The sequence below is a fragment of the Narcine bancroftii genome, chromosome 7, assembly GCF_036971445.1.
Source record: "Narcine bancroftii isolate sNarBan1 chromosome 7, sNarBan1.hap1, whole genome shotgun sequence".
NCBI lineage: Eukaryota > Metazoa > Chordata > Chondrichthyes > Torpediniformes > Narcinidae > Narcine > Narcine bancroftii.
Genome location: NC_091475.1, coordinates 38,939,612 through 39,952,575, shown reverse-complemented (window position 1 = coordinate 39,952,575; position 1,012,964 = coordinate 38,939,612). Strand labels below are relative to the sequence as shown.

General features: G+C 39.9%; 10 protein-coding genes and 5 long non-coding RNA genes across 70 annotated transcripts; 8 read left to right on the top strand and 7 right to left on the bottom strand.

Moving 5' to 3' along the window:
* Positions 1-21,660: 21,660 nt before the first annotated feature.
* Positions 21,661-343,034, bottom strand: LOC138738794 (uncharacterized). Of its 17 annotated transcripts, none has more exons than XR_011341758.1 (9): positions 342,726-343,034; positions 323,440-323,550; positions 251,204-251,320; positions 238,511-238,560; positions 210,621-210,682; positions 132,961-133,075; positions 33,915-34,107; positions 24,983-25,778; positions 21,661-22,459 (listed from the first exon to the last, which is right to left on the bottom strand). It is a non-coding gene; the product is annotated as an uncharacterized lncRNA (long non-coding RNA). The 17 variants fall into 17 exon arrangements; XR_011341761.1 differs by lacking the exon at positions 21,661-22,459 and adding an exon at positions 122,701-122,785 and having other exon boundaries at positions 24,727-25,778; XR_011341749.1 differs by lacking the exon at positions 21,661-22,459 and having other exon boundaries at positions 24,730-25,778.
* LOC138738795 (uncharacterized) lies at positions 42,390-94,337 on the top strand. 3 transcript variants are annotated; one of them, XR_011341767.1, is made up of 5 exons: positions 42,390-42,553; positions 43,615-43,655; positions 48,694-48,780; positions 58,454-58,487; positions 66,603-67,079. It is a non-coding gene; the product is annotated as an uncharacterized lncRNA (long non-coding RNA). The 3 variants fall into 3 exon arrangements; XR_011341768.1 differs by lacking the exons at positions 43,615-43,655; positions 66,603-67,079 and adding an exon at positions 94,255-94,337; XR_011341766.1 differs by lacking the exon at positions 43,615-43,655.
* On the top strand, positions 337,777-395,664 carry LOC138738793 (uncharacterized). Of its 11 annotated transcripts, none has more exons than XR_011341741.1 (9): positions 337,781-337,961; positions 338,276-338,362; positions 343,363-343,471; positions 346,627-346,690; positions 374,744-374,856; positions 378,303-378,400; positions 380,198-381,396; positions 382,233-382,328; positions 382,523-382,668. It is a non-coding gene; the product is annotated as an uncharacterized lncRNA (long non-coding RNA). The 11 variants fall into 11 exon arrangements; XR_011341743.1 differs by having other exon boundaries at positions 337,788-337,961; positions 381,281-381,396; XR_011341747.1 differs by lacking the exon at positions 374,744-374,856.
* An 11,685-nt stretch (positions 395,665-407,349) lies between these two features.
* On the bottom strand, positions 407,350-409,678 carry LOC138739838 (putative potassium channel regulatory protein). Its single transcript, XM_069892383.1, has 2 exons — positions 409,107-409,678; positions 407,350-407,663 (listed from the first exon to the last, which is right to left on the bottom strand). The coding sequence occupies exons 1-2, from the start codon at positions 409,676-409,678 to the stop codon at positions 407,408-407,410; spliced, it is 828 nt and encodes a 275-aa protein (XP_069748484.1). The 3' UTR covers positions 407,350-407,407.
* Positions 409,679-416,346: 6,668 nt separating this feature from the next.
* Positions 416,347-459,845, top strand: LOC138738791 (SPRY domain-containing protein 7). Of its 4 annotated transcripts, XM_069889721.1 has the most exons (6): positions 416,348-416,500; positions 428,131-428,247; positions 444,110-444,276; positions 448,806-448,908; positions 453,016-453,123; positions 457,184-459,845. In XM_069889721.1, the coding sequence occupies exons 1-5, from the start codon at positions 416,395-416,397 to the stop codon at positions 453,111-453,113; spliced, it is 591 nt and encodes a 196-aa protein (XP_069745822.1). In that variant the 5' UTR covers positions 416,348-416,394; the 3' UTR covers positions 453,114-453,123; positions 457,184-459,845. The 4 variants fall into 4 exon arrangements, with proteins under 4 accessions (XP_069745823.1, XP_069745822.1, XP_069745821.1 ...); XM_069889722.1 differs by having other exon boundaries at positions 416,347-416,500; positions 444,113-444,276; positions 453,016-459,845; XM_069889720.1 differs by having other exon boundaries at positions 416,349-416,500; positions 453,016-459,845.
* Positions 423,453-458,468, bottom strand: LOC138738792 (uncharacterized). Its single transcript, XR_011341737.1, has 3 exons — positions 458,086-458,468; positions 452,988-453,241; positions 423,453-424,779 (listed from the first exon to the last, which is right to left on the bottom strand). It is a non-coding gene; the product is annotated as an uncharacterized lncRNA (long non-coding RNA).
* Positions 459,846-472,774: 12,929 nt separating the features above from the next.
* Positions 472,775-562,526, bottom strand: kpna3 (karyopherin alpha 3 (importin alpha 4)). The gene is made up of 17 exons (XM_069889712.1): positions 561,266-562,526; positions 556,746-556,790; positions 527,272-527,361; positions 524,343-524,372; positions 522,577-522,629; positions 510,345-510,440; positions 504,302-504,387; positions 503,216-503,302; positions 502,332-502,501; positions 494,051-494,095; positions 491,235-491,366; positions 484,351-484,479; positions 483,011-483,115; positions 482,057-482,128; positions 478,814-478,976; positions 478,512-478,606; positions 472,775-476,438 (listed from the first exon to the last, which is right to left on the bottom strand). The coding sequence occupies exons 1-17, from the start codon at positions 561,332-561,334 to the stop codon at positions 476,340-476,342; spliced, it is 1,566 nt and encodes a 521-aa protein (XP_069745813.1). The 5' UTR covers positions 561,335-562,526; the 3' UTR covers positions 472,775-476,339.
* Positions 562,527-562,566: 40 nt separating this feature from the next.
* Positions 562,567-574,154, top strand: ebpl (EBP like). Its single transcript, XM_069889719.1, has 4 exons — positions 562,567-562,822; positions 566,300-566,369; positions 568,250-568,388; positions 571,475-574,154. The coding sequence occupies exons 1-4, from the start codon at positions 562,649-562,651 to the stop codon at positions 571,713-571,715; spliced, it is 624 nt and encodes a 207-aa protein (XP_069745820.1). The 5' UTR covers positions 562,567-562,648; the 3' UTR covers positions 571,716-574,154.
* LOC138738785 (RCC1 and BTB domain-containing protein 1-like) lies at positions 568,367-652,106 on the top strand. 8 transcript variants are annotated; one of them, XR_011341734.1, is made up of 14 exons: positions 585,233-585,823; positions 591,755-591,950; positions 604,155-604,305; positions 611,596-611,762; positions 614,690-614,848; positions 619,794-619,901; positions 623,616-623,758; positions 628,888-629,078; positions 629,985-630,111; positions 630,203-630,354; positions 631,398-631,528; positions 633,503-633,651; positions 649,569-649,669; positions 650,215-652,106. XR_011341734.1 is itself a non-coding variant. In XM_069889706.1 (13 exons), the coding sequence occupies exons 2-12, from the start codon at positions 591,825-591,827 to the stop codon at positions 633,641-633,643; spliced, it is 1,596 nt and encodes a 531-aa protein (XP_069745807.1). In that variant the 5' UTR covers positions 568,367-568,388; positions 591,755-591,824; the 3' UTR covers positions 633,644-633,651; positions 638,665-639,999. The 8 variants fall into 8 exon arrangements, 7 of the variants coding, with proteins under 7 accessions (XP_069745807.1, XP_069745810.1, XP_069745808.1 ...); XM_069889706.1 differs by lacking the exons at positions 585,233-585,823; positions 649,569-649,669; positions 650,215-652,106 and adding exons at positions 568,367-568,388; positions 638,665-639,999; XM_069889709.1 differs by lacking the exons at positions 585,233-585,823; positions 649,569-649,669; positions 650,215-652,106 and adding exons at positions 573,845-573,926; positions 638,665-639,999.
* A 959-nt stretch (positions 652,107-653,065) lies between these two features.
* Positions 653,066-699,107, top strand: LOC138738790 (uncharacterized). Its single transcript, XR_011341736.1, has 7 exons — positions 653,066-653,150; positions 655,416-655,530; positions 672,584-672,623; positions 672,723-672,834; positions 684,824-684,945; positions 689,926-689,994; positions 698,476-699,107. It is a non-coding gene; the product is annotated as an uncharacterized lncRNA (long non-coding RNA).
* LOC138738784 (histone-lysine N-methyltransferase SETDB2-like) lies at positions 685,729-808,931 on the bottom strand. 11 transcript variants are annotated; one of them, XM_069889697.1, is made up of 27 exons: positions 808,713-808,931; positions 807,170-807,259; positions 794,882-794,990; positions 793,064-793,168; positions 778,894-779,027; positions 774,606-774,649; positions 765,451-765,560; positions 765,088-765,221; positions 762,893-763,038; positions 761,084-761,148; positions 759,590-759,635; positions 749,266-749,324; positions 745,086-745,169; positions 742,300-742,369; positions 734,228-734,353; positions 732,465-732,552; positions 732,245-732,303; positions 726,994-727,093; positions 724,105-724,701; positions 722,653-722,754; positions 718,975-719,144; positions 717,119-717,377; positions 709,424-709,541; positions 697,830-697,968; positions 690,258-690,547; positions 686,733-686,821; positions 685,729-686,460 (listed from the first exon to the last, which is right to left on the bottom strand). In XM_069889697.1, the coding sequence occupies exons 2-27, from the start codon at positions 807,223-807,225 to the stop codon at positions 686,349-686,351; spliced, it is 3,411 nt and encodes a 1,136-aa protein (XP_069745798.1). In that variant the 5' UTR covers positions 807,226-807,259; positions 808,713-808,931; the 3' UTR covers positions 685,729-686,348. The 11 variants fall into 11 exon arrangements, with proteins under 11 accessions (XP_069745798.1, XP_069745797.1, XP_069745795.1 ...); XM_069889696.1 differs by lacking the exon at positions 808,713-808,931 and adding an exon at positions 808,407-808,680; XM_069889694.1 differs by lacking the exon at positions 808,713-808,931 and adding an exon at positions 808,535-808,680.
* Positions 808,717-870,935, top strand: cab39l (calcium binding protein 39-like). 5 transcript variants are annotated; one of them, XM_069889714.1, is made up of 11 exons: positions 808,717-808,966; positions 814,884-815,036; positions 815,133-815,260; positions 832,374-832,508; positions 855,311-855,475; positions 858,888-859,006; positions 862,430-862,598; positions 863,695-863,754; positions 863,860-863,925; positions 867,383-867,526; positions 869,871-870,935. In XM_069889714.1, the coding sequence occupies exons 4-11, from the start codon at positions 832,401-832,403 to the stop codon at positions 870,057-870,059; spliced, it is 1,020 nt and encodes a 339-aa protein (XP_069745815.1). In that variant the 5' UTR covers positions 808,717-808,966; positions 814,884-815,036; positions 815,133-815,260; positions 832,374-832,400; the 3' UTR covers positions 870,060-870,935. The 5 variants fall into 5 exon arrangements, with proteins under 5 accessions (XP_069745815.1, XP_069745814.1, XP_069745817.1 ...); XM_069889713.1 differs by lacking the exon at positions 814,884-815,036; XM_069889716.1 differs by lacking the exons at positions 814,884-815,036; positions 815,133-815,260.
* Positions 870,936-876,094: 5,159 nt separating this feature from the next.
* On the bottom strand, positions 876,095-939,038 carry cdadc1 (cytidine and dCMP deaminase domain containing 1). 2 transcript variants are annotated; one of them, XM_069889691.1, is made up of 9 exons: positions 938,862-939,038; positions 924,906-924,997; positions 910,327-910,504; positions 909,067-909,642; positions 901,538-901,587; positions 898,837-899,009; positions 894,692-894,881; positions 879,234-879,273; positions 876,095-878,665 (listed from the first exon to the last, which is right to left on the bottom strand). In XM_069889691.1, exons 1-9 carry the CDS (start codon positions 938,911-938,913, stop codon positions 877,812-877,814), a joined length of 2,205 nt encoding a protein of 734 aa, XP_069745792.1. In that variant the 5' UTR covers positions 938,914-939,038; the 3' UTR covers positions 876,095-877,811. The 2 variants fall into 2 exon arrangements, with proteins under 2 accessions (XP_069745792.1, XP_069745791.1); XM_069889690.1 differs by lacking the exon at positions 938,862-939,038 and adding an exon at positions 938,027-938,252.
* Positions 939,039-939,101: 63 nt separating this feature from the next.
* LOC138738783 (dnaJ homolog subfamily C member 15-like) lies at positions 939,102-979,021 on the top strand. 3 transcript variants are annotated; one of them, XR_011341733.1, is made up of 7 exons: positions 939,102-939,206; positions 960,162-960,213; positions 962,697-962,807; positions 966,356-966,429; positions 972,426-972,497; positions 973,364-973,434; positions 978,175-979,021. XR_011341733.1 is itself a non-coding variant. In XM_069889692.1 (7 exons), the coding sequence occupies exons 1-7, from the start codon at positions 939,183-939,185 to the stop codon at positions 978,243-978,245; spliced, it is 480 nt and encodes a 159-aa protein (XP_069745793.1). In that variant the 5' UTR covers positions 939,102-939,182; the 3' UTR covers positions 978,246-979,021. The 3 variants fall into 3 exon arrangements, 2 of the variants coding, with proteins under 2 accessions (XP_069745793.1, XP_069745794.1); XM_069889692.1 differs by having other exon boundaries at positions 972,426-972,502; XM_069889693.1 differs by lacking the exon at positions 962,697-962,807 and having other exon boundaries at positions 939,103-939,206; positions 972,426-972,502.
* Positions 979,022-991,844: 12,823 nt separating this feature from the next.
* On the bottom strand, positions 991,845-994,264 carry mlnr (motilin receptor). Its single transcript, XM_069892442.1, has 2 exons — positions 993,553-994,264; positions 991,845-992,483 (listed from the first exon to the last, which is right to left on the bottom strand). The coding sequence occupies exons 1-2, from the start codon at positions 994,262-994,264 to the stop codon at positions 992,173-992,175; spliced, it is 1,023 nt and encodes a 340-aa protein (XP_069748543.1). The 3' UTR covers positions 991,845-992,172.
* Positions 994,265-1,012,964: the final 18,700 nt, after the last annotated feature.

Sequence of the window (1,012,964 nt, the reverse complement as noted above, 5' to 3'; positions counted from 1 at the left end):
GCGTTTCTCAGGGAGATGTTAAAGATATCAGTGCGAACATCTGCTAGCTGAGCCACATATCCCCTGAGCACTCTGCTGGGAATGTTATCCAGTCCAGCGTCTTTCCATGGGTTGACGTTGCCTAACTCCCTCTTTTCATCGACCACTGCAAGACACAGCATCTGATCATTTGGAGGAGAGGTGGACTTCTTTGCTTCCACGTCATTTTTTGCCTCAAAGTGCATAGAAGTTGTTCAGTGCATCTGGAGGATGCATCACCAGCACAGGCAGATGGTGTAGTCTTGTGGTTGGTGGTATCTTGTATGCCCTTCCACATGCATTGCGTGTCCTTGCTGTCCAGGAAGTGACTATGAATGCGCTGGGCATGTGTACTTTTTGCTTCCCTGATGGCCTTAGACCGCTACCTTGACGTCCATACTGAAGGCAGCATCACAGTTCCTGAGCAACACGTGCACCTCCGCAATCATCCCTGGCTTCTGGTTAGAGCGAGTAATGATGGTCTTGGGCACAGTGACATCATCACTACATTTACTAATGTAGCTGGTCACTGATGTCGTATACTCCTCCAGATTGATGCAGTTGCCATCAGTTGTTGCTTCCTTGAACATGTGCCAGTCAGTGCACTCAAAGCAGTCATGAAGTGGATGAATGGCCCCAGCTGGTCAAGTTTTAACCTGTTTCAGAACTGATCTGGAGCATATGCTGAGATTTGCATTTCAGAGATGTGGTCTGAGTATCCGAGGTGGGGGAGGGGCTCCCCGATACACATCAAGATTGTTCGCATACACAATATCCAAAGTGTTTACCCCTCGTAGCGAAGTCCACATACTGGTGGTATTTAGGTAGCCATAACTTGAGGTTCACCTGGTTGAAATCCCAAGTGATAATAATCAGTCCATCAGGGTATGTGGTCTGCAGTTCACTTATAGCCCCATACATTTTCCAGATCGCCTCCTTAGCGTTAGCGCCGGGGGATGTACACTCTCACTATGAGGACCGTGGCGAATTCCCACGTTAGATAAAATGGTCTACATCTGACAGTCACAAATTCCACCAGCATTGAGCAGTGACTGGAAAGTCGTGCAGAGTCCTTGCACCATTCCTTGTTGATGTCAATGCACAGGCCACTTCCATGAGCTTTACCACACAAAGTGGCATTTCTGTCAGACCAAAATAAAGTGAGCCCGTCTAGCTGAATGGTGGCATCCGGGGCCCTGTTGCTGAGCCACATTTTTGTGAGGATGAAAGTACAGCAGTCCCTGTACTCAATGCTGCACATCCTCTGGAATGGGATGTCGTCCATTTTGTTCCCCAGGGAGCAGACGTCGAGCATAATATAGAGCAGGGGTGGGCAACCGGATCCGGCCTGCGATCCAAATTTATCTAGCCCGCAACCCAATGCAAAAGTACCAGGTGCACCTGGTCCACCAATACAAGTAGTGCAAAAAAAAGTTAAATTCACGTTGCATTGATTCAAATTCACGTTGTGTCATGTAAAATTTGCGTCTCGTCACATCAGAGTCACATCACATCAAGTCAGAGTTGTGTAGCATCGCATCAAATTCACGTGCATCAATTCACATCATGCCAAATCAGTCTGTTTGGCAGTACATACATATGTGAGCAACTATTCTCAAAAATGAAGTACACCAAGAACCACTTGAGAACAAATATGATTAATGCCTATTTAGATGATGTCTTGATATTGGCATCAATGACTATGTCACCCAATATAAAAAAGCTCAGGGTTCAATTTGACAGTGGCTGCATTTGCAGATTACACAAAACTAACAAAAGTAGTAGACCCTAAAGCTTCAGGATGATTTGAACAGGTCCAAGATGGTTGATTAGTGTCAGATGGAGCTCCAAGTTGTAACATGAAAATTACTTCAAATAGCAACATCATTTTCAGCAAGAGACCTTAACATGAATGCAAAGAAAATAATGAAGGTGGAAAATAAACATTTGTGGCTTTGATTGAGAGTAAACAGAAGATGTCACGACAGTGCTTTAAGGCTTGAATGTCAGGGGGTGATGACTGGATTTTGTCTCTTTGGATCTGCTTATTGTCTGGTACTTACATGGCGTAAATGCAGGGTCACTATTGAGTTCAAATTGTGATGTAATTCCACACTATTTAAATTATTAGTGTTTCTGCTCTGGAAGGAATGTGTACAGTACAACTTTAGTGACCATAGTTGCTGAGCCTTTCCAACATTTTCACTTTTATTTCCAATTTTCATAATCTGCAGGATTCTACTTTTGGCCTTATGGTGCATTAAAATGCAAATCAGTAAAGATTTCAATGCTTATTGTACTTAACCTGTTTTTCAGTTCTTGATGTAAGGAGAGAGTAAAGACTAACAGAATCTTGGCTCTGTACAATATTAGCTTTTCAAAATAACTTAAGGTGACAAATAATGCTCCCTGCCTATGGCCCCAAAATTAATCTGTGCATGAGTCAGCTTCAATGTCGTTCAAAATGGAACAACTCTTTAGCAAATTGAACGTAACATTTTATGCAAGTTTTACTTCACCAGAAACATTTTGGTTTCATTAATTATTGTGGGTATTTTTTTCCTGAAGGCTCAGGTTCACTGATGTTCTTCTCCTTCCACTGTTGGGTACAAAAGCATCACGGGCTATTCAACTGCACCACATGCCTGATCCCAATCCTAGCTGCACCCCTTAAATTTTCTTTCAGTACAGATTGTTGCTTAGCAAGCAGAGGTCGTGACTTTTGATGTCATCCAAACAATTTATAACTTCAATAAAAACAGAAGGTGTAACATTCATTTATCATCTATCGAAAGAAATACAGAATGAACATCTTTCTTTCCATGACAGATGCTGGCTGACCTGCTGAGTGTTTTCAGTTTTTACCTCTTTTTTTATTCATTCAAGGGAACGTGGGTTTTGCAGGCTGCTTCAGTCTTTGTGGAGTTATGAAACAAGTTACTCACCACAGGATTCCTAGCCTCTGACCTTCTTTTGTAGGCACTTTTTCTATATGGCTACTCCAGTTCACTTTCTGGTCAATGGTAACCTCCCAGGATATTAATAGTGGGGATTCAGTAATGGTAATGCTCTTGAATGTCAGGGGGTGATGGCTGGATTTTGTCTCTTTGGATCTGCTTATTGTCTGGTACTTAAACACCATAAATGTTACTTGCCACCTATCAGCCCAGACCTGGATATTATCCAGGTCTTTCTCCATTTGGCAGTGGACTGCTTCATTATTTGAGGAGTCGCAAAGAGTGCTGAACATCAAACATCACTACTTCTGACTTTACAAATGAAATATTTCCAGCATCTGCAGATTTTACTTTTCTTTTCAACTTGTGCCTTTGGAGATAATCTCTTTGCCCAATTTAATACAGAATGGGGATTCATGAGAGAGTGTAGATGCCAGCATCTGGAGCAGAAAACAATCTGCTGAAGCAAGTTGAGCAGCATCAGTGGGAGAAAAAGAATTGTTGATGTTTCTGGTCAGAACCCTTCATCAAGACTGGGGAGGGGGGGATTGACTGACTGTGTTACACACTCTCTCACCAGGACTAATGGATAATATGAATGACTGCATCTGCCTAACTTCCATTCCAAATAACAAAGGGAAAACCAACCTTGATAGACATTTACTTCTGCCCCTGTTGCTTGTGACAGACATTTCAGGACTAATTGATGTCAGTTCATTAATGCTTTGTCAAAAACTGTCAAGTCCACTAATTCTGTTGTCAAGATCTATCCTGGGTTCACTTTTCTTGTGAAGCTTACAGAAAACAGACAGCAACAATGAAAAGGAGGAGGTTGGGTCAGCACCGGGTCATTGCTTCTTTTGATCTCTTACATTAAAACATTAAATGTGCCTCCCCACACACCTGCTATGTTTTCCATCCATATTCTTACGTTTTCCTTCTCGAACTGTACTTTCTTTCCTGCTACTAAATGTTGATTGTCCAATAGGTGGAAATCCCCAACTCTTTTAGAAGGTTATTCCATGGACTCTGCATCCATCATTAAGTGTGGGGAAAATTATGTTAGTGGATCTGTATAAATAAAGTAGTCCTTCAACAATGCAACCCTCCTTTGGACTTGAGGTGAGGCTGCAACGCACAATATTCTAACCCAGTGTGCTGCTATCAGCTGAGGCTTTTTGTGTTCATCAAGCTAAAAGATTTAAATTCTTGTAAATAGAATGCTTTTACATTTTTCCACATAAAGAACAGAGTTCTAGCTTGGTGAAAAACTTTAGACATTACTAAGTCCTATCAGAAGAAGTCTGTGGATCCCAGACCTGTAAATTGAAGCAGGCACTCTTAATCCCGAAGTGCTGCCAAAGAAGCTTTCTGGCCACCTAGTGGCACAGCTAGTGGAGCCTCTGCCTCACAACAGCAGAAACCTGGCTTGATCCTGACCTCCAACATTTCAGGGCTAACTACTGTCCATGTAGAGTTTGCATGTTATCCCTGTGGCAGTGGATTCTCCCTAGACGCTCTTGCATCCTAACAATGTGTTGGTCACTAGATTATTTGGCCCATTGTAAATTGTCCATCTTGCGTAAATGAGTGGTATAATCTAGAGGAATGGGTTGGTGGGAGTGTGTAGAGAATAAAATAGAATTAGTATAAAAATGATGCTAAAGGGTTGGCATGACCTCAGTGAGCTGAAGGGCCTGTTTCCATGCTGTATCTCTCTACAACTTTAAGAAGAGAGTTGAGTGAGTGAGGTCCGTAATCCTTATGGCAGACTCAACATGCAGCTGAGTGCGTTTGGGAGGACTTTGACCTGGTTTAAAATTAAATTAATTTTATACAGTCAAAAATCAAGAAGATTTCTGTTGGTGGCATAGTTAGCATAGCAGTTAGTGTGATACCATTACAGTCTCAGTGACCTGCTGTCCTCATGTCCACATGGGCTTTCTCGCAGTCCTCTGGTCCAAATATGTATGTTTGCAAGTTAATTGGTCTTATGGGTGTATTTGATCAGGACGGGCTCATATGTTTACTGTGCTGTATCTTCATATCCGCAGAGCCCACCTCACTGACAAAAGACAAAGGAGGAAAAACCCAACACCCAACCCCAACCAACCAATTTTCCCCTGCAACCGCTGCAACCGTGTCTGCCTGTCCCGCATCGGACTTGTCAGCCACAAACGAGCCTGCAGCTGACGTGGACATTTACCCCCCCATAAATCTTCGTCCGCGAAGCCAAGCCAAAGAAGATCTTCATATTAAATTAGAATACTGCTATGATACTAAATGCATATTTGCCATGGTTACATCACATTTGGTGGAGTAGAATTCCAGCAAACTCAAGTTATAAATCTAATCCAGCCCTTCCACCGGGGTGGAATTGATCCTATAATTTCTGTCCCTGAGAGCATCTAGGTCAATATATATTGTCCATTTCTTTCTCTACAAATACAAATCCATGCCACTAACTAGGAAAGTAAAAGTGGAATTAAACAAAACAGAATCCAAGGCTTCATTTGTATGTGCAAGTAGGATTAGCAAATGTAAACATGCAGGCAGAGAAAAGAGAAATTATAATGGGATTAAGGAAACACCAAAGGCATCAAATGAACCCTTTGTACCCGACTTCACGGTTCTGTGAATAGTAGAGATTCAAAGGTCTGGTGAAAATAAGGAACATAAAGCAGTATTGGTAAAGAAATGGAAGTGCAATTACTAACAGGACTAAGAACTGACAAATTCCCTAGACCTGATGGTCGAAATCAATGTCCTACACCTGAGGTACCCCTCAGGAGAGAGGTCACATGGAATTTGATCTTTCAGAATGAATTGGATTTCAGAATGGACTGTGAGTGGCAGAAAAGGAAAGGAGGAAGAGGAGAATTGGAGATTGGTGGGTTGATTAGTCTGTCATTAACACTGAACATTGACTTCTAAATGCTAAAATTCATTCTGAGGATCATGGCAATAGGGCAGGTGATTTGTACAGAGAAGGAAAAACTGGCTCAGACTGTGCTTCTCTTCAGAATTGCATGAGCCTGTGCATGTCTGGGTTTTGTATGTGGAGTGTCAAAGACCCGATAGGGTGTGCACATGATCTCCCGCCCCACCACTAAACTCGGGATCAAATTCAGTAGCACTAAACAGAGGGGGCTGAATGTTGTAATTGGTACTGAATGCCATGTAAGGCTGACGTATCAGATGCATCCCTATTCATTTGAAGGAGGCCATTCACCTGGATGAGAAAGGAAAGTAAAAGTCTGCATTTTAAAAAAATTAATTCATTCTGTTTAAAATTAAGTTTCCACTTTGTGGGATTGCCATGCCAGTAAGGTTTCTAATTCCTCAATTGGATCTTTGGGTCCACAAAAGTACAATGCATCCAATGAAAGCCTGCTGAGTGGAATGGAAAGAGCAGTATTGACCAAGATCCAGCCTGTTGTGTTTGACTATCTTGTTTTTTGTAATTCTTTATTTATCGCACTATGAACCATATTTACAGATGCATCTCTTTAAATATTCACAGTGACATTTTCTCTTTATTTTCCACCATCCCTCTCTTCCCCCTTCCCACCCCTCTCCAAAAACAGTAAATATTGGACATATAAAATACAATAAAACAATATCTTTATACAAAAGGAATACAAACAAAAAAGACATATCATTTACTTATTCACATTAAATCTGATCGTGTTTATCTTCTTATCATTTTAGGTGGTGGTGGTCCTAGGCCTGCTCTTTCTGTTATGTTCCATATATGGTTCCCAGGTTTTTTCAATCACTGTAATTTTGTCTTTTAAATTATATGTGATTTTTTTTTCCCAATGGGATACACTTAAACTTGGTTATATATTCCATTAATGGTTATAGTCATATGGTCCAACGTGGCCATCTTATATCTTTATTTTCACTTATTTTCCGCCTCTTCACCACCTCCATCCCTTTTTTCCATTACTATTTTTTAAGTTTTCCTTTTTAATCTCAATATATGAAAACGCATTTAAAACATGAAATACCCCAACAATCCCCACAGGCAATAACCCTTTAACCCCAAATGAACCGCCCCTCCTTGGATTGCCTCCTGTCCCTTGACGGCAACCACAACACCCTTTTCCATTCGGTTTGGGAACTTACTCGCAAGCGTCAACTGATTTTGCAGTGACCATTATTCTCCCACCCCCAGCCCCTCCAGAGAACACTATTTTCCTATACTTATAACAAAGCTCTCTCTCTCTTTTTTTCTTCCTTCTCCTTCTCTTATCCATCTTTAAATCTTTATATATACATTATCTTTATATTTTCTTGCCGGTCATCCTTCTTGTCACTCCTCCTCCTCTCTTCTCCTGTCCTGCAAATGTTCAGCAAATTCTTGGGCTTTCTTTGGGTCCAAGAATGGTCTATTCCATTCCCCAGGAATGAATACTTTGAGTACTGCTGGATGTCTTAATATAAAGTTATACCCTTTCTTCCATAAGATTGTTTTTGTCGTGTTGAATTCCTTCCTCTTCTTTAAGAGTTTGAAGCTTATGTCCGGTTAAAAAAAATTTTTTGTCCCTTATATTCCAATGGCTTATTGTCTTCTCTAACCTTCTTTCTTGCCTGTTCCAGTATGTTTTCTCTTGTTGTATATCTTAGAAATTTTACCAATATGGATCTTGGTTTTTGATGTGGTGGCGGTTTCGGTATTAGTGCTCTATGCGCCCTTTTTATTTCTATTTCCAGCACCTTCGGGATCCATCCTTTTATAAATTTCTTCATATCTGACCCTTCTTTGCCTTCTTTCAGGCCCACTATTTTTATGTTGTTTCGCCTACTGTAGTTTTCCAATACGTCAATTTTTTGTGACAATAAATCTTGTGTCTCTTTAATTTTTTTTCCGCTCTCTTCCAACTTCCCTCTTAAATCATTTATCTCCATTTCTACAGTAACTACTCGTTCCTCCATATTTTCTTCTTTTTTTTGAAGACTTTATTTAAAATTTTATAACATGAATACAATAGAGAATTACATTTAAAGAAAAATAGAAAAAAATTTAAAAAGGTATGATTAGAATATTACATCAGAAAACTACACAAAATAACCCCCCCCGTTAATTGTAACACAATATTAATAGTCTAACTTAAAATTAGTCCAACCCTCCCCCCAAAATAAAGAGTGAAGAGTTAATAAAATTGACATTATATATGGAAAAAAATACCCACTTACAAAAAAAAGAGATAAAACTTAACCTAAAAAAAATTCTAACAACAACAAAAAAAAATTGTCAATACTAAAATATCACGCTTAAACATATATTTTTCTTTGGCTTGGCTTCGCGGACGAAGATTTATGGAGGGGGTAAAAAATCCACGTCAGCTGCAGGCTCGTTTGTGACTGACAAGTCCGATGCGGGACAGGCAGACACGATTGCAGCGGTTGCAGGGGAAAATTGGTTGGTTGGGGTTGGGTGTTGGGTTTTTCCTCCTTTGCCTTTTGTCAGTGAGGTGGGCTCTGCGGTCTTCTTCAAAGGAGGTTGCTGCCCGCCAAACTGTGAGGCACCAAGATGCACGGTTTGAGGCGTTATCAGCCCACTGGCGGTGGTCAATGTGGCAGGCACCAAGAGATTTCTTTAGGCAGTCCTTGTACCTTTTCTTTGGTGCACCTCTGTCACGGTGGCCAGTGGAGAGCTCGCCATATAACACGATCTTGGGAAGGCGATGGTCCTCCATTCTGGAGACGTGACCCATCCAGCGCAGCTGGATCTTCAGCAGCGTGGACTCGATGCTGTCGACCTCTGCCATCTCGAGTACTTCGACGTTAGGGATGTAAGCGCTCCAATGGATGTTGAGGATGGAGCGGAGACAATGCTGGTGGAAGCGTTCTAGAAGCCGTAGGTGGTGCCGGTAGAGGACCCATGATTCGGAGCCGGGCACACAAAACTCAAAACGGTCAACCAGTTTACCTATCTCGGCTGCACCATTTCATCAGATGCAAGGATCGACAATGAGATAGACAACAGACTCGCCAAGGCAAATAGCGCCTTTGGAAGACTACACAAAAGAGTCTGGAAAAACAACCAACTGAAAAACATATATTTAAATCAAACTTAAATGCATATAATTAGCAAACGGAGTCCACTTTAACTTATAAAAAGACATCTTATCCTGAATTGAAAAAGATATCCTTTCCATAGTCAAACAAAATTTCATTTCCAAATACCACTTATCTAAAGTTAGTATATTTCTATCTTTCCAAATAAGTGCTATACATTTCTTAGCCACAACTAAAGCTAAATAGATAAATGAAATCTGATAATCCTCTAAACCTAAATCAATTAATGATTGCATGATCCCTAATAAAAATATATCGGGATCTAATACAAGATGGATATTATATAAACTGTTAAAAACAGATGTTCCTCCATATTTTCTACTCTTTTCCCTATTTCAGTCATGACCAATTCTAAGCTTTGGATTCTGTCTTCAGCTCTTTTCATTTTTCTTTTGATTGAACTAAATTCTAATGATAGCCATTCTTTTAATGACCTCATTTGTTCTTTGAAAAAGGATTTATCTAAACTTTGTCCTTCTATTTTACCTTCTTTGAAATTCTTGGTCTTCTTCCTCCTCTTCTTCTGTGTCTGTATCTATGTCTGTGTCATCTTCTTCTCTTCTCTGTGTCTTTGTATCTTCATCCTTCTCTGGTGAGTTGCTTCTGTATCCTTGCTGGGCCTCCAGCTGCTGTGTCTCCTGTTGTTGGGCCTCCTGCCACAGGTCGACCCGTTGTTGGGCCTCCCACTGCAGGTCGACCCACTGCTGGGCCCCCTGCTGCAGGCCGACCCCCTGCCGGTCGCCCTGTTGCCTCTCACCCTCTTCCAGCCCTTCATTCTCACCACTCTTTTTTCTTGCTTGCTTCCCCCAGCCGAACACCTCAATACTGGGCGTCTCTCAGCTGGCCGCTCCCCAGCTGAGTCCCCCTCCCGCCGGCGTTAACCTTTTCTTTTATGTGCGCATTGCACATGCACAACTCCTCACGCATGTGCAGTTGCACACCTCTTCTTGGCTCTGAGAGCCATTTTTGGAGTCCGCCAGTCGGGAGGACATCGCTCCCCTGGGGACTCACCAACACCGGAGATCGGCTGCTCCTCTCCATGGTGGCTCTCTGCTCCAATGTGCAGGTAAGGCCTTCTTCTTTCTTCCCTTTTCTCTGATGTTCTTACTTTTTCTCTTTTGGGTGCCATCTTCTGTCTCTTCTCTGTAACTTTATCTTTCTCTTCCTGTATTTTATCTTTATTGAGCTCTGCTTTTTCACACTTTTTTTTTCTTTTCTCTGGAGAGGGCTGTTTCCACCCGACCAGCCACTACTCCATCACGTGACTCCTCCTTGTGTTTGACTATCTGACCTGAGTTTATTTGAGGATGTATCCAGCAGGTAAGGTCATGGATCCGTGGAGTTCAAAATTCCAAAATAACTTTTGTCACAGTGATACAGTAGAAAGTTATGAATATTGCAACAAATATATATCTTTTCTTTGCTGTCCTAAGTCTTACAGATCTTGTGCCAATCTGGCCTGCTCCAAGATCCCCAAATAGATTGCCCAGTTTAATTCCAGGGCCATTCAGGAAGTTCAAATCCAGAGCTGTAGCAAAATGCAAAACTGGGAAGCTATCACCAAAACTACTTATGCATTCAGAAACACATACACCTCAGTCCCAAACTCATTGCCATTTACAGGTTAAATGCAAAAAGACAATTCTAAACCAAGCTGGAGTCTCAGATGGACACCCAGCAGCTGTGGTAGGGCCTGCATACCATTGCATTGTATAAGCCAGAACAAGGTAGTATCATTAACAGTGAAACATCTCTTTTGGATGAACTCAATGTCTTCTTTGCATCCAAGTTAGTGTAACAGTTGATTGTCTGGCTGTAGTCAATAGCCAGTCGTTTCTTAGTGCGATTTTTCACAACTACCACCTGGGCTCGCCACGGACTCTTACTGGGTTCAATTACTCCCTCTTTAAGCAATCTCTGGGTCTCAGCTTTGATAAACTCACGATCCTCTTTGCTGTAAGAATGGCTCTTAGTGGCAATAGGCCGACATTCGGGGGATAAATCACTGAAAAGGAAGGGAGCTTTGATCTTTAACGTGGACAGACTGCAGTAACTAGCACGGGGGATGGTAAGTGTGGGTAATGGCTCACCGAAATTTAACACTACACTGTTCATCTGAGATTGAATATCTAACCCCAGTACCACAGGGGCGCAGAGCTCCGGCATAATAAAGAGCCACACATCAGCAAGGCAATGTCCCTGCAATTTTAAAGTAACTTTACACCTGTCCCATACAGTTTATGTAAGTTCACTACAAGCCATCAATATCTTTCGGTTCGCTGGATATCTCCTCAAATTTAAGGCTCTGGCAACTCTCTCATGGATGTAGCTGTCAGCACTCCCCGAGTCTATTAGACAATCAAGAGTCTCACCATTAATCAACTTGTTCCTTTCACGGTATCTAATACTATTTTGAAACAATGGGAGGAGAAAGGAATACATAATTTATCTGACTGTTTTTTAGAAGGTCATTTTTGTTCTTTTGTAGAATTGCAAAAGAGATTTGATATAAGTGGTTATTCTATATTTGTGTATTATCAGTTAAGATCTTTTGTAAAACAGGTATGCGGTCGTCAAATTAATTTACTAACTGAAACTGATTTTGAGAAATATGTGCTCTCATTTCCAAAAAAGGGTTATATATCAGGTTTGTATCGTATTTTGTTGGAAAGTGAAAGTAAAATAGATTGGGATAAAGATAAAATGAAATGGGAAAAAGATTAAAGTTTAACAATAACTGGAGAAGATTGGTCTGAAATCTGCCGTAATAGTGTTCAAAAATTGATTAATGCTAGATTGGCGATGATTAATTATAGTTTTATACATCAATTATATTTAACACCCAAAAAATTAAAAAAATTTGGTTTTAGTAAGTCAGATCTTTGTTTTCATTGTGATCAGGTTTCTGGTACTTTTTTACATGCTGTTTGGTTGTGTGATTGGTTACAACAATTTTGGAAAGGTATTTAATCTGTATTTAATAATCTATATAATCTTCATATTGTATTAGACCCTGATATATTTTTATTAGGGAATATGCAACCGTTGATTGATTTAGAATTAGATAATTACCAGATCTCTTTTATTTACTTAGCGCTGGCAGTGGCCAAGAAATGTATAGCGATTACTTGGAAGAATAGAAATGTATTGTCTTTAGATAGGTGGTATTCAGAGATGAAGTTTTGTTTGGTTATGGAAAGAATATCTTTTTCTATACAAGATAAGATGTCTTTTTATGAGTTAAAGTCGACCCCATTTATTGATTATATACAATTTAAATAAGTTTGAATTAATCATTTTTTTTTCTTTAAAAAAACTTTTTTATTATATATTTTTTCTATATATATGTTTTCTTTTTTTTCTTTTTTTTATATTAGTTGTTTTTTTTTCATTTAAGTTCTTTTTGTTTTTTGTTTTTTCATATATATTCTTATATAATAAAATTTTTTTGGATTAATAATTAATAATTAATATTTTTTTGTTTTTTTATATATATATCAATCTTTTTTTAAAGATATATATACTTTTTTATTATACTAATAATATTAATTTTTCATTCTTTATCGTGGGGGTGGGAAGGGGGGGGTTTAGGGGTTAAAAATAGTTTTTTTTTAGTCTTAGTTTTTAGTTGTTAGGGGGAGATGCCGAGATTGGTATTGTATTAACTATGTTACTTTGTACTTGTATTACTTTATTTTGTATTTTTTCTGTACGTGAATTACTTACTTTCTTCATATGTTAAAATTAATAAATAAAGTTTCGAAGAAGAGTCTCACCATTCACCTCCCCCTTCTTAGTCGACCGTTCCAGTCCGTAACATCCCCCAAGCTTTGGAGTCAATTGAGCTCTCACAGGGGATCTCACCTCGTACTTGAAGTCGATTTAGCCTGCTTGTCTGAAGATGCCCCCTTTTCACAGTTGTCTTCCATTCCTTCAGCTCCAGGTCGCATTTTCATGGTGCTTCTCTTCTTCTTATCAGTGAGAGTACTTTTTGCCTTACACGCTTTAGCAAAGTGGCCGAGTTTCCCACAATAGCTGCAGGTAGCTCTGTCTGGGGTGCCAGCTCTTATCACAGAAGTAGCATTTTTCAGGAGTTAGTCTTTTACTTTCCTTCAGGGTTCCAGCTCTCCTAGATGTTTCCTTTTCGGTTTCTAGCATTTCACTGGACCACATGGCACTTCTCAGTGTTTTGGCTAGAGTGACTGCCCGGTCATAGATTAAGGGGTCCGACTCCAGCAGCCTCTGTCGGATGTAACTGGAGTCAATCCCGTTGACTAAAGCATCCAGCTTCAAGGCATTGCAGTGTTGTTGCACATTGACTGCCCTGACATCACATTCATTTGCCAGTGAGTCGAGAGCCAGTGCATAGGCAGCATCATTTTCCCCGGGTTTCTGGCGTCTAGTCAGCAACTGGTGTCGAGCAAACACCACGTTCCGTGGCGCTGCACAGTAAGCAGTCAGACATTCCCGGGCTATAGCCAGAGTGGTGGGTCCTTGCGTTATGGAGAAAGGGACCTCACCCAGCAGAGAGTTCAGGTGGCCCCACTGTATCACCTCATCGACCACGTTGTTTCGAGCCATGTTGTAATCAAAACAAGCAATCCAGTGGCTGAAAATTTCTCTGGCCCTCAGGGCAGACTGGTCAATTATCAGCTGCTCTGGCTTGAGTGCTGCATCCAGTTCTGCTAATAAAATTGAAGTGCCAGATGATAAAGTAGACAAAGACGATGTGGTCAAACAATAATCATGGCTTTTATTAACAGAAACTCATGGTACAATAATGCAAGACAATAGATGCATATACAGTTATATCCAAGGGGAGTGTCCTTATCAGTAGAGATAATGCATAGCCAATGTTAGTACAACAAGGCTCGCCAGAGGGGAGACAGGCAGCTTGGCAGACATTCACCACACTTCCTTCAAAGGAGGAGACAGTAATGAACCTAAACAAATGCCAGTGATTCTGTGTTCCCAGTTTCTGAGGCTGACTTGAATAGAACCTTCAGGGGTGAATCCTCAAAAAGTGTCCAGCCCAGACATTATACCTGGCCACATCCTTAAAACCTGCACAGACCAACTGACTGGAGTTTCTGTGGGCATTTTCAACCTCTTGCTGCTATGGTCTGAGATCCCTACCTACTTCAAAAGGACATCCATTATACTGGTGCCCAAGAAGAGAAACTATCATCTGTGACCCTTGCTTCTCCTGTGATAAAGTGCCTTGAGAGGCTGGTTACAGAGCAAATCAACTCCTGTCTCAGGAAAGTCCTGAGCCCACTTCACTTCGGCTGTGGCATCACAGGACAACAGCGGATGCCATCTTGTTAGTTCTCCGCTCTATGTTAGATCACCTGGACCACAAGAACACCAATGCCAGGCTGTTGTTCATCGACTACAGCTTTGTGTTCAACACAATCATACCATTAAATTAATAATCTGACTTAAGGAGCTGGGACTTCTTTGTCCCTTTTCAATTGGATGCTTACTTTCCTCAACATACCCCAATCAGTTTAGATGGGCAACATTACCTCCTCCCCACTGACCATCAACCTACTGACCATCAGGTGCACCATACCTAGTTCCCTGCTCTATTCCCTCTGCATTCACAATTACATAGCCAAGTTCAGTTCCAATGCAATCTATAAATTCACTGACAACATCACCATTGTTGGGCAAATAATGGGTAATGATAAGTCAGAATATAGGATGGAGATCGAGATTTGCTTGCGTGGAGCCAGAACAATGGACTTGGTGTCAATGTCCTCAGAATAATGAAACATCCCATTTATGATATATTATGTGAGGTGTTTAATATTACGGTTCCAACAGATCAAACAAGGACAAATTGTTTCTAAAGGCAGAAGTATCAACGAACCAGGGAGGACGGGGGCAGGGTGGGATGTTGAAGAGATTCATAGTTGATGAGGTACGTTAAGCTTTGGGAAGAAGAGCTAGACAGAGTGTTTGGAATCAAAGACTATATATTTCGGCATATAAGTTGACCTTTGAAACCCTCAAAATGCACTAAAAAATCAGGGGTCATCTTATATGCTAGATACAAAATTGGAACCTTAAATTCAATTCAAAAACCTGCTCAACATACAAGTCGACCTTTGAAGCACCTTCCTACCGCCGGTGTCACTGCTCCTTGACACCTTCCCAGTGCCGCCATAACTCACCAAGACATTTTACAATTGTAGAACCTGAGGTCCCTGCTCCTGCCCTGGAGCTTGAGGTCCCTGTTTCTGCCCTGGAGCCCAAGGTCCCCACTCCTGCCTGGGAACCAGTGCCTCCCAAGCCGACAGTTAGCTGTGGTTCCTGCATTGAGCACACTTGGGCAGTGAGGCAACTTCTTCAATGAGGACACTCTGCACCCAAAGTTGAGAATGGAGTCACCATTGCCATTGCTGAGCCCGGCTGCATCTAATGCTAAAGACTTGGACCCAGCACCATTTGGCATCTTCCCAGCCAGAAGCAAAGTTTTTTTTTAACTTGCTTACTTAATTTACAAATTAGTTACTTAGTGATTGGGGTGTTGTAACAAAGTTTGGGTTGTTGCTAGGAGACCCGGACACCAGTCTCCGGCATATGTCCAATATACGATAAAACCATGAAAATGGGGTCCTGTCTTATCTGAAGGTTGACTTATATGCAGAAATATACAGTATTTTCAAAGGGGAATTGGATAAAACTCCAAGAGGAAAGAACAGGAAAGTGGGAGAATCGAACATTTCTTTTCAAGACCACCTCTAGCCAAGTGCTCTCTTTCCCAGCTGCATGATCCTTTGAAAACTCGAGCTTTGGTAGGCAATTTTAATTGAAAATAACAGTTCCACAAAATGAATAAGTAGCAGGATTTTTTTTCCACGTTATCTTCTGCTGAAGTATTGAATAAAAGCACAATTTTAAAATGGGAACAAAAGCAGAATTTTGGGGTTGCACCATTCATTGCGTACAACAGGGCAGGTTGAGAAAGTGGATAAAAACACAATCAGGATCTGGTGTGTAAAGACAGGCAAAGTACAAGAAGCATTGATAATCCTTTATCAATTACATTTGACCATGACTGGAGTGTCATATCCAGTTCTGAGCACCACCCTTTAAGAAAGATGTGAAGGCTCTAAAGAAAGTGTGAAAGAATAATTCTAGGGATGAGAGACTTTAGCTATTCAGATAAATAGGAGATAAATAGTGTGGAATAAAGGAAGTTGCCAGTAGACCTGATAGGGGCATTTAAAATAATGAATGGTTCAGATAGAGTAAAACTATTGGAGGGTCAATGACAAGGGGCCTTGAAATGAAGATGATTGGTAAAAGAATCAAAATTGATGCAAGATTTATGTTACAACAGGTGACCACCCAGCTGTAGGAAAGATATGATTAAGATGAAAAAGATACAGAAGTGATTCAATAGAACGTTATTAGATTCAATGAGCTTGAATTATAAGATAGATATGCAGGGACTTTTCTCCCTGGAGTGTAGGAAGTGAAGGGGGGAATCTTGTAGAGGTAGATAAAATGAGAAGCATTTGTCTTTCTCCCAGGACAGCATAATATAAAACTAGAGGGCAGAGATTTAAGTTAGAAAATTGAAAGATTTCAAAGGGACTTTGAGAGGCATCTTTTTCACACAGAGCGTTATGGATATGTGGAATGAGCGGCCAGAGGTAGTGGTAGAGGCAGGGTCAATTGTAAAGTGTGTCAGATACATGGATAGGAAAGGTTTCGGAGGATATGGGCCAAATATAGGCAAGTGGGACTACCTTAGGCAGGCAACTTGGGTGGCATGGACAATTTAGGCTAAAAGGTCTCTTTCTAAGATGCAAAACTCTTTTAAAAAAAAAACAACTTCTATAGTGTAAATGGTCAGAGTCTAGATCAGGACTGTCAGCGAAAGCAAATTCAATTGTAGCATTCCAAATGTAACTGGGTCTAAGTATATGAAAGGAAAGATTTGGAGCAATATGGGGTATGGGTTGTGGAATAGGAGTAGCTGAATTGCTCTAATTTGTTTTCTCTCTTTCCACAGTTCTGAAAAAGGGTCTTTAGACCTGAAACATTAACTTTCTTCCTCTTCCCACAGATGTGGCCTGACCTGCTGAGCATTTCCAGCATTTTCTGTTTTTATTATAGCTGGAATGGACCCACAGTCCAGTATAGCCTTCACAGACCAAATGGCCTCCTTTTGGGCTGTGATTGTGAAGAGACTGAGCAGGGTAGTGGCAACAAAATGTGGCATTTGTACATACCCAAGATCACATAAGACACTCTGCAAAGTTGTAACATTCAGCAACTATTAGTATTTAGCTCTTTGGATAAAAGCAGTCTTTTGGCAGTATGTCCATGTAATATAAATCCCAAGGTCAGCTGGTAGAGTGCAAGGATGGAATTGATTGGAATCACTTAACAATTTGTAAATCAAACTTTAGTTATATAACACAATTGTAAACATCTGTAAATACAAATATGGTTCAAATTTACCTCCCTTATATAGAGCATGTAGTAGCCCATATGGCAAATTACTACCAGAAATGGCAGGGATTATAATGTACACTCATTTTCTAGAGCTGTTTGTTCCAAAGAAGTGCTTTTGGAGTTGTGCCACACAAGTGCATCACTGGTTCTCCCTGTCCCCCCTTCGACATGATCCACTGGGATCTTTGTCTGAAGAGGGCTCAGAAAATCATTAAGGACTCCTACTGCCTCGCACATAGCATCTTCCAGCTATTCCCGTCAGGAAAGAGATACAGAAGTATCAGCCAGAACCACCAGGCTGAGAAACAACTTCTTCCCACGGGCTGTGAGATTGGCGAATGACTGACACAAATCCCTCTGAGACTCTACTATTATTTAAAAATATTTATTTATTTTAAAATATTTACTGCATATATTGCAGATTGCTTGTAAATATGTGTGCTGTGTCTGTATGTGTGTTTGCATGTTTTTTCACTGAGGACTGAAGAATGCCATTTTGTCCAGTTCCTGCCACTTGTGCATCCCCACTTTTGATCACTGTGGGACTGGCCTTCAGCTGCCATGGCTCTAAGATAGGGAATTTGATCTCTAAATCTCTCTTTTTTATCTTTAAACTACCTCTTTCAACTAAGGTCTTGGTCATCTGCCCAGATACATCCACCATGACTCAGTGTCACTAAAGCCACTATTGATGGTCCACTTTTTACGTACCTTTGTACTTTTTGATTTGAATCATTGCTATATAATTGAAAGTTGGCATTACAGTTTTTAATCTTATGGATCAAATTCCATTTATTTTCATGCTTGATCCGTGCATTCAACCAGAATGTTTCAGATCTAAAATGACATATTTCATCAAATTCTAATTTCCCATTCACAATAAATATGAGTCATCCTCTGTGTCCTCTGAGCCACTTATGCCTTATTTATTCCTCTTTACTAATGACCTCTGCAAGCCTTCTTTCCCACCATTCTCTGAACAAAGCAGCTCCAATATCTCCGCATAGCTCATCACATTTGTACCGTCTTCTGATAAATCTCCATGAATTATTCTCACACTGAACTGAACATGATACTCTAGCTGCAGGCTATCCAGTTTTTAACTTGTTTTTTGTATTTTATTTTTCTGTAAATAAACACAGGAATCTCTGGTATATTTTTGCAATCAACTCATTATGTCCAACTACCTCAAAGATTTGTACACATCAGTCTGCTGCTCTTTCTGTCCCTTGGCTTCTTCATACACTTCACAATTTATTAGTTCATCTATATTCTCTTAAAGTCTTTCAAGGTCTTTGTCATTACAATTCTTAGCATCGTTAGCAAAGTTTGGAACTTTGATTTGTTCACTTGTCTGGGATATTAATATATGTCAGAAAGGGTTGTGATGATACTCTGTGAAATCCTTCCAGGCTGACAAGCATCGGATCATCATTACCCTCTGTGATCTTGTCCCATTGCCACCTTCATATCCATGCTGCCATTAACCCTCTTGTACCATGTGACTTAATTTTGCTAACAAGTCCATTTGTGGGTCTGTCCCATGCCTTTTCAATCATCAACCATACCATCCACATTGACTTTCTTTGTTACTTCATAGTATAACTTCATTAATTTAATTGAACATGATTTGTCTGCTTTCACAACATCATCTTTTTAATCTTAATGAAAGGATCTGGCCCAAAACAGTGATTATTTTTTTACTCCCACTGATCCTGCTTGGCCTACTGAGTTCTTCCAGCAGGTTGTGTTTTACGCCAGATTCCAGCTTTTGCAGTCTCTCGTGCGTCTCCATTCTCCTTTTGATCCCAGCTATTTAAGTTCTATTTTTAATCTCTTCTATGGTTTCTATGTTGAGTTTGATTCTGTGCTGTATTATTAATCCAATAATTCAATCTTTGTTTCAGTTCAACATTTCTATCTTTGGTTAGCTAGGAAGGTCCAGCTTTCTTCTCAACAACCCTCAACTCTATTATCCTCACCTCACTGCCCCTATCTTCCTAGCATTGTTCCCAAAACATCTCCAGTATGAAAAACCACCCATTGTTTGAATATTTACTTGGCCATCACTTTTCATTTCAACCCACCTGATCCATTTTACAACTGGCCTAAAAATAGCTTGGTTCTGGTTATGTATGTGAGGATAGAGAGTATATACAATGAGTTGCCATAGGAAGGTGTAAAAGCAGTACAATTAGAATGTTTACAAAATATTTAGATTGCACGCATAGGAAAGGTTCAGAGGAATATGGGTCAAATGGAACTGGCTTAGGTCAGCATGGAGAGTTGGTCCAAAGATCCTGTTTCCCTGCTGTATAACTTCATGTCTCTATATATTGTAATTCCTTAATCTTTTTCATAATTATTCAATATTTTGCCCACAAGATCTCCAACAGAAACAGCTAATTTCCCAAAACCAGATCAAACAGTACTTTCTTCTTTGGGCTTGAAATGTGCTCATCAATGTTTTCAGAAGTCCCTCCCCTTCTCTCCTTGTCCCTCAGATTGTCCCACTTTTCCCCCCAATATATCTATTGTTCGGAAATTTGAATCAGATTTCCAGGACTTGTCCAGTATTTTGGTGCTGTACACGACATCATTTAATAGTTCAACTATTGTACCGTATCTTAATCCAAGTGGATTATTTTTAATCATTTAACTACTTTGTCCCTCACCAAAGTAACAGTGGAAGCAGATACCATAGTAGTATTTAAGTGACTTCTAGATAGACAAATTAATATGCAAGGAATAGAGGGATATGGATTATATATACACAGAAGAGATTTAGTTTAACTTGGACATCACATTTGGTGCAGATACATGAGCCTAAGGGCCTGTTCCTGTGCTGTAGTATTCTGTTCAATGATATGATTATTGTATCTATTGGATTTAATTAGTGACTCAAGAGTCTCATCCAAATATTAATGACATTAACATCCAATTGTTGCCTCACAGTGCCAACAACACCGCTTGAATAATGATCTCTGCCTGTATTTGCATATTCTCTGTGTGATCACATCTATTTTCTCTAGGTGTTCCATTATCTTCACGTCTCCCAATGATACTCAGGTTGGTAAGTTAATTGGCCAATGTAATAACTGACAAAGGAGTGCGTCAATAATGTTATTATTTTCTGAAAGGTGGTACATCGATAGTAATAACTATAGGAACATATGAACTCTGTTCTCTCAAACTTTCACATTTGAAGGACTCCCACTGACCAAGCACATATTTGCCAGAAAACAACCTGGCCCAATCCACACTTGCTATATCTTTTCTTATACCATCAAAATAGGCCTTTCTCTAAAGTAGAATCTCAACCCAAGAAACAGACCTGTCCTTTTCAACCATTATCTTGAAACTAGTGGCAGTATGCTCACAAGATACAAAGGTTTCTATCACATTCGCTTCTGTAACTGCCCTGAATCGTTCCCCAAAGGGAGATCCAGTATTTCACACTCTCTAGTTCAGGCACCTATACATCGATAAAGAAAACTTTCCTGAATGCCATTTAGTAAAATCATGACAGATCTGCCTGTGTTCTTGGCTCTGTCTTTTCCCCAAATCCCAAAATTGACTTTGCCAAAATCTAACTGCAATTTGGACAGAAAATTCCACAGACTCACCACTCTCCAGATAAAAGAGTACCTCCTAATCTGCATCCTTAACTCTACTCCCTCAAATCATGTCCCAACCTGGCCCAACAATTTTGTGGTTATGTTTGTGCCCAACAAGCATCCATACGTGACCCTAAATCACAAGACTATGAGAAGGGGAAGGATGAGGCAATTCAGACCCTCATGCCTCTTGGCCATTTAGTAAGGTCATAGTTAACTTATCTCAGCACAACTTCCTGCACTGATCCCAATTTCTTAATATATAAGAATCAAACGACTGAGTCACCACTTCTTGGGCTCCAATCAAAGGTTCCTTTTATTGTCACTTAACAATACATTAAAAATGTAATATACATCATATATTTTTGCCTGCCGTAAGGCAAACAAAGAGTCGCCATGAGCATTGCTATGCACCCCTAAAAATAGGAGACTCCCTTTAGAGGCACTGCATGTCGGCGGCTTTGCCTCTGCAGACCTACAGACTCCAGTTCAAATCCGAGCTCCATATCCAAATATCCAATTCAATCAGGGAGCCTTCAGCTCCCAAAGCTTTTCAGGACTCCTTCTTGTCCTCAGCACCCTCTCGAATCTCAGTTCAGATACCTGGCCCTCAGGAGCCAGTTTTTAGCACCTTGCAGCCTGTGTGAGTCGTTCAACACATCACCCATATTCCATAGTCTATGTATGTCCTTCATCCACTAAGACCTTCAATGGTCCACTGCCATTTAGGACAATCTCCTATGCTTCTTCTTGACAGGGGTGCTGACCCTGTTTCTGATGCCCTGTGCCAGTCCACTGCTTCCCCTGAGTCTGCGATCATTTTCTGCCTAGCACAGGTGCCACCATCTTGGGCACAGATTCTGGGGTTGCAGGATTTAAAAAAACACACCATTGGCTCCTTAACAGGATTTTAAAGCCCATTTGGTGCCATCAGGATTAGGACCAGGCAGAAGGACTCTCTATCTCCGCTACCCGCTCTCCTGGTCGGTAACAGCGTCGGCAGTGCTGTTACAGCAGCTCCCACAGAGCTGTCATTTTTTTCTAAAGATTCACCACTAACCTGGTGTATAAATTTCTTCATTTCAGTCCTCAATGGCTGACCTCTGATTTTGAGATTAACCTCTGATTCCAGACACAGGAAATGTTATCTGTGCATTTACCTATCGCTTGAGGCTGCCTCCAGGTCTGGATGTGCCAGTTTTGTGTCCAACAGGCAGTTATATCCTGGATCAGTTTGAAAGTTGAATATCCAAGAGCCAAATGGGAAAGCTTCTAAAATGAGGGCATGTAATCTTGGACATCTGGCTGGAAGTGGAAAGAAGGTATTTGTGAATGCAGTAGCATTGTAAAGTGTCATATCACCAGCATATTAACCAAAGCTGGATACAGCCATGAGAATGAAGCTATTTCCAGAGAGCTATTACTGATGGCGCTGCTTTAAATGTACTCAATTCATCTAAGAGCCTGTTTCTAATTTACTGCCACATGGCACAAATTAGTCATAACCTCTGAGGTGGGGGGGGGGGGGGGGGGAATTAAGAACAAACTAAATATTTATTGGGGTCACAACATGAGCAGATTAGCCTTGCAATGTAGGTCATATCCATGAAAGCAGCCAATTTGTTCCCCACACTGGTAACAAGCTTACACTCTGCTTTTCCTTCCCAATATTTTAGGTTGTTCAGGGGCCAGGATAATCAGCCTTTGTTGCTGAGATTGATTCCACCTTCCAAAATGTCCAACAATGTTAGATGAAGTTTTTCAGATGTAAAAATATCTGTTGACTCTGAAAGCTCTCTGCTCAAAGTTATCTAAGCTCATTATAGCCTTCTCCCTTTCTAGTACATGAGAGAATTTCAACTTCACTCGTCACCTCCTATTTCCGGTCCATTCTTTGTTTTTGACCCATTTGTTTTTCCTTCTCTCCTATCTGCTAATATTTGCTTTAGGTGCAAAATATACAAATGGACTCCTCAAATATATACAAGGGCTCATCCCTCACGATCTTCATTGAGGGATACTACATGCTGATTTAGGTGCAACATTTGCCGAGTGAAGAAGAGTCAAGGTTTAGACCTGAGACCCGTATCCAGTGGTGCAGAGACTAAACCTGAGTCCAAGGAGATAAGAAAGTTGTCTAATATCTGAAGTAGTGGGAACTAGGTATCATGTTGCCAAACATTCAAGGAAACTAAAAATGTTTGACATACTTAATGGGTCAGACAGTATCTGTGAAGAGAGAAATGGTTAATGAATCAGATCTTGCTTGACCCATCCTGCACCTCTAGGTAGGAAATGTTACTGGCATTGATGCAATAGGCCAAATATTCTTCTTCAGCTCCATGAATTTCTCTAACTCCATCTTTGCTCTTCTCTGTAAATGAAGCTGCCGTTCTTCTTTTCCTTCCTGCCCATAACCATGATGGAGGCCCAGAAGAAATATTTATTAAGCCATCTCATTTTTTTTCTTTAAAGATAGGGCTTTGACATCTCCCAAACTGTAGGGGGTCCAGGGCTGCAAAGTACAAATCTTCAATGTTAAAATTGAGCCTGCCTCCACTACTTCAGCTGGCAGCTTGTTCCACACTCCCACTAGGCTCTGTGTGAAGTATTTCCCCTTAATGTTCTCCCTAAATTTTCCCCCTTTTGCCCTTAACCCATATCCTCTGGTTTACATGTCTGTCCATGGTCTCACATATTGTTAAACCCAGACAACCTGAAAGTTGGAAGAGCAATGCCTAATTTTTCCATCTGGGCACCCTCCAATCTGATGGCATTAACATTGTCTTCTCCAGTTTCTGCTATCCTACTCCCCTTTCTCCCTCTCTTCCTCACTTCTTTCCTCCAGCTCTTCATCCCCTTCCCTCTCCATTCCCTTCCACTTGTTTGCAGGTGTGCCCTACCTTCCTTATCCATCTATTGCCTCCTGCCTGTGAGACTGTGCTCCTCTCTCACCCCTCACCTCACCATTTTGTTTGGGCACAATCCCACATTTTGCTCATACCTTGAAGAAAGGTTCAAACCCCAAACGTTGATTTTGTATCTTTATCTTTGCTACATAAAGTACACTGTTTGACCTGCTGAGTTTCTCCAGCATTGTGGTGTACTTCAATCATGGTGTCTGCAGACTTTCTTGTTTTACTTTTCTCCTCTAGTTTGTAACTCACGTAAACTCAGTGGAAAAAGCCTTGCATTTACTGTGTCTATTACACTCCAAATATGGCCTCACTAATGTCTTATACAATTTTACCCAACTCCTATACTCAATATTTTGATTTATGAAGCCCAAAATGCCAAAAGCTCTCTTTACAACCCTATCTACCTGTGAAACTACTTTCAGGGAATTATGTATCAGTATTCCCAGATCCTTCTGTTCTAACACTTCACAGTGCCCTACCAGTAAGTAAAGAAAGACATCCTGGACAATATTTAATCCCTTGTCAGCCATCCTCTTCATGCTTACAGGGGCTTGTATCATCAAAATGCGGTGTTGATGATAAGTTTATTGTAACATGCATTGTACAATGTACAATTCTTGTTTCATTAAAAACTACATTAGTCCACATTAAATTAAAAAGAAATAATAAATGTTCAGTTACCATTGTGCAAGAAAAAAGTGGTGCTACAGTAGTGCAGGCAATCCTTTTTGAGGTGTTGGAGCACTCTGTGACTAGTGTTACGAACCACACGTAATGAACAGCAATAGACAATTAATCAATCAGGGTTTAATTTAAAACATTAATTTTATTTCCAACTCTTAAACTATCCTTAACACTAAATCTATCCCCAACTATGGTGTGTGTGTGTGTGTGTGTGTGTGTGACATACCCATATCATTACAGTCCACTTTTTTAAATTCAGTGTTGAAGTGTAGGCCTTTGAAATTTGATGCCCAGAATTAATGATGAACTGATGGGGAGACTGGAGTTGTGTCTGCTATAGACTCACGAATTCTCCTTGCGTTGCCTTTGAAGAAATATCCATCCACACAAGCTGTAGTCATAACATTCCTGATCCTTTTGTAGGCAAGGACTCAAACTGGGCGGCCTCCACAAAGCTTCCAAGACCCAAGTGACCTCCACTGTTAGTCACAATCAAAATGAAGCACTTCACTTCCCAAAAGGCCCTCCTGGCACTGGTCAATCCACCGAAAAGGTCCAGTCATTCACAGAACATGCTATGCTCTGAATTCCACAAACTGGCTGGTCACAAGAGCTGCTTTCAAAAGGTGTCTTCTCTCCAGCAGTCAGAATGGTTCTCCCCGCAAAATCAGAATGTCTTTGCAAATGTATCAAGTCTGGAACAGACTGTGACAAGCTTTCCCTCAGTTCTTCCAATGTATCGAATTATCGCTGGGCTGTGACTTGTGAGGTGCTTGTATGAAATGCTAAATGTTAACTGTGACCATTCAGTTCCTCCTGTCTATTCTATCCCTTACAGTGATAATCCCATTTTACTAAAACAGGATCTTGTAATAATAGTATAAAAAGGGGAGGTTCATGATTCTGATAGCCATTGGAAAGACACTTCTTGAACCTAGAAATATAGTCTTCAACTTTCTGTACATCTGTGGGTTTTTTCTGAATACAGATTGTCTGGTCTGTTCCTTCAGCTGCAACAGAACCTGCATTACAAAAGTAGAGCACTTATAAAAAGCAATTTTCAGCATCCTGCACTCAAGAAATACCATAAATACAAGTTTTTCTTTCTTTGTGGAAAGGTTCAGAGTACAGTCATCTGCAGATAACTCACTGATCGAAATTCCCTATCTTTCTGTAGCCCTGAGCAAGGAGGAGATGATCAAACGAGAACAATTCACCGTGTCTAACTTCATCAGTCTCCACTTTGCCCATTATAGAGAAGAGATTGCATGCAGGCAATGGTAGATTGGAAATTGGTGGATGCTGTGGGAAAGGAAAAACTATGATCACCTGAAAGTTATCACATCTCTGCGGCAACTGATAGTAGAGCCTCAGCTTCACAGCTCGAGTGACCTAGGGTGCGTTTGCATATTCTCCCTTTGAACTTGTGAGTTTCCATTGGGTACTCCACTTTCCTCCCACATCCCAAAAATGTGTGGGCTGGTAGTTTAAATGGCAACTGTTAGTTGCCCCTGGTATGTAGAAGAGTGGTTAAGTATAGAAGGAATTGATGGGAATGTGGGAAGGTTAAAATAGGTTAGGGAAGGATTGGTGTGAAAATGAGTGTATTGTAGCGGCGCTATAGATAGACTACAACTCTCAGAAGTCTAGCGAACTGGCATAGGACATCATAACATCATGGTGGTTCAATGTTTTAAAATAATACACTCATGACTTGAGTAAATGAGTTCTGATTTACCTGAAAATGTGTGTCGTTATTTCGTGTACATCAGCATTTTCAGTGCCTGCAATTGGTAACCCCGATGGGTCCAAAACAAGCTTTTGGACCATGTGGATACTGCAGTTGTTGCTGTTAAGCTACCACCCTTCTAGACGGTGGAACCAGAGCAGTGGTTTCGACAGAGCCACAATTTCACCTCAGGAAGATCGAGGTGGACGTGACTCACTATTATCAACCTGTCAGTGCCTCGGACTAAGCCACTGTCAAGTGAGTCAGTGACGTCCTGCGAGATCCACTGGAGCCTGGAGAGCACTGCGAATTTACAGCATGTCCCACAGAGAGAGGGCCAACAGACAGCTACACATGGATGAGTTGGGTGACCACAACCCATCGAATTAATGGATGACATGCTGTGCCTGGCATCTGGCCAATGACCAGATATTATTCAAACAGCTCTTCCGAGAGAGGATGCCAGAAGATATTAGACTCTTATTATCACAGTGTTCTTTCAAAGACCCCAGGCCAGTAGCTGCAGAGGCAGACGTCCTGTGGCTGGCAAAAAAAAATACACTAAAAGGTCTTTGGACAATGTCACTGCGTCACAGCTGTCCGCACCCAGCACCTCTGTTATTGATACTACTTCCAAATCCAATGCTCTCAACACACTAGCTCCTATAACAAGGCAATGCTTCAAGTCAGCCAGATAGCCTGTCGACACTTCCACCTGGAGTTTTTACCACTGGCGTTGGGGAGTCAATGCATGTAGGTGTCTGCCACTCTCTGCGTTCTCAGGAAACGCCCTAGCCAACCATCATTAATGGCTGCGACGGATGGCTGAAAATCTACAAGCCTTCTATATGTTTGGAATCAGCTGTCCCAACATAAAATTTTGGTGGACACAGGATCAGAGATTAGTGTTTTTTTAAATCAGTTTTGATATATATTATTCTCCCTCTAACCTCCAACTCGCAGCAGTCAATAGTGTTCCAACGTACCCACAGGTGGCACCAAAAAAAAAGAATGTTCAGCTTGAGAGAACGTTTACACATGGCCTTTTATTATAGCGGCAGTGTCACGACTGCTACTCAGTCCTTTGAGCTAATTCGTTCATGGTGGATTTAAAAGGGTGTCGGCTGGTGGATAGTACCACCTTTCAAACTATTCACCTGGCAGAATCATATGTTCCTGTGCTATGCCTTGCCTTGTGTAAGACTGTTGATAAGTTCTCCAGACATGTAGAAGAGTTTCCTTAAATTACAACTCAGCAGTTTTTGACCCCACCCTTTTAACAGATGCGCCTGATGTAGCCACGGGGGCGCTCTGCAGCAGTATGTTGATGGACAGTGGAAACCATTGGCATTCTTTAGCCGCCACCTCCATGAGGCTGAGAAAAAATATATCACCTTTGATAAAGAACTCCTAGCCATATATTTGTCCATCCATCACTTTCATTTCTTTTTGGGAGGCAGACACTTCACCATATTTACAAACCATAAACCCTTGACCTTCGTGCTTTCGAATGTGTTGGATCCCTGGTCAGCTCGACAACAGTGGTAATTATCCTTCATCTCGAAATTCTCTACCAGAATAACGCACATTTCTGGAAAAGACAATGTAGTGGCTGATGCACTTTCCAACTCAGATGCACTTGAGGTATCAGCTATGGACCCTGGTATTGACTACATTGCTCTCGCCTCTGCCCAAGTACAAGATGGTGAGATGGAGTCGAACAGCACCTCAATAACCAACCTAAAATGGAAGGATGTGCAAATCAGTGCCATTGGCAGGCAGACGTCTGGAGAGAGAAAGGGAGAAGAATAGGAGAGGGAGGTCCAGACTAAAACACAAAAAGTGTTGATTGGATAAATTAGAGGAAAGGTGAAAATTAATTTTGGCTCTGTGAAAGGAGACAGAGGGAAAAGGGAAGAGAGAGAGAGATGAAAAGAGAAGGGGATGAAGTTGGGGGGCAAGGTTTCAACAGAAACCGAAGTTTATGTTCATGCCAACTGGTTGGAGGATACTCAGATGAAGGATGAGGTGTTGCTCTTCCAATGTGCGTGTGGTCTCAGTCTGGCAATGCATGAGGTCATGGACAGAGATTTCAGCAATGGAATAGGATGGGGAATTGAAATGGGTGGGCACTGGGAGATCCAGGCTATTGCGGCAGACAGAGCCAAGGTGCTCAATGAAGTGATCTTTCAGTTTACGCTCTGATGAAGGATTGTGTAAGGGCCCAGCCCCCCAACCATCCTATGTGTGTAAAGGGATACAGATGAATCTTAACTCTCATTATTCTAATAGGTAATCCAATTATCCATTCAACAATTACAAGAGCTCTCACATCCCCTCAGAGACCCCTTTTAATCTTTCCCCTCTCACTTTAAATCTTTGGCCTTTAGTTTGAGACTCCCCTTTTGTTTTTAAGGAATTGATATCATTTTGTCCAGCTGAGATGGGTTGTGTTGATTGTAACATTAAGTTTGGCATTTCTTCCAAAGGTTGTTCAATTTAAATTTCTTTCGAGCTTTACATATTAAACTTCCAGATTGTAATTTAATCAATTAATGAAAGTTGGAGACAAAAGGAGAAACAGGCTATTCGACCTACCTACCAAGTCCATGCTGATCATTATAATGTAGCCACTGAAAACGCAATGTGGCTGATGTACACGAAATAATGAAACACACAGGTAAATCAGAACTGATTTACTCAAGTCATGTGCATATTCTTTTAAAACTCTGAACCACATGTGCCAAATCATGATGCTATGACGTCCTGTGCCAGTTTGCTAGACTTCTGGGAGGTGTAGTCTATCGAAAGTGCCACTACATCCCACCCGCCCCCCCCCACCCCACCCCCATTTCCGACACTATCACCTGGTAGATTTTTTGGGGAGGTTGACCCCTGTGTTGGACTGCTGACTGTTGAATAGGTCCAGTTTTGTCAACATGGGCAGGTTTCAGTGTGTCATTGTGAATGACAGAGTCTGCCTGACAATGTCCAAGATCCAGGTGTATATAATCTCTTATGTTGGAAGTCAGTTTATCATTGCATTCATAAGACAGTGTCCTTTCATGTTCATCTGAACCACCTTAGATTATTCCATGTATTTAAGGGTGCACTTGTTCAGATGCAGTTCAACCAACAACTTATGCAATGACATTGATGTCCTTTGTTTTAATTTGTTTGAATATTTTCATTAATGCAACCCAGCATCTGCCAAATATGAAAGCCTGTGCACACCACAGTGAAACATTGACCATGCCTCCATAGATGCTGTTGACCAGCAGAGTTCCTCCAGATGGTTGATTACCAATGGAGTCCAGGTCAACTTGTGGTCTCAAATGTCTGGATTCCTTTTGCTCCAGATTCCAGCAGGTGAAGTTTCTTGCCAAGTTGACCTGGATCCCATTCCCAATCAACAACTTTTAGCTTTGAGGAAATACTAATTGATCTTTAACATCTACAGACTGAGAGGTCTTCTGTTTACTACTGCATGTGAAAGACAGCATTCATAACAGTGCTGCCCTTTTAAAAAAACTGTTCTGGATCTCACCTTAAACTATATGTTCAAATCTTGGGACCGGATATTGAACCCATGATTTTTTTCTGACCTGGAAATGAGCTATGGCTCATGAATTGGTTTCAGAACCTCTGCCTAAATCCATTCTGTCAATTCTATTATTGATTAAAGACCTATTTATCTTGGCTTTGAACACCTTCTAGGGCTAGATGATGTAGTCTCAGAATAAGGTACTGCTCACTGCTCACTTAAAATTGAATATCTTCTCTCAAAGGGTTACAAATCTTTGAAATTCCTTGCCTCAGAAGTCCTCAGAATCCTTTTATTCTAGATCCTTCCAAATGGGAAAACATTCTCCCAGTATTTAACCTGACAATCCGCCTCAGAAACTTGTATGTTTCATTAGATTCCCACTCTTTCTTCCAAACTCCAACAAGTACAAACCCAACCTATTCAACCTTTCCTCAAAGGATATCCAGGATTATCCCATGAACCTTCGCTGCACTGCTTTTAATTATGATATACCCTTCCTTAAACAGGGGGAGTCAAACAGTTCTCTGGATATGTCCCCACTTGTGCCTTATGAAGTTGCAGTAAGTCCTCTTCTCTAAAGTATTCCACTCCCTTGAAGTAAAAATCTAGGTTCCATTAGCCTAATAATTATCTATTGCATATAAAGATAAAATTCTACTGTGCTGCAACTTTCTACATTCTTTCTCCATTCAAATAATAACCTGATTTATAATTCTTCCTTCTAAAAGTAACTTCAAAATATTTCCATGCTGTACTCCATTTACTAACATTTGCCCTCCCTCTGTAAATGCCTGATCGTGTAGTGCAAAGTCCTGCCTGCTTTATTTTTCATTAAGGTCTGCATGGCAGTTCACTTTTCTGGAGAAAGCATTTTCATTGTGGCTGCCACAATTTCCAAGGCGGTGCCTGTTATTAATATGTGTTGGTGATGATAATTGCCACAGGGCAAGTGTGAAACTGCTCCCAGTGGATGACGTGATGTCTTAAGTTATTTTCATGAGCACTAAAAGGGAAGCAGAGCCACCCACTCACGTCATTTTCTCTTTCTTTTTACATTAAAATAAGCAAAGGTCAACTGAAATCATTGCCCTCCAGTAAAAGTCTATTAAACCATGATAAGACCATGACGGCATGGTTAGCATAGCGGTTAGCGTAATGCTGTTACAGCGCCAGCGATCGAGTATTGTATTCGAATCCCACACTGTCTGTTTGGAGTTTGTATGTTCTCTCCATGACTGCGTGGGTTTTCCCTTGGGGCTCCAGCTTTTCCCACTGTTCAAAACATACAGAGGGTTGTAGGTCAATTAGGTGTAATTGGGCGACGAGGGCTCATGGGCCAAAAGGGCCTGTTACCGTGCTGTATTTCTAAATTTAGAAAAGGACGGAAAGCACAACCACACAGCAACCTGTCATAGAGAAAGGGGAACCTTGACTTTGCATGATAATGTAAAACAGATCAACGCAGCCCATTTTATACCTTCTCCTTTTGAAGTCAATAGAAATAAATATTCCATAAAGTCAAATCTATTCACATGTAATGGTGTGTGGGACACTAAGAGAACCACATTCCTTCACTTCTTGCCTTGTAAATCTGTCTTCAATTCTGTTTGAAAGCAAATTTTAATATTTGCAGTTTTACTTCATGAATGAAGTATATTTTTCCTTTAGTCAGACACCTTCGGTTAGGGGATAGGGTTTAGAATCACACTATGTGTGATTAAAAAATCCTTTTGATGTAATTTTGTATTATGTTTGCGTAATATGTGTTTTACAGTTTGGTGAGTTATCAATTGTGAAAATCAATAAAAATATTTGAAAAGAATTCTATTTGAAAGCATACTTGTTACACTAGTAATCATAATCCTACTATTTCACCTTCCATATTTCAATGAAGAGAATAAAAGTTAAGAAAATATATTTTTAAACTAACTTTTGACAAATATCATCTCAGGAATTTATTCTGAAGAGGTGACCAAAAGGATTGAAGAAGGCAGGGTGGTAGATGTTGTCTGCATGGACTTTATCAAGAGCCTGCCTGATAGGCTGGTTTGGGAGGTTAGATCACATGGGATCCAAGGTGAGCTGGCCAATTGGGTACAGGATTGGTTTGGTGTAAGGAATCAGAGGTTAGTAGTAGAGAATTGTTTTTTAAGATTGGAGATAGATCCACTGTTTTTGTGATATGGATGAGGATGTATTTGACATGATTAGTAAGTTTGCTGATGTCACCAAAATTGTTGGTGTAGTGGAAGTGAAGAAGTTTGTCTAAGATTACAAGAGAATCAGATAACTGTGAAAGTGAGCTAAGGAATGGATAAGTGTGAGGTATTGCATTTTGGGAAGTTAAACCAGGGGAGAGTTTGGACAGTAAATGGGAGGGACCTGGAGAATGTCATAGAATGTAGGAACCTACAAGTGCAAGGACATAGTTCCTTGAAAATGGCCATACAGGTAGACAATGTTGTGGTTAAAGTGGTTGACATGCTTGTCTTCACTGATCAAGGCATTGTGTTCAAGATTTGGCCTGTCATATTGCAATTTTACAAGATTTTGGTGAGACTACACTTGGGGTATTGTGTGGGTTCTGGTCATCTAGCTATAGGATGGAAGTAATTAAGCTGTAAAGGATGCAGAAAAGATCCATAAGGATATTAGTAGAACTGGAGGGATTAAGTTATAAGAGACTGAATAGGCTGAGACTTTTTCCGTGAGTCTAAAACATATAGTTTTAGAACCAGGAATAAGATGAATAGTCACAGTCTTTTTCCCAAGGTAGGGGAATCTAAAACTAGAGAGAACAGGGTTAAGATAGAGAGGGGAGATTTAAAAGGGACCTGAGGGGCCAACTTTTTTTAACATCGAGGATGCTGAATAGGTGGAACGAGCTGCCCAAGATACAGGAGGATACAAATGTAACATTTAGATTGGTTCATGGATTGAAAAGGCTTAGAGGGATATGAGCCAAATGCAGTCAAATTGAATGGGCGATATATCGATACCTTAGCCCGCATATGGCGAGCTCTCCACTGGCCACCGTGACAGAGGTGCACCAAAGAAGAGGTACGAGGACTGCCTAAAGAAATCTCTTGGTGCCTGCCACATTGACCACCCCCAGTGGGCTGATATGGCCTCAAACCGTGCATCTTGGCGCCTCACAGTTCGGCGGGCTGCAACCTCCTTTGAAGAAGACCGCAGAGCCCACCTCACTGACAAAAGACAAAGGAGGAAAAACCCAACACCCAACCCCAACCCACCAATTTTCCCCTGCAACCGCTGCAACCGTGTCTGCCTGTCCCGCATCGGACTTGTCAGCCACAAACGAACCTGCAGCTGACGTGGACATTTACCCCTTTATAAATCTTCGACCGTGAAGCCAAGCCAAAGAGAAGAGAGCCCGCATAGACAAATGAGCCACAGACCCAGTGTTCCATTTTGTATAATTTTAAGATCCTAGGACTATATACAGTGTTATATTTTATTCTTTTATGATCTGGGACAAATGCTCTGAAGTAACACAATGTTACTGTTATAATCTATGAACTGTGGTTTATCTTGATTAGCTGCGTCATGTGTATCACTTCAGCTTCTGGAAATTCACCAAGCTAGGATGGAATGCATTAGAGTTAATACATAATACATTTTGTGATATGCAATTAACATGCTTTCTTGTATCTTGATGAGTACTAGCAAGTATCGAGATCTATATCGCATATATTATGTCTAGGAAACACATCAGGAAATTTTAAGTAACTCGCACCCATAGATCAAACGATAATACATATTACTTCTTGAAAAGTTGCAATCCATTGGTTTGAGTTTACATGACCTTGATGATTCATTTCCATCAGCTATGGTTCAGTTTGAAACACTTTAACCACTGACCTGGTACTTTAAAGTTCCTCTTCTGAGATGTATAGATAACCTTTTCTCAATCTCTGCTAAATTCGTGGAGGTGCCAGAGTCAAAATATCTTTCATAAGTGTTGCTAAACTAAACCCCTCCCAGGTAGATGTAGAAGATTCCATAGCACTGGGCAAGCATTGGAAGGTCCATAAGATCATAACAGATAAATATCCTAAAAAGAAACAAACATCTCATATTTACGATTTGTTTGTAAAATCTTTTTGGGTGCAAATTGACTGCCATGTTAATATGCAGCTTTTGAAAATTTATATTTAATTTTTATCAAAATAACACAGTAGAAGGCCCTTCTGGCCCATGAAATCTATGCCACCTAATTACATCCAATCAATCTACCAATCAATTATGATTTTGAGAGTGGAAGGAAACCAAAATACCTGGAGAAAACCCATACAAGTCATGGGGAGAATGTACGAATTCCTTTCAGACAGTACTGAATTTGATGCTGGGTCGTTGGCATTGTAATAGTGTTGTGCAAACTGCTATGTCAACCTTGCTGCCCCTATGTTTTCTAAGCTATAAAAGAAAGCACCATTTCCTCAAGGGTTGAAAATTCAATAAGATGGCGGATAGTTGTGCAAAGAAATGTGATGTTTTGGCTGGAAATTCTGGGATGGAGGGAAGAGTCAGGAGGCAATAGGTGACAAGCAGGGAGGGAAGATGATCAAGGTCTGTGATTGGAGGCATCTAGAAACAGGCTGAAGGAAGGCTTTGGAAGGAGGATTGAGGAATTAGGGGAAATGGGTTATCCATCAGGAGCCTTAGGATATGTGGATGTGGGAACATTTGTACCTGTAGAAGATTGTGGAATTCAGATATGTGAGGTTTGCGGGACTGGGAGATGAGAGGAGAATAGAAGATGTGATGGGGTGGAACAAAGGGTGTTCTTTCTTTGGGGTTCCAGTACACTATTGTTACGTTCATTCATCCAATAAGTCTCCACTGATGTTGTCCTTGGGACAATTTGTTCAAATTTTCCCCATGGTGCTATAGTAAGAATCCAGTATGAGAAATTATATCCCCCCATCCCCCCACACATGAGGAATTAATGCAGATCATGTATCTCACTTTGGAAAAAAATCAATTTTCAAAAACATTGCATTGGAAAAAAATTGTTACTGTAAGTTCATTTCTATGAACTTTCTATGTACTAATTCCTGAGAGAAAATTTTAAAACTTTTAAATCATATCAACTGCAAAGGCAATTTATTTTGACCTATAAGTAACTTGCAGAATAATTTACTTTCAAACATAATTTAATTCACTTTCGATGAACAATAATTTAAGAAGGGTGTTTTCCATTTAAAATTAAAGTATTGTAATTTTGATATTGATTCAGCATTTGGAATCAGTGCCAAGACTAGGTAGCAGAAGTAATTCAGCATCAGATACCCAGGTTCAATCCTGCCCTCAGGTGCTCACTGTGTGGAGTTTGCATGTTCTTCCTGTAGTTGTGTGAGTTTCCTTCAGGTGCTCTGTGTTTTTTCAACATCCAAAAAATTGTGCTGGTTGGTAGGTTAATTGGCCATTGTATATTCCCCAAATGTGTAGGCAAGTGGGACACTCTGGGGAGTTGATGAGAATATGAGGAGAACAAAACTTGGGATTAATATAGGATTAGTCTAAGTGGATGGTTGATGGTTGACATGGATTTGGCAGGTGGAAGAACCTGTTCCATGTTGTATCTCTCCATGTCTCTCAAATATAAAATTGATGGGATTCTCCATCCAATCTCTTAAAGGAGAGTTGTATTGCAACTGGCAGAGTTCAGTGAAGACAACCAGAAGTCTCACACATTGTGTCAGGTCAGGGACATTATTCCATGGAGACCATGGGCAGATGCAACTTCCTGCTGAGTGTTCTTATCCCACTCCTGCCTCCCCTTCCAGAGCTTGTACCATACTCATCCTCCCAACAGAACTGCACTCATTTGTTGACAGAAGGCTGGTCAGCAAAAAATCAGTGCAATTGGTGGTTTATGGTCTTGTTCACTAATGCAGTGAACTACTTTCCAAACTTCTTGTTTTTGCTTTAGGAGGAACAGTCCAGTGGTCAGCAATGGCTAACAGCTGCTTTCTTAGTCTCTTACTAATACATAATAACCTTAGAATTAGTAAGAGTTGGACATCTTGCCTTCATGCCTGTGCTACCATTCATCAGCTACCTCAGTGGCATTTTCCTGCACCATACACTTAATATCCAATATCTGTTTTCAGCCAACTCTGATTGAGCTTGCAGTTTGGACCACATTGTCCTGAGAACTATGAACATCAGGCACTCAGAGAATGAATGTTTTTAAAACTACGTTGTTATGTTGTGACCTGTTATATGTGGATTGTGGAGGAACATGTGGCATCCCTGTCTGTCTGGAACATTGTAGATTAGGGTTGGTGACCTCTCTGTCTGAAACTTATTTGAAAGTTGCATCACCTGCCAATCAAGGTTAGACTCCGCCCACCCATTAGTGCACACCTTGCCATTGGCTCATTTAAATGACTCAGGGTCATCATTGGCCAGGAGCCCAGCTCAGAACAGTATAAAACTTCAATGCATATCACATTTCTCGCTCTCTGCCTCTTAGTCCAAGTCCCGGACATCACTCCATGCCAGGTTGCAACTGTGGACATCACTGGAGAAGTCATGGGTAAGGTGTGCACTACACTTAAGTTGAGCCGTAGTACTGTGATAGATCAATGCTTGCAGAGAGCCACATTCCCGTTAATCCAAGGAATCAGGAGTGAGTTTGAAAGTCTATGTCTGTGAAGTGTGTACATGTGCGGGAGAGCAGCCACTGGTATCGGAGACCCTTGAGCCTGATGTCCTTGCTTACACCTTTACAGTTTTAGTCTTGTACTTTGCAGAAGATAGGCAACCACTGGTATCAGAGTCCAACCTGGGTCCAATGTGAATACCTATATAGTTATTTAGTAGTAGAGTAATTAAATATCGTTTGATGTCTTCCCCTGTTTGTCTCCGGTGCGTTCAATAATGTTACCTTTGATTATACATGTGTCCGGACTCATCTCTCTGTGAACCCATCAAAGTGATACTATTCCAAGCAGGAAGGTACCTACAAGGGAAGGTCTATTCTTATGATTCATTGACCTACCTCACTTGCAATAAAGGAGCCAAACAAATCACCATCCACCATGAGAAGAATTTTCTCTTGTCTCAGTGCTAAACAGTTCACCTCTTAATCTGGGATTAGGTTTTAGGTTCCTCTGCCAGGAACTCCCTTAGATTTTGTATGTTTTCATTGTGACCCTGTAGGGTTCTACTGAGTGCTCTGGTTTCCTCTGATATCTCAAAAAATAAGCAGGTTTGTAGGTTAATTGGCCACTCTGAATTGCCTCTTGTGAGTTGGTGTGTGGGAAATTCTGGGGGTAGTTGATGAGAACTTAGGGAGAGTAAAATAAATGGGATTCACATAGGAACATAATTTCCCTGTAGCCTCCTTTCTCTCACATGCCCATCAATTCCATCCTGATTCTTCTACCACCTGTGTACAGTAATTTACCTACCAACCTGCATGTCTTTGGGATGTGGGAGGAAACTGGAGCATCTAGGGGACACCCATGCTGTCATAGGGAGAACCAGTAAACTTCATACACCATCAGAGATCAGGATCAAACTCTGGTTGCTGGAGTTGTGGAGCTGGAGTTTTTGACTTGACTCACTATTCCCTAGACAAAAACATAACAAGTCTGCTATCTGACCTGTCAAGCCTGCTCCACCATTCAATATCATGGCTGATCGGACCATGGACTCAGTACCCCATTTCAGATTTCAGATTTTCAGGTTAATTGTCAGAGTACATACATGACATCACATACAACCCTGAGATTGCTTTTCCCTGCTGGTGTGACAGAATTACCCCTAATTGGTAGTGCAAAAAATAAACTGTTGACAGCATAAACATGTAAACAAATAAAAACTATAAACAGATAATGAATGTAAACAAACTGACTGTGCAATAGAGAGAGAACAAAAGACAATCAATAAAGTGGACAAGTAAGAGTCCTTCAATGAGTCTCTGATTGAGTTTGTCCTTCAGGAGTGTAGTGGTACGAGTCTTGTGGCACTTATATCTCTTTTCTGATGGCAGGCGCAAGAAAAGAGTGTGTTGCTGGGTGGTGTGGGTCTTTGATGATTGCTGCTACCCTCCGATGGCAGCGTTCCCTATAGTGTACTCAATAGTGAGGAGGGTTTTGCCTGTGATGTCCTGGGCTGATTGGAGGGCTTAACACTCAGCAGTATTGGTGTTCCCATATCAGACTGTGACGCAACCAGTCAGCACACTTTCCCCATACTTCTGTAGAAATTTGCCAGGGTTTCCAATGTCATACCAAACCTCCATAAGGTCCTGAGGAAGTAGAGACACTGATGTGCTTTCTTCACAATGCCATTGGCGTGTTGGGTCCAGGAAAGATCGTCCGAGATGCTCACTACCCGGAACCACTCTCTCCACCTCTGATCCCCCAATGATCACTGGATTGTTTATCTCTGGCTTTCCTTTCCTGAAGTCAACCATCAGCTCCTTAGCTTTGGTGACATTGAGTGCAAGGTTGTTGTTGATGCACCATTCAGCCAAGTTTTTAATCTCCACCCCATATGCTGACTCCTCCCCTTCCTTTATACGACCCATTTCAGTGGTACTCTCAGCAAATTTGTAGATGGTGCTATTGTCGTACTGAGCTATACAGTTGTAGGTGTACTTACTTGTTTACCTACTGTTCCCATAACCCTTAATTCTTCTACTATTCAAAAAGCTATCAGTGTCTTAAATACATACATTGAGGCACCCTCTATGGCTTCATAAAGCAGAAAATTCCTCTAATTCACCACTATCTGGAGAAGCACTTCCTCCTTATTTCTGACATGTTTACTCCCCTGAATCTTGAAACGACGTCCCCCAGTTCTTGTCTCATCTGCCCTTGTCTTATCTATCCCTTTCATTATTTTATATGTTTCTGCAAGATCCCTCATCATCCAAACTCCAACGAGTATAGACCCTGGCTAATCAATCTCCCCTCAGAGGCTAACCCAGTGGTTCTCAACCTTTTTCTTTCCACTCACATACCTCTTTAAGTAATCCCTATGCCATTGGTGCTCTGTGATTAGTAAGGGATTGCTTAAGATGGTATGTGAGTGGGAAGGGAAGGATAAGAATCACTGCTCTAGACCCAATTGTTACTGAAGTATTTTGCTTGAGAAAAATTGTCATTGGCCCACTTCTTTTGGAGTTACTTAACCATGCACATAACAAGTCAATTAGGGACGATTAAAACAATGCTTTTCAAACTTTTTCTTTCCATCTCCAGAATCAACCTGGTGAACCTCCTTTGCATTGCTTCCAAAGCCAGTGTATCCTTTCTCAAGTGAGGAGACTAGGTTCAGCCTCGCCAGTATCATGTACAGTGGCAGCAGACCTCCCTGCTCTTAAATTCAATTCTTCCTGCATTGAAGGCCAAACATCACATTTGGCTTCTTGATGACCTGCTGCCACTACAAACTAACTTTTTTTTTGCGATAGATGTACTCCCAGGTCTCTTTGGACACCATGCTGCAATTTTTTATCCATTTAAATAATTAATCCAACTACTATTTATTGTATCAAAGTGGAAGACCTCACATTTACTAATGTTGGATTCCATCTACCAGACCTTGACCACTCATTTAACATCTAGGCAGACTGTGTCCTCTGGACAATTTGCTTTTCCACTCAATTTAATATCATCATCTCTTTATGTCATTAGATATGCTACATTTGGTTCCCTCCTCCAAATCACTAAACCATAGTTGATTCTGTGTTAACAACAAGAATAGATTGACAATTGCTTCAGTCTCAACATCTGATCACCTGATCATCTATCATCTGATTCGCATGGACATTTCTAACATGATTTGTCATACTTATCAGACCAAAGAGTAACTTAACCAAGGTCCTATTTCTGTGTTTCATATTTGCCCACTGCCCTGGTGGCACCAACTCTCTCATTCAGTCAAAATTGCATTTCTCTTCATACATTAAACTTTGTTTTAGCTATTGCCTTGTTATTCTCCTCTCTAAATTAGCCTGCTCTAACAATTATCATGGGAATGCTTAAATACCTTTGATGCAGTTCAACTACCACTCAAACAATTTTGAAACAGGATGTTACAAAACAGTTTTTTTGTCATTGCAGTTATGTTAGTACATTCTTCCCGTGACCTGCGTGGATTTTCTCCCACTCTCCAAAATGTACGTATTTGGTAGGCTAATTGGGTAGGGTGGGTTTCTTGGGCTGGATCATTAAGATAAAAATAAATAATTCACCCTATTCCTCAAGTTTTCTCACAGAGGTATCTATTTCTCTACTGCCCCACTGGAAGCAGCATCATATTGAGGAATCAATATATTCTTGATATGATTACGTGACATAAATCTCTTAAAAAAAGAGATTTGTTGCAGCTGTTAGACCTGTTTATAGAGCTGTTGCAGCTCTATAAAACTCGGTTTAGACCACATTTGGAATATTGTGACCAGTTCTAGTCATTTCGTTACTGGAAGGATGTGAAACATTTACCAGGATGATGCCTGAATTGGAGAATATGTCTTATGAAGCAAGGTTAATAGAGCTAGGGATTTTTACTTTGGATTGAAGAAGGATGAGTCATGATTTAGTAGCGGTCCACAGATAATGAGAGGCATATATAGGGTGGACAACAAGTACCTTTTTCCTGGATGAGAGTAGCAAACACCAGAGGAGATCGCTACAAGGTTTAGGGAAGACGTCAGGAGTATGTTTTCTTTACACAGAGTGGTAGGGTAATGGATGCTTGGAATGCATTACCGGGGAGATGGTGGAGGTTGGTACAATAAGGACTTTTAAAAGACTCTTGGGCACACAGATACAAGAAAAATAGAGGGTTATGGGTGTAAAGTAGGGAAGGTATAGTTTGCTGAGTAGGTTTCTATTGGTCAACACAATATCATGGGTTAAAGGGCCTGTACTGTGCTGTAATGTTCTATGTTCTAAAGCAAATTAAACTGTAGTTCATTGTCAAATAGTCATTTTTTTCTGTATTTCGTGCATAGCAAACATTCACCTTGGCTCTTCCAATGCCATACAAGTACCTCCACATCTGACTTCAATCCAGTGTGCATGTATTAATGAGCAAAAGAAAATGACTGGCCTATTTTTGTCAAAAATTAACATTGACTTTTTGGAATGATTGAATTGTCATTTCCTGATTGTAACAGTGCCTTAAGCTGGTATTAACTGGCAGACTGTACACCTCCTCCAACACTTTATTCGTGTTTGACAAATACGCAAAACTCCTGCAATGGCCTTTATATTGTTTTTGGATCACCAACTGTGCTTTTCCTGAGGACACAGATTGTATACTCTACATCAACATTTAAAACATTCTTGGTGGTTTGATCATTCAAACGTGTAATTATATAACATCTGTGAAGTTTAGTTGGGACACGTGTCCAGACTGGTCCATGCTCTCAAAGTGTGAGTCTGCTTCAGCGCTGCACTTAAGTGAGCAGTTACCAGGAGACCCTCATCTCCACCTTGTAGTGAGAAGGCTGAACGTTCTCTCCCAACATTGGGTGATTCATGTAATACCTGGTCAGAGCATCAGTTTGAGATGTAAACATTTCTGGTCAATCAATGCCAGTCTTGTAAACCAACACTTGTCTATAATTCACTGGTCATCAACTTGCTACCAATCACAGTACTTATCATACATGAGGATCTACATCACCAAAACAGGACTGTCATATTAATATTAAAATAACCCATCTGTGGTTTCAGTGCACACCATCAATACTTTCAAAACTTGTCTTGAATATGTCTCAAGACTGATCTTGTTCCTTTACTAAGGATAAATACAGCAATATGTTCATTCATGACTTCACCCAGATTTTGCCTGTAAGTGGTGAAATTATAGCCCTCTAATACAAGTTGAAATGTTCTTCTAATCTTTTAACTAGATGGGCAAATGAAGTAAGCTTTGCTCTCTGGGAATCAACAATGTTAAGAGAGGGTGCAATACGCCAGGGCTAATTGTTGTGAGCAGCATTGCTTCATTTTCCCTCCTTGCACCATTCAATGTCTGCACTACCTCAGAGTGTCATCCAGCTCAAGAATATCACTGAAAAATATCTCCACCTTCTCCATGCAGGAGAGGAATGGTGAACACACCTTGTAGGGGCATCTCCAGATTGCCTATAGACTCTGCTTAAGGTTAAGCTGTTATTTTCTCCATTTATCTGCCAAGAGGCTGTGGCAATCATAGAGATGTACAGCAAGGAACCAAGTCCTTTGGTCCACCATGTCTATGTTAACTATTAATAATTGAGCTTGCTGTAGATTTGCACCTTTAGTCTCAACCTGTTCATTGTCTGCAACCTTACACTGCTTTCATTCTCTAACATTAGAGTAAAAGGTCAACTGGTGACCAGCCCTGGTGTTTACTGGAAAACAGAAGTCTCTAGCTACCTTTCATCTGATTTGTAGGTCCCACACAAATAGACTTACAGAGCTTCCAGATGGGAGATTAAATCTTCACTGCTACCTTCTCAGATTTTTGGCTGTTATTTACACAAGGTAAGAATGCTTTTCGGAAATGCATATGCTTATTTTATTTTCACATTTTCTTCTCCAATTTTTAAAAATAATACTCCATCCTTGTCACCAATTGCAATATGTGTTCTGGTGGTGCTTGGAGTTTTGGCAAATTCCTTTTATGATAAGATGGGCGTTTACAATTAATTTAACAGCTAAGAATGCACATTAAGCCTAAAGCTTTATGTCATGATGCAGCTAAACCCCTGACCCAAACTTATTTACGTGAGATTTATGGAAGTCATCACACTAGGAAATTCGGAGGACTGCAAATTGCCCACTGATAATGCTACAATTAAAAGTCTTGTTAATTGCCATTCAAATTTTCTGTTTGATATTTGAGAACTATTTTTTGTGCCTTTCAAGTGAAAGAAAGTATATGATGAAATTCCAGCATCAAAAATTGTACTGTCTTCTGCCACAGGTCAATTTTACAGACTTTAATCTTGTAATCAATCTTGCCTTCAAGGTCTTCAATGTACAATATTGCAATTTCTATGGCCAATGGAACAAGTAGGGTAAAGTATAGTCTCCCAGAGTTTATTAATTATTAGGTCTGAAGTACCTATTTCAGTCTCTTTTTCTATTCTATTCTATTAGATTAGGACCTCTATGTACCTCAGATCTCTGTGCCTCCCTCTCTTCATATCCTTCATTAACTATCCAACCCAGGATGGCAAACTTTAATTTGCATGGACTTTTAGTGAAGTTAATTCCAGGTGACATGATCTGATGGAGTAAGGTAACCCTTCCCAGTTTACATCCCAGAATGCCATTGTTCAAATGTTAAGGATGTGATGCCCTTTCATCCTTCATTAATGCATCAGCAAACAGAGATTTTCCATGTTAAATACTTTCAAATGCAGTGGTGGGGGGAGGGGGGTGGGTGATGAATGAATTTATTTCATCCTGGGATTACAAATTGGGTGGTTACAGATCAGTAATTCCTAATACACAGGGTCCAATATTCAGCTGCATTAGGTAGGATGGAACTGAATGCTGTGAAACTGGGAACTGATCCAATATTATCCATTTCATAACAGCATCTGAACTGGAACACAAGCCATTATCGTACAGTGTCCTGGTAGGTTACCCCTTACCCCTATCAGTGTATTGGTAATGTACAGGTTAACATCTGAGGATTAGTAACAGTGTTGATGATGAGTATGAATCCCTTTAGTGTTTCATTTTGCCATCCATACAAAATAATAATGCACACAAAGCCTACAACTGAGAAGTCTCCCATCATGAATGGGGTCAGTCAGCTGTATGCACTGATTGTGGATATGGTAAAAAGACCAATGCAACCCCTGGGGAAAGAGCAGGTTGAAAAGGAAAATGCCACGGTCTGAAGGACTATCGAACTGGCCCTGAAGTTGAGGCCTTCCAGACTCACGCTGGCAGGAGGTCCGTCTTATGGCACTCCATTCCATCCGGTCACTACTAGGTACTGCAACCAATGCTACTCTTCACGAGCTCCTATTCAATTTCGAAAACCGGACCATTGCCTGAAGAGGGTGCATAAAATCAGTGAACCGGTGCGGACTCGAAAGGCCAACATGGCCTGTTTCCGCTCCGTAAATGGTTATATGGTTATATGTACGTGGGGGACTGAGAGAATAATCCAGATTTACATTTATTGTTAGAGTACATACTTGACATCTCATACAACCCCTGAGATTCTTTTTTCTATGGGCAAGACAGAATGACCACTTATTGGTAGTGCAAAAAAAATACAGCCAGTCACAATCAGAACAATCCAGAAAAACTTTGGTTCCCATCAAATAGTGTTTGGCAAAATGTTTCTTCTGCTATGAGCAGTCTGCTGAGTTTTGCTTCTAAAACTTAATAGCAAGATTCACTGTTCCTTAAAATTTAAATTAACATTTTTTATGTGTAGCCATCTTAGGAAGGAAAAACAAGGAAGTATGGAAACGAAAGCATCTAACTACAAAATACACATAGAGGGCATGAGTACTTAGCTTATTATTCAGGTCACTTACAGTAAATTCAAACTAGAAATGAATACAATATGCAGTCATGTAGAGGCAAAAGATTGCTTTTACCTTCTGCAATGATTTCAGTGTTATGAAAAAGAACATCTCCCAGAGCCAATTAAATCCTAGTCTAATGTTTTAAACTCTGTCCTGGAACCACAGTTATGAAGGTGGAAGGAATAAAGATTTTCCATTTTTCTTTTTTCTCTATCAGATCAGCTGTTTCCATGCAGATTTTCCGTCTTGTGTTTTGGCTGTTGCTTTATGACATTTTGTTTTAATACTCAAGTACCCCTCTCAGTTAAGCACAGGACATGCAGGTGTGGTTTACATTCTTTTGTTTGTGATGGAGACAGATTCATTGAGGCCAGACCAACAGTGTGGAGATTCAGAAAGTTAGAAGAGTAAGATTAGTTCAGCTAAGTAATATTTTGACTATATTTTACTCCAAACATGAAGTCCTTAATAAAACTAATGCAATGGTAATATAAGGAGCCTCACTGCAGTTGCTGAGCTGAAGGATGTTGACTGAGCAAACAAAATAAAGCTGGAAGAACTTGAGGGGTCAGGCAGCGCCTATGGAGAGAACTGGTCAGTCACTGATTCAGGTTGAGACCCTTTATCCAGACAAAAGTGGGAAAGGGAGATAGCAATTATAAAAATTGATGGGGTCTGAGAGGGGCCAAGGTGAGAGGATACTGAACAAATGAAGATGGGAGAGGTGGAGAGACAGGAAGAGGAAGAGACCACCAAGGGCGTGGGAGGGGGCTGTTGGAATGCTTGAGAAACATAGAAGAGGAGCAGGTAAAGGACAGAGGGAAATAGTGGAACTTATAAAAAAACTAACATTCAACATTCTAAACTATCTAGAAGGCATCTAATATGTTGTTCCCCAGAGTTTACATTTGGCTTCGCCTTGGCAAAGGATGAGGCAATGACAAACATGTCTGCCTGGGAATGGTGATGGGAATTAAAGTGAACAGGCTGAGAGTTCGAGCTTGCATCCAAGGATAGATAGCAGCCAGCCCAGTCAACCATTTATTGATTGAGCAGATAATCCCATTGGTCCAGATGACTGCATTTAATATTTATGATCAGGATGAAAAACTTATTGAAAAATGTAAATTAGCGTGTTCTTTTCTTCTTCCTTAAACACTCCTGCAACAGTGCCACAGGAAATGTACCTCCTCCCTTACCTAAACATTCCTTCTAGGTGAGGCAAAGATGACTGTGCATCCCTACCAACTCATCTACTTGTGTTCCCAATGTAACCTCTACATCGGCAAGATCAAGTGGAGACGAGGTGACTGATTTACAGAACACCTGCCCTATACTCCTCCACAATGGCAATCATAAGCTAATTTTGTGTCATTTCAATTACTCTTCCAATTCCCACACTGACCTGTCTATGCTTAACCTTCTCCATTTTCAGAGTAAGGCCTTACATAAACTAGGGGAACAATACTTCATGTTCCACCTCAGTAGTCTACAGCCTGTGTAAACATTGAATTTTTCAATTTCATGTAAGCCGTATATCGTGTGTTTCCCGCTCATTCCTTCTGATCCAACTTCAGCCTGTCCCCACCCCTTTTTCAACCTACACATCTCCAGTTCACCTATCCATTTTCACCCTCCTTCCCTCCTGGATCCATCCACTTCAACCTGCATAATTCACCCATCAGATCCCCTCCACATTCTGGTCTCATCTTTCCTTCACCTCCTTCCTCACAGTTTTCTTATCACCTTCCTATTTATCAGATCTAAGCACTGGTGGACTTTGTTCCTGCTCATCTCCTTGCAGCAGCTGTCTCCACCATCACCCTCCCTAGCTCATCTTACTCTATTTTTTTCTCTCTCACTTTCCCTTGTCCTCCCTCCACCTCCCCGTCTCTGTCATATCAATCATCTAATACATCTCCTTACTCCAACCCTCCCCCCCAGCTCCATCCGTCTGTATCCTTCACCTTTCCCTGATTCACCAATCCCGTACTCCCCACCTGTCTCACTCTCCCACCCTGTCGTTCATATATTGGCTATCTTTGCCTCTCTATGATCACTGAGGAGAGGGAGCACCTTTGGTGCTGATAGCTGCACCTCACTAAGGTGGGGATGGTAGGCATCACTAGACCTCACTCATCTCCTAAATCTCTCACTTGTTGGCTCCTCGTGCCACACCCTGGAAACCTCTTCAGTTAGCGGGCAAAAACAAGTGAGGGAGTGGTTACGACACCACTAGGTGATCATCCCAACAGCAGAGCAGGTGGAAGAGGAGACATCTCCCAACGGCTACAAAGGCGGATGAGGATGCCCAAAAACTGCTGTGGACCCACAACACTCAGGGCTTGTCTACCTAGCGTGTGAAGCCTGGATTTGGTGGACTGTGCGGAAGAAACCATTACTGGTTCAATGGGCAGAAAGGCTATTCTCAGCAATGCATCGTGGAGAGCTAAGAGGGCACAGTAAGACACACACAGAACACTGCCAACCATCCATTGCATTCTGACCTGTCTCCAGCCATCTCAACTATGTCTTGCCACTGGGTTCAGATAGGCCGGGATGAGAGAGTGAGGCTAATGACCTGCGCAAATCTCCCTCACTTTAATCCAAGTCAAGCACAAGTCATGACTTCAACCAATGCGCAACACTGAAAGTCTTGTGGTGATGGGGAGTGACGAAGCAGCAGGTACGTTGACCTCACCAGTCACCTCCAGACCCACAGCCACCAATCTCCAATTTAACTTTGAAGCCATGGTCCACTTCGATAATGAAGGACGAACAACAACAACATGATCATTCTTAATGAAATATTGTCAATTCCTCTTTTCCCACAAATGTAGCTTGGAGCACTGAGTTTGTCCAACTGATTTTTTGCTTGCAATAGTACTTGCTTTATTTTGGGTTAAGGTCAGAAAAGTAAAACAGTTCCCTAGAAATTGGACTGATTTATGCCAGTGTATATTTCCCTTATCAACAGTGTTCCGTGCCTGTATCGAAGCATTTGCACCCATTTATTATCAGTCTCGTCCATCAGGAAATTTGATCATAGCCTTCTTGTTTATATTTTATCCTAATGCAGGCGCCTTTTCCTTGTTTATTCTTCCCCCGATGATGTTATCAACGTGATGTTAATTAGCTCACGACAAAAATAGATCAAGAAAAAATGACTTATGACCTTTGTAAATGTCTCATGATTAAAAAAAGGATTACATCACACTGAAATTAGTGAGTTCTGCTCAAATTGAACTCATTTAATGTGGATAAAAAGTTTAAAGTTTATTTGTCATAAAATACCTAGTGCAGTGAGAAGGGTTCTTCTGTGAATAGATCGATAGATTATCTCTAACATATATAGCTGTGTAAAGAGCACAATTTATAGGGCATAGGATTGCAATGAAATTTGAAAAGTGTTAGAGCGCAGGGAGACAAAGTAGAACAGTTGTAAATTATAAGAAAAGAGCATCTGGTGAGAATTTCACTATGCTTCACCATGGCTATCTTTAACATCCACTGGAACTTTTATTTTAAAAATAATGATGTCATTGGCCATCCTTAAAAATCAAGGGGCCTGTAGACAACTGATTGCAGTTTACAGACCCCTTGATCTGTGACATTAATGCTACAACTGATTGCAGAGGAATAGGAAGGTTTTATAGACTAAAAGCTGGGATAGATGGGTTATCTTGTGAGGTAAGCCTACACAGACCAGGCCTTGTGTGCACTGAAATTTAAGATATTGAGATGGGACTTGAGTGAAATACCTAAGAGCCTGTAGTGTCATGACAGAATGGATGCTGAGTGTATTTTTCCTCTTTTGAGAGATTCTAGAACTGGGGAGGGGACAATGTTTAAAAATTTTTAAAAATCATCCATTTAAGATTCAGATGAGAAATTTTATTTTATTTCTTTCAGAGGGTTGTGGGTCTTTGGAACTCTCTTCCTCAAAGAGGGGTGGAAGCAAAGTTTTGAAATATTTTTAAGGCAGAGTTAGATTCCTGATAAGCAGTGTGGTGAAAGGTAACTGTAGATAATGAGAATACAGATTTGAAATCATAATTTGAGTTAAGGAGCAGGCTTGAAGGGGGTGAGTGGTTTACTCCTATTCCTAATACTTTTGTCTGTTTGTAGGCTGTCATGAAGAACTGATCTACTTCCTGAGTCAGTGGGGAACTGATGAGCTGCTACCTGCCCACCCAGCATTTGTGTCTGTGAAAGGTACAGGTGAAGTTTTAATGCTCATAAAGGGGAACTATCCAGTATAGGAAATTCATAATATTTATGTGACTTTCAGTTGGTTTTTAGTACTTTATGCAGTGCCCATTGAATGTATCAAAAATATATTCATCCAATTTTTAGGCAAATGAATCTAATTTTATCAAAATTATTCAAGCTTTGAACAGCATGTAGAAAAATAGATTGGAGGTCAATCCACAGAACGATAAGAGTGGCAGAGAGGATCACTGGAGTCTCTCCCCACCCCCACCCCGACGTGATCTACCAGAATCATTGTCTGAAGAGGGCACACAAAATCATTGAGGACCCCTTCCACCCCACACACAGCATCTTTCAGGTGTGCCCGTCAGGAAACAGATACAGGAGTATCAGAGCCAGCACCACTAGACTGAGAAGCAGCTTCTTCCCACAAGCAGTGAGAATAACCAAAGGAACGGCTCACACTAACCATCCGGGACTCTCATAATTACAAAACAAAATCCATTTATTTGTATATATGAATACAGCACTTGTCCTGCATATGTATTGTTTGTGTATTAGTCTGGCTGTGTGCCTCCATGTTTTGCACTGAGGACTGGAGAATGCTGTTTCGTTGGGATGTACTTGTGGAATTAGATGACAATAAACTTGACTCTTTAGCAACCAGACATTTTTTCCTGAGGAAGTATGAGTTTTGTAAGAGCATGGACTTATTCAAGAATATTCTTTGGCTTCTTTCGGCTTACTCTGTGAAGTTCAGACATCCCATCATTGACAGGATATAGAGGACATGGCCTCAAGGTTTGAGGGAGTAGGTTTAGGAGAGAGATAAGGAAGAGCAGCTTTTTACAGAGGGTGGAGAATCTGAGGAATTCTCTGCCCTGGGAAGTAGAGGAGGCTATCCCATTGAATATGCAGATAGATAGCTTTTTGCAAAATAGGGGAACTAAGAATTGTGGGGAAAGACAAATAGGTGGAGCTGAATCCATGGCCAGATCAGTCATGATCTTGTTCATTAGTGGAGCAGGAAAAGTGGACCGCATGGCCTCCTCCTGCTCCTATTTCTTATGAAGGATATACGAATGATGGTTGCCTGGAATGATCGGTCGTAGCCAAAAAGGGCAAGATCAAATATCACAGAACGCAAATGGAGCATTAGAAGAAACAATCCAAATATTTTTAATCCTTGGCTCATTCTTGCAGATTTCTTTCTCAAGAACGTATCCAATTCCATGCACACTTCAAAATATTGGTAAAACATTTTCTTTACTTTTTGGTAGGTTGGTAATGAGGTGTTAAGAGGAGAGGACTGTGCTGGAAGAGTGATTTTATTTTGGCAGGGAATAATTTTCCATACACCTAGGGCCAAACATAGCAGAGCTATAATTTTCTCCCAATATCAGAAAGCACAATTATGGATTATTGAGTAATAATGAAAAAAAATCAGTGAGTAAATAGCAAGAGCTATTTACGAATTGTTTTTTTTTTGTGTGAGGTTCATTCAGGAGCATGATAGCTGCAGGGAATAAAGCGACTTTAAGCCTGCTAGTGTCCAACTTCACACACTTCAAAGTTCTTTCCCTAGGGAGGAGGGAGCAGTGATTGTGTCCGGGATGTAATGGGTCCTACAGTATGTTGGCTTCCTTTCTTTGGTAGTGAGAGATGCAGATGAATGTGATCGGGAATGGGCTAGTTGGGGAGGTGGTCATGAGGGATTAGTCAATGAGCTGATGTGACCAGAGGGACTGTTATTATAAATAATTTGATATATACCTTCACTTATTTGATTGATTGCAGACAAGTTAACTAAATTGTACCATATTCCTTTTAACCATACCCGTAAAAGACATTTTGTTTCTACTGTAAAATATTTGGTGATCAAAAATACAACAAAATGGTGGAGGAACTCTGCAAGTCAGGCACCATCCATGGTGAGAAATGGACAGTTGATGTTTCTGCTCAAAATCCTGCTTCAGGTCCGAAAATGGAGAGGCAGTATTAAAGGAGGAAGTGGTAAGTGGAAGTGAAGCATGGAGAGATAGAGCCAGATGGCAGCTGAAGGGATGGAGTTGGAATATAAGAGACAAGTGAGTGAGAGGTGGATTTAGACTAAGGGAAAAAAGACAGATGGAGCCAGAAGGGGGGAAGAGATGGTGAAGGTGGAGACAGCTATTGAAGGAAGGAGATAGAAGTGACCATATAAGGGGGAGGGAAAGGGTGTTGAGAAGGGAGAGAAGATGGGGATGGGAAAGGAACTGGGTTACAGGGGGTGGAAGGAAGAGGGTATGTGAGAAGATAGAGGTAGATAAGGTGGGAGAGAGAAGGTAATATTGGGAAAGTGGATTACTTGAAATTGAATTCAGCTGAATGGCCTTCTCCTGCTTTGAACCATTACACATTTTTTGAAACACTTTGCATATCTTTCCTTCTAAATCTATTAATGTAAAAGTGCCGCATCACACAATACTCTATTATCCAAGCAATAAAACAGATTTGAAAACCACAAAACTACCAATGATCACCAGAACCCACCAGATTCATCAATGTCAAGTAGGGAAGGAAATTGAGTGTTGTTTCACCCTCTGACCCATATCTAACTCTGATCTGACTCCATCTGACTCCAGACCACTGCAATGCATTTGACTTCTCCAAACGATCAGATGCTGTGTCTTATAATGACCGATGTTAAGAGAGAACTAGGCAAAGTCGACCCAAGGAAAGCTGCTGAACTGGATAACATTCCCGGCAGAGTGCTCAGGGGTTGTGCTGTTCAGCTAGCAGATGTTCTCACCGACATCTTTAACATCTCTCTGAGAAGTGCTGTAGTCCCAATGTGCTTCAAAGCTGCCACCTTTGTCCCTGTGCCAAAGAAGTTGTCCGTGTCCTCAGTGATTACCGCCCTGTCGCATTCACATTCATTGTCATGAAGTGCTTCGAGAGGCTTGTCATGAGCACATCAAACTCCTGCTGCCCCCTTCACTGGACCCCCTGCAGTTCGTAAATTGATCCAACTGCTCCATGGACAATGCTATTGCCACTACCCTCCATCTAGCCCTCACCCACCTGGAAAATAAAGATCCGTATGTTCAAATGCTATTTATTGACTTCAGTTCGGCATTCAACATGATCATACCCCAGGACCTGTTAAGGAATTTGGGCCTGCTGGGCCTAAACACCTCCCTCGGCAATTGGATTCATGACTTCCTGACAGGGAGACCACAGGCAGTCCGGATTGGAAACAGCACCTCCAAAACTATCACACTGAGCAATCCACTGCTGTTCGCTCTGCTGACCCACAATTGTGCAGCCAAACACAGCTCAAACCACATCATCAAGTTGCTGAAGACACGACCATGGTGGGCCTTTTCAGTAAGATCGAAGACAAACAACCTTTATCTGAGTGTTAAAAAATCAAAAGAGATGGTTGTTAACTGCAGGAGGGCCCACGGAGATCACGCTCCCCTGACCATTGACGGCTCTATCGTTGAGGTCGTCAAAAGTATCAAATTCCTTGGAATGCACCTGGTGGAGAATCTCACCTAGCCCCTTAACACCAGCTCCATAGCATTAGCCAAGAAAGCCTAGCAGCGCCTCTACTTCCTGCGAAAGCTGAGGAAAGTGCATCTCCCACTCTCCATCCTCACCACATTCTACAGGGGATGTATTAAGAGCTTCCTGTGCAACTGTATCACTGCCTGGATTGGAAGCTGTACAACCCTTGGATGGTAAAGCCAGCGGAAAAGGCCATTGGAGAACCTCTTCCCAGCATGAAGGACATCTACTACACTCGATGCAGGTGGAAACCAATAAATATTGTGAAAGACTCCACACATCCCGGATGTAAACTGTTCTCCCTTCTACTATCTGGTAGGAGGTACCATAGCACTTGGGCCTTTTTCTCCCCCAAGCCATCAGGCTCCTGAACTCCCAGTACAGATGTGGATAGTGTACTGTGGATTTTCAGTGTGTACATCTTAATACCTTAATATTTTAACGTGTTAACTGCTTTCCTAACGTATCTAGGAGGAGGGTTAGTAGCTTCAAGAAATGCTGTTTCGTCCTACTGTGCGAGCATGGTATGAATGATAAATAAAGTTGACTTGACTTGACTTTGAACACCTCTCTGTAATAGCGCACTAACCCACCCAATTTTGGAGGCATAGTCAATGACTGGCCCATCTCTTGAATAAAGGAAATCTTTGCCTCATGGGGGTGAATTTTATTTCTTTAAAAGTACAAAAGCTCTTCATTGGAAGCAAACACAGCAACCATTTTGAGCCCCCAAAGTTCATAGAACTAGGTTTGGCTCTACCCTCACAGTGTCTTGTGGCCTTGAGGCTTACTCCTCATTTGAACTGAGACCTCATTGTGTTGCTGAAGGAACACTTCATTTTTTAGGTTCTCAACTCTTGGATGCTAGGTTAAACCAAAGCCCTATTTGTATTGTTAAATGAATGTATAAGATCCCTTAGAGAAGACATTCCCCTGTTAACTAGTTGGGCAGGACCAGTTACCTAGCCATTCATCTCATCGCTCATTGAGGGAGCTTGCTGTGCACAAACTTCTGCCACTTCTTCCTGGAATTCCACCAGTGGCCACACTTCAGCATCCATGCCATCAAGCAGTGGTGAAGTTAGGGAAGGTACTGTCGGACATGGGTTGGCGGATGTCACGGGAATGTTAACCTGTGAGGTTTAGGCCAAGGAGGAATTTATTTTTGAAAGAATGTAATAGATAAGAATAGACCAAGGTCCAACAATAATGAAGTTACTGACAACGATGGTGATGAATTTCTACCAAAAAAGTCTCAATGTAACCAGTTGCAATGGGAGGGATCCCTCAATTTTGAAGAGTTTAGGTCCCAAGCTCATTCTTCCTCTGTGCACCCCACTTACCACATACTATGGCTTAAATAACTTTTAAATTGAATACCAAAATAATAATTATTTTTGAACAAAATGAGTAGGGTTAAACCTGAATGAATCAAGGTTGCAAGCTTGGTCCATCTACCCAGGAGTCCATTCCATTTGCTGACCATTCACTCACTGCAGATTTATCCCATTCACCTCTCTGGTTCTACTGCTCCAACTTGCTGGGGTCTATTATATCCCTTCTTATTGATGGTTCTATTATGTCCCTTCTCAACCTGGTGATTCTGGCTCTGATATTCTTGTATCTCTTTCTTGATGGGAGGAGCTGGAAGATGCTGTGTATGTGCGGCACTAGGGGTCTTCACTGATTTTGCTCTTTAGTCAACAATCCCAGTAAATCATGTCAATGATGGGGTTGGGGGTGGGGGGAAGATCCCAGTGATCCTCTTTGCTCTTCTTATGGTCCTGTGGATTAACTCCCAATCTGATCCTCTATAGCAAATGAGCAACTGTACCATACTGTGATGCAGCTAGCCAGGATGCTCTCGATCAAGGTCCTGTAGAAAGTTAACATGATGGTGCATGACTCTCATTTTTTCATTCATTAAAAACATAATCAAACTCAGGATCTGAGACCCTTCATCCATTTGCAACTGGATGCTTGATTTTTCTATCAACAGACCTCAATCAGTATGGACCGCCAACGTGACCTTGTCCTCACTAACCATCAACATGGGCACCACAGAGCTGCATGCTTAGTCCTCTGCTCTTTTTCCTCTATAGCTAAATTTGGCTTCAATACAATCTGATGATGCCAGTATCGTTAGCTGAAAAACGGGTAATAATGAGTCAGGATATAGGTCGGAGATTGGGTTAGGAGGGTTAGTAGCTTCAAGTTTCTGGAAGTCAACATATTGGAGGATCTCTCCTGGGATCAGCACATCTAGGCAAGCATGAAGAAGCACACCACTGCCTCTATTTTCTAAGAAGTCTGAGGAGATTTTTCACATTGTTGAATACTCAATTAAACTTCTACAGGAATACTGTGCAAAATGTACAAACTGATTGCATCATAGCCCAGGTTGGAATCTTGAGTGCTCAGGCATTTAGAAAGCTGCAGAAAGTCACAAACATAGCCAAACTTATCATGGGCACCTACCTCTCATCCATTGAAGACATTTATTTGAGACACTGCCTCAAAAAAGTAATCAACATAATAAGGGATTCCTATCATCCTGGTTACACACACTTCTCACTGCAACCTTCAGGCAGAGGGCACAGAAGCCTAAAGCCTAAAGGTTCAACAACAGATTTTTTTTCCCAACAGCTATCAAGCTCTCGAACCTTCTGATATTATCCTAATCATAAACTATTCCAGGTCCACCATAGACCTGTCTGTAGAACTAAAGCATCATTATTTTTCTTGCATGACTGCAACTGTGAATATTTATCCTTTTATATTTATTATCTCTTTTTTCTATCCTGGCACTTCGTTGTGATTTGATTTATTCTATTGTAGTTACATACCTGTGTGGCTGCAGCAATAAGAATTTTGATGCTTCTGTACAAAATACTTTTTCTTTGGCTTGGCTTCGCGGACAAAGATTTATGGAGGAGTAATGTCCACGTCAGCTGCGGGCTCGTTTGTGGCTGACAAGTCCGATGCGAGACAGGCAGACACGGTTGCAGCGGTTGCAAGGGAAAATTGGTTGGTTGGGGTTGGGTGTTGGGTTTTTCCTCCTTTGACTTTTGTCAGTGAGGTGGGCTCTGCGGTCTTCTTCAAAGGAGGTTGCTGCCCGCCGAACTGTGAGGCGCCAAGATGCACGGTTTGAGGCGATATCAGCCCACTGGCGATGGTCAATGTGGCAGGCACCAAGAGATTTCTTTAGGCAGTCCTTACATATGTGACATTAAACTTTCATCTCATTACCTTATTCACTCATTGAACACAAATCAGAAACGTGCTAGAGAAACTCAGCAGATCAATCACACAGCATCCGTAGAAGTAAAAAGCAATCAATTTTTCAGGCCTAAATCAGCTGCTTGACCTGCTGAGTGTTTCCAGCACTTGTGTGTATTTGCACTCAACCCCAGCATCCTCAGCTTTCCTTGTTTAACATCATTCATTGAACATGATGCATACATCCAATTAGTTCTCAGATGTACCAATAGATGGAGTATTCTGACTAGCAGCAGAAATAGAAAGATGGATCATCTCGCTACCTAAATGAGCAAAGTATCCATTTTAAACAAAGAACCAAAACTTGTATCAAATGTACACTTTGGCTGAGACTTCATTCAGGTTTGGTGGATTGTATAGAAAGCCCTGTTGGTTGTGCCATTATTGGGGTGCAAGAGCTCCAGCTTTTGTCTGGAAAGGTCAGGTGACTGATACTGGTGACTGTACATACCTTCTAAGTGTCTTTGGTGGGAGATTGACAGAAAACCCATTGGCACCCTCTTCTACACCCATCTAATCTCCAAGTTGAAAATAGTGAAAATCAGGCAATTCTACCCTTTTGAAACATTTTTCTTTGGTTCATCTGATCTCCCTTCAGATTACCATATAACTAATTATTGTAGCTTTATAGTTGAGAGACATTTTGTTACGTTGTGGTTGTTATTGATGAGTTAGTGAGATGTTATCATCTTCTCATTGGCTCCATAAGGCAGAATGACTTTGAAGTGATTGCCTGATTATTTTTTATGTGTGGAACATATATTACATTCTGAATGTCACCAAACAGAGATTAACCGGCAATTTATCTGATTTGGTTGCGGAATCTTGCTTTTTCCCCACAATAGTGACCACTCCTCAGTGAGGATGACTGATTGGTGATAAAGTGTTCCAGTGTCTAGTGTCTGGAATGGTACTGTTTCTGAAGTATGTACATTCTCTAAATGGCTGACAATTACATGCTGTCTACTAATATCCATTTGTCACTTGATTCTGTCCATGGTTGAGGGACCTTATAGTGGGATATGAAGGGTAGGTGAGAGGAACAAAACTGCCTGATGGTTTGGTTCTAACCATTGCATGCAAATAATGCCTTTCCATGAGAGATAGCTCACCACCAATTCAGTGAAACATCCACCAACTGTAATTGCCACACTCGTTCTCAATCAGAGTTTGCACAGCATGAAAGCTTGACCAAACACAGGATAAGGATTTTTTTTAAATGATGTCTCAGGTAAAACCAACACAGTTGACTTTCAATAACTTCCATGGGGATTTCACAGGATAATTGTGGCTCTTCTGCAATGAGTTAATGCAAAGTTATTAATCAGGGATCTCAAATCAAACTCAGAATGGAGACATGCACACATTGAGCAATCAAATCAGGGCAGCTCACTTAAACCATACAAACAAATGTTATCTCCAAAATCTCAGTTTTGTTAACTTTGCCCAATGAGTAACTTACTTTTGTGCAACAGCTGCAAATCTAATATCTTTTAGATGCATATACAATTTTGCTGCTATTATACAGGACTATTTTTGTGATCTGGAGTTGTTTAGCACCAGCCTGTCTCCTTCTGATGACATTAGTTGATAGCTTTATCAGGGAAAACATCATACCCACAAGAGCACCACATGAAGAATACCCACTCCCTGATTTATTAATGCTGAAATACAACAATGACTTCATCTTGTTTGCACAGCTTTCTATAAATGCTGCATGGGCTCACAGACCATCGTTTGAGATAAATATAGAATCAGAGGGTCATAGAGCATGGAAACAAGCCTTTCAGCATAACTTGACCACACCAACCAAACTGTCCCACCACACCAGTCTAACCTGCCTGCTTAGGGCCTATATCCCTCTAAATCTATCCTATCCAATTTTTTCTTAAACATTGTAATAGTACCTGCCTCAACCACCTCCTCTGGCAGCCCCTTTCATACACTCACCATCCTCTGCATAAAAAAGTTACCCTACAGGGTAATGTTAAACCTCTCTTCCCTCACCTTAAACCTATGTCCTTTGGTTACTGATTCCCCTACTCTGGCCAAAAGGCTCTGTGTTTACCCGATCTATTCCTCTTGTGATTTTGGATCTTCTGCACTCTAAGGCCCCCAAGTTCTCGAATGTCCTCATAAATATCCTCTGCACTCTCTACAGCTTGACAATATCGTTCATGAAGCATGGTGACCAAAACTGAACACAATACTGTACTCCAAATGGGGCCTCACCAACATATTATATAACTATAATATGACCTTCCAACTTCAAAACTTAATTCTCTAATTGATAAAGCCTAATGTGCCAAAAGTCTTTTTGACTACCCTATCTATCTCTGAAGCCACTTTCAAGTTACAGGTGCATAACCTTTTATCTTGGATTCCGAAAACCGGCAACCTCCAAAAAGGCACTTTTTTTGGTAATAAAAATGCCCAAACACCTCGCTCCTAGCTCCCTTTGTCCATCCTCCCACCCCTCCCCTGGCCATCCTTTAGTCACCCCTTGGTCACCCCTGTACCCAGGCATCCATCCATACATCGGTCGCCCCTTTCCATTCATCTGTCACCCCAGCCATCCATCATCACCCCTCCGCCGACCATCCATCCCCCCAATCTAACTCCCAACATGGCAGAGGGGTGCAGTGCTGTGAGCTCAGAGTTCACTCGCAGCAGCGGCTAGCAACAGTTAATGGGGGAGCAATATCTTTGTAACCCATAATTCCCCATGCATCTGGAACGTCTCTGCCAGTGCCAGAGTGGTTCCAGTTGCCTGATGGATTATGGGTAAGGAAGACAGCCATTTTTCCCACATTGAGCCAGCCACTGCTTGCTTCTCTCCCACCAGGTTCACAGGACCGAGAGTCACCTTTCCAATGAAGGTAAGAGAGGGCGGGGATGGGGATGGCGGCAGGGATGGGGATGGGGGTCTGAGCCAGTTTAATTTTGAAGTTTTACTTTAAAATTTAAAAAAAATGCAAGTGATATTATGGTCTTTATTTATCTAAATTAATTTAATGCCCCACACCCCCTGTTTTGTGCGATTTTGAAACATTGCATTTGTTTAAAGGGACCGCCATTTTAAAATGATTCCGAAATCTGGAAATTTCCGAACAAAGATAGGTGTCTTGTCCCAATGATCACAGATGAAAGGTTAGGCATCGGTACTGTGTACTTGTACCTCTGGATCCCCCTGTTCTATAACATCCTGCCCATTGTTAGATTCTCAAAATGTAACATCTCACATTTGTCTATTTCATATTCCATCAACCATTTCACTGCCCACCCAGCCAGCCGATCAACAGCCTGCTGTAATCTTTGGAAACTATAGTCACTTTCTATAATACCAGACACTTTATAGTGCATTACGAGCATCCGTTTCATTTAGTGTGAACATCACTTTAAGGGCTAGTACAGGCTGAAACCATTCACAGCTGTGGAGAGACTGGGTGGAAATAGCTACTTTGGAGACACTGGGACACAGGTGGTGAGAGAGTCATGTGTGTGGAACACAGAAGGAACAGCACATTATTGACCAGTGGCCATCTAGTACAGACTACAACCATATAAATGAATTAATAAATATAGTGTTTTGAAAGAAAAATTATAACATTGCCTTGGTGAATTTCCATTGCTGTTGGTCTGTGATGTAACAACTTGGGACCTCGTCCAAGATCTGACCAAAATTGGAATATATTTATTGATTTTCAATTTTAGTGATTAAAATTTCCTTTTTGATAGCCAATTAAAAAGCTTGTGGGTGTGTGGGGAAACAACAGTTTTTAAAATCACTATCCTCTGTGGGGTTGCAGAGGGCAATAAACGATGATTGGTGGTCATTGCCCAAAAGTAGGGACTTTTTGCGATAAAACCGTCTATGATAAAGGCGGCGATCTGGAGAATTGTAATGAAAACTTATATAGCAGTGGGGAAGTTCAGAGAGGAGGAGTTAGAACAGTTTCCCGAGAGTAATGGTCACTGTTGGAACAGATTGAGTTAGAGAAACGTAGATTTGAGGAAGCAGAGAAGCAAAGGCAGTTTGAGAGAGAGAAGATGAAAAACGAAATTCTACCTTCTGGTCCTACTGAGAGGTGTGTGACTGGTAGGGAGGTTAGGTTAGTTCCTCCATCTGATGAGGCTGAGATTGATAAATACTTCCAGAATTTCGAGAAAGTTGCTGAGAGTTTAAAGTGGTCACAAGACCATTGGTCCCTCTTGTTACAAAGTGTGATTGAGGGGAAAGCCCAGCAGACTTACTCTCCCCTTACAACTGATCAAGCTGCTGATTATGAGACTGTAAAACAAGCCGTGCTTAAAGCTTATGAATTGGTTCCAGAAGCTTATAGGAAAAAAATTCAGGAATTTGAGGAAATTGGTGAACCAGTCTTGTATGGATTTTGCATATGAAAAAACTGTGTGCTTTGACCGACGATACACATCACAATTAAAATGTGTGTTCGTAATGACATAAGAGCATATTTATATGAAAAGGGAATGGACATGATGGAACATGGAATACGAAAATGCAGAGTTGTATTCCCTTGGAGAAAATCATGTACAATTTAAGGAGGAAATATGACACATTCATTAGAGTGTGGCAACCTTATCTGAAACACATAGGTACATCCCTTTGGAATAAAGGAAAGGAAGCAATCCATCCCAGCAGGGAAATGATTGGGGTCAAGGAAATTGGACATGGTGCAGATGATGTGCTCTTGTTTTTTTTTTTGTCCCTTACCCCTTTTTATTTAAATACCTGGCGTTTTTTTTTCAGTTTTTTGCAAGAGTTGTTGACCTCAATGGTATTTCTGGTGTTAAACTTGAGTGTAAAAATTTTTTGTTATAGCGGGGCAGAACAAAGTGAAGTGAGAGATAAGGCTCTCTCTGATGATGAAATTAAGAAAGTGCCAGTTGGCTATTAATTCATGTTGTTGAAATTAATGGGTTAATGAGGATGTGCAGTTGAATTTTGTTAGATTATGTTTTAAAGTTTAAAGATCGTTTGCAGAAACACTGTAAATTAGCTCAAGAGAATTTGAAAACAACTCAGGACAAAGTAAAGATCTGGTATGATAAAAAGGATAGGGTGAGAACTTTTAAATTGGAGGATAAAGTGTTAATCCTTTTCCCAACAAATTCAAATTGCCTTAGGGATAAATTTTCAGGCCCTAATGAGATAGAGTCAAAGGTGAATGAAGTCAGCTATGTGGTTAGAACACCTGATAGGAGACGTAAAACATAAGAGTTGTCATGTCAATATGTTAAAATCTTATTTGAGAACTTGGCTTTTTAGCAAGGAACAGCCTTCACCAACAGTATTGATAGAACAAAGGAGTCTAGGGACCACAACATGGTACAAGCTGACTCGTGTGAGGGTCACTTCAAATAAAACATTGTCCCAGTTTGTCTGCCTAATTCGATTGTTTAGCAGAATTTGGATGTTAAGTTGGCTCATCTTCAGACCCGGGAAAAGGAGCAAATGAAAAATCTACTTTTAAAATTTAGACATGCCTGAGAACCCCAATAGCGTATCATGATGTTGATGTTGGAGATGCAAAATCTATCAAACAACATCCATGTCGAATGAATGTTGAAAAGTGCAGACTGGTAGAACAAGAGATTGAATATATGTTGAAGAATGATATTATTAGACATTCTACCTCAAAATTGGAGTTCACCTTATGTCCTAAACCAGATGGAACTGTTAGATTTTTCACTGATTATAGAAAAGTGAATACAGTAACAAAGACAGATGCTTACCCTATCCCTAGGGTGGATGATTGTGAAGACAAAGTTGGAATAGCTAGGTTTCCTACGAAGATGGACTTATTAAAAGGTGTGCTCCCTTAACAGACAGAGGTATGGGAAATTTCTGCATTTGTGAACATGTCAGGGTTACATAAGTACAATATTTTACCATTTGGAATGAAAAATGCGCCAGGGACATTCCAAAGAATGATTAATTCTGTTATTCAAGGTTTAGAGCATACAGATGCTTATATTGATGATTTGGTTATAGGGAATGACACCTGGGAAGAACATATCTCTTAGTTAGAGAAATTGACAAACTTTCAAAAGCAAACCTTACTGTTAATTTAGCTAAAAGTGAATTTGGCCATGCTCCTGTGACTTATCTTGGTTATGTTATTGGTCAAAGCAAGCTGGCACCTGGTCAGGCGAAAGTTCAGATGATTTATGAGTTAGGAGGTTTTTGGTATTATTGAAATTATATAAAAATTTTGCTGATATTGCCCTTCTTTTGACTAACCTTCTGAAGAAGAGTGAAAAGTTTGTTTTGACAGAACTTTGTCAGGAAGCATTTGATAAACTGAAAGCCATTTTATGTCACCAGCCTGTGCTTAAGTTACCTGACTTTGAGAAGCCATTTTCTTTAGCAGTAGATGCTAATGCTGAAACTGCAGGAGCAGTGTTATTACAAAAGAACGGTCGTAATGATAGTGTCCATCCAATGGCTTACTTCTCCAAGAAATTCAATGAACAGCAAAAGAATTATTCTACTATCTTTCTTTCTTTCTTTTTCTTTCTTTTGGCTTGGCTTCGCGGACGAAGATTTATGGAGGGGGTAAAAAGTCCACGTCAGCTGCAGGCTCGTTTGTGGCTGACAAGTCCGATGCGGGACAGGCAGACACGATTGCAGCGGTTGCAGGGGAAAATTGGTTGGTTGGGGTTGGGTGTTGGGTTTTTCCTCCTTTGCCTTTTGTCAGTGAGGTGGGCTCTGCGGTCTTCTTCAAAGGAGGTTGCTGCCCGCCAAACTGTGAGGCGCCAAGATGCACGGTTTGAGGCGTTATCAGCCCACTGGCGGTGGTCAATGTGGCAGGCACCAAGAGATTTCTTTAGGCAGTCCTTGTACCTTTTCTTTGGTGCACCTCTGTCACGGTGGCCAGTGGAGAGCTCGCCATATAACACGATCTTGGGAAGGCGATGGTCCTCCATTCTGGAGACGTGACCCATCCAGCGCAGCTGGATCTTCAGCAGCGTGGACTCGATGCTGTCGACCTCTGCCATCTCGAGTACTTCGACATTAGGGATGTAAGCGCTCCAATGGATGTTGAGGATGGAGCGGAGACAACGCTGGTGGAAGCGTTCTAGGAGCCGTAGGTGGTGCCGGTAGAGGACCCATGATTCGGAGCCGAACAGGAGTGTGGGTATGACAACGGCTCTGTATACGCTTATCTTTGTGAGGTTTTTCAGTTGGTTGTTTTTCCAGACTCTTTTGTGTAGTCTTCCAAAGGCGCTATTTGCCTTGGCGAGTCTGTTGTCTATCTCATTGTCGATCCTTGCATCTGATGAAATGGTGCAGCCGAGATAGGTAAACTGGTTGACCGTTTTGAGTTTTGTGTGCCCGATGGAGATGTGGGGGGGCTGGTAATCATGGTGGGGAGCTGGCTGATGGAGGACCTCAGTTTTCTTCAGGCTGACTTCCAGGCCAAACATTTTGGCAGTTTCCGCAAAGCAGGACGTCAAGCGCTGAAGAGCTGGCTCTGAATGGGCAACTAAAGCGGCATCGTCTGCAAAGAGTAGTTCACGGACAAGTTTCTCTTGTGTCTTGGTGTGAGCTTGCAGGCGCCTCAGATTGAAGAGACTGCCATCCGTGCGGTACCGGATGTAAACAGCGTCTTCATTGTTGGGGTCTTTCATGGCTTGGTTCAGCATCATGCTGAAGAAGATTGAAAAGAGGGTTGGTGCGAGAACACAGCCTTGCTTCACGCCATTGTTAATGGAGAAGGGTTCAGAGAGCTCATTGCTGTATCTGACCCGACCTTGTTGGTTTTCGTGCAGTTGGATAATCATGTTGAGGAACTTTGGGGGACATCCGATGCGCTCTAGTATTTGCCAAAGCCCTTTCCTGCTCACGGTGTCGAAGGCTTTGGTGAGGTCAACAAAGGTGATGTAGAGATTCTACTATAGATTCTACTATAGAGAAAGAATTATTATCACTTGTACTGGCTTTTCAGCATTTTGATGTTTACATCTGCACAGCTCAGGGGCCATTTGTTGTGTATTCTGATCATAATCCCTTAGTCTTTTTTATTTGAATATTTCATTTCTATTTTCACACACGCTTGTACAGACATATACAGTGTCCTGCCACCAATGGCAGTTCACATTCAAATATACATATATTCATTTTCTTTATGGCTATATATACAAGCCCGTGTCTCTACCAACCCTCTGCCCCCACACATAAAACAAGATGACTCACTCAAACTTCGACCAACAACAACAAAACTTTAATACCAGGAAAATAAATAATAAATAAGAGGCAGGGATTGTTGCAGCTCAGTGGGCGGCCTCTGGGCCGATATTCATTCCAGACTTGATCGGGATGAGTGCAAGGGAGAGGAAAGCGCAGCAAGGAACTGGGAAAGCAATCACCGCCATGCATCTATGTAGTGCCAGATCTTTCAAAAGGTACCGTATTTGTTTCTCAGGTTATAAGTTATTTTCTCCAGGGGAACACAGCTTTGCAATTCTTTGTTCCATCGCTCGATACTAAGACTAGAGTCAGCCTTCCAGATCGCCGCAATGCCCTTCCTGGCCATTGCCGATGCGATTAACACAAATTGGATTTGAAATTTGGACAGCTTCATTGTAAGTCTTATGTCCATTATATTTCCCAGCAGGAACAACTCTGGTTCCTGTGGGAATTGCTTGCCTATAATTTTCTCCAGGACTTGGCCTAGATCTACCCAAAAGGGCCTCATCTTGGTACATGACCAGGTTGCGTGCACGAACATCCTGGTTGCAAAACCACATCTGAAGCATTGGTCCAAGAGTTCTGGTTTTGATCTGTTTATTTTTTGCAGCACTAGATATAGCTGGTGCAAAAAGTTATACTGGACCAGCCTGTACCTTCCATTGATGAGCATGGTCATGTTTCCCTGGCACAAGTCGGGAGTCGGGCCAGCGTCTCTCATTAATTGCAATGACCAAGTCCGACTCCCATCTTTCTCTTGATCTATGAAGACCCGGTTTGGGTCCCTCTGACTGGAACAGGCAATAGATTGCCGAAATAAATTTCTTACCGCTCCCCCTTCGAATCAAGGCCTCTATGTTACTGCATTGTGGTAGGGCCATACTTGGACCCAATACGTCCCATAGAAAAGACCTTATTTGAAGATAGAAGTGGAATGTCTGTTTTGGCAAAACAAATATTTTTTAGCTGCTTAAATGACATTAATTGCCCCTGCTTGTAACAGTCCTCTATGCACCTGATGGCATTACAGCGCCAGATGTCCAGGATCTTGTTACCTACCGTTAATGGTATTAATTTATTAGGAGTCAGGGGTGTTTTCGGTGACAGCTCCACTTTAGCATTCAGATATTCATTAATTTTGGTCCAGATACTAATCAGTTGTTTTAGAATGAGGCTGCCATTCTCCCTGACAGCAATTTGGCAAACCATTTTTAAATAAAATCCTCTGCCATCTTCTCGCCCATCAAGTGCAGATCCATTTTTCCCAGGATGGTACAACTCCTCCCTGAAATGTTATTTTGCCTGCTGTAGTTCTCAAGGGTATCTAATTACCTCCAGATATTCTCTCTTTCATTCAGCAGCATCTCCAATTTATTACCCATATCATACTAATTTTTACCCACCCTTTCCTCCACTTCAGCCACCCTACCCATCAGCCCAGAAAGGGTACCCTGGACTTTGTGCAGCTTCTCTCCCATATCTTGGGCTCTATTCTAGACAGCCTGGAAAAGCCTGGCTTCCATCTGGCCCAGCGTGCCAATTGCATTGCGCAAGGAGGGTTCTGAGCCCCCCTGCTTGTTTTGTTTTGACAGAATTCTTTTTCGTCCCACAGCCCGATGGAGCCTTCCTCCACTGCTGCCTTCATCCTCTTCAGAGCTCCTGGACCCGTCGCCACTGCTGCCAGTGCTCACCGTCTCTTCTGGTCTATTGCTGGACCCATTGATTGGCACGCTCAACCCGATGCCACTTGCTGCTGCATCGACTGCCGCACTGCGCGACTTGACTCTGGACTCGCTGCAAGTTCTTCGTGGCTTCTTATCTGTCTGGGCTGGCCCGCTCCCTGCACTCTTCAGTGTCGCTGCTCCGCGATCATTATGGGTGCAACGAGGGCGCCCAACCTGGTATTCCCACTGTGGGAGGGGTGCCTCAAGCTTCTCCCCATCTCCAGGGTCTTCAGAAAGGCTTTCTTTGTGTACTTGCCAGGCGGTAGCAGTGTCCTCCCCCGTGTCTTGTTCTCCCTGCTGGGTGTGTCATTCAGCTGAAGCTGCAGCTCCCTCTTTGGGCTTCGGAGCGGCCCTGCCATTTTCCTTGCCACGAGGCATCCCTAGCTGAGCCTCTAGTTTCGATGCAGATTCTTTCATGCTTTTATTTGTGAATTTAGTCTTCTTAATCATTGTTTATTGTAGGTTTCTTCCCACATCTTTTTTTGGTATTTTGGTTATTCAGTTGAGGTTTGTACCCTATTTATTCTTGAAAATCCTGGGAGCTCTACGATTCCACCTCCTCTTATTTTTCCCACATCATGTGACCTCCAATCCCTTAGTGTTCTTGAGTAAAATGAAAAACAAAAATAGATGATTGTTAAACTGGAGTCTAATTCTGCAAGAATATGTTTTAATGATAATGCATATTAGAGGCAAGAATAATGTAATTGCTGATTGCCTTTCAAGATGTTAACTTTGCAATATACCAAAATGAAACTTATTATTTGTATCTGCTGCTGAAAAATGTTATATTTGTCTGTATTATATCATGTAACAATAGTGATGTATTATTTCAAACATTGTAGGTTGCAGTTAAAATTTTGCTCTTACAGATTGAAATTTTCTTTGTTGGGTATTATGAGTTCCCACTTCAATTAGTGCGAGTATCACTTTAAGTGCTAGTACAGGCTACAACCATTCACATCTGTACAGAGACTGCGTGGCAACAGCTGATACAAGCTGTACCCAAATTTGCAACTTTGGAGAGGATAAAGAACATTTGTTGCTTTTTCCAGGGACACAGATGGTGAGAGAGTCATGTGTTTGGAACACTGAAGGAACAGCAAGCACATTATTGACCAGCGTCCATTTCATCAAACACGGAGCAGGAATGACTCTGTGTGATAATGGACAATTTGGCTGATTCTCCCTGTCATGAAAAGGATATTTGCTGCATCAAATGGTGACCAAAGTAATGGTCATTTTGATTGACCTATACCTGGGTTTTGGAAGCATCATGGAAGTCACACATTTTGTTTCCCCTATGCAAAGAAAAGGGGATTTGCGACAACCGTTCATACAAAAGGATATTTCTCTAGAATAAACTCGACAAGGATTTGAGAGTTTTCGACAGTCCTATCTCTTAGTCACTCCAATCTCCTTCATGATTATTTCTGTCTATTTGTTTAAAAGCCTGTTTTGCGACAATGGATTTCTAAGATGTGCCTAAGCTATAATGGTTTGGGTATCGCGCACACACACACACACACGGAGTTGGGTTTGATTTGACTAATGTGTTATATTATTAGTAGTTAGTAATAAATATAATGTTTTAAAAGAAAAACAATAACATTGCCATGGTGAATTTCAATTGCTGCTGGTCTGCGACATAACAAGTGTCACCCGCAAACTTGCTAATCATGTCATGTACAATCACCGATATCGATGACGAACACCAGTGCGATCAGCACTGAACCCTGTGGCACGCCACTAGTCACATGCCTCCAGTCTGAAAAACAACCTTCCACCATCACCCTCTGTTTTCTTAAATTGTTTTCTATCCAATCACCAATTTCATCTTGGATCCATGTGATTAATCTTCCATAGCAGCCTACTCTGTGGAACCTTACTGAAATCCATATACTCCACCCATATCAACTTTCTTGGTCACATCTTTGAAAAACACAATCATATTTTATCCCTTTTTTCCCCCCCCCCAACCTTCATTGAACACTTAACACCAGACTAATTATACTTACACACAATAACCAAACCACTCACAACAAAGGTATGAAACTTGTATTTGGGGGATTATGGGTTGTTGCATTGTTGCGGTCAGTACATAGGCTGTCTTCCTTTTTCCATGGTTTTCCTTGGTTAAAATGGGATGGACCTTAACTGTACTTACTTGACCGTGACGAGATTGGGGGTGTCATAAGTATGTATAAAACACAATACAAATGCAATAAATCTTCAAAATTTTGCCTTTGATATGGCAAAAAATTAATCACTTGAATTGCTAGCTGATCGTAAAAGTAACCTGACTACATTTTGGCATGCTAGGGTTAAAGTTGATTGCAGTTGTGGTATTATTTTGTTTCCTTCAAAAAAAATTCAGTGCTTACTTACATCATCCCAAAGAAATTAGTCTCAATTTAAAATGGGTTAGATGAATAGTAAACCTTCCTCTTAATTGCAATCTAATATAGTTCTTGGAGCACCAGTCTGTTTTCCAACCAATTACACTTCAGCCTCTCTGGCTGAAGTAACAATTAATTAATAGTTTGCACTAAAATGGAGATCATAAGAATTGGTGGCCAGTGAGAGGTTGATAAAATTAGTCATCATCTGATCACACTGGTCCGCAGAGGAAACAAGCAAACACTATGTCATATTTGGAGTTGAAATTCAGCCAAGGAACTTCCTAGCAACACATACACAATTTAGTTGCCTTATTTAAAAGAAAACTCTTTTGCATCCCAAATCCCAGGGCTGGCATCACGGCAACAACAAATCAAGCTCTGTGGAAAAGAAAGGAAGATACTTTAAGAGCTAGATACCCTCTCTGATTTTCTAGCCATCTTGCTGCCACCTTTGAGGAAGGCAAAACCAGTAGTGAACAATAAAATGCAACAGATGTTGCAAATCTAAAATAAAAACCGAAAATACTGGTAAAGCTCATCTGGTCTGGCAGCATTTGTGGGGAGAAATTAATGTTAATTTTTGAAGAAATGTTATTGATCTGAAAATTCAAATCTGTTTCTCTTTCCACAACTCCTATCTGAGACACAGAGTACTTCCAATATTTTCTTTATTTATCCCAGTTTCGATTAAACTAAAATTGGTATTCAACAACCACCGGATTTACAAACTAGATTTATAACTGTTGGCAATTCAGATCTTTTGAAGGTCCAAATTAGCCTGGACTTATAAAGGGTAGTGGCTATTTATGTGGCTGAAATTAGGCCAGTGTCTCTCAGAGGGACAGGGGACTGGCAGTAGGTACAGCTGGGAATTAAGTCTACAATATTACAAGTGTGCTCATTGCTAATGACAATTCTGCTCACCTTGCAATCCTTACAAGGCCCAAGATTTCTTACCCTTTCCACACAATCTGGTTGTTGTCCTGGGTCCTTCAGAGTCCAGTCTTACATAGGATGATAGGAAGCTCATCCACAGTTTAAAAAAATGGTAGCACTGCCGGAGCTATTACAATGACAGCACTGTCCTCAGTGAGGACCTAGAAGTATGAGATTGGAGACACAGAGCTTCTCTGCCCAGTTCTATTGCCATTGTTTCCATACAGAGTTTAAACAGCCTGTTACAATTAAAATCCTGCAGCCACGAGGTCTGTGCCTTAGATGGTGGTGCCTGTGCTCAGCAGTGGCTACAAAATGTTTCAGGCTCCAGGTGAGTAGCAGACCTGTGCAGGGCACTAGAAACAGGGTGAAGAAGAAGCAGGGGAGATGATCCTGCAGGACGGTGATCACGGCAGATCAGCGAAGGCCTCAGTGGCTGAGGGCCCAACATATACTGCGGGCTACAAATGGCCAGGGGACCCATAAGGTCTGCAGGCTGCTGGACACTGGGTCAGTGGGAACCAGATATCGGAGCCAGGATCTGAAAGGTTGCTGAGGGCAAGAATGGCTCCTGAAGGGTCGAGGGTACTGAAGGCTTCCTGAACATGTCAGAAGTTTAGATCTGGAGCTTGAGTTGCCGATGAATCAATCAGGAGTTTGTGCAGCTACAAAGACTGCGGGAGCACTGGAGGCAAATCCACTCAGTGACTCTGAAGGGATTCTCACACTGTAAGGGGCACAAGTATTTGTCTGTCTTACAGCAGGTAAAAGTTAAAATATACATGTATATTACATTTTTAAAGTATCATTATGTGACAATGAAAGGAAACTTGAAACATGATCATGTTTTTGTTTCAGATTTCTTTACACTTACCCTATTTCTCATACACGTCCACAATTTTACCAAATGGTCACGTGAGCCTTTTCTCCATAATGCTCGATGGTGAGTGTTTCCTAACCTCAATACATGTTCAACATATTGCAGTCTTAAATATGGGATAAAACCTATGTTTGTTGCCCAAAATAAGTGTAGGGTTTACACCTAACACTGAACAAGAGAAACAAAAAAAAAATGCTAAACTGGTGACATTTATCTTTTATAAATCTTTCCTGTGGATTTAACATTATTTTTTGCCTGCTTTCAAATGCTGCCTTACCACAGCTATCTTATTCCTGCACTGACGCCAAAAAAGCGAGTGCAGTCTCTGTCATAATAAAGGTGGTGGGGGGCGGGTGGAAGGGAAACCCTAATGATCCTGTTTGCCTCTCTTATGGTACTATGGTTTTTCATCTATGAAGGAGCAACTTGCTGATATGAAGGGGGAAATAGCTTCTATTAATTTTGATGTGGCAAAGTGTGTGAAAATGATGGACAAGATGCATGATAAATTTAAGAAGATTGAAGAGGATTTTCATGACTTTAAGGATGATGTGGAACAATGTAAAGAAAAGATGGGTCAGATGGAGGATTCATTCACTGGTTGGGAAATTCAAAGAAATTATTTATTGAAGAAAATTGATGCATTGGAGAATCAAAGTTGAAGGAATAATATTAAAATTGTTGGTCTTCTGGAAGATTTTGAAGTTCTGGATCCCGTTCAATTTTTTCAGAAGTGGATTCCTGAAGTTTTGGGGAAAGAATATTTTCTGAATGGTTTGGAATTGAATAGAACTCATAGAGCGATAAGAAGGAAACCTCTTCCAGGTCAAGCTCCACGCTCTATCCTGATTGGATGTTCACACTATCAAGATAGAGAATTGAGTTGCAGTTCAAAATGTGAGAAGTAATCAAGGCCCCTTGGTAGTTAAAAATAATAGTTTTCTTTTATGCTGATTTAAGTAAAGCTGTTATTAAACATCATAAAGAATTTAATTCTACTAAAGCTGTTTTGTGGAAGAAAAGATATAAATTTGCTTTTCTATATTCTGCTGTACTTAAAGTATTTTATGGAGGCTTTCAATCTCAGTTATTTAGTGCCGAAGCTCTTACATTTGTTAATTTTCTACCGGATAATAAACAGATGAAAAGTCAAGAAAGTTTTTTCCAACAGCCTGTTCCAGTTCAGAAGGGGAAGAATGGAAGGCGAGAAGGAATCTCAGCAGTTGATTGATATTGACATCGATGATGATCAAGTTAATAGAGATCTGGAAGAAGCATATCATACCTGAAATGATTTGTTGAATTTTTTTTTGTTCTGTTTGTGGGGGGGAGGGGGGGGGGTTAGTTTGGCTACTGATCCTTCCAAAGTTTTTGGCCACTTTTTGGTATTGGTCACTCCAATATAATTGAGGGGCATAATACTGTAGTACAGTATTTTTTAAATATATATATATATATATATATATATATATATGGGGTTTCTTTTCTTTTTTCTTTTGAGGACATCATTTAGTCCTTTTTGAGTGATTACATATAAACCTCAGGAAATTAATGATGTTTCAAAAATTTTATAAAAAATGGTATACTTGTGGGGGGGGGGATGAGGTTAAAATTGATAATTTTTATCTGATTTGGATTTATCCTTTTTGAGTGATAAGGATATTAAGGATTTGGATGCTTCTTTTATTACTAAAGAAATAATAGATGCACTTTGATCTATGCCAAATGGGAAGTATCCAGGGAATAATGGTTTTATTTCTGAATTTTATAAAGAATTTCAGGATTTATTAATTCCTTTATCGATGGATGTATTGAAACAGGTGACGGATGTTCATTCTTTTCCAGATTCTTTTTCTCAAGCAATTATTACAGTTATTCTTAAGAAAGATAGGGATTATAACATTTTGGTGAAGGTTCTAGCTATTAGCTAAATATTTACCAAATTTAATTCATTTAGATCAGGCGGGTTTTTATTAAAAATCCTTATCTGCTGAATAAATTCAGTATTTTTTTCATTCTATTCCTTGTAAGATTCCTCAAAAATTTTTAAGGATTTAAATGCATTGGTGAGGAAATTTTTATGGAAGGATAAAATAGTAAGGGTACCATTACAGAAATTGACTTGGAAATATGAATTAGGAGGTTTGCAACTTCCTAATTTTCAAAATTATTATGATGTAGCACAATTGAAATTTATTAATAGGATGTTTGAAATAGTTAAACCTTTGATATGGGCTAATATTGAACTATCTTTAATTGGTGAGAAGAAGATGGATCAGTTTATTTATAGATGGAATCCTAAATTATTGAGTAATTATAATTTACCTGTTTTGAAACACTTAATGGATTTATGGTATTAAAAAATGAAGCCATAGGTACTCAAGGTAAGATTTCAGGTAAAACTCCATTGTACCAAAATAAGCATTTCCCCTTTACACTTAATAATCAACTTTTGAAGTTATGGGATCAAAATGATATTAAATTGGTGCAAGAGTGTTATGAAGCAGGATAATTTTTCTTTTCAAAGATTGAAAGAAAAATATGATATATCTTCAAATACTTTTTTCTTATTATCAAATTAAAGCTTAATTGTTGGATAATTTTGGACATACTTAGATTATCTAAGTTTGAAATTTTACTTACTGAGGGTGATAAGAAGGAATTTATATCCAAGATGTATGCCTTACTACAGAATAAAATGCTTAAGCATATATCTAGATTGAAATGGGAGAAGGATTTAGGTAGACTTATTTCTCAGGATGATTAGATAAATTTATGTAGGGATAGTATGACTAAAATTGTAAATGTAAGGTATTGATTAGTTCATTAAATTTTATTCATCAATTATATTTAATTCCAGAAAAATTAAGGAAATATAATTTTATTTCTTCAGATTTGTTTTAGGTGTCATAAGGACGTAGGTTCCTTTTTACATTCTACTTCGTAATGTGAAACAGTGAAATCTTTAAGGAATTTTTAGAAGTTATTTTGAAAGTGAAATTTTCATTAGATCCTTTAGTATTTTTGTTGAGTAATATTAAGAGGATTAGTTTAGAATTAAAATTAAATAGATTTCAAATCACTTTTTTGAGCTGTGACTAGAAAATGTCTGGCAATTACTTGGAAAAATGAGATTGATGTGAGTATTAAGAGATGGTATATAGAGTTGAGGTCTTGTATTCCATTGGAAAAGATAACATAAAATTTACCTGATAATTATCTTTTTTATCGTAAAACTTGGAGCCCGTATTTGGATTATATGGGGTTTAATTATTAAATCTCCTTGCTGCAATTCTTTTTCTTTGGCTTGGCTTCACGGACGAAGATTTATGGAGGGGGTAAAAAGTCCACGTCAGCTGCAGGCTCGTTTGTGGCTGACAAGTCCGATGCGGGACAGGCAGACACGATTGCAGCGGTTGCAAGGGAAAATTGGTTGGTTGGGGTTGGGTGTTGGGTTTTTCCTCCTTTGCCTTTTGTCAGTGAGGTGGGCTCTGTGGTCTTCTTCAAAGGAGGTTGCTGCCCGCCAAACTGTGAGGCGCCAAGATGCACGGTTTGAGGCGTTATCAGCCCACTGGCGGTGGTCAATGGGGCAGGCACCAAGAGATTTCTTTAGGCAGTCCTTGTACCTTTTCTTTGGTGCACCTCTGTCACGGTGGCCAGTGGAGAGCTCGCCATATAACACGATCTTGGGAAGGCGATGGTCCTCCATTCTGGAGACGTGACCCATCCAGCGCAGCTGGATCTTCAGCAGCGTGGACTCGATGCTGTCGACCTCTGCCATCTCGAGTACTTCGACGTTAGGGGTGTAAGCGCTCCAATGGATGTTGAGGATGGAGCGGAGACAACGCTGGTGGAAGCGTTCTAGGAGCCGTAGGTGGTGCCGGTAGAGGACCCATGATTCGGAGCCGAACAGGAGTGTGGGTATGACAACGGCTCTGTATACGCTTATCTTTGTGAGGTTTTTCAGTTGGTTGTTTTTCCAGACTCTTTTGTGTAGTCTTCCAAAGGCGCTATTTGCCTTGGCGAGTCTGTTGTCTATCTCATTGTCAATCCTTGCATCTGATGAAATGGTGCAGCCGAGATAGGTAAACTGGTTGACCGTTTTGAGTTTTGTGTGCCCGATGGAGATGTGGGGGGGCTGGTAGTCGTGGTGGGGAGCTGGCTGATGGAGGACCTCAGTTTTCTTCAGGCTGACTTCCAGGCCAAACATTTTGGCAGTTTCCGCAAAGCAGGACGTCAAGCGCTGAAGAGCTGGCTCTGAATGGGCAACTAAAGCGGCATCATCTGCAAAGAGTAGTTCACGGACAAGTTTCTCTTGTGTCTTGGTGTGAGCTTGCAGGCGCCTCAGATTGAAGAGACTGCCATCCGTGCGGTACCGGATGTAAACAGCGTCTTCATTGTTGGGGTCTTTCATGGCTTGGTTCAGCATCATGCTGAAGAAGATTGAAAAGAGGGTTGGTGCGAGAACACAGCCTTGCTTCACGCCATTGTTAATGGAGAAGGGTTCAGAGAGCTCATTGCTGTATCTGACCCGACCTTGTTGGTTTTCGTGCAGTTGGATAATCATGTTGAGGAACTTTGGGGGACATCCGATGCGCTCTAGTATTTGCCAAAGCCCTTTACTCCAAACCATGGTAATTAATTGCTGAATTTTGATATTATGTGATCTCCTCTTTCTTTCTTTTCTTTGGGGTGGGTTGAGGTGGGTGGGTTAGGAAAGGGAGGAAAGGGTTGTAGGGGATTAGTTTTAAAATGTGTGTATTTTGGCCTTTGTTTTATTCACTAATTGTATGTTTAACAAGTGTATCATGATTCAATAAATACAATTTTCAAAAAAAAAGAGCATTCTTCTCTTTTTCTTTGAATATCCTGGGTTTTTTTTTTGTGGAGTTATCTCCCTCTTGGCAGACAATTTCTTGTTCTTCCTGTCTTTCCACTCCTAGTTTGAAACCAATTGCTTGCACTGGTTTCTTTTCCTGTTTGTAACCAGAATATAGATGATATTGACAAGTCCAGATCCTTACAACTTACTCATAATTGTCTAAGAAGCTGGCATGTCATTTCATTTCAGTGTACATTTAGAGTTTCAGCATCATGCTGAAGAAGATTGAAAAGAGGGTTGGTGCGAGAACACAGCCTTGCTTCACGCCATTGTTAATGGAGAAGGGTTCAGAGAGCTCATTGCTGTATCTGACCCGACCTATGAAAGACCCCAACAATGAAGACGCTGTTTACATCCGGTACCGCACGGATGGCAGTCTCTTCAATCTGAGGCGCCTGCAAGCTCACACCAAGACACAAGAGAAACTTGTCCGTGAACTACTCTTTGCAGATGATGCCGCTTTAGTTGCCCATTCAGAGCCAGCTCTTCAGCGCTTTACGTCCTGCTTTGCGGAAACTGCCAAAATGTTTGGCCTGGAAGTCAGCCTGAAGAAAACTGAGGTCCTCCATCAGCCAGCTCCCCACCATGACTACCAGCCCCCCCACATCTCCATCGGGCACACAAAACTCAAAACGGTCAACCAGTTTACCTATCTCGGCTGCACCATTTCATCAGATGCAAGGATCGACAATGAGATAGACAACAGACTCGCCAAGGCAAATAGCGCCTTTGGAAGACTACACAAAAGAGTCTGGAAAAACAACCAACTGAAAAACCTCACAAAGATAAGCGTATACAGAGCCGTTGTCATACCCACACTCCTGTTCGGCTCCGAATCATGGGTCCTCTACCGGCACCACCTACGGCTCCTAGAACGCTTCCACCAGCGCTGTCTCCGCTCCATCCTCAACATCCATTGGAGCGCTCACACCCCTAACGTCGAGGTACTCGAGATGGCAGAGGTCGACAGCATCGAGTCCACGCTGCTGAAGATCCAGCTGCGCTGGATGGGTCACGTCTCCAGAATGGAGGACCATCGCCTTCCCAAGATCGTATTATATGGCGAGCTCTCCACTGGCCACCGTGACAGAGGTGCACCAAAGAAAAGGTACAAGGACTGCCTAAAGAAATCTCTTGGTGCCTGCCACATTGACCACCGCCAGTGGGCTGATAACGCCTCAAACCGTGCATCTTGGCGCCTCACAGTTTGGCGGGCAGCAGCCTCCTTTGAAGAAGACCGCAGAGCCCACCTCACTGACAAAAGGCAAAGGAGGAAAAACCCAACACCCAACCCCAACCAACCAATTTTCCCTTGCAACCGCTGCAATCGTGTCTGCCTGTCCCGCATCGGACTGGTCAGCCACAAACGAGCCTGCAGCTGACGTGGACTTTTTACCCCCTCCATAAATCTTCGTCCGCGAAGCCAAGCCAAAAGAGAAGACATTTAGAGTTTACTGCATGTCATTAGACTAGATTTGTGATTTGTGTGTGGCCTGACCAAGGTAGGGTTTAGGTTGCCTTTTCTGGCTGGACATCAATGGACCATTGGATTTTCATTACAGCTTGATGGGCCTTTCCTGTGCAGTTGCCAATTTCAGTAACAGGAACCCTCTGCACCTCAAAATTCCTGATAACCAATTATGTACCATTAACATTCATTTGGACTATGCAATGTGTCCCCAGAAACAGCCAAGTTATTGAGCAGTAGTGTGAAAATGACCAGAGAAGCCAATCTTCACTCTTCATTGGGAGTTAGTCAAGCCACAAGAACTTTCCTCTTCTTCATTAAGTAATGTAACAGAGTCATTTACTTCCACCCATGGAGCCAGACAGAGGCCTTGGTCCAACATTGTATGCATTGCATCATTCCATCAGTGAAGTACAAATCTTCAGTGTTCATCCATTTACTGCTGAGTTGGAGGACACACCAATGCCCAGCATACAACCAAACACATCACATTTCCTTCATCCCATTTCATAACATTAAACATCTGTGTTGACAAATTCTTGATTTCTAGTCTTTAAGATTACTTTATCTTATCTCTGTACAGGATGACCTATTTCTTACTAACTCAGCAGAATGATTAATAGTGGAAATACATTTTGTACAAAGGGGTGGCTGTACCGAGTTTCATGTGATTTGAGCTTATCTCTTTGATTGAACTCATCAAAAATAGAAGAAGGCCACAAACTCTCTCATCCCTTCTTTTTAAGTAACACTACAGTAATACATTGTTTTTAGGTCCATATGTTCATTAACAAAGGGCCCAAATGAAGAATACTTGAAGAAAAGAAAATAAGAAGCAGAGTTGGCCACCAACCTCTTCAAGCCTGCTCCACCATTAAATGTGATCATGACTCATCTATACTGGTCTCAACACCTTTTCTGTGCCTGTTTCCCATCACCATCATTTCTTTGTTTTGTCAAATATTTATTGACCATGCCTTTAAATACATCTAACTTTCTTGTCTTCATCACCCTCTGAGGCAGAGAATGGCAGAGATTCACCACTCTGTGAGAGAATAAATTTCTATTCCGTTCTAAATGACCAGTCCCTTATTTTTTGGGACTATCCCCTTTTTTCTGACTCTCCCATAAGTGAAAACCTCTCACCATCTATCAAAGCCTCTTAGGATTTTATGTATTTGAATAAGGTCACCCTTCATTCCTATGGAATCCTGTGTTGTGGCTTGAACATAGGTCTGAGTGTACACAGGGATTCTGAGTGACAGCTAGTCCCATTGGATACAAGTTATCCATCCCTGTTGGCCAAGGCCATGGATTTGAGTTGGGTCAAAGCAATATGCCACGATGTAAACATTTCAGTGCAGTGCTCCAGTATTATCAGCTGTGCACATCTCCATCTGGACTCATTAAAACAATCTGTAGAGAATGGCATGCAGATTCCCACTGAAAGTAAGATCAATCCCAGCTTTACCTCCTGTGGCTGCAGCACAACACACCCCCTCTCACGTAAATGGCTATTTTCTTTACAGTCAGATGTTTTCTTTTGATGTACTGTTGAATTTTTTCATGCCGATTCAATTGCAAGATACAAAGGAAGTCAGCAATGATATTTAAAACTACATTGGGTGACAAATTCACTGGTACAGTATAAACTTGAGCTTCCTGTAGTTAACCATTTCATCTTCCCCAACTATTCTTACGGGGACATACCTGTCCTTTGGCTCATCCATCGTCAAGGTGATGCCAAATGTAAACTTGTTTGCTGACATGAAATATGATTGTATTGTTCCTGAGGTTTACATTAAGCCTAATGTTAGTGTTGATTTTTATAGTTTTAAGTGACCCCCACACCCCCCCCAACCCCATCTTGTTTCATTGTTTCCATCTCTTCTTTACCTACCCCAGCAGTTCATTTTTTTTGTTTCTCTCACAATCCTTTCTTACTCAGCCCCACTGTTCCCTCTAAGCCATGTGTGAGTGCATGCGCACACACGTTTTGCAACCAGCACACAAAGGAAATTCATGTGCGCACAAAAGGCGAGTTACCTAAAATAGCGTAGAATAAAATCTTAACGAAATACATTACTTTGCAGAATGCAACCATTCTTGTATTATATTAAACATGCCGATACAGTTTTATTAGCCAAGAAAACTAGGCTGTGCCAAAATGACCTTGAAACAATTTCAGTTTTACATTTGTGCCAGCATTCAGTGCGCACATACTTTTGTCACAGCAAAAAAATGTGCACAACCTAAGATTTTTGCACACATTGACCCCTAAAAATTAGAGGGAACATTAGAGGTTTCTCCCTTGACCTGACTCTCCATCTCCCACACCTTCTGCCTTTTACTCTATCATCTCAGCTGACTTAACTGCTGGGTTCCTCCAGTAATTTTTTATTTGCTCAAGATTCCAGCTTCTGCAACTTTTATATTTCTCAAAAGATATTTGAAATGTTGTTTAAAGCCCTAACTTGCAGAAGTAGCTGGCTTGCAGAGTGAGAATCGATGGGGAGCTGTTTGAATTGTATCAGATTGAATTGGAATGAATCACTTGTGAGTCATGAGTAACCCTCTAGTCTCTGAGTGTTGGTTCAAGTGTCACCCCTAAGGACTTGAGTCTTCTGAGTAAAGTCCCATTGATGCTTGTCAGTGATCTCATGAGAATGGGAATTAACCATTGTCCTACAACCAGCATCAATCACAACATGAAAATAAAAAGAAACTGGCTATATGAAATGCTGGCAATACACTGCAGGTCAAGCAAAATCTGTTGACAGAGAAATAGCATTATGGTCGAAAGACTTTCATCAAGACTGGGAAAAAGAGAAAGCATATGGGTTTTAAGTTGTAGACATGTTCAGAGAGGAATGATAGGACAAAGGGAGAGTAAGGCCAGGTTTGGGATGGGGATAAACTGAGGAGTTTATCCAGTCAATGGATTAATCAGAGCGGTTAGAGAATGGGTGAGAAATAATGAATAGTGTGAGATGAGGGCAGTTGTAGAGTGAGAACACAGATAAAGGGACATGAAAAACTGCAAAATGCAAAGCTCAGCAAGTCCGGCCACACTAATGAAGGAAGAACATTACAGATGGAAAACCTACAGCAGAAGTGGCCGGCCACCTTGTATTTTGAACCTTTCACTTTCCTCTGCCTCTTTCCTTTCTCTCACTACTCCCTTTCATATCTTTATTCCATTTTTCTCTCCTTTAGAGCCCCCATTTAAGAGATGACCTCTACAGTTGTGGCAACCCGGATCCCACCTTATCAAAGATATTCCCTTTATCTTTTCCATCCCTACTTGCCTCACTTTTCAACTTAAAACTATTTTTGTTCTCTTTTCCAGGTCTATCAAAGGGTCTTTGACCTGAAACATTAACTTTCCAACTCATTATCAGCTAGTTCCTAAAATATTTCCGATTCTCCCCGAGACAACCATCTCAACTTCACTACTCCCCTCTCTTATCCAATCTCATCTCCTCTGAATGCTCTGCCTTCCACTCTCTTCACACCTACTGCTCCCTGAAGATAATTGTTACAAATTTTCTTTTCACAGATGTGGCCTGACCTGCTGAATGTTTCCTGCACTGTTTGTTATCAGTTGAAGTATATTATCTGATCATATCCATGGCCTTTTCATAACCATGTCTTTTTCAGCACATTGACTGCAACATTATTGCAATAATGACTACAATTTGAAAACAAGATGATTTCATTAGCTGAACATATTCAGATACAGCATTGAAACAGGACCTTCAGCCCACTAAGTCTATGCCAACCAACAAACTCCCATTTACATTAATTCTACATTTTTATTCTCCCCTAATTCTTATCAACTCTTCACAGATGCTACCACTTACCACTAGCAATCTCCAGTGGCCAATTAGCCTACAAACATGCTCATCTTTGGGATGTGGGAGGAAACTCAAGCACCTGAAGGAAACTCACACTCACAGTATGAATGTGTATATTCCAGAGGAGTTCTGGTAGAGGAATCTCAGACCAAAAAAACCAAGTCTCACATAAGGGATAAGTGAAATGAAAGAACTTCTCTCAGTGGCTGGTGAGTCATTTTGTTTCTCTGACCCAGGTGAGGTGGGAAAGAGAATGGTAAACATAGATCTTGCACAAATAGCTCCTGAGGTCAGGCTGGAACCTGGGTTGCTGGAGCTACCTGCTGCTCCACTTGCCACTCTTTTGATCTATCCTAAGGTTGTGAAAAACGGCATCTAAACAGTATTGTACAGAGTTCTTACGAAGTTTAATGTTAAAGGTGTTGCTGAATCATTTTTGAATGTTGTGCTATAAGTGCTTTGAGGTTAGTAGGGAATTACTTTAGGTGGTATGCGAGTGGGAAAAAGGTTGAAAACCACTGGGCTGGCACAATCCCACGATACCCAGACCTGCTCCAGCAGGACTCATTTCCATTCCATTGGAATCAAATCTGCTGGGTGGAGAAATCAATGCTAATTACGCCTCTGTTAACAGAATTCAATCTGAATTTCCCATTTCCTTCAATTTACTTTATCTTGAGTCCATTTGTTCTGGCATTTTGTCAACAGGATGAGAACATAGTTTTTTCCAATTAATCAAATCCCTGCATAAAATCTCAAATGAAGCAGTCTCCCTATGCTCTCTTCTGTAAGGACATGGGGCACAATATAATCTTTGCTTATTCACAAATGGCCTTCCTAGGTCCTTCTTGATGATTCAGATGGAATGCTCTGTACTTTCACAAGATCTTAAACAAGTCTACAGTGACATTTACTTTTGAAATATAAATATGATACCATTTTCGAAGTATCCCACAGTTTGCTTGGTTCATTTACCTTGGTAATTAATCCATTCATTGTCTTTTACAGTGTACATCCACACCATATGCCAAGGTCTTTTATGTGACACAGAACTTTATCTCTCAGTGAATTACTGCCGTGGTTTTCAATAATCAAAGTATGTCAGTGGTGAATCAGTTAAGTGACTCATCTGTATGATAGTACAGATTCTATCACCAATGTGTATATGTACAGATTATAGTGTAGGATGATTGTGATTGGCTGAGAGCGTAGCCACACCTATTGGCAGGTCTTAAAGGATTGCTCCTAGCCAGACCAGGTCATTTTGGACTGGTCGACCAACATGTGATATGCTCCAGCCTTTTAGTTAATAAAAGCCTTGGTTTGGTTCTTTCGATGCGATCTACAATCTGTTATTCCAGAAGCCTACCCTAACAATCCAGAGATCCATCATAGCAGCTGTGAAATTTAAATCAAAATGAATAATCCAGGAATTGTAAAAATGTAATCCTTAAGGACTAGCTCAGATAGGCTACATTAGTGGATTTCAACCTTTTTCTTTCCACTCACATACCACCTTAAGTATTCCCTATGCTATTGGTGCTCTGTGATTAGTAAGGTGGTATGTGAGTGGAAAGAAAAAGGTCGAAAACCACTGTTTAAATCGTACCTAATTGTCTCATTATGTGCACAGTTTCTTAACTCCAAAGGAAATGGGCTAATTATAATTTTTCTCAAGCAAAATATTTCAGTAACAATTGGATCTAGAGCAGTGGTTCTCAACCTTTTTTCCCCACTCACATCCCACTTTAAGTAATCCCCTACTAATAACAGAGCACCTATGGTATTGGGATTACTTAAAGTGGGATGTGAGTGGAAGGAAAAAGTTTGAAAACCACTGGGCTACATGGTTGTATGGATGAGATGGGTGAAGAGTCTGTTTCCTTGCTGTAAAATCTTTCGACCCTGTGACTCCAACAACTAGTTTGAGTGATGACCATAAAACCAACAAGATATTTATTCAAACCCTATCTAATACCCTCAGGGGAAGTAATCTGCCATGCTGGCTAAAAATTTGGACTCATTAAAAAAAATGGCCAAGCAAGCCTCTCCATTGTGACTATCTTCTCAAAGGGACCATTTAAATAGCGGCCTTGCCAGTAACAGCCAGATCCTAGAAAAAAAATTTCAAAGATCACTCCATTCAAATATTGTGTATCAGTGGGCCATCATTCATCTCAGAAAGAACAATGATGAGGCAACAACTAAGCCAAGCCAAAGGAAGAGAAGGAGGACTTTATAGTAACATCCACTTACAGCACCTTAAGTGCATTTACATGTCCCAAGGCTCAAGTACAGGAACAATTATTCATGAAAAATCCACCAATATTTGACATCATCAATGAGATTTGATTAAAGAAATAATCAAAAGATCACTTCAAGTGTAGATGGATAAATAAAGGAAGGGGCCACAAGAGCTCTGTCCCGATCAGAGCATAATTTGTGAGATATGCTTGGAGGAGGCTACAGAGATGAAACAACAGAGTGGTCTGAACACAAGGAGATCTTACAGGATTCAAGCCCATGAACATGATAGTTTGGGGAAAATGGGATAGGTGAGTTAGTCCACAGCGCAGCAGGTATTTTGATGGGTTAATGTGTATGTGCTTTGGGAGGGTAGCTTTGAGTCCATTGGGAAAATCATCCTGAGATGACAATTAATGATGGATGCTAGTTTCATCAGAAGATGTGAGAATAGAGCTAGAGATCACACAATAGAGTGGAAGAGGGTTATCTTTGGGCTGAACACCTCAGGTTATTGGTTGCTTAGGTGGTCAATAGTCTGGTTATCCTGAAATAGAGGTCAGAAGGAGAGATGGGATCAAAGACAAGGGAATGGAGTTTGTGAGACCTCCAGTGATGACTTATGCCCTGCCAATATTTAACCAGAAGAAATTGCATCTGGATGGTGAACAATTGGTCTGATGGGATGGAAAAAGTGGTAGGATTGAGGGAGATGGTGATGAGAAGAATGGAGGACCACCAAGCAAATCTGAGGTAAAATTATCAGAGGAAAATACTGAAAAACAGCAATGGGAGGACTCAAGCACAGATCATATGAAGACTCCAGAATTAATTTTAGAGGAGTGAAGGAAAACCAGTGCAGAAAATGTTCCAGCTAAAAATCCAATTCAGCTGGACACTGGGTGGGACTCTACTACATCAATGAATGCAGGCAATTTGAGAAGGACAGGGAACAATTGGCCGCAATGACAGAGCATTTCCATTGGTTGTTTAACTGCTTTATTAAGGTAGAAGTTGATAGGACATAACCACACATAGATCAATGGGAATATGCATGTGTTTTGGAGAGGAGATGGAGTTGGGGATGAATACATTGTTTGCAATAATGGAAGAGGCAAGGGTACGATGTTGAAGGAGGAAGAAAATGGTGGCAGATTTGAAGGGGGTGGCTAATTTCACTTGATCAATGGTTTAAACAGATTAAGAATTTATGGAAGTTGAGTTGCTAAACTTGAAGCATCCAATAAGTACTATAGTTATTGGGAGGGATGAAAGGGTCTTCTTTTACTGGGGAGTCAGTTATGACTGATGCCCGACTCAAAAGACCTGCATTTCATTTATTGCATATGTTCCACAAAATTGGGAATTTTTTTTTTCAGTTCCTGAATTTTTGATGCAAATATTGATATAAATTACATTTTTTAAAAATTTGTTCAAAAGAAGAGAAAGTAATTAAGGTCGTGTCTGTGGTTCATTGTCCATTCAGAAATCTCATGGCAGAGGGGAAGAAGGTTTTTTTGTGCCACTGGGTGTTCATCTTCAGGCTCCTGTATCTCCTTCCTGATGGTAGCAGTGTGAAGAGGGTTTGGCCTGGTGGTGAGGGTCCTTGAGGGTAGAGCTTGCATTCTTAAGACACTGCCTCTTATAGTTGTCCTCGATGGAGTGAAGACTGATACCCATGATGGCACTGGCCGAGTTCACAACTCTCTGTAGTCTTTTCCTGTCCTGTGCATTGCCACCTCTGTACCAAACAGTCATGCACTCATCAAAATGCTGTCCATGGTACAGCTGTAGAAATTTGCAAGAGAATTTATTGACATACCATATCTCCTCAAACTCATCATGAAGTATAGCTGCAGACAAGCCTTCTCTGCGATTGCATCAACATGGAGGCCAAGGGCACATCTTCAGAGCCATGAATACCCAGGAATTTGAAGTTCTTGACCCTTTCCACTGCTGGCCCCTAAATGAGGACTGGGTCATGTTCAGAATTGAATCATAATATTGGCATCCACTTATCAGTGTAGTGAAATGTTCCAGTGTGATCTGTCCAGAAAAGGCAGGATCAGTCCTGTCAAAAAGGCTTAGCCTCAGTTAATACTCAAAAAGTGATGGACAGTGGGATCAACAGTTCTTTCCAATGGCTCCTGGCCTCCAACAGTTCCTCACTAACGTCCGGTTTGGATTTTGCTCGGACTACTTGCTGCAATTGTATTTCCATCCTCTATCTGAACAATTGAATTACACAGGCAAGGTGAAAGTATCTTCTCTTGACAACAAAATAGGATTTGACTGAGTGTGGCAGCAAAAGGTAAACCTGGTTAATACGAATCTTGGAAAATTTCCACTGGCTGCAATAATACCTTGTACAATGGATGATGGTTATGGTCATTGGAGATCAGGCCACTACCAGAAATGAGCATTAATTAACAACCTGCTACCAATTTCTCAGTGTAACTAGGGATGGCCTTTTCAGTTGTCCCAGGACATCCTTACAGGAGATCTGCAGACATACTCCAGGGCTTGACCATCTTCAATTGCTTCATCGACAACCCCATCAAGATGACGTCTCTGCCAAGGCTGAGAAGTTGATAGTGTGTAACTAAGATTTAGAGTGGGGTTAAGACTTGTGGTACAAGTCTGATTGATAAATACAGAGGTTAGGCTCCAGAGACAATTTGTGAACTAACTCCTAGGATCAGGAATAAAAGCAGAAAATGCTGGAAACACTCAGCATGTAAGGCAGTATCTGTGGAAAGAAAAATAGAGTTAGTGTTTCAGGTTCAAGGTGCTGCATAATTATCCAAGTGTTTCCAAGATTTTCAGTGTTTATTTCAGATTTTTAGTATCTGTAGTTAAAAAAAATAATATCCTGAGATCAGGTTGAGGAAGGAACCTTGGTAGAATGGGGAACCTGGGAGAGAAAGGATCACCACCACCAATAAGTGGAACACAGCAAAAAGTTGAGGACAGATCAGATCTAGACAGTTACCTGGATATACGCTGGAATTTAAAGCTAAACACAATCTATCTCAGTATGTCAGGCAACATCAGTAGGAGATAAAGAATGGTGACCTTTCTTTTTCTCCCATTGAAACTGCTTGGCCTGTAGAGTTCCTCCAGCAGTTTGTGTTTAGCTAGTCAGTTCAAAGTACAAAAACTTCAAAGTTCAGATTTACTGTCAGAATACTTACATGACATTGCATACAATACTTTTCCTACAGTCCCAGCAAAATTCCTACTTATCAGTAGTGCAAAAAATTGTATTCAAGAAAAGATATGTATACAAATGAGAGAAATGTAAACAAAAAAGAAATGTAAGCAAACTGACTGTGAAATACAGAAAAATATAAATATTCAGTAATTAATAAGGAGCAAAGTAGGAGTCCTGAAATGAGTCCCTGATTTGAGTTTGTTGCTGAGGAGTCTGATGGTAGAGGGGTAGCAACTGTTCCTGAACCTGGTGGTGCGAGTCTTGTGGCATCGAGACCTCTTTCCTGATGGCAGCAGCGAGAACAGCATATGTCCTGGGTGGTGTGGATCCTTGAGGATTGCTGCTGCTCTCCAACAAAGTGCTCCATTAGATTTTCTTGATTGTGGCGAGAGTTTTACCCGAAATGTACTGGGCTATGTTCACTACCTTTTGCAGGGGTTTCTGCTCAGAGCTATTGGTGCCCCCATACCAGTACACTTTCCACTACACATCTGTAGAAGTTTGCCAAGGTTTCAAATGTCATACAAATGTCACTCCTCCACAAATTCCTGAGGAAGTAGAGGCACTGTCATGCTTTCTTCACAATGAAGAAACCCAAGCACCCAAGTAATATCTAGGGTGGATTAAGTAGTTGAAAGCAGCATGTATAACAAGAATGAGAGCAGAGAACAGGAACTCTGTCTTATCCTAATCTTGTGGGTAATTTGCATTCAAGTATTTTGTAAACCCATTTCATATAAACATTAGCTTAGAGAGATTCAAGCTGCCTTTATCTAGTCAAAACATTTTTTAACTATTAGTTGTATGCACCACATCTGACTCATTTTCTCATGTTCCCAGTAAACATGGCAACCAGTTGTGATTCATCCAAGCTACTGACAATGTTGACAGCAGGCTAGATTTCACTACCTCATTGAACAGTGAGAGTGAAAACCCCTTGAAGAAAATTTCTTTGATGTTTTTCACTGCTTGCATTCACTCAAAATCACAGTTACATGGAACATTCGAAAAGAAGTTTCAAATTCAGGATCAATCGGTTATCACACAATCTTAAACTGTAGGTAAACAAGAAAATTTGCAGAGTGGGTCTAGAGTGCAGCACACAAAAGTGCTGGAGAAACTCAGCAGGTCATATAACATCCATAGGAAGTAAAAGGCAGTCACTGTTTCGGGCCTGAGCCTGGAATTTATTAGAATTTTTAATAAATTTAAAGCTGCTAGAGTGACTAAGTCATTTGAGTCCGACCTGTGTTTTCATTATGCATTCTATTTGTATATCAGTATTGGAGAAATTGTGTAATCTCCATGACACATGCCAAGGCTTCTACTTGCACTGGAACTTGCACATAAAGGCAAGAAAAATCTGCTCATTAATCCTTAGGCTGCTGACACACAGCAGAAGATAGTTACTCTTTAATATAAATTGTTTTGTTTTTAAGATGTGGACAAAACTGAAAAGGCCATCCCTAGTTACACTGAGAAATTGGTAGCAGGTTGTTAATTAATGTTCATTCCTGGTAGTGGCCTGTGACATCAGAGAACAACTAGTATCCATCCATCCCCACAGAACTTTAGTGAATCAGTTAGAATTTTAGGAAAATTACCTCTATGGCCATTGGCACACTTTCATTAAGACTGCCACCTCTATCATGTAGTTCAAAGGAGGAAGGTGCATCCACATATCACTGCATACATATGGCCCATCACTTCCTCAATGGCATTGGAGAATAGATATTAAATGCAGGATATGTCAGCAATGAAAGCAAAAAAATGATAAATATTACAAATTATATCAGAAGAATTGAACTCATAATTCTGGGGTGTATCAATTCCATTTAATAGTAGTTTCCTGAATCCTGGTCCACTTCATTCTTCCAATGACTTCTTCAGCCTAATCAACAGTCAACCACTTGCAAGTGTCCAAAGAGGCTGCATAGCTTTACCCACCTCCAATGTAGCCTTGAGGCATTAAACGTCCAGTCCCTTCCATTCCCATTCTCCACCATACATCTCCTGTGACCACACCCCAGCTATCTAGGTCCAATAGATCCACAATAAGCCACGCTTTCCTTTTGATGGCAGTTGGCATCTGCTAGAAATACGTTGATGTTACCTGAGCCCAAATTTTAGGTGAGCCTGTGTTTATGAATTGTGCTCTCAAGTAGCATGTGTTTCATATGTGTAAACATAACAAAACAAATAAATATAACTGATAAATTATTTTGAATGATAAAAATGCTTATAAAGTAAAGCCGACAATGACTAAGTTCTTCACAAATGTTGTTCATTATATACCCAGTCACAAGCTTGATAGGTGTCCCAGCTTCCCCAGTGCCTGTGGCCTAGCTGTAGTTTGTCATAGTGGTGAAGGGGGTTTGAGGCCAGGACTGGGATTCTGTAGCATGGCTTCAGAATATCCCTGAGAAAAGCCAATGAATTCCTTTCCAAGAGTACTCATTGTTGAATCAATGAATTAAGTTTATTGTCATAAATATGAGGATTTGAATCCTGTGCTGTGCAAAAGCTTACTGAGTTTCTTCAGCATTTTGTTTTTACTTCAACTACAGTGACTGAAGACTTTCATGTTTCATTTCTGTTTTTAATTCAGAAACTATTTTTTATGGAATATGCTATTAATTCTTATGAGCTACTAACACCAAATAGCATCAAAAAGGAAGCCATTTGGCCCATCTTTCTGTGTTAGTTGAAAAAATGCAACCCAACCTGATCCCATCTTCCACTATATGAACCATAATCCAGGTTATTGAGTCTTGTGTAGATTAAAGCATGAAAAAGTACATCAGGGAATAATAAAATGGCAGAGAAATGACTGTAAACAAAACCTTGCATCTATCTTCACAGAAGACAACACCTAGAATCTTCCAAAATGAAGTGTAAAGTGCACGTCGAAATCAGAATCAAAATTCCTTATCATGGGAAAATTATAAGGGGAACATGAGAGGAAATTTCTTTACGCTGAGGGTGGTGGGGATGTGGAATGAGCTTCCGGCAGACGTGGTCGAGGCGGGATCATTGGTTACATTTAAGGAAAGACTGGATCGTTACATGGATAGGAGGGGACTAGAGGGGTATGGACTGGGTGCTGGTCAGTGGGACTAGGAGGGTGGGGATTTGCTATGGCATGGACTAATAGGGCCGAACTGGCCTGTTCTGTGCTGTAAGTGGTTATATGGTTATATGGACACGAAATTCATTATTTTGTGGCAGCATTTGAGGTGAAAGATTGCTATAAATTAAAAAATATATAAATTGGTCCAAAAGGAGAAAAAAAGTGAAATAGTGTCTGTGTTTCTTTGTCCATTCAGAAATCTGACGGTGGAGGGGAAGAAGCTGTTTTTTTTCTATTGGGTATTTGTCTTCAGGCTCCGGAACCTCCTTTTTGATGGTAGTAGTGAGAAGAGAGCATGGCCTGTATGGTGAAGGCCCTTGATGATGGAGGCTGTTTTCTTGAGACCCAACCTCTTGTACATGACCTCAATGGAGTGAAGACTAATACCCATGATGGCGCTGGCTGAGTTCATTACTCTGTTGCATTTTCCTGTCCTGTGCATTGGCACCTCCATTCCAGACAGTGATGCAACCAGTCAGAATGCTCTCCTTGGAACACCTGTAGAAATTTGCAAGAGTCTTTGTTGACATACCAAATGTTCTCAAACTCCTCACAAAGTATTGCCACTGGTGAGCCTTCTTCACGATTGCAATAACATAAAGGCCCCAGGATGAATCTTCAGATTTGTTGCTACCCAGGAATTTGAAGTTCTTTATCCTTTCCACTTTTGACTTGCTGACTTCTAAGCTTTTGCCATTTTTCAACATGAGGACCAGAGTTGTTCCAATGAAAATCAAAGAAGCCATTATGAGGCTGAAAAACAAGAATAAAGCAGTAAGAGGCATTACCCAAACCTTAGGATGACCAAAATCAACAGTTTGGAACATTATTAAGAAGCAAGAGTGTACTGGTGAGCTCAGTAATTGCAAATGAATTGGTCTTCCAAGGAAAACCTCCACTGCTGATGACAGAAGAATTCTCAACATAATGAAGAAAAATCCTCAAACATACGTCCAACAGATCAGAAACATTCTTAAGAAGCCAGATGTGGATGACCACTGTCCAAAGAGGATTTCATGAACAGAAATACAGAGGCTACACTGCAAGATGCAACCACTAGTTAACCACGGAAACAGGATGGCCAGATAACAGTTTGTCAAGAAGTATTTAAAAGAGGCTACAGAATTTTGGAAAAAAGATCTATGGACAGATGAGACCAAGATTAATCTGTATCACAGAGATGGCAAGAACAAAGTGTGGAGACATAAAGAAACTGCCTAAAATCCAAAGCATACCACCTCATCTGTGAAATGTGATGGGGGTGTTATGGCATGTATGACTGACACAGGGACTGACATACTTATCTTCATGCATGTAGAGCTGCTGAGGGCAGTACCAAAATTAATTTTAAAGTGTATAGAAACATGTTACCTGTTCAAGTTTGAGCAAATGTCTCCGAACTCATTGAGTGGCGCTTCATCCTATAGCAAGTCAGTGATCCCAAACATACTGCTAAAGCAACAAAGGAGTGTTTCAAAGCTAAAAACTGGAAAATTCTTTTTGGCCAAGTCAGTCACCCCATCTAAATCCAGTTGAGCACACCTTCCATATGTTGAAGAGAAAACATATGGGGACGAGACCCCGAAGCAAGCAGGAGCTGAAGATGGCTGCAGTAAAGGCCTGGCAAAGCATCACCAGAGAAGATACTCAGCGCCTGGTGATGTCCATGAATCACAGACTTCAAGCAGTCATTGCCTGCAAGGGATACGCAACAAAGTACTCAACATGATTGCTTTAATATACATAATATTGCTCTGAAATAAGGGGGCTATGTATAAAAAGTACTGAAATTTTGACAAACCAAAATGTATACAAATAACCTTGAATAAAATCTGGAATGTGCATTTCAATCACATGTAAATTTAAAACTAGGAAGTATAGGGGCAAATAAAGTGTCTTTGTCCCAAACACTGTATGCTGTTCAACTGATTGAAGTATTCAATTGATTGCTCTGCTCCTTGGTCACTGAATAATGAATGGTTAGAGAAACATGCTGGGGTCAGGGAGGAATGAGCAACCACCACTGGAGACGCACAGAAGATGCCAACACAATGTGTTGGAGAAACAATGGGTTGAGCAGCATCAGTGGGAGAAAAAGAATAGTGGACATTTTGAGATGAATCTCTTCAGATGAAGATTTTGGCTCAAAATATCCATCATTCTTTTTCTCCCATTAATGCTACTTGACCATCTAAGTTCCTTCAGCAGATTGAATCAGGCACGACTGCTGAGTCTGATTTACATCAGTGGTTTGGATTTAGAAATTCCAGGTAGCTCGGTCATATTTTCAGAATGAGCAAATGAGGGTGGCAATATAATCAAAGAAATCAAAAACTGGAATGATGGACAAAATATTTAAGGATGGAATTGCTGCCAAGTGTAAGTTCAAGAATGTTATGATGAATTATGAGGATTATACGCACAGCAGATGAATCTTGTAAATGTTACTGAAGTGACTCTACCAGAGGACACCTAGGGTTCTGTAACCTTGCAGTAGGGCAGCTCAATGGTTTTCAAACTTTTTCTTTCCACTCATAAACCACCTTAAGTAATCCCTATGCTATAGGTGCTCTGTAATTAGTAAGGGATTACTTAACATGGCACTTGAGTGGGAAAAAAAAGAGTTGAGAACCACTTCTCGAGACCCAATTGTTATTGAAATATTTTGCGTGAGAAAAATTGTCATTGGCCCATTTCCTTTGGTCATGAAACTGTGCAAATAATGAGCCAATGAGGTACAATTAAAACAGTGGTTTTCAAACTTTTTCTTTCCGAAGGGATTACTTAAATTAGTATGTGAGTGGAAAGAAAATGTTTGAAAACCACTGATTTAGTTGATCACAGGGGTGGCCGTAGCCTGCCATGTTCCTAGCTCCTTCCATAGGCATATTATGCCAGAAGGTTTGAAGTGGCAAATTCAAAGAGGAAATCCTAGAAGAATAAAAATTCTTAGAAAAATAGCGTAACGTAAAACAGCAGAGACTTCAGAAGAGAAGAAATTAAGAACCTTGATAACATTAAAGGGGAAAACAGCTCTCAGTGGCAGAAGTGTCAGGAAACACAAAGCAAGATTTAAAATAAAGTAATTGTCCTTTTCCAATCCCACCTCTCCCACAGGTCATTGAGGTCAGTGTTGACGATGCTAAGCTTAGTAATGTTTGTGGCAGTGAGGAAGCTAAGATTGAAAAACAGTCATGTCCCAAAGTTATGAGTAAGCTAAATAAAACTAGAGTCACATATGGAGGGAGTTGGAGAGGAGGAGCTGGAAGAGACAATGGGCTAGACAAAGGGGAATTGAAGATGCCATTGACTTGACAGATGTTGAAGGCCTTCACTGATATAATGGCCATTTGATGCTCAAGGAGTTTGGAAACATTGTACTCATGAACAGGGATCCAAGACATATCAGAGAACTGGAGTTGGGTGATAACAGCACACATGTGGAGCTGATCCCATCAATGGGAGTTGAATGTCTGTAGCCAGCAGGATATGGGCGAGAAACCCCAGGAATGTGCCTGTCTTCATTTCATTTCATTTGTTTTGTTTGTGGCCAAAAATTACTCTTAATTATTATGTGAGCATGGTTCTTTGTTGGAGCTTCTGTTGACATTTTTCATCATCGTCAGTGTTTACTTGATGGGCTAGAATTTTCTGTTTGATTCCTCAAACCTTTCTTGGATTTTGGTGGGGAAATATTACTGTTTTCTCACTGCTCAAACTTTGAATTAACTAGTAGGATGGCATCGTCCTCACCAATTACATGTCCAGTCAACTTTAAATGACTGCCTCCCTCCCATCGAGCACTATAAGGAGCCACAGTGTTATTGGAAGCATATGCTCATTAACCATATTGGCGCTGAGACAGCAACTGCTGTCCGAGGCTTGCATTATGCTCCAGACAATGGAGTAGTGTAGGATCTGTCTAAGCTCAGAGAGAATAAAAATTCTTGTTCATGTTACTAAGTAGAAACACTGGCTTCCCTACCCTCTTTTCATTCTCCTTCCACATCAAGTTCTTAAGACATGTAAACTAAAAATTAATCAATATCTTTGTTGTCAAAAATGAATTGTATTCCAGTGCCAGAAAGGAGCTTATCACAATATTTTTAGTACCGAGATCCTTTGAGACTTAAAAAATAAAAAGACAATCCTTCTTGGCACTTGTCCCAACTCCAAGTTCTGGCTGCTTAAAGATGTTGCACTTTCCTATAATAATTGTCTCCATGGAGAACACAGAATAATGAACCAGAAATCCTTGTCCATGCTTTATTGTACTATATGGCATGTATAAAATGAGATAAACATATCAAAACATGAATGTTGTTGTTTCTAACTATATTTTAAAATTAACCATTCTTGGTTAACTGTTAACATCATTTCTATGCAGTAACTTTTAACAAGATTCTTTCTGAAGCTGCTCTGCAGTGCAACACTTTTTTATAAGTATCTGCTCTTCGTTCACAGTACAGCACTGAAATTATAAATGGGAGACAAATGGTTCAAAACTTGGGATGGCTTCAGAGCTGTTTGAGTAAAGGCCATCTTTAAATAAATGTCAAAGCATATATTAGAAATCTGAAATAAGAACAATAAAGAAAATTCTGAAAGTAAAATGGATGTCAGTCAGTTGCTGTAAAAGGGTGAGTTATCACTTCAGATACAAATACTAGGAACGATTGAAATCTGAAATAAAAACAAAAAGCTCATTATTGTCTGCATCTGTAGAGAGAGAAAACCCATAAACAGGTTCAGATTGATAAATTGGTCACCTGTATTTCTTGTTCTATTGACGCGGCCCAATCTGCTGAGCATTTCATAGTCTTCAGCTCAGGAACATTGACATCTCAGTCTAAAGGTAAGTTCCTTTACTGCTGTATTGAATGCAAGACTGGGATATGGTCTTTAAGTATTTGCATGCACTGGGGAGTGAAGCAGCTCAAAGGCAGCATTCCCATATCTGGGTTGTAAGTGATGGGCTGAGATCATGAATTTGTAAATACAAACCTATCTTCTTCTTAAATATGTTCAGCAGCCCGACCGCCACGGTTGTATCTGGTGGCAAATTTCACAGGCTCATCATCCTCTGAGTAAAAAACTTTAACTTAATCTTAGATCTAAATGTCATGGATCTGTACCCTGAAACTGTGATCTCTCAATCTCGACATCCAGCCGAGAGAAATGTCCAATAGTCTGTCAACACCATAATTGATAAAGTAATCCACATAATTAGTAATATCCAAGGTATTCCTGAACAAACCAAATCCTTCTTCAGGATAATCCAAAGGTTAGATGGAAAATTCCTCTAACTACTGTATACCAAATAAGGCTCCAGCCTTTACAGTTTTTGCCTATTGAAAATTGCAATGGGAAAGCTTTGAGCATTTATAAGTTGATTTAATTATATCCTTTGGTCACACTGAATTCCTTTTGAAAAATAGCCAAGTGCGTTCACTCTCAATTTACATAACTTTACTTTAAGGCATCATATTGCATGAGACTCACTGCAGTGGGTTAAATGCAGCAATTAAATACCATATATTTTGACGTATAAGTAGACCCTCTTTCAGCCTAATTTTAAGGATTTTATGGTATATGCGGACCTCCAGTCGCAACTCAAAGATTTTTAAAATACCCCAATCGCAAGTAACAAGGCTGTAAATTAAATAAGTTAAAAAAAAAACCTTGCCCTAACAGACAGCAACGTCAAAGGTCCATGGAGCTGGAACGGTGACGTGTTCCAGGCGGGAGCAGAAAGCTCAGCCTACCTGGCAGCAGCAGCGGGACCCACAGAGCTGGAGCGCCGACCTTGTGCATCCAGCAGGAGCAGGAACCTCGCTCTACCAGGCAGGAGCAATAGTGGCGACCTCAGGGTCTCAGGTAGGAGTGGTGATGGCGGCGCCCCACAGAGGGGAGGTGTTAGGGAGCGGCAGCGCCAGTGGTGGGGAGGTGCTTCCAGCATCGACTTTTATACCGAATTAATGTAAATCTGTTTTTTTCAGTAAATTTAATGTCTCAAATTATATTCAGCATATAAATTGACCCCACCCCTGAGAATTTTTTGTAGGGTATCACAACTCGACTTATATGCTTAAATATACGGTATTTGTGACGACATTGAAACTGGGCAAAGAGAGAAAGAAACACTCAGCTGCAGAAACATTCAGAGTCACAGAGAGACCTATTTCATGATCATTCATTTTCAACATATGCAGTTTAATTTTCCTTCCAGTGTACGTCTGATTTACGAAAGGCAATACAAACGATATGGCAAATGGAAATGGAAGATTCTCCTCTGTCGATTGTTAAAACCAATATCCAGCCCCTTAGCTTTAAACCAAGAAGAATACCGATCAGCTGGAGATCAGGGTGGTACTCCAGACACTGGCTTGAACTTGGTCCAAGAAACAGCAGCTGTGTTTGAAAAATGATGTCATGGTGGTGATCTTCCTGAGTCTTCATACTGAAAGTTTTGGTTAGTATCCCAGAATGGGTATCACACCAATGTTCAAAAAGATTGTGTTAAAATGATTGTCAGGAAGACTCTAGATACTTTATTTGAAGTATTTTATCGTTAAGGGTGGTTAATTAGCTTCTAAATATGACTCTGGAACACTTAGACTTATCAAATTTATCCATATTATTGGAACATTGGAAAAATTCAACTAACATCCACTGTCAAAGGAAAACGGAGTATATTTATTGTACTTTTTAATGTCTGTTTAATGTCCAGTGTGACAAAAGATTATTTCAGAGACTATGTCTGTACCTACAAATATCCAGAAATAGAGTGTGCCAAAATCAAGCTGCTTTCATTTCATCCATCTCTAACACCTGGCTAAAGCACTCATTATATCTCTTACATATGAATATAATCAGCCTGCTTTTGCCATCTTCTGAGAAGTACAATTACAATCAGGGAGGCAGAGAAAACATCACCTTGAACACTAAATCATGGCAATAGTAATTGTACTGGATTCACTACTGTCTTCTAGGAGAGGAAATATTAGGAACAAGTCTACTGTATCCCAATATGGTTGAATCTTAAGCTTTCCAAAGTGGCATAGCTGACCACTCGGTTTATTTTTATTCTTTTATTGGAAATATTTGCTCTGGATAAGAAAGCTTTTATTTGCCTGATAATTGCCTTTAAGATAACGAGTTGACTTCTTGAACCACTGCACACACTGTACTGTTAAGGGTTCAAGATTAGGACCCAGTCACAATGAAGTTACAGCACCTAACTTCCAAGTCAGGATATTGCATGACTTAAGAAAGAGACTGGTGGTGGTGGTGCTCTGATTTGCCTGATTCTTAGTGGCAGGAATATACAGGATTAGGAGGGACTGTCACTCCCAAGTAATTGCAGAACATTTTGTAGATGACACACTCTGCAGACACAGTGATGCAGGGAGTGCTGGATTGAGTGCCAGTCAAGTGGTCTGCTTTGTCCTGGATTATTATAGAGTCATAGAGAAACATACAGCATGGAAACATCCTTTTCCTACCAAGTCTATGCCAACCATTAACCACTGGGTTACACCAATCACATTTTTTATTCTCTCCACATTCCCATCAACTCCCACAGATTGTATCACTCATCAAAAACTATGGTCAAGTTAGAGGAGTGAATTAACTCACCAACCTGCACTATGGTGTACGGGAGGAAATTAGAGCACCCATAAAAATCTCATGTGGTCACAGGGAGAAAATGCAAGCTCCACACAACAAACACCTAAAGACAGCATTGAAGAGCCACGGGCACTGTGAGGCAGTAGAACCACAGAACAATAGAACATTACAGCACGGAAACAGGCTCTTTGGCCCATCTTGTCCATACTGAACTATTTTTTTATCTAGTCCCATTGTCCTGTACCTGGACTATAGTCCTCTCATCCATGTACCTATCCAAATTTCTCTTAAATACCATAATCAAATCTACATCCACCTCTTCTGCTGGCAGCTCATTCCACACTCTCACCAGACTGAGTGAAGAAGTTCCCCCAATGTTCCCTTTAAACATTTAACTTTTCACTCTTAACAAATGTTCTCTAGTTCTTGTCTCACCCAACCTCAGTAGAAAGTGTCTGTTTGCATTTACCTTATTTATATAGCTCACAATTTTGTATACCTCTATCAAATCGCCCCTCATTCTCTGACTCTCCAGGGAATAAAGTCCTAACCTATTCAATCTTTCCCTATAACTCATCTCCTCAAGTTTTGGTAATATCCATGCAAATTTTGTTTGCATTATTTCAATTTTATTCATTTTTTTCTTATAGGTAGGTGACCAAAACTAGACACAATACTCCAAATTTGGCTTCACCAATGTCTTATACAACTTCAATATAACATCCCAGTTCCTGTACTCAATTCTTTGATTTATGGCCATTGTGCCAAAAACTCTCTTTGTGACCCTAGCTACCTTTCAAGGAATGATGCAACTGTATTCCCAAACCCCTCTTCTCTCCTGCTCTCTGCAGTGCCCTACCATTTACCATGAAAGTCCTATCCTGGTTTATCCTCCCGATATGCCACACAAGTGTCCGCATTTCATCTGTGATTTTGCAACCCCTTTTCCCAGCTTGTTCTGATCCTACTGCGAGCTTTGAAATCTTTCTTCACTGTGAGCAACTCCATAATCTTAGAGTCATCTGAAAATTTTTATGTATTATGTGATAATAAAAGGAACATTGGATCTTAAACTTTGAAATTTGTAGATCCAATTTACCATGTCATTATCCAGATTGTTGATATAGATGAAAAAGAGTAATGGACCCAGTACTGATGCTGAGGCACACTACTCATCATGGGCCTCCAGTCAGATAGGCAATCATCTATTACCACATTCTGGGTTCTCCTGCAAAGCCAATGTCAAATCCAATATGCTACCTCATTCTGGATACTAAATAATTGAACCTTCTTGTCAAACCTTCCATGTGAACGTTGTCAAAGGCTTTACTGAAGTCCATGCAGACAACATCCACTACCTTTCTTCACCAACTTTCCAGGTAACCTTGAAAACTACGTACAATTTGTAGGCATAACCTATCATACAAAAAGTCATGTTGACTATCCCTAATCAATTCCTGTCTTTCCAAGTATATATGGTATATCCAGTCTCTTAAGATACCTTTGAATAATTTACCCATCTTTGATGTCAGGCTCACCTGCCTATAATTACCTGGATTATTGTTATTGCCTTTCTTAAACAATAGTATAATATTACCTTTCCTCCAGCTCTCTGGCATCTCACTTGTGACTAAGGACATTTTAAATATCTCTGCTTAGGGCCATGACAATTTCTGTACTTGTCTCCTCAAGGTCTGAGGGAATATCTTGCCAGGCCCTTGGGATTTATCCACCTTTAATTGCTTCGAGACAGCAAGCATCTTCTCTGTAATCTGTGCAGCATCCATGAGCTCACTGTTGTTTTCCTTCATGTCTATAGCCCATCCATCATCTGTGCCCATCTTTTGAACAAAAAAAAAAATTCCTTTAAGATTTCCCCCATCTCTTTTGGCTCCCTGCATAGATGACAACTCTGGTCTTCAATAGAATCAGTTTTGTCCCTTGCTTTTGCTCTTAATATAGCTATTGAAACACTTGGAGTTTTCCTTCACCTTGTCTGCCAGAGACATCTTTTAGCCATCTTGATTTCCTTCCTAAATATTTTCAGGCATTTCTAATATTTGTCATTTATTTCTTGCTGCCTATACCTGCTATGCTCTTCCTTCTTCTTAACCAGGGCTTCAGTATTTCTTAAAAACTAAGGTTCCTTATACCTGTTAGTCTTACCTTCAATTTTGACAGAAACATACAAATCCTGAACACTCAAAGTTTCACCTTTGAAGGCTTCCCACTTACCAAGCACATCTTTGCTCGAAAACAACCTGTCCCAATCCACACTTGCAAGATCCTTACTGATACAATTCTAATTGGACTTTCTCCAATTTAGCATCTCACCCCAAGGACCATACTTATCCTTTTCCATATTTATCTTGAAACCAATGGCATTATGATCACTATATCTAGTGTTCCCTTACACACATTTCCATCACCTGCCTTGTCTCATTCTCAAATATGAAATCCAATATTACACTCTCTCTAGTTGGTACCTCTATATATTGATTTAGAAAATTTTCCCAAACACATTTGACAAATTCCAACCCAGCCAGCCCTACAGCATTGGAGACACAGTCAGTATGTGGAAAGTTAAATTCACAACTTTATGTTTCTTGCGACTGTCTGCTATCTCTACATATTTACTCCTCTAATTCTTGCTGACTATTGAGAAGTCTATAATATAATGTGGTCATCTTTTTCTTATTCCTCAGTTTCATCCATAAAGCCTCAGTAGATGAGGCTTCTATTCTATGCTGTCTGATTAATGCCATGACATTTACCCTTACCCAAGTCTCATAATTCCACTTGCTGATTCATCTCTCATCTTCTCTGCCTTTCCTATACTACTTCATTCATTGAGTGAAACAAGAAAGTCTGCAGATGCGGTGATTGTAGTTGATAGACTAAAATGCTGGAGAATCTCAGCAAGTCCTGCAGCATCCACAGTAGACCTCGATGAAGGGCTCAGGCCCAAAAAGTTGGATTTATATATTGGCCTTTTATGGATGCTACAAAACCTATTCTCTTGCACTTTTGTGTATTAACTCCTTTCATTGCAATAGACACAACTCAGAACATTATTCCCACTGTGATAAACCTTTCTATTTCTACCTTTGTCTGTCTGTAGGCTTAGCAACAGCTCCTGTACTATCTGCTTTGGCACTTTGGTTTCTATCCCCCTGCAACTCGAGTTCAAACCCCATCAGAGCAGCAGTACCAAACCTTCCTGCAAGGACATTGGTCCCCCTCCAGTTCAGATGTAAACAGTCTTGTCTGTGCAGGTCCCACCTTCCTTGGAAAAAAGGCCAGTAGCTCTTCTACTGTACTACCAATGAGCTTCCATATCATGCCTCTTTAATGTTGTTGGTGCTACACTCACACTGGCAAACAGAGAGACCCTGGCTTGTGTCTGTAAACTGTGACATGCTTCAGGATATCAGAAGCCTAGTTAGTGAAGTCAGCATGCTTATCCTTTCAGTGTTTAAAGCCCTGATAACAAATGGCTGATTCAATGCCCAATGCTGAAAATGCTTCAGATGTTGATGGGAATGGTGTTGTTATAGAATGTCTAGAAAGTGGTTGCCCATTCAGAGCCAGCTCTTCAGCGCTTGACGTCCTGCTTTGCGGAAACTGCCAAAATGTTTGGCCTGGAAGTCAGCCTGAAGAAAACTGAGGTCCTCCATCAGCCATCTCCCCACCATGATTACCAGCCCCCCCACATCTCCATCGGGCACACAAAACTCAAAACGGTCAACCAGTTTACCTATCTCGGCTGCACCATTTCATCAGATGCAAGGATCGACAATGAGATAGACAACAGACTCGCCAAGGCAAATAGCGCCTTTGGAAGACTACACAAAAGAGTCTGGAAAAACAACCAACTGAAAAACCTCACAAAGATAAGCGTATACAGAGCCATTGTCATACCCACACTCCTGTTCGGCTCCGAATCATGGGTCCTCTACCGGCACCACCTACGGCTCCTAGAACGCTTCCACCAGCGTTGTCTCCGCTCCATCCTCAACATCCATTGGAGCGCTTACATCCCTAACGTCGAAGTACTCGAGATGGCAGAGGTCGACAGCATCGAGTCCACGCTGCTGAAGATCCAGCTGCGCTGGATGGGTCACGTCTCCAGAATGGAGGACCATCGCCTTCCCAAGATCGTGTTATATGGCGAGCTCTCCACTGGCCACCGTGACAGAGGTGCACCAAAGAAAAGGTACAAGGACTGCCTAAAGAAATCTCTTGGTGCCTGCCACATTGACCACCGCCAGTGGGCTGATATCGCCTCAAACCGTGCATCTTGGCGCCTCACAGTTTGGCGGGCAGCAACCTCCTTTGAAGAAGACCGCAGAGCCTACCTCACTGACAAAAGGCAAAGGAGGAAAAACCCAACACCCAACCCCAACCAACCAATTTTCCCCTGCAACCGCTGCAATCGTGTCTGCCTGTCCCGCATCGGACTTGTCAGCCACAAACGAGCCTGCAGCTGACGTGGACTTTTTACCCCCTCCCTAAATCTTCGTCCGCGAAGCCAAGCCAAAGAAGAAAGAGAAAAGAAAGAAAGTGGTCAGACTGTCATGATTCAGAGATCATCATTGCTTGAGTTGTGTGGACAAGTATGGCCTGCTGAGCACTTCCAGCATTCTCGGCTTTTATTGTTTACTACTAATCGTTCATTTCCTGAATATTTTTCCACTGAGGGAAACTTCGATATCTGAGGAATTAGGAATAGAACTGAACACAGATCATGTTCTGGCTTCTAATGAGGAATGAGAGTTTATACATAAGAATAATGTACAAATGCACCTCAATTCCTATTTGCTGCAGCCAAACAGGTAAGACTGCTCATGTGCAATATCCAGTGAAGCAGCTGAAGGGGGATGGGCCAAGGCCACTGCTTTGAGGAACTCCTGCAACAACATCCTGGCTCAGGTATCTCCCCCTTCCCCACCACCCAAACAACCGCAATCATCAACAGCAAAGCTCTTAGGATAATCCTTGCAAGCATCTCCCCCATTTCAGCCGCTCTGTTGACTTTCTACCAAAACCTTTCTGCACCTTTGCAGTTTCTGGTCCTTAAGTTTAATTTTGGAACAGATTGAGAAATTGAACCAAGGGTGTAGAGTTTCAGTAAATCCTTTTAGTACAGAGGCACACAATTTGATTGTTGTTCTAACGTTCTAATCTGTAACACTCAATTTGTTGCTTGCTGAGCCATGTGACAAAATAAAAGCAGAGTTTAGCAGCGAAAGGGAGATGGTTTCTTTAAAAGGTACAATTTCCTTTAGGTTTAAATAATAGTTCTGTTATTTTCTGCAATCAAACCAAACAAGAAAATTCAATGCCTCTAGAAATTAGACTTCCTTCATTAAAGATGATTTTTAAAAAAATAGTAAAATATCAGTTGATCAGTCTTTATTAGAGTTTTATTTATCCATTTGGAAACTAGCTGCAGATTATGAAATGCTGAACCACTGTGTTGGAGAAAGAACCTCTTTCGACTATTTTATGATGCCTATAATATAATTTGCTGAAGTTCAAACTGGTTTAGGGTATACCAACTGATTTCAGGCTTTACCATATCTTCCTCCAGGCATTTCAATTTCCCCCTGCATTCCAAAGAAGGTTAACTGATTATTCCGGTCTCAAGAAAGAGCCCTGACCCAAAATATTGATTGTCTATTTCTGTCCATGAATGCTGCCTGACCCACTGAGTCCCTGCAGCCCCTCCTTGTTTATCCCTAGCTTAGTTGAGTGAAGGTAGAAATATGGGGAAGATAAGGAAATCTAGTGAATAAAATGGGTTATTGTAGAAGTGGTGTAAAAATAAATGTAAATGTTCAACATGGACTCAGTGGGCTGAAGAGCCTATTTCCAGATTGTATCTCTGGACCACCTTCCAGATCTGGTTTTTTTGGGACCCACCAGGCTTGTTGATTCTGCCTCCTCAGTTCAGAGCAATTATGATTGGACATTAAAACATCGCATGATCGATAATGTCCTGTAAATTATTTATACAGCCCCAAGATTTTAGCTGGTTATAGCAACCAGATTGTTAGGAGGGTTGCTGTAGCTGAAGCCAGCATCCCTTGTGGAAGAGGTCAGCCAGATTTCAAATGACATCTACAGTGAAGAGTTTGGGGAATGAAAAACAGGCTGAGGTGCATTGGATGAGATTGGTAGCAGGAGAGGTGAGGTTGGTTAGGTGAGTGGAAACAATCAGTTGGCAAACACGATATAAAGAATTAAATTTAAAAAAATGAAATGCAGAAGCTAGTAATCCTGAATCAAAACAGAAAACTATGGAAACACTCAGCAAGTCAAGAAGCATCTGTGGGGAGAGAAACAGAGCTAATGGTTTAGATCAAAGACCTTTCATTGTTCTAACGAAGCAAATCAGACCTGGAACGGTAACTCTGTTTTTTTACTCCACAGATGTTGCCTGACTTGCTGAGTGTTTTCAACATTTTCTGTTTTTAATGACAAAGTGAATTCTTTATTGTCCACAGAAGTGCAGAAATGACTTTTTGACCTGGGAAAACAGCATTATTTAAATGGTAATACCACCCAGTGTCTGTCTCAGTATACTGTATAGAGTTCCTGTATCACAGAAATAAGGTAACCTGGATTCAATAAAATACAGTCAGCAGTATTGACTAAACAATGCAAGTTCTGCCAGGTCACTGTTGGATAAACTTTTCTGAAAATAACTCTTTCCCATAGAGAGAAACATCTGGGAAAATGCTTTTAAAATCAACACAATTATTTTAACAGCATGTTAAAATGCTTAAAGAACTCATCTAGGCAGTTCCCAGCAAAGGCCTGGGATTATGTGCAGAACCCAGACTCCAGGCCAAGGCCCTTTGGGGCTTGAGGTTGGAATGAGTTGGGTCGGGGTCAGGAATGGGGGAATAATAAACAGTGGTAACATTGGATTGAGGATCATTTTTGCCACTGACAGTGAGGAGCTTGGCAACACTGTAACCTTCATCTCAGACAATTAGCTGGGAGGTCTGAAGCAAGGTACAGGAAGCACCAACCAAAGCACGCAGGAGTAAAATGGACAGGTAAATGAGTGCAGGAGACAATAAGTGTAAGGGGACATCAAAATTGTATGATGGTGACAGTGTGATAGGCAGTACATGTGACATAAGTGTAAAACAACATGCATTGGATTACGTGTAAGAGCAGTAGATCATTTTCATGTAAAAACGAGATCTAATTATTTAGCTGATAAAAATCTAATTTGAAGAAGACCAGGCCTAAATTTCCCATCTGCGCCAAAGGCGAATGCCATAACTAATTATTTTATTCCAGTTTATTTGACAAGCACTGATTTGCCAGCAGAGAATGTCTTGTTCCAACATGCACTATTCTTACACTTACACCCACAAATCTCTCCAGGCAACGACGTTTCACACCAGTGCTAACTGTTAAATGCTGGTTCACACAGCAAAGGCCACTGTCCCCTGCACAGCAACGTTGACACAGTGGGAATGGAGCTGTCCCTGCATTACATTCAAGAAAAGAACACTCAGGAATTAGTGACTTTGCTTTTATCAATTTAACATTGAGAAGTTTAAAATAATCCAGAAATTTCTATTCCAGTTCAAATGAAATCTAATCCCACTTCACCTCTTTTGAAGCTTTAATAGTTTCAACAAAAGCATATGGGAAGAGCAGATGATGAAATCGCTCAGGGTGCTGAAAGTATTTTTATTAAAAGAGCCTTGCATGGTTACACATATGGCGTGGCATGACATATGATTTTTATTTCCACAAATGGGCTGAAAACTCAAAATCAAATTAGTTTTTAAGTACATCAAAGTAGACAGGCTCATTACACTGAATAGATGCAATTTACTATAAAAGCTCCGCCACCATTCATCTAATCACTAGTGAATCAAGGTGCATCAAATGCTGCGACACAGCAGGTCAATTCTTGCAGGTAGTTTTGTAGTTATTTCAGCAATTGCTTAAGCAAGAACAAGTTGGTCAGTATATGTATGGATGCGAACTGCAAGCTTTGTGTACATATCAAGGTAAGTTGTCTTAGTAAATAGCAATGCATATGTCACAGTGGGTGAACAGTAGAACTCATATCATTCAGGGAGAGCAACAGGATGGACGTATGAAGAAAAGAATGTATGCAGAGCCCTGTAAAATGCAATGCCCTTGTTGGAATTAATTGGATTAAAAGTATGGTGTTTGTGAGAGGAGGTGTGTTTGGCTATATACAGTAAAAGCCCTGTTAACTAGAATTCAAGCAACCAGCAGCCTCAAGCAATCAGCAAAGAAAAAATTCAAAACATAATTAGGTAAAATATATATAAATTGGTGTGCCTCACCATTAGTTCACCAATCATGTCACACACAATCACAGCAACTGTAAAATTCACTTATCTGGCAACTACCAATCCCCATAGGTGCCAGATACCAGGGGCTTTACTGTCCATATTTGTGTCTGTATGTTCACATGTGTGTGTGCGTTTGTGAATATTACAGTCTATGTACATCCAAGTGACCCGGAGAGTATATTGAAGTTTGGGTGCTCATTGGTTGCCTCGTGCACTGCTGTTAGACCACGTGAACACTAGGGTGTGTATGTGGGCTGGGGTAAATATGAGGGTGCACGTGAGTTGGGCTTTTCCTCAAGGCATGTGGTTGACAATGTGAGCCCATTGCATGAGTGTCCATAGAAGTGTTGCTCTATGTGTGTTTGAGAGAGACAGAGAGAGAAATTGTGTGTGAGAGTGAGCGAGAACCCATTTTTTGAGTAAACATTAAAAAGTATTAGTGAATTTATGTGTCAGCCTTTAGAAAGAACAGTAAAGACTTGATATGTTTGTTTAGAGGGGTGAATGTGTGTGTGTGTGTGTGCGTGCGTGATTTGCAACACTTTTTCCCAGTAGCCAAAGAAATCCTTACAGAAACAATGGATGAGATTTCTACTGCATGGCAAATCCAAGGGAACCACTCCAAACACTACACGTGGCCTTTCCCAACTACCCAAGTCCTTCAGTTCTTCAAACAAGAAAATCCTTCTTAAATTTGTTTGTTTTCAGAAATTCATATCTATTTTTCATCTGTGAGCTATGATCCTAACCAATTCCAGTGCAAATTGAGGTCAACCAAAACTGTCCTTGCATTACCTACAGTATGTTTTCAATCTTCTTCACTGCAATGCTGTGCCCTCAAACCAATCAGATTCCCATTGGAATGGAGACAGAGGTCCTCTAGCAATCTGTCCCCATTGTACAACATATTTCCTAGACAATTAAATTCAACAATGGGATCATGGAAAACAAGACTTGGCCAACTAAGGAAAAAATGTGCGAAAACCAAGTGCTCAAAATCTATACTAAATCTTTCAACTGAGGCTCAATGCTTTGGAAGCATTGATAACCCATGCTAGGCACCTTAAAGTACTGGAGAATAACCACCAACTTAATATCTGCAAAATTCTACACATCATTTGAATGATTATGTGAACCAATGTCAACATTCTAAATGGCAACGGATTAGCATGGATAGGTATTGGAAGGTCACATGAACAATGATGGGTTGAAAGGCCTGTTTCTGTTCTGAATGCCCCTATGACAATCTTCACACAGGCTCTGGGATTCCAACATCATTCAGCCAGCTCTAGTAGAGGCATAGGCCCAACAGCAGACTTCTAACCAGTGAGCACTCTAACCATTGGAGCGGCATGGTTGGCAACAACTTTATAGCACCAGCGATTGGGACTGGAGTTCGAATCCCATGCTGTCTGTAAGGAGTGTGTACATTCTCCCCATGTCTGCATGAGTCTTCTGCAGGGGCTCCAGTTTCCTCCCACCATTTGAAACATATTCGGAGTTAATTGGGTGTAAATTGGGTGGAATGGGCTTGTGGGGGGGGGGGGGGGAATAGCATATGTCTGTGCTGTATGTTTAAATTTAAAAAACATTTAAGAGATGTACAGGAGGATAGAGACAGATGTAAATGGACTTGAGACCCATCTATGCCTGACATTATCCAGAATCGCCTTTCAGTACAGTACATAAAACCCCTGGCATGCAGCACCTATGGGATTTGGTAGATGCCGAACAAGTGTATTTTCTGATTGCTTGAGACTTACTGTTATAATGCCTGGATTAAGAATAAACAGTTTAAAAGACAAGACAAAAATACTATACTGTACTTTCACTGAACAACATTTGCATGAATATATAAACCTTAAAGCATTTTACTTTACTTCCAGTCAAATTCTTTGAAAATATTTAATTATCATTGCATCTCAGTTTCTTTTTTTGAATATTTTATTTAATATTTTTCCATACAAGTAGTAATAATAACTAATAATAATACAAATTTCAATTACATACATGATGGTTTTCACCCCATCCCACAAACCACGCCCCACCCAACCTCTGCCCTCAAAAAATGATGTACATACTATAAATTGAAAAAACACACATGCTGGAGAAACTCAGCAGGTCAATGTCATGGGTCCCAGCTATGCCTGCCTATTTGTGGGTTTTGTGGACCAAAACAGGTAAGATCCCCCCAACTCTTCCTCTGGTACATTTACGGCTACATCGGGGCGGCCTAATGCACCCGTGATGAGCTCGTCAATTTCATCAATTTCGCGGCCAATTTCCACCCAGACCTCCAACTCACCTGGTCCATCTCCAATGACTCTCTCCCTTTTCTGGATCTCTCTGTGTCCGTCTCAGGAGACAGACTCTCCACTGACATTTATTACAAACCCTCTAACTCCCACCATGACCTGGACTACTCATCCACACAACCTTTCCCCTGAAAGGATTCCATCCCCTTCTCTCAGTTTCTTCATCTCTGCTGCATCTGCTCCCAAAATGAGGTCTTCTAGTCCAGAGCCTCTGAAATTTCTGCCTTCTTCCACAAACGTGGCTTCCCCGCCACCACTTTTAACTCGGTCCTCATCTGCATCTTCTCCATTCCCCACTCATCTGCCCTTGCCCCCCCCCACCCCCCAGAAACAATAAACACAGAATCCCCCTTGTCCTCACCTATCACCCCACCAGCATCCGCATTCCAACACATAATCCGTCGGAATTTCTGGCACTTACTACAGGATCCCACCACCAGACACATTTTTCCTTCTCCTCCCCTCTCAGCCTTCCATAGGGACCACTCCCTCTGTGACTCCCTTGTGCACTCTTCACTCCCCATACATCAACCCCCACCCCCAGAACCTTCCACTGTGGTCATAGGAGGCTTAATACCTGCACCCACACCTTCTCCCTCACCACGGTCTAGGTCCAAAACAGAACTTTCAGGTGAAGCAACACTTCACCTATACCTCTAAAGAACTCATTTACTACATCCAGTGCACCCTCTGTGGCCTTCTCTACATCGGAGAGACCAGTCGCAGATTAGGAGATCTCTTTACCCAGCACCTCCTCTCCATCCTCACAAAAGTGACCTTCCTGTGGCCAACCATTTCAATTCTGAGTCACACTCTCAAGTTCACATGTCTGTCCATGGCCTTTCACACTACCCCACCCTGTCCACCCGCAGATTGGAGGAACAACACCTCATTTTTTGTCTGGGCACTCTCCAACCCTAGGGCATGAACACTGAGTTCACTGCATTCCACTAATCAGCTTGTTTTTTCCCCCCTCCCCCCTAACTAGTTATTCCAGTTCCTACTTCCTTTCTCTCTCCACCTAGCCGAGACTCCTCCCCCTCTGCTTTACTGCGGTCCTCACCCTCCCCCACCTATCATCTCCCACCCTCACCACACCCCTTCCCCCTTTTGTTCGGAGGTCTCTCATGTTTCCCCACACCTTGATGAAGGGCTCAAGCCTGAAACGATGGTGATATATCTTCACCTTTGTTACATAAAGGCACTGTTTGACCTGCTGAGTTTCTCTAGCATTTGTGTGTTTTATCACTTAACCACGGTGTCAACAGAATCCTGTGTTTTACCTCTGATTACTATAAATCTATGTATTAAAAAAAAGAGAAAAAAAAGAAAGAAATAGAAAGAATTTTTGGATGGCATAGAGAGGCATCGTTTGACACATATCTCCAAATTCTTCATAACTACTGAGTGGAGAATCTCACAGGTGCATAGGAAGGATATCCATTATTTGGGTGTATGGGCACTAAATTTGTATGAACATAGAATACTTATTTCTCAAATTATATGCAATTTTTTTCTAAAGGAATACAACTTTGAATCTCTGCAGGCCATTTTAACATACTCAAAGATGTATCAGACTTCCAAGTAACTGCAATACATTTCCTTACTACAGCTAAAGGTAATTTAACAAATTCCAGTTGATAAACTGATAAAAATTTTAATTTAGGTCTTGTATCATCAATATTCCCTAATAAAAATAAATCAGGACTTAGCAGAAAAACAATACCCGTTACTTGTTCCAAAAAATTCTGTAAATCTGTCCAAAAAAGCCTTATATTGGGACAAGACCAAGTTGAACACCCACATCTAAAACATTGATCAGATAAATCTGATTTCAATCTATTCAATTTCTGTGGTGTAAGATATAACTGATGTAACAAATTATATTGGACAAATCTATATCTAACACTAATAGAATTAGTCATACAATCCTTACATAAATCTTCCCATATTTGTTGATCAATTATAATATTCAAATCTGTTTCCCATCTCTGTCTAGATCTATGAAGTCTTTGTTTGGGAGTTCCTGCTTATAAAAATGAATATATCATAAAAGTAATTTTTTTAACAATTCCTCTCCTAATAAGAAGTTCTATTTCAGTACAAGTAAGTAAAAACAAGGTTGGTCCAAGCTTATCCCTTAAATATGCTCTTCGTTGAAAAATAACAAAATAGAGTATTATGTGGTATATCATATTTATTCCTCAATTGCTCAAATGATGATAATTGACCCCTTTCTCCAGTTTCTTTCTCCTCCACAAAGCTGCCTGAAAGACGAACAATAACGTTATAGATAATTAATGTCCCCCTCCCCCAAGTTAATAGGTAAAGCCTCTGACCATGGCAATTCTTACTAAGCAAGGATATGGAGACATTTTAAAAGAGTCTCTCCAACAATGAGAGGCATCAATCAGCTCTTCATCCTGGGTGACACCATTTTATTCAAACACACTTTATTCAAACAACTGCTATGGGCATAGCACGACCAAGGCTGAATATTTGCTCCCATCTTCACCAAAGATTTATGTTACTTCAGAGAATATTTACTTTTACCATTTTAAACTTGCGTATTTTTACCTGTTATTTTATTCTTGTCTATTTTTGAAAATTTATTTTCCTTTACTTTTTTCGCCAATTGCTGAGTTTGCTGGTTGTTTGAATTCTGGTTACCAGGAATTTTACTTTATTAAGGTGGGATGACTGGATGAAGTCAAAATCGCTTCCTCTTTGAAGAAGGACTAAATGTCATCTCCATTCCCCTAGTCAGGGGAAATATCATTTCCAAGGCACTCCTCCAAAGGTAACAACAAAGTAACCTGTTTTATTCCTTGTGGGACCCTGCTCCAGGTGTAACAGCACTGATTTACCACAGCTTACAAACAAATAAAGAATACACTTATTTGTTTCTATCAGCATGCCATGAAGTCGACATTCTTTATTATTCCCTAGACACAATATTACATTCTTCAACTCCCCAAACACCACCCAGCTAAACTCCTCAGACCTTCTCATCAGCTCACTGCCACACATGTGATCCTGATACCCTCACTCTCCTCCTGTATCTGAGATTCATCACATGTATACTGACACTTAACACAACCGCGCAAGCGGGCTATAATCCCCATGCATTGCATAACTTACATCATCAGCGGCAACCGGCACTGCTCCCAACGAAGGGAAGTACACGACCCCAACAGCATCACCCCCTCTCCCCCAGCCGCCAAGCCATGCAAGGAGGCAACTGATTGGAATTGTCCCGCTAAGTAAAGGTCTGGAGGGCTGACAATTTAGCCCAACCTCACACGATACCGCAAGACAGATGATGCATGGTCCAACTGGCAAAGGTGAGACTGGCCCTCTGACTCTGGCTCCGATGCAGAACATGGACCACTGATATAAGCCGGCTTCAACCTGTCGACGGAAACCGTGTCAGCTTTTCTATTCCTGTTGATCATAAAAGTCTTCAGTGGTGTTGTCCTGAAAAGGACCACCATGAATGGACTGAAGTCGTTTGTGAACTGCATCATGCAGAAGGAACACATGAACACAGCACATTTGGCACATATATTGTAGGTGACGCCTGCCACATAGGAGTAGGTTGGAGTAATCTAATGTTTTCTGAAAACGATCAACATAACTAACCAGATCATAGAGCATTGTGCTTGGACTCAGGTTTACAAACTCACCTGGTAAGGCCATAATGTGAATGGTTGTGCCTAGAAGATCAGTGAGAGCTCGAAACAACGCTGACTCAAACTGAGACCCTCAATCTGCTGTAATAGTGACTGGAACACTGAAAGATGGAATCCAATGATCCATGAAAGCCTTAGCAGCCATCTCCACAGAGATGTCAGTGATAGGGTTAGGGTTAAAGTTAGGGAATGGGCCTCCTGCCACCTGCTAGTCCGGTCTTCACATTTGAGCAGATAAGTAATTCCCTGAGATGGCAGAAACAGGTGCATGTGCTGGAAACGGAAATCCGGAACAACAAAATCCCCCAGCTTGGATTTCATGTGTGTGGAGACCCTAGAGCATTGACACAGCAAGCAGGTACTTTCCCATAACCCAACATCCCATTTAATGAGGCCAGATAAACTGTTCCGTAACTAGTTTGATTGATGCTCTTCTATCAGGATGTGATAGATTGTGAAGAGAGTCAAAAATGTCCTGTCTCATTGCCACTAGCACAAAAGGCCTAGGTGTTCCTGTGGAACATCGCACAGGAATGATTCATCCAAGGTCACAACTTTAAAGATGGAGAGCAGAGTTGAAGGCTTGTCAAGTGGCTGACGACATTGGAGGGATGACAGATGCAGCTCACTTGCATACAAGAGGATGCCATGGCACAGAGGATTTTCAAATCCACCAATAAAGAAAAATATAACAAGAAATTTGCTCCTAATATGGAATTTTCATGTTTGCAACCATGAAAACCCACTGAAAAGGCTCTTTGAGACCAAAATCCAATGTGAGTGACCTCTGGCCATATATTTGAATATGTGAATCATTTGCAGTTGAAAGAACACATGATATATTGAGGGGGGGGGGGGGGTCTGTGTTCTTCCATGGTTGGAGGGACAACTGAAATCTCTGCACTGAAATCAACAAGAAATTGAACACCCGAGAGATGGTCTTTGAGGAAAAGATGGCAGCCGATTTGCCCATGGGCAGAACTTGCCTCTACTGCCGGGTCTATCGTTTCCCGACTGCCATTTGTAGATGTTGTAAGGTGGCTGATAGGACCAGGGAGCAGCATCAAATCTCCGATCCTTCCAGCAAATATGCTGACTGTCACCTCTACCACGTCCTCGACTAACACAATTCCAACCAGGCTGATGGAAGAAATTCCGTTGCGTGCTCAAAGCCTGGACCTGCGTAGTCAGTGCTGCCATTTGTTACTCCAACTCAGGTATCTTCGATTGATATGGTGGTGGTGCTATCTTCGATTGAGAAGGTGCTGGTGTAATCTTCAATTGATAAAGAGCTGGCGCTTCACAAGGTGCAGTAAGTAGTTGTTCCAGTTCCATTTGCTCCTGTTGACTGGGGAAGAAGGCAATCCTTTTTTCTTCAATGATCATGGACATAAGGAGGTCTGCATGATCCGCCAATTGATCAAGAATGGACATTTGAAAGACATTCACCAAATGCTCTTCAACATGATGAGGTAAACATCGAAGGAACCTGTTACCAAACATCGCCTTCGACAGGGTCTGTTCCAGCTAATCTGCGCCACCTCAACATCTGTGATGGTTGCCTATTGCCTAGTAATTGGGCAAAACAAGTCTCCCTAGATGGCTGAGTAAGCCACAGAATAGCTGCCTTAAACCATATCGTGTGGGAGATTACCATCCGGATCCACTAAGACATCCTCCACTTCACAGGCAATCTGCTCTGGAAGACGCTCAACAAGTAATCTGTACTTCATCTTCTGACCCGTCACACTGAGGACAGAGAAATGTGGTTTGAGGATCATGAATCATCCTGGTGCATTATGAATAAAAAGGAGGGGGGTATCTTTAGTTTGACCTCCCCAACTGCCCCTGTGAGGGGTTTATTTTCATCACTATTCATTTTAAATTAGAAGGTACTGTGAACTCTTGGGGGAGGTCACCATTTGTAACAGCACTGATTTACCACATCTTACAAACAAATAAAGAATACACTCACTCGTTTCCTTCAGCACACCATGATGTCAACTTTTTTTTATTATTCCTTAGACGCAACACTGCATTCCTCAACTCCCCAAACACCACCCATCTAAATCCCTCTGATCTTCTCATTGGCTCACTGCCCCATGGGTGTTCCTGACACTCTCCTCCTGCATCTGAGATTCATCACCCGTACACTGACGCTTAACACACCCGCACATGTGCGCTATTACCCCTGTGCATTGTATCGCTTATGCCATTAGCGGCGACTGGCACCACTCCCATCGAAGGTAACTACACAACATGTCTCCCAATGCAACACCAAAAGTGTTTCCTTCACTGTTAAGAGCTATGGTGAAGCATATGGATTTGGACAGCACTATCCAAGTTCCTTCCTTCCTTTTGTCACAGCTATTGAGACAGTAAGAGACTAGGACAAAGACTGTGGGCAACATATTTATGTCTCTGAAATAGTGGAAGTACAATTTTTACTTGTACTGCTCTTTTCAAGAACACTTACTAGATCACACCCTGTCAACAAGATGTTAATTGTAATCTGAGAATTCCTTAGAAAACATGAGCTAGTGGAAAAGCCTATTTTTCCATGCCTAGTTTATGGGGTGTTGATTATGAACAGTATCCAATTCCTGTTGATAATTCAAAGTTTTCAGCAAGATGTTTTAAATTGTGCTGAGTGCAAGTGCCTCGAACTTATCAGTGAAAATGATCTGAGGCACTGGTTTAAAAATGTGTGGGGTGGAGGGATGTGAGGATGGTATCTGTATTTGTGAGGGATCACTCCTGTGTTTGTGTGGGCTGCTCACATCCTGATTAAAGCTCTCTGCAGTGTGAGTTCCAGAGTATGATACGAGACCGAAGTTTCTGTGACCTTTGTTAAAGGTTGACTGCAAATTCATCTGACTCATAAGAGGAACTGCACTGTAGATTGGCGCTCCAGATTAGCCTCAGACAAGCCTGTACAGTTAATTAACCCCTTCCCTCCTGTAAAACCATTACAAAATGCCTCCTGGTTTAACACTACCATCATATGCTTTGTGCAACTCGTGGAATTTTATCTTTAGCTGGAATTCTTTAGATGTGTTGCAGACAGTGGTTTACTAAATAATTTTCCAGAAAGAACATCTGCTAAACTATTGTGGAAGCTCACAGAGCATAAATTTTGAAATTTTGTCCATTGTTATAGTAACAGAGAGACCTTCTTTGTTTTAAGGTCTTATAACCTGCATCCTGCCACACTCCCTCACTGCCTCAAACCAATAGGAAGTCTGGATTGATCAACAGGGTTCCTATCAGGTGATCAACTCGGGATGCCCGTTCAGCACCTCCCCACAGTCCTTATAAGACCTTAAAATAAAGGAAGTCTCTCTGTTACTATACCAAGGGACAAAATGTCTAAATGAATGCTCTGTGCATTGAGTCCTGGATATAATGAGTGTTCTCCAAGAATAATCAAACACTTTGATTTGGATGAACATCTTCTCCATATCCCCCACAGAGCTGGTTATGACCCAAATGACAGATAGAGTCATGGCTATATCATAGGAACCTACTTTCCATAATAATGCAAGTTCATCGCCACCTGTCTGTTGATGAGCCAGGCACATCACCACAAGAGGCCAGCAAAACCACTAGCCCAGTTATTGGGTCATTGCCTACCCCAATTAAAGTCAGGTAAAAGGCTCTCAAGGTTAAGGCACTGAAATGTGGGTCAGGGGTAAGTTCACCTGAAACCAGTGCAGCTCAAGGGGTGAACGCAACATAACCAACGTGACACTTGTGATGGGCAAGGGGACAGCTGCCCTCCGGTGCACCTGGCCAGCCGAAGTGCCTCATTCCGATTCATTGGAAATAGTTCCAGCTCTCCCCTTTATCTTTTGCTTGTACAGTAACACTAACCAGCCCCCTCCTTCCACCAACCACTCCCCCACCTTGCCATGTCACTTCTTAGGAAACCATCACCCATTGCTGAATCAAGCAAAAGAGCAGCATCAGTGTCAGCCCGTCAAAGCCCTGACCTTCAAACCAGACCACACTTCTCATGGTGGGCACTCATGCATGCAACCAAGTGGAAATACATGTCAATTTATTTTCTACCAAAAGAAAAATAATATGCAAAAACAGGGTTCGCAACTACCACACCTGGGTTCTGATTCTGCACCTCAGACCCAGTGTTTTCACCACAAACTGTCCAAAATTGAGAAAAAAATTAATTCTCTTCCCCATTTACCACCCTTTCAGTTCTACTGAATTAAAACTACCTGCTCATTCAACAGCTATGCAGCTATATTGCTCACCAGAGATAATTACCAATAAACCAAAGAAGTTACTAGCAATAAATCATTGCAAGTCAGAATAAATTGAGATGTAACAGACTGACTCAATGTAGGCTGACTAAATCACAGTGTACTTCATAACATAGGGAAACCTGTTTGGGACTTGAGTGTTAACATGAACATCTTCTATATCTGAAAAAAAAACAATTACTTGTGGAGATATTTAGCAGAGAAACGGGCCCTTTGGCCCACTGAGTTTGCACAGACCATTAACTACCCGATGTCAGTAACCACTTAATTCCATTCTTTTATTCTCCCCACAGTCTCATCAACTGCCCCAGGATTCTAACATCCACCTATAATCGAAGGACAATTTATAATGGCCAATTAACCTTCCATATGACTTTGTGATATGGGAGGAAACTAGAGCACCCACGGGAAACCCACCTGAACACAGGGAGAATGCCCAATTCCAAGCCAACAGCACCCAGGCTCAGGAATGAACCCAGTTATCTGGTGCTTTGTGTCAGTGGCTCTACTAACTGCAGCACTGTGTTACTTTTATAAATGATTATTTTGATGCTAATGGTGAGGAGAGGGCAGGAATGGGTATGATTGTTTTCCTACAATAATCGAGCACTCTTTTATAGTAACAGAAGATGTTGAGCGTGTAATGAATTTATGTTGCATCCCCAGGAGCGTCTATCACTTGACAGACTCTCAACAAATCCAACCTACACGGCATTTTGTTTTACTTTGCACAGACTTTTCATCAGATTTTTTTTATTCAACAAACTCATTGAAGATGACGGGGGTGCAGAAAACTTCTGACATCTTTATGAGTAGGCCCATAAATTATCCCAAAACCTTCACATTCAGTGTTAAAGGAACAACATATGTTCCAGCACAAAACTTCCAAGGGTGTCAGTAAAGGTTTGAACTACTTTCTGGGTAATAAATAAGGATCTGCTCTTTTGAATAGAATGAGTGCGTGGGCGGACAAACTAAGTGACTGGGCAAAGTGAGGCAGATGCAGCTAATGCAGGCAAGTTTGAAGTCATTCATTTTGAACCTAAAAAAGAGAAATTAGGAAATATAGGGGAGCAAAGTATTTTGACAGTCTATGTATGAAGAGTTTAAGGCAAAGTAACAAAAAGAAACTTAAAATAAAAACAGATAACAGATGAATGTAACTGGGTCTTATATACAACCTTAGTCAAACACCCTATAAATTCCATCTGAGGTGTCAGTTTAGCAATTGTCTCAAAGTAGAAAACTGCAGATTCAAATCACACTCCAGTAGATTGAATACATAATCTGGGCTATTTCAGCACCATACTGAGGGAGTGCTACCTGATGAAGGAAGCCACCTTAAACAGGAAATATTAAAGTAAGATCCCACTAGCTTTCTTCTGGTGTCAATAACTTGCAAGACTGTTTTATGATAGAGTGTGGAAATATTCCTGGTGAGTTGAGGTCATCATTTTCCAAAACTCACTACATTGTGCAAATGTTGTAATAGATTTGTAAAAGTAGATGCAACATGATTATTTAAGAAAGGGGGCAGAAAATGAAGAACTAAAGATGAGTTGGTTGTCAGGGAAATGCTGGAATCTGTTATTAATTAAGTGCTAAGAGAGCGCTTAAAAAAAGCATGATTAGGCAGGAACAACATTATCTTATGAAAGGCGACCTGTGTTTATTGAATAGATTTTACATGGAAGTAACAGGTTAGATAAAAGGGAACCAGAAAGATGATGTATATGAATTTCATAAAGGCATTTGATTAAGTTCACTGCACAAGGTATCGACTCATGTAGAGAAATATACATTAGTATGGTTAGCAGACAGAAAGCAGGGGAGTCAACTGTGGTCTGTTTACATTTCTTTCTTTATTTTACTCTTTTGTATATGTATCTTTTCTTGTTTTTGCATTACTGATAGGTAGAAGTTCTGTCTCGCCTGCAGGACAAAGAATCTCAGGGTTGTATGTGATGTCATGTATGTACTGTGGCAATTTGAAATTTAACTCAGGCTTAACTTTGATTTTCAAAGTGACCAACTATCTCATGGGGTGGCTATGGGATCAGTGGTGGGGCTTTGATATTTTATCTTTTATCTTCATTGCTATTAATGAGTTAGATGAAGGGACTCGGTCAAATGTTGTCAAGTTTGCTTATATCATGAGAAGTGGGAAAACAAGTTGGATGGTAAGTCTGGAATGGGATAGAAACAGGTTGATGAATGGGTAAATCTCTAGTAGGTTTTAGGCAAGTAACCGCACAATCAAGGAATTTTGCCATTACACGGGCAGTCTAAAAAGGAATGTGCAGGGATTTTGAGTCAATTCCTTCACAGCGATTTATCCTGCATGACCCCTACCATCTTTTGGAGGAAGCCTGCAGTGTAAATCGTACCAGAAAAATTCATTGTCAGTCATCCACTCTACTGCACATCCAATCACTGGGACTGTTGCACTCAGGCACTTGCAGGCGCCCACACAGGCAGTAATCATGTTAATTCTTTCAGTGATTTTCCCAGCAATGCAGTCTAAAAAACATTAATGTCAGAGGAGTACAATTAGATAAAATACGGCTAGAAAAGTAGAACAGTATTGGTTAAGTGATGTGAGACTAACAAATACTTGTGCACAGAGAGGCCAGGGTGTTCTTACACAAGAACACAAAATGTCAACACACAGATATTACAAATAATTAAAAAAAAACATTTGAAGACTGAAATAATTTTTTTTAAAACTGCAGATGCTGGTAATCTGAAATAAAAATAGAAAATGCTAGATACATTTAGTAAATTAGGCAGTATTTGTGGTAATAGCATCAATCTGGGAAAGAGATATACTGCAAGCTCTTATGAGGACAGATTGAACAGCAGAGTCTTAAAGTAGGAAGAATTGGGTGTAAAATCCAAGAGAGTTTAACAGAGCAGATGCATGTCCACCTCCCACCCCTGGAGGAATCTAGAACCAGGGGTGAGATCTCAAGGCGAGAAATTGTTCAGTTAAGGTGGAGATGAGGAGGCATTTCATCTCCAAGAAGGTTGTGAATCCTTGGAATTCTCTAGTCCGGATACCTGTGAATGCCAAGTCAATAAGTAAATTAAAGGTTGAGGTAGTCAGATAATTGTATCATGGTTTCGACCACTGGGAAACAAAACAGAGTTGAAGCCAACATCCAGTCAGTCAGGATCTTAATGAATGATGAAGCAAGATGGAGAGGCCATCTATCTGTTCCAATTCCAATTTCTGGTACGTCTTAATATTGTACCTTTGTATCATCTGGTCTCTATTGGACAAGGAGATCACAGAGAACAGGTGAGCATGGTCCATGGTATAACTTATTTACAGCCAAAACAAAAGTTAATTAGAGGTCTGAGTCTGCGATTGGAGTAGCCTGATATTTTGATTCTGCATGTAGTATTAGGGGTAAAAATAACATTAATTTCATTCACAGAGTACCTTGGTCTAAGATGGTAATGGATGCTATGTGGCTGAAAACATAAGTGGACACATGAGCCAGTATTCACTAGAAGCATGCAAAATAGGTAGATGATGATGACAATGAATGTCCAATGCTCATTGGACATCAGGGCTTACATAATGGGCCTCAACTTCCCATTCCACTGGAGAATACAGAGTAGGGAGAATAGACAATAGACAATAGACAATAGGAGCTGGAGTAGGCCCTTTGGCCCGTCGAGCCAGCACCGCTATTTTACAGATCATGGCTGATCACTACCATCAGTACCCCTTTCCAGCCTTATCCCCATAACCCTTAACTCCTTTGCCCACTAGAGTCTTATCTAACTCTCTTTTGAACATAATCAGCGAATCTGCCTCTACCACCCTCTGTGGCAGAGCATTCCACAGATTCACACTTCTCTGGATAAAAAAATGTTTTCTCATCTCCGTCCTAAAGGGCCTACCCTGTATTCTTAAACTATGCCCTCTAGTCCTCGTCTCCCCCATCATTGGGAACAAGTAATCCGACTTCACCCTGTCTATCCCCCTGATGATTTTGTATACCTCAATCATGTCTCCCCTCATCCTTCTAAACTCCATCGGATACAAGTCCAGTTTTTCTAGCCTTTCAGCATATGTCAACCCCGCCATCCCTGGAACTAACCTTGTAAATCTGCGCTGCACACCCTCTACAGCTAGTATGTCCTTCCTCAAAATTGGAGACCAGAACTGGACGCAATACTCCAGGTGGGGTCTCACCAGGGCCCTGTACAAATGCAGAAGGGCGTCTCTGTTCCTATACTCCAATCCCCTCTTTATGAAAGCCAACATGCCATTAGCCTTCTTCACAGCTTTCTGAACCTGCATGCTAGTCTTCAGTGACTGGTGAACAAGTACTCCCAGATCCATTTGCTCCTCCCCACTCCCTAGCTTGTCTCCATTTAAATAATACTCAGCTTTCCTATTATTGCCCCCAAAATGGATAACCTCACATTTGCTTACATTGAACGTCATCTTCCATTCAGCAGCCCACTCCCCCAACCTGTCCAAATCCCTCTGCATTTTCCTGACATCCTCCTCATACCCCACACCGCCACCCAGTTTCGTGTCATCTGCAAATTTGCTCAATAATCCCCTCATCCAAATCATCCAAATTGAGGGACAGTAAATAGAGAAACCAAATAATGTTTAAATGGAAACCATGACAATAAATACTGCTATTCCAAACATTTGGGACACCTTTGTACAAATGCCATAGAATTTTAATATGCAGGGTCAGCAATGAATTAGGACTTTCAACCATATACAGCAGGGAAACAGGCCATTTCGGCCCTTCTAATCCGCACCGAACCAAGTATTCTCCTCTAGTCCCACCAATCTGCACCTTGCCCATAACCCTCCATTCCCCTCCCATCCATATACCTATCCAATTTTTCTTAAATGACAAAATGGACCCTGCCGTCACTACTTCTCCCGGAAGCTCATTCCATACACTCTCTGAGTGAAGAAGTTCCTACTCATGTTACTTCTAAACTTTTTCCCCTTAACCCTTAACTCATGACCTCTTGCTTCAATTTCTCCTACCCTCAAGGGAAAAATCCTATCCACATCAACTCTATCTATCCTCCTCATAATCTTAAATACTTCTATCAAATCCCCCCCTCAACCTTCTATGCTCCAAGGAATAAAGACCTAATCTGCTCAATCTTTCTTTGTAATCTAGATTCTGAAACCCACGTAACATTTTCATAAATCTTCTCTGCACTCTCTCTACCTTGTTGATAGCCTTCCTATAATCTTGTGACCAGAACGCACACAGTATTCCAAATTTGGCCTCACCAATGCCTTGAACATTCTCAACATCACCTGCATTCTATGCTTTGATTTATAAATGCCAGCATACTAAAAGCCTTCTTCACCATCCTATCCACATGAGATTCTACCTTCAGGGAATGATGAACCGTTATTCCTAGATCTTCCTGCTCCGTTGCATTCTTCATTGCCCTCCCATTTACTACGTGTGTCCTGTTTTGGTTATTTCTACCAAAATGAAGCACTTCACACTTCTCAGCATTAAACTCCATCTGGCACCTTCCAGCCCACTCTTCTAACGAGTCCAAATCCTCCTGTAATCTTTGAAAACCTTCTTCATTATCCACAATTCCACCTATTTTAGTAATCCAATTTACTAATCCAATTTACCACTCCATCATCCAGATCATTAATGTAAATGAAAAACAGCAAGGGACCCAATACAGATCCCTGAGGCACACCGCTTGTTACTGGCCTCCAGCCTGACTAACAGTCATCCACTATGACTCTCTGTTGAATCCATTTGACTATCTCAAAGTTAACACCCAAAAAAAGTGGAAAACTTGCCCTACTCCAAATAAAAAGAATTATTTGCTTTAGAGGCTGTGGAATGGGAGATTGATTCTGGGATGAGGGATTAAATGAAAAAATTTAGAAGAATGATTTTATAAAATGAAGGAAAGTTTGAAGAGGTTGATATTGAGGACTATTTATTCTGGTTGGAGAATATAGCACTAAGATCCATAGTTTAAACGCAAGAAGTTATACAGTAAAACCCCTGATATCTGAAGTTCAAGCAACTGGCAGCCTCATGCGGCCGGAAAAAAAAGTTAAGGGAAATAAATAGACATAAAATAATAGCAAAAAATACGCGTTTAAAATTATAGAAGTAAATGTTCTCTGAAGTAACCAAAATTCTTTGGTGAAAATGGGATTGAGTGGTAAAACATTAATAAGGAATCACATGGCCATTCACTCACATAACCTTATGCAAGTGAACATACTTACAATAGAGAAGCAAGAAGCAACACGCATTAATGTCCAAGTTAGTTCCCCATTTATTTTATTTGTTTAATTGTCAGTACAAATCTTTCACACTCTGCAAGTTGTAAGCCAATGCTGAAGGACTATTGCTCATTTCAAATCTTCTGCACAAAGCAGCTCCTCTCAGATCACTCAGAACTGAAAATGAATTAGAGAATGTACACATATAGAATAGGACAAGCTACAAGGAGAACAAAGAAGACAGCAGCAAAGGGTTCTCACCAGAAGTCCAGAGTCTTCTACCTTAACCTGAACAACGCTTGAGATTTAGAATATGGAGGAAGAGATTCAGAAGGGATAAGAGGGAGACTTTTTTTTTACCAGAAAGTGGTACCCGGAATGCACTGTCTGAGGGCAGTTGTTGCTAAAAGTACTTAAGGAACCTCCAGATGATTCTTGAATCACTTAGGGTTAGAAGGGTATGGGCCAAGTACTGGGAGGTGGGATTAGTGCACATGTGTTCACACTGGTTGGCCTGGAAGTGGTGGGCCAAATGCCCTATTTCCATGTTGTAACTCTCTGTAACTACACTTATCCATTTCATTAGGAAGCCACAACTGCAACCTAGCATCAAGACAAGGACTGCATTGTCAAATCACCATAGCTGTATACTTTGCTCTCTTGAGGAGTGAGGTAGGATGTTTGCCACATCTTGCATTTAGCACTTAGTAAGGAAGTTTATTGATGCTTTCTATTCAAACAAATATAGCTGCATCCTATTCCTTCCTAACAAAAGGTAGCAGATAGAGCATCCTTCAACTCTTACTACAGAGGACCTCAAAGCTGAATATTGTTCCCTACCAGTATCTATTCCCACTAGTAGCTATGCAAGAATTTGGAAAACCTTTCAATCCATCTTCTACTTACATCCTCTTCCACCAAGCCAAATTGGGTGCACATTTCCTCATTATCATGGTCATTAAACTTTAATGTTTTCAAAGTTTTTTTAGAAGCTTGAAGATGTAAACGGAACTATAAAACTGCAAATCATTTACGTTTCTATTATGTCTGCCAGACATTTCAAGTGTTTCTCCAACAATTAATTACAAAGGAATCAGAGAAAAAAATATGCTTAAGAATACTTTAGGGACTGAGAAACCATGGTCAGTGGAAATATACACCCCTGAGAGAGATGGGCTAAAAGACCATGGTCAGTTTATGGATATTCCCCTGAGAGAGGGGACAGAGAGACCATAGTCAGTGTACAGGTATCCACCTAAGAAATGGGGACTGAGGTGTGCTCCACCTCAGATTGTATTCTATGAATGGTATGATTTGTATTTCTCAACCTGTGTTTGTGGACCACATTGTTCCATGGTTTGTAATAATAAATCTCCAGTAAAGCAATAAAGGAAAATATAACTAATATAAGAAATACCCCCTCCCCCACTGGTGGCCCGTGGGTTTATTTATAGATGGCCTACGGCACGTGAAGGAATATTTAAAGTGGTCCATGGAGGAAAAAGATTGAGGTCTACAGGCACATACTCACTGACCCCAGGGAATATTTAAAGTGGTCCATGGAGGAAAAAGATTGAGGTCTACAGGCACATACTCACTGACCCCAGGGCGAGCTGCCTTGTTGCCATCATTGTTGCCATTCTCACTGGCGTCAGCTCATCCCCTTTAATTCTTGCCATGTATATTTCTGGTTGAATAAATAAACAATTTAGATTCCTCAGATTATTAAGCTCATGCTCACGTGTCATTCTGCAGTATTCCACAAGACTGTAAAAATTTATTTCTTGTTTTGCTACTTGAGGATATGAATCTTCATTTTCCAGGTGTCCTACTTGGCCTGAATCATGAAGGCAAGAGCAATAAATTTCAGGTCTTCAGTGATCCCAAATGGAAGCAACACCTCAGAATTAAAGTTAAAATATCTTTATCCCTGCCTGAGCCCCCTTCAATATTCATTATGTGTTACGACTGAACTAGTTTGCCCTAGCTGAGAGCTACAATTTAGCAATATTGAATAACCAAGCATTCATTTCATATTCATTTACAGACCCTCAGCCCACCAAGTTTGCACAAACCATTTACTCTCATTCCACATGAATCCATTTTTTTAATATGTTCCCCGCAATCCAACCAACTACCCCCAGATCCCATCATTTACATACACACTATGGCAATTTATAGCCCTACACACTAGGGAAATTAATCTACAACGAAACCCCGATTTTATGCACTCCGATTTAACACGAATTTAGATATAATATGATGAGTCATTGGACCTTAATCTCTGCCTTAAATATACTCAATGACTTGACCTCCACAACTACCCATGGTAGTAAACTCCACAGGTTTACAACTCTGGCTATAGAAATTCCTCTGCATCTCTGTTTTAAATGGGTGCCATTCAATCCTGAAGTTGTGCCTTCTTGTCCTAGACTCCCCTACCATGGGAAACAACTTTGCCATATCTATTCTGTCCTAGCTTTTCAACATTCAAAATGCTTCTATGAGGTTCCCCTCATTCTGAACTCCAGAGAATCCAGTCCAAGAACTGTCAAACGTTCCTGATATGCTAATCCCTTCATTCCAGGAATCATTCTGGTGAATCTTCTCTGAACCTTTTCCAATTCCAGCATAGCTTTTCTTAAATAGGAACCCAAAACTGTGCCCCATACTCCAATTGAGGTCTCACCAGTGCCTTATAAAGCCTTGACATCACATCCCTTCCCTTATATCATATTCCTCTAGATATGAATTCCAACATTGCATTCACCTTTTTACACTACTGACTCATCCTGGAGATTAACCTTTAGGGTTGGGGGTCCATATGCTAGATTTATGAAATTAAAACTATAAAATTTATCTTTATTTTTCCTGATCAGTGAAGTTTTCCCTGAAAATATCATAATTTTATGATGTTTTTGAGGTCTCTGAGTGTCAACTGATGCAATTTGAATTAATTAATTGTAATTGTTTTATAATGAAATATTATGTATTCTAGTTCTGGGATTATAGTAGTTCTGAGGGGGAGGGTGGGATATAGGGGTTTTAGTTTTAGCTTTTTTTTCTTTAATTTTTAGTTTTTAGATTTTAGTTTTAGTTTTTTTCATAAATATAGTTTCAACATATATTTGTTAACATTCTATTATATTATTTTTGTATATTCTCAATTATTTGATCTTATATATGTTGATTAAATAAAATATTTAAAAAATATTTTTTAGGGTACCCTGCACAAGGACTCTCAAGTCCCTTTGCATCTCCAAATTTTGAAATTATTTCCCATCCAAATAATAGTTGCCCTTTTATTCCTTCTATCAAAGTGCGTGACCATTCACTTTCCAGCATTGAATTTCATTTGTCACTTCGTTGCCCATCCTCCTAATCAATCTCTCTGCAGTCTCTCCGTTTCCTTTATCACTTCCTGCCCCTCCACTTATCTTTGTATCATCTGCAAACTTACCCACAAAGCCATATATTCTGCAATCCAAATCATTAGCGTACAATGTAAAAAGAAGTGGCCCCAACACCGACCCCTGCAGAACACCACTGATAACCAGTAGCCAACCAGAATAGGACCCCTTTATTCTCACACTCTGTTTCAAGATTCAAGATTCCTTTATTGTCATGTAATAAAAATTGACTTTAGGCATCCGTAAGCAGACAGAGATTTGCCATCAATAGAAATTGCCCTGTGCCCCATACAATCAGAGAGAGAAGCAAAAGAGAGCCCCCCACCCCCCACCCCAGAGTCACTGAGTGGTCGTGGATTCACCTCCAGCACTCCCACAACCTCTATAGCCATACAGACTTCAGTCCAAACCATTGGCAACCCAAGCTCCAGATCCAATCCTCCAGCTCCACACAATCAGAATGTTTCTTGCCAATCATCAGTGCTCTACCTATGGATGCTGCCTGACTGGCTGCATTTGTTTAGGATTCCAGCATGTGCAGTTTCTCATGTTCCTGTAAATGAAGAATAAAGGCATCCATGCCCGAGAGAGAGAAAAAAACACACCTTTTCACCAATGTCATGCCTCATTCAGATCATTCCTCATACCCAACCACCTAGGATTACCACCATCTTCTTTCAATACACTTATTTTCCATCCACACCTCCCACTCATCCTTGTCCATGTGCAATTTCAGGCTTCTTCCCATAATGGTTTTCCCATTATATGTCCAGCATCCTTTAAGGGGACACTTGCCATTACATTCACCTTCTTCACAACTCAATAGTGTTAAAGCATCCCCAGCCATCAGTGCTTGAGAGACTAAAAGCCACCAGGAACCTGGTGGCCCAAATTCCACAAATATATTATTAACCTCAAACATGTTGATTAAATAAAATATTTTAAAAATACCCTTTAGGGTACCCTGCACAAGGACTTTCAAGTCCCTTTGCATCTCCAAATATATCAAATATATTATTAACATGGCCCTGAATCCTGCCACCCAATTATCTCTATTAATCAGGACTTGTACTTTACATTCACATGCTTCAACCCACTCCTGAACATTTGACATGGCAATGACTTCTCACCCATACATTGTACGCTGCACACATTGCTCCTATGAACATACCCTACATGCATTCTTCACATTTCCCATCTTGCACATTGCAGCAGTAAAAGATAACAACAACCTTACACTTCAACCCTCCTCTAAAACCCTCTTTCTTCACAGCTCACAATACTTCCTCATTTACAAGCTGCTTATGGAGTAAAGTGGGATTCTGCTCGACTCATCTAATTAGATTAAACCTCTTCCCTAGTGTCTTTACCCTTTCAGAAAACCAAGAAGGGCATGTTGGTCAGATAGGGGTGTGGTGAACTGCCCCATCCTGTGACTGTACCCGTGGCTCCTCCCTCCAACACCAGAAAGCCTGGGTCACAGCATAGGATGATCTTCAAGTTTATTGTAAATAAAAGCCTATTGTCTTCTGAGTTATTGATAGCAGGATAGTGAAGATCCACACCATTACCTGATTTAACTCTCCAGACCAGACACTGACAAGCATTATTTATATTTTAAATCAGAAACAGGTTCTCAGAACATAATAAAAACAGACCCACACAGGCCCTTCCATTCAACAAGGTCATGCCAATCCTGTCCTTGGTCCTATTTTCTACCCAGTCCACATTTCTCTGCAAGTTCCAAAATCTATTGACCCCTGACTTGAATATCCTCCATAAAGATGCAGCATCTTGAGTGGAGAATTACAACAATTCACAATACTATATGAATAAAATTTTTCTTCATTTCAATCCTCAATGACTGCCCTCTAGTCCTGAGAAAACAGACTTTAGGCATCCAACCTGTCAACCTGCTTGGTGCACCTCCATGAGAAAAGCATCTCAGCCTTCAAATTCCAAGGATATTACACACCTATATTCTTCATTCTGTCATATTAGGAATAAATCCAGTGAAACTACTTTGCACTGCTTCCAAGATAGTATATACCACTTTAAATGCAGAGACCAAAATAATACTCCGTGCAGTCTCATCAAAGTTCTGTACAATTCCCTAGAATTTTAATCTGTTGGCTGCAAAGATGGAGCTATCTTCCCTGTTACTAGCTGCACCTGCAGTTCGCTTTCTGTATCTTATAAATCTTCAAATCCAATTGCATGCTAAAGTTTGCTGGTTTCTCAATGTTTAAAAATAAAAGTTTTGTTTCTTTCTCCCAAGGTACTAACCTCACATTTTCATGTCATATGCCTATATATCATCCATTAATGATGTGCTTTTTCAGAATCTTTCACACAATCAGAAGAATCAGGGAAAATTTAAAACAGGAGGCCATTCAGCCCAGTGTATTTCTGGTGCCCTCCACATTGCTCATTTTCCTACCCAGCCTTTCATCAAAACACAATGTTCTCTATCTTTTCAGCTGTCACTAATAATAAATTGAAAATTACTGAGGCCCCAGGACTGATCCCTATACATCTCATTAGTAGACATTAATCTGAAAAGAATAATTTATTCCTATTTTGCCCTTTAACTGATCCTCTATTCATGCTACTATTTTACCCTTAAGGCCTTAATGTAATTGTGTTGTACCAATCAAATGGTCTTTGAAAATTTGGATATATCCAGCGTAACATTTTCGACTCTGCTTGTTCTATTTTCAAAAAGCTATAATAGTTATCAAATATAAGATTGGTCCATAAATGTATTGATTCTGCTTATTCGTATTTGATATTCTCTCTCTCATAATGGGTTCTTACATTTTGTTCACAGCAGGCTAACATCCTATGGTTCAAAAAACACCATGTGACAAATTTTGCATTTGTCTTTCTCACTCTAGGAAGGAGGCTTGGGGCTGACCTCATAAACAAACGTGTAATAGTAAATGGGAGGTTAATCCAAATATAAACAAGTGGAAATACGATAATGTAGTTATATAAAGGTAAAGAACAACTTTAGAAAGATCAGGCAGTTTTGCTCTGATAGATTGCTCTTGGAATTCAAGCAGAAAAGTGGAGGTTAAAATCCTGCAATCATTTATGAACTAGCCAGAAAAAATACTTGCAGTTGGGTCAGGTGCATGGCTGAGATGAGGAGTGGAGAAGGGTGAGAGTGGTGGACAAAACAATGGTAGCTTTTCCCATCTGTCTGTAAGTGTCTTGTGGGATGTTATGTTTCTCTATCACAGCTCCTCCCCTAATTCATCACCCAATATTCTCCTCCACCCAATGTAAAACTAATACTTTATGGTATACAGTTATGCTCTTTGCTCCAACTCAACTGTTGACATTCTGAAAGTCACACCCACGGTTATTGACAGTCTTGAAGCAGAGAGATTACTCAAAACAAATTTCACATCTTTGAAACCTGAAAGCGAAGCGCCTCCAGAATTAAGAATGTGTTATTGACAATAAACTTCTCATGGCTCATGTTTTATGTGATATCATTTTCGCTGTAACAAACATCAATAAACACCTTCATCAATCTGAACTTTCACAACTCAGTGAAAAAAAGGTACTTTGATTCCCCATGTAAATAGTGGTAAATGATTTGCTACCATAGTAAATACCATTTTTGTGTTCATTCTCGGTTTCTTGTCATTTCAGTTTTAACTTGGATTCCTGAACTATTGCATTGGTTGGGGGAAGGATTTAGATTTTAGATTAGATTTAGATTTCAGATTTCTTGTCACGGTACATACATGACATCACATACAACGCTGAGATTCTTTTTCCTACGGGCAAGGCAGAATTACCATTTATTAGTAATGCAAAAGAAAATTGTACACAATGTACACATGCAAACAAATAAAGGAATGTATTGTAAATATTGAAAGAATTTCCCAAGGGTTTCTGATGTCATACCAAACCACAAACTCCTGAGGAAGTAGAGGCACTGACTTGCTATCTTCACGATGCCATTAGTGTGTTGGATCCAGAAAAGATCCTCTGAGATAGTGACTCCTGAGAACTTAAATGTGCTCACCCTCTCCACATTTGATCCCTCAATGATCACTGGATCATATGCTTCTGGTCTCCCTTTCTGAAATCAGCAATCAGCTCTTTGATTTTGGTGATATTGAGCACGTTTGCTTGGTGCACCATTCAGCCAAGTTTTCAATCTCTCTCCTGCATGCTGACTCATAACCTCATCGTATTATCGGCAAATTTGTAGATGGTGTTATTGTCATACCATGCACATAATCGTAGGTGTAAAGTGAGTAGATCAGGAGGCCAAAAATGCCCTGTGATGGTCTGGTACTGATGGAGATTGTGGAGGAGATGTTCTTACCAATCTTCACTGATTGTGGTCTGGAGGTGAGGAAATTCAGGATCCAGGTGGGTGGTTAGATCATGGTGCATCGAAACTACTGAGCCTATTATAAAACCTGATTCTGTTGGACCAGTACAAAGTGGGAGTGATTGAGGATGGAAGGAAGGTGAAATCGAAATCAAGGAAATCAATGTCAGGACTCTCTAGAGTAAGGGGTACAGGGGCCACATTGGGACTAGGGAAGCCCAGAGCAGTGCAAATCCACCTTTGCTGCTCCTGCTCCATGAGGTACCAATAAAAAAACAAACTAGGATCTCCACCATGCTTGTTAGAGGACCTGCAGTTAAAATGGTGTGCATGTATCCTAATGGCTCATGGTCTTTGGCTCCCAATTCGTTTGATTATCCTGTACCTAAATTCAAGCAATGCTAAATGGCAGGAAAGTTTAGGGAACACATTACTGTCAGAAGAAGACAGGAAAATGGGAGCAGGAGTAGGCCATCTGGCCCTTCATTCCTGCCCTGCCATTCAACATGATCATGCCTGATCTACCACCTCTTATTTTATCCGCATAGCTCTCAATCCCTCTACCTTTCAAATAAATTATCTACTTCTTTAAATACTTTTAGTGGTCCAGGTACACTTTCTGGTGATGAATTCCTCTGCAAAAAGAAAATTCAACATGCTTTGGTTTCAAATGACTAACCGCTTAAATGGTCTCCCTTTAGAAAGGAGAGTTACGGGCAGCAACTTTGACAACCAAAACATATTAGGAGATGGCGAGATAAAAGAAATGGAGGAAGTGCCATCAGAATATTCCGATCTCTCACAGGACAGGTGAACATTTCAGACACAGATGATGATGAGTCTTGGATGGATTTGAAAACATGGATGGACTTTTTAAATCAAAAAGTTTCAAACTTCAAATCTCCATCCCCAGGCATTTATAAAACTGTACCAAGACACAAGACAAAGTCTTAATGAGAAGACAATCTGTAAGTCAGTTCACACATGAATGCAAACAGAAAATTGATTTCAAGATCATTAACTATATTCATAGTCTGCACAGTAGCACTACTGTTGCCTTTAAATGGAGCCCAGATGATCACTTGAGCTGATTTGTATTAAAATAGGAAATCTACTGTAGTTTTCAAAAACTTTTTGCTTACTGTAATATCATACAGTGCACATCGAATCAAATTGAATCAACATGTAATTTAGAATGTAATTTTGCTTCAGTTACTCAAGATAAATTTTCAGCATTCTCCCATATCAAACAGCAGGTTGTTTGATAACTGCACGCAACCAGTTTTTAGTGTTTTGTGGCTAGAATCAATGCTCTCTGTGTTTATGCATGCCTATTCCATTTGGTTATTAAAAACATAAATAACAATGCACCATTTTGCTGTTGTTTCTTCTTATGTATGGCTCAGAATTCAATGACAGAGAAGGTGCATGTTGAAGTAGTGTGTTGATGTTTGACAGCCAGATAATGACGTCTGGACCAACTTGAGTAGATTGTTTCAATCTGTCGAATGCAAGTTCAGGGCAGGGTTCAGAGCAATGTTTGACATTGCTGCGTTTGCAAGTCTATGATGGCCCATTTGTTCAATAAATGGGTACACTTTCAACGTCATGTACAAATGTGGTTCAATGTAATTCAATATTTTTACATAAACACAGTGTACATCGTCAGCCAAGCTTTTACATCTCACTGATGCTAGTGACCAGATTTTGTGCTAACAGCTCTCAGCCTCTAATGCAGTGGTTTTCATACTGCCCCCTTAAATTCACATTCCACCTTAAGCAATCCCTTTGCCATCGATACTCTGTGATTGCTAAGAGATTGCTTAAGGTGGTATATGAGTGGGAAAGGAAGGTTGAGAACCACTGCTCCAGACCCAAATTTACTGAAATATTTTGCTTGAGAAAATTGTCATTGGCCCATTTCCTTTGGAGTTATGAAACCATGCTCGTAACAAGTCAATTAGGTACGATTAAAACTGGTTTTCAAACATTTTTATTTCCACTCACATACCACCTTAAGCAAACCCTTACTATTCACAGAGCACTTATGGCATAGGGATTGCTTAAGGTGGAATGTGAGTTCAGCCCAGCTGAATATCCTCTCAATTCACAGGGGTCAATGTTTCATTGGTTGTCAGGCAGTGTGGATTTGAGAGCATTACCTACTAATCCTGAGACATGTGCAACTCTCTGAATGGTACGGTTAGCATAGTGGTTAACACAATGCTGTTTCAACACCAGTGATTAGGACCAGGTTTCGGATCCCACGTTGTTCGTAAGGAGTTTATACTTTCTCCCCAGATCTGCATGGGTTTTTCCCAAGGGGTCTGGTTTCCTCTCACCGTTCAAAATGTACTGGGGTGTGTAAGTCAATTGGCTGTAATGGGGCGGTACGGGCTCTGGGCTGAAAGGACCTGTTATTGTGCTGTATGTGTAAATTTGAAAATTGGAAAATAAAAACAACTCTCACATTGATAAAACGAATAAACGTAGTTTTATGAAACTTTGGATGGTAATTGGCAGGGAGACACCGACAAAGTTAACAATGTAATTGTGCTCAGAAAGACCTGCTGTGGAAAGGGTATTCCAATAATCCATGGATGAATGAACGATAGAAGTGGATAAATTCCAGGAATCCTCAGGGAAAATCTGTGGGTGAACTGGTCTAAGCAAAGAACCAGAAGCATTGAAGTTACACATAATGAATCTGTGAGAAATAGAGTCAAGGACAAGGGCACTGGTCACACAAAGTTTTAATTCTGTAATAACCATTTTAGCTGTAGATTCTTTTTGTATGATTATTGTTGCACCAAGGGCTGTACGCAAGTATGGGTTGTCTTGCCTGGAAAGCATGAAAAGTCAGCGGATCTCGGTACATTTGATAATAAACAACTGATATCAATTCAATTCGTTCTTGAATCTTAAAAATGAAAGTTCTCCCACTGTGATGATGAGAACAAGTTTGAAGGGTTCAAGAAATAACAAGTGCTGGATACATGTTGGTAGTGAACTATGTTCTTTATGTACACGAGGGGGAATTCACAACAGGAAACACACTCACATACATATACAAAGCAATAACATCCAAATTATGGACACTTGTTAATCAATGATCATTGCAACTCCCGGTTGTGATGCGAGGATTACACAAACAATACCTACCACCTCCTCTACAATAAGTAAGCACAGAACATTGATTAGCAAAGGAATATGGGTCTAGTTACAATTTACACAGAAATGCTAGAGGAACTCAGCTGGTCTCACAGGGTCCATGGGAGGTAAAGATATATTACCGATGTTTCAGGCCTGAGCCCTTCTTCAACATATGAACAAAAAACAGGAAGGTGTCAGAATAAAGACTGAAAAATGGCGGGGGTGGGGGGGGGGTCAAAAGGTGTTAATTGGATATGATGAGAAAAGGTGGGAGAATTAATTTTGGCTCTGTGAAAGGAGACAGAGGGAAAAGGAAAGAGAGAGGGAGAGAGAGAGAGAGAGAGCTGGGGAGAGGTGATGGGGAAGAAGAAGGGGCTGGGATTTTTATGGAAACCGGAGAAGTTGATGTTAATGTGATCCGTTTGGAGGGTGCCCAATTTGCAGGTGATTTCAAACTGGCAGTACATGAGACTATGGATGGACATATCAGCATGGAAATGGGATGCAGAATTGAAATGAGTGGCCACTACATCGGAGAAACTGGGTGTAGATGGGAGATTGCTTTGTTGAGCACCTTGGCTCTATTGTACGCAATAGCACACATCTCCTAGTGCGTACCCAAATTGATTTCAGATTACATGACAATATGGCAATACAGTGCTGGCACTCAAACTGTGGGATTACCTCACTGTGACCAAACAGATGACTAAACGCTCAGAATTAAGACAGTCCTAATGATGCTTTGAGTGAAATCATTCAATAATAGCCACAAGTAATAATGTAAATACATCAACTAAATTGCCTTATGAGTACTTCCATTGCTCAACCAGGATTGTTTTTTTCATGCTTGGAAAGGAGAATATGCTGTCAGCCACTGTCTTTTCATGTTCGTAAGAGTGTAAGGAAATGGGAATGGGGAGGCCACACAGCCCCTCAGCTTACCCCTTCATCAGTATGATCACGGTTGGTCTTCTTCAGGTCTCTTCTCTTCCGTGCCAGTTCCCCATAGCCTTTGTTTCCCTCATCTTTCAGAAAAAAGATCTACTTCCTCTGTTACCTCAGGAAACAAAAGACATATTCTGTAAATGCGCTGTACCATCAGTGTAAGAGCGTGTTTAAGCATCAGATTTCAGTAATTGAAGTAATTGCCTAACTACATCTGGTTCCTGTTTTGTATCAAATTTTTATTTTTTACTACTGCACTCGTTAAAATGATTCATGAAAAGCAGATATTAAAATACAGTATCAGAAAGCTATGATAAGATTGTGTGACTGAACACGGCACAGAAGCTGGTAATATGAGGGAACTGGAGTAGAACATGGAAGTCTATAAACACCATGATTGAAGTAAATACACAATTCTAAAGAAACTCAGCAGGTCAAACAGTGCATTTTATGTAGCAAGGATAAAGATACATCACCAATATTTGGGCTTGTGTCCTTCATCAGGGGCCTGAACAAAATGGTGGAGGGGAGGGGCAGAGGGAGGAGCACAGTACCACAAGCAGGAGGTGATGGGTGGATAAGTGAGGAATGACACACTCGGGGAGGGAGGATGGCCTTGTGAATGAAGAAGGAAGGGGGTGGAGAGCTGGAGGAAAGAAGAGAGAGAGGGAGAACAGAGAGTAGACTAGCAGAAACTAGAGAAATTGATTTGAATGCCATCTCGTTGAAGTGCCCAGATGGAAAATTAAGTGTTTCTCCTCCAGTTTACGAGTGGTCTTTGTATGATAGTACATGAAGCCATGGACAGACATAACAGCATGGGAGTGGGGCACAGAATTGAAATGGCTGACAACTGGGAGATCCATGTCACTGATGCAGACAGAGCAAAGTTGCTCAGCCTTCAAGGGAATAGCAGTATCCATGTAACTGCCCTCCGCACATGGAGATCATCCAGAAAGCATCCAAAGCCATTGCGTATGTAAATTTAGGTCCTGTTATTTGCAGGAAGAAATGTATTGATATGTACAAACTAGTCTTATTTCACATTGGATCTAATCTGAATATATGAGGATAACAGAAACCAGAGCATTTTGGCAAATTAAATAGATTGGTGCCAGAACTTTCCTCTCATTAATTAAAGTGTGGCAGTATTGTGGGATTAATATTTTATTTTCAATGAATGGATTTACTGTATATATACTGACACAAAGATGTCAGGTGTCTGGAACAGGCATCCCTTATTAAAAACAATGGGGAGCATGAAACTGGCCAGAAAGAGTGGAACTATTCAAAATTGGCAATTCATTTGAAATGCACTTCAAAGAATATGAGGATCTGTTGTTCTCTGCTAACAACTGCGCAAAATGATTACTATAAATCAAAAAATTTAAAGAAACATTATCCCCTTTGATTGGTTCAACTGGACTGTTTAGGGGAAACAAAGTTCAAACCAAGTACCTTTTACACCAGTGTGCTATATGATATGTTCCAACTCTTCCCAGCACCATGATCCTTACAGATTATTATTTTCAGACTTCATATATTACACCATTTCTAATAGTCCTTGCAGTCTCCACTGCATCTTCCTTTTATTGTGCAAAGACTCACTATTGCATCACCTCTTCCATCATGTATCCAAAGTAAAATGGACAAACTAAGAGGGTTATTAGATTAATGCTTGCAGAGTGTCATATTTAACTTTCAGAAAAAGAATAAGATTGGCAATACGTGGAATAGTTTTCTGAATAAAAGGAGAAAATTAGCAAAATCTTCAGATAAAAATATTGTTCAGATGATCTTCCCACATCATTGCTGAAATATTTTTAAGTTTGAAATCCTTGAAATTATACAGTGGGTGGAGATGAGTGGACAGGGCACTTGGGTGGGTTGAGGAGTTTAAATGAAGTGTTCCCTTAATTTTCTTCCAATGCTATTTTAACAAATTAACCCACACTTTTACATGTAGGTCAAACTTTGTGGGTTAGGCCTCATACCACTGTTGGTAAAGCAGCAGTCTTTCCTGAGCAACTATCAGTGCAGTATCACAGGGCTGATGAACTTTTGCCATCACGTGGATGACAGTTTAAACCAAGGCACTGACCTGACCTGCTTTTCATGAAAGCTCCTTTCAAAGATCAGAGTAGTTTTTCACATACAATATCAGCAGCTTCCAGTCTTGCTGCGACTACATTGATCTGCAAATGACCCTGTAATTACAACAGTGGCAAGGTGTCACTCAGTGAATCCTCTATCAAGCATGTCTGATGATTCTTTCTGCCAAAAGAGCAAGTGGCAAGAGCTCAGATATGTCAGTTACAGTGAAAATGTGAGAAAACTAAATGAAAATTGTTCAGTGAAGTTGCTCAGAGTAGTGGCCATGCAGTATAGATCCAGCCTTTGGGAATCTTTGTTGCCACTCTGACTAGGGGGTTGGGGGTGGGGGGGGGAAACACATTCTTCCTGTCTCAGTTTCTATGCCAATCCCTTCTGAGAAATGTCTCATAAGGAATTAGCGTCTTCTGACATTAACACAGACTGTTTCCAATCAGCCAAAATGTTCTTTTATTTAGCCATCTGGGAGAAGCATTAGCAAGAGTGATCACTTATTCTAAAAAACATACAGACCAGCACCAGATGAGTTTGCTCCCCATAATCCCAACCCAAATTCATTCCTTATCTGCCTATATTACATGGCATGATGTGATATCATTGTTGGATGGTGGAATGACAGGATACATATTTACTGTCTAGTTGATTGAATTTTACATTATACCACCCCACTAAGGAATATCCTGCACTGTGGTTCAGCTGGGTACCTGATAAAGCACTTCAAGTTATGGCAAATTTGTACACATCCATAAGCATAAAGTTTCTTAGCCTTGAACTGTAGAATCCTAGAACCTTACAATACAGAAACAGGCCCTTTGGCCTATCTAGTCCACACCAACTTATTTTTCCATCTAGTTCCATCGATCTACACCCAGACCACAGCTCTCCATACCCATCCTATCCATGTACCAAATTTCTATTAACTACTGAAATTCAACTCTCATCCACCACTTTCACTGGCAGCTCATTCCATGCTTGCACCACACTGAGTGAAGAAGATCCCCCCTAATGTTCCCCTTAAACATTTCACTTTTCACTCTTAGCCAATGTTCTGTTGTTCTTATCTCACCCAACCACAGTGCTTACAGTTACCCCACCTGCACACTTCATAATTTTGTATACCTCTATCAAATTTCCTCTCATTCTCTGATGCTCCATGGAATGAAGTCTTAGCCTACTCAATCTTACCCTATAACTCAGCTTCTCAAGCCCAGGCAAAATCCTTGTAAATTTGCTCTGCACTTTTTCAACCATATTGATATTTTCCCTGTAGGCAAGTGTGCAAATCTGCACACAAAGCTCCAAATTTGGCCCCACCAATGCCTTATATAAATTCAACATAACATTCCAACACCTTAACTCAATATTTTGATTTATTAATGCCAATGTGGCAAAAGCTCTTTTTATGACCCAATGATGACCCTGTGATGTCACATTCCATAACTGAATTCTGAAATCCCTCTGCTTTACTGCACACTCCGCAATGACCTACCATTTACTGTGTAAATCCTACCCTGGTTTGACCTCTCACTTGTCTGTATTAAATCCATCTCCCATTTTGCAGCCCATTTTTCCCAACTGGTCACGATCCCACTGCAAGCTTTGAAAGCCTTTACTGTCCACTACAATCCCAATCTTAGTGTTATCTGAAAATTTGCTGATCCAATTTACCACATTATTATTCAGATCATTAATATAGATGACAAACAATAATGGACCCACTATTGATCCCTATGGTGCTCCACATGTCACGGCCTCCAGTCAGAGAGGCAATCATCTATTACCACTTTCTGGCTTCTCCCACAAAGCCAATGGCCTATTCTATTTACTACCTTATAGGCGACTGAACCTTCTTGACCAACCTCTCATACCTGACCTTGTCAGGTAAAGTCTATATATCTATTGCATTTTCTTCATCAACTTTCCTGGTAAACTCCTTTAAAAGATTGGTTAAACATGATCTAGCACGCACAAATTCATGTCGACTATCCTTAATCAGTCCCTGAGTATTCATCCAGATCCTTTTTAAAGATGGAGAATATTTCTACCTCTAACATTCTTTCAGGTTTGTTGAACACAAAATATTTTGCCCAGTTCTGCTAATCATCCTACAAATTAGTTTAAATATTTGCCTACAGGTCAAACCTGCTTGGTTTCTCTCCATCTCTTTGAAATTAGTATACCTCAGTTAAAATTTCCTCCATTCCTTCTGCTTAAAAAGAAAACAAATGCAATCTCAACAGTCTCTCTTCATGGCTATAATCCTCTACCCAAGCATCATCCCTGTTTTCTTCACTTTTTCTAGTGTTGACACGTCATTCCTGCCGTGAGGTGAGCAGAACTGCACAAACACAGTGTAAGTTAGTTAGTGCTTAAAATCTCCCTGCCCTTGGAGACCTGTGTCTCAGGCAATAAAGTTAAATGCTCTTAGAATTCTGCTCTGCCTCAACAGTTTGCAGGTGCTTGAAATGGGTGAGAGTTAGGGGAACAAGGTGACGTAAGGATAGAAATGGCAAGTCATGGAGTCATTCAGTAAGGAAACAAGTCTTGCACCCCTCCTGATCATGCTGGCCATAAAGCACCCTTTTACACTAACCCTACAATAATCCTCTTTTATTTTCCCCATATTCCATCAATTCCCCCAAAATTCTACCATTCACCTATATTGGAGATTATTTACAGTAACCAATTAATCTATCAACCCACACATTTTTGGAATGTGAGAGGAAACTGGAGTGCCTGGAGGAAGATCATACAAGTTACAGGAAGGACATACAAACTCCACCCTGACAGGGTGCTACGACCTAGACCAGCAGCAATAGAAATTCACCAAGACAAAGGTATCTTCAAACCAATAATTTTATTTATAACTATTAATGACATAACATTTCTTACTTAACTCTAAACTTAACCGCACTATGCGCAAATGAATATATGTGCCAGTGTGGCAAAACCCAAACCATTACAGTTTAGGCATAATTCTGAAGAGATGATTTTAAAGTTTAGTCTCAGAAATCTTTTTTTGTTGAAACTCAAAGTCTTTACTGCTGTTCAAAAGTTCTCAAACTCATGAATTCTTGTAGATTTGTTTTCAGAGAATTATTTCTACATTGCATGGAGGTTTCAGAACTTCCGTTTTCTTTCACGATGATTTCACAAACCCTGGCAAGGGTTATATGAAGTGGCCATTTAAAAATGGCCACACTGAAACTATCCTCTTTTCAAAGAGACAGCTGAAGTGGATCTTCCTTGCCACTGATTTGTGTATCTCCCGTGGTAAAGAGAATACAATAAGAACAGTACCTCTCTCCCAAGAGGCTACTGCCTTTCTGACCTCTAATGTTTCTTGGTGCAATAATAAAGATGTATTTCTGAAATGTTTTTATCACATGACATCACTGCTGATTTTGTTTGAAGTTCTTCTCTTCCAAAAGTTAATGAGCAAATGCTTCTGAGTTGTCTACCCAGGTCACAAGCAGATGGATACACAGGTCATTGAAGCAAAAGCCAACTTGTTTGAACAGATGTCATCTCTCAGCAAACACCATTGTCTTTAATTTCAATGAAGAATCACTTCATATTATGGCTGTTTACACAGCTTCCACTGAACAATGGATTCACAGGCATTTCTACTTTCAAAATGGTTTCAGGATGTAAATGTCTGTGTGTCCCTATGTAACCACAAAGCATTTTCTAAGAAATGTATATAATTTTTCTGAAGATTAATAATAAAACAATTCCTTCACACAGGGCCCGAGGTCAGGATTGAAACTGGGTCACTGGAGGCAGCACCTCTGCATCACTGTGTCGCTGCTAACTTGCATAAATGGCCCATGCCAAATACATCAGAAAAAAAGTGTGGACATAAAGGGGAAGGGAGGGGATTTGAGTAGGTCATTTAGGAATGAGAACTCTCCTCTATAATGATCTCTAACAACCACAAGCCACACTCAGCAATGGGTATCCCAAAATGACTGGCATTGCCTCCTAAAGGCTGTTTAGGGCAGTTTTGCATCACATTTCCAATTGGGCCTGGTTGAATCGTCCACAGATGAGGCTCCTGGCTACCATTATGTCAACCTTCTACAAGAGCTCTACTGAGAGAATCCTAGCCAGCTGCATCACAGTGTGGTACAGTTGCTGCAGAGAAATTGATTGAGGGTCAATCCACAGGACCATAAGAGTGCCATAGAGGAGTCTCCCTTCCCTCCTTCACTCCCACCCACATTAATAGGATCCAGTGGGAAACTGGGATCGCTGTCTGAAGAGGGCTCAAAAGATCATTGAGGATCCCTTCCACCCCACACACTGGATCTTTCAGCTACTCTTGTTGGGAACAAGATACTGGTGTATCAGAGCCAACACCACTAAACTAAGAAAACAGCTTCTTCCCTCAGGCAATGGAAATGTTGAACGACCAAAGGAACCAATCAAACAAACTATCTGAGCCTTACATATTTCCAAAAGCAACATTTATTTATTTTTTAATAGATATAATACTTGTCCTGCCTATGTATGTTTGTCTGTATGTATGTGTGTAATGTCTGGTTGTGTGTCTGTGTGTTTTGCACTGAGGACCAGAGAATATTGTTTCGTTGGGTTGCACTTGTGCAATCAGATGATAATAAACTTGACCCTTGAAGGTATGAGATGTGGCTATTAGCCTTGCAACAGTGCTCAGTCTATGGTCATTACAATGTATAATTGTTAGGTATATACAAAAAAAAATAGGAGCTGCAGTAGGCCATCTGCCCCATAGCTGATCCATGCTGGCCCCTTTTCTGTACTAATTCCCCAACTTTAAAAATATTTATCTGCTCCAGTAGTTTAAATTCACGAACCCTGTTCCACCTTCTAAAAGTATATCTACACATTTCTGTTTTAAATGATTGGCTCCTTATCACTCAAGATTCTTTCACTTGTGAAAACATCTCAGCACTTACCCTATTATGCCCCTTCAAAATCTTGCATGTCTCACTCCTCATTCTACTAAACCCCAAAGAACACAGACCCAAATTGTTTAGCCTTCCTTGCACGGAGAACACGCTCATCCCACGAATTAGCTTGGTGACTCCCCTATCCACTGCCTCTAAAGCGACAAGGCAAGGGAACCAAAACTGTGCACAGCATGAGTCTTGTTTAATAGAAGATTCAGCTAGATGAGTGAGACTGTAATAAATTGAACAGGGACTTGGGCTGGTGATGTATTTGGTGAGGCAAGCTACTTGACAATGCTTTCACTGAACTTGAGCTCACATGAAATCATGAACTTTTCTTTATTCATTTGTTTGATGAGGTTGTGGCTGGCAAGACCAGCATCTGGGGATGGGCAATAAAATCCAGGGAATGGAGATATAAGACATTTTAAGCAAGTTCAGAGACAGGAAAAATGGGGGAAGGGAAGTAGGAATAAAAAGGAAACTCGAGATGCTTCAAACCTGAAAGGGAACGTTGGATTTACATGCCTGTGACAGGTATCAACACATCTTAAAAGTGAGTCACTGTTTTAATCATTAGTGTGTGAATTACAAGATATTATAACACAAGGTTTTTAGCATTTGTATATATTAGCCATAAACTGGTGGAAAATCTTAATGGCTTTCACAGAGTTATGCTTTACAAAACCAGGCCCTTCATTCCAATGATCAAGTACCTACATATACAAATCCTTTTTACTAGTGCTTGGTCTGTCACCTTCTATGCCTTATGTCCAAAGATTCTGATTGAAATGTAAAGAAGGTAAAAATATGGCACTTGCCAGAAGATATAAATAAGGCCATGTTGAAAATGGCTTTGAAGTCAATATTAGTTTGGACACTATTTTATGTGGCCTCCCTGCCTGCCTGTAAAGTTGTGGATTGTGGGTGGTCACGTGCCCTACCTGAAACTTATTTGGAAGTCACACCACCTGTCAATGAAGGTTGGGCTCCAGCCACCCATTAGTGCATATCTTGCCATTGGCTTTTTTAAATTACCTAGGCTAGGAGGCCAGATCAGAACTGCATAAAACATCGATGTGACCACATTCCTTCTCTCTGCCTCGTGGTCCAACCTCCAGACATCGCTCTATGCCAGGTCGCTACTGTGGAGATCATTGAAAGTTTCATGGGTAAAATTTAGTACTGTGATAGATCAGCACTTACAGAGAGCTGCATCCCCGTTGGTACAGGAAACCAGGTGTATGTGTGAAAGTCCCTGACTGCAGAGTGTGTACTCAAGTGAGTGTGTGTATAGGCAGCCACTGGTATCAGAGTTCAATCTAGATCCAATGTGAATGTCTGTATCGTGTTTAAGTAAAATAGTAATCGAGCACCATTTGATCTTTTCCCCTGTTTGTCTCAAGTGTGTTAATTAAAGTCATCATGGTTTCCTTAAAGGAAAATCATGCCTGACAAACCTATTGTAATTCTTTGAAGAGTCACAAGTGAGAGAGACAGTGGAGATGCAGTGGATGTTGTGTATTTGGACTTTCAAAAGTCAAAAGGCCTTCAACAAGGTGCCACACATAAGCCTGCTAAACAAGATGAGAGCTCACTGAACTACAGGAGGATACTAGCATGGCTAGAGCATTGGCTGGTTGGCAGGAAATAGAGAGTAGGAATAAAGGGATCCTCTTTTGGTTCACTACCAGTTACCAGTGGTGTCCCATAGGGGTCAGTGTTGGGGCCATTTATTATTATGTTGTATAAAATGATTTGGATTATGGATAGATGGCTTTGTGTATAAATTTGCAGATGATACCAAAATAGGGTGTAGGGGAGGTGGTGTTGAGGATACCAAAAGGCTGCAGAGAGACTTGGATAGATTCGGAGAATGGACAAAGAGGTGGCAGATGATATTCGACTTTGGAAAGTGTACACTTAGAAGAAATAGATTGGAAGACTATTATTATGGGGAGTAAATTCAAAATTCTAAGGTGCAAAGGGACTTGGGAGTCCTCATGCAAGATACCCTAAAGATTGACCTCCAGGTTGAGTCGGTGGTGTAGAAGGCAAATGCAATGTTGGCATTCATTTCTAGAGAGATAGCACACAAGAGCAGGGATGTAATGTTGAAATTCTAAAAAGCACTGGTGAGACCTCACTTAGAGTCCTGTGTAGTATTGTGCGCTGTATTTGAGAAAAGATGAGCTGGCATTGGAGACGGTTCAGAGAAAATTTTCTAGAATGATACCAGGAATGAAAGGGTTAGAATATGAGGAGTGATTGTTGGCTCTTGGACTGGACTTGTTGGAGAACAGAAGAATGAGGGGGGACCTCATAGAGGCATTGCGAATGCTGAAAGGTATGGACAGAGTAGATGTGGCAAGGATGTTTCCCATAGTAGGGGATTCTAGGACAAGAGGGAAGAGTTTCAGGATAAAAGGGTGTAAATTTAAAACAGATGTGGAAAAATTTCTTTAGTCAGAGGGTTATGAGTCTGTGGAACTTGTTGCTACAGGCGGCTGTAGAAGTGAAGTCAGTGGCTGTATTTAAGGCAGAGATTGACAAGTATTTGATTAGTCAGGACATCAAGGGTTATGGAGAAAAGGATGGGGAGTGGGGGTGAATGGGTGGATGGCGGAGTAGACTAGATGGGCCAATGGGCCTACTGCTGCTCCTATATCTTGTGAACTTGTGACATGTTTATGACAATAAATTCTGGGTTTGTAGAATTTTGAAGATAGAAGATTAATCTGAAAATCATCGTCTGAAAATACAAAGGTAATGTAAGAGCCTTTCAACAGCAGATGAGCTGAGAATGGGCAATTACATAAAAGTGGGATAAGATGGTGTGAATATTTGGTAGAAAGATCATCTTAGGTAAAAATAGTGCAAGGGTTGTAAACTGCCTAAGCCAGCCTTATACATTTGCTGAAGGAAGAATGGATTTGGTGGGGGTGGGGCAGTGAAAAGTGAAACAATGTCTTCAGTCTTCCCATTATCCAATAGAATAACATTTCAGATACCCGGAAATGAATGTCAGCCTGATATCTGAGGATGTAGTGGAGGGATTGTGAGAGGTGTGGATGAGGTACAGGTTAGTGTCATTAACAGACAAGAAAAAAGATGTACTACCTTAATTTAAACATTACCTGTTTATTTTTAATTCAGCAATAAATTAAATGTAATGTCACCTGGATTTTTTTAAAAAACTGGTTTTCAGCATGAAAACAAAAGAGACTGCAAATGCTGGAATCTAGAACAAAGAAAAGAACATAGGAAGAACTCAGCGGGCCAAGCAGCATCCAAAAGTGCTGCTTTGCCTGCTGAGTTCTTCCAGAATTCAGATTTATTTTGCTGCTTTTCAGTATTTTAACACAAAGCAATTGAAAAGTCCTATATTAATGGCAGGTTATATTGTCAACTGGATCCACTGTATCAACACTAAAACACACTGAGGTCCAGCTGTACATTAGTAGATTTTACACAGTGGGATAACTTGAGATGGGAAAATACACAGAATGTAATCACATATTATATTCAAACTAACATCAAAGCCAGCCTTCCTTCATATATTACACAGACAAGACTCCAAAAAGAAAAAAACGCACTTAAGGATCTTCAAACCCACAGGAACTGACAACAAGTAAAGGCTCCGCACAATTAACTTGGAATTTTCATAAATTTGGTATTTATTCTTGACAATTGGAACTGGTGGGGTTACAAGAGTGATGCTGAATGCTCACTGGATTGGGAAGGAAGAATTTATAAAAGGAACAAGCTTTTAGATCCAACTTTCCTTATATAAGAAAAATCAACATATATTTCCTTTAACTCATTACCATTAATCTTCACACATGTGCTTGAATCATAATCATATCCAGGAACAGCTGCATATTTCTGTAACCAGCCATCCCACAGAAACTGATTACTATGCTAGTGTTCTATTTTTAATGTTGCTTACTTCAGGTTTCATGATTTTTCAGTGAGCAGAAGCATTTTATTCATACATGGAAAAGGCAAACAATGTAAATCTGGGAAAAAAGTTTTGAGTTCTGTGTGCCCGATGGAGATGTGGGGGGGGGGGGGGGTGGGCTGGTAGTCATGGTGGAGAGATGGCTGATGGAGGACCTCAGTTTTCTTCAGGCTGACTTCCAGGCCAAACATTTTGGCAGTTTCCACAAAACAGGACGTCATGCGCTGGAGAGCTGGCACTGAATTGGCAACTAAAGCGGCATCGTCTCCAAAGAGTAGTTCATTGACAAGTTGCTCTTGTGTCTTGGTGTGAGCTTGCAGGCGCCTCAGATTGAAGAGACTGCCATCCGTGCGGTACCAGATGTAAACAGCGTCTTCATTGTTGAGGTCTTTCATGGCTTGTTTCAGCATCATGCTGAAGAAGATAGTAAAGAGGGTTGGTGCGAGGACGCAAACTTGCTTCACGCCGTTCTCAATGGAGAAGGGTTCAGAGAGCTCATTGCTGTATCTGACCCGACCTTGTTGGTTTTCATGCAGTTGGATAACCATGTTGAGGAACTTTGGGGGGCATCCGAGGCGCTCTAGTATTTGCCAAAACCCTTTCCTGCTCACGGTGTCAAAGGCTTTGGTGAGGTCAACAAAGGTGATGTAGAGTCCTTTGTTTTGTTCTCTGCACTTTTCTTGGAGCTGTCTGAGGGCAAAGACCATGTCAGTAGTTCCTCTGTTTGCGCGAAAGCCACACTGTGATTCTGGGAGGACATTTTCGGTGACACTAGGTATTAGTCTATTAAGGAGAATCCTAGCGAAGATTTTGCCTGCAATGGAGAGCAGTGTGATTCCCCTGTAGTTTGAGCAGTCTGATTTCTCGCCTTTGTTTTTGTACAGGGTAATGATGATGGCATCACGAAGGTCCTGAGGCAGCTTTCCTTGGTCCCAGCAGAGCATGAAAAACTCATGCAGTTTGGTGTGCAGAGCTTTGCCGCCAGCCTTCAAGACCTCTGGAGGGATTCCATCCATACCTGTTGCTTTGCTACTTTTCAGTTGTTCAATTGCCTTATATGTCTCTTCCTGGGTAAGGACCTCATCCAGCTCTAGACTCAAGGGTTGTTGAGGGAGCTGGAGCAGGGCAGATTCTTGGACTGAGCGGTTGGCACTGAAAAGGGATTGGAAGTGTTCTGACCATCGATTGAGGATGGAGATCTTGTCGCTGAGCCACACCAGGGTCATGCCCAGTGCGGAATGCCACACTGACCACCGGCTTGTTCGCTGCAAGCTCAACCTTCACTTCAAGCCAAAGTTCAAGAACATTGGAGCCCCCAGAAAGAAGTTCAATGTTGGAAACTTGCAGTCAGACGTAGTGAGAGGAAACTTCCAGGCAAACCTCCAAGCAAAGCTTGAGGATGCAAACTGCCTCATGGACACGTCTCCTGAAACCCTCTGGGATCAGCTGAAAACGGCCATACTGCAATCCACTGAAGAGGTACTGGGCTTCTCCTCCAGGAAAAACAAGGACTGGTTTGACGAAAACAACCAGGAAATCCAGGAGCTGCTGGCAAAGAGGCGATCTGCCCACCAGGCTCACCTTGCAAAGCCTTCCTGGCCAGAGAAAAAAAAGAGCCTTCCATCTCGCATGCAGCCATCTTCAGCGCAAACTTCGGGAGATCCAAAATGAGTGGTGCACTAGCCTCGCCAAACGAACCCAGCTTAGCGCCGACATTGGCGACTTCAGGGGTTTTTATGAGAAACTAAAGGCGGTGTACGGCCCCTCACCCCGTCCAAAGCCCTCTGCGCAGCTCAGACAGCGAAGTCCTCATGTGCTCTAGTGGAACATGAACCAACGATCTCCTAGCCCACTACGTTTATTCTGACCATCAAGTATCTATCTGTACTTCTCCCATAGGTATGCAGCCTTCTATGTTCTTCATCCAGATACTTTTTAAACATTGAGAATTTACCTGTCTCCACCACCTTCTCAGGCTGTGCATTCTGGATTGAAACAGTCCTCTGGGCAAAACCTTCTGCCTTGGAGCCCCTCAAGCTTTCCTTTACCTCACCTTAAACCTATATCTTGGTCATTTTAGATGTCTCCAATAGTGGAAGCAGCTTTTTACTTTCCAACCTATTTATTCCTCTGATAGTTTTGTACACCTTTGGAATTTCCAAAGGAACTCAAACTTTAACAGATCGGAAAAACTGCTAAAACAATGGCTAAAAAGAGGTAAAAGCAATGATTTTTATGGTCTTCTTGAGCAAGAGACTGGAAGAATTGATTATCAGTTCATCTTCAATTTATTTACATCTTTGGAATTGCCACTGTTTTCATTTCCAAACAGCTGTTTATTTCCTTAGGTTATAGACATTTTAAACCAGGAGCAGGCTAAATGGCTGGTGAGTATAAACTAACTAAACCTGCATTTGTGTCGAATTCTTCCACTATGAAAGAAGGTTACCCAAAATAGATCTCCTCCGAACTTCTCAAAAGGCCAATCTTTCACTTAAATGACATGTAAAAATCATAAACACCTGCTTGTTTATCCATGAGCAAAATATGGAATGGTCAAAACTTTTGGGAAAACTATGTAATGCATGCCCACTTCACTAACTGATTGGAAATTTTAGGAAATGCATTTTATAGTCTGAGTTAATGAAAATAGAAAGTGATGGAAATGCTCAGCAACTCAGGAAGAGTCTGCATGGAGAAAAATAGAAGCAACTTTGCAGGTCAACATCAACTGGAAAAGTAAGAAAACAAGAATGCTTTAAGTTACAGGGAGTGAGAAGGCAGGGACAACAGAGAGCACATTTTTGAGTTGATGTATAATTCACAAACCTACACTGGATTCTGAAACTAGTAAACAAATGCTGCAGCTTTGGTTAGCTTGAGAGCAGCCATTCTGATGATTTTTTAAAATATATATATATTTTTCAGTATCTGATCTCAGCAAAAAGGCCCACATGTATTGCCTAACCCTAGTTGCCTTGAGGTGGTGGTGGGCCACCTTCTTGAACTCATACTCCTGGTGAAAGTACTCCCACAGTCTATCAGTGGAATAGTGCATTCCAAGATTTAGACCCAGCTATAATAAAAGCCTGGTTATATTTTTCCAAGTCAGGATGGTGCACAACCAAGATGGGAACTTTCAGATGGTGATATTCCCCTGATACCTGCTGCTTCTGTGATCATTCATGGGAGGTGCAGTTGACATAACCTGGAGAAGTAGCTGCAGTGCATTTTGTAGAGGGGACACACTGCAACCACTGTTGGTTGGAGGAATGCATGTTTAGGGTAGTAGATGCTATCACACTCCGTTTTGTCCTAAATGAAGCAGAGTTTCTTGAGCATTGTTGTTGCTGCATTTATCTAGCCAAGAAGAGTATTCCATAAGGAAGTAAAAACACACCAAAATGCTGGAGGAACTCAGCTGATCTTTCAGCATCCGTAAAAAGCAAAGATGTCTTGCCGACATTTTGGGCCTGAGCCTTTCTTCAAGGAATAATCAGAATGAGCCAGAAGCAGAATATCCAGTGCTCCCATCGGAGAGACTGGACCCAGACTGGGAGATTGCTTTATTGAACCCCTTGGCTTTGTCTACCATAATAGCATGGATCTCCCAGTGGCCACCCATTTCAGTTCCCCATCCCATTCCCTTGCTGACACATTTGTTCATGGTCTCATGCACTCCCAGACTGAGACCACCTGCAAATTGGAGGAACAGCACCTCATCTTCTGACTGGGCACCCTCCAACAGGATGCCATTAATATAAACTTCTCTGGCTTTCATAAACCCCCTCCCTCCCCCCCCCCCATTTCTTCTCCCGTCGCCTTCCCCCAGCTCTGTCTCTCCCTTCCGTCTCCTTTTGCACAGACATGATAAATTCTCATCTCTCTTCTTATCATATCCAATTAAGATCTTTTGGATTCCTCCCCCAGCCGGCATTGTCTGAATTCTGAGATTTTCTGAGGTTTCCTGCTTCTGGCTTATTCTGCTTATTCCTTGAAGAAGGACTCAGACCTGAAATGTCAACAACATATCATTGGTTTTTATGGACACTAAAAAACCAAATGAGTTCCTCCAGCATTTTGGTGTATTTTTACTACAATCACAGCATCTTCTGACTTCCATGTTTTATTCCATGAGGGAGACCCAGACCATCATGAAGAGAATGTGGACAAGGGAAAATTCAAATGGAAATGAACATAGTTAGGACTTCGACTTTCTAAAGGTAACATGATAATGTGATACACAAAGCAATAGGCAAAAGCAAATGGTATTATATGTGTGCAGGTTTCCAAAGGTAATCTATTGACATGTGTCCAACCATCCTGTTTGCATTTGTACTGCTGTTATATTCAGAGAACAAATGTACACCACAGGGCTCCAATATATGGAATGGATGATTGAGTTCACATATCAGCAGTCTTCAGACACTTTGGGAGTATTCAGGACAGAATAAAGGCAGGAGGACAAAGGCTTTACCATATTAATTTCCAGATATAATAGAAGGCAAAGCTGAGAAACAAAGTTACAAACAAATATTAAATAAACAGGGTTACCAATTAGCAAATATTTTTTAAAATTCTCAATATTGCATCAATAAATCACATGACTGTGGTAATTATACTCTAAATCAGGCCTGAAACCTTTAGAGAAGCTGATTGAACTATATGAATGAAATAACTAGGGCCTTTTAACTTAGTGACGACATATTGAACACCCTGAAAAAGCTAGCACATTTAGACCATTATAAATTGTAATAAATATGAATACACACAAGATCATTTATGGCCTATCATGTCACACACTGAATGCATGGTTAAGTCTGTGGAGAACTCTTGAATAAACTGTACCAACTTTGACTTCCTCATGTCTCACTGCAGCCGACTGTACATTCTGCAATGCACTTCATCAGAAGTTAGAACTAATTATGACCTCATATTGTTTAGTCAAGGGCTCTTCATGGACTACCCTTCCACCCATGTTTAATTCCATCTTTACTCCCCGGATTTGATTCCTTCCAACTTGCATCCATGATACTTCAGATGCCCTTTGCACTTCAACAGTTTACAATTGCCTGATCCCAACTGGTTCATCTTCCTCCATCTCATGATTCTTGGTCTGCAGCCCAATTAATCTCCCTCCCACTGATTCACCTGGTTGAATGTCTCCTAACATTGCTTTATTGAACCCCTTGGCTCTGTCTACCATAATAAATCTCCTTTAACTCCTCTCACTTTCTCTAGATCAAAGTTGTAGCAATGAGAACTTACATGGGCCCAAGCTAAGCCAGTGTTTTTGTGGGATACAGTCCTCATTTCAGTTTTACTTGGGCCCAGTCCCTTCATTCTTTCTCAACAAATGCTTCCTGCACTTAAACAGAACTGAAAATTTAGGGACCTTACTCTTTCTTTTGGCCTGCATCAGAGCCATCCATTTCTAATTTCCTGCATCTGCAGTTTCCTGATTTTCCTTTCTTCTTGGCAATTTTAGTAGATATGAGAAAGTACAAGAACCATTTGATTTATTTATCAAATGTGCCCTACAGCAATGAACAGCATCAAAGCAAAGGTTGAAGATGAAAGTACTCAGAATCAGGCCAGACAAGCACACAAGGTGATCCTGTTGGCAGAAAGGGGCCAGATACTAAGTTGATGTTGGCAAATATACCTGGCAAGCTGATGGGACAATTGATGTCCAACTGAACAAAGTTGCAGAAAAGCTGCAAAACTAATTCAACCTAGAGCCTTTGGAGACTGAGCAAAGTTCTAGGTCTGGAAACTATTATCAGAGATTAGCAATTATACTGTTGTCCTAAAAATATATATTGCAACTTCAGTGCATTCTTGGAAAGCACACTGCTAGATGAGCTGTGGAAGGACTAACATATGGATGGAGTTACTAAACATGCCAGATCTAGATTATATTAGATTAGATTAGATTCAACTTTACTGTCATTGTGCCAAGTACAATATAAAGCCAATGAAATACAATTAGCATCCAACAAGAATTTTTTTTTAAAATAGTGTCACATACAAATAACTATGTGCGAATAATAGCAAGCACATTTGGCAAGCAAACAAATATAAAAGTACTGACAGTACAATGTGAGTGCAGTACCACCCAGCGCTGTGATTTAAGGTTCAGCAGGGTCACAGCCTTGGGAAAAAGTCTTCTTGAGCCTGCTCGTTTAAGAGCGAAGGCTCCTTTAGCACCTATTGGATGGAAGAAAAGTAAAAAGTCCATAGTTATGGTGAGATGCATCCTTGATGATGCTCTTCACTCTGCCCAGATGTTCTCAATGGTGGGCAATTGGATGCCGATAATCCACTGGCCAGTTTTCACCACTCACTGAAGTGCTTTATGGTCCGATACGAAACAATTGCCATACCACACTGAGATGCCATAGGTAAGTATGCGCTCAGTGGTACAGCGGTAAAAATCCATCAGAATCCTGGGACAGAGTTGTATTTTCTTCATGTTCTGCAGGAAATAAAGGCACTCTTGTGCCTTTTTGATCAGGATGGAGGAGTTCAAGAACCAGGTAAGGTCACTGGAAATGTGGACACCAAGAAATTTGAAGCTTGATACATATTCCACCACAACTCCATTGATATAAATAGGGGCATGGGTATGTTTGATGTCTGATTGGACATGAAATATAGCTACAAATATGGAAAAGAGCTTGGAACATGCAAATGAACTTTGAATGGCTAAGAGCGTGAGGATAAATGACACTCAGAATAATAGTATCAAGACTGGATCATGTGAATGATATGACACAGGAAGTCCATCAAGTGGGTAACCTAATGTTGCTACAATGGGAATCAAAAAGACAATTGTGTCAGTTAAGGTTATCAAGGAGTTTTAATTGTAGAAAGTGAGAGTATGAGGCCTTTGAATGCAGAGTTAAATGTGCAAAGTTGTGTCTCAATGGAAGGAAAACAATTACAGTAGAAACCCACAGAAGGGAGGTTTACATAGGATTGAGGCAGATGAACAATATGGAAACCCACTTTAAACTATATATACTCTAATAGTGGATAAAAATGTGATTGTATAGTGAGGTTGCTATGGCTACAGATAGGTTATAGCTCTCGGTTATAGCCCAAAGGCTGAGCTCAAATCCACAGAAGAAAGACACACACACCAGTCGAGAGTATTCTACACTGAGTTTATTCAGTGGCAGCTCTGCCTTTTATAGTCAGCTCGGCCACATCACCTCCGGGGTGTGGCTTGAGCGGGCTGCCTGCTGATTGGTTAGCTTGGATGCCTGAGCCCCGATTGGGCTCCTTGTGATGCACTGGCGGTGGTTGGCCAGTTTCACTGCTCTGCCGGCAGCCTATGGAAACGGGTGTTTCAGCCCGCACGATGCTTTGCTGGTCGTTGTGCTCGACGGCCATTTCATGTGTCGGCCCGAGGTGCGGGCTGTGGCCCACTACAATTGAACAATGGAAGATTAAAAATTATTTGACACAAATATACATAGTATGCATGGGATTAGAAATAACAAGAAATATTTTAAAGTTGAGAACAGGTTCTGAGAACATTAAAAGTGGGTGGAATATGTAGTTATCTAAAAGAACACCTCCCTGGTTATGTCTCTTTGGAAAGAGGTTTCAAACAAACCCTGAAAATGAGAGAATATCTGAAAGTGCTAAGTGTGGATTGGTAAAATGTATTTTTGTGATGAATCATGACCATATTTAAAGAAGGTTTTGGACAAAGATATGATTTAGAATTTATGCACAGGCATCAAGGAACCCAAAACTCTTGTTCTTTATTAAACAAAATGCCAACTAAGAATTCTGTATGGTCTGGTACAGGAGGAGATCTATTGGTGGGGATGGGGGATGCTAAACTGATCTATTGTAGGTGTATAATGGGATCTCAAGCATTACATCTGAAGAGGAAAGAGTGAAACAAAGCAAATAGAAGAATATCCTCAGACCTCAAGCATCCTGGGTTCAATTCTGACCTCGGGTGCTGTCTGTGTAGAGTTTAAACATTCTCCCTGTTTCCTCAAGTGCTCTAGATTCTCCCTACATCAGGAAGGTGTGTGTGTGTGTGTGTGTGTGTGTGTGTGTGTGTGTGTGTGTGTGTGTGTGTGTGTGTGTGTGTGTGTGTGTGTGTGTGTGTGTGTGTGTGTTGGAATGGGAAAATTGGTGACAAAAAACAAAATTGGTTTAAACGGGTGCCTGATGATCAGCTTTAAAGTAATGGGTTGAGAGGGCAGTTCCTTTATTGTACTTGTGGAAGTGTTCAGAAGGTTTCACCAGTGTAATCCTTCTTTGGCTTGGCTTCGCGGACGAAGATTTATGGAGGGGGTAAAAAGTCCACGTCAGCTGCAGGCTCGTTTGTGGCTGACAAGTCCGATGCGGGACAGGCAGACACGATTGCAGCGGTTGCAAGGGAAAATTGGTTGGTTGGGGTTGGGTGTTGGGTTTTTCCTCCTTTGCCTTTTGTCAGTGAGGTGGGCTCTGCGGTCTTCTTCAAAGGAGGTTGCTGCCCGCCAAACTGTGAGGCGCCAAGATGCACGGTTTGAGGCGTTATCAGCCCACTGGCGGTGGTCAATGTTGCAGGCACCAAGAGATTTCTTTAGGCAGTCCTTGTACCTTTTCTTTGGTGCACCTCTGTCACGGTGGCCAGTGGAGAGCTCGCCATATAATACGATCTTGGGAAGGCGATGGTCCTCCATTCTGGAGACGTGACCCATCCAGCGCAGCTGGATCTTCAGCAGCGTGGACTCGATGCTGTCGACCTCTGCCATCTCGAGTACTTCGACGTTAGGGGTGTAAGCGCTCCAATGGATGTTGAGGATGGAGCGGAGACAACGCTGGTGGAAGCGTTCTAGGAGCCGTAGGTGGTGCCGGTAGAGGACCCATGATTCAGAGCCGAACAGGAGTGTGGGTATGACAACGGCTCTGTATACGCTTATCTTTGTGAGGTTTTTCAGTTGGTTGTTTTTCCAGACTCTTTTGTGTAGTCTTCCAAAGGCGCTATTTGCCTTGGCGAGTCTGTTGTCTATCTCATTGTCGATCCTTGCATCTGATGAAATGGTGCAGCCGAGATAGGTAAACTGGTTGACCGTTTTGAGTTTTGTGTGCCCGATGGGGATGTGGGGGGGCTGGTAGTCATGGTGGGGAGCTGGCTGATGGAGGACCTCAGTTTTCTTCAGGCTGACTTCCAGGCCAAACATTTTGGCAGTTTCCGCAAAGCAGGACGTCAAGCGCTGAAGAGCTGGCTCTGAATGGGCAACTAAAGCGGCATCATCTGCAAAGAGTAGTTCACGGACAAGTTTCTCTTGTGTCTTGGTGTGAGCTTGCAGGCGCCTCAGATTGAAGAGACTGCCATCCGTGCGGTACCGGATGTAAACAGCGTCTTCATTGTTGGGGTCTTTCATGGCTTGGTTCAGCATCATGCTGAAGAAGATTGAAAAGAGGGTTGGTGCGAGAACACAGCCTTGCTTCACGCCATTGTTAATGGAGAAGGGTTCAGAGAGCTCATTGCTGTATCTGACCCGACCTTGTTGGTTTTCGTGCAGTTGGATAATCATGTTGAGGAACTTTGGGGGACATCCGATGCGCTCTAGTATTTGCCAAAGCCCTTTCCTGCTCACGGTGTCGAAGCTGCCCACCAGGCTCACCTTACAAAGCCGTCCTGTCCAGAGAAGAAACAAGCCTTCCGTCGCGCATGCAGCCATCTTCAGCGCAAACTCCGGGAGATCCAAAATGAGTGGTGGACTAGCCTCGCCAAACGAACACAGCTCAGCGCGGACATTGGCGACTTCAGGGGTTTCTACGAGGCTCTAAAGGCTGTGTACGGCCCCTCACCCCAAGTCCAAAGCCCGCTGCGCAGCTCAGACGGCAAATTCCTCCTCAGCGACAAGATCTCCATCCTCAACCGATGGTCAGAACACTTCCAATCTCTTTTCAGTGCCAACCGCTCAGTCCAAGATTCCGCCCTGCTCCAGCTCCCTCAACAGCCCCTAAGGCTAGAGCTGGATGAGGTTCCCACCCTGGATGAGACATATAAGGCAATCGAACAACTGAAAAGTGGCAAAGCAGCAGGTATGGATGGAATCCCCCCAGAAGTCTGGAAGGCTGGCGGCAAAACTCTGCATGCCAAACTGCATGAGTTTTTCAAGCTTTGTTGGGACCAAGGTAAACTGCCTCAGGATCTTCGTGATGCCACCATCATCACCCTGTACAAAAACAAAGGCGAGAAATCAGACTGCTCAAACTACAGGGGAATCACGTTGCTCTCCATTGCAGGCAAAATCTTCGCTAGGATTCTACTAAATAGAATAATACCTAGTGTCGCCGAGAATATTCTCCCAGAATCACAGTGCGGCTTTCGCGCAAACAGAGGAACCACTGACATGGTCTTTGCCCTCAGACAGCTCCAAGAAAAGTGCAGAGAACAAAACAAAGGACTCTACATCACCTTTGTTGACCTCACCAACCAGTGTAATGACATGCTTAAAAATGCCATTGCACCTTTGCGCAGAAGGAAATGATTTGCTTAGGCCTGCATGTGGATCAAAACAGGAAGCAATCAAAATGCTAACAAACTGCAGATGTATGAAATTTGAAATAAAAGCTGAAAATGCTATATAAACAAAAATGGTCAGGCAGCATCTATAGAGAGAGATGGCTGACTTCAGTGTTTTGCCTTTTGAAAGGACATTGACATTAACCTTGTTTCTCATTCCATAAATACTGCTGGAGCTGTTGAGTATATCCAGCATTAATTATCATTTTATAAAAGAACAAGTAGAGCCAATATCTAGATCTGGAAATCTCCAAAACATTTCTGAGCTCCAGGTACACACCAACAATACACTAGATTTCTGCTTAACCTTGTCAATTTCACCTCATCAATCATTAAAGTAAAAAACAAACCAAGGCAGTAGAGAAAAGAACAGTGAGAAATTTACAAACTATACGAATAAAGCCTCAGCCGTGTGCTCTTCATAAACTACAACAACCACATGCTGAAAATAGTTTGTTATTAGAAAACTGAAGTACATTAACCAAACATTTCAGAATTGTGTAAATAGACACTTGACTTGCCCAGGTGTATAAGGTTAAAGGCCAAGCACTGGAAATTAATATGGTATTAATATGGATGAGTACCCTCTGGTTAGAGTGATGGGCTGAATAATGAATTTTCATTTTATATGACTCTAACTACTCTCAGAAGGAGATCTTGACAACTATATTAGCGCTTATGAGCTTTTAGTAAATACTGCGGGGAATTTACACTAGGTTCACACTTGGTACTGACCACAAATCTTTATTGGCCATTGTGATACTAGATACAAGAAAATGCAGATGTTGGAATCTTGAATGAGAAGTCAGAGGGGACTCACTAGCTCATGCCGCATCCAATTTGCCAGTTCACTTTAGCTAGGTCTGCTTTTTAATTGTCTTTGTTTTAAAAGTAGTCTGTGTACTGTAAATGTTTAAAAAGTAGTCATGGACCTATACTTCTTCCCCTCAAATTAACTGAAATTCAATCATATTATCGCTGCCATATATGGGCCCTTTCACGATAAGGTCTGCTTTTTTATCATTCTCACTTTCTACATTTCTTTCTTTCTTTGGACTTTGGAGTTTTGAAGGAAGAAGAGTGATCTTATTGAAACATTATGTGCTCAGGGAGCAGGAGAGTATCGATGTCAAGATGCTTCCATGAGTGGAAGAATCTTAAACAAGGGGACGTAGCTACAAGATGAAGGTGCGTAGGAACTTCTCTGAGCAGGTGGAGAATGTTTGGAACTCTCCACCACCGAGGTGTGTGGAGGCTCAATCACTTAAAGAGGAAGTAGAATTGAGAGTTGTGGGGGACTGGTTAAGAAAGAGGAGGCCTGGGGCAGATCAGTCATGATCAAATTGAATTGCAGACAGGCAGGGTTGAGAGGCCCGGTGCCCCCTCCTGCCACTATCATTATGCCCTTGCCTTTCTTCTCTATTTATTTCTTACTCAATTTCTTATTATTTTTCTTAACATCTTTAATTTGTGTCTCACAGGTGCAGAATGATTCTTAATACTCTTAATCTCAATAATTTTTAACATTATTGTTATAAAACTGATACACAAAGATGAATTCAGGAAAGGGCACAAGTGATCATTGTCAAAAATTGAGCACATCCTCCTTGCTGACCATCAGCATAGGGACACCTCAAGGCTGAATGCTTAATCCCATGCTCTATTCCCTTTACACTCACTATTGTGTAGCCAAGTTCAGCTCCACCACAATTTATAAATTCACTGATGAAGCCACTGTTATTGACCAAATAACAGGTAATGATGAGTCAAATTATTGGATGGAGATCAAGAATCTGGTTGTCTGGTGCCAGAACAACAATCTTGCTCTCAGTGACAGCAAGGCCAAGGAACTTTATCGAGGACTTTCAGAAGTGGAGGCCAAGGGATCACATATATGTCTTCATTGACAGGACAACACTGAAGCAGGTTAGTACCTTCAAGTTTCTGGGAGTCTACATATCAGACAACATCTCCTGGCATCAGTATTTAAGGCACATGTGAAGAAGTCACACCAACACTTCTATTTTTGAAGAAGTCTGAGGAGATTCAGCAGGACATCAAAAATTCTATCAAACTTCTACAGGTGGAAAGCATGCGGATAGATGGATTCATGGCCTGATTTGGAAATTCAAGTCCCCATGAATGCAGAAAGTGGCAAACGTAGCCAAGTCCATCAAGGCATAGACTCCCATCCATGAGGCACTGTCTCAAGAAGGCAACATACATCATAAAGAGTCCTCAACACCCTGGTTCTAATCTCTTCTTGCTACTAACTTCAAACAGAAGATATAGAATTTATTTTCATGATCAAGTCATGAAGTCCACCATCACTAGGTTTAAGAATAGAATTTTTACAACAGCAATCAGACTCTTGAACTTCTCCATATTACCTTGACCCTAACAGACTACCCCGGGACGACCCAAACATCTGTCCGCACTACTGAAATTTCACTTTTTTCTTACACTAACTGCAACTGTGAATATTTATTTATCTATCCTTTCATATTTATTATTGTTACATATCTTGATCTATTGTGGTAATTTAATTTATAATATTGAGGTTGATATGTCTAATGTACATTGTACTTATGTATTTGTCAATAAACTCATCATCTCTCATCTCATCCCATTTAATAGCATAAATTTTGAAAAATGGTAACAATCAAAATCAGTACATATTTATGAAAGGGACATCATACTTTAGAAATGTGCTGGAATTCTTGAGGATTGGAGTGAATAAATGGGCTAAACAAATGATGTGGTGAAATTGGACTTTCAGCAGACTTTCAACAGGTGAGAGACTAGAGCACAAAATTAAAGGCCATGGGATTGGGAATAATGTACCAATAAGGACAGAGAACTGTATGGTAGACTGAAAACAAAGAGTAGGTATAAATGAGTCATTTTTTGAGTATAAGGCAGTGACAGGTAGGATACCATAGGATTCAGTGCTTGGTCCAAAACTCTTCATAACATAGATTTATGATCTAGATGAGGGAGTTACATATAATATATCCAAGTCTGTGGATTATATGAAGATGAATGGAAGTGAATTGGCATATACATTTCATGATAGATGTTGTATAATGTGGATAAACGTGAGGTTAATACTTTTGTGTGAAAAACAGTAAAGTTGATTGTTATGTGAATGTTGAGAGATTAGGAAAGGTGGAGGTGCAATAAGACTTAAGTGTCTTTGTTCACCAGTTGACAGAGGTAGGTGAGGAGGAGCAGCAGTATGTTAAGAAGGAAAATGGTATGTGAGGCTTTGTGTGTGTGTGAGTGAGAGAGAGAGAGAGGGTCTGAGAACAGGCATAGGGATTAGACAGTATCTTGGTGAGACTATACCTTGAGTTCTGTGTACAGTTGCTTAGTCTATGCCTGGTGCCATTTTGTGAAGCAGATGCACATCTTGAGCATCTGGTTGTATAAAATTTGTTCTTAAACCTAATGATGGTGGACTTCATGACTTGATCATGAAAATAAATTCTGTATCTGATTCTGTATCTTCTGTTTGAAGTTAGTAGCAAGAAGAGATTAGAACCAGGGTGTTGTGGACTCTTTATGATGTATGTTGCCTCTCCAACCTGTCCATGGCCTTGTGCATTGCTACATAAAAGCCAAATTCTAAATGGAAGTACATTTAATTAAATATGAAATTAAATTTCATATTCCGCTGACATAACTTACAACCCTAAATCCCCAATATTCAGGTAGCCCAAACCTTCAATATTCTCTTCCCACACAGTTAGTTTTCTTCTTCCTTTGCTCATCCATCTAATTCCCTCCCTTATCCAGTTCCACTGAACATTATCTCCTCCCCTTTTCGTTGCACATCACCTCACCCTCTGTTCCACACCTCTACCCCACCTGCTTCAATGTACCCATCATTCTCTCCCCATCAGGTTCCACCAATAAGCTACAAGCCTTTGTACCAAACTAAATCTACTTCCATCTGCCCATCATCTCCTCCATATCTGATTCAATCTAGCCTCAATCCTAACCCCCTGCACACTGCTATATACCGCCAACTATTTCTTTTCCCACTCTCGTCCTGATGCAGAATTATGAAACATCAACACACACCTTTTGATTCAACAGATGCTGCTAGGCCTGCTGAGTTTTTCCAACATTGTAGTTTTGCTCTCGATTCCAGTGTCTACAGCTTGTTTGTCTTCAAGTCAATTTACAATCTTCATGAGATCAACTAAACCCATACACTACACGGAATCTTACTCTCCTTCACTCCAGAATCTCAGATATGAACCAGTTTACTTATCTGCAATCACCTCCTATAGCAACCATGTAATGTAACTGTAGACTTAGACTATTTCTGAACAATGAGGCTCTGTATGCAGTCAAACTAATGCTGTGCTGTGTGACACTGAATTTGTAACGTTCTTATGTGGGACAATTGGATGTATTTAGTTCAGGTCTATGCAAACCATAGGGAAATGTATTCAAATTTTAATCTTTGTGACCCAAGCTGGGGAGCTATTCTATGCTTGTTTGTTCCATGTTGTATAATGATTGAATTTGTTTTCTGGATGAAGTAATTCAATGTTTGCTATTAACTGACCAATTCATGTTAACTCAGTAGCTGTAAATGTTCAGCAAGTGAGAGCATCAAACACAGTTGTCATCTACAACTTCACATGCAGATCAAAAACATGCTTGAGGACGTTTTGAGTAAAGAGAACACAGCTTCTCAGAAAACTGAGTATTAGTGACATTTATTCCTGGAGCTTCCTGCACTTTGTTACCAGGGCAAAACTCATGTACTCTGCCAGAAAGATGAAGGAGTTCTAGGAAGTGGTGTCGAACATGAATAAGTCCAAAACTGTAATATCCTCTACCTTTGCAATCACCTGATGTTGATCTCCTCAAATCTATGGCTTCCATTATTATTGGCCACACTCCCTTATAACACAGCCTTCTTACAGGATTTTTTCCCCCAATTCAGACTCCCTTCAAACTACAACTTGAAGATCAGTGTAAAACAGTAATTTTTCTAATTTTTCACTGTGATTTTAAGCAATTTTAACAAATTGTCTTCAATGAGTAATTTTATTTTGATTTTTAAAAATTTCTTGCTGTAAGTATAAGCAAAAATAAAAACTAGAGTGTTTCTGCAATTCTGTATGTATTCTTAAATATGTGTGGGGCTAAATATGGCTGCCCACAGAAGTAGCCATGTAGTATGTGCACAGGATGAACCTAAAATACTGACTGTCCCTCATATTCTTGTTGACTACTAAATACTGTATAATTATTAGTGAATCTAACCTGTGCTAAGTGTATTAACAAGGAACCAATATGAATTTCACTAGTTTCAGATTTTAGATTTATTGTCAGAGTACATACATGACATCGATTCTTTTTCCTGCAGGTTAGGCAGAATTAACAGAAAACTGTACACAAAATGCACATGTAAACAAATAGATAAATATAAACAAACTGACTGTCCAATACAGAGAGGAAAATAAAACAATAAAAGTGCAAAGTAAGAGTCCTTAAATGAGTGCCTGATTGGGTTTATTGTTGAGGAGTCTGGTGGAGGGGTAGCAGCTTTCCTGAACTTGGCGGTGCGAGTCTTGTGGCACCTATACGTCTTTCCTGATGGTAGCAGTGAGAACAAGAGTGTGGATCCTTGATGATTGCTATTGCTTTCCAATGGCAGTATTCCCTGTAGATGTTCTCGATGGTGGGGAGGGTTTTGCCTTTGATATCTTGGGCTGTGTCCACTAGCTTTTATAGGGCTTTACACTCAGGGATATTGGTGTCTCCATACCAGACTGTAATGCAGTTGGTCAGCACATATCTGTAGAAATTTGCCAGGGTTTCTGATGTCATATTTTATTCTCTCCACTTTCTTATCCACAATACCCCTCCAGCCATCACCATCACCCCCCCCCCTCCACACCCTACACACTTGAAGCAATTTACAGTGGCCAATTTACCTTCCAAACTGCATATTCTTGGGGTCTGAAAGAAACTGGAACACCTGGAAAACCACATGGTCACAGAGAGAACATGCAAACTTCACTCAGAGAGTGTGCAAGGTCAGGCTTGAATTTGTGACTGGCATGTGAGAACTCTATGAGTTCCTCCAATGTGTTGCTTCCAACTTGAGAAAAAAGAGACTGATATTAGCTGAGAATATGAAAGTTCTGATGTATGCTCATCAACTCTGTTTCTTTTTCCATAGCTGCTCCCTAATTTGCTGAGTACACTGTTTTTATTTCAGATTTTCAGCATCTACTATTTTTACTGCTTTCTGCTTGTTGAGAGAGGTTAGTCACTCTCACTTGATGTGAAGATGCACAAAAACTTCAAACATACATTGCTCTGGGCCTGCCATGCAAATACTGAAAGATAAGTCCAAATACAAAATAGTGAGGACTTAACAAAGGCATGGTCTAGAAATAAGTAAGTTGGTCTTACGAACAACCTCCAACTATAAAGCAGCAGGACGCAGTTTGACATGCAGCAATAGTTTGACATTCTAAATGTCTCCTGCATTCAGAAGCAATCAAAATATCATAACCAATTGAACAATTGAGATATATAAAATTATTATTTTAAATTAATGCTTCAGGAAGTACCATTTCATCGGATGCAAGGATCGACAACGAGATAGACAACAGACTCGCCAAGGCAAATAGCGCCTTTGGAAGACTACACAAAAGAGTCTGGAAAAACAACCAACTGAAAAACCTCACAAAGATTAGCGTATATAGAGCCGTTTTCATACCCACACTTCTGTTCGGCTCCGAATCATGGGTCCTCTACCGGCATCACCTACGGCTCCTAGAACGCTTCCACCAGCGTTGTCTCCGCTCCATCCTCAACATTCATTGAAGCGACTTCATCTCCAACATCGAAGTACTCAAGCTGGCAGAGTCCGCAAGCGTCGAATCCGTGCTGCTGAAGACCCAACTGCGCTGATCACGTCTCCAGAATGGAGGACCATCGCCTTCCCAAGATTGTGTTCTATGGCGAGCTCTCCACTGGCCACCAAGACAGAGGTGCACCAAAGAAGAGGTATAAGGACTGCCTAAAGAAATCTCTTGGTGCCTGCCACATTGACCACTGCCAGTGGGCTGATATCGCCTCAAACCGTACATCTTGGCGCCTCATAGTTCGGCGGGCAGCAACTTCCTTTGAAGAAGACCGCAGAGCCCACCTCACTGACAAAAGACAAAGGAGGAAAAACCCAACACCCAACCCCAACAAACCAATTTTCCCCTGCAACCGCTGCAACCGTGTCTGCCTGTCCCGCATCGGACTTGTCAGCCACAAACGAGCCTGCAGCTGACATGGACATTACTCCTCCATAAATCTTCGTCCGCGAAGCCAAGCCATAGAAGAAGAAAGTCAGTTACAGTGGGACCAACCCCAGACCATATTATGAAATTTGATAATACTATTACACCTGAAAATGGGGGGGAGAACTTTGGCTTTACTTAATTTCTCCTTAGAGTGCTATGGCTAATGAAATCCATTATCTTACTCCAATTATAATAGTCAAAATCTTAGAATAGTTTGGACATTATTACATACAAGATGTATTGTTCAAATATTATGGTTCAAAGCTCAGAGTATCTGAACAGCACATACATACTAATAAACAGAAGAGATGTGATTTCTTAAAATGCTTATTGAAGACATGGTTAACGTAGCAGTTAGTGCAACACCGTTACAGGACTAGCAATCAGGACTGGCGTTAAAATCCCATGCTGTCTGTAAGGAGTTGGCATGTTCTTTTTGTGTCTGTGTGGGTTTTCCCCAGGGGCTCTGGTTTCCTCCCACCATTCAAAGCTTATTGGTTAATTGGGTGACATGGGCTTGTGGGCCAAAATGGGCTGTTACTGTGCTATATGTCTAAATTTAAAATAAATCTTAAAAATTTAAGAGAAAAAAACCTAGGGACAAAGTATGTGAAGAAATTGGCTCAATTTTCAACAGGCTTATGGAATGGTCAAATACACTTGAACTGCAATAATATTGTGCAGGCACACAACAGATCAATATTTACACTGCATCTGAGAAGGGTAAAAACCACATACTGAGGTTTTGCTGAGAGCATAATGAGAATATCATTGTTGCAGTAGAAATTTTGACTCATTCTAGTAGATAATTAGGCTGATGTTTTTAGAAGTTGTGACTGAGATACTTTAATTTTCCTCACAGTTTATTAACATGAAGGGTCTGTATGACCGGAAAAGAATATTGGTTTTGCTAACTTGAAGTTGGAGCATTATGAACCGATAAGGTAATTAGGGGAATTTTGGGGGCTGCGCAACAAGTAAACTTAAGCTGTGCGTAGGTGTAAACATCAGACATGTTATTGACGCAATTGGTTTCTAAAATGATGACATTACCACAAAAAGCATATCATTATTTGACTTAGTTAAGTTGTTACTTAAATGTTTACTTTATTTAGAAAAACATATTGTTCGCTCTATTTTTGGATGGTTAGTCAGTTATCCAGTAGATTATTCACAAATGTCTAAGATAGTCAGCATCTTCAACATGAAAGCCAAACATCTCTCATTGGATGACAGACAATAGAGTGTAGGAGAATGTCATTGCCCCACCTGCCACATACAGTGTGCTAACAAATTGTGCACAGAGTATTTTTTTATTGTGTGTGTTCATTCTTTACAGCTGTTTGAGGGTGCTTGCTGGGCAAGACTGGTATTTATTGTCCATCTCATATTCCCTTGAAAGGATGGACTTGGATAATCTGCAAACAATTGCTGACGTTTAGGTTGCATAACCACAATGCCACCATTGTCCAGCCAGAGGACAGGCAAATCTGTAGCTTTAATTACTAGGTATCACTGCAGTGGTTTTGATACGGCACGGCAGAGTAAATTTTGCATCAAAATGCATGTCTCCATAACTTCAGTGCCATACTTTTATATGGCCTGCATTTTTTTAACAAAATTCCCCTTGTTACTCTATCTCCATCTGTCTGCTGGATCCAATTTCATTTCTAATAAACTATGGTATGCCACAAACTGGGATTGAAGCAATTTTTATATATAATTCAAATTCCTAATGCTGGTCAATCACATAACATGTTAAAAGCAACATCACATAATTGGGTTGGAATGTAACCATTGGTGAATGCCTTATAAGAGTTTTGTTGTTGATAAAATGGTTAGGTGCCTTTGTTCAGTTGGTCTTGCAACTCACTTCTCAGTTTGAAAGGAAGCTCTTGCATACTCTTCAGATTAGGATCACAATCTGTAACCTCGAAGCTACAATCCCAGACTGGGACAACCTAACCTCCAATCTTTAAAAGGAAATACTGGGGGGAGGTGGGGGGTTGGGGGTGGAGTGGAGGGATGCTTGAAATAGATTTATTGGGACTTTCCATTCGAGCATAACCTCTACAACACTGCCAGAGGATACTGAGTGATAAATAATTAAGCTTTGCTATTCATGCTGCTGGGTTTGAAGAGATGGTTCTACTGAACTGATGTGAATACATTTTGAAGAATTTTGCCTTCAGTGGTAGGGAGATGAAACTGGGCATAGCAAGTCGGAATTGATGAAATGCCGTTCCAAGTATGTCACCATATTGGTGGAAGTTACATAATTGTGGAATGCCAGGACATGGACAAAATTGGAAGCAAAGATAGTCTCCACCAGCTTCCTATCCCTGCTGTTATGATAAGTCCCTCATTTCATCAAATAAAATCCTTGAATGCTGATCATGCTGGAAAGTGTACAATGTCATTGTTAAGTGCAGGGAATATTTGATCCAGTGCTGATCACACCCAGTTCATACACACACTTCATTAACATTTCTACAGGTTTCAAACAGTACCAACCTTTTACCACATCTTTGGAACCATTAGCAGCAAGTGATAGCAGATGCTTCTGATTGAGATGATTTCAGTGCCTCCTAAAGTTTGGAGTGCTGGGGATATGGCGACTTTGTGTGTGGGGAACTCACTGTTTTTACCCAACGATGTAAGTTTGGAAAAAAAGATTTCATATGTGAAGTCGATGTATGGCAGTACCCATATATGAAGCTTCTCTCCTGTCTGACTGGTAATCTCTTCCCATGACAGAGCTCAAAATAGTGTATCTGATTCAGGATTTTGGTGAAGAACTATGATCCAAGCCAACCTCAGTAGACAGGTGTCATACAAAATTGTTTTTTAAAATCTTTCTTGCCATAATCTCCAACTAGCTTCTCACTGGAAAGGAACTAAACTGGACAATTAATGGGAAATGATTCACACTATGGAGCCTCCAAGACCTAGGTAACTCAGTTACAGTTTGCAGATGAGACTTATGATTAGGGTCAGTCAAAGGCTGAGCTCCAAGTCATTGCAAATTTGTTCACTAAAGCATATGAGATGGTAGGATTTGCACTCAACATCAACAAGACAAAGTCTCACAAGAACCTGGAAAATGTGGGTGTCTTTTCATACCTTGGGAGCCATCTCTCAGCAAAGACAAACTATCTATAGCAGGGGTGGCCAAACCATGACTTGTGAACCACATGCGGCTCTGACATATAATGGGCGGCTTATGGAAGTATATTGGCTGAGACAGGAATCGTACAAGTTAGTGCTCACAATAGTCGATTTAGTAGGCGTGGCTTGCAAAAAATTCTGTCTCGTGCCTCTCAAACATCTGAAGTTTATCATAGGTGGTTCTTGTGTCAAGCAAGTTTGTCCACCCCTGATTGATGTTTCCAAGCACCCTGGATTTGTAGACCATCAATCACTGAATGTAATAGCTCAGGAAGGAGTATTTGGGCCCGTTATGTACTTTCTACTTCTTTGGGAGTACTGTGCAATAAATCTCACTCCCTCTTTCCATGAGACCTATAAATATTTTTTTCTTCAAATAGTTATCCAATTTTTGGGAGTTATTACTGAATCTATAACATCTTTTCATTAGTCCATTTCAGCTCAAAATTTGATTTTAACAAAAGGTTTCACTTCATCTGAATTTTACATCTGTGTTCTCACTGCTGCAAACAGAATTTATTACTTTGTCTATTAAAACATCTCTATCAAATTCCTTTGTCTTTTCTATAGGGAAAAATCGGAAGTTCAGTCTCTCCACTTTCTCATCACTGGCACCATTCTAGCAGTTATTTTCTACACCTCCCTTTGAAGTTTCAGCACTCTTCCTCAAATATGGTGTCCATAACTAAACATAAAACTCCAGCTGAGGCCTTGTGTTGTTTCATAAAAGTTTACAATCACTACTTTTATGCTCCATTAGTAATGGCAAGAACCCCAAATGTTTTCAACAGCCTTCTCTGCTTGTCTTGCTACCTTAAAGATTTATGTGCTCACATTGCACTACTCTTTAATCTTGCACCTGCTTAAATTTTTACCATTTATATTTGTTAAAAAGCAGAAATTACAGGTGGTGGAAATCTTAAAGCTTGTCCCATGTAACTTACTTATTCACCTTTGAATTTGTACTTTCTCCTCTTGACCAGCCTTTTCCCACTTATGTCTATGACACTTGATACATCTCACCACTTTGAGAATTTCAACCTTCCTGAACCCAAATGGATCACTTTCATCATGTACTCCAATTCCTCCACACCAGGATAATCTGAGGTCCCTTTGCTTCTTCCTTAGAGACTTAGCCTGTCTCCCTCTACTATTGCTCTCCTTTCTTTTGCTAAGCTCATTCTCACATGAAACAATTCCACATAGATTTAAGGTGCAATATGGGAAACAGTGCAGAACAATGCTGTCCCTTCTCCATGTAGGATATGTAGAACAGTTCTTGCTTCAATCCTACTCAAGCTTCATTCATTGCCTCTTTTTGTTGATGGTTGCATTGGTGCTACTCCCTGCACTCATATAGTAATTGAAAGTTTTCTTTCCTTTGTTGTGACCTTGCTCTCATCTTTCTGGAGCCATCTCAGTCTCTTCCCTTCCCTTTCTAAATCTCTATCTCCATCTCTAGGGATATGTTAACAGCCAATATCTGTTAATCTGTTAAAACCCCAAAGACTCCATTGACGTTGACTCCCATAATGATTCCTGTACATTTCCATTCTATTCTCTTAGCTTTTCCAGCTCCATTGTTTGTATTCAGTTATGCCTTTGCTCATCAATGATGGCTTCCCCTCCATCAGAGTCAACCAAGCTCTCAACCATGTCTCTTTTATTTCTCTCTCATCTGTCCTCATCTCATCTCTTGAAACCTAGAATCAGAGTAAAGTGTCCCTTGTCTTCATCTTTCATTTCACTAGAATCCACATTCAATGGAATTTCTGTCACCTCCAAAGAGATGCCATCACAGGCTTGTTCCCCTCCCCTCCACTTTCATCCTTCCAAAGGGATTGCCCCCTCTGGAACTCCCAGCCTCATTTATCTATTTATTTATTTATTTATTAAGATATTTTTATTGACTTTAACATATAAGCATGAATACAGAATTGACAATTACATAATAATTCATTTGTATTCATTTAAGCCCTCATTAAAAAAAAGCCAATGAAAAAGGTAGATAAAACTACATCAATAATTGCTTATATTATATCAAAAACATTTAATTGAAAGGATCTGTTCAACCATGTTAAAGCCGTTTATTCATGAATCATTAATTCTGCTTCCACCTCCACAGATGCTGCCCGATCTGGTGAGCTTTTTAATCATTTCCAATGAGTAGCCTTTTTCATTCAACCTCCCAGCATGCAACACTTCACACATCTCTGCATTAAATGTCCTTCATCATGAGTCTATTATCATTACATTTCATCCTTTAAAACTAGTGCATTCAGAATACTTGATATGGGTATCAATATACAGATGCTCCTCGACTTCTAATGGGTTTGTGTACTGATAAACCCATCGTAACTTTGAAAAATTGTAAGTTGGACCATCGTAAGTCGAGGAGCATCTCACACACACACGCATGCACACACACACACGCACACACACACACACACACACACACACACACACACACACACACAAATATTATTTGAATTGAATTGTTTATTGATACATGTACTGAGATATAGTGAAAGACTTTGCATTGCATGCTATCCAGGCAAGTCCATGCATATTTAAGTACACCAGAGAGTGCAAAATAAAATGAAGGTGCAGAGGATAGTTTTACAGAGTAAAAGATCAATTAAAACAGTGCAAGGTCCTCATCTATTAGTAGGTCTGTGTTCAGAATTGCCTTTGGGCACTCTCAATTTTAATGGTTCTATAAGATGCAATCCTATTCAGATACATACCCATATCTACTACCTCTCCTTGGTTCACCCTACAATGCCTATTACCATCTTATCCATAATATCATCCGTTCCAACTCCATCAACCAACTATTGTCATTTCTCCTATTGTCCATGATTCCACAATCCAACCTCCAACCCAGTTATGAGTCATCTCCCTCAACAGTTCAAATGCCCTGGACTGTCCCCACCCCTTAAATGCCTCTCAAAACTCCTTCACCTACCAATTTTGTCCCCTCTTCCTATTCAATATGTCCACAGTTTCTAGTGGAATTCCAACTCTGTGTTCACTCTCTAATAGACCACCCAACCCTTCAATTGTTCCTCAACTCCTGCTCTAATGTCCTAACCAATCCTTAATGGCCTCTGCCCCCAATCTGATCTCAACTGAGAGCCCCCATTTCCCCCAAATAAGGTTCCTGATTCAACTGATTTAATTGTCTCTCTCCTTCTTGATCCCTCTAATCCAGACTAGTCAATACTTTGAGCAATGGCTCAGTACACAAGAGAACCTGTGTAAGGACAATTCAGCAATGGTCAACACTTCAACTGTTGAATAATGCTCTAAAGTATTTAGTGATCTTCCCTAACCACCCTTTGGCCCTCTTTCCCCAGTGCCAACAAATTTTTTGTTATATGTTTGTAATTTGCATATTTTAAAATGATAGTTCAATATAAATACAAGTACCTCTTTTCTTTAAACCAAAATGCGAATAATTACTCCACACTTGAATAATGACATGGATACACCTGAACCTAGAATCCATATGGAGTATATTTAATGTGTTCATCTGTTTTAATTTAACACAGAGTAATTAAGTTTTAAAACATCTTTTACAGACATTATGTTAACTGATTTGCAGTAGTTTGTTTAATGAGATTTAATCCAAAAGTTCAAGACTGTGCTTGATTAACTAGATCCTGGTACTCCTGCATCAAATTTTTACTCTGAATACCATTTTTAATCACTTTGTGCAAAAAGGCAGGAGTTTTGAGAGGGTAGGTAGAGCATATGCTTCCTGTGGCTGGCATAAGCATACTGAAAGGTAAATAAAATTTGAGAATTTTCCTGTGTATGGATTAGAATTGAACAAAGTAGCAAAGAGTATGAAAGTGAGTGACAGATTGGCGACATAGCTGCAGAGAACTGTGAATTGATGTCTTTTGGACACTTAAGGTATGTGAGTGTTTGACATTAAGTTTTAACAATTGAAAGTTGGCATTCTCAGTGAATTTTTTCAAGGATGTAAAGTTGGATTTTGTGATGATGGGTATAAATGGCTGAAACAACCACTGTTAAGGATTATGATTTCATCTAAATTATTCAAATTATTGAGGCTAGCTTGAGTCACTCTCAGGGTAACCAAAGTTTAATTTCATTTATTTCAAATGGTGGTAAAACTGAGAAAAATAAGTATTATACTGTATAATTGACTGAGTTAAATTATTATATTCTTATTGTACTATTAAATACTCTAAAAATATTGGGAGTAATAAATGTGAATGGAGATTATATCAAATAAAATATATTTTTACATGAGAACATGACTATTTTTTCACAATCTATTTTCAGTGCGGGGCATCTGTGATGTATCACTATCCACTAATTTTTAAAAGTGGCAGAAATTGAAATTCTTATTTTATAGTTTATCAAGTCTGGTTAACACTATAATTTAATCATAAAGCACAAGATATGAGATCAGAAATTCAGTTTTTCTGTTTATAATGTTTCAGTTCCATTCTATAGTGCCATGTTATCAATCCCATTCAAACAAGGTGAATTTGATATTTGTTTTGCCTCCATGCAGATAAGCTACTATTCTATATTTTGGAAATCTTCATCATCAACATCTGGCTCACCGAGTGATCTTTCCCCCTCTCTGCAGTACCTTTCAGCTCACCAAAGTTCTGTTTCTCTTTTTCGGTTTAAACCCACTTAGTTCTATTTCCTGTTTTCCTGTTTAAGCTTACTAGATTCACTGAAAAATGTTTTTTTTGTGTGAAATATCTAAAAGAAAGATAATTAAAAGTGTGTTGGGGTATTAAAAGGAATAATATTTATTCAGGGAATAAATTTATGATCTAGAAATTATGCTAGTCTACTGCCACCAAAATCCTAAGTGTGACAGATTAATGGAGGATTACATTTCCCTATCACAATCCCTGGGCATATCATGTACCAGCAGCAAGACAGGCCCAACTGTTGCTGGGAGTGGCATTGTACTACAATGGTAAACAAGTAAGTGGAAGTAATCCTGGGAGTCCTTCATATTGACTCCAAACCCCCAAATGACCAGCGTCAAGTCAAGAACAAACATTGGCAAGGAAACTTCTTGATGATCGCATACAATCTTTTTTTTGGTGGATAATCCAGCACTCCTTCCCTTCGAAGAAGTAGTCTGCATATTTCATTTTGTAAAAGGTCTGGTCAAAAAGGTAAAATCCCATCAGCTAGATCCAAAACTGGCTTAGTGTCAGTAAAATCCAGTGACTATTTTAGTGACTAGAAATCTGCAACCAGTGTGGTTCCATAGGATTCATATTCAGTCCCTTGCTTTTTGTAATGCATATTTGTGGTAGATCAATCTAGGAATATGAGAAAGAAATTTGCAAATGATGCAAAATTTGGTGATCTGGTTGACAAAGAGGAGGCTCGTTATAGATAGGTCCACTGAAGAGAAGATTAATGAATGAAATTTAATCTCAAAAAGTGTGGGATAATGTATCTGGAGGGTTGTGACAAGACTGGAATACATGGCGAATAGGAGGTGACTGAGGAACAATCAATCCCTGAGCATAAAGAGCTACAGGACTCTTTTGAGACCACAGACTGGAGCTATTTCTGGGAGGCAACCATTTACAATGGCCATATAAACATTGAGGAGTATATAAGCTCAGTGAGTGACTAAAATGGCAAGTGTATTGTGGATGTCGATGAGATCAAACTAGAAACCATGGTTGGATACAGAGGTCCTGACACTTCTCAGAGTTCATGATGCTGCCTTCAGGGACTGAAGACAAGATGGCAGTAAGATCAGCCAGGGCTAAACTCTCCCGTACAATCTAGAAGGCAAAGTGTGGGTGCTCACAGAAAACCCATAGACAGTTGTGCGACACCGACAACATAAGGCGCATGTGGCAGGGACCAAGACCCTAACAGATCACAAGACAACCTTTATAAAAAATATTTTATTTTAATTTTTTACAGACTCAAAATAATTTCAACAATCAATACAATTTTTTCAACATTAATAGAATGTTCCCAAACACATAGCCATATTGATTATACATTATACAAATACAAATAAATATGTGGGGTTCAGAACCCCCACTGAAAACCTAAAAAAGAACAACCTAATTACCAGTAACTAAATAACCTAAGTAAGGGATAAAAGAAAAAATAAAATAAAACAAACTAAAAAAGGGCTAAAAATAAAACGCACATGTCGCCTGTGCCAGGATCCATTTCCTTAATTTCAATCCTTTCCCTATTAAGACAGGTTTTTATAATATTTATATTTCAGGGGGAAGGGAAGCTAATCAATCTACATGCCCATGTATTTCAGATATGGCTCCCACACTTCAACAAATGTGTCATGTTTACCCCTTAGATTGTAAGTGATTTTCTCCAAGGGATTGCAATTTGCATTTCCATATTCCATCGTGTAATATTTAATTGGGAGTCGGACTTCCACTTAATTGTTATACACTTCCTGGCTACCGCCAAGGTGACCTTCAGGAACTGAATTTGACATTTGGACAGTCGAAAATTCACATTTCCAATATCTCCCAAAAGGTACAACTCCAGATCTTGTGGAAAATCTACTTTTGTAATCCCAGAAGGGTCTCACCTTTGTACATAGCTAGGTGGAGTGGACAAAGGTTCCAATTTTCACACCACATCTAAAGCATATTTCTGAAATTTCCGGCTTTGATTTATGTAATTTTTGTGGTGTGAGGTACAGCTGGTGCAAAAAGTTATATTGCACCAACCCACATCTGGTGTTAATGACCCCAGTCACACTGTCCAGACTCAGGTTTTGCCACCTTTATTGTTGTGCCTAAGTCTGACTCCCATCTCTCCCTTGACCTGAGTAAGCCCGGCTTTGGGCCATCACTTTGGAATATGTAGTACATTCAAAAAATAAATTTACACACATTCCCTTGTCAAATTAGAATCTCTACATTACTCAACCTAGCCAGGGTCATAGATGGTCCTAATTTTCCCCTTAAAAAAGATTTTATTTGCAGATAGCAGGAGAATGTTCTATTAGACAGACCATGTATCTTTCTCAATTGCTCAAATGATATGTGCTGCCTTTACAAATGTCCTCAATACATGTGACCCCCTTCTGGCACCAGGTGTCCAGGATCTTATTTCCCAGAGTCAAGGGTATCATGTGTTCTAGGTCAAAGGCAACCTTATCATAAGACAACCTTTGAGTTAAAGACAACACCTCCCTTCCAGACAGACTGAAGAATCCACAGTTTGATGAGAAGAACAGGCTGATGCCAAAGAAAACTCTGTGTCCCCTTGATGAACGAGCCCCCTGCAAAGCTGCAGCCAAAGTGAGGAGAATCCTATCCAAGGTGAACCAACACAAGCAGGGGACCAAACAACATACCTGGTTCGGTAATGAAGGACTGCACAGACCAACTGACAGAGACTGGTGGAAAAGTTGTCCTTGCTGGGACTCAACATCCCTCTCTGTAAGTGGATTCTGGGCTTCCTACCAGAAAGACCACAGTCTGTCTGGGCTTGGAGCAAAACGTCGACCACTGTCACGCTAAACACTGGCACACTTCAGGGCTGTGTGTTCAGCCTGCTCCCGTTCACACTACTGACCCACAACTGAAATGGCAGATCCAGCTCCAACAGTGATGAAGATTGCAGATGACATAACAGTAGATGACATAATCAGCAAGAACGATGAGTCGCAGGACAAAGAAGACATGCAAGAATAACAACTTGATTCTAATTATGTGGACTTCACGAGGACCAGGGATCACCACTCTCCATTGCACATTAATAGCTCAGTAGTGGACAAAGTAGAGAGCACCACGTTTCTCGGAATCCATTTAAAAAGTGACCTATCTGGACCCACAACATCTCCTCACTTGTCAGTAAAGCACAACAGCAAGGACCTGTACTCCCCCCTACCAGCATCTTTCAGCTACTCCCGTCGGGAAAGAGATACAGACACGCAGACCTCTGTCCTTGCGAACTAGTGTGATATTGGTGCTTCCTCGGTCATTTGGACCTCAACAAAAACAGCAGACTTTAAGGGAAGGAAAGGGCCTATATGAGTGAATGGCCAATGGGGGTGGGGGGTGGTGGGAGGTGTTGGGGAGTGCTTTTGTCTCTGCTGTTATCCTCGGATCTCCTGTTGGTGTCAGTCATGGAATCTGTGCTAGTGATCCATGATTCTACAGTCTTTCTTGGGGTTTGACACGGAACCCAAAAGTTTCCAAGTGAGTGTATACCTTCATGTAAGGGTTGCCACTACTGTCAGATAGGGCAATTCCAATTATTCAATGACATGATGGCCACTGAGAACCACATAGGTGCACCTCTTGTAAGTTCAGCCTTATAAGACAATGAGCTACTTTGTCAAAGCTCCTTCTGCATCAAAAAAAACTTGACAGGGATAATTAAACAACAGGGACAGGGTCTAATAAGTAGTGTCATTTTAACCCACATTTTAACACAATTCTAAATTGCATTTAGACAGTATTTCCTCTTGTGGAAGAACCTAGAACCAGGGATCACTATAAAAATGAGGAGGTGCCCATTTAAGAGAGAAAGAAATAGGTGAACATTTTTATCAGTGACTGATATCTTTGGAACACCTCCTCAAAAGGCAATGGGATTGCAACTTTTGAATATTCTGAAGGCAGAGATAGATTGTTCATAAGAAACCATGTGAAAGGTTATGAAAGAGAGAAGGAATGGGGTAGTAGTTTTACACTCAGTTTGACTGTGATCTTATTACAGTACCCTCAAATTTTGGTGGTGTTAAATTATCAGATTTTCTAGATTATTGGCTCAACACACTTTTATTTCACTTATTTTCATGTGATGCAGTTGTTTAATAAATCCTCCAGTGAAGAGGGTAAATTTAAAGGGAGTGGAAAATATACAAGCAGTCTGGACCAAGGTCCTGGCCACAAAACTACCCAGTTTTCTGACCTCTAGTATTCAGGACCCCAATTCTGGCAGCACATGCAGTCCACACTCCAGACCTGAACTCTGGATGCACATGTGGCCCACAGCCCAGATTCCAGCCCTGGCTGCATTCCTGAGCCATGACTCTGGCCACACCAATTCTTGCACTCTGGAAACCTGGCTCACATACTGGAATAATAAGTGAACCAAATGCCAAACCATTGGGATTTCTAAATAATCAGGATTATTGGAGTTTTACTCTAAATTCAGGGGTGGCCAACCTTTTAATTTTTAATTTAGACATACTGCACAGTAACAGGCCATTTCGGCCCAAGAGTCTATATCACCCAATTAACCTACACCCCTAGTACACACTCATGGACCGAAATGACCTGTTGCTGTGCTGTATGTCTAAATTAAAAATTAAAAGGTTGGCCACTCTAAATAGTGGAGCAGGCTCGAGAAGACAAGTGGCCTACTGACCCTCATTGGTAGTGCTGCTTTAAGGAATTGGACCCTACACTCCAAGGTTCTGCTGCTCATCCCATCCTCACCACTCAACATCCTCCTTTTTTGTATATTTCACTGCATTATTACAATCCCACAAGCATGCTACCCCATTCCCTTTGAATTAAATTTAATTTTCCAGAGCTTGTATATTTTTCTGCAATCTGAAGTGTTCCCCTCTCCCTGAAAGACACAGCCTAATTTTGTGTCATTTCCAAATCTTTTTAATTATCCTCCTAGTATTTAAAAGTTAACCATTAACATAAAAAATAGGAAGGGTCTGGGGTCTGAGCTTGTTTGGAGACAACACAGGGAACAAACAGCCTTCCAATCACAAATGTCAGACATGATCTTACATCAATCAACTAGATTGGCAGGGAGATGGGAACCAGTGTTAGAATAGATAGTAAGGTGGAGGAGGATAAAGGTCATGAAAGGACTACATGTATAGACTGAAATCAAAGGTTTGTACATGATAGAAATGTTCTCAGGTATATTTATTTAAATGCAAGGAGTATTGTTGGAAAGGCAGATGATCTTAGGGCGTGGATTGGCACATGGGATTAGAATACTATTGCTATTAGTGAGATTGATTGCAGGAGGGGCAGGACTGGCAGTTGGGGTTCTGTTGTTTCAGAGTGATAGAAGGGGAGGGCTGAAGGGGGGGGGGAAGAGTGGTATTGCTAGTCAGGAAAAATAACACAGCTGTGCTTAGACAGGACAACCCAGAGGGCTCGTCTACAAGGTCATGAGGGTGGAGCTGAAGAACAAGAAAGGTGTGACCAATTTGATAGGGTTGTATTATAGACCACCCAATAGTCAGAGAGAATTGGAGGAGAAAAACTGTAGAGAGATAGCAGATTAATATAAGAAACAGAAAGTTGTGAAAGTAGGAGATTTTAACTTTCAACACTTTGACTGGGACTCCCATACTGTAAAAGTACTGGATGACTTGGAGTTTGTCAAATGTGTTCAGGAAAGTTTTCTAAATCAATATTTAGAGGTACCAACAAGAGAGGATACAATACTTGATCTCCTATTAGGGAACAAGACAAGTCAGTATGTGAAGGTGAACATTTTGGCTTCAGTCCATAATGCCTTTAGTTTCAAGTTAATAATGGACAAGGATAGATCTGGTCTTCGAGTTGAGATTCTGTATTAAGGAAAGGCCCTTTTTGTGCAAATGAGAAAGGATCTAGGAAGAGTGGATTGGGATAAGTTGTTTTCTGGCAAAGACATGTTCAGTAAGTGGAAGGCCTTCAAAGGTGAAATTTTGAGAGTGCAGAGTTTGCATGTTCCTATCAGGATTAAAGTTAAAGTTAACAGGCATAGGGAACCTTGGTTTTGAAGGGAGATTATCAATCTGGTAAAGAAGAAGAGAAGGGTTATAGCAGGTGTAGGCTATACCTGCTATACAAGGAGCAAATGAAGTACTAGAAGAGTATAGAAAATGTAAGAAAATTCCTTATGACAGTTACATTCAAAGTTGGAGGAATATGGTGAAATATCAGGTTATAAAAGTAATTGGGATAAAACTGAAATTATGCCTTTAGTGAGTGGAAATTATATACAGTGTAAAATAATTACTCAGTTTAAATGGCCAGATACAGGAATTAAGTACTTAGGTATTCGAGTGGACAAAGATTTAAATAATTTGTACATTAAATTATAGATGATTTAAATAGATGGAGCACATTACTAATAACTTTAACTGGTAGAGTAAATTGTATTAAGATGAATGTTTTTTCGTAGATTACCTTTTTCAATCAATTCCAATTTCAATACCTCAAAATTTTTAAAAAGATTTATATATGAATATAAAGACATTTTTAGGGAATGGTAAAATGGTGAGGGCTTCTTTGGAAAAAGATGATTTGGGAGGCTTGCAACTCACTAATTTTAAAATTATTATAGGGCTGCCCAGATGAGATTATTAATGCATTGTTTGATGAATAAAAACCCACTTGGTTAGATATTGTACTCAATAAAATAGGAGAAATGAATTCACAAGATTTTATTTATAAATAGAATTCTAAATTGTTGACTGGGTTTAGAGATACCCCTATTTTGAACCATTTGATGGAGATCTGGAGTAAGATTAATAAATAAATAGATTCAAGAGGTTTATTGTCAAGGAAGACACCTTTAGCATATAATAGACATTCCATTTTCTATAGATAACCAATCTTTAAGGATTTGGTCATGTCAAGGTATTAAAAATATTGAAGATTGTTTTGAAAGAGGTCAATTTTTGAGCTTTGAACAAATGAAGAATAAATTTAATACTATAGGCCCACGGCCCACACCTTGGACTGACACAGTAAATGGCCATCAAATGCAGCGACTGGCCAAGCATCGTGCAGGCTGAAACCAGTTTTTTGAGGAGGTTAGCAAGAAAGTAGATGAAGGAAAAGCTGTGGATGTTGTCTACATGGACTTTAATAAGGCCTTTGACAAGGTCCCACTTTGGAGGTTAGTTCACAAGGTTCAGACACTAGGTATCCACAAAGAGGTTGTAAAATGGATTTGAAATTGGCTGAATGGGAGAAGACAGAGAGTGGTAGTAGATGATTGCTTCTCAGACAAGGCCTGTGATTAATGGTGTGCCTCAGGGATTGATGCTGGGACCATTATTGTTTGTTGTCTATATCAATGATCTGGTTGATAATGTTGGAAATTGGATCAGCAAGTTTGCTGATGACACAAAGATTGGAGGCGTTGTGGACAGTGAGGAAGGCTTTCAAAGCTGGACCAACTAGAAAAATGAGCCAGAAAATGGCAGACAAGTGTTAGGTGTTGCATTTTGGAAAGACAAACCAAGGTAGGACATACCTAGTAAATGCTAGGGCACTGAGGAGAGTGGACGAACAAAGGGATTTGGGAATACAAATACACTATTCCCTGAAAATGCCATCACAGGTAGACAGGGTTGTAAAGAAAGCTTTTCCCATCTTGGACTTCATAAATCAAAGTATTGAGTACAGGAGTTGGGATGTGATGGTGAAGTTCTATAAGACATTGGTGAGGCCAAATTTGGAGTATTGAATGCAGTTCTGGTCACCAAACTACAGGAAAAATATCAGTAAGATTGAAAGAGGGCAGAGAAGATTTACCTGGATGTTGCTGGGTCTTCATGAGTTAAGTTACAGGGAAAGATTAAACAGGTTGGTATTTTATTTCTTAAAGCGTAGAAAAATGAGGGGAGATTTGATAGAGGTTTACAAAATTATGAAGGGAATAGACAGAGTAAATGTCAATGTACATACATTTTAAATAGTTATGTGTAATTGGAGATGTGTGTAAGAGAGGTGATTTTGTGATATTTCATTGTCCTGTGGAGAGATAGTGACAGCTAAGGGCCCAATATGGTGGCACAGCAGTTGCTTGCAGTGGCCTCTTGGGATCTGATGTTTCTGTTCCTGCGCTTTGTAGTTGTTATGTTGTTTTTTTTGTAGCACCGCAGGTTCAAGGAAACTTTGTCTTGACAAATAAAGCCTACTAATACTACCACTACTACAACTCTGCTATTTCTACTACTACTACTAGGCTCTTTCCACTTAGATTGGGAGAGATAAATACCAGAGGACATGGCTTTAGGGTGAAAGGAGAAAGTTTTAGGGTGAACATTAAGGGGAACTTCTTCACTCAGAGAGGTGGAAGTTTGGAACGAGCTGCCATCTGATGTGGTAAATGTGGGCTCACTCTTAAGTTTTAAGAATAAATTAGATAGATACATGGATGGGAGTGGTCTGGAGGGTTATGGAATGGGTGGAGGTCAGTGGGACTAGAGAATGATGTTTCGGCACAGACTAGATGGGCCAAGTAGCCTGTTTTCTGTGCTGTAGTTTTCTATGGTTCTATGGTATGTGTCAGTTCAACAGTGGAGATAAACCAGAGATTATATATTCCAAGGTAATAGCAGAACATGGCTGAACTCTAGGATCTCAAGTAGCTTGAATCAGAGAGGAGGCAGTAGTGCTGGTCTCAAATGTCACCATTAATGATGGGAGAGAAAATGCAGGCTATCGTTTGTGCCTACAATGTTTAATTGTTCATCTGCAATAGATAAATGTAGCACATTGTTCAGTCCAGCATTTGAAAAAAAAATCTGTATTTTTTGTGGTTTGGTTAAGAGCTTGTTTCAATCATTTCAGGAAAGGCAAATATCTCATTCTTGCTTGGTCTAAATCTGATCTGCATCATGCAAAAAAAAACTAGGAGCCTAAAGAATGACAAAAATTAATAGTAAGATTATAGCTCTCAGAAAAGACTATCCAAACTGGAGGCTCATCTCTGTGAATCAGAGAACTAGAAGGTAATGTCACAAAAATTCAGTCTCTTTTAATTCAGCAGAAAACCAGAATGAACATTGGGGACAGGAAAAGGAAATAGGGGTGTTGGACAAAGTGGCAACTCTCTGCCTAAAGGTAGACAAAATTAAAGAATTTCATGTAGTATTACGTGATAATAATGGAACCGTTACCTTTATAATTTCAAAATGTATGCTTGAGAACAGGTTAGTGTGCATCTAAAAACAGAATGCCATAAGTTTTTTTAATAAGCATATAAAACATAAAAGTTCAGCAAAAGGAAAAGAGGTGGTAATTAGGAGCTATGAAAACATCTTGTGAAAGTATTTAGAAGATTGGCAATGGTCAAGTGGTCAAGGGAGAGGTCGTTCAGACTGGATTGGTTGCTGATTGGTTGTGAGGATGGAAATTGCAATTGCTCAGGCCACAATCCCCCCCACCCTTGTTACAGGAAAGATGCCAGAAGGCTGAAGGGTTCAAAAATAGCAATGGAAAATTCAATGTCTACCAAACAGCATAGCAGCAATGATGCAATTTTTTTAAGACAGTTATCAAAATTAATTGGAAAAATGGGGGTTAATTAAGGAAGACCTCGGTGACATTTAAGGCAAAACCATTCTACTGACTTGATTAAGTTTTTTTTTGATGGAATCATAGAGGTTGATGACAATAGTCCAGTTGGGGGAGTCACGTGATGGAGTAGTGGCCGGACGGTGAACTCCAGCCCTCTCCAGAAAAATCGGAAAAAACAAAGGAAAACACAAAGGCACAGAAATAAAAGTTAAAGAAAAGTGAGTATAAAGGTGCAAAGAAGATGGCGACGAAAAAAGAAAAGTCGAAACCAATGGTAAGAAGAGAGGAAGAGAAGACAACGGAAGATGAAGGAAAAGGCCTTACCTGCTCGAAGAGGCCCGCGGTGGAGAGAGAAACCCGCTCCCTCAGGTCGGTAGAATCCGGACTACAAAAATGGCTCGCTGAGCCGAGTAAAAGTGCGCAACCGCGCATGAAAAAAAAACACACCGACGGGAGGGGTGACCAGCTGGGGAGTCGATCTCCACAGCCGGCAACGACAGCTACAGAGCACCTGCAGCAAGAGGAGAACACAGAAGACAATGGAAACAAGAAAGAAGAGAAGAGAAGGGCAACAAAGAAGCAGCAGGTGACCAACCCAGAGGAAGAAGAAGAGGAAGAGGAAGAGTACAGTGAGATAGAAGAAGAAGGGAAAGGCAAGATAAAGGATTTACTTTCTCTTATTAAAGAATACATGGAGTCATTTAAAGAATGGCAAGCGCAGGAATTTGATGATTTAAGAAGAAGAATAAACAATACAGAAGAGAAAATGAATAAAATAGATATGACCTTATCAGAAATGGGAAAAAGAATGGACAAGGTGCAGGAACGAGAAGCAGCAGTAGAAATGGAGGTGGAGGACTTAAAAAAGAAATTAGAGGAATCTAATAAAAAAGTTAAAGAGACACAAGAACTGTTAGCTCAGAAAATAGATATAATGGAAAATTATAACAGAAGAAATAACATAAAGATAGTGGGCCTTAAGGAAGATGAAGAAGGCAAGAATATGAGAGAGTTTATAAAAGACTGGATCCCTAGGATCCTAGGATGTCCAGAACTACAGCAAGAAATGGAAATAGAAAGGGCACATAGAGCATTGACCTTTAAACCACAACCACAACAAAAACCAAGATCTATTTTAGTAAAATTCCTAAGATATACTACAAGAGAAAAGGTACTGGAGAAGACAATGGAAAAAGTAAGAGAGTGCAAAGGACAAAAAATCTTCATTTATCCAGATATAAGTTTTGAACTCCTAAAGAAGAGAAAGGAGTTCAATACAGCAAAGGCAATTTTATGGAAGAAAGGGTATAAATTTATACTAAAGCATCTAGCTGTATTGAAAATATTTATTCCAGGACAACAAAACAGACTATTCTCGGATCCAGAAGAAGCACGAAAATTTGCAGAACAATTACAAAATAGACTGAGGGATGAAGACGTGTAATAAGAGTAAAAATGACCACGATTTATATGTATGTGGGTAAAGAAGTATAAGTGTGTATATGTATAATGTGCATACGTGAATGTATCTGTATTTAGAAGAAAATATAGATAGTATAGACAAGAATTAATAAGGGAAGGAAATGGAATAGAGGGAATAAGGAGGGAACTAAAAGAGTGACCTTTGTTACATATGAAAAGTGAAATCTTTTCTGGGGGGGGCTGGGTGGGGGGGAGTTGCGGTCACTGCAAAATCAGCTGACGCTTGCGAGTGAATTCGCAAACCCAAATGGAGAGGGGAGATGTTGTTGTCCGACAAGGGATAAAGGACAACACAGGAGGGGAAGGGGAGATTGGGGCTAAAGAAGTTTAAAATAGGAGAATAAGGAAAATGTTTGATGTTTTAGGAATGTTGTCTTATAAAGGGTTTAAAATAAGAAAACAGAAATGGAAAAGGAGGAAAGGTAATGATGGAAAAACGGAAAGGGAAGATAAACAAAGTATAAAATGGCTACGTTGAACTATATGACTTTGAATATTAATGGAATACATAACCAAATTAAAAGGAAGAAACTGCTAAATTTACTGAAAAAAGAAAAAATTGATATAGCATTTGTGCAAGAAACACACTTAACTGAATTAGAACACAAGAAATTAAAGAGAGATTGGGTAGGACATGTAACAGCAGCATCATATAATTCAAAAGCAAGAGGAGTGGCTATATTAATTAGTAAAAATGTGCCATTTAAAATAGAAGAGGAAATAATAGATCCAGCAGGGAGATATGTAATGATAAAATGTCAGATATATTCGGAATTTTGGAATCTACTCAATGTATATTCACCTAACGAAGAAGATCAAAAGTTTATGCAAGATATCTTTTTGAAGGTAGCAAATATGCAAGGGAACATATTAATAGGAGGGGATTTCAACCTGAATTTGGATTTAAATATGGATAAAACTGGGAAAAAAATTAACAGAAAGAACAAAGTAACCAAATTTATAATTAAATCAATGGAAGAAATGCAACTTTTGGATATATGGAGGAAACAACACCCAAAAGAAAAGGAATATTCATATTACTCGGCTAGACATAAAACATACTCAAGAATAGACCTATTTTTGTTATCAGCTAGTATGCAAGATAGAGTAAGAAAAACAGAATATAAAGCTAGAATACTATCGGACCATTCACCCTTAATATTAACAGTAAAGCTAGAGGACATCCCTCCAAGAATGTATAGATGGAGATTAAACCCCATGTTACTTAAAAGGCAGGATTTTAGAGAATTTATTGAAAAACAAATAAAAATGTATTTTGAAATAAATATGGAATCAGTGGAAGATAAGTTTATACTATGGGATGCAATGAAAGCATTCATTAGAGGGCAACCAAGATGAAGAAGGACTATAATCAGGAAACAGAGCAGTTGGAAAGGGAAATAGTAAATATAGAAAAAGAATTAGCAATGAAGGAAGATACAACTAAAAGAAGAGAATTGGCGGATAAAAAAATAAAATATGAAACACTACAAACATATAGGGTAGAGAAGAATATAATGAAGACAAAACAGAAATATTATGAACTGGGTGAAAAAACGCACAAAATCCTAGCATGGCAGCTTAAGACAGAACAAGCTAAGAAAATGGTATTGGCATCAAGGAAAAAAGACAAACAAATTACATATAATCCAAAAGAAATTAAGGAAAACTTTAGAGAATTCTATGAACAATTATACCGAACTGAAAACGAAGGGAAAGAAGGGAAAATAGATGAATTTCTGACTAAAATTGAACTACCAAAACTACAAATAGAGGAACAAAATAAATTAACAGAACCATTTGGAATAGTAGAAATACAAGAGATAATAAAAAAATTACCAAATAATAAGACACCAGGAGAGGATGGATTCCCAATAGAATTCGACAATAGTCCAGTTGATCATTGCAAATTTTTAAAAAGGTGTTTGATAAAATAATTTAGCAAATTATTTCAGCAAATTGAAGTCTGTCAGATAGCAAGGTGTTTGAGAGGAAAATAATACTATGTTTTGAGGGATATTAACCACAAATTTAATATAGTAACTCTCATAAATTAATAAAGCAGATATTGAATACACAGCAGAACGGACAGCTTCTGTGAAAAGAATCTTATTGACCTAAAACATTAACTATTTCTCTTTCCACAATTCAACATCAGGGTATAGAACAACATGATTCCCCATAAAAACTTTCTTTTGAGGTAATCCTGTAGAATTAGGAGAACATTATCCTGGGTCCACCTGGAGCAATGCATGGGGCATCAACAAAGAATTAGCCTCTTTCTTTTGCCTAATCCCCTGATAAATTTTACACACCTCAATTAAATATCCTCTTGGCCTACTATTTGCAATCTTTAATTGTAGTTAAAATATCTATCTTGGCACCACCTCTTTAAACTCTCAGTACATTGATTGCACCCCTTTAACATGGTGTCTAAAAAGTTTCAATGATACTCATTCTGTGGCTTCACAACCATTGTTCCAACGTAACCTCCCTGTTCTGATATGTAAAGCCTTGGTTATTAAAAGAAAGCATCATGTAGGCCCTTTAAGCTGCCTTATTGACCTGAACTACTACCTTTAAGGAATTGGACCCTACACTCCAAGGTTCTGCTGCTCATCCCATCCTCACCACTCAACATCCTCCTTTTTTGTATATTTCACTGCATTATTACAATCCCACAAGCATGCTACCCCATTCCCCTTGAATTAAATTTAATTTTCCAGAGCTTGTATATTTTTCTGCAATCTGAAGTGTTCCCCTCTCCCTGAAAGACACAGCCTAATTTTGTGTCATTTCCAAATCTTTTTAATTATCCTCCTAGTATTTAAAAGTTAACCATTAACATAATAAATAGGAAGGGTCTGGGGTCTGAGCTTGTTTGGAGACAACACAGGGAACAAACAGCCTTCCAATCACAAATGTCAGACATGATCTTACATCAGTGTTGATTCTTTAAATAAATATTTTATTTACTGTTCCTAAAGTCAAACATGATAAACAAGAGAAAATTATACAGTGATCATCAAAGATTCATATTAGTCAATTAATCACATATTAAATGTTTAACTATAACTATGTATCCGCCTCCCCCACCCTCCCAAAAGAAAAAGAAAAGTACAGAAAAAGGGAAAACTAGATTAGAAAAAGAGATAAGGGAAATAAAACAGTAAGGAGAGAAGTAAAGAAGAATAGAATAAAAAGAAAGAGAAAATTTTATCAGGAGCTCACCATTTACCTTTCAGCTTTCATATTTAACTTTCCCAGATCTGTGAGAGAAAATTGTGGACGAAGAGCTCAAAGATGAGGAGGGTATAGCTAAAGAGTTGCATCTATATGGTGCAAATATGGTTGCCAGATTTTAAAAAATATGTCATATTTTTTCCTCAGATTATAAATGATTTTCTCAAGGGGAACACAACTATGCATTTCCGCATTCCAGGGTGTCATTCCTAGATTTGAATCAGGCTTCCAGGTAACCACTGGCCACAGCCATTGTGATGTTTACAAATTCTGTTTGGAATTTGGACAGCCTCATTGTAGGTCTTACGTCCGCAATATTTGCCAGTAAAAACAATCCTGGGCTTTGTTGTAATTGAATTCCTGTAATTTGTTCTAAGAAATTTCCTAAATCTACCCGGAAGGGACTTACTTTGGTACATGACCAGGTTGAATGTAGAAATGTTCCTATCTCCAAGCTGCACCTAAAATATTGATCTGATATTTCTGATTTTAATTTATTTAATTTTTGCAGTGTAAGATATAAAATTATATTGCAGCAGTCTATATCTAACATTTATTGTAGTTTTCATTCCATCTCGACATAAATCGGACCAGCTTTGTACACCAATTATTATATCCAATTCTGATTCCCATCTCTGGCTGGATTTATGTTACCCTTGTTTTGGGGTTTCTACTTGAAGAAAGAAATGCATTGCTGAAATCAATTTCTTTATGTTATCCTTCTTCCAGCAATGGTCTTCTTTGGCTTGGCTTCGCAGACCAAGATTTATGGAGGGGTAATGTCCACGTCAGCTGCAGGCTCGTTTGTGGCTGACAAGTCCGATGCGGGACAGGCAGACACGGCTGCAGTGGTAAGCCAGTGTTAATAGCTGAATTTTCACATCAATTGGCAATCCTGCCTTTATTGATCATAAAGATGTACATGGCCAAATGCTACTTTACAACGTCAGGACTGCAACCCTTCAGATCATTCTATTTCAAATTCATGTTCAGACACTTTTTAAATGATTGATCCATGCAAACTATGCTTAATTAATCCTTTCTACATGAAGCATCATACCATCCCTTAGAGTAGCTCCAATAATTTGTCCACAACAGAAATTAAACTAGTCTGTAATTATTTGCTTTCTCCCTTCCTCCCTTTTTAATCAATGGTTGATCAGCTGTCCTCCAATCCTTTGGGTTCACTCCAATAGCTAGGAAGGGTTATGTGCCTCCACAGATTTTTCATGTGCTTTTTTAAAAAATAAAATCTGAAACATATTTTGCCCAGACATTGTCCAGGCTCTATTGAAGATGCAACATTCCTTTTTATCTTAGTCAATGTTTCACACAGTTCCTCCTTAAATATAGGATCAATGTTATACCCTTTCTTGTCAAGGCAATGACAAATTATTCATTTTGCACCCTGCCTCCAGACACTAATGTGTCCTGTTATTTTTCTTAATTATCCATTGTATTTAGAAAATATTTTTGGATTTTCTTGCTCACATTTTTTGATGGCCTACTTTTGTTTCTCTAATTTCCTTGTTAATTTCACCCTAATTTCTAGTCACTTTCATGCTTCCTGTAATATCTGCCATAAGCTTCCCTTTTCCTACATCCTTGTCATCATGTTCTCCACAACATTTGCTTTTGTTCATTGTCCTCTGTTGAAGAACTGTTTAGTCTGAAATAAGATGATATACCTGATAGCCTCTCAAGATTTTATTTCATTTCTATTCTTACAAGGATGCACTTGGCCATCTCTCTTTGGCAACATAATCAAAGATTCAAAACTTGTCAGGTTTTGGGCACGAATGAACAATAACCACAGATTTGGGTCACAGTGCTAACTGACTACTTTAATGAGCCATGATTTAATTTTTAAAAAATGTACACATACAGTCTAAATATGGTAAAAAGGCCCTTTCTCCCCACGCAGCCCAATTACACCCAATTGACCTACAACCCCTGGAACATTTTTCAAAGGGTGGGAGGAAACCAGAGCACCTGGAGGAATCCCACAATGACATAGGGAGAACATACAAACTCCTTTCAGACAGCACAGGCTTTGCACCTAGTCCTGATCACTGGCACTGGAACAGCATTGCACTAACCTCTATGCTAACCATGCCAGCCGTAAGTTTCTGCATATGAATGCCACAGCTTATCCAGGCAGAATGTAACTACAAAAGGGAGTTAGTTGTATTAAAAAGCTTAAAGTTCTTTATAACCAGTCTTCTTAACATTAAAGCACCAGCTTTAAGTCATAAAACATGGATTCAAGCACTACAGCCCATTGGATTTACACTGATCATCAACCAGCCATTTTCTCCAACCCAACAAGGATCACATTTTATTCTTTCCACATTCCCTTCAACTTTTCCTCAATGTTAGCAGCAAAATCCCCACTAAAAATATTTACTGACCACAGCCATGTCTTAAGAGGATGGAAGGAAACAGGAGCACCCAAAGGAAATGCACACAGTAGGAGCTAAACTCAAACCGCCAGTGTACTTCGACTGATTATCTTGATAGTTTATCTCCAGATACAAAATGCAGGTTGAAATGATTATTGCTGTTTATCTCAAAAGGATGGCTTGGATGTTCCATAATGTGTCATACTTTTAAAGATGGCCTCACTCCGTTAGCAGATGAGAATAACTTGGGCCTTAATTGACTAGAATTTGAAGATCCTTTGATCAACCTTAGTCATAGCTAAAAGACTAGCTTTCAAAGCATTGCACTATAATGGCTATCAAACAGGTGAAATTCAAAACAAATATAGTTGAGTCAGCGATAGTATGTTGTTTAAATGCTCATATTATTTGCATTAGCAGAGTTAGACCTAAACCTCAACATTGTATAGAGAGATGAACTGTCAGGATAATCATGAAGATGTTGAGGGTATTGTACTGACACAGATCGAGGATTAGTTAACCAACAGGAGTTAGGATAAATGGGTGGCAAACATTGGTTGATGAGGTGCTACAGAAATCAGTGCTGAGCTCACAACTGTTCACAATATGAATAAATGACTGGGCGGGGGGAACCAAGCATGGCATATCTATATTTGCTGTTGATACTAAATAGAGTGGAAAACCAAATCTTGTAGAGGACATAAAGAGTCTGCAGAGAGGTAGAGATAGATAAAGTGAATGGGTAATGATCTGTGATCCAGAGTACAATAAGTGTGAGGTCATCCACTTTGGAAAGAAAAATAGCAGATGGGACTATTATTTAAATGATGGGAAATTGCAGCATATTGAGTGCTTGTGCTTGAATTGCAACAAGTTAGTTTGCAGGTGCAGCAAGTAATCAAGAAGACAAATAGGATGGTGGCCATGTGGGAGGAATTGAATTGAGGAGCTGAGAGGTTTTGCTGCATCCATGCCTGGAGTGCTGCGTGCAGCTCTTGACTTGAGAGAGGATATACTGGTTTGGAGGCAGAGCAGAGGAAGTTGAGTGAAACATGAAAGTCTGCAGATGCCATGAATGTTGTAAAAACACACCAAAGTACTGGAGGAACTTAGCTGGTCTTTTCAGCATCCATAAAAAGCAAAGATATATTGCCAATGTTTCAGGCCTGAGCTCTTCTTCAAGGAGTAAGCAGAACTAGAAAAAAATAAGCAGAAGCAGAGGAAATTAACCAGGTTGAATCCAGAATTGAAGGAGTTAGTTTATGAGAAGAGATTTAGTAGCCTGGTACTATACTCATTGAAATTTATTTTAAATTTTAACATTTCAATACAGCCTTTCTGGCCCAATTGCACCAAATTAACTTACCAACCCTGAACATTTTTGGAGGTTGGGAGGAAACTGGAGCATCCAGAGAAAGCCCACGCAGGTCACGGAGAGAACATACAAATTCCTGAGAGTGGTAGTTTCAAACCTGGGTCACTCCTTTTTAGATATTTTTACTCACCAAAATCTTGCTTCTTTTGAACAACTATCCACCAAATTTATAATATCAAGATGTCACTTTTTTTGTTATTTACAGGTTAGGGGCTTTTTGAATTCTTTAATTCTGAAACTCCCTGAAGACCTGGAACCTAACCTGATAGGGATGATTTATAATTTCAAACCTAATTATAAAGGGGTGGCATCTGGCCCTTTATGAATTACTTTTAAATTCTAGGCTTAGTTCCCTCGACAGAATTAAAAAACTATGGGAATAAGATTTTCAACAGCCATTTTCTGAAATTACATGGAATTCTATTCTAAAGTGAGTGCATTCATTCTCTCTTTGTAGCAGATATTCATTATTACAATTTAAGGTAGTACACCGGGCCCACTATTCCAAAGTTCAATTGGCCAAATTTTATTCTATTCTCTCTTATAAATGTGATAAATGTATAAATGAAGAAGGTACACTGTATCATATGTTCTGCTTATGTCCTTCTCTTTCCACTTTTTGGGAAGGGGTATTCATATCTTGTCTTTAGTTCTTAATATTACTTTGACTCCAAATCCTTTTATTGCTCTTTTGAATAAGTGGGTCATCTGGTTTATTTCTGACTGCATCACAATCCCATGTAGTTGCCTTTGTCTCCCTTATTGCTAGAAGGGGCATATTAAAGAGATGGAAAGATGCTGTCCCTCCCACTCATACTCAATGGTTGTCCGATGTGATGGCCTGTCTAACTTGGGAAAAAATTAGATGTTCCACTACTGAAATTAATCTTAACTTTGATTCTTTATGGGGTTCCTTTCTTAATTACTTTCAAAATTTGTAAACTTAATTAATTTCTGATTTTCGACCCCATTGTTTACCTACTTTTTTTTATTATTAATAATGGACTGTTTGTTTGAAGGGAGGGAATCAATAATTAGATAATTAGTATAGTGGGTTTTTTTTAGTTTTTCAACTTCTTTTCAAATGTAATGTAGGTTTCAATATCATTTTATTACTATATAAGATTTGACTATATTTTGTTTCATTGTCATTTATGTATCATTTATTTGATGAAACCAATAAAAATATTGAAGAAGAACCTGGGTTATTGGTTCTGTAATAGCATTGTGCTAAAGACCTCACTAATCTCACTGCCGTTCAGAACCTTTTAGATTAGAACAATCATTCTCAACCATTTTTTGGCTATGCCCCCCCCCCCCCTTAGCACTCTGCTCAAAGTTTATGGGCCCCTGCCCTGTGAATCAGGCAAGTTTTGGTTTCTTCCGTACTTATCTCCTACGGATTACATTAAAAAAATAAAATATTTATGTTACATAAGGTGAAAAGAAAACAAGGCTTTTACTTAAATGTGCAGAGGCCCCTGTGTGGGGGTGGGAGTGGGGTTGGGTATTTGGCTCCATTTAATATTGGCTATTTTAGAAGGATGAAGAGGTATCTTATAGATATATATAAAATAAGTAAGACAGAAGCAGAAAGTTTGTTTGCACTGGCAGGTGAGACTAGAACTGAGGATATAGCTTCAGTAGAGGTTGCCTGATTGAATGTATTTAATTTGCAGATAGATTTTTGAATATACTGTAACATTAAAGGTTATGGGGAACAGGTGGGTACGTGGAGCTTGGTCCATGGCCACATCAGCCATGATCTTAATGAATGGCGGAGCAGGCTCAATAGGCCTACACCCATTCTCCTTTGACCCATTCCACTTTCTCCAATTCAATGGGCTAGCCATGGATACCCACATGGGCCCCAGCTATGTCTGCCTTTTTGTTGGCTATGTGGAGCAATCCATGCTACAAGCCTACACTTGCAAGGCTCCTCTTCCTCTGTTTCATTAACTGCCTCGTGCACCTATGATGAGCTCATTAACTTTATCTACATTGCAGCCAACATCCACCCCAACTTCAAATTCACTTGGTTCATCTCTAGCAACACCTTCCCCTTTCTCAATCTCTCTGTTTCCATCTTGGTGGACAAAGACTTGACAGGCATATTCTACAAACCACAAACTCACACAGTTACCTCAGCTACACCTCTTCACACCCTGTCCCTTGTAAGGATTCCATTCCTTTCTCACAATTCCTTTGTCTCCATCACCATTTCTCCCAGGAAGAGGTCTTTCATGCCAGATCATCCAAGATGCCCTCCTTCATCAAAAATGTGTATTCCCCTCTACCACCAACAACTCAGCCCTCACCTGCATAACCTCCATTCTCACAGATTTGCTCTGGCCCCTCCCCCTCATGCGTAACAAGAATAGGATTCCCCTTGTCCTCACTTACCACCCCTCCAGTCTCCGCATCCAATATATCATCCTCCACCATTTTTACCACCTACTACGTGATCTCAACACCAGATATATCTTCCCCTCTCCTCCTCTCTCCACCTTCCACAGGGACTGCACCATCCCTGACTCCCTTGTCCACTCCTCCCTGTCCACCAATCACCCACTTGGCACATATCTCTGTGACTGCAAGGAATGCTACACGTGCCCACAACTCCTCCCTCACCCCCATTCTGGGCCCCAAACAGTTCTTCCAATTGCAGCACTTGTGAATCTCCTGAATCCAGTGATCCTGTTGTGGACTCCTCTATATCAAAGAGATTGGATGCAGACTGGGAGATAACTTTGTTGAACACCTTCGCTCTGTCCATTGCAATAATGAGCATTTCCCAGTGGCAACCCATTTCAACTCCCCTCCCCATTCCCATGCCAACATATCTATCCAAGATCTCATGTACTGCTAGACTGAGACCACCTGCAAATTGGAGGAACAACACCTCATATTCCATCTGGGCACCCTCTAACCAGATTCCATTAATATTGACTTCTCTGGTTTCCATCACCACACCACCCCCCCCCCCCCACCATCTTTCACCTTCCCCTATTGTTATGTCTCCTTTCCTCTAGCTCTATTATGTTTTTTAGATAGACGTTGCGTGATTTTACCGGTCTGTAGAATGTTCAACATCTCGGCATTGGTCATTCACACACTAATGACCAAAATCCAGTTTCTTTACATGTTTAGACTGCACACCATAAGTGCGGTAAGTAAAGAGGCGGGACTTGGAATGCCATTGCGGCAATGTCCTATTCATTAGCCCGTTGTTCATGGAATGCCTGCAATTCACTTTAGACTGCTGGCATTCTGGGAAATTGACAAGGGATCTAGGAGGTAAAATGTCAGAATAGGAATGGCACCCTCATTCCTGTTCCGAGCATTTTACACAGCATGCAGCGGCTGTGTAAAAACCAGAAACAGAGCATGAATACCAATGATGCAGGTCTGTCTCTCTCTCTTTCTTGCTTTCCCTTTCCCTCTGTCTCCTTTACTCTAGCTTTACATTCACAGAACAGGTGAGACTAGAAACCTTCCCCAATCAATTCTCACCTTTGCTCTCCTTACCTTTTATCAATGTCCAATTATCAACTTTTGCCTGTTGGCCTGTGCTCTTCCCCTCTCCTTTCTTACCTCTTCCCCCTGCCTTTTTTATTCAACAGTCTGCTTTTACTCATACCTTGAAGAAGGCCTCAGGCCCAAACTGTTGTATATCTTTACTTCACATAGATGCTGCGAGATCTGCTGAGTTCCTCCAGCATTATTGTGCTTTTACTCCTATTTCTTATATTCTTATATTTTTATTTAAAGGAAATTACAGAAATACTTATAAAGGAAAGAGGACTGGACTGAAGGATGGCTGAATGGCTGTCTTCTGTAATTAATGTTTACATATTTTAAAATATCAAAGATAAGGCATGGCATATTTGTGCCAGTGATGCTCTGAAAGGAGAAGGATTACAAGAAGGTGTTGATTGGCTCCAAGGTACAAGTCATAGCTCCTTAATTTTGCGTTTAACTTTTTTTTCCCTTGTATTCTTTCTACATCTTTATGTTTGCATTTTATTTTGGGGTCCGTCGTGTTCCCTGCTTCCAGACCAGATTACACTGTAAGTGCTGTTTTAGGATTTTGTCTCTTCCAAATCTTCTTTCTTTGGCTTGGCTTCGCAGACGAAGATTTATGGAGGGGTAAAATCCACGTCAGCTGCAGGCTCGTTTGTGGCTGACAAGTCTGATGCGGGACAGGCAGACACGGTTGCAAGGGAAAATTGGTTGGTTGGGGTTGGGTGTTGGGTTTTTCCTCCTTTGTCTTTTGTCTTCCAAATAACCTGTCATTAATTCCATTCAGAGTTCTAAGATGATCGTTATTGAATGAAGATCTACCGGGACCAATGCCTGAAGAGGGCGCACAAAATCAGTGAACCGGTGCGGACTCGAAAGGCCAACCTGGCCTGTTTCCACTCCGTAAATGGTTATATGGTTACATGGGTATGGAAACCTATTCAGTTGAGATTAAGAATAAATGTTTGCTTGTTTGTACAAACTGTTGCATCAACCTGGGAGGAACTATCTGGCCTTCTGCTGAATGAGGGAACTTCAACATAAAGTATATGGTGACCTATATGTGAACTTGTCATATGCTGCTTTCACCCAGTCGACTAAATCTGGATGTCTGCTGTGCATTCATTAAATGATCAATAAGAAAATCTGCTTGTACATTTAAAAGAGTAGCATTCTAGTAAACTGTTGGAACTTGTAGGTTATTAAAAAACACGTGTAAAATTAAACCCACATGTTGCCTGAACATTATGTCTGAAGCAACCAACTACTTCTGTCGGCAGTACCGTGGCACGTCTGTAATGCAGTCATCCAGCAACTGCACACATTGCAGACATTGTGGGTGTGAATCTGTCAGTTGATATCTGCAGAGCAGCTGAACCTACTGAGTCCAGGCTGTTTGAGTGTCCTGATGCATTGCTCTTCATTTGGTTTTTATGTACTGTGTATTATGGGTGGGGGGGGGGTGTATTATGGGAGGGTGCTTCATGTAAATATTTGTAAGTTTAAAATAATAAACAAGATCAAAATGGAGTCGATTTTCAACATGGACACAGCAAGCACAAGATCGCAGTCAGGAGATCAACAGCACGTTCACCCATGTATCCTGAGCACCACATGAGTATTTGGTTGCAGCTTGCTTCTTTGTTCTGTGGCAGGACCTAATGGGAGAAGAAGCATCAGATTTTGTGGAGAGGGATGCAAAAACAAGCCAGCAGTGAACTTATTGTTGTCATCTCCAAATATATTCCTGGAGGCTGGATCAAGAGTTATCACCAGATTTTTATGATCCTGTGCTATCTCAGCTGAAACACCCATTTTCTAATTCTCCTCACAGCTGAAACACCCATTTTCTAACTCTCCTCTCAGCTGAAACACCCATTTTCTAACTCTCCACTCAGCTGAAGCACCCATTTTCTAACTCTCCTCACAGCTGAAACACCCATTTTCTAACTCTCCTCACAGCTGAAGCACCCATTTTCTAACTCTCCTCTCAGCTGAAGCACCCATTTTCTAACTCTCCTCTTAGCTGAAGCACCCATTTTCTAACTCTCCTCTCAGCTGAAGCACCCATTTTCTAACTCTCCTCTTAGCTGAAGCACCCATTTTATAACTCTCCACTCAGCTGAAACACCCATTTTCTAACTCTCCTCTCAGCTGAAACACCCATTTTCTAACTCTCCACTCAGCTGAAGCACCCATTTTCTAACTCTCCTCACAGCTGAAACACCCATTTTCTAACTCTCCACTCAGCTGAAACACCCATTTTCTAACTCTCCACACAGCTGAAACACCCATTTTCTAACTCTCCACTCAGCTGAAACACCCATTTTCTAACTCTCCTCACAGCTGAAGCACCCATTTTCTAACTCTCCTCACAGCTGAAACACCCATTTTCTAACTCTCCACTCAGCTGAAACACCCATTTTCTAACTCTCCTCTCAGCTGAAGCACCTATTTTCTAACTCTCCTCACAGCTGAAGCACCCATTTTCTAACTCTCCTCACAGCTGAAACACCCATTTTCTAACTCTCCTCACAACTGAAGCACCCATTTTCTAACTCTCCTCACAGCTGAAGCACCCATTTTCTAACTCTCCTCTCAGCTGAAGCACCCATTTTCTAACTCTCCTCACAACTGAAGCACCCATTTTCTAACTCTCCTCACAGCTGAAACACCCATTTTTTAACTCTCCTCACAGCTGAAGCACCCATTTTCTAACTCTCCTCTCAGCTGAAGCATCCATTTTCTAACTCTCTTCTAAGCTGAAACACCCATTTTCTAACTCTTCTCTCAGCTGAAGCACCCATTTTCTAACTCTCCTCACAGCTGAAGCACCCATTTTCTAACTCTCCTCTCAGCTGAAGCACCCATTTTCTAACTCTCCTCACAGCTGAAGCACCCATTTTCTAACTCTCCTCAGCTATCCTTAATACCTCCAGTGAGGATCATCAGCTTTCATTCCTTTGACTCCTATTCACCCAGCAGTGGAAAGTTTGGGATTTCACTCATTCTTTTACTGTTTTCCCTCTCAGACTTGCTTGCACTTATTGCTACACATGCTCTGTTTCTGGTTCCAAGAGAAATGGTAAGTTCACTTAGGACAAAGGAAGAGCCTTAAAAGTGTATTTTATCTAAGCATCCTCCAGTGGATACTCAGGAAAGCTGGTTAGTTAAAAAAAACGCAAATAACTGGAGGGACTCAGCAGATCAGGTAGGATTCATGGAGGAAAATCAATAGTTTGATGTTTGGGTTGAAACCCTGATTCTCATCCCAAAGCAGGTTAGTCTATTTAATGGATGATATTACAAAGGCGAGCTAGCATGTACATCATATACCCCTCTCAATTCTCCATGAAAATTGAACTTAAGAATGTATTATCAAAGTACAAATTGCAATCTGAATGATAGAAACATGAAGAGATAATAACACAGAAACAGGTTTTCAGCCCACCATCCATGCCAACCATCAACTATTCGTTAATATTAATCCTATTTTTTTCTCCACATTACCATCAACTATCCCTAGATTCTACCACTTATGTACACACTACAGGCAACTTAAAGTGGCCAATCAACTTACCAACTCACATGGAGGAAATGGAGAACTTGGAGGAAACATAGGAGACGACCCTACAGGACAGTGACCATAGCAGCAGCAGACCAGGGGCTCAGTGACTGAAGAAGCCACACAGGCTGTGAGCTGCTAGAGACTGGCTCATGAGAACAAGGGACCAGAACTGAGAATGTGAGGGTACTGAGGGCAAAAAGGGCTCCAAAAGGGCCTTGGGCTACCTGATTCAATCAGAGGTTTGGATCTGGAGATCAGGTTGCTGATGGTTTGAACTGGAGTCTGTATGGTTACAGAGGCTGTGGGACCACTAGGGGCAAAACCACAAACACTCAATGTCTCTAAAAGAACTCTCATTAGCTTCTTTTCCACCTATAGGTAGGCAAGTTTGGCAATGCTCATAGTGATTCATTGTTTGCCTTACAGTAGACAAAAGTTGAAGTACATTTTGTATATATTACACTTCTATGTATTATTACATGACAATAAAAGGATTCTTGATCCTTGAACCTTGAAACTTAAATGGTTACAGAAAGAATATGCAGACTTCAAACATACAGAACTTGAAATTAGGATTGAACCAGGTCTCTGGCACTGTGAAACAGCAGGTCTATGAGTTGAACCACTGCGCCACTCTATTAATGCATAACAGGCCTCTGTCCTCTAGTTACCAGATAAAATGCTGGGTTCCCATTTAAAGGTCTACAGAATCATAAATCTGATGAGAGTTCAAAGCATCCACCTCACTTTCCTCAGGCAAGAAAAATTCTCCTCTCCCCATTCACCTAACCCAAAGCTAATAGATCAAGATCAATATTTAAAGGACAGTTAACTAGTATTTCTTGAAACAGTAGTTGCCAGTGGCTATGATGCATGCTTGTGGCTTTAGATCTGAAAAATGGCCTTTGAGCCATCGTGACTAATTTTATCCTGAAATATTTAATATCAGATTGTGCTAGTTGTTTTTTTTTAACAATTTAAGAAAAAGCCCACCCTAAACTGTGGAGTAGAATTATTTTACATTCAATAATTCTTCACATTGGATTATTCTCATTGCACTCTGTTCTTAAAGGTGCCAGCCTTGGCTAAGTGATATACTCATGTCTCCAAATAAATAGGGCAAGAGTTTCAGCTGTCCCTTTTCAAAGATTTAAGCACCCAACATAAGTTGACAGCCCATTACAACATCAGCGGGGGACTGCACTATTAGATATTTCATTATTCAGAAGGAATGTTATATTAAGGCCCAGTCTGCCATATCAGAGAAAAGATTGAAAAGTGCTATTTGGAGGGAGTCTCCTCTTGTTAATTTATGCTTAAACAACAGTTAGTTGGATGATTTGATCTTCACTATTCATGGAAGCTTGCTGTGCATTTTCCTTTATCACAACCTTTTATTTTGCTTCAAAACTAATTAATTGAATATCATGTAGCTTTGCATATTCTGAGGCTACGAATGTAAGTTTTCTTCTTTCTAAAACTCTAATGCCTAAACATGAAAATGGAGCAGTAGCATTTCTGTTAACAAAAATATGAATCAGTGAATAGACCATTGCTAACACTGAAAATAAAGAACTGGTACAAAAGATCTTATTTAATACCACATTTCTGAAAATCTGAAATAAAAATTGCTCAAAATCCTAAGCAGATCAAGTTACATCTGTGGAGGGAGTTAACATTTCAAGTCAGTGATCTTGCATCCAAAAAGGAAATAGTGAGAAATTAAAGAAATTTAAGACTGTGGGTAAGTGGGAAGGGCAGCAAGAACAAAAAGAGGAGGTGTTAGTAGGAGAAAACTAATTGAATCCGAAATACTGGAAGAGGAAGGAGTAAATAAATGCTGGAAAATGGAATACCAGACTATAATGATTGATTATTTGAAAATGTTGAATTCAATATTTAGATGTACTTATTACTGGACAATGAAGATTTTGTTTCATGAACAGTTTTGGGTGTATTTCGTGGATTTTGGGTTGCTGATCGCAAAAATCACCTTAAAATTTTCCTATCACAATTTTTTTTAGATATAACCTATTGTTGTAATTTCTTGTCATATTTTAAGCCTACGTCAAGCATACAAAACCATGAAGTGCAACAAGTCTTGAAAAATTAATTTTCTGTATTCTCACTTGGACGTCTTCTCTGCTGATCTTGGTGTAGTCAGTGACGAACATGATGAAAGGCTTCATCAGGACATTGTGACCATAGAAAAGCAACATCAGGGCAACTGGAATCCATCAATGCTGGTCAACTATTGTTGGGCACTGACATAAGAGGCATCAGATGCTGAGTACAAACAAAAATCAGTAGCAAACATTTTTAGGTCAGTTGAACTCACACAAGGTGTCAGCATCATTATGTGATTAATCTTAAATTCAATAAGTTAATTTAACTTTTCTCCAACATCCTAGATGATACAGCAAATCTGAAATTATCTTTGCTTTCAGCTTGAATTTGTCTATCGTTGATTCACTTGGAAGGAATGTTTGGGTCCATCGACAAAAGGAAGAGAAGAGGAAGAATTGCATCTCCTGCAGTTGTAATGGAAAGTGCTGAGGGAAGAATGGTTGGTAGAGATGGATAACATTACAGAGGGATTTGTCCCTCAATAAAAGGGGAGAGGAAGATGCATTTGATGGTAGTATGGAGGTGTAGTTAACTTCAAAGTATGATTATCAAATATACAGGCTGGTGTGTTGGAAAGCGAGGATAAGATGAACTCTATTATTGTCCTACATAGGTGGAGAAGAGATGATAGCAAGAGTGTGGGAAATGGAACAGACTAATTTTTGAGCCCTTCAAACCACAATTGGGGGAAGCCACAACTAAAGAAAAAAGAAGACATATTGGAATCACTGGTGCAGAGGGTGGCAATGTCAAAGCAGATTCAATGGAGACAAAGAAACTGGATGAATGAAATGGACTCCTTAAAGGAAACAGAATGGGAAGAAGTTTAGTCAAGGCAGCTGCAAGAGTCTCTGAGTTTGAAGTGGAAATCCAGAGTGAGTTTTCAAACTAAGTTTTACTCTCTCAAAATTTTTGGACAGAGATTTCACCCTTCATTTAAATATAAAGCACCAATTATTCAAGCTAATTCTTATAATTTCATAATTTTTGATTTGATGGGGAATTTCTGAGTACTACACTGGATAATTGAAGCTAAATTAAAGAATAGTCAGACCTTTCAAGCAGAAAAAGGAAGGAAACAGAGTTGGACAGATTCTCAGAAATGCAGCAAACCATATTGTTTAACAGGAATCAAGAGAGATGAAGAGAGATATAGCTTGGTTTCCTTAGCTATATGAATAATGCCATTTTTATCAATAAAATGTTTATATATTAATATTTTAATGAATTAATTTCTACTTTCATACTCCTGTATTCAGCAAAAATGTTTTAAATATTCTGGTGTCATTGAGTTCATCAAGAATAATTGTTTTTGAAAGAGAGTGTAAAATTATTGATTTTGACAGAGAGTGTAAAATTAATTCAAAAGTAAATAAATATTTGATCTGACTTTGTAAAATAGGTTTCTTTCTTACTTTGATATACAATCTTTTACTGGGACAGTAAATATTATTCTGTTTGAAAATTAGAAAGAAGTGTGTGCAATGCAAACCAATTTGTCTCAGTGACAAATATGACTAAATGTAATTGTGACTGGGATCAAAACTGTGTTTTAAATTTGGTCTATAATCATCCTACATCCTACATCTAATTTGTTACTTCATATGGCTTATTATTCTGTATGAGTCAGTTGGTTTGAAATTTACCAATTCATATCTTATATTGCCACTGAAAGGTCATGCATTTATATACTTCACAGAGTCGTTAGGATATATTCAAAATTTCTATGCAGAGAAAATATTTTTCATGTAATAAGTATCTGCCTCATACTGACAAATACTTCTGATTTTTAAAAATGGACTCAAATGTCAGTTGTCACATACACTACTGCCATTATTTTATCTATTTTAAATAATTTGGATTAAGTTTACTTAATGATATGAGGAAATCTGCCGTGTTAAAGCCAACAAAACAAATACTGAATCTTTCATTATACTTTTCTAACACTAAAGTTACTACAGTTGCAGGATAAGTCCAGAGCATTGTTTTTTTTAAATTTTTTATTTTTCACACAATAAACCATACTGACCAAAATACATACAGACATTTTTCTCTTGAATATATAGTGTCATTTTCTCCCCTTTTTCCCCCCTCCCTTCCCTCCCTCCCTCTCCCCCTTCCCATTTATTCAAAGTTCAATCTATAAGATACATTAAATCCATTAAAGAATATTGTCACTTAATAAAATAAACAAGAAATTTTTATCTTTTACTTTTATATACTGAGTCAGTTCATTTCGTTGTCTTCTCCTTCTGTCATTTTAGGTGGTGGAGGTTCATGGTAGGATTTCTCTATTGTATTTCATGTATGTGATGTTATTTCTTAAATTATATGTTATTTTTTCTAATGGAATACATTTATTTATTTCTATGTACCATTGTTGTATTCTCAAGTTGTCTTCTAATTTCCAGGTTGACATAATACATTTTTTTGCTACAGCTAGGGCTATCATAATAAATCTTTTTTGTGCTCCATCCAAATCGAGTCCAAATTCTTTATTTCTTATATTACTTAGAAGGAAGATCTCTGGGTTTTTTGGTATATTGCTTTTTGTGATTTTATTTAATATCTGGTTTAGATCTTCCCAAAATTTTTCCACTTTCTCACATGTCCAAATTGCATGTATTGTTGTTCCCGTTTCCTTTTTAGAGCGAAAACATCTGTCTGATACTGTTGGGTCCCATTTATTTAACTTTTGGGGTGTGATGTATAGCCTGTGTAACCAATTATATTGTATCATGCGTAACCTCGTGTTTATTGTATTTCTCATAGTTCCGGAACATAGCTTTTCCCATGTTTCATTCTTTATCTTTATGTTTAGATCTTGTTCCCATTTTTGTTTAGGTTTACAGTTTGTTTCCTCGTTCTCCTTTTCTTGCAATTTGATGTACATGTTTGTTATAAATTTTTTAATTATCATTGTGTCTGTAATCACATATTCAAAATTGCTTCCTTCTGGTAACCTCAGACTGTTTCCCAATTTGTCTTTCAAGTAGGTTTTCAGTTGGTGGTATGCAAACCTTGTATCGTGAGTTATATTATATTTGTCTTTCATTTGTTCAAAAGATAATAATTTATTTCCCGAAAAACAATTTTCTATTCTTTTGATCCCTTTTCTCTCCCATTCTCTGAAGGAAAGGTTATTTATTGTGAAAGGGATTAGTTGATTTTGTGTCAATATTAATTTTGGTAGTTGATAATTTATTTTATTCCTTTCTACATGAATCTTCTTCCAAATGTTGAGCAGATGGTGCAATACTGGTGAATTCCTACGTTGCACCAATTTTTCATCCCACTTATAGAGTATATGCTCAGGTATCTTCTCCCCTATTTTATCTAGCTCTAATCTGGTCCAATCTGGTTTTTCTTTTGTTTGATAAAAATCTGATAGGTATCTTAATTGTGCTGCTGTATAATAATTCTTAAAGTTTGGTAGTTGTAAGCCTCCTTGTTTGTACCATTCTGTTAATTTATCTAGTGCTATCCTCGGCTTCCCCCCTTTCCATAAGAATTTTCTTATTATTTTCTTTAGCTCCTTGAAGAATTTCTGTTAGGTGAATTGGTAATGATTGAAATAGGTATTGTATCCTTGGGGAGATGTTCAATGTCCAGAGCATTGTTGATGCAAATGCCTTTCTTAAAATTCAATTACTTTTGCCAGACTGTTTATAAAGCTAATGTAATCTACGCAACTTTCAATTTTTTTAGAAAGAATACAATAATGGAAATTCAACTGATTTACATTTCAGCGACAAGCTTATTGAAGAAAGATTTGGCCCAAGGTGGAGCCAACTGTAAAAGTGTTTGCATTAATCACAAGATTCAATTTTCATTTTCATTTGTCAATTTTTATATCATCAAAATGTATAAGGTCACTCAATCACTATTTTAAGAATGCATTGTTTACATAACTCTAGTCAACATTCTAGCACTGGTCTCCATATTGATTTATGAGACCTACTAAATCACTATTACAATCTTGAGTGATATTATCTGGAGTTATATGGAATCTAAAGCATTAAATGATAAATGCTGTATATGCTTGACAAGGCAATCATTTGTTGGCAATTTCTTGAGGCAACCGGTTAACATTCCTCCTCATGTAACTACCTTTTTTATCCAATCTCCATTATTTTCTGCTCTTTTATGCATGCATGAAACACCTCAAAAATTCTTCCTTTAACATCTGAATATTCTTCCTTATTTTTACAGCAATTTTCTACATCTCAGCCTCTCAAATATCTTACAAATAAAAAAATCTCAGCTGGTTCAATATTTTCTGACATAATTTATAAAAAAACATTAGCAGATTCATTTATTGAGTTGATTTTTTTAAAGAAGTTTTAAATCAATTGGGTATTACTCTTTAGGAAAATGAGCTCATAAGGTCTCACAAATTCATGGTATGGTGAAGGCATGGCAGTAGTACTATTTACATTGACACCAGTGAGGCCATCAACAAGATCTTATGTGGGAGATTGGTTTTAAAAGTTAAGGCCAATAGATTTCAGGGCAAGCTGGTAAACTGGATCCAAATTTGGCTTGGCAATAGAAGACAGCAATGGTAGAACATTGTTTGGCATTTGGATGCCTGTGTCCAGCGATGACCTACTAGGATTGGTGCTGAGACCCTTGTTCTTTGTAACTTAAATGACTTATTTAGATGTGGATGTTTAGTAAGTTCACAGATGGCACAAAGTTTGGCAGAGTTGTGGATAGCATGGAAGGCAGTCTTCAGCTGCAGAGATATTGGTGTCTTGGTAAAATGGCAGGTGAAGTTTAATTCAGACAAATGTGTTGTGTTAATTTTGGGAATATTAATTAGGATATACACCATGTATTGTTCCACTTTTATAAACCCTTGATCAGATCTCAGCTGGAGTTCTGTGTGCAGTTCTGGTCACCAATATATAGGAAGGATCTGATCGTGTTAGAGAGGGAAAGGAGGAGCTTCTGAGATGTAACACTTCTGTTATGAGGAGAGATTGAAGCTAGGTCTCTTCTCTCTGGAGCAGAGGAATATAATTGAGATACGTAAAATTATATGGACTGCATAGAGAGTAGACTGCATATCAGAGATAAATAAAACTGGAGGACATTTAGAGTAAGGGATAAGAGATTTAGAGGGGTTCTGAGAAGGACCTTCTTTACCTAGAGAGTCCATTGGCTGAGAATGGTTGAAGTTGGGTCACTGAAAGCATTTAAAAATGATCAGAATCAGGATTTATTGTCATGAATAAGTCATGAAATTCAGTGTTTTGAGGCAGGATCATAGTGCAGATCATACGTATCATAACCATCTTACAACATATAAAAAATAACAATAATAGTCCACTAAAAGTAAGATGGTGTCTTTGTTTCATTGATTATTCAGGAATATGATGGCAGTTGAGAAGAAACTGTCCTTGTGCCACTGAACACATCTTTAGGTTCCTGTACCTTTTCCCCATTGGTAGCAGTGAAGAGGGCATAGCCTGGTTGGTGGGGGTCTTTGAGGAGAGTGGCAGCTTTTTTAAGACACCGCCTCAGGTAGATGTCCTCGATAGAGTGGTCTGGTGCCTGTGATGTCGCAGGCTGAGTTAACAACCCTCTGGAATTTATTCTAGTCCTGAGAGTTGGTGCCTCCATTCTAGATAGTGATGCAACCAGCAAAAATGATACACCTGTAGAAGTTTACAAGAATCCTCTGTGACATACTGAATCCCCTCAGACACCTCACGAAGGTGCTGCTGGTGAGCCTTCTTTGTGATCACCAATGTGGAGGCTCTAGGACAGATCCTCGGAGATGTTGACACCCAGGAATTTGAAGTTCTTGACGCTCTCCACTTATGAGCCCTCGATGAGGACTGGGTTGTGTTCTGCTGACTTCCTCCTGAAATCCACAATCATCTCCTTGGTTTTGCTGACATTGAGTGCAAGGTCGTTATTGTTACACCATTCAATGAGCTGGTCTATCTCCCTCCTGTTCACTTCCTAATTACCATTTGTGATTCTGCCGACAACTGTGGTGTCATCGGCAAACTTGTAGGTAGCATTGGAATTGTGCCTGGCCACACAGTCATGAGTTTATAACAAGAAGATCAGTTTGCAAAGCACGCATCCTTGGGGGTGCGTCTGTGTCTTGATGATCAGCAAGGAGATGTTGTTTCCAATTCGTACTGACTGTGGTATTCCAATGAGAAAGTCAAGGATCCAGTTGCGGGGGGGGGGGGGGGGGAGGGGCGGGGGGTGTACAGAAGCTTAGAGTTTGTAGCCTTTTGGTATTAAAGGTTAAGCTGTAGTCTATGAAGAGCAGCTGTATATACGAATTGCTGTTTTCAAGGTGATCCAGAGTTGAGTGGAGAGCCAGCGATGTTACATCTGCTATGGGACAATTGTGAGAACTTGAATTGTTTAGGCATAGAAGGCTTGGAGATGGGACTAACTATGGAAGGGTGCCAACTAGTCGGCATCAACTTGTTATGCCAAATATACTGATACCATGGCGTACAATCTAATGGTTGCTGAATTGGGTCAATTCATAAATAAAAGATTATTTTTCCTTATATTATTCTGATCATGTTTGTAAACTAAGAAAAAGCCTAAAACTTCTTATTCTCTCCTGTTTTGGTTAGTTTTGCCAAACCTGTCTCTTCTTCAACTCGATGGAGTTAGTTATATTTTTACCACCTGTTTGAATTTGAGTCAGTATGAAGCAAGCAACCACTAATGGGAAAGTGTTGAACTTATTCAAAACAGATGTGTGCTCCTGCAATACATTTTAGGCAATTATGGCAGCCTGAAGAAGATGCTTTTTTTTTAACCTACTATTAACTTTAATCTGTCCCTCTGATGTAGTTGGTATGCTTTCTTTCTCAGATGCGAGCCTTGCCAAAACCACTGAAAACCATGATTTAATGATGGAACTTCCCCACCCTAACTCAACCCACTTGCTAGATGCTTTAAATATCTCATCAGACAGTTATGAATTTGGTGACTCAGCAGACTCATTCATTTCAAAAAGTCTTTCTAGAAAAATATATTTTAATAGTACTGAATGCTTTGTGCTAAATTTGATTTGAATTAAAGCATTATTTTCAATTGATTCCTCTACAAAATATTTTCTGTGAGAATGATGGCAGAAACATAAAAGTTTCTTCCATAATTCTCACAGTTAATTCTTTGTAGAGGAATTAATTAAAAGTAATGTTTTAATTTATCTGGAAACATTGCTGTCTTCAGTAAAGGGAGCATTTCTAAATGAGTAAATCATCTATTTTCACTATATCTCCAAAGGGCTCTATACTTTATTTCATTTAACAGAATATACAGTATGTGTATTTAAATGGGACAAAATTGCTATATAAAGCCAGTACAAATAACACCAATTAAAATCAGAAATAGCATTTGTTCTTTTAATGCAATAATTACATTAGTTCAGTTTGAGCCTCTAATTTGGTTCAATTTTCAATTTTATAAAGAAGGCACACTTAATTTCATGAATTTGGAGAGAGTTGGAAGATCATAAACAAATGTGGGCAGCACAGTGATGAAGGAGATAATGACACTACCAAATAGTTCCTGTGACCCAAGTTCAACCCTCATCTTGGGTGCTGTCTGTGTGGAGTTTGCATGTTCTCCCTGTGATCATGTGGGTTTCTTCCTGCTACTCCAGTTTCCTCCCACACCCCAAAGGTGTACAGACTGGCAGATTAATTAGCTGCTGCAGATTGTCTGGGACAGAATCTGGAGAATGCAGGGAAAATAAAATGGGGTTAGTGTCAGTGGATGCTGGATAATAGGCACGAACTCAGTGAGTCATTTTCATGCTGAATGATTCTGTGACTATAATCAAATGGGTTTATTGGCTGTAGAGTTGTAGCTCATCAATCTGGACAAAGTATTCAGTGAAAAAGTTCTATCTTACAAATCTGCCTTATTTGAAATATGGAAAACATTCACAATGATCAGAATCAGAATTTATTGTCATGAACAGATCACAAAATTTATTGTTTGAGGCAGTATCACAGTGCAAATTTTTATATAATGTACCTTACAAACTAAATGAAAAATAGTGCAAGTAAAAGTTAAAGTAAGGCAGTGTTTGTGCTTCATTGTTCATTCAGGAATCTGATAGCAGAGGGAAAGCTGTCTTTGTGCTGCTGAGTGCTTGTCTTTCGGCTCCTGTATCTTTTTCTTGAATGTAGCAGAGTGAAGAAGGCATGTCTTTAGGCTCCTGTATCTTTTTCCTGAATGTAGCAGAGTGAAGAAGGCATAGCCTGGGTGGTGGGGGTCCCTGAGGATAGAGACTGCTTTCTTAAGACATCACCTCTTGTAGATGTCCTCGCTGGACTGCAGTCTGGTGTCCGTGATGTCTCAGGCCGAGTTAACAATCCTCTGGAGTTTGTTCTTGTCCTGAATATTGGCACTCCTGTACCAGAGAGTGATTCCACCAGCCAGAATACTCTCACTGTATACCTGTAGAAGTTTTCAAGAGTCTTAGGTAACATACTGAATCTCCTCAAACTCTTCATAAAGTATAGCCATTAGCAAGCCTTCTTCATTATAACATCAACTCAGAGGCTCCAGACTGATCTTTGGAGATGTTGATACCCAGGAATTTGAAGTTCCTGACCCTCTCCACTGCTGAGCACTCAGTGAGGACTGGTTTGTGTTCTCCTGACTTCCTCCTGAAGTCCACAATCATTTCCTTGGTTTTGCTAACATTGAGTGCAAAGTTGTTGTTGTGACACCATTCAACGAGCTGATCTATCTCCCTTCTGTTTGCTTCCTTATTGCCATTTGTGATTCTGCCGACAACCGTGGTGTCACTGGCATTTGAATTGTGCCTGGCCACACAGTTGTGGGTGTATAATGAGTAGGACAGTGGGCTAAGGACACATCCTTGAGGTACGACTGTGCTAATCACCAGTGAGGTGGAGACATTAGAGGATAATCTTCCTGAAAAGCTTTCAGGTTCTCTGTGAAAGTTCCATGCCACACACAATATGCCAATAGCAACTGCCTCGCTAAAAGTCAGGCAGTTGTTATTGTCACATGTACCAAGATGCAGTGATAGGAGTCGTTTTGCAAGCAGGCCTGTAGATATCACAAACATAGTACAACAAAGAGTACATTAGCCTACAATTACTGAAAGAGATCAATTGGTACAGAGCAAAAGCAATATAGTTTTACTAGTGTAAGGTTCGGTCAGGATCCTCATAATAGCAGGAAAGAAACTGTCTTTGAATCTGATCTAACACTCATGAATCTTCTTCCTGATGGGGGGATTGGGGGGGGGGCGGGGCATGGTGTGAAGAGAGTGCAATCAGGGTGTCATCTCAGACTTTTAATATGTTGGCTGCTATTCCAATACAGTGGGAGTTATAGATGGAGTTGATGGAGGGGAAGAGAGTATGTGTATGGCCTAAAATGCATTAGCAGCCCTCTATAGTTTCTTGCAGTCTTGGGCGGAGCATTGCCAGTACCATGAAGAGATGCTCCCTGAAAGGATCCTTTCAATGATGCACCTGTACAAGTTGTTAAAGATGCCAAATTTCTTCAAGCATCTGAGGAAGTAGAGATATTGGTGCATTTTCTTGTCTATTGCATCAACATGGGTGGATCAGGATAAGTCTCTGGAGATGTTTAGTCCTAGGAACTTAAAGCAGTTTGCTACCTCCACCTCAGTACCACTGATGGAGATGAGAGAGTAAGCTCCATTCCTCCAGAAATCTATAACCAGCTCTTGGTGACTATTTTTCCATTCAAATACTTTTCTTCTCTTAGCTTAGATCCATCTTTTGAGATCCCATTTCTTCTAAACAGGCACACAAAATACACAAGATTGTTTAAATCTCCTGTTCTTCAAGGAAATATACTGTAGATTGTGAACCCTCTTATCCAGTGGTTCTCAACCTTTTTCTTTCCACTCACATGCCACTTTAAGTATTTCCTATGCCATAGATGCTCTGTGATTAGTAAGGGATTACTTAATTTCATGTGGGTGGAAAGAAAAAGTTTGAAAACCAATGTTTTAATCATACCTAATTGACTCATTACGTGCACAGTTTCATAACTCCAAAGGAATGGGCTAATGACAATTTTGCTCAAGCAGAATATTTCAGTAACAATTGGGTCTAAAGCAGTGATTCTGAACCTTCCCTTCCCACTCACAGACCACCTTAAGCACTGAAAGGGTTTAAATTTACATCTAAAACTGCATGTGCTGACAATCTGAAATAAAACAGAACATTGGAAATGCTCAGCAGGTTGGGCAGCAACCCAAGCTGCACAGCCAAACACCAATACGAGGATCTTCAGGAGCCTTTCTTGCCCTCTGCACCCTGCCAAATCCCAGTTTTGTTACCTCCTTCCCATGAGCCAGTCTGCATCAGAGCACAACCTGTGTGGGTCCTTTGGCTGCAAGTCACCAAAAGCCCACAGCAACTCCTAGCACAGGAGCCGGCATCATTTTTTTTGGTGAAAATTTTATTTCATTATTTGTATCATTATGGAAAAAAATGAATAAAACATTAATCAAATATCTATATCCAATGATACAAAAAATACTTTTATATTTTTTCTCCCCAACCTCCCTCCCACCCAAAAATAAGAAAAAAGAAAACACCTACCATTTAATATACAATAATACTAGCATATACAATCATTAATTATTATTAAAATTTCTGATTAAGAGGAGTGGATAAGGTAAAAGAGGAGGAAGAAAAATTATTCATAAAATCCATATATGATTTCCAAATACTATAAAAATGTTCAACTCGATTCCTTAAACTAAGTGTAATTTTTTCCAAAGGTATACAATTTCGCATCTCACTATACCATCTACTTAATAACACTTCCTTATCATCTTGGATTTGATAGAGGTGTTTAAGATAATGAGAAGGATAGATGGAGTTGATGTGGAAAGGCTTTCCCCATTGAGAGTAAGAGAAATGGAAACAAGAGGTCATGGGTTGAGAGTTGATGGGCAAAGGTTTAGGAGTAACATGAGGGGGAACTTCTTTACTCAGAGAGTGGTTACTGTGTGGAATGGGCCTCCGGGAAAGGTGGTGGAGGCAGGGTTAATTTTGTCATTTAAGAAAGAGTTGGATAAGTATATGGATGGGAGGGGGTTGGAGGGATATGGTCAGAGTGCTGATAAGTGGGATTAGAGGAGGATACTTGGATCAGTGTGAACCAGAAGGGCCAAATTGGCCTGTTTCCGTGTTGTAATTATTATATGGTTATATCTTTCCATGATATCGCTACACATTTCTTTGCAGTTGCTATTATAATACTTAAAAAATTTTCTTGATATTTATCCAATTCAATTTTGTATCCTTTTCATATATATCCCCAAGTAAAAATATTTTTGGATCCTTTGGTATCTTTATCTTCATAATTTGTCCTAATAATAAACTCAATTCATTCCAAAACCTTTCCACTTTTTCACAAGACCATAATGAATGCAAAAAAAGTCCCCATTTATTTCATACATTAAAAAAATCACTTATTTGAGTAATTAGAATTAAGTCCATTTAACTTATATGGAGTATAATATAATTGATGAATATATTGAACCATTTGATATCTAAAATTTACTGTATTCGTAACACTTTCTTGACATAATTTGGACCAAATCTCCTCTTGAATTTGTATATTTAAATCTTTCTCCCATTGCATTTTTGATTCATATAAATCTTTTTTCTTTGTATTTTCTTGTAATTTTATATACATGTTAGTAATAAATTTCTTAACAAGAGATGTATCTATTATTATATCGTCATATTAACTTTGTTTAGGGAGTCTCAAATCTGCTCCTACTCTTTTTTAAATACATTTTTAATTGATAATATGTGAAAATTGTATTATTATGTATATTATATTTATCTTTTAATTGATCAAAAGTTTTTTAAAAAATCCTAAAAAACAATCTTTTATTCTGGAGTCACCATCATTGTCAGGAATGGCACAAGACTCGTTTCCGCTTTGTTATCCTGTGCCAGATAGAACTAGCCTTACACCAAAAATTAATATGATGGGAATTGTGTCTCCGCTCCATCCTCAACATTCATTGGAGCGACTTCATCAACAACATCGAAGTACTCGAGATGGCAGAGGCCAACAGCATCGAATCCACGCTGCTGAAGATCCAACTGTGCTGGGTAGGTCACATCTCCAGAATGGAGGACCATCGCCTTCCCAAGATCGTGTTCTATGGCGAGCTCTCCACTGGCCACTGAGACAGAGGTGCACCAAAGAAGAAGTACAAGGACTGCCTAAAGAAATCTCTTGGTGCCTGCCACATTGACCACCGCCAGTGGGCTGATATCGCCTCAAACCGTGTATCTTGGTGCTTCACAGTTCAGCGGACAGCAACCTCCTTTGAAGAAGACCGTAGAGCCCACCTCACTGACAAAAGACAAAGGAGGAAAAACCCAACACCAACCCCAACCAACCAATTTTCCCTTGCAACCGCTGCAACCGTGTCTGCCTGTCCCGCATCGGACTTGTCAGCCACAAAGGAGCCTGCAGCTGACGTGGACATTACCCCTCCATAAATCTTCGTCCACGAAGCCAAGCCAAAGAAAGAAAGAAAAGAAAGAATCTTTAGTTATGTATATTTCTTAGTAAAGTAAGTTTTATGAGATGGTAGTGAAGATGGAACCTTGCCTTTTATGCTGGAGATTGGAGAGAAACCAGTCACGGGTTAGAATGGATCTAATTTCAGAAATGTAGAAAATAAGAGTAGGAATAGGGTCTTTCTGCTTTCAGACCTTCTCCACTACTCAAATCCACCAACATCCACTTTGGTACAAAAATGTAACTGTTGGACAAACTCACAAAGTATCCATGGGGGGGCAAAAAGGCAAAAAAGATGTTCAACATTTCAGGACAAGACCCTACATTTCCACTCAAAACATCAACATTAACTACCTAAGAAAAGTAGCCAACATATTAAAGACTCATTCCACCCTGATCACATTCTCTTCGCCCCTGTCCCATTGAGTAGAAAATACGAATTTCAAAATATGCACTACCAGATTCATGCAGAGTTTCATCCCCACTGTTATCAAATGATTGAACAGATCTCTCATTAGTAAAATGGTGTAGCCCTTGCACTGTTTTAACTGAACTTTTATTCTGCACTTTTATTTTATGTTTGCAATTCCTGTTGTACTTAAGTGTGGGTTGAATTGCCTGGATAATTTGCAAAACAAATTTTTCCACTGTATTTTGGTAGCTATGACAATAAACAATATTCAAATGCACACACTATTTGCCTTTGTAAACACTTGTTTAGGTGGCACAAACATACAAAGATGACAGATCTATTGGACATTCCCTTTTCCCAGACTATCACCATTCAGATAGGACATTTATGTCAGCTGACTGACATTTATGGGGATTGGGAGGTGCCAGTTGCATGAGAATTGTTTAAAAAATATTACGTATTCTATGAACCTTTAATTAAATTGCCAAACTAAAAGGCAAATTAAATTGCCTTTTAAATAACAATGTTTTATACAATTCTGGACTTTGTTTATACAATATTAATGCAAAATGCAGCAAAAATAAATCAACTGAATAATTGTACTCACCATCATGTGTCCCAAATATTCAAAGAGAACGTAACTGCTAATCAGTCGCCAACAGCACTGATCTTGCATATCAATGGGGAAAAAAATGGTATTTAATACTTATTTTGCATAAAACCAGAAACGAAATTCACTGTTTGAGTTTACTTTCTTAATATTACGTACTAGATCAGCAGCAATAGAAATTCACCAAGACAATGGTATCATCGAAACAATTTTTATATAAATAAATATTAATAACATAACACTTCGTACTTAACTCTAAGCTTAACTCTAACAACCCCACTATCCACATGTATATATTTGTGTGTGGCAAAACCAAAACCATTATAATTCAGGCATAATTCTGAAGAGATGATTTTAAAGTTCACTCAGTTTAGTTTTGAAACTCAGATTATTTAAATTGTTTGTAACAGCAATATAGGAGTAGGTGTGAGGTATTAGACTTCTTAAAACGCATGAGTTTCTTGTAGAGTAGATTTCAGAGAATTGTTTCTTCATATGAATGATTTCCTCCTCTTGCATGGAAATTTCAGAACTTGTTTTTCTTCCATGATGATTTCACAAACCCAGACAAGGGTTAAGTGAAGTGCCATGTAGAAATGGTCACTGCAGGATTGCCCTCTCTCTCTTAAAGAGACAGTCAGAAGTGGTCATTCTCTTTCGAAAGCCACTTATTCTGTGTTCTCCTTTGACCATGAGTAAAACGTAACAGTACCTCTCTGGTTACTGTATCTTCAATCCTGTCTTACTTACAAGATAGCCAAGCAACTGCTTCAATCCTGTGTTGCCTAAAGGATGGCCAAGCTTCTTCTGGTTTCAAAATGTCTCTGTTTTCATTAATATGTTCTCTGAAATGTCTTTAATTGTGTGACATGACATCATTACTGTCTTTTAATTCCAAAGGTTTATGAGCTAATGTGATTCCGAGTTGTCTGCACAGCTCAACCTACAAAAGGCTTCCTTGTGTACACAGATGTTTCTCCAGCAAACATTCATTGTTCCAGCAATTGAATGGACAATCACTCCAGTTCTACGACTGTTTACATAGCTTCCACCAAACAATGGCTTAACAGACATTTCAATTTTCAAAATGGTTTCTCTCTGAGTGTAATTGTGTCTCTGTAGTGTGCCCTGTCCACCCTAAAACTTACTTTAGTAAGAAATATATATAACTAAAGATTAATAATAACACAATTCCCATCATATTAAAAACATTTTTTTTTTTGCAGTTGCATGAGCAGTCTGGGTGTGTGAATACCAGATTAACAAGAGTTTACTTTAATTTGTTTTTTTGTTAATAGAACCCAAGGAGTATAATCTCATATTTTTTCACATTAAACTGTATCTATCATGCAATTCCCCACTCAGTTAAATTGTTTAAATTACATTGAATCCTTTTAATATTTTCCTCACACCTTACAATCCACTCCTAACTTGATGTGCTGTTGGCAAATTTGGGGATTTGGTTAAACATAAGAATATAATTAAATTAACATCTGACATTAAACTAGGCACCATATTTGGGCATGACAATGTCAATTCCAGTCAACTTAATCTTGTAAAATCCTTCTGACAAACATCTGGAGACTGGTGTCTAAACTGGGAGAGCTCTCTCAGACTGAAAAAGCAACAGTCTGACATAGGCATAAAGAATCATATCTTATATACAATGTGGCAAACTGAATCATCTCTGGATCACATCATGATCTCACTGGCTGAACAGACCATCAGATTAAAGTGATGCAGTCCCATTACATTTAGCTGTGAATGTTGGCAGACACTTAAACAGCATTAAAGTGACACAATGGTGGGACCTAGTATGTGACTGTTAAAGACAAGGCTGAAACATTTGCAACCATGTTCAACCAGAGGTGCCAAATAAATGAAACATCTTGGTTTCTGCCTGGCACCCTCACTATCAGATAAATCTGATTAATTCAATTCATTTCATGAGATATTTAACATCAACTGAAAGCACTAGTTACAGGAAAAACTACGGGACCAGGCAATGTCCCTGTGTTAAAGGCCTGGACTCCAAAACTCACTGGGCCTCTGCAAACTGTTCCAGTATAGTTCAACGCAGGTAACACTAGAAAATTGTCCAGATATATTCCATGCACAAGAAGCAGAACAAATCTAATTCAGCTAATGACTGTCCTGTCAGTCAACTATCAATCATTAACAAGACAATGGAGAGCATCATCTTAAGTGCTATCAAGTGGCCCACTCAGCAGTCCCAGTTTGCATTTCACCAGGCGCATTCTGCTCCAAAGCTCATCACAGCCATGGTCCAAATAAGGGTTGAAGAGAGGAATACAAGGGTGAGAGTCAATGACATCAAGGCAGCAACTGACCAAATTTGGGATCAAGGAACCCTACAAAAAGTGATCATTGGGCATCTTGGAGTAAATGTTCCACTGATTAGAGTCATAACTAGAGTTAAAGGTATTTTAATTTCCTTACCAGTACAATTATTGTAAATATCATGGTTAGCTACAGAGGGAATACATTTAAAATGGAAATAAACCTATGCTAGAAAAGATTACAAACCTTAAAGTTCAAAGTTCAACTTTATCGTCAGAGTACATATTTGACATCACACACAACCCTAGGATTTTTTGTCCTGCAGGCCAAGCAGAATTTCTACTTATTGGTCACTATAAATTGTACTCAAGAAAAATACATGTAAACAAAAGAAAAATGTAAACAAAGAAAATAATATTTAAAAAACTGGCTGTGCAATACAGAAAAAAATTAATATTCAGTAATAAATAATGTGCAAAGTAAGAATCCTTAAATGAGTCTCTGATTTTGTTGTTAAGGACTCTGATGGTGGAAGGGTAGCAGCTGTTCCTGAACCTGGTGGTACAAGTCTTGTGGCACCTATACCTCTTTCCCGATGGCAGTGGCAAGAACAAAGCATATCCTGGATGGTGTGGATCCTTGGTGATTGCTGCTGCACTCCAATGGCAGAGTTCCCTGTAGATTTTCTTAATGGAGGGGGGGTGCTGTTTTGCCTGTGATGTATTTAGCAGGGTCCATTACATTCTGCAGGGCTTCACACTCAGCCATCTGACATAGACCTGTTACTGTGGTTGGCAAATTGGAACTGATCCATGTCATCGCTCAGACAGAAGATGATATGCTTCAACACTAGCCTCTCAAAACCTTAATCACTGTGGATGTGAGTGCCACTGGTCGGTTGATATTTAGGTAGGTTACCATACTCTTCTTGGGCACTGATACGATTGAGGCCTGTTTAAAACAGGTAGGTACCACATCCTATCTGAGTGACATTTTGAAGATATCCATGAATACATTGGTCAGTTGATCAGCACAGGTTTTTCAATACTCAGACCAGATGTTTTCCTTTCATTCACTCTCCTGAAGGCAGCCTTCACATCATATAATGAAGCAAAGAGGAATACTGACATCAAACTCATGCAATGTCAGATAAAGAGGGTCACCATCTTCATATTTAATCAGATGTTGTAAAAGGGAAATTAGCCTGTGCCAAATTGGATGTAAAGTGGGAAATAATTATCTAGTAATCTAATGAAACAGATAACCCCTGTGATACAGTACCAGACTGTGGAGAATAAAATTAATCTCATTCCAAATTGGGCAGAAAAGTACAAAAGTAATTCATAGAGTTATACGGCATGAAAAAAAGAGCCATTTGGCCCATTCCGTCCAACCAACCAAGATGACCCATCTAAACTAGTCCCATTTCCTTTTATGTCCTATATCCCTCTCAACCTCATACTCTGCTATCAAAGAAGTGAGAATCTATCCTCAGGCTATGAAGAAAGAAACCAGTCACATGCTGACTCTACTTCAAAAGTTTTTTTTTCTCTGAGCAAAGTAGTGTATTTTCTGTTGCAGAGAGAGAGAGAGAAGGGTGAACAGAACATAGGTCAATAGCCTGAAACTTTAACTCTATTTCTCTCTTTCCAGATGGTGCCTGACCTGCTGAATATTTCCAGCACTTCCTGTTTGTATATACTATAGTCAGATCTTCAAAATTACTACATTGGATATTTCAAAAGAGTTTTCCTTTCATCAAAGTAACTCCAGCTGATAGGATTTAGTCAGTGCCCATTAAAAATGATGGATTCTGGCATTTTGCCAACAACCGATACCAGACTAACTAGTCTAAAGTCCTCAATGTTTTCTTTATGTTGTTTCTCCATTGGTAGTTTACATAATTTTTCAAAAAAATTTAGAGATACAGCACAGTAACATCCCTCTCCTTGTAAAATTTATGCTGACGGAAAAGAAACAAAAAAACGTTTGGAGAATTTTGAAATTGAAATGGAAAACCAGCATGGATTTGTCAAAGGCAAATTATGTTTGATTGCCTCCCACAAATGCTTTCATAAGGTAACAGGGATGGATGATGAAAGCATTGCAGTTACCACTCACTTGGATTTTGAAAAAAACGGTTGACAAAATTTTGCATAAATGGCTAGGTAGCAAAACTGTGGCAGTTCAGGTAAGAAATTAGCTGAAGAGAAAAAGAGAACTTACTAACTAGACACAGGATGGGAAAGAATGAGTGTCAGTGCTGGAGCCTTTGTTTTTATTGATGTATGTTGCATAGCATCTTGGAATTCAAGTTAAAAATGTGGAACACATAGATGACAGAAAAGGTGAAAACTTGAATATTACATTAGATTCTTGTCATCACGCTTCAAAAAAAAGTGAAAATCCAAAAGATAAAAAAATATTTCCACATATGATAGACATCAGCCATTCGAGTGGAAATTATGTTGTTGTTCTCCTTGGAACGGAGAAGGGGAATTTACGAGTAGTGGTCCAAAATCAAGACGGGTTTACCTTAGGCAAAAAGTAAGGTGTGTTTCCATTACCATTTAGGTTAACCACTGAGAATGCAGATACAACGTGATGAGCAAAATAGTTAGAGGAGTTGTGGGGAAACCCTTTTTATGCAGAAAGTGGTTTTGATTTGTAGCTCACTGGTAGCAAGGGTGGTGGAAATGGAGTCAATCAGCACCTTCAAAAACAGCTTGTATGTAGAATTGAAGGAGGATGATTTGCAGAGCTATAGTGATTAAAATCAAACAGTACAACTACTTGACATGTCAAAACGAGACTCAATGCAGATTCAATGGATTGAATAGTTTTGTCTGTGCTGTAATTACTTTAGGATTCAATACAAGGTATTAACCAAAGAGCATGAGCTGGTGAGGGTTTATTTCAATGGATTATTCACAGGAGACACAAAAGACTTCAGATGCTGGAATCTGGATCAAAATACAACCTGCTGGAGAAATTCAGCAAGTTGAGCAATGTCAGTAGGAAAAAGAGAATTATCCACATTTTAGATCTTGAATTATCCACATTTCAGGCCCTGACCTGAAACAATGATTTTTTTCTCCCACTGAAGTTGAGGAGCTACCTGACAGAAGTATCTAAAATGATGAGTCATAGATAGGGTATATAGAGTCTTTTTCACAGGATGGAAAGGTCAAATCCTAGAGGGTAGAGGTTTCAGGTGAGGAGGGAAAGTTTAAAGGAAGTGTGCATGACAAGTTTTTTCATATAAAGTGTATGGTACACATACATGGTAAGTGTCTGGAATGCATTGCCATGGGAGGTAGAAAGAGATACAATGGTGACATTGAGAGGTTTTGAAACAGAAGCATGACCAGATAGAGAAATAAGGATACAGATCATGTGCAGGCAGATGGGGTTAGTTTAATTTGCCACCATGGTCAGCACTGACATGATGGGCCAGAGTGCCTGATCCTGCACTGTACTATTCTATGTTCTATGGAAGATCATGCTGAATCAAATAGATTTTTATTGCAATCTAGGTGTTTTATGCTCATTATGTATACCAGCTTCTAAATTCCACATTTTATTTATTTATCAATTCAACTAAGTAGATGGCTTTATCAAAGAGCTTCTATTGGTATGAAGCATCAAATGACCTTCTGTGAGATGTGATATGCAGCTCAAGTGCCCACCTTGATAGCAAAGCTCATTTCATAAAATTTCTCTTTAAATTCACAGTAAGCTGAACATCAAATGAATAACAAGCTGCGAGGAGGTATAGTGCATTACAGCTAATGTTGCTAATCCATACAAGTGCCACAACTTTCATTTGAACTTGTGTTTTATTTATCCATGTTGCTAAAGACAGAGGCAAATAAGCTTATTAAAAAGAGAAGTCACACTAGAAATTGTTTTTTATATTTTTATTCTGCTATGTGTTGAAAATACTAATTTAAAACATGAGATTACAATAGAAAAATTCTTACTTTAAGCAAATATCAAGAGTGTAATGTGGCCACTGAAAACATGACGAGGAAATGAATCAGGTAAGCATCAACATTTGATAAGCTCTTAATATGATAAACAAAATCACTATTTCCCAAAACAAAATATGATTTTAATTGTATGCAGCAGGAGACTTTAGCTAGAGGAGTGAACTTCAATACGTATTCTCCTCCTCCAACATCAACACAAGCCCCAACTCCCAGATACTACTTCTAGCCTGAAATATATATCATTTAAATAATTGCCTATTCCATTGGAAAAAAATGACATATAATTTACATAATAATTATTCTTTTTTTTTGTTAAAACTTGGAGCCCGCATTTGGATTATATGGGTTTGAATTATTCCACACATTAATGGTGTTGTTCCGAACCATGACAACTGACTGAAGAGGTTTATGTTATGTGATCTCCTCTCTTTCTTTTCTTCTTTTTTGTGGGTAGTTTAGAGAGGGGTAGGGAGGGATGGGTGGGTTAGGGTAGGGGGTGGGGAGTTGTAGGGGGTATTACATAAAAATATCATGTATGTGTTGTTTTTTTCTTAAGCTCTATTTTTAATTGTATAGTTTACCATGATTAATAAATAAAATTTTAAAAAACATTAATTGCCAAGACAAGTCCAAATCTTCAGGCTCATCACCCTGAACCATGAACACCCTTTCCCTCTCCATAGATACTATCTGAGATAATGTATTCTAAAATGTTGTATTTATATATCAAACACAACACCTTTTTATTTTTAGCATTAACCTTAAATATACCCCTTTGTGACATTTGCAACTTCAAAGGCTCATTCAGTCAGGCAAACACAGACATGAGCATTTTTTTAATGCAATGCAGAAGAAAAGCACTTCTAGCTTTAGATTGAAAATCAAAAAGCTGTAGATAAGGTCTGAAATTAAAAACAGAAAATAGTGTGAAAGCTCAGCAGATGAGGCAGCATCTTTATTCATTAATCTTTATTGAGGATCTGCAAATAGAAGAATCAAATTAGTTTTAGGTTGGAGAGATAGAGGGGAGAGATGGAAAAAAACAAATGGGAATATCTCCAAAATTATATTTCCATTGGGATAAGATGTTGAATATTTTATTTATAATAAGCACATGCAAAAATACAGTTTCATATATCAAGATATTGTATAAAAATATGATTAAATATGTTAAATTTATATATAGAAAGAAAAAACTAGAAAAGGAAAAAAAACTAACTAAAACACCCTCCCACCCCCACCCCCTCCCCAAAACCCCTACAAAGAAAAGAAACTAAAACTACAAAAAAAAGATATGTAAAGAAGAAACACTAATATAGTAAATATACATATTGAATTGGATTGCCCTTGGAAACACTTGAAGATCTCACATAAAAACATTTTTACAAAACAAACATAGTTAATTGAGGGAAAACTTCATGGAACCGGAGGAATCAAAGGAATTATTTATAAATTTAATCCTAATATTTGAACATACAGGCTCCAAATCTGTAAAAAAGTAGAATATTGACCTCTCAAATTATATGTAATTTTTTTTCTAATGGAATACAGCTTTGAATTTCTATTTGCCATCTTTCTAATGTTAAAAAAACATTGGATTACCAAGAAACAGCAATATACTTACTCACTATTACCAGAGCTAATTTAACAAATTTTAATTGAGTATCTGATAAATCTAATTTAGGAATAATATTTCCAATATTTCCCATCAAAAATAATTCAGGATTACTAATAGAAATCCAAAATGGTTTGACTTTTGAACAAGACCAAGTGGAATATAAAATAGTTCCAATTTCATCACCACATCTAAAATATCGGTCTGAAATATCTGATTTCCGTTTATTCAACTTTTGAGGTGTAAAATATAATTGATGTGAAAATTTATATTGAAGGAACCTGTATCTTAACTTAATTGTTTTAATCGTAATATCCTTTCACAAATTTTATCATGTCAGTTGATCTATTGGTATATTTAAATCATGCTCCCATCTTTCCTTTGACCTAAATAAATCTAGTTTAGACATTTTCTCCTGCAATTTCAAATATACTAATGAAATAAATTTCTTAACAATTCCATTATTAACCATTTTTTTCTAAATCAGTACAATTCATTAATATAATTTCTGGTCCTAATTTATCTCTCAATAGGCTCTCAATTGAAAATAACAAAAAGGAGTAATATGGGGAATGTCATATCTAGCTCTCAAATGAACAAATGTCATCAATTGACCACTCTCATAACAGTCCCCTATTTTATAAATTCCTTTATGATACCATATATTTAAAAGTGAATTATCTTTGGAGAAAGTTATAAGAGGATTAACTAATGGCATTTTTGGTGACGGAGCCACCATTATTTTCTAAATTAATTTTATTCCAAATATTAATGAAATGTTTCAATAATGGAGCATCTTGGGGAGTCACGTAATACTGTGAAGCTGAGAGGATGTGCCATAAAGAACTCCCATTAAAAATCTTCAAAACAGAGAAAATTGGATCAAATAAAAAATTTTAATTTACCCACACTGAGGCAACATGGTCAAGAAGAGCAGGAGGTAGGCGACTGAGGAGTGGGACCAGCCAAAAACATCGAATGAAAATTCACTCGACACTGGCGATCTACAGACTCCCGCACTAATTATGGGGCCTAGCGCAGAAGGTGCGACGGCAAAGCCTGCGACATCGGGTTCACCCGACAAAGATATCCTAACATTGATATGGACACTGGTGACCCAGATCGGTGGTCTGGAACAGCGATTGGACAACAGGTTGAAAGAAATCTCCAAAGGCCTATTCAACCTGCAAGCTTCAATTGGGACCCTGACGAATCAAGTTGGGACACTAGAAGACAAGATGGAGGATGTCCAGGACAGGCAAGAAAAACTGGAGAACACAAATGATGCATGGATCGTCGAGAAAAAGCAACTGATAGATGTTGGAAGACTTAGAAAATTATAATTGGCGTAACAACATGAGACTGTTGGGCCCGAAAGAGGGGGAGAAGGGGAAGGACTTTGTCAAGTTCTTCCAGCAATGAATCCCCGAGCTGTTAGGGAGAGAACGATTCAGAGATCCTCTAACCATAGAAAGGGCCCATCGGACAGACAGTCCCTGCCCCACCCTAAATCAACGACTGAGACCAGTTCTGATATGGATCATCAGTAGCCAAGACTGGGAAACAGTGGTAAGGGCAGCGATGACCAAGGCAAGGGAGACAGGAGAGTCACTGGAATTCCATGGGAGAAGACTGATGTTCTTTCTTGACCTAAGCTTTGTGCTGCTAAGACAAAGAAAAGAGTTCAACCAGGCCAAGAAAATATTGAGAGAAAAAAATGTCGAATCTGCAATATTGTTCTTGGCTACTTTAAAGGCCGTGCTGCCTAGAGGGGAAAGGAAGCATTTTAAGGAGCCATGGGAAGCTTGCGATGTGCATGGGAGCTACCAGAAAATGTGTAGGTCTGCAAAACACAGGCTAAACTGAGTCCTTTAAAAAAAACTATAGACGAAAGGTCTAGAAACCACAAGACAATGGGGAATCACTACAGCCACTACAGTTTTACAACTATTGACTTACAAAGACATTTAAAATGATTGTGGACATAAATGAACAAAACAACTGGGGTTTCACAGAGTTCAGTAACTGGTTGGGGGGAATGGGGAAATATATCTTTTTATTTTTCCTTGTTTAAAAAATTTCTAAGTGGGAAAAATAATGGGAGCTTGAGGCAGAAGAGACTGTGCAAGGCTGCAGTGTAGATTGAGCAAAAAAGGTGGCACACGAGAAGACGTAGTAAGAGGGGAAATGGCGCAGAAGTAAAGAGGAGCAGCGCCAAAACAGAAGTTGAGATTACTTTGAATGTTTTCTTTGCTAACTTTGATAATCAGGGTTTTTTTTAAAATCTAGTTTAGTTTGTGGGAAGGCGGGGGGTGGGGGGGATTATGCTATGCATTTGTTTATCTTCAATCTTTTTTCTTTCTTTCTGGCTGTTGTGGACATCGGCACGAAGATCCGTGAATGACGAAGAGGCACGAGGAGGGTGTCGCTCTTGACTAACAAACAAGGGTGCTGTGAAGATTAAATGATAAGATATAGAAACACAAATGAATAAGGCTATCAAACTTATCTATATTGATGTGAATGGCCTACACAGCCCCATAAAAAGGAAGAGGGTCCTGGCTCACCTTAAAAAACTAAAAGCAGGAGGAGTCACGTGATGGAGTAGTGGCCGGACGGTGAACTCCAGCCCTCTCCAGAAAAGTCGGGAAAAACAAGAGAAAATACAAAGGCACAGAAATACAAGTTAAAGAAAAGTGAGTATAAAGGAGGAAAGATGGAGACAAAAGGAGAAAAATCAAAATCAACGGAAAGAAGAGAGGAAGAGAAGACAACGGAGGAAAAAGGTGAAGGCCTTACCTGTCCGAAGAGGCCCGCTGTGGAGAGAAGACCCCACTACCTCAGGTCGGTAGAAAAAGAACTACAACAATGGCTCACAGAGCCGAGTAAAAGTGCGCAACAGCGCATGAAAAAAAACACACCGACGGGAGGGGGGACCAGCTGGGGAGTCGATCTCCACAGCCGGCAACGACAGCTGCAGAACACCTGCAGCAAGAAGAGACCACAGAAGACAATGGAAACAAGAAAGAAGAGGAGGAAAGGGCAGCAAAGAAACAACAGATGGCCAACCTAGAGGAAGAAGAAGAGGAAGAATACAGTGAAATAGATAAAGGGAAAGGCAAGGTAAAGGATATACTTGCTCTTGTTAGAGGATACATGGAGTCATTTAAAGAATGGCAAACACAGGAATTCAATGATTTAAGAAGAAGAATAAACAACACAGAAGAGAAAATAAATAAAATGGATATGACCTTAACAGAAATGGGGAAAAAAATGGACAAGATGGAAGAACGGGCAATAGCAGCAGAAATGGAGGTAGAAGACTTAAAAAAGAAATTGGAGGAATCTAATAAAAAAACTAAAGAGACACAAGAATTACTAGCCCAAAAAATAGATATAATGGAAAATTATAACAGAAGAAATAACATAAAGATAGTAGGCCTTAAGGAAGACGAAGAAGGCAAGAATATGAGGGAGTTTATAAAAGAATGGATCCCTAAGGCCCTAGGATGTCCAGAACTACAGCAAGAAATGGAAATAGAAAGGGCACATAGAGCATTGGCCCCTAAACCACAACCACAACAAAAACCAAGATCTATTGTAGTAAAATTCCTAAGATATACTACAAGAGAAAAGGTACTGGAGAAGACAATGGAAAAAGTAAGAGAGGGCAACAAACCACTGGAGTATAAAGGGCAAAAAATCTTCATTTATCCAGATATAAGCTTTGAACTCCTAAAGAAGAGAAAAGAGTTCAATACAGCAAAAGCGATTTTATGGAAGAAAGGATATAAATTTACACTGAAGCATCCTGCGGTATTGAAAATATTTATTCCAGGACAACAAAACAGACTATTCTCGGATCCAGAAGAAGCACGAAAATTTGCAGAACAATTACAAAAATAGACTGAGGGATGAAGACGGGTAATGAGAGCAAAAATGATCACGATTGATATGTATGTGGGTAAAGACAAAAATAGACTGAGGGATGAAGACGGGTAAGGAGGGTAAAAATGACCACGATTGATATGTATGCGGGTAAAGAGGTATAAGAGTGAATAGAGACAATGGGCATATGTGAAAGTATCTGTAATTAGAGGAAAACATAGAGAGTATAGACAAGAATTAATAAGGGAAGGTAATGGAATAGAGAGAATAAGGAGGGAATTAAAAGAGTGACCTTTGTGACATATAAAAAGCGAAATCTTTTCTGGGGGGGGCTGGGTGGGGGAAAAGAGCGGTCACTGCAAAATCATTTGACGCTTGCGAGTGGATTCGCAAATCCAAATGGAGAGGGGAGATGTGGTTGTCCGACAAGGGATAAAGGGCAACTCAGGAGGGGAAGGGGAGATTGGGGATAAAGAAGATAGAAATAGGAGAATAAGGAAAATGTTGGATGTTGTAGGAATGTTGTCTGGTAAAGAGTTGAAAATAAGAAAACAGAAATGGAAAAGGAGGAAAGGTAATGATGGAAAAACGGAAAGAGAAGATAAACAAAATATGAAATGGCTACGCTGAACTATATGACTCTAAATATTAATGGAATACATAACCAAATTAAAAGGAAGAAACTACTAAATTTACTGAAAAAGGAAAAAATAGATATAGCATTTGTCCAAGAAACACACTTAACTGAATTGGAGCACAAGAAATTAAAGAGAGATTGGGTAGGACATGTAACAGCAGCATCGTATAATTCAAAAGCAAGAGGAGTGGCTATATTAATTAGCAAAAATGTGCCATTTAAAATAGAAGAGGAAATAATAGATCCAGCAGGGAGATATGTTATGATAAAATGTCAGATATATTCAGAGCTTTGGAATCTACTTAATATATATTCACCTAACGAAGAAGATCAAAAGTTTATGCAAGATATCTTTTTGAAGGTAGCTAATACGCAAGGGAACATACTAATAGGAGGGGATTTCAATCTGAATTTGGATCCAAATATGGATAAAACGGGGAAAAAAATTAACAGGAAGAACAAAGTAACCAAATTTATAATTAAATCAATGCAAGAAATGAAACTTGTGGACATATGGAGGAAACAAAACCCAAAAGAAAAGGAATACTCATACTACTCGACTAGACATAAAACATACTCAAGGATAGACCTATTCCTGTTATCAGCCCACATTCAAGGGAGAGTTAGAAAAACGGAATATAAAGCTAGACTATTATCGGACCACTCACCCCTGTTATTGGCAATAGAGCTAGAGGACATCCCTCCAAGAATGTATAGATGGAGATTAAACCCCATGCTACTTAAAAGACAGGATTTTAGAGAATTTATTGAAAAACAATTAAAAATGTACTTTGAAGTAAATACGGAATCAGTGGAAGATAAGTTTATACTATGGGACGCAATGAAAGCATTCATTAGAGGGCAAATAATAAGTTATGCAACCAAGATGAAGAAGGACTATAATCAGGAAACAGAGCAGTTGGAAAGGGAAATAATAAACATAGAAAAAAAATTAGCAATAAAGGAAGATACAACCAAAAGAAGAGAATTGGCGGATAAAAAAATAAAATATGAAACATTACAAACATATAAGGTGGAGAAGAATATAATGAAGACAAAACAGAAATATTATGAACTAGGTGAAAAAACACACAAAATCTTAGCATGGCAGCTTAAGACAGAGCAAACTAAGAAAATGGTATTGGCAACAAGGAAAAAAGACAAACAAATTACATATAATCCAAAAGAAATTAAGGAAAACTTCAGAGAATTCTATGAACAATTATACCGAACCGAAAACGAAGGGAAAGAAGGGAAAATAGATGAATTTTTGACTAAAATTGAACTACCAAAACTACAAATAGAGGAACAAAATAAATTAACAGAACCATTTGGAACAGTAGAAATACAAGAGATAATAAAAAATTTACCAAATAATAAGACACCAGGAGAGGATGGACTCCCAATAGAATTCTACAAAACATTTAAAGACCTAATAATACCGCCCCTCCTGGATGTAATCAACCAGATTGATGAGACACAAAACTTACCAGATTCATGTAAAACAGCAATAATTACAGTGATACTAAAACAAGGGAAAGATCCACTCTCACCAGCGTCATATAGACCAATATCTCTGCTAAACACAGATTATAAGATAATAGCTAAACTATTAGCGAACAGATTAGCAGAACAGGTACCGAAAATGGTAAATTTAGACCAAACTGGATTTATCAAAAAAAGACGCACAACAGACAATATTTGTAAATTTATTAACTTAATTCATGCAGTAGAAGGAAATAAAGCACCGGCAGTAGCAGTTGCTTTAGACGCAGAGAAGGCCTTCGACAGAGTAGAATGGAATTACTTGTTCAAAGTATTGCAAAAATTCAGTTTACCGGAGAAGTTTATTAATTGGATTAAAGCATTATATGAGGGACCGTTAGCGAAAGTGACAGTAAATGGACATGTATCAAAGCAATTTAACTTAAGCAGGTCAACGCGGCAGGGATGCCCACTATCACCATTATTGTTTGCGCTAGCTATAGAACCACTAGCAGAATCGATAAGAAGAGATAATAATATAAAAGGAATAAAAATAAAAGACAGGGAATATAAAATCAGTCTGTTTGCGGATGATGTGATAGTGTACTTAACAGAACCAGAACTATCAATAAAAGAACTATATAAGAAATTGAAGGAATATGGAGAAGTGTCGGGATACAAGATAAACGTAAATAAAAGTGAAGCAATGCCTATGAATAACGCGGATTTCTCAAAATTTAAGGAGGAATCCCCATTCAGATGGCAAACGCAGGCAATAAGATACCTAGGTGTGCAAATAAACAAAAATCTAGGCCAATTATATAAACTCAATTACAATCCACTAATGAAAAAATTACAGGACGATTTAGAGCATTGGAAAGAGCTACCACTAACACTGATAGGAAGGATAAACTGTATTAAAATGAACATTTTTCCAAGGATACTATACTTATTTCAGGCATTGCCAATACAACTGACAGAAAAATTCTTCAAAGAGTTAAAGAAAATAATAAGGAGATTTTTATGGAGAGGGGGGAAACCGAGGATAGCACTAGATAAATTAACAGAATGGTATAAACAAGGAGGCTTACAATTGCCAAACTTCAAAAATTATTATAGAGCCGCACAATTAAGGTACCTATCAGATTTTTATCAAACAAGGGAAAAACCAGACTGGACGAGACTAGAATTAGATAAAATAGGGGAAAAGATACCTGAACACATATTATATAAATGGGACGAAAAATTGGTACAACATAGAACTTCTCCAGTATTACACCATCTCCTCAATATATGGAAGAAGATTCATGTAGAAAGAAATAAAATAAATTACCAAATACCAAAACTAATATTGACGCAAAATAAGCTACTCCCTTTTACAATAGACAACCTTGCCTTTAGAAAATGGGAAAAAAAAGGGATTAAAAGAATAGAAAATTGTTTTTCAGGAAGTAGATTCTTATCCTTTGAACAAATGAGAGATAAGTACAATATAACTGGAGATACAGCGCTGGCATATTACCAACTGAGATCCTACTTGAAAGATAAATTAGGAAGCAACTTGAGTTTACCAGAGGGAAGTAACCTTGAATATGTGATTACAGATACAATGTTAATCAAAAGATTTATAAAAAATATGTATATTAAACTGCAAGAAAAGGAAAATGAGGAAACAAATGGTAAAACTAAACAAAAATGGGAACAAGATTTAAATATAAAGATAAAAAGGGAAACATGGGAGAAGTTATGCTCTGGAACGATGAGAAATACAATAAATACGAGGCTGCGTATGATACAATATAATTGGTTACACAGACTATACATTACACCGCAAAAGTTAAATAAATGGGACCCAACAGTATCTGATAGATGTTTTCGATGTAAAAAAGAAAGGGGAACAACAATTCATGCAATCTGGACATGTGAGAGAGTAGAAAAATTTTGGGATGATCTCAATCAGATATTAAATAAAATAACAGAAAACAATATACCAAAGAATCCAGAGATCTTTCTCCTAAGTAACATGAAAAATAAAGAATTTGGAATTGATTTGGAAGATGCACAAAAAAGATTTGTCAAGATAGCCCTAGCCGTAGCAAAAAAATGTATTATGTCAACCTGGAAATTGGAAGATAATTTGAAAATACAACAATGGTATATAGAAATGAATAAATGTATTCCATTAGAAAAAATAACATATAGTTTAAGAAATAATATTGAAATATTCGAACAAGTATGGGAGCCTTACATTAAATACAATAGCGAAAACCTACCGGGAACAAACATTACCTAAGTTGATGGAAGGAGAAGAAAAGAAAAGAATGGACTCAGTAGAATTTCTGGTGTATTTTTGTTGAATGACAACATTGTCTAACTGAATTAATGCAACCTAGATTGTATACCTAAAATGGATGAGGGGGGGGGGTGGGGGGGTGGCTTGGGAGGAGGGAGGGGGGAGGGAGAAAAAGTCACTGTAAATGTGTGGAAAAGAAAAAGTGTATATCATGGCTATTGTGATTTATGGTGTGAAAAATAAAAAATTTAAATAAAAAAAAACTAAAAGCAGATATAATATTTTTACAGGAAATGCATTTAATGAAAAAGGAACATGATAACTTAAAAGGGAATGGGTGGAGCAGGTGTTCTCCTCCTCCTTTGGTTCCAAAGCTAGAGGGGTAGCCATTTTAATACACAAAAGGATACCGGTAGTGGTGAGCGGTGAGGTTACAGACCCGGCTAGGTGATTTGTAATGGTGCATTGCCAACTATATTCAGAACCATGGACACTACTAAACCTTTATGTGCCAAACTTTGATGATGAGCAGTTTATGGAAAATGTCTTCCTGAGGGTGGCAGAGGGAAGGCAGAATACATTGATGGGTGGAGTCCTGAATTTTTGCCTGGACCCCATGCTTGATAAGACAACAAAAACACTGGTAAGGTCCAAAGTGGCAAAAACAACTCTGGCCTTCATGAAATAATTAAATTTGATAGACATATGGAGACAGAGGAACCCACAGGCCAGGGACTATTCCTTTTATTCAAAACCTCATGATTCCTACACTAGAACTGACTATTTTTTGATGTCTGCCCATTGGAGAACAGAGTCCTTGAATCGGAATACTTAGCAAGACTAGTATCAGATCACTCACTGTTAACTTTACTGATAACAATGCCTGAAAAGCAGGCAAATGCATATAGATGGTGTTTTAATGCTACATTGTTGAGAAATCCAGACTTCTGCTCCTTTATAAGAGGCAAGATTTTAGTATGGGATACACTAAAGGCCCACCTAAGAGGGCAGATAATTTCATACACCAATAGTATCAAAAGAAAACACCTAAGGGAGTGAGAGACACTGGAATAGGAGATCACAAAATTAGAAAAAGAATACCAAAATTCGGGATTGCATGAGAGGTATTGGGATTTGGAAAACAAGAAACTTAAATTTAATACTAGGTGAAAAAACCCCACAAAATATGGCATAGCAACTGAGAGCAAAGGAAACCCAATGGATAATTAATGCAATTCAGTCCAGGCTGGACTCTATAACACACAACCAGAAAGAAATTAATGACACCTTTAAATCTTATGAAAAATTATATAAATCCAAGGTGCCAAGAGATATGGATAAAATTGAGGAGTTTCTGGCAAGGATTGAGCTGCCAAGTCTGGTTCAAGAAGACCAGATGGAATTAGATGCCCCACTCTCTAAGGAGAAAATTGAATAGGCCCTGGGAACCTTACATACAAATAAATCTCTGAGAGAGGACGGTTTCCCCCCTGAGTTCTATAAAGAATTTAAAGACTCACTAGTACCACTATTAATGGGGGTAGTTGACCAGGCCGTGGAGTCGCAAACTCTCCAAGAGTCTTTCTCAACAGCCATTGATGTGGTGATACCCAAAAAAAACAAGGACCCAACAAAGCCATCTTCATACAGACCCATATCACTACTAAATACAGACTACAAAATAATAGCAAAGACACTGGCCAACAGGTTTGGTCAATATCTCCATAAACTGATAAACCCGGACCAAGTGAGCTTTATCAGGAAAAGGCACTCAGCCAATAATTTTAATAGACTGCTCAACATTATTCATTTGGTGCAAACAAAGCAAGATCTAAGCAAAGTAGTCTCACTGGATGCAGAAAAGTCTTTGATCGGCTAGAATGGCCCTTTCTTTCCAGTTCTGGAAAAATTCAGAGTGGGACAAGCATTTGTCAACCGGGTAAAAACATTGTACGACAAACCATGGGCAAAAGTCAGTACAAATAGGCAAACATCACCAACATTTCCCCTTAGCCCCTGTTGCTAGGGCTGTTTGTCCTAGCAATTGAACCATTGGCAGAGACTATTAGAAAAGATCCATTGATAAAGGGACTCAAATTATACTTAATATGAGCACAAAATAAATTTAATGGCAGATGATGTACTGTTGTACTTGACAGACCTGGCTGAGTCCTTGCCAAAGCTGCTTGCCGCACTAGAGGACTATGGCACAATATCAGGCTACAAGGCCAATATAGAGAAAAGTAATATTATGCCACTGAATAAATTTAATTATGAAGAATACCAAAAAAAAGTAACTTCAATTGGCAGACAGGAGCAATAGAGTACCTAAAAATAAAGATTGATAACCATTGGGAAACTTATATAAACGTAATTATACCCCGTGCTTGAGAAGATCAGGAAATCGAACGAGGTGGAGGGAGCTGCCCATTACTCTAATGGGAAAGGTCAACTGCATAAAGGTGAAGGTGAAGCCAGATCTTCAATACCTCTTCCAATCATTGCCAGTTCCACTCCCACAATCTTTTTTTAAAACACTGAATGGCAACATAAGGAAATGTATTTGGAATGAGAAAGTACCCAGAATAGCCTTAAAGAGATTGACATGGGATTATAGCCTGGGATGGTTAAATTTGCCTGATTTAAAAAAAATTATCTAGCAGCCCAGTCGAGGTTCCTCACATCCTTCTTTGAAGAGAGGGAGATACCTGTCTGGGTGCAAAACGGGATTATATGCAATGGGGGAGGAGATGGTGAAAGATTTCATATACAAATGGGACCCCAAATCAATAACAAAAAAAAATCAATCCCGTACTGAAACATCTAACCAAAATTTGGTACGAAATTATCAAAAGCATGGGGAACAAATGGAAATTTCACCTAATGCACCATTGACTCAAAATTAATTGATGCCCATGAACAAGGGCAACAAAATTTTGGAGATTTGGCACTGACAGGGGATCCAGTATATTAAAGACTGCTACAAAGGGAAACAACTCATGTCCTTCGAACAGCTAATGAGCAAATACGGTTTGTCCTTTGGGACCTTTCACTGTTTCCTTCAATTAAGATCATTCCTGAGGCCCTGCAATGGCCCCTAGTGAGAGGTTGAGAGGTTGCTTCGACAGGAAAATGCGCCAAAACTTATATCAAGAATGTACTTAGTACTCCAAGCTGAAAGCCCAAAACAAGAGCTACATAGATCAAAGGAAAGATGGGATTTGGACCTGGGAATCACAATTGATAAAAGATGTTGGTCAGATGGTGCAAGGACAACATCACAACAATCATTACTTCTAGATATAGAATGGTTCAGTACAATTGTTTGCACCAGCTCTACCTCACACCCAAAAAATTTCACAAAACAAAACCAGAGGTGCCAGAAACATGCTTCAGAAGTGGAGCAAGGAACATTCCTTCATGCAACCTGGTCCTGCATAAAGGTAGCCCCATACTGGCAAGATTTGGTTAACATATTAACCAAAATAATTAAGGTAACCTTCCCGCCGGACCCAACACAATATCTACTAGGGAATCTTATGGATATAGGCTACAGATTAACCAAATTCCAAATTCAATTTACATTTATATCCCTGGCCATAGCAAAAAAAAAGTATAGTATTGACCTGGAAATCTGATTCCCCTCTTCTCATCAGCAAATTGGCTACCAAGATGCACAGCTATATTCCCATGGAAAAAATACCTATAACATTAGAAACCGACACAGCACCTTTGTTGGAATATGGCAACCATATCTGGAATATATGGGAGCATGGCTGTAGCCACTCCCCAGCAAAAAGGTAAACAAAGAAATACTAACAGATGGGTTAAGAAAAGTGCCTATACAAGGGGATGGCCCCATTGTCTCCATGGACACATATGGGAAACGCTGACGCCACATTCAGCTTTTGTTTTTTCTCTTTGTTGTTTTCCTTTCCTTTTCTGACTTTTTTTGGTTTGTATCATGTCTATCTTTTCTTTTTCTTGGGGGGAGTGTTGTGGGATGGGAATGGGGGAGGGAGAGATGTCATAGATAAATAAATCACTGGATGAAAATTACATGGTCTGTAACAACCAATGATGTACTCTCCTGTTGATGATGGAAAATCAAAAATAAAATATCTTTTTTTAAAAATGGAGCATCTCTGTCAGTAGTCGTCAGCCTTGGTTCCCATTTCATCAGCTTTTTCTTCTCCAATTTTATTTAACTCCATTTCCACCCAAGCTGATTTAATATTCCTGAATAATGAAGCAAGAAACCTCAATTGTGCTGCCTTGTAATAATTCTTAAATCAGGAAGTTGTAATCCACCTTGTTCATATCTCCATGTTAATTTTTCCATTGATACTCTTGCTACCTTACCTTTCCAAAGAAATTTACTAACTTTTTTTTTAATTTAATCCCTGAAAAAAATTTGGGGAAACAAAAATTGGTAAAGTTTGAAACAAATATTAACTTCTCTGAAAAATATTCATTTTAATACAATTAACCCTTCCAATTAAGTTATAGGTAAATTTACCCATCAAATCTTCATTTATTTTCCTAAATAATGGACATAGTTTAGTTCATATAAATTTTTCAAATCATTATCTATGCGTATCCCTAAATACTTAATCCCATCATTAGGCCATCCAAATTGACTATCTCTTTGACATTGTATATAATCACCTTGTACTAATGCCATAACTTCATCTTTGTCCCAATTAATTTTATAACCAGAAATTCTTCCATACTCTATCAATTGCTCATAGAGTCTAGGTAAGGACAACTGTGGCTGAGTCAAATATACAAAAACATCATCTGCAAATAAATTAATCCTATGTTCCATTTGATTTACCCTAAAATCTTTTAACTGTCCATCTGTGTGAATCATTTGCACAAGAGGCTGTATGGCCAAATCAAACAAAGCCAGAGTCAAAGGGCATCGTTGCCTACTTGATCTAGTTAAATTAAATGATTGAGATATCTGTCCATTAGTTATTACTTTAATGTTAGAGATCTCATAAAGTGCTTTAATCCAATTTATAAAATTAGATCCAAAACTAAATTTACTTAAAACTTTAAACAAAAGTATTCCAATCTATCAAAAACCTTTTCTGCATCTAATGCTACTGTTACACTCAAGTTTCCTTTTTTTGGTGCTAAATGAATTATACTTAATAGTTGTAATGGAAGATTCTAACCTGTTTTTTTTAAACTTGCAGCTCTGGGTTCTGCAAGGCTGAGAACCTGCTTGTGTTTTAGAATCAGCAGACATAAGCTAAATTCCACCAAGGGGCCAGAGATGCTGTTATCTGACGAAAGGACATCTGTGTACCAAGAACATTTAATCTTCCTGCATGTTTTGGTCACAGACTGTCAGAGGCCTAGCCTTGATGCAAAATAAACCATTGTATTGAAAGTGATAAGCTGAAAATTATGTTATTCGTTAGAAGCCTAGCATACTAGCTTGCTAGTTTATCTTTCTTGCTGTGCTGGAAATAGGTGCTTGGGTAAGCAGTTTTTGGGTAATATAAGCCAGGGTCCTGCTACTGAAGTTTGAGACTCTCCGAGAGGTGGCAACATCTCTCAGCAAGAAGAAGAACTTCTGGAGTCCAGCCAACTTCCCGGTCAGGGGAGGTGGAGAAGCTGCTACCGGCGCCCTGACAACCTACTACAAGTGTGCAGTCATTGCCTCACTTCGGCAGTTGGGACCAGTTGATAAGTATAGTTGGGAAGGGCTTGCATATTGTAGTGTGAAATCAGCTTTTGAATTTGTAATAAACATTTGTATAATCTGAACTGCTCTCGGTGTGTGTGTCTATTTTCTTTTGGTAGCTCAAACACTGTGACCAATCTAAAACAAACAAAATGAGAGGTATAAGTTTACCCAAGACATAGTCTTGCTACATTTTCCAGAGGATTGTCTATTTTTAACAAACCCAGTTTTATCTGTATTTATTAATTCAGGTAAACAATTATTAATTCTATTTGCTCATATCTTTGCTATAATTTTATAATCAACATTCAACAATGAAATTGGTCTTTACTATTCCCTTTTTTAAGGAATAACCGTGATTAAAGCTGTCAAAAAAAAATCTGGAAGAACACGTGAATTAGAAACTTATTCTATTACCTGTATAAACAAAGGGATTATCAAATCTTTAAATTCTTTGTCAAATTCCACAGGACAACCATCTTCTCCTGGACATTTATTATTTTGTAAACAATTACATGCTTCTATAACTTCTCCTTCAGTAAAAGGTCTGTCGAGCTCATCTTTATCTAATTCAGTTAAACTAGATAATAACTATCTATATTAGCATCACCTTAAGGCAATATGGACAGATGATTACGCAATTGAGATTCAGCAATTATTTATTACAATTGAGCTACAGCCCAACTTGTAATCTTTCTATTTACTTTTTACCGTCCAGAAGCAGCGAAAGAAACAGGATAACTCTTTTGGAAAAAAAGTTCAGTATTTCTGAAATATTACAGGGTTTTCCCTATGATCTCCAAGCGGGATATCATGTAGCCGCTTCTGGTTACGAATGGAAAACAAGGAGCTTGTTTGTGAACTATCTTTGTCGGTTGAAAATAAAGACGACGCTCTAAGCCCATTATTTTTTCAAAAATATGATTCGAAAATAATTACAAATATGAATTAAATGGAGAGATTACTGGCGAAAGACGAATGGAAGATGGGACATTTAAATCACCAACTGGACATCAATAAAAACGAAATGCGCACTTAATGATTGCATTCGCCAAGATCGCGCCCACGTTAAAGTTTTATTTGGGGTTCGAATAATCTGAAAGCCCCTCAACAGATTAACTCGTTGGGGATATCAGTACATTTAAGACTGAGCCTCGCGTCACCACGAGTTGGATTTTTTTCCATTCTAACTTTCATTTTCATTCCTGGATTATGCGTTGCTTTGGGAGGCACCTGCCGCATTTCGAAAAAGTTCTGATACTGCACAGAGAGCGATGTTCCCGCAAGAAGCAATATACTTGCCACCACACAACCAATTCGCTTTATTGTATTTGGTTTCTTCGTTTTCCAGTCAATTTCAAAAATAAAAACAACATAATCGTTATTCTGACATTTCAAGCGATGACTTTTAACAGCGGAATTAACGTGCAAGTGGAACCGATCACCGAAGATCGAATGATCAAATCCTGACATTTTCAAAAACAATAATACTGTTGTTTTTCCCGTGCCTTTACTTTAACTATATCTAACTAATTTGGGTGATAATTTGCATTTCAGTCTTAAAAAAATACATTAATGCTGCTGCCTTGTTATATTTGATCATGGCTGCATGAAGGACCAGGTTCCTTGCTCCACATCTGAAGCATGTTTCTGGCACCTCTGGTTTTGTTTGGTGAGGATTATTAAATGGCATTTCATCGATTAAATTCCTTCACAAACTCTGTTTGTGCTTTCATATCAGATGCAAACGAATTCATATTTTAAAATCTGTTATTTACTCATATTCCTGCAATTATAACTGAATCGATAGATTTATTGATAGCCTATATTATTACCAATCTATTTTATGGTCGCCTCTCATTTTTTCCCCCCTCTCTCTCACTAGTTTATCCTTATTTTTATTTCGTACGCTTATTTTTTTTCCTGGGGCCGACGTAATTTTTCTACCATCATTTTCTTGGCTCCATATTTGCATCCATACAAAATTTGCCCTTGTCGTTTTGCTGGGTCTAACCTAGTCTCCAGTTTTGTTGTCTGACTTGCTGCTTTTTTTTCCATGTCGTTTAAAATACGTTATTTTTTAATCGAAATTAATTGCAAAAGGCTGTAGTGAATGAAGTTCCTTGTTATAAACATGAGTATTAGACGCAATGAAAGAGTGGAGGGGGCAAGGGGTAGTAAGAAAAATTGAATTGTATCTTTTCAGTTTAGTTTTGAATAAATGGTAGCAAAAGGGGGCACAGCCCCGTGTTACCATGTCGCCTTCAAGTCGTTTCGCTCTATGGTCGGTGTTTGTCACGCAGTGTTCGAGTACTGAGCCAATTCAGACACAGCTGCTTCCTGCATATTAGAGCTGTTAGAAGTAACTGAGGTACATCATCAAAGCGACCGCAATAGTTCATGACGAGGCAACCGGCTTCTCGCTCGAATTTCTCAGCAATTATTGGAGTAAAGAAAACGAAGGCGGCAAAAATAAGTCTGAAGTGTTACGTGTTTGAGAAAGCGATGCTGATTTCTGATGAGTTTTTTTGGAGGGTGAATGCGGTCATCGGCGGGGTTTTAAGGGCCACAGGTTTTTAGGGTTTAACCTAGAAGCCGCCATGTAGGGGTTGTGTAAATTGTTATTTAATTACAGTGGACATCATTGTACGAGAATTTTGGTAAAGGGTTGCCCGTTGATGCCCCTGTTTTTCTTTTCATGTCGCCACCTTTTAATTCCAAAACGCAAATTGCTGCATTATTTTCATTGAGAAGGAAGGTAAAAAAAATTGGATTGTGTGCAGGCTGTTGCTCTGTGGTGTGGTCAGTCTTCTCATCCACCTCCGGACAAGCAGCACTCGCGAGAATTTCGATTGGCTGCAATTCATCAACCAGTGAAAGAACAACCATGGAAGAGACCTGTCGCGAAGGGCAATGCACCACTCCCGGATTCCCCCTGCTAATACAGCAGTGACCCGCGGGAGTTTCTCACGTCCACGTGTTAAGGAGTTCAGTAGTTTTGTTCTATTCGATTCTACTTTGCCCTTTATTGTGTTTTTCTCTTTTAATAGTAAACCGTCGAACTTCGAAGGTGGCTAGGGAAAAGCAGGCTAAACCCGCGTAAGAATTCCACCTCTGATACATTTCCTATGTTCGGGCTGGCGAGAAATTTCCTGTTGGCCTGCTCGTTCAAATATTGTATTTATATTAAACATTGAGATGCCCTGTTGGAAGTTAGTGCCAAATACAGCAACCTTAAACATAAGAGTTTTGCTTCTGCCCTCAAACTCCTTTACATTTCTTCGAAAGTTCTTGAATCATTTTGCACCCCCACGTAATCGAAATTCGCAGACAATTCATGAGAATAAATCAAATTGCAGTGATTATTAAAGTTTGGATATGATGTTTCTTGCACGCTCTTGTTTCCTATCACTGAACCATGTAAAAAGCAGCGTTGTCCTGAAAATTACGTCTTCTCAGAAATAAAAAAAAGACCGGGCGAATGAAGGTACATTTTTCACCTGAGTGCTATATACCAGAACAGGTGACTCTAATACAAAAGGAAATTATTTATTTTGCTACATTGGTACTGGAGCTGTACGTCAAGTGATGAAATCGAATCCAACTGCCAATTAATTAGCGTTTCGTTTGTTTATAATTTCAAATTCCTATCTGCTCGTACTAAAGGAAATGTCGTTTATCGGCACATTGTAACGGTGGGGGGGGACTTCAAAAACAGCTGGAATTCTGGAATAAAAAATAGATCCTGCTGTAAATATCTGAGGCAGCGTCTGAGGAGAAAGAATCAGTAAGCCTCACATCCAAGAAGCATCAGAGCCAAACAGTGCTTTGTGGTGTGATGTGATGTGAATTTCTTCTGCACCCTTTCCAACTTAATGACTAGGCAACCAGAACTGCACACAGTCATCCAGGAATAGATTAATTCAGAAATGGTGCAGTTTTGTACCCAATACATTACCTTGTCCAAAGAAGGCAAGTGTGTCACAACCCAAGTGGCCACATTCACAGAATGATGCATTTGTACCCCTAGGTCTCTCTGACAGCATTCTTCAGGGCTCTGCCAAGTCCCATCCTGGTTTGACAACCAAAGTGCAACACCTCATATTTGTCAGAGTTAAATTCTCTTTGTCATTTCTTGGCACACCTCCCCAACAGATTGAAATTCTGTTGTAAAATTAAGATGATATTCTTCATTATCCACTAGACCACCAATTTTGGTGTCAATTACAAATTGCCTCCAGCAACTTTACATCAGGCTTACTTGCCTGTAGTTTTCTGGCTTGTTTTCCTGACCCACATCCCTCCCCACCAAGTCTTCCAGAAATTTATCTGTAGCAATTAGAAGTGGGTAATCAATGGTGGGTAATCAATGCTGTTTCACCAGTCAATAAAGTATAACAAAAATAATTGTTCTAACATTATCAAATTTAAAAGAGAAATGTGTGTGTACATATAGTTTGTTGTACAGAAAGATATGACAATCAAATTACATTCCAGTTAAGCTACACAAAGCAGAATAATAGCTGCAAAAGTAACAGGAGCTGAAAACTAACATATGAATACATTGCAGAATGGTAGATCTTGTTTAAGTTTACAATAAACCTCACAAACATGTTTACATGGTTGGAAAACATCATACTACACCCCACCAACCAACCAGCTACCTCCATAAGAAGTATATCTGCAAAAAGGATATGAATACTGCTATATTTTGTTGACATCTACTGTACAGTACCCTCCATAATATTTGGGACAAATACATTTTTTTCCTTTATTTGCCCATGTGCTCCACAGTTTTAAATTCGTAATAAAACAATTCATATGTGATGAAAGTGCACATTCCAGATTTTATTCAAGGTTATTTGTATAAATTTTGGTTTGATTATGTAGAAATTACAGCAGTTTTATACATAGTTCCCCTATTTTAGGATGCCAAAATGTTTGGGGCATTTGGCTTCACAGGTGTTTGTGAGTACTGAGATATGTTTCATTGCTACATTGGTGCAGGTATAAGAGAGCTAGGCTTACTTCTAAGCTTTTGATCACATTTGGAGTCTGTAGTTGCTATTTTCAACATTAGGGCCAGAGTTGAGCCAAAGAAAATCAAATAAATCATTATGAGGCTTAAAAACAAGAATAAAACAGTAAGAGACATTGTCCAAACCTTATGATTACCAAAAAAAATAGTTTGGAACAGCATTAAGAAGAAAGAGCATACCAGTGAGCTCATTAATCACAAAGGGAAGTTATAAGCCAAGGAAAACTTCTACTGCTGATTACAGAAGAATTCTCATCATAATGAGAAAAATCCCCAAACGCCTGTGTGACAGATCAGAAACACTTTTCAGGAAGCAGGTGTGGAATTATCAATGACTACTGTCCGCAGAAACTTAATGAACAGAAGTACAGAGGCTACACTGGAAGATGCAAATCACTAGTTAGCCACAGAAAAAAGGATGGCCAGATTACAGTTTGCCAAGTATAGCCTGCAGAATTCTGGATAAAGGTCCTGTTGACAGATGAGACAAAGATTAACCTATATCAGAGTTATGGCAAGAGCAATGTGTGAAGGTGTAAAGGAACTGCTCAAGATTCAAAGCATACCACCTCATTTGTGAAAGATGATGGTGGGGGTGTTATGGCCTGGGCTTGTATAGCTGCCACAGGAACTGGCACACTTATCTTCATTAATGATGTAAATGCTGATGGCAGTAGCACAGTGAATTTTGAGGTGTATAGAAGCATCTTACTTTTTTTGTAGATTAGTTGTTTTTATATAATTATTTCTTTATCTCTGTTTATTTTTTGTTAGGAGAATTATTTCTAATATGTCACATTTTCACTCTAGAATTTATATATGATGCTTATACAACATAGATTTGGACATACCATTTTAATTAGGTTATTTCTATTCTCCTTATGTTGTGTATATTATGAAATGTTAATTAAAAAGGTTGAAAAAGAAAGAAACATCTTACCTGCTCAAGTTCAAGCAAATACCTTCAAACTCATTGGATGGCAGTTCGTCCTACAGCAAGACAATGATCTCAAACATATTGGAGACACACAGGAGTTTCTCAAAACTAAAAACTATAAAATTCTTGAATGGCCAAGTCAATCACCTGATCTAAATACAATTGAGCATGCCTTCCTTGTGCTGAAGAGAAACCTTAAGGGGAAAAACCCCAAATCAACAGGAGCTAAGTGGCTGCAGTAAAGGCAAGGCAGAGCATTACAGAGAAGATACTCAGCACCTGGTGATGTCTATGAATCAGAGACTTCAAGCAGTCATTACATACAAGGGATAAACCACAAAGTATTAAACAGAACCACTTTAATATATATACCATTGTTCTGTCCCAAATATTATGATGCTGTGGCGGCTCGCCCACGCAACAGGCGAACTGGCAAATGGAATCACGGGCAAGTCCGCGGCAGATCTGACTCAGCCTGGTGGCTGATGTCATAAAGGCCCCAGGAGTCACAAGCATCAGTGGGTTCCAAGGGATTTAAATATGTGCGAGAGTTCTATTAAAGTCTGTTGGTTCGACTCTGTGTGGTTTTTTTCACTCGCTGTGTGCCTAGTGCAACTACATTGGTGATCCCAACAGTCCAAATGGAATTTGGACCCAATGATGACCGACCCAAGCACACAGAATGCAGTTTCACTGAAGCTGCAGACTTTCTGAACCTCGGAGCCATTAAGGTCTGGTTTGACAGGCCAAAGCACAACTCCAGATAGGCAAATCGTCTTGGATGTGACTACTGTTACGGTGTACTACTTATGTGGTGGTTCATTCGACCAGGAAACAGCAGACCACATCATCGACTTCATACACCAGCCATCGGTTATGGACATGTATGAAACAATCAAGACATTCCTGATCTGTATTTTTGGCCTCTCCCACCATGAGCACGCAGTGCAGTTGCTCCACATGGATGGCCTAGGCAACCACATGCCATCAGCTTTAATGAACAAGATGCTGGCACTAGCAGACAGCCATAAGCCAGGTTTACTGTCGAACAAGTCTTTCTTGAGCAGGTGCCAGAAGATATCGGCCTCCTCATTGCTGATGACGATTTCAGTGGCCCATGCAAAGTAGTGGCCCGCACAGATATCCTTGGCACACCAAGCAGCATGGTAGGGCCTCTATTGACCAAGTTGCTACATCACGCCCTAAGGCCCAGGCCTTCCCCATGCCACCAACGAAGCCGGTGAGTTTTTACCACCAAAAGTGGGGTTCAGGAGCCCACTGTTGCCGCTCACCCTGTTCTTTTCCGGAAAGCACTGGGGCTGGCCTTCAATAATGGCTACGGCAGCTGGCCTCCACGATAACCTCCTTTACTTATGGGACTGACAGTCCGGACAAAAGTTCCTCGTAGACATAGGGGTAGAGGTAGTGTCTTGCCCCCCCCCCCCACCCTTGAGTCACAACAATGCCATATAATGAGGGGACATTGTATAAAAAGTGCTGTAATTTCAACATGGTCAAATCAAAATGTATACAAATACTCTTTAATAAAATCTGGAATTTGAACTTAAATTACATGTGAATTGTTTGGTTACAAATTTAAAACTGAGGAGCACAGGGACAAGAAAAGGAAAAAAGTGTCTTTGTTCCAAACATTATGGAGGGCACTGTATTTATGTGGACCCATCTTCAGATGTGGCATACAATTCATTCATTATGACACACATCACAAAAGCAATGATTAAGCTTATTCTCATTGAGTCATTATGCCACGATTCTTGATTATGATCCAGAATAAATATTGTGAATGGAATTTGGCAGTAAAGTTGTTCAAATGAATCATGTTAACTCAATTTTGTATTAATCCTTGTAGACTGACAACTATTTCCATTTATACTATTATATCAAAGCAAAAATATCCTAAAGTGCTTAGAGGTCCAAAGGACAGCACCAGAATGTGGTCCAAGACAACTTAATGATAAGAAGAAAGTCATAAGTAATCCGATTTCATTTCAGTCAGTTGTCAAGGGATGAAATGGATGACTAAGGAGGACAAGTTATGTGATAGCGGTCGAAAGTGGTGCCTTTTATCTTTTCACCTCTTTCAGTACTGGACATCAGAAAGGCATTGGAAGAGACAGAAAGGCATTGGAAGAGGATGCTGAGATGAACCATATCAAAGATTGCAGCTGGTTCTATTTTGGATCTCTATGTTTGGAGAGATTGAAATGAGCAATAGACAAGATGGTATGGAAATTAAAGAACTATACTGTAAATATGAAATAAAACATAAAATGCTGGAAAAACTCAGTATATCAGTCTGCATCTATTGAAAGAAGATCAGTTAATTTTTAAGGTTGAAGGCCCATCATTATAACTCAGCATAAAAGATCTGAATGTTTACAACATGTTGAAAGGCTTTGAAAAAATGCAAACTGGAGATGTGGCAGTAATTTGCAAGGTCTGAGAGTAAAGTGGGTAAGACATTTGAAGAACCAGGTAACAATATCAAAGGACAGAGAAACTTCTATAATATCAGACTGCATGTGGGCCAGGTAAGGAAGTGGAGTGGTCAGGGATTTTTTTTTTGTTGAGGCAAGTTCAGAGAATCCTTAAAGGGAGGAAGGAAAACAACTAGAGAAAGATACATGCTTAAGCCAAGGGCTACTCAGCGTAGTTTGATCCACTTGTCTTGATGAAGAAACTGAAGGAAAAGAAACAGAAAACCAGAAACTCTCAATCCTAATGACAAAGACCTCCTTTAGCCCTTTGCATTTGCTGAATATGGTGTGGGATTTATTTTTGCAGTAGAAAATAGAACCTTCTGTCCTGTACAATTTTATTTCCATTTGTTGAATAGTAAGCAATTTTGGTAGATTAAAACAATAATGTCATGGCAATTGGCACATGCTATTTACTTTTGCATGATGTGATCTCTCATGAAACCAAAATTTTAACGTAATTGTTGGACAAAGTTTTGAAATAACCTAATAGGAATATGGCTAATTATGGAGGCCTGGAATAGTATCCAAATAAAAGAAAAGGCATATACACTAAGAAATTTAGTAAGCCTAAGAGATTTTTAGGATGAAGCAACAAATGATGATGAAATTGATAGAGAAGATAGATTACAAGAGTGAATTGGCAAGAAATTTTAAAACATCTTCAACTTCCATTTGTAATTCCTTAAAATGTAAAACATTCTATGGCTATATATAGAATGGCCTAGAAAACATTCAAGATAGGGCCGATAAGTGCCTGGTAACATTCATGCTACACTAATACCAGGTAATCATCACCTTAAATAATAGAGAATCTAACCACTTACTTTGATATTCAATGGCATTGTCATAAATATTTTTGTAGTCACCAGAAATTAATCGGAACCTCCAAGAATGAGTCAGAAAATGTGGAACCTGCAGTAAAGAACTCAATTCCTGACAACCCAAATCCTTTCCACAAATTAGGAATGTAGTGGGATACTCTCCACTTGCCTGGATGAATGCAGCTCCAACAACAATTAACAGGCTCAGCAAAGCAGTTGATTAATTGGCACATCAGTCGTGGAAGATGAATGTGAAGTTGCTGTCCCCAGAGAATGTAGAGGAACTAAAGAAGGAGTACATTGGTTGGAGAACTGTGAGACCCTTCTTTGACTCCCCAGTAACCTGGAGGGAAGCGACCATGGAGAATATCAACAGGTTCTTTATCCTCAAAGGAGTTCAGAGGGCAAGACAGGCAGTGGGAACTGAGCCAACTCCATTAAATTAAAAATTTAATTTTTTTAATTCAGACATACAGCACCGTAACAGGTCCATTGGCCTAATGAGTTCATGCTGCCCAATTTACACCCTGTGGTGAAAGGCATTTGTAATGATGTATGGACTAGCCAGTCCGAACCTACTTGACCTTCCCTAACCTCTCCCTTGGCTCCTCTCCGGATTTCTCAATAAAGGCGTGGTATGCCTGGATTTGTCCTCTCTTGCTCCTGTACCTGGAACCTGGCCAAGTAGTGTATCAGTAATGCCCAGGTTTTTGGTAATTAAAGCCGTTTAATCACTCCATCATGTCGATGAGATTATTGTGTGCACCACACACCCCATTAACCAAAATGTTTTTGAAGGGTGGGAGGAAACCGGAACTCCGGAGAAAATCCACGCAGACATGGGGAGAATGTACAAACTCCTTACATAGAATTCGAACCCAGGTCCGGTCCTAATTGCTGGCCCTGTATAGGCATTGTGATAACTGCTACACCAACCATGCTGCCCAAGAGTGACCTCCAGCAACTCCTCCTTCTGTGGTCAAGAGGGGAAGAGTTTGCTATTCACCTCAGAGTCCTCAAAGATCATCTTCAAATCCAAAGTCCAGGATGAGGCATGCTCACGTTTATTCTTACAGAAGGTTCACAGAGGGAGCTCTGAAAATCCATAGCCTTGTGGAAGCGGATGGCTCTGTTACATCCTTGCAGACAGGCATTCAGAGAATCTGCAGATCCTTTTATGCTAATCTAAATGTTCAAAGGCTACAGACAGAATAGCCTCCCAAAACTTGCTTTCCTCTATCACAGAGGTTGTAGATGACAGCAAACGGGAATATCAGACCCGGCCAATTACCCTGGGGCAGCAGGCAGGCTTCATCCATTCCTTTGAGTCGGGTAAGACTCCCAGAAGCGATGGCTTACTGGCTGTGTTTTACACAGCTCTGTGGGACTGGTGGGTCCTGACCTGCTGGAAGTAAACAATGCTATTTTCCTGGTAAGAAGCATGTTAGACTCCATGATGATAGACATCGTCATCCTCATCTTCAAACAAGAGAAGGAAGATATCAGAAATTGGAGATCCATATCATTGCTAAACATTGACTTCAAAATCCTCTCCAAAGCCATCATCAATCGAGTCAAGTCTGCCCAGACCAGACCTAAATGGTTTTGAACAGGAAGATCTCTGACAGTTTTGCGCTACTCAGGGAAACCATTGCTTATGTGCAGGACAGGGAGATGGACTCCTACCTGATCATCTTAGACCAGGAGAAAGCCTTCGATTGGATATCACACACATACATGATGGATGAGCTCTCCAAAATGGGCTTTGGGGAGGGTATCCAGAATTGGATTAAACTGCTGTACACAGACTCCGAAGTGCAGTCCAAATAAATGGGTGAGAAACAGATAGCTTCCCATTAAGTTTGGAGTCAGACTGCTCTCTCCTATTTCATTTTTGTGTTGCATAGAGCCATTTGCCAAATCCATCAGAAAGGATGAGGGCATAAGAGGAGTGACGTTGCCAGGCAGTGGAGGCACTCAGATCAAGGCCTTGCTGTATATGGATGATGTTGCTGTATTCTGTTTGGATACACAATCAGTCTGGAGACTGACGGGCATTTTGAGTCTGTATCAAGTGCCAAAATAAACGAGAAGAATAGTGAGGCAATGCTCTTCAGTAACGAGCCCAACTGGTCCACCATCCCCTTCACAGTCAGATCTGACTACCTAAAGGTGCTGGGGACTGGTTTGGAGAGGCTGAGGCATGCAAAAAAAATTGTTTGGAGCAAATCACAAAGGTCCATCAAAATTTGGGTCTGTGAGGAAGGCGCTCCCTCTCACTAATGGGGAAGAACCTGCTCATCAGGTGTGAGGTACTCTCAGTACTGCTGTACATGGCACAGGTGTGGCCCTTCCCCTGCACCTCCACCCTGGCGGTCATCAGAGCAGTTTTCCGATTCATATGAGGGTCCAAAATGGATAGGGTCCAAAGGGGCACCATGTACAAGTCACCAGACAATGGAGGCAAGGGTGTACTCAACATGGCCCTCATCCTGATGACTACCTTCATGGGTAGCTGTATCAGTCTGTGCCTGGAACCAAAGTACTAGGGCACGAAGTGCCGCTATGTACTGAGGTTCTACCTGTCCCAGGTCTTGCAAAGGATAGGCCTAGTCCTGTTGCCACTCAATGTCCCAGTCAGGTGGACTGTTCCACACCACCTATCCTTCATGGAAAGGTTTTTCCAGAACAGTACCTTCAACCACAAGGCCATCAGGCAGTGGTCAGCACAGAAACTGAGAGAGGAGGACTCAATGGATCCAGTGGCTGGATCCCTGAGCAGACCATCCAGGTCATCTGGCAGAATGTCTCATTGCCAGAGCTCACATACAAGCAACAGGACTGGGCCAAACTGGCAGTGAGAGGAGTCCACCCAGTCAGATCCTTCCTGTACAACCGGAACATTACCCGCCATGCACGTTAAACTCGAGAATACTACGGTGGAGTAGAGATTGTTGCCCAGCTCTTTGCTGAATGCAGATTTGCAAAGAGTGTTTGAAGAAAGTTGCATGGGTCCTGGTCACATTTCATCCACCAGTGTGACTCTCTGATCTATGGGCTATTCCCAGAGACACACTGGAGTCAGACATCCACTGGCACATTCCAGGCTGCAAGAGTACATGTTGAGGGATGCTCTGAGGCTTGGTGCAGCCAACGTGAAGATGTTGTAGGGAAGGACCACAGTCTAGAGTCCTCTCATTACCAAGCATTGAGGAACTGAGACTGATGGAAAGTCAATAGAGTGGGGAGAAGTGACAAGTGGTGGTAATGGTATAAATGTAAACAAATGTAATAATGCACAGTGATGGGAATGTATGGATATGAAAGAAAGGGTGGGGGAAATTAACAGTTCCCTTTTGTAAATAATTTATTGTGAATAAAGTCTATTTTTGGTTAAAAAAATCAATCACCATTGCTATATATTCATTAAATACTAAATGGTATCCTAGCCCTATTGCAAGTGGTTCAAAGCACACAAGTAAGGAAGCCTTGCTGAAATTATACGATGCTTTAGTCAAAACCTATTGGAGCTTAATGAGTAGTTTCCATTTCACTACCTAAAAAACATTCTGACTTTAGAATTAAGGCAGCTTAGATTTACTCTTGATTGCTTCCCAGTAATAAAGGGTTATCCTTTCTGAACCAATAATGATTAGTTCATAATCACTTACATTTAGAATACTAAGTCATGATCTCTAAGACATTCAAGATTTTTTTGGAGGATTGACTAGACAGATGTTAAAAGTTGTTTCCTCTTATATGAATGTCTAGAACTGAGACACAGTATAAGGGATTGTGTAGCGGGAGCTACAGCAAAGAAACTCACAGCCACTACCTTGGATGCTCTCAACAACTGCTTTATTCAAATCCTGCGTGCGCCCCTTTAAGGGCAGTGTGAGCTTGGCTGCCTGAGGTGCACGCTGGGCTGGAACCACGGGGTAAGGAGGACCCCCGACAGCGCCCTCTTCTCAGGGCTGCTGCACCACGCGGCAGTACAAACGGGGCCGGTTCACCATGAGAAAGTGTGCCGCTACACAACCCCCACCAGAACTGGCTTACGCGTCCCGCTGCTTGGGCGGACGGCCTTGGCGCTTGGGCTTAGCCATTTGAACCAGTCGCGAGAGGTCCAAGTGTGCTGCCCTTAGATGGACCACTGTGAACAGTTCATTTTTTCCCCCAATGTCTAATGTAAAAGTCTTGAATGGGCCCTCGTAAGGGCGCTGCAAAGGTGTAGTGTGCAGTCCGCACCAAACGAAAATGAATTCTGAGTCCAGCTCTTTGGGAAGACGAGCTGGTCAGGCGCCGTGATGCAAAGGAGGCAGCTGGGGTGGGGTGGGGGGGGGGGGTAGCAAGGTGAGCTTGCTGTGTAGGTCCACCAATAGGTTTGGGTGCTAGGTTGTAGAGTCGGATTCCGGGCTGAAGAACTCACCAGGCAATGAGAGTGGTGTGCTGTACACCAGCTCTGCAGATGATGCCTGTAGATCCTCTTTGGGTGCTGTTCTGATGCCGAGGAGGACCCAGGGTAGTTCGTCTGCCCAGCTGGGACCTGTGAGGTGAGCTATGAGGGCTGACTTCAGGTGGCAGTGAAATCTCTCCACCAAGCTATTTGCTTGCGGGTGATAAGTCGTGGTGTGGTGGACTTTAAACCCCAGTAGATTTGCCAATTGAGTCCAGAGGGCGGAGGTGAACTGGGCACCCCTGTCGCTGGCGATGTGCATCGGAACTCCGAACCTGGCGATCTAGTGGGCGACCAAGCTCCTGGTGCACATCTCAGTGGAAGCCTCCTTAATGGGAATGGCTTCCAACCATCTTGTGGTCCGTAAGCAGGTAGCACGCCTCCCTGGACATTGGCAGGGGCCCCACAATGTCAACATGTATGTGTTGGAACCTTTGACTGCCAGGTCGAACTGCTGAATCGGGGCCTGCGTAGGCCAGTGGACCTTGGAGGCCTGGCACCAAGTACAGCTCTTCGCCATCTCAGCTACCTCCCTCTTGAGCCCATGCCATACGAACCGCTCTACCACCATTCACACCGATTCCTTTACCGAGGGATGTGCTAGATCGTGGACCATGTTGAAGGCCCGTGATCTCTCCACTGTGGCAGGACTACCGGGAGCAGTGAACCATTGGAGATGTCGTAGAGCAGCGTGTCCGAGCTGTTCGGCAACCGAATGTCCTGGAGGTGGAGCCCCGAAATGGTGGTACAGAGGGCTTGCATCTCCACGTCTTCCCTCTGTGCCTGCGCCAGCTGGGTGTAGTTGAGGCCAGGGGTGAAGGTGTTGATTGCTGATCGGGAAAGCACGTCCGCCACGATGTGGTCTCTACCTGCCCTATGCCGGATGTCAGTGGAGAACTCCGACATATAGAAGAGATGGCGTTGCTGGCGGGCTGACCATGGATTCTTGGCCATCGCGAGGGCCTGCGTGAGAGGCTTACGGTCAGTGAACGCAGTGAATGGCCTGCCCTCCAGGAAGTACTGGAAGTGCCAGATGGCTAGGTATAGCGCCAGGAGCTCCCAGTCGAAGGCGCTGTACTTGAGCTCTGGCGGTCGAAGGTGCCTGCTAACGATGGCCAGCGGGTGCCACTGTTTGTAGAGCCACTGCTTGAGTACGCCCCAAACGGCAGTGGCTGAGGCGTCTACTGAGAGCATGGTGTGTGCCTCCGGGCACGGGTGAACTAATAAGATCGCACTGGCCAGTGCATCCTTTGTGGCCACGAAATCGCCCTCTGGACTTTAGAGTCTTTAGGTCTTTAGAGGCGATCAATGAGAACAGCGGCTGCATGATGCAGTCGCTGCCGGGGATGAAAAGATGATAAAAGTTCACCATTCCTACGAATTCTTGCAGGCCCTTGAGGGTGGTGGGTTTGGGGAACAGCCATACGGCCATGACTTTTTCTGGTGCTGGGGCGGCTCCTGCTGCCGAGATGGTGTGTCCCAGGAAATGCAGCATCTGCTTGCCAAACTGGCACTTGGCCATGTTGACTGAGGCTGAATTCCGCCAGGTGGGCAAACAGGGTATGGAGATGGGCCTTGTGCTCCTCATGGTCGCGACTGGCGATCAGGATGTCATCAAGGTATATAAACACAAAGTCCAGGTCCCTGCCTACTGCATCCATGAGGCACTGGAAAGTCTGGGCTGCGTTTTTAAGTCCGAAGGGCACGTGCAAGACTTCGAACAGGCCGAACAGGGTGATGATCACCGTCTTACCGATATCCTTGGGGTGGACTGGGATTTGATGATAGTCCTGAACCAGGTCGATTTTCGAGAAGAGCTGGGTGCTGTGGAGGTTGGCTGTAAGTCCTGGATGTGAAGGATTGGGTACCTGTCTGGTGTAGTTGCATTGTTCAGGCACCGATAATCCCCACAGGGTTGCCAGCCTCCAGAAGATTTGGGGACCATGTGAAGAGGGGATTCCCAGGGGCTCAGAGCAGTGGACAATACCCAACTCCTGCAGGCAAGAGAACTCCTCTTTGGCTAGCTGCAGCTTCTCAGGCAGAAGTTGTTGAGCCTTGGCGTGCAGCAGTGGGTCTTGCGTAGAGATATGGTGGTAGACATCAACGGCGGCTGGCCGAGTAATTTCCCTGGTAGGTACAGGATTGCCTGCACTTGTGAGCTTGTGCCCCCCAGCATTGATGGATAGAAGCACAAGTTAGGTGGTGCTCCTTTGGTTTGTGCTTGGGGGGGGGTGGGGGGCTGTGACCGGCTAGCTCCTGGACCTGGACGGATGACCTGGCTGAGGGCGGCTTCGTTCTCTCTCTTGGTGAGCCAAAGGATGTCCACTTGGGCTGCAATTCACCGTGGGTCCTGTAATCTTTGTCCGCCAGCAGGAGCTGAATGTCCTCGGGCATCTGCTCCAGGAAGATCTGGTGGAACAAGAAACAGGGCTTGTGATCTTCCGCCAGTGCTAGCATCTCATCCATGAGGGCCGATGGCATTCAGTTTCCCAGCCCATCAAGATGCAGATGTCTGGAGGCACACTGTTACGGGGAGAGACCGAAGGTGCCCAGAAGGAGATTTTTGAGGGCAGGGTATTTACCCTCAGCTGGTGGGTTGTGGATGAGATCATCCACCCTGGCTGCCGTCTCCTTGTCTAGCACGCTCATGACATGGTAAAACATCGTGGCATCTGCGGAGATGTTCCTGAGATGAAACTGCACCACCACCTGCCCAAACCATGTACGCGGGCGATGGGTCCAGAAGGGGGGCAGTTTCACAGTGACGGCGTTGATCTCAGCTGGATCCATGTTGGGAGACCAGAAAAGCATCTGGGCTCTTCAGGGGTCACCAATGTAGCGGGAGCTACAGCAAAGAAACTCACAGCCATCACCAACAACTGTTTTATTCAAATCCTGCACGTGCCTCTTTAAGGGCAGCGTGAGCTCGGCCACCGTGTGAGCAGTGAGGTCATAACGGCCAACTTAGGTGCACACTGGGCTGGAACCACGGGATAAGGAGGACCCCCAACAGTGCCCTCTTCTCATGGCTGCCCCACCACACGGCGGTACAAACGAGGCCAGTTCCACCATGAAAGAGTGCGCCGCAACAATTGCCCATGTAGGAATGGGATGAAAAGATTTTTTTTAATGTAGATAACTATATATCCTTGGAAATACCTGCCCCATTGTTGCGCCTATATAGTTATTTAGTAAGATGGTTTTCCTTTGTAATTTCTATTTCCTGACAATTTAGTTCAACTGAGCAAAGTTATTTATGTCAAATGAAAAAGACACTGATTTAAAATTAAAATGAAAAATCTAAAAGAGCTGGAAATGGAAAGTAAAAACAGAGAACACTGCAAGCACTGGAGGATCAGGCAGTGCCTGTGGAAAGAGAAAAAATAATTAATGTTTCATGTTGGAGACCCTTCATTAGAAATATTCTCTCTTGGTAAGATGCAATTTATTCTCTGACCTGAAATGTCAAATGTTTCTCTTCCCACAGATGCTGAGTGTTTTCAGCATTTTCTGCTTTTATAGCAGATATTTCCACCAAGGCAGCAAAATAAATATCTATTCCTTTGTGATTTTTGTACTGTTTGGTGGAGGATAACAAGAAGAATAGTTTTAATTATTTGGGGGAGAGGGGAAATATGAATAACATTTTATCTTAAAGGAAGTAATTGTTTTGTGTTCTTTTTTCAATCACTCTACTAGTTATTAGAGCTGTCAAAGTAGGCCAAAATACATTCATATACATCTTTCTCTTGGATGATGAAATGAAGTCTTGGGGGGAAAATATGATAGTTATCAACTCCAAAGGTTGTCTATTGATACAGCAATTTCCTCATCTCCCTTTTGATGCCAAGATCCAAAATAGGATGAATCACATGATAACACATGTGGGTGTTGCCGCAGAGGGAATGTGGGTTTCTGTCCTTTGTAATACAGAAATCTATACCATGCAATTTGAGCAGCAAACAAAAAGTTGCTGGAGGAATTCAGTATGTCATACAAAATCCATGGGTAGAAATGGTGAGACATTATTTTGGATCTGAACCCTTTATCAAGACTTAGCCTGAACTGCTGAATTCCTCCAAGAATTCTTTGTTTGCTCAATATTCCAGTATCTGTAGCATTTCTGCTTCTCCAGTCCATTTTGTTCAATTGTGCAAAGTTTGAGTTTCAATCTGAGACACTGCATAGAAAGATTGTCACTAGAAAATAAGTAATATTTCAACATGGCTATTTGCATTAAATCAGTGATTCTCAACCTTTTTCTTTCCACTCACAGACCACTTTAAGTAACTCCTATGCTATTGGTGCTCTGTGATTAGTAAGGGATTGCTTAAAGTGGTCTGTGAGTGGGAAGGGAAGGTTGAGAATCACTGCTCTAGACCCAATTATTACTGAAATATTTTGCTTGACAAAGATTGTCATCAGCCCATTTCCTTTGGAGTTATGAAACCAAGCACATAACAATTTTAACAATTAAAACAGTGGTTTTCAACCTTTTTCTTTTCACCCTCATACCACCTTAAGCAATCCCTTACTAATCACAGAGCACCTATGGCATAGGGAATACCTAAAGTAGTATGTGAGTGGAAAGAAAAAGGTTGAGAACCACTGCATTAAATGCTCCAACAAATATTGCAGCAAGGAGAAGATCCTGAGATACAGGATTTATAAGCAATTTTTGCATTATATTCTGATTAGGGATAGTTTGCATGGCTTTGTCTTGGAAGACCATGTCTCAAAAGTCTAATTGAATTTTTTTGAGGATGTAACTAAGCACAATGATGAAGGTAGAGTGCTGGATAGAGATATGAATTTCAGTAAGACAATTGATAAGGGTTCCCCAAGCAAGTCTCATTCAGAAAGTAAAGGAGCATGAAATCCAAGGAGGCCTTGCTTTGTGGATACAGAATTGGCTTACCCAGAGAAGGCAAAGGGTGGTTGTAGATTCCTCATATTCTGCAAGGTGGTCAGTGACCAGTGATGTTCTGCAGGGATCTGTTCTAGGGGCTTCCTCTTTGTGATCTTTATAAATGACCTGAATGAGGAGAGGGAAATGTGAGTTAGTAAGTTTGCAGATGACATGAAGGTTGGTGATGTTGTGGAGTCCAGAGGTTACAGAGGGAGACTGACAGGATGCAGAGCTGGGCTGAGAAGTGGCAGATGGAGTTTAACCCAGAAAAGTGTGGTGGTTCATTTCAGAAGATCAAATTTGAAGGCAAGTTACAATTTTAGTGGGAGGACTCAAGACAGTGTGGAATGACAGAGATCTTGTCCATAGGCCACTCAAAGCTGCTGCACAGGTTAATAGGGTTGTTAAGAAGGTGTATGGTGTGTTGGCCTTCATTAACCATGGGATCGAGTTCAAGAGCCGTGAGGTAATGTTGCTGTTAAATAAAACCTTAGTTAGACCCTACCTGAAATATGGTTCTGTTCTGGTCATCTCACAACAGGAAGGATGTGAATGCAAGAGAGAGGGTGCAGAGGAGATTTACAAGAATGCTGCCTGCATTGGAGAGCATGCCTTATGAGAAGAGGTTGAGTGAACTTGGTCTTTTCTCCTTTTGCCCAGCTGGGGAATAACTTCTTTCTTCAGACTGTGAGATTGATGAACAGTATCCTGAAACTGTGTAAATCATCCCAATATTTATACATATTTATTTTGATTATTTATGTGATCATTATGTACTTTCGTGTGTGCACCATAGTCTGGAGAGGCACTGTTTCGTTGGGTTGTATATGTACAATCAGATTACAATAAACTTGAACTTGAACTTGGAGTGATAGAGGATGAGGGATGACCTAATAGAGGTGTATAAGATGATGAGAGGCATTGAACATGTAGATGGCAAGATGCATTTTACCAGGGTTAAAATGGCTAACATGAGGGGGCATAAATTTAAGGTGTTTGGGAATAAGTACAGAGGGGTATGTAAGAGAGAGTGGTGGGTGTATTGAATGCAATGCCAGCAATGATGGTGGAGATGGGTACAATAGGATCTTTTAAGAGACTATTAGATACATGAAATTGAGAAAAACTGAGTGTTCTGCAGTAGGGAAATTCTAGGCCATTGTTAAAATAGGGCTTGTAATGTGCTGTAGACTTCTAAGATCTATGTTCAATTATATCCACAATCCTAGACATTCCTGGACCTGACGGGAGGGGTGCATCTCACAGGATGAGAACTATTCCTTATGAGAAATAGATGTTATTTGCAATTTAATTTTATGTAGAAAATATATAATTGAAGTCTCAAAGGCCATTGAATTCTATTTTAACAGGATACCTAGAGGATATACAGTATATTGCCCTATGATCTTGTGGCTGCATTTTCATCAATGCCCACTCCTTCACAGTTATATCACTCAAGAATTCACTATTGGTTAGAATTTGTTTATGAAATTAAATCAGCCTCATGGTGCTGTACAGTTTGAAATGGGTGTTATCAAATTCATTTAGATTGCAAAGCTAATTGGTTCAATCATAAAAGACAAATGAAGCACACAATATTCAGCAAAAATGAACCATTTCACAGATCGGACGGAAACTATATCCTAGAAATTACAATGAGGATATCAGTGTTTACCAATAAATTGATGTATGTTAATCAGTAGCTTGTCATATTAGCCCAAGGGAAGTTCAATGCAACAATCAGAAAGTTGCTGTCAGAACTATATTCAGCTATATTGCACTGCAAGATAACTTATTGCCAGGAGAGTCAATATTCATGTGCATGGAAAAGCAAGATTTTGTTGTACTTATTTGATAAGTACCAGCTTAATATGTCAAATAAAGTTAGGCCCTGATTATTCAAATATGTACAAATTACACTGGTCAACAATTTTTTTTCAGAAGGTTTACTTCCTGAAATAAAATTAGAGATTATGATATACAATTCAAGCTCAACACAAGGATAATTTCAGATTTGCTGTAGACATAGGAAGTTGGAGAAGCATTAAATTAACTTTTATTGAATGTATTGTGGTGGCGGTAAGCGAATGGGCTCCAGTTGTCATGGGCGAATCCACAGCCAGTGGCATCCATGGGGACTCTCAGTGCGGGGCAAAGCGAGGGTTGCTTGGAAGCTTGGGTCACTTAAGCACACAATTTTGAATTAGTAAACTCTGCTCAACTAGACATGTTTCTTTCACTCGCATAGCATACCAGCCAAACAAAATGGCTCAGCCAGCATCAGGATCAATGTTGCACCATGACTGAAAGCCCAGCCACACCACATCCTGGAGGCAAAACCTGAAACTCCCACACCAAGAGACAACACCATTTCTGAGTCTTGGTATTTTTACCATCATAAGTGGGGATCCGGGGCCTGCCAATGCCAACCATCATGCTCATTCCAGGTAAACAAAAGAGCCAGCTGGTGCTGATGGCTACGGCGGCTAGCCACCGTGATACCCTCCTATACATCTGGGATGGAGACTCCTGCCACAGATTCCTAGTAGACACGGGAACGGAAATCAAAGTCCTTCCCTCGAGCCATGATACCCGAACCAAAAGGACTGGACCGGAGTTCACAGGAGCCAACAGCAGCACCATCCACACCTATGGCATGAGGACTACCCCCTTGCAATTCAGTCCCAGCTGCTTCACATGTACGTTTACTCTGGCTGCAGTATCACAACCATTGCTGGGTGCAGACTTCTTCCACGCGCACTGCTTGCTCGTGGATCTGAAGGGACAACGGCTAGTTGACAGAAAGACCTTCCAGAGCTTCTCCCTCGGTGAATTGCTGGCCTGTTACATATTCAGACAATGAGTTCACCAGGGTGTTGTCAGAGTTTCCATCTATCATCATGCCACAGTTTTCCACAGCAGCCCCCAAACACCACATTCCCACATAGGGACATCTCCGGCATGGCCAGGCCTGCAAGTTACTACCAGAAAAACTCTGGCTCATTGGCATTCTTTGAGGCCTTAATCTCCTGCAGGCTGCTAGCAGTCCACAGATGTGTGCCCGCAAGTATTCATTGTAATCAATATGTTCAGACCACCCTCTCAGAAGAATGCACATGTACCTTAGAAAGTTTCCAGTATTATAATGTTTTTAAAAATGAGTACTGCAAAGCTCAATTTCTCAACTGTCATTTATCTATTGCTGATTTAAGGAACTTTTATTGTGCAAAGATTAATTAATTTTGATCTAAATGAGTGGTTTTCAAACTTTTTTCTTTCCATTCACATACCACCTAAGTAATCCCAATGCCATAAGTGCTCTGTGATTAGTAAGGAATTATTTAAAAGTTTGAAAACCACTGGTTTAATTGTACCTAATTGATTTGCATGGTTTCATAACTCCAAAGGAAATGGATCAAACAAAATATTTCAATAACATTTAGGTCTGGAGCAATGGTTCTCAACCTTTTTCCCCCATTCATATACCACCTTAAGTAATCCCTTACTAATCACAGAGTACCAATGGCATAGGGATTACTTAAGGTGGTATGTGAGTGGAAAGAAATGTGAAAACCACTGGTGTAGAAGTTTCTAAAGTGATACCTTTACTGAGGATGGACCATTCCAAGAAAACCTTTTTGAGAAGTAGTCTTCTGACAATTCAAATTAAAACTCCTATTTTTCTGGTATAGCAAGGATTTTTGCTTATAGCACAGAACAAAATTATTTTTGTTAAGCAATTTTTGTGTCTTCACACTGATTATCATGTAACAATCATCAGATTTGTCTGCGATTACTTTTATTCTTTCTTTGAATGCCTTAGTCTTGTTGACTACTACACCCTGGTATTTTACTTCAACTGAAATGAAGTGCTCTTTCCAAGTGCTTCTTAGTTGGAACATATATATTCAGCTGCCTAAATGACTTAACCTGTACATCTGGGACTTAATCCTAAAAGACTGTTGGTGTCTTTTTTAAAATGTTTGAACCTATTCCAATTCTCTACCTGAACTGGAAGGCTTTTTTGCCTTTGCTTTGGATCTTGTTCCTTTAAGTGGCAAACCACTTTAAACAGGCTCTTCGAAATCTATGCAATTGACTATTCCCATGGGCAGTGTGAATGATGAATGACCAAAGAAACTGTTCACACTAACCATCCGAGACTCTTATATGTGCAAAGCAATATTTATTTATTTATTTGCATAGCTAAAATACTAAGATGCAGGTAGACATAGTATTTTTACAAGAAACTAACCTCACGAATCAAGAACACATAAAGTTGAAGAAGGGGTAGTTGGGTCAAGTGGCATCATCCTCTTTGGTTCCAGAGCCAGGGGAGTAGCTATCCTGTTCCAATGGTGGTCCAGAGGGTGGTCACCAACCCCATGGGGAGATTTGTGATGATGCATTGTTAAATATACTTGGAATCCTGGACTCTGATGAATATATATGCCCAGAACTATGCTGATGAAACGTTTATACAAGATATATTTTTGAAAGTATCTGAAGTGGGGTAGAAGGTGTTGATTGGAGGGGATTTCAATTTTTGTCTGGATCTGGCCATGGATAAATCAGCAGAAAAGGTCACAAGGGCTAGAGCAACCAAGTCCATCCTGGCCTTCATGAAAGAGTTGAATCTTATAGAGATCTGGAGGAGGTTGAATCCGAGAGTGAGGGATTTCTCCTTTTATTTGCGGCAACATCACTCCAACACTTGAATAGATTTGTTTTCTTTGGCGTCAGCCCAACTGGAGGGTTGGATAGTGGAACCTGAATACAGGGTGGCTGCTGGTGGTATCAATCTTAATGCCAGATAAACAAGCTCCAGAGTATAGATGGTGTCTGAACATGATGCTGTTGGGAAAATCAAAATCTTGTAGCTTTGTGAGAGCTCAGATAGATTTGTTCAATGCGGTGAACTGCCCCTCTACTGAGAATAACTTCCTGAAATGGGACATATTGAAGGTTTATTTAAGGGGATAGATAATTGAGTACACCAAGAATGTTAAAAAAGAGTATATGAAATAGGTTAATGATCTGGAATTGGAGATAACACACATGGAAAAGGACTATCAGAGGTTGGGCACAAAAGAGAAGTATAGAAACGTGGTGAATGAAAAGCTCGAGTTCAATATGCTGCAAACATATAGGATATGTTGATTCTAAGAACTAGACAACAGTACTATGAGCTGGGGGAGAAGGCCCATAACCTGGCAGGTGATGGTGGAGGAAGCCTCCAGAACAAACAATGCGATTCAGATGGGAAGGCAAGATCTCACACAAGCCAAAAGAAATAAATGACGTATTTAAAGAATTCTATGAAAAACTTTATAAATCAGAGTCATGGGGAGATCCCGCCAAAATAAATTAGTTCTTGCGCCCATTGGACTTGCCAAACTTAGAACAGGCGGAGCAAGAGGGGCTGAGTACCCTGTTTATTAAGGTGAAATGGAACATGTTCTGGGCTCTTTACAGGTGGGTAAATCCCCTGTTGAATTTTACAAGGAATTCAAGGACCTCTTGTTGCACCTCCTTACAAAGGTGGTAGATCAGGCGGCGGAGATGCATACCCTCCCAGAATCTTTCTCAACAGTGATCATTATGGTAATACCAAAAAGAAGACAGGGATCCCCTGAAACCTGCCTCATATAGGTCTATCTCATTGTTGAATGCATATTACAAAATTTTTGCAAAAGCTGGTGAAACACCTGTTGAAATAAATGAACCTAGACTAGGTGAGTTTTGTAGAAAAGACGCATATTCCATCATGTGATATTTAGCCAGGAGTAGGACTTCCATAAAACCACAATACACTTCCTGGCTACCACCAAAGCGACCTTCACAAATGAAATTTGGAATTTAGTCAGTTAAACTGCATTTCTCCAATATCCCCCAAGAGAAACATCTCCAGGTCCTGTGGAAAATCCCCGAGGTCTTCAAAAAAGGGTCTCACCTTTGAAATCAGCCAGGTAGAGTGGATACAAGTTCCCACCTCCACACCACATCTAAAATGCATTTTTGAAATCTCCGACTTTGATTTATATAGTTTCTGTCGTGTAAGGAATAAGTGGTGCAGGAAATTATACTGCACCATCCTGTATCTGGCATTGTCAACCCCCATCACATTGTCCAGACACTGGTACTGCCATCATTCTTCATTTATTGTTGTATCCAAGTCTGACTCCCATCTCTCACTTGACCTTTGTTGGCTCAGTTTTTGGCCCTCACTTTGAAATATGTAATACATCTTAAATATAAATTTATACACATTCCCCTTTTGTATGAGAATTTCCATATCGCTACATTCAGGCAGGGTCATAGCTGGTCCCAGTTTTTCCCTCAAAAAAGATCTTATTTGCAGATAGCAGAAGAATGTTCTGTTGGAGAAATCATACTTGTTTCTCAATTGCTCAAATGACATAAGCTGCCCCCTTCATAACAATTCTCGATACACCTGATCCCACTCTGGCACCAGGTGTCCAGGATCTTATTATCCAGAGTCAAGGGTATTAAATTATTCTGAGTCAGAGGTGCTTTGGGGGATATCCCCACCTTCCATCCAATACCTTATTTTATCCTTTTCCATGTCTGTAGTACATGTTTTGACAAAGGTGGAAAAACCCAACACCCAACCCCAACCAACCAATTTTCCCTTGCAACCGCTGCAACCGTGTCTGCCTGTCCCGCACCGGACTTGTCAGCCACAAACGAGCCTGCAGCTGACGTGGACATTACCTCTCCATAAATCTTCGTCCGCGAAGCCAAGCCAAAGAAAGAAGTACATGTTAACCATTTTCTTTGAGAGTAGTTGTACATCCCATTTATAAATAAATTCTTCGGCTATCTCTTCACCTAACAAATACAGCCCAATCTGCACCCATGCTGAGGCCCCTTCTCCCTCAAACTCCTCCCCCATTTATAATCCCATGTTAACTTATCCATGGAGATTCTAGCCACTTTCCCATTCCACAAAAACTTCCTGAAACACTAGTTAAGCACCTTAAAAAAAATCCATGAGGCAATGCAATGGATAACGACTGAAAAAGGTATTGGAGCCTTGGTATCACTTTCATTTTAAACACAGTTTACTCTGCCCATCAATGTAATGGGCAGAGTACTTCATCTAGCTAGGTCCTCCTCAATATTCCAGAGCAAAGGAATATAATAAAGCTTACACAAATTACACAAGTCCTTATCTACTTTGACCCCCAAGTACTTTATGCCTTCCCTCAGGCACTCAAACTCACTCTTACTTATATACTGATCGTAATCCCCAGGATTCATCAAATATACTAACACATCATCAGCAAAAAGGTTGATTTTGTGTTCCACCTGACCCACCTTGAACCCCCTTGTGTCTGGATTCTGCTGAATGGCTTCCGCCAGTGGCTCCATAGCTAGTATGAATAGCGTTGGGGCCAAAGGACAACCCTGTCTACTTGACCTATTCAAGGAGATATCTGTCCGTTTGTAATAATTTTGGCTCGAGGATAATGGTAAAGTTCCTTGACCCAATTGATAAATGTTTGTCCCAGACCGAATTTCTCTAGCACCCTGAACAGAAAATCCCACTCCAATCTATCGAAGACCTTCTCCATATCCAAAGCTATGGCTTCTCCAGGATCTGCCCTTGACCATGCTAGATGTACAACACTTAGCAGTCTAGCTATATTATTTGGCAATTGCATCTTTTTAAAGTGTGCCAAGACTCTCTTCCTCTTTATCGTACCATTAATCCCATAGGCATTCATACTTACCACCTTAATTATCTGATCCATCATCCTAATATCCTTCCCCCACCTTTCCGGTCTTCCCTTGGCCCTTATCGTCCGCCCCCTTTTCCCCATCAGACCTTGAACACAGAATTCTGCACCCATCCATAACATATGTAAATTAAAGGAAATTAAGGAAAAAAAATTCTGCAAATAAATAATACAATGTATCTTCCCAATTTTACCCCACCTCCACCTTCCGTCCCACAAAACCCCCCTTTCCTCTCTTGGCATCACTAACCCTATGGCTTGTGCAAATTCCCTTACCAAACAGAGATGTGCCCATAGCACCCACATCACCCCTGAGCTCCTCTCATATATTTACATCCCCAAATAACATATTATAATTTTAGACAGAACTACAGTAAACTTACAGTAATATATATGCAAAATTCCCCAACCAGCAACCCTATCTCCCAGCTTATTTCCCCTCCTCTCAGGTGAGCTCTAGAGATATGACGAATCTCATCACCTCCTTTGCCTCTGTGTAAAACTTTTTATCCCCCCAGGCAATATCATCTTTAATGTCGGCGGGTGTAATAACCTATATTCCACCCCCTTGCCTTGCAAGATGCTTTTCACCTCATCAAACTGTTTCCTTCACTTCTGCAACTTTATGCTGATATCTGGAAAGAAAGGGGTCTTGTTACTCCTAAACTTGGCTGGACCCACCCCTCCCTTGTCTTCACCCCCTTGGCCGCTGTTTGAAGAACCCTTTCCCTGTCCCAGAAATTCTCAAATTTCACCATGGCCATTGCCCTGGACTCAACTTGGGGAAAAAAATTACCTGCATGCCCACTTTATCCTCACATCTTCCCCTACCTTGTCCTCACCCAGAACCCCTGATATCCAATCCTGTACAAATTTGATCAAATCATTCCTCTCCACCTCTTCCTTTAATCCTACAATTTTAACATTTTTTTCTTCTGTTAAACTTTTCAAATCTGTCAAATATCTCCAGGATTTCCTCCCTTTCCTTATTCCAGATATCCCTCTGACTTTCCAGGTGTTCCACCATATTCTCCACACTAGAGGCTCTCCCTGTCAGATCTGCCACTGCCCTCTCTCCTATTTCTTTTGAAAGTCCTCTCAGAACAGCCTTTAATCTGGCCTCCGAGGCCTCCTTGATCACCTTCACCACGGCCTTTTAGTACACGGCCCAGAACTGTGATAGGACTTTCTCAGTCAACATGGGCAAATTTTCATCCTCCTCTGATATCCTTTCCTGCAGGGTCTCACAAGGGTCTATTCTGGGCCCCATTCTCTTCTCCTTATACATAATTCCCCTCAGCCATATCATCCAAAAAAGCGGTATCTCCTTCTATTGCTATGCTCCATCTCCCCCTGAAGCCCAATGATCAAGCAAAGATAACTAGCCTCAACAACTGTTTGGAGGACACAAAAGTGCTGGATGGCTCAAAACTTCCTGCAGCTAATCAAACGCAAATCTGAGATCATCCTATTTGCCCCCCCCCCCCATCCAACTCCACCAAAATTATCTCCAATACCCTTGGTAACATCCACCCTCATTAAACCACACATCAAATCCCTTGGTGTGATATTGCCAAAATCAAAACATTCCTGTCACTGAAAAGCCTCGAGAAAGCTATCCACACCCTCATTTTCTCCCATTTAGACTACTCTAACTCTCTTTAAATGGGAATTAGTCAGTCGTCATAATTCCGTCTGCAACTGGTTCAGAATGCTGAACCAAGGCTCTATGGCTCAGAATAGATTTTAAAGTTCTCCAGTTTGTTTACAAAGCCATTAATGGTCTAGCCCCCTCCTACTCCACTTCAAGACCTCTCAGATTGGCCAATTTAGGGCACTTGGTTGTTCCACGCTCAAATCGCAAACTCAGGGAGATTACACCTTTGCTATTGTTTCTCCTCCCCCCCCAAATAGTGGAACAACATTCCTCTATCCATCAAATCAGACCCCTCCTTTAACTCTTCCATTGAAGCATTTTGAAGTGATTGTTGATTGATACCATATTGTATGTAGAATTCTAAACCTCGCTTTAAATAGCTGCTTAAGTTAAGATGTAATTTATGATGTGCAGCACTTTGGTCAACGTGAGGTGTTTTAAATGTTCTATATAAATAAACTAATCTAAACTTGATCTGACTTGACTATTCTGACCAACTGAACCATTTCTCTCCAAGTTCAGCAATAGCTTCCCCATTAATTGCTCTATCTCTGCCTGCTTCAAAATTCCTTTAGTAGTATCTCTGTATAACCACACCCTTTCTTGATGCAGACTTGTGTTTGCACTCCTGAACTACCCAGGCACTTCCTATCTTTGTTTTTACTGTCAGCTTCCTTGAGAGTCTGCCTTTCCATCGTCTGTGATGTATCAAAAGCAAGGCAAGTGATTATGAAGCTCAACGGAGCATTAAGCCAAAGCAACATATGTTAGGCCAAAATGATCTCATTCAGTATCTGCCCAACACCATACTTATTTTTAGTGTAGAATTGCTGTCATTATCGGCAGTGTGACCTCTCTTTTACTTTTGGCGGAACCATCCAATTTTTCCTAGCATTCACTTCTTCAGAGAAGATGCTGAATACATTATTATTTTTCTCCAGCAAGAATTCTTCAAAGTTATAAATTTGTACATCTTGCTTTATTACTGAGCACACTTCTGCAATTTCCACACTTTTATGAGTTCCTGTTTCATTTAGTGACTGTCACTTTAAGGGCTAGTACCAGCTGCGACCAGTACTAGCCCTTAAAGAATGAGTTAGTGGCTATTGCCCAAAAATTGTAACTTGCGGTAGTAAATCCATGGATGAAAAAGGCAGAGATCCAGAGAGGAATAATTGAACACTATATAGCACTGGGGAAGTTTGGAGAGGGGGAGTTAAAACAATTTCCCGAGAGTAAATCCCTTGAGCACTGGTCACCAGTGGAACAAATCGAATTAGAAAAACTTAGATTTGAGGCAGAGGAGAAGCAAAGGCAGATTGAGAGAGAACAAAAGCAGTTTGATCTATGTGTACTTGAGTTAGAGTTAGAAAAACGTAGATTGAAGGAAGCAAAAGGGAGTTTGAGAGAGAGAAGAGGAGAGAAGGAGTTTCACTTTCTGGTTATAGTGAGAGGTTTGTGGCCAGTAGGGAAGTAGGTCAATTCCTCCATTTGATGAAGTGAAGATTGATAAATACTTCCAGCATTTTAAGAAAGTTGCTAAGAGTTTAAAGTGGCCAAAAGACCATTGGTCCCTCATATTACAAAGTGTGATTGAAGGGAAAACCCAACAGGCATGCTCTGCCCTTATACTCAGACAAGCTGCTGATTATGAGACTGTAAAGTAACCTATGCTTAAGACTTAAAAATTGGTTCCAGAAGCTTGTATACAAATATTCAGGAATTTGAGAAAATCAGTGAACCAGTTGTATATGGATTTTGCATATGACAAAGCTGTGTGCTTTGACAGATGGTGCACATCAAAAAAAATGATTATAACAGACTGAGAGAGCTGGTGTTAGTTGAGAACATTAAAAGGTGTATTCCAAATGACATAAAAGCATATTTCAATGAAAAGGGAGTGAAAACGTAGCAGGAATTTGCTAAATTAGCAGGTGAATTTACTTTAACATACAAGATTATATTTGTATCAAGTAGATCCTTCCGATAAATATAATATAACTCACGATACAGTGTTGGCATACTACCAACTGAAATCCTACTTGAAGTACAAATTGGGAATCAGTCTGAGGTTACCAGAGGGAAGTAATTTTGAATATGTGATTACAGACACAATGATAATCAAAAAATTTATAACAAACATGTATATTAAACTGCAAGAAAAGGAGAATGAGGAAACAAATAATAAAACTAAACAAAAATGGGAACAAGCTCTAAACATAAAGATAAAGAAGGAAACATGGGAGAAGTTATGCTCAGGAACTATGAGAAATACAATAAATATGAGGTTACGTATGATACAATATAACTGGATACACAGGCTATACATTACACCTCAAAAGTTAAATAAATGGGACCCAACAGTATCTGACAGATGTTTTCACTATAAAAAGGAAATGGGAACAACAATTCATGCAATCTGGACATGTGAGAAAGTGAAAAAATTTTGCGAAGATCTAAACCAGATATTAAATAAAATCACAAAAAATAATATACCAAAAAACCCAGAGATCTTTCTCCTAAGTAACATAAAAAACAAAGAATTTGGACTTGATTTGGATGGTGCACAAAAAAGATTTGTTAGGATAGCCCTAGCTGTAGCAAAAAAATGTATTATGTCAGCCTGGAAATTAGAAGATAACTTGAGAATACAACAATGGTATATAGAAATGAATAAATTTAGAAAAAATAACATATAATTTAAGAAATAATATTACAATATTTGAACAAATATGGGAGCCATACATGAAACACAATAGAGAAAACCTACCGGGGACATCTACCACCTAAAATGACAGAAGGAGAAGGGAATGAAAAGAATTGACTCAGTGGAAATTCTTGTTTGTTTTTATTGAGTGACATTGTTTGACGGGTTTAATGTATCTTAGATTCTGAACTTCAAATGAATGGGAGGGGAGGTAGGGAGGGTGGGATGGGAAGAGGGGGGGGGGGAGAAAACGACATTGTATATATTTGAAAAGGAAAATGTATGTATCTTGATCAATGTGGTTTATAGTGTGAAAAATAAAAAAATTTTTTAAAAAAACCTCAAAAAAAAGTAGATCCTTCCAAAAGGGTATTATAGACTATCCAAGTAAGTTAGAAAATAAATTAAAAATTAGTGCTAGGGGTAAAGATGAAGGGTATCAAGGAAAGGAAAAACCTTCAGATCCCCTTTGTCGCTATTGTAAGAAACCTGGTCATGTGATAGAAAATTGTTCTCTACTGAGAAAAAGAGAAAAGGAGGCAGCACCAGATGCCTGTATTCAAAGAGATGGAAAACACAGAAGTTAAAAGGGTTCCAAATCTATTGGTATCATTAGGGATGAATTCAACTATTTTATATCAGAGAGGTTGGTTTCAGTAAAGGAAGGGTCACCACAAGTAACAGTGAAAATCTTTCAAGATACAGGGGCCACCCAGTCACTCATGTTGGTCAATATTTTGGAGTTTGGAGATGAGATTGCCATGGGTGAAATAAATTTGGTTTGAGGTTTGGAGGATGATCCGAAGTTGATACCTCTGCACAGGATAATGTTGAAATCAGAATTAGTTGATGAACCTGTTACAATTGGGATCTGATCACGTTTAACAGTGGAGGAGGTCTCATTAGTATTAGGAAGTGTCCTTGCAGAGGGTAAAGTTGTCCCTGCAATGCAGTTGACAGCTAAACCAGTCACTGATGAGACAAAGACAGATTCAAATACATATCCAGCCTGCACAGTGAATGGGTAAAAAGGTTGACAATGCAGACTGATTTCACAGGACCAGAATCTGTGATAGCATAAAACAGCACTCAGGTTGTAATGACCTGCCAAAATCTTTACCTCCTTTTTTATTGGACCAGAGTTCTGGTGTTATACCCAAGAGTAAGGATTTGTTATAATCCTGATAAGAGTTTATAGTGGGGCAGAACAGAGATCCAGATCTTACTGAAGGCTTTCTGTGATGATAAAATTAAGAAAGTTCCAGTTGGCTATTATTTCAAGGAACAATGGGTTAATGAGGATGTGCAGTTGAATTTATTAGATTATGTTTCAAAGTTTACAGATTGTTTAAAAATCTGTAAACTAGCTCAAGAGAATTTGAAAACGGCTCAAACCAAAAGGCTAGGATGAGAACTTTTAAACTGGGGGCATAAAGTGTTAATCCTTTTTCCAACAAATTCTGTTGCCCTTAGGGCTAAATTTTCAGGCCCATATGAGATAGAGTCAAAGGTGAATGAAGTCAGCTATGTAGTTAGAACCCCTGATTGGAGACGTAAAACGCAGAGTTGCCATGTCAACATGTTAAAACTTTATTTTGAGAACTTGGCTTTAATCATGGAACAACTTTCACCAGTGGTATTGGTTGTTAACAGAACTAAGGACTCTTGTGAGGGTCACTTCAAACAAAACATTGTCCCAGTTCATCTGTCTAATTCGATTGTTTTGCAGAATTTGGATGCTAAATTGGCTCATCTTCAGCCTCAGGAAAAGGAGCAGATGAAACAGTTACTTGTAAAATTTAGGAACCTGTTTCCAGACATGACTACTCGAGAGACCCCAATGACTTGTCATGAGGTTGATGTTGGATATGCAAAGCCTGTCAAACAACATCCATATCAAATTAATGTTGAAAAGTACAGACTGGTAGATCAAGAAATTGAATATATGTTAAAGAATGTAATTATTTGAGGGGGGGGGGGTGTGCCCAGGCTGAGGACCAAGACAGATTTAGGTTGGAAGAGCTCTCTGTGAAGATTGATTAAGACCAATATAAAGTCATTAAAAAAATTAGTGTTAAAAACAAAGGAATGATGGGTAAGAAGAGTAAGACCCAGAAAAATAAAACTGAAGAAGCTCAAAAGTCACTGAAGTCGTCAACAGAAAGTCCACAAGGGAGTGATGAAGAAGGTGCAGCCGCAATGTCGGCACAAACCCAAGGAAGTGGGGGATTGACACAGGATTTCCAAAAAATTATAGAATCTATGGAGGTTCTGAGTGAACAATTCTCCAAGGTGGAAAATGTACAAAGAGAAGGGGCAGGAAAAATAACAGCAATGACGACAGCAATTGACGACTTGAATACTCGGGCGGGCCAGGTTGAAAATGACCTGATAATTTCTCAAGAACAATTAAAAACCCTGGAGGAAAATACAAAGAAGTGGAAAGTGGATAAACAACTGTTGCTGAACAAAATCGACCACATGGAAAATTTAAGCAGAAAAAAGAATGTCTAAATCATTAGGGTGAGAGAAGGGACGAAGGGGAAGGACTCGGTGAATTTCTTTGAAGAGTGGATCCCACAAGTGCTGGGAGTGGGAAAATTCAAGGAAAAACAACTGATAGAGAGACTGGTCCTGGTGAAAATTTTGAGTTACCAGGATCAGGAGGCAACATTGAGAGCAGCAGTGGAGTACGGCAGGGAAAATGATGTACCAGTCGAGAAGGAAGGAGGAAAGGTACAATTCTTTCAGGGCCTAAGTGCTAAAGAGCACATAAAGTAAAACAAAAGAATATGACAATGTTAAAAGACAATTAAGACCATGGAATCTAAAATATGCAATGCTGTGCCCAGCAATCTCAGATTCAGTGTAACAGAGGGACCCTGAAGATATTATAAAACAGTAAAGGAAGTAGAAGATATCTACAAGAACTGTAAAGGGGACCCAAAAATAGATGCCAGAAAGAAGAAAAAGAAAAAAGCAAAAAGAACAAAAATAGAGATAAAGTGAACTGTAAATGTTAAAAATCACATAAAAAGTAAAACAATAGCTATATTTTTGAACTGTCTATTATCAGTTATTCAGTTATTTAAAGTAATATTGAAAGATATAGGGAAAGCCCAACAGAGAGTAAATATTTAGCAAAGTAGTAGTAGGGTGGATACTCCGACTTAAGAGGGAGAATATTTTCAAAATGGTGTTGAAGCTAAAGGGAGGGGGTTCTTACTCAGACAGTACCACAGACTTTTTTCATGGCTTCTGGGGTTTCTTGATTATGTTACTGTCAGAGCAGCGGCAATACATGCATTTATTAAAAAGGGAAAAATCACTTTACTGTTTAAGTAATGAAAAGTGTCTAACGATAGAGCTGAATATGTACAAATGTAAATAGTAATAGAACATTAAAATTTATCAGTTATTATATTAATGGGATAAATGGAAATATAAAGAGGAAAAAAGTTTTAGCACACTTAAAAAAATTAAAGGTAGATATAATTTTTATACAAGAAACATACATTACAAAAATCAAAATGCAATAAGTTAAAAAGGGTGGGAGAAATCTTTTAATACCTAAGTGAGAAGAGTAGCAATTTTAATAAACAAATATATAACAGTGTTGGTCGAAGACACATCCATTGACCCAGTGGGAAGGTTTGTAATGGCACTTTATTAGGTATAGGCAGAATTCTATGCTCCAAATTTTAATGATGAATCCTTTATACAAAATGACTTCTTAAAAACAGTGGAGGGTAGACAAAATGTATTGATTGGAGGAGATTTTTAGTTTTGCTTGGACCCCATCCTTGATAAATCAGCAAAGAGAGTGACAAAGGCAAAAGCTACGGAAGTTACTCTATTTTTTATGAAAGATTTAAACCTGATAGATGTATGAAGATAGTTACACCCTACAATGAAAGATTACTCATCTACTCAAAGATTCATAACTCGTACACAAGAATTGATCTGTTTTTAATGTCTGCACAATTGAAAAATTGAGTGGTTGAAACGGAATATCTAACCAGTCTACTCTCTATCCATGTAACTCTGACCTTAATGATAACGATGCCTGAGAAGCAAGAGAATGTATACAGATGGTATCTTACTTCTATACTGTTGAGAAAGGACAGATTTCTGTAATTTTATCAGGGAACAAATAGAATTGCTTTGTGAAACAAACAAACCCTCTACTAATGAAAGTTTCCAAATATGGGACACATCAAAAACTTACTTAAGGGGGCAGATAATTTCATATATGAAAAAAAAAGTATATGGCAGAAGTCAATGGCCTGGAGAAAGAACTAATGGAATTGTATAAAGAATACCAGAGAATGGGTTTGAAAGTAAAATGCAAAACTTTGGTAAATAAAAAATTGAAATATAATTCTTTATAAATATATAGAGAATAGAAAAAAACTATCTTAAAGTTAAAATAGAAGTATTTGAATTGGGAGAAAGAGCACATAAAGTTTTGTCATGAAAATTAAAGATAGAGGAGACATCAAGGATGATAAATGCAATTCAAACAGAGCCTGACAAATTATAATCAGAAGGAAATCAATGATACTTTTCAACAATACTATACAAAGCTATATGAATCATTCTTGAGAGGGGATTCTACTAAAATAAATGAATTTCTCTCGGCAATTGAATGGCCAAAATTGGAAGATAGAGATCAGATGGAATTACATGCCCCCTTCACTAAAGAGATCAAAAAATCCTTGAATACATTACAAGCAAATAAATGATCAGGAGAAGACAGTTTCCCACCTGAGTTTTATAGACAATGTAAAGATCTTTTGATACCTCTCATTATGGAGGTATTAGATCTGGCAGTGGAAACTAAGACTATTCCAGAATCCTTCTCAACAGCTATTATTATAGTACTACCAAAAAAAAAATAGAGATCTGCTAAACCTGTCATCATACAGACCTATCTCTTTGTTAAATGCAGATTACAAAATTTTGGCAAAAGTGATAGCCAATAGAGTAGGAGATTATCTACCTAGACTGATACATTCAAACCAGGTGGGCTTCATTTAAAAAAAAAGACGATCTGCAAATAATTTGAGACTATTTAATATAATTCATCTGGCTGTCCAAATAAACCCGTATAATTGTATCATTAGATGCAGAAAAGGCATTTGATCAACTAGAGTGGCCATTCCTATTCAAACTAGTAGAAAAATATGGAATGGGCCAAACATTTATTGATTGGATAAAAACTCTGTATCATAAACCACAAGCTAAAATTCTAACTAATGGCCAAATGTTATAAATCTTTCCTTTCAGTAGATCCAGTAGACAGGGGTGGCCACTGTCTCCAAGCCTCTTTGCCTTGGCGATTGAACCATTAGCAGAAATTATAAAGGAATTTAGAGTTGCCCAAGAAGAACATAAAATCAATTTATTTGCAGATGACGTGCTACTCTACTTATCAGACCTGGCTGAGTCTTTGACCAAACTACAGAACACATTGGAAAAATATGGGAGAGTTTCTGGATATAACATTAATTTGGAAAAAAAAGTGAAATTATGCCATTAACAATTTTTGATTATGAAAGATGTCAAAAAGGAAGCCGGTTTAAATGGAAAATGAAATGAATTAAATATTTAAGAATATGGTAGATAATAATCTACAAAATATAAACAAACTTAACTATCTTCCCTTGCTTGTAAAGGAAGAGAAAGACTTCAAAAGATGGAGGAACCTGCCTATTACTTTAATTGAAAATAAAAATGATGCCAAGACTTCAATACCATTTTCAATCGTTGCCAATTTCTTTGTCTAAGAACTTTTTAAAAGATACTTAATAGTCATATAAGACAATTTCTTTGGAATAACAAAGTGCCTAAGATCACTATTAAAAAAAATTGATGTGGGAATATAGGTCCAGGAGGATTAAGATTACCAGAGTTTTTAAAAATATTATTTAGCAGCCCAGGTGAGGTTCCTCTCATCCTCTATCAAAGAAGGGAATTCTTCCTCATGGATCCAAATGGGACTACATACAATGAGAGAGAACACAGCGAAGAATTTCATTTATAAATGGAATAATAAGAAAAATAATCAGATAACCCTATTCTAATTTGGCATGAGATTAATGAGAGTATTGGAAATAAAGTGTGGATATTAATAAAAGCACCAATGTGCCAGGATGAACTATTGCCCGTGAACTTGGGCAATAGAATTTTAAATATTTAGTATGAGAAAAGAATTAAACATATTGAAGATTTCTATGAAGAAGGGCTATTCATGTCCTTTGAACAGAAATATAAAATGTCAAATGGAATAATCTACTCCTTTCTTCAGGTAAGTTTCTTCTAGCTAGAGAGATGAGGTCCCACAATGGCTCCACCCTCAAGTAATGAAGTGGAGGAGATGCTTCAACTTGGAAATGCTCTCTGCTCTTCAGCGCGAAAGTGTTAAACCAGGCCTACAAAGAATGAGAGAGAGGTGGGAGTCGGATCTAGGTGTTACAAAACTGGAAGAATGCTGGTCTGACTGGTGTTTGGACAGTATGACATCAACCAATTAATGTGAGATGTGGACTGGTTCAATATAATTTTCTACATCAATTACATCTTATGCCACAAAAACTACATAAATCAAAATCTGAAATATCTGAAATGTGCACTCAATGTGGCATTGAAATTTGAGCTTTTATACATTCTACATGGTCGAATGTGAAGGTAAGACTATTTTGGCATGATATCACTGAAACACTAACAAGAATAACAGGAGTGGCATTCACATATGATCTTCAGCTGTACCTTCTGGGCAACCTTATGGATGTGAGCAACAAATTGACTAAATTTCATATCTGTTTTGTGAAGATAGCCCTGGCTGTGGCCAAGAAGTGTATAGTAATCACTTGGAAGTCTGACTCTTCCCTACTTATTGCTCAATGGGCTGGGGAGGTGTGTAGTTGTATGCCAATAGAGAAAATCACTTGTAACAAAACATAAAAAATGACACTTTCATTAAGATATGGAAACTATATTATGTTGGGATCCAAATGTAAACCTGACTCTTCAATGTATGCAAAGATGTGATAGCCCAGAAAAAATAATTATGAAAGAAATGAGAGCTCTGATGGTATGCAAAGTTATATTCTTATGATGGTGGGTGAGGGGAGGGAAAAAGGGTGGAAATTTTTCTTTTTACATTGTTTTTAAACATTTAATATACATTTTAAATGTATAAAAGTTGAAAGACTATCTTAATATATTTATGGAAAAAAAAATTAAGTATTTAAAAAAAGAATCCACACCACCCAAGACATGCTCTGTTCTTGCTGTTGCCATCAGGAAAGAGGTATAAGTGCCACAAGATTTGTACACTAGGTTCAGAAACAGTTTCTTCTCCTCCTCCATCAGACTCCTAAACAGCCAACTCAATCAGAGACCTATTTAAGGACACTCACTTTACACATTATTTATTATTGAATATTTCTTTTCTGTATCGCACATTCAGTTTATTTATATTTATTTCCTTGTTTACATTTCTCTCTTTTGTAGACGTATATTTTCTTGAGTTCAGTTTTTTGCACTACCAATAAGTAGAAATTCTGCCTGGCCTACAGGAAAAAGAATCTCAGAGTTGTATGTGATGTCATGTATGTACTCAACAATAAATCTGAACTTTGAACTTTTTTTAAAATGTTATTTACTTGAAGAATCATTAATAGTAATACAAAATACATTCCATAAAGAAAATTTTATATGAATATATATTTTTTTTTAAATAATTTAAAAAAAACACAAAAAGAAAGAAAAGAGAAAAAAACAAGAGAAAAAAAAATAAATCAAACCCCCACCCCCCTCCCACCCCATCAGACAACTCTCTTAAGGAGAGCTAAAAATATATAAACAGAAACTAAAAATATATAATAAATCAAAATATATCCAAATGCATATATTCCAAATGGAATATTAACAAAAAAAAGAATAATTGTCATGTAGATTATATATAATTTTTTCCATAACAGTACAAGCTTTCAATTCATTATGCCATCGCATTATATTAATCACTATGTTATCTTTCCATGTACTTGCTACACATTTTTGAGCTACAGACAATGCTAAATATATAAATGCAATTTGAAATTTATCCAACCTTAATCCCCTTAAGGAACCATATAACCCATTAAAAAAAAGAGATGAATCTAATAGTAACATAAAATTATATAATTTTTTTCCAAAATTAACTTAATTTCATGCCAAAATGGTTGTACATGCACACAAGACCAAACAGCATGTAAAAAAGTTCTACTACATATACTACATCTAAAACAAGAATCCGAATTACTAAAACCATATTTTTTCAATTTCTCTGGGGTTAAATACAACTGATGTAGAAAATTAAAATTAACCATTCCATACTGCACATTTGTCAATTTACTAACACTATCATGATACATATCTGCCCAGTAGTCTTCAGGAAAAACAAAAGGTAAATCATTTTCCCATTTAAGCTTAGACTTCTCCCATTCCGACTTATCTATATTGTCTTGTAATACTTGGTACATAACAGAAATATAACCCCTTTTTGGTATAGAAGAAATCAAAGACTCAAATTCCATCAATACAGGTAAAATCATCTCTCTACCATACATATTTTTCACCAAAAATCGAAGTTGATAATAAACAAATAAAAAATTTTCAGCAATATCAAAACGCTCTTTCAATTGAGTGAAAGAAAGCAACTGTCCTTCAACAAAACAATCCTGTAATGTTTTTATACCCTTAGAATCCCAACTCTTTAAATGACTATTAAACATTGAAAAAGAAATAAGCTGATTATTATATAATGGAGTTAAAATTGACAATTTACCTTTTGATCCTAAAATCTTATTTTTTTAATCCATAGTTTTAATAGATGTTTTAATATTGGCATATTATATTCCCTCAACAAATTTGCATTCCATCAAAATATAAATTGATACACCTCAACTTCAGAAATACAGGCCATCTCCATCAATCTACTAATAAAGTTCAACTGGGCTTCATAATAATTTTGAAAATGAGGTAATTAAGCCCACCTAATGCATATTTCCAAGTAAGTTTATTTAATGCTACCCATGGTAGTTTAGCTTTCCATAAAAATTCTCTTGTAACTTTATTTAAATCCTGAAAGAAACTCTTTGAAAGAGAACACAGTATTGATTGAAATAAATGTTGAATACGAGGAAAAATATTCATCTTAATATAATTAACTCGAACAATTAAAGTTAATGGAAGATCTTTCAATTTAATTAAATCTGCTTTAATCTTTTTTAATAATGGAACATAATTTAACTTATATAAAGATTGATACTCAGAATTTACAATTATTCCTAAATATTTAATTTTATCAGACCATTTCAGTTTTATAATATTTTTATACTCTGAATAATCTCCTCTGACTGGTAAAATTTCACTCTTATCCCAATTAATTTTATATCCAGATAATGTTCCATATTGTAATAAACATTCCTGTAAATGTGGCAATGATTGTTCTGGGTTTGTTAAATATATCGAAACATCATCTGCAAACAAATTAATCTTATACTCTTCATCCATAACTCTCATCCCTCTTATCTGTTCATTCTGCCTTATTCAGTTTATTTATATTTCTTTTCTTGTTTACATTTCTCTCTTTTGTAGACATACCTTTTCTTGAGTTCAGTTTTTTGCGCTACCAATAAGTAGAAATTCTGACTGGCCTACAGGAAAAAGAACCTCAGAGTTGTATGTGATGTCATGTATGTACTCTAACAATAAATCTGAATCATACCACCAGGACCAGGAACAGTTGCTACCCCTCCAACATCAGACTCCTAAACAACAGACCCAATCAGAGAACTCTTACTTTTCACATTATTATTTTTTCTATTTTGCACAGTCAGATTATTTACATTTATTTCTCTCTTCAGTATATGTATCTTTTTCTTGAGTACAGTTTATATTACCAATGTGGAAATATTGCCTGGCCCATAGGAAAACAGACCTGCTAAGTTTTTCCAGCAATTTTGTGTATTGCCCTTGATCACAGGATCAGTAGATTTTCTTGTTCATCTCTAGTTGGGGTGGTACTTTTAAGTTTGTGTGACATAAAAATTAATAATTATTAAAGTTTATATCAATGATTGAGTAAATAATTTTTTTAAAAATTATTAAAAATACATTAAAATTAAAATTATTAAAAACATTAGTGCAAAATAATTGTTAAAACTTAATTTACTTCTCCATTCTAAACCCAAAGAATCAGCAAGGAAATGAATGGAGTCACCATATCAAGTTATGATATAGTGAGGGATCTGAGTAATGTTATAGTTAGCCACAGCCAACCAATCTCAGCATAATAAAGCAAAGTCATACCTGCCATTCAGGATTTTTTAAAAATTAATGAATATTTATAAGGAACAGCAAGAGATCTCCCTGTTCTTAATTAATATACATCTCATAACAAACAATCACTTGCAGTTACCTTTTATGACTATAAGGGTTTGTAATACACCTTTAATGTAGTGAGATATCCAATGTCAGCCAACACAAAATAAGTATATTTACAGTTTGTGGGATAATTGTATGCACAAAATAAAGCATATCTGCCTAAAATACAATAGATACTACTTAACAATTGTATTTTACTGAGCATAAAATACTTTGAGAAATAATGAAGATAATTAAATACAAGTTTCTGATTTTAGTTAGATTTCATGATAATTAAAAAGCCATCAGTGAACAATTTATTGGTGACAAGAATCTGTATTCATGAACATGAACCAATATTGCTCAAAAAAATCATAATCTGCTGCCAAAAAACAAGAATCTCTGTACATCCTCTTAGAGAGATCTCAAACAATCTGAAAACCAGTATTCATGTCAGCTGAAACTCTATGGACTATATCATAGCAACATGGTCCTGGTGGCAGAATAAATCTCCACACACTTGACCCAATTACAAAGGACCTATCTTACTGACCATTCAGATGCTAAAGTACAGCCACACAGTCAATGGGCCAATTTAAAAGCTTTTAAAGGTGTGCAATTCAGAGATGTCTAAAAACTATGAAATCAAAGTAAATATTAGAAATAGTAAAACATCTGTTATCCGGAATTCAGCAACCAGGAGCCTCTAGCAACCAGCAGAAAAAAAATCAGAAAATAAATAGGTAAAAAATACGGAAATTTAAAATTGGCACACCTCGTCGATAATTCACCAATCACAAAACACACTATCTCAAGCAACTGCAAAATTCACATCCAGCATCTATCAATCCCCATAGGTGCTGGATACCAGGGATTTTACTGTCGTATAATATTTTTAAATTTAAAAGTAAAAACCAATGAAAAATATTTAATTAAAACAGAATGCATTTCAATTAGCTAACTTTCTCCTTTGCCTCGTAAATCTTTGCTTAATAATATTCGATGAATTCAATGGAGATTTAAGTGTAATGATGAATAAGTGAGAGTTTGTTGTTATATGCACAAAAACAAAGTACAGATGTAATGATAGTCTTACTTTGTACACCAGGTCTACCTTGGCATAGGGCCTAAAAGGCAACTCTTCAGTGTAATGCTGGGGAATATCAGAACTGTTAGGCCCTGCTGCGGTACCCCAGGAGCAAAATGATAAGATTCACCCTTCCAAATCAAACAGCAAGTCACAGTTGAACACCAGCAATGTCTATCGGAAGCAATGACAAAAGTTAGCGAAAACCAGCCCATCAATATTATACAGTACTTGTAATATTTTAGGTAAGATGGCCTGATAAACTCTTTAGTTAATATGTTCACTCAACAACTGCCAATCCAGTAAATATTTTTCAATATTCTAGGGTATGTGGCTAGTCCTTTACATTTTTGTCCAGATGATGCAAGACCTAGATCTAATTATATGTGAGAAGAATGGCATTTAATTGATACAGCCATGATCTTCAATTTTTCTTTGGATCTGAAAACATAATTGAAAAATCTAATTTTAGTATTTTTGCTGATGATAAACTATAAACCTTTTCCATGGTCACACTGGCTCAGATGGTCCGGCTCTTATTTCTAAAACATGAAGGCTACACCAGGAGGACAACCTGGCCAAATGCTATCATACTGATGGAGTACTACTTAATTGGAGATTCTGTGTATTGTATTGTATAGGAGTCTAATGTCTTGCCCACTGCTTTCAAAAGATGCTAAAACTAAATTGAAAGATGTTATATTTAATAGTATATGCAGTACAAATGTGTATAAATCTCTCATCTAATACCATTACTTTTTGCCTAGTTTACACAAAATTTTGAAGGCATTCCAGAATTTAGTTAATTCACTGTTTTTGCATCAACCAGTTAACTGACTGCATTAGCTAGATGAGATAAAACTGATTAATTAATAATATTTTATTTGACTTCTAAATTGAAAGAAACTTTTTCTACTTTATGCCCTTTAACACTATTTTTAATTTAATTTTAGCTTGATAAAACTATGCCCTAAAGGCTTTGTTTACTGATTCACCTTCAGTTCTCTCTCCCCTCCTATGGTCATTGGTCAACCATAAATGTGCAATAAGTTGCATTGTCACAAAGTTCTAAATTATCCAACTCAACTTATTAACTTGTAAAGTAGATGGATAATACAGAATTATCCATCTTTCTATCTTTTTTTTTAGTACAAAATCTCATGTAGCATTGGGACAGCACAATCAGCAAAAATTGATTCATTACTTGAGAGATGATAAATGACTCAGCATGAGATTCAAAACAAAGCTTGTATCTGTAATTATAAAATAGACATATTTTCACATGACAGATCTTTCAGTGTATTTTCTTTTATTTCATTCCTCTCAGAGATGCCTACTGTCATTTTTACAAAACTACTAACTACAACTCTAATTCAGCTGCTCCTATGTTATCCAAATGTCACAGATAGAAGTTACAATTATAAATTATGTTATGTTGGCATTTCTCTGAATCTCTTTGTCTTTGTTGATTGTAACTAAAGAGTTCAAGATCCTTTTTTTGGAATATAGCCTCAAAGCACTTACAATAGCTGGGAAAATATTTATATGTGAAGGCCTGTTTCTCATTTTCTATAAAAAGTGATAGAACACATGTTGACCATCAAACTTACTACAATAACATACACATCAATAGAATTCATTATCAGGAGTCATAAGAAATAGGTGAAGGAGTAAGCCACCTGGCCTGTTGAACCTGCTCCTCTATTTGTTACAGAATAAGTTAATACAATTATGGTATAAAACATTTCTTAAGGGGTAAGGTTAGATTGTGGGAGTTTAGGTCACACTTCGCAAACGCACATCTCAGTTACATTTCACAAACATCTCATTTGGAATGCAAAAACCTGTGAAGGTGGAGCCTTCAAGTCTACAGTGTTTTACAGAGACAATGGAATTGCTTTGGAGAGGGTTTTCATAAATACATATTAATTGGACAGTATGTTTGCACATGCCCAGGCTCAATAACTGAAAATCTGTTGCTATTATGACTGGTGCCAGAAGTTTAAATTGCTGGTTGAAGGTTGCTATTCTCAGAGGCGTCATGTGGTTTTGCAAACAGAGAGAGAGAGAGAGACAGACAGACAGACAGACAGACAGTTTTACTGCAGCAGTTGGTGTTGAAGACTACAAGTTTTGCAGACCTGCTGGAAGACCCCATTTCAAGATGGGTTTTGGGTTCTGAGTTCAGCCTATTCTAAACCCTTGTAGTCAATTACAAGGCTGGATATTGTATTTCTCCTGAAATAGGGGAAAAATAACTCTTTGTGGTAACCTAGAAGAAGAGGTTATCTCTTGGAAAAACCCACAAGGGGGCAAGTTTCTTCAGCTAGACACTGAAGTGGCTGATTGAAGGAGATCAATTTGTGTGTGTCCAACAAACAACAAATATCTCTCTCAGAAACCAACAAGAACTTTGCTGAGCGGTAACAATTTAAGTTAAAGCACCAGAGCCTAGTGAAGATAATAAATGTTAAATTCTGTGCACAGTAATGGAAAATTGCCTGATACCAGTGAACTTGGAGAAGTGAAAAGTGAATGACTGAACAGTGAAATAAAGAACTTTCATGAACACATACACATTACATACACGCGTGCTTAGAATTAGAAGGGGGGGGGGGTTAAGTTAATATTAACAAGTTAAATATTGAGCTTATTATTATATATGAAGAAAATTATAAACATTTTTGAGTTACCATTGTCTTGGTGAATTTCTTTTGGTTTTGGAGTCCTCTGGGCTCGTAACAAGTTATCAATTATGTTATGTTGCTATTTCTCAGAATCTTTTCATCTTTGTTGATTGTAACTAAAGAGTTCAAGACACTTATTTTTGGAATTTAGCCTTAAAGCACTTACAGTAGCAGTGTAAGTATTTATATGAGAAGGCCTGTATCTTATTTTCTCTAAAAAGTGATAGGGCACATGTTGACAATTATAAGCTCATTAGAATTACTGCAATAACAAACACATCAATAGAATTCATTATCAGGAGTCATAAGAAATAGGTGAAGGAGTAAGCCACCTGGCCTGTTAAGCCTTCTCCTCTATTCAATAAGATCATGGCTGATCTCTCTGTGGACTCAGCTCCACCTACCTATCTTTTCCCCATAATACCTAATTCCTTACTATCTATGTATTAAATATATTTACTGAGGCAACCTCTATTGCTTTTTGGGCAAAGGATTCCACAGATCCATTATCTCAGGGAAAAGCAGTTCTTCCATCACCATCTTAAATCTACTCCAAATCTTGATGCTATATCCCCAAGTTCTCATCTCACCTACTGGTGAAAACAACTTTCCTGCCTCTATCCTTTTTGTAACTTTGTATGTTTCTTTCAGTTCCCCTCTCAGTCTTCTGAATTCCTGTGGATACAGTCCCAAGCAGCTCTCCTCCAAGGCTAACACTTTCAATTCTGGAATTAGCCTGGTTAACCTGCTCTGCATTACCTCCAAATTCAGTATATGTTTTCTCAGGTAAGGAGATTCAAACTGAACTCAATACTCCAGGTGCAGCCTGACCAGTACCCTGCATAGTTGCAGAAGAACCCTCTTGCTCTTATATTCAAACCCTGTAGTAATGAAGGCCAACATTCCATTTGCCTCTTGATTACCTTTTGCACCTGCAAACCAACATTTCCATTCATGTACAAACATGATAAATAATAATTTGATCTTCTATTTTTCCTTCCAAAGTAGAAGATCTCACCAATATACTCTTGAATAATTGTACAATTGGAGTAGTCAATTGTACTCTTTCTGCCAGACTTTTCCCCACTCACTTAACCTATCTATATCTCCCTGCAGACTCTACACAATTTGCTTTTCCACTGAATTAAGAATCATCAGAAACTTAGACATTCTACACTCAGTCCCCTCTTCCAAATTTAACATACATTGTGATAGTCAAATTGAATATTATATCATGATACTACAGACAACATGAATTGATATGGGGAAATATCTACCTATCTAACCACATCTGGAAAGTAATGTAACTTATACTTCCTTAGTATAGCTTCTTCACATAATCTTGTGGGTCAAGAATTGTAGCAGGACAGCATGTCAGGGGCTTCTTTCAGTAAGGTTTCCTAGACATTTATAAATAATTGCTACAACCCCAGACACGATGATAATGGAAACTTTATACAACATTGGTTCGGTCAAAGTTGAGAGTACTACTTGGATTTCTGGTCATCATACTTTAGGAAGGATTTGATTATAGTAGAGAGGATGCAGAGGTAATTCACAAAGATGTTGCCTGGGTGCAATGTTTCAGTTATGAAGAGAAACTGGACAACTGGGTTTGCAGTTCTTACAGTGCAGGAGATTGAAGAGGACCTGAATGAAGTGTACAAAATTATGACTGGCATAAACAGGGTAGTGAGAAACTTTCATATGGTAAAAGTGTCCAAATCTGGAAAGCATAAGGGGTAGGAAGCTTGAAAGGGATCCGAGGGAAAATTTCCTTTACCCAGATAATGATCATAATCTGGAATGCACTGCCTGAGGGCATAGTGGAGATAAAGATCCTTGCTTTCAGAATCTATAAGAATACTGAATCCAAGATTATGGAAGGATGTGGAGCAAGTGACTCCAATGAGGTTGAAATAAATTAACACTTACTGTAAATATTCGTGCATAATGCGACCTCCCATTTTTATGGGGAAAATGGGGGAACAATTCGACCCCCTCCCCTCGCCCGCCGAGTCGCACTGGCGTCTCTCTCCCCCCTCGTCCACCCAATTCACCCTGCCGTCTCTCCCCCTCACCCACCTGAGTCGCGTTGCTGTCTCTCCCCCTGCCCACCTGAGTCACGCTGCCATCTCTCCCCCGCCCGCCTGAGTTGTGCTGCCATTTCTCTGCCTGCCCGAGTCACGCTGCCATCTCTCCCCCTGCCCCTCCAGTCACGCTGCCGTCAATGTAGGCAGCTGCTGATAATCTTAACTATCGTTAAACCTGGCAGAATTTTTTTTTTTTAATTATAACCTCGTGTATAATGCGACCCCCCCCCCCTCCCCCTTACTTTGGGCTCAAATTTTGGTACAAAACATTTTACATTATACTCAAATATTTAGAGTAGTCAGTATAGACATGGTAGGCAGTTGGATCAACTGTAACATTCCCATAGGTCTTCACACAGCCTCCAACTTCCAGACTGATGCTAACATGAATGTCATTTCATGTGCCTCCATGGACATCAATTTCAAGATTTACAGTAATTTCTCCTGTGATCTCGATATTAGCTTTGTCTGCTTTCTTGGTTTTCCACATCATTCACCTCAAAGTGCAATTTCTAATTTTGCCTCATTTGAATTGCATGCAGTCAACAAATGATTCTGACCAATTTCTCTTTCTGCATTTATCAAACAATTCTCATTTTTTATACCCTAATTATTTTTCCCAGATTCCATTTCTGTGTTACTGTTTGACTAGGTCAGCAGTTCCCAAACTGGGTTCCATGGAGAGGTGCAGGAGTTCCATTAAAGAAATAACTAAAAATTGTAATAACTTATTTTATTTAAATTTCTTTTTACCCATATGTTGAAATTCATGTTTCTGCAACGGCAGCAAACAATTGCCCCAATGCTAAAACAAAATGGCGTATTGAGGCCTGACGTCAGTAGCCCAGACATCAGGCCTCAAGCACAGGCACATGCTCTGGGCGCCATTTGAAGGGGGCACCACTGTCCTTGCCTCACCCTCCCAATATTGAACTCCTGAGATTATGCATAGGATCGAGGAGAAAACCTAGATCCTAGCGTAACTAATCAACTTGTCCAACTGCTTTTTCAACTATCAGAAGCAATTCTAATATCAGTAAGGGAAGGAAAGTCATATTCTCGCTCTTGCCTTGCGATCTGTAGCCCTTTCTGTTCCAACCAGGGGAAAGGGGAGGGAGTTATGCTCACTTCCAAAGTAACTTTACTTATCATGCCTTAGCTAGTGCGGGAGATAAGTAAATATCATATAATTCTATGATGAACTCCTGCTGTGCAACCCTCTGCTGAGATATTTTTGGCTAAATGGATAAATGAACTTGAAACACAGGGACTGATTTGTATGAACTGCATACGCCTCAGAAATAGATTTCAGAGGCAATAACTGCTTGCTGCACCTGCCTGCCCACTTTTAATGACTGATGCACAGCGAATCCCAGATCTCTTTGCATCTTCCCTTTTCCTAATTGGATACCATTAAGATAGTACTCAGCCCTCCCATTCTTTCCTCCAAAGTGGACAACCACACACTTATCCACATTATAATGCATCTTCCATGCATTTGCCTGCTCACCCAACCTGTCCAAATCACCCTGCACACTCTTAACAGCCTCTACACAGCTTACAATCCCACCCAGCTTCGTGTCGTCTGCAAACTTGGACATGCTGTTTTCTATTTCCTCATCTAAATCATTAATATATATCGTAAATAACTGGGGTCCCAGCACTGAGCCTTGTGGTACCCCACTAGTAACTGACTGCCATTCTGAAAAGTACCCGTTTATTCCTACTCTTTGCTTCCTATCTGTCAACCAATTCTCTATCCACCTCAATACCATATCCCCTTTACCGTGTGCCTTAAATTTGTATAGTAATCTCCTGTGTGGGACCTTATCAAAAGCCTTCTGAAAATCCAGGTAAATCACATCTACTGGTTCTCCCCTATCCACTCTACTAGTTACATCCTCAAAAAATTCAATAAGATTAGCCAGACACGACTTTCCCTTCATAAAACCACACTGGCTCTGATCAATGAATTCACCACTTTCCAGATGTGCCGCAATCACATCTTTAATAACTGACTCTAACATTTTCCCCACTACTGATGTCAAGCTAACCGGTTTATAATTCCCTGATTTCTCTTTCCCTCCCTTTTTAAAAAGTGGAGTTACATTAGCCACCCTCCAGTCCTCAGGAACTACTCCAGAATCTAAAGAGTTTTGAAAAATTATCAACAATGCATCCATTATTTCATGGGCTACTTCCTTTAGCACTCTGGGATGCAGACCATCTGGCCCTGGGGACTTGTCTGCCTTTAATCACTTCAATTTATCATAACTTACACTTATTTTCCTCAGTCCTTCTGTCACATTAGCCCCATGGTCCCCTATTATTTCCTGAAGATTATTCATATTTTCCCTAGTGAAGACCGAACTAAAGTAGTTATTTAATTGGTCTGCCATGTCCTTGTTCCCCATGACCAACCAATTCACCCGTTTCTGACTGCAAGGGACCCACATTTGTCTTTACTAGTCTCTTTCTCTTTACATATCTATAAAAATTTTTGCAGTCATTTTTATGTTCCCTGCCAACTTTCTCTCATAATCCCTTTTGCCTTTCCTGATTAATCTCTTTGTCTTCCTCTGTAGAACTTTGAATTTCTCCCAATCCTCTGGTATTCTGTCTTTCCTGGCTAGTCTATATGCTTCCTCTTTACACTTGATACTCTCTATGATTTCCCTTGTTATCCAAGGATGTACTACCCTCCTTGAGTTATTCTTTTTCCAAACCGCGATGAACAAATGCTGTATTTCATCCAGGTGATCCTTATATGCTTGCCATTGCCTTTCTACAGTTAATCCTTTAAGTAACATTTGCCAATCTAACTTAATCAATTCACATCTCATACCCTCAAAGTCACCTTTCTTTAAGTTCAGAACTTGAGTTACAGAATTAACCCTGTCACTTTCCATCCTAATGTAAAATTCCACCATATTGTGGTCACTCTTGCCCAAAGGGCTTCGCACAACAAGATTGTTAACTAAGCCTTCCTCATTACTCAGAACCCAGTCTAGAATGGCCTGTTCCCTCATTGGTTCTTCAACATACTGGGTTAGAAAATTATTCCGTATACCTTCTAAGAAATCATCCTCATCAGTACCCTTACCAATTTGATTTGTCCAGTCTATATGGAGATTAAAGTCACCCATTATAACTGCCTTGCCTTTGTTGCACGCATTTCCATTTTCCTGTATAATGCCATCCCTAACCTCTCTCTACTGTTAGATGGTCTATATACAACTCCCACTAATGACTTCTGCCCCCTTGTATTTTGCAGCTCGACCCACATTGATTCCATACCATTCAAGCTAACATCCTTCCTTTTTATTGCTTTTAACTCCTCTCTAACCAACAATGCTACCTCACCTCCTCTTCCTTTCTGTCTGTCCCTCCTGAATATTGAAAATCCATGAATGTTAAGCTCCCAGCCTTGGTCCCCTTGAAGCCATGTCTCTGTGATCCCAACTATATCATAGTCATTTACAGCTATCTGCACATTCAAATCATCCACCTTATTATGAATACTCCTTGCATTAAGACACAAGGCCTTCAAGCTTGTTTTTACCAGAGCCTTAACCCTATCACCATTATGCTGTAAAGTGGCCCTTTTACATTTTTGCCCTGAGGTTACCTGCCTGCCTCTTTTGCTTTTCACCCTCATATCTCCAACTTCTTCCCTCATGCTAAACCCCTCCGTCTCTCTACTCCTGATCCCATCCCCCTGCCACATTAGTTTAAACCTTTCTCAACAGCACTACCAAACACTCTCCCGAGGGCATTGATCCCGGCCCTGCCCAGATGGATACCGTCCTGTTTGAACTGATCCCATCTGCCCCAGAACCGATTCCAATGCCCCAAGAATCTGAACCCTTCCCACCTACATCACTGTTCAAGCCACATATTCATTCTTTCTATCCTGCAATTCCTACTCTGACTAGCTCGTGGAACTGGCAAAAATCCAGAGATTATTACTAGAGGTCCTACTCCTTAACTTCCTTCCAACTTCCCTGAATTTTGCTTGTAGGACCTCATCCTGGTTTTTTCCTATGTCGTAGGAGGTGGATCTATATTCAGTGTGGAGAGACAGCAAATGGCATCAGAATTTTGAGACCTTCTGTTCGGAACTGTAATGGGAGGGAATGGACCAGAATACTCCAGGGTCACATTTTTAAAGTGACACATGAAGTCAAGACCCAGCAAAACTGGAGCACATAAATTCTTAAGTACATTCAGTTTGAACTTATAGAATTACCTCTTCTGTAAAGATAAATGAACCATACAATGTTCTTCAATATTTACAGACTACAAATGGGATGTTAAATAAATACGATAATTAGCGGGATACACTTTGAGATTGAGATTTTGGACTGCCTCTGCATCTATGAAGCTCTAGTTGAGCCAGAGTCAATCAAGCATTTCAGTTTATGCCCGTTAACCCACGCCTTTGTTGTGGAATTGTTCAATTGGTGTAATATCTCCTGGTCCAATACCATCGCTACCCCCATTCAGATCCTCGTGAGATGGCGGGGGTCACAAGGTGCGGCAAGATGGCCGCCCTCCTCCTCCTACTGTTGTAGATTACGCAGAATTTGAATGACGGAAAGATAGCAGAGACCACACTGTGCAGCAAGATGGCTGCGCTCTCTCCTTGTTGGATGAAGATGGCACCAGTTTCAAAATGCAGCAGGATGCCCGCTGGGGTTTCCCATACACGGTCCCACAGGAAGGCCATGGGAGGCTGTGGGTTTGGGTTTGGGGCTCACCTCGTCAGCCTTTCAGGGGTCATGCACATGTTGGACCTCTCAGCACTCCTCCTCACCCTAAAGTTCCCCCTTACCACAACCGGAGCAGATGGACTCTTTAGCAGGACATCGAGTTCTTGGGTGCTGTTGCCAACCACAGAAGAAGCATCCCTTAGTGCCAGAGGCCACTGCCATCAGAGCCAATGCAGTGTTGCTCTGGGACCAGGCCCTCATGGAGGGTGCTGCCACCTTCCAAATTGTCAGCCCCCAATTGGGCCATGTCCAGCGACTTGGCCAGTAGTACATTGTCAGACAACACTGTGCTGCCCTTCTCCAACAACTGTTGCCGAATGTATTTGGACTGCACCCCAGTGATCAGAGTGTCCCAGATCTGCTCATCCTCTCATTCTCAGGCCGTGCTATCCTCATACCCATAGTCCTCATGAGTGCTTGTAAGATGAGGACACCAGGCCGCTGCTTCCATTGTGAGAGTTGATGCCGTGCTAGGACAATGTTTTGGGGCCTCATGTAGCAGGCCTTCAGTTTCTCAACAGCCACTGCATGTCGTACAGTCTCTGATGATTGGGAATCTTTTAGGTCTGACGCAAGAGTAGCGCTGACCTCTTTAGCTCATCCATTGAGAAGACCTCTTGCATAGCCGACAGGTACATTTGGAAGCACTCCAACCAGTATGCTTACTCTTCTGGGGCCTCCGGGGACAGAGGGTCAATGAGGTACATCGCAGGCTTCAACAGCTCTTCCATTCCATTCTTTATTGAATAAAATTGTAGCGCGGCAGAGAGCACTCAAGATCGGAGAGTACAACACACTTTTATTTAATAAGAATGGCACACAATGTCTGTGGGCTGAACTGGGGTTTTGGCATGGGTCCAGGGTTTATATCGGGATATGCGGGGGCTGGAGTCAGGGGAGGAGCATCACACCAGTGGTGAATTCCCAGTTCACTACACAGAATAAGGGCCAGCCTTGACAACAAGCTTGATGCCCTGCAAGTCCTCCTCATGAGCCACCAATCCCTGCTTGACCATGACCAGGGAGGCAAGCACCCTGATCAGGTTACCAAGCTGGAAGTTTTCAGCTTCCCTGAGTAACCTTTCCTTCTCGAGGAAGTGAGGTAGATGGCATCGTGGCAGCGAGGGATGGTTGCAGGGGGTGAAGGGTTGAAGTAAGTTTTGTAAACAGTGGGGGGCAATTTCAGTGCTTGCCATAGGCACTATTTTCCCAAGATATGCCACTGGCCTCAAGATGCTATTTTCAACCAATGAGTGTGACAGAGTACATAGAAATATTTTTGGGAGATAAATTGGGAAAGGTTTGTTAGAGTAGGTCACATACAAACACTTTAAAACAGATCTTATTTAAAATACTGGAGCTCTGCCCCATGCTAGATATATTGGGGCCTCACAGTTTTTGCAAGAGCTTTGAAGAGTGCTCAAGAGAATTCACTAATTGATTGTTGTTTACAAAATGCAACAGATGAAGGATCTTGCTGGAGCCGCAATTGTCTGGAAGAGGGCTTGCTGTTCTAAGGGGATTTTGCAAGCAGAGAGAATCAAACAAGTTTTTTCTCAGAAAGGGAGAGAGAGAGATAGAGATCACTTGTACAGTGTTACAATCAGAAGTAGCTGGGACTGGAACAGGACAAGCTGGCAAACTTATGGAAAGCCCTTTTGAAAGACGGCCTGGTCAAAGCCCTTGTGGTTCATGTAAGAGGAGAGGACTAGCTGTCTAATGATTCACTTGGAATAAGGGAAACAAAAAGAAACTCTGTGGTGACCTGAAAGAAAGAGGTTATCATCTGGAGAACTCTGAAGGCGCTGATTAAAAAGGAATCAGTTGTGGATGTCATCATACAACAAATCTCTCTGTGAAAATCGACAAGAATCTTCCTGAGTGGTAACCATTTACCCTTCAAGCACCAAAGCCTGGTGAACTTTATAAATGTTAAATTCTGTACACAGTATAAGAATTACCTGCAACCAGTGAACTTGGAGGAGTGAGATTGGACTGTGAACCAAATAACTTTTCTGAACTTACACACACATTACATACACATGCGCTTAGAATTAGAAAGGGGTTAAGTAAGTTAATAGTGATAAGTTAAAATTTGATCCTATTTTCATGTTTAAAGATAATTAAAAGTGACTTTTGTTTAAGTAACCATTTGTCTTGGTGAATATCTATTGCTGCTGGGTTTTGGGGTCCTCTGGGCTCGTAACATGAGACTCATTTGGCACAAGGCTGGTCTCATTTTAAAATTTAAACTGAAAGATATTCCATGTGTGCAATACTGTACTAAGAATCATGGATTGATGGCTTAAAAAAGAACATAGGAGATAGGATCATTCATTTGAAGAAAGTACTGAGGTTAGACAGGCCTGGGGGTGGGGAGCGAGGGGCACTGGGGATAGCCCGGGCCCATGGCGGGGCATGGTCAGGGGGTCTTACCAAAGCTCAGCCTAGGTTCTAGGTGGGTAAATCTACTACTGGTGAGTTTATTTACTTTTTTATATGTTTTATATTTATTTATGTTTATGTATAGACCAGGTATTTTAAACTGTAAATGACGATTGGGGTTCTGTGATTTCAAAGAGCTAAAACGTTTGGGAAGCTTTGGTCTATCCTTATCTTCTCACCTGCAAAGAATTATCTGCCTTTTTGTCTCATTTTCACATGTCATTGCTGGCCTATTCTCTCTCTTCCAAGTTAGATTGCAATAAGGTTAACTTCACCTTGAGCCTGCAATTCATTAGCATTTCATTTGGAATATAATCAGTGCTGGGGTGGGGTGTAATTCTGAATTTCAGGAGGAAGAATGTAATGCTATTCTTTGAGAACCAGTTGATCAGTTGCTTCGTAAGAGCTTCCTTTATAGCACAGACTTCCACTTCTCCATTTTGATAGGATGATATGGGGAAGTAAATCTATATCATATTCTGCTGCTATGCATAAAATATTCAAGCTGAATGGATTGAAATTATGATCTATTGGCCTCAGTAAGCCATGTAAATGTGTGTAAAAGCATTGACTACAGTTCTATGATTTTCCTATAGTGATGCAGGATCTTATCAGTCATTTGCCATCCACATCAAGTCACTATCCATCAAGATTATTAGTTCTGTTTGATTACTGTCAGGGAGTTGCAAGCCTTTTCCACATCTAAATGGGTGTCCATGACAGCTAAACCTAGAATCCTGAGAAGATCCAAAGATGTTAACTATGTCCCCAATATCTTGGTTTTATTCTTGCAGAGTAAATGAAACTGTAGACGGCAGTTTTTGTATATGCTGTTGGGCATGAAATTTGTCCAAAATACACCTCTGGACTACTCTGTGGATAACCATTTATTTCCCTTTCTTGACATAACCTTGTCTATACACAGTTCTTGTCTTCCATGGTGGAAGAGCTTGATTGTTTCAATAACTCAGAAAAATTAACCTGCTCCATCATCTAGAGTACATCCGAATACTTGTAAATGCATGGCATTTCCTCTGCCACTACTAGGAAGTCAATATTAAAAATATGTAGTTTAAACATTTTGCCAAATTTGCCTTTGTTTCTTAAAAGGGAAGTTCTGAGAGAACAGCAGGAGTGGCATTCTGCTTCAATGTTGTACTTATGCTGCTAGAGCAATATACTGTAGCTCATCTCTCTACATTGATCCAGCCATTGTGAGGTGGCTGTCTTGAAAATTATGAGATATCACCATGAAGGATAGTTCTAATAAGAATTAGCAAAAATGAGTAATTGACAAAGTGATCATCACTACTCCATTTTGGTTGCACAGAGATTTTTTTCTCCCCACTTGCAACTACAAATAAGAAACATATGCAACTGGATTTGTGATTTGTATCTGTGTGATAAATGAGATATCCAATAGTGTAGTTAGAGACAGAGGCATCCCAAGCCATTCTTGGTGCCCTACTTATGTCAGAACATACTAGAATAATACACTGCCAAAACATCTTGTACACACGTTACTAATTTTTATCCCCTAACAGGGTTCTTTTTTTTTCATTAGTTGATGAAAAGGTATCAATGTTGTAAGCAAAGCCTATTAGGAACTGGTGTAGTATAGCAACATGTTGAGGAAGGAGTGATGTTTTATAACACTGACCCCTTGACATTCAATAACCCTCCAATTTTATTGATGGGTCTCAATACTTGTTCAGCTACCTTGAGACTTAACTTTAAACAAAAAAAAAGACATTTACTCAGTTTTAATTTGACATTGTTTCTTTTGAAGGTTTCAAAATACTTCCTCAGGTCCTTAATATTCCTTTGGTCACTTCAGTGGTAGTGATAGATGGATGGAAGGAAGAAACAACAGGCACATCACATGAGGATGTCATTTCATTTAAAGTCCACTTATTTATTGTCACCTTTACTTCAATGTAGAACACCCAACTATGCATCTTCATGAACACGTTTCCTTGGCATTTGAATTCTCATAGTCTGTATTTAGTGTGTTTTGCCTGTCTTTGCAGACCAGTGATATGTGACCTGGTGATTTTTTATATTATGGTGAAAACATTGAGCTAATCTGAATGGACAAAATGTCCTGACATTGGTGTCTGAAAGGGAAATTATCTAATTTAAATTTACCCTAATAACAATAGCACATTTTAACAAATCTGCCCCTTGATGCCCAGGTCCAATTAATCATTATTGCATTCACTGCAATTGTTACAATGTGCTCATGCATATCTGCATCTTGGCCCTACAGACTTTGTTCAAGTTTTAAAAACTATTTGCAAAGCTATTGCAATTTGGCACACATTTTCCAAAAGCAACCTCTAATGCCTTTAAGTCTGAATGTATTCCTTGGCAAAGAGCACATACTAATCAACCTCATAACACACAGGCTAGAAACAAGTCAAAGTTTCAACAGCATAACCAATTCTTTAATTCAACAATGAAATTACTCATCATTACCCAAGAGTCTAGACTACCTGTAGAGAAGACCACTAAATTCAATACACTCCTCCATACTGGAGAATGAAACAATTTACAGAGCATTACTGTTATGTTCAGTGGTTAGGTGCAGCTGAGCTTCCAGATGTCTGTCACTTCAATTTTCCATCCAACTCCTACTCTGAACTCTCTCTCTGTAGCCCCTTTCACATTTGCATCCCACTAAATTGGCCATTCAGTGTCCTGGGATAGGAATGTGGGTTTGGCTTTTCACACTTGACCACTTCTAACTGGGACACTGAATGCTTTCACACTTGCAAGGAGCCATCCTAGGGTTAGGATTGTTCTGACTTCTACTGGTGACTTCATGACACATCAAGTGATGGTGGACCTGCCCTAAATCCTGATCAATGTATTATGATCTTATATTTGAACAAAATTAAACAACGTGGGAAAGTTGGTAGCACTATCATGTATAATTTATAAATACCATGGGAAAAAGCGATGGTGGACCTGCCCTCCCAGAAGTCCACGTGGCAGAGAAAGGGCTGTATGCCTGGCTGCATTGATGGAGCATTCATAGAGGGGTTTCTCTGCCGCACAGCATTCTGGAAAGTCAGGTCTGGCATTGCTTTTTTTCCCCCACGGTCTATAAATTGTGCACTATAGCGCTATCAATGTTCCCACGCTGTATAAATATTGTCCGCTTGTAGTGAACTGGGATTCACTGGTAGTGTGTTGTGCTGATGGCTGGCTCCACCTCCCAGCTCTGCCCCCATCTGCTCACATACAACCCTGGTTTCCCGCCTAAACTCAGATCCCTTCTGAAGACTACTGTGAGAAAAATGTTTGTTCTCCCTCCAGTCGTGAGAGCTTTTATTCGCACTACAATTTTATTAGCTTAATCCCTAAATGTTGGAAACGCTACTCAAGCCTGGTAAGCTGCTGATGGACCCACTGTACCCCGACATGGCTGAGGAGTTCACGTACTGGCTATACGGCTTCCAGGCCTACCTGAACGCGACCAGAGATGACTTCCACACTGATGAACTCAGGAGGTCCGCACTCATTTCGAGGGTAGGAAAGGGTATACGGTCATCAGGGACTGCACTACATATGATTCTGTTATCGAGGCATTGAAGGCTCGGTACCTGAAGTTGTAAAATGAGGTCCTAGCAAGGAACCAACTCACTCTACATCGCCAACGGCCAGGAGAAACCATCGATGGCTACCTGCTGGATTTGTGGACGCTTGCCAAGAAGTGCAGGTACGAAGTGGCTACAGGCCACATTTGTGAAGAACTGATCCGTAACACTCTAGTTGCGGGGGTCCACTCGAAGTACATGATGCAGCAACTACTCAAGTCAGGTAAGAAGGTCCTGGCTAGCATGTTGACTAGCCAAATCATTGGAACAGGCCAAGCTCAAGAACGACGACCTCAAAGCCAGCGAGTTCGCTCACCCAGGTGACCCCTTCCAAGGACCGGATGCTCCCACTACCCCAGCCCTAACAGCTGCCACTTCCCATGCTAGGAAGTGCTTTTTCTGCAGCAAGAGTCAGCATCCCCAATCTTGTTGCCCAGCTAAAGACAGTGTGTTCCAGCTGTGGAAAGAAAGGGCATTGGGCGAGGGTTTGCCACGCGAGGGGAAGCCCACGGCGTGCACCAGTCACGGATCCGATTCCAGCCCAAGCTGTCTTCCCCGAATTCACCTGAACCCACTTGCTGCACTACACACCGACAGAGGGTGGCAGTGAGGAAACGGTGCAAAAATGCTCGAAGGTGTGAGAGATGGGAAAATTGACCTAAAATTATGAACATGGAAGAAACTAAAGTTCATCAGTAAAATGGCTGAAACCAGTTCAAACAGGATAAGTTTGGGGCTTAGGATGCAGGAAAGCAGAGTCAGCACGATTAACATAAGAATCTTCTATCCTTTGTGACAAGACCATAGGACTAAGATAAGGAATGGTAAGGTACAATAGAATGTAGGAAGTTGAGGTAGTCTGGATCAGATAAGGGTCTCCTAGCCCTGGACAGAAGTACCAAGTCATACATTTCTAATTAGCTAACCATACACAGATTTATACATATGAAATTAGCCAACCCTAGATAGAATGAGTCAACTCTGCATATTAAGAGACTGTAGCCCAGAGAATCAGGAAGGTGTGAATAAGGACAATGACATGATTGGGGCACCCACAGGATACCCCCTGGTCCTCCAAGTGTACTGAAACTGCACGTAGGCAGGAAGAATTACCTATGCCAAACCCATCCAGGGGGCAGAAGAATGTAAGGGGGAGGGCATTCTGATACTGAAATTGACTGTATAAAAGTTGGGTGAGCCCCAGTATGTGTGTGTATTCCCAGGGTAAGGGAAAGCACCCAACTTTGCATTGTTGTAGTAATAAATGTTCTTTGTTCTCAATTTTTGTCTCGAGCAATTTCTTTAAAGGTACTTTAATTCCTAACAAATGGGGGCTCGTCCGGGATCACACTCCCTCCACTGACAGAGTACCCCGACGACGAGAGTAGGTGCACCCCGGCTGATTCAGCTGGACTCACGGGCGACGGGTGGCTGGTCAGTGGAAGAAGCGAGTGATATCCGAGAAGAGGCATTGAGAACAAACGGCGGAAGGACGCGCGCTAGAGCAGTACTGCCAGAACTCGGTAAGAGTATTTTACTTGTTCCTAAGTATGGGAATAGCGGGCAGTAGAGATGAGAGTCCTGACACAGGACGTGACCACCAGATAGCTACGTACAGCCCGCTTGGGATGATGTTATCTGAGTGGGGCACAGGAAAGACCCGCGGTAAAGACAAACTGACGACGGTCAGGTATTGTTGTAATGAATGGGTGGGATACCCGGTTAAAGGGAGCTCCGTGTACTGGCCAAAATTCGGATCCGAGGATGAATGGATGTGTGAAGCTTTGAACTTATGGCTCTATCAAAACCAGCCAGACAATGTTGAGAGCAGGGAATATGCAGCCTGCTGGCTCAAGGGATCCATTGAACAGCTGGTTTTGAATGAGAAAGAATCCAGGGATAAGAGAGAGGAGGAACCTCTTGTCCCTGAATCACAGGGTTGGGATGTGTTACATTCCCTCCCTGCACCCTATGTTCCTCCTATGCCGGCTCCTATCTTTCCTTCCCCTCCTATGACCTACCCTTCTGCACCTTCCCCACCTCCCCCACCACTAGAGAAGAGAGAAGAGAGCAGGAGTGGTATGATAACTTGCTCACAAAGCACTCGATTACCACCTCTGTTGGCAGGAGAGAGAGGTAACTTTAATTCAGAACAGCGTGAGACTCTTCAGGAAGAAAGGGCAGAACCCTTTGATTCATTTCCCAGGGAGCAGGAACCCAGACCTAATAAGCTAGAAACCAATTGGATGAGACCACTGTGGGAAGTTCCCATGGGAGAGGGTCTCGGTTTCGTAAATGTGCCCCTGACCAGTACTGAAGTGTGTAACTTTAAGAAAGAACTGACCTCCCTGATAGAAGATCCCCAGGGATGTGCTGAACAGTTAGACCAATTTTTGGGACCAAATATATATACAATATGGGGGTCTCGACATAGAATCCCCAGCAGGGGAACAATTGGTACTAACAGGTTTTGTTACCAACTCAGCCCCAGACATTAAGAGAAAATTACAAAAGACAGAAAATTGGCATGAGCAGGGAATAACCCAGCTTCTACAGATCACACAAAAAGCATTTGTCCAGACATCTGAGGATAAGCAGAAAGCAAAGGCTAACATTTTGATGCAAGCAGTTAAAGGAATAGTAGATGAGTAACATGAAAAAAGGCAGGGACTGTGTGCCAGCTCCTGAATGTTGGGAGAAGTGCAGGGAGTGGGAGAGTAGAGACCAGAGATAATTTCATAAATCACGACTTCCCACTTCAGTCACTGACCAATATTGATTAAAATTCATGCTAAAAATTAAATGTCATAAATGATCGTTTTTCAATACTGTAGAATTAGCGAATTTAACTACCAGTTAATTCCAATTTATGAAATAAATTGTATTTAAATGTGATTTTGCACAGGGAGTACCTGAGAGTTGAGTGATGTTATAACATTTGCAGGGAGAAATGTTTGCGCAAATAGGGTGAGTTCTATACATCTTAACTTTAAGTGTATGTGAGATAAAGAAAGGATCTGATGTGTAAAGTGGCTGGATCAGCCAGTTGAAGGGGGAGTGTGCATGTCCCTTTAAGTGCACTGTGGCACTTGAAATTGAGGCTTCAGGCTCTTGTCTTGCAGTTAGAGGTATGGAGCCCTATCAACACATTTAATACATTTCTTCTACACATTCAGCAGTCAAGGTCCGTGAGTTTAAAGATCACCCACCTCTGGAGAATAAAGATACCTCTGGGGATTCCTATGGGGATTCCTATAAGTTTAATCATTCATTTCTCTGGTGCATTTTCCTCTGGAGTGAAATTAATGCCTCAGCACAATTTCTCTGTATTGCCGCTGTTATTTAATTCATGATAACTTTCCCCATTCATCAGGTTTATATTTAAATCCGGTAGTGCGGAAGTTACATTGTAAATGATCACGGAGGTAACCCTGCGCAAGTGGATTCAGCTTAATGGAGAAATAAACCTGCGAACTGGTCTATGGTGCTGTGTGAGTACTGCAATAGGTGGAATATGATTTAAATTGGTGGCATCGTTCAGAACAATTGGGTGCATAAGAATAATAATATCATTAAGAACTCACAGATCTTGTACCAGATGCTATTCAGTACATCTTGACTTAAGGACTGGAGAAATTGGTATGTTAGAATGAGATTGGCATGGCACCAATATTTCTTGATTCAATAATGACTCCACAAGCTCCAGGATTCATGCAGCAGAACTTTTAAGTGGAATATAATAGAAACTAGCCTGTACTTAAATTATTGTGTGTGCAATCTTCATAAGAACATCTTTTAACTTTTTTTGGTGCCTGTTTTACAGACTGTTTTAAATAAGGCCAGCTCCTGTGAGCTGTGGCACAAGGCATTTTACTTAAGGCAGAACTAAAGGTTGAATATGTTTCAAGTTCTCTTGCAGGGGCTCTTGTGCTGCAATGTCTGTTATGTACTCACTCTAACAAATTGGAGGGTTGTGCCCCATACAGACAAGCAGCTCCAACTGCATTTTAATAAGGTCTAACATATTCAAAACCCATGCAAATATGGTTTGTGTTTCATTTTACAATTTTTACACTAACACAAAGGAAAGTCAGATTGTTATTCATTTTATTAAAATCTAGTGATTGGTTATATGTAAAAGCATGGCAAGAGGATCAACTAAAACCTGCCTGGGATGGTCCCTTCTGTGTACTTTTAATTACAGACACCGCAGTAAGAACAAGAGAGAAAGGCTGGACCCACATTCAAAGAATTAAACCAGCTTCTGAACCACAACATCACGACACACAGATTCAAACCTCAACCTGTCGTGCAGTTCCTCATCCATCAGACCTGAAACTTACACTGCGCCGTGACAAAGTGCCGTAATGTTACTCGTTTTTTTTGGTTTATTCAGTTATTTTTGTATTTTATTGCTGTTTTCAATGAGCTTTACATTTATTGTGGTTTATTCAGTTTTTGCTGTATTTTATTGCTGTTTTCAATGAGCTTTACAGTTATGGTGGTTTATTCAGTTATTGTTGTATTTTATTGCTGTTTTCAATGAGCTTTACATTTATTGTGGTTTATTCAGTTTTTGTTGTTTTTTATTGCTGTTTTCAATGAGCTTTACAGTTATGGTGGTTTATTCAGTTATTGTTGTATTTTTTGCTGCTTACAATGGGTCTTACTTTCATTGTTGTTTATTCATTTTTTGGAATATTGTTCGTTAATGTTTTAAGTCCCCCCCTGGAATAGGGGCAGCAGAGGTTACAATTGGGCTCCTTTAGAATGTAGACAGGGCATAGATTTAATGTATAGTCATAGTGGGATACAAGGGATTCCAATACGGACCAGGGGAATTAAACAGCTTTAGTGGAGTACATCTAATTTGTATCATAGCCTACACAGGTATTAAAGACAGGAGTTTTGAAGCGATAGCACAAAGGACATGGTGGGACAAAGACAGACAGAATGGTAGTCAGCATTGTACATGTAACAGAGAGAGAGAGAGTTAACACATATGCTAATGTACACAGACAGGCTGCAACTCACAAGTTCAATGATACATATGCTAATGTTAGCAGACAAGCTGCAACACACAGTTAAATCACAAGAAACAATCCCCCCCCAGCTTGGTCACTTTTCATCATCCCGTGAAGGGGAGCACCAGTTTCCAACAACGTGAGCTGCTTGACACTTTAATATCAGGCTCCAAACAGCCTTCGGAGATCGGTGGCCCTAGAGTTCGGGGCTGAAGAGGACATCAGATACTAGCCACAATTCAACGGAACCGCCTGACTACTGCTACTCGTTCGCTGCTGAAGGCAGCGCTTCTCATAGACTGCTACTCGTTCGCTGCTGAAGGCAGCGCTTCTCATAGACTGCTACTCGTTCGCTGCTGAAGGCAGCGCCTCTCACAGACTTCGTCGGGACAACACTTACAAAGGTCGTGTGCTTCAAAGACACTGCTTCAATATTTCAACGTATGGGATGGACTAGACTCTTTACTGAGAACTGGAGCCTGATACTCCAAACCCTAATAAGCAGCTGGACTCACTCCCCTGACCTTCATGGTGCTCCCCTACCTAAAGACTTTACACAGACATTACAATTCGGTTATTGACCAGCTGGGTAAAACTACACCTTACACTTGAAAGATCAGTATTACTGATCTAAAAGAAAAGTGAGGAGAGGGGGGGGGGGGGGGGGGGATCAGTCACACTGACACTAGTAACCAAAGATCAGTAACACTGATCATGGTGAAAGATCAGTATTACTGATCTAAAAGAAAAGTGAGGATTGTGAGAGATGGGAAAATTGACCTAAAATTATGAACATGGAAGAAACTAAAGTTCATCAGTAAAATGGCTGAAACCAGTTCAAACAGGATAAGTTTGGGGCTTAGGATGCAGGAAAGCAGAGTCAGCACGATTAACATAAGAATCTTCTATCCTTTGTGACAAGACCATAGGACTAAGATAAGGAATGGTAAGGTACAATAGAATGTAGGAAGTTGAGGTAGTCTGGATCAGATAAGGGTCTCCTAGCCCTGGACAGAAGTACCAAGTCATACATTTCTAATTAGCTAACCATACACAGATTTATACATATGAAATTAGCCAACCCTAGATAGAATGAGTCAACTCTGCATATTAAGAGACTGTAGCCCAGAGAATCAGGAAGGTGTGAATAAGGACAATGACATGATGGGGCACCCACAGGATACCCCCTGGTCCTCCAAGTGTACTGAAACTGCACGTAGGCAGGAAGAATTACCTATGCCAAACCCATCCAGGGGGCAGAAGAATGTAAGGGGGAGGGCATTCTGATACTGAAATTGACTGTATAAAAGTTGGGTGAGCCCCAGTATGTGTGTGTATTCCCAGGGTAAGGGGAAGCACCCAACTTTGCATTGTTGTAGTAATAAATGTTCTTTGTTCTCAATTTTTGTCTCGAGCAATTTCTTTAAAGGTACTTTAATTCCTAACAAAGGTCATATTGCCATGACCCAAATTCAAACTCAGCACCATCAATGTCAGAGGAGGAAGAAGGGCAGCCAGCTTGCCGTGCCACAAGGTCAACACCATCTTATCCACGCAAGGCAACCCAGGATGATGGTGGTGTAATGAGTATGGAGTCTCCAGGGTTCTAGCCTCGATGGTTCTGGATCAGGACAGACCTCAGCAGCTCAGCAACTCCATAGTGACTGCGAAGGTAAAAGGACATTCCACTAAATGCCTAATCGACACAGGCTCTACTGAAAGCTTAATAGACGCACGGACTGTGCAAAAGTACAACCTAAAGATGTATACTTCCAATTATTGCATATTCCTTGCATCTAATTCGCATTCTATGTGTATTCAATAACACTGTATAGTACATCTGTCATTTGAAAGGGGGGGAATTCTGTAAGATTTGCCTGTATGTACTTGATGAACTGTGTGCTCTGGTGTTGTTGGGTCTGGACTTCCAGTGTTACCTTAAAAGAGTAATGTTTCAGGACAGAGGGCCCCTAAATCAGAACCCACATGCAGCCTCTCCACATTGAATATTGATCCCCCCCACACCTCACTTCCGGAATCTGTCCTCGGACTGCAGACCTGTTGCTACCAAGAGCAGGAAGTACAGCACAGCAGACCAAGATTTCATAAAGTCTGCTTGACGGAGGTATCATCGAACCTAGCACCAGCTTATGGAAAGCGCAAGTGATAGTGGTAAAAGGGGAAAACAAGTCCAGGCTAGTAATTGACTATAGCCAAACTATTAATCGGTACACACTCCTAGACGCAAACCCCTTCCCTTGAATTTGGGACATGGTGAATGATGTTGCGCAGTATCGGGTCTATTTGACCATCGACCTGAAAGCTGCTTATCACCAGCTGCCAATCCATTCCGAGCATTGTCCATATATGGCATTTGAGGCTAATGGTCATCTCTATCAATTCTGTAGGGTCCCTTTCAGTATCACTAATGGGGTTTCTATCTTCCAGAGGCAGCTGGACAGAATGGTGGATGAGTATGGGTTTAAGGCTACCTTCCCCTATCTCAATAACTTCACCATCTATGACCATACCCTGGAAGATCATGATTCCAACCTCCATAGCTTTCTCCATGCAGCGAAAGCCCTGAACCTCACTTATAATTCTTATGAGTGAGTGTTCAGGACTAAATGTCTGACTATCCTTGGCTACGTGGTGGAGAATGGCATCATTGGCTCCGATCCCAATAGGATGCACCCGTTAGAGCTCCCCATTCCCAGGACAACAAAGGCCTGGGGTTTTTCCTCATATTACGCCCAGTGGATCCCTCAATATGCTGATAAAGTTCACCCTCTTAAAAGCCACTAATTTCCCCCTCTTGGCTGAAGCCCAAACGACTTTTAACTACCTCCAGAATCACATTGCAAACGCTACCATGCATACGATGGATGAAAATGTACCTTTCCAAGTGGAAAGTGATGCTTCGGACGTAGCCCTGGCCGCTACCCTCAACCAGGCAGGCAGGCCAGTTGCATTTTTTTCCCCATGGACATTACAAGGCCACGAGGTCCAGAACCCATATGTGGAAAAGGAGGTTAAGCCATTGTAGAAGCCGTGAGGCTGGCTGGTAGGAAATTTACACTCCTCACTGACCAGCATTCTGTCACATTCATGTTTAATAATGTCAAGAGGGCCAAATCAAAACTGACAAAATTGCTAGGTGGAGAATCGAACTCTCCATCTACAATTATGACATTGCCTATCGACCAGGAGCCCTTAATGATCCTCCAGATGCCTTATCCGGAAGAAGCTGTCCCTCTGTACACACCGGCCAACTGAGGTCTCTGCATCCAAGGGTTATTTTGTCAAGGCAAGCAATGTGCCCTACTTCATGGAAGACGTCAGGGAGATGACCAAGTCTTGCCAGGTCTGCACAGAGTGCAAACTGCATTTCTACCGCCCTCCAAAGGCGCACCTGATCAAGTCATCCAAGCCCTTTGAACGGCTCAGTTTCAATTTTAAGGGACCTCTCCCCTCCATGAATAGGAACACTTTCTTCCTCTCCATCATTGATGAGTACCCTTCTTCCCGTTCCCCATTCCATGTCCAGACATGCCCACTTTGTCAGTCATAAAAGCCCTGGATTTCATTTTTGCCCTGTTCGGGTATCACAGCTATATTTATAGCAACCGGGGCTCATCCTTTATGAGTGACGAGCTACGTCAGTACCTGCTGGTAAAGGGCATTGCTTCCAGCAAGACTACTAGCTACAACCCTCAGGGAACAGGCAGGCTGAAAAGAACGCCACGGTCTGGAAGGCTGTCAAACTGACCATGAAGTCAAAAGGCCTTCCAGATTCACACTGGCAGAAAGTCCTTCCTATGGCACTCCATTCTATCCGGTCACTACTATGTAGTGTGACCAACTCTACTCCTCACGAGCACCTATTCAATTTTGAAAGAAGGTCGGCATTGGGAACTACACTCCCAACCTGGCTCACCACTGCTGTTCCCTCTTTCTCAGGATGCACATGAGGAGAAGCAAGACCGAACCCCTGGTGGAAAGGGTGAAACTGCTCCACGCCAATCCCACGTACGCCTATGTGGAGTACCCAGATGGCAGAGACAACATAGTTTCCTTCAGGGACCTGGCACCTGCCAGAACAGAGGTTCCATTGCCTCAAATGCCCTGCGAGCCATGGAACTCATTCCTGCCACCCCCAGACAGGGCCTCAGGGATCCAGTTCAGGAGGAAAGTGCATCTCCCTTCACCATTGAGCGGAGACCCAGCCTGCCTCTCCTCCCTCACAAGGGGACCAGGAGGTCCAAGGTGTCCAAGGCCCCCCGGTGCTAAGACGCTCCACCAGGATCTCCAGACCCCTGGACTGCTTCAATCTGCAAATTTGAAAATAACTATTTTTTAACCATTTTTTTTCTGAACCCATGCTCTATGTCTTAATTCACAGACCCTAAATTCTGCAGGAAGGGGTGAATGCATTGAACTGGGATTCACTGGTAGTGTGTTATGATGATGGCTCTGCCCCCATCTGCTCACATATAACCTGTTTTCCTGCCTAAACCCAGAACCCTTCCAAAGACTACTGTGAGACCCTATCCATAGATACAAGCTAATAAAAGTCAGTTCTCCCTCCAGTCATGAGAGCTTTTACACACGCTACACCGCTATTCCTATTTATTGCTATTTATTTCCCCTCTCTCTCTGCGACTTTCCCATGGCAAAGTTTATACTTTCATTTTAATCTTTTCTTCCTGCACTCACTCAAAAACTTGGGTCATTTCAATCCCACAAAGTCATAATCTGTTTCACACTTGCCTGATTGCAATGCCAATGTTTGCAGACGCCGGGGATTGTACTAGGGATCGAGGCTGTCAATCTCTGGTGTGAGATTATGTCAGCTGACGCCAGCATGGAGCTGATTTTGTTTTCACACTGCCACTTTAAAGGCCAATTGGAGTTTGATTCCTGGGATCACTTGCAAGTGTGAAAGGGGCTTGTGACTTGATGCACTTTTCCAAAGAGAACCAATATAATCAGCATCACCATCATCCTTATGGGCATTGTGAAGCCTTCAGAGCTCAATGCCAAATGTAACAATTTTAGGTAATTGCTTTTTTATTTTTAATCAGAAGTGACCATTCTGCTGTACGGCGATAATATCCAGCGATAATATTAACTCAGTTTTTCCTCTCTTGATAGAAACTGCTTGTTCGGCTAGGTATTTCCAGCATTCTTCTTTTGGTTTCAAGTTTAAGCAACAATTCTGACATGCATTTCATGGCTTTACTATGTCCATTTTTTTTGTTTTCTTTCTCTTTCATTGGCTTCATTAATCTGTTAAGATTGATCTGTGAACAATGACATCACTATGTCCTATCAATCCTTCCTTCATCCTATTTGCAATTTAAGACCAACAGATTTTCTCATTTACCAATTCTGATGGAGAATCTTCGATCTGAAATGCAAATATTATTTTCTAATTCACCATTTCAGTTAGTTATTACTTCAATACACAAAGTCCATGCAAATTGGTCAATCTAAGAAGGCTGTTAATTTTGAGTTAGACATGGAGAAAAACAAATAGCTTCAAAAATAGATAACACCAAGTTTCATAGCAATTATTTTGCTAAATGTAAATAACCACTAACAGGAAGTAAATTGGTCAGCATATTTTCTCCACAAATTGTGTTGAAATAGTCAAAGATGAAATTTAAAAAAGAGAAGTAGACATGTTAGTGAACTCCATGCAATACAATAATCATTGCAAAGTAACAAACAAAGAAATAAAACATTGAGCATTGTCAAAACAGCAGGCTACAAGTCAGAGCAAGTCATACTGAAACTGCATAATGTGCTTTGTCAGACCACAACTTCAGCATTATATCCAATTCTGGTAATCAGCACAATGTTAATGCAGAAAGTTGTATTCTTCTGTGAAATGTTTCTGAATCACCAATTCAATTTCTAAGGGCTAATTTTAATTTTGCAACTAATGAGGGGCAAAAAGTTGTCTTATTACAGTGACAGTGGTGTGGTGGTACACCACCGGCCTACTGCAGGGGGCAACTTATGTACCTGCAGGAGTGTAAGGGGACAGGACAACACCTGGTCTGAATAGATCAAGCCCCAGCTGGTCAGGTGTCATCACCCCCCGGGATACAAGCCAGTGTCAGCCTCCCGAGGCCTCACTCAGAGTTGCTGCAGCCACTGCCAGCCTGGCTCTGTGGAAGTCTTTGTGGATTAAAGCCTGTTGCACAGTCTTTACCTTGTGTGTGTCTGATTCAGTCTAACAGCGCACCACAAGTGGATTTCTTGAAATTCTACACGAGGGATGGGCAACCTTTTGATTTTTAATTTAGTACAGCACAGTATTTTGGCCATTTTGGCCCATGAGTCCATGCTGCCCAATTAACCTGCACCCCCAGTATGGACTCATGGGCCAAAATGGCCTGTTACCATGCTGTACGTCTAAATTAAAAATTTTAAAGTTGCCCACCCTTTGTCTACACTCTACACATATATGTTACTGATAAAGACAACATGCAGTACCTTGCTACAAGCAGGCAAGCAGCTCATAAATATGCAAAATCCATCATAATCACAAAAAGGTTTGGTGAAGGAAAATAGTCAAAAATCCAAACCAAAATAAAAAATACAGGAAAAACTCAACAGGTCAAAGAACATGTATGAAGGCAATGTTTTGAGTGGAAATCCAGAACAGAGGTAAGAGGAATGTTTTGCAGCATAGAGCAGCACAAGGGAGAGGTGGGACTGATGCCAGAAAGCGATGAATGAAATAGAATTGGATGGTAAAATGATGGGAAAGATAAATAGAAGAAACCTAGATGTCAGGTGAATCCTCACCCTCCCCCACCCACCCACTGACAATCCCATATGCCATCTGCAGTATTTCCTTGCACTTGGACTCCCTGTGTTGACCTTTAACCCCCTTTTAATCTTTTTTTTCTAATTGCAATTGACCACATTGATTCCTCCACTCCCCTTTTCCAAATGAACTGTACCCCTTCCAAATCCCACCATTGGTCACATCTTCCCTTTTCCCCTTCTTTCTGCTTTCTACAGTGTATACTCTCTTTATGAATGCCACTTGGTACATTTCCCTGCAACTGTAGAAGGTATAATATGTCCCTTCATTTCCTCCCTCACCATCATCTGAGGACCTAAACAATCCTTCAAAGGTTTAGAAGAATCTAGACCTTTTAATATTTTATTTTTGATTTTACAGATTCATGCATTTCAAACAACACAGGAGAACATTAGTCCCCTTTTACAGAGTATATTATAGTCTTTTTTTTTATTCCTCCCCCTTTCCCCCACCCCAACGATAAATCAACAAACACATACACATACTAGTTATGAAAGAAAATAAAACACACAGAATAACAATGGTTACAAACAGGTCACAGAAATAATCCAAAGATAACATAAGATAGGAAGATAACGAGCAACCAAAAGTACACAGAAAAAACATATCAAAAAGAGACAAAAAAAATCTCGGGGGCAGGTTGACCAGGACTCAATGCCATTTCTTTAATCCTGACATTCTGGGACTGGCATAGTTATCATCCACTGCTCCTTTTAAAGAAGGGGAGGGGTGTAATCGGACTAATCGTTCTAATGTACAAGTATAGTTACCACACTTCTATGTACATGCCATACCTCCTCCTCAGATTGTAGGTGATTTTCTCCAGGGGAACACAGCTCTACATCTCCATGCTCCAACGTGTGGTGCTCATTTGGGAGTCAGACTGTCAGATAACCGCTATACATTCCTTACCACAGCCAGAAGAATCTACTCTCTTCTATCCCGGCCTTCTGCAGTACTCATAATGTGCCCTCCTCTACATTGATGAAACCAAGTGCAGACAGCAACAATTTCACTGAGAGCTTGTACTCTGTTTTCTAAAGGCTCTGGCTGCGTGTCATTTTAACTCTCGTTCTCACTCCCATACTGACCTATCTGTTCTTAGTCTATTCCACTACTATAGAGGCTAAAGACAAACTGGAAGAACAACATATCATATTCCACCTGGATAGCCTGCAATCCAATTATATGAACATTGATTTTTCCAATTCTAGGTAACCCACTTCTCTGGTGTTCTCCTACACACATTTATCAAGGTTTATTCTTATCTTCACTTTTCCCATCCTCTTGCCCTCTTTCCCCCTCCACCAGGTTTCATTTATCCATCATACCCTTCATCTTATTCCACCCATCTCCTACCAGCTTTTGTACCACCCTTCCTTTGTATTGCTCTGTACTAGCAATATTTCTGGTTCCTCTCAATTCTGATGCAGGGCCTTGACTCAAAATGTCAACCAAAACCTTTTGCCTCCAGAGATGTTGTTTAATCTGCTGAGTTCTTTCAGTATTCAGGACTTTGTTCCAGATTCCATCATTTGAAGTCTTTTTCATTTACAAGAAGATAAACCATTTTTAGATGTATTTGGCTTTGCTTTTGGCTCAGGAAATGCATTAATTCTTTAGCCTTAAGCTACTCTAATCAACTTTTCTAGCCTACACCTTATTGCTAGGAATCAAATCCTTGTGGTCCTACCATCCAAGTTCTGGTCTTGCCAATAGTTTTAGAAATAGTAATGAGACTTGCAAGTTAAAATGCCCAATGTTATTTTAGTGCAGCCAGTTTTCTTTTTGCAAATTAACCTCAAGGATCGTAAGGCAGAACTGAATTACAAAAAGACTAAAGAAATTTGAGGTCAGACATTGTACAAAGCCTGGAAATGGGATATAACAATGCTGCGAACACATTTTAAAGTGAGGCACACCTGCAGCGATATTCTCTTACTCGAGACACAAATTATAATGCACTAAAAAAAGTGTATTTTATGCCTGGACATGCACAAAAGCTTTTCATAATAAACACCTGCCTTTGTACAGCTCAGAGAAAGTCTCTTGGGCTTTGAGGGGACGATAGAACTGGAGAGAAGATGGAGCCAGAGTTTTGGAAAAAGCTTTGGTTGTAGGGATCAGTCAGTAAAGGCAATGTAGAGGGTTGGTCAGGGAGTATTTTATGGATTTTTGGGTGATGATCACAAATCACCATAAAATTTCCTGTCATGTACTATTTTTAGATATAATCTATTTTTATGATTTCCTGTCATATTTTAAGTCTACTAGTATATTCCCCACAAAACAAGCTGTTTTGTTCAGTCCAAGCATGCCTGGGATGCAGTCAGTGCAGGTGCAATGTAAATGTTGTCTTAGGCCTGGACATACTTCGTCAGGATAGATGCACGCAGGCTATAAAAGCAGCTCACACACACACACACACACACACGTGTGTATATATATATAATGTCCATTACATAAATTGAATGCATGCTGATGCACATGTTCTTCAGGCAATAACATAGTGAGTGCTATTTAACAATAGCAGTTATTGTCTTCAAGAAGATTCAATACAGCAGAAATGTCTCATCAATGATGCAAAAGCTGCAATACATTCTGTTACATTTGTGTAGTTTCACTTTAGGCTCAAAGACACAGCATGACTGCACTTATTAAGAAAGCCTATCAGTTCAACTTCGGATATAAAATTTGCGACCAAGACAAACCCTGGGCTCCTTACATTTGTTGATCAACAAGTGCAGTGAATCAGAAAGCTTGAACATGCAATTAAGCATGCTAAATTCAATAAAATTCAATTTAACATTTCTCCAACTTCCTACATGATATGGCAAATCTGAAATCATCTTTGTGTTCATCTTGAAGTTGTCTATCATAATCCCAATTATTTTTTTCAGGAAGCAAACCTTTTGAAAAAAAAATGTTGTCCAATGTTAAAAATAATGTTTTAGAGTCATTGAGTTTGTTCAACATGGAAACAAACTATTTGACCCAATTCGGCCATGCTAACCAAGTTAGTCCCATTTGTTTCTAAACCTTCATTCTTGTACCTGCCCAAATAATGTTTAAATGTTGCAATGGTATCTTTCTTTACTATTTCCTCTGGGGGCTTGTTTTTTATATGAGTCATCCTCTATGAAAAAAAGCTACTCCTCAGACCCTTCTAAAATCTCTCCTCCCACTCCTTCTTAAACCAATGCCCAGAATTTTAGACAATTCTAAACTGGGAAAAATATTCTATTCATCTTGTCTATTCCCCTGATAATTTTGGATACCTCTAAGGTCACCCCTCAGCCTCCTATGTACCATCTTATCCAGCCACTCTTTATAACTCAAGCCCTCCAGTCCCAGTAACATCCACATTAATATTTGTTGCATACTTTCCAGTTTAGTAACATCCTTCTTAAAGCAAAATGAGCAAAACTGCACACAATATTCCAAATGTGGCATTAATATAATCTTATATAGGTAACATGATGTTTGGAATTGAGAGGGTGCTGATGGGTTCCTGATCACGTTGGAGGTTTGGATCTGGACCTTAGGCTGCTGATGGTTTGAAATGGACTAATTTGGCCGCAGGGACTGTGGGAATCTTAATTCCTGCACTCAATACCCTGACCAACGAAGGCAAGTATGTCAAATGTCATCTTCGCCACTGTCTACCTGTGCCACTACTTTTAGGAAACTATGTGCCTGTACTTCTTGCACTCTCTGTTCTACAAAAATCTCCAGTGCCCTATCATTTACTGTGCAAGCCCTACCCTGGTTTGACTTGCCTGAAGCAAACTCCATCTGCCATTTCTTGCCCCACTTTCTCAGTGGATCAAGATCCTGTTTTAATCATAAATAACCTTTTTAAACACCAATTTTAGTTTCATCTGCAAACTTATTAATCAGGTCATCAATATACTAATCCAGATTGTTTATTAGTGATGAGCAAAGGTGAACCCAGCACCGATCCTTGCCGTATCGCACTTGTCATAGTCTCCAGTCTAAAAAACAACCCTCTTCAACTCACCCATTTTCTCTACTGTCAAGGCAATTTTGGTTGCAATTCACTGGTTGCGAATCTTCTGGGACAACCTACCATTTGGTATCAAGGCCTTGCAAAAGTCCACGTAGACATCATCTACTGTCCTGCCTTCATCAATCTTCTTGGTCACCTCCTTAAATTTGTGGAACATGATATACCATACACAAAACCATGCTGACTCTCCTTAACCAGTTCTTGCCTTTCCAAATATTGATAAATTTGTCTCTCAGAATCCTCTCCAGTAACTCACCGACAACTGATGTTTGGCTCACTAGTCTGTAGTTTCCAGGCTTTTCCTTGAAGCTTTTCTTAAATAAAGGCACCATTTTAGCCATCCTTCAGACTTCTGGCACTTTACCCATGGCTAATGATAGAAGAAATATCTCTGCAAGGGATCCTGCAATTTCTTCCCTGGCTTTCCACGATATCCTAGGATATACATCAGTGGTTCTGAAACTTTTTTCTTTCCACTCACATACCAATTTAAGTATTCCCTATGCCATAGGTGCTCTCTGATTAGTAAGGGATTGCTTAAGGTAGTATGTGGGTGGAAAGAAAAAGTTTGAAAACCATTATTTTTAAATCAAACTTAATTGACTCATTATGTGCATGGTTTCATAACTCCAAAGGAAATGGGCCAATGACAATTTTTCTCAAGCAAAATATTTTAGTAATAATTGGGTCTAAAGCAGTGATTCTCAACCTTCCCACCTTAAGCAATCCCTTGCTAATCACAGAGCACCAATGGCATAGGAATTACTTAGAATGGTATGCAAGTAGAAAGAAAAAGGTTGAGAATCACTGATATACATGATCAGGTCCCAATGATTTATTTAGCTTTATTCATTTTAAGTCTCCCAGCTCCTCCTCCTCTGTAATGTGAATTCCTCCAGTCTCTCTACATATTTGATCCTTTACTATTAGGGCCCTATAGTACAGCGTGATTGCCTCCTTCTTAATCCTCAGCTCCAACAATACACTCTCACTGGATGATCTCCCAGGAAGATCCCAAGTACTGTTAGATGTAGTCCTTAATCAAAAAACAACTACCTATACTCTTAACTCTATCTCACCTGTAGCATCTATAGTGCAGTACATTGAGCTGTCAGTGGTGTCCCTCCTCAACCATGTTTCTGTAATATCCTGGTCCAATGTACCTTACCCATGCCTCAAGTTCATCTGTCTTAACCGTCAGGTCTCTTGCATTGAAATAAATGCAGTTTAATCAGTCTTTCCTTCCTTCCTGCTTTGCTGCTGCCTGTTCAATCTACTGAAGTTGTCTTCTTTAACATCTGTATTTGCTTTAATCCTCATATACAATATTACTGCTTTGGATCACATCCTCTTGCCAGACAAATTTAAGCCCTGCAGAGTACAACTGGCAAATCTCCCCACCAAAATATGTGCATCTTCCAGTTCAGGTGAAATCAGTTCCCCTTATATGGGTCAACTTAGAACCAGAAGAGACTCCAATGACTTCATTTTACTTTTCTTCACTATGATTATTATAAGCTTCTCTGGCTATGTAGTGCAATGACAGCTATAGACATAGCTCTCTTATAAAGGCAGCTTTGCAACTCCAATTCACTTTTCAGATCAGGGCTGCACAAGATGAGGTCATTCGCTATGCTGAATTTAGTTTTAACCTTGTAAGCAATTTGGACCTTGTCTTATGAGGCATGTGTTGTGAAAGCATAATTTAATTTTTTACCACTCAAGTATCAACTTGGGAGGATTTATGGATATCAAAATACTTACCTGCTTCCTTAGACTCCTAAATCTCTACGATTCTTCTTTCCCTTTTCACCAACACCAATTGTAGGCTGCTGCATGTAACCTACTTTCCAAATTTAACCACCCCAAGTCCAGTCTTCTCCAAAAAAAGTTGTTTCCTGTTTCCTTCTCCTCATATACAGCTAGCTCTCACCCATCTCTTCTTCTCCCTGCATCCCCTTGGTGCAGACCCATTCAGGTCTGTGGTCAACTGCCTCAGCTCCATTTTGGCAATAACAAGCAGCATGTAGAACATTTGCAAATGTAAAATGAATTTTGATGCAACAGGTCAACCAAAATATCATTTTACCATCTCATCTGCATCACATTAGCACTTCAAATCATGAACATACAATACACCCATCAGGAAACTCATCAATAATTGGAAAACTGGAATTTATTTTTCATATGCAACTCTACATTCCATTCTGAATAACACAGGCCAATTCAATGTCTTATTTTGCAGACAATAGGATTTGCAGAATGCAATATTATGTTCCCATTAACATTTCTGACTAACCTAAACAAATATTTTAACAAAAAAAGTTAAAGTCATTGTTCTGAATTTCCTAGCCTTTTACAACCAGAAAATAGAATGTAAGTATATTTAAAATACATTAATGATTTGGCTTTTGATAAACATCAAATTATATATTTTTAATGGTCAACTACATTAAATTAGATTTTATAACATTTTTTCTCTTGTTTATGAAAAATATTTAGTTTCATCCATTTCCTATTTTCTACATATTCACTTTATTGCTAGTTTGCTGTGTCAATCTTTTCCTCTATTTTGCATTTACCATATTTGTATATTTTTATATTTCCTCTTTCACCATCACATTTCAGTAAAAAAAATCTCTGCAAGAAAAAAGACATGTTCTCAACACTGCACGATTTGCTGTCAGGCATCAAGATAAATTTAGTCTTCTTTGTTGCTTACATCATGGCTTCAGTGCTAGGAGTTTTCAATGCTGGCCAAATCAGTCTCTGATTACATTCCAGGATCGAAGCTCTTATGCTGCTGACAGCATTGACCAAACACATGGCAATTCCAGCAGCAATCTTCCCATATTTTCTTGGTTTGTGCTATCTGCCAGTGTTTGAATTTAATAATTGTTCTTAACGGTGGCTTTCAGCTAATCACAGTCTCATTGTACTTGATTAGATGTGACACAAAGGAAAAGTAAACATTACTAGAATCATCTTCCTTAATATTTGCAATTAATTAGAAAATTAATCCTAGAATAATATAAAAGTTTGTCTTAACAACACAGCCTTAAAATTTCTAATACTTCTTGATGGAATCGCAAAACTTAGTAGATTTATTTTGTACCTTTAATGTGGAAAAACAACCTAAGGCACTCCATAAAATTAGATAAAAACGAATGCCAAACCAATGAATGGAGTGAGATAGGTCTTAATTAAGAAGCTGAGGTGATTTAGTCAATTAGACTAAAGATACGGCTAAATTGGTAGTTCGAAGAGTCTACATGCACATGAAGCCAGAGATGAAGAAATTCAGGGTTTTAATAAATTCTAGGGCTAGAGATTACAAAGAATGAAGGAGTTTAAATCACAAGGGAATTTAAACAAAAGGATGAGAATTCCCTAAAATAATTCTAGTGAGCTTTGAACAAATAATGACAGAGTTGACTAGTTATATGGATACAATAGAGTAGAGGCACAAAAGCTTTGAATAAACATTAAATCATGTTAAAAGATGGATGCTGATCAGTTTTGAGGGGATGATAGTTGATAAAGACATTGAGCAGTTATAAACAGGTCTTTTTTTGTGTGGCTTACCATTTGAAATAACAAAGAGATCAGTACAAATCCATGAGTGGGAGATAGGTAGAGGCTAGGGACAGGAGAAGCAGACAGAGGGAGGTCAGAAGTGAGGAAGGAAGGCAAGTGGCAGACCATGGTAGTCAACAGGAGAAGGGGTGCAGTTTAAAAATTAAGATAAGATTGTGAGTAAGCTGGGTAGTGAAGGAAGGCCTTGGTTGAAATTGAGTGGAAGGAGGCCTCAAATGGGTTAGATGCTCAAAAATGAGATTCAGTCATACAAAGAAGACTGAATGTGGTTTTCTTCTGCTCTGTGAACAAACAGGCTGATAATATTAGTGCTAGCTGTGCAATATTTCTTATTTTATTTTTGTAATAACAGCAGAGCAGAATATCTTAGTGAAATGGGGAAACTGAGAGACTGTGCACCTGTTTTCATCAGCAAGATGGCTGTAGAGAGGTTTATTACCTTAAGGTTCCTGGCATGTATCACAGGTCCTCTCCTGGGACCAGCGCACCAAGGTAATTGTAAAGAAGACATACCAAGGACAAACCAAGAAAGGACATACACGGTAAATAGTAGAGCACTGAGGAATGCTGTAAAACAGAGGAATCTGGAAATGCAAATACATAATTCCCTGAAAGAGGCGTCACAAGTAGAAAGGATTGTAAAGAGAGCTTTTGGCATATTGGCCTTTATAAATCAAAGTATTGAGTATAGGAGTTGGAATTTAAAGACAGTGGTGAGGCCGAATTTGGAGCATTGTGTGCAGTTTTGGTTACCCAACTGCAGGAAAGACATCAACAAGTTAGGAAGAGTGAAAAGAAGAATTACTAGGATGTTGACTGGATTTCAGGAATTGAGTTACAGGGAAAGGTAAAATGGGTTAGGAATTTATTCCCTGGAGTGTAGAAGAATGAGGGGAGATTTGATAGAGGAATTTAAAATTATGAGGGGGATAGACAGAGTAAATGTAGATAGGCTTTTTCCACTGAGGGCAAGTGAGATACAAACAAGAGGACATGGTTTAAGAATGAAAGGGGAAAGGTTTAGGGAGATCATGAGAGGGAACTTCTTCACACCAGAGAGTGGTGGGAATAGGGAACGAACTGACAGCTGAGGTGGTGAATGCAGGCTCAATTTTAACATTTAAGAATAATTTGGACAGGTACATGGATTGGAGGTTATGGATGGCTTGCAGGTCAGTGGGACTAGGCAAAAAAGGCTTGGCACAGGCTAGAAGGGCCAAAGGGGCTGGTTTCTGTTCTGTAGTGTTCTATGGGTCTACTTTAAGAAGTTTGAGGAGATTCAACATGCCCTCCAATTCTCTATTAAACTTCTAGAGGTGTACCATGGAAGATGTACTGGCTGCATCAAACCCTGTTTGGGAAACTCAAATGCCAAGAAATGCAGAAAGCTGAAGAAAGTGTGATAAACCTCTACTGGGTAATTTGCTTTTAAAATATTGTGAATTAGTATATTAAATGTGACTAGCAGCATCATTCCAATGATCAGTGGAAAGTGCCAGACGTGAAATAGTTTATACAGCAAGAATAGCTCAAAACCTACATTCTAGGTGGAAATTCAGAGGGTTGTCTGATACAGAGTCGTGTTATATACTGGCTTACTGTTTTGGTTAGTGGGGGGGGATCTACCAGGTACGTCATAGTGTTCAAGTCTCTGGCACTCACCCTCCAGCTCAGGAGAGAAGGTGGTGGGGGAGGAGGGGGGGAGAAGAGGAGAGTTGTAGTAATAGGGATTCAATAGGGGAACAAACAGGAGGTTGTATGGACAAGATCAAGACTCACAGATGGTGTGCTGCTGCACAGGTGCCATGGTCAGGAACAACTTAGATCCCAAGTAGGAGGGCGAGCAGCCAGATGTCATAGTCGACAGTGTTATCAATTACGTGGATAAGAAAAGGGTTGAGGTCCTGAAGAGGGAATCTAGGGAGTTAGGAGGGAAGCTAAAAAGCAAGGGTGGTAATCTCTGGATTGCTACTTGTGCCATGTGCTAAGGAGGACTGAAATAGGAAGTTATGGCAGATGAATGCATTGCTGAAGACACACGATGACATTCGTATGTTGGATCCAGGAAAGATCCTCCAAGATGGTAACTCCAGGAAATTTAAATTTGCTTACCTTCTCCACCTTTGTTCCTCCAATGATCACTGGATCATACACCTCTAGTTTTCCCCCTCCTGAAGTTCACAATCAGCTCCTTGGTTTTGGTGACATTGAATGTGAATTTGTTGTTAGTACACTATTCAACCAAGTTATGAATCTCGCTTCTCATTCCTCTTATACAAACCACTACCATGTTGTCAACAAATTTGTAAATGGTATAATTGTAGTACCGAGCCTCAGAGTCATAGGTGTACAACAGGTAGACCAGTGGGCTAAGGATGCAGTCCTGTGGTGCTCCAGTACTGATGGAGATTGTGGAGATGTTCTTACCAATCCTAACTGAAGGTGAGGAAATCCAGGATCCAATTACACAGAGGAGTATTGAGGCCCAGGTCTTGGAGTTTGGTGATCAGCTTTAAGGAGATTATGGTGTTGAACTATAATCGGTAAAGAGCAGCTTGATGTATGCAGCTTTGTGTAGAGCAAGTGAGGTGACATCTGCCGTAGGGCTGTTGCTGCAGTAGGCAAATTGGAACTGATACATGTCGCCACTCAAACAGGATCTGGCATGCTTCAACACTACCCTCTCAAAACATTTCATTACTATGGATGCCAGTGCCACTACAGAGCAGCTGGAAATTTTCAGGTATGACATTGTGGCCATCACTGAGTCATAGCTGAAAGAAGATCACAGTTGGGAACTAAATATCCATGGAAACAGTGTATTGGAAGAATAGGAAGGTAGGCAGATGGGGTGGGGTGGTTCTGCTGATTAAAAATTAAATTAAATCTTTGAAAAGAGGAGATATTGGATCAGAAGGCATAGAATCCCTCTGGGTAGAATTAAGAAAGTCTAAAAAGACCCTGATGGGAGTTGTATACAGGTCTCCAAACAGTAGCTAGTATGTGACGTGCAAATTACAGAGGGAGATGGAGAAGGGAAGCAAAAAAAAAGGCAGTTACAATTGTCTTGGGGGATTTCAACATGCAGATTGGTTGGGAAAACCAGGTTGATGCTGAATCCCAAGAGAAGGAATTTATAGAATGCCTTCAGGATGGCTTCTTAGAACAGCTTGTGGATGAGCCAACCAGGGAAATGGCAATTCTGGATTGGGTATTGTGTAATGAACCAAAGTGAGATGAAGGGAAAGAAACCCTAAGGAGGCGTGATTCACTCTGCAGTTTGAGAGGGAGAAACTAAAATCAGACATGTTAGTATACTGTATCAGTGGAATAAAGTAGACTACAGAGGTATGAGAGAGGAATTGATTAAATTTGATTGGAAAAGAACACTAGCAAGGACAGCAGAGTAATTTGAATGGAAAAATGACGATTGTAGCTGACAAAAGTTAAAGCCAAAGTAAAAGCAAAAGAGAGCATACAAGAAACCAAAAATTAGTGGGAACATAGAGCACTGGGTAGCTGCTAAAAGCTAACAGAAGGCAACTATTAGGAAGAAAAAAAATGAACTTTGACAGGAAGCCAGCAAGTAACATCAAAAAGGATAGGTTTTTTTTAAAGTATATTAAGAGTTTTAAAAAAAAGGTGAGAGTAAATAAAGGACCGAAAGAAAATGATGTTGAAGAAATTGTAATGAGAGACAAGGGAATAGCAGAGGAACTAAATGAGTATTTTGCATCAGTCTTCAACTGTGGAAGATATTAGCAGTATACCTGACTTTCAAGGGCATCAGGGAAAAAAGGTGCTTGAAAAGCTGAAAGGTCTAAGCCTCTAAGAGTGGATAAGTCCCCTAGACCAGATGGAATGCACCCTCAGGTTCTGAAAGAAGTAGCAGGAGATTGTGGCCTTCCAAGAATCAATTGATTCTGGCATGTTTCCGAAGGATTGGAAAATTGCAAAAGTTACTCCACCATTTAAAAAGGGAGGGAGGTAGCAGAAAGGAAATTGCAGACTTGTTAGCCCAAACATTGGTGGATGGGAAGTTGTTGGAGTCGATTATCAAGGATAAAGTGAGAGAGTACATGGAGGTGCATGACAAGATAGGCCAAAGACAGCATGATTTCTTCATTTCTTACCTAACAAACCTACCGCATTTTTTTTAGGAAACCGCATGCAGGCTAGATAAAAGAGATGCAGTGTATGTTGTATATTTGGAAAATTAATTCCTTTGAATGAACAGCTCTGTTGATCTGAGCTCAACTTCTGAATGTTAAAGTTTCCTCAAACATCTTGGGACAAAATTTGGATGCAAGACTTCACAAACTGCTGTAAGATAGAGGCCATCACTTTGATGAAGGGCCTCAGGTGGTGAGAATTGTTCACTCCTTCCCATGTGTTTGCCACAGTCCAAAGCTTCTATTGAGAAATTTCAAAATCATAGAACCAGAGAACATTACAGCCCAGAAACGGCCCCTTCAGCCCTTCTAGTCTGCGCTGAACCTTTTTTTTGCCTAATCCCACTAACCTGCATCAAGTCCATAGCCTCTCCCATCCATGCACCTGTCCAAATTCTTCTTAAATTATAAAATTGAGCCCACATTCATCACTTCAGCTGGTAGCTCATTCCACACTGTTTGGTTCTTTCAAAATATGATGGGAAAGGGAATTACAATTTCATAAAATCATAGAACAATTACAGCACAGGAGAAGGTAGTTCCATCCACATGACCACACCAGCTCTCCACAAAGGCAACTCCCAACCTTCTCTTCATAATCTTGCAATTTCTTTTCCACCATACTTATCCAATTACTTGTCAAAGGCCACAATAAAACCTGCTTCCACCACATCTGCGGTGTATTCCAGAATCCAATCACATGCTACATTAAGAAATACTCCTATGCATACAAAATGGAATTGAACCTTAAAAATTTCATCCCCCACCCCCCCAAACCAGGGGTTGTCTTCAACACCAAGTACAAAATCTGAATCTTAATATCCTGTGGTTCAAAGTGATCCCCATGGCGATGGAGAACAGTTTGCACAACTTCTATGGTCCTACCACTAAATATTTTCTACTGAAACTTGCGTTTGGGAAACTGGATTAATAGTAATTTTATTTTACAACAATAAAAATGTATTATAAACCTGTCTAACATAGCTTAGTTTGCTGTGCTGTTAATTTAAGGTAACAGTGGCCATTTGCAACAGCTGATGAACAGTAAACAATCAGCTAGGGTTCTGCATTCTGTTTACACTGCCTCATCAGACCAATCACAATAAATCTTCCAGTGATCAGTTACTGACCAATATTGTTAAACTTTTAAAGACAGGATTTCTTGGAATATCTTAAATTTTCACTCCTTCATAATCAGCAGCATAAAGTGCCAGACTTGGGGTAGTTTTACATAGTGAGCATAGCTCAAAACCTATATTTTAAGTGGAAATTCTAAGGGTTGTCTTATACACCCAGTCATCTTATGTACGGACATAAAAAGTACTTCTTCCAAATTTGTTCAGCTTTCTTACTTCACAATAAAGTCCCTATCATTGTAACTGTAATCCCTCATCTGAAAAGCCACTCCCATAAATCTTTTCAGGACCCTCTCCAATGTTTTCACATCCTTCCTATAATGTGGCAACCACAATTAAACACAATGTGCTAGCAGGAGGCCATAAAGCAATGTCTTTGCTTTTATGCTCTTACGCCAGTATTGATAAAATAGAATTGGTTCAATCTATTAACAGGTTTCTCAACCCTTTCAATTATCTGTTCATACATGCACACAGGTTCTCCTGGTCCTACACTCCTTTTAAAACAGTATTATTCACTATTGTCTCTTTTTATTCTTCCTATCAAAATGTATCAACTCATATTCATCCACATTCAAGTGCTATCCATCCGTTCATTCTACTAGCCTGTTTCTATCCTGGAAAATATCACAAACTGCATTGTGGCAACATTTTCATTCACATTTCTGTAGGTGCAGCCAGCCACTCTTTCTACATTTTGTAGCATTGGACTTCACTTGACATGTCTACACTCTTAAGTTTATGAACATATTGTTTGCATGGTCCCAACAAAACTTACACACTTCCTGCAAACTTTCCTTTACAATTGATTTCTTTCATCAAAATTGAAACATGGAGTGCGCAAAAAACATTGCTCTACCAGATCCAATTTGTAACCATAGCCCTTTATTTAGCATGTGTTAAAATGAACCACATTACTTGTACTGAAAAATCTGAAAGAGGGGCAATAGATCATCATACAAGAAAAAGAGGAGAAACAATAAGCTTTTAATAACACTATTTCTGAAACCAGTGCTACTTAAAGGGCCAACACTCAAACTGTATTATTTGTAAACCCTTAATCTGAGACTCGCCAAGGCAAATAGCGCCTTTGGAAGACTACACAAAAGAGTCTGGAAAAACAACCAACTGAAAAACCTCACAAAGATAAGCGTATACAGAGCCATTGTCATACCCACACTCCTGTTCGGCTCCGAATCATGGGTCCTCTACCGGCACCACCTACGGCTCCTAGAACGCTTCCACCAGCGTTGTCTCCGCTCCATCCTCAACATCCATTGGAGCGCTTACACCCCTAACGTCGAAGTACTCGAGATGGCAGAGGTCGACAGCATCGAGTCCACGCTGCTGAAGATCCAGCTGCGCTGGATGGGTCACGTCTCCAGAATGGAGGACCATCGCCTTCCCAAGATCGTGTTATATGGCGAGCTCTCCACTGGCCACCGTGACAGAGGTGCACCAAAGAAAAGGTACAAGGACTGCCTAAAGAAATCTCTTGGTGCCTGCCACATTGACCACCGCCAGTGGGCTGATAACGCCTCAAACCGTGCATCTTGGTGCCTCACAGTTTGGCGGGCAGCAACCTCCTTTGAAGAAGACCGCAGAGCCCACCTCACTGACAAAAGGCAAAGGAGGAAAAACCCAACACCCAACCCCAACCAACCAATTTTCCCTTGCAACCGCTGCAATCGTGTCTGCCTGTCCCGCATCGGACTTGTCAGCCACAAACGAGCCTGCAGCTGACATGGACTTTTTACCCCCTCTTCGTCCGCGAAGCCAAGCCAAAGAAAAATCTGAGACCTTCTTATGCACCTAGACTGTTTTGCCATTGAGCCTACATGCTTTCTTTACTTATCGTTTTGCCCTTTATATATTACAAAACATCTTGGCTTGGAAAATTGCTTTCTCATCTCAGGATCAACCTCGGCTGGTGCCATTAATCTCTGCCACATTCCACGATTTTCTATTCGTCCCTGCATTAGTAAGATTATCCAAATAAAAAAATTAAGCACAAATTTAATCTATTTATCCACCAGTCCATAGAATGAATACAGGGATTTTCCAGCATTGCAGACCTCCATAAGTACAAGCATTCATTGATTGTAGCTCTGGAAGAGTTGTGTAGCAGAGGGCGTGGCATGAAGGCGTAGGGAGAAGATGTGGGAAGACACCTCCCCCTGGCAGAACTAGTCAAAACCTGTTTTAAAGTTTTTAAAATATTTTTAGAATCTGTTGATTATACTGTTGAAGTACTCTACAAGCAGCTATGAAGAAAACTAAAGCTCAACCAGCAAAGAAAACAGCTACTAAACAGTTAACAATTACTGAAGAATCTCAGCCTACCTTGCAAATGGAGCCTCCAGACACAATTTCTTCTCAGCCTAGTCCGCAATGCCAGTCCTTTGGTAAGGTGCATACTACATCGGCGCCGATTTCACTCATTGCTTCAGAAGATGGCACCAGTGCCCGACGTCGACCTCCTCCCGATCAAGATGAACAACTGCACATGGGCAAAGTTTCGCGCACGCGATATGACTCAGGCTGCGGGGGGACCCAACCTCCCTTGGTCCAGTGAACCTGTACAGACTGGGGGGTGGGGAGGAGAAGTCCGTACCCATAGTCGGGTCGAGATGACCTCCGTGCTGATGGAGGAGGAAGAGGTGGACATCGCTGGACTGGAAGAAGAGGAGGAACAACTTACGAAGGAGGAGAATACAGTTATCTATAAGGGTAGGCCCATGGTGAGACAGACTTTAAAATTTAAATCCGATCCTCACCATTCAAAACCAACTTTATCTATTGATTTATCTAAACAAATGGAGAACTTGACTTCAAATGAGTCAAGGATTTTCTGTTATGAAGGATCAATTTGCTGAAATGAAGGGGGAAATATCTTCTATTAAAATGGATGTGGCAAAATGTTTGAAAGCTGTGGATAAGGTTCAGGATAAATTTAAGAAGATTGAAGAAGAATTTATTGATTGTAAAGACGATGTGGATAAGCATAAAGAAAGGATGGGACAGATGGAGGATTCGTTTACTGGCTGGAAAATTCAGAAAAGTGATTTGTTGAAGAAGATTGATGCTCTGGAAAATCAGAGTCGGAGAAATAATGTTAAAATCGTTGGTCTTCCAGAAGATTTTGAAGGTCCAGACCCAGTTCAGTTTTATCAGAAGTGGATTCCTGAGATTTTGGGAACAGCATTTTTCCCGAATGGTCTGGAATTGGATAGAGCGCATCAAGCAATAAGAAGGAGGCCACTTTCTGGACAAGGTCCATGTTCTATTTTGATTATCAGGACAGAGAAATGATTTTAAGACTTGCTGTACAGAATACAAGAAGTTATCAGGGCCTTTTATTTGTTAAAAATAGAGTATTTTTCTATGCTGATTTGAGTCAAGCCGTTATTAAAACTGTTCTGTGGAAGAAAGGATACAAGTTTGCCTTTCGCTATCCTGCTGTGCTTAGTGTTTTATGGAGATTATCAATACCAGTTTTTTTTTACTGATGATGCTGAAGCTCTTACATTTGCTAATTCTTTACCTGATAATAATCAGATGCAAAGTCAAGAAAGGTTCCCTCAACAGCTTGTTTTGGTTCCAAAAGGGAAGAATGGGAAACAAGAGATGGAATCTCAACAGTTGATTGATATTGGATTGAAGATGAGCAGGTTACTCGAGATCTGGAGGAAACATTTCATACTTGAAATGATTTTTATGTCTTTTTTTTGTTGTTCTGTTTGGGGGAGGTGGTTCAACTACTGATCCTTCTGAAGTTGTCAGTCACTTTGTGGCATTTGTCACTCCTGTATATTTGTGGTGGGGGAGGGGGGGTAATACTATTACAGTTTTTGGGGGGGGGATTTTATGGGTTTTTTTAATTTCTTCCTTTCTTTTTTTTGAGATCCTTGGTTTTGCTTGTGTTGGAGCCATGGGGAGGTGTTTTGCCATTTATGGTGGGGTGTTTATAGATATGACTTAATGGCTAATTTAAATTTTGCTACTTTCAATGTTAACGCGCTTAATAATCCAATTAAGAGAAGAAGGGTATTGGCATATATTAAAAAATTGGAGGTTGATGTTGCTTTTTTGCAAGACACAATTGACTGAAAAGGAACATCAGAAATTAAAAAGAGATTGGGTTGAACAAGTTATAGCATCTCTTTTAATTCTAAAACAAGAGGAGTCGCTATTTTGATTAATAAAAAGTTATTTTTTAAATTGGATTCAGTTTTTGAGTCAGCTGGTTGGCTTTTGATTGCTAATTGTAAAATCTTTTCTGAATCTTGGACTTTAATGAATGTTTATGCTCCTAATATAGATGATGAGCAATTTACAGTGGAGTTCTTTTTAAATTTAAGTCAGGCATATGATAAAGTTATGGTAGGGGGTGATTTTAACTGTTGCTTAGATCCGTTATTAGATAAATCTCCAAAATTCATAACTAGAACTAAAATGGCTAAACAGTTAATGGTGTTAATGAAAGATATGAATTTGGTAGATATATGGAGAACGCTAAATCCTAAGGAGAAAGATTTTTCATTTTATTCATCCCGTCATGATTCTTATTCTAGATTTATTTTTAGTATCAGCACAATTACAAGGCCGTGTTTTGAAGACTGAATATAAGAGTAGGATTTTTTCTGATCATTCTTTGTTATTAATTACATGTACAGGTTCGGAGAGAGTGGAGAATGTTTATCGTTGGAGATTTAATTCTTTTTTGATAAAAAAATCATGAATTTAGTAAATTTATAAGGGATCAAATATGGCTTTTTTGAAAATAAATATAGGCTCAGTTGATAGTAAATTTGTTCTGTGAGATACTTTGAAAGCTTATTTACAGGGACAAATTATTTGTTATATTAATAAAATTAAGAAACAACATATGGCTGAGATTAGTAAATTGGAGGTGATAGAGATTTTGGAAAAGGATTTACAATGAAATTCTACAGAAGTTAAGAAAGCACATTTAGTTAATATGAAATTATGGTATAATTCATTACAAACTTATAAGTTTTAGAAATTATTACAGAGAACTAAACAGAGATGAGTTGGGTGAGAGAACTCAAAGTTTTAGCTTGGTAGTTAAAGACAGAGCAAGCTTCTAGAACAATAAATGCTATTAGACATGATTCAATTATTACATATAAACATCAGGAAATTAATGATGAGTTTTGTACATTTTATGAGAAATTGTATACTTCTGAAATATTGGAATATGAAGCTAAAATTGATACTTTCTTTTAAGGATATAGATATTAAGGATTTAGATGCTTCTTTCACTGTTAAATAAAAAAAAAGTTGTGTAGCCTCCTTGCACATAAAATATGCATCTTATTCACTTTTTTCTTTTTTTAAACTTTGTTTTTTACCTGCCTGGGGGGCATCTCAACCTCCTCCCATCATCTAACTGCTTTGTATTGTGTTTTGCCCTTTAAAACTCCTCAGATTATAGCTATGATGCCATGAGCCAGGAATTGTGAAATCTTGCAATATACTGTATATCAATAAAGTACTGTACATTATTCTTGGAGAAACCCTACAATGCTCCTCTAGAAACCTCAAAACTGAAAATGCAATCTAAAGGACTTTTGTAAAGAGATGAGACATAATGATAACACATTAGAACTATTAAAATGTTAGAAGGCAATTTCAAAGCAATTTTACTGCCTAATATTTATTGAGTCTTCTTGTTCCCTAATTTCCATTATAATTTTTCCCCCTCTTCCACCATATTTATTCAAGCTTTCTGAAGTATGGCAGACTCAGTTATCTGACACAAGCTTACTTTTCTCTTAATATACACAATTCAGCTTTTATGGTCTAAGGAAAACCAACTTCCAGACTTTTAAAAAAAGAACCTATTGGTTTCAATACTCTGTGCAAAACACGCAGACACACATACAAGCAAACAATATATATATACAGGAAAAGTATTTAGATATACAAATAAATAGTTTTGTGAATATGAAAGTCTCAGATGGTAGTGTGACCAGTTCCTTTGGTCGTTCAGCATTCTCACTGCCTGAGGGAAGAATCTGTTCCTCAGTCTGGTGGTGCTGGCTCTGATACTCCTGTATCTTTTTCCCAATGGGAGCAGCAGTAAGATGTGGTGTGGGGTGGAAGGGGTCCTCAATGATTTTGTGCACCCTCTTCAGACAATGATCCTGGTAGAGCATGTCGATGGTGGGGTAGGGGGTGGTGGAATCCAGTAATCCTCTCTGCCACTTTTATCCCCTTGTGGATTGACCTCCATTTCTCTGCAGCAGCCCTTCCACACTACAAAGTAGCTGGCCAAGATGCTCTCAATAGAGCTCCTGTAGAAGGTTGACATAATGGTTATTGGTAGCCTTACCTGCTTCAGTTTTCTCAGGAAGTGCAGTCACTATTGTGCCTTCCTGACAAGTGAAGAGATGTTGTGTGTGCACGATATGTCACTAGTTAAGTGAACTCCAAGGAACTTGGTGCTCTCCACTACAAAGTTGTTGATATGTAGTGGAGGATGGTTGCCCCTTGTCTGCCTGAAGTCCATTGTCATCTCCTTCGACTTGTCCACATCTAGACTCAGGTTGTTACTCTCACATCATATCACAAGATTTTCCACCTCTTCTCTGTTGTTGCTAATGAGGCCAACTACTGTTGTGTCATCTGCAAACTTGATGACACTGTTGAAGCTGGTTCTGGTGATGCAGTCATGGGTCTGTGATGTGAACAAGAGCAGGCTGAGCACACAGTCCTGAGGTATGACTGTGCTCAACATTCTGCTACTGACCTGGACAGACTGTGGTCTTTCCATTATGAAGTCCAGAATCCAGTTACATAGAGGGGTGTTGAGTCCAAGCAAATCACAATCTGGCATCAGGGGTGTTGCATTGGCTTTATGGAGAGTGGATTGGATGTCCTTTCTGTGAAAGTCATCATTGAAGATTCCATCAGACATTCATCTAATATCCTTCCTGATGACAATTGACAGACATTTCAACATACCAAACTACTGCTGCACAAGGCAAGTGGGTATGGTCTGATGCCATATGGCCCAGAACCATTCCATATCATCCCACAAATCCATATGCAGACTATACAAGTGTAGGTCAATTCCCTTTTACCAGTTATGCAACAGCCACTGGGAAAGAACTACCTTGGATTATTAAAAAAACACAAACAAGACTTAAAGGAACATACAAAGGGTTAACAGGATATTTGTGCACAATAAATAATGCCAAATGCCATAAGATTGTTGGTTTAAAATATAGATGTATTTTTGGTAGCTTTTATTTTTGTACTTTGCATTATTTTAACAATTTCACCAGGCAATACTGTGATAGCCACTCATGGCAAGGTTGGTTATTGTGGATTTGCAGTCACATTCTATGTATTGCAATCTAATTCGCTGGTAATGAACAACCCATTCAGAAAAAGGGGATCCAATTCCTCCTCATATTCTTCCTTCTGTTCTTCAACTTACTTATGCTCTTGCTCCACAGCTGCTTATGCTTCAACTTAAGCTGAACGCTCTTCATAGCAAGGTTCTGCAACATACAACAAACCAACCAGAATTGCCAAATTTCAGTCACTAAGTGATGAACTTCAGAGACTTGTGAAACACTGCCAAAAATGTATACTTCCAATCAGAAGTAACACTGTATAATCAACCATCACACAAATTCATGCAGGAGGTTGAAAAAAAAGATACCTTGCACATTCTGACATTTCATCCACTTTTCTAGTGCATCATTCAATGGTCTGTGTATTTCAATGCAAGCATGGCTTTGTTTAAAGGCTGTCTCATGAAGCTCTCATCAAATCTTCAAAAGTAGAATTCATGTGGCTTTACCCTCCTAGAGAGCTGGGACAGAAACAATTCCATCTGAAATATCAGCAGGCCACTTATGCCATGCAATGTAAAAGTTGTGGGTCAAAATGATCCTTCATGTTCATAGTGTGTCAGTATCTAAGCTGGAGATACTGAGTGCCAAATGAATTGACAGAGTGTCCAATTATTTTCCCTCAGCTGCTGGAATCCATACAGGTAGGTGCTCTTGGGTACCTGCAAGGAAAAGGTGCAATGGTATGGTCATATTAAAGGAAGGGAGCATCCATGAGAGCCATGCAAAAAAAAAGTGATTGGTAAACCAAAAGAGGTAATCAAAGAAAGCAGGAAAATGGAACATCAAAACTGCAGATATAACCATCCTCTCATATTCCACAATTTTCACCTGTAATTGCAGCAGCTAATTCTATGGTTACCAAAAACTTGTCCATACACAGCATCTCCACAGTACAGTACTCAATTTACTTCCATTTGCAGAGGTTGAATGCAATTTCTCCTGGAAAAGAGAGGGAAAAGTATCAGTGAGCATCATGCTCTGCCTATAACAAGGCCTTGATTGAGTAACTGGTAATGTATTTATGAACGCAAGAAATAGGAGCAGGAATAGGCTAATTAGTTCCTTCTGCCTCCTCCACCATTCATAAATGGCTGACTTTTTATATATTAACTGCACTTTCCCATATAGTATTAACTGCATATCCCTGGATTCACCTAATAGCTAAAAATCTCTGTACTGACTATACCCTACAGGTATGAGATGTTTATGAATATTGAAGAAGTGATAACTTTGTGAACATACGATGAGACATATTAGGTAATTGACACAAATCATTGCTAACCAGTTATTGGAGCTGTGATCCTTGAAGTTGTATGCAAATCTACATTGGCAGAGATTAAGGGATGGGACTTGACTATACTGTATATTCATTGAAGTTGATCATCACACACACAAAAATCATATCTACAACCAGATTCAGGAATTATTGTTCCTGCCACATCCTCTCTGATGACAACCTCCCAAACGTATTTCATCTTATACACGGAGGACTTTGTCTTTTAAGAGGTGCAGACATGACTTGACTCATCCTAAGCTACATTCAGGGGTTATTAGAGGCTCATGAAATGGCCTCATTAAAATACAACCTGGATGGATAAATTTCAAGTATAGTAAAACCTCCAATATCTGGAACCTATGGGGATTGGTAGATGCCGGATAAGTTAATTTTCCAGATGCTTAAGATATCAATGTGATATGGCCCCATAAATTTTTACTTTAGTGAATGCTTTCCATGCAATCAAACGGATAGGCCCTAGAATTTAAAACTTGTTAATCATTTAGAATGTTATTTTATATTGCTCATTACATATTTGGAAAGTACATTAAAACATACAATCTATTATATCAGATTTCTAAAGTTACAACCTGAAGTTAATTTTTGGAATTAGAGCTACTAAAAATTTAGTGAGCAGATATCCATAAAAGTCAACTTGGCTTTGAACTATTACAGCATGACATTCATTCAAGAGGAGGTTGGTAGGTGTTAGTTCTTCACATTTATCTTACCTCATTTTCCTGTATCCCTTCATTCCTCATTTTTTTGCTATTCATTATTTCTGTGTTCTCCATTCACCTTCCATTACTACCTTTTATAATGATTCTAACCTCCAATTCTTCCACAAGATCTTCTTTTGAACTCCAACACATATTTTTACTACTGGCTACAGAACATATTTGAAGCAGCCACATTTCCAATTCATAATTATGGGCATTAAAACCAATTCTGCCAAAACAGAAAGTAGTCGCTCAAAGAAAACGATGATTCGAACAATAAATATTTGAATGTATCATAGCAGCACAAAATAAATGGTATAAAAATGTCAGGACTTTTTTTCAGAATTAAATAAAAGTAAGAAAATTTATTTGGCATGATAAAATGCCAAGGATAGCTTTGGAAAAACTAACTTGGAAATTTGATAAGGGAGGATTACAGTTGCCGAATTAAAAAAATTATTATAAAGCAGCTCAATTAAGATTTCTATCCTCCTATTATCAAACTGGGGATAAGACAACTTGGGTACATATCCAGAACATTTTTTGTGTAAATGGAACGAGAAACTTTTGAAAGGAGTACCAATTGTAAAACATTTATTCAAGATATGGAATGGAATTCATATAGAAAGAGGAATTAAGAACTACCAAATAGCTAAGATGACATTAAAGCAGAATCCACTTTCTTTGATATCTGGCACAATAACAGGATAAAGAGGATAAAAGATTGCTTCTTAGGTTCTTTTTTCTTGACTTTTGAACAAATGAAACAGAAATACAATATACCAAATACTATTTTTTCATGCTACCAGCTTAAATCATATTTAAAAAGGAAATTAGGCACAAATTTTAGACTTCCAGAATAGAGCCCATTTGAATATTTGAAAAAAAAACTACTCAAATGCTGGAGAGACTCAGCAGGTCAAACAGTACCTTTATGTAGCAAAGATTTTTTAAATAATTTTTTATTTAATACTTCACCATTAAAATATACACAGTGACATTTTCATTTTTCCTCCCTTCCCCTTAGTAAAATGTCTCCCTGTGTGTCTGCTATCTTAAAAAAAAATGTCCTACATAAATTCCTGGTCATCTTGATTAGGTACATAAATGTTCAAGTTCTAAGATTCTGAATAAATCTGGCACATCATCATTACGTATCTACGTGCTGGGTCTGATTCTTATGAACTAATATAGCAATTCCCCTGGCTTTTGAATTGTACCATGATGCCACTACGTGACCTATCTAGTCTCAATTCAGGGTTTGTGGTGTTCTAACTCAGTTAAGTGTGTTTCTTGTATAAATGCTATGTCTATTTTCTCCTTTTTAAGTAGTGTCAGTCATTTTTTCCTCTAATTTGATTATGAATTCCATTAATATTAATAGTCATATAGTTCAATGTATTCATCTTACCCATCCATTTTCACCTCTTTCCCACCTTTTCAACCCCTCCATCTCCCTTCTTCTAAAATCACTCTTTAGATTGTTCTTACTCTTTACTCTATGCGATGACACAATGAGTAGGAAAATAACAAAAACCATAAGAAAACCAAAGAATATTAAAAAAACAATATTAAATCCCCCTTTACTGAGTTGCCCTTGCCACCTCGCAAGACAACCACAACTGCATTCCCCAGAGAAATCACTATATATTATTCTTAAAAATATAACTTTTTTTCCTTAAATGTCTGTACTCAAACTATTAACATTCCAACTTATTTATATACATTAACTTAACAGTGCTTTTAGTATTTTCTTTACTCCTTTTCTTGTTGCTTATTTGGTAATTGGTCTGCAAAGCGATGAGCTTCTTCTGGATCTGAAAGTTTATTTTGCCCACCAAGGATGAATATCTTCAACACTGTTGAATGCCGTAACACAAAGTTGTAACCTTTTCTCCATAGACCAGTTTTTTTTACCAAATTAAACTTCTTTCGCTTCTTTAAAAGTTCGAAGCTAATATATGGAAAAAATAATAATTTTTTCCCATTGTACTCCAATGGTTCTTTATTTTCTTTCACTCCTTTCATTGCAATATTTTCTCTCTTGTATATGGTAGTAGTTTCATTAGTATGGATCGTGGTTTCTGATGTGGCTGCAGCTTTGACGCCAATGCTCTATAGGCTCTTTCAATTTCTTTTTCTTCTTGGCGTTCTACTCCCAAGACCTGTGGGATCCATCTATTTATAAATCCTGTTATATCTGCCCCTTCTTCACCTTCTTTCAGGCCCACAGTTAAGAGAAAAATTGGAAGATAGTGATAAGGAGATTAAGAAGACATGATATACTGGCCCAAAAAAATGGACATTTTAGAGAATTTTATATTATTATGTCTGCTGACATAACTATCATGTGTCTTCTTAATCTCCTTATCTATCAATTTTTCTCTTAACTCATTCACCTCCATTTCTATACCTATCACTCTGTCTTCCACTTCATCACTTTGCTTTCTCATTTCTGCCATAGCATTCTCCATTCTTTGTATTTTTAAATCTGTCTCTTACATGGTTTTTTAAAAATAAATATTACTGAACTCAACCATTATTTTCATTAGAATCTTTATTTGACTGTCAAAGTATTCCTTATCTACCATCTGCTTCTGTTTTTTACCTTGTATTTTTTCTTGTATGTTTTTATCTTCCTCTTGATCTTCTTTCTCTTGCTCCATTTCTTAGCTCAGTGTTAATCTTGCTTCTATCGGTCTTCTCCGCGGCTTCTCCCATTACCGTGTCAGCATTTTGCGGTTGGCGTCTGTCCCCATCAGCGTCCTCTTTAGAATGCATACTGCGCATGCGCGCTGGCATTTCTTTTTCAGGCTCCATAAGCCAACGATCTAGACTACCCCAGGGGTTGTCGGCACCCAGCTGCACACTTACCGGCTTCGCCGCTTGGGTCATCCTCTTTGGGAGAGTTCCCTACTCACGGACTCTGGTAAGGCCTTCCTCTATTTTTCTCCAATGATTTCTTTATCTCTTCTTTACTTGTCATTGTAGTATTTTCCTTCTTTGGAGCCATCCTCAAGTTCTTCGTATACATTTTATCTTGTGTCTTTTTTATGCTTTTCTTCTCTGCCTTGCTTTTCTATCTTTTTTTCCAACTTTCTCTGTGGAGGGCTAGTTTTCCCTAACCAGCCACTACTCCATCATGTGTCCCCTCTCCCTTTATGTAGCAAAGGTGAAGATACATCACCAACATTTCAGGCTTGAGCTGTGATGCATCTTCACCTTTGCTACATAAAGGCACTGTTTGACCTGCTAAGTTTCTCCAGCATTTATGTTTTTTCACTTAACCACAGTGTCAACAGAATCCTGTGTTTTACCGTTTGAATATTTAATAATTTATACATTTATTGAGAAATTTATCATTAATATGTATATACAATTACAAGACACAATGCAGAAAAAAAGAATTATTTAAGTTAAAAAGAGAAAAAGATTTAAATATACAAATTCACGATGAGGCCTGGTCAAGATTGTGCCAGAAGAGTGTAATAATACAATTAATGTTAGATATCAAATGGTACAATATAAATTATTTTTACACTAATTATACTCTTTCTTTTCTTTGGCTTGGCTTCACGGACAAAGATTTATGGAGGGGTAATGTCCACGTCAGCTGCAGGCTCGTTTGTGGTTGACAAGCCCAATGCGGGTCAGGCAGACACGGTTGCAGCGGTTGCAAGGGAAAATTGGTTGGTTGGGGTTGGGTGTTGGTTTTTTTCTCCTTTGTCTTTTGTCAGTGAGGTGGGCTCTGCGGTCTTCTTCCAAGGAGGTTGCTGCCTGCCAAACTGTGAGGTGCCAAGATGCACGGTTTGAGGTGATATCAGCCCACTGGCGGTGGTCAATGTGGCAGGCACCAAGAGATTTCTTTAGGCAGTCTTTGTACCTCTTCTTTGGTGCACCTCTGTCTCGGTGGCCAGTGGAGAGCTCGCCATATAACATGATCTTGGGAAGGTGATGGTCCTCCATTCTGGAGACGTGACTCCATATAAATTACATGGACTTAATTTAAATGGTTCTGACAAATGTTTCAAATGCAACAAAGAAACAGGAGCATTATTACATGCAGTTTAGTCTTGTGAAAAAGTGGGAAAATTTTAGGAAGACAAATATATTATTGGGAAAAATTATGAAGATACAGGTACCAAAAGATTCCAGAATATTTTCGCTTGGTGATTTATATGACACTGATACAAAATTGAAGTTAGACAAATATCAACAAAAATTTGAGTGTAGCAATAGCAGTGGCACAGAAATGTATGGCAGTAACATGGAAGTCAGATAATTTTACAAGATTGGATAGATGGCATACAGAAATTCAAAAATTGTATACCATTGGAAAAGATTACTTATAATTATTATTAATAATTTGGAAACCATATATGGATTTCATCAGTAAGATTCCATCCACATCATCCACAATACCAACTCCTTCCAATTAATATGTACAGGATAGAATAATATATTAGGAATATATGAATAGTGAATGATAAATAAATTCAGGTGTTATTTTCTTTTTTCTCTTTTCTTTTTCTTTTGGGGGGAGGGAGGGGGATAAAAAGAAAAAATATATATATCATTTGGTATCATTTTTATTACATTGTATGATGAATAATTATATATATGTATTGATGCAAATTAAAAATAAAATTTTCCACAAAAAAAAGTCATCAGTGAATTTGACTTATGTAGGTCACAAGTTTGTACTTTGGCAAACTATCGAGTCCTGTCGAGCATCCTGTATATATTAACCACAGTACTACCTTGCTGAATTATTTCACGAAAAAAGACAGACTGGACTAGTATTTCAGATACCAGTAAGCTACAAGACAAAAACAGGTTAAATTTCAAAAATTAGAACTTACTCCAGAGGAAAAAAACATGGACTTAACAAATAAGAAAGCAGCTCCCAGAGTAAGATATTATTCTTTCAAAACGTATTCCTACAAGGAGGTCACGTGGTGCAGGGGAGAATAAGCAAAGGCAAGACCCTGGAGCTACCAGATCTACAAGATGTTAAACTATAACAAAAAATTTTTAAAATAGTCAAAATACTTACAAGTGGTGTGGAAAAGCACCAGGATCAGAAACAATGACAAAGAAAAGTAAATCAACAAGCAGAAACGGCAAGGAGTCGACGACGAAATCTCCAGAGCAAATCGAGGTGCCTTGTGATGATGAAAATGGCAGGGCTGCCCAGAGGCCCAGCAGTGATGTCGCCATCCAGCTAGAGCAAACGGGTAGACAGCGCTGCCTTGAAGGTTCCGTGGTTTGTCAAGAGCCCAGTAAAGTCTACTGGGGAGGGGGGAGAGCCTTGGGACCCCCTCTCCCCTAGTCAGGAGAGCTTGCACTACGCGTGACGCTCAGGCCGCAGACAGGGAATGTCACGGCCGCAATATGGAGGATCAGGACTGCCAGGCTGGGGGATTTCATACTGTGCATGATTCTCAAGCCACGGACAACGAGAGTGGCGGCTGAGAGTTGGAGGAGCAGGACCACTGGGCCGGGATTGTTCACACTGCGCACAACTCTCAAGCCACGGACTGTGAGTACAGTGATCGCAAAGGAAGGGGACAAAGGTTCTTGGTTGAAGAGCCTAGTTGGGGCCCAGGGCGCTCAAAGAACCATAGTGTCGAGTCGGATAGCGTGGAGTGTTCATGCAATGAGGTTGAGGAAGGGGAGGACAGAGACAGGGGCAGAAGCGACAGCAGTCGAAGGAAATCCCATGAAGCCAGGAGGCCTGGAAGAGGCTTACCTAGGGCACAGACCATGCAGGGTGGGGGGCTCGGAGTCCTCTCTGCAAGATGTGATGGAGGCAATGGGCCTCATGGAACACAGACTATTTAAAGTAGTGGACAATAGAAACCAAACCATGGGAGAAATGTTGGATAAAATCCAAGAGGCCCTCTCTGGCTTAATGGAAAGAATGAAAGAGGCTGAGGATAGAGTGGGTACTAATGAAGACAAGATAAGTAAAACAGAAAAAAAGCGTGTCCTGATGAAGGAAAGGGAGCATATCTGGTCCAAGCTGGACACCCTGGAGAACTTCAGTCACAGAAACAATATAAAGATAGTGGGATTAAAAGAGGGCATGGAGGGGAAACCCCAGTATACTTTTTCCTCCCCCACCAGAGGTGGATCCACGAAATATTGGGCAGGGACATGCTGGGCGACAATGTAGAAATAGAGAGGGCTCACTGATCCCCCTTCCAAAACTAAATCCTGGGCAGAGACCCTGCTCAATCTTGGTAAAGTTGCTGTGTTACCAAAATAGAGGGAAAACTTTGTGAGAGTGGTTGCAATCAATGAGAAAAGGAGGGTGAACCCAATGGAGATTGGGGGGGGGGGTACAATAATTTTTACTCTGATATTAGGCCAACACTGTTGAAATCAAGCAAGAAATTTGAACCAGTCAAAAGGTTAATAAAGCAAAAAGGCTATGAATGTGTGTTGAGGTACCCAGCCACCCTGAAAATAGTAATGCTGGGGTGGGGGGGGGGGGTATGGGACAGGAAGTTCCTATCTGAGCTAAGAAAGGCTCAGCAATTTGTCGAAGAGTTACCAGTCCTGGGGTGGGTGGGGGGGGGGGGGGGTGGAGAGGCAAAGAAAAGCAATAGTAAAAATAGGGAATAAATAATGGTAATGCAAGAATCTAGTGTAAATAGTTATGGTATTTTGGCACAACTACATGTTATTTTTGGGTTTATGAAAAGGGAGGAGAAAAAGTAAATATACAAAATGACAAGGGGAAAAATGATATCTGAGGAGGAGTATGAATGCGGGGTGCTTGACCTATTATATTTGGAGGGGTGGTGGCAAATTAAGGGTGATGGCCACCAACGGTGGGGAAGGGGGTGAGGGATGGAATATTGGTTGGGAGCAGGGGAGTTGCTTGGGGTGAACCAGTTGTTCTATTATAGCTTTCATTGATGTTATGTCTTTTTGTATCTCATTACTTGAATTTTTGAGTCCTCGCTTTTTTTTTTACCTAAGGTTTGCTGTGGTTCTGGCAAACGGAGACAGTTGGCCGAGGACAATTGGTTGGTGGAGACAGGAATTTGAGGTGTTGAAGGTGTGGAAGGACTACTATATTGATAACCCTAGGGGCAATGGCTAAAAGCATGTGTTAGCTTTAATGTTAACAGTTTAAATGGAAATGTTAAGAGAAAAAGGGTCTTGGCACACATTAAGAAAATGGGTGTAGACCTGGCCTTCCTCCAGAAAACCCATCTGACTGAACAAGAGGATCAAAAGCTAAAAAGAGGGTGAGTGGGCGAGGTAATAGCCTTCTTGTTCAGTTAGAAGGCAAGGGGGGGGGTGCTTGCAAACTTGATAGGGAAGAAAGTTCCATTGAGAGTGCAGGGTGTGACTATAGATAAAGCAGGTAGATTTGTATGGGTACACTGTCAGATATACTCGGAATCCTGGACCTTAGTAAATGTATATGCTTCCAACTTTGATGATGAAAAATTTATGCAGGATATTTTCCTGAGATTGGCAGAGAGAAGGGAAAACATTTTAATTGGGGGAAACTTTAATTTTTGTTTGGATTCAGTTTTGGATAAGTTAACAAAGAAAATAACAAAAGAAATGTGGCAAGAGCAACCATTGAGGGTATGAAAGAGCTGAATTTGGTTGATATATGGAAGTGGAAGCACCTGATAGAGAGAGATTATTCCTTCTACTCAAGGCAACATGACTCATCCACTAGAATAGATTTTTTTCTTGGCTTCAGCCCATGTAGAGGGTAGGATCATGGAAATTAGGTGTGCAACAAGATTTCTCTCAGATCATTCAACCTTGGTGATAATGGTTGAAATGCCAGATAAACAGGAAACAGTTTATAGATGGCATCTTAATCCATTGCAGTTGAAGAAATCGGAGTTTTGTAGTTTTGTAAGAGGGCAAATAGATTTATTCTGTGAGGCTAATTCCACCTCTGCTCCAGATAAATTCCTCCTATGGGACACCCTCGAGGCGTACTTCCAAAGATCAGGCTCAGAAGATCAATACAGGGCTATTACAAATATGAAGCTGAAATATAACACGTTTCAAACAGACAGTATGGAAAATGCCACACTGAGATCAAAACAAAAATACTATGAATTGGGGAAAGAGCCCACAAAGTCCTTGCACGGCAGTTAAGGAGGAAGCAAGCCTCGAGAAATATCAGTGTGGTGAAAACTGGGGAAGATAGGATCTCCTATAAACCAAAGGAAATGATTGATAACTTCTGAGAATATTATGAAGGTTTATATAAATCAGAATTGGTAGGGAGGTCAGATGAAATTGGTGAGTACTTGTCCAAGATAGAGCTGCCAAATTTGGATTTAGAAGAGCAGGAAGACTTAGGTGGTCCCTTCACAAAAAACAAGATAGAAAAGGCACTGAACTCATTGCAAACTAACAAGTTCCTGGGGGAGGATGGGTTTTCATCTGAGTTCTATAAGGAATTTGAAGATTTACTGCTGCCTCTTTATATGGAGGCGGTGGGTCAGGCAATGGGGACCATACACTTCCCAGATTCTTTTTCAATGGAAATTATTACGACAATCCAAAAGAAAGACAAAGATCCATTGTTGCCATCTTCTTATAGGCAAATTTTGTTATTAAGCACAGACTATAAGATAATAGCCAAAGCCCTAGCAAATAGATTGATGAAGTATTTGCCAAAGCTAGTAAATAAAGATCAAATGGGCATTATACCAAAAAGACAGGCAGCAGATAACATCCGTAGACTGTTGAGTGTATTACACCTGGCACAAATGAGAAACAAGGGGGGGCCTTGCCATGGCCTTCGATGCAGAGAAGGCATTTGACAGAATGAAGTGGGACTTTTTATTTAAAGTGCTGGAGAAATTAATTGGATACGGGCGCTATATCACGCGCCCAAGGCGAAAGTTGTGGCCAATGGGCAAATTTCCTTAGCCTTCCCTCTGACAAAGTTTAGTAGGCAGGAGTATCCATTATCTCCAGCTGTGTTCATACTGGCTATGGAAACGTTGGCTGAGGCCATTCAACAGGGTTCCAGACATTAAGAGCTATAAAGTTGGTCATGGAAGAACACAAGATCAACCTATTTGCTGATGATGTGTTGATATATCTGACAGACCCATTTAAAATCACTGTCCAAATGGCACTCTACATTCTATAGGAATGTTTCTGGATATAAGATCAATTGGGTCAAGAGCAAAATTATGCCACTCACGGGTCAAGAGAATTGTTACTTAAAGTGGCCACTATATGCAATCAAATACCTAGGAGTTAGAATGGATAACGATTTAATTATCTATACAAGTTAAACTACACCCCCTTGCAGGGAAAGATCGAGGTGGACCTGAACAGGTGGATATCCCTGCCCATTACGCTAGTGGGCAGGGTCAACTGTATTAAAATGAATGTGCTGCCAAGGCTTCAGTATCTCTTCCAGACACTGCCCAAAGCGTTGCCCCAGGGTTTTTTCTAGAACCTGCTTTCATGGTTAAGAACATTTTTATAGAATGGGAAAGTGGAGAAATTGAACTGGGATATTAGTCTGGGTGGTTTACAGATGTCAAACTTCAAAATGTATTATTGGGCAGCCCAGTCAAGATACATCTCCTCACTTTTCAAGGGAGCGGATGTGCCACCCTGGGTACAAATTGGTCTACACTTGGTGGGCAAGAAGGTGGCAAAGGATTTCATTCATAAATGGGATGCTAAATTGCTATCTGGGAAAACTGACAGCCCCATATTGAAAAAATTATTCACATTTGGAATAACATTAATCAATATTTAGGAATAAAAGTGGGACTGTCCCCAAAAAACACTCCTGACTCCAAATCAATTAATATCTTTGACGGTAGGTAACAAAATCCTGGACATCTGGCACCGACCGGAACAGCATCAGGTGTATAGGGGACTATTACGAGCAGGGGCAGCTAATGTCATTTGAACAACTTAATCATAAATATGATTTATCAAACAGGACATTCCACTACTACCTTCAGATAAGATATTTTCTACAGGACAAATTAGATCCAACCACAGCCCTATCAAAGTACAGTGACACAGAGACCATGATTCGAAGGGGGAACATAGGAAATTCATTTCGGCAATGTATTTCCTCCTCCAAGCAGTAGGACCTAAATGAAGCTCTTATAAATCAAGGCAGAAATGGGACTCAGACCAAGGAATAACGATTTATGACTGCAATCATCAGTGCACGCTATAGGATAGTGCAATACAATTTTTTGCATCAGCTATACCTTATTCCGCAAATCTAAGCCAGAATTATCAACCGGGACCTTTGTGCACTCAACCTGGACATGTACCAAGGTAAGGCCCTTTGGACAGAACTAGGCGAAGCCCTAGGGAAAATTATAGGTACAGAATTCCCACAGGACCCAGAGTTGTTCCTGTTGGGTAATATAATGGACATAAGACTTAAAATGAAGCTGTCTAAGTTCCAAATTCAATTTGTAATGATCGCATTGGCGGTGGCCAGGATGTGATAGCGGTTACCTGGAAGTCCAACTCTTGTTTGAGCATTGTGGTGTGGAACAAGGAGATGCAAGGCTGCATTCCCCTGGAGAAAATCATGTACAACTTCAGGGGGAGGTATGGCACTTTCCAAAAGGTTTGGCAACCATATTTAAACTTTATAAGAGCACAGTTGTAGGGAGGACTGCTGTGCCTCGCTGATATGCCTTCCCTGCTTCCTCATCAGTTATTTGGGGTGGGGTGGGGGGAAGGGGGGGAGAATCTGTCTCATTCCAGCCGGGTAAAGTCAGGAAAAGAAATTGGCCTGGACCCGGGCCACCATGCTGTGACAAACCTATAACTTCCTGATGTATGAGTTATTCTGTTGTGAATGTTTTTATTGTCCTGAGTTTTTTTTTGACTAGTTAAATGTTAAATGTCATGGGAGCAGGAGGGTAGGGAAGGAGATAAATTAGGTCTCAACAGAGGAACCTGTATGGTATGGATTTGAATGAGTTGTAATCAGTGTTGATTGTACTCACTGACAATAATATTGTTGAAAGGTCTTTGAGACCAAGTCTGGAAAGTTATAAATAAAATATTCAAAAAAATGTATTCCTACAAAAGCATTTTCAAACACACATCACCAAAGTGTCTTTGTATGCTCAGCATAGATATTGTAGCATATAGTGTGTACCTTTGATGAAACATATAATATTGCACTGATCATCTGATACTGCTCGACAATCCAGATTTAAAAAATGACATTGTTAGCTCTCAAACAGTGGAATCCTCATTCAAAACTGAACAAGAGATTTTGGTGTTTATCAAAAATATCAGAGCTCTTAACATAGCTTGTTCATTTTCTCAGTTTTTTTTGTTTATTTTGAATAATTATAGCATTTAGCAGATCCAACAGGTTATGTTAGAATCCCTGATGCTTATACTCTGTCCCTATCGGTCCTTGATTTGCTTTATATATTTTGAAGGTTTACAATTTTCCATACATTCACCTTACTATTTAATTATCCCCATAACTTCCTTTTGTCTACTTTAGGTGTGTTAAAACAGTGTTGCATGGCTTACACTATTTTCAAAAGTGTCCTTTGAGTTGCCAATTTTCAAATGCAATCTATATTAAGTAGAGTCATCAAATTCCCTGGTGTAATGGCACACTGTTTCAAACTATGTGTTTCACTATTATGCAGCTCGTGGCATTAACTGCACAGCTGCATCCTTGGGAGCCAGCCCTTAAAGGAAAACATGCATTATACAAACACCATTGCTGCAATGCGCTGCTGTTAAGTTGGCTAGGAGGGAAAGAAAGTATGATCTGAGATTCACCAAAAGAGAGCTTGAATAGACACTCCATAAGAGAGAAGTGCTGTGTGCAAAGTCATACAGATTCTCCAGCCCCATAGTCAGGCAATCCTGCTTAGGAGATTTCTACCCAGAATGAAAATCCTGCCGACTTAGTCTATAAGTGCCCATAATTTGGGAAGACTTAATTCTCATGATCATATTCTTTGATCTAAAGGAATTTTTTTTTTAATTGGCTGCCTTGAACATAGAATGTCAAAGAGCACTAGGCTGTAATATGCTGCAACTGTGGCCTTAACAATCCTAGGCCTGGAAAGTTGAGTGTGACAGCAACTTTGACTTCAATATGAAAGTTATCTAAACCTATATGAATATGTATTTGAGGGTGCAGAAATCAGTCCTCACCGAAGACCATTTTACAGAGCTGTAATGACATTGCTCTTCAGAAAAGACCACTTAGGATGGTGGGTCCTTATAAACTCGACTGGTTAAGCTTTTGGATGGCAAATTCTTCTGACCCACTTCGCACAAGCAGTCCCTATGGCTACCTACTGAGCCACCTAAACCTATTTTCCATATCCACGTCATTTAACAAGAGGAAGAGTTCAAAAGTTCAACTTCAAACATTGAGTGAAAAAGTCCGATTGCTGGTCCAATGGATGCTTCACCTTAAGTGTCTACAAGCAGCATGACCAAGCATAGGCCAAGATCTGTCAGTCACTGGATTCATGCAGATTAAAGACAAAATGAGAACTAAATTCAAAGTCTCACGTGACCACTAATATGCTGCTGCTTGCTATAGAACATCTGAAGCACAATTGTGAACTGCGCCGATAAATCGGCAATGTATTGTCATTTTTCTTCATTGCTTTGTACATTTAATACTAGACAACGCTGTTTTGCATGTAGGTCGTCTTGGATGAGTGCACATCACATAATTTTTACAGATTTTTAGTATAGTAGAAAAAATCGTGGCTTCTGTATTTTAATGTCTGCCTATACAAAGTATCTCAGTACAAACATTGTACATGTGTTTCCTCTCTAGTGGTTTTACAATCCAATATTCAAGACCACTAAAACTAATGTTTGAACCAACATTGGCATACTTCACGCATTCCAAAACGTAAATACATGTGTACATTTAAAGTGCTTCATCCGACCTTTTCACTTTTAGTGAACAAACTCTCACACACACACAAAGTCCGATATAAAAAGTGCCCTCTTCGGAAACGTATTGTACAACTTCATCAGTTCTGAGACATCGATTCCAATTATATAGAATTACTGATTTACAAACACGTGGGATAATCTGTCCTGCTACTTTACTACGACTGGATGATATGTCGCGTGTGTTGCGCGCTTTCCTGCAGGGACCGCTCCGCCTACCCTTTTCGCAATGTTGACGCAATCTATAAATAGTAGAACAAAAGGACAACTTCCTTGAAGCTTGTTGAAACTGCATAAAAGGGTAAGCTTTGTAGTTGGTTTAAGTATAACGACGTGTTTGGGAAAATTACATGAAAGAGGGTGCATCCTGTTACTATCGGATTACATACCACATCGATCTTCGTTGACCTGTAAGTGCTCGCGTTGTTTTCTTCTATTAAAAGTACACAAAAGTGTTCCGTAATGTACCTGCCTTAATTTTATCAAACATAGTTGCAGCTTCTTTTGTTCGCTGTTAATTAGGGTCACAGCAACGTAGCTGGTGGAACCTTTAAACTTGTGTACTCTATAAGTAATCGGTCTATAGCAATTTGTACTTTAGCTAGCATCAATTTAACTGATACCAACTGTACCGAAATCCTACTTATTTCCATATAAAATTTTCAAAATTGATGTGAAAGTAAGAGTCCCATATGACACGACAGTTTTATTTATTTTCCTCTAGATATTTTACTCGTCTTGTACTGTAGACCCTAAATCGTCGTGAAACCTGGGCATTTGATGCAAGGATTTTCGTAAATACTGGAGAAAGGTACGCTGTTTACTTGTGATTATTTGTTTGAGATTGCGTTATAACTTAACATCGTGATAAAAGAAAGAATAGAGGTGCGACCTTTCTCCGTTTACTTATGAATCCGTCATCATGAAATCATGTTGGTTGTGTAAACAGACAACATCGTTTGACTAAGGTGACATAAAGTAACTCCACAACACTGCATAGAAGGAATAATACTACTATAGTATTGACATTTATACACAGTGGTTCCGGCATTAGCAGATTGACAGTTCAAGCTACCAAACAATAGTTGACGTACAATCAGGAAAATGCCAATTTAGATCAGTGAAAACGTCACAGAGCCAATTGACATATAGAATAGTACGGAGGGTGGTACTTCCGTTGCAGCTTTGTTGCAAACAATAAGCCGTTTACAATATTGTCGACTGGAGAGAACGGCAATTATATTGTGGCCCTATAGATTATTCGAAGTAGATCGTGGGTAAATAAATCTTGAGCCAATAGTCCTGAGCACGGGGGAAATACTTCAATTCAAATTTGAAATTGTACTTTTTTCATTAAAACTGAGGATTGTCTCTACAATATCGTACAGTTCCCACTCTAAAAACCGGCACTCGAAATTATCATCTTCTACATGATACAATGCAACAGAGGTTCCATTTTGAAGTATTACCGAGAAGCAGGTCTAGGAATGTTCAGCAAGTGCGTATTCAGGCAGTAGTTTAACGCAACGCAAATACATAACTTTTGGGGAAAAATACTAAAACGTCGGGTATCGTATTGGAATATCTTTTGGTTTTGTTTATTTAGTCTGTTAACGTTAACAATCAACCTATTTAAAAAAAAAACACCAGGTCTAATCTATGGAGTTAATTTGGAGAAACGTTCGAAACTTTTTTTGTTTAGTTCTACTTGAATAAAAAAATTTATGGATTTTTCGACGTCGTGTAGCATCTTAACTGACAGGAACAATGCAACGATCTGATTCTCCAACTTGGATACTTAATATTTAAATATTCCCAGTGTCTTATTTTAATACAAACAGTTTTATGTCGACTAGTTTCTATTTATGCTCTCTTCAATTAATTGTTTTACTACTTTCCTTCTAAAAACTGTTGTGCATTCTTGTGAAACTGGAATCCCACCTCCTGTTGGTCTGTTTAAAACAGAACACCTCACAGCAAAAGCTTCAAGAATGATAGAACCCATCTTATTTATTTACTTTATAAAAAAATTTGTTTTTTGCTTAATTCTAAAAATCAGAATAATTGAAATTAATGACCACTAATGTGGTTTTCTCATTCACAAAAGTATTTAGACCTATGAAACTAAAAAACTGATATGAGTCACAAGGCAATATTTAGTTTAACCTTATTTCCAGTATTACCTAAGAGTTAGAAAAAATGGTATGTTTGTAAAATTAGCCTTCATTTCAGTATACCTGTATAACTTGAGTGTCTTTAAAACAAAGACAATGTTTGATTTGGTCATTTTGGATTTTTATAGCAAATTAATGACAATTCCATATTTATTCTTTATAAAAAAATGTTACGTTCTTCGAACAATTAAGAGATTATAAGGCCACTGAACACATCTAGATTAATACAGTATTTGATCTATAGAATTAAGACTGCATCCAACAGCAAGTTAAATGATTACTTCATCTTTGCCTCCTATAAATACTCTGAAGATATTGTCCATATACTGTATTAAAAATATTTTCTTATTCTGCTTTGAACATTTTATCATGAAATGGAAACAATTTAGAACAGTGTTCCTGATTTTTATATGTATTTGATTATTATCTTAAAACCTCTGTAGGTTTCTTATTTATCCCCTTTTAAGGTTTTATTCCAGAGATTTTAAAGTGTATTTGTCAATCCTATAGTTGAGACATTAGAGAATAATGAAAATAGTGTGCTTAATACTGTATAATATTTTATCAAAAGGAAGTAGATTAAAAGTCTAATTATTGGACAGAATGCAATCATATTTCTGGAAATTAAGTAAAGGTTTGTCTATTTTGTGCTACATTCATTTAAAACTATGTTCTTAGCTGGTATTCCTGATGTAATTATCACAGAAAAGTCTGGAAGTGTTTAAGATGATTTTATTGTGCCACCTTTTAAATTGCTGAATTAACAAGTTCAGTCTGTAGTTTTAGTACAGTTGCATCAAGTATTATTACCTTAAGTATAACATAGTAATTATTACAATAAATGAAGTTTTAAGGATAATTCAAGTGTGCCTTCTGGTAGCATTCGCACTTGAATCAGAAAATACATGGTAGGTCTGCTCAGATAATCTAGGCAAGTGGATACAACTGTTCCAAATTCTGCTCAACTTCAAGTGAGATACCCTTGTCCACTAGGTTAGTGCAACTGCCACCTTCAGTCATCACTACCATTCCCCATATGTTTAAGATTAACCATCCTAACTTTTGTGCTGGAAAAGGGTACTTACTTTGTGGATGGGAAGATTGTCAATAAGTCAGCAAATGTTTCTACTCCTTCACTCTTCTCCAAGAGAAATCGAAGATATATCAACGATATTTGCCAACATTATCTTGATGAAGATTACCATGTATTTAAAATTATTATAATAGTAATTGTAGTGATACAGGATAACTTGGAATAAGTTGATTTAGTTTAATCAGGGTATAATTCATTAACTATCTGTAAACATTAGTTTTAATACATTGGGGAAAAACCTTTTCTTAGAACCAATATTATTCTGCAAGCAGCTGCTACTGTCAGTTGTTTAAGACCAGAACTGTCTTGATTGATAAATTAAGTTGCATCTGGTGAATGATTACAAGTCTTCCATTCACCAATCCCAAAAAAAGATTTTCTTCCTTTAATCTAATCAAGTGATCTTGTTCAGAACTGAGATAGGTGGCTAATATCCCATGGATATGAACATAATGGAGAATTTAACTTTTAATCTTGTTTACTCAGTATTTGCATCATGTTGTCAATTGTTCTTTCAATTACCCCCTTCAAGCTATTTATTTACATCGCTCTTCTATATAAGCAAAAGCTATTGGTTTCTTTAAACAAATGCAAACTTTTTTAGATTTCCCATCCATCTATTAGATTTTTAAATCTAATTGACTATTAGATTTGAAAGGAATAGTGTTTGAGGCCATCAATCCTCTGGCAATACAATAAAGTTTGATCACCAGAGACTGTTAAGAATGCCCCCAAATGAATAGTTTTACATTTCTCGTATGTGCTAGGATTTCAATATGTAGCTAAACTTTCCTTACACTTTTATTGAATGATTATAACCAACAAGATATATATTCTTGCCAAAGTGGTACATTGATGGAAAACCTACAAAAAGTTGTCAAGCAAAAAGGGTTAGATTTGGAATTGGAATCATGAGAAGAGCTTTACAAGAGATGACATTTCAAAATTAATGGAAATGATATTAAATGAAGGATTTTCAGTTCCTGAATTTGTCAGGAGAGTAAACACTTCAGTCTTTTTTTCCTGAAAAGATCATTGCACTTCATTTTATGGATGCTGAGTGTTTCCTGCATTTTCTGTTTTTATTTCAGATTTTCAAATTCAGGATTGATTTTAATGATGTGGCACTCTACTCGAGGCTGAAGTGTCCAAACTGCAACTAATGGATGATGTAGAGTCTGGGCTTTGGGCAATTTACACTATTGCTCAGGCAGTTGAGTGTAGTTATTCATTCACCTTTAGTCATTTTCATTTGAGGAAAGTGTGTTGTAGAAGAAAAATCTTAGGCAGGTTGTGCACCCATCAATATTTGAAGACTAATAATGAAATCTTTGAAGTCCTACAATTAAGTAGCCCATGGAAGGAAAAGGAAATAGCTAGCAAAACTGTCATCTCAAGAAAAATGTAACCATGATATGACAGACAGATTGAAAGTGAGAGTGTGTTTGCCCAAGTTTGAAATTATTAGCACTTTATATCTGGAGTCTTAACTCCATTCCATCAGGAAGACCACCAGAAATAACAGGTTTCTCAAATTGCCTGTCTGACTTGGCATCAGAACCAGAAGTCCTAAATTCAAATTGTTGGCAGGTCTTTATATTCCTGCTTCTTCATTCACACACATATCCCTGCTGCAACGACTTTAAACACTTTGTTTTCAAACAAATATTTTTGAATTGAAGATTGTGAAGTGGTACCCTTTGGGTCCAAGTTGAAACAAAACACAAGTTAGAACCACATTCAAACTTCGAATATCCAAATAAATCTTCAACAGCAGGGAAGCAGCAATTTATTTTAAACTGCAAACTTTATCTTATTGATCCTCTGACATTCTTATTTAATCGAGAGGTTGAGGTTGCCCAATTCCGAGAAATACATCTCAAGAAAATAGTCAAGCGCGAACAGACCTGTCAAGAAGTGGGTCAGGGACGCACATTCGGCGCGCAGGTCCCGATGCGGCGGCGGCGGCGGCGTCGATTCAAATCGGTATCAGTCGGTCAATCTGGAGGGGGGAAGCTCCAGAAAATGTTGCTAAATGAAGCACGAGTTTGTGGTAGTGCGGTTAAAAAATAAAGAGGGATGCGGTGTGTGAGTGTGAGAGAGAGAGAGCCGTCGTGGTACTGCGAGCGGGGCAGCTTGTTCGAGACGAAGATCCCCCGCGAGCCGTTGATGCGACCGCCGCTACCGTTGGAGCCCAATTTCAAATTGTCAAGAGCGCGGTGTTTGGCTGCTTACCCAGCATGCCGCGCGCTACTCCTCCCCCCCCTCCCCCGTCTAACGAATTTGAGTCGAATCTCGGCTTTCGGCGCCATTTTCGACTTGGAGCAAAAAAAACTCCTCAGTCGCACAGCGCACATCGGAGAAGAAGGAGCTGTCGACAAGTAAGCGGGGTCGAGGCGAGATGGATGTTGGAAGAGACGGAAAAGGAGGGGGGAGGGAGTGAAAGAAGTGACAGCCTTGGACTTGAGTCATGACCGACATTGATGGTTATGGACAGGTAAACTGGTTTTACTGGAACCTCTCGATAATTCTTCTATTGACCAGGAACTCACTCACCCTAAATAATTCGCCCGTATAAGATGAATCAAGGGAGAGGAGAAATAAAAGCAACAGATGAATGAAAGAAAAAAAAAGACCAGTGCGGAAGCAGCAGGTTTGGATTTTTCTCTTCTTCCCCCTCCCCGTGTCAATACCGCTGATTTTAAACGTTTTGAGTAATTTTGCGCGGGAGCAGATTTATGTTGGTGTCCTGGATTTTCGTGTTAAGAGTTTAGCAAATGTCTGCTGAGATTGCTTTGTTTAAAAAAGCTTGGGGGGGGGGGGGGGCGGGTGAAATAAGCCTAAACTTTTGAACGGTTTAAAATGCAATGTTCTGAGCTCGTTGGGTTTTTTTTGTGGGGGGGGGGAGTGTTAAGGAGAGAAGCCGATGTGTTGGGAGAAAAGGGACCCACAACTTGAAGGTGGGGGAAAGGGGTTTATTTCGGGGTCAAGTAACTTTCACTTCCCCTCGATGTCGACGAGTCGCCCCCTCCCCTGTTGTGGTTTCGGTCGATAACCCCCTTCCCCTTATTCTGCGAGACAAGTTTTACGATTTAATACAAGTTCAAGGCTGATGCATCAATGCATTTCCCGTCATCTCTGCTCTAATTAGTTTTTGCCACGGTCCTAGCTACAGTAAGTACAGTAAAACTCCCCGGGCTGGGCAACAGCCTCGACCACAAATCGGGCTGCTCTCCTGGACACTTCAATCCAGTTTCCCCCTCCCTCCCTCCCCCTTTAATTTATCAACACTTATTAAAAGTGATTCATTCAGAAAATTGAAGTTGCATGTCACCTCATCGAGAATCTGACCCCAGCCCTCGTAAAGGGTGCGTGTCTGACCGAGGGGAACGATCACGGTTCGAGGTGCCTTCTCAATTGACCCACGCTTATTTTCAATATTACTGTAAATATCAGTATTGTAGACCAATTTGAGATCTGTTGCCGCCCCCCCCCCCCCCTCCCCAATCCATTACACAATCGTCTCCGTCAGCAATTGGTAATATTTTGTTCTCCCTTTTCCCCATGAAACTCAATTTCATATAACTATCTTGGCGATTTTTTTTTAAATAGCCAATTTGAGCTTCGTTTTTAATTTTGATTCTTTTTGAGACCTTAAAATTAAGAGAATCATGGTATTTGATCAAACTTTTTTCCTCGATGGTGCGGGCGCAAATGAGTACTATTTCAGCCTAAGAAATCTTTGAATTTTTTTAAAACCGTTACTGCCTGTTGTCGGAGATGGATTTAGGGTGCGTTAAAGGAGAATAAATTCGGGAGAAAAATATGACTGGTCAAGTAACGAATTGACATTGAAAGCTGATGCCTTTGTCAAAACTGCAAATTTGGTTTTAATTATCTATACGCATTATATTGAAATTCTGGTATTATTTTTGAACCATGAATAGAGGACACTTGCAGATCATTATTGATATTTGCATGTGGCCATTTAATTCCATATTCTGAAAATGTAAATGTATAGCAGAAACACGTTAGTGTAATGAATAAAACAGGGTGGGATTCCATCCAAGTTTCAAATAGTTAAATGTTTATTACATTTCCCAATATTTGTTGTGTAAATTAAGACAATTATTACTTTTGAACCTGTGATTTTTGTCCTGGTTGGGATGCTATTAGTTAGAATTACACTCACTTTTGGACATGTAGGACCAACATATTTTAATTCTACATAATATTTTGAGGCTGAAAAACCTTGGAAATATCTCAATCTAATATTAAAGCCAAGAAAAATTTTAAAAAGAGACCGTAAATGCTTTCTCCTTTCTTCCTGTCACCATTAGTTCCCGAATTTGGTTGAAGAATTTGTCAAATTGTTACTGCATTGTTAATAGAAAATAAAACGGCCCTTTGAAGGAAAAAATTTTTAGCACAAATCATTTTGATTTTCTTCCGCAATAACAGTATTTTGATATTATTGGTTCCTTTAATGGAATTTCATTAATCCCTTAAGTAGCTGGATTAGAATCAATTTAAGGAAATTAAATTTGTGGGAAAGAAATAATTTGCAAAAGAACAGCAGAATGATGTGGAAAAATGGTGCCCTGTCAAAATTGTACTTTTGGCTTTGTACCTTGATATTTTTGCTATTTTTGACAGTCTAACAATGGGCAATTTTCAAGATTTCAAATGATGAAAACTAAAGTATGCACAGAAAATTTTTAACTTTTACCTCATGACTTGGCATACAGTAAAATTATGCAAACCTGCTTTTGCTTGAAAATAGTACATCTTATTTTAAAAATGTTCATGTTTGTGTAGATTTTATTGTTATTTCAAACCTTAAAATATTTCTGACACATCACCATAACTGAATATATCCTTTCAATATTAATATTACATTGCTTTTATACTTGAATGAATCAAACTTCAACTTGTCACAATTGCAAAAGAAAGGTTGAATAATGTACAGTAATTGCATGTAGTTTAACAAGATGATCCTGCAAATAAATTGTAATGAAAGAAAAAAATCATGAACATCTAATGCTATTATGACATCATAGATTTGGATACAATTATACTAAAAGTGAACATAAAACAATATCGGCATGTTCTGAAATAGAAATGCTGATTTGTTTCATAATTTCTCAGATCTTTTAATTTCAGGTAACTTAAAACAGACATTTCCCTGGTTCCTATCACATATTATCCTTTCCATTTGAGGGTGCTTTAGCTAGAAGGGAAGAAATTGAATGGAAATGATCTTCCAGAGCATTGTTAAGTAACATATTGAATTAATATTGTTCTTTGATCTTTTAGGATGATGGGAATGTATTAAATGTTGGTGGTGTGTTTGGAAAAACTCAAAGCAAAAAAAAAGCACGTTTGTCCTTTATCGGTATTATCAAAGCTGCATACGTTGTGACTTGGTGTCTTTTAAGTGGAATTTCCATACAGCAAAGCAAATGTAAATTAAAATGACTGTTCAGTTGTCATTTTAATTACTGCATCTCTTGTATTATCCTATAATCTGCTTTCATGTTTTTAAATTGGTACTATTGTGTTGCATTCATAACTTGATGTTCAGATGGGAGTGGTGGGTAGCTGTGGGTGAAAAGAACATTGTTACTTGACTAATTAGAAATGAAAACAAATTAAGAATTTCAAAACCACTAAATATTTTAAACTGAAAAATACACAATGTTTATAGTAGTGGTTTTTGAAATTAAAAAAGTGCATAATATCTTGGAATATGGATATGCCTTATATTATAAAATTTTGAACTAAGATTTCTACCCATTGCATTTTAAGGTTCACGGATGAAAAAAACTCTGAATTAATTAAGAGAATAGATTGAAAGCAAGTTGCTTTAAAGGTTGGTGACTTGAATATTTTTCCTGTTCTCGTGGCTAATGCTGCAAAATGCAAATAGCAGGTGAAGTGAAATTGAGATTAAAATGTCTACTGTAATTTAATTTCTTATGGCTTAAATCATTCTCAGTGGTGTAGAGTGGTGGTTAAACATCTCTCGTATGTAATATTTCCCATGGTGGTCATTACCATTTCCTTGTGTAAGTTCTAGTTCAGAGATATTTATATTTTCTGTAACTTCATGTGCAGTGGCTGACTTATTTTTAAAACCGGTGATGTTGGTTTTATAACAATTTAGATTTCAAAGCAATAGGACCATGGAAAAATCTTTTCTCTGCATTGCCATAGTTTACTAGTTAGGCCTAAATCTAGTTTGGACTTTTAAAGTTCTATTGTACATTCCTTTAGTGAATTTCCAAGAAACTGCAGAGGTTTTGCACTTCATTAGTAAATGAAGAACAATGATAAATCAAAGGGGAATGATGAAAGAGACAAATCGACTAGAAATTGAGAATTTTTATAATTTTAGTAAGGGGCACTTTTAAAAAAAAATCTTAACCCTTTGAGCACTGAAAAACTTACTTTCTAGTCATACCACTTTCAAATCTAGCTTTACATATCAATACATTTTCATAATTTATTTTTAGACTATTTCAAAAAGTCATTTCTAAATTTGAGGTTTAGAAACCAATAATGATTTGTTTTACAGGTTCTGAATGAATGCAAATGATCTTGCAGTCTTGCGGATTTTTTTGGGGTTTTTTTTTTAAAACAAGTGGTTTCAGTGTTGGTGTTGATACCTAAATATTCCTAAAATCAATGTACAGGACTTCAGGGGTGTGCCATCTTTGCTGTGTTTTGAATTAATTTGTCTATTACTTTACCACTGTAGCTTTTATACAGTGAATCTGCCTGATGTTGCTGAGTTTGTTTGTCTTATTGTTACACAGTTGCCATGGACTTCAGTTTCCTATTCAGTTGATTTGGACTTGATTAGAACATGCATTTCATAGGTGAAGCTGGGGTAGGAAGTTACTGATTATCTCAGCCATGTCATTACAAGGGATTTCATTCACTACAGTGTGAAAACATTAAAGTGAGTGAAATTAAATACCCAATTTGACTTTTGGTGTTAGCAATAAGTCACAAAATGAATGAAACTGATTGTAATGAGATAGCTCCTAGTCCATGCAATATATTGAGTCATTCTTGAAATTTTAGGCAATCTCTCAAAAATTTTAACACCTGAACAGTTATTCTTCACCCACAATGTGACTTCATTTCCCATCTGACATCTTAAATGATAATCTGCCTCTACATCTGACCTTGAATCAACTGAGAAGTAGGACCAGGTGTATGAGTTATGCTGTTACACTTTTTAAAATTAACTGAGCCATATTAGAAATTGAGGTGACTGGCTGAGCTGCTATTTTGATTCATTCAGATTCATCAGATCTTGTGTTATTTAAAGGAGAGGGTGAGGAACTTTCTGCAATTTAGTCTTTCAATTTTGCTAATATGGTCAATGGGTAAACTATTTTCTTTGTCCTTCAAATATCCAGGGTGATTTATGACTTGGTTATTGCTTTGAAGAGGTATAGTTGTATTTTTAAAATAATGAAACAATTTGATATCATGTGGCAAAAAGCATAAAAATGTATCGTAAAATTGGTTAATACGAGGACCTAGGACATTTTGATTGGTTTTCTTCCATTTTCCTGTCTTTGAATTATGCTGGGTTATAGTTCAGCAATCATTTTCAAAATTTCTATTATTGTATGCAAGAGCAGAATTTTTATTCATGATTATAGCTATCAGCGCTGGCTAGTTCACACTTCTTCCTCTTCTGTCTTGTCCACTGATGATGATTGTAACACCACTGCTGTGGTGAAAATGGAAAACATTTAAAGTAGCAAAACAAAATCTTAAAGTGTGTACAAAAGTTTATCTTGCACATTAGGGTACATAACATAATTTATAATATTTTAATGTATGTTGTCTGCTGCTTGTCATTGGTGTTTCTGCTTTTCAGCTACATTCTTCCTTATTTTGAATTTTAAACTTTCAGGCTTTATTATTTTCCCTGTCACAAATGTCGATACCATTGTACTCATGAAAGTTAACGACGTTAGACATAGGTAGGTTAGGTCCTTTTGGTTAGCTGAGGAATTGTCTTTAAATTTGATGCTTTTTTTTTAAAGGGGTGGGAGAGGGCATTTGGATTCTTCCCTTAAAATTTAGCAACTGAGAAACTTGGTTTCTAAGAAAAATTATTGTGGCTCAATTCAAACATATGGCTAGCTCTAGCTATGTGCATCACTGCCGATAAGACTTCAGAAATACCAAAAGCAAATCTCTTCTAGGCTGTTCTTGAATATTCATAGCATTTGAAAGAAATTTGGTTTCAGAGAATTTACGATGTAATTTTTTTTAAAAAAAAGTTGTTGACTGGATAGCTAGTAAAATCCAAAACAGCACTTGATAGAAAAGCAGGGGCAAAACAAAGTTTAGAATACCATTTTAACCACTGGGTGTGCTTTTAATTATTTGGGTTGGAGGCGGAGAGTAAAGCAACTGCATGATCAAAAGCTTAATAAGTTTGAGGATCAAATTGATTCACTCTTAGAATTGCTGTTGTCTCAACTTTTAATATAAATATTTAAAACAATTTTGATGCTTGAAGGCTGAGAATTGATGCAAAATTGACATGAATTGCTTAGAAATAAAAATTGGGTATAATACTTCTATAGTTACAGTGAATGTGTTGATTTCTACAGCAGTAGCTGTAGATGCTTTGATTTGGCAAAGTGAGTCAAAAATAGAAAAAAAATTGCATTAATTTTGCTGTTTAAGATCACTTTTATTTGATGTCCCAATTAATCTATACTGTTCACAAAATTGCCATTAGTGACAACACTAGCTCCCTGAGCTTATTTCCTAAAGATAAAAACTGAGGCTTTGATTTAGATAAAATACTGTGAAATTATTTTCTTTATGTTAAATAACTACTATGGATCCCTTGCATACAATATTTACCTGCCAAGGAAAACTGCATTGTAGGTTGTGTATGCGGTATTTTAATGTGTACTATGACATACTGGTAGTGTTTTGAAATGTCTCCCAAATATTAATTCAAAATTTAATGAACAGCAGATATTTAAATACTCCTTTATGTAGCAAGTTTATTTAGTTTCAGTGCTTGTTAATTGCCAAATCATTTTTTAAAGTAGATTAATTATGTAAATTACTAATTTTAATCAAACTGCTCAATTGCAAATTTAGTATAGTCCATTAATTTCCTAAACTAACTTGCTTTTACTTTTTCTCATTTTGAAGAATCTTTGACTTTCTCTTACCTGTCCTACTGAATTTTTCAAGCCTTTCCTGTTTATTTCATGAAATAGAGGCTGTCTGACGAGCAAATAATACCAAGATGAACAATGTCAATAGAATAGTTGATATTTGCCAAAATATATACAGTAATTCCTTGATTTAGAAAAGTGATGACTTCTTAGAAAGCAGTTGTCTTGGGCAAAAATGCAGTTGGGGTTCCTGAGCACAAGAATTTCCTAGTCATACATCAAGGAAACAGGCCCTTCAGTTCAACTTTTCCATGCTGGCAAGTTGTCTTCCTGAGCTCGTCCCATTTGCCTGTGTATACCCTATATTGCTTTAAATCTTTCCGATATGTGTATTTGTCTAAATGCTTTTTAAAATGTTATAATTCCTCTATCATTTCCTTTAGCATCTGCAATCTTTTGTCAAACCCAGTTATCTGGCATATTATTTAACATTTACATTTTAAGCCAGGGTTGTTTTTTTTTAAATGTACCTGTTGATTTGGTCATGCCAAAAGATGTGCATGTTGAGGTGAGAGATGGAGTAATACTATTATTAGGTTCATAGTGGTGATCTGAGCTTGATATAGTTTGATGTTAATGAGGTTCTTTCAAGTGACTTTTCCTGGACAGTTGAATGAGGTTTAGTGAAGGTATCATTAGAAATCTGAACAACTGTTTTATATGATGAAATTCCTTAGTCACACATCCTTTTGTATTGTCAACTTTAACCCTATAACCCATGTTGGGATTGCATTTAAATATATATCACATTTTTTATGGTGAACTGCTCAACTTCTAACAGATCCTTGTGTGTGCAGCTAAGATTCTGTTTACTTTTCTACGTCATCCTGGGAGACTTCATCAAATCCAGCTTCATTTATCATCATGACTGTGTTTTTAGGCTTGTTTCAGGTTTGTGTTGTCCGTTTTTTTTTTTTTTTGCCAAAATTTCCTTTGTATAGCATTCTCTGTTGCATGAGTTACATTATCCAAAAAAGTAATAATGCATTTTATGGCTACCTTGATACCGTGCTGTGGCTTTGCCATTGCCATTTGACTCAGAAATTGATTTGCCCCATTGATTACAGCAGATACAATGCCTTAAATGTAATTGTAATATCCTGATTGAGTTGTGGCAATCGAGTATTGGTGAGCTAGTGTGCTACCTGCATGTTGCCTACTAGAATCCCTTAAAATGCTGAGGATCCTATCATATCTGTCTCTGAGACCAATGTCAGAACATCATTCACAAAGGTGAACCCTCACAAGGCATCAGGCTCTGATGGCATACCTGGCAGGGTATTGAAAATCTGTGCCAACCAACTTGCCAGAGTGTTGATAGACACCTTCAACCTCCCGATGCTGCAATCAGATGTTCCCACTTGCTTCAAAAGGGCAGCAGTCATCCCGCTGCCCAAGAAGAGCACTGTGAGCTGCCCCAATGACTGTTGCTCAGTAGCACTAACATCTACTGTGATGAAATGCTTTGAGAGGTTGGCCATGGCCTGAATTAACGTACCTAAGTAAAGGTCTCTACAATTACTCTACTGCACTTGCAATATTGCTGGCTCTAGATCACCTCGAAAACAGCAATTCATAGGCTACAGTTCAGCCTTCAACACCATTATTTCCTCAGTGCTGGTCAAGAAGCTCCAAACCCTGGGCCTCTGCACCTCCCTTCGCCCCGCCCCCCCCCCCCCCCCCCCACAACTGCAACTGGATCCTTTACTTACTCAAGTCAGTACAAATTGGAAACGTCTCCTCCTTACTGACTATCAACACAGGCACATCTCAAGAATGTGTGCTTAGACAACTGCTCTACTCACTAAACACCCATGACTGGGTGGCCAGGTACAATTCCAATGCTATGTACAAATTTGCCAATTATACTACAGTTGTTGGCAGAATCACAAACAGCGTACAGGAGGGAGATAAATCAGCTCGTTGAGTGGTGCACACCAACAACCTTGTGCTCAATGATAGCAAAACCAAGGAGATGACTTCCTCCTGGAGGAAGTCAGGTGAACATGATCCAGTCCTCATTGGGGGCTCAGTCATGGAGAGGGTCTAGAACTTCAAATTCCTGGGTGTCAATATTTCTGAGGATCAGTCCTGGCGCTTCCATGTCGATGCAATCACGAAGAAGACTCACCAAAGGCTATACTTTGGAGGTGTTTGAGGAAATTTGGTACATCATCGGAGGCTCTCAAACTTCTACAAAAGTACTGAGAGAGCATTTTGCCTGGTATGAAGGTGCTTATGCTCAGGACAAGAGAAAACTCCAGAGGGTTGTTAACTCAGCCTGCCACATCATGGGCCCAGACCACTCCATCGAGTACATCTACATGAGACAATGTCTTAAGAAAGTAGCCTCTATCCTCAAGGACCCTCACCACCCAGGCCATTCCCTCTTCACTCTGCTACCATTGGGTACAGGAGCCTGAAGACAAGCACTCAACGGCCCAAGGACAGCTTCTTCCCGGCTGCCATCAGATTCCTGAATGATCAACGAACCAAAGACACTGCCTTACTTTGACTTTTTGTGCACTCTTTTTAAAAAAAATATATTGTTGCAAGATGATTTATATGAATGTTTGCACAACCACAAAACATTGAATTTTATGACTTGTTCGTGACAAATTCTAAGGTCAGCCATGTCCTTAATCGATGTGGAGTATTGATGATGATGATGAGAAAAGTTTTGTCCAGGTTATTTTTTAATGAAAGGATAAAAAAGTAAAATAATCTTGGGCAAGCACTGCTTTCACACAGTCTTTTTTTATTGGATTACCTTGCCACAGGGCATTTGGTCTTTGAATATTGTTTTAGTGCCCTCAGATTCTTTGGTAGATTGAGAGCCTTAAGTATCCTCACCCATGGAAATTGTTATTCTTCACATGGAAGACAATACTGGATGTTTTCTCATCCGACGTAGGTAAGGGCATCCTCTTCCAAAAGAGATCCTTGTCATTTGCAGGTATGTTTAAAAACTTATTTATAAGAGTTGCTATCTTCCTCTAATACATTTCAGTTACTTAGCAAAATGATTTACTTGTTTGATTTTTTTTCCTAAAAAGCCTCAAATTAGCCACAGTTGATAATGATTGTTACATTTTCCAGAAGATCCATCACCTCCCTCGCATTCTTTAAATCTTGGCATAATTTTAGATCTCTATCAAATCCAAGGGGCCACATTTCTGATCCATTTCCATTATAATATCTTTGTCCCTCATTGCATGTAATGCACTTTCAAGTAATACTTTAGGCTTGAAGTTTTATTTTGTCAACATTGAGTATTGTTTCCATTGTTAATACTACAAGAAATAATAAATTGCTAATGCCCACGAAGCACTCCTTATTCACTTATATTGGTATTAATGTTTATAACTTGCTATGACTTAGCAGAAATGCATTTTTAAGAATTGCTGGGCATTTTGATGGGTGCTCAATGTAAACATAAGCAAACCACCAATCTTTGCATGCAAAATAAACCAAAGGTTTTGAAAGATATGTGAAATTTATTTGGGCTGAAGAAAATTTGTTTCTATGAAAAATAGCTTGATGAAAATGAGTACTGAAAAGAGCCACTAATATTATAACAAAACAATTGTAAATGTCTGTAAATTGAGGAAATGCTTGATTTGCAAAGCATCTTGCTCTAATTTGCTATTCTTGGAATTTTTTTATTCCCACACTAACCCTTTAGGAATTGCATGGTAGAGAATATCTTACCATAAAATGCAGTTGAGGTGGAATTTATTTAGGCTTATGAATTTTCAATATTGTTAGTGATATGTAATTACATTAAAAAAAAACATGAAACATTCCTTTTGGCTCTAAATTCTGTTTTTTTTTAAGCAATTGCATAAATTTATAACATCCATATGTGTTTGAAGATTAAGTTCATACCAATTTAAATTAAGTGAATATTTTAGCTGTTTACATATCTTATTTGAATATGTTAATTTCATAAATAACATTTACAAAGTTCCAATTAGCAGTATTTCAAATAACTCTCCTATAGAATTTTTTGTTTTTGTGCTTTTTTTGTTATTCATTTCCATGCTATGTAGTTAGGTGGCATGAGAATCTTTGAATACTCTATCTATTGTATTATATATGATTTGCTCCATAAAAAGTTTACCCAATTGCTATTGAAATAGCAGAAATGGAACAAGTATTGAGAATTGATCATTTCAATTTTCCAATTAATCTAGCTCAATCTAGAAATTACTGTCAACTTGCTGAATCACTAAAATTTGTAAAGACATGATGGTCTTACAATACCAACCACTGGGTGTTCTGTTTATTGCAAATACTGGTTTATAAAATATACCATTTTTGTTTTTTATGCATAATTGTGGTAGGGCTTAAATGGAACCTTAGCAGCATTCACATTTGGTAATTTTTTAAGAATAATTTAAACTTGTGCACTAGAATCTGTGTATTTGAAGGTAAATGACATTGCTGAAACACTGTAAAAAGACACAATTGAAGGATTATTTTAAGCAGACAACATCAAGACCCCTATACTATAACACCTTAATGCAAAAAATTGAATAAGTATACTTATTAGAATTGATTAGTTTGCCAATCAATTGGAATTCTTGTCGTTTTCATTAGAACCAAATTATTCTCTGAATTCTCAGTTAGTTTAGTGACAAAAATGAACAAGTTGAGTAAAACAAAAGTGCCCTTTTTGAAGGTCTGAATTACTGTTGAAATTTAGACAATAGCTGAAACTTTAAATTGACTTCATATCCTATTGCTCTATTTCTATGATCTTTTATTGGTAATGTTTGACAATTTAGTTGCATTAGAATGCTTTGTAATTTTATAAAATTGACTACTTTCAATCTGCTGAAATTTAATTTATACCAGAGAAAGCCTCTAGCTTATAAATGTGTCGTCAGTGGTTCTCAACCTTTTTCTTTCCAGTCACATGCCACTTTAAGTAATCCCTATGGATCAGTAGTATGTGATTAGTAAGGGATTGCTTAAGGTGGTATGTGAATGGGAAGGGAAGGATGAGAATCACTGATCTAGACCCAATTATTACTGAAATATTTTGCTTGAGAAAAATTGTCATTGGCCCATTTCCTTTGGAGTTATGAAACTGCACATAACGAGTCAATTAGGTACGATTTAAAACAGTGGTTTTCAAACTTTTTCTTTCAACTCACGAATTTACATGTACAGCACAGTAACAGGCCATTTCAATCCATGAGTCCATGCCACCCAATCTACACCGTGGTATATTTCGAATGGTGGGAGGAAATTGGAGCCCCCGGGAAAAACCCATGTAGACGCAGGAAGAACGCACAAACTCCTTACAGCCAGCATAGGATTCAAACTCCGGTCCCTGGTGCTGTAGTTGTTAGTGCAATGCCTTTACACCAACTGTGTCATCCTGACCTTCATATTTTTATTTATTCCTCTCTAATTAGAGCATAGAATTTCTTTTGATTGTCTTTTTCAAAAAAATTGAATTGCACTGATCTCCCTATGTTAAGAGAAAGATGTATCTGGAATGAGATATGAAAATTTGCAGACACTGTGGCTAGTAAAAACGCAAAAATACTTGAGGAACTCAACAGGCCTTGTGTGCATAGAAAGTAAAGATATATAACCAGTGTTTCAGGCCTGAGCCTTTTGTCAAGGCCAGAAATGTATCTTCCTCCTTCTCCCGCAGCCCCCAATCACTAGAGGACTTTACATTTGTTTTCAGGGTAACTTGAAAAAAAATTTGTCAATGTATCAAGTTAATAATATACATTTTGACACTTTATTTATGTATATAATTGATTTTAACTATGACCAACATCAGTTAGTCATAGTTTACTAGCTTGTTCAATAGTTACTGTTTTGAAGTGTGCTTCAACTACTCTTTTGAAACTCAAAACTGCATGAAAATGTTCACCATCGCTTCTAATGAAAGAAATTTTATATTGGGGTATTTAAAATTTGCTTAGATTGGGTTTATTTTTTAAAATTTGCATGTCATCTGCATGTTTGCAAACTCAATGAATATATTGATCGGGTTTGTCTGTAGTTAGTGTGTTTTTTTTAAACCCTCATTCTGCTTTTGTGATTAGTCCTGCAAAGGGCAGCACATGTTTATTACTGTTTGCTCTTGTAGGATGTGAAAATAAAGTTTTAGTGATGGCACCAATAAGAACAGTTCACTGAATTTTTTTTAAACCAGAAAGCTCGTATGTCAACCAAAAATCAGTTTGAAAACATTAAAAACTGATAAAATCAAAAATGTTAATGCAACCTTAATAACCACTTAAGTTGTAGTTTTACTCCAGTGATTCTGTTTAGATGTAGTTAAAGAACCTGCCATTTTTATTAATTTTTAGAAAAAAAGCTTGAAATAATTACAATTGTACATGTTCAATCAAATTTTAAGTTGGCTTCCTTCCTGTTGAATGTTTTGTTTAGACTTTAAATGAATGATCCAGATATATAGTGCCCTTCATGATGTTTGGGACAAAGGCACTTTTTTTTTCCTTTATTTGTCCCAGTGCAAACAATTTACATGTGATTAAAGTGCACATTCCAGATTTTATTCATGGTTATTGATCTGCATTGTGATTTGATCAAGTAGAAATTACAGCACTTTTTATACATAGTCCCCTCATTTCAGGACACCATAATATTTGGAACATGGCAAGTGTGTGATTCATAAACATCACCAGGTGCTGAATATCTTCTCTGCTGATGCTCCGCCTGGCCTCTACTGCAGCCGCTTTCAGCTCCTGCTTAATTAAATGGTATCCTCTGGATCTGGGGCAGTTCCTTTACACCTCTGCACTTTGCTCTTGCCATATCTCTGATACAGATTAATCTTGGTCTCATCTGTCCACAAGACATTTTTTCAAACATCTGCAGTTTCTTTTAAATACTTGGCAAACTTGTAATTTGTCCATCCTATTTCTATGGCTAACTAGTGGTTTGCATCTGTATTTCTGTCTTGAAGTCTTCTGTGGACAGTAGTCATTGACATATTCACACCTACCTCTTGAAGAATGTTTCTGATCTGTCGGACATGCGTTTTGGGGAATTTTTCTTCATTATGAGAATTCCTCTGTCATCAGCATTGAAGGTCTTCCTTGGAAAACCAGTCTCTTTGCTGTTACTGAGCTCGTGAGTTTGCTTTTTCTTCTCAATGATGTTCCAAACTGTTGATTTTAGAAATCCTAAGGTTTGGGCAATGTCTCTTACTGTTCTTGTTTTTCAGCCTCATAATGGCTTATTTGACTTTCATTGGCACAACTCTGGTCCTCATATTGAAAAATATAGCAACTACAGACTCCAAAGGTGATCAAAAGCTTAGAAGCAAGCCTAGTTCTCTACCTGCACAAATGTAGCAACTAAACACACCTGAATAATCACAAACACCTGTGAAGCCAAATAACCCAAATATATAGTGCCCTGAAATGAGGGAACTATGTATAAAAAGTGCTGTAATTTCTACATGGTCAAACCAAAATGTATACAAATAATCTTAATAAAATCTGGAATATGCATTTTAATCAGATGCAAATTGTTTGATTACAAATTTAAAACTAACACAGGGCCAAATAAAGGAAAAAATGTCTTTGTTCCAAACATTATGGAGGGCACTGTATTTGTAAAATTGTGTATTTCTTTTGTGATGGGATTCTTTTTGAAATAAACTATACATCCCATACCAGATTTAAGCTACCATTGGGCTTAGTGAATATGGTTCTTTTGTTTTCTGAATTGGTATAATATGGTGTACAAAATCCACAATTCGCTCCCAACTGAAGTATTATAAAATTTGCAAGGCTGGTGTTTTGTGTTCATGAACAGAATTTTTAAACAAAGGGGGGCGTGGCAAGATGGCGTAGAGTCTAGATGTGTAATCTCGACCTCTCTGGCCGGACATTTAAGTACCTGTTTTTTAACCCCTTGTTTTCAAGTTTAAACTTTTTAAATTTTAGTTTAAAGTATTAAGGAACTATTATGGCCATTAATGGTAAAAAGATTAAACCTCAAGTGCAGAAGAAGTTACATTTTCGAAGTGCTGAAGATTTGGGGCCTAGATGACATGATACAGCTTCAGGTTTAATTTCTTCAGTGTCTAAACCTCAAAGACTGCCTGTGGGAGCTGAAAAAAATGTCTACTACTCACCAAGTGAAGGATGGCGCAGGAATTACCCGTTCTCTGGAAGAAGGTGCGTGTTCCCAAGAAGTGGATCCCGATTTGGAAAGCCTTTCGATTTTAACGGAGGGAGCACGCAGGAAGACGACGCAATTGTTGGAAATGCATCAGGAAGCATTTCAACCTGAAGATATCGCTTTCCTTCGTGATTTTGTGAAAAAACATCGAGATGCGGGGGGAGACCAGCGGCGACCCCCTGAGGAAGTCGGGGTGCTGTCGCCGGGAGTCCAGACCCGCAGTAAAACTTTTAAAATGCCTTTTGTTGAGTTGCAGCAGGAGCTGCAGTTACCTGGTTCTGCCACTATGTCAGAGAAAGCAGGGCTGAGCTTTTCTGATTTACAGTGTATGCAATTAAATGCAATCATTCAACCTCTAATGAATGAGATGGTTCAAATGAATACTAGTATAAGTTCAGAATTGAATAGAGTTAAAGCACGTGTGGATGCATCTTATGAAGAATTTTTAAAAATTCAGACTGCTTTTTTGGATTGTAAGCATCAAGTGGCTTCTAACACCGAAAAAGTGTTTAAGGTTGAAAAATTAGTCATAGAATTGGGAGAACGCAAGAAGGAATTAAAGAGGAAAATAGACTACTTGAAGAATCAAAGTAGAAGGAATAATGTGAAAATCGTTGGTTTGCCAGAAGGTATAGAAGGACAAGATCCTCTTCATTTTTTTAAAGACTGGATCCCACAAGTATTAGGGCAAGAATTTTTTTCTGGAGGCTTGGTACTGGAAAGAGCCCATGATCTTTAAGAAGAACACCCTTAGCTGATCAACCACCGAGACTGGTAACAATTCGATGTTTGAATTATTTAGACAGAGAAGCAATACTTCGACTAGCAGTGCAAAATGCGAGACAATGACAAACTCCGTTATTGATTCAGAATAGCAGAGTTTTTTTTATCCTGATTTGAGTCAAGAGGTCATTCAACATCGATGTCGATTTAATTCAGTTAAAAACGTTTTGTGGCGTAAAGGTTATAAGTCTACTTTTCGCTACCTGGCAGTGTTGAAGGTGTTTTATGGAGAATATCAATTTCAGTTTTTTGAGAATGATCGTGAAGCAATGATTTTTGCTGATTCATTGCCAGATATAAGAGGACAAAGATGTAGTCCACCATTGTCTCCTAAAGAAAAATCTGGTTGATCTGGAAACGGAAGAAATGGCAGAAATGGGAAAAATGGGAATGGATAGTCCAACTTCTTCTGAAATGGGATCTTCGAGATTGGAATCTCTTGGATGGAAAGAAGAAGTTTCTTTTTCTTGTTATTATGATATTTTGATGTTATTCATTGTTTGGCTGGCGAGGGAGAGATTTGCTCTAAGTTCTTACTAGTCATCAGCCACTGGTGGGTGGCCCACAGCCAATTTTTGTTTAGGGATTACTACCTTTTGGTAGTTTTTTTGGGGGGGGGGGGATTTTCTTTTTTTTAATTTTTATTTTCTTTTCATTTTAGTTAGTTTTTAATTTGTGATTTTTTTTTCCTCCTATTGGTGGGCCTATATATGTTGATTTGAGTTTTCATATAAAGATATTATTGGTATTTAGTAATAATAGATATGTCGAAGTTGAGATTTGCTACTTTTAATGTTTGAGGTTTAAACAGTCCGATCAAGCGTAAGTGAGTCTTGGCGTATATTAAGAAAATGAAAATTGATGTTGCTTTTTTACAAGAAACACATTTGAATGTGAAGGAAAGTATAAAATTAAAGAGGGACTGGGTTGGGCATGTATATTCTTCCTCATTTAATTCTAGTGCTAAAGGTGTAGCAATTTTGATACATAAAAATTTATCTTTTGAATTACAATCAGTGGAGGAAAAGGCAGGATGTATTCTTAAATTGAATTGTAAGATTTTTAGTGAATTTTGGACTTTACTTAATATTTATGCCCCAAATGCAGATGAAGAAATATTTATTTCAGATGCATTTTTATGTTTGGGTCTGGCTAATGATAATATTTTAGTTGGTGGTGATTTTAATTGTGTTTTGGAACCTTTATTAGATAAATCTCCGAAGAAAGTTAAGAAATCTAAGATGGCAGTTCAGGTTCAAGTGTTGATGAAAGATCTTAATTTAGTAGATATTTGGAGACGTCTTAATCCGACAGAGAAAGATTTCTCCTTTTATTCATTGAGACATGAATCGTTTTCAAGAATTGACTTTTTAGTATCGGCACATTTACAAGGGAAAATACTACAAGCGGAATATAAAAGTAGGGTGATTTCAGATCATTCTTTGTTATATTTTACATATGCAACTTCTGAGAAAACGCAAGTGGCCTATCGTTGGAGGTTTAATACAATGTTGTTAAAAAAATACGGAATTTATTGATTTTTTTGAAAAAACAAATTAATTTTTTTTAAAAAAATTCTAATGCTGTTCAAAGTAAGTTTGTATTATGGGATGCTATGAAAGCTTATTTGAGAGGACAAATAATCAGTTATACTTCTAAAATTAAAAAGAATCGATTAAATCAGAGTCTTGAATTAGAGAAACAGATTGATGAGTTAGAAAAGGAATTCCAGAAAGATAGTACAGAAGATCAGAAAATAGAATTATCTAGGTTGAAATTGGAATATAATACTTTGCAATCTTATCAATTTGAATGTGTGATTAATGTGTGAATGAGAAGAGAAAGCACATAAGGTATTGGTGTGGCAATTAAAGAAAGAACAGATTTCGAGGACTATTAATGCTGTTAGACGGAATTCTCTTATTACTTATAAACCTCGTGAGATTAATGATGAATTTTGTTCATTTTATAAAAAGTTATATATGTATATCAGAAGGAAAACAAGAAACTGGATCGATTGATTTTTTTTTTTTATCACAGTTGAATTTACTGATATTAGAGGATGCAGATATACAGGAGTTGGAAGAACCATTTACTGATTTGGAAATTAAAATGGCTATGATGGAAATGCCGAACAGTAAATCGCCTGGTGATGATGGATTTTCGGTTGAATTTTATAAAATTTTTTATGATGATTTATCTACAGTGTTTGGGGTTGTATTACGTCAAGTTGGAGAACATTATGAATTACCTGAGTCTTGTTCTAGTGCTTTAAGGTTTGGGATTAGATAAGTTTCAGCTTGCTTTTGTATATTTAGCTTTATCTGTAGCGAAAAATGTATTGCTAGTACGTGGAAAGATATAAATATGATTGATATTAATAGATGGCATAATGAGATGAGATATTGTTTAATAATGGAAAAAATTATGTATGTTTTGCATGATAATTAGTTTTTTATTAATAAGTGGTTGTTATACTCAGAATATTTACATTTCAATTTAAATTGATTAGATCTTAATATGTATATTTAATTTTTCTTTAATATTTTTTCTTTTTTCTTTCTTTATGTCTCTCCTTAGGAGAGTTGGCTGAAGGGGGGGTTCTTTTCTATATTAAAAAAATAACGTTCATGTTTATAGTTAATTGTTGTATATGTTATGTACTATTTGTTTTTTGAACGAATAAATAAAGTTTTAAAAAAAAGAATTTTAAAACAAAAAGGCCTGTACTTTTCAGAATTGCTTGCTTTAAATGCAATGTTATTTGGAGGGTATTTTCATGTGGGGATGATCAAATAACATGATGACATTTAAAAATTCTGATTTACAATCAATATTAGTTACTTGGGTGCATCGAGTAGATATATTTGTTCGTGAAAAAATTATTTTTGTACTTTGATGCTCTTGAACATGTACTAAATATAAAAATACTCACACAGCATTAGTAATAAGAAACTTGTGCCTTTTGGCATGCTGCCAAATGCAAATCTCCATGGAACTTGTTTAACTTTGCAAAAATTTTTGTCATAATGCAATATTTATTTCTACAGTCTTTTGTCATTTTAGGGTCCCAATGTATTTTGTGTAAAGATTCAATGAAAGTAGTATGAAGTACAGGATATATCAATAGGCAGTTGACATGGCCTGGTCAGAAAGGCGTGGCAAGCAGTTTGCTTTATTAAAGCAAGATGTTCCAGAAAGGTGAAGGTGGCAAAGCTATTTGGCTAAGTATTGGGTGCACGTAAGAAATTAATATGTAATCTGTCATTTAAAAACAGATTCATTCTGTATTTTATTTTGTGGAGTATTATAACTAACTTGAGCAATATTTATTCAAATGAGAAACTTTGATTTCTATCCTGTAGTCATACAGTAGTTGTTTTTTCTTGAGTTGTTACATCCGTAAATCATGCAACATTTGAAATATAATCTTTGGAGCCCAGTCAGCATTTTTTTGGATATGTGAAAGATTAGAAATTTTTATTTTGATTGTTTTTTTTTCCACAAATAGAGAGTTTTGTTTAAGCTTTTATAATTTGGTCCACTGAATTAAAATTGTAAAAGTAGCTAATAGAATAATTTGTGTATTAAAATTTTCCATATTCAGTTTTGTAAGTGAACAGAATTAAATATTTTTGAGGTATTTAAGTATTTCCTTTTGTTGTACTGTAAATATTTTTATTAAGTGTTTTTCTGCAAAATATCTTGAAAGCTTTTTTAAAAATCTTCATTCTTGTTATCTAACTTCTAATTTAGTGTGTTTAAAAGTAATAACAGAATTTCATTTGCTTTAAAGTTTACCATAACATTTGAAAATGCAAGTCTTTGTGGTAAATCTGCATCCTAATTGAAGCCTGTAACCAATATTTATTGTATGATATATACAATATATATTGGTTTTTGCTGTTGATGAATTTTGCAAATTCGACTCATGCTTTTGCAGTTTTATTTTAGTTGCTCCATGTGCACAGCAAAATGTCTACATTTCGGCCCACGAATCTGTTCCGCCCAATTTACACCTCATTTACCTTCCCCCAACATCTTCCCCACCCCCCCTGCCCCACCCTGGTATGTTTTGAAAGGTGGAGCCCCTGGAGAAAACCCATGTAAGACATGGGGAGAACTTACAAACTCCTTACAGATGCCCAATTGCTAGCGCTGTAAAGGTGTTACACTAACCGCTATGGGATATAGGTTTCTGTAGTTCTGAAGTTGAAATGTATCGAGTGTACATGATGTAAGGCCTTGCAGACATTTTGAAAAAGTGACCTGTAATCCAACCACAACCAGAGTTTGAAATTGTGATTATTTTTTTCAACTGATAGCATATTCCTGGTGTCCTTTCACTGTTGAGGTGTTTTTGCTTTAATAATCACATGACTTGTTGCAAAACATTAAGAGCTTGAGTTCTATAAGAGTGTTTGTGCAAGTGCAACTTTTTTCTGGAAAATATTTTTTCCACATGATATTAATCTGGAGCCACTGAAATGAACAAGTGCACCCCTTAAAATGTATTCCAATCTGGAATTTAAATATAAAGTTTGTATTAAAGATGAGTCGGAAAATATTTCAGAAATGTTTTGATGTTGGTTTATTGCCACATGTCAAGATGAGGCTATTTCAAAAACAGACTAGTTAGACATCTCGTACATAGTGCAACAAGTAAGATTGCTAAAGTGTAGATTTGAGAGAGATCATTTGGTTTGGTAAAATTCAAAAAAAGTTTACTATTTTGAGGTTCATTCACAAATCTGATGTGGTTTATGCTTCATTAATTCATATTTTTTGGACATGTCAGAAGCTTGAGAAATATTGCCTCAAAGTATTTCAAACTTTGCATTTTTTTTTAATTGATTTTTTTGAATATTTGAAATTTTAAAGATTCTTATGAATTCAAAGAATACAATCTCTTTCAACACCACTATGACATTGAGTCCATTTTATCCCCTCCCCATCCACCTTTGCCTTAATATCCCAATACCACTGAGAATAAGGTCATATAAATTATACAGATACAAAAAAAAACACATACTGGTGTTGCCTACAGAAACCTAGGAAAAAGCCTAAGGAAAAACAACCAAGGTGACTAAGTAACAAAAATAAGGAATTTTTAAAAACTAAAAGAGCTTGTTGTCTGCGCCATGTCCCACTTCATTGATCTCAATTGTTTCCCTGCTGGGATGGATTATTCTGGTACCCTTATTTCAAAGGGGATTGTCATATCTGTGTACCAATATATTTCCGATAAGTTTGCCACACTCTAACGAATGTGTCACATTTTCTCCTTAAATTGTACATGGTTTTCTCCAGGAGAATGCAACTCTGCATTTCCATATTCCACCGTGTAATATTTATTTGGGAGTCAGACTTCCACATGACTGCTATATATTTCCTGGCTACCGCCAAGGTGGCTTTCGCAAACTGACTTTGGTACTTGGACAGTTTAAAACACACATTCATAATGTTCCCCAGAAGGTACAATTCCAGATCTGTGGAAATCCACCTTTGTAATTTTTTTTTCAGAATGCATCCCAGGTCCTCCCAGAAAGATCATAGCCGTTGAATGGAAAAAAGTTCAAATTTCCACACCACAATTAAAGCATATTGCCGAGATTTCTGGCTTGGACTTGTAATTTTTGTGGTGTGAGTTACAGTTGATGGAGGAAGTTGTTTTGCACCAACCTGTACCTGGCATTAATAACTGATGTCATGCCGTCTAGACACAGATCTGACCAGTACCACTTGTAGATTGTTGGCCCATAGAGATAAACTTGCACACATTCCCCCTTCAAATTGGAATCTCCATGTCATGACACACAGGTCAAGGTCATAGATGGTCCCAACTTGTTCCCTAAAAATGATCTTGGTTGCAGATAGCCGAAGAATGTTTATTAAAGTTAATTTTAAACCAAATCCCTTAACTTTTTTTATTTAGTATTGTTCGAGAGAGTGACATGACATTACTGACATCTGAGCTACATGTATTGGCTTTTGTTTCTCTTGTGGCTAAGCAGGCGGTGTTGCTCAGATGGAGTGACGTTACCATGCCTAATCATACTCAAGGATTATGTGACGTAATGTTAATTTCGCATTTGAATTTAAATTTTCAAATACTGTTGGGATCCTTTTTGAAAATATTATTTTTCATTTGCATCAATATATACATTTAAATTCTTCATCATATAATAATAAAAATGATACAAACTTGTATATAAATTTTTCTTTTTATCCCCCTCCCCCAAAGAAAAATAAAAGAGAGAAAACCTGAATTTATTTATCATTCACTATTCATATATTCCTAACGTATTATTTTATCCTGTACATATTAATTGGGAGGAGTGGGTATTATGGATGATGTGGATGGAATCTTACTGTTGAAATCCATATGTGGTTTCCAAATCATATACAAATTCTCAGGTTTATTCCTTAAATTATAAGTAATCTTTTCCAATGATATACAATTTTGAATTTCCATATGCCATCTGTCCAACCTTATAAAATTATCTGACTTCCATATTACCGCTATTGCTACACTCAAAAATTTTCATTGATATTTGTCTAGCTTCAATTTAGTACCAGTGTCATATAAATCACCAAGCAAAAATATTCTGGGATCTTTTGGTATCTGTAAATTCATAATTTATCCCAATAATATATTCAAATCTTCCCATTTTTTCACAAAACCAAACTGCATGTAATAAGGTTCCTGTTTCTTTGTTACATCTAAAACATTTGCCAGAACAATATGAATTGAGTCCATGTAATTTATATGGAGTGTAGTATATTGGTGTGTTTGTATATATAAAAAAAATTATATTGCACCATATGATGTCTAACATTTATTGCATTATTACACTCTTCTGGCTCAATCTTGACCAGGCCTCATCATGAATTTGTATATTTAAATCTTTTTCCCTTTTTAACTTAAATAGTTCCTTTTTCTGCATTGTCTTATAACTGTATATACATATTAGTAATACATTTCTCAATAAATGTATGAATTGTTAAATACTCAATTGGGCTCTTTTTCAGAAGTCTAAAATTCACACCTTATTTCTTTTTTAAATATGATTTAAGCTGATAGTATGGAAAAAATAGTTTGGTATATTGTATTTCTCTTTTATTTGTTCATTTATACCATTATTGTGCTCGATATCAAAGAAAGGGTTATTTAAAGTAAAAAGAATGTGGATTTTGCTTTAATATCATCTTAGCTATTTGGTAGTTCTTAATTCCTCTTTATATATGAATTTCATTCCATATCTTGAATAAATGCTTTAAAATTGGTACTCCTTTCAAAGGTTCTTTGTTCCACTTATACAAAAAAAATGTTCTGGATTAGTTTCTCGTATATTATTCATTTCAATATGTACCCACGCTGTCTTCTCAATTTTATAACAAGAGGATAGAAATCTTAATTGAGGTGCATTATAATAATTTTAAAAAATCAGTATCTGTAATTTCCAAGTTAATTTTTCCAAAGCTGTCCTTGGCATTTTGTCACGCCAAATAAATTTTCTTACACTTTTATGTAATTCTTGAAAAAACTTTGTTGGTACAGAAATGGGTAACGACTGAAAAAAAAATTGCAACCTTGGAAAAATATTCATCTTTATACAATTTACCCTTCCTATTAAAGTTATTGGTAAATCTTTCCATCTCTTTAAATTTTCATTAATTTTTTTTGTAATGGTAGACAATTCAATTTAAATAAATTATTTACATTTCTATCAATATTAATTCCTAAATATTTAATTGTTTTCTTTTTCTGCTTAAACTTCATCACCGGCTTAGTTCATGTATAGACCTTTGGGGTCCCTTATTATACTTTTATAATCTTTTATTTGTTATGAAGGTAGAAATGTAGACTAATGGTGATTTATTACTCTGATAAGAATTTTTTTTTGACCAAACAGTTTCTTTCTTGGTAGTGAGTTTGTTTTCCTTTTATATATAATATCAATACAATATAATCTGTTTGATTAGAATGTGGAGTATATTGGATGAAATTGTATGATTTAAGTGTAATGTAACTTTGAATTTTAACATGTATCCATATGTATTCTGTATTTTTAGATGTGAAATTTCAGTGTTAATAATAATATTAACAAAGAACGTAAAGATAGGTTGCTTTCAATAGTGCAACTATAGGGATACAAATGACATGTCAAATTTCCTCAGGCTTCTGAGGCATTTGATTAGATTGGCCATTGCCTTTATGTGTGTTAATCAGGACAAGTCACTGGGGATGTTTACATCTAGGAATTTGAGCTATCTAATATAAACCAAAATAGAGAAATGTAAATATCACTCAATTCTTAGGTAGTTCCACACTTGATGTATTTGAATATTTATTTTCATTGCATTTAACTTATATGTCCTTGGGTCCCATTCTAAATGTCATCACTGTTACAAGGCATATGGTGATCATACTTGACATCTTAAAGGTTTCTATAACTTTTGCACTTGCTGTTAAATTAATTCCATTTGTATTCCCTGTGTATTTGTAATGGTTTCAATTTGGGCAAAACAGAAGTAAGAACATTATATTTCTGTGTTTGGGTGCTTGAGAAACACAATAAGCAGTTGCAATTAAAATGAGGTAGACAAAAATTATAAAGTAACTTCTCAAAGAGCAAGCTGGAACATTGGAAATACTAGAATAGTCCTAGTAAATCTCGGAAATGTAACAAATGTGGCGTGGCTATTGGATTGAGGCTGGAGACTCTGGAGGGAGAAACACCAGAGGAAATGAAATGGTGCCTATATATGGGAACATTGGCATGATGTTTACTGTCTTCCCTGTGAAGAAGTCAAGTTTGGTTGGATTGCTCTGTGCTTCTCTCCTACTGACTACATAAAACCAAAACAAAAAAATTCTTACATGAGGTGAAATGAAAATCAGGCTTTTACTCTGAGTGTAATCATCATGGCTTGTGATTTCAGAACAGAAATAGGAAATCAATCTTATTGAATATGTAGGGGAAAAATGAACATATTTTTTAAAAAATTTAAGATTCTTGGAGCACAATAGTTTGTACACAATGAGCCATTAAGCATAAATCCGAGGATGTGAAAACTTAATAAAAAGATTTTTTTTAAAAATAATGATAAAATTAAAATTTTAGTGTGATCCTTAAGCTTGATGTTATTGCGAATGTTTTTCGATCTCTGGTTCCAAATTGGATGGTGATATTCAGAGATCACCTTGTGGTGATATCAAGCTTGTTCCTGGATTTTGTGAAATAAACTAGGTTGCTAAATTCGCATTCAACTAAGTATGTTGAGGGAAAGGCGATAATATTTCTGCCTTTCCCATAATTTTGATAATCTATTCATCAGATCACTCTTAACCCAAAAATATTTTTTAAATTGATTGAACTTGCTGCTTACAATTATATCACTCTTGAATTTCTGAAACAACATTGGTGGGTTGTTCCTCAAATGGCTTCAACAGGTCATCTGCACTACAGATCTCTACAGTACAGTATTTGCTTTTGATGTTTCACATACACAGTAATGTCATCGTCCTACATTTGTTTTGAGATTTGGAAGTTGTAAACATCTCTGATGTCTGATATTGCTCTAATAGACTTTGAGGTGTTTAAGGAAAGAAACAATGGCTTCCTTACTATCATTGAGGTTAGTGTTTACCCTGTCATGTCTTGTTCAAGAAATCAATTGTCAAATATACCTGCCAGATAAAATAGGTATTCCTTTGCATCAGAGTTTTTTTTTGGTGCTCACTATGAGAACGAAAGGAAATAATGTTCCAGAGTGCAACAAAACAGCAAGGACAATTTTCTTTGGACTGCCACCTCACCTTGGTTTGCTGCAGTATCATCTGGAAATGTTTGTCATTTTCTTCACACGGCTCCCAGAATAGATTGTCTTGAATGGGATGTGATGTTATGTTTATTCTTTATGACAATTGAAAGTGAAGCATTTAAATGTCCTCCTAAGGTTTTGGCCATGAGGTGCTCCCTATGAATGATGCAATGAACAGTAAAGACTGAAGGAATAATACAGTAAAACACCTGTTATCCAGAATTCAAGCAACCAGCAAAAAAAATCACAAAATAAATAGGGGAAAAAATGGAAGTTTAAATTTGGCACACCTCACCATTAGTTTGCTGATCACGCAACATGCAATCTCAAGCAACTGGAAAATTTGCTTATCCGTCATCTAACAATCCCATAAGTTCTGGAGACCAGGGGTTTTGATGTATTTTTCAGGCATGTGATGAACCCTCTGCATTGTCCAGTCATTGAAGTGGCACTGCCAGTTGCACAGGCAACTATGTTCTCAAATGGAATACTATTCTTGTTTATATAATTCTTAACTACTTGGAAAGTAGTCGATCCCTTAATATCTGTTTTAATCTTGGCAAAAAACATCACTTCCATCAGGTCCTTTCTATTCTAGAATCTGGGATAACTCATGAGAAGAGCATCAATCTCTTGCAGATTGGATTCATTTAATTGTAAAGAGAATTTCTTGGATTGTAATGAAATGACTAATTGTTTTTCAATTAATTGTTTACCATCTCATCACTTCTTCTAGAAACATTGGAATAACTCAAAGGAATTAGCCTGAATAGTTTTTTTTTTTGGCATTGAAGTTCATAATATATTATGGACTGAAGGCAAAATTAGTGACTCAGTGACATTGAACATTTCCACTTTTAGTAATCAATTCACTTGCCTTGTATGATACAAGAAGACTTTTTTCTAATTTCTCTGACGTTTCAGTGATCATCTGTTTGAGAGTTGGTATGCCTTGAAGGGTTTTGAAGTAATCCAAGAGTTTATCTTTCTTCTCTGTGTACCATCTCTAAATGTTTATTTGCTTGGGCTTGTGCATGTGTTTGGAAAATATATTCACACAATTTAAACACGTGGGCAGAGAAGGGTTTTGTGGTGATGAAACCATACGATAAGTATTCCACCAATTACTGCCAACATTTTTTTTGTCAAGGAACACATGAGTAAAATTATTTCTGAAAGTAACAAAATTCAGCTAACAAAACAAAAGCACTTCTTACAAGGGTTAGCACAAAAGTCAGCTTAAATTTTATGGAGAATGATGAATAATACAAAACTTCGATTAAAAGCTAGCAGAAGGAAACATACATTCACTACCTGTCACAAAAAGGTTTTGCTCCATACTTGTGTCCATAAGCATCCTCATTTTGCTTCATGGAACAAAACCTTTTGGCCTGCACGCTTATTTCCTGGAATTGAAAGCAAAGGAACAAAAGAGGAAAACTACATGAAAGGCAATTTGTAGCCAAAGCTAGTTCCATGTCCATCAAACACAATCTCTGAAAAATTTTCAGCGTTTATCCAAGTCATTCTATACTGTCTCCAAATTCCTCCAACTTTGGGGGAAAAAAATCTCGCATTGTTTGGCAACTATACAACAAAGCCTAGCAGCAAAGTCCTTTCCTTCCCCAAAAAATGTTTTAAATCTTTTTCAGTTTCCATGCCCTCCCCCCTATACAACGTGGTGCTCCCCTGTCTTATTGAGGATTTCAGTCAGTGGCTCCCCTTAAATGTGCTGTGGTTCTTTGGTTTTGGAGGGGGCGGGGGTGGTGACCTCCATTGAGAATGGTTGGTTTTTGTCCTTCATAGGTTGCCAAGCAGCATTAGTGCTGTCCATGTTGGTAGGCTTAATGATGACTTTGGAGGTTTTTTTTAGCAGAGTGCTGCAAGTTCAGAGGTGGGTATCTTCGTGAGCAAGGGCATAAAGAAAATATGAAACTTAATATATGACAATCAATAAAGAATAGATTTTGATAAGGGGGGGGATCTAGATCAAATGGAAATTTTGAAAACTTGGCTTATAATATTGGGTAAAGACTTCTGGCCAAAGCCATTGACCCTGGTAAAAGTGGTGGAAGAAGAGTTGGTGTTTTTGGGGTCATAATGCTTTAAGATGGAGGATTAACCTAAGGTATCTGCTGAGGGAAGATCATTTGTGATCCAAGAGAGTGAAATCCCAAGAAGAAATCCCAACCTGCCTTAATGACTATCGACTAGTAGCTCTTATATCAACAGTGATAAAGTGATTTGAAAGGCTGGTGATGATGAAGCATATCAGCTCTTGTCTGAGCGGTGAAATGGATTCATTCCAGTTTGGATTTTGTAGTAACAGGTCTACGGCAGATGCCATCTCACTGGCTCTACATAAAACCCTGGAACACCTGGTCAGCAAAGAGGCATACATCAGGATGCTTTTTATCGACTGCAGTTCGACTTTTAACTCCATCATCCCCTCAAAACTCATCAGCAAACTCCAAAACCTGGGACTGAACACCCCACTGTATAATTGGATCATGGATTTCCTCTTCTCCAGACCACAATCAGTGAAGATTGGTAAGAACTTCTCCACAATCTCCATCAGTACTGGAACACCACAGGGCTGTGTTCTTAGCCCCCTACTCTACTAACTTTGTGCCTACGACTGTATAGCTCCATGCAACGATAACACCATCTACAAATTTGCCGATGATACCATGGTAGTGGGTTGTATAAAGAAAGGGGATGAGTCAGCATATGGGATGGAGATTAAAAACCTGGGTGAATGGTGCATTAACAACACCAAAACTAAGAAAGGAAAGCCAGAGGTATACAATCCAGTGATCATTGGGGGATCAGAGGAGGAGAAGGTGAGGAAATTTAACCTTGGGAGTCACTATCTCAGAGGATCTTTCCTGGACCCAATACACAAAAGACATTATGAAGAAAGCACATTAGCACTTCTACTCCCTCAGGAGTTTGCAGAGATTTGGTATGACACTAGAGACACCACAGCGGTGTGGTGGAAAAGGGTGCTGACCAGCTGCATTACACTCTGATATGGGAACACCAGTACTCCTGAGCATAAAGCCCTCCAAAAGGTAGTGGACACCACCCAGGACGTCGCAGGCAAAACCCTCCTTGCTATTGAGTACATCTACAGGAAACTCTGCTGTCAGAGAGCAATAACAATCAACAAAGATGCATGCCACTCAGCACATGCTCTGTTTTCGCTGCTGCCATCAGGAAAGAGGTATAGGTGCCTCAACACTTGAACCACCAGGTTCAGGAACAGCTGCTACCCCTTCACCATCCGACTTCTCCATGACAAACTTGATGGGAGTCTTATTTAAGGAGCTTTGGGCACTTTATTGATTTTTTTTTGTTCTCTCTGTATTGCAGTCAGTTTTGTGAGAGATAATAGAATATAGGAAGTAAAGCTAGTATGAATGAAATAAGGAAGACTAGACAAGAGGAAGTTAAGTAAGGATGAATTCCGATAAGAGTGTGAGGAAGGGTTACCAAGTATAATAGAATAAGGGTCTTATAGTGATAGAAAGAATTTAGCAAGTTCTGCATATAGAATTAGTAAGTCCTGGGGGTTGAGATGTGTGAATAAGGACAAAGGCAGATTCATGAATAAGGACAATGACATGATAGGACCCAGACAGGATACCCCATGGTCTTTCAAGTTTACAGAAACTGCAGGTAGGAGACAGAATTACCAAATGCCAAACCAATCCAGGAGGCAGAAGAATGTTAAGGGGGGGAGGGTACCTCTACACTGAAATGAACTGTATAGTGTGTGTATTCCCATGGTAAGGGGAAGCACCCAACTTTGCACTGTTGTACAATAAATGTTCTTCTCAATTTTTGTCTCGAGCAAAATCTGTGAAGGTACTTCTGTTTCTCACAGTTTGTTTATATGTTATCAGTTTACAGTTCTTTATTTACATGTTTACACTGCTATTTAGTTTTGCACTACCAATTAGTGGTAATTCTGCCGGACCCACAGGAAAAAAGAATTTCAGGGTTGTATGTGATGTCATATGTTCTCTGACAGTAAATCTGAAAATCATGGAAAGGGGTAAAACTTGGGTGAGAGGAAAGGGCAGGAGGGAAAGATCTAGATGACCTTAAAGGTACCCGGTCATTTGATGGGGTTTCTTTATAAATTAGATTTTTTAAAATATATACTCTTATTTCACATTCGTGAGAAAAACTGAAAAAACTCTACTGGCTTTTAAGGATCTTGTTGAGGAAAACCTCATAATTTAGCATGTGTCCTTGACAACTCATAATGACTTTGCCATCTCAAATCTTCTGAACATCAGCAGAATTGGAGAAATAGAAAGATTGGCATCTGCTCAAAGCATCTCCCTAAATGATGGTCTTGTATATGTGGGAAGACCTTCAATGAAAATGTGGCATTTTTGTGGCTTGGTAATAGATTGATCCCGATATTTAATCTGGCTCTTGATTTTCAAAAGATGCTCATGACACCAAGAGGTAAATTGGCAATGCCATAACTTTGAGGCAATGCTTCAAATATAATTAGAGGGCAGATGAAAATACAGTTGATTTTAAGTTCATTATCACTAAGATGCAGTGATAGAGGCTGTTTTGCAAGCAGGCCTGTAGCCATTTCACACACATTACAAAAGTGCAGAGTTGGAGAGTTGGTAAGAAGCAAAAGCAACACAATTTTACTATTAAGAATTGTAATAATGGCAGGAAAGAAATTATCCTTGAACCTGAGTACACAATTTCATATTTGTGAATCTTCCTGAAAGGAGGAGAGTGAAAAGAGTGTGCTGTAGTTGGATGAATCCTTAAATCCAATAAAATGCATTAAAGGACATTTTTTTTGTGGGTATGCATAACAATAATGTTAAATGTTATAAAAGTGACAGTAGAACATGAGTTTATTTAATGTATTTTTGTGTGCTGCTTGGATACAGTGTTACTTAATTATTCTGTTGTGTGAAATTTGTGTAAACGTTCATGGTTTCAGCTGAAGAGCTATTCAATGCATGTTCAATAGATCATCTTCATGCAGTTCATTAGATGAGTTTGTCCCAAGTTTTTTGTTCAGGTTCATCTACTTTAGTGGATCATCTGGCATTTTTTGGTTAGACTTTTGAAAACGCTAGAAGTACAATGTAAATTTATGTTCTTTGCCACAAGCATGATGTGACTTGAGAAAAAAAATCTGACCAGTTAGGACTTTGCTTTCGTATATTTTCTCTTAAAAACTCAACAATCTAATAAATGAAAATATTTAATGCTCTATTATGCATCTCTGAACTTCTGTAACTACTTGAATTTGATGTATGATACCAAACACCATGATGTCAACAAATTAAATGGAGGCTAACAAGGAAAATTGAGCTCCAAGCTTTGTGTTGCTGGATTTCCCAAGGGGTGGTTCTGTTGCTACTCATCATACTGGTATGGTTTAATTTGATATCATTTATGAATATTAAACATAAGAAATAAATACAACAAGCCTGTAATAGAAATTCTAACTTCAGTTAAAAAATATTTAACTGTTGTGATTAGAAATGGGGAGGGGGGGGGGTCCTGATTATTTTCCAATTAAACTATAGTTAATGCAATTTCTCACATGTACTAAACATTGAGTATTGGAAATTAGTAATTATTTAGAGTAATTTTATGTTCTTGCATTCCCCAAGCAATTTGCAATTAATTTTAAAAGAGCCGATGTAATGTTGGTAGCTTCCGCAAATAGCAAACCAGTGAAGGATGATTAATACAAAATTGGAAGTGCCTACAAACCAGTTGTTTACCTGATGTACATGTCAGGACTTTATAACTGTTCAAAATGGCTTTAAACCTTTTCTAAAATACTTTTTTTAATTTCTTTTCTCCCCCAAAAACAAAACTTGGAAAACCACTGAAAGGTCCTAATATATTCATCTTCAATCTCATGGGAGCAACTATTACATTTTGTTACATTAATGTATAGGGCGGAGATGAAGACACTTGTAAGCAACGTGGTCAGGATGCCATGAGGGTGAGTAGCATCACTGTATCCAAAAGAATGCCTTTTTCAATATTATCAGTCAAATAAATGAAACTTGGGTACATGACAATAAAATAAAATATGAACAAATCTTAAAATAATACAAATGGTATTATAATCTGTTACATTTATAAAGTAAAATAAAACTCTAAACTAATTATCAAATCCCACCCTACAGAGGCTACTGGCTTAACACAAACAGTCCATAAAGTATTTTAGAAAACCATGAAGTTCAGAGATGCATACTATTTTTAAGTCATAAAAGTCCTGATATGTAAATGATGTATCTCTAAAGGATGATTTTAGTCCAAAAATTGGATGGCATAGTGCCTATTATTAGATGCAATGTGATCCCATGTGAACTTTACCTGGAGTAGATCAAATGGGAAATGCTGTTTGACTCAAAATGATATGTTGGAAAATTGCACTTCCATATGTCATTCACAATCCTGACCTTTTTCCTAATACCAGACATGTGTTGGTGGGCAATGCTTGTACTTGCCTACATGTTGGAGTAAAAGGAGCTAGTGAACATTCTCATTGAAATTAGTAATACTTTGTGTTAGGATTAGGAGAGATAAATAGCACCCAGAACAATATTCTTTTAAAAACTTAACAAGAGTGCACTTTTGCCTATACATGAATGGGCTGCATGTAATAGAAGTTAATGAGCTTGCAAGTACAATTAGCCACAGGAGGTTATGATGTTAGTTAGGAAAGGTGATGAAAAGAAAGGGTAATGGGGGGGTGTTGATTAGAGTATGAAATATTAAATAAGAGCAGGTAAAGAGGTGCATTTCCATTATCATGATAATTGATCAATATACATTTTAAATTTTAGACATGCAGCACAGTTACAGTTCCTTTCTGCCCACGAGCCCATCCTGCCCATTTACACCCAACTCACCTACAACCTGTTTTTAAATGATGGGAGGAAAATGGGTTATTGGGGTAAATTGCAGAGATGTGCAAAAAGTTGTAGAGTAGTGATGGAGAGACTATCCAAGTACAAGGCGGTATAACAGTGAGAAGAAAGTAACTTTTGAAAAGTACAATAAAATTCCAGTTCAAAAATTCCATTGATTTGGCATCAAGCTCACCAATGCCTTGGTTACTGTATTCCTTTTAAATTTGCCCAGTTCAGTTAAAAATACTAGCACTGGACTGTTCAACTGCTGGCCAACATTAGTGTCACATGCCTAAGTTTGGCCCATATCCCTCAACCTGTCCTATCCTTGCATCTGTCCAATTTTTCTTCAGCATTGCAATAGTACCTGCCTCAACCATCACCTCTGGCAGCCCATCCATACACTCATCATTCTTTGTGTACCCTTGTGTTCAAATCCTTGTGTCTTCTGGTTACTGATTTTTCTCCTACTTTTGGCAAAAAACTCCATGTGTGTACCTGATCTCTTTCTTTCATGATTTGTATACCAGAGATCACCTCTCATCCTCCTGCAATAAATCTGAATCTGATCCAATCCCTATCCTGCTCAACCTATCACTAAAATTTAGGCCCCTGAGTCCTGGTAACATTATAGTCAATATTCACTGTGCTCTCTCTCCAGCATGACCATCTGACCAAAACTGGGCTCAATTTTCCAAATGGGGTCTCTTGTACAACTGCAATATGTCTTCCCAACCTCTATCCTCAGTACTCTGATGAAGACCTTATCTGTGACTCTACTTTCGAGATGCTACATTACCTCAAAATAATGTACTTTTCATTTTCTTTGTAACATATGTCATTAAACAGTACCAAATATATTCTAAAATTGTGAACAAATAAGACTGGTTGACACTTGAACATCTATATTTTACTCTAATGCTTAGTTTACATTTTAGCATTTCTTGTGTTGATTTTAGTGTCTTTTAACCACCTCACTAAAATAAAATGAAGAGCAGGCATGCTCTGTGGTATGGCACCAAACAGGAAACTACAGATACAGCTCTCAACTGGTTTGGAAACACATAATCATAATTTATCCAAATTGGGTTCACAAACAAGACTCGCTCAGAAAAATTCCATCTGCTGATCATTGCTTAATAGGAAAAGTTAATGGTGAACTTTGTTGCACTCTTCCAAAGAAGTGATTGTGAAGAACTGGAATTTAATCAATGTGGCCTTGGAAGGTCCCAGGAACATTAATAAATGAAGTACTCTGCAGAATTTCTATTGTAAAATAGTGATTGCATAACTTGATTTTATTATACAGTGAGGATGCTCCATTAAAAGTCCACTTGTTGCTAGTTCTCTAGATCTAAACAAGATTGAGGAATGACTGACACAATAAACCTTGGCACTCAACCAAGAAAGCACATCAACTCTTTTAGAAGTCTCAGGAAAGTAGCAAGTATCTTGTCCAGATGCATCACAGCTTCATAAGGGAACTATTCTGCCCAGGACCACAAGAAACAGCAGAGGTCTGAACATAGCTTAGGCTACCACACAAGCTAACTCTCCCACTGATTTCATCTATGTGCCTCGCTGCCTTGAAAGTTACCAATATATTAAAGGATCCATCCCACCTCGATCTCTCTCTTATCTGCCCCCTTTCTGCTGAGCAGAATATGCATGAGCTTGAAAATGAACCACCAGATTCAGGATGCTTTCTTCTGTTATTAAACATTTGAATGGATCTATCATTGTTTTTTTTAAAAATGCCCCTGGACTGTTTAACTATTTTTCTCTATCCTTCACTTTGCCCTCTTTACACTATACCCTGAACTTTGTTTTATTACTGAACTTGAGTGTGGGTTGGCGTGCTTCGAAATAACACAAAATAAAGCTTTTCTCTGTACCTTAGTACGAGTGACAATAAATGGTTCAACTCCATTCATTTAGCCATTTGAGTCTGCTCTGCTATTCAGAAAATTGGGTAATCTCAACTCCATTCCTGCCTATGGATTACCTTGCTTACCAGGAATCTATGAATCTTTCTTAAAAAAAAATGTATAGTCTGCTCCCTCTACCTTTTGAGAAAGTGTTTCAAAGGTTCATAATTCTAAGGAAAATAATTCTCACTGCAGTTGATTTCAATGGGTGACTTATGTTGAGCAGTCACCACCCTCTTCCTTGTGGTTCTGGAATATCTTACAAGATAAATCCTCAATTTTTTCAAGGAAATCTTGAACTACAATATCAAGGCCCTTCAGGATATTAATCTTTCAGTCAAATTAAGTGCTGCTCTTCTGAAAACTCCAAACTTTCCTCAAAAGGCAACCTACTCAATCTCATAAACTTTCTCTGATCTACTTTCAACATGTTCACATCCTTCCCTAAATAAATGTCTCGTACAGAGACCTCTAGGTAGTCTCACCAACTCCCTGTATAACTGAAGCATGATCTCTCACTTTTTGCAAGGGAGGAAATGAAACAAAAATAAGCATTCTGCTGACATTGCTAGTTACTTGCTATATGTGCACACTTTTTGCAGATCCTTGTGCTTCTTGGGACTCTCACCGTTAAGATGTGTATTTTTACTGCCAAAATATTTCTGTTTTATCTGCAAAGATTTGTCCAATGGAGTACAAGGTAATTAGTCTTTAAATCAGATTTACCTTTTTTATTACGTCCAATTTACTTCCACAGAAGAGATTTGTCCATTCTATTTGATCCTTATCAGATTCTTTGAGATTCGGTGATAACATTTTTGGTTTAGTTTTCTTAGTTCTTCATCCATTAAATACCTGGGCTGAACCCATTGGATTCCATGTCCTGATTTTATGAGACTACCAACAAGTGCACATACTCTGTGTCCTGGTTTTCTGGGACTGATTTTGTACCCAACTGCCAGCTAGTCTGTACTGGTGTTCGTACTGTAAAGGTTTACCCATAGACCCAGTCTAGAGTATGTATATATAGGTACTCCCTGATTTATGACTGTAATTGAAGAAGAATTGGTCATATCTCGAAATGGATGCAAGTCAGAATTTTTCTCGTGTTTGGAGTACTGAAATCTTAAAGCAAACTTTAAGTCCATCCTTACCCTGTTAACAGGCATCCCGGGGTCTGTAGGCTGGGCTTGGCCATCTTGATTCTTGTGCACATGTGCAAGTGTTCAGTTGGCACATGCGCGGTGGGTTCGCATTTTTGATCTCGGTTGGTGCATGTTAAGCGCCCTAACAATATTGAATTTGCTTCCTTAACTTGCACATGCACTAACTAAACTCCAATATGCGAACCCATCACGCATGTGCACAGGAATCAAGATGGCTGTGCCCAGCCCATGAACCCCGGGGTGCCGACTAACAAGGTAAGTATGCACATTTTGGCTCATGCATGCCCTGTATCTCTGTTATAATTTGTCAAATACAACATGATCTGTGTAAATTTTATATTTTTTCCTTTATAATTTAAAAAAATTTCAGTCATAAGGGCGGATATGCCGCATAGGTTGCAAGTCAGGGAGTACCTGAATTATGAAAGGTTAAACATGGCCAGAGTCCAAAGAGTTAATAGAAACTTGCTGCATCAGGCAGAATCAGGAGAAGCTTTATGTATCAGATAATAATTGGATCTTAATATTAAATCTGTGGCAGCTATTTGTGAAACACTAATGGTAGCAAATTATGAAAATTATGTAGTTAAACCTTTGATAACATACTTCAAAGAGCATTTTCCATGACTGTGCAAGTAGGAAGAGTGTGGTGGTGCAAAACTAAAATGCAACTTCACAAATAAGAAATATTCAGTTTGGACAGTGGATTAGAAGATGGGGTTTAAAGGAATTACCTACCCATGACTTGCTGGGATTTTGGGGGTGGGGTCTCTCAAAGCTAATCCCAGGAAGTTCACTGTGCACAGTTAATTTCAGCCACTGAACCAGACTCTTTACCTTGCTGCACAGCACAATTAGTCACAGAATTGCAGTCACTGGGATCCTTGTTGACAGTACCATCAGGATCCTTGAAATTATTCTGCTACTAAAATGACTGTTGCAGTGCTCTACGGGAAGGGTCTTGCATTTAATTGTCTATGCTCTGAAATCTGGTTATTGTAAAGGTGCAGATATTTTATACAGGACAACATCAGGAGGATGATGAGAGCACTGGTAGTGTGGTTTTCTCAGATTTTCTACCAATGAGTATCTTTGGACCCAAGACCCTCCACTATTTCTGCCACAGGCAAAGGCAGCTAATGGTATAATTCTGTATTACCTTGCCATCACGTGAAACTTCGTGATAACTTGGCAAAGTTCTATGTTCTCTGAAAATTAGCATTTCCAAAACCTAGAATCCTCTCTATTTTCCTTAGACAATTTTAATTCCAATGATTGCCATTTGCCTCTGTAGCATACAATCAGTTATCTAACTTGTTTATCCATTGCAGATACTAGAAAGGCTTGGGAGCAGATCATCCAACCCCTGGATCATTCTTGCGATCATAACTTTTATGAAGTTGATCCATTAAAGTTTTAAGTCGGTGATTGAGAAAGGTTCAGTGCTGTTGATTGTGAAGATTACATTTTTCTCTTGGAATTGCTAATTGTTTCCAACTTGTATGACAGAAGTGAAAATTGCCACCTGAATGCTCAGGCTTGAATTTATCCATTGTTTTTCAAGTAACTATTTTATTTGAGTTGCAAACGGAACTGGTATTGTAATTGTCAGCTGCACATATATAGTCTTGTGATGAAGAAAAGTCACTGATGTTCAAGACTGCCCAGACACTTGTGCAGCCATGTTCCAGAACTGAGATGGTGAGGTTTTGACCTGAAGCTATGTTTGACATCAGTTTTAATTGCAGAATGTTATTATGTTCATGACATTTATAGCTTAGTTAGAACCTCTAGTAGCAGAAACAGTACTGTGGCAATACAATATTCAATGAATTTATGACAGTTGATCCAATGTAAATGGTTCTATGTTCTCTGCAGCCCTGAAGAGATCATCTTTGTAGCATGAAAATATAGGAAGCAGTTAATGTCTATTTGGGCTTTATTTGTCACTGAAGAATGTTCTAATTTTTATTCAAACATGAAATATTGTGTTGAATGCTACTTCCTATTATCTTGGATGAAATTTTGGGCCAGATTACGCTAGACTCTATTGATCTGTTCATAGTTTAGACCAGCAATTCTCAATGAAGGCCACAGATCATTTAAGGGGGCAACAGGCTGAAATCATAATTTTTAAAAAAATTTTTAATGTAATTGGTAGGAGAGAATTAAGGAAGAAACCAACTAAACTTGATTGCTTCACTGAGAAGGGGAGCCCATAAAATTTGAGCAGACTCCTAAGGGGGCCATAGCCAAAAAGAGATTGAGAATGGCTGGTTAAGACCATGTATCTAGTTTGTTATTGCTTGAAATTTTGGCAATTCTGATGTAACTCTGTTTCTCCCTCCTCCCCCTCTCCCTCCCCTCCCCTTCCCCCTCTCTCTCTCTCTCTCCCCTCTTCAACTGATTTGCAGGGTATTTCCAAAAGTGTGCAAATAATACAAATTTTCAGTTGGTGTGGTTATTTTATGAATCAATGTTCAACTGTGTCAATTACAGATTATTCAAAAATTCTGAACTGCATCCAAGGGTAATATTGAAGCAGCTATGTTTAGTTTCTGTGGTGTTTAAAATGTGTAATATTTTTTAATGTTTAAAAAAAACCCCTGCTTTTAAACATCCCAATTGATGTTCCCTTTATGTAATATTTCAAAGGAATAAACATTTGATCCAAGCATTGTATGTAAACTAATTGTGTTTTTAAAGTTTCAATTGTATTGTGTGCTTACAAGTCATCAAAATAAGATGAAAATTCTATTCTTGTTTGGATAACCGCTTTGGCACATTGCTATCCCCCATATCCTCTGGAGCCATCACCTAATCTCATTGTAGAGACACTGGAGAGTGAGTGGGATTTAATCTACTTGGTCCTGCAATTATTTATCTACAATATTTTCTCTTTCTACTTTTCCTTGCCATTAGTCTAAATATGAGATTTTAATATCAAAGTAAAAATGTTGTTTATTATACATATATACATTTTAAGTGTGTATATTTTTTTTAAAAAGCAGTTCAAAGTTGTGTGCAGATAATTGGACATGGTCTCTGGATTAGTTATATAAAATCATCTGTAATCCTACTATACTGCAGTTCATCTTGTGAGATGATTGTTGCATGAGTGGCTTGGATGCTTCTAATTTACTAGCTCACTACTATTGCCGATAGATGAATTAGAAAGCTTATAGTCTTGGGGTTCTTTGTTTGGAATTAGAGATACAAAAATACTGGTGATATATTTTGTGTGCTATGATCATGACAGACAGCAGGATTAAAGAATTATTAATGTTTTCCTCTTTGAAAATATCCACTTTTTAGCATTTCATTCAAAAACTCCACTGATTTTGTTTTTATTTCCCCTGATCTTAGTTTCCAGGGAAAGCCAGTGTTGAATGTAAAGAATGGACACAAGACATTTGGAACATAAAACATCCATGACATCACAGCTGCAATATGACTACTGATGTAAGTTGAACCAGGGGCCAAAAGTAAAGAATGGGTTTGGAGCTCAATAAAATGTAAAAATGAAATTGCAGCATCAGCTGGATAACCAGTGGTGCACAAGTACTTTCTCCCAAAATTCAACAGTTTGTATTTCTTGTCAAAGTACATGCATTACATCACATACAACCCTGAAATTATTTTTCTTTTTCCTGCAGGCCAGGCAGAATTTCTGCTTAACGGTAGTGCAAAAAAACTGCACTCAGGAAAAGTTATGTATACAAAAGAGAGAAATGTAAACAAATTGCTATACAGAAGAAAAACATAATGTACAGTAATAAATTAAATACAAATTCTTGAATGAGCCTGAGTTCATCTAGTAGTCTGATGGTGGAGGGGTAGCGACTGTTTCTGAATCTGGTGGTATGAGAGTGGCACCTAGACCTTCTTCCAGTGAGAGCAGAGCATGTCCTGGGTGGTGTGCATTGTTGATGATTTCTGCTGCTCTCCTACTGCAACATTTCATGTAGATTTTCTTGATGTTGGGGGAAGAGTTTTGCATGTGATGTACAGGGATGTGTCCACTATCTTTTGCAGGGCTTTCTGCTCAGACTTGGTGGTGCCCCATACCAGGCCAAGATGCAGCTAGTCAGCCACTTTCCACTACACGTGTGTCGATGTTGTCCAACATTTCCGATATCATACCAAACCTCTGCAAATTCCTGAGGAAGTATAGGCATTGATGTGCTTTCCTCTGAGATGGTGATTTCCAGGAATTTAAAATTGCTTAAAAACACAAAAATGCTGGAGGTAGTCAACAGGTCTTGCAGTGTTCATAGGAAGTAAATATTATATAACTGATGTTTCAGGCCTGAGATGCCCTTCAAGCTCTATCTCTGATTTCCCCAATGACCACTAGCTTGTACACCTCTGGTTTTCCCTTCCCAAAGTCCACAAGCAGCTCCTTGGATTTGGTGACACTGAGTGCAAGGTTATTGTTAGTTCACCATTCACCAAGTTTTAAGTCTCCCTCCTGTATGCCGACTCATTGCCCCTTACAGTGGTATCATCAGCAAATTTATATGTTGTTGTCATATTAAATCCCACAAATATATGTGGTGCTCCAGTACTGATAGCGTTTCTGGTGATGTTCCAACCAAATCCTCACTGATTGGGTTCTGGTGGTGAAGGAATCCAGGATCCAATTAAACAGTGGGGTATTGAGGTACAGGTATTGAGGTACAAGTCTTGGAGTTTGCTAATCAGTTCGTGAGTCAGTCCACATCATTTGTCTGTTTCTCTCCATGTATGGACACAGTCTTTCAAAGCCCTTCTCCTCGTACTGAACTGGTTCTAATAACTCTTGGTTCCTGACATTCTGACCCGCTGACATTTTCTTATATTTGTACACCTGTCCATCATGAATGCCAATCAGTTAAAAAAAAGTAGTGCTTACACTATGTTGCAAATGTGTAGTTCAGTTAACTTTTATTTCAAAATTGCTTGGGTTAGTGGAACTACTTTTTTTGTTTTAATTGAAATGCAAAGAACAAAATGCTGTTTTAATGCTTAGAATCCACTGTTGCCACTAGAGTTCTTTGGCTTGGCTTCGCGTGCGAAGATTAATGGAGGGGTAATGTCCACGTCAGCTGCAGGCTCGTTTGTGGCTGACAAGTCCGATGCGGGACAGGCAGACACTGTTGCAGCGGTTGCAAGGGAAAATTGGTGGGTTGGGTGTTGGGTTTTTCCTCCTTTGTCTTTTGTCAGTGAGGTGGGCTCTGCGGTCTTCTTCAAAGGAGGTTGCTGCCCGCCAAACTGTGAGGCGCCAAGATGCACGGTTTGAGGCGATATCAGCCCACTGGCGGTGGTCATTGTGGCAGACACCAAGAGCTTTCTTTACGCAGTCCTTGTACCTCTTCTTTGGTGCACCTCTGTCTCGGTGGCCAGTGGAGTGCTCGCCATATAACACGATCTTGGGAAGGCGATGGACCTCCATTCTGGAGACGTGACCTACCCAGCGCAATTGGATCTTCAGCAGCGTGGATTCGATGCTGTTGGCCTCTGCCATCTCGAGTACTTCGATGTTGGTGATGAAGTCGCTCCAATGAATATTGAGGATGGAGCGAAGACAACGCTGGTGGAAGCGTTCTAGGAGCCGTAGGTGATGCCGGTAGAGGACCCATGATTCGAAGCCGAACAGGAGTGTGGGTATGACAACGGCTCTGTATACGCTTATCTTTGTGAGGTTTTTCAGTTGGTCGTTTTTCCATACTCTTTTGTGTAGTCTTCCAAAGGCGCTATTTGCCTTGGCGAGTCTGTTGTCTATCTCGTTGTCGATCCTTGCATCCGATGAAATGGTGCAGCCGAGATAGGTAAACTGGTTGATCGTTTTGAGTTTTGTGTGCCCGATGGAGACCTTGTACTAAATATTCCAGATAGAATAATAATATGGAAAAATGTAAGAATGTCCTTTTTGGTAGAGAAAATAGTGATGTGAGATTGAAATAAGGTAACTTGGAAGTGCTTTGCGTAAATCACCAAAAGGTAGCATGAAATTTCAGCTAGCATTCAGGAAGGCAAAAAAATGTGTAGGCCCTCTTTTGCAAGAGGATCAAGTATGAAAGAAGAAATGTCTTGTCACAAATTCAATGGTATGACAGGGTGGTCTTATGTTAAGAGTTAAAGCAGACTGGACCTTTATTGTGTTTAGAATGAGAAGTGATCTGAGAGCTTGACAGTATAGGTGTTGAGTTAATGTTTTCCATTGTAGCATTCACACTAACAGAGTGGAATCAGAGCTGGTTACAATCAGAGCTGGTTACAATCAGAGCTGGTTTGCCTGTACACCAACCATGTTGGTTGCCACACAATGCGTGGCAATCTCGTCCGCAAAACCCAAGGTCTTTGTTTGGGTGGCCTGCCTCTACCTACGCACATTAGAGTTCAATGTGCTTGAACTTCAACCAGTCTTTCCAATTCCACATGTGCTGGCTTCAATCGATCAATAGTGAACACCTCCTCTTTACCCCCAATGCCCAACACAAATGTAGATCCATTGTTTTTGGCTACTCTAAATGGCCCTTTGTATGGCCACTGCAGCAGTGGCCGGTGCACACCCATCCTGACAAAGTCATACTCAATCCTTTAAGTCTCTGGGGACAGAGGTCAGTTCTCCCCGTGTCAAGAGGTCGGGATGGGTGCCAGGTTACCCAATCTCTTGGAGCTTGCTCAGTGCTACCATGCCGTCTGCCTCTTGCCCCCTCGTGGCAGATAGAAAATTGCTGGGACAGCTGGGAGGGTTCTGTTGACCAATCTGTCTGAAGAAGCTTGCAGGTCTTCTTTGGGCGCTGTGCAGTTCCTGAGTAGGACCCAAGAAAGTTCATCCACCCGATTTGGGCCTTTCAGCCAGGCCATCAGAGCTGATTTCAGGTGCCTATTGGAAGCGCTCCACTAGGCCGTCTGACTGCGGGTGATAGGTTGTAGTGCAGTGGTCCTCAACCTTTTTCTTTCCACTCACATACCACTTTAATTATTTCCTATGCCATAGGTGCTCTGTGATTAGTAAGGGTTTGCTTAAGGTGGGACGAGGGTGGAAAGAAAAAGTTTGAAAAACACTTTTAATTGTACCTATTATGTGCACGGTTACATAACTCCAAAGGAAATAGCCTAATGACAATTTTTCTCAAGCAAAATATTTCAGTAACAATTGGGTCTAGAGCAGTGATTCTCAACATTCCCTTCCCACTCACATCCCACCTTAAGCAATCCCTTACTAATCACAGAGCACCTATGGCAAAGGAATTACTTAGTGGTGAATGAAAAGATAAAGGTTGAGGATCACTGCTGTAGTGTGATGCAGCTGGGTCCCCAACGAGCTGGCTACGGCGGCCCATGGGCTTGATGTGAACTGGGCCCCTCTTTCCAATGTGATGTGGTCTGGGATGCCAAATCATGCTACCCAAGTTGCAACTAGGGCCCTGGTGCAGGATTCAGTGGTAGCGTCTGTGAGGGGAACTACCTCTGGTCATCTGGTGAAAAGGTCCACCACGGTGAGGAGGTACCACCCTCCCCATGATACCAGCAGTGACTCTACAATATCAACATGAATGTGATAGAATCTGTAGGTTGTGCGTCGTTGGAACTACTGCGGGGGGCTTTGGTGTCCCTCTCGACCTTGGCTGTCTCACACTGTGCGTTTTCTCGCCCAATGGCTGACCATTGCCACATGAACCAACTGGATACCACGCAGACTGTGGTTTGGATTGAGGGGTGCATGCTAGACCATGCACTGAATGGAACACATGCTGTCTCCAGGCTGCCATGATGAAATGGTGATGGCCGGTGGCTGTGTTGCAGTCTACTCACTTGGAACCAAGGGTACATCCTGTAGCTGCAGTCCTGAGACTGCTGTCTTGTAGCTGTGTGTCTCCTCATTCTGGCTCTGCTAGTTCCGAGTAATTGATCCCCTGTGCTGATGTTTGGATGGTTGGCCTGAATAGAGCGTCAGCCACAATGTTTTTACCAGAGACGTGCTGGATTGCTGTCGTAAACACTGATATGTACGAAAGGCCCTGCTGCTCTTGGGCTGACCAGGGTTGTGATACCTTGGTGAATGCAAAGGTTAGGGGCTTGTGGTCGGTGAAGGCTGTAAACAGTCTGCCTTCCAGAAAATATCTGAAGTGTTGGATTGCCGGGTAGAGTGCTAATGAAAGCTCTGTATTTCAACTTGGGTGGTCTTAAATGTTTACTGAAGAAAGCCAGGGGCTTCCAGTACCCCGCTGATTGTCATGTGTGATGCATCCACTGTGAGGGCAGTCGGAACCTTAGTCTTGGGGTGTACTACATTGGCAGTGTTTGCCAGGGCCTCTGGATGAAAGCTGCTTCAGCCTCTGAGTTCTAAGTGATTTATTTCTTTTTACCTGACATCAGGGTAAACAGTGGTTGCATGATGCTGGCTGCTGCTGGGAGGAAACAGTAGTAGAAGTTAACCATGCGCACTAATTCCTGCAGCCCTTTGACTGTGGTAGGCCTGTTGAACTTCCGGATAACTTCTACTTTGTTCAGCAGGGGCATTTCGCCGTTCTTTTAAATCCTGAGGCCCAGGAAATTATGGTCTCCTGCCTGAACTGGCATTTGGCTGAGTTAATGGTCAGTCCAAATTTGCTGAGTTGGGTATACAGTTGGCAAAGGTGCTCCTTACAATTCCTGCTGGAATTAGAATGTCGACCAGGTATATGAATAGGAAATACAAATCCCAGCCACTTCATGAGGTGCTGAAAAGTCTGCAGCTTTTTCTTTAAGCCTGTAAGGCATCTGTAGAAACTTGAACAGGCCAAAAGGGGTGATCAAAGCAGTTTTCTTGATGTCATCTGGTTGCTCCAGGATTTGATAGTAGCCACTTACCAGGTTGACTTTTGAAAGGATGCGAGCTCCGTGTAGGTTGGCTGCAAAGTCTTGGATGTGCAATAGGGGGTAGCAGTCCAACATGGTGGCTTCATTCAGCCACCTGTAGTCTCCATATGGCCACCAGCCTCCAGCTGTCTTTGGCACCATGTATAGTGGTGAGGCCCAGGGGTTGTCTGACCTGTGGATGATCCCAAGCTCTTCCATGCGCCTGAACTCCTCTTTTGTTAGGCGGAGCTTGTCCGGGGGTAGTCTTCTGGGCCTTGCGTGCAGGGGTGGCCCTTGGGTGGTGATGCAGTGCCGCACTCCATACTTCGGCATGGTTGAAGTGAATTGCGGTGCAAGAACTGATGGGGATTCAGCCAGGACGCTGCTGTATTCGTCGCTGGACAATGTGACTAGGTCCATGCACAGTGCAGGTAGTCTAGCTTCCCTGACAGGGAATGTTTGGAAGGTTTTGGTATGGACCAGCCTCCTGCACTTTAGATCTACCAGCAAACTATGGGCCCTTAGGAAATCTGCCATCAGGAGCAGTTTGTCCACCACAGCCAATGTGAAGTCTCATTTAAATGTATTGGGGCGGAGTTGTAGTTGGACCTTCCATTTGCCATAGGTCCGTATGGAGCTGTTGCTTGTGGCTCTCAAGGTGGGTCCACGCTGTCTGGTCTTTGTCTCTAGTGCTGTGGATGGGATGAAGCTGATTTCTGCCCCCATGTCCACAAAGAAGCAGAGTCCATACTTTTTGTCCCACTCATGCAGCAGGCTTTCTGGGTGGCCAGCCGACAGAAGCCATCAGTAGTGGCTGGCTGTGGCATTTCCCTGAAATGGGCAGGTGGTTGACAGCAGCGGGCTTCTGTTCCCCATCTCTAGTGATAGACCATTGGTCCTCCGTCTTCCTTTGGGGTTGTTGGCACCCACTGGGCTTGGCTTGCTGCAGGGTCTGTATTCTGGTTAACTGGCTGACGGCAGCTTCATTCTCCCTCTTGGTTCTCCAGACGATGGCTGCTCTGGCGGCTACCTTCCAGGGATTGCTGAAGTCTGTGTCTTCCAGCATTAACTAAGTGTCTTCAGGCAATTGTTTGAGAAATGCCTGTTCGAACATGAGACAGGACTGTGTCCCTCTGCCAGTGCCAGCATTTCGTCCATTAGAGCTGACGGGGTTCTGTCCCCCAGGCCGTCTTGGAGCATCAGCCTGGCTGCTCTTTTGAGCCTAGAGAGTCCAAAAGCACTGAGGAATGGTAATTTCAGCGCTGCATATTTACCTTCCTCTGATGGGACATGTATGAAGTCATCTACCCGAGCAGGGGTTTCCTGATCCAAAGAGCTCACCGATGGAGTCCAATGTTATTTGCCTGATCTGGCTGAACCAAGAGATGGTCCAGAAGGTAGGTAATTTTAATGCAATGACGTTCGTTGCTGCTGCCTCCATAATGCTGGGTCCAAAATATCTTTTGGACAGTCGAGGTCACCAATGTAGTGTTTGCACTAACAGCGAATAACGAGACTAGGAATCGACAGGTTCATTCCAAAGCACACTGGTTTATTACTTTGGTTCACTGAGGCTTTTTAAAGACACAACCTGTTCCTGCCATTGGGAACAGGAAATTGCGTTATTGACTGGAAGCTATTCAGATTTTGTGCATGCAGGCTCTTTCCTTTGGGGAAAGGGGAAGATGCTCAGCGCCATCTTTGGTGCAGGCTGCTCTGACCGCGTGCATGTTACAGTCTGAGCCGGTTCACCTGAATGCAAACAACATTGGTCGCCGCACCATGTTGTATTTCTGTCAAGGTGTCATCATCTCAAATTACTTGGTTTGCTTTTTAGGACAGAAATAAGAATGATCTTCACACAGGTGATAGTGAAACTTTGGAATTTACTAGCCAAGGGGGATGTGGAGGGTCAGTTGCTCAGTATTATTAAAGACAGATTAGTTATTCGAGAATCAATGGATATAGTTAGTTCAGGAAATAGGTACTAAACTGAAAGATCTGTGATGATTTTATTGAAAGATCGGTTTTTTGCACTCTTGTATGTATTTCCCCAGCTGAACCGAAGGTATAATCCTATCACGTTGCACTCTGTATCATTTCTGAAGGCAGCTCTATTTGGTCTGTGGGTGAATTTACCATTTTTGTACTAATTCGAGGATTCCTCCCTAGTTTGTGTCCACAAAAAATTGGGTTGAGGCTTTTCCAAATATACCAACCAATTTATGTCCAGATTGAATGGTGTATTACTTTGAAATTAATGTATGATATTTTATCATTGGTTCTGCTGTTGATTTGAATGGAAAAACATTTCATAGTAGAAAGTGGATTTTTTTCTCCTTATACTATTTCATTACAGAAAGAAGTAAAGCAAAATCCTGGAAACAGACATCATTTCTGTTGGGACAAGTTGATCTATTTCTGATGCTCACTGGCTTGGATATTGTACACTGCATTTTGGCTTACAGAATTGTTCAATTTCAAATTTGACGTAAAGCAAAATCCTGGAAACAGACATCATTTCTGTTGGGACAAGTTGATCTATTTCTGATGCTCACTGGCTTGGATATTGTACACTGCATTTTGGCTTACAGAATTGTTCAATTTCAAATTTGACGTCAGAGTTCAAGCTTGATATCACATACAACCCTATGATTCTTGTTTAAAATTATTCCAGCTGGGTACTGCAGTGATTTAATCCCCGTTCTCCCCCCCCCCCCAACCATTATAATATTTTCAAATGACATTTGATGGAGGGATACATTTGTTAGTAAAATTGAAGGCCAAATTATATATTGAAGGCCAAGTGATATAGCATAGGAAGCAGAACCAGCCAATCATGGTGAACACTTTTTTGTTGTTGAGGGGTCTTCCTTTTGTAAATCCAAGATAACTTTGGCATATCCCATCAATGTTTTCCAAATGATCTGCATTTATATCTTGCATCAATGATAACTGGATGACAATTGAACAATTCCCTGCTTTCTCTCCCTTTTTTAAAATACTGGTGTTACATTTACTACCTTCTAGTACACAGAAACTGATCCAGAGTCAAAACAGTGCAGAAAAATCACCACCAATGCATCCACTATTTCTCAGGCCACTTTCTGGGGTGCTGACTATTCAGTCCTGGGGATTTATTGTCCTTCTATTCGATCAATTTCTTACTAATACTCGTTCCTCCCTTTCTTTGGATGGTAGGTTTTCAAACTGGTTATTTGTGGTCTCTTCAGTGAAGACACTCCAAGTATTTCTTGATCGGACCTACAATTTCTTTGTTCCTTGTTTTTGACTGTAAATAACCCATATTCGCCTTCAATATTTTTTCCACTTCTCTGCAGCAGCTTGTACAGTCAATTTTTGTTTCCTGCAAGCTTACTTTCATAGTGAAACATGTTAGGCTGCAGCCACGATGATTGTAGTAAACACACCAAAATGCTGGAGGAACTCCTGGTCATTTCAGCATCTATAAGAACAAACATATGTTGGTGCCATTTCGGACCTGAACCTTCGGACCTTCAAGGAAAAATCAGAAAAGGCAGAAGTAGGATATATCAGAAAGTCTTAGAAATCAAACAATGGGGGAGGAATCCAGACCAACAAAAAGTGTCAATTGGATATAAGGGACTAGGTAGAATTTATCATGTTTGTGTGAAAGGAGATAGGGAGTGGAGAGATGACAGGGAAAGGTGGGGGGGGCGGGGCATAACGAGAAGTTGATATTAATGCCCTCTGGTTAGAGGTGCCCAGTTGGAAGATGAGGTGTTGTTCCTCCAATTTACGGGTGGTCTTAATCTGGTGGTGCATGAGACCGTGGACAGACATGTCGGCAAGAGAATGGGATGGAGAATTGAAATTGGTGGCCACTGGGAGATCCATACTATTGTGGTGGATAGAGCCAAGGTGTTCAACAAAGTGATCTCCCAGTTTGCATCCAGTCTTTTTGTAGAGGAGACCACAGCGGGATCACAGGATGCAGTAAATGACCCCTGCAGATTTACAAGTGAAATGTTGCTTCACTTGGAAGGACCGTTTGGGTCCCCAAGTAGTGCTGAAGGAGGAGGTGTGGGCGCAAGTGAAGCATTTCCTGTGGTCACAAGGGTAGGTCCCAAGGGGATGATTGGTGGGGAGGGAGAAGTAGACAAGGGAGTTACTGAGGGAGTGGTCCCTGTGGAAGGAGGAAAGGGGACTATGTGTCTAGTGGTAAGATCATGTAGTGTGTGGCAGAAATGGTGGTTGGGTATGTGTTGGATGCAGAAGTGAAGTGAGGACAAGAGGAATCCTGTCCTTGTGTGTGGGGACGAGGGGGGTCAGGGCAGGTGTGCAGGTAATGGAGGATATGCAGGTCACTGCCAAGTTGATTGTGGTAGAGGGAAAGCCTTGTTGTTTGAAGAAAGAGGACATATCTGATGATCTGGCATGGAGATTTTCATCTTGGGTGCAGATACAACAGAGACTGAGGAATTGAGGAAATGGAATGGAGTCCTTACAAGGGACAGGGTGGGAAGAGGTATAGCTGGGGTTGGTGGGTTTATAGAACGTCTGTCGAGAGTTTGACTCCTGAGATGTAGACTGAGATCGAGAGATGGACTAAGTGAATTTGAGGTCGGGATGGAAGTTGGCAGCAAAGTGGATGAAGTCAACTGGCTCATCGTGGGTACATGAGGGAGCACCATAGCAGTCATTGATGTAACAGAAGAGTGAGGGGTCACGTAGCCAACAAAAAGGCAGGCGTAGCTGGGACCCATGTGGGTATCCATGTCTACCCCTTTAACCTGGAGAGAATGCGATGAATTGAAAGGAAAAATTAGAGGGTGAGGAAAAGTTCTGCCAACTGGAAGAGGGTGGAGAGGAACTGGTTGGTTCTTTTGACCAGAAAGAAACTGAGGGCTTTGAGGGGAATGGGGGCGTATAGGAATTGGATATATATAGTAAATATGAGGCGATCGAATTCAGGGAACTGGAAGTTGTTGAAGTGATGGAGGGCATGTGAATGACCTAGACCGAGGGTGGGGGGGGTGGAAACTAAACTGAGTCAAGGTAAGCAGAGACCAATTCAGTGGGGCAGGATATCCAATCCCTATACACCTACACTTTATTTGCTCAGGAAGAATGCATCATGCTCTTAAACATGGGGTCAGTAGGATTATTTTCTTGTGGACTTTCCAACTGGAATGCTGCTTCTAGCTCTTGTCATGATTTAGAAAGGATATGAGGAACATCAAGAATGTGCAGAGGAGAGTTAGTATAGAGGTTGGGTGGATGCAGAAGCTGTATCCTTGGGCTGGGGAAACTATAGTTGTTCTCAGAGCTGAAAGAGATTGAAAGCATGCAGATTTAAACTGACTGAAAGAAAAACCTTGGGTGGTGAGGTAAACTCATGCAGCAAATAGCTCCAAACAGGAATTTCCTGCTGTGAAAAACAATGAAAGTAAACTCTATTTAAAAGGAGAGATGTTCTTGAAAGGAACATCCAGGAGGAAAAAAAAGTTCAGGAATGGGACTGACCATTGTTTTGCACAGAGTCAGCAGGGGTTTGATGGGTCCAACAGTCTACTGTACAACAATCCTGATGGGAAACTGTAAATCTTATTTAGTTTTTATGGTTTGTGACTTTCTTTGTTTATTCCAATTTTCAGGCAAGATATTTGATATGCGTCCTTTGTGAGTTGTACTTTAAAAGTTCAGATTTATTGTCAGAATACATGCATGACATCACATTGCAACCCTGAGATTCTTTTCCTGTGGATCAGGCAGAATTTTTATTATCAGTGGTGCAATAAACTACTCAGGAAAAGATATGTATATACAAAAGAAAGATATCTTACAGAAAATAAATATTCGATAATAGATAGGGTAATGTGTATTATGAGAGTCAAATGAATCTTTAAGTTTGTTGTTTAGGAGTCTGATGATAATTGTGATAAATCTTTTAAGGTGGTTTATTCTCTTTTTTATTAAGTTGAACTATGTTTCAAGAAATTAGCACATTGCATGTCAAATTTTGCAGGGTAATTGAATAAGTGATATAATTTAATTTTGTTTTGAGCATTACACATACCAAACCAAACTTTCCTGTCTCAATGTATTGTAATCCAGAGCTAGCTCTGTATTCCCATGTTATAAATAGGTCTTTGTAAATAAAAGTATTTATGAATTTCATGAAGTAGTTCATTATGTAATATTACGATTAATATTACAATTCAGTGCTTCAATAGATCCTATTTCCAATTTTTTTTATAAGAACAAGAAAGATTTTATTTTTCATAGCTTTATGGGAATCCTATGATGATCTAGCAGCACATAATGGTTTGTGAGTTGTACGGAGATGCAGGCCATATTGTGCTGCCACATGATCATGAGAGCATAATCTATTAAGTTAATCACAATATCATCCTGAAACTTACCTTTTCATGCGCTACCTTTTGAAATCGAACACATCTTTCTGATGTCAGTAATGCCTTAGCAGCACGTAAATATTGGAGTTAAATTCTTGTGAAGGTCCCCAATATTAATTGTGCTGCTGGAGCAAGGCTGACTGCTTCAGCTGGTGCCAGACATCCCAAAGGAAATGTCAGTATTCTGTCCAAGTTTAAAGTTTTCAGTGCCTTGGGTAAGTTATGCATGTAATTTCAAATGCCATTCATAAATCCAAATTGAATACACTAAAGTACTTCCATTAATACTACTACAGTGCATGAACTCCATTCTAAATTCCTTGGATCCAGATATTTATATTTGAATTATACCTATGTTTGTTTAAGATCAACAAGTTTTTGTATACTCAATTTGTAAATCTTTTGTATGTAATGCTATGTTTTCTCTGTAAATGTATACAATATAAAATGTTTTTGTATTTGCAATAAATTGGAAGCTCATGATACTTGTAGGTGGGAACCTTTTAATGTGTGGCCTTTTGAATTTTCGATGTATTGGATTGGAGGACTTGCACTATTATAGCTTCATGTTTGCAGAAACTGATGGGAAACACAACCAACCTGCCAATTTTCCAAAACCGTTAAACATAATGTTTAACCAAAATGTAGTAATGTGATAAACTGGAACTTTCAAAATACACACCAAAATAATTGATGTAGTCAATTGTCCATTTTCCATTTAAAAAGTGTTCATTGCTTGTACGAGGTTAGTGGTTCTCTACCTGATTTTTAATCCACAACCTTGAATAATCCTTTATTTTTAGTCCACCACCTATAACAAACCCACAGACCACGTGTGTTGGGGTGCAGGGAGACAGACTTGCAAGTTTGATTTTTCCTTCCCATGCCACTTTTTTTTTGTTGGATTGTTTGCTATGGTGAAAACATTTTTGAGAAATTTCATCTTTATCATCAAATTTACAACCTTGTTTTACATCAGTGGATCTCAACCTTTTTCTTTCCACTCACGTAACCACTTTAAATATTCCCTATGACATAGGTACTCTGTGATTAGTAAGGGATTGCTTAAGGTGGTATGTGAGTGGGAAGAGAAGGTTGAGAACCACTGCTCTAGACCCAATGGTTAATGAAATATTTTGCTTGAGAAAAAATTCTCATTGGCCCATTTCCTTTGGAGTTATAAAACTGTTCACATAACGAGTTAATTAGGTACGATTAAAACAGTGGTTTTCAAATCTTTTCTTTCCACCCACATGCCACCTTAAGCAATCCCTTACTAATCACAGAGCATCTATGACATAGGGAATACTTAAAGTGGTATGTGAGTGGAAAGAAAAAGGTTGATAACCACTGTTTTGCAAATTGCTTATTATTTCAGTACCGTTTGTCTTTGCAGTGTCGCCATGGACCATCAAAAACAAACCCTCAGGCCACCAGTAATCATAGACTACGTTGAAAAATGCTATGGACTGTATAACTAATTTTTGTGGTGTTAGCCATGTTTTAGTTTGTGGTTGTACCATTTTTCTTTTGAATATAATTTTCCATTAAAGCTTGCAGTTCACAGAATAGTTGTACATGTATTGGTGATGTTTTTTTATAAGTAGTGCATTCTTAAAATTTCATGAAATTATTTTGAATATTTACAGTTTGCAAATTTTGTGTAAATGTCCATTTTATACAAGGATGTTATCTCTTTTGCTAAAGAAATAATATTTCAAGGGCTTTGAAATGTTCAATTAGGTTGAATGCCATTCAAGTGATTTTGAAGGATAGTCACTCCAATGGTTTAACAAACTTGGCAGACAGTTTGTCAAACAACTGATGATTTATTTTTATTTTAACATGGTTGAGGGTTTAAACATTGACCAGTACACCAACTCTGGTCCCTTTCAAAAAGTACTATGGGGTGCATTTTTTACTTTCACCTATTTAAGCAGATGAGACTTTGATCTGATGCCTCATCCAAAACACATTAACTGCATCAGTATTGCCTAGATCTTTTTTTAAATCCAAAGTCTCTAGAGTGGAACGTGAACCCAGAATCTTGTAAGTCCGCACAAAACACTCTCTGAAATACTCGTGTAAAATTAAAAGCTGATTTCGAATTTGTATTTATAAATAGTAACAACTGATCTTGGCAGTTTGAAAGCAGCAACATTTTGCTAATTTTGTCTGCTTATAGCAGTATCTCCAGGGATTCCTTGAGTTGGCAAATAACATTTTCCAATTTTAGTGATATTACATGATGTTTATCATCAATTTGAATATACTGTCCAGTCAATATAACATATCGACCATGTTTTTTCTCCTATGAAATAGGGCATCTTGTAATCCTAATGACTGCAGATATTAAAAATCCTTTAATTATTTTTGAATTAGAAATAGTATAACTCCAATGTTAGAATCTTCCAGAATAGTTGGTGAAAATTCTCTAATTTTTGTACTCCTGTACTTGAATGAATGGAATACACAAATGCTAGAGAAACTCACCATGTCAAGCAGCAATCATAAAAACTAAAGGACCTGAGCCCTTGGTCAGGAATCTAGGAAAAGAAGGTAGATGCCAGAATAAAAATCCTTTAGAATTATATCAGATATTTGATTGCCTTTCTTGTTACTTTCCATAGTGCTCTTGTATTAATTCTCAAACAATGTAGAACTTTACAGTAATGTGAAACACTGTATCTTAATAATGCAGCACTGAAGAAATTGAGGGAGAAAGAAGGATTGGCCAGTATTTTGACGTTCCTGTGTCTAATTTTCATTAAGCAAATATTTTTCTAAGAATCTTTGTCTTGTATGCATGCAATGGAATATTTTTCTGTCATGTTAACATTTTGAATTATAAATCTAAATCAAAATCTATCCATGCTACCTACCTTTATTGCTTACAAAACTCAGTTTAGTCATTCCATAATGAAGGTAGACATTGAAGATTTCAATTTTATTTACCCAACCATGTGTGTTCCTTGATATGCATGGAAGTTTAGTTTTTGGAATTAATTTTTTTTTAAATGGGAACACATTTGGTCTAAACCATTATTATTTCTGAAATGCTTTACACCACTCTGAAACTGAATTACTTTGAGTAGTATTTCTAATCCACATCTGTTAAGTCAATTCTCAACCTATTAAAATTGGCATTTTCTCAATTTAAGACTTAAAATCTATTGTTGGCCTTTTCCAGACAAAATCTAACTGAATTATAATAGCTGCTGTGGAAGACCAGGAAGCATGGATACTGCCAGTAGATTACAATTTGGCACACTAGTGAGGCCTTGTCAGTAAAGATTTGTTGAGAACATGTGATACCAGTTAAGAACAGGAGTAGGTAATTTTGAACCTGCTTGTTCCTTCAGTAGTTGAGACTGAACAAATTGAAATATTCTTAACTCCTTGCTTATCAAGAATATATTTTTAACATATTCAAAGACTTGGAGGAAGGGAGGCTTCCAAAAACTCATCATCCCAGGAAAAAAAAAGTTGCACCTTACCTACTATAACGGGGAGATGCTTGATTATTAAGGGTGATCTAGTTTTTGTTTCTCTTACAAAGGAGATGTCCTTTATAATTAACCCTGTCAAGACCTTTTTATGCTTCACTTGTACTGATCTTTGTGTGTGAAATAATGAGCTCAGCTAGCTTTGTTATGAATTTTTGAAAACACAGACATTTAATAGAGTTTTGGAAATTATAGGTATGGTGTATTGTGGATGATCATGTAACCTCTCCAATGAGCCTGAGATCAGAAGTGACCTCACCTGCCAATCAAGGGTTAGATCTGCCCACCTGTGAGTCTGATGTGTGATTGGTCCTCTGGGTGTCATCAGTTGTTAGATCTGCCCATAGGTGAGGCTGAAGTGTGAGTCATGTGATCAGGCCCTGTATTGGTCTTTTTTTTCACTGCTGCCTATGGCTGGGCATTGGAGGGCCGACTGCAATGGGCCTGTCCCATCCCATGCTGTGGTTAATGCTGGAAACCAGGTTCATTTGACATACTTGTTAGTTGCAATTAACTTACTGTTCACAGTGTGCTGTGCCTGTGGGTGGATGGGCATTCCCAATTGAGAGTTCAGAATGTTTAACAGCAATTTACTTGCACCCGATGTGTTGTGTATTATTCTGGATTGGTCTGTGTGTGTGTGTGTGTTCCCTTTTGTGAATTCCCGTGTGTAAATAAAGACCACTGTTTGTTGATAACATGTGTCTAGCCTTGATTCTACTTGAACACTTTGGCATTCCGAGCAAGGTTCTAGTAGTTTCAACTGGAGCCATGCTATTGCAATGATTTTTGTACTATTAACCAATTTAACCTTGTAACCATCCCTGTTCTTTGTGCGTCCCGTAGCGTGCTCTAACTGAGAGGTGGTTAGGTGGAGCGGCCTGTGGTCAGGTGGAGCGTTGAGTCTCCTTGCCGGGAATGGGACACTAAGAAGGGGGAAGGTTTGTAGCGCACGGACTGGGAAAACAATCCATTTGTGTGTGTCTGTGGCGCACCCTTACAGATAAGTGGGCAGGTGGAACAGCCCGAGAAGGGGGGAAAATTTGTACCATGTGGACTAGAGAATGTGCAATGGGTGGCATAACTGGGAGAAATGGAAATGAATTGTCTATACACACACACAGACTAATCTGAAGAGTGAGTTTCCTTCACAGGATGATTTACCTGTAGGAGCTGTAACTGATGATGGCAGCCCTAAGTGGTGGTTGGACGCATGGCTGATGAATATGCCAAAAGAACCAACAATGTGAATGCTGCTGAAGGACTGCCATGAACATTGATCCCTGCTGATGCTGAAAACAGACTCTGGAGGAAACTGTCCTGCTCTGTGGGTTTTGATATTCCTGTGTTGGGAAGGTAATGATTCACTCCACATCAGTGACAAAGCACTTCCAGCTTCCTAATTTCGTGGTTGGCCAGAGGGCAGGTCTTTCCACCTGTGCACAATCTGGCCAATACAAAGTCCCGACACTCAGTGTGAATCCCCAAGCTGTGAGCAGGTCTTGGGAATGTTTGTGAAGACTATACAGTTGGCATTGGTCCGAGCAATCAATAGGAGTGTGAGCAGAAACTGTATCCAGGCATGATCCTCTGCAGCTCATACCCCAGCATAGGTAAGTGCTCCCTGGGGGCTAAATGGTATGTCCTGGATGTGCAGCTATCAGGTCGACCCCTTGGTTACCCATGGAACGGTACAATGCCTGCTATCTGTGATACGTGCCACCATATGCCTCGTAAATCTGAAGGTGCGCCCAGATGATGAACACTATGGTGGAGACACTGGCCAATGAGGTTGCTGTAGCACTTGGGCATAATGAGGAGTCAGGAATGCCTTGGACAACTTGCTCATGGATGGAGGTGGTACCAGTGCTGTTGCTGGTAAGAGGTGGGGCATTTGCATTCCAGGCCAGTCGGGGAATATCACTCACATTATGCGTAAGAGCCGGTGAATAAATTAAATGAGTCGGGTACCAGTCCCTTGAACACAGTTCTCCACGGTGAAGCTGATTGACATGTGAGGCTGAGAGGAGGTTGGCAGGCCATCAATGGGTATGGGTTGTATGTAATGTAAATACGTCTGCAGGGTACAAGCTTGTAAATGGATTGGCATGATGTGATAACTTCTGAGGAGTGGAATGTAATGTGGATCGTGGGTGGTCATGTGGCCTCACCTGCCAATCAAGGATTACATCTGCCCAGTTATGAGGCCGATATGTGATTGGTCCTCTGGGTATTGATCAATTGTTAGATCTGCCTACAGATAAGGTTTATGTGTGATTGGTTTGAGTAAGACTGATTGGGCCTTGTATTGAAAAGCCGTGTGTGGAGCCTGTTTGCTCTCTGCTGCCTTGAGACCAGCACTGAAGACCAGACTGCCAGGCATCAGAAGGCCGACTGCAATGGACCTGTCCCAGATTCCGTGCTGTGGTCAATACTGGAAACCAGGTTCATTTGACATACTTGTTAGTTGCAATTAACTATACTCTTTAAAACAGATCTTATTTAAAATACTGGAGCTCTGCCCCATGGTAGACGTATCATCTCCAGAGCTTTTGAAGAGTGCTCAAGAGATTTCACTAATAGATTGTTGTTTGCAAAAGGCAACAGATGCAAGCTGGCAAGCTTATGGAAAACCCAGTTGTAAGATGGCCCGGTCAAAGCCCTTGTGGTTCATGCAAGAGGAGAGAACTGGCTGTCTAATGTTTCACTTTGAATAAGAGAAACAAAAAGGAACTCTGTGGTGACCTGAAAGAAAGAGTTATCATCTGGAGAACCCTGAAAGGGCAAATTTCATCAGCAAGACACTGGGGTGGCTGATGGAAGTACATCAGTTGTGGATGTATTGGAACAACAAATCTCTCTAAAAACTGACAAGAACCTTCCTGAAAGGTAACCATTTACCTTTCACGCACCAAAGTCTTGGTGAATATCTATTGCTGCTGGGTTTTGGGTCCTCTGGGCTCGTAACACTGTTCATTAGTGTGCCGTGCCTGTGGATGGATGGGCATAGTGTGTTTAACTTGCATTCCCAATAGGGTGTACGGAATGTTTAGCAGTGAGTAACTTGTGTCAGATGTGTAGTTATTTGTTTATTATTCCAGGTTTTGGGGATGTGTGTGTGTTCCCTTTTGTTAATTCTCTTGTGTGTAAATAAAGACCACTGTTTGTTGATAACACGTGTCCAGCCTTGATTCTCTTTCAACCCATTGAACCTATTCTTGAACACAAGAATAGAAAGGACAGCTTAAAAATAAGTTCCCAATATCTTGCTCACTGTAGTTAATTGAAATGTCATCTTGTTCCATGCAGTTGCGTGTCAAATGTTATTTTTTCACTAATTTCTCTCATGGTTCTTTTGCAGGAAATTTTTCATAATCACTTTAATTTAATTTGGTTGTGACTGCTTAGAAAAGAAAGCTTAATTTTGATAAATCTGAAAATTAATGACTAAAAGGAATCTACTTAGTCAATGGTGTCTGCTGAGCAATAGATTTTGCCTTCCAGCATAGCAGTTCTGCACATTCACATCAATCTACTTTTTAAATGTTCTGAGTTTCCATCTCTGCCATTCTTTCATGTCTACCCTCTGAATTATGCATTTTCTCCTCCCTCCCCATAATTTTATTTTGCTATTTAGATCTCTGACCCCACGTTTGCCTAGTTTTTGATCCATAGCTTAGGGATATTTCCTACCTTAATTGTCTGCTGTTTCAAAGCAATAAACTCTTTTATCTAACCTTAAAGCTATAATTGCTTGCATTCTCATCAATCATTTTTGTAACATCTGTATTTTGTTGAAATGCAACAATTGTACGTAATGCTGTACGTCATAGTGATGCTGCAGAGTCCGTTCTACAGCTGAAAACGAGCACTTCTGCCCAATTGGTCCACACAGCTATCTAAACTAGTCCTATATTCTTTGGTCTGGCCATATCCATTTAAGCCTTCCCTATTCATATATCCTTCAAATGCAAGTTTATCTGTTTCTACTACTTCTAGCAACCTCTGTGGAAAAACTTGCCCCTCCGATCCCATTTAAAATAGAAAATTTTCTATCTCGGAAATTTAAAATTGAAAATGGCCTACTTCTAAATATGACCATCTACACCAGAAATGCCCTTCATGCTTTTAAAGAACCTCCAAAATATAATCTTTTGGCTTCCTTTGCCCTGGGGAAAATAATCTCAGCTATCCATTCTCTCCAACAGTCCTCCAACTGTTGTCAAAATGACCTTTTGTTCTCTCACCTTGACGTCTCATCTTTTGCCTTCATTGAGAGATGCGTTGAATGTAAGTGTGCCATACACCACAGTACCTGTCCTGTCTACCTTTGTCACCACTTTCAAGGAATTTATAGGCTTGCACTCTTAAATCTATCTGTTCAACAGCACTTCCCAGGTCCCTGATATTCATTGTGTATGTCCCAGCTTGATTTAACTTTCCAAAATTGTTCTGTACGATTGTAGCAGTCACATTTTATTCATTAGGTAATCGAGGAAAGCACCCATTATTTAATAATGAATCTAAGGGAGCAGGCTTCTCAGTAAACTGAGAAGAGAATATAAATGAAAGAACAGTGTGGAGAATTACTTAAGGGAGTGCGGGAATGGAAAGAAGCAGCACGTAGACAATTGGGGGGGTGGGGGGGTCGTTCAGAAAGGTACAAGACGGAAAAATGAGGGAATGCTCAGAAACCCATACGGACACTTACTTAGATAAGGACAGAGACAGGATAAATCAGAAATTCAAGAAGTGGTGCACCTTTTTGCAGACGCAGAAGAAAGCAATATAGAAGTTAAGAACAAGAGAGGGAGAGATGTGCATGTGAGGGAGAGCAATTCAGATTGAAGCAGATGAAAGATTTAAAAAGTGAGGCTGGAATGAACTGTGAGAAAGGGAATACACAAAAGAGAGAAACAAGTCTACCCCACCCCTTAAAAATGGAAAAAGCTATAAAGAGGGATTGGATACAACAGTGAAAAATGGAGTATGTAAGGAGAGAGAAAAAGAACCAGAGGACGAGAAACTGAGGATGGGGGAGTGAGAGAAAGAAGACATCAATTGATCGTTCGGGTAGAGATGATGAAAGAATGATTTCTATCATGCTCTTTGCATGTAAGGGTTTAGACATTATGTGATTATAGTGTGGTATTCTAGTGACAGCATTATTGAGATTCATTTCTCTGTCCGTAATAATCGTGAATCCAAACATGTTTCATTCTTTGGGGAGGTGGCATGTCAGACTCTGAACAGCAAACTGAGTTGTGTTAGTAATTTATTGCTGCTGATTTCAATTGATTTGCAAGAGATAAAGAATTAATTACAGGTTGAATCATGGAAAGTTGAATGATCTGGAATAGTGTTGGTGCTGACAATGTGGCAATGGCAAGTTCAGTTAAAAGCTAGATGGCTCTGGGTCCATGTTATGGATGCCTGTCAAATTGCATGAAAGACCAATTACATTTTAGGTTATATACTCAGTGTTAAAACTTTTTATCCAGGTGGAAAGAAATTAAACCAAATTGTGAAACCTGCCAACTAACTAGTGCTTGGTTCTAAATTGGATCAGGATAGAAGAATGTATTTAAACTCAACTCTCAAATTGTCTGCACCTCATAACTAATAAAATATAATTTTCTTCTGATCTGAAAATGTTTGAGTTGTTTGCTCTCCGAATATTACTCATTATTAAATTTGACTAACTCCACTGTCGCTAAGATTTTTTTTTCAATAATTTTAATTATTTGTTGTAGTGTATCCATTGGTTATTTTCTGATTTCTCTGTAAGATAGCACACATTACAACATGATCATATAACTACAGTATAAATAAGTGAAGCATTTTCTAAGAGTGAAGAGCTGACAAATGAGAACATATTTGGCATCTGTGAGTTAGAATTAGTGTGGAAGGCAGCAGCTGCACAACCACCTGGGGTGATTTTGCAGGCGTGGTGAAACTTGAAAGAGCTCTTGCGTGGCAGATCTCTGCTTGTGTTCCGGTGTGAGCAGTATGGACAGCAATCCAGACTGCGGCTTCCAGATTACCTCCTTCACTTGACATTGTTCATGTGTTTTGGGTACTCCCAACCGCAATGACTTCATCATTACTATTTTTGTCAATGGAATTGATTTGCCTCCTTCGCAAGTTCCGCCTGGGGACCTTTAACATTTAATAATGCGGACACCATCCCACATTTAGAAAGCACATCGCAACGATAGCTAAAGATGTCTAGTGGAATGCCATTTAATTACCTTCAATCTTTGCATTGGGTAAGGTCAACCTCTTGGCCTCCCACTCAGAGAATCATCACTTTTGTGCCTTTTCTGTGGTCCAGAATTTACATTTGTAAGCATTAAAAGTATAATTGTACAGCACTACATGATTTCTAGGCCAGAAGATTTGTTTAATAAGCAATATATTTAATTTCTTTTTATAAGGTTCAAGGCAAATTGTGTGACTTGCATGCATTCACTGTTTGATTGGAGCATGCTGTAACTGCAGATGAAGCCAAACATTTTTCAATGTGGTCATTACTGCGGCCCATTTAAAATACTAATTCTTGATGCTTAGCATTTCATTATTAAAACCAAATTATTTTTTTTAAACTTTCCACCCAGCAGGGAGGCATTGGGCAGAGATGCCAGAAGTGAAATATATTACCACATATGTCTTCCATACCAGAGATTATTGTAAACTCGCTGGTTAAGCCACGATTTTCCAATTTCTATCTCTTCTAGGTTTAACCCTGCTGATATCCTGGCTCAAAATATGAAAACAATAATGGTCAGTACTTGCCTGGGGAAAGTAATTTCCTAAAAAAAAATTAAAAAGAACTTGAATGGTTAATTCTGCCTGTTTTCTTGAGTATCTCCAGTATTTTCTGTTTTAGATTTCCAGTATAAGTTTTTCTTTGCATTAAAAAATTTAAAATATTTTTTAGTTTTCATTGAACAGACTATTTAAACACCACAGGAATTACAAGCAGCAGACCCACGGGTCATGTAAAGAAGACCCGACAACATGAACGCAGAGGAGGGCTACAGGTTAAGATGAGACACCAGGCCCTGAGGCTTCTGCTCCTTATCATCTTCCTGGTAATCCTTGGAGAACAAACCCGATGAACTCCCAAATCAGACTTCAATAACAAAGAGATATTAGGGAGTGCTGTATAATGTGTTTTACAGAAACATGGTTAAATGCAGACGTTCCAGACACGGACCTACAACCCAATGGGCTACACCCTCCACTGTACTGACTGGCAGCAGCATCAGGAAAAAACAGGAGGCGGTATTTGTGTCATCAATTCATCATAGTGCACAAACATGACCGTTATGTCCCAGTCATGCTCCCCTGATTTGGAACATCTGGCGATCAAGTGCCGTCCATTCTTCCTGCCAAAGGAGTTCACCGCCATCAACATGATTGCAGTGTACATTCCACCCTGGGCTAACGTCAGGCTGGCATTGGAGGAACTGAACCCTTTGATTAATAGCCCTGATACAGCACATCCTGATGCCTTCCTGATCATTGTAGTGGACTTCAATCAGGCTAACCTGAAGAAGTCTCTGACAAACAATCACCAACTCGTCACAAGCGAAATCAGGGGAGCCAACACACTTGACCACTGCTACACCACCATGAAGAACGCCTACTGAGCCATCCCTTGACTGCACTTTGGGATATTTGTTCACCTGGCTGTACTTCTCCCAGCATACAAACAAAGACTGAGGACTGCCACACCAGTAGTAAAGATGGCGCAAGTATGGTGGAGAGAGGCGGAGGAGCGTCTGCAGGATTGCTTTGAATCAGTGGACTGGACCATATTCAAGAACTCATCCATGGACTTGAATGAATATTCAAGTCACAGGCTTGACACAGACTTCATCAAGACTTGCATGGTCGAGTGTGTGCCCACAGGCATGTACCAGGTATTCCCAACCAGAAGCCTTGGATGAATCAGGATTCGCAATCTGCTGAGGGCAAGTTTAAGAGCTGGGATCTAGATCTCTACAACATGTACGACCTGCGGAAGGCCATCTCTGAAGCAAAGTGGAAATTCCAGTGGAAGTTAGAGACATACACACCAGTTCTGGCAGAGAATGCAGACGTTACAGCCTATAAAGTGAGGGTGAACACCATGGATGGCAGTGATGCTTCATTACCTATTAGCTGAACACCTTCTATACCCACTTTAAGGAGAACCCAACAGTGCCTACCGAATTCCTACAAAGGCTGAGGACCCTGTGATATCTGTCCATCGCAAGGCATCAGACCTTGACAGTGTACCTGGCACTGAAAATCTGTGCCAATCAACTAGCTGGAGTGTTCATGGACATTTTCAACCTCTCATTGCTGCAGTCGGATGTTCCCACCTGCTTCAAAAGGGCATCAATCATTCCAATGCCCAAGAAGAGTAGTGTGAGCTGCCTTGATGATTATCGCCCAGTAGCACTAACATCTGATTAAATGCTTTGAGAAGCTGGTCATGGCCATAATTAACACATACCTAAGCAAAAGTATGGACCCATTGCAATTTGCCTATTGTCATGAATGCTCCACAGCAGAAACATTATCGCTGGCTCTCCACTCACCTTTGGATCACCTCAAAGAGCAACTCAGATGTACGGCTGCTCATCAACTACAACTTAGCCTTCAACGCCATTATTCCCTCAATGCTGGTCAAGAAGCTACAAACTCTGGGTCTCTACCCCTTTCTGCAACTGGATTCTTGACTTCCTCATTGGAAGACCACATTCAGTATGATTTGGAAACAACATCTCCTCCTCACTGATTATCAATACAGGTGCAATTCAAGGATGAGTCCTTAGGCCACTACTCTACTCATTATATACCCACGACTGTGTGGCCAGGCACAATTCCAATGCTATCAAAAAATTTGCCAATGACACCACAGTTGTCGGCAGAATCACAAACATCAATGAAGAAGCGTACACGAGGAAGGTGGTAGATCAGCTCGCCAACAACGTTAGCAAAACCAAGGAGATATTTGTGGACTTTAGGAGGATGTTGTAAACATGACCCAGTCCTCATTGAGGGCTCGGTAGTGGAGAGGGTCAGGAAATTCAAATTCCTGGGTGTCAACATCTCCGAGGATCTATTCTGGAACTTCCATGTCAATGCAATCACAAAGAAGTCTTGGCTGCAGCTATAATTTGAAGTGTCTGAGGAGATTTGATATGTCACTGAAGGCTCTTAAACCTACAGGTGACGTGGAGAGCATTCTGGCTGGTTGCAACACTCTGTTAAGGAGGTGCCTATGCTCGGGGCAAGAAAAAATCTCCAGAGGGTTGTTAACTCTGCCTGTGATATCACAGGCATCAGATCTCACTCTGCTGAAGACATCTACAAGAGGTGGTGACTTAAAGCACCCTCTATCCTCGAGGACCTCCATCACCCAGGCCATGCCCTCTTCACTCTGCTTCCATTGGGTGGGGGGGGGGGGGGTGGAAGGTACAGGAGTCTAAAGATGAGCACTCAGTGACACGAGGACGGCTTCCTCCCTTCTTTGATCAGATTCCTGAATAATCAATAAACCAGCCACTGCCTTTTTGTTCACTTTTTTGTATTTATTGTAAGGTGGTTTACATGAATGTTTTCACTACTGCTGCTTCAAAAGAACAAATTTAGTAACTTATGAGAATAGATTCTGATAAATGAAATGATAAAAAAAATTTTTCAAAAATTACAATTAAAACTTGGTTTCCCCAACTAAGCCCCCCCCCCCCCCAAAGTTTATTTTATCATGAGCAAGATGATCAACTTTGCAAAATAAGCAATCTTGAATGTGTTACCTCCATCTGGATTTTGGCTTTTCTGTTTGAATAGGTATTTCATTAGTACTTGCTTCTCCTTGGCCACTGGCTATGCAAAAATTCTCAGTTCTCCTGTTTCGTTCGAATGTGTAGCATTCAATCTTCTCAGTGGGGGATACAGCCCTGGTGCTTATAAGGCAAAACCCTTCTCTCAGTAATGTGTCTATGAGTAACCCCAGGACGTTAGAGCCATTGATGAGTTTTCTTTCATCTGGTTGAATGGACACATATCTGAAAGGGAATGTGTGCTTGTTAATCATAAATGTGTCCATTGAATTCAGAAGAAGTTTCTGTGAGATGTAATGTTTAATCACCCTACAAACAAGATATTTCATTGTTAGTAGTGTGGCTATTGATTTGATATCTTCAGCCTGCATTTGCCATAAGTGCCTTCAAAGCTAGAAATGTTACGGTCAGTGTCTCCAGCAGAAGAAATTCATACAACTTCTGAGGAGCAGTAATTAAAATTAATTAATTTATGAGATGATAAATCAAGGCTCCATCTGCCTCTGATGAGAAAGATTTAGTTGCCCCATTTAAAGACCAGCTTTAGAATTCTCCAGCTGCATGGGGGATTATGGGTAGGGAAGGCCATTTTGCCCATTGAGTTGCTGGCACCAACAAGTGGGGCCGAAGGCCAGAGCGGCCAGTGGGGCTGTCACAGCCGGCCCCTGATGGCCCCATTGGCCATCCGCACAATGACAACCCACCCCCAACTGCACACTGACAGGCCTGCCCCAGCTTCCCATGGAGATTTTCCAATTAATACCTCACCAATCTCCCCACAGCCTGCCCCATATCCTGCTCCTAAACAAACTTCTGACAGACTTCCATCACCAGAATATAGGCTCCCAGTGATCAGGAGGAAGGGGTAAAGACAGATAGGCATCTCGCAACCTGTATCCACAATCTGTGGTTGTGTCAGGCACTTAAAATGGAAACTATGTCATGTGGCAGCGGCACCGATAGTGTGGTGGTAATTTTTAAAGGGGGGTTGGGGGGTGGACATGCCACTTGACCTAGATATGCCACTGTCTGCAAGAGTAATATATGTAGCCCTATTACCCTTTTTTTCTGTCACATCCCTAATTCCATTTTAGCTAATCAAATTTACTTACAGCATCTTTTCAGGGAGCAAATTCCTGATCAATTAATTCACCCTGTCTTAGTAGCTTTTGTGATTCTTTTGCCAATCATTTTCAATCTGCAACCCTTACTCCAATACCCTCACTTGCTCCAAAACCCCGTAATGATTTTGAATACTTTCACCAAATTATCTTTCACCCTTACCTGAAAGAACATTCCCAGCTTCTCCAGTCTTTCTACATAACTGTATCTACTCATATAATAGTTGATATACACACCCACATCCTTCCCCCCTCCTCCATTTTTGGCTCCGACACCCCGGATTAATTCTGGGGTTTTGCAACATATACCAATTAAAATTTTGAGGAATCAGATGCAAAGTGCATTTAATGGCGTTCAATATTTGTGCTCCCTCTCTGTTCAGTGCTGAGCCAAAGATTAGATACTCAATATCCCTCATGACTTCCAGGTTCTAGTACATGGAAGTGGAAGTTAAGGATAAGCTTAACCACACACTACACCTTGCCGAAATTCTGTGGCCGAAAACCAAAACAATTCACCATCAGGTATTAAGATTTAGCAATTTACCTGGTTGCAAACTTGTCTCCAGCTGAAAAGTCAGTTCCGCATTGAAAAATTAGATCATGGTGAGAAGGTCGCTGCAATGAAATTGGAACCAAGGGTCTCTGAACTAAGGAAGAATTATTCCAGCTCTGCCCAGCCTGCTCTGAAAATATCATAACACGAGCGGCTAATGTTTCAATGGTGCTGTTGCAGGAACCAAAGATTCTAAAAAAGGAGTAGGTTTCCTGCAGGGTGTATCTCACCTCCAAGATCTCGAGCCTTTGCTTCAGCCGATCCTGTTTGACAAGTTCAACCAAGAAAGGCAAATTATAAAATTCTGCTTCCCTCATTAATCTGTCATAATCCGAGAATTCAGAAGGAAGGTTGAGCTGACGAGTTCTCAAAAAGTCCAGAATGTACCGAAATAGACTGCCATCCCTGTCAACAAAAATTTCCCCATTGACTATTCGAAAGTCAGGTTCAGCTCCATCCAATGCATGTGCTAACTTGGAGTCTTGGTAGCGCTTGAGTGTGATAGCAAAGGTTGAATACTTCATTCCCCCAACATTTAGAATTACAACCTCTGCCTTACTCATTTTCAACGAGTTTGGTGATATCTACTTATGTGGCTGCATTCATTCAATACAATGATTAATAACTTGTCCGTGGTGTTTCCAAGCAACACAGTTGTAAACATAATGCTGGCAGCAGTATGTTGTAAACATAATGTTGATGCTGACAGGGAAGTGTTACTGCGAAGGATTCTTAATAGTCAACAACAATAATAATAGTCCTTCTTGCAGATTTGTGTGGTGGGCTGATATCGCCTCAAACCGTGCATCTTGGCGACTCACAGTTCGGCGGGCAGCAACCTCCTTTGAAGAAGACCGCAGAGCCCACCTCATTGACAAAAGGCAAAGGAGGAAAAACCCAACCCCAACCAACCAATTTTCTCCTGCAACCGCTGCAACCGTGTCTGCCTGTCCCGCATCGGACTTGTCAGCCACAAACGAGCCTGCAGCTGACGTGGACATTACCCCTCCATAAATCTTCGTCCGTGAAGCTAAGCCAAAGAAAAAGAACAAATGTACATTAAGAAGCAAAGCTTGACCCTTCCAGAAATAATACTCTTGTTCTTCAGAAATTAAATGGCAACGTACAGTGAGGATAAAGTCATTTTCATTTAATTTGAAGTATACTGGCTAAAATACCAGTTAGCAACAATTATAATATTCTGCATGGTACAATGTCAGTCTGGAAACATTTTTAAATATTTAAAAAATCTACTTTTATTTCCATCTATACTTTGATTCTTTTTGCTTTTGTTCTCTTGCTTTGTTAGTAGAGCTAAATAAATGTTTGAATTTTCATGAACTTCCCAGCAGGGGGCTTTTGTGAGCTACCAATCCCAAATAAATTTCAGTTCTCATTTTTAATCTTTTACATTTTGCAGAAACCTACAGCAGATTAATGACAGACCCAGGTATTTCTGGCCAGATATATCTAAGCAAAAGCATTTGAGATATTCCTACTATTCTTTTTGAGTATTAGAGAGTCTCAACTTGGGCAAATGGATTTCAGATTTATTGTCAGAGTACATGACATCACATGCAACATGATTCTTGATTCATGCAACATCACATGATTCTTTATCCTTCAGGCAACTTCGTGGTAGTGCAAAACAAGTCTACTCAATGTACTCATGTAAACAAATAAAGAAATGTAAACTAACTGCAATGCAGAGGGGGATAAAAGGCAAAAGTAAGAATCCTTAAATGATTCCCTGATTTATTGTTGAGGGGTAAATGTTTCTGAGTTTGTCTTTTCATGAACTTCCCAGTTTTTGTGATCTACCAATCCCAAATAAATCTTCATTCTCATTATTAATCTGGTTTCTGGTGGTGGAGGGGTAGCAGCTCTTCCTGAACTGAGTGGTGCATGTTTTGTAGCACCTATACCTTTTTCCTAATGGTAGTAGCAAGAACAGAATGTATGCTGGGTGGTGTGGATCTCTAATGATTGCTGCTGTCCAATGACAGCATTCCCTGTGGATGTTCTTGATGGTGGAGAGGATTTTGCCTGTGATGCCCTAGACAGTGTCCACTGCCTTTTGCAGGGCTTTATGTGAAGGGGTTTTGTTTCCCATATGATGCAGTTGGTCACTAACTTTCCACCAAACATCTGTAGAAGTTTGGCAGGATTTCTGATGTCTTTACCAAACCTTTGCATACTCCTGAGGAAGTAGAGATGCTGACATGCTTTTTTCATGATGCCATTAGTGTGTTGGGTCCAGGAAAGATCCTCAGAGATGATGACTTCTATTACATTCCTGATTATGGGAAAGATTTTGGGGGAGTCGGGAGGTGGGTCTGTTCAAGTCGCCACATTATTTACGTGGCTAGTATAGTTTCAGGTTAGGGTTTGACCTTTTCTAATTTATGTGGCATAAATGTAACTTGCTACTTAGCATACATACCTGATAGTTGTCTGGGCCCACTACATGCAAAAATAATCTGGTTCATTTTCTACAGAGTTGCCAGTGAAATTATCATCAAACATTCCTAACCGTTAACCTTTTGACATTGAAAGAGTCATTGATGAACTGGCAAACTCCTGCAAGCAACATCTTGGCACAAAGATAAATGACCACTCACAAATAAAATACCCTTTCTGTGATAAATAGCTTCAACCAGTGGGGTGTTTATCCCTTTATTATTTTAATTTTAGTTTTTAATCAGAGCATCTTCATATTGGACTGTCAAACTTGATTTGTGTAAGAATATAACAATTCATGTATGTTACCTAGAGTGAAATGAATGAACTGTAAACTGGTTTCTGTGATGCATACGGAAGTTGGTTGTAAATCCTTCAATTATTAATATTCTAAGACACCATAGTGAATTTTACAATTTAAGGTGATCAGATTTTTCAAGAACAAAATAGTTGGGAGTAGGAGTAGGAGTAAACCATCATTTCCTGCCCCTTTGTATGAATATTTGTTCCCATCTTCACCAAAGGTTTGTGTTATTTCAGAGAGCATTTACTTTTACAATTTTAAACATTTAATTTTTTTATTTATTTCTCTTAATTCAGATTTTTTTTTTTGCTGATAGCTTGAATTCCGGACAATGGGTTTTATTATATGTACCTGTTATCCATCCCATTAACATCAGTCTGTTTGTCGAAAACTCTTCTCTAAAGATATAATTCTCAGTCAAATGAGCCATTCAAGTTCAAATTTATTGTCAGAGTACTACATGACATCACATAAAAAATGATGTCAGAATTAGAAATATAGACAGGCCAGGCAGAATTTCTACTCATTGGTAGTGTAAACTATATGATGAAGAAAAGATGAATATACAAAGGAGAGACGTGCAAACAAAGAGATTTAAACAAATTGTGCAAAAACAGAAAGAAATATTCAGTAATAATGTGCAAAGTAGAGTCCTAAAATGTCTCTGATTGAGTCTGTTGTTTAGGAATCTGGTAATAAAGGGATAGTAAGTATTCCTGAAACTAATGGTACTGTTCTTGTGGCATCTAGAACTCAGTAGCGAGAACATAGTAGTTGAGTGATGTGGGTTCTTGATGATTGCTGCTGCTTTCTGACGATAGCAATCTATGTAGATTGTCTCAATAGTGTGGAGAGTTTTTCCTGTGATGTACTGGGCTGTGTTCACTAACTTGCAGTTTTCAATACCCCCATACCAGGCCATGATACAGACAGCACACTTGACACTTAACATCTGTGGAAGTTTGCCAAGGTTTCCGATGTTATACCGAACCACTATAAACTCCAGGTGTGCTTTCTTCACTGTGACGTTAGAATATTAAGTTCAGGAAAGGTCCTCCAAGATAATGATGTCCAGAATTTAAATTTGCTCAACCTTCTGATTTCCCCCAATGATCACTGGATCGTACGTCACTGACTTTCCCTTCCTAAAGTCTACAATCAGCTCCTTGTTGTTGGTGACCATAAGTGAGTGGTTGTTGTTACTACACTATTCAACTAAGTTTTCTCCCTCCTGTATCCTGACTCATCGCCTCCTTATGCAGCTCACTACTGTGGTATCATCAGCCAATTTGTAAATGGTGGTGTTGTTGTCATCATATCAAGCTACACAGTCACGGTTGTTAAGTAAGTAGATCAGGGGACTACGTTTACAGCCCTGTGGTGCTCTGGTGCTGATGGAGATTGTGGAAGAGATGTTCTTGCCAATCTGAATTGATTGGGGTCCGGAGGTGAAGAAATTCAGGATCCAATTATACGGTGGGGTATTGAGGCCCAGGTCATGGAATTCATTTTGATGGCCTGATTGTGTTGAATGCTAAAATGTAGTCAATAAAGATCATCCTAATATATGCATCTTTGTTGGCCAGTGTTCCAGGGTTTTCAGTAAAAGGAGATGGCATCTGCTGTGAACCTGTTGCTGAGGTAAGCAAAATGGAAAGGATCCATGTCACTGCTCAGACAGGAGCTGATAGGCTTCATTGCCAGCCTCTCAAAATACCATCACTGTGGATTGTGAATGCCACTGGTTGGTAGTCATTTAAGCAGATTACCACACTCTTGGGCACTGAGACAATTGAGGCCTGTTTGAAACAGGTGAATACCATGCTCTGTGGAGTGATATGTTGAAGATATCCATGAAAACATTGGCTAGTTGGTAAGCACAGGTTTTCAGTACTCTGCCAGATTCTCCATCTGGACCAGATGTTTTCCTGGGATTTACTCTCCTAAAGGTAACTTGTAAGTCATTCTGAATAATCCCTACATTCCCCTCCCTACACTTAAAAGAGAGCTATGCATTTTATTTGAGCAGAGATTAATAAGTTTTTTTTACTCTGTTTTAGCATGGCCTATTGCTTATATGCATTGACCAATAAATGAAGTTGCCTAGTTTGCCTTATGCTCACAGACTTTTTAAACTTCAGCCAATTTGCACATGTACATAAATATCCCAGAGTTCCTCTGCAGAGTCTCCTACCACTAATATATCAACTCTCCCCATTTGTCCTTCCCAAATGTTATCAAACTACTCAGAATTGAAGGAATTTTTACAATTTTACAGCCATTCTCCAGCAAAATAGAAATATCTTTCTCATTGCCAACTATGATATCTTAGGCATGTATTATTCCAGGCCATACAAGCAAGTATGCATGCATTTCTATATTTCAAAGAAAGAAAATCTAGTATTGATCTGTGTGAAATCACACCATGAAGTCTTCCAGACACAAATTGCTATTATCTATCCATTTTTAAAATTCCAAGAGACCACATCAAATGCACTCCAACCTTCCTTGTGACGACCTGATCAGATTCAGAAAGATTTGTCAGTCAAGTCTTTACTATGATAAATCCATGCTGTCTGCCCTTTGATCTCAAAACTAACTAAAGAAAGATAGAGGCTAAAGAACTCAGGAGAAGTAAATTGAAGAAAGATGGAGGCTAGGGAACTTGGTGGTCTTAAAGGTAGATAATACTTAAAGGTAGATAATACCAGGGCCTGATTAAGTGCATTATGGGAAACAAGAGAAGAAATTGTAGGAGTCTTGCAGAGATGTTCACCTCATTGTGAAGCACAGATGAAGTGCCAAAAAAGTTGAACCTTGCTAATGCTGTGCCGTTTTTTAAAAAAATACTCCAAGGATAAACTAGGGAATGACAGGCTGGTGAACTACATGTCAGTCGTGGGTAAATTATGGGAGGGGATTCTGAGAGACAATATCTACTTGTATTTGGAAAGGAGTAGTCAGCATGGCTTTAGGCATAGAAAATCATGCCTCACAAACTTGAGTTTTTTGGTTTAGTCAAGAAGATTAATAAGAGAGGGTAATAGATATTGACTATAATAAAGTCCTTCACAAGATCCCACATGGTACACTACTTTGGAAAATCAGCTCTCATGAGATCCAGGGGGAAACCTATCTAATTGGATACAGAATTGCCTTGATATCAGACTGAGGGTGGTAGTGGTGGTGGAGTATTATGGATCAGTTCATAAGTTTGCAGATGGCACCAAAATTTGTGGTATAATGGATGTGAAGGTTATATAAGATTACATCAGGATCTTGAAGAACTGGGAAAATGGGCCAAGAAATGGCAGATGGAATTGAACTCTGACAAGTGTGAGGTATTGCACTCTGGGTTGGGTGAATGATAAGGCTCTATGGAGTGTTGTGAAAATAAATGAGCAGGGATATAGATGCTAGTTCCATAAGGGTGACAAACAAAGCTAGAGAGGGTGGTGAACAAGGTGTTTGGCATACTTCCTTTCATCGGTCAAGGTAATGAATACAGAAATAAATAGGGCTAACCACAGGCTTGCAGTTGTAACATGGCCTATCTCTGTGAATGTAAAGGAGACTGCAGACTGTAAAATTGTTTAGTTGAGCACCTTGGCTCTGTCTACTGCGATTAGTGCAGGACCGGGGTTTGAATCCCATGCTGTCTAAGAAGGTTGTACGTTCTCCCCTTGTCTGCGTAGATTTTCCCTGGGGGCTCTGGTTTCCTCTCACTGTTGATGATGTACCCGTGGTGTAGGTTAATTTGGTGGCATGGACTCAAGAGCTGAAATGGCCTGTTACAGTGCTGTATGTCTAAATTCCCATTCTCTTGCTAACATGTCTGCCATGGTCTGAAGCTCTGCCAGACTGAGACCACTTGTAAATTGGAGGAAAAACACCTTATCTTCTGTCTGGGCCATTTCCAACTGGATGGCATTAACATCCCTGGTTTATTTTAAAACCCTCTGTCCCCAGCCTCCCTTTCTCTAGTTCTCTCTCCCCTTTTCTCTCATTTTTCTTTCACAGAGCCAAAATCAATTTTCACCTTTACTCAGTTTTTACTACAATCCCGGCGTCTGCAGACTTCCGTGTTTCACATCATATTTAAATAAGCACTTAAACTACAATGGCTTCGTGCTGGAAAATAGGATTCGTAATTATAGGCGTTCGTTGGTGGGCCGAAGTACCAAGTGTGATTAGGTGATCAAGAGTTCCACTGCAGGTACCTCATTCAATCTGTATCATTGGGATGTTCATTTGAATAATCATTTGTGGATAGATGCTAAAGCCACTCTAAACAAAGGTTAAAATAGATCGAGGGAATTCGACCCTCCGGTTTTGCAGGAAAGTATTGGCCAACCTCTGCCTTTCATCACGAACCACATCGAGCAGCAGTGTCGCTGGGTGGAGCCGTGGGAGGCAAGTGCGAAGCGCGTTCTCGCTTCCGCGTCTTGTGAGTGCGTGCCCATACGTGCGCGGGCAAAAGCGTGACGTCATGTCCATGGGTAAAGTGCGAGGAACATGGCGCTGTCGGTGTTGTGTTGCTTGAGATGGTGTGGAAATGGAGGCTCTGGACATATTCAGCTCAAGGAAATGCCCGCTGTCCAGTTAGATACGCAACATATGGGTGAGTCAGCGAGTTGTTAGCATAAGATAATAAATTAATCACCTCATTTTTATATATAATATTAATCCAATATTAACATGTTTCCTACTCGGTGACTAGAATGCAAGGCAGCCGGTAATTTTGCTTAAGGTTTGTTTTTGTCCACTTGAAATTAACCCATTTCCAAGGAGTTTTGATGAATCAATCCTTCCTGATGTGGTGTGATGCATGATATCGCCCTTAGATTTTGAGTTGATTACACCCGCTTCACTACAGACTGGTGCTAGTAATTAATCACTAGATATGTTTCATTGGCAAAGAATTTACTAAGATGTTCATGTCGTTGACAATGCAGTTTCTGATCCTAGCATCAATCCGCGACCATAATGCCAATGCTAATTCAGTCCACTAACCTCCACACCATTATCTGGAATCAGGCCCTGTAATAGGAATCCCCAAATCTAAATAATCCAATTTAGTAGCTCCAAGGTATTTCTGGCTGTAGTGTCCAATGTCTCCTCGTCATTATGCTGTGAAATCTTGTACCTGGTCGTTGTGGTGAGGGGTAGCACTCTGATGTCAAGCAGTGTTGCTGGGAATTGCAAGGTGTGACAGTGTCATTAGGTGTAATAACTGTTCGTTTCCAATAACAGCATGTGGCATCAATGTGACAACAGGGGTTTGATATAAACTGTCAGAGAAGATTGTGGTGTCAAAAATTGTCAACTGGCTTGATAATATCACTCAATGGGGATAATGCTGTCAGACACTATTAAGTGCAAAATGTGGCATAGATAACATCAATGGATTGTGTCCTGTGAGTCTCTGCTATAAGAAAGGACTTTTGTGATACCAGGTGGTGTCATCAGATCTTGTATAGAAGTTCCAATTGATACTGTGATTCTAGACAGTGCTGGCAGACTTGCCAAAATGGTATCCTTTTGTGCTTGTGTGGAAGCGCACTTTCTTGTGGCGAACCGGCACCTGTGGGGCAGCCATGAGAAGATGGCACCGTCGGGGGTTCCCCCTTCCTCATGTTTCCAGCCCAGTGCACGCCTGGGGCAGCAGTTATGATGTCATCACGCACGCGGTGACTGAGCTCACGCTACCTTTAAAGGGGCGCGCGCTAGATTTGAATAAAACAGTCGTTAACGACATCCAACGTGGTGGCTGTGTGTTTCTTAGCTGTAGCTCTCGCTACACTGTAACCATTCATCCAATCATGTATGTATGCATGCATGCAGCAGGACCCAAGAAATCTCTGCCATAAATAAGTGGATTTTTTTTTAAAGTGCCAGCTAATGTGATTTCCGTCAGGATAGAATCCATTCACTTTCCTTTGATATTCACTTGTATTATCTTATTTATGTGTCCCGCTATCAATATCTGGTAGTCAGCATTGATCCGAACTTAGCTGCCCCAGCCACACAGGAGCAGGTGAGATGCTCTGTCTCTGGTGGGAAATTAATTACTTCCTAAAATCCAAATGGACTGGTATTCCAAGGAAGACCTCCACTGCTCATGACAGAAGAATTCTCATCATTATAAAGAAAAATCCCCAAATGTGTCTGACAAATCAGAAACTCTCTTCAGGAGACTGATGTAGTAATGTCAATAACTACTGTCTTGAGGATACTTCATAAACAGAAATACAGAGGCAAGATGCAAACCATAGCAGAGGTGGTATGCTTTGGATTTTGGGCGGTTCCTTGGCTTTTGCCGTCACTCTGATACAAATTAATCTTGGTCTCATGTGTCCACAAGGCCTTTTTTCCAGAATTCTGCAGGCTCTTTTAAATGCTTCTTTGCACACTAATCTGGTCATCCTTTCTGTGGCTCACTAGTGGTTTGGATTTTGCAGTGTAACATCTGTAATTCTTAAAGTCTACTCCGGACAGTAGCCATTGACATATTCACACCTGCCTCCTGAGGAATGTTTCTGATCTGTCGGACATGCGTTTTGGGGAATTTTTCTTCATTATGAGAATTCCTCTGTCATCAGCATTGAAGGTCTTCCTTGGAATACCAGTCTCTTTGCTGTTACTGAGCTCGTGAGTTTGCTTTTTCTTCTCAATGATGTTCCAAACTGTTGATTTTAGAAATCCTAAGGTTTGGGCAATGTCTCTTACTGTTCTTGTTTTTCAGCCTCATAATGGCTTCTTCTTTCATTGGCACAGCTCTGATTCTTGTATTGAAAAATGGCAACTACAGACTCAAAAGGTGATTAAAAGCAAGCCTAGTTCTCTTATATTTGTACCATTGTTGCAATTAAACATTCAGAGTACTCACAAATATCGGTGAACTTAAATGTCCCAAACATTATGGTGCCCTGAAATAAGGGGACTATGTATAAAAAGTGCTGTAATTTCTGTATGGTCAAATCAAAATGTATACAAATGATGTTTAATAAAATCTGGAATATGCACTTTAATCAGATGTGAATTGTTTCATTACAAATTTAAAACTTTGGAGCACAGAGGCAAATAAAAGGGGGAAAAAGTCTTTGCCCCAAACACTATTGGGGTACTGTATATGCTAAGTGATTATTAAATATTACAATTGTACATGTCTCTACCACCACTCCCTTTGTGAAGAACGTGCCTCTCAGGTCCCTTTGTTTCCCCCCACCCCCCAACCCCCATCTTAAATCTATGTCCTCTAATTTTAGATTCTCCTATCCTAGGATAAAGACTTTGAATATTTAATTGATTGATTTCCCTCATGATTTTATAAACCTTTGTAAGGTTCCTCTTCGCCTCCTTCACTCCAGAGACATAGGTCCCAGTCTCTTCAGTTTATAATCCAAGCCTACCAGTTCCAGTAACATTCTTGTTGATCTTTTCTACACAATTTCCAACTTAATGATATCTTTCTTATAGCTGGGTGATTAGAACTGCAAGCACTCTGTGTGGTCAGTCATCTTTGGTCCAAATAGCATCTGGACTGTTAGGGTCATCAGTTGTAGTGATGTGCTACACACAGAGCTAAAGTAACAACAACGTACACATTTGGAGTTGTACTCAAGAATGCTTTATTTGGACCTGGAGGCCCGACTTTATCCACTCTTCCATTTCCGCCACTTCCAGCGAAAATGACATCAGCAAAAATGACATCACCCGCGAATACAAAGGATTCTTCCTGCATGCGGGATTTTTCTCTTTGATGATTTGGGTGCCGGTCTCTTTGCCAACGTGTGACGCCCATTTTGGGAGCCGGTTTGCGTGCGTAGTGAGTGGGCTGCCAAATAACTTGCGATACCCCCCTCAACACCAAAAGTTGGATTGGTCTCTGTTTGGGCAATCTGTCCCTGTACTGCAGGGTCTGGACTCCCACTGGTTGAGCCAAGTTAACATGGGCCAGTTTCAGTTGATCTACCGTGAAAACTTCATCTTCCCCCCCCCCCATATCCAAAATGAACATGGACCCATTGTTCTTGAGCACCTTGAATGGTCCCTCGTACGTTCTCTCCATGGTGCCCGATGTGCACCACACCTCACAAAAACGAACATACAGTTCTGCAGATTTGTCCATGATGTGGGGGCCATGGTACTGTATAAAGTCGAAAATTTGGCATCTCCATGCTGCCTGGACAATAGGGCGAAGCTGACTGATCGGTAGCGATGTCACACAAGAGGGTCTTCCATTCGGGGCCTACTGGTATATCTTGTAGTTGTAAACCCAATACTGCAGTCGTGTAGCTGGACATTTCATCATCTGCCTGCTGTGTTTCTGTCAATGCTGCAAAATCTACCCCCTGGGATACGGCCTGAATGGTCAGCCTGGAAAGTGTGTCTGCCACGACGTTGTCCTTCCTCAAGACATGCTTGATGGTTGTGTATTCGGAGATGTAGGACAGATGTCGCCTCTGGCGGGCTGACCAGGAATTGGACCTCATTGAAAATGTGAAAGACAACGGCTTGTGGTCTGAAAAAGCGATGAATGGCCGATCCTCTAAGGAGTATCTGAAATGTCGGATGACCGGGTACAGCGCCAACAGATTTCGGTTGTCTTAGTTGTCTACTGAAGAACACCAGGGGTTTTCAGTGCCCTTCGATCAACTGTTCCAGCATCCCACTGACTGCCGTGTTGGAGGCGTCCACTGTGAGGGAGGTTGGGATGTCTGTCCTGGGATGTATCAGCAGCGCGATGTCTGCCAGGGCATCCTTTGTTTGCATGAAAACAGCTGTGGAGGCTTCATCCCAAGTGATGTCTTTGGCCTTACCCAACATCAGAGCGAACAAGCGGCGCTCAATGTGGGCCGCTGAGGGGATGAAACGGTGATAGAAATTCACCATGGCGATGAACCCCTGCAGGCCCTTGACTGCATTGGGCCTGGTGAATTGTCAGATGGCATCTACTTTAGCAGGTAGTGACGCTACTCCATCTTTAGTAATCCTATGGCCCAGGAAATCAATGGTGATGAGTCTAAACTGGCATTTGGCCAGGTTGATCATGAGGCCAAATTTGCTTAGGCGAGTGTAGAGTTTGCGGAGGTGGGACAAATGTTTCTGGCGACTGATCTGGCTATCAGAATATCATCCAGATAGATGAATGCAAAGTCCAGGTCGCGGCCCACCATGTCAGTAAGCCACTGAAAGATCTGTGTGGAGTTTTTCAGTCCAAACAGCATGCAGAGGAACTCAAACAAGCTGAAAAGGGTGATGATGGCTGTCTTGGACATGTCTTCAGGGTGCAATGGGATCTGATGGTATCCCCAGACAAGGTCTACTTTGGGGGAAAAAATGCTTGCTCCCTTCAGGTTCGCTGTGAAGTCCTGTATGTGTGGCATGGGGTAATGGTCTGGAGTTGCAGCTTCGTTTAGCTGGCAATAGTCGTCACATAGACTCCAGCCCCAAGCTGTCTTGGTGACCATGTGCAGGGGGAGGCCAATGGGCTATCAGATTGCTGTATGATCCCCAATTCCTCCATCCTCTTGAACGCCTCCTTTGCTAGGCGGAGCTTGTCTGGGGGAGTCTCCGTGCTCTGGTGGTGGTTCCTGGGTCAGTAGGTGATATTGTTTTCCATGTTTGGGAATGGTTGACATGAACTGTGGGGCCAGCACCAATTGGAAGTCTGCCAGGATCCTGGTGAATTCGTCCTCTGAGAGTGTGATGGAGTAACCTGGCTTCACCCAAGGAGAATGCTTGTAATGTCTTAGCGCGGACAAGTCTTCTCCCCTGTAGATCGATCAGCCAGTTGCATGCTCATGGCCAGTGTGAATTGCCACGTGAATCTGCTGTTGCTAAACTACACCTGGACTCTGCAGGTGCCATAGGTCCATATCACGCTGCTGTTTGCTGTCCTCTGGTTGAGTCAAGTCTTCCTGCTGCGGGTGTCATGTCGGCATCTGGATTGTTTGTCCCAGACTTACAGGAGACTGTCCTGGTGGCCAGCTGCCATAGCTATCAGCGACGGCTGGCCCTGACCTTTTCCAGGAATGTGCAGGTTGGGCGACTGCTGGTGTTAGAAACGCCACTGCTCGCTCAGCTGTGAGTGTAAAATTGCTGGGCCTGATTTGGTGCTGCTGCTTATGGGGCCTCATTGCCCAATGGATGCCCTGCTCTCCTTAGCCCTCCACAGCACATCTGCCTGGGCTGCCACCTTCCGAGGGGTCGCTGAAATCAGTTTCAGCCAGTAGTAGGTGTAGTTCCAAGAATGCCTGCTCGAATATGACGTAAGACATGTGTCCTTCAGCCATGGTCAGCATCTCAATCATCAATGCTGACAGGGGCCTGTCCTCCAAACCGTCCAGGTGAAGCAGGTGTGTGCCTCACTGGCGTGTTGAGAGGCCAAAGCTCCCTATGAGCAGCTCTTTAAATGCTGCATATTTGCCCTCTTCTCGAAGTGCTTGTATAAAGTCCACAACTCTGCTTGCCATCTCCTGCTAATAATAGCATGTCTAATAGCATGTCTGAGGTTACTTGACGAATTTGAAACCGGGCTTTGGCTTGATCGAACAACACGTGTGGCCGCAATGTCCAGAAGGTTGGTAGTTTCAACGCGACTGCGTGTATGGATGTATCAGTCATCTTTGGTCCAAATAGCATCTGGACTGTTAGGGTCATCAGTTGTAGTGATGTGCTACACACAGAGCTAAAGTAACAACAACGTAGACATTTGGAGTTGTACTCAAAAATGCTTTATTTGGGCCTGGAGGCCCAACTTCATACGCACTTCTGTTTCTGCCACTTACAGCGAAAATGATGTCACCAGTGAATACAAAGGGTTCTTTCTGTGCGCGGGCTTTCTCTCCTGGATAAAGGAATCCCTGCGCCATCTTGGGAGCTAGCCTCTTTGCTGATGTACGACCACTATTTTGGGAGCTGGTTCACTTGCGTAGTGAGCGGGCTGCCACACTGTTCACGTTTAACATGTGTGACATCATATACAAGCCTAAGATTCTTTTTCCTGCAGAATTTGTACTTATCGGTAGTGCAAAAAAAACTGCAATCTAATAAAGATACGTACACAAATGAGAGAAATGTAAACAAGAAGAAAGTTCAAAAACACTGCAAGACAGAAAATAAGTATTCACTAATAATATGAATCTCTGGTTGAGTTTGAAGTTCTGGAGTCTGATGGTGGAGGGGTAGCAACTGGTGTTATGAGCCTTGTGGCATCTATAACTCTTCAGAACAGAGCATATCCTAGTTGCTGTGGATCTTGATGATTGCTGCATTCCATGTAGATTTTCTTGATGATGAGAAAGTTTGGGCTATGTCCACTACCTTTTGCAGGGTTTTCCGATCAGAGGTATTGGTGCCCCCTTAACAAGCTGTGATGCAGCCAGTCAGTGCACTTTCCACTACACAGTTTTCAAATTCAAGTTCAAGTTTATTATTATACAATTGTAAAATACAACTGGACAACATTCTTCAGTCATCAATGTAAAAACACACAAACACATTATATAGACAAAGCACACATTTACAAGTGATTTATATACAGTATAAATAAATATTGTTAAGTATTAGTAGATTCTCGGAGGGATTTATTAGCACTTCAACAATCAATCCACAGTCTCACTGCCCATAGCATGAAACTGATTCTCAGCCTGGGGGTTCTCGCTCTGATACTCCTGTATCTCTTTCCCAACGGGAGTAGCTGGAAGACGCTATGTGCAGGGTGGTAGGGATCCTTAACGATTTTGTGCGCCCTCTTCAGACAACGATCCCGGTAGATCACATCAATGGGAGGGAGGGATACGCCAACAATCATCTCTTCCACTCTAATGGTTCTGTGGATTGATCTCCGATCCAATGCTCTACAGAAACTGTACCACAAATGAGGAGTTCTGTGTCCAAGATAGATCACAACTTAAGTGGAATCCAAGGAACTTGGTATTCCCTCCACTACAGAGTTATTGATGTTTAGTGGAGGGTGGTCGTCCCTAATCCTCCTAAAATCCACAATTCCTTTGCCTTATCCACGTTGAGACTGAAGTTGTTATTAACGCACCAGAACACAAAATTTTCCACCTCTTCTTTGTTGTTTGACTCGTTGTTGCTGATGAGGCCGACTACTGTCATGTCATCTGTATATTAATTGACTCTGTTGGAGCCAGATCTGGCGATGCAGTCATGGGTCAGTAGCGTGAACAGGAGCCAGTTTGATTACACAGCCTTGAGATACACCAGTGCTCAGTTTGACGGTGCTTGGCGTTCTACTGCTGAACCAGACAGACTTGAGTTCTATCAGGAAGTCCAGAATCCAGTTACAGAGAGGGATGTTGAGTCCCAGTGAGGAAGGCTTATCCACCAACCTCTGGGGAATAGTCGTATTAAACGCTGAGCTGAAGTCAAGAAACACCAGCCTGGCTAGCGTATGAGGCATCGTTCTCCAAGTGGATCAGAATGGAGTGGAGGGACAAGGCTAAAATATCTGCAGTGGAACAGTTCTGTCTCTAGGCAAATTGAAATGGGTCCAGTGTCTCTGGGAGGTGTGCTTTGATATGTTCCATCAATGAATGCTTGAAGCATTTCATAATAGTGGAAGTTAGTGTCGCAGGGCCTGTTACTATTGCCTTCTTTGGTACCAGGGTGATGATGGTTGTCTGGAAACCCATGGGGAACGTGGACTGCTGCAGTGACACGTGGAAAGGACCTCCGTCAGTTGTTCTGCGCAGTCCTTTCGTACCCAACTAGATATGTTGCCTGGTCCCACTGCCTTGTGTGGATTCACCTCAACCATGGATATGCAGTGGGCCCGTTTATCAGAGGGATGCAGAGCTTTCTTTGGCATCGGCCTGTTCTTCTCATCAAGAGTGAAGAGTACACTCAAACAGAAGACTGTTACTGTAGCTGAAAGGATAAAATAGCAAATATTCACATAAGAGTATTTATAAAATGTGAACTCGCGTGTAGAATGTGGGATTCAGTATAATTTATTGCTTCAGAAATTATAGGTAATCTCAGCTCCCTACATGCCCCCATGATTAAATTCAGTTCCTGGTTCTTTCCCATATCCTGTGTTTTGAGGAGAGCTGAAAAACACTAATCTTAGTCAATATCTCCCAAACTGGTTTATTGAACAGCAACAGAAATGGCAAAACTTTCATATGTTACAATAAATAATTTTACTGCAGCTCAAAGTACAGTTAAAATATAAGTAATACTTTATATGGCAAATTCTTTACAGCGAAAATTGTAAATGGCATCAAAAAGTCACAGATTTCAGTAAATTTAAATAACTGTTTACATTCAAAAGCAGCTACCAATCAAAAATCTATTTGAACAAATCATACAAGATGTTTTCATTGAATTCAAAGACTATGCTCCTCCCTTGGTCAACCGACACTAATTTCAGTAAAAAACTATGAGCTGAAACATTTCGGTGTTTGATTTTTTTTTAAACCTCTAATATATGAAGACAACTCTCACCAAACTATAACAAGTGTGAGGGACAAGATATTAACTTTTAAACCAGTTTTCTTGAGTGTTCCCAGGAAATTAAAAAAACAAACCATATTACTGAATGTGTTTGATTGATGTTGGCTTTGGTGGCTGTTTTGCTCGTGATTATGTGTTGGAGCCCACTCTAGATTTGAGGACTTAATTCAGATTGGCACTCCACTGTAGTCCTGACTGAAGGAACATTAAATCTTTTATGGCATGGTTTCAAAAAGAACAGAGAGGAGTGTTCTAATGTCTGGCCCAATGTTTATTCCTCAACAAATAAGACTAAAATCACTTATCGGATGGAGTATTATTGTAATGTAGCTTGATGTGAATTTAATATTTCACAAGATGGAGGAGTGGGTTAGTTAACCCTTGGTTGTTGTTCTGCCATTCAATATCATGGCTGACTTTCTACCTCAACACCTTTTTCCAATACATCCTAAATCTCTTGATTCCTATTCAGTCTAAAAATCCAAGTCTGCATAATTGAACTTTCACAGCCCCACAATCTTGAACATGAGATAATGTCTATCTAATTTTTTTTCATCTGACAATCCCCACTAATCCACCCCACCACCTATCTTTCCACATTCCAGGAATCAATCTGAGCAAACATTTACTGTATTCCCTCTATTACAGACAAAAGATAAAGGAGGAAAAACCCAACACCCAACCCCAACCAACCAATTTTCCCTTGCAACCACTGCAACCGTGTCTGCCTGTCCCACATCGGACTTGTCAGCCACAAACGAGCCTGCAGCTGACGTGGACATTACCCCTCCATAAATCTTCGTTCGCGAAGCCAAGCCAAAGAAAGAAAAGAAGATAGGGAGAGCAGATGTGTACTTCAAATACAGCCTCATCTGGTAATTGGAGCAAAGCTCTCCATTCTGATGTGCACATCCTATTACACTGAAGACCATCATACTATTTGCCCTCACAATTACTTGTTAATTTTTGATTTGTGATTTGTTTAGAAAACCACCTAGGCCCCTCTAAATATTACAACATTTCAATATCTCACCTTTTTTTTCCATCAAAATGCATCATATCACATCAAAGGTTGGCACGCTTTGGCATAGCAATTAGTGCAAAGCTGTTAGGGGCCTTCTGTACGGAGTTTTATGTTCTTCCTGTATCCGCAGGGGTTTTCCCTGGCTGCTCCGGTTTCCTCCCTTCCTTCAAAATGTTCGGGGATTGAAGATTGATTGGTGCTTGTGGGCCTGAAGGGCCTGTTACCGAGCTGTCTAATTTAAATTTATCACAGTTTTCCATATAATTTCATTTGCTATATTCTCATGTATTTGGTTAACCTCTGTACGTTCCCTTGAAGCTTCACAGCCTACTCTGCCACCCACCACTGTATTGACAGCAAAGTTGGACATAGTATATTTGATCCCCTTAACATTGATTAAGTTTGTAAATCCCTGAGATGTCTCTGGTCACAGTTACTTAATCTAAAAATTAGCTCTATGTTCCTACTCTCTGTTTTTCTATTTGTTAACCAATATTCAACTTCACCAGTATTTTCAGATTTATTACCAGACCACATACATGACATCACATACAACCTTGAGATTCTTTTTCCTGTAGGCCAGGCAGGATTACCACTTACTAAATAACCCCAATATAATGTACAGGTGCCTAACCTTTTATCCAGGATCATTGGGACTGGACAGCTGCCGTTGTTTGGAATCTTCTAGAATTCGGTATCTTTTTAAAATGGCAGTCTCAAAGCCTACCCGAGTTGCGCTGAGGTTTCTCTCCCCCACCCCCGCATTGTGCTGCTGTGTCTCCCCCCCCCCTTCGCCTGCCCGAGTTGTATTGCTGTCTTTCCCCATCTGCCTGTCGTGCTGCCATCTTTGCCCCTTCACCCATTCACCCAAGTTGTGCTGCCATCTCTCCCCCATTGTTCGCCCACCAGAGTCGTGCTCCCATCTCTCCCTCTCCCCCATCGCCCACCCAAGTCATGCTGCTGACTCTTCTCCTGCCTGCCTGAGTCACGCTGCCATTTCTCTTCCCCCCCCCACCCCCCGGTAATGGCACGAAGGGAATGGCCCCCTTCTCTATTCCCCTGCGCTGTCGCTGGTACAGCATGGTTTCAGCTGCGTGGGGAATTATGGGTAGCAACATTGGCCATTGATCCCTCATTGAGCCGGGCTAACTGAAAGCACCGCAACACTGGACGGGCATCATTATACGGCAATTCAGAGGCTCTTATAAAGTAGCAGAACAACATGGATATTCCATCATGAGTTGAGCAATGGTCATGATGGACAGGTATAGTATTTATAAAGTAATGATACCACTCATTAGAGATATGGAACGTGACAGGATACATGGGAGTTGAGTGAGGGTCACGTCGGGTCATATTTGGCATCAAACCATCTTTGATGAGCAGATGTCATCTACCCAAAAAAGTGCCAGTTTTCAGAGAATGCTATTTTTCGGGATCCCATATAAGAGGTTAGGCACCTGTTCTCTATTAATTCTTTGTTTCATCTGCCTTCTGAATAACTAAATAGACCACATCCACTGATTTGTCCTTTTCTATGTCTACATTGTACTAAGTGACTACACTTATAAACAAACTAGTTCTGAAGCATTTCTGAACAACAATGCTTGGTTTATAATAGCCGTTTTTGTTATTTTTCTTTAAGCACAGATTAATCTTTATTGCATTATTGTATTTACATTTTTAAATTGCTTTATATTTCCTTGATAATGCTAATTCTATTAACCAATTCTTCACAGGAACGGATGTTGTTATTGTTAAAAATGGAAGGAGAATATGTGGTACAGGAGGTTGCCTAGCTAATGCACCTTTGCATCAGAACAAAAGTTACTTTGAATTCAAAGTCCAATCAACAGGTCAGTGAATTTATTAGAGGATTAAAGAACCACCTATGTAAATTAATGTCCATTTGTTGCATTGGTCTTTGTATCCAGTTTAATATGGAAAATTATTTTTCCTTTGGGAAATCAATTAAGCAGTGAAAGACACTGGGAACATTGTCAATTTATGACTAATAGAAAAGCCGTAACTCTTCATATTATTAAATGGTCAGATGATGACAAAGAAAGTGACATGTTCAAGTTGGCTGACAAAATAATAGGTGACGTTGGAAGCAGGTAGATCCTTTTTAAAGTGATAAATAGGCTAAAAACAATTTTGAATTGTGTCAAATGAATTTCAGGAGTAGGCAAATTTAACATTATCCAGTTAAACCAAATTAATATTAAATAGTAAAAGGCTGGAAAGAATTGAATGTGCATTGTTTATAAAAATGTAATGGATAAATGGAGAGCATAATAAAAAGAAACAATGTTATATTCTAGTCCTATATAAAACCCAGTATTCCAAAGTAGATTTTTTTTTAGTACAGCTGTATTGCATACTAGGTTGGGCCTTATCTGGAATCATCTGGCTAGAAAGATGCTTGGAGCAAAGGGAGCATAATTTTTTCCTGAATGATACTTAAATTACAAGGAGATTGGATTAAACTCGGGTTGTGTTACCAAGAATTTAGAAGGTTAAGGAATGTTTCAAAGTTTTCCAAATGGGAAGTCTAAAATGAGAAACTAGAGTGTACGAAATTTGAAACATCTCTCTATACGATGGAAGGAGTGTGGAATATTCTTCATCAAAAATAGTTGATATAATGTTTTCTCTCAGCCTCAGATTTGAAATCTGTTGTTCATCAAAGGAATCAGTGAAATGCATCTAGTAATTCCACAGATGTTAATAATCTTATTGAATAGTTAAGCATATTCCAGTGACTCAATGTTCCCATGTAAATCAGGGTTCCTCCATTAGAATCGATACAAAACTAACTTATTATGTGAAGTACTTTGTTCCCTACAGCACCCTAAGCCACAGTCAAATGAAAGTATAGGATACAATACTAAAGATTCTGTAAAAATGGTCAAATTATTCTTGAGGCAATTATTAAAATCTCACCAAGGAAGCTGAAGAATTTTAAATAGTTTTATTAAATAAATCTGGCATAAAAATCCAGCATTAATAATAGTGAACATTAAACTAATAGATTGTTATCTATATTTTAAAAAACTGATTTACTGATATTCCTTAAAGAAGGAAACTGCTGAGCTGGCCTGGCAGTAACTCCAAATCACTGCAGTGTCTCTTTGTGACCTTCTGAAATAGTAGAAATATTGGCCAGGATTTTGAGATTAGTAACAAAATTACTGAGATCTTAACCAAGCTTGAAACTGCCACAAAAATCTCACAATCTTTAACAGCATTTGTTTGCCGAGGCTAGACAAAATTGGAGGAATGTTGAAAAATTTTCAAACAGCAGATGAAGGAAAAAAGTAGATATTCTTTAACTAATTTATTAATTTTATAGAATTTGAAATAAACATTTGGAATATATATATCATTAAATTGTTAAATATTAAACCAACTTTATAAATTATTTCTTTGAAAATTTATTTTATTAGGTAAAGTTTAATAAGAAATTACATTCAGTATCTTTGGTCTTGTGAGTTTATTAGTTAATAATTATGACAATGTTTCTTTAAAATTAATTCACATAATCACTCAAACTGTGACATTTTCAGAATATTTTACTGTGAACATTTTGAAACAATCCTGGAATTGCTAAGTGTCCTTGGCCGCTTTGAGTTGTTTAGGCTTTAAGTCCTTTGCTTTTTGATTTGGTATTAGAACCTCTAGCATCTGCTCTTCTTAAAGTAGAGACGTCATAGGGATACATAGGAATAGCATCAAACATAAAGTGATCGTGATCTTTTGCTTTTTATATCCAATCCAGACATTTCTTTATTAAGCATATTAGCTTAATTTTCTCTTGTTAGTCAGTTCTCTGGGTATAAATTGAATCTGCATAAAAGTGAACTATTACCTTTAAATGGTCCTATATCAAGATATTCTCATTTCCCTTTTAAGAATGTGAAGGATCAATTTACTTATCTTGGTATTACAATGACTAGGAGTTATAAACACCTTTTTAAGGAAAAAATTTATATTTTATTTTATCAGGTTAAATTATTGTTATCAAGATGGTCACCTTTATCTATTTCAATGATTGGGCATATTAATTCTATTAAAATGAACATTTTATCTAAGTTTTTGTATCTCTTCCAATCAATACCAATTTTTATCCCCAAATCCTTTTTTGATTTACTTGATTCTTCCTACATATGGCAAGGAAAACAGCCTTGCTTAAAGCTCATTTTCAAAAAACTAAAAAGAGTGGTGGATTGCCATTTCCTAATTTTAGATTTTATTATTGGGTGATCAATATACATAATTTGCTTCTTTTGTTACATTTCGATAAATTAGTTGACCACCCTTCATGGGTGGAAATGGAACTGAATTTATGACCCTGCAATTTCTAGGATTTTTTTTACATCCTCTTCTTTATATAAACTGACTGATAATCTGATAATGAGACAGTCTGAGAATACAGGTACACGATCCTTTATCCGGACATCTAAAATCCAGAAAGCTCCAAAATCTGGTAAGTGGGGAGAGAGGCAGCTGGGTGGCCAGCGCTTGGGGGAGGTGGCTGAGGGGCTGGCACTTGGGGGAGGCGGCTGCGGGACTAGCGCTTGGGGGAGGCAGCCGGGCGACTGGAAGAGGTGGGGGTGGATACGGCAGCACAATTCAGGTGGGCTTTCCGAAATCCGGAAAAATCCAAAATTCGTGTACCTGTACTGGCACAAGTTAGAAAGTTTTTTTTGGATTTCACAGTTTTTCTCTTGCCAGCCCTATTACATCTAAAAAAAAATTTAACCTTCTTTACTAAATACTGTTTTTAAGGACTGACATAGATCAGGTATTAAATATTTTAAAGACATTTTTATTTGAAACAATTTTGCTTCTTTTGAACAACTGATAGTAAAATTTAACTCTCCAAATACTCTTTTTTTTAGACATTTACAAGGTGGACATTTTGTTCAATCAAAGATCCCTGATTTTCCGTGAATTCCCAAGGCAAATATTCTTGATTTATTTTTTGATTTACAGCATTCTCATAAAGGTTCAATATCGATTTGCTGGACTTAAGAACACCCTAGTTAAGATCAAGAATGATTGGGAACAGGATTTGAATTTATCATTTTCAGATGAGGTTTGAGATTCTATTGGTTATCTGATTAATACTACCTACCTCCTTTTGTGCATGACATTGCTTGTTGCAGTTTAAAGTGGTCCATAGAGTACATATGTCTAAAGTTAAATTATCTCATTTTTATTTAGATATAAATCCTCTATGTGATAAATGCAAAATTTGTGCTGCTTTATTGATTCACATCTTCTGGACTTGCCCTATTCTAGAAAAATTTTGGAAAGACATCTTTCAAGGTCAAATTAGAACCTTGCCCTTTAATTGCTTTATTCAGATCATTTCAAGATGATAATGTTTTACTGACTCCAACTTTAAATCGAATTTTATCTTTTACTTTAGTGATAGCAAGACATGCAATTTTGATTAAGTTATATCATGTCTTATCTCAGTCTAGAAAAAAAATAGATATGCTATTAAAGATTCAAATATTAACTTCCAAAAGACATGGGGCCCATTTACGGACTGTTATCATAACCTAAAGAATTAGGGTACTTAGATGCTTTGGTGCTGTGCTGTTCTGGGTTGGTGTCACTTGATCCCCATGTACTGTTTTTAACCTTGCTTAGTGGTAGGGGTTTTGATTTATAATTTTTTTTTGTTTGGGATTTTTTTTTCCTTTCTTTTGATTTTGATGGTAAAATAGATAGCTGTTTTGTTCAACTGAGAATAATAGAAACATTGATGAACAAATTTGATGAACTCTAAGCCAGACCTCAACATCAGAGAGACATTAGGGAGTGCTGTGCTTTATGGAAACATGGCTTATCACGGACATTCCGGACACGGCACTGCAGCCCAAGGGCTACACCCTCCATCGCGCTGATTGAACTCCAGCATCTGAAAAAACCAGGGGGGTGGCATTTTGTGTCATCGTGGTGCACAGACGTGACATTCACTGCCATCAACCTGGTTGCAGTGTACATTCTGCTAATGTCAGGTTGGCACTGGAGGGACTGACCACTGTGATAAACAGCCATGAAACAGCACATCCGGATACCTTCCTGATCATTGTGAGAGATTTCCTAACCTGAAGAAGTCTCTTAACAAACTACCACCTACACGTCACATGCGAGGACAGGGGAACCCAACACACTCGTCCACTGCTACACCACCATGAAAAATGCATACCAAGCCATACCACAATCGCACTTCAGCAAGTCTAATCACCTGGCTGTACTTTTACTCCTGGCATACAAGCAGAAACTGAAGATCACAGCACCAGTAGTGAAGACAGCGAAGGTGTGGTCAAGGGAGGCAGAGGAGGTCTGCAGGACACTTTTGAATCAGTAGACTGGAATATATTCAAGAACATCCATAGACTTAGATGAATATGCAACAGGTATCATCAACTTCATCAAGACCTGTGTGAATGAGTGTGTGCCCATGCACAAATACCAGGTGTTCCCCAACCAGAAGCTCTGGATTAATCAGAGAATCTGCAACCCGCTGAGGGCGAGAACAAGGGTGTTTAAGGCCAGGAATCATGATCTTTACAAGAAATTCAGGTACAACCTGTGGAAGGCCATCTCTGAAGCAAAGTGGCAATTCCAGAGGAAACTAGAGACAGAAACAAATACATGACAGCGATGGCAGAGAGTGCAGACCATTACAGCCTACAAAGTGAAGATGAAGACCATTGATGGCTGCAATGCTTCACTACCAAATGATCTGAATACCACCTATGCCCACTTTGAGAAGAACAATCAAACAATGACTAGTAGAATCCCTGAAAAGGCTAAGAACCCTGTGATATCTGTCTCTGAGGGCAACGTAAGAAGATCATTCAAGAGGGTGAACCCTCGCAAAGTGTTAGGCCCTGACAACATACCAGGTAGGGTACTCAAAATTTACGCCAACCAACTAGCCAGAGTGTTCACAGGCATTTTCATCTTCTCATTATGGTAGTCATGGGTTTCTACCAACTCCAAAAGGGCAATGACTATCTCGATACCGGAGAAGAGTAGCATGAGCTGCCTCAATGACTACCATCCCGTAGTACCAACTTCTACTGTGCTGAAATGCTTCAAGAAGCTGGACTTGGCCGGAATTAACATGTACCTTAGCAAAAGTCTGGACCCACTGCAATTTGCCTGTGGTCACACTCACTCCACAGCAGATGCAATATTGCTGGCTTTCCACTCAACAATGGATCATCTCAAAAACAGCAATTCATACATGCAGCTGTTCGTCATAGACAACAGCTCGGCCTTCAATACTATTATTCCCTCAGTGCTGGTCAAGAAGCTACAAACTCTAGGCCTCTGTACACCATTTTGCAAATGGATCCTTGACTTTCTCATTGGAAGATCACAGTCACTAAGAATTGGAAATTACATCTCCTCACTGATCATCAACACAGGCACACCCCAAGGATGCGTGATTAACCCACTGCTCTACTCGTTATACACCCACAATTGTGTGGCCAGACACATTTCCAATTCCATCTACAAGTTTGCCATTGTCGCCAGAATCACAAACGGCAATGAGGAAGCATACAGGAGGGAGATAGATCAGCTCATTGAATAGTGAAACAACAACCTTGTACTCAATGTCAGCAAAACCAAAGAGATGATTGTGGACTTCAGGAGGAAGTCAGGGGAAAGCAACCCAGTCTTTATCGAAGGCTCATTAGTGGAGAGGGTCAAGAACTTCAAATTCCTGGGTATCAATATCTCTGAGAATCTGTCCTAGAGCCTTCACTTTGATGCAATCACAAAGAAGGCTCGCCAGTGGCTATACTTTGTGAGGTGTTTGAGGTTTATCACCGAAGACTCTCATGTACCGTGGAGAGCATTCTGGCTGGTTGCATCACTGCCTGGAATGGAGGCGCCAACTTTCAGGACATGAATAAACTCCAGAGGGCTGTTAACTCCACCTGCAACATCACAGGCACCAGACTTCACTCCATCAAGGACATTTACATGAGCCGGTGTCTTAAAAAAGCAGCCCCTATCCTCAAAGACCCTCACCACCCAGGCCATGCCCTCTTCATTCTGCTACCATCAGGGAAAAGGTATAGGAGTTTAAAGATGAGCACTCAATGGCAAAAGGACAGCTTCTTCCCAACTGCCTTACATTTCATGTATTATTATTATTATTATTATTATTTTATTTTTTATAGTTATGTCATAAGATGGCTATAATATGAATGTTTGCACCATGACGCTGCTGCAAAACACTGAATTTCATGACTTGTTCATGACAATAAATCCTGATTCTGATATTGATAAAACTATTATAGAAGGAGAAGTGAAGGAAAGAAAATTGTAAACATTTTTTTATAATTTTTTTTAAACTTTCTTGAAAATAATTTATAATTTCATCTTTTCTTTTTTTTCTCCTTTGGGTTTTTTTTTCAATGTTATGCTTTGATATACTATTACCAAACTGCTTTGGATTTTTGATTTGTGTTAATATTTGGAAAGGGGGATATCATGTGATGCCGTGAGGAATGACACGCAACCTTACAACTCCTATGGGATTAGTTTAAAAAGTACCTATTTAGAAAAGTTTTTAAGGTTAATATAAAACATCTAACTAAATAATGAGGATGTCTCCTGGAGAGGGTGGATTCCCAGTGGAACTTTACAAAGAACTTAAAGATTTAATAATTCCTTTATGCAGGTAATAGAACAAGCTTTTAGGTTGCATGTTTTTTCAGAAACTTTTTCCACGGCGATAATTATGGTTATTCCTGAAAAAGATAGAGATCGGGGAGGAGTCACGTGATGGAGTAGTGGCTGGTAGGGGAACTCCAGCCCTCTCCGGAAAAGTTTTAAAAAAACACAGAAAACACAAAGGCACAAACATAAAAATTAAAATAAAGTGAAAGAAAAGGTGGGAAGAAAATGGCACCGAAGAAAGAAAAGTCAAAAGCAACGGGAAGAAGAGAAGAAGAAAGGACGTCGGAAGAAGAAGGTGAAGGCCTTACCTGTCCGAGGAGGCCCGCCGCGGAGAGAGAAGCCCGCTCCCTAAGGTCAGATGAAGTCCCGAGCTCGGGACTACAAAAATGGCTCGCGGAGCCAAGTAAAAGTGCGCAACCGCGCATGCGCGACTCCTCGCGCATGCGCAATGCGCATGACAAAAAAAACACTGACGGGAGGGGGGACCAGCTGAAGAGTCGATCTCCACAGCTGAGAATGACAGCTACAACACAACAACAGGAAGAGAACATAGAAAACAACGAGAACAAGAAAGAGGAGAGTAAAAAGAAAACAAGGAAACAACAGATGACCAACCCAGAGGAAGAAGAAGAAGAAGAACATAGAGAAATGGAAGAAGAAGGGAAAGGCAAGACAATGGATATTTTTTTTTTAAAAGAATATATGGAATCAGTAAAAGAATGGCAATCACAGGAATTTAGTGAAATAAAAAGAAGAATTAAAAGTACAGAAGAAAAAATGAATATATTAGAGATGGTCATGTCAGATATAGGAAAAAGAGTGGACAAGGTGGAAGAACGAGAAACAGCCGTAGAAATGGAAGTAGAGGACTGAAAAAAGAAATTAGAAGAATCTAATAAAAAAGTTAAAGAGACACAAGAGCTGTTAGCTCAGAAGATAGATATAATGGAAAATTATAATAGAAGAAATAATATAAAGATAGTGGGCCTTAAGGAAGATGAAGAAGGCAAGAATATGAGAGAATTTATAAAAGATTGGATCCCCAGGGTCCTAGGAAGACCAGAATTACAGGAAGAAATTGAAATAGAAAGGGCACATAGAACATTAGGCCCGAAACCACAGCCACAACAAAAACCAAGATCCATTTTAGTAAAATTCCTAAGATATACAACAAGAGAAAATATATTGGAGAAAGCAATGAAGAAAATAAGAGAAGACAAAAAGCCACTGGAATACAAAGGTCAAAAAAAAATTTTCTATCCAGACATAAGTTTTGAACTCCTGAAGAAGAGAAAGGAGTTTAATACAGCAAAAGCGATCCTATGGAAAAAAGGATATAAATTTATGCTAAAATACCCAGCGGTACTTAAAATAGTTATTCCAGGGCAGCAAAACAGACTATTCTCGGATCCAGAGGAAGCATGAAAATTTGCAGAACAACTACAAAACAGACAGAGAGATGAAGACATGTAACGAGAGTAAAAATGACCACAAACTATATGTATGTGTGTATATGGGATATATATGTGTGTGTGTGTGTATGTATATATGTTTGTACATGAGTGTATCCGTATTTAAAGGAAAATATATAGAGTATAGATAAGAATTAATAAGGGAATGAAAGGGAAGAGAGGAAGTAAGGAGGGAATTAAGAGAGTGACCTTTGTTATATATGAAAATTGAAATCTTTTCTGGGGGGGCTGGGTGGGGAGGAGTTACGGTCACTGCGAAATCAGTTGACGCTTGCGAGTGAATTCGCAAATCCAAATGGAGAGGGGAGATGTGGTTGCCCAACAAGGGATAAAGGGCAACTCAGGAAGGGGAGGGGATAGTGAGGTTAAAGAAATTTTAGATAGGAGAATAAGGGAAATGTTTGATGTTTTAGAAATGTTGTCTTATAAAGTGTTCAAAACAAGAAAGCAGAAATGGATAAGAAGGAAAGGTGATGATGAGGAAACGGAAAGGAAAGATACACAAAATATGAAATGGCTACGTTGAACTATATGACTTTAAATATTAACGGAATACATAACCAAATCAAAAGGAAGAAACTGCTAAATTTACTGAAAAAAGAAAAAATTGATATAGCATTCGTGCAAGAAACACATTTAACTGAAATGGAGCATAAGAAATTAAAGAGAGATTGGGTAGGACATGTAACAGCAGCGTCATATAATTCAAAAGCAAGAGGAGTAGCTATATTAATCAGTAAAAATGTACCAATTAAAATAGAAGAGGAAATAATAGATCCAGCAGGGAGATATGTAAAGATAAAATGTCAGATATATTCGGAGTTTTGGAATTTACTCAATGTATATTCACCTAACGAAGAAGATCAAAAATTTATGCAAGATATTTTTTTGAAGATAGCAGACATGCAAGGGAACATACTAATAGAAGGGGATTTCAACCTTAATTTGGATTCAAACATGGATAAAACTGGGAAAAAAATTAACAGAAAGAACAAAGTAACCAAATTTATAATTAAATCGATGCAAGAAATGGAACTTTTGGATATATGGAGGAAACAACACCCAAATGAAAAGGAATATTCATATTATTCGGGTAGACATAAAACATACTCAAGAATAGACCTATTCCTGTTATCAGCTCGTATGCAAGACAGAGTAAGAAAAACAGAATATAAAGCTAGAATATTATCGGACCACTCACCCCTGATATTGATAATAGAGTTAGAGGACATCCCTCCAAGAATGCATAGATGGAGATTAAACTCCATGCAGGATTTTAGAGAATTCATTGAAAGACAAATTAAAATGTACTTTGAAATAAATGCGGAATCAGTGAAAGATAAGTTTATACTATGGGACGCAATGAAAGTGTTCATCAGAGAGCAAATAATAAGTTATGTAACCAAGATGAAGAAGGATTACAATCAGGAAACAGAGCAGTTGGAAAGGGAAATAGCAAATATAGAAAAAGAATTAGCAATGAAGGAAGACACAACTAAAAGAAGAGAATTGGCAGATAAAAAAATAAAATATGAAACACTACAAACATATAAGTTGGAGAAGAACATAATGAAGACAAAACAAATATTATGAACTAGGAGAAAAAACGCACAAAATTCTAGCATGGCAGCTTAAGACAGAACAAACTAAGAGAATGGTATTGGCATCAAGGAAAAAAGACAAACAAATCACACATAATCCAACAGAGATTAATGAAAACTTCAGAGAATTCTATGAACAATTATACCAAACTGAAAACGAAGGGAAAGAAGACAAAATAGATGAATTTTTAACTAAAATTGAACTACGAAAATTACAGATAGAGGAACAAAATAAATTAACAGAACCATTTGAAATAGTAGAAATACAAGAGATAATAAAAAACTACCAAATAATAAAACACCAGGAGAGGATGGATTCCCAATAGAATTCTATAAAACATTTAAAGAGTTATTAATTCCTCCCCTCTTGGAAGTAATCAACCAGATTGATAAAACACAAAGCTTACCAGATTCATGCAAAACAGCAATAATTACAGTAATACCAAAGACAGGGAAAGATCCACTCTCACCAGCATCATATAGACCAATATCTTTACTTAACACAGATTATAAGATAATAGCTAAAGTATTAGCAAACAGATTAGCCGACTATGTACCAAAAATAGTAAATCTAGACCAAACTGGATTTATTAAAAAAAGACGAACAACAGACAATATTTGTAAATTTATTAACTTAATTCATGCAGTAGAAGGAAATAAAGCTCCAATAGTAGCAGTTGCTTTAGACGCAGAGAAGGCCTTTGACAGAGTAGAATGGAATTATTTATTCAAAGTACTAAAAAAATTCAGTTTACCAGAGAAATATATTAATTGGATTAAAGCATTATATAAGGGGCCATTGGCGAAAGTGACAGTAAATGGATATATATCAAAGCAATTTAACTTAAACAGATCAACAAGGCAGGGATGCCCACTATCGCCCTTATTGTTCGCGTTAGCTATAGAACCACCAGCAGAATTGATAAGAACAGAAAATAAAATAAAAGGGATAAAAATAAAAGACAAGGAATATAAAATCAGTTTATTTGCAGATGACGTTATAGTATACTTAACAGAACTAGAAATATCAATAAAAGAATTACATAAGAAATTGAAGGAATATGGAGAAGTGTCGGGATACAAGATTAACGCAAATAAAAGTGAAGCAATGCCAATGAATAATGCGGATTTCTCAAAATTTAAGAAAGAATCACCATTCAGATGGCAAATGCAAGCAATACGATACCTAGGTATACAAATAAATAAAAACCTCGGCCATCTATATAAACTCAATTATTATCCACTAATGAAAAAATTACAGGACGACTTAGAGCATTGGAAAGACTTACCACTAACACTAATAGGAAGGATAAGCTGTATTAAAATGAACATTTTCCCAAGGATACAATACCTATTTCAGGCATTGCCAATACACTTGACGGAGAAATTCTTCAAAGAGTTAAAGAAAATAATAAGGACATTTTTAAGGAAAGGGGGGAAACCGAGGATAGCACTAGATAAATTAACAGAATGGTATAAACAAGGAGGCTTACAACTGCCAAACTTTAAAAATTATTAGAGCCGCACAATTAAGATACCTATCAGATTTTTATCAAACAAGGGAAAAGCCAGATTGGACTAGATTAGAACTAGATAAAATAGGGGAGAAGATACCTGAACATATATAAATGGGATGAAAAATTGGTGCAACGTAGGAATTCTCCAGTATTACATCATCTGCTCAATATTTGGAAGAAGATTCATGTAGAAAGGAATAAAACAAATTACCAATTACCAAAACTAATACTGATGCAAAATCAGCTAATCCCTTTTACAATAGATAACCTTTCCTTTAGAGAATGGGAGAAAAAAGGGATCAAAAGAATAGAAAATTGCTTTTCAGGAAATAAATTATTATCCTTTGAACAAATGAAGGATAAATATAATATAACTCACGATACAGTGTTGGCATACTACCAACTGAAATCCTACTTGAAGGACAAATTGGGAAGCAGTCTGAGGTTACCAGAGGGAAGTAATTTTGAATATGTGATTACAGACACAATGATAAGCAAAAAATGTATAACAAATATGTATATTAAACTGCAAGAAAAGGAGAATGAGGAAACAAATGGTAAAACTAAACAAAAATGGGAACAAGATTTAAACATGAAGATAAAGAAGGAAACATGGGAGAAGTTATGCTCTGGAACTATGAGAAATACAATAAACACGAGGTTACGTATGATACAATATAACTGGATACACAGGCTATACATTACACCTCAAAAGTTAAATAAATGGGACCCAACAGTATCTGACAGATGGTTTCGCTGTAAAAAGGAAATGGGAACAACAATTCATGCAATCTGGACATGTGAGAAAGTGAAAAAATTTTGGGAAGATCTAAACCAGATATTAAATAAAATCACAAAAAGCAATATACCAAAAAACCCAGAGATCTTCCTCCTAAGTAACATAAAAAACAAAGAATTTGGACTTGATTTGGATGGTGCACAAAAAAGATTTGTTAGGATAGTCCTAGCTGTAGAAAAAAAGTGTATTATGTCAGCCTGAAAATTAGAAGATAATTTGAGAATACAACAATGGTATATAGAAATGAATAAATGTATTCCATTAGAAAAAATAACGTATAATTTAAGAAATAATATTACAATATTTGAACAAATATGGGAGCCATACATGAAACACAATAGAGAAAACCTACCGGGGACATCTGCCACCTAAAATAACAGAAGGAGAAGGAAATGAAAAGAATTGACTCAGTGGAATTTCTTGTTTATTTTTATTGAGTGACAACATTGTTTGACGGGTTTAATGTATCTTAGATTCTGAACTTTAAATGAATGGGAGGGGAGGTAGGGAGGGTGGGATGTGAAGAGGGGGGGGAGAAAATGACACTATATATTTGAAAAGAAAAATGTATGTATCTTGATCAATGTGGTTTATAGTGTGAAAAATAAAAAAAATTTAAAAAAAGATAGAGATCATTAAAACCGGCTTCATATAGACCTATTTCGTTGTTAAATGTTGATTTATAAAATTGTGGCAAATAGAATAAATGATTGTCTTCCTGAATTAATAAATATAGACAAACTTCAGAAAATATTGTAAGGTTATTAAGTATAATTAATTTAGCACAAAAGAATAAGGATTAAAGTGTTGTGGTCGCATTGAATGCAGAAAAAAAGCTTTTGATAGACTAGATGGGACTTTTTATTTAAGATTCTAGGTAAGTTTGGTTTTGGACTTAGTTTTGTAAATTCGATTAGCGTTCTTTATAAAAATCCTAAAGTAATAACCAATTGGCAGATATATCACAATCATTTAATTTGACTAGATCAAGTAGGCAGGGATGTCCTTTATCTCCAGCTTTGTTTGCTTTGGCTATGGAACTTCTTGCACAAATTATTTGTATGGATCAGCAATTGCAAGGTTTTATGATAAATCACACCGAGCATAAGATTAATCTATTGGCAGATGATGTGTTGGTATATTTAACTCAACCACAATTATCATTACCTAGACTTTAAAAACAATTGACAGATTATGGAAGAATTTCAGGTTATAAAATAAATTGGGATGAAAGTGAGGTAATGGAATTAGTACAGGGTGATTATTCACAAAGTCAAAAAGATATTCAATTTAAAAGGACATAATGGGATTAAATGCTTAAGAATACGTACAGATGATAATTTGGGAAAAAAATGGATAAATTTACCTATAATTTTAATTGGAAAGGTTAATTATATTAAAATGAATATTTTCCCAAGAATTCAATACTTGTTTCAGACTTTACCAATCTCTGCACCTCAATTTTTTTCAGGATTTAAATAAACAAGTTAGGAAATTTCTCTGGAAAAGTAATTGGCAAGAATATTGTTAGAAAAATTAACATGGAAATATGAATTAGGTGGACTACAACTTTCTAATTTTAAGAATTATTATAAAGCAGCACAATTAAGGTTTCTTGTTTCCTTATCTGGGAAATATTAAACTCTCATGGGAGTAAAATGAGTTAAACAAGATTGGAGAATTTATTGAGGAATTTATAAATGGGACCAAGGTTACTCACAGAGATGCTTCATTATTGAAACATTTGATTAATGTTTGGAATAAGGTTAAGTTAGTAAATGATGGAAGTCTTTTGTAATCAAAAATGGCATCAATTTATCTTCATAATTTTTTAAAAATGTAATCCTTTTTAAAATATTTGGCACACTAAAGGAATTTCTAAAATAGGGGATTATTATGAAAATGATAGATTGATGTCATTTGATCAGTTAAAAATTAAGTATGATAATCTTTTCTGAACCTTCTGCTTAAGATAACAGCGAGAAGGAATTGTGACCGGGGCAATAGGGATCCTTTATGATGTTGGCTGTTTTCTTGAGGCAGCGCCTTACATTGATGTCTGTTGTGGACTTGCACTTTCTGCATTCCTGGGCACTTGAGTTTCCAAACCCGGGTGTGATGCAACAAGTTAGCAAACATTCCAGTTCACCCAGAATAGTTTATTAGGGTATTCAAAGATGAGCTGAATCTCCTCAGATTTCCTGAAAAGGCATTCTACTGCTTCACAGTTGACAATAGTATTAAATAAAATTACCACAATCGATCCATGAGATAATAAATGTGGTCACCCCAGAACTTGAATGCACTAACTCTCACCACTGCTGTGCTGACATTTCCACTTTGTCCACACATCTTATTGAGGTAAAAACAGCATAGTGATTTATGTGTTAGGGTATTATTTTTATTCCTTTCCCTTTCAATTTCAAAGTGTATATTTTTCTCTTAATGAGCAGTTCTTCAACTTCACTCTGCTACATATGCAGCAATCGAAAAGCTGAGCCAGAGCTTGTGATAATGCAAGATAAGTCACCAAGAGTACTGAAGTGTTCTACCTGTACATTTATTTGACAGGGCCTGGACTTTATTTTGTATTTCTCCCTAATCTGCCATAATGGGAGATTATTCCCATGCAGGGAATAGAGCGATATGTATCATATGCAAGTAGCAGTTTTAGTTTAATATGGACATCATGTTGAACACAAACTTTGTGGACTGAAAGGCCAGTGTTGTACCATTCTAAGACTGTGTATTCAGTGATACAGAAAGTTCCAAGAACCAAGGAGTGCCTTCCCACTTTGACAAGAAATTGGCACAGTAGTTTGTTGCCCATTTTGGTTTAAGCATTCCTGAAATATAGAAACATGAATAAGAGGAGAATATACGGTGCTCCATTATTGAAAAATTCCAAATCCTTGGTTTTGGCTCCTCCTTCATCTCTGATCCCCATGACTCTTGATTCCTAAATCTCTCTCCATCTTACTATCCAAATATCCATAACTTTCTATGATAGAAGCCTCCAAAGATGTAAAACTTCCTGAGAGAAGGAATTCCTCATTAAATATCAGTTTTAAAAATCAAATACCAGTAGCTTTTTTCACTACAGTGCAAGTTCTCCTAAATTAGACATTCCTATCTGGGGAACATCTCACTATTTATTCTGCCAAGTGCACCCTGAATATTGTGTTTCAATGAGATCATCCTTCATTCCACTAAACACAGAGGTTATAAGTCCATTGAGCTCACTTTCCCCAAAGTACATCTTGGAAATTAAGTAAGTCATTGATGAACAAATTAAATTGCACGGTGTTTTCCTTCTACATGCTAAGCAAAAAAATCTAGATTATCCAAAGTTCTATTAAGCCATTCACTCTGATTTTTGTAAGGTGAAAGGGAACTTAATTTTTTTTTAAAGGCAGCTGCTGGAAATCAGAAATAAAAACAATGCGTAATCACTCATACAAGGGTTTCGAACTGAAGCTTTATTTCTCTTTTCACAGATGCTGTTTGACTGCTGAGTGTTTCAGCATTTCCTGTTTTTATTTTTGCTTCTTGTTGAGATTTCAGGAAATTAGTGGATATTTTAAGTGATGTATTATTCTTTTTTCCAGGAGTTTGGGGAGTTGGAGTTGCAACCCAAAAAGCCAATCTTAACCAGATTCCTTTTGGTCGGGATGCACAGAGCTTGGTCCTTAGACATGATGGAGCTATTTATCATAATAATGAGGAGCGAAACAGACTACCAGCTAACAGTCTTCCTCAAGAAGGAGATGTTGTGGTATGTAAGGAATAAGAGCTGTAAATACTAGGACTGTTTACACACAGGTGTTTATTTTACTCATGCCCTCCCATATGCTTCTGAGACCTTGTCTACCTGCAACAGGGTTTGGAGGAATACACCAACACCATCAGCAAAACTCTCCAAATTCACTGAAAGGATATGACCTTCACCAGCACAACAAACTGAGGCTCCAGTAACAATCAGATGGCAGCAATCAGGCAGGCCTAGTCATTTTATGCCTATCAGTGGACTCATGAAATAGTCAGGAAACTGCAAATGCTGGAATGTGAAGCTAAATCTGTTGGAAGAACTCAACAAGAAAGTCTGCAGATGCTGGAATTGTGCAATACACAAAAGTGCTGAAGGAACTCAGCAGGTCAGGCAGCATCTACAGGAATAAAAGGTAAACCAGAAATGTTGGTTACCTTTTATTTTCTGTAGATGCAGCATGACCTGCTGAGTTTCTCCAGCACTTTTGTGTATGACTGAAGAAACTCAGCAGGTCAGGCAGCATCAGTTGAAGAAATAGAACAATTGTTGTTACAGGCTGAAATGTCAACCATTCTTTTTCTCCCACTGAGGCTGCTTGAACTGTTGAGTTCATCCAGTGGATTGTTTAGTTCCCAAAACACCAAAAAGACACAAAGTTAGGAGGAGTGGACCATCTCCCCTAAGCCGGCTCCACTATTCAACAAAATCATGGCTAATCTGGCTGTAGTCTCAGTTCCACCTATCTGCCTATTCCCCATAATACTTAATTCCTCTTCAAGGCAAAAATCTATCTAACTTTGTCTTAAATATATTAATTGAGGCAGGCTCCACTGCTTCTTTGGGCAGAGAATTCTATACATATAGTATTGTGAGCTCTCGGGGAGATAGATTTCCAGGTTGACAAGAAAAGATTAAAGGAGCATTTGCGACAATATTGAGAACCTTGAGACCATGTATCGGGAGTGTTCAGACGCCCTGCATTCGTGACACAAGAAGTGTCATCGCACAAACAATCCAACCATCTCTCCTGTGTGTTGCAGAGACCTCAATTCCCACATTGCCCTCATCAGTTACCTCAGGACCCAAAAACTAAATTAAAGCAAGTCATCCTCCATCATTAAAAAAAAAGAGAGTGCCTTAAAATAGTGACTTTTTGTGTGCAGCTCCAACAGGAATCATCAGATATTCCCGTTCAGAACTTTTACAACTCCAACCCAAAGCCACCATTGTTGGGAACGGCAAACTCTTAACGAACCACGGGCGATTCAAACAGCCAGCGCACAGGACATTTAAAGAAGACCTGACCAAGTGGACAAGGAGGAGGGCAACAGGTCAAACTAAGACATCAGGCTCTCTAGCCACTGCTCTCTGCCATCCTCCTGGCCAATTTTTAGAAAATAAAGTGATGAATTCAGAGCCAGGTTACAGCAGCAGAGGGACATCAGGGATTGCTGTGTGATGTGCTTCACTGAGACATGCTGAATGAGGGCATTCCAAACATAGCATTACAGCCCAAGTGTTTCATCCCCCACCTTGGGGACCAGACACCAGCATCAAGGAGGTGGCCAATTCATCATGATGTACAGACATGACTGTTATGTCCCAGACCTGTTTCCCCTGACTTGGAACATCCAGTGATCAAGGTAGTTTGTTCTACCAACAGAGGGAGTTCACCGCCATCATCCTGGTTGCAGTGTACATTCCACCCCAGGTTAACATCACGCTAGCACTGGAGGGGCTGAGCATGGTGATCACCAGCAATGAGACAGTACACTCTGATGCCTTCCCGATCATTGTAGGAGACTTCAACCAAGCCAACCTGAAGAAGTTTCCAACACATTACCTGCCAAACCAGAGGAGCCAACGCACTCGACCACTGACTCGTACACCACCATGAAGAATGCCTACCAAGCCATCCCACGACTGCACTTTGGCAAGTCTGATCATCTGGCTGTATTTCTACTCCTGATGTTAAAGCAGAAACTGAGAACTTCAGCAGCAGTAGTGAATTCAGTGGAAGTATGGTTGAGGGAGGTCGAGGAGCACCTGCAGGACTGCTATAAATCGAGTGGATGGATCATATACAAGGACTCGTCTTCAAACTTGAATGAATATGCCACGGCTGTCACCAACTTCATCAAGACCAGCTTGGATGAATGTGTGCCCACACATACATAACCAGAAGCCATGGATGAATCATAAGATTCGCAATCAGCTAAAGGTGTGGTCAATGCCATTTAAAACTAGTGATCTAGATCTTGACAGGAAGTCCAGGTAAGACCTACAGAAGGCATTCTCAGCTGCAAAGAGACAATTCCCTGGGAAGTTAGAGACAGTGTTATATACTCGCCAGCTATGGTGAGGCCTGCAGGCCATGTAAAGGTTAAAACCTCGTGCTTTGATTCAAAGAAAAACTTCATTGTGAACTTTGGAATAAAGGATTCCTACAAGGAGAAACTGAACATCATAAATGGTTGTGATTGCTGATGAGCTGAACACCTTTTATATGCTTTCTTTGAAATGGAGAACTCAGATGTACCAATGAGAATCCCTTGTAATATCTGTCTCTGAGTCAGAACATCCTTCAAGAGGGTGAACCCTTGCAAGGTGTCAGGCTCTGATGGCGTACCTGTTAGGGTACTGAAAATCTGTGCCAACCAACTGGCTGGAGTGTTCGTGGATATTTTCAATACATCTTTGCTGCAGTCGTAGGTTCCCACCTGCTCTGAAAGGCCAATCAATGACTATCGCCCAGTAACACTCACATCTACTGTAATGAAATGCTTTAAGAGGTTTGTTTTGACTAGAGTCAACTCATACCCAAGTAAAGATCTGGAGCCAATGCAATTCACCTACCACTATATTCACTCCACAGCAGATGCAGCCACTCAGCTCTGGATCACCTAGACAACAGCAACACATACATTAGACTACTTTTCTTTGACTGCAGCTCAGCTTTCCTCAATACTGAATCAACAAGCTTCAAGAGGGCCTCTGCGTCCCCCTCAGTAACTGGACCTCTTCATCAGAAGACCGCAGTCATGCAAATCAGAAATAAAGACTCCTCCTCACTGACAATCAACACAGGAGCACCTCAAGGATGGGTGTTTAGCTCATTGTTATACTCATTCTACACCCATGACTGTGTAGCTGGGCACAATTAAATGCCATCTACAAATCTGCTAATGACACCATGGTCAAATTCAGAGAGAGCAATGAGGATGCGTATAGGAGTGAGAGAGATCAGCTGGTTGAGTGGTGTCACAACTACAACCTTGCACTCAACATTATTGAAAACACGGAACTGATTGTGGACTTCAGGAGAGAGAAATAGGGAAAACACAAACCAGTCCTTATTGAGGAGTTAGCAATGAAAAGGGTTAAGAACTTCAAATTCCTGTGTGTCAACATCTCTGAAGATGTATCCTGGGGCCTCCATGTCAATGCAATCACAAAGGCGGCTTGCCAGTGGCCATACTTAGTGAAGAGTTTTAGGAGACTTGGTATATCGCCAAAGACTCTTGCAAATTTCTGCAGGTGTACTGTGGAGAGCATTCTGACTAGTTGCATCACTGTCTGGAAGTGCCATTACACAGGACAAAAAAAAGACTACAGGGAGTAATGAACTTGGCCAGTGCCATCATGGGCATCAGTCTTTCCTCCCTCCATCGAGAACATCTACAAGAGAGAACCTCTATTCTCAAGGACCCTCACCACTCAAGCCATGCTCTCTTCAGCAGGAAGGTAGTATGAGAGCCTGAAAATGAACATCCGACAATACAAAGACACCTTCTTTATCCTTTACCATCAGATTTCTGAGTGTACAATGAACCCACCGACACTACCTCACTTTCTTTTGCACTAATTTATTTTTAATGTAATTTGTAGTGATATTTGCTGCTGCAAAACAACAAATTTTGTGACGTTTATGACAATAAACTCTGATTTGATAAGGGACTACCCAAGAAAAAAAGTCTTCATTTTAATCAAGATATATTTGTTTTGAACTTCATTCTTATGGCCTGCAGACCCAGCTGTTTCAGCCCGTTTGATAATGCTTCGTGTAATTGCCCTGTTGCTTTAAGGAAGGTCCAGATAAATGCTAAAGGACCTATGTTCATATCAATACAGGAAAGACAGTATTTGTTGCCTCTGTCATTGTATTGCACTCCTTGTAATTAGCACTAAGCTTCAGTATTATTTCCTGAGGCTTCCCCACCTTTATTTTTCTCGTACTTTATATTATGCACTCCATAAAAACTACTTCATGACTAAGTTTTTTTGTCAACTGTTCCACTGCATATGTACTTGTAAAGGAAGGTATCAGTATAGTTTTCCTTTGGCTGAACCTGGGCCGACATCTTTGATTCTTAAGTGGTTACCTAGTTACCAATTTCCAATAAATCAAAACCAGCACAATGATCACATGTACATTATCAAATTAAAGACAATTTAGTCTGCTAATTCCAAACAGTTATCTGAAAAGTGTTTAGAACAGGTTGCTAGCAATAATCTGACAATTTTTTTTTAAAAAGGGGCTGACCTACGATCATGTGGAACTCAACGTATATTTGAACGGGAAAAATATGCATTGTCCAGCATCTGGAATTAGGGGCACAGTATATCCTGTTGTATATGGTAAGTAGATTTAGATGCTGTTGTATAGGAATCATTAAACCTTTTTACTTTTGCTTTCCTGGGCCACATTATATCTGCTATTTTGAGGTTCCAGGCTAAAGTTGTTTCTCTGATGTCCGAATTGGTGTACCAGTGCATTCCCACAATGAAGCAACCCTGCGGGTGAAAGGCAAAATAAAAAAATACAACCACCAGATACTATAAATCTGAGATAAACAGAATGTGAAATATTCACATGGCCAGACAGCATCTTTGGAGAGAGAAACAGGGTTATCATTGATTTTCAGTTACCTTTCACCAAAATCTAACAAGAGAATCCTCAAGTATGTACTACTGAATTGTTTCAACTTTGAAGGTTGTATTTCCTCGGTTTGTATGTCAAATGGGGCTGAGTCTAGAATACTTGTATATTTAATCCAGTATTGCAGATGCCTCTCTCCTGGGCTGGTCATAGTCAAAAAAGCATGCGTTGATGGGGTTTTTTTTGTTTAATGTGCACAGAATGTATATCTCTTTTCTGTCTCCTGCTGAAATAATTGTAAACTGTTAATAATTCCTCCCAGTTTTAAAAATATGCAAAAGGACAGTGGTGATACTGTGATTAAATTACTTTTCTAGTAATCCAGATCTCTGGATTAACAATTTGCACAAGTTCAAAACCTGCCTTTGCGGGTGACATGATGATGGCATGAAAAATTCTTGACAATCATGAAAGTCTGTTTAATTCATTAAATTTTTTTTTTTACATCAGGAACTGCCCTTCTGTTTCCAGTGTGTGAGTCCAGACCCAGAGCAATGCCCTCTTAAACGTTTCTGGAATCACTCAGTTGTTACATAACTGAATGCAGAAAAAATATAAAAACTAGAAACTTAAGGCACAGAATTCAGGCACAGCAAAGTTGTCTCAATCCAATTAATTTTACAAATTCTTCAACTATGAGCAACAGGATAGATATCAGTGAGATTAGTCAAACAACAAAATGTCTTTGCAGAAACATACCTAAATAAATACATGCCAGAAAATCCATCACAATGACTGAATATTATTCTGTCCAACCACAGAACAGAACCACCATTGGAGACATTGAAATAGAAGAAATGTTGCTTCCCTTGCAAGAATTGTATGGGTTTTCTGGTTTTTGTAAGAGGAGAAATTAAAGGCCAGGTGTTATATCTCTTGAGGTTGGATGAGGAAGTGTTATGAGAATGGAAGTATTTGATGGAGATGGAAAAGCATATCTGGGATTCCTTTTAGATGGAAAGATGCATCGGTTGATGCAGTCTCATTAAAGAGGGTGGAAAATGTGGAGTCTGATGGAATGGAAAGGCAGGACCAGGATACTTCTATCCTTTCTGTGTTCAGGAAAACTCTCAAAGGCACCCATATGAAAAATCTCATAATTGGAACAGATATGACAAAGACAGGAGCAAGGAGAATGGAATTGAGTTATTAAGGAGGTAGGGAGGAAGATAATATAGTTGAGCTAGTTATGAGCTTGTAAGGAGGTAACAACATTACATTAGGGTACCAACTGGATAGGAAGAGCATGATAGAACAGGTGATCTAATATAGTACATAGACAAAAAGATAGCACAACACAATGCTGCTGGATCCCCTCAGCACATGATCTCCGTATTTGTATAGGTAACAGTAAGCATCTAAGAATTTACAAAATTCATACTTGCACAATTACTCTAAAATCAAGTTTATAATAATCTATGACCAAGCCAAAAATTATAGGTATGACTTAACTGCTTGTGCCAGTACCCATTTTGTTCATCTTCACTGCTGGCACCCAATGATTAGAGGTACCAAGCTAACATAAAGGATGTTTTGCATCACTTTATTTCAATGGCATTGCTTTTGGCAACAATCAGGATTAGCAATGGCTACCCCTTTCAGTAAATAAGGCATGTAATTTATCCCTGTATTCTCATCACTCTCCTGCTCTGATTCTATTCACTTTACCCACATTTCACCAATAGAATTCCCCCTCCCCTCTTTTAGTTCTATCGGTCCTTCAACTCTCCTCTACTCGCTTCCATTATATGACCATTGCTATCTTCTCTACTCATCAGATTCCATCATTTTTCTCTGCCTACCTTGATTCATCTTCCTTTACCTTACCTCATTTTTTCTCTCATCTCACTCTCAATTTGTCTTGTCATCTGCCAAGCAATTACCTCCATTTCCCCATCTCCAGGCTGTCCTTCAGCCCTTTCTGGTTTACCAATCCTCATCTGGCGCTTGTCCAGGCCTTCCCACATGTCGTCATTATACTGACTTAACTCCCCTCTGTAACCTGTCTTCATTAACGGTTCCACCCAAAATGTCAACCATTCTTTCTCTTTCATGGCTTTGCTCAGCCTGCTGCATTCCTCCAGCAGATGGCTCTTTGCTCCATATTCTGACATTTGCAGTTTCTACTGTGTCCTCTGTATTCATAAATTATGATAATGGTCAGAGCAGAAAAATCTATTTTACTAGTTCTAAACTAGCTGTCAGTTTCGACCAAAAACTGGCAGACATATTGTAATAATTGCTAGATCAGGAGCTAAAAGAGATTTACAGAATATTCCTCATATTTTGATCTCCAAAAGGCTGGGACTTTTTTTCCATTCAGCATATCTGCAGGATTTCCCTGATAAAAAATGTTATAAAAGGATTATAAATGCTCTAAACCTAGGGTGGCGCTGATAGGTAGTGGTTAGCACAACAATGTTGCAGCACCAGTGACCAGGATTTAATCTGGTGCTGTCTGTAAGGACTGTGTCTGCGTGGGTTTCCTCCCACCATTTAAAAATGTACCGGGGGTGGAGGTCAGTTGGTGTAATTGGGTGGCACAGGCTCGTGGCCGAAAGTGCCTGTTACTATCCTGCATGTCTAAATTTAAAAAATTTAAATTATTGGTAGTTTACTGTAAAAATACAAAAATACTGGAGTAATTCAGCAGATCTCTCAGCATTCACAGGAGGTAAAGATATATGACTGACAATTCGGGTCAGAGCCCTTCTTCAAGATATGGGCAAAAAGCACCTCTTGTGTCTAAATAAAAAGATTGGGGGAGGAGCACAAGCCAACAGACAAAAGGTGATTATTGGACATGGATGAGGAAAGGTGAGAATTGAGAGGGGAAGGGGTGGCTCTGTCAATGCAGAGCTGGAGGAAAGGGGGCAGAGGGAAAGAGAGAGAGAGCTAGAGGAAAAGAGAAATAAGGATAGGCATCAGGAGGGCTAAAAAAACCCCAGAGAAGTCGATGTTAGTCCCATCTGGTTCGAGGGTGGCCAGGCGAAACATGACGTGTTGTTCCTTCAATTTGCAGGTGTTCTGAGACTGGCAGTGCACAAGATCATGGATCATGGGAAGTGGAATGGGTTGCCACTGGCACATCCCACTTTTGCAGTCATGTTTGCTGATTGCATAGAGATTTAAAACACCAGAACCCTGCGCATTGTTTCTCCAGTTCCTTCTACTTTTAGACAATCCAGTTTGTTAATCCATTGGAGATACCTCATCTGTCTTAAAATATTGCTGATCAATGTGGTTCAACAAAAATGGACCAGTTTTCACCAATAGTTGGTGCATCTGAATAGTCCATACTTTCATACCTCTGCACTGTAGTTAGAATGTGTAGGACCCAAGCTTACACTCTGCTTCTTCCTTAATATCAATTGTAAATAATTGAAGGCAAAAAAAGTCCCTGGGGCTCTCCACTAGTTACATTCATCCATCCATTTATTCTCCATCATTATTGCAATAACCAATCCTCAATCCATGCTAACAAACTTTCTCAAATACTTTGACTTCTTATTTTGTACACCAGCCTTTCTTGTAGAAGATTGTGAATTCTTTCCAAATATACTGTCTACATGTTACCCTCTATTGACCTCCCAATGTACAAGATGCATTTGGTGTAAAGTTCCTTTGTATTATGGCAAACTGCAATGAACTACTAGTATTGATGTGTTCTGCTTCATCTAGACAACTTGAGTTGAGTGGCAAAAGTCTAATCAAACTTATTTACATTTAAACATGGTCTTAAATTCTAGTTAACACTGCTAAATATTTACAGAATTACCTGATTTTTTTTTCTTTTTACTTTCCAGTTGACGACAGTGCAATTTTGGATTGCCAGTTCAATGAATTTTACAGTCCTCCACCGCCAGGATTTGAAAAGATTTTGTTTGAACAGCAGATCTTCTGATACGGCTTATGTAAATCCACACACGCCTGTTCCTACTTAGATACTTGTTTCTTTTGGTTGGAAATGACTTCTGCGCAGTTTGCTTGAAGTGTCAGTAACTTGGTTGACAAAGTTCATCATGCTTTCATCTGTGTAATAATGGGGAAAAAGTGTTTTAAAGTACCTATAGTGTATAAATGTGAGGTGTAATAAATAAGACCATAGGAATCTTATGAGTAAGACAAAACTAACTCCAACTGTTTGTCTAGGAAACATACATCAAGAATATTGTATTTTCTGAATTAAATACAAATACTAGATATGAAATCACAGCAAAATGGTTCAAAATACTTTAATTAAGGAAACATTCATATTTTTTTTAATATAAATCACTTGACCCCATCCAGCATTTATTTGTGTAACTTATTGCTGTGTAATATTTCAGGTTATTTTCTTTCTATGAGACCTCAAGAATTAGGAGCAGATGTAGGCAGTTCGGACCATTGAGTCCACTCCATTGTTCCATCAAGAGCTGATCCATTCTCCCACGCCCCCACCCTCCCCATAATCTTTGACACTTTGACTCTATTCAGATACTTAGCAATTTCTGACTTAAATACATCCAACGACCTGGCCTCCACAGCTGTCCACGGCAGCAAATTCCAGAGGTTCATCACTCTTTGACTAAAGAAATTCCTCTACATCTCTGTTTTAAGTGGGTGCCCTTCAGTCCTATAGTTGTGCCCTTTCTCCTTAATTTCCCCCACCATGGGAAACAATTTTGCCAAATCTACTCTTTCCAGATGTTTCAACATTTGCAATGCTCCTGAGAATCCCCCCTTTCTTCTGAACTCCAAGAGCCATCAAAATGGATCCAGGAATCACTCTTGTAAATCTTCTCTGAACCTTCTCCAAAGCCAACACATCCTTTCTTAAATAAGCAGCCTAAAACTGTATCCAGTACTCCATGCCTTTTAAGCCTCAACATCACATATCTCTTCATATCCTATTCCTCTTGATATGAATGCCAACATTGCATTTGCCAGCTTCACCACTGACTCAACCTGGAGGTTTGTTAACCTGTAGGGTATCTTGCACGAAGACTTCCAAGCCCCTCTGCACCTCTGAATTTTGAATTTTCTCCCCATCCAAATAATAGCCTACCATTTTATTCCTTCTACCAAAGCACATGACCAATCACTTTTCAACACTGTATTTCGTTTTTCAATTCTTTGCCCATTCTCCTAATCCAAGTTTCTCTGCAGCCTTTCAGTTTCCTCCTCACTACCTGGCCGTCCACCTATTTTTGTAACATCTGTATGTTACATTTGTAAACGTGGCCACAAAACCATTTTTTCTGCAATCCAAATCATTAACATACAATGTAAAAAGAAACCCCCAACATCAACCCTGGTGGGACACCACTGGTAACTGGTAGACAATCAGAATTAAAACTCTGTATCCTGCCAATCAGAAAATGCTCTACCTATGCTAGTATATTTCCTGTAATTCCATGGGCTCTCGTTTTGTGGTGCAGCCTCATGTGCAGCACCTTGTCAGAGGCCTTTTGAAGGTCTAAATATACAACATCCACTGCATCTCCTTTGTCTCGCCTGCTTGTGGTTTCCTCACAAAAATTGCAGTAGGTTTGTCAGCCAAGATTCTCCCTCTGCTGACTTTGGCCTATTTTGTCATGCATCTCGAGGTACTCCATAACCTCATCCTGACATTAACTCCAACAACTTCCCAACCATTAATGTTAGGATAACAGGTCTATAACTTCCTTTCTGTGGCCTCCTCCCTTTTTAAATAGCAGGGTGACCTTTGCATGCCAGAATCTATTGATTCTTGGAAGATTATTACTAATGCCTCCATAGTCTCTATAACTACTTTCAGAACCTGAGGGTGCATTCCATCTGATTTGGTAGAATTATCTACCCTTAGACCATTCAGCTTTGCAAGCACCTTCTCTCTGGTGATCGTGACTGCACTCACTACTCTTCCAACACCCTTGAAAGTCAGTTAGACTGCTAACGTCTCAATTCCTCTGCCATCTCTTTGTCTCCCATTATAATTTCTCCAGTGTCATTTTCTATCAGATCTATATATACTCTTGGCACTTTTTAACTCTTAAAAAGCTTTTAGTATATTTTTGTTGTTGTTTGCTAGCCTCCTTTCACAAGTTCATATTTTCCTTATTAATTACCTTCTTAGTTGTCTTCTGTATGCTTTTAAAAACCTTCCCAGTCCTCTATCTTCCCACTAAGTTTTGTCCTTGTATGCCCTTTCTTTTACTTCTCGTCATCAACAATTGTGTTATTTTTCCAATCAAGTATTTTATTTTGGAATATACCTTTCTGCATGTTCCTCATTTCTTCCAGAAACTCCTGCAATTGCTGCTCAGCCATCCTCCCTGCTAGAGTGCCTTTCCAATTAACTTTGGCCAGTTTCTCTTATCCCTCTGTACTTCACTTTATTCCATGGTATACTGACACCTCCCTCTCAAGCTGCAGATAAGGGAACCCTTATCAACTCTGGTTCATTATGCAATACCTAATCCAGAATTGCCATTTCCCTGGTCAACTCAGCCACAAACACACCTCATAGGCACTCTATAAATGTTCTCTTGAGATCCAGTCCTAAACTGGTTTTCCCCGTCTACTTGCATATTAAAATATCCCATGATTACCATCACATTCCCCTTCTGATACGCCTTTGCTATTTGCTGTGATAGTTTGTTCTCCACATCACAGATACTATTTGGAGATCTGCCAACGATATCTTTTTACCCTTGTCATTTTCTTAACTCAACTCACAATGATTCTCTACCTTCTGATGATGCTGACTTGCTCCAGCATTTTGATATTTTTACTCCAATCACAGCATCTGCAGACTTCCCTGTTTCACTCCATTCATTTACTCTTCAAGGGATGCCTGATTCCTCACAACAATTTGTAAATTTTGCCACTATGCTTATTGACTTATTTGTCTTTGCCCTTTCTCTCTGTACTGTTCCAGCAATTCTTTTTTCCTTCCTATTGTTTGTTAGGGCTGAGATGAATCCAATGTATTGGATATAAAACATCAATAATTCTGAACAATCTGTCATTCAGAACTGTAGTCTACAATGCCCCAACTCAAAAAAGCATCTAGCTGTTTCTTCCTTGGAATTTAATTTTTTTTGTTTTCTCCTGAAGCAAAATGCCATCAATATGAAATTAAAACAGAACTCTGGAAACAGCAGGTCAGATCTGTTGGAAGAGAAAGAGGGTTGACATTTCAGGTCGATGACCACAAGACCTGGAACGGTGATAGATTTGACTGTGTTTAAGAAAGGTCATAGCTGTGGAAGTGTTTGGAAAAGTAAACAAATGATTGAATTGAGGAGTAAGATGTGTGTGTTTAATTTATTTAATTCATTGGATCATTTCTCTTGACACAGAACAAAATATTTGTTATGATGAAGGGCCTCCAACCTCGCTGGGGACGTAAGAGGCCTGTGTGCCGTGTCTGGGCGGCGGTGGGGGTGTGAAGGAGTCCAACTGGGCCCGGAGGTGGGGAAGTAGACCGTGTGGTGACTGCTGGGGGTTGTGAGGTGCATTGACAAACTCACTGGGTAGGGCTAGCGGTGCACCATAGACCAGCTCGGCTGAAGACTCCTGTAGGTCTTCTTTGGGTGTCGAGCGGATGCCCAGGAGCACCCAAGGCAGCTCGTCTATCCAGTCGGGGCTGGTGAGGTGGGCTATCTGCTGACTTAAGGTGGCGGTGCAATCGCTCGAATCAGCCTGTAGGTGATAGGCCGTGGTGTGATGTAGCTCGATCCCCAGCCTGTTGGTGAGCTGTGCCCAGAGTGCAGAGGTGAACGTGGCACCCCGATCACTGGTGAGGTGGTTCGGGACAAGTTCCTGAATCTGGTGGTATGAGTCTTGTGGCACCTATACCTCTTTCCTGATAGCAGCAGCGAAAACAGAGTGTGTCCTGCATCCTCAATGATTGCTGCTGCTCTCTGACAGCATTGTTCTGTATAGATTTTCTTGATGGTGGAAAGTTTTGCCTCTGATGTACTCGACTGTGTCCATTATATTTTGCAGAGCTTTCTGCTCAGAGGAATTGGTACCCCCACACCATGTTGTGATGCAGCCAGTCAGCACAATTTCCACTACACATCTGAAGCTGTTTGCCAAGACTTTCAATGCCATGCCAAACCTTGGCAAACTCTTGAGAAAGAGGCGCTGACATGTTTTCTTCATGACATTCGTGTGTTGGGTCCAGGAAAGTTCCTCTGAAATAGTGACTCCCAGGAATTTAAATTTGCTCACCCTCTCCACATCTGATCCCCCAATGATCAATGGATACGCCTCTGGTTTTCCCCTCCTGAAGTCCACAATCAACTCCTTGGTTAGATAGTGTATAGAGGGCAGTAACATTTATTGATTAAACAATAATCCCAAAGTCAACTATTGTGCCTCTTGTTCAGTCAAACTGAATAATTTTGTTCTGATGGAATAAATGCAACATTTTAAATACTGTTGTTAATTGACATATTTTTTGTATTTGAATTATGTTTCGTAATATGATATTGTGAAGGTGGATCATAATGTTTCTGTTTGCCTGTGTAATTAAAATTCTGGATGTTTCAATGTTATTTTAATACCCCTTAAAATGGTAATGGATCTGGACAAAGATAATCTAACGTCAGGACTCTTATGGTTCTAATGTGTATTTAAAGAAAAACTAAAATGCCATGTATATCATGGGTAGAGATCTAAGATATAGCTACAAATATTCATACTCACTCACTCCTAAAGTCTTCATTCTATCTGTGATTTGCCCAAAATGTATTTTTCTCATTATTATAACTAATTATCTTGCCTCATCTCAAGATGCTATCAATTTCCCATATCCTTTTGAACTGACATACATTGAACACAATCCTTTCTTAACTTCTATACACAGAATTATTTGATTTATTCTTTTCAATTCTTCAACATACCTTTTACATCATCATCAGTTTTCTTCATAGCACTCCAGGTGAACTTCTGCAACTGCATTCTCTAGTCTCCGGAACAAATGCTTGATTTTGGACCTGTTGTTCACTTTTTAAATTCCATTATCAAGCTTCACAGATGGATTTAAGACTGCTGCTATTCAATATGTACACTGCTGACCTGATTTCCTCTCCATCTAAATTGGACAAAAATGATTAATAATATCCCAGAGATGAATCGACATAAATTGATGCCAGGCTAAAGGTGGAAATAATTAGGACAAATGGCAAAATAGTTGACTAGAGTTTTAATTGTACCTAATTGACTTGTTATGTGCAGATTCATAACTCCAAAGGAAAATAGTTCAGTAATAATTGGGTCTAGAGCAGTGATTCTCAGATTCACCTTCCCACTCACAGACCACCTTAAGCAATCCCTTACTAATCACAGAGCACCGATGGCATAGGGATTCTTAAAGTGGTCTGTGAGTGGAAAGAAAAAGGTTGAGAACCACTGATATAAATCATTTGGAAATAAAGTTACCAGGATCAGTACGTACTCTAAAAGTACATTAATTTTTACCTTTTCAAACACTAGAAACATCTATCTTAAGAATATATTAGGAATAGAAACAAGTTATTAGAGGCTGCTCTAGCCTGTACCACTATTCAGTAAGATCATGGCTGATCTTTAACGTCAGTACTATACACCTGAATTAACCTTTTCCCCCAAAATATTTAAAATTCCATTAATCTCTTTCCTGAATATATTGTCATTCAGCTTTTAAAGCTGATAGAGAATTCCAAAGATTTGCTGTTCTTTGAGTGAAGTAATTTCTTCTCATTTCAGTCCTTTACAGCCAACACCTTATTCTGATTCTGTCATTCTTGGTTTTAAATGCCCCACTGGAAAAAGCATTATTCCTGCATTTACCCTCTCAAGTCTTATAAGAATGAGATCACATCTGATTCGTATAAATGTGAGAATATAGACCCAGTCTGCTTATTCTCTTCCTTAAAAACACAACTGCCATGCAAGAGATCAGTCTGATACTCTCACATAAGTGTATGCCTTTAAATAGTGAAACCAGACCTATGTACAGTAATTATAAAAGCAGCCTCAGAGTCTTGTATAATTGAAGACAGACCTCCCTACTTATGTTCTCAAAATCTTTTGCAATAATGACCATCACACTGTTTGCTTGCTAAATCATAATTTTAATTTGTGAACAAGGACATCTAGGCTCCTCTGAAAACCAACACCATTTAGTGTTCCATTGTTTAAAAAAAAAGCATTTCTATTCTTACTATTAAAAAGAATGACAATTCTTTCCACATAGTTCATTTATTCTATCCCCATTCATTCACTTAGCCTGCCTCCTCACAACTTGCTGCAATACAGCTGTGTGTTATTGTGGCTGGCTGAATTTGTCTTTTTTCTCCTGCCTTGTGGTAAATTTACCTTTTATTAAAATCAAGGAGAATAAAGGAAGGGTAAAGCAGCAACTGTATGTGTATATTTTTGTTTGATAGTGGCAAGAACAATTTGTGCCAAAGAGACAGAATGTTTAACATTAAGAGAATAATTCTATGTTCAATTTAGAAAAATGTACATTGTTAAAATAGCTGCTTAAGATATATTGTCAAACCATGACTTCAAATTTATATTGCTTGTTTTGTGAATAAATAATTACAATTGTGACCTGAGAATTGGATGAATGCAAGTTGAGTGTCATTTTGTAAAAATAAATATTTCTTCTCCCTTCCCCAGAGTCTTTTGAGCAGGTTTTTTAAATATTCTGGTTTGTCTTCTCTTTGGTTATACTGTATAACTATTGTCATTCCCTTTTCAATCTACATCAGCATCAACAAGCTAGTTGTCACCAGCACTGGTGTTGAAAAACAAATCCAAGTTATTTACTTTATGGATGCAGATTGCTTTCTCATCTGAGGAGTGGAACTTAAAAAATGGAAACTACAATCAATTGAACTACTGGAAAACATTGGGATCAATAAGCCCGAGGCTGAACAGGATATATGCCAGGTTACTATGGGAAGCAAGGGAAGTTTGTTGGGGCACTTATAATTCTCCCAAAAGTGGTAGCGGAGAATTGGAGGGTAGCAAAAGTTCCTTTGTTCAAGAAAATAAGGATAATTCTTAGAATCAAACCAGCGACTCACATCAGGGATGGGAAAACTGTTGGAGAGGATTCTTACTAGCATTTGGAGAAGCATAATCTTATTAGGGATAGTGTGGCTTTGTGAGGAGAAGGTCATACCTCTCGAGCCTAATTGAGGTTTTTGAGGAGGTGACAAAACAAGAATGGTAGTATGGTGTATATGGACACAAAGCAAAAAAAAAATCTAAGCATGCATTAAAGATTCCTTGAACGAATGCAACATTTCAACTGACCCTTGGGAACTACTGCCCCAAGACCATTTAAAGTAGAGAAAAAGCATGAGGATTTGTATTGACAATTTTGAGGATATGATTGGAAGCCCTGAGTAAGAAGTGGAAGAAAATCACCATCTCACCAACCATCTCTATGTCAGTCAACTCCTCCTTGCCCAATTGTTGAAGAATCTGCAGTTTCCATGTAGACCAACAGCCACCTTAAACACTGTAGAAGCAATTGCTCCTCGATCTCAGAGCTAAAAGAGCATCTTTATAGTCATTCAGAATGGAAACAGGCCCTTTGGACCAATTTGCCATGTCAGTAAAATGTCTGACCCAAACTAATCCCACCTGCTTGTGTTTGACCCATATCCCTCAATACCTATCCTATCTATGTATCCATTGAAACATTTAAGTGTTGCAATTGTAACCTGCCTCAACCTCCTCCTCCAGCAGCCCTTTCCATATACCCACTGCCCTCTGTAAGAAGTTCTCAGTATCTCCAGTCCCAAACCTATATGCTCTAATTTTCACCTCATCATAATATCCAAGGCCTTGCCTTAAAAGTTTTTCAAAATGTACAAAGGAAGGAATGGAATACAAAGCTAGCAGGCATTAAACCTAAAGATACTGGTTACTTTTACAGATTAGATTGATTCTTCGGGGATAATTAGAAAATGATTGTTTAATTAACTTATCCGCTTTCACAATGTTATTCTGTCCATGAAGTGTCAATCAAATTTCTTTGGATTTGACTGAGGTTTTGTCATTTCACTTTTCTCCACCCTCCTCATAGGTTTGACTGCATTTATCAAGATTTAACAAGTTAAATTTTGTGATGTTGTAACCTAATCTGTATTCAAAACTGATAAATGGTAAAGAAACAATCCCCCTTTAGTTCAGAATTCCAGAAAAGACTAGGTAATCTTGAAATAAAAGCTAAGCTTTTAGAAATGAAACCTGTAAGCAAGTGCATAAGAAAGGAAAAGGACATCTTACTCCCACAAAGCAATAGGTGCTCTCAAGCTGCTTTGTAAAATGGGGTTAACCAGGTTAGCGCCCCACTCTCAAGGCAGCTTGAAAGGATCAACCAGGTCCCTGCCCAACCTCAGAGGTAGTCAGGGAACCCAGTTAAACCTATCTAGGTTGCGTCCACTGGCGGCTTGAAAACAAAAATGGCCGACCCAGTTACTGGCATCACAGGGAAATCCCGGCTGAGGTGTCTGCCATGATCAGGGGGAGAGAGGGGTCGCTGCCACGGATGGGGGTGGGGGAATGCCGCGATCAGCGGGGGCAATGGGATCAGCTGCCACTGGGTGGAGGGGGGGACGGGAGACTGACCACCGATAGTTTGCATGATGCGTCATCTACTGCGTTATCACAGGGGCGGGATCCCCTTGGGTCGCCGTGTTAGTGATTTACTGGGTCAATTTCTTCCCCCCCCCCCCCCGCCCCCAGCTTGAAAGGTGCTGGAAGCACTTTTAGCCCACTAATCGCACCTGGGTCCCTGGAGGGCTACCCAGGTGTTGCAGCATAAAAACGCCTATTGATTGCTGGTCTAATGAAAACTTAAAGACCAAGTGATTTTTTTTGTTTATGGAAAGTCGCATGGCAGGTAAATGGACTGAAACATAGAACAGCCATTATCTAAACAAATGGAGCCTTAAGCTAGAAGGAGCTATTTTTTATGAACTGACCTCAAATCAAACTAATATTCCCATCATTGTGCGTCAAGGCAAAGTTAGTTAATTTAATTGGTCTGAAATGTTCCATGCTTCACTGTAAATGTCTAACTAAAATTTAAAAAAATACCAGAGTCACTGGAACAAAAGTATCTCAGCAACCATAACCCTGGAGAGAAACAGCTAACAGCCTAGTTAGAATAAAATGGAATTTTGCAGGCTTTGATGGCAGGAATATGTGAGCATTTGCCTTAAAATTGCCTGCTGCACACAGTCAAACAAACTATCCACTCCACAAAGGAAAGCCAAGGATTGAACTAATGACAGACAGGTGCAAGCAGCAATTACTGCTTATTTTGTGGAGGGAGCGCGGCTGCTCATCTGAATTACTTCCAAGATCTACTCACGTGGTACTGTTTATTTTAAAGCTAACATTCATGTATGAGACACAAATTTTAAAGCATTGTAAACTGAAGCAAACAAGCCAATAACATTTAACTTATGTGTGTGAACAAAAGTGAATTTTTTTATGAACATGACAGCATGGTTGTTTGGAAATAATTTTTAAATTTCTTAATCGGCCAAGAGACTCAATATAGAAAAAAATTGTGAGTTTATGTTATATTTTATATGTATATAGATATGTTTTAAAGGAGATAAATTGTGTCAGATTTTTTTTAGTTTAGGTCACATAAAGATACAAACACTTCAAAATAGATCTCATTTTAAATGCTGGAGCACTGCTCAAGCCAGACTATTCATGTTCCGAGTGACTTTGCACAACAAGTAGGTGTTAATTGGACATGCAATTGAGTAATGGATTATTGTTTTGGAAAGCAACAGATGAACGAACTCAGAAGATTTGGTTCAGAGCTGCAGTCTGTCTGAGTGCAGTTGGCTGTTCTAAGAGGGACATGTGGTTTTCTCTGAGTGAGAGAGAATTCAGTTCTCCAGTTCAGCAGCAGCTGGGACTGGAACATGAGCTGGCACGCTTGTGGGAAAACCCCATTTTGAAGACAGGTTGTGAGTTCTTAATTTAGCCTGGTCAAAGCCCTTGTGGTCCACGCAAGAGGAGAGGACTGGCCTCATAATGTTTTACTTGAAATAAGGGAAACACAAAGGAACTCTGGTGACCTGAAATAAAGTTATCATCTGGAAAACCCTGATGGGGCAAGTTTCTTCAGCAAGACACTGAAGTGGCTGATCAAAATGGATCAGTTGTGGGTGTCCGAGTAACAAATCTCTCTCTGAAAACGACAAGAACTTTCCTGAGTGGTAATCATTTGCCTTTCAAGCACCAAAGCCTGGTGAAATTCATAAATGATCAATTCTGTGCACAGTATAAGAAATGCCTGATACCGGTGAACTTGGAGGTTGAAAAGTGAGATTGGACTGTGAATTAAAGAACTTTTCTGAACTTGCATCATATTACAATTAGAAGGGGGTTAAGTTAGGTTAAGTTAATAGTAATAAGTTAAAGTTTGATCTGTTTTCATGTTTAAAGATAATTAAAAATAACTTTTGTTCAAGTAACAATTTGTCTTGGTGAATTTCTATTGCTGCTGGGTTTTGGGGTCCTCTGGAATCATAAAATCCACTTCACAGATTATACAAACATTTCTTATTTGATATTTTTAAAAATAAACTTATTTTGACATTTCTCTAAACTGTTTTTAGCCATTTATTTAATCATTGGAGAATATTCATCTGCCCTTTGTTTTCAATAGGATTTCATATATTTGCTGCAATAAAATAAGGGAAAATTCTGATATTTTCCAGGTTCTACAGAACTATAAAACTAATAAAGAAAACTTTAATTCTCCTTTATTACTTATTAATAAAAAGTGTATCATGAGCATGTTACATGTACAGTCTATAGTTTTCATGAAATGAAAATAGTTTGAGGTCATGCAAATTATACTTCAGATTTTTGGATATTATTGACAGAATAGTAATAATCTGAAAAGAGTATTTTAACTCTCAAACTCCATCTCAGTTCCTGTGTTGTTTTTTTTGGTAGTCAACCACAAATAAATTTTAAAAGTTTCCAAATCAAACTGCTGAAAATATTCAATTTTTTGTTTTTGTGATGTACAAATAATCCCCTCACAAATCCCTATCCCATCAAATTTTGGGTCACAAAAACAAGATAATGTTGATGTTGGAAATCAGGAATAAAAATGCTGGGATCAATCTTTTAATCATCAACCTCTTATAGAGAGAAACAGAATGTTTGATATTCCTGATGTGATCAACCTGAAATGTCATTATCAGTGAACCAATAAAGTCACAGAGCAAGAAAGCTACATCCAGGTCAGGGTGAAGTGTTTAAAACAAGGAGCTTTTCGAGGGACTCTGCACATTAGGAGAGGTTCAATCAGGTCGCAGAATGAGAAAGCTACACAGAAGGAGCAAATAAAATTGAAGCAGACACAGAGCAGAGCAGCCAGTGTACGAGTGGGAATTGGAGGCTTTGGTTCATGAAGCTTCAGTGAGCAGAGGCTGATGAGTAGATACAAGACATGAGGCAAGATAAAGACAGGTTTTTCTAACTTTTTTTCTATTTAATAGTAGAAATGAATGCCAGCCAGGGCAAGGACATGTTCCTCTTGCAGAATGTGGATGGTCAGGGAAGCCAACACTATCTCTGACATCATCATCTGTGAGAAGTACATCCAACTGCAGCTCCTTCAAACTGAGTTAGGGAATTGGAGCTGGAGTTGGATGAACTCCAGATCATTCAGGAGGCTGAAGGCATGATAGACAGAAGTTACAGGGTCACTATTATACTTAGGAGGCCGGACTGTAGCTGGATGACAATCAGGAGAGGGAAAGGGAACAGTCAGTCAGTATAGGGCACCCCTGTGGCTGTTCTCCTCAATAACAAGTGTACCGTCTTGGATACTGTTGGGGGAGGGTAGAATGAACTACCAGGGACAAGCCATGGCAAACAGTTCTCTGGCAAGGAGTCTGGTCTTTTGGCTAAGAAGGGAAGGGAGGAGAAGAGGTGAGCTGTAGTGAGGGGTGATTCCGCAGTTAGGGGAACAGACAAGAGGTTCTGTGGAAGAGATCCAGATGTAATGTTGCCTTCCTGGTGCCAGGGTCCGAGATATCTCAGATCAAGTTGATCATTCTCAGGAGGGAGGGTGAACAGATGTTGTGGTCCATATAGGGACTAATAGCATGGGTAGGAAGGGTGATGAGGTCCTGCAAAAAGAGTTCAAGGAGTTAGGTGCCAGTTTGAAGGACAGAACCTCCAGAGTTGTGCTCTCAGGATTGCAACCTGTGCCACATGCTAGTGAGGTTAGAATAGTTGGATAATGCAGCTTTACACATGGCTAAAGGCACGGTGCAGGAAAGATGGCTTCAGGATCACTGGGCTACCTTACAGGGAAGGTGGGACCTGTTCCGCAGGATGGTTGGTATCTGATCTGAAGGGGGACTAATATCCTTGTGGGAGGGTTTGCTCTGGGGGATGGGAACCAGTGTACCATAGCAGAGAGTGGAGTAGAAAAAGATCTTGCAAAGTAAAATCAAAGGATTGCATGTGGTGGAAATGTTCTCAGGTGCAGCTATTTCAATACAAGGAGTATTACAGGAAAGGCAGTCAAGCTAAGAGCATGGATAAGCACATGGAATTATGACATTGTGCCATTAATGAAATTGGTTGCAGGAGGGGGCAGCTCAATGTTCCAGGGTTCCATTGATTTCAGACACGAGTGGAAGGGATGAAAGGGGGATGAGTGGCATTGCTCTTCAGGTAAAATATCAGCTGGATATTTTATGGCCACAGCTTCTCTGTTGCCACTCATTTAAAGTTGCTGGGCTTGACAGGAAATCACCATAAGTATTTAGCTAGCTGCACAGCATCTGCAGAGGGGAAGATAGTAGAGAACCATAAAACATTGTAGCTGAACTATTATTCTACCTAGTTCCACTTATCTGCATCCAGACCATACCCCTCCCATCTATGTTGTATTTGTTCAAATTGTTGAAAAGGACAGACAAGAGGGCTCATCTACTGAGGCTATATGGGTGGAGCTTAGGAACAGGAAAGTTTGACCACACTCAGAGTTGTATTTTAGATAGCCCAATAGCCAATGAGAATTGGAGGAGCAAATCTGCAGAGATAGACAGATTTAGGAAACAATGTGATAGTAGATTTTAAACTTTCCACATATTGACTGGGACTCCAATGCTGTAAGAGGGCTGGATGGCTTGAAATTTATCATTTGTGTTCAGGAAAGTTTCCTAGATCAATATATAGAGATACCGATTAAAGAGTGCAATACTGGATCTCCTATCAGGCAGGACAGGTGACAGAACTATACGTGGGGCAACATTTTGGGTCCAGTGATTATAATGCCATTAGTTTCGCTAATTATGGATAAGGATAGGTCTGGTCTTCAGGGTTGAGATCCTAAACTGGAGAAAGGCTCATTTTGACTGATTGGGGATAGTCAACATGGGTTTGTGCATGGTCATGTTTAACCAATCTTAAAAGTTTTTCAAGGTTACCAGGAAAGTTTGTGGATGTTGTCTACATTAATTTTAACAAGGCCTTTGACAAGGTCCCACATGGAATTCACTCGGTATTCATGGTGTGGTGGTAAACTGGATTTGAACTTGGCTATACAGAAGGCAGAATGGATGATTGCTTCTCAGACTGAATGCCTGTAACTGTGAATCATTGTTGTTTGTCATCTGGATGCTAATGTGGTAAATTGGATCAGCCAATTTGCAGATGACACAGATTGGAGGTGTTGTGGACAATGAGGAAGGCTTTCAAAGCTTGCAGAGGGATCTGGACAAGCAAGAAAAATGGGCTGTAAAATAGCAGATGGAATTTAATGCAAACAAGTGTGAGATGTTGCATTTTGGAAGGACAAACCAAGTTAGGGGACCAAGGAGTATGGTAGAATAGAAGGATCTGGAAATACACAATTCCCTGAAAATGGCATCACAGATAGATAGGATTATAAAGTGAGCTTTTGGCATATTGGCCTTCATCAATCAAAGTATTGAGTATAGGAGTTAGGATGTTATAAAGTACAAGACATTGGTGAGGCCAAATTTGGAGTATTGTGTGCTGTTTTGGTCATCAAACACAGGAAAGATATCATTAAGATTTAAAAAGTGCAGAGAAGATTTAGTAGGATGTTGGCAGGATTTCAGGAACTGAGATTCAGGGAAAGGTTAAACAGGTTAAGACTTTGTTCCCTGGAACATTGAAGAATAAAGTGAGATTTGATAGAGGTATACAAAATTATGAGGGGTACAGATAGAGTCAATACACTGAGGTTAAGGGAGATACAAACCAAAGCACATGGGTTAAGGGTGAAAGGGGAAAAGTTTAGCAGGAACATTAAGAGGAACTTCTTCACACATATAGTAGTGGGGGTGTGGAACAAAATGCCAGCTGAAGTGGTGAATATGGGCTCAATATTTACATGTCCAAAAAATTTTAACAAGTACATGGATGGGAGGGGTATGGATGGCTATGGTCTGGGTGCAGATAAGTGGAACTAAGTAGAATAATAGTTCAGCACAGACAAGAAGGGCTAAAGGGCCTTTTTTCTGTGCTGCAATGTTTTATGGTTCTATACTATTTTCCCCTCTGCAGATACTATGCAGTTTGCTAAGTGCTCATGGTGTTTTCCTGTCAAACCCAGCAACTTTAACTGAGTGCCAACAGAGAAGTGGTGGCCATGAAATATGCACAAGGCTGGGCTGCCATTGAAATTGAACTAAAAGTCAGGTAGACAAAAAGAACTGAAATAACCTCGAGTTAACATACTTACCTGGGTCCTACCACCATATAAGGGACAGTGGGATGGACCAGAAAGAAGCATCTTGCAGGCCTGAGAAGACATACATCAACCATCAATGCTATCAAGAAATTTAGGATTTCCACCACCAACTGTGAGGATCTTACCATAACCAGTTAATCTGGAAAAACTAGGACATGGGTGGAGCAACATATGTGAGACTTGAACCAGATGAGACTCCATCTTCCACCAGCTGAGCAGACCTGTGGCTATTTTGAGATTTACCACTTATATATCAGGATCTTCTCATACACCACTGCCATGATTTGTCCCCACTTGTTCAAATTTAAACAGCCTTTGAATTCATATACTGTTTCATGGCAGGGGAAGTGAAACAAAAGTTAAATATCCCAATATTAAAATAATTGGGAAAATATTCTGACCTAGTGGTGAGATTTGATAATTGATGCCAATTTTTTTTTTAATGGACTTAGTAGTGGAGTCAGAGAGCAAGAACAAACCAGTCAATATCAACCATCAGGTATCCATATATACAAATCCCATTTTACAAACATTCGGTCTATAAGCTTTAAATGCATTTGTGATTCAAGTTCTCATCTAAATACTTAAAATGTTGTGAGCTTCTATTCCATCACCACTTACTCTGAATTCCTCTAGAAATAAAGTCATTGCACCCATGATAAAGAAGTATGCAAGTGTAAAACACTAGTCTGCAGACAGTGACTGAAGTAAAAACACAATGCTGGAGAAACTCAGTAGGTCAAAGTGTACTTTTATGTAGCAAAGATAAACCACCAACATTTTGGGCTTGAGTCCTTCACCAAGGTATGACCAAAATGTAGGTAAGTGTCTGAACAAAAAGGTGGGGTGGGAGTGGCAGGGAAAGGAGCACAGTCCCACAAGCACAGGGAATAGGTGGATAATGGAGGGAGGGCACGCCAGTAAATAAGGGGAAGGATATGGCTCTGTGAATGAAGAGGGAAGGGATGGAGAGCTGGAGGAAAGACAGAGGGATGGGAAGAGAGGGAGAACAGGGAGGAGGTTAATGGAAACCAGATAGGTCTGTTAATGCCATCCCAATGGAGTGCCCAGATGGAAAATTGTGTGTTGCACTTTCAATTTACATGTGGTTTTGGTTTGACAGTACATGAGACCATGGACAGACATGCCAGGGTGGGATTGGGGCACAGAATTGAAATGGTTGGCCACTGGGAGATCCTTAACACTGATGCGAAGAAGAATAAAAGTGCTCAGCGAAGCAAAGCATGTATCTTGAAAGCTCAGGATTTCACTTACATTCTCAAATGTCTCAGTTACTTCCAATTCAAATAATTTATTCAAAGGGTAGCTTGCAGTGATATTCTACTCGTATCAAATGGAAAAATTTAGCATTTTCCTGTTTTAGTTCATTTCTAAATTTTGGATGCATTTCCACAAATAAATCTCATTTAGTAATCTTTACTCAAGCCTACAGAACGAAAACCAATTGACAATGCAATTTCAAATATTTCCACCAGGTTCCAGGATGTCAGTGAACAGGTGGAATTTTTCTGCTACTGTCACACCCCAGTGTAGAGGAAGGAAGGAAACCAGTTTTCTTGATGAGAGGGGGGAAGAGAGAAAGTCCTCACTAAAATCAGAGAACCTAGAACAGGCCAGGTATCAAGTCTGGATGTTTTCTAACCTCCAGATCACAGTATTTATAAGAGCCTTTGTGTTTACTTTTTACCTTCCTTGAATTCATAGATAATAGATTTGACCTAAAATGAAGCCCAATCATACAGCATGGAATTATAGAATGCAAGTCATATTAATTTTCTGAACATGCTCCTTAATTTTGGTTACAATTTTTTTCAATAGATTTTGCGCAATTATAATAGTTCCTTGATAGGGTCCACTTACCATCAGTTTACCTTTCCTTCTCAAGCTGCTTTGTAACTGTAGGTGAAATGCAAAAAGAAACCCTCCAGTTTGATCCAACACAGAGTAATGCAAACAGAAATGGTTATTCTGACTGGTTAGTTTTGTATCTATCCATGTTAATTTTCTACCCAAAGCTTCAACTTGTGTTAACATAACTCTGCCTATAAAGAATGAACAAAATATTCCTTAGCCCAGGGTGAACTAAACTTGCTGCAAAACTGGACATCTAGGAAGCAAGCAGTGAATGTTAACTTGTCACCATCCAATAACCACTGTTGATAGTGTCCTCCTGTGCAGACATGGTAAGAGGAAAAAAATTACAACTATCATTTAAGTAGTCGGCTTCCTCATAGTTTGATAGTCTGCCATGTTTAGAAGAGTGTCTTGCCTGTCATCCAAGGTTTTCATAGCACAGTTAAAGTTCCATGGGCACTAAAACGCAGACAATGCAGACCCATATTGTCTGTGCCAGTTAATCCAAGCAAATCCTACCATCCTGCCATTGTCCACAACCCCTTCCAGTCTCTTAAGAGATGGAAGGACGACCACATGATGTAAAAATTTCCATACTCCAGCACAGCACGTTTTCCTTAATCCTTCCCTTCTTTGTGACAATTTCAAATTGAAGCTTCCTCTTCATTTTTTTTACTCTTTTCATTCCTCAGAGGTTCTAAAATTTTTCTGTTCCAGCAGAAATTTTCTCAGTATCTCAACTCACTGAAATGAAAAAAAATTGCATACGTTGGAAATCTGAAACAAAAAGAAAATGCTGGAGTTAGTGTTTCAGAACTTGGAAAAAGGACCTTCAACTTGAAGCATCAACTGTTTCTCTTTCCATAAATAACACCTGAACCCCGTTTTAAATATATTCTGCTTTTGAACCATACCACTGACTGGTGAATGTCCATTTCTTAACGATATCCTGTAACTGTTCTTTTGGCCAAATAATCATTTCCTTGCACAAATTCATAATCTTTTGTTCTTAATTATCAAACCTATTGCCCTGGCTTCATCTATTTGCAGTTTTGTTACTTGAAATATTATGATATAATTGTCAGAATATAAACACCTTGCATCATATTATCAAATTGAGTGTTCCAAATTATACCATAGCCATCTGAAAAATTATCAATTGAAATTACTTCAGCCCCAATCCACTTTGTATTCATAGTTACATCCCTTGCTATATATTTTCTGTTTATTCATTTTATTCACTTTAAACAACGTATCTAACCACATCAGGCTTTTGAAACTGTTATTGAATTTATTTTGCTGATAAATCCATACCAGTTTTAAAATCATTTTTAATCTCATATATTCTCAATGAATATTCTAAAAATAAATAATCTGGTTGATTTAGACAAATCACTTTCTCCAATAACAGAGGGAAAGTGCTCGTCTGATTCTGAAAACTATTCATGTTTTTATCACTATATCTTTTCTTGTTTCCATTTTCAAATCTATTGCCTGATTTACATCTTTTAACAAGGCACCTCAGCTAAATGTGGGCTCACGAAATGATCAGAACAAAGTGCAATAGGTACCAATTTGAAAGCTCAATCAGTGAATATCCCTACTTTGAACAAATGATAAATTGCCTGATAACATATCCCACTTCCTTTGAACATAATATGCTGTTCACTAAATTTGAAAGGCATAGTCAGATCAGAATAATTTATCCCTAAAGTTGCTTTATTCTGGTTTGAAGCCAAATAAAGGCTACAATATAACACTTACCTTCAGAAGGCTCAAACATTCCTGGATTAATTTGGTTACAAATATATATCTCAAAGTTAAACCACTCACATTGGAAAATGAAATGAAAGTGACCTCCCAGGGTAGGGGAACCTAAAACTAGATGGTATAGATTTTAAGGTGAAAATTTTTAAAAGGACCTGAGGGGCACTATTTTCACCCAGGGGGCAGTGACTATGAAATGCGCTGCCAGGGATGTGGTAAAGGTTGGTACTATTGTAACATTTAAATGTTTTAAGGAAGTAAATGGATAAGAAAGGTTTGGAGTAACACGGTCCGAACACAGGCAAATGGGATTCTGCAAAACTCCATGATTTTATTTTCTCTGGCTAGAGGATGTGTGCCCAAATTGTCAGGGCAAGTCTAAAATAGGTTTTCCATGCCTTTTTTCTTTCACTCTTGTATTGACAGTATCTGGTTTACAAGTAATTTGGAAGTAGTTTCTTAAATGATGGATGATTTAAAAAAAAAACTAGAATGTGGCCAAACAGGTTTGTCAAGTGATTTATTGGATACAGTGCAATTTGGCAGCTGAAGTAAGTCAGAGGATTGGGGAGATGTGCAAGGACTCAAAGTGAGGGATTGAAGTTTAAAGGCAATAGAGCACTAAAATTGATAACGGCATAAATATGCACAGAAGTAGGGTCATGCTCTAGTTAGTCATTGTAATGAAGCTGATGAGAGTCTGGTTACACATTGAACACCTTGCCAAAATTATGAGGAAAAAATGGATGAATATGAATAATGAGAAAGATGATTTAAACTTTAGAAAATAATTAAGTGATAAATAGTATACAAAAAGGTGGATATGCCACCAAGTTGTATTTTGATTAGAGCATCTTTTTCAAAGATATATAATATGAAAGCAGTTGATTTACAGGGCCAAAGTGAAAATTATACTTCCAACAGATGTTGTAACATATCTAGAAATTATAATAGCACTTGTGTTTTCCTACATTTCTTAACACGTTATTGATTTGGAATTGGGAGTCAGGACACATTTTTAAACCTCCAAATGAAAACATAACTTCTGCATGTGATATCCTGTAACATATCATGAATTTTTTTAAAAAGCAATCAGCTGGAAGAACTCAGAGGTTCAAGCAGCATCAGTGGGAGAAATAGAACAGGCAACATTTCAGATCAGAACCTTTCATCAAAACAAAGGTTTATTATAAGTTTGATTAAACTAAGAGATACTGTCAACATCTTTGATGTTCATTCAACCAAGCACAAAGGTACTGGCTGTTCCAACAATGTTAACACCCATGAAGTGTTCAATCCTGCCAGTATCACGATTGTATATTCTGCATTTGGATTAATTGTGCTCAAGTGAATTCACCCTGGCACAATTTTTCTAGCCCAAGAGATCAGGATGCCAATCTCTGCTGTTAAGTTGGGATCATTTAATCAAAGCAGCAACAGGAACCAAAGCTTCTCAATTCCAGGGAGAAAATACAATTGATTAACAGTCTCAAAACTATGTGTTAGCTTTTTAAATTAATACCTTTACATCAAAAAATCTCCACTCAAATATGCAAAGAAAAAAAATCAAGACTTGTTCAGAGTAGTTCATTTCAACTCTTGCTCAGATTAATTTGTAAGTGTGTTTTGTGCAACAAGGACCTCCACCAGAAAAAAGAATGCCTTATTAAAAATGCCAAACAGGATCCCAATATTGTAATTAATTCTGATGCATCCAATACAAAACAGAAAATGCTGATAATTACATTAGCTTTCAGCCTCATGAGAAAGACACGTTTAATATTTCAGGTAGCAATTATGTCCAAATTACCACCATTTTCTCATTTTATTTCAGTCTGCCAGCATTTCTAATTGTTTTGCCAACCACCATGTTATCCACTTGTAAATAAACATTTTATAATCGAATATCCTATTGGGAGTTCTTTTGAGAATATTTTTGTCCCACTGGGGGTGCAATGTCATTTTAAAACATTTCTGCGTAGAAAAATAACCACTGATTAAATTAAAATTAGTTACATTTTAATGACTTCAAATAATTTACAAATTCCTATGTGTTACGGATATGCAAAAATTGGAAGAGTAAAAGTTGACTCTGATGGTCAAAGTATTGGTATTTCTCATCAGCCCCAAAATACCAGCTGTGTAGATTCTCCAGTGAGCATGTAGGCAAGCATACATGTCCCTGACAAATATATAGCAACCACTTCATGTGGTAGCTGAAACCAGCACCTCAACTTTCCCTCCAAATATATAATGGCAAACAGTCCAAGATTTAAAGGAAAATCCAACAATTTTCATTTGTCATTTCACCAACACCTACATCCATGCTGGATTTCCCCTCTTTAATAGGCCCATGATATGAACACCACACAAACTAAATACTTGCACCATGTGAATAAAATATGCATTATTCTTCTCCAAAACATTTTGACACTCGTATCAGAGGACACCATGCTTTGATCTTTATGACCCATCTGAGCATCTACTGTGATGCAAAGACTGAACTATTTGAAGGGCTGGACTGGCAAAGCCCTAGCATCTCATGTGGCTTGAGGGCTACCAAAAGGACACCGATGTATACTTTGAAAAAATGAATTGAGATGATGAGGTGATTGCGTGGGGAGGGGAGTGTGGCATGATTTGTCTTTTAGACCTTTAAAACAAGAAGTAATTCTTAAAAACTTTAGTTTTAGATTCTATAGTTATTTTTCGTCATGTCTCTTTCCACATAGTAAATCACACACACAACATTTTAAATTCTATATTGTGCGAATGGATATTATGCAGTTACCATATGTAGCAGATTTTACAACATAAAAATATATAGGAAAAAACAAAGGCACAATGAAATCCAACTCATTCTTCAGGAAGAAGAGCTGAAATGAGCCACCTTAAAGAGATTTTAATTTAAAATTTATAAAAAGGATATAAATAAACAAGGCCAAAACACTATCTGTATCATTACAACAGTTTCATTAGCAAGTAAAAATCTTGCAGTTTTATATGAACTTGTATCATTTAAAGATACAAGATATGGTAATCTTTAAAGTGGCTCAGTCTTGGTGGCAAGGTATTATGATGGATATAAACCTGCACAATTTTGTTCATCAATGAAAAACAATTTATCGGCAGAGTTTTGATTGCATTTTTTGGATTCATTTACAGTAGATACTGCCCACACTTGATAACTACATTAATTCAAATGCAATCTGCTGTCCAATTATAATAATGCTCCGGGGTCGGGGAGCTGTTACATCCAATCACCATAGCAACAAACCCATCCCTGAAGGGTGTCACCTCGCCCAATACCCACAAAAACACCTTATGCACCTTGAAAATTGTAAATAAAGCATTCAATGTCAACAGACCAGATGTACACTGAACTGTACAGTCTTACATAATGCTTAGATTACATTCTCCATAAAGATTTACACTCTTTTTTTGCACATTTTATCAATTTTTTTTGTAGCCATTTGAAAAAGTGTGGTTTCAGATCTTTGACAATAACACTCAAGTCCATGACTAAATTTAATAAAACAGCTGTTGATTCAGCCATCAGCAGTATCCACAGTAAGGAACGGTCAATAAATGATGCAAGACTGTCTAAGACTGTGTGTCACTGCAAACATGGAAGCTCCACAGTTTAAACCCACTAAAAGTCCAACAATTTACTTTTCTACTGGATTGGTTTAACCTGAAATTAAAGAAAATACTGATTCACCTAATAGTTGGAAGCAAGATTCTCAATGGATGAAATGATTAGTTTTTAGGTGTTTTTTTCTTTGTGTACACAAACTTGGGTTTATCTAGCAGTGAGAATCTAAATGTGAACATAAAAATGGGTGAATCTTGCTTTCAGCTTAAAGCAGAGGCTCAAGTCACATTGATATAATAATTGCAGCTTGAGTAAAACACCATGCACAGCATTTGTTAAGTACTTCCAAAGAGCAGGGTAGAAAAAAAATAAACAGGTTCCTAGTAGTGGTTGTAGTAATCAGCAGGGGCTTTTTTTTCATAGAATTTGCATAAACTGTCAAGAAGTCATAATTAAACTTGGCTCCATTCATTAGGTTTAGTTTCCAGCCTAGTCTGAGAGGCAATGCAAGCTTAACAATCTAACATGGATGCAAGCAGGATTTTTTTTTAATAGAACCTCCTTGTGGCAAAAAGGCATTTTTGCAGTCACCAGAAAAATAAAAATCCTGATTTCAGTTCATCCAAGGACTACTTTGGCCAGTGATGTTTCTACAATGTTTGCAAATCCTTCTACTGCAAGCCCCAGGGTAAAGTCTTCTAAAAAGCCTACTTCACATGTCAAAGCCAACTCTCTTTTCAAGTCCCATTAATAAATACCTAATCATTCAGAAATCTTCCTGTTCTATGTAGAGAGCAACTATCTTGTGTGCCTAATATGTAACGTTGTAAGTGAGACTGCTATTACTGTCACAGGACTCTGGGGCCAGGGAGGAAAAGGTAGAATCACAGGCGATGTTGGGATTACTCTCGTTTTCTGATATGATAGTTACTCATGGGCTCACAAGAATCATGCACACGTGTCAACAATCCGTGTGGGAGCAGATTTTGGCAATTGCTGAGTGATAATTAGACTTTTCAAAAAGCATCGAATGTAGATGCATGGATGTCTCTCGAGCCTCCATCACACTCCTGTTTGGTGATTTTTTTGCTGTTTTGGGAAGGCAAGGGGTAGGGAAGCTACAGCATCTTCTCAGTTTAGAAATTGAACTCCTTTGTTTGAAGGTTCGCTGATGGGTCAAAATTGAAAGTTCCAGCTTGAGTTGCTTCAGGAAGGAGACTTGGATCTTCATCAATCTATTGAGAAACAGAATTAATCAGTATATGAACATTGTTTATGCAAGAAGGGATTTTGACTTTTTAAAGTCACCCGTGCTTTTCCCTCATTCTAAATAATTCCATTTACCCATTGGAGATATTAAGAAAGAAGTGGTACCATTAAGGCCTCCATCAACGGTTATAAACTGTCTGACATTAAGTTAAAGCAGCGATTCTCAATTTTTTTTCTTTCCACTCACATACCACTTTAAGCAATCCCTATGCCATTGGTGCTCTATGATTAGTAAGGGACTGCTTAAGGCAGTATGTGAGTGGGAAGGGAAGGTTGAGAATCACTGCTCTAGACCCAATAGTTAGTGAAATATTTTGCTTGAGAAAAATGGTCATTGGCCCATTTCCTTTGAAGTTATGAAACTGTGCACATAACAAGCCAATTAGGTAGGATTAAAACAGCTGTTTTCAAACTTTTTCTTTCCACCCACATACCACCTTACTAATCACAGAGTACCTATGGCAGAGGGAATACTTAAAGTGGGATGTGTGTGGAAACAAAAAGGTTGAGAACCACTGAATTAAAGCATCAACATTTAATCTGAACACTGCTTGCAATCCAATTATTCACTGTAAAACAAGAGATCAAAAAGCAAATTGAAATGGAACATTTGTAGTGTCTTACACTGTACAGAAGTCAATATTCACTTGCAATCAAATACTTTAAAGGACTAAGTCAAATAAATAAACAATTATATTACTAAACTAATAATTATTTTCAAGGACAACAGATGCAAGGAGACCTATCATTATCAGTGCCAGAGGTTATTTGGGATGAGATGCACCAAGACTGATAATTGGTGGACTTGGTTCTCCTAGATTATATAAACTGGAAAACACTGACTCCTTCAGCTCACTCAGCACAAATTGAGGGGAAAAAAGTTTGGGGAATGTCAAAAATATTGCTCGACTTATTAGGTTAGCTCACTAGAATAGGATCTAGGGCACTGAGCACATTTAACACAGTGTATTGTAATCACAATAAGGGGATAAAAAGAAAGAAAACGAAATTAGGCAAAATTCAGCCCTCTTAATCCTTGCTATGCATATAGCGGCACATTTGGCATAGCAGTTAGCTCAACGCCTTGACAGCGCCAGCAATCACGACTGGGCCTTGGTTCAAATCCCACGCTGTCTGTAAGAAGTTTAAATGTTCTCCCTGCATCTGCACAAATTTTCTCCGGGGACTATGGTTTCCTCCCAAACTTCAAAAACATACTGAGGTGTAGGTTAATGGGGTGTGAATTGAGCAGCACGTATTTGTAAGGCCAAATTGGTCTAATGGCTGAAAAGTTTATTCAGAAATATATTTTTTATCCTTTGTTTAGTTGAGTTAGCAGATCTCATTTGTATCAGCAGTAAGAATACTGGTCGTCACAGACATCCCAAGAGTTGCGCAGAAGTGGCCAGGATGCCCAGTTGCATGCATGAGTGGAAGATGGAAAAGATCCAATTGAGGTTGTTCTGCATTAGGCCCAGTTACAGAACAACAGTAGTGCCAGCAATCAAATATTAAGGCATAAATGGCAGCACTGGAATGTATCAGACTTGCAAACGGGGTAACAAGAAAAAAATGCATTTTACCTCCAGATTAGTATTCGTGTTAAAAAGTAATTCCAGATATCCTTCCATGAATGTTTCTCCATAAAAATAAATCTAATACTGATAAAAATTTGATTCCTTTATCATCAAGTCTTAGATTCGCAAGTATAAATTAAGCATTTACAACCTTCTTAAAAAAAATCATAGACCAAGAACCCCATAAGAAATTTTCTTTCATAATACCACATTTCCCTACTTCATGAGCAAAGCAAAGCCATGTTTTGACATGTGATAAACATATGCAGAAATAAAGCAGGCAAATTCTGATCACCCTGCCGAAGGATGAGATTAATACAAATGCTGTTGCACAGATGTCCAGAGTTTACACAGAATTATGAAGGAATATAGGGTCCACTTTAAGAATCCACTTTCTCCTTCTCTCGAAATCAAGCTGCCTAAACCAACTTCTTGGATCGTTCTGATCACTTAAATACTTACCTCATCTCCAGAGAAATACTGATCAATGATTTCATAAGCTAGTTTATAGATTTCTTCATTTTCATGTTGCTGCAGGGCTTCTATTTTTTCCAAACCTGTGAGGAGAAAACAAATTTGAAATTGTTGAAACATCTATGAAGATCTTGCAAGTTACAGCCAATTTTAGAATTCTAATGGAGCAGCACAAGCCTACATTATGTTTTATCCGCAACATAAACACACAGCTTTAGTTCAATGATTAAGAGCAGTGCCGCTAAAAATAAAATGGATCTGAATGAGAAATTTAAGCTGTGGAAATTTACCTCCACATTCTTCTATCACCTCTGCTATCATGCTTGCTTCTTCTCCAGCCATTTTTAGAATGTTGTTCAGTCCATCAAGCACAACTTGTACTACTTGAGTATCTTTCACTCCCAGTAAATTGCAGAAAGGAGGGATTACATTCTGTTGAACAAGGTACTCAACCTAGAAGAGATAAAATTAAAAGCATTGATTAATTAATAAATTATTAATTCAAGACAAATGAATAGAAAAATTAAGTGATGTAATGAGCTCTAACTATAATTGTTTTCCCCTTTACTCAATTAGAACCATCCTTTAGCTGTTAGCAAAACTTGAGTCGACGGCTCTCTTCTGCAGGGTTTCAACCCACAAAGATTGAAAATTCATATGGCTACATGAGAACCGACCATGTCAATGTGGCAGAGAACATTAAAATGAAACGTATTTATCTTTCACCTCTCAAACCCAAACACACTGTAAATATTTTTAACTCAGATTTTTTGGGATACAAGGAGAATGTATGAATACAAGTTGAAAGCTTGTGTAGCTTTGTGTGCTTCAGAGTGGATCTTTTATTATTACTGGTTTGAACCAGAAGGTAATATACCTCCAAATCCAGACAGCTTTGGAATAATTAAAACTAAGCATTACTATCTCATTCATTCAGATTAATTAGATTTGAACCGTTGAACCACTCCTATTTGGCCAACAATTCATTCGGTGTTGAGAACTAATAATCAAATTTAATTTTCATTAAATTGAATGAAGTATGTGAGAGCTTCTTTGTCTTACTTCTGAGATCAGAGAATTTACATTAGGACCAATGCACAACCATAGATCACTAAAGCACAGTAAACAGGCCATTCAGCCCTTCTAGTTTGTCCCAACTATCATTCTGCTAGTCCCACTGACCTGCTCCCATTTCATAACCCCGATGTATTTATCTAATTTATTCTTAAAACTTAAGCTCGACCCTGCATTCACCAGATCAGATGGCAGCTCATTCCACATTCCCACCTCTCTGAGTGAAGAATTTTCCCTTAATGCTCCCCCTAAACCTTTCCTCATTCTGCGTAAAACTATGGCCCCTTGTATTTATCTCCCTCAATCCAAGTAGAAAAAGCCTACTTGCATCCACTCTCATAATCTTGTAAGCCTCTATCAAATCTCCCCTCATTCTTCTTCGCTCCAAGGAATAAAGTCCTAATCTGTTTAATCTTTCCCGTAACTCAACTCCTGAAGACCCGGCAACATCATAGAATATCACCTCTGCGCTTTTTGATATCCTTCCTGTAGTTAGGCAACCAGAACTGCACACAATATTCCAAATTCAGCCTCACCAATATCTTAAATAACTTCAACATAACATCTGTTAGGTCTGCTTTGTTCATGAATGAGTGAGTCAAACACCAGACTGAGTCGAAATCAAGGTTCTTTGTTCTTTATTGCCGGATTGTAACACTTGCAACTAACAGTGTTAGTTGGAGAAGGCGCATTCTGCCGTTATCAGCAAGTGGTGTTTTTTATATACCTTAGGATACGTACTTAGTAAATTATCATACCATGACATTGTCCAATGAATAAACTGTTGCTGACCCTATCTGCTAGCCTCCTGCACATCAATTTGTCATCCCCACTCTTATCTTGAGAGTACAAGGTCACAACTGCATCTTGTTACGGCCCAGCACTGGGTGACTCCCTCTACATTCCCAGCTCATGATGTTTTTACCTAACACATCCCAACTTCTATACTCAATACTTTGATTTATAAAGGCTAAGGTGCCAAAAGCTTTCTTTAAAACCCTGTCCACTTGCGATGCCACCTTCAGGGAACAATTTATCTGTATTCCCAGATCTCTCTGCTCCTCCGCACTCTTCAGTACCTATCATTTACTGTGCATGTCCCACCTTGGTTTGCCCTTCCAAAATGCAATACCTCACACTTGTCTGCATTAAATTCCATCTGTAATTTATTGGTCCAGATCTCTCTCCAAGCTTTGAAAATCTTCTTTGCTGTCCACAACGCCTCCTATCTTTGTGTCATCAGAAAACTTGATGATCCAAAGAAAACTTGCTGATCCAATTTACATCATCATCCAGATCATTGATATAGACAACAAACACAAATCCCTGAGACACAACACTAGTCACAGGCCTCCAAGCTGAGAAACAACCATCCACTACTACTGTTTTCACCCACACAGCCAATTTTGAATCCAGTTTACAACCTCTCCATGGATACCTGCTGTCTTAACCTTCTGAACTACCCGCCCATGTGGGACCTTGTCAAAGGCTTTACTAAAGTCCATGAGGACAACATCCACAGCCTTTCCTTCATATACCTTCTTGGTAACTACCTCAAAAAGCTCTAAAAGATTGGATAAACATGACCTACCACACACTAAGCCATGCTGACTGTCCTTAATCAACCCATGGCTGCCCAAATAGCTATATATCCTATCTCTCAGAACTTCTTCCAATAATTTACCTACCTCTGATGTCAGGCTCACCGGCCTGGTTTATTTTTGAAGCCTTTTTTTAAACAATGGGACAAGTTGAGGTACCCTCCAATCCTTTCAGGTAAGATATTTTTAGGAATGTCATATCTTAGTACACTGCAATTTATTACCTAGTTTTATCCAGTTCTGCAACTGAATATCACTGATAAAGTTGTGATGCAATTGTGAGTTTTCAAAATGCATTGAACAAATCTTAATAAAAATTTCAAAAGTATGAATTTTTCCAAAATTTCTTTGAATAAACAAGGGAAATTTACATTCACGGGAAAATTTCTAAAGCTTTCTGACAGAAAGTTTATGGGAACCTGGGATTATAAATAGGAGAACTTGGTGCAAAAGCAAATACATATTGCTAAAATTACTTCTATACCTAATTGGGCAACATGTCTAACTTTAGCATTATATCCTTAGAAGCAGGCAAGGATTAACTATGGTGAGATCTGGAAGATGAACTTTAGCTAAAATTATACACACTCTGCTTGTGGTACTCACGATTGAGAGTTTTGATAAGGTAAAACAGTGCAAAATAGTCCGCAAGGCAAAAAAAATAGAAAATTCCCATGGAAGGTTAAAAGTAAAGAGTACGAGACTCTCTGTGGTGCAAGAGTTGTTAGGCCACAGATTTGAGATTCAAAATATAGAATTCATAAAAAGGAAATGAATAAACAAAGAAAAGAGATATGGGAAAAACAGTAAAATACAATGAAAGTCAGAATTCTGCCTTCAGAAGTATCCTTCACTTACTTGCTCTTTTTTCCCACTGATTGTCAAATTACTAATTGCCCACGCCGCTTCTTTTTGAGTTCCAAAATCTCCCTACAATGAAGGAAAAAGCAGATCAACTTTCATTGCAGGAATGCAGCTTCAGTAACCATTTCATTCTATAAAATATTCTCAACATTCATATAAATTGCAGTTGATTGAAGGGTTCTGTTTTTTGAATGCTCCAGTGAAGAAGCAGACATGGCAAAGTGGAAAATAGGAATGTTCTCCATGGATTTCAAACACAATCTAAACCAAAGAAACATTGCTGAATGTATTTTCCTTACCCTCCCTTATTTAACCACACTATTATGTAATAGTGGCAGAACTTAGTCACAAAATAAAATAAATTCACCTGCACTTAAGAAATTCAAGCATTTAGTTTAACCCTTTTATAAATGCACATTTATGAAATATTTTCTTTCACAATGCTTGAGCATCATATCCTGTCATTTTAGCTGCAGGCCACAAAACACCTTCCCAGGAATTGCCTTTGTTGGCAAATTCAAGTTACAGCAGGAGGGCACTGTCAAAGATTTGAGCATTAACCCTTTGGACCTGCCATTTTTACATTTTCATCATATATACTCTGGATTGGGTCCATGGGTAAACCTTTACAGTAGTAAAGTATAGTATGTGGTTGGGTATAAAGCTAGTCCCGAAAACCAAGACACGGAGTATATGCGCTTGTTGGTAGTCCTGGAAAACCAGGACATGAGTCCAAAGCATCAAAAATCGACATCAGCACTAGCTGAAAAAAAACACGCCAAATAAATTTGTCCAAACTGTTTTATAAAATATGCTATGAATAGAGGCATTACATTAAAATAATCAAATCCTTTATTTTGAAAATTAAATATTAGTATTTTGCTGAAATATCCCCATTATTTCAAGTTATGGCCTTTGCACAGTTTTGTTTTTATCTTCTTTGCTTACCTTTGCTAGTTGATGAATAATCATGGGAATCAAACCAGCATCTATTACAGCTTGGACTTGCAGCTGGTTTCCTGCTGTGATGTTGGAGAGGAACCACACTGCTTCCTGCCAAGAACAATTCATGTAAAACATCAACCATGGATTCCGGCCACCCAATCAACCGGTAATTTCTTGCAGACTATGTATGTGCACACCAGTACGACGAATTCAAAGGGCTTCCATGGTTAGCTCTAAAACCACAAGTAGCTCCAATTATCTCAACTATTCCCATACATCATTGAAGATTGTACAATGAAGGTGATTGATGAAGCAGGTGAGGATGGTTGGGAAACTGAGAAATCCTGAGAAACTCCAGCAGTCATGTTCTGGATAATTGACAAACTATTGACCAACAACTGGGTGCTCTCCAGTCTCATTGTCTCCACTATTCCCTGTGCTTTCAGTCATTTCTTGTTATCACATGGAATGAATTTAATTACTTTGATGGTGGTGGGATTTCAGGAGAAAGCTAAATTGCAGAAGATGGCTGTGAATGTTTCAGGCTTAGTTTTAAGGATGAGATGTTCCTGAGACTCCCTCCGCCTGTCACAATTTACAAGTATATGTAGGAGGAGTTCAAAGTTTTTGTAGTGATAGCTTAACTATTTCTTGTGAAGCCCATTTTTTCTGTTTGACTTGCATGACGCCCTGCAGCTTCACTAGATTGGCACCCCATTTTTAGGTAAGCTTGGTGTCTACTCCTGGAATGGCATTCTGTCATCCTCATTGAATCAGTATAAATAGCTTGGTTTGAAATTAATGGCACAACAATGGATATGCTGTATTGTAAGGTTACAGATTAATTGTCCAATTGCCTTGACGTTGCAGATTCACAAAGCCTCAGGGCTGCCAGTTTTCATGGGCATTTAATAAATGCTGCACCTGTACCCAGCTCAACCTGGTGAAACAAACTCTGGCTTTAGATTACCGAAAATTGAGGGGAAAAGATTATAAAGCTGCCAGGTCAACTGACATATTTGCAGCTCAGGAAGGGAAAGAAAAATAAGACTTTTCTAGGATAAATAAATCCATGCAAGCCAATAATTGCTATGAACTATAAGAGGAAATATATTCTCTTCACACTTCCACCAAAAAATATACACCAAGGAATAAATCAGAATGCTCAGATCTCCATGAGCTGATCATGGCAACTATTCAATATCCACCGAATAAAACTGCTGTTGCTGTGAGTATGCCATTTGGGACTTGTATACTAAAAACTAAATTCTGTTATGTTCACAAGACTGTTTACCAACAGTGCCTCTCAAGTCAGCTGCCAACATACCAAGTTTTTTTTTTACCTTGTTGATCTTCTCTTTAGGATGGGTCAGTAGATTGGGAAAGTGTGACAGAACATCACAGTTAAGAACAACTTGCGTCTGTTCATCTGTACCTGTCACAATGTTGCCGACTGCTCTCAAGGCAGCTGTCTATATACAAGAGGAGAAATTGTTAATGAGATACTACTCCACATATTTATTCAACTTGCCAATTAAAATTACAAACATTGTAATTCATGTTTTTTAATTATTATTAACATAAGAAATAGGAGCAGGATTAGGCCATCTGGCCCATCAAGTCTGCTCCACCATTCAATGAGATCATGGCTCATCTCCACCTACCTGCCTTTTCCTCATATAATTCCCCTACTCTGTAAAAATCTATCCAACCTACCCTTAATACATTTACTGAGGTAGCCTCCACTGCTTCAATGGGCAGTGAATTCCATAGATTCACCATCCTCTGGGAAAAGTCATTCCTCCTCATCTCTGCCCTAAATCTACCACCCTCAATCTTTAGGCTATGTGCCCGAGTTCTAGTCTCCACCAATGGAAACAACTTGCCTACCTTAATCTTATCTATGCCTTTCATAATTTTATACATTTCTATAAGATCCCCTCTCATTCCTCTAAATTCTAAAAAGAAACAACTCACAGGCTAACCCCCTCGCCTCTGGAATCAACCTGGTGAACCTCCTCTGTACTGCCTCCTAAGCTAGTACATCCTTCCTCAAATAAGAAGACTAGAACTTCATGCAGTACTCCAGATCCAGCCTCACCAGTACCTTGTACAGATGCAGCACAACCTCCCTGCTCCCAAATTCAATCTCTCGAGTTTTGACCAACATTCCATTTGCCTTCTTGATAACCTCCTGCACCTGCAAGCCAACCTCTTGCAATTCATGCACAAGCACTCCCAAGTCCTTAAGCACACAATCACTTGCCATTTAAATAATAATCTGACCTTCTATTTTTACTTCCAAAGTGGATAACCTCACATTTACCAACATTGCACTCCATCTGCTGGACCCTTGCCCACTCACTTAATCTATCTATATCTCTCTGTACACCAGTGGTTCTCAACCATTTTTTTTCCACTCACATACCTCTGTGATTATTAAGGGACTGTTTTTTTTCACACTGTGAACCATATCAATAAAAATACATACAAACATTTCCCTCTTAAATATACATAGTGGCATTTTCTCCCCTTTTACCCCCCTACCTTCCCTCCCCCCCTTTCCACCCCCTCCAAACCCATTAAACATTCAACATATACAATACAATAAAACCATTAAACAATGTCATCACACAATGAAAATAAACAAGAAAAATGTGTCATCTACTTTTATACACTCGATCAAGTCATTTTGTCTTCTTATCATTTTAGGGGGTGGAGGTCCGAGGCAAGCCCTCTCTGTTATGTTCCATGTACTGTTCCCAAATTTGTTCAAATAATGTGACTTTATTTTTTAAATTATATGTTATTTTTTCCAATGGAATACATTTATTCATTTCCATGTACCATTGCTGTATTCTCAAGCTGTCTTCTGATTTCCAAGTTGACATTATACATATTTTTGCTACAGCTAAGGCTATCATAATAAATATTTTTTGAGCTTCATCCAGTTTGAGGCCTAATTCTTTACTTCTTATATTACTTAGATGAAAGATCTCGGGATTTTTTGATATATTGTTTTTTGTGATTTTATTTAATATCTGATTTAGATCTTCCCAAAACCTTTTCACTTTCTCACATGCCCAAATTGCATGTACTGTTGTTCCCATTTCCTTCTCACAGCGAAAACATCTATCTGATAATGTTGACTTTTGGGGCGTGATATATAACCTGTGTAACCAATTATACTGTATCATGCGTAACCTCATGTTTATTATATTCTTCATTGTTCCAGAATGTAACTTTTCCCATGTTTCATTTTTTATCTTTATGTTTCAATCCTTTTCCCACTTTTTTTAGGTTTATAGCTTATTTCATCCTTTTCCTCATCTTGCAGCTTAATGTACATATTTGTTATATATCTTTTCATTATCATTGTGTCTGTAACATATTCAAAGCTGCTTCCTTCTGGTAATCTCAATCTGTTTCCCAATTTATCCTTTAAATAAGCTTTCAGTTGATGGTATGCAAACATTGTACAATGAGTTATTCCATATTTGTACTTCATTTGTTCAAATGTTAATAAATTATTTCCCAAAAAAACAATTTTATATTCTTTTAATTCCTTTTTTCTCCCATTCTCTAAAGGAAAAGTTATCTATTGTAAAAGGGATTAGATGATTTTGCGTCAATAATAAATTTTGGTATTTTATAATTTTTTTTTCCTTTCTAAGTGAATCTTCTTCCATTTATTGAGTAAATGATGCAATACTGGTGAGCTTTTGTATCGTATCAGCTCCGGTACCTTCTTCCCTATTTTATCTAGCTCTATATTAGTCCAATCTGGTTTTTCCCTTATCTGATAAATACCTTAATTGTGCTGCTCTATAATAATTTTTAAAGTTTGGTAACTGCAAACCACCTTGGTTCTACCTCTTTGTTAATTTATCTAATGCTATCCTCAGTTTCCTCACTTTCTATAAAAATTTCCTTATTATTCTCTTTAGTTCATTAAAGAATTTCTCTGTTAAGGGAATTGGCAACGATTGAAATAAGTATTGTATCCTTGGAAAGACATTCATTTTAATGCAATTTAAAATCAACATTAGCGGTAATTTTTTCCAATGTTCTAAGTCTTCCTGCAATTTCTTTATTAGTGGCTGATAATTTAATTTGTACAGGTGGCTTAAATTATTATCTAATCTAATACCTAGGTATCGGATTGCTTGTGTTTGTCATTTAAATGGAGATTCTTTTTAAAATTCTGTATAATCCGCATGACTCATTGGCAACACTTCACTTTTATTTGCATTGATCTTGTACCCCAATATTTCTCCATATTCCTTAAAGTTCTTATGTAGTTCTTTTATTGATATTTCTGATTTTGTTAAGTATACTATGATGTCACCTGCAAATAAACTGATTTTATACTCCTTCTCCTTTATTTTTATCCCTTTTATGTTATTTTCTAATCTTATCAGTTCTGCCAATGGTTCTATTGCTAAAGCAAACAGTGAGGGAGATAGTAGACATCCCTGCCTTGTTGACCTACTTAATTTAAATTCGTTCAATACATATCCATTTCCTGTTACCTTCGCCAATGGTCCATTATATAATGCTTTAATCCAATTACTATATTTTTCTGGTAGATTGAACTACTGTAGTACTTTGAATAAATAATTCCATTCTTCTCTGTCACAGGCTTTCTTTGCATCCAAAGCAACAGTCACTGTTGGCTTCTTATTTCCTTGAACTGCATAAATTAGATTAATAAATTTACAGACATTATTCGCTGTTCGTCTTTTCTTAATAAATCCAGTTTGATCTTGCTTTACTATTTTTGGTGCACAGTCGGCCAATCTGTATGCTAATAATTTTGCTATTATCTTATAATCTGAATTAAGTAGAGATATTGGTCTATATGATGCTGGTGTTAGTGGATCCTTCCCCATCTTTGGTATTACTGTAATTATTGCTGTTTTACATTAATCTGGCAAGTTTTGTGTTTCTTCTATCTGGTTCATTACTTCCAGGAGAGGAGGAATTAATAACTCTTTAAATGTTTTATAGAATTCTATTGGGAATCCATCCTCTCCAGGCGTTTTATTGTTCGGCAGCTTTTTTAATATATTCTGTACTTCTTCTATTTCAAATGGTTTTATCAGTTTGTTTTGCTCCTCTTCTTGCAATTTCAGCAGTTCAATTTTAGCTAAAAACTCTTCTACTTTATCATCTTTCCCCTCGTTCTCAGTTTGGTATAATTGTTCATAAAATTCCTTAAAGTTCTCATTAATCTCTATTGGATTATATGTAATTTCTTTGTCCTTTTTCCTTGATGCCAATACAGTTCTTTTAGCTTGTTCTGTTTTAAGTGTTTATGTGTTTTTTCTCCTAGCTCATAATACTTTTGCTTTATTTTCATTATGTTCTTCTCCTAATTTATGCAGTTCAAGGAAATAAGAAGCCAACAGTGGCTGTTTCGGGTTTTTTTTGTTCCCAATTCTCTTCCTTTTGTTATATCGTCCCTTGTAGCTAGTTCTTTTTCTATACTTACTATCTCCCTTTCCAACTGTTCTATTTTCCGATTGTAGTCCTTTTCCATCTTAGTTTCATAACTTATTATCTCCCCTCTAATGAAGGCTTTCATTGCATCTCATAATATAAATTTGTCTTTCACTGATTCCTTATTTATTTCTAAGTACAAATCTCAGCCTTGCTTTCCCACTCACATACCGCCTTAAGCAATCCCTTACTAGTCATAGAGCATCGATGGCATAGGGATTACTTAAAGTGGTATGTGAATGGAAAAAAAAATGTTGATAATCACTGCTGTAGACTCTCTGTATCCTCTGCACAATTTGCTTTTCCACTCAATTTAGTGTCGTCATCATCGAACTTAGATACACAACACTCTGACCCCTCTTCCAGATCGTTGATGTCGATCATGAACAGTTGAGGCCCCAGCACCAATCACAGCAGAACCCTGCTCACATCTGATGGTCAACCAAAAAAACACCCCCGTACCCCAATTCTCTGCTTTCTATTGGTTAATTAATTCTCTATCCAACCTAATGGATCAACCCCCATTCCCCCAACTCTATGCATCCTTATCTTATGTCTTTTATGCTACACTTTATCAAACACCTTCTGGAAATCTAGGTAAACAACATTCATCTGCTCCCCTCTATCTACTATGCTCATTATATCCTCAAAGAACTCCAGTAACTTTGTCAAACAGGACCTGCCTTTGCTGAATCCAGGCTGCATCCACCTGGGATCCATTTCACTCCAGATGCCTTGTTATTTCTTCTTTAATGACAGCTTCAAGCATTTTTCCCATGACAGTTGTTAAACTAACTTTTGTTCCCTGCCTTTTGCCTACAACCTTTTTTTAATTGTGGCATGATATTCACTGTCTTTCAATCTGCCGAGACCTGCCCTGAGTCCAGAGAATGTTGGTAAATTATCCCCAAAGCCTCGACTATAACTTATGTCATTTCTTTCAGTTCCCTGGGATGCATTCAATCAGGACCATGGGAGGTATCTATCTTTAGATCTCAGGTTTTCAGAGTACTACCTCTTTAGTGATAGATATTACATCCAGGTCTTCACCTCCCATCACATCTGTCTTTGGCATGGTAGATAGACCACCATGAAGACAGACACAAAATAGTCTTTCAAAGCCTCAGACATTTCCTCATTACCAAATATCAATTCCCCCTTCTCATCTTCAAAGGGACCACCCTTCAACTGAGCCATTCTTTTGCACTTTAATATAAAAACTTTTACTGTCTGTTTTTGCATTTTGTGCTCATCTTTTTTCATAGTCTACCTTCCCTTTTTTTATTGCTCACTTTGTGATTCTTTGTTGCTTTTTAAAGTCTTCCCAATCTTCTATTTTCCCTTTGCTTTTTCTGACTTCGTAGGCATGAGCTTTTAGTTTGGTGCCTTCCTTTATTTCCCAAGTTATCCAAGGCTGGCTGTCCCCACTCTTCCTGTCATTGCTTTTAACTGGAATATACTTTTGTTGGGCACTGTGAAAATCTCTGAAAAGCCTTCCATTGTTCCTCAATTGTCCCTTCATACTGCAAGCGTTCCCATTCTATTCTGGCCAACTTCTCCCTCATCCGCTAGTGGTTTCCCTTGTTTAGGAATTATACACTGGTTTTAGACTGAACAATTGTGCCCTCCATTTGTATAAAAAACTCAGTAATACCATGATCACTCTTTCCAAGAGGATCCCTAATTACAAGATCACTAATTTTACCCATCTTTTATTGCACAGGACCAGATCCAAGATAGCATATTTCCTTGTAGGTTCAAGAAATCCATTTAGTATGCATTCTATAATGCTCTCCTTAAGGTTGTCTCCACCAACCTGATTCACCCTATTTGCACATTAAAGGTCTCCCTCGATAACTGTTGTTCCATCCTTGGTTTATTGTCTGTGCCACTGTAATGTTATTACTGGGCGGCCAATAGACAACTCCCATCAGTGATTTTTTTCCCCTTTACCATTCCTAATCTCTACCCAGATCGACTCAATATTTTGCTGCTTAAATCTAACATCATCACTCATGATTGCCCTGATTTTTATCCTTAACTAAGAGCATTAACCCGCCTCCCCTTCCTTGGATATTTAGTTCCCAATCCTCTCCACCCAGCAACCATGTTTCTGTAATGGCCACTAAATCATACTACTCTGTATTGATTTGTGCCACAATTTCAATGACCTTGTATCGAATAATACAGACATTCATATAAAGTGCCCTTATACTTATTATGTTTTTAAAAACTGGTAATTTTTGCCTCTTTTGCACTTGAGCATTATACACTCTATTCTTACTTTTCTCTCTTTTAACTTTTCCTTTTACTTTATCCTCAATCTTCTCATTTATTTTATCCACCCCTTTCCAAACTGTTGAACCCACCTCTCTACTATTTAGTTAAAAACATTTATTGTTAATAATTGTTATGATTGCTTAATTATTATTCCTTTCACAGATTTCTCAACATTTTTCTATGTAGATTAACTAGAGCAGTGATCAGGAAGAAAGGTGCTGCTTTCACTTCCTTTCATGCTGGGAAACTGACCTAGTACATGAAAGCCCTTTCACATAAATATTAAAACAAACTGCACAAGAGCTGGAATAAACCAGAAAAAAGGACAAAGATGGGCAAAGTTTTGAAAGTGAAACCAAAAAAATGCACTCAACACTGTTTTGATTGAATTCTTTTTACTTCTACTGTTCGTTTGGAGAGTGTAATATTTCTAAAGTTTTCTCACCTGAACCTTGACCTCTTGATGACTTAGAAGTGGAACGAGGAAAGGCACCACACCAGAATCAATTACCATCTGTATTTGTTCATTACCTCCATCCGTCAGGTAGGACAAAGCCCAGACTGTATCCACAAGTATCTTGAATATATTAAAATAAATAAATAGATCCCATGAAAATCACATCAGGTTAATGCCTCCAATCAGAAAACTTATACGGGTATGAGCTTGTAACCCATCGTAGTCACCAAATATCCCATTGGCAATTCATTTGCAGTTTCTGTACTCAAACTGGATAGAGTGTAGAACTTGTTACCACACTGCAATTGATATAAACAAATTAGATGCATTTACAAAAGTGCCAGTACACAGACAGGAAAATGAGTGGCTTTTGTTTATAGTGAGATGAATATGTGAGAAAGGGCTCATGTGGATCGTAAGCCAGAATATCCATTAGGTTCGTAGTTCAATTCTGTAATTTTAAAAAAAACAATCGACTACCCCTAGACTTCATCTCTGCAAAATAGACATGACATCAAATACTTGACTACGGCTAAATAGCTTAATGCTCCACCATAATAATACAGTGGGTACCAAAGAAGGAAATCTCACTTCTGCATCATTAGATATATTCCCAGCCAAGTGCAGGTTGATTGAAAGGTGAAAAGGTTCCTTCAATCATTAAAGTTTTCATTGGTTACAGATCCAATAATTTCTTGAGATGCTAAATGCAAAATCCACATCAATGTTAAAATCAGAATGGCTGCTCTAAAGAAGTTTTCATAATATGAACAAGTGTTTTCTCATGCCAATAGGAGTGACAGCATAATAGAAAATGGCAGCATGGAATGAGATGACAATCAACTAAGCCAAAATATATTTGTGTATAATTATGACACAGACTTATGTCAATGCCAGTTACAAATTAGGGGCCTCATCTAATCTCACCTTTCAGTGCTTGAGCCATTGTCCTGAAGGTCCTGGATCTTGTAAATTTGAAGACCTAGGGCCTGCAGGACTATGGCACGAGCACTGAAAGGTGAGATTAGATGAGGTACCTGTTTTGTAACTGGTGTTCTCAATATGGTGTGGGTTCACATCTCCACCATCCTTAAAGGGAGTGATTTCCAGATGCTTACCACTTCCAAGTGGAGAAAAAAATCCTCCCCTCTAATCTTTTTACCAACTACTTTAAATCTGAACCCTTGTTCTTTGATTTCCCTATTAAAGTAAAAAGGTCTTTACAATTTATTATCATGTATATATAAAACCTTCTCTCAATTTTATACACATTAATTAAATCTTCCCTTAAAGCTTTCTACGTTTGGAAGAAAATCCCAGCCTATCCAATTTGTCTACATGATTAAGATCTTTCAGTCTTGGTCCTCAAATCTCCTCTGCACAATTTGCATTCCAATTATATCTTCCCTAATAATATGTTAACTCAACATAATACTCAAGCTGCAGTCTTAGAAGCATTGTGCACATTTGTAGAACTGGTCTACTCTTAAAGGCAGCATCTTGGTTAAAAAAGAGCACCCTGTATGTCTTTTTAAACCACCTTATTAATCCATTCTGTTATCTTTGAGGACTCCAAGATCCTTCTGCTTCTCCCCACTTCTTTGTATATTTCCTCACATTACACCCCAAATGCATTACCTCACACTTCCATGAATAAAATTTCATTCGCTGCATTCCTGTCCAACTCACCAGACCATACTTTTGTGGATTTTACCAACATTTTTTAAATGTTTCTTTCCTTAATTTGCCTCTTAATTTTGGCAATAGTATACTCTCCATTCACTTCAAGAAGAACTTCATTTATAAGGTCTTTACCCATGCATTTAATCTACGGTTACTCTTTTGCATCTTATGTCCTCTTCACAGCTTACTTTCCTGGCCATCTGTGTCATCAGCAAATTTAGCAACCACGCTATCAGTGCATTCACATAATCATTTCTATAAATTGTAAAAAGGTGAGGCCCCTTGATTTACATGGTATCATTACATTTTGCTAACCAGAAATGGACACATTCTCCTGCCAAACTAGTTTAAACTCTCTACACCAAAGTAAACCTCCCAATAAGGACTCTGTCCCTGATGAGGTGCAACCCATCTGGCTCTGACAGGTCCCATTTCCCACAGAAATAATTGCAATGGCCGAAGAATCTCCCTCCTGTACTATCTCAATCACACATTAATCTGGAAGTTCCCCTTTTCTTTGTGCTTGTTAGCATGTGCCAAGGACAACATGGGCATTTACCAGTTTTGAGGTTTTACTTTAGTTTTTTTTTCCATAAAAATCAAGCTCGTCCCATTTTCAACCAATCAGTATGAATCACAAACACAGAGTGCTCATCTCCCCGCTTAAGAATTTTCTGCACCAGAAAACATTATCTTGGACTTGCTCTGCCACCAAAGATGCTTACCTAACTAGAGAATGGCCTATAACTATTATCCGCTTCTCCTTCCCTGTACAGCTGAGCCAGTGTTATAGTCTTGGCAGGATTCAAATGAAAAATTCTTCTCTCCATTATTGCTCAGAATTGAAGGCTAGCTGAAGAAAAGATGCCTTGAGAGGGGTGCCCTGAATTGAGTTGCCTCAACTATTGTTCAAGCTCCAGCTGATGATACTTCCTACATCGGTCGGAGTTCAGGACACATTGTGGAATTTCCTCATGATACAAGAGATGCATTTGCACATTTATAAAGTTGCTTATAAAAATTCATGAATCACCATCCTGCTTATATTAAAATGTATTAAATATGACAATACACATTCCCAAAAGACTAAAAAATTCCCTGATGCGAGTCATATCACTTACATTAATGTCTGTGTGGTATATCAACACGCATAATGCCGGTAGAATCTGTGGGAAAAGAGAACAATGCATTAGATGTTCAAATTCTTCAACCAAATTAAACAGCACAAAATAAATACATATACAAGCACAGTAAGTCATATTACTGTATATCTCTTTAGAGCATTTCCAAAGATTTTACACAACTGGGCAATTTTCACAGTCAGCTGATTTTTTTAATTGAATAACTGACAAAAAATTTGCAATTGTTGCTAATTTTGAACTAGGATGGAACAGAAAGAGGTGAAAAGGCAGCAAATAAGAGAAAATTTATAAGTTTAAACATACAGCATGGTAACAGGCCATTTCGGCCCATGAGCTTGTGGTACTCAATTACACCTGCTTGACCTTCATCCCTGGTAGATTTAAGGGTGGGAGGAAACTGGAGCCCCCAAGGAAAACCAACACAGACATAAGGAAAACATACAAATCCTTACAGACAGTGTAGAATTTGAACCCTTGTCCCGATTGTTGGCGCTGTAGAGGTGTTGCACTAACCTCTATGCCAACCGTGCTGCCCAGATACTAGGAGCTTAAATGACTAATGAATTCAGAAGGTTTAAAGAAAAACTGTAAAAGGAAAGGAGGGGTGAAAGAAGAGGAAGCATCAAAGCATATGGGAGAGGAGAAACAAGGATGTGAATTGGGGGGTTATAGACGGGGATGGATGAAGGGGAATGGATGGGGAAAGGGTTGGTGGAGTGAGTCTGTGGGGTTGGGGAAGGAACACAATGGCGGGTATGGGATTGCTGTACCCTTAAAAGTGGGGTCCTGAGGTGGGTTGGGGGGGGGGGAAGAGGTGAACGGGGGGGGCTTTGGTGTCCTTGAGAGGCCATGGAAGACTGGTGAGGAGTGGGGGGGGGGGGGGTGGAAATGACTGGAAGGAACAAAGTTCTGAGATGGTAACACCCCAAGTGAAGCAGGGAATAAGTGGAAATGACCAAAGGGTGCAGAGAGCAAAGCTAAAGTCACAGGCGGATAGAGTTAGTGAGCTGAAGATTGGGGGGGGGGGTGGGAAAAATGGGTAAAGCAGCGAGTGCATTGGAGGCAGAAGGATGCTGATGGGCATTAATGGCTCTGGTTATGCGTATGATCCATAAGCCACAATGAGGAGACTGCAAGGCAGGGAGTCCATGGCAAGTGGCATGGTGGGAGGGGATGATTCCTAGATATCATTAAGTGGGAGGTGGCTAGCAGATCTGAAATAGCCTATCATAGAAAATAGTAATGATCAAACGGAAATAACTGAAGGTGAAATGGTAATGGTGACAGCTTGTACTTGGTGGCCTCAGGCAGGAAAAGAATTGGATGTTGTGACAATAGAAGCCAATGATTACTGTGGAGTTGAGGGAGCTGCTCAGGGCTTTGAAAGAAGCAAGAGAATATTGGTTTTTGTGGGCAATAAGATGCAATATATGGCAGTTCAGCTGATAGTTATAGAGTTATAGAATTTCATAAGTTCATGAACTCTTGACACATATCATGAAGTGCTGATATCACTTCCAATTAACAAAAAAAAACTGGATTAGATTGGGTGGCACAGTTAGTGTAGCAATTAGCACAAAGTGGTTACAGCATTAGCAAACGGGGTTTGCATCCAGTGCTGTCTGTCAGGAGTTTGTATTTCTCCAAGTGTCTGCATGGTTTTCCTCTCCAGTTTCTTCCCACCCTTCAAAAACATACGAGGGTTGTAGGTCAATTGGGTGTAATTGGGCTGACCAGGCTTGTGGGCTAAAGGACCCGTTACCATGCTGTACATCTAAATTAAAATTAAACTTAAACTAAATTAGATAATTTATCATTCATCACAACAATTTTTTGTGCAATAGAACAAATATCAAAATAACAAAGGCTGAGATATTCTGTAGACCAGCATATTAACAGCTTATTCACAAAAGGATAGCATTGGAATTAATATCAACAGATGGACACCCCTGATGAACAAAGATGTTAGAATCAGCCTGCCATGGATTGAGAGAGGATATCATAATGGAAAGCCTGTCCCAATTTATGTATCCGTTGCAAATACTATTATTCATCACCTGTTCCCGGAGTGCCCGCTACTCAGTTCTTGTAGTAATACCGTTTCATTAAAGTTACAGAGCTATACAACATGGAAACAGATCCTTCGGCTGACCCTGCCCATGTGAGCTAATTCCATTTGCCCATGTTTGCCCATTATCTCTCTAAACCAATAGTTTTCAAACTTGTTCTTTTCACTCACATACCACCTTAAATAATCCCTGTGCCATAGATGCACAGTGATTAGTAAGAGATTAATTAAGGTGATATGTGAGTGGAAAAAAAGGTCGAGAACCACTGCCATGTGAATATTGATGTGTCACACAGAACTGTTATTGAAATATTATGCTTGAGAATAATTGTCATTGGCCCATTATTTGGGCCATAACGTTTGGAGTTATGAAACCATGCACATAATGTTTCAATTGGGTACGATTAAAACAATGATTTTCAAACTTTTTCTTTTTGATCACATACCACCTTAAGTAATCCCTTACTAATCACAGGCACCTATGGCATGGGGATTACTTAAGGTGGTATGTGAACAGAAAGAAAGTTTGAAAATCACTGCTCTAAACATTCCCTATGCACCTTTCTATCATATCATCATCTAAATCCTGTAAGTCCTTATACAATACCAATGCAATATTTCCTACCCCACAGTTTGCTTGGGGGTTCACCACACCTTAAGGACATTAGTTGCTAATATTGTCAGCAATTATCAGTTCATCTTAAAATGAATTTTATAAACCAGAAAGCAAGTATGTGGGGCACAGGGGGGATTGTGTAAGCATATGTGTGCATGTGGTAGGTGGGGTCAGGCGAAAGAATGTGGAGAAGGCACATATCAAGTTAATAACAGGAGTCATAGTGTCTCAAACCAAAGATATCTAGCAGATGCCAAGGGTTATTGCCAGTGGCTTAATGGCATTCCACCACAATTTGTCACCTTGTAGCCCAGCATTTCCATACAAGTATTTTCATCAAATTATGGGACACCCTGGATCACTTCAGTGTAGAAGATCATGCTGGGACCATCACAAGGCAACCTAAAGCTACAATGCAAGATATCAAAGTAACGTGCTATAAAGAGAGCTGCAAAATCATCCAAAAAAAGAGCCAAGAAATTCTGTAGTCTCACCACACACAAGTGGTGAATAATCATCCAATAAGTGGGAAGCTGGCCTCATGAATGTCACCATTATTCACAGGTGCAAAAGTCAAACCTGAAGTGTTTGCAACCATCCACAATCAAAATAGAAATGCAGAGCATTTTTTAAAATGCTGATAGTATTAATGATGTTGGTGGTCAAAGGGAGCCAAGTGTCCTTGCAAACATATCAGAGAAGTTTACCATGAAGATACAGAAAGCAACTGGAAACAGTAAATTGCCCTCTACTGCAAGAGGGCAAGAATAGAAATAACTTGCTAATAGTTATAGCATACCCTAGAACATCTGAACAGGATCTGAAATAAAAACACAATGCTGGAGAAATTCAGCAGGTCAAGCAGTGTCCTTTACATAGCGAAGGTAAAAATTTTTAATCGGCATTTCGGACTTGAGCCCTTCATCAAGGTGTGGAAATATATTGGCAGGCGTCCAAACAAAAGAGCTGGGGGGGAGGGGGGGAGTTTGGTCGCAAAGGCATGAGGTGATAGATGGAGAGAGGGAGGGGACAGCAGTGATCAAGAGGAGGAAGGAAGGCTAGGTGAGTAGAGAGGGAAGGGTTGGGGGGGGAGGAAGAACTGGAAAGGAAAAGGGTGAGGGGGAAGAGGAGAGAGAGCAGGTTAGTCGATGTTAATGCCATCTGCTGGAAAGTGCCCAGAAGAAAAATCAAATATTGTTCCTCCACTTTGCAGATGGTCTTGGAGAGACAGTACACAAGGCCATATGAATATTGATGTGTCACACAGAATTGAAATGGTTGGCTATTAAGAGCAAGTGGCTCCCAAGAGACTCCTACTGTGTCACACTCCCATACTCACATGTCTGTCCATGGCCTTATGTATTGTACCACCAAGACCACCTGCAAAATGGAGGAACACCTGATTTTCTGCCTGGTCACTCTCCAACCAGATGGCACTAACATTGACTTTTCCAGTTTCTGCTAACTCTTCCTCCTCCTCCCCCCCCCTCCCTTAGCCTAACCTTTCTGCCTCCCCTTGATCACAGCTGTCATCTCCCTCCCTTCTCCATCTATCACCTCTTGCTTTTGCAACTACACCTCCTCCCATACTCTTGTTCGGATGCCTACCGATATTTTTCCATACTTTGGTGAAGACCTCAAGCCTGAAACGTCAGTTATGTATTTTTAACCTGGCTATATAAATGATGCTGCTTGATCCGCTGACTTTCTCCAGCATTGTGTTTTTACTTCAACCACAGTGTCTACAAATATCAGTGTTTTACTTTTGTACATGGTCTGACCTCCCCATCAATGGAAGGACATACTTGTAGCAGAGTGCAGCACACAGCCCGGAATGATTCTTGTAACGTTTTGCAGAAAGCAGAGCTGATGCATCTGACGTGTTTAAAAGAATGAGAGGTGACTGCATTAAAACATACAAAATCTTTGCACATCTCGACAGGGTAGACAAGTTGATAACATTCCACTGGTTGGGGCTGTAGTATCAGGTCAGTCTCAAATATTCAGGAGATGAGATGAAATTTCCTTCACTAAGCAGGTTGCAAATCTTTAGGTATACAAAGCTCATTTGCTCAGTTTTTGCAAGACAAATCATTCGTTTTTAGGTAATGAAGGAATAAGGAGATACATGATTAATGCAGGAAAGTGGCATTGGCGCAAAAAAAAATCAGCCACGCTGGATGGAAGATCAGGTACAATGGGTCAAAAGGCTTCCTCCAACTTCTATTTCTTATATTATATGTCAAATGAATAATTCATCTTAGTGTCCTCCTGAGGCCTTGCCTTCGCAGATGTGTGTCTTGAATTACTTCACATGTTTTTGAAGAAATGACTCAATGTGGTGCATACAGCAAAGGCTATGGGACTCAACCAGACTGTAGCTGCAATGCTGAATGTTCCTTCTCCAAATCAATTTTCACCTCTAAACAGATTGTTGCTACTACAGCTGCAGCACTGGGATCAGGAATAATTACATAGGTATGCATGTCCATTGAAAGCAGGACAAATTCATTCTGATAACTTATTAGTCTTCTCTCAAATCAACAACTTGAAGAAAGGATTGTTCTCTGACAAGATACAGTATTCAGTTTCATTCACGGAATGAAATTATTAAGCATATTAACTTGCACACAATATTCAATCTTAAACCAAAAACTAATATTCAATATCTGGACAGCAAAAGTGGCAGGGAATTATCAATTCTAGCATGAGAGAATCTAGTAAATTCCCATTAACTAGGGGCTTCGGTTTCCTCTCACCCTTCAAAAACATAACGGTGTAAATTGGGTGGCACAGACTCATAAGACCAAATTAGCCTGTTAGAGTGCTGTATGTCTAAATTTAAAAAAAAATCAAACCAACTTCAAAAACCCAACTAGGGCAGCAGAGTTAGCATAGCGGTTAGTGCAACATTACTACAGCCCCAATGACTCGGATTCAAATCAGGCACTGTCCGTAAGGAGTTTGTACATTCTCCCCATGTCTGCTCTGGTTTACTCCCACCTTTCAAAGCATACAAATGGTGTAAGTTCATTTGGGTTTTTGGGCAGCATGGGATCAAGGGCCAGAAGGGCTCATTACCATAGTGTATGCCTTAATTTTTTTTTAACAAGTATTGCCGTTCCATCATCTTTAAGGCTGGAGCCAAACACCTCTGTTACTTCACCCGACTTCACAGAATTATGTCTTCAGCACAGGGCCTGCAGTAGTTCAAGGAGATGTTCAATACATATTTCACAATGGCAATAAATGTTCTGTGGCCAGCATATCCCATATTCAATGAATACATTAAAGAGATAGCCAATGGTGACCAGAACCAATTGATGTGCCTCTTTGTTACAAGCTAAATATCCAAGAGGTTTGAATCTCACCCCTCCTTAATCTGTCCTACAAGGTGTTCACCCTTAGGTCACTGGTAGCACACTTGCCCAAATCCTGGAGTTTGAATGCATGTGCAGAATGAAATACTGTTTGTCACCAGCATTGACAGAGATTTTTCATCTGAGATGTTAAACTGATTTGGCATGAAGGACTACATCTGATTTTTCAAAGAAAAGGTGAAGTTTTGCCTTCAATAACATTAATCCATTAACTCACAACACCAGAAAATTATTATCTGGTCTTTTATCACACTGCTACTATGCAAATTAGCTTCATCACACCTACACTACAACAGTAAATACATTACATTAATAGAGAACCTCAATGACTGCAAAATCCTTTAAGTTATAGAATTGTGAAAGGTGGTATATAAATGCAGGTATTCCCATTTATTGATTATTTTGAGAAATGGCACATTGTTAGCATAGCAGTTAGCGCACGCTGTTCCAGTGCCAATGATCCAGGTTCAAATCCAATGCTATCTATAAGGAGTTTGTACATTCTCCCCATCTCTGTGTGGGTTTCCTCCCACCCTTCAAAACACATGGGTGTTGCAGGTCAATAGGGTGCACTTGAGCGACATGGGATCATGGGTCAGAAGGGCCTGTTAATAATGTGCTACACATCTAAATTTAAAAAGGGCAGCATGGTTAGCATGCGCTGCTACAGCGCCAGCAACCTGGGTTCAAATTTCGGAACTATCTGTAAGGAGTTCGTACGTTCTCCCCACGTCTGTATGTATTTCCTCCAGGTGCTTTTGAAGGCCAATTGAGTGTTACTGGGCGGCATGGGCTCGTGGGCCAAAAAGGCCTGTTACTGTGCTATATGTTTAAATTGTCGCAAAATGAAATGGAGCACATTTTCTGCTCTTCAGCGCTTGACGTCCTGTTTTGCGGAAACTGCCAAAATGTTTGGCCTGGAAGTCAGCCTGAAGAAAACTGAGGTCCTCCATCAGCCAGCTCCCCACCACATCTCCATCGGGCACACAAAACTCAAAACGGTCAACCAGTTTACCTATCTCGGCTGCACTATTTCATCGGATGCAAGGATCGACAACGAGATAGACAACAGACTCGCCAAGGCAAATTGCGCCTTTGGAAGACCACACAAAAGAGTCTGGAAAAACAACCAATTGAAAAACCTCACAAAGATTAGCATATACAGAGCCGTTGTCATACCCACACTTCTGTTCGGCTCCGAATCATGGATCCTTTACCGGCATCACCTACAGCTCTTAGAACGCTTCCACCAGCGTTGTCTCCGCTCCATCCTCAACATTTATTGGAGCGACTTCATCTCCAACATCGAAGTACTCGAAATGGCAGAGGCCGACAGCATCGAATCCATGCTGCTGAAGATCAAACTGAGCTGGATAGGTGACGTCTCCAGAACGGAGGACCATCGCCTTCCCAAGATCGTGTTATATGGCGAGCTCTCCACTGGCCACCGAGACAGAGATGCACCAAAGAAGAGGTACAAGGACTGCCTAAAGAAAGCTCTTGGTGCCTGCCACATTGACCATCGCCAGTGGGCTGATCTTGCCTCAAACCGTGCATCTTGGCGCCTCACAGTTCAGCGGGCAGCAACCTCCTTTGAAGAAGACCGCAGAGCCCACCTCACTGACAAAAGACAAAGGAGGAAAAACCCAACACCCAACCCCAACCAACCAATTTTCCCTTGCAACCGCTGCAACCGTGTCTGCCTGTCCCGCATCGGACTTGTCAGCCACAAACGAGCCTGCAGCTGACGTGGACATTACCCCTCCATAAATCTTCGTCCGCGAAGCCAAGCCAAAGAAAGATGAATAAACTACTTACATGAATGAAAACAACAGGACAAACAACTGATATTAACTATTCCAATACTTGGCATGCACCTGAATTGACCATGTTTAGCGAGGACTCTTAACTACAAAGAAAATCAAGGATCTCTTATACAAACTCTAAAAAAGTGTGCCTATATTAATATATTTATTTGAAAAAAAATCCTTTTGCTGCACACTAATTCTAAGTACTAGGCTGACATCAACTACCCTCATCACTGCAGGCAAGTTATTATATATCTTTGCAGATCTGTAATAATGAAAATTTGAGTTCATACTGCCACAAAGAAATTTGCTTTCAAGTATATTTGTTCTGGCCAAAAATACAAAGTACTTTCACTCATAATAACCAAAGTCAGTCCAATCTCTTTACCTCCTGAACTGTCTCCATTGGTGGTGGCGGATCCTTATTTCTGCAGAGGTTAACTATGACCCATGTGACGTTACGAAGGAAAGTGATGGGAATGGAAGGATTGATGAAGGACAGAAGAGGTTTAACAACTCCCAGTGAGATGACGTAGTCTCTACACCGAGGACCATCACCTAAAGAAGTGGAAATGAAAGGGCTTGCATTAGAGATGAGAATCGAGAAAGTTAGATGAAAGGAGCAATGCTGTGGCCGTTGCATCGACAACAGCTTGATGAAAATGTTGATGCAACAACTCATTAAAACAGTTATAAACAAAAATATGACACTGGAGGTTTGTTCGAAAAGTTGTGCATAAATATTCAATAACTGAATTGCATACCAAAGGAAGAGGCCATGAACATTTGTGCTATCTCTTTGAATGTATCAAGTTTGTAATTCTCCACTGCTCTTGGCCCACTTTGTTTGATTCTAAAATCACCATATTTCCAGTAATACACATCTCTCCATAATTGTTTTGCACAAATATCTTAAAAATCTGATTAATCATGGTGCCAGTTGAAAAGTTTCTCTTCATTTGCTCTATCCAAAATCCCTCTTAATTAAGAACATTTTTCTGTTAAATCTTTCCTTAACTGCATTTACTCTGTAAACAATTCCACTGCCTTAAATTTCTATACATTACTCATCCCTGGCATTATTCTATTCAAAGACAACCTCTCCAAAATAATAAACTCATTTGTAAAGTGCTGTGCAAAGAAATAGAAATTTAAATCAAAATTTTAAAATGTTAAGTAATTTTTAGCTTTTACACTTAATACCTCCATTTAACAAACCAAGGAACCCAGCGTCCTTCTAATGCATGAAGGAAGCTTTCCAGCAATACAAACCTATGATGTTTCCCAGAGCCCAGACTGCTTGTTCACATACATTCTGATGAGGAGAGTGAAGTAATCGGAGAAAGAGCGGTACAGCATCTAGAACCAAAATTTAATATATTAGCTTCATTCTTTTCAAGTTATAATCCAGAAACTACAGCATACAGAAATAAAGATAAAAAAGTCAATTAATTAGTAGTTACATTTATCTGATTCAGTTGTGAATAAGCCACTAAAGCATTTCTTTAACACTATTAGCTGGCAGAATTCAGCAGTTCAAGCAGCATCAGTGGGCGATGCGATGTTCCAACTGATGCTGCTCGGCCCACTGAGATACCCTATCAGATTGTGTTTAGCTTCAAATTTCAACATCTACAGTCTTTTGTGTGTCACTACAGTATTTCTTTAGCAAGTTTGCCCCTCAAGTTTCCATTTCCTCCCCCCCCCCCCCCCCACCAACTTAACAGATTATTTCTAAGGTTTTGGTCGTACTTTATGGAGAAAATACCAATATACAGATGGGGGTGGTGTAACCTAAAATTAGAAAAAAAAAATCAATGATCATGTTGATAGATTAAAGGCTGTCCAGGAAGAATATGTCTTGTTGTTTAAGTTTTCATTTGGCCTTATCCTGACAGTGGACAAGGCCAAGAACAGACATGTCATTGTAGAAATGGTTGGTGGAGTTAAAATGGTTGGTCACCCAACCTGCGATTGGTCTCACCAGTGTAAAGGAGACAACACCAGGGTACATTGAATACAGTGGATCAGGTACTGTTGCTTCAACAAGAGAGGCTACAATGAATACAACAAATGCATCTTTAAGACCTCAGTGTTCAGTGGTGCAGTGCTCATTTTTGTTTTTAGGTGCTAGAGCTCACCAAAAACGGTGACGAGGAGAGCCAAGGCCGTCCCATGAGATGCCAGAGCTGCCCCGAGCAGCTGGAGCAGCACTCCGGTGAGCTCTGGCAGCACTGCACCCCTGATTGTGCATGTCCAAAATTTAATGCATACTGTCTATTAGAAAATAAAATTGCTAGTACAAAGCAATTAATAAAATGCCAATACATTATTCTCTCAATTTCTTTCGTCACTTACTTGCTTCAACCACGGCTTGAGTTTGTGCAGAAGTTCCAGATGCTATGTTAGTCAATGCCCAAGCAGCTTCAAACTGAAGGGATGGACTGTAAGATCAATGAACACATATAACTAGTGTAGCAAATCACAAACATCAAAATTGTACAGCTCCAATCACATTTTCACTGCATTAAAATGATAATTCTAATAACATTTAACAATTCTAGTTGTTTCTTAATGTTCTATCCACATAGTCCAAGCACAAGACTCTACTTTTGGGTTGGGTACAGTTCAGGTCAGCTTTGGAAATATATTTAAGACCTCTGGCTTCGATCCAATTACCTGGACAGGCTCTCTCGGAATAAAAAGTATACCAATGTAACTTCACTTCTGGGTGGTGGAATGTATGTTCTATCCTGGCTGGGGAGCACTATGCACTGGAAAACCAGGAGGAAATGCAAAGGAAGCAAAGCTGAGAGATGGGCCTTGAGCTTGACAGACAGGTAAGAGGAATGACAGGGAGCCATGCAACAAAGCTCAATGAAAGCTGCCAAAGAGGTGGAATTCCAAACCAGAGCAACAACCCTTCCCTCAAGCGTCTGGCTATCTGACAGGATCCAATTACGCGTATGGTGTTCATGCGGAGTTCAGTTTGGATATGGTCAAGTCGAGTTCAGATTAGGTTTTAAGTTTGTAACCCAGCAGATCTCTACTACCCTAGTAATAACTAACCTCCAGTTTGTGTCTTTCACACTCTAGAAACAGTGTCAACAATGCAATGTACCACACACATTAAATCTCAGAAACTGTTATTAATAACTTTTAACAATAATTATTATTATTTCAATTTGACATTAAGAGAGGGACTTCTTTCTTTCTTTTTTCTTTGGCTTGGCTTCGCGGACGAAGATTTATGGAGGGGGTAAATGTCCACGTCAGCTGCAGGCTCGTTTGTGGCTGACAAGTCCGATGCGGGACAGGCAGACACGGTTGCAGCGGTTGCAGGGGAAAATTGGTTGGTTGGGGTTGGGTGTTGGGTTTTTCCTCCTTTGCCTTTTGTCAGTGAGGTGGGCTCTGCGGTCTTCTTCAAAGGAGGTTGCTGCCCGCCAAACTGTGAGGCGCCAAGATGCACGGTTTGAGGCGATATCAGCCCACGGGCTTCAATCTTGTTTCTTCTTACAAAATACCACTGCACTTATCTAACAATCGAAATAGAAAAAAATAAAATAAATACTGCCTCTCTGATTTCATAGGGGTGTGAATTGACAGTCCAGCAATAGTGTTCCTCAAATTTAATACTTCTATTTTTTATCGTTGTCCCATGTTCACTAGAATGCTGCATGTTCAACATGCAATTCAACACCAAAAATTTTTAAATCTCAACTGAATGTGTCAATGCTTAAAACCAACTTGAAATCAAATAAAATCTAATTTTCCTCCAAAATATAATATTTGTTGGCAACAGCGGACAGAGGAAGTGAAAAGAACCAATTACATTGTTATGAAATAAAGAAAGCTGTAATGATAGTGATTATGTTTTCATCTGCTACTAGCAATATCTGAAGGATCATAGTTCCTGTTTGATTATACTTGGCTGCCAGCAGGGGGCTCACGTAGACAAAGAGCGGGCTGTATGAGAGATCTGTAATGGAGGCTGTTTACAACTTTAAAGAACCTTTTCCTTCATCCATGTGTTGTCTAAGAACTCACATTAACAAATACAAGATGAAACATGGTGTCAGAAGTGAGATGATGGAAATTAAAAATACTTTAAAAGGAAAAATCTAAAATCAGCAACTGATCAGTGAAGAGAAGCTAACGAAGTGAAAAATGGAAGGATTACACCCATCAGTGAAACTTCAGTTGACATGTAATGTGGCTGAAAATTGGAACAGATTCAAACAACGTTTTGGATTGTATATGGTGGCAGTCGGAGCTGACAGGAAAAGTGATAAAGTGAAAGCGTCAGTTTTCTTACATGTCGTGGGTGATGAAGCTCTGGAAGTGTATAACTTCATATTTGATGCTGAAGGAGATCAAATAAAATTTGAAAAAAAAATGGAAGAGTTTGCGGTATACTGCATACTTAAAACAAAATGTCACGTTTGAGAGGCACAGATTTTTCACGTGTACAGAAAACAGAAGAAAGTAGTGATCAGTATGTGACCGAATTGAGAAACAGAAGCAAAATGTGTGAATTTGGTGGGCTGACCAACTTGCTGATAAAAGACAGACTTGTGTGTGGTATTTCAGATAATAGTCTAAGGGAAAGACTAAGAGAGCAAAATCTAGACCTGGAAAAACCCATGGCACTCTGTAGGGCTACAGAAACTGTAAAAGCGCAAGCAAAAGATCTGTTCAGTGAAACAAGCTGCAACATTGATGCAGTAAGCAAGAATGGGCATAAACTGTTTAACAAAAAGAGCGCCAAAGTTGAAAGAGAGGCTTGGCCAGAGAACAAAAATGAAACGGACAATGTGGTACACACATATCAAAAAAGTGTCCAGCATATGGTAAACATGCAAGAAATGCAACAAAAGCAACCATTATACCTGTTGCTGTAGGAACTAAGTGCAACAAAGCAAGGTTCATGCAGTAGATGAAAGGGAGATAGAGGAATTCTAAGTAGATGTTGTGACTGAAAGCAAGAAAGAAAAGAGACTGTATTTTGAGATTAAAAGTGAATGAGATATACTCATGAAAGAGTACAATGACCTATTTCAGGGTCAAGGCTGCCTTCCAGGTGAACGCACAGAGTAGATAAATGTGTGCCACTGATAATACATCCATGCAGAAAAATTCCATTGGCACTTCAAAAGCGACTAAAGGCAGAGTTGGGCAGGATGGAAAGCCTAAACACGATTCAGAAGATAGATGACGCAACGGAGTGGGTGAGTTCACTCATTGTTGTGGTCAAAAAGAATGGAAAGCTTAGAATTTGCCAGGATCCAAGAGATCTAACAGAGCAATAAAGAAAACAACACTTTAGGCTTCCAACGCGTGAAGAAATCATGTCACAGTTTGCAAATGCAAAGTTTTTCAGCAAGTTAGATGCATCATCAGGATTTTGCCAGCTGAAATTGGATGAAGTTCAAGACTGTGCACATTCAATAGTTCATTTGGCAGATACAGATTCCTAAGGTTACCAAAACTATCCATATGGTCTAGGAGCATCTGGACAGAGTTGATACCTCAATAGATGACATCCTAGTATGCGGAATCACAAGTACGGAGCATGATGAGAGACCAAGGAAGTGCTGGAAGCAACAAGGAAAGCAAACCTGAAGCTGAATAGGGAGAAATGCCAGCTTGAGGTGACAGAATTAACATTTGTAGGAGGTATTATTGGTAGTGAGGCCATCAGACCAGATCCCAGAAAGGTGTCCACCACTGGGAACATACCAAGACCTCAATGCAAAAAGGTTTAATGGAATGGTCAACTATATGGGTAAATTTATATCCAATCTCTCAGAAAAGATGGCTCCATTGAGAAGACGAACAGAAAAGAACAGTGAATGGGAGTAGAATCATAAGCACAAAAAGTCATGGAGGAAATAAAGAAACTGCTCACAGAGGAACCAGTTCTGAGGTTTTACAACCCAGCGAGACCCAGCAAGATATCATCAGACGGATCATAGTGGGTGGTGCAGTTCTTCTGCAAAAATAAGATGACTTGCAACCATTGCGTATGCATCACACTCAATGACACAATATGCTCAAATTGAAAAGGAGCTGCTCAGCATTACATGCGCCTATGAAAGATTTAATCAGTTTGTGTCAGGACAAGCAATCAGTGCAGAGACTGACCATAGCCCTTGATTGCATTGTTCCAAAAGCCATTAAATGAATGCCCACTTAGAATACAAAGAATGATGATTGGGCTGCAACGCTATACACTGAATGTAGCGTACACTCTGGGTAAGCTAATGTACACAGCAGACATGTTGTCTAGACACTAGAGAGCCTGTAAGCACCAAAATGGATGAAGGCATGAATGCCTTCGTGGACATGATCACAAGTGCACTTCCCATATCAGATGCAAAAATGCTGCTCATAAAGTCAGACAAACAAAGATGAAACACTGAGACAACTGAGAAAAACATCTTGGATGGATGGTCCAACATGAAGCAGGACTGGTAGCCTGATGTTGAAGAGTAATGGAACTGCAGGGCAGAACTATCAGTGGTTGAAGACATCATCTACAAAGGAAGTAAAATCCCCAAAGAGTCTGAGAAAAGAGATGCTAAAATAGATCCATGGAGGATATCTTGGAATCGAAAAGTGTAAGAAAAGAGCACGAGAGGTGATGTACTGGCCAATATTCAACAATGATATAACAAATGAAGTGTCAAACTGTACAATATGCCAGAAATATCAAGCAAGCAATCCTGCAGAACCACAAAAGCCACATCCAGCACCATACAAACCTTACCAGAAGGTAGGTGCTGACCTAATCATATGTCAAGGGAAGGACTAATCTTGTAGTCACAGAGGAGTGTAGACTGAACACCACTGCAGATGTTGTAATAAAAGGTATGAAAGCCATATTCTTCAGAAATGGTGTGGCAAGCAAGGTCTTCACAGACAATGGACCCGTTTTGCAATTCAAAGTTCCAACAGTTTGACAAAGAGTGGGACTTAAAAATCCACCAGGCTCTGATACTTGATAGTGGGCTGTATCAGAGCCTGGCCAAGTTGACTCAAGAGTTGACTTGGCTGCAGTGTGAACTGCCAACCTGCTCAACTGGGTATAATTAGTGCCTGTGTGCATGCATCAGTCTGGTAGCTTTAATATCAGTGCAGTTTATTTCACAAGGTGTCCGGTGGAGCTGTGACAGGGCGGCCAGTGGAGCTGTCACAGGGCAGCCAGTGGAGCTGTCACAGGGCAGCCAGTGGAGCTGTCACAGGGGGTACCTGTGCTTTAAATCATCTCAAGATTACTTATAATATCTAATACAATGTTAATGCGAGGTAAACAGTTGTTATACTCTATTGTTTAGGGAATAATGACAAGCTGGTCTGTAAGTTTGTCCTAGGTTTGAACAGTCTGAGTCCACTGTATAAGATTTTCCCCACAGCATTTTATACATTGCACGTGTATGTCTTATTAAATTGTTAGCAGTTTTTTTCCCATGGTCTTTTATACATTATGCACATATGTGCTTTATTCCCGCTATGATTTCACTGCCCTGTGAGTACATAATATGTTTCTCGGGACGTCAACACTGGAGGTTGGGCCCCCCTTAGATCCATGACATCCACATGAACCAGGGAATTCATGGTCCAGTGTGAATGGCTCACCTGGTACTGGAACATGGGTCATTTACTCGCCCATTTAGTGGGTTGCCACTGTGAAAGGGGCTAATGACTGGTACACTAGCCTCATCATGAAATTAAAAAGGCAGAACACGTGTTTAAAATGAGATCAAATATCACAAAAAGAGAGCTTGGATTCTAAGAATAAACACTGTGTTCGTAGCCATGTGAAAAACTGCTTAATGTCAAATTTTGCAAAGTAGGAATTTTTTTCTCTACATAAACTAAAGCAAATATTGCATAACGTATAGAAAAAAACCTGAGAAATGAAGAAAAACAAATCAACTGCCCCCCCCCACCCCCGAGAAAGGATTATTTCTTTCAGTATGCTCTTCATTGAAGCAAACATCAGCAGTGGATGTCATGATGCTATAGAAAATAACTATCTCGTGTTCTTAAACTGCTGAACAAAACTTTTCAGAATTCAGTCATACCTTATGGACAAAAACACCCTTGCATTACCAGTCAAGTCACTCTTCAGTTTTGCAACTTTAATAATATTGCAAACTATCATCTTTAATGTTTTAAAACAATAATACAAATTGCATGTCTCATAACTGTACAATGTTTACAATTCTATCATAAAGAGGCAAAACTTAACTGGTGACTCAAGATGAGGAAAAATGCATTAAGGCTCAATCAATAGGATGTCAGGTTGGGTGAATGGTTTGTTTCTGGGTTTATTATCTTTCACAATTGATGTCAATGAAAAGAAAATAATGAAAACTGATGAAATTTCAGGACTTACTTGTCATCTCTCTCAAGACATTGGACTAGTACCGGCAAGATACCAGAGTTTATTAATTCATCAATTGGTGGATTTCTATCACTTGATAGCAATTTCCTATAAAATTTTAAGGAATAACAAGTTAATATACAAAATAAATTCACTATTCCCATCTATAATAAATTAAACACAATCATAACATAGGTGTAGAGACACACCTACAAAGAATCAATTTTAATTGTACCATACATCTATAACAATGCAGCTCGGGTGGAATAGATGGACCTTCACCCTTTCTCCCGACTTCAAAATAGATAAAACTACTGAAAGAATTTGTGATAGCAAAGCAACTAGAAATTAGAAAATAGTAGAAAACAATGTTCAGAAACTAACAATTATTTTCAGTGACAGGAAAGACAATAACAACATTAATCACACAAACTATTGTCCTGGTTTTTAAAAAAAATCTAACATCTTTATAAGAATTGTAGTCGCACTAGGCACGCAGTGAGCGAAAGAACCACACAATCGAGTCAAAAGTGAGTTGAACCATCTAAATTTAATAGAACTCTTGCATGTGTTTAAATTCCTCAGAACCAAATGACACTTACGACTCCCGGGACCTTTATGACATAAGCCGCCAGGCTGTGGGCTTGCCCTGTACCTGGAGCTCTCACAGATATGCCACGGACTTGCCCGTGACTCCGTGAGCCAGTTCACCTGTTGCATGGGTGAGCCGCCACATGATTCCCCCCCCCCCCCAACCAGAACCGGCATTAGGAGGTGTGGAGTCCATGGCCAATGCCTCTTTAGTCCGTTTAGGTAGCGTAGGGGTGGCACAGTCACAGGTGGCTCCAGGTCTAGGTGTGACGGCTTGAGGTGATGAATGGTGAAGGTCTCCTCATGGCTGCTCACATCGAGGACGCACATGGTTCTGTTCTGACGCACCACCTTATACATGCCCTCGTATGGCCGCTGGAGTGGCACGCAGTTGGGACAGGAGATAACATTCCTACCTTCTCAAAGTCTTGTGAGCACTGTCGCGGGTGTCTCCTCTGTGACATGGGCTGCTGGTATAAACTCGCCTGGAATCGTCAATGGGTGCCCTATTCCAACTCTGCCGAAGACATGGCTAAGTCTTCTTTGGGAATCATGCGGATGCCAAGCAGCACTCACAGAAATTCGTCACTCAAACCATCAGGGCCGTTGGAAATGCTCTACCAGGCCATTGGACTGCAAATGATAGGCCATGGTGTGGTGCAGCTGGGTCCCAAGTAGCTGTGCAAGCACCGACCATAGGCTGGATGTGAACCGTGACAGAGTCTGAGGTGATGTTGGCAGGCAGGCCAAAACATGCAACCCAGCTTGCAATGAGGGCTCTGGCGCAGGACTCTCTTGATGTGTCAGCGAGCAGTATGGCTTCTGACCACCTGGTGAATCTGTCGACCATGGTGAACAGATACCTTGTCCCCTGGGAGACCAGCAGTCCACATGGACATGCTCAAACCTCCTGTGCGTCGGCTAGAAGGGGTGCCTTCACGAGCCTGTTCAAACCAGACCTACGACTGCGAGGTCAACAAAGTCAACAGTTTCAATGAAACTGCATTGTGTGTTCGGGTCAGTCATTGTGGGTCTAAAAGCCATTTAGACTGTCAGGGTCACCAATGTAGTTGCACTAGGCATGCTGAGAGCGAAAGAACCACACAGTCTAAAGTGAATTGAACTAACTGACTTTAATAGAATTCTCACATGCGTTTAAATCCCTTGGAATGCAATGATGCTTACAACTCCTGGTTCCTTTATGACATCATCACCAAACTGTGGGCTTCCCTGCTCTCACCGCCAGATCTGTTGCAGACTTGCCTGTGACTCCATGAGTCAGTTCGCCTGTTGCATGGGCAAGCTTCCACAGAATATACATTTCACATTACTTGGTAGGTACTCAAAGCCAAGAGAATAACTTCAGAAACCATCTCTGCAGAGACAAGCCCTAGTCACAGCTTCTAAATACAGTTACAAGTATTATTATAAATTGGACTTCCATTCTAAATTATTACATAGATTATTAGATGTTAACTGTAAAATATGACCACAAATTATAACTGTACAGGTACATGATCTTTTATCCGGAATCCTTGGTGTGTTCCGAATTTCGGATTTTTCCAGATTTCGGAAAGCCCACCTGAATTATGCTGCCAAGTTGCCCGGCCACCTCCCCCAAGCACCGGCCACTTGGCCACCTCCCCCCCAAGCGCCGGTCCCTCAGCCGCCTCCCCCCCAAGCGCCGGTCCCTCAGCCGCCTCCCCCAAGCGCCGCTGCCTGGCTGCATCTCTCCTTACTTACCAGATTTTGGAGCTTTCCGGATTTTATATGTCCGGATAAAGGATCATGTACTGTAAATCCACAAAGTTGGACATTTACTAGGAATTGCAACAGAAATGGCATTAGCTTTTTATGATTATGTTTAATTTTAGGTAGTAGAAAATTAAACATTAATAGTCGAACACCTTAGTTTTAGAAGCAAATGAATAGTTGATTAAAATGCTGGAAAAACTTATACCAGAAATTTTTGTTTTTAAAAAAGTGAAAAACTTCAAGTATCTGGAGACAATTTCATCAAGAGGATGCAATGCCTAAAGGACTATGGCTTTTAACAGTAATTCATGGATAATTCCATTCTTCAAAGCCATACCAATCCAGATTGAGTTGATGTCTCATTAGAGAAATGAATAAAGTCTGTTCCATATTTTCTGAATTATGTGGTCTGCCATGCTTCATCAATATACATTGAGAATTATGAAAGAAAGCACGTTGAATGATGCCCTTGAGGGTAAGGCCCAGTGAGTACAATTTAGTATTGGTAGTATACAAAATTAATACTTGGCAATAGTAATCCTGAAATAGGATGGAATCAGAGAAAATAATGTTTCTCAGCCAAGTTAACCCTTTTCAAAATTTGCAACTAAAATGAAAACAATGAAAGCAAGAGGTGAAGGGAACACCTACAAAAGAGGCATCACGATTACAGTACTTAAAAAAAACTTGAAAGATTTAAAAAAAGGCTAGTATAATGAAATCTAGTTCTACACCACACAAGCAACTATTTCCTTTTTGTTTGGTCACGATGATGTGTAAATGTGGGAGACACAAAAGGGGAAATGGATGCTGAAATTTGCTGCATGGCAAGAAAACCGGACAGGTACAACAGGAATGGCCTTGCAAAAGGTGTAACTACATAAACCAAAACAGAAACAATTTAACATGGGCTACTAAAATTGGGAGAACATTTTAAGCTGCATTTTAATTTGGTGTAAAAAGTCATGGATAAAAAACTAATGGAAAGATTTCATGGGAGAAGCATGGTTAGAAGCACAATGATTCTGTGGTATTATGGAATAAAATGTATATAAAAAAGGTAGAATGTGGGAGTTTAGGCCACACTTCTCAAACAGACAGAAATATTTCACAAGACATCGCATTTGAAATACAAGAGCTATGTCTAAGCATCGACCTCATGTCTGCCAGTATCTTTACAGAAACTATGAAGAGTTCCTATCAAGACTTCACAAGTAGGTGTTAATTGGACTGATGTTGTAGAAATAAAATGGACTATTGTCTTTAAAGGAACAGATGTCCAGGCTCAGAAACTGATGCCAGCTTAGTCTACTGTTCTAAGAGGGGCCATGTGGTTCGGGGAAGAGAGAGAGAGGCTATTTCATGTCAGACCTCTGTTTGGAGGCCAGCTAACTTAACTTTCAGACAGCAGCCCTAAAATACTGTACATTCAGGTCAGGTGGCAGAGCACAGCACTCCAATGAATTTCCTTCCCTGAGAAGGGTTGGAATCGGCCCCTCGGAGCCAGCCACAGCACATTCAGAAAGGTATGTCTTTAGCCGCAAGGGCTAAGAACCTCTGCCTTTAACAGACTGGTGATTTCCCTGCTTCAAAGTGCCGGGAGAGAGAGATTTTACAGCAGGAGTTGGTGTTGGAAACTACAAGTTTTGGAGATGTTGCAAAACCCCATTTGAAGACAGGTTTTGAGTTCTGAGTTCAGCCTATTCTAAACCCTTGTAGTCAATTACAACAGAATGTGGCTGGTTAATGTGTTTCTCCTGAAATAGGGGAAAAAATAACTTTTTGTTAACCTGGAAGAAGAGGTCATCTTTTGGAAAAACACATGAGGTGGCAAGTTTCTTCGGCAAGACTTGTTGTTCCCAACGAACAACAAGTATCTCTCTGAAACCAACAAGAAACTTCTTGAGCAGTAACAATTTAAGTTAAAGCACCAGAGTCTGACGAAAATCACAAATGTTAAATTCTGTGCACAGTATGGAAATTTGCCTGATATCAGTGAACTTGGAGAAGTGAAATGTGAATGACTGGACAGTGAAACAAAAAAGTTTCCTGAACACATACACATTACATTCATATGCGCTTAGAATTAGTAGGGTGTTAAGTTAATAGTAATAAAGTTAGATATTGATCCTATTATGTATGAAGAAAGTTAAAAATGTTTTTGTTTAAGTAACCATTGTCTTGGTGAATTTCTATTGCTGGTTTTTGGAGTCCTCTGGGCTCATAACAGTGGTAATAGGCCTTCTCAAATCTATTACAATGTTTAAGATTACAGCAAAATGGAATTCAATAGAAAATATCAAAAAGTAACTAAGGCCTCAACCCAACACTCCGATTCTTCCAGCTAACAGGTATGAAGAACTCAGAGGGGGCAGACATGCCCATATGCTCCAAGTAGCATAAATGAAATAGTGATATTCAATTTAATATTGATATATCTTTACCAAAACATTCTGTATTAATTTCCACGAACAAATCAGAAAGGTTTGATAACCTTGCCACTTCCTAATATTAGGATCATGCAGAAAAAGTGTTGGGGAGGAGTCACGTGATGGAGTAATGGCCAGTAGGGTAAAACCAGCCCTCTCCAGAAAAGTTCAATAAATATAAAATATAAGAAATAAAAGATAAATTTGCAGACAAGAGAAAGAAGATGGCACCGAAGAAGGAAAAAGTAAAAACAATGGGAAAAAAAGAAGACACCAGAAAAGAAAGGAGAAGGCCTTACCTGCACGAAGGAACAGGGAGCCGTGGTGGCGAACAGCGTCCGATCTCCGAGGTTGGTATCGGCCATGCAGAGTCGCAACCCCCCACCAGTGGACTGCAAAAAATGGCTCTCTGAGCCAAACAAATGTGTGCAACTGCGCATGCACGAGGAGTCTAAGGTAAAGGAAAACACCGACAGAAGGGGGGCTCAGCCGAGGAGTGGGCAACCACGGCGCGACCAGCTGAGGGACGCCCGACACCAGGGCTCTCAGCTGGAAGATGAGGAAAGCAGCAGGAGAGGGAGTGAAGTATCAGGTGAGAAAGAAAGTCGACGGGATGAACGGCAAGAGGAGCAGCAGCAGGAGGCTCTCAAATGAGTAGCTCAGAAGGAGAGGACCAACAGCAAGAAGAGACCTGACAAATGGAGACAAGCAACTCATCAGAAAAATCAGAAGAGACACAGATACAAAGAAGAAGACACAAACACAGATACAGTCACAGAAGAAGAGGAAGAAGACCACCAAGATTTTCACAGAGAAATAGAAGGTAAAACAAATGGACAGAATATAGATAAAGCTTTTTTTGAAGAACAAATGAGAGCATTAAAAGAATGGTTGTCATTAGAATTTAGTACAATTAAAAGAAAAATGAAAAGAACAGAAGATAAAATGCAAAGATTAGAACTAGTCATGACAGAAATAGGGAAAAGAGTAGAAAATGTGGAAGAACGAGAAACGGCTGTAGAAATGGAAGTAAACGACTTAAGAGGAAAATTGGAATAAAGTGATAAAAAAAATTAAAGAGACACAAGAGTTGTTAGCTCAGAAAATTGATATGTTGGAAAATTATAGTAGGAGAAACAACATAAAAATAGTGGGCCTAAAGGAAGATGAAGAAGGCACGGATATGAAGGAATTTATAAAAAAATGGATCCCAAAGGTCCTGGGAACGACAGAAATGCAGGAAGATATGGAAATAGAAAGGGCACACAGAACACGAGCTCCGAAACCACAGATTCATCAAAAACCAAGATCCATTTTAGTAAAATTTTTGAGATATATGACAAGAGAAAATATACTGGAGCGGGCAAGGAATAAAATTAGAGAAGACAATAAACCATTGGAATACAAGGGTCAAAAAATATTTTTTTACCCAGACATAAGTTTTGAACTCTTAAAGAAGAGAAAGGAGTTTAATACAGCAAAATTGATTAAATGGAAAAAAGGTAATAAATTCAAGTTAAGACATCCAGCTGTGCTTAAAATATTTATCCCCAGGGATAAATAGTTCTCGGATCCGGGGGAAGCACAAGAATTTGCAGAACGCTTGCAGGACAGAAGGAGAGTTGAAGAGATGTAATAAAAATGAAGTATGGCGATAAAGTATATATAAAGATGTAAAAACAATGTATATGTAAAGAACTAAAGAAGGGAAAGAGAAGGGAAGGAAGGAAAGAAGGGGGAAAAAGGAAGAACTTTGTTATATATGTGTTTTGGGGGGCTTGGAGGAGAAAGAATAACCGTCACTGCGAAATCAGTTGACACTTGCGAGTGGGTTCGCAATCCAAATGGAGAGGAGAGTTGTGGTTGCCCGGCAAGGGATAAGGGGCAACTCCGGGGGGGGAGGGGGGGGTGGTGGAGTATTTGGGGGTTAATGGAATATTGGATGTGGGAGTTGTTGAAGTATTTTATGTTTTAAATGTGTTGTCATACATTGAGTTTAAAAAGGGAAAACTGAGAAATGAAAATTGGGATGGTGGTGGTGAGGAAGCGGAAATAAAGTGTAAACAAGATATGAGATGGCACGTTGAACTATATGACGATAAAATTTAATGGAATACATAACCAAATTAAAATGAAGCGGCTATTAAATTTACTGAAAAAAGAAAAAAATACATATAAAATTTGTGCAGGAAACGCATCTAACTAAAGTGGAACATAAATTAAAGAGAGACTGGGTAGGACACGTAGCATCAGCATCATATAATTCAAAAGCTAGAGGTGTAGCTATATTAATTAATAAAAATGTACCAATCAAAATAGAGGAGGAAATAATAGATCCAGCAGGGAGGTATGTAATGATAAAGTGTCAGATATATTCAGAATTTTGGAATTTGCTCAATATATATGCACCTAATGAGAAGGATCAAAAGTTTATGCAGGATGTTTTTTTGAAGATTGTAAATACACAAGGAAATATATTGATAGGAGGGGATTTTAACCCTAATTTGGATCCGATGTTGGATAAAAATAGACAAAAGACAAGTAAAAAGAATAAAGTGGCCAAATTTATGGTTAAATCGATGCAGGAAATGAAACTTATGGATATATGGAGGAGGCAGCACCCAAGAGAGAAGTAATAGTCATATTATTCAAGTAGGCATAAAACATACTCAAGGATTGATATGTTTTTGTTGTTGGCCCATACTCAAGGGAGAGTTATGAATATAAATCTAGATTACTACCTGATCATTCACCCCTGTTATTAGCAATAGAACTAGAGCATATCCCACGAAGAACATATAGATGGAGGTTAAACTCCATGCTACTTAAAAGGCAGGATTTAGAGAGTTTATTGAACGCCAAATTAAAGCATATTTTGAAATAAATATGGAATCAGTAAAAGACAAATTTATATTATGGGACGCAATGAAAGCCTTCATTAGAGGGCAGATAGATAATAAGTTATGTAACTAAGATGAAAAAGGACTACAATCGGATAATAGAGCAGTTGGAAAGGGAGATAGTAAGTTCAGAAAAGGAACTAGTAAAAAGGAATGATATAACGAAAAGGAGAGAATTGGCGGACAAAAAAAAAACCGAAACATTACAAACGTATAAGGTGGAGAAGAACATAATGAAAATAAAGCAAAAGTATTATGAGCTAGGAGAAAAAACACATAAACACTTAAAACAGAACAAGCTAAAAGAACTGTATTGGCATCAAGGAAAAAGGACAAACAAATTACATATAACCCAAGAGAGAATAATGAGAACTTTAAGGAATTTTATGAACAATTATACCAAACTGAGAATGAGGGGAAAGATGATAAAGTAGAAGAGTTTTTAGCGAAAATTGAACTGCTGAAATTGCAAGAAGAGGAGCAAAACAAACTGATAAAACCATTTGAAATAGAGGAAGTACAGGGTATATTAAAAAAGCTGCCGAACAATAAAACGCCTGGAGAGGACAGATTCCCAATAATATTCTATAAAACATTTAAAGAGTTATTAATTTCTCCTCTCCTGGAAGTAATGAACCTGATAGAAGAAACACAAAACTTGCCAGATTTATGTAAGACAGCAATAATTACAGTAATACCAAAGACAGGGAAGGATCCACTAACACCAGCATCATATAGACCAATATCTCTACTTAATTCAGATTAGAAGATAATAGCAAAATTATTAGCAAACAGATTGGCTGATTGTGTACCAAAAATAGTAAAACAAGATCAAACTGGATTTATTAAGAAAAGACAAACAGCGGATAATGTCTGTAAACTTATTAATCTAATTCATGCAGTTCAAGGAAATAAGAAGCCAACAGTGGCTGTTGCTTTAGACACAGAAAAAGCCTTTGACAGAGTAGAATGGAATTATTTATTTAAAGTATTACAGAGGTTCAATCTACCAGAAAAATATATAATTGGATTAAAGCATTATAAAATGGACCATTGGCAAAGATAACAGTGAAGGATATGTATCAAACGAATTTAAATTGAGTAGGACAACTAGACAGGGATGTCCATTATCCCCCTCATTGTTTGCTTTAGCAGTAGAACCATTGGTAGAACTGATAAGAACAGAAAATAAAAGAGATAAAAATAAAGGAGAAGGAGTATAAAATCAGTTTATTTGCAGGTGACATCATAGTATACTTAACAAAATCAGAAATATCAATAAAAGAATTATGTAAGAAATTGAAGGAGTATGGAGAAATATCAGGGTACAAGATCAACGCAAATAAAAGTGAAGAGTAACGCGGATTATACAGAATTTAAAAAAGAATCACCATTCATGGCAAACACAAGCAATCCGATTCCTAGGTATTAGGATAGATAATAACTTAAGCCACCTGTACAAACTAAATTATCAGCCTCTAATAAATAAATTGCAGGAAGACTTAGAACATTGGAAAAAATTACCATTAACATTGATAGGGAGGGTAAATTGCATTAAAATGAATGTCTTTCCAAGGATACAATACTTAGTTCAATCGTTGCCAATTCCCTTAACAGAGAAATTCTTTAATGAACTAAAGAGAATAATAAGAAAATTCTTGGGGAAAGGGGGGAAAAAAATCGAGGATAGCGTTAGATAAATTAACAGAGAGGTACAACCAAGGAGATTTGCAGTTACCAGACTTTAAAAATTATTATAGAGCAGCACAATTAAGCTATTTATCAGATTTTTACCAGACAAGGTAAAAACCAGACTGGACTAAGATAGAACTAGATAAAATAGGGGAGAAGGTACCGGAACATATACTTTATAAGTGTGATGAAAAGCTGGTGCAATATAAAAACCTCACCAGTTTTGCATCATTTACTTAATATATGGAAAAAGATCCACTTAGAAAGGAAAAAAACAAATTACAAAATACCAAAATTGTTATTAACACAAAACCCACTAATCCCTTTTACAATAGATAACCTTTCCTTTAGAGAATGAGAGAGAAAAGGAATCAAAAGAATAGAAAATTGTTTTTTTGGGAAATAATTTATTAACATTTGAACAGTTGAAGTACAAATATGGAATAACTCATGGTACAATGTTTGCTTATCATCAACTGAAATCTTATTTAAAGGATAAATTGGGAAACAGACTGAGATTACCAGAAGGAAGCAGCTTTGAATATGTGATTACAGACACAATGATAATTAAAAGATTTATAATGAACATGTACATTAAGCTGCAAGATAAGGAAAAGGATGAAATAAGCTATAAACCTAAAAAAAAGTGGGAAAAGGATTTGAACATAAAAATAAAAAATGAAACATGGGAAAAGTTACATTCTGGAACTATGAAGAATACAATAAACACAAGGTTACGCATGATAAGTATAATTGGTTACACAGGTTATATATCACACCACAAAAGTTAAAAGAATGGGATCAAACATTATCAGATAGATGTTTTCGCTGTAAGATGGAAATGGGAACAACAGTACATGCAATTTGGGCATGTGAGAAAGCGAAAATATTTTGGGAAGATCTAAATCAGATATTAAATAAAATCACAAAAAATAACATACCAAAAAATCCAGAAATCTTTCTTCTAAGTAATATAAGAAGTAAGGAATTAGGCCTCAAATTGGATAAAGCCCAAAAAAGATTTATTATGATAGCCTTAGCTGTAGAAAAGAAAATGTATAATGTCAACTTGGAAAATGGAAGAGAGCCTGAGAATACATCATGGAAACGAATAAATGTATTCCATTGGAAAAAATAGCATATAATTTTTAAAATAAAGTCACATTATTTGAACAAATTTGGGAACTGTACATGGAACATAACAGAGAGGGCTTGCCTCGGACCTCCACCCACTAAAATGATAAGAAGACAAAACGACTTGATCCAGTGTAGATGACACATTTTTCTTGTTTATTTTTCATTGTGTGATGATATTGTTTAATGGTTTTATTGTATTGTATATGTTGAATATTTATTGGTTTTGGAGGGGAGTGGGAAGGGGGAGGGAGGGTAGGGGGGGAAAAAAGGGAGAAAATGCCACTGTGTATATTTAATGAGAAACGTTTTTATATATTTTGGTTGATATGGTTCACAGTGTGAAAAATAAAAAAATTAATAATAAAAAAATGCAGAAAAAGTGTTTTAATCTTTACATGATTTAAAGATATGACTTGCATTTGACATTAAATATATGATGTTGCTAAATCAAGATGTGTTCATACAACATATAAGACAACCTCCCACCCACCCTCCTGAATACACAAGATTGGTTGGAATCTTGAAACTTCAGTTCACCCTGATATTATATCAACCCTGTCAAAAAGATGCTGCTTTAGCACCATTAAACAAAATAAGCACAGGTTTAGGGTACCAAGGAAAGGGGGAACCACCATTTTTTTCCAGTGCCAGATTTACCATGGCACAGCTGAACTAGGGCTCCACAAAAAGGGGGGTCCCAGCAATAAATGAAAATAATATACAGAATACATACATACATTTATATCACACACACACACACACACACACACACACACACACACACACACACACACACACACACACACACACACACACACACACACACAGTACTAGTTATATTTAATATAGTTGTGGGGTCTGTCCTGGAAGAAAACTGAAATTTTAATCTATTATTTCACATTCAGCACTTAATGTCTTGTCAGTTAGACAATGCAAGGGTCAAGGGAGAACCACTGTTCGGCTATGCTTAGGGGATCAGTTGGCCTTAATCCAGCTCTGGTCAAAACATTAACATTCAGGGCTCTACTGCCTAAACCTAACTTGTTATCCATATGCTCACTAATGTACATAGGTTCCTGGCCCCTAAATGATTCATCTACAATCATTATTGTGTGTTTTAATTTTAGGTTTTTTTTTAAAAGGCCTTGCTCTTCGTCCATCATAGTAACCAGTTCCAACCCTGAGCTTGCATATGGAGATCAGCAGAGCTCCAACTCCATCCTCTTGTGCAGACATAATGCCAGGTCTAATGCACTGGAATTCTTAGTTTTCTCCCATTCCCCCCATTTTGAAATCTGATGCCTAAGCACAAATTCACACCTCCTAATATTTCCACTTATGTTTCTTTATCTACTTTCATATGTTTAAATTTTTGTAAAGTGTCTGGACCTTTTTATTTCACATTAAAAGCAATAGAAATTCAAGTTGGTTTTTTTTAAATGAAATTAAAACACAAGCAGAAGGAGAAACTAGTTTCCATATACCAGCAAAATGCTGCTGAAGACCATGAATCACAGGTTATGTTTGCTGTCATGCATAACAAGCAGATATTAAAATCTATGATTTACTTATTTGCCATTAAATGCCCATGCATGTAGGAATGTATTCAATCATCATCCCAAAGTACAAAATGCTTACTGATTCAAATCATTATTAAAGTGACAAAGTAATGGTTCAATAAAGTACTGAACTCATATGTGCGTACATACAGACTCACAAAAATTCAGCAAACCAACTCACCTTGCAGCTTGCACAGCACTCAGCTGAATAACTGGATTTTCATTTGTTGCATTCTGAAAGTTAAGAGAATAAAAAGTTAACTCTCAGGGTAATTAAAAATAACAGCCGTCTGTTGATGGTTCTACAATTCCACTTCTTTTTAGAAATAACCAAAAGAGTACCCCAAAAAGTTTCTGAATTTCTTTGCTTCACAAAATTGTAATGCCCTATATTAGGGGTGGCACAGCGCCAGTGATCGGGACCAGGATTCCAATCCCACACTATCTATAAGGAGTTTGTACGTTCTCCCCATGTCTGCGTGGGTTTTGGTTTCCTCTCACTGTATGAAATGCACTTGGGGTGTTGGTTAATTGGGTGTAATTAAGCAGCACAGACTTGTGGGCCAAAATAGCCCATTACCACGCTGTTTGTTTGTTTTTAAAAATATAAATTTTATATAAGATATGAACACTGAGCTAAATATCATTTTGAATTCAGAATGTGACATCAGAGAGGCAGTAATCATAACTGGCTTGAATTTTAGGGAATGTTCTTGAAGTGATTTTACACAGAATAAATTACTTCAAACTCAATAAACTTGAAGATTAAAGGCTGACAAAGTGAAAAAAAGGCAACAGTGACTACCGAAAAAGGTAGTGACTATAAATTGCTCTGCTTATTGCTTTATGATACAAAGTAAGAACTCTTTATAATGTTGTTCGATGGGAATAGCTGTAACATACAAGGTTTGCACTATTTTGTTGCACACACATATTGAAATGACAGTGAGATCAAATAAATGCAACATACAAATCACTGCACTGCATTATTTACATTATCAAAGCATAGTCGTACTGAAACGTTTCAAATAATTTTGTTCTGATTAGTCTTTCACTACACACAATTTACACAAGCAAGATATATGGTGTTAAAGCAAGGAGCTGAGGAAAAGGACCAGCTATGGTCTTATTAAATGGTAAAACACGTGAACTTAATGATCTACTCTGGCTTCTAGATTTTATGTTTGTTTAAAATCTATTATTTTGTTTTATTTCAAAGAACAAGCAAAAATAGTGCATTTTTTATATAATATAAAATACAGATTGAACCTCTTTAATCCGGCGACGTCGGGATCTGGCCATTGCAGGACCACAGAAAATGCCAGAAAACAGAAATTGACCCCTAAGGGAACCTCCTATGTAAACATATCAAAGATAGAACAAAGCTTAAAACAGGAATACTATGGGACGGCACAGTTAGCATAGCGGATAGTGCGATGCCTTTATAGCACCAGCGATCGGGACGTTAGTACAAACTCTTTACAGATAGCGCGAGACTCGAACCCAAGTCCCATCACTGGTGCTGTAAAGAGTGAATCCTTAGAACAAACTCCTCACAGTCAGCACAGGACTTGAAGCCCAGTCCCAATTGCGGCAGATTCAACCTTTACAGCGCAACTATCTGGACTGGGGTTCAAGTCCCGCGCTGTCTATAAGGAGTTTGAACCAAAGGCAACAGATTTAAAACGTGCCAGACCACAGATAATAGAGGTTCAACTTGTATAGCCTACTCTTTCTTTTCTTTGGCTTGGCTTCGCGGACGAAAATTTATGGAGGGGTATGTCCATGTCTGCTGCAGGCTTGTTGGTGACTGACAAGTCCGATGCGGGACAGGCAGGCACGGTTGCAGCGGTTGCAAGGGAAAATTGGTGCTAAATAGAAATAAACTGCAATTTTCTTCTAAAATAACATAATTCCTTTTATTTCCACATTCAAAAGTTTCCTTACCTGAAGAATGGCATCTAACGTTATATTTTGCTGGAAAGAAAATTCGAACTAAAATTAGATAACATGTTTTTGGAAACATAATTTTAAGTACTATAAAACAGTGCTTCAAATCTCAGAATTCAGAGTTTCCCACATCTTCAAACATTTTCCCCTCCAGATTTATCAGCTGCTAATGTACCATAGCATATATTTCATCTATTAACATATGAAATACCAATTATATTTAACATAGTTTGAAACTGCCCATTCACCCATGCTTAAAATCCACAAAAGAGTGTGATGCTCACCTTTTCAATGAAGAACTTTAAATGGTAGCCAATCCCATCATTTCCCAGTTTATAATCAAATAACTATTTCAGCCAGAGAAACACAAAAACTGTTCACTCAAAATTCCAGCATCTGCAAAGAGGGGCTGGAGAATCTTAGAGGGTCAACCAGTATCCAGGGAGAGAAACCAGTCAAAGTTTTGGGTCTTGACTTTTTATCAAGACTGTTTCAGCTATCATGTTTGAAAGAAAATACCAGAATAATTTTAAAAACCCTGCAAGGTATAAATTGGAAATAAAAACAGAAGGTTCTGAAAGTACTCAGCAGATCAAACACATCTGGAAAAACAAGGATGATGACAATGGCCTTGCAGGATACAAACCATAAGAATTGGGATGACTAATTTTACAATCAACTTATCTTTCAATTTAGAGAAACCTAAAAGGGCCAGTGGTAAATAGCACACATAATTCATGACATTAATGTCATACATATCATTAAGTGTTAACATACACCATTTAAATAGAGGCTGTCACTATTGACTCAAATCAAACTATGTACGATGCCTGTAGCTATAGAAAGATAATACAAGATGGTTTAATTCAAATACATGTCTGGAAATATTGTGCTAAGTAAAAGGACAAATTAATTCTAGTCTATTGAACAATCTCCTTGCACCTATCTCAAAATGTACACATTAAGAATGAGGAGAATTGCCATTTGCTTCAGATAATGTACCCTTATTAAGAGGGTAAGTTTAACAATTCGAGAGCACCAGTAATAACATTAGTTATTTTAAATTGCAAGTTAGGCACCAAAGATTTAATCCTAACACAATGCATGCCATTTTCACTCTTGTTAAATCATTTATAGTAGTGTGCTGGAAGGCGATTCCATCATCCTGGTCTCCAGAGAAGCCCAACCACACAAGAGACATCACACTATCATCATTAGGAGACAAAAAATAGCTAAGAATAAATGCTGAATGATAGAGAAACTGAATAAATAACCTGTTATCAGAATAGAGTCAGACAAAGCTTTAAAGACTTCCTTCTATTTTGTCTTAATTTACTCTGCAAACAATGCCAGTTATCATATGTAATTTATCTTAATTAATGTAATAAATTAATATCAGAAGCCTCATCAGACCATGCTGAGTTTGTTAGGGAGAGTTGTTGGTAGCTGCTGAGAGCAAGAGGAGCTGCTTTGGCAGAGGACACCAGTGCAAACAGGGAGAGCCCGACAACAGGGGAGTGGACCGGAGCTATGGGACTAGGACTGGAGTGATGCTCATGCCTGATTCCTATAAATTATTTTTTACTTAACTTTAACATTAATAGGGAAATCGTTTAAAATTTAAGTGTTACCATTGTTACAATTATCTTATTGTTATCTGTGGGTTTTTTTCTATGGATCTCACTTGGTCCCTTAACACTAGCTCCATAGCCAAGAAAGCCCAGCAGTGCCTCTACTTCCTGCAAAGGCTGAGGAAAGTCCATCTCCCACCCTCCATCCGCACTATATTCTACAGAGGATGCATTGAGAGCACCCTGTGCAACTGGATCATCACCTGGTTTGGAAGCTGAATCACCTCGGACCACAAGACCCTGCAGAGGATAGTGAAGTCAGTGGAAAAGATCATTGGGAGCTCTCTTCCTACCATGAAGGACATCGACAACACGTGATGCAGGCGAAAGGCAATAAACATTGTGAAAGACTTCACACATCCCTTATGTAAACTGTTGACTCTTCTGCAATCTGGTAGGAGGTGACGTAGCACTCAGGCCCTTGTGTCCAGATTGGGCAAGTTTTTTTTCCCCCAAGCCATCAGACTCATGAATACCCAGAACATATGTGGATAGCCTGTACCGTGAACTTTTACTCTATATGTCTTAATATTTTAATATTTCAATGTGTTTAACTTCTATTCTAACTTAAATATGCTCAGTGGTCCTAGAGAAATGCCACCTTGTCTTTACCGTGCAAGCATGGTATGATCGAGAAATAAAGGTAGCTTGACTTGAGGGATCCAAAATGGCACCAGAACATGACAACATTTTCTGACCTTCACATGGCACACTAAACTAAGTTTTTCACTGCATGTCTGTACATATAACAATACTGTTCAAATGAATTCATCTATTCAATTCATCAAAAACCTTGATAAATAAAAGCCCAAGATAAACAAAATACATTTGATCAATCTAAATGCTTATTTCTTAAATAATAAAGGATGCTCTCATTTTCATCCACCCAAAATCTATTTTGGGGGAGGGTTTGAATTTTATGCCAAAATACTGCATTTGTTAACTTAAACTTGTCAGATGTAAAAGATAATAAAAAATTTGTCAGCTCATCTATGACTGTTGAAAAATATTTTTCAAAATCCAAAAGCAGCATAATTTTTAATAATTGATACTGGTGCATAAAGTCAGATCCCCAGATCTTTTAACCAACCTGGCTGGATCTTGCTCACAAAGAGATGACTAATTTAAAGTTTCCAAGGATTTTTCAAAAGGTTTACTGTAAAATAATTCATTGGAAGACCATAAACTTTGTGTTAATCTGATTTGAATAGCTATTTATAAAAATAGTCTTTATATTCACAAAGATACAGAGTTGAAATTATATCTTAAATATGAAAATCAAGAGTACCACTTACGGCTTTAAAATCTCCATCCAAATCAGAGTCTTCTAAACTTTCCTCCTGTGGCACATTTCTTTTCTTGAGTAGATGTTCATCTCTCTTGTTCTTTAAATAATAAAAAAAACTTGAAAGGGGATGTGCACAAATTACTTTTACTCATTTTTTAATTTCATACTGAGCAACAAAAAGGCAATTTATAACAGTTCAACATACTTCGACAGAGATGAAATTAGAATCAAGCTAAAAATACTTCCAACCACCAGTTTTATTCTGGGCAACAAAAAATAGCTAGAAATAAGTGGAATTCAATGGATTTCTAAAACAGTGAGTTGAGACACAATGTCTTCTTCTTTGGCTTGGCTTCGCAGATGAAGATTAATGGAGGGGTAATGTCCACGTCAGCTGCAGGCTCGTTTGTGGCTGACAAGTCCGAAGTGGGACAGGCTGACACGGTTGCAGCGGTTGCAGGGGAAAATTGGTGGGTTGGGGTTGGGTGTTGGGTTTTTCCTTCTTTGTCTTTTGTCAGTGAGGTGGGCTCTGCGGTCTTCTTCAAAGGAGGTTGCTGCCCGCCGAACTGTGAGGTGCCAAGATGCACGGTTTGAGGCCATATCAGCCCACTGGCGGTGGTCAATGGGGCAGGCACCAAGAGATTTCTTTAGGCAGTCCTTATACCTCTTCTTTGGTGCACCTCTGTCTCGGTGGCCAGTGGAGAGCTCGCCATATAACATGATCTTGGGAAGGCGATGGTCCTCCATTCTGGAGACGTGACCTACCCAGCGCAGTTGGATCTTCAGCAGCGCGGATTCGATGCTGTCGGCCTCTGCCATCTCGAGTACTTCGATGTTGGTGATGAACTCGCTCCAATGAATGTTGAGGATGGAGCGGAGACAACGCTGGTGGAAGCGAGGGGGAGGCGGCGGCACCGGCCTCGGTAGAGTGAGGCAGGCGGAGGCCCCGGTCCGGGCAGAAGCGAGAAACAATGTAATTAATTGTAATACAACATAATGTGCTAGAAGCATTCAAAGTGTCTCCATCCAAAATATTAACCTTCATTTAACGTGCTGAGTTTTTCCACTATTTTGTGCTCTTTATTTCTGATATTCTTCAGCAACAGTTTTCCTCATTTATTGATCCTCAAATGGATGTCTTGCAACAGACACAATCCCAAAATTTTACATTTAATGACTTTAAAAGTGCTATTGATTAATTTGATTATCACCAACATCCAGATATGTGGCATTCCATTTTATGCCAAGCAAGAAGCAATCTTTTCAAAACAAGAGTAAATTCAATTTGCACTGTACTTTCTATTTGCCTGCCAAAACATTTTCTTTCAAACTAACGGCCACTCTATCTTATAGTAATCATTAAACCTCAGCAAAAAAAAACCAAAAACCAAACCAGGTAGCATAGCTGGTCCAGCTTGATTAAAAATTTTCCTTATCCCTAAAGAAAATATAGAAATATTGGCTTCTTGCCTGTGATAATAGGTTTTTACCATTGACAAAATAACTCAAACATCTGCAATACACAATACAGCTGGAGACACTCAGCATGTCACACAGTATCTATAGGAAGTAAAGGGTAAACAACATATTGGTCCTGAGCCCTTCTTCAAGGTATGAGCAAATAGCAGGAGGCACCTGAATTAAAAAGGTGGGGGAGGGGAAGTGGAGAGGAATGAGAAAGGGGAATGGGAGAATTAATGACAAGATAACAGGTAAGAGTCAGAGGTGGATAGAGGTGGGAAGGTAGAAGAGAAAAATGTTGAGAAGAAATCTAGATGGAGAGGGAAGGGGACAGAGAGTTGGAGGAAAGGAGACAGGGATAGGGAAAGACTAAAGTAAGGTGTTTAGTGGAAACTGGAGAGTCCACAGACGGAATATTAGGTGGTGTTCTCCAATTTGCAGAGCACAAGGCCAGGAGTAGACATGTCGATGGGAGAAGAGTGTTTGGAATTAAAATGGTTGGCCACTGGGATATCTGTTATTGCTGTAGAACAAAGGTGCTCAATGAAACAATCTCCCGGTCTGAGTTCAGTCTCTCCAATACAGTGGAGGCACAACAGGAGCACTGAATGCAGCTGACCCCTGCAGATTCACAAGTGAAGTGTTGGTTCACTTGGAAGAACTTTTTGGGGTCCTGAATGGTGGTGAGGGAGGAGATATCGGAAGGGATGAGTGGTCGAAGGAGCCCTGGAGGGCAAGAAGCCGAGAAGGGATGATGCATCAGGTACCATAAATTTGAAGATATGTTAGATGCAGAAGCTGATAAGATGGTGAGGATAAGAGCAATCCGGTTCTTGTTGCTTGTTGGGGCAAAGCGGACCATGGTAGATATGTGGGAAATAGTGGAGATGCAGGTAAGGGCTGAGATTATGGCAATTGAGGAGAAATCATTTGAGGAGAATATTTCAGATGTTCTGGAATAGAAGACCTCATGCTGAGAGCAGATGATGTGGAGTCGGAAGAATTGAGAGAAAGGAATAGAAACCTTACAGGAGGCACAATATGAATCAGGATTTATTGTGATGAACAAGTCATGAAATTCGGTGATATGCAGCGGCATCATAGAGCAAACATTCATATTATAACCATCTTACACCATTACTATAAAAAAGTAAAAATATAGGCAGTGTTTATGGTTCATTAATTATTCAGGAATCTGAAGGCAGCTGACCTCGTGCCATTGAGTCCTCATATTTAGGCTCCTATACATTTTCCCCCCGAGAGTAGCAGAATGAAGAGGGCACGGCCTGGGGGTCCTTGAGGATAGAGGCTGCTTTTTTAAGGCATCGCTTCATGTAGATATCCTCGATGGAGTGAAGTCTAGCACCTGTGATGTCGTAGGCCAAGTTAACAACCCGCTGGAGTTTATTCTTGTCCAGAGAGTTGGCGCCTCCGCACCAGGCAGTGATGCAACCAGCCAGAATGCTCTTCACAGTACACATATAGAAGTTTACGAGTCTTCGGTGACATGCCAAATCTCCTCAGACACCTCACAAAGTATAGCCACTGCCAAGCCTTCTTTGTGATTTCATCAATGTCGAGACTCCAGGGCAGATCCTCGGAGATGTTGTGCTAGGACACCCCTAAACAGAGTGACTCCACCATTACCAGAAGTGGGTGATACCGATTCTCAGAACTTGAGTCATCAATCAACTAATCCAGTCACATGTGTAAGATGGCTCACGAGAGTTCCCTAGGGACCAAGAGCATTGTAAATACTATAAATAGTTCTCTAATTATAAATAAAAGAATTAGTTCTTTGGATTTGGGAAAACACTGGTATCTGTCGTTTCTCTCTGGGTCTAACGAGGTGCAAGCTTGTATTTTCACACGATGTGTGCATTGCACAAACATTCGGCACATTTACAACATTTTGGCGACGAGGTGACAATGTCGGTCACAATGGAACAGCAGCAGGCTGTCCTCAAGCAAAAGCAAAAATGCAAGCAAGGCTAAATTGACCAACTGGCAATGAAAATGTCCGTTAGGACTCTGGCTGTTGTAGAAGGTGAGCCTGAGGTGAATTCAAATTCAGCAAACATATTAACAAGCTCCATCATGGAGTTCTCATTTGACCCAGAGTCAAGCACATTTGAAACTTGGTTCAAAAAGTATGAAGACTTATTTGCAGTCGACTTTGCCAAGTTCAATGATGCATGGAAAATTAGGCTGTTGTTGTGGAAGTTAGGCACTCGAGAACATGAGCATTACACAAACTTCATTCCGCCAAAACTTCCCCGTGAGGTCAGCTTCAAAGAAACACTTAATCTGTTGGCAGAGATATTCGGTGAGCAAACATCACTGTTAAACATTCGGTATCAGTGCCTCAAAATGACTTTTAAAAAAAACCCCAAAGATTTTGTGACACATGCGGGTATGGTGAATCGACAATGCAAGCATTTTAAACTCCCTACGCTGACTGAAGGCCAGTTTAAGTCTCTAGTCTTTGAGGCGGGAATGCAGTCACACCAAGATGCCGACCTCAGAATGCATTTGCTAGCGAAGATTGAGCAGGAGTCAGATAGGACTCTTCAAAAATCTGAAACATGACAGCAAAATGGTGGAAGAGGCACACCCATCTTCAAGAGGTTGTGTCCAGACAGTCAAGTCAGCTGACCCTGCTCGACAAAACAAAAGTGTGACCACCACAGCCAAACCACCCAGTACCTGTTGGAACTCCAATGAGTGGCACTACGCTCATGACTGCCCGTACAGACATAAAGGTTGCAGTAAATCCAAGTGCCTGGGGCATAAAGCAGAATGCTGTAGAGCTGGAAGTTGGAAAACACCCTGATGTTCAGTTCACCCTCAAAAGTGAAACCTATCACAGTGACTTTCAAGGTGGCTAATGCCAAATGCAGGAAATATGTGCAAGCACACATTAACAGCATCCCAGCGAGGCTTCAAATTGATACAGGGTTTGACATTACCATAGTATCAAAGGAAACATGGAAATTTACTAGTCAGCCAGAGGTGACTCCAACCGAAAACACAGGACAGAACTATTCTGGGGGGGATCCTGGAGTTGTTAGGTTCAGTTGACTGTTATGTCAGCTTAAACGGTACAGAGGAAAATGGAACATTTTATCTGGTAAAAGTCCTAACCTCAATCTCATGGGTCTTGACTGGATCGAAAGGTTGAACCTTCTGAACCAGCCACTCAATGATATTTGCTACAAGTGGCACATACCCCACAAGTGGAAAAAACCTCACAAAAGTTGCTGGTACGGCTAAAGCAACACCATGCAATGGTATTTTCCAAAGGCCTTGGACTGTGCACGAAAACAAAGACGAAACTCTGACTTCTACCAAACATGAAACCAACTTTCAAGCCTAATCAACCTGTCCAATACACAGCACTGCAAGAAGTGGAGCAAGAATTTAAATGGCTACAACATGAAGGAGTAACTGAACAGGTCAAGAACTCCTCATGGCCTGCACCTATCGTGGTGGTGGGATAAAAATAAAATCGAATGCCTCCATACATCTGTGTGCTGATTTCTCAACTGGTCTGAATGCAGGATTGGACAGTCATCAATACCCACTGCCATTGCCTGATGACCTCTGAATGGTGGCAAATGTTTTAAGATCAACTTTGTTGAGGTTTATCTACACATGGAGGTCGATGACGAATCCAAGGAATTGCCTACCATCAACGCACTGTGGACTGTTCAGATACATGTCTACCATTCAGAGTGAAGACTGCTCCAACTATTTTTCCACAGATCATAGATACAATTCTGAACGATATTCCAGAAGTTGCAGTGTATCTAGATAACACCCTGGTAATGGAAGCACACATTCGAGAATTGTTTGATCGTCTTGATTGCACTTTGTCCCGCATCAAAGACTACTGTTCTCGAGTGAGTCCAGAAAAATGTACATTTTTTATGAAGTCAATGAAATATCTTGGTTTCATCAATGACGAACATGGACAATGGCCAGGTCCACAAAACACTGATGTTATCAAGCACATGTCTGCACCACAGATGCGCCCACACTACGTTCATTCCTGGGTCTTATCAGTTACTACAGTTCATTTCTGCCAGAGATGCATAAACTCCATGATCCACTCAACAAGCTCCTTACCATGGGTAGCAAATAGAAATAAACATCAAAATGTCAAGAATCGTTCAATCAAGTTAAGTCGATGCTAAACATGAACCTTCTTTTGACACACTATGACCCGAACTTGGAGATTGTCATAGCTTCGGATGCATCATGGTCTGGAGAGGTGCAATCATTTCTCACATATTCCCAGATGGGAATCAAAAGGCCAAAGCATACACAGCACACTCTAAAAGCAGCAGAGTATAACTATGGACAAATTAAATAGGAAGCCCTAGCAATCGGTTTTGCGGTGAAGAAATTCCATAAAATTCTCTATGGACAGCAATTCACTTTTCTGACAGATCACAAGCCGCTCCTAGCAGTATTTGGTTCAAAGAAGGAATTCCAATTTACATGGCAAACTGTCTGCAAAGATTGGCAACTATGCTACTTGGTTATGACTTCAAAATTAAATACCTGCCGATCACAAGTATCGGGCAACCTGATCCATTGTCACAACTCATTAGCGAGCAGGAAACACAGCCGGAAGATAATCTTGTCACAGAACTCTCTGTAGAGACAGGCCAACCATGTATTCAAAGATGTTATTAACTCACTGCCGGTCACAGCAGAAAGAGTCAGACAAGCAACAAGCGAAGACGACCTCCTACAAGAGATAATGTGTTATCATCGTTCAGGGTGACCAAAAACTTATCCACAAATGGAAGCCATTCTTCAAAAGAATCACTGGTAATCACTATTCAGAGTCTTTTGTCTGCAGAAAGGATTGTGATTCCATAACCTCTGCAATCTACAATTCTCAAAAAGCTTCATAGTGGACATTCTGGAACAAATCGAGGGAAAGCACGCACGAAGCTATGTTCATTGGCCTCTGATGGATGACCAAATTGAACAACTGACAGTCATATATCCAATATGCCTCAGCTGCAAAATTCTCTGTTAAGACAAATCTACATTTCTGTCCTCAACCAAGCAGGCCATGGAATAGTCTTTATATTGCTTATGCAGGACCAATTAATGGGGAGTACTACCTAATCATACTGGATGCATATTCCAATTGGCCTGCGATCATCAAAAGTAGCCCAATCAACTGCATCGGCTATAATCATGGAACTCCAGTCTATATTCAATCGCTTTGGTTCTCCTGTAATATTAGTTTCACTGCAGCCGGCTTCGATTCTTTTTTGCAAACAATACAGCATCACACATATTCACTCACCTCCATATCATCCTCAGTCCAATGATCAAGCAGAAAGTTTTGTGGATAAGTTCAAATGACCTCTGAACAAGGCAGGGGTGAGCGGGGAGGGTCCAATGGAGGAGATCCTGCAGACATTCTTGTTAAATTACAGGATCACTCCAAACCCACGAATTCCAGGTGGCACTTCACCTGCTGAAAACCTCTTTGGTAGGAAAATATGAACACCATATGATGACATATTTCCACAAAAGTCCAGAAATTGGACCAAGAGATTATGAGATGGAACAACAGTACAATCATTGGCATGGAGTAACAGAGAAAGGTTGAGCAGCCTGGGGCTTTTTTCTCTGGAGCGTAGAAGATTGAGGGGGGATTTGATGGAGGTGTTCAAGATTTTAAAAGGGACAGAGAGAGTCAACGTGGATAGGCTTTTTTAATTAAGAGTGGGGGATATTCAAACCAGAGGCCATGGTTTGAGATTGCAGGGGGAAAATTATGAGGGGAAATTTCTTCACGTAAAGGGTGGTTGGGATGTGGAATAAGCTTCCAGCAGAGGTGGTTGAAGCAAGGAGGTTATTTACATTTAAGGAAAGACTGGATAATTACATGGAGGGGAGAGGATTGGAGGGGTATGGACCAGGTGATGGTCAGTGGGATGAGAAGAGTTGGGATTTGTTCCGGCATGGACTCGTAGGGCCAAATTGGCCTGTTCTGTGCTGTATATGGTGATATGGATCCAAAGTAAGCACATTTCATGATGGTTAACATCTGTTGATGTGAATTTACAAAGATAAATAAGATCTATGGCAGCTGGGGAGAATTCCAAGAAAAATTGGAGATGTTCTCTACCACGTACAAGTTGGACCAGACGTGCCAACCAGTTGCGATCAACAAAATGCAACCTCACTAAAACAACACCTGCGCAACTCAGCCACATTTGAACTTCAGAAATAATTGAACCACCAATCACACCCATCACACAGAAAGAAGCCTATATCCTCTACATCACTGGAACCTGTAAGGAAGTCTGAAAGAGTTTGAAGACCAGTGAAGCCCTTCCAAGTGGATCCTAAACTCCACTCATAAGAGTAACCAACTCAAAGGGGGACGTGCTAGGATGCCCTAAATAGAGCAATTCTGCCATTGCCAGGAGTGGATGTAACCAGTTCTCAGGACTTGAGCCATCAATCAACTAATCTAGTTATATGTGTGTGAGATGGCTCACAAAAGTTTCCTTGGGATCAAGGGCATTGTAAATACTATAAATAGTTATCTAATTGTAAATAAGAGTTCGCTCTTTGGATTTGGGGAAACACTAGTGTCTGTCGTTTCTCTCTGGGTCTAAAGAGGTGCAAGCTTGTATTTTCACACAATTCATGCATAGCACAAACATTTGGCACTTTTACAACATGCTGACACCCAGATATTTGAAGTTCTTGACCCTCTCCACTACTGAGCCCTCGAGGAGGCCTGGATCGTGTCCCCCGACTTCCTCCTGAAGTCCAAAATCATCTCCTTGGTTTTGCTGACTTTGAGCGCAAGGTTGTAATTGTTACACCATTCAATTAGCTGATCAGTCTCCCTCCTGTACTCTTCCTCATTGCCGTTTGTGATTCTGCCAACAACTGTGGCGTCATTGGGAAACTTGTAGATGGCATTGGAATTGTGCCTGGCCACACAGTTATGGGCGTATAACAAGTAGAGCAGTGGGCCAAACACACATCCTTGGGGTGCTTAGAGGTGCAGTCAAGGTAACTGTGGGAGTTGGTAGGGTTGTAGAAAATATGATAAGTTCATCAATTTTATTATTTTTTTAAAATAGCAGATTGCAGTATTGTTCTGCTAGTTAACATGAAATCTTTGAACAGATAAGAATGATCTTTGCCAGTATTCTTGTTCCAATAATCATGGTTATGCGCACATACACACACATCATCATACCCAAATAGTTAAATGAAATCAGTAAAAGCTAGTTTGAAAAATCAAAGCAGAATTGGTGAGATAGCCATGTATTTGTTTGGTCGAGATCTTGAAAGACTAACACCTGTGTTCTAGCACATTTGCATTGGAACACCACAATTATTATTTTGTTGTAAGTGCTACCAGAAAAAGGAAGTCCAATTCAGAGAAAATCTGGAAAGGTTTCATTACAAACACACAAATGGAAACATCATCTTGTTAAAGACTGTTCCTATATGGGTCTTATTGAGAGCAGGAATGTCTTACCAATGCTTATGGTTGTCAGCCGTTGGGGGGTGAGGTGGGGGGTGTAAGAAGAATGATATGCAGGCAAATCCCGTGACTAATTACACTGTAATGCAAACTGCAAGATCCTGAAGTTAGACTCTAAAAACAGGACTGTATTTCATCTCATTTCAGTTCTCACAATCTGTTCCACACATGGATTAGTTATTCTGATATTGAAATGGCACTGAGCCAGCTCCAATTAAAGAGCTTGAAGCTGGGGGGCGTGCTTTAAAAATGGTATCACATCTTGACAGCCTGGCAAAACAGATCATTAAAAGGATGGCCATCAGGTCACCAGATTTCTTGTGCTAAGGCATGAAGTGAACTTAACCAGGAACAGGGCAAGCCCAAAGATTACTTAAGGCATGCTGAATGATGGGATTACCAACTTGTGTAATGAGTTTGCAAAAAGAGTCTTCTTTGATGAATATTAGATTAACACCTGGGCAGTTCATTCTTTCCTTTCAGCTGATGTATTATCAAATGGGTTTTACAATTTATTACATAAATAATTCTGTCCATTCTTTTAGCTTGTTCACTATTATGGTGCAAAATAAAAACCGAGGTGGTCAGATGGGATATATGAAGAAAGAAACAAGGTTAATATGTCAGGTCTATAACATTTCATCAGAATTTAATAGCAGATTGTAGTATTGTTCTGCTAGCCAAAAGCTCATTGAAATATAAACCGGTACTTTTCAGCAGTACTTTTTTGAGCTAGTACCCAAATCAGGACTTTCCACATTGCCAACTTTCAATCCAATATCAAATTATCACACCATAACATTTAGTTACAACATGTTCATGCAAGTAGGAAAAAAAGATTGAAGAGGGTCTCCTATCCACTGGATTATCTCATTCATTCATTTGTTAGGTTATGGATGGGAATATAATAGCATACTTGCTGGATGCATCACACTGTGGCATGGTTGCTGCTCTGCTCAAGGTCAGCAGAAAATAATGAATGCAGCTTCCCTCCCCTCCACAGTCTTTTTGCATCTCCCACTGCCGAGGAATACAGCCAGCATACTAAAAGACCCATCACACCTCAGTCACACACTTATTCCTCCCATCAGGCAAACGCTTAAGAATGTGAAAATGCAAACCAACAGGTTTAAAGACAGTTTCTTCCCAGCAGAAATCAGATTGCTGAATAAACCCCATAACAATGCTAATATACTGCTCTTGCTTAGTGGTAATTGATTATTTACTTAATTGTATCCTACACTCTGTAACTGTGCTGTTTACAGACAAAATTAATGTTAGAGATAACCTGCTAGTCTGCTCACAGAAGAACTCTTCTCACTGTACTGTATTTTTAAAGTTTAAATTTATTTGTTAAAAATTTATAATTTATTCTGATAAAAGTGTCATGATTTCCATGGGGTGGGTGGGTAGAAATTTATGATACTGTGCCATGAAAGCTGTTCCTATGCCATAAAAACAACCAATTGATAAACAATGCCTTTCAAAGCAAGTACTGCAATCATTATCCTTAAGCCATTTCTCCCAGGTCCTCCCTGCACAGTGACATCAAGTATTACACCATAGAACAGGCCTTACGACCCAACAACTACATGTCATAACCAGCATGGTAGTCTGGGCTAAACTCATTTGCCTCCATTTGGTCCATATCCCACCATGCTCTTCTTATCCATAAATATGCCTTTTCAATGTTATTGAGCCCACCTAGTTTCCTCTGGCAGCTCATTCCAGACAAGGACCACCCTCTGAGTGGAATAAAATGCTTCTCAGGTCCCTGCTAAATCTTTCCCCTCTCACAAACCTATGCCTTAGTTTTAGGAAAAGTCTGTGTGCATTCACTGACTGAATCCATGCCCCTCCGGATTTTGTATATCTCAATAAAATCACCTCACCCTCCCTTCCTTATGTGAGTGAATAAAGACCTAGCTTATCCAACCTTTCCCTTTAAATCAATCCTTCCACTCCTGTTAACATCCTGGTGACTCTCCTCTGCAGACCTTCCAATTTATTGATATATTTCCCATGCGCTTAAATTATAACAACCATCCATCAGCGCAAGGAATCAAATAAACTAAAAAAAAAGAAACTTCCCATTTTATAAAATTCATGCATACAGACATTAACTTTTAAAGGGAAGACATTGAAGAAAGAAATTGTAAAGCTCACTTTCATTATCTGATATATTATCACAAGTCAGTCTAAGTAAATAAGAAAATACTAAAGTGGAAGAGGGCAAGTTAAACAGGAACTAGGGGAAGTTAACTGGCAGCATCTGTTTATCAGGCAAGCCCACAAATAGCCTGTTGTTTAAGGACCAACTAATTTGAGGTCAAGGAAGACTAATGATCACAAGGTAAGAGTACTTTAGATGATTAGAGAGGTCATGAACTAAGTCAAAAAGAAAGGGGAAACGTGTAAGGTTCTGGAAGCTACAATCAGGGCCATGGAGGTATACAAAGATTTCATCAGAGCTCAAGCAGGGCACTTGGTTGGCCAAAGGGGCCATAAAATGTCCTTGGTGAACAGGATTAAAGAAAATCACAAGGCATTTTATATTTACTTTAAAAACAAGAGGATAAGACCACTCAAGGACAAAGGAGGGAATTTATGCTTGAAGTATGAGGAAGTGGGCGAGGTAATAAATTAATACTTTTTATTGGTATTTATCAAGGAGAAGGTCATAGATGGTGATTGGGAGCATAATGTAGAGCATGCTCATGTATTAGGACACTTGGAAATCAAGAAAGAGGTGGTGGATGGGCCTTTTGAGGAGCAACAAGAAGGTCAAGTCCCCTGGGCCTGATGGGACACATCTCCAGTTATTCAAAAAGACAAGTGAAGAAATTGCTCGGGCCTCATCAAAGACCTTTGCATCCTCACTAGTAACAGGAGAAGTCACAGAGGAATGGACATTGTACCCCTATTGTACCCCATTCAAGAAGCAAAAAAAAGATAATACAGGAAATAAAAGACCAGTAAATCTCACATCAGTGTTAGAGAAACTATTGGAAAGGATACTTAGGGATTGATTTGTGCACATTTGGAAACTCATGGTCAGATTAGGAAAGCATGGCTTTGTGAGGTGCAAGGCATTATTTTATGAATGTGATTGAATTTTCTGAGAAGGTGGCACATGATTATGGTTTTGTACAAAGTCTGTAGTAATGTTTGACAAAATCCCTCATGGTTGGCTGATTCAGAAGATGCATATGCATGGTGGTATAGATACAAGGTAGAAGACTATTATTCAGGCTGGAAGCCTGTGACCAGTGATGTTCTGCATGGATTGGCGCTGGGACCTCTATTACATGAATCACTTGGATTAAAAAGTAGGTAGGTAGATTTCAAAGCCAAATTTGGATTCTGATTTCAGTAACATGAAACTCGCAAAATAAATTATGTAGTCATTTAATGTACTAAGAACATACTAATACATTTGTCCATAAAACAAGTAATCAAAAACAATCACTGACAATGAAGCAAGATGTTTCCAAAACATTAATATTTTATGAATGAAAGTTGTGTAGCGGCAGCTGCACTGCTATTGAAAGAACACACAACTAGACAGGTTGAGCTCAGTGAATAGAACTGATTTATTGCAGGCTGCTGGGCTGGACTTATACTCCCAGCCAGGACCTGGCTGAGAACCGTGCTGGGGGGTACTGACGTCACCCGGGCATCACGTGGTCCTCCAGTGCGGGCATCTGAGCCCTGTGCTGTGAAGGGAAAATCCCCCCCCCCGACAGTGCCATTTTAGCCAGCTGCCTCGCCGCGTGGATTACAAGTGGGGCTGGTTCACCTGTCTAGTGGTGTACCGCCACACAGCCATACCCCCCCCCCCATCCCCACAGAACTGGCACCAATGTCCTTTTTAGCTGGGCGGCCTTGCTTCTTGGGCTGGGCCACAATCACTGGTTCAATGGGGTCGAGGTGCGCTGGCTTCAGCCTGTCCACAGTAAACAGTTCCCGCCTGCCACATTTGTCCAGCGTGAACGTAGTCCCTGAACGCTGGACAACCTTGTACGGCCCCTCGTGGGTCTCTGCAGAGGTGCCACGAATGGCCCCACCGAATAGAAACATACTCTGCAGAAAGCAGCTCGCTGGGGACGCGTGATGGCCGTGTGCAGCGTCTGGGAGGCGGTGGGGGTGAAAAGGAGTCCAAGCAGGCCTGGAAGTGGAGAAGCAGCTCGTGCAGCGACTGCTGCGGGTTGTGAGACACGTTGATGAACTCACCAGGATGTGCCAGCGGTGCGCTGTACACCAGCTCAGCTGATGACGCCTGCAGATCCTCCTTGGGCGTGAAGCGAATGCCCAGGAGCACTCAATGCAGTTCATCCACCCAGTCGGGACCAGTGAGGCGGCCATAAGTGCTGACTTAAGGTGCCGGTGCATACGCTCGACCAGCCCATTTGTCTGTGGGTGATAGGCCGTGGTGCGGTGTAGCTCGATCCCCAACCAGTTGGCAAGCAGTGCCCAGAGTGCAGAGGTGAACTGGGCGCCCCCCAATCGCTGGTGAGGTGATTCGGAATGCCGAACTGGGTGACCCAACCGTGCAACAGTGCTTGGGAGCAGGAGTCTGTGGAGGCGTCCAGCATCGAGATCGTCTCGGGCCAACGAGTGGTGCGGTCCACCATCGTGAACAGGTAACAGTTGCCCTGGGAAAAGGGTAAGGGCCCGACTATATCCACGTGAATGTGGCTGAACCATTCCTGGATGTGCTCGAACTCTTGCACGGGCGCCCTGGTGTGCCTGTGTACCTTGGCCATTTGGCAATGGGTGCATGTTCTGGCCCAGCCCGCGATCTGCTTCCCCAGCCCATGCCAGACGAACTGCTCTGCCTCTATCCGGACCATGGACCTGATGGATGGGTGTGAAAGGTCATGGGTGTGATGGAAGACTTGCCTGCGCCACTGCTGGGGAACCACTGGCCGGGGGTGCCCATGGAGACATTGCACAGGATGTTGCTTCCACTGCTCGGAGTCGGGAGATCTTGGGACCACAGGCCTGTGATGGCAGTCCTGAAGGGTCGTGTCTCCTCTTCGGATCTGGTCCCGGGCGAGCTGGTCGAAGTCGAGGCCGGGTGTCAGCGTGCAGATGGCCGGTCGCGAGAGTACATCGGCGACCACGTTGTCCTTCCCCGCCTTCTGCCGAATGTCGGTGGTAAACTCCGACACAAAGGAGAGGTGATGCTGCTGGCGGGCCGACCAGGGGTCCTTCGCCATCATGAGTGCCTGGGTGAGGGGTTTATGGTCAGTGAAGATGGTAAAAGTACTCCCCTCCAAGAAATAGCAGAAATGGTGCACCACCAGGTACATGCCCAGTAACTCACAGTTAAAAGTGCTATACTTGAGCTCTGGTTGGCGGAGAAGCCAGTTGAAGAATGCCAACGGCTTCCATTGTCCATTCACCTGCTGTTCCAGGATGGCGCCGACGGCTGTGGCAGAGGCATCAACGGAGAGCGCCATACGCAGGTCGGTGTGTGGGTGGGCAAGCATGGTAGCCTTTGCGAGGGCGTCCTTGGTGGCCTCAAATGCACTGCAGGCCTCTGGGGTCCAAGTGAGAGATTTGCGCTGGCTGCGATGAGGGCAAATAGCGGCTGCGTGATGCGCACAGCTCCCGGGAGCTTCGGTTGTCGAAGTCGACCATACTCGCGAACTCCTGCAGCCCCTTGAGATTGCCCGGACGTGGGAACCTTCATAGGGAGCGACCTTCATAGCGCTGGGCATGGCTCCCTCGGCTGTGATGGTATGGCCCAGGAACAGCATGGACTTTTTCCAAAACAGTCACTTGACTGGGTTGATGGTGAGGCCGAAGTCGGCCAGCCAGGAGAAGAGGGTGTGCAGGTGGGCCTTGTGTTGCGCCTGATCCCTGCTGGCAATGAGGATGTCGTCTAAGTAAATGAAGACAAAATCCAGGTCCCCGCCTACCGAGGCCTTGAGGCACTGGAAGATCTGAGCAGCGTTCTTTAGCGTAAACGGCATGCGAAGGAATTCGAACAAGCCGAAGGGGGTGATGTTGGCCATCTTGGATATGTCATCAGGGTGCACCAGGATTTGGTGATAACTGCACACCAGGATTTGGTGATAACTGCGCACCAGGTCAACCTTGGAGAAAATCCTCACACCATGAAGGTTGGCCGTAAAGTCCTGGATGTGAGGGATGGGGTAACGGTCAGGAACTGTCATTTCATTGAACCGTCAATAGTCTCTGCAGGGGTGCCAGCTGCCGGAGGCTTTCGGGACCAGGTGGAGCAACGCGGCCCACAGGCTGTCGGACTGCTGAATGATCCCCAGCTCCAACAGATGCGGAAACTCCTCCTTCGCCACCTGGAACTTGTCAGGCGGGAGCCGGCATGCCTTGGCGTGAACCGGTTGGCCTTGGGTGGGGATGTGGTGGAACACCCCATGGCGCGGCATGGCAGCGGAGAACTGCGGCTTGAGGAGGGTCGGAAACTCGTCCAGGATTCGCTGGAATTCGTCTCTGGGCTTGCTGATCATGGCCATCTACGGCTGCTCTGCGTGGGAGGCGTCGAGGTGAAAGGCCTGGAAAGTACAGGCATCCACCAGGCGCCTACCCCGAATGTCCACCAGAAGCCCGGGGGCAAGGAGGAAGTCAGCACCCAGGATGGCAGTCGGAAGGGACGAGACGGTGAACCTCCACGAGAACTTTTGTCAGCCGATCTGGAAGTAGACTGTCTTGTCTCCATATGTCCAGATCTCTGTTGTGTTGGCCGCACGGAGGGGAGGTCCTCGAGGTCAATTCCTGGACTTAATAGCCGTGGCTGGGATGATGCTGATCTGGGCCCCAGTGTCGACGAGTAACTGCTGGCCGCTAAGTCCCACAGGTAGAGGAGGCTGTGTCCTTGGCCAGCCGCCGCAGACATTAACAGCGGCCGGCCAGGCCTGGCATTCCTGGAACGAGCAGGGCTGACAACACTTCCAAACCTTGGCTCCCCAGCGCTGGTGGTGGAACCAGAGGCCTGAAGCGGCTGTGCCCCTGGTTATGCTCTTGGTGGCCCCTGCAGGGGCTGTTGATCTACCGCAGCGCTAGGGGAGGGCTTGGCCTGGTCATGCCCATGTCTCGTGACCTGTTAGACTGCCGAGCCCTCCGCTTGGGTCAGTAAAGCTCTCTTGGGCCAGTAATGGCCGGATGTCCTCGGGCAGATGGTCGAGGAAAATGCGCTTGAAGAGTGGGCAGTTGGTGTGATCACCCATGAGCGTGAGCATCTTGTCCATCAGCTCCATCGGGGTCCTGTCCCCCAAGGCATTGAGTTGCAGCATCCGAGTGGCATGCTGGCCCCTGAACAGTCTGAGGGATCTGGTGAGCACTCGCTTGATGGTCTCATATTTGTCTTCGGTGGGTGGGTGCTGAATGAGGTGCAGCACGCGTTTGGCGGTGGCCTGGTCCAGGGCGGCGACCACATGGTAGAATTTGGTCATGTCGGATGAAATCTGGCGAAGGTGAAACTGAGCCTCCGTGTGGCCGAACCAGGTCTCTGGCTCCTGAACCCAGAATTCAGGCAGCTTGACGGCTATAGCACTGATCCCAGGTTCGCTCATGATGGGTTCAAAGACGTTTGAACCAGTCGGACTCATCAATTGTAGTGGCAGCTACACTGCTACTGCAACCAGACAGGTTGAGCTCAGTGAGCAGAACTGATTTATTGCAGGCTGCTGGACTGGACTTATACTCCCAGCCCGGACCTGGCTGAGAACAACGCTGTGGGTGGGGGTGGGGGCTTCTGAGCTCTGTGCTGAGAAGGGGAAACCCCCCAAGGGCGCCATTTTGGCCGGCTGCCCTGCCACAAGCAGGGCCAGTTCACCTGCCCAGTGGTGTGCCGCCACAGTTGCTTATTTTCTCTTCCTGTTGCCACAATGATCCTGCAATGAACATGTACAGTCTAAACCAAGTTCCTAGTATCAGCATCATTACTCCATATATTTTAAAGAGGTTATGGGTAAGGATAGGGATAAATCAGTAATAAAGGTTTTTTAATTGGGGAGGGGCAGGTAGGAGGAAGGTAAATTTCATTAAAACAAGGATGGGAGCATTAACACATCTGCAAGGGATCATTTACTTATAGGTAAATCTACACCTGCACAGTGGGAAGCATTCAAAGCAGAAATAGCAAGAGTTCACAGCCAACATATCCAGTAAAAGTAAAAGATGTGGGCAACAAGTATATGGATTGGATGCAAAGGGATATTAAGGACTAGATTAATGAGAAAAAATAAAGGACATGACCAGTAAAGGGAGCTAATGATGGAGGAGTCAGGAAGTACCTAAAAGCAAAATTAGCAAGGCCATGAAAATCAGTGAGAAACAAGATTAAGAGTAAGTCCAAAGCCATTCTATATGTACAGTATATAAGCATCACAGAGCTACAAGCACAGAACAGGCCCTTTGGCCAAACATCTATCTGAGCTAGTCCCATTTACCTGTTTAGCCAATATCCCTCCAAACCTCCTATCCAAATACCCATCTAAATGCCTTTTAAACATCACAATTGTATCCATCTCTCCTGCTTCCTCTAACCGCTCATTCCATATACCCACTACACCCTGTTCAAATGAGCAAGAGAATAGCCAGAAAAAGTGTATGCCCAAACGTGGACATTTGTGGAGCCAGAAAGTTTTGGTGAGGTCCCAAATGAACACCTTTCATCAGTATTCAAAAAAGAAAGCAGATTTTAAAGTTGGAGAATTCAGTGCAGGGTGGCTGAGAATCTAGTGCAGATCTCCTTAAACAAAAAGGACAAAGATGGATAAATCTTCAGGACCCAATTTATCACAGGCTACTTACAAGAGGCAAGGAATGAGGCAATGGAGCAATTAAATGCTTTATTCTTCTCGGATATGCAAGGTACTAGATGATTGAGTGGCACAGTTAGTGCAACACCATTTCAGTGCCAGTAACCCATGTTTGCATCTGACATTGTCTGTTAAGGAGCTTGTACAGTTTCCCTGTGTTAGCTGAGTTTCCTCTGGGTGTTCCAATTTCCTCCCACCCTTTAAAACATACAGGGGTTGTAGGTTAATTGGGATGTTTGAGCAGCACAGGCTCATGGGCCAGAAGGGCCTGTTACCATGCTTGCTGCATATCTAAAAAAAATGTTTTAATTATCATACTGATACCCAAGAGCAGAGTGCGCTGCCTCAATGACTATCGCCCAGTAGCATTCACTTCTACTGTGATTAAATGCTTTGAGAGGCTAGTCATGGCCAGAATTAACTCGTACCCAAGTAAAGATCTGCACCCACTTCAATTCACCTATTGACACAATTGCTCCACAGCAGATGTAATCTCACTGGCTCTCCTCTCAACCTTGGACGACAGCAACATGTACTTCAGGCTTCTTTTCTTGATTTTACTCCAACCGGATGGCATTAACATCAACTCCAGTTTCTGCTAGACCACTCCCCATTCTCTCATCTCTGTTTTCTTTCCCTCAGTTCTCCACCCCCTTCCCTTTACCTCGTGTTCTCCCTCCCCTATCCACCCATTACCTCTTGCCTGTGGCCCTGTGCTCCTCCCCCTGCCCCCCCCCACCATTTTATTCTGGCGCCTACATTTTGCTCATACCTTTATGAAGAGCTCAAGTCCAAACTATTGGCTATGCATCTTTATCTTTGCTATATAAAATATGCTGTTTGACCTGACAAATTTCTCCAACATTGTGTTTTTACATCAATCACTCCATCTGCAGACTTCCATGTTTTATTTCATTGAATACAGCTCAGCTTTCAACTCCCATCGTACCCTCAGTAGTGGTCATCAAGCTTCAAAACCTGGGCTTTTGCACCTCCATCTGCAACTGGATCCTTGACATCCTCACCAGAATTGAAACAATGTATCCTCCTCACTGACAATCAACATAGGCACACCTCAAGGATACATGCTTAGTCCACTACTCTACACACTTTGCACCCATGACTGTGGCTAGACACGATTCAAATGCCATCTACAAATATGCCAATGACACCACAGTCCTTGGCAGACATACGGCAATGAAGAAGCTTACAGGAGTGAGATAGATCAGCTGGCTGAATGGTGTCACAACAACATTGGACTCAACAATAGCAAAACTAAGGAATTGATTGTGGTCTTCAAGAAGGGGAAATCAGGAGTACACAAATCAATCCTCAGAAAGGGGTTAAGAACTTCAAATTCCTGGGTGTCAACATCTTTGAAGTATCATGGGGCCTCTATGTCAAGATGCAATCACAAAGAAGGTTCACCAGCGACTATACTTCATGAGAAGATTCAGGAGATTTGGTATGTCACCAAAGACTTGCAAATTTCTACAAATGTACTGTGGAGAGAATTTCAACTGGTTGCATCACTGTCTGGTAGAGAAATTTCAATGCACGTGACAGAAAAAAAACAAGAGATTTGTGAACTGAGCCAGTGCCATCACGAGTATCAGTCACTCCACTGAGGACATCTCCAAGAAAATAGTCTTCAACCTCAAGGACCCTCACCACCCTCTTCACACTGCTACCATCAGGAAGGAGGTTCAGGAAACTGAAGTACAAAAACAGCTTTTATCCCTCTGCCATCAGATTTCTGAATGGACAATCTCACTTTCTCTTCTTTTTGCACTAATTTTTTAAATGTTATTTATTGCAATATTTGTACCCATAATGCTGCCACAAAACAACATATATCCATGACAATATATTCTGATTATGAATTAAATATGACAGGAGGACAGCAAATTTACCCATCCCCCTTAACAAAGGAACAGCCTGATTGTTATCACAGCCTAACATCAGTGATTGGGAGGCTAAAGGCATGTGAGCCCTGACCAGCCTCTTAAAACACCAGGATAGTAGGTGTCAAAGCCACAGGTAAGTTGACATTTAGGGTGCTATTACCCAGTACAGGTACAATGGTGGCCTTCTTGAAGTGGGGACTGCAGCTTGTTGTTGGGAGAGATTAAAGATGTTTTGCTAATCCGTCCACCAGTTGATCTGTGCAGTCTCTCAGGACACACCCCAGGACTCCATCTGGGTCAGTTGTTTTTCACAGGTTCATTTTCCTGAAGGCTGTCTTGATTTCAGGCACAAAAACTTCAAACCTACAGCAGCTGGCCCAAATATATAATAAAAATAGTGGCAATGCTCCTCATCTCCAATAGAGATACCACTCTGCCTGGACTCTAAAAATCTAATCTCTCCCCAATTAGTCTGTAACATACTCATCCAATACTTATTAAGATAGGTCAATATTTAAATAGCTATCATTTCCAAATGCCCATCCCATATCAGCAAGGATATTTGTTTAGGCAAAAACATCACAGCTCACCTTCGATTGCTCATCAGCTATAAATCAGGTATAAATCACTTTTTGATAATGAAGCATATATATTGGAAGGGAAATTACTATACATTCACATCTCCAAAATAAAAGTCAACTACAATGAACTCTCATTTTGGAACCATATCTTTAATGTGCAATTAGGAAAACTGTGTAGTGGAGGCCAAGTTACATAAACTGCACGATAAATAGCACATTTAAAAATAATTTATATTTTATAATAAGACACTATATATAGAAAAAAAATTACAATTGACCAATCAGAGAAGCAAGGATATGGAGGCACCCAAAAATAAATGATTAAAATTAAGCTATTGGTTAACAGTATCCAATACAAGTCTGAGAGACAAAGGTGAAGGATATGGTTTAGAAGACAGACATTAGAAATTCAGAGCACTTGAAGCTTGCCAAGATTTAAAATAGGAAGACAAGCCAGGGATACACTGGAATAGTCAAACCAAGAAGTAACAAGAGCAAGGATGAAATTTTGAATATTAAAAGCACTGCTCTAAATGGAAATCACATGGTAGGGGACTAATAGCCACTCAAAATGATGCACTGATATGTAATAAAGAATAGGCAGATGGAAAAAAAACCTCACAATCTGCCAAAGCTTCATTTGAGCTTTTAGGTACTTGAAATTGGCCACAAAGTTTGCAAAAGATGTGCACAAGTGATCAGGATTTTATATTGGCCCATTACCAATTAAAAAGTCATGCACCTGACACTTTCAATTTATTATTATTGCATGCAAGCAATCCATTGTCAATCATCAGTAATAAGATTGAATCCTTAGTTGACAATGCTATCAAGAGATACCAGAGTTGGAATTCTAGCAGTGTGGATAACTTGCCCTTGACACCAAGGCAGCATTTGAATAAGTGTGGCCCAAGGTGCCAGGTAAAACTGGTCAAGAGCTCCAAAAATATCAAATGACTGGAATTGTAGCTCACACAAAGTAAAACACATCATTAGCTCTAGGCCTAACCACTTCAGATGCCTCATCAGTGATCAACCTTCTATCTTAAGGTCATAAGTGGGAATGTTCAATGATGATTCCTCAGTGCCTGCATTCAGTAAGACCTAGAAACTTTTGGGTATGGCGTGAAAAGTGGAAGGTAACCTTCGCAACACCAGGCACTGATCATCTTTAATTTGAGAGAGTCCAACCACTTACCATTGACGGTCAACTCCATGATCAACATTCTGAGGAATCACAAATGACTATAAATTCAACTGAAACTGACACATAAATACAATGGCTACAAGAACAGATTAGAGGCTGATACCAAGCATTAATCATCACCACCTGAATCATAGCACAAAACAGGAGAGTGATAGAATATAGGTACACCCCGCTTTACGAAACTAGAGTGTTCCTATGGAATCTTTTGTAAGCCAAAATGGCATAAAGCGAAGAAGAGATTACCATTGGCAACATTTTTTGAGTGCTCCAGACCCAAAAACCCCAGCAAATTATACCAAATAACACATAAAACCCAAAATAATACAGACATTTATTAAAAGCAGGAATTATATGATAAATGCGCAGCCTATAAGGTAGAAATAATATGTACAGTGTAGTTAGGCCAAGTCTTTGGAGGTTGGGGTGTTTGGAGGTACAGGAGACTGAGATGTAGGAGAGAGGAAGAGAATCATCAATTGATTTCACATCATTGTTCCCGGGAAAGGAGCTGTTCAGGGAGCATGCGCAGCCTCTATAAACAGCTTGCTGCTTTTGCCACATTTTATCATAAAAATGAACACAGGTTTCTTCTTAAAGGTGAATTTGTGTAAAGCGAGTATTCATAAAGTGGGATATACCTATATACATCTGAAACCAGTCACTTAATTGACACCCCATAATTACCCTGAACATTCATTCCCTCCATACCACTGAAAGCATAATATACCACTCTGATTTAAAGATACAAATCACCCATCTTTCCTTAAATCCTAAAACTCCCTAACGGTATGGTGAGAATATCTTCAACAAGGTAACTCACCATCACTATTTTTTTATGAAAATTTGATTTTTAATTTGTATCAATGACAAATATTACACATTTATCCATAATCATACAGAATAAAACGATGCAAAAATAATACATAATTTTATATTTTCTCCCCTTACCCTTCCCCCTCCCTCCCCAAAAAAGTGGGAAAAAGCCTTCCTGGATTTATCATACATTTCAAATTTACAAATATAATCTTAAACCTCTAAATTAACGACTGTGAATTGGAGCAGGAGCAGTGGACGCTGTAGATGAACTCTTACCAATTAAATCCATATAAGGTTTCCAAATGTTATAAAATTTTTCTGGTTGATTCTGTAAATTATACATTAATTTCTCTTACAGTTAACAATTTTGTAATTCCATTTACCACCCATTCAACCCCACATTTTTGACAAATTTCCATGTTACCACCATATATTTTCTTTGCTACTGCTACACTTAAAAACTTCCTCTGCTAAATATCTAACTTCAAATTATAAATATCACCTAACAAAAATATTTTTGGGTCTTTCAGAACTTGTATCTTCATAATTTCTCTCAGTAAAATGCTCCTATCTTCCCAATTTTTTAAAAACTTTTTCACATTGCCATACTTCATGTTAAAAAGGTTTCTACCTCTTTATTACATCTAAAACATTGATCAGAGCAATTTGAATCAAGTCCGAGTAATTTATGTGGCGTATAATATAATTGATGTAAAAAATTAACTTGTACTATTTGATATTTGACATTAATTGTGTTACAGTTTTATAACATAGTTTTGACCATACTTCTTGGATTTGTATATTTAAATCTCTTTCCCATCTTAATTTATATTTAAATAGATCTTTTATTCTGCATAGTCTCTTGCAACTTTATATACATATTAGTAATAAATATTTTAATAAATGTATCAGTTATTAAATATTCAAATGGACTTTGTTCAGGTAATCTAAAATTCAATCCTAACTTTCTTTTTAAATATGATTTAAGTTGATATGAAGAAAAAAGTATTATTTAGTCAAAAAACAGAACCCAAAAAACATTCCTTTATCCTTTTTTATTCCAGTTATACCAAATATCAAAACATGAATTATTAACTGTAAAAGGAATTAAAGGATTTTGCTTTAATAACATTTTGGCTATTTGGTAATTTTTCATTCCTCTTTCTACATGGATTCCATTCCATACTTTAAGTATATGTTTCAAAATTGGTCTATCTATTTTCTCTTTCAACAGTTCTTCATGCCATTTAAACAAAATATGTTTGGAATTATTTTCTCCTATTTTACTCATTTCATGCTGTCTTTTCACCAGTCTGATAACAGGAAGTTGAGCTGTTTTATAATAATTTTTTAAATTAGGCATTCGTAGTCCCCCCAGTTATATTTCCATGTTAATTTTTGCAATGCCATCCTAGGCATTTTGTCTTGCCAAATAAATTTTCGTACAATGTTATTTAAATCTTGAAAAAACATTGTTGGTTCAAAAATTGGTAATGATTGGAATAGGTATTGTATTCTAGGAAAAATATTCATCTTCACACAATTTATCCTTCATATTAAAGAAATTAGTAAATCTTTCCATCTTATTAAGTCTTCTTTAATTTTATTCAATAACCATATATGGCATGGAAACAGGCCATCTCGGCCCTACAAGTTATCATTATCTGTGAACCCTCGGCTGGTTCACTCAAACAACTCCGCTAGATCCCCCCCACCTATTCTCCGCCCATAACCCTCCAACCCCTTCTTATCCATGTATATATCTAGCCTCCTCTTAAATGAAAGAATTGACTCTGCCTCAACTATTTCCTCCAGAAGATTATTCCATTCAGCCACCACTCTCTGAGTGAAGAAGCATCTTCTAATGTTTCTCCTAAAATTTTGCCCTTACCCTCAACTTGTGCCCTCATGTTTCAACCTCCGCTGCTCTCAGGGGAAAGAGTCTACTTGCATCTAGTTTATCTATTCCCTTCATAATTTTAAACACCTCAATCAAATCCCCTCTCAACCATCTATGTTCCAATGAATAAAGTCCTAACCTCTTCAATCTTTCTCTGTACTCTAGGTATTTTAAGCTAGGCAACATCCTTGTAAATCTTCTCTACACCCTCTCCACCTTATCTATATCCTTCCTATAATTTGGAGACCAGAACTGAACACAATACTCCAAACCTGGCCTCGCCAATGCCCTAAACAGTCGCAACATCACTTCCCAGCTCCTACACTCTATGCTATGATTTATGAAGGCTAGCATACCAAACGCCTTAACTACCCTGTCAACATGGGAATCCACCTTCAAGGAACGCTGCACCATATAATTTAATTTAAATAAACTTTTCAAATTCTTATCAATATTGATTCCTAAATATTTAACCACCTCCTTCTGCTATTTAAATTTTGTCATTTTCTTAATTTGAGTAAATCAGTCTCAATCATTGGCATCACTTCACTTTTATCAATATTTACTTTACGACCTAATATTAAACCATAATCCACCAGTCATACATTTTTTAAATGAAATTTCAGGGTTTGTAAGATATATAACATATTCTGCAAAAAGACTAATTTTATGTTCTTTAAGCCCTTAATCTCATTATCTCTTATCACCTCTGCTAAAGGTTCTATAGCCAGTGCAAATAAAAAAAGGTGACTACCTTGTCAAGATGAACTTTCCAATAAGAAAGGTTTTGATATTTGTCTGTTTGTAACTACTTTAGCCTTTGGGCAATTATATAATGCCTTTATCCAATTTATAAGATTTATTGGAATTCCAAAAAGCTTCAATACTTTAAATAAATACTCCCATTCTAATTTATTAAATGCTTTTTCTGCATCCGAAACCAAAGATACTGATGATATTTTTCTTTTTTAAGCTACATTTAATAAAAATTTAACAATATTATCAGCCGATCTTCTGTACTTGATGAAACCTGTTTGGTCCATATTTATCAATTTAGATAAACATTTATCTAATCTATTAGCTAATAATTTAGACAAAATTTTATAATCTGTAATCAATAATGATTTTGGTCTATATGAAGATGGAAGCAAAGGAACCTTCCTTTTTTTTTGGAATGCCTGTTATTAATACTGTTTTAAATGACTCAGATAAATCACAGGAGTCATTAATTTGATCTAGCAATCCCAAATAGGGATCAATAACTCTTTAAATTATTTGTAAAACTCCAGAGAGAAACCATCCTCTCCTGGAGCCTTATTATTTGGTATATCATATATTTATGTATCCATAAGAGTTTGTTAATTCTTTTTTTTTTAAACTTTATTTATTCGTTCAAAATACAGATAATAAGTAATATATATAACAATAAACAAAGCATGAACATTATATTTTATATAAATAAAAAAAAGAAAGAAAACCCCCACCCCCTCTTTCAGCCAACTCTCCTAAGGAGAGCCATAAAGAAAAAGAGAAAAAATAAAAAGTAAAGCATACATATTAAAATCTAGTCAATATAAATCAAAATGTAAATATTCTGAATATAACAACCACTTATTAATAAAAAAAACTATAGTTATCCGCAAAACATATGTAATTTTTTCCATTATTAAACAATATTTCATCTCATTATGCCAAAAGTCTCAAATTTAATCATTTCAGGTAAAATCATATCTCTACCGAACACGTTTTACTAAAGATCGAACTTGATAAAAATATGCTTACGCTTAATCGGACTGTTTAAACCCCAAACATTAAAAGTAGCAAACTTCAACTTTGACATATCCAGTAATATTACTAAAAACTAATAATATCAATATATAAATACTCAGATCCACGTAAATAGGCCCTCCAATAGGAGAAAAAGAAACCACAAATTAAAGTCTAAATAAAATGAAAATAAAAAGATTTAAAAAAAAACCCCAAAAAAAAACCCTACCAAAAGGTAGTAATCCCTAAACAAAAGTTGGGTGTGGATCACCCACCAGTGGCTGATGACTAGCAGAACATAGAGCAAATTTCTCCCTCCCCAGCCAAACAAATAACAACAAGATATCATAATGACATAAAAAGAAAGTAAAAATAAAAAAGTTCTTCTATTCATCCAAGAGATTCCAGACTCGGCGACCCCATTTCAAGGAAACGGACTCTTTCCATTCCGTTTTCTCCAATTTCTGCCGTTTCTTCCATTTCCAGAACAACCAGATTTTTCTTTAGGAGACAATGGTGGGCTACGTCTTTGTCCTCTTACATTTGGCAACGAGTCAGCAAAACTCATTGCTTCACGCTCATTCTCAAAAAACCGAGATTGAAAGTCTCCACAAAACACCTTCAACACTGCTGGATAGTGAAAAGTAGACTTATAACCTTTATGCCACAAAACTTCTTTAACTGGATTAAATCGACGCTGACGCTGAATAATCTCTTGACTCAAATCAGGATAGAAAAAATCTCTACTATTCTGAATCATTAACGGGGCTTTTCGTTATCTCGCGTTTTGCACTGCTAAATGAAGTATCGTTTCTCTGTCCAAATAATTAGAACATTGAATTATCACAGGTCTCAGTGGTTGACCAGGCAGAGGTCTTCTTCTTAAGGCTCTATGAGCTCTTTCCAATACCAGACCTCCAGAGAAAAATTCCTGCCCCAGTATTTGTGGAATCCATTCGGTAAAAAAATGAAGAGGATCTTGTTCTTCCATACCTTCTGGCAAACCAACAATCTTCACATTATTCCTTCTACTTTATTTCCCCAATAATCTACTTTCCTCTCTAACTCCCTCTCACGTTCTCACAATTCTTTAACGGATTTTTCCACCTGACATTTCAAAAAAGCAGCCTGAAATTGTTTAAAATCCTCACAAGATGCTTCCACACGTATTTTAACTGTATCCAGTTCCAAACTGAGCCTCTGAGACATTTCATTCAGCATAGGCTGAATGATAAGGCTTAGCTGTTTACATTGTAATTCGGAAAAGCTCAGCCCTGCTTTCTCTTGCATAGTGGCAGAACCAGGTAATTGCAGCTCCTGCTGCATCTCAACAACAGACAGTTTAACAGTTTTACTGCGGGTCTGGACTCCTAGCGACGGCACCCCGACTTCCTCAAGGGGCCGACGCTGTTCTCCCCCGCAACCTGTTGTTGCTTCAAAAATTCACAAAAAAGACCAAAATATTCAGATTGGAGTATATCCTGGGGTATTTCAAGCAATGGAGTCGTCTTCTTGCGTGCCCCCTCCGTTAAAGTCGGCAGGCCGCCAGGATCGGGATCCACATCGGGGGCACACGCACCTTCCTTCTGAGAACGGTTAATTCCAGCGATGTCCTTCTCCTGGTGAGTAGTAGTCATTTTTTCAGCTCCCACAGGCAATCTCTGTGGTTTAGGCTTGAAAGAAAGCAAACCTGAAGTTGTAGCAGACTGTTTAGGCCCTAAATCTTCAAACCTCCGAAAATGTAGTTTCTTCTGTACTTGAGGTTTAATCTTTTTGCCATTAATAGCCATAACAATTCCTTGATACTTTAAACTAAGCTTTAAAAAATTTAAACCTGAAAACAAAGAGTTAAAAACAGGTTCTTAAAAGTCTGGCCAGAGAGGTCGAGATTACACGTCTAGACTCTACGCCATCTTGCCACGCCCCCAAGAGTTTGTTAATTCATTCTTTTCCTCAATATTTAATTCTGGCAATAATAATTTGTGATAAATATTCATCTATTTTATCTCCATCCTTCAAAGATTCTGACTGATATAATTTCTTATAAAATTTCATAAAAACACCATTAATACCCTGTGTTTTGTAAGTAAGATGACCAGATTCCTCTTTTTATGGCTGTTATTGTTCTCGAAAATTGCACTGTCTTCAATTGCCATGTTAAAACTTTGTTGGCTCCATCTCCCAACTCATAATATTTTTGTTGAGTTCACCTTGTATCTCTCTCCACTTTATATGTTTGTATTTCATTAAATTTCACCATCACTGACTATTCAGCAACAATTACTTTACCAGAAATACCCAGATCAGAAAATGTACTGTATTTACTTTTATATAATCCAGCACCCTTGGATATTAGAAAATGTGAACTACCTGCTGATGACTAGAGGCTAAACCATCAGTAACAGTTTTTGCTTTTATCTCAAAACAGCCCTCCAGGTCCAAAGGTTTGCACCTCCTGATGTGCAATCGTACCTCAAAATATTACTACTTTAGATACTAAATTGTATGCCCATCTATTAATGAATCTCCAGTTCAGCTAATCCCTTGTTACTTTAAACTGATTCTAAAATTTCCTATGCACTTCTGCAACACTCAAAACCAAAATACCTTATGTACTTTAATTTTTTTCTTACTAGTGAGATGGGATTTAAACACAAATTCAAAGTAAACCTGCTAAGTACAGTTCCAAAATATTTAGGAATTTGTCAAACATTAGGCAGTAAAGAGAAAATTTAGTGAAAATTTGCAAGAAGTCAATGAACTTGTGGACATAAGCAACTCACAAAAGGACCAGCAAGTGTAAGGTGCAAGTTAAGGCTTGGATTGCACTAACTAAAGCTTGATGATTCTGACACAACAGTAAGGGTAATTGGGTGTAACGCAACCCAAGAATATTTTTATTATGAGTAGAGCATGGATTGAAATTTAAATAAACAATCTGCTTGAGGAACTCAGTGGGTCAAGCAAAATCGGTGGGAGAAAAAAATGGTTAATACTTTAACACTCAACCCACAGAGTTCCTCCAGCAGATCATTTTTCACTCCAGATTCAAGCTTATGAAGTCTTTCATGTCCCCATGGATTGGAATTAATTGATTAGTCTTTCAAAGAACTTGTAAGGCTTGTAATGGGCTGAAAATCATCCACATGGTATGTGGCCATTTAAACTGATCTACACATTTCTGTCTCAACATTCATATTCCATGACTGCCATCACATATAACGCTAAATCTGAAGCAAAACATATTGGCAGCAAAATAACTGAACTCATGACACCAGTGGGAGCAGAAGGATAATATTGAAATACATGGGGCTATAGAGAAGACTACAACATACACAGATTCCACTGTAAGAGCACAGCATGTTACAAATTTGCTGCCGTGATTTGCTTCAATTGATTACACATTAAAAGCATTAAGGACAAGTAATTCACCCCCCACCACCCCCAGCCTCCATGAAAGAGCACAAAGATCTATTAAAATGCAATTACCTTCCTTAGTTCCACTGTAACTTCATTTCTGTGCCTTCTCATAGTCTGTAACAAAACAGGCAAATGTCAACAATTAGCCACCTTAATGAATTTCTCTGGTGGTGATGTGCTACAAAGTAGTAAAAATTCATGGTTCTACTCACAAGATGTCAAATAATTTACAGTAAAACCCATTATCCAGAATTCAATCAACCAGCAAAAATATTAAGAATTAATTTTTAAAAAATAAATAAAAGTTTTAAATTAAATATTTTCCAAAATAACACATAAACCTTTGGTGAAGATGGAAGCAAATATATGGCTAGCGTAGAGCCTTGGTTGACCTTTGCTCATAACAGCTTTTCAATAAAGTTGTGTTTAAATAAAATGGTGTCACTCAAGATGAAGAGCTAATTGATGTTGCTCACCTTTGGATGTCTCCTTATCCCTGTTTAGTAAGAGTCTTTATTAAGTACCATATATTTCGGCATACAAGTCGAGCCTTGAAACCTTCAAAAATAACTCACAAATGGGTGTTGACTACACCCGATACACTTTTGAGATCTTAAATTCAAGTCAAAAAACTGCTCAATGTAGATTCAGTGTTCAAGACAATCCTAGAAGCACCTCCCCATCACTGGACACTGCTATAACACAGACATTCTACAACTGTAGAGCCTGAGGTCGTCGTTCCTGCCCGGGAGCTGACACATAGCCATGGTTCCTGAACTGAGCACACTTGGGCAGCAAGGCACTTGCACCCAATGTTGAGAATGGAGGCTCCATCGCCAAGTCAGGCAGGACCCGATGCTTAAAACTTGGACCCAGCTCCGTTTGGCATCACCCTGGCCAGAAGTAAAAATTTTTTTAAAACGTTTGCTTAATTTACAGATTTGTTTCTTACCGATTGGGGTGTTGTAACAGAGTTTGGGTTGCTGCTGGGAGGCCCAGACACCAGTTTCTGGCAAATTCCTTGCAGAAAATTGTGTGTGTTGGGGGGGGTGTCGATATATTATAAAACCATGAAAATAAACCTGAAAAATGGAACCCGACTTATCTGAAGGTCAACTTGTATGTTGAAATATTCCGTATATTACTAAGTCTTTATCTGTAAACTTTGGGGTCGGAGGGTTAATTATGATGGCTGCACAGTTAACACAATGCTGTTACAGGGCCAGCAACCAGAGTTGGAATTTAAATTTTATAAATTACAGGAATTAGCTGATTAAAGTGAACTTTACATAATTAAGGATTATAATACTGTGATTTTTTTTCCAAATTGCTTTACATTTTGCAGTCTTTCATCTTTTAAACTGTTTATTCTTAATACAGGTGTATTATTTAGGCATTGTAAAAGTGAGTCTCCAGCAACCAGAAAATTTGCATAGCCTACATCAATCAATCCTCATAGGTGCCGGATACCAGGTATTTTACTATACTTTTATACATGGTTCAATGTTAACTACTGCCCATGTTAAAATTCAATCCTTCAGTTAGTTCTACAATTTAAGTAGATAATCTACTTGGTCATACATCATGAAACAGGACCTTCAGACCACAGAAGCACCCATTACTTTAATGCTACAGAAATCCCATTTTTAACCCTTCCCACATTCCCATCAACTCTCCCCAGATTCTACCAATCACCTACACCAGTGGTTCCCAACCTTTTACTTTCCACTCACATACCACTTTAAGTATTTCCTATGCCATAGGTGCTCTGTGATTAATAAGGGATTGCTTAAGGTGGTATGTGGATGGAAAGAAAAAGTTTGAAAACCAGTTTTTATCATTCCAAATTGATTCATTATGTGCAGTTTCATAACTCCAAAGGAAATGGGCCAATGACAATTTTTCTCAAGCAAAATATTTCAGTAATAATTGGATCTAGAGCAGTGATTTTCAACCTTCCCTTCCTACTCACATACCACCTTAAGCAATCACTTTACTAATCACAGAACACTTATGGCATAGGGAATACTTAAAGTGGTATGTGAATGGAAAGTGAAAGGTTGGGAACCACTGACCTACACAATAGCAGCAATTTAGTAGCCAATTAACCTACCAAACCACACAACATTGGTGTATGGGAGGAAACCAGAGTAACCAAGTGGAAACCCATGCACTCACTAGGAAGAGGTTGCACTCTCTCCACAGACAGCATTGGAAGTCAGGACTGAACTGGGTCATTTGTGCCAGCCAAAGCCACCTTCATTATATTTAATCACCTTTATTCTATCATCCTCAGTAATGAAATTTTCAAAAGAAATAAAAAGTTTCAGATTTTTATTCTGGGTCAACTACTTCCTGAAATGTTTCTTCAACAACTCGTGAGCATGTCTCCTCCTGAACTCCCACACCAGTGGAAAAAAAAACAAAAATGCTGGTAAAACTTAGCAGGCCTCAGTGTCCATATGAGGTTATATGAATGTCCATATATAGAGCCAAAGTTTCAGGCCTGAGCCTGAAACCTGAAATGTCAGTTATATATCTTTAACTCCTATGGATACTGCAAGACCTCCTAAGTTCTTCCAACATTTTAATGATTTTACTATAATCACAGTATCTGCAGATGTTCATGCTTCACTCCCTCACCAGTGAAAATAGTTTTCTGTTTTATATCTGTAAACAAGTTCAGCCCCAATTTATTGCAACCAAGATAATTTAAGCAAGGACCATTCTGATTTGCTTTGTATTTGTGAGGGCAACATACCCTGTGAGGGGGAGGAGCATTTGACATATTTTACACCTCTTGCCATTGCAAACAGTAGCCATCTATTTTTTTTAAAATGCAGACCAAAACTCTATTTTAAAAATTGCAGATGGCAAAAAGTTACAAGTATTTTGGCTCCTTTTCCTGGATTAAAATATTTTTAGGTTTTGTTTTATGAGAACAGAACATTTATCTCTGGTAATGCAGATGGCTTTATTGTACTCAGTCATTTGTGCCCCTTTATGCTATGAAGTAATTAAACCCCTGTTTGGTCAGGTAAATATAGATTCGAAAATACTCCTCACTTTGGATGCAGGCCAGAAGCACACAATAACTAAACTTTTCATTAAGATTGTTTTGCTTACAAAATATGACATCCATACAAGGTCACACACTATCGTGTGTTCATTGGGGCATGTCGTGTGGCAAAGGTTATGATAAATCCCATCTATTTTATAGAGAACTAAGAATGGAGACAGTATTTGAGCACAAATAAACTTTCAATTAATAGAGTACTATTATGAGTTGTCTGCTGAAAAACTTGTATCATCAGCTTATTCAAGCAACCTCACCTTTTTATTTTGTGTTCAAAGGATTTAGTATTTCCTTACATTTTATTGTAAAGCAGAAACTACATACTGTTTATCTTTCTTGTACGTTTTGACTCAAAGTTGATAGAATAAAAGTTATCTACAACAATGGTCATCCAGATACCAACACATGGAGGGATTATTAAATGTCCAGACATAACAAATGTTATCTGCCTTCAGAGAGCAAACGGATAAACACTCTGCCGGCGAGCATTATGGCAGATGGGCAGAATGACGTTGATTCAAAGTTGAGTGAAGAGGTAAAGGGAAGGCAGATGAAGAAGTGAGATGCAGGAAAGGCGTGTGGAGAATATGGGTACAAGCCATGAAGCAGGCGGGAACAAGGAGAGGATGCTGTGGGGAACAGGGGGGGAGGGGGAGGAACAGGGGGGGAGGGGGAGGAACAGGGGGGGAGGAACAGGGGGGGAGGAACAGGGGGGGGGGAACAGGGGGGGAGGAACAGGGGGGGGGAACAGGGGGGGGGAACAGGGGGGGGGGAACAGGGGGGGGGGAACAGGGGGGGGGAACAGGGGGGGGAACAGGGGGGGGAACAGGGGGGGAGGGGGAGGAACAGGGGGGGAGGGGGAGGAACAGGGGGGGAGGGGGAGGAACAGGGGGGGAGGGGGAGGAACAGGGGGGGAGGGGGAGGAACAGGGGGGGAGGGGGAGGAACAGGGGGGGAGGGGGAGGAACAGGGGGGGAGGGGGAGGAACAGGGGGGGAGGGGGAGGAACAGGGGGGGAGGGGGAGGAACAGGGGGGGAGGGGGAGGAACAGGGGGGGAGGGGGAGGAACAGGGGGGGAGGGGGAGGAACAGGGGGGGAGGGGGAGGAACAGGGGGGAGGGGGAGGAACAGGGGGGAGGGGGAGGAACAGGGGGGGAGGGGGAGGAACAGGGGGGGAGGGGGAGGAACAGGGGGGGGGGAGTTTGAAGTGCGGGCAGCAACAGGCCGCTGGAGCGCAGAACACCGGGCCTAAAATCCTGGTGCCACCGGCTGCCGGTAGCCGGACTGAAACGTGATCATTCATGAGGCGCCGGGCTGGTGCGATGCGGCTTGCCTACGGCCACCGACCACGTCCCTGCCTCCCCCTCCCGTTCCCCCGGTCCCCGGGTCACTGCGGCCGGGTCTCATCGGCCGGCGTCGGCGCCCAGCCCACTGAAGGCCTCAGGCTCAGGCCTCGCCGGCCTACCGAAATTTACACGTCGCGGAGCCGCTTTCCCCTTCAGCCAAGGCCGCTTACCTCCACATCGCGGCCCTTGTTCTTGAAGCTTTTGATGCGGTGATTCTCGGCGCCGCTGCTGTCGGCCATCGCGCTCCTCAGCTCCGCCCGCCACCCAGGAAACGAGAGAATGTTCCACAACTGGAGATACCGGCAGCGGCCACTAGGCGGCGGCAACTCAGCCACTTCCACTAGAGGGCCCCAATCACCGCCAGGGTGAGACAACTTCAGGGACCAACACAGAACAGAAGGCTTCAAACACAACCCCAGTCTGTTGTCATGAACAGATCACAAAATTCGAGGTTTTGCTGCAGCATCATAATCCAAACATTGATAGAAACCAACTTACAAAATAAATACAGATAGTGCAAGAAAAAGACAAAGTAAGAGAGTGTCTGTGGTTCATTGGTTGTTCAGGAATCTGATGGCAGTGGGGAAGAAGCTGTCCTTGTGCAGTTGAGAGCTTTTCTTTAGGCTCCTGTGGCTTTTTCCTGATGGTAGCAGAGTGAATGAAGAGGGTGTGGCCTGGGTGGTAGGGGTCCTTGAGGATTGAGGCTGCTTTTTTTTAAAGACATGGCCTCATGCGGATGTCCTCGATGGAGCGAAGGCTGGCGCCTGTGATGTTGTGGGCAGAGTGAACAACCCTTTGGAGTTTATTCCTGTCCTGAGCTTTGCACCTCCAGTAATGCAACCAGCCAGAAGTTTCCCGAAAGTCTTTGAGGACCTACTGAATCTCCTCATAAAGCATAGCCTTTGGCTAATCTTCGTGATTATGGTGGAGGGCAGGACAGAATCATCGGAGATGCTGACACCCAGGAATTTGAAGTTCTTGACCCTCTCCACTGCTGAGACTTCCACAAGGTCTGGTTCTTGTTCACCCGAGTAATCGGCCGGCCACTGGGCGTTTGGGGTAGCCAGGCAGGACACGGGGGCGCGAGAATAGGTTTCAGGAGAGCTGCATGTAACAGAAACGCTGGAGGAACTCAACTCGTCTTCGTCGCGTCCCGAGCAGGTAGAGAGATAACCGTCGTCGATGATCACAAGTTGCAACGCCGGCTCCCTCCATGTGAGCAAACTTGACTGGTCAAGGGGAACGACGAACCCTAAGCACTGGGGAAAAGTGGCTGTAGGCGACAAGGGTTGAGATTTTTTTTGATAACTGCAGATAGAGACGCATTTGTCCTTCAGGGGGAAAAAAAATCTTGGGGAACAAATAGAAACTACAAACCAAAAAAAAAGTAGATATGGTCAGTGAATTCATTGAGAATTAAAACGTTTCCGGGTTCCAGCAAGACTGAGGAGGAGGAGGAGGAAGCAGTTCGGTCTTTAGCCATTGGTGCAATTTGCAGGAGGTATCCGGTGGTGGTGGTGGGGGGCGTGCAGTCAGTCGGCAGAGGCGCGGGGATGGGCGAGGAGGAGGTGTTGCTGAGCCCGACCGCTCTGTGCTGCCTGTCTCTGTGCTTGGCTCAGGTGCCACTGGCTTACGCGCTATCGCTGTACTTCGGGCGGCGATGCCCGCCACTCGACCGGGCGCTCCTGGCCTGGCTCTTCTATGACTGCATTGTACACTTCACCCTGGTAAGTGGTTCTGTCGCAATGTAGCGCGGGCTAAAGTGTCCCCTGGTCTTTCTAAGGTCGTTTGCTGTTTGAATGGGCATATTTTCCCCACAAGATGTGTAAGGAACGACCGGAAAAGGTCGCATTAAAAATCCTCATCATGTATACCGATTTTGATGCAAATAGCTTCATTTTACAAAGCAGCTTTTCTAACCTTCAGCTCCAGACTAATGAAGGACTTTTTTATTTTTCAGACTATGAACCACACTGACCAAAATACACACAAACATTTCCCTCTTGAATATAAGTGTCATTCCCCCCCACTCAACCTTCATGAAGGACTTTTAATGTATATTCGCTCTAATAATACACAAATTGAGATCATCTGTTTTAATGATTCAAAAGGATAAATATTAATTTGCTCACATAAGACGGATGGACGCATCCTGACAGACCCCTATCCTCGCCATCGCTCAGCTTGGACTTTCCCACTACAACAGGGGTGTCAAACTCAAATTCACAGAGGGTCAAAATTAAAAACTTGGACTAAGTCGTGGGCTAAACTAAATATTTATTGAAAATTTTCAACAACATCTGTATGTTTTCTCTTCTTTCAACATATGTAATGTTAAACTTTTTCTTATTGCAATAAATGTTTAATAATAGTTTTGTTAAACTCTTTCCAGAAGAAGCATTAACAAATGAGAAATAAAATATTCAATAAATAATATTTCTCTATAGCCTTTAAGCTCCTTTTAAATGTTTTTTTTTCACAAGCCAACAAGTCGAAAAAATAACAACTTGCTTTAATGATAAACAGGTTTGTCTTTTAAAATGATGAACATCTAGTCTGCCTCCCACCTGTCTTGAAAGGTCCTGTTCTCTGTCTTTCGTTTGGCCATTTTCCGTAAGGGGTTTATTACATGTGAGTTGGGCGACAGGTCGCAGATGCTAATGAAAGTAAAGAGAGGAGGTGGGGGCGATTAGCGGGCTGACGGGCCGGCGCCAACTCATTTGCAAAGCATTCTGGGATTTGTAGTATTAGTTGTGCATGCGCTATACTGGCGCGGCGGCCAGCGGGCCAGCTCTAATACATATTTGATATGATTTTGCGGGCCAAATATAATTATATCACAGCCAAATTTGGCCCGCGGGCCTGAGTTTGACATGTGTGCACTACAAGTTGACCCTGGCTTGAGAAGGTTCCCGCTGAAGCCAAACTGGGTACATTTAATATCTGTATCACTCCTCTCTAATGCCGTTCAATAAAGATTTTAGAGAAACACAAAACCTACTGGAACAACAACAAAATGCCTGATCCGCCACAATGTCATTGCCCTGCCCTAAGCCAATGTAAAAAAAACATAATAGTCGTCCGTCTTCCGTATAATCATGGCTGATCTGGCCATGGACTCGGCCTCCATTTATCTGCCTGTTCCCCTTAATTATCTAATTATTCAAAAGTCTGTCGTACTTTTGCACTTTATTGATTTTTTTTCTAGTCTATTTACATTTCTTGTTTACAGGCGCACCTTTTTTGCACTACCAATAGGAGGTCATTGTGCCTTGCCTGCAGGGAAAGGAATCTCAGGGTTGTATAGGATGTCATGTATGCACTCTCAGAATAAATCTGAATCTTCCATAGATTCACTCCTGTCTGGGAGAAGCAGTTCTCCCATCCCTCTATCAAAAATGTGAAAGTTGGTATCACTGGCCAGTGGAAACAACCTCCCTGCCTCTGTCATGTAAATTTTGATGAGTTTATATGATTCTATAAGATTCAAACCCCCCCCCCCCCCGCTCCCATTCTTCTAAATTACAAAGAGTATAGCCAGTGGTGTCACTAAGGTTGGTGTCACCACTCCCCTCCCCCACCAAACATGGACCTCCTCCCATACCAGACCATACAGAATCCTTAGTAATGGTTTTTGTACTAATTTTTCTCATAAATTGTAATTCCCATATAAATGTAATGGCAATAGTAGTGAGATAAACAACTAGTAAAATTAAAATTGCACCTTTACAGTATCGGATGCACAGTAGCGACAAAAACAACAGTGCATGTTTGTAACATGTGCAGACAAAACCACGTGATTCGGTGTCATTGTAATTGGGTAATAATGACAGTTCTGACTGGAGTGCATTATAAGGTTCAAAAAGTAAATGAGCATAGAGTTATAGCCTTGGAAGTATATTGATACGTGTAAGGTGGGCTCATGAAAAAATGTTTTTGTTGTTATAACTAACTACATGGATATTTTTATTAAAAATTATAAATTTCTGCTGAAACACTGCACAAAATTTTTGTGGACAGTCATTTCAGTGTCACACCCCCCCAAGTGACACCAGTGAGTATAGTCCCAGGCTACTCAATCTTTCTTCACAAGCTAGCCCTCTCATTTTTGGAATCACCATCGTGAACCATTTTCAAGTAAAGATACCAGGACTTGCGCAGTAGTCCAGGTGCAGTCTTCCAGCACTCTGTACAGTTGAAGAAGAATCCCCCTGCTCTTGAATCAATCCCTCCAGCAATGAAGGCCAACATCCTACTTCCCTTCTCAATTACTGGAGAATGAGGGGAAATTTAATAGAGGTACTCAAAATTGTGAGGGGTGCACAAAGAATAAATGTAAGCAGGTTTTTTTTCCACTGAGGTTAGGTGAGACAAGAACTAGAGGTCATGGGTTAAGGATGAAAGGTGCAATGTTTAAAGGAAACATTAGTGGAAACTTCATGCAGAGTGGTGAGAGTATGGAACAAGCTGCCAGCTGAAGTGAATGAGGGCTCCATTTTGACATAAAGAAACATATGGATGGAAGTGGCATGGAGGGCTATGGTTTGGCTGCAGGACAATAAGACTAAGCAGAGTATTATGGTAGTTCAGCAAAGATTAGATGGGCTGAATGACCCTGTTATGTTCTACCTGATGCACTGGTAAACTAAAAAAAATCTCTGAACTCCCTTATTATATATCTTGAAGGAACTCTGTGACTGAGCTTCCATTGGGAGTAACAATTTCAAAAATTCACCACTGAGCAAGGAATTTCTCCACATCTCTGAATTAAATGGCAAACCCCCTGGTTCATGATGAATAAACTCATTTGGAGGAAGATATCAAATCTACATTTGACCATTGTAGTTAAATAATTATATTTTTGTAATTTTATCTGTAACAAATGATGTTAATTCAGTTTCTTGATTGTGAGTAGAATAAAGTTTGGTGTATTTGAATGGGAAACTATGGAATTAATTGACTTTTGTAGATGAGCAAGAGATAAATGTACTAAAATATTCTTTGCTGTTATCCATTGATGTAATAATCAGACAATTAATTATGATGCTATCTCCAATATCTTGTCGAAGATGATGTTTAAGATAGGACCTACCCAGTAATTTTGCCAACCCATTCATTGAGAAGGGTAGAGCAACGTGTATTGAAATGTCTAAAATCACTGTGGAAACAAATAAAATAATTGTTATTTTTGTATTATATTCCAGGAAGGACCGTTTGTTTACATATCCTTGACGGGGACTGTGGCTCAATCCGATAACATTCTTGCCTTTTTATGTAAGCTTTCAATTCTGTGATGAATCTTGCAGACAAGTTTGGTAGTTACTGGTCAGCATAATAAGCTTGACCTCATCATGGCAAGTAGAATCTCTTTTGTGTTACTGCTTGTGAAATGACAAATTAGAGCTATCAACAGTTCCTCTTTATTAAAAACATTAAACTAAACAAATGGTGGTGCTTGATGCAACATATCAAAAGTCACCTTGCAGAAACACCATTTTTAGGTGCACTAGCACATTTACATTTTTTCTGAAGAAAGCAATAAACAACACAATGAACCATTTACAAATATTGTACTTCAAGCAACTTAGTACTTTGCATCAATATTAATTAATTTGGTATCAATGTTCCCAAGTCTGGATCAAATCTCATCATAAACACCTGCTCCTACATCATAATCTGATATTCTTGATCCAACACAGTAATCATCATTAATTATACATTCTTCTTCCTTCTTTGGCATTCCTCAGGACCGAGGATGATTTGCCTTAGCTTTAAATCAGTGGGTTCTGATGTGGTTCATGGAGATGGTGTGGGACCCGGCGATACTTCTGCAAATGAGAAGGACATAGCAGATGAGGTTGGTCAGTAGGTAATTTGCAAGGTGGTGATCTCTATTTGCCCTTTCCAGTGAACTTCTGTGATCTTCCATTGCCTCTGGGTTCTCTGAGTGCTGCTTCTCCACTTTGGAGTAATCGTGGACCAAAATTCCAGGAGTCAGTGGAGTTGTTGTATTTCTTCAAGTAGGCTTTTGAGCGCATTCTTGAATCTTTTGCTCTGTTTACCTGGTATTTTCTTCCTTGGAATAGTGTCTCTATTTTGTGAGTCTGTTGTCAAGCATATGAATAACATGGCTTGCCCAATATTGTCATCTTGAGTGTAACTGGCCTCCGTGCTGAGATTTGTTGGCCTGTGAGATGGCACCTGATTATTTTGATATCTCACATTTTTTGCATATTTGTTCATTCTGTAATGGAGAAGTTCCAGAACCCAAATGGTCATGACCTGGGTTGCCTATAACTCTAAACAACTGCTACATTGTGTTGTTACATTGATGACTACCATGAATTTAGATGCAACAATCACAATATTGGTTGCTAAAGAAATGTGCCTTTAGTTTCATCCTGACTTTTTTCCTGCCTGCCTGCTAATTCCTTATTGCATGAAAAAAATCTATTCTTTCACTCTTCTTCTTTTGAAGTTACAAAGTGATCTTCTCTGACTTTCCTTTTCTGCGTCATATCTGCTGTGATGGTTTCCACTTTTCTCACTACAGTCCTATTGACATCCCTCATAATAATCTCAGACCTTTGTGTTGATACAATCTTTTACTGAAGCAGTAAACTCTCAACTTACATGTGTTTGATGCAACAATGTAACACCACTAAATGGAATACTCAGCTCTTAAAGGCATCCTATTCCCTTTCCATTCACAGACCCGTATTCTCCCTCGCCAAAACTCTGGTTTACTGTTGTGCCCTCTCTCCCTTATCCTTGCCTGTGGTCCTCCTCCCCCTGAACCTCTTTCTCTCCCCCCCCCCCGAACCTCTTTCTTTCCCCCCCAACCATTTTCTTTCAGGCCTGCCTACATTTTGCTTGTTCCTCGATGAAGGGCTCAAGCCCAAAGGGTTAGATATGTATCTTTGCTTAATAAAGTATGCTGTTTGACCTGCTGTTTCTCCAGCATTGTTTTTAATTTAATCATTGCATCTGTTTAAGGCTTAGTCTGACTACTGCCTGCAACTTTTGCTAATTGTATATTAGACTAGAGAGTTAATGTTATCATTTATGAGTCCGCACACATGTAGGTAGAGCAGGTACAGTATAATCCGAGGGGATGGATTCCACTCCTGTGTTTAACATCCATGTGCTTCCAGGGCAGGAGTATGGAAAAGCAGACGCAAGATGGCTTTCTTCAGATCCTATTATTGTATCGATAGAAATCCTGACCGTGGTGTTGGGTGGATTTTTGGCACTGCTTCTTATCTATGCCATAGTGAAAGATAAATACTACAGGTAAGAAGACTGGAATGTTACTCATTGTTCAAAATTTTTCACCTGTAACAGTTTGATGGAATAATCCATGTTGATTTGCTTTTTTCTGTACTGAACATTGGGGTTTAGAAAACATTCTATTGTGGACAAATCCATTGTAAAGTTCCAAGTTCTGCCTCTCACAGATTGCCTTTATATTTGTCCCTTTACCTTTCCTCTGAAAGTATTGACCCATTCAGGAATATGGTACTGATGGTACTGTCCTCTCATTCTTTGTGTCTGACTGGTCTTCAGGATCGTCAAAGCTGTTTGACTAAGAAGGCTGATGAATTATGGAAGTGCATTAACTAGCAATCCTCGATGGGAGTTGAATTAGAGCAGGGGTGTTGAATTAGAGCACCAAAGCAACTATTGATATCGATCCAGAAAGGGACTTTTATGATTAAATGGCTTAAAGTCCATTAAGAAATATTTTCTTACCTGAATGAACATTGACAGCTAAATACTCTACATTTCTTACTTTATAATGTCCCCAACACCCTCTAGAATATTAAGATGAAAGAAAGTACATCTTTGCTGTTATTGGTCACCATATGAATGACAATCACTCACAAAAAAAATAATTGTTGGTGCATGGTTCATGTTAGAACTTCAGAGGAAATTTCAATAACCAAAAGTAAAGGGACACCTTTAGTTCTTGATTAAATTATTGATTATAAAGGACTCCTGTCCAGTAATGCCTTATGTTTTAACTAAAAGTGAAAGTAACATTTGTACGTCTGCATAGGTGGAATGGATTCCATAGAACAATATAGCACAGAAACAGGCCCTTTGGCCCTTCTTGTCAATGCTGAACTATTATTCTCCCTAGTCCCACTAACCTGAACTCTGATCATATCCCGCCATACCCCTCCAATCCATGTACCTGTCCAAATTATTCTTAAAAATTAAAATTGAGTCTGCATTCACCACTTCAGCTGGCAGCTCATACCACCACTCTCTGTGTGAAGAAGTTCCCCAATCTTTCTCCCTTCCTCTCATTTATATCTCACCTACCCTCAGCGGAAAAAGCCTTCCTACATTTACTCTATCTAGACTGCTAATAATTTTAAATACTTCCATCAAATCTCCCCTAATTCTTCTACACTCCGTGGAATAAATCTTTCCCTGTAACTCAGTTCCTGAAGTCTGGGTGACATCTTAGTAAATCTTTTCTGCATTCTTTCAAACTTATTGATATCTTTTCTGCCATTAGGTGACCAAAACTGCACACAATACTCCAAATTTGGCCTCACCTATGTTTTATATAACTTTACCATAACATCCCAGCTCCTATTTTCAATACTTTGATTTATGAAGGACAATATGCCAAAAGCTCTCTTTATAACCCTATCTACCTGTGACCCACTTTCAGGGAATTATGTGTCTGTATTCCCATATCCTTCTGTTCTACTGTACTCTTCAGTGCCCTACCATTTACCATGTTTGACCTTCCAAAATGCAGCACCTCACACTTGTCTGCATTAAAGTCCATCTGCTATTTTTCAGTCCATTTTCCCAACTGGTCCAGATCTCTCTGCAAGCCTTTCTCAATGTCCACAACACCTCCAATCTTGGTGTCATCTTCAAATTTGCTGATCCAATTTACCACATTATCAACCAGATCATTGATATAGATGACAAATAACAATGATCCCAGCATAGATCCCCGAAGCACACCATGAGTCACAGGCCTCCAGTCTGAGAAGCAATCATTTACTACCACTCTCTGGCTTCCCCATATAACCCATGTTGAATCCAATTTACTAGTTCACCATGAATAATGAGCAGTTGAACCATCTTGACTAACCTCCCATGTGGGACCTTGTCAAAGACCTTACTGAAGTCCATATATATATCATACACAGATTTTCCTTTAATCAACTTTCCTGGTAATCTCCTCAAAGGACTCTATGATTGGTTAAACATGACCTACCACTCACCAAGCCATGTTGATTATCCCTAATCAATCCCTGGCTATCCAAATGCATGTGTACTCGATCCTTATGAACACCTCCCAATAACTTAGTGATGTCAGCCTCACCGGCCTATCATTTCCAGGGTTACTTTTGGAGTCTTTTTTAAACAACTGAACAACATGAGCTACCCTACAATCTTCCGGCACCACATCTATGGCTAAGGATATTTTAAATATTTCTGCCAGAGGCCCTACAATTTCTACACTAGCCTCCCTCAAGGTCCTAGGGAATATCTCATCAGGCCTTTGGGATTTATTCACTCTTATTTGCTTTAAGACAGCAAGCACCTCTTTCTCTTTAAATGTATAGGTTCCATGACCTCACTGCTTGTTTTCCTTACTTCCTTAGACTCCAGGCCAGCTTTCTGAGTAAATATTGATATAAAAACCCATTTAAGATCTCTCCCATCTCTTTTGGTTCCATACATCCACTCTTTTAACTACTATGTGATTTCAGGGCAAGAAAATGGCAAAGTAGATGCTAGATTCAGAGCATACCATTGTGACTTTACAGCTGACAGTGGTGCATGTGTGAAATTTACTATACAAAACAAACTCACAGAATTTCCAGTGAATATGCACAATTGTTTTACCAGACACCATGTGGTTATTCTGCTTTTAAAAAAAAGTGAATTGAAAAAATGCTTTAAAAAGACAGGTTAACAAGTACCATGTTCCAGCATTTTGGCTTATTACATTATCAGATTGACAGGCAATCCTCTCATTGATTTGGAACAATTAGCAACACTTCTATTAATGCCAGTTACCAACTCGTGCAGGCTGAAAAACCAAACTAAGAAAGGGAAATAAGAAGCAGAAGTTTGAGATGATCGGTATATACAATTGTAAAATGTCTGAGTGGGTTATGGCGGTGATGTGGAGGTGTTGGGGAGCAACAGCACTAGCGATGGGAAGTGCTTCAAGGGTTGTCTTATACATTGAATATATGTTGAGTGGTTTTTCTGAGTAAAATTTATGGTCTTGTTTTTGTGTCTGGCCCCTGGTTTTTTTTAGTGCTTTTTGGGTATTTCAAGTATTATCTTTTGTGCCAAAATACATGGTACCTTTGGTTTCTCTTCTCTCGTTTCAGGCACTTTGTTCAGATCACGTTGTGTGTCTGTGAGCTGTATGGTGGCTGGATGACTTTCTGCCCTGATTGGCTCATTGGAAGCCCAAACTTGAATACCAGCAACTGGCTTTATCTCTGGGTCTATCTAGCATTCTTCAATGTGGTCTGGCTTGTTATTCCAGGACTCCTTCTATGGCAGTCTTGGCTCAGCCTCAAGGAAATGCTTCAAAACAAAATCAATGTCGAGAAAAAATCAAAATAGATGATCATTCTGCTAGTACATCCAGGAGGAAGTGGATCCTCTATAAATTTTATTTTGAAAAAAGTTTATAGAATTCCATCAAAAAAATTTGATTTGTTTTGCATTAACTTGTGGGGGCTCCCTGGGTTATGAATGATCTGACTTAAGAAAATTCAACTTTTGAAGGCCAGTTACTTGTGAAATACAACAATTAAAAGTGTAACATGCTCATAAACTGCATCTGAATTGCTTCTCACAGAAAGCTTTGTGATTAAGATATGATACAGGCAACATTGACTTCAGACTTTATGGATAATTTACAAAGGTGATGAAGATCCTTATGTCAAGTAGCAAGTCTTGGAGTTCTCTATTTAATTTTTTTTACACTGTTATATTTTTAAATATCTTTTGATTTTTCCCATATTGTAGCAGCATCTTTACTCCTAAGATTAGCAGCATGTTTGGCGTAGAAGTTAGAGCAACGCCTTTACAGCATTCGGGACTTGGGTTCAAATCCCGCGCTTTCTGTAAGGAGTTTGTATGTTCTCCCTGTGTCTGCGTGGGTTTTTCCCAGTGCCTCAAGTTTCATCACACCATTTGAAATGTACCGGAGGTGCAGGTTAATTGGGTGTAAATTGGGCGGCATGTACTCGTGGACCGAAATGGCCTGTTATCGTGCTGCATGTCTAAATTTAAATTGAACAGGTGGCAGGGTTGGCATAGCAGTTAGCGCAACACCTTTACAGTGCCAGTGATTGAGACTGGGGTTTGAATCCTGCACTATATGTAAGGAGTTTATATGTTCCCCCTGTGTCTGCGTGGATTTTCCTCGAGGGCTTCAGTTTCTTCCCACTATTTGGAACGCACTTGGGATATAAGTTAATTGTGTGTAAATTGGGCTCCACAGATTTGTGGGCCAAAATGGCCTGTATGTCTCAATTTTTTTTTAAATTAAAAATTAATTAGTTAACTGGCTGTAGAGTGGACTTTGGAATGAAGTGAAGGGTGCTATACAAATTCAAACATTTTCTTTTCTAACGCTAAAACAAGGTTTAGTTGTGTACCATAAATGTGAACTGTAGTTGCCTTAAATGGAAGAAGGATGCTTTATTGGATTTATTTTGTTAAAAATCCTTATGTTGTCAATCCTTTTAATATATTTTTCATGTTTATGCTGCTCCTCTCTAGTGAAAGTTAAAGTCTAAAATTTTTCATGCCATATTTAAAGTTTTCAACTTGATCCAATTTAGATGGTTCCACAATGACAATCTTATTGTTGCAAGATGCAATTGATTATTTGTTGATGTGATCATATGAATCAGAATCTTTATTACAATTAAATTTAAACATGCCACATGTTAATATACCCTTCCAGCCCATGAGTCCATGCCCTCCAAATATACCAATTAACTACAACACCCGTATGTTTTGAAAGGTGGCATCTGGAAGAAACCTACACAGACACGGGGAGAATGTAAAAACTCCTTATTGGATTCATGCTAGATTCGAGCCCGGGTCACTGGCGCTGTAATCTTGTTTCTTTTTTTTCTTCTTTGGCTTGGCTTTGCGGATGAAGATTTATGGATTTATGTCCACGTGCTGCAGGCTCGTTGGTAACTGACAAGTCCGATGCGGGACAGGCAGGCACGGTTGCAGCGGTAATAGTGTTGTGCTAACTGCTATGCTAACCATTTTTTGGATCTTCATTTGATTTTGTACCTCCCAGACTGTTACACTTCAAAATTATTTAATTGCATGTGCTACCATTCAGACATTCTGAATTATAGACGGATTGCCCCATCAGTGGACTGGGAAGATAAGGTTATCAAGGTTGAATGTTTTTCCTAACCATTTAGATTCCTTTTGATCTGTTGATTAATGTGATGTAGGCAATCCAGGGAGTCTAACTTATTGGCAGATGAGAGCAACTGTTGTAGGAATTAATCATTGATGTTCCCTTTGCTGATTTATTCACTGAAGTTCAAAATATTTTATTGTTATTAAAAAAGCTATTATTTTGTATAAGTACACCTGTACATGTATTCTTTTAATTTAGCACACTGTTAATGTTCAGCTGTTTTCATGGTTTTATTGTTGGCTTGTTTAAATACATGAATCTACCTTTGAAGTTTTTTCTTTTATTCAGTTACAAAACATTGACAATATTTGCAATTATGAGAAGTCAGTTCAAGGTCAACAACATTGGTGGGTTTGGAGTCACACGTAGGCCAGGTAAGAAGAAGGTGACAGATTTTCTTCTCTGTAGGACATCAGTAAACCAGATGTGAAATTTTGATTAATCTGTTCATTAAATGTTGATCAAGTCAAATTGAAATGCAATTTTAATATACTTGTAGTACTACAGTTGTTCACAGAACAAGAACCTGTCTTAATGCAAAGATCATCCCTAACCACCTTTCTGCTTTTAGCAAATAATAAAATGTATTTCAAAACTGTAAAGTTTGGATTATTGTTGAAAAATATAGGCCTCTGCTAATCTATAACCTTAAAAATAATACAACCTTGTAGGTTGATTCATCAAGAGAAATCCAAATAATTTTTCTCATTTTCCAGTGATTAGTAATGTTACTGTAGGTTGTAAATATATAATGTTAGGGGCAAGTGAGATTACAATAATTACAACCATTCATAGGATGCTAATTTTATCAGCTCTAAGTACATGTATCATTTAGTGCTTATGGTGCAGCACACTATGAGCAAAATTGAAGTATTTCTGCAAACATGTAACCATTAAAATCTGTAGATGTTGAAAATCTTAGAGAAACAGAAAATGCCGGAAAAAGTCAGTAGGTCAAACAGCGTGTATGGAAAGTGAAACAGTTAATGTTTTGGATCTGGGTCCTTTCTAGGACCCATAATCTAAGTGAAAGGTTCCAGATCTGAAACATTAACTGATTCTCTTTCCACAGATGCTGCTTGTTCTATAATTGTACTGTTGCCCAACATGTCTTGAGACAATTTAATATATATTTTGTGACAGCATGTATAGTCCTACTACAAATAGGGCAGTCTAAGGAAATGATACTAGTCTGGTGGAAGTGTTGGTTGAGGAATACATTGCCGATTCCTTGAAGAAGGGCTCGGACTCAAAACATTGGTGATATATCTTCATCTCCTATGGATGCTGCAAGACTGGCTGTGTGTTCCTCAGCATTTTGATGGATTTTTACTACAATCACAGTATCTGCAGACTTTTGCGTTTCACTCGAGGAATACGTTGGCAACAATTACCATAATTCTCTCAATTTCAGAGTAGTTATGGAAAAGAATCTGGTTGGTTCTCAAATTGAGGTCCTAAATTGGGGGAAAGTTGATTTCAATGGCACTTAGGGGTGAGATTTTGAGAGCACAGGATCTTTATGTTCCAGTCAGGCCGAAGGTTCGAGGGAGCCGTGGTTTTCTGGTGAAATTAAGAAGTTGGTTTGGGACAAGTGGGAGGCCTATACCAAATATAAAAAACAAGGGATTGAGGAGATGTATGGTCGTTACTTAGATTGCAGGAAGAACCTTAAGAGGGAAATTAGAAAGGCGGGGTGCCTCAGGGATCAATGCTGGGTCCCTTGTTGTTTATCATTTATATTAATGATTTAGAGGAGGGTGTGGTTAACTGGGTAAGCAAATATGTGGATGATACGAAAATAGGGGGAAGTGGTGGATAGTGAGGTAGATTTTCTTGGATTACAGAAGGATTTGGTTTGGAAGAGTGGGCTGAAAGATGGCAGATGGAATTTAATGTAGACAAGTGTGAGGTGTTGCATTTCATAACCAGAATAGGACATATACAGTTAAGGGGAGGGCATTGAGGCACACAGAAGAGCAAAGGGACCTCGGAGTTATGGTACAGAGCTCACTGAAGGTGGATTCCCATGTAGACAGGGTGGTTAAGAAGGCATACGGTAAGCTGGCCTTCATAAATCATAGTATAGAGTATAGGAGCTGGGAGGTGATGCTGCAGCTGTTTAAGGCATTGGTGAGGTTAGGTTTGGAGTACTGTGCTCAGTTCTGGCCTCCAAATTATAGAAAGGATATAGATAAGGTGGAGAGGGTGCAGAGAAAGTTTACAAGGATGTTGCCTGGTTTACAGGGAGAGATTAAGGAGACTGGGTCTTTATTCATTGTTACATTTTGGAAAGGCAAATCTAAATAGGTCATATGCATTAAATGGTAGGCTATTGAGATGTGCAGAGCAACAAAGGGATTTAGGAGTGATGGTAAATAGTACCCTCAAGGCTGATACTCAGGTAGATGGTGTGGTGAAGAAGGCATTTGGAATGTTGGCCTTCATAAATCGGAGTATTGAATTCAAGAGTAGGGAGGTTATGATGAAATTGTACATGGCATTGGTGAGTCCAAATTTGGAGTACTGTGTACAGTTTTGGTCACCAAATTATAGGAAAGATAAACAAAATAGAGAGAATACAGAGAAGGTTCACAAGAATGTTGACAGGATTTCAAGGTTTGAGTTACAGGGAAAGGTTGTGCAGACTCGGACTTTTTTCTCTGGAGCGTAGAAGATTGAGGGGGGACTTGATAGAGGTGTTTAAGATTTTAAAAGGGACAGACATAGAGTAAATGTGGATAGGCTTTTTCATTTAAGAGTGGGGGAGATTCAAACTAGAGGGCATGGTTTAAGATTGAAGGGAGAAAATTATAAAGGGAACATGAGGGGAAATTTCTTTACGCAGAGGGTGGTAGGGATGTGGAATGAGCTTCCGGCAGACGTAGTTGAGGCGGGATCATTGGTTACATTTAAGGTTAGACTGAATAGTTACATGGAGAGGAGAGGACTGGAGGGGTATGGACTGGGTGCTGGTCAGTGGGACTAGGAGGGTGGGAATTTGTTACGGCATGGACTAGTAGGGCCGAACTGGCCTGTTCTGTGCTGTAACTGGTTATATGGTTATATGGAATGTAGATGACTGAGAGAGGACTTGATTGAGATATTTAAAATTATGAAAGGAATAGATAGACTAGTCATAAACAAACTCTTTCTCCTGAGGGCAGGGGAGGTTGGAACAAGAGGCCATGAGTTAAGGGTAAGGGGGCAACATTTTAGGAGAAATATTAGAGGTGGCTTTTTCACTTAGCGAGTAGTGGCAGAATGGAATGAACTTCCGAATGAGATAGTTGCGGCAGGGTCCCTTCTGTCATTTAAGAGAAGTTTGGATGTGTACATGGAGTGAGGGGGTTGGAGGGTTATTGGCAGTGAGCGGGAGGTTTGAGCTAATGGAGTTGTTCTCGTGAACCGGTGCGGACTCGAAAGGCCGATTATGGCCTGTTTCCGCTCCATATATGGTTATATGAGAAGGAACCTGGCAAAAGTACTTTTGAACTAAGTGCTTGAAGGTAATTGACAAGTGGGTTTAAGAAGATAGAGTTCAGGACCAATATTTTGTAGTAAGAGTGAAAGGCAAAGATGTAAGATTAGGAAACCTTGGATGATGAGGAATGTTTAAGGGATTTGGGGGTAAAAATGGAAGAATATTATGCATATTCCTCACTTGGGGCATATGGAGTGTGAAGGTGAAAATTTAAGAAATAAATTAGGAGGATGAAAAAGGGGGCCACAAAATATTTTAAGCAAGTAAGATTAGGGACATTGTAGAAGTACATCAGGATTAAGAGATTATCAGGGAAGGAGTGGATCCTCTGGGTCCATTGAGGTAATCTCTCTGCAGAGCCAGCAGATCTGGACAAGGTTCTAAATGAACATTTTCATCCATAGTACCAAAGAGAGGGACAAGAAAGGTAATGAGTTCACGGAGGACGTACCTTTTTTAATATTTTATTTAAAATTCTATACTTGCGGTAACTATAATTGTTATAATAATACAGATATCAAAAAACAAATTGATTTCATACATGATGGTTTTTACCCCACCCCAAGAAGTCCCTCCCTCCCACCCAACCACCCCCTCAAAGAAACAATATATAAAATATAAAAATATAACTATAGGTATAATAAAGAAAAGAGAGAGAAAAAGAAAATAAATCTGGATTGCAAAGATGTCATCCAGAACAAATCACTAAATCTAACATAAACATACAGAGGAGAATCTAGAGGCATAAGAAGTATATCATTACAAATTTAATCCCATTATTTTGGTATATGTGTGCCAAATTTGTTAAAACAGTGTTCTTATTCCTTAAATTATGTGATTTTTTTTCTAAAGGAATACAACAGAATTTCAGCATGCCACCTTGGCATAGTCAAAGATGTATCAGATTTCCAAGTGATTGCAATACATTTCCTTGCTACTGCTAACATAAATTTAAAAAATTCCAATTGATAAATTGATAGTTTTAACTTGGGTCTTGTACCTTCATTATTTCTTAATAAGAATGAATCAGACTTTGCGGAAAAGCAATTCCTGTAACTTGTTGGAAAAAAAATTGCATAAAGCTACCCAAAAGGGCCTTGCATTAGGGCAAGACTAACACACTTAAAACATTGGTCTGATAAATCTGATTTCAATCTATTCAACTTCTGTAGTGTAAGATGTAGCTGATGTAAAAAATTGTATTGATAGTATTAGTCATAAAATCCCTACATACATTTTTCCATGTTGATCAATTTATAATATTTAAGTCTGTTTCCCATCTCTGGCTAGATCTATGTAATCTTAATTTGGAAGTACCTGCTTGTAATAATGAATATGTCAAATAAGTAATTTTAACAATCCCACCACTAATAAGTTCTACTTCAGTACAACTATACAGAAACATAGTTGGTCCAAGCTTATCCCTCAAATATGTACTTAACTGAAAATAACAAAACAAAGGGTATTATGTGGTATAGCATATTTGTTTCTCAATTGCTGAAATGACATTAATTGGCCTCTTTCGTAACAATCCAACATTAATAATCCCTTTACAAAATCATATATTTAAGAACTGATTATCTCTTGAAAAAGCTAAAAGAGGATTTTGGATCAATAGCATTTTAGGTGTTATAGACCCTCCACCAATATCATCATTTATTTTATTCCAAACATTAAGCAAATTTTTTAATTAATGTGTCTCTTTATCATCAACCAACAATTTCAATTCACACATAATATATATATTTCAATTTTTCTGCTCTCTTTTCTCCTATTTAGAGGTACCAGTCTCCTGGCAGGGGCGTTTGCTAGGGCTTTAAACTAGTAAGGTTGGGGACAAGGGTTCATGTCAGGAAGGAGAGCAAGAACAGAGTCTTTAGGCAAAGAAAAAAAGACTTTTTCACACAATCTGGAGGTGGAACAGCAGCAGGTAATAAATAGTGGCCATAGTAACAATTGTAGAGAAGGTGAGAGGCAGAAAGTTAAATGTGGAAGATCTCTGAGATGCATTTATTTCAATGCAAGGATTGTGGTAAATAAAGTGGATGAACTAATGGTGTGGATTGACACATGGTGTTATGATGTGATAGCAATTAGTGAGACATGGTTGAAGGAAGGTTGTGACTGGCAGTTAAATATTCAGGGATTTTGCTTCTTTAGACATGACAGAATTGGCAGGGTACGAGGGGGAGCTGTGGCATTGCTTGTCAGGGAAGATATTACAGCAGTGCTGAGGCAAGATAGACTGGAGGACTCATTGTGGGAAGCTCTGTGGGTTGAACTAAAAAATAAGAAAGCTGAGGCTACAAATATAGGGGTATATTATAGGCCGCCAAAAGAGGATAGGGAACTGGAAGAGCAAATGTGCAGGGAAATAGCTGAGATGTGTGTAGAAATAGGGTTGTGATAGTTGGGGATTTCAATTTTCCTAATATTGATTGGGAAACACAATCAGTGAGAGGGCAGGATGGCTTAGACTTTGGACAGTGTGTTCAGGATTGCTTTTTACAGCAGTATGTTGAGGTGCCTACTAGAGGGGAGGCAATGTTAGATCTATTGTTAGGGAACGGAATAGGGCAGGTGACAGAAATGTGCATTGGTGAGAACTTTGGATCCAGCATTCATGGGTCCATTAGCTTCAACTTAAATATGGAAAGGGATAGGTCAGGTCTGAGGTTGAAGGTCTTCGAGTGGGGTAAGCCCAGATTTGAAGAAATGAGAAGGGATTTGCAGAAAATTGTATGAGCTGATCTTTTTTCTGGAAAGGATATAGAGGAGATTTGGAGGATATTTAAAGAAGAGATATTGAGAGTGCAGGATCTTTACATGCCAGTCAGATCGAAAGACAAGGCCAAAAGTTCAAGGGAACCGTGGATTTCTGGAAAAATTAGGAAGTTGGTTCGGGACAAGAGGGGGGCATATACTAAATTTTAGAAGCATAAAAGGATAAGATGTATGATTGTTATGTAGATTGCAGAAAAAATCTTAAGAAGGAAATTAGAAAGGCAAAAAGGTGTGAGGTGTCAATAGCTGATAAGGTAAAAGTGAATCCAAAGGGTTTTTACAGATATGTGAATAGTAAAAGGAGGGTTAAGGATAGAATAGGACCACTGGAAAATGCGAGCGGTGAACTGTGCGAGGAACCGTATCAGATGGGAGAGATATTAAATGATTTTTTTTCTCATCTTTGTTCACGAAGGAAAAGGACATTGGACTATGTGAGATAAGTGAAGCAAATGGCTTAGTTATGGAAAAGATAGGGATTAGTAAAAAGAGGGTTTTGGAGCTTCTAGGGTCAGTAAAAGTAGATGTCTCCTAGTCCTGATGGGATTTTCCCCAGGACGTTAAGGGAGGACAGGGAGCAAATAGCAGAGGCACTGTCAGTGATTTTTCAACAATCACTGGAGGAGGTTGTGGTGCCGCGGGATTGGAGGGTTGCTAATGTAGTTCCATTGTTTAAAAAAGGCACGAGGTGTCGGCCAAGTAATTATAGGCCTGTAAGCTTGTCTTCAGTGGTAGGGAAAGTTATGGAGGGTATTCTTAGAGATGGTGTATATAAATATCTGGATAGGCAGGGATTGATCAGGAGGACCCAGCATGGGTCTGTGAAGGGGAAGTCATGTTTGACGATCCTTGTTGAGTTTTTCGAAGAAGTGACAAGAAAAGTGGATGAAAAAGGTAGGGCAGTTGATGTAGTCTATCTGGATTTTAGCAAAACTTTTGATAAGGTTTCACCTGAAAGGTTAATAAGGAAGGTTCAATCACTAGGGATTAATAGAGAAATAGTAAGATGGGTTCAGAGGTGGCTGGAGGAGAGACAGCAGAGTGTCATGGTGGACAACTGTCTGTCAGGATGGAAGCCTGTGACGAATGGTGTGCCTCAAGGATCAGTGCTAGGTCCCCTATTGTTCATAATTTATATTAATGATTTGGATGATGGAGTGGTTAACTGGGTAAGTAAATACGCAGTCGATGGGAAAAATTGGGGGAGTGGTGGATAGCGAGGAAGGTTTTCAGGGATTACAGAGGGATTTGGTTTGGAAAATTGGGCTGAAAGATGGCAGATGGAATTTAATGTAGAGAAGTGTGAGGTGCTTCATTTAGGAAAAAATAATAAAAATAGGACCTATGCAGTGAAGGGGAGGACATTGGGGAATGCACAAGAACCAAGAGATCTTGGGGTTATGGTGCAGCTTTCCTTGAAGTTGGATTCCCATGTTGAGAGGGTGCTTAAGAAGGCATTTAGTATGTTAGCCTTCATAAATCATCGCATATAGGAGCTGGGAAGTGATGCTGCGAATGTTTAGGGGATTGGTGAGGCCAGGTTTGGAGTATTGTGCTCAGTTCTGGTCTCCAAATTATAGGAAAGATATAGATAAGGTGGAGAGGGTGCAGACAAGATTTACAAGGATGTTGCCTAGCTTAAAATACCTAGAGTACAGAGAAAGATTGAAGAGGTTAGGACTTTATTCATCGGAACATAGATGGTTGAGAGCAGATTTGATAGAGGTGTTTAAAATTATGAAGGGAATAGATAGACTAGACATAAACAGACTCTTTCCCCTGAGGGCAAGGGAGTTTGAAATAAGACGACACAAGTTGAGGGTAAGGGGGCAAAATTTTAGGAGAAACATTAGAGGATGCTTCTTCACTCAGAGAGTGGTGGCTGAATGGAATAATCTTCTGGAGGAAATAGTTGAGGCAGAATCAATTCTTTCATTTAAGAGGAGGCTGGATATATACATGGATAAGAGGGGGTTGGAGGGTTATGGGCGGAGAATAGGTGGGGAGATCTAGCGGAGTTGTTTGAGTGAACCAGAGTGGACTTGAAGGGCCAAGATGGCCCGTTTCCATGCCATAAACTTATATGGTTACTGTCAATGGCATAAATTCACTTTCATCCCAATTTATTTTATAACCTGAAACTTTTACATATTCTTCCAATTGGGCATATAATCTTCATAAGGATGATTCAGGGTCAGTCAAATGTATCATCTGCAAATAAACTAACTTTATGTTCCTCTTGACCCATCTTAAAGCCCTTAATTCGTAAATCGGAGCAAATTACCTGGGCAAGTGGTTCGAAAGCTAAAATAAATAAGGCTGGTGATAAAGGACGATCTTGTCTGCTTGATCTCGTTAATTTAGATGGCATAGACACTTGCCCATTAGTTACTAATTTAGCTTTAGGGCTATTATATAATGCTCCAATTTTAAAAATTAGATCTAAATCCAAACTTCTCTAAGACCTTAAACAAAAAATCCCACTCTAATCTATCAGACACCTTTTCTGCATCTAAGGCCTCTGCAACACTCAAATCACCTCTTTTTGTGCTAAATGAATTACACTAAGTAATCTAGCTACGTTTTCTGAAGGATCTTCTTTTTAAACAAACCCCGACTGATCCTTCTCGTATAACCATATATGGAACATATTTATTAATTTAGGTAACAAGTTATTCAGAGAGGAGCACCTTGAAAAAATGGTGGCACTGCCAGAGTTGCTGAAACAGCCAGATAGAAACATTAATGAATAGGGACAGGAGTTGACCATCTGGCCCATCGAGCTCGTCCATCATTCGTTAAGATCAAGGCTTATCTGGTTGTGGACTCTGCTCCACTTTATTGCTTATTTACCATAACTCTTAATCACCCTATTATTTCAAAATCTATCTGTGTCTTAATTACATCGAATGAGTAACCTCCAGTGCTTCATTAGTCAGAGAATTCCACACATTCACCAGTCTCTGGGAGCAACAATTCCTCCTCATCTATTCCTTTGAATCCAGGCTATGAGCCCTAGTTCTATCCCCACCTGCTGGTTGAATAACCTTCTGCTTCTACCTTATCTATTCCTTTCATAATTTTATATTTCCAGAATATCTAAACGCTAATGATATTGTCCGAACCTACTCAATACATCTTCATAAGCTAAACCCCTCATTTCTGGAATAAATGTTGTGAGCCTCCTCTGCATTGCCTCCAAACCCAATATATCCTTTCTATAATTGGCTGAGCAATCGGGCAATTTTATACAAAGTAATAAGGAGAATCAGTAATAGTAGAAATAGTATGGACTCTTGACATGGAGTACCTTGAGTTCAGTTCTAGGCCTCTTGCTACTGCATGGGATATATAAATGGGGTGCACATCAATAACTCTGTAGTGGAGAGTGGAGAATACTTAAGTTCCTTGGATTTCACTTAACTAGTGACCTATCATGGACACTCAACATTTCGTCACTTGACAGGAAGGTGCAAGAGTGACTGCACTTACTTAGAAGACTGATGCGAGCAAGGCTACCGACCACCATCCTGTCAGTCTTCTACAGGAGTTCTATTGAGAGTGTTCTGCCAACTGCATCGCATTGTGGTACGGTTGCTGCAGAGAAATGGATCAAAGGTTAATCCACATGATCATAAGAGTGTCAGAGAGGATCACTGAAGTCTCTCTCTTTGCCCCCCCCCCCTCCACTGCCCCCCAATGATGTAAATTTGATTTTTAAAATTTAGGTATACAGCACGGTAACAGGCTATTTTGGCTTATGAGCCTGTGCTGCCCAATGACACCCAAATAACCTACACCCTGATATATTTTGCACAGTGGGAGGAAATTGGGGCCCCACGCAGACATGGGGAGAATGTAAAACTCCTTACAGACAGCACGGGATTCGAGCCCCAGTCCCAATTGCTGGCACTGTAAAGCCATTGTTTGATGAGCCATTGAGCTAACCAGATGTGCCAGGCATATATTTCTATATATAATCTATTGGGGTTGTTGTCTGAAGAGGGCACAAAAAATTGTTGAGGACTCGTTCCACCCTGCACACAGCATCTTTCAGCTGTTCGTGTCAGGAAAGAGATACAGGAGTTATCAGAGCCAACACCACCAAGCAGGAGCACAGGCTTTTCCTACTGGCAGTGAGACTGCTGAAGGGCTAAATTAAATGCTCACACTAACATCTGAGACTCTCATATTTACCAAACAACATCTATTTATTTATTTGTATACTTGTATACAAGTATACTTATTTGTATACTTGTCCTGCATATATATTCTGTATTGTGACAGATTTAATCATATTTTATATTGTATATATATGTTTTTGAAGTAGATAGATTGTGGGGGTAGTGTAGTTCACAAACAAACACGAACGCTTCACAGAACCAATCTCATTTAAAGTGCCAGAGCTTCGCTAAAGCCAGACAGTCTGGTCTCCAAGTCTTTTTGCAAAGACAATAAACACTGCTTTGGGAGAGAGCTTGAAAGGGTTTGTGCTGATAAAGATCTTTTCTAAGATTGGGAGCCCTGTAAGAGGTTCTGGGTTTTGCAAGCAGAGAGAGAGAGAGAGAGGAGAGAGACCAAAGAGGTTTTCTCTCAGAGAGAGAGAAAAAAACTGGTTTCGACAGCATAGCAAGCTGGTTGCTTGTTTAAACAAACCCATTTTGAAGACAGGTTGTAAGTTCTGAATTCAACCTGTTCAAAACTCATGTGGTCCAAACAAGAGGAAATGGCTGGCTTGAGTGTTTCACCTGAAATAAGGGGGGTAAAAAAGGAACTCTGTGGTAGCCTGCAGAAGAATAGGTTATCATTTGGAAAACCCTGATGGGTCATGTTTCTTTGGGAAGACAGTGAAATGACTGATGGAAGTAAATCAGTTTGTGTGTGTCCAACGAGCAACGAATCTCTCTCTGAATCGAACAAAAACCTTCCTGAGCGGTAACCATTTAAGCACCAGAAAATTCATAAATGTTCAATTCTGTGCGCAGTATAAGGATTGCTTGATCCCGGTGCACTTGAAAGACTGAGAAGTGAGATTGGACTGTGAGTCAAAGAACTTTTACACATTACGTACATGTGCACTTAGAATTAGAAGGGGGTTAAGTTAATAGTAAGTTAAAGTTTGATCCTGTTTTATGTTTAAATAAAATTAAAAACTACTTTTGTTTAAGTTGTACTGACAATAACCACAATAGCAGTGCGAGTGTAAGACAGCTTTAATAAACTAATATGTACACTAAGAGGTACAGTCTAACCTGGAAGGCTAGACTGTAGCTCTGGACTGCTTTCTATACAAGGTCATCAGCGTGACCCCTGGTGTCCTAGTGGTGTAATTACATATCACCCCATCAGTAGCCATTTGTCTTGGTGAATTTCTATTGCTGCTAGGTTTTGGGGTCCTCTGGGCCCGTAACCTTAATGTATGTGTCTGGGAGTTTCGCACTGAGGATCAGAGAACTTGGTTTCATCAGGTTGTGCTTGTGCAGTCAAATGACAATATACTTGATCAACAATTGGCAAGAATGAACCTAGTCTACAGGAAGATATCAATTGGGTTAACTGGGCCCTGCAGTGCAACATTGTATTCAATGTGGATGAATTATAGGAACAAGGCGATCTCCGTCTGCTTGCCACATTTAAAAGCTGTTACCCAGGGGAGCTGGGCAAGGCTATAATCGTATTGATTTTAGACCAGCAGAGACACAACGGGTCTGGCACCGGGCAGTAAGTGATTGATGAAAGGCTAAGGCAATAAGCCTTGAAACGTCAGACTCGGCACCACCGCCCCGTGCCTGACCACCAGGGGTGAACCGAAGGCCGATCAATGCAGCAATCGATGCAAGCCCCTCCCCTTCCCCCGTTGGCGGGACGTTAGTGCGCCGCGGCTCGAAGGGAACGCCGAGTAATGGATGAAGCGACCCCCCCAACCCGGCTCGTCGATCAATCCCTGGCCTGGAGAGGAAGTGGCTGACGCTGCGCAGATCGTGTGTGTGCTGGAAGCTTTCGGTAACATGTCGTTTCTCTCTTCTTTCACCCACCCAGTGAAACATAAGGTCAGGAGGGACAATGCTGGTGGCAATTTGCCGAGTTATAACTGGATTCTGATGACCTTTCAACTCCAGCCCTTGTTTTCTGGAGCAAAGTCACAGGGCGAGCTGGTGCCAGGAGGAAGCAGGGGCTGACCCCCAGCTATAGGGTTGGGTTGCTGGTGCAGTGGCCCCCGTTGGCTTTCTTTTCTCTGTTGTATTAGCAATATTCTTGTTTTATTTTTGCAAGAGTAGGTTCTAACTGAATCATTGTTCTTGAAGAAATAGATGAAAAGGTGGAGTGCAAAAGCTTGTTGTGTAATTCCTGTTTATCTGTATCCTGGACTCTGCTTGGTGTTTATAGATTTACGATTCAAAATCGTCATTGAAGTTGGCTGGGTTTCAGATCTAGAATGTCACACTAAAAAACAGAATGGCGAATATGTTGTGGTAATTTGCTGTAAGTATTGGACATAGTACATAAACCAACTTTAGCACCTTCTATACCCAGCACTGAGGTGCTCGTACTCTCAGTCAGCGACGTTTGTCTTTGCTGGAGTTAAATTTTGTGTTCCGTGTGCTATGGAGGGAGATTATTAGCAGCTCCACGAAAATAAAACCAACTTCCCCATTGAATCCTGGAAATTTCTGACCATGGTTACTCAAAGAGAAGATGGAGCATTTGGGATAGTACTGGAAAAGCCTCAAGGCCATGCATTGGGAGTGGACAAATGTAAAGAAAGTATCACTTCACAAACGAAACACTTGTCTGCCCCACCAAACTCCCAACTGGCCCTTCTGTGAAAAAGTGCACATTTCCTACATTGGCTTCATTGGGCAGCTCAGAACCCACAACAGGAACAGTTGCAAATTATCCTTGATCCTGAAAGAGTTACAAAGACAGGCGTGTTTCAATTTAAAAAGCTGTTAGTATGGAGACAATGAAGGGACTATCAGGGATAGGTGGAGACCAAGAAACTGACGTAAAAATGTTGGAAAAGCCAATCACAACTAATCTTTCTGAAAGAATAATAACTTGGAGAAGAGAGCAACCCAATCCTGGAACTGTGCAATATTAAACACTGCAGTGCTGTAAATCTGAAATATAAAAGAATGTTGGAAATACCTATCAGGTTTAGGAGAAAGTAAGATTGAATTAACATTACAAGTTCATAACCTTTCAGAGCTGGCCAGTTCTGATACAAATAATAAATACAGGTTATCTGATATAGTTAACTTCAGTCATAGAGCTATACAAACATGGAAACAGGCTTTTTGGCCCAACTTGTCAATACTGACTAAGGTGCCTTCCTGAGCAAGTCTATTTTGCCTCCATTTAACCCACATCCTGACCTTTCCTATCCATGATGCTGTCCATTAAATGTTGTAATTGCACCCATCGCCACCATTTCCTATGAAAGCTCGTTCCATATACCCAACATCCTCTCTTTGAAAAAGCTGCCTCTCAGATTGCCTTTAAATCTTTCCCTGCTCATTTTAAATTTATTACCTCGCATTCCCTGAGAGGGGGATAAAATCTGTGGCTTTCCACCTTATCTATGCCCCTCATAATCTTGTATACATCTATCAGGCCTACCCTCAGGCTTCTTTGCTGCAGGGAAAACTGTCCCATCTTATCCAAACTCTCTTAATAACATCATCTAGTCCCCTCAGCTACCTCAAAAATATTTTTTGCACCTTCTCAAGCTTAATCTCTGCATTCAAGAAGCTTTACATTATTTGGCAACAAACAGCCTGCTTGTTTGGCACTATATTCATAATCCTAAATGTTAATTCCTTCATCATCAGTGCAAAATGAGATCAGTGCATACCATCAATAAAATGGACCAGAGTTACTTGCCTTGATTACTGTGACAGTAGCTATGAAATGCACAACCCTTACAGCCAAGAAAGGCAAGGGTAGCAGACCCAGGTGAACATCTCCATCTTCCCAACTTGGAAATATATCAATATTCCTTCATTGACATGATCTAAATCCTTGTATTTCATGATCTAAATCCTTGTATTTCATGATCTAAATCCTTGTATTTCATGATCTAAATACTTTGTATTTCCTCATTTACTAAAAAGTAAGGTGTAAGGTAAGCCATCTAATGAACTACCTTCCTGAAATAATAAAAGCCAATCAAAGATGTACATTATAACTTATTCATTTTTGCTAAGGCCAATATAGAGTGCAGAGAAGGTTCACGAGAATGTTGACAGGATTTCAAGGTTTGAGTTACAGGGAAAGGTTGTGCAGACTCGGGCTTTTTTCTCTGGAGCGTAGAAGATTGAGAGGGGACTTGATAGAGGTGTTTCAGATTTTAAAAGGGACAGACAGAGCAAATGTGGATAGACTTTTTCAATTAAGAGTGGGGGAGATTCAAACTAGAGGGCATGGTTTAAGATTGAAGGGGGAAAATTATAAGGGGAACATGAGGGGAAATTTCTTTACGCAAAGGGTGGTGGGGATGTGGAATGAGCTTTCGACCGACGTGGTCAAGGCGGGATCATTGGTTATATTTAAGGAAAGACTAGATAGTTACATGGAGAGGAGAGGACTGGAGGGGTATGGACCGGGTGCTGGTCAGTGGGACTAGGAGGGTGGGAATTTGTTACGGCATGGACTAGTAGGGCCGAACTGGCCTGATCTGTGCTATATGGTTATATGATTATATCCCTGGTCACTCGTGAGAAGGTGATGTTGAGCTGAGACTTTGAACCTCCGAGTCCTCCTTGTGAATATGCTCCCATAGTGCTGTTGACTAAGGATGGGGAAAATTAAATCAATACAAAATAGTAAAACTAATTGCTGTATAGGTATTGTCTTGTGTCGTGACATGTACTGAATAAGATTCTAGTGGAAAAATGCCCAGAGATGAAAATGAGCTCATTGCATCCAACAAACCAGGCCAGAAATAATGAATCAGACTGCAGATTCCAAGACTAAAGAAGATCTAGGTTTAAGATCCATGGCAGAACAAAGGTTGCTTGCTTCTGATACATCATTGCAACCAGTGATGAAAGAGCTGTAAACACTCTATTGCATTACTACGTTTCTATTTTTTCCAAAATTTTCCACTATATTTTAGTTTATTATATGTTTTAATCTGGCGAGCCCAAACGAACCCAGCTTAGCGCCGACATTGGCGACTTCAGGGGTTTTTATGAGACACTAAAGGCTGTGTACGGCCCCTCACCCCAAGTCCAAAGCCCTCTGCGCAGCTCAGACGGCGAAGTCCTCCTCAGCAACAAGATCTCCATCCTCAATTGATGGTCAGAACACTTCCAATCTCTTTTCAGTGCCAACTGCTCAGTCCAAGAATCCGCCCTGCTCCAGCTCCCTCAACAGTCCTTGAGTCTAGAGCTGGATGAGATCCTTACCTAGGAAGAGACATATAAGGCAATTGAACAACTGAAAAGTGGCAAAGCAGCAGGTATGGATGGAATCGCCCCCAGAGGTCTGGAAGGCTGGCGGCAAAACTCTGCATGCCAAACTGCATGAGTTTTTCATGCTCTGCTGGGACCAAGAAAAGCTGCCTCAGGACCTTCGTGATGCCATCATCATCACCCTGTACAAAAACAAAGGCGAGAAATCAGACTGCTCAAACTACAGGGGAATCACGCTGCTCTCCACTGCAGGCAAAATCTTCGCTAGGATTCTCCTTAATAGACTAATACCTAGTGTTGCCGAAAATGTCCTCCCAGAATCACAGTGTGGCTTTTGTGCAAACAGAGGAACTACTGACATGGTCTTTTCCCTCAGACAGCTCCAAGAAAAGTGCAGATAACAAAACAAAGTACTCTACATCACCTTTGTTGACCTCACCAAAGCCTTCCACACCGTGAGCAGGAAAGGGCTTTGGCAAATACTAGAGTGCCTCGGATCCCCCCCCAAATTCCTCAACATGGTTATCCACCTGCACAAAAACCAACAAGGTTGGGTCAGATACAGCAATGAGCTCTCCGAACCCTTCTCCATTGACAACGGCGTGAAGCAAGGCTGCATCCTCGCACCAACCCTCTTTACTATCTTCTTCAGCATGATGCAGAAACAAGCCATGAAAGACCTCAACAATGAAGACGCTGTTTATATCTGGTACCGCCCGGATGGCAGTCTCTTCAATCTGAGGCGCCTGCAAGCTCACACCAAGATACAAGAGCAACTTGTCCGTGAACTACTCTTTGCAGACGATGCCGCTTTAGTTGCCCATTCAGAGCCAGCTCTCCAGCGCATGACGTCCTGTTTTGCAGAAACTGCCAAAATGTTTGGCCTGGAAGTCAGCCTGAAGAAAACTGAGGTCCTCCATCAGCCAGCTCCCCACCATGACTACCAGCCCCCCCACATCTCCATCGGGCACACAGAACTCAAAATGGTCAACCAGTTTACCTACCTCGGCTGCACCATTTCATCTGATGCAAGGATCAACAATGAGATAGACAACAGACTTGCCAAGGCAAATAGTGCCTTTGGAAGAATTCACAAAAGAATCTGGAAAAACAACCACCTGAAGAAACACACAAAGATCAGAGTGTACAGAGCCGTTGTCATACCCATGCTCCTGTTCGGCTCCGAATCATGGGTCCTCTACCGGCATCACCTACGGCTCCTAGAATGCTTCCATCAGCACTGTCTCTGCTCCATCCTCAACATTCATTGGAGTGACTTCATCACCAACATCGAAGTACTCGAGCTGGCAGAGTCCACAAGCATCGAATCCACGCTGCTAAAGATCCAACTGTGCTGGGTGGGTCATGTCTCCAGAATGGAGGACGATTGTTATATGGCGAGCTCTCCACTGGCCACCGAGACAGAAGTGCACCAAAGAAGAGGTACAAGGACTGCTTAAAGAAATCTCTTGGTGCCTGCCACATTGACCACCGCCAGTGGGCTGATATCACCTCCAACCGTGCACCTTGGCGCCTCACAGTTCGGCGGGCTGCAACCTCCTTTGAAGAAGACCGCAGAGCCCACCTCACTGACAAAAGACAAAGGAGGAAAAACCCAACACCCAACCCCAACCCACCAATTTTCCCTTGCAACCGCTGCAACAGTGCCTGCCTGTCCCGCATCGGACTTGTCAGTCACCAACGAGCCTGCAGCAGACGTGGACATATCCCTCCATAAATCTTCGTCCGCGAAGCCAAGCCAAAGAATGTTTTAATCTTATGTTATTTGAATTTTTAGAGTTGAAGTTAGCGTTGCCATTTGTTTTAACATAATGTCATTCCAATCTGTTTGCTTCACTTTTCCTCTGCAAATTAAGTTCCCTTTCTGTGCAATCTTCAATAATATAGCTTGTCATGTATTTATTCTGGAAGACTTTGTGTTTACAGTTCTGACAGTGAATAATGTCTTGAAACTTTTGCAAGTGCTCTGAGGAAAAATAGCTAAACCTTTAAATGAAAGTTATTCTGACACAAAAGTAGATTTCGCAAACATGATCTGTACTCTGATCCATATACAGATTTTTTTGAGACCAGACTTGTCTACTGTCCTGATTTACACAATTATCTGTGGTAAAGAAAGAACTCCTTTTGGTTTTATTGTAAACATTCTAACATTTTTAAAGAAGTATTTCTAGTTAATTTGGTTATTTTACTGCAGAGTTTTATGAAATTTTGAATTCTTGATTTTCTTGACTTGTCACTATTTTAACCATTCTACATTTTTTATGTTTTATTGCTGCAAAAAATTGGATTTTATGCCGTTGTTCAATAACCCAATCCAAGGTGTATGAGAGTATTAACACAGCTTTTGAAATCCATTTCCACTGAATGACCAATAAAGGATCCTGTTTCTTACAGTTTGTATATTTAAACTTGATTACAATGGTTCTGTGAGGTTATTTTACTCTGATTGGCGTTGCTTGATACATGCATGAAAATGTTTACTCCTCTCTTCCAGGTCCCGATTGCATTGTGGAGGAGATGTGACTGGATGATCATGTTAATCAACTCTACCTAGGAATCTCGTCATGGTGGATGTTAAAAAGTGGCCTGTGTTCAGCTTACTTTCCCCTCAAGAACTCCAGTCAATTTGTCAAGCATGTGTTTTTAGCACTACAGCTACTGAAGCTATCTACGTAACAAAAGATAATGATGTAAGTCATTATTTTTTTAGTATCAATTTTTTTTCCCCCTTTGAAATTAAGACTCTGATATTTTTAAGTAACACTGAATTTTACTTAAAACATTCTTAATGGTAGCAAAAGTAACTGGCTCTCCTTTTGTGTTCTTGCCTTGACTCATTACAGCAATCTCTCTTTCCTCATCAAACCATTTAATCAGTTTGTGGGGGAGATCTAAAGCCTAGTAGCTCTAACCTGGAGGCATAACATTAGAATAGATTTGTTGTTCTAATGTTGAGTCTCATCAGCTGTTTTTCCCCAAATTTTCATACTTGTAGCCACTTTTCAGTATCTTTTACAAATGCTGGAGAATTACAAAAGCACAACTGAATGCATTTAAATTACTCTTCTCCCTAGAAGTCTCCTTTCCACTTAGAGTGCTTGGACCCACTATTCCTCCCTAGTTTTAACTGGTGCAGCCTCATTAAGGAGATTTCCCAGTTCGCATACTGGAAAACCTCAAATTCAGACTCTACACTGCAATTCAAGTTCAGTTAATTATCATCTGCCTGTATTTATACAACCAGATATAATAGTGGTTCTCCAGACCACCACAGCGCGCGCGAGCGCGCGCGCACACACACACACACACACACACACACACACACACACACACACACACACACACACACACACAAAGTAAAAAATAAAGAGCTGCTTACCATGAACTTCCTCCGAGCGACACCCTGATTGGTGGCAGGTAGGAAAGCAGCGCAGGGGAACACCTTCCGTAAACATGGAGACAAAGGCCAGTTTAACAGTCCCTCAGCACTGCAGGATGGATGAATGCGATGCCATGGGCTCCTCACCCATGGCCCCCAGGAATTTCTTCTGCTTTGTATCGTCAACCTTGCCGTGATGCATTGCAGGTGACAGGCATGCATATTTCCCAGGTGCTGGCACTGGCAGAGTGGTTCCAGCTGCATGAGGGATTATGGGTAATGATACTAGTGATGCTAGGCTGTGGGTCACAATATCTCATTTTGGGGGGAGGGGCAATGGCCACAAGTGGGTGGGGGGGTCACAATACCTCATTTTGGGGGGGGGGGAAGTTCCTGCAAATGGCCTCCAGCCCCTCGGCGCTGATCCTGACTTTGATGTTTATGTCCCTGGAAACTTGCTTCTACCCATCTTTCTTATTTGATCTTGAGTAAGAGAAAATGGTAATTGGCATTTGCACAGAATGAAATGATGTTTCAGGGCGGACAGAGAGAAACGTGTTTTGGATTGGTGACCTTCAGAAAAATTCCAGAAGTGAATGATTGTTAGCTGCAGGGAAAGGAAAGAGAAGAAAAGAACAAAATGAGAAATCTGTGTGGTGAGATATTGTAAAGGGACAAAATATGGGTTTCAAAAATCAGAATAGCAAAGAAAATGTTAAGCTTAGAATCCTAAATATTATCCCACATCAATATGCTTCTGTTCTTTTTGTTCATGAGAAACAGGAGCAGGTGTTGGCCATTGTGATAATTCAGTTTATTCCACAGCAATAGCCCAACTTACACCCAATTAAGTAACATCTGATTGCAGATACATCTGAGGTCACCATAAGGGCTTAATAAAAATGTTTAAATTTACACCGGGACCAATGTGGGCAGGCGTTAGTGGAAGTTAATTCACACATCACACATTTGACACGTGGTCTCAAAGGCCGAAACAAAGTGATGTGCTGCCACCTGTGTAATGGTACACAGTATACACCTAATATATATTACAGTACCTATATGTAATAGAAATCTTTAATATATGTATGCATATATACATGTGTATATACAATATAGAGGTTTAGGTAAATATGTGTGTCATACTATCTTGTGTTGAACAGTATATTTCACCTATAATGATCAATTCACACCCAAATAAATTCACATCCCCATTTCCAGAATGTAACTTGGATGCAAGTCGATATATGGCTGTATTGTGTTAATCTAATTTATAGCATTTGTGGGATATTGTAGTAATTCAATTTATACATTTGTATAAAATGGTGTGTGTTGTTGGTGTATATTGTGTGGTTCAGAAAGTAAGAATTTTGGTGCATCTGTGTTTGTGAATATGACAATAAATTTTCATCATCATTTGGCCCTTTGAGCCTGCTTCAGTATTAAATGTGTCTGATTGACCAAAACATCTGTGTCCCATTGCATCACCTTCAATTCTTCCAGTATCCCGAAATTTATCTATATCTGTTTTGAATGACTGAGATTCCACAGCCCTGTGGGATAGAGAATTTCATAGATTACCTTCTGAGTGAAGAATTTTCTACTCATCTCTGTCCCACAATGGGAGGACATCCCAAGTGACAGAATCCAGTTCAGTATTTGATACTGGTGGCTAGTCTGAGGGGATCTGAGCACCAAATTGAAAACACCCAAAATACGTATATCTCTCGTTCCAATGTCAAGGGATATAAAAATAGCCAGAGTGTTAACTGACAAAATAGGCTTGTCCTAAAATGTGTATGTGGTAAAGATTTGTCTTTAACAATAGCCATTTAATACTTTTCCTTGTCTCCTATGTTTGGGAGAGGTCTGGAGGGTTATTGAATGGGTGCAGGTCAGTAGGACTAGTGGAATGATGTTTCGTCACAGACTTGAAGGGCCAAATGGCCTCTTTTCTGTGCTTTAGTTTTCTATGGTTCTTTTTCTATGGCTTCAGATAAGGTCAATTAACACCAATATTTATATATGGTGTTCCCCTACCAATTACAGTCATACCAAATCAAGACGATGACCCATGCTCAATGGCTGGTTTTGATGGATTTGAAGTATGAATGGGTGTTGCATTGTTTAATAGAGTCTCACAGTGAGCAGATCAAAAAGCCTGTTGCAGCTGGATGTACAGCAGACTATTCAGGATCTTCAAGCCATAATAGATGAGCTTTAGTGAAGTGGTTTCGCAGAAGGTGCTGACAGAGAGGAGCTGTGAGACCATCATAAAGATAGAGGATGTAGCCTGAGAGTGTATGAACCCCCTGAGGCCATCCTCCTCAGTGCAAGTTTTCCGTTTTGGATACTGTTGGGGAATGGCCTGAAAAATTGCAGCAGTCATATCTCTAACACCAAGTGTAGTTCTGAGGCTAAGAAAGTAAGAGGGGAGGAAAAGAGAGCAATAGTAGTAGGGGACTCAATAGTCAAAGGGATTGACAGGAGATTCCATGATAAAGATCAAGACTCCTGTGTGGTATTTTACTTCCTGGGTCAGGGATATATCAGATCAAATCCACAGTATTCTTAAAAGGTAGGAGAGCAGCAAGAAGTCACGATATGCATTGGTACCAATGAGATCGGTAAGGAATGGCTTGAGGTCCTGCCGAATGAATCTAGGGGGTTTAGATGAAGATTTAAAAAGTAGGGCTTCCAAGGTGGGAATCTCTGGATTACTATCAGTGCCACGTGCTTTTTTTTAAAAAAAGGTCCAAGGTGAAATTTTATCGGCTTAACTTTATATATTTCACACAATTCTGCTGTCTATTGTGGACTGCATTGCAACAGGCATGAATTGACTTCTTGTTTTTCTGTTGCTAAATGACATAAAGCAGTAGCACCAATGACGTCAATGTTATTGACACCGTTGAAGAAAGTTTCCTGAATTAATTTTGTTTATTTGTATTGAATTACAAGAACACTCTTTGCTTTCTCCTAACAATTATGTCAATCAATACTTTCAGGGTCTGATTTATGATTATTTTGTGAGCTCAAAACCCAACACTCTGCTCAAAACCCAACACTCTGCTCAAAACCCAACACTCTGCTCAAAACCCAACACTCTGCTCAAAACCCAACACTCTGCTCAACTGTCATGTTTCCATTTTAAATAGTTTATTTGAAGTTTTTGACCAATCATGCAATCAATTATCAAATTAAAGAATACGAGTACAAAAGTTGATCCAGTATTTACTCCATGATGGTTACACCCAACCCCCACCCACCCAAGAAAAGACCCCAAAGGAGAAGATAGATATAGAAAAAAAGGGAATGAACAAAAGAAAAGGAAATAGAATGGATCGCTGAAAAGTGCCACATGCTCCACGGATCATAAATTCATATTCTATTTAATTTTCTTTGGAGAAGATCAATGCAGGTCTCAAAGATTAGGAAGAACACAGCTTACAAATTTACACCTGAAAATCATAAATATGGACAGCAAACATAAAAATATGTCGTACTTATTTCTTAAGTTATAGGTAATTTTCTTGAGGGGGAATACAGTTATGTATTTCTGTGTTCCAACGAGCCATACTTAGATGTGAATCCGACTTCCATACAACTGCTATACATTTCCTAGTCACTGCCAATGCAATTTTAACAAATTCTATTTGATGTTTATATAGTTTCAATCTAGGTCTTATCCCTGTAATATTACCCAGTAAGAATAATTCTGGGTTTTGTGGAAATTTAATTCCTGTAAACTGTTCTAAGAAATTTCCAAGATCAACCCAAAAAAAAGGTTTTACTTATAACATAAACCACGTGCTGTTGAAAGTAGGAATAGGAGGATAGAATGCATGAACATGTGGCTGAGCAGTTGGTGCAGTGGGGAGGGTTTCAGATATATAAACTATTAGGATTGTTCTGGAACAGGTAACCTGTAGAAGAGAAATTGGTAACAGCTGAACTGGAGGGGACCAATATTCTGGCGAGGAGATGTGCGGGACTCATTCGGGAAGTTTTCAACTAGATATGGCGAGGGTTTGGATTTCAAAATGGAGAGTAAAGGACTGAAAAGATTGATGATGATGAGGAAGGCAAAGGAAGTACATTGAATCCAAACAGGATGGTGGAGAACATTGAGGTAAGACAGGTAAACTTTGTTGTGTTTACTTTAATGCAAGAAGGTTGAGAGGGAAAGCAGGTGAGCTTGGGGCATGATAGGTTCTGAAAATGGGATATTGTAGCCATAATAGAGATATGGTTGGAGGAGGACCAGGCTGGCAGCTCAATGTTCTAGTGTATGTTTGTTGCAGATGTAATAGGAATAGTCAGAAAAGATGGTTGGGGGGGGGGGGGGTTTGCAATGTTAGTCAAAGAAGATATCACAGTCATCTTTCTTGTGAGCAGTGTGGGTGGAAATTAAAGACTGGAAAGGAGTAGTCACCTTGATGGATATCCATGTAGGCCACCAAACTGTCATCGGGACCTAGGGGATAAAATATGCAGAAAGATTGCTGATGTCTGTAAAAATAACAAAGCCATTACTCTAAGTGATTTCAGCATCCCCACAAAGTTGTTGCCAGGATTAGGGTAGTTGAGTTCTGGTGAGAGACTGGAAAAACTAGGAAAAACTTTGGAGGTTGGAAGGGGTACTTATTAAGGCCTATAAAATCATCGGGGGCATCATTAAAGTGAATAATGAATAGGAGAATCAAGACAAGAGGACATAACTATAAGGTGGGATTTAGAAGGACCATGTGCTTCTTACCTCAGAGGATGGTGGGCATATGGAAAGAACTGCCAGACAATGTGTTAGAGCCAGGTATATTAGCTTCCTTTAAGAAACCTTGGATTAATAGCATAGATTGGAGGGGTAGGGGGCTAATGCAGGAATCATGGAACTAAAGCAGGAGGACAGGTTGTTAGACATGGACAAGCTAGATCTGTGGGGCTGTTTCTGTGCAATATGACTTTATGTTCTGAAGAGAAAATGATAATTGATCATTGCTTGGAGGTTACATGTAAATAAGTTTTTTTTTGAGGATTCATTCTCAGAGAGATCACAATGTGATGGAATTTCTCATACAAATTGAGGGTGCAATAGTTCAATCTAAAACTAATGTGTTATGCTTCAACAAGGGATGAGGAAGTAGACTAGTGTAGACTGAAAACGGGCTATATGGCTGGATAGTTGAGGAAAAATGGAAGATTTTACAATGTTCAACAAAATTATATTCCAATTAAAAGCAAGGACAGTAAGGGATAAGAGTGCCAGCCTTGAATAACCAAGGAAATAAAGGAAGGCATCAAACTAAAAATTCGTATATAGAAAGTCGCCAAAAGTAATGGAGAATTGAAAGATTGGGAACTCTTTCAAGTGCAACAAAGAACCACTAAGCAACCAATAAGGAAATGGAGGATTGATGACAAAGGTAAACTAGTACAAAATACAAGATATTTTATAAATAATTTTAACATCTGTTAGGTGAGACGGAAATTAAGAGAGATAGCCTCAAGATTTGGGGCAGTAGATAGAACAGAACTGAGGAGGAATTGTTTTTTCCAGAGAGCAGTGAATTTATGGAACTCTCTGCTCTGGAAACAGTGCAGGGAGTTTCATTAAATATATTTAAGACAGATTTTCACAGTTAGAGAATTGATTGTTATGGGGAATAGGCTGATAGATGGATCTGAGTCCACAGCCAGATTAACTGTGAACTTATTGAATGGGTGAGCAAGCTTGAATGCCCTGATGGCCTACTCATAGAACATTGAAGAATATAAAACACTATAGCACAGTGCAGGCCCTTTGGTCCTCGATGTTGTGCAACCCATGTATCCCTAGTACTAAACCCACCCTTCCCTGAAACCCTTTATTTTTGCTTCATCCACGTGTCTGTCTAAGTCTCTTGCATACCTCAAATGCAGTGGTTCCCAACCTTTTTCTTTCCACTCCATTCCACTTTAAGTATTCCCTATGCCATAGGTGTTCTGTGATTAGTAATGGATTGCTTAAGGTGTTATGTGGGTGGAAAGAAAAAGTTTGAAAACCACTGTTTTAATCGTACCTAGTTGACTTGTTATGTACATGGTTTCATATCTCCAAAGGAAATGGGGAAATTACTATTTTTCTCAAACAAAATATTTCAATAACAATTGGGTCTCGACCAGCAAATCTCAACCTTCCCTTCCCACTCACATACGTGGCTGAAGAGTTGGTGCAGGGGTGAGGGGTTCAGATTTGTGGATCATTGGGATCTCTTCTGGGGAAGGTCTGACCTGTACGAAAAGGATGGGCTGCACCTGAACTGGAGGGGAACCAATAACCTGGTGGGAAGGTTTGCTAGAACTGTTGGAGAGGGTTTAAACTAGTTTGGCAGGTGGGTGGGAATCAGAATGTGAGTGCAGAGATTAAGGTAGAAGAAAAAAAGCATGATGCTATGTGTTTTTAAGTTGGTGATGAAGGACAGACAGGGAACAAAACATAAATGCAGCCAATTAGGTGGGGGTTGAAATGTGTCTATTTCAATGCTAGGAGTATTAGGAATAAAGGGGATGAATTTAGAGCAGTGATTCTCAACCTTTTTCTTTTCACTCACATACCACTTTAAGTAATCCCTATGCCATTGGTGCTCTATGATTAGGGTAGGAACAGGAAGTTGCCACAACTTCTAGCATGTGGTAGCAATCCTGAGATTACTACCCTTGAGGTCCTGTTCTTTAACTTACCTAATCTCCAATATTCCCTCTTCAGGATCTCATCCCTACTCCCATCCATGTCATTGGTCCACACGTGCTCCTATTTCTTATTCAAGTATTCCCCAACTTACCATCTTTGCGACATGGCCATCTGTACGTATGACCGAAAAAATATAAAAATTAGGCTTTTACAGTGAAAGTCGGGGCCTATCTATGGAAAATAATGCCTCTTGTGAGAGGTTGGCGGGGTAGCCTACCACCTGCGAGAGGTGGGCTTGGTGGCCGCCATGTTGTATTTGATGAACAATAACATGGATAAAGTGCATTTCTGACTTGCATCCATTTCGAGATACAACCAGTAGGTCAGAATGGAACATGGACCTCAATTGAGGAGAACCTATAACTAATAATCCCAAACAAATTGCATCAAAGTAACAATGTAATCACATTTCATAAAATTCAGGCTGAATTAAGTAAGAACAACTACTAAAAACTTGGGGGGGGGTGGGAGAGAGAGGAAACTAGTTCTGTCATTCATAGGAATTAATGTATGTATGCATTGTTGGTTTTTTAATTCAAAAATGTTTTAGGATCTCATTTATCTTTAGGGGTGTTCATGGGTTGGATGCTCATAACCTGGAGAGGATATGTAACCAAGTGGTCTTCCAATAGTGGCCAATACAGTATTTCATTTGTCTTCCTAATCATTACTATATCAGTCAGTATGTTTCTTTTGTGACTTATGTACAAGGAAGCCCAAATTCCTTTGAGTATCAAAGCCTTCTAGTATCTCACCATTTAAAAAGTACTCAGCATTTATGTTTTTCTACCAGTGTGGATAACCTTTGTTTTTCACATTTACTCCAGTTGTCATGTCGCATGCCACCAATACAGTTTATCCATTATTGACTTGAAATCTCACGACCCATATTTCCACAACGTCATGAAGTTTAATAATCTTGTGTTTGGGTCTCTCACAAATTAAAGTTCAGATTTATTATCATTTTCAACTCTGATTCTTTTTCCTGTGGGTGAGGCAGAATCGACACTTGTTGGTAGTGCCAAAATACTATCCTCCAGAAGATGCGTGAACAAATAAAGAAATGTAAAGAGAGGGGAAAAAAATCAATGAAGTGCAAAAGTAAGAGTTCTTAAATGAGTCTCTGGCTGAGGAGTCTGATGGTGGAGGGGTAGCAACTATTCCTGAACTGGTGGTGCAAGTCTTGTGGTATCTATACCTCTTTCCTGATTGTAGCAGCGAGAAAGAGCGTGTGAAGGGTGGTGTAGATCCTTGATGATTGCTGCTGCTCTCTGACGGCAGCATTTTCTGTTAATGTTCTGGGTGGTGGGGAGGATTTTGCTTGTGATGTCCTGGTCTGTGTCCACTACCTTTTGCAGAGCTTTCTGTTCAGGACTATTGGTGTCCCCATATTAGTCCGTGATATAACCGGCCAGCACAATTTCCACCTCGCATCTGTAGAAATTTGCCACGGTTTCCGGTGTTATACCAAACCTTCGTAAACTTCTGAGGATGTAGAGGAGCTGTTGTGCTTTCTTCACGATGCCATTAGTGTGTTGGGTTCAGGAAATATCCTCTGGAATAGTGACTCCTATTTGCTCACCCTCTCCACCTCTGATTCCCCAATGATCACTGGATCATACCCCTCTGGGTTTCCCTTCCTGAAATCAATAATCGGCTCCTTGGTTTTGGTGGCATTGAGTGCAAGGTTGTTGCTAGTGCCCCATTCAGCCAAGTTTTCCGTCTCTCTCATGCTGACTCATCGCCCCTTTAATGATGTCAATTGTGATTGCTGGTTGTCCTAGGGTCCAAGCATTGATCCCTGATATAACCACTAGTCACTGCCTGCCAGTTTAAGATAGTGTTATTTTTAACCTTTGTATTCTATTTATTGATCAACTGTCAATTTATATTAATCTATTATTGCTTAATCCATTTGCTCGAAGCTTGTTTGCCAATATTCTATGTGGCACATCATCAAAAACCAACTATAAATTTGAATACACCAAATCGATTGGTTCACCTTTATCTACTCAATCAGAAACTATAGGATTAGTCAATTGATTTCTCTTTTATAAATCTATGTTGACTCTGTTAATCATATTATTTTCTAATTGTCTTGATATTATAATTCTTTATTATGGATTCCAGCTTCTTCCCCACTATATGATGCCCTCCATAATATTTGGACAAAGATTTTTTTTCCTTTATTTTCCCCTTTGTTCCACAGTTTATAATTTATAATCAAATAATTTACATGTGATTAAAATGTACATTCCAGATTTTAATAAGGATATTTGTGTACATTTTGGTTTGACCATGTAGAAATTACAGCACTTTTTATACAGAGTCCCTCATTTCAGATCCCACAATATTTGGGACATAGCAATGTTATGTAAATTAAAGTAGTCAATGTTTAGTATCTTGTTGCATATCCCTGGCATGAAATGAGCACTTGAAATGTGTAATTCATCGACATCACCAGGTGCTGAGCATCTTCTCTAGTGATGCTCTGCCAGGCCTCTGCTGTCATCTTAAGCTCCTGCTTATTTCGGGGGCTTGTCCCCTTAAAATTTATCTTCAGCACATGGAAGGCATGCTCAATGAGATTTAGATTGGATGACTGACATGACCATTCAAGAATTTTCCAGTTTTTAGCTTTGAAAAACTTCTTTGTTGCTTTAATGTTTGGTGTAGGATGAAATGCCATCCAGTGAGTTTGGAGGCATTTGTTTGATCTTGAGCAGATAAGAAATGACTATACATTTCCAAATTCATTTTGCTACCACTATCAGCAAAATGAAGGTAAGGGCGCCATTACCTGTGGCAACCATACATGCCCAGGCCAAAACACCCCCACCACCATGTTTCACAGATGAGGTGGTATGCTTTGGATGTTGGGGAGTTCCTTTATGCCTCCACATTTTGCTCTTGCCATCACTCTGATAGAGGTTAATCTTGGTCTCATCTGTCCACAAGTCTTCCAGAATTCTGTAGGTTTTTTTAAATGCTTCTTGGCAAACTATAATCAGGCCATCCTATTTTTTTTGTGGCGAAATAGTGGTTTGCATCTTGCAGTGTAGCTTCTGTATTTCCGTTTGAAGTTTTCTGTGGACATATCTACACCTTCCTCCTGATCTGTCTGACAGGGGTTTGGGGATTTTTCTTCATGATGATAATTCTTCTGTCGTCAGCAGTGGTCGTCTTCCTTGGCCTCCCCGTTCCTTTGACATTACTGAGCTCACCAGTACGCTCTTTCTTGATGATGTTTCAACCTGACGATTTTGGTCATCCTAAATTTGGGTGATGTCTCTGACAGTTTTATTCTTATATTTAAGCCTCATAATTTGACTTACATTGGCACAACTCTAGTTCTCATGTTGAAAATGGCAACTGCTGATTCCAAAGGTGATCAAAGGCCTAGAAGCAAGTGGAGCTCTCTTAAACCTGCACCAATGAAGTAATTTAACATTCCTGAATGATCACAAACACCTGTGACGCCATATGTGCCAAACATAATGGTGACTTGAAATGGGGGAACTATGTATAAAATGTGCTGTAATTTCTATATGGTCAAACTGAAATGTATACAAATAAAATCTGGAATGTGCACTTTAATCGCATGCGAATGTTTGATTACGAATCTTAAACTGAGGAGCACAGGGGCAAATAAAGGAGAAAAATGTGTCTTTGTCCCAAACAAAATGGAGGGCACTGTATGTATGGCAGTAACCCTGAATTTGTTGTCTCTCTTTGTTAAATAGTATGGTCACATTTACTACGCTTCAATCTGCAGAAACCATTCTAGAACGAATAAAAATTTGGAAGTTGGAACATTTCCAGAGCCACTTTTTTCAAAGCTCTGGGATTTACATCAGCAAATACTTGGGACTTATCCTTGCTCCCAATTATAAATTTTCTCAACTGTCTGCAAGGTAGCAAATTTGCATTTCTAGTCTTTTTTTTAATGCAACCAATTATACCTGCTACAGTCTGTTAATTGCGAGTTTACTCTAATATTCTGTCTTTCTTTTCATTATCAGATCATAATCATCCAATTCAAAAATACTCCCAATTATCAGGCTTACTTTTCTGAAACCAACACATCATTGAACCCCTGCTCTCTGCATTCTATTTTGTGCCATATTGCAATTTGTTTGGTTGCATCCCTGCTTCCAAAAGTTTTAATTGTAGTTCTTCGAACAGCCCCACCTACAAAGCTCCTGCCTAAATTATGCATTTATTGTGTCCAAGGAATTTATTCTGTTCCACAATCAATATGAGATTAAAATATTTTGCATATTAAACAACATCTTGAAGATTTCTTGAATTCCAAACATACTATGCATATTTCTTGCACACCGTACTTGTTAAATCTTTGAAGATTTCAATATGATTGATCAAATGTGTCCTTCCTTTTTGGAATCACTATTAACTTTTTGACTATATGCACTTTTTTAATTGAAATCGTTGTATGTATGATATCACATGAGAGTATGTCATTTACATGTATCATCATGTCATATCATCAAGCTGGTTGTCCTGTACCAACATTTAAGATTAACATTAACCATTCTCACATTTAAGAATAGGGCTATAGTTCCAACTGACTTTTTCTAATGAATTTATTATATGTGCAGATGCTGCTATTGGCAGCTGGTTTTCTCTTCACTATATTTGTTTGGTGCCCCAGTTGAGGAAGTTTACCCAGATAAGAAGGTGAAGTGTTCCATAACATGAGTGCTCTATCTTAACAAATACCTTGTACTCTCTCTTTGGTGACTATGCACAACCTTACTCTTCCAGGTATTTGCACTTGGAGTGAATTGTAGTAGCAACTTGGGAATTGGAGACGGTCAGAATATAACAATACCAAAGAAAATTGATGTTTTGTGCGGGAAGAAGATAATATCTCTCAGTTATGGAAGTGGACCACATATTTTACTTGCTACTAAAGGTAAACAAGCTTTTTTGATGGGGGCTTCTTTGGCAAGGCCAGTGTTTAATATCTGCTCCTAACTATTGATTGAGAAAATGTTTGTCAACTATTACCTTAAATTGCTATGACTGCTTCCGTAGTGCTGTTGAATACAGTACTCCAGGATTTTAATCCAGAGATGATTGTAACAAATCAATATAATTTCGAGTAAAAGCACAAAAACAATGTACTTTATGTAGCAAAGATAATGACCAATGCCTTTTTTTGGATGGCCTTCTGACATTTTGTTCACACCTTGATGAAGGGCTCAAGCCCAAAACATTGGTTGTGTGTATGTGCGCGCGCGCATGTACCTACCTGTCTTTGTAAAGTTGCTATTGGAGCTTCAGGTGGATGCTGGTGTTGCTGCATTCACAGTATGCCACTGGTCAAGGTAATGAATGTTTAAGGTTGTGTCTAGAATATTAATGAAATGGGCTGCCTGATCCTTGACGATGTTGAGTCGTAAAGCTGCAGAGCAAGGAAACCGCTCCTTTGGCCCAACCTACACAAGCCTATCAAGTTGCCTATCTGAACCTTTTAACTGCATCTCTCAAAACATTTCCTATCCATGAACCTGTAGTCGTTGTACAAGCTGTCGTCATCCAAGAAACGTGGGAAATAGCAACTTCTTTGTGTACTTGAGAGAGCAGTTAAATGTAAGCCACGTTGCTGTGGCCTGGAGTCGTAGATCGGGTAGAATGGAATTAATTTTGGACCAGATTTTATCAATTGGATCAAATTATTATATTTACATCCTATGGCTTCCAATTCGTACTAATTTATAACAATCAAAAATGTTTAAGCTAGAAGGGGTGATGTGGAGAGGGTAGGAGGCAGAATCTCAGACCTCCCAAGATTTAACGAAAGAAAACTTCCAAAAGAATCACCTGAATAAAATTAGAGAACATGGGAACACATCAAGAATCTAAAAATGATGAAAAAAGGAAAGTTCATGTCAAAAAACAGTAAAGAAGTACTTTTGAAGCTGAAGACCAATGTGGAGGAACCTTGTGGAGAGGAGACTGGCAGGGCGGCATCAAGGTCCCCTGAAAGAATGGCCTCTTCAAGTGAGTAGCCTGCTAAGCAGGAGGACCCAGTCCTTAAAGAAGATGCCATCCCAGGCTGTTGGACAGTGGGAGGAATCCCTGGATCGAGTGGTGGAGGGAGAGAGAGGTATGGTATCTTTCCCCCACCACCCCCGCAGTGTGAGCGTTGGAGCAAGCATCAGTCCCGATGGATGTGAGGATTGCAATCTTGGGGAGTGGAGCGCCACGGAGATGGATGCGGACCAGTGCCTGAAGAGGTTGGGAGATGCCATTACTGGATTCGACCCTTAGGAAAGCTGTGCTTACCTGGGTTTCAGTGGCAGGTCCAGCCCCAGGTTGAGAGGAGTGGCGGGTTGGGAGGACCCAGGCAGTGTTGGGCCTGGCATGAAGACAAGTCTTGGCAGCTGATCCAGCCGCAGGTCAGGTGAGGTGGTTCCAGGCAGCGCGGGTTCCAGCGGAGAGTCCACCGTTGGATCGACTGAAGAGGAGAGCAGCAGCAGCGAATGCGAGGAGATTGGGAATTGTGGTGAGGTCCCAGGCAGCAATGGACCTGGAGAAGGGAGCTACCAAGGAGCCTTAGGGCTCAGGAGGAAAGCTTCAGTGAGGCAAACCACACAGGGAGGCTCAGAGCCCTCCAGCGTGATAGAAAGCACTCAACCTTATGGAATGAAAATTTTCCCTTGCTATGGATAAAAGGGCTGAGGATATGTGGAAAAAGCTAGATAAAGTGCAGGATTAATGGGAAGGTTATGAGGAAAAAGTGGGGGCAATAGAGGACATTATTAATAATATGGGGAGAAAAAAAGAAAGGGACTGGATATGGTGGAAGCTAGATTCCCTTGAAAATTTCAGTAGGAGAAACAACATTAAAATAGTGGGGTTGAGAGAGGGGACCAAGGGACAGAACACCATACGCTTTTTTTCAATCATGCATCTCCAAGGTGCTGGGTGAAGGCTTGATGGGGGAGAGAGTGGAGGTAGAAAGGGCACATAGGTCTGTCCTTCTGAAGGCAGGCCCTGGTAAAATTATTACGATACCAGGACAGGGAAGAAATACTGAGGGCAGCACCAATTAGGACTAAAAAGAAAGGAGACCCTATGGAAATAAGGGGAAACAAGTTATTTTTTTTTACCCCGATATCAGTGTGGCACTCTTAAAAGCGCTGGAGCCAGCAAATAGACAAATCAAACAGAAGGGCCATGAGTGCATGCTGAGGTACCCGGCCACCCTGAAAGTGGTTTTACTGGCAGGGGATGGGGGGAAGGAAATTTATTACAGACCCCGAGAGAGCACAACAAATGAAGGAAGATTTACCCACATTAATGGGTAAAAAGAAGAGCCCAAATCAAAATGAAAACTAATCCACAGAGCTATATGGGCTCGTTGTGAACTGTAGGGTATTTGGGTGTTTAAGTAAAAAGAAGATACGAGAAATGAGGCTAAGACAAATGGAAGTGAACATTACAACTGTAATTTTTTTTGTTTGGGAGCGCAGGAGACTGAGGGAGGAAATGATGGGTGCGAATTGCACAACCTACTGTTGGGGGTGGGCAGTGACAACCAAAGTGAGGTGGTCACTGATCAAGGGGGGGGGGGTATTGCATGGGGCAAAGGTTGCGATGGAAGGGTAATAGGGGACTGAACAAGTGTATGATTGGAAATGGTATTGGTGTTTTTCTTAATTTTCTTTTCGTTAATTACCTTAGGATTTTTTTTAACTTTCATCCTTGTTATTGTCCTTGTCTCTTATTAGTGAAACATGTCACCCAAAGTTATATTTGTGTCTTCCTTTTCTATTTTAGTGTTGTTAATTATTTTGGTTTTAGTTTTTATACTCTGGGATCTGGTGTGGCTCAGGTGCTTGGGGAATGAACGGCCGACGGTGTGGGGTTGGGTGTGGAGGAGTCTAAGGGCGACAGAGGCACAAAGAAAATGCTGTTATGACAACCCCTGGAGCAATGGCTAAAAGTATAAGATTTTCAAGTTTCAATGTTAACAGTCTGAATGGAACGGTCAAGGCAAAAAGAGTCTTGTCACACATCATGATAATGGGAATTGACCTGGCCTTCCTCCAAGAAACTCATTTAACAGAACCAGAGCACCAAAAATTAAGGAGAGGGTGGGTGGGCCAGGTGCTGGCCTCCTCGTTTGGTTCGAAAACAAGGTGGGGGGGGAGGTACCAATTCTGATCGGGAAAAGTGTTTCAGTGAGAGTGCAGAGTGTGACAACAGATAAAACTGGTAGATTTGTAATGGTACACTGTCAAATATACTCAGAGTCCTAGAACCTAATGAATCTATATGCCCCCAACATAGATGACAAAAAAATTATGCAGGATATTTTCCTGAGATTGGCAGAAGCAAAAGAGAATATTCTAATTGGGAGAGATTTTAATTTTTGTCTGGACCCTGTTTTTGATGTCAACAAAAAGAATAGTGCCATTATAGGCGGTATGAAGGAGCTGAATCTGATAGACGTGTTGAGGCGGAAGCATCTGAGGAAGAAGGACTATTCCTTCTACTCAAAGCAACATGACTCCTACTCTAGAATAGATTTTTTTCCTGGCTTCAGCCCATATAGAGGGTAGGATAATAGAAGCTGAGTACATAGCGAGGCGACTCTCAAATCATTTGCCATTAGTAGTCAAAATTGAAATGCCGGATAAGCAGAAAACTGTATATGGTGTCTTAATGCATTACTGTTAAAGAAGCCGGAGTTTTGTAACTTTATCAGAGCACAGATATCTGTTCTGTGAGGCCAACTGCACCTCCACTCCAGATAAATTCCTTTTATGGGACACCCTCAAAGCGTATTTGAGGGGTCAACTCATCGGATATACTAAAACAATAAAGAAAGAATATGAGAGGGAGGTTGGTGAATTGGAACAAGAAATTGCTCGTTTACAAAAGGACTTTCAAAAGTTGGGGTCAGAAGATTAGTACAGGGTCCTAACAAACAAAAAGATGAAGTACATTACGCTCAAAAATATAATATCACAAAGGCCAGGACCATACTACGGTCCAGGCAAAAATATTATGAACTGGGGGAGAGAGCCCATAAAGTCTTGGTATTTCAGTTGAGAACAGAACAACCTCAAGAATAATCAATGCAATACAAAGGTGGGGGGGGGGGGGGGGGGTAGGGGAATGGCAGAATCTCTTACAAACCAAAGGAAATCAATGACACCTTCTGAGCATTTTTTGAAGATTTATATAAATCAGAATTGGAAGGAAGATCCAATAAAATGGCTGAATTCCTGTCAAAGATAGAGTTGGCAAACTTGGATCCGGAAAGACAGGAAGGCTTAGATTGTCCCTTCACAGAAGAAGAAATAGTGAGTGCATTGAACCAGTTACAAACCAACAAGTCTCTGGGGGAGGATGAGTTTCCATCTGATAGATCAGGCAATGGAGTTTCATAGACTCCTGGAATCTTTCTCGACAGCAATCATTACGACCATTTTGAAAAAAGATAAGGACCCGTTAAAGCCATCCTCTAATAGACCTATTTCACTATTAAATACAGACTATAAGATAATTCCAAAGCTCTGGAAAATAGATTGGTGAAGTATTTGCCAGAACTAATTAACAAAGATCAAGTGGGCTGTGTACCAAAAAGATAGGTGGCAGATAACGTGGGCAAACTGCTAAGCATAATTCACCTGGCACAAACCAGAAATGAGAGTGGTCTTACCCTGGCTCTCGATGCAGAAAAGGCATTTGATATATTAGTGGAACTTTTTATTTAAAGTCCTGGAGAAAATTGGGCTAGGGCCAACTTTTATTAATTGGATATGGGTGCTATATCATGCATCCAAGGTGAAAGTTGTGACCAATGGGCAGATTTCTTCAGCCTTCCCACTCAAAAGATCAAGCAGACAGGGATGCCTGTTATCCCCAGTTCTGTTTGTACTGGCAATGGAGCCCTTGGCTGAGGGCATTTGTCAGGATCCAGGCATTAAAGGATTTTAAGTAGGCCAGGAGGAACATAAGACCAGTTTATTTGCTGATGATATATTGATATATTTGACAGACCCAGTAAGTTCATTGCCCAAGTTGCACTCTACTCTGGAAGACTATGGGGAGGTCTCCGGGTACAAAATAAATTGGGATAAAAGTGAGATTATGCCACCTACGGGAGTGGATTATAGCCAATGCAAAAAAAAAGTTTCCTAAAATGGCCCCAAAATGGGATTAAGTACCTAGGAGTCAAAATTAAACAACCTATATAAGTTAAACTATACCCCCATGCTGAAAAAGATTGAGGAGAACTTAAGTAGATGGAGGTCCCTGCTCATAACCTTGTGGGCAGGGTCAACTGTGTAAAAATGAATGTGTTGCCAAGACTTCAGTATCTCTTTCAGACCTTGCCTGTGGCATTGCCCAGGGGGTATTGTTTCAAGCTTTGCTCTCACCATTAAGAGCATTCCTATGGAATGGGAAGGTAACCAGGGTCTCTATGGAGAAATTAACCTGGGATTACAGTCTTGGCAGATTGCAGTTGCCAGACTTTAAAAAATACTAATGGGCAACTTAGTCAAGGTACATCTCCTCACTCTTTGAGGGGGGGAGAGGTACCGTCCTGGGTAAAAATTGGACTCCACTTGGTGGGCAAGAGGGTAGCAGAGAACTTTATTTATAAATGGGATGGCAAATTATTTTCTGGAAAAATGGCAAATTATTTGCATTTGGAGTGTTATTAATCAATATTTGGAATAAAATTGGGGCTTTCTCCAAAAACACCCCTGATTCTGAACCATTTAATACCTTTGAAGGTAGGTAACAAGATCCTAGACACCTGCTGCAGGAATGGAGTCAGGTGCATAGAGGACTGTTACGAGCTGGGACAATTTATGTCATTCAAGCAGCTTAAACACAGGTATAATTTGTCAAATAAAACATTCTACTGCTACTTTCAGATAAGATCTTTTCTCCAGGACAAACTAGGTCCAACCATGGCCCTGCTAAAGTGCAGTGACATAGAGACCAGGATTCAAAGGGGAACACACGAAAATTCACTTCAGCTCAGTGTCTAACTATAGTTGGGCAGCGTTAATGGATTCCAGTTACCCTGACACTGCTTTTTCATTGTTGTGATGTCCTGGTGAAACCTTTCACTATGTTCTTCATTGACTGCACCAAGATCAGCAGGGAAGAAATCCAAATGCAAATGCCGAAAATTAATTTTCAATGACATGTTGCACTTCATTGTTTTGTATGTGCATCAACATGCGTTCAGTCTATATCAATGTAATGCATAGCATCTGTATTTGTGAGCTGCTTTTATAGCCTGTCTGCATCTATCCTGACTAAGCATGCCCAGGCCTAAAACAGCATTTGCATAGCACCTGGACAATGAAAGCAAAGTAAATGTGAGACCACATGAAAAGCCAACTGTGAGATGAGGTGAAGTGCACTGGCATGAGATAAAAATAGATTGCACTGGACAATGAAAATTTTGCTTCCTAAACACTTTTGGGTGTATTTTATGAATTTTTGGATGCTTATCACAAAAATCATCATAAAACTTTCCTACCATGTAACTGTTTTTTAAAATATAACCTGTTTTTTGGCGATTTCCTGTCATATTTTAAGTCTACTAATATATTGCCCACAAAGCAAGCAGTTTTGTTTTCATTGTAACAGTAGATCCATGAGGTGATTGCAGGAGTAAAATGAATTTTCCAATCTGAAAGATTTCATTTACACTGCAGACTGGCACAGTGAATCTATAATCCCCATAAATGATTTCACCATATCCTTCAGATATTTATATATCGCACAATTTTTATTTTGCTGTGAATTGGGGTAGAGGCAACAGGAGGACTGACTAGCATTATTGCTTAAAACCAAGATGCTGTGGAGGCTGGAAATCTGAAATAAAGCCTAAAATGCTGGAAATACAATCAGGTCAAGGCAGCATCTGATGAAAAATCATTAACTTGAAAGATTAACGCTATTTCCCTCTTTCCACACTATTGTCTGACTGATGAGTATTTCCAGCAGCGTCTGTTTTATCTTGGGAGCAATCATAATCCAAATGGATTCTTGAATTTACCCAGACAATAGGTCCGTCTTTCCACAAAAGTTAACTTGACCGTGGTTCATTTGGAATACAAAAGATCTGGATTCAGTCAATTCGAAGATCTGTAGCTCCCATCTCTGGATAGTTTTTGCATCACATCAATCACGTTGTCAAAAACCCTATCATCCTTTACAGATGGAGAGACCTATTCCTGGGGCCTCAACAGCAGTTGCCAGCTGGGAAATGGAGCAACTGGTCCTGCTACATTGCCTTTCCTTGTTTCCAGCATGTTCTATAATAAGAAAGCAGTGGAGGTAGCTTGTGGCTCCAGTCATTCTATGATCCTCACAACAGATGGAGAGGTGAGAGATGACTTTCTTGTTGTAGTGTAATAAGTTTATCTTTTGTTTATTTCATAATATAACTTTATCTACATTGGTGATGTGTCTTGCAGCTTGAAAATCAACCTTAATGAAATGCAAAATCTGATGTTTTAAGTTTGCATTTCATAAAGGATGAAATGAAAAACTCAGTGAGCTTTGACCAAATACAGTTTTAAAAAAAAACCCAATATGGGGATATGTAGATGTCAGATAAGTGAATTTTCCCATTGTTTGAGATTGCTTGTTAACTGACTGCTGATTGCGGGGCTGTTGGCGCCAATTTGAAACTTTTGTATTTTTTACCTATTTATTTTCTGCAAATTTTTTTTGCCAGTTACTTGAATTCTGTATAACGGGGATTTTACTGGATACTTTTCCTATTATGAAATGAAGGAGGTCATTCAGTTGATCGTTGATTGTTCTTGCTTTTTGAAAGAAATACTTAATCATTCTCCTTGCTATTGTGACAAATTATGTTATATTTTATATTGTATGTAGATATGTTTTAAAGGAGAAAAATTGTTTTGTTTTAGTGTTGGTCACAAATAAGCACAAACACTTCACAGCACAGGTCTCATTTAAAATGCCAGAACTCTGCTCAAGCCAGACAGTCCAGGCTCCGAGTGCCTTTGCAAAAACTTTGAAGAATGCCTATACAGACTTCACAAATGGATGTTAATTGGACATGCTGTGGAGTATTGGATTATTGTTTCGGAAAGCAACAGATGAACAGATTTGGAAGATTGGGTCTGGTGCTGCAGTCTGTGAGTGCAGTTTGCTGTTCTCAGAGGGTCATGTGGTTTTCTCTTTGTTAGAGAGGGAGAGAGAGAATTCAGTTCTACAGTTCAGCAGCAGCAGCTGGAACTGGAACATGACAAGCTGGCAAGCTTGTGGAAAAGCCCCATTTTGAAGATGGGTTGCGAGTTCTTAGTTCAGCCTGTTCAAAGCCCTTGTGGTCTAGACACGAGGAGAGAACTGGCTGTATAATGTTTCACTTGAAATAAGGGAAACAGTAAAGGAAATCTGTAATGACCTGAAGAAAGAGGTTATCAACTGGAAAACCCTGATGGGGCAAGTTTCTTTGGCAAGATACTGAAGAGGCTGATTGGAAGGAATCAGTTGTGGGTGTCCAACGAGCAACAAATCTTTCTCTGAAAACCAACAAGAACTTTCCTGAGTGGTAACCATTTACCTTTCAAGCCTGATGAAATTCATAAATGTTGAATTCTGTGCACAGTATAAGAATTGCCAGCAACCAGTGAACTTGGAGGAATGAGAAGTAAAATTGAGCTGTGAAGTAAAGAACGTTACTGAACTTATACACACATTACATACACACGTGCTTAGAATTAGAAGTGGGTTAAGTTAATAGTAATAAGTTAAAGTTTGAACCTGTTTTTATGTTAAAGAAAATTAAAAGCAACTTTTGTTTAAGTAACCATTTGTCGTGGTGAAATTCTATTGCTGCTGGGTTTTGAGGTCCTCTGGGCTCGTAACATTATCCTTTTTCCCCCACAGCCAAATATATGCTCAATTCCATATTGTCTGTGGTACCATGATTTTTTTCAGGGAGCACATTCAAGATCAGAACCACTAGTTATACAAATAAAAAATTTCTCCATGTCACCAAATTTTGCCTCATTCTTTCATGTCTTCTCTGGTTTTCAACTCACCCTCTTGAACATTCCTGAAAGCCTGTGAAATAAAATGGATAGTTTTATTTAGAAGATGGAGGAAGACAGGAAAATGACTTTTGAGATGGAAGCTTTGCAGTCCAGTGAGTAATTAGAAAAAATTATTAACTAATGTGCTTCTTGGAGACCTGGCTACTTCAGGTTGGCTGCCTGATTAATGGCAAATAAAACTGGGCATGGTATAATACTGATTTCTAACCCAGACCCATCCATTTCTCTCCTAAAATTATTTACCAGGTGACGCACTTATTTCTTGCACAGCAGTAGATGTGGTAGTGGATTGTAATGAAAAATGAGGGCACTTAAACGAGTTGGCCACAGCTATAGTATTTTGTCTAGTTCTTAGTAAAATGGTTAAAGCATGAGTGAGAGAGCAGTAGATCTTTTCTAAAATATTGCTGGGTTGAGGGACTTCATTTCTCTGGATAGAGTTGAAACGGTGGTTCGAACAGGAGGTTGGGAAGAGTTCTGATAGAGATATTTAAAATTAACGAATTGAAAGAGCGGGCAGAGAGAAACTTCCCATTGGCAGATGGGTCAATAATCAAAGGACATTGATGTTTAGTCAAAGAAAGAGCAAAAAAGTGACGTTGGAAACTGTTAGGTGTCTGAAATCTCCAACCATGGAGACAGACTTAAGTACAGTACAGGTATTTATAAAGGTGCTGGACCAACATCAAAAGAAAAGTAATTATAGGACTATGGAAAGAGGACAAGAGAATGAGACCAACTGGATTGGACTCACAAATATCCTCTTTCCATGCTGAAACAAATCTGTTAGTTTCAGTAAATTGGACCAATAAAATTGGAGAACTTTGAGTATTTCAATTGGAACAATTTTTGGTCCAAGATGTTTGAAATCACAGTTGGCATAGCAGTTAGCTCAGTGCCTTTACAGCGCCAGCGAGTAGGTCTGGACTGGTGTTCGAGTACTATGATGTCTGTAAGAGCAGCACATTCTCCCTGCATCTATGCAAGTTTTCCCCGCAGGCTCTGGTTTCCTCCCACCATTCAAACATACTGGGGGTGTAGGTTAATGGGATGTAAAATGGGCGGCACAGACTTGTAAGGCCAAAATGGCCTGTTACCGTTTAAATTTAAAATTTGTTGGACTCTGTCAGGTTAATTCTATTCGATTGTTAGCTTTGGGAACATAACTATTTTGTACATTATTTAAATGTTTTCTCAATTCTTTGTTTACTTTAATGACAGGTTTATTCCTGGGGTTCCAACAACTGTGGACAAATAGGATCAGCATCAACTATAAATCAAGCAACACCACGAAGGATAACACACAGTTTGGAGAACAAGAAGGTTATTAATATTGCTTGTGGTCAAGTATTCACCATGGCTGTAACAGATAATGGAGAGGTAATTCTTAGTTTGTGACCCAGTATGCTAGCTGGTGTTCATTATTACTTTGTTCATGTTGCTCAAGGGGTAAAAAGTGCACAGTGTTTCAGTGATATGAACTTTTTCTTATCACATTGGTATTGGGCTGAAACTAGAAGTGATTTTCTTTTGCATTAATTTGTCAAATTGACGCGGAGCCTATCCATGAACAAAGTGCAAGCCAAGGTGCATTAATTTAACTGGAGGTCTGTAATTGGTAGAAAACAAGCTGCCTCGGTACGGGGATATGCCGAAGAACTAGTGGATTGTAACATTGTATGAGCTGTAGATTCAAGACTGCTCCAGAGGCTAACAGTCCATCACAATACTGACAGAGTGATGTAGTCAAAAATAAAGTCGGATGAGTTCAAACTATCCTCTTAGGTGGATTTCAAAGATGCCCATGGCACTGTCTCTGAAAATGTGGTGGTGAAGAAGGGGCTAATTTTTCCAGAAACTAGCCATTATTTATCTCACATCTGTGGAAAGGCAACATTTCATAAATATAAATTTAGACCTACAACACAATAACAGTCCCTTCTGGCCCTCAAGTCTGTGCCGCCCAAATAACACCAATTAACCTTCAAACCCCATACATTATGGAGGGTTGGAGGAAAATAGAGCACCCAGAGGAAACCCATGCAGACACGGGGAGAACGTACTGTTACGAGCCCAGAGGACCCCAAAACCCAGCAGCAATAGATATTCACCAAGACAAATGGTTACTTAAACAAAAGATGCTTTTCATTACTTAAACAAAAGTTGCTTTTAATTATCTTTAAACATGAAAACAGAATCACACTATAACTTAACATTATTGACTTAACTAACTAACTTTAACCCCCTTCTAATTCTAAGAGCACGTGTATGTAATGTGTGTGTACATTCAGAAAAGATTTTTGTTTCACAGTCCAATCTCACTTCTCATTCCTCCAAGTTCACTGGCTGCAGGCAATTCTTATACTGTGCACAGAATTTAACATTTATAAAGTTCACCAGACTTTGGTGCTTGTAAGATAAATGGTTACCACTCAGGAAGGTTCTTGTTGGTTTTCAGAGAGAGATTTGTTGTTCCAGGACACCCACAACTGATTCCCTTTTAATCAGCCACTTCAGTGTCTTGCCAATTAAACTTGACCCCACCCCAGGGTTCTCCAGATGATGACCTCTTTCTTTCAGGTCATCACAGAGTTCCTTTTCTGTTTCCCTTATTTCAAGTGAAACATTAGACAGTCAGTCCTCTCCTCTTGCATGAACCACAAGGGCTGAACCAAGCACTCACAACCTACCTTCCAAATGGGGTTTTCCACAAGCTTGCCAGCTTGTCCTGTTCCAGTCCCAGCTGCTGCTGCTGACTGTCAAACTGTAGAACTGAATTTCTCTCTCTCTGAGAGAAAACCTGTTTTACTCTCTCTGCTTGCAAAACCAAATGACTCTCCTACATCAGCAAGTTCCTCTCCAGACAGTCAGTGGCTCCCGGCAAGTTCTTTCATCTGTTGCCTTTTTGTAAACAACAATCTATTAGTGAAGTCTCTTGGGCACTCTCCAAAGCTTTTGCAAAGGTTCTGGGGCTGACATGTCTAGCATGAGCAGAGCTCCAGAATTTTAAATGAGATCTGTTTTAAAGTGTTTGTATGTGACCTACACTAAAACCTTCCCCAATTTATCTCCCAAAAACATATCTATATCCAAATCAAGCACAACATAATCTATCACAGGACAAACTCTTTATAGTGGTAGATTCAAACCCAGGACACTGACCTATAATAGCATTGCACCAATCACTACACTGACTATGCTGCCCTCATGTCAAAGAGGGCAACTGGAAAAGAAAGAAAAGTTAACATTAATTTAAAACGAGTAACTTGTTTTCTCTATTTCCCTCTTTTGATGAAATGTTGACCCACTTTCTTTTCCCACAGATAACCATCTAACCTGAATGCTGAATGGTTCCAGCATTTATGTTTATATTTACACTTAAAGCTTAAGCAGATCCTTGGGTGGCACACTGACTGGTGGAGCCTCACAGCTCCAGCCATCCATATTCAATCCTGTCTGTGTGGAGTTTCCACATTCTTGTGACCGTGTGGGTTTTCTTTGAGAGCTCTATTTTCCTCTTGTATCCCATATGGTAGGTCAATTAGCCACTGTTAACTGCTCCTCGTATGACCTTGTGGAGTCTGAGGGTGACAGGATTGGTTGATGGAAAGATGGCACCTTTTTATCCCCACTGTTTGGTGGCTGCGAGGACTCTGGACCAAAGGACATGTTTCTGTGGTGTATGACTGACGGATCATCTGATTGTCATTGTAGTGCTGGTTGTGGATTTGTTGCACTTGTCGTCTGTAGCTTTTCCTACTTTGTAAAGTATATGCATATCAAAAGTAAGGTATGGTTGTAAGGTCTATGGGTTGTTTAGTCATGAAAGGTACTATGTAAATGCAAATCTTTCTCTTGAGATTAATTGAAAAATTCCATTCTATAACCTCAATTATAACTTTTGATTACATTGAAAAGTTATGTAATCTGTGAGAGTGGTGATGTCTTACCTTTTACATTATCTAGATCGACCTGACAGGGCTGCCCTTTGTCACCAGCTCTGTTTGCATTGTTTATTGAGCCTTTGTCAGAGATGGTTAGGCAGGATAGTGGTATTAAAGATATTAAGGTGAATTCTGATGAATACAAGATATATTTGTTTGTGGACGATGTTTTGATATATTCAACACATCCTTCGCAATCTTTGGAGATTTTACATAAACGTTTGGAACAGTATGGAGTGTTATCTGGTTATAAAGTAAATTAGGAGAAGGGTGAAATCATGCCTTTAGCTGATATGGATTATTCGTTGTGTAGACAGATTGTGAAGTATAAATGGTCTGATCGTATTAAGTATTTGGGCATTATTATTGATAGTAATTATAATTATTTATTTGTATTATTTACATTTATTGACAAAAATAGGTGGAAGGATTTACCTATAACATTGATGGAACAGGTGAATTGTATAAAAATGAATATCTTTCCCCGAATTCAATATTTGTTCCAATCTATTCCATGTAAGATACCTCATAAAGTTTTTTAAAGATTTGAATATTTTGGTGAGAAAATTTTTGTGGAAAGACAAAATGGCGAGCGTTTCATTACAGAACCTAACTTGAAAATATGTATTAGGACGTCTACAACTTCCTAGTTTTCAAAATTATTATGAATCAGTTCATTTAAAATTTATTAATAAGATGTTTCAAGTGGATAGCCCCCTGGTATGGGCTAATATTGAACTCTTCCAGATTGGAGAAAAAAGGATGGATCAATTTATTTACCGATGGAATCCTCAGTTATTAAATAGTTATAATTTACCGGTGTTAAAACACTTGATTGAGTTTTGGACTAATAAGAATGAAATTGTAGGTACTGAAGGTAAAATTTTGGCTAAAACACCTTTGTGTTAATAATCAACTTTTGAAGTTATGGGAACAAAAAGGAATTAAATTGATAGAAGATTGTTATGAGGCAGGTTATTTTATTTCCTTTCAAAGAATGAGAGAAAAATATGATATACCTTTGGGTACTCTTTTTTCTTATTATCAAGTTAAAGCTCTATTGTTAGAAAATTTTGGATGTACTTTGAGGCTTCCTAGAAGATCTATATTTGAGATTTTGCTTCAAAAGTGGTAAGAAAGGTTTTATATCGGATTTGTATTGTATGCTTTATTGCAGGCTAATATACCCAAGCCAAATGTTGATAAAACTAGAGTGAAATGGGAAAAAGATTTGGAAATATCTATTTCCCCAGATAATTGGATGTGAGGACAGTATGACTAAAATTGTGAATGTAAGATATAGATTAGTTCAATATAATTTTATTCACCAATTATTCTTGACTCTGGAAAAATAAAGAAATTTAAATATGTCACTTCAGATTCATGTTTTAGATGTCATAAAGGAGTGGGAATTTTTTTTACATTCGGTTTGGTTATGTGAGACGGTTAAGCCTTTTTAGAATAAAATTAAAGAATTTTTGGAATGTGTGTTGTAATTTAAAATTCCATTCGATCCTATGATATTTTTATTGGGTTATATTAAACCATTGAGTTTGGACTTAAAATTAGATAAATTCCAAATTGCTTTTATAAGGCAGTAGCTAGGAAATGTCTTGCAGTAACATGGAAAATGAGACTAAATTGAATATTCAATGATGGCATGTGTAGAAAAGATCGTGTATTCCTTTAGAGAAGATAACATATAATTTACAAAATAATTATCCTTTTTTTATTAAAACTTGGAGCTCATACATGGATTGGATGCAATTAAATTTCTTTTTAATAAAACATTGGTGGTGTGGTCCCAAACCATGGCACACAATTGAATGTATTGTTTTAGTTGTTTTCTTAAGCTTTCTCTTTCTCCTTTTTTTTGGGTTAGTTTAGAGGTGGGTTGGGTGGGATGGGAGGGATAGGGGGTTTTATGGGATAAAATGTGTATTTAACTGTATTTTGAATGTATGATTTATTATTGATTATAAATAAAATTTTCCAAAAAAAAGTATGTAATGTGAATCAATGATTAATATTTTGTAGCAATGTCTCTACAGATTGTGTATGATAATGCTAAAAGTATTTGAAAGGGATGAAACCGTCCTGAACTTTTAAAATTTTGTGCTTTAACATAAAGAGAAAGCCTACTCCTGCCCCTCCATAAACCCACTGTCTCAGTCTGTTGAGTTCCTTTGTTGTTAAGATTCAGTGTTTTGAATTAAAATAACTTCAGTTTCTCGCCATGCATTGGACTCTTGCCAATTTTGACAATTGGAGTTTGCGAGATTTGGAATCAAATCTTATATGATGACTGCAGTTCATCTTGTGAATGTTGTGCCAAATGACTATGCCTGATCTATACTGAGCATTGTTTTCTCACTTTACAGGTGTTTGGTTGGGGCAACAATAGCAATGGCCAACTTGGAACGGGGATCATTGGAAATCACCTTATTCCTTCTAGGTTGACTGCATTACAAGGAATTTGTATCTTGCGGGTTGGTACTGAATACTGAAGCCTAATTTGCTTTGTTCATTTACTTGGCATAACTTGGATTTTAAATTGTTCTGTTAAATCAGGGGTGGCCAAACTACAGTCCCAGCTAATTGTGGCCCATTGCCCATTTTTAAGTAGCCTAGGGTGAATTTTAAAAATAAAATGGAATATGACCCGTTAGAACATAGTCTCTCACAATAAATTGCACTGTATGTATTTTGCACTTAGTTTCAACAAGAGAAGTCACTGCCATTTTGACCAACTACTAGGCTGACCATTGAAATGATACTCATCGATGAAAACATTTACCTCAGTTTTTTAAAAAAGTTTGCCTCCATTGATTAAACATAGCAGAACCGAAAAGACGGAAAATAGCAAGGAAGTGCCGAAAATTTCAGACACGGTGTTTTTATTTGCAATGAATAGCCTATACTTTAATAGCCTATCTATAGATTTAATAGCCTATCTATAGATTTACACAGTGCATCATAATTATTAGGGTGGATACATGGGCTATGAACTGTATTCATTGAGAGTTGTGGAGGAATGTTGGAACCTGCCTTGTCCCTTTCTTTTTTTTTTGAATATTTTATTTTTGATTTTCCAAGGTTCACACTAATACAAAACAGAAGTTCAACCTTCTCAACAATAATATATTACATTATATTCAGAGTCCATTTTTCCCCACGCCCACCCCTCTCCCTTCCTTCCTATACCTAATACAACAAGGAAAAGATTATGTAAATTAAACAAACCTAAAGAACAAAAAAATTTATAGTCACGAACTCTTAAAGGAACTAAATATAAACCCAAAGTAACATAGAGTAAAATGAAAAAGAGACAAAAAAAGAGCATGTCATCTGCACCCTGACTCACTTCATTTATCTCAGTCATTCACTATTAGAATGGATTTTTACCTTTCTTCTATATGGAAGGGGTGTAACTATATCTGTGTACCTATAAGCTGCAGATAAGGCTACTATACCCCAACGAATGTGTCATATTTCTTCCTTAAATTGTACCTAACTTTCTCCAACTCTGCATTTCTGTATTCCATCGTGTAATATTTAGTTGGGAGTTGGACTCCATATGACCGCTATACATTTCCTGGCTACTACCAATTTTCCCATTGGAGGGAAACAACAGTCTTTCACTATTGATAGGCTAAAACCAGCTTTTGTCTTCCCCACTGCATAGCAGGCAACAGTCCGTCACAGAGGTCGACCACCTAAGACAGACAAACCTTTCTGCCGGTTCTGGGAGGCGGGAGTTGGGGGGAAGGGGCCATGTCGTGGCGCTATGGCAGCACTACAACTTCCAGAAGGCATCGAACCGTCTATGTGACGTTAATGCGTGATGATGTCAATGTGGGTTGGGCACGTGATTTGGGCTTTTAAAAGGTTGCGCGCATTCTGAACAGTAAATCCATTTGATTCGCTGAAGAAATGCCTTGTGGTTATTTCATCATGTTATTTCATCATGGCCACACTGTGAATATAAATAGCTTTAATTATCTTTTCTCTATATTATAAATGCTATTTAACAATTTTCCTTGCAAAATCAGAAGATAATTAAGATTAAATTGTATTGAATTATATAGTGCCTTTTTAGGTAGATAAGCTGTCTGCTCCAAATTGGCCAGAAATCCAAAGTGCCTAAAGCTTCGCCCAATTCAAATAATAGACCAGGGGTGGATGAAATCACTGACAATGGAGCCATTTGTGATGGGCCTCAGGAGCATATCTTGATACCCATGATTTGATGTGGGACATTTTTATTTATTTGAAATTATATTTTTTATGTAAATATGTGATTAATATGAACTGAATTGTGTGGGATGTATGTGCTCTGTGGTCCGGAGAGATAGTGTTTCATTGGGTTGGACGTGTATATTCAGAAGATAACAAACTTAAACTTGTGATCATGTTGGACAGAGAAAACCAGATGTTAACTTCATTTATTTAGAAGCTGACTCTGTACCTGTGCAACATCCCTCTGAGGACAATGAGGAAGAATGATGATAATGGAAACAGCGCTCCCCTGAAAAGTCCGACTGCCAACGGCTCTCGGCAGGCTTTAAATAGCCCGTAAAAGTAGCCAACAGTGTTTTATTTAAAATCCCGCACCCACAGGGTTTGGATCAAGATGGCGGCGTCTGTGCCCGGCAGTGACCACAAGGGGTTGCTGACTCCAGCGGAGCAGCTGACTGGTGTAGGGCACCAGTTGCAGGAAGAACATTCCCCACTGAGAGGGAGAAGCAGAGGAGACGACCCCAAGGACAGGTGGCCAAGATGATGGACCTACGAGGGTTCTGTGACTGAAGGACACGCAGGTGGCAAGCTGTTGGCGACTTGTGGGCGAGGAACCCACACAGCCTGAAAGCTGCTGGAGACTGGCTCATGAGAACCGGGTATCAGAGCTGGAATTCAGGGGGTGCTGGGGGCAAGAAGGGCTCCCAAAGGGCCCTGGAGCTGAAGGCTTCCTCATCTTGTTGGGTTTGGATCTGGGCTCGGGTTGCTGATGGTTTGAACTGGACTGAAGTCTTGAGTGGCTGCAGAGACTGCGGGAGGGAGCGCTGGAGGCGAATTCACAGACACTCGGTGACTCTAGAGGGACTCTATTTTGGCTGTAAGGGGTGCCGGGCAATGAAACTAGCAAATCTTTGTCTGAATTATGGCAGAATAAAGGCAATTTTGTGTAATATTACATTTCTGTTTTATTACATGATCTGATTGAATCGAAACAGGAGCTGAAAGATGAATGGCTCCTGGAGTTGTGATGATGTGTTCAGGCAGATAGTGGGAGGAAGGTGGTGTAATTGTTCTCATCCAAAGAAGTTTAATTCATCACAATCACAGAGCTTCATTTTTCTGTGTCTGATTATCTCAATATAGAAGCTTCTATTTGATTTTACCTAGAGTCAAAGGGGTTAATAAGGGTGATATATGATTAGTTGGGTTCTGCAGAGACTGAATACCCAATTATCAAATGGTGCCTGAAATTTAAAGATTCTCCATAGCGTTTCTAGATCTTGTTATATAATCAGCTCTCATTGGCCAGCAAAGGAGTTACATGGAAGGAAAAGTGAATTGATATTGTTATTTATGTAGACTACAATTAATTTGCTGTTAAACCTTTTCTAAAATTAACCTGTCTCCTTTGATTTTATGAGAGTCTGCAGGGCTGATTTACTTTCTGAATTCATGTCCAGTCTTGAAAGATCTCCAAGTCCAGGTTGGGGATTGATTTAACAGATGGTGGCTGTGACTGGGATTTGTTTTGTTTTCAGCAGTTTGTACCTTTTTGGAGCCAATGCCTAAAAATGCCCTGTTGTCTGCTTTTTTTTTACTGCATTCAGCTGAAATGTGTATTAAGCTGTGCGTGCATCTAATAACAGAAGATATAGAAATTAATTACTCTTGGTACATAGTAGATTGTAGCCTTTACTTACCTTGCAAAAGTTTACTACATGTCTTGTAGTAATTTCTATTCGTGCTTCTACACTCTCTGCTAGACAATAAGAATATATGAAATCTGAAGTGAAAGCTTAAATTATTCATTCAGAACGGCTTAACAACAAGGTGGTTTCAAGACTTCATTCTTTCTCGTGGTGGATAAATATAGATGAGTATCCTGTATTTGATGTTGGTTCTGTTGTTTTGTGGAATGTATTCTTGAATGTTCTTGTGGTCGATGAATGTTTCTTTGATTACAGATTGTCTGTGGCTATGCTCACACGCTTGCATTAACAGATGAAGGCCTGCTTTATGCCTGGGGTGCTAATGCAGCTGGGCAGCTGGGTTTTGGAAATAAAACTAACCAGATGCTCCCAGTGCTGATTGTTTTCAAGAAAGAAAGGTAACATTGATTTTTGCAAATGTTTAAAATTTAATTCATTTTATAAAAAAGTGAACTCTCCAATAATCTCAATCTTTCTGCATAAAGTATGAAGTTGAAGGAAATATTATCTTGCATAGCAAGTTGTCACGATCTAGAATGCACTACCTAATGTTTTGGTTGAAGAGGAGAATAGGATAAAATTAAACGATTAAAAGTTGCAGGTCATGGGGTGGGGGTCGAACTGTGGGTAGGGGAGTTTACTTTTCTAAAACAAGGAATATACAGATAGACCCTGATGTTCCGACTTATGATACTTCAAAGTTATGATGATCGGAATCTGTTTTGAAAAAGGTAAATCAGGGTCGACCTGTATCAATGTGGTTGCTTTTCCATCTCTGTCCAATCACCGCATGCACATTGCTTCCTACTGCCACCAGCTGCCCTCCCTCCCACCCCCCCAACAAAGTCATCATTTTGGTGCTCCTCTTGTAGTGACATCAAGGAAACGTGCTTTGATGGACGCTTTTTTAAGTGATTTGGAACGCATGTTCAGATTGCCGTCGCTGGGGAGAGAGATTGAAGAGGGAGAGAGAGCGGCGACAATCTGCTCATGCATTCCAAATCACAACGTAGGTTGCAAGGTGATGTCACTGCCCCTAGTTACCCAGCACCATCTAGGGCTCCCAGCAGCAGGGGGGATGCTGGCCTTCCGGCAGCAGTGAGGACCTGTACAGGTAGACCCCAACTTGGAATAATCTTTACTTGCAATGCAAGTCCTGGGACCAAACCTTATCATAAGTCAGTTTTTGGCAAAAAAATATGAAAAGCTGGGTGCATGTTTTAAACAAATTATTAACCTAATTCTGGGGTTGATTGGATGAAAGAAAGGTGAGATTCCATAATGTCTTGTACTCCAGTTGGAAGGAAGTGTCCAGCAGTGTGAGTCCCAGGGTGTCAAATGAGACTTCGTGGCATTATGCGATGTTTTGCAATCACAATGTAATATCTAAACCTGCAGGTGGCTACTTTGACTGTGGAGCATTTTCTCAGTAATGCTGTGGAATCTGTGTGGGGGGACAGAATTATCGAACTATAAGTTACAGTAGTAACAAATATGTTTGTCGGGCTAACTGCACAGCACAGTGTTCTGGTGTTTCCATTGGCATGTGGTAAAAATGCATAGAAATGCTGGAGAAACTCAACTGGTCCGAATCCATAGGAGATAGAGATATATTACTGACATATTGGGTGTGAGCCTTTAGACCAGCTTTTCTGTGGGTTTTTACTGCAATCACAGCATCTCTAGACTTTTGTATTTCACTCATCGGTATGTGGGGAGATGAGATGACTGACTGAGGACATGACTTCTGGGTGATTGGTAAGATAATCCTTGATGATATCTCTTGGCGGTGTCCATGGTTGGGTGTGGAAAGAGTCTCATACTCCCCTCTGCTCCAGGGAAGGAGACAGATGAGAGACTGGACTTTCATTGAGAATCGCCTATAAGAAAACATGAATATGGAAAAACTTATCACAAAAATTTTAACCAACTTCTGCATTTCTTTAGACAAAAAATAAGCCTGTGCCTTGATGGCTGGTGTTTTAGGCAGACAATTATGAGGGCACACTTCTGCTAATCTTGAGTCCCAGACTCGCTCCACTTGAGGTCTCTTGTCTTTCAACTATACAGTTGCACCAGAAAATTCCAGCAGGGTTGGAATGATGACCTGCTTGTGAAGGGTTCCTGACAATAAAGATCAGGAGATTCCATTTCCCAGAAAGAGCATTTTACTGAGAATGAAACAGTCCCATGTAGCTTGTTCAGTAACAGGTAATCCACTGTGCTGATAGCATTTCGCTTTGTTCAGCACAGAAACAGGCCCTTCAATACACCACATCCATGCTAGTCTTTTTGCCTATCTAGTCCCTTTTACTTGCATTACAATATTATACTTCATTGTCTTGCCTATTTAAATATTTGTCTTAATGCCTCCTAAATGTAATGATTGTATCTGATTTCACCACCTCCAGATATCGACCACTCAGATCCACTGTTAAACTCCTCTTTCTCACCTTGTGCCTTCTGTTTTTTGATATCCCTTCCATGTGATAAAGATTTTGACCATAGACAGTATCTCTGCCTTTTTGTAAAATACACACCTCTATCATCAACCTCAGCTTCCTTTGATCCAGGGAAAATGAGGATAGCCTATCTAATCTTCCCCTTAACTAAAGTTCTTCATCTGGGCAACATCCTGGTGAATCTTCTCTACACTCTCTTCAGTCCACAAACATCCTTCCTATATGATGGTGACCAGAACTACACGGAATACTCCAAGCGCTGCCTAATCCATCCATTTTCCAAATAGTAGTGAAGTATTGGAGTAACTGCTGGACAGCACATCTGACAATCTGGTCCTTTTTCACTGGAGTGGGTCCTGGATTTGTGACCTCATGCTTTAGAGTCTGCCATTGAACTACTGTGACAATATTAGTAATGAGAATCTGTCATTAAAGTTATACCTATGAAAGTGGTATTCAGTTTGCAGGTATCACACATTTGTAATGTTAATGCTCTTTTGAATGGAAAAGTTCATTAATATGCAAGAAAGGAATTAGAGCAGTTTGTAATGTTCAGCAGAAATTAATGTGTGCAGCTGAATAAAGCTTGCAAACTCTGCTAGTTAAAATCATGAATAGCACAGAAGATGGTTGTGGTGGTTCAAGATCAATCATCTCAGTCTCTGCAGGAGTTCATCGGGGTAGGATCCTGGACCCAACAGCCTTCACCTATTCCATCAATAACCAACCTTTGTTCATAATGTCAGAAGTAGTGGTGATTGCACAATGTTCACCACCAAGACCTGGGCTGATAGGTGACAAATAACTTTCATGTCACATAAATGCTAGGTAGTGACACCATCCTACAAGAGAAGATCCTGCTATCAATCTTTAATGTTCAATGGCATTACCATCACTTCATCCCCCACTATCCTAAAGGTTACCATTGACCAGAAATTGAACCAGGGCAGCCATAGACTACAAAAGAAGGTTATAGGCTAGGAATCCTGTAGCAAGTAACTCACCTCCTAACTCCCTAAAGATTGTCCACCATCGACAAGGCATCCATCAGATGTGTGATGGAATATTCTCTGCCTGCCTGCAGCTTAATCAATAAGCTTGTCACTATACAAGACAAAGCAACCCTCTCCATAACCAGCCAAATTGCATCATAGCAGCAGTTTGCACCATCTACAAGATACACTGCAGAAAGTCACCAAGATGCCTAAGACAGAACCTTCCAAACCCAGGATCTCTAATAGCTAGAAGGTTAAGGGCAGCAAAATCATGGGAATGCCACAGCCTGGAATCTACCCTCCAATTTGTGCACCATGCTGACTTGGAAGTATATCGTTCACCATCTCTGGTTAACATTCTGGAACCATCTTCCTAACAGCTTTGTGGGTGTACCCACTCCTGAAGGGCTGCAAGCAGTTTTTCAAAGGCACCACCATCTTCTCAAGGGCAATTAGGAATGGGCAATTAAATATTGGGTCAGCCTATAAAGTCCACATTTGAATGAAAAAGCCAATAAATTAATTAAGGCTAGAAGCAAGACTTCCTTGTGCAAAACAAGAACATTTGCCAAATGTTTTTTCTATTGGCTAATGATTTTAGTTTTACTTCATATTCTGGTAATACATTGAAGTGAATGGGCTATGAAACTCTTTGTGTAGTGATCTGGATTGTAAAGCCAATGCTAAACTAATTTAGGATTAGATCCTTCAGGATCTATTGCTATTAATAATCAATTTCAAGCAGAAATGTGTTAATTTGGTCAATTAGCAGGAAGAGAATTCTTGTTTTGAAAAGCTGATGCCTCACAAACAAAACTTAAAACTAGTTAAAATACAAGTGGTGATATTAATTAAGTAGGTACTTTCATTTCAACTATAGTTACCTGTGCACAACTGTCTCTGACACGATAGAGTGACGTGCAGAATTTTCCCTTTTTTTAAGCTTTCTGTCTGTCAGTTTATATCATTCTTTGTCCACCCCTTTTCCATTCTTAAAGGGGAAAATGTCCCTTGCCTCCATTCAGATTCAGATTTATTGTCAGGGTACATACATGACATCATACAATTCTGAGATTCTTTTTCCTGTGGGCCAGGCAGAATCCCCACTTATTGGCTGCGTAAAAGAAATGAAGCTGTGCTGGTTTCTGGTTAAGGTGGAATGTGTCAGACTTTCCTGCCGCTTTTCTCCCATTTCCTCTCTAAAGCCCCTTTCATGTCAAGCCCCCGACTGCAGGCCGGCTATAAGGCCAGAGGGAAAAATTTAAACTTACCTTTCATGGAACAGCCCTAAAAGGTCACCCCATAGCGCCATCCGGAGTCAATAGAAGCGGGGCGACTCGTGCTGTAGCACCGCCCATCATGAATACATGGCAGAGCAATGGCCATCTTCCCTACCCATAATGCCCCACACAGCTGGAATCGCCATTGCTCTGCCATGTTTTGAGCTGGTGTCATAGCCCTGGTCGGCCGTCCCGTCCTGACGGCCCCTGCCCTGAGGGTTTCATGGAGGGTGAGAAGTGAGTGGGTGGGAGAGGGGAGATGGGTTGCAGTTTGACGGCGTTAATACATCATCAGCCTCCCCTAGCCAGTTGCTTGCAGCGGCATTACCTTCATGTGAAGCGGCGGAGCGCAGTGTCTGCAAATGATCCTTCCCCGAGAGGGATTGCAGATGTCACCTTGGAGCCGGCCATGGCACATTCATGGAGGTAAGTCTCCCGACGTAAGGACGGAGAATCTCTGACCTTACAATCAGGCTTTTTCACTCATGAAAGGGCCTAAGTGAATGCACTGTTTTCAAATTGTTCTTTACCTCTCAACCTTGACTGACCACAAAGTGGAAAGGCATTACTTAAAATTGTAGTCTTCCAACAATCTAAATAATGGAACAGATTATTGTTTTTTTGGGGGGAGGGGATGTGGTATAAAATCAAGCTGTACTCAGTGAGGTATATGGAAAAGAATGATCAACTCCATTAGAAGAACTGATGAATTTAATAGAAAGACAAAATGCCTGAATTGTGTGTTATGTTTTGCTTTCTTTTGGCTCTTTTCCTTGTGTACTCTCTGTAGGATTGTAGAGATTGCAGCCTGCCATCCCACTAGTACATCAGCTGCGAAGACCCACAGTGGTCAAGTGTACATGTGGGGTCAATGTCGAGGCCAGTCAGTCGTTGCTCCACGACTCACACATTTCTCCTGCACAGATGATGTGTTTGCTTGCTTTGCCTCTCCAGCAGTTACGTGGCGGCCCCTGTGCAAGGGTAAGCTTGCAAAAATTTGAAATATCTACATGAGTTATAAACTACCTGACTTGTATTTTGACACTATTTTTGGTTCAGAATTAGAGTCATAGATGAGTGGCAGGATAGAGCATATATAGGAGACCCAGAAACCTGGGTGTAGTCTGAGCTCATCAGGTGGTATCTATGTGGAGTTTGCACATTCTCTGGCATTACTTTTGTTCTTATTTCCTAATACACACCCAATATGAATTTATTTCCACTGGTCATTAGTTCTTTTTGCATTGATAAGAACATAAGAAATAGGACCATCTGGTCCATCAACCTGTTCCACCATTCATGGCTGATCAGGCTGTGGATTCAGCTTCACTTAAAATTCAACATTCCTCTATTGTTATGTGACAAAACAGGTGTAATATTACACAAAATTGACTTACCCATCTCAAGTCTCTAATTATTCAAAAATCTATCTGGGTCTTAAATATATTCAATGTTGCCTCTTTTGTTTCATTGGGCAGAGAAATCTACAGATTTGCTGCTTTCTGGGAGAAGCAGTTATTCCTCATCACTGTCCCAATTCTACACCCTCGAATCTTGAGGCTTTGTCCAATAGTCTCACCTGTCAGTGGAAACAACCTGTCTGCCTCTATTCTTATTTATTCCTTTCATAATTTGTATGTGTCGATAAGATCGCCTTCATTCCTCTAAACTCCAATGAGTAGATTAATTTTGAATAATTTACATTATGATTTTTGTGCCTTCATTTTCCTATATTTGTTCTCAAATATGTATCCCTCTTGTGCCACATAAACACACTCTAAGATTAATTTTCAGTATTTATTTCAAGACAAACTTGTTGAAAACAGAGTTTAGTTTATCAGGGTACTTCTCTACTTCATGCTGTATCTTTTAATGTCCACTCTATAGAGCAGGATGATCACCTGACAGTAGCCCAATCTGTGCACAAGGAGTTTGACAGTGTGGAAACATCAGATTTAAAGTTTTTTGTGGAAGGAAAATACATCCATGTACATAAAGCTATTCTAAAAATCAGGTATTGCTTTGAAATTTCATCCAGCATTTTTTTTGGGGGAATTCAATTTTTGTAAAATTTTGTTGCAAATGTAAATTTTGTTTAACTCCAGGTGTGAACATTTCCGAACTATGTTTCAATCCTACTGGAGTGAGGATGAAAAAGAGGTGATTGAAATCGACCAGTTTAGCTATCCAGTGTACCGTGCCTTTTTAGAATACCTGTACACAGACTCTGTCAATCTGCCTCCTGAGGATGCAATAGGTACCGTATATGCAACTGTTGACTATCAATTATTGCTGTTGAAGGCAGAGCAACAGAAATATTATAAACATTAGTTTGTTTACTGATGTTTCACATGAAAAACATTCCTGATGTAGTATTTCTGATTTTTCTTCCACTAATTATTGATCCATTCATCTCCCCTTTTTGCCCTCCTAATTTACTTCTTCGATTTGTTCCTAATGTTTTATTCTCTGTAAGGGGCTCGCATGATCCCAGCTGCATATATCTGATATATGTCTCCTTTTAAAATTACAATGCTGGAGAAACTCAGCAGGTCAAACAGTGTACTTTATACCACAAAGATAAAGAAACATAGCCAAGGTTTTGGGCTTCAGCCTTTCTTCAAGGTATGAACAAAATGGTTGGGGGGAGGGGCACACTCCCACAGGTAAGAGATAATCAGGGATAAGGGAGGGAGAACACACCATCAGACAGGGAAGGGGGATGTCTCTGTGAATGGGGATGAAAGGAGACAGGGGGATGGGGAAGAGAAGGAGAATGGGAGTGGTCCAGCAGAAACCAGAGAAGTTGATATTAATGCCATCCTGTTGAGGAGTGGCCAGGTTGTACTGGTGGCCTTGGTTCGACAGTACATGAGGTCATGGGCAGACATATCAGCACAAGAGTGGGGCACAGAATTGAAATGGTTGGCCACTGGGAGTTCTCTGTCATTGATATGGACAGAGGAAAGGTTCTGAGTGAAGCGATCTCCGAATCTTCATCCAGTCTCTCGGTCGTAGAGAAGGATGAAATGTTTGATAGTGTCTTTATTTATACTATATAAAGTTTGACAAGCCGAGTTTTTCCAGCATTGTGTTTTTAACTTCAATTATGGTGTCTGCTGACTTTCGTGTTTTATTCCTACATGTCTCCCTTTTCCTGACCAGATTCTCAATGTTTCTAGTCAACCAGGGTTCTCTAATCTTGCCAGCCTTGCCCTGAGTTTATGAAGTTTTGTGCTACCTTAAAGTTAGTTTTTACATGGGGACTTACATGGTACTTACTAAGTTTCTTCTTCACAGGTCTTCTGGATCTGGCCACATCTTATTGTGAAAGAAAGGTGAAGAAACTGTGCCAGGAGATAATCAAGAGAGGTATTACTGTGGAGAACGCATTTTTGTTGCTCTCAACAGCTGTCCAGTACGATGCGAAGGTGAGAGTCCAGTTCAGAGCAAAATTCTGAAAATGCTAGAAATCTTTTAAAACAAAATTAAACAAAAATCTTGGAAATATGCAGCTGGTCAGACAGCATCTGTTGGGGAAAGAGGTAGAGTTGATGTTCTGGGTCGATGACCAATCATCAATAGAGATGAGTTCTAATGTACCTCATGAGCAGAAGCATCTTATTTCTATTGTGTTTTAAATGCAGTGAAATGTCCCTGGTACTTTACAAAACATTCCAAAACAGGATTTTACACCGTTCTATGTGATTATGTGTTATAGCTGGAAAACAAAATCTGCTCCAAGATTTTTTTTAAAAAGAAGAAAGGAAGGTAAAGTCAGAGGAATAGGAAAGGGAATCTAGAGGTTTGGAATCTGAAAGCAATGGTAGAGAATGATGAGAGGGTTGGAACTGAAGGAGTCTGGTAATTACCAGCTATTGAGATGGAAGAAATGACAGAGAGGAATTTAAGACATCAGAGCAAGAGAAGGCTATCTGGCCATTCAAGCTTGCTCTGCTATTAAATAAGCTCATGGCTGATCTGCCAGTGGATTCGACTCCTCCTACCTGCCTTTCTTCCATAAATTGTTAAGTCCCCTACTATCAACAACACTAAATGTATCTTTAAAATCATGAGCTATTGGACTCAACATCTTTGATAATGTTGATTGATGACCCAACAGTTCCAGTAACCTAGATTCAATCCAGATGCTCTCCATACATGGCTTATAACTTTCTGTGGGTGCTCCAGTTTCCAGCTGGATCCCAAAGATATGCAGTTTGCAGTATCACGTTCTTCTCCCTGACAGACAACAGATCTGTAAAATGCCTCTGCTTTGCACAAAGAATCCATTTATAATCTAGTGCACTAGCTAATAGACTTTTATCAACTACAGTTAGGCAATCAGCATCATCCCCTCAAAACTGATCAGCAAACTCCAAGACCTGGACCTCAATACCCCACTGAGTAATTGTATCCTGGATTTCCTCATCTCTTGACACCAATCAGTGAGAATTGGTAAGAACATCTCCTCCACACTCTCCATCTGTACCAGAGCTCTACTCACTTTACACCTATAACTGTGTGACTCTATGACAATAACACCATCTACAAATTTGTTGACGATACCATGGTAGTGGGCTGTATAAAAAGGGGCAGTGAGTCAGCATACCGGAGGGAGATTGAAAACTTGGCTGAATGGTGGACCAACAAGAACCTTGCTCTCAATGTCACCAAAACCAAGGAGCTGATTGTGGACGATCCAATGATCATTGAGGGATGAGAGGTGGAGAGGATGAGCAAATTTAAATTGCTGGGAGTCACTATCTCAAAGGAATTTTTCTGGACCTAAGACACTAATGTCATTGTGAAGAAAGCCCATCAGCACCTTTATATCCTCAGGAGTTTGTGGAGGTTTGGTATGACATTAGAAACCTTGGCAAACTTCTACAGATGTGTGGTGGAATGTGTGCTGACTGGGTGCACCATGTCCTGGAATGGGGGCAATCAAGGATCCACACCACCCAGAACATGCTCTGTACTGCTGCTGTCATCAGAAAAGAGGTATTGTCACAAAACTCACACCACCAGATCCAGGAACAGCTGCTCCCCCTCCACCATCAGACTCTTCAACAACAAACTCAATCAGGGACTCATTTAAGAACTTTTAGTTTGCACATTATTTATTACTGAATGTTTTTTTTCTCTATATTGCACAGTCCCATTGTGTACATTACTTTCTTTGCTTACATTTCTGTGTGTGTGTGTTTTTATTTTTTTCTTGAGCACAGTTATTTGCACTATTGGTAAGTAAAAATTCTTCCTGGCCCACAAGAAAAAGAATCTCAGGGTTGCAAGTGATATCAGCAATAAATCTGAACTTTGAAATGAACTCACATCATTGACAATTCTCTTTGAATTACATGATTTTTTTTTAAACTTCAAAATTCTTTCCTTGTGTGTAGAATTTAGAAGAATTTTGCTTCAACTTTTGTGTGAATCATTTAACTGCTGTGACCAACACTGATGCATTTTGGCAAATGGATGGAAATCTCTTGAAAGAAGTTATTGGAAAAGCAAGCAAATGTAGAGCCTTCCGAAACTGAATTGCTGGGTAAATATACTCAAATGTATTTAAATATATTTATTCTATGATTTAATGAAAATTTGCAGCAATGTATGTATAGTCTCCTACTTTGCTCAATTATATAAAATTGTATTCCTGCCAGTGCAGTGTAAATAACATAATTAGGATTATTTATACAAATTACTGCTTAAAATTGGTTGATCGCTGTTAGCTTCTTGGATTTAAATAATTAAACTATTCTTCTGTACTGAAAGCATTGAGTATAATAAATCTTCAAAATTGTTTGCAGTAGAAGCTAAATTTCCTTTTTAACATTTGGAGTGGTGATCATTTTGGTTTACTTAACATAAAGATCTGTCAGGTTTCTTGTGAAATAGTCATAGCAGACAGAATTGTAAGATTATTTATTTGAGGAGAATTCCAAGGTTATGCTTTTTTGGGGGTCTTCAGCCCACTGATTCTTTGTTAACCATCAAGCGTCCAATTTATTTTCCACACATTCCCATCTTATATCCCCTACCCGATTCGCTTAACTGCAGGGGACAATTTACAGTGGTCAATTAGTCTATCCCATGCACATTTTTGGATGTGGGTGTTAACCAGAGCAGCTGGAGGACATCCACACAGCCATGGGAAGAATGTGCAAACATCCAGTACTGGAGGTCAGAGTTGCTGGAGCTTTGAGGCAGCAGCTAAGCCACCCCATATGTCAAAGTGTACCATTGAATTTCTTGCTTGAACTGCATCCTTGCAAGTCCTTTGTTGGATTTCATTATATAGGTATACCCCATTTTACAAATACTCGCTTTACAAAAAAATTTGAATGGGGTTTCACTTTTACGAAAATACCCTTCAGTAGTAATGAATGAGTCTTCGCTTTATGCCATTTTGGCTTAAGGTTAATAGGAATGCTTTAGTTTCCTAAAGTGGGGTATACCTGAATATATATTAGAGATACCGTTGTCATCTTGCCAACAAATTGTATCTTACTTGCTCTTTACAAAAAGAAAAACATCAAAAATGCTTGACATCTGGATGGTGTTTAATAATTTGTTATCCACCTGCTGGTTCTAGTTCTACACTTGGTAAGAAGTTAGTTACCCTTAGTTTCAGTATACTGTTTTTCTGAAATTCAGTGGTTGATGCATAAACCATTCCAAGGTGATTTTCCAAAAAAAGTAGCATTCTTTTTACATTGAGATGTCAGAAAATTATCCAGCTCACAAATAAAGCTCCTCTTGAACTTTGGAAAAAATAATAGTGAAAGCATGTGTTAGGATTTTCAATTCTTAAGTTGACAGCAACACTTTGTGGGATTTGGGTGGTAGTTTTTTTTTGTATCCTTGTTGTTTCTTTCCCAACATTCTCTCCAAGCTCTTAGTCCAGGAGAATTGGCTCTTGCTCCCTCAACATTTTTCCCATCTAAAATGCTTTTTATTTACTTCCCATCCTGACCTTCAATTTACAAAAAACACCTTCACATTTCATCTCCTCCCGCCCTTATCCATCTATCACCTCCTGCCCTACCCCTCCACCTTCCTGCTATTTTGTTCAGGCACCTGCCACATTTTTCCATACATTGATGAAGGGCTCAAGCCCGAAATGTTGGTTAGATCCCTAACCACCAGTGACATTTATTGCCTGAAATCAAAACAATATTCATGTCAAGTTTGTCCTATGTTTCCACCTCCATAATTAAAAAATACGTAAGTGTTCTGCAGGGATGGTGCTAGTGTTGTCTGGTGAAGTGTGAAGACCCAACACCAGCCACAGTGTGCAACTGCTCCTTGTATCTCCCTCTGGACCATGACCCTGCGTCACAGAATATCAGCCTCTGTCATCCAGTCACTGGCCTCATTTTTACCAGAGCTCCAAATTCGATATTCCAACCGAACAACATCACATCTCCCACCTCATCTCAAAGACACTGCTCACAAACAAATAGAAAGGTGGGAAATCCAAAGGACATGCAGTTTTTTTTCCTAAGGCTAAAAGTTTGCAGATGACACAACAGTGGTTGATCCCATCAGCGACTACGATGAGTCGCGATACAGAGAAGTGGAAAATCTCATGAAATAGTGCAAGGACAACAAACCTAGTCTCAATGTGGAGAAGACAAAGGTGATGATTGTGGACTTCAAGGACCAGAGACGACCATACACCACAATGCATTAATAGATCGATAACGAAGAGAGCGGAGAGCGCTAAATTCTTCAGAGTCCACTTAAGTGACCTGGACACATAACATCTCCTCACTTGTCAGAAAGGCACTGTAGCGACTGCTCTTCATTAGAAATCTGAGGCGGGCAAAGGTACCAACCACCATTCTGTCACCTCTCTACAGCTCTATTGAGAGCTTCCTAGCTGGCTGCTACACACAATGGTATGGTTGCAGTAAACCTATTGGATCGGAATAGGACCATAAAAGTGGCAGAAAGGATCCTTATCCATCCAGTCGACCACCTTGTTCTCAAGCACTGAGCTTGCACAACGATAACTTCAAATTGTGTCCAAATTTGCAATGAAAACACAGAAGGAATCCCTAAGTAAGGCTTACTGCTTCCAATGGTCTTGATGGTGCTGTTGACAACTGTGCTTCCATGAGTTCAAAATACTCTAAACAGAGCCCAAGTTCCAATCCAATTTCCAAATCCAAAATTTACAACTTTCTATTGACTTAATTGTAGAGACTATTTTCCATTATAGTTTATTTTCCATTATAGTTGCTTGGATGCCAAAAGCTTGTTGTCCATGACTCGTTCAAACAAATTCTTACTAAAGTTGCATTTTCCAAAATGTATTAAATGATGATAAACATTGTTAAAAGGTCAATAGAAAATGTCAGAAGCAGCTTTTTTACCATCCATTTCACAGAACAAAAGAAACTTAAACCCTCATCTCTCAAGCAAGCAGAGAAAAATAGTTTGACCCTGAAGCAAAGATATCGCTGGGAGGCAGCATAAAAATATGTTAAATTTTTTTTAAAACCCACAAACAGACAAGAGGCGAGCATGAAACACATTCTAACCCCTACAGTCGCGAACATATAACTAAATTCGTGGTTTTGAGGAAGTTATTAACTTATTAAAGATGTTACAGCAGGCTATTTTTTTAACAAGAAGCAGTCAGGAAAGACCATATAGTTCTGTAAAATACAAATCCTGTTTGATTATTTTCGCAGTAGATAAATAGAAAATCATAACATAGTACAGGCCCTTAGGCCCACAATGTTGTGCCAACCATTATAAACCTCTTCAGTAATTCAAACCTTCCCTACCTCACATCCATGACCCTCTATTTTTCTTGCATCCATTTAAATGCCCCTATTGTAGCAGCCTCCACCACCACTCAAGGCAATGCTTTCTCTATGTTAAAAAAAAACTTATCCCTGACATCTCTCCTACCCTCACCTTATACAAATGACCTCTGGTATTTATTGCTCTTCACCCTATCAATGCTTCTCAATCTTGTAGACCTCTATTAAGACTTCTTGTCCTTCGAGAGAAAATCCCCTAACTTTTCTAAAATGGAATCAGTGGATGTGCTGAACATAAAATCTCCAGAATGCATTTGAAATAAGGATAATGTGACAATAAAAGCTTGTGTGTAGGAGAGTTATTATTACTCTGGATAGACCATTGACTGGCAAACAGAAAACACAGAGTAGGCATAAATGGGTCTTAATCTGGTAGACAATTTGTCAATCATGGTCTCTGTTTAAAAATAACAGTCGAGGCAGATATTCTTCTCTGAGGGTCTTGATTCTTTGAACATTGTAAAAGGCAGAGATAGAAAGATTCTTGATAATCAAGGAATTGAAAGACTACTGTGGGTGTGAGACTGTGGAGGTAAAGTTATAGTCAGCTGAGCCATGATTAAATGCTGAAGAAGGCTTGTGTGGCATATTAAACATGTACCTTTAGGCATAGGAATAAGTTATTTTGAGAGGTACACGAGAAAGCGGTTTATATCTCTGTGATTAAGATTTAGCTTTTAAAAAGTATAGTAATGGAAATACCTCACTAATGAGAATGAAAATTTGTTTTCTATAAACATTGTATACATCATCTGCCTGCAGTTACTTTTAGTGGTATGTTGATATTATAGCACTGTCAAGAATTTTGGTGAAGCTATAGCAAATAGCTATATATAGTCTTTTGTGACTATAGATATTTAGAATGAGAGTCATAGCTTTACTAATAGAGTATTTGCAGTCTCTGGCCAGCAGATAATGGTGTGTCCAAAGGCCCTTTTATTCTGCCCTCGAAAGACTATAATTACACGTGTGAACACAACGAATCTGGGATGGGGGTCATTTTCATCCTCCAAGATAGGTAGTATCAGAGCCAAAGAGTTTCACATTGGCTCCTGTGTAAAAGGCTTACCCACCTTCCTGGGATGCTGCGGGTCCCACCTCCTTTTGCGCCTGGATGCCAGGTCCCTATGTAAAAGGTTGCATTAAACCGGCTTTTCTTGGTTCCATGCGAATGCTCCGATCTGACCTGGCTTTAGAGACTGGTTGTTGACACACCAAATTACTGGGATCTCTGTGTAAAAGAGGCTTTTGAGGATTCTTCTGTTACGGGCCCAGAGGACCTCAAAACCCAGCAGCAATAGAAGTTCACCAAGACAAATGGTTACTTAAACATTATTACTATTAACTTAACTGCACATAATGAGTTAATTAGGTGCAATTATAAAACAGTGGTTTTCAAACTTTTTCTTTCCATTCACATACTACCTTAAAGAATCCCTTACTAATCACAGAACACTTATGGCATAGGGATTGCTTAAGATGGAATGAGTTTAGGGTAGTAGTTTGAAAACCACTGGATTAGAGTAATTTAAGGATGAGTGACCACTTGCACGTACGAAGATTGAAATAAATTTCAATTCCTGTCAGGTAACCTAGGGGGACACAAAATACTGTCCCCAGAATTCATGCAGCAAGTATTCTGCCCTGAGAAAAATCTGCCTCAGACCAACTAACAAATTAATCAGTTAACTGATAACTGTTAAAATCTGATTTTTTTTTTCCAGAGGATATTGCTTTTCGTAGATGAATTAGTTCTTGCCTAATTCAAGAGTCACCAACCTTACTAGAAATCTTGCCAAAGATGCCACTGGACTCTTCACCAATATGTTTCACTGGCTAGTCCTATTATAGATAACCATCTTTTTCAACCATCCTTGTTGGATGCAGGATTTAAGGAATAACATAGTAAAGGTATTCAAAGTTTTAATGACATCATTATTTGAGATAATTTTGCCTCTTTCGAACAATTATCAGCTCAATTTAATCTTTCCAAAAGACACTTTTTTAAGCTATTTACAAATTAGACATTTTGTTCAGTCTAAGCTTCCTGATTTTCTGAAAATTTTCAATACTAATATTCTTGATCTGTTTTTTAATTTACAATTTTATTTTTATGGTGGATTAATGTAATTATAACAATTTATTAGATTTAAAAATCAGTCCACATGGCTGGGATTGAGAGCAATTAGGAACGAGATTTGAACATAACATTTTCAGATAAAGATTGGTACTCTACTCTCATCTTGATTAATGATTCCTCATTTTGTGCAAGGCATTTTTTTTTTTACAATTTAAGGTGATACATGGAACTCGTGTCCAAACTCAAATTATCTCATTTTATGTGAGATAATGTATACGTGAGAAATGTAATATTTTTGAAATTTCTCTGATCCATATGTTTTGGGAGTGCCCAAATTTAGAGAGATTCTGGAAAACATTTTCCAAACTTTATCAAAAATTTTAAGATTAATTTAGCTCTGTTTAGTTTTGATTCAGATAAACCTATCCATCTCAGGAAAATGTTTTACCTTTTACCACGTTGATAGCCAGACAAGCAATTTTATTGAAATGGAAATCACCCCCTATTTATACACAGTGGTTACATGATGTAATGTCCTATTTAAGTTTAGAGAAAATTAGATATAATATGAAAGATAGAAAGTTCCCATTTATGAAATTGTGGGGGCCATTTTTAGATTTTTTTTATAATTGGAAGAAATGACAATTATTGTATGTTCCAGTGATTCACTGTCTGTTCTCTGGGGGTTGCCAGTGGTTCCATATTATTGATTTGTAATTAATTATATATCAGGTAGCCTTGATTAGAAGGAGGGGGTAAAATAGATTTAGTTTTTTCAACAAATGGGTATAACATGGTCGCATAGATCATTTCAAATAAATGTTTTTGAGGGATTATAACCAATTATTGATGTCGTTTTATTTACTTTTTTGGGTTTTTTTTGCATGCTTACTCATTTACAAATGAAAATTATTATGCAGTTGTCAATTCTGTATGTATGATTTTATGTTAAACTCAATTAAAATATTTTAAAAAGAAAGATCAATATGTTTCTTTCTGGTGATGATGATTAAAGTTTCTTCCTTGGATATTTAGCACTTGGAATCTCAGCACATTTACTGAATAAGTTTGCTTCCATTCTGGTTGTCAGTGTACTCAATGTGTCAGAAACAATTACTCCAAGTTGACTGTGAATTTATCTCTCAGCTTTCCTATTCAATGAATGGGCTAACATTGCCAACTCCTCAACGAGATTCACTCGTCTTTGCAAGGTTAATTTTTCTTCTTCAAGACGTTGCAGGTTTTGTTGCATTTCTGTGAGAATAAAGAAGACTAAGTTGCATTCATAGAAATACCTTTCACATCCAATAAAGTAGTTTAGATGTGGTTGCTAACTTATGCATAGTAGTGACCCACATCAATGAGATAATGATTATATATCTTGGCGGAGTTATAAATACTAGCTTGTTTCTGTGTGATGTGTTGCCTGATTTTTCGCTACATTTTCTGTTACAAAAATTTCAGAGTTTAATCAGCTGGTCCTTACCCGATTGAAATTCTGACACAATCTGTTGAAATGAATTCATGGTCAGAAGTACTGCCATTGCAGTCTCATAGTCTGAAAGTATAAGAATGGAGTAAAAAAGTAAAGAATTGCAGATGCTGGAAATATAAAATAAAATTCAGCAAATGTGAGAAAAACAGAATTAATATTTCAGAGAAGATGAAAAATAATCAACCTGAAACGTTAATTGCTTGTCCCCATCACATAGGTACTTAACCTGACTTGAGTATTTCCACATCACTTTTCTATTATTGAAAATACAACCGAGTAATACATACTTCCAGAATCTTAAGATTCAGAGTTTTGACATGCTTAAATTAAATTGAAAATCTATTTTTAAATTCCTCTGATTAAGTATTGGCAACAGAAATGGAAGCGGGAAAAACTCAACTGGCTCCTCAATGTGACTTTACAACATTTATCCCAACATACTTTATCATTCATTTCTTAAAAACTAGATGCCATCGTCCTCTGATCTGGAGCAATGTTACAAGCAGCTTTATTTACGGGCACTGTCTGCTTTTTAATGACCCTTAGTCCCAAGCAATTAGAGCACCAGGAAAGGGAAAAGATGCACTTTTAGTCAGGAGACAGTTGTCATGGAGCTGTTCAAAAATGATCAGGAATGATTGTCAGCTGTAGAGAAATTATATATTTGCACAGTGCATGTCACTTGCCTGGCTCCATGCTAAGTTTTCTTATCAAGGATTTTTATTTCCCATTTTCTCAGATAAGGAAGGGTAAAAGAATAAGATAACCAATAGAGAAGTTAACAAAACACAAGAATAAAGATAATGGTCAACCTAGTGAAGGATAAGCAGTTTTATGTGCTTAGTTTGGACAGACTTGAATAGTCCAGAGGCTTGTAGAAGGCTAAAAATGGTCAAAGACAGGATGTGGCCAACAAGTTAGGGACATTCATAGACCCAGGATTCAGTGACGTGAGAACTTCAGTCAAGAAGACAGGCAGTCAGACGACAGCAGAATGAGGAATATTTAAGCCAGAGAGAATAAAGAAATTTGGTATGAGATATAGTTTGAACATTGAATAGATAGTTGTCTGCACCAAAAATGTGGGTTGAGGAAGATGAATAATGGAATGGACCAGTTGTGCCATATGGCCTCTATTTATGCAGCAAACAATCAAAATGAATTCAATGGAGATGATGGATTTGTGACCCAGAAACCGGCATTGCTCGTTGCGGAGTGGGTGAATGGTATCATATTATAACTGTGAAAATAACATCAAGTTCGAGGGGTGGATCTAGTTGCCACAGACAGCCAACATATATCACTAAGAATAAAAAACATAAAACTGCAGCCATGGAGTTTTTTTTTTATTTTTTATTTTTCACACCATAAATCACATTAGCCATGATATACACTTTTTCTTTTTCACACATATACAGTGACTTTTTCTCCCCCCCCCTCCCTCCTCCCAAGCCACCCCCCCACCCCCCCCCCCCTCTCATCCATTTTAGGTATACAATCTAGGTTGCATTAAGCCAGTCAGACAATGTTGTCATTCAACAAAATTACACCAGAAATTCTACTGAGTCCATTCTTTTCTTTCCTTCTCCTTCCATCAACTTAGGTAATGTTTGTCCCCGGTAGGTTTTCGCTATTGTATTTAATGTAAGGCTCCTATACTTGTTCGAATATTTCAATATTATTTTTTAACCTATATGTTATTTTTTCTAATGGAATACATTTATTCATTTAAATTTAGTAGTTTCTTCCTTTTAATTTGGTTATGTATTCCATTAATATTTAAAGACATATAGTTCAGCGTAGCCCTTTTATATTTTGTTTATCTTCTCTTTCCGTTTTTCCATCATTACCTTTCCTCCTTTTCCATTTCTGTTTTCTTATTTTCAACTCTTTATAAGACAACATTCCTACAACATCCAACATTTTCCTTATTCTCCTATTTCTATCTTCTTTATCCCCAATCTCCCCTTCCCCTCCTGAATTGTCCTTTATCCCTTGTCGGACAACCACATCTCCCCTCTCCATTTGGATTTGCGAATCCACTCGCAAGCGTCAACTGATTTTGCAGTGACCGCTATTTCCCCCCACCCCGCCTCCCCCAGAAAAGATTTCACTTTTCATATGTCACAAAGGTCACTCTTTTAATTCCCTCCTTATTCTCTCTATTCCATTACCTTCCCTTATTAATTCTTGTCTATACTATCTATATTTTCCTCTAAGTACAGATACATTCATGTATGCTCATTGTCTCTATTCACTCTTATACCTCTTTACCCACATACATATCAATCGTGATCATTTTTACTCTCATTACCCGTCTTCATCCCTCAGTCTATTTTTGTCTTTACCCACATACATATCAATCGTGATCATTTTAACTCTCATTACCCGTCTTCCTCCCTCAGTCTATTTTTGTAATTGTTCTGCAAATTTTCGTGCTTCTTCTGGATCCGAGAATAGTCTGTTTTGTTGTCCTGGAATAAATATTTTCAATACCGCTGGATGCTTTAGTATAAATTTATACCCTTTCTTCCATAAAATCGCCTTTGCTGTATTGAACTCTTTTCTCTTCTTTAGGAGTTCAAAACTTATATCTGGATAAATGAAGATTTTTTGCCCTTTATACTCCAGTGGTTTGTTGCCCTCTCTTACTTTTTCCATTGTCTTCTCCAGTACCTTTTCTCTTGTAGTATATCTTAGGAATTTTACTACAATAGATCTTGGTTTTTGTTGTGGTTGTGGTTTAGAGGCCAATACTCTATGTGCCCTTTCTATTTCCATTTCTTGCTGTAGTTCTGGACATCCTAGGGTCTTAGGGATCCACTCTTTTATAAACTCCCTCATATTCTTGCCTTCTTCATCTTCCTTAAGGCCAACTATCTTTATGTTATTTCTTCTGTTATGGTTTTCCATTGTATCTATTTTTTGAGCTAGTAGTTCTTGTGTCTCTTTAGTTTTTTTATTAGATTCCTCCAATTTCTTTTTTAAGTCTTCTACCTCCATTTCTGCTGCTACTGCCCGCTCTTCCATCTTGTCCATTTTCTTTCCCATTTCTGTTAAGGTCATCTCCATTTTATTTATTTTCTCTTCTGTGTTGTTTATTCTTTTTCTTAAATCCTTAAATTCCTGTGTTTGCCATTCTTTAAATGACTCCATGTATCCTTTAATAAGAGCAAGTATATCCTTTACCTTGCCTTTCTTTTCTTCTTCTATTTCACTGTATTCTTCCTCTTCCTCTGCTTCTTCTTCTGGGTTGGCCATCTGTTGTTTCTTTGGTGCCCTTTCCTCCTCTTCTTTCTTGTTTCTATTGTCTTCTGTGGTCTCTTCTTGCTGCAGGTGTTCTGCAGCTGTCGTTGCCGGCTGTGGAGATCGACTCCCCAGCTGGTCCCCCCTCCCGTCGGTGTGTTTTTTTTCATTCGCATCGCGCATGCGCGGTTGCGCACTTTTACTCGGCTCAGCGAGCCATTTTTGTAGTCCATTATTTACCGACCTGAGGGAGCGGGTTTCTCTCTCCGCAGCGGGCCTCTTCGGACAGGTAAGGCCTTCACCTTTTTCCTCCTTTGTCTTCTCTTCCTCTCTTCTTACCGTTGCTTTCGATTTTTCTTTTTTTGTCGCCATCTTCTTTCCACCTTTATACTCACTTTTCTGTAACTTTTATTTCTGTGCCTTTGTGTTTTCTTTTGTTTTTCCCGACTTTTCTGGAGAGGGCTGGAGTTCACCGTCCGGCCACTACTCCATCACGTGACTCCCCAGCCATGGAGTTCTGAAGTAGAAAGACATTGGTGGAAATATTCAGTAGGGCAGACAGAATCTGTGGAGCACATCAGTATCACTGCTGAGCTTTACCAACATTTTCTATTTTATTGTTCAATCTTTGGATTGCCTGTATGCATTGGAATAGAGCAAACAAAGTGCAACTGAAAAAAAATTAGAGAAGGGCAATGTTTCACAGAGCATTAACATCAACACCAAAGCTAAGAGAAGCTGCTCTGTTAGGACCAATGAGCAAGTGAATCAAATTTTGGGCTTTAAATTGGGAATGAAGGAGAAAAGTGATCAGTTGAGTTGTGATTCAGAATTTGATACACAGCAAGTCTAATCAATCAGAAGAATTTGCTATCTCTGTTTAAACAAAATGCAGAGCTAGACACAAGGTAAAAGTTATAATATTTCATTACTATATAGACAAACATACCTTTACTGGTGGCATTTCCATTAGCTATATTTTGCTGAAGGGAATTCAGATCTTTCTGGATTGTCAGGAAGATCTTCTCCAAGCACTGAGCTTCTTGCAAATCTTCCAAAATGTCTCTGTCCTGGAACTGCTCCAAAATGATAAAGAATGATTGTTTACTAGAGAGAAATTACACATTTTCACAGTGTATTCCACTTGCCTGGTTCCCTGTTAAGCACTCTTTTGCCAAGAGTCTGTTTTCTGAAGACAAGGACACTGGAGATAGGGGTAAGGGGGAAAAGACAAAACAAGAAACAACCATGGGTGAAATTTAAAAAAAGTCAAGATAATGGTCATTGGAGGGGAGGGAGGAAAGACCACTGTGTAAATTTAATGAGATACATTTGTACATATTATGGTTGATATGGTTCGCAGTGTGAAAAATAAAAAAATATTTTTAAAAAATAAGGTAATGGTCATCAAGTGAAAGACTATTTTTTTCTGTATATGTTGGACAAACTTGAGATGGCAATTTCTTTTGTTCTAGTTGGAAAAAAGCCAAACCAAAAGATGCCTGATGCTCATCTCCAACCAAATCTTTACTCAATGGAATTTGCAACTGGGTATTAATCTCGCAATGAAGCAACATAATCTCAAAAATATCAGCCAACTTCCTAAAGATTTCAGCAATAATGAGCACCCAAGGGCAACTATTAAACATAAAATATTAAATGAGTATGTTGTAAGCAAATTTTTCAAACAAACAAAAACAGCACCTTGAATACCATCTAACAGAATTAAAAAATAAGAGTATCACACCTTTTTTTCGAATAGATTATATAATTTGGTTTTTGACTTGATAGCTCACAGGATATTTTGTCTGGAGTTGAAATTCCTTCTGTGGTCTCCTGTGGGATACCCTGCTGTGCATCGTCAATATCCTGCTGGATTTCTTGCTGTAAGAAAACAAAACCCATCTAATTTTGATTTGTGGCTATTCAGAAAACAATTTTGACCTACAGCTCCCATACCTCTCTACCATGGGATTCTCCTTAGCTTACATCCTGTAGAGATCAATTGCTATGCCAGGTGAACAATTCTATCATGTAACCCTCAAAATAGAGGACAAATGGAATGTAATTAAATCTTTCTCCTGTCTGCTGGGTCCCATAGTTCTACAGCTGTTTAGCTCATGCTGGACCACATTTATTGTCCTACTTTCTTTCCTGTGCGAAGTGTTGAATCTCGTGCTGAAGGGCGTATACATTTCCAAAGACTGTCTGATATCAATACTTTGCTTCAGAAATGTACTGTCCAGCACTACAATAATCTCAAACCCAACTATCCCTTTAATATTTTGGGTCAGATATGTATGCACATTCCCAAATACTTAAGTTATACATATGTTAAAAAAAATTGCGGTGCTGCCGCTGGTGCGAACCTGTGGGGAGTGGAGACACAGCGCTCTCCTGCAGGGTCCAACCGCCCAGTCCGACTGCCGTCAGTTCCGTGCAGGCTTTAAATAGCTTATTAAAGGCGCCAACAGTTTTTATTTATTTTAAAACCCTGCGAATGTGGGGTCTGGCCCCATTATGGCAGCACCTTTGTACGGCAGCGGCCATGTGGGGTTGCAGACTCCAGGGAAGCAGACACCTACATGAAATTTGAAAGATGGGAATTTCAATATATTTAAACTTTTTAAAACATACTTGATCAATGTTTGAGCTTGTATCATTGCAGTTTCCACCATTTGGATCACTTTTCTCTGTGGAAAGAAGCATCAACTTGAATGAAATGTGGACTTTCAATAATTACTTTTAATTTTACAGAACAATTCAATAAATCACTTTCTCCTCTTTGAGGACCTGAAGGTGGATAAAACAAATCGCAAATAAATCTTGAAGTGATTAACAAAAAATACATTTATTTTAAAGGCATAATCAATAGTTCAAGAGAAACATTACTAAAGCCAACATCAAACTCTCTAATTATGAGACAACACTTGATACATAAAAATCTGAGGGAACGTTTGGGGGCGGGGAAAAAAATCACTGATACTAAAGGAGGAGCGTAAACAAAACAATTTAAGAACAAAACTTTAAAAGGGAAAAGAAATCTTGTAATAAAGTGGAACATACTGAAATAAATAATATTCTTCAGACAGGTTATTTAAAAGAAAAAAAACTATGGGCATGAAATTGAATGGCTTACATTTTAAGAAGAGCACAATGAATAGTTCACTCGAGGATAAGGTCACCGAAGAATCAATCCTGTCCAAAGAGAATCAAGGAAGGAAGATCTAATGTATAAACCCACAATCTTTCTAAAATTAGCCAGTATTCTGGGGGGAAAGATTCAAGAATGTGCTCAAGCCTCTGAATGAATGTATCTTCCCCAATGATTTGCAACATTCTCTGGGCCACAACTGTTCAAACTACAGGCAGCAAAGTCAAGATGACAGTGAAAATCTCAAGCCCATGCTTCAGCAGGACACGAGCCTCAGCAAGTGTCAGAGTGACCTCACAATCTACACATGACGATGCTGTTCCCATACTGACCTCATGAGTCACCAAAGAACCAACAAAACCAGAATGGGTCCGTCATCCTACATCCCAAGGAACTGCCCAAGATGAATATAAAGGAAGGAAATTTGATAAAGCGCTTATGTTTCATTATACAAAAAGAGATGAAGCAAAGAAAGCATGCCAGAAAATATCCTGGAATCTTTAAAGAAAAAGTTATAGGGATGTAAAAGAAATAGCAGACTCTTAAAGGTTTTCAATTATTCTCATAGTTCAAAGCCTGTGCTCTATAATCAGTGTTGAAATGGCGGTTTCTCACCATTTATAGTGTTTTTTTTGTAATATTTATCATTTTAAATATATTTAACAATTATATCAAATACAAAACATAAGAGAACTCCCTCTACCCCCTCCGCTACACAACCCTTATTAAACAGAAAGAACGAAGAAAAAGAAAAAAAAAATCATCCCATTGTCAGTGCATAGAGTAAAACAAACTAATAAAATCTTTACAGGTCTACTGGCTATGTGGGCGCCCTAACCTACATTCTTTAAGTAAGGCTGACAGATGTTTTAGGAAGGTGTTACATCCCTTCCTGAGATTGTATGTGACCTTTACAAGTGGGATACAACTATTCATCTCCAAAGACATCTATCCATGAATAGATGGGAGTCAGACTTCCATGTTACTTCTTTGTATTTCCCTGGCCACATATCAAGTGATTACTGTGAATTTAATCTGAAAATTAGTGATCTCCAACCATGGTAAAATTTCCCAGAAGACAAAGCTCTGGGTCTAATGGGAATGTGATTCCCGTGATCTTGGCTAGGATGTCACAGAGGTCATTCCAGAAGCACCTCACCTTCATGCAAAACCAGGTAGAATGTAAGGAGGAACCAACCTCTATACCACATCTAAAACACATCTCTGATAATTCAAGTTTATATTGGTGCAATTTCTGTGGGGTGAGGTACAGTTGATGGAGAAAATCATAATGGACCGATCTATACTTGGGCATTGATAAGTCGGCATCAAACTTTCCCGACACAGATCTGACCAGAGTTCTTCGTCAATTGTTGTGTCTAAGTCCACTCCCATCTCACCCTAGATTTATGTAAACCTGGCTTTGGGCTCTCACTCATCCATTAAAAAAATATTCTAGAAATAAACATACATTTCATTCATGGAGTAGTTTATATTGAGTGTTTTCAATCAACATATACATATGACACCAAATCAGCCTAAAACCAGCACATAGAACTTTATACAGAAGGCATAGCAAACTTGCAGATGTGGCTTATAAGTGGTGAATATGAAAAATTATAGTTTAGTAGAAAGAAAGCATTTGACCAGGAAATAAATGGCGTGGAAGAGAAAAAATGAGCTAAGGATAAAGGTTGGCACACTTAAAGCAAATAATTGGAAAGTTAACATTGCACTATATTTTATCTCCAACGTAATAATATTCAAAAAAAGTCATGTTAAATTGTGTCTGACTTGGCTACATGAAACTTTCAAGCTTCCCCCATAAAACTGAACACAGAAAACACAAAAGAAAAGGATAGGAAAATGGAATGAGAGAAGATTCATGTGCAGTACAGTACATACTCGTTGAGCTAAATAGCTCTTTATTGTATATTCTTTTAACGACCAACTTCCTTCAGAAGGATACGCTACACTATTCACAAATTAATGATTAATTGCCAAAACAAATCCATTCTTCACACATTTGTTTCTAATTCAACTCAGTCAATGCCATACAGAATCACATGGTCATACCTGATGTGCCATGAAGAGAAGGTGGGTTTACAGTGCAAACAACTGTCTGAAAAAAGAAACCAAAAATTGTTAGTTTAAATACAAGCAGTAAAGTGGATAATGTATTTCTTTGAAACAAAATACTGTATATTAGTTGGTGACTAGAAAGTGCAGATTTAAAATAACTAGCAATAGATCTGAAGGGCCGAATTTCTTTTGCACAATAACTTACACAGAGCCCATTGCGTGAAAAGTGGAAAAGCTAATGAGTAACTGAAAAAATTAATTAGATACATGCTGAAAATTTAAAATGCAGACTAGCAGAGAAAGCAGGGCTTTGGGGACTAAATTTAATGGCTTTCTTTCAAGTGCTGGCCACTCATTCACATCATGGTTATGACCTCTTGGTTTAATGCAGTTAAAACAATATCAACATATATTTCACAGAAGTGACTTGGCTGAAACAAAAAACAGAAAGTGCTGGAAACCATTGGCAGATCAGACAGCATCTGCACAGAAAGGGATTGAGCTTTAAAAAAGTCAGCGATTCTCCTGACAAGAGTCATTGACCTAACATGTAATTTCTGTTTCACCACAGACCCTTTCTGACCTTTTGGGTTTTGCCAGCTTTACAGAGTGCCTTAAAAATATTCAGTGGATTTTAATTCCCACAACTTTGAGGAGAATCACCACCAATTGGTAGGTAACCAAAGGGATATGTTAAGACCCAGAAAGATGGGTCTGTGTCCTACTATAATACAAAGAACTCAAATGACAGAGAGATGATTCAACATACCTCACAATTAGGGATACTTGTCGTCTTCTATGACAATTGGTGTCATCTGTATATGTTGATTGAAAAAACTACTCCATGAATGAAATATACAAGTTTATTTCTAGAATATATATTTTTTAAATTGATGAGTGAGAGCCCAAAGCCAGGTTTGCATAAATCTAGGGTGAGATGGGAGCAGACTTAGACACAACAATTGACGAAGAACTCTGGTCAGATCTGTGTCGGGAAAGTTTGATGCCAACTTATCAATGCCCAAGTATAGATCGGTCCATTATGATTTTCTCCATCAACTGTACCTCACCCCACAGAAATTACACCAATAAGCATAAATACATATTTAATTTGTGGAGAAAATTCCATATCAAATAATTTAATGTCATATATTGATTGCAATTGAAATGTTCTGTCTCACTCTGATGTTATTTATATCTGACTGCCCAATTTGTAGGCTTCATCGTGGACATTGGATACGCCCGTCTTGTTCAGTTTAGAAATGCCATCTGAAGACAATCTTCTACATGGAATTTTTTACCTCCTCAATGCAACTCCGGCACACCTCATTTAATTGGGCTTCTTGACGGACTCCTGGTCTGCCTGCAACGAGCAAAGAGAGTGACCATTCTGCTCCACAGAAAAGAGAAGGAATAATTAGAAGTAAGGAGCATCCAAACTAGTTACTCTGTGGAATCAAACTCGAAGACTTCATGGAGGATTTGCTGAAGCAAAAGTCATTCGAATTTATTCCTTAAAAGATAGTTTAAATCTAAAAGCTTCAAACTTCTCAAACTAGGCCAGTTAACAGCACGGACTAAGCACTCTCGACTTAGAAGGTTGCAAGACTGGTACTGAGGTACTGAAGAAGTGCTGCAGTGTTGAAAGTGCCATCTCTTCAGCTAAAACCTTTCTCATCCAGCTTCTCAGATTTATGTAATACATCCCACATCATTATTGGAATAAACATCACCATTGCAAAAAAAAGTTATCAATACATTACTGTTTTTATAATTAAAGTGGTTGGAGCATTTCCTGCAAAACAGTGAACAACAGTGACAGAGCAGGAAGTATTTATTTGGCAAAATATCCTGGCCTTTCATGGTCTTTAAAGATGCTGTTTAACAAAGATAGCAGAATTGTTACTTTTCTGATTGAAATGAGTAGAATATGAAATGGATGCAGAAAAGGCTGGTCTTTGTGGGGATAAAAAGGTCAATTTAATTCAAAGATTAGGGATAGAACACAGAAGAATGTCTTAACTGAACCCATGACTTTGGCAGTCATGAATGTTGGTAGTTGAACAAAATTATCTATTGTCCAGTAAGTACTTCTCCATTGACAGTGGGTGCAATAAAATTTCACTAACTGATCAAGACTGCTTGTGAAAGCATACACTTCTCTACTCTTGATCAGGCAAATTAAACACCAAAATGACTCAATAAAGTAGCGTAATGTTCTAACGTTTAAGCAAAATACAGATAGACCCAGCTTTAATAGAGAAGTATTCAGCTTTCAGTCTGGGTTGCAAATTCCCACAAACTGCAGTACCATGACTTGAATTGCATTTTAGCAGATGTTAGTCAAGGTACTGTTATAAACACTCCACTGAAATGGAAACTACCTGTATTTTGAATTAACTGGATCACCTTTCATGAACTAATAAGAGGCACAGCAGAGTTCTCTGCATGAGTACAAAAAGTAGCACTAACTCTCAACATCAGCTTTCTGGGGGGCGTGCCATGTGATGACAGGGGGTTAGACTTTGAATCCCTTCTCTCTCCAAAAAAGTTAAAAATCGTTGAGAAAAAAAAAGCAAGAGTTATTGGAAGACCTAGTGAACAGTACAAGATGTCACCAAAGAAAGACAGCTGTTACTTCACAAGAAATTGAACAAGAAAAAGAGACAGATAAAGAAGAGATTGAAGGAGGATCCTGGAGCTGTCCGGAGGATAGGTGAAATGCCTGGAGGTGGGGACACCTTGGACACTGCTTTGCAAGGTCTCCCCTGACAATGGCCGCCTGCCACGGGAGAAGAAGTGACTCTATGCATGCGCAGAGCGCAAAAAAAAGAAGCAATTTTTTTAAAAAGCACAAGAAGCCTCCAGCTCCAGTGATCAGGATGAAGACCAAGAAGAACAGAAATTCCATCTAGAACAAAGAGTTATGGCTAAAAAAAAATAAAAAAAAATGAAAGATATCTATAGCTGAAATGAAGAAATACATGGAAAGTTTTCAATAATCTTTGGTGCAATTAACAATAGAAGTTAAAAAGAGTAATGAGAGTATAGTTGAAAATAAGAATTTTACAAAAAAGATGGAAAGAATGATGCAGAAAGTGGATAAAAAATTTGAAGTTGTGGAAGAAAAAAAATTAAAGCAAATTAATTTGAAATTCAAAATGTTAAAGAACAGATGAAAAAAATTCAAGCTGAAGCTGTTGCAACAAAAGGTCAAGTAACTCCAAAAAATTAACATTTTAGAAAATTTTAGGTGAAGAAATAATATAAAAATTGTTGGACTTAAAGAAGGCAATGGTCAAAACATGAAGAGGTTTTTGTAATGTTGGATTCCACAATCTTTGGGGATAACTGTATTTCAATTGAGATTGAAAGAGGTCATAGAGCATTACAGTTGAAACCACAACCAGATCAAAATCCACATCCGATGTGAAGTGGGAGAAAAGATCCTGGAACTGGTGGTGAAGCAAGCGAAAGAAAGACAATTATCATTAATTTTTAATGGAAAGTGAAGCAAGCGAAAGAAAGACAATTATCATTAATTTTTAATGGAAATAAGATCTTTTACCCTGATACAAGTTTTGTTGAAGAAAAAAGAACATGAAAAATCAAAAATGGATTGGGTAGGAACTGTAATAGCATCATCATTTAATTCAAAAGCTAGAGGTACAGCAATATCGATAAATAAAAATTTACCAGTGAAAATACTAAATATAATTGAAAATGTAGCAGGAAGATGTGTTATGGTAAATTGTCAGATTTATTTGGAACAATGGACCATAATGAATGTATATGCTCCTAATGTAGATGATGGTAATTTTTTTATGCAATTATCAAATGCCAAGGGAAAAATTATATTAGGGGGAGATTTTAATTTTACTTTAGACCCTAAATTGGATAGATCAGGAGATAAAATGATGAAAAATAAAGTAGCTAAAATAGCAATAGATTTAATGAATGACTTGGGTTTAGTAGAGAAGAATTCACCCAAGTGAAAGAGATTATTCTTTTTACTCTTTTTGACATAAAACATATTCACAAATAGACATGTTTTTAATATCTGAACAATTTCAATAGAGTGCAAAAGGATGAGTATCAAGCAAGAGTTATATCAGATCATTCACCTTTAATTCTGTTGGAAGAAGAACAAAAGGTAGGTTTTAAGTGGAGGTTAAATACAACATTACTGAAGAAAAAAGAATTTTGTGACTTTATGAGACAACATAAAAAATTTTCTTGAAGCTAATAATGATTCAGAAACAAGTAGGTTTACGATATGGGATTCTATGAAGTCATATTTAAGAGGTCAAGTAATAAGTTATACCTCAAAAGTAAAGAAATAATATATGAAAGAGGTGGATCAGTTGGAAAAAAAAATCATGAAATTCGAGAAGGAAATAAAAGTTAAAAAAAAAACCAAGGAGGATAGAATATTGTTAAAAATTTTTAAAAAGGATTTAATACAATACATAGAATGGAGAGAGATATAATGAGGTTGTGATAAAAATATTATGAATTAGGTGAAAGGGCTCATAAAGTATTAGCATGGCAATTAAAGGAAGACCAAGTTTCTAGAACAATAACTGCAACTAAGAAAACTACTGGTCAGATCACATAAAATGCAGGAAATAAATGATAAATTTATGGAGTTTTATGCCAAACTTTATCATTCAGAATCTTTGAAAGATTATATTAAAATAGAAGAGTATTTGAGACAAGTTAAGTTACCTGTGTTAGATGAAGATGAAAAGTTAAGATTGTCCAATACTTTTTCTGAAATAGAAGTTATTGAGACCCTGATAATGAAGTGCCAGGTGAAGATGATTTTCCACCAGAATTTTATAAGAGTTTAAGGAGTTATTAGTACCTGTATTAATGGGGGTATTAAACCAAATGAGAGAGGTACATGACCTACCAACATTAATAACAGCAATTCCAAAGAAGGATTATTTACAACCTTCTTCATACAGACCTATATCATTATTGAATACAGATTGTAAAATTGTATCAAAATTATTAGCTAATCGGTTAGTTAAACTTTTATCAAAATTAATAAATATGGATCAAACTGGCTTTATTAAAAATAAAAGAGCAGCAGATAATATAATTAATTTTTTGTTTGATAAATATAGCTCAAAATAGAAATATTCTAGCAGTAGCAGTTGCATTAGATGCAGAGAAAGCATTTGATAGATTGGAATGCTTTTTTTTGTTTAAAACACTTAATGCTTTTGGGATTCCAACTACCTTTGTAAATTGGATAAAAGTGTTGTATGATCAGCCAAAAGCAAAAGTGGTTATGAATAGACAAATATCAAAACCTTTTTTGTTAGAAAGGTCTTCTAGACAAGGTTGCCCATTGTTACCTTTTTAATTAGCATTAGCAGTAGAGCCATTAGCAGAAATAGTTAGAATTGATAAAGAAACTAAAGGATTTGAGATAGGTAATAAAGAACATAAAATTAGTTTGTTTGCAGATGATGTTATAGTATATTTAACAAGATCAGAAATATTATTAAATAAATTTAATATGAGATTAAAAGAATATGGATTAGTATCAGGTTATAAGGTCAATGTTAATAAAAGTGAGGTGATATCTATGGTGGATATGGATTATTCACAATGTAAAAGATTGACAAAATTTAAGTGGCAAAATGTTGCAATTAAATATCTAGGAATAAAAATTAATAGAAATAGAAATAAAATATCTAATTTAAATTATTCACTACTATTGAAAAAGATAGAAGATCTGAGAAGATGGAAAGATTTACCAATAATGTTAATAGGATGGGTGAATTGTATTAAGATTAATATTTTTCTGAGAACACAATATTTATTTCAATTGTTACCCATCATGTACCAAAATTATCTTTTGGAGTTTGACTAAAATTATACAATAATTTATTTGGAAAGGTAAAATGTCAAGAGTTAGTCTTGAAAAATTAACATGGAAATTTGATCAGGGAGGAAGGACTAAGATTACCGAATTTTAAAAATTATCATAAAGCAGCTCAATTGAGATTTTTGTCCTGTTATCAAATGGGTGAAAAACAGCTTGGATTCAGTTTGAAATGAATAAAATTGGAGAAACTATCCCAGAACAAATTTTGTACAATAGAATAGTGAACTGTTTAAAAGGAAATATGGAAGTACCAATTTTAGTTTAAGAAATCAAATTTAAAACTTTTATAAAATTTGGAAACCATATATGGATTTCATGAATAAAATTCCATTCATCTTCTCCATCTTAACCACTCCTCTCAATTAAAAGATACCCTTTTTCTTTTGGGAGGGAGGGGGTTGGGGAGAAAAATTTTAATTTTTTAAAATCAATTTGTTTGACACAATAATTACTGTTTTATTGAATTATTCTTTTTTGTATTGATACAAATGATTAATAAAATTTCTCCACCGATAGCACGTCATCCACAAGCAACATGAATATAGTCAGGAGAGAAGGAAACCATCAGCTTAGTTTGCGAAAACAACCTCTATAACTGTGACAAGTCACTGCAGAGGCCCTCATCTTTACTGTGAGTAAAAAATCTTAGAATATGGGATTCTTTCAAAAATATTTTCCTTTAGATCACAAAATGAACCCTATTCTGCTCCACCTTTGAAATTCATTCAATTTGTGCAATAAATCCATTAACTGTAACTCCTAGTGTTAGTTTTCATTTAAATTCTTTCCAATTAAACATACCTTCTGAAGACATGTCCATTTTTTCTTCATAACGAAAGTTGAAATTACAGAATATCTGAAATACACAAGATACAAAAAGTTGCTGTGGAAACAGATACAACTATTACTATCTGTAACCAACCCCCCCTCCCTCTGCCTTAATTGTGATTAATTGCCATAGATTTTTTTTAATGGTAAATTAAAACTTGCAATTCTCATCGCTTCACTTTTTTGTAAAGTCAATAAATTCAAAAATGCCACTGCTTAAAATTATTCAAAGTAAGCTTTGCATAATTATGTTACCTACCACATTTTGCTCTGCAACATCATTTTCAAGCCTCATTTGCTTTGATCCATTTCCTTAAAGTCATGAAAACAACAAGTGATTTTAATTATTGATGAATTTAATAGCGTCAACAATATTTTGTTCAAAAGCTTTACCCTCATTCCTACTGGATTTGTCATTCTGTAAATTCACTGTCTTATTTTAAACACAATCAGAATTTATTAAGCTAATAAAACTTTTATCAGGATTAATGACCAGAGTTTTTAAGGGAGACTACATTCCTGCAACAACTTTATTCTGTAACTGCTGAGTGAAAATAACATTAATGGCTACTTTTTGGGCAGTAGCAGGAATCAACTGCAAATAACCAAGAAACCTAAGATTTGCCAGAAATTAGCAGCAATATATCAGCAAAAATACCCCTGTACTGGCACATACAGAAAAACTAAAGGAGTTCAGCACAACCTGTTTTTGTGCTGTGGTGTGCTATGAGATTTTATACAGGTAAAGGGAATAATGTTCCTATCAAATGTAATTTCAGGTCAGAACCCTTGATGAAGATCCTTGTCATCAAGATCTCTTGCTTCTCCAATATCTATTACAAGCCAATTTCTTGTATACTGTACAAGTTATCACCCCATATATTTCTGTTTTGTTGTAAACCTTTGGGTACTGATAAATATTCAGCGTAAATATTCATTTTCAGTACCAAATGGATCACACCAAGCTAAAATCTTCATTGCTTTTGTGAATGAATGCACAATTCAAGAATGCAGAGGACTGAAAAAAAAATTCTGATTTATGAAACTAGATTTGAAATGACAGTATAAGGGAACAAAAAGCAACACATTAACATTTTGTTCAAAATATCTGCAGATCACTTTATAACAAGATGATAAAGAAAGGATGATAAAGTTATTATCAGGTTAATGATAACAGTGGGTTTAGCTATCAATTTCCCCTTTGAGGAACCGTCCTTGTTCTGGGATTTTTAAAATGTTCCACGAGTGCTAAGTTTGATCATCTGGATAGATGTCGACCAGCCTTTATGTTTTGTACATTTAACCAGCCAGTTCCAGACAAATTACATACATGCAAAAATAAAATAACCCTATTTTGATATAATCTTCAAGAAACTGAAATACTTGGCAATGGCTAATTATTCTGAGCCCATGGTTTGATTTATCATCAATCTTTCATAAAAATGACTGCCAGGTTACAGCAAAAGCTCATATCCTACAAGTAGATTGTGAAACCAAATAACAAAAAAAAGAAACAAAAATACTAGACAATCACTCTGTTACATCAGCCATAACTGGCTGCTGAAGATCCAGCTGCGTTGGGTGGGTCACGTCTCCAGAATGGAGGACCATCGCCTTCCCAAGATCGTGTTATATGGCGAGCTCTCCACTGGCCACCGTGACAGAGGTGCACCAAAGAAGAGGTACAAGGACTGCCTAAAGAAAGCTCTTGGTGCCTGCTACATTGACCACCGCCAGTGGGCTGATATCGCCTCAAACCGTGCATCTTGGCGCCTCACAGTTCGGCGGGCAGCAACCTCCTTTGAAGAAGACCGCAGAGCCCACCTCACTGACAAAAGACAAAGGAGGAAAAACCCAACACCCAACCCCAACCAACCAATTTTCCCCTGCAACCGCTGCAACCGTGTCTGCCTGTCCCGCATCGGACTTGTCAGCCACAAACGAGCCTGCAGCTGATGTGGACATTTACCCCCTCTATAAATCTTCGTCCGCGAAGTCAAGCCAAAGAAAGAAGAAGAAGAACTGACTTTTTACCTTAGTGCCATGGCCAAAACTCTGGTGCTTTGCATCAGCAGTAAATTAGCCCAAACAATTAATATATGTTAATCCCAGTCAAATTTTACTCACTAGACTTAGCACAGGGTTGGATGTCAGTGCCAGTAAATATTGGCAGTTCATCACTTTCATCTGTGTCAGAACTATTTATCCTTTAAAAAAAAGCATACTTAGTTATAGGTGCAATGATAAAGCAGTGCAGTTAATATGGACAGACTTTATTTGATAACTCGCAGTCCAATTTACATTTCTTCTCATTCAAATCAATGGAAATAAACAATCCCAAAAGTTTATGTCAATTAAGTAGATGTAGAGAGCTACCAAAATGATTCCAGAAACAAAATGGTACAACAGGCCATGCCTTCTTTCGCAAAGAGAGAGAGTAGTGGGTGTTTTAATTGTGAATATCCCAAATTCAGGCCAGTCAAAAAGAAAGTTCAATTGCAAGGGATTCCTATACTCAGAGTGGCAGGAATGTGAAATATTCTATGTTGGAGCAATTGAGGCAAATAGCACTGAGAGGAAACTGGTATAATTAAATAATGGAGCAAAGAATCAAAAGTTATATAACAACAGAGTAAATAGGACATTCATATGGTAGAGAAGCCACAGGATGGACCAGGTGCACTAGCTGTATTTTTTATTGCAAATTCATGCAACCTGCAGAAATCATTCATCAGGAGCTACAAATCCTGTAAATTATTATGGTTGTTATCTGACGGAGATAAAGGAAGGCATGCAACAGGACTCTGATTTTCTCATCTTAAAGTCATTCCTCAATCAGCAGATAATAATTCCAAGATCATCCTTTTCAGAGATTGAAGTGGTGGCAATGATAACAATTGCAGGAAAGCATCAATATTCAGTTATTCCATTGTTCAGAAAGCCTGATGATTTATCATCAGGCTTCCCAGGGCCCCATTCCTGCACTGACTCTGAACATTCCTGCTCACTTAAACTCAATTGATTCATGGAAAAATGTAAAAGATGAATCAATTGGAGTTACATCCAATAGTCCAGAAAAGCTGCCAGTCTAGCACCATTAACTGGACCTGGCAGATTTTCCTTTGTGCTGAATGATCAGAGTTTTACTCAACATTGAATCAACTGAGAGGAGTCACGTGATGGAGTAGTGGCCGGTAGAGTAAAACCAGCCTTCTCCAGAAAAGAAGAAAAAACGTCAAGAAAAGACAAAGTTCAATAAATATAAAATATAAGAAATAAAAGATAAAGTTACAGAGAAGGGAAAGAAGATGGCACTTAAGAATGAAAAAGTAAAAACAACGGGAAAAAAGAAAAGACACCGGAAAAGAAAGGAGAAGGCTTACCTGCACGAAGGAACAGGGACCCATGGTGGCGAAGAATGCCCAATCTCCGAGGTTGGTGCCAGCCCTGCGGAGTCGCGACCCCCCGACCGATGGACTATAAAAATGGCCCTCTGAGCCAAACAAAAGTGTGCAATTGTGCATGTGCGAGGAGTCGTGCATGAGCAGTACACAATCTAAGGTAAAGGAAAACACCGATGGGAGGGGGGCTCAGCCGAGGAGCTGGCAACTAGGCACGACCAGCTGAGGGACGCCCGACACCAGGGCTCTCAGCTGGAAGATGAGGAAAGCAGCAGGAGAGGGAGTGAAGTACCAGGTGAGAAAGAAAGTCGACGGGGTGAACAGCAAGAGGAGCTGCAGCAGGAGGCTCAACAGATGAGCAGCTCAAAAGAAGAGGACCAACATCAAGAGGCCAAGCAAGAAGAGACCCGACAAAGTGAGATAAGCAACTTATCAGGAAAGTCAAAAGAGACACAGATATAAAGAAGAAAAGAATAAGACACAAACAGGTACCGACATAGAAGAAGAGGAAGAAGATGACCAAGATCTTCACAGAGAAATAGAAGGTAAAACAGATGGACAGAATATAGATAAAGCTTTTTTCAAGAACAAATAAGAGCATTAAAAGAATGGTTGTCATTAGAATTTAGTGCAATTAAAAGAAAAATGAAAAGAACAGAAGATAAAATGCAAAGATTAGAACTAGTCATGACAAAAATAGGGAAAAGAGTAGAAAATGTGGAAGAACGAGAAACGGCTGTAGAAATGGAAGTAAACGACTTAAGAGGAAAATTGGAATAAAGTGATTTTAAAAAATTAAAGAGACACAAGAGTTGTTAGCTCAGAAAATTGATATGTTGGAAAATTATAGTAGGAGAAACAACATAAAAATAGTGGGCCTAAAGGAAGATGAAGAAGGCACAGATATGAAGGAATTTATAAAAGAATGGATCCCAAAGGTCCTGGGAACGACAGAAATGCAGGAAGAAATGGAAATAGGAAGGGCACACAGAGCACTAGCTCCGAAACGGCAGACACATCAAAAGCTAAGATCCATCTTAGTAAAATTTTTGAGATATACGACAAGAGAAAATATACTGGAGCGGGCAAGGAATAAAATTAGAGAAGACAATAAACCATTGGAATACAAGGGTCAAATTTTTTTTTTTACCCAGACTTAAGTTCTGAACTCTTAAAGAAGAGGAAGGAGTTTAACACAGCAAAATCGATCCTATGGAAAAAAGGTTATAAATTTATGTTAAGACATCCAAACGTGCTTAAAATATTTATCCCCGGGGAGCAAAACAGACTGTTCTCGGATCCGGAGGAAGTACAAGAATTTGCAGAACACTTGTAGGACAGAAGGAGAGATGAAGAGGTGTAATAAGAATGAAGAACGGTGATAAAGTATATATAAAGATGTAAAAGCAATGTATACGTAAAGAACTAAAGAAGGGAAGGAAGGAGGTAAGGGGGAAAAAAGGGAGAACTTTGTTATATGTGTAAAAAAAAGTTTTCTGGGGGGGGTTGGGGGGAGAGAGAGTAACCATCACTGCAAAATCAGTTGACGCTTGTGAGCAGGATCGCAATCCAAATTGAAAGGGGAGTTCTGGTTGCCCGGCAAGGGATAAGGGGCAACTCAGAGAGGGGGGAGGTATTTGGGGTTAAGGGAATATTGGATGTGGGAGTTGTTGGAGTATTTTATGTTTTAAATGTGTTGTCATACATTGAGTTTTAAAATGGAAAACTGAGAGATGAAAATGGGGAAAAGGTGAGGAACCAGAAATGAGGTGTAAACAAGATATGTGATGGGCATGTTGAACTTTATGACTATAAACATTAATGGAATACATAACCAAATTAAAAGGAAGAGGCTATTAAATTTACTGAAAAAAGAAAAAAAATAGATACAGCATTTGTGCAGGAACACATCTAACTGAAGTGGAACATAACAAGTTAAAGAGAGACTGGGTAGGACACGTAGCAACAGCATCATATAATTCAAAAGCTAGAGGTGTAACTATATTAATTAATAAAAATGTACCAATCAAAATAGAGGAGGAAATAATAGATCCAGCAGGGAGGTATGTAATGATAAAGTGTCAGATATATTCAGAATTTTGGAATTTGCTCAATATATATGCACCTAATGAGGAGGATCAAAAGTTTATACAGGATATTTTTTTGAAGATTGTAGATACACAAGGAAATATATTGATAGGAGGGGATTTTTAACCTTAATTTGGATCCAAAGTTGGATAAAACTGGACAAAAGACTAGCAAAAAGAATAAAGTGGCCAAATTTATTGTTAAATCAATGCAGGAAATGAAACTTATGGATATATGGAGGATGCAGCACCAAAGAGAGAAGGAATGCTCATATTATTCGAGTAGGCATAAAACATACTCAAGGATTGACCTGTTCCTGTTGTCGGCCCATATTCAAGGGAGAGTTAGGAAAACTGAATATAAAGCTAGATTACGATCTGATCATTCACCCCTGTTATTAGCAATAGAACTAGAGGACATCCCACCAAGAACATATAGATGGAAGTTAAACTCCATGCTAATTAAAAGGCAGGAATTTAGAGAGTTTATTGAATGCCAAATTAAAACATATTTTGAAAAAAATATGGAATCAGTAAAAGACAAATTTATATTATGGGATGCAATGAAAGCCTTCATTAGAGGGCAGATAATAAGTTATGTAACTAAGATGAAAAAGGACTACAATCGGGAAATAGAGCAGTTGGAAAGGGAGATAGTGAGTACAGAAAAGAAGCTAGTAAAAAGGGATGATATAACGAAAAGGAGAGAATTAGCGGACAAAAAAATAAATTACTAAACATTACAAACGTACAAGGTGGAGAAGAACATATTACAAACTGGGAGAAAAAAAAACGTAAAATATTAGCCTGGCAAGCTAAAAGAACTGTATTGGCATCAAGGAAAAAGGACAAACAAATTACATATAACCCAATAGAGATTAACGAGAACTTTAAGGAATTTTATGAACAATTATACCAAACTGAGAATGAGGGGAAAGATGATAAAATAGAAGAATTTTTAGTTAAAATTGAACTGCTGAAATTGCAAGAAGAGGAGCAAAACAAACTGATAAACCATTTGAAATAGAGGAAGTACAGGATATATTAAAAAAGATGCCAAAGAATAAAACGCCTGGAGAGGATGGATTCCCAATAGAATTCTATAAAACATTTAAAGAGTTATTAATTCCTCCTCTCCTGGAAGTAATGAACCAGATAGAAGAAACACAAAACTTGCCAGATTCATGTGAGACAGCAATAATTACAGTAATACCAAAGACGGGGAAGGATCCATTAACACCAGCATCATATAGACCAATATCTCTACTTAATTCAAATTATAAGATAATAGCAAAATTATTAGCATACAGATTGGCCGATTATGTACCAAAAATAGTAAAACAAGATTAAACTGGATTTATTAAGAAAAGACGAACAGCAGATAATGTCTGTAAACTTATTAATCTAATTCATCCAGTTCAAGGAAATAAAAAGCCAACAGTGGCTGTGGCTTTATACGCAGAAAAAGCCTTTGACAGAGTAGAATGGAATTATTTATTTAAAGTATTACAGAGGTTCAATCCACCAGAAAAATCTATTAATTGGATTAAAGCATTATATAATGAACCATTGGCGAAGGTAACGGTAAATGGATATGTATCGAACCAATTTAACTTAAGTAGGTCAACTAGACAGGGATGTCCAATATCCCCCTCATTGTTCGCTTTAGCAATAGACCCCTTGGATAAGAACAGAAAATAAAATAAAAGAGATAAAAATAAAGGAGAAGGAGTATAAAATCAGTTTATTTGCAGGTGACATCATAGTATACTTAACAGAATCCGAAATATCAATAAAAGAATTACATAAGAAATTGAAGGAGTATGGAGAAATATCGGGATACAAGATCAATGCAAATAAAAGTGAACTGATGCCAATGAGTAATGTGGATTATACAGAATTTAAAAAAGAATCACCATTTAAATGGAAAACACAAGCAATCAGATACCTAGGTATTAGGTTAGATAATAACTTAAGCCACCTGTACAAACTAAATTATCAGCCACTAATAAAAAAATTGCAGGAAGACTTAGAATATTGGAAAAAATTACCGCTAATGTTGATAGGGAGGGTAAATTGCATTAAAATGAATGTCTTCCTAAGGATACAATACTTATTTCAATCATTGCCAATTCCCTTAACAGAGAAATTCTTTAATGAACTAAAGAGAATAATAAGGAAATTCTTGTGAAAAGGGGTGAAATCGAGGATAGCGTTAGATAAATTAACAGAGGTAGAACCAAGGTGGTTTGCAGTTACCAAATTTTAAAAATTATTATAGACCAGCACAATTAAGGTATTTATCAGATTTTTAACAGACAAGGGAAAAACCAGACTGGACTAAGATAGAACTAGTTAAAATAGGGGAGAAGGTACCAGAACATGTACTTTATAAGTGGGATGAAAAGCTTGTGCAAAATAAAAGCTCACCAGTATTGCATCATTTACTTAATATATGGAAGAAGATCCACTTAGAAACGAAAAGAATGAATTACAAAATACCAAAATTGTTGTTGACACAAAACTCACTAATCCCTTTTACAATAAATAACCTTTCCTTTAGAGAATGGGAGAGAAAAGGAATCAAAAGAATAGAAAATTGTTTTTTGGGAAATAATTTATTAACATTTGAACATAAAGCTTATTTAAAGGATAAATTGGGAAACAAACTGAGATTACCAGAAGGAAGCAGCTTTGAATACGTAATTACAGACACAATGATAATTAAAAGATTTATAACAAACATGTACATTAAGCTACAAGATAAGGAAAATGATGAAATAAGCTATAAACCTAAACAAAAGTGGGAAAAGGTTTTAAACATAAAGATAAAAAAATGAAACATGGGAAAAGTTACGTTCTGGAACTATGAAGAATATAATAAACACAAGGTTACGCATGATACAGTATAATTGGTTACACAGGTTATATATCACGCCACAAAAGTTAAAAGAATGGGATCCAACATTATCAGATAGATGTTTTTGCTGTAAGAAAGAAATGGGAACAGCAGTACATGCAATTTGGGCATGTAAGAAAGTGAAAATGTTTTGGGAGGATCTAAATCAGGTATTAAATAAAATCACAAAAAATAACACACCAAAAAATCCAAGAAATCTTTCTTCTAAGTAATACAAGAAATAAGGAATTAGGCCTCAAATTGGATAAAGCGCAAAAAAGATTCATTATGATAGCCTTAGCAGTAGCAGAAAAATGTATAATGTCATCTTGGAAAATGGAAGAGAGCCTGAGAATACAGCAATGGTACATGGAAATGAATAAATGTGTTCCATTGGAAAAAATAACATACAATTTAAAAAATAAAGTCACATTATTTGAACAAATTTTGGAGCCATACATGGAACATAACAGAGAGGGCCTGCCTCGGACCTCCACCCCCTAAAATGATAAGAAGACAAAACGACTTGATCCAGTGTGTAAAAGTAGATGACGCATTTTTCTTGTTTATTTTTCATTGTGCGATGACAATGTTTAATGGTTTTATTGTATTGTATATGTTGAATATTTATTGGTTTTGGAGGGGGGTGGGAAGGGGGGAGGGAGGGTAGGGGGAAAAAAGGGAGAAAATGCCACTGTGTATATTTAATGAGAAACGTTTGTATACATTTTGGTTGATATGGTTCACAGTGTGAAAAATAAAAAAAATTATTAAAAAAAACATTGTATCAACTTTGTTGGGAAAGCAAATTAACATGAAAAATCATGACACCATTTTTATACAGCAGTAGATACACGTCTTTCCAGCATTTTTAGTTTTTAAAGCATACTGACACACTCTTAAAATGCAAGAAAGTACTGTAAATATTTTAAGATATCAACCTACGGGAGGATATTCCACTGGATTCCGGACTTTCATAATTTTTATGGATTTTGCAATAAATTCTAAATCAAAAACAAAGATAACAGACATGTAACATGTTACAGTGAAAGAAAACTGTAAAAATTAACAACCAGGTCATTGGATTCTTATCTTGTCTCTCATAGTATTCCTCATGCATAATAATCAAATATTAAGAGCTCCCGTTTCAGTAAAATGGGAGTATCACTGTAAGGGGAGTACAGAAAGGAGGAACTGAATGGTCACAGTTAACATTTCAATCAAGTACTATCACAAATCACAGTCCAGCGACAATTTGATACATTGGAACAATTGAAGGAAGGCTTGTCACACAGTCTGTTCCAGATTCAATACATTTGCAAAGACATTGTGAGCAAGGAAGAACCATTCTGACTGCTGAAGAGAAAACAGCTTTTTGAAGCTGCTCTTATAACCAGCCATTTTGTGGAATTCAGAGGAAAGCCTGCTCTGTGAATGGCTGGTCCTTTTCAGTGAATTGACCTGAGCCAGGAGAGTCTTTTGGGAAGCAAAGTGCTTCATGTTGATTGTGATTAACAGTGAAGGTCACTTGAAGAGACCAGAGTTAGGGTCTTGGAAACTTTGTGGAAACCGCCCAGTTTGAGTCTTGTCTACAAAAGGACCACAAATGTTTTGACCACAGCTCATGTGGATGGACATTTCTTCAAAGGCAACACAAGAAGAATTTGAGAGTTTGTAGCAGCCACAACTCCAGTCTCCCCATCAGTTCATCTTTCATTCTGGGCATCAAATTTCAAAGGCCTACACTTCAACACTGAATTTGAAAGACTGAACTTTGAAGTAACTTTCTAAATTTTGCCCTGGACTGTAATGATTTGGGTTTATCATACACATACACTTGGACTTAGTTGGGGATATATTTAGTGTTAAGGATAGTTTAATAGACTATAGTTTAAGAGTAAGATATAAAATTAGTATTTTAAAATTAAACACCATCTGGTTCATTATCTCTTGCTGCTCATTACACATGGTTCATAACATAAAGAGCTTTATCACCATGCACTGGGATATCAGAAACCAATTTACTGGATCAATATGTACCCTTGCCCTTCCCAAACTCAGCCAAGTTGTCTTGGCTGAGGTCATTATCAAAAGCAATCCTATCCATCCCAAGCCTTATAATGGATAGAGAAAGAATCATGGTAGAAAAGGAAAAGACTATTATGAGACAATGAGGAGAGAGCAACCCAAGTCTATTGGTCTTAGCTGACACAAAAGTAAAAGTAATGGAGTGGGAATAAGACTGTTTGGACAGATTAAGTGTTTTATATTGCAGAACTCTGGCCTGGGAAATAATCAGATTTGCTGGAGGGGGAAAACGATGAGGAAGTAGTTTTAAGCAAAATGGTGTGAAAGAGTCAGGATAGGACATGGCAAGGTCAAAATGTCCATATCTGAGTATTTCTACAATCTTAGATTTTTTTTCCATGTTTTAAGGAGTTGCCATAGCAAACCCAAACTAGGTAAACAAAGGAAAAAAAACTATAATGAAAATAAAACAGAAAAAAATAATAAATGCCTAAATTAGTTCTAAACTTGTGGGTGACTTGCAAATATAACCTGGCACAGTGAAACCTCCCCAGCCTCATCTTAGATATGAACAGTGTTGCCCAAGAGGAAAATGATAATCAACCCCCAACTCTCTTACAAACACAATTGATCACAACTACAAGAGTTGACAAGAGGTGAAGACAAACTCTTAATCCCTGAGGTGCACATCTCGATTCATATTACTCTGGTAATACACGCAATCTTGAGAAAGATGCACAGATCCGTTTCTGAGCACACCAGATGAAAGGATGTTGGTTTGGGAAATTATAAAGGAATTTCAGTTCAGAGAAATGTTTAGCAGTTGTGACTAGTTATAGGTAATTCAATAATGTTCCCAAATCACAAAGAACATGATTGTAAGTTTGTCAATCCTGCCTTTGAAAAGGTTCAAGTTTATTGTCATGTACCAAGATACAGTGATAAAAGTTTGTTTTAGAGTAGTCCAGCCAAGTTTCATACATTGCACAAGTTCAGTTACAGAGAGATGAGTTGGTACACAGCAAAGGTAATTCAATTTCACTAGTGTGGGGTTCATTCACAAATCTGAATATGGTAAAAAAAAGAAACTACCCTTGAATCTGGTAGTATGTGACCTCACACTCATGAATCTTATTCCTGATGGGAGGAGGTTTAGAGAATGTAGCCAGAGTAGGAGGAGTCTTAATATGTTGGTTGTTTTTCCAAGACAGCAGGAGTTATAGATGAAGTCGAAGGTGGGGGGGGGGGGGGGGGGGGGAGAAGAGAGAAGAGGGGGCTTGCATGTGTCATGGGCAGAACAGTGTTCATCACCTCTGTGGTTTCTTGCAGTCTTAACCAGAATACTTCATATACCATGTAGTGATGCACCCTAACATTGCATCTGTTGAAGTTACTAAGGGATGCTGGCAACATGTTAAGTTTCCTCAGGCATCTGACGAAGTCCAGGTGCTGTTGTGCTTTCTTGGCCATTGAATTAATGTGGGTGGAACAGGTCTGGGACATTATGGAAGCTACCCTTAGAAGTGGTGTGATTTGGAGAAATTGAGCTATAGTGGTAGAGGCTTCTTATGAAGACACAAAGTTGGCCAGCACTGAAATAGGCACTAGCTGTCCTTTTTGTCCATCTACACTAATCCCATTTACTAAATCCACATTCCTCTACCATGCCTATTCAAGTGCCTATCCAAATGTTTTAAACATAGTAATTGTAGCTGATTCCACCACCTCTAACAGCGAGTTCCAAATTCAACTACTCTCCATAAACAAATACCCTCCTTTAATTTCCTCTTTAAAACCCCTTCCTCTCACCTTAAACACGTACCTTTATGTTTTTGATACCCCTGTCAAGGGGGTAAGATTCTATTTCCCCTATCTAAATCTCTTATAATTTTGTATACCTCAGCCTTTCACTCTAGAGAAAATAAACTGACCTATCCAATCTCTCCCCATCCCCAGTCCTCCAATCCAGTCAACATCCTGGTGAATCTCCTCTGAACTTTCTCCAGTGAAACCATACATTTCCTGTAATATGGCAATGAGAATGACACACAATACTCTAAATGCAATCCAACCAGGGTTTTGTAAAATTGCAACAATTTCCGAACATTACTTCTCTGGCTTGGCTTCGCGGACGAAGATTTATGGAGGGGGTAAATGTACTGTGACACTATACCCTGCATTTCTGTTTTAGTACTGCATTATCTGCTGTATGGTAAGTTGACTTACCATACAAAACAAAGCTTTTCACTGTATCTTGGAATACTTGACAATAGATCATTTAATTTTTTTTAAAAAGATCCAATTTCATAAAGGTACTTTAAAATCTACATCTTGCTCCACAAATAATGTCTTGGCTGTACAGGCAAACCCAGCCAAACCCTACTTCAATCAATGCGAAATTCAGTTACTACGATTTGGAAAACTTCAACCATTTCCTTTTTTAAAAATGGGTATAATTATTCAGTTACCAAGGGATGTTTCTGGAAAACCTGAGTTACAAGTAGATCATGCCCCAAATAAAATATGCGCAAATGACAGTCAGACTCTCTGTATGCCCCATTAAATATGGATAAAATAAAATGTGTGGAAAAGAATCTGACAATGATATTAAAGGGGGGAAAAAAAGCAATTACTTTATAAGAAAAACATGAAGTTTAATAACCTTTAATAGGAAGATGGTGACAGGCATGAAGTAAGAAACAGGAATATAAAGAACAAGGTGAAGTTGCATCAGTTTCTCTAAGCACGTGAATTAATCGAAATAAAAGTCCATTTTAATGATTGAAATGGAACGGCAACTTCAACATTGGAAGTGAATACCACTTTGTACAAAAAACATTAAAACCAAAGCTTTAAACATCTTTTAGATGCTTAAAAAAAATAAATTTCAAGGGGATATGGAAACTTTTGCTGTCAGCTTAGGTTGATTTGACCACTTTAAATATCAAATAGGATTGCCATTTTTTGTTAAACAAACCAGGTACCCCATCCTGCACGTTATATGCATGTGTGCACTATATGAGAATATTTTACATGTTGAAACAACAAGTACAATTTATAGTGGGCATGGGAAAGTCACACTGGCAATTTATAGTGAGCGTGGGAATGTAATAGCGGCAATGAAAGAACATGCACAATTTATAGCAGGCACGGGAATTGGCAAAATTCAAAATTTTGATCTTGGGAATATCTCTTTGGCCTGAGTGCCATGGTATTCTGAGAAACAGGATATTCTGGCTAGGGCACTGCATCTATTAATGCTAATTCCCCAGACCCATCCCCTGAAGGAGGAGATTGACATATCAAGTGCCTCTGATCTGAGGCAACAATAAGATGATTCTGCCCTATGGCATCAGTTTAAACATCCTCATTACATCAAATAAAACTATAAATTTCTCAATTAAACACTATTTTTAAACAAGATAAAGTTTCTTTTAAAGAAAGGCTTTTTAAATCATGACAGAATTAAAATCCTGCTTAACTCTGAAGCGTGTCTTCGATCTATTTAATTGATTGCTCTCCAAATCTTGTAAATGTTTCGCAGGAGAATATCTATATAATGGATGATTGACACTTCTGGGGGGAGTTGAATGGATTGAATGGGTGTAAATCATGGGAGGTTAACTGTAGCAAATAGTGGAACTATGGAATGCGTTTTGTCTCACATCCCAAGTAAATGCAAATTGCTCTTGTGTGTCAGAATTTAGAATACTACACCTGTGCGTGTGCACACTATACGAAAACATGTTCACTCAATTTAGGATTTTCTGTGTGTTATAAGTGTGCGCTTTATACGAGTGAAAATACAGTACATGACGTAAGAATTACAGGGGAAGCTACTAGCACTGATAAAAATCGTTGTTGCAAAATTTCCAAAAATTTTTCAAAAAGGATTTGGATTTGTTGAAGCCACCAAGTATTTTTATATAAATATGGATCCTAACATAGAAAGAAGCATGGAAGTCTGCAGCAATTTAGAAAATAGTGATCGCTAGCTATAGGAAATTGTATTGATAGGATGACCTGGTCATCACCTGTGTTGACCACGTCGACATCAGTCGTGAGGTGCAGCATGCGGTAGCTGAAGGCCTCTGGAGGCGTGGGGAGCATCGGTAGGGCGGCCTGGTCATCGCCCGTGTTGACCACGTTGCCGTCGGTCACTGGGTGCGGCGTGCGGCAGCTGATGGCACCCGGAAGCATGGGGATCGTCGGTAGGGCAGTCTGGTCATCGCCCGTGTTGACTACGTTGTTCTCAATGCTGTCAGGGGCCCTCTGTGTCAGGCGCTGCCTGGCCCAAGATGGCAGCGGCACGTGGGGAGCCACTGCGTGGCTGGCCTCCTTCCCCAGCCATGTCCGCTGTGTCAGGGGAAGTGACATAATCACAGCTGGCGGCAGTGATGTCATTATGTGAGCCAGAAGTTACATCACTGTAGTTCTCAATGAGCAGCGAGGGCAGGGGCTGGTGCAGATGTTCATGGCACACGCTGTGACGGTTGCTGGCGAGCTGGATGTTGTGTGGTTGAAGTCGGGAAGGGGGAAGTTGTCACGGGGACAATGGCGCCGCCCAGCACGTGTACGTGCTGGCAGGTTTAGAGAGGCACACTTTTGCAAAGTGGCCTTTCTTACCACATCGGGAACAATACTGGTTCCTCGCTGGGCAGTTTTGGCGCAATCGTCGATCTGATCCACACCAGGACCCACAGTACTTACAGGAGAGCCAGGCACCTGCCGCAGCAACGTTCTCCTCCCCAGCTTGGCCTGGGGCTGGAGTGTGAGAGGACCATGAGGGAGCCTAGGGGAACCTGGAATCGAAGGCTTCGACATGCAGGGATGCTGCTTCCAGGGTTTGGACCACTTCCACAGTCCTGGTTAGGGCATAGATGTTGTCTTCTAGCTGCTTATGCCGGATGGCCCTCGAGCGTAGCCCTTGGATGAAGGCATACCAGATCACCCTCTTGACCTCCTCTACACCTACCCCGGGTTCAGCCAGACATGGTCGGGCCAACTCTCTCAAGTGTCCCAGGTAAGACTCAGCCATCTCCCCGGGTTGCTGGGCTTGGGTGTTGAGGAGGTACCTTGCACAGACCACATTCATGGGGGGTTTGTACAAGTTTTCGAGAGTGTTCATTGCGCTCTTGTACATGGAGCAGCCTTTGGTTACCTGGAAGGCGTGGGGACCCAGTTTTGACCGGAGTAGGACCAACCTCTTCCGATCGGAGTCCAGGATGTCACCCTCGTGTGCCTCGATGATTGCCTCGACCGCATGCTGCCAGATCTCAAAGCGTGTCTAGGCTTCTGGGTGGCGTGGGTCAACCTCGAGGCTCCCTGCACTCAGGAGTTTTTCCATGGCAGCCGTGGGAAAATTTTGTGGATTAAATTGAAGTGCGCTGTTATACACAAGGTAAAGACTGTACAACAGGCTTTAATCCACAAAGACTTCCACAGAGCCAGGCTGGCTGTGGCTGCAGCAACTCTGTGTGAGGCCTCAGGAGGCTGGCGCAGGCTTATATCCCGGCGGGTGATTGACACCTGACCGGGTGGGGCTTGATCCATTCAGGCCGACTGATTGACAGCCGGCCAGGTGTTGTCCTGTCCCCTTACACTCCTGCAGGTACAGAAGTTTCCCCCTGCAGTAGGTTGTACCACCACAACCTGTGATGTGTTTGAAGAGGAGAGTGTGGCTGAGCTGCGAGTCTGCCATAAAAAACGCTTGGTTATAATGAAGTATCTTGAAAGGGTACATAATAGCAGAAGGATGTGGAAGAGGGAGAGTCCTCAGGGCCCTGTATTCTGGAATGAAGTCTTTGAAAAATACGAAGATGACCAGTGGCGTGAGAATCTACAAATGTCTCATGCTATGTTTGATTTCATTGCTGGGATACTGGGGCCACACCTGTGTCACAAGAGCACGAAATGCTAAAGTCCTCTGGAACCTCGGGTCAGAGTTGCAATAGCCTTGTGGTGGAATGCCACTCCTCGAGAGTATCATTTCATCAATGTTCTTTTTGGTGTTGGTATCTCCAGTGTATTCGCAGTAGTGAGGCAGGTGACTGCCATGGTGAAAAAGAACCTTGTGACACGTTTTATTGGGCTTCCAACTGGGGAGCATCTTTAGAATACAATAGAGGCATTTGAAAGAAGGGGCAGGTATCCAATGTGTGCTGGTGCCATCGATGGAACACGTATTCCCATCATTGCCCCACAGGATGATCCAGCATCCTACTACAAACAAAAAGGGTGGCACTCCTTTGTTCTGTAAGCTGTTGTCATCCACAACTGCTGGTAAGGATGATTTATCCATTAATATCAGTTTTCCTCACCTGAAAATATAAGCATTATGTCACTCTAGCTTTCTCCTGTTTCCAGCTTCACAGATGTGTATGTTGGTTGACCAGGTTGCACCCATAATGCTTATGTTCTTCTCAACTCTCCCATTTACAGAATGGCTGAGGATGCAGGCGGTCATTTATTCCCTAGTGATGTAAGTAACATGACACAGTTCATGATAATGCTTTAACATGTTATCATCTAAAGTGTTGATGCATAAGTAACCCATACACTCTCATTCATTTTATCACAGTTCTCCAGAAATGTTGATGGCATGGAAATACCTGCACATTTGGTCGGGGTCCCTGACTACCCACTAAGAAAAAGGCAGATGAAGGTGTTCACACATCACATCACTGATCCCTGTAAGCGCACATTCAACTACAGTCTGAGCTCTGCAAGAATAGTTGTGGAGAATGCGTTTGGCCGTCTCAAATGTTGCTGGAGATGCCTGTCGAAACGAATAGATATTAATACTGCCTTTGTGTCAAGAGGGAGAGAGAAACCAGGGAAATATAAATAAGTTAGCCTGACATCAGTGGAGGGGAAGATGCTGGAGTCAATTATAAAAGATGAAATAGCAGCACATTTGAATAAGCAGTGTGATAGCTGTGAGCCTGTCAAGATACAAAAAGTACAACCAAACCACACAAGTACAAAACACACAGAATTTATTTGAGTCATGCCAGTGTGAATGAGCAATATTTCGTGCTGGGTAGACAAGGTCACCTCACTAATACTGGTGAATCTCATTCAAAGAACTCAGTCAATATTTAAGGCATTTTCTTGCATACAAATTTGATAACATTTCTTTGAACTCACTGTTACAAGCTTGTATATCTCCTTTCTAAAGACAATCATTTATTCTCATGTATAAGTCATAATTAAGAGATATCCTTCTTGTATACAAAATTAACTGAAGTCTAGAAGAGTTGCTCCCAGTATACATAGACATCCGTTCTCTGCCTTGCTGATTTCTGGACTTTAATTAACACATACAAATGTTAACAGTGGAGGGCAAAACTTCTGGGCAAGAAACAATATTAAGTTGGGATTGGGCCGCTGCCATTGGAGTCACTGTTTCAATCTACAGCCTTTGACAATTCAAATTGCATCTGACAAGTAGTGGAATCAATCAAACGCATTTGGATGGGAAGCCGATTTATGAATGGGAGCCTGTTTGACAAATAGTTCTATTAAAGACATTATGTATTCTAGAGCTGTGATTACTCTGAGATGACTTGGGCAGAAGTGATCATTGATTCTAATTTCCCATCTAGAAGGTTTGCAAGCCTAAAACCTGCCTCTTTCCCAACCTGGCTTTATTTGCGTTACTGAGTAAAATCTATTCTGGTTTTCTCATATTTGTAACTAGCCTATAAACACAAACTTCTACAGCAGTAACAGGTTTGGTCCAGGTCAGCATAGATTTACGAAGAGGAAATCATGCTTGACTAATCTTTTGGTGTTTTTTAAGGATGTAACTATGAAAATGGACAAGGCAAAGCCAGTGGATGTAGTGTACCTGGATTTTCAGAAAGCCTTTGATAAATTTCCACATAGGAGGTTAGTGGGCAAAATTAGAGCATATGATATTGGGGGTAGGAACTATCGTGGAGAGAAAATTGATTGGCAGACAGGAAACATCACCAACATCGAAGTACTCGAGCTGGCAGAGTCCGCAAGCATCGAATCCATGCTGCTGAAGACCCAACTGCACTGGATGGGTCACGTCTCCAGAATGGAGGACCATCACCTTCCCAAGATCATGTTATATGGCGAGCTCTCCACTAGCCACCGAGATAGAGGTGTACCAAAGAAGAGGTACAAGGACTGCTTAAAGAAATATCTTGGTGCCTGCCGCATTGACCACCGCCAGTGGGCTGATATCGCCTCCAACTGTGCATCTTGGCGCCTCACAGTTCAGCAGGCAGCAACCTCCTTTGAAGAAGACCGCAGAGCCCACCTCACTGACAAAAGACAAACTCATCATCTTGGATGACTTCAATGCTAGGGTGGGGATAGATGGTGACAACTGGGACGGAGTCCTTGGGAGCCATGGAGTTGGAAAATCAAACAGTAATGGCCTGCTGCTTCTGAGTAAGTGTGCCGAGCATAACCTGTGCATCACCAACACGATGTTCAAACAAGTACAAAACAATCCCTTAATAATCTTATATGTTTCAATCAGATCCCCTCTCATCCTTCTAAATTCCAGTGTACACAAGCCCAGTCACTCCAATCTTTCAACATATGACAGCTCCACCATCCCAGGAATGCTGCACTTCCTCAAATTTGGGTACCAAGCAATATTCCAGATGTGGTCTCACCATGCACAGTACAACTGCAGAAGAACCTCTCTGCTCCTATACTCAACTCCCCTTGTTATGAAGGCCAAAATGCCATTAGCTTTCTTTACTGCCTGTTGTACCTGCTTACTTTCAGTGACTGATAAACAAGGATGCCTAGATCTCATTGTACTTCCCCTTTTTCTAAAATGACACCATTCGGATAGTAATCTGTCTTCCTGATTGGACTCTGCCAGCTCGAGTACTTCGATGTTGGTGATGAAGTCATTCCAATGAATGTTGAGGATGGAGCGGAGACAGCACTGATGGAAGCGTTCTAGGAGCCGTAGGTGATGCTGGTAGAGGACCCACGATTCGAAGCCGAACAGGAGCGTGGGTATGACAACGGCTCTGTACACGCTGATCTTTGTGTATTTCTTCAGGTGGTTGTTTTTCCAGACTCTTTTGTGTATTCTTCCAAAGGCACTATTTGCCTTGGCGAGTCTGTTGTCTATTTCTTTGTCGATCCTTGCATCAGATGAAATGGTGCAGCCAAGGTAGGTAAACTGGTTGACTGTTTTGAGTTCTGTGTGCCTGATGGAGATGGGGGGGGGGGCTGGTAGTCATGGTGGGGAGCAGGCTGATGGAGGACCTCAGTTTTCTTCAGGCTGACTTCCAGGCCAAACATTTTGGCAGTTTCCGCAAAACAGGACATCATGCGCTGGAGAGCTGGCTCTGAATGGGCAACTAAAGCAGCATCGTCTGCAAAGAGCAGTTCACGGATGAGTTGCTCTTGTGTCTTGGTGTGAGCTTGCAGGCGCCTCAGATTGAAGAGACTGCCATCCGTGCGGTACCGGATGTAAACATTGTTGAGGTCTTTCATGCCTTGTTTCAGCATCATGCTGAAGAAGATTGAAAAGAGGGTTGGTGCGAGGATGCAGCTTTGCTTCACGCCGTTGTTAATGGAGAAGGGTTTGGAGAGCTCATTGCTGTATCTGACCCGACCTTGTTGGGTTTCATGCAGAAAAATGTACACATAGTGAACAAGGAAATAGGAGAAATCTACATGGATTCACTGCAGACCTGATGCTGGCAAAATGGAATGTATAGTGTACCAGTTACTGTGAATTACTGGAATAATGGAATTACTGTAATTCCATTTAAACTCGACACTGGATCCCAGGTGAATCTGTTATCTATAGACGATTACAAGATCCTAAAGGGTCTATCTCATTGGCCTGGAGACTAGGTGGCGACTCGAGTCTCCGCAACGTCTCCTGAAGACTAGCCAGGTCTCCGGAGAGTCACGGGAAATACAAACATGTTCGATTGTTTTTGGAGACTTTTTCCAGTCTCCAGCAGGTCATGGAGATGTCTCCCCAGTCGTGGACAAAATTGGGCTCTGCGATGTCGCAGTGACTGCCGGAGACGTCGCAGTAACTGAGAAGACGTTGTGGAGTCGTCGCTGCAACTGAGAAGACATCGCGAGACCTCTCGGACGTCGCTCTAGCATTGCCTTGGTGAGAGCACAAGCCATTTTTTGGTCTCCTGAGTCGCCCGAGTTGCTGCGACTGATCAGTCGTGACAGTATCTCCGCCAATGAGATACCAGTGTTAGTTTAAAGAGCAGGATTTATCCTGTAAAATTAAAAGTGTCAAGCTACATGCAGAGGTTCTTAACATTCCACTCACATACCACCTTAAGTATTCCCTATGCCATAGGTATTCTGTGATTAGTAAAGGATTGCTGAAGGTAGTATGTGGGTGGAAAGAAAAAATTTGAAAACCATTGTTTCAATTGACTCGTTATGTGCATGGTTTCATGACTCCAAAGGAAATGGGCCAATGACAATTTTTCTCAAGCAAAATATTTCAGTAACAATTGGGTCTAGAGCAGTGATTCTCAACCTTCCCTTCCCCACTCTCATACCACCTTAAGCAATCCCTTACTAATCATAGAGGACCAATGGCATAGTGATTACTTAAAGAGGTATGTGAGTGAAAAGAAAAAGTTTGAGAACGACTGGGCTACAATAAGAGGGGGCTGAATGGTGACCTTCAAACACAAAGGGCAACATCTAAAGTAACAACCTACTGATTGTAGATAGGAGAAGTCAGCCAATATTAGATCTGAGTGCATGTGAAGAGCTCAACCTGGTTAAAGCAGTTTTCATAGTGGCTTCACAGACTGAAGATAAGCGCACAACACTCATGGAAGAGTACATAGATGTCTTTGAGGGGCTTGGAGTACACAAGATCCACATGGATGAAACAGTGCCTCCTGTTGTCCATGCATGCAGGAAAGTTCAGTTTCCACTTAGAGACAAAGTTAAATAAGAACTAGCACATATGGAATGAATGAAAATCATCCAGAAAATTTAAGAACCTACAGATGGGTTCAGTTCACTGGTCGTCGTGCAAAAGTAAAATGGAGCATTGTGTATATGTCTGGACCCAAGAGATCTCAATAAAGCCCTACAAGATTGGAGATGATCCTAATATCTTGAAGGGGGAAGAAAATGTTCTACAGCATTGCAAAGAAATGATTCATGTCCATAAGGAATGCTGTACCCAGATGATCAGTGAAAAAGAAGTCCTGCAAGAGCAGATGAATGTTATCAGGAGCTGGAGAAAATAAGGGATCTGCACACAGCTGAAAAGACTAAACTGATCACTCAGCTTCGAGGTACAAGAATTTTATTGAACAATTGGAACAAAAGGGTTTATTATTAGAAGGACAGGTGCACCTAGAGCAGTTTTCAGTCATGGCTACAGAGTTGACCATCTCAACGATCAGGTTAAAACTGGAATGTGAAGTGTACCATTGCTATATTACAGATTGCCTTGACACACCAAAGGGAATGAACTGTGTGTCACATGAAGGAACTGAAAAGGTAATGAGCCAACGATTAAAAGTGCAGAAGGAGCAGTACAAAACAACCATCCAACAGCATATAACATTCATTGATCAGCTGATAGATGACAAGAAGTAGTTAAATGAAAAATGTGAGACAATGGTGAATAAACTGAGGCAGATGGACCAGAAATGCACTAAGATACATGATCAACGTGATCTAGAAATCAGGAAATAAAAGAATTAATGAGAGCAACAGAAAATATCCGCAGTGAGAAATGGATAGATGAGGAAACAAAGAAAATTAAAGAAATTACTGTAAAAGACTTGGAGCCAGAGATTCAGAAGTTAATCACCTAGGACTTGGACGAGGCTGTTGTTCTTTATAGTTCCTCCATCTGGTAGAATCCATCAGCCAAAACATCGATCAGCAAATCTCAGATGTTCCTCAGACAGAATAGACACAGCTTTCCACTTAAATTCAACATGAGGAATGTCTTCAGCATGTCGTTTGGATTTCTTCCTTTCTTCAACATTCTACTTCTCATTGGAAAAATTTAAACTCTTAGAACCAAATTTTGAATTATTTGCTTCTCTTGATTTCAATAAAGGAATCTCCTTAACCTTCCCTGCAATAGGTTTGTTTATCTTTTTCTTTTCCGCAGTCGGTCATAAATAATAATTCAAACAATGTTTCTTCATCTTGACACATAGCTGAAATGAAATTTCACTTCCTTTCTGCACTGTTAGTAACTGATCCTTCAAGTTACATCCTTGTTTGTTTTCTGTAGTCAACTGTTTTGTTATTAGCCAATGACTTGTTCTCTTTCAAAAGAAAAATCTCTTCCTCCAACCTTTTATATTTCAATAATGCTGAGTCTCTTCCCTTAATAACTGCATTTATTTCTTAAGCAGTTATTCTTTTCTTCCATTTTCTGACTTTATGAATTTTATTTACAATTAAATCTTTATTCTTGTCAACTCTCTCTAGACCTTTCTCTCAGTCACTTTCAAAACTGAAGAATCATTGGATTCATTCACATTCTTTTGAAATCCAGTTTTATTTCCAAGTACAAAGTTAAAATCTTTCTGCTCACTGTTTTTGTAATTATTTAATATTTCCAAATCCTTTTTCAATATTTTGTTTTCTTAATGCAATTGCACCAAATTGTCAGTTGCATGTTCCTTTATTCCATCAGTGCAATTTTCTGCATTTGCTCGTTTTATGTTGAGATTTCTCCATTGAATTTGTCTACTGTAATCTCTGAGCTACAAAAACTCATTTCAAATTTGATATCAGTCTTTTGTTTTAGTCCTGACTCCCATTTAATTCTTCTTTCTTTGGCTTGGCTTCGCGGACGAAGATTTATGGAGGGGGTAAAAAGTCCACGTCAGCTGCAGGCTCGTTTGTGGCTGACCAGTCCGATGCGGGACAGGCAGACACGATTGCAGCGGTTGCAAGGGAAAATTGGTTGGTTGGGGTTGGGTGTTGGGTTTTTCCTCCTTTGCCTTTTGTCAGTGAGGTGGGCTCTGCGGTCTTCTTCAAAGGAGGCTGCTGCCCGCCAAACTGTGAGGCGCCAAGATGCACGGTTTGAGGTGTTATCAGCCCACTGGCGGTGGTCAATGTGGCAGGCACCAAGAGATTTCTTTAGGCAGTCCTTGTACCTTTTCTTTGGTGCACCTCTGTCACGGTGGCCAGTGGAGAGCTCGCCATATAATACGATCTTGGGAAGGCGATGGTCCTCCATTCTGGAGACGTGACCCATCCAGCGCAGCTGGATCTTCAGCAGCGTGGACTCGATGCTGTCGACCTCTGCCATCTCGAGTACCTCGACGTTAGGGGTGTGAGCGCTCCAATGGATGTTGAGGATGGAGCGGAGACAACGCTGGTGGAAGCGTTCTAGGAGCCGTAGGTGGTGCCGGTAGAGGACCCATGATTCGGAGCCGAACAGGAGTGTGGGTATGACAACGGCTCTGTATACGCTTATCTTTGTGAGGTTTTTCAGTTGGTTGTTTTTCCAGACTCTTTTGTGTAGTCTTCCAAAGGCGCTATTTGCCTTGGCGAGTCTGTTGTCTATCTCATTGTCGATCCTTGCATCTGATGAAATGGTGCAGCCGAGATAGGTAAACTGGTTGACCGTTTTGAGTTTTGTGTGCCCGATGGAGATGTGGGGGGGCTGGTAGTCATGGTGGGGAGCTGGCTGATGGAGGACCTCAGTTTTCTTCAGGCTGACTTCCAGGCCAAACATTTTGGCAGTTTCCGCAAAGCAGGACGTCAAGCGCTGAAGAGCTGGCTCTGAATGGGCAACTAAAGCGGCATCATCTGCAAAGAGTAGTTCACGGACAAGTTTCTCTTGTGTCTTGGTGTGAGCTTGCAGGCGCCTCAGATTGAAGAGACTGCCATCCGTGCGGTACCGGATGTAAACAGCGTCTTCATTGTTGGGGTCTTTCATGGCTTGGTTCAGCATCATGCTGAAGAAGATTGAAAAGAGGGTTGGTGCGAGAACACAGCCTTGCTTCACGCCATTGTTAATGGAGAAGGGTTCAGAGAGCTCATTGCTATATCTGACCCGACCTTGTTGGTTTTCGTGCAGTTGGATAATCATGTTGAGGAACTTTGGGGGACATCCGATGCGCTCTAGTATTTGCCAAAGCCCTTTCCTGCTCACGGTGTCGAAGGCTTTGGTGAGGTCAACAAAGGTGATGTAGAGTCCTTTGTTTTGTTCTCTACACTTTTCTTGGAGCTGTCTGAGGGCAAAGACCATGTCAGTGGTTCCTCTGTTAGCGCGAAAGCCGCACTGTGATTCTGGGAGAATATTCTCAGCGACACTAGGTATTATTCTATTTAGTAGAATCCTAGCGAAGATTTTGCCTGCAATGGAGAGCAACGTGATTCCCCTGTAGTTTACACATGAATAATCAACAGCAGAATTTGCAACATCTAATACTTCATTTTCATCTATTCCTAATGAAAATAATTCCTTCAGTATTGTTCTAGACACCTTTGATTTATTTTCACATGGATCTGTTTCCTTCAAAAGTGAATTTCTTATTGAAAGTCTTTTGCTGTTCCCACAACTCATCAACTTTCACAACCAAATTCCTGTTGACTCTTGTCTCTCACTGTTCTTGAGCAATATAATTATTTCCTTCTAAATGTCCATTCACTGTTCATCCTGTTCATTAATAGTTCTGACAGCATAAGGCCCATCTTCCCTATTTCGTATTACTTCTAATGGTTCCAAAGCCTTTGATACATTTGAACCAATCAGCACCTCTACCTCAGATTTAATTTCATATAGATAAATGTTTCACAGATAACAAAACTGATGAACATCGTCATTATGTGGAATATTTCCTTCATGCACAGGCATAGTCTTCTGGGTGTATAAAATTGGAAAATCACAAAAATCTTTGTCATGCAATCCAGCAACCTCTAAGCTTGAAACAATGGTGGATTCAATTACCTTTTCTTGTCCCATGGTTTTCAACATACCATGCAAAAGGATGCAGTACTGCCCAGGTCAAGAAATGCATACGTACATATCATTGCATACCTGTTCTTGACCTTGACTTGTACAGACACTATTGAGAGTTTGCAGTTGTCCTTACTGCCCCAGTAAGACCACTTATCTGAACCAAGGCTGTAACACTGTGGCTTGCTGCTTTCTTTGTTTCTGTTTGCTCATTTTGCAATTCCTTGCTCCTTTGGTGAATATGTAGTGTTACGAGCCCAGAGGACCCCAAAACCCAGTAGCAATAGATATTCACCAAGACAAATGGTTACTTAAACAAAAGTTCTTTGATTCACAGTCCAATCTCACTTCTCATTCCTCCAAGTTCACTGGTTGCAGGCAATTCTTGTACTGTGCACAGAATTTAACATTTATAAAGTTCACCAGGCTTTGGTGCTTGAAAAGTAAATGGTTACCACTCAGGAAGGTTCTTGTTGGTTTCCAGAGAGAGATTTGTTGTACGATGGACACCTAGCCACTTCAGTGTCTTGCTAAAGAAACTTGCCCCCTCAGGGTTTTCCAGATGATAACCTCTTTCTTTCAGATCACCACAGAGTGTCTTTTTGTTTCTCTTATTCCAAGTGAAACATTGGACAGGCAGTCTTCTCCTCTTGCATGAACCACAAGAGCTTTGACCAGTCTGAATTATGGACTTAGAACCCATCTTCCAAATGGGGTTTTCCACAAGCTTGCCAGCTTGACCTGATCCAGTCCAAGATGCTGTTACTGTCTGTAACACTGTAGAACTGATAGCTGTGTGTGTCTCTCTCTCCCTCTCACACACACTGAGAGGAAGCCTGTTTGACTCTCTCTGCTTGAAAAATCACATGACCCTCTTTGAACAGCAAGTTCCCTTCCAGACAGAATGCGGCTCCGACAAGCTCTTTCACCTGTTTCCTTTTTGTAAGCAACAATCCATTAGTGAAGTCTCTTGGGCACTCTCCAAAGCTTTTGCAAAGGCTGTGAGGCCTGGACATGTCTAGCATTAGCAGAGCTCCAGTATTTTAAATAAAATCTGCTTTAAAGTGTTTGTATGTGACCTACACTAACAAACCTTGCCCGAATTTATCTCCTCAAAACATACCTATATTCTAGGATGCTTCCGAATGCATGTATCAGAGTTTTTACTGATGTGTCCTCCATACAGACAGCTAAAACATACTCCATTTTCCTTTAGAAAAGTTATTTTCTCATCACGCGACTTCATTTCCAAATGCCCGCACTTTTCCAAAGTATACTCATCTTTACAGACAGTTTTCCTCAACAGGCAAACTCTCATTTCCTTTACTTACAACTGACACATTAGTGGGAAAGTTACACTTTCTCAATTTCTGACTAGGCTGTGGCTTGAACTTTTTTATGTCTTCACTTGCTGTTGGAGTATTCTTGATAGTCCCAAATACTGGTAAGGTTGTGATCTGCACATGCCATTCAAGGAACTCCACAATATCCCCAACGGTAGCATCCTTTCTATATTTTGTCTGGAGTTTGCAAATTCCTGTTCTCCACAAATCCATCAACTTAAAAGGCAATTTGCTTGTGATGATTAACATATTAAGCTCACTCATGAGTCCAATGTCTTTCAAGGCATTACAGCATCCTCTTAAAAAGAGGGCTTATGCTTGTAAAGCCTTTGCATCCTCCAATTTTATTGATGACCATGAAAGAACCTTATTTATATAGTCCCTGGCAATTTTATACTCATCGCCAAAATGATCTTGTAGTAATGCTTTTACCGTAGTGAAACCTCTTTCTGGGTCCATATGTAAGCAACTCCTCACCAGTTCCTTTGGTTGTTCTTCAATGTACTGTTCTAGGTAATAAAGATGATTTATGGCATTTTTATTCTTACTTTTGACATGTTCAAAAGATCTAATGAATGACTGATATTGAAGAGGATTTCTGTTTAAAAACTTGGATCTCAGGAGTCACGTGATGCTGAGGAAGGAGTAGGAGGGAAAAACCAGAGCTCCAGAAAAAAGAGTGAATTTGAGGGGGAAAAAACAGCCAAAAAAGAAAATATTGGAAGAAATACAGAAACACCACAATATTGGAGAGGGATAAAAATATTTCCTTAAAAAATTTTTTCAACTTCAGTGCCCCATGAGAATCAAGAACAGAGGCCTTGTGGTGGGGAAGATGGCAGAGCCTGTCCAATGTATCCAGAGCAAGGGGATAAAAGTCAAGAGTCGCGACCCACCCACTAGGTGGATGGGCCACCTGGATCACTTGTCCGAGACCCTGAAAGCACTGGATCACACAAGCTAACAAACTCGGGAAGGATCGTGGACATAGCCAGAGAGGGGGTGACACTGGTGCTACAGGGTGAGCCCTGCGTGTAGAGGGAGAGAAGGGAGGAAAGCAACATTGGCATCGGGAATGGTGGTGAGGTGAAGGGAGGCATGGGAGATAATGATCTCATGCCAAAAGATCGAGAGGGAAAGAGAAAAGGCACAGGCAGCGCGACAAAAGTGACCCTACCTGTGGAGTGGGGTGAACCTCATGGACAACGGCATGGATGCAGCAGCGGCGTCAGGAAGCATCATCGCGGGGAGCAACACGGAAGAGTTGGATGACCTGACAACACTAGCAGAGAAGAAAATAAAAGCAGGGCTGAAAGAAAAAGAAGGACCAGAACCTTTCATGAGGGATATTAAAGGAATGATGGAAGCTGTGGTGGAGGCTTCTGAAAACAGAATAAAGAAAGTTTTAAAGGATTTATCAAAGGAAATGGGAGAAACTAAGAGAGTTGTAGGAGAATTATCAGGGAGTGTGGCTATGGTAGAAGAAAGGGTGGAAGATAACATGGAAAGACCGGAAATAGAGACACCTGGGTAATGGAGAATAAAAAAAAAATGGGAAAGATTAGATGTACTAGAAAATTTAAGCAAAAGAAATAATATAAAAATAGTAGGGGTAAAAGTGGAGGTAGAAGGAAGAAACCCAATAACATTTTTTTAGGAATTGGATCCCAGAGATATTGGGGAAAGAGAAAATAGGGGGGAGGGAAACTTCAGATAGAGATTCGTCGATCTCCTCTTCCAAAACCTAGCCCAGGTCAGAGACCTCGCTCTGTCTTGATTAGGTTTACGAAATATCAAGACAGAGAAAAAATCCTGCTAGAGAGAGGGGTGGCCCTGCAGAATTTGAAGGGGTAAGATCCTCTTTTACACTGATTTAACTATGGTGTTCTTAAATAAGTGCAAAGCATTTAATCCAGTTAAAAAAAAGTCCTAAGAAGCAAGGGAATTGGGTCTACATTATTGTATCCAACATCCCCGATGATATTTTTATCTGAGGTGGAAGAATTATTTTTTTTATGGAGTCCAAAGAGTCACTAGTATATGTAAATACTGCACTTTGACTGCTGCTCCCAAAAAACTCCTAAGGGAGATGGTAAGAGAAAGAATGAAAGAAAAATGATCTTGTCAATAATATAAATACTACAGAAATAAGGAATACTTATTTCTTTTACACACACACACACACATATATATATATATATATATATCTATATAAAAAAATTTTTAAAAACATTTGTTGCGAGCTCCAGAGTGACCAAGAGGGTAGTGTGATGAGAAGATGAGTGCAATGTGTGGCTGGTGCCAGGGGAGGATGGAAGAATAGGAGCTGAGGAAAAGATGTATAGATAATGTATTGATGTTATTTGTTTGGTTGTTTTTTACCTCTTACTTTAGTTTTCCAGGGTGAGCGGCTGTACATTCAGGTCAGGCAGCGGAGCACAGCGCTCTTCCAATTATCTTTCCACAAGAATGGTTGGAATTGATGGCTTGGAGCTGGCCACGGCGCATTCAGAAAGGTTCGTCTTTAGGCGTAAGGGCAAAGAAACTCCACCTTTACAGACGGATGTTTTCCCTGCTTGAAAGAAGTTTATTCAGTAGCTGCAATACTCCTTACTCACATGATATTTCTCTAGATTACTGAACATATTAGTAAGAGAGGCAGTTCAGTAAAAAGTAGTAAAATTAGTAGCATAATATATAATGTTAGAGTTTCTAAAATAGATGTAGTAACTGTATTTGACAATCCGGTTCACTTAACGAAAATTCAGAATTTAGAGTTAACTGGTCAGGAAAATATGTAGTGCTTTTCATATCTTCAGAACATCTCAATGCAGTTTATCCCTGCAGATGTACAGCATTTTGTTTGGAAAGTGCTAAGCTTTGTAATATTGGAAAGATTTAGTAATGTGAAGTTCAAAACTACAAATTATTTAAAAATATATAGTTATACAGTACGTTTCTGATTTATACGAAATGCTCAGGACCGGATGTGTTAACTACGTTTTCCAGATATCTGATCTGTAGCCCAGTTTAAACAGCAGAATAGTTGTATCACTTTCACAGCACCAGCGATCGGGATTGGACCGGTGTTTGAATCCTGCGCTGTCTGCACCTTCTCCCCGTGTCTGCATGGGTTTTCTCTGGGGGCTCTGGTTTCCTCTCACCGTTCAAACGTATCGTGGGTGTCGGTTAATGGGCTGTAAATTGGGTAGTACGGACTCGTGTGCTGAAGTGCCTTGTCACCGTGCTGTATGTCTAAATTTCAAATACTTTTAAAAAAAAACTTTAAAACATTTAAATTTTATTGTAATTACATTTAATTTAATTTCATTATTTTTAATCACAATTACTTATCCTCTTCCAAATACAAACAAGATATTTCTAGATCAGTGATCAGTTATTTGACTGTGGTGTAAGTGTGAACCATTGATTCTTCCCCCCCATACCCCCAACTCACATGCACTTTGTACTATAACCACTGGTTAGCTCTCAAGAATGGAAAAGCAATTTTCAACAATTAAATCACGCAATATATCTCAAAGCAGAAATCAAAACTGAAGCCTACTGCTGTGCATTACTGAGTACAACCTTGTAGGTCTTTCAGTCCCACATAATAAAGGTAATCTTTCTGTGTACAGTCTTAAAAAAATCATAGACATCATATGAAAACCACAACATTCAAATTAGAAAATAAAAAGTCCTGGTGCAGGATAATAAAGTTGAAGACAAATATAACGATTAATTGTCCAACCAAAATTTAAGAAAATTATGAAATATGCAGAATCTTTTATTTCTGACATACAAGCTTACATTCTTGTTTCTGTTCCCTGTGATTAAAGATACCTTTGTTGGTAGAACTTAGAAAATTACGCCTCCATTTTCAAAATCTGTAATGACGAAACTAGTTGAAGGCATGACACTATGCATTCCTGCATTTGATGGATCCACAAAAACATGGAATTTCTTCTTCAGGTATAGTCCCCTCTGAGTAACTGTAGTCCCATGTCAACTCTGATCCTGCTTTAATATGCCTAACAAAAACAGGCACACAGAATAAGTCTCTCAAATAAGGACCTTTCTTAAAACTACTTTCAACCAATTGAAATTAATAGACAATTACACATGATAAGGATCAAATATATGAATATTGTAGTATACTTATTAAACAAATCCAGTTCCAATATTGGTGTGTAACAAGTAAATGAATCCTATATCAGCTGTTTTTCAAAATTCTAATTAATAATTGTCCAAAATTACGTTTATCAAATAAATATTTTGTATTTGTCTGTTAATATTCACTTACCTATTGGCAAAAAATGCCACCCAGGGGAAATTCTTATTGTGAGTATCCACAAAAACACTTTGCACCATGAGATTTGGATCACAGCTGTGCTGTAAGCAAACAGATTATGAATACAAGATCAGAATGCACAAACAATAATATTACGTTGAACATAGGAAATTGTAAGATGACAAATACAAGTACTGTAACATGATCAGGAACCAGAAGTAAAACACAAAATTCTGTGGACACCATGGTTGAAGAGAAAACACAAAATGCTGGAGAAACTCAGCAGGTCAAATTGTGCCCTTTATGTAGCAAAGGCAGAGATACATAACTGACATTTCAGGCTTGAGTCCTTCATCAAAGTATGAGAAAATGCTGGTGAGCATCAGAACAAGAGTGGGAAGGGGAAGGGAGGGGAGGTGGTGATGGCAGGGCAGGAGATAATACGTGGAGAAGGGAGGGAGGGGACAGCAGCAGGAAGAGACAAAGTGCTTTCAGTCCTTCTGTGTGGGGGATAGAGGTATAAAGGGATTGGACATCCATCATGAAGATGAGGCGGTCCGGTTCAGGGAATTTGAAGTTGTTGAGGAGATGGAGAGCATGTGAGGTGTTGCAGATGTAGGTGGGGAGGGATTGGACCAGAGGAGAAGGATAGAGTCATGGTAGGATGAAATTAGTTCAGAGGAGCAGAAACAGGCAGAAACAATGGGTTACCTAGATGGTTGAGTTTATCTTGGGTGGGAGGTAGAAACGGGCAGTGCGGGGGTGGGAGAGAATGAGGTTGATAGCCATGGAGGGGAGGTGATGAGATTGGAGATGGTTTTTGAGGCAGTGGCTTGATGTTTGGTGGTGGGGTCCTGTGCGAGGGGTCGATAGGAGGAGGTGTCTGAGAGCTGTCAACTGGCTTCAGCAAGATAGAGGTCAGTGCACCAGACCACAACTACCCCACCCTTGTCAGCGGGTTTGATGGTAAGATTGGGATTGTTGCGGAGTGGAGGGCAGAGCGCTCTGAGGAGGTGAGGTTGGAGGTAAAGTTGATGTCGGCAGCAGTTGAAAATAAAAAGGACAAGAGTGGGCAGCGGTCCAGGATGAGGTGTCCAGGAGGATGAAGAAAACTTGAAATGGGAGAAAGGGTCTTGGGTGGAGAGTGGAGAGTCGCGGTTACGGACGTGGGCCCGGAGGCGACAGAAGAAGAGTTTGGCATTGCAGCGTGCACGGAACTCATTGAGGTGTGGGCGGAGGGGGACAAGGGTGAGGCCTCTATTGAGGACTGAGCACTCTCTCTCAGAGAGGGGAAGGTCAGAGGGGATAGTAAAAACCAAACAGGGATTAGAATGGGGATCTGTGTTATAATGGGTGTTGGGGGGGAGTGGGAGGTGGTGGGTTGGGGAGGTCTGAGAGTGAAGGTGGGAGGTGGGGGAGATTGGACGGTGGAGAAAGGGGATTGGCGGGGATAGGAGGGTTGGGGAGATGAGGAGCAGGGAAGGTCGGGGGGGTAAAAGTTAAGTTCTGAGGATTGGGGTAGGGGAGAAGGAGAGGGCAGGGAGGAGGAGAATGGAATGGAATGGGGAGGAGTGTAGGATAGGGAAGTAGTAGTGAGGGGGATAAGTGAGTGGGATCCAGCTGTGAGATCAAGACTCTGGTAACAAGACTCGGGAGCCATGTGGTGTGAGTCAGCGAGAGAGGCTCCAGCATCTTCTTCTGCTGGAGTCGGCAGTCGAGGTGTCAGGAGCTCCGGTAAGTAGGGGATCGGGCTTGGTGTTGTGGTGAGCGGTCATGGCTTTGGGAACTCCGTAGGGTCCATGGTTGGGGTTGGTGTTCTGGTGAGTGTTCATGACATTGAGAACTCTGTGGGGGTCCGCAGCCGGAATTGGTATTGCGATCAGTGGCTGTGACGTTGGAGCTCCATGGGGTCTGCAGCCGGGGCCTGGGTGGAGTGAGCAGTGTTGGGAGCTCCATTGGGTGGGCAGCCAAGGTCAGGCTCGGGTCGGCAGCCAAGGCATTAAGAGCTCTTGGGGGGGGGGGGGGTAGGCTGCCGGGGTCGTTGTTCCAGTCAATGGCCGTGGCCTCATCAGGAGGTCAGCAGCCGTGGCGTTAGGAGTTACGGAAGGCAGGCAGCCGGGGCCAAGTGGAGGATCCACATGGAGGGTCAAAGTGGCTGCACTCTCGAGGGAGGCGAGGTTATGATTCTTTATGGATGCTAGGTAGATGTAAAGCCGCCGGTTGACCAGGAACCAGGACCAATATAGTCAATGTTTTGGAAACGAGATGAAGGTGAGTGCTCAGAGTGCAGCTGAAACAAGGACTGTTCTATGAATCCCAAAGAGAGTCAAACACAACTTGGATCTACGCAGGATCCCAGAACTATACCTTTGATTTGGAGGATGTGAGGAGATGTTATTCAATGTGAAAATAAGTTCAGCCAGGAAAGGATGGGATGAAGGGGAACTGAATGAGCCCTCAGAAACAGTGGCAAGCCTTTAGATCAAGAGTTATGGGATGGAGGGAAATACAGCAAGATGATCTGCACAAATGAAGAGGATAAGCTACAAGTTATTAACACAAGATTATCCACATTGGAACAGCATTCTATAAATAAATGAAAGCTGAACGTAAAGAAATGGGAATGGTAAAATTCCAATCCATGTAAATTCATACTGTGAATAATGAAAGACAGTTTCTCCTTGATCTAAATTTCAGGTGATTCTATCAAGAGTTTATCCCTAAACTCAGCAATGACAAAACTTTCCAACTATTTTACACCATTTATATAGTGAAGCCAAAGGAAACATATATTCATTTATCTAAGAAAAATATTAAGTGCCAAAGCTGGTATTAAGCGTAAATGCAACAAGATTCTTTTTATGGGGAAAAATAGTGGGATAAATCAGGAATATCAAAATGTTGATGTCCTTGCAACAAACAAGGAGTTTGAAACCCAATATCTACTGGTGGAAAACAGAAGCAGTGAGAGCAAAAAAACTGAGCTATTGGAAACATGAGATTCTCATACTAAGTGGAAAAAAGTTGGAACCAGGAAATGAACAGCACACCAGTCTTATTTGTCACCTTTAAGCTTCCCCATTAACAATTCAATAATTCAATCTCAGAGCAACATTCAGCTAAATCTAGCAGAGACATTCCCTTTGTCTTATCCATCTGCCTGCTTTCTCTGAAATTTGAAGCCAATTTTATTCTGTCTTTCCAGGTTCTGACAAAGGGTCTTCAACCCAAAGTAACAATTCAGATTCTCTCTCTATAGATGAGGCCTGACTTGGTGAGTGCATGCAATGTTTTCTGTTTTTGTGTTGCCAGCATTTGTTGCTTTTTAAAAGTTTTGAACAATTAAAGCACTATTTAAGTGAAGGAATATGTTCAATTTTCCATTAGAGTTCATTGCTCATTTTGCCTTAGCCTCTTTTGTCAAAATATACATCATCTACTTTTACAGTAATGGGAAATTCATAAAACTTGCAAAGAAATATAAGAAAGCTGACAAATATTTTACACTTATTACTTCCTGCAATATTGGATACTTACATTAAGAAAACGTCCTATGTTTCCTTCTTCTGTAGCATCCAGAAAGTAATAGCCATCCGTTAGGTCATCACCTTCCCAGAATCTCTGTAATTTTGGCACCTGTTCCTTGCAATCGTTACCTTGGACCAATTTGTTTTCTCTATTTATATTTTCATTATCTGTTTTATTTTCTTGTTTTTCTGCTTCTTGTTGTATTTGTTGAGACAACAATGAACTCTCAAAAATGTTTCCACTGAAAGGGACAGAATGGCTTTTCCCATAATCAATGCTGTTTCTGTTCTCTAAAACTCCTGTAAAATTAAAAATTTATAGTTTGTAAGACAGGCAAATTTCTAATGTTACACTTAAACCACACAAATTATCAGCCAGAGAGTATTTAGTTGTGATCATGGCTGCACCTAGGTCAATTTCAATACCTGTTCAGCAGTCATCTGAAACAAAAGTGAAATGTTTCACTGTATATCTATAATGATACAGAGAAAGGAAGAGGTTTCAATGAGAAGACAGAATTTCACCTTCATAATAAACATGTGGTGATACTGAAACAAGCCAAAGTAGATTGGTGAGAATTAGGTTGGAGTTTTACTCCATGTATTGGTTTCAATACATCTGTTCAAAGTCCAGACTGCCAGCGATACCATTTCAGTGTTATGATGACTTGGAGGCCCCAGAATACAATTCATGCCTTTGATATCCTTAATTCTTTTACACAGTGTGTGGTGGCACACCACTAGGCAGGTGAACCGGCCCCACTTGTAATCCAAGCGGCGGGGCAGTTGGTCAAAATGGAGCCGTCGGGGGTTTTCCCTTCTTCTCAGCACAGGGCTCAGAAGCCCACGCTGGGGGACCACGTGATGCCCAGGTGACGTCAGCGCCCCCCAGCGCAGTTCTCAGCCAGGTTCGGGCTGGGAGTACAAGTCCAGCCCAGCAGCATACAATAAATCAGTTCTGCTCACTGAGCTCAACCCATCTGGTTGTGTGTGTTCTTTCAGTAGCAGTGTAGCTGCCACTACAATTGGAGACCCTGACTGGTTCAAACGTCTTTGAACCCATCATGAGCGAACCTGGGATCAGTGCTATAGCTGTCAAGCTGCCTGAATTCTGGGTTCAGGAGCTGGAGACCTGGTTCGGCCACATGGAGGCTCAGTTTCACCTCTGCCAGATTTCATCTGACATGACCAAATTCTACCATGTGGTCGCCGCCCTGGACCAGGCCACCTCATTCAGCACCCACCCACCGAAAGCAAATACGAGACCATCAAGCGAATGCTTACTGGATCCCATGGACTATCCAGGCACCACCGTGCTGCTCGGATTCTGCACCTCGACGCCCTGGGGCACAGGTCCCCGATGGACGAGATGCTCGCGCTCATGGGTGATCACACCAACTGCCCACTCGTTGAGTGCATTTTCCTCGACCATCTGCCCGAGGACATCTGGCCGTTACTGGCCCAAGAGAGCTTTACCGACCCGAGGAAGGTTGCTCAGAAGGCCCAAGAGCTATGGCTCGAATGATTCCCGGAGGGCTTGGCGGTCCAGCAGGACACGAGCCATGGGCATGACCAGGCCATGCCCCCCCCCTAGTGCTGCGGTAGAGCATCCGGCCCCTGCAGGGGCCACCAAGAGCATAACCAGGGGCATGGCATCCGCTCCAGGCCTCTGCTTCTACCACCAGCGCTGGGGAGTCAAGGCTCGGAAGTGCCGTCAGCCCTGCTTGTTCCAGGGAAATGAGCAGGCCGGCTGTTGTTAATGGCTGCGGCAGCTGGCCAAGGACACAGCCTCCTCTACATGCGGGACTCAGTTAGCGGCAGGCGGTTCCTTGTCGACACTGGGGCCTATCCTGGCCAGCGTCATCCCGGCCACGGGCATCGAGTCCAGGAACCGACCTCGAGGACCCCCCACCTTGCGGCCAACGCAACAGAGATCTGGACTTATGGAGATAAGGCAGCCCACTTCCAGATCGGCCGATGAAAGTTCTCATGGAGGTTCACCGTCTCATCCCTTCCGAACGCCATTCTGGGTACTGACTTCCTCCTCCTATGGGTTTCTGGTGGACATTCGGGGTAGGCGCCTGGTGGATGCCTGTACTTTCCAGGCCATTCGCCTCGACGCCTCCCGCACAGAGCAGCCACAGATGGCCATGATCAGTACGCCCAGAGAAGAGTTCCAGCGAATCCTGGATGAGTTTCCGACCCTCCTCAAGCCACAGTTCTCCACTGCCACACCACACCACGGAGTGTTCCACCACATCCCCACCCAGGGCCCACCGGTTCACACCAAAGCACGCTGGCTCCCCCCTGACAAGCTCCAGGTGGTGAAGGAGGAGTTTTTGCTTCTGTTGGAGCTGGGGATCATTCACCTGTCCGACAGCCCGTGGGCCTTGCCACTCCACCTGGTCCCGAAAGCCTCTGGCAGCTGGCACCCCTGCGGAGACTATCGATGGCTCAATGAGGTGACAGTTCCTGACTGTTACCCCATCCCTCACATCCAGGACTTTACAGCCAACCTGCATGATGCGAGGGTTTTCTCCAAGGTTGACCTGGTGCGCGGGTATCACCAAATCCCGGTGCACCATGAGGACATATCCATGATAGCCATCATCACCCCCTTCAGCTTGTTCGAATTCCTTCGCATCCCTTTCAGGTTCAAGAATGCCACTCAAACCTTCCAGTGCCTCATGGACTCAGTGTGTAGGGACCTTGATTTTGTCTTCATTTACTTAGACAACATCCTCGTTGCCAGCAAGGATTGGGTGCAACACAAGGCCCACCTGCGCACCCTCTTCTCCCGGCTGGCCGACTTCGGCCTCACCATCAACCCAGCCAAGTGCCAGTTTTGGAAAGAATCCATGCAGTTCCTGGGCCATACCATCACAGCCGAGGGAGCCACGGCTGCTGCTATGAAGGTCGCCGCTATCAAGGAGTTCCCACATCTGGACAATCTCAAGGGGCTTTAGGAGTTCGCAGGTATGGTCAACTTCTGCAACCGATTCATCCTGGGAGCTGCGCGCCTCATGCAGCTGCTATTCGTCCTCATGGCAGCCAAGCACAAAACCTAGACCCCAGAGGCCTGCAGTGCATTCGAAGCCACCAAGGACACCCTCACAAAGGCTACCATACTCGCCCACCCGCACACCGACCTGCATATGGCGCTCTCCGTCGATGCCTCTGCCACAGCCATCAGCGCTGTCCTGGAGCAGCAGGTGAACGGAAAATGGAAGCCGCTGGCATTCTTCAGTCGGCTTCTCTGGCCACCAGAGAGCAAGTATAGCGTTTTTGACTGTGAGTTACTGGGCATGTACCTGGCGGTGTGGCATTTGCGCTATTTCTTGGAGGGGAGGACTTTTACCATCTTCACTGACCACAAACCCCTCACTCAGGCACTCATGATGGCGAAGGACCCCTGGACGGCCTGCCAGCAGCGTCACCTCTCCTTTGTGTTGGAGTTTACCACCGACATTCAGCACAAGGCGGGGAAAGACAACATGGTCACCGATGCACTCTCGCAACCAGCCATCTGCGCGCTGACGCCCGGCCTTGACTTTGACCAGCTTGCCCAGGACCAGAAGTCCGACGAGGAGACGCGAGTCTTCAGGACTGCCATCACGGGCCTGCGGTTCCAGGGCCTCCCAACTCCGAGCGGCGGAAGCACCATCCTGTGCGATGTCTCCATGGGCACCCCACGGCCAGTGGTTCCCCAGCAGTAGTGCAGGCTAGTCTTCCATCACATCCATGACTTTTTGCACCCGTCCATCAGGTCCATGGTCCGGATGGTGGCATAGCGGTTCGTCTGGCACAGGCTGCAGAAGCAGATCATGGGCTGGGCCAGAATATGCACCCATTGCCAGATGTTCAAGGTACACAGGCACACCAGGGTGCCCGTGCAAGAGTTCGAGCACATCCGGGAACAGTTCAGCCACATTCACGTGGACATAGTCGGGCCCTTACCCGTTTCCCGGAGCAACCTTTAACTGTTCATGGAGGTGGACCACACCATTCATTGCCCCAAGGCAATCCCGATGCCAGACACCTCCATGGACTCCTGCTCCCGAGCGCTGTTGCATGGTTGGGTTGCATGGTTCGCCGTTCCGAATCACCTCACCAGTGATCGGGGCACCAGTTCACCTCTGCGCTCTGGGCACAGCTCACCAACAGGTTGGGGATCGAGCTACACTGCACCACAACCTATCACTCGCAGGCCAATGGGCTGGTCGAGCTTCTGCATCGCCACCTTAAGTCTGCACTGATGGCCCACCTCACCGGTCCTGACTGGGTGGACGAACTGCTTTGGGTGCTCCTGGGCATCTGCTCCACGCCCAAGGAGGATCTGCAGGCATCATCAGCTGAGCTGGTCTACGGCACACCGCTGGCACTTCCTTATGAGTTCATCAACACGCCTCACAACCCCCAGCGGTCGCCGCACGAGCTACTTCCCCCATCTCCGGGCCCGCTTGGACTCCTTCGCACCCTCACCATCGCCCAGAAACGGCACACGGCTATCTCACGTCCCCAGTGACCTGCTTTCCACAGAGTACGTTTTTATTCGGTGGGGCCTGCCCGCGGCACCTCTGCAGAGACCTTACGAGGGGCCGTACAAGGTTGTCCAGCGTTCAGAGTCTACGTTCACGCTGGACACCGGCAGCAGGGAGGAACTGTTTACTGTGGACAGGCTGTAGCCAGCGCACCTCGACCCCACCAAACCAGTGATTGTGGCCCAGCCCAAGAAGCGAGGCCGCCCAGCTAAAAAGGACATTAGCACCAGTTCTGGGGGGGCTGTGTGGCGGCACACCACTAGGCAAGCGAACCAACCCCACTTGTAATCCATGCGGCGGGGCAGCCGGCCAAAATGGCGCTGTCTGGGGGGGTGCCCTTCCCCTTCTTCTCAACAAAGGACTCAGAAGCCCGCGCTGGGGGACTACGTGATGCCTGGGTGACATCAGCGCGGTTCTCAACCAGGTCCGGGCTGGGAGTATAAATCCAGCCCAACAGCCTACAATAAATCAGTTCTGCTCACTGAGCTCAACCCGTCTGGTTGTGTGTTCTTTCAGCAGCAGTGCAGCTGCCTTAATTGAATCGTGCTGCTCAACTGACACATTACGTTAGGTGGTTACACATGACTGTTGACTGCCATTCGATACCAAAGACTCCCTAGACTACTTGTTTCCAAGTCTATACTATTGTGTTCTTTTGTTGTTAATGGACAAATCTGAGGTGTTGATAAGATCTTTATCTCAATTCTAATGCACCCCTGGACGTTTCTGAAGAGGATATTGCAGGGTTTATAATACTGGTGGCATCTCTAGCCCCTTTCATACTTGCATCCCACTAAATTGGCTATTCAGTGTCCTGGGATAGGAATGGGGGTTTGGCTTTTCACACTTGACAACTCCTAACTGGGACTCTGAACACTTTCACACTTGCAAGGAGCCATCCCCGGGGTTAGGAATGTTCTACCTTCTACTGGTGCAATTACCCGTTTCACACTTACCTGATTGCAACACTGGCATTTGCAGAGGCTGGGGTTGTACTAGGGGTCAAGGCCATCAATCCCTGGCGATGACATCATCTGACAACGGCACTGAGCTGATTTTGCTTTTACACTTGGCACTTTAAAGGCTGATTGGTGGTTAATTCCTGGGGTCACTTGCAAGTGTGAAATGGGCTTATGTCATTTCAGAATTTGACATTCTGGTCTTTCTTGTTTATTATTGTCATGCTATTTTACAACTGTTTCAGAGGGTGACTGAGAGTCAACCTCAATGTTATAGGTTTGGAGCCAGAGGTAATAATGGAAAGTTTACTTATTTAATAGACATTAATGAACCAGTTTGTTTTAATGTTAATCCAACAATCTCAAGGACACCATGAAGCTCCTGACATTATTTTTTTTAATTTTAAAATAAGCTATATTCAAATTCATCATATTATAGGATTTTAAATAGCAATTTATTAGTCCTGCAATATAACCACCATCCCATCACCTAACTTGTACACAGTTAAGGGATTACATAAATAGGTAAAGGCCTATCACAGCCAAGTTGGGGGAAGACAATGTGACATTGAATAACTTGGTTCTGGCAAGTCTTCTCATGAAAGGATGTGGTTAAAGATTAGAATGAAGAAAGAGGATGTATCCTGACCTTTGTTTAAAAAAACTCATGTGGTAAATGTCATACAGGAAGCATGCAGAGAAAATGGCAAATAATCTTTGGAGCTGGTGCATGCATCTTTATTCTTAAGAATAGACTTCCTGTGCCCTGCACATCTAGTCCAGACGCAGTAGGTGAAGAACCTGCCAAAACATTTTAATTTGAGTAATAACAATGGATAAGAACTGCATGGTATATGGAATTGATAATTAACAATGGTACCAAACAAACAGTCTGGAATTGGTTATTTTTTACTGAAATCAGTTTACTACGGTGACTGTGAAGGGTCATAAACTGAAATGTTAACTTTCTCTTCATGGATGCTGCCTAATTTTGTTCTCTCTCACAAAAGGTTATGAAAACCAAGTCACTTAATACTTTTGAGAAGATGGACTTCCCACACAAAAGTCACATTTGTACTAATTGCCAAAGCAGACTCAAAAGGATTGAATAACCTACTGCTGCTCCTTTCTTCTACGTTCTTCTATTTTTTGTTAACATCAGTAGCTCCATAATGCATATTGTAAAGCCCAGTCAATTTATATTGAACAAATTGCTATTAATATCTGCAGATATGCAAAGTTAGCTCTTCAAACAGAAGATCACACTTTATAGTCTTATTTGAAAATTTAAAAAAATAATGTCAAGAGCTTCATGGTGTCCTTGAGATTGTTGGATTAACATTAAAACAAACTGGTTCATTAATGTCTATTAAATAAGTAAACTTTCCATTATTACCTCTGGCTCCAAACCTATAACATTGAGGTTGACTCTCAGTCACCCTCTGAAACAGTTGTAAAATAGCATGACAATAATAAACAAGAAAGACCAGAATGTCAAATTCTGAAATGACATAAGCCCATTTCATACTTGCAAGTGATCCCAGGAATTAACCACCAATCAGCCTTTAAAGTGCCAAGTATAAAAGCATATTTTCTTTAACTGTGACATTCTGGATTCCGCAGCAATGGCTACGATTAGAGATTATCCATTACAGCTGGTATAGTAGTTTTATTAGTGAGTCCAAACAGCAACACTTTTTAAAATAAAACTACTAGCCCTAATGGATAATCTCTACTCATAGTCATTGCCGATGTATCCAAAATATCACAATTAAAGAAAATATAATTAAACCAGGTGTGATGTGCTGTTTGAAGAGCTAACTTTGCATATCTGGAAATATTATGAATCTGATTGAAGTAAATCCCAGTGCTTATTTAAGTGTACAATATATCTTTAATCTATACATGTGCCCATCAAACAGATCCACAAGGAGAAGGAAAATATGTTGCATAGCTTCCCCGCAATAGATGGCTGCTGTGGACCACTTAGGTGTTGGCAACATTAATTGTTCAGAAGTCCCGACAGCCTCGTAAGATCCAGACTTAGGTCTTTAATGAATTATATACTTTTTCTTGAAGTACCTTTATCACTGTTGATCAGTTGATTGTCACTCAGAATCTTACACTTTGGTGAAGATGATCTGGGGAGTCGTTTATGTTGTTCTGATAATGATTCACTTTCATCCTCCTCGGAACTACTAGGCATTACCAAAATCTGGCCCTGAAAGGACAAAAATACAAGCTGATTGTTCCAGCCAGAGATATCAATGAAACTCGCTTACTTGCTGATATTCAAAAATAGTAAAAGTAAATAGAATCCCGAACACTCAGAAAGAGTAAAAAATCTTCATGGATTTTGCAAATGAAAAGCCTTAATAAAGACTATATAGTCTTGTCAGATATACAGACATGATATTTTGAGGGACAAAATGATATTTTGAGTAAAACAAAATCATACAATTCTCTACAAAATTATTGTTCTGCAAAAACACATTGCTTTGGAATATCTGCAGACTTTTGAAGGTTGCCGTGTTATAAGTGAATTTTGTTACTGCATAAATTAATTCTTTTTGGAGAAGTGAGGAAGAGATCAGAGTGACACAGATATTCTCTCTGCAACTCTGTGGGAATGAGGAAAATATAACTTCATATATTCATGTACTGTATAATTACTTTCCATCATTCCTAAGTTTTGATTTACATTATAACATAATTTTAATTGTTTTAGGCAAACAAGAAAGACTGTAAATGCTGGAAAACTGGAGAAACACACAAAAAGATGAGGAACTTAGCTGGTCATGTACCATCTATAGAAAGCAATGTTTCATGCCATAATCCTTCTTCAGGAATAACAACTAAAAGGCAAAGTCTGAATAAAAGACTCTCGTAAACTTCTACAGGTGTACCGTGGAGAGCATTCTGGCTGGTGGCATCACTGCCTGGTATGGAGGCGCCAACTCTCAAGATAAGAATAAGCTCCAGAGGGTTGTTAACTCGGCCTGTGTCATCACAGGCACCAGACTTCATTCCATTGAGGACATCTACATGAGGCGGTGTCTTAAAAAATCAGCCTCTATCCTCAAAGACCCCCACCTCCCAGGCCATGCCCTCTTCACTCTGCCACCATCAGGAAGGAGGTACAGGAGCCTAAAGATAAGCACTCAGTGGATTCCCCGCTGCCATAAGATTCCTGAATAATCAATGAACCAAGGACACTGCCTTATTTTTCGTGCACTATTTTTGTTATTATTATTTTATTTTATATAGTAATGTTGTAAAATGGTTATAATATGAATGTTGGCACCATGATGCTGCACAAAACACCGAATTTCGTGACTTGTTCATGACAATAAATCCTGATTCTGAAACAAACAGAGAGGATCATGGGCTGGCAGTTGATAGGTGAATATAGGTGGAAGGGGAAGAAATGGGGGAATAAAGGAACTGGGTGATGGGAGGAAGAGGCAGAGGGTAAAGGAAGATGGATGATGCAGGAGAGTGAAGGGGTTCAGACTGCGCCACCACCCCCCCACCACTCTTCCAGATCCCTCTGATACCATTTCTCCTTCTTTTCCCTCCCCTCTACTACCTAATCACCCAAACCTTGCTTCCTCTAGCTCACCACCCCTTCCCTTCATTCCATGACCTAGTGAGCCCCTATCAGAATGTATCTACCTTTACCCTCTGCCTCTTTCTCCTATTACTTCCAAGCTTCTTATTTTTTTGCCATTTCTTCTCCCTCTCACCTGTATTCATCCATCACTTGCCAGCCCATGCATCTCCCCCTCCCCTCCCTTTCATTTGGGTTTCTGACCTATTCTTGCTATTTCTGATTAAGGGTTATGGCCTGAAATGTTGACCTTCTATTTCCTTCCTGGATGCTGCTTGACATGCGGAGTTTCTCCAGCATTTTATGTGTTGCTTTCATTGCTTTATTCTCACGTTTCTTTATTATTTATTTAGAAGTAGGGAAAAGTTAGTTTAAAATCTCATTAAAATCTAACAGCTAAATTGCATTGTTTTAAAGCTCCTAGCATGTTTTACTAACTATGGAAACTGTAATCAAATACAGGCCTGTGCTGATCATGATTGATAAAGATATTTGCATTTGGGCTTTTGGGTTCTAACAAGTAAAGAAGGTTCAGTAGCATCATACAGATATAAATAATACTCAGAGACATACAGCATAAAGTTTTTTCTCTCTTACTTCTAATAGGGGATTTGCGCAACTGCTTTCATTCAAGAGATCTGTTCCATTTACCTTGTTCCTTACAAATTTGAATGCAATTATATTAGTGGGCAAAAAAAATGGATCAAAAAACATTAAAAGAGGAATAATATTTGACATAACAGGTGACCGTGCTGCCTTTCTCTCCTTTCAAAACATAAGATGCTGTACCTTAATACTCTCTTTCCTCTGTTTCAGAGTCCAGAGGACCCCAAAAACCAGCATTAATAGATATGCACCACAAAGGTAGTTTTTAATTATATTTGAACAAGAAAACAGAATTAAACTTTAACTTATTACTATCAACTTACTTAACCTACCTAACCCCCTCTCTAATATTAAGCACAGGTGTGTGTAATGTATATTTATAATTAGAAAAATTCTTTGGATCACAGTCTAATCTCACTGGTTGCAGGCAATTCTTGTACTGTGCACAGAAGTTAGCTTTAATAAAGCTCACAGGGGGCGTGGCAAGATCGCGTAGAAGAAAGATGTGTGTTCCACCTTTCCCCAGCTGGATTATTAAATACCCAACTTTAAAAAATATAAAAGTGGTTAAAAATAATATTTATAGTTTTTTGAATAACAGTGATTATGGCTACTAATGTGAAGAAATCTAAAACTCAACTTCAGAAGAAATTACCATATAAAAGTATAGACGATCTGAGGCCTACTTGCACAGCTGAATCCATGGAGTCATAGTTGGGAGTCTCCAAACCCCAGAGGATTCCTTCCCATTCAAGTTTGACTTCAGCACCGATCCTGCAGTCGCAAGATGGCGCCGGCAACTTCGGTGAGTTCGGTCGTAGCCAATCTGCGTGCACGTGAAGCCGTGCGCGCGGGCGGCCTGACCAACAAAGGGGCCCGTGAGCCCGCAATATTGTTGGGTGGCCCGGGGACGCACAATATAGTGTTGGAAGATGCCCCTGAGCGTCTGGCGGTTCTGCCGGGCATGCGCAGAGCATCCCGAGTCCGGGACCTTTTGGAAAAAGTGTGGGCCGTGGGGGAGCCCGAGCGCTGGCGCCCCGGCGAGGACTGGGTGCCGGTGTCGGGTGTCCAGACCCGCAGCCGCACAGTCAGAGGACCTATGGTGACTGAAAGTGAAGAGGAACTTACCTTATTGGAATTTGTCCAGGAGGAGGAGCCCGTACATAGAAGGTAGACCTCAAAAAGTGGCTATGGAATCTGGATTGGTTTTGGAAGGGATTGCTTTTCAAATGGATAATATGTCAAAACAAATGGAACTCAAATAACCCAAGGATTTATGGATGTGAAAATAAAAATGAATACTTTGTGTGAAGAAATGTCAATTATGAAACAAGAAATTACTGTAGTTAAGAGTGATATTAACAGATGTATAAAATCTGTTGATATTGTACAAGATAATTTTAAAAAAAATTGAAACAGCTTTTTCTGAATGTCAAAATCAAGTGGAACGCAATACAGAAAAAATGGAAAAAGTGGAATGTTCTTTTGTAGATTGGGGGATTCAAAGAAAGGATTTTTTGAAGAAGATTGATCCTTTGGAAAATCAAAGCCGGAGAAATAATGTGAAAATAGTTGGTCTTCCAGAGGACTTTGAAGGTTCTGACCCAATAAAATTTTTTAAACATTGGATCCCAGAGGTATTGCGTAAAGAGTTTTTCCTGAAGGTTTGGAACTGCATCGGGCCCATAGAGCCTTGAAGAAAAACCACTTCCTGAACAAACACCAACGGTGGTCTTGATTCGTTGTTTGAAGTATCAAGATAAATGATTTTCGAATGGCGGTACAGAAAGCACGGCAGAGTCAATCCCCATTGATGATTCAAGACAATAGAGTGTTTTTTATGCCGATTTGAGTCAAGAGGTTATTAGAAGACGACGGGAATTTAATTTGGCTAAAGATGTCTTATGGCGAAAGGGCTATAAGTTTGCTTTTCATTATCCTGCAATTTTGAAGGTTTTTTTTACAGAAACTTTCAATCTCAATTTTTTGAGAATGATCACGATGCCTTAGTTTTTGATAATTCGTTGCCAGAATTGCGAAGAAATCGGCGGTCATCATTGTCTCCTAAGAGGAGGGTAAATGGAAATGGGAATGGGTTTGGAAAGAATGGTAAGAATGGAAAGAAAGAAGAGCTGACACAAAGTCTTCTTGACATTGAAGATCTGGAACAATCATTGGGCTTGGAATCATTGGGTTGAATATATTTACTATATTTGGTTGTTTTTAATTACGTAATGAATATGTATCTGGGTGGGGGGGTGGATGACACTGAAAGTTTGACTGTCATCTACCACTAGTGGGTTGACCACACCCAGATTTTTAGGGTGTTACTACCTTTTGGGTGGTTTTTATTTATTTTGTTTTTTTTTTAATTTTTTTTTGTTTATTGAGGGGTGGGTTTTGTGTTCTTGGTGTTTTTGAATAATTATAAAGGGGAGCATTATTTTATTGAGTGTAAATATATTAGTTGTTAGTAAAATGTCTACTTTGAATTTTGCAACTTTTAATGTTCAGGGATTAAATAATCCTTTTAAGTGAAAGCGGGTATTGGCTTATATAAAAAAAATAAAAATTGATATTGCCTTTTTACAAGAAACACACTTGACTGAAAAGGAACATTTGAATTCCTTCATCCAAATGCTTTGATGGAATTATATCCTTGGAAGATTTACTCAAACATTTATCAGATATAACAGAAATATTTAACCTGTTAAATTATGAAGATTTTTCTTATCATGAATGGGTTGAACAGTTTTAGAAAGTGACAGAAGATCAGCAAAGTTTAATATTTCTACTTCTCCCTTAATTTTATGTGCCTGTCCAAATGTTTACTTTCTGTGATATGATTTATAAAAAGAATTATGATTAGTGTTTATTACTTTTTAAAATGCTGCTCGCCTGCTTGATGACTTCACTATTCTTGGATTGTTAGAAGTTCCAGATAGTTACTGATTCCATCTGCATTTAATTCATCCATCGTTATTGAATGAAGATCTACCGGGACCAATGCCTGAAGAGGGCGCACAAAATCAGTGAACCGGTGTGGACTCAAAAGGCCAACATGGCCTGTTTCCGCTCCGTAAATGGTTATATGGTTAAATTGAAAAGAGATTGGGTTGGACATGTGTTTTTTTTCTTCTTTTAATTCTAAGGCAAGAGGGGTGGTGATTTTGATTCATAAAAACTTATCACTTGAATTGGAATCTTCAGAGGGGAATGTAGGTAGAGCTTTACGGATGAATTGTAAAATCTTTGCTGAATCTTGGACTTTGTTTAATCTTTATGCACCTAATGTAGATGATGAGTGGTTTATTTCAGAAGCTTTTTTATTGTTAACTCAAGCTAATGAAAATATTTTAGTTGGGGAAGATTTTAATTGTGTTTTGGAACCTTTATTGGATAGAAACCCGAAGAGTATAAGGAAATCAAAGACAGCAATATAGATCAAAGCGTTGATTAAGGATTTAAATCTGGTAGATATTTGGAGAAAGGTTAATCCTACAGAGAAAGATTTTTCTTTTTATTCATCGCGACATGATTTGTTTTCTAGGATTGATTTTTTTTGGTATCAGCACACCTACAGGGTAGAGAATTGCAAGTTGAATATAAAAGCAGAGTTCTATCTAACCATTCATTTTTATTTTCTTGTGAAAGTTCGGAAGTGGTACATTCATCATATAGATGGAGGTTTAATGCAATATTATTGAAAAAAACAGAGTTTGTTACTTTTGTTAAAGAGCATATATCTTTATTTTTGACAGAAAATTAATTCTATGGATAGTCATTTTGTAGTATGGGACACATTAAAAGCTTATTTGAGGGGACAGGTTATTAGTTATTCTACGAAAGTTAAGAAACAATTTATGGCAGAAAGTTTAATGTTGGAAAATCAGATTGATGAGTTAGAGAAAGACTTTCAGAAGGATGTGACTGAAGACAAAAAAACGACATTAGCAAAATTGAAATTACGTTATAATACTTTACAAACTTATCAGTTTGAGCGTTTAATTAATCGAACTAAACAACGTTATTATGAGTTGGGAGAAAGAGCTCATAAGGTACTTGCTTGGTAATTGAAAGCTGAACAGGCATCTCGGACTATTAATGCCGTTAAAAAGAATTCAATAATTACCTATAAGCCTCAGGAAATTAATGACCAGTTTTATTCATTTTATCAAAAATTATATACTTCTGAGGGGAAGCAGGATAATGGTTCTATTGAATCTTATTTATCTAAATTGAGGTTACTGGTATTAGATGAGAAAGATATCCAGGAATTGGAATCTCTGTTTATAGATTTTGAAATTAAGGAGGCTATACAGGAAATGCCAATTGGAAAGTCCCCAGGGGATGATGGATTTCCTGTGGAATTTTATAAATTTTTAATGATGATTTATCTAATGTATTTGGAGATGTGTTAAAACAAGTTACTGAAGAACAGAAGTTTCCGGAATCTTGTTCAAGTGCTTTAATAACTGTGATTTCAAAAAAAGAAAGAGATCCATTAAAAGTTATCTTCATATAGACCTATTTTTTTTATAAAATTATAGCCAAGGTACTAGCTAATAGACTTGTTATGTACTTACCTAAGTTGATACATACTGATCAAACAGGTTTTATTAAGATTAGAAATGCATCTGATAATATTCTTCGATTAATTACTTTGGTCAATGCATACCGAAAGCAGCCTAACCATCCTATGGTGGTAGCACTAGATGCAGAAAAGGCTTTTGATAGGATTGAGTGTGATTTTTTTATTTAAGGTGTTAGAAAAGTTTAAATTCAGCCCTTTTTTTATTGGTTGGGTTAAAGCTTTATATACGAACCTGATTGCTAGGGTGGTGACAAATGGTTAGATTTCTTTACCATTTAGGTTGACTCGTTCAACTCGGCAGGGCTGCCCATTGTCACCTGCCTTATTTGTATTGGCTATTGAACCATTAGCTCAGACTATTAGGCAAAATGATGAAATTAGAGGGATGAAGGCTATGAATGAAGAATATAAGATTAATTTATTTGCAGATGATGTATTGATATACTTGATGGAACCGGAACGGTCATTGAAGCAGTTACAAGAGTGTTTGTTGAAATTTGGAGAATTGTCAGGATATAAAGTTAATTGAGATAAAAGCAAAATTTTACCAGTTGGGATAGGAGATTATTCAGAATTTAAAATTATTACAAAATTAAAGTGGACAAATAAAATTAAATATTTAGTTGTGTTTGTACATGTTAATTATCAGTCATTATACAGTTAAATTGTTGGGGTCTTTCATGGCTTGGTTCAGCATCATGCTGAAGAAGATTGAAAAGAGGGTTGGTGCGAGAACACAGCCTTGCTTCACGCCATTGTTAATGGAGAAGGGTTCAGAGAGCTCATTGCTGTATCTGACCCGACCTTGTTGGTTTTCGTGCAGTTGGATAATCATGTTGAGGAACTTTGGGGGACATCCGATGCGCTCTAGTATTTGCCAAAGCCCTTTCCTGCTCACGGTGTCGAAGGCTTTGGTGAGGTCAACAAAGGAGATGTAGAGTCCTTTGTTTTGTTCTCTACACTTTTCTTGGAGCTGTCTGAGGGCAAAGACCATGTCAGTGGTTCCTCTGTTAGCGCGAAAGCCGCACTGTGATTCTGGGAGAATATTCTCAGCGACACTAGGTATTATTCTATTTAGTAGAATCCTAGCGAAGATTTTGCCTGCAATGGAGAGCAACGTGATTCCCCTGTAGTTTGAGCAGTCTGATTTCTCGCCTTTGTTTTTGTACAGGGTGATGATGGTGGCATCACGAAGATCCTGAGGCAGTTTACCTTGGTCCCAACAAAGCTTGAAAAACTCATGCAGTTTGGCATGCAGAGTTTTGCCGCCAGCCTTCCAGACTTCTGGGGGGATTCCATCCATACCTGCTGCTTTGCCACTTTTCAGTTGTTCGCACGGATGGCAGTCTCTTCAATCTGAGGCGCCTGCAAGCTCACACCAAGACACAAGAGAAACTTGTCCGTGAACTACTCTTTGCAGATGATGCCGCTTTAGTTGCCCATTCAGAGCCAGCTCTTCAGCGCTTGACGTCCTGCTTTGCGGAAACTGCCAAAATGTTTGGCCTGGAAGTCAGCCTGAAGAAAACTGAGGTCCTCCATCAGCCAGCTCCCCACCATGACTACCAGCCCCCCCACATCTCCATCGGGCACACAAAACTCAAAACGGTCAACCAGTTTACCTATCTCGGCTGCACCATTTCATCAGATGCAAGGATCGACAATGAGATAGACAACAGACTCGCCAAGGCAAATAGCGCCTTTGGAAGACTACACAAAAGAGTCTGGAAAAACAACCAACTGAAAAACCTCACAAAGATAAGCGTATACAGAGCCGTTGTCATACCCACACTCCTGTTCGGCTCCGAATCATGGGTCCTCTACCGGCACCACCTACGGCTCCTAGAACGCTTCCACCAGCGTTGTCTCCGCTCCATCCTCAACATCCATTGGAGTGCTCACACCCCTAACGTCGAGGTACTCGAGATGGCAGAGGTCGACAGCATCGAGTCCACGCTGCTGAAGATCCAGCTGCGCTGGATGGGTCACGTCTCCAGAATGGAGGACCATCGCCTTCCCAAGATCGTATTATATGGCGAGCTCTCCACTGGCCACCGTGACAGAGGTGCACCAAAGAAAAGGTACAAGGACTGCCTAAAGAAATCTCTTGGTGCCTGCCACATTGACCACCGCCAGTGGGCTGATAACGCCTCAAACCGTGCATCTTGGCGCCTCACAGTTTGGCGGGCAGCAGCCTCCTTTGAAGAAGACCGCAGAGCCCACCTCACTGACAAAAGGCAAAGGAGGAAAAACCCAACACCCAACCCCAACCAACCAATTTTCCCTTGCAACCGCTGCAATCGTGTCTGCCTGTCCCGCATCGGACTGGTCAGCCACAAACGAGCCTGCAGCTGACGTGGACTTTTTACCCCCTCCATAAATCTTCGTCCGCGAAGCCAAGCCAAAGAAAGAAATACAGTTAAATTATGTGCCTATATTAAGACGGATTAAAGCAGATTTGATTTAAGTGGAAAGATTTTCTATTAACTTTGATTGGAAGGGTAATTTTTTTTGAATATTTCTCCTCGAATTCAATATTTATTTCAGTCAATACCTTGTTTACTTTCAAAAGGTTTTTTCGGGATTTAAATAAGTTAGTGCGGGAGTTTTTATGGAAAGCTAAATTATCTCGAGTGGCATTGTATAAACTCACATGGAAATATGCATTAGGTGGACTTCAGTTACCATATTTTCAAAATTATTATGAACTGGCCCAGTTGAAGTTTATTAGCAGGTTGATGGATTTAGATTATCCTCCTAGCTGGGCTAAGGTGGGAATGGTGTGTATTTCTGAGGTTAAGGTAAATGAATTTATATTTCGTTGGAATTTGAATTTGCTACAGGAATATAATATGCCGGTATGGAAACATTTGTTAAATATCTGGATTTTTAAAAATAGGGTTTTGGGATCAAAAGATAAATTATCAATTTTAACTCCATTGTATAATAATCAGCTTATTCTTTTTTCAATGTTTAATAATTATTTAAAGAGTTGGGATTTTAAGGGTATAAAGACAATACAGGATTGTTTTGAAGAGGGACAATTTCTTTCTTTTAATCATTTGAGAGAAAGATTTGATATATCTGTAAATTCTTTGTTTGTGTATGACCAACTTAGAGCTTTGGTAAAGGATATTTATGGTAGAGAGATGAATTTACCCATTTTGTCGAAATTTGAGTCTGATTTCCTCTGTACCAAAGCAGGGTTATATTTCAGTTATGTATAATTTGTTACAAGATAATATGGATAAACCGGACTGGGAAAAATCTAAACTTAAATGGGAGAGTGATTTAGTATTTATTTTTCCTGAAGATGATTGGGCAGACAATGTAATCAAATTGACAAATGTAAGATATGGAATGGTAAATTATAATTTTTTATATCAATTACATTTGACTCTGGAGAAACTGAAAAAATATGGGTTTAGTAATTCAGATTTATGTTTTAGATGTGATTCATGTATTGGAACTTTTCTACATGCTGTTTGGACTTGTGTTAAAGTTCAACCATTTTTTGGCAAGTAATTAAAGTAGTTTTGGAAAAATTGTATAACTTTACATTACCATTAGATCCAACGATTTTTTTATTGGGTAATTTGATTTTCTTGAGGGGATTAGGTTTGGATAAAATTCAAATTGCTTTTGTACGTTTGGTGTAATCAGTAGCGCGTAAATGTGTTGCGAGTACTTGGAAAGATAATACAGATTAATATACTACGTTGGCATAATGAATTGAAAGCTTGTATTGTTATAGAAAAAATTACTTATAATTTACATGATAATTATTCCCTTTTTGTTAGCAAATGGTCTCCATATTTGAAATATATGCATTTAGATATACTTTGAATTGTTTTCAACATTTATAATTTTTAAAATTATATATATCATTTATATTTTTGGCTCCCCTTAGGGAGCTGACTGAAGGGGTGGGAGGGTGGGTTCGGGATTTATCTTGTAAAATCAATTTTTGATTATTGGATTGTATGTTATGGTTTTATTAATCTTCAAATAAAAAACAAACAAAGTTCACCAGTCTTTGGTGCTCAACAGGCAAATGGTTACCATTCAGGAGGGTTCTTGTTGGTCTTCAGAGAGAGATTCCTTTTGTTCTAGGACATCCGCACCTGATTCCTTCTCAATCAGTCTTGCTGACTAAACTTTCCCCCTTCAGGGTTCTCCAGATGATTCTCTTTCTTTCAGGTCACCTTTCAGACTGCCAGCCTTCTCCTTTGACCAGGCAGTCTTCCAAAGTTTGCCAGATTTGTCCTTCTGGAACTGATTTCTGTGACTCCTTCTCTCTCTGTTTCACACCCTCCCTCTCTGAGAGCAAAACTGTCCTTTGCCTGCCTGCAAAAATCACATGCTCTCCCAGGAAAGCTGTATTCTGGAACTTTGTTGCTTTCTTTTCAAAAAGCATTCTGCAAAAGTCCTGCAAAAATTCTGTTTTAAAATGTGTTTGTGTGCAAGCTACTCTAGCAAATCATCCTAAGCCACCTCAAAAAACTCTGTCATACCTTTAATGTCCAACATTTTATTGCACTCTATGCTGCTGAACATAGTGAAATGTGTTCAAGTGTAAATTTAAAATTTGAAGACATGCCAGTATGATCAAATCTTCATTGGGAGCAAATATTTGCTTGCATTTTGCATTTCATTTTGAGTTAAAACCGTGTGCTTATTAAGGCAGTAACAAAATAAGCACACAACACCATTAAAAAAAAGATCAGCAGAATGTCCTCCCACTGGAACAACTGGTTGAGTAACATGTGCTACTCAACTAATACCACCAAAACAATTAATTGAAAATCATCAATTAAGTGGATGTTATGTCATTGAGTCAACAAAGCCTATTGAATGTTTTATTTTCACCTGTTCCCGAAGCTTTCTTCGTCGTGTCTGAATCACAGCAGTCTTAGTTTTAGGTCGTTCAACTGATGTCAATTCAGAGTAATGCAAATCGAACTTCCTCACTCTGGTTTTTCTCCTGCTGTTATAAAGAGATTGTAAGGAGCAGTTACATCAACAAAAAGAATTCAAGTCATATTAGATTTAGTCGAGTTTTAACGTTAGTGAGTAACCATGGGGTTATATACCAGTATAAAATAAAATTCCAGGTAAGTGGAAAAAACATTGCATGAAAATGTATGGCCAGTAACACTCTAGAAACAGCCTCTACAAGTATACGACAAGAGAACAAGTTCAAAAAGACCCATTTCCTCTCCTACACCCTAAATTGTTCTCTTATTCCTTCTAAAACACATATTCCTTCTTCTCACAGACACACTTACATGGAACATCATTCACTATCTTCCATCTCTTTTCTTCTCAACTTCCATCTGCCGTTTCCTTCACTACCTTTCTCATTTTGCAATGCTGAAAATTGTTGTAGGTGACTTTTGGCTTATGTACCAAATGGCACCTTTCCAGAAGTAATTTGCTGCAGTAAAAACATTATTATTCAACATCCTTGGGGAATGCAGGGTGCTAACTTGTCAAATACAGTATGCCATCTCATCATGAGTGAAGTATCTTGTTAAACAAGAATGTCTGCAGCTCCTGGGGTCCTGTGCAATACACAAGAATAACAAATATGCGAGAGAAACTCAGCAGCTGACTCAGCATCTAAAGGAAGTAAAGGATAACCAACCTTTGAGGCCTGAGCCTTTTGTCAGGTATAAACAAAAACAGGCAGGTGCCAGAATAGAAAGGTGGAGTGAAGGGGAGAAGGAGAGAAGAGGAGGGAGGAAGGGAAGGATTCATGTATTCATTGTTTTCATTTAATTAATGATACTGAAAGTTATGTCGAACATAACACCACAGTACAGACCCTTCAGCCCATTATGTTGTGTTGTTCTATACAAATCTACTCAATAATCTAAACCTTCCCTACCTCATACCATAACTCTCTATATAAAAAGGAAAAATAAATACAATATTCTATAATATTTATTAATGAGTTGACAATTAATATTATCCAGCAGGTAAGAGAAAAGATGCATATGATGCTAAGTTGCTTCCTCGGTGCTATGCCAATATTTATCAAGACATTACCTCAAGACTCCCTGGATGTCAACCCAGGTACTCCAATGGCCCTGCCTCAATATTGGCCCATATGATCTCTTACTGCAACCCCATTTTTGGCCCTCACTACCCTCTTTTCCCTCCTCCATTTACCATTTATTCTTTCACCCTCCCTTTCACTGCCATCTGTTTCTCTTCTAACTAGTGACCCTCTTGCAAAGTTCCCAACAAATCTTACCATTAGAAAGGATCCCAGCTCCTAAGGCTATGATGAAAAATCAATGTTGTCTTCTTCCAGACACGATAGACACAATCTATTGAGCATCACACAATCTATTGAAGAAACTCAGCGGTTCGAGGAACATCAGTGGGAGAAACAGATGGTTAATGTTTCAGGCTGGAACCTTTCATCAGGGGCTCAACTCACCAAGTTTCTCCAGTAGATTCCATGTTGCTCCAGATACCTGTATTTCTGTGTTTGCCTTTACAGAGAAATGACTCCTCAGATATGGAAAGGAATTCATCATTTTTGAGGGCCCCAATGAGGAGCTTTGTTATCCAAGAATGATTATTGAAAGTGGGGACAGTTTAGTAGAGATCCTCTGTTTTGTAGAGATCCTCTGTTTTGTAGAAGTCTAAGAATGTGTAGCGGCTCACCGATGGCTTGTCGAACGAGCTCCGGAGGTTCTGAGTAATGTCATGATGTCACAATGCGATGATGTAATTTGAAATGCACAGGCTTTTAAAAAGCTGCACGTGACTGTTTGAGTAAATGACTTTTGCTGAACTTCAACTTGACTACATCTGATCATTTTCTCGTTTTTCATTTCGCACTGCAACACAGTTGCTACGTTGGTGACCCTGATGGGCCCAAATGGATTTTGGACCCAACATAGACAATGCAGCAATTTCACTCAAACTGCCTGTCTTTTGGACCATTCAACCTGAAGTTTGGTTCGGGCAAGGTGAGGCGCAGTTCTACATTCGCAAGATAGAAGAGGATACTACTAAGTACTATCATGTGGTAAGTGCCCTCATCCAGGACATGGCCAGTCGAGTAGTGGGTTTCCTTCTGGACCCATCAGATCTCAGCAAGTATGAAGTCCTAAAAGTCTCTAGATTTAGTCTCTCTCAACACAAGAGAGCTATACGGCTCCTCAATATCGATGACCTGGGGGACTGTGCCCCTTTGGAGTTAATGAACGACATGTTGGTACTAGCAGATGACCATAGGCCTTGCTAGCTCTTTGAGCAGTTGTTTTTAGAACATATCCCAGAAGTCATCCGCCTCATGTTGGCTGACAAGGACTTTGATAACCCTTGAACAGGGGCCACCTGTGCAGACATTCTGTGACACGTGAAACTTCAAGGTGCAAGGCCCACAGAAATTAGTGCTGCATCACACCCAAAGGCCCAGGCTCTACAAGTACAAGTGACAAGGGTGCACATACTTCGGACAAGCATGACTCCGTGACAAGGCTTCAGTGGTTGGCCACTGTAGCAGCCTATTCTACATCAGGGACAAACTCCTCCAGCACAAATTTCTAGTCGACACAGGTGCAGAGGTTAATGTCCAGGAGCACAAGTCCAGTGCTCTCTGTGGTGAATAACAGTTCAATTCGTACATATGACACATGGACTATACCCCTGAAATTCAGTGACAATAAGTTCACATGGAAGTTCATTCTTGCTGCTGTGTCCTGGCCGTTTCTGGGTGCTGACTTCGTCAGAGCCCACTCATTGATGGTGGACTTAAAAGGGTGAACACCAAAACATTCCAGACTTCCAGCTACCCGCCATGCACCTAGATGCCAAGAAATTCACCAAACTTCTTGTAGAGTTTCCAGACATTGTCACTCCCACACCCAAGCATAGCATTGCACACTATGTACTCACCTAAGGATCTCCTCTACACACCCGAGCCCAACGTCTGCAAAACAAGACTTGCAAAACAAGAGTCCCACAAAACGGAGGAACTTGGAATCATACGCAGGTCTGATAGCTTATGGACTTCCCTGCTACATATGGTGCCCAAAGCCATGGGAAGTTGGAGACCTTGTGGGGATTACAAGTGTCTCAACGATGCTACCACTGCAGACTGCTACCCTGTACCCCATATACAGGACTTTACAACTAATCTTCATGGGGCCAGGATATTTTCTAAAATTGACTTGGTGCATGGATACCACTAAATACTTGTAAACCCCTGAGGATGTACCCAATACTGCCATCATAACACCATTCTGCATCTTTGAATTTTTGAGAATGCCTTTTGGGCTCAAAAATGCTGCACAAACATTCAAGTGACTAATGGACGAAGTAGGATGTGGCATGGATTTCCTTTTCATATACTTGGATGACATACTCGTCGCCAGCCACTCCCATGAAGAGCACCTGCAGCATCTGCGTTTACTCTGCCATTGCCTACAGTTCGGGCTAACTGTGAATTCTGCCAAGTACAAATTCAGACAGTCCTCTATGGTGTTCTTAGGACATCAGATCAGTACCTGGGGTGTCATTTCATTGCCTAGCAAGGTGGAAACTATCCTCAAATTCACAAGGCCCAATACCATCAAGGGACTCCAGGAATTTGTGGGGGTGGTCAATTTCTATAATCTCTTTCTACCCTCTGCAGCTAATATTATGAAACCCCTCTTCGACCTCATGTCCAGGGATGCCAAAGAACTCAAGTGGACAAAGGAGACAATGGCAGCATTCTAGTAGATCAAAGATGCCTAGCGAAGGCAACATTGCTGGTCCATCCACGAATAGATGCACCAACCGCCTTGACAATAGAAGTGTCTGATGTGGCAGTAGGTGGGATCTTGGAACAGTACACCAATGGATAATGGAAGCCTCTAGCATTTTTTAATAGGCACCTCCACCCTCTGTAAACAAAATATAGCACATTCAATAGGAAACTGCTGATGCTGTACCTAGCGGTCAGGCACTTCCGCTATTTTTTGGAAGGGAGGTACTTCACAGTTTTTATTGACCACAAACCACTAATGTTCACCTTCGTGAAGGCATCAGATCCCTGGTCAGCCCACAGGCAACACCACCTATCTTATATCCGAGTTTTCAACCAGGATTAAACATATCTCCAGTGAGAGGAATGTGGTGGCTGATGCTCTGTCCTGCTCCTCTCTCTGGGTGCAGTCTACATGGCGCTTGCCAAAGTTCAGCGCCAGGAAAACGAACTCCCATCTTACTGAACTGCTGTCACGAGCCTGCAAGTCAAGGATGTAGCTTTTGAGCTGCAAGGTACCACTCTCCTGTTTCTACAGATCAGCTTCGCCCTATCGTCCCTGCTGTGTGGAGACTTTGCATTTTCAATGCCATTAATGGACTGTGCCACCCCTCAATTCAAGTGACGGTCCACCTGACAGCTGACAAGTTTGTATGGCATGGACTCAAAAAGCAGGTCACCTACTAGGCAAAGATGTGCATGGACTGTCAATCTGCAAAAATGCAAAGGCATGTGAAGACGCCGCTTCAGCCTTTCCAGATTCAACCACGTGCATGTCGCATTGTTGGCCCGCTTCTGGTGTCACAAGGGTCTAGGAGCTTGTTATCGGTCATCAACAGATTCACTAGGTTGTCAGAGGCAGTTCCTATGATGAACTGATCAACTGATTCACATGCCAGAGCTTTTATTTCTGCCTGGGTATCTCTGTTTGGCCTACCCACACATGTCAAGCAGAGGCCCATAGTTTACCTCTGCACTCTGGGACGTTTTCTCATGACTGCTGGGAATACAGTTCCACCACACAACAACCTACCTCCCGCAGTCGAATAGCCTGGTGGAATGGTTCTATAGGTACATGAAGGCTGCACTGATGGCCCACCTCCAGGGACCTGATTGGGCAGATGAGCTGCCTTGGATCCTCCTGGGAACAAGAACGTCACCCAAGGAAGATCTCAACTCCTCATTGGCTGAGTTGGTTTATGGAGCTACCCTCATTGTACCTGGAGAGTTCGTGCTCACAGCACAGGGACAGGAGGTGCCACTGACTGAAGTCTTAGGCAGACTGCGGGAGCATCTTAGAAAATTGGCCCCAGTACCCATATCAAGGCATGTAACAACGACACCCTTCATCCCAAAAAAACTCTGGGACAATGCGTATGTGTTTGTGTGCAGAGGTGCCCACTGGCCACCTTTAGAGGCTGTATGAGGGCCCCTTCAGAATGCTACATGTACTGGGCAATCGTACAACATGTACTGGACCCTTGATGCTAAGGCATGGACGACCACCCAAGAGTGGTGGACAGTAATGGCACCAAAGGTTTAGCCTCCAATCGTCGGTCCTGGGGGGGAGGGGGGGGTGCGGTGCCAATGTAGTGGATAACCGGAGGCTTAATTGAACCAGCTCAGGAAGTTCTGAAAGACATCATGATATCACAATGAGATGACATCATTTGGAGCTGCAGGTGACTGTTTTGAGTGAATGACTTTTACTGAACTTTGATTCAACTCTGTCTAATAATTTTCTCATTCTTTATTTCACACTGTGACATAGTTGCTACAAGCTATTGTATTGTGTACCTCACAAATAGGTCAATGATGACCTGTCATCAACCTGCAAAATCATGAATATACATGCATTGTCTGCATATGGCACTTCAATGACTAAGATTGGAGTATTCTTGGACTTGGAGTGTTCTTGGATTTGGAGTGGAGGACATACAAGATGAATGGATTCCCTCATCATGCAGAGTATGTCCATCGCAGTACAAAGCTCGGTGGAGGTGAGTTGGAGTGACAGCATGGTCTTGCTTTTTTTAAAAAAAAAAGAAAAAAAGGTTGATTATAAAGATCTAACCCCACCCACAAGCCAAGGTTGAAATGGGTATTCAAGCAGACTTGAAATCAAGCATCAGCCTCCGGAGATCCGACTAAACATGCCCATTTACTCCATCCCTGCTGGCCTTGCTTGACATCATTCTACAATGAGATTAGGATTACTCTGGACCAGCTGGTAAAGATCACATCTTGCATGCTAACATGAGACAGGTGCAAGATTAAGATTAAATTCTGAGTTAGCTAGATTTGAGAAAGATGCTTTCGAACCATAGGGATCAAAAGTTTTTAAGAAGTTAATGAAGGCCAGCTATCCTGGTTGATCCTACTCCTTGCATTTTCATAGCAGCTGACCTACAGTAAAGATCATATGCAGTGCACTTCCAGATGAATCCTCACTGCAATTTGGAGAGCTCTTTGGCCAATGGAAAGAGCCAATTGGAGAGATGATATGCCCTGTGGTAGAAAACAAGGATGAAGTTGTAGGAATCATTGCTCCACTGAAGTAACTGGAATCAGATTTATCTTGACCATTGGAGTTAAATTCCTGGAATACTCTCCTCTCTGGAGGAATAGGAATTAAGGTTCTGAATTTATGTCTGAAGTTGTTCCATGTCAAGTTCTGGAACTTCAGTAGGCATAAATGTGCTTCTTGTTGTTTTTATTTAAACTTAACATGGTCTTTTCAACTTCTTTCATCAGATCTGGCAGCAAGTCTGAAATTAACTCAAAGGGCATTCATGTCAAGGCCAGAGTCAGTTGTCCTTTGAAGTGTTCTTCCAGCATGTAGTGATTGCTATTGATAAGTTTTCCTCTGATCTTGAATCAGATGAATGGCCCTAAGTGTTTGAACAATTGTGGAGAATTCACATCATGGTTATCAACAACTTGCTGGTCATCCTGCTCCTTACACTCATCATCTGCTCATTAGTTGTGGTTTTCTGCTGACCTTGATCCTCCACATTAGTATTTCTTTTCCTTTAAGCCATGGAGGAGCTTCCAATTTAAAGTTGGGTTGTATTGGCACCTGGATCTACTTTCATTCTCATTAAATTAGTTCTGTCTTTTCTGGTTTAAAAAAACACCAAGAGTCTTTTCAATTGCCAACTATTCCAGACAGTCCGAACAGTGAAATTTCTTCAGCTGCTGTTGGTTGGGGAATCATGAGTTGCCTCTGAGGCACTCTCCAAGTAGAATTATCTACATCTTGAGACCTGCCACACCAATTTTCTAGTGTTTCTGTGAGCAAACTGTAATACAGTGTAACACATTCTAGTGGTGTGAACATTCAGACAGGAGTGCTGTCGCATGCCTGTTCACCTAATGCTGTTGTTATAACCCATCTTGCACCCCAGACTAGCTGACTGATTTTTAAAAAAAATCACCTAGCTAAAGTGCATGGGTGAGATGTTCTCAGAGCTGGTGGTACAGAGAGAAATGGTGGGGTTGGGCAGGAGAACAAGCCGTGAGAAGGGAAGGAGCAAGGATTGTTGGTGAAGGGAAGAGGGAAGGATTGTTGGTTTAGGAGAAAAGAAGAGGGTGGAGAGGAAGGGCTCCAAAAGTATGCTCTAATTATGCATGTATCAAGCAAGGTAGGAAAAGAGTGTCACATCAATTCTCTTTCTCTTCTGCTATATTCACTCTGTAGTCCTCAATGGCTTTACTTAACTATATTTCAAATCTGAGGTTTGAAGTTCTGTCCTAGTTTCAACAGCTTTGCTGATTTGTGGTTTTAAGCTTACCTAGTCAACTCTGTCCTTCCTTTTTGAGTTATTGAGGGTGATGCTTTAACAAATGGAGTTGTTTCTTCCTCCTTCAAAATTGCTTTTGTCTCTTCCATTTCTTCTGATGGTTCTTGTTCAGGTTTCAAATCAGATTCTTTTTTTTCTCTCTTGATGAAAGACATTGCTGTTTTGTTGCTCCTCAAATCAGTATCATTAAAATGGAGGATCTTATCATTTATTCGTCTCTCCATTTCATTTGTGATGCTTAGTATTCTACCTAAAAACGACATTGAAAACAATATTTTCACACATTTTTAGCAAAATTCTATTACAAATACAATACATAAATTTGAACAAAATATATCATCCATAATGATTCAACTGGAAAAGGCATCACTAATTCATGTCATCACATTGCTTCCAGGGCCAGTTCTACATAAGCACCTAACAAAACAATAATAAAAATGAAGTTCAATATTGGACATCAGCTTAGAAAGGTAAAGAGAAAAAATTATTTTTATTTATCAACATTTAAATGCATTTTGGATAAGGTAAATAATGGATTGAAGTCAGCTATACTGTCACTTTTTAAAAATGTTCTGGTGATAAAATGGCCATTTCTTTTAATTGACAGATTGAAATGCTGGCTTGCACTAACCCTGTTGTCATTTGATAGAATGAATATAGACCATTCAAATCAAACTTGGATTTATTCAAATTCTTTTCAGTCTTATACAAGACATTGTAAATTTAGTAATACAGTAGAAGTCCTAAAATCCACACTGCTTGGGAATTGGGTTGGTCCAGATTTTCGGGCAGTACTTTTAAAATTCAAATTTAAGGAAGAATAAAGAAGAGATGAACAGGTAAATTTTGATAATTTATTCATTAGCAAATAATTTATTATTTATCAAAACAAGCAGGTTTAAAGAAAAGTCAACAAGCGTGGTCGTTTGTTGCCCCTGTGCATCTGTGGCACTTGCGTATGCTCGCACACAAAAACCCACTAAATAAAAAATTTTTGAGAGTTTTCCAAAAGTTTAGATTCTTGGGTGGTCCGGATTTTTGGACTTCTACTGTAACTTGCTTACTCTGGAGGAAGAGTCATGTCCCATCCTTCAACAGAATGCAAGGACTGACATAAGAATAGAATTGGAGGAGCAAATATGCAATAGCCAGATGACTGACAGAAAAAAATACTTTCCAAATGGTTGGGAATAGATGGAAGGAAGAACTCTTACATGGCAGATTTTAAAACAAATTTTATATTACTTTTAGAACATATTAAAAAAAAGTTAAACTTACACCTTCACAAAAATATTCATTTTTATATCCTTAAGATTTATACAGGATAGAAATAAAACAAAATTCACAAAGTATTTCATTAAAATAATCAATAATTAAATCCTGAATGAGAGTTTGGAGTCCCATTCATTCAGGTTTTAATTATTGAAATTAGGTTCTTTGGCCATGAAAAATTCATGCTTGAATAGTCTAGTTCTAACACGTTGAATTTAGTCACGATCTCGTAAGGTAACAAAATGCAGCTCTGTGTTTGTCATGTATATGATTGCAAAAATCTCCAGGAAGGTTGATAGTTTAATTTTGAATTCTATGCTTTTATACAATTAGGTACATACCTTTCAGAATAGTATTATGTGACAATTAATAGCAAATACCATCAGTATATTTCTGGCAATGTGGAACTTGTAAACAAACTGCAATGCTTGAAAATGAAAATATATTGAAAATAATCACATTATGAAGCATTTGCAAGTATTGTGTCAGTAACTTTACATAAAGAAGTAATTCAAATCAACATCTTGATATACAGTACAGTATTTAATGGACTAAATAAGATCACATCTTCATACCTGCATAACAACACACAAAAGTTCCTTTATCAATATCATCCATACAACGGACTCCCCAGCCTTTTTTGTGCGTTTTAAACAATTGCAGTCGAATTCTAAGACCCTGTTGTACAACTCTGTTTTCACATGATCTCTTGTTGCATTTGCACCATGTGTTACATTCGTAAACCCTGAAAAAAAGTTGTTGTTAAAATTATCTCACTCAACAATTATTTTCAGTTGGCAACTAACAATGTGAGGTAGAAATCAATGCTGTCACTGGTATCACTTGATTCATGTTTCAATGCAACCTCGTGGTTAAAACAAAAATCAGAATAATAGCTAGTGGTAATTTATTGTGAATCATTTTGTATTGCGTATAACTCCATTCGTTTAACTTTAAAATAGTGACTAAAGTATGTGTAGCACCCTGCCGCAACAATCGGGCTGGCACTCTGGGCGGTGGATGCAATCAGGAGCCAGCAGACAGTGCAGTGGCACTGACCCCAGCAAGTGAACCGGAGGTCATACAGCTAAGGCAGCATAGAAGCCAGCATCCCCTTCATGGCACTGGCCCCCGCTACACAGCCAACAGCTTTGGGATAGCGCGCAGGGAAGGCATTGTTATGCAAGAAGGGGGCCTGCGCACGGGAAACCAGCTATTGTTATGAAGGGGTTGATGTCAGTTGATGGGGCAAACAGCAGGAATGCCAACAATATAGTTGCATGGGGCAACAATTTTCTCAAAAGTGGACATCAGATCCCCATACACCCTAACAACATCCCCAAGACCACCATCATCACCCAGTTCAGCTTGTTTGCATTCCTACGCATGCCGTTTGGACTGAAGAATACCGTGCAAACCTTCCAGTGGCTGATGGACGCAGTGCGCCGAGACCTGGACAGCACTTTCGTCCACCTTGATGACATCCTGGTGGTGAGAAAAGTCAGGCAAGAACACTTGGTGCATCTCCACAACCACTAGATCCGGCTGAGTGAGTTTGGACTGACAATCAACCCAGCCAAATGCCAGTTCGGGCTGGAGACCATTGATTTCCTGGGCCATAGGATAACCAAGGAAGGGTCCACACCCAGCAAGGTGGAGGACATTGGAAAATTTCCGAGGCCCGGCACGACCAAGGAACTGCAGGAATTTGTGGGGATGATCAACTTTTATTACAGATTCATCCCCTCACTGGCCAGAATCATGCGGCCCTTATTCACCCGCATGGTGGACAAAGCCAAGGACGTAACTTGGGATACAGAGTCGGCGGAGGCTTTATAAAGGCCAAGGAAGCACTGGCAGGCGCTGCTTTTTTGGCAAATCCCAAGGCAGACATTTCAACAGCCCTGATGGTGGACACCTCAGGAATGACGATCGGCAGAGTGCTGGAGCAGCAGTTGAAGAGAGCTGGCGGCCGCAGGCTTTTTTCAGTTGGCATCTGCGACTTCCAGAACTGAAGTACAGCACTTTCAACAGGGAGCTATTGGCATTTTACCTAGCCATCCACCACTTTTGATATTTCCTCAAGGGCAGGACTTTTACGGCCTTCACCGACCATGAACCCCTGATCTTCGCCCTGGCCAAAATCCCGGACCCTTGGTCAGCTCGCCATCAGTGTCATTTGTCGTATATCTCTGTGTACACCAAGATGTGCAACATGTCTCGGGCAAGACAATATGGTGGCAGATGCACTGTCCAGGCAGACCATCCATGTGCTATTGAAGGGAGTGGATTTTGTGGCCCTGGCAAAGGTGCAACAAGACAATGAGGATATGCCCCAGTATAGGTCAAGCATTTTGGAACTGCAACTCCAGGACATCCCGATCAGCTCAGGTAACACCACCCTCCTATGTGGCATGGCCACTGGACAGATCAGACTCATCGTCCCCATGACTTGGAGATGATAGGTTTTCTATTTCATCCACGGGCTGGCTCACCCATCCATCAGGACCATGGACTGGCTGGTGGCCAGCAAGCATGCGTGGCATGGTCTCCGAAAACAAGTCAGCGGGTGGTTGAAGGCATGCACACCGTGCCAGACAGCCAAGGTGCAGCGGCACACCAAGACCCCACCGCGGCACTTCCAGCTTGCAGAGCGAAGGTTTAACCATGTCCACATGGTCAACGTGGAACCCATACTAGTATCCCAGAAGTTTCGCTACTTGTTCATAATAGTCGACCGCTTCACCAGCTGCCAGAAGCAGTCCCGATATCAGACACCTCCTGCGCCAGAACCCTCACCTCCTCCTGGGTAGCACAGTTCGGCATACCATCCCACATCACATCAGACAGAGGGACACAATTCACCTCCAGCCTCTGGTCCGACCTCACAAGTCTGTGGGGTGCTCAGCTACACCATACTACAGCCTATCACCCACAATCAAATGGGCTGGTGGAGTGCTTCCACAGACATCTCGTCCGCACTCATGGCCTGACTGCAAAGACCCAGTTGGGTGGATGAGCTACTGTTGGGGATCCGCACTGTACCTCTTCCGCAGAACTCGTGTATGGAGCTCCACTGGTGATCCCCAGGGAATTCGCACCGTCTCCAGACAAGCAACCTGATGACCCAGCAGCACTCCTCTGCAAGCTACGGGAACGAGTCGGCAATCTGGCCCCAACTCTACTGACCAGGCAAAAACAAGTGAGGACCAACATACACAAAAACCTGCAGGTCTGTGAGTATGTTTTCATCCTTTGAGGTCCACACCATCCACTGCTACAGAGGCCTTACAAGGGTCCATTCCAGGTCATATGGCACAACAGCGCAACGTTTTAATTGGAGGTCGGAAGCAAGACAGAGGTCTTCACTATGGGCAGGATAAAGCCGGCACACCTGGACCCAGAACACACTGTCGCGACGCCAGTACCACGCAAGAGAGGCAGACCGCCAAAGACGACAGAGACACTGCCTTCAGGCATGAAAGAAACCCCACTGGTTTGGGGGTGGGGTCATGTAGCGGCATCAGGCTGGCATTCCAGGCGGTGAGCGCAACCAGGAGTCAGCAGACCATGCAGCAGCATTGGCCCCAGCAAGCAAACCAGTGGTGGTATGCTAAGGCAACATAGGGGCCAGCATCCCCAACATGGTGCTGGCCTCCGCCGCACAGCCAACAGCTTGGGGATAGGGTGTGGGGAAGAAGGCATTGTAATCCAAGGGGCCCGTGCGCGGGAAATCTGCTATTGTTATGCCGACGGTGACGTCAGCTGATGGGGCAAATGACAGGAGCGCCAACAGTATAAAACCCAGGCTTCAGCCCCAATAAAACATAGAACTATACCTCGCAACACCCATGTGTGTCTTCAATTAGCATGCAGCTACATATGCAACATTTCAATAATTTTCCTAAATGTTGCACTGCAAACTCTTCCATGAGTCATTCAGTCGTACTACTTTTAAAATTGGAACTACAAATCCTGCATTCAAATCAAATGAATAGTAGTAGTAAATACGCAAACATTCTGGAGAAACTCAGTCATATATTTACTACAATCACAGCATCCGTAGACTTGTTTCACAGCATTGTAGTAGTGTTATAATTCAAGTGGATCTATGGAGGACACAACTAAAATTTGCATTCAGTGTATCAAACACCACACTTGTATCTGAAAACATAGATGTGGCTTGCATTCAAGAGCATGTAGGAAGAGGATTTAAGTATCCTTTTAAAGAGATTAACTTAATCTTAACTCACCCGGAAGGTGCACATTGTAGAAGTCGTTTGCATTCGTACCCAGCAGCTTTGCTAAATCTTTTGTTGACTTTGGCTGTCAACTGTTGACATGCACACCTAGATCTTACAAAAGTACCATATCTTAATAGATTAATATAAATTTAAACATCTATTTTAATTATGGTTGTTGAAATTTTCTTCTTTTCATGATGGAGGCAAATTCCTACAATGGACTCTAAGCTACAAAATTGCACTCTATTAGAAACAGGTACCATAGACATCATGAATTCTTACAGCACCTTCAGAAGGTAATCAACATTGTATAGTTATAAAAGCTTTACTACAAAAGATACAGGAATAATTGCCCAATCTGATTTTTGTGGAATTAAAGTAGCAGCCACAATTAAACAACACCAATTTACACACGTCTTCTGAACTGGTACATGTCCAAAGATGCTTTCACTGTGTACAAGAAAAAATGAGTAGTAAACACAAGACAAGGTTTTGGGAAGGAACTGAAAGCTAGGTCACAGGCATGTTACAAACAAGACTTTAAAAAGAAGATTTCTGAAGATCTAGTCCAAGAAGATATAACTGGGGCTGCCAACAGTGTAGTAATGAGAGTGGGAAATGTGGAAGGATTCCAATACATTGGAATAATTCAATAAAAAGGTCATCACATTTGAAGTTAGTCTGTGCTGAGTTAATATATTTCACGTGGGATACAGTATCCCAGGAAGATACACATTAATATACGAGAAGGTGTGTGTGTGTGTGTGTGTGTGTGTGTGTGTGTGTGTGTAAGATATTAGATATAGATATTATGAAAGATTGCTTCACAGATGTCAGTGCATTAAAATGATGGACCAATCCTTTCCTTAACAAAACAAGGGAAGCATGTAGCAGTTAGCAAAACGCTGTTACAGTGTCAGCGACTGGGGTTCGAGTCTGACGTCATCTGTAAGGAGTTTGTAAGTTCTCCCCATGTCTGCGTGGATTTCCTCCAGGCTCTGCAGTTTCCTCCCACCGTTGAAAATGTATCGGAAGATGTAGGTTAATTGGATGTAATTGGACAGCACGGGCACAGTTACTGTGCTATATGTCTAAATTAAAGAAAAATTCAGATATGTGCAACATAAAAATAATAAATAAATATACCCTATTTTCTGGCTAAATGAGAGCATTTAAAAAAATTATTTATAAAGCTGTATAAACGTTAATACATAATGGAAATAAAGTGATGAAAAGTTAACTACTTCACTTTCCCCAGATGGTGCGCAACCAGAGGAGTGCTTCCAGCATCCACAATGTTTTGCTTTTTCATCATTGCATTAATGTTTTAATGTCCATTCATTAATTCTAAAGCAATTTTTGGCTGTAAAATTTGGAGTTCAGAAGTAATCCTACACAGAGAAACTTGTAATTTTTGAACATCAAGGAAATTACCAAAATAAATCATGAAATTATACTAACTTGTTAGTGCAACCATTTGTGCAGCTGCATTTCCCTTGGAACATCTCTGCTGAATTAGTAATAAGGTATCCATGAGGCAAACGAACTTTTCTGTATTTAAAGTGCTCTGGGGTAGAGGTGTCAATTGCATTATGCAGAGGAATTGGAGTAGGTTCTATGCCATGGCTGATGTCAGCTTTGTAAACAATTGGGTTCTTGCAAGGAAATGTTCTTGAAAGTTGAATGTAGGTATTGAAAGAGAAAAAATCCAACGAAAGGAAGTCACACTGGGTTTGAAAAAGGTAATCGCGCACTTCCTTGAAATTCCGCAAACTTCTCCCACAAGGGGCTTTGTATGATACGTGAGGAGGCTCCATAACCTCAGTATCCCAGTGCAATTTTGCATGTCTTCTTTGAAACTGGCAGAGTATGGGAATTTTCAGTGGATTTTCCCCTTTGAAATGATCAGAGGTTGGAGGCATTACTCCTGCAATGCACATTCTACTGCACTTGTGCTGTTGAAATACGAATCGATCAGGACAGTTTGCATGATTGAACTCTTTTGTAGGAGATGTGCAGGTGGTGGAGGGTGCCAATCTTTTAATAACTGATGTATGACTGAAAAGGCAAAAGATTTACTTTTATCACACTTGTACACAACCATGTTTCCGTCTGTGAACATTAGAACTTGCTGATACTTGATGAGCACAGAGCTTATTGCACTCAGTTTGAACAGCTAGGTTAAAAATAACTCTTTAAACACATACTAGATCCTGGTAAGTGATATCAAGCACCACCTTGAACAGATTGCAACAGGACCCATTCACGTAGTTAAAGGGAGGGGGAGGAGGGTGATTAGTGGAATGCAGTGAACTCAATGTTCATGGCCTGGAGTTGGAGAGTGCCCAGACTAAAAAAAATGAGGTGTTGTTCCTTCAATCTGCGTGTGGTCAAGTTGGGGTAGTGTGAAAGGCCATGGACAGACAAGTGAGCCTGAGAGTGTGACTCAGAATTGAAATGGTTGGCCACGGGGAGGTTGCTTTTGTAAGGATGGAGAGGAGGTGCTGGGCAAAGCAATCTCCTAATCTGCGACTGGTCTCTCCGATGTAGAGTAGCCACAGAGGGTGCACCGGATGCAGTAAATGAGGTTTTTGGAGGTAAAGGTGAGGTGTTGCTTCACCTGAAAGGTCTGTTTGGGACCTCATACCGTGGTGAGGGAGGAGGTGTGAGTGCAGGTATTACACCTCCTACAACTACAGTGGAAGATGCCGAGGGGGGGGGGGCGATGGGTGGGGAGGGAAGAGTACATAAGGGAGTCACGGAGGGAGCGATCCCTGCGGAAGGTTGAGAGGGGAGGAGAAGGAAAAATGTGTCTAGTGGTGGGGTTCTGTAATAAGTGCCGAAATTCCTGCGGATAATTTTACCTTATGGCTTGGGTTTTGTATGAACATCCATCTAAATACTGAGTATCATGTTATTTTCATTAATGTATGTACATTTTTAAAATTAGTCAGGTCTACATGCACAGTTAAATCACTCATTGTATTATTTTATTAATTTTTAATTTAGGTTTTTAAATTGTCTGTTACTTTATCTCCTTTTTTTCTAGTTGTAGCTTTAAAAGTTAAAATGTTTTGCTCTTATCAATTCTGGGATAATGAGGATTTAAATTTTGCATTAGAAAGTTAGCAACCTTTTTGTGTCAATTTTAGGTGGTGTTGAGAAATAGAACCAAAATAACAAAGGGAACATGGAGGCCATTCAATCTGATTAATATCAGCCATGATTCAGTTGTATCAGGCTAAACTCAACCTCTGAAACTTGTGGTTCAAATTCCACTGCAGAGATTACTTTGGGCAATACTAAATAAATTACTATGCATGTTGGCAGAAATAGTCCTTTCTTTGCCAAGAATAAACGTTGCCATCTGACTTTTACACCAGAAACATAGCATCATCATTCTGTTTGAATCTTTCTAATCTGCATTCATCCCAATGCCAAAAATTTAGTGATTTGATGGTGTTTGTCTGACCTTCATTCATAAACTACTGGTTTGCAGTATTCATTCATCAAATCACTACAATAAAGTTGGCCCATTATTTCATTTAAGATGAGGTAGTCTGAAAGTATAGTAAATCTCAGATTATCCAAAATCACATTCTCTGAAATCCTCACTTAACCAAAATTTTTTTAGAGCTGAACTGACCAGGAACCTCAGGCTCCCGGCAGCAACAGGGGACCTGGGGCTCCCATTGGCAGCGGTGGACCTTGGGTTCCCAGCAGCACATCTTGGGCTGCGGGTGGCAGCGGAGGACCTCAAACTCCCTGGCAGGGACAGGGACCTCAGCCTCCCAGCACAAGCGGGGTCTGGTGGGGAGATGCCGGTGATCAGCAGGGGTCAGTATTTTTTTGGGTAAAAATTAAACATTATTTTAATGCTTTACAAGTGGTTTGCTGTTGTTACTGGGCTGTTTTAAAAAAAGACCAGTTCTCTGAAAAAAAAACACGTTTATTCGAAATAGGCTGGGTCCTGACAATTTCGGATAATCGGAGTTGTATTGTACCAGATTATAAAGTTAAATCATCTGAAGGATAACTCCATTTTAGCAGATTGACATATCAATCTAACATAATAGCTGCAGTAATTTGGACAGCTATTGGTTGAATTACAGAAAAAGTTAAAAGAAAATGCACAGAAGTTAAAGTGCAAAAGAGATTTTTAAAAGTACACACATTTTTGGTTGAGTTCACTTCAATTACTCCAATTTATGCAGGCAAACAAAAGTCTAAGAAGAAGATCAAGATAAGATAATGACCTAATTTTGAACAATATCACAGTACATTTGAACAACTGTTATCAAAGTTACACATGAGCTCACAAAGATAAAGCCTTGAATATTGAATACTCACAAAAACAGGGAATTGTCTGATGCTGATTCACTTTCTATTTCTTCAGAAATCATCTTTTCTGAAATCTCTTCACAGTCAAACTGAAACCTTTCTTCATTTTCTATAATTTGGAAATGTGTTTAGTTAAAGAATTACAAAAGCACCTTTTAGTTTCACAGCTATATAACGTACTGAAAGGGGAGTATTGATTGAGCCAACTTGGTGGATGATCGGGAGGGGGAAGGGGGTTGGTTTGCAGAGTAAGAATATATGCGTGTGTATATATACACAGCAAGGTTACTAACCTTGGAAGGATTACAGCACTTTTAATCAAAAGGATATAGAATTGAGGCTGACACCAGTACAGTACTGAATAAATGTAGTACTTTTGAAGGTATCATTAAAAAGAGGACCCCATTCTTCCTCAGCCTCTTGTAAAAATAAAATCCCACAGTGGAAGGTAGAATACTTGCATGTTCTAGCTAATAATAAAGGCAGCACAGCAGCAAAGTAAGTTGAGCTGATACCTCACAGGTCCAGAGTTCAATCCTGATCTCGGGTACATAGTTCTCCCTGTGTCTGCATGGGTTTCCTCTGAATGCTCGAGTGCCCTCCCACCACCCAAAGACTTGGCTTAATGAGTTAAGTAGCTGCAGTAAATTGCCTCAGCATATATGTGTGATACAACTTTAGGGTAGTTGATAAAATGTGGGAGAATTTAAAAATTGGGATTAGCACAAGGTAAGTGTAAATAGATGCTTCTGTGCTGCATTTATGACTCCATTACCCTGTCAATCATAATCATTGGTTGAATTATATTTATTCAGTTTTATGTCTTAAATGTAGACAAGAAGGTGGCACTTTTTTACAATCGACTTGGCAGTGTTCCACAATTAAACCTTTTTGGCTTGATTTGGGTAATTTATTAGAACGAATAACTGGAGTTAGATTCCCACAAGATCTTTTTTTTAAACTTTATTTATTCGTTCAAAGTACAGATAAATAACATATATAACAATAAACTAAACATGAACGATATATTTTATATATATATATAAGAAAAAAGAGAAAAAAAAATAACCCCCCCTTTTCAGGCTAAGGAAAGGCATTAAAAAAAAAGAAAAATTAAGCATACATATTAAGATCTAATCAATGTAAATCAAAATGTAAATATTCTGAATATAACAACCACTTATTAATAAAAAAAACTAGTTATCATGCGAAACATACATATGTGATTTTTTCCATTATTAAACAATATTTCATCTCATTATGCCATCTATTATCATCAATCATATTCGTATCTTTCCACATACTAATAATACATTTTTTTGCTACAGATAATGCTAAATATACAAAAGCAAGTTGAAATTTATCTAATCCCAGATCTTTCAAAGGTTGCAAACTACCCAATAAAAATACTGTCGGATCTAAAAGTATCTTAATCTTATACAGGTATTCCAGAAACAATTGTACTTTCTTCCAAAAAGATTGTATATATATACATAACCAAACCGTGTGAAAAAAAGTTCCAACAGCATTACCACATCTAAAGCACAGATCTGATTCATGAAAACCATATTAAAAAAGCGACATCAATTTTTCTTTTTCTTAATATACGCCAAAATGCGTTTAAGCTTAATCGGTGTGTTTAAACCTCAAACATTAAAAGTAGCAAACCTCAACTTTGACATATCCACTAATATTACTAAGAACTAATAATATCTATATATAAAAACTCAAAGTAACATAAATAGGCCCTCCAATAGGAGAAAAAGAAACCACAAATTAAAGTCTAAATAAAATAAAAATTAAAAAAATAGAAAAAAAAGATAAAGTAAAAAAAACCCAAAAAAACTACCAAAAAGTAGTAATCCCTAAACCAAACTTGGGTGTGGATCACCCACCAGTGGCTGATGACTAATAGAACATAGAGCAAATCTCTCCCTTCCCAGCCAAACAAAAAATAACAACAAGATATCATAATGACATAAAAATAAAGTAAGAATAAGTAAGTTCTTCTATTCATCCAAGAGATTCCAAACTTGATGACCCCATTTCAGGAGAAATTAGACTCTTTCCATTCCCATTTCTCCCATTTCTTCCATTTCCAGAACAACCAGATTTTTCTTTAGGAGACAATGGTGGACTAAGTCTTGGTCCTCGTACATCTGGCAACGAATCAGCAAAAATCATTGCTTCACGCTCATTATCAAAAAAACGAGATTGAAAGTCTCCACAAAACACCTTCAACACTGCCAGATAACAAAAAGTAGACTTATAGCATTTACGCCACAGAACTTCTTTAACTGGATTAAATTGACGCCGTCGCTGAATAACCTCTTGACTCAAATCGGGATAAAAAAAAACTCTACTATTCTGAATCATTAACGGAGCTTGTCATTGTCTCACATTTTGCACTGCTAGACGAAGTATCATTTCTCTGTCCAAATAATTCAAGCATCGAATTATCACGGGTCTCGGTGATTGATCAGGTGGAGGCCTTCTTCTTAAGGCTCTATGAGCTCTTTCCAATACCAAGCCTCCAGAGAAAAATTCTTGTCCCAATATTTGTGGGATCCATTCTGTAAAAAAACGAAGAGGATCTTTATCTTCCATACCTTCCGGCAAACCAACAATCTTCACATTGTTCCTTCTACTTTGATTTTCCAAATAATCTACTTTTCTCTCTAACTCCTTTTCACGTTCTCGCAATTCTTTAACGGATTTTTCCACCTCCATTACTTTTTCTGTATTAGAGGCCACTTGTTGTTTACATTCCAAAAAAGCGACTGAAATTTTTTTCAGTCGACTTTAGCGACTAAATCTTCAGAAAATACTTCCATTCGTGTATTAACTGTAATGAATTCTGACCTCTACTATCTTTCATTTGAGCTAACTCTTGCAATATCAGCTGAGTAACGATACTTAACAGGTAAACTTGTAGTTCAGAAAGACCTGACCCTGTTTTCTTTAACATAGTGTCAGAACCAGATAACTGCAACTCCTGCTGCAGCTCAACAGCAGGCATTTTAACAGTTTTACTGCATGTTTGAACTCCCAACGATGACACCCTGACTTCCTCAGGGGGTTGATGCTGGTCTCCCCTCACAACTCGCTGTTGTTTCAAGAACTCACGGATAAGATCAAGCTCTTCAGATTGAACTACTGCCTGAGTGGTTTCAAACAATGGATTAATTTTCCTGTGAGCTCCCTCTGCCGTTGGCAGACTGCCAGAATCAGGATCCACTTCTTGGAAACACGCACTTTCCTCCTGAGAATGAATAATTGCAGAGATATCCTTCTCCTGGTGAGCAGTAATCATTTTTTTTTCAGCTGCAGTTTTTCCAGGCCCTAAATCTTCAACACTCCGAAAATGTATTTTCTTCTGTACTTGAGGTTTAATCTTTTTGCCATTAGTGGCCATAACAACTCCTTAATACTTTAACTAAGTTTTTAAAAAGTTTAATCTTAAAAACAAAAAGTTAAAGATGGGTTCTTAAAAGTCTGGCCAGAGAGGTCGAGATTACACATCTGGGCTCTACGCAATCTTGCCAAGCCCCCCGATTCCCACAAGATCCAATGTTATTTTTACTGGGAGACATTAGAGGAATTAAACCTAAATTAAAATTGAATATGTATCAAGTAAAATTTGTTCAAATTGCTTTGGCAATAGCTAGAAAATGTATTGCTTTAACTTGGAACTCAGATATTTATTTGAGAATGGATAGATGGCATTCAGAAATTAGGAGTTGTATTCCACTTGAAAAAATTACTTACTATTTAAGAGATAAATATCATATATTTTGTGAAATATATATATAAAATTTAGATGAATCTCAAACATTCCCTTTCTCCTATCGGTCTCTAAGAATATATATACAAGTTTAAAAGTTTTGGAAAGTGGAGTGCTCCTGTTGTGATTTTCTTGTCCCTCTTTTTTTTTAGTTTGTAGAGAATTGGGGAGGGAAGTGGGAGGGGGGGATTTAGAGTTAGTATTTCTTCCTTTTTTAAATTTGTTTCCTTTTTTACATATAAAATACCATATGTATTTGGATTAAGCTTGAAATATTGTGATATGGTTATTAAGTGGTTTTATATTAAATAAAATTATTTTAAAAGGACAAATTATTTCATTATGAGAGAAACACGGATGCTGCAGACGCTGTGATTGTAGTAAAAACACTGAAATACTGGAGACACTCAGCTGGTTTATTCAGCATCTATAGGATATTTTGACAAAAATATATTGCTGATGTTTTAGGCCTGAGCCCTTCTTCAAGGAGAAAAAAAAAATCAGAAAAGGCACAAGTAGTATATATCGGAAAGACTCAGAATTCAAACCAACAAGAGGTGTTAATTGGATGTGATAAGGGTCTAGGTGGAGTTTATCATGTCTGTGCGAAATGTGACAGTAAAGGAGAGACGATGGGTCCTCCAATTTACAGGTGGTCTCAGTCTGGCAGTACATGAGACCATGGATGGATAAGTCAGCAAGTGAGTGGGATGGAGAAATGAAATGGGTGGCTACTGGAAGATCTACACCATTGTGGCAGACATAGCAGAGGTGCTCAACAAAGCGATCTCCCAGTCTGCATCTAATCTCTCCGATATGGAGGAGTCCACAGTGGCATCGGATGTATTAGATGATTCATGCAAATTCACAAGTGAATGTTGCTTCACTTAGAAGGACTGTTTGGGGCCCTGAATGGTGCTGAGGGAGGAGGTATGGGTGAAGATGGAGCATCTCCTGGGGTCACAGGAGTAGGTCTCAAGGGGACAATTAGTAGGGAGGGAGGAGTGGACAAGGGAGTCATGGAGGGAGCAGTCCCTGCATAAGGAGGAGAGGGGGATATGCGTCTAGTGGTGGGATCACGTAGCATGTGGCAGAAATGGTGGAGGAGGATGTGTTGAATGCAGTGGCTGGTGGGGTGGTAGGTGAGGGCGAGGAATCTTGTCCTTGTTCTGTGTGGGGGTGAAAGTTGTTGAAGTGATGGAGGGTATGTGAAGTGTTCCAGATGTAGGTGAGGATGGACTGGATCAGGGGGGACAAAACAGAGTCAAGATAAGCGGAAACCAATTCAATAGGGCAGGAGCACGCAGCCACAATGGTTCTGCTGGGACAACTGGGTTTGTGGATCTTGGGAGGGAGGTAGAAACGGGTAGTTTGGGGTTATATATAAATGTTAATACTCCCTACTGTTGTACAGGCAACCTACCATATATTCTGTATTACAACACCGACAACACACCAAAATAGACATAATAGTACCGATTGGCTTGAATGGTGAAAAATGCTCCTTAGATGTTATGCTTTCATTTTTTAGATACCTATCATTTTGGGAGATATAAAGGATGAGGTTACTTATTAGAAACCAAGCATCAAGGGACTAGAGATCTAAACAAATGTCTTCTATTCTTGACATAGAGTGATGCTGAGATTTTTATGCTGCCTTAACTTAAATTCAAGGGGTTAAGTTAATTGCCTCTACCTGCTGTGTCTGGTGAAATCGAATTCTTGTAGATTCCAGCTTTGTTCACCAAATTTAAAGCCTTCAAATATTCTGCAGAAAGAGAAAACTTAAACAACATAATGGATAGCTAGGCAGAAGAATCTATTTCATATTATTTTTGCAACAAATTCCTATGTATGTTTTATATTTAATTGAAATTGTTTCAGTTGATAGATCCAGAATGTTTCTATATCAACAAACAATGGCTATTTATTAAGCTACTTTCAGCAAATATACATTTCACAAGAACAGAAATTACAAAATCTGAAATTCAATGAAATTCTGTTAACTGATTTTTAGTTGCTACGTTACAAAACTTGTGCTTTGATTCAAAACAAATTTACCCATTGTTTCAAGGTTTCCCCACATAAAATTAACCTTCAAAGTCCCCCTGCTGAACTTGTCACAAGGATATTTTAATCTGGAAGACCATCAGGAAATAACCAGCAACATTATTTGTTAATTAACAGGAAATGTTACCCCTTCATTAATATCCTGACCACAAAGGCTTTTTTTTCCCACATGCAACACTAGTAGAATACAAATTTCATGAGTAAGATTAAATTATGGTCATCTCGTTGGATCCTGTTGAACAAGAACAGCTAAGTTGTTCAGTTTTAAATACAGAAAATAAATGTCATGCTAATCCCTTGATTGGCCCACCATTTATCCATGTTTCCCTTGCTGCTTCTACTACCCCCAAGAAAAGCCATCCCGTATCCAACTTTATTATACAAAAGCATTTCTCTTAACTTCATTCTTGACCACATGGATTTAATGGTGCAAAGACATTTAGTAAAAAGACTTCTTATTTTTTTCCTGTCAAATAACCTTTAATTTTTTTTATTTCTTTTTTTTAAACTTTATTTTTTCGTTCAATAAACAAATAATATATGACATATGCAGCAATTAAACATAAACATTTTTTTATATATAGAAAAAAAAAGAAAAAAGAAGAGAAAAGAACACCCCCCCCCCCCCTTCAACCTTTAATTTCAATTAAATCTTCACAGTGGGAGATCATTTGACCTTTTGTATGTGCTCTGCCATTGAATAAAATCATGATTGATCAATTTCTTGGCCTTTGCTGCATTAGTGGGTAAAATTCCAATAATTTCTCAATCCTCATAACTTTAGTTTCTTATTACTGACATCATTCCAATAACTCTACACTTACATATTTCTACGCAAGAATAGTATATACATGTACATTTCAGTTTATTCTTATTATTCTTTAAATAGATGTTGATGGTAGTGAAAAAAGCAATGAGATTCAAATAAATATCATATGAAAGTTTATGAAGAACAAAAGTATTCAGAAGTATGAAAATATCTGTGAGTTTTGAGATTTAATTAGATGTAAGCTTTTGCTCAACTGCAGGATGATTATCCAGCAGACAAGAAAATTGCACAAAATCAATGCTGCACCCACACTCTGCAGAACCTGGGCCAGTATTTAGGATAATCAAAACATAACTTAATTAGTTTACTACATTATTTAGATTCAAAGAAATGGCTTCTGAAATATGCCAAAGACTATGTGCCAGCAAGTATGAATATCTGTGGATAAATGCAAATATTTTGTTGTTTAAATAAAAACTGCAACCAACTTACAGTTCTAAATTTCAAGTTATTTATTATACGTACATCGTTGGCAGCTAAACAGGATTCTTAAATTAAAGATGCATTAGAAACTTACTGAAATTTTGAATTTGGGTAAGGTAACTCAGTAAAACTCTTACCTTGATTGTTTGCTGAACCATTGGCAATTTTCTTTTTCAGGAAGTTTAATACATTATTCAGTTGCTCAAAGATGTGCTCCACGCACCCAGAAGATTGCATTTTGTTCCAAAATAATTTTGCTTTTTCTGAGGAAATCAAGACCACTGCATTAGGTCATTTGGCTCTTGAGCCTTTAACTTGTCCTGTCATTCAGTAAGATTATTTCACCTCACCATCCCATTTTTGGACCAAATCCCTCAATTTCTATCAAACTCACTGAACTGAGCCTGCATAGCCCCTTGAGAAGAAAACTGCTGAGGATGAAAAAAATCTCTTGCTTGTCCTTAATTATCAACCCACATTTTGAGTCTATAGCCACTTTTCCACTGGCACCATGTCCTGGGAATTTACTGGGACAGGATCCAGTGGAAAAGGAACACTGTCCGAACGCCAGCATCAAATGATGTCATTTCACGCCGGGGACTAACCACCTCTACGCCTACTCATATCTCTGGTCTTTGCTGATAAAACCAGTGGAAAAAGGACAACAGAAAGTCACCCGTTTCCAATTGAAGGTAGAACACTCCAATTCCCAGGGATGTGTTGTGTTCAGTGGAAAAACAATTAATGTTCCAGTTAAGGGTGGCCCAGTGGAAATGGCACAAAAGGATTCCTATCCCAGGACACTGCACAGCCAATTAACTGGGATGCCAGTGGAAAAAGGGCTTATAGCTCCAGGAGTTTGATCCATTACTTTATCCATATATTTGATTGTACATGTACATATACAACCTAACGAAACAGTGTATCTCTGGATCACAGTGCGCAAACACACACATAGAGCCTACACACAAATACATAGATACCTAGCGATCCAAAATAAATAAATAAACACACACACACACACACACAATTTATGGGTTTCTAGGGTTGTTCAGAAGTCACAAGGTAATGGATCTGTGTTAATATTAATGTTTAGGTTAATGTTAAGCTATATTTCATATAAAAATGTCTTAGTAAAGTAAGTAATAGAGTTAAAATATTGTATGTGTATTCTTAGTAAGTTAGTTGTGGACTGGCACAGGGTCACACACAGGTCACAGTAGATTTGCAGAAACACCATTGCAATATGAGAAAGAGTTCAGTTGAAGTCGTAGTGTCTAGAAGGACAGAGCTAATGGAACTGAAGTGGATTTTAATTGATTCAAGAACAATGGAGTGTTTGCTTTATTAAAATTGAAGTATCTAAGTAATCAATAAGAACTGCTGAAGGAAGCCATCTGTTTGAAATAAAAACAGGATCATTAGACTTTCTGGAACCAACCAAACCACTTAAGCGTTTTGGAACAGAAATGAGATTAGAGGTCGGTATGGATATAGAGTGGTTTTGGAAAAGGCAAGAGGTTTTGCAGAAATGAAACTAAAACTGTGGTGATGTCATGTCAAATAATGCCAGAGACATATATACTGAAAGCAGAAAGACATTTTGAATCAGAAGAAGAATTGGAAGACAGAAGATTTGACCTTCTGGAAAGCCAGAACTTATCACAGGAGATACACAACATAAGTGGCTTTTAAATAAGTAGGCCACATCTGACTACCTCTAAGAAGTAAAGTTTCCAATCCATTGAAAAGGATCTATGTTCTTCTTATTAATAGAAGGAACACCCAGTGGTATTTTAAAAGAAATAGCCATTCTGACTGCTCTTTTAAGAGAAGCATCCTCATTTGTGCCCAGAAGATGGATGGCTATTCCTGTTTGAAGAATATTTCTCTGAAAGACAGCTCATCAAAAGGTTTGTGAGTTGAAAGAGATCTGAAAATATAATGTTTAAAATGCTTCATGATTACATCTGGACTGTGATTTAAAAGGATCTTGAAGTCAATCCTGAAGTGTTTGGAACTGGACTACAAAATTGACTTTTTCAGTGTAAAGTGTAATGGTTTTAGACTTTAAAACACATACATTTACATTAGCACACAGTGGGGTTAAATATAGAGTTAAGTTTAGAGATAAGTAAGAAATGTTGTTAATAGTTTAATAAAAAAACTATTTTAAATTTACCATTGTCTGGTGAATTTTCCATTGCTCTTCCTTTGTTAGTATTAATAAAGGTTTATTAGTTCGTAACACTCACTGCCTGAGGGAAGAAGCTGTTTCCTAGCCTGGCAGTCCTTGTTTTTATGCTCCTGTACCTCTTCCTTGAAGGTAGTGTTTCAAAGATACTGCCTGCTGGAATGGTGAAGGTCTGCAATGATTCTCTGAACCCTCTTTAAGCACCACTCTCCCTAGATATTGTCAAGAGGGAAGGGAAACCTCAGTGGTCTTCTAGCCAGCTTTCATTACCCTCCATACTGACCGCTGATCTGATGGTTTGCAGCTACCAAGCCAAACTATGATACAGCCAACCAGGACACTCTCTATTGTGCTCCTGCAGAACCTTGTTAGAATGATGGCCAGTAGCCTTGCCCTCCTCAACCTCCTTTGGAAGTGTTAGGCATTACTGCACCTTTTTGACTAATGAGGAGGCATGGTGGGTCCAGGGTAGGTTGTCCTTTAAAAGGACACCAAGGAACTTTGTGCTACCCCCTCTCTGACAGACCCATTGATATATAATGTGAGTAGTCCTTCAACCTCCTGAGAGTCCACAATTATATCCTTTGTCAGGTTGTTGTTATTGCACCACTCTCAAGCCTTCTTGTAGATGCAGTGTACTTTTAGTACAATTCCTTTAAATTTACCTTTAACATTTTTCCACAATTTAGCCAAATTTTCCACCTGTTTCCACGTTATTATTTATTTTAATTACAGTAAAACCTGGATTTCAAGCAAGCGGCAATTTTTTTTTTAAAAAGGAGGAAATAAATAAATGGGATGAGTAAGAATAAATAAAACTTTAAATAAAAGCATAAAATTGTAAAATTCAGCCAGGAAAGCACCCCAGTCATGCCCCTTGTGCAGCAACTGCTTGAATAAAATGGCATTGCCCAAGATGAAGAGCTAGCCAATGCCGCTCGGCACAAGGGCAATTCTCACAAAGTGCCTCCCTATCCCTGCCTAATAAGAGAATTTATCTTTATTAGCATGATATTAAATATATTAAACTTGTAAACTTGGGGGAGGGATTTAATAATGATGGTGAAGCAGTTAGCGTAGCGGTTAGTGCAACACTGTTACAGCACCAGCAAATGGAGTTCAAATTTAAATTTTGTAAGTTATGGAAATTACCTGATTAAAGTGAACTGTACATAATTAAGGAATACAACAAATTTTCTTCAAATTACTTTACATTTTGTTCTGTCTTTTATTCTTAATACCTGTGTATTAGTTAGGTATTCTATGTCTGTCTCAGGGATCCGGAAAATATGCATATCCGGCACCCGTAATCCCCATAGGTGTTAGATACCAGGGATTCTACTGTATTATTTTTGTAGTTTTTATTTCAATGTTTTTTTTCTCTTACTCTCCTCTCCGGTTCTCATCCCCTGGCAAACTAGTTTAATCTTTTTCCAAAGGCACCAGAAAATTCTATTACAAGGTTACTTGTTGTGGTTCTTGCTAAGATGCAACTCCTCCAATTTTCCAGCTACACATTCATTTACTGCTATTTTTGCATAATATGTGGTACTGGTAGAAATTTCTGAGATGAATACTTTTGAGTTTAAAAAAAACCTTCTCCTAACATCTTACGACAGAGACTTTGCAAACATTCAGTGACATCTTTGATTAAGGCACCAAGGATGCAACAGATCTGCCTAGACATGTCTACAGCTTCAGAAGTGTCCATCGGTGATTCACTCACAACCCCACAAGTATTGAAACCCCATAACTCCTGCTTTCTCATTTGCCTTACACCACACTTCCTGCTTTCACTACACTTCTTGAGGATCTCTTTCCCTTACCAAAGGGAAAATTTTTGAGTGAGCAAGATGGACTTGGAGGATCCCTGGATGATCTGAATGCTACTCTTATTCTACCCGAGGTGTGACCATTTTTCCTGTGTGTTTTAAACAAAGACTTCAGCCTTGCAGATGCCCCACTGTAACACTAACTGCTGTTCCAGCTTCAAACCCAGAGTTCAATGTACTGCAGTTGGAGTCATCTCTGGCACATACAGTCTATGCCACTGGAAGTGTCCATGTCTTCCCACATGGCAAAGGATGTGTGTTCTGTTCGGCCATGCTGACCTATCACACCAATGTTATTATTATTTTTGCTGGCCAATTACCACTTCCAAAACTGATTCCAGCATTTTCTCTACTACTGATGTCATGCTAACATGTTAGTAATTTCCTATTTTCTTTCTCCTCCCTTTCTTAAATAATGGGGTGACACTAGCACTTTTTAATCCAAAGATGCCATTCTGGGGGCTGTGGAATTTGCAAGAATGATAATCAGTGCATCGACTATCTCCATTCTCCCCTCTTTCAAAGATTTTGATGGGAAATGTATTCACTTTCAACCCCATTAGTTTAAATGAAATGGAAAAAATATATATATTAATTTCTTTCAGCTCTGAGTTCTTGTAGAAATTTATTATCACATGTACCAAGGTACAATGATAGAATTTGTTTTACCAGCAGACATCTCATATATGGTACAACAAATAAGTTATTGAGGTACAAAAGTGCTGAGTTAGAGTGAGAGAGAGAGAGAGAGAGAGAGAGAGAGAGAGAGAGAGAGAGAGGGAGATAATTTGGTATGGAACAATTACAACATTTTACTACTTTGGGGTTAGTTCAGGAGTGATAGAAGAGGGAAGAAAATGTCAAAACTGGTGCCATGTGATTTCATAAAGTGTCTAAGTGTCTTTCTGATGGGGGGAATAAAGGTGTCTAAAAGAGCATAGGTAGGAATGGATGAGTCCTTGGATGCCTGTCCAAGGCAGTGGGAGTTATACATGGAATCGATGGGGGGGGGAGAGAAGATCTGAGCCATGTTCACAAACCTGTGCAGTTTCTTGTGGTCTTGGGAAAAGCAGTCCCTGCACCATGCAGTGATGTATTTTGATGGGATGTTTTTAATTGTGCACCTGTACAAGTTGTTAAGGGTTATATGTCAAATTTCCTCAGGGTTCTGAGGAAGTTGAAATCCTGGTGCACTGTCATGGCCAGGGCAAGTCACTGGAGATGTTTACCCCTAGGAACTTAAAGCTGTCTACTGTGTAGACCTTGATGTAGACTGGGGAATGAACTCTGCCCCTCCTCCAGAAGACTTTGACCAGCTCTTTGGTCTTGTGGACATTGAGACAGGGATGGTTATCCTGACACCAAGTCACTAGTCCCTCTATCTTTCTTCTGTACTCTGCTTCCTCATTGTTAGAAATCCTGCCTACAACATCCCTGAATTTATAGAGTTGGAGCAGAGTTTGCCCAGACAATCCTGAGTGTACAGGGAGTATAGTCAGGGTTTGAGTACACAACCTAGTATTGTCCCAGAGTTTAGAGTGATCAGGGAGGAGGTGTTGTCACCAATCACAACTGTGAGCAGCTTGCAGGACAGAAAGTCATGGATCTAATTGCAGAGAGGGGTGCTGAGACCAAGGTAACCTCGCTTAAGGATTAGTTTTTTTGGTATTCTTGTGTTGAAACCAGAGCTGTTAATAAATAGTAGTCTGACGTAGATGTTCTTGTTGTCCAGGCATTACAGGACTGAATATAGGGTCAGCGCAATGGCAAATGCTGTGGACCTGTTTCTACAGACAGACCCAACTTACAATGTTCCAACTTATGATATTTCAAAGTTATGATGATCAGAATCCATTCTGAATAAAGGTAAGTGGGGGTAAACCTGTATCAACAAGGTTGCTTTTCCTTGAAGGAAACCTGTCGATTGGGAACATTTCAATCAGCCAATCAGCACACGCAGATAGCTTCCCACCGCCACCACCCCCCCCCCCCCCCCCATAATGTCATAATTTCAGCGTTCCTCTTGTAGTAATGTCAAGGAAACATCCCTTGATGGAAAAATAAAGGCAATTTGGAACACATGCAGATTGTCATTGCAGGGGAGGGAAAGAGTACAAGAGTGCCGAGGGGGCGCACATGCGCTTCCAGACATAGGTTGAGAAGGGACGCCATTGTCGGGAGTCCAAAGTCCCTGGTCCTGCCAGGAGCCCATGCATCCAAGCTCCCAACACCCTGGTCGACCTGTGTCTGAACATTCCATTCATTTAATAATTGTTTCTATACTTGCACCAAGATTGGGTCTTTTTGTGTCATTCTTGTTATTTACACTGCTTATTTTCTCTTTTCTGGAGAGTATTAACTCTATTTTTAATGATTTTTTTGTGGCTTATTCCAGGAATGCATGATAAGACAGTATGTTTATTTTTGACCTATACAGATAGACCCGACTTATGATGGAAGTTCTGGAACTGAATCCCATTGTAAGTTGGGGTCTACCTGTATCCCAATATATGTACGAAGCTTTTATAATCTGCTTTTATCTATCTCACTATCGTTCTCACATTCTGCTCTCCCTTTTCCGGTTAACGTCTTGGGACTACTTTTCCGAATTCTGAAATGTTCCCAATCGACAGGTTTATTGTTTTTTTCAAAGCAACATTGAAGCTTTTTATTCAATTTAAAACTATCTTTAATTCTGTTTTGGACCATTTTTTCACTGGGCTTTTAGGTCTTGACAATGGATAATCCTTGCTACAAACAATTTTAGATATGCTAATGCTAACCCTCGTCTTGGTGTGGACTGGATCATTTGCCCAGATGTGGACTGGCTCATTTGCCCGGATATTGGAACAACATCCCCTTGATGCGTATTTAACTCTCAGCCTTGGTCATTTGGAAACCATGTCTCTGTACTGATCATGTTTCCAAGTGATCATTGGGGAATTAGAGGTGGAAATGGTGAGCAAATTAAATACCTGGGAGTCACTTTCTCAGAGAAGCTTTCTTGGACCCAGCATACATATATGAAGAAAGCACATTCATGCTTCTACTTGTTCAGGAGTTTGCAGAGGTTCAGTATGATAGCAGAAACCTTGGTAAACTTCTACAGATGTGTAATGGAAAGTGTACTGACCAACTGCATCATGGCCTGGTAATGGGGACACCAATGCCTCTGAGCAGAAAGCCCTGAAAAAGGTAGTGAACATAGCCCAGCACATCACAAGCAAATCTCTCCCAACCATTGAGAAAATCTATATGGAACACTTACATTGGAGAGTAGCAGCAATCATCAAGGATCTATACCACCCTGGACATGCTCAGTTCTCACTGCTAACATCGGGAAAGAGGTATAGGTGCCACAAGACTATTACCACCAGGTTCAGGAACAGCTGCTACCCCTCCACCATCAGACTCCTCAACAACCAATCAGGGACTCGTGTAAGGACTCTTACTTTGCACATTATTTATTACTGAATACTTATTTTTTTCTGTATTTGCACAGTTTGTTTACATTTCTTTCTTTGTTTAATTTTTCTCTTTTGTATATGTATCTTTTTCTTGAATACAGTTTACACTACTGATAAGTAAAAGGTCTGCCTGGCCCACAGGAAAAAGAATCTCACAATTGCATTTAATGTCATGTATGTACTCTGTAAATAATTTTGAAATTTGAACTTGATATAGGGTGCACAATTATAACCATTTGTTTCTATTTGTGTCATCAGTTAAAATACTTAATTATGAATGATGCACGTGTTCAAGAAAAGAGCATTCAATCTTGTCCTTAAACTATTTTCCTTACTCAGAATCCATTTTGAGGTATACTCGTTTCTATGCTCTGTCTCTTCTTCACATACTCTGGATATCATTATTCATTTCAGTTACCTGCACTATTACTATATCCATTCTCTTTAACTATCTACATTTTTCTTCACTAAAAGCCATAACCCCCCCCCCAACTATATAGTTTAATCTTTATCTTATCTTTTTTAAATTAAGATAATGTCTCCTGCTTGATCCAAATGAACCCCATCTTAACAACACAAAAAATCCCCAAGTCCTCTGAACTGAAATTCATTGCTTCCACACCCAACTGATGGGGACAGAAGAGAGAATGGAGCTGCTTAATTATCGAGATATTAAACCTTTTTTTCATAAAATCAATCAGGAAAGAAAGTAATACCTAGGTTGAGGCTGTCCATGCAGGCTGCGATTTCATTGCTCTCAGGTACTTTGGTAGGAGTTTCCTTCGACTAAGAAAATAAATGGACAACACACAAATTTAAATAAAAATTAAAACTAAATTAATGACCAAACGAACATTGAATATTAAAACCAATGTAATCTAAGCACAATCTTCTAAACTGAAACCACAATCTTCTATTTTATGTTCTGAATCCACTTTCTATTTCAAACAAATTACTGATAGTTAATGTTAAAAATAATACCCTCAACATTTTAGAGTAAGAAAATTAAAAATCCATTGACCAATCCAATCACAAATAAATGCCAATTTTTTAATGGCATTTACATAACCTTTCACAACTCTTGAAATATGCCAGCCTTGTAACGAACTTAATTATAATGCATACACATGCGCCTGTTGGCTAGCATGCAGGTAAATCCGAAGGAACTCATTTCACTTTGATTAGTTTCACTCTCTGTACTCATAGATGTCAGCAGAACCTTGCTCCAGTAATTAAAAGTTACATTTAAGAATGATGAAATGTTGCATATTCACTCTCCATAATCATCTCAATGGAGACCAGGTAGATTTATGAAGTATTCTGTGAGTCAATGAATCTGCAGTTTTTAAAGAAAGGTTGATGCCACACTGGTTTATAAATTTGAGCAGTATAAAAGTGGAACAAAAGAAAAATCTGTTTTACTCCAGACTCTATTCCAAATATGCACATCAATTTAGTGTTATTGCAAGATTATTGCAGTTAAATATTACAAAACACTTCCAATTTCCAGAGGGGAATTGATCCTTTCTTAAGCTGTAACAGCCACAGGAAGCAATGTGAAACTGTTCTCTGTGAAACCCGAAGCACAGATAACAGACTTGGCAAACAGTGGTAGATTAACCATTAGGCTGAATAGGCTCAAGCCAAGGGGCCCAGAAGGGAGGGAGGTCCGATAGTGAATTGATTATAGCATTCGCTGATTGGTGACAAATGGTTTTTTGGATCTTTCATCAATTGGAGTCCTGGCTTGAAACTTTGTTTTTTTTCTCCTACTGAGTTCCTCTTGCGGATTGTGTTTGGCTTGAGACCATGGCATCAGCCGTCTCTTTGTGTTCCTCCAGTCGATTGGATGTCAACGGTGTAAGTTCTCGTTCAGCCCTTCAGCTATTAGGTGGCGTGGATCAGGAACTGCATGCCGCACATGCATGCATCGGAGTTTGCATGCCATGCATGAATCGCCGCAGACCCAAGGCACAAAATGATATTCGATTTATGTTCAAAGTAAATCGGAGAACTGTGAGTAAAAATTTTTATTTAAAAGCTGAATTCATTTGATATAAATTGTGCCCCACAGTTCAGGTAGGCCGAGGGGAGGGTTCAGAGTTGGGGTGTCGTTTTGTGAAGGGTTGTGGCTGTCATGTGACAGCACTGTTCCCTACCTAGTTGGGAGGACACACCAGCTGCCAATCAAGGTTTGGTTCCGCCCCACCCACTAGTGCACACCATGCAATTGGGTCGATCTAAGTTACGTGGACTGGACTCTCCAACCTGCCTGTACTTGGCCTTGGGCCATTAGCTGATGTAATTGGATTAACCCTCCTGGCACCGAGCCATTTGTCCCTGCTAATCACCTAGGCTGGACCTCCAGCACTATAAAGATGCAATGTGTTCTTTGTCCTCCCCTGTCAGCTTGGGACCACACTGCTTCACTCCAGGCCTAGAAATGTGGAAGGGCACTGGAGAAACTGTTGGTAAGAAGTGCACTGTTAAAAGGGTTAGGAGCGTTTAATTAGTGTCACTTGTAGCATAGAGCTTTGCCGCACGGAGTCAAAGGGTGGTGGGGCATCGTAGTGATTTTTCCTTGATCATTGCATATACCAGTTCACACTGTGTGTGTGTGTGTGTGTGTGTGTGCGCTCATGTATCTTTTTCCCATGCTATTTTTCCCACGTTTGTTATTAATTGTACGTGTTTCAGTGCCACTTTACTTTCCTATGGCTTTGCTGTAAACTGTGCATCCATTACCATTTCCCAAACTTGCCTTCTGTAAATAAAATCTTTCACTACCAAAACTGTGTGTCCAGAGTCCTTGCCTTTGAAACTGATCAAACCTTTTTCCTCACTCAGAATAGGCTCCAGTGTGCGGTAGGCCGAGAGGAGGGTTTGGAGTCAGGTGTGGTATCATTTCTTCAGTGCTTCAACTCACCGGTGGGAAATATTTGTGGGTCACTGGAATGTTTTGAGCTCTGGCAAGAGATCGACTGCACGAGGTGTATCCAAATTCATACATTTGCTTTAGAATTTATCTGTCCTTAATGGTCACAAACTGTTCAGGTGAGCGTTCATTTTCAGAACTGAAGAGAATGAGCAATAATCAGATATAATTCAATCTATAATTCAATCTATTGATTTACATGCTGTTATCAACACGTTTGTAAATCAAAGAACACAAGTTGTTTAAGTACAAAGAATAAAAGGGCTGTAATTGATACATAAAAAAATGTATTATACATAGTACAACGATATAAGTTATTTAACATAACTTAATGCCATTTTATTCTATTCAATGAAAGGTGGGGCGGGGGGGGGGAATGGGACAAGGTCAGGGGGAGCCTTACTAAAGCTCAGCCTAGGGGCCCAGGTGGTAATTAATCCACTACTGCTCATAAATGCGGAAACTGCACTCAGCTCAATAGTTGTACTATTGGTTTCACCCAACCCATTAGAGCACATCTTGCAATTGGCTTGATCTAAGTTACTTGGACTGGACTCTCCAACCTACCTGGACTGGACTCTCCAACCTGCCTGTACTTGGCCTTGGGCCATTAGCTGTTGTAATTGGATCCGATGCACACTGGAGCCTGTGCTGAATGAGGAAAAAGGTTGGTAAGTCTCTGGACACTGTTTTGGTAGTGAAAGATTTTATTTAGAGAAGGCAAGTTTTGGAAATGGTAACGGGTGCACAGTTTACAGCAAAGCCATAGGAAAGCTTGTGTTTCTTCTCTGAATATTTCTTTCATTATTCACAGATTTTGCACTTGAATTGTCTTCTTCAGAACTTTCTTTAACTTGTTCCTTTTCATTTTACAATGCACCTCCTGTGACCATTCTCACCAGGTGACTGGAGCAGGGCATAAATGCGGTCATAAGCTATAAAGTGAAAACGGGCAAAATACAGCGCATCCCTTAGAGCAAATTCTATATTCACATCAAGAAGGAGCCAGTGAGCCAGCAGAACATACAACAACAACCATAGGCACACTTGCACCCATAATCACTGTCACAGATGTCAGATCAGCCTTCGTGAGAGTATATACACCTGGTCCACACAGATTCCCAGGACATGTTCTGCAAGCCTGCACAGATTCACAAAGACCTGGTGTTAGAGAAAACTTTAATAATGTGCCTAAACAACTGTTGGACTCTGATATCATCACCATGAAGTAGCTTGAGTGGCTCAGCTGACTTCAACTTACCTATCACTGCAACAGGTCCATGGTGGACGCCACCTCCCTTATACACTCAGCCCTAGAGCATCTGGAGAGCAAGGACACCCCTATATCAGGGAAGTAATCATTGATTACAGTTCCACCTTCAACACCTTAGTTACAAATAAAATCATCTCATAATCTGTAACCTTGGCCTTCGCATGCCCCTTTGCAACTTCTTGTCCTACTGACTTAAATCAGTGATCTATGATCAACTGTAACATGTTGGAAGATTCATAAGTGTGAAATAACACATCACCAGATTCAAGGACAATTTCATTCCCACCATTGTCAGACTCCTAAGCAAACCTCATATTAGTAAATTAATGTTGCCTTTGCTCTATTCTTTCTGTAACTCTGAACTTTTGTGTTTTTAAAATAGCTGTACTATGTCTAGATTGACTAGCTAAACTTCTCACAAAACCAACTTTCACATTGAACTTTGGTGCCCACAATAAATTTGAACCATTCGCCAAGATGCAAATGGAAGTAGTTTTCAGAGATTAGTATTACATCAAAAACCCTGGCAAATTTTTACAGATGGGTGTGCTGCCCGTCTGCATCATGTTATGGGGACACCAATACCCCAAAAAGTAGCGGACATTGTCTAGAACAGCACAAGCAAAACCCTTGTAGCTGACTTCAACAGGGATTTTATCTGAAGACTGCCCCTGGCAATTGGAGTCAGGTGACACAGGCAGTTGAATTTGCAAAGCACAGATCAGTAGGAGGCTGATATAGTCAATAGAGATCAAGTGATCCAGGGAATTTGTGACAGTGTGGTATTAATTCACTTCAAATCAGCAGTCTAGAGAGACGGTACTATTGACCGGCGTTCCACACAGTACATGCAGCAGTGGGTAGGAAATTTACAACAAACTAGTTTTTTTTCCTACACCCTCCTCACTATCGAGAACGTTTACATGGAACGCTGCCATCAGAGAGCAGCAGCAAACATCAAGTATTCACATCACCCAGCCCATGCTCTGTTCTCATTGTTACCAGCAGGAAAGAAATATAGGTGCCACAGGACTGGCACCACCAGGTTCATGAACAGCTGCTACCCCTCCACCATCAGACGCCACAACAACAAACTCAATCAAGGACTCAATTAAGGACTCTTTCTTTTGCATATTTGATTATTTTTTATTCCCTCTGAATTGCATATTTTGTTTACAGTTCCTTATTAGTTTACAGGTGTACGATGTGCAGTTTTTTTTTGCACGACCAAAAAGTGGTAATTCTTCCTTGCCTACAGGTAAAAAAATTCTCAGGGTTGTATGTGATGTCATGTATGTACTCTGACGATAAATCTGAAATGTGAGGTAAAGTGATGATCTCCATAAATGTACACAAACTTTGAAGGGTGCAGCTTTTGACTCATCAGTAGAAAATAACCTTGTATAGGGTGATTACAGACCTGCTTCAAATCTATTTGTGGCAAAGCACAAAAAGAATTGTATATGGCTATGTGCTTTGACTCTGCCAGCCCACCTCACTGACAAAAGGCAAAGGAGGAAAAACCCAACACCCAACCCCAACCAACCAATTTTCCCCTGCAACCGCTGCAACCGTGTCTGCCTGTCCCGCATCGGACTTGTCAGCCACAAACGAGCCTGCAGCTGACGTGGACTTTTTACCCCCTCCATAAATCTTCGTCCGCGAAGCCAAGCCAAAGAAAAAGAAAAAAAAAAAATACATATACAGATAATTGCCATGGTGTAACAGGCCATTCTCCACTCATTTACATCATAATTTTTCCATGAGCCATTTAACTTTGTTCTATTCTTGTCTTCCTATTTTGCAAACACTCTTCAGGCAATATCTCTACAATTTAAAAAAAATGTTTGCAGTTGAAAATTACCAAGATACTGGAAATGTGAAAGAAAAATAGAAACTGCTGGAATTATTCATTTGGTCATGCAGCATTTGTAAAAACATTTCAGGACAAAATCCCACCATTACTAATCAAAAACATATGATGAAACAAAGGCAGTAGCCCTTTTCAGGTGGCCTCAACACCCCAGTGTAAAGCCGCATAATCTCACCCCTTGCAGCTAAAGACATACTCACCTGAATGAGGCAGAGGCGCCGACGCCAACCCTCCTCTGGGAGGGATAATCAGCCGAGTGCTGTGCTCAGCCGATGCACCTGAATATGCAGCTGCCTGGGGGTGGGTTGATGACTGCATCAGCTGGCGACCCAACTCCCCACCGCCTGATAGCTCCCCCCGTCCCTTTACCTGACAGCACACCCCTGCACTGCTACCTGACAGCACACCCCCTGCCCCACTGGGGAGGGGAGGTCAGTGGGAGCTGTTGGGGCGGGGGCATTCGGTGGGGAACGTTGGGGCAGGGGTGGCCATTGGGGCAGGGGAGGCCGGTGGTGGCCGTCGGGGCAGGGGTGGGGAATGTTGGAGCAGGGGCAGGGAACTTTGGGGTGGGGGCGACCAGCGTGGGCTGTCACAGCCCAGCTGGCCGCTCCTGCACCAGGGCTGCTCTCTGAAGCTCAAAACACAGCATAGCAAAGGCGGTCTTCCCTACCCATAATTCCCCACTCAGCTGGAACTATTGTGGGAAACACAGAGAGGTTCCACTTGTGTGGGGGATAATGGGTAGGGAAGACGGCCATTCCTATGCCGCATATTATGACAGTTGGCGCTGCAGCACCGGTCACCCCGCCTCCATCAGATCTGGAGGTGCTACCGAGGCGCCTCTGGATATGAACAGGCCCTTTCAGGTGGACCAGGCAATGCTGCAAGCAGCCTTTTAGGGTTGCCACCTGAAAGTTGAGTCCACAAGATCTGCTCCTGCCACTGCCCTCAAGGCAGAGGGTCCACCTGAAAGGGCCTGTTCTTGGCTCAATAATTAGCAACAATTAAGACAGGGATATTGAAGTAGAAGGTATTTAAGGCTACATTTTGTATCTGCTGTTTATATCTGTGAAGTAATTAGATTAATCTCCAGTGTGCACCCCTCCCCATTCTCTGGAACTGCGACAATTTTATATGCCAAGTATCGAATTTCACAATCTCACCACACAATACAAATATTATGCAAATAACAGGATGGCAAAATAAAAATACAAGTTTTGAGATATGAACACAATTCTTTTCAAGATCGTGGAAGACTAATAACCCAATGCATTTTCTCACTCTTTCCTATGTATTTGAATTGAAAAAGAGGTCTAATTCTAGAAATACAAGGCAATCTGTTCAAATGGGGAGGAAAAAAAGTGTCAAAAATGAGGCTGGGCATAGTTTACTACAATGGGCTCTCAGTATATTAAGAGAGAATTTAATATTTATAAAACAATTGTATGGGTCAGGGATGACACTCAAACCAATTAACTTTAAAACAAAAATGTATGAAACAATAAATGGACAGAAGTAACAGCAAGATCCTATGCCCAAAGTCCAGATACATTAGAATTTTACTTCAGCACAAAGAAACCAGACTGATATTTGCATATTACCTGCAAGAGTTCCACTGTATTCTCTTTAATTTTCTCTGTCTTCAGCCTGGAGTTGCAACCTGAAGATTTAAAAAGAGACACCAAGTGATGAAAATATGAAATCAAATCATTAACCAGTAGGAATTATACATCATGTTGTAGTGAGTTGCTACAGGAGAGAGCAGAAGAATGACACACACTCAATGAGGTTATAGGCAAGACGGGTTTATTGCACTCTCTGCCCTGCTTATGTAGGCCCAGTTTCCCACTGCTGGGCCCAGTTTTCCTGCTCTCGTCGGCAAAAGTGAGTTCAGTGGCATTCCAGTTGCTGATTCGTCAATTATCCCGCCACGTGAGCAGTCAGCCGAGGAGAAAGGTCATTAGCCTGTGCGGGCCTTTTGCGATTGCTGCATTCAACCGTCATTTTGTGTGTTGGGCCACTTCCCAGGTAGTGGGCCGCTACATGACCCTCTCACCCCACAACTGGCAATCTGAGTATTGTCCTTTGCCTTTAGTGGCCCACCCCTGCATTGCAGGGCCTGTGCAGCGACTGGCTGGCTGGCATCTAGATGTGCTGCCTTGAGGCAATCAATGGTGAAAGGTTCTTCCTTACCGCCGATATCCAGCACGCATGTGTACCTGGTCACTCGGTAGGGCCCCTCGTATGGTCGTTACAGGGACAAGCGTGTGTTCCCCGTTGTACAAAGATGCATTTACATGTCTTTAGGTCCTTGGGAATTAATGTCTTTTGTTGGCCCTGCGGCAAGGGCTGTGCTGGGGCTAAGGTGCCTAGTCACTCCCTTAGCTATCCAGCTATCCAACGTTGTGGCTGATGGTTCTTCTGAGTGTTTGGCAGTGGCCAAGAACTCCCCTAGTATGATCAACAGTGCGCCGTACAACATTTCCGCCACCAAGGTGTTGATGGCAATAGCAAAATTGGTGCTGTGCGGATAACCAGGAGAACCCACAGTAGCTCATCTGTCCAATGTGAGCTCTGAGTCGAGCCATCAGAGCTGCTTTCAGGTGTCTGTGGAACTGTTCCACCAACCTGTTGACCTGTGATATGCCATTATGTGGTGGAGTTTGGTTCCCAGAAGATTGGCCAGTGCTGCCCAGAGCCCCGAGGTTAATTGTGCACCCCTATCAGAAGTCATATGTTTCCGCCAGTGGAACCGCTTCTAGCCAGCTTGTGGAGCGGTCGACAATTGTCAAAAGGTACCTTGCCCCCTGGGAGACTGGTAGTGGTCCGACAATGTCAATGTGGACGTGACGGAACCATCACCATACTGGTTCAAAGGTTTGGTGAGGTGCTTTGGTGAGCGTTTGCACCTTTGATGCCTGACAGAGTGTGCAGGTCTTGGTCCATTGACAGACCTGCTTACGGAGGCCGTGGCAGACGAACCTGCTGGCTACCATCTTGAAGGTGGTTCTGTTGGCCGGGTATGCCAGGCAGTGCATTGCTTCAAAAACCTGCTGTCTCCAGGATGCCGGTATAATGGGGTGGGGCTTGCCAATTGACACATTGCACAGAAGCGTTTGGTTGCCTGGGCCGTTAGTGACGTCCTTTAGCCTGAGCCCTGAGACTGCTGTCTCGTATGAGGGAATCTTAGAGTCTGTCTGTTGTGCTTTGCCCAGGGCCGCATTGTCTACTCCCTGGGACAGGGCCTGAATGGCCTGAATCGCTGGTCGTGACAGTGTGTCGGCCACTACGATAGTTTTACCGGCGAAGTGTTCTACGTCCGTGGTAAACTCGGATATGTAGGACAGGTGTCTTTGTTGCCTGGCTGACCATGGGTCCGATATTTTGTTGAAGGCAAAGGTTAGCGGTTTGTGGTCTGTGAAGACCTTGAATTGTCTGCCCTTCAAAAAGTCACTGAAGTGTTGGACTGCCTACTAAAACAAGGGAAAGATCCACTCTCACCAGCGTCATATAGACCAATATCTTTGCTAAACACAGATTATAAGATAATAGCTAAACTATTAGCGAACAGATTAGCAGAACAGGTACCGAAAATGGTAAATTTAGACCAAACTGGATTTATCAAAAAAAGACGCACAACAGACAATATTTGTAAATTTATTAACTTAATTCATGCAGTAGAAGGAAATAAAGCACCGGCAGTAGCAGTTGCTTTAGACGCAGAGAAGGCCTTCGACAGAGTAGAATGGAATTACTTGTTCAAAGTATTGCAAAAATTCAGTTTACCGGAGAAGTATATTAATTGGATTAAAGCATTATATGAGGGACCGTTAGCGAAAGTGACAGTAAATGGACATGTATCAAAGCAATTTAACTTAAGCAGGTCAACGCGGCAGGGATGCCCACTATCACCATTATTGTTTGCGCTAGCTATAGAACCACTAGCAGAATCGATAAGAAGAGATAATAATATAAAAGGAATAAAAATAAAAGACAGGGAATATAAAATCAGTCTGTTTGCGGATGATGTGATAGTGTACTTAACAGAACCAGAACTATCAATAAAAGAACTATATAAGAAATTGAAGGAATATGGAGAAGTGTCGGGATACAAGATAAACGTAAATAAAAGTGAAGCAATGCCTATGAATAACGCGGATTTCTCAAAATTTAAGGAGGAATCCCCATTCAGATGGCAAACGCAGGCAATAAGATACCTAGGTGTGCAAATAAACAAAAATCTAGGCCAATTATATAAACTCAATTACAATCCACTAATGAAAAAACTACAGGACGATTTAGAGCATTGGAAAGAGCTACCACTAACACTGATAGGAAGGATAAACTGTATTAAAATGAACATTTTTCCAAGGATACTATACTTATTTCAGGCATTGCCAATACAACTGACAGAAAAATTCTTCAAAGAGTTAAAGAAAATAATAAGGAGATTTTTATGGAGAGGGGGGAAACCGAGGATAGCACTAGACAAATTAACAGAATGGTATAAACAAGGAGGCTTACAATTGCCAAACTTCAAAAATTATTATAGAGCCGCACAATTAAGGTACCTATCAGATTTTTATCAAACAAGGGAAAAACCAGACTGGACGAGACTAGAATTAGATAAAATAGGGGAAAAGATACCTGAACACATATTATATAAATGGGACGAAAAATTGGTACAACATAGAACTTCTCCAGTAGTACACCATCTCCTCAATATATGGAAGAAGATACATGTAGAAAGAAATAAAATAAATTACCAAATACCAAAACTAATATTGACGCAAAATAAGCTACTCCCTTTTACAATAGACAACCTTGCCTTTAGAAAATGGGAAAAAAAAGGGATTAAAAGAATAGAAAATTGTTTTTCAGGAAGTAGATTCTTATCCTTTGAACAAATGAGAGATAAGTACAATATAACGGGAGATACAGCGCTGGCATATTACCAACTGAGATCCTACTTGAAAGATAAATTAGGAAGCAACTTGAGTTTACCAGAGGGAAGTAACCTTGAATATGTGATTACAGATACAATGTTAATCAAAAGATTTATAAAAAATATGTATATTAAACTGCAAGAAAAGGAAAATGAGGAAACAAATGGTAAAACTAAACAAAAATGGGAACAAGATTTAAATATAAAGATAAAAAAGGAAACATGGGAGAAGTTATGCTCTGGAACGATGAGAAATACAATAAATACGAGGCTGCGTATGATACAATATAATTGGTTACACAGACTATACATTACACCGCAAAAGTTAAATAAATGGGACCCAACAGTATCTGATAGATGTTTTCGATGTAAAAAAGAAAGGGGAACAACAATTCATGCAATCTGGACATGTGAGAGAGTAGAAAAATTTTGGGATGATCTCAATCAGATATTAAATAAAATAACAGAAAACAATATACCAAAGAATCCAGAGATCTTTCTCCTAAGTAACATAAAAAATAAAGAATTTGGAATTGACTTGGAGGATGCACAAAAAAGATTTGTTAAGATAGCCCTAGCTGTAGCAAAAAAATGTATTATGTCAACCTGGAAATTGGAAGATAATTTGAAAATACAACAATGGTATATAGAAATGAATAAATGTATTCCATTAAAAAAAATAACATATAGTTTAAGAAATAATATTGAAATATTCGAACAAGTATGGGAGCCTTACATTAAATACAATAGCGAAAACCTACCGGGAACAAACATTACCTAAGTTGATGGAAGGAGAAGAGAAGAAAAAAATGGACTCAGTAGAATTTCTGGTGTATTTTTGTTGAATGACAACATTGTCTAACTGAATTAATGCAACCTAGATTGTATAACTAAAATGGATGAGAGGGGGGAGGGATGGGGGGGTGGCTTGGGAGGAGGGAGAAAAAGTCACTGTAAATGTGTGGAAAAGAAAAAGTGTATATCATGGCTATTGTGATTTATGGTGTGAAAAATAAAAAATTTAAAATAAAAAAAAAAAGTGTTGGACTGCCAGGTACAGTGTCAGGATGTGGAGCCGTACCCCGTGCTTGAGTTCAGCTGAGGTAAACTGGGCTGTCACAATGGAAGGAAATTCGGTTAGGATGCATGTGAACTCGTTTCTAGACCCTGCGATAGAGTCAAGATGGGGGGGGGTGGTGAATAGTCTGGCCTGACCCAGGGAGAAAGTCTGGAAAGTCCTGGCATGCACCAAATGCCACCCTTTAATGTCCACTAGCAGACAGTGGGCTTGGAGAAAGTCTGCTCCCAAGAGTGTAAAAATCTATGTGAACCAGCTGGTTCCAAAATGGACTGGGATGGTGCGGGTGACAAAGGTCCTTATGCTGCTACTGTTCACCACCCTCAGGACCAGCCCTGGTTTCCCGTTCTGAGTGTTGTAGACTGGGTGGGGGGAGGGAAGGACAAGAGGGAGTCTCAGATGTGGAGGAGGCTGTCTTGTTGGCCAACTGCCATTACCACTAGCGATGACTGACCATGGGATTTCCCTGAAACGCACAGAGGGTGGCGGCATCAGCCGGCCTCCATAACCCATCTCTGATGGTAGAAGCAGTACTGATTAGTGGGGGAGTCCACTTGCCTTTCTGATAGTCGTTGTGACCTTGTTGTTGTCAGCATATGTGGCCTAACGACCTGTTCCACCACGGAGCTGCCGACCCTTTTCGCTCTCCACAGCGTGTCCGCTCAAGTGGTGACTTTCTTGCTGAAGTCTTTGTCGTTGAGCAGCAGTTGGATATCCTTTGGCAGCCGTTCCAGAAAAACATGCTAAAAAAGCAGGCAAAGCTTGTGCCCCTCGGCCAAGGCCAGCATGTCGCTCATGAGGACGGATGGGGCTCTGTCCCCCCAGGCCATCCATGTGCAATAGTTGGAAAGCGCACTTGCACCATGAGATCCCGAAAGTTTGGGTTAAAAGTTCTTTAAGGGTGTCATAGTTACCATGTTCTGGAGGTTGCAGCAGGACATAAACGACTTGTGCTGCTGTGTCCTGGTCCAGCAAGATCACCACACAGTAGTTCTTCTTGGTGTCAGCAGAGATCTGTCAGAGCTGGAACTGGGCTTCAGCCTGGTCAAACCACACTAGTGGCTGTGCTATCTAAAATGTCGGCAATTTCAAGGAAACTGCGTGTAGAGTTGACTGGTCGGTCATATTCGTGTCCAAATTCCATTTGGACCGGTCATGGTCACCAATGTAGCGAGTTGCTACAGCAGGGAGTGGAAGAACAACAAGCACTCGATGTGGCTATAGACAATACTGGTTTATTGCATTCTCTGCCCCTGTTTATATAGGCCCAGTTTCTTGCCTCTGGGCCCAGTCGCTGATTGGTCGATGTTCCTGTCATGTGGGCATCAGCCAAGGAGAAAAGCCATTCACCTGTGTGGGTTGCATTTGACTGCCATTTTGTGTGTCTGGCTGCTACAATGTATTAAATTACAAACAAGTATCAGTAAACATACTGCTCCAATAGTTCAGTGCTAAGAGAACTGGTCTTGTAAACCAGGAGTCACGAGTTCATTTCTCACTGGGGTCTCATTTCTGTGAGGGATGCTTGACAAAGAGGTAACTCTGTCGTCCTTACGGTGGACAAAGTTGAAGAATTTCATGTATGTTACATTCTAAATGTAGTATTATATGACAATAATCAACCTTTACCTGTAAATATGGGATCTCTCAATTCAACACTAAATCAGGAAAGCTATTACAGGTAGGGCTACATTTCTTGAAGCTTTTTACCATCACCCTCTCAAGGACAGTAAAGAACAAGCAATAAATACCGACTGTCATTGACACCCACATTCCACAAAAACTGACACTGTGAGAGAGTGGTTATGTTGGCACAAGGCCATTGGACTCATTCTCCTTTATATATTCCATCTGTCATTATTTGATATCTCGTCATGACAGTCATGTGAACTTAAGAATGGAGTTAGAGTAGTTTGTGACTACACATTCGTGCATGTAGAGAGGGTATGTAAATACACATCCTTGCAGAGCACTGGTATTGAGAATGATCGTGGAGGAGGTTGTCTCTCATCTCATGATTGCGGACTGTTAGAGTGAAAGTCAAGGATCCAATTGCAGAGGAGGGTGTTGAACCGATTGTCTTGAAGTTTGGGGATGAGTTTACTGGGGGTACGATATTGAGGGCAAAGCTCTCGTCAATAAACAGTATCCTTGACGAGGTATATTTGGTGGCCAGTTGTTCCAGGACCCAGTGGAGGGCCAGGAATGTTACGACTGCTGTGAATCTGTTTGGATGGTAGGTCAATTGAATTGGGTATGTTACAAGTCCAGAGGACCCCAAAATCCAGCAGCATTAGATATTCACCAAGACAAATGGTTACTTAAACAAAAGTTGCTTTTAATTATCTTTAAACACGAAAACAATCAAAATTTAACTTATTACTATTAACTTACTTAACCTAACTGAACCTCCTCCTAATTCTAAATGCACGTGTATGTAATGTGTATGTAAGTTCAGAAAAGTTCTTCGATTTACCATCCAATCTCACTTCTCATTCCTCCAAGTTTACTGGTTGCAGGCAATTCTTATACTGTGCACAGAATTTAACATTTATGAAGTTCACCAGGTTTTCGTGCTTGAAAGGTAAATGGTTACCACTCAGGAAGGTTCTTGTCAGTTTTCAGAGAGATTTATGTTCGCTGGACACCCATAACTGATTCCTTTTAATCAGCCACTTCAGTGTCTTGCCGAAGAAACTTGCCCCATCAAAGTTCTCCAGATGATAACCTCTTTCTTTCAGGTCACCACAGATTTCCTTTTAGTTTCTCTTATTTCAAGTGAAACATTAGGCAGCCAGTCGCCTCCTCTTGTATGAACCACAAGGGCTTTGAACATGCTGAACTAAGCACTCTCAACCCATCTTCCAAATGGGGTTTTTCCACAAGCTTGCTAGCATGTACTGTTCCAGTACCAGCTGTTACTGCTGACTGTAAAACTGCAGAACTCATCTCTCTCTTTCACACACACACACACACACACACACACACACAGAAAAACCTGTTTGATTCTCTCTCTGCTTGCAAAACCACGTGACCTTCTTAGAACAGCAAACAGAACTCACAGACAGCCTGTGGCTCTAAACCTATTCCTCCGAGTTCTTTCATCTGTTGCTTTTCAAAACAACAATCCATTAGTGAAGTCTCTTGGGCACTCTCCAAAGCTTTTGCAAAGGCTCTTGAAGCTGGCCTGTCTAGCTTGAGCAGAGTTCCAGTATTTTAAATGAGATCTATTCTGAAGTGTTTGTATGTGACCTACACTAAAAAGCCTGCCCTAATTTATCTCCCAAAAATATATCTATAATCTGTCACAGGTCAAGGTTAGCTTGAAGGCTAGATTTGACCACCCTTTCAAAGCACTTCATGATGGTGGATGTCAGATGTCAGAGCCACTGGTCAACATTCGTTTATGCCCATTATTATGATTTTCTTCAGTTACTGGTTTGCAGATGGCCTTTTTTGAAGCAGGTGGAAATTATAGCCTGTTGCAGGGTGTGAACATGGATTGCCCAGAGACTCAATCTGGGACAGTTGCTTTCTGCAGGTACATTCTCCAGTGGCTGACATGATGCCAACAGCAGTGACCTCAGTAGTTGAGGAGGATGTCGCTGCCTCACAAGCTCCCTGTTCGAAATGGCACAGAATGCTTTAGGCTCATTAGACAATGACGCAATCTTTTATGCTGCATTGCTCACTACTTCGCAATATCCTGCCATGGTCACTAGGTGTCCATGATGTTCTCAAGAATCCTAGAGCAGTAGTGTCTCAGGTTTCCCTGATAGCCTTGCAAAGATCTTATTTGGATTTCTTGTATCAGACTGGGTTTCCTGTGTTGAATGCCTTTAACCTAGCCTTCAGTGTAGAGATGACTGCGTTCTTTCAGGTTTTCTTATTGGTGAATAATTATATTATCCTCTTGATCACAATCTTCCACACCCTTATTGATGAAGTCTATAACGGCAGGGATATATTCATCGACATTGGTTGCTGGGTTCTTGAATACATAAAAGTGCACTGACTCAAAGCAGTCATTTGGGATGTCATCTGTTTCAATGAATCAGAATTCATTGTTGTGAACAGGCCATGAAATTCATTGTTTTGCTGCAGCATTACAGGTGCAAATATTCATTACAGGTGCAAATATTCATTACAGATGTAAATATTCATTACAGGTGCAAATATTCATTACAGGGCAAATATGAAAGCTATAAATTACATTTTTTTTAAATAAATTAGTGCAAAAAGAAGAGAAAGAAAGATAGTGTCTGTAGGTCATTGTGCATTCAGAAATCTGATGGCAGAAGGGAAGAAGCTGGGTGTTTGTCTTCAGGCTCCTGTTCCTCCTTCCTTCCTGATAGTAACAGTGTGAAGGAGGCCTGGTGATAAGAGTCCTTGAGGATAGATGCTGCTTTTTCTTAAAACACTGCTTCTTGTAGATGTTCACGATAGGGTGAAGACTGATACCCATGATGGCCTTGGTTAAGTTCACAACTCTCTGTAGCCTCTTCCTGTCCTGTGCATTGGCATCTTCAAAGCTTTTTGTCCACATGTCTCCAAGAAGTCTGCTTTCCTCAGAACTAAAATGGCCGTGCGTTTATACAGGTGCTTCTGAACTTAACATCTATTATTTCCAATATTTCAAGAACCATCATAAATCCTCTAACTTCAATCAGCATCCATTTTCGTCTCAAACTGGCTTCTGTCTTCTATCTCAAAGAACCATGTGTTTAAAATGCTTTGTGCCCCATAGCCACCCAAACTAACTTATTAAACCATATCTAGATAAAATGTACTTTTAACATTAAACTAAGGATTCATATTAACATAGATCCTTTAGTTACCATAGTGCAACAAAAAAGTGGTGTTGCAATAGCGTTAACAGGCATTATGTGGTGCCAGACTGCATGATTAGTGCGTTAATGGGTGGATTGCACTGGTTCAAGGCAGCAGCTCAATACCATCTTCATGTGGAAAAAAAGGATGGGCAATAAATGCTAGCGTCAGTAGTGATGCCCCATCCTAAGAATGATTATTTTTGTGAATAAAAAAGTAATTAAAAACCATAATCGAATGATATACAGGCAGTCCCCGGGTTACAAAGTCTGGGTTACAAACAACTCATACTTATGAATGGCTGTTCCCCAATTAGCGCATGTGCATAATGTTACCTCACAATTGCTAAATAAGAACCGTAAATACCTGTTACCCATTATGTACAAATTTGGCTTATACAGACCCAGGTAACGAAACTCATTCGTAACCTGGGGACTGTCGATATAGTCCTTTATATCTGAAGAATGAAAATACCTGAATGATTCTAAAAACACCTTACAAAAGATAAAATGACATTGGAAGGAGTAGGGTGCATAGAAAAAGCCACAATGAAAAATTGTACAAATTAAGATTATATTCCCTGGAATCAAAAAAATTTAAGGGTAATTTGGACAAAGTATTCAAGACATTAATGGGAATTGGTACAGAAGGAAGAAACCTCAAAATCTAGACAACATAGCCAAAATATATATATCCCCCCTGCTTTCATCTTATCTAGCAATCTTATGCAATGCACAGAAGTTACCCTAAATTTAATTCAGAATCTTGGTGGAGATTTTACATTTTCCTTTTCAAACTAAACGTGATTATGTTATGCTCAATAATAGACACTTTTTTTTTAAACACCACAATAGTAAATAAAATTCCAAATATTTTATTTCCTATAAAATGAATTGGGATTCTCCACAGTTGTGAAAGATATAATGTATACATGAATGGAAGCTGTTCTTTCATTCTTACTCTGATGTGTTTCCCCGAATTCAGTAGCATTATTTTACAATTGTGCCAACTGTAAAGATTAAATTAAAGCAAATAACAAACATAATGTTGAAATTTGAGTTGCAAAACTTACTCAAAGAACCAAGTTTTTGGGAAGTTGCTTTGGACATTTTGAAATCCTAAGAAAAATAACACCTTAGATAAATAAATTTTCTCTATCTGCAGAAAAACACATGAATGAAGCTAGTAATTTAAGAATTTTTTTTACAGTACAACTCCGATTATCCAAAATGGTTGGGACTGGGCCTCTGTCAGATAAATGTATTTTTTTGATAACTGGTCATTTTTTTTTAAAACAGCCCAGTAGCAACAGCAAATTATTTGTATCAAAGTTGAAACAACAACAAACAAGGGAAGGCTTTTTAAGCATTAAAATAACACTTAATTCTCGCCAAAAAACAAAGCTGGCTGCAACACCGCTGCCAATTACTGAGACCTCCCAACCACTGCTGCCGATCCATGACACTTCCCCAGCGCTGCCGCTGTTCCCCAGAGAGGCTTCCCGGGCCAGTGGAACACTCACTGATGAGTTGGTGGGCTCCTGTCTCCCCGGTCGCCAGAGCTCCTGACACCGGAGTCCAAAATCTGAATCCTCTCCTAGGCCTTCTGTATATGCACATTGCGTGTGTGGTAGTAGGAGTCGGCATGAGGAGCTCCAGTAAGCTGAGGAGAGGGGAGGGAACGCTACTCCTACCTGGGAGGTCGCTCTCCTTGATGACGCCGGGACAAGGGATTCTTCCAATTGCTTGCAGCTGGGAGACAGTAGCACGCAGTTTGAGAGGGAGAGTTGGAGAGAAAAATCAATAGGGGAAGGCAAAGAAGAAATGGAGAAAGGGGAGGGAGTTACCCGAAATGAGGGCAATTATTGTTCTAATTTCATGTCATGTGAATTTTTTTTCAACCTGTGAGGTTAGTTTGGGTCGAAAAAATTTCGGACAAATGAGGATTTTGGAGAATCTGATTTCAGATAATCAGAGTTGTATTGTTACCAAAATAAATGTTAACTCTTTATCTTGGACAAAGGATAGTAACAAACAACTTGTCAGAACTGATTATATCAATCTCTAGGACGAGGTGATACTCAACCAAATGTTGCTCATAACAGCTAGGTTTGAAGAACAAATGTTTTTCTAACTTTGCTTTTACTGCCAGTTTGTTCCAGATATCATTGCTTACTAAGTATGTAGTTCAATCATTTCCTGACATCTTTCAATTGCTACTTTTCATAAACAATTTCTTCAGCAAGAAATGGCAGATAATCTGACTGCAGGGTTCAAAAGACAAACTCAAAATATCCTACTTGCATTCTTACAATCAGTGTGTATCTTGATTCTATATAACTCAACAACTTAAAGCATTCAGAATTAAAGATGCACTGTGTTCATTTATCAATTCATTTTGTTTAGTTTAAGTACTTTTTAATTTATAAAACAATAACACTTTGATCTTTTAATCAAAACAAATGCCAAAAATTTTTTTTTAAAAAGAGAAACTCAAATTGAACAAGGTAGGCTAAGTCACAGAATTTATCCTGTACAGGTATTACAAGCTGTGCACTAGACAATACCTGCAAGGTTCCACGATCATCTGATAAGTAGGAATATTGTTTCTGAGATTTTTTCAATCTTCCATCTTAGTAAAAAGAAAAGCAAAAGAATCCAATAAAGATAGTTGTCTATTCAATTTCTAATTTTTCCCCTTAAAATCTTTTCGCTTTCTCGTAAAACTAAAACATAAACTAAAAACACGTAATGACAGAGAATACTTTGCCAGAAAGCCAGACAAAAATCTATCAGGACATTCCCTTAATTTACAATTGACCTCCATATTGTCCTCTTTCCAACAAACCATATAATAAAATATCATATCAGCCAACTTAAAGGCTTGCTCTTCTTTGTTCTGGTGTGGCAATAATGTACCATAAAGACAGCCCAGAGCAGATAGCACAATGACCCTTACCATTTACAGAATGTCAAGAAACCTATGATGAACCACAATCATATGCTGTAGAAATAATACATTTTTAAAAATGACACTAAATGATTTTGTATGCAGCATGTTCAATTGAATATATGGCCTGCACATTTTTAACGCACCAACAGTAAGGAATGTTTATTAGATTTCAGAATCTCTTTTGTATAACTATTAGCAATATACTTCCGGGTAAGTATATTGGCCTGGATTGAAAATTAGTTGTCTGACAGGAGGCAGAGAGTCGGGATAAGTGGGAGTTTTTCAGGTTGGCAGAGAGTGGTAAGTGGGGAGCCACAGGGGTCAGTGTTAGGCCCACAACTGTTCATCATTTACATTGATGACTTGGAGGAGGGGACAAAATGTGGTGTAGCCAAGTTTGCGGATGACACCAAATTGAGTGGAAGAGCAAATTGTAATGAGGATGTGGAGAGTCTGCAGAGGGATAAAGTTAAGCTGGATGAGTGGGTAAAGGTCTGGCAGATGGAGTACAATGTTAGTAAGTGTGAGGTTATCGACTTTGGCAAGAAAAATAAAAGAGCTGAATATTATTTAAAGGGTGAAAAACTACAGCATGCTGTTGTGCAGAGGGACTTGGGAGTGCTTGTGCATGAATCGCAAAAAGTTAGGTTGCAGGTGCAGCAGGTTATTAAGAAGGCAAATGGAATGTTGGCCTTCAACGCTAGAGGAATTGAATTCAGGAGTAGGGAGGTCATGTTGCAACTGTATAAGGTACTGGTGAGACCGCACCTGGAGTACTGTGTCCAGTTCTGGTCTCCATATTTGAGGAAGGATATACTGGCTTTGGAGACGGTCCAGAGGAGGTTTACTAGGTTGATCCCTGGGATGAAAGGGTTGACTTATGATGAAAGATTAAATCGTCTAGGATTGTATTCGCTGGAGTTCAGAAGAATGAGAGGAGATCTTATAGAAACATATAGGATTATAAAGGGTATGGATAGGATAGATGTAGAAAGGTTTTTTGAGCTGGCCGGGGAAACTAAAACGAGAGGACACAGTCTCAAGATTCGGGGGAGTAGATTTAGGACAAATAGTTTTTCCCAGAGAGTAGTGAATGTTTGGAATTCTCTAACCAGGAAAGTGGTTGAGGCTGCTTCATTAAACATATTTAAAATTCGGTTAGATAAATTTTTACATGATAGAGGAATTAGGGGATATGGGGAGAAGGCGGGTAGGTGGAGTTAGGTCATAAATTAGATCAGCCATGATCTTATTGAATGGCGGAGCAGGCTCGATGGACCATTTTTGGCCTACTCCTGTTCCTATTTCCTATGTTTCTAGAATTATGAGAAACTTCAAATCTAAATTTTTTTAGTGTCTTGGTATAATATTTTTGTTGGAATTTCTAACAAACAATAAATTATTGGACATTTTTTAAATTTACCATCTTTTATTTTGTCCCTCATTTTCTGTTTTAGCTCATCGTCCCAATAGCTGCAACTTTCTTCTTCTCCACTGTCTGTGCAGGACCTACTGGAAGTTGATCTAAGGACATCCTTATAACTTTCCTCTTCGACGTAACCACTGCGGCTTTTTGGTAAGAAACAGAGACAAAGGGAAAAGTGTATCAACATATTAGGGGATTAAAATAGAAAATTAAACAATCCAAAAATGTGGAGCAGCTACAACCCATTCTCACTCTGATATATCCCATAAAAATGAGGTGAGGGAGAGGACTAAATCAAAGCAAAAACAGGGAGGAACAGCACTGGAAAACAAAGATTTTTGCCTCCTGACTATTTTTAGGTCTATTTTATGAATTTTCGGCTGCTGATAACAAAAATCACCTTAAAATGATCCTATCATGTGCCATTCTTTAGATTTAACCTATTCTTGTGATTTCCTGTCATATTTTAAGACTATTTCAAGCATACAAAACCATGAAGTGCAACGTCATTGAAAATTCACTTTCTGCATTTGCACTTGGTTTTCTCAGCTGATCTTGATGTAGTCAGTGACGAAAGTGATGAAAGGTTTCACCAGGACATTGTGACCATAGAAAAGTGCTGTCAGGGCAACTGGAATCCATCAATGCTGGCCCACTATTGTTGGACACTGACACGAGAAGCATCAGATGCTGAGTACAAACGAAAATCAGTGGCCAATCATTTAAGGTCAGTTAAACTACCACAATGTGTTAGGATCATTATGAGATTAAACATGCTAAATTCAATAAAAGTTAATTTAATTTTTCTTCAACTTTCTATGTGATGCAGCAAATCTGAAATTATCTTAGTGTTCATAATCCCCCATTTCTTTTCAGCAAGAAAATATTTGAAAAAAAATTGTTGCCCAGTGAAGAGCAGGGCAGATGGGATTTCTCAAGAGGCAGGTTCATTATTGTGTAGTTATAAAATACTTGCAGAAATAATAGAGGACTGAGAAGAAAAAGCAGCATAACTTAGAAAATAAACTTCAGAACATAAAATTAGATAAAATAAATACAATCAAGATAATTGACAGGATTGCAGGGAGTAGGTCAGAAAGAATAGTGATAGTTTAGGAATTCACGGTTCTTATTTAAAATATTTCTAAAGCAGCAGATTATTATAAACACCCCTATTGTTTGTAATGGAAATGCTTATTTAGCTAGGTCTTCTTAATTACACCCTCTGCTGCAGTCTTCCCGACTCTACTGAATTTACACTATCCTAATCAGGTTCCAGAGTTTGCATCAGCAATGTTGTAATTGAAACACGAGGAACTTTCATCATTGAATAAAAGAAATCATTTTGGGAAAATAAAATAATTTTATAAATTGAACAAGATATCTACAGCTCCCCCATCTCAAACCAACTGTCTTTTTTGTGCAAACTCAAGTATAAATAAATGATATTATCGATAGGAAAGTAAGTTTTAAACATTGATAACACCAAATCTGAATAACATTGGATGGGGACAGAATTACAAGCAAAATGAATAGTGGGAAAGAACAAGGAAATACAAGGCTCAGGATAGAACACAAATTCAGAATTAATCCTCATGATAAAATAACATCTTAAAGCAATTTCTCTTACACATTTAGAACAAGGAACAGTACAGGAACTTCAGCCCATGACGTCTCCACCAAGCATGATGCTAAATTAAATGGAATATTTTCTGTTTGTATATGATCCATATCCCTCAAGTCCTTGCACACCACTCTGAAAAAATTCCAACCATCTCACTAATTATGAGTTATATTAGATCTCCCCTGAGCTTCTGATGCTCCAGAGAAAGCACCTCAAGTTTGTCCAAACTCTTGTACTTCATACCATTGAATCCAGACAGCATCCTGATAATTCTTTTTTATGACCTTTCCAAAGTCTACAAGTTCTGGTGTCAAAATAGTCCTGCAGCACAACTAGCCCCAGTTACAATAAGGGAGGCCCTGCAGTTCACTACATGAGACTGCTCCACACTGCATGTACTGTAACATTATCCTCATATGGATCACACTGAAAGAAACAGTGGGAGTGGGAGCAGGCAGCCAGTGGGCTTGGCCAACAGATCCACTTCAATCTTTTTCCATATTATAGGAAGTATAGATATAGATATCAGGAAGAACAAATATAACTTGTGAATAAATTGCTTTCATACCTGTCAATATCTTTATCAATATTTTTAACAACCTTTATGCTACCAGAAGTCGCATATCCCAAGAGGCAAGTATTTGAGCAGTTCTTAACTTCACAGTTCATATGAATTTTGGTCTGGCTGCAAGATGAATGGATCTGTGAAAAGTAAATATTCAACATATGAATTCCATCAATTTCTGATCAAAGAATGAGTCAGATGCACTGGTCAGTTATTAAAGCCAAATTGAAAATCATTAAAAGATTAAGATAACAGCTCACATGCAAAATTATGTAAAGTTATAAAGGCAAGTACTCAGGTATAGAGGTCAACGTCCTACTACACAGGGGAGGATTTAAATTAACTATGAGATTTTGTCATTCTAACCTGAGGGTCTACCTTCTGGCTACAGGGACGTGGCTCTTCTTCTGCTTCCAGCTCTTCCTTTTTACGTTGTGCAGGCTCCTGAGCATCTTCGATATTTTCAAATGAACTGCCTGAACCAAATATTTCACACTTTTAAGGAGATGGCAAGAAATCTCACACAATCACTTCTACATGCTACATTTTACTTCTTACATCAATCTATTGTTTTCATTCCTAAGACAATGCTTTTTGAAATATTGATCCTCCAATAAAATTGATTCCAGTCCTAGATTTCAATTTGCACTGCCTTCTTGCTAAATCTGATCATTGCAAAATGTTAGTGATTGTGCCATCTGAAGCTGAGATACTTTATAAAATTTCCTCAAATCTACCCAACACTGTCCAAACATGTTTCCACAACTCATTCCTTTGTCCAATTACAGTAAAATCCATCTTATACGGAACTCAATAAACCGGCAAACAAAAATTGCAGAAAATAAATAGGTAAAAAATACACAAGTTTAAAATTGTTAGTTCACCAATCCATGCAACAGGTAATCTCAAGCAATTGGAAAATTCACTTATCCGTCATCTACCGATCCTCATAGGTGCTGGATACTGGGGCTTTTACTGTAATATTCACTTCATAGTAATTAATTTTAACCACTGAACTGGATACATTAATTTCAAATAGAATTTTATTAAAACATAGCAAGATATACAAATGATTAGCAATAGCCAGAGAAGACACAGTCATTGTAGCAGTTAGCCCAACGCTGCTTCAGCACTATTGATTGGAACTGGGGTTTGAATCCCATGCTCTCTATAAGAAGTTTGTAAGTTCTTCCTGTGTCTGCATAGGCTTCCTCTCACCTTTCATAATATACTGGCGTTTGTATGTCAATTGGGTATAATTGGGCAGCATGGGGTCATGCTAAATGTCTATATTTTAAAAAAAATTTAAGACAAAGAGGGCAAATTCAAAATTTATCATACATATCCTACAGAATATTTTTTCCAGTCCAATTTTATATTTTAACAGAAATTCACACCTAAACATATTGTTAAAATGTAATTATTTTTATAAAGGATATCACTTTGAGAGCGGTGGGGGCATCAGCTTTAGGGTGTATCAGGAGGGCAGCGTTAACTAGGGCGTCTTTTGTTGCCTGGAATTCTTCAGATGCCTCTTGGTTTCATGAAATTGTCTTCTTCGTACTGGTCATAAGGGAGAATAAAGGTTTCATTGTATGAGCGCCCCTGGCAGGAATCTGCAATAAAAATTCACCATGCCAGCTAACTCTTGTAGTCCCCTTACTGTTGAAGGCTTGGAGAATGCCCGAATGGCCACTACCTTGTCGGGTAGTGGTTTAGCCCCGTGGCAGTCGATCCTATGACCTTAAAAAGTCAATCGAGTCTTTGCCAAAATGGCATTTTGCTGGATTAATTGTCAGGCCAAACTCACTCAACCTGTGGCACAAATGTCTGATGTGAGCGGCATGTTCCACACGATCATGGCTTGCAATCAGAATGTCATCAAGGTAGATGAACACAAACTTCAAATCCCTGCCCACAACATCCTTTGAAAGGTCTGTGCGTTTTTTTTTAGCCCAAAAGGCATTCTGAGGAATTCAAACAGCCCAAATGGTGTAATAATGGCAGTCTTTGCAATATCTTCAGGGTGGACGAGGATCTGATGATAGCCACGGATTAAGTTGTTTTGGAAAATATCCATGACCCCTGCAGATTCATGGAAAGTCCTGAATATGAGAGATGGGAAATCTAACTGGTGCGGTGGCTTCATTTAGCCGGCGGTAGTCCCCGCATGGTCTCCAACCCCCTGATGCCTTAGGGACCATGTGGATGGCGGAGTCCCAGGGACTGTTGGAGCAGCAGACAATGCAGAATTCCTCCATTTAAAAAAAAACTCCTCCTTGGCGAGGTTGAGTTTATCTGGCGGGAGGCAGTGTCCTCTGGCATGAAGTGGGGGACCTTTAGTGAGCATGTGATGCCTTACTTTGTGTTCAGGCTCAGTGGAGTTAAAGTGCGGCATCGCGATGGAGGGGAACTCGGCTAGAAACTTGCTTGAACTTGCCACCGAGAATAGGTGGGAAGTGGTCAGTTTAGTGCACAGGGTCTGAAAAGTCTGTGTGTACAAGCCAGAGGCCCTTGACATTGACTAGGAGGGAGTTGGCCCTCAGGAAGTCCACCCTGAGGAGAGGCTGGTGGATGTCTGCTAAGACAAATTGCCTAGTGAAGCGGAGGTTGTCAAAATGGAAGATGATAGTACAGGTGCCGTAAGTCTGTATTGAAGAGTTATTGGCAGCCCGTAACCCGCGCCCTGCCTTCCAGTGCCATGTGCCAGAGGTGGAGGGGAGGAAGACGCTGACCTTGGCCTCGGTGTCAACCAGGAAGCATCAGCCTGACACTATCTCGGATGTGGAGAAGGCTGTTGTGTAGGCCAGCTGCCGCAACCACTACTGACGGCCAACATTGGCGTTTCCTGGAAACCCACAGAGTGATTGGCATCAGCGGGTCTCAGCACCCCATTGTTGATGGTAGAAACAATACAGCTCACTGGGGTTTACAGGCTTGGAGGAAGACTTGCTGAGCAGTCTGTCGAAGGGCCTCTGGTAGGCCGATATGGACGAGAAGAGGCCATGTGGTCTAATAAAACACAGGCATCCCTTTTTGCCGCCCTGAGCAGGTCGGCTCTGGCAGCTACTTTTCAGGGGTCTGCGAAGTCCTCTTCAGCAATGATCAGCCTGATGTCCTTGGGTAACCTCTCCAAGAAAATTTGCTCGAATAGAGCACAAGGGGTATGGCCATCATTCTGGGCGAGCATGTCGCTCATGAGGGCAGACGGGGCCCTGTCCTCCAAACCGTCCATGTGTAGCAGGCGGGCAGCGCGCTCGTGCCATTAAAGCCTGAAAGCTGGAGTTAGTAACTCCTTGATGGCCTAATACTTCCCTTCTTCCAGAGGTTTCTGGAGGAACTCGGTAATGTGAGCTGCCATGTCCTGCTTGAGGGTGCCGACCACATAGTCGTCAGCTGTGATGTTCCATATGGCAAACTGCACCTCGGCTTGCTGGATTCACACCCGTGACTGTAGTGTCCAGAAGCAGGGCAGTTTCAACGAGACCGTGTTGATTGTAACATTATAACTTTGTCTTTTAAATTATATGTGATTTTTTTTCCCAATGGGATACACTTAAACTTGGTTTTATATTCCATTAATGTTTATAGTCATATAGTCTAACGTGGCTATCTTATATCTTTATTTTCACTTCTTTTCCACCTCTTCACCACCTCCAACCCCTTTTTCTCCATTACTGTTTTTTAAGTTTTCCTTTTTAATCTCAATATATGACAATGCACTTAAGACATGAAATATCCCAACAATCCCCACAAGCAATGGCCCTTGATCCCCAAATGAACCTCCCCTCCTTGGATTGCCTCTTGTCCCTTGACAGCAACCTTTCCATTCGGTTTGTGAACTTACTTGCAAGCGTCAACCGATTTCGCAGTGACCATTATTCTCCCACCCCCAGTCCTATACATAAAACAAAGCTCTCTCTCTTTTTTCCCCCCTTCTCTTATCCATCTTTAAATATACATTATCTTTACTTTATATTTTTACATATTTTTGTATATTTTCTTGCCGGTCTTCCTTCTTGTCATTCCTCCTCCTCTCTTCTCCTATCCTGCAAATGTTCAACAAATTCTTGGGATTTATTTGGGTCCGAGAACAGTCTATTCCGTTCCCCAGGAATAAATACTTTGAATACTGCTGGATCTCTTAATATAAAGTTATACCCTTTCTTCCATAAGATTGTTTTTGCCGTGTTGAATTCCTTCCTCTTCTTTAAAAGTTCGAAGCTTATGTCTGGGTAAAAAAATATATTTTGTCCCTTATATTCCAACTGCTTATTGTCTTCTCTAACCTTCTTTCTTGCCTGCTCCAGTATGTTCTCTCTTGTCGTATATCTTAGAAGTTTTACCAATATGAATCTCGATTTTTGATGTGGTGGCGGTTTCGGTACTAGTGCTCTATGAACCTTTTCGATTTCTATTTCTTCATGTGAATCTGTCGTTCCCAACACCTTTGGAATCCATCCTTTTATAAATTCCTTCATATCTGACCCTTCTTTGCCTTCTTTCAGGCCCACTATTTTTATGTTGTTTCACCTACTGTAGTTTTCCAATACATCAATTTTTTGTGACAATAAATCTTGTGTCTCTTCAATTTTTTTTCGCTCTCTTCCAACTTCCCTCTTAAATTATTTATCTCCATTTCTACAGCAGCTTCTCGTTCCTCCACATTTTCTACTCTTTTCCCTATTTCAGTCATGACCAACTCTAAGCTTTGCATTCTGTCTTCAGCTCTTTTAATTTTTCTTTGATTGAACTAAATTCTAATGATAACCATTCTTTTAATGACCTCATTTGTTCTTCAAAAAAGGCTTTATCTAAATTTTGTCCTTCTTCTTTCCTTTGAAATGAAAATTTTCTACCCAGACACAAGTTTTGAACTCCTAAAGAAGAGGAAGGAGTTTAACACAGCAAAATCGATCCTATGGAAAAAAGGCTATAAATTTATGTTAAGATATCCAGCAGTGCTTAAAATAGTTATCCCGGGGGCGCAAAACAGACTGTTCTCGGAGAAAGCACGAGAATTTGCAGAACGCCTGCAGGACAGAAAGAGAGATGAAGAGATGTAACAAGAACGAAGAACAACGACAAACTACATATAAAGATCTAAAAATAATGTATAAGTAAGAACTAAAGGAGGGAAGGAAGGGAGAAGGGGGAAAAAAGGGGAGGGGGGGTTAAAAAAAGAAAAAGAAGAAAAGAGGGGGAGCTTTGTTTTAATGTGAAGATAAAAGTCTTCTCTGGAGGGGGTTGTGTGGGAGAGAATAACAGTCACTCCAAAATCAGTTGACACTTGCGAACGGGTTCGCAGTCCAAATGGAGAGGGGAGTTGTGGTTGCCCGGCAAGGGACAAGGGGTGACTCAGAGATGGGAGTGGTTGAAGTATTTTATGTTTTAGAAGTGTTGTCATACATTGAGTTCAAAAAAGGAAAACTGAGAAATGAAAATGGGGAAAAGGGGAAAGGTGGTGGTGAGGAAGCGGAAATGAGAAGTTAACAGAGTATGAGATGGCCATGTTGAAATATATGACTATAAATATTTACGGAATACATAACCAAATCAAAAGGAATAGGCTATTAAATTTACTGAAAAAAGAAAAAATAGATATAGCATTCGTGCAGGAAACGCATCTAACTGAAGTGGAACACAAGAAATTAAGGAGAGACTGGGTAGGACACGAAACGGCAGCTTCATATAATTCAAAAACCAGAGGTGTAGCTATATTAATCAATAAAAATGTACCAATCAAAATAGAGGAGGAAATAATAGATCCAGCAGGGAGATATGTAATGATAAAGTTTCAGATATATTCAGAAATCTGGAATTTGGTCAATATATATGCACCTAATGAAGAGGATCAAAAGTTTATGCAAGATATTTTTTTGAAGATTGTAGATACACAGGGGAAAATATTGGTAGGAGGGGACTTTAATCTTAATTTGGATTCAAAGATGGATAAAACTGGACAAAAGAGTAACAAAAAGAACAAAGTAGCCAAATTTATGGTTAAATCAATGCAGGAAATGCAACTTTTGGATATATGGAGGAGACAACACCCAAAGGAGAAGGAATACTCATATTATTCATAGAACTGGAAGACATCCCACCAAGAACATAGAGATGGAGGTTAAACTCCATGCTACTTAAAAGACAGGAATTTAGAGAATTTATTGAGTGCCAAATTAAAATGTACTTTGAAATAAATACGGAATCAGTGAAAGACAAATTTATATTATGGGATGCAATGAAAGCCTTCATCAGAGGGCAGATAATAAGTTATGTAACTAAGATGAAAAAGGACTACAATCGGGAAATAGAACAGCTGGAAAGGGAAACAGTAAGTACAGATAAAGAACTAGCAACAAGGGGAAGATACAACAAAAAGAGAATTTGCAGACAAAAAATAAAATACGAAACACTTCAAACGTATAAGGTGAAGAAGAACATAATGAAAATAAAGCAGAAATATTATGGGCTAGGAGAAAAAAATGCACAAAATACTAGCCTGATAGCTTAAAACAGAACAAGCTAAAAGAACAGTATTGGCATCAAGGAAAAAGGACAAACAAATTCAATATAACCCAACATAGATCAATGAAAACTTCAAGGAATTCTACAAACAATTATACCGAACTGAAAACGAAGGGAAAGAAAACAAAATAGATGAGTTTTTAGCTAAAATTGAACTACCGAAACTGCAAGAAGAGGAGCAAAACAAATTGATAAAACCATTTGAAATAGAGGAAATACAGGATATATTAAAAAAGACAGGGAAAGATCCACTAACACCAGCATCGTATAGATCAATATCTCTACTTAACTCAGATTATAAGATAATAGCAAAACTATTAGCAAACAGATTGACCGACTGTGTACCAAAAATAGTAAAACTTGATCAAACTGGATTTATTAAGAAAAGATGAACAACGGACAATGTCTGTAAGTTCATTAACTTAATCCATACAGTACAAGGAAATAAGATACCAACAATGGCTGTTGCTTTAGATGCAGAGAAAGCCTTTGACAGGGTAGAATGGAATTATTTATTCAAAGTATTGCAGAGGTTCAACCTACTAGAGAAATATATTAATTGGATTAAAGCATTATATAAGGGACCAATGGCGAAGATGACAGTAAATGGATATATATCGAAACAATTTAAATTAAGCAGGTCAACTAGGCAGGGATGTCCACTATCTCCCTCACTGTTTGCTTTAGCAATAGAACCATTGGCAGAACTGATAAGAACAGAAAATAAAATAAAAGAGATAAAAATAAAAGAGAAGGAATATAAAATCAGTTTATTTGCAGATGACATCATAGTATACTTAACAGAACCAGAATTATCAATAAAAGAATTACATAAGAAATTGAAGGAATATGGAGAAATATCGGGGTACAAGATCAACGCAAATAAAAGTGAAGCGATGCCAATGAATAATGCGGATTACACAGAATTTAGAAAAGAATCACCATTTAAATGGCAAACACAAGCAATCCGATACCTAGGTATTAGATTAGATAATTATTTAGGCCATCTATACCAATTAAATTATCAGCCATTAATGAAGAAATTACAAGAGGACTTAGAACATTGGAAAGATTTACCACTAACACTGATAGGAAGGGTAAATTGCATTAAAATGAATATCTTCTCAAGGATACAATAGCTATTTCAATCGTTACCAATTCCCTTAACAGATAAATTCTTCAATGAACTAAAGAGAATAATAAGGAAATTCTTATGGAAAGGAGGGAAACCGAGGATAACGCTGGATAAATTAACAGAAAGGTACAAACAAGGTGGTTTGCCACTACCAAACTTTAAAAATTATTATAGAGCAGCACAATTAAGATATCTATCAGATTTTTATCAAACACGGGAAAAATCAGATTGGACCAAGACAGAGCTAGATAAAATAGGGAAGAAGGTACCAGAACATATAAGTGGGATGAAAAACTGGTGCAATATAGAAGTTCACCAGTACTGCACCATTTACTCAACATTTGGAAGAAGATTCACGTAGAAAGGAAAAAAACAAATGACCAACTACCAAAATTATTATTGACGCAAAATCAACTAATCCCTTTCACAATAGATAGAGAATGGGAGAGAAAAGGAATTAAAAGAATAGAGAATTGTTTTTTGGGAAATAATTTATTATCATTTGAACAGATGAAGTACAAATATGGAATAACTCACAGTACAATGTTTGCATACCACCAACTGAAAACCTACTTAAAGGACAAATTGGGAAGCAGACTGAGGTTACCAGAAGGAAGCAGCTTTGAATATGTGATTACAGACACAATGATAATTAAAAGATTTATAATAAACATGTACATCAAGCTGCAAGAGAAGGAAAATGATGAAATAAGCTATAAACCCAAACAAAAGTGGGAAAAAGATCTAAACATAAAGATAAAAAATGAAATATGGGAAAAGTTATGCTCCGGAACTATGAGAAATATAATAAATACGAGGTTACGCATGATACAATATAATTGGTTACACAGGCTATATATCACGCCCCAAAAGTTAAATAAATGGGATCCAACATTATCAGATAGATGTTTTCGCTGTAAGAAGGAAATGGGAACAACAGTACATGCAATTGGGGCATGTGAGAAAGTGAAAAAATTTTGGGAAGATTTAAATCAGATATTAAATAAAATCACTAAAAGCAACATACCAAAAAATCCAGAGATCTTTCTTCTAAGTAATATAAGAAGTAAAGAATTAGGCCTTAAACTGGATGAAGTGCAAAAAATATTTATTATGATAGCCTTAGCTGTAGCAAAAAAATGCATAATGTCAACTTGGAAATCAGAAGAGAGCCTGAGAGAACAGCAATGGTACATGGAAATGAATAAATGTATTCCATTGGAAAAAATAACATACAATTTAAAAAATAAAGTCACATCATTTGAACAAATTTGGGAACCGTACATGGAACACAACAGAGAGGACCTATCGCAGACCTCCACCCCCTAAAATGATAGAATGAGAAGATGAAATGAACTGACCCAGTGTATAAAAGTAGATGACACAATTTTCTTGGTTATTTTCATTGTGTGATGGCATTGTTTAATGGGTTTATTGTATTGTATATGTTGAACATTTACTGGGTTTGGAGGGGGGTGGGATGGAGGGAGGGGGAAAAAAGGGGAGAAAATGCCACTGTGTATATTCAAGAGGGAAATGTTTGTGTGTATTTTGATTAATGTGGTTTATAGTGTGAAAAATAAAAAAATAAATTAAAAAAAAAGAAATATTGTTGGTCTCTAAACCTGCTGCTACAATGTTCAGTCCAGGAACCATGAAAAAGACTGAAATGAGCAACCTTCCTCACTAAGCGACTGCAACTCTGTTAGCTCTTATGTCATCTTAAGACTTAAATTTCTATCCTTTATTAAGATTTTGGAAATACCAAAGTTTCAAATCATGAAAATTATATTAAAATAAATTCAACAGTTGACCTTAAATGTCCTTCTGTAAAAGGGGAAGGCAGAAAATACATTACCTTCTACTAATTTCTGTTCAGTTTTATGTTTATGACAGCAAATCCTGCAAATGAAAATAAATTTTAATACATAAATAGTGTGTTAGATTATTATATAAATATATTAGCAGCATACACACAATATTTTCAAAACTCTTGCAAACAATTTTGTAGATAAAGAACATTTACTTTTTTAAATCATGGATTTTATTAAAAATCTGAATGATCTAATGCATTCTTGACATATGACATGATATAGTCCTTCCAGATGCAGAAACGCACTGTGCGTTTCCCTTGCACCAAGCATCTTGGATAGTAAGGATGAGCATATTTTGTCTCTGCTTATGAAGAGGCAGTGTGGCTTGGGGCAACAATAAAATACAGTAAGGGTAAGTAAAGGTACATTTTTTTCATAATATGCAAACTCATTACCAGATCATCACTGTTAAAAGCATGTGGATGTTTTCCTAATCTCTTGAATCTTTTCTTCAGTGCCCAAAACCTCCAGTGCCTAAGATCTCCTTGAACAGGTTTAACATTTTTACCACCTTGTGGGAATTCCTGGTCGATTATCTTTCAAAAAAAAAGCTCATGTTCCCAAGTGAAGGTACTGGAAGGTTTTTGGCACCTTCATTGGGAGCACACATACCAGTGACAGGAGTGCATTACCTCTTGATATACCCACCCAGCTATCACATCAAGCCCCCTGCTAAATCTGTGGAAGAATCTGTAGGTCCTAGATTGACAGGTCATAGAAATTGCACAGCTGGAACGAAAGCAGGTCATTCTTGATCATGAAGGATAGCTGAAGAGAAAAGGGCTTAGCAAGAATGAGAGTAATGCATTGGGATTGCAGGATTTTCATCTCTCTGATGCAAATAAATATTTCACTCCATCCAGGCAAAATTAATTTCCAGCTTGCAGGAAGAGCACAAATGTGGGGTTTTATTGTGGATTACAATGACGCATCAAATAATGGGAACCTGTTTTACTATGAGATAGATTTCACTTTGGTCTGAATCAGATGATAGATTCCCTCTCTCCTGTGATGACTTGAAATTGATTACTACTTACAAGCTAATAATTTTAGTTTTATAAGAGCAAGTATTTTGCAATAATATAATTGTGTAATGGTTTGCTCTCTGTAATTTGATGAAACTACAGTACAACTCCAACTATCCGAAATTGGATTCTCCAAAATTCTCATTTATCCAATTTTAAAATTATTTTTGGATAAATGAGGATATCCAAAACAAATCAGAAATCCTCATTTATCTGAAATTTTTTTGGAGCCGAACTTACCTCACAGGTTGAAAAGAAATTCACGAGACATGAAATTAGAACGATGATTGTCCTCATTTCTCTTCCATTTCTTCTTTGCCTTCCCCTATTGACTTTTCTCTCCATCTCTCCCTTTCAAACTGAGTGCCACAGTCTCTCAGCTGGAAGTGGTCAGTAGAATCCTTTGTCCTGGTGTCATCAAGAGCAGCCTCCCAGGCAGGAGCGAGACGGGCTCAGTGGCGTTCACTCCCCTCTTCTTCCCTCCGTCCTCGGTACACCAGAGCTCTCGATGCCAACTCTGACCCCTGTACGTGTGTGGTAGACCTGGGGGAGGATTCGGAGTCTTGTCTTGGCATTGTGAGCTCCAGTGACCGGAGAGACAGGAGCCCACCAATTCGCCAATGAGTGTTCCACTGGCCCGGGAAGCCTCCCTGGAGATCAGCAGCAGCTGTGGGGACGTGTCGGGGATCGGCGGTGGCAGTTGGGAATTGGCAGCAATGTTTGGTGAGAATTAAACATTATTTTAATGTTTAAAAAGCCTTCCCTTGTTGTTTGTTGTTGTTTTAAACATTGATACAGTGATTTGCTGTTGCCACTTGGCTATTTTTTTTAAAAGACCAGTTATCTGAAAAAAAACATTTAATCAACATAGGCCCAGTCCTGATCATTTTGGATAATTGGAGTTGTACTGCATGTGTTTCCTACACTGAATGGAGTGAACCGAAACCCCAGCATCTTGGTGCAGCTAATAGGGCTGCTGACTTGCAGCTCCAGTGAATTAGTTTCCAAATTGGCTTCTGCCACTATCTGTGTGGCGTTTTGGATGTTCTTCCTGTGCCTATGTGGGTTTCCTCTGTATACTCTGATTTCCTCCCAATTCCCAAAAATTGCTTGGTTAGTTGGCCACTGTAATTTGTTCTTAGAATGCAGACGAGTGGTAGAATCTGAGAAAGTTGATGGGTTATGGATCCTTGATGGTTGGTATGGACACAATAGGCCAAAAGGACCATTGCCATTCTGTAACTCTCAATGACGATATGAGAGGTTCTTTTTAAACAAACAAAACAGCAAGAGGTAAATACTGAAATGTTACTGCCTCCAAATTAAGAGTCTAAATGTGTTTTTGAGAATGTGGTGAAACCTGGTAATGTTCTAATCTCTAAAACTATTCAGAAGACTGAAGAGTTTAGGTATGTTTATATTACGTAGGACTAGATGTTACCATCCCTTATTGAACTCCTGAAACTTGCTGCTTAGACACTACAGGGTAGCCAAGTGTGTAGAGGCATCTTTTGGGCTATCAAGTGGGCACCCTCCTTTCTCAATGCTTTGCTGATAGACCCATGACACCTCCGGAGGGTTCAGCAGTGAATCCTGGCATCCTAGGCTCACTCCCTTGATGCCATTCACTTACTTGAGGCCCCAGATGGAATCCTTTCTCCTCATTCAGAGCCACTGACTACCCTTTTCAGCAGCTCTGGAGAGATCTTTGACTGCTTGCCAGTGTATCTTTCCTCGCACTCCCAACTCCTGGAGTAGCCTTGATGTTGACGTGGTTACAAATCCTCCGCAGCCTTCTTCAACCAGTTGAACCCTTGCCTTCCAGCCACATTGCTGCACATCAACTGCAAGGTCAGCATTCCTCAGTTTCTTGCATTCATAGGCCTCCTCCATTGCATGTTCCCAGGGAACTGTAAGCTCAATGATGTAAATGAGAAGGAGTGAGGCTAACCACAGCACATGGTCTGGTCTGAGGTTTGTTTATGCGCTTTGATTTGGGAAGTAGAGCCTCTGGCCTAAGTCTGCTGCCATCTTCCAATCACGTGCCCCGCCTAACCACCCGGAGTCTGATCTTGATGTGGCAATTCCAGTTTAACCTTCACCTTCCCAGACAAATGCTGTTAACGGCCAGCAGGATGAAGGAGGAGATAAATTGTTGACACTCGTCCATCAATTTTCCAGCACTGTAGTAAGACACTGTAGTACCTGGTTGTGACACCAGGTATATCAGTCTTGATTGAGGCAGGTCTTGCAGCCCACCAAAATATGTTTTAGCGTTACTGAAATTGGACAGAAGGAACACTTAGGGTCCTCTCCATACCATTGGCTGAGATTCATGGCAGACGGCAAGACATCCTATGCAGCCTGATGGTGAAGCTCATTCTGAATGTCTCCATCCCCCACAGCTCTTTCCAGGAGATCTTCCTTTTCTCCACTCCCTCCCATCTCATCCATTGCTCTTGCCTCGCTTGAGCGACGGCCTTTGCTTACCTTGTTGCCTCCTCCCGTCATGTATTTCCTGTGTCACAAGCCTGTGCCTCTGAGACAGAGCAGCCTTGTTCCAGGCTGGTGTACTGGCCCCAAGACCAAGACCATTCCTCCCTTGTTGCACTTGACCCATGATGTCCCTATGCCTGATTGCCACATTTGCTTGCTTAGTTGCTTCTGATGGAATCCATTTCCTCCCAGTATCCAGGATGATGGCAGCTTGAGCTACAAATGGATCACTCGCCTCTGTTAACATCATTTCCAGTCTTTCTTTGGCACACTTATACTTCTCTGAAAGACTGCATTTTGATATAAAGTCATCAGGGGAACTGAGGATACTGGCAGAAAGTGTATGATTGGAATGTCTTAACTAATGAAAAGGTGCATAAAATCCAGGGGCCATATGGTCACTGCTCCATTTCATTTGTTCTAGTATTCTTGTTGCTGCTGCTGGATCATTCTCTGAAAATGCTGCTTTGAAATGGCTATTTACTAATTATATCCACACAAACCACTCTGATGTACAAAGATCTTAAGTGAAGATTAATTTTAAAGGATAGCAAAAACACAAATTCAGTGAAGAATGCAAATGTCTTTCACAATAACTTTACCATCAATTATAAATTTCCAATATGTATTTGGGAAAGAGATTTCTTACAATTCCATTCATAAAAAGGTTTAAAATACAAACTCAGTGGCATTTGATTCACAAACATTTTTGTACAGTTTATGTGAGATTATGTATGCAAGAAAGCTTTACCTGTAAATTCCATGGATTTCATTTTCAATGATTGCACCATTATCGGCCTTCACACAGGGATAGTGATAGACCTTCCTACAGATGGTTACCCCACATTTAACAGCAGCTCCAGACTGACGACAGTGACTGCACTTCTAAACATGAATGTAGACAAGAATGTAGAAATAGTTTTCTTCAATCACAGCTAAACAACTGATAATTGTATGCAAAGCTAAACTGAAATCTATGCAGTTGCCAATTAATGTAAGTGGGCAAATAAAAATAAGTGTCAAATTCTTATTTAAAATTATTGAACTCTGTTTACTAAAATATCATGCTGAATTTCTATTATTCAAATTTCAATAAATTAAATTTCACTGATGCATTTTACCAAAAAACTAATTAACCAAAGAACAAGCAATTTTTGAAAAATAGCTTAATTTTTTTGCTTATATCATTAAGATCGAGTGTCACAAATGAGAAGCATTGAACAAACTGTTGCAGAAACAACTGTTTCTTCTGTAGAAGTTCCAAAACTAGTCTACCGCAAATTTCCTCATTATCGTCTTCAAATTAGCATAAACAACTCTGTATTTTTCCATCATATCATTAAAGTCTATGGTTAAATATTGAGAACAGATCACCCGACGACAAGTCCCTGCCAGCACCCCCCCCCCCCCACCATGAACCCCCCACAAAATCGCTAATGTCCCCCTTTAACATATGTTCTGGCGCCGACCATGTGTGACACCACCTAACTAGCTAATCTATCTCACTCTTGTATGTTTCCTCTTGGCGTCTGTGATTCTGCCTACGACCATCAGCACATTTGTAGATAGCATTTGAATTGTGCCAAGCCACACAGTAATGGGTGTAGAGCAGTGGTTCTCAACATTTTTCTTTGTACTCACATACCACCTTAAGTAATCCCCCTATGACATCAGTGCTCTGTGAATAGTAAAGGATTGCTTAAGGCAGTACGTGAGAGGTAAGGTTGAAAATCACTGCTCTAGACCCAATTGTTACTCAAATATTTTGCTTGAGAAAAATTGTTATTGGCCCATTTCCTTTAGAATTATGAAAATGTGCACATAACAAGTCAATTAGGTACAATTAAAACAGTTGTTTTGAAACTTTTTCTTTCCACCCACATATCACCTTAAGCAATCCCTTACAAATCACAGAACACCTATGCCATAGAGAATACTGAAAGTGGTATGTGTGTGGGAAGAAAGAGTTTGAAAACCACTAGTGTACAAAGTAGAACAGTGGGCTAAGCATGGGTCCTTGAGATGTTCCTGCGTTGATTGTCAGTGAGGAGTCATGGTTATCGATTCTCACTGACTGTAGTCTTCTGATGAGGATATCTAGGATCCCTTGACAGAGGGTGGTGCAGAGGCCCAGGTTTTGGAGCTTGCTGACCAGTACTGAGGGGGTGATGGTGTTGAAAGCTGAGCTATAGTCGAAAAGCAACCTGATGTACATGTTGCTGTTGTTCAGACGATCCAGGGGTGAGTAGAGAGCCAATGAGATTACATCTGCCGAGGAACGAACGTGATAGTAGGTGAATTGCAGTTGGTCCAGGTCCTTATTTAGGTATGAGTTGTTTCTGGCCTTGACCTTCTGCTCAAAGCATTTCATCACAGCAGATGTGAGTACTCTTCTAGGGCACTGGTAGAATAGATGTCCTTTTGAAGCAGGTAGGAACCTCTGACAGCAGCAAAGAGAGATTAAGAATGTCCACATACACTCCAGCTAATTGGTTGGCACAATACCACAATTCAAGTTAAATTACCAACAACTTATGCACTATTACAGCTTCTAAAAAACATGGTTAGTTCATTGACAATACTACTTCTGATTCATAACTTTTTTTTTTACAATTACAAGCTTCCTTTCAGTTACTGGTTCAAGGTAAATCCAGACCACAATCAGTGCAGATTGGTAAGAACTTCTCCACAATCTCCATCAGTACCGGAGCACCACAGGTCTCTGTTCTTAACCCCCTGCTCTAGTCACTTTACAAATACGACTGGGTAGCTCAGTACGACAATAACACCATCTGCAAATTTGACAACGATACCACAGTTGTGAGTTGTATAAAGGAAGGAGATGAGTCAGCTTGCACAATGGAGATTGAAAACTTGGCTGAATGATGCACTAACGACAACCTTGCTCACAATGTCACCAAAACTAAGGAGCTGATTGTTGACTTCAGGAAAGCAAAGCCAGAAGTACATACTCCAGTGATCATTGGGGGATCAGACTTGGAGAGGGTGACTAAATTTAGGTTCTTGGGAGACACTATCTTGGAGGATTTTTCCTGGACTCAACACACAAATGGCATCATCAAGAAAGCTCGTCAGTACCTCTTTCTCAGGAGCTTGTGAATGTTTGGTATGACACCAGAAACTCTGGCAAATTTCTACTGCGGTATGGTGGAATGTGTGTTGACCAGCTGCATCACAGTCTGGTATAGGAATACCAATACCCCTGAGTGTAAAGCCCTCCAAAAAGTAGTGAACACAGTCCAGGACATTACAAACAAAACCCTCCTCACTATTGAATACATCTAAAGGAAACGCTGCCTTCGGAAGGCAGCAGCAATCATCAAAACCCACACCTCTTACCACATGATGTATTCTTGCTGCTCCCATCAGGAAAGAGGTTTGGGTGCCTCAAGACTCGCACCACCTGGTTCAGGAACAGCTGCTACCCCTCTACCAATCAGAATCCTCAATGACAAAATTAGAGACTCATTTAAGGACTCTTACTTGTGTATTTTATTGATTGACTTTATTTGTTTTCTCTGTATTGCACAGTTTATTTACATTCGTTATGTTTACAGTTCTTTTATTTGTATACATGTTTATGCTGCGTACAGTTTATTTTTGCACTACCAAATAGGGGTAATTCCTCTGTGCCCACAGGAAAAAGGAATCTCAGGATTGTATGTGATGTCATGTATGTACTCTAACAATAAATCTGACATCTGAAATCTAAATTCTATGAGAATTAAAACAGTATAACTTGATCTCTAAGATCCAACTACACTTAATAAAAGCTCTCCAACATCAATGGACAACACAAGTCCTGCATGACCAAGTACAGCAATCAACATGGTTTCAATACTTTTTCTTTGACAACATTAAAATTAAAGCAGATATTGTTCAATTCTTGTGTTATAATAATCTTGTGCTTATTTGAATGAAAAGCAGATTATGCTTAATTCTGATTGCATGTTGACCTGAAGCCATGTTTTAGGCATTTAGCCAAATTTTAATATTCTCAGTACATATAAACATATTGCTTAGTTCAAATATTTATCCAATTTACTAAATCTGGAAGCTTTCAGTCTTGCTTTTCCAGACATGGGGACAAGATTAAGGTTCTCCTCTCTTGCATATTCACTCCATTACTAAAAACATGAAGAGAACGAAATGTCAAATCAGAATGATCTTTTAAAATCAATTTTCAAATTTGAACATTTCCTCCCCCACTCCCAACAATCATTTGACAAAAATGAACAATCATTGTCAAATTATTTTCTGGTCTCAATTATGCTGTACATTTGATAATAGCACATCTGCCTTGGGATAGCACAGACCATTTATTTGATGAAGCAGCATTAATGGGAACATCCTCACAAAGAATGCAGCTGACCACCTCGAGTTTTAATTTAATTTTTAAAATTTAATTTAATTTAGAGATACAGCATAGCAACAGGCCCTTCCAGCCTATGAGCCTGTGCCGTCAAATACACCAATTAACCTATAAACCCTGTTCATTTTTGGAGGGTGGGAGGAAATCGGAGCATCCAGAGGAAACCCACGCACATGGTCACGAGAATGTACAAACTTCTTACAGACAGCACCGGATTTGAACCTGGTTGCTGACGCTCTAATAGCATTGTGGTAACGGCTAAGCGAACCTACTACTGCTAAACTGCATCCCGCCTAGGGATACACAATAAACGTCGACTTCTACAATAACACCTACACAAATTAATGATTTAAATTTTAAAATTTTAAACAAGTGTTTCATAGCAGACCAGCAGCAATAGAATTTCACCAAGACAGTGCTATTTTTAAAACAATATATTTATTAATAATTACTAATAATATAACATCTTAATTAAATCTACCCTAAATATCTGCGAATGTACATACGCGCACGCACGTGTGTGTGTGTGTGTGTGTGTGTGTGTGTGTGTGTGTGTGTGTGTGTGTGTGTGTGTGTGTGTGTGTGTGTGTGTGTATTACCAAAACCATTACAGCTGAGGCACAATTCTGGAAAGTCATTTCCAAAGTTCAGTCTTAGAAATTCTGTGTTGAAACTCACACTTTTAAACTGATACTCAGAAGTAATTACCAAGGAGGTGAGACACTGAGTGATCAGACTGCCGAAAACTCATTAATCCTTGTCAAGTTGTTTCGAAAGAAATGTTATTTCATACAAATGGTTGCCAAAACTCCTCTCTTCCTTGCGTAGGGGAAATGAAACATGCGTCTTCCACGATGCTTCCAACACCCAGGTTAAAATAAAAGATGAGGGAAACCTTCCAAGTTCAATATTTTAATGCTGACAGAAGCCTTAACTGGAGATCAGTATACTGATAACTTAGATCAGTCATTCTCAATGAGAGCCATATGCTCCCCCACCCCACTGCCTCCAAAGAACCCACAACACATTTAAGAGGGCACAGACTGAAATCCCTAATAAGGGGGAACCAAGATGATGTATAAGGGGGCAGAAAACTGAACAGATTTAAAACATTTTTTGGGAACAAAAAGACTGCTGCTAGGCTTTGCTGTACAGACGTTAAGCAGTGAGATTTTTTCTCAAAGGACAGAGGATTAGTCTGGAATTACTGAGAGAAATACAGAATAATAACAATGTTTTCAGAGCATCTCTTGCTTCAACATGATTGTGTTTTACTGACTTGGAACCAGCTTTGGCTATGAATTGCCTTCCATATAGTTTGCTTTTTTTGGTTTTATCGTCTTCAATTCCAGCTTTGCTCCATATTTCTCATGTCCACAAGTGGCCTCGTTTTGCATCGCATTTTCATGACAGGGAGTGAATGTATGTCTCCTTCTGCTAGCTTTTACTAAAGGTCGTAAGCATTGTTCATTATATTCATTAAACTTTAAGCAGACTTTTGAACTAATCCTTGTAAGAAGTGGTTTTGTTTTGTAATAGTTTTTTGTTACTTTCAGGAATAATTTCATCCATGAGTTCGTCAGCAAAAACAAGTATTGGCAGCATTCGATGAATTGCTTATCATATGGTTTCATTACATCACTGTAAAACCCTTCTCTGAATAAATTTTCAAACAAAAGCTTGAGGCCAAGCAAACTGAAACAACATTTAGAGATAATAAAGCGAAGAAAGATAAACAGTTGGATTACATTGAAACCCTTCAAGATAATTTCAAGAGAAGGCCAATGCTCAAAGAGATTATTACTGAAACATCACAGAAATTAGAAAAGGGTCTTCTTGTAACATACAAGTAAATTGATTACTAAAAGTGGAAATGCTCATAATGTCGCTGAGTCACTTATTTTGTGCATAATATGATGACAGGAATGGACAGGGAGCAGCAGTAAAGAGGAGGCCATGCCCATAACCCCTGTGGTGCGAAGGAGCCTGCGAGACAGCAGTGACAGCGGAGAGGGGAGCTGTGTTGGCAGTTAAAGCCTCAATGACAGAAAGATGGTCAGCTGCGATGGTGGAAGCGGTCCTGAAGATGACCCCCCCCCAGTGTCGGCCCCTGGTGGCGAAAGCTCTGGAACCTGCTCAAAGCTCCCAGGGGAAGAAAAGAAGATGCTGGAGTCATGACCCGCTCTGCAGGCGGACAGGCCGCTGAAACCACCCCCTTGAATCTCCAAGGAAGCAGGTGTGAGCGGATGGGCCAGCAGGGAAGAGAACATGAGCATCATGGCTAAAGAAAAGACACCCACGCCACTAGGTGAACCCCACTCGCGGAGGGGAAAGATGACCGAGGGCGCCCCGATGCAGAGATCAACAGAGGGGTCAAGGAAAGCTTGGACCCAAAAGAACAACACACAAGAAAAGGTACAAGTAGCACCATAAAATTACGTTCACCTGAGGAGAGGGACAAATCCCAGGTGCAGCGGCGATCCTACAGCGTCAGCGGGGTTGATCCCGACCCAGCGCAGATGGAATGTACAATCCAACCATGCAGATAAACAGGGAAAAAACGTAGCAGAGAGGAAAAGAAGGACTGGAGCCTTTTATAAAAATCACTGAAGTGATGACGGGAACAGTAATAAGAGACTTCAGAAAGCAGAGTTTAAAAAGTTTTAAGAGACCTGTCATTGGAGCTGGGAGAAATGGGAAATTCCTGCAGCAGGAAGGAGTGGAAAGAAAGGAAAGATTGGAAAATGATAGGGAAACCTGGGCAAGGGAGAAAGAAAAAATATGGGACAGACTAGACACCCTTGAGAATCTTAGCAAAAGAAATAACATAAAAATTGTGGAAGTGAAAGAGGAGATAGAAGGGAGAGATCCAAAAACATTCTTTAGGGAATTAATCCAAAAAGAATTGGGAAGGGATAGAGTTGGGGGGGGGCCTTCAAATAGAAAGGGTTAGTGGCTCTCCCCTTCCAAAGCCAGGTCTGGGACAGAAACCCTGGTCAATTGGATTGGCTACTTTTCTGAAGAGGGAAAAAAAATCTTACGGGCAGCGGCCCTGGGAGCAATGGAGAGAGGCGACCCTGTGGGGTATGAAGGCGGCAAAGTCTTCTATCTGGATGTCACCTCCTTAAAAAACGTAAGGCATTTGAACCGGTTAGGAAGATATTGAGGCATAAAGGAATTGGATCAACTTTATTGTATCAAGTGACCCTGAAAATATTCAGGGGGGAGGAAAATTTTAACTGAGGCTGGTGAGACACTGAAATATGCTAATACTTCCCCCCCAACCCAAAAACAATCCGCAAGGGAGTTGGGGAGAGAAGGAGCGTCAAGCCAAAGGTTGTGTATATAGATGGCTATCTACAATGTAAAAATAATTGAAACAAATATTATTTCGGTTTAACAAAAGTAAACATTTTTTAAAATAAAAAAGTAAAGGAAAAAAAGAGTTCACTGGGTGACTAGGTAAGTGGGAGTGAAGGTGGGACTGTAGGTGGGAGTGTAGAAGATGGATGCATTGGGCTCATCCCTAGATGAGAAGGGCAATGGAGCCAAGAGGCTTTGTGCTGGTAACATGGGGGAAAGGAAGGTTGGATCTGCAGGGGAGAGGGGTAAGGGTCACATATTATTTGTTTGGATTTTTTAATATTTTGTTTTAATTTTTTAGGATTTATTTTATATTTGACCAGCGGGACCAAAAGAAAATGCACTATGGATTGGGCGAATGGAAGGTATCCAGTGAGAGGGGTAAGGGAGGGCAGTCAAAGGAAAAAGAGCTGGGGCAATGGATGAAAGTTAAGTTCTTGACCTTTAATATTAATGGCTTAAAATGGGTCAGTGAAGAGGAAGTGAGTCTTGGCACACGTTAAAAAAATGAAAGTGGATGTGGCCTTTCTGCTAGAAACCCACCTTACAAATAGTGAACATCAAAAACTTAAAAGAGCCTGGGTGGGACAAGTGATAGCTTCCTCCTTTAGCTCCAAGGCCAAGGGAGTAGCTATTTTAATATGGAAAAATGTCCCAGTAAAAATGTCCCAGTAGAGGTTGAAAACATGGACATAGACCCTTCAGGCAGATTTGTAATGATCACTGTCAAATATATTCCGAATCCTGGACACTCATGAATGTCTATGCCCATACTTTTGACGATGAAAAGTTTATATAATATGCCTTCTTGCAATTGGCAGAAGGGCAGGAAAATGTCTTAATTGGAGGGGATTTCAACTTTGGCCTGTATCCGTCAATGGCATGAAATTGACAAGAGCTCGGGCCGCAAAAGCAACTCTGGCTTTCATGAAAGTGTTAAATCTGGTAAACTATTGGAAATGATGGTGCCCAAGGGAGATGGATTATTCCTTCTACTCAAAACAGCACAACCCTTACTCCAGAATTGACTTGTTTCTTGCCTCAGCTCAAATGGAGGGGAGAATTGAAGAAAATGAATACTTGGCTAGGCGACTATCAGATCATTTGCCTTTGACTCTAACTATTGTCATGCCAGATAAACAAGCCATAGCATACAGGTGACAATAGCATTCCATTGCTATTGGAAAAAAACTAGAGTTTTGCAGTTACATTAAGGGTCAAATAGAAATATTCTGCGAAACTAACTGTGTCTCCACTGCCAATAAATTTTTGCTATGGGATACATTAAAAGCCTTTCTGAGAGGACAAATAATTGGATATATTAAAAGTATTAAAAGAGAGTATATCAGGGAGGTCAATGAATTGGAACAAGAGATAATTCAATCAGAAAAAGACTACCAAAGTTCAGGCTTTGAGGGAACGTATAGAACATAAATAAATAAAAAGCTCAAGTACAACACTTTGCAAACATACAAAATGGTAAAAGCAATATTAAGATCTAAGCAAAGGTACTATGAGCTGGGGGAAAATCCTGGCAGCTGAGGGCAGAGGAATCCACAAGAACAATTAACGCAATTCAAACAAGGCCAGACAAGATTTCTTATAAAGCAAAAGAAACAAATGAAGCATTTAGACAGGTCTACACGTAATTATACAAATCTGAGTCTAATGGAGATTTGGACAAAATGGAAGAATTCTTGTCCAATCTTGAATCTGAGGAGCGAAAGGGGTTAGATAGAGGAAGAAATAATAAAAGCATTGAGCTCACTGCAGGCCAATAGATCTCCGGGAGAGGATAGGTTCCCTCCTTATTTATAATTTAGGGACTTGCTAATGCCATTATTTATGAATGTGGTGAAAGATGCGGCTGAGTCCCATACCCTCCTGGATTCTTTTTTGATGGAAATAATTACGGTAATTCCTAAAGAGGATAGGGACCCACTGAAGCCGTCCTCCTATAGACCAATCTCACTTTAGAACATAGAGGAACTAAGTGAGTATTTTGCATCAGTCTTCACTGTGGAAGCAGAGTATCAGGGTAGGGAAGTTACTATTTCAAGGGACAAGGTGCTCAGAAAGCTAAATAGTCTAAGGGTGGGCGTCTCCTGGACCAGGTGGATTACATCCTCAGGTTCTGAAAGAAGTAGCAGTAGAGATTGTGGAGGCAATGGAAATGATCTTCTAGGAATCAATAGATTCTGCTATGATGCCGGGGGACTGGAAAAATCACAAGTGTCACCCCATTAGTCAAGAGGGGAGGGAGGCAACAGAAAGGAGATATAGAAAGATTAGCCTGATGTCAGTGGTTGGGAAGATATTGGAGTCGATTGTCAAGGATGAGGTTACGCAGCATTTGGAGGCACGTGACAAGATAAGCCAAAGCTAGCATGGTTTCTTGCTTGACAAACCTATTGGAATTCATTGAAGAACTGACAAGCAGACTGAATAAAGGAGATGTAGTGGATGTTGTCACTTTGGAGATTCAGAAGGTCTTTGACAAGGAGCCACATGAGTTTACTTAACAAGAGATCATGGTATAACAGGAAAGATAGAAGCGTGGATAAAGCATTGGCTGATTGGCAGGAAGCAGAGGGTCAGAATACAAGGACAATATTCTGTTTGGCTGCCAGTTACTAGTGGTGTTCCATGGGAGTCACCATTGGGGCTGCTTCTTTTCATGTTGTATATTAATGATTTGGATTTTGGAATGAATGACTTAGTGGTCAAATTCGCAGATGATACAAAGGTTGATGAAGCAGCAGGTAGTGTTGATTAAACAGGGAGGCTGCAGAAGGACTTGGAATAGGAGAATGTATTTCATTTGCCACTTCTCTGCCCAATGTTGGAAAGTGTATGGTCATGCACTTCGGTAGAAAAAAATAAACGGACGCACTATTTTCTAAATGGATTAAAATTGTAATTACCCAGATGCAAAGGAACTTGGGGGTCCTCATGCAGGCTAGCTTGAAGATAAACTCACATTTTGAATCATTGGTGAAGAAGGCAAATGCAAATGCTGGCATTCATTTCAAGAGGAATAAAATACAAGAGCAGGGATGTGATGTTGAGGCATTATAAGGCACTGGTGAGACACTCACTTGGAGTATTGTGGCAGGTTTGGGCTCCTCATTTAAGAAAGGATGTGGACAAATTCCTAAGATGCATCACAGGTTACTGTAGGAAATGGCGCAAGTTACATTGGTAATCATTTACCAAAATTTTCTGGATTCTGGGCAGGTCCCAGCAGGTTGGAAGATAGCAAATGTCACGCCACTTTTTAAAAAGGGAAGAAGGCAGAAGATGGGTAAGCCAGTTAGCTTAACATCTGTAGTCAGAAAAATGCTTGAAGCTGTCATTAAGGATGAAATAGTGAGGCATTTAGAATGAAGGGGTTCCATCAGGCAGATGCAGCATGGATTCAGAAAGGGCAGGTCTTGTTTGACAAACTTTCTGGAGTTCTTTGAGGATATAATGGGTGCAGTAGATAGAGGGAAACAGGCTGATGTTGTACTTTTGGATTTGCAGAAGGCATGTAATAAGGTACTGCACAAGAGACTTATCAATAAGATACAAATGAATGGAGTTGAGGGAAGTATATTGATTAACTGACAGAAGACAGAGAGTCGGGATAAATGGGTGTTTTTCTGATCGGCAAACAGTGGTAAGTGGGGTGCCGTGGGGTCGGTGCCGGGCCCGCAGCTGTTCATCATTTACACTGATGATTTGGAAGAGGGGACAAAGTGTAGTGTAGCCAAGTTTGCGGATGATACTAAATTGAGTGGAAAAGGTAATTGTACAGAGGATGTGGAGAGGCTGCAGAAGGATATAGGTTAGGTGAGTGGGCAAAGGTCTGGCAGATGGAGTACAATGTTAGTAAATGTGAGGTCATCCACTTTGGTAGGTGTTACGCTCCCCAGCAGTAATTAGGAGGCACATAAACAATGGGTTAAGTTTAACACAAAACTAATTAACCAACTAATAATAGAATTAACCCGATAAACTTAACACCCAAACACCAGCCTTAATGGCAACTCTATATAAACAACAGATTATTATACAGCATATGTGGAAAAAAAAACCCAGACCATTACAGTCCAAGCTGAAATGACTCAAATCACCAAAATTCCCAAAACAAAACTCCCACGTCAGTCACGTTAAGTCAGTCAAGAAGGAACAGCTCACAGATCTGGTCTCCAGCCTTGGGATTATTTGTTTCCTTGTCCACTGATCTTTGAGGCTGTGTCCAGATGACTGTGATTCCTATAGACTTTCAACTGTCAGGTGAACACGAGATTGGCTTGTGTTTTGAATGTGGCAACAACCACCTTTATTTTCTTCACCTGGGGATTTTCACAGAGACCTCCGGTCACCACATGAGGTTAACTCCTCCGAAGCCCTCTTTAAGGTTAACAAGTGACCTTCTGTTACACACGTCCTCTTCCTTTGGACATCCTGGCTTAAGTGGTCTCATGACTCCTGTCACACAAAGTCTTTCACTTGAAAGGGGATGGGAGAGGCACTGGTCAGTCCCACACATACTCTGCATGTCAGTGTTCCCCGAACTGCTGAAAGAACAGAGTTGACGCCCATGGACAAAGTAGCCCAGTCTTCCTTTTCCACTGAAACTTTCGGGTGAGCACACTGACGTACAACTCCAGATGGCATTGCAAGCACCCACAAACAAAGCAACTCAGCTGCTGAAGCTGCCAGGCGAGCAGGCATCGTCAGACCGACTGTCTGCAATTCAATTCATCGACTAACCTCCTCAAAATCAGCACACTCGGCTTTTGTAACTATCCAGCACGTGCCTCCAGGTCTCCCCATTAGTGGAGAGAGGTCAACAGCACTAATACAGCTGATAGCAGCTGTGAAATCCTCTGCAGAAGGTTCAATCTTGTCCTCAGTCAAGAAAAATAAAATTGTCCATAACATAGGAAAAATAGAAGAGTGGATTATTATTATTTAAATGGTGAAAGACTGCAGCAATGCTGTTGTACAAAAGGACATGGGAATGCTTGTGCACGAATTGCAAAAATTGCAGGTACAACAGATTATTAAGAAGGCAAATGGAATGTTGTCCTTCATCACTAGAGGAATTGAATTCAAGAATTCAAGAAGGAGGAGGTGCTGCAACTATACAAGGTATTGGTGAGGCCACACCTGGAGTATTGTGTACAGATCTGGTCTCCTGGCCTTGGAGGCAGTCCAGAGAAGGTGCACCAGGTTGATCCTGGAGACGAGGGGGTTGACCTATGAGAAGAGACTAAATCACCTGGGATTACAATTACTCCAATTCAGAAGAATGAGAGGGGATCTTGTGGAAATATTTAAAATTATGAAAGGGATGGATAAGATAGAGGCAAGAAAATTGTTTTTACTGGTAGGTGAGACCAGAACTAGGGGACACAGCCTCAAGATTCAGGAGAGAAGGTTTAGGATGGAGATGAGGAAAAGCTGTTTTTCCCAGAGAGTTATAAATCTGTGGAATTCTCTGTCCAGGGAAGCAATTGAGGCTACTTCATTAAACATTTTTAAAGGTCAGTTAGATAGATTTTTACATACGAAATGAATTTGGGGATATTGAGTCAATGATCAAATCAGCCATGATCTTATTGAATGGCAGTGGAGGCTCGGCAGGCCCAGATGACCTACTTCCGCACCTAGTTCTTATATTCTTATGATCTCACCAAAATGTTCATTTTTTAAAGTTCTTTTAATTAAATTTTCACATGGTCATGCTTAAAATTCCCTAATGACTCATGTACAAAACAATGTGCTCCAAACATCTTTTAACATTTTTTGTAATATATATGTTCATGTTTTCTTCTTTAGTATATGTTCAATAAGAATGATTTCCTATTTAGCTGTTTGTTCTAAAATCACAAACCACAGTTGTTACACTCAGAGTAAAAGCCTTTTTTTCACCTCATGGAACACAATTTTTTTTTATATAGTTAGTAGGAGAGAAGTATGAAAGAAACCAACTACACCTGACTGCTTCAGAGGGAAGGGGGCCCATAAACTTTGAGCAGAGTCCTAAGGGAGCCATAGGTTGAGTATGTCTGACTTAGATATCTTACATTTCACACCCATTTTAAGTACATCGTCTTAAGTTACAATTGAAAGGTCTTTATTCAAAATGAGTTAAAAATCGTTATGCAACTCTTGACTCAAAGATGAGTGCAAGACTTCCAATTTTCCCAAAACAGAAGAAATATTCTTGATCTAATTCCTCAAAATTATCATATAATGGGTAATCTCACTGCAAGGAATAACTTTTCCAGACAATAACCTTTGTCATACATGTGCAGTACCAATTACTTTCAAATTATTATTAGTAAGAAAACAAACCATTTATTTCAAGCCATATTCTCTTCAACATAAGCTACCCTCCTCTAATATAGAATAACTCTGCCTTCTTGTAAAGGTGATTGAAACACCTCAAAGACTGAACTTTGAGGTTGCAATGGCTTCAAATGCCTCTGCAATAACTCGTCTACATATTTATAGTATATACAGAATATTGCTGCAAAACAATGTTCAAAATTCCAGAAAATACTTCTAAAATTTGCCTTCTATCATTCAACTCTGCAAAAAATGTTTCAGCACTGAATCTGGGTTTGGAGTCACAATACAAATTCTATGCTATTTATTTAACAGATTTATCCACCAATTTAGGTAATAGGCAATAATGTTGTTAAAGCTACCTGTCAGTGAGATTAATACCTGGAAAAATTTTTGATAGGATATGTTTCCATTTGCAAGAATTCTGATACATTTGGACTGTTACAACTTCATGAATTTTCAAGAAAAGGCTAAATTTCTCTTGAAAATTACATGATCTGCTTATATCGACTTCTCAAACAGTACAATTTAGATCTCAACTTGCCACATGACAAAATTCTAATTTATCTGGATTCTTCAATCAACCAATATTAATGTGGCTTCCAGTTAAAAAAAAGTCCTTACTTATTTTCTCAAAACTTATCATTTTGAATGTTACTATTTCTTACTCCCACGTGGAATTTAAAGGAAAATTTAAAGTATATTGCATACACCATGGCTTTCAACTCACATTAAGCACCAAAGTGGAACTCTCTTCACACAAAATAAACTGCAAATCAATACTTTTTTTAAAGTACTTTCACAAGGAAAAAGATGTTACCGCTTTAGCAGCTTTCCACAATTCCTTTTTAATAGCTCGCACAGATATCGGGCAAAGGTTTTCATTCTTAGAGATTTTGTATGCCACAGGTACAGTAGAAAACAGCTAGAGAAAAGTAAAGCCATTAATTCAACAGATCACACACAATTTGCATGCCTTATTGTCTCTTGTACACATAGTTAACTATTAAGAAAACATGATAACTCAAGTTTTATATGTTGTTACGAGCCAGAGGACCCCAAAGCCCAGCAGCAATAGATATTCACCAAGACAAATGGTTACTTAAACAAAAGTTGTTTTTAATGATCTTTAAACATGAAAACAGAATCACATTTTAACTTATCACTATTGACTTAACTAACCTAACTTAACCCCCTTCTAATTCTAAGTGCACGTGTATGTAATGCATGTGTGTGTGTGTGTGTGTGTGTGTAAGTTCAGAAAAGTTCTTTCATTCACAGTCCAATCTCACTTCTCATTCCTCCAAGTTCACTGGTTGCAGGCAATTCTTATACTGTGCATAGAATTTAACATTTATAAAGTTCACCAGGCTTTGGTACTTGAAAGGTAAATAGTTACTGCTCAGGAAGGTTCTTGTCAGTTTTCAGAGAGAGATTTGTTGTTCACTGGACACCCACAACTGATTCTTTTTTAATCAGCCTCTTCAGTGTCTTGCCGAAGAAACTTGCCCCCTCAGGGTTCTCCAGATGATAACCTCTTTATTTCAGGTCACCACAGAGTTTTTTTTTGTTTCCCTTATTTCAAGAGAAACACTCTAGCCAGCCAGTCCTCTCCTCTTGCATGAATCACAAGGGCTTTGACCAGGCTGAACTAAGCACTCACAACCCGTCTTCCAAATGGGGTTTTCCACAAGCTTGCCAGCTTGTCCTGTTCCAATCCCAGCTGCTGCTGCTGACTGTAGCACTGAAAAACTTCTCTCTCTCTCACAGAAAGAAAACCTGTTTGACTCTCTCTGCTTGCAAAACCACATGACCCTCCTAGAACAGCAAGTTCCATCTATACAGTCTGCGTCTCCGACAAGTTGTTTCATCTGTTGCCAATTTGTAAACAACAATCCATTAGCGAAGTCTCTTGGGCACTCTCCAAAGCTTTTGCAAAGGCTCTGGGGGCCGACTTGTCTAGCATGAGCACAGCTCCAGTATTTAAAATATAATCCATTTTAAAGTGTTTATATGTGACCTACACTAAAAAACCTGCCCCAATTTATCGCCCAAAAACATATCTATAATCTGTCACAATATCGTGAAGACTATTCCATTGCTTTTTTCAACATTGTAACTGATTTAAAAAGCAAATTAAATAGCTAAAAAAATTTAGTTACATTGTATCTTTAAAACAGTAAAACATTGCAAGACACTTTCACAAAAGCATTCTTAACCAAATTTTAACAGAGTTAGACAAGGACATTCCAGAAAACATGATAAAGTGGGTAAGAGTTCTTGGAACATGTCAAAAAAAAAGAGAATAAATTACACCTATTAGAGAAAATCAGCTTTAATTGCATTTTAAAGGATGACTTTTACTAAAGAATATCAGGATCAAATATTCCCTCAGAGCAGTTCAGATATAGTAGGATATATTATGGACTTCCAGTAACCAAACAATGAGGAATGATCTTCTCTTTTAAAGTTTTACACTTCTAACCTTCAGAACTAGGTCTTTAATCTTCATTTGCCAAAATTATCTGACATGGATTCCTGCTTCCAAATTAGTAATGCCAAATTTATGAAAATAATGTAAAAACATAAAACACAGAAGATATAGTTTCCAGCCTTGATAATTAAAAGAAACACTTACCAAACATCTGCGGTGAACAATCACTTGACCATCCTGAGAAAAGAGCATTTCCCCACTGCATACTTCCTCTTTTGCCTGCTTGCAAAATCCACATTTTGATGGCATCTCACTATAGAAATTACAAAGAGTTATGTAAAAAGCTGATTATTCAAGTTTTTCTATGGAATGTAATTTAACCACAAGTTGAATTGACATTTTACTTCATAACTGATAGTATTGACCAACTTTCAAGAGGTTGTAAAGATCATTTTCTCATCTAAAATCATATCAAATATTATTTACATCTAATTGTAAGGATTTACAACATAGATATGAACCATGCAAACTTGAAAAGTGTTTTAGGATATAATATACATTTACTCCTCACCCTTAGAAAATTGATGGTGTGGTTATTGGTAAGAAAGCAACATTCGGCAATACTACCGTCCGTCATTCTAACCTTGGGATTTAATTTCACTTTTTACGTTTTTACGTCCATTGGCATTTTATTACCCATCCTAAATGTCCTCAAAGGGATGGGGACAAATCATTTTCTTGAACTGTTGCAATCCTATTGGCAAAAGTACTTTTGGATTAACTCCACATTGATGGACTGGTAATAAATTTCTAACTCAGGGTGGTGCGCAAATTGGAGGGGAACTTATAGGACTTGTTTCCATTGTCTGCTGCTCTTATCCTTCTTGGTGATAAAAATTACCACAGGATTAATAATTGCTTTTACAGTCAACGAGAGCACATTTTGTTGAAGACACAATTTACAGTCACAACAGCAGTGTTGGAGGGAATTAATATTTAGGATGTTCAATGGATGGCAAATCACAAGGGCTGCTTATCCTGGATGGTGTTGAACTTCTCATTGCAGATACACAAGGGTAAGAAATAGGGTAATTTCTCTGTTGGGTTTCTCCAGAACTTTTGTGTATTACACTAATTTCTCAACAAATAACTTTTGTCTGTAAGCAAACATATAAAGAACTAGAAGGTATAGCATCAATATCAATTAATATATGTTGGGTTTAATTCTTGCAATGAGAATCTGCATTTTCTCACCATAGTACCAAAGACATACAATCGTCAAAGGAAAACATCTTACATATTTTTTTAAAATGCTGCAACAATCACACGACAATTCTAATGACTGTGGATGAATGTTCAATAATGTTTTATTTGAAATGTATGTTTCCTCATTAGTTGACAGCGAGTTATGAAAAGTTACTGAATTCTGAAATATTAGCCTTGCCAGGAACAACTGTTTCGAATACAGGAGCAATACCGATGACAAATGAAAGCCCTCCCACTTCCCTCGGTTATTCTAAGAACCAGATCGTGGCCGTAATCATTATCAGGTTGTCAATGAGGGCCGCTCGACACGAGCTCCAGTCAGTCTGCATTAACACAACGCGCAAACCTACGGTTTATTAGGGGTGGGAAGCACAGTGTACCGTACCTTCTGCTCCGTGAACGAAGGTTTCAACCCATCCAGGCCGCTCTGTCCGCCACTGCAAAGCCGTCCGGCCAGCCCGTGTTACTTGATCAAGGTGTTCCGGTGCGAAGCACTCCACCCTCTGTTTCCAGCAAGTAGATTCAAAATTCTCTGCTAACCAGGTCCGATTTCCGTAACCCACCCAACAACTAATCCAAATGGCTGGATATGCGGCAAAATAACTATGAACACCAAAACAAAATATATTAAATATTAAAACGCTAAAATATCAACACTACCAACACGGGTCCACTTCCTGAAATTGGCATTCTCATCTGCCCTCCCCCACAACTCTCCTTGCTCCCGCCACTTTCCCTCTTTCCCCATGCATTGCCACTTTTCCGTTGGTCCTCTTCCCATGTACCTTGTCACTTATTTCATTCTGGTCATCTACCCTCTCCACAACACGTTTGCTCTTCCTTCATTGCCTTCTCCTTTTGCACCTTGTCTTCTCATTCCTCTTCGCTCATGGTACTGTTCTCTTTCCAAACTCTCCCTTATTCCAACCGCACACTTCCCCTTCTCCAATTTCCCACTATTCCTCCACCTCTTCCCCACTCTTCCAATAACCCTGATACCACAACCCCCCCCCCCCCCCCCGTTTCCCCTGATGCCTACCCAACCACTTCATCTTCCTCACTTCTGGAATGAATGAAGAAAATTTGCAGATGCTCGAATAAGTGCAATACACATGTATGCTGGAGAAACTCCTGACGAATGGTTCAGGAGAGAACAATGGTTACCTTTTACTTCCTATGGATGCTCCTTGACCTGCTGAGTTGCTCCAGTACATTGGTGTATTGTATCTTTCTCCTCTTCCCCTCTCACCTTCCCACATTCTCCCATCTCACTATTCCGTCTTCTCCAACCCCACCTTTTCTCCATACCCACTTCCTCTAAATCATTACATCTCTGAATTCTATTTCCCTCTTCTCCCCTCTAACACTTACACTAGCCCATTTCACTGAAATTTCCTTACCCTCTCCTTTCCCCACCTCTTTCTGCTTTCCTTTCACACTCCCATCTTTCCATTCCTCTCCCTATCTCCCTTTATCTCATCTCCTCCCTGCGACTCCTCATCCAATTCCACCCCGTTCCCCTTCCTCCTATTTCCTCTTTCCTATTCCCATCCTTCTTTTCCTCTTTCCATCCACCTTCACCCTTCCCTCTTCCTTACTCGTCTCCTTACTTTTAAAGAGAGTAAATAGGTTTCTTTCAAGTCCAAAGAGCTTATGTGTGTAATGTTGACTATATTACCACCATCCCATGAAGGCATTAGATAAACTGAACATTTTTATTGGCAGTTGGTGATAGCACAGGCTATCAACAATCTTTTGTTCTCCCTTTATATGGAGGGGGAGGTGGGGGGGGGAGATCGAGAAGGAAGGGGAATGCGTGGGTTTATAAGCCACCAGAGGCTGCTCTGCTGCGCTATCACTTGGATGAAAGTTGCAGTGATCCCTCGGGCCTCCTAGAGATTACCAAGTAGTGTCTATATAGCCAAGATAACATTCTCATTGCCACAGGGATTGAATGTGAAAACTTGAAGATGATGGGGGAAGTTCTTGGTAGACTGCAGCACTACAATGCACAGCTAAAATGGAGCTGGTCCATTTGTGAAACATGAGGTTATTTAATTTAGCGTCAAGGTTGAAGAGAATAGATCTATCCCAGGAAGAAGTGATGGATAGTCATGCAATTGGAGTCATAGAATTTTACAGCACAGAAACAGGCCTTTTGGCCTAATTTTTCCATGCCAACCAAGATGTCCACCCAAGTAAGTCTTAGTTGCCTGCGTTCAACCCCAATCCCGCTGAACCTTGGTTTTCAAACTTTTTCTTTCCACTCACAAACCACCTTAAGTAATCTCTATGCCATAGGTGCTCTGTGATTAATAGGGGATGACTTAAGGTGGTATGTAAGTGGAAAGAAAAAGCTCAAAAACCACTGTTTTAATTGTACCCAACTGACTCGTTATGTGTACAGTTTCATAACTCCAAACGAAATGGGCCAATGACAATTTTTCTCAAGCAAAATATTTCAGCAACAATTACATCTCGAGCAGTGGTTATGTCATAATTACATCTAGAGCAGTGGTTATGTCATTACATACCATCTTAAGTAATCCCTTATTAAATCAGAGCCCCGATAGCATAGGGATTACTTAAAGTGCTATGTAAATGGAAAGAAAAAGTTTGAAAACTACTGCTCTAAACTGTTCCCATGTACCTGTCTTAAAGTTGTTGAATTGCTAAAATTATCCTGCCTCTACCTATTCCTGTTGCAGCTTGTTCCATATTCGCCCGCTGTGTGAAAAAGGTTACAAGCACATTGATTGTGTCTTTATTAAGCCTGTAGGGCTGAGTGGCCAACTCTTTCAAATTTTTACTTTTGTAAGATTTGTACATTTTTTCCTCTACTTGATATGACCTGCCCTGGATTATTACACCCAGACACTTGAGTCAAACTTAAAATTGACAACAAAAATCCCTCTCCAGTTTCGACTCAGTCTTGGCTGAATGTCTAATACAACCACTGCCCACTGACACTCCGTCAAACTGACTTGGATAAAGCTCCAAGCTGAACTAACATAATCCAATGGAAACCAAATCCTTTAAAAGAAAATACAACTGACCCAATCTGAACCCATAACACATTCTACTGAGTTCAGGTTGGATAGCCAGGATCTAACATATCTCATTTTGAAGCCTTGGCTGATGGGTAAGGGAGAAAGGGGAGGGGATGATAGAACAATGTTCCATGTTTATAATATTCCCTTCAATGTGCAAAAAGGGGATGGGAAGAGGTTGGTACATTTAATGCCAGAAATGATGGCATTTAATAGGATGAATGTGGAAGGTGATAAATAGAGAAGGCGAGGACATGAATATTCCTCTTATATTCATGGATCTCATCTGAATACAATCCCAGCATTACGCAAAAGTTTCATTTCTGAGAACTGTCCACAAGCCGGTTTCTCTGTGTCAGAAACACCCATTCCTACGATAACCCATAATGTATCTCTCTAAAATTGCTCTAATACTTGAATTTCACTGAATATTTACCCTAACACAACCCATAATTAAACTACAATAACCACTTACTCATGGTCAGCAAGAACAACAGACTTCTGGAAGAGGGGCAGATCTTACTCGCCAGTCTGTAACAATGCTGAGGTGGAGATCGATACCTTTAAGTTCCTCAGGCCAAACATCTTCAGTAACTTTTCCTGGGCTACCCACATTGATGGAATGGCATCCCTTAACAACTTTTGTCAGGATGCGTAATTGCATGGCACGGGAACTGCTCTGCCCAAGAATGCAAAAAGTGGCATAGGCCATAATAAGTACCACCCCCCCTCCCCCAATGATTCCTTCCACAACTCCTGCTGCCTTAGAAAAGCAGCCAATATACAGGCAAACCCTACTTTACACGATTAATTCATCCTGATTTTTACTCGTGTAAGACAAATTCATGTTAACCGATTAATAGAATCAATCGGAAAAATTACAATGAATTCCCATCCTTTCAGAACATCCATCGAAACTTATAAAAATGAATTAAAAACAACTTTTAGCTGCATATAATGCCAAAACTGTTAAGGTTAATTAAAAAATTGCTTTTTTAAAATCGTAACATCATAATTAAACTATTTCTTTGAAAAATATTTGTCCAAAGGTTGACTGCACAGATTTAGATTTTTTTTCTCATTATCCAATTTCCTATAGCTAGTGATTGCTTTTTCTAAATTGCTGTGGATTTCCATGCTTCTTTCCATTTTAGATTCGAAAAGTTCAAATCCTTCTTCAAATTCCTTTATAGTTTTTTTTAAGCTGTACTTTTAGCTGTTTCATCCTTTTTTTTTTAGCTTCTTCAAGTGCACGTTGCTCATCAAGTTGAACATCATTTTTGCTTAATTTTTTTTACGTGCGAATCAAGCAATTCTGGTTGAGATGCTTCTTTAGCTAAAAAGTTTTTGTTGGCATTATTTTCAAGAATAGGCCCATTTCATCAACATTAAATATTGGTCCATCATTATAATTGCCTTCTTCAACAATTTTTTGAAAATTTTCTGGATATTTTGAATTAGCAGCGCTATCAGCTTCCCCTGTAATTCTTAAGTTGTGTAATCCTGTTCGATGTTTAAAGCGTTCAAACCAACCTAAACTTGCAGCAAAAGTTTTTGTATCCCTTGAAATTTATTTTCTTAAAGCATCGAAAAGTTGTTTAAAGCTTTGGTTTGAATGTTTTTTTGTACAAAGTGGTATTCGCTTTTGGTTTCAATCTTCAATCCAATGTTGAAGTTGCCGTTCCATTTTAATCATTAATGGACTTCTGTTTCGATTAATTCATGTGTTTAGAGAAACTGATGCAACTTTACCTTGTTCTTTAGATTCGTGCTTCTTACTTAAAATTGTGTATACCGTTGACTCACTGTAGCCAGATCGTGTCCAATTTTTCACATTGCTGGCACCGTCTTCATGTCCTTTAATAACTTCAAGTTTTTCTTATAAAATAATTGCTTTTTTTCCTCTTTAATATAATTGTCAGATTCTTTTCCACATTTTCTTTTATCCATATTTAATAGGGGGCACACACGGAGTCTCACTGTCATTTGCACATATTTTATTTTGGGGTGTTCACACGATCGACCTGTAACTTGAGTTTTCCAGAAATTTCCAGAAAGATCTCGCGGTAACTGAATAATTACATGTGAAAAACAGGAAATGGTCAAAGTTTTCCAAATTGCGGTAAATGAATTTCACCTTGATTGGTGTAGCGTATAGCAGTGGGGTTTCCCTGTATTAATTTAGATATACAACATGTTAATAGACCTTTCCAGCCCACAGGTTCACATTATGCAAATACACCCATGTGACCAATTAATCTATAAACCCCATAATTCTTAGGAATGTGGGAGGAAACTGTAGCCCTTGGAGGAAACCCATGCAGTCATGGGGAGAATGTACCAACTCCTTTCAGACAGCACTGATTTGAATCCAGACCAGTGGCTCTGTAATAGTCTTGTCATAATTGCTATGCTAACCATGCCGCCCTATCAAAAGTCTCATGCCACTCTGGCCACATTCTCTTCACCCCTCTCCCATCAGGAAGAAGATCCATGAGTATGAGATCATGCTCTAAAGTTCAAAGTTTGAACCACCGTATGACCCTCAAAATAGTAAAATTATGTTGATTTTGCTCTTTTCCAAATGATCTCTCTCTATATCACTAACTTTTCTACTGTGTCTAACTTGTTGCTTGACAAATGAGCTCTGACACGTCTGCTTGCAAAACGATCTCTATCTCTGCATCTTTGGTACATGTATTTGTGGTGGTACACCACTGGCCTACTGCAGGGGGCAACCTCTGTACCTGCATGGGGACAAGACAACACCTGGCCAGTTGTCAATCACCCTCCGGGATATAAGCCTGTGCCGGACTTTCGAAGATGCTCTCAGAGTTTACAGCAGCTCTCCTCACAGCTGGTTCTGTGGAAGTTTATGTCGAATAAAGTCTGTTGTACAGTCTTTTGGTTTTGTGTGTTTGCTTCTGACCAACAGCACACCACAATATTTCAAGTATATTATCACAATTTGAACATATACTATATCCATTCATTAATGAAGTCCACAAACCATTTTATTATTATTACTACTACCATAAAAATGCTTTAAAATGTGTGGGTCAATTTGCACAAATTCAGATTCCCATAAGACATGTCATTCGTAACTTGTTGAGCAGCTGTACTATGACTTATTTGAGAATATTCAGCACAGGAATGCAGAGAGGCATCTCAATCCCAACAAGGTCCTGCTCGCACCTGGATGCAATGGCTTACACTCAGATTCAAAATGTTGACAAGAACATTAATTTTTCCTCAAACAGTGGGATGTGATGGCTCCACAATAGACCATACTGGAAATTAGGATTGGATCTCAAAAGTGCAGAGTTTTCTTTGCTGGGTCCTTGAGACTTGATCTTTTTGTAATTGAGCAGTGACTAAAGTCAGCATGTTACTAAAGTTGAATTGCATGCCCTAATGTGTAGATTTTCAGAATATTTCATTGCAATAATATTTTGTATAAACTGTCAGTTTACTAACGTTGAAGAATAAGTAGCAGTCTACAAAATTGCACACACTTTTGAAGAGAAATCACTCACAGCCATTTGTTGATTTCCTATTTAAGGACACATTGTTCATTGTTCATAAGGACTGTTAGCTTCACAATACAAGGGTCAATGTTGTTTTGCACCATTAAACAACAGAATCATGGCCAATGGCTAAAAGACAATCGAGGGCACTCAACTGAAAATAATTCAATCTTTACAATAGCATTTATAGACTATATCCCATGTGATCACATCATCTGACCTTCAGCCACTCAAACAATTGGAGTTTTGACATCAGAAAAAAGCCAAAAATTCTAAGCCTGTGTTTAGACAGATAATCTAGTTGATGTTTTTGGTATTTCAGCAATGATTTCATGGTTTCTATACCTTTACAAATTCAAAATAAATTCAGAAAGTAGAACAGAATCCTATTCAGGCTCTCTCCCTCAACATCTTTTACAGTATGTCAATGAGTATATTGTGTTGTGTGTTGTATCATTTGAGATTTTTTGTCAGAGTACTTACATGACATCACATACAACCCTGAGATTTGTTTTCCTGCAGGCCAGGCAGCATTAACTCTTATTGGTAGTACAAAGGGAAAAAAAATGTACACAATATACACAAATAAACAAATGTAAAGAACTGACTGTGAAATAAAGAGAGGATAAAAACAGTAAAGTCCTTAAATAAGTTCCTGATTGAGTTTGTTGTTGAGGAGTCTGATGGTGAAGGGGTAGCAGCTGTTCCTGAACCTGGTGGAGCGTGGAGTGGATCCTTGATGATTGCTGCTGCTCTCCAATGGCAGCGTTCCCCATAGGTGTTCTCGATGGTGGGAAGGAGTTTGCGTCTGATATCCTGGGCTGTCTCCGCAACATTTTGCAGCGTTTTACACTTGGGGGTATTGGTGTGCCCATATCAGACTGTGATGCAGCCAGTCAGCACACTTTCCACCACACATCTGTAGAAATTTGCGAGGGTTTCCAATGTCATACCAAACCTCTGCAAACTCCTGAAGAAGTGGAGGCACTGATCTGCTTTCTTCACAATGCCATAAATGGGTTGGGTCCAGGAAATATCCTCTAAGATAGTGACTGCCAATAATTTAAATTTGCTCACCCTCTCCACCTCTGATACCCCAATGATCACTGGATCGTAAACATCTGAAGTCAACAATCAGCTCCTTAGTTTTGGCGACATTGAGTGTGAGGTTATTTTTGGTGCACCTTTCGGCCAAGTTTTTAATCTCCTTGCTGTCTGCTGACTCAGCTCCTCTTTTTATACAACCCACTATCATGGTATCATCAACAAATTTGTAGATGGTGTTGCTATACCGAGCCACAGTCATAGGTGTAAAGTGGGGGGGGCTAAGAACACAGCCCTGTGGTGCTGCAGTACTGATGGAGATTGTTGAGATGTTCTTACTCATTCTCATTGACTGTGGTCTCCAGGTGAGGAAATCAAGAATCCAATTCCACAGTGGGGTATTAGTCCCAGGTCTTGGGGTTTGTTGATCAGTTTTGAGGGGATGATGGTATTAAATGCTGAAATGTCCAAGTATTCCAAGGTTTTGTGTAGAGTCAGTGAGATGCCATCCATCGAAGGCCTGTTGCTACTAAAGGCGAATTGGAACGGATCCATGTCGCCGATCATACAGGACCAAATATGCTTCAATACCAGCCCTTCAAAAGATTTCATCACTGTTAATGTGAGTGCCACTGTCGATAGACATTTAGGCAGGTTACCACATTCTTCTTGGCCACTGGTACGATTGACGTCTGTTTGAAACACGTGGGTATCACACCCTGCCGGGGTGAGATGTTGAAGATATCCATTAATTCATTGGTAAGTTGGTGAACAGAGAGTTTTAATACTTGGCTGGGTACTCCATCCAGACCAGGTGCTTTCCTTGGATTCATTCCCCTGAAGACAGACCGCACGTCATTCTTGGATATGGAGCAGAGAGGATCATCAGGGGACATGGGGGTGCGCAGTGGTGGTTCTTTCTTGTTCCTGTGGTTGAATCAGGCACAGAATGCATCAAGTTCCTCAGGGAGTGAAGCTTTGCCGTCTCCTACTGCACCAGATTTTGCTTTATACCAGATTATGCCATTTAGGCCCTGCCACATCTGTTGGGTATCCCTCATGGTTTCCATTTTCGTTCTGAAACTCCACTTCACCCGGGAGATAGCTTTCTGCAGGTCATACCTACTCCTTCTGTAGAGATCTGGATCTCTAGACTTAAAGCCTGTGATCTGGCTCTCAGCAGGTTCCAGACTTCTTTGCTCATCCAGGCGTCTGCTTGGGAAGAACCCTGAACGATTTGGTGGGGATACACTCATCCACAGCTGTTTTGATAAAGCCAGTGACAACCCTAGTGTAATTATTCAGATTCTCAGCTGAGTCCTTGAACACTGAATCGAGGAAGTCCTGCAATCATTCTTCAGCTACCTGTGACCACCTTATAGCTGTCCTAATCTCTGGAGCCTCTCTTTGTAGACACTGTTTGAATGAAGGAAGAAGGAGAACACCCAGATGATCCAACTTGCCAAAATTCGGTCTCGGGAAAGAACAGTAGGCCCATTGGGTCACTAGGGGTGTGCGGACCGCACTGAGTGACACCATCAGAGGGGGTGACAGCAACGTGACTGTCTATAAAATTTTTGTCCAATATTTCAACAGAAATTTATTATTTTTTATTTAAAAAATCCCTGTAGTTAGTTATAACAACAAAAACATTTTTTGTAAGCCCATCTTACATGTGTCAATATACCTACAAGGCTAAAATTCTATGCTACTTTACTTTTTGAACTTTCTAATGTGCACTGGTCAGAACTGTCATTATTACCCAATTATCTTCTTTGGCTTGGCTTCGCGGACAAAGATTTATGGAGGGGGTTAAAATGCACGTCAGCTGCAGGCTTGATTGTGGCTGACAAGTCCGATGCGGGACAGGCAGACACGGTTGCAGCAGTTGCAGGGGAAAATTGGTTGGTTGGGGTTGGGTGTTGGGTTTTTCCTCCTTTGTCTTTTGTCAGTGAGGTGGGCTCTGCGGTCTTCTTCAAAGGAGGTTGCTGCCCGCCGAACTGTGAGGCGCCAAGATGCACGGTTTGAGGCGATATCAGCCCACTGGCAGTGGTCAATGTGGCAGGCACCAAGAGATTTCTTTAGGCAGTCCTTGTACCTCTTCTTTGGTGCACCTCTGTCACGGTGGCCAGTGGAGAGCTCGCCATATAGCACGATCTTGGGAAGGCGATGGTCCTCCATTCTGGAGACGTGACCCACCCAGCGCAGCTGGATCTTCAGCAGTGTGGACTCGATGCTGTCGGCCTCTGCCATCTCGAGTACTTCGATGTTAGGGATGAAGTCGCTCCAATGAATGTTGAGGATGGAGCGGAGACAACGCTGGTGGAAGCGTTCTAGGAGCCGTAGGTGATGCCGATATAGGACCCATGATTCGGAGCCGAACAGGAGTGTGGGTATGACAACGGCTCTGTATACGCTTATCTTTGTGAGGTTTTTCAGTTGGTTGTTTTTCCAGACTCTTTTGTGTAGTCTTCCAAAGGCGCTATTTGCCTTGGCGAGTCTGTTGTCTATCTCATTGTCGATCCTTGCATCTGATGAAATGGTGCAGCCGAGATAGGTAAACTGGTTGACCGTTTTGAGTTTTGTGTGCCCGATGGAGATGTGGGGGGGCTGGTAGTCGTGGTGGGGAGCTGGCTGATGGAGGACCTCCGTTTTCTTCAGGCTGACTTCCAGGCCAAACATTTTGGCAGTTTCCGCAAAACAGGACGTCAAGCGCTGAAGAGCTGGCTCTGAATGGGCAACTAAAGCGGCATCGTCTGCAAAGAGTAGTTCACGGACAAGTTTCTCTTGTGTCTTGGTGTGAGCTTGCAGGCGCCACGTGATTTCATCTGTATGCACTACAAGCAGGAACTGTTGTTTTCGTGCTGCTGGTGTTTTTATAGTTGCTAGTTTTGTCAAATTTTCTGGTGTTTTAAGCTATAATATTGTGGTCATTAGCATTTATGAATCTTTAAAAATAACTTTTTTTAGAATTAAGTAGTAATTAAAGGAAAAGAAGGAGAAAAATTAAAAAAGCTTCCACTCAGTTACTAATAATGGAGTGACTAATAACATTGTAATTCAATGTACAAAAATTTTACAAAACAATTTTGTTGTCAGTATTCATATAATCTAAGAATAACATTAGTACAAAAAACATTACTAAGGATCCTATATGATCTAGTATGGGAGGAGGTCCATAGGGGTAAGGATGGGGGGGTGACACCATGAGTTATTGCACTGAGTGACACCAATCATATTGACACCACTGGGTAGGCCTTCTTTAGCAGTGATTGAGTGTGCTGGGACCTCTGGTACAGCAGTTACATGCTGATGGTAGTTGGGCAGGGTTTTCTTGAGACAGGCCTGGTTAGAGCATCCAATTAAGATATGTAGTGCCTTGGGGTGGGCCATCTCTTGTTTATTGAACACATGATGCAGCTCCGCAAGTGACTGTAATTGGCATTGGGAGGGATATAAACTCCAGTGAGAACCACTGATGAGAAATCGAGGCGTAGATAGAAGGGTCTAAATTTAATTGAGATTTGCTTTAAGGCACTAGAGCAGGAGGACAACATAACCCCAATGCCCATGCACCACGCAGTAATTGCTCAAAATTTGCTTACCTTTTGCTGCTAATTTCCACACTGCTATCATTTTTCACATGGTTCACTTGGTCCATTCCGACTCTTCCCTTTTTAGGTTTGTCTCTTCTCCTGAGCAGATAGGTTAGCAATCAATATCCACTACAAACTCACAGATTCCCACTGACTTCTCTCAGCTATTCTTCCTCCCAGGAGTCAATTTACTCTCAGTTTTCCTCAGTCCTCACTGTTAATTGGTTCATTTCTGCTACCTTCTTAAGATTGATGATCTTATCCTCCCCTTTCAGCATCCAAAGGAATACTTCCCCCCCACAACTCCCCATCTCCACTAACTGCTTCCTTTATCACGGTATTTTTCCCATGCACCTACAAGATATTTAATACCAGCTATTTATCTCATCACATCATTCACAGAGCTAAAGACCTTCCCAGTTAAGTTGCTGTACTTCTTCCAATCTATACCTTGGATTTATTATTCATAAATGTGATCTCAAAACACAATGCACAAGATTGCCTAACAGCTTTTCAGAACACAAATGTAGCCCAAGCTTCCAGTCAACCTCCATTCCATGATTCGTCACCTGCTATACCGTTCCAGCACTCAGTGTAAACCTGGGGACATTGCAGCCTTTGGGACTCAATGTGGAATTCCACATTTTCAGATAACTCACTTTTCCTGTCTGCATCAACAGGTGGTCAGTTTCCATATTTCTAATTATGTCGTGATAAACTGTTCTTTAACCTCTTGTTCCTTGAACTACCCAAATTTATCTATTATCCACACAGTTCCATTAAGGGCAACCCAACATCCCATTGTTGTATCTATTCCTGCCTCCACCCTCTCCTTTCTTGTTTTTTTCTCTCCCAGGTCTAATGAAGCCGCTATACTTTGCGAGGCGTCTCCAAAGACTGTCGTAAACCTCTACAGGTGTACCACAGCGAGCATTCTGGCTGGTTGCATCACTGCCTGTTATGGAGGCGCCAAATCTCAGGACAAGAATAAACTGCAGAGGGTTGTTAACTCAGCCCACCACATCACAGGCTCCAGACTTCACTCCATCGAGGTCATCTACATGAGGCGGTGTCTTAAAAAAAAGCAGCCTCTATCCTCAAAGACCCCCACCACCACCCAGGCCACGCCCTCTTCACTCTGCTACCATCAGGAAACGGTTTGCAGCACAAGGACAGCTTCTTCCCCGCTGCCATCGGATTCCTGAATGATCAATGAACCAAAGATACTACCTTACTTTTCGAGCACCTTTTTATTTATTGTTGGAAGATGGTTTATATGAATGCCAACGCAAAACACCTAATTTCATGACGTTCATGACAATAAATTCTGATTCTGGGGTTTCTAGCTGAAACACTAGCTATTGTCTGACTCACTGCGTACTCCCCAACATTTTCTTATTTTAAATTTCCAGCGTCAGTCGCCTTTTTTAAAGTCAGCACTCAGACAGTTAACACCTTCCCGCCTGCCCATCCCCGACTCGCGTTGATCACGTGAGCCGGCGCGCTGGTGGTGTGCCGTGGATGCGGACGTGATCTGTGACGCAAAACGTACACAAGGTTCCGTGACGTGCGGCTCGGTGCTGTGAGTGGCCCGTTCGGCAGCTCTTTCCTGGCGGAGGGTGGGGGCGTTTCGAGTGAAGTGAACGGCTTCACAATACAAAGAGCCGGAAATGAGGGAGCTGGTCGTGGAGTGACTTTCTTGTTCTCCTTTTGCCGGTCCGTTGGGTGATCCACATTGGGGAAACCGTGTCGGCAGTACCGGCAAAAGACTGGGGGACGAGACGCGGGTTGGCCTTTTGCGGCGAAGTGAGTTTTATTTCCTGCAGAACGACGGTTGGGCCGTTTGCGGGCTGTGGGCTCATTGAGGTCACTGCGCATGCTCACACTGGATCTGTCAATCAGTGGCAACCATCGAGTTTGTGCCGTCAGGTCCTTAGAATCCTGCCTTGTTTAAGTTTGGTCTCCTGCGTGTGTGTTGTCATTGCGGCGACAACTTTTTTCCCCTTTAAGCTTCCCTTTCTTTTCTAGTTATCCGACTTTTATTTGGTGTTTGGAGTGTTTAAGAAAGATATCGACATGTTTAAATCCATTCAAATTTTAATTATTTCCTATATTTTTTAATTGCATCGTTCACTTTTGAGCATTTGGCTTTAACTGTGAGGGACACTGAATGTGAAAATCAGGCGTGATTATGAAGCCAAGGCAGTTCATGGAAGCACTTTAGACCGTTTTATAAAAGAGGTGAATGATCACCCCGTTTTATTTCCAGAGTTCCATTTGTTCTCTAAAAGTGTGCCAAATCCGAATAAGCTTTGTATCCACAAATGAACAAATATGTGCGAATTTTCTCTCTCCCTGTGTCGAAATGGTTGATGTTTGCTTCTTCATCGTGTGTTTACATATTCAAGCATGAAGTATGATTGAAGATTTTAATAATCATTGAGGGGATACCCGAATTGAATATGTTATAGGATAATGGGCAGTTATCTGAATTATAAGGCATTCATTCAATTGCTCAAATGGTCAAAGCACGACATGTTTATGGAAAAAAAAATTGAATATAAAGATTTAATAGACTTGTATTTTAAGGTGAAGATGATCTTGTAGATTTTAAAGTTTCATAGTGTTTGCTTTCTCAGTACAAATAAACAGTAAAAGATTTGGAAGGTTTCTAAAATTTCATGACTAGTGGATGAGTTATAAATGTCAGTTGTTAATGACTCCAAGCTTTCTTTTGTTGCAACTATTTACTTAATGCATGAGACTGGAATTACTGTCGTCATTGAAAGAGTGGCCCTGACGTCAGAGTCAGGATGAGAAATAATAGGAGAGAGGAAAATGTACATCTTGAATTTGACTAATATATGCATTTTGTATCACTCAAACAAGGTTTTTCCTTTTGCATAATGTGAATAAAATAAAATTTTTTAAAAATGCATCTATCTGGTTGAGAACAGAATAGGGAAAATACATTCTCCTAGGAACACAATATGAACATAAATGAAGAATCAATTGGGGAAATAGTTATCTTTAGGAAGTCTTCCTGCAAACTGCTTGTGAATTTATTTGTATTTTTTGGTTGGTCCTAAAACCCAAAATATCTTAATCTCTTGCATTTGATTGTAGTTGCCAAGGGAGGTCCAAGACCTTTGCTGATATTAATGTTATGAGGTGCCAGTTATGTTTTGTCAGTCTCAGATTTAATGCTAGCTAGGGGGCACCAGTCAAGAATCCACGTTGTGTATTGTCCTGATCTTGTGTCTGCATTGATCAATGAGCTTGATGTTGTGTTATGACTGTCAAAATCCCCTCTGGATTTGAATACTTTTGTAGTCAAAAGGAAATTTTGCACTGTCAACATTTTCTTTTGGATGCAACATTAAACTAGGATCCTTGGATGGATGCAAAAGAGATAAGAAGTGAGAGTTTCCCTTTTTTAAAAATCCTGGTTTAAGAAGATACATTTTGCTGTAAAGATTAAAGAAAAATTGCAATTGCTGATAATATGGAATAAAAATATCATTTGTGTGAGGTCAGGAAAAGTTACGGTTTCTGGTTTACTTTTTTTTCCCCAAGATAAATGATCTAGTGTAGTGGCTACTAAAGTAATACACATATGCCAGATTAGTCAACTCAAGACTGATTTTATTCAGGTTTTACAATCTTTTATACCCCTCCTGTCCTGGGCTCCACGGGACAAGGCGGGACTGCTACTGGAGTGCTTCTGATCCACGGGACTGGCAGGTTTAAATTGATCCTTGTGAGTGCCCTGCGCCTTCCGGCAGGATACTCAGCAGGACGATGCGCTATTCTCCAGCACAGTACCACTCCGTTAGGTGAGTGCTCACCTGTTTGTTTAGTTGTTCCGCAGCCCGCAGAACTGTGCCAGCGATGGTTCGCGACACTGCGCTGTGCGCTTGCTTGGCCTGCGACACAGCCACTACACTAGTTGCTTTTTATTTGGTTCTCATCATGGATAAATTAGCTGGCTGTTTTACTTAAAATATAACATCCAACTATGTCTCAGAATTGCTTCAATGACCATAAAGTGCAACAAGTATGTACCTGAAGTTACAGAAGTTGCTATGTGACTGCAAAATCTGACAAAAATTGGCATTGGTTTATCTCTTACACTTACTGCGAATGCAGATTTGCTAAGAGCGTGTGAAGAAGGATGCAAGGGTCCGTGTCACAATTCAATCCCAGCAACAGTGTGACAGAAGACGCTAATCTATGGACTGTTCCCAAGGATGCACAAAGTCTGAACTGCTGGAAGGGCATCACTTTGGTCTGCCCAAGGGAATGACAAGGCACATTCTAAGCTGCAGGAGTACGTACTAAGCGATGCACTGAGGCTTGGTACAGCCAACAAGAGGGCACTGTGGGAAGGACCAGAGTCTAGATTTGCCCCATTATTGGGCATTGAGGGGACTGAGATTGAGGGGGAAGTCTCAAAAAAACAGAGGAGGGAGAAGTGACAAGGTGCCACAGTGGTGAAAATAGTGTAAATAAAATTGAATGTAATAAGGCAGAGTAATGGGAATGTATGGATATGAAAGCAAGGGTGGGAACAGACTCTGAATGGTTTCATTTTGTAAATGATTAATTGTGAATAAAGTCTATTTTTGGGAAAAATACTTAAGTGCTTTCAATTTTAGAACCTAGCTAAAATATGAGATGCTACTGTAAATTTGAGCCCAACCTTGTGATACTTTGTGAAGTTAAAGTGGGGCGGGGTGGAGGTGGAGAGAATGTCTGGTTCTTTTTAAATCAATGATTGAGGGTTAATTAACACACAAAGCAGATTTTAAAGATTGAACAACCAATTAAATGCAGCAGTTACATTGACAGCTCAAGTAAAAATGTATTGACCCATTTCTTTTACTTGGGCATTTAATAGTACTGCATGGGAATGGGCGATTTGGCCCATTAATTTGTGTTTTCCTCATTATTTTCCAATCAGCTATGAATTTCTTTACATTCTGTAATAATTTGAGGCAGAATTCCAAAGCACCTCTTTGAGGTGTTGTTTACCCCACTCTTTAACTAGTGGAAAGGGATCATTGTGCACATTTAATTATTTCAGAACAACTTTAGAGCACCTAATTTTTACTTTTAATTTAAACAGCAAGTCCTCCAAATGAACATTTATGGACCATGAGCTATTTGATGAATCTTATACCTGGTTAAAAATTAGCAACTGGAATTGTTAATTAGAATAACTGATTTTTCCTAATGGTAAAAGATTCTTCATTGATGTCCTAAGCTACTTTTATCTTTCCCTCCTTGCATTTATTCATGACAATTTTAATTATTGTCCTGTATATCTTGTTGCATATTTCTCTGTAATCCTCCTCGGAATTCACTAGATAATAGCCCTTGGCAACTGTTCCTAACGTCCTCTCAACTCATCAGTTTTTGACACTTAATTCATTGCAATACTGTGCAGCTGCTGATCAGTTTAATTGCCACATTATCTCTGCTATTGCAGATTTTTGCTCCACTAAACCTTTTGCTTTCTCTTTGTGCCTGTGGCATAACTTGGATATTTCACTTGTTCAAAAGGCACAAACTTAATTAGTGGATCTGATTTGGTCTTTCTCCCCACACACCCCCCCCCCCGCCCCCACCCCATGGCATGTCTATCCCATATCCTCGTGGCCTGCTAAGTTGAGGCCACTCGTAAATTGGAGAACATCTCGTATTGTGTCTCTGCAGTCTTCAACCAGAAGGCATCAATACTGACCTCCAATTTCTGTTTACCCCTCCCGGTCTTTCTTTCCCTTATCCTTCTGCCACTCCCCAGCCTCTTATCTTCCTTCTCTGTTCAGAGAGCTCTCTCTCTCTGAGCCCTCTTCCCTCCATCACCTCTTTTTCTCCTTCCCATTTGTATCCACCTATTATTTGCTTGTGGTCTTTCCCCTCCCCCACTCCACCTTCTTATTCAGGTGTCTGTCTGATTTTTGACACTCCTAAAGAAGGGCTCAGGGTCAAAACATTGACTGCCTTTTGCTTTCTATGGATTCTGTATGATGTTCTGCAGCACTTTTGTGTACTGCACAAAGCCCCATCATCAGCACATTTCTTTGTTTACCTGAGTCGTTTTTCAAGGATCTGGAATTATTTCATTAACTATCCTGCTTCATATTTATTTTTCATATAATTTATTCTTTAACCAAGCAGTTGGGCACCTTCCTTTTAATTTATTTTTGTTTTAATTGTTGTCTTGTGCTTGTGCAAGGTATTTTACAATGTTTTGCTATTTAAAATTGTTATCAAAGCACAACTGTTCTTTTTTAATAATTTTTTTTAGCAATTTCAAATCTAAACTGGTTTATAAACTCAAGGTCCCAACATATTTTTTTGTTATTGAAGCACATTGTAAAGTGTAGATGCATATCTTTCATTGGAAATTGCAATCACCTATTTAAATGATCAGGTAATATACTTCTAGAGGTAAAAGAACAGGAAAAGCTAGAGATATTCAGCAGCTCAGATATCATCTGTGGAAAGAGACACAGAATTAGTATTTTCAGGTCAAAGCTCCCATTCCTGGTGCTATTAGTCAAGGGATAATTGTTGCTCATTGCATAAATAGTACTATGTCATTCATGGAATAGTGCCATAATAAATGTAACGTCCACCTGCTGAAGTAGGACAGGCTTTGGTTTAATACTTCATTCAAATGTAGTCCTCTTAAATGTGGGACTGGAATTTACAACATTTCAATTCAGACCAGGATTATCACTCTAGGTAACCGGGGAGAGGGGCCTTCAATTTCTGAAATACACAACCTGTCAAGGGACATTTTTAATGTCTCAAATATTTAAATATCTAGGTGGTGGTCTATTTATGCCATTTCATAAGACAATGTGATATTTGCAAAGATTTTTTTGTAGAGGGGTGAAGTAAATGAATTTTGCTCTGATTTATTCCAGAGTATTACCCAATTTCCATATTTTCATGCCACATATGCATCGGTGCAAGTAAAACTTCGCAAATGATGAAATAGGACTTGGTGCTGTCCAGCGCTGCAAGTATAATCATGTTGAGTTTCAACCAAAGCTGCTCTCCGTATCATATTTTGTGAAATGAAGTAGATACAAAAACTTTTGATGCACAGGGCATTGTGCAGGTTGATTTTTAGCCATGTGCCAGTGCAAACGATTAAACAACAGGAAGAAGGCCAACTGTTCCTTCAACAGTCCTTTTTCTCTTTCCCTTGGCATTCTTTAAATCCTCACTTTACATGGTTAATTTGCTTGATTAAAAAAGCTCAGTTTTGTGCATTTGAAAGGAAAATTCAAGGTTAATAGTTCAAATCAACCTTGTTTCATTCCTTAGCAGAATGTCAGATTAGTTGTATTCTCTGGGTATGTTGTCTATTGCAAATTGCCTTATACCTCTTTAACTTCTAATGACATTTGGATCAGGACTTTTTGCTGTGGATCTGGAATTCAACAGTCCAAATTGGTTCAAGATGAAAGATTTCCTTCCCAAAAAAAGCTGTCAGCATACCAGATGTGTCCTTTGAAGCAATCACAATCTGCTAGTTTCATGCTTGCCATTACTGATATTAAATTTTTAATTACTGATTCATTTAATTAACTTGGTTCAACTTCCCCAGATATTGTTGAGGTCTGAACTTGTCTTTTGTCAATCATTCTATTATAAAATGGCATTTTCTTTTCACATTGAGTTGACACCTAATTTCCTATTCCAGGGAAGGGCATGTGATCTAATAGCAGTTTATTTGGATCTAACCGGTCTTGACCAAACTGTATTTACAATATGCGAAGTTTCAGAATGAATCATGTTGCTGATGCCTGTCACCCACCTATATATTAAATGAACTGTAGTGATTTGGTTTATGCAGGTATGTTTGAACTTTAACTGAGGGGAACAGTCTGCTTATGCTCAATAAATCAGTTCCAATTTTCATTTAACTATTTGGCCTTGATTTTTGTTTTAGGTGAGTTATAGAAGCATAGAGATCCTGGTTACCCAAAAGACTGCTTTTGGATTTCATTTGCTAAGGATTTCTTGCTGAACAGATCTACTTTGATTCTTTGTGTGCCTTACCTACAGACTGCCAAAGAGGTAAGTGCCTGGAGTGCATGATTAAATTTGCAGCCTTCTACTGTGTGCTTTTATGAAGAGACATCTTTTCTTTATTGAATTAAGAAATACCAGATTCAGAAACTTTATTATTCTGTATTAAAATGGGAATGTAATATTGCACGAAATTGCCTTACAAAGATTCACCATTAGCATTGCCCAGTGCCCCTTAGTTTGATAAAGAGAAGCAAAAGAGAGTCCCCCTCCATCACCACCCCACACCCAGAGTCACCAAGTGTCCTCCAGTGATCCTATAGCCTCTGCAGCTGAACAAGACTCCAGTTCAGTTCAAACCTTCAGCAACCCAAGCCCAGATCCAAACCTCTAACATGATGAGGAAGCCTTCAGTGCCCTTTGGGAGCTCTCCTTGTCCTCAGCATTTTTAGATACTTAATGTAAACTGAGGCAGTTAATATTCTGCAGCTTTAAATTTGAAGCATCAAACTGGTGACATGCAAATAGATTAACCAATCATTACACCTGTATTTATTTTAATTTTAATTAAGTCGTGAGGTGATGCCTTTTACTTAACACTAATTCAGTGCTATGTTAGCAACTATTATCAAGACTTCATACAAATGTTCAGCACTGGTTTTGTTTTGCAAATTAAGTGTGACTTATGGGAATTCTATCACATCCCTGTTCAGTGACGCACCTCATGTTATTTAAACCTGTATTTAGTTTGAAAAGATTTTACTTTATTTCTGTAAATTAGAAGAGATTTGCATATCTAATGCATGGTTTGAAAATTGATGTTGTAGTGTTTGCGCTATTTGTGCATGGAAAAGAATGACAGGCAAACCAAAGCCTTGGAGTCGAGACTAGTTTATTGCACTGACCATCATGCTTTTATGGGCCCCAACCGGTGACATCGGGGGGCCCGCGTCATTGGAGTGCTGGCCTAGGATTGGCCCGGCGTTCCTGCCAGGTTCCCTGTCTTCCCGCCATGTGGGAGGTCACCTGGGATGATGGCAGGTGTCACCCCCACCCCTCTGGTCCATGCAGTTGCTGCATTCCTTGGCCATTTTGTGGGCTGGTCTGTGTCTTCGTGTGCAGGCTGTTACATGACACCCCCCACCCCCAGAAAGAACCGGCAATCAGGCCATTGTCTGTTGACTTGGGAGGTTAGCCCTTACATCGCAGGGGAGAAGTGGAGACCAGCTGGTCACAGTCCAGATATACCAATTTCAGCCAGTTGACAGTTAAGGTCTCCTCTTTACCGCTGATGTCGAGGACGCAAATGGATCCGTTGTCCCTAATGACCCTGTAGGGCCCCTCGTAGGGTTATTGTAGGAGTGAATGATGTTTGCCTCTTCATACAAACATATACTGACAAGTCTTTAAGTCTCTGGGGATATTATGTTTGAGCTGGCTGTGAAGTGGGGTTGCCACGGGACCAGGGACCCCAGTTTTCGCCGCAAGTTCTCAAGGGTGTCTGCGGGGTCTTCCAGGTGTTTTTTGTGGGCCAGGAACTCCCCCGGAATGATTAAGGGTGTGCCGTAGACCATCTCCGCCACCGAGGTGTTGAAGTCTTCCTTCGGTGCAGTGTGAATCCCCACCAGGACCCTAGGCAGTGCGTCCACCCAGTTGGGACCCTTGAGCCGGGCTATCAAGGCAACCTTCAGGTGCTTATTAAACCATTCCACCAAGCTATAGGCCTGAGGGTGGTACACTGTGGTGTGGTGGAACTGTGTGTCCCCAGGAGGTTGCCCAACGCTACCCAGAGGTAAATTGTTCCCCCCCTCTCTGAGGTTGGGTGCTCTGGGACCCTGAATCTAGACACCCATGTGTCAGTTTGTGCCCTGATGCAGTTTTCTGTGGTGGTATCAGCAGCGGGATTGCCTCACACCACCATGGAGTGGTCAACCATTGGAAACTGGTAGCAGCCCCAATATATCAATATGTATGTGGCTGAATCTGCACTTCGCTGGTTCAAAAGTCTATGGGTGTCTTTGTGTGAGCTGCACTTTTGAGGACTGGCAGTTCATGCAGGGATTGGCCCACTGGCTGACCTGCTTACGGAGGCCGTACCAGACAAACCTGCGAGCCACCATCTTGTCCGTGGCCCGATTGCAGGACGCACCAGGTTGTGGATGGCATTGAAAACCTGGCGCCTCCACATGGCTGGGATGGTGGGGCGATGGCTACCGAGGGAGATGTCGCACAGCAGTGTCAGGTTACCTGACATAGCTGTTCTATATGCACCAATCTCAGGGTCCTGCTGCTATGCTTGGGGAGGGCCAAGTAGTCAATTCCCTGTTGTTGGGAATGCCACGTTTTTCAGACCGAAGGGCATGCTTGGGAATTTGAACAAACCAAAAGGGGGGGTTATAATTGGGGTTTTGAGGATGTCCTGGGGTGAACTGGGATTTGGTGGTACGCCCGGATGAGGTCCACCTTGGAAAACACCCATGCCCTGTACAGGTTGGCGGAGAAGTCTTGGATGTGGGACATGGGATATCTGTCAGGCATGGTGGCCTTGTTGAGGCGGCAGTAGTCACCATATGGCCTCCACCCACTGCTGTTTTTGGCACAATGTGGAAAGGGAAGGCCCAGGGACTGTTGGAGCATCGCACAATCCCTAGCTCCTCCATTTTCTTGAACTCCTTCTTTGCTAGGCTGAGCTTTTTGGGAGGGAGTCAGCATGCCCTGGCATGAAACGGGGGGCCTTCGGTCAGAACGTGGTGCTTTACCCTGTGCTTTGATGTGGCTGTAGAAAATTGTGGTGCCATTATCGAGGGGAACTCCACCAGGATGTGGCAGAATTCGTTATCTGAAAGGTTTATAGAGTCAAGGTGGGAGGCGGATAGTTTGGCTTCCCCCAGAGGTAGAGTTTGAACAGTTCTACAGTGCACAAAGTCCTATCCCTTAAGATCTACAAGCAGACAGTGGGCACAAAGGAAGTCGCATCCCAGGAGTGGTTGCGCCACTGCCGCGAGGGTAAAGGTCCATGTTGCCGTTGCCGTACTGTTGCCGTACTGAAGAGGGGTGATGTTACCAAAAGTCCGGATGGTGGAGCTGTTGGCTGTCCTCATTATGGGCCCTGCTTGCCGTTGCAGGTGTCGAGGCCTGCATGGGACAGAACGCTTATTTCGGCGCCAGTGTTGACCAGGAAACACCTAAGGAGTCCCAAGTGTATAGGCAGCTATCATGTGGGCCAACTGCCGCAACCATCAACAATGGTTGGCCAGGGTGTTTCTCAGAAACCCGCAGGGTGGGCGGCATCGACAGACCTCCACACCCCATCGTTGATGATAGTAGCAGAATTGTTCCTAGGCATTAACTTGCCTCTCCACTTGTCTTGGTCTCACTGTTGACTGTTCATGGGGCTTGCTGCTGTGGTCTACGACGACACTGGTATCCTTCTTCGCTCTTCAGAGCATGTCCACCCAGGCCTCAACCCTCCGGGGGGTTTGCTGAAGTCCTCGTCCATGAGCAAGAGTTGGATATCCTCAGGCAGCTACTCCAGAATGATCTCCATAAAGAGCAGGCAAGGCTTGTAGCCTGAAATCAAAGTGAGCATCTTGCTCATTAGGGCGGTTGGGACCCTGTTCCCCAATCCATCCAATCCACTCTCTGGGAGAGTGAGCTTTGAGGGCTTGCTCTGGAGGCTGCCATAGGAAGTCTATGACCCTTGCAGCTGTGTCTTGATTGAGAGCGCTCACAATGTAGAAGTAGTGGGTGTCATTGGCCAGTTGGACTATCAAGGTCACTAATGGAGCATTCATGCTACGCAGGTGTGGAGAAGAATGACAGGCACACCAAAATCTTGAAGCCAAGACTGGTTTATTGCTCTGGCCATCATTTTTATAGGGGATCCAGGCGCTGATATCAGGGCCCTGCATCATCAGAGTGCCAGCCTGGGATTGGCCATGGATTCTGCCACAGTTCCCCATCTTCCTGCCATGTGGGATATCACCTGGAATGATGGCCGGTGTCACCCCCTCCTTCCCAGGTCTGCACGGTTGCTGCGTTTCTCAGCCATAGCCATTTTGTGGGCCGCTACAATATTAGTAACACAGGCTTAACAGTAATGCTATGGTCTAGAGATTGCAAGATCAAATTGTAGTTAAATTTAATACATCTGGTAACTTGGGATCTGGCCCAAGGAAGAATGACCATGGAAAATTAGTCCCTTACCTCTTCTTCCCAGCCTAGAATCAAGTATCCTGTCAGCCTGAACTTTCTTAACTCCGCGATGAATGAAAACGGCAGAGTGTGTGATTTCATGAATCAATACTTTTTAAATGCTTTGCTACAATTTCTTACTGCAAAAATGTTTTTCACATCTTTCCAAATTTTTAATTTGAAAGATTTTACTGTTTTTGTTGTCATTTAAGATTTCCTACATTGAATTGTCCTAAATTCTTTCTTTTTTCTAAAAAAAAAAATCTTTGTATTTGGATGGATGTTCTATCGTTAATAGACTGGGCAATATTTTCAACTTTAGCCTTAATGTTAACCTGGAAGTGTGCTGATCATGCACAACCTTGGTCATCTTCAACAGCAGCCTCATTACATGTTCCTAACTTCTGAAAACTTTCAAGTTTTGTTATTTTCCTCCATAGAAAACTAAAGAGAATTAAATATGGATGAAACATGACTTTTTTTGAAATTACAAAATTTTGTGTTTTAGTATTTTCTGAGAACTTCTTTCATATCGTAATCAGATGCATCTTTTTCCTAAAGATGGCAACGGTAGGGATTTAATCTCATGAGATAGGTAAGAATAGTTTGACTTGTATCTTTGAACTTAAACTCTCCTCTATCACAAAAGGTTCTGCATCTTGCTGTTTTCGCCCAGGCCAAGGTCAGGGCTTGCCAGAAGGGATAATGTAAGCACAAACCTGCTAAATTGGATTCATTTAAAATGACTATTGCATTGCAAATTGAACAGGCCTTCGTGATTGCAGATAACTTTGTTTTGAATTAACTTTGAACTTTTACCCCCTTCCTCTTTCTGTTGATTGAAAGCAAAAAAAAATTCGGTCACAGAGTGCCATTATTATGGAGCTGGTTTTCAAATTTTTCTTGATACATTTATTTTCCAAAATAATTTAGTTGGCTTTTCATGATATTTAGTTGTTCATGCATTTTATTGCCTACATTTTTAAGAAATATTATTTGGTCTCTTGTGCTGAAATAATTAATTTTTGATTGAAACTTCACATGATACATTCCTGAGAGCTTAGGAGCTTGATACATTTTAAGGGAATGTAAATCATAAAAAGTGTTTCTTTTGGCTTTGCATGTAATTTAAATTTGAAGCATAGTTCAGATTTTTTTGTACATAAAAAGAAATGGTGCAAAATATATTGAAATAATTTTAGACTGCAATATGAAAGAATATCTCAGTGATTCAATTGTGGAGCTCATTCCCATCTTTTGTAACATAAATGTGATGCACAAATGCTTCAATTTACTTACTTCAAAGTTTTTAGCAGAGAGTATATGATGTGGTTGATGAGTTTTTTTTAGTTTATCAACTAAATAGAAGCATGTCAGAAAACATAAGAAATAGGAGCAGGAGTAGGGCATCCAGTCCATCGAGCCTGCTCCGCCATTCAATAAGATCATGGCTGATCTGATCATTGACTCAACTCCACCTACCTGCTTTTTCTCCATATCTCTTAATTCATTTTTTCTGTAAAAATCTATCTAACTGAACCTTAAATATATTTAATGAAGTAGCCTCAACTGCTTCCTTGGGCAGAGAATTCCACAGATTCATTACTCTCGGGAGGGGGGTGGGGGGGGGGAAACAAACAGTTTTTCCTCACCTCCTTAATTCTACTCCCCTGAATCTTGAGGCTGTGTCCCCTAGTTCTGGTCTCACCTAACAGTGAAAACAATTTTCCTGCCTCTATCTTATCCATCCCCTTCATAATTTTATATGTTTCTATAAGATCTCCTCGCATTCTTCTGAATTTGAGTGGGTATAATCCCAGGTGATTTAGTCTCTCCTCATAGGTCAACCCCCTATCTCTGGGATCAAGCTGGTGAACCTCCTCTGGACTCCCTCCAAGGCCAGTATATCCTTCCTCAAGTATGGAGACCAGAACTGCACACAGTACTCCAGGTGCAGTATCACCAGTACCTTGTACAGTTGCAGCATGACCTCCCTGCTCTTGAATTCAATTCTTCTAGCCATGAAGGCCAACATTCATTCCATTTGCCTTCTTAATAACCCAACTTTTTGTGATTCATGCACAAACACTCCCAAGTCCTTCTGCATGACAGGAAGCTGTAGTCTTTCACCTTTTAAGTAATAATCTATTCTTCTATTTTTCCTACCAAAGTGGATGACCTTGCATTTACTAATGTCGTACTCCATCTGTCAAACCTTTGCCCATTCACCTAACTTAACTATATCTTTCTGCAGGCTCTCCACATCCTCTGTACAATTTGCTTTTCCACTCAAATTAGTAACATCTGCAGATTTGGCTACACTACACTCTGTCCCCTCTTCCAAATCATCATTGTAAATAGTGAACAGCTTGGACCCTGCACAGACCCCTACGGCAACCCACTTACCACTGTCTTCCAATCTGAAAAATACCCATTTATCCTGATTCTCTTCCTTCTGTCAGTTAACCAATCCTCAATCCATACCAATATATTTCCCCCAACTCTATTCATCTGTATCTTATTGATAAATCTCTTGTTACTTGCCTTCTGAAAATCCAAATGTACAACATCAACCTGTTCCTCTCTATCTACCGCACCCATTATATCCTCAAAGAACTTCAGCAAGTTTGTCAAACAAAACCTTCCCTTTCTGAATCCATGCTGCATCTGCCTGATGGAACCCCTTTGTTCTAAATGCCTCGCTATTTCATCCTTAATGACAGCTTCAAGCATTTTTCTGACTACAGATATTAAGCTAACTGACCAATAGTTACACATCTTCTTCCTTCTTCCCTTTTTAAAAAGTGGCGTGACATTTGCTGTCATTCATTCTGCTGGAACCTGCCCAGAATCCAGAGAATTTTGGTAATTGGTTGCCAACGCATCGATTATACTCACACCATATCCATCAGGACCAGGGGATTTGTCTGCCTTAGTCCTATTAGTTTGCTCATCACTATGTCTTTTGTAACAATTATTTTATTGAGGCCCTCACCTCCCTTTGCATCCTTAACACCATTCTTTGGCATATAGGATGTGCCATCAACAGAAGTACAGGTACACAATCCTTTATCTGGATATCTAAAATCCGGAAAACTCCAAAAACTGGCACATGGGGAGAGAGATGGCAGCGCGAGTCGGACGGGCAAGAGACTGGCAGTGTGAGTCGGATGGGCGAGGGGGGTGGATATGGAAGCACAATTCAGGTGGGCTTAAATTTGGCTTTCAGAAATCTGAAATTCAGAACACATTGTCCCCCAAGGGTTCCAGATAAAGGATTGTGCACCTATACAAGGTTTGGTTTTTGGCACTTCAGCAATAGCTGATGGCCTTGCAGTAAATTTGTAAGTCTGTGTATTGTGGATGGCATGTTTCAGGAGATGGTCAAACTACAAAGAGGGAATGGGTGAGATCTTGACAGACAATTTTCAAGAAAGCAATTTGCAAGAACACAAGAAAATAGGAACGGGCCACCATGTGCTTCCAATTTGTCCTACCAATTTTGTATAATTGTGATCTTAACTCCTCAACAGGGCCATTTCACCATACCTTTCTATTCATTGATCTATCAAATATTTCACCATATTAAATGCTTTGAATTATCCAGCTTTGACTATCTGCTGGGCAGAGAATGCCAGAGATTCAATACCCTCTGTGACAAGAATTTTTTATGTATCTCAGACTGACAATCCTCATATCCTGCAGATATGTCCCCTTGTTTGAGACTCTCCCACTTGTGAAAACATCCCAGCGTGTAACCTGTCATGCCCCTTTGGAATCTTGGATGTTTGAGTAACGCCACCCATCATTCTTCTAAACTCGAAGAAATACAGGTCCCACTTATTTAGTTTCCCTTGGTAAGATAACCTTTTATGTTCTGGCCTCGAAAATCTCCTTTGTGCTGCCTCCCATGTTGCTGCATTTTTTTGGGAGTTAAAGGGACCAAAGGGTCTGCACTATTCCACACAAGGCCTCACTGATACTGCACATCTGCAACATAGCTACCCTATTTTTAAACTCTAACCCCTTGGCAATGAAGATCACAATGCCATTTGTCTTCATAATCTATTTATTGAACCACCTGCCATCTTTTATTTTGGTGATTCTTGCATTAGAACGTGTGTTTGTAGACTACTCCCACACATCTTCCTTCATGATTTCAATCCAAACTAATTTCACTCAACGATATACTGCTTTTATATCCCTACTTGGCATTTTCCTTTTGTGATTATCAATGACACCTCATCTCATTTCTTCTTTGAACTTCTTTTGGAATAGAATATAATCTAGAATATTCAACATACAGATTGGAGTGTGTTTGCTGCCTATGCTACCACAGACTCTCAGATTAGTATTGATTTATTTACCAATTCTGCCCTCTAGTACATCAGCAAGTGTGTGGATGAAGTGACATCACAAAAACAAATTATATTTAAAAAATTTGCTAATCAAATACCATGGATGAACATTGAGGTTCGTCTTCTGCTCAAAGACAGATTTAGTCTTCCGATATGGAGATTGGAAGTCTTGCAGCTCAGCCAAGGCCACCCTAAGGAGGGAACTCTCTCAGGCTAAACATGTATACAAACAAAAGATTGAGGAGCATTTCAACTCCTTGGACCCCCCAGAGCATGTGGCATGACACACAGATTATTACAAATTACAAACCACCTAGTACTGTGCCCGCATCCAGTTGTGCTTTCCCTTTCTGAGGAACTTAATTATTTCTACACTTGCTTTGATCGAGCAAACAAGGAGGTCACCTTCAAAATGGATCTTCCTCTTGATGAACTGCCTTTCTCACTTTTTATCTCAGATGTATGGGCCACCCTGAGTAGGGTGAATGTATGGAAGGCAGCTGGCCTGGATGGAATAACTGGCCGTGTGCTTACAGCAGTAGTTTTAAACCTTTTTTTTCCACCCACATACCACTTTAAGTATTCTCTATGTTGTAGGTGCTCTGTGATTAATAAGGGATTGCTTAAGATGGTATGTGGGTGAAAAAAAAAGCTTGAAAACCACTGTTATAATCGTACCTAATAGACTCGTTATGTACACGGTTTCATAACTCCAAAGGAAATGGACCAATGACAATTTTTCTGAATCAAAATATTTCAGTAACAATTGCCCATCCCTCTCACATAACACCTTAAGCAGTCCTTTACTAATCACAGTGAAGAGCATCATCAAAGATGCATCTCACCCTAACTATGGACTTTTTAAACTCTCCTTCCATCTGGTAGGTGCTACAGGAGCCTCTTCTCTCGAACCAGCAGGCTCAAGAAGAGCTTTTTTCCTGAGTCTGTGATCCTGTTGAACCTTAAATCACAGCACTGATTGATACTGAACTCACATTGTGCTGTCAGTACTTTTATAATTGTTTGCTTGCTGAATGCACTTGTTTTTATTCACACATAGTTATTTGTATATAACACTACTTTTTAACTTCTGGTTGGATGCTAATTGTATTTCATTGGTTTTGCATTGTATTTGGCACAATGACAAAGTTGAATCTAATCTCATATTGAGTAAGCAAATCCTTGTCACCCTGCAACCATCTTTCTGTAATAGCTATTCTATCATCACTCGTGTTGCTATCTGTGCTATCAATGACTATTTTGCTGTAATTGCTGCATAATTCACTTAAAGAATACTGTGATATTTTTTCTATTTATTTATAACTTTGGATTTGCTCTGATTTACATATTTTCATTTGCATCTTTAGCCCTGGCTTTCACACTACATTTATCAGTTTCCTCTACCATGACCTTTTCCACTTCTTCCTGATTTATTAAACCTTCTATTTTGGATCCCAGAGGATATTTTGGAGCTTTAGCCAGTATTAATTGGGCAAAGTTTCCATCTTAAAAAGATGGCTTATTCACTGTGGAGTATATTAACGTAAACTCTTAAGTATATTACAATAGCTAATTACAATACATTCTATTTCTATGAGACGAATCATTATACAAATTTGACCTTTTATTCAACTATCCACAGGAGACTGCATCTAAATTGATGCAGTGCTTTATTTAATAAGAAATTAAATGTTAATATCACTTAAAGAAAAATCAACAGCAGGATAGATGGCAAGATTGGACTGTCTAATTACACTCTACAATAGACAGTCACAACACTGATTTTTAAGTGAATAATAGTATTACTGTCAGGTCACTTGTCGGAGTGCTACTGATACCATGTAACCCAGTGCTATCTGTTGCATGGTTGGGTGATCAGCAACTAAACTGGCTCCCCCACCAGACTTGCCTGATGCAGAGGGTGGCTAGACACCTTGCAGGATGAAAAACAAGACCTCAAAGGGTGGCCGAACCCTCTCTTAGGGTCAACAGCCATCTAGCAAACACATGCCAGGAAGTGCAGAAAGGGCATCCCTTGCATCGAAGCTTGGTCTGACCATACACTAAAATAAAACTTCCCCCAGCTGTCTTGGACCTCACCATGCTGCTGGATCCGGGAGGGGATGTCAAGAGGGTGGGTTTGAACCTGTGCAACGCCATCTTGCCTAAATCCATTCATGCACACGCTGTTCCTTTCTGAGGATTGGGATATTCTCATATCAAACCCCACAAACTGACTGTAAGGAACCATCAACATTCTATGGGATTGATAGCCAGATGTATCTGTATTACAGAATGATAGGATTAATGTTATTCAGTTTCCTGTGCAATGTGACAATTATTGTTTTGCACAATACTGCATAAAATTGCCATAAAACAGACATTCCACCTGATGGAGATAGGAGATTTGGGAGGATCTGCATCCTGTTGCATTTTACTTGTCATAGACAGTGAAATCTGCTTATACGAGCAGGTTTATCAAGCCTCCCAATTACATCTTGGTTGTACAAATCTGAATTTCTTCATCAGCTTTCCTAAAAGGCAGAAAATAGTTTACATCTTAATATTGAGGTTAGGTGCAGCACATAAAAGAAAACCATTTAGCATATTGAAAGGGTGGTGGTTTGGCCATGTGAATGGTGGGTAGCTGAAATGCATTGCCAAAGGATGGTGAAGGCTGGTACAATAGGAAAATCTAAAAGACTGTTAAATAGGCGCATGGATGTTTGCAAAAAAAACAAAACAGGGTTATGAGTGTGAGGGAAGGAGGAAAGGATTAGATGGAGTAGGTTTACATAGGTTGGTACAACATCATGGGCCGAAGGGCCTGAATTGTGCTGTAATGTTCTATATTCTCATTTTTGTGTAGCTACGCTACCTGAACCTCAAATATTTGTGCAACAGTTTTAAAATTATTTAAGGAATATGCTTCCTCTGGTTTTTTGTGGAAGCAGACCTTGTATCTGCTGTAATATTTTAAATATAACTTTTTTTAAAAATCGGGTAATTTGTATTTGTACCTTTTCAACATGCTGTGCATACCTCTATCTCCGAATAGTGGTTCTCAACCTTTTTTTCCCACTCACATACCACTGAAGTAATCCCTTACCAACCACAGAGCACCTATGGCATCGAGTTTGTTCCACTACTCTATCATGAGTCAGCTACCTCCACGATTATTGCCCAGTAATACTAACATCTATTGTGATGAAATGCTTTGAGAAGTTAGTAATGGGCAGAATTAACACATACCTAAGCAAAGGTCTGGACCCAGGGCAATTTGCCTCTCGTCACAATCACTCCACAACAGACACAATATCACTGGTTCTCCATTTGGCTCTTGATCATCTCAAAAGCAGCAACTCTTACATACAGCTGGTCTTCATAGACTACAGTTCAGCCTTCATCAGTGTTATTCCCTCAGTGCTGGTCAACAAGCTCCAAACCATGGGGCTCTGCAACTGGATCCTTGACTTCCTCACCAGAAGACCACAGTACGAATTGGAAACCATGTCTTCTCCCTGACTACAAAACACAGGCATACCTCAAGGATGTGTGCTTAACCCACTGCTCTGATCACTATACACCCTTGACTGTGTGGCCAGGCACAATTCCAATGCTATCTACAAATTTGTCAATGACCCACAGTTGTCAGCAGAATCAAAAACCCCAATGAGCAAGTGTACAGGAGGGAGATCGATCAGCTCGTTGAGAGCTGTAACACCAAAAACCTTGCATTTAACATTGGCAAAACCAAGGAGATAATTATGGACTTCAGGAGAACATGAACCATTCCTCCTCAAGGGCTCAGTTGTGGAGAGGGTCAAGAAATTCAAATTCCTAGGTGTCATTATCTCTGAGGATCTGTCCTGGAGTCTCCATGTCAATGCAATCATGAAGAAGGCTCGCCAGCAGCTATACTTTGATGTGTTTGAGGAGATTTGGTATGTCACCAAAGACTTCTACAGGTGTTCTATGGAGAGCATTCTGGCTGGCTTCATCAAAGTCTAGTACATAAGTGTCAATGCTCAAAACAAGAAAAAACTCCAATGTGTTGTTAACTTGGCCTGCGGCATCACGGGCATCAGGCTTCATTCCATCAAGGACGTCTACAAGAGGCGGAGTCTTAAGAAAGCAGCCTCACCACCTAGACCATGTCCTCTTCACTCTGATACCATCAAGAAAAAGGTACAGGAGCCTAAAGAAGAGCACTTACCAGCACAGGACTGCTTCTTCCCCGCTGCCATCAGATTCCTGAATGATCAATGAACGTACTTTGACTTTTCGTGCGCTATTTCCATTTATTTTTCTAAGGTGGTTTTCACTGTGATGTTCCTGCAAAACAACAAATTTTGTGACTTGTTCATGACCATAAATTCTGATTCTGATCCATCCTACCATTCAGCCCCACTCCCCTGCTGTCTGTCTGTAACCCTTGATGTCCTGACTAATCAAATGCCTGTCAATTACACCCAATGACCTTGCTTCCACAGTTGCTGTGCTAACAAGTTCCACAGACTCACAACACTCTAGCTAAAGACTTTTTTGCATCTCTTTGCTAAATTGATGCCCTTTTATTCTGAAGTTGTGCCCTCTTGTCTTAGACTCCCCAACCACGGGAAACAACCTTGCCACGTCTACTCTGTGGAGGACTTTAAATGTCTCTGAGTCTCTCCCCCCCCCCCCCCACCCCCATTCCTTCTGTACTGAGTACAGTGCAAGAGCTGACAAACATTCATATGCTAATCCTTTCATTACTGATAGCATTCCAGTAATTCTTCTCTGAACCCTCTCCAATTCTAGCTGTCTTTTATCAAATTAGGCACCCAAGCTGTATACAGTTCTCCAAGTGAGGTCTCACAAGTGACATTACATCCCTGCTCTTGTATGCTATTCCTCTAAAAATGAGTGCCATCATTGCATTTGCTTTCTTTAATACTGACTCAACCTGGAGGTTAACCTTTAGAGTATCTTGCACAAGGATTCCAAGTCCCTTTGCACCTCCGAATGTTGAATTTTCTTCCTAAGTATTAGTCTGCCCATCTATTTCTTCTACCAAAGTGTATGACAGTACATTTACGACCTCTATGCCCATTCTTCTAATCTATCCAAGTCTCTCTGCAGACTTTCTGTATCCTCAGCACCACTCCCTTACCACCTATTTTAGAATCATCTACAAATTTAGCCACAAAACCACCTATTCCATAATCTAAATCATTTATATACAGTGTAAATCACTGACCCCCCCCCTGCAGAACGCCACTGGTAATTGGTAGCCAACTAGAATAAGATCCCTTTATTCTCACTCTCTGTTTCCTGCCAATCAGCTAATGCTCTGTCCATGCTAGTATCCTTCCTGTAATTCTATGGGCTCTCATCTTGTTAAGCAGCCTCATGGTGGCACCTTGTCAAGGCCTTTTGAAAGTAAAAATACAAGACCTCCACTTCATTTCCCCTGACTATTCTACTTGTGGTCTCTTCAAAAAGTTGCAGTAGGTTTGTCAAGCATGACTTTACTTTAAGCAAACCATGGAGACTTGGGTCTATTGTGTCCTGGTACTCCGTAACCTAATCCTTGACATTTGACTCCAACAGCATCCAAACCATTGATGCCTGGCTAATAGGTCTATAATTTCCTTTTTGCTGCCTCCCTCCCTTAAACTGCAGAGTGACATTTGCGATCTTCCTGCCCACTGGGACCAAGCTAGAATCTAATGATTCCTGGAAGATCATTACCAATGCCTCCACAATCTCTACAGCTACCTCCTTCATTTAGAGGGTGCATTCCATTTAGTCCAGGAGACTTGTCTACTTTTAGACCATTTAATTTCCCTAGTACCTTCTCTCTCATGATCTTGACAGAGATCTTTGTGAGTCCAGTATGCTACTAATGTCTTTCACAGTGAAGACTGATCCAAAATATTCATTCATTTCCTCTGCCATCTCCATATCTCCCATTACAATTTCTCTAGCATCATTTTCTATTGGTCCTATGTTTACTTTGGTCTCTCTTTTAGACTATATATTTAAAAATAATTTTGGCATCCCCTTTGATATTATTTGCTAACCTTTTTTCATAATTTTTCCTTCCTCATGACCTTCTTAGTTTTCTTCTCTAAGTTTTTAAAAGTTTCCCAATCCTCTGTTTTTCCACCAATTTTTGCTTCCTTGAATGCCCACACTTTACTATGTCTTCCCTTGTTGGCCACAATTGCCTCGCTTTCTATTCACAAATTTCTTTATTTTTGGTATGTACCTATCTTGCAATTTTCTCATTTTATAGAAAGTCCACACATTGCTGATCTGTTGTTTTCCCCAATAGTATGCTTTTCCAATTGACTTTAGCCAGTTCCTCTCCCATACAACTATAATTTTGTTACTCCACTGAAATACCAACACATTGGACATTAGCCTCTCCTTTTCAAATTTCAAAGTGAACTGGTTTATTTTATGATCACTGTCTCGCAAGGGTTCCTTTAGTTGAGGCTCTAATCACCCCTAGTTCATTATACATCACTCAATGCAAGCAGCCAATCCCCTGATGGGGTCATCAACAAGCTACTTTAAAAAGCCATCTCAGAGGCACTCTACAAAATCTCTCTCCTGAGGTCCTGTTCTGACCTGACTTTCCCAATCTACTTTCATGTTAAAATCCCCCATTATTATTATTATTATGTTGTCCTCAGACATGCCTTTTCTATTTGCAGTTGTATTTTGTAGTCCACATTCTGCCTGCTGTTTGAAGGCCTGTGTATAAATGCCATTAGGGTCCTTTTACCCCCATGTCATTTCTTAATTCATCTGCAATGATTCTACTTCTGATCCTAAGTCATTTCTTTCTAATGATTTAATATTGTTGCTTATCAGCAGAATCACACTATCCCCTTTGAGAACCTGCCTATCCTTCCAATACACTGTATATTCTTGGACATTCAGTTCCCAATTTTCATCCTTCACCACGACTCCATAATGGCCATAAACATTATGCCCTCCAATCTTTAGCTGTACTGCAAGTTTGTCCACATTGTTTCTCATCCTGTGTGAAATTCCGAACTTGGAATTCATAACAGATGACTTTAGCATCATGGGAATACAACTCACTGTTGAATTTGTCATTGCAAGACCAAATGAAGGAAGTAATGTCCAGCTTTAATCATTTTCTCTCATAGGTTTCACTAGGCTATTCAAAGTGATTTTACTAGGTGATCAGCCACCTCTGGATTGTTGGACAATTCCTGCATTAGTAGTGCAGAAAGTTCTAGCTTGAGACTTGGATTACAGGCTAGGTGATGGCCATGAGGCATGAGCTTGCAGACTACTTTATGAATGGCAATTCCAAGCCCTATTTTAGGACCACTGTTAACAAGAATGCTTTATTCCAGTTTCTAGCTACACTTTTATTATTACCCCTGCAAAAATGCCATTATTGGAACTTTTGACAATTGGGATACAGTGATGGACTTTTACTTTTTTCAGAAGTAATCCCCAAACCTGGCAAGATGCTGGCTTTGTTTGACCATCTACTGAGCTATCAGGGCAGTGGAGTGAGTGCAATGGAGCAAGACATATTCCATTCAAGAATGTGCTCAAGCCACCCTGGGGTTGGTAGAGTGGAATGCAACATTTTTAATGTTCAATATTAATTAAAAGTGGAGGAGTATTCTATGGGAACCTTGGATCTATATACTGGGAGCACACACAGCCTTTAACTTGGTAACATGTCACCACCTTCCAAAATAAACTTCTGCCTCTCCTGTCAGACGCTTACTGTTCCATCTGGAAGAAATTGCTATTTCCACATTGACCTTATTAGTCACTTCAGAATCCACAGATTTGCATCTTTGCTACAATCTTGAGCTATGTTTGATGAATGATTCTCCATGTCTCTTTAGGCAGAACAAAGCCTAGTTAAGGTGGAAAAGTTAACTTTGTCTTCCTTTTTTTTCATCTCCATGAAAGTTACAAGAGGTAAAGAATAGTTTTAAAAATATTAAAGGGATGTTCATCTGAACACAAAGCAGTCAGTAATCTGGAAAAATTCACAACTTGCCATTCCTTTTCTTGTGAGGACATTATTTCTCCCCTTTCTAGTATTTTGACATTTACACATGCTGCAAAAATTGATATTACAAGCCCTGGCAGTTGATTCCTGTATGATTTAAGTTTGTATACTTGTGCTGTGTGAAACAATACCCTTCAGGGTATGCATACTTTAGGTAAAACTCCTATCCTGTCTCACAGATTTTGAAATTTTTAAAAATGTTAACTATTTCCCAGCCAGCTTGCCAACCCTTGAAATGTTGTTGCTTAACATTAAGACATTCTTTCGTATTCTCCAAAATAGAAGCATGGTTTGACAGGATCAAAGAATGATGGTGATTCATCTATGAATGAATAGCACAGTAGAAAATAAAAATTAAATACTTCCTGCCCTTTCCCAGGTGTGGAAAAGGCCGAAAATACATGTACTTGTCATGGCAGGCACTTCAAAAGCTTCTATTAAAACCTATCCTGTTATAATTGAAGTTAATGTAACTACTGATTATCACAACTGTTTGCAGATTAAAATAATTAAAATATGAATTTTTTTTCAATTTATTTATTTGCAGGTAAATCCAGGGTGAAATAAAACAAAAATGCCACTGTTCAAATCACACAAAAGTCCAGCAGACATTGTCAGAAATCTCAAAGAGAACATAGCAATGCTGGAAAAGCAGCATATTTCGGACAAAAAGGCTGAAAAGGTATACAGTATTGTTTGAAACTATGTTGTCATGTGGGAATAACCTTGTTCAATGCATGAAAGTAATAGCAGTATGGAATGTAGTTGAAAGCTGACAATAAATTCTCTAATAATTTATAAAGTACCATTTTGACATTTCCTTAATTATGTGTCAGCTTTTAAAACATTTTGTTTGGCTTTCCTGAAATGAAAGAACTGGCATTGCTTTAATTTCTTTCAGCAAAGGATTTTCTTCATAAATGGAAGCAAATGAGGCAGCTAGTCTATTTACAGTAAGGAGATACCTGACTAGTTCATTTTTTGTAGGTCATGACTAGAATCCTGACCAGTCCACAGATCTTTTTATTTTCAGTTGAATTAACAGACGCTCGGTCTTTTCTGAGATTGCACCTCCTACCCCACAACAAACAGATATGTGCCTAACTCCTGATCTTAAGCTTGAAATTGTTGAACCATTACTACCATCAAGTTAAATATAGATTATTGAAATACAAGTTCTTGGATATTGTTCAAAGCTCGATGAATGGCATAGATTTGAGCTGGTGTCAAACATTTGAAGATGGCACTAGATCATTCCTTGAAATGGATTAACATCTCCAATTGATAGTTAACAAATTGGATGTATCTGTACTCCGTATCTATATGCTAATAAATGGATAGTAAAGTTCTTGGAAGGAGGGAACAGGTGGGAAGGGAATTGGTGGATGGGAGAAATGAAGGATAATGGACAGGTAGTGGACTGTCAGGTGCCAGAGCAAGGGAGAAAGCAAAGGGGATAAAATGGAGGAAGAGGAATTGTGCAGGATGGGGTGGGTGATGGATAGGGGCAAAGACTGCCAATGCTGGAAGCTGAAAATAATGGTTTAATGAGAGATCAGATGGGACTAGAGGATGGGGAGAGAGAAAATAAATCTAATGGGGGGGGGGGGGGAAATAGCATTGGAAGGAAGGAAAGAGAGGGATGATAAGAAGGGTATGATGGATGGGAGAAGGGATAGAAGTGGAGGGGGGTGGTGGTGGGGGAGGAAGAATGGAAATAGTTTGGAAGGAAAGGGGACATTTTCCCTGAAATTGGAAAATTCAATGTTCATATTAGTGGGCTCTGGACAGCCCAGGCGGAATGACGTATTGTTACTCTAGTTTGCGTTTTGATCTCGTTCTGGCAGTGGAGGTGGCCCAGGATAGACAGGTTGGTGAAGGAAGGGAAGTTGAAATGGTACACAAATGAGAGCTTGGGATGGCCATTGTGGACAGAACATAGGTGCTCTGCAAAATGATCCCCAAGTCTTTGCTTGATCTCATTGATAGAATACAGTAGATGAGGTTGGAGGATTGCATTCAAATCTTTGCTTCACCTGGAAGAGTTTGGGTCTTTGGAAGGTGATGAGGGAGGATGTGTAAGGTGCCTCTATCAGTGAGACCAATAGTAGACTTGGAGACCATTTCCACAGAGCATTTGTGCCATGTCTGCATCGGTCATTCTGAGCTTCTGGTTCCGTGTCGTTTGATCTCTCATTTGGTCTCATTATACCACTATTGTCTTATCAGAATCTAGCATGGCAGCCTTTGTCTCCAGCTATCACCTACTCCACCTTCTTTATCCTTCTATCTGGCATTTGTCAGTCAGAGGGAGAGAGAAGAGAACCAAAGTTATTTGTTAGTCAACTGCTTCTGTCATCCTTCACATCTCTCTGGTCTACCAATCTCCCACATCCCTCCCACCTTATCCTCATTATACCACTACTCCTCTTCACTCTACCCTGATGAAGAAATCTGGCCTATAACATTGACCTTTTTTCTCTCCCAATGGTATTGCTTGACCTGCTGAATTCCTCCAGTAGATTGTGTGTTCTCCATATTCCAACATCTGCGAACTCTCATGTCTCCAGATCCAAGTGAGAATCCAAACCAAACTGATCTTGACAACCAAACATTTCTGTAAATTTTCACCATTAGAAATTAACAATTCCACTGTTATTACTTTAAAATCTAAAATCTAATATTGCTTACCAGTCAAAATCTTGTTTCATTGCATGAAATTTGTTAAAATTAATTTATCTTGAATCTTAAGGAATTTGGATAATCTGCCCTCTTTCTTAGCCCTCACCACTACCCAAAAAAATGTTACAACTGGTTCCTACAATTTCTATTTTAAACTACATACAGTGCCCTCCATAATGTTAGGGACAGACACTTTTTTTCCTTTATTTGCCCCTGTGCTCCACATTGTAACTTTATAATCAAACAATTCACATGTGATGAAAGTGCATATTCCAGATTTTATTTTTGGTTATTTGTATACATTTTGGTCTCACCATGTTGAAATTACAGCATTTTTTATACATAGTCCCCTCATTTCAGGGCACCATAATGTTTGGGACATTTAGTTTCACAGGTTTGTGAGTACTCAGGTATGTTTAATTGCTTCATTGGTACAGGTATAAGAGAGCTTGGCTTACTTTTATTGATCACCTTTGGAGTCTGTAGGTGCCATTTTTCAACATGACGACCAGAGTTGAGCCAATGAAAGTCAGAAGTCATTCTGAGGTTGAAAAACAAGAATAAAACAATAAGAGACATTGCCCAACTTAGGATTACCAAAATCAACAGTTTGGAACATCATTAAGAAGAAAGAGCATACTGGTGAGTTCAGTTATTGCTAAAAGACTGATTTTTCCAAGGAAGATCTCCACTGCTGATGACAGAAGAATTCTCTTCATAGTGAAGAAAAATCCCCAAGTTTATGTCCAATAGATCAGAAACACCCTTCAGGAGGTAAATGTGGATATATCAATGACTAGTGTCCGCAAAATACTTTACGAACTGAAAGATGCAAACCATGGCAAAGGTGGTATGCTTTGAATCTTGAGCAGTTCCTTTATGCCTCCACACTTTGCTCTTGCCTTCACTCTGGTACAGGTTAATCTTGGTCTCATCTGTCCACAAGACCTATTTCCAGAATTCTGCAGGTTCTTTTAAATACTCCTTGGCAAACTGTAATCTGGCCATCCTTTCTGTGGCTAACTCATGGTTTGCATCTTGCAGTGTAGCCTTTATTTCTTTTCATGAAGACTTCTGCAGACAGTAATCATCGATGTATCCACACCTGCCTCCTGAAGAGTGTTTCTGATCTGTTGGGTATACATTTGGGATTTTTCTTCATTATGATGAGAATTCTTCTGTCAACAGCAGTGGAGGTCTTCCTTGGAATATACCTGCACCAATGAAGAATTTAAACACACCTGAGTACTCACAAATACCTGTGAAGCCAAATGTTCCAAACATGGTGCTCTGAAATGAGGGGGCTATATATTAAAAAGTACTGTAATTTCTACATGGTCACACCAAAATGTATACAAATAACCTTGAATAAAATCGAGAATGTGCACTTAAATTGCATGTGAATTTTTTTATTACAAATTTAAAACCGGATCAAATAATTTTTTTTTAATTAAAGTGTCTACCCCAAATATTATGAAAAGCACTGTATATTAAGAGTGGGAGGTTGAGAATGGGAATTCCAGTTCTTTATCTTCTTGCTCATTGAAGGAAAATTTGGCCAAACTTCTGCACCTTGTATAATTTGGTTTGGAAATGGCTACACTAATGTTTTTATGTTTATTTCAAAATCCCAGTGGATGATGAAGGGGAGGTACTGGAATGTTTCTGATTAAACACTGGCAAAGAGACCTTCTGTGCTTGATGTGGAGGAACCTCACAAACTTCTCAGGGTTTTAAAACGGGCACACTGATACTCTTCCTATTTTGAGTCAAAATTTAATTGACTATTAATTAGCTTTACTTCAGCTATCTCATTTTGTTAATTTTATTATTGTTGCTTTTGAATGCTTTAAGTTGAAGTTGCAGTCTTTCAAGAGCTTTTTTTTAACTGTTCAAGTTAATGTAGTGGCATGAGTGAAAGTGAGTGGGCATAATTCTTTTACAATTCTTTAAAAGTTGAAGATTTTACTAAAATTTCTATAAGGGAATGAAATTTGAAATTTCCCTCTCTTCAAATGTTATCCTCAGTTGTTAAGTGAAAGCTGTCTATTCCCTCTTGACCAGGAATTGAATAAATTGGATTTAAATAAAGTTTTAAACGCTACTGTATTTCAGAAACATTTCTAAATCAACTTAGTTTCCTACACTTCAAAGAACTTTAGGTTTCACTGTGTGAGTAATGTTTTTGTCTAGGCATTTACTATGGTCTGCGTAATTGTACATTGTTTTAACAATATTGTAGTGCAGATAGAGGAAAATATTAACAGTGGGACAGGTATAAAATTGATTTTGTAAGTAGAAATAAAAGTTGATCAAAACTGATGGAAACTAACTACACCAAAGACTGAGAGAGAATGTTTGCTGTGATCCCAATACATTTTGGATGTAATCGTCTTTTAGTTGAGAAATTCAAAAGAAATTTTGGGCAAAAACCACTTCAGTTATAGTTATTTTTCTTGGCAATCTTTGTAATCCTCACCATTTGGTCCCAGATGTGTTCAAAGAAGAAACTGGCAAGTTGGATTAATAAAAGAGTATGAATTGGTATCCTGCTGGAAGATATGAGATCCGTGCAAGGTTGCAGAGTTGCTTGTTAAATCTGAAGACTAGTGTTTATGCAATGTCAGATGCTTAATTATAAATTAAGGGACATGGATCTCTTTGCATTGGTTTGAATGTTTTCTGTACAAAATAATGGTTTGTTGTAAATTTGGTGAACACTTTGCATAATCCCTAAATCGCATTGGTGAAGTGATTACAAATTAAACAATTCAACCATGTTGCATATCTTTGTTTTTATACCACGTGATTTTTAAGCCACATTTACCACTAGGTGTTTTTTTGCTGGGCTTCCGCTTTGAGGCTGGCTCTATCCACAGATAAAATTTTGAACTTACCTTTTCGTGGAGTGCCTCGACGCATTCTCCGGAACATATGGAGGCGGGGCAAGTGGTACTGTAGTGCTGCCCCTTCGCCATGAGGTCTAAGAATGATCACTGCTATCTTCATTACCCATAATCCCCCATGCAGCTGGAACTGCTCTGAAAAATGTAGTGGTTTCAACTGTGTGGGGGATTATGGGAAACTAAGACTGCATTGATCATTCTTCTCCTTGCACTGCCAGACACTCAGGTTCCACAGAGTCCAGTATTAGTTATTGCCATGCCTGACTCCGACTGAAATAAGAGATTCTGATTGGAGATTTATCATCAGTCCTTTAGCAACCCCTATTCAGGGAAGTATCTGTGATATCTTTTCTTCCCTGATTATACTTTCTAACCAAAGTTTGATTCTGTCTCTGCCTAATGCTTATTTACCATTGCACATCTCCTGCCCAAATTTGTTCTCTTTTCTCCATCTCCATGCTTCCATCTTTGGCTCTTGCTGTGCTCCTCCATCTTTCTGAATTATCCACACCTGTCTTTCCCTTCTTTGTCTCGAGTTCACTTTATCTGTCCTTTTCTCTGGATCAAAGAACAGGGTGCACAGAAAATGGAAAGTGGGGCAAAGAGGAAGGATGGGGGGGAGGGGAGAGACAGAGAGAAGGGGTGTGGAGAGATGGGAATGGGAGAGGATGTGTAAGGGGGGAGAGAGAGGGGTGTAGGGAAGAGAGATATGGGAAAGGGAGAGGACATGAGAAGAAGGAGAGAGAGGGGGGCACCAAGAATGGGGGAAGAACCAGGGAGAGAGGGGGGAAATGAGGTGTGTATATGTGGCATAAAGTGCTCATCAATTTGATACAATGTGCCAGTTCAGGTCCTGGTTCTCCCAGCTCGATTCTACTTTCCCCTGGCACCTGCCCCATTCAACCGCCTTCCCTCCTCATTGCCCAGACCCCAATTCTTTTTCCTTGCACCTCCTCTGTCCGCCACCTCCTCCCTCTCTTTAATTTTGTTTATCCAGGTTCGATATTTAATTCTTTAATTTTGCCTTAAACTAGTTTTTTTTTCCCACTTGACAAGTCCTGAACATTATGTTCAGATGCGAATGCGGAAAGTTGGCAATATCATTCATCGCAGCCCCACCATATCTGCCCTTCTCTCCGCACTTGACGTTGAGTCAGGGGTATTCTTGGGTTGCTGGCTCTTGGTCCAAACTGAGTGGAGGACTATTGGAAAATGTATGCAGTATTCAATCTGTATGTAGCAGTTCCCGAAAAACGAGACTGTAGCGGGTCCTGGGTTGCAGGCTGACGCCATCATCGCAACGTCATCAACCCATCCCTAGCCAGTCTCTTGCACCAGTAGTATATTTATGAAGCAAGGTGGAGTGCTCTGCTCCACCACTGACATAGGTTGAAGAGGGATTGGAGTCGGCACCTTGGAGCCACTCACGGAACATTTTTGCATTTTTAAAAACTCTATAAAAGGGCCTACTGTGGCTGTAAGGTAAATGGGATTTAAAAAATACTCATCTCATTTTGCATTACTCCTTTCTGACTCTTTCTCTTTCCACCCCCTGCCCTTCTTCCTGTTTTTTGTTTTGGAAAAAAAATCCTCAAAAATGTGATAGAAGTGAAAATGAAATGCACAAAATAGTCAAATGGAATTCAATGAACTTGAGCAGAACATTCCAATTTAATTAAATGTTTAGAAACTTTGCAGTCAACTTTCAAATGGAATTGCTGACTAAACGTACAATATGCACTTTGTTTCTGCTTTGGAAATGGTTAACAACTTGGTAAGTTTTCAGAAATCCCTGGTGTCTAGCAAATGAAAGAGTTTTAACATAAAATTACATCTGTACTTTTCCTGAAGGAAGAAGCTTGTAGAATCTGAATGGAGGATTTGTACTTGCTGAGTGCTGATTAAGTGTGCTTGCATGTGTGTTTTTAAAGTGTAGAATTTGAACTTCAAGAAACTTGTACTCATTTAACTTTGCTGCACATTTGAGAAAACCAGTTATTTTTAAAATGTTGAAATGAAGTGGAATGATTTAATTGAATCCCAAGCATACTGTCATATTTGTTAATTTCTCTTGCTAATCTTGTGCACATACTGATCACTTTGCAACTAAAAATAACTTTCAGCAAGTATTATCATCTCATGAAAATACCACATGTTCTGTGAGCTTCAACACAGTGACAAGTCCTATGTCACCACAGTGACCTGATGAACATTTACCTTCTTCAGATTTATTAGGTGGCTTTTTCTTGTTTCTCCGTGTCCCTTTTTAACTGTGCAAAGACTCTTCCTAGCCTTAGTTAACCTGTACTATCCATATTGAGGCTTGCATATGTCAGAAGTACCTATTAAAAATCAGTAATGACCATCTTCAACAAAAAGGATCCAACCACATTCCTAGTTCCTTATTCCCTCGTTGAGCAGAAATTTAACTGGATAAGTAACTAAAATGCCTCCTAAAAGTAGTTCTTTTGTTTCAGGCCTTTTCCACAACTTGCAAGACCTTAGTTGGAAGCTGATTCAATGCACCCTACATCCTTAAATAAAGGGTTGATCCAACAGCACATTAACTTTGATCATGCAGAACAATTTCCTCCCTTCACTGCTAATTTGCTGTGGCTGGAATGTTTTTCCACAAAATCCACAGCATTTATTCACCTAAGTTACTCTGACAGCACCTCCCAAACCAGTGACCTCTATTACGTAGTAGGCTAAGCACAGAGGCCAAATGGTAATATTACCATCTATATGTTTCCCTTCAGGTGGGACACTATACAACTTGGAAATATTGTTCTTGGCCTAAATTCATGAACCCCTTTTGGAAAAACAGAGTATGCCATCATGAATATACTAGTTGAAGGCAGCAGCTAGACTGTCCCCATTTCTTGAGGGCATTTGAGGATGGGCAGTCAGTGCAAAACTTGGAAATGTAAACAATGTGGGCTGCAGTGGAATACAGGTTAACATAGTCCAGCTGCATTGCAGATTAAATTTCAATAGTGAAATGTGAAAAGATTTATTTTGTAATGAAGTACAAGAAAAGCCACTTCCCCTCTGAGTTCATGGGCACAAATCTTTAAATGAGGTAGGAAATTAAATGAGCCTTTCAACCTTGGTGATCTTGTGCTTTGAATAAAACAAAAGTGTACAATAATGATATTTTGCTGAACTTTATAAATTGCTAGTTAGACTGGTTATGGGTAACACGTTTTGAGGAATGTCAAGGCTTTAGATGTGGGTGCAACAGAGATTTTTGAAAATGGTGAAGGCTAGAAATCGTGTCTTTATATGCAATCAAGAAGATAATTGAGCCTTTCAAAATTAAAACTTTTGGAAGTGTATGCATGTGAAACATTCTATTGTAATGAAGAACAGTATATAGAGGACTCCCATCTTTAAAAAAAAAAATTGGTAAATAAAGCCGAAGTGATCATTTTAGTGGTGAAGCAGCTGCTGACAATGTAGATGTTGACAACTATATGGTGACCTCAGTAACTTAAGACTTTCCTCTTCTATTGTAGTTTGCTTTTGAACATTAGTTCAAAGGAACTGCCAGTCCTGAAAGTTCTAGTGTTGTCAAGCTGGTCAATCACCTTTTTTTTTTTAAAAAAAAAAAAAAATGGATTTAAAGAAGCATACAAGGAAAATACGCAACTTTCAATTGATCTGAAGTATTTTAGTGCCGAATAAAAATGAGAACGCAAGTATTTTTGATAGTTTAGAATGTTTCTAATGAACTTCATTTATTTTTAAATGGGGCTTGGATTTTTTTATCGATCAGTTTGGTAAACAATTACATGAAGAAAAATGAAAAGTTAAAACACTGCTGGAGAACCTGAGCAGGTCAAATAGTGTCCTTTATATAGCAACGATTTAAAAAAAAATCATAACTGGGATTTCAGGCTTGAGCCCCTAGTCAAGGTATTGTTATTTAAAGCTGAATGACTTGTCTGTTTATTTCAGAGGCGAGCAAGCCATTCAGCTTTAAAAGTAAATAAGAGTAAATAAAATATTCCTCACTCAATAATTTCTTTTGTCTCATCCCACTTTCTCCACACCAAAAGGGTAGCCATGAGTACCTGCATTGGCCCCAGCTATATGTCCCTTTTTGTTGGCTATGTGGAACAATCCATGCTGCAAGCCTACACAGGCAAGACCCCCTCTGCTTCCCCTCTGAGTTCATGTGCACAAATCTTTAAATGAGGTAGGAAATTAAATGAGCCTTTCAAACTTTAGTGCTTCCTCATGTACCCATGTTGAGCTCATTGACTTCATCCACTTTGCTGCCAACTTCCACCCCGACCTCAAATTCGCCTGGTCCATCTCTAGCAACACTCTCCCTTTCCTCGATCACTCCATCTCCATCTCGGGAGATGAACTCTTGACGGACAACTTGTATAAACCAACCAACTCCACAGCTATCTTAACTACACCTCTTCCCATTCTGACCCCTGTAAGGATTCGTTTTCTTTCTCTCAATTCTTCTGCCTCTGTTGCATCATGCCAGATCATCAGAGATGTTCTCCTTCAAACAATGTGGCTTTTCCTCTACCACCATCAATTTGGCACTCACCCGTTTATCCTCCGTGACTCCCTTGTCCACTCCTCCCTCTCCACCAATTTGTCCTCTTGGGATCTTCCCCTGTGACTGCAGAAGATGCTCCACTTGCGCCCACACCACCTCCCTCACCACCATTCGGGGACCCAAACAGTCCTTCCAAGTGAAGCAGCATTTCAATTGTGTTCTGCAGGAGTCATCTACTGCATCCGATGCTTCCATTGTGGCTCCTCTACGCCAGAGAGACTAGACACAGGACTGGGAGATCACTTTGTTGAGCTCCTCAGCTCTGTCCATCGCATTGGCGTGGATCTCCAGTGACCACCCATTTCTATTCTCCAACCCATTCCCTTGCTGACATGCCTGTCCATGGTCTTGTGCTCTGCCAGACTGAGACCATTCACAAATTGGAGTAACAGCACCTCATCTTCTGACTGGGCACCCTCCAACAGCTGGCATTAATATTGACTACTCGGGCTTTCGTTAAAACCCCTCCCCCCTCCCTTCATCTTCACCTCCGTCTCTCCATTCCATCTCTTTTACCTTGTATCCAGTTAACAACTTTTGTTGATCTGGATTCCTCCCCCAGCCGGCATTGTCTGAATTCTGAGACTTTCTGAGATTTCCTGCTTCTGGCTTATTCTGTTTATTCCTTGAAGAAGGACTCAGGCTCAGTGTCAGTGATGTATCTTTTTCTCTCATAGACTGAGTTCCTATAGTATTTTGGTGTGTTTTTACTGCAATTACAGCATCTGCAGACTTTCGTGTTGCACTCCTTTCTTCTTTGGCTTGGCTTCGCGGACGAAGATTTATGGAGGGGGTAAATGTCCACGTCAGCTGCAGGCTCGTTTGTGGCTGACAAGTCCGATGCGGGACAGGCAGACACGGTTGCAGCGGTTGCAGGGGAAAATTGGTTGGTTGGGGTTGGGTGTTGGGTTTTTCCTCCTTTGCCTTTTGTCAGTGAGGTGGGCTCTGCGGTCTTCTTCAAAGGAGGTTGCTGCCCGCCAAACTGTGAGGCGCCAAGATGCACGGTTTGAGGCGATATCAGCCCACTGGCGGTGGTCAATGTGGCAGGCACCAAGAGATTTCTTTAGGCAGTCCTTGTACCTTTTCTTTGGTGCACCTCTGTCACGGTGGCCAGTGGAGAGCTCGCCATATAACACGATCTTGGGAAGGCGATGGTCCTCCATTCTGGAGACGTGACCCACCCAGCGCAGCTGGATCTTCAGCAGCATGGACTCGATGCTGTCGACCTCTGCCATCTCGAGTACTTCGACGTTAGGGATGAAAGCGCTCCAATGAATGTTGAGGATGGAGCGGAGACAACGCTAGTGGAAGCATTCTAGGAGCCGTAGGTAATGCTGGTAGAGGACCCATGATTCGGAGCCAAACAGGAGTGTGGGTATGACAACGGCTCTGTATACGCTTATCTTTGTGAGGTTTTTCAGTTGGTTGTTTTTCCAGACTCTTTTGTGTAGTCTTCCAAAGGCGCTATTTGCCTTGGTGAGTCTGTTGTCTATCTCGTTGTCGATCCTTGCATCTGATGAAATGGTGCAGCCGAGATAGGTAAACTGGTTGACCGTTTTGAGTTCTGTGTGCCCGATGGAGATGTGGGGGGGCTGGTAGTCATGGTGGGGAGCTGGCTGATGGAGGACCTCAGTTTTCTTCAGGCTGACTTCCAGGCCAAACATTTTGGCAGTTTCTGCAAAACAGGACGCCAAGCGCTGAAGAGCTGGCTCTGAATGGGCAACTAATGCGGCATCGTCTGCAAAGAGTAGTTCACGGACAAGTTTCTCTTGTGTCTTGGTGTGAGCTTGCAGGCGCCTCAGATTGAAGAGACTGCCATCCGTGCGGTACCGGATATAAACAGCGTCTTCATTGTTGAGGTCTTTCATGGCTTGGTTCAGCATCATGCTGAAGAAGATTGAAAAGAGGGTTGGTGCGAGAACACAGCCTTGCTTCACGCCATTGTTAATGGAGAAGGGTTCAGAGAGCTCATTGCTGTATCTGACCCGACCTTGTTGGTTTTCGTGCAGTTGAATAATCATGTTGAGGAACTTTGGGGGGCATCCGATGCGCTCTAGTATTTGCCAAAGCCCTTTCCTGCTCACGGTGTCGAAGGCTTTGGTGAGGTCAACAAAGGTGATGTAGAGTCCTTTGTTTTGTTCTCTGCACTTTTCTTGGAGCTGTCTGAGGGCAAAGACCAAGTCAGTAGTTCCTCTGTTTGTGCGAAAGCCGCACTGTGATTCTGGGAGAATATTCTCGGCGACACTAGGTATTATTCTATTTAGGAGAATCCTAGCGAAGATTTTGCCTGCAATGGAGAGCAGCGTGATTCCCCTGTAGTTTGAGCAGTCTGATTTCTCGCCTTTGTTTTTGTACAGGGTGATGATGGTGGCATCACGAAGGTCCTGAGGCAGTTTTCCTTGGTCCCAACAAAGCTTGAAAAACTCATGCAGTTTGACATGCAGAGTTTTGCCGCCAGCCTTCCAGACCTCTGGGGGGATTCCATCCATACCTGCTGCTTTGCCACTTTTCAGTTGTTCGATTGCCTTATATGTCTCATCCTGGGTGAGGACCTCATCCAGCTCTAGCCTTAGGGGCTGTTGAGGGAGCTGGAGCTCTTCAAGGTGTAAGCAAAAAGCTAAACTCTGAGAGAAAAAGATGAAGAATTGGAGGGAGAGGAATCCAGATCAGAAGGTGCCCTTCTTTATCTGGGCATTTCCAGCAGGATGCTATAATATCGAGTTCTCTGGTTTCTGTTAAATTCCCACCCTCCCCCTCTTTGTCTCTGTGTCATTTCGTCTCTGTGTGTCTCCCCCTCACAGAGCCAAAATCAATTCTCACCTTTCCTCTTTTATCACCTTTTGGTCTGGAATCTTCCCCCTCCTATTCTTCAACCCTTCTCTGTCTTTATTGAGACATCTGCCTGGTTTTTGCCTATACCTTAAGGAAGATCTTAGGCCCAAAACGTCCCCAGTATATCTTTATCACTATAGCGGCTGAAAAGACTGGTTGAGTTCCTCCAGCATTTTGGTGTGCTTTATTTCAGAGACAAGGTTCAGGGACTTTATCATGACTTTTGAGTTGCTTAAAGAGCAGGCAGCAGATTTCCTTCTTTCAAGGATGTTTGTTATCAGTTTTGTGTAGTAGTTCTGGATGGTGACAGTCTTACCACAACAAAATCCTGTTTATGCAACAAATTATCAGAATATACTACCATTAAGTGTGGCGGAAGCAATAGTATCTTTCTAAGGGCATTTAAAAATTCTGGAACAGGGAGGAAGGAGCAATGGAGTGGAACAAATATGGTAAAATGCCTCAGTGCATCAACACAGATATGATTCTAATTGATTTAGCAATTAATTCCACATATTTGGGATATTAAATGTAGCTATTGTCATGTGATTTATTGCACTTTAATTCACCTAGACATTGGAAAGGGAAGGTAAATCATGCCTTTAGGAACAGGTGTTAACAATGTCACCAGCATAATTGTTGTGGAATTGAAAATATGGACATGCAGGGAGGTGTCAATATGATGTATGTTTACAAATTTGTCCCACATTTCGTAGAACGGCTAAATTTGCTACATTAAGATGAGGGTGGAATCAACTACCTGTTGATTAAGAAGAGCACAGATAAGATGATGAACTTCAAAGGCAATTGCAGAGAAGTTGAGGACCTATTCATAAACTCCCCCCATTATCCCATTGACTTTGGACTTTGACCTACTGACAAATCTGGGTTTTGGGGAGGAAATCTACATGATCTCTGAAAGTCTAAACTTTACACAGCCCCTGAGGTCAGCATTTAACCTGGGTCCTAGGAGCTGCAAGGCTGCAGCACTAACTGTTGTACTATCATGCCACCTCTATGTATTCTAATAATGTCCCATCCCCTTTCTCCAGCCCAGCTGTTGATTCCTCCATTATCTCTAAATTGACAAATGTTCCTGAGATCATGTCATAAGGAGAATTTTCTTTCAACTAGATAGTCTGAATGCAAAAGTCATTGTCCACTGCACTCTAGCTTCTGATATCTGCCCATCAGACTTCACACAACTTTGGTAAGTGGTAAACTCCACTCCTACTTTAACTGGTGAATCCTTCGAGTTTTCTTGTTGCCTCTTTATGATTTTTTTAAAAACGTATTACTTCTTTTTTGAACAAATAAATAATGAAAAATTTTTTCTTTGGCTTGGCTTCGTGGATGAAGATTTATGGAGGGGTAATGTCCACGTCAGCTGCAGGCTCGTTTGTGGCTGACAAGTCCGATGAGGGACAGGCAGACATGGTTGCAGCGGTTGCAAGGGAAAATTGGTTGGTTGGGGTTGGGTGTTGGGTTTTTCCTCCTTTGTCTTTTGACAGTGAGGTGGGCTCTGCGGTCTTCTTCAAAGGAAGTTGCTGCCCGCCGAACTGTGAGGCGCCAAGATGCACGGTTTGAGGCGAGATCAGCCCACTGGCAGTGGTCAATGTGGCAGGCACCAAGAGCTTTCTTTAGGCAGTCCTTGTACCTCTTCTTTGGTGCACCTCTGTCTCGGTGGCCAGTGGAGAGTTCGCCATAGAACACTATCTTGGGAAGGCGATGGTCCTCCATTCTGGAGATGTGAGCTACCCAGCGCAGTTTGATCTTCATCGGCGTGGATTCGATGCTGTCGGCCTCTGCCATCTCGAGTACTTCGATGTTGGAGATGAAGTTGCTCCAATGAAATTTGAGGATGGAGCGGAGACAACGCTGGTGGAAGCGTTCTAGGAGCCGTAGGTGATGCCGGTAAAGGACCCATGATTTGGAGCCGAACAGGAGTGTGGGTATGACAACGGCTTTGTATACGCTAATCTTTGTGAGGTTTTTCAGTTGGTTGTTTCCAGACTCTTGTGTAGTCTTCCAAAGGCGCTATCATGAATATGAACGGTTTTCTATATATATAGTAAAAAATAAAAGAACCCCTCCCCCACCTTCAGCCAACTCTCTTAAGGAGAGCCATAAAAAAAGAAAAAAAGAAAGAATATTAAGAAAAAGAGTTAAGTATACATGTTAAAATCTAATCATTGCCTCTTTATGATTAGGAAGTATTTGCTACCTCATTAATTTGGTGTACAGACATCAAATTATCAAAAATGTATTGTCTCCTTGCTGAATTAGACTGGACCTGGTTAAGTTTTTAAATATCTCCCCAATTTTATCAAAATTACAATAATTTTCAACCCTGCATATCTTTTCGTCTCTATCATTGTAATCCTTGAATAACCTGTGTTCCTTAAATTCTAGCCATGTGAATATCCTTGAATATGATCATTCAATTTTTGGCAGACATGCCTTCAACTGCTTACATCCTAAACTCTTGAATTTCTCTGAGAGCTAATCTAGATGACATTCCAACTCTCATCACCTTGTAAGATACAACTTAAAATCTTCTTTTGTCAACCTATCGATCATTTGTTCTCTTCTCACCTCGCATGTTAATGTTCTCTTGAAGTATCATAGGACGCTTTGTTCGATGTGTTGTGTAAATAGGAGTTGTAGGTGTAATACAGCAAGTGCAGCAGCCAGTTAGTGCAGATCAAACCTCCACAAGCAGCCATGTGTAGCGCTGCTGGAGCTGGTGTAACAGCAGCGATGCCACTGGTGCGGATTCTGGAGAGCAGAGAAGCAGCACTCCTCCAGCTGCACTCCTCCTAATGGCAACGGCTCTGTACAGTCTTTAAACAGCCTGTTAAAGAGGCTACTAGAGTTTGTAACTAAAATCCTTTAATCCCAGAGGTCTCTGCCTAAGATGTTGGCACCTGTCCTCTGCAGCGGCCGTGAGGGGTTGCAGACTCCAGGGGAGCAATGGAACCAGAAACTGGGAGAGCAACCTCCTACCCCACCCCTGTTGAGAAGCAGAAGAGATTACACTACTGGGTGGTGACCACGCCAGAGGACCAGCGAGGGGCTCAGCGGTTGAGGGACCCACATAGGCTACAGGCAACACAGTTGGGTGACCTGCATGGGCTGCTGGAGACTGGCTCATGGGAACCGAGCAGTGGAACTCGGGTTTGAGAGGGTGGTCAGTGCAAGAAGGGCTCCCGAAGGGCCTCTGGTGCTGAAGACTTCCTGATTTGTATCAGAGGTTTAGACCTGGAGTTTGGATTGCTAGGGAATTGAACAGAGGTCTGTGCAACTGCAGGAGCATTGGAGGTAAATCCACAGACACCAAGTGACTCTGAAGGGTCTCTCTTTTGCTTCCCTTCCTCTCTGTAAGGCGTACCAGACAACATGAATGGTGACTCTGCCTTGCAGCAGGCAGAAGCCAATTTTGTGTAATGTTATGAGTTTTGTACTGTTACAATAAAGGAATTTGAGATGTCATTGATTTAACTATTTTTGTCAGTTTTCTTGTGGGGTATATTGGTCGATGCCTTTTATATATTAAAAAAAAATTAATAGTGCAAAGAGTTTAGCAAGAGAATTGATTGTGACAATGTTAGAAAAGTTAATAGCATGTGGTAAGTTAGTGATGGGTCTGGGATCTGGAAGAAAGTTGAAAACCAGAGCTAGGTAATTGCTCAGTGGATTAATGGAATTGGCAGTGTTTTTGCAGGCAAATGATAGAGCTTGCTATCAAAGGAACTGCATAGAGATTTGAGACTGACTGCAAATTGCTCACTTCAATGAAACAAGATTGACCTGGACAGTAAATAAGTAATATCCAGTGGAGATGTAGTCTGTGAAGGGTCAGGGTGGTAAAATCAAAATATTACTGGGGGTTCATGAAAAAGAGTATTGGATGATTTTTGTAATTTGCAGACAAGTCATTTGATGACCACGCAAGGGGAGAAGGGGAAAGATTTGATCAGGAAATTACTGGTTGGATATGGAAATGAACTAGGATATTTGATAGATGGTTCCTTTGTGTGGTTAATTATTGAGAAGTGAACTGTTACAGGTATTGGAGAAAAATATCACATAATCCTGTGAATATATAAATTGCAAATGGAAATTCCAAATAAATTTTATCCCTCTCCCTCGCCATGTATTTAAAAATAACAACACAGAAATGCTGGAAAAACTTCACTAGTCTTGCAGTGCCCATAGGAGGTAAAGATATAATTACTGGCATTTTGGGCCTGAGCCCATCTTCAAGGTATGGGGAAAAAAATAAGTAGTGCCTGAATAAAAAAAAGTAGCAGGAGGAGGAGGAGTACAGACCAACAGACAAAAGATGATGATAGGATATGAAGAAAAGGCCAGGAGAGAGGAAAGGTGAGATTTGATAGGGGGAGGGTTTGGCTCTGGAAATGCAGAGCTGGGGTAAAGGAGACCGGGGAAAGGGAAGAGAGAGACAGATAGTTTCTCAATCTCTCTGTCCATCTCGGGAGATAAACTCTCAACAGACATCTTCTACAAGCCCACTAACTCCCCCAGATACCTCAAGTACATGTCTTCACACCCTGTTCCCTGTAAAGATTCCATTCAATTCTTCTGCCTTTGTGCCATCTGCTCCTAGGGTGAAGTCTTCCATGCCAGATCATCAGAGATGTCCTCCTCCTTCAAACAACAGTTTCCCCTCTACCATCACTGTCATAGCTTCCGTTATCCACACATGTGCCAGAATCAGAATCAACTGTCGTGAACAAGCCACAAAATTCATATAATCCACCTTATAAAAATAGTGCATGAAACATCAAAGTAAGTCTGTCTTTGGTTCATTGGTCATTCAGGAATCTGATGGCAGTGGAGAAGAAGCTGTCCTTGTGCCACTGAGTGATAATCTTCAGGCTCCTGTTCTTTTTTCCTGATGGTAGTTGAATGAAAAGGGGATGGCCTGGGAGGTGAGGGTCCTTGAGGATAGAGGCTGCTTTCTCAAGACCCTGCCTCCTATAGATGTCCTCGATGGAGTGAAGTCTGGTGCCCATGATGTTGCAGGTTGAATGAACAACTCTGGAGTTTTTTCATGTCCTGAGCTTTGGCACCTCCATACCAGGCAGTGATGCAACCAGTGAGAATGCTCTCCATGGTGCACCTGCAGAAGTTTTTGTGTCTTCAGTGACATACCAAATCTCAAACACCTCACAAACTAAACCTGCTACTGAGCCATCTTTGTAATTGCATTGACATTGAGGCTCCAGAACAGATCCTCAGAGATATTGACACCCAGAAATTTGATGCTCTTGACCCTCTCCACTACTGAGCCTTCGATGAAGACTGGATCATATTTTCTTGACTTCCTCCTGAAGTCTACAATCATTTCCTTGGTTTTGCTGATTTGTTGGTGTGACGCCATTTAATGAGCTGATCTATCTTTCTCCTATACATTTTCTCATTGCGGTTTGTGATTCTGCTAACAACTGTGGTGTAATTGGCATATTTGTAGATAGCATTGGAATTGTGCCTGGCCACACAGTCCTGGGAGTATATTGAATAGAATAGTGTGCTAAGCACACATCCTTGAGGTGCGCCTGTGTTGGTAGTCAATGAGGAAGAGATATTTCTAATTCATACTGACTGTGGCCCCCTCTGCCCCACGCTTAACAAGAATAGGAATCCCCTTGTTCTCACCTACCAATCCACCAGCCTCCTCATCTGATGTATCATCCTTCACCATTTCTGCCACCAGAGTATTTTCCCTACTCATTCCCCCCTCTGTCTTCCACAGGGATGCTCCCTTTCTGACTCCCTCATCCACTCTTCCCTTCCCACCAATCGTCCCCTGTGACTGCAGGAGATGCTCCACTTGTGCCCTCACCTCCATTCACGGCCCCAAATAGTCCTTCCAAGTGAAGTAACACTTCACTTGTGAATCTGCAGGGGTTATCTATTGCATCCTGACCTCCTGCTGCGGCATCCTCTATTGGAGAGACTGGACGCAGACTGGGAGGTCGCTTTGTTGAGTACCTGAGCTCTGTCCACCACAATAATGAGGATCTCCCAGTGGCTACCCATTTCAGTTTACTGCCCCATTCCCTTGCTGACATGTTTATCCATGGTCTCGTGCACTGCCAGACTGAGACCACCTGCAAATTGGAGGAACAACACCTCCTATTCTGTCTGGGTGTCCTCTAACTGGATAGCATTAACAATGATTTCTCTGGTTTGTCAGCCAGCCGCCCCCCACCCATGTCTTCTTTCAGACTTTCTATCTTACCTTTCCTGTCTCCTTTTACCTCTGCTCTGGATTCATAAAGCTAAACCCTCTCCCCTCCCCTTATCAGTTTTCACCTTTCCTCTCTCCTGACTTCTTCGACATATCCAATTATCACTTTTTCTCTGGTGTTTACTCCTCCCCGTTATTTATTTTATTCAGGCACTGCCTGCTTCTTCCCATACCTTGAAGTAACGATTAGACCCAAAATGTTGGTAATGTATCTTTACCTCCAGCATTTCTGTGTTTTTACTCCAATCACAGATTTTTGTATTTCACTCTGTCTATGTATATCCCAGTAATTTGGTAATGTTGTTGGATGACAAAGGAACTAATGCAGGTAGCAACAGAATTGGGTTATGATACAAACAATATCAATCTTGTTATCTCAACCCAACCTGCTTCCTTACAACAACTTTTTCAGCTCTCCAGCTGCTCTTGCTCCTCAATGTTTTCTTTGTGATTGAGGCAGCCATAGCAAGAAAATCAGCAATACACCTGTTCATTGTCATGGACCCTAGTGCTTGCCTATCTGGATTTGATATTGACACTATCATTTGGTCCATTTTAACAATTTTAAGATTGGGTTGGGTCTCTGAAATCCAACCAATATCATTGGTATCACTGTAGTTACCCAGTCTGTAGCTGTGGTGCTGATCAAACGATCACATTGGGATGAGTGCCCATTAATAAAAAATTTACCAGCAGGTTTTGAACTACACCTATGGTGACCAAGAATGCTTTGGCATTAAAATAAATGGAAAGTTATTTAATAGCAAAAATAAACTGCTGGAAGAAATCCACAAGTCGAGCAGCATCTATGGAGGCCAACAGATGGTCAACATTTTGAGTTGAGAAGTAAATCATGAAAATTTGTAGACACTGTGGTTGAAGTAAAAGCACAAAACGTTGGAGAAGCTCAGCAGGTCAAACAGTCTCCTTCATGTTGCAAAGATAAAGATGCAGAACTGACATTTCAGGTTTGAGGAATGCCTGCAGGCATCCAAACAAAAAGCTAATGGGGGTGTGGCAAAGGCAGGAGATGGGTGGAGTAAAGAGAGAGGGGCAGCAATAATGAGGGGGAGGAGGGATGGCTGGGTGGTTAGGGGAGAACTGGAAAGGGAAATAAAGGTAAGCAAGTTTAGCAGAAAGCAGAGAAATAAATGTTACTGGCATCTGGCTGGAGATTGCCCTGACAGAAAATAAGGTGTTCCTCCAATCAGCAGGTGGTCAGGGAGGGATAGTACATAAGGCCATGGACAGACATGGGAATCTGGGAGTGTGACTCAGAATTGAAATGGTTGTCCACTAGAAGGTCATTGTTGTTGTGGACGAAGAGGAGGTGCTCAGTGAAGCTGCATGGTTTCTCCAGCATTTTGTTTTTATTTTGAGTTGAGACCCTGCATTGGTCTTGATGAGCTTAACCTGCTGAATCTTCTATCAGTTTACCTTTTGTTCCATATTCCAGCATCTGCAGTCTGGAGTGTCTCCATTTGATTTTAATATTCAAGTTTAAATTGGTGTAGAGTGTAGCTAAAAGGCTGTGTTTAATCTATTATGTTTAGGGTGTGTCTTATTACTTGTGTTATTTGAATGTTCTTGATTAAAATAGCATGCCTGTGAAGTATTGTGTACTCATAACTGTCTGAAAACATTTGTTCCAGATTAACTTCTAATGGAAGGTGACTGCTAATATCAAATTTTAAAATTGTTCAGTAAATTTGGAGTGGTGAATGTGAAATGCAAATGACAGTCAATATGCATGTTTTAAACTTTGAACTTCCTTGGATCTATGTAATTTAAAATCCCATACCTTGCTTGAAGATGATGGATCTTATCAGAAGATATATTAGCTGTATCTCAAAATGTAAAGCTCATTTGTTGAAATTATTTTTAATACACTGTTCTGTTAAACAGTAGAAGCCGAATGTTTTTTTTTTAACAAAACTAAATGATTCCTCAATCAACATATGATCCAAGTTCTGTGAGCAGTTGTGGAAGGTAGATAATTAACTGTGAGTCTCCATGAACATTCCTGCTGTAATAATGTCACAGTCTAACCTATCATGTACCATTTTCAAATGTTGAGTTGTACAGTACAGAAACAGGCCCTTTGGCCTTCGACGTGTGTTGATCAAGTATCTATAAATCTATTCACTGGAAATACTGAGAGAGATCATCCATCTCTGTTCCTCCCTGAGTCTTTTCAGTTGCAGAAGCAGGCATGGGTGGTTTTATTCTCTAATACTGAGATATACCAAGAACTCTTAACAGCCTTCTATCCCACCATGTTTGATGCAACACTGGCATGAAATGAAGGCATGGTAAATTACACTGGTAGTTAATATCTTCTGTAACTGGAAAAAATCCATTATGGCTAATTACTTTAAAACTCTACATAAAAATCTAATTACTCATACTAGAATGCCCTTAATGGAACTGCCAAGTGATGAAAGCTGTTATGGATGTTGCTATCAAGCAACTCTTGGCGATGTGCTCACTTGAGACAAAATCACTTGTGAGACAAAATCACTTGTGAGACAAAATCACTTGTGAGACAAAATCACTTGTGAGACAAAATCACTTGTGATTCGATTGAAGTAGCTCTATTTCAGGCCTTGGTTCATGGTTGAGAGAGTTCAGTTTTGGTGTAGAGACAAATGACTAGCTGCAACAAAAGTTGCATTTGATTACCTCTGATATCAAGGAGTGGTTGGTGAAAATTTATTTTGTGGGGCTTTGGGATTAAACTCGGCAAGCTGAAGTCACATTCAGACAAAAGAAATAGTTGGTGGTGACTCCTTCGTGGTTTAATCAATGATGCCAAATCCTCCACAAAGTCGGTGGTTATGATGTAGACCAGGGGTTCCCAACCTTTTTGTTCCTCTGTACCCCTTGGGCATTTTTATAGGTTCCCGTGTACCCCTAAAAATTAAGGATTTAAAAAAAAACACGACATTGTGCAATCTGACTGCAGATTACAATACCATGTATTGTACAGTAGTGGTTATTCTCTCAGACCCAATGTACCCTCTGGAAAGTGCAAATGTACCACTGGGGGTACATGTACCCCAGGTTGGGAATCCCTGATGTAGACTGATGACTACATTGTGTTCATTTTCACTCATGATTTCACAGATCATAAAGCAGTTGGTTTTTTGTATGCAGACAAGAGCAGGGCAGCATTCAGTTTTTAGAAAATTGTAATGCAATTTTCAAAAAGAACAAAACCCTATTTCCCCATTGAATCCCATGTTATAAGTAGAGATACCTTCCTATGTTTTATCCTTTACCATTCATGTTGAGTACCACAGCTGATGGTTCATGGTGTGGAGCTACTTAAGAGATTGTCTTGTCAGTTTTCTTAGCAAATCACTTCAGTGGCCTTTTGGAGACGAGCAATTGTAGATACTTATCTCCAAGTCATCAGTTTGAATGGAGATGTGCACTTCTTTAATGCATTCAAATATAATTTAATCATCCCATTCATGTCATAGATTATGTGATAATATATACTCCCACAATCCTTATATTTGCACACTGTATGCATAATTTCTTCAGTGTATTAAAATAGACCTAAACTTTCAAGGGCTATATTATTTATCTAATGACATTACAAGACGTGGATTGTCGTTGGTACAGATGAGGCTTTAAACTCAATTGAAGTGCTTTCACCCATTTGAAGCACTGCTAAGGCAGTGGTTCTCAATAATTTACTTTCCACTCACATTACCACCTTAAGCAATCCCTTACTAATTACAGAACACAGATGGCATAGGGAATACTCAAGTGGTAGGTGAGTGGAAAGAAAACGACTAAGGACCACTGGCTTAAGTATCTACATTAGCAGCAGAATTGCTTTTACTGTTGTATGGAAGAGAGAATCTGCATAAAATAAAATGGATACTGCCTTTTTAAAATACTCAGACAAGTTTGACTGTAGATAATAGCATTATATAACTAGAAATAATGTTTATAGTCCTAAAAAATGTAAATGTTAGTCATGTTAATTAGTGTTTTTACCATGTCAGTCATTTAATTTTAAAATTGCATATTGTGACTGATACAATATATGATTGGTTCTGCTGATTTTTATTTTCATGGTTCTGTAGATTTTTGTCTTTAACAAGAATTGATTTCCATCCAGATTTTATTACCTGTACAAGTGCTCTTTTTCCCATTGAAACCTGGAAACACATTTACTTATTTGTCCCAAGGCCTCTGAGGAAGTGTCGAAATGTCTGCTAACCATGAAAGAGATACTGTGTGGTACCAATGATAAGGAGCCTCAGACTGAAACAGTTGCACAGCTGGCACAGGAGCTATATAACAGCGGATTACTGATATCATTAATAGCACATTTGCAACTGATAGACTTCGAGGTAAGAAATACAGCCATGCATTGACTTGCATCCAGGCGACATTCTGGAAGTGGGGTCACAATTTGATTTGGGCATTTCAATTGTTATGTGAAATACCATGCCTATTTACCTAAACTTCCATATTGTACATACATATGCACATATACATTATAAATGATTTCTATAACATGTACTGTACTATAGGTGTATACTGTGTACCATTAAACGACTGGCAGCACAATTGCTTTGCTTTGGCTTTTGAGCCCATGTGTCAAATGCGTGACTTAACAACTGCTAACATCCGCCAATGTTGGTCACGGCGTCAATTTTAAAATTTTTATTGAACCCTTATGGTGATCTCGGACATATGTGCGATTGGACATTACTCAGTTGGGCATAAGTTGAGGTATGGCTGTAATGAAGCAGTGTATTTGTGATGGCTATCCTGTATAAAGGGAGTATTTCAGGTGATCGTGGCTGTGCCTCTTTTGCTCCAAACACAACTACCATGTTGATGTCTGTAATGCACAGACATCAAAAGGCTTTCATGTAATATTCTTAAGACAGTGTCAATCCATAAGTTTTTATTACATTATGATTGAGGTCGAAGGAAAAGTTTGTGAAATTTAGGCTTCTCTTTCTGTGGTCTCAAGTTTAAATAATAATGTTTAGGTTTAACAGGAATGATTTTTTTTTGCATTTGCTCAACCTGATGGCTGCAGCAAATGTTATCTATTGTCATGTTGCATCCAAGATAAAATAAAGGGAGAAAATTGTGGCTTCTGCAAATATGTTTCTTTCATTCAACTATGCAATGTGCAAGTTACTTTGTTTACCTTTTGTATTTTCTGAAGTTGAAAGTTTGGAGCTCCAGATAAATTATCTGTCAATTTGCACTTCTAGCATTTGATTTTTCATTTGTTCACAGTTCATTATGCTAACTACCTCTTTGACCAGAGAATTTAATACGAAGAAGTTGTTTGGATAGATTTAGAAAGTTGTTTTTAAAGTTGTGTAGTCAAACTTCTCCAGGCTGAGAGGCCTGGGGTCTAGTGCAATATTATAAGTGCAAGTTCTTTAGCATCCATGGAAAGTAAAATACAGACAATGTTTAAGGCTTAAGCCCTTCTTCAGAAGTACCAAAAATAGAGAAGACACCTGAGTAAAAAGGTGGGTGGGAGGAACACAGGCCAACAGGTAAGAGGTATTTGTTTTGATGAAGGTGGAAGGGTTGAAGAGAAAGAAGCTAAGAAGTGATGGGGAGGGCAAAGGGCTATGAAAGATAGCTCTCTGATAGGAGAGGGAAGGGGTGGGGAGTTAGAGGAAGGAAGACAGAGGGATGAAGGAAAGAGAGGCTGGGGAGAGGGTTAAAGGAGAAGTTGATGCTGCCTGGCTGGAGACTGCTGAAACAGATTTGTTCCTCAAATTTGTGGGTGGAGGCCTTTGACAGACATGTCAGTGTGGCAATGCCAAGGGGCATTAAAGTGGTTGGCTATTGGAAGGTCCTTGCTGTTCCAGCAGCCAGAATGAAGGTGCTCAATGAAGAGATCTCCCAATCTGCATCCACTCTCTCTGGGAGCAGTGGGTGCATTAGGTAAGCTTACAGATTCATGGGTGAAGTGTTTCTTTATTTAGAAGGACTCTTTGGGGCCCTGCATTGTGGAGAGGCTGCAGGTGCGAGTGTACCATTTCTTGTGGTCACAGGGGTTTGGGTGGGGAGGGGGAGGTGGGAGCAGTTGACAGCAGGGGTGAGAGAAGGAAACGTAGAGGGAATGATCCCTATGGAAAACGTAATGGAGCAGGGGGAAAAAGACGTCTGTGGTGGGATTAATTGTAGGAGGCAGAAATTGTGAAAAATGGTATATTGGATGTGGAGGCTGTGAGTGTGTTGGTTGAAGATTAAGGGAATCCCGACCCATGGTTGTGGTGGGGAGGGGTGCAGAAGCCAGGCAGATGGAGGACATTCGAGATGTCCTGGACTGGAAAGCCACCTCCTGGAAGAAGATGCAGTAGAGACAGAGGAATTGTGAGAAACAAATAGAATCCTTGCAGTAGATGGGTGAGAAGAGGTGTAGTCAAGGTATCTGTGGGAGTCGATAAATTTACAGAAAACTCCCTCATTCCCATGCCTCACTTCCTCCAACTCCCTCCCCTTCCTTTCTATCTTTCTTTGCCCTCTATCATCTCTGCTTCTTTCTTGACTACCCTATCACCTGCTTCCATCTACCTGTTAGCTTGTGCTCCCACCTCTTTATTCAAGCTTCTGGCTGATTTTCAGAAATTTGGAAGAAGGGCACAGGCCCAAAACATTGACTGCCTTTTACTCTCTGTGGATGCTGGATGATATGAATTTCTTCAGGCATTCAGATTTGTTTACACAGTGCTACGATACTTGCCCAAGTAACCTAAACATATCTTGCCACTTTTTGAAAATCATCATTTGTTGGAAATGCTTTACTTCCAGGTTACAATAGGATATTATGAAGAGACCATTCAATGAGAGGTTATTATTGTAAGAAGGGGAGTATCAAATTACTTGCAGGAAATGCAAAATACTTGAACATGCAGCAACAAAGTTACCCTTCTAAGTGTATAAATTAGATTCAGTCTGAAGAATCGAGAACTTTTCAATACTGAGCTCATCCGTGTTCGGCTCTAATTCAAAAGAAGTCAATAATGGGATTATACTTATTTTCCAGTAAATTTAAAGGAAATGTGGAAAAGGAACCAGTTGAATTTTGAGGAAATGTAGGAAAGAGAACCAGATGAGTTTCAAGGGAGCACAGGGACCAGAGTCTCAGGGCTTTGAGAGAGCATCTGACTGGAGGCCCTGGTTTGTGAGAGTGAATGTCTGAGCCATAGCCTGGTGAACAGATGCCAAAGCACTGGGATTTCTGAATAGTAGAGTATCGGAGTTTTACTGTGGTCTTCAAGCAATTTAATTTTTTTTTTAAAGTGAATGATCTCAAATTTGCCTTTTTTCTGCTGCGTCCAGATAAATAGCCTCACAGTTTTTTTACATCTTAACCTGCTACAGGTTCAGTGGGCAAACGTCCTGCAGATTTGTTAGGAAAACTGCAGAGGTGTATGCTCCAGAAATGGACTAGTTCAGCCGCAGAGCACAGTGGTCTATCAGTGGATTTCAGCTATTCATTAAATGAAGCATTTCATATAAGCATGCTTGCATAGGAGACCTGAACACATTTAGAGATACAAAGGTATGTGCTGGAAGTCCTGTGTGGAAAACCAACTTAAAGGCCCAGGCCATGTTTGAGTTTTGAGTTGTGCAATTAGCTAATAAGATCTCGGAGTACTTTTTTCACTAGCTCTGAAGGTCCACAGATTTTAATGAATGCATTTTCATTCTGTTTAAAAATGCCTTTCTGCTGATGTTCTGTCTTTTGACTTTGTTGTTAAATATTTCATAAAACAGGGGAAAAAGGATGTTACCCAGATCTTCAACAACATTTTGCGAAGACAGATTGGTATACGCACTCCAACAGTGGAATATATATGTTCTCATGAGCAAATTTTGTTTATGCTTTTGAAGGGGTACGTATTATCCAGCAGTTTCCTTAGATGATATAATTTAACTAGTGAATGTAAATGCTTCAACCTTTTTAATGAAAATAATATTTTGAGTTTATTAAATGAACAAAATAAATTGATTAGCTGCAGTGATATTTTTGACATAATCATAAAGTGGTCACTGTGGCCAAGAAACTGACAACTGTTTTATGGAGCACCTGCATTCTGTCAATAACCACCATTCTTAGCTGCTGGTTGATTGTCATTTCATCTGCCCTTCCTATCCCACACTGATCAGTCTGACTTCAGCCTTCTCCATTGTCAGAATGAGGCCAAATGAAAATTAAAAGAACTTGTATTCCTCTTGGATAGCATATAACATGTTGGTATGAATTTTCCAACTTCAGAAAACCTGCACTAGCTCTGGTCTTTTCTCCTTCTGATCTACCCAAATTCTTCTCTCCTCAGCCTGGTCCCATCTGCCTTACAGCCACTCACTATATACATTACTGGTTGTTCTATTCCTTCCCCAAAATAGTTCAATTTATCACATCAGAGTCCAGCATCCTGTGTCTCCACTCATCACCTTCCAGCCTCTACTTCTATCGAGTGCTCTGTACCCTTTTTCTCTTTGCATCTCCATCCATCACCCACCAGCTGATGTCTCTTCACCCTTTACATCTCACTTCATATGCTCATCACCCCCTTCCTCATTTGATTCCATGTTTTGCCTGCCACATCTCTGACTGTCACATCTTTATCTCGCTATCTCTCCTGAACACACTCAGCCCTGATGCAGGGTGTTGACCCAAAACATTGATCATCCCTTTGGCTCCACTGCTGCTGCTTGACCTGTTTGTTGTTGCATCAAGATGATGATCGACTTTTTTTAAATTGCAATGTGCTAATTTCCAGGAAAAGAACATTTTGTTTTCTTAGACAATTTAAATTATCTAGATGTTCAGTGCTTAATTTTGAATCTGCAGAGAAGGTTTGAATCTGCTAGTTAAACCTGACTGGAATGTTCACCAAAAGCTGCTGAAAATGCAAGTCCTGCCAACCCTAAATTTTGCTGGCAGTTCTCACATAGTGGATGTCCCTTCTAGATAAGTTTTTTGTCCAATAATATTTTTTTGATTAAAATCTGGTACAATGCTACCTCACTTTAGTGATCACAAGATGTTCCCAGGGACAAGAATGGTAATGCAATTAGCACTAAAAGGCATTTTGTGTGTACCTAGCAATATTTCTGAGCCTGCAACTTGGCACATACTCATGTCTTCTCTATTGTTCCTCACTTCTCTGCCCTCAGCTGGCACACTGGTAGCAATGAATTGTCCAAGCTCAGTGTAGAGACATTGCACGCGGTAGCTTGAGTTGGGAGAGCTGTGCAAACACTCAGCACCGAGGTTCAGGGCTGCAACCTGCTCAGTGTCCTTGGGGTGGCCCACTGCTGGTGACTGCTACCACCTGCTTCACATATTAACAGCCTGACTAGATCCTGTGCGCTTTTTCATCACCTCCAGTTAGATGTGATGGAAGTTGGTGCGTTACCTTCTCTTTAGCTGTGCAACACTCAAACCCAGATATTTCTGTATGATAACAAAGACCTACGACTCTTGAGTTTGATGCCATACTGGTTGGGGCCCAATCTGTGTGGGTTAGGTTTAAGTGGGACGGAGCCAATGGAGCACTTGGCATGCATTCAGTACTCCACTGCCCCTAGTCCACTTAAAGCTAACCTCACTGACAACCTCTCCATACTGATCGTTGGATAATTCATTACTGCAGGAGCACCAGTAAAATACAGGAGTCTGTGCCACATTTTGAGATGGGCACCTGAGAGAGTAGGATTTGCCCAGACTCCTGCCACAGTCATGGCAACTTGATATAGATGGGTATTTTACCTGGGAGTGTTCATTCTGCAGTGGCAAGAATACTGTAATGAGTTATCAGTTTGTTAGATAGCACTAACCAGAGTATCAATTTAAATGTAATTAACATTGTATGATCTGTCAACATAAAAATGTATATGTTACTCAATTTTTTGCTTGATTTATGGCATTTATGTGTATGAGTTATGGAGATGGGTTTGACCTCCAACTGTGAATTGCCTTGGAACACATGGCATGTTGAAGAAGAGTGGGTGATTTGAAGCTGTTGATTATGAAATACTAAGTTTCAAAAATGTATAATTGGCAACTAACCAAAGGTTGGGGGTGTGTGTGTCTTGACCCTAGCTTTTGCTGACACCAGCTGCTGCTCAGCATCGCTTTTCATGTACACTACTACTCTTGCATCAACCTGGCAGAGGTGGTAGTGACATCAAAAGATTCTTCAGAAAGGAAGCAGAGCAGCTTCATGGGTGAGATCTCAAACAATGTCAAAGACTTCAGCTTTTTGAAGATGAGGTTAAGCAGGGACTTCAGAGCCCAAAGAAGGAAATTGCACTGCAGTGAAGTGGCATAAGATGGTATATGCAAAATGTACCACAATTGCTGTGGAAGCCGTATTGACATGCAAGGTTTTCAGAGGTTTGAGGAGCATTCAGACTACGAAGGATGTAGAAATGAATTTTTTTTTTCCAAATTATTTAGAGAGACTTTGACCAGGGAAGGTCCTATGTGGTATGTTATATGTAGCTTGAATTTTTTGGCTTAGTTAAATCTTTAGAATGGGACAAAAAATTATTGATTGCTGATAGTAAACTAAGGACCACATTTTGTGTCCACATCTCAGTAACAGTATGACTTGCATTTTACTGAAAATAGGGCATTTTCTGCTTGCATCTTTTGACCCATTCTGGGGCCATTATGTGTTTCATGGCTCTTGGGATTTGGATTCAGGATTGATTTTTTTTTAAAAGATACTGATTTGAAATCTTGTGCTATTATGTATTTATGTTGATAGAAAATTGTCTATGAAATTTATGAAAACCTGCTCAAGACTGAAGGGAAACTCCAGATTAATGGCTTGTGTGTTTTGAAAAGAATGCAGATGAATCGATACTTATTGAGAGAAAGTGAAGAATGGATAGGGATAAGCTCCAGGAAGTCTCATTTCTATAGTCGAAACAGTTAATGTACCACTAGCTATAAACTGCATTAATATCCTGGCTGACAGTGAAATAAAGGACAATTACTGTGAGAATTATTTAAGCATATGAATTGAGAAAACTCAAATGCTTAGTAAGGATAACTGTTTTGAGCCTGTGAGGTTAGTGTCTGCCCTGTGGGTTTCCTAATCAAATCTAAAGGGTAATAATACTATTTATTTCTAAATGATGAAATTGGTTTATTATCAATGGATCCAAAGGAAAAGCAAACTATGGAAATGCAGTAACTGAGGTTCGTTTGTAAATGGAATTTTTAAAGTTTTTGCTCCATGCTGATGTTGGACCTTTATCAGTACTTGGTCTTCCAAAGTATATTATTTTATTTTATTCAGGTATGAAACACCAGAAATTGCCTTGAACTGCGGCATCATGCTGAGAGAATGTATCAGACATGAACCACTTGCCAAAATAATCCTATATTCAGAACATTTTAGAGATTTCTTCAAATATGTGGAAATGTCAACATTTGATATTGCTTCAGATGCTTTTGCAACATTTAAGGTAAATTTGGCTCTTTAAAAATAACTTCATTCAATGTGCCAAATAGGAAAGTTGAAATGAATCTAATTCCTGTAGCCAAGTGTGGAACTGTTATGGTGATCCATGTTTCCTGCTACAGGTAGACTGTGGTGGAAGTAGACATTTGACACGCTTCATTTGAATACAAAAGCTGGGATATATTACAAGGGTACAATAAGTTCATGAGACCACACTTGCAGTAGTGTGCAGTTCTGGTTGTCTAGGTATAGATAGCATTAGGATATGCAGGAACTATTCAAGAGGGATGTTACTGAGACTGGAGGGTTTGAGAAAAGACTGGATAGGCTGGGGTATTTTAGAGTAGGGGGGTGAATTTTGATGTATGGGACATAGATAAGGCGAAGTTGCCCTTTTTCCCAGGGTGGGGAAATCTAAAACTAGAGGCCATAGGCTGAAGGTAGGAAGATTTAGAAAAGACCTGATGGGAAACTTTTCCACACATCTAGATGCCAGTGAAGGGCTGTGACCATGGAAAATGTAATGTGTGAAATAGTACTATACATAATTGAGTTTTTGGCTGAACTGAGGTATGTTCAGTAAGCTGCCAGAGAAAGTGGTAGAGGCAAGAACAATTACAATATTTTTAAGACATTTAGAAAGGAACATGGATAGGAAAGATTCAGAGCAATCTGGATCAAATGTAGGCAAATGAAATTCTCTCAGTTAAGCAACTTGGCTGGCATGGACAAATTGGGCCAAAAAGCCTGTTTCTATGCTGTATAACTTGAAGACTATTTTTAAAAAAAAAGTACTTAAATCCATCTATTTATTTTCAGGACAATCTAATAACTAAGTCACCTTTACTAACACCTAAATGTAACTCAAAATTTCAAATGCTGGGGTGATTGAATGCCAGTTCCCTGCTCATTTGTCTCATTGCCACAGCAACTATCTTTTTTTGCTTTTGAGTGTTTAAACTCGTGTTTAAAGACTGAAATTTCAATTCAATCCTGAGGTTTTAATTGATGGATTGATGATCATTTCTGTGTAGTTTTGTGCTTTGGGAGGCTACTTGTATTTTGTGAATAAATTTAACTTCTACCGTCTTCTTTTATAGGACTTGCTTACCAGACATAAAGTCATGTGTGGACAGTTTTTAGAACAGAACTATGATTTGGTAAATAAGAACAAAAAGATGGTGGTCTTTTATACAATTTCTATTTTTAAGCAAATTTTAAAAATAATTAAATTTCTGATTTTATACTTTTTCCTTTTAATCTAGGTATTTAATGATTATGAGAAGTTGTTGCACTCTGAAAACTACGTGACAAAAAGACAATCATTAAAGGTAATTAAAGTCCTAATTACCAGTGCTCAATATTTATTATTTTTCACAAAGAGAACCCAATTACATTTTTTCCTCCCCATTTGAAAGGATATCAAAAATTTTTGGCCAGAAACTCTTTACCATCGGCAAGAAGAGTTTCTTACCCACCAGCTTTTACATGAATGCCCCCTTATTTATAAGAATGTTACTTCATTTGAAACTCCTACTGGTAAAAATAACTCAACATATACTCTGTTATGCTCCTGTGGACTTGTATGTTTGATGGGACAATGTTCCATTCTTCTCAGCTCCATAGAATACTGATCTAACCTTTTTTAGTAATTCATGATGGGTCAACTCATTGCATAAAGCAGCCTGATGAATTCTTTCTGGTTGTTGCAATGTTTGTATATACTTGGGTAAGGAGATCAAAGGTGTGTACATCATGTCGGCAAATGAAAATCATTTTTTTACATTTTTAATAATCACTTTCCTATCAAATCTTGCTATCTGCAATTTTCTTTGTGAACCACAAAGGGAATTTTTTTCATCTTTAAACTACTTTTGTATTCTTTGTGCATGTGAGTCTATATCATTGCCATGTACCACAAAACCTAAACACCCAGCACAGATTCTTGTAAATGCTCTTGTAGTTACAACAGATGGTTAATCTTTTATCCAAAATCCTTGGGGCCAGACACCTTTTCAGATTTTGGAATGTTTAGGATAATTGAATAATATTAAAATAGTGGTATTTTTAAGTAATTGTAGGGTAGGTGGGGGGAGGTCGCAGTGGCATTGGATGGGAGGATGGTAAATGAAGTGAGATAAACGTGGATTGCTCTCTCCCTGCCCGCCTGCCCGAGCCGAGTGGTTCGTCCGCCCATGCCCCCCCCCCCCCCCCCTTGTCAGATAATCCTTTCAGCAGGTTTGCTGAAATTCTGCTAGAGGACAATCCCTGTAAAACATACAGTAAAATTTCAAACTTAAACTAACTCAAACTAAGCTAAACACCTGAAAATATATTGTACATGCAGTAAAAAATATTTAGTTTTTGGAGGTTTTTGGTTTTCAGAATTACGGATAAAGGGATAAACATCTGTACAATAATTATTGTTAATGACCTTCCTTGTCAATTTTGAATCCAATTTACCATTTTCCATCGAAGCCTGCACTTTCCCCCAACAAATCAGTGCCACCAAGTTAAAAGTCTTCTTTTATAAAAATATATCTAGGTAGACATCATCAAATGTTATTTGAAATAAAAAAACTCTTTAGATCCCTTAACAAATTTATGCTGCCTTTCTGAAAGTTGATCAATACTGAAAAGATTTGTTTATCCAATACTTTGCCCACCAGTGATATTGGAATAACTGATATTTAATGATCTGGTTTAATTTTTTTAATACCATGGTAAATTTTGACAGCCTTCCATTAATCCAGCACCATCCTTGTGTTCAGAGAGCATTGGAAAATGATGGTCAGAGTCTGTTATTTCTTGCCTTGTTTTTAATGCTCTGCGGTGCTTTGTATTCAAGCCTAGTAACTTGTCTACTTTCAATGATAAATCTTTTTAATATTTCCTATCAATATTTCAGTCCTCAATCACAGTTCCAATATTTCACACTCCTCATCCACAATGTCTCAGGAACCTCGACTATAGCCTCCTGCAGCGAAAGGAACTCCTGCCCACTGGCTTGGAAGTGAAATAAAGCAGCAGAAGATAGTGGAAATTGATAGGTCAGGCAACTGTGGAGAGAGAAATTGAGTTAATGTTTCAGCTCAATAACCTTCACCAGATCAGAGAACTGGTTCAGGTAAGGCATATTTTAAGATATAAAGATGTGGCTGGGGTGAGTGAGACAGGAAAGAGAACAAATAAGAAAATCTATTAAAGTTGAAGGACAGGAGAGGTTAAAAGATGAAGACGAGTGGAGCTGGATGAAATAGGAATTTAATATTAAGTGATCCGCAAGAGGTAGAAGATCAGAAATACAAGTTCACCAGCAGAAAGGAAAGAAGTAAAAACTGGTTGGATTGAATCTCGTGTTTCACCCTTCACTTTTCCCAATCATGGCAATGTCACTGGCCTTGAAATATTAATTTTGTTTCTCTCTCTGCAGATGCTATCTGACCTGCTTTGTATTTACGATCATTTGTATTTTGCTTGGCTGTGAATCAGCAGGGTGTTGGGTGGGAATCTGGGATGTTTTATTAAATGAGGTCCTGCTATTTCAGTGCCATCCCTCCTATGCTGCTATGCCTGTGGAATAAATTTCATTCATTGTTTCAAGAACAAGGCTCAATTGAGGAAATATTTTTGTTTTCAATGGGATATAGTGGAAGTTGTATTCTAATAAGTAAAACAACAATTGATGCATTGTCAGGTTTGGAGTAGCAAATGGAAGATGTTGATTAGGAGTATGGAGAGTTAAATATTTTTAAATTTTTAAAATTTCATTATTTTTAATTTAAATTTTGATAAACAGCCCACAAGCCTGTGCTGCCCATTACACCCATGTAACCTTCAATCCTGATACGTTTTGAATAATGGGAGGAAATCAGAAGACCCACACAGACCTGGGGAGAACGTACAGACAGACTCCTTACAGCGTATGATCCGATTCCTGGTTCCCGTCACTGGCGCTATAACAGCGTTGTGCTAACCATGCAGTCCCTATAAAAGGGTTCTACTTCAAGAGCTTTCATTGCATTGAGAAACAACTTTCTTTTTTAACTGCAGTGTCAGTAATATTTTTTTTCTATTCTCTACTTTATTACTAATGCTAGGGCTAGAGAAGGCAAAGAGGCGAATAAAATTCAGAAATAACTCTGGGATGCTAGCAATCTACAGGGAGTGGTGTTTACTTAACTCTCTCTCCCCATTACAATGACAGATGACATGATGGATTAGTAAACTGGCAGCACAGGAATAGATCTTTTCCATTCATGTATATGCTTCAAAAGTCGGAGTTTATTAACTTCACCCTTCAACAATTGTCTGCCAAAAATCCATGCATCATTGAAATCCTTCACACCCTGTGACTCTATGGTAATGCTATTTTGTACATTCACCACTCCTTTATGAGGAACTTGTATATTGGCTTTTTATTATGGTGGTATTAATTCATTGGCCTCATTTTTCATATTGTGCATTCATTTTTATTTTGGAAATATGAATATTTTAGTAATATTAGCACATATCTATTTGTTTGCTAAGTAAGTCAGCCATTAAATTAGTTTTGCCCTATTAATACTCTCCAACAACTTTTTGATTGTACTCTCTCGTCAACCCTGGAAGCCAAAGGGTACTAACTTAATGTTCCAACAATGACACACTTCTTGCTATTGGTTCAATGTTTCCTAAGCTGTTGCTATAATTAGGAAGTGAAAGACAATGGACTCATAAATGTAAATTTGTTTTAAGTCAAATATGTTTTTCTGTTGACATTTGGTTTATCATTTGTTTTATGTCAAGCTTATAGGAGAGCTGCTTTTGGACAGGCACAATTTTACAGTTATGACAAGGTATATCAGTAAACCTGAAAATCTCAAGCTCATGATGAACCTCTTAAGGGACCAAAGTAGAAATATACAGTTTGAGGCGTTTCATGTATTCAAGGTAAGTGATTACAAAATCAATCTAATAATAGAGTTTAAATTGAAAATTATTTTAAAAAATCTGTTTTTGTCAATTTCATTCCCTTGAGTTAAAATTAGGTACAATTTTTGTCTTCTATTGACTATTGACCACCCTGCCTTTGAAGGCTATTTCTCTTGATCTATTCTGTTAGTGTGGTTTGTGAGTTTCAGAATTTAAAGCCAGTAATGATGAAGAAACAGTGGTACATTTCCAAGTTGGAATGGTGTGTGTTTTAGAGAGGAACATGTGAGTTTTGGGGTCCCTTTGTGCCTGCTCATCTCCTCTCAGATTTAGGAGGTTCTGTTAAGAGTAACCCAATGCACTTTGTGGATGTTGTACATCACAGCTGGTGGAAGGAAGGAAAGTGGTGGAAGGAATAAATATACAAGGTGATAAACAGGGTGCCAGTTTTCTTCATCTAAATCTATCAGCATTAATACTTCTTCCTCATTTTCTTCACCAGCTTCCTAGCAGCAGGAGTTTACAGATTCTTATCACCCCTTGACCAAAGAAGTTTATTCTGAATTCCTATATGGATTTCTAGGTTTCAAACTTGTAAACGATGGCTTCCAGTAATACTTTTCCCCATAAGTGGAAATATTCTGTCTGCATCCACTGTCAAAACCCTTCATAATTTTAAAGATCTGTCTGATTAACTCCGTCTTTTCTCAAGTGAAGAAACACAGTCTCCATGCTAATTATTCATTATTTTCATCTCTATTCTCTCAATTAATAGGAACTTTTCCAATTAATGTTGAGCTACTTAGTTTATTTCATAAATATAGATGCAGTGAAATCACTGTTATCCAGAATTGAAGCAGAAATCTCAAGCAACAGCCCCCCCCCTGTTAGGTCTGCTTTGTTCATGAATGAGTGAGACAAACACCAGACTGAGTCGAAATCAGGGTTCTTTGTTCTTTATTACCGGATTGTAACACTTGCGACTAACAATGTTAGTCGGAGAATGCATTCTGCCGTTATCAGCAAAATGGTGATTTTTTATACCCTTGGATACGTGCTTAGAACATCATCATATCATTACTTGTCCAATGACTAAAACTGTTGCTATCCTTTCCCTGCTAGCTTCCTGCCTCTCAATCCATCAATGTCTCTCTTATCTTGTAAGTACAAGGATGCATTCACATCTTGTTACAGCCCTGCACAGGGTAACTCCTTACACATTCCCATCTCATGATGTTTTACCTTACAACCCCCCAAAAAAAATTAGGAAAATAAATAAACAAAGTTAGAATAAATAAAAAAATTTAAATTGTGAAGATAAATGTTCTCTGAAGTAACAGATAAACCTTTGCTGAAGATGGGAGCAAATATTCAGCCAGTGGAGTGTCTTGGTTGTGCTTTTGCTCATAGTAGCTGTTTGAATAAAATGGCATTGCCCAGGGTGAAGAGCGGGTTGATTCTGCTCGCCATTGGGGAAACAGAGGACTCTGATTTATGGTACTGTTTCCAGTGTGGCTGGAAGATCAACAGTGAAACATGCTCTTTGGTCTGTCCAAAACTTGCTGGTCTTGCAACACAGTGAGATGTCAGTGAAGCAGTTCAATTGACTAACATGCACTGTAGCTTGGTACAACTAATGCAAAGCTTTGTGACCCTGTCTGCTACTGGGTTTTGAGGGTCTGAGACTGATGGGGAGACCCCTCAAAAAACTGAAGTGGTAGTAACCCCAGGGGACCATATTAATGACAATGGTGCTTCATAGCAAATTAGAGGATTAATGCTACAAAATGAATAACAACACTGATGAACTTTGCACTATTTTCTTTTGTAATTTTTTTTGCTCTGAATAAATTTTCTTGGGGAGTTGGTGGATGAAATCCCTATGCTTATCCAGAGGCATAACATTTTTTTTGGCTTGACTTCTGAGTGGCTATGAACATTATATTCTCTTATTCTTTTGAGAATAATAATAATGAAAACGAAGAACTGCAGATGTTGGAAATCTGAAATAAAAACTTAATATGCTGAAATACTCGGCAGGTCAGACAGTAACTGAAAAGAAAAACAAGCAATGGATTGAGTCATCAATAAGACCATTGTTCTTAAGTATTAACTATATGTCTCCAGGAAATATGATGAGATACAGAGCCTTTGAGCAGTTACACAACTTAAAGTGAACAAGGCCTCACTTTCCAACTGATAAAAATCTGGATGAAATTTACTAAAATTTGACTGGTTTGAATGGACATAGTTTTGTAATCATATTTTGAAGATTAAGATAAAAGTGAGATCTGAATATCACTGGAAAGTAGAATGCACCTTGTTTAAAAATGTTCATGTTGATCTTTCTTTATCCTTTTAGGTTTTTGTGGCAAATCCAAATAAAACACAACCGATTCTGGACATACTGTTGAAAAATCAGACCAAACTGATAGAGTTCCTCAGTCAATTCCAAGCAGACAGAACAGATGATGACCAGTTTAATGATGAGAAGTCCTATTTGATTAAACAGATCAGGGATTTGAAAAGACCAGCACCTCAACAGTCTTAACACATTTGATTTAAAGCAGTGTCTATGAATAGAGCTTAATTTGCTATCTGTATACAATATGATCACATTTCTTGGTAGGAAAGGGATTGTGTAGTAACAGTAACTCACCTAATATTTATATAACTAATTTTATTCATGCATATTCTCTTTCAGAGTGCCTGTACATTAGTTTTTTCCTTCCTACATTTAAGATTGTATGCGAGTTAGGAGTTTACATACTTGCACAGTGGCATTGATTCTTTTCCCTGCTTTTAAATTTACAGGTCACCAGTGCTGTGATTTGGCTGTTATAGGTAGATGGGAGATCTTGCTACTGTTTTACTATGTAAATTAGTTTTTGATTGAATTTATCAGTGGATTAGGGAAAATCTGTAATCCCACCTGTTCACCTTGGGTCGTGGGCACCACCAGCCACTTGGATCTCTTACTAGCTTTGAGAATGTGTTTTCTAAATCTTCCTGATGTGATCCCAATGAAAAGCACCCACTATACTTTAGATTAACCTCACTAAACTAAGAGGATTAACATCTTTTCATAAATCTGCATTTAATTTTTTTACACTTCCTATTGTGAACAGATTAGGACAAAGTAGTATGAAGAATGGTCATTATTTTCTTTAATCAGTATAAAAATGAAACCAAGTTCCCATCATTTTTTATTTACTTGGAAGGGGGCAAGTTTTAATTTAATTTTTTTGGTTGCACATATTGTTTTTCTTTTTAATGTGTAATTGTACATACGTGGTTGCAATCGATGAGTACCTGTTGTACTGCATGGCTGCAGTTAAGTAACTGCTCCCTTGGTCAACTTTTCACAAGGTCACAAATACAGCCTATTTTGTGTACTTTTTAAATAAAAATTATTAAACTTACAAAAGCCTTGTTTGTTTGTTGTTATAAATGGTTTGTGCTCTATGTATGAAAACCTTTCACAATTTCAGCTTTAAAGATGTGACATTAATTCTAGATTATTTTAAAGCCATTCTCATAAATTGATTTTTGTTGCACTAAAATCAGTTGGTTTGGGAAATTTCTTTGTTTGTGCTACTATGAAGTTGTGAAACATTGTATCAGGATAAGGCAATAATTACTGAAGTTCTGTATAGAGGATCCTTCAGATTAAATTGATTATTTCACTGAATGACCATTACCTTTGTGTGGACATAGTGGAAAATTAAAAAGAAAACATGGCTATTAAGAGAAGTTCTGGTGTATTATAATGCTCTTATAATTGTGTGCAAAACATTAATATTGTTTTAAACTTCAGGTATCATTGATCTTTTACCTACCTCAAACACTTCCATTTCCTTTGTTACTTGAGCTACCTCATCATTTTGTATATAAATCAATCTGCCTAACCCTTGAATTGCATTTTAAATGCATACTATTTGGAAGAAACTTCTTGACCCAAAGTGAGGGGTGAATGTGGTTGAAACAAATTTCCTATTTGACATTATTATTATCCTGTATTAATGGACCCTTTTCAAGCTGGAAGATGAAAATACTCTCTTTATCCACTCAATTAAACCCTTTTATAATTTTAAAGACCTGACTTGTTTGTCCTTTCCTAGAATGAATACTGTTGCATTTGTTATTCTACATCTTCCCTTCACCCTCTCCTGTCCCTCTAATCATTTTTATAATGCACAAACCAGAGCAGTCCAATGGTACAGTATTCTAAACTTGTGTGTTCATACAGATTTGGCATAACTTTGCAATGGTTAGTGGAACAGTTAGCGCAGAGCTCTTACAGCACCAGCGACTAGGACTTGGGTTCGAATCCCACGCTTTCTAAAAGGTGTTTGTACTTTCTCCCTATGTCTGCATGGGTTTCCTCCCACTGTTCAAAGCGCTCCAGGGGTGTAGGTCAATTGAATGTAATTGGGTGACACAGTCTCTTGGGGCAAAAGGGCATGTTACTGTGCTGTATGTCTAATTTTAAAATTTAGCTTCATCTACTTTGGCAGGTGTGTCCAGAGAATCTTCTTTCTTTGGCTTGGCTTCGTGGACGAAGATTTATGGAGGGGGTAAGAAGTCCACGTCAGCTGCAGGCTCGTTTGTGGCTGACAAGTCCGATGCGGGACAGGCAGACACGATTGCAGCGGTTGCAAGGGAAAATTGGTTGGTTGGGGTTGGGTGTTGGGTTTTTCCTCCTTTGCCTTTTGTCAGTGAGGTGGGCTCTGCGGTCTTCTTCAAAGGAGGTTGCTGCCCGCCAAACTGTGAGGCGCCAAGATGCACGGTTTGAGGCGTTATCAGCCCACTGGCGGTGGTCAATGTGGCAGGCACCAAGAGATTTCTTTAGGCAGTCCTTGTACCTTTTCTTTGGTGCACCTCTGTCACGGTGGCCAGTGGAGAGCTCGCCATATAACACGATCTTGGGAAGGCGATGGTCCTCCATTCTGGAGACGTGACCCATCCAGCGCAGCTGGATCTTCAGCAGCGTGGACTCGATGCTGTCGACCTCTGCCATCTCGAGTACTTCGACGTTAGGGGTGTAAGCGCTCCAATGGATGTTGAGGATGGAGCGGAGACAACGCTGGTGGAAGCGTTCTAGGAGCCGTAGGTGGTGCCGGTAGAAGACCCATGATTCGGAGCCGAACAGGAGTGTGGGTATGACAACGGCTCTGTATACGCTTATCTTTGTGAGGTTTTTCAGTTGGTTGTTTTTCCAGACTCTTTTGTGTAGTCTTCCAAAGGCGCTATTTGCCTTGGCGAGTCTGTTGTCTATCTCATTGTCGATCCTTGCATCTGATGAAATGGTGCAGCCGAGATAGGTAAACTGGTTGACCGTTTTGAGTTTTGTGTGCCCGATGGAGATGTGGGGGGGCTGGTAGTCATGGTGGGGAGCTGGCTGATGGAGGACCTCAGTTTTCTTCAGGCTGACTTCCAGGCCAAACATTTTGGCAGTTTCCGCAAAGCAGGACGTCAAGCGCTGAAGAGCTGGCTCTGAATGGGCAACTAAAGCGGCAGAGAATAGAGGAACAAATAATATGCAACTTCCCTATTCTTTTCACCAAAATGTATTATCCTGCATTTAATTATATTGAACTTTACTTGACAATTCTATGTTTATTGATTTTTCACTTGTAATTTCTATATTTGTAACTCAACTCCTTTAGTGTCATGGCAAAATTTTTAAAAATTCATACCTTGAGTGGCTTAGGTCAAAACATTGCTTGTATAGCTTTATCTCCTCTGGACTCCGAGACCTGCTGAATTCCTTCACAATTTGTGTTTTAATTAGAAATTGACTTTTTGATTCCAAAGTTTACTGACAGCATAGAAACAAGCCCTTCTGGCCCACGAGCCCATACTGCCTAATTACACCCAATGGTTTACAATTCTGGTACGTTTTGATGGTTGAGAGGAAACCCATGCAGACATGGGAGATGTGAACCTGGTTGCTGGTTCTGCAGCAGCATTACACGAACCACTACATTAATTTAAAACATTTCAGTGCATTATGAACTTGGCTCAAAAGGATGTAGTGCTGTGTTAAATGAGATCATTGGCTTCAGTTCTCTGGTTCACTATCAAAATAAACTGAATTGCCAGACTGACTTGCAACTTCCCATTGTATAAAAAAAAATTGAGGCTCAAATCTTGGTTCATTTGATCAGTTTTGATAGTGTTAAATGCCGAACTGTAGTCAATAAAGAGCATCCTGATTATATGCATCTTTGATGTCTGAATGTTTCTGGGTTTTGTGTAGAGCCAGTGAAACCTGTTGCTGCAGTAGGCAAATTGAAATGGATCCATGTCACTGCTCAGATACACTTCAACACCCTTCCTCATTGAGGATATGAAAGCCACTGGTCAGTAATCGTTTAGGCAGGTTACCACAAGATTACCTTTTAGCATGAAGTACTGTAGTATTAGGTTGGTTTCATAGCTCCTATGCTGCCCTTTTCATTGTGCATATCATAAACAATTTCACTCTGCACCTATTGCTAAATGAGCAAGGCTTGGCTAGGGCAAAATTGAGCTCCTTAAGCAAGATTGTGGAACAGTGAGATTGGATGTTCGGAATAATTAATTTGAATTTATCAAATTTATATCTATTCATTAATTACTGTGCCTGACCCACCATGTCTAATCCAATGTGAGTCATGAGCTCAGAAACAACAGTTGCATGTGGGCCACCTCATGGATTTGACAAGCTATGATCCAGATCAATGCAACAATTATTTCCAAGTTTATGACCCAGATTGGATCAGAACCACAGTGGTAAATTCTGCTGGTGCAAGCAGATCCTGATCACACCTCAGAGGTTTCCACCTTGTATGGATTTAAAACCAGTGTGATCGATGAATACCAACATATAACTCAGCCAAACTAGGTCACGTTTATGTCTTTATTAGATAGATGTCTATGGGTGGTCATATCCCTTTGTCTCCACTACCTGACATTGAACTAGTCACAGGATCCAACAAAGACCAAGGCACAAATACGCCAACTCTTCCTCACCAACATTTGAGGACCTGTGCTAAAACAGAGAACCGTTCCCAGACTAAACAAAGAGCATTGTGACATGTTGCTGGTACATTCTAATTAATGTTCTAGATTCCTCCAATGCCAACCCAGGATGTCTTGTCACACAAACAGGACACATCAAAAGGTGGTGTGCCCGACAGCTTCAGCATCAAATCCAAACCCAAGAAAACCTCCTCCTGATAGCCACTTTCACTATTATTCCCAAGTGATGAATCAGTGCTCCAGATTAAATGTCATAGAATTGAGCATTGGGAGCAACAAGGATGTAGAATGTACTCTCTATGGATGAATGCAACATGGGTTATCCAAGATTCCTTTGTCATGTAATAAAAACCTGTGACAAGGAAAAAAATCAATTTGACCTTTTGTTTTCCAATCCATGTGTTAATCCATATGTGTATGTCAATATGGTTACACTATCCCAGTGCAGTTCTTGAGGAGACAATGTCTTATTGCAGTGAAGATACCCAATAACCACCATGTGGTGCAGCACTGCCAATTATGGATTCAGAACCAATGTAACCATCAGGTTACATCAGGTACGATGCAGTGCTGTGGGTTATCAACAGAAGCAAAATTGTATCCCATCGTAATACAGGGGTACATTAATCAAGAAATGAAGCAGATTAATGGTTCTCGATGAATATTAAGGAGAGCCAATAAATGCTTAGCTTACCAGCGATGCTCACATTTCAAAGAGCAAACAAAAATCTTACAATAGCAAAAAGTAACCACCTCAAACCTGAAGTGTGCGTACCTTAATAGGATATAATGTTCTATTTCCTACTCTGGAGATTCAATGTATTTCTAGATCTGCAATGGAACATTGCTGCTGTACGAGCTCCCTCTAATGGTTTGTCCACAAACTAGAAAATTTTGACAAATGTTGTATTATTCATAGATTGACATTTAATTTACAAAATATAAAAAGTGCACAGTTTGATGTCTTTCACAGAACATCTAATCATAGGCCACAAAAGAAACTTTAGTGCAATACAATGCATGTTTAAGGAGACTGCATAGCAGAGGACAACAAGGAAATAAAGAGCGATGTTGAGAACACGATGTAATTTATACTCATGAAAGTACCAACCAATATTTAAGAAATATGGTACAAATTCAAAAGTTGTAGCAAATATAAGACACTGTTCTACCAAAAAAAATTTAATGAAAAAAGAAACACAAGAACTGAAAATGCTTAAATCTTGAACAAACAATGAGATACTGGAGGAACTCCAGGAGTCAGGCAATATCCATGGGTAGAAATGGTCAGTCATCATTTTGGGTCATTAAGTTGAGACCAAAGGAAGGAAGGATATTACATATATGAAGAGGGAGCAAAGTGGGGTAGGGGAATGAAGCAAGGCACGATAGGATTTAGACAGGATGTGGAGAGCCAGAGGGCAAGACCATTATCCCCCCAACACTTGGTCCAACTTCAGAATAATGCCACCACCAGCACATCTTCCCTTCCCAACCGTATTTTGTGCCAATGAGCTTCTGAGACTCTGATCCATTTTTTCCCCACCCACCCTCCCTCCCTTAGGCATTTCCCATTGTAATCACAGAAAGTGTAAAACTTGTCACTATATCTGCCCTTCACTTCCATCTGGGGTCACCAGCAGACCTTTCAAGTGAGGCAGAGATTTGCACATTGTCCAATCTGATCTAGTGCATTCAGTGATAACATGCAGATTGGATGACCCACTTCAAAAAAAACATCTGCTCTCTGCAGCTCTGTTTGAACTCCCAGCAGTCAACCATTTCAATTCCTTCATTATTCCCATATGGACATGTTTGGCCTCAGTCTCATCCATCTCTTCTTTACCTATATCTGTTTACCCCTCTCTCAAATTTTGCACTCCCCCGCCCCCCTCCAACTTGCCTATTGTCTCTCCACATCACCCCTTCTTACCAATCTTGATAAGGGGTCCTGATGCAAAACAATGACTGGCCATTTCTCCCCATGGTCACTGCCTGATCCACTAAGATCATGCAACATTTCATTAGAACATCAATTTGATAATTTCAAGCAATATAACTACTTTGGATTTGGGTTATGGAAAAGGTATGTTGTTATGTGCTTTTTGTTTTGATATGAATCACTACACAGTTCATGCATTGACACTGCTAATAACAGAATCATTGAATAAGTATGATCCATTTGGCTCGGAATCCCATTCAGCCATCCACTTATGGCTGATTTGTACCTCAACTCCATCTAAATGACTTGATTCAAAATTCTTTGATTTCTTTGCATATTAAAATATATATTTTTATATTTTCAACTCCTTGGCTCAGCTTTTGAGAGAAACAAGGCAACTTTTGGGGTAGCAAATTATTTGAAGTCTATACTGGGTAGTGTTTTAATTTTTTAATGATTATTCTAGACTCCTTTCTTTTGCCATGATTAAAATTGATTAGAGATGGGGAAAAAAAAAAATCACATATTCAGCATCTGGCCCTCATTTGAATCAAACAAATATAGAAATGATACATTTTTCTTGAATTCTACATAGATTCATCAGCTACATTGATATTGAAATTCTGTACAGGTGAAGAAACTAATCTTGAAGCATTAGAGAAAGTACATGTATCTTAGTGTCAAGTGAAATCATTATGAAGAATTGTAAGAGGGACAAAATGCAGTCTGATTGTGCCAATTACACTACTGTGTGGGAGAGGACATACTGGGTCCTGAAGCTGCAGGAGAACAGATAAGAGTTGGAGACGAGAAACTGCAGTTGCTGTATTTTGGAGCAAAAAAAAATTGCTGGAGAATCTCAGTGATTCAGGCAGCATCTGTAGGGGCAAAGGGATGGTTGACGTTTTCAGTCAATACGTTTCGTCAGGATTGTAGTCTCAATCTGAAACATCAATCATCCCTATGCCTTTACAGATACTATCTGACCTGCTGAGTATCTCCAGCAACTTGTCTTTTTTTCAAAAATAAAGGGTAGGAAGGAGATTCCACAGCAAGACATCACTTTATAAACTTCTAGGAAAGTTAGCATTAATACAAAAAGAACCGTTAGTAAGTGCTGTAATAGCTTAGTCAATTATTTAAATAATACAAGTGTCCCACAAAATCCAGATGTGATACATATTAGACAACTGTGTGATTGAGCAGCCCATTTCAGTCTCATTTACCCAGCAGAAATACATTCCAGATGCTGAGTCTTCATATTATTTAATTCAATAGGGTTTTCAAGTGTCCTAATTTTTCCTCATTTATAAAGATTTATTTCAACTTCCCTGCTTATTGAGACCCCCCAGGATTCGTGCCTCCAGGTACATGGGTCTCAACAGAGGGACCCATACTTTCCAGCAAGGAACTAGATGAAAGCTCACTGGGTTGGGATGCTGAAAGAGACAGGCCACTATTATGAATGCCCACCTCTTGTGAAGAGCTATTGAGCCCACTGGTGGATGAGATTACCATACCCTGTCGGTTCATTAGGTTTTGATGAACAGAGGCATATTCTTTTACCAAATCAGCAAATCCCTTCCTTATGGCTAACTGTACCTTTTCTCCAAGGCTTTCAAATCCCATCTGTAGGCTTTCTTGCACTTTAGAACCCATGTCAGATATAGAAGAATTGAGGGCAGTCTGAAGTGCTGCCCCAATATAGCCTAGTCCCTGGGTAAAATAAGTTTCTACTGAAACCGTCTGAGATGACACTGACTCCCTACTGGATTGCAATGCAGTCAAATGATGGTCCAGTACACTGTGGACATCAGCCATGGAAGTGTTCAGACTTGACACAATCTTTTCCACCCCACCTACCACATCATTCATTACAGTACCCAAAGAAGTCATAAGATTCTGTAGATAGCACTGATGCTCCACCAACCTCCTTTTGAAAGCAGGCTCACTGAAGTCTAGACTTAATAGCTCATCCATCTGGGGTTCAGACCAAGGTGCCATCAGTGGTCTTTTCAAATCACTTCTGGCCAAGGGAGACTGGGGATGCTCTGCACTTGGAGATTGCTCCTGTATAGATGACTCATAATATATTTCTGGTTCTGAGCTGGAGCTCATTATACCTGTGCCCACAATTCTTGGGGCAATACTGCTCTCAAGTATGATTGGCTTGTTTGGTCCTTGTTTCCCTGTTGAGAGAACATAAGTAAGATGTAGTTATAATGATGGAAACAACTGGGTATAGGTCCAGAGTATTACCTCACAAACAGATAAATGCTTGAAGCTTATTACAGACAGTTTGTCATGTTCAAAAGAGATACATGTCCAAGGTATCAACTAGCCAGGTAATTGCTAGAGCTTGGCTGGTTTTCACTTATGCGCATGAAATAAGACTACCTTCAGTTTTCTAAGATGAAATAATAGCAGATGTACTCAATTTTCTGACTGTATGTGTAATTTTCTAACTCAAGCCAACACTTAGCTTGCTCTCTCTCGGTCTGATCACATCTATGAATTTAAAAATAGGCAGGAAATCTGAAATACTTGCCCACAGAATTTCAAAGATGTGTGGGCAGGGTAGATTGTGTATTGAGCTTGGCTAAACACATCTCTCCTACAAATGGTTATTAGAAGCAATGTAAAAAGTGTCCTTGGGCAAAGCACCCTAACTATTGTACATGGAATGACACTAAATCAAAATATTTTACACTATCAGAGGATACAGGTTGAGCCATATATCAATGGAAAAGTACTCACTGTGAACAGCTTGGACACTTGATGGCAAAATTTTCTGCCACTGAAAAAAAAAGTACAATAAACAACAGGTCACATCATGTTAGATACAAGTTAAATATAAATGTAAATCAAAAACCTATCCATAATTATTTAAAAATATTATTTTTAGAGCATCAAATTCTATCAATATGGTAATAATCACTGATCTCTATCATAATAGAATCAAAAAGAGTACTGGATATAAATAAATAAGACTAAATTAAACCATCCCTTTAACTAAATAAAGGGTAAATTCTGTCTTAATTAATGATATGATACATGACAACCATAGTTTTAGGTTTTTAATCAGATTTTAAAATAGACTTCTCTAATATAAACTTGTAATCAATATATTTATTGTTAATTTGTCTCATTTCAAAAGTTAGGACTACTTCAAGTTTAAATTCAAGTAGATACATAACAGCTCATACAATCTTGAGATTCTTTTTCCTTCAGACAAGGCAGAATGACCACTTATTGGACCTTTGAACCTTAATACCTCTCTGGCATTTTCCAGCCAGCTCATAGCTAAGGGCTAAGTGTCATCTCACAGTGGTAATGTACATAGCAATCAAAGGGCTGCAAAGGAAAATGAGAAACGAATTAAAGAACAATAAGTAGCAGTGCAATTAGCAGATAAGGTACAGGTGGAGTACCCTGTATCCAAAGCTCTGAAAACCAATCCAAAAAATAAATTTTCTTAGCGCTGACATGACATCACGAGTTGAAAAAAATTTATCACCTGACTTGCCCATGTGGGGCTCTGATGCTCTGTTGGTGCCATTTTGATAACAATAGAGCTCTGGTATACAAAAATTTAATTTAAAATGGCAAAAACGCCTGCAGATACCACTATAGATGAGAGTGATAAGTAAAATGAAGCATTTATGTTTATCTACAAGAACAGAAAGCCAATTTGTTGGTGAAACTGGACAGCAGTATATGTGTGAAATGTCTTACAGAAGAGTATGGTATTTGGTGCTGCATTTATCTTTTGTAAGCAGAGATCTTTAAGTACTAAACGTTATTTCATGCGAATTTTCCACTTGTGGTGCTCAAAAGCCTGCTCTTCTTTGTTGTTGTTCACCACTGATACAGGCATTCTGCTGATGCTACTGTGTTGTTTGTTCCAAAATCAAAAAAAAAACCCAAAAACATCTGGTCCCAAGCATTTCAGATATGGGGTACTGTACTTATGAGGGATTAAGGAAAGAATTAATAAATTACTAGTGAAGTAATATCGTGATCCATTACGGTGCTACAATTATATCTGTGCTTAAGGGATAAAAAGCAGCAATTCATGGATAGAGCTAAATAAGATCCAATGCAAGTACAGTAGTCCAATACTTCTTGTCAAGAACGTTGGTGGACATTCAAAACATCCAAAAAAAGGAAGAAGATGCTCCAAGAACACAATACTCAACAATGATGGGGCTGAGCATAAACGTGAAAGACAAGGCTTTAGCATTTGTAACCATGTTCAACCAGAAATTTCAACTGCCTGATCCATCTTGATTTCCTCTTGAGGTCCCTAACATCACAGAAGTTAGTCTTCATTCACTTCACTAGCATCAAGGAATGCCTGAGAGCATTTTGCTATTGTATGATCTTTGGATTCATGGTGGCTCCAGTCAAGCTGCTTCAGTAGTTACAACAAGTTAATGCAAGTATGCATTAATGTGGAAAATTGCCCAATAAAAAAAAAGGCTAATCCAAACCACCTCATCATTTTACTTTCAATTAATGAAGTCAAAACATCTACAAACCATCTGGATTTTTTTAGGGGTTTAAATTTATAAATTAAAGGTGACCCCACCCCACCCTCATTACGGCCATTTAGGTTATGGAAGTTCAACCTTGTAGAAGTCACAAATCACTATTCAAAAATTTGTTCCAGAATAAAATTCGCTCAGAATTTGTGTGGAAACAAAAGTACATAAACAAACAATTATTTTCAACTTCCATTTATCGATATATGCACAAATGACCCAGCTTGACATTACAGAAAATAGCAATACAGCCCATTTTCCAGGAGAAAATAAACAAACAGGACCAGAGAGGTCACATTTTAGTACAATGCACTCGAATCAGAGTCGGAGAGTTGTACAGCTCAGAAACAGACCTTCTGGCCATGTTGATGATTTTGTACATTAATCCCACTTGCTCACATTCTATCCATTCCATCTGTGCCTTGCCCATTTAAGTACCTGTCTAAATGTAACTTAAGCATTTGCAATTATATTTAACTCCGTTGCCTCCTCTAGTTGTATGTTCCAAATATCAACCATTTATTGTGTCAAAAGACACTTTCAGCTTAAACCTATGCCCTATCATGACTATCTAGTTTATCTATGCCTCTTTTAATCTTTTGTACATCTCCACCGGGTGACCCCTCAGTTTCATTTGCTCCTGAGGAAATAAGAGGTGAAACACGAAAGTCTGCAGATGCTGTGATTGTAGTAAAAACACAAAAATGCTGGAGGAACTCGGCTGGAATTCAGAAAGTTCCTCCAAAATTTCTATGTTTTTTCTGAGAAAACAAACCCATCTTATCCAATCTCTGCCCACAACTAAAGTTGTCCAATCCAGATAACATCCTGGTAAATCTCCTCTGCACTCTCTCCAGTTTTATCATATTTTTCCTATGGTGTGGTAACCACAATAGCATACAATACTCCAAGTGTAGCTGTTCTAATGAAGGTAAACATGTCATACAACTTCTGCATCAACCTGAAAGCCATTTTCAAGAAACTGTGGACTTGAAGCCCAAGATCCTTTGTTCATCAATATTGCTTATCACCCTATCATTCATTGCATTATGTCCTAGATCTATTTGACTTCCCAAAATATAGCATCTCACATTTGTCAGGATTAAATTCCATCTGCCAATCCTCTACCCAATTTTGCATCTGATCTCTCTCAAGTTGTATCCTTGAACAACCTTTCTCACTATCCACACCACAAATTTGCTAATCATGCCTCCGATATTCAGGTCCAAATTATTCATACATATCACAAAAATGACCAGAAAAATTTGGTCATTGCACAGACCCCTGCATATTACCAATCACAGACTTCCAATCAGGAAAACATCTTTCTACTATTACGTTTTGTCTCCTGTCACTAGGGTAATTTTGGATCATATTTGCCAGCTTGCTTTAGATCCCTTGTGCCTTAATCTTCTGGCCCAGTGTATCATGTGGGACCATTACCGATCACAGACTTCCAATGAAGGAAAATATCTTTCTACTATTACCTTGTTGTCTCCTGTCACTAGGGTAATTTTGGATCATATTTGCCAGCTTGCTTTAGATCCCTTGTGCCTTAATCTTCTGGTCCAGTGTACCATGTGGGACCATTACCGATCACAGACTTCCAATGAAGGAAAATATCTTTCTACTATTACCTTGTTGTCTCCTGTCACTAGGGTAATTTTGGATCATATTTGCCAGCTTGGTTTAGATCTCTTGTGCCTTAATCTTCTGGTCCAGTCTACCATGTGGGACCTTGTCAAATGCCTCACAAAATTTCACATATAATATTTATCATTATACCTTAATCAATCTCGTTTGTCACTTTCTCGCACCAGGATGTAGTCCAGGAGGTGCCAGTGTTTGGATCGGGGATGCATCCAGGTGGTCTTAAGGCTGTCCCTCTGCTGAAAAAGGGTGTTTGTAATGACAAGCCGCTGTTCTGCACAGAGCTCCAACAGGAGGCGCCCATTGTCGTTGCACTTGCCGACGCCATGCTTGCCCAGGATTCCTGGCCAGGTTTCTGAGTCTTTGCCGACACGAGCGTTGAAGTCGCCCAGGATGACAACCTTGTCGGCTGTAGGGGTGCGTTGGATGAGGTTGCGCAGGTCGGTGTAGAACTTGTCCTTTTCTGCTGGTTCCGCCTGGAGGGTTGGAGCATAGACACTGATGAGGGTGATGTGACGCTTGTTTTGAAGGGGGAGTCGCATGGACATGATTCGGTCCGAGAGGCCTGTCGGAAGGTTTTCGAGTTTGGAGGCAATGAAGCTCTTGACCATGAAGCCTACACCAGATAGGCGTCGTTCATCCGAAGGCTTGCCAGACCAGTAGAGTGTGTAGCCCGCGCCGCGTTCTTGGAGGCTGCCTACATCTGCCAGGCGGACTACACTGAGAGCGGCTATGTCGATGTCAAGTCTGAGGAGTTCTTGTGCAATGAGGGCAGACCGACGTTCAGGTCGGTGGCTGTCAGCCTTGTCTAACATGGTTCTGATGTTCCAGCATGCTAGCTTGAGTTTGTGAGCATCTTTTGAGGGGGAGGACGTGGAGGAGGAGGACGTGGACCTGTCCTCGGGCCTGCGCAAAGGAGCTTTTAGGTGGAGTGCAGTGTGCGCAGTACTGGCCCCACCCTTTATACCCATGGTTCGTGTGCCGTGGCCAAGCAAGCTGGGACGTGGCAGCGAGGTCCTTGGGTCGTAGGTTTTATATCGGAGTGGCCTTCTCCTATGCAGGTTTCTTACCCAGGCTGGAGGGGTCTGCCTCCCCTCTTAGGTCGGTCCATACTGCCCGGACCGGAGCCGAAGCCGCCGCAGCTCACCCTGTGCCTGGACTGGAGCCGCCGCCTCCCACTCTCTGCCCGGATCGGGGCCTCCGCCTGCCTCACTCGACCGAGGCCGGGGCCGCCGTCTCCCCCTTGCTCCTGCCCGGATCGGGGCCGCCGCCGTCTACCCTTCGCCCGGACCGGGGCCGGGGCTGCTGCTGCTCTCTCTGTGCCCAGACTGGGGCCGCCGCCTCCCACTCTCTGCCCGGATCGGGGCCTCCGCCTGCCTCACTCGACCAAGAACCCTTCTCCATTAACAATGGCGTGAAGCAAGGCTGTGTTCTCACACCAACCCTCTTTTCAATCTTCTTCAGCATGATGCTGAACCAAGCCATGAAAGACCCCAACAATGAAGACGCTGTTTACATCCGGTACTGCACGGATGGCAGTCTCTTCAATCTGAGGCGCCTGCAAGCTCACACCAAGACACAAGAGAAACCTGTCCGTGAACTACTCTTTGCAGACGATGCCGCTTTAGTTGCCCATTCAGAGCCAGCTCTTCAGCGCTTGACGTCCTGCTTTGCGGAAACTGCCAAAATGTTTGGCCTGGAAGTCAGCCTGAAGAAAACTGAGGTCCTCCATCAGCCAGCTCCCCACCATGACTACCAGCCCCCCCACATCTCCATCGGGCACACAAAACTCAAAACGGTCAACCAGTTTACCTATCTCGGCTGCACCATTTCATCAGATGCAAGGATCGACAATGAGATAGACAACAGACTCGCCAAGGCAAATAGCGCCTTTGGAAGACTACACAAAAGAGTCTGGAAAAACAACCAACTGAAAAACCTCACAAAGATAAGCGTATACAGAGCCGTTGTCATACCCACACTCCTGTTCGGCTCCGAATCATGGGTCCTCTACCGGCATCACCTACGGCTCCTAGAACGCTTCCACCAGCGTTGTCTCCGCTCCATCCTCAACATCCATTGGAGCGCTTTCATCCCTAACGTCGAAGTACTCGAGATGGCAGAGGTCGACAGCATCGAGTCCACGCTGCTGAAGATCCAGCTGCGCTGGGTGGGTCACGTCTCCAGAATGGAGGACCATCGCCTTCCCAAGATCGTGTTATATGGCGAGCTCTCCACTGGCCACCGTGACAGAGGTGCACCAAAGAAGAGGTACAAGGACTGCCTAAAGAAATCTCTTGGTGCCTGCCACATTGACCACCGCCAGTGGGCTGATATCTCCTCAAACCGTGCATCTTGGCACCTCACAGTTTGGCGGGCAGCAACCTCCTTTTAAGAAGACCGCAGAGCCCACCTCACTGACAAAAGGCAAAGGAGGAAAAACCCAACACCCAACCCCAACCAACCAATTTTCCCCTGCAGCCGCTGCAACCGTGTCTGCCTGTCCCGCATCGGACTTGTCAGCCACAAACGAGCCTGCAGCTGACGTGGACTTTTACCCCCTCTATAAATCTTCGTCCGCGAAGCCAAGCCAAAGAAGAAGAATCAATCTTCTTAGTTACCTCTTCAAAAACACTCATTGAAGTTAGTGAGGTAGAATTTTCTCCAGGCAAAGCATGCTGATGATCTATAATCAGCCCATATTTCTAAATGTACATAAATCTTAAAGGCTCACCACATAAAAGATGTAGGAGCATTGAAAAAATACATTCTAGATCAAAGAAATTGGGAGCTCCAAAATCTAGACCTCCATAAACAAAAGCATATAATTATATAAAGCAGTGGTTCGCAACCTTTTTCTTTCTACTTACAAACCACTTTAAGTAATCCCTATGTCATTGGTGCTCTGTGATTAGTAAGGGATTGCTTAAGGTGGTATATGAGTGGGAAGGGAGGTTGCGAACCACTGCTCGAGACCCAATTGTTACTGAAATATATTGCTCGAGAAAAAAATGTCATTGGCCCATTTCCTTTGGAGTTATGAAACCATGCATATAACAAGTCAATGAAGTACAATTAAAACAGTGGTTTTCAAACTTTTTCTTTCGACCCACATACTGCTCTACATATGACGCTGCTATCTGAAGTCGCAGAATGAAGTCCTAGCGAGGCACCAACTCGCTCTACATTGCCAGCGACCATTGATAACAACCTGCTGGATCTGTGGACGCTTGACAAGAAGTGGAAGTATGAAGCGGCTATGGGCCATATTCATGAGGAAGATCAGATCAGGAACACTCTAGTCATGGGGGTCCGCTCGAGGTACGAGGCAGCGACTGCTCAAGTCGGGAAAGAATGACCTGTCTCACCACATCGAGCTGGCCAAATCACTGGAACAGGCCAAGCTCAAGAACGACGACCTCAAAGCCAGCGAGTTCGCTCACCCAGGTGACCCCTTCCAAGGACCGGATGCTCCCGCTACCCCTGCCCTAACAGCTGCCACTTCCCATGCCAGGCAGTGCTTTTTCTGCAGCAAGAGCCAGCATCCTCGATGTCATTGCCCGGAAAAGAACTCAGTGTGTTTGAGCTGTGGCAAGAAAGAGCATTGGGTGAGGGTTTGTCGTGTGAAAAGCATGGGGAAGTCTGCACCCTGCACCTCTCCCGGATCTGATTCCAGCCCCAAGCCATCTGCCCCGAATTCACCTGAACCCACTTGCTGCATGACATGCCGACAGAGAGTGACAGTGGCAGTGAGGAAACAGCGCAAAAAAGGCTCGGCGGCCATCTTGCTGTCACCCAAATTCAAACTCAGCGCCATCATCATCGGAGGAAGGAGGACGGCCATCTTGCTGTGCCACGAGGTCAACGCCATATTACCCACGCAGGGCAACCCAAGACAGTAGGGGCCACTCGAGTGAGGAGCATGGAGTCTCCAGGGACCTAGCCTCGATGGTCCTAGATCAGGACAGACCTCACTAGCTCAGCAACTCCATTGAGACTGGGAAGGTAAACGGACATTCCACTAAATGCCTAATCGACACGGGCTCTACAGAAAGCTTCATAGTCTGTGCAAAAATACAACCTGAAGATGTATCCTTCCAATTACCGCATATTTCTCATGTCTCATTCATATTCTACAACATTGTATAGTACAACTGTCGTTTGAAGGGGGGATATCTGTAACTTTCACTTGTATATACTTGATGAATTGTGTGCTCCGGCGTTGTTGGGTCTGGACTTCCTGTGTCACCTTAAAAGCGTGACCTTGGAGTATTCTGGTCCCCTCCCACTGTAACAGTTCAGAATGGAAGGCCCCTAAAATCAGAGCCCACCTGCAGCCTCTCCAGACTGAATATTGACACCCCTCCTCGCTTCTCGAATCTGTCCACAAACCACTCCTACCAAGAGCAGGAGGTACAGTACAGCAGTCAGAGATTTTATAAAGCCTAATACACAACATCTGCTTGACAAAGGTATCATCGAACCTAGAACCAGCTCGTGGAGAGCGCAAATGGTAGTGGTAAAAGGGGAAAACAAGTCTAGTAGCTATTAACTGGTACACACTCCTGGACGCATACCCCCTCTCTTGAATTTCAGACATGGTGAATGATATTGCGCAGTATCAGGTCTATTCGACCATTGACCTGAAAGTTGCCAATCACCAGCTACCAATCCATTCTGAGGAATGTCCATATATGGCATTTGAGGCTAATGGTCATCTCTATCAATTCCGGAGGGTCAGATAGACAGAATGGTGGAAAAGTATGGGTTGAAGGCTACCTTCCCATACCTTGATAATGCCAACATCTATAGCCACACATTGGAAGAACACGATGCTAACCTCCAGAGTTTTCTCCACACGACTAAAGCCCTGAACCTCAGTTATAACTCTGACAAGTGCGTGTTCAGGACTAAACAGCTGGCTATCCTTGACTACGTGGTGGAGAATAGCATCAAGGGCCACAATCCCGATAGGATGCTCCCCCTGTTAGAGCTCCCCATCCCCAGGAACACAAAGGCTTTGAGGAAATGCCTGGGGTTTTTCTCATATTACGCCTAGTGGATCCCTCAATACGCTGATAAGGTTCTCCCTCTCTTAAAAACCACTAATTTCCTCCTCTCGGCTGAAGCCCAAACAGCTTTTAATTACCTCCAGAACTACATTGCGAAAGCCGCCGTGCACATGGTGGACAAGAATGCACCTTTCCAAGTGGAAAGCGATGCCTCAGACATAGCCCTGGCCATTACCCTCAACCAGGTCAGTAGGCTGGTTGCATTTTTTCGCGGACATTACAAGGCAACGAACTCTGGAACCCATCGGTGGAAAAGAAGGCTCAAGCCATTGTAGAAGCCGTAAGGCTCTGGAGACACCACATGGCTGGTAGAAGATTTACCCTCTTCACTGACCAGCACTTAGTCACATTCATGTTCAATAATGTCAAGAGGAGCAAAACCAAGAACAACAAGATTGCTAGGTGGAGGATTGAGCTCTCCACCTACAATTATGACACTGCCTATCGGCCAGGAACCCTTAATTACCCTTCAGATGCCTTATCCATCGGAAGCAGTGCCTTTGCACACACCGGCCAACTGCGGTCTATACATAATGAGCTCTGCCATCCAGGGGTCACCAGCATGGCTCATTTTGTCAAGGCGCACAATCTGCCCTACTCTTTGGAAGATGTCAGGGAAATGATCAGGTCTTGCCAGGTCTGTACGGAGTGTAAGCCGCACTTCTACTGCACCACGAAGGTGCACCTGATCAAGTCATCCAGGCCCTTCGAACAGCTCAGTGTCGATTTTAAGGGACCTCTCCCCTCCATGAACAGGAACAGCTTCTTCCTCTCAATCACTGACAAGTACTCCCGCTTCCTGTTTGCCATTCCTTGTCCAGATACGTCCACTTCATCAGTCATAAAGGCCCTAGACTCCATTTTCTCCCTGTTCAGGTATCCCAGCTATATTCCTAGAGACTGGGGCTCAGCCTTTATGAGCGACGAGCTACATCAGTACCTGCTGGTGAGGGGCATCACATCCAGCAGGACTACTAGCTACAACCCCTGGGTGTAACCAGGCAGGTTGAAAAGGAGAACACCACTGTCGAAGGCTGTCAAACTGGCACTGAAGTCAAAATGTCTTCCAGACTCACGCTGGCAGAAAGTCCTCCCTATGGCGTCCCATTCCATCCAGTCGCTACTAAGTACTGTGACCAACACGACCCCTCACTAGCTCCTATTCACTTTTGAAAAAAGGTCGGCATCGGGAACTACGCTCCCAATCTGACTCACCATTCCTAGTCCAGTCCTCTCAGGAAGCACGTGAGGAGATGCAAGACCAATCCCCTCCCAGGAATGCCTATGTAGAGTACTGGATGGCAGGGAGGACACCGTCTCCATCAGGGACCTGGCACCCGCCAGAACAGAGGGTCCGTTGCCTCAGGTCCCTGCGAGTTACGGAGCTCATTCTCACCACCCCCAGTCAAGGCCTCAGGGGATCTGGTTCAGGAGGAAAGTGCATCCCCCTCCACCTTTGAGCTGGAGACCCAGCCTGCTTCTCCTTCCTCAAAAGGGGACATGGAGACCAAAGGAGTCCAAGGCCTCCCAGACCACTTAAAGCTGTAAATTTGTAAATAACTATATTTTTCAACCATTTCCTTTCTGAACCCGTGTTCTTTGTCTTCATTCATAGACCCTAAATTCTACAGGAAGGGGTGAATGCAGTGAACTGGGATTCACTTTTAGTGTGTTGTGCTGATGGCTGGCCCCGCCTCCTGGCTCCACCCCCATCTGCTTACTTATAAGCCTGGTTTCCTGCCTAAACCCAGAATCCTTCTAAAGACTACTGTGAGACCCTATCCTTCGTTATAAGCTAATAAAAGCGTTTGTTCTCCCTCCAGTCATGAGGGTTTTTATTCACTGTATTGTTTCATTGATGTTTTTGCAGGATGTGTTGAGGGCTCAACATGCCTGTAGGGTTGAGGACAAGGGATTGTATGGACACTGAATGGTGGGCAATAGGGGTACAAGGGGAGCACAAGTATGGGGAGGATCTTAGGACAATGATTAATACAATCAAATACCTGAGTTTTAATGTTAACTGACAGAATGGTAAAGAGGAAGAGAGTCTTGAAACACATTAAAAAAAAATGAATATAGCCTTTCTCTAGGAGACACACATTACAGAAAGAGAACATCAGAAGTTAATTTTGTCCTCCTTTAATTCTAAGGCAAGGGGAGTAGCAATTTTGATAGGGAAGAATGGTCCCATTGAGGGTGGAGAGTGTGGTCAAGGATAAAGCAGGAAGGTATGTAATGTTACACTGTCAAATATATTCGGAATCCTGGATCCTTTTAAATATATATGCCCCTAATTTCAATGATGAGAAATTTATACAAGATGCCTTTTTGAAATTGGGGGAGGGTAGAGAAAATATCTTGATTGGAAGGGACATCAATTTTTGTCTGGACTCGGTCTTGGACAAGTCAATGAGAAGATTACAAAGGTCAAGGTAGCCAAAGCTACCTTGGCCTTTATGAAGTAATAGATACATGGAGAAAGCAGCATCCAAGGAAGAGGGACTATTCCTTCTGCTCGAAGCAATATGACTCCAAGGACAGGATAGATTTATTTTTGGCATCAGCCCAAACAGAGGGAAGGATCATGGAAACTGAGTATATGGTGAGACGTTTGTCAGGCCACTCCCCCTTGAAACTTATGATTATAAAGCCAGATAAACAGGAGATGGTGTATAGGTGGCACCTTAACCCATTGCTGTTGAAGAAACTGGAGTTTTGTAGCTTTATTAGAACTCAGATAGATATGTTCTGCGAGACTAACTGTATCTCTACTGCAGATAAATTCCTTATTTGGGAAACTAAGAGCATATTTGAGAGGGAAGATAATTGGATTTACTAAAACAATTAAGAGAGAATATTTGAAAGAGGTGACAATTGGAACACCAGATTACTAGACTAGAAAAGGACTTTCAAAGAACAGGCTCAGAGGAAAAATAGAGAATTATCAAATAAGGAGCTCAGGTATAATATACTACAAATCTATAGAATAGTGAAGACCATTTTAAGGTCAAGGCAATAAGAAAGGTCCCATAATGTTCTCTCCTGGCAGCTGAGGGCAAAACATGCCTATAGAACAATTAATGCGATACAAAAGGGGAATGACAGGATTTCATACAAGCCAAAAGAAATTAATGATACCTTCCGGCAGTTTTATGAACAGTTATATAGAACAGAGTTTTTTTTGGGGTGGGGGGGAAAATCAGGAAAAATAGATGATTTCCTGTCAAAATTGGAACTACCAAATTTAGGGCCAGAAGAGCAAGAGGGGCTGAATGCCCCTTTACAATAAAAGAGGTGGAAGAAGCATTAAGTCGACTGCAAGCTGATAAGTCTCCAGGGGAGGATGGGTTCCTCCCTGAATTCTACAGGGAATTTAAAGATCTTTTCATCCCCCCTCTTGATTGAGGTTATGGATCAGGTGAGGGAGACCCATATTCTTTCAGAATCCTTTTCAATGGCAATCATTATGGCAATTCCCAAAAAGGACAGGGACTCCAATAAAACTGTCTTCTTATAGATCCATCTCGTTACTGAATGCAGACTATAAGATTCTTGCCAAAGCCCTGGTAGATTGACAAAACATTTGCCAAAATTAATAAATATTGATCAAGCAGGCGTTGTGCAGAAGCAACAGGCTGCAGATAATATAATCAGACTGTTCAGCATTATTCACTTGGCACAGTCGAGGGGCGATCCCAGTGTAGCTGTGGCCCTAGATGCAGAGAAAGCATTTGACAAATTAGAATGGTACTTTTTATTTAAAGTGCTGGAGAAAATGGGGTTGGGACCAACTTTTATAAATTGGATTAGGGCACTATATCACTTGCCCAAGGCTAAAGTTCTGACCAATAGGCAAGTATCTTCAGCATCCCACTATCTAGATCTAGTAGACAGGGATGTCTGTTATCTCAAGCTCTATTCATATTATCTATTGAACCATTGGTGGAAGCTATTCGATGGGATCAGACATCAAGGGCTTCAGAATAGGCCAGGAAGAACATCAAATCAATCTTTTTGTTGATGATGTGCTGATATATCTGACAGACCCTGTTAACTCATTGGTTAAGCTTCATTCCACACTGGAAGATTATAGGAAGATCTCTGGGTATAGAATTAATTGGGATAAAAGCAAAATTATGCCACTCATAAAGGGGGACTACAGTGAATTGGAAAAGAAAAGTCAATTGAGATGGCCACAAATGGGGATTAAGTACCTGGGGATCAAGGTAGACAAAAATTTATCAAATTTGTACAATCTTAATTACGTCCCCTTGCTCAAAAAAAATTAAGGAGGACTTAAATAGATGGATGACCTTGCCTATCACATTGATAGGCAGGGTCAATTGTGTAAAAATGAATGTGTTGCCGAGGTTCCAATACTTCTCCCAGACTTTTCCCATAGCGTTGCTCCAGAGATTCTTTCAAAAGCTCAACACACAGGCAAGTAGATTCCTCTGGAACAAAACGGTGGCCAGGGTCTCCATGCAGGAATTAATATGGAACTATAGTCTGGAGGGATTGAACTTACCAGATTTCAAAAAATATTATTGGGCAGGCCAGTTGAGGTGGATCGCCTCGCTCTTTGATGAAGGAGGTACACCATCCTGGGCACAAATTGGTCTGCACACAATGGGTGAGAAAGTAGCACGAGAATTTATTTATAAATGGGATGCCAAATTGTTATTGGGCAAAAAGGACAACCCCTTGCTAAAACACATAGTACATGTGTGGAATAAAATCAACCAATGGATTGGCCAGAAGGTGGGGTTGTCTCCAAAATCCCGCTGACTCAGAATAATTTAATACCACTGACAACTAGATCCTGGACACCTGGTGCCAAAGGGGGATTAGGTGTCTCAAGGACTGTGATGAACAGGGGAAGCTCATGTCATTTGAGCAGTTAAGAATTAAATATAATTTATCAAACTCTTTTGCTACTTTCAGTTAAGATATTTCTTGAGGGACAAATTTGGTCCAACCATGGCCATCCCAGAGTGAAGTGAGACTGATTCAAAGAGGGAACACAAAAAAACTTATATTGGCAAAGTATTCTCTGTTCCAAGCAGAAGGTCCAAAACCAGGTTTTCATCGATCAAGGTAGAGATGGGAGTTGGACATAGGTATTACAATAAGTGAATGGTGCTGGTCGGATCTAAGTCATGATTGCATGACCACAATAATTTACTCATGATATAGACTGGTACAGTGTAACTTTCACCACCTACTATATTTCACGTTGCAGAAGTTGAATAAAAGTAACCAGAAATTTTGGACCAATGTTCCAGGTGAGGCATAGAGACAGGAACCTTTATGCACTCAACCTGGTCATGCTCCAAGCTCTACTGTTTGGGTAGAGCTAGGCCAACCGCTAGAAAAAAATCATAGGTAAAAAGTTTTCACAGGACCCAGAGTTATTCCTGTCGGGAAATATCATGGACATAAGACTTACAACGAAGCTGTCCAAATTTCAAATCCAATTCATATTAATCACTCTGGAGGTGGCCAGGAAGTGCATAGCGGTTACCTGGAAGTCGGATTCTCATTTGGGCATTGCGCATTGGAATATGGAAATGCAGAAATGTGTTCCTTTGGAGAAAGTTACTTATAACCTAAGGAAAAAATGAAATCTTTCTTAAAACTGGTAACCCTACTTGCGTGACATAGGCACAAGGATATAGTGCGATCCCCTATGCTGCAGTGCCTGTCGCCCCCACCCCCCTTTTGTCCTTCCTCCTTTGGTGGGGGGGGGGGCCCCATTCCAACCAGGTCAAGCCTAGCTGAATATAAAAAACCTGAAGGACAGGTGTTGAGATCCAGCAGACCCCGTGGTTAATGTGTTTTTTATTTTATTTTCTCTTTTAATTTGTTATTTGTCCTTTGTCAGTAGCGTCTTGTTTCTTATGTTAAGTAAGTGTATTTAGTCTTTTCATACAAGTCAAGTTTCTTTATGGTTAATGTATTTTTATTTTTTTTCTTGTAGTGTTTTTTGTGCTGTTGGGGGAAGGGGGGAATAAAACCAGACTAATATAAAAAAATGTAAACATATTTGATGAATGTAATTGTTGTATTGCGAATTACTGGAATTGTTTGAGTTTGGAAAAATGATAAGTAAAATATTTTAAAAAAAGAAAAATAAGACCTGTTAAAGGGCAGAATCCTCTTGTAGGGTCAATGGCCATCAATGTGTCATGAAGCGCGGAAAGGGCATCCCTTGCATCGAGGCCTGGCCTGGCCATCCACCCCAGCTATCAGAGACCTCACTATGCTGATGGATCCAGGAGGGGATATCTGCACCTGTGCACCCCCACTCACCTAAATCCATTCAAGCACACGCTGTTCCTTTCTAAGGAGTGGGAGATCCTCATATCAAACCCCACAAACCGAGTGAAAGGAACCATCATCATCCTACTGGATGGATAGCCAGAAGAAAGAAGAAATGCATTTAATTAATTCAAAAAGCTGTATATTATCCAACACTTTCCCCTATCTCCTGTAGCCATTCTTCTCTATTAAATAAATACACTTAAACAAGCACAGTTGAAGCATGTCAACCCTCAGCACATGTTGTAGGAAAATGCAAATCTACACTTTTATGTCTGGACTCCATAAGGAATCCAAAGCAGAATTGACCAAACCCCAGTAAAGAGTAACTAGTGAATTTGGGATTTGTGTGTCTGCATGGCTATCTGTGAAACGGCACCTACCAGAATTTCTCTAAAATCTCATTCGTGAATAGCTAAAAGATTCAAACCTCACAATCTCATTAGCTCAGCATACCATACTGCCTTAAGGTCTCTTCAACTGAAATGAAGGCTGGGCAATATCTTAATATTTTATACAATCCTCAGATGCAACAATCTGAAAATGACCATGTCGATAAATAAGAATTGATTGACCTTCTATGGATTTTTATTGTGTGATTTTAATATATATATGTTATACTTACTGTAAACTTCTTCACTCCTTGCAGACCAGAGAATTTCTGATAGGATATATCAGCTTTTACTTTGCCAGCATCGAGGTCACCTGTATATATTTGTTTGATTCCTGCACTGTTTATTAAGGGTATGCATTCATCACAAGGGCATTTGGTAACAAATATCATTGTTTTTTCATCTTCTTTAATATCTTGACATCTACAAAAGAGACACAATTAATATTTAATGAATGAAATTTTCAGTTTATAACTTGATATTCCTCCAGATGTTGTCATATATTCTCAAGAATATCCTCAGGACTCAAATACATCAAGTCCCCCATTGCTTGTTCTAATTGGACACAAATTGAAAACAAAAAGATTTGAATTTGAACTTAGATTGGAAGAGTGGCTCATTATTAGTTTCAACTTGCTCTCCCTGAGTAAGGTCATATGATTTCTTTAGCTGCAATAAATAGGATAAGTCTGATTTTTTTTTTAAGCTGTACACTACAGATAAGGTTGAACAAGATTTAAAATTTGTAATACTATTGCAGCTTAACATTAATTATTTAATGTCAAGCAGCATTCTATATAGTTTCAAACCCATTGAATAAAGGCAAACCATATACCTTTCATGTCCTTTATATTATGCTGTAACAATGCAATGCTGTCCCCTTTATCTGTTGTGGGAATTCACCTCAGCTATCCTGACAGCAGTCAGCATCCCACCCCAAGAAGATGTGAAGTTACACTATTACCAATAGCCTTCAAAGAACATATCCAGGTGCCTTGTTCATTATAGCCAGAAACATCCTATCCATTTATTTACAGCATTGCCTTCAACATAATAATCCCTAGCAAACTCCGAGACATAGGCATTCATCACATGGGCATCCCCCTCTGTAACTGGATCGTCTGCTTCCTGACCTGTAGACTGCAAGCGTGAGGATTGTTGACAACATCTCCTCAATGATAATCCTTAACACTGATGCCGCATAACGTTGCATACTCAGCCCCTTACCATACTTTCTGTTTACTGTGTGGCCAAACACGAATTTAACTCCATCTACAAGTTTGCAGATGAGATGACTGTTGTTGGCCAGATCTCAAACAAGGAGGCAAAGAATAGGAAGGAGATAGAGTATGGTGGCGGGATAATAATTTTTTTCCTCATTGTCAGCAAAATGAAGGAGCTGGTCATTGAGCAAGCAATGAGATGCTGGAAGGACTCAGTGGGTCAGACAGCACCATGTGTAAATGTTTTATTTAGTTCCTTCAGTTTCTCCTTGTTTGTTCAAGATTACAGCATCTTGCATGTAGCAATGCTGCTGAGGTGAAGAACGTCAGTTTGTTAGAGTACATATCAGAAACAACCTGTCCTAGTCCAACATAAATGTTAAATCAAGAAAGTACACCAAACACTATTTTTACAGTAGCCCGAGTAAATTCCATGTGCACCTGAAGTCTTTCACCAACTTTTACAAATGTATCATACAAAGTATCCTCTCCAGATGCACTACAGCTTGTTGCAGGAACTGCTCTGCCCAAGACCATAAGAAATTGCAGGGTGTTGTAAACTCAGTTCAGGCCATCACATAGGCAAACTTCTCCTCCAACAACTCTGTCTATATCTCCCACTGTCTCGGAAAACCTACTGACATAAAGGACCCATTGTACCCTTGTCATAGTCTCATTTTCTGCTTCCATTGAGCAGAAGATATATGTGCCTGAAAACAGGAGCATCCCAATTCAAGGACAGTTCCTTTCCTGTTGTTATCAGACTTAAATGGCTCTCACATTGGCAAAAGATGATGCCCTTTCACTGTTTTTGATTAGATTTTTCTCTTTAACCTGTACACAATTTAAAAAAAAAACTTTTCTCTATACCTGCACTATTTGGTTTACTCCCTCCACTGTTGTTTATTTACTTGTTATTGCACTACCTGCTGTATGTGTTGACTTTCCTGGATAGCACGCAAAACAAAGCTTTTTGCATGCAACAACAAACATTTCAATTGAGCACGAGCCAGAAGATACTTTCCCTCTCTTCCCACACTTACCTTCCAATTTGTACGAGTACCTGTCGACTGATAAATCATGCATTATACAAAAACACATTAAAGTAGCATTTATGCTCGGAACTGTCTAAACAATTACTCTTTAATTCCTCTCATTTTTGGATTTTCCTACAAACTTTCAGATTCTACATTTAGCTTTTTTTGAGAGAGTCATGAACTCTTAGCTAACTTTACAATGATTCAACTATTAATTTTCCTAATACAATGGGCCAGTATTCTGCATCCAGGCCCCAACAAACCCTATCCAGTCTTTTAATTTTTCTTGATGTGGTGGGCTGTATTAGTTGTCTCCCCACAGCTAAGGTAACAAGTAACAGGCCAACAAGGAATCATCAAGCAGCATAATCACCCACTGAGGCCCTGATGCAGTACACAATAACAAATTTGGATCAATTTGCCAACTGTTAGATGTCAGAGACAAATCAAATTGATATAAATAATTAAAAGAATATATTTTCTATTAAAACAAAGAAAATATTTAAACACCTTAAAAGAAAGTAAAATACAAGGCATTTACCTTTTTCCATAGGGTCAGTGGCCCCATTCTAATGAGTTCATTTCCAGTCCCAGGCCTTCCTACTGTAAAGCTGAGAGCTGGATTCAAAGTTCATTCCCCACCCTCTTTCTGGCATCTCATTGCTCTGCCACTGGAATCAACTGTGTGTCCAGTGCCTTAATGTTCAGTCACACATGCCCTTCAGATTTTTGTGGAGGTCAGCAATTTCTCCTGTAGATGCAGATGGCTGGTGGCTGGCAGGTCTCTTTGAAACCACCAGATTACATGATTCTGCTGTTTGAAAGATTTAAATGTGACAAAATTTGTCATTGCTATTCTTAGAATGATTACTGTGTGAAGATTACCAGAACAGAGAACAGGCAAAATTCCATTATATGTTCAAAGTCTTGGAAATCCTGGTCCAAGACTACTCAAAGGAGAGAGGGATCCATTTGGAATTATATTGAGAATTTCAAGTCCATGCATTAAGAACATACAGAGTCCCAGTGTAAACATCCAAAAGGAGGGCACCAAAAACAAACTACCTGCCCCATTTGTGGAATAGTTTGGGATTTCAACATTGGGCTTGGTCGCCTTAGAAACCAGAATGGAAACAAATTAGTCTCAATCCTGCCTAGGAAGAAGATACTTCTGAAAAGTGTTACTTTAGTGTAAAGCATTTTGAGATATCCTATCTTAAATTTCAGATTAATTGTCAGGGTATATACATGACATCACACACAACCCTGAAAATTTTTCTTCCAGCTGGCCAGGCAGAATTTCTCCTTATTAGTAGTTCAAATTAGATTTCAGATTTATTGTACTCAAGAACTGTACTCAATAAAAACTGTACTCAAGAAAAGATACATATACAAAAGAGAGAAATGTAAACAAACTGTGCAATACAGAAAATATTCAACAATATAATGTACAAAGTAAGAGTCTTTAAATGAGTCTTTGATTGAGTTTGTTGTTTAGGAATCTGATAGTGGAGGGGTAGCAACTATTCCTGAACCTGGTGGTGCGAGTCTTGTGGCACCTATACCTCTTTCCTGATGGCAGGAGTGAGAACACAGCATGTCCTGGGTGGTGTGAATCCTTAAGGAGTGCTGTTGTTCTCATTGGCAACATTCCATGAAGATTTTCTCGATGGTGGGGAGAGTTTTGCCTGTGATGTACTGGGCTGTGTCCACTACCTTTTGGAGAGCCTTCCGTTCAGAGGCACTGGTGCTCTCACAGCAGGCTATGATGCAGATGGTCAGCATCCTTTCCACTACGCATCTGTCAACGTTTGCCCAGGTTTTTGATGTCTTACCAAACCTCCGGAAACTACTGATAAAGAAGAGATGCTGTTGTGCTTTCTTTATGATGACATTCGTCCTCTCGGTCCAGGAAAGGTCCTCTGAGATAGTGACTCCCAGGAATTTAAATTTGCTCACCCTCTCCATCTTTGACTCCCCCTCCCACCAAATGATCACTGTATTATTGTTGTTAATTACATTATACAAGGACAAGTGTTTTTAAAATGTTTTATGCAGTGATGAACTTAAGATAGTCAATGTTGTAAAAGTAAATTGCAAAGTGATTTGAGGGCTTACCTGAAAGTTAAAGCATTTTGCTCAGCATGTATAATGTATCGAAACTTCCTTGCTTCTCTGTCTTTCTGCTGCTTCTCATCCACCTGAGGGAAGTCTGCATATTCTGACCCTGTTGGATAGGCATTATAACCACATCCAATCAGATACCTTGCTCCTGTTCCATCACAATTATTCTACAATAAAGATAAATTAATTATTTGATGAGAACTGAGGAAAGATTAATTATGAGTGCTGTAAGGACACTGGCTAGTATAATGGTTCATGGAAAATAAATCTTTGGCTAAATTCAGGTACATATCCTTACTTTTACAATCTATTCTGTTTTAATACATGTTAAAGTGTATCAGTTGGGGATACTTCTATCTACTCATTGCATTCCTTAAGACAGTTTCAGGCAGAGATCTTAGTTTCAGCTACAGCAGATATTCAGAATGTCTGCACACTCAAAATTATTTTTAGATGTTTCATATGAAGTCACAACAGACTGCAGATATTGGAATCCTAATTTTAATCCAATGGACAACATCAAAACCTATTAAATAAATAGTTAGACAGGCATAGAAAATAATGCTCTTCAGACTAGAGGTGTATATTGTCATTCAAAATATCTTCACCCAACTCAAATGGCAAGGGCTTCACACTTACTAGAATAGGTGGGGAGAATGCACAGATATTCTCAAAATATCACGTGAGCAGAAACCAACAACAACCTTGGGCAAAGTACTGAATTGAAAACATATTTATCCTTTATTAAATTACTATCCATAACATGGCTACTGTTAGTCCATGATAGCATACATTGAGATTTACTGTGGAAAAGCTATTGCCAATATACAGCAAGTTTAGTCCAAGAAAAGGGAGTTCTTCCTGCTATTCTCAACCAACATCACCAAAACATTTCATCCCATTCCTGTTGAAGGGGCTTTCTGGGACATTTCCCACATGATAACAATGACCACATTTCAAAGTTATTTAAGGGGTCTGTGGAACACTTTGATATGTTCCAAGATCATGAAGATTATACAAAATATCTATTTTCCTACTGCCTTCCTTTGACAGGTATCCACCTCTTTTTTAAAATAGTTAATAAATAAAATTGAACTTTTAATGAGTGGAAATTAATAATTTATACAATTTGTAAAAGTAATTTATTAAATGGGAACAATTAGTGCATTTGTGAATTAAGTTCCTCGTATGTTATTTGAATCAGATTTATTGTGAACATGTGTCATGAAATGTGTTAATGTTATTTATTATTGGTTTAAACTATAAAATTAGTTTCACTGAGTTGCTCTCTGGTTTCTCAGTCATAGTCTGGTGGGCTAAAATGTTTCTAATTTTGTCTTTAATTGCTATGGGCACTTATCCTTAAAAATATATCATCTTTTATTCCTTATTTGTGTTGATTCAAAGGAAGGTGGAGGGTGCAACAAGTATGATACAATTGACTGAAGAAAGAAAGAAAGAGAAAATAAAAGTCTAAATTGTCCTAATTTTCTGACTAAAGTTCACATATAGGCATTGGTGAAGGGTGGAACTGACCTTGGTCATACAGTCTTACATAACTAGTGATTTAGAATTTATGACAAAAAGCTTCTATCATGTGAAATAATGACAGTCTTTTCTTTCTTTCTTTGGCTTGGCTTCGCGGACGAAGATTTATGGAGGGGGTAAAAAGTCCACGTCAGCTGCAGGCTCGTTTGTGGCTGACCAGTCCGATGCGGGACAGGCAGACACGATTGCAGCGGTTGCAAGGGAAAATTGGTTGGTTGGGGTTGGGTGTTGGGTTTTTCCTCCTTTGCCTTTTGTCAGTGAGGTGGGCTCTGCGGTCTTCTTCAAAGGAGGCTGCTGCCCGCCAAACTGTGAGGCGCCAAGATGCATGGTTTGAGGTGTTATCAGCCCACTGGCGGTGGTCAATGTGGCAGGCACCAAGAGATTTCTTTAGGCAGTCCTTGTACCTTTTCTTTGGTGCACCTCTGTCACGGTGGCCAGTGGAGAGCTCGCCATATAATACGATCTTGGGAAGGCGATGGTCCTCCATTCTGGAGACGTGACCCATCCAGCGCAGCTGGATCTTCAGCAGCGTGGACTCGATGCTGTCGACCTCTGCCATCTCGAGTACCTCGACGTTAGGGGTGTGAGCGCTCCAATGGATGTTGAGGATGGAGCGGAGACAACGCTGGTGGAAGCGTTCTAGGAGCCGTAGGTGGTGCCGGTAGAGGACCCATGATTCGGAGCCGAACAGGAGTGTGGGTATGACAACGGCTCTGTATACGCTTATCTTTGTGAGGTTTTTCAGTTGGTTGTTTTTCCAGACTCTTTTGTGTAGTCTTCCAAAGGCGCTATTTGCCTTGGCGAGTCTGTTGTCTATCTCATTGTCGATCCTTGCATCTGATGAAATGGTGCAGCCGAGATAGGTAAACTGGTTGACCGTTTTGAGTTTTGTGTGCCCGATGGAGATGTGGGGGGGCTGGTAGTCATGGTGGGGAGCTGGCTGATGGAGGACCTCAGTTTTCTTCAGGCTGACTTCCAGGCCAAACATTTTGGCAGTTTCCGCAAAGCAGGACGTCAAGCGCTGAAGAGCTGGCTCTGAATGGGTAATAATGACAGTCATAGCCAAATGAAAAGCCAAATTACTTCAGCAGAAAAATGGCATTATGGTATTTTTTACAAAAATACTAAACAAAAAGCCAAAACTTACCGACTTTCCTTCTGCCCAGATCACTGCACCAACACCAATCTTTTGATCCTCTGAAATACACAAATTCAGGAATGGGTTAGTATTTTTAAAAAATGGTACAAACCATTCTATGGTTTATTCAGAAGAATCCTTGGATACAAAACTTAATTTATTAATTTTTAAAATGAATTATAAAAACATAATATTTACTATGAAATATCTTGGGTATCAAATAATAGCTAAAGGAATACTCATTATTATATGCACTTATTGTAAAAAAGTGACCATTTTCTCAAATTAAAAACCCCAAAGGAAATGCAGATTTAAAAAAACTCCCGGACAAACAGTTAATACCAATTTGAACCAATCCCCATCTTTTTTCAGGCTTACTCCAGCAATCATTTTAATTTTAAGAATTCAAAACTTGCTAAGCAATTAGTTACATCCTGTATTCATATCATTATTAAAATGGAGAAATATTCAAAAGTATATCACAGATGTGACAGAGTATATAGATATGTTTTTGGGAGATAAATTAGGAAAGATTTGTGTTAGTGCAGGTCACATACAAACACTTTAAAACAGATCTTATTTGAAATACTGGAGCTCTGCTAATGCGAAACCTTTGCAAAAGCTTTGGAGACTTCACTAATAGATTGTTGTTTACAAAAGGCAACAGATGAAAGAGCTTGTCAGAGCTGCCTTCTGTCTGGAGGGGAACTTGCTGTTCTAAGAGGGTCAGGTGGTTTTCCAATCAGAAAGAGTCAAACAGGCTTTCTCTCAGAGAGAGAAAGAAAGAGAGAGAGAGAAAGAGAGAGATCACTTCTTCAGTGAAAGAGAGAGAGAGAGAGATCGAGATCATTTCTACAGTGATACAGTTAGCAACAGCAGCTTGGACTGGAACAGGACAAGCTAGCAAGCCTGTGGAAAACCCCATTTGGAAGATGGATTGTGAGTGCTTAGTTCAGCCTGGTCATAGCCCTTGTGGTTCATGCAAGAGGAGAGGACTGGTTGTCTAATGTTTCACTTGGAATAAGTGAAACAAAAAGGAACTCTGTGGTGACCTGAAATAAAGAGGTTATCATCTGGAGAATCCTCAGGGGGCAAGTGGCTGATTAAAAAGGAATCAGTTGTGGAGGTCCTGGAACAACAAATCTCTCTCTGAAAACTGACAAGAACCTTCCTGAGCGGTAACCATTTACCTTTCAAGCACAAAAGCCTGGTGAACTTTATACATATTAAATTCTGTGCACAGTATAAGAATTGCCTGCAACCAGTGAATTTGGAGGAATGAGAAGTGAGATTGGACTGTGAATCAAATAACTTTTTAGAACTTACACACACACATTACATACATGTGCACTTAGAATTAGAAGGGGGTTAAGTTAGGTTAGTTAAGTAAATAGTGATAAGTTAAAGTGTGATTCTGTTCTCATGTTTAAAGAAAATTAAAAGCAACTTTTGTTTAAGTAACAATTTGTCTTGGTGAATATCTATTGCTGCTGGGTTTTGGGGTCTGGGCTCGTAACACAGAGATGTACTATGAAATATCTAGAAAAGGAGAAGGTTTTATGGAAGTCAAGTGGGTAAATGTTCTGAGAGCTTCATCAGAAAATAGATAAAGTAAAAGTGGAGGCATGTCATGCAGTCATTTCCATCTGCAAAAAATGCAACTTTTGTATGGGGTGGAATTGTGGTAAACCACTGTAATGTATAATTATCCGGTCAAGCATACCTATTGGCCACAGGTTCCTGAATAAAGCCATCTGCAACTCAGTGCAGGACAACCAAACAGCAGGGATATGCTATGTTCTCAAGGAAATTAAAGCCTACTGGTTTCTCCACACAAGCCATGACAAGCCATGAAAGACCTCAACAATGAAGACGCTGTTTACATCCGGTACCGCACGGATGGCAGTCTCTTCAATGTGGGGCGCCTGCAAGCTCACACCAAGACACAAGAGCAACTTGTCTGTGAACTACTCTTTGCAGACGATGCCGCTTTAGTTGCCCATTCAGAGCCAGCTCTTCAGCGCTTGACGTCCTGTTTTGCGGAAACTGCCAAAATGTTTGGCCTGGAAGTCAGCCTGAAGAAAACTGAGGTCCTCCATCAGCCAGCTCCCCACCATGACTACCAGCCCCCCCACATCTCCATCGGGCACACAAAACTCAAAACGGTCAAGCAGTTTACCTATCTCGGCTGCACCATTTCATCGGATGCAAGGATCGGCAACGAGATAGACAACAGACTCGCCAAGGCAAATATCGCCTTTGGAAGACTACACAAAAGAGTCTGGAAAAACAACCAACTGAAAAACCTCACAAAGATTAGCAGAGCCGTTGTCATACCTACTCTCCTGTTCAGCTCCGAATCATGGGTCCTCTACCGGCATCACCTACAGCTCCTAGAACACTTCCACCAGCGTTGTCTCCGCTCCATCCTCAACATTCATTGAAGCGACTTCATCCCTAACATCAAAGTACTCGAGATGGCAGAGGCCGACAGCATCGAATCCACGCTGCTGAAGATCCAACTGCGCTGGGTAGGTCACGTCTCCAGAATGGAGATCGTGCTATATGGCGAGCTCTCCACTGGCCACCGTGACAGAGGTGCACCAAAGAAGAGGTACAAGGACTGCCTAAAGAAATCTCTTGGTGCCTGCTACATTGACCACCGCCAGTGGGCTGATATCGCCTCAAACCGGGCATCTTGGCACCTCAGTTCGGCGGGCAGCAACCTCCTTTGAAGAAGACCGCAGAGCCCACCTCACTGACAAAAGACAAAGGAGGAAAAACCCAACACCCAACCCCAACCAACCAATTTTCCCCTGCAACCGCTGCAATCGTGTCTGCCTGTCCCGCATCGGACTTGTCAGCCACAAACGAGCCTGCAGCTGACGTGGACATTACCCCTCCTTAAATCTTCGTCCGCGAAGCCAAGCCAAAGAAAATAGAATTTAATTCACTTGATGTTTTCTACAATGGAGCAGATCCTCAAACCAGAAAAGTGACCCTCAAGTGCCTGAGGGATCTACCAGATTCGAACTAGCTGTGTTGTTTTGAAGCATTCCTGCAAGCCTCCTCTATCACTGTTTTCTCACTTAACCACTGTGTCAACAGAATCCTGTGTTTTATCTCAATCACTGTGCGATCAGAGACCAATAAACTGCAAGTACACCACTCTCGGATCGGCACCCTGGTCTACTCCATGATCAGGGATGGCACCTTGAGAGCAGTTGAGCTGGCAGATATGCTGGAGGTGGCTCTCTTGACCGACAACGCAGCCACCTCGTGGTTCCCCCAGTCGCACCACCACACCCCTGTTCCATTAACGACCAGACTACAGCAGCAATGTTCCCCGAAAGGCTCCGATGCTCTCAACTGGCTCTGGTAACGACCCGACCACAGATGCAGTGTTCCGGGAACTCCCAAAGTGCTACTTCTGCAGTCTTGGGCAAGCATCAGAGGAACCACTGCCCAGCGAAAGATTCAACTGCTCCAGCTGCGGGAAGAAGGGCCACTACACCAAAGTGTGCAAGGCCAAACCCCTTCCTATCAGTGCCATGTGCGGATCGTGGGAGTCATCTTCCACAACACCGCTATCACCCGAGGCCAGCAGTGCCATGTGCAATTCATGGGGGCTACCATCTTAGATGTCATCTTCATGACTCAGCTACACCACATGCAGGCCTGGGAGCCACCATCTTGGACACCGTCATCTACTGCTGCAGGGATGTGCAATGACACAACTCGAGCCTCCATCATCTTCAACCAAGACAGTCCGCACCAACTCACTGGGTCGATGATGGACGTCAAGGTAAATGGTCACATGATGAGTTGCTTGTTTGATAAAAGGAGGACGGAGAGTTTTATACATCTAGACACCTCTCCCTCACAGTACTGCCAATAAATTAGAAGGTCTCCTTGGCATCCAAGTCGTATTCAGCGGATGTTCGGGGTTTCTGTATTGTGACTTTATTGGTGTGGGGTACTGCATATGACAACTTTAGACTGATGGTAACGTCACAGCTGCTGTATTGTTGGGGCTTGATTTTCAATGTCACTTTAAAAGCATGATGTTTGTGTTTGATTCACCCCTCACCAACACGTCCACCAACCGAATCACTCATCATGCATGACTCGCCACACTTAAAGTCCCCATTCCATTGCTATTTGCCAGCCTCACCCCTGACTGCAAACCAATGGCCACTAAAAGTAGACGGAACAGTGCCACGGACAGAGCCTTCATCCGGGCAGAGGTACATCTCTTACCTAAGAAAGGAGTTATTCAAGCCGCAATAGCCCTTGGAGAGGACAGGTAGTGGTCGTGTGGAACAGGGAAAAGAATAGAATGGTCATCACTGACAGTCAGACCATCAATAGATGCACTCAATTGGACACATACCACTTTCCATGAATTGCCAACATGGTCAACAAAATTGCCCAGTATCAGGTATTTTTGACCATCAACCTAAAGTCAGCATATTATCAGTTACCCATCTACCCAGAGGACTGTCAATATATGAGGTAGGAGGCAGATGGCTGCCTCTACCACTTCCTGCGGGTCCCCTTTGGTGTCACAAACTGCGTCTCGGTCTTCCAGCAGACCATATAGTGGATCAGTACGAGTTGTGAGCCACTTTCCCATATCTCGATAATGTCATCATCTGCAGCCATGACCTGCAGGACCATGATGCCAATCTCCAGAGATTTCTAGAGACAGCCAAGCTCTTAATCTGACATACAACAAAGCCAAGTGAGTGTTCTGCACAACTCGCCTGGACATCCTTGGCTGTGTCGTGGAGAATGGTGTCATTGGCCTGGACCCAGAGCATATGCGGCCACTCTTGGGGCTTCCCCTTCCACACAGCCTCAAGGCTGAAGAGATGCCTTGGGTTTTTCTCCTATTATGCTCAGTGGGTACCCAATTATGCAGACAAGGCCTGCCCACTTATCAAATCTACGCCCTTCCCTCTGCCAGAGGAGGCTTGTGCAGCCTTCAATTGCATCAAGTCCAACATTGCTAAGGCCACAATGCATGCTGTGGACAAATCCACCCCTTTTCAGGTGGAAATTGATGCATTAGACTTCACCCTGGCAACCACCCTTAATCAGGCTGGCAGGCCAGTCACATTTTTTTCCACGCATCCTGTAGGGCCCTGAGATTCAACACTCCTCAGTCATAAAAGAGGTCCAAGCCATTGTTGAGGCAGTGCGGCACTGGTGCCATTACCTGACCGGTAAGAAATTCACCTTGCTGACTGATATATACACTGTTGCGTTCATGTTCAATGATCAGCAGTGGGGTAAAATCAAAAATGATAAAATACTGCGGTGGAGAAGGATGGAACTTGTAGCAAGGATACCAAATATGATTGGAAAACCAAAGCATGTGTGTTCCCAAATAACAGACTAAATGACAAGGTTGGATGAGCAACCTGACACCAGAGATTTACCACACAAAAATGGGTCCTCTGGTCCACCACGTCATCCCAATCTTTTTTGCCTTTCTACACCAATTCCACCTGCCTGAAAAGGGGATGGCAAACTAGTGGAGATATCAAACTGATACTACTCATTTATATGTGAAACCTGACACTATGTAAAGCAAAGTGAACCCCTGCAAAAAGTAGTGGACACAGCCCAGGACATCACAGGCAAAACCATTCCCACCATTGAGAACATCTATGAAAAATGCTACAGTTAGACAGCAGCAGCAATCATCAGGGATCCACACCATTGAGTACACGCTCTGTTCTCGCTGCTACCATCAAGGAAGGAGGTACAAGTGCCACAAGACTCGCACAACCAGGTTCAGGAATAGCTGCTACCCCTCCACCATCAGACTCATTAACATTAAACTCAATTAGGGAATCATTTAAGGACTCTTACTTGTTATTGTTTTATTCTCTATATATTGCACAGTTGTTTACATTTATTTGTTTACAAGTATACATTGTGTACAGATTATTTTGCACCGTAATTCTGCCTCGCTCACAGGAAAAAGAATCTCAGGGTTGTATGTGATGTCATGTATTACTCTGACAATATATCTGAAACCCGGTCAATTAAAAATCCAAGAATTACTTTAAGAATAGTATTTGAGAGATAAGTACAATATAACTGGAGATACAGCGCTGGCATATTACCAACTGAGATCCTACTTGAAGGATAAATTAGGAAGCAATTTGAGTTTACCAGAGGGAAGTAACCTTGAATATGTGATTACAGATACAATGTTAATCAAAAGATTTATAACAAATATGTATATTAAACTGCAAGAAAAGGAGAATGAGGAAACAAATGGTAAAACTAAACAAAAATGGGAACAAGATTTAAATATAAAGATAAAAAAGGAAACATGGGAGAAATTATGTTCTGGAACGATGAGAAATACAATAAATACGAGGCTACGTATGATACAATATAATTGGTTACATAGACTATACATTACACCACAAAAGTTAAATAAATGGGACCCAACAGTATCTGATAGATGTTTTCGATGTAAAAAAGAAATGGGAACAACAATTCATGCAATCTGGACATGTGAGAGAGTAGAAAAATTTTGGGATGATCTCAATCAGATATTAAATAAAATAACAGAAAACAATATACCAAAGAATCCAGAGATCTTTCTCCTAAGTAACATAAAAAACAAAGAATTTGGAATTGATTTGGAGGATGCACAAAAAAGATTTGTTAAGATAGCCCTAGCCGTAGCAAAAAAATGTATTATGTCAACCTGGAAATTGGAAGATAATTTGAAAATACAACAATGGTATATAGAAATGAATAAATGTATTCCATTAGAAAAAATAACATATAGTTTAAGAAATAATATTGAAATATTCGAACAAGTATGGGAGCCTTACATTAAATACAACAGCGAAAACCTACCGGGGACAAACATTACCTAAGTTGATGGAAGGAGAAGGAAAGAAAAGAATGGACTCAGTAGAATTTCTGGTGTATTTTTGTTGAATGACAACATTGTCTGACTGGTTTAATGCAACCTAGATTGTATACCTAAAATGGATGAGAGGGGGGGGGGGGTGGGGGGGTGGCTTGGGAGGAGGGAGGGGGGGGAGAAAAAGTCACTGTATATGTGTGAAAAAGAAAAAGTGTATATCATGGCTAATGTGATTTATGGTGTGAAAAATAAAAAATTTAAAAAAAAAAGAATAGTATTTGCAGAATGGAATTTCAGATTAGATAACTTTGCAGAAGCTTGGTCAACTTGCCAAAATGATTTTTTTTAAATTTATGGTGACATGCAAATTTGAAGAGGATATAGTATTCCATAATCTCTCAGTTGATAAACTTGAAAGCTTTTATGAAGACAGCCTTCTTCCACAATTACTATCTACAACAATACCTGTACCTTAATAACACTTCGAATCATTCTGAGATCATGAAGGGTTCTTGACAAATTAAAGTCTCTTTCCCTATTTGCAAATATGGGTAAAAGAGCACAGTTATCTTTATACATTACTAGGATTATACCAAACTTGTTGAAAGTAGTATGAAAACCACATTGATCATCTCACCTGTCCGATATGCCAACAACCTGGCTTGAACCATGCAGTGTCTTGCAAAGTTTTGAAATTCAATGTTTATGTGCTCTTCGGATGCACCATCTAAGTCATCACAATTGAACATTCCGGACATCGGAATACTACAGTCGATGGTTGCTAACAAAAAAACAAGCTCCTCCATTTTATGCCTTAAATTAGTGAAATGGACATCATCACACACATTCTCTAAGCCAATAGTCTTTAAAATTTCTTTGTGGGTGTTACTGTCAGTAATCAAGAATATTTTTTCAAATTCCTGCAATCTATTTCTTTGGCATTCAGTAAAATTGTCCTTGTGTTTAAAAGAAGAGTCCTTGGTGTTCAGGATTTGGAAAAATTCACACTTTTTTGAAGTCTCTTCTACAAATTGCAACATGTTGTAAGCCAGAGGTTGAAGTAAAATGCAGACACGAGCTCGACTGTTAGATTTGAGTCTTTCCACAGCTTTTGCATCTAACTTTGCATCTGATAAGCAAATATTCATGAACTTATCCTCAGCCAGACTCATCTCTGGGTCTCCAGGCCAGTAAGAAATTCGATTCACTCCACCTAAAATTAAACAATATTTTTAAAAGAGTTTAAATTATAAACAAATCTTATATAAAGCTTCGTTTGAAAGAATTATCAGTTTGGAGCCATTTCATCTAATCTTATTCCCAAATGTTCCACTATCATTATTTAAGGTGGTGGGAAATTCACAAACAAGCTGCACCAGGAGGGTTTTGCCATTACTTTTAATGCATGAAGACAGATGCAAATTACTTCATAATCAGGTGAAAAGATGCTTAGTATTTGAATATTTTAATTTTGCTTTGAAAAATTTAATCGCCTTTCAGCTTTTTTCGAAGTTTATAGTTGGTTCTCAATACTACTTCATTAAAATTCATAAATCTCCTATCTAACACCACTGTGAGGGCAATTACACCAAATAAATGACTTTGAATTTAGCAGAGCTTTGTTCTGTTAAATCAAGGTCTTTGGCTTAAATGCTTTCAAAATTTCACTTTCATCTTTAACTGTGATTGCACTTATTTTGACCACCCCCAGAAACCCCCATTGCAGTCCAAAAGGGTCTTCTGATGAGTAGGATAGTGCCAACAGAGTCTATACATAGCAAACTGCAGTTGTCCAGATGAGTCCAGGAAAATAATTTTATTTGGAAGTTAGTCGTGCGTGCACATAATGAGGCTATCTGCAAATGTCGCTCAACAAAAATGTTTTGACCACACTTACCATTTAAAACCATCTTTAAGCAGGTTGAGCATGGTTTCCTTGAGAAGTAAAGATCACATTCCTTCAATCTGGATCCATGTTTAAGAACAGCAATTTGGCCAACATGCAAGTCCATACTTGAACAATGGAGCCCAATTATTTTTGAACTGTGCACAACAACAAGGCCATTTCTTCTTTGCTAAAAGTGAACAATATCCATTGATAAATACATTTCTATCCAGATTAAAAGCTATTCATAGTTATTCATTAAAATTTGACCAAATTAAAAAAAAGATCAGTGCCGTAAAGTGCTAAAAGTATTAGAGCTGCAGAGACATGTATTATCATGATAAGTGATAACTGATTCCCCCGAAAACCTCTCCATCTACAAGGTATGTCTGGATTGTGAAGCAAAACTCTTCACTTGCCTAGACAGATACAGCATCGAAGGAATTCCTCATCAGTGTTCCAGGTCTTACCATCCTCAGCAGTTTCAATTGTGATCTTTCCTGGGTATGTGAATTATAATTGGGCAATATTTAATTCCATTTGCTACTCAGATAATGAAGACCTAGACATCATTCAAGCATACATAAAATGTGTCGGAGAATGCTGACCACAAACCTCCATCTCGTAAAACAACATAATTATGAGCACATTAAGATTTAAATATGTGAAAGTAGACGATATAATTTTTTTTCTTTTTTTTTGGTTATTTATTTGTTTTAAATGTTTTATAATTTATTGATTTTTGATGAAGGGAAGGGGAGAGAGGAAGTGGAGGAAAAGAAAAAAATGTCACTACGTATAAATTGATGATGATCATTTGTGGATGTGTTTATTGATATGACTCATAGTGCAAAAATTAAAAAAAAAGCACGGATTGGTAAATCGTGAAAGCACATTAGCAGCAAAAAGAACCAGGTAATGACCCTCTCCAACACAAAGACATTATGACATTCAATGTCATAATCTTCACCAAATCCCACCATTAAAATCCTAGGGTTATTATTGATCATAGATTTATCTGGAAAAACTAAGCAAATACTATTGTGACAAGAGCAGGGCATTCTGTCCTAAAGTGAGAGACAAGAGCAAGTTAAGAAAGTATTGTTTAACAAGAACATGGACAATTCACAATTGAAGAACCAAGACTCCACACTTAATTGCTTGTTTCCTGGGCCACATTGGTTGATTAGCAGCTGGATGGGTCACGTCTCCAGAATGGAGGACCATCGCCTTCCCAAGATCGTGTATATGGCGAGCTCTCCACTGGCCACCGTGACAGAGGTGCACCAAAGAAAAAGTACAAGGACTGCCTAAAGAAATCTCTTGGTGCCTGCCACATTGACCACCGCCAGTGGGCTGATAACGCCTCAAACCGTGCATCTTGGCGCCTCACAGTTTGGCGGGCAGCAACCTCCTTTGAAGAAGACCGCAGAGCCCACCTCACTGACAAAAGGCAAAGGAGGAAAAACCCAACACTCAACCCCAACCAACCAATTTTCCCCTGCAACCGCTGCAATCGTGTCTGCCTGTCCCGCATCGGACTTGTCAGCCACAAACGAGCCTGCAGCTGACGTGGACTTTTTACCCCCTCCATAAATCTTCGTCCGTGAAGCCAAGCCAAAGAAGAAAGAAATAACATTAAGAGTATTTATACTTGTTTGGACAATTTTCTGTGGAATATGGAATTAGTGTGGAAATCCTATATTCTTCAAAGGAGGTTAATGTTGGCATGCTGTTTTCATAAAATTAACAATGAGTTGATACTACTGTCTAATAACCTGTATTACATGCAATTCCTGGAATCTCTTGAACTCGCTATAGTCAGATATCAAGTTTCTTTCAGACATTTTTTTTAAAATTCCAGTCACTTTGTTGTAAAGGAAATATAGTGGAAACCAGCACAGTGAACACATTTTGCCACACCTTGATCTCAGCTTTTAAGCATCCTTTCTTTTTTGTTATATTAAAAGAGGCTGCAATATAAGCAAATATACCTAAAAGTAAAAACACAACGATGGAGAAATTCAGCCCATCAAATAATGTACTTTATTCATCATGGCTTGGCTTTGCAAATGAAGATTTAGGAAGGAGGCTGTCCACGACTGCTGCAGGCATGCTGGTTGCTTACGAGGCCAATGTGGGACAGACATGCCCAGTCACAGCAGCTGCAAGGGAAATTCTGTTCTGGGTTTGGTGCTGCTGTGTCACAGTTTTTCCTCCATCTCCTTTTGTCCTCAAGGCTAGCCGTGTGTGTGTTCTCGAAGGAGTAGATGGACTGGTGAATGGTGTGTCACCAGGCCACGTAATCGGAGGCTAGAGTAGAACACTGGCGACGGTGAATGTGACAAGCACCAAGGGATTTATTTAGAGAGTCTTTGTACCTCTTTTGTAGAGCCTCTCTGTAGTGGTCTGTGGAGAGTTCACCATACAGCACAACCTTGGGCAGGCGATTATCCTCCATCCTAGAGATACGCCCTACCCAGTGCAGCTACGTCTTCAACATTATGCTGTACTCCTTTATATAGCAAAGATAAAGATACATAACTGGCATTTCAGGCTTGAGCCCTTCATCAAGGTATGAGGAAAATGTAGGCAGGCACCCAAACAAAATTGTGGGGGGCAAGAGGGGGGGGGAGGAGCACAGTACCACAGGCAAGAGGATAATAGATGGATGAGTGAGGGAAGGCACACCAGCAAATGGGGGGAGGGGGTGCATCCATGAATGGAGAGGGAAGGGGTGAGTGCTGGAGGAAAGGAGACAGAGGGATGGGGAAGAGAGGGAGAATGGGGAGTGGGCTAGCAGAAACCAGAGAAGTTGGTATTAATGTCATCTGTTTGGAGAGTGCCTGGATGGAATATTATGTGTTGCTCCTCCAATTTACTGGTGGCCTTGGTTTGGGAGGGCATGAGGCCATGGGTAGCCATGTCAGTGTGGGAGTGGGGTGCAGAATTGAAATGGTTGGTCACTGGAAGTCCAAAGGTGCTCATCTCTCTGAGGTAGTGTAAGGTAAAACATCATGAGATGGGAATGTGTAGGGAGTTACCCTGTACAGGGCAGTAACAAGAAGGGGAGGTGTCCTTGTACTCCTGTTAGGTAAAACATCATGAGATGGGAATGTACAGGGCTGTAACAAGATGTGAATGCATCCTTGTACTTACAAGATAAGAGAGACATTGATGGATTGAGAGGCAGGAAGCTAGCAGGGAAAGGATAGCAACAGTTTTAGTCATTGGACAAGTAATGATATGATGATGTTCTAAGCACATATCCAAGGGTATAAAAAATCACCATTTTGCTGATAACGGCAGAATGCATTCTCCGACTAACATGGTTGGTCGCAAGTGTTACAATCCGGTAATAAAGAACAAAGAACCCTGATTTCGACTCAGCCTGGTGTTTGTCTCACTCATTCATGAACAAAGCAGACCTAACAATTGGCAAGCTACAATGGGAGCATTGGATGCAGTAGATGACTGCCGTAAATTCACGTGAAGAGTAGCTTCACTTGGAAGGACTGTTTGGGGCCTCAAATGGTGGTGAAAGAGTCTAATGTCAATAAAAATAATCATGTGATGTCACTGAACTTAAAAATTACCCTGCTACACATTAATCCAACTGCAAGTTTTACTGCAGAAAGGATCAGAAAAGCAAAAGAGAAAATCTCACTTCAGTGAAGCATTCAAATAGATGCAAAGGTTTTTTATTTAAAAAAAATGCAGTTCAATGATCATGACAACAATGGGAGTCAATAACAGAGAAGCTTGATGGTACATCACATACCTACTGAAAATGGGAGCCAAGTGTACAAAATGCTGTCAGATGTTAATGATGCACAAAAGGCCAACATTGCAGATTAACTAAGCAAGGAAAGGAATGGAGAGATATGGACATCTGCATCTTAAATTGGCATCATAAGCTACGTTTTAGAAGTTCCAAGGCCGAAGGTGGACCTAATATAAAGTTTAAGTATATTAAACCATTCAGAAAATAAGAAATGCAATTTGCAAAGTACAGATGTACAAAGTACTATATATAAAATATATATATATATAGATATATATCTATATATATATATGAAAATATGAAGCAGTAAGAGAATTCATCCTTGGAATAATATATTCCAAGTAACAAATGTATTTATGTAGATACCAATAACAATTTTTTCTTCTTCAGGCACAAAGCCTTTACCCATTACTACCCTTCTCACTTCCCACCCATCCTTGCTCCCAGCCACACACTGGACACTATTCCCAAACTCACTCTAGCCACATGCCTAGTCTAATTTGATTGCACATCAGGTTACATTCCAAATCCATTTTCAGCCTCATAGCTGCCCACATTTACAATGCCACCTGTACACCAAATTCTAATCTTGAATTGGGCCCATCCTTCCACATCCAATTCCTGAGAAGACTGAAGTGGGCAAGGCTACAGTCCACCTGTAGTGTGAATTGTGGAGGGTCATGTAACCTCTCCATTTGGAACCTAGTCGGAAGTCGCATCACCAGCCTATCAATGATGGAGTGTAGGGCGCTATTGAGCATGTCCTGCCAGCGAGCAGTGGGGAGCCTTTTGACCAGAGGGAAAGCATAACCGCTTTCCAGATGGTGGCATTCTCTTTCGACCTGGCCATTACCGCGTGGTTTATAGCTGGTGGTCCTGCTCGAAGCAATACCACGTTCCAGGAGGTACAGCCACAGCTCAGCGCTCATAAATGAGGACCCCCAGTCATTGTGGATGTAACTGGGGTACCTGAAGATGGCAAAGATGCTATGCAAAGCCTCTATGACTGAGGAGGCGGTCATGTCTGAGCAGGGCACAGTGAACGGGAAGCGAGAATACTCGTCGATCACCGTAAGAATGTAGTTGTTACGGTTGGTCGACGGTAGGGGCTTAAGTACGTTCAAAGGGCCAGGTGGCTTTGATGACGTGGGTGTTCTCCGGATGGAAGAAGTGGGGCTTGCACTCAGCGCACACCGGGCAGGCTCTGGTCATGGAGCAAAGGTCGACGGTAGGGGCTTAAGTACGTTCAAAGGGCCAGGTGGCTTTGATGACGTGGGTGTTCTCCGGATGGAAGAAGTAGGGCTTCCACTCCGCACACCGGGCATGCTCTGGTCATGGAGCAAATCTCCTCGACTGTGAAGGGCAGATTGTGAGCCTTAATGAAGTGTGCAAACCTAGTGACGCCCGGATGACAAGAGTTCCTCGTGGAGTCTCTGCAGCCTGTCCAGTTGCATTTTGGCACAAGTCCCCCTGGAGAGCACGTCGGTGGGTCGTTGAGTTTACCAGGCTAGTACAGTATGTTGTAATTGAAGGTGGAGAGTTCTATTCTCCACCTAGTGATCTTGTCGTTCTTGATCTTACCTCGCTGGATGCTGCTAAACATGAACGAGACCGTGCATTGGTCGGTCAGCAGTGTAAAGTGTCTGCCAGTGAGGTAGTGCCTCCAACGACATACTCCTTCAACTATGGCCTGAGCTTCCTTCTTGACAGAGGAGTGTCAGCTCTCAGGCCCCTGGAGAAGAACGCTACCGGCTGGCCAGCCTGGTTCGAAATTTCCGCCAGTGCAAAATTGAATACATCGCTCTCTACTTAGAACGGAATAGAATCGTCGATGGTGTGAAGCGGCGATGTCCAATTTGATGTGGTTGAAGGTCGCTCTGGCTTCAGTTGACAGGGGGAAGGAGGTGGTCTTGATAAGTGGCCGTGCCTTGTCGGCATAGTATGGAACCCATTGGGCATAGTACAAAAAGAAACCCAGGCAACATCTGAGTTGCTTTTGGGTGTGGGGAGGGGTGGATGCATGCGGTCAGGGTCCGGCATTACCACCCCGTTCTCCACAATGCAACCTAGAATTGCGAGCCGAGTGGTACGGAAGACACACTTGTTGAAATTGTAAGTTAAGTTCAGCCAAATCGCAGACAGAAAAAATTTCTCGAGGTTGGCATCATGATCCAACGTGTTAACCCATTCTAGTCTACCATCTGGTCCATTTCCTGCTGGAAAACCGCGACACCATTAGTGACCCCAAAGGATACGCTGAGGAATTGATACAGCCGCCCATTCGCTTTGAAGGCCGGGAAAAGTCAGTCTTCTCAGCGAATCAGGAGCTGGTGATAGGCTGAACCTAAGTCAATGGTGGAGAACACACGATACTGGGTGATCTGATTCACCACATCCGTGATCTGTGGGAGGGGGTATGCATCCAGAAGCTTGAAATGGTTGACTGTCTGGCTGTAGTCAACCACCACCCGCGGCTTCTCCCCGTTTTTAACAACCACCACCTGGGCCCTCCAGGGACTCAAGCTGGGCTTGATAATGCCCTTGTCCAGCAGTCTGCACACTTCGCTTGTGATGAATTTCCTGTCTTCATAACTATACTGCCGGCTTTTGGTGGCCACTGGTTTCCAGCCAGGGGTGAGGTTTGCGAAGAGTGCTGGAGGAGCGACCTGGAGCATGGAGAGGCTACAAGTGGGGTGCTGGGGTGGAGTGATTACAGACAGAGAGTGGGGCATGGAGCCCCCCATAATGCAGGGAAACAATTCGGAACTGGCACTGAAAATCCAGTCCCAGCAATACGGGAGGGCACAGTTGAGGGAGGACTAACAGTTTGAAAATCGGTAAATGTGATGCCCTGGACTTTTAGGGTCACCACGCAATACCCCTTTACCCCAGTTGAGTGTGATCTGGTCGCCAATGAAATCTTCTGGTCAGTGGGGAGAATAATCAGTCCGCAACGGTGGGCCAGGACTGGACGGATAAAGCTCTCGGTTGACCCTGAGTCAAATAAGCAATTGGTATGGTGTCCATGCACTTTAATCAGTTCCATTGCTTTTGTACGGGGATAGGGGCAGTCCTAGTCCAGGGTCACTGATGCAGCAACCTGTGCTGGGAACAGTGAAGTCTTGCGTGATAACGTCACACAGCGTTGGGCCTGAAGTGCACTACGTGTGCGTGGTGATATCACAGAAGCAGTCGGGCTGGAGCTGTCAGCATCGAATAGCTGGAGCTGCTGCCCGCAACCTGCTGGGGGCGTCGGCCAGACAACGGTAAGTGCTGGGGGTCGCTGCTTGCAGTCGGCGGTGGGGCGGTCAGTCGTTGGCGGTAGGTACTTGGTCAGTAGCGGCGGCAGGTACCAGGTCAGCAGTGTCGGTGGTAGCATCGGCAGGTACCTGGTCAGCAGCGTCGGTAGTGGCGGCCGCAGGTATCTTAGTCGGCAGCGTCGGTGGTCGCTGAAGTTGGGGCCGGGGCCTGGGCGGTCGTTGCTCCGTGTGGGAGGTCCAAACAGGCCAACATCATCGCGGCAAGGGTGGAGTGCACCTTCCGCACTCAGTGCCTGCTCCATGATGTCAGGCACTGCCGCGTGATGGAGCCCTCGCTCTCATTGGACGAGAGCTCTGGAGAAGAGATGTTTGAATGGGAGGGTGACGGTTGGCCCTCACACGAGGCAATGTGTTTGATGGTGGCCATTTTGGAGCAACAGACTACTGCAAATTGGCAATTTTTAAGGCACTTCTGGCACCTGGCTCTCCTTGCTGGACATTGGGACCTGCTGTGCTTCTCCATCCCGCGGAAGTAGCACTTTGGGGTCGCATCAGGCAGTGTAGCGGTGGCCAACAGGCCGTCAGTGGGCCGTGGGGTGGTAGGGTTGAGGGAGGCCACCCTACTCACTTCATAGCGTGGGGTCCAGTCCTGAGAGTAAGCATCCATACTTAAGTCCACAGCTTCCAATGTCTCTGTGATCCGGGTTACGTCCTCTAGGTTTTCTCCCCCATGCTCTAGCAGGCGCTGCCTCACCTCATTCGATCGGACCCCAGCCACATAAGCATCCCAAATGAGATCGTCAGTCGTCTCAGCAGCAGTTCTGTCTGTGCAGGCACAGGCTCTGCCCAGTGCCCTTAGTGCTTGGAGATAAGCTCTACAGGACTCACTGGGCAGTTGCCTCCTGATCGCTAGTTTGTACCAGGCGTAGACCCTGTTTACCATTCGCTCATAGAGTCCTTTCAGTACCTTCATGGCTATGGAATATGTGGCTGTGTCCTGGATGCTCTCATAGACTCTCAGCGACACCATAGACATCAATACTAGTAGTCGATGGCCGTCCTCCACCACGGCAGGGTCAGAGAGTTGTAGGTAAGCTTCGAAATACCTCACCCAGTGCTTAGAGTCATTCGGAGCTGTAGCCGACTGCGGGTCGATGTTGAGGCGTTCCGGTCGTAGCATACGCTCCATCCCTTGAAAACTTTCTAGTTAATAAAATTGTAGTGCACGTCAAAAGAATCAAAGGCTTGTTGATCCAAACCAAGGCTTTTATTAACTAGAAGACTGGAGTGTAACACATGTAGGTCGACCAGTCCAGAATGATCTGGGTCTGGCTAGGAGCAACCCTTTAAGACTTGCCAGTAGGCGTGGCTACGCTCTCAGCCAATCACAACCATCCTATACTACAATATATACATATACACATTGGTGATAGGATCCGTACTATCACACCCCGTTAGCAATACCGACAGGGACCCTCTGGAATTGATAGAGATGACCGTTAGCCTCAAATGCCATAAATGGACTGTCCTTGGAATGGATTGGCAGCTGGTGATAGGCACTTTCAGGTCAATGATCCAATAGAGCCGATACTGTGCAATATCATTCACCATTTCCAAAATTCGAGGGAGGGGGTATCCGTCCAGGAGTGTGTACCAGTTAATAGTTTGGCTATAGTCATTACTAGCCTGGACTTGTTTTCCCCTTTTACCACTACCACTTGCGCTCTCCACGAGTTGGTTCTAGGTTCGATGATACCTTTGTCAAGCAAATGTTGTGTCTCAGACTTTATAAAATCTCCTTCTGCTGTACTGTATTTTCTGCTCTTCGTAGCAATGGGTTTACAGTTTGTCGATGAGATTCAAGGGAGGGGGTCACTTTTCAGTGTGGAGAGGCTGCATGTGGGTTTTGATTTTAGGGGCTCCCTGTTCCAAACCATTACGGTGGACCAGAATACTCACGCTTTTAAGGTGCCACAGGGAGTCCAGACCCAACACCGGAGCGCACAATTCATCATGTATTCTTCTTTGGCTTGGCTTCGCGGACGAAGATTTATGGAGGGGTAAATGTCCACGTCAGCTGCAGGCTCGTTTGTGGCTGACAAGTTCGATGCAGGACAGGCAGACACAGTTGCAGGGGAAAATTGGTTGGTTGGGGTTGGGTTTTGGGTTTTTCCTCCTTTGTCTTTTGTCAGTGAGGTGGGCTCTGCGGTCTTCTTCAAAGGAGGTTGCTGCCCGCCGAACTGTGAGGCGCCAAGATGCACGGTTTGAGGCGATATCAGCCTATTGGCGGTGGTCAATGTGGCAGGCCCCAAGAGATTTCTTTAGGCAGTCCTTGTACCTCTTCTTTGGTGCACCTCTGTCACGGTGGCCAGTGGAGAGCTCGCCATATAGCACGATCTCCATTCTGGAGACGTGACCTACCCAGCGCAGTTGGATCTTCAACAGCATGGATTCTTTACCCCTGTGTGATATGCCTTCTTTGTGGTTGCTGGTTTGATCTTGTAATAGATACATCTTCAGGTTGAATTTTTGCACAGTCCATTAGCCCGTGTCAATTAGTGGAATGTCCATTTACCTTAACAGTTACTATGGAGTTGCTGAGCTGGTAAGGTCTGTCCTGTTCTAGGACCATTCAGGCTAGACTCCATGCTCCTCACTCGAGTGGCCCCCACCGTCCTGGGTTGCCCTGCGTGAGTAAGATGGCGTCGACTTCATGGCACAGCAAGATGGCTGCCCTCCTTCTTCTTATGATGATGATGAAACCATGTGTGAATTTGGATCACGGCAAGATGGCCGTCAAGCCTTTTCGGGCAGTTTCCTCACTGTCACCCTCTGTCGGTGTGTCGTGAAGTAAGTGGATTCGGGTGAATTTGGGGCAGATGGCTTGGGGCTGGAATCGGATACGGGAGCGGTGCAGAGCAAGGACTTCTCTGGGCTTCGGGTTTCTCCTAACGCAACAAATCCTCGCCCAATGCCCTTTCTTGCCATAGCTCGAAGAGACTGAGTCCTTTACCGGGCAATGAGATCGAGGAAGCTGGCTCTTGCCGTATAAAAAGCACTGCCTGGCATGGGAAGCGACAGCTGTTAGGGCAGGGATAGTGGGAGCAGCCAGACCTTGGAAGGGGTCACCTGGGTGAGCTCGCTTGCTCGCTTCAAGGTTGTTGTTTTTGAGCTTGGCCTGTTCCAGTGATTTGGCCAGCTCAACTGGCTAGCCAGGTCCTTCTTTCTCAACTTGAGCAGGTGCTACCTCATGTACCTTGAGTGTACTCCCACGACAAGAGTGTCCTATATCTGTTCTGCCTCACGAACGCGGCCTGTAGCCGCTTCATACCTGCATTTCTTGCCAAGCGTCCACAGATCCAGCAGGTAGTCATCGATAGTCTCTCCTGGCCGCTGGTGATTTTAAGCAACTTCAGGTACCGAGCCTTCAATGCCTCAATAGCAGCGTCATATATAGAGCAGTCCCTGATGACTGCATACCCTTTCATTCCTACCCTCGATACGAGTGCAAACTTCCCGAGTTCATTGGTGCGGAAGACGTCTCTGGTCACATTCAGGTAGGCCTGGAAGCAATCTAGCCAGTATGTGAACTCCTCAGCCGTGTCAGGGGACAGAGGGTCTATCAGCAGCATCTCTGGCTTGAGTAGTGCTTCCATCATTGGGGCATAAGCTAATAAAATTGTAGCGTGAATACAAGCTCTCATGACTGGAGGGAGAACAAATGGTTTTATTAGCTTACAACTAAGGGTAGGGTCTCACAGAAGACTTCAGAAGGGTTCCGAGTTCAGGCAGGAAACCAGGGCTATAAGTCAGTAAATGGGGGAGGAGCCAGGAGGCAGGGCCAGCCATCAGCACAACACACTACCAGCGAATCGCAGTTCACTTGCACTGCCAAAATGAGGCTATCTGCAAATTGGTGGAACAACACATTATATTCCGTCTTGACACTCTCCAACAAGACAGCATTAACATCGACTTCTCCAACTTCTATTAACCTCCTCCCCTGAGTCTCTCTTTCCCTAACCCTGTTTCCTTTCCTCCAGCTCCTCACACTCAACCTTCTTTCCTACCAGAGAGCTGCCCTTAATCCTTTTGTCCTATCAGCTTAACATTTTTCTCTCTATTCTCCCACCTGTATTTACCTTTGACCCCTTACCTGTTAGTTTGTGCTCCACCCCCTTCCCCTTCCTCACTTTACCCCTCCCACCCCCAGCTTTTTATTCAAGTACCTGTCTGTTTTTGCTTACACCTGACAAAGGGCCCAGGCCCAAAACTTTGGTTACTTTTTGCTTCCTATGGATACTACATCACCTGCTGAGTTTGTCCACACGTTTGTCCATTGACCCAATTTCCTACCATGATTATAGATGCAATATATCGCAATCATCAACACTGGATCTAAATTCCCGAGTAAGCAAGAACAAGAAGGTCATGAACTTTCATGAAACACTATGAGCGATTTCTTGTGCTACATTGTAGGAAAATACATTGGTTCATGAAACGTTTTTTTTAAAAAGCTGCAAGGCTATGGGAGAGGGCAGTTAAGTAGATCAAATTGATTATTTTTGATTATTCTTGCATTGTGTAGAGTTCCCTCCTTCTATGGCTAACCTTTCTGCAATTCTATAAGAGCCTTCCAGCAGCCTTACATTCATACATGATTTTTTGAACATTCATTTAATATAATTTGCAGACTGAAATTTGTAAACTTCCTACTAAAGACCACGAAACAGCATCAGATATTAGCAGCAATGTGGTTGTTTGAAAACTCTGTACATCATCTTTCACTACTTATAAAAAAAATGTAAATGCCCAGCTTTGCTGAAATTTACACATACAATTCTTGTTTGCCCCCATAAGCAAAGTAGAACTCATGCACAAAATGCTTGCACTATGAAATTAAGAAACCTTACGAAAAATTTTGAATGTCATATTGGAGCATGGTCTTTTTCACTTTTCATCAATTTATGAACAAGATCATAGAATATTTATAGCATAGAAGGGCATTCAGCCCATGACAGTCTCATGTAAGAGTAATCTCTCCACCCTGACCTTTTCCCAAAGCTCCTTTGAATACTTCCCCTACTAATGAATTTGCTGCTACCACCCTTGGAAGTTTGTTCAAGACCCTAATCACTCATGATTGCTTGTCATTCTTTTCCTACTCAGCTTCTTCATCTAATGGGAATTTCTCTCTATACTCTATCCATTTCCTTCATAATTTTAAATATCCCTATCCAATTTGTCACAACCTCCTCTGTTCCAAGGAGAACACCAGAGCATCTCCATTCTATCCACCAAAGTCCCTCATCCCTAGATGAATTTCAGTACATCTATTCTGCACCCACTCTAAAGCTTTTACACCTTTCTTACAAATTATTGTAACTATGAGAATTAATATAGTCTTGCACTTTCTTCTTTTTTCTTTCTTTGGCTTGGCTTCGCGGACGAAGATTTATGGAGGGGTATGTCCACGTCTGCTGCAGGCTCGTTGGTGATTGACAAGTCCAATGCGGGACAGGCAGGCACGGTTGCAGCAGTTGCAAGGAAATATTGGTTGGTTGGGGTTGGGTTTTGGGTTTTTCCTCCTTTGTCTTTTGTCAGTGAGGTGGGCTCTGCGGTCTTCTTCAAAGGAGGTTGCTGCCCGGCGAACTGTGAGGCGCCAAGATGCACGGTTGGAGGCGATATCAGCTCACTGGCGGTGGTCAATGTGGCAGGCACCAAGAGATTTCTTTAGGCAGTCCTTGTACCTCTTCTTTGGTGCACCTCTGTCTCGGTGGTCAATGGAGAGCTCGCCATATAACACGATCTTAGGAAGGCGATGGTCCTCCATTCTGGAGACGTGACTCACCCAGCGCAGTTGGGTCTTCAGCAGCGTGGATTCGATGCTTGCGGACTCTGCCAGCTTGAGTACTTCGATGTTGGTGATGAAGTCATTCCAATGAATGTTGAGGATGGAGCGGAGACAGCACTGATGGAAGCGTTCTAGGAGCCGTAGGTGATGCTGGTAGAGGACCCATGATTCGGAGCCGAACAGGAGCGTGGGTATGACAACGGCTCTGTACACGCTAATCTTTGTGTGTTTCTTCAGGTGATTGTTTTTGCAGACTCTTTTGTGTAGTCTTCCAAAGGCGCTATTTGCCTCGGCGAGTCTGTTGTCTATCTCTTTGTCGATCCTTGCATCAGATGAAATGGTGCAGCCGAGGTAGGTAAACTGGTTGACTGTTTTGAGTTCTGTGTGCCCGATGGAGATGTGGGGGGGGCTGGTAGTCATGGTGGGGAGCTGGCTGATGGAGGACCTCAGTTTTCTTCAGGCTGACTTCCAGGCCAAACATTTTGACAGTTTCCGCAAAACAGGACGTCATGCGCTGGAGAGCTGGCTCTGAATGGGCAACTAAAGCGGCATCGACTGCAAAGAGTAGTTCACGGACAAGTTGCTCTTGTGTCTTGGTGTGAGCTTGCAGGCGCCTCAGATTGAAGAGACTGCCATCCGTGCAGTACCGGATGTAAACAGCGTCTTCATTGTTGAGGTCTTTCATGGCTTGTTTCAGCATCATGCTAAAGAAGATAGTAAAGAGGGTTGGTGCGAGGACGCAGCCTTGCTTCACGCCGTTGTCAATGGAGGAGGGTTCGGAGAGCTCATTTCTGTATTTGACCCAACCTTGTTGGTTTTCGTGCAGTTGGATAACCATGTTGAGGAACTTGGGGGGGCATCCGAGGCGCTCTAGTATTTGCCAAAGCCCTTTCCTGCTCACGGTATCAAAGGCTTTGGTGAGGTCAACAAAGGTGATGTAGAGTCCTTTGTTTTGTTCTCTGCACTTTTCTTGGAGCTGTCTGAGAACAAAGACCATGTCAGTAGTTCCTCTGTTTGAGCGAAAGCCACACTGTGATTCTGGGATTCTGGGAGTCTTGCACTATAATATTTCTGCCAACAATTATACATGGAATATTTTGATCATGTGAAAACACCAACCTCCCTCCCTCTCCTCTAGGAAAGGCAGCTACTGCCATTACTCAATTCAGCTACTCCATTGCAGTGTCTTTGAGGGATGTTTACCTTGAAGAAGTTTTTCTCCTCTCTTCAAAGGGAGTTCTGTGAGAGTTTTTCTCTCTGTCCACTCCCCCAACAATTTCTACTGTTCTCAAGTTCTATGATGATGTCTACAATCATAACATACTGAAGGACCCATCACACCTGGGTACACGCTCTTCTCCCTCCTCCAATCAGGGAAGCTTATGAATGTGAAAGGACCTTAAAGGCTTAAAGACAGTTTCTTCCCTGAAGCCATCAACCTCCTGAATGAACCTGGTAACAGTGCTAATGTAATGAATCTTTCTTTCCATACTCTGTAATTGTGCTCTTCAAGTGGCTGTATGGCCATTCATCTGCTTGCACTAGGAACCCTTTTACTGTGATAGGTATTTTCGGACAAGTATCTTTAATTTAAATTTAACATGACTGACATAAGAGAATAATATTCTGTCATTTAAACTACCTTTCTTTCCACTATATTAACCCAATTATGATTATTGGGCAAATACCATACCTGAATCACCTTTTTCTTGTTATTTGGAAAAAGCTCCATCCACAAACTAAGCAGAGTGAAAAGGTTTACTTTTGAAAGCCTTGGACTCAGGCCTAGGAAATAAAGGTAAAATCATTAATCACATTGTGCAAGTTGCTTGTAAAGGAATAACTAAATTTTGTGCCAAGGGCAGTACCAATGAATAAATTTATCAAAGGTTGCACCAGTCGACGGTACTGGCAAAGAACATTTCACATTGAGAAATAACGAACTATTTTACAGAGGAAAACAGTCAAAAATGGAAACCAAGACAAAGCAGGTGGATTAGAGAGGCAGGTTTAAAGGAAGATCTCATGAGGAGGGAGAAAAGGAGTAGTTTAGGAGGGAATTGAAGAACCTCTTGAAGGTGCTGTCACTAACAATAAGATTAAGATAGGACAAGAAGTTATAATTTGAGAATGGATTTGAAGGACAAGGTTGGAAATGATGAGAGACAGAGTTGCGCAGAAAAAGGCCCAACTCATCCATGCTGATCAATTTGCACATCTAATTGAATCCCATTTGACAGTAATTTAAATTATGTAATTGTACCAGTCTCTACCACTTCCTTTGACAGATCATTCCACATGCCCACCACCATGTGAAAATGGTGCCCCTCAGGTCTTTGTTAAATATTTTGCTCCCATCTTAAACCTATGCCCTCTATTTTTAGCCTCTCCTAACTTGGGCGAAAGTATGACTAATTATCTTATCTTTTCCCTTATAATTTTGTGCACCACTTATGCTCCAGGGAATAGAACCCTTGCCTATCCAGCTTCTCCCTGTAATTCAAGTCCTCCAATCCCTGTAACATCCTTGTGAATTTTTTTTGCACCTTTTCCATTTATAAAGATATAAATGAACAGGCACAAGGACTAGAAATTGAATTTATCAGAATGGGAGAGCTTGAAACCAATGTGGAGAAATGAAAACAGAAAAGGTGAATGAAAAGGACACTGCAAGCTCTGGATGAGTTTTACAGAATGCGGAAGAGGGAAGGCAGGCGAACAATGCACGGAACGGGAAGAAAGCAACGGAGTTCGTGAGGAGAAGATACTTCAGAAATTTAGCTAAAAGTTCCTTCCCTTTATTCCTGTTAATCTGATTTCCCTTCCTTTTAAATGCTTACATTTTTTTCCATTGGCTTGTATTTGATGATAATTCCTGTACCTAATGTGACCCACTCAATGACACAAAAGGCATTTTGCTTAATACTGTAAATAAATTAAGAGGTGAGAACAACTGACAAAGTGTAAAATATATGTATGGAGTCAGCATAGATTTGTAAAGAGTTGGTTTACATCTAACTAATCTGAGTATTTTCAAAAATTGCAACGTAATGATCAATTGAATGTTATCTAAATAGACTTTCAGGAGACATTTATAAAGTAATGAGAACTTCAGTTAAAATTAAAACTCATGAAATAAACAAGCGGCATCAAATGACTGAAAATATTGTGTAGAAGAGATGTGCTTCTTGGCAACACAAAGGGATATCTGCTCACACATTAATAGGCAATATGGATGATGCAAGCTTCATATTTCCATGTTTCACAATTACACAAAGCCAAGCATATCATTATAAATGATGCAAATAGAAACAAAACTATGAATAGATTTTTAAATAGATAAATTGGACCAAAATGTGTCAAAGAGTTTCAATGTACAAATGTGAAATCATTAGTTTGGTAGTTTTCAAACTTTTTCTTTCCACTCACATACCACCTTAAATATGGAAATCCCTATGCCATCAGGGCTCTGTGATTAGTAATGGATTACATAAAGTGGTATGTGAGTGGGGAAAAGTGGTTGAGAGCACAAGAAAAAGAAACAGAAGTAGACAGTTTGGCCTCTCAATCCTGCCCTGCTATTCTGCAAGATTATAGCTGATCTTTCACCTCACCATTTTCTTACCCAAGCCTCATAGTCAGTGGTATCTCTATCTTTTTTTAAAAACAATTCACCAGTCTCTGAATGAACTTTCTCCTCATTTCAATCTTAAATAACTATCCTTACCTTCAAGGATTCATCATCCCAGGTCTAAGTATCTTGTATTTCTCAATGACGTGATCTCTCAATCTAGTTTTCTACTTAAGTCCATTATTCCAAGAACCAGTTTAGAGATACTTCACTGAAGATATATCATATTAGCAAATATACACTTCCTTAGGAGAACAAAATTCCACAGGTTGATCATGGGTTTGTTGCAATGTCCTATTAACATTAAATCCTTATGCAAGTTGCCCATAGAGTAGTTGCTAAATTAGGCGTCAATTAAAATATTTATCAAAAGTTGCATCACCCCAGGGTATGAGGAATTTTTTTTAACATTGAGAAATAACCCAAGATACTTAAACAATAGTCAAAAAGAGAAACCAAAACAACACAGGACATATTAGGTGGGTCAAACATTTTCCAAATTTATAAGGTTGAAAATATTTCATTTGAAATTAAATGTCATAAGGGAAACTGAAGGACAATGCCTTTTGTGTAGGTTATTTGCCCTGTCAGCCAACACCAGTTGGCTACTTCTCCCTTCAGCCAAAATCTACTACTAAATTTGTATCTTTCTACATATCCTTTAATACCTTTGATAACAAAGGTTTTTTTTCTGGATTTAGCCAAGCATTAATTGCTGCTTATGGAAAAAAAGTTCTAGAAAGGAAACGTCATCTACATTTTTTTCCTATTTCTGCATATACGAGTCTTATCTACTTTTCAAAGGTCTGTTTTTTTTAGTTAATCTACTGGAGGAATTCAGGAGGACAAGTGGCATCAATGGGCAGAAAGTGAATGATCGATGTTTTGGGCTGGAGCCCTTCATCAAGACTAGGAAAAATTCATCAAGAAGTTAAGCCAAAGAGGACAAGGTGGGAGCAGCAGGACAAGAAACAATGTTGGATTGGTGAACCAAGGAGAGGCAAAGTATGATTGTCAGAGGCGAAGAATGGCAAATACCAGATAAGGGGAAACAGGAGTAAGTAAAACAAAATTGTCAATGCAGGAACATAAATCATACATGGTAGAGTGGGTGTTTAGAAGATAAAGGCTGCCAGTATTAGACTCAGATTTAAACAGTGATAATGATAATAACAAAGTAATAAAAAAAGAGAACAGATGGAACCATGTTTGGGGGGGGGGGGGGGGGAAATACACAGAACAAATAACTAATGGGGAAATGGTGATGGAAGGGATGGATCCAATGAGTGGAGGATGAGAACGGTTGGGTGGAAAAGGGGACAGAATAACAAAAGGGAAAGGGAGAAGAGCAGAAAGCAGATAGAGGAAGAGACAGGGAGCTCATTATCTGAAGTTCATACCATTCGGCAGTAGATTTCCCAGGTGGAATAGGAGATGTTGTTCCTCTAGTTTACGTTGAGCGTCACTTTAGGAGTGGAGATGCATCGGGGAGCTCAAAATGGCCATTGCAACAGTGTGTAGATGCTCTGTGAAACCTAGTCCCCAAGTCTGCACTTGGTCTGACCGATGTAGAGAGGAGTACCTTGGAAACACCGATTGCAGTGGAGAGTTCGAGAGGTACACATGAAATTTTGCTCTTATCACCATCCAGGGACATATACTTCACTTTCTTGAATTTCTCCAGTAGATTGTGTTTATCTTCAGATTCCAGCACCTACTGTAACTCACTTTTTAAGTCTATATCCTATTGCTCTAAATTATCCAGCGTTCAAAAACACCCTCCCAACTTCTCCCAGTTCGAATTCTAATTTTCCAAAGTTGTCTTGATTTAGAAACCATTTCTTTACGTTAAAAGTTGCTTCCCTGCATGAAACTATTTTAAGTTTCTTGCACGATGCCATTTTTGCACAATTGCAAGCACACATCAATGGAACAGAATTTCAGAAATGTCCAGCCTACATCATATTATATTTAATATGTACCAATAATGATATTTTACTCCAATGCATTATATAAATAAAGCTTTTTATGTTGTACAACATTCATTTCAATATTATATGGGGCAGTTAAAATCATCTTCAATACAATGACTATCTGATGTTCAATTAACTTATTTCCTGGTTCAAACAGAAACAAAAACCAAATAAGAATGGCTTCACAACTTCTGTCACTCTCTACTCCTTTAAAGATGTCTTTTCTTTTAAAAAAAAAATTTTTTTTCACACTATGAACCATATCAATCAAAATACACACAAACATTTCCCTCTTGAATATACACAGTAGCATTTTCTCCCCTTTCCCCCCTCCCTTCCCTCCCACCCCCCCTCCAAACCCATTAAACATTCAACATATACAATACAATAAAACCATTAAACAATGTCATCACACAATGAAAATAAACAAGAAAATTGTATCATCTACTTTTACACACTGGATCAGGTCATTTTGTCTTCTTCTCATTCTATCATTTTAGGGGTGGAGCTCCGCGGTAGGCCCTCCCTGTTGTGTTCCATGTACAGTTCCCAAATTTGTTCAAATAATGTGACTTTATTTTTTAAATTATATGTTTTTTTTTCCAAAGGAATACATTTATTAATTTCTATGTACCATTGCTGTATTCTCAGGCTCTCTTCTGATTTCCAAGGTGACATTATACATTTTTTTTGCTACAGCTAAGGCTATCATAATAAATATTTTTTGCGCTTCATCCAGTTTGAGGCCTAATTCTTTACTTCTTATATAACTTAGAAGAAAGATCTCTGGATTTTTTGGTATGTTGCTTTTTGTGTTTTTATTTAATACCTGATTTAGATCTTCCCAAAACTTTTTCACTTTCTCACATGCCCAAATTGCATGTACTGTTGATCCCATTTCCTTCTTACAGCGAAAACATCTATCTGATAATGTTGGATCCCATTTATTTAACTTTTTCGGTGTGATATATAGCCTGTGTAACCAATTATATTGTATCATCCGTAACCTTGTATTTATTATATTTTTCATAGTTCCAGAGCAAAACTTTTCCCATATTTCATTTTTTTATCTTTATGTTTAATCTTTTTCCCACTTTTCTTTGGGTTTATAGCTTATTTCATCATTTTCTATCTCTTGCAGCTTTTTTAAAAAATTTTTTTATTTTTCACACTATAAACCACATTGACCAAGATACATAGACATTTTTCTTCTTAAATATATACAGTGTTGTTTTCTCCCCCTTTTTCCCCCCTCCCTTCCTTCCCTCCCTCCCTCACTCCCTTCCTGATTTATTTAAAGTTCAATCTATAAGATACATTAAACCCGTTAAACAATGTTGTCACTTAATAAAAATAAACAAGAAATTTTACTGAGTCAGTTCTTTTCATTATCTTCTCCTTCTGTCATTTTAGGTGGTGGAAGTCCACGGTAGGATTTCTCTATTGTGTTTCATGTATGACTCCCATATTTGTTCGAATATTGTAATGTTATTTCTTAAATTATATGTTATTTTTTCTAATGGAATACATTTATTCATTTCTATATACCATTGTTGTATTCTCAAGTTGTCTTCTAATTTCCAGGTTGACATAATACATTTTTTTGCTACAGCTAGGGCTATCCTAACGAATCTTTTTTGTGCTCCATCCAAATCGAGTCCAAATTCTTTGTTTCTTATATTACTTAGGAGGAAGATCTCTGGGTTTTTTGGTATATTACTTTTTGTGATTTTATTTAATATCTGGTTTAGATCTTCCCAAAGTTTTTCCACTTTCTCACATGTCCAAATTGCATGAATTGTTGTTCCCGTTTCATTTTTACTGCGAAAACATCTGTCTGATACTGTTGGGTCCCATTTATTTAACTTTTGAGGTATGATGTATAGCCTGTATATCCAGTTATATTGTATCATGCGTAACCTCGTGTTTATTGTATTTCTCATAGTTCCGGTGCATAGCTTCTCCCATGTTTCATTCTTTATCTTTATGTTTAGATCTTGTTCCCATTTTTGATTAGGTTTACCGTTTGTTTCCTCGTTCTCCTTTTCTTGCAGTTTGATGTACATGTTTGTTACAAACTTTTTAATTATCATTGTGTCTGTAATCACATATTCAAAATTGCTTCCTTCTGGTAACCTCAGACTGTTTCCCAATTTGTCCTTCAAGTAGGTTTTCAGTTGGTAGTATGCAAACATTGTATCGTGAGTTATATTATATTTATCCTTCATTTGTTCAAAGGATAATAATTTATTTCCCGAAAAACAATTTTCTATTCTTTTGATCCCTTTTCTCTCCCATTCTCTAAAGGAAAGGTTATCTATTGTGAAAGGGATTAACTGATTTTGCGTCAATATTAGTTTTGGTAGTTGGTAATTTGTTTTATTCCTTTCTACATGAATCTTCTTCCAAATGTTGAGCAGATGATGCAATACCGGTGAATTCCTACGTTGCACCAATTTTTCATCCCATTTATATAGTATATGTTCAGGTATCTTCTCCCCTATTTTATCTAATTCTAATCTGGTCCAATCTGGTTTTTCCCTTGTTTGATAAAAATCTGATAGGTATCTTAATTGTGCGGCTCTATAATAATTCTTAAAGTTTGGTAGTTGTAAGCCTCCTTGTTTGTACCATTCTGTTAATTTATCTAGTGCTATCCTCGGTTTCCCCCCTTTCCATAAGAATTTCCTTATTATTTTCTTTAACTCCTTGAAGAATTTCTCTGTTAGGTGTATTGGTAATGACTGAAATAGGTATTGTATCCTTGGGAAAATATTCATTTTAATACAGTTTATCCTTCCTATCAGTGTTAGTGGTAAGTCTTTCCAATGCTCTAAGTCGTCTTGTAATATTTTCATTAATGGATGGTAATTGAGTTTATATAGATGGCCGAGGTTTTTATACCTAGTTGTAAAACTTTGTGAAATCCGCATTGTTCATTGGCTTTGCTTCACTTTTATTTGCGTTGATCTTGTACCCCGATACTTCTCCATATTCCTTCAATTTCCTATGTAATTCTTTTATTAATATTTCTGGTTCTGTTAAGTATATTATAACGTCATCTGCAAATAGACTGAATTTATATTCCTTCTCTTTTATTTTTATCCTTTTATTTTATTTAAAGTGGATCTTTCCCTGTCTTTGGTATTACTGTGATTATTGCTGTTTTGCATGAATCTGGTATGCTTTGTGTTTTTATCAATCTGGTTGATTACTTCCAGAAGGGGAGGAATTAATAAGTCTTTAAATGTTTTATAGAATTCTATTGGGAATCCATCCTCTCCTGGTGTTTTATTGTTCGGTAGTTTTTTTAATATGTCCTGTAATTCTTCTATTTCAAATGGTTTTATTAATTTATTTTGCTCCTCTATTTGTAATTTCGGTAATTCAATTTTAGTTAGAAATTAATCTATTTTGTCTTCTTTCCCTTCGTTTTCAGTTTGATATAATTGCTCGTAGAATTCCCTGAAGATTTCATTGATCTCCGTTGAATTATATGTAATTTTTTTGTCCTTTTTCCTTAATGCCAATACCATTCTTTTAGTTTGTTCTGTCTTAAGCTGCCACGCTAGAATTTTGTGCGTTTTTTCTCCTAGCTCATAATATTTCTGTTTTGTCTTCATTATCTTCTTCTCCACCTTATATGTTTGTAGTGTTTCATATTTTATTTTTTTAACTGCGAATTCTCTTCTTTTAGTTGTATCTTCCTTTATTGCTAATTCTTTTTCTATATTTGTTATTTCCCTTTCCAACTGTTGTTTCCCGATTGTAGTCCTTCTTCATCTTAGTTACATAACTTATTATTTGTCCTCTGATGAACGCTTTCATTGCATCCCATAGTATAAACTTATCTTTCACTGATTCCATATTTATTTCAAAGTATATTTTAATTTGTCGTTCAATGAATTCTCTAAAATCCTGTCTTTTAAGTAGCATGGAGTTCAATCTCCATCTATACAAGGATGTCCTCTAGCTCTATTGCCAATAACAGGGGTGAGTGGTCCGATAATAGTCTAGCTTGATGTTCCATTTTCCTAACCCTACCTTGAATGTGGCCTGATAACAGGAATAGGTCTATCTTTGAGTATGTTTAATGTCTACCCGAAGAGTATGAATATTCCTTTTCCTTTGGGTGTTGTTTCCTCCATATATCCAAAAGTTGCATTTCTTGCATCGATTTAATTATAAATTTGGTTACTTTGTTCTTTCTGTTAGTTTTTTTTCCAGTTTTATCCATGTTTGAGTCCAAATTAAGGTTAAAATCCCCTCCTATTAGTATGTTCCCTTGCGTATCTGCTATCTTCAAAAAGATATCTAGCATAAATTTTTGATCTTCTTCATTAGGTGAATATAGATTGAGTAAATTCCAAAATTCTGAATATATCTGACATTTTATCATTACATATCTCCCTGCCGGATCTATTATTTCCTCTTCTATTTTGATTGGTACATTTTTATTGATTAATATAGTTACTCCTCTGGCTTTTGAATTATATGATGCTGCTGTTACATGTCCTATCCAATCTCTTTAATTTCTTGTGTTCCACTTCAGTTAGATGTGTTTCTTGTACGAATGTTATATCAATTTTTTCTTTTTTCTGTAAATTTAAGTTTCTTCCTTTTTATTTGGTTATGTATTCCATTAATATTTAAAGTCATATAGTTCAACATAGCCATTTCATACTTTGTTTATCTTTCCTTTCCATTTCCTCATCACCATCTTCCCTTCTTATCCATTTCTGCTTTCTTTTTTTTGAACATATTATAAGACAACATTTCTAAAACATAAAATATTTCCACTATTCTCATATCTAAAATTCCTTTAACCCCAATAGTCCCTCCCTTTTCTGAGTTGCCCTTTGTCCCTTGTCGGGCAACCACATCTCCCCTTTCCATTTGGATTTGCGAATCCGCTCGCAAGTGTCAACTGATTTCGCAGTGACTGTAATTCTTCCCCACCCAGCCCCCCAGAAAAGATTTTAATCTTCATATATAACAAAGGTCACTCTCTTAATTCCCTCCTTACTTCCTTCCTTCCCTTTCTTTCCGTTCTTTGTTCTTACCTATACTCTATTTTTTATATATACACATATATGTACATACACACATATACATATATATCTTCCTTGGCTTGGCATCGCGGACGAAGATTTATGGAGGGGGTAATAGTCCACGTCAGCTGCAGGCTCGTTTGTGGCTGACAAGGCCAATGCGGGACAGGCAGACACGGATGCAGCGGTTGCAGGGGAAAATTTGTTGGTTGGGGTTGGGTGCTGGGTTTTTCCTCCTTTGTCTTTTGTCAGTGAGGTGGGCTCTGCGGTCTTCTTCAAAGGAGGTTGCTGCCCACCAAACTGTGAGGCGCCATGATGCACAGTTTGAGGCGATATCAGCCCACTGGCGGTGGTCAATGTGGCAAGCACCAAGAGATTTCTTTAGGCAGTCCTTGTACCTCTTCTTTGGTGCATCTCTGACACGATGGCCAGTGGAGAGCTTGCCATATAACACGATCTTGGGAAGGCGATGGTCCTCCATTCTGGAGATGTTACCTACCCAGCGCAGTTGGATCTTCAACAGCGTGGATTTGATGCTGTCGGCCACTGCCATCTCGAGTATTTCAACGTTAGGGATGAAGTCGCTCCAATGAATGTTGAGGATGGAGCGGAGACAACGCTGGTGGAAGCGTTCTAGGAGCCGTAGGTGATGCCGGTAGAGGACCCATGATTCGGAGCCGAACAGGAGTGTGGGTATGACAACGGCTCTGTATACGCTTATCTTTGTGAGGTTTTTCAGTTGGTTGTTTTTCCAGACTCTTTTGTGTAGTCTTCCAAAGGCGTTATTTGCCTTGGTGAGTCTGTTGTCTATCTCGTTGTCGATCCTTGCATCTGATGAAATGGTGCAGCCGAGATAGGTAAACTGGTTGACCGTTTTGAGTTTTGTGTGCCCGATGGAGATGAGTGGGGGCTGGTAGTCATGGTGGGGAGCTGGCTGATGGAGGACCTCAGTTTTCTTCAGGCTGACTTCCAGGCCAAACATTTTGGCAGTTTCCGCAAAACAGGACGTCAAGCGCTGAAGAGCTGGCTCTGAATGGGCAACTAAAGCGGCATCGTCTGCAAAGAGTAGTTCACGGACGAGTTGCTCTTGTGTCTTGGTGTGAGCTTGCAGGCGCCTCAGATTGAAGAGACTGCCATCCGTGCGGTACCGGATGTAAACAGCGTCTTCATTGTTGAGGTCTTTCATGGCTTGGTTCAGCATCATGCTGAAGAAGATTGAAAAGAGGGTTGGTGCGAGAATGCAGCCTTGCTTCTCGCCATTGTTAATGGAGAAGGGTTCAGAGACCTCATTGCTGTATCTGACCCGATCTTGTTGGTTTTCGTGCAATTGGATAACCATGTTGAGGAACTTGGGGGGGCATCCGATGCGCTCTAGTATTTGCCAAAGCCCTTTCCTGCTCATGGTGTCGTAGGCTTTGGTGAGGTCAATAAAGGTGATGTAGAGTCCTTTGTTTTGTTCTCTCTCTCTCTATATATATATATATATATACACACACACATACCTACATACACACATACATATAGTTTGTTGTCATTTTTGTTCTTGTTACATCTCTTCATCTCTCTGTCTGTTTTGTAGTTGTTCTGCAAATTTTTGTACTTCTTCCAGATCCGAGAATAGTTTGTTTTGCTGCCCCGGAATAACTATTTTAAGTACCGCTGGGTATTTTAACATAAATTTATAACCTTTTTTCCATAGGGTCGTTTTTGCTGCATTGAACTCCTTCCTCTTCTTCAGGAGTTCAAAACTTATATCTGGATAGAAAAAAAAATTTTGACCCTTGTATTCTAGTGGTTTTTTTGTCTTCTCTTATTTTTTTCATTGCCTTCTCCAATATATTTTCTTTTGTTGTATATCTTAGGAATTTTACTAAAATGGATCTTGGTTTTTGTTGTGGTTGTGGTTTAGGGGCTAATGTTCTGTGTGCCCTTTCTATTTCCATTTCTTCCTGTAATTCTGGTCTTCCTAGGACCCTGGGGATCCATTATTTTATAAATTCTTTCATATTTTTGCCTTCTTCATCTTCCTTAAGGCCCACTATCTTTATATTGTTTCTTCTATTATAACTTTCCATTATATTTATCTTCTGAGCTAACAGCTCCTGTGTTTCTTTTTATCAGATTCTTCTAATTTCTTTTTTAAGTCATCTACTTCCATTTCTATGGCTGTTTCTCATTCTTCCACCTTGTCTACTCTTTTGCCTATATCTGTCATGATCATCTCTAATCTATTCACTTTTTCTTCTGTACTTTTTATTCTTCTTTTTATTTCACTGAATTCTTGTGACTGCCATTCTTTTACTGTTTCCATATATTCTTTAAAAAAAAATATATCCATGTACTTGCCCTTCCCTTCATCTTCCATTTCTCTGTGTTCTTCCTCCTCTTCTTCTGAGTCCACTCCAGGATCTGCATCCTTTACCTCTGTCTCTTCTGGTTTTCTTGTTGGGTTGTTTGTTTTATTTTGTTGGGTATTTTTTGTCTTCTTATCTTTATTAGAAGTGTCTTGGTGTTGGTCTTCTTCCTCTGGGTTGGTCATCTGTTGTTTCTTTGATTTCTTATTTTTATTCTCTTCCTTCTTGTTCTCGTTATTTTCTAAGTTTTCCTCTTGCTGTTGTGTTGTAGTTGCCTGTTTCAGCTGTGGAGATCTACTCCTCAGCTGGTCCCCCCTCCCGTCTGTGTTATTTTTGTCTTGCGCATCGCGCATGCACGAGGATTCGCGCAACCGCGGTTGCGCACGTTTGTTTGGCTCCGTGAGCCATTTTTGTAGTCCGGAGTTCGGGGCTTCGACTGATCTCAGGGAGCGGGCTTCTCTCTCCACGGCGCGCCTCTTCGTACAGGTAAGGCCTTCACCTTCTTCTTCCGACACCTTTCCTTCTTCTTTTCTTCCCGTTGTTTTTGGTTTTTCTTTCTTCGCTGCCATTTTTTCCACACTTTTACTTTCACTCTGTTATGGTTTTTATGTTTGTGCCTTTGTTTTTGCTCTATCTTTTTTTAACTTTTCTGGAGAGGGCTGGAGTTCCCCTACCGGCCACTACTCCATCACGTGACTCCTCTCCTCTTTCTCTTGCAGCTTGATGTATATGTTTGTTATAAATCTTTTTATTATCGTTGTTTCTGTAATCACATATTCAAAGCTGCTTCCTTCTGGTAATCTCAGTCTGCTTCCCAATTTGTCCTTTAAGTAGGTTTTCAGTTGGTGGTATGCAAACATTATACCATGAGTTATTCCATATTTGTACTTTATTTGTTCAAATGATATGGAAGAAGATTCATGTAGAAAGGAAAAAAACAAATGAACAACTACCAAAATTATTATTGATGCAAAATCAACTAATTCCTTTCACAATAGATAACCTTTCCTTTAGAGAATCGGAGAGAAAAGGAATTAAAAGAATAGAAAATTGTGTTTTGGGCAAGATGCCTTTTCTTGACCAAAGTTTTAATCACTGCATCTGAGCCAGTTCTTGACCAAAGTTTTAATCACTGCATCTGAGCCAGTTCTTGACCAAAGTTTTAATCACTGCATCTGAGCCAGTTCTTGACCAAAGTTTTAATCACTGCATCTGAGCCAGTTCTTGACCAAAGTTTTAATCACTGCATCTGAGCCAGTTCTTGACCAAACTTTTAATCACTGCATCTGAACCAATCTTCACCTGATTACACTCATGTTATGTCAATTAAAAAAAAAACCCAATAAAAATAGCAAGACTGACATTTCCGTTCAACCTGGGTTGGGGAAAGAAAGATTAGGGAAACTCAATTTAGTTATGTCAAATATTTCGGGTCGAGACACCCTGCATGAGGATCTGCAGTTCATGTTCAAGTAGAGTCAAAAGTGGCAAGGGGTAATAGGACACTGGACGAACGAAGATGGAAAGGCCGATTTGTCCAATATCCCATTATCTCTTGGCCCCGATCCGCAACGTTCTCTCCATGAATGCTGCCCAATACTGGCGAAGACTTGAAGTCATTTTAGCATCCCCTATACGTCTCAGGATCAATAATTTAGGGCCTCACTGACATTAACACAAAAATTCCTTCCAACGTTAGTCGGACCAACTAGTTATAAACCAATAACATTAGCCAACTGCCAAATCTGAAGTGCGGTGCCTTGGGATCGGCAGCCAAGGGCACCTGGCGGCTCTTCTTGCCTCACCTCCAGCATTGCACTCGGTCTGCGCGCCTCTCTCCTGCCGCTCTCCAGCTTCGCTCACGTGCACCGGTCCCCGAAAATCTTTCATTTCCAAATGCAGTCGAGAATAAGACATGGCCTCGCCCGCCATGCTTGATTACGCCAGGTGACTCACCAAAGCCAGTTGAGGAGCCGCGAACCTGAACCGAAACACGCCAAAGGTGGGTTGACAACCAAAAGCGTCAGCGCGAGCGTCATGACGTCACCTACGACGTGGGTTGTCGCGACCGGGACAGAACAGACTGGCAAGGGCAGAGGAAAGTTGGAGAGCGGGCATAAAGATCACGTGGGGACACAAAAGCTTGAAGAGTGCTGGATCGGACAAAAATGTCTGGAGATGACGTTGCTTAAAATGTGACCCAGGCCACATCTGTGGAGGGAAAGAGAGAGTCAAAGATTTGAGAGGAGGGGTTTCTTTTCAGCACCCACAGTCTCTTGTGGCTCTTACGTAGATTGTGAGTCAACGTCGCAACTCTATGTTGTCAGATTAGATTAGCTAAAATTTGAACATGAACTGAAGGGTGTCTCGACCCGAAATATTTGATATATTTGTGCTGCCTGGCCCACTGAGTTGCACTTTGTTTTTAACTGGAACTCAATGGATTATTTACCCAGCTTCAATGAATGCAAAAAACACAGAGTGCATCTAAATGTAACTGTCTCCCTATTTTTTTAAAGCATCTAATACACAAAGCATAGCCAAAGGATCAAGTCAAAGCTCTGCCACGCTTATTATGAAGGGCGACAGGTGCCACACCAGCGGCAGCATCGCAATGAAGATCATTGAACACCACCTTACCAGCTTCCCAACTACGCCCGACATGTGGAATCCGCTGCATTCTGTGACACATTTATACAACAGACCCCCAAGTCTATGAAATTCACTGCGCGGATTTGTTTCTTCCATGAAATCCTGTATTTTGAGGGGTGGTTAGCTCTTCTCAGTCTCCTGAGAGAGTAACAGGGGGAACTAGAGTGCTCAAGAGGCGCATGCGCACACACACACACAAGCGGCTGGTGAGGGTTTTGAAATTCTCGCTCTCCTTATTTTTGACCCGGTGCGAAGACCGTACAGTGAGGAACCCTGGGTAGGCAATGGAAGGCTAGTGGCGGGGTCGCGATGAACAGCAAAGAAGAGCAGGCGGTGAGTGGCAGAGTGCGAGTGGAGTTCTGTGCGGCGCCGCGCAAGAAGCGATTGGCACGCTGTTGCGTCGGCGGTGCTCGCCTAACAGTCGGGGCGGGGGCATCCGGGCAGGGACGGCGAAGCGTGTGTGGAGAGGGATGCTAATGGGTCAGACCGGCTTGTAATGGGTCTCCGAGTAGTCCAGTCACAATAAAACAAAATATATTATACACTGCTTTAATCCTGGCCACAGAAAGCTACAGCCGCAAAATTTCACTGTGTATAATATATGATGTTGGCGCATACAGCGGGCTGGCTTGCCTGAAACAAGTAGTAGATGATGATTTCTGTTGGCAATAAATTTGATTTGAGTGGTACTAGTAATGCAGTTTTCCTCGCGTGCCTCAGTTACCCCTTATAATTCAACCTGACCTTCTGACATTTCCGTTCAACCTGGGTTGGGGAAAGAAAGATTAGTAGTTTTCACTACTACTTCGGAAAATTTGAGATTTGTTTTCTCTCCTATAACGCTGCCCAGTGGAGCAAGATGCAGTGGTTTGTGTCATGACCTTGCCCTTCTTCTGCTGCTACTCTCTAATAATTATTTTGAGAGAGGCTGTCTATTTTGAATTGCTGCTACTGCCCAGAGACTTTGGCCACCTTGGGATTTTTGTTTACATTTAATTTTTGTGGGTAAACGTTTCTAGCAAAAAGCAGTATTTTTTAAATTGTCCTTCGGAAAATGTTGATGAACCACTGCAGTCCTTCTGGAGTGGGTACTCCCATAATCGGTGGGGAGCCAGGAGTTCAAGCTCAGTGACTACCACCCAGTGGCACTGACCTCCACCATTATGAAATGCTTTGAGCACCTGGTGATGGAACATATCAAAGTGCATCTCCTTGAGACAGTGAATCCATTTTAATTCACCTACAGACAAAACTGTTCCATTGATGTCCCTCCACTCCATCCTGACCCTCCTGGAGAAGGATGCTTCATACGCCAAGCTGCTGTATATTGACTTCAGCACCACATTTAATACAATCATACCCCAGAGGCTGGTGGAGAAACTGTACTTGCTGGGACTCAACACTTTTCCCTGTAACTGGATTCTGGACTTCCTAACCACAGTCAGTCTGGGTTGGGATCAGAATGTTGAGTACCATCACACTGAGCACTGGTGCACCAGGCCCAACTGTTTCTGATCAATGATGAACCCCAGTGTGAGAAGCAGAGGTGCCTTCACAGATTTCACTCGAGACAAAAATTGAGAACAAAGAACATTTATTATACTATTACAACAATGCAAAGTTGGGTGCTTCCCCTTACCCTGGGAATACACACAGGCTCACCCAACTTTTTATACATTTCATTTCAGTACAGAGGTACCTTTCCCCTTAACATTCTTCTGCCTCCTGGATTGGTTTAGCATTAGGTAATTCTGCCTACGTGTATTCTAACTTCTTATCAGTTTATGTGTCTTCCTGCAAACTTGTTTACCAGAAAATATCATGTCTTTGTTCTTTACTCATTAATCAACCCCCAAGACTTGCTAAATCTATCTACTGTTTTGAAGACCCCTATTTTATTATACTTGTTTAAACCTTCTTCACATTCCATGATCACTTCACCCTGATTTAACCCATCATACTTCATTCTTAATTAACACTTACTTGACTCCTCACATTCCAGTATCCCTTCACCCTGATTTAACCCATCATACTTCATTCTTAATTAGCACTTGCTTGACTCCTCACATTCCAGTATCCCTTACAATCCACCCTTTGTCTTTAGCTACGCTTAGTAAATCCTTATTCGGTAGTGTTCTTTTAAGCTTGGTCCTTTTCCCAGCGAGTGAGTAAACGAACTGCGGCCTCAGCATCATCAGACAGAGTTTGGAAAGCATACAACATTTGGGTTGTAGTGACCTGACGAAGGGCCCATTGAATTAAACACTGCACACAAGACATTAGGCATGGAATTATTATGAGGGCTAAAATAAAAGCCCCAGCCACTATAAGGGCTGTGTGTATCCAGGTCCAGTCGCCAGTAAAAATTTTAGTCCACGATATACCGGACCAAGGATGCCAAGTCTGGACCGGGATATGGGAACATTTTCGAATTCATGAAGAAATTTTTTTTTTTTTACCACCTGGCCATTGTCATCAATCTTCAAGCAACAATTGGTAAGGTTCAATTTTACACAGACGCCGCCCTCAGCGGCCAACAAGTAATCGACGGCCAGGCGATTTTGATAAGCTGTAGCTCGTATCTTGCTGCTCATCAGCCAATAAATCTAAGGCTATCGCTGTCTGATTAGTGATAATTTCCAAAACTGCCTGGAGTCTGATCAAACGATTTAGTATATAAATGGGGGTTCGATATCCCAATGATCCATCCTGAGCCCAAGTAGCAGGGCCATAATATGTTCAGGGGGCCAGTCTTCACCCCAACTTCCAATTTTAAGTTCTCTCTTTGGGCATGTATCCTGAGGAGATTGTGGGATCAGGCGCATATATAACTTGGTGGAAAGGTGATGGTCGGCCTGCAAAGGCAGTAAGACAAAATGAAGTTGAATGATTCCAATACAACAAGTGCTGCTCCAATCAAGTTCTAAAAAGGAAAAAGCCATATTCCCACAAATCCAATATAAACCCTGTGGTGCATATCCATGTGGGATAGTCTGGCTCCAGACCTGCCGAAGCGAGGGTATGCCCCGGTAAGGATTGTTACCTGAACAGTTCCATATGTCAGTGGTGTCATTCATACTCTCATAAAGCACACAATCCGAGTCTCTTTTCATGGAGAAATACCAGGTAGGGGTTGCGGGATGCCAAACAGCTGTAGTATTCTTGAGCAGCTTAAGCCGTTTACAACTGGAATCCCCCTTATAGTGACGGCCTTCAGCCTTCCAGATGCATTCGTCACCCGATGGATGATTTGCAAGATGCCAAGCTTGGGAGGGGCGTTCAATTTTATTCGTTGTACCATTAAAGCATAGAAGTTCCCATATATCCAAAGGCTCACCTTGCCAGGGCCAGGTACCATCTCTAGTTGGGCCTCCGCAAATCCAACAATTCTTCAACCCCAGCAAGTCAGCTGTTTGTTGACTCAAATCTACCCATTTATTGTCACCTAACCGGTGAGTAGTAGGTTGTCTGCAAGCATTAGCATATATATCCCCTTTATTCCTACTCCAGGTATAGCCCTGACTAATATTTTGCTTATAATTCTCCCTCCATTTTCTTTGTACCATATTTTTGGCACTTGTCTTTTTAATACTCGTAGAGGCCTGGATGCAAACCCAAGCCACTCCCCTAGGACAGTTCTGCTTCCCTGGTCCATGTTGGGATCCTAAATTAAACCATAATAAATAAGGTACCCCACTGTGAATGCACTTCCTACCTGTGCCCCGTTTGCATTCCAAAGGCAAACTTGTCCATTCTTCAAAGTAACTATCACCTATGCTGCCCCTGTTCCAGAGGACTTAATACATTGTGTACAGTTGGGTAGTTTCTCAAAAATTGGGAACCAGCAGGAAAACAATACCGGCAAATAGTAAAAATAACATTATAACAATTTTTTTCGGCGGAGCGTGACTTTCAGACCAGAAGGATGCGAGACTGCATGCCAGATAGAGGGGATATTGTCAACGTCTTTAGTCTGTGGATTAGCATGCTTAACACGTTGCACGTGAGTCCATCCCTTTTCTTTTGTTCATACTGCAGTGTCTGTAATCAAAAGTACACAATAAGGGCCATCCCATATAGGTTCTACTTTATGGTCTTGCCACGCTTTTACATATACCCAATCACCAGCTTTAATGGAATGAATGGGATAGTCCAAGGGTGGGGTTTGAGCTAATAATCCCTTCTGTTTTAAGTTATACAAAGAAGTGGAAAGCCCCTGTAAATATTTAGATATATATTGGTCATTAGCCTCAGGGTAGGGGAAGTGGTGTGGAAGCCCATGTAGGGAAGACCGAACATCATCTCATATGGTGAGACAGCAAGGTCCTTACGAGGAGCTGTGCGAATCCTGATTAAAGCTAGGGGTAAGCATTTAATCCAGGAGAGGCCAGTTTCCTCATGAAGTCGAGTGAGTTGATTTTTCAGGGTCTGATTCATCCGCTCGACACGGCTTGAACTCTGGGGGTGCCATGGGGTGTGTAACTGCCAATCTATTCCCAATATTTTACACACCCCCTGGAGTACCTGAGAGGTAAAATGTGTACCTTGATCTGAGTCAATGGTTTGCACAATGCTGTAACGCGGAATAATAGCCTCTAGTAATATCCGAATAACGGTGTTAGCACGATCATTAGGGGTCGGGAAAGCCTCAACCCATCGAGTAAAATGATCCACCATCACCAGGAGATATTTATAAACTCCTATCTTAGGTAATTCCGTGAAGTCAATCTGTATTCGTTGAAACGAGCGTACGGCCATATCGCGACCCCCAGGCATTACATGGCACATTACTTTTTTATTCACTCGCTGACAAATTGGACATCCCCGAGTACTTTGTTTGGCTAAGGTGTATATTCAGAACAATTAAAGGACCGTACAAAGGCATCAACAAGTGCCTGCGTTCCCCAGTGTGTCTGCTGGTGGAGCTGATCAATAATTTGACGAGCCAAGGCCTTATTTAGGACTTGGCGTCCCTCTGCCGTCCACCATAACCCATCTGTAGTTTGACGCATTCCCTGGTTTTTCATATAAACCTCCTCTTCCTGTGAAAAGATGGGAGTCTTTTGAATCTCATGTGGGGTGGGGAGTAACAGCTACATCTCTATTATTTTTGATAGTGCAGCTTGTTTGGCAGCTTCATCTGCCTATCTGTTACCCTGGGCTTCAGGACTGTCAATAATTTGATGGCCTCATACATGAACTACAGCTATCTCCTCAGGTAACATAAGAGCATCTAAGGATTGAACAATTAAGTTCTCATGGATCAACTTTTGTCCTTTCCCAGTTTTCATTCCCCGCTCTTTCCAAATCTTTCCGAAGGTGTGTACTACACCAAAAGCATACTTGGAGTCGGTATAGATTGTGCCCACCTTTTGCTCTAGACCCTGAAGAGCTCTACAGAGGGCATACAATTCACAGGATTGGGCCGACCAAGTACTGGGGAGACGACCGGCCTCAATCACAACTCCTTCATTCCCGTCCACTACACTATACCCACTATAACGAATGTCATCAATGCAGCGGGAAGATCTATCAATAAACCATCTTTCACCCTCTCGTAAAGGTTAATCGCTTAAATCATCTCTAATTTTAGTCTGTAAATCTATCACTTCTAAGCATACATGCTCTAAATCATTGGGGACAGAATCAGAATTGGAGAAACCAAGAAGGCGGCTGGATTCTGATCTTTATTTGTAACCAGCGTCAAATCATCCCTATCCATAAGGATTGCTTCATACTTCAAAATTCTGGAATCAGTAAGCCACCTTCCGGCACGTTGTAAGAGAATGGTGTGGATTGTGTGAGGGGTGTGAACTGTCATTGGGGCACCAAACGTAATTTTGCGTCCTTCCTCTACTAGAATGGCAGTGGCCGCAATTGCTTGCACACATTCTGGCCAACCACGACGAACAGGATCTAAAATCTTTGATAGAAAGGCAACTGGTCGACTAAAGCCTGCCCGCTCTTGTGTTAATATTCCCATGGCCACACCATCTTTCGCATTGGTATATAGGTCAAATGGCTTATTTAGGTCAGGTAAGGCTAAAACCGGGGCACTAGTAAGACGCTGTTTCACCATGGCAAAATCTTTAATCTCCTCCTCCGCCCAGACAACAGTTTCACCCCCTAGAGTCGCAAATTTCTTTCTTCTTTCTTTCTTCTTTGGATTGGCTTCGCGGACGAAGATTTATGGAGGGGTATGTCCACATCTGCTGCAGGCTCGTTGGTGACTGACAAGTCCAATGCGGGACAGGCAGACACGGTTGCAAGTTTATCATAAAGAAATTTGACCAGGCTAGAACAAATCTCAATCCAAATTCTACAGTACCCCACCAAACCAAGGAATTTCCTAAGTTCTTGAGCATTCTATGGAAGCGGGACCTGCAAAATACCGCGTATTCTTTCTGGACTTATTTTCCTAATTCCTTGACTAACCAAATGACCGAAGTACTTAACCTCGGATTGAACAAATTGCAACTTCGATTCACTCACTCTAAGACCCTTATTCCCTAGAAAATTCAATAAATCAACAGTGTATTGTTTAACCGAATCATACATTTCCCCCGTGATTAATAAATCATCAACATATTGTAATAATTGACAATCCTCTCTCCGAGGGGCCTCATCTTGTACCTGTTCCAAAACTTGGCCAAACAAATTTGGTGATTCCGTAAAACCCTGGGAAAGGACCGTCCACCCGTATTGATTTTTCCATCCTGTGAAGGGATTTTCCCACTCAAATGCAAACATGTCCCTACCATCTATTGCCAAAGGACAGGTCCAGAAAGCATCTTTGAGATCAATTACACTGAACCACTTACTATGGGGATCAATCTTACCCATCAACCTATATGGGTTAGGTACATCCGGATAACGGGTGAGAATAATTTTGTTGAACTCTCTCAAATCCTGTACTCATCGGTATGTTCCGTCTGGTTTTTGGACAGGTAAAATTGGAGTATTAAAAGGTGACATACATGGTTCGAGTATACCATCTTTCACCAACTGGTCAATTACTGGCTGCAGCCCCTTTCGGCCAGCCATAGGAATCAGATACTGTTTTCATCGAACTACCTGGTCAGTAACTTGCAGGGTAGGAACATCTAACCCTCCTCTATTGCCTCTTTTCGCCCATACCCTAGGATTTATTAGTTCCTGATCCTCCACCGTCAGTACATAAAATTGAACCCCGATACCTGATCCCTGTGGTCTGGTACCGATAGCCAATTGGTCCTGTAAATCACGTCCCAACAAGCAAACCCCAGCTTGGGGAACAAATAAAATATCCTCTGTTACAATTTTTCCTCCCATTTGTATCTTTACATTCTTTAATTTAGGGACCGCAAAATCTCTCCCCCCCCACCCCCGAAATCATCACTGTCCCTTCTGTAGTAACACCCTCGGGCCGTCGTAAAATACTAGACCGGGCTGCCCCGGAGTCTACTATGAAAGTCATTTGGTCACCGTGGGGTCCTATGCTTAAATTTACCAATGGTTCTCCGTGCAGCCCCATGGTATGCATTGACTGAGAACCGTGACCCCCCTATTCATAATCTGCCTCCATCAATGCGTAAGATCACGTCTCCCTGGCCCGCATCGGGCATTCCCTCTTAAAGTGTCCCTCCTTTTTACAATAATAGCAAACTAATGCTCCTATCTCCCAATTTCTGCCAGGGTCTCCACGGGGTCCCGGGAACGGTCACCATCCCTGGAATTCTCCTCTACCCCAACCTCTGCTCTGGTCTCTACTTCCCCACTCCCAGCGCTCCTCCCAACATCCAGGAGCTGACACACGGTTCCTAACACTTCCTTGCTTTCCATCCACAATTTCCTTTACTGCCTGAATCAAAATCTTAGCCTTTCCTTTCTGTTTTTTTTCAGACCTCTGGACGTATGCCCTTTGTGCGATCTGCAAAAGCTGTGATATTCCCTGTTCATGCCAATTCTCTGACTTTTGTAATTTCTTCCTGATATCTGGGGCTGAATTAGTAACAAAACCTGTCAATTCCAACTGTTCACCTGCTGGGGATTCTATATCCAACCCCCCATATTGCTGTATGGCCACACGTAATCTAGTCAGAAATGCAGAGGGGGGTCTCCTCGGGACCTTGGGGAACCTCAAATGCCTTCTTAAAGTTCTGTCCTTTTGGAACAGACTCCTTTATTTCTCTTATTAGATTAACCCTGAACTCATCCATTCGCGTACAACCATCATTAGTAGTTTTATCCCAATTTGGGTTTATTAGGGGAAATTTAGTTTCTCCAGGTATCGCCTCAGGCCCCCCTTGGTGTTCCCTATCCCAGACTCTGATCCCTGCCTGGCGGATCATTCCACACTTGTCCAAAGTAAATAGAGCCTTAAAGATAGACATTAATTCATCCCAGGTATATATATTAGGCCCCAAAAATTTATCTAATTGTTCTGCACATCCTTGAGGGTCTTCTATCAGAGAGGTCATTTCCTTCTTAAAATTGCGCACCTCAGTACTAGTCAAAGGCACGTTTACAAATCCGAGACCCCCTCCATCCCCTCCCAACATCCAGTTAGTTTCTGGCTTATCTCCTCCTCTATGATGGTTAGATTCCTGCCTTCTGGGAGATAAATCAAAGAGTCCAGTCCCTTCCTCCCGGAGGGCCTCACACTGTTCTTCTGAATGACCCTCACAATCAAAATCTCCTCCCTCTCGTGTCAATTGAGGCGGTAATCTTGCACTCTGAGCGAGTCCTCATACCACTCCTACTTTCTCCTTCTTTCTTTAACTGTGGAGGAGGAGGGGAAGTTAAAGAAGGGTAAAACATAGGGGGGGAATGGGAGCCGGCACAGGGGAAACATAAGGTGGAGTAAGGGAATGTAACACATCCCATCCCTTTATTTCGGGGGCAGAAGGTTCCTCATCCTTCTTGTTTCTAAGTTTCTTCTTGTCTAAAATCATCTGATTAAATGATCCACTAAGCCAACAGGCTGCATATTCCCTACTCTCGGTATTGTCTCCTTGATTTTTGTAGAGCCAGATGTTCAATGCCTGACACATCCAGTCCCCATCGGATTCGAACTTTGGCCAATATACCACACTCCCCTTTATCAGATTCTTAACCCATTCCTGACAACAATACCTGACCATGGTCTGCTTATCCTTCTCACGGGTTTTCCCTGCACCCCAATTGGATAACATTAATCCTAACGGACTATGTTTTGGTATCTTATCCCCCTTTCCTTCTTCAGGGCTTTTTCCCTTGCTACTTCCTCCTCCCATATTGGCAGGAAAATAAAATTCCTCTTACCGGAACCCAGTAGCTATTCCTAGCACGCTTCCTTAACGTCATCCTGTCGTTTGTTCTCAATGCCTCTTCTTGGATATCACTCGCTTCGTCCATTGACCAGTGACCCGTCGTCCGGGAGTTTAGCCGAATCAGCCGGGGTGCACCTACCCCCGTAGTCAGGCGCTCTGTCAGTGGAGGGAGTACAATCCCGGACGAGTCCCCAAGTTGTGAGAAGCAGAGGTGCCTTCACAGATTTCACTCGAGACAAAAATTGAGACAAAGAACATTTATTATACTATTACACAATGCTTCCCCTTACCCTGGGAATACACACAGGCTTACCCAACTTTTTATATGTTTCATTTCAGTACAGAGGTACCTTCCCCCTTAACATTCTTCTGCCTCCTGGATTGGTTTAGCATTAGGTAATTTCTGCCTACGTGTATTCTAACTTCTTATCAGTTTGTGTGTCTTCCTGCAAACTTGTTTACCAGAAAATATCATGTCTTTGTTCTTTACTCATTAATCAACCCCCAAGACTTGCTAAATCTATCTACTTGCTATCCTGTTTTGAAGACCCCTATTTTATTATACTTGTTTAAACCTTCCTCACCCTTCCTTCACCCTGATTTAACCCATATTCTTAATTAGCACTTACTTGACTCCTCACTTCCAGTATCCCTGATTTAACCCATCATACTTCATTCTTAATTAACACTTACTTGACTCCTCACATTCCAGTATCCCTTCACCCTGATTTAACCCATCATACTTCATTCTTAATTAGCACTTGCTTGACTCCTCACATTCCAGTATCCCTTACACCAGGATGTTGAGGGTAGGGTTTAGACTTGTTGAATATTATCATGGACTGACTCTTCTATGGAAAAAGAAAAATGTTTCTTTCCATTTGGCCCAGGTTTAATTTGTCTCTTGGTGCAATGCAAACTTGAACTGCTTCATTCTTGAGGCATTTAATGGGAACTATGGGTATTACATAGTCCATATCAGAGGTTATAATGGAAGGAAGGTAATTGATGAATGTGAAAATGTTTAATTTATGACAGTGCCCTGAAGATATCCTGATGATGTTCTAAGGCTGGGTGGTGTCCTTCAGTCACGTGAAAAGATCATGAGTGGGGTATTGTTCGTTTTGGCATGGTAACTGTAAGCATGAATGCAAGTGGATTGTATAATGTCCTTTGATAATCATACAGTGTGATTATAACATCTGAATTCCTACACAATCATGCCAACTTGAAATTGACCAGGATGTAATTTTAGTATATGTGATGCTGAAGCGAGCATGATTGAACAGGATTAATAACACTACAGGATCAATTGCATGTGAAAGACTGTTCAGGACAGCTGTGTCATGAGACCTTCATTTCTGTCTCACCAAAACCAATAATTACTACATTCAACTTCTGAGTTTTTAATCTGTACCCATTGTTGTGAATCTTGTATTATTCAAGATAAAGCATAATAAACAACAGTCAATTGTCCTTTTTTTGGGTGACCATTAGAGTCATCAGGATAAGTCAGCTCTGCATTCTTTCTTTTGTACATGTGCATTGATGTGTGCACATGCAGATGAGAATGGATTCAGTGTTGTATACTAGTAAGCCAGCATGATGGTTAGCAATGCCATTCCACAACTTCAGAGCCTTAGATTCAATCTTGCCCTCAGATGCTGTCTGTGTGAAGTTTGAATTCTCCCTGTAAGTGAGAGGTTCCTTCGAGGTGCATTGGTTTTACTTTCCTATCCCAAGCTTGCAATAAGTGGCAACAAAATTCTGTTAACTAATCTGAATTATTGTAAAGCCCTTTAAGGGAATAGTTTCATCACAAGGAGACAATAATAGTTCATGAAGCTGGCTCATCCTCATTTACTAAAGGGCATTTGAGTATGTAAGTACTAAATAAGTACTGGCCTCCCAATGATGTCCAATTCCCATATTTCTGAACTATGGTTACTGTTGAACTGAAGGGAAATGTGAACATCACTATCATTGAATCTTGTTTTCAGCCAGTTGGTGACTTTTTACATGATACTGAGAAGTGGCTAAAGGCATTATATACAGCAAAGGGTTTGGGCTCTGATAATATCCTGACCTTTTCCCAAAGCTAGTAACATTTCAGCCCAACAAAGCAGAGCAGAAATCCCTCAGGTATATTCTGGCCCCATAAATTAAATGTGGACAATTACTACCACATTGGTCTACTCGAGCATCGGCAAAGGCAGACATCATTGCTGCTAGGTGGCCAATACTTGCTATTGTGAGAAACAGAAGTACCTTCACAGATTTAGCTCGAGACAAAAATTGAGAACAAAGAACATTTATTGTACAACAATGCAAAGTTGGGTGCTTCCCCTTACCCTGGGAATACACACACATACTGGGGCTCACCCAACTTTTATACAGTTCATTTCAGTGTTGAGGTACCCTCCCCCACTAACATTCTTCTGCCTCCTGGATTGGTTTGGCATTTGGTAATTCTGTCTGCCTACTTGCATTCTGTAAACTTGAAAGACCATGGGGTATCCTGTCTGGGTCCCATCATGTCATTGTCCTTATTCATGAATCTGCCTTTGTCCTTAATCACACATCTCAACCCCCAGGACTTACTAATTCTATATGCAAAACTTGCTAACTTTCTATCACTATAAAACCCTTATTCTATTATACTTGCATAACCCTTCCTCTCCCTACTCAGCACTTACTTAACTTCCTCTAGTCTAGTCTAGTATTCCTTATTTCATTCATACTAGCTTTACTTCCTATATTCTATTATCTCTCACACTAATAACTTGTACACTTATGCCTAGTTTGGAAAGGATCATTTACCTCCATATCTCTTTATTAAGTTATTCCAAATAAGAGCCACAATTATTTGGTTCACACTTGACCAAGTGTGGTATTGACTAAGGAGCACAGGGGCTGAAGGACCCAAGCAAACTGCTGGTGAATGGTGGCTGAAGGATTCATACCAGACTATGAATGCTGGAGACTGGCTTGTGTATCAGGACTGGGATTTGAGAGGGTGCTAAGGGCAAGAAGGACTCCCAAAGGGGCCTCAAGCTCTGAAACTTTCCAATTGTATCAGAGGTTCGGATCTGGGAGTTCGGGTTTGCCAATGGATTGAATAGGAATCTGTGAAGCTGCAGAGGCTGCAAAAGCGCTTGAAGCAAATCCACGGACACTTGGAGTCTCCGAAGGGACACTTTTTTACTACTTTTTCTCATTGTTGGGAGTGTTGAGCAATGCTAGTGGTGCCTGTATGCTGTTATGGAAGCAAAATTTGACAAATTATGTGCATTAGTTTGTGTATTAGTAGATAATTAAAAATAGGAATCGAGGATACCCAGCAGGACTAAAGTAGGGAATCGGGAGGGAAAATCACTGCTGGCTGAGGTCATTCCTTGCTCTGAAGAAGATGGTTGTTGTGATTGGCTGCAGTCCTAGTCTCAAGTTTATTATGCTTCAACATCAGAGGCCTTCCCTTCATGGTAAGGTTGGAAGTGAAGGAACTTGTTGATGATGGCAGAATTATCAATTTCACTTGCAAGGTCTCAGAAGATGAATACCCAGACAACATTCAGGCATGCGGAGATCAATGACATGTGAAGTAAGCGGACTTGAGGTTTTTCAATCTAGCAGTTCCAATATTCCTCACTAATGCCTCCCTCTGTGAATTTGTATACATTTCAGAATACTGACACAGAATGTCTGCCAATAACACAACTGGTTTCTCTTGATACCCAAAAGCATTACTATTACTCAATTCTCCACAATAAAGTACAATGTGGTATAGTAGATTTGTGGTAAGCTACTTCTTTTTCTTTTCTTTGGCTTGGCTTCACGGACGAAGATTTATGGAGGGGGTAAAAGTCCACGTCAGCTGCAGGCTCGTTTGTGGCTGACAAGTCCGATGCGGGACAGGCAGACACGGTTGCAGCGGCTGCAGGGGAAAAATGGTTGGTTGGGGTTGGGTGTTGGGTTTTTCCTCCTTTGCCTTTTGTCAGTGAGGTGGGCTCTGCGGTCTTCTTCAAAGGAGGTTGCTGCCCGCCAAACTGTGAGGCGCCAAGATGCACGGTTGGAGGCGATATCAGCCCACTGGCGGTGGTCAATGTGGCAGGCACCAAGAGATTTCTTTAGGCAGTCCTTGTACCTTTTCTTTGCTGCACCTCTGTCACGGTGGCCAGTGGAGAGCTCGCCATATAACACGATCTTGGGAAGGCGATGGTCCTCCATTCTGGAGACGTGACCCACCCAGCGCAGCTGGATCTTCAGCAGCGTGGACTCGATGCTGTCGACCTCTGCCATCTCGAGTACTTCGACGTTAGGGATGAAAGCGCTCCAATGGATGTTGAGGATGGAGCGGAGACAGTACTAACAGTCTAAGTTCAGATCCCACCTTAATGGTTGTGTTGGAAACAGAAGTACCTTCACAGAATTTGCTCAAGACAAAAATTGAGAACAAAGAACATTTATTATACAACAATGCAAAGTTGGGTGCTTCCCCTTACCCTGGGAATACACACATACACTGGGGCTCACCCAACTTTTATACAGTTTATTTCAGTAGGAATACCCTCCCCCTTACATTCTTCTGACTCCTGCCTGCCTACCTGCTGTTTCTGTGAACTTGGAGGACCAGGGGGTATCCTGTCGGTGTCTCATCATGTCATTATCAGCTACAACCTCTTCATATGTAGAACTTGCTAATACTGTCTAGGGCTTACTAACTGCATATGCAAAACCTGCTAATTCTATCTCGGGCTAGAAGACCCTTATCTTATTCAGACTAACTCTGCTTCCTACATTCTAATATCCATTTCTTATCCTGTTCATACTGGCTTTATTCATTTACCCATATATCTATATTAGTTTCCTCATCTTCATATTTTTATATCAGTTTTACTCATCTCTCACAGTTGGAATATTTACAACACAGAATATTGAATAGTACACCATAAGAACAAGCTCTTTGGCTGAAGACGTCTGCAACAAACATGACGCTTTAGTGGCTTGTGCATGGAAATGTGGACCAGCCCATAAAACAGCAGTCCAAAGTGGCGACCTCACAGAACTGGGTGTGACACCGACCATCGTCCCAGGTGACCTCCTGCATGGCGGGAAGATGGGGAACTGTGGCGGTTGGCTGGTGCTCCTATGTTGCAGGGCCCTGATGTCAGTGCCTGAGGACCATATAAAAGCAATTGCCAGGGCAATAAACCAGTCTTGTCTTCAAAGCTTTGGGGTACGTGTTGTTCTTCTCCATGCCTGCCTAGTACTAATGCTATATTGGTGACTATGACAGGTCCAACTGGCAGTTGGACCTGAAGATAGCAGGTCTAGCGACAATCCATGTGGTCTCACTCATGCTCCCAATATTTTAGCTGTTAAAGCCATACGTGTGGTTCCAGTAGGCTGAGGCTCAGTTCCAGCTTTGACTCTGGTGTCAAGATAAGTTTCCTACTCCCCCCAGCAGTCCTCAATGCTCGCAATGGCAAGCAGGGCCCAGCACTGAGGGCAGCCAAAAGCTCCTCCATCCAGACATTTGGTAACCATACCACCCCACTTTGATTCAGCAACAGCCGTTTTACATGGATCTTCACCCTCATGGCAGAGGCGCAACCAATCCTGGGAGTTGACTTCCTTCAGGCCCACTGACTGCTTGTCGACCTCAACGGATGGTGCTTGGTGTCCGCCAGAACTTTTCAGACTCTACCTTTGGGGGAAGTCAAGTTACCCACCCCCCACCTTAACTCTATAATGCTTTCAGACAATGAATTTGCCCAAATCCTGGCAGAGTTCCCCTCAATAGTGGTGCCACAGTTCTTGACCAAGCCAAAGCATGGAGCAAGGCACTACACTCTGACCAGGGTGGAGGGGGGCCGCTCCATGCCAGGGCACGCCAACTCCATCCCGAAAAGCTCAGCGTAGCAAAGGAGGAGTTTAAGAAAATGCAGGAGCTAGGAATTGTGCGGTGCTCTAACAGTCCCTGAGCCTCTTCCCCCCCCCCCCCCACATGGTGTTAAAAACAGCGCAGGGGGGAATTGGAAGCCATATGGTGACTACCGGCTCCTCAACAAGGCCACTATGCCTGACAGATATTTCAGGCCCCACATCCAAGACTTAGCTGCCAACCTGCATGAGACATGGGTGTTTTCCAAGGTGGACCTCATCCAGGGGTATCACCAAATCCAAGTTCACTCCAGGATCTCCCCAAGACCACAATCATAACCCCCTTTGGCTTGTTTGAATTCCTCTGCATGCCCTTAGATCTGAAAAAACACAGCACAAACTTTCCAGTGACTGATGGACACAGTGGGCCCGGACCTCCTATTTGTGTTATCTATTTGGATGATGTCCTCATTGCTACCCGCAGCTGCAAAGATGCTGCTACTGTTGGAATCTAGGGGTTAAAACATTATGAAATAAATGATTAATCAATAAGTTTATTTGTACTGCATGAGTCAGGGAAAGAGGAATGTGGCTAAGTGGCTGTCACAGCATGGAGCAAAGTTGGCTGAACAAAATTGGCTGCTCCCAAGATACAGGGAGAGGATATGCATAAAACGATTTAGGAGGAATGCTCAACTGAAGGAGGTGGGAAGTAGCACAGGAGACACAGGCCAGATCAGAACAAAGAATGGCCCGCAAGAATCAAAGGGAATGGAAAACCAGTCTAGGAGGAAGATTAAGGCACGAGGAGGTGTTAAAGAGAACAGCAGAAATTGGCCAGACAGGGACCGAATGGTGATTAGAAATATCTGGGGATGAATTAATTTCAGATCTAAACAACAGGATAGTCTGGCCTGGAGGATTAACATGGGAATGCTACACCCCAGAAATCTGCAAAACAGGAGATGACTTGTGATAACCCTTATGCAAAAAGATCTAGCAGGGAAAACAACTTTTGTTCTGTGTGATAAGATTGACCTATATAAACTGTGCCAACTGGACAATAGGGGTCAGTCTCGGGGAGTAGCTCACTGGCAGGTGACCTATGAGCTAACAGACTGACCCAGAGCTCTGTTAAGTTTTATTCTTGTGCTGTGCTGTGCTGTGTGGTGTAATAAACTGACTGTTGAACCGAATACCTTCTCCTATCACTTCATTCAACGAACGCGCTGGACTCAGTTCACACATAGACTAAATTAAGAGTAAATAAATTAAAGCCAGAGTCCAACACTACCCACCAGAGACAACTGTGCTCCCGGTTGAGTGAGTTTGGGCTGACAATTAACCCCGCAAAGTGCCAATTCATCCTGGACACTGTTGATTTCCTTGGACACAAAATAAACAAGCACGGGGCAACACCCCTCCCCAAGAAAGTCGAGGCAGTCCAGCACTTCACCGAGCCACAAACAGTGAAAGGCCTACAGGAATTTACCAGTGTGATAAACTTTTACCACAGATTCATACCAGCTGCAGCCCGCATCATGCACCCCCCTCTTCGTGCTGATGGCAGGCAAGTCAAGGGACATTACCTGGGACGATGAGTCTTCGAGGGCATTCCAGAACACCAGAGATGCGCTAGCCAACGCTACCCTCCTGGTGTACCCCAGACCAGAGGTATATACTGATCTGACAGTCAATGCCTCCAGAACAGCGGTAGGAGACGTACTGTGGCAACCCCTGGCCCTTTTTCTGCAGACACCTTCCCCCCCCCTCCCCCCCCCCCACCGTGAGCTCAAAAACAGCACTTTTGACTGAACTATTGGCGCTGTACCTGGTGGTAAGACATTTCCATTACTTTTTGGAAGGTCGTCAATTCAAGGTCTTCACTGATCACAAGCTGGTAACCTTTGCTTTCCAGAAGGTATCGGACCTGTGGTCGGCCCGACAACCGAGACACTCGAACTATGTATCCGAATTTACCACTGACATACAGCACATCATGGGGAAAAGTTATGTAGCATATCTCCTTCTAAACTTCCTCTCACCCTGCTCTTCTCACTGTCTACCCTATCTCTGCTTCTCATCGTTTTTAAAATTTCTCTCACATCTTCCCTCAGCCTTTCATGCTTCAGAGAAAACAACAAAATTTGTCCTAAAGGAGTAAAACACTACAGTCTGCAGACGCTGTGTTCGTAGTAAAACACAAAAATGCTGGGGGAACTCAGCAGGTCACACAGCATCCATCGGTGATAAAGAAATACAACCAATGTTATGGGCCTGAGCCCTTCAAGGTATGAACTTCAAAGTTGTCCACACTCTCCTTATATCTCATACCCTCTAATCCAGGCATCATCCTGATAGATCTCCACATCCTTTAATAAGTTCAGGTGATGAACTAAATTCTTGAACAAGGATAGAGTAATAAAGTTGCTGGATTAGCATTTCATACCAAGGTTTTGAAAAAGGTAGCAATGAGTGCTGCTTGTTAATTTCCAAATTGACCCTGCAAATTGGAAGGCAAAAAATGTGACCACACTACTTAAGAAAGCAGGGAGGGGAAAAATGTGTACTACAGACCTAGTTAGCCTAATACTAGAAGTATAGAAAATGAAATAACCCATTATTGCAGAAGTTGTAGGAAGAGACTAAGAAATATAGTATTGAGCATGCTCATGGATTTGGAAGAATATGTTGACATGGACAGAAAACAAAGAGTCAAGGGTTTGAGAGACGGTGATGTTGCAGGTATTGGAGCTTCACCTATTCACAATTTATGTCACTGATTTGGATGAGGGGATCATGTATAATATATTTGTTGAAGCAAATGTAATTTACTGATTATTGTGTGACAGTGTTGGCTGTGAGGAGAACTTTCTTTTGGAATATTTTAGTTATAATTTTCCAAACTTAAACTCAAAACAGTTACCAAGTATCAGCACTGACTACAGTTACAATTATCTGTTTATACAAAGTTTTCTGCAGAGATCAAGCTCTTTTCATCCCCTACCCTCCTCAACCCCCACCCTCAACATTTAACACTTAACTAATCATAATTACACATAATAGGCTGTGAGGATAAATTAAGGGGAGAGACAAGCTAAGCCTGGCTGAAGACACAGTAGGTGGAATTTAATATGGGAAAAAAGTACAAGATATCATATTTTCAAATTTATTGTCAGAGTACATACATGACATCACATACAACCCTGAGATTCTTTTTCCTGTGGGTGCGGCGGAATTACCACTAATTGGTAGTGCAAAAAAACTGTACACACCGTAAATGTAAACAAATAAAGAACTGTAAACATAACAAATGTAAACAAACTGTGCAATACAAATAGAATTTTAAAAAATCAATAAAGTGCACAAGTCAGAGTCCTTAAATGAATCTCTGATTTTGTCATTGAGGAGTCTGATAGTGGAGGGGTAGCAGCTGTTCCTGAACTTGGTGGTGCGAGTCTTGTGGCACCTACACCTCTTTCCTGATGGCAGCAGCGAGACAGAGCATGGACTGGGTGGTGTGTGTCTTTGATGATTGCTCCTGCTCTCTTATGGCAGAATTCCCTGTCGATGTTCTTGATAGTGGGGCGGGTTTTGTCTGTGATGTCCTAGGCTGCATCCACTACCTTTTGGAGGGATTTGTGCTCAGAGGTATTGGTGTTTTCATACCAGACTATGATGGAGGTGGTCAGCACACTTTCCACTACACCTCTCTAGGAATTTGCCAGAGTTTCTGGTATCATGCAAATTCCTGAGGAAGTAGAGGTGCTGACATGCTTTCTTCATGATACCATGAGTGTTTTTTGTCCAGGAAGATCATCCGAGATGGTGACTTCCAAGAACTTAAATTTGCTCACCCTCTCCACCTCTAGATCATATGATCTGATCACTAGATTGTATGCCTCTTGCTTTCCTTTCCTGAAGTCAACAATCAGCTCCTAGTTTTGGTGACAAGGTGGTTGTTGGTACACCATTCAGCCAAGTTTTCAATCTCCATCCTGTATACTGTCTCATCCCCTTCCTTTATACAACTCAATACCATGGTATCGTCTGCACTTTGATAGAAAATACAAAGGCAGAGTGTTTTTGTAAATGGTGAGAGATTGAAAAATTAAGAAAGAGTACTTGTAGTTGAATCACTGAAAGTTATTGTGCAGATATGGTAAACAGTTACCATATCTCATTGGTGGAGACATCACGGCGACTAATCAGTTGCGGCAACTCTGGCGACTTGGGAGACCAAAAAATGGCTTGTGCTCTCACCAAGGCGACGCCAGGGGGATGTCCAAGACGTCTCCAGATAAGATGTCAACCAATTCGCCCGGTAGTTGCGGCGACATCTCCTCAGTCTCCTTGGTCTCCAGCAGGTCTCGGAGACGTCGTGGCAACGTAGCGGAGACGACTCCCCAGTCGTGGACAAAATTAATCTCCACAACGTCACCACAACTGATGGAGACTGGACAAAGTCTCCAAAAAAATCGAGCATGTTTGAATTTCCCGTGACTATCTGGAGACCTGGCTAGCCTCCAGGAGACGTTGCGGAGAAGTTTCCGCAAACAGTGGAGACTCGAGTCGCCACCAGGTCGCCACCTAGTCTCCAGGCCAATGAGATAGGCCCTTTAGGAAGGCTGACAATATGTCAGCCTTTGCTGTAGGAGAATTCAGCAAGGCAAAGACACCTTGCTGCAACAATAAAGGGCTATGGTGAGAAATATTATGCAGAAGTCTGATCTACCTGCACAAGGAATAATGTATGTGGAATAGAGACAGTGCAACAAAAGCTTCAAGATTGATTCCTGGGATTGGTGGGAGGGTTGTCCTGTGATGAGAGATTAAGTAGACTGGATCTCTTTAAGACAAATGAGAAGTGATCTAATTGAAATATATATAATTCTTACAGAGCTTGACAGGGTAGATATGAGGACGATGTTTCCTCTGAGGTTCCAAAAAAACAATGGCTGCAGTTTCAAAATAGGGGGTTGACATTTAGAACTCAGATGTTTTCTTTCACTGAAATCGTAGAAAATCTTTGGTATTTTTCACATAAAAGGGCTGTGGAAATACAGTTGCTGATTATAATGGAGACACAAGGTGATGGGTGGAAACACATAAGGAAAACAAAATAGGCAGGTGGAACTGGGTGAGGGGAGAAGTGGGGTAAGAGAGAGAGAGAGAGAGAGACTGAAAGGTGATTTGCTAAAAGTGGAAATTGAGGATTGTAAGCTTCCCCATAATGCTACTATGAGAAGCAGACTGGATCTCGTTTTAAGACGAATGAGAAGTGATCTAATTGAAATGTATATAATTCTTACAGAGCTTGACAGGGTAGATTCGAGGACCTTGAATCAAATCAGATTCTGCAAGTCTCTGCCTTCACTTTGTGTGTGAACAATTCCTGGCACATCGTTCAAGTCAGTTTCTAGTATCCTTGCATTGGAATCAGGGGGATAATGAAATATGTTCTTGTGTGCTGTTCATACGCATGACTTTGGCAAATAATTGGTGTGGCCAAGCAACAAACAGTTTCTTAGTGTGAACAACACTAAAGGATCCTTGAGTACTTGGTGAAATGAATGATGGTGTTTTGTGGTAGTCTACTGTCACATGCTGGTGCATGCCACATGTCTCCTGTTGCCTTGGAGAGCTCTAAGGCAGCAGGAGGAGGAAGAAGAATACAAATGCCTAAAGATCCATTCTGTTCAGATGGTTCATGCCCAATTCATGCCCAATTTGTCCTTGAAACCTATGAACAACTCCAATTTCTCATTTTCCACAGTCCAACATTTACCCTCTTGCTCAATTTTACAACGTTTCCTCAGCCACAATGCAAAACTAAAAGTCAACACAATTCCAAACTAAATTATTTTTAAACTTCAGCTAACCACTTTTCAGACCAGTTTTCTATATGCCTCTGTGCTTCCATTCCATGCTACCCAACAACTGACTTCTTGTAAACAGCTGCTGACCTTCTGTGAAGGAGAGTGCAGATCTCTCAGGAGCATTTCCAAGTTCCAAGAGGGAACAAAGAAGAAACAATTTTGGTTTATTGTAATTTGTCTATTAAATTTTATCTCCAATCATAATTATATTAAAACAAAGTATTTTTCTTCCTTAGGGTAGAACGCTGATAGTAGTGGGACTTGGAATCACTGCTGCAGCATTTGCTGGTAAGACAATGGCTCACTTTGCACCTCTGAATTCATAGTGAATTTTGAAAATTCCTCATTCTGGAACTGTCTCCATGGAATTGAAATATAACACTGCTATTCAAGGATCAGGGAGATAAAAATTCAAACAGTAGACCAGGTACTGTGACATCAGTTGTTGCCAAAATACTTTAATAAAAGATGTGGCAATGGAGCATTTAACAAATCATAAAATAATCAGGCAGAGTCAATATTGTTTTATAAAAAGGAAGTAGTGATTGTTGAATCTAATAGTGATTTTAAAAAAAAAACATTTGACTAGCAGGCCTGATAAGAGCGAACTAGGAGATATAACACATCTGTATTTTCAAAAGGTACTTGATCATATAAAAGGTTGTGACATAAAATAAGAGCTCATATTGTTGGAGATGTATTAATGTGAATTGAGTGGTTAAAGAGCATAAAATAGGTCATTTTTAAATTGTCAGGTGGCCATAAGTCTCAACTAGTTATAATCTGTATTTAAAAAATAGATTAAAGTACATATTGTTGTGTATTAAAAGTTTGCTAAATGAGGTGGGAAGTTGAAAAATGAAGATCCAATGGGTTTCTAAAGCCATATAGATAGATTAAAGCAGAAAAATGTAAAATGTTCTTATCAAAGACTATAAAATAAGCATATAAAATAAGGATAGACAATGTGAAGACACTTGGAGAAAGAGAAATGCTGGTTGAAATTTAGGGATAACGTCTGTTTGAAAGGTGTTCCAAATGCAAAGTTATATGGAAGTTGGGGCCTTGAATTTGTTTGTGATGGACAAGTAGAGTAGCTGAAACCCACCAAATTTACATGTTTTGGATTGCGGTAGATTTCTGGAAGAAATTTCCTGGAGAATTAGCAACTGGCTTTTTTCTTCTTTGAAAGATGATATGAAGAACCCAACAAAAGATCTAGTTTCTCTCTTTAGGTCAATTTTTTGCAGACAGCATTGTCTTTATCCCAGATAATCACATGACTATTCTTATTTTGTATGCTGAACTAGAGCCTTTAACGAGAACATTTTACATTTTAAAAACGTTAAACTATAACTTTAAAGTACCACTTCACATAAGCAAATTTTAAAAAATCATAAACATGAGTTGCCACTTTTCACCCTTTAGTGATCACCTTTTTTGGACAATGTTAATGCAGTTTCTTTGCTTTTAACACTAATTTATCTGTCCAGTTTTACACTCAAGCTCTTTACAGACACTTGACATCATACTGTATATATGGTAATCTGTGTGTATTAATTTTCACGCTAGCCAAACCCTTCGTTTCGGATTACAGAAGAACTGGATCACAAAGTTTACAGCACAAAAAGGGTTCCTTAAAATATTGTTTATCTGTAATATTCTCCATTTCCTGAAACATTAATTAGATTGATTTTTATTTGACTGCTCACTGATCAATGTTTACTCAATTTTTCTGCGTTTATATGGATTTTCCCTGATTAGACCGCCAATATTTTCCTAGCAGTTCTGGAGCAATTAATCTCTGCCATAAGGTTGCTTTATTAAATTTGTCATTTTCCATTTTTACTTAACCAATTGTGTGTTTTCTACATGGGTCATGATTACAAATCCTGGTTCCATGAATGACTCAGTGTTCTAATAATGATGTCAATTAATCAATTCAGCATTTTATATGTAACTCAAAGGCAAGATGCCATAACCCCTTTAGGTGTTCTGGAGTTGTAGTTTGTATGCACTGATGCATGAAGGAGTCTTGCAGCTATAATGTAATGGCTCTAATTGAATGGAAGGAGTTAATGACCTGTGTGTGTATAATTAATCTCCCAGAGGTTTCAAGGATCTACGTCAGGCACACATTTGATCTGCATTGAATTTTAAACTTTCCTACTTTTTCACAGAATTGGACTTTCTAACGTGAAATGAAAAATTGTACCGTGTTATCAACCATATAATTTTGATTTTGTTTATGGAGTGAAATAAAGCATAGAATATTTTTAAATGACATTGATGATAAGCTTCCCTAACCAAGACTTTCACTTTTAAGTAGATAAGAAATAGGAGCAGGAGTAGGCCATATGGCCCATCGAGCCTGCTCCGCCATTCAGTAAGATCATGGCTGATCTGATCATTAACTCAACTCCATCTACCTGCCTTTTCACCATATCTCTTAATTCCTTTTTTATGTAAAAATCTATGTAACTGAACCTTAAATATGTTTAATAAAGTAGCACCAACTGCTTTCCTGGGAAGAGAATTCCACAGATTCATTACTCTCTGGGAAAAACAGTTTTTTCTCATCTGTCTTAAATCTACTCCCCTGAATCTTGAGGCTGTGTCCCCTAGTTCTGGTCTCACCTACCAGTGAAAACAATTTTCCTGCCTCTATCTTATCTATCCCTTTCATAATTTTATATGTTTCTATAAAATCCTCTTTCATTCTTGTGAATTTGAGTGAGTATATTCTCAAATAATTTAGTCTCTTCTCGTAGGTCAACCCCCTCATCTCTGGGATCAACCTGGTGAACCTCTTCTGACTGCCTCCAAGGCTAGTAAATATCCTTCCTCAAGTATGGAGACCAGAATTGTACACAGTACTCCAGGTGCGGCCTCACCAGTAACTTGTACAGTTGCAGCATGACCTCCCTGCTCTTGAATTCAATTCCTTTAGCGATGAAGGCTAACATTTCATTTGCCTTCTTATTAACCTGTTGTATCTGCAACCCAATTTTTTTGCGATTCATGCAACATCAACCTGTTCCCCTCTATCTACTGCACCCATTATATCCTCAAAGAACTCCAGCAAGTTTGTCAAACGACCTGCCCTTTCTGAATCTATGCTGCATCTGCCTGATGGAACTCCTGCATTCTAAATGTCACCCTTAATGACAGCTTCAAGCATTTTCCTGACTACAGATATTAAGGTAACTGGCTTATAGTTACCCATCTTCTGCCTACATCCCTTTTTTTAAAAAGGCATGACATTTGTTGTCTTCCAATCTGTTGGGACCTACCGAGAATCCAGAGAATTTTGGTATATGACTACCGATGCATCAACTATAACTCCCACCATTTTCATCAGTACCCTGGTATGCATCCCATCAGGATGAGGGGATTTGTCCACTTTCAGTCCCATTAGTTTGCTCATCACTATCTCTTTTTGGGCAGGAAAAAACAGTTTGCCTCCTTTTGGATTGCAGGAACTTGTCTATTCTATGCGACAAAGAATAGCAGCTTGTAGGCCACAGGTTCTGCTAAATACTTGCACCCAGATTGGTCTACATTGCTTTTGCATGAACTAGTGACATTCACCAGCTTAACTCGCTGGTGCTACTAATTAGCTGAACCTTGTTTTAGCCCAGGATGATGACGACTTCTAGCTGGAGTGACCCTGTGTGAGATGAAAATTTTAAAAATATGTAAGATGCTGGAAGTATGAAATTGGAGCATTGGAAATACTCAGCTAAGCAGGCATTATTTTTGGCTGAGTGCAAAAAAAGCATGTAATGAATGACATAGAACCAATCCAGATTGATTGCATGGACAATATTAATACAGTATATCTAGAATTATTTTGATTTTAAATTTATATATGCAGCATGGTAACAGGCCTTTCTAGCCCACAAGCCATACTGGCCAAATCTACTGATTAATGTTTAACCCCCATATATTTTTAAAAGGTGGGAGGAAATCAGAGCACCCAGAGAAACTCGTGCAGACATAGGAGTTCATAGAAACTCCTCATAAAGAGTGCTGGGTCACTGGCGCTGCAGTAGCATTACACTAAACATGCTGTTCCTGCAACAGGGTTTTTCTGCAAGAAAGCCCAAACAAGCCTTTTTATGTGGTGTAGCTTCCCATTTTTACAGCCTGTTTGCAACTACTCACATGACTGTAAAACTTCAGAAAACCAACTAGCACAAATTTCAAGAACAGCATGGCCTTGGTTCTCACGTCTTGCAGCTGTGCACTACTAAACGAAAACAATTTATTTAACAGATTTTAATATTTTCCCATAAAAATATTTTTAAGCTTTTTCTTGCTGCTGAAGCTTATAGAAAGAAAAGAAGCAAATAAAACAAATTTATACAATTTGTGCTATAATCTATCATTTCCTCCTTTTATCATTCCATGATAACTTATTTGGTCTTCAGAGTAGTTCAGTCTTTAAACATAACTGGATCCTACAAAAGAGTTGCAAGATCAACACAACTAATAAAATAATAGCCAAAATATACAGATCCTGAATGAATGTTGTCCACCATCCTTTGAAAGGCCAACAAGATGGCCCCAGGGGGTTGTAATTTTTTTTGAACATCACTTATTTGTTCTCTTATGTGGTTCACCAAATGGACATTATATCACCTTGCATCAGTCGGTACAGATCTTTACACAACATTACAGTGACACATCTGCTTACACCCAAACAAACCCAACACTTCACCAGGGGTGTAGCCAGCTTCTATAGTTAGGGGGAGTGAGCACATTAAAAAAGGTGCCATGACACATGCCAGATGGTGAGTCAGTGGTTGAATGGCGGGCTGCACTGATTTTTGGGCATCAGGGGGAGAAGGGGTGGTGGCAACAGTGGTTTGGCGGAGCTGGGAGTGGCAGCAGCATCGGTGGTGGTGGGGGGGCTACGCCATTGCACCTCACACAGACTCACCTGAATTGTTATGAGATTGCTCTTCTAAATAACCCATTACTGACTTTTCAATGACTAATCCAGCTACTTTCATCACCCCATGATTGCTTGGAATGTAATCACGGGTTGACCACATCTAGGGAGGATTTGCTAGATACCCCGTTTCAGAACTCCTAATGTCTTTACTTTGTAGTTGGCACATCATATATTGAGGACAGGAGCCAGCATATGCCGTGGTTACCTTAATAGTGATGATTGAGGCAGGAGCCTTCGCACAACCAGTATCTGCACAGAAAGTAGAACTGTTTACCCTCACTTGAGCGTGTATTTTGTTCAAAGGCCAGACTGCGGTCATTTATACGGACTCTGGTATGCTTTTGGGTGGCTCACGACTTTTGTGCTTACACCTATCAAAAATGCCATTTTTGTCCATAATCTACTCAACGCAATTAACCTCCCAAGCAAATTGACCGTTGACAAATGTGAAGCACACGTTAATAAAACAGACCCTATCTCTCAGGGCAATTCAATGGCGAATGCAGCAGCAAAACAGGCATTTGCATTTTTGAAGTTCCCACTGAAATTGCCAGTGAATTAACAAATAGACTGGCACTTCCAGACATGTCACCATAAAACAATGGCAGGTGATGCCCCAGCCATACAACAACAGTCATGGGTTGAAATGGGATGCAAGACTCATCTAATCACTGGATTGTGGATAATACCGGCTAGTCAAATATGTGTACCAGATGTATTTTTACCACTCTTGCTTGATTATATTTCATATTTATAGTCATCTTAACAAGGAGAAAATGGTGGAAGTGCTATTGCAAACATGGTGGCACCCAAAATTAGCACAGAGAAAGGCTAGAGGCTGAATGATATGTAAAAAAAAACTCTGGAAAGAGGATATCTTCTGCCTCAGAACAAACACCCTTGCCAGAAGTACCATTTTTGTGCTTGCAGCTTGATTTTATCAGTGCCACCCATTAACATTATTTAAGTTTTTTTTAAACAAAGACCTTTTTAAGCCACATTTCATAAGGTTACTGTTTGGAACCCTGGACTTTAGAAAGAATAACCATGAAAGCTGTATTTTTCAGCAAAGAGGTGGATGACATGAAGAAATTACAGAAACTAAGCTCGTCTCCTGTGATGATTATAGGATGATTTTTATCAAGTATTTTGAAAAAGAAATTGATAGTTTAGAAAGGGACAAAGCTCTTACACTATGGAAAATTCATGAATCAAGAGTCACAACTATATATCACACCTGTAGTAGTAGGTATAGATTTCCCCCCCCCCCCACAAAATTCAAAAAATGTTAAATGCTAGATGAAGATGTCAAAGCTTATATAAATGTGATAAATAAAATCATTGTATAGATTCAAAGTGGCAAAAAGTAATCTAGGGGCAAAAGAGCCTTTTCCTGTGTTTCTTGGTCAACTTCATTATATTCAATACTGAAATGATGATTTTTTTTAAAAATTGATTTTATTTTTGCAGGTCGCCAAGCATTTCTATTATGGAAACCTCTTCAACAAATGATTTTAGAAACAGTGAGAATGATCCCCAGTCCAGTAAGTTTACTGTAATCATGTTTAACTTTTCAAAACTTAAAAATTAGAAAACCTATTCAAATCTGAACATCTTAAATATTTTAGGGTATACTAAATTTGCACACACACGACATGTTAATTTGTGAGCGTTTTCTACGAAAGGGAAACAAAAATAGTTGATTAGTTGTGCATCAGGCCTTCTTCAAAGACTTAAATGTGGTGCAGACAGACAATAAGGAGAGTCTGATCTGAAAGAAGCGACATTAATATGTCTGCTATATCTGATGAACTTACATTTTTAAAGAAAAGCAGATTCTTTGAGTCTCCAAGCTCACTATCAGCTAATGCTGCCAAGAGCAGATTAATTGACCATTTGCCTTGATTTTAAATTTTGCTACTTGCAAATTGGAGAATTGCTGGAGTGGGTTCTCAGGGATGAGAGCAACAAGATATAAATGGTCCAGAACTGAATTTGTGTCTGGCAGATAGTGTCTCACAAATCTGACAGATAATCAACTTTGTTACTAGAAGTCTGATGAAGATAGGACAGTGAATGTTGTATATATGGACTTAGCTTGGTATTTTATCGAGTTTCACTTTGAGGCCTATGGTAGTTTGTGCACCTGCCACAGACACCAGGAATTCATGAAGTTCATCTGGGACGAGTTTGGTTTGTTACTCCCTCTTGGTGGCTTTGTAGAGGGTGTACCTTGAATTTCTTGTATAGCGCTGGGTTGCCTGATTTGAACAAGTCGGAGATTTGACTTTCAGTAGTAAGTGTGCCTTGTAGTTCAGCATGGTTAGCAAACACATGGAATGTCCTTTTGGCACGTAATGTATGGCAAGCCACTAAGAAGGTTATAAGTATGTTGAGAGTAACTATGTAGGATCCTGGTGAAGACCAACCTGGAATGTTGTTTATAGGTCTGGTCTGAGTACCAGAGAAAAAATAGAGGGAGTGAAGGAAATGCTTATCAGATTGATTCCTTTAAAGGAGATGGTATTCTGTGAGGAGAAGTGGAGCAAGAAATATGTAGGTATTAGAGAATTAGACGTAATTTCAATGAAACAAAAAATCCTCATAGGGCTTGACAGGAGTTGATGAAGGGACGATATTTACTCTGGATTGAGTACTCTGGATCACAGCCTCAAAATAAGGAATCACATTCAAGACGGAGTTGAGAAGAAATTTCGCCATGCCAAATTTTCAAAATCTTTGAAATTTGTTATCCAACAAGTGAAGCTCATTTGCTATATGTATTCACGAGAGTGATTTACAGATGTTTGAATATTAAGAGAATCAAAGGATATGAGGTTCATACACAATGATTATACTGTAGATTGAGATCATTCAGCCCATGGATTTTATACTGGTTCAATGAAAGAGCAATCCAGTAAGTCCCATTATTCCACCCTTTCAATAAAATACTGTGATTTTAATTTTCTAATCGTTATCCAACTTCTTAAAGGCAATTATTGAATTTTCTTTTACAACAACCACTAGAATTATTACACAAAGTGTACAAAAAGATTTTCTTCACATAACCTTTTGCATTTACCATTCTATCTCCTGTAGATTTTGATCCATGTTGCCAAAGGGAATAGTAAATTTCTTACAACTTGGTCTATATCCTTCATGATCTTAAATACCTTTATTAGATCTCCTCACCCTCTCCACTGTTGTGAAGAGAACCTTTCCAGTTTCTAAAGTAACTAAATTGATTCATCCCTGAAGTTGTTCTGATATTTCTCCTGTATCCTCAGCATAGTTATTACATTGTTCAAAGAATGCATCACAATACTTTGTGATCCAATCAGCTTTTTATAAAGGTTTACCGTGACTACCCTTATTAATAAAACCCAGGATCCCCTTTGCTTTTTTTAAATTATTTGTATAATCTAACTTGCCATCTACAATAAACTATGCACATGAGCCTCCAGATTTTTCTTTTCTTGTAGGCCTTTTAGAATTGTGTCATGATAGTTATGTTTGTTTTCTCTTTATTCTTCTCAAAATGAAGCCGATCACATTTCTCAACAATATTTTTTTTTCTATCACCCATTCCACCTGCCTGTTCAAGTTCTTTTACTATCTTCAATGACTTGAAGTTTTGTTTTATCCACAGTTTATAAGTTGTGGCCTCTCTGTCCAATTCATTCATTAATATTTATTAACAAAAGCAGTAATTCTTGTAGTGTGATACTCCACTGTACACTTCCCTCCAGTCTGGCAAAACAATCTTTCTCTACTGCTAATCCCTGATTCCTTATTCTTAGCAAGCTCTCTATCCATGCTATACAGCCTTTTTTATTCTGTGACTAGTCATGACAATTACTGTCATTTATCAAGCATCTTTTGGAAGTTTATATATACCACATCAACTATATGTCCTTCATTGAAGCTCCCTGGTTGTTCATCAAAGATTTCAAGTCAAGTTTATTGTTATCTGATTGTACAAGTACAAACCAATGGAACAGCGTTCTCCGGTTCTCAGTGCAAAAACATGCAGGCATACAACCAGACATTACACACATACAAACAAATAATACATATGCAGGACAAGTATTATATCTAATTAAAGATAATCTTGTCCTGCATATGTATGAAGGTAGTTGCTTCTAATTAGAAGAATTATATCTTCTAATTAAAGGCAACTACCTTCACAGGAAAATGATGCTACTATAAAAGATCAATGAGGTCAACTCTCATTCTTCCAGGCTGTAAAGAAGAGAGGCCTAATCCATGCAACCTCTTCTCATATGAAAGACTTTTCTTCCTGGGAAGTCTATGACACTCTCTCTGAAGCAAGCATATCTACTTTTACATTAGAAAATCAAAATTATACACAACACTCAAGGTGTGGCCTAAACGATACCCTATATGTATTGAGGTGTGACAGATGATATTTGTGCTCATATGCCATTGTGTTGAAATGTTAAGGATAACGAGACCACACCTGAAGTTGTCAGCCAGTGAAGAGTAGAAGTGTTTATTGAATGCTGTCAGGCTTGATATAGACGCACAACATGTGACCTGGCATCATGACATCTGAAGTGCTAACAACCTCATGACGTAGCTACGTTAAGTAGGCCAGGGCTTCTCAGTAGACCTGTGGGTTCAGCTGAATCACTATGTCTCTTGTCTGTAATGGCAAATTGCCGTTGCCAGTAGATAGGAGGCTGTTGTATCTAGCTGTCATAAGATGGGAGCTCTTAACGCTGGTTCTGCCCACTCCCTCCAAGTGTACCACTACACAGTTCCCCCCAGAACCAGCGGTAAGTGACCAATTGGCTCAGCGGTTCTGAATTAATGCGGACATTCCGCTGTAGAACTGTGCAGGGAGAGCGAAACCAACTTCCTATTCATGGCACTGTGTATGAAGGCTGCTGGGGGAGGAAGTGATATTTACCGTACATCCTAACAGGGCTCAATCAAGTGGAAAGCTGTAAAACAATTGTTGACAACACGAATAAATTACAATAGGAATCATGTGAGATACTTAACCTCTGCAAAAGATAATCACAGGGTATTGCAAAAGGTCAGAGTTGATTACAGATAATTGCAGTTAAGGCACATGAGAAATCCAGAACAATATCAAACATTTGAGATGCATTATCAAAACTGAAAATCCATATTGTAAACAGGTTGTTGGTAATTGTGAGCATCGATCGTGCAAAGTCTGGTAGGAAAGAGTTAACTTTAGAAGGTCAAATAGCATCTGAAGTCTGCAATGACACACAGGAGCTGGTAGGTGGTGCTCTGCAGACCGACTGTCCATTGCTGGTTAACGTCAGTATTGTCACAAAGGAACTGGTAGGTGGCGCCCTGCAGAAGGACTGTCCATTGCTGCTTAAAGTCTGCTGGCTGGTCGCTGGGCCAGTAGGCGGTGCTGTGCTGAGCAGGAGACTGAAAAACCTGTTACTACCTGCCTTGTCGGCAGGGAAAGGTCTCAGTGGCATCCTAGACAGGCAGTATTTTTTTAAAATGCTTTAGTTCTCTGATTAATACCTGGGTCACAGAGTCTTCCATTAGTGGGGTGGCTGCCCTCCAGGTTGCATGATCATGTAAGCCCCTGGATCGCGAACTTTTTCTCTCGAGCAGGGGAGTCGCTGGTTGTTCCCGGGTCGAGTGGTCTTCCTTTGGGGAGAAACTGGTTGTTATATGGGGGGGCTCCCCCCCCTCCACCCTGGTCACAGCTGCTGAGTTTCAAACCTCCCGAAGTCTGAAGAGGCAAGTTTTGAAAATCTGTGCTGTCGGCAGCAGACAACTTGAATGACCACTTCAACGTAATGGAGTGCGGGGTGCGGTAACATTTTGGAAAAACTAAGGCTCCAATGCTATGCTATGTCGAGCAAATACACACAGCCCTTTGATATATCCAGACCGTTTAAAATGTTGCAGATAAGCGTTCCGCTGACATTGCAGCTAGTTCGCTAGATTTGCTACACAGTTCATGAGGCACTCAACAGTTTGGTCAACTCCGGGTCACCAAAGTGGTAAGTTGTAAATCTGCCTTTCAACGTGGCAGGTTAAGAGTTATTCCAAACACCTACCTTCTATGACGCTGCGCCCCTTGCTGTACGTTCAGTCAACCGTGAAGGGAAAAGCAACTGGCCTTCTGGTAATTTATTTGCTGACCTTTGATGTTACACTGATTGATTTGTAGTCTTTCGTTGCTATGGTTGACTGGAGGCAGCGTGAAATTAGGATCAGCTGGGTTAGGCAGTTCATCATTTGTTGCTGGCTCTACAAGTAAGCTGCCTGTTGCAGATGTTTTGAGCTTGGGCTTGCAGAGTGTCTATTATTTGTTGCTGGCTCATTGGCACGTTGCTGTTTGTTGATGCAGCAAATTAATTTGAGCTTGTCTGTTGAGCGTGTCCATTGTAGGGTTTAGCTTCTGGGTAGAACCATTGGGGTCACCAATGTGGCGGATGATGTTTGTGCTCCTATGCCATCATGTTGAAATGTTCGGAATCATGAGACCACACCTGAAGTTGTCAGCCAGTGAAGAGTAGAAGCATTTATTGACATGCTGTCAGGCTTGATATAGACACACAACATATGACCTGGCATCATGACATCTGAAGTCCTAACAACCTAATGACATAGCTACATTGAGTAGGCCAGGGCTTCTCAGTAGACCTGCGGGTTCAATTGAATCACCATGCCTCATGGCTGTAATGGCTAATTGCCAGTTGCCAGTAGATTGGAGGCTGTTGTGTCTAGCTGTCACAAGACAGGAGCTGTTAACTCTGGTTCTGCCCACTCCCTCCATGCCTACCGCTACAAAGGTATCTTTACTCTTATACTCATGCAATGAAAATCAACATAATTTTTGCCTTTCCTAATTGGCTGCTGCATCTAAACATAGCTTTCAATCAATTATATGCAGGGACTCTGGTTCCTTTAAGCAACCACTCTTGATTTAAAAAGTTTTGATTTGCATTAAAATGGATAACCTTATTCTTCTGCCTTTTACTCTACCCGCCATGGGGGTACCCAGTCATTCAGGTTGTCTACACCTTCTTGAAGACCCTGTATATCCTCATAATTAAATACAATCTTATTTAGTTTTCTGTCATCAGGAAAGTTGAAAATATTACAATCTGTCCCCTTATCCAAATCATTGATGATTTGTAAATAGCTAGTGCCCTTGCTGTGATCTCTTTGGTATAAGTCAGAATCTACCAGCACGTTACTATTGTCAAACAGGAATCCATGGACAGAATGAACTAAATGGCAGCTTTTTCTGTTGTGTGTATATATATATATATATATATGATTCCCTTGTGGAGAAATTATTTTAATGGGTAAAAATTGCTTTTTATTTTCACTTGTCATCCCTTTTTGTACTTTAATCTTCGAATTATGCTTATATGTATGTATGTGCAATTTGTACCATTTTTTTTGTAGAATTGTGAAACTTAGACTGGTAGAAATAAACTTGGCAAGTGTGAACTGAATTATTTATTTCACATCACATTGTTAATCAGAGATTGCTTTGTTTTCTCCACAGAGCCTTTCAGCATATTACAAAGGAGGATTTGAAGCCAAAATGAGTAAACGTGAAGCCTGTCTCATATTAGCTGTAAGGTAGTTTTTAGCCTTTATTCGTCCACTTAAATCCATCATTGACTGGGGAAGTACACTTTATAGCAGTCTCTCCTTATCTAAAGCCAGTAGCTTTGGGAAAAATACTCTTCAGGAATATTAGACATTTGATGCAAATGATCTTTTCCTTACACAACCTGCTGGAGTAATATCAGTGGGGAAAAAAAGAATGGTCGACGTTCTGAGCTGAAACCTTTCATCAGGACTGAGGGAAATTAGTCCAGAACAGTGTAAAGAAGATGGTGGGTTGGGGGGGGAGGGGGGGTTGGTGTGGAGGATGTGGCATGGACCCCATGCAGGCAGGGGTGCTGTGCTGCCAGAGGTCACTGGAGGGCTGCTCCGGTAGAGCCTCTCTCATTCTGATCCCCTTGTGTTCTTCCCTCCCCTTCCTTTTTTTTTTCCCCCTTCCCAGCCACTCATATTCAGCCCCCACCCATTATTATCCTCCCTTCTCTTTGTTTTACTCCCCACCCCCACATCCATCTCCCCACTGGATTCTTCTGCACTCTGTGCACGTCACCCCAGCACCTTGGTTCCATCTGAAAGGCAATAAAAAGTCAACCTTTCAGGCTGAAACCCTTCAACAGGAATAGCAAGAAACCTGGAAGCCCATTTCATGCCATTCCCAATGAGGGGTCTTAGACTGAAATATTGACTATTTATCGCCTTTTGTAGACGCTGCGTGACCCTCCAGCATTTATGTTGTTCCAGTTTTCCAGCATCAACAGCTTTATTAATTGGACACGATTGGTTATATTCTAATTACACAGGATGTTGCAACTTGTTAATTCTTGAAAAACCTTTTTCGTGACCAACAAGTGAAGTAATGTTTTATTTTATCAGTCCATCAGCTAACCGAACAAAAATTGCAGAAGCTCATAAAAGAATTATGCTACTGAATCATCCTGACAAAGGTAGAAATAATATTTTAAAATATCATTTTGTATTCTTCATTGATATTACAGATGTGCAAAGTTACATAATGCTGCCATTCTAGTTAACATGCAGTGATTTATCATTTCATTAAAGATGCATGTAAAATGTCAATATTTGAATTGTATATTTTAGTAAATGGAATCTAATAATAATTGGTATTAGACAACTACAGAACTCTGCCTAATTCATCAGCAATATGTAGTCAAAGAAAATTAGTTGCTCTTTATCCATAGTTCATTAATAGGCGCTACAACTCCTAAATTTCTACCCTTTTCATTTATATCTCCTGCATACGTTGGTTCCCAGTTCCCATGTATCTCAATTTTAGAATTTTCATCCTTGTGTTAAAAATCCCCTAATAGCCTTACCAACTCCATTTCCATATCCACCTCCAGTCCAACTTTATCCCTCCAATTCCATCTCTTTTTCATCCATTCAGAGTCAAAATTGACAGCTGTGGCACCAGCATTTTATACCTTTTAAATACCCTCTCTTCACTTTTCTACTTCTCTTTTCCTTCAAGACTGAAGTAAAAAATTTACCTCTTTGACCAAATTATAGTCACCTCTCCTAATATCTCTGTCTTTGGCTTATTGTTTTGCCACGTTCCTGCGGCTATTACTGCAGAGATCGTGTAGCCCTGGTACCTCTTCCTTCACGTCATAAGATCATAGCAGATATTTAGCAATACTTTTCTCCACCAACTCCATACTCCTTGATTCCAGCAATACCTAATATTAATCTCTTCAGTATTCTGAAGGACCGAGCCTCAGTAGCCCTTTGAGATAGAGAATTCCAAAGATTTGTTACTGTTTGGAAGAGGAATATTTTCTCACCTTTGTCCAAAATGACTCTGTTCCACCGCCCCCCCCCCCCCACCCCCCCAATCCTAGATAGACCAGCCAACAGAACATAGAACATTACAGCTCAGTGCAGGCCCCTCATTCCACAATATTATATCCATCTACACAAACCAACTCACAAACTAAACCTTTCTTACCTCACACCCAGAGCCCTCTATTTTTTTTTTGCATCCATGTACTTGTATTAGAGTCTTTTAAATATTCCTGTTATACCAGCCTCCACTACCACCCCTGACAAAGCATTCCAGGCACCCACCACTCTCTATTATATTTTTTAAAAATTCCCTCACCTTATTCAGATATCCTCTGGCATTTGCTAGTCTTGCCCCAGGAAAAGGTGCTAACCCTAATCCTATCTATGCCCCTCATAATTTCATCCTTCTTTACTTCAGAGAGAAAAGCCCTTGTTCTGTTAACCTTGCCTCATAAGACACATTCTCCAATCTAGGCAACTTCCTGGTAAATCTTTTCTGCACCCTCTCCATAGCCTCCACATCCTTCCTGTAATGAGGAGACCAGAACTGAACACAATATTCCAAGTGCTTTCTGACCAGAGTTTTATAGAGCTGGAACATTACCTCACCACTCTTGAATTCAATCCTCAGACAAATCAAGGCCAGAATACTATAAGCCTTCTTAACTACCCTATCCATCTACTCAGCCACCTTGAGAGATCTATGGATTTGGACCCTAAAGTCCCTCCGTTCTTCCACACTGTTAAGAATCCTGCTATTAAACATGTATTCTTCCTTAAAATTTGACCCTCCCAAAATGCATTACTTCGCACTTATTGAACTGCCACTTTTTTGCCCAACTCTGCATCCTGTCTATATCCTGTTGTAACCTATGACAACCTTCTACATCATCTAAAACACCTTCAAAGTTTGTACCATCTCCAAACTTACCCATCTCTCTACTTCTTCGCACAGGTCATTTATAAAAATAACAATAAACATATCCCTGTGGAACTCCACTAGTCACTGACCTCTAGGTAGAATACATTTCACCTACTCTTATTCTCTGCTTTCTGAATCCACATGCCAAGTTCCATGGATCTTGTGTCTTATGACTTTCTGAATAAGTCTACCACTGGGGACCTTGTCAAATGCCTTACTAAAATCCATATACACCACATCTATCGATTTTCATCAATTTATTTTGTAACTTACTCAAAAAACTCAATTTTACTCCTAACAAAGCCTTGCTATCCCTGAGAGAACTATACTTCTCTAAATCCTGTCCCTAAGAATTCTCCCAAATATGGTTTGTCCACCATTGACACAAGACTACTGGTCTATAATTCCCAGGAATCTCCCAATTAGCTATTTTAAGCAAAGCGACTGTATTTACCATTCTCTAATCCTCTGGTACCTCCCTTGTGGCTAGGGAAGATGCAAAGATAATTTCAAATCCCCCAGCAATCTCTTCCCTCGCTTCCTGTAGAAACCTAGATTTTATCTCACCTGGTCCCTGGACTAATCAATCCTAATATTTGTAAGCAGATCCAGAACTTCCTTTTCATTTAACCTCAACAGACTCCACTGCATAAGCTTGTTCTACCCTGACCTCACATTGACCAAGGTGTCTCTTTCTGGTGAACACTGAAGCAAAAAATTTATTTAGGACTAACCCTACCTGCTTTCAGAAGCGTGTTGCATCCTTTCGCCTAGAGTCCTTGTCATCCTTCTGTTCTTCACGTATGCATAGAATGCCTTGAGGTTTTCCTTAATCCTACTTTGCCAAGACCTTAAGACCACAAAACATAAGGCCATAAATAGACTATACAGCTGATTGAATCTGCCTGCCATTCAATCATGATCTAATCCCTTTTCCCACTCAGTTTCACTGCCCAGGCTTCTCCCCATAACCTTTGATGCCCTGGCTAATTAAGAACCTATCAATCTCTGCCTTAAAAACACCCAATGTCTTGGCCTCCACTATTGCCTGTGGCAAAAAATTCCATACATTCACTCTTTTCTGCCTTCTCACGCCCCACTTGCACTCTCTTAAGTTCCTTCCTGGTCACCATATAATTCTCATGAGCCCTTCCTGAGTTTTGCTTCTTAAACTTTATGTATACTTCCTTCTTCCTCTTAACTAGCTATCTCCCCTCTTGTCAACCATGGTTCCCTTAACCCCCCCTTCTTTTCCATGTCTCAGTGGGATGAACCAATCCAGAACCCCACTCAAGTAATCCCTAAACATCCTCAGCATTGCTCCTATGCTTTTCCCTGAAAACATTTATTCCCAATGTACCCTCGCAATTTTCTGCTTCATCCCATTGTAATTATATCCTTCGCTAATAAAACGTTTTACGATTTTGACTACTCCTATTCTTGTCCATAGCAATGCTAAAGGTCAGGGAGTTGTCACTTTCACTGAAATGCTCTCCCACTGAGGGGTCTATCAGATAACCAGGTTCATTACCCAGTACTTGATCCAGTATGGTGTCTTCTCTGGTTGACTGGCCCACAAACTATCAGGAATTCTTCTTGGGCACACCTTACAAATTCTGCCCCACCTATCCCTCTTGCAGAAAGGAGATGCCAGTCAATATTTTGGATATTTTCTCCCATGACAACAACTCTGTTATCTTTGAATCTTTCTGAAATCTGTCTACATATCTGTTCCACAAATTTGAACCCTGCACCAACTCTTCAACCACATATTCATCTGCCATAACTTCCTATACCTGCCCTCACTGGCACGTGGCATGGACAGTCGTCCTGAGGTTACCACCCTTGAGGTCCTAATTTTTAGTTTCCTTCCTAACTCCCTATATTCCCTCTTCAGCACCTCATTCCCTATGTCACACATGACTTCTGGGTGCTCGTCCTCCCATTTGAGAATTTTGTGAGTTCAATCTGAGACATCCCTGATCCTGGCACCTGGGAGGTAACTTGCCATCTAGGACTCTCGATCTTGTGCACAGAACCTCCTATCTGTACCCCAACTATCAAATCCCCAATTACTATACCTCTCTTCTTCTCCACCTTCTGAGCCGAAGGGCCAGGCTCTGTGTCAGAGACCTGACCACTATAACTTATCCCAAGTAGACCCATCATCCCTGCACCTACTCTGTCCAACTCAGCAGAATTTCAATGAGACCATCTCTCATGAGAGTAAACTCTTAGACTGTCTAACCTCTTCTCATACCACCCCAGTAAATCTTCCACCCCAGGAATCAAATGGGAAAACATTCACTAAACTTCTTAAATTGGGAGTATGTACTTCTTGTAAGGTAGTGCACTAGACATACACAAACATAAGGTGTTGAGTAGAAGAACAAATTAACTATCTTTGTCCAGCAGCATTTTTATTGGATTCTTCCCATTGCCCAGTATTGAGTATAACCATTGTATATACTTGTGGTAAAACAGGCAGTCCATGTTTCTCTTTTGGTCTGAAAGTAAGAAGGAAGATCCACTTCATGATCATAGTGTTCTGGGTTTCCTATTAATGTGTCTCCTCTAGTGACCTAATGCCATTCTAGTACTTCCTTGTATACTCTTCTCCACTTTCCAATATTCAGTGTCCAGCACTCCATCTCTAGCTTTGGTATTATCGTTCAGTAATTGGATAAGGAAAGAAAGGGAAACTTGTATCCTGCTAGTGAATCTTTTGAGTAACACCACTTCTTTTTAGGTTTGTTTGGAATATCTTAGTCACATCTTAAATAATATGAAAGAATATACAATAGCTGTTCCATCAAGAGTTTTTGTTATTTTAGATAATTCATGGATGCTGCAATTAAATCTTCTAGGGTGGTGTATAGGCACAGCATGTAGAAATGTTGCTTCACAGGGCTCCTTTGGACTGAATTTAAACCTGCTCATTTGTTCTCTGTAACCTTAGGAGGATCACCATTCCTTGCTGCAAAGATCAATGAAGCCAAAGATCTAATGAATTCTTCCAACAAAAAATAATCCCAGAAGATTGCTTTATTATGGATAATTCTGTAGTAAGGTATTCAGGGTTTACTAAAATGTTTTGTCAAAATTAGGTGCATCAATATTGTGAGGAGGTGTTTAGTTCATTTATTACCAGGTGAAGAACTTTCACTTCCCTTGGGACCTTTTAAGAGTCTGATACTTTACTGTTAGATCAAGGATGAATAATGGGAGATTTAGTTGAAATTATCAGAATTAGAAAGATTTTGTAGGAGTGAATAAATAGAAACTGACAGCAAGCTCAGAAGATATAGATATCATACTGTAATTGGCAAAGGGACCAGAGGGAAGAGGAGAGGTTTTTTTGTGCATTGTTTTATGATTTGGAATGCTCTGAATGAGGAATGAAAGCAGATTCCATGCTGATTTTCAAAGAGGAATTGGATTTGTACTTGGAGGAAAAACCAGGGAATCGGAGCTAATTGGTTAACTTTCAATTAACTGACACAGAAATTGTTGGCAAAATGGGCTCTTTCTGTGCCATTGGATTCCATTAATCTATGCAAGTGTAACTGGTATATATGTTATAAAACTGCCCAGAATTGATTTGTTTAGATTTGTTTTCTATGTCAACTGAACTGTGCAAATATTGCTAAAATTGTTTTTTGCGTATACACTAAAAACCCTGGAATCCAGCACCTATGGGGATTGGTAGATGCTGCATAAGTGTATTTTCCAGTTGCTTGAAATTTACTCTTACAATGCCTAACTAATACACCTGGATTAAGAATAAACAGTTTAAAAGACAAAAATACTATACTGTACTTACACTGAACAAACTTTATTTGCATCCGTCTATAAACCTTAATTTACTTTATTTTCAGTCTTTGAAAACATTTAACCGTCACTGCATCTGCAGGTTCCTCCCCCTCCATGGACCCGCCCGAAAGAACAATAACATTATAAATAATTAACCCCACCCCCTTTCCCAAGTTTACAGATAAAGCCTTATGAATATACTTAATAATATACTAATAAAGATTCTTACTAAGCAAGATAAGGAGATGCTTTAAGAGAGTCACCCCCATGGCAAGTAGCATCCACCAGCTCTTCATCCTGGGCAACACCATTCTTGTTTCACACAATTTTATTCAAACAGTTGCTACAACCAAAGCACGACCAAGGCACTCCCCTGGCTGAATATTTTACCTCATCTTCACCCAAGGTTTATGTGTTACTTCAGTGAAAATTTACTTTTACCATTTTAAAGTTGTGTATTTTTTACTTATTATTTTATTCTTGTTTCTATTTATTTATTTACTTCCTTTTATTTTAATTCCAAATACCAGGCTTTCTACTGTAGTATGATATTTTCCCAAAAAATGCCATGGGTCCCAGCTACGCCTACCTGTTTGTGGGTTTTGTGAGCAATCCATGCTGCAAGCCTACACAGGCAAGACCCCTCAACGTTTCCTCCGGTATGTCGACGATTACATCGTGGCTGCCTCATACACCCATGATGAGCATGTCACCTTCATCTACTTTGCGGACAATTTCCACTCTGATCTCAAACTCATCAGGTCCATCTCTGACAACACTCTCCCCTTCCATTTCGGGAGACAAGCTCGCCAATGACATATACAATAAACCCTCCAACTCCCACAACTGCCTGGACTACACCTCCTCACCTTGTTCCCTGCAAGGATTCCATCCCCTTCTCTCAATTTCTCCATCTCTGCCGCATCTGTTCCCAAGATGATGTCTTCCAGTCTAGATATTCCAAAATATCTGCCGTCTTCCACAACCATCAATTCAGCCCTTACCCATATCTCCTCCATCTTCCGCTCATCTGCCCTGGCCCCCTCGCCCTCCAGATGCAACAAACATAGAATTCCCTCTCATCCTCACCTACCACCCTACCAGACTCAGCATCTGAAGTGCCAGTTGATGAAGTAGACAAAGACGATGTGGTCAAACAATAATCATGCCTTTTATTAGCAGAAACTCATGGTACAATAATGAAAGACAATAGATGGATATACAGTTATATCCAAGGGGAGTGTCCTTAACAGTAGAGATAATACACAGCCAATGTTAGTACAGCAAGGCTCGCCAGAGGGGGGAGACAGGCAACTTGGCAGACATTCACCACAGTCTCCCCCCAGCAGAAGAAAGGTTAAAATCAAAAGGACAGCTGCTAGGAAAGACTGAAGCAAGCAATACATGGATACCATGTTTGGCCTTGAGATACTCTAACAGCCAAAATACGCTAGAATCTAGCAAGCAATCGAAATAAAATGAGATGTTTTATGAATATGTCAGCCTATCAGGTTGTTTACGAATTCTGGTGCTTCGTCTCAAAACAGGTGGCTCCTTTGCAACCTTGGGAACTGGTACAGTTCCTGGATCTGTAGTGTGGGAAGGAATGACTTCTGGACCCGGTCCAGAATCACCAGCGTGAGGCAGTGGAGCCTCAGCATAGCCATCTGAAAGCTGACTAGGGGGTCACAGGCTGGGGGGATGAGTCCAACCTCTCAGGCTCACTCTGAGTAGGGGTGCGAGGAAGGGGCAAACTAGGCAAGGCCAGATCTCTTTGGGGTACAGTGTCAGTACTCCTCTGTCTGGGAATCTAACATGAACATAGTTGGGGTTAGTATGCAGTAGCTGAACTGGTTGGACTAGGGGGATCTGTTTTATGCACCTGAGCATGACTTCAGCAGCACGGCTCCAGGCTCAGATAAACAGGCTGGCCAGTCCATCACAGTTCCTGATTTCCTAGGAAAGGCAAACATACATTCATGAGGTGTTTGATTTGTTGCAGTACACAATAAAGACCGAATAGAATGTAGTGCCTCAGGCAGCACCTCCTGCCACCGGATTACAGGGTAACCATGTGTTTTTAAAGCAAGATTAATAGTCTTCCAGACTGTAGCATTAGCCCTTTCAACCTGCCCATTGCCCTGCGGGTTGTAGCTCGTGGTATGATGGCAATCCCTTTTTGTAGCAGGGTTCACCGCAGTTCAGCGCTCATGAATGCTGAGCCTCTATCGGTATGAATGTAATTGGGAAAACCAAAAATGCTGAAAATTCTGTCAAGTGACTTAATGACAGACGCTGACGAGACATCAGGGCAGGGTATCGCAAAGGGAAACCTGGAATATTCGTCAATTACAGTAAGGAAATATACATTTTTGTTGTTGGAAGGTAACAGCCCTTTAAAATCTAAGCTAATCCTTTCAAAAGGTTGGGTAGCCTTGATGAAAGTGGCCTCTGGAGCTTTGAAGTATTGCGGTTTGCATTCTGCGCAGACAGGACAGCTTTTAGTCAGTTTCCTGACTTCTTCCAGAGAGTAAGGAAGGTTGTTAGCCCTTATGTAGTGGAAGAATCTCGTGACTCCTGGGTGGCACAGTCTGCTATGGATCTCTTTTAGCCCCTCCAGCTGAGCACCAGCAGCAGATCGTGACAATGCGTCAGAGGGATCATTTAACCTGCCCTGTCTGCACTGGATCTCATAATTATAAGTTGAGAGTTCTATTCGCCAGCGTACCATCTTATCGTTCTTGATTTTACTTTTGTGTTTAGTTCTGAACATGTGGGCTACAGATTTCTGATCAGTGACAAGAGTAAATTTTCTGCCGGCTAGTAAGTGTCTCCAGTAGCGAACAGCTTCAATAATAGCCTGGGCTTCTTTTGCAATGGCAGGATGTTTAAGTTCAGATCCGCGTAATGTGCGGGAGAAGAATACCACAGGTCTGCCCTTTTGATTAAGGGTTCCTGCCAAGACACAATCTGAGGCATCAGTTTCCACTTGGAATGGGACATCCTCGTCAATGGACGAGAGTGCAGCTTTGGCAATATCAGCTTTAATTCTCTCGAAAGCCTTCAAGGCCATTGGAGAGAGAGGAAAAGATTTAGTGTCAAACAGAGGGCGTGCCTTTGTGGCATAGTCCCGAACCCATTTGCAGTAGTAGGAAAAGAATCCCATACACCTTTTAAGGGCTTTTGCTGAGTTTGAGGGTGGTAACTTCTTAAGGGGGGCCATTCTTTCCGGGTCGGGGCGGATTTTGCCCTTGCGGACAATGTATCCCAGAATGGGTAGCTCTGTCGCGTTGAACACTCATTTGCCCTCGTTAAATGTAAGGTTGAGTTCTTTAGCTCTTGCTAAAAATTTCTTTACGTTGTTGTCGTGGTCAGCTCTGTTTTCCCACATTATCCAGATAGGGAAACATACCCTGTAACTCATATGTCCTAACAATCTTATCCATTTCCTTCTGAAACACTAACACACCGTTAGTGACTCCAAAAGGTACCCTTTTAAACTGGTATAACCCCTCATCAGCCTCAAAGGCTGTATAGGGTCGTTCCTTTTTTTTAAATGGGGATTTGATGGTAAGCTGCTTTGAGGTCGATAGTGGAGTACACTTTGTATTGCGCTATCTGATTAACTATTTAATTGATGCGTGGCAGTGGGGTAGGCATCCAGGTTAGTGTAATGGTTGATTGTCTGACTGTAGTCAATAGCCAGTCTTTTCTTAGTGTGATTTTTCACAACTACCACCTGGGCTCACCACGGACTCTTACTGGGTTCAATTACTCCCTCTTTAAGCAATCTCTGGGTCTCAGCTTTGATAAACTCACGATCTTCTTTGCTGTAAGAACAGCTCTTAGTGGCAATCGGCCGACACTCGGGGGATAAATCACTGAAAAGGGAGGGAGCTTTGATCTTTAATGTGGACAGACCGAAGTAACTAGCGCAGGAGATGGTAAATGTAGGTAGTGGCCCACCAAAATGTAACACTATACTGTTCATCTGAGATTGAATATCTAACCCCAGTACCACAGGGGCGCAGAGATCCAGCATAATAAAGAGCCACACATCAGCCAGGCAATGTCCCTGCAAATTTAAAGTAGCTTTACACTAGTCCCGTACAGTTTTTGTAAGTTCACTACAAGCCATCGATATCATTCGGTTCGCTGGATATCTCAGCAAATTTAAGGCTCTGGCAACTCTCTCGTGGATGTAGCTGTCAGTACTCCCCGAGTCTATTAGACAATCAAGAGTCTCACCATTCACCTCCCCCTTCATAGTCGACCGTTCCAGTCCATAACATCCCCCAAGCTTTGAGTCAATTGAGCTATCACAGGGGATCTCACCTCGCCTTCATTTGAAGTCGATTCAGCCTGCTCGTCTGAAGATTCCCCCTTTTCACAGTTGTCTTCCATTCCTGCAGCTCCAGGACGCATTTTCTTGGTGCTTCTCCTTCTTATCAGTGGGAGTAATTTTCGTCACTTTAGCAAAATGGCTGAGTTTCCCACAATAACTGCAGGTAACAAATCGTGCCAGGCACTTTTGTCTGGGATGCCCGCTCTTATCACAGAAGTAGCATTTTCAAGAGTTCGCCTTTTTCTTTCCTTCGGGGTTCCAGCACTCCTGGATGTTTCCTTTTTGGTTTCTAGCATTTCACTGGACTGAATGGCACTTCTCAGTGTTTTGGCTAGAGTGACTGCCCGGTCGTAGGTTAAGGGCTCCGTCTCCAGCAGCCTCTGTCGGATGTAACCGGAGTTAATCCCATTGACTAAAGCATCCAGCTTCAAGGCATTGTGGTGTTGTCAAACAATAATCATGGCTTTTATTAGCAGAAACTCATGGTACAATAATGAAAGACAATAGATGCATATACAGTTATATCCAAGGGGAGTGTCCTTATCAGTAGAGATAATGCACAGCCAATGTTAGTACAGCAAGGCTCGCCAGAAGGGGGAGACAGGCAGCTTGGCAGACATTCACCCAGCATCCAACACATTATCTGCCGGAATTTCCAGCACTTACTACTGGATCCTACCAATGGACACATTTTTCTTTCTCCTCCCCTTTCAGCCTTCTGCAGGGACCACTCCCTCCACAGTTCCCTTGTACACTCATCTCTCCCCACCTATCACATCCCCAGCACCTTCCCCTGTGCCCGCAGGAGGTGCAACACTTGCACCCACACTTCCTCCCTCACCACAGTCCAGGGCCCAAAACAGGCCCTTCAAGTGAAGCAACACTTAACTTGTGCATCCAGAGGACTTATTTACTGCATCTGCTGCACCTTTTGTGGCCTTCTCTGCATCAGAAAGACCAGTCACAGACTGGGAGATCACTTCGCTCAGCACCTCTGCTCCATTCACAACCACAGGGACCTCCCAGTGGCCAATTCCAAGTCACACTCCTGCGCTCACTTGTCTATCCATGGCCTTGTATACTATTCCACGCTGACCTCCCACAGTTTAGAGGAACAACACCTGGTTTTCTGTTTGGTCATCCTCCAGCCAGATGGCATTAACATTTAGTTTACTGCCTTTCACTAAACCTGCTCTCCTTTTCTTTTCCCTTTCCTGTCTTTCCAGTTCCTCAATCCACCCCCTTATTGCTTCTGTCCCCTCCCTCTCTACACCTATCATCTGCCTTTGCTATACCCCCCACCCCCACCTGTTCAGATGCTTGCCAGCTTTTTCTCATACTTTGATGAAAGGTTCAAGCCCTGAAATGTCGGTTCTGTATCTTTACCTTTACTACATAAAGGACACTGTTTGACCTACTGAGCTTCTCCAGCATTTTGTGTTTTTTACTTCCCCATAAATTCTTGTAACATTGTTGTTCATAGTCATCTGCTCTGTTGAAAAGATTAGGGTGCAGTGAATCACCAAAGAGTAACAGGATTCCTCTTGTGGATTTGATTTCATTTTCATAATCACCTCTAGAATCTGTGTGTCTCTTTAAAAAAAAAAAGCCAATGTATATTGCTTGTACCAAAATACAATTTGAATATCTCAACTGTATAGAAGCATTGAAACTGGCCTATAGGTATGAGTCAGGTGGGGTTGGGATTTGAATTATGTCTAACGATACAAGTGTGACCGATAAAAGGAGGAAAATGGTAAAGCTTTGGTTTCTAACAGCTTCCATCAAGTTTTTTTTCTTATACCATGTTGTGGACAGAGACTGATTGTTAGAAGACGCACAAAAACTGCAGACGTTAGAATCTTGAGGGATCCAAATGAAGCTGGAGGGTCTCAGCTGGTCAGGCAGCATCCATGGAGAGAAATGGTCAGTGTTTCAGATTGCGACCCTTTATCGGAAATAAAGCAGGAAGGGGGAGATACCAAGCATAAAAAGGGGTGGTAAGGGATAAGGGATGTGATAGGGTACTGGAGAGAAGAAGATGGGAGAGACCTCTGGGGGGATAGTGGGGGGAGGAAAAGATAGAGGTGAGAACAGATAGGGGAAGTGTGAGTACCTAAAATTGGAAATTCAATGTTCACGCTGTTGGGCACAATGCTATTCAGGAAAAATATGATGTGTTCCCCAAGATTGCATATAGCCTTACCCTGATAGGTAATGAGGCAGATAACAGACATGTCTGTGTGGAACCGGTGAGGGGAATTAAAATTGATTTTTATATTCTTGGTTATTTGCTCATGGGTAACCAAGAAGATAGAAGACAAGTAAGCCCAGACCTTTGCCATTTATTGGTTATAGTCATGTCTTCTTTTTCTGTTATTGAATCCCAAAACCATTTTGATGGTAGCATTTTTGATGATTTTGATCTCCTTTACACAAACAGGAATATAGATACTGGGGGATCTTATAGTATATGACACTCTAGAATGATCAACCAATTCATCTTGCTGGCAAGTTCAAAGAAAGCTGCCTACAAGATCTAGCAATATGTGAAGTGAATACTCCCTGTCATTGATCTATTTCTGACATCAAGCTGATCACATTGAAGAACTCTCACATGCAGCAAAGCAAGAATCAAAGAGCTTGAATATTTGACAGGACTTTATAGTACTGGTGAAGGTGGTAATGGCACACCCCAATGTCAAAGCAGTATCACTGAATTTAAACTTTTACCTGCCTGTTCCAGATCTTACCAGTGATGTTGTGGAAGAAATTGCAGGCAAGATAATAAAGTTAATGGGGACAATTAGAAAGAGAGAGAGAACATTAACAAAAATATAAAAAGAAAGCAGTTAGAGAGTGAAAAGAGAAAAGTTGCAAAAGGCAGAACTGTAGGACATGTGTATCCTATTATAGATATTCCTCACCCTCTCTACACGATTTTGTTTGTTTCTTTTCTTCCTCTTCCCCAGTGTTGATTAAGGTTCTCCCACATATAATGTACAATCAATTTACCTTTACCACAGATGATGTTTGCCTGCTGAGCATTTCAGTATTTTCTTTTGGTCCCTACATATGCTGATTAAGAACGTAATTGTACATGTGCTGCAAGAATTTATCTTCCACACCATTAATCCTAATTTGATTTGCCAAATCCGGAATAAAGTGCCCAGTGATGACCATGTTCATCTTGTTTTCTGAAACTCTAATTTTGTGAGTTGCATTTTGTTCTCCAGTACCATACAACATCCATCAGTGTTTTCTTCTCTTTGCTGATTTTTAGATCCATCAAGACAAACTCTAGTTCTTGATTATTCTGACCTAAGATCCTCTCTCCTGCCACTATTTCATTTTGAATATTAGGGCCACCCTCCTGCATCTCCATTGTGCCACTCCATTCAATAAATTAATATTATCACCAGCAGATTGCTCACTTTGAACCCTTAATTTCTCAATTCCTCGTTTAAACCAAATACTTGCTGTAGTGATAATGGATTCCATGGTTGGGGGAAACAGATGAGAGGTTCTGTGGAAGAGATCAAGTATCCTAGATGATATGTTGTCTCCCTGGTGCCAAGGTCTGAGATATCTGATTAAGTTCACGGCATTCTCCATGTGTATGAAAAGTGAGGAGGTCCTGCAAGGAGAGTTCAGGGTGTTAGGCGCTAGGTGAAAGGACAGGACGTCCAGGGTTGTGATCTTCGGATTGCTACCTGTGCCATGTGCTAGTAAGGTTAGAAATTTAGGATAATGCAGCTTAACATGTGGCTAAAGACGTGGTGCAGGAGGGAGGGCTTCAGATTTCAGGATTATTGGGCTCTCTTCCAGGGAAGGTGTGTCCTGTTCCAATGGGACGGTTTGCATCTGAACTGGAGGGGGATTACTATCCTTTGGGGAAGGTTTACTAGTGCTGCTCTGTAGGGGTTTAAACTAGATTTGCAGGGGGTTGGGAACCAGAATTCAAGAGCAAATAGTGAAATGGAGGAGGGTAAAGATGATGTGAAAATTGTATGCACCACTTGAGTTTGGGTGGTACGTGGTGGAAATTTTCTAAAGTGCATCTACTTCAATGCAAGGAGTATTGTAGAGAAGGCAGATGAGCTTAAAGCATGAATTGGCATGTGGAATTATGATATTGTGGCCATTAGTGAAACTTGGTTGCAAGAGGGGCAGGACTGGCAGCTCAATATTCTGGGCTTCTATTCCTTTAGATGTGATAGAACAGGGGTGGGATGAAAGGGGGAGGCTGACATTGCTCATTAGGGAAAATATCACAACAGTGCTCAGACAGGACAGACCAGAAGGCTCATCTCCTGAGGCTATATGGGTGGAGCTGAGGAACGGGAAAGGTATGACCACACTCATGGGGTTGTATTATAGACCGCCCAATAGTCAACGAGAATTGGAGGAGCAAACCTGTAGAGTTAGCAGACAGCTGCAGGAAATATAATGTTGTGATAGTAGAAATTTTAATTTTCCATGTATTGACTGGGACTCCCATACTGTAAAAGGGCTGAATGGCTTGGAGTTTGTCAAATGTGTTCAGGAAAGTTTTCTAAATCAATATAGAGGTACCAACTAGAGATAATGCAATTCTGGATCTCCTTTTAGTACACAGTAAATGAAGTACTTGAGGAGTATAAAAACCTCAAGAAAGAAATCAGGAAGACAGTTTAAAGAAAAAAAAAGGCATGAGGTTGCTTTGGCAGACAATGTGATAGTAAATCCAAAGGTTTTCTACAGGTATATTAAGAGCAAAATGATAGTAAGGGACAGAATTGGTTCCCCTTGAAGATCAGGGTGGTCAGCTTTGTATGGAGCCAAAAGAGCTGGGGAAGATCTTAAATTGATTTTTTAAAAATCAGTATTCACTCAGGAAACAGGCACAGAGTCATTGGAAGTAAGGAAAACAAGCAGTGAGGTCATGGAATCTATACAAATTAAAGCAGAGGAAATGCTTATAGTCTTAAAGCAAACAAGGGTGGGAAAATCCCCAGGACCTGACAAGATATTCTCTCGGACTTTGAGGGTGGCTAGTGTAGAAATTGCAAGGGCTCTAGCAGAAATATTTAGAATGTCCTTAGTCAGACGATTGGAGAGTAGCTCACATTGTCTATTGTTTAAAAAAGGCTCCAAAAGTAACCCTGGAGTTAGAAGAGATTGGATATACAATTATTTGGTTAGCCAGAAACTGATTAGAGATAGTCAACATGGCTTTGTGCATGGTAGGTTGTGTTTAACCAATCTTATAGTTTCTCAAGGAGGCTACCAGGAAAGTTGACGAAGAAAAGGCTGCAGCTGTTCTCTACATGGATTTGACAAGGTCCCACATAGAAAGTTAGTCAGGAAGATTCAAATGCTAGGCATTCATAGTGAAGTAGTGAACTGGATTTGACAATGGTTGGACAGGAGAAGCCAGAGAGCAGTGGTGGATGATTGCTTCTCAGACCTGTGACCTGTGACTAGTAGTGTGCCACAGGGATTAGTGATGGGATCATTATTGTTTGTCATCTATATCAGTGATCTAGATGATAATGTGGTAAATGGGATCAGAAAATTTGCTGATGACACTAAGGTTGGAGGCGTGGAGGACAGTGAAGAAGCTTTTCAAAGCTTACAGGGGGATCTGGACCAGCTGAAAACATAGGCTGAAAATGGCAGATGGAATTTAATGCAGACAAGTGTGAGATGTTTTATTTGGGAAGGACAAACCAAAAAAAAGACATACATGGTGAATACTAGGGCACTGAGGAGTGTTGTAGAATGGAATGTTGTAGAATAAAGATATATAATTCCCTGAAAGTTGCATCACAGGTGGTTAGGGTTATAAAATGAGCTTTTGGCATATTGGCCTTCCATAAGTCAAAGTTTTGAGTATAGAAGTTGGGTTGTTATGGTAAAATTGTATAAGGCATCGATGAGGCCAAATTTGGAGTATTTGTGCAGTTATGGTCACCTAACTACAGGAAAGATGTCAAAAAGATAGATAGACCCCAGAGAAGATTTAGTAGGATGTTGTCCAGATTTCAGGAACTGAGTTAAGCAGATTAGCACTTTATTCCCAGGTGCATAGAAAAATAAGGATAGAGGTATTTAAAATTATGAGGGAGATAAAGTAAATTGTAGGCTTTTTCCACTGAGGATGGGTGAAATATTAACCAGAGGATGTGGGTTAAGAGTGAAAGGGGGAAAAGTTTAGGTGGAACTTCACAGAGTGTGGGAATGTGAGTTGGCAAATGCGGGCTCAATTTAAGAAGAATTTGGACAGGTACATGAATGCGAGAGGTATAGAGGGCTATGGACTGGGTGCAGGTCAGTGGGACTAGGCAAAAAAAAGTGGTTTGGCCCAGACTAGAAGGGTCGAAGGGGTCTGTTTCTGGAGTGTTCTATTGTTCAAATATACCTGGTTGTTTCCTTAGCTATTTTTGAAATTCTCAAATATTGATGTCACTTTCATAATCATACACTCGGATAGCAAGTCTATTTGAGGAACAAGATATCAAATCCCAAAATCAATAGATTTCCTTTAATTTCTTGATCATTATGTTACAATTGAAAATGGCTGTGGTATGTTTGTAATTAAAGCCCTTTTCACACTTGCAAATTATCCAAGGAATCAAACCAAATGCCAATCGGCCTTTAAAGTACCAAGTGTGAAAGTAAAATCAGCTCAACGCCAGTATCAGATGACATAATTTCATGCCGGGGATTGACTGCCTCGACCACTAGTACAATCCCCGGCGTCTGCAGATGCTGGCTTTGCAATCGGACAAACGTGTAACGGGTAATTGCATTGTGGGTTTGAAATGACCCAAGGTTTTGCGTGAGTGCAGGAAGAAAAGATTAAAATTAAGATATAAACATTGCCATGGGAAAGTCGCAGTGGGGGAGAGAGAGGAAATAAATAGCAATAAACAGCAATAGCAGACAATTTTTAAAGACTGTGTGGGGGGGAGCAATGGCTGACCTGACTTCCCAAAATTCCATGTGGCAGAGAGACCCCTCTATGAATACTCCATGCATGGAGCTAGGGACTTCCCAGAATTCTGTGTGGGAGAGAGACCCCTCTATGAATGTTCCATGCATACAGCCAGGCATACAACCCTTTCTCTGCTGCATGGAATTCTAGGAGGTCAGATCCCCCATCGCTTTTTTTCCCCCCATGGTATTTATAAATTGTATGCTATAGCTCTACCAACTTTCCCACCCTGTTTAAAAATTGTCCGCTATGAGTATTTATCACTCTCTTTTTCCCGCGGTCCCTTATAAAGGTTTATATAGGTTGGCACAACAATGATGGGCTGAAGGGCTCGTACTGTGCTGTGCATAAGCTTAATTATTTTTTAATTAGGCATGATTAATTTTTTTCAAATATATCATAATACATTGATCTGGATTTAGGGCAGATCCACCATCTCTCAATGTGTCATGACATCACTGTTAGAAAGTAGAACAGTCCTAACCCCAGGGATGGCTCCTTGCCAGTATGAAAGCATTCAGTGGTCTAGTTAGGAGTGGTCAAGTGTGAAAAGCCAAACCCCCATTCCTATCCCAGGACACTGAACGACCAATTTAGTGGGATGCAAGTGTGAAAGGGGCTTGAGATACAAGCCACATTCTAATATCATTGTCTTTTACGAAGAATTGATTGGGCCAAAGTGACCCTTTACACGACCAAAACTTCTTCAAAAGACAAATGGAAAAAATGTTATTAAATCGAAACATCATATTACCAGTTCTAATTATTATATGGGTAATTATTACATCTCTACAGAATACAACAAAATAGTTGATGTTCAGTTTTCCCACCCAGTTGGAAAATTATTTGGGAATTGGATTGCATCAAGCTGACACCAAGTTGATGTGTGACAGGATTTACACCCTTTCCCCATCAGCCCACTTTTGCTGCCACACCAGTCCATTTCCCCACAATAAGCTGCATTGTTGTTTAACTCCAAAGAGTTTATTTTAAATTTTTTTACCCTGCATCTCAATTGCCTGAGTGAATTTACTCAGATTGTTCACTGGGCAAGCAAGCTATTTTGTCAAACAGGAGACACTTATGGTTTTTAGACTGCAGGCATGTAACAGCACAATCAACAAAATTTGCCATTATATGGGCAGTCTAAAAAGAAAAGTGCAGGATTTTTTAGTCAATTCCTGCACCACGATTTATCCTGCAGGACCCCTTTCAGTGAAAGCCCCTGTCACACTTGCCAGTGATCCCAGGAATCAATCGCCAATCAGCCTTTAAAGTGGCAAGTGTGAAAGCCAAATCTGCTCAACGCATGATGACGTCATCTCACGCCAGGGATTGTCGGCCTCACTCCCTGGTACAATCCCCGGCGTCTGCAGATGCCGGCGTTGAGATCAAGCAAGTGTGAAACAGGCAATCACTTCTTTCATGTGCCGCGACATGCAGGCCTTTCCAGTTAAAGGTAGAACAGACCAAACACCAGGGATAGCCCTTGCAGCGTTCAGTGTCCTGGTTAGGAGTGTCAAAGTGCATACCTCCATTCCTATCCTAGGTCACTGAACTTAGTGGGACACAAATGTGTCATGAATTCGATGTCCAGCTGATGACTCGGGCCACGTTGCTCCAAGTAAAAGCACAGGAAACGACCAAAGGTGAGTAAATTTGTTAAATTTTTCAGATTTTTCCAATATTGCTGTCTAAAAAACACTAATGTAAACATTTACACAAGGTATATAGAGAAAAGCAAACAAAGCATGTTTCCAGAAATGCATGGTTACATTTGGAAAGAACTTCCCTCAGTTATCCCCCTCCCCCGGCTTCTTTTATAGACTAGTGTTTGTCTCAGAGCCGCCCAAAGAGTCATCCTTGGTGTCCTTGTTTCTGGACATTGACCAGTTGCGGGACGAGCGAGAAAAGAGAAGTCTCCGTGCCGCTGTCCTGTATTTTTTGGAGATGAGGTTATAGAGGACGGGGTTGAGAGAGGCGCTGAAGTAGAACAGCAGCATACAGACCACGTTGAAATACTGACTAAAAACGAAAAGGTCGAGACCCTCGCTCCTTAAGAGGTTGGAGAAAAGATTTCGACCGATGTGGAAAGGTAGCCAGCAAGCGACAAAGGCCAAGACAACGACAGCTGAGGAAACATAAAGGAAACAAATCATTAATCCAGCACTGTTCACTGTGGAATCACTGCTTTACAATCGGGCCAGATGCACATTACATCTGCTGAGGAGCGCGACGAGGAATGGCCACAAAGGACTGAGCCCCTCTGAATGTGTGTACGAATTGCGACATCAACTCTTTTATGCCCTGTGCACGCATGTTTTGCTTCCATCAAAAGCTTGATAAGTCTAATCCTTTTCATTAACACATGTTGCAATATAGCGTTTGCAGATCCTGAATTAAAAATAAAACAAATTTAAAGTAGAATTACGCTGAACACATTTGATAATGTGTGTTTAAAAAAAAATTTCCAATTGAGATGCGTCACGAATGAACACATGAAGTTCTGGAATTTTATTTTTTTTAAACAACCGTAAAATTTTAATGTTTTCAGTAAAACGGGAGACATTGTAAACATTAACATAAGGGGTATCGAGAAAAGCAAATAGTGAACTGAACTAGATCCGCAAGGAATCTGAAAGGGAACCGAAGACGTGATTGGGTTTAATTGGGTGACATTTAGCCATTTAAAATCCCCAATATCCAAACTGCATCAAAACAGTATGATTGGGTTGCAGAGAAATGTAATAAGTATTTAATTAGCGGACCCCAAATATTTTGTTTTTGCATGGGGCTGAATCTACTTGGATGTTCCCAATCTAAATCCACAGTGATTTTTTAAATATTTTGAATTTCAGTTCAGTTGCGGACCAATCCAGACCGTGGTCACGAAGAATAAAATAAGGAAAAGCTGGAATAAAAACATATATTGCTGTGGGAAGAGAAATGGTGCAATGCCTCAGGTCAAGGTTATTCCGCGGAGGATCTTCGATCTGAGCTGTGGACTCTTCCCACAGAAGTAACATGGATTGCTGTGTGTTAGCAGAATAGACTCAAAGCAAAACATGAAAGTCTACAGACACCGTGCACTGTTTAACCAGCGGAGTTTCTCCAGCATCGTGTTTTTACTCAACCAAATGAAAAAATTGGATGCGTATTATGGGTAAAATCTAATCCTTGTTTTGCATCAGAGCCCTTACCCAAGAGCTTGACTGTCTGTCTGTGATACTTTTTCCTGTTTGCAGCATTCGAGCCCTTGATATCCTCCTCGTTTTTCCACAGTTTCCTCCCAATGAACCCATAGAGAAAAGCGAGGCAGAACATGGGGAAGAAGAAATAGACGGTGGAGACCCAAACCATGATATCGAGGATCCCTGAGCTGACGGCGTACTCGGTGTGCTTGCACATGCCTTGCTCAACGCCGAGCAAAAAGAAGAAAGGTCCAGCGGACACCATGGCGAGGGTCCACAGCAGGGCGATGACCGACCTCACTCTCCGCTTGGTGATCAATACCTTGGCTTTAAGAGGAAGGCAAATGGCGAGGTATCTCTCGATGCTCAGAGCTGTGATATGCAGGATGGTGGCATAGGTGCACCCTTCGTTGATGTATTGATAAAACCTGCACAAGAAATCCCCGAAAACCCAGGGTTTGTACCTCCAGAGGCGGTACAGATCGAAAGGCAGGCAGAACAAGATGAGCAGGTCCGACACCGCCATGCTGGACAGGTAGAGGTTCGTTGTGGTTTTCATGTCCTTGTACCTCAGGATGATCAGGACAGTCAAGGCATTGCCGGTGACCCCGACGACGAACAACGTGATGCAGAGCACCGTCACCGGGATCAGTGTGGAGACAGGGAAGAGAGGGCAGGATTCGAGGTCGCAGCCGAAAGTACTGTTGGAAACATTCGCCATCCCGGTGGGTCTCAGACCCCGAGCGTCCTGGAATGGGAACTGGCTTCACTCCTGGGCAGACGTCTGGCTGTGAATGGGTCCCGACTTCTCCGTCAGCATAAGAAACGCCTGTTTTCTCCTCTCACTAGCAAGAAATATCACCGTTTGTAGGTGCAACGTCGCCAAGTTTCTTTGTCGGTATTTGTCACTGACAGGTGTCTGACCGGCATTGGTTTGCGAGCGCAGGCGAGATTCACGCAAGTCCCATACCATGCTTTTCCGAACGACAGAGATTCCCACACGGGGATTCGGACACGGATCAGAGAGAGGGAGGGAGCGGTGCGTCCGCCGAGGGATGGATGACTCCTTTCTTCCCGATAACATTGGGTTCACTAAAGAAAAAGGCACGCATCACTCCCGTATCCGTGACTGGCTGCAATCTCACGTCTGAACAATTTCCCCCACCACGGTTTTGTGATCCAAATTAAATCTCCAGCGGCTCAATATAAAGCCAAGCCGGCGGTTGGCTGACCAATGAGGTTGGTTGAAGGCAAATGATGCAGGAAGGAGGGAAATGTGAAGCGAAGTTTGAACTCGGGGTTCGGAGGGAAGGACAGCGCATTACTGATAAAAGCACAGGTAATAGAAAGGCAAAATGAACACCTGGGGTTCTCCCAAGCCAGTTCAGCCGAAGAACTGGGAAATAATCCTAAATGGTTGAAATTGACTCGGAGGGGAGATCTATAATCCGAAATGAAACAAAATGTTAGGAACGTCGAGGTCGTTTTGAACTGAATTTCGGTTCAGAACCTAGAAGTTCTTTGAGATGAACAGCTCTGCAATTTCAGAGCCTGGCAAAAGTCTACGTGAGGGCGGCGGAGGGGCTGAAGATGTTAGTAATAGAGAGATCTGTAAAAAGCCACTGCTGAGCGTGGAATAAAAGTATAAACAGATGCCGGTCGGGAACTCTTCAACATTGAAGAGTCGTGCATTAAATGGTTATTAAGGAAGGAATCCCATCACAATCTTTTCAGAAATGGCATGAAGTAAGACAATAATTTGGGTAAACGACTGTCTTCTTCTTCTTTGGCTTGGCTTCGCGGACGAAGATATCCTAAGTAACAGGCCAATTCGTGGACCCCGCGCAAACTGGGTGAAGCTTAAAGATTTTAAGTATTAAGTAAAATAAAACTAAAGTAAGTATTATTCAGAAATAAATGACGTCTGAAGTTGATTTTAAGTATTAAGTAAAATAAAACTAAAGTAAGTATTATTCAGAAATAAATGACATCTGAAGTTGATTTTAAGTATTAAGTAAAATAAAACTAAAGTATTATTCAGAAATAAATGACATCTGAAGTTTTACAATAGGCAATCAAAGTGATAGGTGGTTGCTAAAGGAGGAAGATTCCATCTGTTTGGCGCTGCCGAACCCAAACAAACTGGCAATTGACACAGAAATACTGGAGGAACTCAGTCGGACTCGCAGCGTCCAGAGGAGGTAGATATAAAACCGACCTTTGGGGCCTGAGGCCTTCTTTAAGAAATAAGCCAAGAACAGGAAGGCATCAGAATAAAGACCGAAGAATGGTAGGGGAAGGAGTCCAGATCAATAAAAGGTGTTGGAAGAGGAGAGGTGAGAATTGATTTTGGCTCTGTGAAAGGAGACAGATGAAAAAGGGAAGAAAGAGAGAGAAACAGAGCTGGGGAAAGGAGGAGAGGGGGGTTAACAGGAAGTAGAGGAGTCGATGTTAATGCCATCCTGTTGGACAGAAGATGAGATGTTGCTCCTCCAAATTACAGGTGGTTTCAGTCTGGCAGTGTAGGAGGCCATGGACAGACATGTCAGCAAGGGAATGGGACAGGAATTTGAAATGGATGGCCACTTGGAGATCCATGATATTGCGGCGGACAGAGATGAGGTGCTCAACAAAGCGATCTCCCGGTCTCTCTGATGTAGATTGGTGGGGAGAGAGGAGTGGACAAGGGAGTCAAGGTAGTCCCTGCAGGGGGAGGAGAGGGAAATATGAGTCTGGTGGTGGGACCACATAGTAGGTAGCAGAAATGGTGGGGAATATGTTGCACACAGAGGTTGGTGGAGTGGTAGGTGAGGACCAGGGGAATCCTGTCCTTGTTACGTACGCATGGAGGTAGAGGGGCCAGGGCAGAAGTGTGGGTAATGGAGAATAAAGTAAAGCAGTGTTGTAATAGGGTGATAGGATGGGAGAAATATTGTGCACCTTGACTCCATAATTACTGTTGTGGTAAACAGGAAATAATCTAATGTGATTCTGCTAGTGATTTATTTTGGCTGGAACACAGGACAAATTCTGAATTCTGCAGATAGAAATAATCTCATTGTAACTTCACAAAAAGACAACACCAGAACAGTGCAGTTTTCATTCACCCATGACAAATTTGCTGGAAACTTCCACCCCAACCTCAAATTCACTTGGCCTATCACTAGCAACACTCTTTCTCCTGATTTGTTTTCTTTCCCATCTTGGGAGACAAACATTTGATTGACATCTTCTACACACCCATCAACTCCCACAGCTACCTCGACTACACCTCTTCACACCTTGTCACCCGGAAGGATTGAATTCCCTTCTCTCAATTTCTTCATCTCAGTTGCTTCTGCTCCCAGGACGAGTTCTTCCATGCCAGATCATCAGAGATATCCTCCTTCTTCAAAAAACATCTTTCCCTCTGCCACCAACAACTTGACCATCATCTACATTACCTGCACATCTGCCCTAGTCCTCACAGGCAACAAGGACAAGATTCCCCTTGTCTTCACCTAATAACCCATCAGCCTTCATGTGCAACATATCCTCCTCTGCTAAACTAACTTGGGTTATATTTATGAGTGGAGGATTGAGTTTCCACTGTGCCAAGATTGGGAAAGAAAGCTGAAATGGGTTTAATTTTTCACACACAACATTTACAGGTAGAATCAACAAAAATGTACTTAATGTTAGTCAAAGCAGTTCTTGGAGAACTGGAGAAACAATTGCAAGATGATTAAACAAAAGAAATAAATTCCAAATTATTTCTCTAAAAGCTATTGCAGTTCTGGTTGCCCAGCTATAGGAAGTACAACAGAGGAGATTCAACAGGAATGTTGTTGGGACTGGATGGCTTGAGTCTTGGTGAAGAGAAAGTAGGTTTTAAAATTTAATTAAAATCCTATATTAAAATGGCAACTGGAAGGGAAAAAAGGGAAGTGAAGGGCTGCATTTATGGGTTACATTCCTTTCTTATTATCAGCTTGGGAGTTGGTAAGAAGCTCTTTATTTGTTAGAATGGTATGAGACAATTGATAAATCATCAGAAAATTTTAAGGAATATGTACTTATAAGAAGTTGTCCCTTCAAATGTTCCAGAAACTAGAGATAAGAAACTATCCTTTGTGGTAAATTATTAACTCGTGAACGAGCTTCTTGCTGTAATGGAGTTCTTACACTTTGCAAAGTAATGAAACGTATGTTTTTTGCATCTGGTTTTGTGTTTGCTTTGAAGCAAAGGTCCACTTTAACAGGGAGAAGTTGGATATGCTGCTTCTTTATTTCCTGTAGTGTAGGATGCTGAGAGGTGATCTGCTAGAATTTTATAGAATCATGAGGAACATAAAGTAAATACTAATTGTGGTGGTACACCACCGGCCTACTGCAAGGGGCAACATGTGTACCGCTGGCCTACTGCAGGGGGCAACCTCTGTACCTGCAGGAATGTAAGGGGACAGGACATCACCTGGCCGGCTGTCAATCAGTTGGTCTGAAGGGATCAAGCCCCACCCGGTCGAGTGTCAATCACCCTCCGGGATATAAGCCTGTGCCGGCCTCCTGAAGCTCACGCAGAGTTACTGCAGCTACAGCCAGCCTGGCTCTGTGGAAGTCTTTGTGGATTAAAGCCTGCTGTACAGTCTTTATCTTGTGTGTGTCTGATTCTGGCCAACAGCGCACCACATTAATGATCTTTTTCTTAGCATAGATTAATATAGAACTAAAGGACATATTTTGTGGTGAGAGGGAAGAAATTTAAAAGGGACCTGAGGTGTGACTTTTTAATTCAGAAGATGATCTGTATCCAGAACGAACTGTGAGAGAAAGCTGTAGAAATGAGTAGAATTCTGACATTCAAAAGATATTTGGACAGGTTTATGGACAAGAAGGGCTTAGAATGATATGGATCAAATGGGCTGTCCCAGAATATCAACTTGGTTAACATGGACAAGTTAGGCTAAATGGTTTGTTCCATGCTGAGCTCACAACTAACTTTGTATTCACAGATATCTTCAACAACTCATTCCGGCTCTGCTCTACTCAATTTATACCTATGATTGTGTGGCTCAGTATGATAACAACACCATCTACAAATTTGCCAACGATACCACGGTAGTGGGTTGTATAAAAAGGGGCTTTTGGGAAGATCTAAATCAGGTATTAAATAAAACCACAAAAAGCAACATATCAAAAAATCCCAAGATCTTTCTTCTAAGTAATATAAGAAGTAAACAATTAGGCCTCAAATTGGATGAAGCACAAAAAAAGATTTATTATGATAGCCTTAGCTGTAGCAAAAAAATGTATAATATCAACCTGGAAATTTCGAACAAATTTGGGAACCGTACATGGAACACAACAGAGAGGGCCTATCACGGACCTCCACCCCCTAAAATGATAGAATGAGAAGACGAAATGAACTGACTCAGTGTGTAAAAGGAGATGACACAGTTTTATTGTTTATTTTCATTGTGTGATGAGATTGTTTAATGGGTTTGGAGGGGGGAGGGAAGGGAGGGGGGGGAAAAAGACTGTATATTCAAGAGGGAAATGTTTGTGTGTATTTTGGTTAATATGGTTCATAGTGTGAAAAAATTTAAAATTTTTTTTAAAAAGGGGCAATGAGTCACCATACAGGAGATTGAAAACTTGGCTGAATGGTGCTCCAGCAACCATCTTGCCCTTGATGTCACCAAAACCAAGGAGCTTATGACTTCAAGAAGGGAAAACCAGAGGTGGATGATCCAGTGATCATTGGGGATTCAGAGGTGGAGAGGGTGAACAAATTTAAGTTCACTATCTTGGAGGATCTTTCCTGAACCCAACACACTAATTGTATTGTGAAGAAAGCACGTCAACGACTCTACTTCCTCAGGAGTTTGCAGAGGTTTGGTATGACATCAGAAATGCTGGCGATAGTGGAAAGTGTGCTGCATCACGGTCTGGTATAGGGACACCAATACCCCTAAGTGTAAAGCCTGCAAAAGGTAGTGGACGCAACCCAAGATGTTCCTCCTGACCATTGAGAACACCTACAGGAAATGGTGCTGTCAGAGAGCAGCAGCAATCATCAAGGATCCACACCTCCCAGCAGATGCTCTGTACTCGTTGCTACCATCATGAAAGGTTAGGTGACATAAGACTTGCACCACAAGGTTCAGGAACACCTGCTACCCTCCACCATCAGACTCCTTACAATAAGCTCAATCAGGAGCTTATTTAAGGACTCTTAATTTTGCATTTTATTGATTTTTTTCTCCTCTCTGTATTGGACTATTTATTTATATGTATACCTTATGTACTGTTTTTTTTTGCTCTACCAATAGTAACTCTGCATGGCCCACAAGTAAAAGAGTCTCAGGGTTATATGATTTCAGGAATGAGGGTTAAGAAATTCCTGGGTGTCAAGATCTCCGAGGATCTGTCCTGGAGCCTTCATGCCGATACCGTCAATGATAGCTTGCTAGCAGCTATACTTTGTGAGATGTTTGAGGAGATTCAGTATGTCACAGAAGACTCATGAAAATTTCTACAGGTATACCATGGAAAGCATTCTGAATGGTTGCTTCACTGTCTGGTATGGAGGTTCCAACTCTCAGGACATGGAAAAAAAAACTCCAGAGGGTTGTTAACTCTGATAACACAGGCACCAGACTTCACTCCATCAAAGAGGCAGTGTCTTAAAGCAGCCTCTATCCTCAAAGTCCCTCACCACCCAGGCCATGCCCTTTTCACTCTGATACCATGGGGGGGGGGGGGGGTGGGGGGGAAGGTACAGGAGCCTAAAGACAAGCACTCAGTGGGACAAGGACAGCTTCTTCCCCACTGCCATCAGTATCCTGAATAATCAATGAACCAAAGATACTGGCCTACTTTTGTGCATTTTTAAAATTTTCATTGTGTGATGAGATTGTTTAATGGGTTTATTGTATTGTATATGTTGAATGTTTAATGAGTTGAATGTAAGGTGGTTTATATGATGCTACAAAACACTGAATTTTGTGACTTATTTATTTTTAATTTTTTTAAATTTTTTACACTATAAACCATATTGATCAAGATGCATACATTTTCCTTCTTAAATATATAGTGTCGTTTTCCCCCCCTTCCCTCCTCCCCTCCCTCCCTCCCTCACCTCCCCTCCCATTTATTTAAAGTTCAGAATATAAGATACATTAAACCCATCAAACAATGTTGTCACTCAATAAAAATAAACAAGAAATTCCACTGAGTCAGTTCTTTTCATTCTCTTCTCCTTCTGTCATTTTAGGTGGTAGATGTCCACAGTAGGTTTTCTCTATTGTGTTTCATGTATGGCTCCCATATTTTTTCAAATATTGTAATGTTACTTCTTAAATTATAGGTTATTTTTTCTAATGGAATACATTTATTCATTTCTATATACCATTGTTGTATTCTCAAGTTATCTTCTAATTTCCAGGCTGACATAATACATTTTTTTGCTACAGCTAGGGCTATCCTAACAAATCTTTTTTTGTGCTCCATCCAAATCGAGTCCAAATTCTTTGTTTTTTATGTTACTTAGGAGGAAGATCTCTGGGTTTTTTGGTATATTGCTTTTTGTGATTTTATTTAATATCTGGTTTAGATCTTCCCAAAATTTTTTCACTTTCTCACATGTCCAAATTGCATGAATTGTTGTTCCCATTTCCTTTTTACAGTGAAAACATCTGTCAGATACTGTTGGGTCCCATTTATTTAACTTTTGAGGTGTAATGTATAGCCTGTATATCCAGTTATATTGTATCATACGTAACCTCGTGTTTATTGTATTTCTCATAGTTCCGGAGCATAACTTCTCCCATGTTTCATTCTTTATCTTTATGTTTAGATCTTGTTCCCATTTTTGTTTAGTTTTACCATTTGTTTCCTCATTCTCCTTTTCTTGTAGTTTAATATACATGTTTGTTACAATTTTTTTGATTATCATTGTGTCTGTAATCACATATTCAAAATTACTTCCTTCTGGTAACCTCAGACTGCTTCCCAATTTGTCCTTCAAGTAGGATTTCAGTTGGTAGTATGCCAACACTGTATCGTGAGTTATATTATATTTATCCTTCATTTGTTCAAAGGATAATAATTTATTTCCTGAAAAGCAATTTTCTATTCTTTTGATCCCTTTTTTCTCCCATTCTCTAAAGGAAAGGTTATCTATTGTAAAAGGATTTTGCGTCAGTATTAGTTTTGGTAGTTGGTAATTTGTTTTATTCCTTTCTACATGAATCTTCTTCCAAATATTGAGCAGATGATGTAATACTGGAGAATTCCTACGTTGTACCAATTTTTCATCCCATTTATATAATATATGTTCGGGTATCTTCTCCCCTATTTTATCTAGTTCTAATCTAGTCCAATCTGGCTTTTCCCTTGTTTGATAAAAATCTGATAGGTATCTTAATTGTGCGGCTCTATAATAATTTTTAAAGTTTGGCAGTTGTAAGCCTCCTTGTTTATACCATTCTGTTAATTTATCTAGTGCTATCCTCGGTTTCCCCCCTTTCCATAAAAATTTCCTTATTATTTTCTTTAACTCTTTGAAGAATTTCTCCATCAAGTACATTGGCAATGCCTGAAATAGGTATTGTATCCTTGGGAAAATGTTCATTTTAATACAGTTTATCCTTCCTATTAGTGTTAATGGTAAGTCTTTCCAATGCTCTAAGTCGTCCTGTAATTTTTTCATTAGTGGATAATAATTGAGTTTATATAGATGGCCGAGGTTTTTATTTATTTGTATACCTAGGTATCGTATTGGTTGCATTTGCCATCTGAATGGTGATTCTTTCTTAAATTTTGAGAAATCCGCATTATTCATTGGCATTGCTTCACCTTTATTTGCGTTAATCTTGTATCCCGCCACTTCTCCATATTCCTTCAATTTCTTATGTAATTCTTTTATTGATATTTCTGGTTCTGTTAAGTATACTATAACGTCATCTGCAAATAAACTGATTTTATTTTCCTTGTCTTTTATTTTTATCCCTTTTATTTTATTTTTTGTTCTTATCAGTTCTGCTAGTGGTTCTATGGCTAACACGAACAATAAGGGCGATAGTGGGCATCCCTGCCTTGTTGATCTGCTTAATTTAAATTGTTTTGATATATATCCATTTACTGTCACTTTCGCCAACGGCCCCTTATATAATGCTTTAATCCAATTAATATATTTCTCTGGTAATCTGAATTTTTGTAGTACTTTGAATAAATAATTCCATTCTACTCTGTCAAAGGCCTTCTCTGCTTCTAAGGCCACCGCTACTGTTGGAGCTTTATTTCCTTCTACTGCATGAATTAAGTTAATAAATTTACAAATATTATCTGTTATTCGTCTTTTTTTAATAAATCCAGTTTGGTCTAGATTTACTATTTTTGGTACATAGTCGGCTAATCTGTTTGCTAATACTTTAGCTATTATCTTATAATTTGTGTTAAGTAAAGATATTGGTCTATATGATGCTGGTGCGAGTGGATCTTTCCCTGTCTTTGGTATTACTGTAATTATTGCTGTTTTGCATGATTCTGGTAAGCTTTGTGTTTTATCAATCTGGTTGATTACTTCCAGGAGGGGAGGAATTAATAAATCTTTAAATGTTTTATAGAATTCTATTGGGAATCCATCCTCTCCTGGTGTTTTATTATTTGGTAGTTTTTTTTATTATCTCTTGTATTTCTACTATTTCAAATGGTTCTTTTAATTTATTTTGTTCCTCTATTTGTAATTTTGGTAGTTCAATTTTAATTAAAAATTCATCTATCTTGTCTTCTTTCCCTTCGTTTTCAGTTTGGTATAATTGTTTGTAGATTTCTCTGAAGTTTTCATTAATCTCCGTTGGATTATATGTGATTTGTTTGTCTTTTTTCCTTGATGCCAATACCATTCTCTTAGTTTGTTCTGTCTTAAGCTGCCATGCTAGAATTTTGTGCGCTTTTTCTCCTAGTTCATAATATTTGTTTTGTCTTCATTATGTTCTTCTCCATCTTATATGTTTGTAGTGTTTCATATTTTATTTTTTTATCTGCTAATTCTCTTCTTTTAGTTGTGTCTTCCTTCATTGCTAATTCTTTTTCTATTTTTGCTATTTCCCTTTCCAACTGCTCTGTTTCCTGATTGTAGTCCTTCTTCATCTTGGTTACATAACTTATTATTTGCCCTCTGATGAACGCTTTCATTGCGTCCCATAGTATAAACTTATCTTTCACTGATTCCGTATTTATTTCAAAGTACATTTTAATTTGTCTTTCAATTAATTCTCTAAAATCCTGCCTTTTAAGTAGCATGGAGTTTAATCGCCATCTATACATTCTTGGAGGGATGTCCTCTAACTCTATTGTCAAATCAAGGGTGAGTGGTCCAATAATATTCTAGCTTTATATTCTGTTTTTCTAACTCTGTCTTGCATGCGAGCTGATAACAGGAATAGGTCTATTCTTGAGTATGTTTTATGTCTACCCGAATAATATGAATATTCCTTTTCCTTTGGGTGTTGTTTCCTCCATATATCCAAAAGTTGCATTTCTTACATCGATTTAATTATAAATTTGGTTACTTTGTTCTTTCTGTTAATTTTTTTTCCCAGTTTTATCCATGTTTAATCCCAATTAAGGTTGAAATCCCCTCCTATTAGTATGTTCCCTTGTGTGTCTGCTATCTTCAAAAAAATATCTTGCATAAATTTTTGATCTTCTTCGTTAGGTGAATATACATTGAGTAAATTCCAAAACTCTGAATATATCTGACATTTTATCATTACATATCTCCCTGCTGGATCTATTATTTCCTCTTCTATTTTAATTGGTACATTTTTACTGATTAATATAGCTACTCCTCTAGCTTTTGAATTATATGACGCTGCTGTTACATGTCCTATCCAATCTCTCTTTAATTTCTTGTGCTCCATTTCAGTTAAGTGTGTTTCTTGCACGAATGCTATATCAATTTTTTCTTTTTTCAGTAAATTTAGCAGTTTCTTCCTTTTGATTTGGTTATGTATTCCGTTAATATTTAAAGTCATATAGTTCAACATAGCCATTTCATACTTCGTTTATTTTTCCTTTCCGTTTCCTCATCATCACCTTTCCTTCTTATCCATTTCTGCTTTCTTGTTTTGAACACTTTATAAGACAACATTTCTAAAACATCAAACATTTCCCTTATTCTCCTATCTAAAATTTCTTTAACCCCACTATCCCCTCCCCTTCCTGAGTTGCCCTTTATCCCTTGTCATTTGGATTTGCAAATTCACTTGCAAGCGTCAACTGATTTCGCAGTGACCGTAACTCCTCCCCACCCAGCCCCCCCCAAGAAAAGATTTCACTTTTCATATATAACAAAGGTCACTCTCTTAATTCCCTCCTTACTTCCTCTCTTCCCTTTACCCATATACACACATACATATAGTTCGTGGTCATTTTACTCTCGTTACATGTCTTAATCTCTCTGTCTGTTTTGTAGTTGTTCTGCAAATTTTCGTGCTTCCTCTGGATCCGAGAATAGTCTGTTTTGCTGCCCTGGAATAAATATTTTAAGTACCGCTGGGTACTTTAGCATAAATTTATATCCTTTTTTCCATAGGATCGCTTTTGCTGTATTAAACTCCTTTCTCTTCTTCAGGAGTTCAAAACTTATGTCTGGATAGAAAATAATTTTTTGACCTTTGTATTCCAGTGGCATTTTCTCTTGTTGTATATCTTAGGAATTTTACTAAAATGGATCTTGGTTTTTGTTGTGGTTGTGGTTTAGGGGCTAATGTTCTGTGTGCCCTTTCTATTTCCATTTCTTCCTGTAATTCTGGTCTTCCTAGGACCCTGGGGATCCAATCTTTTATAAATTCTCTCATATTCTTGCCTTCTTCATCTTCCTTAAGGCCCACTATCTTTATATTATTTCTTCTATTATAATTTTCCATTATATCTATCTTCTGAGCTAACAGCTCTTGTGTCTCTTTAACTTTTTTATTAGATTCTTCTAATTGCTTTTTTAAGTCCTCTACTTCCATTTCTACGGCTGTTTCTTGTTCTTCCACCTTGTCCACTCTTTTTCCTATATCTGACATGACCATCTCTAATCTATTCATTTTTTCTTCTGTACTTTTAATTCTTCTTTTTATTTCACTAAATTCTTGTGATTGCCATTCTTTTACTGATTCCATATATTCTTTAAAAAAAATATCCATTGTCTTGCCTTTCCCTTCTTCTTCCATTTCTCTGTGTTCTTCTTCTTCCTCTGGGTTGGTCATCTGTTGTTTCCTTGATTTCTTTTTACTCTCTTCTTTCTTGTTCTCGTTGTTTTCTATGTTCTCTTCTTGTTGTTGTGCTGTAGCTGTCATTCTCAGCTGTGGAGATCAACTCCTCAGCTGGTCCCCCCTCCCGTCAGTGTTTTTTTTGTCATGCGCATGCGCGGTTGCGCACTTTTGCTTGGCTCTGTGAGCCATTTTTGTAGTCCCGAGCTCGGGACTTCGACTGACCTGAGGGAGCGGGCTTCTCTCTCCGCGGCGAACCTCTCGGACAGGTAAGCCTTCACCTTCTTCTTCCGATGTCTTTTCTTCTTCTCTTCTTCCCATTGCTTTCAACTTTTCTTTCTTCGTTGCCATTTTCTTCCCACCTTTACTTTCACTTTATTTTAATTTTTGTGTTTGTGCCTTTGTGTTTTCTGTGTTTTTTTTAAACTTTTCCGGAGAGGGTTGGAGTTCCCCGACCGGCCACTACTCCATCACGTGATTCCCTCCCTTGTGACTTATTTATGACAATAAATTCTGATTATGTGATGTCATGTATATAGTCTGACAATAAATCAAACGTCTGAACTTTGCAAAGCAAGAATACCTACAATTAACAACAGGAGGAATGCAACCATTGGTGAAAGTAAATCTGATTGATTTGACAGTAATAAAATCAAGCATTTCAACTTAGCGATGTACCATTTGTATCATGTCACCAATTGCTCTCTGTCTCCTTCCGCCATTAAAGTGTGAGAAATTTTCTCAGAAAATCTCTTATTCTGTGGAGAAAGCCACTGCAAGGAAATGCTATGTGAGTTCTAAATATTGACTATTTTCTGGTGTCATAGAGAGAGAGAATTTTATTTTTTGGAAATGTGGGATGTTGCTGATTCCCCTTCTTGAACTCCCGAGCAATTGGGAAGGTACGCACAGAAGATCCACAGACAGCTGTACGACACTGGCATCACAAGGTGCATGTGGCAAGGGATCAAGACTATAATGGATCACAAGTCAAATAGGCAAGGACAATAATGCATCCCTTCTGGATAGACTGATCATCTATGCATGGTTTAATGAGAACAGGAAGATGTCGAAGAAAGGTCCATGTGCCCCTGATAAATGGGTCCCTTGCTTAGCTGTGGCCAAGATGAGGAGAATCCTATCCAAGGTGAACCCACACAAGGTGGTAGGACCAGACAACATACCTGATTGGGTACTGAAGATCTACACAGACCATTGACAGAGGTCTTAACCTCAATGCAGTAACCCATCATTCCCACAGGATTCAAGACAGTGACCATCATCCTGGTATCCAAGAGGGCAACAATAACAGGCCTAAATGACTATTATCCTGTGGTACTTACCTCCACCATTATGAAATGCTTTGAGCATTTGGTTATGGAATGCATCAAAGCACACTCCCAGAGACACTGGATCCATTTCAATTTGTCTATAGAAGAAACATATCCCAGGCAGCTATTTATTGACTTCAGCTCCGTGTTTAATGCGATAATTTCCCTAAGGCTGGTGGAGAAGTTGACCTTGCTGAGGCTCAACACCCCTCTCTGTAAATGGATTTTGAACTTCCTAAAGGAAAGACAGTCTGTCCAGGATGGTAATAGAACATCAAAAAAATAGTAAGTACTTTATTGTCGTGTAAGAAAATGCAATGAAATTTAAAAGGACAATTGTAGTACCACACAACATATAAAACAGTAAAAACAAGCAACATCAAAACAATACAAAATACAAATACGCTAAACGGCAAAGTTTAATTCTCAAATGGCTCTGGGATAGAAACTGTTCTTGAATATATTCGTCTGTGGTAAGTCAAACAGATGATAACCCAAGTGAGTAGAATCCTTAAGAATATTAGCTGCCTTCCCAATACAGTGAGATTGAAATAAATCCTCCAAAGGGGACAAGGAAAATCCCATAACGTGGGCCAAATTGATAATCCTCTGAAGATCCCTCTTATCTGCTGCTGTACAGCTGGCAAACCACGTGGGAATGCAATGTCAGCACACTTTCAATACAGCAGCAATAGAAGGACATCAATAACTTCTCCTGTAGATTAATTTTCCTAAGGATTCTCAGGAAATGGAGATGTTGATGTGCCTTCTTAACCATAGTGGTGGTATTAATAGTCCTAGAAAGATCCTCAGCTAAATTTGTTCCAGAAACTTGAAAGTTGTAACCCTTTCCACACACTCCCCATTAATATACAATGGAGCTGAGGCCACACTGTTCCTCCTAAAATCCATTACGAGCTCTTTAGTCTTTAAAGAATTTAATACCAGATTGTTTTATGAGCACCGTGCTAACAGTCTGTGGACTTTTGTCCCAATAGGCTGACTCATCACCCCTTGAAATGAGCCCAACCCACTGTCGTGACATCCGTAAATTTTATGATGGTATTAAAGGAATACTTGGAGACACAGTATAATGACACAGTATAATTAATGAAAGTACAACATTGGGCTCAACACAGTCCTGCGGGGAACCAGTGCTAAGTGTGAGAGTAAGGGAATAATAAGTGTCTATTTTTTACAGTCTGGGAACGATTAGTTAAAAAGTCCTTAATCCATAAACAAATAGATCTAGAAAATCCTAAGTAAACAAGTTTACCAACCTGTTTGCCTGGAATAACACTATTAAAAACAGAACTAAAGTCTATAAAAAGCAACCTCACATAGCATTCCTGTTGTTCTAAGTGCGTCAATACTAAGTGAAGAACAGTGGCAATAGCATCCACAGTAAACTTATTAGCCCTGTAAGCAAACTTACATGGATCAAGGGTGGGTGGGAGACTGGCTTTAATGTGCTGCAAAACCAGCTTCTGAAAGCACTTCATAATAACTGGTGTTAAAGCAACCGGATGATAATAATTGAGACCCTTGATAGCCTTCTTCTTAGGCAGAGAAATCTTAGTAGCAGCCTTTAAGCACGGCAGGATGGTAGATTTTGACAGGGACCTGTTGAAAATCTTCATCAAGACCTCAAAGAGATGGTTCACATACTCTTGCACCAGCCTGCCTGACACACCATCGGGGCCAGTGGCTTTCCTTGGGTTCACCGCTCTAAGTGCCCGTCTCATCTCACGTTTTTGCACAATGAGGACATGACCATTAGGGACCAGTGAGAGTATTACATCCACTTCTGCTCCCACCTCAAATTGAGTGAAAAAAATTATCGAGATCCTCAGCTAGCCTAACATCACCATCAACAGTCATGTCATTGTTGTTTTTATAATTGGAGATTATGCTGGATGCCACATTTGTTGCGGCTCATTATCATTGAACTAGTGTTCAATCCTTCTCTTATAGGCTGCTTTGGGATCCCTGATACCTCTCCTCTTTTTTTTAAATTTTTTTATTTTTCACACCATAAACCACATTGACCAAGATACATATATTTTTCTTTTCAAATATATAGTGTCATTTTCTCCCCCCCACTCCCTCCTCCCATCCCACCCTCCTTACCTCCCCCCCATTCATTTAAAGTACAGAATCTAAGATACATTAAACCAGTCAAACAATGTTGTCATTCAATAAAAAATAAACAAGAAATTCCACTGAGTCAATTCTTTACATTTCCTTCTCCTTCTGTCATTTTAGGTGGTAGATGTCCCCGGTAGGTTTTCTCTATTGTGTTTCATGTATGGCTCCCATATTTATTCAAATATTGTAATATTATTTCTTAAATTATGTTATTTTTTCTAATGGAATACATTTATTCATTTCTATATACCATTGTTGTATTCTCAAGTTATCTTCTAATTTTCAAGTTGACATAATACATTTTTTTGCTACGGCTAGGGCTATCCTAACAAATATTTTTTGTGCACCATCCAAATCAAGTCTAAATTCTTTGTTTTTTATGTTACTTAGGAGGAAGATCTCTGGGTTTTTTGGTATATTGTTTTCTGTAATTTTATTTAATATCTGGTTTAGATCTTCCCAAAATTTTTCCACTTTCTCACATGTCCAGATTGCATGAATTGTTGTTCCCATTTCTTTTTTACAATGAAAACATCTGTCAGATACTGTTGGGTCCTATTTATTTAACTTTTGAGGTGTAATGTATAGCCTGTGTATCCAGTTATATTGTATCATACGTAACCTCATGTTTATTGTATTTCTCATAGTTCCAGAGCATAACTTCTCCCATGTTTCCTTCTTTATCTTTATGTTTAAATCTTGTTCCCATTTTTGTTTAGTTTTACCATTTGTTTCCTCATTCTCCTTTTCTTGCAGTTTAATATACATATTTGTTATAAATTTTTTGATTATCATTGTATCTGTAATCACATATTCAAAATTACTTCCCTCTGGTAACCTCAGACTGCTTCCCAATTTGTCCTTCAAGTAGGATCTCAGTTGGTAGTATGCCAACACTGTATCTTGAGTTATATTATATTTATCCTTCATTTGTTCAAAGGATAGTAATTTATTACCTGAAAAACAATTTTCTATTCTTTTGATCCCTTTTTTCTCCCATTCTCTAAAGGAAAGGTTATCTATTGTAAAAGGGATTAACTGATTTTGTGTCAGTATTAGCTTTGGTAATTGGTAATTTGTTTTATTCCTTTCTACATGAATCTTCTTCCAAATATTGAGCAGATGATGTAATACTGGTGAATTCCTACGTTTTACCAATTTTTCATCCTATTTATATAATATATGTTCAGGTATCTTCTCCCCTATTTTATCTAGTTCTAATCTAGTCCAATCTGGCTTTTCCCTTGTTTGATAAAAATCTGATAGGTATCTTAATTGTGCGGCTCTATAATAACTTTTAAAGTTTGGCAGTTGTAAGCCTCCTTGTTTATACCATTCTGTTAATTTATCTAGTGCTATCCTCGGTTTCCCCCCTTTCCATAAAAATTTCCTTATTATTTTCTTTAACTCCTTGAAGAATTTCTCTGTCAAGTGTATTGGCAATGCCTGAAATAGGTATTGTATCCTTGGGAAAATGTTCATTTTAATACAGTTTATCCTTCCTATTAGTGTTAGTGGTAAATCTTTCCAATGCTCTAAATAGTCCTGTAATTTTTTCATTAGTGGATAATAATTGAGTTTATATAGATGGCCGAGGTTTATATTTATTTGTATACCTAGGTATCTTATTGCTTGCATTTGCCATCTGAATGGTGATTCCTTCTTAAATTTTGAGAAATCCGCATTATTCATTGGCATTGCTTCACTTTTATTTGCGTTAATCTTGTAACCCGACACTTCTCCATATTCCTTCAATTTATGTAATTCTTTTATTGATAATTCTGGTTCTGTTAAGTATACTATAACATCATCTGCGAATAAACTGATTTTATATTCCTTGTCTTTTATTTTTATCCCTTTTATTTTATTTTTTGTTTTTATCAATTCTGCTAGTGGTTCCATAGCTAACGCGAACAATAAGGGTGATAATGGGCATCCCTGCCTTGTTGATCTGCTTAAATTAAATTGCTTTGATATATATCCATTTACTGTCACTTTCCCCAATGGCCCCTTATATAATGCTTTAATCCAATTAATATACTTTTCTGGTAAACTGAATTTTTGCAATACTTTGAATAAATAATTCCATTCTACTCTGTCAAAGGCCTTCTCTGCGTCTAAAGCAACTGCTACTGTTGGTGCTTTACTCCATTCTACTGCATGAATTAAGTTAATAAATTTACAAATATTGTCTGTTGTCTGTCTTTTTTTAATAAATCCAGTTTGGTCTAGATTTACCATTTTAGGTACATAATCTGCTAATATGTTTGCTAATAGTTTAGCTATTATCTTATAATCTGTGTTAAGTAATGATATTGGTCTATATGACGCTGGTGCGAGTGGATCTTTCCCTGTCTTTGGTATTACTGTAATTATTGCTGTTTTGCATGAATCCGGTAAGCTTTGTGTTTTGTCAATCTGGTTGATTACTTCCAGGAGGGGAGGAATTAATAAATCTTTAAATGTTTTATAGAATTCTATTGGGAATCCATCCTCTCCTGGTGTTTTATTATTTGGTAGTTTTTTTATTATCTCTTGTATTTCTACTATTTCAAATGGTTCTGTTAATTTATTTTGTTCCTCTATTTGTAATTTTGGTAGTTCAATTTTAGTTAAAAATTCATCTATTTTGTCTTCTTTCCCTTCGTTTAACAATTGGTATAATTGTTCGTAGAATGCTCTGAAGTTTTCATTAATCTCCGTTGGATTATATGTGATTTGTTTGTCTTTTTTCCTTGATGCCAATACCATTCTCTTAGTTTGTTTTGTCTTAAGCTGCCATGCTAGGATTTTGTGCGTTTTTTTTACCCTAGTTCATAATATTTCTGTTTTGTCTTCATTATGTTCTTCTCCACCTTATATGTTTGTAGTGATTCATATTTTATTTTTTTATCTGCCAATTCTCTTCTTTTAGTTGTGTCTTCCTTCATTGCTAATTCTTTTTCTATATTTACTATTTCCCTTTCCAACTGCTGTTTCCTGATTGTAGTCCTTCTTCATCTTGGTTACATAACTTATTATTTGCCCTCTGATGAACGCTTTCATTGCGTCCCATAGTATAAACTTATCTTTCACTGATTCCGTATTTATTTCAAAGTACATTTTAATTTGCCTTTCAATGAATTCTCTAAAATCCTGCCTTTTGAGTAGCATGGTGTTTAATCTCCATCTATACATTCTTGGAGGGATGTCCTCTAACTCTTTTGTCAATATCAAGGGTGAATGGTCCGATAATATTCTAGCTTTATATTCTGTTTTTCTTACTCTGTCTTGCATACGAGCTGATAACAGGAATAGGTCTATTCTTGAGTATGTTTTATGTCTACCCAAATAATATGAATATTCCTTTTCCTTTGGGTGTTGTTTCCTCCATATATCCAAAAGTTGCATTTCTTGCATCGATTTAATTATAAATTTGGTTATTTTGTTCTTTCTGTTAATTTTTTTCCCAGTTTTATCCATGTTTGAATCCAAATTAAGGTTGAAATCCCCTCCTATTAGTATGTTCCCTTGTGTGTCTGCTATCTTCAAAAAAATATCTTGCATAAACTTTTGATCTTCTTCGTTAGGTGAATATACATTGAGTAGATTCCAAAACTCCGAATATATCTGACATTTTATCATTACATATCTCCCTGCTGGATTTATTATTTCCTCTTCTATTTCAATTGGTACATTTTTACTGATTAATATA

What these genes read in the sequence shown, in the direction of transcription:
- LOC138738784 (XM_069889694.1), bottom strand. An exon ending in GGTTGGAGAGTCCAGTCCAG is followed by an intron (nt 742,370 to 745,085) that starts GTAGGTTGGAGA and finishes TTATTTTCTTAG; the next exon opens with TCGAAGGAAACTCCTACCAA. An exon ending in ACATAGGACGTTTTCTTAAT is followed by an intron (nt 686,822 to 690,257) that starts GTAAGTATCCAA and finishes GTTTGCTTACAG; the next exon opens with CACAGCTGTGATCCAAATCT.
- ebpl (XM_069889719.1), top strand. Translation starts at nt 562,649, where the DNA reads ATGGGCGAGGAGGAGGTGTTGCTGAGCCCGACCGCTCTGTGCTGCCTG. An exon ending in GCATTGTACACTTCACCCTG is followed by an intron (nt 562,823 to 566,299) that starts GTAAGTGGTTCT and finishes ATTATATTCCAG; the next exon opens with GAAGGACCGTTTGTTTACAT. An exon ending in TAACATTCTTGCCTTTTTAT is followed by an intron (nt 566,370 to 568,249) that starts GTAAGCTTTCAA and finishes ATGTGCTTCCAG; the next exon opens with GGCAGGAGTATGGAAAAGCA.
- LOC138738783 (XM_069889692.1), top strand. Translation starts at nt 939,183, where the DNA reads ATGAACAGCAAAGAAGAGCAGGCG. An exon ending in CACTGCTGCAGCATTTGCTG is followed by an intron (nt 960,214 to 962,696) that starts GTAAGACAATGG and finishes CTCTTCTCGTAG; the next exon opens with GTCAACCCCCTCATCTCTGG. An exon ending in ACTGAATCATCCTGACAAAG is followed by an intron (nt 973,435 to 978,174) that starts GTAGAAATAATA and finishes CTGTAACCTTAG; the next exon opens with GAGGATCACCATTCCTTGCT.
- LOC138738791 (XM_069889721.1), top strand. Translation starts at nt 416,395, where the DNA reads ATGGCGCTGTCGGTGTTGTGTTGCTTGAGATGGTGTGGAAATGGAGGC. An exon ending in ATTCAAAGTCCAATCAACAG is followed by an intron (nt 428,248 to 444,109) that starts GTCAGTGAATTT and finishes TCTTTTTTCCAG; the next exon opens with GAGTTTGGGGAGTTGGAGTT. An exon ending in CTCAAGAAGGAGATGTTGTG is followed by an intron (nt 444,277 to 448,805) that starts GTATGTAAGGAA and finishes TTTTTTAAAAAG; the next exon opens with GGGCTGACCTACGATCATGT.
- mlnr (XM_069892442.1), bottom strand. Translation starts at nt 994,264, where the DNA reads ATGGCGAATGTTTCCAACAGTACTTTCGGCTGCGACCTCGAATCCTGC. An exon ending in ACAGACAGTCAAGCTCTTGG is followed by an intron (nt 992,484 to 993,552) that starts GTAAGGGCTCTG and finishes ATGTTTCCTCAG; the next exon opens with CTGTCGTTGTCTTGGCCTTT.
- cdadc1 (XM_069889690.1), bottom strand. Translation starts at nt 938,153, where the DNA reads ATGGCGGGCGAGGCCATGTCTTATTCTCGACTGCATTTGGAAATGAAA. An exon ending in ACAAGAAAAAGGTGATTCAG is followed by an intron (nt 910,505 to 924,905) that starts GTATGGTATTTG and finishes GTTCACTTTTAG; the next exon opens with CAAAGAAGAAATGGCCTTGT. An exon ending in TCTGGGCAGAAGGAAAGTCG is followed by an intron (nt 899,010 to 901,537) that starts GTAAGTTTTGGC and finishes TCTTTATTGTAG; the next exon opens with AATAATTGTGATGGAACAGG.
- LOC138738785 (XM_069889707.1), top strand. Translation starts at nt 591,825, where the DNA reads ATGGTGGATGTTAAAAAGTGGCCTGTGTTCAGCTTACTTTCCCCTCAA. An exon ending in TCCTCACAACAGATGGAGAG is followed by an intron (nt 611,763 to 614,689) that starts GTGAGAGATGAC and finishes CTTTAATGACAG; the next exon opens with GTTTATTCCTGGGGTTCCAA. An exon ending in CTGTAACAGATAATGGAGAG is followed by an intron (nt 614,849 to 619,793) that starts GTAATTCTTAGT and finishes CTCACTTTACAG; the next exon opens with GTGTTTGGTTGGGGCAACAA.
- cab39l (XM_069889716.1), top strand. Translation starts at nt 832,401, where the DNA reads ATGCCACTGTTCAAATCACACAAAAGTCCAGCAGACATTGTCAGAAAT. An exon ending in ATGCTTTTGCAACATTTAAG is followed by an intron (nt 862,599 to 863,694) that starts GTAAATTTGGCT and finishes CTTCTTTTATAG; the next exon opens with GACTTGCTTACCAGACATAA. An exon ending in TAGAACAGAACTATGATTTG is followed by an intron (nt 863,755 to 863,859) that starts GTAAATAAGAAC and finishes CTTTTAATCTAG; the next exon opens with GTATTTAATGATTATGAGAA.
- kpna3 (XM_069889712.1), bottom strand. Translation starts at nt 561,334, where the DNA reads ATGGCCGACAGCAGCGGCGCCGAGAATCACCGCATCAAAAGCTTCAAG. An exon ending in ATCAAGAGGTCAAGGTTCAG is followed by an intron (nt 484,480 to 491,234) that starts GTGAGAAAACTT and finishes TCTTGTATATAG; the next exon opens with ACAGCTGCCTTGAGAGCAGT. An exon ending in TTATTCATCAACTAGCAAAG is followed by an intron (nt 482,129 to 483,010) that starts GTAAGCAAAGAA and finishes CCTTCATTGTAG; the next exon opens with GGAGATTTTGGAACTCAAAA.
- LOC138739838 (XM_069892383.1), bottom strand. Translation starts at nt 409,678, where the DNA reads ATGAGTAAGGCAGAGGTTGTAATTCTAAATGTTGGGGGAATGAAGTAT. An exon ending in GGAGACAAGTTTGCAACCAG is followed by an intron (nt 407,664 to 409,106) that starts GTAAATTGCTAA and finishes ATTCCCTTTCAG; the next exon opens with ATATGTGTCCATTCAACCAG.